At 35.6% G+C, this 1,153,433-nt stretch overlaps 4 protein-coding genes across 10 annotated transcripts; all 4 read right to left on the minus strand.

Annotated features, from left to right (window-relative positions):
- Window positions 1-373: 373 nt before the first annotated feature.
- Window positions 374-589,321, minus strand: Pdp1 (PAR-domain protein 1). 5 transcript variants are annotated; one of them, XM_069828052.1, is made up of 6 exons: window positions 589,143-589,321; window positions 71,276-71,412; window positions 38,358-38,670; window positions 34,292-34,407; window positions 30,226-30,363; window positions 374-26,858 (listed from the first exon to the last, which is right to left on the minus strand). In XM_069828052.1, exons 1-6 carry the CDS (start codon window positions 589,228-589,230, stop codon window positions 26,772-26,774), a joined length of 879 nt encoding a protein of 292 aa, XP_069684153.1. In that variant the 5' UTR covers window positions 589,231-589,321; the 3' UTR covers window positions 374-26,771. The 5 variants fall into 5 exon arrangements, with proteins under 5 accessions (XP_069684153.1, XP_069684151.1, XP_069684149.1 ...); XM_069828050.1 differs by lacking the exon at window positions 589,143-589,321 and adding an exon at window positions 373,341-375,114 and having other exon boundaries at window positions 30,226-30,342; XM_069828048.1 differs by lacking the exon at window positions 589,143-589,321 and adding an exon at window positions 373,341-375,104.
- LOC138702197 (uncharacterized) lies at window positions 486,402-501,991 on the minus strand. Its single transcript, XM_069829802.1, has 2 exons — window positions 501,382-501,991; window positions 486,402-486,708 (listed from the first exon to the last, which is right to left on the minus strand). Exons 1-2 carry the CDS (start codon window positions 501,602-501,604, stop codon window positions 486,518-486,520), a joined length of 414 nt encoding a protein of 137 aa, XP_069685903.1. The 5' UTR covers window positions 501,605-501,991; the 3' UTR covers window positions 486,402-486,517.
- Window positions 589,322-608,506: 19,185 nt separating the features above from the next.
- LOC138701305 (uncharacterized) lies at window positions 608,507-855,448 on the minus strand. Its single transcript, XM_069828058.1, has 6 exons — window positions 854,768-855,448; window positions 845,775-845,879; window positions 625,764-625,913; window positions 621,833-621,966; window positions 619,460-619,609; window positions 608,507-614,544 (listed from the first exon to the last, which is right to left on the minus strand). Exons 1-6 carry the CDS (start codon window positions 855,149-855,151, stop codon window positions 613,650-613,652), a joined length of 1,818 nt encoding a protein of 605 aa, XP_069684159.1. The 5' UTR covers window positions 855,152-855,448; the 3' UTR covers window positions 608,507-613,649.
- A 7,118-nt stretch (window positions 855,449-862,566) lies between these two features.
- LOC138701304 (breast cancer type 2 susceptibility protein homolog) lies at window positions 862,567-915,619 on the minus strand. Of its 3 annotated transcripts, none has more exons than XM_069828054.1 (16): window positions 915,381-915,619; window positions 914,450-914,662; window positions 911,871-911,940; window positions 906,409-906,598; window positions 894,929-902,545; window positions 893,849-894,238; window positions 890,373-890,461; window positions 889,749-889,979; window positions 885,083-885,233; window positions 883,838-884,023; window positions 881,233-881,443; window positions 878,332-878,567; window positions 874,892-875,178; window positions 873,342-873,606; window positions 871,834-872,025; window positions 862,567-870,199 (listed from the first exon to the last, which is right to left on the minus strand). In XM_069828054.1, the coding sequence occupies exons 1-16, from the start codon at window positions 915,466-915,468 to the stop codon at window positions 869,753-869,755; spliced, it is 10,863 nt and encodes a 3,620-aa protein (XP_069684155.1). In that variant the 5' UTR covers window positions 915,469-915,619; the 3' UTR covers window positions 862,567-869,752. The 3 variants fall into 3 exon arrangements, with proteins under 3 accessions (XP_069684155.1, XP_069684154.1, XP_069684158.1); XM_069828053.1 differs by having other exon boundaries at window positions 911,871-911,943; XM_069828057.1 differs by lacking the exons at window positions 862,567-870,199; window positions 871,834-872,025; window positions 873,342-873,606; window positions 878,332-878,567 and having other exon boundaries at window positions 875,028-875,178; window positions 911,871-911,943.
- Window positions 915,620-1,153,433: the final 237,814 nt, after the last annotated feature.

Here is a 1,153,433-nt window from a genome sequence, read left to right on the forward strand (position 1 = left end):
CTGTGTACAAGTCACAGTTCTACATCTGCTGCATCTTCAGTCGACCTGAAATAGATGAAGTTGAAATTAATGAAAACGAAATGAATTTAAGATCCAATGCTGAAAATTACCCAGCAATTACACTTCAATTGGTTGAAAGGGGAAAACCTCGGAAAAAATCCCAATCAGGTAACACCAGGATTTTAACCCTGGCTCACTTGTTTCACAGTCGGAGGTGCTAACCATTACTCCACAGTGGTGAATGGGCAGGACGCCATAGATGAAGATGCTATGACGTAGGACACGATATTTTTCATAGAATAGGAAAATAGTTTCTATGGATTATTTCCGAGGATTGATATGGATGAAAGCAAGGAAATTAAAAAAGAGTGAAAAAAAGAAATCTTGAAATTTTATTTTATTTTTCAACACTTGTTGTAATCATAATTTTATTGTATTCATGAACTCCAAAATGTAACTCCTACTTATTTGCTGTTTTGAAATTTAAGTTTACAAAAAATGAGAGTTACAAAACGTTATGAGAACTGTACTTAGGTACTCTTAGCATGGACATTTGGACACATGAACTTTGACACCCAAGTTTTTTCAATTTCACATGTTGATTTATTAAGTCTACTCTTCCTCTTCACAATGTTGTAGTCAATCCTGTATCATTTCCCTGAAGAACGAATATAATTAAGACAATTATATCAATAATTACACTCCACTTGCTATCTTTTTACATCAGATGATAGAAAATATGCAGACAATGTTTTAAAACAACTGAATAATCTATTAAGTAATTTATGCCAAAGTAGAAAAGAAAAATCCATTCTTTTTCCAATACACTGCAAACAAATTTTATTAGCTGCAATGTACTTTTACAACAAGCTGAACACCATTCCATAAAAGAATAAACACTAAAAATGTATAATTTCTTACAACAATCAACACTGATCGACCAACTTGCTGACGTTTGATGTAATTTTTTGTCAAAACTTTTTAATAAAATATATATTATGTGTTATGTAAATATATATATATTTATATCTATATATAATTATATAATAAACAACGAATATTCTCTCATTTTCTAGCTGTGACATAATAGTTTGTCTCTATCAATACTTTGTAGCCTTCCACATTAGATCAGTGCCATTGTGTCTGATTTTATGTGTGGTTGCACTTGGTGACTAAGCACTGTGTAATTTAGATGGAAGTAAAGTAGTCCCTACACATTCTTAATAGTAGTACTACATTGAAATATCACCTATGGCCGGTTATTTTTTTCCCCTGGGAAAGATCTTAAAAGATAACATGCATAAAAATTGTTTATAAAATGAATTAAAAAGAAAATACTGATTAATATGATCAGTTTTTGTAAATTCCAAAATAAATTCACATATGTTTACAACCCCAATGAAGCATATTTATTTATCAAAATAACTTCCCTTTAGTATTGGAAATATCGTAATGTATTTCTTAAGATTTATGTCACGAAGGATGTTTCTGATGTAAAAAAGAGAAAGTGAAAACATTTTCTATTTCCGAATTACAGTCGTCTGATGTGCGTATTTTTAATTTGTGTGCATTGCAAGAAACAGTTTCATCTAAACTTAGTTTCCTACTGATTAGGGAATCACAGAAACCATTATATGATATATATATATATATATATATTTATATATATATATATATATATATATATTGCACTTCTAATTATATTAATGTTTTTGTTCTACTTTCTTGTTGATGTTAAAAAATCCATGTAGAGGACATTTAACTGTTTCATAACGACATTGCCAATACAAATTATACCGTTCATAATTAATTTAAAGAACATCTTATTTTGGTAGTGTAAAACGAAAATAAATTGACATTTCAGAGGTATTTCTTTGCATTACTGCTATTATGAATTTTTGCACAATATGCCTCTATATTACCCAACAGTTCAGCTATCACTATTGCTAAATGCCCTGCACAAACTTATGTACGTGGGCTATTTTTAAAGTAAGGACTGTTTTTCAATAAATCGTGAACTACAAAACATTTAGGTATCGTACTCTATTTTTTCTCGGATGCTACATACATTTAACTATTTTTCTATGTACCAGTAGTTGCTATTGTTATTTGTCATAGCAAGAGACAAGTTTCTGCAGACCCTCCTCATAGTCCACAGTCTGAGATGACAATTAATCCTGGACCACTGTTTTCACTTCATAGTCAGTGTTGAAATGCTTTCTGGTGAGGAACATCTTCAGATGGAGAAAGCCATGGTAGTCCGTTGACACTAGTGATGGGCAATAGTCGATAGCACTATCGATAGTTCTGATGACTATCGACAATATCGAAAAATGGAAAGATCATTCATAATAATATAAGGGTTTTAAACGAGCTGGGCAACATGATTCTTTTTCAGCGATTCAATCAGATATTACGAATCATCTGTTTAATGATTCATTCACGGTTGTTCAGAACTCATCCCAGTCTATGATTCCAAGTAACGATATTCTTTTGAATTGTAAACGAACAACTCACATGATTCTTCACTTTGCAATCATGAGTAGAATACGAGCGTTCTACATATCTTGCATAGAAGGCAGAGTAGGCCCGGGAAGGATATAGTCACTTTATAATGAGAGTTGAGAGATTGGGTTGTGTCTTTCTGATTGGCTGGAACCAGTCTTCATGATCGCCATTAATCTACAAAGTTAAGGAAGATAGTTATCCTTAATTATAATTTATCAATTCAACCTTACTATCAAGTATATTTTTTTACATTAAATCCCTATTTAACTACTACGCAAATTTCAGACTTGCACTCATTATTTTTAATATTTAACTAAGCAAATCCAGTATTCTGTTTTCACTTATATGTTCCTTTTATCATACACCATTCACCCACAACTAAGTACAGTAATTTTGTCAGAAAGAATCTGTATTCACTGAGATCTTTAGTTGCTTCGGAAAGACTGTTATCCAAAACTGAAAACTTAATCAATGAAAGGCGAAACCTTCTGCATCCCAACAAAGTGGAAATGCTTATTATAATGGGAAACTTAGACTATCCTTGGAGCAATAATCACATGTTAAAAAAAAAAAAAAAACATAATGAATGGCTAATGTTGGGACTTTAAGGACGGGTTATAATATTATGTCATTAGTATGTAATTCAGATTCAATTCATTATATATAATTAAATTTACAGTTCAGTACGCGTTTAGGCAAATTCAGATATATATTCAGTTTATAACAAATTAACAAAAAAAAGTTTGTAATTATTATCAATAGTATCGATAGTTTTGATTAATACTATCAATAGTATGAACAATAGTCGATAGTACTATCGATACTATTGTGACTATCGCCCATCTGTAGTTGGCGCCAGGTCTGGACTGTATGGGCCTCGCATTGTCGTGAAGCAAAATAATGCTGGCAGACAAAATGAATTTCAACACTACAATGAAGTGAAAACAGCAGCCCATGAATGGTTGTCGTCTCAGGCAGCAGACTTCTATAAGGAGGGTCTACAGAAACTTGTCTCCTGCTATAGCAAATGTTTCAATAACAATAGCAATTAATACATAGAAAAGTAGCTAAATGTATGTAGCATCTCAGAAAAAATAACATATACCCAATATGTTTCGTAGTTCATGGTTTTTTTTTTTTTGTAAAACAGTCCTTACTTTAAAAATAGCCCACATATAAACCACTTACTGCATATTCCTCCCAACCAATTATGCGTCGGTTTTACATATGATTTCTCCACTAATTTATTTACATCAGAAAGAAACTTACGTAGCATAAATCTTAATAAAAAGGCACGGAAATACTTTCTTCATCAAGTCATTTATAAAATTTCTGAACGAATTTCCCCACATAGCACAATATGGTATGATTCGTACTGTTATGTTACAAAACTCAAGGAAGAAACTGTCTAGTTAAAAATGCTGAGACCAGCTCAGCAAGATAGACAGAATGGTCCCTGAGGTATATCATTTCATATCCTATAAATTTTAAAGTTTGGCTGGATGATAGTGTCCATGAGGGTGAATGTATAACATTGCCAACCTATTACAAAAATTCTGTATAATTATTTATGAGTGTAAGTTGATGTAAAAAAAGGAGACAGTATTTTAAAGCAATGTAATGACAGTATTTAAAATTTTGTCATTTGTACTAACTTTCATTTAACTATCTTACGAGAAGGTCTTGCATATATTCAAGAATATGGAAATACATTTCTAAATGCACATATGCATACATATAAAGGACTTACTCACGACCAAACTAATTAGGATGTAAAATCGCAGCATTGCAGCTTGAATGATCCCTAATAAATCAGCACAGATCTGCTACTTCAACCACTTAATTTGTTTTACTGAAATATTCATGAACATTAAACAAAATATTTGGAGTATTGGTCTTTATTTTATGCATTTTTTTTTCACATTACAAAATGCCCATCATTAGTATAGTTTACTTTGATGATTACGTTTCTTTATGAAGCTTGAAACCCACTTTTCTAACTTTACAATTTTTCTTAATTTTTGTTTCTAGTACATTCTCAGTCCTTTGTTTACCTTAGTTTTGTTACAGTTACGTGAATGTGATGATTTTATCCTGGAAAATTTTATATGCCTTTTAAGCATACCTGAAGTCGTTCTACACATAATATTGTGACAAGACTCGATGGAACAGGAGTTTAGTACCTTTTACAAACTAATGATTGAAGATGCGTTAGAAATTGTAATGCATGAACTAAGCAAAACTGCTAAAACATTTGGATTGAAAATATTCATTTACAAGATAAAGGCTACGGAATTTTGTAGTAAACATACCGAGGGTTAAAATAAAAATAAATTGACAAATGCAACGGAAGAATAAGTTTCTGAGACCATTCACTTGAAAATTTTATGACAGGAATGACAGTGAAATTATAAAATACAGTAGCCTACAAAATCAGTGGGACAATCGTAGTTTTGTACAACATAAGCAAAGTTAAGAGTAAATAATATAATTTCAAAAATAATATTGATTAATAACAGCAAAGTTTAGAATATAAAGAAGATGGATGCCCAAAAAACTAGCAAATCACAGATGAGTTTTGTATGGTCATTGTGAGTATTCACAAGATCGAGTCATCAAAGATGTTAATGTTATACCAGAATAAAATAGTGTGAAACATTTAGAGCAAGACATAAAATCTTGCCAAACGAAATGAACACAATAATTTCAAAGAATGTACAATAACAGATTCCCAAAAACTGGTATTTTAATATAGTCCCAGAGGCAAAAGAGAACCTCTGCGATCTAAACACAGAGGGCAAAATCAGTAACATCTAGAGCTCTAATGAAATGTCTGAAGACAATCTGTAGTTTATTCAAGATAAAGGTAATTTTGATAGAAAAAAACGCCATTTTTTACAGAGAGAAGACTGGATGAAACTGACTGGAATGAAGAGCTGGAGGATAATATTTAACAGGAAAACAAGTTCAGAAGTTGTCACACATCTATGAAGCCCAATACTTTCATATCTTATATACAAGGGTAAATTTGTTTATACAAAATTGTCAGTTGGTACGCTTCATACATAGATTCTATTTCAGATTGAAAATGATTCTGTATTTTAATCAAACAAACCACACTCTATATCCACCATGTAGCAGAACTTTATATAAGGTACCTACATATACATAGTACGAGATTTTATACCGTGTAAACTGTTAATCATAAGCTACATAATAAACAATAGTCCTATCAAAAAATGCACTGTATTTCCACTCAAATGAATTCAGAATTTAAACACAAGGTATTGGTGCATTTTGAAATACGAAATTTCATATAAGTTGTTAGATGATGGGCAGGTTAAGTTTCAGATCAAATCGACTGAGTTTTTAGGTTCAAGTTACTATTATCATTCCCTAGTTAAAGCAATTTGGGTCTGAAATAGTTATTTGTGAAATCAGAAATACATTTCAAATGAAACGTTAACTACAATTTTGAAAATTTAATTACATTCATGTACTATGTGTAACGTATAGCTTTAGTAGTAAGATATTTGTTGAAAGGAAAATAATTACAAGAATTTCGGAGTAGCTCAGTGGTTAGAGCATTCAGTGCGTAGAACTGAGGGTCACAGGTTCGATCCTCGGTACCGGAGCAAATTTTTGTCCATTAATAACAAATTACAATAAGTTCTTATTCTGCTAATTTGACAGTCACAGTAGTATTTTAATACATACATTTTTAGAAGTAACATATGTTTTAATTCTCACTGTATAGATCACATTTTAGTTTTTTTTTTTTTGTGGGTTATTTTACGATGTTGTATCAACATCTCAGTTTATTTACCGTCTGAATGAAATGAAGGTGATAATGCTGGTGAAATGAGTCCGGGGTCCAGCACCAATAGTTTTTATTTTATTTTATTGGGTTATTTTACGACACTGTATCAACATCTAGGTTATTTAGCGTCTGAATGATACAAAGGTGATAATGCCGGTGAAATGAGTCTGGGGTCCAACACCGAAAGTTACCCAGCATTTGCTCGTATTGGGTTGAGGGAAAACCCCGGAAAAAACCCCAACCAGGTAACTTGTCCCAACCGGGATTCGAACCTGGGCCACCTGGTTTCGCAGCCAGACGCGCTGACCGTTACTCCATAGGTGTGGACAGCACCAATAGTTATCCAGCATTTCCTCATATTGGGTTGAGAGAAAATCCCGAAAAAAACCTCAACCAGGTAACTTGCCCTGACTGGGATTCAAACCCGGGTCATCTGGTTTTGCAGTCAGACGCAATCACCATTACTCCACACGTGTGGACCATTTTAGTTCTAGATTTGCTAATAGTGAAAGTATATTGGGAGTAGTTTTCACATCTAAAGGAACTTTTAAGTGCTTTCTCAATAAGGATGATTTCACATCCTTCAGTTGGTCAGGAATTGCCTTCAATTGTAATCAGTAAGTACAGAATATGGAATATGGAACACATTTAGTAACAAAGCCTTCACTATATGCCAGAAAATATTTTATTGATTGCAAGACTATGAACTTCTTCATGAGTATGTGAGATGATGATGAATAGGGACCGGATTTTTAGGGTTTTAAAAAGACCATTTTAGGTTTTTGGAATAGGTGAAATAGGTATTTTTAGGTTTTATGTCCAGTCTTTGAAAAGGGTCGCAAAAACTACCCGATCGTTAAAAATGTATCCTTACAGTTTTTCTTAAAAAATAAATATTTATTTATTAAGGCAACATGGACCACGAAACTGACCTTTTCAAGAATCGAACTGTTTATCAAAATTTATAAGATTATAAACATTATTTGTAATTTGAATAAATTATTGTTACAATTAACATTTCATCTAATATAATTTTCCTTGATATAACTACATAAATTTCAGTTTTCAATAGATAAAAGGTACAATACACACACAACTTTTGAATTAAATTTGTTCAAACTTGATCAAGAATTATTTTAAAAAGTAACAAACAAACAAACAAACAAACAAAACATTATTTACTGGTACCTACTGTTCCTGGTTGCAATATGTGACCAAATACTTTTCAAGATTCTCGAATGAGAAGTTTTTTCTATTGTCTCTCAAAATACATTTGAAAGACGAAAAGGTTCTTTTGACAGTATATGACGTCATAGGTGCAAATTTCATCGCTGCCACTGCAGCAGGTACCCACGGTAACTGACAATTGAAGCTTTTCCTCTGGAGAATGGAGCACACATTTTTCATTTTTTCAAACCCTAGATTCCTCTGCAATACTTTCTTCAGTTTTAATGTGACAGCTTCACCCACGGGTCCTGGTACTTCGTTTCTGTAGAAGCAAGTCAATGACGCCAATTGCATCTTTCAGTTGTAGCGACGAAGATTCCAAGTACGGTACTCAATATATTTTGGAAGGTCACTGAAATGTGCCTTGAGAAAAGCAAGGGAGTCATAGATGATATCACTGCTAAGTACAGATTTTGCCTTGGGAATTGAGGCAGCCTCCTCCACACGTCGAGTGTTGTTGTTCTTCTTCTTCTTCTTCTTCTTCTCTCAATGTATTGACATTTCTCTCAAAATAAAAAAATCAATATATAACGGAGTAAATACAGGATAACGTTTATCAACGAATGATTTAGGTTTTTTTTAGATACTAAGGTTCAATTTAGGTTCTTTTAGGTTCAACAGAATTCACATTTACGACACATACGATCATGATTCGGAAAATTATTGAAGATTAGGAGTTGAGAAGCAAGGAAAAAAATAGGTAAAAACCTACAAATCCGGTCCCAGATGATGATGATGATGATGATGATAAAGAAGAAAAAGATTTATATTCGAGGAGAAGGAACTCGAGAAAACTTGCCCTAAAATTGTTGTCTGTCAAATATGAACTATTAACACGTGATTAATATTTTATTAGCTGCAGTTTATAATATGTCAGATGCAGTTTTACTGAACTAGACTGTCAGAATCACACTCGAATTTTTTTAAAGTATGTTAGGTACTACTTAAATTTCAAGTTCATGCAAAGTCATCACGTTAGCATTTCTAGTCCGTTAAAAATGTCAACTTACACGTTATCATCATTTAAGTTTCTGTGCTATTAATATATTCTTCTAACCCTTTACCAAAAACAATAAAAATTTTTCCATTCAGCCTCATAATGGAATTTACACATTCTCCCCTCCCTCCAAAAATCCCTTATCCCAAAGGAAAATTTCTAAAAATACTAAAGGTATCACTTACACTTGTCATTCATGACTGAAAGGATCGAATAAGAGGTGAGAGTATATAACTGCGAAGAAGTTAATCCCACATTCCATCCAATCACTTGGCACTTTACTAATGTTTCCGACTCCACAACAACTTAATATACAAAAAGCACAGCAACAAACAGTAACAAGACTACAACTAGAGACTGATTTGTTACTTAACCATGGTAAAAGTGCCATCTGCTAGCTACTTACAAGGAAATTACACAGACTACCACATGTTTAATGCTGAAATGTGATGTGTGTCACCACATTTTCATCTTTCGTGATGTTGCGAGCTCGGACAGAAAGCTACATAGAAACAGATGCTTTTTTTGAAACGAGTTTCAACAGAGGACACAAGCACACTTCCTAAACACTCACACATCCGCTATGCTGTGCTAATATATATAGTTTCTCTATTTAACATTTCTAAAATACCTACGCAAATTCATATTATCTTTGTTTAGAGTAAAACTGAAAAGTTACCCATAACCCTGTATGAATCGAGCCGGACTTTTTGAGTCCTATAAAACTTAACAATTCTTTAACATCTACCCTCTGATTAACAAGCATTTCCATATTTACTCTCTCTCTTAGCAATGTCACTTATCTCTTACCACAGTTTTTACTAGTAGTTTCTGGTACCGATAATAAATGAGGGGTTGTGGGCAAGAACATGGTAACCCACATGAAGACGAATTTTGAACTACTTCACTTCACTGCATTCTTATTTAATGACGCTACTGCTAACCAATCCGGTCGAGCCTCTGCATCGTAGTGTGTCGTTTGAAAAAAGTTCGTTTTCAAGTAGTAATCTTGTCAAAACGTTGAATGTATTTTCGCGTTTTACATTCGTTTTTGTAATTAAGTTACTTCATATTCAATTCTATTTTGTTCGTAGTACCGAAGTACCGCACTGAGGTGACTAACAAATTATTAACTTACGTGAATAATGGATGATGCTTGATGATGATGAACATGTCTGCACTTCACGGAAACAGACGGATGAATCCACCGAATTTTGAACTAACATGGCGATAATATGTTAGGGGACATGCTCTATCTAGTGACGAAGTAGTTTGCGTCTATCCCCAAGAGATGGCTTGTTATACTTGTTTCGAAAACCCACATTTCCCTTCTTTGGAATACATAACACAGTTACTTTGCCTCATTTTTCTCAAAACCAATAAATTGTGGGTTACCATGTTCTTGCCCACAACCCCTCAAATCTCTTCCCTTCATTTCTATTATAATAAAAATAATAAACATGACATTGTCATTATTTAACAATAAAAAATCCCTATGGACAACAGTCCTTCCACAAAAAATGGCGAACAAAATGTGCTTGAAATGGTTTAAAGAGTCCACAGATATAATAATGAAACCCTCAATAATGCAGTGGAAGTGATGACGACAACATGTTATAACAGGATGTTAACATAATTAATATAAATTTACCTTTGGATATAAATAACATCTGAAAGAAACACTGATAGTACAAAGAATGTAAATTAAAAGATGTGAATATGTGTAGAGTTACAAAATGTATTACAAAAGATTCACTGGGTTTCTCTCATTATGTCTTGGTCTTATAACAGCAACCCATTTCAAGCACTTCGGACTAGCTAACCACCCTGTTGTCCTAGCAGCCTACAAAGGGTTAATTATCATAAAACTCTTAAGAGATACTTTGTAACAATCTCAGCATACTCTCTTCCAGCCCCAACAGTTTAGTACCAATATAACACAACTGCGACAAGTAGAAAAATCTATGAATCTTATAATATTACATTGTTACCTTTCGGTGAAATATAAAATAACTTATGAATTGAATAGCCATCCAGAACGAGGTTGTAACCAGCAAGTACGGAATTCTTAAAAAATGGGGGAAAACACTGTACTGTACATACTTTAAATTTTTTAGAGCACGATTGACAATCAGACATGTGTGCTGATTTTAACACGAGAATAAGCATTACACATAGTGCATCATTACTTCACGGAAAAGTCTACTTATGAGAAATGAGGGTTACAACCTTGTTCTGGGCGCCTATTCAATTATGAACTGTCTAACTTCAGTCAGTTACACATTACAATAGCATTGATATTTCGACCGTCTAGTTCAAAAGTGCGACAACTCAAAAAAACAAGTTTTGAGATATCTTCAGTTGAAAGTTTCATATAAATCACTTAGAAAGGGTCAGAGTTCTGGTTCATAACCACGACAATTAGAAATGAGTCAGTATTCAGGACGAGTTTATCACAATCTTCCAGTTCATTATTAATACATTTCGAAATGTACTGATAATGAATTAGTAAAGTCCATACTTATAATTATTTCTAAAGCAGTTTATTTAGTTTTTTTTTTCTTTTTGGTTGTAAATATGACTTATCTCAATACTGAATCGGAAAGAGCTCCGAAAGGGGCTTTCAGTAGTATAAATAACTAAAAAATGGCAATTTTTGAGTTGTTGCACTTTTGAACTGGACGATCAATTTGTACATGTTCTAAATTTATGATTCACGTTTTGAAATTTCGAACTTAAATCTCAGAGACTTGACATTGCTACTGATTCGTCAAGTTTTTACTCCATCCTTCCAGAAAAATCATGAGACAGGACATTCTTACAAGATACATAGCCACAAGAATTATATTATTACCTTCGTTCACCAAGTATTATAAAACATTACAAACTATTACAGATACAACAAGATGTTTTGACTATTCAAAGACCACAAACTGTAACAAAATTAATGTAAAATAATGTACTACGATCTTCAGTCCAATGTCGATTTTAATTTGGCTTCTACTCTGACACCATTTTCTATTCAATTATTCATATTTTATGAAGCATTACATAATTTCTGCCAATGTCACTGTTGTAATTTGTTAAAAATAATTTTTTTAAGTCTTAAAGTATTATTTTTACAGTATAAATTTAAATACCAGTACGCAACTGAATAAAAAAGACTCTTGGACTTAATACAATCTGGAAAATGTATTATCTAAATCGAATACTTTTCTCTGTTTGTAAATTTAATAAACTATGTATATTTCCTTGAATACTTTCAAGGGAAAAATTGTTCCAGAGCTGGGTATCGAACCTGGGACCTTTGGCCGAGTGCTCCAACACTCTACTCACTAAGCTACCTAGGAACTCTACCAAACTTAGGCTCAAATGGAACGGAGTTACGCAATAAGAGGCCAACTGCCAAAAACCTGTTTTCGAGATACTGATATTGAAATAAATCTGGTTTTTATTAAACATTTTATGCAAAAAGTATTGTAACATTATTACAAAAAGTAGCACAAATAATATTTAAAAAAAGGCTAACCAATTTTTAATAACAGACCAGCAGTTGAATTAATATTGCAAAGCAAAATAAATAAATAAATTTTATAAAATAAACTAATTTTGCTTATAAACAGGAACGAAATGTAGATATCGCATTCTTGATTTTTTCAGAGTTAAATAATCCAATGAACAACAGATTTGTGCAAATATCTCTCTCTCTCTCTCTCTTTTTTTTTTTTTTTTTTCAAATTGTCGGTTGGTCTGTTGTTGCATAACTCCATCCAAATATTCCCTTTACATCCACATACCTCAAGTGGGTTGACAAGATGTCAAGAGACCCAGCATTGAGTGCATACCAAGTTCTGTGTGACTTAAATTTGTGGTTTTCCTGTTAACAAACAGTGAAATTTCTGGGTAGCTCAGTTGGTGCGCTCAGCCAAAGGTCCTGCATTCGATAACCAGCCCCAGAACAATTTTTCCCTTGAAATTACATTCAAGTCAGCTTCACAGGGAGCTATACCTGAAAATCAGATTTGTATATGTATATTTCAATTTATATATCCTAGTTATATTCTTACCAAGTATATAAAACCTTCATTTTTACATTTTTACAGTAAGCATTGTCCTGTATGTCAGAGAAACAATTCTATAAGCTGTAGAATTCAAACTAAAATAAATTTTTGCTTTCGAAAACCTCCATGTACCTGCAATATGTACGTGTAGAAAAATTTATTTCTTTAAACAATAATCTGCATCCTGCGAAAAAATAAAGAGTCAGTCGAACCTCTCTACAACGAAAACCAATATAATGATAGACCCTGATGCAACAATAAATTCTATCGGTTCTGGTGTATTTCCTATATTTTAAATACGAGTATGTTTTATCCATCATTACAACGATAATCACATTTAGGAGAAACCCTGATCGGATGTTAAAAAAATTTGTAATTTTATTATATACAATTTTTGTTTTTTTACTTTACTTGATTTTCACGTTAATTACTATTTCATTTTCACTCAGTATCACCTTCTTAAAAATGTTTTCCATTATTTCATCCACCCCGTTTATACTTTTGTTAACCGATCTTGGAATTCTGCGCAAAGTGTGTTTTACAATAGAGTTCTACCTTCTTCAAGTACGCTTAACTCTTAATAGCATTTGCCTTTACGTTTCCTGCCACTGGCATCTTTCACATTCGAGTTCATTCATTCACTGTTTTCTGCTCAAGGGCAGGTCTTTCACTGCAAACCCAGCATTCTCAAATTTTTCTTATTTTTCTCTTCTTAATTGTTAATTATGGCAGGTGTAACATGAAAGAAATCAGTTTAGAGACTAAATTAGCTGCATTTAGTGATTTTGATAAGGAGTAGAAGCAGACTGCAGTGGCTAAAGAGTACGGGTTTGCGAATTCAATACTCGCAAAATTTATAAAGAAACGTAAGGAAATGAAGAACAGTATCGCAAGTGGTAGGCAACAGAAGACACTGACATTGCTACCTTAAAGTAAGGACATTTAACATTCTTATAACAGCCTTATTGTGTAACAAAAAGCGCTTGATTTTACCAGTATAGTTACTTGATGATTCGAACTTCAAAGCAAATAATAGCTGGCTATAAAGTTTTAAAAATTTCTTTCATTAAGATGGCACCTGGAGAAGAAAAATCAAATAGGGTACCACCAATAATCAAAATGTGAGTAAATGTTATTTCATAGCATGTAATGTTGTTTTGTGCTTATTTCTATTATATTCTCTTTCAGAAGATAAATTTGGGCAAAATGTCATAACCTCTCAATACAACAATAACCCTGATAAACAACATAATTTTTATAGTCCCCAAGAAAATTGTTGTATAGAGGTTCGACTGTATAATGTACACTTATTTTATAGCTCCAAATTTCTATTTCAGGTGCTTTATCTCCCTTTCTGATGAAATTATTCATGAGTATTTTCCAGAGATGATTTATTTTGAGCCTGGAAAACTTGATGCGAAATTGAAGGGTACAGGGAAAGAACCAGCTTTGTCCACTTTTCTTCAAAGATGAGTTATGCGTGTTGTGTGTAGTAGGATTCCATGTAGTCTAATCCTATGAATGAAACACTGTGATAATGTGAACAGTCTAAGTGCTATGACAGATTTTAGATTTGGCATACAATGAAAGTATACAGGGTGGAAGTGAAATAACCTTGCAGATTTAAAAGGACGATAAAGTACAAGTAAATGAATAGAAAATCTATATTACGTTTTAATTAGAAAATTAAGTTTGAAGATTCAACAGTCCGGCAACATCGCCGCTAACACACTCTACTCGTGATACAGATGTAAGAGGTCAACGAACTCGGTGTGTCTCGGTAGGTGCCAAGATGTTGCCATTTGCTCGCTTCGTGCAATGGCTTGAATTTAGAGGTTTTAAAAATTAAATTTACATGAAAATCATGCATGCTACTGAAATATGACAGAGGGATAAATGATTCTTTATTATATTTTCTATTGATACGGACAAAAATCACAATCCGACTTGCAATAGTTACTGAATAAGAGACTGTTAAACATTTGGGAAGAACATTTTTTTCTGAAAAAAAAAAAAAAAAACTATTAACTTTATATCAATATGATATCATGTTTTTTTTTTTTTTTTTTTTTTTTTTTTACATACAACATGAGCTATTCACTCTGGAAATCAACAAGGCTAATTCACTTGAGCTATTCACTCTGGAAATCAACAAGGCTAATTCACTTCTACCTTGTATGCTAAAGACAGACTTTAAACTGCTCTCCTGAACAATTTATTAAAGTGAACTGAGCTCGTTCTTTTTCTATACCCTTCAATTATGTGGCTGGGAGGAAAAAGGTCTTAAGTAAAAATTTTATACTTTGCAGGAGAACAGTAGAAAGATTGAAATTGGTGTCAATTATAGTTTTTTTTTTTTAATTAAGAGGTCTTTCCTGGATATTATTTGTTTATATTTCTTCTAAAATAGGTAATGTTGCTCATTTAATAATTTTCTTGATTATTTCCAAAAATAGCAGCACTTAAGCCCTTTTAAGACTAGAACCCAAACTGAGTAGAACGGACTATTTTAACATAAGACCTTTTTCATGTCAAAATAAATGATAAATGTAAATTATTAGGAATGCAAAATGGGTCTTAAACAATTATAGGACTGTTTACCCTGGTGCTTAAAGTTTTAAAATGAAAGGACATCAGTATGTGATAAAATGGCTAAAATACAAGTTAGACATTTTTAATAGGGAAGCATGGAAAGTAAACATGTGATGTTTGTAAGGAATAAAGCATTAAATATTCTTAAGTCCTTTATTCTGTGTGTGCTCCATTCAAAAAATACTTAGGACATTTGGTAACGCTCTATAAATCCAGTCAGGAGTCTTATTTGACTTTAACCGTTTTACCAGATTGTAGAGAACTGTTTCCATTCAGAATATATAAAAAATCTCATTTTCACAAAAAAAATGACTTAAGACCTTTTTCCTCCCGGCCACAGAATTATATTTTTTATCATTACTGACCCTTTCACTAATGTTCAGAGCTGACTGCGGTACATAGTCTGAATATGGTTTCAACATATATGACATAGAATGCAGTGATACGAATAACACTGGAAAAATGTAATAATGGTACATCATATGAACTTCATATTCAAGAACAGTGTTACCTTCATGTTGTTCATTAGTCCAGTTTCTTATGCTCCAGAATTTTTTTTTCTCAAGGAATAAACATAATACATGTAGGCCTTAACCACGAAGTGCTTTTGGGGCTGGAAGTTTTTGTGTAAAAAAAATATAAAAGTTACTCTGAACAACAAGAGCAATAGCTGCAATAATTGAATTCTATCTAATACAGGATTAACATGTGAAGTGCTACGTTTCCTATCATGTAAACTGTATGATATCTTAATGTTAGTCGATTTAAAATGGGGTTATTTTGCTTACTGTTTGTACCTGTATCGGAGCTGTAAACAACAACTGTTTAAAGCCTAAAAGCAATTAGCTAAGGAGCTGCCCATTATCCCGTCATTTCATCAACATGAATAAATGTCTCACACACACGAACTTTTCTTCATATATCATAACTAAGTTGGCCGTTCTGGTATTCGAATGTCAGTATTATAGTGAACAACATCTTTTCAGGAAATTTAAAGTAAATTTGAGTTCTTATATAAGAAAATTTAGCACTAACTGCATCCTCCACTTTGATACCTGCAACGAAAATGATGTGAATTGAATTGTGAATTTATGGCTTCAACTCTGGCTGTGGGTGATGGATTTTTAAAGAGCAATAAAAACTCATAATAAGGGAAGTGAAGTTGTGGTTCTTTCTGTGACTACATCTTTTCCAGTTGTATTTAAGAAAATATCAATTCTATTTCAGATATTATCAAATGTATTTCAGATTAGTCAACTTAATTTCAGAAATTATCAATTGTATTTCAGATTTGTCAATTGTATTTCAGATGGTATCAATTGTATTTCAGATTTGTCAATTGTATTTCAGATGGTATCAATTGTATTTCAGATTTGTCAATTATTGTATTTCAGATGGTATCAAATGTATTTCAGATTTGTCAATTGTATTTCAGATGGTATCAAATTATTTCAGATTTGTCAACTGTATTTCAGATGGTATCAAATGTATTTCAGATTTGTCAACTGTATTTCAGATGGTATCAAATGTATTTCAGATTTGTCAACTGTATTTCAGATGGTATCAAATTTATTTCAGATTTGTCAATTGTACTTCAGATGGTATCAAATGTATTTCAGATTTGTCAATTGTATTTCAGATGGTATCAAATGTATTTCAGATTTGTCAATTGTATTTCAGATGGTATCAAATGTATTTCAGATTTGTCAATTTTATTTAATATGGTATCAAATGTATTTCAGATTTGTCAACTGTATTTCAGATGGTATCAAATGTATTTCAGATTTGTCAACTGTATTTCAGATGGTATCAAATTTATTTCAGATTTGTCAATTGTATTTCAGATGGTATCAAATGTATTTCAGATTTGTCAATTGTATTTCAGATGGTATCAATTGTATTTCAGATTTGTCAATTGTATTTCAGATGGTATCAATTGTATTTCAGATGGTATCAAATGTATTTCAGATTTGTCAATTGTATTTCAGATGGTATCAAATGTATTTCAGATGGTATCAAATGTATTTCAGATTTGTCAATTGTATTTCAGATGGTATCAAATGTATTTCAGAAAATAAGCAATGCATTTAAAATTACATAGTCACTTTTATTTCACAAAATAACAAATGTAGGCCTACTTGATATTTTAACACATATTTAAAAAATGGAAAATGGATTTAAAAAATCCTCAACTTTATTGCATTTTAGTGTCCGATAGGCATATTCTTCATAGCTATAAAGCTGCAGCTTGATGAATTGTACTGTGTTGTACTGCACTAGCACAATCACCACCAACAATATTATGTGTGTTGCTTCATCAATTTTATTCCCTACAGTAGGTAAATTAGCCTACAACACCAGAAGCTATGACGTCAGGAATTCCAAGATGGGTTTTTACGTACTTCTTCACTTTACACCAAATGATCTCGATTGGATTTAACATTGGAGAATAACGTGCCAACCGTAACTTCTGAAATACAAATGATCATTTCTGAAATACAATTGACAAATCTGAAATACAATTGATGTTTTCTGAAATACAATTGATACTATCTGAAATTGAATTGACTAATCTGAAATACAAATGATACTATCTGAAATACAATTGATGTTTTCTGAAATACAATTGATACTATCTGAAATTTAATTGACTAATCTGAAATACAACTGGAAAAGGTGTAAACTCGTGAAGGAATCCTGTCTATGATTGAGAAAACTATGAACTTTCTACCAATATGATACTAGACCAGACAAGGTTCTCTCGTGCTGTTTGGGCCAACTTCTTGACTGAGACTGTGAATGTCCCTGCAGGAGAGCATAAGGGAGCCCAGAAGGATGTAGCAAAACAGCAAATATAAGAGCAGATACAATAAAACAATAAACTATAGTATACATGAGGCAAATAGCGGAATGCCCTTAAAAAATAAAAATAATAAATATCTGCACAAGAGGTGCTTCAGTTTTTATATTCAGCTCCTTTAAAACAGAATAAATGAAAATAAACGACGATGATATAAAATTTTGTTAGCAGTACACATATTTTATGACTTAGTAAACATTATCTGTTATCAGGCAGTACATCTCACTTGATGATGTGTGTCAGAGGAAGAACAATTGTTTGTATACATCTAAAGTTTGACAAGTGTAATATGTTACTAGTCAGCGATGTATGCAATGGAGGGGAAAAGGAATGGCAACCCTATTTCAATATTTCCTGGCTTAGTTGCCTCATGAAGGATGCTCTATTGGCGTCACTTAAGAGGTTTCAACTTGTTTTCGAACATTTGATTAAACAACATGTATGTATCCAATGTCTACCCACTTTCACTTGGATATTGCGGATAGATGGCAGGTCTGTGACCCATTTTCAAGTTGCATACCAATTCGACAGACATGCTGTGCATGATGTGTATCTGTGAAAGTTATGTCGTGTATTAGGGTGAGTGTGTGTGTAAGTGTTCTTGTAAGTGTAATGTAAGGATAATGAAGATGAGGAAGGGAAACCCAGTGCCAGCATGTACTAAACGTTATTTAATGTAAATTATTTGACTTAAAAAACAAATGAAATACATTTCACATGTGCAAGGGAGATAGGACATAACCAAATGGTACCAATTCTTCACTTATGTTATTAATTTTTTCATTGATTTACAGAAGGAAAGGTATGATATTTATTTTCATATTGTGTACTCGTTTCATAATCCATTATACTGGCTTTAAAAGTAATTTTATACCAGTTAATAATAAAGTCTGCTGTTAATATACGAGGATCATTCCGAAAGTATTGCCTCCTATTTTTTTGTGTTGACCTGTAATACCTGAGCCGGATGTTAGTGGCATAATAGTAAAGGTTGAACCTTCACGCTAATGTCCTGTTAGTTTGGTTGTCGTGCGACAATCTACCAAAATGGTATATGACAAGGTACAAAAGAAACAGAGAGGTGTTATTGAATACCTCACTGCTGAACAAATTGCACCCAATGACATCCATCGATACTTGTTAAAGGTGTACGGAGACAATACAGTGGATGTGAGCACTGTGAGGCCATGGGTAGTGCGATTCAAAAGTGATAAAAATGATAATCCTTTCATATAGGCGGGATGTGATTGTTTGGATGTTCTCGAACCTGGAGGAACTGCCACTTCTGAAAGCTGCAAGCAGATGCTCGCTAAATTGAAAGTCTGAATTTCCAGAGTCAGGCCAGAAATGGAAACCTTTCGCTTGCAACACAATAAGGCCATGCTCCATACCACTTTCGCGACCACAGAGTACATTGCGAAATTTAGCTGGACTGTCCTACTACATCTACCGTATAGTTCGGTTTTAGAGGGGTTAGACCTCATCTCTTTGAGCCTATGAAAGATGAATTATATGGACGGACAACATTTTTCAGACAAGGATGCTGCCACTGTAGCTGTAACAAAGAAGTGACTTGTCTTTGCTTGTTCAAATTTTTACAAGTGTGGCATACAGGCTCTCACTCATCACTGGAAAAGTTGCATAAAGAATGGTGGTGACTATGTGGAAAAATAACTGTATGTAACTTAAATCTTGCTTTATTTAACTATCTTATTATGCTTTCTGTATATATATTTTAGTTTCCGTGAAAATAAATAGGAGGCATTACTTTTGGAACAACCCTCATAGATCATATTTTAGGCCAAAAACGATTTTATAGGAATTTTATATGACTTCCAGGAAATTTTCACAAGAGTAATCGAATAAAAAATTTAAAATGAGCATTTTCAGATTTTGGGACATTAAGAAAACTTGTAAAAATACAGCACATGTCTGCTAGCTAATAATTAAAGTGCAAAAATAATAAAATTCACTTGTCTTAGTTTACTCTGGATTTGGATTCTACCACTGAAAAAAAGCAAAATGGAGGATGCAGTATGTTGCAGTATACAAGATGTGTATCACGAAATGAGCCCACTTTTCTAAATTTCAAATACTTGAATTAGATAGGCCCATCTGATTACAGGACGAATTGCAGTATCACAAAGAGCATAAAAATGTCTGTCATATGTTGGGTTTAATAGCATTCCTGGGCTACCAGCTCCACAACCCAGTAATTATCAGTTCATTTTGCTCCATTGTGGACCAGATTTCGGACCTCATAGCTTCGTTTCTTTAGCATAACCTGTACGCGACAATTTGGAAGTTACAACTAATCGGTATAAGTCATGACTCATGAATTATTAGTAAAGTACTCGTGATTTCATCAATAACGAGAAAGACATTAAAGACAATAGCATTTCAATTCAGGTAGTAATCACACTTCACAATAAAATACATAAAATAACTGTGTAATATTGACAAACCAGTTCAAAAGGGAAACAACTCAAAATTTAAAGTTTCGAGAAACCTCAATTCTAAAACTTAATGTTGTTGTGAAAAGTCTAATAAAACATAACCTATAAAATAATTTGAAACTTACAGTATATATAAAACATCGTTAACAGAATTTAGAGTAATTATTTCAGTGATCCATAGATTTTTCACAGCAACATGAGAGTTTAAAGATTCAGGTTTCTCAAAACTTTATAATCACTAATTAACACAGTAAACAAGTTACAAAGTTAATGTGAGGAATTTTACCTGACTGACTAATTTCGAAGTGGTATTCTTCATTGTCCGAATCGCTGCAATATTCTCACCTTGCGAAGTGCTTTCAGGTAATCTCTAGTTACTGCTATAAAAGCTACATTATGGTCAAATCATTTCATTTTGATGGAGAGTCTTCTTCCTAATTTTCTCGTTGTACGAACTGTATTAAAAATTCTGATACACGCAAAACACGATTTCGGAATGTTTACGTAAAACAATCTACAAACATTTAAGCCGAAATATATTATATATATTTCAATATTAATTGTGAATATTCAAATTTCAATTCTTTCAATAAACTATAATATTATTTACTTCTAAACTTATTACGCTTTCTAGTCAACATGCGATAAAAAAGGGGAAAAATTAAGCATCAAGGATACTAGGCTTTGGACAATGAAGAATACCACTTCGAAATTAGTCAGCCAGATAAAATTCCTCATATTAACACAATAAAGAAGTTACAAAGTTAATCAGTGATTATATAAGTGTTAAAAGTGTATATAGAACAATGAAGGAAAAGAAAAAACTTGATATTTTGAGTTGTTTCTCTCTCAAACTGGCCTGTCAATATAACAAAGGAAGTACCATCTTTAATATCTGATTTAAACTTCGAAAAATGAAATAAAGAATCTGACAGGCAATGTTTCTTCCATCTATTTTGTAACGCATTTGAATCAATAAGTATTAGAGGCTCCTAAAGATTGGAACCGTCAGTTTTTGGATGCATTACCGCATAATAGTATGGTTATGCATTTACGAAAATCTAATTACAAATTTAAAACAAGTGAAAAGTATAATTTTAAATTTAAAACCATTGAAAAGTAGAAGACAAGTCATTCATTCAATCATTCATTCATTTCATTTTTATACAATATGACCGTTTAATTTATTTATCTATCTATATTATATATTTATTTATTTACTTATTTATATTAAACTGGTATTATAGTGCCAATCACTTTCTACAGTGTTTAACCATGTATTAACCTTTATTTTGAAGATATCATTCAAAATATCTAACAATAAAAAATAATAAAATTCTAATGTAGCACTTATATGTTATGTATGTTGGGAACATACATTGTACATAAATAGCCTACCTCTGATAACATGCAAGAACGAAATATATTAAATTACAAAGTTGTAACAACTTATATTTCACTCAAATTATAAAGAAATGAGATAACAGACGTGAAGTTATTTCCTAACTAAAATAGTTCCCTAAATCTTTTACGCAGATATTAACCGTCTTGTAGGCTTGTACAGACGTAAATGGTGGCAGCATTATATTGACTGTTTACTGTGTCCATTGGCATATATAAATATTAAGATATATATGTATGATAACATTTTTAAAATGTAATAAAACCACCGTTAATTGTACTAAACATTGTGTCAAAAAATAGAAACGGTAGTGATATATAATTTTCTTTTAGTTGTAAAAGAAATACTGGAGAGTGGAGCTTTATTGTACGAGTGATTTAACTTTTAACAATAGAAAATTCATATTTACCAACAATAACAGATAAAATAATCTATACAAGAAAATATAAAACTCGATATAAGTAATTAAAATTTGTTTTTCGAAAGTTAGGTTATAGAGAACAAATTACAAAGGAATGTGATTTCTTACGTGTAATAAAATCACATCTTAAAAAAATCAAATAATTCATACTTCACATTATAGCCTCGTAGACTGAATTGAATAATTTGTACCGGTATTATAATAAATAAAGTATGCCACGAAGATAAAGAATAAAGACGAAGGAACCACAAATCATGCTGCCCAGCCCTCTTTTTCTATGCATAAATTATTACTGTTCTTCAATAATGGTGACGATATTATGTTATAATTTTCAGGCACATGGCTAACATTAGCCACGTTTCAGGCAGTAGTAATGCATACCAACACGAGGTTAGTAAGCACAGAAAAATCCACATTGAAATTTTAGCTTTGAACCTGCCTTTTAATCCCAATATTATATATGGTACTAAGACCTTTCTTCTGCCCACTAGATTTCTGCTAGAAAAACGTTACTTCTTCCTCTTAAGTTTTTTTAACACCTGCACGAACCTTATCTACCACTGCACTGAGCAAAATACTTTTATATAACATAGCAGTAACATTTTCACATTTAGTGTTGCCAAGTATAGAGGAAAAGGTACAGTATCTAATGCGGGGAGATTTTATGAACGGAGAAATATTCAGAAAAAATTATCCAACATATAAGGAACTTTCAGTTAGCTTGCATTTAACTTATTTGTTTATTTATTTATTCATTATATTCTTCGTCAGTTCCAAGGGGATCAGGGAGATTCACTGCATGTGGGAAGAAACACCAAAAGTAAAAAGTCTGTTACTGATAATGTAGAATTATTTCTTGTAAATTTCATTGTTGACACCGCAGGCAAATGATACTTTGAAACATAATCTGTGTATCTTATTTTATATTTTTTTTTATAGAGAGGAAGGCACAATATTGGTAACATATTCATTTTAATAGGTACTGTAAAATGGGGTTACTTTGAACACAGAGAAAACTTTGACCATTTTTTTCAGAAAATCATATTTAGGTTTCTACATGCTGCATTTGTTATAGATGGAGGTAAATTATCATAAAATCATTCTCATACCAAATTTACCTCCATCTATAACAAGTGCAGCATGTAGAAACCTAAATATGATTTTCTGAAAAATGGTCAAAGTTTCCTCTGTGTTCAAAGTAACCCCAGTTTACGGTACATTTTTCCCTTTGATAATCCTTCAAAATACTGTCTCTATTACTTCTTAAGACTTTGCTGGTAGTAATATAATAGTAAGGTTACTAAGCTGAAACATAGATTTTCATTGAAATTTGGTAGTTTTCTTGGCAACACTTTTAAAAACAAAATTCAGCTGTATTCCAACAATTCTGTGTGTTGAGAAGCACTTCTGTTCGTGATAGAGATGGGGTTGAAACTGTTCCACCCATTCCTGATCATTTGAAATGACATGATCGAAACAAGTTCCGAAATAACAGTTTGACATGTGAACTGTTAAGTAGGAGGTACTTGGATACTAGTATATTGTCTGGATAGAAATTATAGAAAGTTGTATGAAGTAATAGTATGCATGAACTGTACACATGACTCGAGAGCAAAACTACCGGTACCAGTAGCAGTTTCTATCTGAAATAGGAAATGGTTTTAGCACATACAGTATTATTTAGTTTAACATGTCAGTCCTATGATTAAAAACATGTAAGTGGATTTTTGGTCTGCCAGATGCTTAAATTCGAAAATAAAATTTATCGAAATGGCTCAATTTATACAGTAGCAGCCTACTAAGCACAAAACATAACCTATACCTCTTGATTACACACTTTTAACACTTGTGTCACTAATGATTTGTTAAATTTGTTAATTAAATAACTTTCTAAGCTTCCTATGTCAATATTGAAACTCTTAATGTAATGAACCTGGAAGAAGGAGCATAGCAGGGAAAAGACCGCACTTTGTTTAAAATCTGCATTACATTAATGACAGGTAACCTGTGACAACAGTCTAGTATATACAGTCACGAAGCTCAATACGTAGTAAATATGCATCCATAGATAGTTGCTAACCACTAGGATCGCTACTATCGCCTCATTACAGACAATGCGAAATAGTACCGGCACAGTCTATTGTTCCTAGTACCCTCAACAACTCAACCTTCGTGACTGTATATACTAGACTGTGCTGTGACCTCACTTTTTCATATCCTTAATTAGTGCCTTGTTGACAATTTGTGCACCTGAAATAATCAAAGTTGTGCTCTATTTCGAACAGATGCTTGTTCTTTTTATAGTGCAGTGTTTTCGACTGCATGCGCTCTCTCATGTTACAAGATGAAAATGCATTCCCCTGTATTTCAGTAAGATGCGTGTTGCACTAAACTGGCAACATTCTGATGACGTGACTTCCTGATTCCAACATAACCTAAATTAGAGCATTGTTGACATTTTGTATACTTTCAACAATCACAGCTGTGCACTTATAATTACATGCATTCTTTCTGTGTTGTCGAACAATCCTCACGTTATGTAAATAACAGCTTACCGGTACTATTCTGTTTTGCATTTTATATGAAGAATGATTCTGCATTATTAATAAAATATTGATATATTATTTCTGTAACTTTATTAGTTCTGTTAACGTTACTTCCATAATATTAGATTGAATTTATTGTGAAATTTAAAACATATTATTTCGTATTTCCTACATAATACTGTAATATTCATTTCTGTAGGATTTTTCTTTGTTGCATTACTTTATTTTTATAAAAGTACTGTGTTATTTCCTCCATTTTGTATTAGAGATTTAATTCAACCATTTTGTTGCTGAAATTTAGATTATGGCATTAAAGAAAAAATAAATACTGTAATTAACTTTTGAAACAGAAAAATAATGTAATGCGAAAATGTAATACAATGTTCCAAGGTTGTATTATTAAAAATCTTGTAATATATAAAATAAAAATAATATCACGAGACAAAATGCTCGAGCAAAAATCAATAAGTTGAGCTTAATAAAACATTTTCAGTAGCGCAGCCTTTTTGACAATATGCGCCTCCTTCGGTTATAACACATAAGCACCTTCTCCCAGGTTAATAACAAATTTTGACTTGTTTCCGATCTTCATATTTCTAGTAACTAGATGACTAGGAATCTGAAGATTGCGGATACAAGTCAAAACTAATCATTACCGGTAATTAAGGTAAAATTTTCAATATTAACGTAGGAAAGTTAAAAAGTTGTTTACTTAACAAATTTAACAAATCATTAATAACTTTTACCATACTGGTAATGTGCTGTATATTTTTGTATGGTGCTCTAGTTGCTGGCCTGTTAGCAAAGGACGTCAGAGCTGAGCAGCAGAGCAGTACAAAAATAAATGCACAAATGAACGCGACATATTACTTATATGTCATATCAGCTGTCATAATTGTCACATTTTATTTGTACATAACTTAAATTTGTTTTAGTCTGGCAACACAGCCAGAATGAACACTACAGTTGGAACCATACTGTTAAGTAAGAAAGAAAACATCTGTCTGATCTGTGGGACCCTAAGAAACACATAGAATCATGTCCAGGTGGAATCTGATTCTACGACCATTTTGCATGCCTATTCCATATTCAGAACAAATGCCTATCCCATATTCAGAACAAATGTTATTTCAGAACATGGATTTTTTGTCAATTTTTTTCTGGAACTGCTCCATTTGCGGAACTGTTCCAAAAGAACTTTCAGTTATTTTTTCTCCACCTCTATTTCGTGGCTGTGCACCCGTGCAGATTAGAGGAAACATTGACTATAGGACAACGAAGTGTACCCGAATTTTAAGGCTATTGTGTGAACGAAATCAGGTAGAGAAAAGTCTTAGCTATACGACCTTCGATTATCCGACATTCTGATTTATCTTATGTAACTTTGCAGCTGTGAGAATGAGATACTGGTGACGTGTCGCAGCAAAGAACAGATATACCGTAAAGACAGACAAATCGTAATAATTCCGAGAACAGCAGCGAAATAATTACCGACATTTTTGTCTAGTGCTACTTGCGTTAAAGCTTGTAGCATTTAGTTAAGAACTGGTTACACAGTTTTGTTACATTTGTGATGTAGGTACTTTACCACAGTTCAAACTACCCGACATTTTGGTCAGATAAATGGGAATCCCCTAACGAGTGTAACTTCTTAAACTGCTGACCAGGTTATGCATTCTACGTCACTTCACTGTATTCATGAGTCCAAGACGCTCACACCACCAGGTCCAGTGAGAGGCGAAGCATCCAACGTGCTGGCTCCGGTCAGCAGCAGAGTGGGATGGTCTGAGGCAGGTGCTGCTGCTGTTCATGCCGATGACGATGGTGATCGTGTTGGTGATGGCGGTGATACGGTGATATTGTGGTGGTGATGGCAAGGAACTAGACATCTGTGAACTTGGACAGTTTGTCTCGAAGTAGAAGGTTTTCTTTCTTGAGCCGATCGAGTTCTTGGCGTAGTCCCATATTCTGAATCAGAAAATAATGGATCAATTTTCACATTTGTTTAAGGCACAAATGGGACACAAAGCATGGACCGACATCAATGCTAGATTAGTAACACCATCATACTTAGGCAGGGCTGATCATATTACGAAGTTTAAATGTAGAAAACAAGGAACAGACGTGGCAAAATTTTCCTTTGTTAACCGCACAATAGTAGACTGGAACAGCTTACCTGCGGCAATCTTTCAGGGTGGTCCTCTCAAAATCAATACATTTAAGGAAAGATTGAGAAGATTAGACTGAAAATGTAATTGTAGGTGCAGTGTAATTACCTAAGTTGTGTCATGTAATTAATTAAGTTGATATGTAATTAATGAAGAGGATGTGTAATTTAGTTGATATGAAAATAAATTAAGGTGATATGTAATTAATTAAGATGATATGTAATTAATTAAGGTGATATGTAATTACTTAAATTGGTAATAGTTGGGTGAAATAGAAGTACTTATAAGATAGGTTTACTGTTGCTTATTGTAGGCGTTATTATAGCATAGTTTTTATTTATAGTCCTAGGTCTATTTATAGTTAGAAGTAAATTTACGTTTATTTTTTTTTTGCTATAATTATTGTATTATTGTAATGCTATTATTGTATATTATATATCACTGCCACCGGGTGTATACCCAATTGTAGTATTAATAAATACATACATACATTTCCACAGTTATTAATTTCACAACAAAATTATTTGTTCAAGAAATTGTATTGAAGAAGCCAAAAAAACAATATATAATAAAAACTCTCACAACTTACAGTAACAATATGCAATATAAACTGGTTTGATTTCAACACAAACCAATATAGCCTACGGTACTTTTATTTTGCATTTTTCGGTCTTTTATTGTCTACTGGTCATTTCTTTAGAAAATGTTCTACTTTTTGTTGCATTTTTGCCCTTTTATCCTTATGAACGGGCATTTTCTACGTTGTAGTCGTAGTCTATATTCGAGAACCTACTGCAGATTGTGTCTTACAAGAATTTTCCCTATGGTTGCATCAACCTTGACTCCTGATCACATGTGTTACGTACTTTCCTCCATTCAATGAAAAGAATAAATACTGCAGCCACAGTGCCCGCAGTCAACATATTGTATCACACAAGTGAAGACGTACAAATGCCGAAAGTGAAACAAAGCAAAGTTTTTTTTTTTTTTTTTTTTTTTTTTTGTGACTGAGTTTGGTGTCCAAGGCCGGATTTAGGTATAGTGCCGCCACTAGGCAGTGCTAAAATTTGCCCCCCCCCCCCAATTCCCCACAAACAGTTTATACAAGTTATACAGTTATACAAGTCATGTTTAGTTTAAATTATTTTTTTAAATGAAATGTTACAATGCAGAAAACAATAAATTACTGGAATCAAAATACATGCTTCTTACTTGTGAATTATAAAGATTTCCTTCGCACTTTCTTCACAGAGAAAGCATTGATGATGTCAAAGTTGATTTGACGAAGCACATCAGACTCGAATCAAAGAAACTTATTCAAACCTATTCATTGTTGAACATTGGTTTTGTTGATGGTGTAATTATTACGAGTATTTTTTACTTCGATAGGAAGTATAGAGTAAATTGAAAAATAAACTCCAACTCTTTGGAGAACAAACCTTTCATATCAAATTATATAGAGCACATGCCGGAAAGTGATTAAATAGTATTGTTGACGATTATATTGGAAATGTAACTTAGAGTTATGGTTACTAATCATAGTGATAAATAATAAACACACATCCAATTAGATTTTCAACAATGCATTTTTGTTTATAGGAGCAGTTAAATTTAAGCAGTTTAAACATAAACCACAGCCTGCTTTTCACAAATCATTGTCTTACTAGGTATAATGGGTCAGAAGGAATTCTCTGCAAAGAAATTTTTCAAATGTTTGTGTTTAACACTTGAACAGTAATAAATAAGTCATGGTAATTTCATAATGTGTGTCTGTGTTATTGTCGTCAGTATGATTTATCAGTATCATTTTTATATTGAAATTTTTGTTTTTCAAGATCAAGGCTAATGTTATACTGTCCAAACATCTGTATTGATTAAACTCTGTTGTGCATCATGTTTCTTTTAATGTCAAAACACTGATTTTGTTGGAGGTGCCAATGAATGTAAGTTTATTTTATAGGTAATTTACATTTTTACTCCTGTGAGTGGTTGTGTTGGCAGGGCCCAATGCGTTGCTATGGCCGGGAGCCTATAATGCTGTTAAGACAGCCCTAGCTACACTTAAATTTTAGCTCCTTAAATTTGAATTATGCAATTTTTTGCTTACAGTTAATTCATATGATCTCATTGTTGGGAAACTTTACTTGTGAAATTTGCTGTCCATAAATTAATAAAAATTATACATCTTGATTACACAACTTTTAACACTGTATCACTTCGGAATATGTATGATAAGAACTTTCTTGTGTCAAATATTATTAACGTACCTTGTTAACATGTTTCGACCTATTTTCGGTCATCTTCGGTACACAGACTACTCAACATACCAATGAAATGAACCAACAGGATTACAACGAAGAACTAAACACAATCAAATACATAGCACAAGAAAACGGATACAACCCTAACAAAATAGACAACATAATACGTAAGACAAAACAAAACCACAAAAAACAGAAGAATACAACACAAACACAAGAACACAAAAAATACATCACACTAATATACGAAAACAAAAACACACATAAAATTGCAACCTCATTCAAGAAATTAAACTACAACATCGCATATAGAACAAACAACACTCTACAAAAACATCTCAACACACAAATAACACAAACAAACAAATACAATCACACAGGCGTATACAAACTCAAATGTAACACCTGCAACAACTTCTACATAGGACACACAGGCAGATCATTTCAAACACGTTACAAATAACACATCGCAGCCATAACAAAATTACAAAACACCTCCACATATGCAGAACACATCACAAATGCCAACCACACCTACAGAGATATCAACACAGACATGGAAATACTGCACATCCAACCAAAAAGCCAGAAACTCAACACACTAGAACAATATGAAATATACAGACACACGAAAATACACCCCAACGATATTCTCAACACACAACTCAATTTCAAAACACATACACTCTTTGACTCTACACTACGAACACACCCACACAGGAAACAAGAGGCGCCAAGACCAACAACGACCAGTTCCGAAGATGACCGAAAATAGGTCGAAACATGTTAACAAGGTACGTTAATAATATTTAACACAAGAAAGTTCTTATCATACATATTCCGAAGTAATAAAAATTGCTGAGCAATTTTCTTCTGATTCAAGCATGCAAATCCAAATTACCGTACCTCTTTCTCAAGGAAGCCAGCTCGTAGTGCTATCTGGTTCTCCTTGACACGGCGAGCATCTCTTGATCGCTTAGCTGCCATGTTGTTTTTGCGGCGACGAGCCCAATACTTTTCATCCTTCAAATCATCCGGAACAAACTAATGAAATCAACAACAAATGGATGGTTAAGCAGAAGCATAAATCAATAAATTCCTATAGAAAATCTGTACTTCAGAAAAAAGATCCTGAGGGATTTTCTATTCAGAAAAAAAGATCCTGAGGAAAGCAATTACTTCTGATGAGAAAATTTAGTTAAATAACAACATTATCTTGTCACGATAAAATTATTCACTAGAATATTACAATTATGCGTACATTCAACGTTTATTGCATATGCTGTTAGTATTGAACTAGAAAAGTAAAGAATATCAGTAGTTGCTCTTGTGGTAAATGGTAAAGTAGGAATTGATAGAGCTTAAATTTACCCCATATCAGTTTGGTTCTGATGTAAACAAAGTGCTCATTTTTTTATTAGAGACAGATCTATTAAATGAGCACCTATAATCAGTTTAAAAACAAAACACATTAAATAAAAAATATTACTCTTGAGAAAAAAAATTTATTTCATTTTACCACAATGAATATTTTATTTCATTACACCTACGTATTGTATAGTTGAGCACGAGGAACTGAACGAAATTATCAACAGTAATCTCACTAGACGTTTTGATTTATCTAGAGAAAATAAAAACTCGAGTGGGATTTAATTGACTATTACACGATTAGAAGAAAGTATATAAAGATTAGAAGTAACGAAGTACTCCAATACAATAAAATATTAATTGACTTACGAAAATACAACTGTCTTCAAATGTATTATTGTACCATTTCAACATTACAAATATTACGCTAGATGCATGCTAGATGGCAGTAGTGTCTTTATACAGACACTGTAATGATTACTAGCAATGCCTTCTCGTCGAGAAGTTCTCGATCTATCTATACACGATGGCAATGTTACTAGTCAAGAAGGCTTTGTTGATTCAGTTTCATTTTTATTAAAACCACTACAGTTGCATTCCACTTCAATTATCCGAATCCCAGTAATCAACGTCACTTGACAGATGATTTTCAATAAATCTTAATATTAAACAATCTCTGATATGTGACTATCCATAATATCATATAGCAGAAGCTATAACATAACCTAACTAATATACACAAGTGTTAGAAAAGTTTTAATTAACGACGATGACATAAAAAATAAACATGAATAATTTTAAAAGGAATAATTATTGAATGTACAATTTTCAAATTTGAATGTGGTTGGTGGTTCAATTGATGTTATATTGGACGTGTGCGTAATAGAAGTGGAACTCGTTGATTTAGGCCTACATGGTGTATTCAACTTATTCAGAATTTCCGAATGAATAATTTTAAATTGAATAATTATTGAATGTACAATTTTCAAATTTGAATGTGGTTGGTGGTTCAATTGATGTTATATTGGACGTGTGCGTAATAGAAGTGGAATTCGTTGATTTAGGCCTACATGGTGTATTCAACTTATTCAGGATTTCCGAATGAATAATTTTAAAAGGAATAATTATTGAATGTACAATTTTCAAATTTGAATGTGGTTGGTGGTTCAATTGATATTATATTGGACGTGTGCGTAATAGAAGTGGAACTCGTTGATTTAGGCCTACATTGTGTATTCAACTTATTCAGGATTTCCGAATGGTGCTCTTCATTTATTTGTAAATCGGAATTCAGAAGATGCATAGGTATGGTCAGTGATTTTTATTAATTCTTGTTCTTGAATGCCAATGCGAGTCATATTTGAAACTGCTGTGCATCGACTGGAGTGGTTTGTATTTTTATATATATTTTTCTTTTTTGACGTCCAGACCAGCGCAGTTTGAAATGTTGGCAAACAAAGAAACAAATGCTAGGGACGCGATAAAATTGTGCGATAAGCAGCCATGATTGGTTGAAATACGTCCTTTCGTACAGTTTTATTGGTCAAAAGTAGTATGACGTAGTAAGATTGTAATAGTCACTTGAAAAGCACAGAGGAGACTGAAATATACTATCTACAAAAAAGCAATTGGGCACTGTTTTTGCCCCTTTGAACCTCGTGGTACCACCTCTTGTTGCTATAACAGCAGCCACCCTGTCAGGCATGCTCTCCACTAGTTTGTGTAGGATATCCACTGGAATGCGTCGCCATTCCTCTTACAACATGGCACTCAGTTGGACAATGGAAGTTGGCCCCATGTTTCGGTGGCTACTATGCAGTGGTATGCAGACAATAATGTTCACCGGTTGGACTGGCCTGCGCAGAGTCTTGATCTCATCCCATTGACCACCTTTGGACCGAATTGGACCGGCGATTGAGGTCTCGGGAGATGCGGCCAACTTCCATTGTCCAACTGAGTGCCATGTTGCAAGAGGTATGGCGACGCATTCCAGTGGATATCCTACACAAATTAGTGGAGAGCATGCCTGACAGGGTGGCTGCTGTTATAGCAACAAGAAGTGGTACCACGAGGTTCTAAAGGGGCAAAAACAGTGCCCAATTATTTTTTTGTAGATAGTGTATAATGTGAAACCTATATATGTATGTATAGATTTAACACTGTCGAGAATGGTCTTTTTACAACTGTCAAAAATGCGCGGAACTGCAAAAACTTATCAGTTTGCAACAATGATTGACACACATACCTAAGGCTTGAAACAGAAATTATTAATTAATAAAACGGCAGTCTACAAAATGAACGATAATTTTAAATAATTTTTCTCGCATTGTCACTTTATAATACAACTTTGCAACATACAATACGCAGCCTATCTATTGTTTAATTGTTTGAAGTTATACATTATTCTTCAGAGTGGTCTTAGATGAGAACTAAAAGATTTAACAATCAAATTTTTAACGAAACATCTTAAATAGTTATAACTTATTTTGAAAGAATAAATAAAACTTCTTTGTAGGCTATAAACTTCTAGTTTTTTACGCCAAGTGAATTACTAGTAAATTAAGTAATTAAGTGTAATATATGTAATAACGTACAAAGTACAAAAAAAATTACATTCTGGCGGATACAAGAAACTCTGGAAGACCACTGAAGAAACTTCTCGACCTCTGATTCAGACTAGAATGAGCCAATCTGTGGCCCAACTCCTTGGAAGTTACATGATGATGATGATGATGATGATGATGATGGTGATGACGTACCAAGTAAATTACCTTGCCAATCCGCCATGTAGTAGTAGTAGTAGTAGTAGTAGTAGTAGTAGTAGTAGTAGTAGTAGTAGTAGTAGTAGAGTAGAGTAGAGTAGAGTAGTAGTAGTAGCCTTAATTTTCCCGGTAGAGTAGGCCATAAACCCTTCTCTTCCACTCAACCAGGTTTGAATCACATATATAAAATATACATAAACATGCAAGGAAGGGATACGATGAGATGACTACTACATGAAAACTAAACTCCATGGCGCTACAGCCACACAAGAAGCCAGGGCAGAACAGGTATCTGCCGTCTTATCTTCATTCCATATAAGATGACTCCGCATATCAATAAACACAACGCAAAATCCTTCCGAACCCCGACCATTGGGTTGGTTCTTATGTGACGCAGCATACATGTCATCTTATCAGGCCTTATTTCCAAAAACTGTCCGTCCTCGTCCTGCCTACAAATTACATTGTTTTTTCACAGACTTAGTACCTAATTAGTTCTCCTATTGCTTCATATATCGTATTTACTTGTCGTGTTTAGAAAAAGAGCAAATTTTCTATTAAGTCGTCTAAAGTGTAGCCTATACAGTAACACATTGTGTTTTCTGACTGGGAACTTATTAATTTAGAGTTCTAGGCTCCATAAAAAGGTTATTTGCTCTGCAGCCAATAGGATGAGAGATTCAAACACGTGCATTTGTTTACATGCGGAGTCACCTTGTATGGAATGAAGATTTCTTGCAGTCAACTGCTCAGTAATAACTGTGTTTGCTGTGTTGTCTGCAGTTTGCAGCTGGAACGTGTATGATAACGGGACATAAAATTGGCTTATATGAATCTAATACCTGTTTTCTTGACTTCTTGATCATTGGTTGAGGCTTCAGCTCTTCATCGGAGAAGGCCCGCGTTCGAGGGTCGAACTCTCGTCCAGATGATGCCAGCGATAATGCTGAAAGAGAAACTTAGAATTCTAACTAAGCAAGGTATGTGCCCGTAGAATTGTTTAATATAATGAATTTATGTATTGTGTATTCATTCCCCTAATGTAACTTGTTCCTCTCGCAGACAGTGTTGCCAGGCCAGGTAACAATTAAGAAATATTCTATCTCAGCTCCAAAAATAATCTGTTTCATCCAACTGTCACCAAATAATGAAGAAAATTTAAAAAGTATCTTTATTACTCACCGCTGTCAGTTTTTATTCTTTCTTTCCAACAGGCCTATATTTTTTCTGCAAAATTAAGCTAACACAATCTGGTTACCCGTTAGCATGATGTCTGTGGTTCCCTAACTAAATTTTCTCGCACTCTAATGCGCCATTACAGGCTATGGAATTATGCTTCAGAGCTCTCTCTTACGCTGTATTGTAATTATCCCTGCACATGTCGCGGAGTTTGGAATGTCTTTTCGGTATGAAAGTGTATCAGAATATGGTGATTTAAAATTGTCTTTGTTTCTGAATTTTCACAAACTCTAATTCGCTTTTCTTCACAACCAAAATAAACTATAATAGCAATCAGTGGCGGTTCCTCGGGGGAGGGAAGGGAGGAACGTCCTCCTCACATTTTCTTCTTTTGAAAGTAAATACCAAATAAAATATGTGCCTTGAAATTCGAGGAAGATTCGATAATTTTTAAGTTCACAGCTATAAGAAAAACTCGGTTGATCGAGTTTTAAACGACGTGCGCTCATGTGCTGTAGAAAACAGTGAGAAAGATGCGAAATTGTCTGTGTAGAGGAAAGGCACTCCATTCCTCCTCTATTGCAGTTAACACACATAGACAACAGCGCACTAGCGGCCAGAGAAAGAAGCAGTTTTTTAAAGCAAGTAAATGAACGGAGAGGGAGGAGATCCTCCTCTGAATCAGTCATGGGCGGGAAATAGAAACCGACTGGTTATGCAGCAAGCTCGCTACCGCTGCCACCAAACGATGTTGTATTCAACCGGACTATAACACATCTTACCGCAACGCTATGCAAGACACCACGTAAACTTTTTTTTTTTTAAATTATGAATGAAAAATATTATTCATTGCACTTTATATAGGCTACTATTCATGGCTTGAAACTTTCGTGGATATTTGAAAGTTAAAGTCGGGTTTATGTAAAACAAAGAGGAAGTAGTTTTACGTAGTTCGTCTCTGAAATTCACTTCTATTCATTGTTTACTAGACAGGGCAACAGCAAAGTTGTCAGTTTTGTACAAATATATTTGAAACTGAAAGTAGGTACTCCAAACTACATCATTTTTAACATAAAAAATTAATCGGCCACCGGCAGCTTTGAACAATAATGACAGTATGACTTTACAAGAACTGACATTCTTCAAAAGTATGTGATATTGTAAAATGTACATGTGGCAACACAGACCAGGTGGGTGGGTGCAGTGTTCTCGCTTTCCTCAGATTATTTCCCATTCCCATTTCCATTTCCGTAAAACGGTTCCGGTTACGAGTTAGTAGCTAGTCTCTTCCAACACGTGTGATGCTGTAGTGTGCTCGAAAAATGCTACGAAGTTGTGAATTTCCTTGTAATTGTTAATTTGCGCAATTATTCAACAATGAATGGAAGTGAAATCATAATATATTTTGGACAATTTAGGAAACTCAGTTTACAAGAACAGATTATTGCTATACAGAAGGGAAGGCCAACCCCAACACTACCTGGTCTTACATGTATGCATGTAGGCTAATTTGTAGCATGTTTCATTCAAGAAGGTGTCATTTAGTGCTGTTAATTACTTTCCTCCTCTTAAGAAATATGCAGGAGCCGCCACTGATAGCAATACTGAAAAGCACGCCATATTGCTTCAACCAACTAGATATGTCGTCTCCAACTTTAATTTTTAAAGTAGTTAATCGGTAAACTTACGTAAGAGAAAGTCAATTTCCACAGCTATCTTTAAACACAATTGTTTATGTTTACATTTCTTGTTTTTTCTTCTTAACAAAGGTATAGGCCTACGAGAGTCTTATGTTATATCTGTTGATTCCAGGCAATAACCTTTTACACAGTTCCGAAAATTGCTCCGAGGAACAAAAATTTACGTTTGTTCGAATGAAATTTCTGCAAATTTAAAAGGACGAAACTAAAATTCATTCTACATTATATTGGATGAACAATCAATCCTTCAAGTGACCGCTTCCACTGTTTGTGGATCTTGGGTGAGTCAAGCCGATAACTATGGTGAACGTGTGTCAGGAAGTTTGCAGTAAATCTACGTACAGTTTGTCGCGTAAGTTATTAGTAATAAACACTTAAAAATGTACCTGGGCCATTCCATACAAAATTTTAAGAATATGCCAGCGATGTCATGAATTTTTTTGGGCTTTTAATATACAGTAATAATGTTATTATGAAAATAAATTGAACTGCCAACTATGACCGCCATATCATTAATATTTTAGTCATACGGATGACTGAAAAATGGGTGGCAGTTACATGTTATCCATTACTTAAAATATTCTAGACACCCTATATGAAGTGTCATCGAAACTAAACAGACACCATTGTAAACATGAATAACCATATTTTAATACCTTAAAGACTAATCCGAATAATATTAAGGCATGCTCATAAAACACCTCATTAAAAAAAAAAAGAAATAGTTTTATATTCGAATGCAACAAATTGAATTCATGCGAATTTCATTCGTATTAAAGAAAATCATATTCCTAATCCATCTCCCAAGTTTTATGACTTTATCTCAAAAAACTTGTGAATAATGAAATTAATAAAATTATTAATTTTTGTTCCGGACGGTTGAAAATCGCTTGCTATGTGTTGCGGTCGCAGCGTTCGCGAGACTTCATAACGATGAGTAATCTCAAACGTCCGCAACATTCTGTACGACGGGACAGCCTACCTACTGAGCTCCTTTGTTCCGGTGAGCTATTTTTATTAAAAACTGACATGGTATTTAAGTCACCATTCTGAAATTTTCACAGTGGACTCAATATACCCTAAAGAATTAAAGACATGTTTTTTCGTCTATAAAAATGAATTGCATTTTGTGTTCTATAGTTTTTAAAAGTATTTTACAGGGATAACAATTTAAAAAATTATATATATATATATATATATATTTTTTTTTTTTTCATTTTAAGGGCATTTATAAACAAGGCTCTCCTTTTTCGAATTGCATTGAAATAATTTTTCCAGCTTTCTTTACATAGTAAGAAAACTTCAATGAATGAAACCGTGTTCTTTGTTAAGACAATATTTTAAATTCTGATTGCTGCCAAACTATAAAAGATCTAAATATAGTATTCCTTGAAATTCATATTTAGAACATACAAAATAACCTACTACAATATTTTTAACTTTTGAGACATCATGGTTCAAAAACATACTTTTTTGCATGGAACGACCCATATGAATTGTCCATGAATACTCTTTGGAGAATAGAATACCTGAATTGAGCCATATTAACTTAATTAACACACTACGTCGCCTAAGAATACGTGCTTATCTTGCAAGAGTACCGGTACAACTCATACTGACGCCTGGGGCGACCTTCAGACTGTGCAGGCGGGAGGCTTAGCAGCTGGTTCCGCCTATAAGCCGTAAGCCGTGAAAGCGCGGATGCGCGAAGGATTGTTCATTCAGTATTATTAGACTTCAATGTTCTCTTAAATTGACTGAGGATATTGGGAATTTAGTCAATAGTTTTCCCGAAATACGCCAGTAAGCTTTCATTTTAAACATTTTTTTCTCGAAACGTAAGCAAAAACGAACAAAACTGTATTAAAGTTTTCTGTTTGGAATATCTAAAAGATTAACCTCCTGAAATCAATGATGTCACTTCCGGTTGACCCTCTCGTTAGTGTGGCTCGACCTACCGGCAACAGGAGAACTACTGGTAGCAGGACATCAAGATGTATATGAACACTCTCCTCTTGGTGATACTCACTGGAGTCTGCAGGCGACGGAGGGTTGAGGGTGTCTGGGGACAGCGGCTCACTGGGTGTGGGCGAGCGCTCTCTTTTGGTGGTCACCAGCTCGAGCACCGGGGGTCCCGAAGGGTCGCCCACTCTCTGCTGCTGCTGCTGCTGTGTCTGTGCGGGGTGCGGAGGCAGAGTGTGAGGCTGCGGCAAGCCCCGTGCCGCCTCCGGTAAGGGAGATCCTTGCTTTATGACCTGCTGCTGCTGCTGCTGCGCTGTCGACTGGGGTAGGCCGTCCACAGGGATCCCGTTCTCGGACAGGAACTCGTCCAGGTCCACATACTGCGAACACACATCTCTCATCAAAGAACAACCCAGCTATGGACTCAAAAGTTTGAATTTGATTCTTTCTAACATTTGACAATGAATCAAAGAGGGGGAAAAGGAGGAATTATCATGAGAGAATGGAGAAAGTTAAATGCACAACTGTACCGCATTGTAACGTTCTAAAAATTCCTTTGCAGAACGAAAAGATACATTTGTTCGGATCGAATTTCTGCAAATTTAAAGGACAAAAAATAAAATTCTTTCACTAATGTATCGCCATAATTAGAGCTAGGGCATGTATCCAATGGAGTAGAAATCAAATTACCTATAGAGGATTCCACTTTAAGAAAATAGCATTGAAGAAATGGAAGCTGTTCCAGCAACTATTTATAAGCATTTTTCTTGAAAACTGGGAATTAATTAGTTTAATTTAATTCATAGAACATAATTTCATTGAGAACTAGATTGTGTTACACCTCTAAAATTACCATATATTTAATTTACGAATAACGGGGTAACAGCTAAATTGATGGAATAGTCTTCCGCTCTCTTGCCAAAGATCTCCGCTGAAAAACATAACAGACAAGTAGGGGTGGTACAGTTAAGGCTAAGATTTCACACTGTTAAAACACGCTTATTTGAAGAAGTAAACAAACTTTAGCTGTCAGCAAAACAACAAAGGCATTAGGTATGTATCTTAGGTTCTTGTTTGATTATAGTGTGAAGTTAATAATGGAAGACGTGTGCTGTACATAATCCTAAATTTTTTATTATAAGCACTTCTTAACATTTTTAATAACGCAACGTGTGCTGCACATAATCTTAATTTTGTATTATAAGCGCTCGTAACATTTAATAACGGAAAACGTGTGCTGCAAATAATCTTAAGTCTGTATTAAGCACTTCTTAACCCAATAAAATAACAGTTTTATTACTATTATTATTATTATTATTATTATTATTATTATTATTATTATCATTATTATTCAAATACTTGGGATGTACTATAAGCAGTAACATGAGCTGCTGTCAGGAAGTCAAAAGGAGAACAGTAATGGCAAAGGAAGTTTTTAATAGAAAAAGGACCTCTGGAAAAAAGAACTAAGGAAGAGACTAGTGAAGTGCTTTGTGTGGAGTGTAGCATTGTATGGGGGCAGAAACATGGACATTATGACGAAGTGAAGAGAAGCGACTAGAAGCATTTGAAATGTGGATGTGGAGAAGGATCGAGCGTGTGAAATGGACAGACAGAGTAAGAAACGAAGCTGTGTTGGAAAAAGTGGATGAAGAAAGAATGATGCTGAAACTGATCAGAAAGAGGAAAAGGAATTGGCTGGGTCATTGGTTGAGAAGAAACTGCCTTCTGAAGGATGCACTGGAAGGAATGGTGAACGGGAGAAGAGTTCGGGGCAGAAAAAGATGTCAGATATTAGACGACATTAAGATATATGGATCATATGAGGAGACAAAAAGGAAGGCAGAAAATAGGAAAGATTTGAGAAAGTGGGGTTTGCAGTGAAAGACCTGTCCTTGGGCAGAACACTGAACTAATGAATGAATGAATGACGGATAGCTGTACACAGACCCAGATCCAGACCAGAGGGCATGGATAAAGCATTCTTAAGCAGGCCTGCAAGAAGTGCTGAAAAATTCATTTCTCTAAAAATTTCGAAATCAATTCTTCTGTAGTATTACAACAATTTACTTTGCAACGGAAAAGCAAAATTATCGGAAAATAAAATTTGCTCAAATAAAAAGAGTAACATAAAGATGGACGGCAAGGAAACATTTTTCAGGTAACGATAATGTGAACAGTGGCGATTCCTCCATCAAGGATATGAGGACGATCCTACAGTTTAATTTCGTGTCTCTGAGGATAGAAAACATTTTAATTACGGATTTTGTTTTTAATGCGTCCCGACGTAATAATTTTCTTCAAACTTCCATTTTCTGTCGTGAGTTGTCGCCACTGCACATCTCAGACCTTAGGAATACTTTCCGAGGAACCACCCAAATATCTTACAGCAAACGGTTTTTTCTAGCAGTGAAGTTACGGACAGGGGTGAGTGCGGAGGGCGGGGTATGGCTTGACTTTAACTGCGTTTGAGGATATGACCGTATATCCTAATACTACGACCCTTCTTTCTGGGTGGTGGTGTGGAAACCCTGTCAGAGACTACAATACGAATTTTCAAGTAGGCTACCCTTGTAGCCTCCTTAAATGCAGTTCATTGATCATTTTAAAAGAATAGAATGAAGGAAATTATAAATAATTTAAAATGATATAATACAAAAAATAAAATGAATAAAAAACAAAATTACATAAAAATAAATAAAATAAGCTATAATAAAACACAAGAATTAACAGGACTTTCAAACGACAGGACTGCCGAAAGAATATTTGAAGTTATATTTGAACATTTAGATCAGTGATCGCCAAAATCTGTGTCGACACATGCCCCTGTCTCCACTCAAGCGTAACCATGGCATCATATCCCCACTCTCTGTTTACAGCCATCACTTCGATATAAGACAAGGCATTTATCAGCAGCGGACGTACACATGTAATGTTACAAGTGTGTAGGATAATATTATGTTTCGATGTATTTTCCAAAACAGAAACAGATAATATGTAAAAACTTAATTTGAAGGAGCAGGGGAGCAAAAGTATTTCTTTTGTGCAGATGGCAAAAATATGAGATACTTAATTTGTTGTAAAATTTTAAATGAAGCATAAAAGAACAATGTACGTTGTCATTATTCTTCTTGATATAAAGACTACCACGCCCTTACCTGTAACTTGAATGTTCCATTAATAAACCAAAAATAAAAGGTATCGGCTTCTATGTCTTAATCGGGATAAAATACTTCGACTTTTTTTCCGACGTATGTAGTGTAATTTGAATATTTCATTAATAAACCAAAAATAAACGATATCGGCTTCTATGTCTTAATCGGGGTAAAATACTTCGACTTTTTTCCGACGTATGTAGTGTAATTAGAATATTTCATTAACAAACAAACAATTAAAAATTGTCGGCTTCTATGTCTTCATCGGGGTAAAATACTTCGACTTTTTTTTGTAGTGTGTAGTGTAATTTACGACTTCGTGACCAGCCTGGTAGGGACGTTTTTCTAATTTCAAATATCTGCTGATGTGAAGTACACGTTCTTTTTATGGTAAATAAAATATAATAATACAAAAATAATGAATAGGAGGATAAAAGATAACATGGAAAAAAGTGTGTGTAGTTAATAAGTAGAAGAATATTATATCGCTTTTGTTTTTTGGTCACAGTCCGTCTCTGCACTGTTATTCACTGCATTACGTGAGGAGATACCCACTCCGCCCCTCTCCCTGCGACAATGGTGTGCGGGTTGCATTTCTATTACGTCACAATTTCGTGATGTTTGGCAACCACTGATTTAGAAGAATTTAACTGTAGCAAGAAATTAATTGCGCATGCTCTATTATTATTATTATTATTATTATTATTATTATTATTATTATTGTAATTGTATTTATGTGTAATAATTATTTTTGTTTTATGTTTTTTGTTATATTTGTGCTGAACTGTAATTGGCCACTGGCTGTTGTACAGCACATTAAATAAATAAATAAAAATAAATAAATAAATAAATTATTATTATTATTATTACTAGTTTCTGTTTTGGTCATCAGTCGTCAATCTCATATCCCACAAACAAAAAATATCACGATTCGCCACTGAATGTGAATTCACATAGAGTACACGCTGAAAACGAAACTTATTTCAATTATGGATATAATGAATTATGTCTGCAGGTCGTCTATGAACCACTATCACAATTTCCAACGGTTGCATTGTTCATTGAGTCGACGGAATACAATGCAATTCATGTTTATTCAAGGCCTGTTTCCGGATCGTTCGGGACACGAGCTATTTTAGAACTCGTGTCACATTGTTCAAGAGCAAGGTCTTGGTCAGGGGCAGGGTCGAGACCCGTGCCCTCGATATCAGTGCGAGAGACCCCCTTATCAGTCTTGGTTTGTTCTTCGGGGAGCAAAATACGCCATCTCTCCGTGACTTTGAAATTAAGGCTGCTGTAACGGAGTGGCATGCAAACCTGAATACGTACTTTAGATTTGGAAGCAGTATTCTAGGAAAGCGATGAATGCTGTCAGCTATAGGGGAACAACTTACAAAACTCCGTTAGTCTGCGCATGCGCCAATCTTAAAGAGTGATATAATATACTATTCACCTCCTCCTTCCTAATTCGAGTTGGGCAACACGATTCTTTTTCAGAAGTCGATTCTAACGATTCAATCATACATTACGAATCGATTCAAACGATTCATTCACGATTCTTTCCAGTCTGCGATTCCAACGATTCTTTTTAATCGTCAACGAGTTCACGATTCTTCCTCGTCTGCGATTCCAAGACACATAGAGAGGCGAAACATTAGATTGTCTCTTTCTCATTGACTGGAACCATTCCTCATGACCTCCATTAGTCTACAAAATTATTCAGGTTAGTGTTTCTTAATTACAATTTATCAACATTTTTTGCATTACATCTCTATTTAACCATGTAAATTTCAGGTTCGTGTTCATTATTTTTCACACTTAACAAATGCAGTATTTTGATTTCACTCTCGCTCGGGAGCATTCGGCACGGTTCGGATATGTTCGCTGATAGGTTGGTTACATCAAACAGGTAAATAGAATCCTGGGTTACGATACCATGCCGATTCGTTACTATTCTTTTGAACGACGATTCGTTACGATTCTTTTGAACGACGATTCGTTACGATTCTTTTGAACGACTATTCGTTGATACCACGAATCGATTCTTACGATTCTTTTCGTTCACGAATCGATCCAACTCTATTCCTAATCGTCAGCCAATAGTAGCGCGTACTGATAGCAGTCAATCTGTAGCGATAATGGTTCAGATTAATGGAGGGAACCTCCAAACTCCGTATCCAGCACAGCCGTAAGGTTTAGTAACCTCCTACAACGGAGTTTCGCCAGTTGTAGGCCTATAGTTGCTATCTATTGTGATTTGGTTTACTTAACATTTTCAACTTTAGTTGCATTCTGGCGATGCCGCGCCGGTGGCATTACATGGCGGCAACTGGCAAAGATGGAGTTATGATAGAATAAGCCCCTGTACGCGTAGTTGATGGCACAACCTTTCATTGCCTTCAGGGACTGAAGGTTAAAAATTTCAACCAGAGTAATAAAATTTTACACACCAGCTGGTTATTGCGTAGTAAAATAAACATTGTTACATTTTCCAAACCCAGAAAAATTGCATACGCACGCACACACACACACAAACTCTTTCTTTTCGGATACACACATATATTTACACAAACGCACAGTGGCGGCTCGTGAGTTCTAAGCTAGGTGAGGACAGATTAAAAATAGATTCATGTCTTATACCTTATGTCTCTATAGGTGTCTCTCGATATAGCCTATGCCGTTATAGTTACATCAACATATCAGTTCATATTATCAATCGTTGAACTAGAAAAAATATTTAAGAATAAAACATGCAATAATTAAAATATTTCTACACAATGGTTAGTACATGCATAATTAATAAACAATAATCAAGTTAGACAAATCAACAAAGTTACAGTGGCCGATTATTTGTATAGCTATGCTACTTTTCTATTCTTCTGATGCGCAAATTTATCAATCACTTTCGAATTATAGTTCGTTATTCTGTGAATGTAGTCCTTGTGAATAGAAAGAATAGCCAGTGAAATTAATCTTTCTTGTTAGCTTGAAATACAATGGATCAAAGCCTTACTTTTGTCCTTGGGGGGGGGGGGGGAGGGCAAAGCAAAACCATAGAATCCCAATATAACGAGATGATGGGGGACATCACTTACCTCCCTCCCCCCGTTATAGCTTGACCTTGGTACAGTATATCGGAATATGATCATTTAATAAAGATATTGTAATAAAGTAAAATTGTAACAAAATGTACAGATAATTTTACTTGTTTTTCCCCCCTCTCGTACGGAGGAGGGACCCGAAGGCTTGCACTACAGCCTGAGGCTTATTGTGCTTACCACTCCTATTGTGTGAAGGATTGGGTAACCAAATAGCTGCGCTCTTGTACAAGTACAGCACGCCGCACCGTGAACTTAAACCGGGCTATTGTATGGATGATATGTGAATTACTAATGATGGTGAAATGAGTCCGAGGTCCAACGCCGAAAATCAGCCAACAATAACTGCTTCAATTGGTCGAAGAAAAACCCCAACCAAGTAACTTGTCTCAACCAGGATTTGAACCTGACCCCGCTCGTTTCATGGCCAGACCTGCTAACCATTACTTCACAGCGGTGGACCAATTTTACATTTACTCTATCTGCCTAAAAAGCAAGATATAAGAAATGTAAATTCTAATTATTATTTTACTGAATCTCGTCTTTAAATTTACATATTATACTGGGATCACTTTTCTTCCCCCTACATTGTTGTGCAGTATATTATTCGTATTTCTCCAAGTGGCATCCTGAACACCTGCAGAGTTCTAACACATTAGTATAGGCTGTTACAAAAAAAAAACATTGCAGTGCTTCCATTCCTCAAATGAGGTATAGAAATTCTTATACATTCAGAAATTTAAAATAAATTATAGTCCAGACACATGATCTGATGACATTAATTCATCAATTTAAGCACAGAAACTTAATTATAAACAAAACCATGAAAAATCTTTTGAATCCAATATTTTCTAACGTTAATAGAAAAAAAAAAAAGAGTTCGGCCAAGTTTGGGGGGCACTGTCCCCCCATGCCACCCATAACTCCGCCTATACTTTTGTCTTCGAAAGTTAGTCGCGGTTTTTTACTGTTTACTAACGAAGCCTTAACTTCTTAATCCAAAATAAAAAAGGCAGTATTTACATCAGCTCTTCGGAGTTTACCCACGCCCTATTTTCTAACGGCGGTTTCAGTTACAGAGTGTGATTTGTGTAAGTCACTATATCCGGAGACACTGGCTTGTTCGAAATAAAAAATTCAATTTCTAACGAGACGATAACTAACAGTGTGTTAAGTATAGCTTAAGCAACGCTCTATAATTTAGTGGTCCACTAGCTTTAATGATTCTTCCTTAGTGATAGAATAAATTATTTATTTATAGGTTTGTTTTCTTGCAATTCAGTATTAGAACTTTCAAAGGTTATGTTCATTTCTTGTTTTGTATATAGTTTCAACTTATCATTAAACATTCTAGAAGTCTGAAAAAAGTGTTATTTTGCTCAAGCTGAGGTTCTCGCATATATGTATTACTCCGCGATGTTTGACGAACGACCTCGAATTAATATCTAGTCAAACAATGTAATAATGGAGTCCCTTCTGAAACCAAATTTCCGGAAAAAAAATGAAGGTCGTCAAAGCTTATAAACTTTGTATTTTGGAAGCTACTGTTCAAACAGCACAACTTGGTAAGAGTTTCGCTAAAACATCGCTTTTCCAGGTCACGTCTATCTGTTGTAAATAGTCTTTTATGTAAATACAGAACTTAGTTCTCCAAAACTCTTTTGTGTAAATACAGAACTTACTTCTCTAAAACGAAACAATGTCTGTGTGTGTGTGTGTATGTGTGCGTGTGTGTGTGTGTGTGCAAAACATCAACTGAGAATCTAAATTGAAATTGAAAATAAAAATAGAACAAATGTCCATCTTAAGATATTTTCGAAATATATTTGATACTACAATCAAAACATTAAAATATAACGAAATGAATTACATTTAAATTTTAAACAAATGTTGACCAGCACAAAATTACGGTTTCATAATCTTTCAATCAAAACAAGTTTGGGTTTTAAATTAAGAGAGACTGTCGAGAACTGAAAAGAGCTGAAATAACTTTTTAAAATTTATTTTAGGATTCAGATGTTCATACATACATCTTGATTACACAACTTTTAACACTATATTACTTCGGAATATGTATTATATGTCTTTCTCGTGTTAAATTTTACCGTACCTGGTTAACATGTTTCGGCCTGCTACTGGCCATCTTCAGAAGTGGTTGTTCACCAAGTACGGTAAAATTTCACACGAGAAAGACATATAATACAGGGACATCATTTTATTTTTACTAACGTTTCCAATATTAACCTGGCTATACCTTTGGATTAACGGTTGAGAACCGGAAACGCCGGTTGCTACACCCTCCCACGACTAGAGTTCGATGATACTGGCGTAAAATACAAAAAAAAAAAAAAAAAAAAAAAAAATTACTTTACTAGGTATAGGAGGGAAGAAAAGTAGTTCATCCATTTACGTAAACTAGGAAATAACGCGATTTGAGTTTGATAATTTTCATTAGGTTATTGTTTTTAATCACGAACTGAGCTATCCATTCGGACGTATTCATTATGCAGTGTATATTATACTGTTTACAGCACATTAGCGTACAATATAGAGAGTGAATTTAAATAAAAAAAAAAGTAATCGTAATATGGCTATTTAAACACATTTTTAAGGCCGTTCATTTCGATACAGGCTTCAGTTCTTTTGTGCATATTATCGCACTATAGGCTATTGTACCTAATTCCAATTAGGCCTACCAGTTTCGTCCTTCGTACTAGTAACTCATGTTGAAATAATTCTGTACCAACTCTATAAAAAGAGTACCTTACGTACTGTAAATTCAATCTTCACTTCTGCCCGATCCGAAAAGATGAAATTACTCAGACATGCTATCTACTATCCATCCAAGTGGTTTTGCCGCAGGGTCGTAGAAAGGGAGAAAATCACTTGACAGTTAATTACTTAACGAGGCCCTTTTATTTAAATTATTTTAAACAGTTGTATAATATTACGCAGACGTCCAATTCCTAACAGAAATTAATGTTTTCAGAAAAGAGCTAAGACAGCCCAGCCACTAGTCTTTACAGAGGGGCGAGCAGAAACGGGTGGGGGAAACCGGGATGCAACGTAGCCAAACGGACGACAGTACCTGTGCGAAAAAATGATTCAATATTGAAAACTCTTTCGTCACTGGAAAACGCGAACATATTTCTGGAACTTTCTACACTCACTAACTCCGTACTGTTGATCGTCAGGAGACTTTGACTGCATATATAAGCCTACTGTAAATTGAATGGTAGTCTGTATAGCTCAATTGATGAATTGTATATGCTGTAAACTGTATAGTAGTCTGTATAGCTCAATTGATGAATTGTATATGCTGTAAATTGTATAGTAGTCTGTATAGCTCAACTGATGAATTGTTTATAATAATAAATTGAATTAATCTATTTGATATTAATTGCAGAAATTTGTATAGCTTAATGAAAGTATGCTACTTTGTATTGTACAGTATATATCTGTATAGTTTTGGCCGATGAATTGTATATGCTTTAAATTGAATAGTAATCTATATAGCTCTATTGATAAATTGTTTGTGTTTGTAATTTGAAGTAGTTTGCATGATATGTATTATCAATTTCTGTATATCACAACTGGTAGAATTGTTTATGCCTTAAATTTAATTAACTTACTTGTCTTGTATTATACATATAGCTCCACTGATGAATGATCGTTTTCGTTTGTAAATTTAATAATCTGATTGGCTATGTATTGTATAATTTTAGTAGAGCCATCGATGTAGCTCAGTCTGCAGACTCGCTGGGCTGCTGATCCAGAGCTGCGTTTGGGCTTGGGTTGGATCCCCTTCGGTCTTTGGTTTCTTCCGAGGTTTCCCACAGCCTTGGGACTGAAGCCGGATGGTCTATGGAGAGTCCTTGGCATCAACCCCTTTGATTAGATTACCCTCCTTTGATTTGATTACCTGGTTGGGTTTCTCCGAGGTTTTCCCCAAACCAAAAGGCAAATGCCGGGTAATATTTTGGCGAATCCTCGGACCTCACCTCATCTCACTACATCTCGCCAAAATATTGTAAAAAAAATTGCACAAAATTGTAAAAATTGTAGAAAATTACTAAATTGTAAAACTATAAAAATTTGTAAAAATTGTAATTGTAATATTGTAAAATTTTGACTTGTTCCACATCTTAAAGCTTCATTCCTCATGTAAGATCTATGGAATAAAATGAATGAATGAATGAATGAATGAATGAATGAATACGCGGCCTTGGTTCTGTGTGAAGGACTATTGGAAGTTTACTAGTAGAGGGGTGGGGGTGAAGTACATTCAAAAACTCAGGTACAATAAAAATTGAAGTAAAAATAAAATGATGTCCCTGTACATATTCCGAAGTCATATGTTCAGGTCAAAGAAACAAACACGGGTATATGAGAAAAACTAGAAGTCTAACACACAGTAGAAAATATACAGAAATTAACTGTATTAGTAGATTTTACAATGTTTATAACATCTTCCTGTGCCAGTTAATATTATGGTGCTCTTCTATGTTATATCTGAGCTAAGTTGTCCGGATTAGCCTGATGTAACGAGTCCAACAGAATAGGCGACCTCTCTGGTCTTACCCTGATGATGGAACCTGTATGTACTTCCGAAAAGTTGGAAATGTCAAGTTCCAGGACACGGTGGATTACCCAAAAGCCTAATTCCTATCAAAAAACTTATTTGATAAAACTTGTTCGCATTGACTTGATCTATTACGTCTGTGAATTAATGTAGGCCTAATACGTTCCGTTCCACCCTGTATATTTTTACATTTACATATCCATCTTCTGAAACTAAACCTTTGACTGAAATCCGATTGCCATTTACAGGCAACTCTGGATATAGTCAACTCTGTTATAGTGAACATTCGGCTATAGTGAATCTAAATCATTGATCCCGACTCGTATACATTAAAAAGTACATTAATATTTCCGTTTACAGTGAACCCTCGCTTCGGTTATAGTGAACCTTAAAAATTGAAGTTACAAGAGTTGTATCCTGACAAATTATTATTTGAAGTCAGACCTTTTGTGAAATTGAAAGAATGTGTTGCGAACAACATTCTAAGTTTTTACTCCTTTAGTCAAAGAACAAAGGTAGGATTAGTGATTCCTCGACAATGAACTGTTCTGTAAATCCAGGCAACGCGTGACGACCTTGCTTCACTCCACAGTCGAAGTGTTTCTATTCTGTTCTCAGTCACACTACTCTACTGTTATTTCTAAGCCTCCACCGTTGCCTTTTGTTCTCAGAAACACTTCCATTATGACCAATAGCATCGAAACAACGGAAAATGAAATTGCCTTCTTTTATTAAAAGGGGACGGACATTATGTAAGATTCCGATGGCTTTCAAACTCCATCAACCCCCTCCCAGTTTCCATTAAGTGACCCGGAAAATTCCAAGGCTGAGTACGCAGTCACACCATAACAGCATTTGTCATTTCTACCTGATCAGTCTGTTTCTAGTGTTCGAACAGTGAATGTACTGTATAAAAATGTCGGAGCGTAAAATGTTTTCTTTGGAAGATAAGGCGAATATTATAAGTGACATTGAATGTGGTCTTTCGCAAGCGGACGTGGATCGACAACATAGTTTAAGTAAATCAACTGTGAGTAACAGTATACAGTGTAATCCATTCCACAAAAATGAAATATTTTCATTACTGTATAGTATTTTATTTTCTTGTTCACAGTTTCATTCATTCCTGTCATTTAAGGTTAGGGGAGAGACACTTCGGATTTAGTGAACCTCGGATATAGTGAACGAAATATGCAAGTCCGCAGAGATTCACTATCTCTGGAGTTCACTGTATTTCGTTTTTCTATATTATGCCTGTTATTATTCGGTTGAAAAGCTTTTATCATCCAGTCTGCTGTCAAAAAATCTGAAAGTTAGAGTTTATAAAATAGTTATATTACCGGTTGTTTTTTATGGTTGTGAAACTTGGACTCTCACTTTGAGAGGGGAACTTGGGTTAAGGGTGTTTGAGAATAAGGTGCTTAGGAAAATATTTGGGGCTAAGAGGGATGAAGTTACAGGAGAATGAAGAAAGTTACACAACACAGAACTGGATGCATTGTATTCTTCACCTGACATAATGAGGAACATTAAATCCAGACGTTTGAGATGGGCAGGGCATGTAGCGCGTATGGGCGAATCCAGAAATGCATATAGAGTGTTAGTTGGGAGGCCGGAGGGGAAAAGACCTTTGGGGAGGCCGAGACGTAGATGGGAAGATATTATTAAAATGGATTTGAGGGAGGTGGGATATGATGATAGAGACTGGATTAATCTTGCTCAGGATAGGGACCAATGGCGGGCTTATGTGAGGGCGGCAATGAACCTCCGGGTTCCTTAAAAGCCAGTAAGTAAGTAAGTAAGTAAGTAAGTAAGTAAGTAAGTAAGTAAGTAAGTAAGTATATTCATCTTCAAACCCAATTTTTCATTCTTCCATTAATTACACATCCACAGATATAAGGAATGATGTTAAATTTGCACAGTTGCTGTATATTACTTCAACCCTGTATTTCTATGAACATGAAGTTATTCGGTGGCAACCAAGCTTTCAAACCGTTCATTGGATAAGGACATTATTTTTCACATCACATGCTTTAGGTGCAACTCTCGACTTCCATCAGGGATCATCTGTGGCTAGCCCCATTCTGGAATGTGTGTGTGCGTGTACGGGGGGGGGGGATGGAAGGAAGGAAGAGACTACCGCCATTTTTCAGTATGGCAGATGATGACGCAGTAGTACTTCCTGGAAGCCACGTCGGGTCGGGGTTCAATGATGCAGGCATATAGCGAAGACAGACCGCCCGGCGTCTGTCCTCATTCAACATTAAGCAGCGAACCAGCAAGGACCAGCCATCGGGGCGACGGCTCCTCGCGGTCGATTGGTTCACAGGCTCACTTAGCACACGCCACGCGCTCTTCTCCCTTACCTTGAGAATTGCGCAGAGCCCCCTACGTGTGTAAACTTACACTAGGGTGCCCATAGCATTCTTTATGGGAAAAGCAGTGGCGTATACTGGTTAAAGGGTTTGGGCTACCGCTGACCCTATTATTACACAAAATATATCTAACAATTACTTTAATTTTAATTAGTATGGTAAAACTAATAATACAACATTATTACATTATGTTATATTATAAACTTTTTCTTTTGTAATTTCCTTGGGCTACCGCCGGTAGCCCCGGTAGCCCGCAAAATACGCCCCTGGGGAAAAGGGCACATTTACAAGGAGTTGAAAGGAAAACCTGGCCGGTCTGATTAATAAAATAAAAAAAAAATTGTTCACAAATTATACCGTACCCTATCGTATAAACCCACCCTCGTATAATTCCCCCCGTCCCAACAGTTAATATAAAAAAAAATGTATGTTCAATGCCTACCCAATACACTTGCGTAATTCGGATTCTGCATATTAAGGATAGATGGCAGGACTGTGACCCATTTTCAAGTTGCACAGCACTTCGGCGGACCATGCTATGCATGATATATACCTATGGAGAGTTATGTCGCGTACTAGGTTGAGTGTTCGTGTAAATGTAGAGTAAGGAAATCGGTGATGAAGATGAAAAATATTGAAATAAAATTCAATGTCGCATATTTAATTCTCCTTGAAAAGACACTGGAATGCGTTTCTACAGTTTGTGGTGGTAATTTTCTACGGCATCTCGTAAATTTTCAAGCGTGAAGGACCAGGTTTAACGATCTCCTAACAATAGATCTGTACCTGATGCGTATAAGTTGTGCTAGTTCTTTCTGTTTTTGTGTCTCTTAGGGCCGATTGTATAAACCATTTAATCTTAGATCAGAGGTTAAATTGATTCTTGTTGTAGCTGAACTTGGAATTTTGTGTTGTATAAAGTCTAATCTGAGATTAATTTGTCTTAAACTGAAGTCAACTTTGACTGAAGAAATTTCTCCGATTAAGTTAGATGATCCAAGTTCAGTTATTTCTTTTCTGTTTGAAATATACAAGTGGCAGACTGTGCAAAAAGAATAACCAGTGTTATTAATACTAATACATATGGTACATATATATGTTTTCAATTTCTTGCCTTAATACACAAACATTCTTATATTTTATAAGGCTTTATCGTGTTCAGCAGTATCAAATAACATAACCTATAATAATTATATTATGTTTATAACCATTAATTATTAATGGATATGATAAGTACATTCATAAATTTTCAATTAACTGTATTACTAAACGAAAATTGTCGTTTTATAAAGCTTTATGTTTAGCAGTATCAAGCATGGTAACAATTTGGAGAACAGTCAACCTTCTTATTGTCCGCCATTACCTATTTACAATGCACAAAACCAACTAGTTTCTCCAACAGAGTGTACGGAAAGTCGCTAGAGTTCTCATTATCAACAAATAAAGATTAAATTTTGTCACTATGGGGTGCTAAAAAGGTCACTAAATCTCTATTTAAGCAATATAAAAGTTAAAAGAAATTGTCGTTGAAAAAAAGAGTTAAAGTCGCTAAATTGGCGACACTGAACAAACCTGTACATGGCCCGCGCATCACAGACTTTACCTGTTTATGCGATGTTGCCAAATTCTTTTCACGTGAACTTAGATTGCATTTGAACCAAGGTAATTTGATCGCAGAAAAGTTTTATACAATAGAAGTAGTGTCTGAACTCGGTTCACTTTCCAATCTTCGATCAAAGTTGATCTTTAGTCAGATAGCTTTATACAATTGGCCCTTAGTAACTCCACTACAAGTACCGTTAGGAGCCGTCTATACGACAATGTGAGCGTGGATAATCCAAGCTATCACCGAGGAGGTTATTAAAAGAAATTGGAAAAAAAGGGGACATCTACAAAAAGTTGAAGGAAAACTTGACATAAAAAAAACAGGACTGATTAACAAAATGTAAAAATTGTTGACGAAAATTGTATTGAATAATTGTACCGTATTTTATCGCACAAACCCTTTGACGTAATTATAATCCTAGGCACGACAGCCCAAGAAGGACCATGACCCATCAGCCGGCCTCACGTCCACATGCTGAAGCAGAGGTGAACGATCATCCAATCAGAATGGAGGTATCGTATGGTTAGGACGAAGAATCCCTCAGCCATTATAACTGGCTTTCGTAACATATCATTTCAAAAAACATTAGACTACAAATAAACATTTTTTTCTAGCGAAACCACAAAAATTGCAGAAAAGTATTATTAGAATTTCTTGTTCAGTAATTTATGCTCCATTACCAATAGTTGTTTGGCAGTTTATATAGTTTACAACCTGTATGTATTCGTGTTGTCTTTAGGTGGTGGTCCCTGCGTCGAGCTGATCCCTCACCAAGGAAGTCTCTCCATTGTTCATGTCTCACGTATGATCCAAAAGAATAAAATTATCCCTCCTCTACGGGCAATGGTTTGTAAGACACAGAAGGAGGGTAAAGAAGGATAAGGAAAAAACAATAAACCCATACTCTACATTTGTAACATAAACAAAAAAACATTCAAACCAACACAAACAAATATAGTTTCATTCCCGAAACTGTGTGATGTATTGTACGTGCCAGTGTATCATGATACAGCGCAGATTTTTCTTAGGTTTAGTAGGTAAAACACGTTCCACATAATACGTTGTAATTTTCCAAGTCAAATATATATTATTTAATAGAACTGCACAAAGTATCTTTGTTTACAATGCATTAAAAGAATTTTATGTTCATTTTGGTATAGCCTACACGCTTAGTAACCGAATAATAACAGGCATTTCTCATATTTATTCTGCGATTAATTCTCTTCCAAGTGTCATTTATATTTGTTACTGTTGCTCCAAGATATTTTAATTTTTACACCTCTTCAAAAGATAAATTTCCAATTTTTATATTTACATTTTCTACAATCTTCTGGTCACGACACATAATCATATATTGATGAATTGTATATGCTATAAATTGTATAGTAGTCTGTATAGCTCAACTGATGAATTGTTTATGATTATAAATTGAATTAATCTACTTGATATTAATTGCACAAATTTGTATAGCTTAATGAAAGTATGCTTGTAAATTGAATTAATCTGCTTACTTTGTATTGTATATGTTTGTATAGTTTTGGCCGATGAACTGTATAGGCTTTAAATTGAATAGTAATCTGTATGGCTTTATTGATAAATTGTTTGTGTTTGTAATTTGAAGTAGTTTGCATGATATGTATTATGAATTTCTGTATATCACAACTGATTGAATTGTTTATGCCTTAAATTTAATTAACATACTTGTTTAGTATTATACATATAGCTCAACTGATGAATGATCGTTTGCGTTTGTAAATTTCATAATCTGATTGGCTATGTATTGTATATTTTTAGTAGAGCCATCGATGTAGCTCAGTCGGCACACTCGCTGGGCTGCTGATCCGGAGCTGCGTTCGGGCTTGGGTTGGATCCCCTTTTGATCTCATTGAATGGTTTCTTCCGAGGTTTTCCCCAGCCGTGGGACTGAAGCCGGATGGTCTATGGCGAGTCCTCGGCATCAATCCCTTGGATTTGATTACCTGATTGGGTTTTTCAGAGGTTTTCCCCAACCAAAAGGCAAATGCCAGATATTCTTTTCGCGAATACTCGGACCTCATCTCACCTCACTACATCTCGCCAAAATATTGTAAAAAAATTGCACAAAATTGTAGAAAATTACTAAATTGTAAAACTGTAAAAATTTGTAAAAATTGTAAAGGTAATATTGTAAAATTTTGACTTGCTCCACATCTTAAAGCTTCATTGCTCATGTAAGATCTATGGAATAGAATGAATGAATGAATGAATATGTGAGCCGTTTCATACAAAATTTAACGCCTTATTTTACAGCTCACTCCCTGTCATTTTAAAGATAATTTCAGTTTTAAAAACATTCAAACAGAAACTTATTATAAAATTAATGGAATGCACATGCAGGCCCATGAAAGTAAAAAAAAAAAAAAAAAAAAAAAAAAAAAAAAAAAAAAAAAAAAAAAAAAAAAACAACTGAAGACTAAAAATCAATGACATACAGAAATACAGAGAAAGCAACACTTCTCGTATTGCTTTTGTGAAGTAATTTTCCTATTTAAACAGACCCCTCATATGACTTCTTTTAGTAAAAAAAAACCACACTTGTTTTATAACGTGTTTTAAGACATTAAAATACCGGGACATCATTTTATTTTTACTAACATTTCTAATATTAACCTGATTATACCTCTGGATTAACGGTTGAGAACCGGAAACACTGCTTGTTACCCCCTTCCACGACCGGAGTTTGATGGTACTAGCATAAAATAGAAACAAATCACTTTACTAGGCACAGGAGAGAAGAAAAGTAATTCATCCATTTACGTAAACTAGCATTCATTGTGCAGTGTATAGTATACTGTGTACAGCATAGTACCATACAATATTCATTTAAATTGAAAAATAATCATTATCTACTATAGATATTTAAACAAATTATTGAAAATGATGGCCGTTCATTTCGACATAGGCTCCAGTTATTTTTTGCATATCATCGCACTACATTGTAACCTACCTAATTCCAATTTCCAGTTTCGTCCTTCGTACGTAAAAACAGTAACTCATGTTGAAATAATTCTGTACCTACTCTATAACAGAGTACCTTACATACTGTAAATTCAATCTTCACTTCTGTCAGTACCGCACGATAAATTTACTCAGACATGCTTTCTACTATCCGTCCAAGTGTTTTGTCACAGGGTCGTAGAAAGCGGGGAAATCACGTAACAGTTAATTGCTTAACGAGGCCCTTTTATTGAAGTTATTTTAAACAATTCTATAATATTACGTATCCGTCCAATTCCTAACAGAAATTAATGTTTTCAGAAAAGAGCTAAGACAGCAGAGCCACTAGCCTTTACAGAGGGGCGAGCAGAAGCGGATGGGGGAAACCGGGATGCGACTAAGCCAACAGACGACAGTACCTGTGCGAAAATGACTCAATATTGAAAGCTCTTTCTTCACTGGAAAACGCGACCATATTTCTGGAAAATACTATGCTCACTTAGTATTGTTTACTATGACCGTAAGATGACTTTGCATATGTAGCCTTCCTATGTGGAGGAAGGATGGGAGTTCACTTGTAGAAGGGGTGGGAATGAAATACATTAAAAAAACTCAGGTACAATTCAAATTCAAGTAAAAATAAAATGATGTCCCTGTATAAGAGCACAATTTTTAACCACACTTCGCTTTCATTCGTGTACCAGCACGCAGTCTGGGAGTGTGGGACGGAAAATTGTGCCCTAACATCGTAACGTGGTATCACCCTAAAACAAATTTTTTTTTTAAATTTATATATGACTTAGTGGCGGAAACACACTACAGCGCTACAGTAAATGGCGCAAGAACTATACGGTGTTATCCGAAGTGGCGCAAACATGGTGCCCCGGGCATCGATATCGTTCTATCCCCGAACGCCGGCCGGTAACACATGACTAGGGCTAGCCTAGGGACGAGGAGGGTTGCTGCTCTAAACTTGGATACGCAGCCAACCTAAGTGTAGTCAACCGGTGTGAGTAGGAATGCGTCTAGCTCGAGGGTAAGCGTAACAGGTCTATAGTCTGAGCATTTCGAACTGGCGGATCAAGGTCATTTCGTCTCCTTCACACTGTACCCCTTCTAAGCTCTGGCTGGTCCCCTTCCCCTCTAACATGCCGCGCCACTGGTCCAGCTGACTTTTTTTTTAGGAGAATGGTCCAATAGTGGGGGTAAGCACGCATGGCAAGTGCATTCCACTGCTTGACCTTGAGTCGCCAGTTCGAAATGCACAGACTATAGGAAGTTGTATTTTACTGTAAATATCACAAAACAATGGTTGGGTTTGTGCTGCAGTAGCTGATTTCTTTTCCATTGTGTCAGGCACAGAAGTCTGCATACTTCACACACGTGTCAACAAGGCCACAGATAGAAAATTACTGCCCTTGTACCAAATGAGACAGGATGTCTCTCTCAGGAAATCCTATGAGACTGAACTGAAAATTGCTTTAAACAGAGGCCTACACTGTTTTAAAAGTAGTATCACTTTCAATAATGTTTGTCCAATACAATGTGAACCGTAAGTAATGCCATTAATTTCAGAAGGTTATTCTTTGAGATATTTCAAACAAAAAAGTTTAATACACTTTTGCTGATTTTTGCTTCCTTTTCGAGATAAAAATTGTTTTATATTAAACATTTCATAGCGTGTTTTGGGAAAGCCATTGATTTAATTCCCAATACGCTCAGTCAGTTTAAGAGAGTAATGTATTATGATAATAAATGACTGAAAGAATTTTACTTTTGTCCTTTAACCCCTTCAGTCCCAAATTTATATTTAAAAAAAAAATGAAAAAAAAAACTCGTCACATAATCATTCTGGGGATCCAAAAATCCCAAATCAAGTCTTCACAGCAAATCAAAATTTGGGGGAAATTTTTACTACTGGGGCCCCACAATTTTAAATTTTATTTTTAATTCAGGTATACAAATGTTTCAAAATAATAATCGAAGACAATCCAAAAAAAAAAAAAAAAAAAAAAAAAGGAAAAGAAACAATGTACACTATAATGCACATCAGGCCTAAAGGGGTTAAACTGTGCAAAAATTTGATCAGAAGAAATGTAATTGAAAAATTCATTTGCAGAACGAAAGGTTATATTTGTTCGTATGAAATTTCTGCATCATTTGAAGGACAAAAATAAAATTCTTTCTATCATTGATTACCAGGCTTAGGATCCGAGACAACTTAAGAATGAAGTGAAGTTACAGTGCAACGGAGTACAGATGGAGTGAGGTGGCGCGTTGAGTTTTGTTTACCTGTGCGTTAGTGTACAATCCGGTTCGTGATCAGAGGTACAGTATTCTTCAGTCTCTCCTACGAAACGAACTCAGGCCATCACAGTGTATTTTAAATTCATAGTGTACAGTTTTTTTCGAACTAGTTGCAAGTATGTACAGTAGTGGCAAAAAAAAACCGGACTGACGCAATAATCAGTCCCCGAAATGAGCCACTGCACATGCCACGCTCGTATTTACAAGATAGCGAGTAATCTATTGAAATTGTTGTAGTTTAGACTGCTGACGTAGACCATTTCGAAAGCCATTAGAAAATAAGCTGGTAAAATTCATGTTCTGGGAATAATAATCAAGTAGTAAAATATCGCTGCAATCGAAAAGTATTGGGAATAAATTTGAATAAGGAACAAAAAAAAGTTTCCTTCCCAGGCAGGATTCGAACCACGAAAGTCTTAGTTACCAGTCTATCGTGCTGTCACTGTGAACACGGCTCTGAAATCAGCTAGAAGGGTCCGTTTTTTTTTTTTTTTTTTGCTGCTACTGTACATGATTGTACATTGAAATGTTAACACCTCCAACGTCTCCGAGGGACATGAAAACTTGTGAGGTATGTAACCCACTTCATTTTCCACCGTCATTAGATTGTACTATTAACAGCAGAATATAAGGCAGCACATTGACGTCGTTGTTTACATTCACAGTATGTCTGTCTACTATGTTCAAGGAACTCTATAGCCAAGTTGTGTGTACATTGGTTGCTAAATTGTCCCGGATCCTAAGCCTGTTTATTATAATACATTGGTCTCTTAAAGTGACTGAAAATATTGGGAATTAAATCAATGGCTTTCCCAAAACACGCTATATCGAAAAGAAAGCAAAAACGAGAAAAATTGTATTAAACTTTTTTGTTTGAAATATCTCAAAGTATAATCCCCTGACACTAATGACATTACTTACAGTGCACCTGTATAGGAAAAGTAATTCAATAGTAACAAAAAATACTTCAGGCAAAATTTTTACAGCGTTATAAATATCCTCGCAAACCTTCACTTCCTTCTAATGAGACTTCCCCATACGTATGTGAATTCGCGCAAGTATGGGGAAAAGTGGTGGAGAGCACTGACCTTCCTCAATTGACATGCATATCGCATTTATTTCTATAAAGGACCTCTAATGTCTCTGTGCTATGACATTACATAATAATCAGAGACAGTCATGCGATATAGGATTTGGTCGTACCTTAACATAATTAAATATTAACATAAAAATATATCTCAGCTGAGAGGAGCGTTGGAAATAAGATTTTGCATTGCGCTTCCAGAGATGTTACTGTATTTACGCCTGTAAGAACGTTGCAAGCCGGAAGGTCGCGGGTTCATTTCCGATGGGGTCATGGATTTTGTCTATTGACTTAATTCCGTCGGATCTCGGCCATTTAGTCACTCATAACGAGTGCACGTCTGCACATGTGTTGACATTGTGCCACTGTCATACATCTATGACGCAGTGCTTGAGGGTAGGCCACTAGAGGGAACCCAAGAGGTGGACCTTAAACTGAGAGGATTCGATCCGGCAACGGGATGGGAATCCGGTGTGGCTTAGTGGATAGAGCGTCAGCGCGTAGAGCTGAAAACCCGGGTTCAAATCCCGGTGCCGGAGAGAATTTTTCTCTGTTCCACTCATCTTTCAACATTTAATTCTTCCGGCTCAATTATAACCGTTGGGTCACTCAGTCTGCGACATTCTCAACTAATGCCAGTATACATTTGTTATAAATATTCTGATATTTCAGACAAATTTGATGCTGAGGTGTTTTATGTATGGTGCCTAGAAAATATGTAGCCAGAACATTCCACTGAAGTAACCCAGAAGGTAAAGAGTTCGAGTCGATATCTGAGACTATGCTCGGCCGTGAGTTCGAACTCCACCAGGAATGTTTGTTTGGCTGGGTTTTGATGCGAAACTTCTACAGGGACATCATTTTATTTTTACTAACATTTTTAATATTAACCTGGCTATACCTTTCTATTAACGATTGAAACAGGAAACACCGTTTGCTACCCCTTCCACGACTGGAGTTGGATGATACTGGCGTAAAATACAAATCACTTTAGTAGGTATAGGAGGGAAGAAAAGTAGTTCATCCATTTATGTAAACTAGGAAATATCGCAATTTTGAGTTTGATAATTTTCATTAGGTTTTTGTTTAATCAAAATACAGTACTGTATTAACACTTACTGTTTTACACACGAATTGAACTATCCATTCGGAAGTATTAATTATGCAGTGTATATTGTACTGTTACAGCACATTAGCGTACTATATAGAGAATGAAGTTAAATTGAAAAATAATTATAATATGGATATTTAAACACATTTTAGAAAATGGTGGCCGTTCATTTCGATACAGGCTTCAGTTCTTTTGTGCATATTATCGCACTATAGACTATTGTACCTAATTCCAATTACCAGTTTCGTCCTTCGTACGTAAAAACAGTAACTCATGTTGAAATAATTCTGTACCTACTCTATAAAAGAGTACCTTACGTACTGCAAATTCAATCTTCACTTCTGCCCGATCCGAAAAGATAAAATTACTCAGAAATGCTATCTATTGTCCGTTCAAGTGGTTTTGTCGCAGGGTTGTAGAAAGGAGGGGGGGATCACGTAACAGTTAATTACTTAAGGAGGCCTTTTATTTAAGTTATTTTAAACACTTGAATAATATTACGTAGACGTCCAATTCCTAAAAGAAATTAATGTTTTCAGAAAAGAGCTAAGATAGCCCAGCTACTAGATTTTACAAAGAGTCGAACAGAAGCAGGTGGGGGAAACCGGGATGCGACATAGGGAAACGGACGACAGTACCCGTACGAAAATATGATTCAATATTGAAAGCTCTTTCGTCACTGGAAAACGCGAACATATTTCTGAAACGTACTATACTCAGTAACTCAGTACTGCTTACGCGCCCTCGGCTCTGTGTCGTGAACGGTTGGAAGTTTACTAGTAGAAGGGGTGGGAGTGAAGTACATTCCAAAACTCAGGTACAATAAAAATTGAAGTAAAAAAAAATGATGTCCCTGTATATTCAACCTACAAGAGAGAACAAGTGAAGCATTTGACGTCATAAGGGAAATGTCAATGTCAAAGGGAAAATGTAAGGAGAAACAAGGGAATTTAGGGCTGAGAAAAGCTGAATATGTGAGCTCAAAGCCAAAGCCTGTTGGTCACTTGTCTCAACCCGTATTTTACCGTTCCACTGAAAAAGCTTACAGAATTTTGAAGGGAAAGCCGAAAATGGACGTGACCTAATAACTACCACATGAGGGGGGGGGGGAGAAGCATGATAGAACAGCTACAGATCAGGATTAAACGGCAGATGTGCCCTTACACACCGGTTACGGGGGCAACTGAGAATACTAATTCATATTGAATTATAAGATACAGATATTCTATGCCTTCGTTTAGTTTAGGAGCTTCATATTACACAAAAGTGTTACACATTTTCCCAATTTATAGGTCAAATATAGACTTTAGGTTACATTAGGTTAGGTAACGGTGGCTAAGGGGGGGTTAAAGACGACCCTTTACACGTCGGCCATACTGAGGCTTACTGTACACTCGAATTTATGGGATGAATGAGAATGAGATGTACCAGCCCACCGGCCGCATGCGATCACTCACCCACTCACCCAATGCCCCCCCCGCATTTCATATTGCCAAGGTGACCAAGCAGCACAGTATCCATTCCAACGGCACTTCCAAGGTGGCGCTTCGAAGCGCCCTTGGAAGTGGTCTTAAGGGGTTAGGTACAGCTTACAACAGTAGAATTTTTGGAAATATTCAACATTTTCTTCCTCCATTACTGTATCTTGTACAATAATGAAAATTGGTTTGTGTAAAACACTGTCCTTCTGGTATATGAAAAAAAGAAATATTTTTACGATAAAAAAAACTTACCGCATATATTTTTTTAATTAAAAATGGTGGCAGTTCACTGTGCAGTGATGAAGCATTTCCCTCATAACTCATGAATTTATTAAATTTTTCATGTTATCTATCTTTTATTTTATTGCTGAAACTCATGTTTACAATATCATGCTCTTTCAACCACATTCCTTACTAAATATATATATTTTTTTAAATTTTGTGTTAGAAATACTGATAATTTGACCGTTTATTTAAAGAAATTTATTTTTTTTCAGACAATCTATCAAAGGTAGAGGAGTTATTTTTTTTATTTTTGGGTTATTTTACGACGCTGTATCAACATCTAGGTTATTTAGCGTCTGAATGAAATGAAGGTGATAATGCCGGTGAAATGAGTCCGGGGTCCAGCACCGAAACTTACCCAGCATTTGCTCGTATTGGGTTGAGGGAAAACCCCGGAACAAACCTCAACCAGGTAACTTGCCCCGACCGGGATTCGAACCCGGGCCACCTGGTTTCGCTGCCAGACGCGCTGACCGTTACTCTACAGGTGTGGACTAGAGGAGTGATCTTGCATCATATTGTTGATATGATGTGTATAAATACACACAAACAATTTGGATAGTTTTTTAGTTAAGTGGGAAACGCTTCATCGCTCCACAGTAAACTGAATTTGGGGGGGGGGGGAAATGTAAAGAAATTTTTTTTAATCGTAAAAATATATATATATTTTTTCATATAGCAGAAGGACAGTGTTTTAAACATACCAATGTTCATTATTGTACAAGATACAGTAATGGGGAGAAAAAATGTTGAATATTTCCAAAATTTTACTACTGTAAGCTGTACCTAACCCCTTAAGAAATGAATCCTGGCAGAGACATTGCTGAAGGCTAGGAACCCAGGAACAGTTGCGGATAGGACGCTCTCCCACGTAATCGAGCGAAGACATTCGTCTTGACCTGAATATGTCTATGGAATGAGATCAAGATAATATAGACTTTTAATACCAACAGTAATCTCACTAGAGGTTTTGATTTATCTAGAGAAAATCAAAACTCGAGTGGGATTTAAATGATTATTACACGATTAGAAGTAACGAAGTACACCAATACAATAAAATATTGACTTACGAAAATACAACTGTCTTCAAATGTATTATTGTACCATCTCAACATTACAAATATTACGCTAGATGCATGCTAGATGGCAGTAGTGTGTTATGATTAGCTGTTATCTTGCTATCAGTTGTGCCAACTATGGAATCTTCATTGAACTCTGTAGACGATTACTAGCAATGCCTTCTCGATCTAGATCACGATGGCAGTGTTACTAGTCAAGAAGGCTTTGTTGATCCAGTTTCATATTTATTAAAACAGTTGCATTCCACTTCAATTATCCGGATCCCAGTAATCAACGTCACTTGACAGATGATTTTCAATAAATCTTAATATTAAACAACCATAATATCATATAGCAGAAGCTATAACATAACCTAAATAATATATACACGTGTTAGAAAAGTTCTAATTAACGACGATGACATAAAAAATAAACATGAATAATTTTAAAAGGAATAATTATTGAATGTACAATTTTCAAATTTGAATGTTTTACTGGTTGGTGGTTCAGTTGATTTTATATTGGACGTGTGCGTAAAAGAAGTGGAACTCGTTGATGTAGGGCTACATGGTGTATTCCTCAATTTATTCAGGATTTCCGAATGGTGCTCTTCATTTATTTGTAAATAGGATATCAGGGAAGATTCATAGGTATGACCAGTGATCTTTATTAATTCTTGTTCTTGAATGCCAATGCGAGTCATATTTGAAACTGCTGTGCATCGACTGGAGTGGTTTGTAATTTTCTGTTTTTTTTTTTTTTTTTTTTTTTTTTGACGTCCAGACCAGCGCAGTTTGAAATGTTGGCAAACAAAGAAACAAATGCTAGGGACGCGATAAAATTGTGCGATAAGCAGCCATGATTGGTTGAAATACGTCCTTTCGTACCGTTTTATTGGTCAAAAGTAGTATGACGTAGTAAAAGTGTAATAGACAAAGAAAAAAGACAGATTGGATAATGATAATATTGCAGCTAATATTATCGTCATTTTGCGTCTACCTTATCTTACGGCAAGCGAGCTGTGAACCGAGGCGATCCTTGCCACCTGTCGAGCCAACCAGCGTCGGCAACTCCAATTCCACGCGACTTGAATTCTTAACACAACCCAACTTCAAGCAGGTAATTGATAGGAAAGAATTCTCATGGCGAGAGGCTACCTTGCGTGTCGAATATCAGGAAGGAAGGTGGAGTAGGAACTGCTAGCCAATTCCGAGATTGTAAATAGCACGTATGTAAACAAAACTGAAATTATTAAACCCAAAATATGAGGGCTCACCTAAAATATATACAATGAAATGAAACTCGTATAGCAATGTTTATTCTTTTATTTACAAGTTGGTTATTTTCTTCAGGAATGGATTCTTGAGATCTTAGAGAATTTTTGTACTGAAACTTCTTTAGAAAGGGTATCCTACGATTAGAAACAAAATTCTGTAATGGACGTTTTAACAGGGTATTGCGTGTTGTTGCTACGTTGCTGTCTTATTGCATAAATAAGAGGATGTTGCGGTTTTTCACCATTTATACAGATTAATACATATACAGGGTGATTCACGACGATTTACCGTCACTTACGGAGCTTATTTCCGAAGATATTCTGAGCAAAACATGTCATATGAACTTACTTACTTACTGGCTTTTAAGGAACCCGTAGGTTCATTGCCGTCCTCACATAAGCCCGCCATTGGTCCCTATCCTGAGCAAGATTAATCCAGTCTCTATCATCATATCCCACCTCCCTCAAATCCATTTTAATATTATCTTCCCATCTACGTCTCGGCCTCCCCAAAGGTCTTTTTCCCTCCGGTCTCCCAACTAACACTCTATATGCAGTTCTGGATTCGCCCATACGTGCTACATGCCCTGCCCATCTCAAACGTCTGGATTTAATGTTCCTAATTATGTCAGGTGAAGAATACAATGCGTGCAGTTCTGTGTTGTGTATCTTTCTCCATTCTCCTGTAACTTCATTCCTCTTAGCCCCAAATATTTTCCTAAGCACCTTATTCTCAAACACCTTTAACCTATGTTCCTCTCTCAAAGTGAGAGTCCAAGTTTCGCAACCATAAAAAACAACCGGTAATATAACTGTTTTATAAATTCTAATTGGTCGTGCCAGAGAATCAGTCCCATTCCGAGGCTTATTTTGAGGTTTCATAACAAGCTGTTTTTTTACGGTGATGGGTTGTTAGCCCTTCGCCCATCCCCCAAGCTGCAGGACCACTCCTCATCGGCTGTCCACGACTGCTTATTCAATATATTCACAGCTACCCTCCATATCTGGAGGCCGTCTCCTCGATCCGCAACCTGATGACGCGCCATGCAGTAATGTTATATGAACATGTGTCTTAATTTCAATATGTTCAGAGTTACACCAATTTGAAGTTGTTAGTAAAATAAGGTACCTGAGGGTATTAAGGCCCAGCGTGTTATAAGATCTACTACCTAGTTTCGCCATTAGTATACACTTTTGCAAAAGCTCTTAAGACCCATTTCTTCTTGCATTCGAGTGAGGTATAAAGAAATCAGATTCTCGTTCTTGTTTGTAGCTGACTGGCGGCAACAAGCTATGTGTGATTATTTCTGCTTTCATCATAAAATTTCGCAAAATTTAAGCTGATATTTAATCGTTTTACTGTATGTTATTAACATAATATTAAATGCACGTTATTGTGTAAACATTAAGAAGTTTGGGACTACCGTGAATCTTTCGCTAATGAGCATATGAGCACTCCATAAATTAAAATTGGCGCGAAGTAACAGAGCAGGAAATAAGAGCCATGAAATAAATACGTGGAAACGCCCACAAGTTCATAGAAGTCCCTGAACTATAAAGTTCAAACTCTGAAGGACAATCTTTTTGCAAGAAATGAAACAAACGAAAGACTGACAATTCCTAATGCAGAAATAGCATTGGATGAACCATCAACCTCAGGATTTATAAACATCCAGGGGACGCGGATGTGTTCTGTCTGCGAAGAGATTTGTTGTAGATATACATGTGTGTGTCTTGTGAATGTTGGGTGCACGATGAATGTGTAGGTCTCACTGAGGAAAAAACTGAAGACTTTGTATGCCAAATTGTGTTCAATACTTACATTCTTTAATCTGGGTCTTATTATCTGTCTCAGCAGGGTATAAGGCCCAGTGACATGATGTTAATTTTCATTGCTCACAGCATTTGTGTCTGTTGGAATATTTACTTGAATTAAAATATTATAGGTATAACTATAAAAGTATGCTATTCTATTATTTAAAAATTGTTAAACGTCTCCATTTCAAAGAAAGAACGTTCTATTCCTTAGGTGGGCCTTATTACCCCGGTTACCTTACCCTTTTTCTTTAGTTTTAAGGGTAAAAGAATATTACAAATAGAGAATGAACTATTTAGAAGTAACATTTCTTTAATTGACTAGTATTCTGAAGCTAAAAATGTGTTGTTAATTTCTTTGTACAGATTTAATTTTCCAATTTTTAACTAAAAAATTGCATTATTCTTACGCACTTATCACAAAAATTGTTGCAAATCATACGACTTTAGGAACTTGATTCTTTACAATTTAATTATACATCTTAATGTACAGTCTCGAAGAATTTACAAGAGTGGCGTGATTTGTAACAATTGTGTCATAAATGCGTAAGAAAAATGTAATTTTGTAGTTAGAAATTGAAAAAAAAATCTGTACGAAGCAACTATGGAATTCATAACACATTTTTAGCTTCAGAATACTAGCTAATTAAAGAAATGACACTTCTGAATAGTTCAATCTCTATTTGTAATATTCTTTTACCCTTAATACTAAAGAATAATGGTATTTTACATACAACTTCAAATTAATGTAACTGTGAAAATATTGAGATTAGGACAAATGTCTATGGGTGCTATTCATAGACATTTCGCAGCACGTGCTACGAGCGTACTAAACTAGCCCCGGCTATCCACTGGTTACTAGTACAGAATTCAAATCATATCCTATCGCTAACACTGGTTTATGAATACGAAAAACGCTGATCATCCACCGGAAGCCCGCGCTAAAAATGTCTATGAATACGGCCCTATATGACCTTTTTACTCAGAATGTCTTCTGAAACAAGCTCCTTAAGTGACGGTAAATCCTCGTGATCACCCTATATATTATATTAGTCAATAGAGCTGTTGCCGGACAGTGCGTCTTCTATGTAATAATAATAATAATAATAATAATAATAATAATAATAATAATAATAATAATAGTAATAATATTTTCAAGTAGGACTAATATGAGAGAGCAAAAAAAAAAGTTAGGCTAATTTCATATAGACTTTAAAATGTACCAAAGGCATTTACAGATTAAGTTGTCCTATCAATGCCGTAACTATATTTCCCTGTTGTTCCTATTACTTACTTACTTACTTATGGCTTTTAAGAAACCAGGAAGTTCATTGCCGCCCTCACATAAGCCCGCCATCGATACCTATTTCTATCATCACATCCCACCTCCCACAAATCCATTTTAATATTATCCTCCCATCTACGTCTCGGCCTCCCAAAGATCTTTTTCCCTCCGGCCTCCCAACTACACTCTATTTGTATTTCTGTATTCTCCCAAACGTGCTAGAAGCCTGCCCATCTCAAACGTCTGGATTTAATGTTTCTAATTATGTCAGGTGAAGAATACAATGCGTGCAGTTCTGCGTTGTGTAACTTTCTTCATTCTCCTGTAACTTCATCCCTCTTAGCCACAAATATTTTACTAAGAACCTTATTCTCAAACACCCTTAATCTCTGTTCCTCTCCTGTTGTTCCTATACCGCTAATAAAATACATACTGTCTTCTTTCTAAATTGTTAACGTTAAATATTTTACCGGTTGTTGCAAAACTATCTCTACAAAATTTTTTAGAGGTAGGAGCGCCAGTCTAAACATTTGTTATTACAGTCCTCGTCACCGTTTTTGGCGTGTGAAATAAGTAATGGGAACGTTAAGTGCTAGTGACTTACCTTTACCGTAGTCAATCTGATAACTGTATTTGGCAAATGACTGATGTGACTGTATAGGAAGTGGTATCACTCCTAGCTGCCCTAGCAACATGCTCACAAATTGGGCACTATACTCTAGGTCACACGCCAAAAACGATGGCGCCAACTGTAGTGAGTTTATGTCCGCTGACGTCACCTTTCGGCAACAGGAGCTTTCACAGAAAAGGTAGTGTACTGTACTTCAACTTATGGGAAGCAGCAACACTTGAGCGAGGCTGTGGCATTCCTAGGAATCAATGGATAGGCCGGGGTGGATTTTAGCCTGGCCACCTAGATCATCTGACTTATCATGCATCGACTTCTTCGGAGGACACATGAAGAACCTCGTGTATAGAATTCCCATTGATTCAAATGAGGCCCGCGTCGTAAGAATCGTCGCGGTTTCTGAACTATTCGTGACATGTCGGAAATCTTTGAACACATACGGAAATCAATACTTCGACGTTTTCGTGCACGCATTGTCGTTGACAGTCGTAAATCAGAGCGCGCACCTTCTGTGGATAAACTTTGTGACAGACACTTCCATTCATTGTTATTGTTTTCCTACCACCTCCACCACATCCCTTTAAAATGACCCTGGCGCCGAAAGGTGATGTAAGCGAACATACATTCACTAACAAAAAATGTTTGCCTTGACCTTTACTACCTTCCACAAAAATTTGTACAGAGAGTTTTGTATTACTCTGTATAATACACTGTGTCCCGCTTAGAGGGATCGATAAATAAATGCTCACCATTTAAAATCAGATGAAGATATCGTTGTGATTTACATCTGACAAGATGCAGAAACTGTCCAAGTTTATGCACCAATGGTTTAAAAACAGTTGCATGTTCATGCGCATGTGCACTAGCGTTTATCGTGGAAACAAGCCTGGCGCCATTCAGTAAAACATTCCGTCATTGGACCATTCTCCTTCGTCGAGGCGACAATCAAGGGGAATGTGTATCTGGACATGTGCAGAACTTTTGTTGTTGATCAACTCCCCCAGAATCGGTTTTTCAGCAACAAGAAGAACCCTTGCCTGGCCACCTAGGTCACCCGACTTTACGCCCATTGACCTCTTTCTAGGGCTTTATGACGAATGTTGTGTAACAACGTGGTACAGTTGACACTTCGGAAAAACTTAGACAACGCATATAAATGCAGCTGCGCTAATCACTCCACAAATGTTATGGAACACTTGGCAGAAGGTTGAGTACCTTTTGGATGTCTTCAGGGTAGCTCGAGGCGCACACATCGAGTTGGACTGAACATTCTCCGAAACTCGGAGAGCTTTTACATCAAGTTGTACAAAAAGTTAGGTTATAAAACCATTATTTATACTTCAAATTATCATTTATTTCTCGATCCCTCTAAGCGGGACACGGTGTATATAATGTACATAAAATATGATCACGTACAGCATTATAACCTAAGGAAATTTTGTTAAAATTCTAGGAAGATTACCACAATTAAAATATTAAATAGTGTCTCGTAAGTTGCTCTTAATGACTACTTTTTTTTTTTTTTTTTTTTTTTTTTTTTTTTTTTTTTTGTATAAACCCTACAATATCACGAAGGCCTTGCTTTGCATGACATAAGTACAATTTACATCTTTTTCTTTCAGTTACGGGGATACTCCACTAAAAATGACAACTTTTTTCCGAATTATTTTTTCAGCCAAATTTGAGAAGAAGTTTACTATGTAAAGGACTACCAAAATTCAAATTTTGAACTCCCAAATTTTATTGACTTTTGATTTTTTCTATTTTTTAAATATATATTTTTTTAAATATTTTCAAACCCAAGTTTCTAGTAGAAGATCTCAATTGAGGGGACAAAAGCAAAGGGGTACAAGTGATATTTATAAGAACATGAATTAAGTGCATCCAGGGCAAGCTAAAGCATCTAAAATTTTAATGGCAAAGGAATATATCTTTTAACCACATCACACACTAAATTCGAAATAAAAAATTTCACGAATTTACGAAATCTTAAGTACTTTCAAAATTATTTTCTCACAAATAACTTAAGTGCACTTATACCCGTTTGCTTTTGACCCCCTAAATTTTAAGCTTCCTTTTTTGTTACATTCACAAGATATAAACAAACATTTATATGCATTCATTTTATGAAATATCTCATTTATTCACTTTCAAATTCTTTTTCTGAAATTTAAAAAAATTTATTTTTTCTATAATTCATGAAAAAAATTAATAAAATAAACTAGCAGCATTTCTTACATAATAAATACATAGAAACATGCAGCTACCTCTCAAATACTTGCAGAAAAAATTTCATCCAGATTGTTTAATATTCGGCACAAAAAAGTTGGTGTTGAATCAAGAAAAATAAACTTAAGGAAAAATGGATTTGAAAGTAAAATGAATAACTATATAACACATACCTATTAAAATTCTCCTCCGCTACATTCATCCAGTAACTTCAGGGAGCCAACTTTAGAACAAAAAGTTACTGGATTTGTAATCAGAAATTTCTAAAAAATAATTCTTTGATAAAAAAAATAATTCTGACAGCTCTTTAAATGCCACGCCTCGTTACAGCCTTAATTAAAAAAATTAACATATTTGTAATCAGAACTGAACTAAATCCATTTTGGGGTATATGAAAATATAATTATAAAGAAGTGAAATAATCAATACAAAGTTTTTGGTAAACTTTATGATTTTCAGTGGAGTCTCGCCTTAAATTTATTATTCACAATCTCATACGAAACTGTTTTCAATTGTGGAAAACAACTGAATCGACCGGAATTAAAAGGCAAGGTGAAAATTAGTCCTTCCATATGCTAATATTGCCCTCTTCGTTGTCGAACCGTTCAAGTGCCCAGAGCTTGAGATACGAACCTTAAGGTCGGCGTCGTACGGAAGCGTCTTGTCCCACAAATTGGGGCCCAGGAACGCTGCTTGTGCTTCTACGTTACACCACAGTTCTCCGTCATCTTTCTTTTCTTCTGGACCACCTTCTTTGTTCCCTGTTTTTCCTGCAAGAAAGAAGAAAATTATGTCAATGATCACTTATACTTTCTAATTATACAACGAAAGGAATCAAACATAATAGTAATAGTAATAATAATCCTTCTGGCGGTCAAGTTCGAAGATGAGTGATATTTTTATTGCTCAGAAGCATGTTGTGAGATGCATGGCAGGTGTTGATTATCGTACATCATGTAGGGAATATTGTAAGAGTTTTAATATTTTAACAGTTTATGCTTGATATGTTTTTAAGCTTATGGAATTAATAAATTCTAATTAGAACCATTTTGATTGAAATAGTTATTTTCATTATTACAACACTCGTTTTAGAGAAATTTTTAATATTCCAGCACATCGATTAACAAGTTTCAACAAAACGTATATGATCTATGGCTTAAAAATGTATAATGGTTTGCCTCATGAAATTAAAAATACGAATGATTTAAGATGTTTTAAAAGACACATCAAAAGAATTTTAACAAACCTTTGTCCCTACAATTTCGATGAAATACATGTGGGTTTACATTGGTCCTAATTTATTGTATTTTTTATCTATTTTAATTATTGTTTTCCGTTTTAATTATGGTTTTCTCTCTCTTTGACAAGTCCTACTATGGTTTTAACTCTTATGGACAAATAAAAAATGAAATGAAATGAAATGAAATGAAATGATGATGATGATAATGATAATGATGATAATAATAATAATAATAATAATAATAATAATAATAATAATAATAATAATAATCATATAGGAATAAAATACATTTCCATTTTTTACTTGGTTATTTAGCCGCACTGTATCAATTACTAGGTTATTTGACGATGGACCGAGATGAGGCCGAAGATTTACCATAGACTACCTGACATTCGCCTTACGATTGGTGAAAACCTCTGAAAAAACCGAACCGAGTAACATACATACATACATACATACATACATACATACATACATAAAGTGGCCTGTGGACAAGACAAAATTAGTGAAAAGTTATATAAAACATTTTATAAAGTTTGCAAATAGTATAGACTTTGAACAACTAGAATAGGCTGACTAGTACATAAGGATAAGTTATTTGGGAAGATAAAGAGGTTAAAAGTCAGAATTAAGTGATAAGGGTCCAAAATAGGTTACTTATGTTCTGTAAATAAGCTAGAATATTAGAGGATATAAGTTATTTGAAAATAGGCTCATCAAAAAGATAGTAAATATGTAAATAGGTTCTAGTACTCCATAGGTTAGGATAGGAAAATAAGTTAGACTAAGAAGTAACAATATTATCTTGGCAGTTACACATAGTAGATGAACTATACTAATCCATATTTAATCTAGAACAGCAACATCATAATATATAATGTAAATGGATTGTGTACTTGAAGGTAAACCTAGGCATGTAGTGTTACTTCTCATTTGTAATGGAACATGCTGCTCAAAAAAAAAGGTACATACATACATACATACATACATACATACACTACCGGTCAAAAGTTTTCGATCACCTATGAACACAACTATATACTTTATTTCAATGTACAAACACATCAGAAAAACTAAATAGACCAACAAAATAAATATTTTCTCTCTCTAGTATTACGATATGATAGAATATTCAAAACGAAATCCCTGTTTGAACCATAGTTGTGATAGGTGATCGAAAACTTTTGACCGATAGTGCGGGTTCGATCCCGGTGCAGGTCGATGACATTTAAGTGTGCTTAAATGCGACAGGCTCATGACAGTAGATTTACTGGTATGCAAAAGAACTCCTGCGGAACAAAATTCCGGCACACCGCGACGCTGATATAATCTCGGCAGTTTCGAGCGTCGTTAAATAAACCATAATTTAATTTCACATACATACGCGCATAAATCAACGCTGGCATCAAACCTGAATTCACAAAATCATAAGCTTCCGCTCCATGACTGAGCAACCGGAAGGACCGACTGTATCCACCAGTATAGGTCTCGCAAGTACGGATTACCGACGGAAGGAATGCGAATGAAACAATACGATAAGGAAGAGCGGGCGACAGGAAAGGTCACGAGATAGCTTGAATGATATTCAAGAGTACAGTCGGAAGAGAAATGACATCGATACAATCAGTCTTGCGTTGTGATAGTTACATTACGACTTTAGTTTGTTCCATTGCTTGTGAATACGTGTCTTTTATCGCACGGTATCATTATTTCATTCGTAAACATATGTTGCGCGTTTAATTAGCTTCGAATTTTTCTCTTGCTACGTTCTTTATTTCCACAGCGATGTCCTCATCTGTTCATCTTCTTGGAAGAGACAGTACTTCCATCGGCCCGTACCTCTCGCCCCCTCGGCGTGCCTACATACACACGTCAAAACAAACAGCAACGCCACCATTGCTTTTCGCTAATCGTTCCTTGCTCGAGCTATACATACATACATACATACATACATACATACATACATACATACATACATACCTCGTCTTAACTATTTGTTTTAAAAACTCACAATTGTAATATATTCATATCATGTATATGTATATACTTTCTTTTCCTTTTATTTACGATAAGACATATATATGTATTTGTAATAATTCTGTATCTTCCTTAGGTAGGATCAATGTAAATAGGCAAAACAAATTAAATCGGGAGTATTCACCAATACAAATCCAAATGTATATTTATCGTAGGAAAGAGAAAACCTAATGACATGTAGTATTACTCTGTAATGGAGCATGTTGTTCAATAAAAAAAAAATAAAAAATACATACATACATACATTACATACATACATACATACATACATACGTACATACATACAGTACATACCTCGTCTTAACTATTTGTTTTAAAAACTCACAATTGTAATATATTCATATCATGTACATGTATATACTTTCTTTTCCTTTTATTTACGATAAGACATATATATGTATTTGTAATAATTCTGTATCTTCCTTAGGTATGATCAATGTAAATAGGCAAAACAAATTAAATCGGGAGTATTCACCAATACAAATCCAAATGTATATTTATCGTGGGAAAGATAAAACCTAATGACATGTAGTATTACTCTGTAATGGAGCATGTTGTTCAATAAAAAAAAAAAAATAAAAAATACATACATACATACGTACATACATACATACAGTACATACCTCGTCTTAACTATTTGTTTTAAAAACTCACAATTGTAATATATTCATATCATGTATATGTATATACTTTCTTTTCCTTTTATTTACGATAAGACATATATATGTATTGTAATAATTCTGTATCTTCCTTAGGTATGATCAATGTAAATAGGCAAAACAAATTAAATCGGGAGTATTCACCAATACAAATCCAAATGTATATTTATCATAGGAAAGAGAAAACCTAATGACATGTAGTATTACTCTGTAATGGAGCATGTTGTTCAATAAAAAAAAAATAAAAAATACATACATAAATACGTACATACATACAGTACATACCTCGTCTTAACTATTTGTTTTAAAAACTCACAATTGTAATATATTCATATCATGTATATGTATATACTTTCTTTTCCTTTTATTTACGATAAGACATATATATGTATTTGTAATAATTCTGTATCTTCCTTAGGTATGATCAATGTAAATAGGCAAAACAAATTAAATCGGGAGTATTCACCAATACAAATCCAAACGTACATTTATCGTAGGAAAGAGGAAACCTAATGACATGTAGTATTACTCTGTAATGGAGCATGTTGTTCAATAAAAAATAAAAAAATACATACATACGTACATACATACAGTACATACCTCGTCTTAACTATTTGTTTTAAAAACTCACAATTGTTATATATTCATATCATGTATATGTATATACTTTCTTTTCCTTTTATTTATGATAAGACATATATATGCATTTGTAATAATTCTGTATCTTCCTTAGGTATGATCAATGTAAATAGGCAAAACAAATTAAATCGGGAGTATTCACCAATACAAATCCAAATGTATATTTATCGTAGGAAAGAGAAAACCTAATGACATGTAGTATTACTCTGTAATGGAGCATGTTGTTCAATAAAAAAAAAATAAAAAATACATACATACATACATACATACATACATACATACATACAGTACATACCTCGTCTTAACTATTTGTTTTAAAAACTGACAATTGTAATATATTCATATCATGTATATGTATATACTTTCTTTTCCTTTTATTTACGATAAGACATATATATGTACTTGTAATAATTCTGTATCTTCCTTAGGTATGATCAATGTAAATAGGCAAAACAAATTAAATCGGGAGTATTCACCAATACAAGTCCAAATGTATATTTATCGTAGGAAAGAGAAAACCTAATGACATGTAGTATTACTCTGTAATGGAGCATGTTGTTCAATAAAAAAAAAATACATACATACATACGTACATACATACGCGCATAAATCAACGTTGGCATCAAACCTGAATTCGCAAAATCATAAGCCCCCGCCCGCTCCATCACTGAGCAACCGGAGGACCGACTGCACCAATAGCAGTATTGTAAAATTGGCCATCTGACAGAGAGCATCGATTGAATATATCAGCCACAAGCACGAGAGCGTGCTTTAACATAAAGGACAATGCGACGTGTTTAAAGATATTTTTAAACATTCAATTAAATATATTTCTAAACATTCAATTAAAAAGCGACATGCAGATCTATACTGACAAGTACAAGGTAAACAACATATCAGTCGGAAAAAGCTGCCGACATTTTAATCTATGTGGAACACATCGAAGCTCGTGTAAACAAGTATGTAAGTAATTAAATAAGCGTGGTTTCAAAGAATATGGAAGCCAGCTGAAGGGTTTTGAACCTGCCATGTGGACACAAGGGTTGAAGGAAATTGGCAAGTGCAGCGGAAGCCGTGAGAAGAAGGGGACAGAGGATGTGCCAACTGATGTCTTTGGGCAAGGACATCCAGGTCTAATTATAGGCAGTCTTCTCAACAAAAGTACATCCATCAAGCGGCAGGCACTCGTCATCGCCGAGATAACGTGATGGCAAAAAGTGTGTATGATGTTGCCTCGAGCTCGGGCCTGACATTTACAACGTACCGCGGAGTATCCGTTTACAATCCGAGTCGCTTGTTATTCAATTTGTGCAAATTACTCAACAGACCGTGTAGACAGATCTCATGACACTTCAGAGACATGGAAACAACAATGCTAGCGACAATATTTACATTGGTCACACGTTACATCCGTTTCTAAACTGTGGTTGTTGCACCGAGTAACTTACTACATAAATAGCACGAATTAAGTTTACCAGATTTTTTCACAATCTTCGGGGACATCTCTCGTAAAAATGTATTTCAACATTTCTGTTCGATTATCTTTAATTAATATTGTTTTTACACAATTTAAAAAACTAGAATATCGATATCACTAGAATACGTCGTTACGAAAGTTCAGGACAACAGGGTTTGGAATTGAACGGGTTACATCAGCTTCTTGTCTATGAGGATGACGTGAATATGTTAGGAGAAAATCAACAAGCGATTAGGGGAAACACGGAAATTTCACTTGAAGCCAAGTAAAGCGATAAGTTTGGAAGTAAATCCCGAAAACACTAAGTATATGATTATGTCTCGTGACCAGAATATCGTACGAAATGGAAACATAAAAATTAAAGAAACTGTTGTTGAATATGGCCATAAAGTCATGTAATATGCGCTCCTGTACATATACGACGTGCTTCGTCTCAAGTGCAGGCAGTAAGGCCGTAACACGATACTACGAGAGGAGTTCGGCCGGCGTCGTGAATCGGGTCCCGGCATAGCTCAGTTGGTTAGAGATTACTCAGCGCGCACAGCTGAGAGGTCCTGGGTTCGATTCCCGGTGCCGGTGCGAATTTTTCTCGTACTTAATGGTATAAAAATTGGAGATTTATACTTCGAAGAGGTGAAAAAAATTCAAATATCTTGGAGCAACAGTAACAAATATAAAGGACACTTGAGAGGAAATTAAACGCAGAATAAATATGGGAAATGCCTGTTATTATTCGCTTGAGAAGCTTTTGTCATCTAGTCTGCTACCAAAAAATTTGGAAGTTAGAATTTATAAAACAGTTATATTACCGGTTGCTTGTATGGACTCTCACTTTGAGGAAGGAACAGAGATTAAGAGTGTTTGAGAATAAGGTTCTTAGAAAAATATTTGGGGCTTAGAGGGATAAAGTTACAGGAGAATGGAGAAAGTTACACAACGCAGAAGTGCACGCACTGTATTCTTCACCTGACATAATTTGGAACATTAAATCCAGACGTTTGAGGTGGGCAGGGCATGAAGCACGTATGGGCGAATCCAGAAATGCATTGTTATTGGGAGGCCAGGGGGAAAAATACCTTTGGGAGGCCGAGTCGTAGATGGGAGGATAATATTAAAATGGATTTGAGGGAGATGGGATATGATGATAGAGACTGGATTAATCTTGCACAGGATAGGGACCGATGGCGGGCTTATGTGAGGGTGGCAATGAACCTCCGGGTTCCTTAAAAGCCATTTGTAAGAATATTGATACCCATTAGACTGAACTACTATTTTTTTCAGAAGATTTAATTTTTAAGCAGGTTTTCTTAGATCCCAATTTTTAAACAAATTCCTGACAGGTCATGCTGAAGTTGGTTAAGATAGCAAGCATGATACGAACAGTATCTGAACTCATTCTGGATTTCTGGGATGTCCATATCATATTCGTTGAAGAATCTCTCTCCCCTGAAGCGTTTCAATAATGGAGAAGAAGACATTAAAGATTTATAACATCCTGGAAGACCTAAGGTATGGAATATTGAGAATACACTCAGAATTTTGGAAGAAAATCCACAAAAAAAAGTACTCGCAGGTTGTCAGAAGAACGTGGTGCTTCAAAAGATACAATACATAGCCACATTAAGACGTTCAGAAAATCATACAGAAGTTGCAGATCTGTACCTAATGAATTGACACATGAATAGGCTCAACAGAGAGTGGATATCTGTCGTCAGCTTATCGCTAGTCCGATGGAAGATAGATTTATCAGGAGATCTGTGACATGTGATGAAACAAGGGTATGTTACGGCAACCCTGACACCTTTCAACAGGCACTCGATTCTCGTCAGACTGACAAAATCATTGTTAAACAAAATTGGTTCGGCCCCAAAATAACATTAAATGTCTGGTGGGATTTTGAAGGCGTGGTTCACAGAGAATTTGTTCCAAACGGATGTGAAGTCGATACGGATCTTTATTCTCAACAACTAGAAAGAGTTCGTGAAGTTTAGAGACAGAGGTATCCGGTGTAAGTTAATCGAATTAGAACTCTTTTGCAACAGGACAATACGAGATCGCATACCGTTCTAACAATCATGGGAAAATACAGGAATTGGAAGGAATGGAACTGTTAACACATCCGGCATATAGCCCTGATATTGCACCTTCAGATTACCATCTACAGTAGAGCGTCTCGTTTAGGCACAGTGAAAACGTAAATAAAGTGTAGGTAACATGTGGGGGAGGACGAGCCGTACTATAAACACGAGGGATGCATAAGGTTTTAGTTACAACATTTATGGCGGAGCATTAATTGAAAAACACAAAACAAAAGAACACAAATTACGTCATTATATACACATTTTAACAAACGAGCAATTGTAACGTTGAAATCATTCAATGTAACAAATCAAATTTTGCTGCTCATATAATGTTGCTTTTAAGCAGCATTTTTTACGACGACACTCATGAATTTCATTCTCTGTATGACTAACATAATATCACCGTCTTCTTGACCGAATTAACAAAACTACAGTATACTGGTCTGAAATGACAACACTATTTCCTAAACATAATCATCCCTTCTCGAAGATCAATTTATTCAGTTACAGTACCCTTCTCAAAGTACAATTTATTCAGGTACTCTATCTGAATAAATTGAACTTTGAGAAAGGATAATTATGTTTAGGAAATAGTGTTGTCACTTCAGACCAATCTACTGTAGTTTTGTTAATTCGGCCATAGAAGACGGTGATATTATGTTAGTCATACAGAGAATGAAATTCATGACCGTAAAAATGAGCAGACCTCGGATTTTTAAGCTCGTTTAGCATAGGCTGAAAAATACGTTTTTAATGCACCTAGTTTTAGATAATATAATCGCTTTAGAGTTTCTCGTGTTGCATACACTTCGGGATTTTTACATAAGACTGTTGCAACCTATCCTATTTCAGCCTAAAAATCCGAGGCCTACTTATGAGACAGTATCTGTACAATCAGAAAATATAAGAAAAAGGGTATCCATCGGGTTCGTAACCAGAGGTAGTCGTCCACACCTGTGGAGTAACGACTAGCTTCTGGCCGCGAAACCAGGTGGCCCGGGTTCGATTCCCGGTCGGGACAAGTTATCTGGTTGATGTTTTTTCCAGGCTTTTTCCTCAACCCAACATGAGCAAATGCTGGGTAACTTTCGGTGTTGGACCCCGGACTCATTTCACCGGCATTATCACCTTCATCTCATTCAGACGCTAAATAACGTGAGATGTTGACAAAGCGTTGTAAAATAACCTACTAAAAAAACCAGAGGTAGTCTTTAGTCTTGACAATGTAATGAACCCAACATAACACTCCCCTCCCCTCGTCTTCCTTGAATATGACGTCGATATGTAGCGCAGAAGTGCTGGTTATACCTGTACGAAGAATTTAACGTTCTACGTCTATTAAAGGTACAAAAACCTTACGACCTCGTACCAAAATGAACAATGTACTGTCTAATTATTCCAGCAATTGTCGCAGCGGCAGTCTTGCCACGCAATGATATAAATGCTTGCCCTTTGTATGTAAGGTAAAGCCGATACATATTGACAGCGAGGTAATCAGCAACTTCCAGATATACAAATTATACAAGTCTGTGGTATTTGTGTTGACTCTGGCCCACAACCTCGAGGACAAACAACACGTTTTACTTTATCTAGCGACACGCAAACAACCACTTCGACAAAGTCTAACAACTTTGTCATAACGAAGAACTCCCAAATGCAGCTACTGTCCTTTCTTTCTTGGTTTTTTCCCTCGTTCTCTCTTTTCCATTATTTCAAACTTTACTTTTTCAATCTCTTCATTTATCCTCTCTTTCTTGCGATCTTTCTCTTATTCTTTTTTCTTTCTTTCTACATCTCGCTCATTTTTTCTTTCTTCTTTCTTCCTTCTTTTTACTCTCTCTTCTTTCTTCCTATCTCCCCCTCGTTCTTCCTTCCTTCTTTCTTCATATCTTTATCTCATTCTTTTTTCTTTATTTCTTCCTACCTCGCCCTCAATTTTTCTTCTTTCTTCGTATCTTTATCTCATAACTTTTTCTTCTTTCTTCGTACATTTCCCTAATATTTTCTTCCATCTTTCTCTTTTTTCTTTCTTTCTTCCTATCCCTCCCTCATTATTTCTTCCTTCTTTCTTCCTACCTTTATCTCATTTTTTCTTTCTTTTTTCCTATCTTCCCCTCATTCTTCCTTCCTTGAATTGAAAACTCTTACTAACTCAGTTTTTAATGAAGTCAATAAATGGTTTAGTTCCAATAAATTTCTTCTAAATGAAAGTAAAACTGTATCTCTGTTATTTAGTAGTAGTCATGGAAAATAAAACTTCAAACTCCTTGGTATTACTGTGGACACTACACTTATTTGGGCAGATCATGTTGATTTTATTTGTAAAAAATTGTCAAGAGTAACATTTCTTCTGCGACATTTGAAACTGTATGTTGCAAAGAATTACATTAGAGTTGTCTATTTTTCTTATTTTCATAGTATACTTGCTTACGGACTACTTTTATGGGGTAATAGTATTCATATTAATAAGGTTCTTATGTTACAAAAAAGCTATTAGAATTATAACAAATTCATCAATGAAGGCACACTGCAGACCGTTATTTGGGAATGAAAAAATAATGACTGTAACATCACTGTATATTTATCAAGCCCTAAATTTTGTCAAGATAATTCACAAATGTTGACACATAGGAATGATGTTCACCTATACAATACTAGAAACCGTGACCTTTTTGATATACCTAAGTGTAGGCTAACCAAAACAATGAATAATTATTTTATTACATCTTTAATAGTACATTATGCAACGAGCCTATAATGAAGGTAATTAAGAAGTGAGTATGGATATTTATGAAACGAGCGCAAGCTCGTTTCATAATTTTCATACGAGCTTCTTAATTACCGTTATAGGCGAGTTTCATACGACTTTTTATGCTCCACCATATTTCTAACTTGATATTATTAATTTTAATTGTATCTGACCTTCAGCAATGTTCCGTATGTTGTGAGATGTGCGCAGACGCGAAAGTATTGATTTTTTCCGAGGAACAGATATCCACATTGACCTTGCTAGGCCATAAGAACCTACAGAGATAACATTGAAATTAAATTAGACATTGAAAAACGAGATGACAAATTGAATTTATTTGAATATTATTTACAATTAACGCTAATTATTATAGTAACAGAACATAACCTTCTGCGACAGTATTGGATTTCCAGCCTCCGTGACTTTTCGCTAATTCTCTTTCGATTGCATATCCGAGAATAATCGATACTTGCGGTTTTATAACGGTACAAAGCTGACCTGTCATTGGCTGAACAGTTGTAACCTGAGTCGTCATTGGCTGAAAGACCTGACCTTTAATGAGTAGGTGTACTTTAATGACATGCATTAAAGGTCTGCTACCAGGTGTATAATTACTACGTTTCGGCATAGTCGAGCATAAAAATTGCAAATAAATTTCCGACACATGTTTTCAATCTGGAAAGGAAGTCTTTTAACAGACTTGTCTCTGGTTGGTTACTCAACAAACCCTTTTATGATATTAATGAGTTTTTTAATGTTAATGTTGTTGAGTGTTTCTGATACAATTATATTGTTTTTTATGTCTCTGTTGTTTATTTTATATGTATTACTTGACTTTGTGAATTGCATAAATTCGTGTTCACTGACTGTACGATACTCAATATACTTTTATTCCTATTTTCATCTTTTTCTACTGCCTACTGAAGAATGTACTGGAAGGAATGGTGAACGGAAGAAGAGTTTGGGGTAGAAGAAGATATCAGATCAAAAACGAAATTAAGATATATGGATCATGACGAGGAAACGAAGAGGAAGGCAGAAAATAGGAAAGATTGAAGAAATCTGGGTTTGCAGTGAAAGACCTGCCCTTGGGCAAAACACTAAATGAAAATGATTACAACCCCCTATGGATTATAATAAACTCTTCCGACTAGGTAATGTTTAGGCCTATATATGCGGACTCCCATTGTGTGTAGGAAAGAACGCGTTCATATTGTTGAGTTTATCGGTTATAACGTAAGCATTTTTATGGCGACATAAATCGAATGACATCAGTATAATTTCCATTCCGCAAAATTCTTTCATTCTTTATTGTTAATACAGGTCAAGTACAGACGTTACACATAAAAAAAAGCGAACCTTGAATAGAAAACGGGACCTGCGGGATGATTATGGTGATTACTGGTTATTATTATTTTATAGGTTTGTTTAACGACGCTGCATCACGATTATCTAGTCCATATATTTACCATAGGATTACTTGATGTTCGTCTTACAGTCGGGAAAAACCTCGGAAAAAACCAAATCGGGTAATCGGCCAAAGAGGGAATCGAATGCTCGCCCGAGCGCAGCCTGGAAGCACATATTACGCTTCCTATCCCTAGACCAGCGTTCCGCAACCTTTTTATGCTCACGGCACACCCTAGACGGGCCTAGACTCAACACGGTACACCAAAATATTAATTCCCTCAAAAACATATGCTGTGACTCTCTTAATATAATTACGTGATGCAATTAAATTTATTATTATAATTATTGTTGTTGTCATATTATAAAACAGAAATAGACTCTTCCATTTATTAAGAATTAATTAACTTTAATTCACTGTAGAAAATACGCATTTTTATTGCTAACTAGCCGTACCCGAGCGCTCCGCTGCACCTGTTAGAAATAAATATAAAGTAATTACATAATTAAAATAGGACATTTGATCCAGGGAACATTCGTGTTTGATATAAGGATAAATCGTTTATTATGTTACTTAATTTAAATTGTATTTGCATAATTAAAATGCGATCATTTTGATCCAAAGACTACTCATTTGGTCATAAAAATTATTTTAGGAAATACAGGAAACGAATGTACAGAATAGCCTATCAAGTTTTCTGTGCATAAGAAGCTATTTTAATCTTACCTGTCCTCGATTCGCTCAGAAGTTACTGTAATAACATTATAGCATTATGTCCATCTAGAGAAACTACACTTTCCAATGGTGAATTAATAATTAATTATACAAATCGGTTAATTTAGCTTCTGATATTACTCATACAAACACAGAAACATTATCTGTAGGCTATCTTTCATAGCTTTCGATTGTTGCTGTCCAAGGCCCCTTATAGACGAAGTCATTTGTTTTTTAATTCATTACACGGCCTTAGATGGCAGTTATTTTAATTTTAAAACTCATTTATCTCATTAAATATCAGTCCTATCAAATTTTTGAAGGAATAAAACTTATCGGAAATTATTTTTAAAGAAACTTTTGTTATGTAACATTTTTCACAAAAATCAATAATAAGCGAGATATTTCGATTTATTTAATTCAGGCCCCCTTATAACCCCCCTTTTAAATAATGTATTTTGAATGCCATATAGCCTAAAATCTAAGTTACAACGAACTTAATTTATATTCCAATTTTCATCGAAATCCGTTCAGCCATTATCGCGTGAAAAGGTAACAAACATACAGACAGATAGATAGAGAGACAGACATACAAACAAAAATTTCAAAAAAGCGATTTTCGGTTTCAGGGTGGTTAAGTGTATATGTTAGGACCAATTATTTTTGGAAAATCGAAAATTACCAGAAAAATTTCGGCTACAGATTTATTATTAGTATAGATATTAAAGTGAATATCTTTACCCACACATTCAATGCGATACTTGGGCCTCCTTAGCTGCACACACGTGGCTGGTCTGTGGCGGAATCGATAATAGTGCAAGCCTCATTTCTTCATCGGTGGATTCGGGTCTCTTCCTTTTTGATATTTTAATTTTCAGTTAACGTCGAATAGCACAGTTCACACACATTATGTCGTTCCCAAAGGCACTTCGAGAAGTTTCAATTTCAATATTCTGTCTGCTTTTCAGTCTGGTAGTTCCTCTTGTACGGAAGATGTTTCGAATCCACAATGAATGGATCACGAACCCAGTCAAAATCTTGAACACTCTCTCCGAAATAATTCTTGAACTTCTGCTGCAAGATTACTAAATGTTCTTTAACTAAGTCCATCAGCACTTTATTACCATCAGCCAGGGGCCATACAGTTGGGAACATCTCAAACGACCCATTTTCAGGTATCAACGTTTCACTATTAGGTTTTTTTTTTTTTTTTTTTTTTTTTACGATAAGTTCGGCTACCTTATAGTTGGCTCCCTGTACTTTTTGTGAAAACTGTACCGACATCGTCATGAGCGTCACTTGTTTCTTTTATTTTGTTGAAACAACCGACGATAATAATATAGGCCTACATCTTTCTTTGACAGAAAAGAATATTTTGTTACCAAATGTCGTTTCAATTTACTGGTAACCATAGCATTACTGAGATTTTCACCATACACAACACACTCGGGGACTGGGCATGTTCTGTCAACACACCATTTTAATTTCAATTAATTTTCGCGTCACACCTTTCATCTTCTGAAGGCACACCGGTTGCGGAACACTGGTCTAGACCACTGCGATGGTCTGATGAAGGTGATGATGGTAGTAGTAGTAGTAGTAGTAGTAGTAGTAGCCTACAATAAGCCTCAGAATAGGACTGATTCTCTGGCACGACCACAGCAAAGGAATAAGGTTTTGAGATTTGGCACTTGGAACGTAACTAGTCTTTATAGAACAGGAGGTGTAACATTAGTAGCAAAAGAACTAGCTAGATATAGAATAGACTTCGTGGGAGTACAAGAGGTTAGGTTAGATGGGAATGGCATATCACAAATAGGAGATTACTTGTTGTATTATGGGGAAGGAAACAATAATCACCAATTAGGAACAGGATTCTTTGTTCATAAAAGAATAAAATCAGCAGTGAAAAAGGTCGAAGTTATCAGTGACAGGTTATCATATTTAGTACTTAAGGGTAGATGGTGCGACATCATAGTTATAAATGCTCACGCCCCTACAGAAGAGAAAGATGACCATATAAAGGATAGCTTCTATGAGGAATTGGAACATACTTTTGATCAGTTACCTAGATATCACATGAAAATTTTATTGGGGGATTTCAACGCTAAAGTAGGACGGGAGGATATTTTTAGACCAACTATTGGAAAAGAGAGCCTACACGTAACTAGTAGTGACAATGGAGTTAGATTAGTCAACTTTGCCACATCGAAAAACTTAATTGTCAAAAGAAAAAAAAAGTATTCTTCACCTGACATAATTAGGAACATTAAATCCAGACGTTTGAGATGGGTAGGGCATGTAGCACGTATGGGCGAATCCAGAAATGCATATAGAGTGTTAGTTGGGAGACCGGAGGGAAAAAGACCTTTGGGGAGGCCGAGACGTAGATGGGAGGATAATATTAAAATGGATTTGAGGGAGGTGGGTTATGATGATAGAGACTGGATTGATTTTGCACAGGATAGGAACCGATGGCGGTCTTATGTGAGGGCGGCAATGAACCTTCGGGTTCCTTAAAAGCCATTTGTAAGTAAGTAGTAGTAGTAGCAGTAATAGTAGTAGAAGTAGTAGTAGTAGCAATAATAATAATAATAATAATAATAATAATAATAATAATAATAATAATAATGTTTACTATATTGTCATATGTCAGATGCAGACGTTCTATATTTTCTATTCGCTCGCTTCAAATCAAAGACAACAGTCTACTTGAGACAACTAAACCCGATCAGAGACATGAAAGAGCGTCCGCGTCACAGAGGCTGCGTCTGCACGCGCACATACACACAAAAACACACACACACATACACGTCAAGGCCCTCACAGTCCTCCTTGAATTGCAGCAAACAAGGCTTCAATGCACACGAGGAAGTTCCCACCATTTGAAGCGACTATACCGACCTAATGATAACAATATAGTTCCCAGCATCCTCTGCGCGCGAGTCAAGGTGGATGTGCGACCCTCTGGGAACTACCCAAGGTGACGAGGACAATCGTCGTCACTTTACCTATGTCCCGATTGCTTTTTCAAGGGAAAAACTAATGAATTATATTTTTTGTTTGTGTATGTCTGTCTTTAATCGCCCCAATTCATCGAGCCTCCAATCCAAGATCAGTTACTAGAGGCATGTGGCATTCCATATTGCTTGCATGCAATGAACTCCAGCAGAAATTTCTTACAATCGGTTTCAAAAATCCGTTGCAGTTTTCACATTTATATAGATACTTAGAATAAATTATTTTTCACCGGACGTCGTGCATACAAAAATACAAACATAAACATCCTTGGCATTCAACTGAATTTTAAAACGCACACCATTTTCCACACAACACTACAGAAAAAACACCCCCAGCACTATCTACACATCTTTCCCCCAACAATGACACCTAGGAAGAAGAAACCGGGTCCACACCTGTGGAGTAACGGTTAGCACGTCTAGCCGCGAAACCAGGTGGCCCGGGTTAGATTCCCGGTCGGGACAAGTTGCCTGGTTGAGGTTTTTTCCGGGGTTTTCCCTCAACCCAATATGAGCAAATGCTGGGTAACTTTCGGTGTTGGACCCCGGACTCATTTCACCGGCATTATCACCTTATCTCATTCAGACGCTAAATAACCTAGATGTTAATAAAGCGTCGTAAAATAACCTACTAAAAAAAAAAGAAGAAACCGGAAGAAAGCTCAAGACTACACTAGAATGTTTAATAATGGGCGAAAATCTACACTGAAACTAGTCACAAAGGTAAAGTAGGCTATCTTATTAATTTTCTATTAGTTAACACAGTGCAATATCCAAAGTTGTTACTTTAATAATTTTTAACATCATTAGTAGAGATGTGATTTTATGATGACTATTTCGTTTATATGACGTCATTCCATTTTCAGGCAACGAAGTGTAATGAAATTTTGAATTCCAACCAATCACTGTCATACATCGCGATAATTTCTGCAGCTCGATTTATCACTATCAATTTATCGTATGGTCGTTCTTTTGTTTGGCCAGTGTCGCCAACTGTTCCACGTAAATCGATAAGCACGAATCCATTGTAATAAATAAAGTGCGAAATCCTACTTCCACATCTACATCTTCACCTTCTAAGTCCATGTCCACCGTATCTAAATAAAATTACACTCCTTCATATCAAGTGTTAATTTAATTAGGGCCTAATGTATTAATCAGGTTATTTGTAATTATACTATAAAATGCTTAAATTAAATTATGATTTCAGCAGATATTGAAAACGTATTTCTGTTATAATAACAAGAGAAAAGCGCAGTATATGTAATTAACATTTTTAAATGCACAAAATCACACAAACTTTTTTTAAATGCAACATTTTAATCTCTTACGCTTCCATAAAACAGTAACATTTTAAAAGAAATTTCTGTTTGTGTGATTTTCGAAACGAGGTAAGAGACTCCTAGTTTCTAATAATCGTTGAGAAACCGCTACAAAAGTTCGCCGATTAGGTAATCTTCATTGCGGAAAACAATGACGGTACATCTTCTTGACTCACTTGAATTACGATGACGTTTGCCATAAATTAATAATTATTATAATATATGATATTCCTAAACTGTGAATGGCATTTTAAGTTGTTTATCGAATACCTGGTACCGAACTGTCATCCGCTTGGCAATAGAGCTATGGACAGAGAGCTTGAACTCAGCTGACATGTAGGCCTACGTACGTCTGTGCAGAGTACTGCCTTCTGAACACGTTGCCACGTCTCTCACGCCAGAATATTAACAAATTTAAGCATGCAATTTTACTTAATTTCACGAAAACGTAATAGAACACACAAATATGTATTTAAACTAATATTAACTCTTTGCTAGATATACCTACTGATGTAATTATATTATATTCATAATTTTACTAACGATATAAGCAATATAACGCGAATGAAATAAGAGAAGAAATATTTTTCTGAGAAAACTATCAAGTTTTGACCCTATGTTGTATGGACATTTTTTGATCCTGTAGACCGTCCCTGGCAACTGAGAAAAGGACGACACTTATAACCCTTACATCCTGTATATGCTACTTGTGGACAGTCGTACGAAATTATTACCTACATACAGATGAACTCCCACCAAGACTCGCTCCAAATTTTAATTCCATATCTGTAGATTAATTATTATGTTTCATAATTTTACTCCAATACTTATTCAAAGATTTCATTGATCGAAGTATATATTTGTGGTTAGGTCGAATAATACAAGCGACAATGAGTTTTTAACGCATGCATTTTCAAGAAAATTATCAGACTAGCTTCAACTTTTACTTTATACTTCACATCGATTATCAAGTTGATTACTAATTTTCATATTTCATATTATGATAAAATAAAAATTGCTCTCTTGTTCCATGCATTTGACTTCCTAAAGTAGTAGAATGTCTATATTCTTTCGTACCGCCCGCTATAATAAGTCATAATGGCCGTGTCAGTAAGCTTCCTCGGACACCGTCTGTAGAGAAACACCACAGTTTAGTATATACAGTCACGAAGCTCGATACGTAGGGAATATGCATCCATAGGGGCTATTCCATATGAAATCGATCAGTAAAAAACCTCGCATTTTTTTAATACTCTAATTTTTTCCCTATTATACAAGGTGCTGAGGACAGTGCATTTTCAAAAATATACTATCGAAAGTCAAATGGTTTTCGTACTATTGAGCGCCAAATTTAGTGTATTTTATAAAAACAAGCGTCTTTCAGCGCTGAGAACTATGGAACCATTTACTGCAGAACATTGAACGGGAGCTCATTTTGAAGCTGACATTTGGTAGGTTATGTTAAGAAGTAGTCCTTATTTTATTATATACAGAGAGAGAGATAATCTGATTTTACTTACTTTTAGGCTTTTTGCCAATTTGTAAAAATGTAAAAAATATTGAGAAAAAACCTTGCATTATTAAGAGGGATTCGGCATTGTTTGCTTAGTGGCTCGGTAATAAGTTTCGAGGGTATTAAATAAATTATTTTAACACGCCTAGATTTGAACGGCGCAGTATCGCATGCACTGGCCGAGAGCTGAAGATAAGCGAGCGTTGGGCGTCATTTTACTCCTGTGTTTATGAAAACTTGTGATAAAGCTAGCCCAGCTATGAGCTACTAGACGAAACATCACTTGTTTGTCTCCTGGCCTTGCTTCCCTCGGCTAGCTCCAGCCTCACAGTCAGCTGGTTAGCTCACGCGCGTACTATTTCTTTTATTTTACATTTTCAATACTTTCTTCTTAACGGTGCACCAGTAAAAATATGTGTTTATTTGTACTTTCAATGCGGAATCTAACTATATATTTTTTAAATATTTTTTCGTGGGCAAAGGCGTCTTAATGAAGAAAAATCTAAATTTCTCCATTTCCATCAAAAGTAGGAAAAACTGTTTACATGTCAATATAAACTTTAACTTTTCAGCATCAAAATAAACCATGATTTTGATCATTGGGTGAAAGGGTTTCGGAGCCACAACAGTTTAGAGTTGCTAATTTTATGAAAATACGATAAATTTTAATATTTTAAATTTAAATACTATGAAGTTCTGGTGCCTTAAACTTTGCACAAAGCATTGTATCACAGTTGTCAACGGACAGAAAAAGTTTCATTGCATTTAAAAATTGCAAGGTCAATTTTCTCTATATTTCGGTCGATTTGAGATGGAATAGCCCATAGATAGTTGCTAACCACTAGGATCGCTACTATCGCCTCATCACAGACAATGTGTCACAGTCTATCGTTCCTAGTACCCTCAACAACTCAAGCTTCGTGACTGTATATACTAGACTGTGGAAACACCAAGCGCACGTACTCCAACCGGCGCGCTGGCCACAATTCACGTGGCTCTAATTCCACGAGGAGCGAAGTGCAAATGTCGAAATCCATGTGACCTTGCCTCGAAGTGAGCAAACAGCGGGAACCTGTTCTAACAAACAACACACGTGCATCGAGGCGGTGGCGTACCAGCATCTGAGGCCTATAAAACACTCATCATCATTTGCAGATCATTAGGCCTCCTCTTCTGTAATTAACAGTAGCTAAATCAAATGACGTATTTCATAATCGGAGCAGATAAGAAAATGCGCCTTCCTGTACTTGTCCCGCGATTCTAGAACAGCAAAATTATTTCGCTTTCAGTATTCTTTATAAGGGTACGTGCACGTTGGAGCAACGATAAACGATAAGAGAAATGATCTAGCGACGCTTTGGTATTATCAAAGAATCAACTGTTCATATCGGAGCAACGAGAACGCGGGAAGCGAACATTTTGATTTATCTATAGTAATGTCACAAGAGGTCTGAGATTTATTTGGGAAATCTCAGACCTCGAGTGACATTTATTAGGACTATTTCGTGAATAAAATAAACATATAAATGATATATCCCTAAAATTCGCTCACACAATGTTAATAATTATATATTTATGAATACTTAACCTATTTACACAATGTGAAGTCGAAATAAATGAATAACGATTACTGCAATAAAGGAATTGAATGTTATTCAGTAATGCAAACTGAGAAAAGAGAAATACAGGTTTAAAATGTTAATTACATGTACTACACTTTTCTCTTGTTATTATAACAAATACGTAATCATCAGGGAACGGATTTATATGGACTAAAAATATATGAAATATGTAAATATATATGTAGTTATTTTTACCAAAATATGGAATTAAATATGGATTTTTACCAAAATATGGAATTAAATATGGACTTAAAATTATAAAAAAATGACTATGTACGTTAAATATTGGTACATTTTAATCAAACTAAACAAAAAATATAATGGACGTACCTTATCTTCCAATGTAGTTTCAACAAAACACAATTTTTATTGTCTGTTACCATAACAATAGGTTACAAACATTTCTTTCAAGTGCTGAAAAGTGAATCTTCTTCTATTGTCTCTGAGGATAGATTTATACTGACTAAAAGAGCGTTCGACGTCACAAGAAGTAACTGGTACATAATTCAATTTCACAATGTCTGCTGGGGATAAGTCCAAGTTAATCTTCACTGTTGATTCACCACTCATCACAGCAACAACCTTTTGTAGTTCTTCATATCCAGGGTTTTTTGAAAGTACAGTGTCCACCTTAGCTCTTACTGCATCTGCAACTTTACCTCTACCACGATTCAGTTGTTCCACAGTACTATTTATAATTTCAAAACTTTCAGATAGTGAAAGGTGCCTATTTTGGAGACTTTTGAGCGTTTTTATGATGCATGAAAATGTATGCTGAATGTGAGCTAAGTCATTCTTCACACTTATGTCACAGGTAACTGTTTTCGCAGTATCAATTGAGACTGCATCTTCAGAGTCCAATGCAAGGAGAACATTGTTAATAGAGTCTATATGTTCGGCATAATATTCAACTGCTTCTAGCCATGTACCCCATCTAGTTAAAATTGGCTTTGGTGGCAATGGAATTTCAGGGTACATTTCTTTCAACACGTTAACTCTACTGGGAGCTTTGAGAAATACTTTTTTCACTGATGAAATCAACAAATCTACTTTAGGGAAATTGTCTCTGACCACTTCTGCCACACGATGAAATGCATGCGCCACAAAAGTAAAATGAGTCAATTTAGGATATACAACAGATAATGCTTGTCCAGCTTTGACCATATAAGGGGCAGCATCGCTAATAAAGAATAACACATTATCGTACATAATACCCTTTGGCCACAGGATACCCATAGCTTCGTTGAACAGTTTAACTATAGTTTTGTTGTTGCACTTTTCTAGAACATCACAATGTAAAAGAATTCGTTCAGAATATTGTTCACTTAACAAACCGATAACTACATTACCAACAAGTCTACCTTCTTTGTCGGGAGTCTCATCAATGGAAACCCAAATTGAACTATCTTTAATTTCATCTCTTATCTTCTGTATTGTCTCATCGTAGATGGATGGAGCATACGTCTTCCTAAGTGTTGACTCATCCGGGATTGTATGTTGAGTATATTTTTCAAGGAATTCCCTGAAGACCTTATTCTTTAGTTTGTAGAGAGGAATATCAGCAGAGATGAGAGAACGGCACAGGTCGATGTTAAACTCAGATCTTACATTCGATGTTGTTGGTTGTGTTAAAAACAATTGTCTCTGCTTGGAATTTAGTTGTTTGTTGGCCTGATGTTTACTAGTTGTAATGTGTTGTTGCACCAGGAACTTTTGTGTAGATGATACTGCACACTGACACAAATTACAAAATAATATTTTATTGTCAGTTGATAAACCATCTTCTTTAAATTCTGAAATGTAACTTGTTAGTTTTGATTTTAAATTGACTGAATGACGTACTTTTGGCATATTTACCGTCTTTATAGTATGATTTACAAAACTGAACCTATGTGTACTCTGACTGGCATTTAACTGTTGAGCTGCACAACTGAAGTCTGTTAAAAATTTTAAATTAAATTAATACAGTTTTGTAACTTACTTTCCCATTGTTGATAGGACTGCTAATTTTCAAATAACTCTGATGTTAAAGGGATTACTGAACATGTGTTTAAATCTCTATTGTTGAAATGTATTTTTAAAAGTTAATGGAATTTTGTTTTGTTTTATTGTTAAACCTAATATAATATGGACTGTTTTATATGAAATATGGAAAATATATGGAAATTAACGAAAATATGTACTAAACTCTAAAATATGGAAAAATATGGAAAATAAAAGTAGGATTTTTCAACCCTACACATTGTGAAACATAAAGATAATGCAAAATATAAATTATATTAGCTTTATAAGTAAATATGTATTTACATATAAATCCTTTCCCTGGTAATCATTATCTGCTGAAATAATAATTTAATTTAAACATTTTATAGTATAATTACAAATAACTGATTAATACATTAATTAAATAAGCAACTGTTATGAAGGAGTGTCATTTACTTTAGATATAATGGACATGGTATTAGAAGATGTAGATGTGGAAGTAGGATTTCGCACTTTATTTAGTACAATGGATTCATGCTCGTCGATTTACGTGCGAACAGTTGGCAACACTGACAAAACAAAAGAATGACCATGCGATAAATTGATAGTGATAAATCGAGCTGCAGAAATTATCGCGATGTATAACTGTGACTGTTTGGAATTCAAAATTTCATTACACTTCATTGGCCGAAAATGAATGACGTTATATAAACGAAATAGTTAGTAGAAGATATTCTATATATCCACTTAATGGAAGAACATATATAGAACATATCAGCTGCTAGGTTCAAGGTTAATACAACTTAAATACGTACAAAAATCAACCCGTTTCTCATCACAAAGCTAGTATAAATTCATTGTGTTGTGATTGGTTCTTGTGATCACATAACGTATCACAAATAAATACACAACTGATCAATTTGCCAATATCTATGATAATTAATTTAATATGCCCAAATAATCATAAATCGATTAATACTCGGATATATTGATAACCACCGGTCATTATACAGATTAATATTATCTTAATCAGAGATCATATGAACGAGAAGAGCGAAGAAAATGGAAATTTTCTTTTTCGTCGCTTTTATCGTGTATCTTCGCTTTTCTCGTTACTCCAATATGCACACCTCAATCACAATGCATGTTTCAATTCTCTCTGATATAGCATCGCTGCTTCTTTTATCGTTTCTCGTCGCTCCAACGTGTACGTATTCTAATAGGTACACGTTTTCATAGCGTATACACTAAAGCCGTTGTCTTGCAATGAGACCGATTACATTGAAGTGGCTGTTCAGATTATTTCAGGAATACAATATACAAAGTGAACCGTACGTAATGTTAGCCTATTCATTTCAGGAGGTTATTCTTTGAGATATTTCGAACAAAAAAGTTTAATACAATTTAGCTCGTTTTTGCTTCCTTTTCAAGATAAAAATTGTTTTATATGAAACATTTCATAACAAGTTTTGCGAAAGCAATTGATTTGATTTCCAATATGCCCAGTCAATTTAAAAGAACATATTATGATAACGAGACTAGTGAAGTGCTTTGTATGGAGTGTGGCAGAAACATGGACATTACGACGAAGTGAAGAGAAGCGACTAGAAGCATTTGAAATGCGGATATAGAGAAGAATGGAATGTGTGAAGTGGACAGACAGAATAAGAAATGAGGCTGTGTTGAAAACAGTGGATGAAAAAAAATGATGCTGAAACTGATCAGGAAGAGGAGGTTGGTTGGGTCACCGGCTGAGAAGAAACTGCCTACTGAAGGATGCACTGGAAGGAATGATGAACGGGAGAAGAGTTCGGGGTAGAAGAAGGTATCAGATGAGCGGCTTAGAACAAAAAGCAGGTAAGTGACATTATTAAAAAAAAATGAGGTAAGTGTGTGTTGTGATAGCCCAAAAGGATGTTTCTTTGGGATAAAATCAGGTAAAAGATCACACTGTGCAGTGCTGCTATATGGGGATCATTTCACCAAACTAGTGTATAATATTCCATTGCATGTAGAACTTTAACTGTAATTTCCTCAGAACTAGGTTTCTAAGCCCCTCAGATGATAGACGACATTAAGATATATGGCTCATATGAGGAAACAAAGAGGAAGGAAGAAAATAGGAAAGACTGGAGGAAGCTGGGTTTGCAGTGAAATACCTGTCCTTGGGCAGAACACTAAATGAAATGAAATAGTTGGAATAATTTTAGTTTTGTTTTTTTTAAATGTGCAGAAATTTGATCCGAACAAATGCAACTTTTCGTTCTGCAAAGGAATTTTATAATATTACATTTGTCCACATCAAATTTCTTTACATTTAAAGGACAAATCTAAAATTCGTTCAAATCATTTATTATCATAATACACTGCTCCCTTAAACTGACTGAGCATATTGTGAATTAAATCAATTAGCTTTCCCTAAACATCCTATTAAAAGCTTCATATAATCCCAAAATCTCGCAACTGGCTCGGAAATGGATTTTCACTTTTTGCACCTTTTTGAAAGTATATCCACAAAGAGAGAAGTTAAGTTATTATTACGTTTCCTTCCATAGAATCTGTTAGCAAAGTAAATTAATGGAACTGCATTGACGGTAAAAAAAAAAAAAGACTTTGACCACGCAGGTACGGCTAGGGACAAGATAGTCTCAATACTGAAGTAATACAAAGTGCAATCAATATATTTCCGAACTGTACTTGCATTTATTGTACCGTTAAACATACACACGCGGTCACTGAAGATCACTGCTTCCATGCCTGTTGAGTCAGTCTATCAAACAGGATGAGATTGTCTTTAAAGAACTGAGCTTCTACACGTGATTTTGTGCAAACATGTAAAGGGCCTATTGCGATTACACGCTTTATGGCTAGTCTTCTTCTCTGCCTTTCAAGTGATGCATTTAGTACAGATTCCAGGCGTTTCTCTGGCTCTAGATAACGTCTACGTTTCCTATGTACTGTGTATTGCCTACATTCAGGGCAGTCCGGAAATTTATTGATTACTCCTTGTACAAGGCAAGTCGAATAAAATAATGATCGTAAAAGTGAGTTTCTTGAACTTCGGTAAGAGTATAAACTCACTTTTTATATAGAGTGCGATGTCAAGATAAAGTTTGCAGAAGCATGCGTGCCACTTTACAAATATGAAAGTTACATGAAAAATTACAAAAAAGGTAAGCTTAACAACGTTCAAGGGTATTCGCACTAATTGTTTCTATTATATTTGCCTTGTCTTATCTAGAGTAACCGAATTCCACGTAGTGATAGCACCTAAAACAATGCAATGAAAATGACTTAAATCATGCGACACGCATCATTATTTTAAACCTTAGTCCTGAGTTATTCATGTCAAATCCCTGATAAGCATCCTATTTTCACAAAACTTAGTAGTTACTCGAAAATGTACTGGAGATAATGATTTGGTTGAACTGTCATTATTCATATTGCATGCACACACCTGCCATATCAATGGACACATACACATTGGAGTGAAATGGAATTTACGAGACGGGGGACACTATGGAACAGCATTGCAACCTGTTATGATGCTTCTGGTTGGTTGGATACAACCATGACCTCCGTTAACATATAATTAATAAATCTAGATACACAAACTAATGTACGCAAAAATAAATTGGGTCGATGAAATAATAAATTCTTCATTATCTGTAATGTCTGGACTCTAGAATTCCAGTATAATGAGAGTTGAAATATTGTACGGTCTCTGATCCCATCAACAATTAAAGTATGTGATGACAATGGAAAAACAAATCTCATATGAAAAGTAAACTCATACGCCTATACAATATTTAGAAAAGCTATGGTCAAAATTCAGTAAATCCCGAAAAGACAAAGTATATGATTATGTCTCGTGACAAGAATATTGTACGAAATGGAAACATAAAAATTGGAGATTTTTCCTTCGAAGAGGTGGAAAAATTCAAATATCTTGGAGCAACAGTAACAAATACAAATGATACTCGGGAGGAAATTAAACGCAGAATAAATATGGAAAATGGCTGTTATTATTCGGTTTAGAAGCTTTTGTCATCTAGTCTGCTGTCAAAAAATCTGAAAGTTAGAATTTATAAAACAGTTATATTACCGGTTGTTGTTTATGGTTGTGACACTTGGACTCTCAATTTGAGAGAGAAACAGAGATTAAAGGTTTTTGAGAATAAGGTTCTTAGGAAAATATTTGGGGGTAAGAGGGATGAAGTTACAGGAGAATGGAGAAAGTTCCACAACGCAGAACTGCACGCATTGTATTTTCGCCTGACATAATTAGGAACATTAAATCCAGACGTTTGAGATGGGTAGGGCATGTAGCACGTATGGGTGAATCCAGAAATGCATGTAGAGTGTTAGTTGGGAGTCCGGAGGGAAAAAGACCTTTGGGGAGGCCGAGACGTAGATGGGAGGATTATATTAAAATGGATTTGAGGGAGGTGGGATATGATGATAGAGACTGGATTAATCTTGCACAGGAGAGGAACCGATGGCGGGATTATGTGAGGGCGGCAATGAACCTCCGAATTCCTTAAAAGTCATTTGTAAGTAAGTAAGTATGGTCAAAATTCTTACAGTGCTCATTGATTCAATATGATAGTAAATAAAAATCAGTGTAAAAGTTGTATGATAACATTGATCTTTATTTATTATCATACTCCTATATATTGAATACAGATGTTAAACAAATTTGATAAATAATTTTATAATATATTATATTATTTTGTAATATAATGTATTATATACTAGTAGAGTCAGAAAGTACCGGAACTTCGGGTGGCTACGCCATGCTCTATAGGCAACTTTTCTGGATAAACAAAGGATAAATTCCCAGTCCTGTGAAACAGATGTACAGAATGTTCTGAAAGAAAAGGTTCCAATATTTAGAGAGGAAGTGGTAAGTATCAAAGCAAGAAATAAAAATCCTATAAACACGGGTCCTAAAATTAATAATTTCTGAGAAATGAGCAAATTTTTACCATCACTATGGGAGCAGCATATCTTCATAAAAAAAACTGTGTGAATTTTCCTTATTAAAACACATCACACAACACAAATAATACACCAATTTTAGGTTTGAATATTCACTGAAAATTAACTGACGGCCCAGACTGTGGCAATGTGGCAGATTTAAAGCATTTTGTTTGGCCCAATCAAAAGTGCCGTTGTTGGTATCGCCGGTTATTCGGGTGCCGGTTACGAGGGATTTTACTGTTTAATTTAGGAACTTTAAAGTCCCTTACAAAGGAATAAACTTTTATCTATTGCTAACATAATAATACATTACTTTAAATACTGACTTCGCCACTGCTCTGACTGCAAAGATGTTTATAGAAATAATATTAGCGTAGACGTTTGTCATGACAGCCATAACATGAAGAGGCTTTCAGTCTTGACTTTTTCTTTTCTGCTGCGAAAACAATTCAACCAAGCGCAAACATTTCCGGCGTTACAAGATGGTTATTACGAAGGATTTCTATAGATGATTACTGTTGTCTCGCGTATTTCCGAGTTCCATACTTAATTTGGGAAGCTTATGGAAATAATGAAGGTCGAATTATACCCATACAGCGGCCGGGGCAACTGGCCGACAGAAAACTAATCGTTTCGGGAAACTGAGAAAAGCAGGATCGAACCTCTGTTTCAGCCAGGACTTGCGCAGTCGGCACATGATTTCATGCTTTTGGCTTCTCATTACACGCAGTCAGTTTCCGGAGATCTCGTATTGTGAGGACACAGAAAATTACTAAATAAATATAACAGAGGAAACGCGTCATGATGTAGCGGCTCAATTATATTGCAAGGCCCCATGGTCGCAACAATTCAACGTTTCGACCGAGAATCACAGTTCTCCAGAAAGCGTTTGGAAATCGTATGTGTATCCAATGCCTACTTCGCTCGAGTGATTGGGTTCCGCGAATTGCGGACAGATGACAGGATTGTGATCCATTTTCAAGTTGCACACTACTTCGGCGGACCACGCTATGTATGGGCTATCCCATATGAAATCGATCAGTAAAAAACCTCGCATTTTTTAATACTCTAATTTTTTCCCTATTTATACAAGGTGCTGAGGACAGTGCAGTTTCAAAAATATACTATCGAAAGTCAAACGGTTTTCGTACCATTGAGCGACAAATTTAGCGTATTTTATAAAAACAAGCCTCTTTCAGCGCTCAGAACTCTGGAACCATTTACTGCAGAACAGTGAACGGGAGCTCATTTTGAAGCTGACATTTGGTAGGTTATGTTAAGAAGTAGTCCTTATTTTATTATATACAGAGAGAGAGATAATCTGATTTTACTTACTTTTAGGCTTTTTGCCAATTTGTAAAAATGTAAAAAATATTGAGAAAAAACCTTGCATTATTAAGAGGGATTCGGCATTGTTTGCTTAGTGGCTCGGTAATAAGTTTCGAGGGTATTAAATAAATTATTTTAACACGCCTAGACTTGAACGGCCCTGTACAGAAAACACTGGCCGAGAGCTGAAGATAAGCGAGCGTTGGGCGTCATTTTACTCCTGTGTTTATGAAAACTTGTGATAAAGCTAACCCAGCTATGCGCTACTAGGCGAAACATCACGTGTTTATGTCTCTTGGCCTTGCTTGCCTAGGCTAGCTTCCGCCTCACAGTCAGCTGGTTAGCTCACGCGCGTACTGTATTTATTTTCTTTATTTGATATTTTCAATATTTTCTTATCAACGGTGCACCAGTAAAAATGTGTGTTTATTTGTACTTTCAATGCGGAATCTAACTATATATTTTAAAAATATTTTTTCGTGGGCAAAGGCGTCTCAATGAAGAAAAATCTAAATTTCTCCATTTCCATAAAAAGTAAGAAAAACTGTTTATATGTCAATATAAACTTTAATTTCTCAGCATCAAAATAAACCATGATTTTGATCATTGGGTGAAAGGGTTTCGGAGCCACAACAGTTTAGAGTTGCTAATTTTATGAAAATACGATAAATTTAAATATTTTAAATTTAAACGCTATGAAGTTCTGATGCCTCAAACTTTGCACAAAGCATTGTATCACAGTTGTCAACGGACAGAAAAAGTTTCATTGTATTTAAAAATTGCAAGGTCAATTTTCTCTGTATTTCGGTCGGTTTGAGATGGAATAGCCCGTATGATGTGTATTTGTGAAGGGTTATGTTGTGTACTAGGGTAAGTGTTCGTGAGCAAATGCTGGGTAACTATCTGTGTTGGACCCCGGACTTATTTCACCGGCATTAACACCTTCATTACATTCAGATGCTAAATAACCTGAGCGTACTGTCATCCTCTGAGGAGTTTAGTGCTGAGAGGAATGCGGTTCCGACTAGTCTAGCGCGGGACTGGAGTGGGAGGGAACAGTGACAGCGACAGTCTGGAAGGAAGTACAATCATAAGGAAAACATTCGCCCAATTTACGAGAGCAGTATGTCTATTAGTTTTCTAACGTATTTTTGGCGAGATAGAGATACAACCATTCGTACTTACGCGTTCAGAGAAGGAAAGCAATGTAGAAAATTTTATTTATTTATTTAGGCCTATTTATTTATTTATTATTTATTCTGGTGAAGTTAAGGCCATCACACCACCAGAAATAAAAATACAATAAAATAAATAAAAAGAAAAATCATAATAAAACTACAATAATATAAATAAAAAGAAGAATCATACTATAAAATTGAGTGATTAGTAGAAGTGAATTAAATTTGTATAGTAATCAATTTAAATATACTGTACTGCTGAACTCACTTGAGAAGTAAAACTACTTGATTTGTATTTTAAGATATCACCAACAAATGATTTTCGCATGCCTTTATAGGAATGTATTTTTCACGATACCAATCACACATATGTAAAATTACAATAGAATAAAAGGAAAAACTTTTCCACAGCATGTTTCCTTAAAAATGACTTGTAACGGTGAAATATTTAACATGAGTAATTCATATAATATTAACATAGCTAACATCAGGGAGATGTTTGAGCAAAAATGCAACAATATACACTGTATCCGGGACAAAATTTACCAATAAGAAAGTTTAATAACTCGCATAATAATGGAGATAGGAAAATGAAATTTGCGGCAAATGAAAGAGGGACATTTTAAGTTTTATGTGTGATGTTGGCAACATTTGGTCATTGTTGTTGACATAGCTGTAATTAAAATGGCGCTCCCAGTGCAACAAAAAGTTCTATGCTGCTATTGGCTTGCCGAATTCAAGTATCCGAAGATGGTGGAAAGAAGATTTAGACAACAGTGGCCTAAGAAGCAACCACCAGATAGGCACACAATAACAACTTGGCATAGAAAACTTCTTGAGACCGGTTCTCTTGTAGATTAATGTTTGGTGCGGACTTACACATGAAACTGTGATTGGACCGTTCTTTTTTGTGGAAAACACTATCAATTGAAATGTGTATCTTGATATGCTGCAAAATTACGCCATTCCTCAAATTCCACAGGGATATGTTTTCCAACAAGACGGAGCTCCGCCTCATTATGCATTACATGTTACAGATCACTTGAATGAATGCTTTCCTCAGCGATGGATTGGTCGAGGTGGACCTACAGCATGGCCTCCCAGATCCCCAGACCTAACCCCACTGGACTTCTTTTTTGGGGGATACATAAAAGACATTGTGTACAAGACTGTAGTAGCAGATTTGGAGGATCTGCGTCGGAGAATTATCGCTGCTTGTGCAACTGTCACTCCAGAGATGTTACGAAACACATGGCAAGAACTTGAATATCACCTGGACATCTGTCGTGCTACAAGAGGTGCACACATAGAAGTTTATTAGTGGTCATTCGAAACTTTGGAAGTCCCTTTGTCAATTCCCGCAAACAGCATTTTCATCCATCAATTATTTGGTGAGTTATTAAACTTTCTTATTGGTAAATTTTGTCCCGGACACCCTGTATTTAATATATTAATAACAAAACGGAGAGAGAACCGTTTTCTTGGGGGGGGGGAGCAAAAGCATAGAATCTCCATCTAACGAGGTTATGGGAGACATCATTTACCTCCTTCCCCCGTTATAGCTTGACCATGGTACATTATATCGGAATATGATCATTTAATAAAGGTATTTTCGAGGGCATGTTTCTTGCAGTGTTACATCCATATCCGCGATGTTTCCGAATGAGTTGTATAAGCCTTGAACTGTAGGTCTACTTACTTACTTAACTTACTTACAAATGGCTTTTAAGGAACCCGAAGGTTCATTGCCGCCCTCACATAAGCCCGCCATCGGTCCCTATCCTGTGCAAGATTAAGCCAGTCTTTATCATCATACCCCACCTCCCTCAAATCCATTTTAATATTATCCTCCCATCTACGTCTCGGCCTCCCTAAAGGTATTTTTCCCTCCGGTGTCCACGACTGCTTATTCAATATATTCGCAGCTACCCTCCATATCTGGAGGCCGTCTCCTCTATCCGTAACCTGAGGACGCGCCATGCCGTGGTGATAGGGACCCACCATACATGGACTGTAGGTCTACTACAAATTATAATAGGGCATAACTTAAAACAATCTCCCTCTTTTTCTCTCTCGTACAGAAACACATGCATACATCAATAAAACTATGTAACAGTGCTAACAGAAATTTTTTATATGAAGTTTACCTTCCTGAAGATATCATATGGAATGTAAACTCTAATTATTATTATTTTATTTTATTTCGTCTTTCAGTTTATACAGTATACCGGGATCACTTTTCTTTTTTCTGCATTGTTGTAATTATGTTGTTTAAGTTCTTTATTGTTAGTAAAATATCATGTACAAAAATACAATCTTAGTTCTTCCCTGAAGGAGTAAAAACTCGTGCTCAGGGAGATATCTAAACACAAAGATAAACACAAACAAAGATAATTATTTGACACAAACTGGGTCAAGAAAAAAAATTACAGGAATAAATTAAATTTAAAAATACAATTTCAATTTTAACAATTTAAGTCATACAAATACATACGCATAGTAAATCAATATATATTCTTTAAAAATTAAATTCCTAACGCTATTTTTGAAATTTCTGATACTAAAATTTTCCAAATTTGGGTATTTATCAATTATTTTATTGTATAACCTTGGACCAAAGTAGGTACCATGGCTCAGAGCTGTGCTTATGAAACACTTTGGTTCCTCTAGTCGTATAAAATCGGATCTTTTAGTTCCATATTTATGATGATACAATTTGAATTTATTACGATTTTTATGTCTGAAGATTAATAAGGCAATATAATATATCTGTTTAATTTTAAAAACATTAAAATCAGTAAACAAAAGCTCGGATGAGTAATCAATTGGTTTATTAAGGCATATTTTAATTATTCTTTTCTGAATAAGTATTAGTGGAGTGAGATTAGAAATACATGCATGTCCCCACCCTAAAATGCAGTATGTTATTCATATTTCTCGCCTGAACAGCTACAGACTTCTAACACATGAGTACAGGGTGTTACAAAAGAAACATTACAGTGCTTCCATTCCTCAAATGAAGTATAGAAATTCTTATACATTCAGAAATTTAAAATAAATATTATAGTCCAGACACATGATCTGAAGACATTAATTCGTCAATTCAAGCACAGAAACTTAATCACAAACAAAAGCAAAAAAAATCTTTTGAATTCACTATTTTATAATGTTACCGGTAATAGAAGAAAAAGAGTTCAGACAAGTTTGGGGGGGGGGCAGTGCCCTCCCATAACTCCGCCTATGAACCTGAGATGTTGATACAGCGTCGTAAAATAACGCATTAAAATAAAATAAAAATAATTGTTTCAAGATGCTCACCATATGCATAGGCCTGATATTTCAAATTTGCATTTTTTTGACTATGATTCCTTTCTTAAAAAATCCTTCAATTATATCAATTTAATTGATCGTATAAATCCCTGGCAAATATATATTCGCAAACATGGTGTCCACTGTCCAGTGAAATTTCAGACAAAACAGCACTTCGCGAAAAACGAGACACAGCGCTACCGCGAGCCAATTTCATTCTCTTCAAGGTAAACCGAAATTACCTGTTCCGTCACAGAGCACCTTCCCATCATTCTGTCTTTTTGTTCCCTTGGTTCATAGGACGTTTTATGTCTGGGAAAGATGACAGTAATGACTCCTGATTAAACACAACAGAGGCCGTAAACACGTGAAATGACATCACATTCCAGACGGATCGCCTGTCACCAGGTACAGAGTGACTTTGATATCCTTACACCAGTGGAAATCACAAGCAACTGACTAATCTTCGTATAAATCATTTATGGGTGAACGTAATTTTGAAGATAATAAATAACGCATTGGCTATTGTTAAATTCATATAGGCCTATTGACGATATCATTACAGAGTGATGGAGTTACAAGTTTCAAATTGTAATATAAACTTTAAGCAACATACATGCATACAGGATGTGACAGACACTAACCGACAAGTTTTGAGGAATGACAGGTGACACAGAGATAATTTTTTGTCAATGAACACAGACTATATATTGAAATATTAATTTTGTTGTTACAGTGAAACCTGCCTTTGCGGTCACTTCATTTAAACGGCCACCTGGCCAAAAGGCCAATTTTCTCTGGAATCAATTGGATTTTCCATAAGATCAATACAAATTCTCTCTTTATTTAGCGGCCACCTCATGCTTCGGCCAGCGGCCGGGGTCTCTTTGGATTGGAACCTGACTATAACAGTCACTGTCCAACAAATTTTTTTTTTCACGGATACTGTCTGACCTATTTTTTCGATGGTTAGAGGACAGAGAGCAATATCACGAGTACAATAGCTAAGTGTACAACAGTACACCCTCCATATCTTGGGGTTAGTTGGTTAGTTTTATGACTCTTTTGTCACTTTCCACTCCGACCCTGCACAGCCATAAATTCTTACTCGTTTTTAAAGGATTGAAACACGGACGTTTTCTATCGAAAATGTCACAGTATGTTTTAGGTCAGTAGTTAACCATTCGAAATTTTTTTTTCTCCTCTTTCCATCTTTTTCTATTTGGACCAGCTTTTACGAATGTTTCTTCTTTTCATTCAGTTGATTCAGAGGAACTGTGACGTTAGTTTGAGTCTAACAATAAATCTAGAGTGGTATTAAGTTTAGAGGTGAGACGAAAAATGATTGAAGAAAGAGAGAAGGGAACATCTGCGAGAAAAATTGCAGAAATATTCAAATGTGGAAGGACACAAATACACGGTATAATTAAGATGAAATATTAAAACAATGGGAGGAAAATATGCTTGGTGGCCAAAAAAGAAGAGAGAATTTGTGTTTAGTAATGTGAATGATTTAGTTTACGAATGGTTCAAGTGTGCGAGGGCGAAGAAATTGAGTTTTGAAAAGGCTAGTTGCAAGAATGGAAGAGGCTGACATTAATATGCACGATTCTTGTACGCGCACAGAAACTAAAAAGTCAATGAAATTCAGTACTTTCATGCTGATTCATAAAAAACCGCAACCTTAATCAAGCGGCCATCTGATAAAACGGCCATTTTACAAGGTAACTTCAGATGACCGCTTTAGACAGGTTTCACTGTATTTGTTTCATGTAACTTGTATGTGACTTAATGTTTCGCATTAAAATATTGTGACAAAATTTCTCAGATATAACTGTATTCCATAATATATTATTACTTGCAACAGGTTTTTCCTTACATCTCTCTGTAATAAATTTAGGTAATACAATGGAAAAATATGTCAAATATAGATTTAGAAACACAAAATGATATTGGTTGATATGGGGATGACTACAACAATAAAAGAAATAAATTACACCAACCGGGATGACTACAACAATAACAAGAAATAAATTGCGTCATGTAGCCTAGTTGCCTCATGAGTGATGCCTTATTGGTGTAACTTAGGCCTATGAGGTTCAAACCTATCTTCGAACAGTCGACTAAATATCAACATGTAATGAAGAAAAAAACATGTTTGGTTGTTATTCAAATGCAGCATTATTTTCTTCAACACCATTGGAAACTTTCAAACTTTTACACAGATCAAGCAAATTTCCCCCCCACATCTATCCCTGGAGGCAAAGAAAATACTGGCTTTGGTATTGCTAGAGAAGACTTGCACTTCCGTCTTTATCGACTACTTATTTTTTCGAAATCATCTTGTTCATAGGTGTGCTTATAGAAGATGGCGAAAGGATCCTGTTTTCTGACCTCCTTCATAGTAGACTAGTTTATATTATCACCATTTTTATTTCTGGAAAAATTATTTCCCATTTGTTGTGTTAAGTCTTTCAAATCTAAGATATCTGGTGTATCTAGTTCATTGACTTTGTATAATATATTGCCTTTTTTCTTGGGCAATTTCAGTACTGGTACCCATTGCGTTGGCAGTAATATAAGTCCTTCTTTAATAACTCTTCTTTCCCCTCCCCCCCTTCAACAGTATAATGCATAGAGTCATTCTTATTTTAGGTATGACTTGTGACTAAAACTTTCTGTGTTATGACATTAACACAGGTTAGTTACGCAGTACAGAAATAATGAGGCAATGAATTTGTTCTTGTTTTGCCCAACACAGTTGTCTGAAAACATGATTACCTGGTTTGTTACTGTGTTGGGCGGCATGTGCCAATCTCTTTTGAACCTCTTTTGGCCAAGCCCTCATGCCAAAAATAACAATGGCCCTGAATGTTTGCGATGTCATATATTGTGAGATCGTAACAAGACAGTTTCCTTTTATAATATTAAGAGGAACACTCATCACAATGTGAAGGAAGAACTACCTGAAGATCAAAGCAGCACACAACTTTGCTTGGATCCTGTTTTCTGATTCAATATCTTTAATCTCTGTAGCCCTTAATGTTGCTTCTTCTTTTATATGTCTATTATAACTTTCTTGTAGTTAATTTCTGTATTATTCTTACGTGCACTATATACACAACATTAACCTTTCTTAGAGATATAAAATGAAATATTAAATGAATTAAATACTAATGTATAAGAACATTCACGATGATTAATGTTTCAATACTACGTCGATGGTGAAGACAAAATTAATAATAACATTGTTTTTAAACAATGCAGCCAGTATTATGCTATAATTATTGTATGAACTTATCATCAGATGTGCCAAATCTAAACTCGAAGCGTGGATATTTGCAATGCGAAAGTGTTACAAGTCAAAATGGAACATTGCTTTTAGCAACAATGTTTGCAGTTGAGAATGGAAAACTGTTACAACGCAAAATATAACACTTTCTAATTGAGAAAAAGACTAAATAGCATAACTTTAAAACTGTTATATGTGCATTTATGTCCCACTAGGAAATTTTTTAGAATTGTAACAATTTCACATAGCATAGTTCTCAATTCAAGTTTTCAAATGATGGTAATAACTAGGGCTAGGATTTTGATGAAATTGCATCTTTTTTCTAGTAAGCCAGAAACATTGCTGCTTTAGTATTTATATGTTATGTGATAAACGGAGTGTTTTAAAACATATTTGTTAGGGCATTTTTTCGCATTTTTTTGCCTGTTTCAACTCATAAGGGCATTTTTTTTGTTTTATTCGGTCATTTTTTAGGCATTTGCATTTAATTTCGGCCATAAATCACTATTATTAACCCTTAAGTACTCGCATCGGGTTAAATCACAATATATAAACAGCTGTTGGCACTAAATGATAAATGACTACAGCCAGACCGTTTCAAAGACTTCAACAATAGAAGAAATTACACAATACCGGCACTCTTCATATTACCTTCCAGCAAAGAAAACAGAGGAAAGAAAAAACACTAAAGTCATATAGACCTAACGCAAGTACTGAAGGTTAATGTAAAATAATGTTTATTTCCTTCGATATTTTCTCTACATATTTTGTCCATTAATACCCAATATTTTGTGTAATATTTTAATCGTTTTTCTGCACAAATATTGCCATTTTAACGTAGTACACCCCATGTAATGGATCAGTCCAACCACCCCTTCAATATAGACTCCTTTATACCTGCTAGTTCCGGATAAGAGTGGCCATGTGGTAGACTACTTGGAAACTACATCAGGTAAAGTAATTAATTAAAGTGTACTAATTAGAAAAAAATATGTAAAATTAAATAAACTTGAATGTTGTTATTAGAATTTAATTTAATTACTAGTCTAAATATTAAGCAGCACAAAACCTCTTTTCTTACTAAGCCAATTTTAGAATGTAAGATCAATTTTTAGGGAATTTTTAAGGGCATTTTTTGAAAAGTTTTAGGTCATAAATGCATTGTTTTTAGGACATTTTTTCATGTTTTATAGGTCATCAAAATCCTAGCCCTAGTAATAACTCAAAAAGTGAATTTTTTTAGTTGTAACAGCCTCGTTCTGAGCCATTGATTTCTTTCAATTTTCTTTACCCATTGGCTCTTGTACTCGGACCCAATTTGGTACTAGCAGGAGGCCGAGACGTAGATGGGAGGATAATATTAAAATGGATTTGAGGGCGGTGGGATATGATGATAGAGCCTGAATTAATCTTGCTCAGGATAGGGACCAATGGCTGGCTTATGTGAGGGCGGGTTCCTTAAAAGTAATTAAGTAAGTAAGTATTGGGAACCACATTTCAGTGACCTTCAATCGCATATAGTGAATTTCTATTCCTGCAGCGGATATAACATAGTTGCCATGACTTATGAAATGTCCCTCATATTAAACAATCATATCCTCTACAGACAAGCAGAAACCTGTGGGGGTTTCAGTGCCTCTTCTACAGAATTGCGAGTAGTCTAGACCTGGCCTAGCTACCAATCTTTGACAAACAACGTCACCAAAATACAAGTATTTTCCGAAACAGAGATGATAATGAACGTGGAATTGTGGAGTGTTGGTTGGATATCGAAAATCTCTTTGGCTTTCTCCACAGCAAATAGGCCTACAACTTTGCCAGTGCCGAGATTTGAACTTGTGACCGTGGTCGTTGTAAGTCAGCACTCTAAGAACTCAGCTATCAAGACTCACACTTTTGGCTAAATTTGTAAAGCTATGGGACACAAACTTAATCGCCTAATAAATCTGTAACGGAGGCTCCGAAGCATAGCATGTAGTGTGCAGACGAGAATGAAATGTTTAATAAACCAAGTGATACATAGCTCGTTGGTGACAAGTATACATTCATTTTATGTTTAACATCCGTACATATTATCATTGCACGTAGTTCGCTATTTTTGGAAGAGCAACATATAGCCTGAACGATATGAAACGTAAATATTTTCCAGAATAACAAACCTTGGACACGCTGGTGTCCATTTCCCGGAAACAAACCCCTTTCAACGAGTCCTGCGCCCAGAACAGGAAGACCTCGCTCAACACCCAGACAGTGGAAAATTGAGACAGGATAGAAACGGAGGTGCAGTCACACAGGCATAAAAATACAGCAGAACAAAGAAGAAAAACATATTTGAATTTTAATACAGCTCAGTTTAAGTTTCACTTCTACCTTAGAAGTGAAACAAAATACATATATTTACAAAGGTAATGTTTCTATTGACTATTACACTTTTACTATGTCATACTACTTTTGACCAATAAAACGGTACGAAAGGACGTATTTCAACCAATCATGGCTGCTTATCGCACAATTTTATCGCGTCCCTAGCATTTGTTTAATTTTATCGCGTCCCTAGCATTTGTTTAATTTTATCGCGTCCCTAGTATTTGTTTAATTTTATCGCGTCCCTAGCATTTGTTTAATTTTATCGCGTCCCTAGTATTTGTTTAATTTTATCGCGTCCCTAGCATTTGTTTAATTTTATCACGTCCCTAGTATTTGTTTAATTTTATCGCGTCCCTAGCATTTGTTTAATTTTATCGCGTCCCTAGCATTTGTTTAATTTTATCGCGTCCCTAGCATTTGTTTAATTTTATCGCGTCCCTAGCATTTGTTTAATTTTATCGCGTCCCTAGTATTTGTTTAATTTTATCGCGTCCCTAGCATTTGTTTAATTTTATCGCGTCCCTAGTATTTGTTTAATTTTATCGCGTCCCTAGCATTTGTTTAATTTTATCGCGTCCCTAGTATTTGTTTAATTTTATCGCGTCCCTAGCATTTGTTTAATTTTATCGCGTCCCTAGTATTTGTTTAATTTTATCGCGTCCCTAGCATTTGTTTAATTTTATCGCGTCCCTAGTATTTGTTTAATTTTATCGCGTCCCTAGCATTTGTTTAATTTTATCGCGTCCCTAGTATTGGTTTAATTTTATCGCGTCCCTAGCATTTGTTTCTTTGTTTCCCTATATTTCAAACTGCGCTGGTCTGGACGTCAACAAAAATAAAAATAAAAACAGAAAATTACAAACCACTCCAGTCGATGCACAGCAGTTTCAAATATGACTCGCATTGGCATTCAAGAACAAGAATTAATAAAAATCACTGATCATACCTATGCATCTTCTGAAATCCGATTTACAAATAAATGAAGAGCACCATTCGGAAATCCTAAATAAGTTGAATACACCATGTAGGCCTAAATCAACGAGTTCCACTTCTATCATGCACACGTCCAATATAACATCAATTGAACCACCAACCACTAAAACATTCAAATTTGAAAATTGTACATTCAATAATTATTCCTTTTAAAATTATTCATTCGGAAATTCTGAATAAGTTGAATACACCATGTAGGCCTAAATCAACGAGTTCCACTTCTATTACGCACACGTCCAATATAAAATCAATTGAACCACCAACCACATTGAAATTTGAAAATTGTACATTCAATAATTATTCCTTTTAAAATTATTCATGTTTATTTTTTATGTCATCGTCGTTAATTAAAACTTTTCTAACACTTGTGTATATTAGTTAGGTTATGTCATAGCTTCTGCTATATGATATTATGGATAGTCACGTATCAGAGACTGTTTAATATTAAGATTTATTGAAAATCATCTGCCAAGTGACGTTGATTACTGGGATTCGGATAATTGAAGTGGAATGTTGCATTTTAATAAAATTGGAACTGAATCAACAAAGCCTTCTTGACTAGTAACATTGCCATCGTGTATAATAGATCGAGAACTTCTCGACGAGAAGGCATTGCTCACTACTGCCATCTAGCATGCATCTAGTGTAATATTTGTAATGTTGAGATGGTACAATAATACATTTGAAGACAGTTGTATTTTCGTAAGTCAATTAATATTTTATTGTATTGGAGTACTTCGTTACTTCTAATCTTTATATACTTTCTTCTAATCATGTAATAGTCAATTAAATCCCACTAGAGTTTTGATTTATCGATAAAATCAAAACGTCTAGTGAGATTACTGTTGACTATTACACTTTTACTACGTCATACTACTTTTGACCAATAAAACGGTACGAAAGGACGTATTTCAACCAATCATGGCTGCTTATCGCACAATTTTATCGCGTCCCTAGCATTTGTTTAATTTTATCGCGTCCCTAGCATTTGTTTCTTTGTTTTCCTATATTTCAAACTGCGCTGGTCTGGACGTCAAAAAAAAAAATGAAATAAAATAAAAACAGAAAATTACAAACCACTCCAGTCGATGCACAGCAGTTTCAAATATGACTCGCATTGGCATTCAAGAACAAGAATTAATAAAGATCACTGGTCATACCTATGAATCTTCCCTGACATCCTATTTACAAATAAATGAAGAGCACCATTCGGAAATCCTGAATAAGTTGAATACACCATGTAGGCCTACATCAACGAGTTCCACTTCTTTTACGCACACGTCCAATATAACATCAATTCAACCACCAAGCACTAAAACATTCACATTTGAAAATTGTACATTCAATAATTATTCCTTTTAAAATTATTCACGTTTTTTTATGTCATCGTCATTAATTAAAACTTTTCTAACACTTGTATATATTATTTAGATTATGTTATAGCTTCTGCTATATGATATTATGGATATTCACGTATCAGAGATTGTTTAATATTAAGATTTATTGAAAATCATCTGTCAAGTGACGTTGATTACTGGGATTCGGATAATTGAAGTGGAATGCAACTGTTTTAATAAATATGAAACTGGATCAACAAAGCCTTCTTGACTAGTAGCACTGCCATCGTGATCTAGATCGAGAAGGCATTGCTAGTAATCGTCTACAGAGTTCAATGAAGATTCCATAGTTGGCACAACTGATAGCAAGATAATAGCTAACTTCGAGCATTAAAGTATATTTTATGTTCGAAGACAGCTAATCATAACACACTACTGCCATCTAGCATGCATCTAGCGTAATATTTGTAATGTTGAGATGGTACAATAATACATTTGAAGACAGTTGTATTTTCGTAAGTCAATATTTTATTGTATTGGAGTACTTCGTTACTTCTAATCTTTATATACTTTCTTCTAATCGTGTAATAGTCAATTAAATCTCACTCGAGTTTTGATTTTCTCTAGTATTTTTTTCTAGTAAACCAGAAACATAACTGCTGTAGTATTTATATGTTATGTGATAAACTGAGTGTTTTAAGACACATTTGTTAGAGCATTTTTTTTTTGCATTTTTTTGCCTGTTTCAACTTATAAGAGCATCTTTTGTTTAGGCATTTTCATTTAATTTTGGCCATAAATCCCCATTATTAATGCAAAATAATGTTTATTTTATTTGATATTTTCTTTATTTCTATTATTTCCTATAATATTTTAATCGTTTTTCTACACAAATATTGCCATTTTAATGTAGTACGCCCCCCATGTAATGGACCAGTCCAACCGTCCCTTCAATACAGACTCCTCTATACCTGATAATTCCGGATAAGAGAGGCCTTGTGGTGGACTACATGGAAACTAAAAGTAAATCCATGGCGCTACAGCCCATGAAGGGCCAAGACAGACTAGCCAACTGCTGACCTCTCGTCCACATGCCGAAGCTGAGGTGAACGATCATACATGGAAACTACATCAGGTAAAATAATTAATTAAAGTGCACTACTTAGAAAAAATTATGTAAAATTTAATTTAATTACTAGTCTAAATATTTAGTACAAAACCTCTTTTTCTACTACGCCAATTATGTAAGATCAATTTTTAGGGCATTTTAAGGACATTTTTTTTTAAGATTTTTAGGTCATAAATGCATTGTTTTAGGACATTTTTTCATGATTTATAGGTCATCAAAATCCTAGCCCTAATAATAACAGTAATAGGAATTACGACTCGCTCTCATTCTTAGAAAAAATTTCCAAATTTTATCTCTTAAAGATATACTAAGTGCAAAAATTGCATAACAATACTAATTCCTCCCATTTTATGTAATTACCAATTTAATGAATTAGTTTTAGGGCCGATTTTACTGAACTTGTTTTACTTTAATTGTTACATAAAATGTTTTTAATTAACACTTAAAGGGACAATGCATTTCACCAACACAAACTGGACTCTAAACTCGCATTAACTTATTTAAGGAACCCGGAGATTTAATGCCGCTCTCACATAAGCCCGCCATCGGTCTCTCTCCTATGCAAGATTAATCCAGTTTCTATCATCATATCCCACCTCCCTCAAATCCATTTTAATGTCATCCTCCCATCTACATCTCGGCCTCCCCAAAGGTCTTTTCTCCTCCGGCCTCATAACTAACACTCTATATGCATTTCTAGATTCACCCATACGTGCTACATTCCCTGCCTATCTCAAACGTCTGGATTTAATGTTCCTAATTATGTCAGGCGAAGAATATGATGCGTGCAATTCTGCGTTGTGGAACTTTCTCCATTCTCCTGTAACTTCATCCCTCTTAGCCCCAAATATTTTCCTAAGAACCTTATTCTCAAAAACCCTTAATCTCTGTTCCTCTGTCAAAGGGAGAGTCCAAGTTTCATTACTATACAGAACAACCGGTAATATAACTGTTTTATAAATTCTAGCGTTCAGATTTTCTGAGAGCAGACTGGATGACAAAAGCTTCCCAACCGAATAATAACAGGCATTTTCCGTATTTATTCTGCGTTTAATTTCCTCCCGAGTGTGATTTATATTTGTTACTGTTCCTCCAAATATTTGAACTTTTCCACCTTTACAAAGGATAAATTTCCAATTTTCATATTTCCACTTCGTACTATGTTCCGGTCACGAGAAATAATCATATACTTTGTCTTTTCGGGATTTACTTCGAAACTTCTCTCTTTACTTGCTTCAAATGAAACTACATTTAAGTTAATTGGTCAATATTGTTATTTAAATAATTAATCCTGCATTAACGGGAATAATTTTCATCATGGTGAAGACAAAGATGGACTTGATATTTTAAAATGATGATTTCGTACCAAGACGGGGAAGGATAATTTCCGAAAGAGAATATTATTTTAATATAATGGACGAAAATGATTTGCAAATGTGATTTAGGTTAAGCAAAACATAGACTAAGCATAGTATATTTTGAATAGTACAGAAAGTGGTTTAGAAGTTCCAACTGCTTGTTAAGTACTTCATAATATTATTTAAATTATAAATTTATTGAAGAAACGTTTAATCAATCTTCGGTTGCCTAAAATACGGCAACTAAAGTAGTATAAATAACATATTTATCATATACTCCTAATATTACATTTAAAGGTATTAGAATAGCTCAAATTCATGAAATCTTTTCCTTTTGCTTAGTGCATGATTTTTTTCTTGCATCAATTGTCACATATGCCGTTTTTCTTTAATATTACCAAAGAGAGTGGGATGAGATTTTTTTTTGTTCTGAAATCTCTTTCTACTTATTTACAACCTTCCTTCTTTTCTTCTAAAGTCTACCCATCCAGCTTTTTGTTTTCGACGATTTTATTGTCATAATATAACAAATGAACTCACTATGAAGGTCACTGCTTACAATAATAAGGCACATGGCTTTCGAAATAAAATTACGATTTTACTACAATTCCGAAAACCGTGTTGGAATTAAATTAATCGACTTTATTTTAAATGCGTATGTGTTTGGTGAAATGCAAATGAATTAAACATGATTTAACTTTACATTATTCTCACGCACTTATCACAACAATTATTACAAATCACACCACTTCCACCGACTTAATTATTTGCAGTTCAATTTTGCATCCTAATTTACAGTCTTGGAGAGTTTACAACACTTTTAAAAAATGTCGCCGTCGCTTGAGTACACTTGGCCGCACGCTTGTGAACGGCACTCGTAGCGCTACGTAACTGCATACGGCTATCTTTGATTTCCGTAGCGCTCGCGCTGGCTGCTGACTGCACGCTGACCAAGATCACGCGTTCACAGCAATGCGTTCCAATAACGAAACGTAACTCTGTAAATATTGACCCATGTTTATAAGACATTTTTTGCTCAGAATGTCTTCGGAAACAAGCTCCGTAAAGGACGATAAATCCTCATGAATCAATCTGTATATTGCTGGCTTCATAGAATGACTTTAGAAATAACTAATAGTGAAATTAACTTAAGCATAGTTACCGTATGTGTTTCTTACAAGACATTGCCAAATTGTACCCAGGATTATTACTACCTTGTGACGTCATCAATGACATCATACCTTTCCATCGTATCTTTAAATTTATCAAGCTTAAAACTTGTACTAAAGCAGTTACTGAAGTCATGTTCTTGAACGATGAAAAAAATTTGACATTAAATTATTTATTGATTCTGATTCACGTTAACACTTTGTTTAAAAAACTTAAAATTGTTTAACGACACGTTAAAAGTGTTAAAATTTTTAAAAAAGGTTATGTAACTTAGACAGACGGCCCGCTTCGACGCCGGTTCTGCGTTATCTTCAGTGTCCTACGAACTACTGATGTTCCTGTTGATCTTGCGTACTGCGATTTGCATTCGTCAGTTGTAGGGGTGGGGGTATGTTGCTCCTATGGTGGGGGTGGTTCTTTGTGTGCTATGTATCATGATGTCGAATAATGTGTGGGTAACTGTAATTGTGTATTAAGTATATGTTGTGGATGTGTTATTGTATCTTTGCCATGCTGCAGCGATTTGAGGACCAAATACAACATCAAGACATGGGAAGTTATAGGAATTATGATTGGGGCTAGAGGCACAATCCCACGGGAGTCCTTAGAAGTCTTCCGAAAATTAAAAGTTCCTGACAGCACCTTGGACATGATATCCTGCACTGCACTGAAGTCATCGATTAGCATAATTAATCATCACTTATATTCTTTATACAATGTAATTTGTCTTGTAGCCTAAATCGTTTGTCGCATTTCCAATAAATTTCTCAATGATAGCCTACCTAACTAGGGTTTCTATTAAAGAAAAAATTGAATTAAATATAAACATTCATTTAGAATTGATTAGGAAGCCGATTATTAAACCCTGGTTGGGACGGCTATCAACTATCTATCGTATTGTCCTAAGATGTTTAACTGTGGACTTTTTGGTGTGATGTGTAGAATTTCCATATCTGTTTCTATATTATTGTAGTCATGTATATTGTTGATAATATGTTCTGCATAATTTGATGTGGTGTATAGTTTAGTTATAGCTTTATTTAACCGAATACTTCTATTTAATTTCCCGTTAAATTTTTACGAAATTATTCCCCTTGTCAAGAAATACAGTGAAAAGTTGCTAGGTTATCCAGTTCGTATAAGGAAGCCCCAAAAACGAATTTAGAATCTTCAGAATGTGGAACAGTTTATTTATCCACTGTTTGGCAGTGAACGAGGGAAGATATTCCTTCAAGCTACTGATCTTGACTAATATTTTCCGCTGTTTTGCAGACGTGTCACTAAGTTTGGAACAAACGGATGAGTGACTAAGTGCTTGGAAACTGAGAAAGGCAAAATATTTGTGTATATCAGTAGGGTTAGCACGTTACAACATCGTGTCGGGGTAATGGAGGTACAACAGCAATGTTTTTACTTCCTCAACACAAGTGCAAAACAGAAAAAATTGTAAAGCTGAAAAAAAAAAAAACAATTTCCAGATTTTTACAGAAATACAAGTTTTCAGCTTAAATATGTAGTACGAAAAAGAAGTGTAGGTTACAACGACATCTCTTGGTACTAGAAGAATGTTGTTTATAATCACTGTGAGTCAATAAAATTACTTATCTGGGAATGTTACACTTGAAATATAATAATTTTAGCACCTGTCTACCACAAATTCCACCTGTGGCCGCAGCGATTGCAAGCCGGATTAGCAGCGTGAATTTGGATGCTCTGTAGACAATTGTTAGGTCCACTATACGAAAAATGAATTGTGGAAAAAGCTCTTCAAAGTTACTAAAAATTACTACATTTCATACAACATTCTAGGCTAACTTCAAATGCATATATTATATATACACGGTGTTTAAAAAGCATCCAATATTTTAGGAGGTGATAGTATGCATCAAAACAAGAAAATAATGTCTAATAAACATGGGTCCTACAATATATACTTTCTGAGATCTGAACACTTGTTTCTCTGCCATACAATGCAGCAGACTACAAGATAATCATACCGTAGTTGACACCCCTGGCATGGAATAATGATACGTCGTAAGGAATAGGCTACTGAAAACAAAAGTCTGGTTGCGGATATGAGCGGGGTTCAGCAGAGATGGTGTTGTGAATTTTCGTAATCAGCATGTGTGGGCTGATGAAAATCCCCATGCAGTTGAAGAAACAAGGCATCAGCACAGATTCTCAATCAACTTATGGGCAGGCGTTGTTCTTGGTGATATATTAATAGGACCATACGTGCTACCACAGAGATTAACTGGGGATCGTTATCAGGACTTTCTTAACAAGGTATTAAAACAAATTTGAAAGATTGCGTGATTCCTTACGCCGAGAGGCAGAGGAATGCATTGCCATGAATGGACGTCACATTGAGCACCTCCTATGAACAAGTGTTCAGATCTCAGAAAGTATGTGTTGTAGAGCTCATGTTTATTAGACATTATTTTCTTGTTTTGATGCATACTACCACCTCCTAAAATATTGGATACTTTTTAAACACTCTGATCGACTGAACAAGTTGCAGTGTCCAGTCGATCAGTCCTAGTGAAATGGAGGAGTAGGCCTACACGAGAACGGAATAAGCAGACCTGATTTTCGAATACGGATGAGCCAATGGGAACAGTAGACAAGCTCACAGATTGTATCGGGTCAATTACCCACGTAGGAGACATCCGGCCCATACCATCTTTCCACGACTGTTCCAAAGGTTAAGGGAAGGAGGGCACGTGGTGCGAAATCACAGATCCATTTCCACACAACTATTTTTGCTTATAACTTTCGACTCAGTCATTTCCGGACCATGGTTCCTTATCTCAAATTGATACATGTGCCCTTCGCCATCATCCCTGAAAGTTTGTAAAGCCACTTCGGAAACACTCTGTATATAGAACATGAATAAAATACGACTCCAATAATTTAGGGCAGGCATGGGCATAACGGAGGGGAGGTAAAATTCCTTTGCAGAACGAAAAGTTATATTTGTTCGGATCAATTTTCTGCATATTAAAAGACAAAACTAAAATTCTTTCAATAGTTTATTATCATAAAACACTGTGCTCTTAAACTGCCTGGGCAAATTCAGAATTAATTCAATGGATTCCCAAAACACGCTACGAAATGTTTCATATAAAACAATTTTTATCTCCAAAAGGAAGCAAAAATGAGCAAAATTGTATTAAACTTTTTTGTTTGAAATATCTCAAAGAAATTAATGGTATTACTTACGGTTCACCCTGTATATTAAAACCAAAGGGCACTACTTCATCGTATTTGGTCAAAGTACTGTAGCAATTCTGTGACTATTATCCGTGCATTTCAAACTGGCGCCTAAAAGTCAAGCAATGGACTGCATTTGCTACGTGTGCCTATCCCAATCCTGGACCATTCTCCTCAACTAAAGTCAGCTGGGACAGCCGTAATTTTTTTAAATAAAAAAAAAAACTATTGAATATTCTTAAGGATTCAAGGTATTTCGGTGAAAAATCTGAAACCTGACAGGGACTTGAATCCGAATCGCCTGAGTGACAGGCTGAAGGCCTGAAAGCTCACCCACCACCGTAGGAGTATCTAGGGCAGAGATGGGCATCGTGCCTCACTTGAGAATTTGTGCCTCACTGACCTTCACAGAGCTTATCGCTCTGAGTGACATCATCTTCACAGTCCCCGTTTCTCCCTCACGCAGCTCCTAGGCGTGGGCAGGTTCTATATCAGTTTCATAAGCAATATCAGTGGTGGCATAATAGCATTATCAAAGCAGTGTGTACGCGTTAGAAAACGATTATTTCATGAGAAATGGGAGGAAGAGATTTTTTGCTGTTTAGAAGGGGAGAACATATGATGTATGTTATGCTCGAAAAACCTATTAGGCATTAATAAATTTAATATACAACGACATTACTCCTTATGTCATAAAGAACATGCTGAATTAGAAGGTAAGACAAATTGAATGTTATTTTTCGTACTATTCCGAAGAAAATTTATGATCTTCAAATTTGCATAGTATACTAAATACGAAGTTATACCTTAAACACACTGCATTAAAAGGTACGAGGAATTAAATGTTGTTTGTACGTATTATTTTCAAAAGAAATTTATAAACAGAATATCAAATGTGCGTAGGAAACGAAATATGATTTTCTGAAATTATTTTAGGTCGAGAACGTGCAAATCTACTAAGTAATCTTGAGAAACGCCAGAATATTCAAGAAAATAAACGTAGACAACGTGATGGAATATTATTGGCTAGTTACGCAATTTCTCGCCTGTGATTTAAATCAATTCAGCGACGGAGACACAGTAAAGAGGTTTATGATTAAAGCTGCCGAATTAATTTACCAAATTGAATAAAAGTTTTCGAGTTTCTCACGTTAACCAAGCGTTTTCCTAATAATTCGCCACTGACCGCTTTAACGATTACGATAAGGTGACGCAGGTCACAGCAGTTTATATTTCCCATCCTACTCTGCAATCTCCTCTCCTAGTAAACTATTTCAAATCGAGTGCCTCACGTAAACGAAAATTATGCCCATGTATGATCTAGGGGATGGAAGAAAAACGCTAAAGCATGTCAGGGACATCACACACCATATGCATGTCATGCGAGAAGGGTATCTCTTGAGAAAACAAACAACGAAGTCAAACACATCACTACAAACATATTCATTATTTAATAGGAGCCGTGTCGGCTATAGAAAGCCATTTGCCTACTGGCTCGATTACCGTGTTTATAAAGAATGCTTACAGCAAGTTCAGAGGTCGAGAACTTGAATGTCGCCTAGTGACCCCAGATTACACAAGATGGACGAAGAGCATTACCTACTGACACTACAGCCTCAGGTGGACTCGATTGTAGTGAATGCGTTTATTAAATAATGCAAGAGCTCCTGTTTGATATTAACTACTCGTTATTTCCATTGTGTCATTGTGTTTTGTGAAGACCGAAGCAAGCAACTAACTTCTGTCAATGCTACTTAGTGTTTATCGATTGTAATTTTGTTCTGGAGTGAATGGGTCAATGACATTTACTGCTTGAATAATTCATAACGTTTCGAGAGAGGGTTGTATCGGATAATTGGCCAAAAATGGTCAGCTGCTATGGAGACAACTACTGACACTTATTACAGACCGTATAACAAGAAAAATACAGGGACATCATTTTATTTTTACTAACATTTCTAATATTAACCTGGTTATACCTTTGGATTAACGCTTGAGAACCGGAAACACCGTTTGCTACCCTCTTCCACAACTGAATTCGATTATACTTACGTAAAATGCAAACAAATCACTCTACTAGGTATAAGAGGGAAGAAAAGTAGTTCATCCATTTATGTAAACCAGGAAATATCGCGATTTTGAGTTTGATAATTTTCATTAGGTTTTTTGTTTAATGAAAATACAGTACTGTATTAACAATAAGTGTTTTACTCACGAACTGAGCTATCCATTCGGACGCATTCATTATGCAGTTATATTATAGGTACTGTCTGCAGCACATTTGCGTACAATATAGAGAATGAAGTTAAATGGAAAAATAATCATAATATGGATATTTAAACACATTTTTGAAAATGGTGGCCGTTCATTTCGATACAGGCTTCAGTTCTTTTGTGCATATTATCGCACTATAGACTATTGTACCTAATTCCAATTAGCAGTTTCGTCCTTCGTACTAGTAACTCATGTTGAAATAATTCTGTACCTACTCTATAAAAGAGTACCTTACGTCCTGTAAATTCAATCTTCACTTCTGCCTGATCCGAAAAGATAAAATAAATTACCCAGACATGCTAACTACTGTCCGTCCAAGTGGTTTTGTCGCAGGGTCGTATAAAGTGGGGAAATCACGTGACAGCTAATTCCTTAAGTTATTTTAAACAGTTGTATAATATTACGTAGACGTCCAATTTCAAACAGAAATTAATGTCTTCAGAAAAGAGCTAGGACAGTCCAGCCACTAGCCTTTACAGAGGGGCGGGCAGAAGCGGGTGGGGGAAACCGGGATGCGACGTAGGCAAACGGACGACAGTATCTATGCGAAAATATGATTCAATATTGAAAGCTCTTTCGTCACTGGAAAACGCGAACATATTTCTAGAACGTACTATACTCACCAACTCAGTACTGTTTACTAGCCGACTTGACTGCATACGGGGCCTTGGTTCTGTGTGGAGTACGGTTAGAAGTTTACTAGTAGATGGGGTGGGAGTGAAGTACATTAAAAAACTCAGGTAGAGTAAAAATCGAAGTAAAAATAAAATGATGTCCCTGTATATCAATTGCAAGAAAAAATAAAAAACTGGAAAATAAATAATGTTTAATGATTTCCTAAAAAACAAAAAAGTCATAGCGGTTCAACATAATCCCGGTTGCGTGCATACGTATTTGTTTTATTATTTTGCATTTTATTGTTATTTTGACGTAGAACTACGTACGTCATTCCACGAGTCTGGGTGAGAGGGAACGTACGGAGTTTCGGATGTCCCAAAAAGTGCAAAATTTGAAATCCTTGCTACACGGAAAATATAAGAGATACGTTAATGATTTATTATGACAGATTCCGTTTCTTAACCACATGTAAACCGGTTGGACCAGATGCGTGAGGGAGGGAGGCGCGGCGAAAATGGCCGTCTTCACAGACCTCGACGCGGTGTAAGTCAGGGCTTGCTGCAGTGTGACTTGGGATACGGAAGCGAGCAGTAGGCCTACATTGTAGGTACTGTAGCCTAAAGAAAACACTATTAGTGGACAAAAATATAAACAATCCATTGTAGATATGAGGTGGGAAGATCAGTCATGTAACTGTGAGAAAGACAAGAAATGTTTCCGTGATAGAATGAAACATTCTTTGGCTGAGAATGGTTCTCATATTGAGCCTCTGTTGTAAAGTTTGGTTACTTATAGTGTTTTGTTTAGTTTTATGGCCTACTTAACATTATTTTACATATCTTTATTTGTCTCAAGTATGAAGTCCATGAAACAAGTTTAATAATAATAAATAGTTATAGACACGAGTGTGGAGTAACGGTTAGCGCGTCTGGCCGCGAAACCAGGTGGCCCGGGTTCGATTCCCGGTCGGAGCAAGTTACCTGGTTGAGGTTTTTTTTTCGGGGTTTTCCCTCAACCCAATAAGAGCAAATGCTGGGTAATTTTCGTTGCTGGACCCCGGAATCATTTCACCGGCATTATCACCTTCATCTCATTCAGACGCTAAATAACCTAAGCTGTTGATAAAGAATCGTAAAATAACCTAGTAAAATACATTTCTACGCATTCTTACGTAAAATTTAATGGAGGTTCGGAATATGTAAATTTTAACATAGGGTGCCACTTAAAAAAATAAATTTTACTATCACACTCAGTATGTCCCGCGCTGTGACGTCGTGGTCTAAAGCATTCTGCCTAGGACTCGCGTTACGGAATGAGCGCTGGTTCGAGTCCTCATGGGGGAAGAAATTTTCTCGGCCAGTGTACGGGACTGGTGCTCACCCAGCATCGTGATGCACTTGGGGAACTACGATAGGTAGCGAAAATCCGGTTTCGCAAACCAGCTATAACGGCTGGGGGGGGATCATCGTGCTAACCACACGATACTACATTCTGGTTGGATGATCGTTCACCTCTGCTTCGGCATGTGGACGTGAGATCAGCAGCCGGCCGGTCGGTCTTGGCCCTTCATGGGTTGTAGCACCACGGATTTACTTTCTATCACACTCAGTATGCTTGAATACCTTCAGTTTTTGAGTTTCAACGCGAAAACGCAAGTAACAATGTCAGGACGATCAGTGGGTTTTTATGTGGGAGTAAAGCTATAGCTCCTTTCCTTAAGAACTGTAAATTTGCGCTCTCTCGAGGCAATACTGAAGAGAATTACGCATATAAATATCTACGGCACACCGCCATTAAATATATGAAAAAGACCCAACCCCACTTGATTAATAACTATAAAAATATTTGATTTTTAATAACAATATTATCTTACGTAAGTTTTATAGTTATATATACTACATACCCATCACTCAGTAAATTATAGAAATGAAGATCTAATTTCATATATTTTCTACATTTACTTACATAACCCCAAAACGTTTCACTTTCATATCATCAATATAGCATTAATATGTATAATTAATTAAAAATAGTCGCATCACGGCATTAACTATAACAATATTTCATTTCTAATGGTAATAATGTCATCAAACCACCTCACGTTTTGTAGATTTTAATATCCAATACGCAGCTGTACCCAGAAAATTACACACCACAGAATCAGACTTGTAAATTATTTTTAGTAAGCCTTGAAGTTTTTAATAACCAATTGAATTTGAACTCTAAATATGTCAGAAATCCTGCAGATCATGGCCTTCGTATAATATTGTTTATTGTAGTGTGTTTGTGTTTTGTTTTATCTTGTAAAGCCAATATTTCTCAAAACTGACGAGAGATGGATTTTGGAAAATAGGGAAATGATGTAGAAAAATTGACATTTCACACATCTCACTGAAAACTTCTATTTTTCTGAAAAACTTGGGTTCCAAGCTTCAAAATGTGGGGTCATTTATTAAAATCCGTTCAGCGGTTTTCCCGTAATTTTCATTACCAGTTCAAATTATATAATAGACTAGTGGCTTGTGCAGCAAATGCTGCAAATTAAGTTCATTAGACGTTCAAACAAACATTTTTCAGATTTATTTTCAATGAAGAATACTAGGCATTCTGAAAGTTATTTGCTTCCATAATAATGAAAGATACTCTCTCTCGAGCCAATACTGAAGAGAATCACGCATATAAAATATCTACACCACACCGCTATTAAATATATGAAAAAGAGCCAACCCCACTTGATTAATAACTATAAAAATATTTGATTTTTAATAATATTATTATCTTACGTAAGTTTTATAGCTTTCAGTAACATATACTATATATACTATATAGCCGCCACTCAGTAAAATATAGAAATCAAAATCTAATTTAAGTTATTCTCTACATCTACTTATATAACCCCAAAACGTTTCACTTTCAATTATCATCAATATAGCATTAATATGTATAATTAATGAAAAATAGTCACATCATGGCATTAACTACAATAATATTTAATTTCTAATGGTAATAATGTCATCAAACAATCTCAAGTTTTGTAGTTTTTAATATCCAATACACAGCTGTACCCAGAAAATTACACACCACAGAATCGAACCTGTAAATTATTTTTAGTAAGTTAAGTTTTTAATAAAAAATTTAATTTGAGCTCTAAATATGTAAGCATTCTTGCAGATCATGGCCTTCGTGTAATATTGTTTACTGTAGTATGTCTTTTGTTTTATTCTGAAATGCAACACAGCCGACTTGGTGCTTGCTTCGCTTCTCCTTTACAAAAAAGTGAAGGGAATAGCAAGTCGGCAGTGAATGCTATTAGCTAGTTCTCAAAACTGACGACAGATGGATTTTGGAAAATAGGAAAATTATGTTTAAAAATTGACATTTCACTGAAAACTACTATTTTCCCGAAAAACTTTGGGTTCCAAGCTTCAAAATGAGGGGTCATTTATTAAAATCCGTTCAGCCGTTTTCCCGTAATTTTCATTACCAGTTCAAATTATATATATATATATATATATATATATATATATATATATATATATATATATATATATAGATTTATTACTGATGCTGTTTCAAACATTTGTTTCAATCCATTCCTTAACCACAACAAAACGAAACCATGACATCATCAAACATCCATTACATTACCTCCTATATATTACACAAAATGTATAAATCGTGGACTCCGCCAAGTTATGAAGGGCGATGTAAGCTATGGACATGGCTCTCGAATAACCTGCTGGGGGCTAATCACACGGGCGGGAAGGTGAGCAAAGTCTGGACAGAAAAACGCGGCACAGTGACTATTATTGGCTACTCATCCACCCAAGGACACGTCAGGAGAACTTCGGTTTGATCTGTTCCTCTACAGTCGCGCGCTCTGGCGTATCTCCAAACTGCAGTGGCGGACTGTTCCAGTAGCAGAAAACCCTCCTCCATTTCATTCTCGACGTCTAACCTACGGAAGTAAAGTCATTTCAACACGAGCTCAAAATGAACGCTTCTGCCACTTTTAACTCCAGTAGGGTTGCCAGATCTTCTTCAGAAAAAAAGGAATATTTTCACCGGCTTAATGAAAATCACTAGAAATTGCAATTTTAAGTTCTTTCATTTTATATACCATGTTTAATATATCCTACGAGTATATAAATAATTGAAGTACTTCTTAACTTCGCTCTAGAATATGCCATTAGGAAAGTTCAGGATAACAAAGATGGTTTGGAATTGAACGGGTTACATCAGCTTCTTGTCTATGTGGATGACGTGAATATGTTAGGAGAAAATCCACAAACGATTAAGGAAAACGCGGAAATTCTACTTGAAGCAAGTAGAGCGATAGGGTTGGAAGTAAATTCCGAAAAGACTAAGTATATGATTATGTCTCGTGACCAGAATATTGTACGATATGGAACTATAAAAATTGGAGATTTATCCTTCGAGAGGTGGAAAAATTCAAATATCTTGGAACAACAGTAACAAATATAAATGATACTCGGGAGGAAATTAAACGCAGAATAAATATGGGAAATGCGTGTTATTCGGTTGAGAAGCTTTTGTCATCTAGTCTGCTGTCAAAAAATCTGAAACAGTTAGAATTTATAAAACAGTTATATTGCCGATTGTTCTGTATGGCTGTGAAACTTGGACTCTCACTTTGAGAGAGAAACAGAGATTAAGGGTGTTTGAGAATAAGGCTCTTAGGAAAATATTTGAGGCTAAGAGGGATGAAGTTACAGGAGAATGGAGAAAGTTACACAACGCAGAGCTGCACGCATTGTATTTTTCACCTGACGTCATTAGGAACATTAAATCGAGACGTTTGAGATTGGCAGGGCATGTAGCACGTATGGGCGAATCCAAAAATGCATAAAGAGTGTTAGTTGGGAGGCCGGAGGGAAAAACACCTTTAGGGAGGCCGAGACGTAGATGGGAAGATAATATTAAAATGGATTTGAGGGAGGTGGGATATGATGATAGAGAATGGATTAATCTTGTTCAGGATAGGGACCAATAGCGGGCCTATGTGAGGGCGGCAATGAACCTCCGGGTTCCTTAAAAGCCAGTAAGTAAGTAGGGTTGCCAGATCTTCAGAAAAAAAAAAAAAAAAGAGACATCTTGATGGCATTGATGTATTATTGTTTTATTACAGATAATAGGCCTACTTATTCAAGCACTGATCACACCATATTTAGTTTAGGCTGCTACCGGTAAACGAGCATTTCTTATCAGGTACTGTTACTAAGCCAAGAGCAAATATATTGTGTTGTGCAAACAGTTTTTTATAAGGTGCTTTTGTCAAGCATGCATTGTGATAAAAAGTCGGAGAAAATGTTACAACTAATTGAAATCCTACGCCGAGAAACACGTGGTAACATTCTTGGCAGAGAAGTAGAAATTAATCTTTTTGTCAAGGGAACTGCATATATGTAGACTACTATCAGGGACTGGAATGCTTTACATGCAGACTTACTAAAGGCTTCACCAATAACAAAAATGTATTTAAAAATAGGCTTAAGGACTTTACTAATAGACGGTAGTATATTATACACACTACTTAAAGGGTGTAATTGATATCTTGTTATTTGAAGTGTTCTATCAGTGAGGAAGTGTGTTGTGTCAGTGAAGTGTGTAGTGGCAGTGAAGTCTATTGTGTAAGTGAAGTGTGTTGGTGTCAGTGAAGTGGCTGTGCAAAGTATTTGAACAGTGAAATGGTTAGAAGTGTTAGTGAAATCAGGTAGAATCAGTGCAGTGAGTGAGTTGACAGCGAAATAAGTGAAGTGCCGAAAGGTACTTGTGCAGGTATGAACCTGTCACACTCGTGAGTCTTAGTTCGAGCTTAGGGTTAATATACAAATTAGATTTACTTTAAATGTTATTTTAAGTGACCATACTTCATTTAATTTAGGATGCTCCTTGTTATTATCATTATTATTATCATTATTATTATTATTATTATTATTATTAATTATTGTTTTTTATTAGTTGTGTTTATTATTAACTGTCATTATTGAGTGTAATTAGTTACCACTGCCACCGGGTATATACCCATTTGCAGTGTGAATAAAAACATACATACATATGTTCCTTGTGATGTCCTAATTTGTACTCAAAGCAGTGGAGTATTTCTAAACAAAAAAAGTGGCCTAGCTCTGGGATTTCGGTAGTATCTGTAGTAGTTGTCTTTGCGCCATCGTCATCATCATTTCCGCAGAAATACTTACGGAATGTCAGACGAAAATATATGTGTTCGAATCTAGATATACTGGGTGTTCAGTTCAAAGTGTGTCATGGCTCGCTGTATGTCGTCATGTGGCTAGCCGATGAGCCTAGAGAACTCAAGCTTCCTACATCTCCGCAAAGGCGTATTACCTATATGCAAGAGAAGTTGCCTACCAAGTACGGCTTTCATTCTGAAGAGTATTTAACGATACGTACGGTAACGCCTGTAGTGGCAGGAATGTGAACTGTTTGGAAACACGTACTGAGGTGAGTTTTTTTCTTACTGTCGGGATATGGGAAGAGGGTTAAGACGATTACTTACGTACAGTATTTGTTGACATTAACTTCGACGGTCAACATGGACACGGAGCATTTTATTTGTATTGTGGAATGTTGCCGTACACAACCGATGATAACAAATACCCTGGGTACGACTTTCCCGCGCAAAACACAGTTCGAAAAAGGTTATGGTAGCACACAGACCGTACAGACCGCCATCTGTTGCTACGACGTTCAAGTTATACCGTACACGTTCTTAAGTTCAGATTGAACGCCTTGATTAATAGGCAATTTCTCTGACATAAAAGCTGAAACTCGCTTCAAATCGCTGACTCACCAACAGTGACGTCATGACATACTTTGAAATGAACACCCAGTAGAAACATAGAGGTTGTTCAATGTAGACCTGACTATGAAATTGTTTAAATATAAGTTATGAATTCTTATAAATGCAAAATTTGACAACAGTAATGCAATTTCAGTACCAATTAATTAATAGTCTTAATAATATGAAGTTCAAAGTTGGTCCTGTAGTACCTCAATTATATTGGTTGTATATGAAAAACACAGAAGTGGAATGGTAGCTTCCGGCTTCGTAAAATAGTACCACAATCTACTATATACAGTCACGAAGCTTGAGTTTTGATGGTGCTAGAAACAATAGATTGTGACGGTACTATTTTGCATTGCCTCTAATGAGGCGATATTAGCTATCCTAGTGGTGAGCAACTACCTAATGTTTGCATATTTACTACGTATTGAGCTTCGTGACTGTATATACTAGACTGTGATAGTACCCTGGCGCCGCTAGACTCAAAGTGAAATACGAAGATAACAACGATGAAGATGACGAATGTGTAGATGACGAACAAATGATTTGATGAGTGTGAAGATGTCTAACAAGATGACGATGAATATGAAGTGATGGAGATGACGATGGATTACGAAGAAGAATGAATATGAAGACAATGACGAATATGAAGTGTGACGAACACTAACAGATGGCGAGTATGAAGATGAAAAAGACGACGAATATGAAGATGAAAAAGGTTACGAATTTGATGACAAATATGAAGATGATGAACAAGATAATGTGTGACGATGACTGACGAGATGACGAATATGAAGACTACGAATATGATGACGGTGACGAGTGTGAAGAATAAGATGACGACGAATATGAAGGATGAAGTTGACGATGAATATGAAGATGGCAACGACGATGAATATGAAAGTAACAACGACGATTAAGATGAAAATGACAAATATGAAGATGACGATGAATATGAAGACAACAAATACGAAGATGACTAACAAGATGTATAGTCTATCGTCGGTTAACAAAACACATTAAATCAAAAACAATATTACTGAGAAGAATACGTATGTAATGCACATAATGTCTATGTGTAAATTTAGAATTGGAAAATGAAGTACCGGTACACTTAAACAGAGAGAACTTACTCAAAATAATATTTTGAGGTTTCAGTTTTGTCAGAAGAAAAACGTCTTTTTCTCAGAAGTAATAAATTTTCACTTACGCTTATGTTTTGCTTGTAAGCCGACCATAATGAAGAATGAAATGAAGATGACGAATAAGATGGCGAAGATGACGACGATGAAGATATAACAAATATGAAGATAAAAAGACAACAAATATGACGATGATGAATAAGATGGCGAGGATGATGACGATGAAGATACGATAAATATGAAGATAAAAAGACAACAAATATGACGATGATGAATAAGATGGCGAGGATGATCACGATGAAGATACGACAAATATGAAGATAAAAAGACAACAAGTATGACGATGATGAATAAGATGGCGAGGATGACGACGATGAAGATACGACAAATATGAAGATAAAAAGACAACAAATATGACGATGATGAATAAGATGGCGAGGATGATGACGATGAAGATACGATAAATATGAAGATAAAAAGACAACAAATATGACGATGATGAGTAAGATGGCGAGGATGATGACGATGAAGATACGATAAATATGAAGATAAAAAGACAACAAATATGACGATGATGAATAAGATGGCGAGGATGATGACGATGAAGATACGACAAATATGAAGATAAAAAGACAACAAATATGACCATGATGCATAAGATGGCGAGGATGATGACGATGAAGATATAACAAATATGGAGATAAAGAGACAACAAATATGACGATGACGAATAAGATGGCGAGGATGACAACGATGAAGATATGACAAATATGAAGATAAAAAGACAACAAATATGACGATGATGAATAAGATGGCGAGAATGATGATGAAGATACGATAAATACGAAGATAAAAAGACAACAAATATGACGACGATGAATAAGATGGCGAGGATGATGACGATGAAGATACGACAAAATGAAGATAAAAACACAACAAATATGACGATGATGAATAAGATGGCGAGGATGATGACGATGAAGATACGACAAATATGAAGATAAAAAGACAACAAATATGACGATAATGAATAAGATGGCGAGGATGATGACGATGAAGATACGACAAATATGAAGATAAAAAGACAACAAATATGACCATGATGAATAAGATGGCGAGGATGATGATGGTGAAGATATAACAAATATGAAGATAAAGAGACAAAAAATATGAAGATGACGAATAAGATGGCGAGGATGACGACGATGAAGATATGACAAATATGAAGATAAAAAGACAACAAATATGACGATGATGAATAAGATGGCGAGGATGATGATGAAGATACGATAAATACGAAGATAAAAAGACAACAAATATGACGATGATGAATAAGATGGCGAGGATGATGACGATGAAGATACGACAAATATGAAGATAAAAAGACAACACATATGACGATGATGAATAAGATGGCGAGGATGATGACGATGAAGATACGACAAATATGAAGATAAAAAGACAACAAATATGACCATGATGAATAAGATGGCGAGGATGATGATGGTGAAGATATAACAAATATGAAGATAAAGAGACAAAAATATGAAGATGACGAATAAGATGGCAAGGATGACGACGATGAAGATATGACAAATATGAAGATAAAAAGACAACAAATATGACGATGATGAATAAGATGGCGAGGATGATGACGATGAAGATACGACAAATATGAAGATAAAAAGACAACAAATATGACGATGATGAATAAGATGGCGAGGATGATGACGATGAAGATACGATAAATATGAAGATAAAAAGACAACAAATATGACGATGATGAATAAGATGGCGAGGATGATGACGATGAAGATACAACAAATATGAAGATAAAAAGACAACAAATATGACGATGATGAATAAGATGGCGAAGATGACGACAATGAAGATATGACAAATATGAAGATAAAAAGACAAGAAATATGAAAATGACGAATAAGATGGCGAAGATTACGACGATTAAGATATAACAAATATGAAGAAAAAAGACAACAAATATGAAAATGACGAATAAGATGACGAAGATTACGACGATTAAGATATAACAAATATGAAGAAAAAAGACAACAAATATGGAAATGACGAATAAGATGGCGAAGATGATGATGAAGTTGAGAAATATGTAGATAAAAAGACAACAAATATGAAAATGGCGAATAAGATGGCGAAGATGATGATGACGTTGAGAAATATGTAGATAAAAAGACAACAAATATGAAAATGACGAATAAGATGACGAAGATTACGACGATTAAGATATAACAAATATGAAGAAAAAATACAAGAAATATGAAAATGACGAATAAGATGACGAAGATTACGACGATTAAGATATAACAAATATGAAGAAAAAAGACAACAAATATGAAAATGACGAATAAGATGACGAAGATTACGACGATTAAGATATAACAAACATGAAGAAAAAAGACAACAAATATGAAAATGACGAATAAGATGGCGAAGATTACGACGATTAAGATATAACAAATATGAAGAAAAAAGACAACAAATATGAAAAACACGAATAAGATGGCGAAGATTACGACGATTAAGATATAACAAATATGAAGAAAAAAGACAACAAATATGAAAATGACGAATAAGATGGCGAAGATTACGACGATTAAGATATAACAAATATGAAGAAAAAAGACAACAAATATGAAGATGACGAAGATTACGACGATTAAGATATAACAAATATGAAGAAAAAGACAACAAATATGAAAATGACGAATAAGATGACGAAGATTACGACGATTAAGATATAACAAATATGAAGAAAAAAGACAACAAATATGAAAATGACGAATAAGATGGCGAAGATTACGACGATTAAGATATAACAAATATGAAGAAAAAAGACAACAAATATGAAAATGACGAATAAGATGGCGAAGATTACGACGATTAAGATATAACAAATATGAAGAAAAAAGACAACAAATATGAAGATGACGAAGATTACGACGATTAAGATATAACAAATATGAAGAAAAAAGACAACAAATATGAAAATGACGAATAAGATGACGAAGATTACGACGATTAAGATATAACAAATATGAAGAAAAAATACAAGAAATATGAAAATGACGAATAAGATGACGAAGATTACGACGATTAAGATATAACAAATATGAAGAAAAAAGACAACAAATATGAAAATGACGAATAAGATGACGAAGATTACGACGATTAAGATATAACAAATATGAAGAAAAAAGACAACTAATATGAAAAAGACGAATAAGATGGCGAAGATTACGACGACTAAGATATAACAAATATGAAGAAAAAAGACAACAAATATGAAAATGACGAATAAGATGGCGAAGATTACGACGATTAAGATATAACAAATATGAAGAAAAAATACAAGAAATATGCAAATGACGAATAAGATGGCGAAGATTACGACGATTAAGATATAACAAATATGAAGAAAAAAGACAACAAATATGAAAATGACGAATAAGATGGCGAAGATTACGACGATTAAGATATAACAAATATGAAGAAAAAATACAAGAAATATGAAAATGACGAATAAGATGACGAAGATTACGACGATTAAGATATAACAAATATGAAGAAAAAAGACAACAAATATGAAAATGACGAATAAGATGGCGAAGATTACGACGATTAAGATATAACAAATATGAAGAAAAAATACAAGAAATATGCAAATGACGAATAAGATGGCGAACATTACGACGATTAAGATATAACAAATATGAAGAAAAAAGACAACAAATATGAAAATGACGAATAAGATGGCGAAGATTACGACGATTAAGATATAACAAATAGGAAGAAAAAATACAAGAAATATGAAAATGACGAATAAGATGACGAAGATTACGACGATTAAGATATAACAAATATGAAGACAAAAGACAACAAATATGAAAATGACGAATAAGATGGCGAAGATTACGACGATTAAGATATAACAAATATGAAGAAAAAATACAAGAAATATGAAAATGACGAATAAGATGACGAAGGTTACGACGATTAAGATATAACAAATATGAAGAAAAAAAGACAACAAATATGAAAATGACGAATAAGATGGCGAAGATTACGACGATTAAGATATAACAAATATGAAGAAAAAAGACAACAAATATGAAAAAGACGAATAAGATGGCGAAGATTACGACGATTAAGATATAACAAATATGAAGAAAAAAGACAACAAATATGAAAATGACGAATAAGATGGCGAAGATTACGACGATTAAGATATAACAAATATGAAGAAAAAATACAAGAAATATGCAAATGACGAATAAGATGGCGAACATTACGACGATTAAGATATAACAAATATGAAGAAAAAAGACAACAAATATGAAAATGACGAATAAGATGGCGAAGATTACGACGATTAAGATATAACAAATATGAAGAAAAAAGACAACAAATATGAAAATGACGAATAAGATGACGAAGATTACGACGATTAAGATATAACAAATATGAAGAAAAAAGACAACAAATATGAAAATGACGAATAAGATGGCGAAGATTACGACGATTAAGATATAACAAATATGAAGAAAAAATACAAGAAATATGAAAATGACGAATAAGATGGCGAAGATTACGACGATTAAGATATAACAAATATGAAGAAAAAATACAAGAAATATGCAAATGACGAATAAGATGGCGAAGATTACGACGATTAAGATATAACAAATATGAAGAAAAAAGACAACAAATATGAAAATGACGAATAAGATGGCGAAGATTACGACGATTAAGATATAACAAATATGAAGAAAAAATACAAGAAATATGAAAATGACTAATAAGATGACGAAGATTACGACGATTAAGATATAACAAATATGAAGAAAAAAGACAACAAATATGAAAATGACGAATAAGATGGCGAAGATTACGACGATTAAGATATAACAAATATGAAGAAAAAATACAAGAAATATGAAAATGACGACTAAGATGGCGAAGATTACGACGATTAAGATATAACAAATATGAAGAAAAAAGACAACAAATATGGAAATGACGAATAAGATGGCGAAGATGATGATGAAGTTGAGAAATATGTAGATAAAAAGACAACAAATATGAAAATGACGAATAAGATGACGAAGATTACGACGATTAAGATATAACAAATATGAAGAAAAAAGACAACAAATATGAAAATGACGAATAAGATGGCGAAGATTACGACGATTAAGATATAACAAATATGAAGAAAAAATACAAGAAATATGAAAATGACGAATAAGATGGCGAAGATTACGACGATTAAGATATAACAAATATGAAGAAAAAAGACAACAAATATGAAAATGACGAATAAGATGGCGAAGATTACGACGATTAAGATATAACAAATATGAAGAAAAAAACAACAAATATGGAAATGACGAATAAGATGGCGAAGATGATGATGAAGTTGAGAAATATGTAGATAAAAAGACAACAAATATGAAAATGGCGAATAAGATGGCGAAGATGATGATGACGTTGAGAAATATGTAGATAAAAAGACAACAAATATGAAAATGACGAATAATATGGAGAAGTTACGACGATGAAGATATAACAAATATGAAGATAAAAAGACAACAAATATGATGTCGATGAATAAGATGGCGAAGATGACGACGATGAATATATGACAAATATGAAGATAAAAAGACAACAAATATGAAGATAACGTTGAAAATGATGACGAAAAAATATTACAGTGTGTAGGATGAATAGATGAAAATGAAGATCATGGTACGTAGTATGTTATTAAATTAAGCTTTAATTTCTCAGGTTAATAAAAGTCAATATTTACATTATGAATGTGACTGAAGCATTATACCACACTGCATGATTGCACTGGGATTACAACTACTTTAGTGTCGACCATGTGAGCGAGAAGGTTACATCTAGTTGCCAAGGTCGCAGAATCACTACCATGCTGTTGCCTTGAGGACTGCCGATGTTGCATGTAAGCAAGTCGTTCTTCAACACAGTGGACGATGCGATGCTGTCTGTCATCACTTCATCGTTTACGATTCTCTGAGATTTACAATCCCGTGGCTTGTCTAGATTGTCAGATTATTTACGGATCGAGTTAAGACAGTAATCCTGTTCATCTCAAGTTTCACCTGTTCTAACAGAATCCATTGTTTCACCAAAGTTTTTAATTGCGTTGCTTACTCAAGTTTTTATAATACACAGCCAATTTCGAACGAAGTTCAAAAAGATCAGAGGTTATGTCCGAGTGTGAAGGAACTGGTGACCATGCAACCTGTACGTTTCCAGGTCTTGTTCAATCTCTTTATTTATAATTATATCTATTACTGCATTACTTTGAAAGGACATATTTGGTGCCCATATTTTAGCTTCCAACTCTGTTACTATTCCCTTAAACTTGAATTTATGTACAGTAGTGGCAAAAAAAAAAAAAACCGGACCGACCCTTGTAGCTGATTTCAGAGCCTTGTTCACTCCAGAGCACGATAGACTGGTAACTAAGACTTTCGTGGTTCGAATCCTGCCTGGGACGGAAACATTTTTTTGTTCCTTATTCAAATTTATTCCCAATACTTTTCGATTGCAGCGATATTTTACTACTTAATTAACTTATTATTCCCAGAACATGGATTTTGCCAGCTTATTTTCTAACGGCTTTCGAAATGGGCTACATCAGCAGTCGAAACAACGACAATTTCAATAGATTACTCGCTATCTTGTGAATGCGGGCGTGACATGCGCAGTGGCTCATTTCGGGGGACTTTGATTATTCCGTCTGTCCGGGTTTTTTTTTTGCCACTACTGTACAGACTGTCTCTCTCTCTATTATTCCAGGATCTGAGAGAACGTTCGAATTATGACTTCCTTCTTCGGTCAGGATTTCAATTATGGCCTGATTACACGTTTTAATTTGTGAAACCTATTGTATTGAATTAGATTGACTTTTTTGCTATTGAAAATATTTGGAGCTAAGAGGGCTGAAGTTACAGGAGAATGGAGAAAGTTACACAACGCAGAACTGCACGCATTGTATTCTTCACCTGACATAATTAGGAACATTAAATCCAGACGTTTGAAATGGGCAGGGCATGTAGCACATATGGGCGAACCTAGAAATGCATATAGAGTGTTAGTTGGGAGACCGAAGGGAAAAAAACCTTTGGGGAGGCCGAGACGTAGATGGGAAGGTAATATTAAAATGGATATGAGGGAGGTGGGATATGATGATAGAGACTGGATTAATCTTGCACAGGATAGGGACCGATGGCGGGCTTATGTGAGGGCGGCAATGAACCTGCGGGTTCCTTAAGAGCCATTTGTAAGTAAGTAAGTAAGTAAGTTTTAAGTAGCAATTCACCATGCAAGTGTAAGTATCGTCGAATTTCCACAAATCAGAGATACCTTATCACTGCAATAATGTCGATTTTATAATGGCCGCTCAGAGGAACACATCGATTACTAATCGATTACCTAGCGTCTTCTGAACGCGCATAAAATCTGCGATGAGTTATGTTTCGATGAAGAATAGGAAGTCATGTTTCCCATCGCTTTTGAAGTGGATTTATAATTGTAATTTGTAGATTATTATTATTTTATAACCATGACACTGAAAGACGAATTGCCAGTGAGAACAAATATAGCTATTATCGAAGATAACATAATAGAACAAGTGAAACATTACAAATATATAGGATGTTACGATTCATATGAAAGGGAATTAGATTTGAATGAAGAATTGAATGCGGCAATATTCACATCAATCTGTCACTAAAATATAAGCATAGTCAAAATCCGGGAATACAAGCATCTGTATAAGGGAGTTTTTTTTTTTTTAAGAATTACTTTAGGATACACCTTATTAGACAGAAAAACAATAGGTGAAACAAGAATTCCTGATGGAATGAATATTAAACAAAATAATATCGATTGAAGAAAGGTGATGTACGTACAATTAGAAAGGAGATCAGAAAATAGATTATGAGATACGTCCCGAAGGGAAAAAGGGATTTAGATAGACCAAAAAAGAAATAAACATGGATAAGAAGTTGTAATAGATGACCTTATTAATACTCTTCAGATGACCAGAGTGTCTTGTTATTTACGGACATCCAGTAGGGTTCTAAATTCTTACAATAAGTGGAACGCAAAGCCTCTGTGTATGAGTTTGGAAAAGGAAGTTTTTTCTTCACATTGTTTTGAGAAATCAATAAAAAATTCAGAGAGTATTATTTTTTTAATAAATTATACTACTGTAGGTAAAACTTGATTCCAAAGTAATGCGTTGTAATCTTCTACTTCTTATAGAAATTTCTCCCGATTTTTGGAGTGGAATCTTGGCAACATTGGGCGGAACCGCTCTGACGAATATTTTACATAACATCTAAAGTTAAACTAACAAAACTTTTAAAAAAGTTCACCCCATAATTACCTTCATACTTCGAACATTTCATAAAGACAGCGGAGTAGTTAAAAAAACGAAGCGGGGAGTGGGCTGTAACTTCTGTCAACTGTAAAAAAAAAGTATTACAGCGAACTTTGTGTTCCCATCCCTCGCCTCGTCCCCACAGAGTTAAGTACATTAAATTGAGAAATATGGATGGATCGAATTTGTATCTGCCCCATCATAATGTTTGCTCGTGAGCGGACACTCCCAACTGAATATCAAAGCAACAGTCGTCGCGATTGTTTGAGTGACCATCGCAGAAACTCTGCAACGACGTGTCATTGCCTGTCGTACACGTCCAAAGACTCCAGGCATGTGCTGTAGAGCGTTAACAGCTGCAAGCACCCGAGAGAAGAGCTCTTCCTTCGATTCAATTGGAGTCTCGTACACCAGGCTCTTCATGTGCCCAACACACAAAAGTCAAATGAATTGGTCGTGGTGGACCCATTGGATGGCCTGCTCGTTCCCCCGACCTCACCCCACTCGACTTTTTCCCGATGGTGTGATTCCAAGCATTTGGTATAAGTTACAATGTAATTGGAGCGTTTCGTTGCAAAAAGGAGGTAGCTTCTGGAAGTTTATATATACACACACACACACACACACACACACACACAAAATGAACCGTAAGTAATGTCATTAGATAAAGATAAGATAAACTTTATTGTCAGAGGCAAATATGCGTAGACATCGTCACATTAATACATTAAAATTACAATAAGTAAAAAATAAAATGCATTACGGTATGCAAGAGTTCAAAACCCGACATGCATCCTCAAGACTGTAAGGACACAAATCTATTAATTGATTTTTTATATATGTCCTGAATTTAAGAGTATTGTTTGTATATTTAATATCCTCAGGCAAGCTATTGCAAATTTTAATGCCAGAAACCATATAAGTTCTGCTAATATTTGTAAGGCGGTGCACCGGAATACTTAAACTAGTTTTATTACGAGTATCGTAAGAATGAAAGTCACTATTTTGTTGAAAGTCAGAAAGATTTGAATAAATTAACTGCAATACATTAAAAATATATATGGCATAAACAGTGAGAATATTATAATGTAAAAAATATTCCCTACGGTAGGTTCTACTATCAACACCTGCTATGCACCTGACAATACGCTTCCGAGCCATAAAAATGTCATTCAACATGGTTCCAGATCCTCAAAAACAAATGCCATATGAAAGCCTTGACTCAACTTCTGCAAAATAAAAAGATATTAATGCATCATTATTAATTACAGTCCTCAAAATTCTGATTTGATAACAAATACTGTTAAGTTTAGAAATTAAACTTATACAGGAGGGGTCTCCAAGACAAACGATCATCAAATGTAACACCCAAAACTTTAGTCGTTTCCCATTTATGTAAGTGTTGATCTTGAATAGAAATATTAATGTCCTTCAAATTTTGTTTTTGAGAAATTCAGGAGTTATTCTTTGAGAGGTTTAAAACAAAATGTTTAATACAGTTTTGCTTGATTTTGCTTCCTTTACAAGATAAAAATTGTTTAATATGAAACATTTCATAGCATGTTTTGGGAAAGCTATTGATTTAATTCCCCATATTCTAAGTCAGTTTAAGAAAGCAGTGTTGCCTATTATGATAATAAATTATTGAAAGAATTTTAGTTTTGTCCTTTGAATGTGCAGAAATTTGACCCGAACAAATGTAACATTTTAAAATTCCATTTTAGAACGAAAAGTTACATTTTTTTGGATGAAATTTCCACACATTTGAAGAACAAAACTAAAATTATTTCAATCACCTATTAACATATACACCGGTATCTTAAATTGACTGAGCATAACACGAACATGCTAACAAATGTTTCATATAAAACAATTTTTATCTCGAAAAGGAAAGAAAAACAAGCAAAATTGTATTAAACTTTTTTGTTTGAAATATCTCGAACAATAAATCCTTGAAATTAATGACATTATGTTATGTCTTGTGTTGCACTTTATGATTTTCGCACAGTATATGTGTATTTAGTGTAAAATGTGGCTAATTATATCCAATTTTGTTGCAAAAAGGGAGTAGCTCCATTATTTCAACATATTTTAGTTTAGCTTCAGTTAAAATTTGAAATTTTTATGTTTTTTGTTGTTTTCCAGAACTTTATGAAAATGGAGCTATCTCGTTTTTGCAGGGAGCCCTTCAATTTCGTATCTACAGTGTAATTTACACCTGAAATAATTCTTCAGGTGTTAAGAATTTTGTTAAGGGTTTAACACAGAAAAATCTGATTTTAACTTAATAATAATCAGTTAAATAAACTGTGAAGTTACAACTGTTCATGAAACAATTATGTATTAAATGTATTTATTTTTTTTTTATCCAATGCCACCAGGTTGTCTTTTCGACATTTCTGGTCTTCTCTCCTGGCCATGGCTTAGTTGTAACCCACTTCTGAGGTTGGGGCGCCTGGAAGGCGGAGTTACATTACCCCGATGATGTGATAGGATCATTATGATAATGTGGTGCCAGGAGAGGTCTTAAATCTAAACTTAACCTAAATTCCAGACCAGGAATAATCCCCTTTAAGGAAAAATTTCTGTGCTCTAACCGGGAATCGAACCCGGGACCTCATGAAGTATAGCCAGAAGCTCTGACCACTAGACCATGAGGCTGGTCACTATTAAATTTATTGTTAGATAAGTAAAAACGTTTGTTAAGTTTCAACATATGTGGGTGAAACCGGCCTTAAACATGAGTACCGTTATTTTTACAGTGTTCGTTCAGAAAATAATGGAAGAAACCAATCTTGAAACAGAAATAACAGAACAGACTTATTATCAGTGCAAATGAAGAGTTGATAAAATGTTCAGTGCAGCAGGTACTTCTCAAGACAACTTATGGTAGTCAGTTTAACCACAATGCAGCCAACCTTGACAACGTGTTGACATCAACGAGCTAAACCTTCGTGCAACGGGCAGTGCAAAACAAAACACAAACGCTTATATCGCGCATCCTCGAACCTTGAAAGTCACGCGTGTTTTTCGTTCGACGAGAACGATTGCCTTTACAGTTTGCACAAAGCGAACATGTTTGTGTTGGCTAGACATTATCAGCGTCTATTGGTCGAGTCATCATACTATTTGTGAAGCGTGTTTTCTGCTTTCATATTTGACTCGAAACCAGTGAGAAAATAAATCGACAAACAGACTAGTTTCAGACATTGACATCCAGATATCGCTTCAACTTTTTGATGTCGGTAAACAATGAAAAACTTCAGAAAATTGTTTATGAATAAAACACATTCTATTGGATAACAATGAAAATATAGTCTACAGAGTGGAAAGTGTTCAGTTCTACACCTTTTCCAGTTGTATTTCAGAAAGTATCAACTGTATTTCAGATTACTTACTTACTGGCGTTTAAGGAACCCGGAGGTTCATTGCCGCCCTCACATAAGCCCGCCATCGGTCCCTATCCTGAGCAAGATTAATCCATTCTCTATCATCATATCCCACCTCCCTTAAATCCATTTTAATATTATCTTACCATCTACGTCTCGGCCTCCCCAAAGGTCTTTTTCCCTCCGGCCTCCCAACTAACACTCTATATGCATTTCTGGATTCGCCCATTCGTGCTACATGCCCTGCCCATCTCAAACGTCTGGATTTAATGTTCCTAATTAGTATTTCAGATTAATCAATTTAATTTCAGAAATTATCAATTGTATTTCAGATTTGTTTATTCAATTTAGATAGTATCAATTGTATTTCAGATGGTATCAAATGTATTTCAGATTTGTCAATTGTTTTCAGATGGTATCAAATGTATTTCAGATTTGTCAATTCAATTTCAGATAGTATCATGAAGTCGTTTATATCGAAAGTTTAACTTGAAACTGTAAAAAATTATCCAGCTTTTTTTAGCTCTCTTATAAAATTTAGTTGTGGTTGGTTACGACAGTTTGTTTCGTGAGCGATATGAGCTTGTCTTTTTCACCTGTAACGCATATCATGGCGTCTTTCGGAAGGGAAGTGAAGTTGGGTTTCCTTTACGGCACGTGAACAAATCTTGTTCATGAATAAGAGGACTCCAGGGAAAATTGACAGGCTATTTCTTGTCCACGTCCATAGGTCATTCCAATGGCCTAAGCTCTCATGGGCTTGTCCTACCCCCACCTGCATTCCATCCATAGACAAAAGCCTACATAGACACTTGCGTTGTATTGCACTGTATTTGCGATCTAGAACAGCCATCGTCAACTGGCCTGCATACTAGTTCGGAGCGCCGAGACGCTGGCTGAGGACATAGCAGTGTGCAGTATGTCGAGCCAAGCCATCACAGAAGCCAACTTTCTGACCATAATTTACAATGTCTTCTTGGATTGTGTTCTACACGAGCATTGACACCTAACATAAACCAGTTAATGAGGGAAAAACGAATTAAAAAATCCAGGAAAACCAATGCTAATGATCAGCGAAAATAATTTTTATCATTTGTTATTTACATTGTAATAAAATAATTTAGGCCTTCTTCAGTCTTGTAACAGAAACGATAATGTTTCATATGTTAGACATAATAACAAATAATTGGTTTTGTGATATATTGTATGAGATAAAAAAAAGGATAATATTAAATTTATTTTATTGACGACACTTGAACAAAGGAATAGGATGACATGATTTAAATATCAGTAATGGATTCGATTTGTTACATATTTTGTAACAGTGAAAACGCATTATAGGTCTGTATGTTCTCAATTACTTTAATATGAAAATAAAACTATTTGCTTTCAAAACCGTTGCAATACATAACGAAAACGTACAACTTGTTTGTTGTCTTAAACTAAAAAGTGATTTAAAAATCCAGGAAAACCAATGTTAATGATCAGTTATAAAATAATTTTTTTAAATTTGTTATTTACATTGTAATAAAATAATTTAGGCCTACTTCAGTCTTGTAACAGAAACGATAATATGTTTCATATGTTAGACATAATAGCAAATAATTGGTTTTGTGATATATAGTTTCAGATAAAAAATGGATAATTAATTTTATTTTATTGACGACACTTGAACAAAGGAATAGGATGCCATGATTTAAATATTACTAATTGATTATATTTTGTAACAGTGAAAATGCATTATAGGTCTGTAAGTTCTCAATTACTTTAATATGAAAAAAAAAACTATTTACTTTCAAAACCGATACAATACATAACGGAAAAATACAACTTGTTTCTTGTCTTAAACTGAAAAGCGATTTACTTATTACACAGTTCCTCTTAAAATAAATTAAATACATGCTTCTTCCGTGTTTATTTTTATTATAATTATTAGAGACTAATTAAAAGGGTTCAACAAGTAATCGGACGCTACTGCCATCACCTGATTCCTTCCCCCCCCCCCAACTCCTGCTGCACAGTTGATGTCTAAAGGACAGAACTGAGCTAGCGAGCAAACTGTGCCTGCACCATAGTGCACTGAGATGACGACTCCTGATCTAGAAGATATTTTACGCTTGCCCTAGAGATAAGTGCATTCCCAACACACACCGGCTGATTACAATGAGGTTCGCGGCGTATTCATGCTAAGGAATGATAATGGAACGGAGATCGGACGGGATGATGTTGAGAAAAACCCCAACTGCGATCTTGTCCACCATAAGTGTCACTAAAGATTTTCAAAATGAAAAATCCCACACCTGACGGGAACTCGAACCCAGACCGATTGCGTGACAAACCGAAGGTGTTACAAGGAATATTAAAGCTTAGTCCCTTGTGTACTGAGTACATCATGGGCGATAAATGTGTAAAAATTTAATAAGACTACTTTACCCAAACTAGAACCCATTTTGTCTACGATGCTCTGCATATTACACCAAGATGGCCACGCGGATACTCACCTGAAACAAAAGAAAACATAGGTTAATTTGCATCAGTCAGTTGGAAGCAAAACTCTAGTGTACAATCCAGGAGCGGAAATGATGCATTAGGATAGAGTACACAATGTAACTTTTATCGGTAACGTACTGTAGACCTACATCAACTAAAGGAATCATCGTGCTAACAGGTTACTACTGCATAATCGATCACCTCTCTTGAGACATGTGTATGTGACGCCAGCAATCGGCTGGTAGGTCTTGGTCCTCCATGGGAATTTGCGCAACGTATTATTATTATTATTATTATTATTATTATTATTACTAATATAGTATTAACAATAACAATGTCTTACTTATTTACTTATTTACCATATCTCATCTTTATGTTGGGAGATGTTTTCTAAGTGGTTCAGTAATTTGTGGAAGAGTATATTTTCCTCCTGAACCTCTCGCACATTATGTTGGCAATAGCTTTTATTAGGAAAAGGAACATCTTCTGCGGACCTCTGGAGAAAGAAAGAAAGAATTAAGGAAGAGACTAGTGAAATACTGTTCTCCAACCAGGAGATTAACCGTGAAAGGAATGTGCTTACTATTGCATCATCTATTGGAGCGAAGTAGATAGATAATATTTCTGTTATAACGTCAGTTTAAAAAACATGCGCTCTCCTGCATATATTATTTCCTGTATGGAGGGATTATAAGACAGGAAATTAACCGTGATCTAATTTTATAACTAGGGTACTATAAATATGTGTGTGTCAGTGTTATCATTTGTGCTTTGAGAGTTAGCCAATGCAGATGCATGTACCCACGTGTGTGACGTTATGATATCTTATGACATCAATATTCATTCATAGCATTATCCCGCTGCGTTTCATCCCTCTGAGACTTTTTCCTGGTTGGAGTACAGTACTTTGTGTGACTATAACATTGTATTGTTCAGAAACATGGACATTAGGCTACGACGAAGTGAAGAGAAGCGACTAGAAACATTTGAAATGTGGATATGGAGAAGAATGGAGCGTGTGAAATGGACAGACAGAATAAGAAACGAAGCTGTGTTGGAAAGAGTGGATGAAGAAAGAATGATGCTGAAACTGATTAGAAAGAGGAAAAGGAATTGGCTGGGTCATTGGTTGAGAAGAAACTGGCTACTGAAGGATGCACCGGAAGAAATGGTGAACAGGAGAAGAGTTCGGTGCAGAAGAAAATATCAGATGATAGACGACATTAAGATATATGGATGATATAAGGAGACAAAGAGGAAGGCAGAAAATAGGAAAAACTGGAGAATGCTGAGTTTGCAGCGAAGGACCTGCCCTTGGGCAGAACACTATGAATGAATGTTGGCAATTAGTCGATTAGTACGCGTATGATCTGATATTAAAATTTATTTTGTCTGACAACATGAAATTCATTGCTTTGACTAAACAGTTTACGATTCACAAGACCTAACCTAAAAATGGAATTTGTTTGATCACGTGAAATGATCAGTACGAATTCCGAAAACACAACACCACTTTGAAATGAATAGCCTACTTAAAACACATACTTCTATCATGCTATTTCCTCTCTTGGATATTTTAACAAAAATCTCAACACTAAGAAATAAATAACACTTCTGTCCATTAGCCACGCGCATGTTTCATTCGTATCAAGTATGTCTATAAGTTATATCTTATTTAATACTTATCTTAATATAGCGTGGAATTGAAATCACAACGCAACACAACTGAATTATGGATTGCGCAAATCAAGCTCTCAGGTATAACTCCCTGTAAAGTTGATTTGAATAATATCGAGGGAAAAATTGTTCCTGGACCGAGTATCGAACCGGGACCTTTGGTTAAACGTACCAACGCTCTACCAACTGAGCTAACCCGGAACTCTACCAGACACCGATCCAATTTTTCCCTCTATATCCACAGATCTCAAAGTGGGCTGACAACCGTCAAGCAACGAACATTGAGTGCACACAAACTCTGTGTGGTTTTCTGTTAACGAACATTGACGTATATTATGCAAATCAAGCTTTCAGGTAAAGTTGATTTGAACAGAATTTGTGTGCACTCAATATTGGTTGCTTGACGGTTGTCAGTCCACTTTGAGGTCTGTGAATATAGAGGGAAAAATTGGATCGTTTTCTGGTAGAGTTCCAGGGTAGCTCATTTGAATTATGTATTAATACCGGTATTACTAACTAACTAACTAACTAACTAACTAACTAACTTACTGGCTTTTAAGGAACCCGGAGGTTCATTGCCGCCCTCACATAAGCCCGCCATAGGTCCCTATCCTGAACAAGATCACTCCAGTCTCTATCATCATATCCCACCTCCCTCAAATCCATTTTAATATTACCTTCCCATCTACGTCTCGGCCTCCCCAAAGGTCTTTTTCCCTCTGGCCTCCCAACTAACACGCTATATGCATTTCTGGATTTGCTCATAAGTGCTACATGCCCTGCCCATCTCAAACGTCTGGATTTAATGATTCTAATTATGTCAGGTGAAGAATACAATGCGTGCAGTTCTGTGTTGTGTAACTTTCTCCATTCTCCTGTAACTTCATCCCTCTTATCCCCAAATATTTTAGTAAGCACCTTATTCTCAAACACCCTTAACCTAGGTTCCTCTCAAAGTGAGAGTCCAAGTTTCACAACCATAGACAACTGTTTTATAAATTCTAACTTTAGATTTTTTGACAGCAGACTGGATGATAAAAGCTTCTCAATCGAATAGTAACAGGCATTTCCCATATTTATTCTGTGTTTAATTTCCTCCCAAGTACCATTTATATTTGTTACTGTTGCTCCCAGGTATTTGAACTTTTCCACCTCCTCAAAGGACAAATTTCCAATTTTTTTAATTTCCATTTCGTACAATATTCTCGTCACGAGACATAATAATATTAATTATTAATTACATTTCAATTTCACAAGCTAAGGAATTCCCATTTCAATAGTTCCTTTTATTGCAAATCAAAATCATTGCTGCCAACATAACAGTTAGAAAATAACTGCCGGTTGTCGTATTTGTGGGAGTACTCGAAATTCGAAACAAAGGTGGTAAAAGAAAATTCAATATGATAGCTAGAAAATCACTATAATCCACTAGCATATGTAGTAATAAGGGAAAGTATTTAGGTTTCATTCTTAGGGCATTATGAAAGCTGATCCGGACTATATAAAGAATGGCGATGGTGTAATAATGTGCTATCTTTATATGTTTGCAATTTTTAAAGGATTTGTGCAGCCCTGCATAAAGCCGCTAGGTAGAATGAAGATTTCTCTTCCGGCAGGATTCTAGTTTCGCATTTAAATACAGGCTCCATTACGCGTGATTTATGTTATGAATTATTGGGTGACTATAATTAACGACTCTGGCTATAGTATACAGCAGCCAGATCAGAGCTGTTCTTCGACATAACGCGACTTTATATTAAGCTTGCCTCCATTTTAATTTGTTGACGTACGTAAATACTGTATGCGGAAGAGTGATAAAAACTTCGTAAGTGTATTGTAAGAGTTATATCCATTGGTGCACCAATTTCATTTGTCGAGTCAATGAATGAGTGAATAGGAGAAATGACAGCAGAAACAGTTGAGGTGCCCAGTGCACAAATAACCTATAAAATTTGTATATTGAGTTCATTGCCTTAAAGGAAGGGTTCAGAGCCATAGTGGGCCAAGCACCATTTATTAAAAACGAAGAAAGCTAGGGTTAAAGTTAAGTGAATACCATAGTTTAATGAAGATTGACATATCATTTAGTTTGAATGTGTATACTTCATATTATTTGCTATATGTTTCCATTGAATTATGGCGACTATTTCGTTTATATGACGTCATTCCATTTTCGACCAATGAAGTGTAATGAAATTTTGAATTCTAACCAATCACAGTCACACTTTGCGATAATTTTTGCAGCTAGATTTATCGCTATCAATTTATCGCATGGTCGTTCTTTTGTTCAGTCGTTGTCGCCAACTGTTTCCCCGTAAATTGATGATCATGAATATATTAAGATGCAACTACACGGTTAAACTTTTTTTTCAACTTTAAAGCAATGAATGCAAGATTGATATTTAATATTAATTAATATATTTACGCAGTGAAGACGACGTTCAAAACGACGCACCATGTAGACACAAAATCTCCATGCATCTTAATTGAACGCACATTTCAAACTTGATTCTTTCAACATTCTTCCCAGATTGCACGCATACGCGATTGGAATATTGAACTGTGTAGATGCAGCTTTAGTTCCGTTACACACTACAGCGAGAATGCGTTTGTCGAGCTATAAAAATGCTTTCGTGTAGCACAGATTGTAAGTAACGGTCGAAATAAGGCACAGCTGACATTGGTTCTGCTTCCACAGGTAACTTAACTTATAATAATTGTAGCCTATAAAATTTGTATTTTGTGAATGAAATTAAACAATTAATAGAAAGTCAGATGTTCAAATTTATGTAACATCATCGCATATCAAAACCAAAGACCTTGCATAGTGATAATGAGGTTTTTGATTAAACTGCCTTCCGTATGGCGTAATAAATTCGTGTTTTAATTAGGCCTATCTATACAGAGATGGCTTCACTGTGTAGCAACATGTCTCGCTGTGAATACATAAGCATTGGTATACCCATATAGCTGTCCCCACTGTTACTGTTAAATTAAATTATGATTTCAGCAGATAATGAAAATGTATTTATGTTATAATAATAAGAGAAAAGTGCAGTACATGTAATTAACATTGTTAAACCTGTATTTCAATTTTCGCAATTGGCATTACTGAATAATAACATCGAATTTCTTTATTGCAGTAATCGATATTCATCTACGAGTATTTCAACTTCACAATATCTGAATAGGTTAAGCATTCGTTAATAAACAATTATTAACATTTTGTCATCGAATTTTAGGGATATATTATTTACATTTTTATTTTATTCACGAAATAGTCCTAATAAATGTCTCGTGACATTACTACAGATAACTTCATTTTAACCATTGTTTTCTAAGGTTTTAGTAAATGGCTCTTGGCCCACTATGGTTCTGAACCCTTCAAATATCTCCTCATATTGTTCTCTTCAAACTATAAATCGTCCTAATCACCATTCTTAGTTTTTCCATGAGATTTCAGCACAGGTTTCGCTTGTGTGTCGTATTTCGCTCACTGTTACAAAGAGGTAATGTGGAAATGTAATTTTGTGGGTTGGGCCATTTGTGCGCTGAGCGCCTCATTTAAAATGTACGCGAAAAAGCGTCCTTCCTAGAGAAATTGGGACTGAAAGGAACTGTCTGTGTGAGCTCTAAGCCTGTTTGCCACTTTTCTCTCTCCGATTTTCGCCTTTCCAGTTTTTCATATTTTCTGCCTTCCTCTTTGTCTCCTCATATGATCCATACATAGTAATGTCGTCTATCATCTGATATCTTCTTCAGCACCGAACTCTTCTCCCGTTTACCATTCCTTCCAGTACATCCTTCAATAGGCAGTTTCTTCTCAACCAGAGACCCAGCCAATTTCTTTTCTTCTTTCTAATCAGTTTCAGCATCATTCTTTCTTCATCCATTCTTTCCAACAAAACTTCATTTCTTATTCTGTCTGTCCACTTCACAAGCACCATTCTCCTCCATATCCACATTTCAAATGCTTCTAGTCGCTTCTCTTCACTTCGTCGTAATGACCATGTTTCTGCTCCATACTATACTATACTCCACACAAAGCAGTTTACTAGTCTCTTCCTTAGTTCTTTCTTCAGAGGTCCGCAGAAGATGCTCCTTTTTCTATTAAAAGCTATTGCCAACATAATGTGCGAGAGGTCCAGGAGCAAAATACATGCCTACTCTTCCACAAATTACTGAACCATTTAGAAAACATCTCCCAACATAAAGATGAGATATGGTAAATAAGTAAATAAGCAAGACATTGTTATTTTTAATACTATATTATTATTATTATTATTATTATTATTATCATCATCATCATCACATCATTATTATTTCAATACATGGTACTGTGACTTTGCTCTCTTTGGTGATATCTGGTATTAGTTGGCAACACTGAAGATATGGCCAAATTAGCCTTTCAGGAACTGTTCTTACGTGGTCCTCACTATAACTCTCAACACCACCACTCCACTCACGTCTTTTTCAACATATCCTAATATATAATTATATTAGGGCTTAAGTGATGTAGTTTAGATATTTCTGAGGAAAATTGTGAGCTTTCTTTCCAAAACTCACTATCTCCAAAATTCGAAGTTTTCAACTAAGAGTGGATTCGTGTAATGTTTGAGGTTAGGTATCCACTGGTGACTTTATTTTATGCAAAATAATACTAAATCCCTGTGAATTCTCAATGAAAAGAATGCAATTTTTTCCATAACTAATTAAATCTAGAGCAAAAATTAACTACTTTCTTTCCATGAAACACTATTTTTCCTATATTTCTATCATTTTTATATTTGCTATTGTTCTTATACTGGTTGAGTGGATGAGAAGGTTTTATGGCCTTAAATTTGGCAGTAGAAATAAATCTATTAAATAAATATATCCACAGGACCGCAACAGAAATTCTCCAAGAGGAGCAAAATTACATGAAAAATAATGTACCGGTAAGTATAAATTCGTATTCGATTTTTGTTTATAGCGATGGCAGCAGAAATTTGCGTTTACTCTAAAAACAGGTTTTTTGGATATAGTAAGTTTTGGAAAGAAATCTCACAATTTCTCTCTGAAACTGGTGCGATGCACTTGCACCAGATTTGTTGTTTGTATACATCTTGATTACACAACGTTTAACACTATATCACTTTGGAAAACGTATTAGGATGTCTTTCACGTGTTAAATTTTATGTTACCTTGTTAACATGTTTCCGCCTGCTATGGGCCATCATCAGAACTGGTTGTTGCTGGTCTTGGCGCTTTTTGTTTTGTTTCCTGTGGGGGTGTGTTTGTGTAGTGTAATGTGGAGTCAAAGTGTGTGTGTGTTCTGAAATTGAGTTGTGTGTTGAGAGTTTCAAAACTCATCCAAATGAAATTCTCAACACACAACTCAATTTCAGAACACAGCTTATGAAGGTAACGATATTGTATGCGTGAGGGAATGACTTATTCCAAGTTTTTTTACTGTGTGCCAACTGTGGAGCTAGAGAAATATTGCAACACCGCTCTCGTAAGATGTACAGTGCACACTTGTCAGCAAGTTCTGTGTAACATCCAGGCCCTAGGCGGAATTTATTAGTATCCACAACAGTGATTTCCATGCAGTCTTAAAGCTGCACCTCATCCGCTGTGGACAAGGCCGACGAATATCAATGTTCTCTAATTCCTACCCGAACCGTGGATGGCTTTTCAAATATTCAGGCACAGTAACTAAACGCGGGGTAGCATCGATCCCACAGACATTAATGAGTTAAGAGTTTTGTATCATTATGTCACATCAAGTGCAGAAAACAAATGCCACCAAGGTCATTTCAAGTATTTCGTCACAGACATTTTCGGTACAAACCCGGAAAATGACGTAACTCAAACAGCAGCCTTTTATTAAACGTAGATCTATAGTTTTGAATGCTATATGTGACTAAATGTGTAACGGAAGCTTGTGTAGAACAAAGGCGATCCGTCGTTAGGAATTGTGCCGCCTTCCACAAACGTTTCTCGAGGCCCTTCCCTCTCTAATTAATATGACTACTTTTATGAATGCTGAAGTTCTATAATTTAAACATAGAACTAAGACAACATGCTAAGGCCATTTTATTATATTGTTTCTACAAGGAAGAAAATAACCCTCCAGTTCTAGTCGACTTCTTAAAAATTGTTGAAAACATAATTACTATTTCGATAATATGTGATTTAACAGATTCTTCTTTCATGTATCGTGAGAGTTGTTTCTAAAAGGCTAATTTGGCCGTCTTTTCAGTGTTGCCAACTAATACCAGATATCACCAAAGAGGGTAAAATTACAATAAAATGTAATGAAATACAGCAATAATAATAATAATAATAATAATAATAATAATAATAATAATAATAATAATAATAATTTTAGGCTCTTACTGGCTTTTAGGAAACCCGGAGGTTCATTGCTGCCCTCACATAAGCCCGCCATTGGTCCCTATCCTGAGCAAGATTAATCCACTCTCTATGATCATATCCCACCTCCCTCAAATCCATTTTAATATTATCTTCCCATCTACGTCTCGGCCTCCCTAAAGGTCTTTTTCCCTCTGGCCTCCCAACTAATACTCTATATGCATTTCTGGATTCGCCCATACGTGCTACATGCTCTACCCATCTCAAACGTCTGGATTTAATGTTCCTAATTATGTCAGGTGAAGAATAAAATGCGTGCAGTTCTGTGTTGTGTAACTTTCTCCATTCTCCTGTAACTTCATCCCTCTTAGCCCCAAATATTTTCCTAAGCGCCTTATTCTCAAACATCCTTAACCTATGTTCCTCTCTCAAAGTGAGAGTCCAAGTTTCACAACTATAAAGAACCGGTAATATAACTGTTTTATAAATTCTAACTTTCAGATTTTTTGATAGCAGACTGGATGATAGAAGCTTCTCAACCGAATAATAACTGGCATTTCCCATATTTATCGTTTATATTTGTTACTGTTGCTCCCAGATATTTTAATTTTTCCACCTCTTCAAAGGATAAATTTCCAATTTTTATAGTTCCATTTCGTACAATATTCTAGTAGTAGCAGTAGCAGTAGCAGTAGCAATAATAATATAGTATTAGCAATAACAATGTCCTGCTTATTTACTTATTTACCAAATCTCATCTTTTTGTTGGAATGTGTTTTCTAAATAGTTCAGTAATTTATATATTTTCCTCCTGGACTTCTCGCACATTATGTTGGTAATTAGTAGATTAATATGACCTAATCTATATGTCTTTAGTAGGTTATTTTACGACGCTGTATCAACATCTCAGGTTATTTAGCGTTTCAATAAAAAGAAGGTGATAATGCCGGTGAAATGAGTCCGGGTCCAGCACCGATAGTTACCCAGCATTTGCTCATATTCGGTTGAGGGAAACCCCAGGAAGAAACCTCAACTAGGTAACTTGCCCCTATCGGAATTCGAGCCTGGGCCACCTAGTTTCGTGGTTAGACGCACTAACAGGTACTCCATAGGTGTGGACTATGATCTAATATTAAAATGTATTTTGTCTGACAACATGAAATTCATTCCTTTGACTAAACAGTTTACGATTCACGAGACCTAACCTAAAAATGTATTTTGTTTGATCACGTGAAATGATTACTACGAATTCCGAAAATAGAATAATAGATTGCATAATTCAGAATTGTTTTCGAATTGTTTCTAGGATGGTTTCGATTGCATATCCTAGCAACAATCATATCGGCTGGATCTCGGTGCAGAAAAAAAAACTACTCCTGGACCAAACACTTTCTCCTTACACTAGAAGGTGCTCTTGGACCAAAAGTGTACACGGTGCAGAAGAAATTGTATTATAAAAAGAAATTACCCCTGGACCAAAAATTTTCCATTTTATTCTAGGAGGTGTTTCTTGCACAAAAGACGTAGGTACATTTCTTCCTCACTACTGTAGCACGAGTATTTCCTATAAAAGTGCACATTTCATTATAATTTAAATTCGTAAATATAAATTCGACTCTATGACTTCGGACCAACGCAGTTATGACCCAAGATACGGGATCATCGTGTAAGGGAAGGTTAAGTTTCTACACATTATAAAACAAATATCAATATATATTTAATTAAAGTTTCAATACTTTTTAAACTAACGATTTTCTTCTTTCAGAAGTTACAATTTCGCGTGTGGCAGAGACTTTGAAAAATGAAATTCTAAAGGATTACAGACTTTTAATAACAGCACACATTTAATGGCGGAAGTTTTTCAACATTATATAATTTCTTTTTCCCTACAAAAGATCAACGTGAAGTCTGAAGACAACAAAGGCGTCGAAAAGATTTTCAGTTTAAGGCGAAACGGATTGAGATGTACACTATAACCTAATGATTATGACGATGTGTTCTTTTCTATCATCACATGCATACAGCAATGAATGTTTGGTGTTTATAACCCAATAGCCATCGTCACAATAGTATGTACAGAATCTTACAAATTGGTTTTGTCTAACTTTCCATCACATTTCGATCTTTACCGTTCAGTACAAGTAATTAATCACGTAAAACATTATCGGAACAACTGGATAAATTATCTGCATCGCATGCGTAGAGGTAGAATCCCAAAAGTCATGCTCCACTATCGTCCAAACGGGAAGAGAACTCTCGGTCGTCCAAAGAAGCGCTGGATTTAAAATTCAACTGTGAGACCGTAACAGACCATATGACCTAATACTTGAAAGGAAGAAGAAGAAGAAGAAGACCGTCTAGTACAAAACACCCAGTTACATTATTGTTTTCTGAACGGCTAGATAGGCAGCTCTACACGCCGGAAACGAGGGTTGTTGTTATCCTTCTTCTTCTTCATCATCATCATCATCATCATCATCATCATCATCATCATCATCATCATCATCATAGGCTGTACTCCTTTGAAAACAGTTACGGTCTATCAAAGTTTTCTTTCCATCGTTTTTTTTTTTTGAGGATGTCCCACCGACTTTATTTCTGTTAGATTATAATTCAGGATTAGGCCTACTTTTGGTATTCTATTGTTTGACAGTTGATTTACATGTTGGAGCCAATTGCTTTGATATTGATGTATGTGATCCAGAACAGGTATTATTTGGACCTCGTTCAAGATATCTTCATTTGTTTTCCTGTTCCATAGAACAGGTCTCGCCGAAGTTTTTTTTCTATGTTTCTATTAACATTGTCAAGGTAATATAAGTTATCTGTCGCAACATGATCTTCCTTTTCGAAAACAATTTTGTTATTCAAAATTCAGATAAATTGCAGTATCATTCAGAGTGAAGAAAGACTGTGCAGGGAAGAAAGGCTATACGAAACCCCGTCAGAGTGGCTGATGCTCAACGATTCGCTTTTGTCTTTTTTCAGGTCATCAAAGCTCGCATATAAAACATTCATTGCCCATGGTCAATGTCTATTAATTACATTAAATTATGAGACAACTGATTCTGAACAGTATTGGCCTCTTACACAGTGACAGAGGACTCAGAATTCCGATAACTGCATGATACGGTACGTCTTTGTTTTCTTGTTGTATATTTTATTTACTTAAAATTATTTGGTAGACACGTTAAAAGTGTTAAAATTTATTTAAAAAGGTTATGTACCTTAGACGGTCCGTTTCGAGGCCGGTGCTGCGTCATCTTCAGTGTCCTACGAACTACTGTTGTTCCTGTTGATCTTGAATTCTGCCATTTGCATTCGTCAGTTGTAGGGGTGGAGGTATGTTGCTCTTATGATGGGGCTGGTTGTTTGTGTGTTATGTATCATGATATCGAAGAATGTGTGGATATTGAACTGCAATTGTGTATTAAGTATATGTTGTGGGTATGTTATTGTATGTTTGTATATTTCGTATTGTTCTAAGACGTTTAACTGTGGATTTTTTGGCGTGATGTGTAGAATTTACATATCTGTTTCTATATTATTGTAGACATGATTATTGTTGGTAATATTTTCTGCGTAATGTGATGTGATGTAGGGTTTGGTTATAGCTTTAATATGTTCATTATATCTTGTTTGAAAGATTCTTCCTGTCTGTCCTATGTAAAAATGTGGACAACTATTGCATTTTAGTTTGTAAACGCCAGTTGAATTATATTTATTTAAATGTTTGATGTGATTTCTGTGTTGTATTATTTGTTTTGTATGCTATCTTGTGTTTTAGTTTTCTGAATGAAGTTGCAATTTTGTAAGTATTGGTACTGTGATATGTTAATGTTATGTATTTATTCTCACGCGGTGTTTGTGTTGGTTTGTTCTGTTTTTGTTTTGCCTTTTTTATTAGTGTGTCTATCATGTTAGGGTTATATTCATTGTCTTGTGCTATTTTATATTTTATTTGTATGGTCTCTTGCATTTTCAGTTCATTCCCGTCTATTACATGTTCACGTCCGGTCATGTCATAAATTCTATGACAGTATCCGTTTATATGAAGATAACGCTAGTTGTTTTATTAGATAACATTCGCCGCTTGTTTACTTACAAATAGTTTACCCAATACTCGCTAGATGGCAGCACGCGTACGCATTGTTATGTGCAATATCTAGCGTAGAATTCTTCAACTTCATGATACGCTAAAAATGTTGAGATTTTGTCATAAATTATACCTCATACTTACGTCAAAAATATGTTATGAGTAACATTTTGTGGTAGAATGAATGAACGAACATGTTTTTCTACTAACCTATCTATAACATATGCTCGAAAAAAAAAATTGGCAAGATGAGAACCAGTTGTAGTTGATCAGGTTCTGTTTGTGACGAAATATTAATGTGTACAGGAAATTGTTTTAGCAACGTTGAAACCCGCATTTCCATTCGGAAGACAGCTCGCAGCCTAGTGACACAGTTTTCTACGGTCTGAAGAGTGGCCTGACAAGGCGCGGTGAAGAGAGAGAGTTCTGTCGAAAGTGAAAGGAGCGCATTACGTAGTGAAACGTAACACTGCAAGCTCGACGGACCTCCTCGCTGTCTCACGCACTCTCGGAACAACCGCGCGTTTCACACTCAATTCGACTCTTTCCGCCTGTTTCTCAACTTGCGCACCGCACCAATCACAGGATCCATAATATATTCCAGGACTGTACAAGTAACACATCCAATTGTGAAATAACAGTACCACCAACACAATCACGGCCATCATCATCATCATCATCATCATCTTCTTCTTCTCCTTCTCCTCCTCTTTGTTCTTCACGAAATATACTGCACAGTATACTGGGTGATTCCCGAGGATTTACCACCTCTTACGCAACTTACTTCCGAAGACATTCTGAGCAAAAAAGTCATATAAATATATGTTCTAATCTCAATATTAACGGAGTTAGGCCTACACTAATTTGAAATTCTTCTACAATACCATTATTCTTGAGTAAGGATAAAATAATATTACAGATAAAGAATGAACTATTCAGGAGTCTCACTTCTTTAATTAGCTAGTATTCTGAAACTAAAAATGTGTTGTGAATTCCATAGTTGCATCGTACAGAATTTTTGTTTTTTTTGTTTTTTCGATTTTTAACTACAAAATCACATTTTCTTACGCATTTATCACAATTGTTACAAATTACTCCACCCTTGTAAATTCTTGGAGACTGTACATTATGATGTACATTAAACTGTAAAGAATCAAGTTTCTAAAGTCATATGATTTGTAACAATTGTTGTGATAGCTGCGTAAGAATGATGTAATTTTTATTTATTTATTTATTTATTCATTTATTTATTTATTTAACCTGGTAGAAATAAGGCCATCAGGCCTTCTCTTCCCTACTACCAGGGGAATGCAATTACAATATTAAGAATATAATTACAATTATACCTAATTAATATTAAATTTACAAATACAATAAAATTCAAAGTACTAAAATATTAACTGATTAATAAAGGCTAGACAGTTTATTGTAAAAGTTAAGAAGAGAGAAAATTTTTTATTAATTTAGTAAAAATTAAACCTACTCTACGCAGTAATAAAATGCCTAATAAGTTTGTTTTTGAACGCTACTAAATTCCGAAAGTCTGATGTCACTGGGTAGGGTATTCCACAAGCGCGAGAGCGAGATTGTGTATGATGATGAATACGATGATGTCTTCTGTGTTGGTATGGCTAGTATGAATATGAGTATAGTATGGCTAGTAGTTAAAAATTGAAAAACAAAATCTGTACAAAGCAACTGACAACACATTTTTGGCTTCAGAACACTGACCAATTAAAGAAATGATACTTCTGAATAGTTCATTCTCCATTTGTAATATTCTTTTAAACTTAAAACTAAAGAAAAAAGGTAACTTATTTTACAAACAATTTCAAATTATGCAAACTCTGAAAACATTGAGATTAGGACAAATGTTTATATGACATTTTTTGCTCAGAATGTATTCGGAAATAAGCTCCGTAAGTGACGGTAAATCCTCCTGAACCACCCTGTATCTTTACATTAAAACTTTCATATCTTCCATGGTCTTTTTATGCCTCTTGTTCCTCTAGACTAGGCTATAACAACGTACCACTTTAGCAGTTTTTCCATTTTGCTTTGTTAAATTTACGATGTATATCGTCGTGATTTTATGAAACCTATGTGACAGTATAGAGAAAAATTATTTCAGGAGGAAGAAAGAAGTAATTAAATATCAACTGGCCTACAGACGAATATTAGATAATTCAGTAGAAAACGTTGGTGAATATGAGGATCAGTGTAGACCTATTGTTGTTAAATTAATTCTAAATTTAGTAGAAGGTTAATAATATGAGGGGAAACGCTTCCTCACTACGCCTCCATTTTGAATTTTGAAAAAAAAAAAACTAAATCTTTTTTTAAATTGTAAAAATATTTTTTTCATATAGTAGAAGGGCAGTGTTTTACACATAATAATTTTCATTATTGTACAAGATACAGTAATGGAGGAAAAAAATGTTCAATATTTCCAAAATTTTACTGCTGTAAGCTGTACAGTACCTAACCCCTTAAATAGTTTCTCTCCGCGACCTCTGAAGTCTCAAATTCTTTCTAGTGTTATTCAAGTCTGCTTTTCTTTGTTCTAATTTAATTTCGGTTAGAGCTGTACTATTTTCCAAGTTATTTCGTGTCGGTATCATTAAGCCCTAATTTCTTGCCTCTTGAACTTTTGAATTGGAGTGACAATTCTTTAGATATTTATTCATTTTATACGAAAATAAAGGGCGTTTTTATTACTTCTTTAATACATAGCTATCATGATGCTGCAATATATATTTTTCGATATATTCGTGACAAAGTTTTCAGCATTCGTCACACCTGAAATGTATTGAAATCAAAAATAAGCAATAGAGATTCGCTTCAAGAATCGTCACACGATTTTCATGTTTTTTTTTTTTTAACATAGGATAAACCGACAAATGAGACGGCTTCCTTATTAGTGTCTATGGAGAACCGTTTGTCTAAAGGAAATAAATGATTATCCCATATGCATCATTATTTATTCTTTTCGATGCAATTTCAGTGCCGGAGGCTGCAGCACAGCGGGTTACGTGTATCGGGTAATATGTTGGAGTGGGCTCATTGCCAAGGATCTACCAAGCCTTTTAAAACAATTAACGCTTATGTGTGGGCGAACCACTGGAAGAAGATCTTAAAGATTTGGTCGTTTAAAAGGAAGGAGTCTCAGCATGCCGTCAGTCCCCGTATTTTAACTTCATATCATTTGTAAATGCCAATTTTTCCTAATACAACAATATTAGAAATTACTACACTGTACTGTACGTACAATACAGATTTTTATGTTAATTACAGACCTATTCTTCTACTTAGGACCGTAAAATTTACAAACAAAGTCAAATACCGTAATTTTAGGGTTATAGATAATGTTACACAGTCTAGTATATACAGTCACGAGGCTCAATACGTAGGGAATATGCCTCCATTGATAGCTGCTAACCACTAGGATCGCTACTATTGCCTCACCACAGACAATGCGAAATAGTACAGGCACAGTCTATTGTTCCTAGTACCCTCACAACTCAAGCTTCGTGACTGTATATACTAGACTGTGATGTTACTATGATGCAGCGAAGTACCATATGGAGTTTCAGTGCAATAATTCTATGTTTTCATATGGTGAAGAATCGGTAGAACGGAGAAAAATTCTCTCCGGCACCGGGGCTCGAACCCGGGTTTCCAGCTTTACGTGCTGGCGCTTTATTCACTAAGCCACACCGGATTCTAGTTCCGATGCTGGATTGAATCCCTCTCATTCTTCACCATATGGAAACGCAGAATTACTGCACTGAAATTCCGTATGTACTTCGGTACATCATAGTAATATCACATTCTAGTATATACAGTCACGAAGCTCAATATGTAATAAATATGCATCCATAGATTGTTGCTAACCACTAGGATCGGTACTATCGCCTCATTACAGACAACGCGAAATAGTACCTGCACAGTCTATTGTTCCTAACAACCTCATCAACTCAGCTTCGTGACTGTATTTACTAGACTGTGGTAATATGATAGAGCGTAAGTAATCACTTTGTGGTTCAAGATGGCGCCATGTTCCGTCGGATCCCGGTCACTTAGTCACTCGTAATGAGTGCACCTCTGTACTTGTGACTGGGCAGTGTGTCTACTATCACAAATACTGTGACACGGTACACGAGGGTAGGCCAACAAAGGGGAACACAGTAGGTAGAACTTAAAAATGAGGGGGATTCAATCCGACATCGGAACTTGAATCCGGTGTGACTTAATGGATAAAGCACCAACACATAAAGCAGGAAACCCAGGTTCGGGTCCCGGTGCGGGAGAGAATTTTTCTCATGAAATTTCGGCCAGTGTATGGGACCGGTGCCCACCCAGCATCGTGATGCACTTGGAGAGCTACGATAGGTAGCGAATTCCGGTTGTGAAAGCCAGCTATAACGGCTGGGAGCATCATCGTGCTAACCACACGATATCTCCGTTCTGGTTGGATGATCGTCCACCTCTGCTTCGGCATATGTAAGTACTTGAGGTGAGCAGCCGGCTGGTCGGTCTGGCCCCTTCATGGGCTGTAGCACCATGGATTATTATTATTACTTAATTTTGCCACATATCAAGTTAAATTTACTTGGTTTAATAAAGAGGTCTTCTTTTTTAACCCTTTCCAACATAGTGGTTGTTCACAAGAACCACAGTTATGTTTCTTGCTAAATTTTATGGCACAGATTCCACCAAGAAACCATCTCTTGAGTACACATTGAGGTACATCTGTGTTTTGAAATTGTGTGCAGACGCAGTCTAGTATATACAGTCACGAAGTTCAATACATAGTAAATATGCATCCATAGATAGTTGCTAACCACTAGGATCGCTAATATCGCGTAATTACAGACAATGCGAAAAAGTACCGGCACAGTCTATTGTTCCTAGCACCCTCACAACTCAAGCTTCGTGACTGTATACTAGACTGTGGTGCGGAGTTAAAATGTTGAAAAAAATTGATCGAAGCTTTGTTATGATCCATGATATGAAAAACATAAAAAATTAAATTGCGCTGCAAAGGGTTAAAATACGAAATATCACAGCCTAGATAGGCCTCTACTTAGAGCTATTCACTTGTTCAATAAGCCATGTTTATTCAACATATTTTCATCCACTACATGTGAGAAAATATTTCTCTAAAGTTTTGACATATCTTTTTGTCACACTCTGTATATACATTCAGTGTCACATCCAATGCTGTCAATGTAACGAATTCCAATGTCACCAACAGTGATGAACATTGACATTTACAATAAAATAGCAGTTGGTATTCCCATTTTGTTTTATTCATTATCTAATTTTTAAATACGGGGAAAAAAACACGTCCCAAAGATCTTTTTCGGGACGACGGGACACATTAACGAAAAAAAGTGACATTCTCGTATTTTACGGGAAGTATGGGAACGCTAATAAAGGCTGGTTCACAATAAACGGGGAAGGGAAACGACAACGAGAACGAAAACGGAAATAATGTTAAAATAAATATATTTAAATGGGAGCATTCAAATTAACTATTGTCAATGCTCACATTCAAAAACACATATTTTAACATTATTTTCGTTCTCGTTCTCGTTTCCGGTTTATTGTGAACCAGACTTAAATGATAGAAACAGGAAGTGACACAAGACAAAATTAGCACCTCAGATAAGAGCCGTAAACGTACTTGTCGTACACCCGCTTCAAAATCTGTGAAAGTTGAACGAAGTCCAGTGTCACTACGTTATTATAACTAATAAAAGAAAATGGAGACGGAAATAAAAATAAACAACAGAAAAAAATAAAGAAGCAACAAAGATGCAAGACGCAGTCGAAGGATGGATTATCCCAGAGCCGCTGTTTATTTCTCACCTTGGGAAATCAAGGTCTCAGTATTGCCACAGGGTGACCACAAACATGTGAACAGTAACCACAGAGGTCTCGCAACTTGTTCTGTCTAAGGTTTCAAGACAAGACGCTAGCTCGGAGTTGTGTGGTGGGATCAAACTCATGTCCCAACCAGTCTTGTGGGACAAAAGGAGCATCGCAACAAGAACCGGAGTCGTGTGTCCACAGCCGAGGAGGACCTGTGTTCCATGGATACTCGTGTTTAGGGGAGAGTTGGGTAGTATCGGACATCGGGTAATATCGGACAGTGAGTTTCTTTCGTCTACCACCAGATGACAGTACCTGAATGACATGGTTACGTTTCCGTGATGTCGCATACAAAAACGTAACCATGTCATTAATATTATTGTCATTATTATTCTTGCAAACTGAGGCGCGAGTGCCAACTTCTGAAATTTTTTGATCACTTTCTTCGTGGAACGCACATCACAGTAATACTATGAATGGCTGTCTTGCCAGAATGTGATATGTTGCAGCAATTCCCTAACTATTTCTGTATTTACGGCAAGAATGATTGTATGATTGTGAATTTATATTAAATGTGTATTTCTCTCTCTTTTTTTCTTTTTTGCCCCCGTGTGTTATTTATTGGTCTGAATTAAGTTACTTACTGTATTTGGTAAACTGTCCTTGTAAATTTTATGTTATATTATTGGCTAAGACCACACCGTACACGAGACTGGCTCTTACGATAGTGGCTAGAAACAGTTTTATAAATTTAATTTGTACTCACTAGCTAGCTAGTTAAATAAATAAATAAATAAATAAAGGGCAAATGGCGGAATTGTGGAAGAGGAAACAGAAGTACCCGATAAAACCTGCCATATCTCCGTTTCTACACTTACACAAATTCCACTCGGACCGCAGAGACTTGAACACGTGTCTCCGACATGAAAAACCGATACGGTAGTTCTTCAGCTAACTATGCGCCTTTCCACATAAAGACAGGAAATTATATTATACCTCTCCTACTTCCTCGGTACAATTACTAATCAATGGAACAATATACATTTCTGACAGTACGGGCTATGATTCTGAATCCAAGGTCTACTGCGTTAATATTTCATTGAAGTTGGATACACCTCTATATCAATAAAGTTGATTTTCTTGTTTTTCTCTTTGTATCCAGTGTCCTATTATGGATATGACATTTCAACTTGTGAAGGATCTTTTCGAATTTCTTGTTCCTTTTAACTAGTATTCAAAATTAGTTGGGCATCCTTCCAGAATTCATTATTGCCATATGATCATTTTTAATTTCGTCTATTAAAGTATGAAAATTGATGGGAGTAGTTTCTAATTCTCTTTTCAATATGTTTATTGATTTTTTTATTATTAATAATAGCACTCATTAAACATAATGTGTACAACTTTCAGTCATTTGTAATTTGTTGTGGAGGCCTGGCTCGAGACCTCGCAGAGTGACGGTGATTGTGAGGTACTAGTGATGATGATGATGATGATGATGATGATGATGATGATGAGGGAAAATGAACAATAATTTTTTGTACTGTGTATATTAATATAAACTTCATCCCTTATTGGTTATATCGCTTTAAATTCAATCACAGTTGCATCTTCGTTACACCACAGTCTAGTATATACAGTCACGAAGCTCAATACGTAGTAAATATGCATCCATAGATAGTTGCTAACCACTAGGATCGCTAATATCACCTCATTACAGACAATGCGAAATAGTACCGGCACAGTCTATTGTTCCTAGCACCCTCACAACTCAAGCTTCGTGACTGTATATATTAGACTGTGGTTACACCACCGTCAACTTGACCCAAGAGTCGTATCTCCTCACAAGGAGTGGAACATTCCGTACTCGGAGCTTGGAGTTTATATAGACCAACGTCAAATATTCACTAATTGCGGGACTCGATATAACGACCTTGAGCCGTGCTGGTCTCATGGCCAAACATATGGCAAGCAACACGTGGGCGCTGTCTCGGAGCATCTCAAGTCAGCTGAGGAACTCACCAAGGGACTGGGGTTAAATTCCCAACAGATCGGCCAAGATTTGTGGCCAAGATAGAGTCTGCGTGCCAGGTTTACGCCAAACACCTCGGATCTGCGTCTTATTCCATCATTTCGTCCCTATCACATCAACGTGTGTAAATATGTACTGTAGTTTAGAACAAATTTTAAATAAAGTGTGCTGTTAAACAAGTGCTGAGGAGTTCTCTTTCCACTTCGTTTCCACATTTTCAGCTGTCTCCTCTATAATACCAACATAACTTTGGTGACAATACGAAAGTTTCACGCTAGTGTACACTCTGGTTATGTCTTTCATATACGAATCTTTAACAGGTCAGGTTAGGTTAGGCAATTCGGGTTGATTCCGATCTCTGATAACGAATTTGAATGACATCATGTGCGTCAGGAGTCACACGACAGCTGAACTGCGGCGCGAGGTGACAGACCAGTAGTGAGTGATCTCATAGTCAGGGTGCACGGTAACTCACAGCAGAAATTCCCAAGAAAATCGAGCCTTTTTGGGAGGGGTACATTACGACCCTTTCCAATGCCAAGTACAGTTAAGTGAAAATAAAAGAAGCCTGCAATAAACGAGGTTTCGTTATTTCCAAGAAAGGCATCTTCTGTGTACTTAATAAGATTGGTAAAGCTCGAGTGGAATTAATTTGTATCTCGTGTGGTATGGCGACTTGTGGCAGGGAATGGATTTGCTTGCTTTTTCCACTCTGGAATTAACCCCATCCGAGCTTTGCCAGTCTTATTAGGTACACACAAGACGCCTTTCTTGGAAATAACGAAACCTCGTTTATTGCAGGCTTATTTTATTTTCAAGTAACTGTACTTGTCATCGGAAAGGGTTGTTATGTAACCCTCCCAAAAAGGCTCGATTTTCTTGGGCATTGCTACTGTGATACACCGTGCACTCTGATTATGAAATCACTCACTACTGGCCTGTCACCTCTCGCCGCAATTCAGCTGTCGGTGTGATTCCTGACGCACCATATGACGTCATTCAAATTCGTTATAAGAGGTCGGAAACAACCCTGTGTACTAATCTGTGACAGGTTAGGTTAGTTTAGGCTTTTGTGTAGTGATGTTGTCAGTATGGGCTACCATAACGGCCGAAGTGGAAACGAAGTTACAATGTAGAAATTTTGAATCTATTTCATTATTTGTTGTGTTCGTGTGCAGTCTTAGAAAAAAGTTTTGTCGCACAGATACTTTGCAGGTCCCAGAAAGGAGGCAGTGCGCATGATCAGACATACAACGAAACAAAACTAATTTTGTTACTTCAACTAGTATTTTCTTGTGAACCAGGTAGCTCGTCCGCTGATAATGCGCACCGACTCATTTCTGGGACTTATTATTAGGGCCGTGACATCGGTATATTTGTATTAGTCTGAGGTGAACATACGACGCCGGACAGAATGTAGTCGAAATGTTTCAGTGCAGGCAGAGGAAGCGAATTTGACACAGCCTAAGCAAGCACGTTCCGTGTTTTGTATGCGATTATTGAGTTTTATAAAATCAAGACAATACAATCATTGTGTATTAAGAGTTAATATCAGAAAGGTCTAAAATGCTGGTGAGCTTGAGAATAATTGTTGGAAATCATACTTAAATAGTCACAAAAATGTGGTAAAACGTAAGTTTGAAAAGTTTTTTCTTTCTTTCCCTATTTTTCCCTATATTTCACTGTTACATTAATTTATTTATCCCATCTATTCCATACGTTACTTCTCTTGCATGTTGTTTGCCTGGTTTCGGTTCCTGCTGCAATAAACAACAACATTCATTTTCAAAGTTCCAAATGAAAATGACCGCCGAGTGTCGGATAGTATAACCTAGTATGCGGAAAAACTGCGTTCAATATCGGCTGAAACCAAGGGCGCATATGTAAAATATTCCACATCATCAATTTCTAGACCAAGTTTATAACAATCACACTTATGTCATCTGACAACTCTTGCAGTTTTGCATAATGTATTGAAACCACCGTTTTTTTTTTTTTTTTGTATTACTGTGTTCATTTTCGCACACACTTTTTTGCTTATATCATATACGCCATATACGTTTTCGGCATTCCAAAACTGTAATGCAAACTCTAAATAATAAAAAAAAAAAAACATATTTTCGGATTTATGTTTTACCGCATTACCACATTTGTGGTATGATTTCCAACAAGTATTCTCAACCTCAACATTTTAGATCTTTCCGATGTTAACCCTTATATACAATGATGTATTGTCTTGATTTTATAATACGCAATAACAGTATATAAAACATGGAACGTGCTAGCTTAGGCGTGTGTCAAATTCGCTTCCGCTGCCTGTACTTGAAACACGTCGATTACATTCTGTCCGGCGTCCTATGTTCACCTTCAAACTAATACAAACATACCGATGTCACGGCCCTAATAATCACCGTCATATGGCACGGTCCGAGATAAACCGTCCTGTCTGAGACAGAATGTCCGATGTAGTATACAGTCTACCTAAGATAATCCCTGATCACATATAATAGATTGATCAGCCTGATGAACTTTCAAGGCAACTATTTTTATCAGTGTCACTATGCTGCCATCTAGCGTCTGAAAAGAAGTCGCGTTTTAACCCTGGAATTGCATGGAGTAATACCACAGTCTAGTATATACAGTCACGAAGCTCAATACGTAATAAATATGCATCCATAGATAGTTGCTAACCACTAGGATCGCTAATATCGTCTCATTACAGACAATGTGAAATAGTACCGGCACAGTCTATTGTTCGTAGCACCCTCACAACTCAAGCTTATATGCAAAATATTTCACATCAACAATTTCATTTCTACATTAAGTTCATAACAATCGCACAATCGCATCTGATAAATCTTTTGCAATTTTGTAGGATTGCTAAACTCGGCCGCATTCCTACTCATAAAATAAAATGCCATTTTTAACACTTGTATCTCAGATAACTATTGAATAGTATATCTACAAGAACAACAGAGATAAAGTTAACTGTCATTTTTTCGTGAATCCCCACTCTGTCACGTGGCACGCGAAGTAAAGTGGGCGCACAACGTGCAGAAGCACAGGAATTGTTGACGAAGTTCTTTTTTATTATTTTTTTTCTCATGTAACCAAATAGGTTCCATGTTTGTATAGTTATGTTGTTCTCAGTTCATAGGAAAATTCAACAGTCAGCGTAAGCAATACATTTCAGAACAATGGTCGGAATTGATATGTGTAGACCTAGTATACAGGGAAGAGTAAATAGATAAATTATGGCAACAAATCGGCAGGGCGTAAAATTACCTTCGGTAAGGCCTACTTGAAAAATCAATGAAAATATTTAAAATCAGTTCTCCGCTTTGACTCAAGGGACAATGTTTCCAGCTACAAATTCAACGAATCTGGAATCTATTTACTGCACGTTAGTGGGCATTTATATCCCTTTCATAATGAACTGAGTGTCTCACGCGGTCGACACGTATTAAACTCATAATTTAGTACATATATTATCATGTCATATGCGAATAATAGGCAATAAAGATCATTTTAAGGGATTCCTTAAGAGTTCTTGCTCCATGGAACTTAGTCAAAATCCAATGGAGTTCGTTTCGTGGAAATGTAGCACGGTGAGCAGTTTCCTATTAATTTGTGTCAATACAAAGAATGATCGAGTGAGCAGCTTTCTCCGTTCGTTGGTGAACTTTAAAATGAAAAATTAATCTCATATATGGCCTATGAATACAACTAAAAGTGAGTATATTGGACTTAAATGGAGAATAAAAAACAGAAGGAAGTTTGGTATGTTAACAAAGGAACTTCTAACACATGATATTAAATTACAAACCCAGAGGATACCGAGATATGCAACGCTTTCTTAATATATATGAGAGTGAATTCTTTTAGGAACTAGCGAGGGAGAGAGACAGAGACAAAAGACGTGCGAGGAGATAGAGACAAAAGACCGGCGAAGAGACAGGCAGAAAAGAGACTGGCGAAGGGACAGACAGACTAGAGACTGGAGAAGAGACAGACGGACCACAGATCAGAGAAGAGACGGGAGACAAGAGACTGATGAAAAGACAGAGAAAAAAGACCGACGAAGAGACAGACAAGAGACCGACGACGGGATAGACAGACTAGAGACCAATAACAGACAGACACGAAACTGAAGAAGAGACAGACCACAGACCGGCGAAGAGACAGGCATACAAGAGACAAAAGACATACAAGAAATCGGCGAAGAGACAAACCAGAGACCGGAGAAGAGACAGGCAGACAAGAAACTGGAGAAGAGACAGACAGACAAGAATCTGGAGAAGAGAGAGATAAGAAACCAGAGAAGACACAGACCAGCGATCGGAGAAGAGACAGACAGACAAGAAACTGGAAAAGAGAAAGAGAGACAGACAAGAAATTGAAGAAGAGAGAGATAGACCAGCGATCGGAGAAGAGGCAGGCAGACAAGAAATGGAGAAGAGAGAGACAGACAAGAAATTGGAGAAGAGAGAGAAAGACAAGAAACTAGAGAAGAGAGAGACAGACAAGAAACTGGAAGAGACAGACAGACAAGAAGCCGGAGAAGAGATAGACCAGAGATCGGAGAAGAGACAGACAGACAAGAAACTGGAGAAGAGAGAGACAGACAAGAAACTGGAAAAGAGACAGACAGACAAGAAGCCGGAGAAGAGATAGACAAGAGATCGGAGAAGAGAGAGACAGACAAGAAACTGAGAAAAGAGAGACAGACAAGAAATTGGAAAAGAGACAAACAAGAAACCGGAGAAGAGATAAACCAGAGATCGGAGAAAAGACAGACAGACAGACAAGAAACTGGAGAAGAGAGAGACAGACAAGAAACTGAAAAAGAGACAGACAATAAACCGGAGAAGAGATAGACCAGAGACCGGAGAAGAGAGATAGACAAGAAACCGGAGAAGAGGCAGACCAGACAAGAAACCGAAGAAGAAAGAGACAGACAAGAAACCAGAGGAGAGATAGACCAGAGACCGGAGAAGAGAGAGACCAGACAAGAAACTGGAGAAGACAAAAACAGACAAGAAACCGGAAAACAGACAGACAAGAAACCGGAGAAGAGACAGACAAGAAACCGGCGAAGAGACAGACAAGAAACCGGCGAAGAGGCAGACTAGAGACCAGAGAAGAGACAGACAGAAAGAAACCGGCGAAGAGACAGGGAGACAGGAAATTGGAGAAGAGACAGACAAGAGACCGGCGAAGAGACAGACAACAAACTGGAGAAGAGAGAGACAGACAAGAAACTGGAGAAGAGAGAGACAGACAAGAAACTGGAGAAGAGAGAGACAGACAAGAAACCGGGGAAAAAACAGACAGACAAGAGACCGGCGAAGAGAGAGAGACATCGAGAAAGAGAGAGAGAAGTGGTCGGCAAAGGGACAGTAGAGAGGCCGGCGAAGAGACAAGCGAAGACAGAGGGACAGACCAAAGAGAGTTAGATAGAGAGAGAGAGATAGAGAGAGAGAATAGTGAGCAAGGGAGAGGAAAGAGGGGATAGAGGGCCAGGGAGAATAGAAAATAATTAACTTAATTGTTTGAGTCGTGTGAAGAAATTAACAGTTTCGAAGTCTGAAATGTGGCCATTTTGAAAGGAAGACGAGCTGCAGCGTGGCTAGCAGTCTCGTTTGCTGTATGATTTATAGCGACGCAGCGGCCATGCAGCCAAGTGTGGAGACATAATTACAGAATAATAAACCCAGCACTCGATGACAACCTGCCTGCGTTCTGCCGCAGGAATGTCTGTGGCTCTGGGGTTGAGCTTCGAGATCGGACACTCTAGAGCAGCGTAGTACAACACCACCACTCAACAGCCTATACAGTATGTCTGCGTATGGGCTATTCCATATGAAATCGATCAGTAAAAAACATCGCATTTTTTATACTCTAATTTTTTCCATATTTATACAAGGTGCTGAGTAGAGTGCATTTGCAAAAATATACTATCGAAAGTCAAACGGTTTTCGTATTGTTGAGCGACAAATTTAGCGTATTTTAGAAAAACAAGCCTATTTCAGTGCTCAGAACTCTGGCACCATTTACTGCAGAACATTGAACGAGAGCTCATTTTGAAGCTGGCATTTGGTAGGTTATGATAAGAAGCAATCCTTATTTTTATTGTATACAGAGAGAGACAGATAATCTGATTTTACTTACTTTTAGGCTTTGTGCCCATTTGTAAAAAAGTAAAAAATATTGAGAAAAAAACCTTGCATTATTAAGAGGAATTCGGCATTGTTTGCTTAGTGGCTCGGCAATAAGTTTCGAGGGTATTAAATAAATTATTTTCACACGCCTAGACTTGAAAGGCGCAACACAGCAAGCACTGGCCAAGAGATGAAGATAAGCGAGCTTTGGGCGTCATTTTACTTCTGTGTTTATGAAAACTTGTGATAAAGCTAGCCCAGCTATGCGCTACTAGACGAAACATCACATGTTTGTCTCCTAGCCTTGCTTGCCTCGGCTAGCTCCCGCCTCACAGTCAGCTGGTTAGTTCACGCGCGTACTATTTATTTTCTTTATTTAATATTTTCAATACTTTCTTATCAACGATGCACCAGTAAAAAATATGTGTTTATTTGTACTTTCAAATCGAAATCTAACCATATATTTTAAAAATATTTTTTCGCGGGCAAAGGCGTCTTAATGAAGAAAAATCTAAATTACTCCATTTCCATAAAAAGTAAGAAAAACTGTTTACATGTCAATATAAACTTTAATTTCTCAGTATCAAAATAAACCATGATTTTGATCATTGGGTGAAAGGGTTTCGGAGCCACAACAGTTTAAAGTTGCTAATTTTATGAAAATACGATAAATTAAAATATTTTTAATTTAAACACTATGAAGTTCTGATGCCTCAAACTTTGCACAAAGCAATGTATCACAGTTGTCAACGGACAGAAAAAGTTTCATTCTATTTAAAAATTGCAAGGTCAATTTTCTCTATATTTCGGTCGATTTGAGATGGAATAGCCCGTATGTGTTTAGCAATACGTTAGGCTACATAGAAATCAATCCACTCGTCGAAGACTAATGATCTAAAATACATAGTGAGATGAAGATGAAAAGTGAACGATTCTTTATTAACATTTTTGCACCAAGTAGCGTTTTAAATTTACTTACTTATGGCTTTTAAGGAACCCGCTGGTTCATTGCCGCCCTCACATAAGCCCGTCATCGGTCCCTATTCTGTGGAAGATTAATCCAGTCTCTACTATCATATCCCACCTCCCTCAAATCCATTTTAATATTACCCTCCCATTTAAGTCTCGGCATCCCCAAAGCTCTAGTGTTTTAAATTATGTATGTAAATTTACTAATAACCGAGCTAAGTAATTGGTACCAAAACTGTTAAGTTGTGTGAGCTTGGACTATATCTCTACCGAATGAAAAGTCTAGCAGCGCAGCTCTCAATGTCAATGAACCAGAATGACAAACATGTAGTACAGCCGGGTGGTAACCAAACATGTGCTCCAATCGTTCACGGCCTTAGAACAAGAAAATAATATAAAAAAAGTTATTTGTCATTATAAACTTTGTAATTTCCAGTCTAAAATAATTTACCCATACAAATAAAAGTAACATACAAAGTATACAATTATAACTCTAGCTTTATTATAACAAATAACAATGAACATTTTCATTTTATCAAAAGAAATGCTCCTTTTATATTCAGAAAAGAAAAAAAAACAATAGCCTATTTGTACTCCGAAAATACTCGTTCCACGTCACAAGACGTTACTGGAGCAAATCTGAATCAGGTGAACAAGTACTTTGTGAATCTAATAGTGTATCTCGTATGTGCCACTTAATATTAAACCCATAATTGTTTTCAAGAAAAATTTTAATTTCTATTGTAATGGCAGCTAGGAAGTTAGTATCGTAATTCCGATGTTGAATTTAAACTGTAACGCAACCGAATGCATAGCAGCACGAGACGTCAACATTTAACGAAGAATAAACCGGGAAAAAATAAACGTGTTACACACTCCTGCTTGCATAATTATTAATAACAGATGAGTTTACTTTTTTTGGAATCATGCATACTATTAACATTACGTAAATAATATAATAGCGGAATAGTTCACTTTGTTCAAAACCTAAAATCTTCTATATATATAATTTGAACTGGTAATGGAAATTACGGGAAAAACGGCTGAACGGATTTTAATAAATGACCCCTCATTTTGAAGCTTGGAACTCAAAGTTTTTCACAAAAATAGTAGTTTTCAGTGAAATGTCAATTTTTCAACATAATTTTCCTATTTTCCAAAATCCATCTGTAGTCAGTTTTGAGAACTAGCTAATTGAATTTCAGAATAAAACAAAACACACACTACAGTAAACAATATTACACGAAGGCCATGATCTGCAAGAATGCTGACATATTTAGAGCTCAAATTAAATTGGTTATTAAAAACTTAACTTACTAAAAATAATTTACAGGTTCGATTCTGTGGTGTGTAATTTTCTGGGTACAGCTGTGTATTGGATATTAAAAACTACAAAACTTGAGGTGGTTTGATGACATTATTACCATTAGAAATGAAATATTATTGTAGTTAATGCCATGATGTGACTATTTTTCATTAATTATACATATTAATGCTATATTGATGATATGAAAGTGAAACGTTTTGGGGTTATATAAGTAGATGTAGAAAATAACTTGAATTGGATTTTGATTTCTATATTTACTGAGTGGCGGCTATGTAGTATATATAGTATATGTTATTGAAAGCTACAAACCTTACGTAAGATAATATTATTAAAAATCAAATATTTTTATAGTTATTAGTCAAGTGGGGTTGGGTATTTTTCATATTATATTTAATGGCGGTGTGGTGTACATATTTATGTGTGGTTCTCTTCAGTATTGGCTCGAGAGAGAGAGTATCTTTCATTATTATGGAAGCAAATAGCTTTCAGATTGTCTGTTATTCTTCATTGAAAATAAATCAGAAAATGTTTATTTGAACGTCTAATGAACTTAGTTTGCAGCATTTGCTGCACAAGCGACTAGTAGTAATATAGGGACATCATTTTATTTTTACTTCAATTTTTATTGTACCTGAGTTTTTGAATGCACTTCAATCCCACCCCTTCTACTAAGGAAGTTCCAACTCCACACAGAACCAACACCGCAGATAGTAAGCAGTACTGAGTTACTGGGTATAGTACGTTCCAGAAATATGTTCGCGTTTTCCAGTCACGAAAGAGCTTTCAGTATTGAATCATATTTTCGCACAGGTACTGTCCGTTTGCATACGTCGCATCCCGATTTCCCCCACCTGCTTCTGCTCGCCCCTCTGTAAAAGCTGGGCTGTCTTAGCTCTTTTCTGAAAACATTAATTTCTCTTAGGAATTGGACGTTTACGTAATATTATACAGCTGTTTAATTTAACTTAAATAAAAGGGCCTCGTTAAGTAATTAACTGTCACGTGATATCTTCCCTTTCTACAATTCTGCGGCATAACCACTTGGACGGACAGTAGATAGCATGTCTGAGTAATTTTATATTTTCGGGTCGGGCAGAAGTGAAGATTGAATTCACAGTACGTAGAGTAGGTACAGAATTATTTCAACATGAGTTACTAGTACGAAAGACGAAACTGGCAATTGGAATTAGATGCAATAGTCTATAGTGCGATAATATGCACAAAAGAACTGAAGCCTGTATCGAAATGAACGGCCACCATTTTCAAAATCGTGTTTAAATATTCATATTATGATTATTTTTCAATTTAACTTCTTTCTCTATATTGTACGCTAATGTGCTGTAGACAGTATACATTGCATAATGAATACGTTCGCATGGATAACTCACTTCGTGAGTAACAACACTTATTCTTAATACATTACTGTACTTTGATTAAAGAAAAACCTAATGAAAATTATCAAACTCAAAATCGCGATATTTCCTAGTTTACGTAAATGGATGAACTACTTTTCTTCCATCCTATACCTAGTAGAGTGTTTCGTGTTTTACGCCAGTAGGGTTTATCATCGAACTCCAGTCTTGGAGGGGGGAGCAAGCGGTGTTTCCGGTTCTCTAAAGGTATAGACAGGTTAATATTAAAAATGTTAGTAAAAATAAAATGATGTCCCTGTATAAATAAAACAGCATTCTTAAAACTATTCACGACTGTACACAGCTACACAGAATGATAATATGCGTTGTTTGTGAACTGCGTATCGACTGTAGCGAGCGCGAACAGGGCGAGACGCGGTTGACATCTACGCTCCTCGTTGTACTCAACTGGACTACTGTTTTGGTACGAACTTTCTACTTATGGTAATAACTTATTCCAATAAAATATAAATAGAACGCACACAGATTATAATATGAAACTAACGTATGGCTAAGATATATAGAGGAAAGGAAGAAAACAGGCAAAGAATTAGAGAAAATATCATTTCTTGAAGATATTAAGATCCATATATACCAGTATTAATAATTTTAAATGGAACCACACTACGTGAAATGAAACATAAATAGGTGAACAAGAAGAGAATTAAAAAAGACATGCCAATGGAGTGGAAAAAGAGAGAGCGTCTATAGAAATTTAAAATTATATAGCAATAGGTGAGTTCGTGGTTTTTCACATTAGCGATAAATCCCAAGTGTCTCGAATACGTAAGCCAGGCATGTGAATTGATGCCCACAGGAGCAAGCGCGCGCTTTAGAGCCCAGGAGAGCCTGAGCGCTTTACAGCGGAAAGGAAAGAGACAGACGAAAGAGGTGGTATATGCCGCTTGGTCGAGCTATATTCAGGGATGGCCAGCACTGATTCAATAGATAAAGGGAAGAGAACTTATTAAAACTGTATCCATGTTAATTTTTAGATTTGCCTGAGAAGTATAAGTGCATTATAAGACTGCAGTTTTAATTTTAAGGCTCATTTTTCACAAGTTGATTTTTTTATTCACAAGAAATATTTTCTCAACTTTTCGTATAGAAAAATGAAATTTTCAGGTATAGGCCTATTTATTTAGTAGCCTTACAGAATGTTTTCTTAAATCTAATATAGCCTACCGTATATACGTATTACTGAAGATAGTGTATTGGAAATTTTGAAAATATTCGCATGGAAATTGTTTGTAAGGAAATGAATTAACAAAGCAACTACTGTTACATCATAAGCAAAAGATACGTGTTGTAAAAATGTTAGCTCTATAGTTCAGCAGATTTCGAGAAAATAATTTAATATTCTGATGACAGGAAGTTGCTCACAAAATAAATATCACATTAAAAGCATAATGCGATAAGAGTTTTGTTATGTAATAATAGTTAACTTAATTAAAACAGATACAGTATCTAGGTAACTTTGCTTTGTACTGTAATATTGTTTTGATTAGTTTATTGATTATTTTTGTAGGGCTAAAGATACCATCAATATAAATTCCAACGTATCATGTCATACTCAATCTCTCTCTTTTTGAATATCACTTTCTTTATGAATGATGTGTTTCATCCACTTAACACAGTATAATATTATACTACTATGGAATTTAAGTCAATATTCCTTCTTAACTCTCTATTATGCTATTAAGATTTAAAACACAAGTGCAATATTAAGAAATCAGTGTTAGTACTTTTGTTTTGCAGACAATATAGATAATATTAAACAGAAAGAAGCCATATAAAAATAACGACATAAAATTTCACGTTCCGTTTGAAGTTTGTGCACCACTGTTTTCTTAATTCAACAGGCTGCTTATTCATACACACAACCCTTCCTCTTTCCATACTTAGCGCTTGCTGCCCGCGCACGACGTCAAGGTCAGAAAAATGCGCTTGCTTTGACATCACTGACGTAAGCTCTTAAGTATTTTCATTTTTCACAAGTTCTAGATTTATAATGTAGTATTCGCGCCCGAACGCAACTTCAGATCGGCAGGCAAGCGCCTTAACCGGTGGCCTAATGGCAGTTGACTTACTAAAAAATATCAACATACGTGCCCAACTTGGAGTCAGGCCACAAAGGGAAAAACACTGGAGGAGGAGAGTTCGATCCGGTGCTGTGGATTGGACTTCGGCGTAGCTCAATGGTGAGAGTGCTTGGTACGTAGAACCAAGGATCCGGGTTCGATCCCCGGCGCCGGAGCGAATTTTTCTCTAATAGTTTGTTGCTATGCTTAAAACAGACGATGACGACTACGATGATGAAGATGAGTTAAAGATTAAAATTTCTCAACAGTAATCTCACTAGAGGTTTTGATTTATCTAGAGAAAATCAAAACTCGAGTGGGATTTAATTGACTATTACACGATTAGAAGAAAGTATATAAAGATTAGAAGTAACGAAGTACTCCAATACAATAAAATATTAATTGATTTACGAAAATACATCTGTCTTCAAAATGTATTATTGTACCATCTCAACATTACAAATATTACGCTAGATGCATGCTAGATGGCAGTAGTGTGTTACAATTAGCTGTTGTCTTGCTATCAGTTGTGCCAACTATGGAACCTTCATTGAACTCTGTAGACGATTACTAGCAATGCCTTCTCGATCTAGATCACGATGGCAGTGTTACTAGTCAAGAAGGCTTTGTTGATTCAGTTTCATTTTTATTAAAACAGTTGCATTCCACTTCAATTATCCGAATCCCAGTAAGCAACGTCACTTGACAGTTGATTTTCAATAAATCTTAATATTAAACATTCTCTGATACGTGACTATCCATAATATCATATAGCAGAAGCTATAACATAACCTAAATAATACTGTATATACAAGTGTTAGAAAAGTTTTAATTAACGACGATGACATAAAAAATAAACATGAATAATTTTACAAGGAATAATTATTGAAAGTACAATTTTCAAATTTGAATGTTTTACTGGTTGGTGGTTCAGTTGATGATATATTGGACGTGAGCGTAAAAGAAGTGGAACACGTTGATGTACATGGTGTATCCCTCAACTTATTCAGGATTTCGGAATGGTGCTCTTCATTTATTTGTAAATAGAGTTTCAGGGAAGATGCATAGCTATGACCAGTGATCTTTATTAATTCTTGTTCTTGAATGCCAATGTGAGTCATATTTGAAAGTCCTGTGCATCGACTGGAGTGATTTGTAATTTTATGTTTTTTTGACGTTCAGACCAATGCAGTTTGAAATGTTGGCAAACAAAGAAACAAATGCTAGGGACGCGATAAAATTAAACAAATGCTAGGGACGCGATAAAATTAAACAAATGCTAGGGACACGATAAAATTGTGCGATAAGCAGCCATGATTGGTTGAAAGACGTCCTTTCGTACCGTTTTATTGGCCAAAAGTAGTGTGACGTAGTAAAAGTGTAATAATCTAAATAAAAATAAGGGAAGCACATTAATGAGTAACTGTCATAAGCTTAGCTTTTTAGTAATTCTTTTATTACCTCTTTGCAGCTTTGCTGGCCGATTAGTAAAATGGCGGCGAATTTGCGGTAACCCAGCAAGCGTATCACTTCACGGTAGCTTTGATTTCCGTGTGTTGCAACAACTGAAAGTGAGTGCGGAACAAAACCTCCTCCTTCAGCTTCTCTCTTTCTTTAGCTATATTTCATTCTTTCACCGCGACGCAGAAAAGACCACCTCGCCGCTTTTTCTTTTCCACGATACAATATTTGTATTACTGTTCTCCCGATTTCCATCTCTGTCCGCTTCATCTGATGATCCTTCAGCATGCGAACACGTTGCGATACTATCGATATAAGTAGATATCGATACTTTACTTGCAATACTGACTATAATTGGATTCGATATTGGGCTTTCGATATTTTACTGGTATCGATAGTAAAATAGCCGTATTAAAAGCGGCAAGACGAATCGGATTTGTAGATGTTAACAATAGTAAGTTATTGTGTTGTTGGTTGTATTGTAATTAAACAGTTGAAATGCCACCTCCTACAGACCTACAATCAACTGTGGACTTATTTTCTCAACAAGAATATGTGGACGGAAATCATGGCAGAGAAAAGATTTTTTGGGTGTAAGTTGAGAAATATTCTATGCGGATGACGTGAATATGCTAGGAGAAAATCCACAAATGAAAACACGGAAATTTTACTTGAAACAAGTAAAGCGATAGGTTTGGAAGTAAATCCCGAAAAGACAAAGTATATGTCTATGTCTCGTGACGAGAATATTATACGAAATAGAAATATAAATATTGGAAATTTATTCTTCGAAGAGATGAAAAAATTCAAGAATCTTGCAGCTACAGTAACAAATATAAATGACACTCGGAAGGGAATCAAAAGCAGAATAAATATGGGAAATTCCTGTTATTATTCGGTTGAGAAGTTTTTGTCATCTACGCTGCTGTCAAAAAATCTGAAAGTTAGAATTTATAGAACAGTTATATTACCGGTTGCTCTGTATGGTTGTGAAACTTGAACTCTCACTTTGAGAGAGGAACAGAGATTAAGGGTGTTTGAGAATAAGGTGCTTAGGAAAATATTTAGGGTTAAGAGGGATGAAGTTACAGGAGACTAGAGAAAGTTACACAACGCATTGTATTCTTCACCTGACATAATTAGGAACATTAAATCCAGACGTTTGAGATGGGCAGGGCATGTAGCACGTATGGGCGAATCCAGAAATGTATATAAAGTGTTAGTCGGGAGGCTGGAGGGAGAAATACTTTTGCGGAGTCCAAAACGTAGATGGGAGGATAATATAAAATGGATTTGAGGGAGGTTGTATATGATGATAAGGACTGGATTAATCTTGCACCGGATAGAGACGGATGGCGGGCTTATGTGAGGGTGGCAATAAACCTCCGGGTTCCTTAAAAGCCATAGGCCTAAGTAAGTTAAGTTGAGTAATATGGGATTCAGTATTGATACCAAGTTTCGTTTAATATGCAGTATCGCAACGTCCCTAGATGAAGCTAAGCACTTTTTGGAAGGCAAGAATTCCGTATCTGCTATTTTTTCAATGAAGCAAATGGACTCAAAGCACATTCAGGGATAGGTCTATCTAAGCATTTTGATGCTGGAAATATTCAATGAATGGAGCATCGTAACCAATAATGGGTTCAAAACAGTGGCACTGCTCTTAATTAATTTTAGCGGTACCTATCGATACCGGTACCTTAAGTATCGATACTATACTTTCGAGATTATGGGAATATCGATAGTTAATATGAGATCCAGTATCGATACCAAATATCGCTTAAAATCCAGTATCTCAAAGTCCCTTCAGCTTCGGATGAGAATAGGATTCTCGTGCACATGAAATATATACTCGTACTATCTTAGAGAATAAAAAATATCAGCTGCCATACGCTAAATCCCCCTCGGAAGACTTCTGCTGATTCCGTGAGAGCTTAGGTTTTCACGTGAACGAATATTATGCACGACTCCGCTGTTCTTCACTTTGTTTTGTTTGTTTAGTCTGTTTATAGATCAAGCGTTATAAGTAATCTATAGCAAAAGACATACTCAAAGGGTAAATTAGGTGCAAAATAAAACATCCTTTCCCTAGTTGTGTAAACAAGGTGCTCCCCGAAGTGAACTTCACAAATTCACCCTACAAGAGATCCATCATTTTCTGTACAGCGCATGTATCATGTCCAGACACTCCCCCACTCTTCTACAGAGATGCGCACGAAATCGGATGAGTCTACTTACGAATTATAGGGGAATGGGTTAGTCTTTGCTTTCAACTCGGTAGACACACGCTCGACACTCTTACCCCCTCCAAAGAAACATTGTTCCCGTTCTGCACATCGCGAGTGCCTTGACAAAATGCATGAGCTGTACCTATGTCTGTACATCCGTTTCAGTTTTGCGCAATAAATAATTAAATAAAAATAAATTAAAATAAACATAAACTAAAATAAATAAATATGAAAAATAAATAAATATAAAGTAAATAAATATAAAAAATAAATAAATGACTGTCTCCGTGGTCTGTTGGTCAGCATGCTGGTTTACAGATCTGTAGGTCCTGGGTTCGATTCCCAGGCTCAGCTGTCAGTGAATTTTTCTTGAAGAAGGGTTTCTAGAGTCTGGAAATTTGTGTGAATGTGATTATGAGTGTGCCAGGTTAATATTATGTATGATTTGAGGCTTTCTCGGCGTTGGTTCGCTAATATGTTTTCGCGGGATATCAGCCGAGTTAAGATTTTGGAATGCTCCAAGCTTTCGACTGCTATCTCTGCAGCCATCTTCATCACTTCCCTGAAGATGGCTGCAGAGATAGCAGTCGAAAGCTTGGAGCATTCCAAAATCTTAACTCGGCTGATATCCCGCGAAAACATATTAGCGAGGTTAATATTAGTTAGCCAATCTTATATATATATATATATATATATATATATATATATATATATAATACAATATATCAGGACAGTCCCTGTACAGTAACCTGAACACAAGATTCAGCGTCACATTGTTCACAAGTAACTCCATCTGTTAGCACAACAATATAAATAAATAAATAAATAAATAAATAAATAAATAAATCTATACTAATAATAAATCTGTAACCAAAATTTTTCTGGTAATTTTCGATTTTCCAAAAATAATTGGTCCTAACATATATAATTAACCACCCTGAAACCGAAAATCGCTTTTTTGAAATTTTTGTTTGTATGTCTGTCTGGAGTTTGTTACCTTTTCACGCGATAATGGCTGAACCGATTTATATGAAAATTGGAATATAAATTAAGTTCGTTGTAACTTAGATTTTAGGCTATATGGCATTCAAAATACTTTATTTAAAAGGAGGGTTATAAGGGGGCCGGAATTAAATAAATCGAAATATCTCGTTTATTATTGGTTTTTGTAAAAAAATGTTACATAACAAAAGTTTCTTTAAAAATGATTTCCGATAAGTTTTATTCTTTACAAAATTTTGATAGGACTGATATTTAATGAGATAAATGAATTTTAAAATTAAAATAACGCCATCTAAGACGGTGCAATGAAATAAGAAATGACTTCGTCTATAAGGGGTCTTGTATTGATTTAGTATGCAGTAATAGTACGTTAGCTTAGCAATTCATTGCTTTATAATTCAAATTTTAACTATGTTCAATTGAATCGTGTTAAAATACACACCATTTATCCTTCTATCAAACACGAATGTTCCCTGGATCAAACGTCCTATTTTAATTATGTAATTACTTTATATTTATTTCTAACAGGTGCAGCGGAGCTCACGGGTACGGCTAGTAAATGAATAAATTCCCAAATTCATGATGTAATGGAAACTTCATTTCCACAGCAACCAAACCTAATATCAGTAACTAAAGAAGACGTGACAATAGCACAATAGTTCGTTGTAGTTCAAAACTGGCTTGTGAATAACCTTGCGATTACCTATCTACACATGTTATCACTTCTGGAAAGCCTGTATTTGTCGACGTCGTTATTTTCAATTTAGAAAAAATAAAACTACGGCCTTAAATAAAATGGCTCTATTTCTTCTCCTTCCGATTCTATTATTAAAACATTCAGTTGAATATGATGCTTGGTAAACATTTAATTCGATGCTGAGTATTAACGCACATCAAATTACTGCAGTTTTAAAAACCGAAATAGGTCGGGTTATAGGCTGAATGGTTTCGAACTAGAAGGATAAGAATTTAATATCGAAACGGAAATCTGTATTTTCTTTTCTCCGTTTTCTGTAAGATTCTGAGCGTACGAAGTTTTATTTTTTTCTTTTAAGGGTCTTTTAAGGGGTTAGGTACAGCTTACAACAGTAAAATTTTGGAAATATTCAACTTTTTTTCCTCCATTACTGAATCTTGCACAATAATGCAAATTAGTATGTGTAAAACACTGTCCTCCTGCTACGTGAAAAAAATATTTTTACGATTTAAAAAAATTAGTTACATTTTTTTTTTTTTCAAAATTCAATTCACTGTGCAGTGATGAAGCGTTTCCCACATAACTCAAAACTATCCAATATTCTGTGATAAAATCTTTTGTGTGTATTTATGCATGTCATATCTACAATATGCTGCAAGATTACTTCTCTATCTTTGATAGATTGTCTGATAAAAAATAAATTCATTTTAAAAAATGGTTCAATATCAGTATTTTCTTCTAACACAAAATGAAAAAAAAAAAAATTATTTATTAAGAAATGTAGTTGAAAGAGCGTGATATTGTAAACATGAATTTCAGCAGTAAAATAAAAGAGAGAACATGAAAAAGTTAACAAGTTTACGAGTTATGAGGGAAACGCTTCATCACTGCACAGTAAACTGCTACCATTTTGAATTTTGAAAAAAAAAAAATATATATATATATATGAGCCGTTCAGAGCAGAAGTGGTGTAAGTCAAAATTGGGTAATGAGGTTTAAAGTAAAAATTCTGTAAAATACAGCGCAAAGTAGCAATTAATATGTCCTTCGTGCTATCTATGCCTATTAATAGTTTAAATAAATTGAATATTAATTGCTACTTTGCGCTGTATTTTACAGAATATTTACTTCAATCGTCATTGCCCATTTTTGACTTACACCACTTCTGCTCTGAACGGCTCATATAACTTTTTTATCGTAAAAATATTTTTTTTTTTTCATATAGCAGAAGGACAGTGTTTTACACATACTAATTTTAATTATTGTACAAGATACAATAATGGTGGGGGAAAAAAAAAAGTTGAATATTTCCAAAAATTTTACTGCTGTAAGCTGTATCTAACCCCTTAAGGTTAACTCGTTGTTCAACATGTTCAAAGACAAGTCTGTTCTCAATAACACATCTGAGCAGCAATTCCACATCATGTGTATCGAGGAAAGCTCTAATTTCGATGACGAGAAACTCATGTTATTAAGGGGATTCATGCACCTAGCCCGAATTGCGAGCATGCACTTTTCTTAATTGACATCTACGGATCTACAAGGTGTTCCAGTAGAAAGTGACGGTTTGCATAGCCTTATTGTGGGACAATCAAAATGAATTAACAGACAACACTTTTACTGGAAACATTGTTGTAAAATTAAATTTCTTAATCTGTAATTATTTAAAAAAATACATTTCTTAAGTGACTTCTACAAAAACGAACACATTCTTGCAATCTGCTCTGAAAGCTCGTCATTACTCTCGGCAATAAACCACGATTAATCAGGTCCTAATTTAATTTTTTATGTTTTCTTTTAACTGCATTATGGTGGGTGGTCTGTTACAGTACACTTCACTTTTCAAATATTCCCATACGAAGAAGTCGGAAGTTGTAAGATCAGGAGACCGTGGCGGCCAGACCATATCTTCAAATCGTGAAATTATCCCGTAAGGATTATTATTTTTTGGTCCTACAGAATACATCTGTTACGGTAACAATTAATATTAGAGGAGAAAAATTCGCTCCGGCGCGGGGATCGAACCCGGGTTCTTGGTTCTACGTACCAAGCGCTCTCACCATTGAGCTACGCCGAAGTTCAAACCACAGCACCGGATCGAACCTCTCCTCTCCAATGTTTTTCCCTTTTTGGCCTGACTCCAAGTTGGCATGTATGTTCTTCGAGCAACAGTGCATATACCGACATCATATGAAGATATGCTCCTCTATACAAACCAACAAATGCGGCATCCAGTGTTTAGACTTAGACCAGGACATGTCATGTAACCTGAAGTTCGAAGATTCAGCTCCTGATTTAGCCCTGCAACGCGTTGGAGGGGGTATTATTACGTTTGTTTACTGCTACGCGATGCATCAGGTACGTACAGTCAACTAACCATCCCGAAATTAGTTCACTTTACCTTTTGATACACCTGTACATAAAGTTCTCGTAAGTAGAGAACTGGTGTCATGTTAACCACGCTTTACAGAAATCGTGTTTGTCCAGCTCGTGTTAGGTCGAGTAAAAAGCTTAGATATGGAATTAGATCAAGATTCTTCAAGGGCAGTAAACACAATGGAATAGCAAAGTAGTGCACGTGTAAAAAAAACAGGAAAGCCCTAATAATGACGCAATAGATTGTCAGTAAAACGTAGGCGGAGGATTTATCGGCTGAGTTCATAGGCCCGAACACAGAAATAAGTTAACCAAGTCACAACAGCATGTTTTCCTTGATATCAAGTGCAATCTTACAGGAGGTTGCAGTTTAAACTTTCGCTTCGTTAAAATTTGACCCTTTTACGGTTCTTTTTAATACCAAGACCAGTGTCTCCTTGACATGCTAATTCTGTATTAAGTATTTATATCAAATTTTAGATATATCTTTCCAAAGGGGCAAAGTGCCAAAAATATCGCTATTCAGGTCGTGTGGCACTTAAGACATATATTCACAGAAAGAAATTTTCTTCCTTCGCTTGAAAATGAACATAGCAATGCAGAAGTTGGCAAAAGAATGCATAAGGAGAGAAATTCCCCGGTTTCCCCCCTTAAATTCCAACGCTAAGACTGCAACGAAATTGAATTATTTACACAGAATAATAGATGAATCAGAGATGTTACTTTTCCGGAAAGCCTACATGTAATAAATACATAACTGACACTCATGGGATTAAACAAGGATTTAGTAATTTATTTTTCATTTTATTTATTTTGCATAATTGTAACATAAAATATAAATAAACAGAAAAACTTTAGCTTGTCCCTGAAAGAGTATAACTCGTGCTCTTTAAATTATGAAGTATATAATATTTGTCTTATGTCTACTACGCAATAAGAAAATATAAATTTAAATGTACAATTTTTATAAAATCCATACATACCTTTTTAAATTTAATACTAGAACTATTAGAATTGACAAGATTAGGACATTTAAACATACATTTTGTTATATATTATATTCTTGGGCCTAAATTACTACTATGATTAAATACTATAGCAGTGCTGCATTTTGGTTCAAACAATCTTAAAGAATTCATACCTTTTGTTTCATAACTATGCGAATACAATTCAAAATTATTTCGATTTATATGTATGAATTTTATTAATGTAATGATTATAATATTGACGAATTCAAAATTACTGAGTACGTAACCACTTTATAAAAACGTTTTGACTTTTTATACTATTATTAGGCATGTTTTAAATGGAACTCACTCACTCACTCACTCACTAGACCAAAGTTCGGAATTGAACACTTTCCATCGGATCTTGTTTTTGACCAGATGTTTTATTTCTCTCCAGGATTTCTCGATGGACTCTGCTCCCTATATGACAGTCCTTCGCCGTGACATTTTTGGTCGCACTAGCCATTCTCATGTTATGAAATCTATACTAATAATAAATCTGTAGCCGAAATTTTTCTGGTAATTTTCGATTTTCCAAAAATAATTGGTCCTAACATATATAATTGACCACCCTGAAACTGAAAATCGCTTCTTTGAAATTTTTGTTTGTATGTCTGTCTGTCTGTATGTTTGTTACCCTTTCACGTGATAATGGCTGAACGGATTTCGATGAAAATTGGAATATAAATTAAGTTCCTTGTAACTTAGATTTTAGGCTATATGGCATTCAAAATACATTATTTAAAAGGGGGGTTATAAGGGGACCTGAATTAAATAAATCGAAATATCTCGCGTATTATTGATTTTTGTAAAAAATGTTACGTAACAAAAGTTTCTTTAAAAATCATTTGCTATAAGTTTTACTCTTTGAAAAATTTTGATAGGCCTGATATTTAATGAGATAAATGAGTTTTAAAATTAAAATAACTGCCATCTAAGGCTGTGTAACGAAATAAAAAACAAATGACTTGGTCTATAAGGGGCCTTGGATAACAACAATCGAAAGCTATGAAAGATAGCCTACAGAGAATGTTTCTGTGTTTGTATGAAGTAATATCGGAAGCTAAATTAACCGATTTGTATAATTAATTATTATTTCATAATCGGAAAGTGTAGTTTCTCTAGATGGACATAATACTATAATGTTATTACAGTAACTTCTGATATAATAATATAATACAATATAATATAATATAATAATATAATATAATATAATATAATATAATATAATATAATATAATTTAAGTTATTTGAAGGGTTCAGAACCATGGTGGGCCAAGCGCCATTTACTGATTAAAATTAAGTTATTACCATAATTCAATGGAAACATATAGCAAGTAAAATAAAGTATACACATTAAATCTAAATGATGTCAATGTTCATTAAACTATGGTTGCATGTAATAACGATTAAGAAACATGTTAAAGGAATTGTCACTGCACAAAATGAGTGTCTCTGGACCAAAATGATCGCATTTTAATTATTTAAATACAATTTAAATTAAGTAACATATTAAACGATTTATCCTTCTATCAAACACGAATGTTCCCTGGATCAAACGTCCTATTTTAATTATGTAATTGCTTTATATTTATTTCTAACAGGTTCAGCGGAGCGCACGGGTACGGCTAGTAGAAACATAAAATGAGAACAACCGCCAGTCTCTCCACTGTCGAAAGGGCATTTTTGGCAACGATCGCTAGATGGAAGTACAGTTGCTCCATTAAATTCCATAAGGATTACAACGCAACTTCTTTTACAGTCTTATTAATGGACATAAATTCGTTCCACACCGGTAATCTAACCCAGGACCCTCAGCTTTGCGCGCTGAATGCTCTTACCATCTGAGCTATGCCGGGATCCGATCCACAGTGCCAACCAAACACTCCTCCTTTGTATCGTCAATGGCCTACTGCCTGCATTTTAGACATATATGTCATATATGTGTCGATTATTGTGACGTTTTGTTAAGTGACCTAAGTTCTGAACTGTCAGTCAAGTTACAGCGAGTTCAGAATATGTGCGTCAGATACGTATGCAACATCCGACGATATGATCACATATCACCGTCCTTCGCAAGTCTTTCGTCGCTCCGACTTAAATAATGTAGAACTTTACACTCCTTGTCATTGCTCTTTCGAATTCTGCACACTTCAACACCAAATTACCTTTCGTCTCGTTTCTCTTATCTATACTCTAACCACGACGTAAATACCAGATCACTTATCTGTGGCGCGTTAAGTATACCTCTTCATAGAACATCTCGCTATTCATCATCTTTTACAGTATCCACCTCGCGACAATGGAATTCCCTCTCACAAAGTATTAAGGGCTGCAAGACAATAAACACTTTCAAAAACAGCTTAAAAATAACCTTCTTTGCATTTCACTCCAGTCATACTGACTTAAACTATCACTGTCTAAATCGTTACTCCTTCCTTTAGACATGCATCCTGATAGTGCTGTATTTTCAAAATTGTCTCATAATCTCTTTCTATTATCTAACATTATTTCAAATATATTAACATTCAATGTATTTTAGCTTAATTCTGCTACATAGTTTCTATTTCAGTGTTTAATTAATAGTTCATAGTATTTTGTTGTTTAATTCGTAAATAACTCTAGTATACATGTAGCTCTTATCTAAATCAAATTCTTGAATTCTTTGTAAGTTGATACATATGTATGTATACTTTTTGCTGCTTGAGCGGAAGAGAAGGCCTTACGGCCTTAACTCTGCCAGCTAAAATAAGTTATTATTATTATTATTATTATTATTATTATTATTATTATTATTATTATTATTATTAAGCAGGAGAGCATATTTTAATGACTTTATGGCCATTTAACAACAGTTTTAGGTAACTTATTCAGTTTTGTGTGTAAAATTGTAGTGTTTTTGTAACGCAGTTTTACTCCTGGCTGGGTGTTAGAGAAGGCCGTATGGCCTTAACTCTGCCAGGTTAAATAAATCATTATTATTATTATTATTATTATTACTATTATTATTATTATTATTAACTGTTAACAACGATAGAAAGGAGGAGAGTTCGGTGGTTCTTACTTTATTTCTTTGTGAATCAGTTAATGGCCAAGTTTTACTACCATGGAAGAGAATATGCTGTACTACAGTCTGACAAATTCTACATTTTGTTTCCATTTTACATTCTTCTTCCATAATATTATACCAACTAAAGATTTGGTTTCATTTTTTGCTAAAGAAAATTTCGTCTCTTCCACATGTTTATGAGTTAAGGTTAAAAAGCACAAAGTATTTAAACCATTCACTTCTTCTAATGCATCCTGTTTCAATATGGAAGTAATCTACTTCCTTTCCTGTACACTTATCAAAAATTAATATAACAAGAATAATAAAATTTCAAGGTTCAATATTTTGATATAAGTATGTTCATTTATTTTATTTACTTTTAGGATGCATAAAATTGCAAAGTTATTTCATAAAATGCTCATATTTATAGAACAAAGACTATTTTAAGGCAATGAGTTGGTTCTAGGGCTTTTTCCTTGTATAATTTATAGCCATTAACATACTAACTAGAGCAGTGATGTCAAAGCAAGCGCATTTTTCTGACCTTGATATCGTGCGCGGGCAGCAAGCGCTAAGTATGGAAAAAGGAAGGGTTGTGTATATGAATAAGCAACCTGTTGGATTAAGAAAACAGTGGTTCACAAACTTCAAACGGAACGTGAAATTTTATGTCGTTATTTTTATATGGCTTCTTTCTGTTTAATATTATCTATATTGTCTGTAAAACAAAAGTACTAACACTGATTTCCTAATATTGCACTTGTGTTTTAAATCTTAATAACATAACATAATAGAGAGTTAAGAAGGAATACTCACTTAAATTCCATAGTAGTATAATATTATACTGTGTTAAGTGGATGAAACACATCATTCATGAAGAAAGTGATATTCCAAAGAAAGAGATTGAGTATGACATGATACGTTGGAATTTATATTGATGGTATCTTTAGCCTTACAAAAGTAATCAATAAACTAATCAAAACAATATTACAGTACAAAGCAATGTACTATATCTGTTTTAAGTGTAACTAATATTACTGTACATAACAAAACTCTTATCGCATTATGCTTTTAAGGTGATATTTGTAAGCAACTTCCTATCATCAGAATATTAAATTATTTTCTCGAAATCTGCTGAAGCTATAGACAACACATGGGCACGTATCTTTTGCTTATGATGTAACAGTAGTTGCTTTGTTAATTCATTTCCTTACAAACAATTTCCATGCGAATATTTTCAAAATTTTCAATACAGTATCTTCAGTAACACGTATATACGGTATATTAGATTTACGAAAGCATTCTGTAAGGCTATTAAATAAATAGGCCTATACTTGAAAATTTCACTTTTCTATACGAAAAGTTGAGAAAATATTTCTTTTGAATAAAAAAATCAAACTTGTGAAAAATGAACATTAAAAGTAAAACTTACATTCTTATAATGCATTTATACTTCTCAGGAAAATCTAAAAATTAACATGGATACAGTTTTAATAAGTTCTCTTCCCTTTATCTATTGAATCAGTGCTGGCCATCCCTGAATATAGCTCGACCAAGCGGCATATATCACCTCTTTCGTCTCTCATTCCTTTCCGCTGTAAAGCGCTCAGGCTCTCCTGGGCTCTAAAGCGTGCGCGTGGGCATCAATTGACATGCCTTAACTAGAGTGATGATCTAGTAAAGATTAATTTTTTTGGTCCTATATAATTATCCGTTATGGTTACCATTTGTTATTAACAGAGAAAAATTCGCTCTGATGCTGAGATTCGAACCCGGGACCCCTAGTTCTGTGCACTGGATGCTCTAACCATTGAACTACACCGAAGTTCAATTAACAGTCGCGGATAGAATCTTTCTCCTTCGGTTCTTTCCCTTAGTGACCTTATTCCATGTTCGATATATTCGCCGGAGCGAATTTTTCCCCATTAACAACAAATGGTACCCAGTGATAATGTTGAGGGTGATAGCACAATCTAGTATATACAGTCACGAAGCTCAATACGTAGTAAATATGCATCCATAGGTAGTTGCTAACCACTAGGATCGCTAATATCGCCTCATTACAGACAATGCGAAATAGCACCGGCACAGTCTATTGTTCCTAGCACCCTCACAACTCAAGCTTCGTGACTGTATATACTAGACTGTGATGATAGCTTAAAATGTTTAAGTAACAAAAGACGACGTCATCGTGGCCGTCTTACTTCCGGACGTTCTTTTCCGTTCACACGCGACAGTTCTCAGAGAATGAGGTAACAGCGATGCTCTGCTGTGACGCAACTCCGCGGAGCCCGAAGCATCTTGTGCCACTCTCCAACTCACGCGATCGGATACAGTAGCCAAACTGCTGTTCCAAGTCTCTGCTGACTACTAATCGCAACAACTAACATATCGAGGAAAATGCGGCTCCACTGCACCGTTTACCTATCTGCTTGTCCACCTACCGGCCGGCCCACGCCGTGCTGTACAGCGAGTTGTGTTCCGTGTTCACGTCAATCAGCAATTTTTCCTTGGCTGGGGCTACTTATCACTAAGGACATTTTATCTATACACAGTCACACACGTGCGGTAAAAATTGACTCGAGTACGTCATTGAAACCAATACAGCGCAGTGGCGCAAATATCTGAGATATTTTGAAAATAGTAATATGCGTTACAAGAGCGGTATGTTGAAGTTTTCATGTTCGAGGAAAAGTTTGAAAAAGCGAAACGTAGTTGAGCTTTTTTAATTTCCGAGAATTGAAAGAAAACATACCACTCGTGTATCGTACATTATTTTGTGCGAGATCGTGAGTATTTGCTTGTTTTCCGCACAGAACCAATACGCGGTAAGTGTGAAATACCACATTCAGTATTCCCAACGTAACACACATAACAATTTCCCTCTCCTTACCACTTAAGCGCGACATTCATTTTACTGCTTTAGGCTTTTAACATATTATTTTTAGAGACGTTTAACATAGTAATAATTATAAATTGGAAACTTACCACTGCAATTTCACCTAAATTGCAATGTTAATTACTGTTTTTAAATATTTGCAAAAATTAAGTAAAGTCTACTACCCCACGAAACTTATTGCATTCCTGATACAAGCAACATTAAGGAAGCCGTGAAAAAATCAATAAGTTTCCAGATGCCGATGTTATTACTGCAATATGTTATATAAATAATATTGTTAAAATATTAAAATGAAAAATAAATCATTACATAACCTTACCGTTTGTTTTAAGTTCGCATTTATAGACTGGGGGGGGGGGGAGATAGACGTGTATCACGGCCTGCTGGAGTATAGTAAACACAGAAAACATTTTAAAGCAACAATGTTGAAGATAGATATTTTTGTTTTCCAAAATTGCCGTCATTAAACAGAAACCAAGATGGAGATTTCATTGCAACAAATTAGAAATTCCTCTTTCAGGTATGTAATAAACGATCTTCGCACAAAATAATGTACGATACACGAGCGGTATGTTTTTTTTTTTCAATTCTCGGAAATTAAAAAAGCTCAACTGCGTTTCGCTTTTTCAAACTTTTCGTCGAACATGAAAACTTCAACATACCGCTCTTGTAACGCATATTACTGTTGTGCGAAGATAATTTATTACATATCTGAAAGAGGAATGTCTAATTAGTAGCAATGAAATCTCCATCTTGGTTTCTGTTCAATGACGGCAAATTTGCAAAACAATAATATCTATCTTCAATATTGTTGCTTTAAAATGTTTTCTGTGTTTACTATACTCCAGCAGGCCGTGATACACGTCTGTCTCCCCCCCCCCCAGTCTATAAATGCGAACTTAAAACAAACGGTAAGGTTATGTAATGATTTATCTTTCATTTTAATATTTTAACAATATTATTTATATATCATATTGCACTAATAACATCGGCAAGTTTAATTTTGTTGATTTTTTCACGGCTTCCTAGATGTTACTTGCATCACGAATGCAGTAACTTTAGTGGAGTTGTAGAGTTTACTTAATTTTTGCAAATATTTAAAAACAATAATTAACAGTGCAATTTAGGTGAAATTGCAGTGGTAAGTTTCCAATTTATAATTATTACTATATTGAACGTCTCTAAAAATAATATGTTAAAAGCCTAAAGCAGTAAAATCAATAAGACACTTAAGCGGTAAGAAGAGGGAAATTGTTATGTGTGTTAGGTTGGGAATACTGAGTGTGGAATTTTAGACTTTCCGCGGATTGGTTTTGTCCGGAAACCAAGCAAATACGCAGGATCTTGCACAAACGTATTATAATGTCATTCACGTGTTAAATGTTATGTTACCTTGTTAACATGTTTCGGCCTGCTATTGGCTCGGTATGGCATAGTTGCGCCCCGCGGCCATTTGGGAGGCCTAGGCATGGCATAGTTGCGCCCCGAAGAAATGAGGTAGCAGAATGGACATGGCATAGTTGCGCCCCGATGGGCATAGTACACACGAAAGTGATTGTCATAAAATAAATAAATTAGGCCTATTTAAAAATATTATAGTGGAAGCTGCGCTGAAATCAGGTAGCATATGATCAATTTTGCTATTTAAAATAACACTTTTTTATCGATCACAACAATAAATGAACTACATTTTTCATTTGTACACTGATATCTTAACACTACGGTACAAGGTTTCGCAAATCGAAACTTAGAACCTTTGTGAATAATAGACTCTTTTCCCTTTTCACTACACACACAATAAATGAACTGCATTTTTTGTTTCTACATCGATATCTTAACCCTACGCTACAAGGGTTTCGAAAATTGAAAGTTAGAACCATTATCAATTATTAACTCTTCACCCTTTTCACTAAACTTAACATTTATTTTAAATTAACCTCACTATACGCCACAAACGGTGTGAAAATCACTAATAAAATGTCAAGACTACTAAGATCCCATATTCCAACGGCTCACTCACTTGAATATGTCAGTTAATAAAGTACTGCCAACTTCATGGTGTTCATTTTAACGGTATCGATAATGAATATAAATCGCATAAAAAATCAATAAGGTTGGTTGATTACGAGGCTCGAGTTTCCGTAGTGTCATTTTCTCTACCTATTTCATCGGGGCGCAACTATGCCATGCCCTTTTCTCTACCTGAAGGGAACGGGGCGCAACTATGCTATCCCTTTTTCTCTACCTGATGGGAACGGGGCGAAACTATTCCCGCAAAACAGGGACCCTTTTTTAAATGCTGCATTTTATCTGACGTGTGGCGCAACTATGCCCTGCCCATTGGGAGCCTAGGCATGGTATAGTTGCGCCCCGAAGAAATCAGGCAGCAGAATGGACATGGCATAGTTGCGTCCCGATGAGCATAGTACACACGAAAGTGACTGTCATAAAGTAAATAAATTAGGCCCACTTAAAAATATTATAGTGGTAGCTGCACTGAAATCAGGTAGCATATGATAATTTTTCTATTTAAAATAACACTTTTTTATCGATCACAACAATAAATGAACTACATTTTTCGTTTGTACACTGATATCTTAACACTACGGTACAAGGTTTCGCAAATCGAAACTTAGAACCATTGTGAATAATACTCTTTTCCCTTTTCACTAAACTTAACATTTATTTTAAATTAACCTGACTATACGCCACAGACGGTGTGAAAATCACTAATAAAATGTCAAGATTGCTAAGGCCCCAAATCCCAACGACTCACTCATTTGAATATGTCAGCTAATAAAATACTGCTAACTTCATGGTGTTCATTTTTACGGTATCGATAATGAATATTAAATCGAATAAGAAATCAATAATGTTGGTTGATTACGAGTCTCCAGTTCCCGTAATGTCTTTTTCTCTACCTATTTCATCGGGGCGCAACTATGCCATGCCCTTTTCTCTACTGATGGGAACGGGGCGAAATTATGTCCACAAAACAGGGACCCTTTTTTATCTACTGCATCTTACCTGACCGTGGGGTGCAACCATGCCCTGCCCTATTGGCCATCCTCAGAACTGGCTGTTGCTGGTCTTGGCGCCTTTTGTTCTGTTTCCTGTGGGGGTGTGTTTGTGTAGTGTAATGTGGAGTCAAAGAGTGTGTGTGTTCTGAAATTGAGTTGTGTGTTGAATTTCATTTGGATGTGTTTTTGTGTGTTTCTATATTTCGTATTGTTCTAGTGTGTTTAGTTTCTGGCTTTTTGGTTGGATGTGTAGAATTATCATGTCTGTGTTGATGTCTCTGTATGTGTGGTTAACATTTGTGATATGTTCTGCATATGTGGAAGTGTTTTGTAATTTTGTTATGGCTGTGATGTGTTCTTTGTAACGTGTTTGAAATGATCGTCTCTCCTATGTAGAAGTTGTTGAAGGTGTTACATTTGAGTTTGTATACGCCTGTGTGGTTGTATTTGTTTGTTTGTGTTGTATGTGTGTTGAGATGTTTTTGTAGAGTATTATTTGTTCAGTATTATTTGTTGTATGCCATTAGGAAAGTCCAGGATAACAGAGAGGGTTTGGAATTGAACGGGTTACATCAGCTGCTTGTCTATGTGAATATGATTAGGGAAAATATGGGAATTTTACTTGAAGCAAATAAATAAATAGGTTTGGAAGTAAATCCCGAAAAGACAAAGTATATGATTATGTCTCGTGACGAGAATATTGTACGAAATGGAAATATAAAAATTGGAAATTTATCCTTTGAAGAGGTGGAAAAGTTCAAATACCTGGGAGCAACAGTAATAAATATAAATGATACTCGGGAGGAAATTAAACACAGAATAAATATGGGAAATGTCTGTTATTATTCAGTTGAGAAGTTTTTCATCATCTAATCTGCTGTCAAAAAATCTGAAAGTTAGAATTTATAAAACAGTTATATTACCGGTTGTTCTGTATGATTGTGAAACTTGGACTCTCACTTTGAGAGGGGAACATAGGTTAAGGGTGTTTGAGAATAAGGTGCATAGGAAAATGTATTTAGGGCTAAGAGGGATGAAGTTACAGGAGAATGGAGAAAGTTACACAATACAGAACTACACGCATTGTATTGTTCATCTGACATAATTAGGTACATTAAATCCATACGTTTGAGATGGGTAGGGCATGTAGCACGTATGGGCGAATCCAGAAATGTATATAGAGTGTTAGTTGGGAGGCCGGAGGGAAAAAGGCCTTTGGGGAGACTGAGACGTAGATGGGATGATAATATTGATTTGAGGGAGGTGGGATATGATGATAGAGACTGGATTAATCTTGCTCATCACTGCACAGTGAAATGAATTTTGAAAAAAAAAAAAAAATGTAAATAATTTTTTTAAAATCATATATATGCTTTATTTAATCTGACAGAGTTAAGGCCATACGGCCTTCTCTAACACTCAACCATTTATATATATATATATATATATATATATATATATATAGCAGAAGGACAGTATTTTAAACATATCAATTTTCATTATTGTACAAGATACAATAATCGAGAAAAAAATTGTTGAATATTTCCAAAATTTTACTGTTGTAAGCTGTACCTAACCTCTTAAGGGCTGATTTTGACAAGTTATTTGCAAATGACCCAAACATGAACAAAAATTAAAAAGTGAATATAAGTGGAGTTTATAGTATTTCTCACTCAGCAATTACAGAATCTTTCCAAATCCCCCCTCAAAAAAAAAGCTTCAAAAATATTTCTCCAAAATTTCTCCCGCTCCACTTGTTCAAAATACCCCATTTAGGTGGCGGGGAAAGGAAGGAAACAATCTGGCAACACTGACAGCAAGACAATACCATTTAAGCACTTTTTATACCGTCATTGTTAAATGCCACTTTATTAGAACCCCGTCGCTATGCTTCTTGTGTTTGACGAATCTCATTGTGGCTACGAGCCGCTAAGCTAATCGAACTTCCACTCCCCCCCCCCCCCCCGCTAACGTCAACGATATCCATCCTGCGTCATCGTTGGTCACTGCGGTGTCTTGTTGGCCCCTTATCGTAAAGTATATAGTTATCCCGCTGCTAATTTTGACGGCCAGGGACGAATTCGACGTGACGTCACGAAGCGGCAAGACAATAATTACAGCCCGCGCGCTGCCGAGCCTCAGCTGTTTTTGTGCTCGCAGTTCTGCGTCACTCTGTGCTGCGAGGAGGACGGACGCTGACGCACGGGCGCGCGCACAGCGATCTCATGATCTGCCGCTTCGGGGTCGGACGGACACTCAAATTGGACTTGTTCATCGTCGGTAGAACTTTACCTGCAGCTGTACGCAGGGTTGTGCGTTTGCTATACAGCTATGATGAAACCTAATGTTACTATAAGCTATTCTTGTTTGTTTTTCATTCAACTGTGATTTCTCGAAGATTTTAAATTTTATTTACATATTTATTATCTATATATATAATTTGAACTGGTAATGGAAATTACGGGAAAACGACTGAACGGATTTTAATGAATGACCCCTCATTTTGAAGCTTGCAACCCAAAGATTTTCAGAAAAATAGTAGTTTTTAGTGAAATGTCAATTTTTCCTACATAATTTACTATTTTCCAAAATCCATCTGTCTTCAGTTTTGAGAACTAATGGCTTTTCAGAATAAAACAAAACACACACACTACAATAAGCAGTATTACCCGAAGGCCATGACCTGCAGGATCGGCATAAATGAGAGCAAATTCTGTGATGATATAATAACATTATGTCGATCTTCATTTGTGTGATTTTTATAACGTCTCTATAATTGGTTATTAAAAACTTTCAAGACTTACTAAAATAATTTACAGATCTGATTCTGTGGTGTGTAATTATCTGAGTACAGCTGTGTACTGGATATTAAAAACTACGAAATTTGGGGTGGTTTTACGACATTATCACAATTAAAACTGAAATATTATTATAGTTAATGCCATGATACGAAAATTTGTCACTAATAAACATAATAATGATATAGCCTATTGATGATATGAAACTCAAACCTTTTGGGGTTATATAAGTTGACGTAGGGAATATCTTAAATTACATCTTCATTTCTATAATTTACTGAGTGATGGCTGTATAATATATACAGTAATGTTACTGAAAATTACAAAACTTGCGTAAGGTATAATTATTGTTATTAAGAATTAAATATTTTAATAGTTATTAATCAAGTGATGTGGATCATTTTCATATATTTCATGGCGGTGGATATTTATATGCGTGATTCTTTCCAGTATTGTCTGGAGAGAGCGCAAAAATTACAGTTCCTAAAGAAAGACCAAAAGATATTACTTACTGATCAAATAAGAGACCTACAAGATTTTGTAGTCTCCCGATCATTTCAGCAAGATCTCTTAGCAGGATAAAATGATTCTACCTTCTACATTGCAAGGTAGTTCACGAAACATGCAGCAGCTATACGAAGATGCTATGTCTATTGTTCGAAAGCATGGAAAACCTGACATTTTCTTAATTCTCAACCACAATCCACAATGACCTGAAATAGCTACTGCTTTATTCCCACACGAAAAACTCACTGATCGTCCTGACATTGTTACTTGCGTTTTCGCTTTTAAACTCAAAAACTGAAGATGGATAGGTTCAAGAAAAAGTATTTGAAGTAAAGAACCATTCAGAGAGAGTATGTTTTATTATAATGGAAGCAAATAACTTTTAAATGACTGGTAGGCCTATTCTTCATTGAAAATAAATCTGAAACATTTTTATTTGAAATTCTAATGAACTTAGTTTGCAGCATTTTCTGCACAAGCCACTAGTTATTATATATATATATATATATATATATATATATATATATATATATATATACAGTATTTATAAGTGCATTACAATAAAATTAATTACTTTAGTGCAAGACATTACCTGTATGTATTTTTTAATTCCTCGTATAATTTACGCACCCTTTTTCAAGACGACTTTTTTTGTAAAAAAAGAATGTCTAACATTGAGGAATAACAATGTATATTCAATAGTGCTGTTGATCGATCAAAATATTTAATCGATTAACTATTTGAATTTAATCGACGAGTTTTGATCGAGTTGAAAAAATATTTTAATACTGCAATACACAATTATTGTTAAATTTAACTTGTGTTCGGTGATAAGCATAAACGTATTAAATGTTGTATAAAGGTAAAGGTATCCCCGTAACATGCCATGAAGGCACTTAGGGGGCATGGAGTTAAAGCCCCATGCTTTCCATGACCTCGGCACTAGAATGAGGTGGTGTGGTCGGCACCACGCTCTGACCGCCTTTTACCCCCCGGGAAAGACCCGGTACTCAATTTTATAGGAGGCTGAGTGAACCTCGGGGCCGTTCTGAAAGTATGGCAACGAGAAAAAATCCTGTCACCACCTGGGATCGAACCCCAGACCTTTCAGTCCGTAGCCAGCTGCTCTACCAACTGAGCTCCCCGGTCGCCATTAAATGTTGTATATCTGTATATATTGTATCGTTATATTACAAAGCAACCATTTTAATTACTTAGGCCTACTAACATATTTATTATGAGGCTTATAATTTATTATATCAATTTCTCCGGGAATTTTTGAGACGAACATAAATAACAAAAATTATGAAGGCTCACCTAGTTAATATTGCTTCATCCATGATTTTAAACATGTGAGTGCATTCACATGCTCCGAATTAAGTGCCGCTCTACGTTTAGTAACAATGGTTTCTGCATCAGTAAACAGGAAAAAAAATCTACGTTTAGTAACAATGTTTCCTGCATCACTAAACACGAAAAACACTTTTTTCTGTCAAACACTTCTCCACGATCGTTCAATTTAAATCCAAACGTTTCACCGAGTTTTCATTCGCCGCAGTAGGCCCTATGTATGTAATCGTCTCTTCCGTTTCTTTACAATCAGGAACGTTGTTCAGAACAAATAATAATTCTTAGAAATCCTAATAGTTGGCAGCACTGACAAATTTTCCGGCTGATCGCTTGCCTGAAAGGAGCACGAGCTTCCTTCGCGTACAAGCCCACTTTGTGGGTGCGCCCCAGACTTGAAGAAATAGATGATGACAGAACTCAACCCTCAAGCATATTCAATTACAATGCATTTTTGACACGGTGAAAGCGAATGTATGAGTACTAGAGATGAACAGCGATCGAGAAAACGAGACTAACAGCGTCCGCAAAGCCGAAAACCCGCACGACAATGTTATATTACGTCGCGTCCTTGACGTAAAGACTGGTTGTCAGTGTTTCGAGACTCGATATTGATGAGTCCCGAAGTCCCGAAGTCAATCAGCCTTGAATCGCCACTCAACTTTTATCTACTTTGGCAACTGTTATATATGTATAAACAATCAAGTAGCCTATTTGAAACATCTCTACCTTTCAGTGTATAATAATCCGTTCCCCAGTCTTTATTTAATTACTAGGCTCTTATTAAAAGGCTAGGAATTTTCTTCTCATATCTTTAAGATCAAGTGTGCAATCTCAAGTAAAAGGACATTAATGTCATGTTTCATGTTTCTTAGAAATGCAAATTTATTTGAGAATTGTTTTTTTTTTATTTATATAACCATTGGTAATATCATCCCTCCTCTGGCAAACTAAGGAAAGCGACAAAAAGCGACCTTGCATTTAAGGTCATTTTAAGGAGGGACATTATAATAGAACCAGAACATTTTGATAACTAAGATACTGTTCTGTTTTGTCTTTTTGTCTCATTTAAACATTTATGTTATTTATTTCAATGATGTATGTTATTCAAAGTTACGAAATCTTTCCAAGTCGACCAAATGCTATTTCGAGAATGATGAGCGAGACTCGAAGCGCATGAGAATGACGAGCCGAGACTCGAAAGACAAATGCAGTGAACACAGCGAGCGAGAGCGGCAGTTAGTTTTGTTCATCTCTAGTGAGTATATTTTTGCAGCTGAAATAATTACAGATAGATGGATGGGACGATGTAGAAGAAGAAGAAGAAATTAGAGGGGGTTACAATAGTGGTCATTTTAACATATAAAAATCATATGAAAATGTGCGACTAATTGAAAAACTCCGACTATAGAATTTCTACTTACACAGCCCTAATCGGCTATAAAAAAAGCACTTGGTAAGTAAATTAAATACTTTAGTTATTTAACGACCCAGTATGATACTGATACTATTAAGGATATTTAGCGTCGATGAAATTGGTGATAGCGAGATTGTTTCTCAGAATGGGACCATGAAACTTTTTATAAATGTGTACAAACACATGAATTTAACATCTTTTTAAGGAATCAGAAGAATCTGTTGGGATTTGTAATTTTTATTCATGTTTTCATACTTAAAAGTCTCGTAAAACTAAATTTTCCCATTTTTTTTTCTTTGCGTCGAAAATAGAAACCTATGGTAGATACTGGTGTAGACACACGAATTTAACACTTTCTGAAAGAATTAGCACAAACGGATGGAATTTATAGATTTTATTAGGGTTTATATAAATCGCAATTTCGTCTCCTGACGAGATGAGGTCGAGGATTCGCCATATAGGTATTATCCGACATTGACAATACAGTTGAGGAAAACCTTGCAAAATACCGAAACTAGGTAATGAACCAAAGAAGGAATCGAATTCACGCCCAAGATCAGCTCCGAATCAACAGGCAAACGCTCTACCGAACGAACTACGTCGCAGAGCGGTCGAAAGACACCTATTTGACGCGAAAAATTATGACCGCTTTGATTTTGGTGAAACTATGTAGCCAAATGTTTTTCGAAGTGCTTGATCAAAATATTATTTTAATTTTTCAGTAATGACACACATTCCTGAGTATTTTGAAGATACATTTAGGTGAAATTTGAATTTTCTTAACTGCTTGAGATAGATCTTTGAACATTTGTACACATATCATGCTCCCTATAAAGAATCTCTGTACAAAATGTCATCTCATTTGGTCCAAAATTATGCGAGGCATTAACATTTCTATAAATTTAAATTGTACCGTATTTTGAAGAATTACTATTTCTCCTACAAAAATCAAAATGTTAAATGTTATGTTTTATTTAACGACGCTCGCAACTGCAGAGGTTATATCAGCGTCGCCGGATGTGCCGTAATTTTGTCTCGCAGGAGTTCTTTTACATGCCAGTAAATCTACTGACATGAGCCTGTCGCATTTAAGCACACTTAAATGCCATCGACCTTGCCCGGGATCGAACCCGCAACCTTGGGCATAGAAGGCCAGCACTATACCAACTTGCCAACCAGGTCGACACAAAATCAAAATGTTTTTCTAAAATTTGCTTCACATATAGATGAGGAGGCGAGACCTGGCATGCGAGCTGTATGCGAGAGAGGAACTAAAACCTATTCTCCCCCCATACCCATTCGTGATAGACTATAGCCACGGCACATGATAAGGTCACAGGACAGGTCTTACCTCCTCTACTGTATCTTTCATTCTCTCTGAAACACAAATACTTTGTGTTTTTTTTTAATTATTCTTCAAGTGCTAAGAAATAATTCTTTCATATAATCAAATAGTTCAGTGGTGAATGAATGGTACAGAATAGCTTACAAAATATTCAAATTACTCATTATAAAACGATACCGTAAAGTGGGGTGACTTTGAACGCTGAGGTGACTTTGAACAGTAACTTAGCGCCTTTCTAAATTAAAAGCTGTACCTAATTGCGAAAAAAACTGTTTAATTTGTCAATAAATTAGTTCAGTTTTTTCGCAATTGAGTACAGCATTTAATTTAGAAAGGCGCTAAATTACTGTTCAAAGTCACCCCACTTTACGGTACGAATTGCTTTCTGTTTATCAAATAACATGAGAAAATTATATTCATTTGTTTGAAAATGAATCGCCCCATGCAGAAAGGGCTTGTCACAAATTTTGAAAAAAAAAAAAAAAAAAAAAAAAAACACGAGATACCAATGGAAATCATATCTTTATGGGTGGCTCTATCGGTCTGTGCATAAAGAGATATTCAGTCCAATGCTTGGAAATATATAAACTGAAGCGTCGGGCACAAAGGAATATGGCCTAGTGTACAGAATGTTTTTTTTTTAGTTTCCTCACAATTAGGTCTAATGGACTGAAGCCCTTTCTGCATGGAGCGATTCAAATATAAATTTTATCATTTTGTATAATTTCTATATGCTTAATTAATTGTATGTTCCAAATCAGATTGGATATGTCTATAAACTCGTAATTTATTGCTTTGAAGTAATTTTTGTTCATATTATGCTTAGAGTCTTCTTTAGTTCAAGTATCTCTAATTACTCTTTTCCACAGAATATAATATATTATCTCTTGCATTCTTTCCGGGCTCAAAGCTGTGCAATTTAACATGCACTTCGCTCTGTAAATCTGAGAAGTGGAAGTAAACGAATAAACAAGAAAATCTTTCAGAGATAAGAAAAATAGAATTAGAAAGCACGTGACGTGTTACGACCTTCACATGTCTTTACAAAGCAGAGATGCTTGTGGCTGCCGACTGTCATTTTGATTGGCGGAGGTCGCGCTATCTGGGGGCACTGTGTGGGACTGAAGACAGTCCAGTGGAAAGCAGGAATGCAGATCCCGAGCAACGAAGCGGAATTGATCAAGGGAACAGCGATGAAGACGGGAGATGCGGCACCACATTCCTTTGACCTGCCACATCCTCGCGATATTCGCCCCAAAAAACGTACTGTAACTACTTGACATTAATATTACGGAAAAAAAAAACCACTACGAAGCAGTAGGACTAGGAAAACTATGGAACATTGTCATTAATAATATCTAGTTACCAATTCTGGTAATAGGGTACTACTCCGAAGTTATTCTGGCAATACTACTCAGCATTAACTCTGGAATTGCTACTTTAAAGTTACTCTTGCAATACTACTTAGCATTAACTCTGGAATTGCTACTTTAAAGTTACTCTTGCAATACTACTCAGCATTAACTCTGGAATTGCTACTTTAAAGTTACTCTTGCAATACTACTCAGCATTAACTCTGGAATTGCTACTCCGAAGTTATTCTGGCAATACTACTCAGCATTAACTCTGGAATTGCTACTTTAAAGTTACTCTTGCAATACTACTCAGCATTAACTCTGGAATTGTTACTTTAAAGTTACTCTTGCAATACTACTCAGCATTAACTCTGGAATTGCTACTTTAAAGTTACTCTTGCAATACTACTCAGCATTAACTCTGGAATTGCTACTCATAAGTTACTCTTGCAATACTAGTCAGCATTAACTCTGGCATTGCTACTCCGAAGTTATTCTCGCAATACTACTCAGCATTAACTCTGGAATTGCTACTTTAAAGTTACTCTTGCAATACTACTCAGCATTAACTCTGGAATTGCTACTCCGAAGTTATTCTGGCAATACTACTCAGCATTAACTCTGGAATTGCTACTTTAAAGTTACTCTTGCAATACTACTTAGCATTAACTCTGGAATTGCTACTCCGAAGTTATTCTGGCAATACTACTCTGCATTAACTCTGGAATTGCTACTTTAAAGTTACTCTTGCAATACTACTCAGCATTAACTCTGGAATTGCTACTTTAAAGTTACTCTTGCAATACTACTCAGCATTAACTCTGGAATTGCTACTTTAAAGTTACTCTTGCAATACTACTCAGCATTAACTCTGGAATTGCTACTTTAAAGTTACTCTTGCAATACTACTCAGCATTAACTCTGGAATTGCTACTCATAAGTTACTCTTGCAATACTACTCAGCATTAACTCTGGCATTGCTACTCCAATGCTGGCAATACTACTCTGCATTAACTCTGGCATTGCTACTCCACAGTTATTCTGGCAATACTACTCAGCATTAACTCTGGCATTGCTACTCCAAAGTCATTCTGGCAATACTACTCTGCATTAACTCTGGCATTGCTACTCCACAGTTACTCTGGCAATACTACTCTGCATTAACTCTGGTATTGCTACTCCACAGTTATTCTGGCAATACTACTCAGCATTAACTCTGGCATTGCTACTCCAATGTCATTCTGGCAATACTACTCTCCATTAACTCTGGCATTGCTACTCCGAAGTTATTCTGCAATACTACTCTGCATTAACCTGGAATTGCTACTTCCATTTCCAAAAAAAAAAAAAAAAACGGAGATTTCTGGTGGAATGGGAGGAAGAGTTCTTCTGCTGGAAAAAAGGATTATGAGAGTGTAAAATGCCTAATTTGTAACAAGATGTTAAGTGACTTTCTTCGAGCCAACATTAAACGCCATTATGATATATATTATCATGCATCATATGAACGCTGCTAAATCGAAAGCAAGATCCTCTCTTTCAGATGATAACCATTCGGGACAGCTCGTATAGCTGTTATAGTCAGTACTCCACATTTTTAACGTTACAGACAAAGGTTCAGATCAAGATGATTAATTTTCCTACTTCTGTTTTGTATTATTAATGTTTGTGCAAGGGGAAATTCAAATACTATTTCAACAAACCACAGTAAACGTCTGATTGTATGTAATAAATGACAGTTCGCTAGTGTGGAATGTTATATTGCCTATATTGATTTACTTCGAATGAACTGTATCTGTTTTTCTGTGGGCTACCTTACATGCTCTAACCAATGATATTCTATCACAGATGGCTTTATGGTTTGAATCTAATGGTTTTTTGCTTCATCAAGAAAAGACTACCAACATAACTTTTACCCTAAATCATGTAATAAAAAAGGACAACATACAAAACTATACCAAATTTCTAGGACTTTTTATAGACTCCAGTTTAACATGGGAAAAACATATCGAATATATATGCACAAAATTATCAAGAGTCATATATTCATTAAAGAAATTAGTGACCTGCGTTTCTCAAAATTATTTAAAATGTGCCTACTTTTCGTTGTTTCAGTCGATAATTAGGTATGCCTTAATTTTCTGGGGAAATGATAGCAAAATTGGAAGTGTCTTGATTTTGCAAAAGAAAGCCATTAGAATTCTATGTCAATAAACTATCTTGAACATTGTCGACCTCTTTTCAAACAATCACAGATATTAACTGTCATAAATTTATATATATATATATATATATATATATATATATATATATATATATATATATATACGACCTAGTCCTTTACACTCGACAAAATATAGACAATTACTTATTAATAGCCAATATACATGATCATGAAATTAGAAATAGCGAACAAATTAATATCCCATACTGTATATTACATAAAATTAGTACAAATTTTTCTGTCATGGGGATGAAATTATATAATAAGCTTCCCAGTCAATATTATAAGTTACCAACCAATAGTTTCGAAGCTAGATTTTATAATTGGCTTTTAATTAATCCTTTCTACTCTGTAGACGAGTTTCTTAACATAAATTCATACGAAATTGTTTTTTTAATAAATAAAGTTATTTACATTTAGTTACAATTATTACATTAAGAGTGAAGTGTTTTCATTAATTTTAGAGTTTCAAAATGTTTTGTGTTTTCATTCTAATTAAACTTTACTGTTTTCAATGATATGTGTATTTTCAAATGTATGTTTTTTTCCTCCCTTCTGTATTGTGACGAAGCCTATCACTGTATGTTTAATGGCTTAATAAACTGAATTGAATTTAATTGAATATATGTTTGTTTGTTTCATTCGGCTCACTAGTGTAGTAGAGCGGAAAATCAACGTTCTACTCTCTCGGAAGTTTACTACAATACTAATCTGTAACTGCAAAGGAGAAACAGTCAGGACTTCACCTCTTCCTTCAGGTTTGCGATTAATGAACTGAATGTTATCCGGGTTGCGTTGCGCAAATTCTTTTTGCCCACCTTTGAAGTAGACACTAACAAACTGATTTAAGATGCTTCAGGTTATCAGAATTACAGAGAAAAATCTTACCTGACCATAGCTGATAGTATTTAGAAATCAATGAACCTCGTAATTTTCCATAGGCTACATGTAGACATACAAGATCCGTACCAAAAGCCAGTGTAAAAGGAATCCAAAGGAAAGACCGATTTTTAAGCTTCCGTCCACAGCAAATTCCGTTGTCCTGTGCATTCCTATGGAGAAACTATCGAAGTATGGAGGCGATGCCTGTAGAGCAATTTCCCCGATCCCAGCCAGATATGCGAGCAGCAGTGCCTGTTATTAGAGTGGGAAAGCGGAGAAAATATTTGTTACAATGTTTCCTTGCGGTTTCACATGGTCCAGTAATTTCACCGAATTCTAACGATAAAAACAAAGGGTTTTGAGGGGAAGCGATGACGTAACTTGACGATATTCTTCACTTTCCCAAGAAAAGTTTGTCCCTCTTAGATTACTTCACAAACTCCGTGGATTTTATGAAAAATGAGTAGGTGCTATATAATCTGCTACCAAATTCAGAACCGACTCCGTTGTGCAATACGGAATTCATTCTTCTACATAGAGGATTTTTAATTGGTTATTTTAAGACGCTATATAAACGTTATGGTCATCTAGCGTTTTAGTGAGATGAAGGTGACAATGCCAGCGAAATAAGTCCAGCATTTTCTGTTATTGGATTGAAGAGAAACCCCCGAAAAAAATTCAACCAGGTAACTTGTCCCAACCAAGACCTCAATTCGGGCCAGCCCGTTTCACGGTCAGGCATGTTAACCGTTACTTCGCAGCGGTAAACTAAGTTGTAGTAATAACAGTAAGCAAAAGCAGTCGCAGTAATAGGCGTAGCCGCAGGTCTAACAATTGTAGTAATATAATAGGAGAAGCAGTTGTAGTGATGGTAGCAATAATTGTAGTAATAGCAGTAGCAATTATACTCGTAACAGCAGCAGTTGCAATGATAGCTGTAGCACTTGCAGTAACAGCAGTTCTGGTAATAGTAACAGCAATCGTAATAAAAGCAGTAGCAGTCATACTAAAGCAGAATTCGTAGTAAAAGCAGTAGCATTTATAGTAGAAGCAGTAATTGTTCTCGTAATAGCAACAGCAATCGAAATAAGAGCAATAGCAGTCATACTAAAAGCAGAAGTCGTAGTGAAAGTAGTAGGAGTCATAGTAGCAGCAGAATATGTTCTGGTAATAGCAACAGCAATCGAAATAAGAGCAGCAGCAGTCATACTAAAAGCAGAAGTCGTAGTGAAAGTAGTAGGAGTCATAGTAGCAGCAGAATCTGTTCTGGTAATAGCAACAGCAATCGAAATAAGAGCAGTAGCAGTCATACTAAAAGCAGATGTCATAGTAAAAGTAGTAGGAGTCATAGTAGCAGAAGAATCTGTTCTGGTAATAGCAACAGCAATCGAAATAAGAGCAATAGCAGTCATACTAAAAGCAGATGTCATAGTAAAAGTAGTAGGAGTCATAGTAGCAGCAGAATCTGTTCTGGTAATAGCAACAGCGATCGAAATAAGAGCAAGAGCAGTCATACTAAAAGCAGAAGTCGTAGTGAAAGTAGCAGGAGTCATAGTAGCAGCAGAATCTGTTCTGGTAATAGCAACAGCAATCGAAATAAGAGCAGCAGCAGTCATACTAAAAGCAGATGTCATAGTAAAAGTAGTAGGAGTCATAGTAGCAGAAGAATCTGTTCTGGTAATAGCAACAGCAATCGAAATAAGAGCAGCAGCAGTCATACTAAAAGCAGATGTCATAGTAAAAGTAGTAGGAGTCATAGTAGCAGAAGAATCTGTTCTGGTAATAGCAACAGCAATCGAAATAAGAGCAATAGCAGTCATACTAAAAGCAGATGTCATAGTAAAAGTAGTAGGAGTCATAGTAGCAGCAGAATCTGTTCTGGTAATAGCAACAGCAATCGAAATAAGAGCAGTAGCAGTCATACTAAAAGCAGAAGTCGTAGTGAAAGTAGTAGCAGTCATAGTAGCAGCATTACCAGTTCTGGTAATAGCAACAGTAATCGTAGTAAAAGCAATAGCAGTCATACTAAAAGCAGAAGTCTTAGTAAAAGTAGTAGCAGCAGTACCTGTTCTGGTAATACAACAGTAATCGTAGTAAAAGCAGTAGCAGTCATACTAAAAGCAGAAGTCGTAGTAAAAACAGTAGCAGTCGTAGTAGCAGCATTACCAGTTCTGGTAATAGCAACAGCAATCGAAATAAGAGCAGTAGCAGTCCCACTAAAAGCAGAAGTCGTAGTAATAGTACTGTCCGTTATTCAGGAGAAGACGAGGGGCAAGAATGTGACCTTCTTGACTATCGCTGTTGATTATTATAAACATCGCTCAGATAAGCATCCCAGTATCCAGGTTATTACTCGTGCACGAAACATGAGTAACAATGCGTATAGAAATTAAAGCTAAGTTGAACAGAAGGAGACCTAATGTTTCCGCTTACTCTTGTACAACTATTGACATGTTTTCGTACGTTATCTGTTCACATCCCTTTCCCCTCAGTCCGCTCTCGTCTTCTCCTGAGTCACCGACAGTAGTAGCAGTCATAGTAGCAGTCATACTAAAAGCAGAAGTCGTAGTAATAGTAGTAGCAGTCATAGTAGCAGCAGAATCTGTCCTGGTAATAACTGCAGCAATCGAGATAAGAACAGCAGCAGTCATATTAAAAGTAGAAGTCGTAATAAAAGCAGTAGCAGTTGTAGACTAGTAGCAGCAGTACCTGTTCTGGTAACAGCAGTAGCAATCGTAATAAGAACAGCAGCAATTATACTGAAAGCAGAAGTCGTAGTAAAAGCAGTAGCAGTCGTAGTAGCAGCAGTACCAGTCATACTAAAAGCAGAAATCTTAGTAAAAGCAGTAGCAGTCGTAATAGCAGCAGTACCTGTTCTGGTAATAGCAACAGCAATCGTAATAAGAGCAATAGTAGTCATACTCAAAGCAGAAGTCATAGTAAAAGTAGTAGCGGTTTTAATAGCAGCAGTACCAATTCTGGTAATAGCAACAGCAATCGAAATAAAAGCAATAGCAGGAATTGAGGCGTATTTTCGGTACGAGACTGATCAGTAATAATCAGTGGCCTCCACGAAGTCCAGACATAAAACCCTGTTACTTTTATTTATGCGGAACACTAAAAGGTAGGGTTTATAGATAAAAATTCTCATTCTATATGAACTGAAAGACTATATACAATAAGAAATCCAAGCTATCAATGATGTGGAACTTCAGAGTGTTGTTCATTCGTTTATCAGAAGATGTCAGTTGTGTGTGGCGGCAAATGGGGGCCATTTTTAGCAACGGCTGTGAGCATGGTAAGTCCAAATTATTGAACATTTATTGTTAGTACTGTTATATATTAGAAAAGCGCCGGAGAAATGGTTATGCGCTCGGCGGAAACCACGCAGGGCACGGCAGGCCGCTCTTTTCTGGGACGTATGATAATAATAGCTCTGCAGTAATTGGTAATATAATTAATGATTTGTGACTTCTTGATAAAATAATTGATTATATTCTCGACTACTGCTTACTGCCATGAAGAATGTTCCTAAATATAATTTGTTTTAGTATATCTAATAAGTTCATAAATGTGTCTGAATGTAATGTAAGTTCCTGTGGAACGACCCATTACCAAAATCAAAGTTGTGTTCTTTCTTGAACAAGACTTCATAAAAAATAACGTCCAAGTTAATAATACCTCTGCAACTTTAGAGCATGTGAATGAGTTTAACTATCCAGGTCAAAAAATATCAAACATAAAAATACTCCCATGTCAAAAAACATTTTAAAGATTTTTGGAGTAACCAATACTGCATTAAAATCCTATCAAGGTTGAGCAACTTTGTATTGCAATTTGAATATCTCTAATGTTACGTGTTACGTTCAACGAGCCAGCCTCAATTCTGTCACATTTACTTTCGTTCTTCTATATTCTTAGAATGTTTCAATTAATATCTTCATTATTACTGTCATATATAAATACACACATAAAAATAAACATATTTCATCCTGAAATAAGTCATAATAATGAATATTTACGTGAAAAGAGGTTTGGAATTTAAGTTTTAAAATCGTAATGTCAAATTATCCTTTACCTAAATGTTGCACCTCTCATAGCTGCGAAGGCTGTCCGTTAAATCACTATGGCTCTGCATACACTTACCTGAAACAAGACAGAAAAACACAAATGTAAATAGCAACACTCGAAATATAGCGTAACTTATACAGGGACATCATTTTATTTTTACTAACATTTTTAATATTAACCTGTCGATACCTTTAGAGAACCGGAAACACCGCTTGCTCCCCCCTCCAAGACTGGAGTTCGATGATACTGGCGTAAAACACAAATCACTCTACTAGGTATAGGATGGAAGAAAAGTAGTTCATCCATTTACGTAAACTAGGAAATATCGCGATTTTGAGTTTGATAATTTTCATTAGGTTTTTCTTTAATCAAAGTACAGTAATGTATTAAGAATAAGTGTTTTTACTCACGAACTGAGTTATCCATGCGAACGTATTCATTATGCAGTGTATATTAATACTGTCTACAGCACATTAGCGTACAATATAGAGAAAGAAGTTAAATTGAAAAATAATCATAATATGAATATTTAAGCACAAAATTTTGAAAATGGTGGCCGTTCATTTCGATGCAGGCTTCAGTTCTTTCGTGCATATTATCGCACTATAGACTATTGCATCTAATTCCAATTGCCAGTTTCGTCCTTCGTACTAGTAACTCATGTTGAAATAATTCTGTACCTACTCTACGTACTGTGAATTCAATCTTCACTTCTGCCCGACCCGAAAATATAAAATTACTCAGACATGGTATCTACTGTCCGTCCAAGTGGTTATGCCGCAGAATTGTAGAAAGGGAGGAAATCACGTGACAGTTAATTACTTAACGAGGCCCTTTTATTTAAGTTAAATTAAATAGCTGTATAATATTACGTAAACGTCCAATTCCTAAGAGAAATTAATGTTTTCAGAAAAGAGCTAAGACAGCCCAGCTTTTACAGAGGGGCGAGCAGAAGCAGGTGGGGGAAATCGGGATGCGACGTAGGCAAACGGACAGTACCTGTGCGAAAATATGATTCAATATTGAAAGCTCTTTCGTCACTGGAAAACGCGAACATATTTCTGGAACGTACTATACTCAGTAACTCAGTACTGCTTACTATCTGCGGTCTTGGTTCTGTGTGGAGTTGGAACTTCCTTAGTAGAAGGGGTGGGAGTGAAGTACATTCAAAAACTCAGGTACAATAAAAATTGAAGTAAAAATAAAATGATGTCCCTGTATAAATACTTACATAGAAATGTCACAGAAAATTAACCCGATCTTTAGTAAAATATTTTCGATCAAACTATGCTTTCTTCGATGGTCGTATTGACTTCAACAACGTGGTGCAAACAAAAATAAAATTATTTAGCATCTATGTACATAAACGTATCAAAGAATACAGAGTACTCCGTATATAACGCCAAGGGATATACAGAAAAGTTGTCACCCGAAGTGGGTCTGTCGTACACGCTGAAGTTGCAGGGCGTCTATCAGACGTAGCATGCGTGCAGTCTATTGTGAGCTACTGAAGGGATTGCTCATTCGTGACTACTGTAATACAAAATATTGTGTTTTATTCTGTTTGGATAAACTGAAAGGATTGCATTGTGTAGTGGAAGCTATTTTTTTAACACTGTGCTGCTTACCCATGGAATTCATGGTTTCAGTCTTTAGAATATGTTGATTTCTTACAATTTTCGGATGAGAATTTAGTGAGTAGCAATTCTTCGTCCCTCTGGAGCTAAATGACAGCTCTGAGCAATATGGATTGAAGAAAAATGTAAATAACATAAAGACCATGGTCATAGGAAGAAAAATAAAGGAGGTAAACTTGCGAATTCTAAATGAGGCAGTAGAGCAAGTGGATAGCTTCAAATACTTGGAGTGTATTATAAAGCAGTAACATGCGCTGCTTCCAGGAAGTCAAAAGGAGGATAGCAATGGCAAAGGAAGCTTATAATAGAAAAAGGAGCATCTTCTGCGAAACTCTGGATAAAGATCTAAGAGGAAAGTAGTGAAATGCTTTGTATGGAGTGTGGCATTGTATAGGGCAGAAACATGGACATTACGACGAAGTGAAGAGAAGCGAAGCGAATAGAAGCATTTGAAATTTGGACATGGAGAAAAATGGAACGTGTGAAGTCGACAGACAGAAGAAGAAACGAAGTTGTGTTCGATGCCATAAAGTGTTGGATCCAACTCATGGATAATCTTATTATGACACCCGTGAACAATTGTCGCAGGGACGATAGTAAGTGCGACAAACATTCAGTCATGTCTAGGGTAACCAAACGTCCTCTTTTGTCCGGACATGTCTTCCTTTTTAGATCTTTGTCGGGGTCCGCGCGGATTTTTAAAAAATCAAGAAATGTCCTCCTTTTCGTAACTAGTATGCCTGATATTTTGAAATTATCTCCTTTGACGCCTTTTCAAGTAATTTGCCTGTAGGTGGCAGCAGCATCGACAGAATATACTCTTTGCCAACGATCATAACTCCTTTTGCTGCTCCTTGTTATAGTCGTTGGTCAGAGGTAGTCTGCAAATCGAGGTGCGAATGTAAACCTAAATAGATATTTTCTGTTCTCTTTAACAATTTTATTATAGTTCCCAGGACTTTCATATGTAGCTAACTGTAAAATCATTATTATTACTACGTTTTCTCGTAATTATATTATAATAAGATATATATTAATATAGGCTACTTTTAATATGATATAAGCCTAAATATGTACAGTAAATATTTTGTAATAAAATAGATATTGATGTAATTTAAAGTATAATATGGGCGTAGGCCTAAATCTAAGTTCATATTTTCTGTCCTCTTTTTTCGAAGAATGTCCTCGTTCTTTTAGTTTTGTGTCCTCTTTTTCATCGATGTGAATCTGGTCACCCTACTCGTGCCATAATCATCAAGATTAACCACTTCTTGCATAAATAACTATTTCATCTTAAACTCAGGGGTAGAGTGTGGCAATTGCCCTACCCTACCTCCCCCCCCCCAAATTACCTCTCTGTTGGTGTTCTATTCAGTTCTTTAGCTTCTCCCTCAACGTTTTCGTGTTTCTCATTCGTCGACTTGCAAATCAATGGCATTAGTGCTTGGAAACCCCCTACTCCAAGCAAGTAACTTGCAGCAAGACATATGGCGTACGGAGAATTTGTCAGCTGTCATCTCGTATTGATTCAGCCAGACGTATTTACGCATCTTCGTGAAAGCTGGACCCGCATGGCATGCGAGCGTCATGGGAATGACTCGAATTTCTTGCGGTCGCTGTCAACTCGATGATGTCGGCTCTGGTTTCACCAGTGTTGATGCTTGGTAAGAGATAAGCATTGTCTCCTGAGCTGCTGAATCGCTCCCGCAATCCCTCTCTTCCGCCGGCCGCCAGAAAAAAAAGAAAGCCTGAGAAGCAGACAGTTCCGGAGTTGGGAACCTCAGGTCGATGAAAATGGCCTTTAGGTATGACTTTTATGGTTCAAAATGTACTTAATTAGATTAGGCTGTACTTAAGAGATGGTTTCCAAAGCCCGGAATTTCGTTACTAAGCCAGGATAGGTTGTAACCTGGTCTCTTCCACAATGTTTACTTACTTACTTACGATTAGAGATGGCCGATATTTCACAAACCGATATTTTGTCACAGGTATTTTTTTGTCACAGATAAACCTGTGACTAATGACGCGAAATATCTGTGACAAAATATCGCTATCGAAATCTGCTCCGTATTCAGTACTCTGTGACTGATATTTTCTCCTCTACGTCGTAGGTTTGCGCGTGCGCATGATACAATAACAGCAATCTGGCGGTAGTTTCTCCATCTTATTATAAATGATGTAGTTATTACACGATTTAAATAATACCACCATTGGTTTTTTTTAATTTTTATTGGGTTATTTTACGACGCTGTATCAACATCTAGGTTATTTAGCGTCTGAATGATATGAAGGTGATAATGCCGGTGAAATGAGTCCGGGGTCCAGCACCGAAAGTTACCCAGCATTTGCTCGTATTGGGTTGAGGGAAAACCCCGGAAAAAACCTCAACCCGGGCCACCTGGTTTCGCGGCCAGACGCGCTGACCGTTACTCCACAGGTGTGGACCCACCATTGGTTACCAGTACTTAATCTTGTGTAAAATCCTGTCTGAACAACTGTTTTGTTTTGTAATTATTTTCCTATGTTTTTTCCAAATACTTATGTTTCATTAATTTTTATTCTCTGACTCAATATTATAATGTTAATGCACGACTTACAATAATTTAGCCATTATATTATATACAATAAAAAGGGTCAATTTTTAAAACGATTAGGATAATCATATAACCTCAATTTCTCCATACCCAACTACATTTAAAAATGATCATCTGGTTCAATATCTATAACATAACCTCTTGGTACATGAGGTTAACTTTTGACATGTTACTGTTCAGTTGGGTAAGTATTTATTTGTTAATGGTACACGTAAATAATTTCTTTGTTGGATTTCCCCATATAAATTACTGATGAGTGGTGTGTATAGAGAAATCGTATTCATATTTCACTGCTCTTCAATATTTCCTGCTAATTTTTATCGGTGTGACAAAATATCGGTGTAATTCATGATACGTATCGATATAAAATATCGATGTGACAAAATCACCGATAAAAGTCACAGATATTTAATTGTCACAGTCACAGTTGTCACAGATACTTGAAAATATCGTTTAAGCTCATCTCTACTTACGATTCAACGTTATTGGCCCTTGTCCTTGGTTGTTTGGCTAGTGAGCAAGCTGTGTGTTGCGTCATAAGAAAGAAATTTAATCACAAATGTGCATAAGAGGGGAAGAGGAAAGAGGAGGAGGAGGAGGAAGAAGAAGAAGAAGAATGAAAATAATATCTATGCTCGTACCTGAGGGACACTAATGTCTAGAAAATGTCAACATGACATTGTTTAGTCAACGGACGTAGTGGTTAGTAACGGGACGTGTGGAAGAATATTGTTTTTAAGACGGAGAGTACCGCAACAAGATACAGAAGGAAGTGTTAGGTGTTATGACTGCGCAGCCTGACCTGTGTGACCCAGCCCACCAGCAGTGATGAATAACTCGCTTAGTCTATCTACTTACTTTTTGCAAAGGCCAAAATCCCTGAATCAAGCTGATGGGTTTTAGAGAACCCGAAGGTTCATTGCTGCCCTCACATAAGCCCGTCATCTGTCACTATCCTAATCAAATTTAATCCAGTGTCTATCATCACATCTCACCTCCCTCACATTCATTTTAATATTACCCTCCCATCGACGTCTCGGCCTCCCCAAAGGTTTCTCCCCCCCTCAGGTCTTTCAACTCACTCTATATGCATTTCTGGATTCACTCATACGTGCTACATGCCCTGCCCATCTCAAAATTCTGGATTTAATGTTCCTAATTATGTCAGGTGAAGATTAGAATGCGTGCAGTTGTGCGTTGCGTAATTTTCTCCATTCTCGTGTAACTTCATCCCTCTTAGTCCCAAATATTTCCCTAAACACCTAATTCTCAAACACCCTTACTCTCTGTTTCGCTCTCAGCGTGAGAGTCTAAGTTTCACATCTATACATAAAAACCGGGTAATATAACTGTTTTGTAAATTCTAACTTTCAGTTTTTTTTAAGCAGACTGGATGACAAAAGCTTCTCAACCGAATAATAGTAGGCATTTCCCATATTTATTCTGCGTTTAATTTCCTCTCGAGTGTCATCTATATTTGTTACTATTGCTCCAAAGTATTTGAAATTTTCCAGCTCTTCAAAGGATAAATTTCCAAATTTCACAATGCTTAATCCCCATTTCAGTCTGATCGGTAGGAGGATTTGGTTTCTGCGCACTATGAAATGTTTGTTGCCGCCCTATACAAGGGTCTTCCCTAACAAATCTTGCCCCCCTCCTAAGCGAAAAGTGAAATGTCCTTCTGAGCAGCTGTAATGTTATTTAACATCAGTTCTAATTACTCAGGAGAAAATACTGAATTCAATAAAAGAATAATAATATTTTCCGTTCAAGGACCAACAACACATTCATATCTTTCCATCAGAACCAGTAAAAGGAAAGGTTTTAAATGAGTCCCGAAGCAATGTGAGCACTGCTACAGGATGTAGGACATCATATTATCCAACAGTCAAGAACGAAAAGTGGAGTCTAACCTCAAAACAACAAATTTCTATTGTTTTTCACTGGATGAGTAGTGGGTGTCAGTTCCATGGAATAAATAGCATGGAGTTTCTAAGCTTTAAGTAGGACTATGCAGGTATCCTTTCGCTGCCTTATCTCTGTCAAAACTGTATTATTATTCTTACTAGTAACATGGAACTGTTTTCAGAACATGAAAGGAAGTAGTAGGAGGAAGAAGAATAAAATGTATCAGATTTGCTGATGATATGGCGTTGTTAGCAGAAGAGGAGGCGATATTAAGGGATATGCTACTGGAGCTAAATGACAGCTGTAAGCAGAATGGGATGAAGATAAATGCAAACAAGACGAAGACCATGGTCATAGGAAGAAAAATAAAGAAGCAATAGAGGAAGTGGACAGCTTCAATAAATACTTGGGGTGTAACATAAGCAGTAACATCAGTTGCTGCCAAGAAGTCAAAAACAATGGCAAACGAAGCTTTTAACAGAAAAAGGAGCATCTTCTGCGCACCTCTGGAAAAAGAACTAAGGAAGAGACTAGTGAAGTGCTTTGTAGGTATGGAGTGTGGCATTGTATGGGACAGAAACATGGACATTATGACGAAGTGAAGAGAAGCGAACAGAAGCATTTGAAATGTGAATATGGACAAGAATAAAGCGTGTGAAATGGACAGATAGAATTAGAAATAAAGCTGTGCTGAAAAGAATGAAGAAAGAATGATGCTACAACTGATCAGGAAGAGAAAAAGGAAATGGTTGGGTCACTGGCTGAGAAGAAACTGCCTAATGAAGGATGCACTAGAAGGAATGGTGAACGACGAGAGAAGAATTGGGGCAGAAGAAGATATCAGATGATAGACGACTTCAAGGTATATGGATCATATGCGGAGACTAAGAGGAAGGCAGAAAAAAGGAAAGATTTGAGAATGCAAGGTTTGCAATGAAAGACCTGCCTCTGGGCAGAACACGTACGTACGTACGTGTGTATGTATGTATGTTATGTTTTTTTATTTAACGACGCTCGCAACTGTAAGGCTATATCAGCGTCGCCGAATGTGCCGGAATTTTGTCCCGCAGGAGTTCTTTTACATGCCAGTAAATGTACTGACATGAGCCTGTCGCATTTAAGCACACTTAAATGCCATCGACCCGGCCCGGGATCGAACCCGCAACCTTGGGCATAGAAGGCCAGCGCTATACCAACTCGCCAACCAGGTCGACTGTATGTATGTATGTATGTATGTATGTATGTATGTATGCATATAATTTAATTGAATTATGGTTTATTTAACGATGCTCGCAACTGCAGAGGTTATATCAGCGTCGCTGGTGTGCCGGAATTTTGTCCCGCAGGAGTTCTTTTACATGCCAGTAAATATACTGACATGAGCCTGTCGCATTTAAGCACACTTAAATGCCATCGACCTGGCCCGGGATCGAAGCCGCAACCTTGGGCATAGAAGACCAGCGCTATACCAACTCGCCAACCAGGTCGACTGTATGTATGTATGTATGCATATAATTTAATTGAATTATGGTTTATTTAACGATGCTCGCAACTGCAGAGGTTATATCAGCGTCGCTGGTGTGCCGGAATTTTGTCCCGCAGGAGTTCTTTTACATGCCAGTAAATATACTGACATGAGCCTGTCGCATTTAAGCACACTTAAATGCCATCCACCTGGGCCGGGATTGAACCCGCAACCTCGGGCACAAAGGCCAGCGCTATACCAACTCTGCCACCCAGGGCGACTGTATATGTATGTATGTATGTATGTATGTATGTATGTATGTATGTATGTATGTATGTATGTATGTATGTATGTATGTATGTAGTAATCTGGAAAGGAGTCATGCTGAACGGCTCTGAATGTGTTGAATTTGGCGATTCCGTGGCCATTTAAATTGTAAATCTATCAGAGGATTGCAAAATCGGAAGAATTTAAAATGTTTGTTCGCGATATATTACATTTTGTACCATTTAATATGTTTTAGCGAGTTTATACAAGTAATTTATTTTAAGGATAAAGTGTAAACTTATCCACTAATAGAGGTAAATACGGAAACTTCAACGTTAAGTCAGGAAAGGAATTCGTTCGTTGTTCATTCTCCAAGTGTAACCCGTATATTGCATATAATCGATGAAAAGAGGGGAAGATGGTCAGCGTTGGTGGAATGATGAGAGGAAAACGGGAGTACTCAGGAAAAACCCTCTGCTACGCTTGTTTAGTCCACCACAAATCCCACCACAACCCGGCTGGGAATCGAACCTGGGCCGTCTGGACGGAAGACACGCTGACGACCACACGCGTATTTCTGAACTAGAGATGAACAACGATCGAGAAACCGAGACTAACAGCGCCTGCAAAGCCGAAAACCCCCACGACAATGTTGTATTACGTCGCCTCCTTGACGTAAAGACTGGTTGTGAGTGTTCGAGACTCGATATTGATCACTCCCGAAGTGTCGAAGTCAGCAATTGTTTATACCTGACTGAACTATTATCTACTTTGGCAACTGTTATATATGTATAAACAATCAAGTAGCCTATTTGAAACATCATCTCTACCTTTCAGTGTACAATAATCCGTTCCCCAGTCTTTATTTAATTACTAGGTCCTTATTAAAAGGCTAGGAATTTTCTTTTCATATGTTTAAGATCAAGTGCGCAATCTCAAGTAAAAAGATATTAATGTAATGTTTTATGTTTCTTAGAAATGAAAATTTATTTGAGAATTTTTTTTCTATTTATATAACCTTAGATTATCTGTACTAATAATAAATCTGTAGCCAAAATTTTTCTGGTAATTTTATATTTTCAAAAAATAATTGGTGTTAACATGTATAATTAACCATCCTGAAATCGAAAATCGCATTTTTGAAGTTTTTGTTTGTCTGTCTGTCTGTCTGGATGTTTGTTACCTTTTCACGCGATAATGGCTGAACGGATTTTGATGAAAATTGGAATATAAATTAAGTTTGTTGTAACTTAGATTTTAGGCTATATGGCATTCAAAACACATTATTTAAAAGGGGGATTTTAAGGGGGTCTGAATTAAATAAATCGAAATATCTCGCTTATTATTGACTTTTGTGAAAAATGTTACATAACAAACGTTTCTTTAAAAATGATTTCCGATACGTTTTATTCTTTGAAAAATTTTGATAGGATTGATATTTAATGAGATAAATGAGTTTTAAAATTAAAATAACTGCCATCTAAGGCGGTGTATGAAATAAAAAACAAATGACTTCGTCTATAAGGGGCCTTGGACAACAACAATCGAAAGCTATGAAAGATAGCCTACAGAGAATGTTTCTGTGTTTGTATGAAGTAATATCGGAAGCTAAATTAACCGATTTGTATAATTAATTATTATTTCACCATTGGAAAGTGCAGTTTCTCTAGATAGACATAATGCTATAATGTTATTACAGTAACTTCTGAGTGAATCGAGAACAGGTAAGATTAAAATAGCTTCTTATGCACAGAAAACTTGATAGGCTATTCTGAATACTCGTTTCCTGTATTTCTTAAAAATGTTTATGTACACATTAAATCTAAATGATGTCAATCTTCATTAAACTATGGTTGCATGTAATAAAAATTAAGAAACATGTTAAAGGAATTGTCATTGCACCAAATGAGTGGTCTCTGGACCAAAGTGATCGCAATTTAATTATTTAAATACAATTTAAATTAAGTAACATATTAAACGATTTATCCTTCTATCAAGCACGAATATTCCCTGGATAAAATGTCCTATTTTAAATTATGTAATTACTTTATATTTATTTCTAACGGGTGCAGCGGAGCGCACGGGTACGGCTAGTATCATATATAATAGCATAGATTATATTATATCTAATAGAACCAGAACATTTTGATAACAAGATAGGCTACTGTTCTGTTTTGTCCTTTTGTCTCATTTAAACATTTATGTTATTTATTTCAATGATGTATGTTATTCAAAGTTACGAAATCTTTCCATGCCGACCAAATGCTATTCCGAGAATGATGAGCGAGACTCGAAAGACAAATGCAGCGAACACAGCGAGCGAGAGCGTCAGTTGGTTTTGTTGATCTCTATTCTGAACGGTCTACATCAAAAAGAATTTCGAACACTCCACCGTACATACACACACGACTTGTAGCAACGAATATGTTCGTGGAAGTCAACAGTGATTAGAAATGCGAAGTTGCCGTTTTTCCACGCTAAAGAGAATGTGCCGAGTAATTGTGTCTGGTCGTGGAGACCCATATAGAGAGACGTGTGGTCTCGTAGCCCGGAAGAGTGCGTCGAATTAGGATAGGGCTTGGGTGGAGGGGGCGAGCGAAGCAGGGGAAAGCGCAGGTAGCGCGGAGACAACTTTCACCACCGCACGGCTAGGGCCCGCCTCCTCGAGAGCAGTTATGCCTCCATTGGTAACGATACTTCTTCCTCTTGTGATCGAAATGATAGTTACTGTTCTGTCTGGCTAGCGCTGGCTCTGACTCATTCACTTAACGGTTTACATATAAAAAAATTAACGTATTCGATAACCGACAAAAACTTCGAGAACTTCGAACGAGCTGATGCTATCCAAAGACAATTCCGTATCACAAACAGAACAATAATTTCTTAAACTAATATTTTATTCGACGACACTTTCAACGGCGAGATTGGTCAGCGTCGAAATGAATGTGGCAAGAAAGAGAAGAATTTTCGGATAAACTCCAGAACATGAATTGCACCCTTTCCCTCTTACTTCAAAATTCCAACCTTGTGCACACAAAATAAACTAGTGGCACTGAAAAGTGCCTTTTCGTAAATATAATGATGCGCATTCGACAAACGCAGACAACTCTGCTCTTTTTAGTATTTTAAGACATAATTTGGTAGGTGCAATCCGTGTTCTAAAATTTTCCCGAATTTTCTTCCTATACAGGTTGTTTCCCAGGTGGTGTTACAAACTTTCAGGGATGATGGCGAAGGGCACATGTATTAATTTGAGATAAGGAACCATGGTCCGGAAATGACTGAGTCGAAAGTTATAAGGAAAAATAGTTGTGTGGAAATGGAATTGTAATTTCGCACCACGTGCCCTCCTTCCCTCAACTTTTGGAACAGTCGTGGAAAAATGATATGGGACGGATGTCTCCTACGTGGGTACTTGCCCCGATACTTGTGAACTTGTCTACTGTTTCCATTGGCTCATCAGTATTCGAAAATCACGTCTGCATATTCCGCTCTCGTGTACTCCTCCATTTCACTAGGACTGATCGACTGGACACTGCAACTTGTACACATACACTGCTGTCTACAGACGTGCATATCAGGACCGACCATGTCCATTACACATTACGCTATCTGCATTGCTTTAGTTTAGTTTCCTGTCCCCGTCCCTCAGACAGCGCATTGAATGGAATACTGTAAGTAGACAACGTAAACAACGTCAGATGAATACAGTATGTGTAAGATGTACAGATAAATGCACATAAATAAGGTGTACAGAGGAATAAAATTATTTGATTTCCACAGAACTATTTTTGCTTGTAACTTTCGACTCGGTCATTACCGGATCAGGGTTCCTTATCTCAAATTGATGCATGTGCCCTTCGCCATCATCTCTGAAAGTTTGTAACACCACCTCGGAAACACCCTGTATAAGGCAAAGTTCCTTTATTTTTCAGCTTTACTTCTCTCCCGGAAGAAATCAAGCTATGGATTTTTTAACCGGTTAAAATCCATCGCCCTCGGTCAGATTTGAACCAGCAGCAATAATAATAATAATAATAATAATAATAATAATAATAATAATAATAATAATAATAATAATAATAATAATCGCATAATTATTTTCTTCCGAGTTCATGCACTTATGGCCTAAAGTGGCCACTCCAGCGTTTCTTCGGATGTTCTCTCGTCTTTTCCGGTTAGGTTTACATAAAAAAAAACTTGATCTTACGCATATTATTGTACAGAGTTACTACAAAAAGAAATAGACACTTCCAACGCTGTATAAAAAACTATCTAGCATTTTGCCCTGTTACGTTGAGGAACTGTCCATAAGTTATATTACAGGCTTCGAGACTTGGGACCCGATACAATAAGTTTACTGTGTATGTACTATAGGTTGTTGACTCGCTACAGGTAATGAGATGTGTTGAGGTAGTAACGTTGCTATTTAGAATAGAGTACGTTAGTATGTGGAAACATACACACATGTACATTCTGAAAGTAAATATACATTGCTCAATGACAATGTCAAAAGAAAGTGAAAAGCATTTATTCTCCTCTCTTTTAAAGGCATTTGTGTTTAATTATACACAGTGTTAATGGTGGAAATAAACATGTAGGAATTTTAATTTCTTTATTTATCCTACGAGTATTTGTCGTCTTTAGGAAGTGCAGTTACAGTACCGAATTGCAATGTACTACAAGATACATTCTCAGTGTCTCAAACGTAAATCTTTTTCGGGGAAAATAGAATTTTCCTTGGTTTGTACTGTTAAAAGCTGCGCTCTACGTCGCATGACGTGATAGAAGCAAAACGAAAAAACCCAACATCATTGCAGTCTCTAAGACACTGTCCTTTATTCTCGGGTGGCTCTATGTCCACTAATATGCTGTTTAGGCCTATATTACACAATGTTCCATATCCGTTATTTTTACATAAAATTGATTTCCACTTCTGTTTTACACGTTCAGTAACCGGTGTACTTGGTGTCTCATTAATTCTCTGTGTCATTTCCTAAACTGATTTGAGGGTTTCCGGCATCTCTTGCTCTGACTTTTTTAATCGTGTAATAGTTTCAGACACAGTTTGAAAATAGATTTGTACAAAAACCAAATTATTCGTCAGAACCTTCAAATCCAGAGCATTTTCATTTGCCTATTTGTTGACATTCATTCTACAATACCCCCACCCACTGTAGGCTTTACCACTATACCACAGTCTAGTATATACAGTCTCTAAGCTCAATACGTAATAAATATGCAAACACTCTATTGTTTCTAGCACCCTCAAAACTCAAGCTTCGTGACTGTATATACTAGACTGTGACTATACTCAGTACGCTGTTATGCGGATTTCCCACTGAACTGCTCTATTGGGTCCGAAGTCTCGAAGCCTAGTTATAATGTTGGTACTACAGTGTTGATTGTTCACTCATAGTATTCTGCTCAATGGCAGGTCTTTCGTAGCCATACCTTTAGAGGCTTTTTGCCTTTAGCCTCGCTGCTCGCACTCCTCTCTCCATACTGGAGTGACTGCCAACAGTGAACATAATATACGGAAGGATCGGAGTGCAATCAAGTGTTACGATACATCGTTATTACGAACTTACAGGCCTACTGTTACTAAGAATAATAACTCAAATTTTTGACACCCATAACAATCCGCACTACAAGACCATTTTGTTTATTTCTACATATCTCGCCTTCCTTTCACTGAAGGGTGGGACAGAGTCGGAGATATTTTGCTTCCACTATGCTATGAGAGTCGCAAGTTCTTGTGAGATTAATTACATTTTTCAAATTATTGTATTCTGTACTAGAACTTTAATGTAATGTATCTCAGTGAAACGTACAGCAGAGTTCGTATAGGTCAGTTTCTGTCGGATGCGTTTCCAATTCACTGTGGGCTAAAGCAAGGAGATACACTATCACCTTTACTTTTTAACTTTGCTCTAGAGTATGCCATTAGGAAAGACCAAGATAACAGAGAGGGTTTGGAATTGAACGGGTTACATCAGCTGCTTGTCTATGCGGATGACGTGAATATGTTAGGAGAAAATCCACAAATGATTAGAAAAAATACGGGAATTTTACTTGAAGCAAGTAAAGAGATAGGTTTGGAAGTAAATCCCGAAAAGACAAAGTATATGATTATGTCTCGTGACTAGAATATTGTACGAAATGGAAATATAAAAATTGGAAATTTATCTTTTGAAGAGGTGGAGAAGTTCAAATATATTGGAGTAACAGTAACAAACATAAATAATACTCGGGAGGAAATTAAACACAGAATAAATATGGGAAATGCCTGTTATTATTCGGTTGAGAAACTTTTAGCATCCAGTCTGCTCTCAAAAAATATGAAAGTTAGAATTTATAAAACAGTTATATTACCGGTTGTTCTTTATGGTTGTGAAACTTGGACTCTCACTTTGAGAGAGGAACATAGGTTAAGGGTGTTTGCGAATAAGGTGCTTAGGAAAATATTTGGGGCTAAGAGGGATGAAGTTACAGGAGAATGGAGAAAGTTACACAACACAGAACTGCACGCATTGTATTCTTCACCTGGCATAATTAGGAACATTAAATTCAGACGTTTGAGATGGGCAGGGCATGTAGGACATATGGGCGAATCCAGAAATGCATATAGAATGTTAGTTGGGAGGCCGGAGGGAAAGGGACCTTTAGGGAGGCCGAGACGTAGATGGGAAGATAATATTAAAATGGATTTGAGGGAAGTGGGATATGATGATAGAGAATGGATTAATCTTGCTCAGGATAGGGACCAATGGCGGGCTTATGTGAGGGCGGCAATGAATCTCCGGGTTCCTTAAAAGCCAGTAAGTATGTAAGTAAGTAAGTAAGTAAAACTTTAATTGTATTAATCTTATTGAGTAGTCACTATAGTCAGGGTTCTATAATAAAATTAAGTCCTGTAAATAAACAAACATTTATGAGTTTGGATACTGTAATGGATGATGATAGCATTTAAACTTCCTTGTCCGCTAAATGTTTCAAAGATGGAACAATCTCTCATACAGTGTTATTAAACAAGGAATTAATGACACATTAAAAATAAAATATTTATCTTAGAATATAATAACACTAACTCTACACTTCCTTGTCGCTTTAATGATCATACACAAGAAAAGGAAATGCAAGACATCTACTATAAGTTACTCCATGTTCGCATGACGAAATCAGGCTCCTACTGTAGGAATAAATGTCTCGTAGATAAAAAAGTAAGCTTAAGCAAAAAACATGAATGTGATAATGACTGGGGAATGAGGATTTTCCTTAAGGACATATTTTAATCAGTATTGACAAAATTATTTCCTTGTGCTTAGGACCTCACATTAAGCACGAATTTCTTGTTGCCCTTAGCAACGCAGTCCACACCTGTGGAGTAACGGCTAGCACGTCTGGCCGCGAAACCAGGTGGCCCGGGTTCGATTCCCGGTCGGGGCAATTTACCTGGTTGAGTTTTGCTCCGGGGTTTTCCCTCAACCCAATACGAGCAAATGCTGGGTAACTTTCGGTGCTGGACCCCGGACTCATTTCACCGGCATTATCACCTTCATCTCATTCAGACGCTAATTAACCAAGATGTTGATACAGCGTCGTAAAATAACCTACCAAAAAATTAGCAACGCAACATGATCAGTGCAATACGCAGAACGCGACCTACAATAACAAAAGACGGCTAAAAAAAGTACCTTCAATGAATTCATTAAGAGGGTTGATGGGTGAAATTTCTATTTTCTCCATTTTTCAAGCTACTGTCTTGATTTTTTGTATATAGAATCATGGTGTGATAGATAATGATGTGGTGAAGTATCATTTAAGTGAGTCAATTAGTTTCTCAATTATTAACAAAAGTATTTTTTTAATTCTTATTTCAAAATGAAATGTGTCGCTCAATTTTTCAGTAAAATGTTTCAATTCTTTTCTTTTTTTTTTTCTTTTTTTTTTCTTTTCTTTTTTTTTTCTTTTTTTTTTTTTTTTGAAGACCAGTGGCATATTTAGAAAAAAAAAAACATCACGCATTAGTTTTCTTATATACAGGGTGGAAGGTAAGGTAGTGCATTAATTGTAGGATGTGATTCCTTAAAATATAACGAACAGAAAAGTCTAATATCATTTTGCTCGTTTTTGCGAGGTTTTTAAACAAAATAATACTTTTTTTTTGCCGATATTTCGATAGCGAATTTTACGAATACTGTTTAATTTCTTGTATAACAACGAAGAGAACGTTTGTTATGTTCATGATGCAGCAGTATTTCAATTAGAAAATTCTCAGATTTCGAATTAATCGACTGAAGAAATATTGGAAACATTGATTGTCGAGTCACGTACATAAAATCTAAAAATCTGACATCGCTGTCGAGACGGCAGACAGCTTGCGTAGTACTCGCAACTGATCAGCTGTTGTGATGTTTACATTGCATTAGTGTGCAGTTGGACGTACAGCGTATTTTAAACAGTATTCGTAAAATTCGCGATCGAAATGTCGGTATAAAAGTATTATTTCTTCAAAAACGAGCAAAATATTAGATTTTTTTGTTCGTTATATTTTAAGGAATCACATTCTATAATTAATGTACTATCTTACCTTCCACCCTGTATTTACTGCAAAAGGGGGGGGATTTCATAACCAATGCATACCAAAAAATAAAAATTTACCATTACCACTGTAAATATTTCATTTTTATTTCAAAAAGCATTCACTTAATCATAAAATACATGCGCTACTTTGTTAACCACTAGTGTATAGAACATACAGTAAACATTTCATGTTCCTAGCACCAGAATTATAAGAGCGTTTACACTTCGAACCTGATGATATGTGCTGAAAAAAAGTGTGAGAAAACAGATTGTAAACTTTGCATGAAATTAAAACTCAAGGGTGCAGCCATTTATAGGGTAAAGGTTGGTAATATTGTGATTGTTCTTTTTGAGAGTTTACTACAATTTTACTGAGCGAGAGAAGTACCGGTTTTATGTATAAATTTGTCCAGGAACATTCCCTGAAAATGTTGATGCAGAAAACCGATCGTCCTCTCGCTCAGTAAAATTGTAATAAATTCTCAAAAAGAACAATTGTAATAAATTCTCAAAAAGAACAATCACAATATTGCCAACCTTTACCCTATATTGCGTAATTTTTATGCTTTCGAGCGTCGCAGAGCATTGAAACTTGCTCAACATTAAATAACAGATTCCTGATTCATTCTTTTAAAAGAAAACGAAAGTGCCCGACTCAAAATTTCACCCGTCACCCCTCCCTTAATGAAGACACAATTCAGTCCGTCCTTAGCGAAAGAAAAATATCTAGAACCCATTTCCTCAATCTAGCACCCAAATATCTACTGAGAATGAGAGATGTCAAAGAAATAAGTATATAAAAATGTAAATAACTAATTTGACATGAGCTATTTAATCACAGGCTATATCGACAATACATTCTCAGTATCCTCCATAAAACAAAACAGGCCTACTCATAAGAAAGTTAATGACAGATCTCAAATGGTTAAATTAAATTATGGTTTATTTAACGACGCTCGCAACTGTCGAGGTTATATCAGTGTCGCCGATGAGTCGGAATATTGTTCCGCAGTTCTTTTGCATGCTAGTAAATCTACTGACGTGAGCCTGTCGCATTTAAGCACACTTAAATGCTGTCGACCTGTGCCGGGATTGAACCCGCAACCTCGAGCACAGAAGGCCAGCAATCTACCGACTGCGCCACCCAGATCGACATCTCAATGGTACTTACTTAATATCAAGGTTGTCTCTTCCTTCAAAACGTCTTATGCGATAAAGAATGTTAAATGTTAAATGTTATGTTTTATTTAACGACGTTCGCAACTGCAGAGGTTATATCAGCGTCGCCGGGATGTGCCGGAATTTTGTCCCGCAGGAGTTCTTTTACATGCCAGTAAATCTACTGACATGAGCCTGTCGCATTTAAGCACACTTAAATGCCATCGACCTGGCCAGGGATCGAACCCGCAACCTTGGACATAGAAGGCCAGCGCTATACCAACTTGCCAAGCAGGTCGACGATAAAGAATGCGATCTGGAATAAGACAAGGAAGGTTGCCTAGTAATCATTTCGCACGACAGGCATATTTCCTTAAAACTAAGTCCGACAGGTGGCCCGTAAATCCGATGCTGACAGGCAGGTCATCCTGCCTCTGCTCTGACACAGCCAGATCCCATCCCCAGAAGAGTACCTGATGAGCTGCAGGATCCCCCCCCCCCTCCCAAGTCCTTAAATCCTGTATCAGCATTGGTGACCCGGCTTACCCTCAAGCAGTGGCATACGCAGAATTTTGATTACAATTTTCATTATCGATATTTCAAATTTTGTCTTATTATGTTACAATATATTTATTAATATTATACTTTGTTCTAACAGAACATATTCATGAATATCCTTATAAAATTTTTTAAAAGTAATTTTTTTCACAGCCATCCACTTTTTAATAAATGTTAACTTCTGTTTAATTTTGTATAATAAATAATGCTTGTGTCATTTTTACACTTACACAATAGTTATATATACAGGGTGGCTTAATTAACTCTTTCCTGCACGGAAATATAAATTCTTCGGTACATCATAATAATATGATATGCGTAAGTAATCACTTAGTGATTGAAGACGGCGCTCATCTCGTTGGATCCCGGTCACTTAGTCACTCATAATGAGTGCATCTCTGTACATAGTGCGTTGGACATTATGCCAAAGGAAAAACTGAGAGATAGAACCATAGGCGGAGAGAGAACCGTTTCCTTGGGGGGAAAAGCAAACTCATAGAATCTCCGTATAATGGGGTTATGGGGGACATCATTTACCTCCTCCCCCCATTATAGCTTGACGTGGTACAGTACTTATATCGGAATATGATCATTTAATAAAGGTATTTTCGGGAGGCATGTTTCTTAGAGTGTTACATCCATATCCGTGATGTTTCTAACCGAATTGTACAGGACTTGAACTGTAGGTCTACTACAAATTATAATAGGGTATAACTTCAAACAATCTCCCTCTTTTTCTGTCTCGTACATATACATCAATAAAACTACGTAACAGTGCTAACAGAAGCTTTTTTATATGAAGCTTATCTTCCTGAAGATATATGAAATGTAAACTCTAATTAATATTTTATTTAATCTCATCTTTAAGTTCACACATTATACCAGGATTACTTTTCTTTTTTCTGTATTATTGTGCCGTATGTTATTCTTATTTCTCCAAGTGGCGGTCTGAACACCTGCAGACATCTACCACATGAGTGCGGGCTGTTACAAAAGAAACATTACATTGCTTCCATTCCTCAAATGAGGTATAGAAATTCTTATACATTCAGAAATTTAAAATAAATATTACAGTCCAGACACATGATCTGAAGACATTAATTCGTCACTTCAAGCACAGAAACTTAATCATAAACAAAAGCAAAAAAAGATCTTTTGAATTCAATTTTTTCTAACTTTAATATAAAAGAAATTTAAACAGGTTTGGGGGGCAGTGCCACCCCCATGAGCCCCCATAACTCCGCCTATGGATAGAACCTAAACTGAGGGGTCGGCCTGGTTGGCGAGTTAGTATAGCGTTGGCCTTCAATGCCCAAGGTTGCGGGTTCAATCCCGGGCCAGGTCGATGGCATTTAAGTGTGCTTAAATGCAACAGGCTCATGTCAGTAGATTTACTGGCGTGTAAAAGAACCCCTGCGGGACAAAATTCCGGCACATCCGGCGACGCTGATATAACCTCTGCAGTTTCGAGCGTCGTTAAATAAAACATAACATTTTTTAAACTGAGGGGATTCGATCCGACATCGGAACTGGAATCCGGTGTGGCTAAAGAGTCAGCACGTAGAGCTGAAAACCCGTGATCGAGTCCCGGTGCTCGAGAGAAATTTTCTCTGTTCTATACATCCTTCATCACATGGTAACGCAGAATTCCTGCACGGAAATGTCATATATAGGCCTACTTCGGTACATCATAATAATAAAATAATGAGAAAGTCTGCCCTTTAATGGTAACTACACGTTTCAACCTCTAACACTAAAGTACTACAAGATACAGAATAGCAACTAATTTGTTATACAAAATAAGTCTGACTAGGAATCGGCACAGAACAAAGACTTATTACGTGGAAAGCAAGAGTGGACACTTAAGTGCAAATGCATGTCAAGTTTACTTGGAGCCTGTACATGGTTTTCACCCCGGCTTGGAGCTACAAGAGGATTCCGGCTGCGCCCTCCCCCTCCGAGCCCACGGCTCACGCGCGGAGCGGATCTTCCGCCTCCGCCGTCCAGAGAAAGTGATGTGATGTTGATATTTGGGAATAGCAGCAGCGCGCTCCGCTGTGCACATTTCGTGAACACTTTCACGTTTACACAGAGAAACGCGGGCGGCTCTTTCCAGCCGGGCGACTCCCAAATAAATCCCATGTGGCGCTGTAACGCAAGAAGAAAGAGCGTCCGTCTAATACATTAGCCCCGTAACTGCGTAGTTATATGCTTACAGCATAAAAAACATGCAACACGAAGATAATACATACTTCCTCATTTTACGTTTCACGCAGTCTCATAAGTCCAAAGCTCGGAACTTGGGGACTTGTGTGTCGTGCGCATGGGTAGGCCTACGTTACAGGTATAACGTACACAAAGCTCACACTGCAAGTGCTCAGGGACAGTCGTATGTACGAAGAAAGTGGTCACGTCGAACGACAAGACGGATGACGAAACTGTCATGTCGAAGCCAATGGCATTCAGAGACTTAAAGGTAAACGGTCTATTTGAGAAATTAGAAAATATGTGTTATTCAAATGAGTATTATAGGCTGTAAGTTTGAAAATACATTTTTTTAAATTTTAGGTACAGAATTTCGTGGAGGAATTCGAAGAAGATACACTATTTTCTTCGAATGGAGAGTTTATATTTTGTAAGCTGTGCTACACACAAACTAGAGACTGGAAAGGGGCATTTATTGAAATACATTGCAATTCCTTAAATTGGTGGAAGATTTGTCCTTAGTCATGGATCAAGTCATAGAGGCCCTGGTTTAGTAGTGACACACAAATTGAAAACTATTTTCTAGAAAAAAATTGGATATACTTAGCTACTTGTCTCAGATACGAGATCAGCTAGCAACTGCTGAAAATCTAACAGAAAATAGTAACAGTGAAAACATTCAGTATTTTAAGTTTGTTCTCGTCACTTCATGTGACGCGGAAATAAGTTTTTTTTTTTGTTTCAAATCACGTTTAACTAACAGGCGAAGAAGTTATGAGCTTGAAAATCTTCGAATGCAAGTAGTCATACACTGTAATGAAAATGTACAGAGCAGAACAGTAAATTTGACATACTGCTCATGTTTATTTTTATTATATATATAATATCTGCTATAAAATTAGGTGTTTCAACCTATCATAATGCTATCAATATGTTGTTCAGCCAGAAACCACTTTTCTAGCAGACCTGGCAGTACCGCCGTGCTGGAAGCGGGAGTTTGTTGACATTGAAGTCTGGTCGCTTAGCCATGTGCAAAGACACAAGTCCCCAAGTTCCGAGCTTTGCTCATAACAATAAATAAATGCTATAAATAAAGAGATAACACAAACGAAATAGCTGCCCATTGTAGGGTACGTAACAAATTCTGCCTACTTTTAAATCCAAAGGACACATCAGCAAACAACAGATTAAAAAATGTTTGAATAAATATTATAATTATATGTATTGTGGGTCCCTATCACCACGGCATGGCGAGTCCACAGGTTGCGGATAGAGGAGACGGCCTCCAGATATGGAGGGTAGCTGTAAATATATTGAATAAGCAGTCGCGGACAGCCGATGAGGGGTGGTCCTCTAGCTTGGGGGATGGGCGAAGGGCTAACAACCCATCACCGTAAAAACAGCTTGCTACGAAACCTTCAAATAAGCTTGTAGCACGTATGGGCGAATCGAGAAATGCATATAGATTGTTAGTTAGGAGGCCGGAGGGAAAAAGACCTTTGGGGAGGCCGAGACGTAGATGGAAGGATAATATTAAAATGGATTTGAGGGAGGTGGGATATGATGATAGAGTCTGGATTAATCTTGCTCAGGATAGGAACCAACGGCGGGCTTATGTGAGGGCGGCAATGAACCTGCGGGTTCTTAAAAGCCAGTAAGTATAAATACATAATAAACATATGCTGCATCAAAAGGCAGTTATCGACATGTTACGGTTCGAACCTCATAAGTGACACCAATACATCACTCGTGAGTCAATTAACAAGCAAACATTCTGATGGAAGCAGATAAAAAAGTTTATTTTTTTTTCCTTCACCATGTTAATAATGTCAAAAGAAGTGCTTATACAAATTATGGCCACTCGACCGCAATTACGAGAGCCGTAAAAAAATTAGTTCGCCAAGAGCCGTTAACAGAAATAAAACACAAATTCATTTGAAAAAATTATGGGAACAGACACAGCAATTGTTGAGCTATTTTTCGAAATATTCCTTACCGGAATGCAGACATTTGTCATATCATGCGATCGACAGAGAGGTGCAGACGGCTGTCAAACGCTAGTTTCGATCCCAGGCGGCTGACTTCTACGACACAGGGATACAAAAATTGATGCCATGGTATGACCAAGGACGCACCAACGGGGGAGGTCCATCGGATCCGGACTCCCCCCCCCTCCCCAAAGTGATAAGTTGTGACATTTTTACTGAATGTTTAAGCATTGATAGCATATAATTCCGTTACCTATAATTTCACCGAAATGATTTACGTACAAGTACATAACACTTTTGATTTGACATCCATCGTCATATCACACTTTCTCCACAAGTTCGTGTTAACAAACTAAAGAAAAAGCCAAGAATACTGGGCTTTATTTTATAACAAAAAAAGTGTGTTTGTATGTGTATGTTTGTGCATTTTATGTAACTTAACATCCTTTTATTGGACCACCCCCAAGAGAAATTCCTGGGTGTGCCATTGGGTATGACGAATGTTTCAATTCCAGTGGGAATATGTTGACAAATAGCGCAATAATTGCTGAATCTGTTTCTATAATTCTAGAAAAATTTGAATTTTCAGAATTTAAACTACTGACAACTTGTGTCACTGCTGCTGCCAGCATAACAGTTATAAAATCACTACCAGTTGTAGTATTTCTCAGTACCGAAATTCGAAACGAAGTTGGCAAAAGAAGATTCAACCTGCAAACTAGAAAAATCACCATAATTCACTAGCTTATGTAGTAATGGGGGGGGGGAAATGGTTAGGTTTCACCTTTATGGTATTAAGTAAGCTGATCCGGACTATATAACTTCATCGTTTCATCTTTCCGAAGCTCTCGACTATGCATAAGTACACATACTCATATTCGACTGTGACTATACATTTAACTTATAAGAACTGTACACGAAGTCTAATATTAATTCCTTTACGCCTATAATAAATGCTGCTTTAGCATGAAATTCCTGATATTAAGTTTCGTAATTTCTTTCTCTATAAATTGCAACACGACAGCGGGAGAAAGTTTTCGGGTGGAAGAAAAACTATCTCCACAGAGAGCATAAGACCTTGGCATACTTCCCCATGACGCAAGAGAAATCGTCATTTGGACGATTTTAAACTGCAATTCCATACCAATTAGTGCATTTTATGCATTGTGTTCACATTCTAAGATTACGCAATAATAAATCGCTCCTGCTTTCAAAGATAGGCTACATTAAAACCGTAAGTTTCAGACGTGTTCAAAATATAGTGACATTCAGAAGTCAAGAAACTTTCCAAGTGGCGGAAGCGTCACTAAAAATAAACTTTACTTAGAAATAAAACCATATTTTCGTTTATAAAATAATGCAGCTTATTGTATCATATTTTTTGACGTGAAACGCGTATATTCGAAATACTAGAGAAAAAAATTGTAACGTTTTAACATGAAAAGCTCACTCTGACGTCACTCGTGGTATCACGGAAACAGAAGAGAGTACAAACGGTTTCCTCGCGGTACGTCTCACTCCATTCTCTACAGTCTGATCCGTTTCGGTATGGATAATATTAATTTATTACTATGAAGCTATTATGACAGTAGGAAAAATTTCTTTATGGTTATATTATTTATTTATTTATTTATTTATTTAAATCCACCACCAACAGAAGCAGGCTTCCAATTACAGGTGGCTTACACAGATACGTACACAAAATACATAAGAAAAAAAAAAACAAAAACACAAACGAAAGAAAGAAAATATATAACGGTAATAGATGCTAGAATATAATATTGCAGTTAATATAGTACCAAATGTCAATATAATGATGCAAAATTATTTAAAAACTAGAGTAAAAACATTGTAATACACTTCTTCATAATTTAAATATCTAAGGAAATACAATTCTTTTTAATATTGTATGAAATTTTTCAACTGTTAAACTGACATCTAATTCAGAATCAGAGTTTAAAGACAGAGAGTTGTATTACACATAACAAACAATGGAGAGTTCTTGAAGAAAACAGTTCTAGGAATGGGAATAACAAAAGGTTGCCTATGACGTAATTATGTTTTTTTTTTTTTTACATTGAACTGAAGGAATTTAAGAAAATCACAGTTATTCAATATACCGTTAACAGTCTTATAGAGTAAAATTTGACTATTTATTAATCGTCGAGATTTTAAAGTTTTATAATTAAATTCAATTCAATTTTATGATTAAAAGATGGGAGTTTCCATATATGACAATCAACAATGCATAAACTGAAAGGACAAATGAAAATGGTAAATTATTAAAATGGCTACTACAAATCAACAGCGGGAACAATGTGTTCTTTGGTATGCTAAATTTGAGTGTGTTAAAAGAGTTCAAAGGGAATTTCGAGTGAGTATGGTGTGCGTAATATACCTAAATACGATTCCATAATGTTGTGGTATCGAACATTTGTAGAAACAGGTTGCGTTAAAAAAAAATATATGCAGAAGATCGCATGTGAAACCCAGCACGAGAAGCAGCTATCTCTTGACTTGACTCCCAAACTCCCCAGATCTAACCCCTCCTGAATTCTTCGTGTAGGGTTTTGTTAAAGACAATGTCTATTCACAGAAACCCAGTACATTGATGATCTGGTGTAAAAATTATTCAAGCTTTTCAACAGATCATCCCTCTTATGTTACAACGGATATGGGCTGAATTGCATCACCGTTATGAGTTGCGCAGGGTGCGCGTGGGGTCATGTTGAGCTCTGAGGAATCTCCCATCTTTCAGTGCTGTATGTACAAAGTTTCAACAAACAAAGTTCAGTAGTAAATGTTTTACGGTGTTTTTATTTTATCCATACCCAAACGGATCACTCTGTATTAAATGTAACACGAGAGTACTCGAAAAAGCGTCCTTGTGAGGGATAGTGACCATGAAAGGCAATGTTTATGTCAGATCCAAGTCTACTGTCCACTTGTCTCACTCCGACTTTCGCGGTTTCATATGAAGAAATATTAGAGAATTTTGAAGGGAAAAGCCCAAAATTAACGTTACCTAATAGCTACCGCGTGTGGGGAAAACTAACCACGACAGAACAGCAACAGGGCAGGATCGCCGAAGATGTTGAAAACCTGGGAAGCTATTGGGAAGAGGGTGCGCCTCAGTCCTCGCAACAGAAAGGATCTGAGCCCTTGCGCTGCGCGAGAGACACTCGAGTAAGCTCGCCCTGGAGTACCGAAGGCGACATACGAAAACCAAGGCTTCGATTTCAGAAGGCTTTAATTTGAAAAATGCCGAAATTTATATAGGGAGGGGGGGGTGACCTTCATGAATATTCATTTATGAGGGTCATCTCCCGCCACACACATTTCGGAATTTTCGAAATTAAAACCTTCTATATAAATTATTTATAAAGGCTGGTTCACAATAAACCGGGAACGAGAACCAGAATGAAAACGAGAAGCTGAGGACGTGAATATGAACATTTTTTATTCACATTAAACCGAGAATGTACACGACTATGCATATCGATATGTATATCAATAACGATATGTAAAGTCGATGTTACGCATTCTGATGTTATTTGTGTATAATTGACCAATGGCGTTCTCTCATGAGTACAAGGCAGCCAACATAAACACAAGTTAACCAACTTCGAAATTTCAACTGAAACATTTCATTAGGGACGGTACTATAAATATGCCCATGCATCTTTATTATCACAACCTATTTTAAGTCTACCATAACGTAAAATAATTAGAGAAGAAACATTTATAATAGAACAAAAATGAACACAACAGTAGTTATTGAATTGAAGCATGAATATGTAGTGTGTAATACAACCAATACAGCAATAAAATATGATTCGCTTACGATCGGTGTTCAAAGATGCAGCTATTGAAAGCCACGTATTCTCCTTCATTTTCTCATCTTTATACGAGGCGCGCCGCTTATCGTAAACGTGAGGATTTTCCTCAACACTCAATATTAGGATCTCATCAAATAAAACTTGCTCCATGATGCACAGCACAGAACAGAATAATGCATAGGTTATGTCACGGTCTTCTTGCTACAAAATATACGACGACAAAATAGCTTTTGTGCGAGATCGTGCGTATTTGCTTGGTTTCCGCACAAAACCAATACGCGAAAAGTCTAAAATTCCACATTCAGTATTCCCAACGTAACACACATAACAATTTCCCTCTTCTTACCGCTTAAGTGACATATTGATTTTACTGCTTTAGGCTTTTAACATATTATTTTTAGAGACGTTCAATATAGTAATAATTATAAATTGGAAACTTACCACTGCAATTTCACCTAAATTGTACTGTTAATTATTGTTTTTAAATATTTGCAAAAATTAAGTCAACTCTACAACTCCACTAAAGTTATTGCATTCGTGATGCAAGTAACATTAAGGAAGCCGTGAAAAAATCAACAAGATTCCAGACTCATCATAGACTGTGGGAAAAAAGACAGACGTATATCACGGCTTGCTGGAGCATAGTAAACACAGAAAACATTTTAAAGCAACAATGTTGAAGATAGATATTTTTGTTTTGCAAATTTGCCGTCATTGAACAGAAACCAAGATGGAGATTTCATTGCAACTAATTAGAAATTCCTCTTTCAGGTATGTAATAAACGATTTTCGCACAAAATAATGCACGATACACGAGCGGTATGTTTTATTTCAATTCTCGGAAATTAAAAAAGCTCAACTACGTTTCGCTTTTTCAAACTTTTCCTCGAACATGAAAACTTCAACATACCGCTCTTGTAACGCATATTACTATTAGATGGCAATAGAATGAATCTAGTGGCTATGATCGGAAACGTGAAAGTTGAAACTTGGCCAACTCTCCGTTCCCGATCCCGGGTTCCGGCAAGTTTTTCGTTAATTGTGAATGTTCACATTTAAATGTACACATTTTAACAATTTTATCGTTTTCGTTTTCGTTCCGATTCTCGTTTCCGGTGTATTGTGAACCAGCCTTAAGTTGTACTCTACTATGTTCTTGAAGACGCAATAATAATAATAATAATAATAATAATAATAATAATAATAATAATAATAATAATAATAATATTAATAATATTAATAATAACCTGAAGAATGATGCTCATTTCCTTTTATTACAGGATATATTTTACAAGTGGACTGTTTATTTTACAATGTGTGCGTGTTTTTGTTCACATGTATTGGAAATAAGCCAATAGCTATATGTTTCTGTGTGCCTAAAGCTGACGAATCCTCCAAGAATAAAAAATACACAACCCACGTCTTCTGTGGCAAATATATTTAAAAACATGTCGAACCTGTACGCATATTTCCGAGCTAGGAAACGAAGTAGCGACACGAGTCTGATGCCGACCTACCGGCTTCCAGCCTTCCCTGTTTCATAACAGGCAATCACCAAAAATCGTGTCAAGCATTATGCAACCATGTCAACAAAACGCACAGTTGGAAAGAAAGGCGACAGTGGACTGTGATTAACTGGGCGTTAACGATCTTCGCGAGAAATGACAAAAAGTGAACCGACGGGGCAGGCGAAACAGCACGTGCTACGCGTGGTGAGCTGCTCTCTCCGGCAGGTTTCGGCGTATCGCAGTGTTCACAGGCCTGGCAAGTCACTTTCCTCGTTTCAGCAAATCCAGATTGACCGTAACTTTTAATTAAAATTGGTATAATTCTTCCATCCTTCTCCTCATTTCCTTGCCCCTTATTTTTTATTCCGTCGCTTATTTTCTTATCACATTTCCACCCTTTCCTAGATTATTTTTTTATTTTAGTAGGTTATTTTACGACGCTTTATCAACAGCTTAGGTTATTTGGCGTCTGAATGAGATGAAGGTGATAATGCCGGTGAAATGAGTCCGGAGTCCAGCACCGAAAGTTACCCAGCATTTGCTCATCTTTGGTTGAGGGAAAACCCCGGAAAAAACCTCAACCAGGTAACTTGCCCCGACCGGGAATCGAACCCGGGCCACCTGGTTTCGCGGCCAGACGCGCTGACCGTTACTTCAGAGGTGTGGACTTCCTAGATTAAATAAAAGCTAATGTTGAGCTGAAAAACCTAACAAAATGGCTTAAGGAAACCCGGAACCGTCTATCTTAACCTATGTTAAATTAATGGTTTTTAATTCGAAATTTTCTCGGGCTTCCAGCCAGGTCATAAGTTGGTGATCCACCGACGTTTCGAGGATGTTCCTAGAATTTTAGAGTTAACGCATTTGTAAACCCAAATTTCATAAAATACATAAATCATGCACTAAACTACATATAATGAATGTTTCCTTAAATTTTGAAGTAATTCTAGTGAGTAGGTACTGAGAAAAGATGAATTTTGTACAGAAAATATAGATTTACGGAAAACAACCTTGAAAATATTGGTTATTATTCATATAATAAATCGAACATTTTCGAAAATTTTCTGTTACTATCCGTTCTATAACTCAGACCTGTGAGGGATTCGAAAACCCAAGCCCAGAGCTCCTCGCACAAGGATGGCGAGTTTCCATTCAGAATCGCAGTGTCGGAATTGCATCACACGGCCTTGGGTCGCACCAAGGTTGCGCGATTTGTTCTTCCAGAACCGCTCCTGTAGGCTCAGCTATTCCATTCTTTAAAAAAATAAAAACACGTGCCTGTCGCTGCAACGCTCGCTTCTCGCGATTGAAAAACACAGACCTTCGCACATACACAGCGTGTGTAGGGGACGGTAAAACACGTAATAAATTCTGAGGAATATTAGACGCTTGATAAAAAAGGAACTGAATTTAATTCACATAAGTCAGTCGTGTGTAAGCAATGGGTAAAGCAAAGCTTTGACTGTATGTGTGCTTGTATGTGAATGAGAGTGCAATTCAGTAATGAGGTCCGATACCGACTACATACATACATACACAATACATACACGCATACATAGTGTTCTGCCCAAGAGCAGGTCTTTCACTGCAAACCCAGCATTCTTTAATCTTTCCTATTTTCTGTCTTCCTCTTAGTCTCGGCATATGATCCGTTTGGGTACGGATAATTTTAATTTATTATTATAAAGCTATTATGATAGTAGGAAAAATTTCTTGCTGGTTATATTACGATTAAAAGATGGGAGTTTCCATGTATGACAATCAACAATACATAATCCGGAAAGGACAAATGAAAATCGTAGATGATTAAAATGGCTACTACAAATCAACAGCGGGCATAATGTGGTCTTGGGAATGTTAAATTTGAGAGTGTTAAAAGAGTTCAAAGGGAATTTCGACGTGAATATGGCGTGCGTAATATACCTAAATACGATTCCATAATGTTGTGGTATCGAACATTTGTAGAAACAGGTTTTGTGTTTAAATCAGGTAATCTTTTGGCGAATCCTCGGACCTCACCTCACCTCACCTCATTACATCTCGCCAAAAATTTTTAGAAATTTACTAAATTGTAAAACTGTAAAAATTTGTAAAAATTGTAATTGTAATATTGTAAAATTTTGACTTGATCCACATCTTAAAGCTTCATTGCTCATGTAAGATCTATGGAATAAAATGAATGAATGAATGAATGAATGAATGAATGAATGAATGAATGAATGAATGAATGAATGAATGAAATTAGGCCGGAGGTCGCAGGCGAAACCCAGTACAAGAAGCAGCTATCTCTTGGCTTGGCCTCCAAACTCCCCAGATCTAAACCCTCCTGAACTTCTTCGTTTAGGGCTTTGTTAAATCCGGAGCACAGAACAGTACCAGAAGACAGTAAGACAGCTTTTTAAAATCAGTAAGGGGAGTCGGAACACTCATCCCTGTAATATTAAATTTTCATCACTTCATGATCAATTTTCTCGGAATATTCTAACAATATTTTTCTACATTTTAACTTCTACATTTGAAATACTAACTAGCGGATCAAGATCACGTAAAAACGTACAAACCACGCACGAGTCACTGAACTGTGAACTGAAGCACTGGTAATCCCGGCTGTCCCAGCTTATTTTAGTTGAAGAGAATGGTCCAGGATTAGGTAAGCACACGTGGCAAATTCAGTCTATTGCTTGACCTTGATCCGCCATTTCGAAATGAATTGACAATAGGAAAATGTGTTTGAAATACTAACTGGGAAAATGTGTAACACTTTTGTGTAAGACTGTGTAAGATGAATTGCTTAAATTGATTATAGAAAGCAGGACTATCTTTTGCATTATTGCTTCAGCCGATAGATAGCAGTTTCGAAATTAAATATGAGTAACGGAAATAACTTCATACGATGGTAAGATAACATTCGGCTAAGTGCAAACTCATAGAGAAGTCCACTTATACGAGGGAGGTTAGGTTTTTTTAGTAGGTTATTTTACGACGCTTTATCAACATCTTAGGTTTTTAGCGTCTGAATGAGGTGAAGGTGATAATGCCAGTAAAAATGAGTCCGGAGTCCAGCACCGAAAGTTACCCAGCATTTGCTCATATTGGGTTGAGGGAAAACTCCGGATAAAACCTCAACCAGGTAACGTGCCCCGACCGGGAATCGAACCCGGGCCACCTGGTTTCGCGGCCAGACCAGCTAACCGTTACTCACAGGTGTGGACGGGGAGGTTAGGTACACAGCATTAAAAAAAATATAGAACAATCCATTGTATATCTACATGTGAAGGTTGGAATTAATAACCTTTACAATAATAAGTAAACCCTATTGCTTTCTCATTGAAGAGAAAGAGTCGCAAGCAAAGTAGTCTACGTGTATCGTCGTTGTTCCTGCAATAACTCCTATGTGACATATTCATCGATTTTCAGATTTTTGCTCTATTAAATAGCTTAAATAGTGATACAGCAAATAATAAAATCTCCTATATGTAATTATATTTCTTTCTTTCGAAAATGTAAGAATTCACAGTCTATGTACGGCTGTCGTAGGATGAATAAATGTGTTTTTCTTCCTAGTAAAAACTTTTATATTTTGCACATACAGTCCAAATTTCACGAGAGTATCCCTGCGAGGGGAGTATGGTCCTTGCGGGGTAAGAGGAGAGAGTAACCAGTAACTCGGCGTTCTTGAAAGAGCAGGTGGATAGGAGTGGTGTCATTGGCCGGCTGGTACAAGCAAGACTCAGTCAATGGTCGGCCGGTTCCGTGTCGGGGTTAGGTTATAAGAGTGGGGGGAAAACTCGCATTGCTTGCTCGGATCTTCTCGTGAAATGCGGACTGTAGGAGTTATTGCAGGAACAACGACGGTATGCTTAATAGCAGAAGGAAAAGACGAAAGTGGGAATGGTGAATCGGTAAATACTGAACCCTATGTCACTTCTTAACCGTACATTTAAGATTCAACAGTGCATTGTAATTTACTAGTTGGAGACATTCATTCTGCATTTTTCCTGCTGCTCTTCTGCTTACACTTGGGGCGGCCAACTGTCGTTTCCAAGAATGGATAAGAATCAAATTGAATGCGCTACACGCCAGGAATCTTATCTTACATACAGTATCATTACGAAATGTTCTGCACAGTGTAGTGTCTGATTGTAAATGAACTTCTTTCGGCACTTACTGATTTAGTAAAATTAAGTATATTTTACACATTTGTTTTTCTGAATAGAAAGTAGCCTATTGTAATGAAATAATTCAAATTCATGACGTGTCATTATAGTTAGCAGATACATGGTCCAATACTGAAATGTCCATAATGTGGTAACGTCCATTTATGTAAAATGTCCAAGCTCAGAAAATGTCCAATTACACAAAGTCCGAAATTAAAATGTCCAAACTGATCATGGGCCAGATCTGAACAGGTCCAATTCTTAATTGAATATGATCCAATGCCTAAAATGTTCACTTGGAAAGAAGTTGTGTAAAATGTCCAGACTTACTAAAAATATATTACTAATGAATAGTGATTAAAAAGTGTTACGGTAACTGTATTTAAATTAGTTCAGTTAATTTATTCAGAATTGTTATAACAAGGCACTGAAGAAACGCATTAAAGTTCACCTTGATTATTATCATCTTCAGATTGTGGGTCAGAAAGCAATTTTAGGAGGAAAGAAATTGCTGTTAAGTAGCGAGGTATAGCATTCTCGTCTTTGAATTACTGGTATCTGGTTACAAGATTTTCCACTTGTTGATTGTGAAGATATTTTCTGCTCAGTGGGTGTTTAATATTTTCATGTCCACCTAAAAAGTATTTTAAATGTTCTATAAATCGCCATATATTTACATGGTGAGATGTAACTAATCTTTGAAACTGAGAATGGAATCCCTCCATAGCGTTGTTCGTTCGTTGGCGACCATTTAACACTAATTCATAAACATTCCACATTTCAGATGGGAATTTAGGGAGAACAGCCCTCCTCCTTCCTCTTGCTGGCCTACTATTGATGTATTTAGTATCCACATATTGGACGAACTCCATAATTTCTTCATTGAGATTTACTACAAAGTAGGCCTACTAAGAATTTTCGAAGAGTTTCATTTCCATAACAACAAAAACATTGCTTTCGTGAATTAATCACTTGGGTGTCACCTTGGAAACATTCCCATCTAGAATTTTTTTTTCTCGTGGTATTGCTTTCATACGTTTGCTCTCTTTTTAAATAAACTTTTTTTATATAATGGCCCATTTTGCATTTTGGAATTTTGTGCACTTTGGACTTTTTATGTTTATTGGACATTTTAAATTTGGACATTTCTACTTTTGGACTTTTTGTTTATGGAGTAAATATCATGGACGAATACGTATCTGGACTTTTCTGTATGGATCTTTTATATATTTGGACCTTTTCGTTTGGACCGCTTCTACCGTATATAGTCCATACTACAGAACGTCCATATGATATAACCTCCATAAGGTCAAAATGTCCATACGGTGAAAATGTCCATACAACAGAAAGCCCATATGATAAAAACGTTCACAAGGTGAAAATGTCCATAGTGTCAAACGTCCATAATGTCCAAGTTCAAAGGAAAATTTTGCTTGAATAGAACACAATAAATTTTATTTCATAACTCGTACAAATAAGTTACTAATCATCGGGAACCGGAGCCCCACCTCTAAGATGGTAACCAATACTTTTAAGGTAGCTATATGAGAATTTCTCCATTTTCTTTGTACCTGTTATGGTTTCTCACAATCTGGAGATTTGTCTTTGATTCGTCAAATATGTTTTATTCACCGGCTCTTTAATTTGTGTATGCCCTCCCCTCTTGCTTGCGATATTTGTGTCCAAATTGCATTTTCTTCGCGCTTTAGGCACTGTATAAATCGCCAAATGGATGGATGATGTATAGCCAACGCTCTTCCTCTTGCCTCATCACGGTTCAAGATGCAATTTACTTCTATACCTGCTTCATCGGCACTATGTAAATGCTTATCTGTGCCATCCCGCAAAACCCGAATGTTATCCAGGTTGCTGTTAGTTATCATTGCAGCATTACAAATTTTCTTTCCCTGCATCGCCAATATATTTTGTCCTATCTCTATTAAAGTCATGACGTTGGTACAGGTACCCACGAAAAGAAGGAAGTGGCTTACCCTTCTGTGATGGCACTGAAGATTTAATTTCACCTTCAAAAATTTCAGTTCTGGTTAGTTCTGTAATTGAAACATTTTTACATAGATTACTATAACTACCTTGAACAATGAATACAGTGTACATTATAGAGCTATGGACATTATGACTCTGGACATTAGAGTGAAGTGGACATTATAAAACTATGGGCATTCTGACTCTGGACGATTTAACATGGACATTTTCAACGTGGACATTATTCCATGGACATTCTGACGTATGGACATTATAATCCTGAACTTTATGTCTGGTAACCTTTGGACCTTGTCTCTGGGAATTGTCGTTATGGCCCATTTCTGGTATTTGGTGATTGATAGATAATACCATCCAGAAATTGTAAAGCAAATCATTTGGTTGGGTTATGTAAATAAGAATAGTTCCTCTATTATATTCTATATGAAAAGAGAGTTGACTCAAGATTTAGTTTCGTGTTTCAGAACCTGGAAATGCAACACGTCTGAAGAAAAGAATGACTGATTGCACATAGGAAAGAAGAAACGTGACCACAGATCGCTCCAAACGTTCTTTTGTGCACGTTGTGTCATGCGCAGCGAACGTTCGACTGCACATCCGTCACGTTCATATCGCGATTTGCATTGTGGGAAATATTATATGGAACAGCATGACAACCAAGTTCGAATTGTTCGATAGATAGTTCAATGCAGTGTTCATCAACATTCTTATGAATTTGACTAAAGTTAATATATTTTATAGTTAATTCAATGGCACTGTACTAATTGTGACATTACTAGCATCAAAGGAATTGGTCATAACAAAATCAGTCCGAAAATTCACTTTGGAGTTACATGTGATTCGCCTTACAGCTTTACAGTATAAGCGTACAGTGCATCAGTTATTCATAGATTTCAAAAGGGCATATGTCTCGGTTAAAAGGGAAGTTTTATATGATATTCTTATTGAATTTGGTATTCCCAAGAAACTAGTTCGATTAATTAAAATGTGTCTCAGTGAAACATTCAGCAGAGTCCGTATAGGTCAGTTTCTGTCAGATACGTTTCCAATTCACTGTGGGCTAAAGCAAAGAGATGCACTATCTTTACTTTTTAACTTTTCTCTAGAGTATGCCATTAGGAAAGTGCAGGATAACAGAGAGGGTTTGGAATTGAACGGGTTACATCAGCTGCTTGTCTATGCGGATGACGTGAATATGTTAGGAGAAAATCTACAAGCGATTAGGCAAAATACGGGAATTTTACTTGAAACAAGTAAAGAGATAGGTTTGGAAGTAAATCCCAAAAAGACAAAGTATATGATTATGTCTCGTGACCAGAATATTGTACGAAATGGAAATATAAAAATTGGAAATTTATCCTTTGAAGAGGTGGAAAAACTCAAATGTCTGGGAGCAACAGTAACAAATGAAGAGTCCACTGCAAGAATGATGGATGTCATTTGGAATACATTTTGCAGAAGAGGCAATCGAAAGTTTGAAATGCTTAGCGCTCAAACCTTTACTGTGATTTTCCGATCATTACTGGACAATGACTATCAGTGTTAATGCCATATAACTCTGTATGTACATTCTATATGTCTTAAGCTATGCATTGACAGTCTTGGTTAATTTTCGACAAGAAAGTTACATCCATCATTCTTGCAGTGGACTCTTCAAATATAAATGATACTCGGGAAGAAATTAAACGCACAATAAATATGGGAAATGCCTGTTATTATTCGGTAAAGAAGCTTTTGTCATCTAGTCTGCTGTCAAAAAATCTGAAAGTTAGAATTTATAAAACAGTTATATTACCGGTTGTTCTGTATGGTTGTGAAACTTAGGGCCGTATTCATAGACATTCTTAGCGCGGGCTTCCGGTGCATGATCAGCGTTTTTCGTATTCATAAACCAGTGTAAGCGATAGGATATGATTTTCATTCTGTACAAGTAACCAGTGGATAGCCCTGGCTAGTTTAGCACGCTCATAGCGCTTGCTGCGAAATGTCTATGAATAGCACCCTTAGAGTCTCAATTTGAGAGAGGAACAGAGATTAAGGGTGTTTGAGAATAAGGTTCTTAGGAAAATATTTGAGGCTGAGAAGGATGAAGTTGTACGAGAATGGAAAAGGTTACACAGCGCACAACTAACGAATTCTATTCTTCACCTGACATAATTAGGAACACTAAATCCAGACGTTTGAGATGGACAGGGCATGTAGCACGTATGGGCGAATCCGGAGGGAAAAAAGACCTTCGGGGAGGCCGAGACGTAGATGGGAAGATAATATTAAAATGGATTTGAGGGAGGTGGGATATGATGGTAGAAACTGGATTAATCTCGCTCAGGATAGGGACCGATGGCGGGCTTATGTGAGGGCGGCAATGAACCTGCAGGTTTCTTAAAAGCAAGTAAGTAAGTAAGTAAGTAACAGTTATCAGAAAGTAGCCATTCGAGCTTTCCGACTCAATTCAATTCTGCGCCGTGAGGAAAATTATTGACACCCACCCTGTCGGAACTGTTTCGGGTCAGTTCGGTGTAAAGGCGAGAGGAATAGAAAGTGAGACCATCTCCTCCTCCTCCAACATGTGGAGTCTGGTGGGGCGGACAAGAAACAGACAGACACACAGACAGACTCACTTTCGTTAAGTTTTCCATCTACGTCTGAATAACGTGAGCATGACCCAGAAAGCAAGAGGAGCCCAGCACACTTGCCTACTTCCAGCTCCCCCTCCCTCGCTGTATGTGCGGACTTTTACTTCAGCGTAACTGAATGGACAAGGAAATCCTCGACACGCGGCCGACCAGGCTGTTTCCATAACAGAATGAAATGTTTTTGACGCGGCAGGGGAGGGGAAGAATATCACTAACATAAGCACGCACAGTTTTGAATTCCTCCGGGCGGAAACAAAACTCCATGGGGGAGTAGGAAGAGGGATTTGGCGATGCTTAAAAGGAAAATTAATACGCTATATTGAAGAATAAAGTAACAATACTTTCACCAACATTCTTAAAAGGGTGTGTACACAAGGTTCTCTATTCAAACCGGAATACATCTGTTATCTATACTATACATTACAATTAATCATATACTGTAGAATTGTTTCGTTTAGATCATACCTGCACAAACAGCGCTCAACGAGCGCGCGCTCCTTCATTGCGGGAGAGCTGTGTTTACCGCTTGCCGAAACGGAGAGGAAGATACGTCAGAATGACATAGACTTGCTATAGGTAGAGGAGAGGGAAACGACCACTCAGTTATCTAGTGGAGTGCAGTGTGTAGGCCTATCCTATTCTCAGTAACTGTTTCACGTTGCTTACCTACTGCTACAGTACAGTATGGAGGAATCTAAAAGACGGAACATAACATTTAACACTCGGTAATAGTACTTCCATTTGTGTATATTCTATACGAGATCACCCCTTCTTCCAGTCCACCCTTATACAGAGCGCAGCTAATATCTGCATTCCGCTCATGAGCTGTGAGCCCGCTCGGAGAGCGCAAACCTTGTGCAGGCCTGGCTTAGATCTACAAGAAAAGCAGAATCATCAGAGAGGACATTTCTACTATCAGTAGTTGGGTTACATCGTGTTATCACAGATATTCAAACGGGTATGAGGAGTTTCCTGTACATTACTGTGTGTTATATTCACGTACTGAAGGCAAGCAGTGGCCGTATCATGTCGCTCTACAAACCCTGTCTCTATAAGCAGAGGTGGTTTCGTAAAGAATGAGAAGGAGAACATTTTTGTTGTTCTTTCGGACAAAATGTGGTATGTTTACTTTGTTCAACGGTTCAATTAGGAGTATATAGAAACATTAATTCCCATGCTGAATAATGTACTACTACTACTACTATTATTATTATTATTATTATTATTATTATTATTATTATTATTATTATTATTATTATTATTAGTGACCACTAAGTATGTGTTTCTATAATTCTTCTGTACGTGCATGAATATTGATATTTTTAGATCTTCTCCTTAGAAGGATAAAATTATTAGGTTTTATGTCAATTTTAATATTCTTAATCTTTTAGATAAAGGTAACTATTTATCAGTTATTCATTTAATAATAATATTGTAGAAAAACTGATTCAATATTATGTGCCAACGAACTGTTAAACGCCAGGAATTGACATGTCTTAAATCATAGCTAGGAAGAGAAAGATGACATAAATAAATGTAAGGAAGTCAGCTACCTAATGGGGTTTGAAATATCTCGTGCTCTAAAGTCTTCTAATATAACAGAATTTCTCAAAAGAATAATGATTAAAATAGCTTAAATAACTTGTCCATAAGAAGTTTTTAATTTTGAGAAACTACGAATTTCTCGACCAAGTATCGAGAGAAGAATTTAGAAAATTCCTGATTATATTCAAGAGGAAGGTTAAAAAAAGAAGCAAGAAAAACCGTATATTATTCACTGGCTCTTGTTGACAGCAGTGACATTACTGATAAAGCAAAGCTTGAGATTTTTATCGGCGGGATTGATCAAGATGTTAGTACAGGAACCACCACTGGTTGTAGTTTTCATGCCAAGTACCTTTCCTCCGTCTCCTTACTTCATAGGCTGTCTTTCGCATGTCATCACTGCAGTTCGAGTTGTGGTCACCGCTGTTTTAGACAAGCAAATAAATACGTACATGCTGTACGTATATATTCACACGATGGAAGCCCTGATCACATAACTAGACCTCAGATTTTTAGGCATTTAAATACTAACTTTTAGGCACCTAAAATAGGCCCTGAATTTATAAAAATAGGCACTAAAACATAAATTCAGCCACCTAAAAATACAATTTCAAGCAGCTAAAAATAGGTATTATTTTATGCAACTAAAATGTAATTTCTATCCACACAAACTTCAGTAACTATAAAAATGAAATTAATTTGTATTAAGCATTAAGGTAAACAGTAAAAAATATTGCGGTTAGAAACTTTATTTTTGTTATGTCTAAAATCATGAATACTGGTACGTAATGTTTAATGAATTCATTGGCCTCATTTCTCTAAGGCTGTTAATACATGTGTTCATATTGAAATTTAATTAATTAATTTACCAATGAATTTACAATTAACACATTATTCATAATTGGTATTGTACTACATAACGCTTTTCTCTAATGTCCTATTGTGAAACTTTGCCTTTTCTTAGACAATCATTTTATAGGCCTATGCGAAAAAAATTCTTCCCAATGATACCGAAGCAATGGATGCATTATTAAATGTAGCAATATTTGCCATGCCGATTTCTTTAGGGAGAACTAGGCCTACATCCTCCCAATCCACCATATTCCTACTGTCTGCTGAAGTACTCAACAAAACCAAGATATCTTCCAGGAATTTCTTCATTCCTACAACCAAACTATTACAGATATTTGAATCATACCCACCCCATGACATTCCAAACTACACGAAAATTTAAAAATATATAAGCAACTTCTGGACTCTCAAGTTCATCATATTGGAGAGAACACTCAGCAAGAAACTCAGAATAGAAATATTGGAGACCTGCGTAACTCCTGTACTGTTGTATGGGTGTCAGACATGGTCTCTCGCTGCCAAACTTCGTAACAGTCTTCAAATATGCCAAAGAAAGATGCTGAGAAGGATACTAGGCTTATCACTGAGGGACAGAGTTCCAAACGAAGTGCTACAAAAGATGTCAGCAATTAAAGATCCAGCACTGCAAGCCACCGACACAAAATGGAAGTGGGGAGGCCATGTTGCCCGACTTAGAGACGGAAGATGGCCGCAGAAAGTCACACTATGGGATCCCCGCATTGGCAAGCGATCACGCGGAAGACCAAGAAGAAGATGGGCCGACCTCTTCAGTGAACGTGTGGGAAGCCATTGGTCAAGCAGAGCAAGACATAGGGAAGACTGGAAAAACCTAAGAAGACAAGTGAACAGCGACTAAAAGCAGTGCGACAGAAACAAGCGAACAATATCAAACAGTGCAGAATGTGAACTAACTGAACAATTCCAAGCATGAAAAAATCTCTTACGCGGAGTAGCTCACCGCGTGAGACAAATAGAGCTCTCCCTCTATAGGAGGATGTCTTTGGCCTTAACGGGACATTTGTAGGCTAATCATTTCATTTCATTTCATTTCATAAGCAACTTAATGTGCAATTTTAGTCTCTAAGGGTGCTATTCATAGACATTTCGCGCTACGAGAGTGCTAAACTAGCCCCGGCTATCGACTGATTACTTGTACGGGATTCATATCATATCATATCGCTAACACTGGTTTATGAATACGAAAAACGTTAGTTCGCTGATCATCCACAGGAAGCCCGCACTAAGAATGTCTATGAATACGGCTCTAAAACTTTAAAAATAGGTCTCAATGGGCAAAATAGATATTTTAAGATACCATAAAACCGCTTTCAAAGTCCATATTTTATATAAAATGTGAAGATATTTAACTAGTTTTAGTTTACCGAGATAAATCTTAAAGTTATTCTGAAATAATGTACAGAAATTGTTTTAGTTGACGAGTTTGTCCTCCAGCCCGTGGCTAACGAGAAAGACGTTGTCCACGTTCAACCAAAGTGATGTAGAGGTTAGGAAGCGATTACGGCCTTTTTGAAGCCAATGTTCCATATTTCCTGGTACAGCGGAGGGAAATGGGATATCCTGGCTCGAGGATCGAACCCGGGGCAGTCCGGATGCGTGGTAGTAGTACTCCAAATACTGTCACGGAATGTTTCCCGTAAGGTCCGGAACCACGTGACTCTGACACGCCTCGTAATAGAGAGCATTAGCGAAAGTCTCATTGTCTTCGACACATGGCGAAGAAATTATTGACAGCTGCGGGATGGAGGTCAGGAAGTGGACTGCGACCGTTACGTAATCACGAGATGTGCAGGTAGCATACGACACAGGCTGAGCGCGCTGATTGCCCGGGGACACGGGTTCAGTACTGGAGAAACGAGCTTGTCTGCACGCAAAGGCAGTCGGTCCGTGGTCTTAAACAAGTGACATTCACTGTGCCACAAGCTACTCGACTGTCCTACAAATTAACTTCTAGTAAAAACTGGGGAAAGAGAACTCCGCGTCAGAACGAATTAGCGACGTTCTTGTTTTAAATCTCTTATTTAACGAAGCTGTATCAGCTGCTCCGTTAACTACCATCGGTGTAATTGAAGGATTGAGAGCCATAGTGGACCAAGAGCCATTTATTATAAACGCAGAAAATAAGAGTTAAAATTAAGTGATTACCATAATTTAACGAAACATACAGCTAGTAACGATGGAAGAGTAATGGAACGGAGAAAAATTCTCTCCGGCGCCGGGATTTGAACCCGGGTTTTCAGCTTTACGTGCTGATGCTTTATCCACTAAGCCACACCGGATACAACCCCGACGCCGAACAGAATCGTCTCTGCACCTGAGCACATGTGTGGACTTCGGTCCGATGTTCATAGACATCTATGACGTAGTGCAAAGGGCGGCCACTAGAGGGAACCCAAGAGTTGGAACTCAATCAGAGACGATTCTGTTCGGCGTCGGGGTTGTATCCGGTGTGGCTTAGTGGATAAAGCATCAGCACGTAAAGCTGAAAACCCGGGTTCAAATCCCGGCGCCGGAGAGAATTTTTCTCCGTTCCATTACTCTTCCATCGTATGATGACGCAGAATATCTGCATGGAAATATCATATGTACTTCGGTACATTGAAATAATATATACAGCTAGTAAGATAAAGTATGGAAAATACTGAACGTATGTGCGAATTGGTGGAAGAAGATATTAATTTTGTGATATAAAGGAACGTAGTAACGAAAATTTGATTTTTGATAAAATTTATAATCAGTATTTTTTTTGTAGGTTGTAAATTGAGGGTTCGACTCAAATAAGGGGAGAACCCGCTTTTATAAGAAAATTTAGTTTTTTCTCGTCTCTAGAATGTTGTGTCATAATCAAAGAGAGCAGATGGGGTACGTTATCAGTGGACACAAGTTTACTATACCGAGAGCTTTGATTACGTCACGAGGTGGGGGAAGGGGTCTTACCAACAAGGTACAGTCATTGTACGCACAGAGCTCTCTGATGATACACGTGCTGTCTTAGATAGTTTTCAATATCTGTGCATTTCCTGGGGTATTTGAATTTCCTGTTTTCTGCATATTCCACTTTATTGGTCCTTCTACACTATTTCCTGTAATCACTTTTTTCCTATCGCAGTCCTAATTAGTTCTATTTGTGTTTACCGTAAGTGCAAAGCATTTGTTTGCCTTTACATTACAACATAGTTTACGATATGCCGAAAGAAAAGAAGCCTCGGCATGTACAATTGCAGCGATTTGTTGAGGAGTTCGGATCGCAGCACTTTCCTACAGATGGTGAAAAACTTACATGCATGGTATGTAAAGTCGATCTACTGTGGAACAAGAGACACCATGTACAAAAACACTACAACTCTAAAAGACACAAGGAATGCTTTAAGTTGTTGAATTCGAAAAAAGTCGAAGCTATTCCCACGAGTTCAAATGTGGAATGTGATTTTTACCAATACTTCTGCCACATGTTCGTTAGGGCAAATATTCCATTAAAAAAAACTGGAACACCCATGTGTCAGATCATTTTTGCTAAAATATACAGGTAGAACACTGCCCCAACAATCTACTCTGCGTACGGGTTATTTAGCAAAACGGTATGAAGATGTCTTACGTGAAATTAGAGAAACCTTAAAAGATGAAAAATTGTGGATATCTATAGACGAAACGACAAATATTGCAAACAGATCTGTTGCTAATGTTATTGTTTGGGCACTTCAAACTGAAGGTGTGGGCAAAAAGTTTCTATTGACATTCGAAGAGGTAGAGAAAGTAAATCGTGTTACCATTGCAGCTCTGTTTGAAAAATCAATACGATTATTGTGGTCTGACGAAATGAAAGCAGAAAAGCTTAATGAAGTATATTGTCGTGCACTGTAACAAATGTAGTCATGAAGAAGAGCAAAGTAGTACAAAACAAAATACTATGTTTTCTATGTTGTATTTATATACAATATATTGTTCTTATGTAGCTACATTAATATCATGTAACACAGAACTATGTATGTTGTAATTAAATGCACAATATAAACAATAGGTTATTTAATATTACAAAGTGAAATTACTGAATAGTAAAGATAATTTGCTGCAGGAACTGTACTCCAGTCGTTGTTATTGTAGCGACACGATGACATTCACCCCCTCCCTTCCTTGCTCTCTAATACATCGCGATATAGTGCATGTAGCAGTTAACTTAACGGTTTACGTACACCAAATGCTCTCTCTGGTCATAATTGCAATAACTCTGGCAATAGCTTAGTCCACTGGAATTAAAATTTCCACAATAAATTCTCAGACTGTTTTGAGAATACCTAATTTCCGTATTCCAAGATTTGTGACTTATCCTTCTCTCTGACTGGACCCCTCAATTTATACTGTACTATATTATTTTGTAAAATGTACTCATCTGAAGAATTTAATAATCGGACACCTATTCTTTTACATTTACCAAGGATGGACTCAGACAAGGTGATTCTCTTGCATGCCTATTGTTTAATATATCATTAGAAAAGATACTGCGGGAAGCAAAAATACAAACAAGAGGTACCATCTTTCATAAGTCTGTCCAAATATTAGCCTTTGCGGATGATAGACATAATAGCGAGGTCAGAAAGAGATCTAATGAAAACCTTCAGAAATCTAAGAGATGCAGCTGGAAATATGGGATTAAAAATTAATGGAAACAAAACAAAATACATGGTAGTCAATAACAAAAATAATAATAAAACTTCTAAGTACATTGAGATTGATGATGCCAAATTTGAGACAGTCCAGAGCTTTACATATCTTGGATCACTAGTTAATAGTAACAATGATATCTCGGAGGAAATAAGTAGAAGAATACAAAGCGTCAATAGGTGTTATTATGGGCTGCAAAAACAAGTTAAATCAAGATTGCTATCTCGTGGCACAAAATGTAGACTATATAAGACCCTAATAAAACCAGTGTTGACCTATGCATCAGAGACGTGGCCTCGTAGCGAAAGGGATAAATTTAGATTGGCCGCATTCGAAAAGAAGATATTGCGAAGGATTTTTGGACCTGTAACGGATGGTGAAACTTGGAGAATAAGATATAACAACGAATTATACCAGCTTTATGAGTCTCCCGATATAATAACATCCATTAAGATTGCTCGTCTGAGATGGGCAGGGCATGTTAAGAGAATGGATGAATGTGAAATACCTAGGAAGGTGATGGAATATGGGATTGCTGGAGGAAGAAGAGTTGGAAGGCCAAAGCTACGATGGATGGACTGTGTTATGGATGACATTAAGAGGCTTGGAGTGAAGAACTGGTGGACGGTGGCTAAAGATCGAGACCGATGGAGAAGAATTCTTAAGGAAGCCGAGGCCCGATCCGGGCTGTAGCGCTATGGATGATGATGATGATTCTTTTACATTGACTTTTAAAATAAGCTTGAGGTAATGTTATTGTGTGATATTTCAATTTGTTACTGTCAAATCCCACATGATCCCAACTGGTCATTATCTAAACTCACATGTTCCAAACGGAGCACTCTCAGAACACTCATGATCCAAAGGTCATTGTCAAAACTCGTATGATCCATAATTTAAAGCTAAATAACTTTTACTCCTGTATAAATAAATACGGTTACAAATATGAATAATAGTTTTTAATCACTGCTCTTTCATTTATTAACCTTCTTTGAGAAGAAAATGGGCTCCAAGTATTACAAATAACTTATGTTTTCCCTCATTTGTGAAAATTTTCATTTTTGGAACGAGTTATGACTCTAACCGACTCATATAAAATCGAAATTCTAACATTTTAATTCTGAGTTGCTGAACAGCGCCAACTTTTATACCAACCAATGAGGATACCAAAATTACATTTTAAGAACTTGGAACACATAAAACGGAAGAATTCATTCCCTTGGCAGGCCTGAAATCCATGACCGTGGTTCCGCGGCGCTCCAAGGCCGAGGCATGGCCATGTACACCAATCAGTGCTATCCTACATCCAGACTGAATACGTCGCGGTAATTATTCGTTTCGATATGTGCTGTCCTCTACTAAGCTATGTTGAAGTTTCCACATTTAATTTGACCTACACATTAGATGGACATTTGAATTCTCGTGGTATCGGACCACCACCTTAAACATCACATTGACAAAAGACACACATTAAAGTTTTAACGAGGGAGAAAAGTTTTAGTTTAATTTAGAAACCTACATTATATTTATTGATTACGATAAAGCTTTTGACAAAATAATACGCAACACATTATGGAGGATTTAAAAAACAGAGGGTATCCCAATCAACAAATTAATGCTGTAAGCAGCTTAACTTATATTAGAACTACAAACAGAATAAATAAAGGAAATCTAAAGACCAAAATCAATATAGATGCTACACAAGGGTGTCCTCCATCATCCACGCTTTTTAACATTTATTTGAACGAAGACATTGAGGAATAGCAGAATATTCTAAATGAAAAATGTAATATGAAGAGATATAAAATGATTGAACTGCTTGTTGTTTGCCGATAAGAGCAAACTCAGAAAATCAATTACAGACTGCAGTACATAAACTATGGTTAACTACAAAGAACTACAATCTAAACATATCTATTAATAGAACTAAGACGATGGTATACCACGGAACCTTTCACAAAAAACGAAAACAATTATTGATCAAAAAATAATCAAGCAGGTCAGCACCTTTAAATACTTCACTTGCAATCTTTCATACTTGAAAAATATAGATTTAGATGAAAAATTGTCAAAATCATATGCGTGATATAATAAGATGTTTTAAAACTAAAACAAAAAGAGAAACAGCCACCGGCGTAGCTCAGTCGGTTGAGGTGTTTGTCTGCTGACCTGAACTTGCACTGGGACGTAGGTTCGACTTCCGCTTGAACTAATTATCTGGTTGGTTTTTTTCCGAGATTCCGATGTCAGCTAATCTATGGTGAATCCTCGGCCTCATCTCGCCAAATATCATCTCCCTATCACCAATCTCATCGACGCTAAATAACCTAGTAGATAATACAGGCGTCGTTAAATAACAAACTTTAAAAAAAGAAAAAAAAAACACAAGAGAAACACAAAGTTTCACAAACCAATGACAGCTTCTACATTGACATACGATACATAGATCTGGACTTTAACTAAACGTAACAAGAGAAGAGTTTAGTCTGCCGAAATATACGTACCGGTAGCTACTTTCTTAGATCTGTGGCTGGAATAATGTTACGTGACCAAAAGAGAATTTATAGAGTATATTAGATTAGAACTGGGAATATTTAAAATCAATCGATCACTGTGGTGCATTTAATCAGAAGGTTTTTGGCCTAAATTACAATTTTCTCCCAAGTTTCTCTATCTTCCGCCTTGGTCCTATTTCTTTCTATTCGTTCCAGATCCCTTTGCACCTGGTCAATCCAGCAGAATCTGGGTCGGCCCAAAGGTCTCCTTCCATCTGGTAGTTCTTTCCAAGTAACTTTTATCAGAGATTGTTCTTCTACTTCTTATTAGATGTCCTAACCAGTCCAGTCTTCTGCTTTCACCTATTGCTAAAACATTTGGTTTCAGGTGCAGGGTTCGTATTTCCTTATTCTTATTAATTCGCCACTGTCTTGAATCAGACCAAAAATTTTTCTCAACATTTAGTTTTCAAAAATATTTAACATGGTTACCTGGTAAAATAGAAGATAATAGAAACAAATGTGTTGAACATCTGGAAAGAGTGGAGGATCACAGAAGTCCCAAAAATATGCTACTCTTCAGAGCACAGGGAAGAGAAATGCAGGCAAACCAAGACTGAGATGGCACGGAACGGGCCAGTCTGCTCATGCCCTGACGATGATAATGATAATGGTTATGACGATGATGATGATGATGACGATGAACTGAAAAAATCATGTCCAGCGTATGCCAGATACTATAACAACTAATGCTGCTTTTCAGTACAGTCCTCAAGGCAAGAGAAATTTGAGTCAACCCTTCAAAAGATGAAGTACATATTATTTTAAGACTGAACGGACCTAAAGTTATAATTCATGATGAAAACGATGATAAAAAGGTTCTGTAAATTTTGCTTTAAGTCTGCTTATTGAAGCCCAAAGTTCTTTTAAATGTCGCAAATCTACAAGAGCCAAATGTTATTCATTTTCCCGAGTTCCTTTTTGGATCACCTCGCAGAATTTTTTTTGTTTATTTTTTTACTTTGTTATTTAACGACTTTGTATCAACCATTACGTTATTTATCCTCGATCGAATTGGTGATACAGAGATGTTAGACCTATTTCGTGAAATAAGGCCGAGAATTTGTGAAATCACCCGACATTCGCTTTAAAGTTGGGGACATCGCAGAAAAAATCCAAGAGGGAACCTAACCCCCACTCAATATTTCGGATACTCTTCGTCTGAAAAAAAAAAAAAACAATCGAACGTGATTTCCTAGCATGTAACTACGATTCGCTCTATGAGAATCAGAATCACCACAATCACAGCCGAACATAAGAAGAGAGAATTACCCAAATTATCAAAGAAATATGCTGATTTCGAATGTTCAGTTAACCTTGCCAGTTACTTAGTGCCAATTACATTACTAAAATAATGTATTATTGCCAACTTGCAGGATTCTGGAAGACTGAGGCAAGAAGGCCGTGTGAAAGAGAGTTGACTATCATATGACATCATTACGCTGAAACTGGGTTCAGTCCCTGTTGATGAGGACCAATACCACTGCGTATCTGACATGCCATTAGGGATTCAATTGTTTCCGGTTTGGTTACGTTTGCTGCATTCAAATATCTTCATAAACTGATTAATATCTGTCCATATCATTCTCATTCATAAGATGATGACCTCAACACGATTGTCCGTTGCATCTGATCATGTCACTTTGGTCTTAAAATAGTTTTATCCGCTTATATTATGCACGACAGTTTTTCATCATCATCATCATCATTATTATTATTATTATTATTATTATTATTATTATTATTATTATGTACCAATGCAAGTAGCCAGGAAGATAGGCAGATAGACAACCTGTCAGTCATGCAGACAAATACATTTAACTCTACCACAAGCACTGTCTTTGTCCTTCGTCCACCATAAATTCCAGTACATCAATGACACACTTTCTGCCCTTTGTGTTTTGGAGACTACTTAACAAGGGATAGTATCCAAACTTGCAAAGTTCTGTTTTGAAAATCATTACATTCCATTTTCGGTAGCACGTAGCCTACGTATGCGAAAGTGCATTTCCTACAATTAAATTGTTAAAAACTGGGCACGGAAACAAGTTATCACAAGATTTATTGAATTCGTCACTACGGCAAATCGAACATAGTATCATGCAAAGTTAGTTTAGGTAGTTAGGCCTACAGTAATTTACTGACACGTGCTATTAATATTGCAGGATATCGTGTAAGGGGCGGATTAAGCAAGACAACTGACATAATTTATTATGAATACATTTGTTCAAAATTTTATTTCTGAATTTTTTTTCTTTTCCCCCTTTCAAAAGTGGGGTGCGCGGCTCATTCGAGGGCGCGGGATATTCGATATAAATGGTTTAATAGGCAACCCTGATCTTCTACAGCTAATTAGTTTCAATATTGGTAAATCAAATTTGAGAAAGCGATCTCTCTTTTATTTACAGACGTCAAACACATAACCTCATAAAATGTCTCCACTTTTATTAATGCTTCGAACTTACAATCATCTATCAAATAAACTGGATTTAGATTTTTCGATATCGTACAATATGTACAAGAAAAAGTTATGTAAAGAATTACTTGATGTCAATGATTTAAGTACTGTTAAGAATTATTAGAGCTGATTCGTATTTTATCATGCTTAAATATTTAAATGTGTATCTTATGTTACAAAGAACAATATATGTATTTATATTATATGCAGCAATAGTTTCATGATATGTTAAAATTCTAGTTGCATGTTAGTTATAATTATAATCAGATATCCTACTAATTGGAACACATGTTCTGTAGTAGTGAATTTCTTAAATAAATAAATTAAGCCTATTAGGCCTACTATATAATACTGTATATTGAATTTATTAACATAGTGTTATATTTACTCTGTAATTTGCCAATTATAGCTACATTTTACATTTTTGGCTATGATATCTATACTTAACTCTTTTTAATTCATTTTTATTTGATATTTTTAATTTATATCTATATCTGTGTCTTTTATTTAGATAGTATCTATTTGTTTTTTTTTTTATTTTTAATTTGTAATTGCACTTGTATCTTGCATTTGTATCTGTTTTATCTCTTTTTTCATGTTATATGCAATTCTATGTTTTTTTAAACAAATATCTGTACTTTCTATTGTAATTGGGGCTTTGCCCTGTTATAGACATAAATAAATAAATAAATACATAAATAAATAAATAAATAAATAAATAAAATGTGGTACCGTTAATTATAGCAATTTGTCCGCCGAGTTAGCTCTGTGGTAGCGCGTCTGCCTTCAGACTAGCCGGCCCGGGTTTGATTCCCGGCGGGGTCAGAAATTTTCATGTAAAATTTCTACCTTGGGACTAGGAGAGATGGCGGTGCACAACTTCTAAACACTAGATTGTGCACCAATATGCCCGGGTTAAATCCCAAATCTCTCCGCGGTGCATATGAAGAGAAGGCATATGTCACTGTTGATAGTGATTCGTCCGTCGGATGGGGACGTTAAGCCTGGCGGCCCCCTTGGTGCTATTCGACAGGAATAGACTACGTGCCGGCACCGGGATTCATCATCATCATTGTCATCACTCATTTCCTACAATACATTTATACATACACTCATCTAGTACACAACATAACTCTTCACAGCTACACATCATGCATAACGTGGCCCGCCGAAGTGGTGTGCAACTTGAAAATGGGTCACAGTCCTGCCATCTATCCGCAGTATGTGGAACCGGAATCACGTTAAGTGAAGTGGGTAGGCATTACACACACATTATAACAATTTAATATTATATAATTCTGGCTAAAGAATTAATAATAACAATAATAATAATAATAATAATAATAATAATAATAATAATAATAATATTGCAGCCATATAGCCATTTAATTTATGAGAACAGGGATTAACAACTTGTGTTTTGCATATTCGCTTATTGATTTTTATCCTTTCGGTACATAGTTCGATATGGTAACGTTCACAATTTTTGTAGCACAATGAGAATTAATTTTGAAAGTGCCATCCGGTGTTTCAGCCAAAAGCAGTTGGACCACACTGCCTTAAGGGATCAGTTGGGATCGCTTGCAACTCGAGTGACTTAGAATCATTCTCTGATAAAATTCAATTTAAACATAATACAATAACAGACTGAGTAATAAAAGTGAAAGGACATGAGAATGCTTAATTATAAGAAACCCACTGCATCCAAGAGATTAAGTAGTTTATAATGAAGCTACAGTTAAGAGATTTTATTAATTAAAACTCCCTTTTTATTAAATACATAAATTCAAAATTACGGGCATTAAATAACAATACTCATTGTACTGCCATAACAGTAGCGTAAACATAGACCTACTGTCTGGATTCCACAAATGAGCAACAACTAAGAACGGTGTTTTGTTTTTGAGATATGAGTAATAATTCAGACGGTAACTACAATGCAGAGACGTGAGCAAGACTGAAACGCAGGAAATGCCACGAACAGGTAAAAAGTGGCCACAAGTTTTCACCCATTTTTGCTACAATAAGACCAAGTTAATTGCAGACGCAGAACGGCAACGGACCGTGAACATAGCTGCAGTTCCCAGTTTCATTTCCCATCTCAGAGGAGTTAATTTAGAATGAAATTCAGACTAACACAGCATACGTCCTTCATGCAGTGCTAAACAATACTTCAGATTATTTCCAGATTTCCACGATAAACCCAGATAATTCGAAGCTCAATGCCACACATTTTATTTAGGGTATATCAGTTGCAGATAATAAACTAGTAATCAATAATGATTAGTAATAATAGTAGTTGTAGTCGTGGTAGTAGTAGTAGTAATAGTAATAGTAATAATAATAATAATAATAACAATAATAATAATAATAATAATAATAATAATAATTTAAAAAATTAAATATAGCCTACAAGTACTACAAATCAGGATGTAAGATATGGTTGCAGTCTATCACCTGACACTACAACATCTATATGGACGATCCCATAAACACTTGACAATTAACATAGAAGGTATTAAAATAGGCACAAATATATTGTCCTTTACTGATGACTTAATCATTATACAGACTGACGAACATATCACAGAAAAGAATGTACAGTTTTAATAAAATAAGTTAGGTAGGCCCTACACATAATTATTATAGTTCACCGTGAGACCGGATATCGGTGTTGTTAAATGCTATGTTTTATTTAGCGACGCTCGCAACTGCAGAGGTTATATCAGCGTCGCCGAATGTGCCGGAATTTTGTCCCGCAGGAGTTCTTTTACATGCCAGTAAATCTACTGACATGAGCCTGTCGCATTTAAGCACACTTAAATGCCATCGACCTGGCCCGAGATCGAACCCGCAACCTGGACATAGTAGGCCAGCGCTATACCAACTCGCCAACCAGGTCGACAATATCAGTGTTTTCCTGGCATAAGATAGGCTGATAATGGTGGTAATCCTGGGACACGAAGAGGCAAGGTGGCTTTCCGCTTCTATAGTCCCGACGCTGTTATTTCCGGCGTGACTCCGCCTCTTTGCTTACGTCTTAGAAAGTGAAGGCTCTATAAAGTCTAGGTAGGTAGTATCGTTCGCCATTTTTGTTCTTACGTTGGCGAGCTACCATACGAGGAATCTATTTGCCGCACCGTTAGACATTATCATGTCGTAGCTCCTATGATAATAAATCAAAAGAAATGTAATTCAGCAAATAATTGAGCAGCAAATAACGTCTTCGTGTGCTTTCTGCGAACGCCAACGAAAGAGCTAAAATGGCGGGCGATTATATTAAGAATTTATCGAGCCTTAAGAAATGAATCAGCGAATCACAAGACGCACACGTTTAAATGTAGCCGACCTGCAACGCAATTGGCTGCCGGAAATTAAAGCGACGGGACTATAAGATCCTTCCCAATGCTGTTTTTCAGGTCGCCAGATTCCGAGTTCAGCTCCGTCAGCTTAAATGGTTCTCCAATTTTAGCTGCTTGCCCTACCCATGTATCCAGAAGTTTCCACAATTGCAATACAAAACTTAACGCCACTTGTACCAACGTATTTGAATAAGAGTACATATTCATTTGAATATTATATTACAGTAAACCCAAAGTTCAGTTAGGCTTATGATTAAGAGTATTTACAATTTTGAACCATAGTTCGCGAATCTGCAACTGGAAGTAAATATCAACCATCCCATTGAGAACCTTATGGCAAGTTTAAAAAAGCAGTTTTCATTTTACATAGCAAAGACACACTATTACATAAGATAACTTTGTATACAGGATGATTCTGTGACTTGGTTACAAACTTTTAGATCATTGTGACAACTTCCATATAGGAACCGTGCCCGGAAGCGTTTAGTTTCATAATTACATAGCGTGATGTGTATTGTGTGTGTTAAAAGGTCTCAGTAACATTGAAGGATCGTGGTAGAATTAATCATTCTGTTTCTTCAATGTGTGTCATGATTTTGCCCTGGTGATTGTTTGTAAACATTAGAAAGTTCATGCGAATAGATACAGCGGTACCTTGTTTACAACATACATTAAAATAACCATCTGGCATCGAAACCTCACATCAGTATATATGTAGCTAGTTGTATTTAGGTTAAGCATTACGTATAGACAATAAATTTGGTTTCTTTAGTTTCTTGTTATCACGGAAGATTGATATTAAGAACACTTGCTGATATGCATCTCATTAATTTATGGAAGGGCAAATGGAAATGGAAGAAGAGTTGCAAGACTTTATCAGTTAATATCATTTACGATTAATGATTATGAGAGGAGAAAATTCGCTCCGGCGCCGGGGATCGAACCCGGGTCTTCGGTTCTACGTACCAAGTGCTCTAACCACTGAGCTACGCCGAAGTTCAATCCACAGCACCGGGTCGAATCCCTCTCCTCTAGTGTTTTTCCATTTGTGGCCCGACTCCAAGTTAGAACTTCGGCGTAGCTCAGTGGTTAGAGCACTTTGTACGTAGACCCAAGCACCTGGGTTCGATCCCCGGCGCCAGAGCGAATTTTTCTCCTCTTATTATCATTGTTACCATAACAGATACCGTACATTCTGTAGGACCAAAAATTAATCTTTACGTAGATCATTTGCGATGCCTATTAGTCTATACCATGTTTATAAGAATTCACCAATCTTTGTAGGAACAGAGAGTCTGTAACCAAACTTCAGAAAGATGCCCTCAAGTTCGATGTTCTCTGACCACACCAACATATATCAAAGCTTGTAACTACTAAAGGCTGGTCCACAATAAACCGGGAAAGGAAACGAGAACGAGAACGGAAATATTGTTGAAATAAATGTATTTAAACGTGAGCATTCACAATTAACGAGACTCTTGCCGGAGCCCGGGAACGGGAACGTGAAAATTAATTGTGAATTCTCACATTTAAATACACTTATTTTAACAATACACAGCGGGCCAAAAAAAAGGCAAAAAATTAGAAATACTCTATTTTCGGAAATACATAACATTAATTTATAATGAATACACTGTTGGAAAGAGTACACTTTAAAGATGAGCAGGATTTTTTTATTACGTTTTTTAAGGCTCAATCAAAATCTTATGGAGGTCAATATACAATGATGTGAAAAATGTAGTTTTTGAAGACAATTTATTACTTCAAAATGCAGAAACTGAATGTTGGTAAAATTAATAATAATTAATGATCTTTCAAATAATCAGAATTAAAAATGATGCTCTATGTGACCGCTATTTGCCCGCACAACCATTTGTAGGCGTCTTCTCCATTGTCCAATAGCACTGGATATCTGTCTTTGATCAAGCCGGACCCAACATTCAAGAAGGCGTTGTCTTAAATTTCAATATTCCGAATTCTTGTTCTGTAGTAAACTGCTTTTTCTAGTTGACTCCATAGAAATAGTCCACAGGATTAAGATCTCGTTTGAAACTCCAGCGGAAACCATAGAGAATCTGAGAAATGCGATCTTTCACGCAGTAATCTCTCAGGAGGGATATCATGTCCGTATCTTGCTAATCAATCGTTGTACACTTAAAACAGACCATTCTCGCTGAGCGTAATTCCTTACAATTTGACGGGCAGATCAAATGGTGCAAATGTTTAATGAAAATCTTTTCTACGTTCGTTAAGAGACCCATTATCCACAAAATAAGAATTCAAAACGAAAGAAAGCAAATGATGATAGCACAACAAACGGCTTGGCCTGCTGAACTCGTAAGACCATAATGCTTAGTTCGGCATAAACAATCGATTTTGCACTGCCTTACAAAAAATAAAAAATAATGTTTAATAAATGGTAAAAAACTAAATATTACAGTACTTTCCCAGTCTACAAAGATTGTGAAGGTCCACACCTGTGGAGTAACGGTCAGCGCGTCTGGCCGTGAAACCAGGTGGCCCGGGTTCGAATCCCGGTTGGGGCAAGTTACCTGGTTGAGGTTTTTTCCGGGGTTTTCCCTCAACCCAATACGAGCAAATGCTGGGTAACTTTCGGTGCTGGACCCCGGACTCATTTCACCGGCACTATCACCTTCATTTCATTCAGATGCTAAATAACCTAGATGTTGATACAGTGTCGTAAAATAACCCAATAAAATAAAAAATAAAAAAAAATTGTGAAATTTGCCTGTGAAATAAACTATCAGGTGAAATCATTAGCTACTGGAATATAACCATTTAAATTTTGTGCCGTTTTTTGGACCACTGCGTATTTCCGTTCTCGTAGTTTCCGTTCCCGGACCAGCCTTCCGGACTGGTTTCATGTATGAAAAATGTTCATATTGATCACCTCTATCATTCCTAAAAGTTTGTGAGAAAGTCACAGAATCACTCATATAGGTCTGTGTTTTCGAATTATAGGCCTATTTAAGATTACGACAAATATTTAATATCGCTATAAAATTATTAAGCATGTTCAATTCGTTACATTATGCACATATTTAATGAGCAGAACGTGTTTACCGACCTAAATTACGGAAAATATTTTAGAGAGCCCGCCAAAATGAAATAAAAACTTTAAGGGATCCGTGACACTCAAAGGGTGGGTAACCTCTGATATAGTAGATGATGATGATGATTATGATGATGATGATGATGATGACGAGGATTAGACTTTATGGTCCACTTCGTCTTCATTAGTGACGTTTACAAACATCAAACGTTCGCAAGTACTGCGAATATTATATGCTCCGCTCGGCGGAAAACCTCTTCTTCAGACAAGATAAAGAATACACACGGCCTGTATGTTTGCAGGCTGTCTCAAGCACTGGGAAGCACTTAGCAACTCACGTGGGAGCAAGGAAGCGGCTCTCTCCGAGAGACACTCTCACTTTCAGTATGCCCGCACTGTCCCACATTTCCTCGTATGTCAAATGGGATTCAATATCACCCAAATGTCAACTACAAAAGTCACTCCATTTCAATAGTTCTCGACCTTCATACTTCACCGTATTTTTAATGAGGCACTGCACAGTTATCAGTAGGGCTAGGATTTTTAGGTAAATAAATATTTTATTGACACTGTAATAGAAACTCGTAATTGTGTCTTAAGTTTCAGACAAGGTCAGCTGAGCATTATATTATAATTTTATTTCACATAAAAACATGTTTTGAATTTTTTATGTAAATACATATTTTCAAATATTCACATAAAAAATTAAGTTTTCATCAAATAATTTTCGACAAAAACTCATTTCAGATTAGCCATCACTCAAATGTTCACAGTGCAGGTGCTTAGACGTGACATCTGGCAACTGTTTCTCGGAATTTTCTATCTATGAACCTGTGGAACTGCAGTCTGCTCTCTCACCACAAGCGACAAGAGCTGTAACAACTAAACAAACTAACACACATAAACACTGATGTGTCATTTAGGAATGCCTTTATTAAGTTATAACGCTGATTCAGGAAGCAATTATAATTTCATAAACATCAACTGCTTACGTTTTCGTTTCCAATCATAAATATGTCTCTAGGGAGTGCAAGTTGTTTCTCAATAGCCAGGGCGCTCTTTTTCCCAGTACAAGACAGTGTTCCGCGGTAATCGTCAGTCATCTATGATGGAAACTTGAGGATGAATCTCATTATGTACTGTAATTCTTCAGCAGTTGGCGAGACAGTATAATAATTATACTGGTGAGTACTGCATATTGTTTATATTCACATAAAATTATTCAAATATAATGAAATATTTTTCTTTTTTGTCCTATATTTTTCCAATTTTTAGCACTTAAAAAATAAATAGGCTATTTTCCCGATTTTTTGCACCTAAAAATCGAAGCCCTAGTTATCAGAATGGCTAACGCTTCGATTCCCGAAGCCGGGGACCGAAAGTGTAGGCCTACTCCCGGTAAGTGTATCTGGCTTTGTAGCAGACTCACGCTTTTGGATAATATTTTCTTCAAACACACCCGTTTCCCCTCTCATAATTCGGCCATTTTCGATTACTTTCATATATGAAACTGAAGCATACAGCCAAAACACGGATCTGACCATAGACGGAGATAGAACGATTTCCTTGGAGGGAGGCACAAAAGGATGATAAAATGAATTATTTCATAAGTACGGTACATATGCTTATCATGAGCATATGAATGCGCCTATACGTATAAAAAGGACAAATACATGCCCTCTGAACCCCATACCTTACTTAGCTAAATATAGCAAAATACTTTATGAACGCCAATTTAATTCTTATAAAATTAATATAATAATAATTTTAAGTTTAGTGAATATTCCACTTTAGGTGGAATTTAAGTACAAAGAATTGGTGTTGACAATGACTGCTACTGGACTGAAGATTCAAATTCTATCAGCGAAAGAGACTGACTGTTGATTGGTCAGTTTCATTTCGCATAACGGGTTACACTGACGCGAAAATTAATTTACAAGCTCTCGCTTAACCTGAACAACCTACCACCCCTTTTATGCTAGGATGGACTTATCCAAACGAACTTACGATCCAGGAAATCAAGTAAAATATTTTTTCCTCAGCTTCTAAAACCAACTTGGAACGAATTTCACACACCACTATTTCTCTGTAAGACAATTATTTTACATTTTAATTAGCATTTTTGTTGCTTTTTGGGGAATTTTTGCATTTTAATACAAACATTTTTATTTAAAAAATACACAAAACTACAAACATAGTTTTTAGGCATTTATAGGCGTTCATAATTCATTTAAAAGTTTCAGGTTCTATAGAAATTGTAATAGAATGATCCTGTAAACATGAAAGTAGAGATATCTGAATAACATAAGCCTACGTCTAGGATGTAGGAAACAAAATAGGTACGGAACTAGAAATGTATTCCCTAGTTACCGCTTGTATGGTCACTAGTTGTAGTTTGAATGTCATCACATGCAATAATAGCAGATGCACTAACACTTACACTAGGCCCTATTACTTACATACACATTAATTTCGAGAAACCCGGAGGTTCATTGCCGCCCTCACATAAGCCCGCCATCGGTCCCTATCCTGAGCAGGATTAATCCAGTCTCTACCATCATATCCCACCTTTCTCAAATCCATTTTAATATTATCCTCCCATGTACGTCTTGGCCTCCCCAAAGATCTTTTTCCCCCCTCAGGTCTCCTAACTAACACTCTATACGCATTTCTGGATTCACCAATACGTGCTACATGCCCTGCCCATCTCAAACGTCTGGATTTTTAATGTTCCTAATATCATTTATTACATCCGGAATATCAATGTTTTAATTGGGAATCAACAGAAAAGAAGTCATTGTTATCAACTGTTTTCTTCGTATATATTATTAATTGCTTATACAGTAGGGCATCGATTATCCGAATACCGATCAACGAAACATCGGTTAACCGAAAACGTTCCAGTCGGCAAATTTGAATTTGCGCGCGCGCCATGTAGAAGTTCCACTAGCGCTGTTTGCGAGATTTAGCGGCAAAAAAACGAGTCTCAGCTCTGAAGCAAAAAAAAAAAAAAAAAGTTTGTACTTCTTTTCCTGAATGGTAGGCCTACTTTAATGGCCGTTTTCAACTTGTAAAACTACACTAGTCAGTTTTCTGTCTTATTTGTAAGACATGTGATACAAAACATATACTCTATGTACAGTAGTGTATTTAATATCAGTGTTTATTTGTTTCATAATGCTCCTATGACACCGGTACAATTTTTTTGATTCGTAAATGATCAGTTATCCGAAAAATCAGTTATCCGAACACACCCCATCCACAATTGTTTTGGATAATCGATGCCCTATTGTAATTTGATAAACGTGCCAAATATGCCCCGCCTTTCTCTATATTCTAACCAAGCTGTTGTCTACGCAAGTAAAACTACCATGCCAACCATATTCGTAGGGTTAAGACAACACTTAGTCCATTAGCGTCCATCATAAACACTCCCTGTAACTACATGCAAATGTTTACCATCGTAAAATGGCGAATTCTAAAGATATGGCGTCCTTCCACATCGCTGAAGACAATGTAAAGATTCTGCGTTGGAAAGTGCCTACAGGAAAAGTTAAGGACAACTGCATGCTAAAACGTTTGACGTAATGTAAGTAAATAAGGAAACGATGTTCTGTCTGCAAATCCTCCCTCCCTTTTGTGCTTGAGCGCCTGAGGTGCTTCAACGGAAGAAGTCAAAAGAACCTTATGGAGGTGGCTCACGCGTTTAGAAAGTTCGCCTCCACCCAGTCGATGACTGCACGGTCACCAAATGGAGACCGTATGTACAATATTTCACGTCCAATTTCTCTACATCAGCGTACATAAATTGATTCCAAGACTTGAACCCTACTCACACGTTCTGTTTCTACTCAAGTAGGTACGGACTGTGTACAAACAATAAATACATACACTTCGTGACTCTTAGTAACGTCAAGCCAGCCGCAAGACCTCGGAGGAGGCAACGAATGACGAAGACACTAGAATAAGAAGCAACATAGAGACAAGCGAAGGAGATAAACTTCAAATTTCCTCAAAAGAAATCGTTCCTTCCGTTGGTTCTCAAGAAGAACTTAGTATACAGAGTGTTTCCGAGGAGGTGTTACAAACTTTCAGGGATGATGGCGAAGGGCACATGTATCAATTTGAGATAAGGAACCATGGTCCGGAAATGACTGACAAGGAGAGGACACGCTCTGTATATCACCGAATTAAATCAGATTTTGTGACATGAAAGTACGAGACACACTGTTTAAAGTCATACCTCGTATGGGTGGCCAATGACCCCTCGTTTTGGAAATATTGACTATTGTTTGTGACATGCTTCCGTTAGGTGCTCAATAGGGAAGCATAGACTGCGTAACAGCGTAGCCCATATGGTTGGATGCTGAGATGTCATCTAGGCAACCCGAGTTCGAATCTTAATGCCTTCTAATTTTTTAAAGCTTGATATTATTATTATTATTATTATTATATTATTATTATTATTATTATTATTATTATTATTATTATTATTATTATTATTATTATTATTTTAATTCACTTTCAGTTGTCAGTTCTATATTCAAAGTCAAGTTGAAATATGCGTGGTATGCATCAAAATTGATAAACGAACGAGAAGTGTTTGTGAATGTGAAGGATATCTGTTTCGCAGCAGAAGTGCGGAAAAATGTGTGTGACTGTGGACAACCTTCTTTCTATTTGCTGTGCATGGTGCAGGAAATATGTGTGTTTTGTGTGTTTTTATGACATCATAATGAATCGGGTACAAAATGAAATGGAATAGCTGCTACAGAAACAGAACAGACACGAGTGACACATCTTACCTTCCTACGTGAGCAGTATTTCATTGTTTATCCTTTACAATACAATGTGAGTTAATTAGTAATTTGTTTAAAACATGAGGAAGCATTCAATACATTGAGAAATATGATATAGGTATGTACATAGATAACTGTGATCACAATATTAATCATTATTAAAAGAAAAAAAATATAGGACCAGTTAAAATTCGAACTCAGGTCGGCTGGATAACAACTCAGCATCCAACCATCTGGGCTACGCTGTTACACAGGCTAATGCTCCCCTATTGAGCACCTAACGGAAGTATGTCACAAACAATAGCCAATATTTTCAAAACGAGGGGTCATTGGCCACCCATATCAGGTATGACTTTAAACAGTACGTCTTGTACTTTCATCTCACACAATCCTACTCCATTCGGTGATATACAGAGTGTGTCCTCTCCTTGTGAGTCGAAAGTTATAAGCAAAAATAGTTGTGTGGAAATGGAATTGTAATTTGGCACCACGTGTCCTCGTTCCCTTAAGCTTTGGAACAGTCGTGGAAAGATGGTAGGGGCCGAATGTCTCCTACGTGGGTACTTGCCCGATACAATCTGTGAGATTGTCTACTGTTCCCATTGGCTCATTCGTATTCGAAAATCAGGTCTGCTTATTCCGCTCTCGTGTACTCCTCCATTTCACGAGGACTGATCGACTGGACACTGCAACTTTTACACATACACTGCTGTCTACAGACGTGCATATCAGGACCGACCATGTCCGTTACACATTACGTTATCTGCATTGCTTTAGGTGTAGTTTCCTGTCCCCATCCCTCAGAGAGCACACTGAATGGAATACTGTAAGTAGACAATGTAAACAATGTCAGATGAATACAGTATGTGTAAGATGTACAGATAAACACACACAAATAAGGTGTACAGAGGAATAAAATTATTTCATTTCCACACAACTATTTTTGCTTATAACTTTCGACTCAGTCATTTCCGGACCAGGGTTCCTGATCTCAAATTGATACATGTGCCCTTCGCCATCATCCCCGAAAGTTTGTAACACCACCTCGAAAACACTCTGTAGTGTCGCTCTTGATGCCTCATTTTGATTGCTGTGACACTCTCTACAATGACCTTAACATGAGACTGACAGACAGACTACAGTTTGTGCATAATGCATGTGTTCGATTTATTTGCAACGTCCGTAGATCTGACCGTATCACACCTTCACTAAATATGCTGTCCTGGGTCCGTCTCAAAGAGCGAAGAACTATTCACTCTCTCACGTTACTCTACAACATTGTCCACACCTATGGAGTAACGGTCAGCGCGTCTGGCCGCGAAACCAGGTGGCCCGGGTTCGAATCCCGGTCGGGGGAAGTTACCTGGTTGAGGCTTTTTCCTGGGTTTTCCCTCAACCTAACATGAGCAAATGCTGGGTAACTTTCGGTACTGGACCTCGGACTCATTTCACCGTCAAAATTAAAAATGGTGGCAGTTCACTATGCAGTGATGAAGCGCTTTCCTCACAACTCATGAACTTTTTATGTTCTCTCTCTCTCTCTCTCTTTTATTTTATTGCTGAAACTCATGTTTACAATATCATTCTCTTTTAACTACATTCCTTAATAAATAACATTTATTTTGTGTTAGAAGAAAATACTGATATTTGACCAATTTTTAAAATAAATTTATTTTATCAGACAATCTATCAAAGGTAGAGAAGTGATTTTACATCATATTGTATATGACATGCATAAATACACACAAAACATTTCAATAGTTGGATAGTTTTTTAGTTATGAGGGAAACGCTTCATCACTGCACAGTGAACTGCCACCATTTTGAATTTTGAATACATATATATATATATATAATTTTTTTTAACGTAAAAATATTTTTTCATATAGCAGAAGGACAGTATTTTACACATACTAATTTTCATTATTTACAAGATACAGTAATGGAGGAAAAATTGTTGAATATTTTCAAAATTTTACTGCTGTAAGCTGTACCAAACCTCATAAGTTACTGTATATAAGCACGTGAGAAAATCCCGAAAATTCTGTTATTTATCCATCTCTATGTGAGTAATGTCGACCTTGTATTAACTTGCTATAATTACGCAAATATTGTGTACAGGTCTGTTTCCCGTCCATATAAAAGCAAAAATAAATGACATTATTTCTAAAATATACTGTAAAACGTGTATGGATCATAATAAACTCTTCCAAGTAGGCCTAGATTATGTAAGTTATATTTGTGGACTTCCATTTTGTATAGCAATGGACTCGCTCACATCGTTCAGTTTATCGGATATGACGTATTTGCATGGCAACCGAAGTATAATTTCAGATTTTTCAAAATCCTTTCATTTTCTCTATTGGTTTAGGTCGAATACAGACGTTATGCAGGTCAAAAATATATTGTGAAAGATAAGCGACATAATAAGAAATACAATTTTGCGAAACACTTAGGCCCAATTGTATAAAACTCCCTGACTAAAGATCAACTTTGATCGAAGATCGAAAAGTGAACCGAGTTCAGACACTTCTTCTATTGTATAAAACTTTTCTGCGATCAAATTACCTTGGTTCAAATGCAATCTAAGTTCACGTGAAAAGGATTTGGCAACATCGCATAAACAGGTGAAATATGTGATGCGCGGACCATGTTACACAGGTTCAGTGTTGCCAATCTAGCGACTTTAACTCTTTTTCAACAACAATTTCTTTTAACTTTTATATTGCTTAAATAGGGATTTAGTGACCTTTTTAGCACCCCATAGTGACAAAATTTAATCTTTCTTTGTTGATAATGAGAAATCTAGCGACTTTACAACTAATTTTTGGCGACTTTTCTGTTGGAGACACTGATTTTTTTTGTGCAATGTAAATAATGGCGGACAATAAGAAGAAGGTTGACTGTGCTCCAAGTTGTTATCATGTTATGGTGTTTGATACTGCTAAACATAATAAAGCTTTATAAAACGACAATTTTCGTTTAGTAATACAGTTAATTGAAAATTTATGAATGTACCTAGCATATACATTAATAATTGTTATAAACATAATATAACTATAGTTTATGTTATTTGATACTGCTGAACATGATAGAGCCTTATAAAATATAAGAATGTTTGTGTATTAGGGCAAGAAACTGAAAGAAATGTAGCCTATATATAAATGTACCTGCCATATCTAGTAATATTAATAATAATAATGGATATTTTATTTGCACAATCTGTCACTCGTATATTTCAAACAGAAAAGAAATAACTGAACTTGGATCATCTAACTTAATCGGAGAAATTTCTTCAGTCAAAGTTGACTTTAGTTTAAGACAAATTAATCTCAGATTAGACTTTATACAACACAAAATTCCAAGTTCAGCTGAAACAAGGATCAATTTAACCTCTGATCTAAGATTAAATGGTTTATACAATCGGGCCTTAAACGTATAATCAGAAAGTATGTGTCACCTTCGTGATAGTAATTGGTTAAGATATAAAATTAGTGTTACCAATATAAATATTAACTTTGTAAGTTTTTTTTAAGTTTATAGAAACGAACAATTCAAAACATGTCAATATTATAGGCCTACTACATACACACTTATACATGGACATGGTATTAATCCGCGTGCGCATTCAATGCACAAAATGCCGCGCGACTGTCCAGCGCGACAAACGGGTTCACTTTTCCAGTTTGAGTGCCACACTGCCTGGCTGCTCGTGGTGGGAATGTGAAAGTGGCGCACGGGCGGAAAACCCTTCCAGACCACTGATCAAAAAATTGATTATCTCCATATCCTACTCGAGAAAGTCTCATAGCATGGAATCTCTTCCGAGCAACATATTTCGTTATCCTGAGATAATTAGCCTTTTTGCTTCGTTCAGAATATACGGAAAGGAAATAATATAAAGAAAACTCGCATCAAGTAAAAACTATTACGTGTCTAGGTTTATAGTAAACTTGTGGTGAGATATAATCAGGGTATAGGGAAGACTGAACGAGCTAAATTATTTCTGCCGATTAAAAAAAAAAAAATCAAATGTTTCCTTGTACACCACACATGTTGATACTATTTTAGATAATTATGACGACATAATTAGAAGACCTCTAAGCGTGTATTACGTCCTTGAAGACGGAACGATCTAGCAAGGCCCATTTATGACAACAAAAAAGACAACGTTGATGATTATGATGATGGTGGTGGTAGTAGTGGTAGCAAGATTAATTAATCATAATCATAATCATCATCCAAACAAGTATAAAATCCAAGGCCTGCTACGATTTCAGTGAGTGATTCTTGGTCCACCTTTTTTTTTTGGATGGTCCAAAGATCTTTTCCCCTGGGGACGGTATTGAAGAATGGCTTTTGGAAGTCTATTACGATTCATTCTTTCACTAATTGTATTATTATTATTATTATTATTATTATTATTATTATTATTATTATTATTTTCTTGTGTTCTTATAGATTTTTACTTAATTCTGATGATTATAAATATGAGATTAACTGCAAATATTTTAATTGCTGTAGTTTGTTTGCCAGACGTCAAGATCTTGATTATTTATCTTTTCGTAAAGTCCTTAAGGGTGATATTGATTGCGAATCCTTCCTAAGCAATATCAGTCTTCGTATTCCTGCTACAGGTTTAAGATTTCACAAAATGTTTTACAATATAAATTCTAAATCTCTCTCTCTCTCTGGTCTGCAGATGTATAAAATAAGCTAATTTGCATGGATCTAACTTGGATCCGTTTAATGTGTAGTATATTTTTGGAGTTTGATATCAGTTTAATTTATGTCTTTTGTTTGCATATGTATTATAATATTATTCTCGTTATCTTTAATATCATTTTGTAGTTTATTAATTTATATGATTCCATCCTTTCATTTTCAATTACAATTATTTTTAATTGTAATTATTTTATGTATTTAGTCATCCATTTTATTCCGTCCATTCAATGTCATTATTGTCATTAATTGTAATAAATAATTATTTATGCACTTTTATTGTGATTTTGTCATTATTAATTTTGTCATATTGTAATTATGCTTTCTTCTGAACTGTTATTGGCCTCTGCCTGTTGTACAGCACAATGAACAATAATAAATAAATAATACTGGGTCACTGGCTAAGAAGATACTGCCTACTGAAGGATGCACTGGAATGAATAGTGAACGGGAAAAAAGTTCGGGGCAGAAGACGATATCAGATGACATACATCATTAAGATAATTGTACATGTATCGTGAGCGGAGACTATGAGGAAGGCGGAAAATGGGAAAATTGGCGAATACTGGATTTGCAGTGAAAGACCTTGAAAGACCAGCACGCTATAAATGAATTATTATTATTATTATTATTATTATTATTATTATTATTATTATTATTACTATTATTACAGTTGGTTATTTAAAGATGCTGCATCAACTACAAGATTATTTAGAGTCGATGAAATTATTTTATGATAGAGATATATTGGGCGAGATGAGGCCGAGGATTCGTCATAGATTGGAATCTGTTCACTTTCCTAGTGTGTAGTTCGATGACTTTTTCGAATATATTTACGATTTCCTACACAAACAACTCTGATCACTCCCATTCATATGCTGCACAGTTGCCACATTCCTAGCCACCATCGACAGCTAAATGACTTTAGTTTATTCATAGATGTGGCAACTCTCCCTCCTCGTGGAGATAAAGGAAAGCCGTCAGTTTTCTTTAAACGAAGTTGTGATTGGTTATTATTAACAGGTGAAGACAAGTTTCTGTCGCAGTGAAGAAAAAAAATTATTTATGACAACCAATTAGTAGGGAGAGATAGAGGAACAGCGAAGTTTTTTCTGTGAGAATGTACCCGAGGAAATTGAACGAACTATACTCGACATTCGTCTTTACGGTTGGGGAAAACCTCGAAAAAAAAAAATCCAACTTTTTAATTAGCCCAAGCGGGAACTGAACCCACGCACAGGCGCAGTGTCGAACCAGCAGGCAAACGCGCTATAGTCTGAGCTACTCTAGTGAATAATAATAATAATAATAATAATAATAATAATAATAATAATAATAATAATAATAATAATAATAATAATAGTAATAATACCTTATACATCATATTTAAAAGAGTGAGCGAGAAAAATTCAAGACGCTACGTTCATTACTGAAATATTATGCTTCCCGCTTTCTAAATCTCAATGAAGCCTTGTGCACTCAATGAAGTGAATCAGATGTCCGATTGAGACTCCGTGATACTCACTTGAAATTATGAAGCCAAAGCTCTTAGTTCCGAAAGAGAACAATATCATTTCACAGTTACAAAACATGCTCTGCCATTGTAGGGAGTGCGCAGTGGTAGTGTAAGTGCAGTGACTTACTGTATTAATAAGGCTCGGATTTTTAGGTGCTAAAAATCGGGAAAATATGCGACAAACAAGGAAAAATATTTAATTATGTTAGGTGAATATACCGTACTGACCAGTATAAATTATGCTGTCTCGTCAACTGCTGAAGAATTACAGTACACAATAAGATTCATCCCCAAATTGTCCATCACAATATTATTATACTATTGTTATTATTATATATTATGATTACTGTTATTATTATTAATTTATTATTAATTGCATTCATTATTAATTGTCATTATTGAGTGTAATTAGTTACCACTGCCACCGGATAATTAGCCATCTGCAGTTTGAATAAATAAATTTATTATTATTATTATTATTATTATTATTATTATTATTATTATTATTATTATTATTATTATCGGCCTCATGTATAAGGAAATTTTTCATGGAATTTTGGCTAGTGTACGCGTACCTAGCATCATGATGAATTTGGGGAGCTACAACATTCAGCGAAATCCGGTTACGGAAACCGCTACAACGGCTGGGAGAGAGAGTTATCGTGCTTACTACACTATACCTCCGTTCTGGTTCAATGATCGTTCACCTCTGCTGAGGTATGTGGACGTGAAGCCAGCAGTTGGCTGGTCGGCCTTGACCCTTCATAGGCTGTCACGACATTTATTATTATTATTATTATTATATTATTATTATATTACTATTATTATTGTAGTAGTAGTAGTAGTAGTAGCAGTAGTATAGTGAGGGTAACATAAAAACAGTTCCTAAACAGCCGTCTTGTCAGTGTTGCCAACTTTTACCAGATCCTACGTACTAAATGACTTATTTACAATACTTACCGTACTTTAAGTTGTAAGGTTATTCTAAATAATTCAATAATTTGTAACATATTTTCGTAGGCAAACTATGCGAGAAAGGGATCAACGTGTCAAGTATTTTGTCTGGCAATACGAAATTTATTGGTTTGACTAAACAATCATCAACCAGGTTTTCACAACTACGAAAACCCAAAAACATACCAGGTTAAAAGCATATAAAGTTCTAGCAAAACCTGTCCTCATGTATGGTAGTGAAGCCTGGGCTGTCCGAAACTCAGATGTTCAACGCCCAACAACTGCGGAAATGAGATTTCTGAGGAGGACTGCCGGCTACAGCTTGCTTGACCACAAAAGGAATGAACTAATTACAAAAGAACTGAAAATTACACCTATTTATGAACATCTCAACCACTATAGACAAAAATGGCTTAACCATGCCAATAGAATGGACCGTTACAGACTCCCAAGACAAATTCTCCGCTATAAGATACCACATGGAAGACGATCTTTCGGACGCCCCCTGAAAAGATGGACGGAGACCGTAACAGGCCACTAGGCCTAATACCTGCAAGGACGATGATGATGATGATGATGATGACTAAACAATTGACTCACGAGACCTAACCTAAAAGTGTATTTTTGTTTGACCACATGAAATTATTAGTACTAACTCCGAAAACTTACCTGACTATAGTCTTGAATTATAACCACAACGCAACACATAAAAAACTATTATGTATTAATATTAATACTGATATTAATTCCTTATTAGTATGTTCATATTTCACTAGCTTCCAGTAACAGGCTCAGAAATCTAGTACGATTTTAATTTCATGGAACTCCCGTACCGACAAATATTGTCAACATTTGTCTCAGCTGCCAACATACCAGTTACAAAATCACTACCATTTGTAGTATTTGTCAGTATCGAAATTCGAAACGAAGTTGGCAAAAGAAAATTCAACCTGCAAACTAGAAAATCACCACAATCCACTAGCATACGGTATGTAGTAAGGGGGGAAAAATGGTTAGGTTTCACTCTTACTGTATGAAGTACGTAAGCTGACCCGGACTGTAGTAGTAGCACAGTCTAGTGTATACAGTCACGAAGCTTGAGTTATTGAGGTTGCTAGGAACAATAGACTGCGCAGGTACTATTTCGCATTGTCTGTAATGAGGCGATAGTAGCGATCCTAGTGGTTAGCAACTATCTAAGAATGCATATTTATTACATATTGAGCTTCGTGACTGTATATACTAGACTGTAGCAGTAGTAGTAGTAGCATTTCATGCTGTGTCCATGACAATGAAGCGCAGAAAGAACAGCCATGAAAATAAGAAGAGGAGGGGAAGCGGAGACGCGTTCTCCAGCTTAGTAGTGACAAATACGAATGTAGACCAAGGCTGTCAAACAGTCTGCCTGCTGTACCGTTATTCACTCTACCTGTGCAATACTTTCATTTTTCAATGAAAATAACTCAACGGCGATGGTCCAATGAAAACGGCATTTTTCTTCACTGTACAAAGGAATGAAACATTTGCAACATTCCAACATAATGGAGGCTTCAGACATAGAAAAATGTTTAGGTGACATTGCAATTGAAGGGTTCAGAACCATAGTGGGCCAAGCGCCATTTACTAAAACCGTAGAGAACATGGATTAAAGTGAAGTTTTTACCATAATTCAATGGAAACATATAGCAAGTAATATAAAGTATATACATTAAAACTAAATGATATGTCAATATTCATTAAACTATGGTATTCACTTAACTTTAACCCTTGCTTTCTCCATTTTTAATAAATGGCGCTTGGCCCACTATGGCTCTGAACCCTTCAATTACTGAAGTATTGGTTCCAATTTATATTAAACCCAGAACACGCACACATGTTGATTGGTATCATTTGTCAGCACAAATGGGCAGATTACGATTCGATTCTCGGTAAGGAAATGTTAAAATTAAATATATTCTGACATAGTGAAATGCGTAGCATATTTTTTAAGCCTTGTGTTTCACTATAATGCTTTCCTTCCGACTTTATTCATACGTCTAATCTTCTTCGTGGCTACAATATTTCGTCTGGGCGCATGTAATATTTAAGTTACCATAATTAACAGCGACTGAGCATTAACATAACAACTAAGCAATGTTACTTAAACCATATTGTTCCATGGAGGTTAAAAAGCCGCGACCTCCATGAAATGAATCAAATGAAAAGAGGAACGTCATAATACATTTCCAAATATCTATCGTCTCTTTCGAACTGTAAGAAATCCTTCATAAGCGATGATGGTAAAGCTCATGATGATAACGTGCATGATATGATAGTGGTGATCGTGGTTATTATGACCATGACGCTACTGCTACTGCTGCTGACAGTGGTGCTAATAATGTGATATTGGTAATATGGTGATGGTAGTTACTGTGATTCTGGTGATATGTTGGTGATAATGACTGTGACTCCGCTGTTACTGATGCTAACGATGGCAGTATTATTGTGATGCTGGTGATATCGTGGCGATGGTTGTGATGCTGATGGTATGGTAGTGGTGATAGATAATGATCGTGATATTGGTGATATGGTGGTGTTGATTATGATGCTGATTTTAGTGACGCTAATGGGGTGGTATTATTATAGTGCTGGTGATATGGTGATAATGATTTTAATGTTAGCGATATGTTGGTGATAACCATGTGATTCTGCTGTTAAGTTACTGCTGGTGACAGTGATGGTATTATTGTGATACTGGTGGTATGTTAGGGTGATTGTAGTGCTGGTGATTTTTTAGGGTGACGATGCTGCTGATGATGGTAATATTATGGTGCTGGTGATTTAGTGGTGGTCATAATTATTGTTCTGCTGGTGATATGGTGGTAGTGATAGTGATTGTAATGCTGGTGATGTGGTGGTGGTGATGGTTGTAACGCTGGCGATGATGATGGTAATGCTTGTGATATGGTGATTTATTTTATTTTATTAGGTTATTTTACGACGCTTTATCAACAGCTTAGGTTATATAGCGTCTGAATGAGATGAAGGTAATAATGCCGGTGAAATGAGTCCGGGGTCCAACACCGAAAGTTACCCAGCATTTACTCATATTGTGTTGAGGGAAAACCCCGGAAAAAACCTCAACCAGATAACTTGTCCCGACCGGGAATCGAATCCGGGCCACCTGGTTTTGCGGCTAGACGCGCTAACCGTTACTCCATAGGTGTGAACTTGTGATATGGTGATGGTGATATAATGGTGATACTTATTGTGGTGCTGGTGATATAGTGGTGGTGATTGTGCTGCTAGTGATATGGTGGTTGCGATAATGATTGTGATGGTGATGATATGGTGGTGGTACTATTGTGATAATGGTGATATGTTGGAGTAATAATGATTGATGCTAGTGATATGTTAGTGGTGACAGTGATTCTGAAGATACTGCTATTGCTGGTATTACTAAGATACTGCCGATATTGGTGACATAGAAATGGTGATAATGTTTCTGATGATACTGCTACTGCTGTTGATGAATTTAATAAGATATTGGTGACATGGTGGCGGTCATAATGATTCTGATTACACTGGTAGCCTACTACTTCTGATGGTATTATTATGAAGTTGGTGCTTTGGAGGTGATTTTCTGATGATACTGTTGCTGCTGTTGAATTTAGTAAGATACTGGTGATATGGTGGCGGCGTTGATTCTGATTATACTGCTACTGCTTCTGATGGTATTATTATGAAGTTAGTGGGAGATATAGTGGCGGTGATAATGATTATGGTTATATTGCCAGTACTGCTCATATGGTGATAAGGATTCTCACGATACTGCTACTGTAGTAAAATGCTGGTGATATGGTGGTGATGAATAGTGTGATGCTGTGTTACTGATGCTGATGGTGGTAGTAGTGGTAAATCTGACACTATTGCTACTTCTGCGGATGACATTGTGATGCTAATGATGTGGTGGTGATAATGATTCTAATAGTATTAGTGTAATGGGCGTTAAGTTTTGGTCAATGAAACCCTGCAATCTTTAAGTCGTATGATTTTTACTTATAGGGATATCTGCGACATAAATCAATGAACACTGCAGGACTTGTAAAACAATATCCTACACACACAATCAGGATGAATAAGCAGCATGCGTTCAAAAATACTTAAAGGTTTGACATTTCTAAAAGTATTTATACAAAGATAAGTGCGTTCATTAGGTTTTCTGGCGAAAGATACTGTTCAGGAACTTATTTTCTTAGCAGAAGCTGATCGTTCTCTTGCCGGCTTCACTTTATTCCTATCCGATTAAATGGGGGCCAATTTAATTGTTAATAGAACACTAATCATAAAATGAGTGTAGTTAAGGATATAGTATTATGACTGTTAGACAGAATAAGGAATATTTCGGAAAACAAATACGGAAAAAACTAAGGAAATAAAGTGGATATATTAAAGGATATGCTAGAACTCAGATAGGACGTAAGATATGCGACAGGTAAATGGAATTAAAAATGTATCTATCTCAGGAAAACAAAGACGATAAACCCACGTGTATTTAGAGCCAAACGATAACGTATTTTCAACGCTTTCCTTATATATTTGCATTAGGATTTATTTACTTCTATTTCAAACATAATCATGAGAAGGTCAAGGACACATAGCTTACATACATGAAATACACAAATGCATGCATGCATGCATACATACATACATTACATACGAGGGTTTAAGCTAGAAAATAAGTAATTGTCGCAATAATGCACAAATGAAAAATTACATTTGTGCAAATTGTGAAATGCTTGTGCAATAATATAAAAATGTTTTACTATGGTTACATTTCGTACTTCTCAGTAATCAAAGAGACCCCCACCCATCTACACTGTAGAGGATTTAGAGAGGGTTGTCGCAGATGTGAAAAATAGTAACTACAGTTATCGTGAAGCTTAGGAGAAGTAGGCCTGTCGAGTTCTTATATCGTCATATATCATAAGTTAAAGGGACGAAATGTACCAGTGACCAAAATTGGAGTTGGGAGGAGTACAGCTCTTTCTTCTGAAACAGAACAAAAAATGTTCAGTGTCTGATAGCCCGTGCGAAAATTGGTGTTTACAATTACCCCCCTCTCAAAGGGGCAAATGTAAACAGGTGGGGTAAATGTAAACTAGAAGCCTTTCGGAAGTGCGGCTGGTTGCCGAATTTCACAAGTTGGCTGTAAGGAACAGTCTTGTGAGAGCCGGGACAATAAGAACTGGTCCCACACAATAGAAAGTTCAACCCATCACCGGACAGTCGAGCTCCACCTACGCTACGACATGTGATATATGTGGTACTGCTTTCGATGCTGTCACGCCTCGCGAGTGTCTCGGAACAAAGACTCAGACCTCCCCCACCTTGTGCGTCTGACCATCCTCTGGCTTTCCTGCCACGAACGTTAATAGATGAATTTACGGCAGGTAATGGAGACAAGCTACAATAAGACCTTTCAGATCTTATACTAGAGGCGTCGTTTGGGGGGAAGGGAGCATAACTCATAAGTTGGAGATTTAAAAAAATACAATTGAGTAGTAGCCCTACTATTAAAGAAAAATGCGACAACTGTACTTCTAATAACAAAATATTCCACTTTTATATATGCGTATGAAATAAAAAACAAGCTAGATAATAACTTCGCTGAAATGAAACCAAGGCGTTACTATTTGCTACATTAGTGGTTGTTATCTATGCGTTACCATTTGCTACATTAGTGGTTGTTATCTATGCGTTACCATTTGCTACATTAATGGTTGTTATCTATGCGTTATAATTTGTTACATTAGTGTTTGTTATACCGTATATGAATTACCATTTGCCACATTAGTGGCTGGTATATTTGAGTTATCATTTGCTACATTAGTGGTTGGTATCTATGTCTTACCATTTGCTACAATAGTTGTTACCTATGCATTACTATTTGCTACATTAGCGATTGTTATCTATTCGTTACCATTTGCTACATTAGTGGTTGTAATACCGTATATAAATTACCATTTGCAACGATAGTGGTTGTTATCTATGCGTTACCATTTCCTACATTAATGGTTGTTATATATGCGTTATCATTTCCTACATTAATGGTTGTTATATATGCGTTAACCTTTAGTACATTAGTGATTGTTATCTATGCGTTACAATTTTCTACATTAGTGATTGTTATATATTCGTTACCATTTGCTACATTAGTAGCTGTTATCTATGCGTTACCGTTTCGTATATTAGTGGTTGTTATCTATGCGTTACCATTTGCTACATCAATAGTTGTTACGCGGTATATGAATTACCATTTGCAACGTTAGTGGTTGTTATCTATGCGTTACCATTTCCTACATTAATGGTTGTTATATATGCGTTAACCTTTGCTACATTAATGGTTGTTATCTATGCGTTACAATTTGCTACATCATTGGTTGTTATATCGTATATGAATTACCATTTGCTACATACGTGTTTGGTATATATGAGTTATCATTTGCTACATTAGTGGTTGTTATGTATGTCTTAACATATGCTACATTAGTTGTTACCTATTCGTTACCATTTGGCACATTAGTAATTCTTATCTATACGTTACAATGTGCTGCATTAGTAGTTACCTATGCGTTACTATTTGCTACATTAGTGATTGTTATCTTTGCGTTACCATTTGCTACTTTAGTGGTTGTTGTCTATGCGTTACCATTTGCTACATTAATGGTTGTTACCTATGCGTTACTATTTGCTACAGTAGTGATTGTCATCTTTGCGTTACCATTTGCTACATTAGTGGTTGTTATCTATGCGTTACCATTAGCTACATTAGTGGTTCTCATCTATACGTTACCATTAGCTAGCTACATTAGTGGTTTTTATCTATGCGTTACAATTTGCTACATTAGTGGTTGTTACCTATGCGTTACTATTTGCTACATTAGTGATTGTTATCTTTCCGTTACCATTTGCTACATTAGTGGTTGTTACCTATGCGTTACTATTTTTTACATTAGTGATTGTTATCTTTGCGTTACCATTTGCTACATTAGTGGTTGTTATCTATGCGTTACCATTAGCTACATTAATGGTTCTCATCTATACGTTACCATTAGCTAGCAACATTAGTGGTTTTTATCTATGCGTTACAATTTGCTACATTAGTGGTTGTTTCTATGCATTACAATTTGCTACATTAGTGTTTGTTTCTATGCATTCCCATTTGCTACATTAGTGGTTGTTACCTATGAAAATGAAAGTAAATATGGAACAGGTACCCACTTCCATGATAGTTCGGGACAGTCAAACAATACACAAGACTTTGTATAATTTTTGTAGGTGTAATGATCGATAGCTATTTACAATAATAAATCTTGTGAAGAAATGTCTCATTTATAAGTAATAGAACAGATGAATGTCGCAAGAGGCCGGCAGTTTCATTTCAGCCAATTGTACATTATTTGCAATCTTACTTATTTCAAAATGAATATCCGCAATATCGTTTAAAGAGAGTAATAAACGAATCGAAATCAGTGATGAGAGGAATATGAAGCTCCCTTGAATGAAACAAATGAACTTAGGACAAAATATTTTCAAATTATTCGTTTTTAGCATAATGTTTTTGACTACAGTAATATGATTCACGTCCGCGTGGAATTATCTATAGTAATGTCACAAGAGGTCTGAGATTTGCCGATAAATCCACGAGCGAAGCGAGCCGAAGTCAAAATAGATGAATAACGATTACCGCAATAAAAAATTGAATGTTATTCAGTAATGTCAATTGAGAAAAGCGAAATACAGGTTTAAAAATGTTAATTACGTGTACTGCGCTTTTCTCTTGTTATTACAACAGAAATACGTTTTCATTATCTACTGAAATCATAATTTAATTTGAACATTTTATAGTATAATTACAAATAACCTGATTAATACATTAATTAAATTAACAATTGTTATGAAGGAATGTCATTTTCTTTAGATACAATGGACATGGAATTAGAAGATGAAGATGTAGATGTGGAAGTAGGATTTCACACTTTATTTAGTACAATGGATTCATGTTCATCGATTTACCTAGAAACAGTTGGCGGCACTGACTAAACAAAAGAAAGACCATTGCGATAAATCGATAGTGATAAATCGAGATGCAGAAATTATCGCGATGTATGAATGTGATTGGTTGGAACAGTGGCGATTCCTCCATGAAGGATATGAGGATGACCCTACAGTTTAATTTCGTGCCTTTGAGGATAGAAAATATATGTTAATTCCTGCGAAAACATTTTAATTACAGATTTTGATTTTTAATGCGTCCCGACGTATTAATTTCTTTTAAGCTTCCACTTTCTGTCGGGGGTTTTCGCCACTGCACAGCTCAGAAATAATTTCCGAGGAACCATCCAAATATCTTACAGCAAACTGTATTTCTAACAGTGAAGTTAGCGGACTGCGTAGGGTGCGGAGAGCGGGGTATGGCTTGAGTTTATCCGCGTTTGAGGATATGACCGCGTATCCCAATACTACGACCCTTCTTTCTGGGTGATGAAGACCCTGTCAGAGACTACAATAAGAATTTTCAAGTACCCTTATAGCCTCCTTAAATTCATTGGTCATTTTAAAAGAACAGAATAAACGAAATAATAAATAATTTAAAATGAAATAATATAAAAAATAAAAATTATTAATAAAAAACAAAATTACATAAAATAAATAAAACAAGCTATAATAAACACAAGAATTAACAGAACTTTAGATGACAGGACAGTCGAAAGTATATCTGAAGTTGTATTTGATCATTTAGAATAATTTAACTATAGCAAGAAATTAATTGCGCAAACGTACGACGGAACATCGGTAAAAATCGGGCAGTACAATGGCTTAGGAGCCATCTTCGCAACTAAAAAGGGGAGGAGAATCGAACTTCACTAGTAATAAATTGCCAGTTCCAGAATGGTGAGTCAAAGACTAATATAGGCCTACTTGTATTGATTTTGCATGCTCTATTATGTTATTATATTATTATTATTATTATTATTATTATTATTATTATTATTATTATTATTATTATTATTAGTTTCTGTTTTGGTCATCAGTCGTCAATCTCATATCCTACATACAAAAAATATCACGAATTGCGACTGGGTTGGAATTCGAAATTTCATTACGCTTCATTGGCCGAAAAAGCAATGACGTCATATAAACCAAATAGTCAATGAAGTTAAACTTATTTCACAGCAAAATAAACTATAGGGTATAACAATTCGCTCCGTAACTTAAAAAAATTGTTCCTCTTATTTCACCTGTTTGTAAACATATTAATATATTCAGCAGGTTCGAACGATCCAGAAATTCGATAAGAGAATGAAAATAGTAAAGGTATTAGTAGCCTATACTGTGTAACAGAAACATTATTTTTTTTTACTTGAATTAAACGAAAACATACGCTTAAAAACAACTTCTCAAACCCGTCCCTGCATAATGTTTCTTTATAAACGAGGTTAAAGCAGGTTTCATTATATAATCAAACTTATCTTTTCTGGCCGTTCATTATGAATTACAAGATTGGTAGGAAGTGAAATTCACCTGCTGAAGGAGTATGACACATGACCGATGTTTGGCGCTAGCCGAGGTTTAACAATGGCAGTGACATTTTACCATGTTCTCACCAGCGTGTAACAAATAACGCCAGCACTCGAACACCTTGTAATAACCTGAGTGAAATATACGCTGCTGTCGCAGAGAGGACAAGAATTAAGCTGTCCTTTCATCAAAACGTAATTTTATTCTCTGAAGGGAAAAATAAATTAACAGAGAAGCATCACGCCCAAGTAATTGAAAAATAAGAAACCGTATACCATCAAATTTCTCTTCCTAAGAAAGTTGCCTGCAACAGTAACACTACTGTAATTAAGAAATAAATAACTGTGGTGTAAGAAGCAGGTAAAGCGCAAGGTTTAGCTACAGTCTAGCCTCTAGTACAGTCATGTCAATTGATGCCCATAGGAGCAACCGCGCGCTTTAGAGCTCAGGAGAGCCTGAGCGCTTTACAGCGGAAAGGAAAGAGACAGACGAAAGAGGTAGTATATGCCACTTGGTCGAGCTATATACGGGGATGGCCAGCACTGATTCAATGGATAAAGGGAAGAGAACTTATTAAAACTGTATCCATTTTAATTTTTAGGTTTGTCTGAGAAGTATAAGTGCATTATAAGAATGTAAGTTTTAATTTTAATGCTCATTTTTCACAAGTTTGATTTTTTTATTCAAAAGAAATTTTTTCTCATCTTTTCGTATAGAAAAGTGAAATTTTCAGGTATAGGCCTATTTATTTAGTAGCCTTACAGAATGTTTTCGTAAGTCTAATATACCGTATATACGTATTACTGAAGATAGCGTATTGAAAATTTTGAAAATATTCGCATGGAAATTGTTTGTAAGGAAATGAATTAACAAAGCAACTACTGTTACATCGTAAGTAAAATATACACGCCCACGTTTTGTAAAAACGTCAGCTCTATAGCTTCAGCAGATTTCGAGAAAATAATTTAATATTCTGATGATAGGAAGTTGCTCACAAATATCACCTCAAAAGCATAATGCGATAAGAGTTTTGTTATGTAATATTAGTTACACTTAAAACAGATACAGTACCTAGGTAACTTTGCTTTGTACTGTAATATTGTTTTGATTAGTTTATTGATTACTTTTGTAAGGCTAAAGATACCATCAATATAAATTCCAACTTATGTCATACTCAATCTCTTTCTTTGGATATCACTTTCTTTATGAATGATGTGTTTCATCCACTTAATACAGTATAATATTATACTACTATGGAATTTAAGTGAATATTCCTTCTTAACTCTCTATTATGTTATTTGCATTTAAAACACAACTGCAATATTAAGAAATTGGTATTAGTACTTTTGTTTTACAGACAATATAGATAATATTAAACAGAAAGAAGCTACGGTATATAAAAATAACGACATAAAATTTCACGTTCCGTTTGAAGTTTGTGCACCACTGTTTTCTTAATCCAATAGGTTGCTTATTCATATACACAACCCTTCCTCTTTCCATACTTAGCGCTTGCTGCCCGCGCACGACGTCGTCAGAAAAATGCGCTTGCTTTGACATCACTGCTCTAGTATATATAGTCACGAAGCTTGAGGTGATGAGAGTACTAGCACAGTCTAGCCTATACAGTCACGAAGCTCAATATGTAATAAATATGCATCCATAGATAGTTGCTAACAACTAGGATCGCTACTATCGCCTCATTACAGACAATGCGAAATAGTACCTGCACAGTCTAATGTTCCTAGCAACCTCAACAACTCAAGCTTCGTGACTACTAGACTGTGGTACTAGGAACAATGGACTGTGCCGGTACTATTTCGCATTGTTTGTGATGAGGCGATAGTAGCGATCCTAGTGGTTAGCAACTATCTATGGATGCATATTCCCTACGTATTGAGCTTCGTGACTGTATATACTAGACTGTGATTTGGCTGTGCACGAAAGTCGGGGTCCTGAAATTGAATGAAGTATTATACATGTATGTTAGGTGGTGACACAAGCGAAATTCAGTCTCTCTATATCAAAGAGTAAGCAAAGCTGAGGAAAAAATTTTAACTGCCTTGACACCCCTGTCGCCGCACACAAGCTTAACTGGGCGCAATACTTCAAACTTTTACGCCTCCTTTAATCTCATTTCGCTTTCCTTCCGTCTTTCAATATCGTTTTCCAATCAGGCGCTGCTCGTAACTTAGCGGTATTTGGGTCAATGAGGCAGGTTCAGTCGAATTTACTGACTGTTGCTAATAACAACTGCTGTTAGGTCCTTTTTCCAGGTAAAATATCACCACGCCGTTTTCTATAATTAACACAATTCACGCCAGGGTTCGTGTGTCACTTTCGACTACATCGTCCTAGAGAAGACGACGAGATTGTAGTGTTACTGTTATCTTCACAGAGCTTTTAATCTCCTATTCTCTTCTCTTTGCCTTCCTCCTATTACTTTTTCCTATTTATTTGGTTTATCTTTTCTTCAGACTTATTTTTTTGCACGTTGTCTTAATTAATATATTCCTGTCTTTTATTTTGATTCATTTCCTTCTGTCTTTTCTTTCGATTCATTTCCTTCTGCCTTTCCATCAGATTCATTTCCTTCTTTCTTTCCTTCCGATTCATTTCCTCTGCCTTTCCTTCCGCTTCATTCCCTTCTGTTTTTCCATCAGATTAATTTCTTTCTGTCTTTCCTTCCGATTCACTTCCTTCTGTTTTTCCATCCGATTAATTTCCTTCTGTATTTCTTTTCGATTAATTTCTTTCTGTCTTTCCTTCCGATTCATTTCCTTCTCTCTTTCCTTTCGATTTATTTCCTTCTGTCTTTCCTTCCGATTCATTGCCGTCTGTCTTTACTTCAGATTCATTTCCTTCTGTTACCCATCGATTCATTTCCTTCAGTCTTTCCTTCCGATTCATTTCCTTCTGTTTTCCATCCTTCCTTCTGTCTTTCCTTCCGATTCATTTCTTATTTCATTTTCTTCCTAATCTTTTTCTTCTTCTTTTCTTCTGATTCCTTTCCTTCTGTGTTTTCTTCCAATAAATTTCTTTGTCTTTTGTATCGATTCATTTTCTTGCTGCTTTTCCTTTCGATTCATTTCCCTTTGCATTTTCTTTCGATTCATTTGCTTCTGTCTATTTCCATTAACTCCTTTGTCTGTAGGTTTAGCTAATTACTTTTTGCTTTTCCTTAAGATTAATTTTCTTCTGACTTTTCTTCCCATTAACTTCTTTATCTTTTATCTTGATTAATTTTCTCTCTGCTTTTCATTCCGATTAATTTATTTTCCTTTTCTTCAGAATCATTTCCTTTTATCTTTACTTCTTATCAACTTCTTTGTCTTGATTCATTTTCTCTCTGCCTTTCCATCCGATTCACTTCTTTCTGTATTTTCTTCACATTCATTTCCTTCTGTCTTTTCCCCTATTAATTCTTTGTTTTTTTATCTTAACTCATTTCTCTCTGCCTTTTCTCTTGTCTCATTTCTTCGCACATTTTCTCTTGAGTTCATTTCTACTTGCCTTCTCTATTGATTCATTTCCTTCTGCCTTTTCTTCCGATACATTTCCTTTTGTCTTTTCTTCCGATTCACATCCTTCTGTCTTTTCATTTTTCATTTCCCACTGTCTTTCCATACGATTCACCTCCTTCTGTCTTTTCTTCCGATTCATTTTCTCCTGTCTTTTCTTTTGATTCACTTCCTCCTGTCTTTTCTTTCGATTCATTTCCTTCAGTATTATCTTTAGATTCACTTTCTCTTGTCTTTTCTTCTGATTCACTTCCTCCTGTCTTTTCTTCCGATTCATTTCCTTTCGTCTTTCGCCGTAGTCTATTTATTTCTTTATGCCTATTCTATCGACTTATTCCTTCCTGCATATTTTCTTCATTCATTATTCTTGCCTTTTCTTTTGACTCATTTCTTCCCGCATTTTCCCTTTATTCATTTCTTCTTGCCTTTTCGGGGATTTCAGGAAATCCCTATTATTGCGTTTAACGTCTATACAAGGATTAAACTGATGGTATTAGAATAAATAAACACAGTTTGCTGTACGATTTAAGTGTGTCGAATGAACGGAATTAAATAATAAATCCTGCAATAATAATAATAATAATAATAATAATAATAATAATAATAATAATAATAATAATAATAATAATAATAATAATAATAATCATCATAAACAATCATTAATCATTTCTGCATCTAGTGTCTACATTTGGTCCATCTGATGCTCTCTGGGCCATCCATGTGGGAAGAAGCATTTCCATGGCAACCGAAGTCGAATTTCTTCTCCACAAAAATCTTTAATTTTTTTATTATTAAATGTAAGGTACGTTGAATATAGACGTTTACTTCACTTATTCATAAAGCATCTACAATTTAAACACAGCATTCAATAACTGATATGACTATAACATCAGAGTTATCTGGTAGAACAAGAAATAACGGGGCGACGCGACGGTAAGATCGCTTCTTACAATGACTATATCGTGAGACAAGATAAAATCGTTCATTGTATTTCATATGATCTCAGGACCGAGTTTTTGTTATCCGAAGACAACTTTAACGGCTCGCTACAGCTGTTTCCGATTTCAACATAGCTACAGTATATCTTCCACGAGAACTGATGGTGAAAGTTACACGAATTCTGTTAATAAATAAAATAACTATAACATGCAATGACAAACTTCCATGGTACAATATTCTGAGCTACTTTTTAAACAGTGCTACAATAAAGTTTTAAGAAGGCACAGGAAAGATATAACAATAATAATAATAATAATAATAATAATAATAATAATAATAATAATAATAATGATGATGATCCTGGATCCTACAGTCCATAGGGAAGCAAGGCCGACCAACTAACGACTAGCATCACGCACACATGCTTCAGCAGAGGTGAACGATCATCAAACCAGAATGGGGATATCGTGTGAGCACGATCATTGTCCCCTTGCTATTAATGTTGATTCGCGGAACCGAATTTCGCTACTTAACATAGCTTTCCAAGTTCAACAAGATACTGGGTGGGCACTAGTCCCAAACACTGGGCAAAATTTCATGAGACAATTTCTTCATCCTTGATATTTTGATATTTATTTATATCAAATTACATAGAAGATATAAAGAATCAGAAAGCTCCTGCCGGGTGTAGTTTCATCTATAGGCCTTTACAAGTAATACAGAAGTTAATAGGCTATAATGAAGAAAAAAAGACAGAAAACCTCATAGATATAATACATTAAAATGCAATTTGTAAGAAGCAGACCTTTAATTATTTTTACTGAATTTAATAGCTAACGGAAAATGTTGAAAATTCGGAGTTTATTCTGATTACAGGTATGAATTACTGCATATTATAATCTTACTCATATTACGTCATATAAAATTCAGCCCGCAATACACAGCAAAGGGGAAGGTAGAAGGAGGAGGATATCCAAACTGCTTAACGTTGAATGAACAAGTGATGGCTAAGGGGAGGAAGATCATGCCTTACCTATTCACACTGCTTGTATTTTAAGGGGTTGACTACCGAGTCAAGAAATGCCGTCCACTGTCCTAGACTAATACCGTATACAGTGTTTCAAACCGGTCGTTGTGAAAAATGTTTGCTCTCTTAATGGTAAATCAACATTCCACCTAGTATTGTATACTTAAGTAAATGGTAGAGTTTGAGATTTTTGGGACAATACTTCAGTAATATATATTTGTATAAATGTTCAATCTTAAAGATTTTAAATTCAGAAAAGATTAGTTTATTTGGTTAATCAGTACTTTTTAAGCAGAGGTCTCGAACTAGCGTTCATTCCGTAACAAGTATTCAGGTATGATGCCTTAGACCACGACGGTACGGCGCAGAATAATAATAATAACAATAATAATAATTAATTTATTATTAATATTTATGTGCTGTACAACAGCAAGAGGCCAACTGAAGTTCACCACAGTACAAAAAATTTGATAATGATAAGTTTTATGTTTCTTTTTAAATTTCTGTGTGTTTTATTTTTTCTTAATAAGTTGACGTAGGGAGTTTGAAAACCATTTAGGATAGTTCGACTTTTTAGCAACTGTGTCAGGGACAGCAAGAGATAAAGCATTATTTATAGTTTGAGTCAAGGAATTAGTAGCAGCATTTACATCAGTAGTCTGACGAATACAATTCCAATCGAAATTATAAAGAATAGAATAGAGACTCAGGTAATCACCTTGAAAATAATTTAAATACGAATTCATTTAAAAATGTAAAGGTAACGTTAAATTAACTTCCAGATCGATAGAGATAGATGGGTGATAAGTATCTTCCATAACTAGAGAGTGATTGGCCAGTTTAACTTTACTATTACAGACAATAATAAAAACTAGATCAAGAAGATTTTTACTATTTGTAGTAGAATTTATTTGATTTAGTCCCAGAAGGCAAGAAGAGAAATATAAAACTTGAGACTTTATTTTAGAGTAACTTAATAACGGACATAATTGAGATTACAACCAGATAACCAATCCATACCAGGTGCATTGAAATCTCCAAGAATTAATATTCGAAAATTATGAGGTTCGAGATTTTTTCAATAAAATGTAGATAAGATTTTAATCGTTTATGATCAGTGTCAGGTGGGAAATAATGGTTTCCAATTATTAAATTACAACCCTCAGCCATTTTAATTTCAATCCAAACGCATTCACTAATAATTTCTAAGTCATGTCATCGACATAATAATAATAATAATAATAATAATAATAATAATAATAATACTCATCATCATTATCATCATCAATAATAGTCTTGGATTAGTCCTCCTGGCCTGTTCCGCTTCCAGAAGAAAGTTGGTCTTTCCATCTCTTCCTTGGTCTTCCGACGTCTCGTTTTCCATGAGGTGTATAGTCCAATAGTCTCTTGGGTAACCTATTGTTGGGCATTCTTAATACATGTTCATACCAGTTGTTGCGGTAAGATTCTATAGTATCCGTAATGGTGGTGATATTCAATTCTGTTCGGATGTCAGCGTTCCTTTTATGGTCGTAAAGGGTATAACCTGCAAGAGGTCTTAGCAATCGCATTTCAGCAGCTTGTATTCTTCGAAGTTGCCCTTTCGTTAATAACCATGTCTCTGATCCATATAATAATGCCGGGACTGCCATAACTTTATAGAATTTCGAAATTGTTTCTGATCGAACTTTCTGTAATAGAGTTGATTTGATTGTTCTTAACAGTTGCTGAAATTTGGCTAGTTTAACATCTACGTCTCTGGAGTTTAATAATAATAATAATAATAATAATAATAATAATAATAATAATAATAATAATAATAATAATATGTCTAACACTCGCAATAAATAACAAATTAACAGATTAAACATACATCGAAAATAAAAATAACTTAATTAATTTGCTTCATATCTTCAATCACTGTCATTGCATCAGTTCCTAGAATGCCATTGTATGTAGTGAGTAAATTCGTGACAATTTTGAAGTGCTTGCATAGACAACCACTGATATATCGTCACGTTCGAAAGAACTGCTTTCAAGAAGATGGTATTTATCATAGTCAGACGCGGTCACAGTGGCCAGAAGTATTGAAAAGGAGGTCCTAGATTTAGGTGAAACTGAGAGTGAGTGAGAGAGAGAGAAGTGGAGGGAGAATAGAAAGAGATAGGACTTCCGCGGCGGAGGCCGACTGACATTACTGGTGTTGCAACATCGAGCCATTGTATTTCCTACATGACTACTATCGCGGCACTGTCATCAGATCCCGGAAGAGTTTTCAGCGATGCGGAGCAACGGTTGGGTAGCTGCTAGCACGGCCCAAGGAGAAAGTGCGTGTTGCCGCTGTGCTCAAGGGTGTAGAGTAGACAACCGGCCGCTCGGCCGGCGCGGCGTACAAAAACACATTCATCACCAAGGCCCGGATTTCTGGGTCCTATTCCACTAAAGTATGATAACATTACAAGTAAAGTCACCTGTAACTTGTACAAATTATGATGAGAATTGCGTTCCACAATAGTAATATGTGTTACAAGGGCGGTATGTTGACGTTTTCATGTTCGAGGAAAAGATTGAAAAAGCGAAACGTAGTTGAGCTTTTTTAATTTCCGCTCGTGTATCGTACATTATTTTGTGCGAAGATCGTTTATTACATACCTGAAAGAGGAATTTCTAATTAGTTGCAATGAAATCTCCATCTTGGTTTCTGTTCAATAACGGCAACTTTGGAAAACAAATATATCTATCTTCAACACTGTTCCTATAAAATGTTTCCTGTGTTTACTATACTGCAGCAGGCCGTGATATACGTCTGTCTTTTTTTTCCCCCAGTCTATGTTGAGTCTGGAATCTTGTTGATTTTTTCACGGCTTCCTTAATGTTACTTGCATTACAAATGTAGTAACTTTTGTGGTGTTGTAGAGTTCACTTAATTTTTGCAAATATTAAAAACAATAATTAACAGTGCAATTTAGGTGAAATTGCAGTGGTAAGTTTCCAATTTATAATTATTACTATATTGAACGTCTTTAAAAATATGTTAAAAGCCTAAAGCAGTAAAATGAATATGACGCTTAAGCGGTAAAAATAGGGAAATTGTTATGTGTGTTACGTTAGGAATACTGAATGTGGTATTTCACACTTACCGCGTATTGGTTGTGTGCGGAAAGCAAGCAAATACGCACGATCTCGCACAAAAGTATTATGTACAATTGGGTCTGTTATTTGAGAAACAACACATGTCCTTAGCTATAAGTTTTGAGAAAAAAAAAAACTGTCTGCAGCTTATAAATATTGGATGACGTTCTCATCTTTTTAGGGTGAATTTTTAATATGAACTGCAGGCTTGCCAACTACAGAAGGCTTATACGAGCTGTATAAATATTTCTGCAGTGAAAGAGTAATAGAGGAAACTATCATCATTGACGATTTATATAAATTTGCTGCGCATTGTAGAACTTGAAAAGAAATTCAGCTTAAACAGGTACAATAAATCCTCCCCAAAACACACTTCAGCACATTCACGGATACACATAGCACACCCAAGTTTATATTTATCGCTTCACAACATAAGGAAAGTATTTTATTTGATATAGTCAAAAAAGGACTTCAAAAAGGACTATATTACTCCCTCAAAAGGGTGCTATCTTAATTGAAAACACACTTAAGCACATTCATGGATACACATAGTACACCCAAGCTTATATTTATCGCTTCACAACATAAGGAAAGTATTTTATTTGATCACATTCCACATTCCAATATGTTTCAATATGATACTGCCTCTTTCAATGCAGGATGTCTTTATAAACAGAAAATGATCGCTCAACATCAACTGAAACTAGAGGTGTAAATTTTCTTTTTATCGTGAATTCTAAATCAGCACATTTTATTAGTTTTTCAATGTCTGGAATCAGAAGAAGAACAATATTTATTTTCGCTTGCTCAGAAAGTTATAGGCCTATCGGAAAAAATATACGAAAATTATCTAAATGTTTGCGATATTCTGTCAAAAAAGGACCAAAATAAGAGATGTTTTTAAAAAAAAGGGGGGGAAGGGAATATGGACTAAAAAAAGGGAGAAAAAGGGAAGTCAAAATCACATAATTTGGTCGGTGGAAGATAGTTTTGAACATCGTAATTAATTATTCCATGTTTCGTGTTGAAATAAAAAAAGGGGATTCCCTTTAAAATCCGATCTCTAGTCATTATTATGGTAGCACTTATAAGATACTCAATTTTGCTTTATTCGAGGTATTTTAGGATGCTAAGGACGTCTGAAAACTCACGCGGAATTAAGGCAGGCAAGGCGGAAGAAAAGAGTCTCTACAACATTATGTTTGAAGTATTGCGTTGGAATATCTCTAAACAAATCATTTCATGCTTTCTATATGGTAATGAAAACAGATCATTATTACACCATTTAAAGCCATTATACATCATACTTTCCCTTTAGCCTGAAAACACTGACTTTGTTACAACATTCAAGAACATCTGTGACGATTACACATTATTTCCGCCGGAAGGTGGGAATACGACCGCAACTAGGGTTCCATTACCTGGGGCACATAGATTCCGTGCCCCCACCCCACTGGTTAGTGAGGGAGGTGTTTGTTTGTTTGTTTATTTATTTATTTATTTATTTATTTATTTAACTAGCTAGCGAGTACAAATTACATTTATAAAACAAAAATGTTTCTAGCAACTACCGTAAGAGCCAGGCTCGTGTACGGTGTGCTCTTAGTCAATAATATAACATAAAATTTACAAGGACAGTTTACTAAATACAGTAACTTAATTCAAACCAATAAATACAACACAAGAGCAAAAATAAAGAAGAAAGAGAAATAGAGAGAAAAATACACATTTAATATAAACTGACAATCCGACAGAAGCCAGTGATATTCAATAAAAACATGAATATAGTCGACAGAATTAAAAGGTAAAAAAAAAATACATTTGTTAATATTATATATCATGGATAATTTTACAAATTTATTTTTTAAAAGCTTCAATTTTAAAATATTCCAAATTTGGAAAATGGTTTGTAATTTTATTATAAAGTCTTGGACCGAAACTAGCAAGAAAGTTGTATTATTCTATTACACATAAAATTAATAAAAATGATTTTAAATTAGTTTGTAACTATTTTAAATTTAACCACTTAAGCTACAGAAATATACGAGAGTCATGATTAACTTAAAAATGTTAAATTTACGGTTCTTAATCTTAGATTTTTAGTGGGTTACTTTATGACATTGTATCAACATTTCAGGTTATTTAGCTTCTGAATGGAATGAAGATGATAATGGAGTCAGGGTCCAGCACCGACAATTACCCAGTATTTCCTCATATTGGGTTGAGGGAAAACCCGGAAAAAATTCAACCCGATAAGGATTCCAACCCGGGTCACCTGGTTTCGCGGTCAGACGCGCTAACCGTTACTCCACGCGGACTTTAATCTTGGTTAAAATCAATTTAATTAAATAACAAAAATACCGACATTATTCATATTTAATTACTTACTACCATTTATAGCATAAGAGCCATGAAACATTCAGTAGGCTTATACAAATACTACATCGTCATTTTAGCCCCCCACCAGAGCGGCGGCCGGGGCACATGCCCCACTTGCTCTTCCCCCTTTTTTTTCTTGTACGGAGGAGGGATTCGAAGGCTTACACTGCAGCCTGAGGCTTATTGTGCTTACTATTCCTATTCTTGTGAATGATTGGATAGCCGAACGGCCGCGCTCTTGTACAAGTACAGCACGCCGCACCGTGAGCTTAAACCCAGGCTATTGTCCTAGATCATATATGTAACAGATAGATCATCGCTATGTTAAAATCGTTTGACTTTGAAGAGAACAACCGCCACGATCGCCACCCGTCCGCCGTAAACGAACACGAGATGGCAGTACAGCCGCTAATGCAATTCAAATGGGAATTATGACGTGACTCCTTATGTAACAACTAGATGGCAGCGTAGTAAATTTGACAAAAGTTGTTAACGTCAAAACCTATAAGGCCGACCTATCTGGGGTATATATGATCTAGGCTATTGTATGGATGATGATGATGATGATGATGATGACATGTGAATTAATGATAACGAAATGAGTCCGAGGTCCAACGCCGAAAATTCCCCAGCAATTCTGCTTCAATTGGTTGAGGGGAAAACCCCCGAAATAAACCCAAACCAGGTAATTTGTACCAACCAGGATTTGAACCCGGGCCCATTCGTTTCATAGCCAGACTACTGATCACTACTTCACAGCGGCGGACTTCCCCCTCCCCTTGGTTTCGACTCTGGGTTAAACAGCGGGTGGGGGAGGGAGAGATTGGAAGAAGGTAGTATAGCCATACATCAATGCTTTTTTTTACCTCACATTTAAGCACGGTTAATTATATTATTGTTCTAAACAAAAAATAAAGCATTGACGGATTAGTAAGAAAATATGTTGATTGAATTCCTTCCATTGCTAGTGAAGTATACAAAAACAACATTTGAAAGGCTAAATCTACTTTTGTCTTCAAATCAATAAAAAGAGCGAGAAGAAATGTATTATTATTATTACTATTATTATTATTATTATTATTATTATTACTATTATTATTATTATTATTATTATTATTATCATTATTCGCTATAATACGCCTACAATACAACCAAGCTTCCAGTTGTAACTTATCGGCGGAATATTAAATTAAACATCTTGGGGTCATTCTTGCCATTCACAGAGCATAAATGTAACATCAAACCTGCTACCCTACGAGAGGTAAAATGTAGAATAATGGGACGGAAACGTAATATTAAAAATGAAAGTTATGCCATCACTTCTAAATACGGGAGATTAACGTGTCAATGCGGGAAAGCGGAAGTTGTGAGAGACTCTCGCATTATACAGGAAAGTTGGCACATCTGTAATAGAGACAACTACAGTCCGGGTCAGCTTACTTATACCCTAAGGGTGAAACCTAACCATTTTTCTTCTACTACTACATATTATGCTAGTGGATTTTAGTAATTTTCTAGCTCTCAGGTTGAATTTTCTTTTACCAACTTTGTTTCGAATTTCGGGAACTGACAAATACTACAACTATCAGTTATTTTCTAACTGTTATGTTGGCATCAATAACTTCAGTTTGATGTAGAGTAAACTGATGAAAATGCAAGTACCTAGGCTTGTGAATTAATAATTAATTAGTAATACCGGTATTAATATTCATACACAATTCAGTTTTGCTTCGTTGTGATTACAATTCAATTTTATATTCAGGTAAGTGTAATTAAATAATATATAACTTATAGACCTACTTCGTATGAAACTTGCACGTAAATATACTGGCATTTTAATGAAATTCTTTCGTGTTTAGATTTTTATTTTAATTTTTCAAGTGATTTTCGGAACGAGTTTCAACACCAAACGCAATAGAGTGAATTTAAATAACTCAATTACACGTTATCTTGTGTACCTCTGCCCTGGATCTCCGATCATGCGCAGTGTCTTGTATTTAGATTGAGAATATTCCAACGGTCCAATCTTCCTTTGGGTAAACCTGATAGTCTACACTAAACAAAGCAGAATATAACAATTTCATAAAGTAAAGTTAAAGACATAACCATCAACTGTTTCTTTAGCGTACCTTGAGGTTATTCTTTTCGTTCCTAATCTCCATACAGCCTGTCATTCGAAGTCCCTTCTTCAAGTCCTCTTTCTTCCACTAAATGAAATAACAGCATTTATATAGTTCGCAGTCATAGTCAAATGTTGTTTACATGTGGGTACCATAAAATGCGAAAGTAAAACTTTTGGCTTCATGTACTGAATTCACTGGGTGTGAAATGTCCCTTTGTCGATAATAAACAAATTTTGATGTGTATGTATATATATGTACATACATACATATACAGTATATATATAATTTATTTCCAAAGAAATCGTCTGCCCAGGTATCCTGGGTTGCCAAGAACACAGAATAATACAGGGTGGACCGCTCGAATGTACCTAATTTCAATTGTATGTGACTGGTGAACGGTTGAAGATAGAACCTTACGGTAACGTTTATATGAAAGGAAAACTGAACAAGTTTCGAATACTATCGGTAGATGGTGCGCAGACACGGTTTCTTTTCGTAGATTGTATTGATTGTCAAAATGGCGACACCGCAGATGAAAGCGCAAACTGTGTTGTGGTATGCGGAGTTTAAATCAATTCTGTGGTGTTCGGGTAAAGGGGTATAAGTCATTTTTTTGTCCAGGTGGAATTTTGTTCCCCAGATGAACACACAAGTTAAATTATACAAGTGGGTGTGCAAAAATCAAAGAATACTAGCAGTTGATGTGTTTTATTTGTGTAGAAAATTATTTGTAATAAGGATTCCAAGTTTAATTTTCATTTATCTCCGAACTCATTTTTATGACTTATCTCCCTTTACCCAAACACCACAGAATTGTTAGAGTTCAAAGGGAGTATCGGCGAGTGTTTAACCATGATGCTCCAACTGTTAAAAGCATTAAGAAGTGTCACGTTACATTTTTAGCTACAGGATCGGTGTTGAAGAAGCATGGTGGTGGTCTTTGAACATCCGACTAAATGGTTGCAAATGTTCAAGCCGCGTATGAGCGAAGCGGGAACTTCAAGTACCAAAATCAACATTGCAACGAATTGTCCACAAACGTCTCAAACTGTACGCATACAAAGTGCAGTTAATGCAACGTTTGGAGCCGGATGACAAACCCAAACGAGTGGAATTCGCCAATACGATTTCTTTCTCTGGGGCTAGTGTACGCCACCCCAGTCAGAGACCTTCGTGGTCTTCGGGAGCGCATCATAGAAGCTATTGAGAGCATTCCAGAAGACATGCTTGGCAAGAAATCGTTCATCGCCTCGATATCGTCACAGTGACAGCTGGAGCTCACGTAGAGATATGGTGATGTGCATATCGAAACTTGTTAAGTTTTCCTTTCATATAAACGTTACTGTAGGTTTCTACTCGTATCTTCAACCGTTTACCAGTCACATACAGTTAAAATTAGGGACATTCGATCGCTCCACTCTGTATTATGCATACAAGAATAATAACTGATTGCAGTAAGTAGACGAGTGAAATTTACGTGAACATAGAAATAATAAAGAAGAATATTATGTTCAGATCAGTCGATACGCGTTCTCAACTGTTGAAAAATAAAAAAGTCATAATAACGTGGAGACCTCTGGTAGAAAACAGAGAAAAAAGTTAATGCCATTTCTCACTGATTCACAGTTTTAAGTTTAAGGATACCCGCAAAAATGGAAAACATATCAAATTAGTAGAGATCTCGAAGAAAGCCAACGACTTTATTGTCAAGCCAAGAAATAAATGAGGATTCAGAGCTACAGTGGGCCAAGCGCCATTTATTAAAAATGGAGAAAGCAAAGGTTAAAGTTAAGTGAATACCATAGTTTAATGAAGATTGACATATCATTTAGTTTTAATGTGTATACTTTATATTACTTGCTATATGTTTCCATTTAATTATGGTAATAACTTCATTTTAACCCTTGTTTTCTACGGTTTTAGTAAATGGCGCTTGGCCCACTATAGTTCTGACCCTTTCAAATCTTCTTTCGGAGCCGAAAAGGGCAAAGAACGACCAGAAGTAAAGAAAACTAACCGTTAACAATTCGAACAAAACAAATTTCCTGTAAAATAGCGGTTTTATTACGTACTGCGTAAAATAAATCAAGAGAAAAGTAGTACGTCGTTTGTATGTCACAGATAGCTCGTTATAATGGCAGGTTTAGCACAATACCAAGCAGACATGGCATTACCGATCATTCAACAACTGTAAATGACAAATATTTGGGTGTCCAGTTTCCTCGTTCATGACATTCGTTTCCACCCAGAGCACCAAGGCCACCCACTATGATAGATAAATGGATCAAGTCTAAAGCACCGGTTCGCAATTGTTTATAAAATGAATGCCACTCTCTCATGCGTTGTTCCCCTGCCAACATACAAAACGTTCTTGTCGCTATCGGTTGTAGATCGTCGCGACAGCACTTGAATGTTGTTAAGGTACAAATCACAGTATTAAGTATCACGTATGTCGATCGCACAACGGCATGTGAGGAGAATTTAGAAACCGATAATAAGCTTCACATTACAGCTGAACAATGAGCTAAATATTGGAAAATGGCCCTCATCATCCTTTTGTAAAATAATAATTACATGAATTAAAATTAACGAGCTCGGAAATCTCTATAGCAAAAGGCCTTGGTTTGTAGAATACACACAATTTTTGCTCTCTCGATGAACCTGTTAATTAGTTATGAAAACTTCCTTCAACTTGTGCACACATCTCTAAAGCAGGTAGGTATAGTAGCCTCGTTTAATTATTAGGTAGCGGCATTCCTTTTAAGATTTGTAGGTCTTTATTGCATGCACCGATAATAAAATGAAAATGCGACGTTGTCACGTCTTGTTTGTTGCTGCTATATATTAATATAACATGGAACAAGACACACTGCTAAAATTTGCAACTCTGGTTTATATATACACTCCGCGTGGAGTATTGGAGCGGCCTTCAAAAGACTTGACGACAATGGACAGCGCAACATAATTAAAATTATTGAAACTACAAAGCTTCCGTCCTCTTTGACACCGCTAGCCTAGGCCTACTAATTGAACGTGGCTACTTTAAATACAGAGTGTCTGTAAAATGCTCCAACAAACTTTGGGAGGTGATTCTATATACAAAAAGAATGAACAAAAAAATCACATACGGTACAGCTCGATTCAGCGTTATTGGCCCTTGTCCTTGGTTGTGAGCGAGCTGTGTGTTGCGTCATAAGAAAGAAATTTAATCACAAATATGCATAGGAGGGGAAGGAGAAGAGGAAGAATGAAAATAATATCTATGCTCGAAGCTGAGGGACACTCATGTAAAGAAAATATAAGTCATCATGATATTGTTTAGTCAACAGATGTAGGTAGTGGTTAGTAACGGGACGTGTGGAAGAAAACTGTGTTTCAAGACGGCGTGTAATGCGACATGATAAGAAGGAAGTGTTAGGTGTTATGACTGCGCGGTCTGACCTGTGTGACCCAGCCCGCCAGTAGTGATGAGTTCATGTACCATTTGGGTGCATACGACAGAGACAAGCGACTGAGACAGGCGACTGAGACATGTCTCGCTAAATTGATATTGCGTCCGAGACAAGCGACAGGCAAAAGTGACACAACAACTCCCTCAGTATTCTAGAAGAGTCTGTTCAGAAAATACGTGCAAATATTCTGTGAAATATGACTACAAAAGTGTTTAATTTCTCAGCAATATCCCTCCAGATGTTATCACGGGTATTCCCATCCTTGTACGACTCGACCTCTGGATCAAACAATGGTGGGTTTTCTGCTACTAATTCTACCAATTGTTCGTCTTCTTGCCAGTGAATTTAATTTCTGACATTTTGGGCAGGTATTTTACTCCACAAAACACGGGCTGCATAAGACTGTCGCGAGACACTACTGGTCCGAAAGCGGTCTCGTGCGCTTTGTCTCGGTCGCTTGTCTCTGTCTCGCGCTCTCAAATGTACTTCATATAATTCTGTAGGAAGCAGACAGAAGGCGACTAGTCTCGGTCTCTCGTCTGGGTCGCCTGTCTCGGTCGCTTGTCTCTGTCGCGTGCACCCAAATGGTGCCTAACTCTTAGTCCATCTACTCGTACTTACTTTTTGCAGGGGCCAAAATCCCTGAATCAAGCTGTACACTACATCAGCAACCGAAGCATTTCAGATCTAGAGTACTTTCCTCACGTAGTATTCTTCAGAATAGATGTTCGAAATGCGACACTCCCCCGTGAATATAGGTCTATGGTCCGCACCAGGGATCTGTAGAGTTACTTGGCACAAGTGGGGGCCGAGTCTACCTGTGCCGGAGTGTACTGCGGGCAGCATCAGCTCGATGCCGCTAAGGGGTAAGATGCCTGTGATAAACGCTTCTTACCTACACTCCGTTTCTGGAATCTGTGGAGTAAATTGGCACATTTGGGCGGAACCTATTAGTGCGGGAGTATATTGCGGGCTGCATTGGCTTACGGCCGCTAAGGGGTAACATACGCGTGACAGGTGATAGGTAGGGGTGGCATTTTAGAGGCTCGTTTTCAATCAATGCTTTCCCCCAGAGCGGTCATTGGACTGGCCCCCTCCATTTGTTTCGGTTCCTATATTTCACAGATTTCAGAAACGGAGTGTGACGTGAAGCATAGACATCCTGAAACTATAAATCCAATACGTTTTTGATAAAGAAAATCAGCTTTCTCTCTTTTATTTAATCTTCGCAGGTTTCTAAATCAAAAAGCCATTCTAGCAACTATGTAAATAAATTACACCTGTGTTACGTCTGGTAACGCAACGCTAGAATACGCAGTAGACTGCTTGCACCTGTGTAAAAACAGTTAACGCAGATTCACAACTGTTACGAACCTTACAAGCAATGAATTCGATCAATCTATTCTTGAAAGGATGACGCTACTATGATTTTTAATTATGTACACATATGACCAAAAATTCATATTATAGCTAAACTGGACTTGTCACGTCATAAGAAATAAATTTTAGGCGGAGTAATCTTAGTTTTTTCAACAAAGCGATAACAGAACGATCAGAAAATTAAATTAAAAATCCAATATAGGTTATAGGTTGGTAATATTGTGATATGAGTACCTAATATTGTGATAGTTCTTTCTGAGAATTTATTACAATTTTACTGAGCGAGAGGAATATCGGGATTTTGCGTCAACATATTAAGGGAAAGTTCGTGGACAAGTTTCTGCACAAAACCGGTTCTTCTCTCGCTCAGTAAAATTGTAATAAATTCTCAAAAAGAACTATCATAATAATACTCGTATCACAACATTACCAACCTTCACCCTATAGAATGAGGAAAAACTACAATAATTTATTAAACAATTTCCAAGTGATAGAGTGGAACAAAACTTACATATTAAAATAGCGAACCATGGATCAGAAATAAATAATTACTCTGCCATATACGCAAGTTCCATAACATCGATCGCTGTACACAAGAAACTTCTCTCAACACCATTGATAATGTAATATTCGATGCGACACTCTGCCACTCTCAATGGTACTGTGTTTGTTTGTAGCAAAAAAAAAAAAAATGATATAGGCTAGTTATTTTACATAAAAAATTCAACTTTTTGGATACAAGAAAATATAGACTTTTTACCTTGAAACTACAAACAAAGAATACATTTGCAAAGAAGAGATTGTTGTATTCGTTCCAAAATTCCAGAGATGTTCTGATGGTTTATGAAGTCTAAGAAACACGAGCGGTAAGATCTTCTTCAGACGTCACTGGCTCTGAGTAAATCAATTCTTTCATGAATTCACCAAGAACGAAATCCAGAGGTGACAAGTCTGGAGACTTTGAAGGCCAGGCTACTGGTCTTCCACTTCCGATTCATCTCCTGCCAAACATTAATCCCAACTGTTGTCGTACACCACCAACGAAATAAGCATGGAGCCCATCATGTTCGAACCACAGAACTTCACATATCTGCAACAGCACTTCCTCTAGCAATCCTGGCAGCAACTTTCCAAGAATATGTAGGCTAATAATTTTGTGCATTCAATTTTAGTGGGAGTAGGTTAGTACCGACCAGAAAGCCATTCACGATGGCCACCCAAGCTTTTCCCTGCTACTACCTATCGCAGTACCATAAAAATGGTATAATACCACATCAGGCATCACACTTTCAATGGTGTTAAAGAAGTTTGCCTATCTCTATAGTGATCGATGTTACAGAACTTACACATTTATAGTAGTTAAATACGCATTTCCGATCCATGGTGTGCTATGTACCTCAATATGTCTCTTCTGGTTCCACTTATCACGTCACAAATTGTTTAAAAGTGAACTAATTTTTCCGCACCACGTATTAGAAGTTAGAAAATTTAACATGTGACTAACCTTTTCGGTGTTTACCACACTAAACATTAGATCAGAGATTTGTCGTTTCAAACACCGATGACAGCAACAAGATTTCACGGCTCTGTGGCCGGGAGGAAAAAGGTCTTAAGTCAATTTTTTGTGAAAATGAGATTTTTATATATTCTAAGAGTCGAAACAATTGTCTACAATCTGGTAAAACGGTTAAAGTAAAATAAGACACCTGACTGGATTTATAAGGCGTTACCAAATGCCCTAAGTACTTTTTGACTCGAGCACACAGAATAAAGGACTTAAAATAGTTAATACTTTATTCCTTACAAACCATCCCATGTTTACTTTCCATGCTTCCCTATTAAAAAGGTCTAACTTGTATTTTAGCCATTTTATCACATACTGATGCCCTTTCCTTTTAAAAACTTTAAGCACCAGGGTAAACAGTCCTATAATTGTTCAAGACCCATTTTGCATTCCTAATAATTTACACTTCTCATTTATTTTAACATGAAAAAGGTCTTATGTTTAAATAGTCCCTTCTACTCAGTTCGGGTTCTAGTTTTAAAAGGGCTTAAGTGCGGCTATTTTTGGAAATAATCAAGAAAATTGTTAAATCAGCAACATTACGTATTTTAGAAGAAATATAAACAAATTATATCCAGGAAAAACCGTTTAATTAAAAAAACTATATAACTGACACCAATTTCAATCTTTCTACTGCTCTCCTGAAAAGTATAAAATTTTTACTTAAGACCTTTTTCCTCCCGGCCACAGAGTCATTCACATGATTTCTTTCGAGAGAAAAGAAACGATAGTACGTAAAATATTTCTATTCCTCAACTAAAAATCAAAATTAAATCCTGCTTAAACACCATTCTACCACGAACATATTGAATTTCACTTTAAAGAAGAGTCATCTTAGAAATGAAACATCCATAAGTAATAACCCAGAAGTAGCAGAAAAAAATTCAGTTTCCGTATCGGAAGGCACTAAAAAAAATGTTTCGAATAAAACGGGCTCTTTGTGACAATAGTTACTCTGTTTTCAATTTCACAGGACAAGACTTCAGTATAGACTACGTCGCTCTACATAAATATCTAAATCTGCGTCCCTGGTTTCTGTTATCACTCAACATAATTAATGTCTAAATCTGTTTTCTTGTGTATTTCTGTTCATAACATACCACTTCACTTAACGCTATCGAATCCACTATCCATTGTGACAGCAGATCGCTGCTGTCACACAGATAATTAATTGATTGATTTATCCTAATTTTTTCCACATGTTGATAGTCTCCTCGAACATCACTGCCAAACAGAATAGCCTAAGGAGAGAAATCTTTTTATTATAGTATAACATAGTATAATAGGAACACTTGCATTGAACGTAGTGGGGACTATGTTGAAAAGTGATAAAGTGTTTGTAGTCTTATTGTACATATTCAATTAATAAAACAATTATTAAGGTCACTCTTTGCCTCTCCCTCGTATGTATATCAGTTACTTAATGTGTTATCTCTTTTCAATTTTTGAGTTGCCAATTTTTATCTATACAAAAGGGTCTGTTTATAGTTGGACTCGTTAGAAATAACGTATGATTAGCATAGCCTATAGGTTTCAGCATTAAGGTTTCAAAACACATTTTGAATGAAAGATTCTTGACATGGACTTAGAAAATGTCTACAGCAACCAAAGCATACAAAATAGGAATCTCTTGTTTCCAATTCCACAAATTCCCATGCGCTCTCACGCACAATGTGTGTGTCTTACGCTTGTATGCCTATTTGCGAAATAAATATTGGTCTACCAGAACTAGGCTTTATGTTATAAGAGATGAATTCCTGACTGCTATTTCAAATTAGTATAGATAATATATTCGCCCAGTTCTCTCGCCAAATACTTGAAACATGACAATTTTCAAGTAATCTGCTGAATGCTGCATCAGCTTCAACGATTTTTTCCTTTTAAAGCGGAATTTCAGTAACACTAAGCATGAAGACTACAGTACGTGAAGAATAAATATCAGAAATACGTAGGCCTAAATAATGAGATCTTCTCAAAGCCACACTTTCGGGAATTAAAAAAGTAATTATCAGATATTCAGAAGTGTTCACTACTAGAATATATTGGTGAGATGAATTTTGCATTAATTATACGAGATTTATTTATTTATTACCATTCAACACTTTAAATCTAACAATAGAAGAATTTCTTGTTCTTACAATATTATGACACGAATTATATAGAAGAGAGACAGGTTAAAAAAAATCGTCCGGCCTTAATTATCGCTGGCCACGAGGATCCGGAAATTATTTATTTAGTTATTTTTATTTTATTTATTTATTTACTAGCCGTACCCGTGCGCTCCGCTGCACCCGTTAGAAATAAATATAAAGTAATTACATAATTAAAATAGGACATTTGATCCAGGGAACATTCGTGTTTGATAGAAGGATAAATCGTTTAATATGTTACTTAATTTAAATTGCATCCAAATAACTAAAATGCGATCATTTTGGTCCAGAGACACTCATTTGGTGGAATGACAATTATTCCTTTAACATGTTTCTTAATTTTTATTACATGCAACCATAGTTTAATGAAGATTGATATCATTTAGATTTAATGTGTATATTTTATTTTATTTGTTATAGGTTTCCATTGAATTATGGTAACGTAATTTTAAACCTTGTTTCTACGTATTCAGTAAATGGCGCTTGGCCCACTATGGTTCTGAACCCTTCAAATAACTTAAATTATATTATATAATATTACATATTATATTATATCAGAAGTTACTGTAATAACATTGTAGCATTATGTCCATCTAGAGAAACTACACTTTCCAATGGTGAAATAATAATTAATTATACAAATCGGTTAATTTAGCTTCCGATATTACTTCATACAAGCACAGAAACATTCTCTGTAGGCTATGTTTCATAACTTTCGATTGTTGCTGTCCAAGGCCCCTTATAGACGAAGTCATTTGTTTTTTAATTCATTACACGGCCTTAGATGGCAGTTATTTTAATTTTAAAACTCATTTATCTCATTAAATATCAGTCCTATCAAAATTTTTCAAGGAATAAAACTTATCGCAAATTATTTTTAAAGAAACTTTTGTTATGTAACATTTTTCACAAAAATCAATAATAAGCGAGATATTTCGATTTATTTAATTCAGGCCCCCTTATAACCTCCCTTTTAAATAATGTATTTTGAATGCCAGATAGCCTAAAATCTAAGTTACAACGAACTTAATTTATATTCCAATTTTCATCGAAATCCGTTCAGCCATTATCGCGTGAAAAGGTAACAAATAGACAGACAGACATACAAACAAAAATTTCAAAAAAGCGATTTTCGGTTTCAGGGTGGTTAACTGTATATGTTAGGACCAATTATTTTTGGAAAATCGAAAATTACCAGAAAAATTTCGGCTACAGAGTTATTATTAGTATAGATTTATTTATTTATTCATTCTGGTGTAGTTAAGGTCATCAGGCCTTCTCTTCCACAACACCAGGAATACAAATACAATAATAGAAAAATAAACAAAAAAAAAATAAACTTACAAAGTAAAGCCAACAAGAAATAAAGAGAGAGAGAAAAAAACACTATAAACAAAGCAAAGCCACACAAAAATATACACAGGTTGCAGTCACACAAATTTTAAATGAGTGATTAAGTATCATAATTAATTGTATCCTAACTAATTAACATAAACAAGAAACTTGCAATTGTAATCTAGATTAAAAAAACACAAATCAATACTTCTAGCAATACCTAAAAAACATTAACTAAGACAAAATTTTCCAATTTAATTTTGAATTGTGATAAAGTCCGGCAGTCCCTGACGTCACTAGGTAACGAATTCCAGGGGCGAGGTATTCCTACAGTATAGGAAGATGAGTATAAAGACGTTCTATGATGAGGGATAGAAAGAAGTGCTTGATGTCGGTTTCGAAGAGCTGTAAGAAATTTAAAGCACGATAACAGACAATTCGGAGTAGAAGTATGCATGATTCTAAACAGAAGAGACAGTGAATGTATTGTTCTTCGTTAATAGCAAATATAATGAATTAAAGATGGATATTGTTGTAAAAATAAATTGTAATAATTAAGCATCGCTAATATCAATTATAAAATAAAATTTTAAAAGATAACTTTAAAATTAAACTTATAAATAAAAGATTTTAGTTAAAATTGCATATGAAATATCCTTAATTAAGACCTTCTGAGTGCTATAAATGAAATTATATAATTATAATTATATGTATATATAACTGAACATTCTAATTCTTATTCTTTAATTAAACAAGGAGAACGTACTGGCACATTTTAACATAAATATGGTCAAAGTAAAAAATAAATATTTTATACTTTACAAAATCGGAGGTAGATGTACTCGTATTATCTGACACTATATGAATTAAAATATCTATATACATTTCTACATAGGAAATTATCAGTGAAGTTTAAAGCGTAACCTTGTCGCTTCAACCATATTTTTCATTTCTCTCGTTTTTCCTTTAAATTCTTAACAGTCATTGCACTTCCTCTTCCCTTCTTGTCATGTAATTTGTTCTACAATTCTGTGGTTCTTGGTAAAAACACGGTAACTCCAAAATGGTCATTTCCTGCTACCTACACCTACTGGTAGGCTACTTAGAAGTATAGAAAAGCTTGAGCACGTGCATATAATTAGACGATATTATAATCTATGTTATTTTCATTCGCATTTGTATTTAAACTAGAATTCTGATTTTTTAAGGAAAAGCGATAATAAAAATGCTTGTATCTCAAAACAGCTTTTTTGGAGTTATCATTTCTGACTAAATATCACAGAATTTTACCACGAACGTTTCCCACAAGGATCTTCCTCAAATACTAGGTTATGCCATTATCTCAAGACGATAGCGAAAGCATTTCTCTTCCGCTACATTCAAACTTCAGAGCAATCGTGCCTAAGAACTAGTGGTTTGGGGCTTCATTACATTTCACTTATTCCAGTCGAAGTGATATTCTGAATTGCAATTCATGCGTTCGATTCAGTTACAGATCCCCATCATGCTAATAAGTCACGACTAGCTCATTCTCGTTACTTCCGTCTCACTGTGCATAAATCCCTTCACACCTACAGTTCCACGCGGTACAAACGAAACAGATACTTTTAGATTCTTCCTATTCGCTACGAAGCATGATCAAACCAACAATGGATAACTACAACATTAAACATTCTCTTCACAGAAAAAGTTGGAAGTGGAACTTTAGTTCCAAACAATTAATAATTACGTGTTTTATTAAGATATTTTTGTCGTGAATACTCTTAAGTTCCGTCCAGTTCTAGGGTGCTTTCCCAGAAAGTCTACCGACATTTTTCCGGGCCAGTTTTGTGGCATATTCCAATCAAATAAACGGCGATCTACTGTCTCTTTTATTTAGAATCATGTTTACTTCTATACTCCGAATGATCTGTTATCACGCTTTCAATTTCTTACAACTCTTCGAAACCGACATCAAGCACTTCTTTCTATCCCTCATCACAGAACGTCTTTAGCTATACTCATCCTCCTACACTGTAGAAATACCTCGCCTCTGGAATTTGTTACCTATTGACGTCAGGGACTGCGGAACTTTATCACAGTTCAAAATTAAATTGGAAAATTTTGACTTATTTAATGCTTTTTAGGTACCGGTATTGCTAGAAGTGTTGATTTGTGTTTTTTTTACTCTAGATTAAAATTGCAAGTTTCTTGTTTATGTTAATTAGGTAGAATACAATTAATTATGATACTTAATCACTCATCTGAAGTTTGTGTGACTGCATTCTGTGTATATTTTTGTGTGGATTTACTTTCTTTATAGTGTGATTTTTTCCTTCTTATTTCTATTATATTTGTATTTCTGGTGGTGTGGAAGAGAAGGCCTGATGGCCTTAACTACACCAGAATAAATAAATAAATAAATTACAAACTCACAGCAAACCCAGATAACAAATATCATCTGAGGTCATAAGAGAATAACTTCTCTCGAAGCAGATGATGATGATGATGATGATGATGATGATTATGATGATGCAAAGCTTTTAATCCCGATAGAGTCGTTTAAGAGCAGTAGTTAAACCTCTATTGCATAATTGATGTTCAAGTATTTAACTCCGTATATATATATATATATATATATATATATATATATATATATATATATAATGAACGTTAGCAGGACTTGTTTCGCGATACTTTTTTACTTGGACGTGATTGAATGTGACGTAGGAAAAACGTGACTACGTTTCTATAGCGAGGATGGCCTTTAAATCCGAATGGAACCACAATTATTCACACTTGGCTGCTCGTAACCCTCCATTCACAGGAAAAAAATTGTCCGCTAATTCATCGATGTATAACCCAGGTTGCCCGTGAAAACAAGGTCAGTGAATCGCTACAAGGACACTCCATTCATCCAACATTACATGTGTGGGCATAAAAAGCCGGCAAGCACGGAAAAGACCACTGGGTGTGAGGCATACCGACATATAAGCCCATTTATCTAACTCCAACAGAATGAAGCTCAATGCTCGACAAAATGGACGATGTGAGAGAGACAGCGTACTGAAAAGTAACTAGTTGCGAGGTAACAAAATGGAGAGCCATATTTCAACAAAATGGACGATGTGAGAGAGACAGCGTATTGAAAAGTAACTAGTTGCGAGGTAACAAAATGGAGAGCCATATTTCAACAAAATGGACGATGTGAGAGAGACAGCGTACTGAAAAGTAATTAGTTGCGAGGTAACAAAATGGAGAGCCATATTTCAACAAAATGGACGATGTGAGAGAGACAGCGTACTGAAAAGTAATTAGTTGCGAGGTAACAAAATGGAGAGCCATATTTCAACAAAATGGACAATATGAGAGAGACAGCGTACTGAAAAGTAACTTGTTGTGAGGTAACAAAATGGAGAGCCATATTTCAACAAAATGGACGATGTGAGAGAGACAGCATACTGAAAAGTAACGTGTTGCGAGGTAACAAAATGGAGAGCCATATTTCAACAAAATGGACAATGTGAGAGAGACAGCGTACTGAAAAGTAACTAGTTGCGAGGTAACAAAATGGAGAGCCGTATTTCAACAAAATGGACGATATATATATATATATATATATATATATATATATATATATAAAGTACACTGCAAAGTCGAATACATCTGTTCACAATAACATGAAGATAAGAATCATCATCCAAACATTTTCACAAACAGTGGTTTTCAATATATATGAAACCGAAGGAAGGAAATTGGTAAGCCAGTTGTAGCCTATAGCCTACATACTCGTATGTTATGGGTAGGCCTATTATCATTAATCAACACAGAAACTGGGATAAACATACCGTTGTTATTCCTGCAATAACTTCTACATATGTGCAAAATATACAATTTTTCAGTAGAAGGAAAAAAAAAAACAACATTAATCCATCCTATGGCAGACATACATAGGGGATTGTGAATTCTTATATTTTCGTAAGAAAGAAATATAATTACATATAGGAGATTTTATTACTTGCTGTATCACCATTTAAGTTTTTTAATAGAGAAAAATCTGAAAATCGATAAATATGTCACAAGTAAGCTAAATCGTCAACGATGATATACCTTAGTTGTGTAACAGTCTCCGTAAAACTATTTCTAATTTGTCATTCTCGAAAATTATTTATCCATTTGTATTTTAAGAATTAATATATTTAGCAATATTTGAGTCTACACTTACAAGCAAACATTCCGGTGGGAGCAGATAAAAGAGTTCAATTTTTTCTTCCACTAAGTTAATAAAGTCAAAAAAAGTGCTCATACAAATTTTGACCACTCGACCACAATTACGAGGGCCGTAAAAAATAAGTTCGCCAGGGGCCGTTAATACGTTCCCGTAAGAATTTGGAACGCTTTCGTAGTCATCTAGAGATTTTATATTCATGAAAGAATCTATATATATAATTTGAATTGGTAATGGAAATTACGGGAAAACGGCTGAACAGATATTAATAAATGACCCCTCACTTTGAAGCTTGGAACCCAAAGTTTTTCGGAAAAATAGTAGTTTTCAGTGAAATGTCAATTTTCCTACATCATTTTCCTTTTTTTCCCAAAATCCATTTTTCGTCAGTTTTGAGAACTAATTAATTGCATTCACGACCGACTTGATGCTTCCTTCGCTTCTTTGTCGCCCGTGTTGCATTTCAGAATAAAACAAAGGACACACTACAATAAACAACAGACTATTACACGAAGGCCATGACTTACAGGATTGCTGACAAAGTGTTCAGATGGCTCAGATTCTTTCACATTATAATGCCAATATGTCGATCTTCATTTGTATAATTTTTGATAACGTATAAAAATAATTTACAGGTCTGATTCTCTGGTCTGTAGTTATTCGAGTGCAGCTGTGTGTTGGATATTAAGAACTACAAAACTTAAGAATGTTTGACGACATTATTACCACTAAAAATGAAATATTATTATAGTTAATGCAATACATAATGCTATAAGTTACTGATGATATGAAAGTAAACCTTTTGGGGCTTTATGTAAGTAGACGCAGAGAAAGAATATTTTATATTAGATCTTCATTTCTATAATTTACTGAGTAACGGCTACAGGCCTATATAAACTTATGTTACTAAAAACTATAAAACTTACGTAAGGTAACAATATTGTTATTAAAAATGAAATACCTTTATAGTTATTAATCAAGTGGTGTGGGTCCTTTTCATATCAGTGTGATATAGATATTTATATGTCTGATTCTCTAATTTTCCTTGGTAGTAATTGAGTCATGCTTCCTATTTCAGCTGCGTCTTTAAACTACATCAAAATTAATTTCATATTTCTTTGGTTTAATCGATTAGATTTGTGATCGCTGCCGAGCATATTTTGTTGTAGGGAAAATAGCATGTCATTTCACTTCTTGCTACCGTGATGAGTAAGTTTATTTCCCGCAACCAGCAACAAATGAAACACTGAAACTGCTAACGATTTACGATGGACAATTCTATTTGGGGCTCATATAAGATTCTACAACCATGACATATCATTCGCCTCATTTTCCACATCTCAGCAATAAATTCCTCACAACAGCCTATATTACAGAAACTATACGGAATAACATTGATTGTTACACAAATTAATCCAGCAGTATTTGGTAGTTCAGTATTGCCTGGAGGAAGCGCAAAAATTACAATTCCTATGAAAAGATCAAAAGGTATTATTTATTGATAAAATAAGAGGCCTACAAGATTTTGTAGTCTCTTGATCACCTCAGCAAGATCTCTTAGTGGGGAAAAAGTGATTCTGTCCTCTACATTTCAGGGTAGTTCACGAAACATGCAGCAGCTATAACAAGATGCTAAGTCTTTTGTTCCAAGCATGACAAACCTTACATTTACTTAACTTTCACCTACAATCCGCAATGACCTGAAATAGCTACTGCATTATTCCCACATGAAAAACCCACTGATCGTCCTGACATTGTTACTAGCGATTTCGCATTGAAACTCAAGAACTGAAGACGGATAGGTTCAAGGAAAAGTATTTGGCAAAAAAGAAACATTCAGAGGGAGCATGTTTCACTATTATGGAAGCAAATATCTATCAAAATGTCTGGTATTCTTCATTGACAATATTATAAATATGAAAAATTTTTATTTGAACTTTTTATGGACTTAGTTTGCAGCAATTGCTGCACAAGCCACTAGTAATAGTTGAATTTCGTGCAAATAAAGCAACCGAACATAAATACAGATTCTCATAATCAAGTAGTTGAATTTACTACAAATGTTAACCTTCAAATGTTGGCGATCCGTAATGTCAATGCTCCAACAGAATGTCAAACAAACTGGAAAATACAAGAGTGTTTGAAACTCTGTTACGAAAAGCAGAGCCATGCTACAAAGCAGCAATTGGTCCTACACGTCTTCACTCCATATGGGTGATATTTTCAGTAGCCCTAGGCACTCACATTTCAGGAACTTGTTTCAGGGATTCCGAACCGTTGTTGTTCCGTCCTGTCAAACAGGCAGTAACACATTCATGGCTACATATAATCGTCAGTGTAATGGAATACAGATGGCCTTGGAGAGAAAAATTGCATGGCTGTGGGCAATAATAGGAATTCAGCTACAAAGGCAATCAAGACAGCAGGATCATGATTACATCCTTATGGATGTGCATCCAGTAGACTACACAGAATACGTCTCTGTATTCCAATATAAGTGATGTGACCGGATGTCCCGTTTTAGACCATCCGTCCCAGTGTCCCGACAATTCTTGTTGAGACGCCCATGTGTCCCGTTTATTGGAAAGTGCAGAATATAACCTTGCTGAACAATGTCCCCCCCTCCAAAAAAAAAAAAAACAACGATGTTGAAATTTGTACAGATAATTATCATTTGCATACCTTGCTAGCGATTCAAACATTGATGACAAAGCGACATTCAGAGGATTTATGTGAACTAATTTGCTACCGCAGACAATGTATCAATCGAATGAAAATAAGTAAACTATTTTACTTGCAGAAATTTCAATGATGACTTTCTGACAAGTGAATGAGATTTAAATAACGTCTAGTTTTGAATTTACTGAATACTGATGTTATTACTTTTTATTCAGCACACAATTATTTTTCCAGTTAACACTTAAAATGTTGTGAATAAAGTTCAATAATTATGCTAGCTACATGTTTGAACCAGTAATCACTAGACTTCGAAGTTGAGGCACATTTACTCTGAATTTAAGTACACATTGAATAATACAGTGTTTATAAAGCAGCTGGCAAGGTAGTCCCTTCTCTCATACACATAAGTTACAATGTCAGTTGGATGAAGCAATATAGGCCGAGCAAGCAAAAATGTTCGTCTGAGAGACAAACGTAAATATTACGTTGGTCAAAATAAATTGTATTATCGTTTGTAGAGAGCAGAAACTTAATATTTTCCTTAGGCCTATAAACAGTTATACAGGGTATTTACATAGGTACTTTGTAATAATAATAATAATAATAATAATAATAATAATAATAATAATAATAATAATAATAATAATAATAATAATAAACAGTAATTATGATAATGATAATTATTAGGCCTATTATTATTATTATTATTATTATTATTATTATTATTATTATTATTATTGCCCCTGGCTGCTGTACAACACAATAAATATTAGTAAATAAATAAATAAATAAAATAAATTATTATTTATGATACATTATTACTAGCATATCAGAATACATACAATTTGTAACTGTAGGCCTACATATAGGTCTATAACAAAATAAGGGAAAAAAAGCGACATAAATACAGTAATTATAATACATAGGCCACAGAAATAATGTCTGAAAATAATAAGATTACTACAAAAAAAACAGCATTTAGATAAAACGTTTACAAACGATAATTATGTTCTATTTAACCGAACCCCATATGAGTAAACCCATTACCAAGAAACGACGGTAGTATTACATTTAACATGAAAATAACTATAATATTAGTAAGGAGTCAAAATTAAAGTTTTGTAGGTCTACTTGATAAGAAAATATAGCAAACTGCGTTTAATTTCCTCCCGAGTCTCATTTATTTTTGTTACTGTTGCTCCAAGATATTTGAATTTTTCCACCTCTTCGAAGGATAAATCTCCAATTTTTATAATATTTTCATTTCGTCACGAGACATAAACGTATACTTCGTCGTTTCGGGTTTTACTTCCAAATCTATCGCTTTACTTGCTTCAAGTAAAATTTCCGTGTTTTCCCTAAACGTTTGTGGATTTTCTTCTAACATATTCACATCATCCGCATAGACAAGAAGCTGATGTAACCCGCTCAATTCCAAACGAGAATGAAAGGAAAGGACGCAAAGTATCACTTTTCCGTTGCACATTCGACACTTTGGTGCAAAGGAACACTTTGGATGAAAGTGTACTTTCGACCACACTTTGAGCCGAAAGTGTCACTTTGTAGAAAAATGGCGGACGTCTTGGAGGTTGTTGAATTATTTATTAGAACGTGCGGAAGAGATAGCACAATTAGTGGACAATGTACGAAAGCGCTACATTAGGGATAGGCCTAAAGACAATCCCGTGGAATTTTATAATGATTTAGAATTTAAAAAAATGGTTCCGATTTGATAAAAAAACTGTTTTTGAGATTGCTAATCTTTTCGATGACCTGTTGACAAAAACGAATAACAGAGGTTTACCAGTGCCTCCAGTAATACAGTTATTGACTACATTAAAATTCTATGCTATAGATATGTACCATACATTAATATCTGTAATACCGGTATTATAGTTCAGGTATTTCTGTAGTAACATTCGTATATTTATAACCTCAATTCTATGAAGTGATATGTAGGTAGATATTCCTATATAACTTATTTTTTTATTATTGAAACGAATTTTTTTAACTTAATATTAAACTAACTTCAATCTAATGTAGGCGTAACTATCTTAAATTAGCATCGAGAGACCTCACGTGCCTACCTTCTAAGCAGATTCCATAATTATATTGGGTTTAAAACGATTTTGATTTTCGTCGACTACCCGTATTTTGAGACAAGATTTATCTTGATGTTCATATAATCATTATTTTGATAATATATATTTTCATGCCGGTAAGCAATACATCTGATAGGCTGCTTTTGCTGAGATACTGTCTCTAGTTCAAGTGCAGTCATAACCTCACCATGAAAAGAGATCTCATACCATTAGGCCTATTTTGTTTTGCATTGTAGAAAAATTTGGCATTAAAAGTATTCCTGAAGAGGAGCCAATAATGGAAACAAGAGAGAAATATAATAATAATAATAATAATAATAATAATAATAATAATAATAATAATAATAATAATAATAATAGCAGCAATAGACCTAATGTGTTTATTTCATTCTTTTGACTTTATTCACTATTCACGAAAAAGACAAAAATTAAAATAAAGCAATAAAATGATATATCAATGAAGCAGGTAGGCCTACGTATAAAAACTAACCTAACGATATAAACACAAAACTTAACCTACTCAGTCCAACTTAACCTAACTACATAAACCAATAGAAGATATGTACAAAATCTAACCTAACTATATAAATCAGTGGAACTGATACATACAAAAGCTAACTTAACGCTATAAATCAATGAAAAAGATAGGTACAAAACCTAATTTAACTATATAAATCAATAGATCAGCTATGTACTGTACAAAACGTAACCTAATTTCACCAGCAGTACCACTACCTATTTAATAAAATATTATATATCTGAACTGATTGAAATAATCTAAACTATCGGCAGCGAAAACTAGAAACTGAAATAAAACAACTTTAAATATATATTTTCTTTCTCGTGCGATAAATTAGACTCCCAACTCAAATCACAAGCATTATAATCTGTGGGTTACACATTAATTTGTTATTGTTTGTTCACTTGTTTTGAAAGGCATTGTGGGAATTCTGTTACCAACCAAATTTTAACTCTACACTTTACTGGCGTAAAGTACACTTTGTAAAGTGCACTTCTTCAATCGTCTATGAATACCACTAATATGAAAGAGCCACTTTCGTCAAAGTGTCACTTTGCAAAGTGGTGATATAAAGTGTCGACTATGAATACCGGCCTAAGATGTCGGACATAAAAGAAGCTAAGATGAAGGAAATGAACACGAAGATGAAGAAAATAAGAGAACAGGAAGATGAAATGATGCAATATGTGATGACAATTATAATGATAAGGAATTATGACGTGTTCTTTGTAATTATGCAATGAAGTTACAATTGTCAAGAGTAATATCTAATTTGTATGACTGTTAATAACTGGTATTTGGGTAAGGCACAGAGTTTTGACAAACACGAGGGGCAGCCCTGAGCGGCACTGCACAAGGTCACAGCATGTGACGCAGGTATCAAACTGAAGTACAGTGTTGCAGGCTTGCATCATCATTACCTACATCTCCCATCGCGTGGATACAGCGAGTGGCAAGGCCACTGTGATGCCGCCGCCTGCCTGCCTGGTCAAGGCGAAAGATCACCGTCCAATCAATTTAAAGCTTCCCCAGAGATAACAGCGCGCTCTTCTTCACTGTCTAAGATCATCCTTGCTCACATCCAATCGGAGAGAATTATAAATTAACTTCAATACGCAACGATTCACGTTCATGGCCACGACAGAAATTTAGTTTGTATGCAAAATGCACCTCCATACACGATGTACTGTCCGTGTACAATAAATAACTTCTTTACAGATATTTAATTACAGTTTAATAGTTAAATATTCGATTAACTTCATTGTTTCAGTCACTTTGGAATGACCATGAAATAAAAAGTTAGAGCCCGCGTAAGTACATATAAAAATACCGAAACATAACCTATATTTACATAACGGGTATATGTACGTGAACGACCACAATTATTTCTTATCAGAAAATGCTCTAAATTTCTAAAATTTTATAAGAAAATGAACTCACAATTGGGCAAAAATTACAAGGTACAACAACAAGACTTATTAGAACTTAAATATCTGATAAAAGTATGAAAAAAAAAAAAAAAAAAAAGAATTCTGCAGTTACATCATTTGGTAACCATAACATTGTTATGGTCTCTCTGACATCTTTAATATTTTTCCTGCATGTAATAAACATTTATTTCTGAAAAATAGAATACTCTCAGACATGTAGAGTTGTTTATTTTAATACAATTAATTTTTTATTGGTCGTATATAAAATATATTAAAATTTACATAACGTTTTGTGACCTAATTTTTCTATTTTCAAAGATATAGCCGTTATTGTAGTCTGTCTTTTGCATAAATGCATGTTAAATCAGTGTACAAAATTTCAGAATTCTATCTCTAATGATTGTGGAGATATGAAATAATATGTGTGATAATTTTCAAATCTTGGAAAATTTAATGTAAAGTAAAAAGTGAATTCTAAAAAATATTATTAGTAACCTTTTCTTATAACTTATCAGATAATTAAGTTCTTAATAAGTCTTGTTGTGGTACCTTGTAATTTTTGTCCATGTGAGTTCATTTCCTTATAAAATTTTAGAAAATTATAAAGACTGCATTTTCTGATATTTGTGATCTTTCACGTACATATACCCTTGGCTAGGTACAGCTTACAGCAGTAAAATCTTTGGAAATATCGAACATTTTTTATCCTCCATTACTGTATCTTGTACAATCATGAAAAAACACTGTCCTTCTGCTATATGAAAAAATATATATATTTTCAGGATTAAAAAGAATTATTTATATATTTTTTTCAAAATTCAAAATGGTGTCATTTCACTATGCAATGATGAAGCATTTCCCTCATAACTCAAACTTGTCAACTTTTTCATATTCTCTCTCTTTTATTTTATTGCCGAAACTCATGTTTACAATGTCATGCTCTTTCAACTACATTCCTTAATAAATAATATATTTTTTTAAAATTTGTGTTAAAAGAAAATACTGATATTTGACCATTTTTTAAATGAATTTAATTTTTATCAGACAATTTATCAAAAGTAGAGAAGTGATCTTGCATCATATTGTAGATATGACATGCATAAATACACTAAAAAAATGTTATCGCAGAATGTTGGATAGTTTTTGAGTTATGTGAGAAACGCTTGATTACTGCACAGTGAACTGAATTTTGAAAAAAAAAAAATGTAAATAATTTTTATATCGTAAAAATATGTTTTTCATATAGCAAAAGAACAGTGTTTTACACATACTAATATTCATTATTGTACAAGATACAGTAATGGAGGAAAAAATGTTGAAAATGGCCAAAATTTACTGCTGTAAGCTGTATCTAACCCCTTAAGGGTACACCAAGGTGAAATTTTGTCATTTTTTAAACAATTACAATTATCCGTCTGCATCATTAAAAATTGCTTAAGGTCTAAAATAGATCTTCAACAATTCTCACGTCCATAGAGTTGTCGAATCACCTGTTATGATTGAAGCAGTTAGAGGCAAGGGGGTGTAAGTGACATTTCTAAAAAAAAATAATAATAATTAAGTGCATCCAGGGCAATCTAAAACGTTTAAAATTTCAGTGGAAAAAGGATATATTTTTAAACATATTATACATTAACATTTCAAATTAAAACTTCACGGAATTTACGAAAGGTTAGTAACTTTTATTCACATTTTCTCGAAAGTAACTTAAATGCACTTACACCCCTTTGCTTCTGACCGCCTCAATTAGAAGAAACTGCTTGTATTTACTTTAAACTTTTAAACTCGTTTCTCTCAGCTCACGTTTTCCGTACATCTTCCTTTACTAAAAGAGCTACTCTTTCCACAAATGTTGTAATAGAAGCATGATTTTTTTTTGCAGATATTCTTCCTTTTTTAGTTTATTTAACGTCGCTGTATCAACTGCTAGGTTATTTAGCGTCGATTGAATTGGTGATAGCGAGACGATATTTGGCAAGCTGAGGCGGAGGATTTCGTAATACTGGTATTTCACTGTATTATTATTATTATTATTATTATTATTATTATTATTATTATTATTATTATTATTATTATTATTATTTGAGGGATAAATGTCTTACTTTCCTGTAACGCACAGAATAATTTCCTTGAAGTTCTTTGTGTGAAGTGTGGCATTGTATCCGGCAGAAACATGAATATTAAGACGAAGTGAAGGGAAACGATTAGAAGCATCTGAAATGTGGATAAGGATAAGGAAGCCTGTGAAATGGACAGACAGAATAAGAAACGAAGCTGTGCTAGAAAGAGTGGGTGAAGAAAAAACAATGCTGAAACTGATCAAGAAGAGAAAAACGAATTGGCTGGGTCACTGGCTAAAAGAAACTGTCTATTGTAGATTGCATTAGAAAGCATGGTGAACGGAGGAGAAGTTCTGGGCAGAAAAAGTTATCAGATGATAGAAGACATTGAGATATAAGAATCGTATGCGGAAAAAAAGAGGAAGGCAGAAAATAGAAAAGATTGGAGAATGCTGGATTTGCAGCGAAAAACCTGTTCGTGGGCAGAACACTATGAATAAATGAAACCGGTAGTTTTGGGAATTGATGAAAAGATATAATCTTTTTTCTGAAGTTTTAAAAGGTATTCCTTATTTTTGGTTTACAAGACCAATATTTTTGTTAAATTATTAAAACTAATGAAAATTATTTTTTTCTATTTTATATATATATATATATATATATATATATATATATATATATATATATATATATATATATATATATATATATATATATATATATATTATCGAGGAGACGGCCTCCAGATATGGAGGATAGCTGTGAATATATTGAATAAGCAGTCGCGGACAGCCGATGAGGGGTGGTCCTCCAGCTTGGGGGTTGGGCGAAGGGTTAACAACCCATCACCGTAAAAAACAGCTTGTTACGAATCTTTCAAATAAGCCTCGGAATGGGACTGATTCTCTGGCACGATCACAGCAAGAAATGCATATAGAGTGTTAGTTGCGAGGCCGAGGGAAAAAGACCTTTAGGGAGGCCGAGACGTAGATGGGAAGATAATATTAAAATGGATTTGAGGGAGGTGGGACATGATGATAGAGAATGGATTAATCTTGTTCAGAATAGGAACCAATGGCGGGCTTATGTGAGGGCGGCAATGAACCTCCGGGTTCCTTAAAAGCCAGTAAGTATATATATATATATATATATATATATATATATATATATATATTTTAGATTGTTGTTAGGCTACGTTTTATTTAACGACGCTCGCAACTGCCGAGGTTATATCAGCATCACCGGTGTGCCGAAATTTTGCCCCGCAGGAGTTCTATTACATGCCAGTAAATCTATTGACATGAGCCTAACACATTTAAGCACACTTAAATACCATCGACCTGGCCCGGGATCGAACTCGCAACTTCGGGCATAGAAGGCCAGCGCCAACCAGGCCGACTAAACGATAGATACTTCGTGTAATAAGAACTGACATTCGCTACAAATCTTTGAACAAAAAGTTAATTTCCGCCCTCTACAACATGCCAAAATTCAGTGTGAAGTTTTTAATGGAGCAGTTTACAGGCTTGGTTAACGCATCTAGTAACAAGATAAACCGAGCAGTTTACTCTCTTGCAAGGCGCTATCTCTGAGCACTAACATGTCTAATGGCTCATTAAATAAAAAGAAAACACATCGATAATTCCTTATAGGACCAACAGTCCAAGTGATAACACAGCCGGTCATGACGAAAGCGGCAAATCTGTAGTCACAACTCACTGGCTTGTTAAGTGCTCCAAGAATTGCGAAGATAACCGAGCACATCCCAAACCACAGTGGAAAGAAAAATGCCCTCCATCATCATTTACTAGTATTTTTTAATATATTAATCTAGACACTTTCGCAAGGTATTTCAAAAACAGAATAAACGAATGTAAGTGAAATGATTCTGCAGACCAAAAGGAACGATAGCACAGTTGAGTTGTGAGGGTGCTAGGAACAATAGACTATGCAGGTACTAATTCGCATTATCTGTAATGAGGCGATATCAGCGATCCTAGTGGTTAGCAACTATCTATGGATGCATATTTGCTACGTATTGAGCTTCGTGACTGTATATAGTAGGCCTACAAACCTAGAGGTAAATAGCAACAACAAACAAGAGAAATAATTCTATATACTGTATAGACTTAAATTGCTCTTACCAGAAACGTTTCGGTTAACAGGAGATCTTTACTGTAGTAATATTTATAAACTAATTTTTAAATTGGTTATTTTACGACGCTTTATCAAATGCTTTGGTTATGTAGCATCTGAATGATGTGAAGTTAATAATGGCAGCGAAATGAGTCCAGGGTCCAGCGTCGAAAGTTACCCAACATTTGCTCTTAATGAGTTGAGGGCACCTTGTCCCAACCAGGATTCGAACTCGAGTCTTCTCGTTTCACGGTCAGGTATGCTAACCGTTACTCCACATCGGTGGACAGCTGTATCTTGGCATGTTTCTTCCCCATAATTTAAAGATAGAACATTCTTTAATAATATAAAAAAAAAGGCAGAAGAATGTATTGTTAAAACGTGTCATATGCATTAAGTATCCTAAATATTTGAAAACATTACAATACACAGCTCAGAAAATTTTCCTTTGTCAGGAAAAATGTAAAGTTGTGTAAGATTGTTGGGTATTTACATTGAGTCCTAAATGTTCGTAGCTACATGTCAGCTACCTCAGAGGGGTCAAGAGCTGAAGAATAGCTCTTGCTAGCGGATCCAATAGATATGCTTCCCCGTCCTCCTTTCCTGCATTCCCTGATTGAAACATCCAACGTTTCGGTGGCTACCTCTTAAGATTACTGTCGCAACGAAAAAAACGACTTCTGACGTTTGTAGTGAAGCACATGGAACGTACAGGGCCAGAGTGTAAGTAGCGAGGCCATCTTCACTTCCCTTGTGACACCGGAAAGACGAGTGACGAATTCAGATTTTTATTGGCTGACCATGGATGTAGAAGGCAATTAAAAACAATGTTACGGCGCTATCAGAAGTCGCTTCTTTTGTTGCGAGAGCTGTAGTAAATTAACACATTCGAAAATTTACAGGTTTCCCGCTTAGCTTTCTCTCTTCCTTGTTTTAAAAATTACTAGTATGGTCTAAGACATGAGAGAATGCTGATGTGAACAAGGCAGTGATGCAGTCACCCGGCAGATGAAATCAGACAGTCTTATTTCCTTCTTCCACGCAGGTCAGCTCTATCTCTTCCGATTGCTGGGATGACTGAGTAGCCCTGACCTCGCGACTGTTAGACGATTCAAAGAAAACAGCTTCGTAAGCTTTATTTTCGAGAGACGGGAGTGGGGTAGCGGTCACGCAGGTGTCGCCAGTATTAATGGCGAACCTGTAGCCATGACATTCAAATCAAATGACCTCGCGAGATCCTGGGTTCCATTACGGGGAGACTAAAACCTTACCGGAATTCCTCTGTTTCTTTTTTTTTTTTTTTTTTCAGTCTAAGCAGAATTGTTTCCTGTCCTACGAAATAGAAATACTGAATATTTAATAACTATTTTTAAAATGAAATAAAGCACTGTGTATAGAAATTATCACATATTAAATAAGCATGTTTTGACTTATACTCACGCATATAACAATTCAAATAATGAACTTAAATTAATAAAAAAATGGTTTGACATAAATTATCTTCCTATCAACGAAAATAAAAACATAATTATTTCATTCTCATTATCTGAAAAATGTAACAAATCTCCTACATCTATATTAAGGGAATGCATAGGTGAAATTTCTAAATCTACAGTTTTCACCCTAATGAGCTGAAAATTTTACTAGATATGTCCCTTGTAATCTATATTTAGTGGTATAATTTTCATTTTTATCAATGTAACCATTTTTGAGATATAATTTTTTGCATATATTACATAAATGGTTCCACACGTCGAAGGTAGAAGAATTTCACTTTTCAAAAATATGCATTTTATTTGTTCTATACTTAACTTATATAAAATTTTGTCACATGATTTTGTTCAATTTTATTTAGTTTCAGAGTTAAACATTTTTCAATGTGATGTATACTAATTTTAATTTTTTTTTTTTTTTTGTAATTTATTCCTACTTATCAGTTAAGAACTTATGAAATATAAAGAGTACAAAAAATTCATACGACAGATTTTTTTAGTTGTATATTCGGAGTATACGTTGAAAATTTGAACCAAATTGCTTTTAAGTATTAAATTAAATAATTCTGATTGTTGTCTTATACAGTGTAAATATCCGGTAATTATTAAGGAGTCCTCTGAAGTTAAATATTTAGGCATAATTTTCCACAATCATTCAAAATGGAACCAACACATTAATTACCTTTGTAATAAATTCCGTAAAAAATATATTATTTTGTTTTATTGACGAATTACTTGCCAATAAGTTTATTACGCACAATACACTTACCTGTAACTTTATTTCAATCGGTAATTATGTATGGAATTATAGGATGGTGTAGCTTATTTAAATCCAATTTTAATCTACTTTATTTATTACAGAAGAAAATAATTAAAATATGTCTCCATAAACCTATTGATTTTCCATCTCAAAATTGTTTTTAGACTTTAATGTTCTTAAAATAAGACACATTTATTATATTGTATTAATAAAATTCATACATAAAATCGAAATAATTTTGAATTGTATTCGCAAAGTTATGAAACAAAAGGTACGAATTCTTTAAGATTGTTTGAACCAAAATGCAACACTGGTATAGTATTTAATCATAGTAGTAATTTAGGCCCAAAAATATATAACAAATTTATATTTAAATATCCTAATCTTGTCAATTCTAATTAAAAAAGTTATGTATGGATTTTATAAAAATTGAAAAACTGTAAATTTAAATTTATACATTCTTATTGCGTAGTAGACATAAGACAAACTGTATTATATACTTCTTAATTTCAATTCCGAAATTCGCCCCTGAGCACGAGTTCTACTCTTTCAGGGGCGAGCTAAACTTTTTCTGTATATATTTATTTTATGTTACAATTATTAGCAAAATAAATAAATAACATAAATACATTTTTTTAACTCACCGACCTAAAGAAAATGTTTGTTCGTCTGCCACTTACAGAAGAGTACGAAATCTTATTTTTGAATATTTCCAATGTTGCCAGCTCTAGTCTTAAAAAACAGCTATAAAGCAATGCAGAAATAGCTAAATTAATATACAGTACAAACTCGATAATCCCAACTATCTGAGACCGAGGGCAGTTCGGATTATCAATTCGTTTGGATTATCAAATATCGTCACTGTGCTTGTAAAGCGCTATGTGCATTTTTTTATATATAAAAATGATTTATGTGCATTTAAAAGAGCAGAATGGACTCTAGAATTGTTCCTCAAAATTGATACATTTGCAATCTTCATTACGTAACAAAGAAAATAACAATGTTTCAGCACAGTGATATAAACACAAACAGTAGCTTTTTCACTCTCCTGTAAAATTGACTTCAAATCATATAGCGTTTTTACAAGCATACCAACGATATATGGAATTACTCTCCCTGAACTTAAAAAAAACATTGTTATTCTAGGTTTAATTTGTAATTCAGTAAATATAAAATATTCTTTGTTTTTCTATGATAAATTATCTAGCTTTCATTAGTCAGGTAATCGTTTCGTACTTTGATTTTTATTGTAATTGTAAATTTAATACTAATTGTAATTTTATTTGTATTTGTAATTGTAATTGTAAATTTAATACTAATTGTAATTTTATTTGTATTTGTAATTGTAAATTTAATACTAAATGTAATTTTATTTGTATTTGTAATTGTAATTGTAAATTTAATTATAATTGTAATTTTATTCTTCATATTATAGTTGGAATCTCCTGGTAGAGGGGCAGAGAAGGCTTTATCTCTACCAGGTTAAATAAATAAATAAATAAATAAATAAATAAATAAATAACTATTAAGATACTAAATAGTACACATTGCAAACCATTGTAAATAAAAAGTAGTAAAAATCATCGTCTTTCTTTCGTATTTCGCTTAATCTCCTTTTTTTTATACGATTTATACATCACTGCGGGTAGAGGACGGAGCTTAATTGGATCTTATTTTCCAGTACCTGTCTCATTTTCTGTGCTTTCCGTTTTGATAGTGCGTCTGGATTATAGGGTTATTATAAAGTAATTAGATGGAATTAATATATTAATTTCTAAACAAATCCGGCTCAATTTATTTGACAGTTACATTAAATTCAACTATCTTAGGTTCTTTAGAATAATGCTATATTATCTATAGTAATATTACTAGAGATTTTGAATTATCTGGAAGAAATGAAAACTCGAGTGGGATTTAGTTGATTATTACACTATTAGAAGAAAGTATATACAGATTACAAGAATTAAATAGGTACTCTAATACAATAAAATATTAATTGACTTATAAAAATAGTAAACTGTCTTGAAAACGTATTATTGTACCATCTCATCATTACAACAGATGGCAGTAGTGTGTTATGATTAGCTGTTCTCTTGTTACCAGTTGTGCCAGCTATACAATCTTCATGGAACTCTATGGATGATTACCAGTCAAGAAGGCTCTGTTGAGGTTATTTTATTTTACGACGCTTTATCAACATCTTTGGTTTTTTAGCGTCTGAATGAGATGAAGGTGATAATGCCGGTGAAATGAGTCCGGGGTCCAGCACCGAAAGTTACCCAGCATTTGCTCATATTGGGTTGAGGGAAAACCCCGGAAAAAACCTCAACCAGGTAACTTGCCCCGACCGGGAATCGAACCCGGGCCACCTGGTTTCGCGGCCAGACGCGCTGACCGTTACTCCACAGGTGTGGACGGCTTTGTTGATTCAGTTTCATTTTTATTAAAACAGTTGCATTCCACTTCAATTATTAATATATATTTAATTCAATCTCTGATACGTGACTATCCATAATCTCATACAGCAGAAGCTACAACATAACCTAAATAATATATAAAAGATAAATGATAGAAAAGTTTCAATTAAGGATGATGAAATAAAAATGTATCATTTAGAAGGTACAATTATTGAAAGTACAATGTTGGCAAACAAACAAATGCTAAGGAGCTGATAAAAATTGCAGGATAAGCAGCCAATGATTGGTTGAAACACTTTGTTCCGTACCGTTTTATTGGTCAAAAGTAAAAGTGTAATAGGCAATGTAAAAAGATATTCTTCCCCTAACTTTCTATACCAACACGGATATATGACACATTCAGTGAGGAAACTGTTGGATTGGCAACACTGCAGTCCAGATAGCAAAAGCGTTATCTTTTGATGCATATTAGAATGTTTAGGCTACTTATAATGTAGTTTCGTCGTAGCGGTATTACCTTCGTCTTGCGCTGTGCGATATTAAAATAATTGTAATTACTGCCATTTCTGAACGTTAATTAAATAATAGATCAACTCCAATAACTAGTACATGGTCCGGCCACCAATCATTAAAACTTTATCGACATACATAACTTAGTATTCCCAAATAAGAAGAAACTATTTCGGATAACAATAATTTTTGGAGAGTTCATCCTTCTCACATTGATGACAGAAAGGAATAATAGCACAGTCTAGTATATACAGTCACGAAGCTCAATACGTAATAAATATGCACCCATAGATAGCTGCTAACCACTAGGATCGCTAATATCGCCTCATTACAGATAATGCGAAATAGTACCGGCACAGTCTATTGTTCCTAGCACCCTCACAACTCAAGCTTCGTGACTGTAGATACTAGACTGTGATAATACAGTGAAAATGTCCCAAGATATATAGCCTATTTGAACTGTAACATATAATATAAATATGTAGGTATGCATGAAAACAAAAGGAAATGAGATAAATGAGAAGATAAGCAACTAGCTACGACAATGGTGTTACGCATCATAAATATTATGTAATTTGTGTCTTGATAGCGTCAATAGACAATGGCAGATTGTTAAAAAGTGATTTAAACATTTTATAGACTCTAATTTCAATGTAAGTTTTAACGAAAGCAATTTTAATTTTTTATTCTCATTAGTTGTAGACGCTCAACGCATTGACTCTATTAAATCGAAAGTTTTGTGGCCACAGGAAATTTATTCAGAATATTCTTGTCGGTGAGATGTGAACTGCTATTAAATAATAAACTTATCGATAAAGTAATACACAGTTTTTAGATGCATTTATCACAAAGTACAGGGGTTCCCAAACTTTTTGATACCGCACCGCCCTTCACATGTCAACATCTCCGTGCGGCGACCCTGTACCCAAGATTAACAAATAAATACCGCGACGCTGTTATTTCCGGCGTGACTCCGCCTCTTTGCTTACGTCTTAGGAAGTGAAGGCTCTATAAAGTCTAGGTAGGTAGTATCGTTCGCCATTTTTGTTCTTTCGTTCCCGAGCTACCATACGAGGAATCTATTTGCCACACCGTTAAACATTATCATGTCGTAGCTCCTATGATAATAAATCAAACGCACTGTAATTCAGCAAATAATTGAGCGGCAAATAACGTCTTCGTGTGCTTTCTGCGAACGCCAACGAAAGAGCCAAAATGGCGGGCGATTATATTAAATATTTATCGAGCCTTAAGAAATGAATAACGTCTTCATAAGCGAATCACAAGAAGCACACGTTTAACTGTAGCCGACCTGCAACGCGATTGGCTGCCGGAAATTAGAGCGACGGGACTAATAGTACTTTTCTTTAGAAAGAAAATAGTCATTACTAGATTGTATTATTTTAAATGTAAAAATACAAAATTTCAACAAAATCGTAGAAGTGAATGATTGAAAAGAAATTGATGAGATAGGCATTATTTTTGTTTTACCTCATTGTGTACAAATCAGTTAATAATGGCAGAACATTTCGTCTTGTATTCTGTAATTTCAGTTTCACTTTTTCACTAATGTTTAAAGATGAGATATATTCGTACATGGAACCTGTTCTGAAAGAACAAACACATTGTGTATGATATGCGACTCCTTACACAAACAACACCTAACAATTGCAAGTCACTCAGTATCTGTTTAGCAATTAAGTGTGATAGTGAACGGAATAGCTACTCGCTAGAAGACAAAGATTTACAAAAGACGTTGAGGCAAATCCCAATAAAATAAAAACTGAAATTGTAATCTTCTAGGTTTGTACTAAACATGTATACAATATGATATGAAAAATGACAGAAGAAAGCGAAATAGGGAGAGGAGTACGTCAAGGATGCCCTTTATCACCTACAGTGTTCAACATCTTACTTACTTACTTACAAATGGCTTTTAAGGAACCTGCAGGTTCATTGCTGCCCTCACATAAGTCCACCATCGGTCCCTATCCTGTGCAAAATTAATTCAGTCTCTATCATCATTTCCACCTCCCTCAAATCCATTTTAATATTATCCTCCCATCTAAGTCTCGGCCTCCCCAAAGGTCTTTTTCCCTCCGGTCTCCCAACTAGGGAAGAGTCAGGTAGTATCGCACAACGGGTAGTATCGGACAGTGCGTTTCTTGACATGGTTACGTTTCTCTATGTGACATTACAGAAACGTAACCATGTCAGTCAGGTACTATCATCGTGTGGTAGATGAAAGAAACTCACTGTCCGATATTACCCGATGTCCGATACTACCCGACTCTCCCCTAACACTCTATATGCATTTCTGCATTCGCCCATACGTCCTATATGCCCTGCCCAACTCAAATGTCTGTATTTAATGTTCCTAATTATGTCAGGTGAAGAATACAATGCATGCAGTTACAGTTTGAGTTCATTAATCAAGAAAAAGTGTCATATTAAATGTATGTATTGCAATTATATGAAACATTATTAAGACTCTAGTCACTTTCACACATTTAAACAAGTTAAAAGAACCCTTAGGTGCTTCCAGCTCTCTATGTTCTGTTGAACTGATTCCTAGACATTCGAAAATTGCTTTATATTCAAACCGTATTTATACGCAGTTCTGAGCTGTGCGTAATATAAACCATCTTTCTTCAGTTACGTACAACGCAGATTTTACTGTATTGAAGTCATTGGTGAGGCATGTGAAAAGAAAGAATGAACTTTTTTTTAATTTGAATAATCAAAATTTGTAGCAGCAACAAATACTGATAAACTAGTCACAACAAATATTTATCCTGCTTAACGACCGTAAGGTCTAATTCCTTAGTGAAGAAGAAAAAGAAAATCAGTGGAAAAGATCCAGAAAGCGCCTATCGTTTTCAATGAATTTTCATTTATTCAGAGGCACGTGATGGGTACATAAAGCTGCCAGAAGAATAAAATAATGTTCCATCTGTCATATGTGTAATTAGTTTTATGTTTTTGCAGGAGTTCCTGCTGAAACAGGAATGCTGCTCACGCTGTAGTCACCCACGAACACTGTCGGCCTTCACCAGTGCACCTTCACGTTATCTGCGGAGGAGGGGATCTCTAGCGCCAACCACTATCTCAGGAGATACTTCAAACCGGCCCAGGCTGTGGCAGTGTAAACTAAAGATCGTCTCTTCACAGATTAACACTGCCAGCCTTATCACTTTCTCGCCAGATAGCAGAGTCTTCGAGAGCACGGGAGCGTGTTCGTAAATTCACTGCAAACATTTTGATCAAACATTCTCATCAAATAAATGATACAGAAAGTCGCGCGTCTCAGCTGCCGAGAAACATCGCTTTAGTTCCACAAGAAACACTGCACAGGCATACATCCTAGTTACCTTTTTAGACAGGAATCTTCATATAACTTAAAGCTGAATATTATTATTTTCTTTTCAAGTCATACAGCCATATGCAGGCGACAAAGTTTTATTTGCAGAAACTGAAGACGAATTACAGCGCTCTGTTTTTAAATCACAGATGATTTTAAGAGACTACAATATGAAAATATCAACCGAAAAGACAAAAGTAATGGCAGCTTCTGGGAAAAACCTTATACGAGCAAAACTAGTGGTTGATAACAAAATAATAGAACAAGTGACAGCTTTTGTATATTTAGGAAGTCATATTTCTTTGTATAATTATGAAAAAGACATAAATAAAAATATATTGAAATATAATCAATTAGGCCTAAATGGTATCTTGAGACGGAACTTTGGAAAACAAATGCGAAAAGAGGTCCAAATCCGATTTCACAACATAATATCAAAACCAGCTCTGTTATATGGCAGTGAATGTTGGACACTGCGGCAAAAGGAAATAATAGAATCAACGCATCACAAATGAGATTTCTACGATCACTGACAGGAGTTACCTTGCGGGGCCACATTAGGAGAGAAGACATAAGAAATCAGTGGGAAGTTGAGGAGATGACCGCAGACGTCCAACATTATCAACGTAAATGGAGAAACCACCTTCTTAGGATGCCTGAAAATCGTTTACCAAAGAGACTTTTGTATTACCATCCACGAGGACGAAGAGATTTAGGCAGACCTCAACGACGTTGAACGGACAAATTCCATTTGTAGTTCACAGACGGGAAATAACCCAAAACTGTGTATTGGCAGAAGAAGAAGAAGAAGAAGAAGAAGAAGAAGAAGAAGAAGAAGAAGAAGAAGAAGAAGAAGTCATAGAGTTCAGAAATGCAGTGAAAAGTAGTCGATCATATTTGAAGGGTTCAGAACCATAGCGGGCCAAGCGCCATTTACTAAAACCGTAGAAAACAAGGGTTAAAATGAAGTTATTACCATAATTCAATGGAAACATATAGCAAGTAATATAAAATATACACATTAAAACTAAATGATATCTCAATCTTCATTAAACTATGGTATTCATTTAACTTTGACCCTTGCTTTCTCCGTTTTTAATAAATGGCGCTTGGCCCGCTAGGGCTCTGAACCCTTCATTTATATATCTATTTACTTACAAATGGCTTTTGAAGAACAGGGAGATGCATTGCTTCTCCTATCCTGAGCAAGATTAATCCAATGCCTCAAATCCATTTTAATATTATCCTTCTATCTATGTCTCTGCCTCCCCAAAGGTCTTTTTCCCCCCTCAGGTCTCCCAATTTATACTCTATATGCATTCCTGGATTCGCTTATACATGCCCATCTCAAACTTATGGATTTAGTGTTCCTAATTATATTAGGTGAAGAATGCAATGCGTGCACTTTTGCGTTGTGCAACTTTCTCCATTGTTCTGTAACTTCATCCGTCTTAGCCCCAGATATTTTTCTAAGCACCTTATTCTCGAACACCCTCTGTTCCTCTCTCAAAGTGAGAGTCCAAGTTTCACAACCATACAGAACGATCGGTAATATAACTGTTTTATAAATTTTAACTTTCAGTTTTTTTGATAGCGGGACTCACTTTACTAATAATAATAAATAAAAGTAATTTATTTAGGTGCATAATCTGCTAATAATCGTGCTTTAATATTATTGGTGTAATATGAATAATGATCAACAATCCACAGTACAAATATGTCATGTCTTCACGATACCAACAATCAGCTTTATAATTTTAAATATTAAGCCCGTTCTCATAGAAGTCGTCACGTAGCATCTTCAATTGTTTGCTTTCATTTTTTCAAATCTTACAGTTACAATTTTGTGCTACACGTGTTTATTATTGTAGGAGAAAGATATTGAGTGAGGAACGACAGTTATTGTCGGGTGACAAAAGGTACAAGATCGGTTAGTTAGAATGCCTATTCAGTAAACCACTGAAAAGTAAACTTCATGGTTACGTTAGTGGATTTGGTACCGATGTGTTTTCAACCGATGGAACAGTTTTGTTATGTAAGGTTTGTGAAAAGACAGTCTTCTTCTTCTTCTTCTTCTTCTTCTCCCTTCAAGGATTAGGTGATATCACCTGTTCCGGTCTCTATCGTCCAGCCACCTCTTGCGAGGTCTACCCAGATCCCTTTTTCCGATCGGGCGATAATTCATTATCTATACGGCTGATTCCTTAGAGACTTATGAGTTGGTAAGTTTTTACGTGAGTGGGTAACCAGCCCACTGCACAACCTCCACTCTGGAGGACCGGGTTTTATTTCGGAGTACCTTCTCCTAGGTAGATTGCCTACCAAGGCTAAAGAGATCTACCTTCCCTGAGCTGATCGGTTTTATGGCGCCGAAAACTCGCCAGACACACCTTCACCTTCAGTAAAAGCAGCTCCACCACGTGCAGGTAGGTGATAGGAGTTTAATGGGAAGAGGCTATAAGCCGCAAGCTATGGAGGTATTTTATAGTTTGTAGGAGGAAAAGACAATCACGAAAAAAAGAAAAAAAAAAAGTATTTTGTAAGTCAAAATGACGTCAACTACGAAGTAAAAATGTGAGTCCTGTCGATATAATTTAAATCTATTGCTAAAACATATTATGCCTTTTTAAAATTTATAATGCCTTTTTTTTTTTCAAAATTTATTGTGCTTTTTTTACGTTCTTATTGCCTTTTTTGCCTACCAATTTTAACTGTTATAAATTCCTAAACATCCGGGCTCTAGTTATGAAAAACAGCAGTTTCCATGTATGTGTACCAAAAATTCATGTTCAAACCACCGGAATAGGGTATACGTTGGTCAAGAAGATTCTGAATTATTAAGTAGAAGTAAAAATAATATTTTATTTAATTATTTAACTTACGTATTTATTTATTTAATTACTACATCATTCTCTACTCACGTCATGGAGGATTAGATGTAGTCCAGAGAAATAAAAATAATATTTTTGTTTTATGTAAGCCAATGTTTTATTTACAACCATGTATGTGACAAAGCATTCCATGTTGCGGGTATACCTCCAATGCAGACTTTCGGTTTTATTTTTTTCCACGTGCTTAGTACTATTCTTTTTACACAAAAATTTATTTCTTGAAGAAGTGTTCTAAAAGTAAATTCCGTCTAGTTAAACCGGAGTGAAATGTCAACAAAAAGTCAAAATCTTGAACGCGATGACGACAATGAGAGCTGTTACGATTAAGGAGGGAAAAGTTGGCAAGTCATAGTTGTTTGTCCTTCCTTTAGTTCCCATGCTAATGCAAAACGCTGAGAACCAACGTTAATCGATTCTCAGAATTACCGTAAATTCGTACGCGAAGCCTTGGGATAGGTCTATCCAGCCGAATGAACATCGGTTAAGGTCCCTTAAGTTATCACGTTTATGTAACACACGAATACACTAAATCCCAACTGTTTTATTTTCATTGAATTGGCATAGTGTCGGAGAGAGTCAAGATTAATTCTTTTACTTTCTCATTATACGAAATATAAAGTGAAAGCACTATAACCATAGTCTAGTATATACAGTCGCGAAGCTCAATACGTAGTAAATATGCAAACATTAGATAGTTGCTCACCACTAGGATCGCTAATATCGCCTCATTACAGGCAATGCAAAATAGTACCGTCACAGTCTATTGTTTCTAACACCCTCAAAACTCAAGCTTCGTCACTGTATATAGTAGACTGTGCTATAACGTTGAAAAAATAAATAAATTTCCAGATTTTCACTATCTCTATGTGTACAGGAATTTCTTCTGAAGTATTGGTGGGATTTTGTTCATGAACACCGAATTTTGACAAAAAATGACATTTTGGTTTTTATCGTTTTTCGGTAGTTTAATATGTGTAAAATGATACGATTTTAGAGTGAATCGGGGGGAGATGACAATCGGGGGAAGATGCTTATTTCTTTGCAGTTTCACATTCTTCCAAGAGAGAACGCCACGCGCATGTCTTCATGATCAGTGAGACAGTTGAATGTTTGTAGAGTGGAAGCTAACTCATTTTGCCACGTGTTCTTGTTGTGAGAAGAAGAAAAGTAAGAAAACACCTCATTTTTCTGCTATAAAATAATTGCAAAGGTATGTTAAAATTTTAATACATCCTTGAATTCGTAATAATTGTCAAACCTTTGTAAAGGTTCTAAAGTTTGTACTGTTAACAACCAACGACCTTGTTCCGCCATCTTAGGTTGCGTCACAGCACTACGCATCTTACCCTGATACTTGGAGAAGATTACTTTTTTTCGGGGTAAGATGGCAACTTGTTGCAAGAGTTTTATTTTTTTTATTGCAGGGAATGTGTACACATTACATAAGATCCTCTGATAGAAGTCAGTGGATTGAGGACAGTTTTCAACTTGCGATGGAACATGTTATAACAGAGAGTATGAACTGCTTTAGAGCATCGCAAGCGTACGAGATTTTTACCGTACCCTTAAACGCCTCCTAAAAAAGTATGATGACCAAAAAAGTACTGGATTGAATTCATTGTGTGCAAGAAGTGATTTCACGAGTCTTGCATACGGCAATAAAATATGTACAAAGACTGTGTTGCTAAGTAGTGATAAACGAGTGAGAAAGTGTCCATGAGCTTTAGATTAAGTCAATTTTGTTATATACATGTATCAAACAAAGTTCAGGTAAAATACATATATCAGTAAATGTGTTAATTGCATTTGCCATCTTACCCGACTATCGGGGAAAGATGCCTACAGTGCTGGTAAGTAGAAAACCTGTATCTATAAACATGGTAATTAATGTTTTCTGTTTTGTACCAAAAATATAGTTTCAAAATACTTTCCAGACTTCGACATTTCAATACAAATTCGAAACTAAATGAACAGTATCTTAAATTTTCAATCAAAGAAAAAATCAGGCATCTTCCCCCGATCCACTCTGTTTCTTCTAATTGTCAGCTTTTAGCCCTATCTTTAGTCTTCCTGGACTATAAATTAAGTCAGTGTCTTTCGTTTTTCTATATTTGTTGTATATTTCCTTCTTTATATTTCTTTATTTACAGGACTTCTTCCTCCTCCATTTCTGTTTAACTATGAACAGCTTCTCCAAATGAATTTGAAAGTCTGTACGTGCGTTTAAAAATGTGTTAGCATAGTCTAGTATATACAGTCACGAAGCTTGAGTTTATGAGGGCACTAGAAACAATAGATTGTGCAGGTACTATTTTACATTGTCTGTAATGAGGCGATAGTAGCGATCCTAGTGGTTAGCAACTATCTATGGATGCATTTTGGCTACGTACTGAGCTTCGTGACTGTATATACTAGACTGTGGTGTTAGTATAATTATGTGTGCCTACTGGGCGAGGTAAGGGAGATCAAATGTGAAGTATAATGTAAAAATGTGGTTATGTAACGAAGACAAGAATGCAATTGATAACATGGGGAACTAAACCGTTTCGGAATGCACAAAATATATAACGAGAAAGCATCTGTCATCTTGATGGCACTGTTTATTTGTTTTTGTGCAAAGGGCGTGGTTTGTTGTCGAGGTTGGAATATTTGTGAGGAAGTGCAGAATGCCATACTTTGCGGGAAAGTTTCCTTCAAGCTATTATTTCATTCTCCTGCGAACCGTGCCGTTCCTTCAATTACATGACATTGTCATTCTGTAGCGACTTTTTCTGTATTCTCGAAATCGCTGGACGCTCAGCATTTCTAAGAAACACATACGATACATGTCTCTGGAAGAGGAAGCCAAGAAATTATATTTAAGGATTTATGAACTGCATAGCCGAAAGAATTTGTGTGTAAAGATTAATTTTTTGGTCCTACAGGATTATCTATGATGGTTACCATTTGTTATCAATTGAGAATAATTCGCTCTGGCGCCTAGGATCGAACCCGGGACCTCCAGTTCTACACACTGGGTGCTCTAACCATTGAGCTACGCCGAAGTTCAACTAAGGGAAAAGAATCAAGGCCTACACGATACTGAAGTACTGTGTCTTAAGTAGGCCTACACGGTACTGAAGTACTGTGTCTTAAGTAGGCCTACACGGTACTGAAGTACTGTGTCTTAAGTAGGCCTACACGGTACTGAAGTACTGTGCCTTAAGTAGGCTTACACGGTACTAAAATACTGTGTCTTAAGTATGCCTACACGGTACTGAAGTACTGTGTCTTAAGTAGGTCTATATGGCACTAAAATACTGTGTCTTAAGTAGGTCTACACGGTACTAAAGTACTGTCTTAAGTAGGTCTACACGGCGCTAAAATACTGTGTCTTAAATACGTCTATATGGCACTAAAGTACTGTGTCTTAAGTAGGTCTACACGGTACTAAAGTACTGTCTTAAGTAGGTCTATATGGTACTAAAGTACTGTGTCTTAAGTAGGTCTACACGGTACTGAAGTACTGTGTCTTAAGTAGGTCTACACGGTACTAAAGTACTGTCTTAAGTAGGCCTACACGGTACTAAAGTGCTTCCAAATTTTGAAATCCAAAACAGGTGTGATCATAATACGAAACAAATTGTTAAAAAACATTTAAACAAAGATGCACAGAACTTCAGAACTTCTATAACTCACTGCCATCCCACAAAAACCAGTTGAGTACAGCGACAGTATAATAATGACACAGTAATGTCTTAACTCACTGCTTTAGTGATCTAATCTGTTTTCGAACATTCAGTTTTCAGCAATAAAATACTTATTTTGTTATCGGATATCAGACCAAGCGAGGTGGCGTATGCGTTCCGTATGGGACTTGCATTCCGGAAGTCCGTGGTTCGATTTCCGGACCGACCAACCTGACTGTAGTTTTTTGTGGTTTTCCACAGTTACTTAGGCAAATGCCGGGTTGGGACCTGAGGGAAAAAGACCTTTGGGGAGACCGAGACGTAGATGGGAGGATTTGAGAGATGGTAGGGACTGGATTAATCTTGCTCAGGATAGAGCCCGCTGGCAGGCTTACGTGATGGCGGCAATGAACCTCCGGGTTCTCTAAAAGCCATAAGTAAGTAAGTAAATTACTTGACAGATTTTATCAAATACATTTGTGTATTGTTAGACGGTAAATAGGTTAACTTTATACAATAACCCTGCAATTAAAAGAATGTTGATCCAAATACCACATTCTTTTCCAGATATTTACCAACTTTAACTATTTCATTTTTCAGTCCGAAAAGTCCGTCGCCAATAACTAACCAGCATGCAGTTTTCAAGCGTGCTGCCCAGCATAGAAAGGAAATCGTTTTATTACGTTGTATATTATACTGCTAAGAAAGTGAAAGTGGAAAGCATTAAGCTTAGCCATTCTGGACTGAGGAAGTATCACGTTAAGAAATATGTATAAATAACGCATACTTTTGTCAATCCTATCAATTAAAAAATAGAGTATTAATAACAACAATAATAATAATAATAATAATAATAATAATAATAATAATAATAATAATAGTAATAATAATAGTAATAATAATACTTAAAAACGGCTTTTAAGGAACACGCAGTTTCATTGCCGCCCTCACATAAGCCCGCAATCGGTCCCTATCCTGTGCAAGATTAATCCACTCTATCATCATATCCCACCTCCCTCAAATCCATTTTTATATTATCCTCCCATCTACGTCCCGGCCTCCCCAAAGGTCTTTTTCCCTCCGGCCTCCCAATAAACACACTATTCTGGATTCGCCCATACGTGCTACATGCCCTGCCCATCTCAAACGTCTGGATTTGATGTTCCTAATTATGTCAGGTGAAAAATACAATGCGTGCAGTTCTACGTTGTGTAACTTTCTCTATTCTCCTGTAACTTCATCCCTTTAGCCCCAAATATTTTCCTAAGAACCTTATTCTCAAACACCCTTAATCTCTGTTCCTCTCTCAAAGTGAGAGTCCAAGTTTCACAACCATACAGAATAACCAGTAAGCTAATATAACTGTTTTATAAATTCTAACTTTAAGATTTTTTGACAGCAGACTAGATGACAAAAGGTTCTCAACCGAATAATAATACGCATTTTCCATATTTATTCTGCATTTAATTTGCTCCCGAGTGTCATTTATATTTGTTACGGTTGCTCCAAGATATTTGTTTTTTTTTCACCTCTTCGAAAGATAAATCTCCAATTTGTATATTTCCATTTCGTAGAATATTCTGGTAACGAGACATAATCATAACTTCGTCTTTTCGGGGTTTACTTCCAAACCTATAGCTTTACTTGCTTCCAGTAAAATTTCCGTGTTTTCCCTAATCGTTTGTAAATTTTCTCCTAACATATTCACGTCATCCGCATAGACAAGAAGCTGATGTAACCCATTCAATTCCAAACCCTCTGTGTTATCCTGAACTTTCCTAATGGCATATTGCCCAACTGAGTGCCATGTTGCAAGAGGAATGGCGACGCATTCCAGTGGATATCCTACACAAACTAGTGGAGAGCATGCCTGACAGGGTGGCTGCTGTTATAGCAACCAGAGGTGGTACCACGAGGTTTTAAAGGGGCAAGAACAGTGCCCAATTACTTTCTGGTAGATAGTGTAGTTTGATAGTGCACGAATGCATGCATATTTTGGGATTAGAAAATCAATATCCCGAATTTAAAAGAAAACTTACAAATTAAACCAAACCCTTTAACTCTATTATTAAATATAGAGTACGATCTACTATGAAATCAGAAGTAAACATTGAAATAACGAAACAATTGTTTTTAGAGACAATTAGTATTAGGTACCCTCCACAAAACTGGCTTCATTTATACACCAACGGATCCTTGATTTCCAGGGAGCAAGGTGCTGGTGGAGGTGTTACGTGCTGTCTCTTCTCACTTTATAAATCTCTTGAATATGGAACAACAAGTTCTGATGGAGATATCATGGCAATACGTGAAAGTCTCAGGAATCTTCTATGCCATATCAATAAATTTAAAAATGCAGTTAGCCTATATTGTCAGATTCCAAAGCAGCATTCTATCAATAGTCTCTAGACACACACCATCTCAAACAGCAGAAATAACTAAAATGCTCTCTCAATTAATAACACTCAATAAAAGAATTGTATTCCAATAGATTCCATCCCATTGTGGAATCCTGGGAAACGAGAATCCGGATGCTTTAGCAAAGAAGGGCAGCACTGCTACTTACAGACCTGTTACTAAATCAACGTATTACTCTGTGAAAAGATTTATTAAATCTACATACTCAGACTTCAATAAAAAAAAATTGATAACACAATCTCAAGGGAAAAAATGGAAAACTCTGCATCATAATCCACAGTTAATTCCCGATTTACCACACAAATCGTCTGTAGCTGCATTTAGATTGGCAACAGGTCATGACTGTTTGGCCAAACACCTGCATAGAATTGGAATATATAAGTCCCCTAATTCCCCATTGTGCAATTCAAATCTAGAAATGGATTAGGAACACTTCGAAATCTGTGCTTCAGTGGCTGACCATGACAATATCTTTAGAAAATACTGGAGTGCAAGACGTCAAATGACTTTACTGTCAAACGTGTGGCATTAGAAAACAACAACACATTTTGGGATTTTATAGTGCATGAAATTGTCTCTATTTATCACATATACAACCCTGTCATCGCCTGGGTTTGAACTCGAGTCCACGGTCGTCGTAGACAAGTGCTCTGTCAAATGAGCTGGCGATCGATGCTGCACAATCCATGCATTGCAAAAGCAAATGTGTTGTTAAAAGAAGACAAAAATTTATCTTTACAGTTAAAAATTAATTTCCAGCTCCCTTTGCCGTTGTCTTTTTGTAGTTGTTAGCCTGTAAAATGAAACAAGAACATCAAGAGTGACCTGAACTAGACGACGGCGAAGTCCTTTCTGAAACACTAGACTAGGCGGGGATGTTAATTAATAAGTAGGGACAAGCGGAATGGGTATTTAGCGGGACACATGCAGGACTCTGTAATGAGGGGCCTCGCACGACACACATCGTCATACAGAATAATTAATCATGCCAGAACACACTTGGGCTGCTTTGCGACTGAAGAGGAGAAGCACTGGACTCTCAAACGTATGTAAATCCAACGTCATCGTTGTAAAACCTTTACGTGCATCAACAGTATTTAACAGCAATCTACGAGATACGGTACGCAGAATATCATTAATGATTACAAGAAAGGAGAGAAATAAATACCCGGCTGACGAAGCGGGTAGGTAGACATATACAGGATGATCCGTTTGGGCATGGATAAAATAAAAATACCGTAAAACATTTATTGTACTATTGTACTTTATAGTTGAAACTTTGTGCATACAACACTGAAGGATGGGAGATTTCTCAGAGCTCAACATGATCCCCAATGCGCACCCTGCACAACTCATAACGGTGATGCAATTCAGCCCATGTCCGTTGTAACATAAGAGGGATGAAAATCTTGAGTAATTTTTACTCTCAGATCATCAATGTTCCTCGGTTTTTGTGAATAGGCAATGTCTTTAACAAAACCTCACACGAAGAAGTCAGGAGGGATTAGATCTGGGGAGTTTGGGGGCCAAGCCAAGAGATAGCTGCTTCTCGTACTGGGTTTCGCCTGCGACCTCCTGAATGTTTTTAGCACAGAACATGTTTCTACAAATGTTCGATACCACAACATTATGGAATCGTATTTAGGTACATTACGAGGGCCGTACAGAAAGTAAGTTTGCCTGGAGTCGTTTACAGAAAGAAAACACAATTTCATGAAAAGATTTTTTGGAAGAGATAATTGTCGAGCTATTTTTCAACATATTATCCACTGGAATTGAGACATCTGCCATACCGTGGGATCAACAAAGAGGTACAGACGGCTGCCACACACTGGTTCCGATTCCAGGCGGCAGACTTCTACAACACAGGAATACGGTTTTAAAAATGTCTTAGTTCCGGTGGGAATAAGTTGAAATGTAGCTCAATAATTGTCGTATCTATTCCAATAAATCTTTCCATGAAATTGTGTTTTTTTTTTTTTCTGTAAGGTACTTGTAATTGTGCTCGGTGGTCAATATGTGTACAAGCACTTGTTTTCACACTATTAACATGGTGTAAAAAAATAACTTCATCTCCCCCCATGAGAATGTTTGTTTGTAAGACAATACATGACGTCATATTGAAAATATTCGAATATCCTTACCCTAGACCAGCCGTGGCGAAAATGCAACTCACGAGCACATTGTGGCTCGCAATGATAGCTGTGCATGTCTCTTGCTCCCCCAACCCCCACCCTCTCACTCACTGGAGTCAAACTCCGTTTCATTTGTATTTGTCTCTGACCTGCGAGTGGCGTATCGTCGCAATGTATCTCTCGAAACCATATATCTCTACAAAAACGAAAGTTTCAAGTAGGATGGGAGGACGCATTTTTTGCTGCCAAAATGGTGAGAATATTAAATGTATGATTTGTTCACAAGTATTACGAGGAAAACGGTTGTATAACATAAAACAGCATTATATTACACGTTACTGATGAAACATTAAAAGGTTAAGTGTTATAAGTATTATTACGATCCTTTTTCAGCAGATGTACGAATAATGCGGTTAGGTCTTCAATTTAAACTCACAGATTTACAATGTAATGTTACAATGAAAGCTAGATGTAAGGACTTAACAAATGTTGAACTTTTCAAATCTTTGCCAAAAAATAAATATCCGAAGCTTCGTTCTTTCGCTTGCTCTGTTGAAGCCATGTTCGCTACAACTTACGTTTATGAAAAATTATTTTCAACAATGAAAATAGTAAAAACCTAATTTAGATTACGACTGATAGACAAATACCTTCGTGATCAACTACGACTGGCAGTGAGTGATGTAATTCCTGATTTTGAAACTCTGTCGCAGAGACATTCTGAAGACAGTTAACTTTAGGTTGTGAAAATGTGTCCTATGTTTCATTCTACATTTCTTTCTTCGTTACACGTGCTAAACATTAGTTTGTAACCTTATATTATATAAAATTATATTTAAGTGCTTGACGTAAGGAAAATTAAAATCCGTTAATAAGCCAGACAGTTGCTTCACTTCCCCTTCGGGTGTCCGCCTCTCTCCATAGGTGCTACGCACGTTGCAGGTTACGCAGTGGCTCGGCGCACGATTACATTTTCGCCACGGCTACCCTAGACTGAAAATGAACTTGTGATGGTGATGTTAAAGCGTCGCCTAGCCGTTGCATAGGCGTATACAGCGACCGACATTAGTTCTACACTACACTAACGAAACAAGACGTACTTGCTTTTCCTTAAAAAAAAAAAAAAAAGAAAGGAGAAATGTCTTGCAACAACTGAAAGCATGTCGCAACGCCGCCAACTTCAGCGGAAATGAACATAAAAAAACACTTAGAGAAATGTTTTACGATCAGAAATACAACAACCGACACAAAATAACGGGAAATCGAATCATGATAGCAATGTAAATACGAAAACAGAAAAAAATCAAAGCAGCCGCGTAAGTTCAATCGGCGAGCACTTCACATGTCGTGTGCACTTTCATGCAGAGATGTGGAATGTCACTCAAGGTCGCTGTAAGGTCGGGGAGTATACCATGACATGACACAGGGCTCCCTCCATTAGCTTTTAATTGAGGTTCGACGAAAAGACTTCTTCTAAGAAATACATAGAACAGCTAGGTAGCATGCCACAGTTGCAGGAAGCACGTGGGTAACTGCCCGAAGGCAATCATTGTTATTAAGAGAATTTAATCGCTAATTGTGAATGCTATCTTCCATTAAGGCTAAGTCTATCAGTAGAATTACAATTACTCCTTCCTCAAACAATGGAATTTTTTCAATTGGAAAATTGTACAGGATGATTCAGGAAGAATAGTAAATATTTTTAGGGGGTAATAGTATGAACTATTGTGAGCAAAAAAAAAAAAAAAGTAGGATCCAAGGAAGAGTCGCTGTTTTCCCGATCAAGTAGGATGACGTAACAGGCCTATATGACGTATGTATGTCCGCACATTGTATTGCAACTGTTTTAATAAAAATGTGGAAATTTAACTTACCTCAATGATACAGGGACATTTCATTTTTACCAACATTTTTAATATTAACTTTGCTATACCTTTGTATTAACGGTTGAGAACCGGAAACACCGTTTGCTACCCCCCCTTCCAGGGCTGGAGTTCGATGATACTGGCGTAAAATACAAACAAATCACTTTACTACGTATAGGAGGGAAGAAAAGTAGTTCATTCATTTACGCAAACTAGGAAATATTACAGTTTTGAGTTTGATAATTTTCATTAGGTTTTTCTTTAATCAAAATTCAGTATAGTATTAACAATAAGAGTTTTTACACGCTTCAGTTCTTTTGTGCATATTACCGCACTATAGACTATTGTACCTAATTCTAATTACCAGTTTCGTCCTTCGTACACTAGTAACTCATGTTCAAATAATTCTGTACCTACTCTATAAAAGAGTACCTTACGTACTGTAAATTCAATCTTCACTTCTGCTCGACCCGCACAGATAAAATTACTCAGACATGCTATCTATTGTCCGTCTAAGTGGTTGTGTCGCAGGATCGTAGAAGTAGGGGACAGGTGCATAGTTTTACCACAGTCTAGTATATACAGTCACGAAGCTTGAGTTGTGAGGGTGCTAAACAATAGACTGTGCCGGTACTATTTTGCATTGTCTGTAATGAGGCGATATTAGCGATGCTGGTGGTTAGCAACTATCTATGGATGCATATTTACTACGTACTGAGCTTCGTGACTATATATACTAGACTGTGGTGATAGTATGAGCTATTGTGAGCAAAAAAAAAAAAAAAAAAGGTAAAATCCAGGGAAGAGGCGCTGTTTTCCCAATCAAGTTGAATGACGTAATAGGCCTATATGACGTCATGTATGTCCGCACATTACATTGCAACTAAGAAAAACTGTTTTAATAAAAATGTGACAATTTAACTTACCTCAATAATATTAACAGAATACTAAAGGATGTAGTGTAGTGAATTGATTTAATATATGTATAGTAAACACTTACTCATAGTGGATAAGTGCAGTAGCGCCATCATTCGGATATTTATCATATTAGTTCCTTGTATAATATAAAGTTAATTAATTCTTTGACATATTAACTGTAATAAGGTTAACAACAAATTAATGAATTCAGTTAGATATTATATAATAAAGTCATATGTTTAATACATTTGCAAATATTTGATGTTAATTGTAGGGTTCAGAACCATACTGGGCCAAGCGCCATTTACTAAAACCGTAGAAAACAAGCGTCAAAATGAAGTTATCACCATAATTCAATGGAAACATATAGCAAATAATATAAAGTATACACATTATATGTCAATCTTCATTAAACTATGGTATTCACTTAACTTTAACCCTTGCTTTCTCCATTTCTAATAAATGTCGCTTGGCCCACTATGGCTCTGAACTCTTCAATTGTGCCCATCTTAATCTTATTTTTATATCTTTTACCACATTTAAATCTTTATAGAGGTTATGTTTCGTCATTCCATCTTAGATGCCAGCGTCCATTTTCAAATACTGGTCCATATATTCTTCTTAAGATTTTCCTCTCGAAGATGTTCAGTGAATCTTCCATTGTCTTGGACAATGTCCAAGTTTCACTGTCATAACATAGTACAAGTTTTATTAATGTTTTGTATAGTTTTATTTTATTGTTGCGATGGATTTCTTTAGATCTGAATATATTTTGAAGAAATTAGTATACTTTATTGACCGCTAATACTCTTTCTTTGATATTCTCAGTTTCATCATTAGAGTTGTTAAATACTGTCCCTAGGTATTTAAAGCGTTCTACAATTTCAATCTCATGATCATTAAATTCAAGTACTGTAATGTTTTTATTTACCGTCATTTCCCATAACTATGGTCCTGGAACACAACTATGGTCCACAACCATTCAAAGAACATTGGAGAAGTAACACAGACCGTTCGTAGGTAACTGTAGTGACTTGACTTCAAACTACAGTACAACAAAAATATAGATAAACGAGGTCCTGCGTTATGGAGTACAAAATTTGAATGGTTGTATCGTGGACCATAGATGTACTCCAGACCATAGTTATGGGAAATGACGGTACCGATCTTTCCCGAGGGCAAAAGACAATCAGAGCATTCACTCTAGTACCGACATCATGGAAAACAGGGAGCTCTATCTCTATGCCCATATTACTTCCATGATTTCTAGAGGAGACATCTTTACTTTTACCATTTTAAATTCGAATTTTGAGCTAATTCTTCTTAGTAAATGGAGTTTAACAAGGCACAAGGCCAAACTGTCAATAAAGCTGGTATTTCTTTTATCGCAACCAGGTTTTACACATGGACAGTTGTTACATGTCTCTATCAAGAACACGATCGCAAGATGCTATAAAAATATATGTAACAAGAAGTGAAAAATAGGGCCGTCTTTTAGAATACAACAGAGTTTTTACGAGGAACTTAGTCTACAAAGAAGTCTTTTCTGCTTGATTGAGTGAAATACTGCTCCTGTATTTTTATCATGAATTTATTGGTTTCTTTGTAGTCAATATGCATAAATTGATAACCAAAATTCTGCTGATAATTAACGGGCGCACTAAGGTATGTCACGTCACAGAAATGAAGTCCAGTGCATGGCAGTTTACGATATTGTGCCAGGAAGCAAGAGAAACGTGAATAAAATATTCCCAAGTACGTAGGTGTCCAACAGGTCTTGTTCAATCGGTAAGCTGCTTCAAAGCTGGATAATTCAAGTTTTGCATAGATAAACTTACCCTACTTGACTTCTGTAATATCTAAAAACAGCAGTATTTGTCATGCCGTTTATTAATAACTTGCCTATCTTATATTCATGCGACTACGGGTTGGAAATTCCAGGTTTAAATCCAGGACTTTTCCCGTTGCCAAAATTTGAAGGATGGCTCCGAAATCAAATCAACTTCCTGCCAAATTGAATATCTGTTCTTTACCGGGTAAAAAGTGGTCGAAGCGTGATGTTAACCACAAACATTCTAGCATCATGAAAGCATGAACTTTTAATTGCATGGTTCCTACGAGCTTATCGGCCTCTAAAGGGGTAACTTTGTAATATTTTTCCATAATTTCTAGAAAAAGGCAATACATATTATTCAGACTACAAAGTAGTCAGTAATTTTGTGGACTAGGGCTACTATAAACACCAAATACGTAGTTATGGCATCTCGTGCTCACATACCAGTAACTTCCTTATAACTTCACACAACTATGATGTACTTTTGCAGCGTTGGTATCATTGCTGGAAATAGTTACGAAAAAAGATTTCTAGAATCGACTAAAAGATTACATTGCTTCTGTAATAACTTCCTTGATGAGGAGAACCTATGACAAGGAAGTTGGTCTTTTACAGGGAAGGAATATGAATTAGGTGAGATACCAAGTCAGGCGAGTATGGAAATTGTGACAACAATAGAATTTTCAGAGTTTCGAATATCATTTTACCTAAATTATGCACAGCACAGTCGCACAATCGCCGATTTAAGAAGGCATTGACTTTACTATGTCCGCATACGTTTAATGGAATCAATATTTCAGATAAATTATAAAGTGAAGCTTTCATAATGAAAATGTAATAACGGCAAAAAAAAAAAAGAACATGGCCAGTAAAATGCAAGAGTTTTCTTGTTGATTACGATGGCAATGCATGCAATTTACAGTGTGCTTAAGCTATTATCTTTGATAGATAAGGAGCCATCAATACAAATGTAATGATATTTCTATTTACGATGAACGCTGATCATACTTGGATTTCGAGAGACATACAAAAATGATGCAAATGCGTGAAGCACTAGTAAATGTGTTTGGTCTGTTCTGCTGTTGTAAATGGAATTTCAGAATATTCATATTTAAACGTTTATGAAAGGTCATCTCTGTGATACTATCTATGTTTATCATGTAAGTTCGATGCCCATCTAAGAAAGTAAAGATTTTCTTTCTTTATTTCAAACGATGGTTTGCACCAGTATACTTAATTAAATGAACTGCAAACCCTAAATATTTCAGAATGTTTAGTGCCAATCTCCGAGAAAGAACCTGTATACATTCGGAAAATTTTTATCATATTGCATAATCAAACTAGTATCTTTTAAACTAACATAATTCAATTTAAATCCTGTCCAAATTCAACCTCGCAAATTCCAAGCGCTATAATTAACAACAGATCCCTATTAGAAACAACAACAACAAAATTTCTTGGCTTAAAAATCGATGTGTTAAATTGGAAAAATCATATTAAGAAATTATCTCCAAACTAAATTCAGCATGTTTTTCTATTAGATCTATGCAAAAGATAATAAATATCAATACCTTAAAAACAATACTGTATATTTTGCATACTTCCATTCGGTAATGAGTTTTGGAATAATATTCTGGGGAAATTTCACAGATAGTAACAGTATATTCCTACTACAAAAAAATTGAGGAATTAGAATAATAGTAGATGCCAAATCTAGGGAATCGTGTAGGACTATTTTAAAAAAACTACAAATAATGCCCATGGCTTGTCAGTATATGTTTTCATTAATAATCTTCCTCGTATGTAATCGTGAAAACTTTGTAACTAATTCAACAGTTCATAGTATAATTACGCATCAGAAAATGACTTTCATACTCCATCGGCAAGTCTATCGTGACTTGTTGTGTGTCTGTCATATATGTACAACTTAGTGGTATAGCCCGTGGGAGGGAAATAAAGTATTGACTGTAAACAAACTTCAAATAACGACGGCATTAATGGAATAGATTGTACGCAAACATTCCTCTGAGGATGCATCAGCTGGCGATCATAAAGTAATTTTAATCCAAATGTAGAACCATGTATCATCAGCTTTGGTACAGAGATCAAGTCCTCTAACTGAATTCATGAATCATGAACTAAGATGAAACGTGCATTAGCTGGCTGATCTAGGCACGTGTGGGGCTTGCTCAAAATCGAACCTTAGTGTAGTCAGCCCGTTAGCGCTACGGATCGTAAAATATCGCAGTGTTGGGTCATAGTGCCCCCCCACCGAAAACTCAATTCCATTCCATTCCATCATCAGCACTTCAACATCACTAATGGAAATTGGTCAACCTTGTCACACAGCAATGGGCTTCATATGTAAGCGGCCACTTGGGCAGAAAATAGATAAGCAGTGCAAGTAGTAGAAACACTTAAAAGCCCAAGAAAACACGAATTACATACATTAACCTTCTAGATCAAATACTGTACGTTTGCCCGATGCCTGTATAATCAATTGTTTCCACATTCAAAATTCGCCATTTTGAACGACCTTGGCATGTCTCGAAAAGGCTACGAGTCAAGATTAAGGTCTTGCGAAGTGAAGACCTCACCTCTCACCGATAGTGGGCTACTCATTAGATAAGATGCCCGAGGAATGTGTTGGCTAGATTATACCTATCGCAAGGTAGGGTCTGGCACTCTTGTCAGTGTAATGGCGAAGGGGGTGGGGACGAAGTCCGAGGGGGAGGGGAGTTGTGGCGGTCCTTCAAACCGGTCACTCTGCATCTCGGCAAGGTCAGCTCTATCCTCGCCGTGCAGTTCGAGACTCGTTTCCTTAAATACAGGGGATTGTGGATTAGTCGCGTCTATCGAGCTGACACTACTTTGTCAAAATTGTACACAACGCGTTCAAAGACTACCTAATTTACCACTTTTAGTAGGTCATTTAAAGATTATCCATCAACCAATGGGTTATTTGGTGTCAACAGAATTGGTGATAAAGGTACTGTATTTAGCGAGATGAGGTCAAGAATTCGCTGTGTTATTAGCTGACATTTGTCTTACACTTGGGGAAAACTTCGGAAAAACACAACCAAGTAAGCACCCTAAGCGGGAATGGAACTCATGCCCGAGAACAGTTCCGGATCCGCAGGCAAATGAGCTTACCGCCTGAACTACGCTGGTGACTTTGAAAATGTAACAACCTACCAGTTTGTAACTTAAAAGTATTTTCCCATATCTGCCTCTTCCATTATTTGCATATGTTGCAAGTCTTCCTAAGGCTACTAGAAGATTACAAATTAAAAAACGGCTTACAACGCCAGTAGGTATAGTGAGGGTCACATAACAGCTCCTGAACAACAAATATTGCCGTCTTGTCAGTGTCGCCAACTGTTACCAGATAGCACATGATCCTACGTACTACATGACATTTACTTACCGTACTTCATGTTGGAAGGCTATTCTAAATAATTCAATAATTTGTAACATATTTTCGTAGGCCAACTATACGGGAAAGGGATCAACATGTCAAGTATTTTGTCTGGCAATACGATATCCATTGGTTTCGCTAAACAATTGACTCACGAGACCTAACCTAAAAATGTATTTTGTTTGACCACATGAAATTATTAGCACTAACTCCGAAAACTTACCTGACTATAGTCTTGAATTATAACCACAACGTAACACACAAAATAACTATTATGTATTAATATTAATACTGATATTAATTAATTATTAGTATGTTCAAATTTCACTAGCTTCCAGTAGCCGGCTCAGAAATCTAGTGCAATTTTAATTTCGTGGAACTCCAGTATCGATAAATATTGTCTCAGCTGCCAAAATACCAGTTACAAAATCACTACCATTTGTAGTATTTGTCCGTATCGAAATTCGAAACGAAGTTGGCAAAAGAAAATTCAACCTGCAAACTAGAAAATCACCACAATCCACTAGCATATGCAGTAATGTGGGGAAAATGGTTAGGCCTAGGTTTCACTCTTAGGGTATGAAGTAAGCTGACCCGGACTATAGAACATAGCGAGCGCTATGGCAGCGGTCGGCAAATGCAGTACATTTCGTACTTGTAGAACGCGACTCTTAATCCTCACCCTGTCTAGTTCACCTATACCGGCAGGGTTGGTTGACAACTATAATGGACACAGCAACATATCGTGAGGTACTAAAATGTAACTTCAACGTTTTCCTCTTATTATAGCATGCTAGATGAATGAGCTAGGTGGGTTTGCTGCGATCACGTAGAAAGGCTGAAGAAATAAAATACCGACCACTGCGCTATGGGAGTCCGTATTTAAGAGGACAGAACGGTATTTTTGGTGAAAAATGAGTAAATTTTCAATTGTTTTTCTTTAAAATACCCTGTGATGTGTGTAATGCATTACATAATATTTTGTGGGTATTTGTGCGCTTATCGGATGTTGAGACGCCATTTTTAAACTTCCTGCGCTACGGATTTTTAAATCACACGCCCCCTTTTAATGTTGTTTCCGATAACTTCATTTTTTTTTTGCTACATTGCCAGACAAAAATGGATATAAATTTTGAACTATTAAAGATACATGCATGAAATTTAGAACACACATTCTCTAGACTATTAGGAAACTTTTCTCTGTAACAGAATTTTATTAATTAATTTCATTTTAAAAATATGTCCGTCTGTTTGCAAAAAAAGGAAATCAGAAAAGCGTTATTAAATTTTAATTGTTTATTTTACAAGTCTAGGGACTAATATCAAATTTCTGTTACAGACAGTTTGTAGAGCATGCTTTTGCAAGTAAATTGCAAAAAACTGTTTGATCTATCTTTGAAAATGCCTTAGATATATCGGTTTTAGTAGAATCCTGCATTGGGTAAATTTTTTATTAAATCTGGGCCCCAAATATTTTTTTAAATAATATTTATATTTGGTTGAGTTGGGACAGCCATGAGCTCTCTACATACAAAAAATTAATATTTTACACCAAAAATACCGTTCTCTCCCTTTAAGGTAGACTTTGGGTTCTACACAGCAGTACAGTGCAGTAGTGGTGCCATGGTTCTCTAGTTCCACAGCTAGCACACAGTATGCTTACACTCATTCTCACAAAACAGTGAACTGGTGGTGCTTTTCACAGACATAATAAAAAATAGAATACAGCAGATCATGTATTTACATTCGGAAGTGACTGAGAGGAAGGAGCATCACTCATTTCGCACTCATGCGTTTACAAACTAATCTCATGAGACAAACAACTACGAAGCACACATCTACTGCTCTCTGCTGTTTGCTATTCCAGTGTGCCAACGCTGTTCTCTTGAGTAGTCTATATATCCTGCCAGCACAAAAATATTTCATCTACTGTAGTTAAAGATTATGAATTAAATTTTACACTTTCTAGTCAAATACTCTAGGGCAGGGGTTCCCAAATTGGGGGGTTGCGAACACCTGTAAAGAGCTGAGGGGGTCGCGAGAGGACTTACAAAATAAAACAAAAATGCAGATCTCATTTTGTACGATATTTAGAAATATAAACAACGTTGAACTTAGAAACAAAAAATATTTTAGCAGTTATAAAAAATAATTAATGTGATAAGTGTGCCTTTTTTCAAAAAGTAGCCTCTCAGATCTGGACCAGGTATTCGATACACACACAATCATATAAATTTCAAGTTCGAGATTTCTCGCTTTTGTATTGATGGCAATCACAGACTAGAAATTTATTTTGCATGAATATCAGGTTCAAATGCTATAAAAAATTTGAGAGATTCTTTCGCAAAACCGGAGGTTTTCTTTTTTTGATGCAAGCCTAGTCGATGCTTTGCGAAAAAAAGATCTAGTTTCAACATTCCATCAGTAGGTACATATTTCAATGAGTGTTTCCATTTACTTATTTATTTACTTACTAACTTATTTATTTACTTACTTATTTACTTACTGACTTATTTATTTATTTACTTATTTACTTACTTATTTATTACTTATGTATTTATTACTTATTTATTCACTTATTTATTTATTTATTTATTATTTATTTCTTATTTACTTATTTATTTCTTATTTACTTATTTATTTCTTATTTATTTATTTATTTATTCATTTATTTATTTATTTATTCATTTATTTATTTATTTATTCATTTATTATTATTATTATTATTATTAGTATTATTATTTATTCATTTATTTATTTATTCATTTATTATTATTATTATTACTATTATTATTTATTCATTTATTATTATTATTATTACTATTATTATTTATTTATTTATTCATTTATTATTATTATTATTACTATTATTATTTATTCATTTATTTATTTATTCATTTATTATTATTATTATTACTATTATTATTTATTCATTTATTATTATTATTACTATTATTATTTATTCATTTATTTATTTATTCATTTATTATTATTATTATTATTATTATTACTACTATTATTATTATTTATTTATTTATTTCTGGAATTTCTGCCAGTTCAGTAATAATGTGTGATTGTCGTAATTGTTTTCATCTTCTTCCGGAAAATACTCAAAAAACTGTTTGAAATCATACTTCGGGTGGTATCCACTGGTTCCGAGTAAAATTAAAGTTGTTTGCGATTTTACAGGATTTGCATTTTTCGAACGGAGTCAAGAACCGGTACGGGGGGTCGCAAACTGAAGTCTCTCCGAAAACTGGGTCGCATCTTCAAAACGTTTGGGAACCACTGTTCTAGGTAACAAGCAAATCATCTCGTAAAAAAGCGACTAATTCTACGCATTTCTTCGGTCGAGAGCTTAAAACCTGCGGGCTGTTACTTCTTCAGGACATCCTTAAAGAGACCAGGCTAATCTCTCAGCAGTGAATTATCTGCAGTAGATGGGACAGAGTAGGATGGAATAGCAGTACTGCATAGTAATTCTATATCACCCTCCTGCCGCCAACACCGGACTTTTCACATGGGAACAAGCTTTACCGCATATTTCCTCTCAACAGGTCTTGTTCAGTACCGGTATAGTCGACTTGTTGAACTACATAGTATAGAAATTACTCCTTCACAATGGAATTAGAAAACATTAGCTATCGAGAATATTAATAGTTTTGATCAGTGGCGGCTGATTGAATGAGACAAGTGAGGCCGGGCCTCAGTCACTTGGCTTAACTGAAATCAAATTTTGTGTTTTTATATAATGTATTAGTTATTTGAATGAAGCATATATCGCTGTAGAAGCATTTGAAAACTTTGATTATATTGACCTGTTTTGCAGTAAAATTTGTTCCTGAGGCCGTGATCGCTCGTGCCGGGTCTGGATTGTGATGTATATAGACCTGTTTTGCAGTAAAATTTGTTCCTGAGGCCAGAATCGTTCGTGCCGGGTCTGGCTTAATGCATTTCATGTCCTTTCGCGAGCTTTGAGTTTACGCTTAAAACGTTGTAGCTGAGGCACAATTCGTCTGGCCTGGTCAGGTTCCACTCGTCCCATCCATGGGCCGGCCTCAAGGGTAGAGTGGGGTGGGAATAGCAGTGGTGACTTGTCTTCCTAACTAGGGCATAAATAACAAAATTCCAGCTCATTGGCAGGCAGAGACCCACTCGATTCTCTCCCCTTATGTCTCAGTTTATGACATAAGCGAGGGTGTTCTACTATTGTACGTACTTCGTAGTACAGTAGTGGATCTGGGCCAATGTTGTTATGTATTTTGGGAAAATATAAACAGAAACAAATGAGAGAAATAATGCTGGTGCAGTTAATTCATTGTTAGAGTGTCCTTTTTCGAGAAGAAATAACACTGAAAGAAAGGAAGTTTTAAATAAAGAGAGACTACCGAGATACCTACGACATCGCTGATAATTTTTCTGACACAATCTTAAAACGCGAGTTTCTATTGCATCCTGGTATGGGCAACATAAATGGTTATGTGGTAATGTGATGCAAAATAAACTTCTCTTGACCTTGTTTGTTGCTGTCAAAGGAAAAAAATAAAAAGAAAAGAAAGAAAGGGGAATTTTAACACATAATATGGGTTGCTTCATCACACTGAAACAATCACTGAAACTCAGAGCATAACAGCTTATTTGGTGAGTGAAATTATTATTTTTCATTGATAGTAATAAGAATAGACTAATAATAATAATAATAATAATAATAATAATAATACAGTAATAATGATATTAATAATATAATAACAATAATAATTAATATCATAAACAAACATTTCCTATCGGAGGCACTTAAACTAGTTGCATCTGGCCTCACCGAGGATTTCGATCACCGGCCGCTACTGGTTTTGATGTAGGGTTAAGTAGGGTTAATATGATACAATAAAAAAAAGTCGGGCTAATCTGATACTTAAAAATACATAAAAGACTCAGTTTGAAAATGTTTAAAACTGCGATTATGGAAGTATATTTTATGCTCTTCAAAGAACAATACTGAACAAAATTTAAAAAGTCATTATCAGCCTCATAAATACACTGAAAGAAAAGACAGTTTTGTTGCTTCAAAAAACTTAAATGTGATACTCATTTACTTTTTGTTATTGCTCTTGAATGAATAAAGATAGAATCGCATTGTTTCATTCGCATTCCTTCCGTCGGTATTCCCTGCTTGCGAGACCTATACCCAATAATTTCCGCTATCCATCTCACTTCTTGTTCCGTTTAGACCGGAAAACAGACCCACAGCTTTAATGCAAAGTGACTTTTCAATTTTATTCTGCAGTATAACTGTAACGGAGTATTGAATTACAAATATTCCATTGCTAGGAACAAAGTCGAAATTACATTAAGTTTTTAGCGCTCAGGTATTTCACTATGTACTTCCTCGCACACCCATCGGACCTTCGTTTTATTTTTTTCGGCATTTTTTATACCACTCAAGGACTGATCTGAACCGAGACAACAGCTTGCGGATCTCCATTTGTTCTATTTACCAGTCTTTTTCATTAAATTTTCCAGCAAGAAATAAGGACTCGTCCAAAATTACGTCCCATACAGAGTAAGACTGATTAAACAATTTGCATCAGTTACGGTGTAGCCAGTTTTATATCTAGAACTACCACGATTATTTGCCATGTCTGAATTATTTTCTCACTACTTTAAATGTAATCCTGAGTCCTATAGTCCCGTCGCTCTAATTTCCGGCAGCCAATCGCGTTGCAGGTCGGCTACATTTAGACGTGTGCGTCTTGCGATTCGCTGATTCATTTCTTAAGGCTCGATAAATACTTAATATAATCGCCAGCCATTTTAGCTCTTTTTTTGGCGTTCGCAGAAAGCACACGAAGACGTTATTTGCCGCTCAATTATTTGCTGAATTATATTGCGTTTGATTTATTATCATAGGAGCTACGACATGATAATGTTTAACGGTGTGGCAAATAGATTCCTCGTATGGTAGCTCGGCAATGTGAGAACAAAAATGGCGAACGATATTACCTACCTACTACGACTACTAGTAGTAGACTTTATAGAGCCTTTACTTTCTAAGACGTAAGCAAAGGGGCGGAGTCACGCCGGAAATAACAGCGTCGGGACTATAGATGAATAAATACTAATTTATTTTCTGTACCTACATTTCAGAGAAATGAGTTTTGACTTCTTCTACAGAGCAATAAAGTCAGTGAAAATTTTACATTTTTTGACACAGAAACATGACGCCGAAAAAGCGATTTCGAGATGACAACACGTTTTTCATATCTCTGATGCTGAAAAATGGCTTTAGGCATGCCGTCAGCCTGACTGTCCGTCTGTACAGCGATTTCTCCTGAACTATTTGCCTGATTTTGTTAATACCCATTACCTACGATCCAATTTATTAGGGAATAATGTATATGGAATATAATTTTTAGAAAAGATTAATAAATATTTGCTGAAATCAAAAACACAAAATGGCGACAAATTCGAAATTAATTCTAACGACTTTTTTTATTTCGTTTCTTACGTATGATGATGATGATGATGATGATGATGATGATGATGATTATTTAAATGAAGAACTGTTCATACATTTCTTTATACATTTTGATTACACAATTTTTAACACTATATCACTTCGGAATATATAATTTTCTTTCACGTGTTAAAACTAATTTACCTTGTTGACTAGTTTCAGTATGTTGTAGACTATCTTCAGAACTAGGTGGTCATGGTTTTAGCGACTTCTGATTGTGTTTCCTGTGGGAGTGTGCTTGTGTAGTGTAATGTGGAGCCAAAAAGTGTATGTGTTATGAAATTGAGTTGTGTGTTGAGGATTTCATGGGACTGTGTTTTTGTGTGTTTGTATATTTGGTATTTTTCTAGTGTGTTTAGTTTCTGTTTTTTTTTTTGGTTAAATATATAAAATTTCCATATCTGTATTTATGTTGTTGTAGGTGTGGTTAGCATTTTTAATGTGTTCTGCTACGTGAAATTGATTTGTGATTTTATTACGGCTGTGATGTGTTTAGTTGAAATATTTTTAAAACTCCAATATCCACAGACCAAGGCACATTGTCCGTACACTTATTCTTACAAGATTATCATCCATTTGCTACGCGATTGAATAAAAAAAAAGTATAAATTGTTTTAACATTCACGCCAGTTCTCAATCGCGATTCTCGGGAACAGAAAAATAATAATTTCAGGATCGATATAATGATATATTTATCATTTCCTGCAGTTTTGTATATAATATTTATAAACAATAGTATTCAGCACTGTGACTGAGAAATTAATGACGTCATAAAAGCTTTTGACGCGACAGATTTGCTCGAAATTGTTATTTCATGCTGTTCATGATCTCACGATCTCGCACAAAGTAATGTTGCTACTTTAATAAGAAGTACGTACTATTATTTCATCCGGGGAAAATGTATGTGAAAACTTATCCAACTGTTTCGGAGAAGCATACAGTCAAGGCATATGAATAGGCGGACAGGAGCAATTATTAAAATGTATGCTATTAAATGACGCACGGTCATTACAGGTATTACGTGGCAGAAAATACTGCAATGAGCAAGGTTTCTCGAATTGTCCACGGCTAGGCTACACTCTTACAGAGAATACTTCAATTTTTACTACAGTCACTACTAACCTATGGTTTTCCCGTGGTTTCCCTAAGCTGTTAATACAAATATCGGGATGAGCTCTGAAAGAAATGGGCCACAGTCCTATCACCCACTAAAACAGACTATATACTTCGGATTTCCAAATTTTATCGTTAACGTATCTTCGGTACTAGCGGAACTTAACACCGGCAGGCATCGCGTCGGGGACTTCGTTCCGAGGGGCAGCTTTCCTCCCTCGGCTCGATGACTGAGCGGAGGATGCTGTGAGATGCAGCGGTAGTAGCTGTCTATTTGTTGCTGGTACTCGTGCCCGACTGGCATAGTAGCTCAGCCACTTAACGGTTTTTTTTTTTTTGGCTGGATGTGTAGTATTTTCATGTCAGTGTCTATGTTGATGTAGTTGTGATTGGAATTTGTGATGTGTTTTGCACTCCAATCACAACTAAAGCAACATAGACACTGAAATGAAAATACTACACATCCAGCCAAAAAAACAAAAAAAAACTTGACACTCTATAACAGCGTTGTCAGACAGAGACTAAACGGAGCGGAGCGCTCCACTAGACTCGTTGCGTGCTCCGGTGTTTCCACAGACATAAGCAAGTTCACGCTCTGACTCTAGCTCCACAACCGGTTTTGGAGCTTACAACTCTGACACTACTGCTCTAGAACGATATGAAATTTACAAACATACAAAAACACACCCCCAGCACATCCTGAACACTCAACTCAATTTTAAAACACACACCCTTTTCGACACAATCATGAACACACCCAACCGCAACAGGAAACCATAAGATAGTGCGCGATCTTCACTAGGCTTCGGAAAATGAATATCACTTCGAAACTATTCAACCAGGTAATTTCCACATATTAAAGTTATCAGGTTAATCAATGACCGAGCGGGCTAGCGGCGTGGTAAAGGGCTGGCCATGCATTCGGGAGGTCCGGGATTCGTTCCCAGGGGCCGGCAATCCTAACTGAGTTTACTAAAGATTATTATTTTCTTGGTCCTACTGAATATATCTGTTATGGTAACAATTAATATTAGAGGAGAATTCTGTACAGATTACTGTGCACATTACTGTGGAATCCCGGCCACCAAGTCACTCAACTGAGTGCGCTCCTTGTATAATGACACTTGACGTAATAAAATGTCAACATACATGCCCAACTTGAAGTCAGGCCACAAAAGGGAAAAACATTGGAGGGGAGTTCGATCCGGTGCTCTGGATTTGACTTCGGCGTAGCTCAATGGTGAAAGCGCTTGGTACGTAGAACCAGGGACCCGGGTTCGATTCCCGGCGCCGGGACGAATTTTTCTCCTCTGATATTAAATATTAATTATAACTGAGGTTTACATGGTTTCCTCAGTTATTTCCAGGCAAATGCCTCTTGAAAGTCCGGCCATGGACGGCGATCCTTCCCTTAATCCTTTCATATGTGTGAGTGAATGCTGTGTAATGTCTTAAATGTTTGTGTTGTATCGGAGTTGGCCGGGCATTGAGCTGATCCCTCATCCGGGGAGGCCCTCCATGTCCTTGTGTGGTCAAAAAAGTATGTATGTGATCCATAGATTAATTCCTCTCCCGACAGGTCGCGGCCCTGTAAGGCCCGTGTGGCGTGGGTCGTATAAATGAACCTAAAAGGGAGAGGTTAAACTAAGGTAAAGAAAGAAAGTTAATCGATGATTATATAAATGTTAAAAGTGTATATAGAACAATGAAGAATTTTATTATGAAGTATTTAACTATTAGTTTGGAAATTCTAAATCACATTCTGTACTATTCAAAATATACAAATTTCTGTTTTTCTTAGCCTAAACCTCATTTGGAAATCTTTCTCGTCCAGTGTATTAAAATAATCTTCTCTTTCGGAATTTATTTTCGCCCATCTTGGTAAGAAATTAACATCTTCAAATATCATTCCATCTTTGTCCTTGCCATGTTGGAAATTACCGTCGTTAATGAAGGATTATTTGAATCACCAAATATTGACCAATTAATTTAAGTGTAGTTTAATGAGAGCTTAAAGCTCAATTTAAGGGTTCACAGCCATAGTGGGCCAAGCGCCATTTATTGAAAACTGAGAAAACAAGAGTTAAAATTAAGTGATTACCATAATTTAACGAAACATATAGCAAGTAAGATAAAGTATGCCCATTAAAATTAAATGATATGTCAATCTCCATTAAATTATGGTATTTACTTAACTTTAACCGTCTGTCTCCGTTTTTAATAAATGGCGCTTGGCCCGCTATGGCTCTGAACCCTTCAATTTATCTTTGTGAAATGCAGTGTCCCCTTAAGTGTCAGTTAAAAAGACTTTAAGTAGTAATTAAAGTTAAATACAGTAGAACTTGGTTATAACGACATCCAAGGGACCTTAAAAATTATGTTGTTATAAACGAGTGTCGTATTAACCGAGATTCGTATTATCAGTCTAGTGAGGTGGAAAATGAAAAATAACAAACTTAGGCTAATTAGGATCATTTTAGATTTATGTATTCACTTTTAAGCCTAGCATGAACACAATAAAATACACGTGCAATTATAAATACAGTATTCTGTACTAAACAGTTTGTTCCGTACTCACTAAACTTCTTTACTTAGGAGTCAAGTAATAAGTAATTTTACTCTGTTGTCTCCTACTTGCCGAATACACACTTTCTACATTACGTTCTACGAGTATGTTCATAATTTCAGTTACAATTTCACTGTTCCCTCCTCTAGCTTCGATCCATTCTGTTCAAATGCAGCAACAAATCGTTTGAATTGTGAAATTAACTAGGCCAAACTCACAACATATGTAACCTTTTTTAATTCCATTCTCAATTTGATGAATCACTTTAACTTTTTCTTCCAATGTTAAAACTCTTCTTTTAGTGGCCATACAGCTTTAAAATGCGTCCATTTAGTGAAAACTTCCCATCGAAATTGAGCGCAAGCAGCTACCGTTAATACGACATGAATTCGGGCGGGTTACAAGGGGGTGGGGAATCTGCCTGCATTTCAGGGGTCTATGGCAGAAGGGGACAGTAAAGAATTTGCCAGGTTACCAGATTTCAACAAAATATATCTTAAAATACTTTGGTTCTTAGAAAATCGTATTCCAAACCGAGGTTGAAAATGACGTTATATGCAAAGCAGACGCATATACAGGGACATCATTTTATTTTTACTAACATTTTTAATATTAACCTGTCTATACTTTTAGAGAACCGGAAACACCGCTTCCTCCCCCCTCCAAGACTGGAGTTCGATGATACTGGCGTAAAACACAAATCACTCTACTAGGTATAGGAAGGAAGAAAAGTAGTTCATCCATTTACGTAAACTACGAAATATCGCGATTTTGAGTTTGATAATTTTCATTAGGTTTTTCTTTAATCAAAGTACAGTACTGTATTAAGAATAAGTGTTTTTACTCACGAAGCGAGTTATCCATGCGAACGTATTCATTATGCAGTGTATATTATACTATCTACAGCACATTAGCGTACAATATAGAGAAAGAAGTTAAATTGAAAAATAATCATAATATGAATATTTAAACACAATTTTGAAAATGGTGGCCGTTCATTTCGATACAGGCTTCAGTTCTTTTGTGCATATTATCGTATTATAGACTATTGCATCTAATTTCAATTGCCAGTTTCGTCCTTCGTACTAGTAACTCATGTTGAAATAATTCTGTACCTACTCTACGCACTGTAAATTCAATCTTCACTTCTGCCCGACCCGAAAATATAAAATTACTCAGACATGCTTCTACTGTCCGTCCAAATGGTTATGCCGCAGGATTGTAGAAAGGGAGGAAATCACGTGACAGTTAATTACTTAACGAGGCCCTTTTATTTAAGTTAAATTAAACAGCTGTATAATATTACGTAAACTTCCAATTCCTAAGAGAAATTAATGTTTTCAGAAAAGAGCTAAGACAGCCCAGCTATTACAGAGGGGCGAGCAGAAGCAGGTGGGGGAAATCGGGATGCGACGTAGGCAAACGGACAGTACCTGTGCGAAAATATGATTCAATATTAAAAGCTCTTTCGTCACTGGAAAACGCGAACATATTTCTGGAACGTACTATACTCAGTAACTCAGTACTGCTTACTATCTGCGGTCTTGGTTCTGTGTGGAGTTGGAACTTCCTTAGTAGAAGGGGTGGGAGTGAAGTACATTCAAAAACTCAGGTACAATAAAAATTGAAGTAAAAAATAAAATGATGTCCCTGTACGTTTGTTGTACTAAGCAAGGTAGAAAAGCTTATGTCTTATGGGGAATTAGTTGGGACCACAGAATATTTGACGTTATAGGCGAGGTGTCGCACAAAACGAGGTCGCTATAACCAAGTTCTACTGTATGTCGAATATGGTCCGAATTAAGGAGTTCGACAGTGTTTTTATTGCAGGCATACTAATATTTTTCTACGGTACAGTAAGGCTAGGTTTGCTTACATTATGTTGGAGACTCGTTAATGTTCAGCGACCTTTTCATTGTATGTTACATACCTATTGTGTATGAAAGCAGACATTCTCATACTCGATTTTAAAGTTTCGCGTCATTCGCTCCGTGTCAATGTTTCCGTGTGAGAGTGAAACTAGCATGGAAAGCAGTTCCTGCCATTTTGTGATTCTTTTACTTTAATTACGATTATTTTTAGTAAGATAATTATACATCATATGCACCATTTACCTACACAATGATCCACACCTGTGGAGTAACGGTTAGCACGTCTAGCCGCGAACCCAGGTGGCCCGGGTTCGATTCCCGGTCGGGGCAAGTTACCTGGTTGAGGTTTTTTCCGAGGTTTTCCCTCAGCAAATGCTGGGTAACTTTCGGTGTTGGACCTCGGACTCATTTCACCGGCATTATCACCTTCATTCCATTCAGACGCTAAATAACCTAAGATGTTGATAAAGCGTCGTAAAATAACCTACCAAAAATACGTACACAATGAAGCGTCGCTATTGTGTATCAACAGATTATATCAAAGTAGAAATCACTGTAGGGAGACAATATTCGAGAATCATCATTTTCAATATTCAGTGTGCAAACCAGTGTAGTCTATATGGTGAGAACTAGAAAATCCCCCATATTTCAGATCTCTCTAACCGTATGCAGTGCCGTAGCGAGCGTGTAGGCCAGGTGGGCCCAGGCCCACCCAAAAAATATAAGAATTTTGCGTTTTTTTGTAGAAAATACTCAACATTAAAACTAAACCATGGATCCAGAGCAATAGTTACAGTCCATAGCATTAAGGTAAGAATTCAAAAATGCGTTCATTTCTTCAAGAGCCAATTTAACTGTGTTGGGTTGGGCCTAAAAAAAATTGTCTGGCAGCGATAAAAAGAAGGCTACTGAATTGTTACATCAGCTAGAAAAATTTTACACCTTATTAATTACCTTTGCAATAAATTACGTAAAATAGTATATTATTTTGTTTTATTGAGGAATTACTTGTCAATAAGTTTATTACGTACAATATATTTAACTTTATTTCAATCGGTAATTATGTATGGAATTATAGGATGGGGTAGCTCATTTAAATCCAATTTTAATCCACTTTATTTATTACAGAAGAAAATAATTAAAATATGTCTTCATAAACCTATTGATTTTCCATCTCAAAATTTGTTTCTAGACTTAATGTCCGTAACGTAAGATAAATTTATTATATTGTATTCATAAAATTCATACATAAAAATCGAAATAATTTTGAATTGTATTCTCATAGTTATGAAACAAAAGGTATCAATTCTTTAAGATTGTTTGAACCAAACTGCAATACTGTTACAGTATTTAATCATAATAGTAATTTAGGTCCAAGAATATATAACAAATGTATATTTAAATATCCTAATCTTATCAATTCTAATAGTTCTAGTATTAAATTAAAAAAGTTATGTATGGATTTTATAAAAATTGAAAAATTGTAAATTTAAATTTATACACTATAATTGCACACTAAACATAAGACAAATTGTATTGTATAATTATTAATTTCAATTAAGGAATCCGCCCCTGAGCACGAGTTCTACTCTTTCAGCGGCGAGCTAAATTTTTCTGTTTATGTTATATTTTATGTTACAATTATTAGCAAAATAATAAATAAATAAATTTGGTATGTTTAGACGATATTTTTGCTCTTGCAAATTCATTATCGAAGCACCTCAGTCTCCAAAAATGGATATTAGTAAATGTTCGTCCATCATTAAGACAATGACATAAAACTTTTCAAAGCTCTGAAACGAAGAAGAATTCGACAATCATGTCAAACACAAGGCTTTGTAATCTAGCAATTCTATCCATTGAGAGGGAGAAAAGTTGGGATTTGTTGAAGGACCTATCATCAGCGATCGACAGATTCGTTGTTAGGAAATCTTGACAGCTCCAGTTCACCTTTTGAAGCGTTTGTACAGATATGCCTTGCAAGACTGTGTATCATAATTTTGCATGTTATTAAATAAGACTTCCGAGAATGAGTTTCAAGAGAGTTGACGGCAGCAGCATTGTCAGGAGATGGGTCAGGTACTTTCTAAACCATGCATATCTGGCCCACCCTAAATAATAGTCTGGCTACGCCACTGGCCGTATGGTTATCACGATACAGACGTCTCAGTAGAAATACAAGACTAGGGACATAAATGCAGTATCCAACTATGCAGGGAATCTAACCATGGACCACTTGGTTGGAAAGCGCACGCGTTATCCAATGAAGCATACCGGCAGATCTAAATTTACTCAAATGAAAAAATCTGGAGTGGCATTGTTCAAAATATTATCTCTCATCGAGTTTTTTGCTCTTCAAGGTCTTGCTATGTGTGGTTACAGTGATGACACAAGTCATTTAACAAACCTATTATGTCTTCGAAGCGAGGAGTGTCCAGAACTAAATAAATGATGGCCAGAGACTCTCAAAGTGGTATTACCTTCATATATGAAGAGTCCACTGCAAGAATGATGGATATCATTTGGAATACATTTTGCAGAGAAGCAATTGAAAGTTTGAAATGCTTAGCGCTCAAAGCTTAACCTCAGTCTAGTATATACAGTCGCGAAGCTCAATACGTAGTAAATATGCAAACATTAGATAGTTGCTCACCACTAGGATCGCTAATATTGCCTCATTACAGGCAATTCAAAATAGTACCGTCACAGTCTATTGTTTCTAGCACCTTCAAAACTCAAGCTTCGTGTCTGTATATAGTAGACTGTGGCTTAACTGTGATTTTCCGATCATTACTGGACAATGACTATCAGTGTTAATGCCATATAACTCTGTATGTACATTCTTTATGTCTTAAGCTATGCATTGACAGTCTTGGTTCATTTTCGACAAGAAAGTGACATCCATCATTCTTGCAATGGTCTCTTCATATACAGACAACTAAATACTGGAAATCATAAGGTAATCTGGATTCACCTATACGTGCTACATACCCTGCCCATCTCAAACGTCTGGATTTAATATTCCTAATTATGTCAGATGAAGAATACAATGCGTGCAGTTCTGAGTTTCTCAATTCTCCTGTAACTTCATCCCTCTTAGCCCTAAATATTTTCCTAAGAACCTTATTCTCAAACACCCTTAATCTCTGTTCCTCTCTCAAAGTGAGAGTCCAAGTTTCACAACCATACAGAACAACCGGTAATATAAATGTTTTATAAATTCTAACTTTCAGATTTTTTTGACTCAAATATTGACAGAAATCCTGAAATATATAAAAACTACACAAGCGAAACAAGTGACAATATTTTCTGAGAACTTCGTTGATCTTATCTATATTATCACATCAATATTTTCTTCACTCGGAGTTGCACACACAAATTCCACAATTTGGGACATCTGGCCGACAACTACGGCTGGCCACTAGGATCCAGAATACAAAGCAGAGGTTAAATTAAAAATACAATATGATATCGGAGAGAATACTGAACAATGATAAATTTAAAAATAAAGTACAATTTGATTTCGGAGAAACATGAGATGAAAATACTTTGAAGAGTAATGAAATGAAGTAAAAAAAATTACATAGTATTATACAAGTGATTGTGTAAAATGGATAATGAATCTCTCAATACCATTAGACAAATTTTGTTAATGTCCTCATTAGAAATTTAAGAGAAAGGAGAATGGTTTTGGTTAACTTAAATGAAGTTCCCCTAGCGCCAAAAAGAAGTCCTTTCACTTCCCATGTATTAATATTCATTTTGTATCTCTCACTGAAGTGAGGAATACATGGGTTGTAAATAGACTTCTTTTCATCGTTAACGTTATTGGCTTGTTGATCATCCTTCTCAAAACGGGCAGTGAGGTCAAGAATGAGGCTTCTTTGATTCCGGCGATCTATGGCTATAATGTCTGCTCTTCTGACTGACCCATTCTCAGCCAAGCAATGCACTTCTTCATAAACCTCCCACTTTGCCTTCCGAAGAGTGCTTGCGATGGAGCTTATCGCTTTATGATGGCGATTGTTCCTCAGTAGTTCTCCTTTAGGGCAATAACCGAAAACATGCCCAAGAGTTTCTACTTCGCTGCATTTTAAAGTGTTATGTTTTATTTAACGACGCTCGCAACTGCAGTGGTTATATCAGCGTCGCCGGATGTGCCGGAATTTTGTCCCGCAGGAGTTCTTTTACATGCCAGTAAATCTACTGACATGAGCCTGTCACATTTAAGCACACTTAAATGCCATCGACCTGGCCCGGGATCGAACCCGCAACCTTGGGCATAGAAGGCCAGCGCTATACCAACTTGCCAACCAGGTCGACTCATTTTAAAGTAATTGGTTACTATTTACTGAGGAAATTATTAATATGGTGAGTGCTACATGTTTTTCTGACTTCACTATATCACACCTTTATTACTTATTACTACACGGTACACATTCATAGCTCAGTCATCCACAGTACCTGCGAAGTTGGACGTTGTAACATAAGTGATCTATGATTGTGTGAGAAAGTTGTCTAATGTAGTTAGTTTCAAGATAAATAGTATATTATGAAACTAGTTTGTAATGCAATAACTACAAACATTAACGATGTGTTTCGCAGTTTCATACGCTATTTTTGTACGACAGCATTGTAAAACAATTAATAAAGAAATGACATATTAAACTTGTAATGATGAGTAGTTTAACATTATGATCTGCGAAGAATGGGTTACTATAACAGCAGTGTTATTATTGCACGGAAAATCGTTTCATAATATTAATTTTATGGCACAAGTTATGCCATCATAACTTGGAGTCATAATGCAGGGACATCATTTTATTTTTACTTCAATTTTTATTTTAGCTGAGTTTTTGAATGTACTTCACTCCCACCCCTTCTACTAATGAAGTTCAACCGTCCTCCACACAGATCCAAGACCTCATATACAGTCATAGTAAACAGTACGTTCCAAAAATATGTTCGCGTTTTCCAGTGACGAAAGAGCTTTCAATATTGAATCATTTTCACACAGATACTGTCGTCCATTTGCCTACGTCGTATCCAGGTTTCCCCCACCAGCTTTTATTCGCCAGCTAGTGGCTGGGCTGTCTTAGCTCTTTTGTGAGAACATTAATTTCTGTTAGGAACTGGACGTCTACGTAATATTATACCCATACAACTGTTTAAAATAACTTAAATAAAAGGGCCTCGTTAAGTAATTAACTGTCACGTGATTTTCTCCCTTGCTACGACGCTGCGACGTAACCACTTGGACGAGCAGTAGATAGCATGACTGAGTAATTTTATCTTTTCGGACCGGGCAGAAGTGAAGATTGAATTTACAGTACGTAAGGTACTCTTTTATAGAGTAGGTACAGAATTATTTCAACATGAGTTACTGATACGAAGTAGGAACCTGGTAATTGGAATTACGTACAATAGTCTATAGTGCGATAATATGCACATTAGAACTGAAGCCTGTATCGAAATGAACGGCCACCATTTTAAAAATGTGTTTAAATATCCATATTATGATTATTTTTCAATTTAACTTCATTCTCTAAATTGTACGCTAATGTGCAGTAGACAGTATAATATACACTGCATAATGAATACGTCCACATGGACAGCTCGGTTCGTGAGTAAAAACACTCATTGTTAATACTGTACTGTATTGTGATTAAACAAAAACCTAATGAAAATGATCAAACTCAAAAGCGCAATATTTCATAGTTTACGTAAATGGATGAACTACTTTTCTTCCCTCCTATACCTAGTAAAGTGATTTGTTTGTATTTTTATTTTTTTATTTTAGTAGGTTATTTTACGACGCTTTATCAACATCTTTGATTATTTAGCGTCTGAGTGAGATGAAGGTGATAATGCCGGTGAAATGAGTCCGGGGTCCAGCACCGAAAGTTACCCAGCATTTTGTTTGTATATTACGCCAGTATCATCGATCTCCAGTCGTGGAAGGGGGTAGCAAACGGCGTTGATCCAGAGGTACAGGCAAGTTAATATCAAAAATGTTAGTAAAAATAAAATGATGTCCCTGTATTTTAGTGGGCATGATAATATTTTGTGACACTGAAACAATAATTTGGTATATTGTGCACGATTTAGACGCGATGAAGGCTGTTTATAATGCTGAAGTACAAAAAAATTATGTTTCAATTCTCATCCTTTTCGAATTCTATGTAGCCTATTTCCATGCCTAATTGTATAATATCATAGTATCATAGAGAGAAAAATACAGAAGAAAGGACAAAATATGAGAACTGTACTAATGATATTAAAATACCTATTCCGATTTTATAAACGCTTGTGGCACAAAACAAAAACAATTTAATGACTCTGCATAAATGAAACCAAGTCTACATTAGTGGTTCCTATCTATTGTAAATAAAGTACCATTTTTTAAACTGAAATTAAAATTTCTTTACCAATATAATCGTGTGTGTTCATTTGTTTTGTACCTACTCCATATTAACAGCAACTACATGTACAGTAGTGGCAAAAAAAAAAAAAAAAACGGACCGATCCTTGTAGCTAATTTCAGAGCCTTGTTCAATTGAGAGAACAATAGACTGGTAACTAAGACTTTTGTGGTTCGAATCCTGCCTGGGAAGGAAACGTTTTTTGTTCCTTATTCAAATTTATCACCACTACTTTTCGATTGTTGGTAAAATTCATGTTCTGGGAATAATAAGTTAATTGACAAGTAAAATATCGCTGCAATCGAAAAGTATTTCCTTCCCAAGCAGGATTCGAAACCACGAAAGTCTTAGTTACCAGTCTATCGTGCTCTGGAGTGAACAAGGCTCTGAAATCAGCTACAAGCGTCGGTCCGGTTTTTTTTTGCCACTACTGTACATTACTTATCGTTCAAGTAGGATAAAAATTTAAAACTAGGTCTTACTTTCCTATTTACAAATGGCTTTTAAGGAACCCGCAGGTTCATTGCCGTCCTCACATAAGCACTCCATCGGTCCCTATCCTGTGCAAGATTAATCCAGTCTCTACCATCATATCCCACCTTTCTCAAATCCATTTTTATATTATCCCCCCATCTACGTCTTGGCCTCCCCAAAGGTCTTTTTCCCTCCGGCCTCTCAACTAGCACTCTATATGGATTTCTGGATTCGCTTTTACGTGCTATATGCTCTGCCCATCTCAAACGCCTGGATTTAATATTCCTAATTATGTCAGGTGAAGAACACAATGTGTGCAGTTCTGCGTTGCGTAACTTTCTCCATTCTCCTGTAACTTCATCCCTCTTAGCCCCAAATATTTATCTAAGAACCTTATTCTCAAACACCCTCTGTTCCTCTCTTAAAGTGAGAGTCCAAGTTTCACAACCATACTGTGCTCCAACCACGAGAAAGTCTCTGCCGGATGAGACGAAGCGGGATAATACTGTGAATGAATGTTGATGACATAAGATGGGTACTCGTAACTCTATTGGCTCGCTCTCACAGCACAAACAATAACATTGATACACACATGTTTATACTACCCTAGTTACAAAATTAGATCACTGTTAATCTCCTGGTCTTTTAATCTCTCCATACAGGAAATAACACATGCAGGAGAGCGCATGGTTTTTAAACAGACGTTATAACGATATTATTTATCTACTTCGCTCCAATAGATGACGCAATAGTACGCACATTCCTTTCACGGTTGATCTACTGGTTGAAGAACAGTAGATAGCAACCGGTAATATAACTGTTTTATGAATTCTAACTTTCAGATTTTTTGACAGCAGACTAGATGACAAAAGCTTCTCAACCGCATAACAGCCATTTCCCATATTTATTCTGCGTTTATGTGTGAAAACTGGAATGTGCTGTAAAATGGGGGGGTAAAGAAACCATTATATCAGTCCTATTTGTGAAATAAATATATAAGAAATACTTGAGAAATCGATAAAAATTAACTTTGAAAATATATTCAGCGTATCTGATATGGTTTAAATCCCTTTTTATGGGTCAAGTTTATCCGAGCGGTCGAGTTTACTCCAATTTACAGGATGGAATGAAGTTAATTTAAGAGAAAATAGGGAGGATCTACGTCACGCGATATAGCCATAAGGCCTCCCCTAAAAATTTTCCCCCATCCCCATCCCAAGTAAAATCTGGAATGACGCCCCTGCACGAAATATACTTTTGTGCGAGATCGTGCGTATTTGCTTGGTTTCCGCACAAAACCAATCCGCGGGAAGTCTAAAATTCCACATTCAGTACTCCCAACCGAACACACACAACAATTTCCCTCTTCTTACCGCTTAAGTGACATATTGATTTTACTGCTTTAGGCTTTTAACATATTATTTTAGAGACGTTCAATATAGTAATAATTATAAATTGCAAACTTACCACTGCAATTTCACCTAAATTGCACTGTTAATTGAATCGCTTCATAAAGAAAGGGCATCAGTCACATTTCTTTCGAAATTGAGTTAAGATTGAATTTTCCATCTTGAATGCTCAACACATCATTTTATCAAGAAAAGAAACCAGTCCAACATTTCTTTCATCGTGATATTGTGTTCGGAATGTGAGCGTTTTGTGAAGGAAGGGGCATCGGTCCGGACAGTTTTTACTCATTTCCCACAACTTACTTAAACTGGACTGAAGCCCTTTCTTTATGAAGCGATTCAATTATTGTTTTTAAATATTTGCAAAAATTAAGTAAACTCTACAACTCCACTAAAGTTACTGCATTCGTGATGCAAGTAACATTAAGGAAGCCTTGAAAAAATCAACAAGATTCTAGACTCATCATAGACTGGGGGAAAAAAAAGACAGACGTATATATAACAATGTTGAAGATAGATATTTTTGTTTTGCAAATTTGCCGTCATTGAACAGAAACCAAGATGGAGATTTCATTGCAACTAATTAGAAATTCCTCTTTCAGGTATGTAATAAACGATCTTCGCACAATATAATGTACGATACACGAGAGGTATGTTTTCTTTCAATTCTCGGAAATTAAAAAAGCTCAACTACGTTTCGCTTTTTCAAACTTTTCCTCGAACATGAGAACTTCAACATACCGCTCTTGTAACGCATACTACTATTTCAGCGTCACAACGCAGTGATATTGTCTTAAGTCTTCAGGAGGAGGAGCTATGTCTTGTATCGCGACCCTAGTTCAAGGCATCCCCCGAAACAATGATAAGAACTTGGGTATCTATCTCTTTGGTACAAGGACGCACGTGTTTCCTACCATTTATGTGCTGCATGTGGTGGTGCCTCCAGAGCTGCTGATACTGGCTCCATCTAGAAGACGTCGAGTCGTCTGCCTGAACCAGAGTCTGCAGCTGGTGGAGCTGGTGGTGCGTTAGGGGGTGGCTTGGCGCGGGCACCGCCACCAAGGGAGGACCTGCGGGCACTGTATGTTGATGGTAGTCCATGATGATGCAAAAACCCTGTAGTTATCGATCAACAAATTCGTCATACGACCACTCCAAACAGTCCGGGGTGTACGGAAGGCACTAAAAGACGTCTCTTGGCAACACTGGACTTGATCACTCAAACCGCGGTATTCAATTGTTTACATAGGCACTTCAGGCACGTTAATATTGTCACTATTGCTGTTGTAAGATTTTTTTATTTCGTAAAAATAACTTCAATGCACTTATAAATTGATTTCAAAAGAAGGAAATCACTATTAAATATCCACCACTTTTAGAAAGAGATGAAAATGATTTTGTAAGTTTTGACTGGACGGCCGAAAGAGTAATAGTTCTGAAAAAATAACATTTGAAACTCGCAAATTATTTAGAGTTGTGACATCATGTATCCTTGACAACCTTCGTGATTTTATACGTGTGTATGTTCAGTTTATTCAGAGATCACATGTTAATACTGAGTTAACTGCAAATGCGTGATTCACTGCACTGTAGTAAAGTCTAGGAACTCAGTCTATTGAAGTGTGTTTTATATTTTTAAAATCGTGTTCTTATGCAGGACGGTTGAAACTGTGTTTTTTTTAACCTGTTTTTTAAGGCACAGATTTGATTTACGTTCACGAAATTGAAAATATTCCTCGAAGAGTAGAGTTAACCTTCAACTGAATATTCGAGATAAGAACGTCACACACACACACACGCACTCCAACACGCGCACGCCGTAGTTGCTAACCGGGGTATCACCAACTTGACGAAAGTAAGAGTCCTGCTCCGGCAAAGCCTCAACCAACAAACAAAATCCAGCCTCTCGGCGGCCGCCGGCCCACTGACAGACTGACTGACTGACTCGGGTCGTACGTAGCGCGACTCCCGGCGTGCGTGGGGGCGGTAGAGGGGAAGGAGGGAGGGTAAAACAGTGAGAGTGAAGGAGAGACTGCCGGTTCCCAATTCACTACCGGTTTGGTGCGCCTAAAGGCCGATTTTAAAGCATTAAGCACCCATTTAAATTAATATGGCTTTTTCTTGCGAACATTTACGGCCTGTTTATAGCACCCTCCATGGATAAAAGAAGCGAGAATTCATATCGTACAATAAACAATGTGGTCACGGTTTTTAAATAAAGATTAAATGTTATGCCTTAATGAACATTAAGAATTGACGATGCAATTGTGTTTCGTGTGAAAGACGTTCGGCCAATTTCGGCAATATTCGTTAGATTTCGCTCGACAAAAGTATAATTAGCTACTGTTGCGTCCCTACTTAAAATTATGATTATCTTTTTTTTATCTTCTTCTTTCACTTTCTTTCAGATTCAATCCGTTGTACTTATAAATTAGCTCTTAAATATTTTATATTAACTATATTCAATCGCCCTTTTGGTTTATATCGAAGAAATTTCTTTGGAAGTTTCCATATGTTTTTCGAGGTCTGTCATTTATGATCGCATTTTTATCTTCAATTTAAGTTACATTAAAACACCTAGAAAGTTTTTGACAGAGTGGATTGGAACAAACTGATGGGGATTCTAAAGAAAATTGGTGTGGATTGGCTGTTCAGTAATCTTTATATGAAACAACGAGTGAAAGTCAGGATAGGAGAAGAAATGTCAGAAGGAAATGAAATTGGGGGAGGAGTAAGACAAGGATCTCCTTTATCACCTACATTTAGTAAAGTACTGTTTTCAGAAGATGGGAGGAGTGACAGTAGGAGGAAGAAAAATAAAGTGCATAAGATTTGCTGATGATACTAAAAGATATGTTACTGGCGCTATATGACAGCTATGAGCAGTATGGAATGAAGATAAATGCAAATAAGACGAAGAGCATTGTCATAGGAAGAAAAATAAAGAAGATAAACTTGTGAATTCTAAATGAGGCAGTAGAGCAAGTGGACAGCTTCAAATACTGGGGGTGTACTATAAGCAGTAACATGAGCTGCTGCCAGGAAGTCAAAAGGAGGATAGCAATGGCCAAGGAAGCTTTTTAATAGAAAAAGGAGCATTTTCTGCGGACCCCAGGAAAAAGAACTAAGGAATAGACTAGTTAAGTGCTTTGTATGGAGTGTGGCATGGACATTACGACGAAGTGAAGAGAAGCGAATAGAAGCATTTGAAAATGGATATGGAGAAGAAAGGAACGTGTGAAGTGGACAGACAGAATAAGAAATGAAGCTGTTTTTGAAAGAGTGTGCGAAGAAAGAATGATGCTGAAACTGATCAGGAAGAGGAAAAGAAATTGGTTTGGTCACTGGATGAGAAGAAACTGCATACTGAAGGATGTGCTGGAAGGAATGGTGAACGTGATAAGAGTGCGGGGTAGAAGAAGATATCAGATCATAGACGACATTAAGATATATTATCATATGAGGAAACGAAAAGGAAGGTAGAAAATAGGAAAAATTGGAGAAATCTGGGTTTGCAGTGAAAGACCTGCGCTTGGGCAGAACACTAAATGAATGAATGAAAGCACCTAGGTTTTATCTACAACCATCGTTTTTTCTATTCGCTTTTATTAACCCTCAAAGTAAATGAAGAGGATATTCCAAACTGGCCTGTAAGTCAAAGCGACAAATTATGAGAAAAATGGCAAAAACCGATAAAAACAAATTTAACACCTCTAGTGCCTGCATATTTTATTTCATTAGGTAGTTGAATTTATTTTGACATTCTCTTAACTATTCTGCTTGTTATATAGACGGACCAGTTCAAAAAGGATACAACTCAAAATTTAAAGTTTTGAGATTTAAAGTTTCATGTTGATCTCAAAATTCTAATTAACATCACTCTAAGTGGAGCTTATAGTATAGATATGAAACATCATTAACTGAATTTTGAGTAATTTCAATGATCTTTGGATTGTTCACATCAACAAGAAAATTAGGGCCATAGTCATAGACATTCTTAGCGCGGGCTTCCGGCGGATGATCAGCGAACTAACGTATTTCGTATTCATAAACCAGTGTTAGTGATATGATATGATATGAATCCTGTAGGCCTACAAGTAATCAGTCGATAGCCGGGGCTAGTTTAGCACGCTCGTAGCGCGGGCTAGCGAAATGTCTTTGCATAGCACCCTATAGGCTAACTTTAAATTTTGAGTTGTTTTCCTTCTGCACTGGCCCGTCGATATAGATTTAATGAACTTATTCTTGGTGTTATTCAGACTATCTAATCAAGGAAACATTCTCACCAGGGCAGATAAAAAAGTTATTTTTTTCTTCCACCATGTTAATAAAGCCAAAACAAATGCTTATACAAAGTTTGGCCACTCGAATGCAATTACGAGGGCCCCAAGAAAATCAGTTTTCCTAGCGCCGTTTACAGAAAGAAAACACAACTTCATGGAAAGATTTATTGAAACAGACACAGCAATTTTGTCGAGCTATTTTTCCCCACGCGAATTGTGATATTTCTCATACCGTGAGATCAACAGATAGGTGCAAACGGCTGTCACACACTGGTTTCGATTGTCAGGCGGCAACAGGGGCGTACGCAAGGGAATGGGGTTACAAGATTTCAACCCTCCCTTTGAACTTGATAAAAAAACATATTTGAGTAGTTTTTAAATTTATAATCGTTTTCCCTTCTCTAATTTTTCACTGTCAGAGTAACAAAATCTACATCGGCATCATAGTCCTCCTACCCCTCCTTCAATATAATCCCTGTGCTTGGTGTTGCGGCACGTACGAATTATAACAATGCTATTTTTAGTACAGAGAGACCTACCGCCTAGTACCGACCTTGTAATAAAATTAAGCCGACACAATATTGAATTTAACTTCTTGTTTGTTTAAAACTGAGTGGCTGTGAAAAAATTACGTTTCAAAGATTTCATAAGGATATTCATGAATATGTTCTGTTAGAACATAGTATAATATTAATAAATATACCGTAACATAATAATAACAATACTTACAAATGACTTTTAGAGAACTCGGAGGTTCATTGCCGCCCTCACATAAGCCCGTCATCAATCCCTATCCTGAGCAAAATTAATCCAGTTTCTGTAACAATTTTCTTTTATATTATTTATATCAGAGAAATTTCATTCACCTCTGTACTTTGATACAAACAATGACAAAAAATACAATATAATTTATTTTGTTCTTGCATTTATTTACATGTCAGGTTTTATTTATACATTACGCTTATTTCCTTTGTTGTTATCGGTGTCCATTAATTGATTTATAGTAGGTTATTTTACGACGCTTTATCAACATCTTAGGTTATTTAGCGTCTGAATGAGATGAAGGTGATAATGCCGGAGTCCAGCACCGAAAGTTACCCAGCATTTGCTCATATTGGGTTGAGGGAAAACCCCGAAAAAACCTCAACCGGATAACTTGCCCCGACCGAGAATCGAACCCGGGCCACCTTGTTTCGCGGCCAGACGCTCTAACCGTTACTCCACAGGTGTGGACAATTGATTTATATATTAGTTGTGAAGATAAATGTACCAAAGTGTCCAATATATTACAGACCTATTTCAAGCTAACGCTTTATTTTTAAATTAGGAAAAGTAAATTTCCTTCAATTGTTACTCCATTTGTGTAGTCAGTAAATGTCATCAGAGTTCTTGTATGGTGAAGTGCGTCTGGTGTTGTCTACCCTGCAAAACATTAGGCGCACCCGCTTGAAAATCGGATATTCGGTCGTATGTTCAACCTCGCTGGTTGTTCGACGGTCGAATATAAACCGGTTCTAAGCGCTGTTCTACAGCACTCTAGTACGTATATGCAGACAGGTAAAGTATTTGTGGAGGGAGAAATGAAGAGGTGGTGTACACAGTGCCCGCGCGGGAACATTGTGTTCTCCTCCCTGCCCTAGTCTTTATTTTAATAATAATAATAATAATAATAATAATAATAATAATAATAATAATAATAATAATAATGTTTTATTTTAACTGGCAGAGTTAAGGCCATTCGGCCTTCTCTTCCACTCAACCAGTATGATAGAAAATTACTACATTGCTACGAATATAACATGATTAATACAATACAATACTACAATACAATATAATATAATATATAATCAATATAATACAATGACAATTCTTTTTATCTTCATAACAACAATAAAATAATTATGTAATAATATAATAATAATAATAATAATAATAGTCATACCGAAATTAAATTAAATTATTAAACTCAATCACAATTATAACTTCAATTTTACTGCGCCCATAAGAAATCGTTTAGCCTTTTCTTGAAAGTGGTTATTGTCTGGCAGCCCCTTATCTTCTGAGGTAGAGAATTCCATTCACGGGGGACTGAGACAGTAAACGAGGATGAATAGTGGGATGTTCTATGGGCAGGAATTGCTAGGGTTTGGCTCTCCTGTGACCTGGTGTTTAGATTGTGATTGGAGGATAAGTAGTTAAACCGGGAACGAAGATAATTTGGAGTAGAAGTGTGGAGAAAACCCTACTACTCTAAAACTTCACCCCAGTCTATTTTCAGCTATTACAGATGAGAGATGAAATAAGGGAAACGGCAGTACCACGAAAAAAAAAAAATCCCTCCGCAATGTTTCCTTTGTTCATAACTTCCATATGACATGGCAGGGGATCAAAACAGAGCCGCCTGGATCTTATTAAGTCGCAGACGGGGCAAGTGTAGACCTATAGTTTTTCATACAAAAATAAAAGAAAAGCAAAACAAACTTCTAATTTACTCTGTTTCGTTTCCGACCCACGAAATCCAAGGCAAGCCAAACCAAACCAAGCCAAGCAAAGTTCTATACTTTCAGAATAGGAGTATGGTACTGTTGTCGCTGTTGTTGTTGTTGTTGTTATTGTTGTTGTTTGTCCTTCCGTATTCTTTCTGAATAAAACAGATTAATGCAGAATATTTGTGCTATTCAAGTGAAAACAATGCTGTTTTGCATCCTTCATACAAACAACTGCTCAGATATCTCGTTTGCATTCAGAAATAGCGTGGCTGGAGGCGAGACAACACAGCGACCTTGTCCTCAGCGAGCACATCTCTCGTCTCAAACTTCATCTTAATGCTTCTTATTACATATAATTTCGTGAACCTGTATTTGTTTCATGGAGCTCACGCAGTACTGTATAATACATGTTTAAGATGACAGCTTGTCCACCACTGTGTAGTAACGGTTAGCACGTCTGACCATGAAACTAGCGAGCCCGGGTTCAAATCCTGATTGGGAAAAAGTTATCTGATTGAGGTTTTGTCCGGGGTTTTTCCCCCTCAACCCATTGAGAGCAAATGCTGAGTAACTTTTGATGTTGGACTCTAGACTCATCTCGCTAGCATTACACTATGTAACATAATTTATGGCAAAAGTTCGACAGCTGAGGGTGTTCTTTTTCTATTTATTGTGTTTTTTTTTCTATTTGTTTTTTTTTATTGTGTGTAGGCCTATATGTTTTTTATGTATTACCTTTATATTTGTTATTTGGATTATTTATTGCAGTTTCAATAAGGAATTGAATTGAATTGTTTCACTGTGTTTTTTTTTTTCTTTCATATCTTACATTTATTTTATTTTTGTTATTTTTTGTGAAATTTGGTACGAAGTTAGATTAGTTTTAAGTGTCATAATTAATGATAACAGTAGTAATAATAATAACTGTTGTTTTACTATTTTATTATTAGTAGGTATTATGTTCGTTTTGAAGATTCAAACTGCGCATAGTTATAGCACGAATGGCCGTACGGGCTCGTGCGAAGGATCTTGTGTACAAGAGTTTGTATAATTTATCATGCATCAATAAATGCACTTCATTCATTCATTCATGATTTTTGTATCTGGGTAATGAGTGATATTTTCTAATTGTTTATCCCTAAAAAGTATAGAAGGTATGTATTATTCATCTCAAACTTTGGTTTTGTGATCGGGACAATGGTTTTTTGTAATTCACCTAATTCGACTGTAAGATAGGTGACTGAAGTCAGAAAAACAACATGTGAATCGTAATTAGAACGTATTTTCACTCAACTTATACAAAACTAATACAATATATTAGAAATGAGTGGTTTTTCGAGATTTAAGTTTATACAAAACATTACTTTCACGAATTAGCCCCCAAATGTAATCGCCTGCCTATACTGGCATTGTATTTTTTAATAAATTACTATTGCAGATACAAACTTTACCTTAAACAAAATTTAAAGTAGAAATTAAACAGATTTTAACTGATCTAAGTTTTATTCAGTAAAGAATTCTTAAATTACAAATTATGATATATGTAATATTACTTGATTATATTATTTATATTATATTATTTATTATGTGTTTTTATTTACCATGTAATTGACGTGTACATCCATGTATATGGTCATGTATAGAATAAACAATCAATCAATCAATCTCATGTTCCCATTGTACTGTCTTTGCTAGCGGCGTGTGAAGTCCACTGTATTCAGATGGAAACGCTCATCTTGCTCCTCCGAATATATTCCCATATTCCCCTTGAATTGACCAATGTGAGCATCCAGGATATGGACTTCGAGGGACTCCTGCAGCCCATTATGCAGTACTTCCTTACCAGAGTCTCAGCCAAATGCACATAGTTTTCGTCCTTATGATTGTCCAGGAAACCCCAAACCACTACAACAAATCTATTCCAAGCTGCTTTCTCCTTCCTAGAGACCATGTAGCGTAGAGACAGCACAATTTTCTTACGTGCCACAATCTACAGAGACTTTTTTATTTTTAGTAGGTTATTTTACGACGCTTTATCAACATCTAAGGTTATTTAGCGTCTGAATGAGATGAAGGTGATAATGCCGGTGAAATGAGTCCGGGGTCCAACACCGAAAGTTACTCAGCATACAGAGACTTAAGCTGTATGAATATGAATAAATATGTACCGTAGTACACTTTATAAGTGGTTATGCAGTGAGGGACGATAAATTATAGTCAAATTTAACACTCCTACACTCAATACTCCTAAGAATTATTTAAAAATGAAACCATAAGTTTATGATAGCTGAAAGAAGACATGAAAAATTAAGCATGTAAACATAAATGACAATTTATAAACAGTTTTCTAAATAATATATTAGGAACACTTATTTAATTTAGAATCTTTATACGGTGTTTAATTCCAAGTCATTCACATCAATTGGATCTGGAATTGCCATCGTAGGTGTTTGTTGATCGAAGTAACATTCACTAAATCATATATACTTTGTAACTGAACTTGTGACGAGAAGTTAGGAAATGCCTTTTTTCCTTCCTCTGCATTCTCGTATTCCTTTTAGTGTACTGTTTCTAATTTTTGTTCTCTATTGGCGGTTAATTTTCAATTTTCTTTCACACCACGCTCCAATTCGTTGAGCCCCTAATTTCGCCATCTTTATACCAAAAAGCTTCTCATCATTGCAATTACTTCTCTCACTGGTTTCGACTGTGTAACATCACAACACTACACACATGATGCACTGCTTAGTAGCAGCCCCACACCAACTAATTTATGCACCAATTTGTGTAAATTGGTGGAAAACTTCAAACACGAACTTTATTTACGCGATGAAATAGCAACATATACCGTCCCTTAGCAACAACACGCAAAATCCTCTTAAAACATCCGTCACAGAGTTTTGTTACACTTCAAAACCCCAAACATATAATTAAACAGCTGTATCTCCACAACCATTGAAAATTGGACGCATGTTTATTTGAACTTTAACAGGTACTCAGAACAAGCACTACTAGAGTCGACGGCAATTGGGACGGCGGTAGTCTGCAAGCGTTTGCGTCGAGAGAGACAGATAGAGCAAGGCAACGTACAACATTGCCACATCGTACTTCACGCGCACGTGTAATACAAATAGCGCAGGAGAGAATTTAAATTATCAAAAATAGCCGTTGATTACTGTAAGCATGACACCAAACATAAACTCTTTCCTTCACTAATAACATTCTTTGCACGATTCTCAATCCCACACCACATGCTTCTGCAGTCGTTTCTTGCGCATTGGCAACACTGCAGCCAGTATCAAGATGGCCGGCAGCGTTCTGCTCGTCAAAGTTTTTAAAATAATGATATACCTTAAACACTATTTTCCGAGTCTGCCTGTGCAATACTTGTCTTTTTACAGTCTCTTCTTCCATTTATTTATCTTACACACACAGTAAATGTTAGTTTTACTTATTCAATGTATTAAAACACTCACATGTGAACAAACGAACTATGGAAGTACTTGTTATAGACTGATTCTGATTGGTTCTACTGTACAAGCTTGTGACGTCACATATCAGAAATGCTACGGCGCATGTAGAAGCCGACCGCCTTCCGAACTGCCATCTAGTCTAATACCTCCTAAAATATACAGAGTGTTAAAAAAAAGTATTCAATATTTTAGGAGGTGCTAGTATGCATCAAAACAAGAAAATAATGTCTAATAAACATGGGTACTACAACACATACTTTCTGAGATCTCAACACTTGTTCATAGGAGGTGCTCAATGTGACGTCCATTCATGGCAATGCATTCCTCTGCCCCTCGACGTAAGGAATCACGCACTCTTTGAAATTTGTTTTAATACGTTAATAACAAAATCTTGATAACGATCCCCAGTTAATCTCTGTGGTAGCACGTATGGACCTATTAATCTATCACCAAGAACGCCTGCCCATACGTTGATTGAGAATCGGTGCTGATGCCTTGTTTCTTCAACTGCATGGGGATTTTCATCAGCCCACACACGCTAATTACGAAAATTCACAACACCATTTCTGCTGAACCCGCTCATATCCGCAACCAGACTTTTGTTTTCAGTATTCCTTGCCACGTATCATTATTCCATGCCAGGGATGTCAACTACGGTATGATTATCTGGTAGTCTGCTGTATTGTAGGACAGAGGAATGCATTGCCATGAATGGACGTCACTTCCTATGATCAAGTGTTCAGAGCTCAGAAATTATGTGTTGTAGACCCATGTTTATTAGACAATATTTTCTTGTTTTGATGCATACTATTACCTCTTAAAATAATGGACACTTTTTTAACACCTGTATAATATTCCTCCTGAATTCACACTTATGTAAAAATTCCCATCCGTTTCAAAATCACGTGTCGGGGCATACTGTTTACCAAAATGCGGAAGTCTGTTTTCCACGATAACGTTTCCGTCTGAAGTATATTGTGACATGTAACTCGTATGTCTGGTTAATTCTCAGTCTTAACTGTCAAATGTGTATGTCCTACTTCAAGGAGGTTGTCCTTGAATTTTTATTTATTAAATTTACGAATATTTCAAATGCGCGTTAACCGGCAACTTGAAATTTCTTGCAACGTTAATTATGAAAGCTCAGGTGCCATTTTCACAAAGTTCCAGTTCTTTTATTCGCTGAACGAAGTTCTTGCACGTAAATAAACGATCGATTTCACGGGAAGGTGGAATGAGAACTGAAGAGCGCCATACGGTCAGTTCGTAAATCCACGGGAAGAGGAATTTTATTAATTTGGCATTAAACTTCGACTATTACATACGTATAAAATAAATGAGTGGTCATTCGTACGCATTTTCAGTATTATTATTATTATTATTATTATTATTATTGTTTTATTATTATTTTATCAACAGTAATCTCACTAGAGGTTTTGATTTATCTAGAGAGAATTAAAACTCGAGTGGGATTTAATGACTATTACACGATTAGAAGAAAGTACACAAAGATTAGAATAAATAAAGTACTCTAATAAGATAAAATATTAATTGACTTACTAGAATTCTATTTCAATAATGTTAACTTCACAAAAACGTTTTAACGGAGTCGCCATTTTCAGTTCATTGTCTATGCGGGAAACAAATGACGATCGCAAAGCATGTTTATATACCTGGTAAGGTTTATCTTGTCTCAGTAGCAATAAAACCAAGTCCCTTCAAATGAGGGTGGAGATTATAGGAGGGTTGTAAATTTTCAGGATTCCTTTCAAAATCTTGTTATTGTACAGGCTGCCGGAACTCAGTTACTTGAAAGACAAGCTCAGTGACGGAACTACACAGTACGAACAGAGATATTTTGTTATTTTATTTTGCGCTACAGAATGTATCAACTAGTCCCTTCCGCCACTGGATGGATGGACGGCACCGCTCCACTCCCCCCATCGTCATAACAACACAGACGAAGTAACACATATCTCCTTTCTCTCTCTTTTCACAGTGAGACAAAATACATCACACAGCCTTTAGTGCTGTAAAGAATTTGGAGTTTGAAATGTTGGCAAACAAAGAAAGAAATGGTAGGTAGTAATGATGTAGTTGTAAGACAGGGTTTTGTTTACCAACAAATAAACCCCTATATTACTCGACCAAAGCGAGTGGAGCCGTGGGCGTAATGTGAACTATCGCGATGCGGTATTACTAACGCAGGAGCAGTAGCGCCACGGCTCCGGGCTGCAGGACTTCACTGGGCTTGGTCGAGTAATAACTCCAAGAGCTGCGGTGGTCATTAATTCCTTATCTCGAAATCTTCAGGTACTTCCTCCGAATATGCTCTTGAAGTTTGTGCGTAGAGTTCAGAAACATACTGTATAATGGAGCAAAGCAAGAGGAATTCGTTTCGGACAGGACCTCGAAAACCCAGCAAGCTCTAATGAGTCTAATGTACCAGTGTCGTATTTCCACTCAGCTAGCAATTATAATAACAATAAAATAACACTGAAACAGTTCCGCCACTGAGTTAGCAGCAAGGATAAAATAAAAGACATGACAAAGAAAAAAGGAAAAAGACAATTACGAAAAGTGTCCTCGAGTACAGCAAGTCGCAGAAAGGAAATTAGCGACAATTCTTGAAACACGAAATCGGGCGCCCTCATTAGGCCGCAATCAGTACCTCGCAATCTGCACAGAGCCCAAGGCTGGCTTTACATATGAATGAGACGCTCAGATTCACAGTCGTGACGACACAATAACAAAATGGCGACCCTTCATTTTTATAGACAATGTGCAATCACGTCCGCCGCATATACTGTTCCCAAGGCTAAGGTTCCCCAGCAATAGAATGAATGTCCACTTACTTTTGTCCCATTGTCGAGGACTGGAAGAATCGGAAAGAAGTTTCAAAGGCCAGGGTTGGCCGTATTCAACAGAATGCGTACTACAACCTTGACGTTAAAGAATAAGCTTCAAAGCTGTATTCTCTTAAGTAAACATGTCACAATTTTTCAGAATTTTGCTTCCTCATAATACGGACTATAAAAAGAATTAACTATGATGATGTAAAGGACTCAAGATTTTTATGGAATTTACCTTTTTTACGCCCATCATACTAAGAATGAAAGATTGCGAAGGGAAACGCGTTATTTTAATCAAATCTACGGCGAGTTGTAGGGTTTGAAGAGTAGATTTAAACACCTAATTTATAAGTAGGGCGCGGATTTTGATGACATGTCATTTTTTTTTTTTTTTCAGAATTTTGCTTCTCATAATACGGACTATAAAAGGAATTAACTACGATGTAAAAGACTCAAGATTTTTATGGAATCTACCTTTTTTACGCCCATCATACTAAGAATGGAAGATTACTAAGGGAAACGCGTTATTTTAATCGAATCTAAAGCGAGTTGTAGGGTTTGAAGAGTAGATTTAAACACCTAATTTATAAGTAGGGCGCGGATTTTGATGACGTCATATTTTTTTCAGAATTTTGCTTCTCATAATACGGACTATAAATGGAATTAACTATGATGAATTAAAAGACTCAAGATTTTTATGGAATCAACCTTTTTAACGCCCATCATACTAAGAATGAAAGATTGCGAAGGGAAACGCGTTATTTTAATCAAATCTACGGCGAGTTGTAGGGTTTGAAGAGTAGATTTAAACACTTAATTTATAAGTAGGGCTCGGATTTTGATGACATGTCATTTTTTTTTTTTTCATAATTTTGCTTCTCATAATATGGGCTATAAAAAGAATTAACTATGATGATGTAAAAGACTCAAGATTTTTATGGAATTTACCCTTTTTTACGCCCATCATACTAAGAATGAAAGATTGCGAAGGAAAACGGGTTATTTTAATCAAATCTACGGCGAGTTGTAGGGTTAGAAGAATGGATTTAAACACCTAATTTATAAGCAGGGCGTGGATTTTGATGACATGTCATATTTTTCAGAATTTTGCTTCTCATAATACGGACTATAAAAGGAATTAACTACGATGTAAAAGACTCAAGATTTTTATGGAATCTACCTTTTTTACGCCCATCATACTAAGAATGGAAGATTGCGACGGGGAACGCGTTATTTTAATCAAATCTACGGCGAGTTGTAGGGTTTGAAGAATAAATTTAAACACCTAAATCTGCAATGCTTGGGAAAAGTGGCATAAGTCAGTTTCCACAAACTGCTTTTATTAACTTATTGACAACTTACGGAATATCTGTTCGCTTGGAAAAAGAGACATAAGTGTTTCTCTCATTACAATAATTCATACAGAAGAAAATCAAATCGACATAAACCAGTGTGGAGACAGTTTTTTTCCTTCTCCTATAAAATTAACATTTTTTACTTGTGCCACTTTTCCCGTGCACTACAGAATTTATAAGCAGGGCGCTGATTTGGATGAAATATTATATTTTTTTCTTTAGATTCTTTGCAACGCATATAAATATAGGGTGATTCACGAGGATTTATCGCCACTTACGGAGCTTATTTTCGAAGACATTCTGAGAAAAAAATGTCATATAAACATTTGTCCTAATCTCAATATTTTCAGAGTTATACTAATTTGAAGTTGTTAGTAAAATGTCCTTACCTTTGTTCTTTAGTTTTAAGGCTAAAAGAATATTACAAATAGAGAATGAACTATTCAGAAGTATCATTTCTTTAATTGGCTAGTGATTCTGAAACTAAAAATGTGTTGCAAATCATGCTTTCGGGTATAACTCCCTGTAAAGTTGATTTCAATAATTTCGAGGGAAAAATTGTTCCGGGGCCGAGTATCGAACCCGGGACCTTTAAGTCACACAGAGTTAGTGTGCACTCAGTGTTGGTTGCTTGATGGTTGTCAGCCCACTTTGAGGTCTGTGGATAGAAAGTGAGAAATTGGATCGATGTCTGGTAGAGTTCCCGGGTAGCTCAGTTGGTAGAGCGTTGATACGTTTAACCAAAGATCCCGGGTTTGATACCCGGCCCCGGAACAATTTTTCTCTCGAAATTATTTTAAAATGTATTGTTAATTACTTTGCACAGATTTTGTTTTTCAATTTTTAACTAAAAACTATATTATTCTTACGCACTTATCACAAAAATTGTTACAAATCATACGACTTTGGGAACTTGATTATAGTTTAAATATGCATCCTAATGTACAGTCTTGAAGAATTTACAAGAGCGGCGTGATTTGTAACAATTGTTGTGATAAGTACGTAAGAAAAATACTAGCTAAAAAAATACTAGAAAAATACTTTAGCACGTGAATTGGTATATTAGTTACGGAGCCATCTTCATGTGCAGAAGTAATCCCCTGAAAGAAACTTAAGCAACGAAAGGAGAAGAAGCAGGATATAATAAATAAAAAGAAGATTAATAGAGAGGTACACTTCAGTCACAACATAGTATTTTTTTCTTAAAACAACCATTGTCCACAGTTACCTACGTTTACACATGCATTTCTATGTATGTATGTATGTATGTATGTATGTATGTATGTATGTATGTATGTATGTATGTATGTATGTATGTATGTATGTATGTATGTATGTATGTATGTATGTATGTATGTATGTATGTATTATTTACACTGCAAGTGGGCAAGCACCCGGTGGCAGTGGTATATACAATATTAACAATACACAATAAAATGATAAGCAATACACAATAAAATTTACAATACATAATACAATTTACAACACATATACAATTTTATACACAATACAATAAGAATACACAATACAATTTAACACAATAATAATAAAACATAAAATAAAACACCTAATTTTACAACACAACCTACATAATTATGTATAGGTCTTACATAAGTTTCAATAGTCTTTCACTTTACTCTCATCTCATTCCCTGTAGTGGCACTATGACGCATTTCACTGACACTTTAGCACACATTTCACCGACACTCTGTAACACATTTCACTGACACTATAGAACACATTTCATTGACGCTATAAATTATCACTGATCGGAACTGTTCACTGCACTGTAAAACCATAACTTCACTGACTCACCTCGCTTCACTGATACAACAGTTCAAATAAGTCAAATAATTGCATCCTTATGCATACTTATAAACAGAACTACATTTAAACTAAACATTTCTAGTCTAGTCTAGTCTATGAGGAAATTTAACTTATAAATGTACTTCAGCTTTTCCAAGTTTCTACAACACCTCAAGAAATGGCATGATTGATTTAATCCCTGAAGTATCAACAACACTCATGCCAGACAATTTTTTGTTTCTCTTGAAAATTTATGTTTTTGGACTAAAGTTGTTTTTCCAAAAACCCTTCAATTTTTCTCGACTGGTACGTATAAAACCGCCTCACATTAGAACTGTAGCTTTACTGTCCTAGTGATCGTCGTAGGAATATGCGAGCATGAATTCTGTAGGCTAATATGCGTCCACGTTTCGCTCACAAACACCGGTTGATGCAGTTTCTCAATACAAACGCGGTAATATCAACTCACTGTAGCTGCTACCGCTTCCGAACGCCTTTCTTTTTGCTAAACCAATTAGCATCGTATTATCACAAGGCTTCAAATTATGCCTAAGTTGTGGACATGTGTCTGCCATGCACAGCCTCATGTGCAGAGAGATTATAATTAGACACCCAACGGACATATAAACTTGTATACCATACCGTTACATTAGCGCCCCAAGTGGTTGGAACAGGAAACTATTTGAATAATTTCGAGGGAAAAATTGTTCCGGGGCCGGGTATCGAACCAGGGACCTTTGGTTAAACGTACCAACGCTCTCCCACTGAGCTACCCGGGAACTCTACCCGACACCGATCCAATTTTTCCCTCTATATCCACAGACCTCAAAGTGGGCTGACAACAGTCAAGCAACCAACATTTGAGTGCACACTAACTCTGTGTGACTTTAAATTGTGGTTTTCTGTTACGTACAGTGGCGTGTATTATGCAAATTAAGCTTTCAGGAATAACTCCCTGTAAAGTTAATTTGAATAATTTCGAGGGAAACTATTTGATGAACAGTTGCGATTAGCGCAATATGTTAGAGCTTCCAGTACTAAAATAAACAACTGCAGAGCCCTGTGGTTCTTCACTTCCCCTCTTTCGGTTCCACGTGAAACATGAGACTAGTCTCGAGGATAGATTCTTAGGGCCGTATTCATAGACATTCTTAGCGCGGGTTTCCGGTGGATGATTAGCGAACTAACGTTTTTCGTATTCATAAACCAGTGTTAGCGATATGATATGATATGATATGATATGATATGATATGATATGATATGATATGATATGATATGATATGATATGATATGATATGATATATGATATGATATGATATGATATGATATGATATGATATGAATCTTGTACAAGTAACCAGTCGATAGCCGGGGCTAGTTTAGCACGCTCGTAGCGCGGGCTAGCGAAATGTCTATGAATAACACCCTTAATGACTATTACACTTTTTACTAAGTCATACTACTTTTGACCAATAAAACGGTACGAAAGCACGTCTTTTAACCAATCATGGCTGCTTATCGCACAATTTTATCGCGTCCCTAGCATTTGTTTAATTTTATCGCTTCCCTAGCATTTGTTTATTTTTATCACCTTCCTACCACAGTCTAGTATATACAGTCATGAAGCTTGAGTTGTGAGGGTGCTAGGAACAAGGTATTACTTCGCACTATCTGTAATGAGGCGATATTAGCGATCCTCGTGGTTAGCAACTATTCATGGATGCATATTTACTACGTATTGAGCTTCGTGACTGTATATACTAGACTGTGTTCCTACCATTTGTTTCTTTGTTTGTCAACATTTAAAACTGCAAATTCTTTACTGTACTACAAAACATGCTTTGCGATCGTAATTTGTTTACCGCATAGATAGTCGACTGAAAATGGCGGCTTCGTTCAAACATTTTGGTGGAGGTAACATTAGTGGACTAGAATTTTAGTAAATCAATTAATATCTATTTTATTGCATTAGGGTACTTTATTTCTTCTAATCTTTATATTCTTTCTTCTAATCGTGTAATAGTCAATTAACTCCCACTCGAGTTTTGATTTTCTCTAGATAAATCAAAACCTCTATGAGATTACTGTTGAGTTGACGACAGTTGATAATCCGTTTACTGTACAATAATAAGGAAGAAACTGTTATTTAATTGTTCATTAAAAACAATGCTTATCTATAATTACTGAGCGATGAAACATTCTCTGACCATTTTAAATCGGAGGAAAACCTTCTCCTTATCACGAATTGTTTTAGTCTATTGACTTTTCAAAGTTTTATAATTATATTGATATAATTATAAATTTATCTGAACATTTTCCTCTTACTAAGCAATTTTTCTGGATTTTTTATTTTCGCAAGTTTTACTTTTCGCGAAAATTTTGCCCTTATTAACTAATATTTTTAAATCATTGATTTTGCTAAGTTTAACAAATTCTACTGATATAATTATAACTTTCGCTGAAAGTTTTCCCCTTTCTTAAGCATTTTTGAAGTTTTTTTTTTTAATTTTCAATTTTCGTGAAAATTTTCCCCTTAGTAACCAACATTTTTAGCTTCAAGATTTTGATAAATTTATAATTATACTGATATAATTATAAAGTTTTCTAAAAGCTTTCCTATTTCTTATTATTATTTTTTTTTTTTTGGCTTATCGACTTTTGCTAAGTTTTTTTAATTTATTGTACTCACATAATTATAAATTTAGCTGAAAAATTTGTCCTCATGAAGTAATATTTTTATAGCTTTTTGTTTTGCTAAATTTAGAATAGTACTGACATTTTGCTGACTACATAGGCGCCAAGTTTCTCAAAACATTTATCCCATTGTGGTACCAGTTTCAGTATACTCTGTTCATAGAGCCCGCCCGGAACGTGACGAATCACAAAGGTTCTCAGGCCCGTCTGCGGAGAATGCGCACCACCTGGAGATGTTCCTACGGTCCATACAGTCTTTCCCCAAACATGTCCCTGTGAATTTCACTCTGGTTATGTCCTTTAGCCCACAAAAATCGCACAACATTTCGCTGCTCTTCACAAGTTGACTACAGTAACATGCGCGCCATCTTTGTTGCGTAGTTCACGCTTCTCTCGTTAGAGTTGCACACGCAAAACAAATTGTGTCTATAATGAAAATTTCAAGCTGTATCTCGGTGAAATGTCAACATCCCAGCCACAATACCAACGCAGAAAAAAAATTACTGTACATTATTTTCCTATTCCACCTTCGTATCAGCCCCATATAGAGCTAAGAGTGTTATGACTATTTAGATTTGATCAGTAACGTACTCAAGCGCTTGTTTCTTATCTGCATTAATGTTATCTATACTAATAATAAATCTGTAGCCGAAATTTTTCTGGTAATTTTCGATTTTCCACAAATAATTGGTCCTAACATATACAATTAACCACCCTGAAACCGAAAATAGCTTTTTTGAAATTTTTGTTTGTATGTCTGTCTGTCTGTCTGTATGTTTGTTACCTTTTCACGCGATAATGGCTGAACGGATCTCGATGAAAATTGGAATATAAATTAAGTTCGTTGTAACTTAGATTTTAGGCTATATGGCATTCAAAATACATTATTTAAAAGGGAGGTTATAAGGGGGCCTGAATTAAATAAATCGAAATATCTCGCTTATTATTGATGTTTGTGAGAAATGTTACATAACAAAAGTTTCTTTAAAAATAATTTGTGATAAGTTTTATTCCTTGAAAAATTTTGATAGGACTGATATTTAATGAGGTAAATGAGTTTTAAAATTAAAATAACTGCCATCTAAGGCCGTGTAATGAATTAAAAAACAAATGACTTCGTCTATAAGGGGCCTTGGACAGCAACAATCGAAAGTTATGAAAGATAGCCTACAGATAATGTTTCTGTGCTTGTATGAAGTAATATCGGAAGCTAAATTAACAGATTTATATAATTAATTATTAATTCTCCATTGGAAAGTGTAGTTTCTCTAGATGGACATAATGCTATAATGTTATTACAGTAACTTCTGAGTGAATTGAGGACAGGTAAGATTAAAATAGCTTCTTATACACAGAAAACTTGATAGGCTATTCTGTACATTCGTTTCCTGTATTTCCTAAAATAATTTTTATGACCATATGAGTGGTCTCTGGATCAAAATGATCGCATTTTAATTTTTTAAATACAATTTAAATTAAGTAACATAATAAACGATTTATCCTTCTATCAAACACGAATGTTCCCTGGATCAAATGTCCTATTTTAATTATGTAATTACTTTATATTTATTTCTAACGGGTGCAGCGGAGCGCACGGGTACGGCTAGTAGTAAAATAAACGTGACAATGGCGCTTGTTTTGCAGCCAGTATTCACACACTTGTCAAAGGTTAGACGACTTATAATTTCCTACAAGGTAATTCCCCAGGGATCGCTTTTGTTTGCTTGTCTTCGCATTCGATGCTTTATCAGTAGTTTCTTCCTGTCTTGAAATGTCACTGCTGTCATAGTCGACCGATATAATAGTTTCTTCCACTTCCTTCGTTCAGTACTCTTCTGGAGAATGCTGAGTTTGTAGTGAAAGACCTGCCCTTGGGCAGAAAACTATGACTGAATAGGTTTTATTGTAATTTATGATATACTCAGCGTATTTCGAATTGGCGGATCAAGGACACGTAAATATGTACAAACCACGCACGAGTCAGTGAACTGAAAACTGTGAACTGGTAATTCCGGCTGTCTGAACTGACTTTAGTTGAGGAGAATGGTCAAGGATTGAGGGTGAGCACACGTGGCAAATACAGTCCATTGCTTGACCTTGATCCACAAGTTCGAAATGCGCCGACTATATTTAGTGGAGCCTGGGTACTCAATAAAAGAGATTAATTGCAGTTTAAGAGGCCTACATGGAAAATAAAGATATCAAAAGGAACATTCGGATCTGTTGAAGACAGAGGTTTGTGGAGAGTGAAAACAAATAAAGAATTGAAGATTTCTTCCAAATATGGATCTAGTCACACTAATTAAAAAGAGAAGTTTAAAATGGTTGGAAATGCAGAATGTCAAGAGACTCAAAAAAAGCGCTGGAAGATAAACCAAGAAGGACTAGAGGTAGACCAAGTGCAAGATGCTTGGTTGGATTGAGTGTAATTATTTAAGAAAAATCGGTGTCAGAAAATGGGGAAAAAAGAAGCTGAAGATAGGGAAATCTGGAATGACATTTGTAAAGCAGCCAAGTTCCTACAACAACTGTAGTGATAGTGAGTGAGTGAGTGAGTGAGTGACACTTTCCTGGAATAAATGCCCTAAGCATAATCATGACCTAGACAATCTACTAGTTTTGTCCCGCATTAAAAGTAGAGGCTTAACATCTAGGCTACTCCTGATTTATATCGACATCTTGCCAACATTTCAGCAAGATGTGTAACTATGGAACTGGCTTCAAAGTATGCCCCAATATCTGATATTAGATAGATTAGAAAATTAAGTTTATTTTTAGTGTTCCTTAAATTTTAATTTCAGGGATTTTACAATTTTCTGCAAAATTTCGTTGGTACCTTTAAACCATAGGTAGGGGAGAGTCGAGTAGTATCGGACATCGTGTAATATCGGACAGTGAGTTTCTTTCATCTACCACACGATGATAGTACCTGATTGACATGGTTACGTTTCTGTGATGTCGCATAGAGAAACGTAAACATGTCATTCAGGTACTACCATATGGTGGTAGATGAAAGAAGCGCACTTTCCGATACTACCCGACTCTTCCCTACGCCTTTGTAATATAATTTGCGCAAGATTGAAATTTTCTTCTATATAATATCTAGTAATTTTGGATTTGTCTGTTAATAATGCGTAATTATTTTATTATTTTGAGATTTTATGCCTTTGCTCCTAATGAAATATACTCTCATTTCGAATTTAGTAGTCCGATAGTGTCCATTTAACACTGCTGTAAGACGCACTGTTAGCATGCCTGACAGTGGAACAACGAGCCCTGGTTCAAATCCTGGTTGTGACTAGTTACCTGGTTGAGATTTTTTCCGGCGTTTTTCCTTTAACCCATTAACGGCAAATGGTTGGTAACTTTCGACGCTGGACCTCAACTTTTTTTCGCTGGCATTATCAGCATAGGTAGGAAGTTCGTAACAAAACAATAGATTCAGTTGAGAACCGCGAGGAGTATAGATATCACCCGCGCCTCGCCCTGCTGCCGCTCGCTACAGACAAACAACGCTTACTATCATTCGTGAATAGTTTGAGGACTATTGTTAATTTATATTAATATTTTAGGTTCTGAACAAAGTGAGATATTCTGTTATTATTGTATTACTAGCCGTACCCGTGCGCTCCGCTGCACCCGTTAGAAATAAATATAAAGTAATTACATAATTAAAATAGGACGTTTTATCCAGGGAAAATTCGTGTTTGATAGAAGGATAAATCGTTTAATATGTTACTTAATTTAAATTGCAACCAAATAATTAAAATGCGATTATTTTGGTCCAGAGACCACTCATTGGTGCAATGACAATTCCTTTAACATGTTTCTAATTTTTTATTACATGCAACCATAGTTTAATGAAGATTGACATCATTTAGATTTAATGTGTATATTTTATTTTACTTGTTATAGGTTTCCATTGAAATATGATAACTTAATTTTAACCCTTGTTTTCTACGTATTCAGTAAATGGCGTTTGGCCCACTATGGTACTGAACCCTTCAAATAACTTATATTATATTATATTATATTATATTATATTATATTATATTATATTATATTATATTATATTATATTATATTATATTATATTATTCTATACTTACTTACTTGCAAATGGCTTTAAAGGAACCCGAAGGTTCATTGCCGCCCTCACATAAGCCCGCCATCGGTCCCTATCCTGTGCAAGATCAATCCAGTTTCATCAATCCCACCTCCCTCAAATCCATTTTAATATTATCCTCCCATCTACGTCTCGGCCTCCCCAAAGGTCTTTTTCCCTCCGGTCTCTCATCTAACACTCTATATGCATTTCCTGATTCGCCCATACGTGCTACATGCCCTGCCCATCTCAAACGACTGGATTTAATGTTCCCAATTATGTCAGGTGAAGAATACAATGCGTGCAGTTCTGCGTTGTGTAACTTTCTCCATTCTCCTGTAACTTCATCCCGCTTAGCCCCAAATATTTTCCTAAGCACCTTATTCTCAAACACCCTTAACCTATGTTTCTCTCTCAGAGTGAGAGTCCAAGTTTCACAACCATACAGAACAACCGGTAATATAACTGTTTTATAAATTCTAACTTTCAGATTTTTTGACAGCAGACTAGATGATAAAAGCTTCTCAACCGAATAATAACACACATTTCATATTATATTATATTGTATTGTATTGTATTGTATTATATTATATTATATATTATATTACATTATATATTATATTACATTATATTATATTACATTACATTATATTATATCAGAAGTTACTGTAATAACATTACAGCATTATGTCCATCTAGAGAAACTACACTTTCCAATGGTGAAATAATAATTAATTATACAAATCGGTTAATTTAGCTTCCGATATTACTTCATACAAGCACAGAAACATTGTCTGTAGGCTATCTTTCATAGCTTTCGATTGTTGCTGTCCAAGGCCCCTCACAGACGAAGTCATTTGTTTTTTAATTCATTACACGGCCTTAGATGGCAGTTATTTTAATTTTAAAACTCATTTATCTCATTAAATATCAGTCCTATCAAAATTTTTCAAGGAATAAAACTTATCGCAAATTATTTTTAAAGAAACTTTTGTTATGTAACATTTTTCACAAAAATCAATAATAAGCGAGATATTTCGATTTAATTCAGCCCCCCTTATAACCCCCCTTTTAAATAATGAATTTTGAATGCCATATAGCCTGAAATCTAAGCTACAAGGAACTTAATTTATATTCCAATTTTCATCGAAATCCGTTCAGCCATTATCGCGTGAAAAGGTAACAAACATACAGACAGACAGACAGACAGACAGACAGACAGACAGACAAACAAAAATTTCAAAAAAGGGATTTTCGGTTTCAGGGTGGTTAATTATATATGTTAGGACCAATTATTTTTGGAAAATCGAAAATTACCAGAAAAATTTCGGCTACAGATTTATTATTAGTATAGATTTACGTAAAAAATGGATAAAATACGTATAAAATGGATTTGAGGGAGGTGGGGTATGATGATAGAGACTGGATTAATCTTGCACAGGATAGGGACCGCTGGCGGGCTTATGTGAGGACGGCAATGAACCTTCGGGTTCCTTAAAAGCCATTTGTAAGTAAGTAAGTATAGATTTACGTAATGTTAATATGGTGCATGATTCGATCTATTATAATTATGCAAACAGGAGTTTGTAACATTGTTTATTTTTTCCCGGATTATTCACCATTAATGAGGCGTTCAGAGCTAAAGTGAATCAAGTCACAAATTTTCATAAATCAAGTTTAATTCACTTTCTGATTATCTGAAGTTGGATCTTTTCCGAGCAGTAATGGATCAAGTCTTAATTCAGATTATTCGCCGGTAGGTGACACCAGTCACTTTTGGCTCGGATTATTTGTTCACGATGTTCTGAGCCATAGTGGATCAAGTTACCAAAGAATTGTATCAATTAACATCACAATTATTTATATTTTATAAATCTACAATTTGACAATGGAACAATAAAATTATTGCTAGTGAAATTAGATAATCCACTAGAGCAAGTTAACTTTAAGTCCTATTATCTCAAAACTACGTTTCATGGCCTTGATCCACTTTAGCTCTGAATGCCTCAAATGATGACGTCTCGTGCTCCTATGCATTCGGTTGCGTTACAGTCCAGGTTCAACATCGGAATTACGATACGAACTTCCTAGCTCTCATTATAATAGAAATTATTTTTTTTTTTTTAATAATTATGGGTTTAATATTATGTGCCACATACGAGGTACATTGTTAGATTCATAAAGTAGTTGTTCACCTGATGACAGTAAGAAATACTGTATCATATTTCAGATTTGCTCCAGTAACGTCTTGTGACGTACAGTAGAACGAATATTTTCAAAGTAGGCCTACAAATATTGTTTTTATTTTTTATAAACAAAAAGGAGTATTTCTTTTGATAAATTGACAATGTTCATTGTTATTTGGTATAATGATGCTACAACCATAATTGTGTTATGTTACTTTTATATGTATGGACAAATTATTTTAGATTGGGAGTTACGAAGTTTACAATTATAAATTATTGTTTTTTTATATTATTAGTTTATTATTTTCTTGTTTCAAGGCCGTGGACGATTGGAGAACATTTTTGGTTACCACCCGGCTGTACTACATGTTTGTCGTTCTGGTGCACTGACATTGAGAGCTGCGCTATTAGACTTTTCATTCGGTAGACATATAGTGCAAGGTCACACAACTTGACAGTTTTGGTACCAACTTCCTAGCTCTGATTATCATTATCTCATTCAGACGCTAGATAACCACAACAGTTGATAAAGTGTCGTAAAATAACAAATTAAAAAAATACGCATTGTTACCTTACAGAAATAAGTATATCATCTTATCTTTTCTGAGTACAGAATTGAATGACTTTAGAAATAACACGGCTGACTTGATTACGCAATACTTCTGATTTCTTCGATGAAATTTTGGACACTGAAGCGCAGGGGCGTATTTTGCGGACTACCGGGGCTACCGGCGGTAGCCCAAGGAAATTACGAAAGAAAAAGTTTATAATATAACATAATGTAATAATTTTGTATTATTAGTTTTACCATAGTAATTAAAATTAAAGTAATTGTTAGATTTATATGCGCTCTCTGCTCTCGAAAAGAAACAAGTTGTCAAGGCGGCATCGCTGGAGAAACCGCTTGCTACGTGAGGTAGCCTGTGACCGTACCGAGCACGCTGTCCTGTCGCACAGCTGCCCGTCCCCCCCGCTCCCTTCTGTTTCCATCGTGCAGTGTAGGCCGGTCGAGTTACCGCTCTCGTGATCGGTTTCTTCGCAGGCGCGAAGCAACAATACGCTTAGTACGCTAGCTCATGAATGTGATTGTGTTCTTGCAGTGCATTATTTTAAATCTGTGATTTGTTCGAGTGTCTAAGAGTTATATTAATTGTGAATTATTAAGTTTTTAATTTCCCAATTAAGTGATATTGTGAAAAATATGGCAGAACAAGTTTCTGGAGAGGTTTTTGTTGAAAATGACTGTGTAATAGAAGGTTTATTAAAAGTGCCTTTTAACCGTCGTACATAACAACGAGAAAGTTGAAATTGTGAAAATGGAAAGACCAACTCCTGAGTTAAATTTGTCCATGGACGTAAAAGAAAAACAGCGAGAGTACACACGCCATTTCACTTCAACATCATATGGTAAGTGGAATTGGTTGTGTGGTACTTCTAAACTGTATAAACTATTTTGCTGGCCATGTTTGTTATTTAGCCGCGAAACTAATGTGTGGTCAAAAGAGGGGTTTTCTAATATGAACTCCCTTCGAACGGCAGTCCTAGAATACGACAAATCAAAAGCTCATATTTGTAGTAGCATGAACTTTGCAAACTTTGGGAAGACAAGAATTGATTTACAGCTAGATAACCAAAAAGCTCTACACATCAACCAACACAATGCTCTTGTGAAAAAAAAAAAAAAAATCGGGAGATTTTACTGCATCTTATTAACGCAGTCTGCTTTCTAGGAAAACAAGAATTGGGTTTTCGGGGTCATAACGAGAGTGTGGAATCAGACAATATAGGAAATTATATTGAATATTTAAGTTCCTTAAGTGAATTTGACCATTTACTGGCCAATCATCTTGAGAGTTCAACAGTATTTCGTGGTACTTCTCTCGCAATTCAGAATGACTTAATATTTGCTATAAGTGGGGTTATGATAAAGAACATAAAACCTTTTGTGGCCATTGTTGTTGATGAAACAAGTGACTGCTCTAATCAGAGTCAATTGTCCACTGTTTTAAGAGACGTCGACAGTACTGCCAATGTTCAAGAACGGTTTATAGGATTCACAAATGTCAGTTCGGACAAAACTGCTGCTGCTTTGTTTCAGCATGTGGAAGGTGTTATAGCAGAATACAATGTCGGCAATAAGTTAATTGCACAGACATACGATGGTGCTTCAGTTATGGCGGGAAATATTAATGGCTTAAAAACAAAAGTTCAAGAAAAGTATCCTCAAGCACTATTTGTCCATTGTTACAGCCATATTCTCAATTTAGTTTTGCAACAAACTACTTCATCCATTCCAGAATGCCGCATTTTTTTTTTCAAAACACTGTCGGGTTTAGCTGCATTTTTCTCATCATCTCCTAAAAGATCAGAAAACTCAAGGAATTTATGAACAAGAAACTTCCAAAAGTAGCACCAACTAGATTGAATTTTACATCTCGGCTTGTAAATACAATAAAGGAATACAGAGAAAAACGGACTGCTTTCTTTAAAAATATCATTTGTAATGACTCTGAAGAAAACTGGGATGATGCTGTAAATGTGCAGGCTCAAGGATATTTGAATTTTTTCACACAGTTTCAGAATATATTTCTTCTTGAAGTCTATGCTAGAGTGTTCGCACATACAGATGTGCTCTACAATATTCTTCAGACAAAAAGTCTAGACATAGCATACTACTTGCAAGAGGTATCAAAGTTAAAAAAAAAAAAAAATACTATATCCGAGTTCAGACGTAGTGGGTTTCCGTCCATATGGAGTAATATGGAAAATGAAAATTCTTCAGCCAATACAATGGAACCACCGTTAAAGCGAAGAAAAGGAGATGATGAATTGAAATACAGGCAACTGTACTACAGCATACTAGATCGTATGCACATGGAAATTACTGACAGATTTTCTGATTATGGAAAGCTTCAGTTCACACATCTTCTAGATTCTCAAAAATTTTCTGCTTATAGAGAAAACTTCCCGAATGAGGCACTAAACAAATTATTTCAATCCTATAACAGTCACTTTGATCAAGTACGTTTGAAAAATGAATTAAGTGTAATATATTCAGCAGAAGTCTTTGATTTTTCGAACAAACCTATCCATGAAATATTATCTGCCATATATGAAAACCAGCTGAACCAAGTTATTCCTGAAGTCCTTAAATTGGCAACATTAATTGTGACAATACCAGCTACGTCAGCATCGGTAGAAAGAACATTTTCTGCGTTGAAGAGAATAAAATCCTACTGTAGATCAACTCATACACAAGAACGTTTATCCGGCTTGGCATTAATATCCACTGAAAAGTCATTTCTACAGAAACTTTGCAAGAGGCCCAACTGTAATTTCAAGGACGAAGTCATCAACGTATTTTCGTCCCAATCAAGACGCCTGGAATTCACATAAATAGGTAAGGAATTTTATTATAGGGATTTTAAAATATATTTTGTGTAATAATAGGGTCAGTGGTAGCCCAAACCCTTTAACCAGTATACGCCACTGCTGAAGCGTAGAGTGATTATACGCGTGACGTCATGTGTTTCAGGCTAACTTCGATCCGAATAGAAACTTTGTCAGCTAATACATTATTATTTTTTTTATTGTGCGCTATATACTGTCCATTCCATAATAATATAATTCTAAAGTTTAGACAGCGTACAGGTTTCTTTACGCGAATTATTTTCTCTTTTATTTCCTATGTCCGCTATCTTATTTGTTTACTGTACATTCCAGGTATTTGAACCGTTCCATCAGTTCATGTGACATCATTTTTTTTTTGCATGTTATTCACTTCAAGTAGATAAATACCCCGTCAGTTTGCAAATCCGGAAAGAAAAATATTCAGAATATATTACAGTAGGGTATGGGAAATCCCTGTCCATACAGGTATATTGTAGGAAGCTTTGTAAAGTCGATAAAGAAACTAGTTGCAATACCATTACGTAGCAACTTTTGCAGTTGTTTTGAGACAAATACATATTTGTTACTATTTCTCACTGTAAACCCCCTCTCCAACTCAGTTTCGTTATCATAACTATTATAATTTATTATTATTGTTATTGCCGTCATCACGCTACAATGCCTATTTTGATTAATCAACGTTTCAATGAATTCGTGAAAGGAATGTCCCTTTCGATTTGGGATGCAATCCGACGTTTCAGTTCGACCACACTATTTCGATGGGATTGAAATTACAGTAATGTGATGATAATCATAATTTATACCGGGTATTATCCATCTTAAAGAGATACATCTATTGCACTAATCAGCGTTTCAATTAATTCGTGAATGGGAATCTTTTGATTTTCAGATACTACCGGACGTTTCAATTCTGCTCATAATATTACGACGGTTTAACAACACAGTCATGTGATAATTATAAGAATTTATATGTCGGTATTATTCATATTGCACTACTCAGTTTTTTTTAATTAATTCGTGAATGGGAAACCCTTTTTCATATTAAAACGCTACTCGATGTTTCAATTTTATCATACTATTTCGATCGGATTGAAAATACAGTGGTGACAGTCATAATACTGTACACCTGTATGAAGCAGTCATTTTATCAATAACGTAAGATATCTTTACAAGTGATAACCGTTCACTTTCCTCAATACATTCAAGCAATATGAACATTATAGGAATAGAATTGTAGTCCTCGACTTAAATAAATGGATCCTGAACATCGGTAAGCCAAAACCTACATTATGTCGCATCACACTCGTGGCACACTCAATAAAGAAAACTTGCTCTGGAGAATAAGCATTATTGTAATATAATTATAGTACCGTTTCTATACACAAATTTATACAATGTGCAATCAATATATTTCCGAACTGCACTTGTATTTATTGTATCGTTAAACGGAAATGCGCGTGTTACTGAATATCATTGCTTCCATGCCTGTTGAGTCAGTCTATCAAACAGCGTCATATTGCCTTTAAGAAGTGAGCCTCTACACGTGATTTTGTGCAAACATGGCATCTCTACATATGCGCCTTATGGCTAGTCTTCTTCTCTGAATTTCAAGTAATGCATATAACATAGATTCCAGGAGTTTTCCTGTTTCTGGAAAACTTTTCCATTTCCTATGACCTGTGTGTTGCCTACATTCAAGGCAGTCCGGAAACTAATTGATTGCCCCTTGTAGAATAAAACAAGCATTTATACAGTTAGTATCGCAAGAGGTTTTTATTTTGCAAAACAATTTTAATGGAGTAATAAATACATAATTAATATAAGGTATTAAAAATAGTAGCGCATACTAATAGGCTATTCGGTATTTCGTGAAACCTATCTGCGTGTCAGGGAAAGAAGAAAGTGGACTGAAAGCTTCCTTTCCTATCCACGCTTCTAGTTATAGCTAGCGAGCACACTGACCCCCACCACACGGTTCTTACCATAAGCTACGGCAGACGCAAGCATTTGGTTTCACGACATAACGAATTACTTATACTGTACTTATACCGTATCTTATTAAATTCGAATTCGTAAAGAAGTAATGGGAATATTTATTTGCAAATACGTGTCATCTAGTGTTAATTACTGTAACTACACATGAATGAGAGAACGACGGTGTTTGAGAATAAGGTTCTCAGGGAAATATTTGGGGCTAAGAGGGATGAAGTTACAGGAGAATGAAGAAAGTTACACAACGCAGAACTGCACGCATTGTATTCTTCACCTGACATAATTAGGATCCAGACGTTTGAGATGGACAGGGCATATAGCACGTATGGGGGAATCTAGAAATGCATATGAAGTGTTAGTTGGGAGGCCGGAGGGAAAAAGACATTTGGGAAGGCCGAGATGTAGATTGGAGGATAATATTACAATGAGATATGATGATAGAGACTGGATTAATCTTGCACAGTATAGGGACTGATGGCGGGCTTATGTGAGGGCAGCAATGAACCTGCGGTTTCCTTAAAAGCCGTAAGTATTTAAAACCTTTTTTTTTTTTTTTTAATTTTTCTTAGCAATACAAACTGTATTATCATTTTCTCACTCTATTTCCTTACACATCAAAAAATTATTTGAACATACAGTAATTTTCTACCATTGGCAGTAAGGCGTTAAAGTTTCAGTAAATGGTATAAATGTTTATGGGAAAAAGAGATCATTACAAAAGTTGCTAAATCTTAGGCAATTTTAATGTGATTTCAACCAAACGTATACAGGTAATACATTAAGCATTTGTTTGTATCACAATGGCCTTACTTTATTGTTCTGTATAATACGGCCAGATTGATAGCAGTGTATCAGAATAGCCCTTCCTGCATTCGAGAAATATAATGAATGATCATTGAAGTGGGAAATGTATAAACACGTAAATACACTATTATTTTGTAGTGAGATATGTTAACTCTTAAAATTTAATGTAATATACCCACATCATCCTTGAATAAGTGCATTGCAGTGAAGAGTTACGTACATTTTGAGCGACTGCAAAGTGAACCTCCTCCGATGGTCACTTAAACACTTTTTATTTTGGGAAAAATGTACGTTCAACATCACACGATGTAGTAGGTGCATATTTGAAGAACGGAAAGTCATTATTTTTTAGTACACCAACTTCAGCCGTCTTGTCGTGACCTGATAGTACATCATTTACAATACGAAGTTGTGAATAGGCAGAATTTTTAGCAATAATGTTTCTCAACTTACATTTCACTTTTTCTGAAATTAGTGAATTGTTATTTTTGGATAACGGTTTGTGATACTTTATCCTCTACATTAAGGGCTTCTGAGAATTGTAGTTTAGACGATTCTAACAGGGTGATGCTTTTGGACACGATTTTAAAATCAGAATCAATGAACAGAATATCTTCCAATAGCTGTTAAGAAGGCAATGATTTTACAGCTACAACAGCGGAACTGTCTGTGCTATCCAATGCATCAATTACCTCCATTATTTTTCCGTAATGTTCTGCATAATAATTAACTACGTTCCCCAACGGGTCAAGACTGGCTGCGGAGGTAAGGGTATTCCAGGGGGAATTGTTTGGAACAGCAACACTCTCATTGTAGCATGTTTGATTGAATTCTTGTCTGCACTGAACAAATGTTAAGCTTTGACTATTCCAACCACAGTAATGCAAAAACAAGTGCTTACATAGGTATACATTAGCTGTAGCTGTTCTATCTATTTGGACTGATCACAACTCTTAACATGAACTGCTTATACTACGAGACCGGGCGGTCGCTCACCTCCTCTATAGTACCGTACATCGGCAACCTGATTGCATGCTGCGTGTGGCAATTCAACGAAGTCTAGTAATTAAATATGTAGTATTAATAAAATATGCAATTTAAAATCATTCTTTATTAATGCATTAAATTCACAAAAATGTCGTCACAATTTAACTGGTCAGGTGAAGTGGGAGGATATAGACTGGAAAGTGACTTGCCATTTTCACCTCATTGTATAGTTTGCAAATGCAACTTGTCTCTGCCACAATTTTTTTTTTTTTTGTGCCTTAAGATTTCCTAGAAAAATATTTTTCTGTGGTATACATGGTGGTATTTTGATTTACCTGACGCCCGACCGAAACCACTCGCTAATAGCCTACTTTACGCTAGTGAACAGCGACACCCTTCTCGTAATTGCACATTTGTGCGCAATTCTCATACTATTATCAATAGCCTACTTTCAATTTGTAACATACAGTAGTTAAATGGCCGGCGCACCTGACCATCCCAGATTCTGAGAAAGCATTAGGGCAAATGTATAGAGTTGAGGCACTCCGAACTACTATGTTTTACAGACAAAGAGTTAGAAACCCTAGTTTTATGTTTGTTTTTTTATTTATCTATACTAATAATAAATCTGTAGCCGAAATTTTTCTGGTAATTTTCGCTTTTCCAAAAAAAAAAAAAAAAAAAAAAAAAAAATTGGTCCTAACATATTTATATAATTAACCACCCTGAAACCGAAAATAGCTTTTTTGAAATTTTTGTTTGTATGTCTGTCTGTCTGTATGTTTGTTACCTTTTCACGCGATAATGGCTGAACGGATTTCGATGAAAATTGGAATATAAATTAAGTTCGTTGTAACTTAGATTTTAGGCTATATGGCACTCAAAATACATTATTTAAAAAGGGGGGTTATAAGGGGGCCTGAATTAAATAAATCGAAATATCTCGGTTATTATTGATTTTTGTGAAAAATGTTATATAACAAAAGTTTCTTTAAAAATAATTTGCGATTAGTTTTATTCCTTGAAAAATTTTGATAGGACTGATATTTAATGAGATAAATGAGTTTTAAAATTAAAATAACTACCATGTAAGGCCGTGTAATGAATTAAAAAACAAATGACTTCGTCTATAAGGGGCCTTGGACAGCAACAATCGAAAGCTATTAAAGATAGGCTACAGAGAATGTTTCTGCGTTTGTATGAAGTAATATCGGAAGCTAAATTAACCGATTTGTATAATTAATTATTATTTCACCATTGGAAAGTGTAGTTTCTCTAGATGGACATAATGCTATAATGTTATTACGGTAACTTCTGATATAATATAATACATTATAATATGTAATATTATATAATATAAGTTATTTAAAGGGTTCAGAACCATAGTGGGCCAAGCGCCATTTACTGAATACGTAGAAAACAAGGGTTAAAATTAAGTTATTACCATAATTCAATGGAAACCTATAACAAGTAAAATAAAATATATAGACATTAAATCTAAATGACGTCAATCTTCATTAAGCTATGGTTGGATGTAATAAAAATTAAGAAACATGTTAAAGGAATTGTCATTGCACCAATGAGTGTCTCTGGACCAAAATGATCGCATTTTAATTATTTAAATACAATTTAAATTAAGTAACATATTAAACGATTGATCCTTCTATCAAACACGAATGTTCCCTGGGTCAAATGTCCTATTTTAATTATGTAATTACTTTATATTTATTTCTAACGGGTGCAGCGGAGCGCACGGGTACGGCTAGTAAAAGAAATATTCTCTTAAGACAATTTTAGAAATTGAAGTATTTTCTATAGTTGTGATATAACATAACGACGTCAGTTCCGAGCCCTCCCTCTTTACCAGCATCGTGTACCATAGTGAGAACAAAAGGCGGCTCTCCAATCGGAGTAATGGGACAGGGAGATATATCCAAGTATATATGAAAAAAAATTCAACAATGTACTCTGAAAAATAAAAAGAATTTAATAAAAAAAATTAAAAACTCAGTTATTGCCTAGATATGTATAAAAATGTTGCATTCTTTACATAATATGTAGAATATGTAATATTATTAAGGATATGTAAAAATATGTAAAATGAAACTCAACTATAACTATATGAGAACCACAAATCGCCGACATTTGACATTTTCAGTGGTCTACAAGTAAAAGAATGCAATATGTAATTACATAAGAATCCGGTCTCTAATTAGCCTATTACAAATAAAAATAAATTTAACTCGAAATCTTTCATATATATCTAAAGTAGCACATGAATTAATTTTTTCCAATTTGTATATTCTTTGACAGAAAAATTATAGCAAATGATTGACTTGTTATATTATCACTATGTAAGTATATATCTGTATGTGTCTAATATATTTGAATCGTTGAGTTGGAAAAGGGGTCATGTCCTGAAAAGTAAATTGTTCAGGAGAGACAAAAAACTCTGGATATGACCCCTTCTCCAACTCAATACTAATCTAACGCACACTTCTGTGGACGGGACATGACTCCTTGTTATAGCAAACAAAGCGTAAAGACATAGCAGTCAGGTATCGCCAATAAATGCCATTTTGAAAAATGATGGACTTGGCCCCTTTTCCAACTCACCGATTCATTTATTTTTTGAATGACTGAGAATGCGTCTCTCGTATGCAATCCAGAAACCAAAGTTTATCTTTTAATTTGAGTGCATATTAAATGATTCCATCTATAGATATGCCGTTAACCGTAAAATTACAATCCCTCAATTTGCGATTGTATAAGAATTTTCTATTTCTTTACACACCATATTTCGACGGAATCGTCAATGGTATCTTTGACTTAAGGTGGAAATGAACATATCTGAGTATGTGTAATAATTCACCATATATTACAGTTACTTCCCTTCTGATATCATTACGAAGAGATTTTTTCTCTTCTGAGTGCATCACTTTGTGAGAACATCTTATAAAATTTTCTGGTCCAATGCAAGACGTTAATGACAAAGCTGTGAAAATAGTTCCTAGCGTTCTAGATGAGCAGCCCGAATCTCAAGCGTGCCACAGAAGTTGCCGGCATTCCAGGCGCTTTAGTCTCCAACAGGACTTCAAAGAGAATATCGGGGCAACAAAACGCTCCGATACTAAAAATTCTTGTCTTATAGTGAAAGAAAAGTACGGGAAATTGAATCGTATGAGAATAAATTGAATCTAAGCTACAGACTTATTAATTGCACAACGGAAAAGGCAATATCTATTCACACATTATCGCTTATAAACTATTTCTGTTATTTTATGTCGTGAGTGATAAAGCCGTTAAAGTTTTATTTCCTCAATTCATTAATTACACAAAACACGGAAATGAAAAACTGCGCATAATGCAACAAATTAAATCTAATTCAAATTTGTAATTGTATAAGAAAAGAATGAAGACATCATTACTTATTTATCTTAAATACAGAAAGTACTACATCTTGGAGCAAGAGTAACAAATATAAATGACACACGGGAGGAAATTAAACGCTGAATAAATATGGGAAATCATGTTATTATTCGGTTGAAAAGCGTTTCTCATCCAGTCTGCTCTCAAAAAATCTGACAGAATTTATAAAACAGTTACATTACCGGTTGTTCTGTATGGTTGTGTAACTTGGACTCTCACTTGAGAGAGAAACAGAGGTTAAGGGTATTTCAGAACAAGGTCCTTAGAAAAATATTTGGGGCTAAGTGGGACGAAATTACAGGATAATGAAGAAAGTTGCACATCGAAGAACTGCACGAATTACTCTTCTTCACCTGACATTATTAGGAACATTAAATCCAGACGTTTGAGATGGGCAGGGCATGTATCACATATGGACGTATCCAGAAATGTATATAGAGTGTTAGTTGGGAGGCCGGAGGGAAAAGACCTTTGGGGAGGCCGAGACTTAGATGGGAGGATGATATTAAAATGAATTTGAGGGAGGTGGGATATGATTGTAGACACTGGATTAATCTTACTAAGGACAGGGACCGATGGCGGGCTTATGTGAGGGCGGCAATGAACCTCCGAGTTCCTTAAGAGCCATAAGTAAGTAAACAGAGAGTACAATAGACATATCTATCAAAATTTTAATCCTTATTCCGTATTATATTAAAAGTGCTTTTGGTCATTTATTTATTAATTTATTCAACTTACTTATTCACTTACTCTATTTATTTATTTATTTAACTTACTCGATGACTTATTAATTTATTCAGTTATTTAATTACTTACTCTATTTATTTATTCCTTCAACTTACTCACTTATTAACTTATTTATTTTTGTTCACTGATTTATTTATTTATTTATTCATTCATTCATACATCATTTATTTATTTATTTATTTATTACGATGGAATTAACACCATCAGGACTTCTCTGTCACACCACCAGAAATACAAATACAGAGGGGAAGAATAAAAGTACAGAAAAATAAAACCACATTAGACACAAATTGAAAATATTACAGTATATTAGTTTTCTAATGCAGTGATTGAAACAAGTAATTAAACATCTAAAGCCAAGTAGGTGACTGTACAAATAATTTGAAGAGAAACAAAGCTGACAATTATTTCGAATGTAAGTAAAAATCTGGAGTAATACGAAAAAATTTACACAATAAAGTGTCCTAAATTTCTTAATAACTTAAGAATATCAAGCTATATGAACATATATACAAACATATTATTCACGTCATAATATACGTCAACATCGATATGAAACCATAACCCGTGTCCTAGCAATAATGAGACAATACTGAGTCTGGATACAATAAGTTTATTAACAAAATGCCACGCGCTTTGTTGACTTGTTACTCTGGATACAGGAACATGAATACGAAATTGTGACATTGGATTGCATGCTTTAAAATATGTACGTCATTGAAACTACGTTAATACTTTCTAATGCTGTGCTTATATGTAAGTATTTCTGTTTCAGACATCTTTAAGGATAACTGTGTTAATGTTTTGATAGGAGAAATTTCCTGCGAGATAAAAATTAAGCAGAAATGCCGAAGAATATTTATACAGACAGCATTACTTTTTCGCGTCACAAGTCGTAACCATTTGATTCATACCACCGCATATAAGTGATCTATATTCATTTCCCCATGCATTTGCATCCAAGCAATCATATGCCTCTTAGGTTTTCAGTCGATTGAGATTGGTTTAGTTTTCTTTTCGATCCGAACCGGTCGACATCTCTCGCTCCCTCCAGCTTTGCCAGTCAGGTTCCTCAATGTGTAAGCTGCTTATTCTTTTTGGATTGCTTTTATTCCGAACCTCTATTCTGAATTCTAAATTACTTTAGAATTCCTACAACTGACATGTTTTCTACATGCCAGATTTTAACATTACAATAAGTTTGTGCATTCTTTAATGTTTTACATTTTGTCATTTAGTGAGATGAGACTTCCTAGTGTACACTTCAGGTAATAATAATAATAATAATAATAATAATAATAATAATAATAATAATAATAATAATAATAAATTTACCCGTACACATTACGTAAGGGCAAGGGCCTCCTATTGTCACAGGGAATTTCTCATAAGTAGACTCCTAAGGTGAGCGAGTCCTTGGGAGCTTGGTCATATTACTGATATTTCTTCGATTCTCTGTTCCTGACTTCCCTCTTCGATCATTTCTACCATACTCATCTCCCACACTTCCCCATATCACTTCACGATAATTACACTCACATAGTTTTCTCTAATTGTTATTGATTTATTCAGTTTGTTTTTATGTCCAATAAAAATTTATCTTATTTTATCTCGTTATTTCTAGCTTCGGACGTTTGTACTAGAGGCCTACGGATTGAGAGAGATTAATTACACATTACATCAACTACAGAGGTCCAATTGTTCAAGATTATACTTGGGATCTTAAGGTAATTGTTTGTTTTGTTCCTTAAGCATGCATTAAACACTTCAAAAATATTGATAATTCAGTTTGTTTTTATGTCCAATAAAATTTATGTTATTTTATCTCGTTATTTCTAGCTTCGGACGTTTGTACTAGAGGTCTACGGATTGAGAGAGACTAATTACACATTACATCAATTACAGAGGTCCAATTGTTCAAGATTATACTTGGGATCTTAAGGTAATTGTTTGTTTTGTTCCTTAAGCATTCATTTAACACTTCAAAAATATTGATTAATTCAGTTTGTTTTTATGTCCAATAAAAATTTATCTTATTTTATCTCGTTATTTCTAGCTTCGGACGTTTGTACTAGAGGTCTACGGATTGAGAGAGACTAATTACACATTACATCAACTACAGAGGTCCAATTGTTCAAGATTATACTTGGGATCTTAAGGTAATTGTTTGTTTTGTTCCTTAAGCATGCATTAAACACTTCAAAAATATTGATAATTCAGTTTGTTTTTATGTCCAATAAAAATTTATCTTATTTTATCTCGTTATTTCTAGCTTCGGACGTTTGTACTAGAGGCCTACGGATTGAGAGAGACCAATTACACATTACATCAACTACAGAGGTTCAAGTGTTCAAGATTATACTTGGGATCTTAAGGTAATTGTTTGTTTTGTTCCTTAAGCATTCATTTAACACTTCAAAAATATTGATTAATTCAGTTTCTTTTTATGTCCAATAAAAATTTATGTTATTTTATCTCGTTAGTTCTAGCTTCGGACGTTTGTACTAGAGGTCTACGGATTGAGAGAGACCAATTACACATTACATCAACTACAGAGGTTCAAGTGTTCAAGATTATACTTGGGATCTTAAGGTAATTGTTTGTTTTGTTCCTTAAGCATGCATTAAACACTTCAAAAATATTGATAATTCAGTTTGTTTTTATGTCCAATAAAAATTTATCTTATTTTATCTCGTTATTTCTAGCTTCGGACGTTTGTACTAGAGGTCTACGGATTGAGAGAGACTAATCACACATAACATCAACTACAGAGGTCCAATTGTTCAAGATTATACTTGGGATCTTAAGGTAATTGTTTGTTTTGTTCCTTAAGCATGCATTAAACACTTCAAAAATATTGATAATTCAGTTTGTTTTTATGTCCAATAAAAATTTATCTTATTTTATCTCGTTATTTCTAGCTTCGGACGTTTGTACTAGAGGTCTACGGATTGAGAGAGATTAATTACACATTACATCAACTACAGAGGTCCAATTGTTCAAGATTATACTTGGGATCTTAAGGTAATTGTTTGTTTTGTTCCTTAAGCATGCATTAAACACTTCAAAAATATTGATAATTCAGTTTGTTTTTATGTCCAATAAAAATTTATCTTATTTTATCTCGTTATTTCTAGCTTCGGACGTTTGTACTAGAGGTCTACGGATTGAGAGAGACTAATCACACATAACATCAACTACAGAGGTCCAATTGTTCAAGATTATACTTGGGATCTTAAGGTAATTGTTTGTTTTGTTCCTTAAGCATGCATTAAACACTTCAAAAATATTGATAATTCAGTTTGTTTTTATGTCCAATAAAAATTTATCTTATTTTATCTCGTTATTTCTAGCTTCGGACGTTTGTACTAGAGGTCTACGGATTGAGAGAGACTAATCACACATAACATCAACTACAGGGGTTCAATTGTTCAAGATTATACTTGGGATCTTAAGGTAATTGTTTGTTTTGTTCCTTAAGCATTCATTTAACACTTCAAAAATATTGATTAATTCAGTTTGTTTTTATGTCCAATAAAAATTTATCTTATTTTATCTCGTTATTTCTAGCTTCGGACGTTTGTACTAGAGGTCTACGGATTGAGAGAGACTAATCACACATAACATCAACTACAGAGGTCCAATTGTTCCAGATTATACTTGGGATCTTAAGGTAATTGTTTGTTTTGTTCCTTAAGCATTCATTTAACACTTCAAAAATATTGATTAATTCAGTTTCTTTTTATGTCCAATAAAAATTTATCTTATTTTATCTCGTTATTTCTAGCTTCGGACGTTTGTACTAGAGGGTCTACGGATTGAGAGAGACTAATTACACATAACATCAACTACAGAGGTTCAATTGTTCAAGATTATACTTGGGATCTTAAGGTAATTGTTTGTTTTGTTCCTTAAGCATTCATTTAACACTTCAAAAATATTGATTAATTCAGTTTATTTTTATATCCAATAAAAATTTATCTTATTTTATCTCGTTATTTCTAGCTTCGGACGTTTGTACTAGAGGCCTACCGATTGAGAGAGACTAATTACACATTACATCAACTACAGAGGTTCAAGTGTTCAAGATTATACTTGGGATCTTAAGGTAATTGTTTGTTTTGTTCCTTAAGCATGCATTAACACTTCAGAAATATTGATTAATTCAGTTTCTTTTTGTCTATACTAATAATAAATCTGTAGCCGAAATTTTTCTGGTAATTTTCGATTTTCCAAAAATAATTGGTCCTAACATATATAATTAACCACCCTGAAACCGAAAATCGCTTTTTTGAAATTTTTGTTTGTATGTATGTCTGTCTGTCTGTCTGTATGTTTGTTACATTTCACGCGATAATGGCCGAACGGATTTCGATGAAAATTGGAATATAAATTAAGTTCGTTGTAACTTAGATTTTAGGCTATATGGCATTCAAAATGCATTATTTAAAAGGGGGGTTATAAGGGGGCCTGAATTAAATAAATCGAAATATCTCGCTTATTATTGATTTTTGTGAAAAATGTTACATAACAAACGTTTCTTTAAAAATGATTTCTGATCAGTTTTATTCTTTGAAAAATTTTGATAGAACTGATATTTAATGAGATAAATGAGTTTTAAAATTAAAATGACTGCCATCTAAGGCGGTGTATTGAAATAAAAAACAAATGACTTCGTATATAAGGGGCCTTGGACACAACAATCGAAAGCTATGAAAGTTAGCCTACAGAGAATGTTTCTGTGTTTTATGAAGTAATATCCGAAGCTAAATTAACCGATTTGTATAATTAATTATTATTTCATCATTGGAAAGTGTAGTTTCTCTGGATGGACATAATGCTATAATGTTATTACAGTAACTTGTGAGTCAATTGAGGACAGGTAAGATTAGCGCACGGGTACGGCTAGTGTCCAATAAAAATTTATCTTATTTTATCTCGTTATTTCTAGTTAATGACGTTTGTACTAGAGGCATACTCTCTGAAAGAGACTAATACAATAAACTAACTACATGGGTTCAAGTGTTCAAGATTATACTTGGGATCTTAAAGTAATTGTTTGTTTTGTTCCTTAAGCATTCATTTAACGCTTCAAACATATTTATTAATTCAGTTTATTTTTATGTCCACTTAACACTTCATCGAGAACTATGAAGTTTGCCAGAGTTTTAGAGTACTCTAAAATGCTTATTTGAGTCTTTAGTGTATATTTCTTACTTACTAACAAATGGCTTTTAAGGAACCCGAAGGTTCATTGCCGCCCTCACATAAGCCCGCCATCGGTCCCTATCCTGTGCAAGATTAATCCAGTCTCTATCATCATACCCCACCTCCCTCAAATCCATTTTAATATTATCTTCCCATCTACGTCTCAGCCTCCCTAAAGGTCTTTTTCCCTCCGGTCTCCCAACTAACACTCTATATGCATTTCTGGATTCGCCCATACGTGCTACATGCCCTGCCCATCTCAAACGTCTGGATTTTAAGTTCCTAATTATGTTAGGTGAAGAATACAATGCGTGCAGTTCTGTGTTGTGTAACTTTCTCCATTCTCCTGTAACTTCATCCCGCTTAGCCCCAAATATTTTCCTAAGCACCTTATTCTCAAACACCCTTAACCTATGTTCCTCTCTCAGAGTGAGAGTCCAAGTTTCACAACCATACAGAAGAACCGGTAATATAACTGTTTTATAAATTCTTTCAGATTTTTGGACAGCAGACTGGATGATAAAAGCTTCTCAACCGAATAATAACACGCATTTCCCATATTTATTCTGCGTTTAATTTCCTCCCGAGTGTCATTTATATTTGTTACTGTTGCTCCAAGATATTTGAATTTTTCCACCTCTTCGAAGGATAAATTTCCAATTTTTATATTTCCATTTCGTACAATATTCTGGTCACGAGTGTATATTTCTATATAAAAAAAAATTGAATTAAAAAAATGTGTACTAGTACTTACAAGAATAAAAGAGAGGATTTCAACAATGAATATTCTTGTAGGATTACATGATATTCGCTTTACAGTTCGGGAAAACTTTTGAAAAAAAAAATAAGATTGGAAAGTGGGACTGTTCGATATAGGCTTAATTATGTCCAACAATTTCAATTACGGTTTCTGATGTTAAGCCATGGAACTAAGAGAAAGTATCTATGTCAGCTCCAAGCCTTACTGACTATTTGTCTCACTAAGATTTCCGCCGATCCATTATAGGGACATTGGAGTATTTTGAAGACGTATCCTAATAGCTACCACATGAGAGGCAATTTTACCAAAGTTTAAAATGTAAGATACATCCAGTTGTCTCGTTTTCAAAGTCTAAGACAAATATTGGGGATTTGTAGCCACATAAGCGCGACCAGGAAATCCAGTTCTAATTCGATGGTGAATCCATTCAAATATATTTTCTATACTTTCAAGAGCTACGGAACACTCAAACTTGGTCGAAATATAAATAAGAGATTGCTGATTCATTTCTTCACACAAGAAAAGAAAAGAAAAAAAAAAAAAAACGAGAATGCGAATTTTTTTTTTTTTTATCTAAAATGACCAAAATTTTACTCTTCTCCATTATGCAGTTTTTCAACACTAAAATAATGTTCAATTGTGTATTATTTTCATCAGAAAATCTCATAAATCTTATCACTTGACATAAAAAGTAACGAAGAATAATTATTTTCAGGTTCCGTCTGCCAGTGGCTGAAAAATCTTTACAAATACTTACGTAGATCCACCTATGATAGATTCGCAACACTGACTTAAATCGCGTAAACTCTGAAGATATGCCCCGTAATGGCGTGGAGGGGATTGCTATAAATTCCTTTTGCTATCACAGAGCCTCATGCTATTTTCCTTTCCCCGCAATCCCAACTGTAAAGCCGTGAATATCCAAGAGGAAAGCCTAAAATTTCCTCACCTGTAGATCCTCATCATCCTGTCCGAAGACATATGTTTTTGGCACGCAGAGGGGCGTAAGTGAGATGAAGAAGAGGTGCGGCAGTACAGGGCGGAAGAGGAATCATGAAGAGGAGGGGCGACAAACGGGCGAAAGAGATGAAGCTGCGAAGTGGCGGCAAAGAGGTGAAAGAGATGAAGGTGCGAAGTGGCGGCAAAGGGGCGAAAGAGATCACGCTGCGAAGTGGCGGCAAAGGGGCGAAAGAGATGAATCTGCGAAGTGGCGGCAAAGGGGCGAAAGAGATGAAGCTGCGAAGTGGCGGCAAAGGGCGAAAGATATCAAGCTGCGAAGTGGCGGCAAAGGGGCGAAAGAGATGAAGTTGCGAAGTGGCGGCAAAGGGCGAATGAGATGAAGCTGCGAAGTGGCGGCAAAGAGGCGAAAGAGATCAAACTGCAAAGTTGCGGCAAAGGGGCGAAAGAGATGAAGCTGCGAAGTGGCGGCAAAGGCGCGAAAGAGATCAAGCTGCGAAGTGGCGGCAAAGAGGCGAAAGAGGTGAAGCTTCGAAGTGGCGCAAAGGGCGTATGAGATCAAGCTGAGATGTGGCGGCGAAAGGGCGTAAGACATCAAGCTGCGAAGTGGCGCAAAGGACGTATGAGATCAAGCTGAGAAGTGGTGGCAAAAGGACGTAAGAGATCAAGGTGAGAAGTAGCGGCAAAGGGCGTATGAGTTCAACCTGAGAAGTGGCGCAAAGGGCATAAGAGATCAAGCTGAGACGTGGCGGCGAAAGGGCGTAAGAGATCAAGCTACGAAGTGGCGCAAAGGGCGTATGAGATCAAGGTGAGAAGTGGCGGCAAAGGGCGTATGAGTTCAACCTGAGAAGTGGCGGCAAAGGGCGTATGAGATCAAGCTGAGATGTGGCGGCGAAAGGGCGTAAGAAATCAAGCTGCGAAGTGGCGGAAAGGGCATATGAGATCAAGCTGCGAAGTGGCGGCAAAGGGGCGAAAGAGATGAAGCTGCGAAGTGGCGGCAAAGGGGCGAAAGAGATCAAGCTGCGAAGTGGCGGCAAAGGGCGAAAGATATCAAGCTGCGAAGTGGCGGCAAAGGGGCGAAAGAGATGAAGTTGCGAAGTGGCGGCAAAGGGCGAATGAGATGAAGCTGCGAAGTGGCGGCAAAGAGGCGAAAGAGATCAAGCTGCGAATTGGCGGCAAAGGGGCGAAAGAGATGAAGCTGCGAAGTGGCGCCAAAGGCGCGAAAGAGATCATGCTGCGAAGTAGCGGCAAATGGGCGAAAGAGATGAAGCTGCGAAGTGGCGGCAAAGGGGCGATAGAGATGAAGCTGCGAAGTGGCGGCAAAGGGGCGAAAGAGATGAAGCTGCGAAGTGGCGGTAAAGAGGCGAAAGAGGTGAAGCTGCGAAGTGGCGCAAAGGGCGTATGAGATCAAGCTGAGATGTGGCGGCGAAAGGGCGTAAGAGATCAAGCTGCGAAGTGGCGCAAAGGGCGTATGAGATCAAGCTGAGATGTGGTGGCAAAAGGACGTAAGAGATCAAGGTGAGAAGTGGCGGCAAAGGGCGTATGAGTTCAACCTGAGAAGTGGCGCAAAGGGCGTAAGAGATCAAGCTGAGATGTGGCGGCGAAAGGGCGTAAGAGATCAAGGTGCGAAGTGGCGCAAAGGGCGTATGAGATCAAGGTGAGAAGTGGCGGCAAAGGGCGTATGAGTTCAACCTGAGAAGTGGCGGCAAAGGGCGTATGAGATCAAGCTGAGATGTGGCGACGAAAGGGCGTAAGAAATCAAGCTGCGAAGTGGCGGAAAGGGCGTATGAGATCAAGCTGAGATGTGGCGGCGAAAGGGCGTAAGAGATCAAGGTGAGAAGTGGCGGCAAAGGGCGTAAGAAATCAAGCTGCGAAGTGGCGCAAAGGGCGTATGAGATCAAGGTGAGAAGAGGCGGCAAAAGGACGTAAGAGATCAAGGTGAGAAGTGGCGGCAAAGGGCGTATGAGATCAAGCTGAGATGTGGCGGCGAAAGGGCGTAAGAGATCAAGGTGAGAAGTGGCGACAAAGGGCGTATGAGATCAAGCTGAGAAGTGGCGGCAAAAGGACGTAAGAGATCAAGGTGAGAAGTGGCGGCAAAGGGCGTATGAGATCAAGGTGAGAAGAGGCGGCAAAAGGACGTAAGAGATCAAGGTGAGAAGTGGCGGCAAAGGGCGTATGAGATCAAGGTGAGAAGTGGCGGCAAAGGGCGTATGAGATCAAGTTGCGAAGTGACGCAAAGGGCGTATGCGATCAAGCTGAGAAGTGGTGGCAAAAGGACGTAAGAGATCAAGGTGAGATGTGGCGGCAAAGGGCGTATGAGTTCAACCTGAGAAGTGGCGCAAAGGGCGTAAGAGATCAAGCTGAGATGTGGCGGCGAAAGGGCGTAAGAGATCAAGCTGCGAAGTGGCGCAAAGGGCGTATGAGATCAAGGTGAGAAGTGGCGGCAAAGGGCGTATGAGTTCAACCTGAGAAGTGGCGGCAAAGGGCGTATGAGGTCAAGCTGAGATGTGGCGGCGAAAGGGCGTAAGAAATCAAGCTGCGAAGTGGCGCAAAGGGCGTATGAGATCAAGGTGAGAAGTGGCGGCAAAGGCGCGAAAGAGATCAAGCTGCGAAGTGGCGGCAAAGGCGCGAAAGAGATCAAACTGAGAAGTGGTGACAAAGGGAGACATCAAGGAAGGAGTGGTGACAAAGGGGCAAAAGAAGAGGGAGGAAGAAACATGAAAACATTGAGAATAAGAGGGAGGAAAATTATAGAAAGTGGAAGATGATCAAGAGAAGAAATAAACTGATTAAATTGGAACATGACAGAAGAAAATGGAGTAAGAATTTGGTAAAGAGGTAAAGGAAGGAAGGGAATATAATTTTGAAAAATTGTGAAATGTAAATCACATAATAAGGCAGCTAAGCTGTAAGGCCGATAGGTGTGGCTACATATTGTGTAGTGTAGGAACTAAAAATCCATCACCTTTGCTATTTTTGAGTGAATGCCAGTATTGAGAAATTAATAAAGCAATATTAATCACAACTAACTGTGTCTTTTCTAACAAGTGAGAAATGTGAATCAATTTCTACGGATTTCTGATTCAGTCAGTAGCGTTTCTGTGCATAGATCCAGAAGATAAGAGTTCATTGGGCAATAGGACGAACTTTTCTTTGACAGGACTGGATGTACCCTTTGTACCGAGTTTTATATATCGTGTTCAGCTGTATTGTTGTGCCATGCTGACGATAGTACCTCATTCAAAATTTCAAGGAAATTACGAATTCAGCTCTGAAGGAGGCTGATTATGTATATCTTGATACATACTATTGCGAGTCGAAAGTGAATACATTCAGTAACATCATTCACAGATACGTTACTTAGTATTTTACCGGCTGCTTCAGAGGAATAAAGTTAAATACGGATGTTGTGACCAATTAGGAGCTTTATCTTATGTTAGTAGTCTAGCTATTTCAGTTGAACATATCGACCCTCACAAGTATTAACATTGTAACTCACTTTCTTCCATTTTTCAGGAGAAGCAAATGAAGTTTTAAAACGATCATGTAAATCAGTGTATACAGATAGTAACAATAAGATTTTACATACGATTGGGAAGGTATAGACCTACAATGATAGTACTGGAAGAAAAAGAAACAATTTAAGACCATATTAACTAGCATAACTCAAAACCATAAAAAATTGAGTTACAATGTTAGTATTTGGGAGGGTCGATATATAAACCTAATAAGTAGAGAGCGGAATTTTAGGCCCAAAAAAGTGGCATTTTAGGCGCCTGAAATAGGCTCTTGAAGTCTCTTATTAGGCTCTATAAAATAAAAAATAGGCTTTTTTTGTTAAAGAATGTCACTAATATGAGTGTTTTTCATTCACATTTCCATAGTTTGCTTCACAGTAGATGATCAGCACCTATTGTAGTTATTGTGTCGCTCACTGCTGTACTCACAAATGGTGAGAAAAAAGGAAGGGGTTGTTATCTGTCTTGGAATGTAAGAGAACGCTTATTCGGGTACAACCCAGCGAGTTTGTGTTAAATTGCTGACGGAGGAAGATATAATAATAATAATAATAATAATAATAATAATAATAATAATAATAATAATAATAATAATAATAATTTGTCCCGCAGGAGTACCTTTACATGCCAGTAAATCCACTGACATGAGCCTGTCGCGTTTAAGCATAGTTAAATGCCACTGACCTGGGCCGGGATCGGGATCGAACCCGCAACCTCGAGGACAGAAGGCCAGTGCTATATCGACTACGCTACTCAGGCCAATTGAAAGTTGGAATTTTAGGATTGAAAAATTGTAAGAATGAGAAGGGATGACCCGGAGGTACTTCTCTATTCTGTTCTTCACTGCTAGGAAGGAGTTATCCATCTTGGAATGTACAGGATGTTAAGAAAACCAGTAAATAGTTACGAAAAATTATGCAAAAATAAAAAAAACTAAAAAATAGGCACTAACGTTGAAATAGGCATTTTAGGCACTATGAAACGCCTTTATTTATACCTATATATCCATTAAAAATGTAAGTATTAAATCTCGAGCCTGTATGTAGGAAGGAAAAAAATAGGTTTTTGCCTAAGTTGCGCTCTCTACTAATAAGTAAACATATTGAGGTAAATAAAGCGGTTCATATGTTGCTGGGCATTTATTATGAACTAAGATAAATTCTTACAGATTAGCTGTATATAGAGTATAGCACATAACGTTACAAGGTTAGCACACTCAGTTTCTGATTAATGTAGTGAAGTACTGGATTACCTCGATATCAGATTTGCGCTCGCAGTGCGTTTCGTTTAAGCTCACGCTAACCGATTCTTAGGCTGATTGAAGCTGTTGATCTCTGTGACAAAATTTAATCGTACTATTGCTTCACCAACATTCTCCACTCTATCCCCACCTCACTTAAATGCAGGATTGCATATTCCGGAATAAGAGAGTAAATATTCTTAAAGAATGAATAACTGCAAATTCCAACTGAAGTGATTTGAACTCGGGACACCGGAAGGAATGCAGAGCTGACGATCTAGCAGAACTGCTAAGAATAATTTTACATGTAACTTAATCCATTCTGAGAGTCCAAACATAGATTCATATTTTAGTATGTATAGTGTTTAACTCTGAAAATGAATAATAATATATCCAGGGAAGGAGAGAGTTTGGTTCAACGACAAGTAAAATGTCGCCAGGATTCCCATCTCATATGTATCCCATTGTAACAGCGGTATACCATTTAATAACTTTGTAGCGAACAAGGGATAACGCGAAGAAACTTAAAATATATTTCGCATTAAGACTCTTTTCGTCCGACGAAGATTCTTTAGCATGCAAAGTGACCAAGATTGTTTTCATAAACTTACTTACAAATTACTTTTAAGGAACCCGCAGGTTCATTGCCGCCCTCACATAAGCTCGCCATCAGTCCCTATCCTGTACAAGATTAATCCAGTGTCTATCATCATATCCCACATCCCTCAAATCCATTATAATATTATCCTTCCATCTACGTCTCGGCTTCCCCAAAGGTCTTTTTACCTCCGGTTTTCATAAACTGGTATTTTTTTTGGTAGAAACGAAGAAATAATCCGTAACCCGTAAGTAAATTAAGAAAATAATGAAAACTTTTATTCTGTACTTTTACGACTTTATCCCAATTAGAATTGATAAATGTAATGAAAATTAATAGGGTTTAACTCGTTCGTCCTAACTTTTATATATCGATGTCTCAGAACCAGACTGTTCCAAGTCCATTTCAATTTTTTTTTTTTTAGGAGAGCTATTTTAAGCTCCTGACATTCAAAGCTTCATAAAACAACTTTGAATAGTTTCATAGCAATCTTATTGAGAGGAATATTTGCAATTCTCTTTGATTCACATATGCAGTCAAGAACAGAATATAATGAAACCCAGATTTCTTTCTTATAAAAATTTGGACGTAGAACAGTCTGGTTCTCAGCCATCGATATACAGGGCTTCATTTCAAATCTTCCGAGTATAAGTAACTATTTATTTCTATTAAATTTAATTTAAACAAGAACACGTCAATTTAGATATTGAGACGAAGTTGAAAATCGGTGTCAATTGCATTTTGACTTTCACTCCTTCACCTTCTTTTGAGCTTTCAAATGGCTTCCCTATATTATGATAATTAAATCTCAAAGAATATTCAATGGTTTATACATCTCATTCATTTGGTCTCACATTTGTTTTCTATCGTCACCTGACAATCTGCATTGTTTTTATAGTCGTTTAGAGCTGAAGAGTATAAAAAACTGCAAATACTTTTGATGATTACAGGTTATTTCAGGTACTGATATTAAGGAACATTATGGTTATTTATTATAAGCTTACTCTTTAAGAATTTAAAACGGATAGAGGATAATAAAATCCTAACTTTGAATTTACGTTACTTATGTATGGTTTTGATACTATGGCAATGTTATGTACAAGAGTTCCGAAATAGGCTGTATTACTGTTTAGTAAAAAATGGAGCATATTTTGAACATTCAATTTGCTACATTTATAATTTCATTAAATATTTTTTTCTTTTTAATTCACAGACTCAAATTTTACCAACCACGAAACACATTGCACTTGTCTTTGGACATCCGTTTTGTATGATTAATTCTGACAAGAAAAATTCTTGCATGTGTTCGACTGTTACTTTCTTTTGTTTCCTTTAGTGCCTAAAATTTACAGATGAAAAACTCTGTGATCTCAAATTTTCTAGTACGTACTACAACAAAAATACAAACGCGCTATTATTTACATTCCTTTAAGACATACGTTCCTAGTATTCAAGAGAATAGCCTGAAGCGGACAAGTCATGAAAGTAGACAATAAGATTGTTTCCTTAAAAATATTCGCATAGTTCATCAACTTTGAATGGTACTAACAACACAAGCCTTCATTTCAAATGTCACGTCAGCGTAACCTTCGGAGTTGTGTACGAAAACAACACGCCACACAGAAGACAAGGTTTGTGTGATTCTTAGCTTTTGTCTTACTACCGGTTCAGAACAATGGTATTCAGTCTAGGCTCGTAAAATAACTCCTATTCTTAGAAATGATGAAACAATGGCTTAGAAATTAAAATACATAATTTAGAATAAAACTAAGAAAATACTTCCAATGATTTTTTCTATATCTTGTGAACATGTTAATATTCTCGTTCATATTTTGAGAGCCCACTATTTGCTACAATAACTGTAGGAATTTGTCAGATATCAGGAAACATCGACATTCCAGTAGCGTTCGAAGTCATTTTACGGATGACAGACATTTGTAGGGTTCAGAGCCATAGTGGGCCAAGTGCCATTTACTAAAAACGGAGAAAGCAAGAGTTAAATTTAAGTGAATACCATAGTTTAATGATGACTGACATATCATTTAGTTCTGATGTGCATTCTTTATATTATTTGCTATATGTTTCATTAAATTATGGTATTTACTTAACTTCGACCCTTATTTTCTCCGTTTTTAATATATGGCGCTTGGCCCACTATGGCTCTGAACCCTTCATTTGATACAATAACTGTAGGAATTCGTCAAACAAAAAGATAATTAGAAATTCAAGCAGCGTTTGAAGTCATTTCATGAATAATAGAATAATAGACATTCTGTAACAACAATGCAAAGCTTCATTTAATTTAGGATATTCGCTATTATTATTATTAGGCCTATTATTATTATTATTATCATTATTATTATTATAAATTATTGTTAGTATTAATTATTTGTATTAATTATTGGTATTATTATTAAGTGTATTTTTAATTAAGAAGCTTATTATTGTCATTATTGAGTGTAATTAGTTACCACTGCCACCGGGTATATACCCATTGCAGTGTGAATAAATACATACAGTGAGGTAGGAATGTGTAAAAAAAATAGTGATTTAAAGACATATCATGATCGGGTCGCCCTTACACCGCGAGAATTTAAGTAGGGTAGCTGGGTAATACTTGTGTACGCGTCTGAAAAAGACACTATGGTGCTAGTAATTATTTGACACTTAGGACTCACTTCAATTAGCCAAAGTTGATTTAAATGCTTCACACACTGTTACCACGCATTATTTTTTAGTTTTTAGTAACGCACCCAAACGGCAGATTTGCATTCCCTTGTCTTCCCTGGTCGATTTTCTATATGGTGCTGCGATCCCGTGCAAAGGAGCCAGGCAATAGCGTTGCTTACATGCCTCCCCTATCTCAGAGCTAATGAACTCGCCCTCCCCTCTCCATGTCCGTTCACAGTGACAACAATAAGAAGAGCAGTTGTGAGCAAAGCGGTCGCACAATACAGTTGCAATGTTTTCGAAGAAGGAACAGAGAAGCTGGTTAAAAATTCAATGTGCTAGAAGTCGCACGGTACGACAGTGTCATCAAGGACTGCAAGACGCTTGCGATGCGGCTGCGTTACCTTACCGAACGGTAGCAAGGTGGGTTAGAGCCTTCAGACAAGAACGAGAAAGTGTGCTGGACATGCCTCGATCTGGTCACCCACCAGTAAGTGACGAACATGTACAGACTGTGTCCGTGTTAGTGGAGACGGATCGGAACTTAACGATTCGTGAGTTGGTGCAAGATACAGGATTGGCTCCTTCAACTGTGCTTCAAATCCTGAAGGACCGCCTGAAGATGCGGAAAATTGCCTCAAAATGGGTTCCGCATGATATAACGGACATGCAGAATTGGCAGCTATATGACGCTTCTCGTACTCTCTTGTAGCACTATGAGCGTGAAGAAGAGGTCTTCTTACGGGGTACCATTACAATTGATAAGACCAGGGCCAGATCTTATGAACCTCAGCTGGAACGCCAATCGGACAGTGGCATCATCACGGGTCACCACGAAAAACAACAGTTCGGCAGACCCCCCTAAATTTGAAGGCTATGCTGATTCTTCCCTATGATTGGGATGGTGTGATCTTAAAGCATACCGTTCCCCAAGGCAGAACGTTAATGCGGAGTACTATTGTTCGTTTTTGCGAAACAATCTGCGAGCAGCTCTGAGAAGAAAACGGCGACACTTTCGGTCTTACTAATAAACCGTGTATAGTTTTTATACGAGACTTATGCAGCGTTGAGAGAGAAAACGTTACTAATAAACCATGCATAAGTGATAGATGTATAAACAATCTGTAACTATACAATGGAAATTGTTTTGCAGTAGTTATATACACGAAACCCCTTGTTTAAGCGTTGTATATAGAGAAAAAATGGCCGCCCCTTAACAGCTGTTCGTATCGACTGTCATTTTATGATGATGGATGCCTTGTAGCCACAAAAGAACACACCAAAGAGCACAGAATAAGTAGAATAATATTGCTGTAGCTTGTTCTCTTTGACCAGAATATAGTGTGGTAATTGATTAGAGCCAGTTGTACTATCGATACTTAACACGGCACACTAGAGCGCTCTACCGGACGCAATAGAGAACCTCAGATATTCTGCAAATCTAGTCTTTCAGGTAAAGCTCCCTGTAAAGCAGATTTTCAGATATTCTATTACCTTTCGTAATGAAGTAATGACGAAACTATGACGTAGCTATGTAACAGTTGTATTGTTATACACGACGTATGTAGTGATTATTAGTAACGAATTTACACACGACGTATTAACGAGCTACTCATTGTATAAGACAGTTAAACGTCTGTATATAGAGTTTTTATTAGTAAGATAGTTTATGGATAACCACCCATCGTTCTGCATGCCAATGCTAGGGCGCATACAGCAGGAGTTATGTCTAAATTGTTCAATAGCTGGGGCTGGGAAGTGCTCTATCACCCGTCATATTCTCCGGGTTTAAGTCCCTGCGACTTCGATCTAATCCCTAAGATGAAGGACCCGCTTCGCGAGATTCGCTTCTGAACAGTTGAAGATGTTTTACAGGCAACCGACAGCTCTATTCGCACCACCAACAGACAAGGCAGAGCCAACGGAATCCAATGGCTTCCACATCGCTGGGAACACGTTGTACGCAACGCTGGTGACTACATCGAAGACTTGTAAAACTTAGAACCACGTAAGAATGCTATGTACAGAGAAAAAAAAAGTTGCCAGAACTAAAAAAATTAACCTATGTAGTTAAATGTTTCTGCATGTGCGAAACCACAAATTCATGTCGATATGTTGATAATAAACCAGTTATTATCACTGTTACAAGTTCTTTGTGTCTGAAACAAATGAGGAATTATTTGTAAAAAAAAAAAACATTCTTCATTTCTCGCAACTGATTGTGAATAAGCACGTAAACATTAATTACGTAGATATTTAGAGAGTTCATTTCAGTCTTGCGCATATTTTAAGTTATTTGTGGTGAGGAAGACTAGTTTTTACTTGCACGGGAGAATAAAAAATGTTACTGTAATTGTAGCCTTTTTTATTTCTGTGATTAACTGGGTTGATTTAACAAATATGTGTAGACAACTGGGCCTATTTTAAGCCGTAAAATATTCTGATGAGGAAATATGCAATGAAGGCCAAATTAACAATTAATAACAAACTCAAATGGATAACAAAATTATATTTATTTTCAAGTCTTCAAGTGTTGAATCATAACAATGGAAGAATTTTTTCTTAGCAAGTAATAACTAAATCGTATTCTCAGCACATGGCATAGATACTTAGTTTATTGTGACTGCTCAATTTGTTTGGTAGTTATATTAATTTCGACAACGTTAGTTATTTTATAAAACTCGAAACTGCGTGACTGGAACAAGTAATGTGGTTTGCATTATATTTTGTATTTGAATGTAGGTAATTATGGAGATTGACTACTGCGCGGATTTTTAAATAACGACTCTTGATTATAGGGTAGTATTATGAGGTGAAAAGTGTTTTTGCTTTTTATTTGTCGGAAATGACGGAACATGTTTTTTGTGTTTTTTATTATTAATTTATTACGATTTATACGGTTGAATTCGGCGGGCTTTGTGGTGATTGGTGGCTAGGTTTGAGTGAGGGATGTTGTGATTATCTGCTGGGTGGGGAGTTCGATTTGTCGATCGATTGAAATATTCGTGTTTTGTGTCGACTTCAATCGCAGTGGATCGTGTCTTAAACGCGGGGTGTAGAAAGAGTGAGGTAGAGTTTATTAGAGTGAGGGAAGAATAATTACGTGAATTCTTAGGTAATCATGGTGTCGATCGATTGAAGATTTATTAGATTGAGGGAAAAACAATTGCGCGAGTCCTTAATTAATCATGGCGTTATGTGATAATATTTACATTTTAACTTTGCTCTAGAGTAGGCCTATGTCATTAGGAAAGTCCAGGATAACAGAGAGGGTTTGGAATTGAACGGGTTACATCAGCTGCTTGTCTATGCGGATGACGTGAATATGTTAGGAGAAAATCCACAAATGATTAGAAAAAATACGGGAATTTTACTTGAAGCAAGTAAAGAGATAGGTTTGGACGTAAATCCCGAAAAGACAAAGTATATGATTATGTCTCGTGACAAGATTATTGTACGAAATGGAAATATAAAAATTGGAAATTTATCTTTTGAAGAGGTGGAGAAGTTCAAATATATTGGAGTAACAGTAACAAACATAAATAATACTCGGGAGGAAATTAAACACAGAATAAATATGGGAAATGCGTGTTATCATTCGGTTGAGAAGCTTTTATCATCCAGTCTGCTGTCAAAAAATCTGAAAGTTAGAATTTATATAACAGTTATATTACCGGTTGTTCTTTATGGTTGTGAAACTTGGACTCTCACTTTGAGAGAGGAACAGAGGTTAAGGGTGTTTGAGAATAAGGTGCTTAGGAAAATATTTGGGGCTAAGAGGGATGAAGTTACAGGAGAATGGAGAAAGTTACACAACACAGAACTGCACGCATTGTATTCTTCATCTGACATAATTAGGAACATTAAATCCAGACGTTTGAGATGGGCAGGGCATGTATCACGTATGGACGAATCCAGAAATGCATATAGTGTGTTAGCTGGGAGGCCGGAGGGAAAAAGACCTTTAGGGAGGCCGAGACGTAAATGGGAAGATAATATTAAAATGGATTTGAGGGAGGTGGGATATGATGATAGAGAATGGATTAACCTGGCTCAGGATAGGGACCAATGGCGGGGTTATGTGAGGGCGGCAATGAACCTCCAGGTTCTTTAAAAGCCAGTAAGTAAGTAAGTTAGTTATGTGATAGTTGTGCGTGTGGAATTTTTGGAGATATTTTGAAAGCAGATTGGAAGTGGAAGTGTTTTAGGTGTCAAAGAAGAGTTAGTGGTTTGAATGGGGAGGTTGTGATTGGTGGAGTTCAATTGATCGATCGATTGCACTATTTGAGGCTCTGTCTTTTGTCTTTTTTTATTTGGATCTTGGATGGCAGTGGATGGACGTCTGATGCAGTGGCAACGTGGTTGTACATCTTGCATATACGAAGGTTAGGTTTGGTTAGTTTAGGTTTTTATTAACTAAGTCCTACCAAGAATAATCATTGTTTGCTATATGTTAGTTGTGCGAGTGGGGAATAGTGTGGATATTTTGAAAGCAGATTGGGAGACGCTATATTCACCACTTCACGTCTAATTGGTAAGCTGCAGAGCTTATTATATTCGCTGGTTATTATGGATTTTGGACTATTTTTTTCAAAGTTCCATTTTCGCCTTAGTTTACCGTCGTAAAAACGATAGAAATACTTTCAATTGTCGGAAATGACCTATAATAACGTGTTCTTAGATTAGGTTAGGTTAAGTTAGGTTAGGTTCGGTTAGGTTATGTTAGGTTAGGTTAGGTTAGGTTAGCTTATGTTAGGTTAGGTTGCAGTTCATTTCCGACAAATGAAAATATTTCTGTCGTTTTTGAGACGGTAAAATACTGTGAAAATGGAAGTTTGGAAAAAATTGTCCAAAAGCAGTCAACCTCCATAATCTCTGAATGTATTGCTACATACTACAATATAAAATGAATATCATACACAGAATAAAACACAGCGACACCCGTCTGAGCAAGCTCGTGTTCGGTGGAAGTTCCTATAAATAATACAGTACTTTTCTATTAGAGTACAATGTAACAAACATTCAAAGGCCACCGGCGTAACTCAGGCCGTAGCGCGTGTGCCTGCTGATCCGAAGTTAACCTTCTGCGTGAGTTCGATTCCCGCTTGGGCTAATTGCCTGATTTTCTTCGACCTTAAGTCGAATGCCAGATGATATACGGCGAATCCTCGGCCTCATCTCGCCAAATACTATCGCGCTATCACAAATTCCATCGACATTAAATAACCCAGTACTTAATATACAACGTCGTTAAATAACCAAGTAAAAGAATCAACAAAATTACAAAATTTAATAAAATAATTACAAAAAAATATTAAGATAAAAATCTGAGAATTAAATCAAGAACAGATTATCTTTGAATGTATAAATCAGAGTTCTGCAGAAAAGCGCTTACAACCGGTTTATATCCGATCGGTTGCAGATCAACAGGCGAGGTTAGACACTCGTTCGAATATCCGGCCATGAACCTGGCTAGACAGAACCACAGAAATAGAGGACAGAATACCAAGCGCATTTCACCATACAGGAACTCTGATGACATTTTGTAACTACACAAATAGAATAATTGAAGGAAATTTACTTTTCCTAATTAAAAAAAGGGGTTAGCTTGAAATTCTTGTCCACACCTGTGGAGTAACTGTTAGCTTGTCTGGCAGCAAAACCAGGTGGCCCGGGTTTGATTCCCGGTCGGGGCAAATTACCTGGTTCAGGTTTTTTCCAGGATTTTCCCTCAACCTAATATGAGCAAATGCTGGGTAACTTTCGGTGCTGGACCCCGAACTCATTTCACCGGCATTACCACCATCTCATTCATACGCTAAATAACCCTAGATGTTGATAAAGCGTCGTAAAATTACCTACTGATTCATTTGAAATTCTTAGGAAAATATTTGGAGTTAAGAAGGATGAAGTTACAGGAGAATGGAGAATGTTACACGACGCAGATGTACGCACTGTATTCTTCACCTGACGTAATTAGGAACATTAAATCCAGACATTTGATATGGGCAGGGCTTGTAGCACGTATGGGCGAATCCAGAAATGCATATAGAGTGTTAGTTGGGAAGCCGGAGGGAAAAAGACCTTTGAGGAGGTCGAGACGTAGGGGAAGGTTGCCTATATTGGACCAGTTTTTTTTGTTTTTTAATCCCATGCCTTTAATAATGATTAAATTAAATCAAAATATCTTGTAGTACATTCTACATTCTGTGTACTTTCATCCTATAGTGCTATATTTAAATTACACAGTTCCCAATAAATATAAAAAAGTAAAACCAAAATCATGGAAATGGTCCAAATTGGGAAACCGTTTGCCTAATTTGGACTCACAGTGTCCCAATTTGGACCTCGCAAAAATACATTACTAATAGTAAACAAATAAGTATAAGAAGGGTATTTATTATAAATATCTTTAATTCACCAAATTTTACGTTAAAAATATATCATATATTAACATTTGGTGAAAGAAGTTACACAATTCTCTGAACTTTTATGAAAAATTAAAGAAAAACAAGATAAATTAATTACAGAAACACTATTGCATTCAAGCTGATTGTTACATTCAGAATATTTATCTTGGCACTGAATTAGTTTTATATTAGTTGCTTGTCTCGGTTACATAGCCTATTTCAAAATTACAGGAAAACTCATAGAAAAGTAAAAAAAAAGAAATGCAAAAATGTTACATAGAATTGGAAAGTCCCTGTTTGTCTACGAAACTCCTGTGAATAAGGAAACGTAGACATAAAAAATAAAAAGGTGACATGATTTCCTCTTGTGTTTGAAAATTACCGGTGGCAGTATAAAGAACCCCGCCGCATTGACAACACAGACTACTGTGGTGTTTACACCTCTTTCACCACTTACGGCTCCAACTTGGTCTTTCTCTTTCTGAGCTGTAACTTTCTGTTGCTTCTTTTTCACCGTTGTAAATCCAGATTCGTCAACATTGAACACAGTATTTGCCATCTTCAAAGTATCATTTCATTTCTGGTCGGTTCCTCTTTTTGACATCTTAGAAACATAAAGACACAGAATCCCCCAATATACTACTTTTTCTTAACGTTGACCGTAATATAATACTTTATATTCATGTTGAAAAAAAATACTAACAGTTTCCTATATTGGACCAGTCCAATCCAGGCAACTCGCAGAGATCCAACCTAGGCAACTTGTTCACTTATGCAAACAGATGACACTAAACAAACACATGAAATTAAAAACCAGTTTTAAAACACGCAGATAGTAGCTAATGAAAAATACTTGTAACGTATATTATAGAAATTGTTATTACTTACTCCTATTATATGTAGAAGCTTAAGATCCGTAGCGTAAAAATTGTAAGAGAAAACACCAAAACACATTAACGGCAATCCTATTCGCTAAGATGGTTGCAGCTCACTGAACTTCAAGATGAGTACCTTAGGCAGCGTCAGCAAGCAGTGGTGCCAACTGAAATGTTTGAAATACTTCTATATATGGAAATACAACTGCGGTCGAATTTAGGCAACGGTCCAAATTCGGCAACTCTCCCCTATATGGAAGGATAATATTAAAATGGATTTGAGGGAAGTGGGATACGATGATAGAGACTGGATTAATCTTATACAGGATAGGCGGGCTTATGTGAGGGCGGCAATGAACCCGCGGGTCCTTAAAAGCCATAAGTAAGTGAGTAAGTAAGTAAGTAAGATAGCTTGAAATAGGGTTATACTCGATTGGACACTTTGGTACATTTATCTTCATAACTAATATATAAATCAACTAATGAACACCGGTAACAACAAAGGAAATAAACCTAATGTATAGATGAAATCTGACGTGTAAACAAATACAAGAATAAAATAAATTACAATTACTTACAAAACAGAAGAGCATATAAGTACACACTTACTATTGTAACATTCATACTTTAAACTCAAAATACATAGGAATACATAGGCTACCTCTGAAAGAGTATTTTGGCCACCGGCGTGCTCAGTCGGTTAAGGCACTTGCCTGTTGGTCTGAAGTTGCGTTCGGGCGCGGTTTCGATCTCCGCGTGGGTTGATTACCTAGTTCCCAACCGTAAGGTAAATGTCAAGTAATCTATGGCGAATCCTCGGCCTCATCTCGCCAAATACCATCTCGCTATCACCAATCTCATCGACGTTAAATAACCTAGTAGTTGATACAGCGTCGTTAAATAACCAACTTAAGTAGGTAAATAAGTAAGAAAGAGTAGTTGTTAATATAGCCTATGTCTTTTAATTATTCTAAGTGGATGTATTATTATTTCTCTAATAAATCGTTTTTAGGGAGATAAGTTATTAACAAAAATAAAAGTACTCTTGTAGTTTCATGATGCGTGCTTCAATCAATGAGAAGAAAGGAAGAAATATCATTTGAAAGGTACACGATGATAATCGCGTTCTTGCAACGATTCTTGGAACTCCTGGATGGCTCAATATTATCTGTCGTTCATGATCCAGAGCCGTCCAACCGAGTGAGACTCTGACATTCGTTAAACCGAACATTGGACTACTCCGCGAGACGGAAGAGCTTCGCATACTGTCTATAGCGCCAGGCGTTTAGTAGCAAATCTTTCTTTTCTATCTTTCGTAACCGGTTATGCAGGACTCCAGTATAAATACATCTATAATCGGAAAACGAAAATGATAAAAGTAACATGAATATGAAACAATGCCCTTAATTTTACTCTTAACTTCATCAATATTAAAATTACCTTGGTCTGGATTTATTATCAATATGGAGTTACGTAACATTATTTCGAAGATTGATCAGTAAACGATATTTTTAAAGGAATGGCCACTGAACTATTTTCCTAGTCGGAAACAAAGCTCTAATATTAACGGATTTTTTTTTATAAAAGAACTGTTGGGATAGCCTCCCAGAACTCTCCATTTTCTTTATTTGCATTCCGTAATTCTCCGGTTATCAATTTTCATTCAAGGATACTATTTTTCATCGCTTCACTTTGGACAAGCGTAAGAAATATCTGTACCTTTCACAGGCAATACAAGTATATCGCCGCAGATGTCTGCAACCGAAATCTACACAGTGTAAAGTGGGTTGCCGCAGCACCAGGCGACCTGCTCATGCTCAAAACAGATTTCAACGTACAGTAGCTGACAGTGTTAAAAGTTGTATAATCAAGATGTATAAAAACAAATTATTATAAATGTCATAATATTTTTTTATAAAAACGTTTATAAGTAATTTTGACGGAAATATATATTCTATTAATCAAGTAAATAAATTGAATTCAATTTATGTGTTGTATTAAATAATATTTTTATTTATTTCCTTATTAAATCTTACACTTGTATATCTCTGCAAATATTTACAATGGAATTATTGAGTTTCGTATAATTTCTTTGTTGGAGAGCCGGAAGTACGGGTCTATAACAAAAGAAATAAGAAATTTATAATAAATCAGTACAACAGTACAAAAGTCTAATCCTTTGTTAAGTGACGTCAGAATAGCGTAAAGTGTGTCATTGCCGTTGCTATGCAAGAGACGTAACATAATGGAATTTTTAGTAACATTTTATTCATTCGGCACTCAATCACAAACATTAAGTTAAAAAAATCTTAGGAACATATTTTTAGTCAAATTACTGTTTATTAATGACAGATTTTCTGAAGTCTGATTAGTGTAATATAGACGTGGATAAATTATTAGACCAAAACGTTTTTCTTGGATACATAATTCGTCATATCGACTATCAGTATAATTCACAGAGTCTCTATTGTTGTAAATATGATTGTTTACATCTTCTGGTATATTTTTCCAATGGTTAAGTATATTTTTTTCTGGCTATGTTGGTACTACTGGTGTTTTAATTATATACTGCAGAAGATATTCTCCCATGGCCTGCAAGAAGACCGGACATGAACGAAACTGAAAATCTGTGATCTATACTGAAGAAGAAAGTGATCAAAAAGAGGCTTACAACAAAACATGGACTACTTAAGCACTGTCTGATATCTGGCTAAATGATGCTGATATTCAAAGAAAGTGTCAAACTTTGGTTTCCAGCATCCCTGACAATATCAACGTGTTAATAAAGGATAAAGGAATGTTCACAAGATATTAGTAACCTCAACACTCAATTTTCTGTTCATTATATCTGTGCAAAATATATTTTTGATCATTATTTCTGCCGAAAAATACACGTTTGTTGCACAAATAATTAATTTAGTCTAGAGTGAATCAATTATTCATAGATTTCAAAAAGGCATATGACTCGGTTAAGAGAGAAGTTTTATATGATATTCTTATTGAATTTGGTATTCCCAAGAAACTAGTTCGATTAATTAAGATATGTCTCAGTGAAACGTACAGCAGAGTTCGTAAAGGTCAATTTCTGTCAGATGCATTTCCAATTCACTGTGGGCTAAAGCAAGGAGATGCACTATCACCTTTGCTTTTTAACTTTGCCATTAGGAAAGTTCAGGATAACAGAGAGGGTTTGGAATTGAAAGGGTTATATCAGCTGCTTGTCTATGCGGATGACGTAAATATGTTAGGAGAAAATCCACAAACGATTAGGGAAAACACGGGAATTTTACTTGAAGCAAGTAAAGAAATAGGTTTGGAAGCAAATCCCGAAAAGACAAAGAATATGATTATGTCTCGTGACAAGAATATTGTACGAAATGGAAATATAAAAATTGGAAATTTATCCTTTGAAGAGGTGGAAAAATTCAAATACCTGGGAGCAACAGTAACAAATATAAATGATATTCGGGAGGAAATTAAACGCAGAATAAATATGGGACATGCCTGTTATTATTCGGTTGAGAAGCTTTTATCATCCAGTCTGCTGTCAAAAAATCTGAAAGTTGGAATTTATGAAACAGTTATATTAACGGTTGTTCTATATGGTTCTGAAACTTTGACTCTCACTTTGAGAGAGGAACATAGGTTAAGGGTGTTTGAGAATAAGGTGCTTAGGAAAATATTTGGGGCTAAGAGGGATGAAGTTACGGGAGAATGGAGACAATTACACAACACAGAACTGCACGCATTGTATTCTTCGCCTGACATAATTAGGAAGATGAAATCCAGACCTTTGAGATGGGCAGGACATGTAGCACGTATGGGCGAATCCAGAAATGCATATAGAGTGTTCATTGGGTGGCCGGAGGGAAAAAGATCTTTGGGGAGGCCAAGACGTAGATGGGAAGATAATATTAAAATGGATCTGAGGGAGGTGGGATTGGGATATGATGATAGAGACTGGATTGATCTTGCTCAGGATAGGGACCAATGGCGGGCTTATGTGAGGGCGGCAATGAACCTTCGGGTTCCTTAAAAGTAAGTAAGTAAGTATTTGTCCACGTATGTAGTATGTTTCTAGTCAGTGATGTATGCAACGGAGGGAAAAAGCACTGGCCACACTACCCCATTATCTCCTGGCTTAGTTGCCTCATGAGTGAAGCTTTATTGTTGTCACTTATGAGGATCAAACCTGTCTTCGGACAGTTGGTTAAACAACAACAACAATGTCAGACTTCTTGACATTTGGAAGATAAATCTAAAAAAATTCTTGCTCACACCTCAAAATGGCTACTTATTTAAGATTCCACCACAGTCTAGTATATACAGTCGCGAAGCTCAATACGTAGTAAATATGCAAACATTAGTAGTTGCTCACCACTAGGATCGCTAATATCGCCTCATTACAGGCAATGCAAAACAGTACCGTCACAGTCTATTGTTTCTAGCACCCTCAAAACTCAAGCTTCACGACTGTATATAGTAGACTGTGATGCCACATCGAAGAAATTAAAACGCAAACCGCATGCTCTGTTCTGGACCGAGTAACATGGCCTTGCAGAGTCCCATTAACTGGTTAGCGACATGTAACTTTAAAGTCATTTCAAGCTTTAAAGCTCAAACAATCGCAAAGATAACAAAACATTGAATTTCATTGCCGGGTTAAAGCTCTCTGCGCTGTTAAAAGACGTAAGTATTGCGAAGGAATAGGCACGCCACGATACGTGAACAGGAATTTGTTGATAAGGGCGATCGTGAAACGAGTTGCGCTTGTTTTCACGCTTACGAATTGCCTGTCATAAATATAAACCTTCGATAAAGAATATAGTTAAAATGTGAGCGAACGGATTCTAATTTTGGGACGATGTGTCGTTAGTAGTAAGAATTTCTGTTAATATACAGATGGACATGATTTGTTACGACTATTTCGTTTATATGACGTCATTCCATTTTCGACCAATGAAGTGTAATGAAATTTTGAATTCCAACCAATCACAGTCACACTTTGCGATAATTTTTGCAGCTAGATTTATCGCTATCAATTTATCGCATGGTCGTTCTTTTGTTTTGTCGTTGTCGCCAACTGTTTCCCCGTGAATTGATGATCATGAATACATTAAGATGCAACTATACGGTTAAACTTTTCTTTGAACTTTAAAGCAATGAATGCAAGATTAATATTTAATATTAATTAATATATTTACGCAGTGAAGACGACGTTCAAAACGGCGCAACATCTAGACACAAAATCTTCATGCATCTTAATTGAACGTACCTTTTAAACTTGATTCTTTCAATATTCTTCCCAGATTGCACGCACACGCGATTGGAATATTGAACTTGTAGATGCAGCTTTAGTTCCGTTACACACTACAGCGAGAATGCGTTTGTTGAGCTATAAAAAATGCTTTCGTGTAGCACTGATTGTAACGGTCGAAATAAGACACAGCTGACATTGGTCCTGCTCCCACAGGTAACATAACCTATAAGTAGCCTATAAAATTTGTATTTTGTGAATGAAATGAAACAATTAATAGAAAAGGTTCAAATTTATGTAACATCATCGCATATCAAACCCAATGACCTTGCATAGTAATAATAAGGTCTTTGATCAAACTGCCTTCCGTATGGCGTAATAAAATTCGTGTTTTAATTAGGCCTATCTATACAGAGATGGCTTTACTGTGTAGCAACATGTCTCGCTGTGAATACATATGCATTGGTATATAGCTGTCCCCACTGTTACTGTTAAATTAAATTATGATTTCAGCAGATAATGAAAATGCATTTATGTTATAATAACAAGAGAAAAGTGCAGTACATGTAATTAACATTGTTAAACCTGTATTTCGCAATTGGCATTACTGAATAATAACATCGAATTTCTTTATTGCAGTAATCGATATTCATCTACGAGTATTTCAACTTGACAATGTCTGAGTAGGTTAATTATTCGTTAATAAACAATTATTAACATTTTGTGTTCAAATTTTAGGGATATATTATTTACATTTTTATTTTATTCACGAAATAGTCCTAATCAATGCCACTCGAGGTCTGAGATTACTATAGATAATGATTATATCACATTTTTATCTTGTAAAATAAAACAAAAAACAATGAACCAAGAAACTCCACGAGTCTCATTTTTTAAGCTTCGCAACATCTACCAAGCAGAAAGCATATTTATTTTCAACGACCATCGTTAAGCTCGCGAAATATGGCAGCATCAATTTTTCTCCATTAATATGTAGTAAGCGAGAATTTAATGATAGTTTATTGACCAGTCATAAATTTTAAGGAGAATTGTTTCTGTTTCCGTAAACCTTATTAATTTCACCTTTCTATACAATTATTTACAATGTTACACAAGCTTTTCCCAGTATGCACGAATATAATTCTTCATTTGTGCAGTTTTTGGGACAATTATTTATTTTCTAGCTTAATCCCTGATATAGAGTGGTATAATCATGTCTGGAGAACAGAAAAGAAGTGTCACGGGTATAACATATACTTTCTGATTTCACGTTATACGTGTTTTGTATAGATTGTCTATCTGCTGGTGGAGAGGTGAGAAATTTGAGGGGAGGTTTCGACGTAAGTTCATTAAGTTCTCGTCATTATAAATAAATTTACTTTAATTTTACATTTTATTGAAAAGAGACATTTTCAACAGAAAACCTCAGAACTTTGATTGAAGGTTATTCGTGGAATCGGTTACACATTCACGTAAAAGAAAACATGAAGTCAAGAAATGGGGACTGAATACAAACGAATAAATCCGCTTCCAAAATTTAACCAGGCTCATCAGGTCTTCAACATATCCTTCAGAAATACTTTATATGTGAATAGTAAAATAATGTAAATTTAATGCAATGAGCGGCACCATGAAAGAACTCCACAACTTGGAAGGAAAGTCAAATCAACATTTTATAGGACTGTGACAGTCAAGGCAGGTTCATGTGACAGAAATATGGACTATGGGAAAACTGACGAGATAAGAATACAGGCTTCTGAAATGCGGTTTATAACAAGTTACTCAAGTCAAAATCACAGACGGATAAAGGTAAGGGCATTAGAGGTAAATCCATATACTTGAAATTAATGATGTCGTTTCCACCAATATTCTCTACCTTCCCCGTATTTCATACATCACACACAAGACTTAAAAATCGACAGGTCCATAGATTTACTATACTGCATATCTTACTTAAAATTAGTCTACATGTGGATGTGGTCACCTGTCGGGAGGTAAGTAGGTTGACTATGTTGAATATGTTTACATAGAACTACATGTGGGTGATAAGAGAAAAATGAAAAAAGGAGAACAAGAAGGATATCAGGACAAGGGGGATGCAATAAGAAAAAGGAGAATACAATGAGAAAATGGGGAATGCAAAAGGAAAAAGGCGAATACAATGAGGAAAGGGGGAATACAAAGAGAAAAAGGCAAATACAATGAGAAAAAGAGAATACAATGATAAAAAGGCGAATGCAGTGAGAAAAAGGAGAATACAATGAGAAAATGGGGAATGCAAAAGGAAAAAGGCGAATACAATGAGGAAAAGGGGAATACAACGAAAAAAAAAGGCGAATACAATGAGAAAAAGGTGAATACAATGAGAAAAAGGCGAATGCAGAAGAAAAAAGAGGAATACAATGACAGAAAGGAGAATACAATGAGATAAAGGCGAATACAATGAGAAAAAGGCGAATACAATGAGAAAAGGGAGAATACAATGAGAAAAAGGGGAATGCAAAAGGAAAAAGGTTAATACAATGAGAAAAGGGGAATACAACGAGAAAAAGGCGAATACAATGAGAAAAAGATGAATACAATGAGAGGAAGGCGAATACAATGAGAAAAAGGCGAATACAATGAGAAAAAGGCGAATACAATGAGAAAAAGGCGAATACAATGAGAAAAAGGCGAATACAATGAGAAAAAGGCGAATGCAGAAGAAAAAAGAGGAATACAATGAGAGAAAGGCGAATACAATGAGAAAAAGGCGAATACAATGAGAAAAAGGCGAATACGATGAGAAAAAGGTGAATACAATGAGAGAAAGGAGAATACAATGAGAGAAAGGCGAATACAATGAGAAAAAGGCGAATACAATGAGAAAAAGGTGAATACAATGAGAGAAAGGAGAATACAATGAGAGAAAGGCGAATACAATGAGAAAAAGGCGAATACAATTAGAAAAAGGCGAATGCAATGAGAAAAAGGAGTATACAATGAGAAAATTGGGAATGCAGAAGGATAAAGGTTAATACAATGAGAAAAAGGGGAATACAACTAGAAAAAGGCGAATACGATGAGAAAAAGGTGAATACAATGAGAGAAAGGCGAATACAATGAGAAAAAGGCGAATACAATGAGAAAATGCGAATACAAAGAGAAAAAAGGGGAATACAAAAGGAAGAAAGGGTAGCTAATACAATGAGAAAAAAAGGGAATACAATGAGAAAAATGCGAATACAATGAGAAAAAGGGGAATGCAAAAGAAAAAAGGGGGAATACAATGAGAGAAAGGGGAATACAATGGGAAAAAGGCGAATACAATGAGAGAAACGAGAATACAATGAGAAAAAGGCAAATACAATGAGAAAAAGGCGAATGCAATGAGAAAAAGGCGAATGCAATGAGAAAAAGGCGAATACAATGAGAAAAAGGGGAATGCAAAAGGAAAAGGGGTAATACAATGAGAAAAAGGGGAATATAATGAGATAAAGGCGAATACAATGAGAAAAAGGGGAATGCAGAAGAAAAAGGAGAAAACAGTGAGAGGAAGAGGAATACAATGAGAGAAAGGGGAATAAAATGAGAGAAAGGGGAATGCAGAAGAAAAAGGAGAAAACAATGAGAGAAAGGGGAATGCAAAAGGATAAAGGGTAATACAATGAGAAAAAGGGGACTATAATGAGATAAAGGCGAATGCAATGAGAAAAAGGGGAATACAATGAGAGAAAGGGGAACACAATGAGAGAAAGGCGAACACTGACCAGGTGAACAGATATAGCTAATATGGCTACTTTGTCTTAGATTGAAATTCTAAATCCCCTACACAAAGAGACGGTTTTATACTTCAATGATGATGATGATGATGACGATGATAATAATAATAATAATAATAATAATAATAATAATAATACGAGTAATAATAGTATCAACGTTATAAAACAGGTAAGTTTTGCAAATAACAGGTATTCATAAAGTCTGTTTAAAATTGCCAGGCTACCAATATTTTTAAGTTCCCCCCCCCCCCCTATCACTCGCATCGGAACACAGCCAACAACGCTTCGGATCCAATGCTGCAACTGACAAAGTTCCATAAACTAAACCCCCTGATTTAAATAGCTTATGAGCGAAAAATATCCAATGCATATTGGTTTACGCTTGATATCGCATTTAATGATTGACACAGATACCTCCACCACAGACGACAGGAAACTCCGAAACCAGAAGCAAGACGAGCTGGTGCAGTAGTACTTCACCAGACGCTGACGAACATAGAAATTAGTATCGAAACGGTACCGTCCGTTGTACAAGGTATACTACCGTTTTTAAAACAATTTTAACGCCGTAAAGTTTTAAGTTTCATAGTTCCACAAGTGTTAAAGTGAAAATGAAGAGGAATTAAAAAGATTACAGTCCATGCCTTACAATTGCGAAAAATTGCTACTTACAGTACTTCCTGGAGTACATCTCTGACAGCAAGTTGTTTGAAATGCTTACCTGCAAAGAAAAAAACAGATATTAGAAATAGCGAAACGGGTGTTTATAAATGCAACATAAAGCAATAAAATTACAATTTCAGGTTTAGAAAGAAATATATTTTACCATTTACAAAAGAAAAACATGTGACCACGAGCAAAATATCCTCATATAATGCCATTGTCCGTGGTCTAATAATAATAATAATAATAATAATAATAATAATAATAATAATTTATTTATTTATTTAATCTGGCAGAGCTAAGGCCAGTAGGCCTTCTCTTCCGCTCAGCCAGACTCTAATTCTAATTGAATACAAATGGTTACATAGTTATTACATTAATATCTAGACCATAAAACAACATGAAAGTAAATAATGAAAGTTGGATAAGTAATGTTAGTGTGACAATAATAATAATAATAATAATAATAATAATAATAATAATAATAATAATAAGAAGAAGAAGAAGAAGAAGAAGAACAATAATAATAATGAGATAATTTAAATATTTATTCTGTTATAGATATAACCATTAAACATTTAGAAGCCTGAAAGAGCTATTATTGTTACCGTAACAAGAATTGTTAGAAAAATATTTCGTTAGTCTATTCTTAAATTGGTTTGATGTCTGACAGTCCCTGACATTACTCGGTAGGGAATTCCAAAGCCGAGGAACAGCCACAGTGAAAGAAGATGAATATGAGGATGTTCGGTGGGAGGGAATGGATAATATTGAGGAGTGTTGTGATCGTGTGTCTAGGTTATGATGAGTGGATAAATTTTGAAAACGAGACGCAAGATAGACAGGAGTGGAGAAATGCAATATGTGAAAGAAAAGGGAAAGACAGTGAATTTTCCTACGATATTCTAGACGGAGCCAGAACAACATTTCGAGGGATGGTGATACGTGATCGGCCCGGCGAATATTGCAGACGAAACGGACGCCCATATGTTCATAGAATAGAATGTTTCATTTTCGCTGGCAGAGATAAGGCCATAAGGCCTTCTCTTCCACTCAACCAGCCTTAATCAATACAAGAGTTAGCCTACATACTAATTTAAATTATGAATATTTACAATACACTTAAAGATTCTCCAGCAATATTCTTCAGATAATATCATCCTCTGTGGTATAAAAGTACTAATAGCCAGTTGGGCTCAAATGTTGCCAACGACAACGAAGTTTCAGAAGGAAGTTAGGCTATAAATAAATGCAAACAAATGGCGTGAAGAAAATGTCACACATTTTGTCAGTAAAGATTTTAAAATGTATCCTCTGTCGCGAAACAGTTCGTACCACCTTCGGATTGACGACGCGGGCAATTTTAAGGGTATGTGAAGCAAACTTGCTGCAGTACAGTTTTCATATTCACAATATCAACACTTGAAACAGCGTACCAGAGAAGATTTCGAATCATCAAGTGTGGCAGGAAGTGAAACGCCGTTTAATTATTCGCAAAGCCACCAGTCAGCCCTCACAGAACTTGGACAGACATGTGAGAAAAACTATTTGAGTTGTTTTTAAATTGAATTCACGCTTAATGTACAAGAGGCAATCAATAAGTTTCCGGACTTCCCTGAATATAGGCGACACACAGGACATAGGAAACGGAGAGTCTATTTAAAATCAGGGAAACGCCTGGAATCTATATTAAAAGCACGAATTGAAAGGCAAAGAGGAAGAATAGCCGTAAGGTGTATATCGAGAGATTCCAGGAAAAATCGCAATAGGTCCTTGACATGTTTGCACAAAATCACGTGTAGATGCTCAGTTCTTGCAGACAATCTGACGCTGTTTGATAGACTGACTCAACAGGCATGGAAGCAATGATCTTCAGTGGCACGCGCATGTACGAGTATGTTTAACGGTAGAATAAATACAAGTGCAGTTCGGAAATATATTGATTGGCCTTGTACGTACCATGTTCTATTTAACAGATACAAATTTTCGAGACTCCACCATGACTTTTTGGACACAGTGCATTTGACATCATTCAACTTGTCTTAACCCTCATAAGCCGGAAGAACTTTTACCACTATTGCACGCAAATGTCTAACTCTTAACCAGGGATTCGTATACCTACATAATCGGGTAAATTCGTGTTGGGTTAGTCAGCCGAGCGGATTAAGGCGTACAAGATATATCCGGCCAGCATATCGTGCCTAAGATTGCAGGTTCGCGTCCCGGCCACTGCAATCAATTGAGCTTATGGTAAAGGATGGGGAGGGCCAATTTAAAATAGTGTAATGGTATGCATGAAAGCTGACGGGGTTTCAGTTGTCTGCAATTAAAATATTACTTCTTTTTTAAAGAAAAAATTACAAAAAAAATTGTTTTAATCAAGTGCAATGTCCTTAATTTTATATAAAATTAAAGAATATCAACATATTTACGAGTATATACAGTAGAATCCCTCTTATCCGGCACCAAAGGGGACAGGCTAGTTCCGGATACGAGATTTTGCCGGATAATTGAATAAATACAATTATATACAAAAAAAGTTTGTATTTCATAGTGCCAAATGTTGGACTTGCAGCCATGTGAAGCTTATTTCTCTATCATTTGCTCATAACTGAATAAACATAAAAACTCTGGATTTTCCTTATTAAAACACATCACACAACACAAACAATAATACACTAATTTTAGGTTTGAATATTCACTGAAAACGAAAGTTCGTGTGAACTTCCTAATGTGGCAACACTGACGGCCCGAACATAATTAAATAAACATAAAAACTATGTGGATTTTCTTTATTAAAACACATCACACAACACAAATACACTAATTTTAGGATTGAATATTCACTGAAAATTAAAGTTCGTGCGAACTTGCTAATGTGGCAAATTAATTTTTTTTTTTGGCCGTTGTTTTGATATTGCCGGTTATTGGGGTGCCGGTTACGAGGGATTTTACTGTATTTTTAGTTGGTTATTTAACTACGCTGTATCAACTACGAGGTTATTTAGCGCCGATGAGATTGGTGATAGCGGGATGGTATTTGGCGAGATGAGGCCGACGATTCGCCATAGATTACCTGGAATTCATCTTACGGTTAGGGAAAACCTCGGAAAAACCCAACCAGGTAATCAGCCCAAGCGGGGATCGAACCCGTGCCCGAGCGCAACTTCAGACCGGCAGGCATGCGCCTTAACCGACTGAGCCACGCCGGTGGCTATTTTACTGTATAACATACAATTTATAACATATTATATCACGTCATAACCATAATACTAGCTAGCCACTATAATGGACGCAGGGATCCTAAGGGTTAATCTTGGTTGGTAGAACCGATCGTGTACTTTCCAATTCCCTTAGGACTATGAAGCTGATGTGCGCTTTTTATTATATGGAATTGCTTCTTGTTGGTGCATACAGACATCGATCTATTTAACATACGATAGGCCTATAAGAGGAATATTACCAATCCTCCTCCTCGTTTACATCATTAATTTTCTTAGTGGCATTAATCTTAGACTTGACTGTACCAGCGCATTCCAAGGAAGACTGACTCATAAAGCCTCATACATCAATCAGCTACGCACATCAGGCGGGGAATTACCCTCCTGTGATATACCGACCCTCTCATGTGGCGCCGGTTAGTATGTAATATCACTTTATGGGTACCTGGGGGAACCGAAGTTCCGACTCAAACCCAGAGACCACATCACGCAGGTTCGATTAGTCCAATCAAAAAGAATAGCATTATTCCAAGCAGGTTGTATGACAATGCAGTTTCTTCCGTTTCGGTGTCCTTGATCCCTAGATCACGAAACCTGATAAGCAGGCCTGAAGGTTTCGGAAAAAAAAAGTTATGTGCACATAGGGTTGTGACTACTAGTCTAGTCATGCAGTCCCTGTTTACACTGAGCATTAGACAACCCCGATTATATTGATCTTAGGAGGCGGTGTTATATGAAGTACCGAGAGTTCAGTCGTTCAGTGCATACAGCGGAAACAATATGCTCCAACGAATAAATATTAAGTAAAATATTGTGAAGGAACTGGACAGTAAATAATTCAGTGCAAGGTTTATCATTCAGTAAAAGAGGACGAAAACGTAAATAAGTTATACAGGTTGTTTCACGAGGATTTACCGTCACTTACGGAGATTATTTCCAAAAACATTCTGAGCAAAAAAGTCATATAAACATTTGTCCTTACTTACTACTGGCTTTTAAGGAACACGGAGGTTCATTGCCGACCTCACATAAGCCCGCCATAGGTCCCTATCCTGAGCAAGATTAATCCAGTCTCTATCATCATATCCCACCTTCCTCAAATCCATTTTAATATTATCCTCCCATCTGCGTCTCGACTCCCCAAAGGTCTTTTTTCCTCCGGCCTTTCTTTCTTCTGTAGGGGCGTGAGCATTTATAACTACGATATCGCACCATCTACCCTTAAGTACTAAATACGATAACTTATCACTTATAAATTCGACCTTTTTTACTGCTGATTTTATTCTTTTACGAATAAAGAATCCTGTTCATAATTGGTGATTATCGTTTCCTTCCCCATAATACAACAAATAATCTCCTATTTGTGTTATGCCATTCCCATCTAATCTAACCTCCTGTACTCCCACAAAGTCTATTCTATATCTAGCTAGTTCTTTTGCTACTAATATTACCCCTCCTGTTCTATATAGACTTGTAACATTCCAAGTACCAAAACTCAAAACCTTATTCCTTTGCTGCGGTCATAAACATTTGTCCTAATTTCAATATTTTAAGGTTTACATTAATTTGAAGTTTATAGTAAAGTACCTTTTTTCTTCAGTTTTAAGAGTAAAAATATATTACAAATAGAAAACGAACTATTCAGAAGTGTAATTTCTTTAATTGGCTAGTGTTCTGACGTTAAAAATGTGCTGTTAATTGCTTTGTACAGATTTTGTTTTTCAATTCTGAACTAAAACTTACATCGTTCTTACGCATTTATCACAAAAATTGTTACCAGTCATACGAATTTAGGAACTTGATTCTTTACAGTTTAATTATGCATCCTAATGTACAGTCTTAAAGAACTTACAAGATTGGCGTGATTTGTAACAATTATTGTTGTGATAAATGCGTAAACTGAAAAAAAAAATTCTGTACGAAGCAACTATGGAATTCACAACACACTTTTAGCTTCAGAATACTAGCTAATTAAAGAAATGATACTCCTGAATAGTTCATTCTCTAATTATAATTATATTTCACCCTTAAAACTTAAGGGAAAAAAGTTATTTTTAACAGCTTAAAATGAGCGTAACACTGAAAATATTGAGAATTGGATTCATGTTTATATGCCATTTTTTGCTCGAAAGTCTCTGAGAATATGCTCCGTAAGTAGCGGTAAAACCTCGTGAATGATCCTGTATGAATTTTACGGACCTACTGAGAAAGACAAGGATGATAAAGAATGATAAAGTTATTACAGTAATAAGTAGGCTTATATACCAAAATAAGGATGCAAAGTACACTATCGGTCAAAAGTTTTCTATCACTTATCACAACTACGGATTTGTGGTTAAAACTGGGATTTTGTTTTGAATATATATATATATATATATATATATATATTTTTTTTTTTAAGTTGGTTATATAACGACGCTGTATCAACTACTAGGTTATTTAGAGTCGATGAGATTGGTGATAGCGAGATGGTATTTGGCGAGATGAGGCCGAGGATTCGCCAAAATGACCTGGCATTCACCTTACGGTTGGGGAAAACCTCGGAAAAAACCCAACCATGTAATGAGCCCAAGCGGGGATCGAACCCGCGCCCGAGCGCAACTTCAGACCGGCAAGCAAGCGCCTTAACCGACTGAGCAACGCCGGTGGCTTGAATATTCTATCACATCATAATGCTAGAGAGAGAAAATATTTATTTTGTTGGCCTACTTAGTTTTTCCTATGTGTTTGTACATTAAAATAAAGTACATACATGTTTTCATAGCTGAATGAAAACTTTTGACCGGTAGTGTATATGCACAATATTAGCCGCCACTGTTACTAATACAACAGCTCAGTTTACGTTCACGTGTCCTGCCATACATTACGTTGAGTCAAAGCAAGAGACATGAAGCAGGAAGGAGATTAGTAACCACCCCTTTCGTATTCGTTCGCGCCTTGGGAGCACAAGTTTGAAAGCATGACAGACACAAACCGAGGGAAAAACGTGACGTCACATCACGTGCCGAATATGTCTCTTATTTATTGGTTCATTGAAGTAGGCGAGTTATGGAATGACAAGTACGATGGATAAGGCAAGTTATGGAATACACTATAATTTTCGTTACAGGTTTCTATGAGAAAAAGGTTTTAACACATTTGCTTACGATGGAATTATTGTACGCGTAACAAGGAAAGCCAGGGTACCACTATTTCATTTTTTTTTCTTCAAAAATGGACAAGGAAAGTTTTCTAAAGAACCGTCTCACTTTTCCTTAGGTGGTAAAGAATGGAATCATTTCCAATCCACTGTCGTAATAAATGTGATTTCACTTGTTTTGGCATAGCTTAACAAAACACGAAATATATTAAAAATACGTTGACACCAGAAGTACCAGAATAAGACAGACCGCATAGAGATCTCAGGAAAGTTCATAACTCGTACCCGCACGCGCAAGATCACAGTCTTCTACCAGCGAACATGCCCGAAAACTTCACGAATTTCAACAATGCAACTTTTTCGCAGTTCATTCACCTCAAGAGAAAGTTCAGTCACTTCCTTCCCTTCTACTGGCATGTCATAACTGCGATCAGTGGAAATTGCAAATTCTTACAATCTCAACCAGTGCCCTTGAGAGGGTGAAGCCTCCAAAGGACGACCCGCTATACTAAGAAAGACGGAATTACCTTGTTGACCATTTTATTCAAAACTAGAAGAGACTGAAGAGGTAAAGACCGAAGATTGGGTTGTTTCTCCACAGAATAAGAATTATAAGATGTAGACCTATCTAAATTTCTAAACATTTTTATACAGTATAAAACGCAGTAAATATAGAAAAATACATATTAATTGTCATTCAGGCTTTGTTATTTCTGTAAGTCCAATTTACGTTTTTTTTTTTTTTTAGATTCGACAGAATGACCATCAGAAATTATGAGTTTAAAAGTAAGGAGAAAAAAATAGATAACAACCTATAAATTCATGTCTTGTGGGTCCCTATCACCACGGCATGGTGCGTCCTCAAGTTGCGGATAGAGGAGACGGCCTCCAGATATGGAGGGTAGCTGCGAATATATTGAAAAAGCAGTCGTGGACAGCCGGTAAGGGGTGGTCCTCAAACTTGGTGGGTTAGGCGAAGGGCTAACAACCCATCACCGTAAAAAACAGCTTGTTACGAAACCATACAATAAGCCTAGGAGCGGGACTGGTTCTCTGGCACGACAACAGCAAAGGAATAAGGTTATGTTATATGGGAAATGCCTGTTATTATTCGGTTGAGAAGCTTTTGTCATCTAGTCTGTTGTCAAAAAATGTAAATGTTAGAATTTATAAAACAGTTATATTACCGGTTGTTCTGTATGGTTGTGAAACATGGACTCTCACTTTGAGAGAGGATCAAAGATTAATGGTGTTTGAGAATAAGGTTCTTAGGAAAATATTGGGAGCTAAGAGGAATGAAGTTACAGGAGAATGGAGAAAGTTACACAACGCAGAACTGCACGCATTGTATTCTTCACCTGACATAATTAGGAACATTAAATCCAGATGTTTGAGATGGGCAGGGCATGTAGCACGTATGGGCGAATCCAGAACTGCATTTATAGAGTGTTAATTGAGAGGCCGGAGGGAAAAAGATCTTTGGGGAGGCCGAGACGTAGATGGGAGGATAATATTAAAATAGATTTGAGAGAGGTGGAGTATGATGGTAGAGACTGGATTAATCTTGCTCAGGATAGGGACCGATGGCGGGTTTATGTGAGGGCGGCAATGAATCTGTGGGTTCCTTAAAAGCTATCTGTAAGTAAGTAAGTAAGTAAGAACCTATAAATCCGGTCCCTACTTATAAACTGAACGCGCTAGCACTGTTTAACTGTGGCAGTTAATTTAAAAAAAAAATGAATACTACAACAAAACCAAAACAAAAATCACGGATCAGAAGACAAGCCTTTCTTTTAACTTGGATTCTAACCGAGTCGTAGACAATCCCCTGTCAGCAGTATTTCAGTTAATATTTGCTGAAGAATACTGTACGTTCTTTACATATATAAAACAATTATTAATATCTTCCTGTCCGCTGAAGGACGTATTTTATGAGCTCCTGGACGCATGTGGTACTCGCAAATGCAGTCCATCCACTTGATGAGCTCGAGGGAGGCGAAGCAGTTCAACTGGAAGATTTTTCATAAGCATAACAAGCGAAAGGAGATAGAGGACACGAAATCCACTTCGCCAAAGAGATTATATTACAGAAGCATTATGGAAAGTAAGCGGCGGGTGGACACAATAAATATTACCTGCTTCCCTGGAAACATTATTCCGCTCGGGAATTTGAAATTGTGATCAGTGCGGAGTCCAGAAGTAGCCTACACTGCGACACCGAATGTAAGTGCGCAAAGACTCTCCGACAGCTCACAAGGACGCAAGATTAGAGCTTCACATCACCTATTTTGATTATTCTGTTTTTTGATAAGGGTTTTTACTTGGTTATTTAAAAAAAACTGTATTAATTACGGTACTAGGTTAATTATTGTTGATGAAATTAGTAATAGTGAGAGGTATTTGGCGAGATAAGACCGAGAATTTATAATAGATTACCTGACATTCGCCCTACAGTTGGAAAACTTTAAGAAAAGTAAACAAATAACATAGCCTATTCGAAATTTGAACTTACGTCCGAGTGCAGCTACGGACCAATAACAAAACGCGCCTAACGCCTTAGCTACACCGCCGCGGTTGCTAAAGTTTATTAAGTAAAACGAAGCCCTCACATAAGCCCGCCATCGGTCCCTATCCTGAGCAAGATTAATCCAGTCCCTACCATTATAGCCCACTTCCCTCAGATCCATTTTAATATTATCCTCCCATCTACGTCTCGGCCTACCCAAAGGTCTTATTCCCTCCGACCTCCCAACTAACACTCTACATACATTTCTGGATTCGCCCATACGCGCTACAAGCACTGCCCATCTCCAATGTCTGGAATTAATGTTTCTAATTATGTCAGGTGAAGAATACAATGCGTGCAGTTCTGTGTTGTATAACTTTCTCCATTCTCCTGTAACTTCATCCCTCTTAGCCCAAAATATTTTCCTAAGAACCTTATTCTCAAACACTCTTAATCATGAGAGTCCAAGTTTCACAACCATACAGAACAACCGGTAATATAACTGTTTTATCAATTCTAACTTTCAGATTTTTTGACAGCAGACTAGATGACAACAGCTTCTCAACCGAATAATAACACGCATTTGCCATATTTATTCTGTGTTTAATTTCCTCCCGAGTGTCATTTATATTTGCAATAATAATAATAATAATAATAATAATAATAATAATAATAATAATAATAATAATAATAATAATAATAATAATAATATTGTAAAATGGCAAATTGTATCAATAAATGGTACTTACAGCATTTGTGTAACAATTATTAATCTCTTAATTTTACCCGTCATCGGACTCCTCTGGATGCTTTGAAGTTTCGGATTTTCTTTCTACATCAAAAAAACAATGTCGGGCTCGAGTGGGTTCAGACTGAATATGAACGAGCCGGGTCGGGCCAGTCTAAAGTCTTTGCCCGTGCAGATGAGAATATTTTTCTATTCCACAAATAATACCTTTAAGATGGTTAATATTGTTTATATTCTTGTCTATTATATTTATATCATTTAATTCTATTAATTATTTTTCATATACTCCAATTAAATTATTAACGGAAAAAAATGATATAAAAACTTAAATTGAAATAGCCTCTTGTGGACCTATTAAACTCACGAATAAACTTTTTATCTGTTGGAATCTCAACGAAAAATGTTTCCTTAGTCTTCCTCAAGAAGAACATCTTGAGCTGTTCTAAGTAGATGAATATCATCCACAGTGGTAAATCTCAAACGACATGCCATGTTTTAACATCGAATTAGGCCTACGGTAAAGTTCATTAACGTCCACGTTATCCGGCTAGAGGTAGCGGGTTTCGCTATTGAAATAACGTGAGCTGAATGGCTCTGATTGGCTCTTCCATCAATGACGTCAACATAGCGTTAAGCGTTTATCGTACCAGGAGGGAGCGAAAACTCTCTAATAATCTTAAAACGTCTGTCATAGAATTTGTTTGTCAGCGTTCTGCTCGTACCCTGCCTGTAATTCATTTGTGTCGTGCAGAATTTTTACTACTCGTATTTGGCAACTCAGAGTTTTAATTGTATTTCATATTCTTATATTACTGTTGAAACATCAAAGAAAGTTGTACAGTTATTCGTATATGGTGAGTGTGAACTTGCATGCCCATGTGACACTCCTAGTAAGGGGTGAAAACTTACGGCACAACCTGATCAAAATATGCGATAAAGAGAAAGAGATCAAAGAATCTACATTTTCTGTGGAATGAGTAACACACAGGTGGCAAAATATGCGGGTGTGCCGAATACTGCAACAACAAAGATATGAAGACAAGATTATCACCATACATCAGAATTTCCAATAAGGACGTCGCAGAAATAACGACAATGTTAAATTATGAATCCAGTTGAACATGCAGTCTACTTTGTTTTCGTAATTGTTATTCCGCTTTTGATCCAATTTAATGCATTACAACTTTAGAAAGGCAGTAACTCATACATGAGTAAACATTACATGAGTAAGCAGAGGACAGACGTTGGACTTTTCATCCTTCTTTTCCTTACCTTCTAATTTTATAGGCTGAACAGTCTGTTATGGCCAACACACGGAGTTAATGCTCAAAAAAAAAAAAAAAATAATTTTTTAGAATGTTGAATAGAGAAGTTTTTAAATTATATTTGGATAGAATTTAATCTGCTTTGCGTCATTTTTCCAAAGTCTTATGTCACATTTTGGAATTTTTTAGAGCGGAAGTGCATGCATTTTTTCAGAAATAGGTCATAGAAATGCGAGCCCTATTTAGACTATAAGTTCCACACATGCCTGTGCGCGTTTTATCTGTAATACTCGCCGGCGATACAGTGCTTCCATCTGTTATCGTGGTTGCGCCTAAAGGGGCGCCGTCAGCTACATGGTCTATCACCATTATTCAAAACACTACATTCTTCTTAGAGATGAGCTTAAACGATATTTTCAAATATCTGTGACAACTGTGACTGTGACAATTAAATATCTGTGACTTTTACCTGTGATTTTGTCACACCGATATTTTATATCGATAAGTAAGCACAATATGCATGAATTGCACCGATATTTTGTCACACCGATAAAAATTAACAGGAAATATTGAATGTGAATACGATTTCTCTATACACGCCACACGTCAGTGATTTATATGGGAAAACCCAACAAATAAATTATGTACATGTACCATTAACAAATAAATACATACCTAACTGAACAGTAACATGTCGAAAATTAACCTCATGTACCAAGATGTTATATTGTAGATATTGAATTAGATGATAATTATTAAATGTAGTTGGGTATGGAGAAATTGAGGTTATGTGATTATTCTAATCGTTTTAAAAATTTATCCTTTTTATTATATATAGGTAATATAATGGATAAATTATTTTAAGTCGTGCATTAACATTATAATATTGAGTCATAGAATAAAAATTAACGAAACATAAGTATTCGGAAAAACATTGGAAAATAATTATAAAACAAAACAGTTGTTCACGCAGGATTTTACATAAAATAAAGTACTGGTAACCAATGGTGTTATTATTTAAATCGAGTAATCACTGCATCATTTATAGTACGATGGTGAAACTAGGGCTGAAGTAGTTTCGGCGATTTCGGACGTGAAAATCGTTGCATTTATAAGGATTTTTTTTTTTTTTGTGGAGAGTAGTAGATCGAGTTAAACTAGCGCTGAGATAATTTCGGTGATTTCGGAAGTGAAAATCATTGAATTTGATTTCTTGTGGAGATGCAGTTGAGCGTATATGCAAGGCATAACAAAGCCTAAACTAACCAAACCTAACCTGTCACAGATTCGTATATTCAAGGTGTATACACGGAGTAGGAAGAGAACTACCTGAACGCTAGTTTAGTCGTTGATCGTATATGTCTAGGCATAATAAAAGCTTAAACTAACCAAACCTGGCCTGTCACAGATTCGTATATGCAAGGGGTATTTTCAATTTTTGCTAACTACCCCATATTGTTATATTTAAAAGTTGAAAATTATTTGCAAGTTGATGATTTTAAGAATATCTACACAATATCACTAAATATAAAGTTTAGAACATTGATTAGGCCTATTAATTTGGGTGAAATAAAACTCCACATGAGTACCAATGTTTGGAAGCACTGCGCTATTTCCTAAGAGTTAATAACCATAAACAACATAATGAACATATTACAAATAATTTTGTTTTAAGTTTAATTATTTTAATTAATATTAAGATGCACTGTTCGTGTTAGAGCTTTACATTAAAACTGGATCATACATAAATGACAGAAGTACAGGTAAAGTTATTAAAATAATGTTGTAGGCTCATTTAACTATTCTGTTTGTAATTAAAAGTATAACTGCAAAAAATATTGTTACTACGTAAAAATTGAGTGGAAAATGCATGTAAGTTAATATCAATTCACAGTTATATGAAAATGTAAAGATCTCGTGGAATACATAAAACATTTATAAAACATATATAGAGACTAAACAAAATGTCAGACTCGTCATTATATCATTATAATGCCCCTAATAACTTTGCAACAAAACATCACTTTGCAAAAAATAATATTAAACAAAATATCACGAAAAAATAATCATATCACCGCCAGATTGCTGTTATTGTATCAGTCACGGAGTACTGAATCAACACCGCCTATTGAATACGGAGCAGATTTCGATAGCGATATTTTGTCACAGATATTTCGCGTCATCAGTCACAGGTTTATCTGTGACAAAAAAATACCTGTGACAAAATATCGGTTTGTGAAATATCGGCCATCTCTAATTCTTCTGCTCCTCAATACCTTTCTTCACGCTTCCAAAGATTGCCAATCTCAAGAGCAAGTGATTTAGGTCCACTTCTAATACTCCAGCATAGGACTTTTGCATATTCTTCATCATTTAGCGCAGCACTCCCCCGACTTTGGAATTCTCTCCTGCGCGAGATCAGAGACCGACGGACCCTAACGACGTTCCAGAATAAGTTTAGAAAGTTGTTGTTAGATAGGAGCTACACATGTTTATTATCAGAGACCAAAAGTTTAGGCATTATGAATCATTAAAATAGGCAGGCAAAAAGGCATCATAAATAACTAAAATAGGCAGGTATAAAGACATTATAAATAGCTAAAATACGCAATAAAAGGCAATAATTATAAAAACCTTGCACTAGACCCATAACCTTGCACTTTCCACAAAGGTATTTCGGCAGCAAGAAAAGCTTTACATAAGTCGAATGCAAATTGAGATTTTCGACTCGATGTTCCAATTACTATTGGAAGCAAAGAAATCTTCTTCCCAGTAGCCTTGGAAAACGCATTTTTGTGTTTGGTTGTACTGATATGTTGCGATATGAAATATTTAGCTAGCTACAACGTCGCAATGAAAACTGAAAGAAAAATAACCGTTAAAAATAACGTTAGACCCGCACTCATTGTTGCCTAGTCAAATAAACACAAGCGATAATTAAAACGTTTACTGTTATACATTTTTGCACGGCAGCACTCATTGTTGCAAAGAGAATATGAACTGACTGAAAGACAATAATATACATTCGGTGAAGTCACTTTCATTGTAGCAGTTACAGAAATAAGTTAAAATATATCTGTAGGCAATTATTAATAATAAATTAATAAATAATATATAAATAATCATATAAAGCCAAAAAACATTTATTTTGTAAATTAGGCATTTATATTTGAAAAAGGCAACATAAAACTGAGACGTTTCAATCACAAAAGTAGCCTATAATTCGTACAGATTTACTTTCAAAATGAAGATATATTTAACACATTTAAAAAGGCATTCTGCCAAAGTTCCGGTCTCTGGTTATTATACTTATGTCTCTGTATAAGCTAGTGTTCCCTATTAATTTAGTGTTTTCGTTTATTCATTAAGAATTTAGCTTAAGATTATTCTTATTTGTAATATTCTTTCATTAATTCTCTGTACGTTATTTGTCTGTATTATTGTAATTTCTACATTAATACTAGTCTATGTTTTCAAATTGTAAACTATGTAATATGGTTAATACTAACATCTGTGGCATATATCATTAGCCAATCTCATTAACTGTAATAACTTATTATATTGTACGAATTACCTTGTACCTCAGGATGATTTATGTTAAAATGGAATAGAGGGCCTAATGGCCTTAACTTCGATAGGGCTAAGAATTGCATGCTGTTACATTGCACTTCATGCGCCTCTGTCTTTAAGTACCAGTACGTAATTGCGTTGTGGTGGGGGATTTCAGTGTGCTTCGTTCAGCAGTGAACTTCAGTTGATCGGTTACATTACGACCGAATACTGCTATTCGTAACAGGCAACATTCAACGTCTGTAAAGAAGAATAATAGCAAGATGCCGAGGACGAAATTTGTGACTTAATTTCAAATGAGGAAATTTGTAATAATGATACCGTACAGATTTTGAGATAAATAATGCTTGTGTAAAATATTTCAAACATGTCCTCAATGTTTCTGCAGAAGTGGAAAGACGTTCCTCTAGATATAAGGCTGTGTTTTCTAGCAACAGTAATCATTCTCCCTTGAAGATTTAAAAATGTGATTTGTTATTGACTGCAATAATATGTGAAATGAAAAATTATGTAAAACAAAAATGTAATACACTATCATATAAACATAATGAAATATTAAGACTGATACTTGTTAATGTCATATTAGGTGTATTTTCTACAGACAGAAAATAACATGCAATCAATGATATTGTGACGAAACTGAATACGAGTAGTTTGGAATACGAAACAGGAAAAACTGTAGCAAACAAGCTGAAAAAAAATACTGGATAAACATTATGGATATTTAGCACTATGTAAAATTTGTGACAATTTCAAATGAGGAAATTTATAATAATGATAGAGATTTTGAGATAGATAATGCTTGTGTGAAATATTTCAACATGTCCTCATTGTTTCTGCAGAAGTGGAACGAAGTTTTTCTATATGTTTATGTACTGGGTGTTCAGTTCAAAATGTGTCATGGCTCGCTGTATGCCGTCATGTGGCTAGCCGATGAGCCTAGAGAATTCAATCTTCCTACATTTCCGCAGAGGTGTATAACCTAAGAGGCAGAGAAGTTGCCTAGTAAGTACGGCGTTCATTCTGAAGAGTACGTGCCGATACGTACGGTAACGCCGGTAGTGGCAGGAATGTGAACTGTTTGGAAATACGTACTGTCGGGATATGGGGAGAGGGTTAAGACGATTACTTACGTATTTGTTGACATTAACTTCGACGGTCAACATGGACACGGATCATTTGATTTGTGTTGTGGAATGTTACCGTACGCAACCGATGATAACAAATACCCTGCGTACGACTTGCCGGCGCAAAACACAGTTCGAAAGAGGTTATGGTAGTACACAGACCGTACAGACCGCCATCTGTTGCTATGACGTTCAAGTTATACCGCACACGTTCTCAAGTTCAGATTGAAGAACGTCTTAAATAATAGGCAACTTCTCTAACATATAAGTTGAAACTCGCTTCAAATCGGTGACCCAACAACAGTGACGTCATGACACACTTTGAAATGAACACCCAGTATATGTTTTCTAGCAACAGGTAATCATTCTCATTTGAAAATTTGAAAATGCGGTTTCTTATTCACTGCAAGAATATATGAAATGAAAAATAATGTAAAACAAAAACGTAATACACCATCATATTAACATAGTGAAATATAAAGGCTGATACTTGTCAATGTTATATTAGATGTATTTTCTACAAACAGAAAATAAAAGTCTTTAAAATAGTGCAATTTTTCTTTAACAAAGAAAATGATGTCTTAAAATGTTTCTTTAGCAGGTAGTTGTGTTTCGAAGTCAAAGGAGTGGTTTTCAACCGTCCAAATGCTGAGGACTAACTTACCGTGATGATAAGCATGAGTTCAAACGAACGAAAGACACTGCGTTAACTCACCCCAACTCTGAGACGTACTCAAAGTTAGAGGCGCACGAAGCGCACTGGTAGTATAACGGCATATATTTCTCAGGCCTACTAATAAATAATTCTAATTCTAATAATAATTCTAATATTTTCCTCAAGTTAGATGTCATAACTGACACTTATTTACATTTGAAGACTTGGTAACACTACCCGAAGCCCTTCCTGTATTAGCATCGTACTTCTCCCGAGGCTTTACTCCAGCGTCTATTTTTGCTATTGCGGATGATAGATGAAATGAGGAGGAGATGGAGAGCGTTGGTGGAATGAAAGACGGAAACTCGAGTACCACGAAAAAAATACTCTGCAACGTCCACTTTTTCTACTACAAATTCTACCAGGAGATAGTCGGGGTGGAGGCCTAGCAGTGGCGGATCCAGGATTCCTTAAGTGGGAGGGGGAGCTAATTGTTTCCCCCTATTATCACCACTCGCCAATCCCAGCCGCTTCTAGGTATTCAAGGGATGTACACTCACCACTAGAGAACACTTTGGTGACCTACATATGTAAAGTGGAAATAAAACTATTGGGTTTAATTTCATAAAAATAAAATAGCTCCGTAAACTTACGGTACTTATCTACCCTTGGGAGAACAATTTGAAAATTTTTATTCAATTTTTAAAAACTCTTTTCTCCCTGATTACATGACAAAAAATTAAGGATTTTCACACAAAAACCCCTCAGATACTTTCGGGGGCCAGAGTGGCAATTTTTTTAAAGCGAAAACTGAAATTTGTTTGTTTTAATCCTTGGCCCACAGTATTTATATTAGAACAACATTTCGTTCACTGTCTTACTCTTAAATAACACAGAATAAAGCTGAGAAAACAGTTTTCCCTATCTTATATCAGTAAGGAAAAACGTCATTTTATGTTTCAAAGTTTCAAACGTAAAAATACAAATTTAAGATCTTGGAGTTCTGAATTAACTTTCTTAAGCAGTAAGACACTGTTTGTAGTTTGGCACTTAGCTACATTAATCAGCTTCATTTTTGTGCAATTGTGAAAATATCTCAATGCTAAATGCACTTTATGTTAATATTAGTATCGTAAAATGCTGTAAAACAGAACATCGATAAAAATTGTTTCATATTACATCGAATTTTACTTCTTTCCATACTCCAAACCAGTACGGAAAATGGAACTTTACGTTATAGTTACAGACCGATTATTTAGTCCTGACAGCTCAGCGACGCGAAAGAGGGGAAGTAATAGGAGTAGTGGGGAGAGTTCCGGAGTAGAGATAGGGCGAGCAGTCATTACAGCTTAACTGTACTGGAAACACAACGCTATACCGCATGCGTGACATCCAATCGCTCTGACTGCAGGCGGCAGACTAATCTGAACATCCCTTGCCGTAACTTAATGGACTCACCTGACCCAGGCGCACATTGTCGGCGACTTTCAGGACTAAATAATCGTACTGTACTTTCCGGACTCCAGTCCTACATACATACAAATACACCATGATAAACCTGGTATGAGAAAACTCAATTATTAGCCTTTTGGACGGGTCTATGTCATTGAATGTTATTCCTATAACCACAACTATGACTTCAACATATAATATTTAAAAATAATAAAGTAACATAGCACAAAACATACACTTAAAATCATTTTTTTATGAAAACACAGACATAGAAAAGCTTCAGTTCAGAGACATACTACCCATAATATCAAGTAAATCTTCTTTATCGATCGGAGTGCCTTGTAATGAGCATTATATATAGGCCTACAAGCTTTAATTTACTTAATTGAAGTCAATAAATTAAAGATACGTATGGTATTTCTGTCAGTTCGCATTAACTTCCTAACTAAACTAAATTAATTACTTACATACAGTATTTATTTCACCTTTGTTGCACTGTTTTATAATATCTTGTACAATTTTCATTGTTACAATTGCATTTACTACATGATTCTCTCAAGGCTTCTGTATCGTATCGTGACGATTCTGCCGCCAGATGTCAGCTTATTTCCCTGTACCTCTACGATCACGTAAGCAGTGACCATTATTATAATTCTGTTCTCATTTTATACGTTGTGGAACATGAAGTCGCCACATAACAGCAGGATTCAATATGACCAATATTAATTAAATAGATAATTTGTAGAAACAAAAGCCGCCCTAAATAAGGGTTCGATAGATCGGCCTACTAATCAATTCATAAAGAATAATAAGTAAACAAAACAATTTTGTGACACTTGGAAAGAAAAAGAAAAAAACATTAAGATAAGAAAACGTAGGAAATCATTTACAATAAAAATTTTGTTCGGTACAAATGATTACTAATTATAGCTAAGGATGATTTTAACACGTGAGATCCTATGGCATCAATCGTTGCATCAGAAATTTTATATTGTTTAAGTTGATTTAAAGTTTCACGTGGGATCGTACCACTTACTGTTGTATTGAGGTAACGACAACATTTAACACAAAATCACAATAAATTTTATTTACTATCGTCCATGAACAGAAACTTTTATACTCCTTGTCATACCTCATTTTTTATTTGTTTGGGATTCATTTTCCCATCGCTTCGTTGCATTTTTCTAATACTTCCTTCGAAATCTCACAAGCTTCTCTTAAACTTGCCGCCATGATTATTCGCAACGATTCAATGACCGGAACTATGGGCCCTATAATGTGCGTATTGTCTGCCCACATTCGGTGCATCTCCAACATACAACACTTAACAAATATTAAATATTTTTATATAATTATTATGAAACAATAATCCGGACTCGCCTAACGGCTCGTCTATAAATATCTCACTCGTACCGTAAAGATTCGCTTTCTTAAGGAGTTACGTAAATAACTATTATATCTTGAGGTATGAAAAATTGAAAACCAAAGACACAGATTCCTGCTGTATGAAAAACAACACAAACTCTATGAAATTATTCAACACAAACTCTATTGCAAAAACTCGAATTGTTATTATACGAAAATGATATAAAATTGACAGAATGTGAGCGGATTGACACTTGCAGAACTGCACTTCCGGTTCAAAGAAAGTGTGTTTCCGGTAAATAACAACTCACATGCAAACATTCTAATGGGGGCAGATAAAGTTAAATTAGTTTCTTTCACTATGTTAATAATGTCAAAAGAAGTGTTTATACAAATTTTGGCCACTCGACCGCAATTACGAGGCCGTGCAGAAAGTGACTTTCCCTGGGGCCGTTTACAGAAAAAAAGCACAATTGATGGAAAGATTTATTGAAACAGATACAGCAATTTTGTTGCGCTATTTATCGACATATCCCTCACTGGAATTGAGACATTTGTCATATCGTGGGATCAATTTTTGTATCCTTGTGTCGTAGAAGTCAGCCGCCTGGGGTCGGAGCCAGCGTTTGACAGCCGTCTGCACCTCTCTGTCGATCCCAAGATATGACAAATGTTTCAATTCCGGCAGGGAATGTGTTGAAAAATAGCTCAACAATTGCTGTGTCTGTTTCAATAAATTTTTCCAATGAAATTGTGTTTTATTTCTATTAAGGCCCCTGGAGAACTTATTTTTTACGGCCCTCGTAATTGCGATTGAGTGGCCAAAATTTGCATAAGCACTTCTTTGGGCATTAATAACATGGAGAAAGAAATAAAAATAACTTTTTTATCTGCTCCCATCAGAGACTTTTGCTTGTCAGCTAATTAATTAACCAAACATCATGTGGATCATATGCGAAGATTAAGAGAGAGGTAGAAAATAAGAACGATTGGAGAATGCTGGGTTTGCAGTGAAAGACCTGCCTATGGACAGAACACAATATCGGTGAAACCTAATCATTTCCCCCCTATTATTACATATCCTAGTGGATTATAGTGAATTTCTAGATGTTAAGTTGAATTTTCTTTTACCAACTTTATTTCGAATTTCGAGAAATACGACCACTGGCAGTTATTTTCTAATTGTTAGGTTAGCAGTAATAATTTTAGTTTGCAGTAAACGAAAATGATGAGAAGGAAGTATAACCAGAGTCTAGTATATACAGTCACGAAGCTCAATACATAGTAAATATGCACCCATAGATAGTTGCTAACCACCAGGATCGCTAATATCGCCTCATTACAGACAATGCGAAATAGTACCGGCACAGTCAATTGTTCCTAGCACCCTCACAACTCAAGCTTCGTGACTGCATATACTAGACTGTGGTATAACTAACCTTGTGAAATTTGAACGTAATTAATAATTAATTAGTAATACCGGTATTAATATTAATATCAATACATAATTCGGTTGTATTGCGTTGTGATTTCAATCAACATTGTATTCAGGTAAGTGTAATTAAATAAGATATACTGTAACTTATAGACCTACTTGGTATGAAACTTGCAGGAGGATAATGGACAGACTTTTATTAAAATGTCCAAGAGAGGTAACAGCATGGTAGCGACTTAGGAGTAGCTATGTATTTTAACTTAAAAAACACATTTAACATTTTTAAATAGAGTGTACCAGTGGTGTTCTGTTTTCGGAATTCGTACTAATCATTTCACGTGATCAAGCAAAATACATTTTTAGGTTAGGTCTCATGGATCGTGAACTATTTAGTCAAAGCAATGAATTTCATATTGCCGGACTAATCTGCTAACTACCAACATGATGCGCGAGATCTAGGCGGAAAATATACTCTCACAAATTATTGAACCATTTAGAAAACAGCTCCCATCCAACATAAAAATGAAATGTGGTATATAAGTAAATAAGCAAGACATTGTTATTGTTAATACTATGTTATTGTTATTATTATTATTATTATTATTATTATTATTATTATTGTTGTTGTTGTTTAATCAACGGTCCGAAGACAAATTTGAACCTCATAAGTAACACCGATAAGGCATCACTCATGAGGCAACTAGGCCAGGAGATAATGGGGTAGGATGTTCTGTTCCTTTCTCCCTCCAATGCATACATCGCCGATTAGCTACATATTCCACTAATCAGACTTCAGATGCATACAAACAATTGTTCTTCCTCTGACACATATCCTCAAGTGAGATGTACTGCCTGATAATAGATATACATATCAGCCAGAACCTCAATCACAGGTATTTTATTATTATTATTATTATTATTATTATTATTATTATTGTTGTTGTTGTTGTTGTTTAATCAACTGTCCGAAGACAAGTTTGAACCTCATAAGTAACACCGATAAGGCATCACTCATGAGGCAACTAGGCCAGGAGATAATGGGGTAGGGTGTTCAGTTCCTTTCCCCCTCCAATACATACATCGCCGATTAGCTACATATTCCACTAATCAGACTTCAGATGCATATAAACAATGGTTCTTCCTCTGACATATTTTCAAGTAAGATGTACTGCCTGGTAATACATATCAGCCAGAACCTCAATCAGAGGTATATTATAATTATTATTATTGTTGTTGTTGTTGCTGCTGTTATTGTTATTATTATTATTATTATTATTATTATTATTATTATTTCTGTATGGCATTGCCACTTTACCCTCTTTGGTGACATCTGGTATTTGTTGGCAACACTGAAGAGACGGCCAAATTAAGGCTGGTTCACAATAAACCGGAAACGGAAACGGCAACGAGAACGAGAACGGAAATAATGTTAAAATAAATGCATTTAAATATGAAGATTCACAATTAACTATTGTGAACGTTCACATTTAAATACATTTATTTTAACATTATTTCCGTTCTCGTTCTCGTTGCCGTTTCCGTTCCCGGTTTATTGTGAACCAGCCTTTAGCCTTTTAGGAACAGCTCTTACGTGATGCTATACATCTTAGAGACAAAACTGATACATTTTTGAAAACCAGAAAGTTTCAAGCTTTCAGATGACATAAAAATAAAAAATCAAATTTTTGAAAGAAAATTAAAAATTAAGGATAGCCGAGTACCTTAAATATAACTGTTGCAAAAGCCCCCCTTAGCCCTTCCCTGGCTCCGCCTATGAACCCTGGTTAGAAGGCCAGCGCGCCAACACTTGAGCCTTAGATCTAGGTACCGGTATCCTTTCCATAACCGGTACTTTCTCAAGGGAAGCAGTGACGCAGCAGAGCGGAACAGCTAATGCTCTCCCGGTGCAAGGGGCACAGGACTGCGGTCAGGCAGTGAGCATAATGCAGACAGCACAAAGACTGGAGATGCATTGGATGGGGTAGTGAATGCATGAGCCGGAGTCCAGGAGCAGGAAGGCAGCGGGAACCCGGCCCGGCGCTGTGTCGGTCACGAGGCACTGCAGGTGACGGAGTACACGTGGCACACAACCTGACGGACGGGTCACGTCCAGGCTTCACCGTGCTCTATGCGTTTACTCAATTCCTGCGTTTTTGTGCTTTAAATACATCCCTGCTTTTGTTACCCACACATTTCATTAGTGCACTACATTTCTTTCAGGACACCAGCATCATCCATATATTGTAATAATAATAATAATAATAATAATAATAATAATAATAATAATAATAATAATAATAATAATAATAATGACAATGATAATAATAATAATAATAATGATAATAGTAATGATAATAGTAATAATAATAATAACAATAATAGTATTCTTTAGGCAATTTCGCCACTACTGCAGTTATGTCGTTTTTGCACACATTTGTATATTTATTTTATTGGGTTATTTTACGACGCTGTATCAACTTCTAGGTTATTTAGCGTCTGAATGATATGAAGGTGATAATGCCGGTGAAATGAGTCCGGGGTCCAGCACCGAAAGTTACCCAGCATTTGCTCCTATTGGGTTGAGGAAAAACCCCGGAAAAAACCTCAACCAGGTAACTTGCCCCGACCGGGATTCGAACCCGGGCCACCTGGTTTCGCAGCCAGACGCGCTGACCGTTACTCCACAGGTGTGGACCGCAATTGTATATAATCAATGTCGCCAACATAAGCAACAACTAGTCAAAAGTAATGCTAATATGTAATAATTCTCTAAATACTAAATTCGGTAGGAAACGTTGGTCAATTTGACGTTGCTTTGGTTTGTTAAGGTTTTTAGAGCTTGTTCTCATTCGAAAAATCTGATAACAAATAATGATAGATGAAGTACAGGAATTTTTTCCACGGCCTACATTAATTTCAAACTGGCATGGTATAGTTGCTTCTTTTGGTAACTCACGAAAAGGCAACATGGCGGATGTCAGTGGGAAATGGTCTAAAGTTTCTCCAATAATAATAATAATAATAATAATAATAATAATAATAATAATAATAATAATAATAATAATAATAATAAAAATAATAATAATAATAATAATAATAATAATAATAAAAATCAGTGTATGTTCCCAACATACCTGTAAAATAATTATGTAATAATAATAATAATAATAATAATAATAATAATACCTAAATATAATTAAATTATTAAACTCGATCAAGATTATAATTATACGAGTAACTTCAATTTGACTGCGTCCGTAAAAAATCGTTTAGTCTGTTCTTGAAAGTAGTTATTGTCTGGCAGCCCCCAATCCTCTGAGGTAGAGAATTCCATTCACGGGGCACTGAGACAGTAAAAGAAGATGAATAGTGGGATGTTCTATGGGGAAGAATTGCTAAAATTTGGCTCTCCTGTGACCTGGTGTTTAGATTGTGATTGGAGGATAAGTAGTTGATGGGAACGTAGATAATTTGGAGTAAACATGTGGAGAACTCGAAATAAAAGAAACAGCGAATGAAGTGTTCAACGGTTATTGAGTCGCAACCAGGATAAATATCTGAATGAGGGTGTAATATGGTCGAATCTGCGATCACTGCTGATGAATCTGACACACATATTGTTCACACGCTGCAGATTGTTCGAAAGTTGAGTTGCCAAATCTGTAATTATTACGTCAAAATAGTAAAACAATGGTAATGCGAGGGTTTGCACTAAAGTCTATTTTAATTTTGGCGGTAGAAAGTACCTGAACGGGTTAAGAATGCATGGTATAGCATACTCTCTTGAATGTTTCCTTTATTTGGAATTCCCAATTTAAATTTTCATCTAAATAAATTCCGAGGTTTCTGACGACGGAATGGTACGAATAGTGGCATTATTTACTGTAATGAATTGGGTATTCTGTTGTTCATTGTGCTCAGTAAACTCTTATGTTCAATTATTACAGCTTGTGGCTTACTAGCATTTAACCTAAGTTCGAACTCATGTACCCAAATGTACGAGAATTCTACTATCCCATCCGACGTGTAACGCCTATATTCGGCCAAATAGAATATTAATAGAAAAATTAAAAGACTGCAAATTAATTTCATTTATTCTAATTCCTGTACCCTAATACCCGTATATATGATGCGGTAAGAAATACGTAGAGGAAATGTTACAAATATGAAATAGTGCCATATACGACCTGAGACGAGTTATATTCTAGCGGAAGCCTTCCAAATTACTTCGCACCGATACTATCTTTCGCGGGAATCTGTTAGTTTGCAGTTATAAACTTATCATTAGATTCTATTGCGTTTTCGAAGAAAGTGACAATTTTGGCGGTAAGTTCTTTTCTTGAATATACATTGTTATTCCTCAATGTTAGAAATATTAACGATATAATGTTCTTAAAGAGAAATAATCTACATTTATATCAATGTATGTTTAATTGATTTCGTTTTAAAATTATGATATGTTTTGTGGTTATATGAAGTTGGTACCGAAGCTATTAAGTTGTGTGAGCTTGAACCAGTGGCGGCTCCTGCGTATTTCTTAAGAGGAGGAAAGACGTTAACAGCACGAAATGACACCTTCTTGAATGAAACATGCTACAAATTAGCCTACATGCATACATTTAAGACCAGGTAGTGTTGGGGTTGGCCTTCCCTTCTATATAGCAATAATCTGTTCCTGTAAACTGAGTTTCCTAAATTTTACAAAATATATAATGTTTTCACTTCTATCCATTGTTGAATAAATGCACAAATGAACAATTACAAGGAAATTTACAACCTCGCAGCATTTCTCGCGCACACTACAGCGTCACACGTGTTGGAAGAGACTAGCTACTAACACGTAATCGGAACCGGTTTACGGAAATGGGAATGGGAAATAATCTGAGGAAAGCGAGAACACTGCACCCACCCACGTGGTCTGTGTTGCCACATGTGCATTTTACAAGATCAGTATCACATGATTTTGAAGAATGTCAGGTCTTGTGGCTGTTGCCCTGTCTAGTAGACAATGAATGGAAGTGAATTTCAGGGGCGAAAAGACCTGCGATACTAACGTAGAACTAACTACTTTCTCTTTGTTTTATATAAACCCAACTTTAACTTTCTAATATCCTTGAAAGTTTCAACCATGAATAGTAGCCTATATAAAGTGCAATGAATAATATTTTTTATTTATAATTTAAAAAAAAAATGTATGTGGTATCTTTCATAGCTTTGCGTTAAAACTGTTTTTATTGTGCCTCCTCCTATATGTGTTATAGTCTGGTTGAATGCAAAATCGTTAGATGGCAGCGGTAGCGATCTTGCTGCATGACTAGTCAGTTTCTATTTCCCGCCCATGCGCTGATTCAGAGGAGGATCTCCTCCCTATCCGTTCATTTACTTGCTTTAAAAGTCTGCTTCTTTCTCTGGCCGCTAGTGCGCTGTTGTCTATGTGTGTTAACTGCAGTAAAGGAGGAATGGATTGACTTTCCTCCACACAAACAATTTCGCATCTTTCTCACAGTTTTCTAGCACCACATGAGCGCGCGTCGTTTAAAACTCGATCAACCGAGGGTTTTTTTATAGCTGAGAACTTAAAAATTATCGAACCTTCCTCGAATTTCAAGGCACATATTTTATTTGGTATTTACTTTCAAAAGAAAAAAAAAATGTGAGGAGGACGTTCCTCCCTTCCCTCCCCCGAGGAACCGCCACTGGCTTGAACTATATCTCTACCCAATGAAGAGTAGTAACGCAGCTCTAAACGTCAACAAACATGTACAATCGGAATGGACCACGGCTATAGAACAAAAAACAAAACAAGCAACTAATATAGAAAGATACTAAATGCCAATTAGAATTTTTGTAATTTTCAATCTAAAATAATTTTCGCATACGTATAAAAGTAACAAATCAAATACATAGTAAACGCCTACTGTCCTGTACCGGCGATCATAGATCTATCAATTTCCTTCGTCAACGCATTGGAATTGAGGTTCAGCAAGGGAATTCTACCTCCATCCTGGGATCATTTCCTAACTACATTTCGATGGATGAGATCTTTCTCGTATAATTTCTTCTTCTTATGTAGTATTCTTTCATTTATTCCTTTTATCACATTTCAATTCACACTAAAGGATCACCAACAACCTATTTCAGATTAAATGCAATGTTTCTATTGTAAATACTAGTTCAGACATTTCTGTAAAATGTAAATATTGTTAATTTGTATGTTTAGATTTGCTTTTAATTATACAATACCAACTTAAAAATAATACATAGTGATATGTGTCTAGACTTTTTAAAATACTTCATAATGTAAGTTTTCAGTTTACCAAAACAAATACTACTTACTTATTAACTTACAAATGACTTTTAAGGAACCCGGAGGTTCATTACCGCCCTCACATAAGCAAGTTATCGGTCCTTATCCTGTGCAAGATTAATCCAGTCTCTATCATCATATCCCACCTCCCTCAAATCCATTTTAATATTATCCTCCCATCTACGTCTCGGCCTCCCCAAAGGTCTTTTTCCCTCCGGCCTTCCAACTAACACTCTATATACTACTTCTATGTCCATAAAAACTATTTCGTATGCGGAAAATATTCGTAGTACGTCACAAGACGTGACTGGAGCATACAGTATTTCTTACTACATCAAGTGAAGAATAGTTCTGTGAATATAATAGTGCACCTGGTATGTAGCATATCATATTCAATCCATGTTCATATGTTTACAAAGGTGGAGGTGTGACTACATAAATTCTTGTAACAAAGACAGTAGAGCAGGTTTAGCGTGGCTAAGATTGGGGGCATGAAAGAGTAATAAAATTGTCAACGAAGAAGGAGAGCTCCTTTGTCCACTGTGCGGGGAAAAGGACTCCTGGAGACACATTTTATTACGGTGTGTCTAAACGGAACATATCCGGAGAAAATATCTACAGCCCTCGATACTAAATTAAAATAGGGGTTCGCTTGCATGTCTTGACCTCATGGGAAATAGAGAATGCGAACAAAAGATTGGATTGTTCCACTTGAAAGTGAGACAGCTTAGAACTCCAGCTGTTGAAGTTTATGATACTGATGTAGGGATAATGGTAACTACTGAATTATACACTTTTATGCGTGTTTGTATGTTAGGTAAGCTTTTGGAGAGTGATTGGGTCTAATCACAGGTGACGGGGGGTAAAATCTACAAAGTAGGACTTGTTTTACACAGCACGTACGGTCAAAAGATCCGTGCACTGGATTTAAGAGAAAATTCTGATAATATAGTACATCCGTATGTATAATATTGCTCAATAAATCCATCTATATAAAAAGTTGTAAATTTTAGGGTTGAAATAAATTGTTACAATAAATATGTCGTCAAGAAAGCCGTACATAATCAATGTAGCTTATGTCAAGAATTAAAAGACAGACCATGTGGTGACAGGATGTCCTACATTGGCATCATATGAATATCTTGCTAGACACAACAACGTATGTAAATTAATACATTATGAAATATTCAATGAAATGGGAAAAACAACGGCTGAGTATTTGTACCTCCATGATCCCAGACTTGTAAGTAATGTCACTGTATTGCGCGACCTTTTAATACAAACTGACAGATAAATAGAAGCAACTAACCAATTATCATAGAGACAAAAGCAAAAACTTGTCAGATCTTTTAATGCAGCTATCCCATCTGATAGAAATACAATTAAAGATAAGCTGAAAAACTGCCAGAAAATATGTGGCACATGTAGGCCGCCATCACATACAGGGTTGTCGACACCAGTGCTCTAGATCAGCGGTTCTTAAACTGCATTGAGTTCGAGGACCCGTTTCATATGATATGAATTTTGCCGGACCTCTCAACACAGTAACTTTGTACTTTTCCTTTTAGTATGTGCATGTAAGCCTATATTCATTCATTCATAGTTTTCTGCCCAAGAGCAGGTCTTTCATTGCAAATCCAGCATTCACCAGTCTTTCCTATATTCTGCCTTCCTCTTGTCTCTTATGATCCATATATCTTAATGTCGTCTATCATCTGATACCACCAGCGTATAGGTAATTAAGTATGGACACTTCGCGTCGGTACCTTTGATGTAGCCGGACTGATTTCAATGACCTTCAAGCCAGCTAGAGCGTGAGATTCTGCTTTCTCCCTACAGTTGGCGCTGACATCACACCAGCTAGCAGTCGACACAGCGGAAATATAACACACATAATTAATACATCTAGGTACATTATGTACTCAAATAAAATAAATTGGATCCATAAAATAATAAATCCGTCATTAACTGTAATGTCTAGACTCTAGAGTTCCTTTTTTAATGAGAGTTGAGACGTTGACCCCCAACAACAATTAAAATACGTAATGATTTGATAGCACTGAAAGTGGAAAAACAAAACTCTTATGAAAAGTAAAACCATATACCTATATTATATTATATACAAATATTAAACGAATTCGATACTTAATTTTATAATGTATTATATTATTTTATAATATAATTTATTATATCTGAAATATATAAAAAAAATATTATTACAACTGGTTTGCCACTGAGAAATAAGGAAAAGCTGTTAAACTTGAATTTATTTGAAGCAAAGCGTTAGCTGGATTATGCAATAAGGTAGGCGATGTTTGGATTCTGTGTCTCAACTCTATACTCAATTATTATCTTAGCGTATGCTCGATTACACTAACCTCTAGCGCTTGAAAGTGGAACTAAACGCCGGCACACAGAGAAACAAAACACAGGAAAATTCGCTCAGAGTCCATTCTTTATAATCCCTATTCGCTGATACCACCTTCTACCCCGAACTCTTCTCCCGTTTACCATTCCTTCCAGTGCATCATTCAGTAGGCAGTTTCTTCTCAGCAAGAAACCCAACCAATTCCTTTTCCTCTTCCTGATCAGTTTCAGCATCATTATTTCTTCACCCACTCTTTCCAACACAGCTTCATTTCTTATTCTGTCTGTCTACTTCACACGTTCCATCCTCCTCCATATCCACATTTCAAATGCTTCTAGTAACTTCTCTTCACTTCGTCGTAATGTCCATGTTTCTGTTCAATATAATCCCACACTCCACTCAAAGTACTTCACTAGTATCTTCCTTAGTTCTTTTTCCAGAGGTACGCAGAAGATGTTCCTTTTTCTATTAAAAGTTTTCTGATTAAATTTCCAATTTCTTTACCGTGTTAATATTTAGAATTTACCTTGCTTGATTAGTTACGAAGTCTTGTGCTTCATTGCTCAAAGCCTAGTGGAGATCTTGCGCTATCTTCTGGTTTCCTGTTGTGGTGGGGTGTGTTCATGATTGTGTCGAAAAGGGTGTGTGTTTTGAAATTCAGTTGAGTGTTCAGGATGTGATACGGGTGTCTTTCAGTATGTTTATAAATTTCATATTGTTCTAGTGGTCAACTTTCTGGTTTTTTGTCTGGATGTGTAGTATTTTCAAGTCGCTGTAGCTGTGGTTGGAGTTTGTGATGTGTTCTGAGTAGGCTGAATTATTTTGTAGTTTGATTATGACTGTGATACGTCCTTTGTAACGTGTTTGAAATGATCTTCCAGTCTGTCCAATGTAGAAGTCATTGCAACTGTTGCATGATAGTTTGTAAACTTCTGTTAAGTTGTATTTATTTGTGTGTTTTGTCTGTGCGTTAAGATGTTTTTGTAGTGTGTATTTTAGTTTCTTGAATGATGAGGCAATTTTGTATGTGATCTTGTTTTCATATGTTAGTGTGATGTATTTGTTTCTTTCCTGGGTTTGTGTGGCGTTTTCTTGTTTGCGTTTAGTGTTTCTTATGATGTTCTCTATTATGTTGGGGTTGTATCCATTTTCCTATCCTATGTATTTGATAGTGTGTATTTCTTCCTTGTAATCTTGTTGGCTCATAGAAATGTTGATGAGTCTGTGTATCATGGATCAAAATTCTGCGTGTTTGTGTACTGTTCTCCAACCACGAGAAAGTCTCTGCGGAATGAAACGCAGCGGGGTAATGCTGTGAATGAATGTTGATGTCGTAAGGTGTCATAAGGTCACACACGTGGGTACTCGTACCTCTATTGGCTAATTCTCACAGCACAAACAACAACACTGATACACACATTTTTATACTACCCTAGTTACAAAATTAGATCACTGTTAATCTCCTGGTCTTTTAATCCCTCCATACAGGATATAACATATGCAGGAGAGCGCATGGTTTTTAAATTGACGTTATAACGATAATATTATCTATCTACTTCGCTCCAATAGATGACGTAATAGTAAGCACATTCCTTTCACGGTTGATCTCCTGGTTGGAGAACAGTAATGTGGGGTGATTGGAGGTGTTGTGTTCCTTTGAGTCATATTTTCGCAAGACTTTCTTCATATTGTTCCGGTCTCTAGTTATAAGTAAAACAACAACGTGGATTTTGTTTAAACTTACTAATAATAAAAAACAGAAAGTTGTCTCCACAATCTGATTTAAGAAATGGCATGCAGCGGATTCGTAAGCTGCAAAATTCAACAAACATTGTTTTCCGTATTTTAGTGTCTGGTGTTGAAGAATGGGAAGTCCTTTTATAAATGCCATTCTTGACTTAGTTCTATCCAGACTGTGTCCAGGAATCGGAAATGACAGAGATGGCAACCCTTCTGCGAACACCTGACTGTTCCCGCATTGTCCACCAGACTACAGCGCGCATTTTTTTATTATTCATTGTTAGCACGACCACGCCAGACTCATTTTAAATTCCACACTATAAATCGAATCAATTATAATATTTGCAGATATGTAGACTATGTCTTTAAGTATGATTTTAGAGTCTTTAAAAGCATTTTATGTTAAAGCACTGGGGAAAGGTGAGTCAGATGTTAGCACTGGGTTAGAGGAGTAACCTCGTATTTTATCACAACTTCGTTCCGACAAAGATGAAGTAAATATCTTAAACCAATAAGAATTGGAACTTGGGACTTGGGAATTGACCGTCACAAAAAGATGATATACCCATTCTTCTTCTTGCATTCTCATCGTTCCCCTTCCTTTCCCCTTGCTCTCCTTGCATTCTTTTCGCTCTTTTTGCATTCTCTTTGTTTCCTCCTATTCCCCTTGCTCTCCTTGCATTCACCTTGCTCTCCTTGCATTCCCCTTGGTCTCCTTGCATTCACCTTGCTCTCCTTGCACTCCCCTTGGTCTCCTTGCATTTACCTTATCTCTTTGCATTCCCCTTGCTCTCCTTGCATTTCCCTTGCTCTCCTTACATTCCCCTTGCTCCCCTTACATTTCCCTTGCTCCCCTTACATTCCTCTTGGTCTCCTTGCATTTCCCTTGCTCTCCTTGCATTCCCCTTGCTCTCCTTGCATTCCTCTTGGTCTCCTTGCATTTCCCTTGCTCCCCTTACATTCCTCTTGGTCTCCTTGCATTTCCCTTGCTCTCCTTGCATTCCCCTTGCTCTCCTTGCATTCCCCTTGCTCTCCTTGCATTCCTCTTGGTCTCCTTGCATTTCCCTTGCTCCCCTTACATTCCTCTTGGTCTCCTTGCATTTCCCTTGCTCTCCTTGCATTCCCCTTGGTCTCCTTGCATTTACCTTATCTCTTTGCATTCCCCTTGCTCTCCTTGCATTTCCCTTGTTCTCCTTACATTCCCCTTGCTCCCCTTACATTCCTCTTGGTCTCCTTGCATTTCCCTTGCTCTCCTTGCATTTCCCTTGCTCTCCTTGCATTCACCTTGGTCTCCTTACATTCCCCTTGCTCCCCTTACATTCCCCTTGGTCTCCTTGCATTTCCCTTGCTCCCCTTACACTCCCCTTGGTCTCCTTGCATCTCCCTTGCTCTCCTTGCATTTCCCTTGCTCTCCTTGCATTTCCCTTGGTCTCCTTGCATTTCCCTTGGTCTCCTTGCATTTCCCTTGGTCTTCTTGCATTTCCATCGTTCTCCTTGCATTCACCTTGCCCTCCTTGCATTCACCTTGCCCTCCTTGCATTTCCCTTGCTCTCCTTGCATTTTCCTTGGTCTCCTTGCATTTCCATCGTTCTCCTTGCATTCACCCTGCTCTCCTTGCTTTCTCCTTGTTCCCCTTGCATTCCCATCGTTCTCTTTGCATTCACCTTGCTCTCCTTGCATTCCCCTTGTTCTCCTTGCATTCTCTTCACTCTCCTCGCATTCTCTTTGCTCTCCTATTCCCCTTGCTCGCCTTGCATTCTCCTTGTTCTCCTTCTATTCCCCTTGCTCTCCTTGTACTCCCCTTGCTCTGCTTGTAAGCCCGACGTAGTCTTTTAATACCGTTTGCTTTTCCTGTATTCTCCTTGTTCTTCCTGTTTCAGGTAAAGATTGAAACATAGGAAAGTTACGCAACTGTCAGCAGGTAATCACACCCAAACGTAGTTCAAAGTAAAAGTATGCAGCATAGCACAACTACGTGCATTTTCATGAAATTGTCTATTTTTTGCATAATCATAATACTTATTCTTATATGCTTAATTCGTATAAACAGAAAATAAAAATGTCTACAAATGAGCCGTTCAGAGGAGAAGTGGTGTAAGTAAAAAATGGGTAATGAGAGTTAATGTAAACATTCTGTAAAATACAGCGCAAAGTAGCAATTAATATTCAATTTATTTAAACTATTAGTAGTCGTTGGATAGCAAGAAGGACATATTAACTGCTACTTTGCAGTGTATTTTACATAATTTTTACTTTAAACCTCATTATCCAATTTTGACTTACACCACTTTTGCTCTGAACGGCTCAAATGTGTTTGGAATCAGGGTGTCACGATAAAAAAATTAAATAAAATGGAATAGTTTGCAAAATAAACAACTGATAAGACAGCGAAACCCATTCGTGATGTAGTCACTCTGAGAGCTACGCAGCCAGTAAAATAAAAAAGATACTTGGCTAAAATTAGGCCTGTAGCACTTTCAGTTCAGTCTCTACCTCTCAGCATGTCAGAGTTGAGCCGTGGAAAATATGTTCCGAAAAACAATAAAAAATAATTGTATGTCAGACAGAAGCATGTCTATTGTTCTCTTCTGCATTCACAATTAAAAGGCTCTAATGAACTGAATTTTAACGACTGGATGTAATCCATGGACATACTGCAGGACGAATTACATAAGCACTCTATGCATTTCTTAACAGCGTTCCGTTTTAGAAAGTCATGAATTTTGAAACAAGACTGACAGATTTGATGATAATAATAATAATAATAATAATAATAATAATAATAATAATAATAATAATAATAATAATAATAATAATAAGAATACGGTACTTCTCATGTGGAAAAAGAGGAAACGTTGTGATATATAACAGTGGCGTACGCAGAATTTTGTCAAGGGGGGGTCATTATTAATATTGTTTACAATTCACATTATCAGTATTTAAAATTTTGTGTATCATCATCATCAGCCGAGTTTTCACAGGGCCATATGAAACTAGTTCCGCGAAGAACGTTTTCGACAACATAGTAACGCTACGGCTGCGAAGAAAGATTTGCCAATGTCTAATTTTCACTAACCTCGCGAGAATCACTATGCGACTTTTTGCTAAAAAAAATTGTAAAATTGATCTTTGCGACCGCTTAGACATTCAAAGAATCCGGAACGATAGTGATAAGTTTATACAGGGTTGGGCAGATAAAACCGGCCCGTGTTATAACATTGATAGGTATAGTAGCCTCGTTTAATTATTAGGCAGCGGCTTTCCTTTTAAGATTTGTAGGTCTTTATTGCATGCACCGATAATAAAATGAAAATGCGACGTTGTCACGTCTTGTTTGTTGCTGCTATATATTAATATAACATGGAACAAGACACACTGCTAAAATTTGCAACTCTGGTTTATATATACACTCCGCGTGGAGTATTGTAGCGGCCTTCAAAAGACTTGAAGACAATGGACAGCGCGACATAATTTAAATTATTGAAACTACAAAGCTTCCGTCCATACACTCCGCGTGGAGTATTAGAGCGGCCTTCAAAAGACTTGACGACAATGGACAGCACGAATAATTAAAATTATTGAAACTACAAAGCTTCCGTCCTCTTTGACACCGCTAGCCTACTAATTGAACGTGGCTACTTTACTAATGATTTGAAACAAACTTAAAATGGAATGAAAATAAAATGCATTTACCTTCATAATAAATGTTGGAAGTGCCCTCCATCTGCATCTAGACACTTCTGTACACGTTTTAACAGGTTCATGAAAACACGTGTCAATTCCTCATGGGTGATAAATTCATTAATTCGCGCCGTAAGTTGAGTAGTCCGGACAGAAGGAGTTGTGTTCCTTGCTACATTTGTACGCTCTGGTATTGAATAAGTCATGCTTATTTAAAAAACAACTCTTTACATGTGTTTAGAACGTCTGACTTTAAAAACAACTCTTCACATGTGTTTAGAACGTCTGACTTTAAAAACAACTCTTCACATGTGTTTAGAACGTCTGACTTTAAAAACAACTCTTCACATGTGTTTAGAACGTCTGACTTTAAAAACAACTCTTTACATGTGTTTAGAACGTCTGACTTTTAAACAGCAACCAGAAGAGGTTATAAGCAACAATGGCGCAACAACAATGACACACAACACGCGGAAGATACAGTATAGCCAACATAATTATATTTTCAAGAAAAAAGAAAGAAAAGAAAGCAATACCCTACATAATTTATTTTCCAAATCATAAGACATGAGATGGGGCCGGTTTTATCTGCCCAACCTATTTAAAATATGAACTGTCAAATGCAAAAACGTTAAACGAACGAACTTTCCACAACAAAGTCAGAACTCAAACTAAGAAACGAGTGAATACCGTCTAAAAATGAGTTTAAAATCAACAATGCACAATATTTAACAACATCTGCACTGCAGAACTGTCAAAATAACTTTTGTGCGAGATCGTGCGTATTTGCTTGTTTTCCGCACAGAACCAATACGCGGTAAGTGTGAAATACCACATTCAGTATTCCCAACGTAACACACATAACAATTTCCCTTTTCTTACCGCTTAATTAAGCGCGACATTCATTTTACTGCTTTAGGCTTTTAACATATTATTTTTAGAGACGTTTAACATAGTAATAATTATAAATTGGAAACTTACCAATGCAATTTCACCTAAATTGCAATGTTAATTATTGTTTTTAAATATTTGCAAAAATTAAGTAAAGTCTACTACTCCACGAAACTTATTGCATTCCTGATACAAGTAACATTAAGGAAGCCGTGAAAAAATCAACAAGATTCCAGATGCCGATGTTATTACTGCAATATGTTATATAAATAATATTGTTAAAATATTAAAATGAAAAATAAATCATTACATAACCTTACCGTTTGTTTTAAGTTCGCATTTATAGACTGGGAGAAAAAAAAGACAGACGTATATCACGGCCTGCTGGAGTATAGTAAACACAGAAAACATTTTATAGCAACAATGTTGAAGAAAGATATTTTCGTGTTCCAAAGTTGCCGTCATTAAACAGAAACCAACATGGAGATTTCATTGCAACTAATTAGAAATTCGTCTTTCAGGTATGTAATAAACGATCTTCGCACAAAATAATGTACGATACACGAGCGGTATGTTTGTTTTCATGTTCTCGGAAATTAAAAAAGCTCAACTACGTTTCGCTTTTTCAATCTTTTCCTCGACCATGAAAACGTCAACATACCGCTCTTGTAACGTATATTACTATTTCAATGTGTTTCAAAACAAGTTAAATTCAATATTGTGTCGACTTCATTTTATTACAAGGTCGTTATTAGGCGGTAGGTCTCTCTATAATAAAAATAGTATTGTTATAATTCGAACGTGCCGCAGCACCAAGCACAGGGATTATATTGAAGGAGGGGTTGGAAGACTACGCCTTATGTCGATGTAGATTTTGTTACTCTGACAGTGAAAAATTTGAGAAGGGAAAACGATTATGGATAAAAAAATACTCAAATCTAAATATGTCATTTTTTTTTCAAAAAGTTCAAGGTGGGATTGAAACCCGGAACCCCCCCCCCCTTGCCTACGCTCCTGTATCGTGAAAAAAAATCAATTTTGATATTTTTGCGGAGATACACTTTAATGTACTGATCATTCCGAAAGATGAATTTTCGCACTCTGTTTACCTGTGTTCTTGCCTGTCTACATGCAGCAATTTCTTCGAGACTGAATTTGTTCATGTATGGCATTTAAAAGTCAATTCATTCGGGAATCGTACACACGAAATACCAGGCTATCTTTCCAAAATTTCTGGTCTAAATAACTGTTTATTTCAATTAAGTTTAATTTAAATAATAAACATGTGAATTTAGTTACCGGTGGAAGGGGGGGGTTAAACATTGTTAATTGCATTTTTGGTTTCACTCCTTACTCCACTCTCCTTTGAAATTTCTGCACCCTTATATTATGATGTTTAAACTGTTTATACATTTCATTCCATTGTCCTCACATCTTTTGTTTTCTATCGTCGCAACTTGGCAACTTGGATTGTTGTTATTATCAGTTGATTGTAGGTTGAAAAAACAGTTTATGTTGGGTAATTTCATAAATTGAATTAAGTAACATTATTTGTGTTGTCTTTTGAAGGGTAAACACCATTTTAAAATAATTTAATACCCAAACACAGTTGGTTTGAGAAATTGCCTACATTTAATTAAGTTTATTAAATTAAATTTAAAAAATGTGTTCCATTGTTGGCTAGACAGCAATACAACCTATTTCGGAACTCCTCTACATAGCGTTGCCGTAGTATCAAAACCGTATATAAATAACAAATTTTAGCTTTTATTATCCTAGAGCCCTATTTTAAATTCTTAAAGAATAGGTTAATAATACACAACCATAATATTCCTTAATATTGATTTCTGTTACTATCTGATATAACCTGTAATCAACAATAGTCTTCATAGTTCTATTCTCTTCAGCTTTAATCAGCAATAAAAATAATCCATGTTGCTAGGCGACGATATAAAACACATGATATGAGAACGAATGAGATACTCATAAATTGAACACTGTTTCAAATTTAAATATCATTATAGGGGTGTCGCTTGAAATATCAAATGAGTGTGGGAGGGGGTGAGGGAGTGAAACCTAAAATGCAATTAATATTGGTTTTAAACTTCCCCCTCAATATATAAATTAACGTGTTATTTGTTTAAATTTAATATAACTGACTAATAGTTATTTAGGCTGAGAAGTTTTGAAATGAATGTTCTGTATAATGGTTTTATCACAGTGTTGCATATACAGTCACGAAGCTTGAGTTAATGAGAGTACTAGGAAGAATAGACTGTGCAAGTACTATTTCGCATTGTCTGTGATGAGGCGATAGTAGCGATCCTAGTGGTTAGCAACTATCTATGGATGCATATCTCCTACGTATTGAGCTTCGTGATTGTATATAGTAGACTGTGGTTTTACCAAAGAGTCTTTACTTCAAAAAGTACCTAACATGGAAGACTGACCATCAGTCAGTAAGGGGAAAATATTTCCAAAGGTTGTAATACTAGATCAAAAATCATCGAAATTAATAATGTTGCCTTACAAGCAAACATTCTCATGGGGGCAGATAAAAAAGTTATATTTTTTTCTTGAACCAAGTTAGAGGTAGTATCGGACATCGGGTAATATCGGACAGTGAGTCTCTTTCATCTTCCAACAGATGATAATACCTGAATAACATCGTTACGTTTCTGTGACGTCGCATACAGAAACATAACCATGTCATGCAGGTACTACTATCTGTTGGTAGATGAAAGAAACGCACTGCCCGATATTACCCGATGTTCGATACTACCCAACTCTCCCCTAATGTCAAAACATGTGTTTAGCCACCGGCGTGGCTCAGTCGGTTGAGGCGCTTGCCTGCCGGTCTGAAGTTGAGCTCGGGCGCGGGTTCGATCCCCGCTTGGACTGATTATCTGGTTGGATTTTTTCCGAGGTTTTCCCCAACCGTAAGGTGAATGCCAGGTAATCTATGGCGATTCCTCGGCCTCATCTCGCCAAATACCATCTCGCTATCACCAATCTCATCGACGTTAAATAACCTAGTAGTTGATACAGCGTCGTTAAATAACCAACTAAAAAAACATGTGTTCATACAAAGTTTGGGCAATCGAGCGCAATTACGGGAGCCGTGCAGAAAGTAAGACCCCCTAGGACAGTTTACAGAAAGAAAACACAATTTCATGGAAAGATTTACTGAAACAGTTACAGCAATTGTTGAGCTATTTTTGAACATATTTCCTACTGGAACTGAGACATTTGTCATGCCGTGGGATCAATTTTTGTATCCCTGTATCGGAGAAGTTTTCTGCCTAGGATCGGAACCAGTGTGTACCAGTTGTCTGCACCTCTCTTATGATACCATGATATGAACTACACGCACATTTATTGATTGTGAATTCATAAGATATACACATGAGACTACTTAGAATTTCACAGTTAAGAAAGTAATACAATGCTGTATTGTTTGTGTCTAGAAAGCTGGATATAGTTTATAGCAGCAATATTTTTCCTTGATACAGTGGAACTCCACAAATAGACACATCAATGGTCCGTGTGCGAGACGAGGTACGAACGCTGTCTTTCTACGGAGTACTGCGGACATTGGTAAACATAAGGGCTGTACAATGTTTTATATGGCGTGCGGACCGAAACATAAATAATTAACGTATATAATTTTAAATAATATACTGGGTGTTCATTTCAAAGTGTGTCACGACGTCACTGTTGTTGGGTCACCGATTTGAAGCGAGTTTCAGCTTATATGTCAGAGAAGTTGCCTATTATTTAAGGCGTTCTTCAATCTGAACTTGAGAACGTGTACTGTATAACTTGAACGTCGTAGCAACAGATGGCGGTCTGTACGGTCTGTGTGCTACCATAACCTCTTTCGAACTGTGTTTAGCGCCGGCAAGTCGTACGCAGGGTATTTGTTATCATCGGTTGCGTACGGTAACATTCCACAACACAAATCAAATACTCCGCGTCCATGTTGACCGTCGAAGTTAATGTCAACAAATACGTAAGTAATCGTCTTAACCCTCTCCCCATATCCCGACAGTACGTATTTCCAAACAGTTCACATTCCTGCCACTACCGGCGTTACCTTACGTATCGGTACGTACTCTTCAGAATGAACGCCGTGCCTGCTAGGCAACTTCTCTGCCTCATAGGTTATACACCTCTGCGGAAGTGTAGGAAGATTGAATTCTCTAGGCTCATCGGCTATACTAAAAGCCAGGTTATGAACCGACGAAACAGGAAGTAGTTGGATGGGCGAGAGGAAAGTGCGGGTTAGAGGGGTAGCCTGTGCAGTGATGACACGTTGAGTGTGGGGGATGGAGGGGAGAACGAGACCTCGCGTGAAAATGTCGTCTGCTAACGAAAATCTGGCAACGGAATCACGGCGACAGTGTAGCCAATTCATTTGCAGTACTACGTGTATTACGAGTCGCATTTCGTACCAGCGCCATTAGCTCGTGCTTTCTCAAAAACAGTAATTTTAATTACTAATATTGTGGATAGTGTTATCGAGAACTATATACAGTAGTTATTTTAAACATATCGGTGACAAACACTGAACACGCTTTGAATCTCGCCCCACTATGTGGCAACAGAACTCAGAAAGAGAGCAACAGAACTTTGCTTCCGGTTTAGTCGGTTCATAACCTGGCTTTTAGTATAGCCACATGACGGCATACAGCGGGCCATGACACACTTTGAACTGAACACTCAGTATTGTAGTATAAGCAAAAAATATAACAAAACAACTTGATTAAGTGTAATATACGTGATACATTTGAAACAAAAATCAAATTTCTGGAGAAAAAAGTCTCTAAATGTATCTACATACAGGGCTTTCATTTCAAAACTTTCCACTCTAAATAACTAGTTATTTAAAATGAATTCAATTTAAACAAAAAACACGTAAATTTAGATATCAAGGGGGAAGTCTTAAACCAGGCTTAATTGCATTTTAGATTTCACCTCCCACCCCCAGCCACTCTCACTTTGAAATTTCAAATGGCACCCCTATATTTTTATACTTGAATATGGAAGAGCATTCAGTTCTTTATACACCTCATTCGTTTTCGCATCTTTTCTATCGTCGCCTGGCAACCTGGATTATTGTTATTGTTGGTTAGAGCTGAAGAGAATAAAGCTACAAAAACTTATTGAGCATTTCTTGTAATAGTTCTGTTTGTGTATTAAATTATTTTAAAATGGTGTATACTCTTCAAGAGAGAACATAAATCATCCCTATTGATTAAATTTAGGAAATACACAAAATAAGCTGTGTTTTCATCCTAAATCAACTGATAATAACAACGCTTCTTATAATCACTACAGAATGCCTCGTAATTAGATGAATTTTGTTTTATCCTATGCACTGTTCTGATCTAAGTATCAAGTTCTTGAGGGATGGCTCTGTTTGATTCACCTTTTTTAAACCGTTCCAATATTTGTAACTTCTGCTTCAACATAAGTACACATTTTTTGTTCCCTGCCATGCTGCCAACGTGTACGAGTATCTGCACACTACTGCACTGGTTCAACTGGTTAGCCCTGTGCAGCATGGGACAGGATGCGTTGACTTACCTTGTATCGTGAAGTACAGGGACATCACTTTATTTTTACCAACATTTTTAACATTAACCTGGCTATACTCGGAAACACTGTTACCCCCTTCCATTACAGGAGTTTGATGTTACTAGTGCAATATGTAAACAAATCATTTTACTAGCTATAGGAGGAGAGAAAAGTAGTATATCCATTTATGTTGTAGGGAAATACGATAATAACGATTTTCAGTTTGATCATCACGTTTTTGGAATTTATCAAAATACAGTAGAGTAGTAACATTTTTTTTTTCAAAAACTCAACTTTTCAGGCGGCTATGTTCGTTATGTAATGTCTACTTTATTTAGCATATTAATTATTGATGTTAACATACAATATAGAGAGTGCATTTAAATTGAGGGGCTCATAAGTGAAGGACTGTACGTTACTTTTTGAGAAAATGGGGTTTAAATATTTAAGCTTTCGTAAAATCGGTGAAATTTTTATTTAAATTTTAATGTGTGATGAGATTAAAATATCCCTTTGCCACTAAAATTTTAGATACTTTAGCTTACACTGGATGCACTTAACTCATGTTATTACAAATGTCACTAGCATTCCTTTGCTTCTAGCCATCTCAATTCAAAATAAGCTAATCTGAATTTTTAAACAAGTTGCTGAAAATGGTTGCCGTTCATTACAATGCAGGCTTCAATTCTTTACGCATATTATTAAAAACATTTTGAAGCATATTCTCTGAAATTTAATTTATCGTTTCTTGAATATAATTTTTTAGTATGATATTATTAATATAGGTTCTTTCTTCTATAGAAAACGCAACCATATTTCTGAAACACACTATACACTGCAGTGTTTACTTCACTGCTTGAAGACTTTGAATGCAACAGCGGCCGTAAGTTTGTGTGTCTGACGGGAGCAAGGACATTAGTGAAGGGGTCGGAGTGAAGTACATTCAGAAATGCAGGTACAATAAAAATGTAAGTAAAAATAAAATGATGTCCCTGTATAAGAGAGTGAGCGTCTATTTGTAGAGAGTCTATTTGTGAAGTTGCACTGTATTGAGAGGTACGCAGTGGTTCTGCGGGTCGCCAGTTGAGAACCACTAGTTTGAATAATAGCAGTTGTGGCGAATGCATTACTCTAGATTATGTGTCATAGAATTGTAAAACTCTCCGGCCGCCATGTAAATGTATATGAACAAGACCAATTTCAGACAAACTCGTTTCTGGGACATTGTACTCTCCTTATTCTTCCGCCGCAGAGGATAGAGCGTCTCGCACCGAGTTCTTTTGTTTAACACCTACAAGGCGAATTCAAATACTATCAAGTCCTCATGAGAAATGGATGTGAGATTCCAGGCTTTCACGATGATTGGATTATGAAGAAGATTTTGGGTTTTGCAGATGTGGCGAATTTATCCAAAGTTTTCGGAATTATTTACAGATTCTATTATCTGGGTTGTTTGTCCTAGACCTGAAAGGGTCAAGTATTCTGTATTTGGCTATTCCAAGCGTTTGCTCAATCGTAACGAACTCAAAGTAATAATCTTCATGCTCGACCATGCCGAAATGTAGTATTTATACACCTGGTAGCAGCCCTTTAATGGACCTCATTAAAGTACACCTATTCATTAAAGTTCAGGTGTTCCACCAATCAGAAAATACCATTGTAGCAATATGAAAGCGCAAGTATCGATTATTCTATTCTATTCATTGAAACGTCACGGAGGCTGGAAATGCAATACTGTCGCAGAAGGTTATGTTGAAGAATCGATCCAAAATAAAATTGAAATCTCAAATACAATATTAAACTCAGTCGAAAAAAACAACACACAAATTAACATCAATTCACCATCATCTTCCAGCCTTTCACAAAGCACATTCCGCAAATTAATTTCACCATTTGCACAATAAATCACCTATATTTGAAATAAATTCAGTTCTGTTACTATAACAATTAGCGTTAATTGCAAATAATATTCAAATAAATTCAATTTGTCATCTCGTTTTTCAATGTCTAATTCAATTTCAAGGTTATATCAAGATTAATTGTTTCTCGGAAAAAATCAATATTTTCGCGTCTGCGCACATCTCACAATTTACGAGGTATTGTACAAGGTCAGTTCCGCTCCTCAGTCAGATAAGAATAACATGAATACTTATGAATAATTTCAAGTTAGAAATATGGTCGAGCATAAAAAGTCGTATGAAACTTGACTATAATGGTAATTAAGACGCTCGTATGAAAATTATGAAACTCGCTTGCGCTCGTATCCTAAACATACTCGCGTCTTAATTACTACCATTATAGGCTCGTTGCATAATGTACAGGGACATCATTTTATTTTTACTAACATTTCTAATATTAACCTGGCTATACTTTGTTGAGAACCGAAAACACAGTTTGCTATCCCCTTCCATGACTGGAGTTCGATGATACTGGCGTAATATACAAACAAATCACTTTACTAGGTATAGGAGGGAAGAAAAGAAGTTCATCCATTTACGTAAACTAGGAAATATCACGCTTTTGAGTTTGATAATTTCCATTTGGTTTTTGTTTAATCAAAATACAGTACAGTATTAACTATAAGTGTTTTTACTCACGAACTGAGCTGTCCATGTGGACGTATTCATTATGCATTGTATATTATATACAGGGACATCATTTTATTTTTACTAACATTTCTGATATTAACCTGCCTATACCTTTGAATCAACGGTTGCTAACCCCTTGCATGACTGGAGTTCGATGGCGTAATATACAAACAAATCACTTTACTAGGTATAGGAGGGAAGAAAAGTAATTCATCCATTTACGTAAATTAGGAAATATCAAGCTTTTGAGTTTGATAATTTTCATTAGGTTTTTGTTTAATCAAAATACAGTACAGTATTAACAATGAGTGTTTTTGCTCACGAACTGAGCTATCCATGCGGACGTATTCATTATGCAGTGTATATTAGAGTGTCTATAGCACATTAGCGTACACTATAGAGAATGAAGTTAAATTGAAAAATAATCATAATATGGATATTTAAACACATTTTTCAAAATGGTGGCGGTTCATTTCGATTAATGTATGTAATTCCAATTACCAGTTTCGTCCTTCGTACTAGTAGGCCTAACTCATGTTTAAATAACTCTGTACCTACTCTATAAAAGAGTACCTTACGTACTGTAAATTCAATCTTCACTTCTGCTCGATCCGAAAAGATAAAATTACTCAGACATTCTATCTACTGTCCGTCCAAGGATTATGTCGCAGGATCGTAGAAAGGAGCGAAATCACATGACAGTTAATTACTTAACGAGGCCTGTTATTTAAGTTATTTTAAATAGTTGTATGGGTATAATGTTACGTATATGTCCAATTCCTAACAGAAATTAATGTTCTCAGAAAAGAGCTAAGACAGCCCAGCCACTAGCCTTTACCGAGAGGCGAATAGAAGGTGGTGGGGAAAACCGGAATGCGACGTAGGCAAATGGACGACAGTACCTTTGCGAAAATGATGCAATATTGAAAGCTCTTTGGTCATTGGAAAACGCGAACATATTTTTGGAACGTACTGTGACGGTAAGGCTACTATGACTTGGATCTGTGTGGAAGACGGCTGAACTTCATTCGTAGAAGAGGTGGGAGTGAAGTACATTCAAAAACTCAGGTACAATAAAAATTGAAGTAAAAATAAAATGATGTCCCTGTACTATTGTATGGAAGCTGGCCACAGTGTTCCGTGTCAAAACTAGCGGAGTTTAGCTAAGAGTGTACTGGTGTCTTCACAACGACCACGGCCCGATCCATCGTTCAAGAAATGTCAAATTTATAATTATGTTGATCTCCTTCATACCATCACAGAAATATAGAAGCGTGTACAAACCATCAAATTTATGAATAATCAGTAGAAATAAAGAATGAAAATCATATACCATAAAATAAGTGAACACAATATCATAAAAATGTAACATGAGTTTTATAGATATATTTTTTAAACTTTTGTACTAAATTTAAAAAAATTCAATGATATTAAGAGAGAGTGGTAGTTCTTATATGTAAGTTCATAAAATTAAACAAGATAACAATATCAAATGTTCACAGATAACATAAGAACATATAAGGTGATTCACGAGGATTTACCGTCCTTTACAGAGCTTATTTCTGAAGACATTTTGAGCAAAAAATTTCGTATAAACATAGTTCCTATTCTCAATATTTTCAGAGTTACACTAATTTAAAATTGTTTGTAAAATACGTTTTTTCTTCAGTTTGAAGGTGAAATAATAATACAAATAGAGAATGAACCATTCAGAAGTATCACTTCTTTAATTGGCAAGTATTATGAAGCTAAAAATGTGCTGTGAACTCCTTAGTTGCTTCGTACAGACATCTTTTTCTATTTTTAACTAGAACATTACATTATTTTTACGCACTTATCACAACGATTATTACAAATCACACCACTTCCACCGACTTAATTATTTTCTGTTCAATTTTGCGTCCTAATTTACAGTCTTGGAGAGTTTACAACACATTTTTAAAAACGTCCCCGTCCGCTTGAGTACACTTGGCCGCACGCTTGTGAACGGCACTCGTCCTGCTACGTAACTGCATACGGCTAACTTTGATTTCCGTAGCGCTCGCGCTGGCTGCTGACTGCACGCTGACCAAGATCACGCGTTCACAGCAATGCGTTCCAATAACGAAACGTAACTCTGTAAATATTGAGAAATAGGACCCATGTTTATATGACATTTTTTGCTTAGAATGTCTTCGGAAATAAGCTCCGTAAAGGACGTTAAATCCTTGTGAATCACCTTGTATCAATAAAACTCATGAAAATTATTGTCTAAATAATACTTATTAATTTAAGTACCTATCAATGTACTGTATTTTAACATATTTGACAGGACCATAATTATAATTTTGTATGTAACCGTAAGTTAACGTAGATAAACTAATGTAATTGCATTACGATAAATAGCCTACTGCCAAAACTGTATCCGAAGATGCCTTAACAGGCGAAAACGTTAATACAAACATTATTTTGATACTTAACATGTAAAATATCACGTGTTAATGTAATCGAAATTGATAAGTCATGAAATTGAAAATAAACATTTTATATACATACATACATACATACATACATACATACATACATACATACATACATACATACACACAGTATATCATTACCAGGGAACGGATTTATATGGACTAAAAATATATGAAATATGTAAATATATATGTAGTTATTTTTACCAAAATATGGAATTAAATATGGATTTTTACCAAAATATGGAATTAAATATGGACTTAAAATTATAAAAAAATGACTATGTACGTTAAATATTGGTACATTTTAATCAAACTAAACAAAAAATATAATGGACGTACCTTATCTTCCAATGTAGTTTCAACAAAACACAATTTTTATTGTCTGTTACCATAACAATAGGTTACAAACATTTCTTTCAAGTGCTGAAAAGTGAATCTTCTTCTATTGTCTCTGAGGATAGATTTATACTGACTAAAAGAGCGTTCGACGTCACAAGAAGTAACTGGTACATAATTCAATTTCACAATGTCTGCTGGGGATAAGTCCAAGTTAATCTTCACTGTTGATTCACCACTCATCACAGCAACAACCTTTTGTAGTTCTTCATATCCAGGGTTTTTTGAAAGTACAGTGTCCACCTTAGCTCTTACTGCATCTGCAACTTTACCTCTACCACGATTCAGTTGTTCCACAGTACTATTTATAATTTCAAAACTTTCAGATAGTGAAAGGTGCCTATTTTGGAGACTTTTGAGCGTTTTTATGATGCATGAAAATGTATGCTGAATGTGAGCTAAGTCATTCTTCACACTTATGTCACAGGTAACTGTTTTCGCAGTATCAATTGAGACTGCATCTTCAGAGTCCAATGCAAGGAGAACATTGTTAATAGAGTCTATATGTTCGGCATAATATTCAACTGCTTCTAGCCATGTACCCCATCTAGTTAAAATTGGCTTTGGTGGCAATGGAATTTCAGGGTACATTTCTTTCAACACGTTAACTCTACTGGGAGCTTTGAGAAATACTTTTTTCACTGATGAAATCAACAAATCTACTTTAGGGAAATTGTCTCTGACCACTTCTGCCACACGATGAAATGCATGCGCCACACAAGTAAAATGAGTCAATTTAGGATATACAACAGATAATGCTTGTCCAGCTTTGACCATATAAGGGGCAGCATCGCTAATAAAGAATAACACATTATCGTACATAATACCCTTTGGCCACAGGATACCCATAGCTTCGTTGAACAGTTTAACTATAGTTTTGTTATTGCACTTTTCTAGAACATCACAATGTAAAAGAATTCGTTCAGAATATTGTTCACTTAACAAACCGATAACTACATTACCAACAAGTCTACCTTCTTTGTCGGGAGTCTCATCAATGGAAACCCAAATTGAACTATCTTTAATTTCATCTCTTATCTTCTGTATTGTCTCATCGTAGATGGATGGAGCATACGTCTTCCTAAGTGTTGACTCATCCGGGATTGTATGTTGAGTATATTTTTCAAGGAATTCCCTGAAGACCTTATTCTTTAGTTTGTAGAGAGGAATATCAGCAGAGATGAGAGAACGGCACAGGTCGATGTTAAACTCAGATCTTACATTCGATGTTGTTGGTTGTGTTAAAAACAATTGTCTCTGCTTGGAATTTAGTTGTTTGTTGGCCTGATGTTTACTAGTTGTAATGTGTTGTTGCACCAGGAACTTTTGTGTAGATGATACTGCACACTGACACAAATTACAAAATAATATTTTATTGTCAGTTGATAAACCATCTTCTTTAAATTCTGAAATGTAACTTGTTAGTTTTGATTTTAAATTGACTGAATGACGTACTTTTGGCATATTTACCGTCTTTATAGTATGATTTACAAAACTGAACCTATGTGTACTCTGACTGGCATTTAACTGTTGAGCTGCACAACTGAAGTCTGTTAAAATTTTAAATTAAATTAATACAGTTTTGTAACTTACTTTCCCATTGTTGATAGGACTGCTAATTTTCAAATAACTCTGATGTTAAAGGGATTACTGAACATGTGTTTAAATCTCTATTGTTGAAATGTATTTTTAAAAGTTAATGGAATTTTGTTTTGTTTTATTGTTAAACCTAATATAATATGGACTGTTTTATATGAAATATGGAAAATATATGGAAATTAACGAAAATATGTACTAAACTCTAAAATATGGAAAAATATGGAAAATAAAAGTAGGATTTTTCAACCCTACACATTGTGAAACATAAAGATAATGCAAAATATAAATTATATTAGCTTTATAAGTAAATATGTATTTACATATAAATCCTTTCCCTGATCATTACTATACTTATCTGAAACAAAAAACATGAATTGTAGATGTCAAGTTTAGATATGTCACCTGACGACTAAAATTTACAGGAGCTTCGTCATGTTGGAAGAACATGTCCAGTTTTGTAACCAAGTGAACTACTTACAGCCGTTTCTCTACAACTATTATGAACAGTACTGCTTCCACGCAATCATATAGTAATTTGTCGTTTCTTCATACCATTTGTTAGGCTTGTTAAGCTCAACATTCAAACAACTGTATCTCCACAACCATTGAAAATTGGACACATGTTTATATGAACTTTTTTATTCAGAGTAGACACCCCTACCACTTCATAAAATATTTACTAATCCTCCTCAATCATTCCGGTTTATTAATTATATTACACGAGTTCGTTGTTAGTTGTGAAATAGTCCTATTTTATGCCTTATTATTATACTTAGATTGTTATGAATCTTTATAAATAAACAAACCGACCGGGCTAGCGGAGTGGTAGAGGGCTGGCCTCGCATTCGGGAGGTCCGGGGTTCGATCCCAGGGGCCGGCAATCCTAACTGAGGTTTTTCATGGTTTCCTCAGTTATTTCCAGGCAAATGCCGGGATTGTACCTCTTGAAAGTCCGGCCATGGACGGCGATCCTTCCCTTAATCCTTTCATATGTGTGAGTGAATGCTGTGTAATGTCTTAAATGTTTGTGTTGTATCGGAGGTGGCCCTGGCATTGAGCTGATCCCTCGTCCGGGGAGGCCCTCCATGTCCTTGTGTGGTCAAAAAAGTATGTATGTGATCCAATAGATTAATTCCTCTCCCGACAGGTCGCGGCCCTGTAAGGCCCGTGTGGCGTGGGTCGTGTAAATGAACCTACAAGGGAGAGGTTAAACTCAGGGAAAGAAAGAAAGAAAGAAACAAACAAACAAACAAACAAATAAATTAAGGAAAACAATGGGCTAATTGCATTGTCTCATCAGTAGAACAAAAGATTGTTTTGTTCGATAATGAAATGAGTTTGTTTCGATTAAAAAGACCTATCGATTATCCCGTCTCTGATATAGGGTAAAGGTTGCTAATATTGTGATAGAGTAATATTATGATAATTCTTTTTGCGAATTTTTTACAATTTTACTCAGCGAGAGCAGGACCGGTTTTGTGCAGCAACTTGTCCACGAACATTCCCTTAATACGTTGACGCAAAAAACCAATCTTCCTCTCGCTCAGTAAAATTGTAATAAATTCTCAAAAAGAATTATCAAATACTCGTATCACAATATTGCCAACCTTTATTCTACAATCTGCAAGTCAAGAAAACCAACTTACTTATTTACAAATGGCTTTCAAGGAACACGCCGGTTCATTGTCACCTTCACATAAGCCCGCCATTGATCCCTAGCCTGTGCAAGATTAATCCAGTCTCTATCATCATATCCCACCTCCCTCAAATCCATTTTAATATTATCCTCCCATCTACATCTCGGCCTTCCCAAAGGTCTTTTTCCCTCCGGTCTCCCAACTAACACTGTGTAAGCATTTCTGGATTCGCCCATACGTGCAACATGTCCTGCCCATCTCAAACGTCTGGATTTAATGTTCCTAATTATGTCATGTGAATAAAACAATACATGCAGTTCTGCGTTGTGTAACTTTCTCCTTTGTCCTGTAACTTCATCCCTCTTAGCCCCAAATATTTTCCTAAGAACCTTATTCTCCAGTGGTCGTGCCAGAGAATCAGTTCCATTCCGAGGCTTACTGTATGGATTCGTAACAAGCTTTTTTTTTTACGGTGATGGGTTGTTGGCCCTTCGCCCAACCCAAAGCTGGAGGACCACCCCTTATCGGCTGTCCACGACTGCTTATTCAATATATTCGCAGCTACCCTACATATCTGGAGGCCGTCTCCTCCAACTTGAGGACGCGCCATGCCGTGGTGATAGGGACCCACAATACATGGCAAGAAAACCAACGGTGCCAGTGTTCTAAAATGTTGTTTTTTAAATGTCTAAGTTTCTAACGTCTAAAAGGTTTCGTAGAAATAAAGCTTTTCCATGTCGAACCCCTTCTTGCTAGTCGCTTTCGTGATCCAAAAACCTCTAGAGGAATGTCGGACTAATTCAAGTTATAATATTCAAGAGCCCAGAAGTTCTTCGTATTGATTTCTTTTCCACACGAGAAGAATAATGTTATAATTCAGCGCCAGCGAGTCATGGAGAACGTTTTCAAATATGCATCACTTGGTTCTAAACTGTAATTTGAAGGCTCGCGATGTTCGACCAAGCCTACTAAGTTCTGAATTCTGAATTAGTTCCCTGTGGATGAGTCAATATTAACGGAATGAATAAAGAAATAAACAGACAGTGCCAAGAACAAGAATCCTAGACACGTCATAAGTACAGTACTACGCACACAAACAACAATAATTAGAAGTGGGTTCTCAAGTCAGGATACACCTAATCCGAGGCCCCAAACACAGAGACCACACGTTATTTTTTTTTTTAACGTGAACACATCTTTCTCCGGGGTACAATGTAGATTTCTGTGTAAAGCTAAAACAATAATGCTGAAGTGTAAAAGTTATACAAACTTAATAGCTCACCAACGGTGTAAACTAGAAAGGCGCTGCACGGGTGAAAATGTCAAGTGACTAAATTCATTCTGAGTTACAGTAACTTTAATGTTTGAATAAATCATACTCAAACAAGATACATTTAGTACTAATCAAAACATTCGTAATTTTAATACAAGACACAAATCAAACCTCCATCAGATGATGTTTTATGTTAAAACATGATACACTTACTACTAATCAAAACATCGTAATTTTAATACAAGACACAAATCAAATCTCCATCAGATGATGTTTTATGTTAAAAAAAATATACATTTAGTACTGATCAAAACATTCGTAATTTTAATACAAGACACAAATCAAACCTCCATTAGATGATGTTTTATGTTAAAAACATGATACATTTACTACTAATCAAAACATTCGTAATTTTAATACAAGACACAAATCAAATCTCCATCAGATGATGTTTTATGTTAAAAAAAAGATACATTTAGTACTGATCAAAACATTCGTAATTTTAATACAAGACACAAATCAAACCTCCATTAGATGATGTTTTATGTTAAAAACATGATACATTTACTACTAATCAAAACATTCGTAATTTTAATACAAGACGCAAATCAAATCTCCATCAGATGATGTTTTATGTTAAAAAAAAATATACATTTAGTACTAATCAAAACATTCGTAATTTTAATACAAGACACAAATCAAACCTCCATCAGATGATGTTTTATGTTAAAAACATGATACATTTACTACTAATCAAAACATTCGTAATTTTAATACAAGACACAAATCAAATCTCCATCAGATGATGTTTTATGTTAAAAAAAAGATACATTTAGTACTGATCAAAACATTCGTAATTTTAATACAAGACACAAATCAAACCTCCATTAGATGATGTTTTATGTTAAAAACATGATACATTTACTACTAATCAAAACATTCGTAATTTTAATACAAGACACAAATCAAATCTCCATCAGATAATGTTTTATGTTAAAACAAGATACATTTAGTACTAATCAAAACTTTCGTAATTTAATACAATACACAAATCAGACCTAGAAATAAGATACATTCAGTACCAATCAATCTCAATTCGATATTGTTTTGTTAAAAACAAGCTACATTCCGTTCTAATCAAAACATTCGTAATTTTAATACAAGACACAAATAAGATATAAAAATAAGACACATTCAGTACTAATCAAAACATTCGTAATATTAATACAAGACACAAATCAAATCTCCAGTAGATGGTATTTTGTTAAAAACAAGATACATTTAGTACTAATCAAAACATTCGTAATTTTAATAAAAGACATAAATCAGATCTAAAATCAAGATACATTAAGTACTAATCAAAACATTCGTAATTTTAATACAAGACACAAATCAGATCTAAAAATAAGATACATTCAGTACTAATCAAAACATTCGTAATTTTAATACAAGACACAAATCAGGTCTAAAAACAAGATATATTCAGTACTAATCAAAACATTCGTAATTTTAATACCAGACACAAATCAGATCTCCATCAGATGATATTTTGTTAAAAACAAGACACAAATCAGATCTCCATCAAATGATATGTTTTTTTAAAAACAAGATAGGCCTACATTTAGTACTAATCAAAACATTCGTAATTTTAATACAAGACACAAATCACGTCGAAAAACAAGATACATTTAGTACTAATCAAAACATTCCTACTTTTAATACAAGACACAAATCAGATCTAAAAACAAGATACATTCAGTACTAATCAAAACATTCGGAATTTTAATGCAAGACAACAAATCAGATCTAAAAATAAGATACATTCTATACTAATCAAAACATTCGTAATTTTAATACAAGACACAAATCAGATCTAATAACAAGATACATTCAGTAGTAATCAAAACATTCGTAATTTTAATACAAGAGACAAATCAGATATAAAAATAAGATACATTCAGTACTAATCAAAACATTCGTATTTTAATACGAGACACAAATCAGATCTCCATCAGATGATAGTTTGTTAAAACAAGATACATTGAGTAGGCTACTAATCAAAACATTCGTAATTTTAATACAAGACATAAATCAGATCTAAAAAGAAGATATATTTAGTACTAATCAAAACATTCGTAATTTTAATACAAGACATAAATCAGATCTAAAAAGAAGATATATTTAGTACTAATCAAAACATTCGTAATTTTAATACAAGACATAAATCAGATCTAAAAACAAGTTACATTCAGTACTAATGAAAACGTTCGCAATTTTAATACAAGACACAAATCAGATCTCCATCAGATGCTCTTTTGTTAAAAACAAGATACATTTAGTACTAATCAAAACATTCGTAATTTTAATACAAGACACAAATCAAATCTCTATCAGATGATGTTTTATGTTAAGAACAAGATACATTTAGTACTAATCAAAACATTTTAATACAAGCCACAAATGAGGTCTAAAAACAAGATACATTCAGTACTAATCAAAACATTCGTAATTTTAATACAAGACACAAATCAGGTCTAAAAACAAGATACAATAAGTACTAATCAAAACATTCGTAATTTTAATACAAGACACAAATCAGATCTAAAAACAAGATACATTCAGTACTAATCAAAACATCCGTAATTTTAATACAAGACACAAATCAGATCTAAAAATAAGATACATTGAGTACTGATCAAAACATTCGTAATTTTAATACACGAGACAAATCAGATCTAAAAGCAAGATACATTCAGTACTAATCAAAACATTCGTAATTTTAATACCAGACACAAATCAATCTCCATCTACTCTCTGTTAGTCTACATTGTTATGAAAAGGTGTTCACTATTGCTGTATTACGGTCTTCAATGCACTTCCTAATTATCTTCAAGCTTTGAAGGCCAAGAGGAAATGTTCAGGACAGAATTAACATTTCTCTATTCAGCTCAAATTTTTTTACGCTTGTAAATTCAATTAATCTCTTCATAGATTATTGTATATTTTTGCACAACTGAAAGCTATATTATTGGGTGTAAGATTTATTGAATGTAATAAATAAAATGAAATAGGTAAACATACAAAAGTTGGATTTACAACATGACAATGGAAATGAAGTGTAGTAGAACGCGCAAAGTGCGTAATAAGAAAGGATGTGTCAAATTTTGACACTCATTTTATTATTACTAGACCACGGAACTAAAACTGAAAATATTAATGCAAGTATGCAGTAATAACTGTTGAAATATGCGCTAAAATTGAAATATTTGCAGTAAAAAAAAAAAGATTTTTTGGTTCGATAATACGATATAAATGAAAATAATAATTTAAAGTAATATTGTTATCTAGTCATCATATTTTTTATTAAATCTATTCTGTCTATAAATCTATTAATTACTCATTTTACATATATATTTGAATTGATATATTTTTAACTTTTTAACTTTCTAACTTTCCAGTTTTCTTTCAACTTTCTTTTTGCATTCACGTAATTATTATGACAGTAAACAACCAAAGATTTCTCCAGGTTCTCTACTGTAAATGTATATGTATAATATATATATATATATATATATATATATATATATATTTATATACTGTATATATATAAACTTTTTTTCGACGGCTTAATCTAGATGGTTACAACTTGCCATGTTTTCTTCAACGAATAGTGTCAAAATAAGATTAATTGCTTATGACATGTGCAACTGATTTTCATAAAGAAATCAGTTTTGTTTGATGAAGTATATACACTACGAAAATCGAAGTATTAGAAATAGGGGAGTTGAAGTAGAAAATAAATTATTTGTAAGCACTATCTTCTCTATATGTTTCACAGAAATAATTTAGAAGGAAAAATGTCAAGGGACTAAAAATACACCGAAAAACATTAATAACTATTTTTCTTAATAAGTTCAGAGAAATTAATTAAATAAAATTGTAAAATGTACCTCCATTTATTTTACTCAAAACTTTACAATTCTATTTACAAATAGTAAAATTAATTAAATTTAATGAATATGAATGGCATAACATTAATGAATGGATTATTATGAAAGGAAAACTATATCCAACAAAACCAAAACATTAAAGAATATTAGTAAAAGTACTAACATTAGTATTTTTTCTAATAGTAAATAAAAAATAAATTTGTTACTGTATTGATTCGTTTTAATTCTTAAAAAAATATATACTGTATTTACAACTAGATCTGAAATTTTAGGCTAATTTCCTGTTATGTTCCTTAAGCATTAATTAACAAAAATTTAAACTATGTCCACTTTTCACAAACAATGAAAGTTAGTAGATTTTATAGTACCCTAAACTGCCCATTTGAGTCTCCAGGGCCAATTTAATGGGTTTTTGTGTTTAATGTGTCTATTAAAAATGGGTTCTAAAAATGTTTGCTAGTATTTACAATAATAAGAGAGAGACTCTCATGTGCATTCCTTCACGTCTAGTCTATGTAAATAGTTAAAATAAAAATCAATATTTCAAATTATAGACAGTATTGGTTATAGTGTTATAGATAAAATTGTCATGATTTATGTGAAATTGAAAAAAAAAATATAGACTTGCCTAGACAGAAATCATCAACGAAAGCGCTTGTACGTCAGTGGCTCGTAGAATTCCCAGAGATGATTTTTACGGAAAAATAATTTCTCCCTGTTGAAACTAAAATGAAAAATGTAATTAAGTTTAACTATACCCTCTGATTTATGTTTGTACGGAGCGTTTCTTCTCCGCATATAAACTGATATCGACTGACAAAAAAGACAGTTTGGCATTGGGCAATTTGGAAAAGATGATTGTTATGTATTGCAAAGCAAATATGAATGGAAATGTTGTAATTTTTGTTGTTGCAAAAATATAATTTTCAGAACCTTTTAGTGCCTATTTTATTACTTTACAAGCTTATCTTAGGTGCCTAAACATACATTTTTAATGCCCTGAAATTCCAGATCTACTTACAACATTTTCTCCTAAAATGAACACGGGAGAGCGTATTTGAGAAAATTGATTTTTCATGTTACATGCACTATCTGTGTACAGTATTTTGATTTCTACTATATATATATATATATATATATATATATATATATATATATATATATAAGGAAGTGTTTAAATATATGGAATGAGAGCGTTTATTTATAGGAATACGGTGAATAAATATCTTAAAATTCGGTATAAAAATCTCGTTAATGTAGCAGTTATTTCGCAAAAAAAAAAAAAAAAAAAAAAAAAAAAAAACATAAATTGTGTGTTATTTCACATTTAAAAATGTTACTTCTGATTCTCGTCATGCAAAATATATTACTGAATGTTCGTACAAACACTGAAGGTCTGTATCATCAAGGGAATCTTAAGGATCTTTGTAAATTTTAATAAAATTTACAATTTTCCATTTATACATTTTGTAGAGAAATTTGTGTAACAGTCTCCCGTAGTATGTGTGAATAATATAAACAAATCGGCACCACAAAACATTCAGGCTGTTTCTACTTCATACAAAAAAAAAATTAAGTCACTAAAAGCCGACGTGAGTATTAAGATTCAAAATGCTGTATTGAAGTATAGTTTGGCTATTAAATTCAACATTTAGTACATAAACATAAATGTTTGAGCACTTCAAATTAACATTTCGTAAAAAAAAAAAAAAAAAAAAAAAACTCTTGAAAAAGACTTATTTCGAATAAATAGGGATATCTTATGCAAAGTTTTACCGTTAGATGGCAGGAACGTTCCATGCGGCACAACATGTTGTAGAGCTATATTAAGTCATATGCTACAGTTGATTACGTTTTCCCGCTTGTTGGTTTCCTGTGCGTGTCAAAATTATATTTACAATTATTTTGTATAACCTAGTATAATTTAATATAATTCAGCATTTTCTTACTTCATAATTTAATTTAAAATAAATAATAGCGTAAACTTGTATAATACTGAGCGATACCCCTTAAGAGATGGATGGGGAAATCTGCAGTAAGCAGAATATAGATACGAGTAAATTGAATGTTCATGAACCTGAACGAGAACTTTGAGAACGAGGTGCACGAATAAAAAAATAAATAAATAAAATAGGAACTTTGTCGAAGGTGAATATTACCGCTTTAATCATTAGTATTGTAAGGACCGTACTGCTAAAAACAGGATATGCAGCCATCAATTTGTTTTTTTTTTATAAAGAAGTGACTATCGAGATTGAATTCCTCGTATTTTTGTCTCTAGTTGCAGAAAGATGAAATGCAATGTTTGATAAGATAATATAATATGATAGTAGTAGTATCACGATTATTCCTGTGTTTTATAGGTTAGTAGTAGTAGTAGTATTTATTCCATATTTATAAACCCTATTTTACATATAGTATATTAGGGTTATATTTTAAACTAATCATAACAAATTGAAACTTACAGACTACCATACAATAAATATACACTTGTAAGAGTGTAACATATATAAATTAATTAGATTAATGTCTTGAAATTACAGTCGAAAAACATAGAGAATTTAACATGAATAGCATGTTGCACTTATAGATAATATTATGACACTTAGCTAATATACACACATACACACATACATACATACATACATGCTTACTTACGTATGTAGAGACATAACATATAGATACATACCGTGAATAAACATTAATTTGATTGAAGGCTTGAAATTATAATCGAAATACCTAGAGAATTTAACATGAATAGACATGTTGAACTTGTAGATCATATTAAGACATTTCGCTAAAATATGTACATTTGTAGACATAATAGGTTTTTATTTATATTTATATTATTTTATTTTTATTTTTATAGGTTAAGGACATGCAGTTTTGAATATTATGTAAGATAATTGTGAAAATTTACAGTTAAAACATAGTTTTGATAATTAGTCTACAGCACATTAAAAACATTATTCGCGAAATGGATTTCACTATGGATCGTCCAGGATAATAAACATCCCAGTTAATCGAGAGTTTACTGCAGGCGTAAACTTCGGAGACTCCTAGAAGTACTGAATATAATCTAAGCTAACATAGCTTGCTATCGAGGTTGAAATTGTAGTCAGCAATTCCTTACTTGAAGTAGTTATTTTTGTTTAATATATCACTTTAGATGCGCAATTTAATTAGTTGAATTTTTATGATTTAAAGCATATATTCAGAATATTTCGGGACCTGAATGAAGACAAAAGGGTTTCCTGGTTTTTACATATAGGAACACAACAAAAGTTTGGCATTTTGAGTTATTTTTAAGAGTATTTAATGCACTAATACACTACGTAAATCCTCAATGTTTATACACCGGAAAACAAATGCACACGCAAAGCGCATCCCTCAAAGTACACGCGCGCTATCTGTTGGTGTTAGTTCAGGATATCCCTATTCGTGATGAAAGCAAAATTTTCACTTACTTACAAATGGCTTTTAAGGAACCCGGAGGTTCATTGCCGCCCTCACATAAGCCCGCCATCGGTCCTCTCCTGAGCAAGATTAATCCATTCTCTATCATCATATCCCACCTCCCTCAAATCCATTTTAATATTATCCTCCCGTCTACGTCTCGGCCTCCCCAAAGGTCTTTTTCCCTCCGGCCTGCCTGCCAACTAACACTCAATATGCATTTCTGGATTCGCCCATACGTGCTACATGCCCTGCCCATCTCAAACGTCTGGATTTAATGTTCCTAATTATGTCAGGTAAAGAATACAATGCGTACAGTTCTGCGTTGTGCAAGTTTCTCCATTCTCCTGTAACTTCACCGCTATTAGCACCAAATATTTTTCTAAGAACCTTATTCTCAAACACCCTTAATCTCTGTTCCTCTCTCAAAGTGAGAATCCAAGTTTCACAACCATACAGAACAACCGGTAATATAACTGTTTTATAAATAATTCTAAAATTTTACTTATATACAAAATTTCGTGGATAAACACAAAATTTCACTTACTGGAGACATAAAATTTCGCGGTAACACAATTTTACGTATACACAAAATTTTCGCAAGTTTAAACTTAACGGTATTTTGACCTGCAAGAGCTTGAAACATAAAACTTTTGCTTTTATCGGCCGGAAAGCAAAACGTATTTTGCGAATCCGTGGTTTGAGAAAATTAGATATATCTATATATTTAGTATTTTGTCTTGTACTCTAACTTAAGCCTTGCGTATGGGAATGAAATCCTTCAATTTTCTGTTCCCATAAGCCAGTGATGTCAACTGATGCCTATAGGAGCAAGCCCGCGCTTTAGAGCTCAGGAGAGCCTGAGCGCTTTACAGCGGAAAAGAAAGAGACAGACGAAAGAAGTGGTATATGCCGCTTGGTCGAGCTATATTCAGAGATGGCCAGCACTGATTCAATGGATAATGGGAAGAGAACTTATTAAAACTGTATCCATGTTAATTTTTAGATTTGTCTGAAAACTATAAGTGCATTATAAGAATGTAAGTTTTACTTTTAATGTTCAATTTTCACAAATTTGCTTTTTTATTCGAAAGGAATATTTTCTCAACTTTTTTACAGAAAAGTGAAAGTTTCAGAATGTTTGTTTAGTAGCCTTAAAGGCACTAAAAAAATGTTTTCGTAAATCTAATATATCATAAATACGTATTACTGAAGATAGTGTGTTAAAATGTTTAAAAATATTCGCATGGAAAATGTTTGTAAGGAAATTAATTAACAAAGCAAATACTGTTACATCACAAACAAAAGATATGTGCCTGTGTTGGTAAAACGTCAGCTCTATACCTTCAGCAGATTTCGAGATAATTTAATATTCTGATAACAGAAAGTTGCGCACCAATATCACCTAAAAGCATAATGCAATAAGAGTTTTATTATGTAATATTAGTTACAGTTAAAACATATACATAAACAACTTTGCTTTGTACTATAATATTGTTTTGATTACTTTTATAAGGCTAAATATACCATCAATATCAATTTCAACTTATCATGTCATATTCAGTGTCCTTCTTTGGGATAACACTTTCTTTATGAATGATGTGTTTAATTCACTTAGTACAGTATAGTTGTAGTTATTACGGAATTTGTGTGAATATTCCTTCTTTACTCTTTATTATGTTATTAACGTTTAAAATACAACTGCAATATTAGGCTAAGAAATAGGTGTTACTACTTTTGTTTTACATACAATATAGAAAATAACAAACAGAAAGACATAAAATTTCACGTTCCGTTTGAAGTTTGCGCACCACTGTTCTCTTAATCCAACAGGCTGCTTATTCCTCCTAGCATACCTAGCGCTTAATGCCCGCGCACGACGTCAAGGTCAGAAAAATGCGCTTGCTTTGACATCACTGCCATAAGCGAATATACTGAGGAAAAATATCTTTCACCAGCGACTGTTACACGTCACTCCGACTACATCTAAAGCAAATGTTATCGCGGCCACCATACCTTGCTGGAAGTATCTTTTTGGCGGCGGAGGCTGCGGAAGAGTCTGCTGCTGGAACTTCTCAGTCCAGTGTTCCTGATGCTGCGTCCAGGCCTGATACGCCATTTCCTGCTGCTGCTGTTGCTGCTGCTGCTGGAGGCATGCCGACAGATAGTAGTTCTGCTTACTGCTATTGTTGCTTGCAGAGCTGAGGTGTTGGAGGTTCACACTCGCGTCGGTGCCCATGCCAAGATAGCACAAGTCCCCCCGAGGCGGCCACGTGTGGCCCGCAATAGTGACGGCTCACCACCGAAAAGTACACAGATTCGAACACGACCGTCGACTTAGTTCACAATCCGTTGGTCGTAGAATTCAAAAGTCAGATTATTCACAGCAGATATACATGTCAGAGCCATTATACACTTATGTTGAAGTACTAGTGTTATTATTGTTAATATGCCTATGCCACATACGACAGCACATCCTGCACTCATGGATCTCGAACTCTCGATCTTCTTTTTTTGTTTCGTGAGATTTTTAAACAAGATGGCCGCTATTTCTCTTGTATTGAAGACTGCAGAATTTGATACAAGCGATCAAAACCAATGTCCTTTTTATTAGAGAGATTCCAGGCTTGTAAAAAGAAAATGAAAGATAAAAAAACTAACAATTATTTTTCTTAATCACACTACAATATTATCAAAACTGCATAAATACAGTATGAGTACAAACACAATAAGTACGTCTCGCGTTAGGCCCTCCAAAATACGATTAATAATAATTTTAAAGGCATGTTGGTCCGTTAAGTACAATATCAATTAATGAGTGAGTTTTATACAGTCAATACTTAACAATACATTAAATGTTTATGTTACAACAAGAGATAACATTTATACATAATGACAAACTTTTCGCCAAATGGATTGGCATCTTCAGGTCAAGTAAAACATGTTAACATAAATGAACACTTGAACTTATCTAGTTAAAAACAATCGTTAAAAATTAAAATGTTATGATAGGGATCAAACAATATGCCATTAAAAACAAGTGGTAAAGTTGAATAATCCAGAAATCATTACGTATATAGGGAACGATGTATTGATAGAAGTATATGTGACGAAGGGAGAAGGCAAGACCTCTTCTAGTATTGCTGGTACAGTTCCAAAAAGAGATGAAAGATGTTAACATGTTTTACTTGACCTGAAGATGCCAATCCATTTGGCGAAAACATTAATTTGTCATTATGTATAAATGTTATCTCTTGTTGTAACATAAAGATTTAATTACGATTAATAATGTCATTCTTTTTAAGTTTAATTTCTGAAAATACATTTCATACTTAGATATGTATTGTAAATGATAATTCCGGACATAACAAAAATAAGGTTTTATGTTAAAAATAAAACAATACAAGAAAATGTTAATTACATTTCATGTCTAATAAGCGGAAAAGAAAAATGAAACTATGACATACCGTATTAAATTATTTCAACAATTCAAAGTAATTCATAGAAGACCTAAGATCTTAAACCAAAAAGTAACAAAACTAAAGTGACATCAAAAACTTTATCCTTGCATTTTTAACTACGTCATGATTGTACCTATTCAGTGTAAAATATTACTATGGCAACTAAAACTTACCATTTAGCAAACCCTGCATGGTATAATAAAAAAACAAGATACAATAAAAGTGTAAGGAAAAAGTTTTTGATGTCACTGTAGATGTAGAAATAAAAGCAAGGCCCGTAAAAATGATTTAAAAGATTGATTTTTACATTATTCAAGCAACTAGCGGAAATTTAACATTGCTCCACAACGTCTCAATATTTATATGTTATACTGTGTTATTGCGGTAAAGGGAGGTAAGTCATAAAAATGAAAATTAAACATCGGATCCTTGTTGCAAATAATTTGATACACAAATAAAACACATCAACTGCTAGTATTCTTTTGATTTTTGTACACTTATTTTAGTTGGTTATTTAACGACGCTGTATCAACTACTAGGTTATTTAGCGTCGATGAGATTGGTGATAGCGAGATGATATTTGGCGAGATGAGGCCGAGGATTCGCCATAGATTACCTTGCATTCACATTACGGTTGGGGGAAACGTCGGAAAAAACCCAACCAGGTAATCAGCCCAAGCGGGGATCGAACCCGCGCCCGAACGCAACTTCAGACCGGCAGGCACGTGCCTTAACCAACTGAGCCACGCCGGTGGCTTTTTTTGTACACCCACTTGTAGAATTTTAACTTGTGTGTTCATCTGGGGAACAAAATTCCATCTGCACAAAAAAATGACTTACCCCCCCCTTTACCCGAACACCACAGAATTCCGGGAATTCTATAGAATATAATTTTAAATTGTGAGATTTAAACATGAAAAGCACGAAAACTGGAAAAAACAAGGTACAATAAAAATGTAAGAAAAAGTTTTTGATGTCACTGTAGATGTAGAACAAAAATCAAGGGCCCGTAAAAATGATTTAAAAGATAAGATTATGCAATTAAAAAAGTAACTACCGGAAATTTAATATCGCTCAACAACATCTTAATTTATATGTTACACTGTGTTATTTCGGTAAAGGGAGTTAAGTCATAAAAATGATTCTGGAGATAAATGAAAATTAAACATCGGATTCTTATTGCAAATAATTTTATACACAAATAAAACACATCAAATGCTCGTATTCTTTTGGTTTTTGTACACCCACTTGCAGAATTTAACTTGTGTGTTCATCTGGGAAACAAAATTCCACGTGCACAAAAAATGACTTATCCCTCTTTACCCGAACACCACAGAATTCCGGGAATTCTATAGAATATAATTTTAAGATGTCTGATTTAAACATGAAAAAGCACGAAAACTGGAAAAAACAAGGTACAAAAAAAATGTAAGGAAAAAGTTTTTGATGTCACTGTAGATGTAGAAATAAAATCAAAGGCCCGTAACATTTATTTAAAAAGATTAGATAATAACATAAATAACTACCGGTAATTTAACATCGCTCAACAACATCTTAATTTATATGTTACACTGTGTTATTTCGGTAAAGGGAGTTAAGTCATTAAATGATTCTGGAGATAAATGAAAATTAAACATCGGATCCTTGTTGCAAATAATTTTATACACAAATAAAACACATCAAATGCTAGTATTCTTTTGATTTTTGTACACACACTTGTAGAATTTAACTTGTGTGTTCATCTGGGAAACAAAATTCCACCTGCACAAAAAATGACTATCCCCCTTTACCCGAACACCACAGAATTCCGGGAATTGTATAGAATATAGTCGTCAGATTTAAACATGAAAAAGAACGAAAACTGGAATTGCTTAACAGGAGAGTATCAACTGGCTACTCACAAAAACAAAGAGAAGACCGCAGCTAAACAATGAAAACTGTTGACAATGAGCGGAGGAAGAGGGGAGGGGGCGAGCCAGGCGATAAGTATGTAACACGATACTTATTTGGTGGCGCCACGAGAAAGAGCCGCTCCAAGACGGACCGCGTCGGAGGTGCAACTGTTGGTGAGAGGGACTTGCTCGGGACTTTTCCTCCGCACCTGGTGACGCTGCCGGGAGGCAGGGGAGGCTGGGCGTGCTCCGTGCAACGTGATACTGTTCTGCGTGGCCTCCCACGGGCCGCGGCCTCGTGACCCTGCAACGTGTCCTGCCAGACCGTGTGACATCGTGTCTCAAGCTCCGGCCATTTCTACCTCTACCCGCAAAGCCTCCCCATCCCACCCCCCCCCCTCTCTCTCTCTCTCTCTCTCTCTCTCTCTCAAGAAAAAGTATTTCAAGATCGAACATCGGTAGTTAAGGGAAGACTCCACTGAAAATCATGACAATTTTTCCAAATTTTTTTTAGCTATTTCACTTATTCAGAATTTATATTTTCATACCCCAAATGGATTCAGCTCAATTCTGATTACAAATACTCGTATGTTTACTTACTTACTTACTGACTTTTAAGGAACCCGGAGGTTCATTGCCGCCCTCACATAAGCCAGCCATTGGTTCCTATCCTGAGCAAAATTAATCCATTCTCCATCATCATATCCCACCTCCCTTAAATCCATTTTAATATTATCTTCCCATCTACGTCTCGGCCTCCCTAAAGGTATTTTTCCCTCCGGCCTCCCAACTAACACTCTATATGCATTTCTGGATTCGCCCATACGTGTTACATGCACTGCCCATCTCAAACGTCTGGATTTAATGTTCCTAATTATGTCAGGTGAAGAATACAATGCGTGCAGTTCTGCGTTGTGTAACTTTCTCCATTCTCCTGTAACTTCATCCCTCTTAGCCACAAATATTTTCCTAAGCACTTTATTCTCAAACACCCTTAACCTATGTTCCTCTCTCAAAGTGAGAGTCCAAGTTTCACAACCATACAGATCAACCGGTAATATAACTGTTTTATCAATTCTAACTTTCAGATTTTTCGACAGCAGACTGGATGATAAAAGTTTCTCAACCGAATAATAACAGGCATTTCCCATATTTATTCTGTGTTTAATTTCCTCCCGAGTATCATTTATATTTGTTACTGTTGCTCCCAGATATTTAAACTTCTCCACCTCTTCAAAAGATAAATCTCCAATTTTTATACTTCCATTTCGTATAATATTCTGGTTACGAGACATAATCATATACTTTGTCTTTTCGGGATTTACTTCCAAACCTATCTCTTTACTTTCTTCCAGTAAAATTCCCGTGTTTTCCCTAATCACTCGTATGTTTACACTTTTTAAATTAAGGCTGGAAGGGGGCGTGGAATTTAAAGAGCTGTCAAAATTGTTTTTCATCGAAGAATTCTTTTTTAAAATTTCTGATTACAAATCTAGTAACTTTTTGTTGGCTCCCTGAAGTTACTAGATGAATGTAGCGGAAGAGAATATTAATTTACATAAATATTAATTTTATTTTCAAATCTATTTTTCTGTGTTCATTTTTGTTGATTCAACACCAACTTTCTTATGCCAAATATTAACCAATCTGGATGAAATTTTTTACTGCAAGTATTTATGAGGTAGCTAGCTGCATGTTTCTATGCATTTATTTTGTGAGAGATGCTGCTAGTTTATTTTATTAATATTTTTCTTAAGAAAAATATTAATAAAATAAACTAGCAGCATTAAGAAATTGGCATAAGAAATATATTTGGCATAAGAAAGTTGGTATTGAATCAACAAAAATGAACGCAGAAAAATAGATTTGAAAATAAAATGAATATTTATGTGAATTAATATTCTCCTCCGCTACATTCATCTAGTAACTTCAGGGAGCCAACAAAAAGTTACTAGATTTGTAATCAGAAATTTTAAAAAAGAATTCTTCAATGAAAAACAATTTTGACAGGTCTTTAAATTCCAGCCCCCTTGCAGCCTTAATTTAAAAAGTGTAAACATACGAGTATTTGTAATCAGAATTGAGCTGAATCCATTTGGGGTATGAAAATATAAATTCTGAATAAGTGAAATAGCTAAAAAAAAATTGGAAAAAATTTTCATGATTTTCAGTGGAGGCTATGGACATAAACAGTTTCATATTTCCTCATGTTATTTTTTTAAAATTGGTCGTCGTCATCGTCTTCCTAACAAGTATTAGGCCGAGTGGCCTGCTACGGTCTCAAACTAGAATTTTCAGTCCATCTCTTCTTCGGACGACCCAGAGACCTTTTGTCATGCGGCTGGTAAGGAAACAGTGCTTTTGGAATTCTGCATCGATCCACTCGTTCGAGATGACCCTTCCACTGAAGTTGATACTTGCTGATGAACTGCATAATGGGTTCTATTTGAAGTTCTTGCATTATGTCCTCATTTTTTTATGATCCCAGCGAGTATATCCAGCTGTTGCTCTCATGAACCTCATCTCACTTGCTGTTATTCTACTGACATCTTTATTCTTCACAGTCCACGCTTCACTACCATAGCTTAATACTGGCTGTGCTAAGGTTTTATACAAGCCTATTCTTGTGTCTTTGTACTAGTGAAGGTTTCATGATTTTATTTTATTTATTTATTTATTGTTGCTTTAGCTTACAACAAAAGTTATATCGCGACACGAATTAATTTTAACAATAACATAACATTTAGCAAGTTACAATAAACATTACACAATTTTATCAAACAATCCAGTTAACTTGAAAAACTGTATGACACTACTGCAGTAAGAAGGTTCACCAAGAGACCTTACTATATCGTTGGGGATTTTTAGTTGTTGTCGTAACTGATTATATTGAGGACAGTCCTGGATGATGTGTTTCACAGAAAGAGTTTCACTGCAAGTGTTACAAACTGGAGGAGGTTTCTTCTTTAATAAATAACCATGTGTGAGCTTGGTATGTCCAATACGTAGTCGGTTGATGAGAACTTGATTCCTGCGTGACAGACGTTTAGTTGGATAGGATAAACTGGAAGCAGTTCTAATTTTCCTGAGTTTGCTAGTAGATGTTTGAAGCCAATTGGAGTACCAGAGATCATTTAGCTTAGTTGATTTTATTAATGGTCCCCATTGTTTTACTATATTTACATATTTTTCAGCAATATCTACTTCATCATAAGGTGATAGTGTATAACCAAGGTAAGTGAAAGTATTTACTCTTTCTATTATTTTATTATTCAAACAGATCTTACTTGGTACTGGGAATTTCCTACAAAATGACATGATTTTCGTTTTCTCAATATTAATTTCCATGTTATATTTTTCACTGACCATATTTAAATTGTGCACTGAATATTGTAAATCATCTTCAGTTGATGCTATGAGAAGTAGATCATGAGCGAAAGGTAAAGCATCAAGCTGCAAATTTCGATTAATTGGAATAAATCCATGGCGTGTCTGTCGCCAATTGGTGTGGATTGAAAAGCGAGAAGACTGTTGAGTAATCTTTATATGAAACGAGTCAAAGTCAGGATAGAAGAAGAAATGTCGAAAGAAAGTGAAACTGAGAAAAGTGTACGTCAAGGATGTCCTTTATCACCTACCCTGTTCAACATTTACTTGGAGGATTTAGTAAATAACTGTTCTTAGAACATGGAAGGAGTGATAGTAGGAAGAAGAAGAATAAAATGCATAACATTTGCTGCTGATATGGCGTTGTTAGCAGAAGAGGAAATGATACTAAAGGATATCAGCGTATTCCGAATCTCACCGGACCGGTGGACAACAATGACGTCACGCTGCAGCGAAATAGGAACAAAACTGCTGGAAGGTTCGATGGCTGTCATGGCGGCTGTATATAAGTTGTTGTCTGTGCTACACTAGTAAGATTTTGTGAAATTTCCGTATTGTCATCTCGTTCAAAGAAAAGAGAGCATAAACAATTTATTTCTTGAACCGGTAGTAATAACTGGTCCGTTGGCATGTTCGCTCATAAGCCATTAACATATTGCTTTTACGTTGTACTCATTACAAACACAGAACATACCGCCATGACACAACAGTCCACGATGTCATTCGTCTGCTAATTCCCGCCCTATACAAGAACCAATCAGATTCACTGATGGCGGCTGATGGAGACAGCCACCACCTTTGCAAGCTGATGGCACCGGTGCGACACCGGTGGAGCATTAGTGACGTCATCGTTGAAATTCGGAACACCGTGATGCCATCAGATTGCTCAGCGCTGAGATTCGGAATACGCTCTATGCTACTGGAGCTAAATGACAGCTGTAAGCAGTATGAAATGAAGATAAATGCAAATAAGACGAAGAGCACGGTAATAGGAAGAAAAATATAGAAGATGAACTTTCGAATTCTAAATGAGGCAGTAGAGCAAGTGGACAGCTTCAAATACTGGGGTGTAGTATAAGGAGTAACATGAGCTGCTGCCAAGAAGTCAAAAGGAGGATAGCAATGGCCAAGGAAGCTTTTAATAGAAAAAAGAGCATCTTCTGCGGATCTCTGGAGAAAGAACTAAGCAAGAGAACAGTGAAGTGCTTTGTGTGGAGTGTAGTATTGTATGGGGCAGGAACATGGACATTACGACGAAGAGTAGAGAAGCGAATAGAAGCATTTGAAATGTGGATATGGAGAAGGATGGAACGTTTGAAGTGGACAGACAGAATAAGAAATGAAGCTGGGTTGGAAAGAGTGCGTGAAGAAAGAATGATGCTGAAACTGATCAGGAAGAGGAAAAGGAATTGGTTGGGTCACTGGCTGAGAAGAAACTGTCTACTGAAGAATGCACTGGAAGGAATGGTGAACGGAGAAGAGTTCGGAGTAGAAGAAGATATCAGATGATAGACGACATTAAGATATATGGATCATATGAGGAAACAAAGAGGAAGGCAAAAAATAGGAAAGATTGGAGAAAGCTGGTTTGGAGTGAAAGACCTTCCCTTGGGCAGAACACTAAATGAATGAATCTTCAAAGACAAATAAAATAAAGTTTTATTTGAGATGAATAGTAGACAGAAATTAACTAGTAATATATAGAGCGGAAATGAAATAATCCTGCAGATTGAAATTGACGATGGGATACACTTATATGAATAGAAAACCTGTATTACGTTTTGCGATTAAAAGAATGGTTAATCAGAAAATTGAGTTGGAATTTTCAGAAGTCTGGCAACATCGCCGATAACACACTGCTCTTTCTTAGCGTAATATAGATGTAAGAGGTCAAAGAACTCAGGTCTGTCTAGCTTAGTGAACTACTTCCCATCTCCCTTTCTGCAATCTGGTCGCATCGGTCAGGGGCTTGAAATTAGTGGATGTTTTAATTAATTTTACACGAAAACTGTCTACGCAAGCCTTTGCCAAGCGCCCTGATATGAGTCTTGAGACTCTTCACTTGTACTCTCGGAGTCCGGAGCTAGTTGGAGTCCGTTAGTTACCGAACACAGTAGTGGATAGCAGAATGTCCGACTCTACCAATTTCAGACCGCTTGCAAAACAGGCGAAAGTGTATAATAGTACATTATGCAACGAGCCTATAATGGTAGTAGTTAAGACGCAAGTAAGTTTGTTTATGAAACGAGCGCAAGCGAGTTTCATAATTTTCATACGAGCGCCTTAATTACCATTATAGGCAAGTTACATACGACTTTTTATGCTCGACCACATTAATAACTTGAAATTATTCAAAATTAGGTCATGTTATGGTTATGTGCGAACTGACCTGAATTGTGAGATGTGCGCAGACGCGAAAGTATTGATTTTTTCCGAGGCCGAATGTCATTGACCTTGATAGAGAATAAGATGAACATTAGTCTGATATAACCTGGAAATTGATTTAGAATTGAAAAACGAGATGACAAATTGAATTTATTTGAATATTATTTACAATTAACGCTAATTATTATAGTAACAGAACATAACCTTCTGCGACAGTATTGATTTCCAGCCTCCGTGACGTTTCGCTAGTTGTCTTTCGATTGCATATCCGAGAATAATCGATACTTGCGCTTTCATATTGCTACAATGGTCCGTTCTGATTGGTGGAAAACCTGAACTTTAATGAATAGGTGTACTTTAATGAGGTGCATTAAAGGGCTGCTACCAGGTGTATAATTACTACATTTCGGCATGGTCGAGCATAAAAGTTATTTTCAATATCAGTGGGAGGAAAGGTTTTTGTTTACAGAAGAGAATGGTAATCCATTACGTCTTCTATGCTTGAAGTCGTTTTCGAGTATCAGGATTAGTAATATTAGTCAACATTATGAAAGATATCATGAATCTGAACATGGGCATGTTTTGAAAACGAAAGAAGTGTCTCTCTTCAGAGATTAAAAACAGCAAGACAAACAGCAATAATTTTATGTATCAATGAATTTAAATATTTTTATTCAATCTTATGGCTTAACAATATATAATACTTACTTACTGGCTTCATTGCCGCCCTCACATAAGCCCGCCATCGGTCCCTATCCTGAGCAAGATTAATCCATTCTCTATCATCATATCCCACCTTCCTCAAATCCATTTTAATATTATCTTCCCATCTACGTCTCGGCCTCCCTAAAGGTCTTTTTCCCTCCGGCCTCCCAACTAACACTCTATATGCATTTCTGGATTCGCCCATACCTGCTACATGCCCTGCCCATCTCAAACGTCTGGATTTAATGTTCCTAATTATGTCAGGTGAAGAATACGAAGCGTGCATTTCTGTGTTGTGCAACTTTCTCCATTCTCCTGTAACTTCATTCCTCTTAGCCCCAAATATTTTCCTAAGCACCTTATTCTCAAACACCCTTAACCTATGTTCCTCTCTCAAAGTGAGAGTCCAAGTTTCACAACTATAAAGAACAACCGGTAATATAACTGTTTTATAAATTCTAACTTTCAGATTTTTTGACAGCAGACTGGATGATAAAAGCTTCTCAACCGAATAATAACAGGCATTTCCCATATTTATTCTGTGTTTAATTTCTTCCCGAGTATCATTTATATTTGTTACTACAAAACAAATTAATTCAATGTTATATACACACATCGTATTGTGTCATCATACAAACGTTTTCGCCCTCATGGGGCATCTTCAGGTAGGAAGTGTTTACAATATCAATCCAAAATCAATTAAAATAATCTGGCCTCATATTTGAAAAATAATAATAATCTTATTGATAGTATATGTAAGTATTCAGCATAGTGACAAATATTCATCACACAAATTATTAAAACATAATCATGTCAAATGTTAAAAATTCACAAGCCTGCATGGCTATTAAATGTTGCTGAAGAATAATAATGATGACTTACAAAAGTTAAATCTTAATACAATAATAATATCATAAATGCATTGTCCTATTGTCAATAAACTTTCATTAATAATGACTTATAAAACAATATTGTCTAAGCTAGTGTATCAGTATATTGAAATCACTCATACCACCTACGCATGTGAGGAACTTCACAGATTCAACGCCTTATTTTATAGCTCACACCCTGACATTTTAAAGATAATTTCAGTTTTAAAAATATTCAAACGGAAACTTATCTTAGAATTAATGGAAAATAGGAAACAAACAACTAAAAATTAAAAATAAATTACATATTGTACAAAAATACTATCACCTTTACTTTGTAACTTCGCTCTAGAATATGCCATTAGGAAAGTTCAGGATAACACAGAGGGTTTGGAATTGAACGGGTTAAATCAGCTTCTTGTCTATGCGGATAACGTGAATATTTAGGAGAAAATCCACGAAAGATTAGGGAAAACACCGAAATTATAGTTGAAGTAAGTAAAGCGATAGGTTTGGAAGTAAACCCTGAAAAGACAAAGTACATGATTATGTCTCGTGACGAGAATATTGCACGAAATCGAAATATAAAACTTGGAGATTATCCTTCGAAGAGGTGGAGAAATTCACATATCTTGGAGCTACAGTAACAAATATCAATGACACTCGGGAGGAAATTAAACGCAGAATAAATATGGGAAATTCCCGTTAGTATTCAGTTGAGAAGCTTTTGTCATCTAGTCTGCTGTCAAAAAACCTGAAAGTTAGAATTTATAAAACAGTTATATTACTAGTTTTGTATGGTTGTGAAACTTGGACTCTCACTTTGAGAGTGGAACAGAGATTAAGGATGTTTGAGAATAAGGTGCTTAGGAAAATATTTGGGGCTAAGACGGATGAAGTTTCAGGAGAACGGAAACAGTTACACAACGCAGAACTGCACGCATTGTATTCTTCATCTGACATAATTAGGAACATTAAATCCAGACGTTTGAGATGGGCAGGACATGTGGCACGTATGGACGAATCCAGAAATGCATATAGAGTGTTAGTTGGGAGGCCGGAAGGAAAAAGACCTTTGGGGAGGCCGAGATGTAGATTTTTTTTATTTTAGTAAGTTATTTTACGACGCTTTATCAACAGCTCAGATTATTTAGCGTCTGAATGAGATGAAGGTGATAATGCCGGTGAAATGAGTCCGGGGTCCAACACATTTTGGGTTGAGGGAAAACCCCGGAAAAAACCTCAACCAAGTAACTTGCCCCGACCGGGAATCGAACCCGGGCCACCCGCTTTCGCGGCCAGTCGCGCTAACCATTACTCCGCAGGTGTGGACTTGAGAGACGTAGATGGGAGGATAATATTAAAATAGATTTGAGGAAGGTGGGATAAGATGATAGACGCTGTATTAATCTTGCTCAGGATAGGGACCAATGGCGGGCTTATGTGAGGGCGGCAATGAACCTCCGGGTTCCTTAGAAGCCATTTGTAAGTAAGTACAAAAATACAGAGAAAGAAAAATTTCTCCTATTTCGTTTTTGTGAAATGTTTCCTAAATAAACAGACCCCTCATATGACTTCCCTTAGTTTTAAAAAATAATTTAATTTCTTTTAAGAGGTGTTTTAACAGATTAAGATATAAAACCACAATTTCTTTTACGACACCACACTTTCATTCGTGTGCCAGAACGCAGTCTGACAATGTGGGGTGGAAAATTGTGCCCTAACATCGTAACGTGGCACCAACGTAAGACAAATATGTTCTTGAATTTATATATGATTTAGTGGCGCAAACATGGTGCCCCTTGGAGTCCTGCCTTCCCCTACATCTCAAAGGCTAACGACTTTAAAATATTATACATAATGTTACTAAAGTGTGACAATGAGGCATCCAGTACCGGAAATGGGCTCGTTTCAATATCGACATGCAGAGGCACAGATATCTGAAGATTGAAGATGCGACACGTTTATCAATTATTTATTTAGGCGAGCTGTAGGTAGAAAACAAACTAGGGCATTCACCTCTCAAACATCAGTTGAGATGCACCGCAGATTATCATACGCAAACCATGTGTTTTAATCGGTGTTGATAAGGTTCCAGTTACGGCATGTAAATGCACCAAGCCACACCAGGTCGACTGTATCCAGAACGTTGCATTTATAACAAGACATTCAAAATTGTACCCTATGCATGTAATTAATAACAAAGTACTTTTATAAATTGATGTGGGTCGCTTGGCGAACAAGTGAGTGTCACTCAAACTGTCAGACATTTCTAGCCATATATTTCTTCTTGTATAGCACATTAGAATGCAATTATTGTTAATTCGTTCCACAAAACTGCGACGGTTACCGAAACGACGATAAACGAATCATTCTCGACGGTTACAAGAATAAATGTTAGCCACAAGCACATTTCTTTTAGACTGTCACTAGAGACCAGCACAATATTAAGCATGTCTTACCACGAAACTAGCACCTATAGTCCCGAAGCTGTTATTTCCGGCGTGACTCCGCCTCTTTGCTTACGTCTTAGAAAGTGAATGCTCTATAAAGTCTAGGTAGGTAGTATCGTTCGCCATTTTTGTTCTTACGTTGCCGAGCTACCATACGAGGAATCTATTTGCTACACCGTTAAACATTATCATGTCGTAGCTCCTATGATAATAAATCAAACGCAATGTAATTCAGCAAATAATTGAGCGGCAAATAACGTCTTCTTGTGCTTTCTGCGAACGCCAACGAAAGAGCTAAAATGGCGGGCGATTATATTAAGTATTTATCGAGCCTTAAGAAATGAATCAGCGAATCACAAGACGCACACGTTTAAATGTAGCCGACCTGCAACGCGATTGGCTGCAGGAAATTAGAGCGACGGGACTATAGAGATGGGAACGATATATCGGTTTTTACGAAATACCGATATTTTCGTTTCGATATAACGATATATCGATATCGAAATTGATTCAATATATCGTATAACATATCGGTTTTCTCATAAATTTATCGATTTTTTTTTTTGTGGAATTATTATCATTATCAACAACAACAAAATCCATACTAGGCAACTCCGTTAATTCCCGAGAGATGGCGCTACTGAAGGTGGACAGTTACATAATTGTGCAACCTTGTTTTAATTGGCTGGATTGGAATTCGAATTCAAACTGTTTAATATGCAGCACCAAATTTAAAATGCAGCGTATGCGAACGTGAGACAGACGGGAGGTTTATCTACTGCTGTTTTATTGTTATTAATGTTCTCCAAGGCAGGAGAGCAACTCCCACCCTGAAAGGGAACCGTCTGACCTCAAAACGGGTATCAAAACTTATATTTCTATATTCTGAAATTGAAAGAGAAACAAGAATTTAATACCGATGTGACATTTGTTTACGTCTATGATTTCTATGCACAACCTAGTGCTGACATTCTGTTTTCTTATTACATCTTTTAGTGCATAAAAATTCTATCCCTATAATAATAATCATCACCATTGTTGTTTGGAATGTTGGAGTGTAACAATATCTTGCAATGGGAACTCAAATCAACTGTGAAGTTTGTTAAAACTTGTAACATTCTAAGTACGGTTTCCTTACATTTAAAAATGATTACGTCGTTAGGTAGAATTATATCTGTGGCCTGGACTGAATTCTTTGTAACTTTAGAATAATTGAATCGTGTTCAAATATCAAATACTCAACCACGTAGAGTTCACTTAACTCTTTCCCACTATATCATTTAAGTTCCCTTGCCTCCACCATAATTTTGATTTAGGTTAGGACCTACATCATTACGGTATTGAAAATGTATTGTTTATTGTTACAATTTTACATTTATGCTTTTGACTGTTATGATGTTAATTTCAATGGTAAAATGGAATATTAAAAGTTAAGTAATGTTATTGTAATACAGTAAATGTACGCCTGAAAATGCAATTTGCTTACGTAATAGCGATATATCGATAATCGTTCGATATATCAATACATTTTCTGCGATATATATCGCTTATCGAAATTAGATTTGCAATATACTGCAATATCAATATATCGGTATTTAATTAATATCCTCCATCACTACTAGCACCTACTAGTACAGAGCTCGCTGTATACCTATCAGCCATATTACAACTGAAAATCTCTGCAAACAACAATAACTAAAAAAAATCACTATCAAAATACTCGTGCGTGGAGACATCTATGGACGACAATATACACTGAACTTGTTATCTCAACTGTTAATTACAAGCGCTGATAAATCTACATGTAACTTTCCGGAAACTCATGACATTTATCAGTGCAGTTGAATTAAAAGAGCAATTATGTAATTGAGAGTTAACTGAAGTGTACCAGTAACCGGGTATAAGAGAAATTCGATAAAGAAGCTAAATTTATTTAAAAAAACAATTAATATAAAAATCATAAATTGAAAATAAGTAGCCTATTTTCAGTATTTGACCCATCAACAAGTATAATGAATTTATCATTAAATTGAATTAGTACTGGCATCAGGATAATCAGAATATCGTCGGGGTATACCAGCTAACCCAAGGAAGTGTTGTGGGAAGAATGTTATATTTACTCCTACAAATATGATTGCAAATTGTGCTTTTAATCATTTTCACGATTTCAATAAAATAGCATGTTATACTGGACATGAAAAGTAGTAGCAGCAGCAGCAGCAGCAGCAGTAGTAGTAGTATTTATTTATTTATTTATTTATTTATTTATTTATTTATTTAACCTGGTAGAGATAAGGCCGTCAGGCCTTCTCTGGCCCTCTACCAGAGGATTACAACTATAATCTATACTAATAATAAATCTGTAGCCGAAATTTTTCTGGTAATTTTCGATTTTCCAAAAATAATTGGTCCTAACATATATAATTAATCACCCTGAAACCGAAAATCGCTTTTTTGACATTTTTGTTTGTATGTCTGTCTGTCTGTTTGTTACCTTTTCACGCGATAATGGCTGAACGGATTTCGATGAAAATTGGAATATAAATTAAGTTCGTTGTAACTTAGATTTTAGGCTATATGGCATTCAAAATACATTATTTAAAAGGGGGATTATAAGGGGGCCTGAATTAAATAAATCGAAATATCTCACTTATTATTGATTTTTGTGAAAAATGTTACATAACAAAAGTTTCTTTAAAAATAATTTGCGATAAGTTTTATTCCTTGAAAAATTTTGATAGGACTGATAGTTAATGAGATAAATGAGTTTTTAAATTAAAATAACTGCCTCTTAAGGCCGTGTAATGCATTAAAAAACAAATGACTTCGTCTATAAGGGGCCTTGGACAGCAACAATCGAAAGCTATGAAAGATAGCCTACAGATAATGTTTCTGTGTTTGTATGAAGTAATATCGGAAGCTAAATTAACCGATTTGTATAATCAATTATTTCACCATTGGAAAGTGTAGTTTCTCTAGATGGACATAATGCTATAATGTTATTACAGTAACTTGTGATGTGATATAATATAATATAATATAATATAATATAATATAATATAATATAATATAATATAATATAATATAATATAATATAATATAATATAACATAATATAATATAATATAATATAATATAATATAATATAATATAATATAATATAATATAATATAATATAATATAATATAATATAATATAATATAATTTAAGTTATTTGAAGGGTTCAGAACCATAGTGGGCCAAGCGCCATTTTATGAATACGTAGAAAACAAGGGTTAAAATTAAGTTACCATAATTCAATGGAAACCTATAACAAGTGAAATAAAATATAAACATTAAATCTAAATGTCAATGTTCATTAAACTATGGTTGTATGTAATAAAACGTAAGAATCATGTTAAAGGAATTGTAATTGCACCAAATGAGTGTCTCTGGACCTAAATGACCGCATTTTAATTATTTAAATACAATTTAAATTAAGTAACATATTAAACGATTTATCCTTCTATCAAACACGAATGTTCCCTGGATCAAACGTCCTATTTTAATTATGTAATTACTTTATATTTATTCCTAACGGGTGCAGCGGAGCGCACGGGTACGGCTAGTATGAACAATAAAATTACAATTAATATTAAATTTACAATTACAATTACAATAAAAATTAAAGCACAACAAGATTACCTGATTAATGAAAGCTAGACATTTTATCATAGAAGTTAAGAACAAAGAATATTTTTGTATTTACTGAATTACAAATTAAACCTACAATAACAAAAATCTCTAGTAATGAAGCTAAAATGAACATGAAGGTTACTTTCTGTGTTATATCTAACTGAATGACAAATTATACTGTTACATATACACTTTAATTTTTCAGATAAAATGCCATTAACTGGAGAATAGTCAGTACTAGTGTCGTGCATTATAGACGCCATATTCGGTTCATGTTTGTCGAATATGGCGATGTTCGACATTCGCCGATGTTCGCTCTGCAGCAGGAGGCCTGTCATGTTTGTTCCACCTTGATTCGCTGTCCTCCACTCCCATCTCTTCATGTTTTAACTAAAGGATTTTAGCACAGATCTTGCTACTAGTTTTTCATATGGAATGAGACGAAGTTTGTGATGTCTTGGTTACCTCTCTCATGTTTAAACATTGCAGGATACTTATCTCTACATAGAAATTAAATTATGGTTTATTTAACGACGCTCGCAACTGCCGAGGTTGTATCATCGTCGCCGGTATGCCGAAATTTTGTCCCGCAGGAGTTCTTTTACATGCCAGTAAATGTACTGACATCAGCCTGTCGAATTTAAGCATGCCATCGACTTGGGCCGGGATTGAACCCGCAACCTCGAGCACAGAAAGACAGCACTGTACTGACTGCGCTACCCAGGCCGAACTCTACATAGATTATTCGCCTAACAGTACATATACTGTAGGAGTCCCGACCGCCAAGTCATTCAATTGAGTGCGCTCCTTGTGTGATGAGTGATGACAATGACTATGTGGAAAAATAACTGTATATAGCTGAAATCTTGTTCTATTTAACTGTCTTATTATGCTCTCTGTATCTGTTGTAGTTTCCATGAAAATAAATAGGGGGCATTACTTTCGGAACGATCCTCGTAATTGAAACCCATTTGTGTTAAATTGTCATTATGTATCTTACGATTTCAAATAAAGACTGACTGATTCATCTACATCATTTATGAGATAAATTGATTCCTAGATACTTGTTATCAGGGGCGATTTCTCAGGGCATGCTATGCTTGCTGCGCAAGCCCAATATTTTCGTAGAATGTGTATTTCTGAAAATGGTATTACGTACATTAAAATTTATTTTGATTTTTGGAATACTGTATAGGCGTAATACCATCCGCCGGTTGCACACCGCAAGTATCGCAAAGCTTGCTCGTTTCTCGGAACTACAGGAAAGACGTAGAAACAGGCTGCTATGTGTTGTTTGAAGCTCTGGTCCGAGAGCTACACCAACGACTATTTAACGTTACACAGAGCAGTACTGACAGCGGGAATGTGCTGTGATTTGCGAGTGCAATGTAATTGTATGAGCGGAATGCATGTGTTAGCTGCTGCATGTATTATTAATTCTTAAACATTAATTTGAAGTATTGCAATGAGTTCGGAATTGTGTGTCATTGAAACCTTATTATTAAATCCATTTTCCCGAAGGACTATTTAAGAGAAGACAGACATTATAGAGAATAAGTGCGCTCGTTCAGTGCAGCTCAATGCAACAATATGCATTGGTTGGCAGGGTCGAAAAAACTAAATAAATTGTTTTGTTGGCCATGTTTGTTATATCATATCGAATTTCTACATCTGATAAGCGAATATGATCCATGAATCATAATGATTTCATAATTATAAAATAAATTATTTATGTGGGTCTGATTATTTTTTATTAATTATGAATTATTATATCCTCCCATCTTCCTTTATGAATAAAAGAGCAAGCCTAACTTTCGTGCCTAGCATTCGCTCCTGCTTGTTATTGTTTAGTCAACTGTCCGAAAACAGGTTTGAACCTCATAAGTGACACCAATAAGACATCATTAATGAGGCAACGACCAGGAGATAATGGGGTAGCATGGCCAGTTCCTTTCCCCCTCCATTGCATACATCGCCGACTAGCTACATATTCCACTAATCAGACTTCAGATGCATACAAACAATTGTTCTTCCTCTGACACATAGCCAGTGCTGTCATAATTCTTTTCTTGGCCATACGCCCCACTCCTTGTTTTCTCTCTTGAAATATATTTTACTCTCCTCTCTCTATCTCTCCGACTGTCATTTAATGATCTTTTTAATATTAAAGGAGAAGTAAATAAATTGTTTTGCTTTACATTTTAATTGTACAAGCTTGATTTAAAGAATTCACCACGTTGCACCACCGTAGATGCACACTTGTCTCGATGAATCTTGGAGTGTGTATTTGCAGCACTTCTTGTTTTTAAACCATTATTTTATATAATTCTGGATTCCAGTGCTGCAGAGCCGGACAACTTTTGTTTACGAACATCAAACAAAATACATTAGGAACAGCAAGAGATGATCTAAGATCTGTAAAGTTCTCCGCGTACAAAACTTAGGCACCCATATGCCGTATGGCTGCGTACAGACAAAATTTTCTTTTGCCCATACGATTAATTTAAAAATTATATGTTCCCATACGATGTATGGGCTCCTATGGCCTCCAGGATAGCACTGCACGTAGCCTATCGTCAAGTGAGATGCACTGCCTGATAATAAAGTAAACCGAACCCGTCTCTTAGTTTAGGACAGCGTTTCTCAAACTATGGTCGGGGACCATCTGTGGTCCTCGAGGTCTACCCTTGTGGTCCTTCAAAGAGGACAGAAGAAAAAAAGAAAATTCAAACTAATTGCGTATCACACTATAGTTGAAAATCTCAGAGTTTGGAAATGACACATGGCAATCGCCTTTCACTTTTTCTCCCAGTACTGACATTTTATGAAATTTATTACCCTACCCGTCTATCGACTTCCCATTCTACTCTCAGCAACAAAAGAGGGATTTGAAGCACTATGAACGTGGTGTTTCTTGCCATCTTTTCCCTGCACATCAGCTGATGACATGTGGCTAAGTACATTGGCATATCTTTGAGATGTATTCTCAAAACTAAACGAACTAAATTTCTCTACATGGTAATTCTTTGACTGTTCTCAATGCGCATGAGAAAATAAAGATGTTCGAGAGGAAACTTGGTTTGCGGGTCAGTTCCGTAAAACAGAGGATTTTTTTCACTATTTTTAACCCTAGAGTCCTCTTCGGTTGAAAACGATTTTGTTACTGGAAAAGAATTATGCAATGACATATGTTCGCATCTCGAAACTCTGAGGTCACAATTTTAAACTTATTTTCCAAGTAAATATGACAAATTTTCATGGGTTCGTGATCCCTTTAATTGCGATATTAAAAATAAGAAACTTTCATTGAGTGAAAGAGAACAGTTAATTGAACTCTCGAATGACAACGGACTTAAAATGAAATTCTAAGCGAAAGGTATGGTTAATTTCTGGACCCCATCGTAAGCGAAAAGAGAATATAGTGAACTGTACAATGGTGCTTTAGAGATTATAATTCAGTTTGCATCTATGTATCTGTGTGAGAAAGGGTTTTGATCACTAACTCTAATAAAAATAAAGTACCGAAATCGACTCGATGTATGTGACGATCTCCGACTTAAGCTTACCAGCATACGTCCAAATATAGAATTGTGCAAGAATCGGCAGGCTTGTCCATCTCATTAATGTGAGTAGGCCTACCAACATTTTTTTATTTTGTTTAGTTAATAAGTTGAAGATTATCCAAACTCTAATAGCCTTGAATTATTAAAAAACGAAAATGAATTTTTTTCTATTAACAGTAACTTAATTAGTTAATACTAATATAAAATTAGTCCCGCGCCGTGGCGTCGTGGTCTAAGACATCCTGTCTAGGACTCGCGTTACGGAATGCGCGCTAGTTCGAGTCCTCATGGGGGAAGAAATTTTCTCATGAAATTTCGGCCAGTGATGCACTTGGGGAGCTACGATAGATAGCTAAATCCAGTTACGCAAACCAGCTATAACGGCTGGGGGGGGGGGGGCTCATCGTGCTAACCTTCATTCTGGTTGGATGATCGTCCACCTCTGCTTCGACATGTGGCCGTGAGGCCAGCAGCCGGCTGGTCGGTCTTGGCCCTTCGTGGGCTGTAGCGCCACGAATTATTATTATTATAATATAAAATTAAATGAATTAAATTAATTTTAATTAATTAATTCTGTTTTAAAATATAAGTATTTTTCTTTCTTTCTTTCCCTGAGTTTAACCTCTCTCTTTTAGGTACATTTATACGACCCACGCCACACGGGCCTTACAGGGCCGCGACCTGTCGGGAGACGAATTAATCTGTGGATCACATACATACTTTTTTGACCACACAAGGACATGGAGGGCCTCCGCGGATGAGGGATCAGCTCAATGCCAGGGCCACCTCCGATGCAACACAGACATTTAAGACATTACACAGCATTCACTCACACATATGAAAGGATTAAGGGAAGGATCGCCGTCCATGGCCGGACTTTCAAGAGGTACAATCCCGGCATTTGCCTGGAAACCATGAAAAACCTCAGTTAGGATTGCCGGCCCCTGGGATCCAACCCCGGACCTCCCGAATGCAAGGCCAGCCCTCTACCACTCGGCTAGCCCGCTCGGTACAATGTAAGTATACTGGTAAGTTATTAAAATATGCTACAAAAATTATAAATTTGCTTTCGAAGGGAACAGGAGTAAGGTGGTCCGCGGAACTGTTCTGACTTAAAAAAGTGGTCCCCACTTCAAAAAAGTTTGAGAAACGCTGGTTTAAGAGAAATCGTTGTAGATAGATTGTATGTCGTGAATCACTTTTCGACGCTAAAAGCGAATATATTCGACGAAATCTCTAAACACATTTTAGCTGCACCAAAATATTTTCTTTTTATACTATGTACAACGCGAAATATCACCTCACCAGTGTGAATGCAGTAGCTTAAGGGGAGTCTGTACTGCCTATCCCAGCAATGTAAATTTCATCTAATTTAGGTGCACTTTTCTCAGGACTTGCATAAGATACACATTTGAAATTTTTAGGGGTTATTCTTCAAGTATTATTGTATGTAACAGGCTAAAATTACGGGGCCGTATTCATAGACATTTTTAGCGCGGTCTTCCGGTGGATGATCAGCGTTTTTCGTATTCATAAACCAGTGTTAGCGATAGGATATGATTTGAATTCTGTATTAGTAACCAGTGGATAGCCGGGGCTAGCTCAGTACGCTCGTAGCGCGTGCTGCGAAATGTCTATGAATAGCACCCACGGTCTTTATCTTTTATTACTCTGCTTTACATTAATGGGATGGCAGTACAGACTCCTCTTAAGAATGAGTTTAGAGCTGTGAACTGTGCAGCTCCAAAATACGTGTGATGTTTGGAAGGGACGCTGTTTCACACAGTCAAGCGCCTCCTCAGTGTGGGAGATGCCCGCTTGCCCGCAGCCATCACGGCGGAGAAAGTCCGACATCGCGCAGAGCAAGGGGGTGCACCTCTTCATCTCTGACGATGAGAGCGAAGGTCAGGAGAGGCTCCGGAAGGAAGCTCATGAGCGCATTGTTAACGTGACTTCCTTACTCATGTTAGGCGAATCGCTTTCGAACTACACAGCTACAATGTAATGCCAAGGGAACCTTCCAAAATGCGTAATGGAGTTGATTAACAAACACAGCAAAACTAAGAACGATAAGGTACTAAATTGTCACCGATAACGAGGCACAGTTGTATGTATGTGTGTGTGTGTGTGTATTTATTCACACTGCAAATGGGTATATACCCGGTGGTAGTGGTAACTAATTACACTCTACATATATATAAATTCTAAATTATAGACATCAGCTCACAGAATTTGAGTGACCACAAAGGTCCTGAATACAATAAACATGTACAATATAATGTGATGTGATACATGTATTGTATAGAGACATCTAGGTCAGAAAGCATGGGTATACATAACGGCTCGGTTAGAAAAGCCAACGTACTATGGTAGGAACGATCATGATTTTAAAATCAAATGTAGGAAACAGAAAACGGATGTAGGTAAATTCTCATTTTTAAATAGAACTATAAATGATTGGAATGACCTACCTGCAGCGGTCTTTGAGGGCTGTCCTTCCTTAAGGAGATTCAAGAATAATTTAAATAGTTGTGTATAAAGTGAAAATTAAAATTAAGGTGACATTCAACATTTAATTTTTTAAGGTGACATGTATTTATCTAGCCTGACGAGTTTGAATTGTAAATTATTTAAAAATAGCGTGTAAGAGGGCCTTAGACTAGAAATGTTTAGTTTAAATGTAGATCTGTTTATAAGTATGCATAAGGATGTAATTATTTGACTTATTTCAACTGTTGTATCAGTGAAGCGAGGTGAGTCAGTAAAGTTATGGTTTTACAGTGCAGTGAACAGTTCCGATCAGTGATAATTTATAGCGTCAATGAAATGTGTTCTATAGTGTCAGTGAAATGTGTTACAGAGTGTCAGTGAAATGTGTGCTAAAGTGTCAGTGAAATGCGTCATAGTGCCACTACAGGGAATGAGATGAGAGTAAAGTGAAAGACTATTGAAACTTATGTAAGACCTATACATAATTATGTAGGTTGTGTTGTAAAATTAGGTGTTTTATTTTATGTTTTATTATTATTGTGTTAAATTGTATTGTGTATTCTTATTGTATTGTGTATAAAATTGTATATGTGTTGTAAATTGTATTGTGTATTGTAAATTTTATTGTGTATTGCTTATCATTTTATTGTGTATTGTTAATATTGTATATACCACTGCCACCGGGTGCTTGCCCACTTGCAGTATAAATAAATACATATACATATACATAATTATGTAGGTTGTGTTGTAAAATTAGGTGTTTTATTTTATGTTTTATTATTATTGTGTTAAATTGTATTGTGTATTCTTATTGTATTGTGCATAAAATTGTATATGTGTTGTAAATTGTATTGTGTATTGTAAATTTTATTGTGTATTGCTTATCATTTTATTGTGTATTGTTAATATTGTATATACCACTGCCACCGGGTGCTTGCCCACTTGCAGTATAAATAAATACATATACATATACATATATTAAAGAAAAAAGAAAGTTAATTGTTTAAGGTAAATATAAGTGGATTAATTGAAATACAGATGATGATGTAATATTTGAAGAGAATCCTTGATAATATTTATAAGGACAGACATTACATAATCAAAAGGAATGTGAAGTTCCTTAAGATAATTTCATGTGAATTTGGAAATAGAACCTCTACTGCCAAACAGCAAACCAATGACAGACCATTGTTTAAGAGGGACGTTGTACTTTTGAGAAAGATAAGGCAGACAAGGTTCATATATGGACTTCTTCTCAATATCGGTGGCCTGATTTAGGTTTCTTTCGAAACGGATAGTAGGGTCAAGAATAAGAGCCCGTTTTAAGTGTCCGTTAATAGCAATAATGTCTGCCCGTCTGAAAGAACTATCTGATGATACACAATGTACTTCCTCATGAATCTCCCAATTTAAAGTTTTTAACGATGTCGCCAAAGCATGTCGTACACGATGATGTCTAGCATTGATCAGCAGCTCGCCTTTAGGGCATTGTCCAAGCACGTGTCCAATTATAAACCATTATAAACACAATTAATAATAATAATAATAATAATAATAATAATAATAATAATAATAATAATAATAATAATAATACTAACAGGGAGCATCCTAAATTAAATGAAGCACGATCACTTAAAATAACATTAAAGTAAATCTAATTTGTATCTTAACCCTAAGTCGAACTAAAACCCACGAGTATGATATGTTCATACCTGCACAAGTACCTTTCAGCACTACACTCACATCGCTGACAACTCACTCACTGCACTGGAACTACGACACATTTCACTGATTCTATCCTGATTTCACTAACACTTCAAAAACATTTCACTGTTCAAATACTTTGCACTGCCACTATAAACTATAAAGCTTCACTGACAGAAACACTCTTCACTTACACAACACACTTCACTGACACAACACACTTCTTCACTGATACAGTACTTCAATAACAAATATCAATTAGGGGAGAGTCGAGTAGTATCGGACATTGGGTAATATCGGACAGTGCGTTTCTTTCATCTACCACCATATGGTAGTACCTGAATGACATGGTTACGTTTCTCTATGCGACATCACAGAAACGTAACCATGTCAATCAGGTACTATCATCGTGTGGTAGATGAAAGAAACTCACTGTCCGATACTACCCGACTATCCCCTACACCCTTTAAATAGTGTGTATAATATACTACCGTCTATTAGTAAAGTCCTTAACCCTATTTTTAAATACATTTTTGGTTATTGGTAAAGCCTTTAGTAAGTCTGCAGGTAAAGCATTCCAGTCCCTGATAGTACGATTGAGGAAAGAAAACTTTCCAGTGTCCGTCCTCTTGTCTTCTTTCCCTCAATTTATGTGAGTGGTCGTTCCTTGAAGAGTAATTTGGCGGCTGCAACCTATTTTTTATTTCTCTCCAGGCAGGCTCACCTCTGTATGTTTTGAACATTGCGCATAATCGAATTCGCGTTCTCCTGTCCGTGAGTGTGTCCCATTTTAATGGTGAATTATTACGACAACACTTGAGAGCCCGTTTTTGAATCTTTACCAGTGTCTTAATATGTTCTAATCTGTAAGGATTTTAACATGCAGCACCATATTCCATTACTGGACGTACTAGTGATTTATATGCAATCTCTTTGGATTTATCAGAGCCTTTTCTTAGTACCCTCATCACAAAGTGTAACGCTCTCAATGCTTTTCCCGCTGTCTCAGTAACGTGTTCCCTCCAGCCGAGATCGCTGCTAAATGTTATTCCTATAGGATTGTTGGGTATGGAAACATACGAGTCAATTCGAGTGAAATAAAAGGGATTTTCAAACAGTCGAGTGAGCGTGTGGTTTGTTAAGAAATCAAGCATTTCCTTTATATTTTATGTAAAAGTTTCGTGGTCAAAGTTCGATTGTGTGTAATGAGAAAATAATTTAACTCTTCAACTTCCTTTGTCATGTTAATGTTTTTTGATTCTGCAACAATAAAAGAATAAGGATATACGATATTACAACTAACACACCAACATTTCATATACACTATCTACCAAAAAGTAATTGGGCACTGTTTTTGCCCCTTTATTATTATTATCATTATTATTATTATTATTATTATTATTATTATTATTATTATTATTATTATTATCCAAATATTGAAACCCTATTTTACCTTTGGTATATTAGGGTTGTAGTTTGTTACATGTGAAATACATTATGTAGTGATAATACACAATTTTAAAGAATTAATAGTAGGTCTGAGTCATAGTTACAATATAATACACTAATTAAGAGACAGTAAACAATACTAAATACGTTATGCAATAATTACTTTCAGTTAAAACAAAATGAAATAAAATTAGAAATTATAATCGAAGGTGTAGAGAAATTGCAAGATTATTACATTAATTTGTGATTTTATACATAATTTTAAGCAATAGTAATGAGATAATGCACAGAATTGGCTTAGTTACAAATAAAACACCTATTATATAGTTGGTTTGCGATAGTAAAAAAAAATAAAAAAAAATTACTTATGGTTACAAACTATATACCTGCCATCAAATACTGAACAATAGTAAAATCTATAATACAAACATAGTTATTGTTGTTATTACTATTATTATGTCCCAAAGATAGACACCTTGTTTTACATAGTGCATTAGGATTTTATAACATCATTAATTTACATACAATTAATAGCTACTGTCTTGCGTGGATGTGGTGTATAAACTCTGTGAATTGTTTGTAACAACATTTTTTTCTAAGAAAATGGTAAAGGGGTGTGCAGTAATTTAAATTGCAGCCCGAGATATGATATCTTTTAGAACCTCGTGGTACCACCTCTTGTTGCTATAACAGCAACCACCCTGCCAGGCATGCTCTCCACTAGTTTGTGTAGGATATCCACTGGAATGCGTCGCCATTCCTCTTGCAACATGACACTCAGTTGGACAATGGAAGTTTGCCCCATGTTTCGGCGGCTACTATGCAGTGGTATGCAGACAATAATGTTCACCGGTTGGACTGGCCTTCACAGAGTCCTGATCTCAATCCCAATGAGCACCTTTGGGACAAATTGGATCGGCGATTGAGGTCTCGGGAGATGCGGCCCACTTCCATTGCCCAACTGAGTGCCATATTGCAAGAGGAATGGCGACGCATTCCAGTGGATATCCTACACAAACTAGTGGAGAACATGCCTGACATGATGGCTGCTGTGATAGCAACAAGAGGTGGTACCACGAGGGTTTAAAGGGACAAAAACAGTGCCCAATTACTTTTTTTTAGATAGTGCAATTATGTGCTACTTTCAGAGCTTGACTACTTCTACCTGACTTCAGTCGCTAGTGGTTTTATAACCAGTGTTGCCAACTCAGAATTCCATTTACCGCTGCACAAGCTTAAAAAGGCGCTAAACTGTAGTTGAAAAACTCCAGATTTTTTAATACATCACTTCCAAATTTGAAATACAAACTATACAGTTTTAGGAACTGGAGAATTTTATAAAAATATAGACTAAATTATGGAAAGTGTGTATCACTTCGTAGGCTTTATGTTCTATGCAAAATCGTATGGACAATTAAATCTGAATATTTTGCATTCAGTATCACCTTAGATCATTTACATCGAACTTTCCAACTATCACCGGCAACGTCTTCCACCCAATCTTTCAATATATTTTGTTTTTCCACACATCTCTGAACTTTTGTACGTATGAAGTTTTATGCGGCATATTTCTTCAAAACTGCATGAAGTAGATCAAGAACAATAATGGACACTTCGGAAAAAATCACATTCACAATCACACAAGTCGGTTCGAAATATGATTTCACACTGAGCTGGAGACGTGCCTGCCAACAATGAGTCTGGTTTTAAGTTTTAAGTATGTCTGTGTTATATTAACTACAATGCGAAATGATAAATTAAAATGTGGAGTCAAAGAGTGAGTGTTTTCTGAAATTCTGTTGTGTGTTACACTCAGTGGCGTGTGGTGATAAATAATCCTGGTGGTGCACAAATTTATGATGATGATATTATTATTATTATTATTATTATTATTATTATTATTATTATTATTATTATAGGTACTAACTACTACATAACTATTAACATATGTTACGTAGGTACAGATTTACATAATTTTGTTAGTCAAGAAATTGCAGTTAATCAGTTTCCTATGTAGGTCCATTAATAGAAAAGTGAAGTGTTCAATTTCTATTGCAGCACAACGTAAATAATATTGTTTTCGCTATATTGCGTCTTATAACACAGTTCACACGTTCACAAGCATTCGATACGTGTGTCGTCTCATTAGCCTTAACTGCTAAAAAGTCAGCAGCTTCCTTTATTTCTTTGAAATCTCATCATGGCATACATCCAAAATGACTTGAAAGATTTCGTTCTGTACAGTGTTTGATGTGCTCTTAAACACTGTTCCTCTTTCCAAATGTTCCTAAAGAGTGCGTCTAATTCAGAACTGAAATTGATAAGGCCAAAAAAAAAAAAAAAACTACCGGTACCGTTTAAAGATGAATTTTCGTCTTCGTGACCTCTTAAAGCCAACTCAAAAGCTCCACAAAACCGCACCCAATTATGTCTGTATGTTTGTTTGAGCCAACACTGCTAATTTAACATTATTGTTGATGGGTGCAGCTGAAGAATAGTGTTTTTTAATTCTTTCATTCATGTGCTTCACATCAGTCATACCTGCAGAATGATAATCAAAATTATTTAGTTACTACGCACAGTCCTAAATTCAAACAGAAAAATAAATAAGATTCATAAAACGTACTTATTTTTGTCGATAAATGTTCGCCGTCGAACAACAGGCAAGGAAAACAAAATACAGCGTCTTTTACATTGCAGCCGCATATTGCATTTTTCGTAAGTCCGAATGTTGAATTTTCTTGTCACTTCTCTATTACTGTTCTTCGTCACTTATAATTTTAATTCATGTGTAGGTCTACCCATCTTCTTTATTTTGATCTTTTCGTGTAAAGGTGTTATAGAAAATTACACATTTAACAGATTTTGCACGCTATTCATTGTAGCATTTATGATGGAACGAGCTTGAGAACACATCTGAAAGTGCTCCTAACCCCTCCTATGCACACTGTACTGCCTCCCCACCCTGCTCCAAAGCCTGCCAGTGAAACAGTACTACTGCGCATGCTCGAACGGAGCTGTGTCCCGCAAGTGTCGAGCGGTAAACGAAAGTTCCAGGCATCAACAAGAACAGTACACATGCAGTGTTATTTTTTTACGTAGTACTATAATAAAGAATTATGTCGCTCACATAGTCTACTGCAGCTCATTAATATAACTTTAAAAACATGTGTTATTTGAAGAGGTGATGCACTGCTCCTGTGCTCCTTAAGAGAAATCGCCACTGGTTACACTACACAAACACATCCCCACAGGAAACACAAGCAAAAGGTACCAAGACCAGCAATAACCAGTTCTGAAGATGGCCGATAACAGGCAGAAACATGTTAACGAGGTAATGTAAAAATTTAACACGAGAAAGGCATAATACGTTTGTGCGAGATCGTACGTATTTGCTTGGTTTCCGCACAAAACCAATCCGCGGAAAGTCTAAAATTTCTAAAATTCCACATTCAGTATTCCCAACCTAACACACATAACAATTTCCCTCTTCTTACCGCTTAAGTGACATATTGATTTTACTCCTTTAGGCTTTTAACATATTATTTTTAGAGACGTTCAATATAGTAATAATTATAAATTGGAAACTTACCACTGCAATTTCACCTAAATTGCACTGTTAATTATTGTTTTTAAATATTTGCAAAAATTAAGTAAACTCTACAACTCCACTAAAGTTACTGCATTCGTGATGCAAGTAACATTAAGGAAGCCGTGAAAAAATCAACAAGGTTCCAGACTCATCATAGACTGGGGGGGGGGAAGACAGACATATCACGGCCTGCTGGAGTATAGTAAACACAGAAATCATTTTATAGCAACAATGTTGAAGATAGATATTTTTGTTTTGCAAATTTGCCGTCATTGAACAGAAACCAAGATAGAGATTTCATTGCAACTAATTAGAAATTCCTATTTCAGGTATGTAATAAACGATCTTCGCACAAAATAATGTACGATACACGAGCGGTATGTTTTCTTTCAATTCTCGGAAATTAAAAAAGCTCAACTACGTTTCGCTTTTTCAAACTTTTCCTCGAACATGAAAACTTCAACATACCGCTCTTGTAACGCACATTACTATTTCCGAAAATGAATAGTTACTTTAGGACACCCGGTATAAACTAAGGCAGAGAAGGGATGCTGCTGAAGAATCACTGCTTTTGACATTTGACATACACCTACCTAAAACGGAACTGAAAGCTTACCGCGGCCTACACACCAGGTAAACATAATAAAAATGAAAATAAACATAAAATACGGTATATTATTTTCTTTTACTTTGACAACTTCCATACTTCGTATTGTAGCCCGCAGTTTCTTTCTGTTCGGTAAGCTATATCAAAGACCAAAACGCAGTCGTTCTTGAGCAGCATCCCTCCTTTGCCTAATCTTGTAATCCGCGTGGGCTAAAGAAGATGTAGGCTATATTTTGCGGGGAGGAAAAAACGTAGATAACCCTCAAATTACGGAAGACGTATTTTAAGGTAAAAAACGTAAGAATGCGGGAAAAACGTACAATATAGCAACCCTAGGCGGACCATTCAAGTCTATGTATCCCCATCACATTATCACTCATATTTCTCAGAACTGTGAAAAAAAAAAAAAAAACTGCTTAACAAACAAAAAGTAATGTATCTCTCAAGAAGATTTGTGTGAGCTTCACGTTTGAAGGAAAAAAAGCCATTTATCTTACATTTATTGTATGAACATTGTTAAATACCAACAAACCTTTATTATATAGGCTACACATGAAACATTTAAACTTTTAATTATTTACGTTTCAACATAATTATTTGCATTTCTGTGTTAACTACATTGTACAGTAAGTTTAAAGTGAGACTTCACCAAATTTCAGCTCAATTTTCTCGGCTACTGTTTAAACAAGATTTGTAATTTTTAGAAATTTCCCCTAATTTACATTGATAAACACAATAATGCTAAAAATCATATCCAAGTAATCTATTAGATTCCGTTGATGATCCTTTTCTTGCAACTACCAGAAATAAGAGCCAGTATACAACACCTTGGTTTCCCTTCTGAGGAACAGTCTAATGTGCAAAATCTACGGAAGAAACTACGAAATCAACAGTTTGAAGAATGGAGAAAAACTTAACCACCGTGGTAAGGATATTTCGCATTTTTCAGAATGGTCAAAATAAAATTCCTAGATTTCAACCAAGAAAGGTCATTCCACCTCTCAATGGACTAACGCTATAAAAATGAATTGTAATGTCATCGCAGTACGTAGTGTCCCTGGTAGGAGCCAAGAATCCAGTTGCCGTCATTGCAACGAGTACGAAACCCTCCCTCATGTTCTTGGTTTCTGAAAAAAAGGGGGGGGATTTTGCGGAACAATCGACATCACTGGGTAAGCAGCCGAATTTCTGAATGTCTCAAGAAGTCTGGAAAGTTTGACGTTTATGAAGAACTACACTGTATTTCCTCCACTGGCTCCATCAAATGCGCCAACATCATAGCAACTGATAATCATAAGATTGGCTTCATAATCGATCCCACTAACAGATTTGAGGGAACTGAATTACAACCATATGAAATAGATTTAGAAAATAAAAGGCATTATGAACCCTGCTTTACTTCTCTGGAAGAGAAATATCACATACCCGTTTGTCGCTGGGAAGTAATTGGCTCGCTATTTGGTGCAAAGGGCACTATCTCCAGATTTTATATCAATTTCTTTCATCGCTTCCATATTGATCTTTTGGAACTTCAAGATATAGCCTTTAATGTTTTAAGACATTCCTTGTTACAGTTCCGTCGCTCTTATTTCCAGCAGCCAATCATGTTGCAGGTCGGCTACAATTAAACTTGTGCGTCTTATCATTCGCTGCTGATGACGTTATGTGCTTCATAAGGCTCGATAAATACTTAATATAATCTCCCGCCATTTTTGTTCTTTCGTTGGCGTTCGCAGAAAGCACACGAGGACGTTATTTGCCGCACAATTATTTTCTGAATTACAGTGCGTTTGATTTATTATCATAGGAGCCAAGACATGAGAATGTTTAACGTTGTGGCAAATAGATTCTTCGTCTGGCAGCTCGACAACGAAAGAACAAAAATGGCGAACGATACTACCTACCTAGACTTTATAGAGCCTTCACTTCCTAAGGCATAAGCAAAGAGGAGGAGTCACGCCGGGAATAGCAGCGACGCAACTATAATTGTAGATAACCATTTGTACAGTGTTATATATGAAAAATAAATTCCAGTCAAGGATAGCTGCCAAAAAAAAGAAAAAAATATATATTGTTGATCTACAATTAATTTAGGTGCTGTTACCGCTCGGTACCCCTTTTTCAAAGGCAGATATCCTTTTTGGATTTCTCTCTCTCTCTCTCTCTTTTTTTTTTTTTTTTTGGAAAAATCGCGTTTTGAAACTAGACCTCTCAACTATCGCCGTGTAAATGGGGCTTAGGAGGAAGGCAGAAAATAGGAAAGAGTGGATAATGCTGGATTTGCCGTGAAGGACCTGCCCAACACTATGTATGTTAATGTAATATTATGTATTTATACTTGGTATGAAGACAAGTCCCGCTTGCTATTTACACAGAAAAATCAATATAGAATTGCACGGGCACACAACGCAGGACGGTGTAGTTCAAGATCACACAACACCGGAGTATCTAGCCTACTGCATGCGTGCACGTGTACATTGTGAACAGGATCCGTGTGACTGCAAGAACGGGGCCAAGGATCCCAAGCGCCTGCAGAAGGCACCGAGCCTACTTGGCGTGCTGGTTGGGTTGCCTGAGTGTCAGGTGCTACTACTCCCACCGGTAAAAACAATGTTCACTTCTGGAGTGTCAAACGAATCGATATTTCGATTATTGATCTTTGAATACAGGGAGTTTTAAAATTGCCAAGATACATTTCAAAATATGGATAAAATAAATACATAGCGTTCATAGGATCTTGTACGTAAAACTGTCGGGAGAATTCATATACGATTGTATACAGAACTGTTGTAATCTATAGTTATGACTAGGCACCGTACTTTGTGCAAGGAGGCTACAAGATCAAGTATTACTGGAGTTTTTAACTGGACGACGCGCATGCCTCCAGCAAGCGAAGTACTTCACTGACAGCTCACGCGACTCTTGTTTTGTAAAGTGGAGCAGAATAAAACAATTAACTTTAACAAATACCTTACCCAGTGACATCAGAGACTGTCGGAATTTAGTAGCGTTCAAAAGCAAGCTTTATTAAGTATTTTCTTACTGCGTAGAGTAGGTTTAATTTTTACTTAATCAATAAAGGAAATGCTTCTCTCTTCTTAACTTTTACAATAAACTGTCCAGCTTTTATTAATCAGTTAATCTTTTAGTACTTTGATTTTTATTCTATTTGTAAATTTAATATTAATTATAATTATAATTGTAATTGTATTCTTAATATTGTAGTTGAAATTCCCTGGTAGAGGGGAAAAGAAGGCCTGATGGCCTTATCTGTACCAGGTTAAATAAATAAATAAATAAATAAATAAATAAATAAATAAATAATAATATTTACAATTTAAATTATTTACACTACGTACACTATAATTCGCCATTTTTACTAATTACACTATAATAAAGAATGTAGGTATACACTGATCAAACATTATTCACAATATTAATCTCATGTCCAGTGTTGTTTGAAGAGGTGGAAAAATTCAAATATCTGGGAGCGACAGTAACAAATATAAATTATACTCGGGAGGAAATTAAACACAGAATAAATATGGCAAATGCGTGTTATTATTCGGTTGAGAAGCTTTCATCATCCAATCTGCTGTCAAAAAATCTGAAACTTAGAATTTATAAAACAGTTATATTACCGGTTGTTCTTTAAGGTTTTGAAACTTGGACTCTCACTTTGAGAGAGAAACATAGGTTAAGGGTGTTTGAGAATAAGGTGCTTAGGAAAATATTTGGGGCTAAGAGGGATGAAGTTACAGGAGAATGGAGAAAGTTACACAACACACAACTGCACGCATTGTATTCTTCACCTGACATAATTAGGTACGTTAAATCCAGACGTTTGAGATGGGCAGGGCATGTAGCACGTATGGGCGAATCCAGAAATGCATATAGAGTATTGGTTGGGAGACCGGAGGGAAAAAGATCTTTGGGGACGCCGAGACGTAGATGGGAAGATAATATTAAAATCGAGTTGAGGGAGCTGGGATATGATGATAGACGCTGGATAGGGACCAATGGCGGGCTTATGTGAGGGCGGCAATGAAACTCCGGATTCCTTAAAAGCCAGTAAGTACAGTGTTGTGTATTGTAATGCAAGGTATTTTATTTCTTGGTGCTATTCGACAGGAGTAGGCTACGTACCGGCACCGGGTTTCCCCTTCTCCATTCAACTTCATTATCATCCTCTCCCATTCCCTACATTACACTTACACGAACAATTAACATACACTCACCCTAGTACATGACATAACTCTTCACAGATACACATCATGCATAACGTGGCCCGCCGAAGTGGTGTGTAACTTGAAAATGGGTCACAGTCCTCACATCTATCCGCAGTATGCGAAACCCGAATCAGGCAAAGTGAAGTGGGTAGGCATTAGACACACACATTGTAGCCTAGTTGTTTTGTAAATCGTGTACAATAATGTAAAAAATGTTTGATCAATGTAAGCCTTCATTCTTCATGATAGTGTAATAGTGAAAACAGCGTATTTTAGTGTACCTAGTGTAAAGGACTGTCAGACATTGACAACATTCAAAATCCGATTGCCAGAAACCTGCTTTTCGTGTTTAGAATGTGATTTTTCTTCAAATATTACTTTTGTAGAATATTTATTTTCAATCTATCAATTTTCCTTCTTTATGTTAATCATGCTTTCGGTCCACATTGTTTTCCTTAACACTAATTTGTAATTGTCTAACTCCTAGAATTATTACTATTATCATTGGTATTATTATTATTATTATTATCATTATTATTATTATTATTATTATTATTATGTGTCTCAGTGAAACGTACAGCAGAGTTCGTATAGATCAGTTTCTGTCAGATGCGTTTCCAATTCACTGTGGGCTAAAGCAAGGAGATGCACTATCACCTTTACTTTTTATCTTTGCTCTAGAGTATGCCATTAGGAAAGTCCAAGATAACAGAGAGGGTTTGGAATTGAACGGGTTACATCAGCTGCTTGTCTATGCGGATGGCGTGAATATGTTAGGAGAAAATCCACAAACGATTAGGGAAAATACGGGAATTTTACTGGAAGCAAGTAAAGAGATAAGTTTGTAAGTAAATCCCGAAAAGACAAAGTATATGATTATGTCTCGTGACAGAATATTGTACGAAATGGAAATATAAAAATTGGACATTTATCTTTTGAAGAGGTGGAGAAGTTCAAATATCTGGGAGCAACAGTAACAAATATAAATGATACTCGGGAGGAAATTAAACACAGAATAAATATGGGAAATGCCTGTGATTATTCGGTTGAGAAACTTTTATCATCCAGTCTGCTGTCGAAAAATCTGAAAGTTAGAATTTATAAAACAGTTATATTACCGGTTGTTCTGTATGGTTGTGAAACTTGGACTCTCACTTTGAGAGAGGAACAGAGATTAAGGGTGTTTGAGAATAAGGTGCTTAGGAAAATATTTGGGGCTAAGAGGGATGAAGTTAGAGGAGAATGGAAAAAGTTACACAACACAGAACTGCATGCATTGTATTCTTCACTTGACATAATTAGGAACATTAAATCCAGACGTTTAAGATGGGCAGGGAAAGTAGCACGTATGGGCGAATCCAGGAATGCATATGGAGGCCGGAGGGGAAAAGACCTTTAGGGAGGCCGACACGTAGATGGGAAGATAATATTAAAATGGATTTGAGGGAGGTGGGATATGCTGATAAAGAATGGATTAATCTTGCTCAGGATAGGGACCAATGCCGGGCTTATGTGAGGGCGGCAATAAACCTCCGGGTTCCTTAAAAGCCAGTAAGTAAGCAAGTATGTATGTATGTATGTATGTATGTATGTATGTATGTATGTATGTATGTATGTATGTATGTATGTATGTATGTATGTATGTATGTATGTATGTATTATTATTATTATTATTATTATTTTCCGAGATCGCTCCACAGCCCCCTGTGAGCTCTGCAGCCTTCTCATACGGATGCCATCCTACTGCATTCAATATTGACCTGAAGATCGCGTTCCTGTAGGTATCGTGATTCACTATTTGGTGCCATCTATCGATTCAGCTGCACATGACCCAGGTCCAACGAAAGCCTCTTCGTCCTCCTGGGACTTCTGCAGCTTTCTCAGATAGATGCCATCTGTATGGAAATCACGGTACTACATCCTGTTGCATCCTCGATTTACCTGGAAATATTTAAAGATAACACTGGTCTACATATGAAACATTTTCCTGCTGACTAGGATATTGTGGCTGATTTTATATAATTTGAGTTCGCTGGTATCAAATATGCAGTCAGAAATTAAATATTCCGTCACAATTTTTCACGAAACACAATTACAATATTGTCTTCTTTTCATGAATTTCAAGAGCATGAAAGTTAATAGTGATTGGTGTAAATCACTTTTTACAGCACATAGAGTGGCCAGAACCTCTTAAGTATCTCAATTACTAAGAAACTTTCGCTTCTGCAGTGGTTGGAACCAGGGATGCCACGCTGCAAGCACCAACAATTTAGTCAGCACACATGAAGTTGCCGTTTGAGTAAAAAAACCTGACGTGATGCTGTAAAATGTATATGATTTATAGATTCACCAACCTCAAATTAATAAAGATCAGCTGTTATTTTGCAGTTCAACAAAACTGACGTGAAACTTGAAACTCTAGAGAAAAAATCCAACCAGATTTGAACCCGGGCCGTTACTCCACAGTAGCCTACTTACTTATTAAATATAAATTAATAGCCACGTGCTTCAACGTCGGTTAAAAATGTAGTAACCGTGGGTTATGAAAGCACGGTTAAAAAGTAACCATCGACAAAAAGTAATTTCTGTGCACAATTCATAACCATCGGTTACTTAATCATGGTTAGCTGACACCTCATTCAACCAGGGTAAAGTCTATGATGGTACACTTTTTCTATCAAATGACGAAAGGAAAACATCCATACCTCTGAAAAAATGATCATCAACGTCTAAAAACGACAGCGCTTACTCCGTTCTACATCTAAACGAACGTATCCTATATTTTCGCGTTGCATTTGTTTGCCTTTGGGCGCTGTCATGTTTACGGGTTCCATTTTTTTTTTTTTTCAGAGCAGTTAGGTTAGAATCGTACAAAACGGAAAACTAAAAGCAAAAATGATTACATTCTAATGTGAGGCTGACGTATTGATAGATTTCATTACTACATTTAAATAGTATGTTATATTTAAAAAAAATAGAATATCCGTAAAGGAAACGATGAAGAAGATTAATAGGAATGTGTGTACAATTCAAGGCTCCAATTATACCAGGGAAGTATGCAAAATCCTAAGATCCATCCATAACCTCTCTTCGTTCAGCCTGTAACGTAGGAAAAGAGATAGTTGAGTTATCCCCATTAAAATACTGAAAATATCAGTTGCATAGAATCGTAATGAAAACAACCGATTAATGGAAGAAATAGGCTTGTTTGTGAGTTATTCCAAGTGATCCATTTGTTGCAGTAGAAATGATATAGGCTAAATAGATTTTGATAAACGAAATCCCTGCTGAAATATACTGTCAGCTAATGCCTCATAAGAATTCTCTTTCCAATAATAAAACTTCACGCTCACCATATCCCTATCCAAGTACAATACTAATCGTCTTCGACATAATCAGCTGAAGATCTGGCCGCCATTTTGTTCTCCTAACAAGTAAACGTTCTGATGGGGGCAGATAAAAAAGTTAATTTTTTTCTTCCATCATGTTAATAATGTCAAAAGAAGTCCTTATACACATTTTGGCGACTCGACCGCAATTACGAGGCCGTCCAGAAAGTGATTTTCCCTGAGGCCGTTTATAGAAAAAAGCACAATTGCATGGAAATATTTATTGAAACAGATACAGCAATTGTTGCGCTGTTTGTCAACATATCCCACACTGGAATTGAGACATTTGTCATACCATGGGTTCAATTTTTGTGTCGTAGAAGTCAGCCGCCTCAGATCGGAACCAGCGTTTAACTGCGTCTGCACCTCTCTCTGTCGATCCCATGATATGAGAAATGTCTCAATTCCGATGGAAAATACGTTGAAAAATAGCTCAACAATTGCTGTTTCCGTTCCCATAAATTTGTCCCATGAAATTGTGTTTTTTTTCTGTTAGCGGCTCCTAGCGAACTTATTTTTGACGGCCCTCGTAATTGCGGTCGAGTGGCCAAAATTTGTATAAGCACTTCTTTTGACATTATTAACATGGTAGAAGAAGAAAATTTAACTTTTTTATCTGCCCCCATCAGAACGTTTGCTTGTAAGCCTGCTAATCATTGGTTATCTCTTTTAACCGCTCCACTATTGCCCGTTAGAGATTACAGTGGTTAGCCTCTTGTTTAAGTCTAACCGAGGACGATGCACCGTAAAATGCTTAACCAGGGGACCGGTTGTTACACTAACCGATGTTGATGCACGTGATCAATAAACTGGTTCGAAAAGGTTCCACTTGATCATGCCTCATATTTTGCATTGTTGCGAAATAATGTTTGTAACTGCAGGAATTCTACTTAGACACATTGCTGTTACATTGTTGCATGCGGAGTTAACTATTTCGCTCCAGTTTAAACAATATTCATCACATTGGAACACTACCAACCTGTAATATATTATATACTGAAAACATTTTACATTTACAATTAAGAATAGTTAAAAAGTTACAGAAGTGTGAAGCAGAGCCCTGCAATGTACATTTTGCTTAATCGCGTGATTAACTTCAAACTCAGCACATTTAATAACCGATAATTAGGGTCAAAATATCCGTCAACATTAAACCACTGAACAATATAACTTTTCATGATAAGTTTTTTTTTATCGTTTAATATAAGAGATAAAGATTTAACGATCGCTGATTCGGAGCCGTTTTATTTACCGACTTAACTTCCTCAAAAACAATAAAGTGCACTTCACACGTTTTAACTGCCTACAAAATTACTGCCAGATTTTGATAGCCGACAGAGAGCAACAAAATCGTGCTCGAAGTTGAGTTCAAGAGAAAATACCAGCCGACTAGAACTTTCTTATAATTTAAGTGTTTTAAATTTTCAGATAACTTAAAATAAAATTTAGGGCCAAGATATAAGTAACTATCATGGATCTTGTTTAATCTAAGATAAGACATATTCACATTTTATTTCGATGTGGTATTGTAATGATGCATGCCACATCATTAATCAAAATTTGCTGAGGAATCAAGTACAGTAGAGCGTCTCGTTTAGGCACAGTGAAATCGTAAACAAAGTGCAGGTAACGTGTGGGGGGAGGACGAGCCGTACGATAAACACGAGGGATGCACAAGGTTTTAGTTACAGTATTTATGGCGGAACATTAATTGAAATTATATTTTCCAAAACATACAAAACAAAAGAATACAAATTGCATAACGTTATCATATACACATTTTAACAAACAGGCAATTGTAACGTTGAAATAATTCAATATAACAAATCAAATTTTACTACTTATATGATGAGGTTTTCAAGCAGCATTTTTTACGTTCATATATGACTAACATAATATCAACGTCTTCTGTGGCCGAATTAACAAAACAACAGTATATTGGTCCGAAGTGACAACACTATTTCCTAAACATAATTACAGTACTGTAGTTTTGTTAATTCGGCCACAGAAGACGGTGATATTATGTTAGTCATACAGAGGATGAAATTCATGACCAGAGGACGGATCAGAGTGACTGTTCTTACAAGTTTACTAACCATTTACTATAGTCTGTTTATGTTGAAGCATAGACGGTGACTCCAGAAGTACACAGCGGGCGTGTACCTGCAATGTCCGTACAGTTGTGTCAAAAGAATGCGTACACTGTGCTGTACATGACGGCTGTGAATTTGCACTCCGTTATAAAACACTACATTGTACGTAAGTGTAAAGTGAATACTACGTAATCTGTGCATTGCAGTGGACAATAATGTACATGTGGAGATTGTTGAAAGTGGACGTTCTGCGTCTCTCACTTGAACAAAAATTATATCGTGAGAAATTCCTTTCGACATCGCAAGACGTAATAGGTGCATACGAATAATATATTATATCAGGAAGATCAATATCAATATCTGATATATTTCTTTCACTGTTTGATCTCGAGGGCTCTATTTGTTTTTTGCAACAGCAACACATCTCGCACGTCACACATGATTGAAAAACCATTATTTTTTGCTAACACATTCTGAAGTTTCTCGTTCACTTTTTTTCGTAACTTGCGGCTTTGGTTTCTTATATATATTTATAGCCTTTGGCATGTGTAAATCAGATATTTGTAACAACGTTATGGCTTTCGGTAAACGACAAAAGTTATTCTGTATGAAATCTAAACTGGTCGCAAGACCATCTGAAATTAGGGATTTTGCTATTTCAATTAAATGTGCCTTTGTAGAATCTGAACTATTGATCACTTTCACAAATTGAACATAATATGTGGCATAATAGAAGGCAGCCTCCAGCCAACTACCCCATCTTGTTATTATGGGGTTTGGTGGAAGGGGAACCTTGGGAGCGATTTCCTTGAATTTCTGCATTCGGGAAGGTTCTTTCAGAAAAAATTTCTTAACATTACCTACAAAACTATCGACGTCACTATAAGAGGAGCGAATTACTTCCACCACCCTATGGAGTCAATGTGCTAAGCAAGTAAGGTGAACCAACTGAGGATATATTATTTTTATGTCCATGGCCGCCTTTATCATATAGGGCGCAGCATCTGTGACTAAAAGAAGTACATTATTATACCTGATACCAGTAGGACACAAAATACCCATGGCATTAGAGAATACAGCACGTTAGTAAATATTTATTTCCAGTAGAGTTAGATATAAGTGTTCCTACAATTACCTTTGTATCCGATGTTGACGGATCCTCTTTTATATTTTTTTAGTAGCTTATTTTGCGACGCTTTATCAACATCTTCGGTTATTTAGCGTCTGAATGAGATGAAGGTGATAATGCCGGTGAAATGAATCCGGGATCCAGCACCGAATGCTCAATTGGGTTGAGGGAAGACCTCGGAAATAACCTCAACCAGGTAACTTGCCTCGACCGGGAATCGAACCCGGGCCATCTGGTTTCGCGGCCAGACGCGCTGACCGTTACTCCACAGGTGTGGACCCCTCTTGTATATATTCCCTGTGATTTCTGCTGTTGCAGTGCCTTTCTAATTGTCATTTTTTTCGTAGCTCTTAACGTCACTTTACATATATTACACGTAATAATTTCTCCTTCACTGCTGAAGATAATACCTCCGAACTGGTGTACAAGCATTCACTTTTTTCACTTTGTACACATTTTTCCTTAGGCATTCTGACAGTTTATAAATAACACACCAATAGCACACGCTCGTTCCTAACTGCTCTGTTGAACTGTGGGCCCACTACTATGCGTACTTCATCGGATAGTCGTATTCCCAAATAATAACTTCGCATTTGCTTTCACTAGTAGTAGCATACGCCACCTGTTTGCGCAACGTGATGTTCCTACTACATACTGTATAATTTTTTACCCACTGTCTGTACCTAGGAAACACGTGCCGAGACATTCTGCTCTCTGCATCAGTAACATGAAGCCACGGAACCTGGTCACTCTGATCCGCCCTCTGCTCATGACAGTAAATAATGCTGCTTGAAAGCAACATCATATAAGTAGCAAAATTTGATTTGTTGTATTGAATTATTTCAACGTTACAATTGCTTGTTTATTAAAATGTGTGTATGATAACGTTATGCAATTTGTGTTCTTTTGTTTTGTGTGTTTTTGAATAAATATAATTTCAATTAATGCTCCTCCATAAATGTTGTAACTAAAACCTTGTGCATCCCTATGTTTAACGTACGGCTCGTCCTCCTCCCACACGTTTCCTGCACTTTGTTATGTTTTCACTGTGCCTAAACGAGACGCTCTACTGTAAGTACACAGAAATAACGAAACCTCGTTTACTTCAGGCTTCTTTTATTTTCACTTAACTGTACTTGGCACCGGAAAGGACTGTTATGTATCCCTCCCAAAAAGGCTCGATTTTCTTGGGAATTTCTGCTGAGAGTCAGCGTGCACTCTGATTATGAGATCACTTACTACTGGTCTGTCACCTCGCGCCACAGTTCAGCTGTCGAGTGACTCCTGACGCACATGATGTCATTCAAATTCGTTATCAGAGATCGGAAACAACCCTGTACACAACTTAATTTAAATTCAGGAATCCGCCCCTAAGCACGAGTTCTACTCTTTCAAAGGTGAGCTAAAGTTTTATCTGTTTATATTATATTTTATGTTACAATTATTAGCAAAATAAATAAATAAAAAGGTAAAGGTATCCCCGTAACATGGCATGAAGGCATTTGGGGGGCATGGAGGTAGAGCCCCATGCTTTCCATGACCTCGGCACTAGAATGAGGTGGTGTGGTCGGCACCACGCTCTGACCGCCTTTTACCCCCGGGAAAAACCCGATACTCAATTTTATAGGAGGCTGAGTGAACCTCGGGGCCGTTCTGAAAGTTTGGCAACGGGAAAAAATCCTGTCAAACCCCGGACCTTCCAGTCCGTAGCCAGCTGCTCTACCAACTGAGCTACCCGGCCGCCAAAATAAATAAATACAAATACAAAATACAATGTTAATTTTAAGGTAAACACATTCGTTACATTCACAACATTAACTTGAACGTATACATAATGATTTCACAATCAGTAATATATGAGTGGAAGAAATGAACATTATACGGAAGTACATAACTCTTTCTACTGGTTTTCTAGTAATAGTAGTACTCAATGGAATTGACTGTGGGAATCAATTGCGTGATCTTGCCAGACAATAAATTATGTTTCATGCAATATCGATGCTAATTGTAATACTGCAAGCAGTTTCTATAGTACCGTTCGGTTCTTGTACGTACCTTTAAAGGCGGAAAACAAGTTGGAAAATAATATGGCCGATTTAAACTGTTCTTCGATTCATTCTAGACCTTAGTTTATTGCGTCACGAAGGTCATGTGCATGGCTGAATTCTTCGTTTTGACGTAAACTTTAACATAAAAGGCCTTTAAGCTTACGTCAGGGCGGTGATGTCTACGCAATCGTATTGTAAATGCTGCATTGACGTGGTCTCTAACTTTAATGTCAATGTCAAGCTTATGTTTAAGTTTACAATATTACTGAGGTTTTCCAGTTGAGGAAACCTGGGTGGGGGAACCTTAACGTAAATAATAATTCTTAGCGGGATTCGAACTCACATCAAGTCCAGACCTAGAACACAAGGTCCATTCTTTATCCTGGAAGCACGCCGATGGCCCGAGAATAATGCTTGCAGTTCATCTGACCCTTGGTTCATGTTGGCATTGATTAATTTTTACATAGAGAAAGAAATACTCTCACAATTGCACGCATATTAATTTCTCGTAACATTTCGCCAAATATCTTACGGTATTGGTGAAATGGGACAAAACCCTGACATGTGGTCGCTGGATGGAGAAGTGGCGGACACGTGACTACCATTTGATTGTAAAGTGTGCCATTTTTTTTCCAGCACATGTTTGAAAAATCACAAACACAACTGATACCATAATGTACAACAACTTGCGTCCCTCAATGTTTTGTGTATTGCAATGGTACACTGTAATACATTTTTAACAGGCCTTCAAAAAGTTAAATGATTCCTTGAGTAAAATCTACAGTTGGCATTTAAAGGAATGAAGTCATTATTCGTATCTCCTTTACGAACAGTGTTATAAGTAAGATATGCTCATAGTATTAACTCCCTATTGTACAAACAACTTTTGTTTCAAATAATTTTTCATTTGACCTCTACGAAAAAAAAATATATATTTAGGGTGAACGAGATAAATGGGCCACCTGTATATCACTGTAAGCAAAGATTCTGCACAGCTCACTAAAGATATAATGCGTATTTTCAACAAAATAACATCTCGTCCCCAAATTGACTTGTCCCTCGCTTAATTACAGACATCGACTATAAAAGTTATACCTGTCACTCGACTTCAATTTCAATTTTTTTTCTTTATGTGGAATGCCCCTTCAGCACGAGTATGTACACTATTCGCCTGGAATCTGAAAGCGTAGCAGCCGTTAGCTTAGTCTATAAAACAGAGTGCGCATGCGTGAGCATATACTACAGTACTGCTTCTACCCACAGCGTGACGTCACTCATGCTTGCAGATCCCAGGCGGGAAGTGTAACTTACTCTTTCTTGGGGTGCTAGAGTATTTTTATATATAAAAAAGCAATATGTATCTTTATTCTGGCAATAAGGTATTATTATTATTATTATTATTATTATTATTATTATTATTATTATTTGCAAAAGAATAAGTTCTGACTATCTATTATTCGCTGACGATCTTAAAATTTTTCGAAAAATCAAAAGTAATGCTGAGTGTCAATTTCTTCAGGATGACAGTAATTCAATTACCAATTGGTCAGTTCATAACGGGATGATGATTAATGAATCCAAAACTTACGTAATATCATTTTCAAGGAAAACCTCTACACTAAAATATAACTATCATGTAAAAAATGTATTAATTAACAGAAAAGATTGTATTAGAGTCCTCGGTGTATAAATTGACAATAAATTACATTTTCACAACCACATTGATTATATTTATAACCATGCAATAAGAATGTTAGGAATAATTCGGTCAATTACTTATTCTTTTTCAACACCTGACTCTCTTTTAATACTATACTATATATTAGTGAAATCGAAACTCGAATATGCATCTGTAGTTTGGAACTCTATTACAAGTACTGATTCGGCAAAACTGGAAAATATTCAAAGGAAATTTATTTCATTATGTTCATACAGATTTCTGCCTAATAACTCCGGGTATAACTATGACAAAAAAATGCGAGTACTTTAAATGTCGAAGCTTGTATGCTAGACATCATGATTTCGATTATTTATTCTTATGTAAGGTCCTTAATTGTCAATCTTTCTTAAACAATGTCCGCCTTCGTATTCCTATGAAGGACATGAGACATCACAAACTCTTCTATATTAGAAATTCTAAATCTTCCTCGCCGGTCTCCAAGGGCCGTATTCATAGACATTTTTAGCGCGGGCTTTCGGTGGATTATCAGCGTTTTTCGTATTCATAAACCAGTGTTAGGATATGATTTGAATTCTGTACTAGTAACCAGTGGATAGCCGGGGCTAGCTTAGTACGCTCGTAGCGCGTGCTGCGAAATGTCTAAGAATACCACCCCAAATGTATTAAAAATGCTAACTTAAATGTGGGCGATTTCGATCCATTCAATGTAGGCCTATAGAAGTATTAGAATATGGCAATGTTTTTGCTAATATTATTTGCATAATCCTTATACACAAATTGGTAATATTTTTTAAAGAATCAACTCCTTTCCATAAAATATTATAGTATTAATTCTTGTAAATTAATCATTGTAATCTATGTTCTTCATTTTGTCGTTATCTCAATTATTTAATTTGTACCATAGTTGTCCATTTTATTGTATTAATTGTACCACTGTGCTGGACTCTTATTGGCCAATGCCTGTTGTCCAGCACATAAATATAAATAAATAAATAATAATTTATCATTATTATTATTATTATTATTATTATTATTATTATTATTTAAGTCACTTACACTTTTTGACCATACTTCTGACCATCTAATTTATTTTTGTTTAAATGCTTCAACCTGGTAAATGTTCGCAATCTGGAGTAAGAGTGACTTGCTTCGGCACTACATTTTTAAATTTGCTTATTAGAATACTTCTTTCACGTGATACTATATCTTTCTCTCTGCTATGGATTCACCATGCATTTTCACAAATTCAATTTCAAATTGCCTAATAACATGGTTCTGTTAACTCACCATGTGAAAACCTTGATATCCAGTACACTGAATAATCACGTGTGACGCCGAAAGGACCAGTACTGCACTGACATCACGGCGACACTAGTTGAGTGTGAGGGAAGCGGAAAGCGCCACATCAAAGAAACGCGTCAGCCCTTATATTTTGTAGTCCCTGATCTATGATAGCGACATGCGGAGGTTTTGTGGCAAGGTTAATGCGATTGGCAAGGTTATAAAGGATTTGAGAGATTACTCACGTAGCAGGCCGAATTCTGCGACGTATAGTACCGAGGTATGTAACGCATAGCCCCGCTAGTCCCTAGTATGTGACAAGGCAAAATTGCGGCACATGACCTGACAGGTCTGTGATAAGGTTAGAGTAGTTCGGATGAGGGAATAGGTATGTCAGTTATCTGCAATAGTGAATGACTGGAGGTTAGCAATTTAATGTGAAAAACTAACGTCACAGCGCAGGAGTTTTGTAATATTGTGATGATATTAATTTGAGGCGGAAGGATGGGATTATATGTATCACAAGGTTCCCATTATATTTTAAGGTGAGAGGATAAAAAGACACGAGGGAGCAATCCAAGCAAATATGCTTGAAATCGGTGCGACGGATATGACGTCGAACTACACCTTCTACGCCCCATAATCCTCCGTGAAATACCGCCAAATATTCAATTGCTACTATCGGTTGGGTCATACGTAAACTGTTTAAAATGGATATGGAGGTAACAGGAGTATTAGCAGATTACTGTATCAATATAAATTTCGCTGTGTATTTATTAAAAGCGTTACGGTTGTGACATGGACTGAACACTTCATTTCCACATTCTTTCCTTCAATGTTAAAGCACAGGGGGACATATCAATGGACATATTCTACAGCTGAGCCGAAGAGAATATTAGCTTATTTATATAAAAAAATAACACCTGCTGAACTTGACTATACTTTTGAAATATGCACAACAACATGAAACAATTCATAATCGTAATAAAATGAACAAAATAGCTGATAAACACACCGAAAAAAAGAGATTAACTATTGGTAACTTGACGGCCATACTAGTACCTTCAGCATAGTGTACCTTTGAACATTTTTTGTGTTTTAATTTTTGCTGCTATCTAGAGAACTCAAACTGAAGTAGATTGTAGAGAAAGCCGATAAGTAGCTCTGGTCGCAATTTCAGTTTGATTTATTGCAAAATGTGAGTTCTGTGGACAAAATAATTTTTTCTGTACCAAAAATAAACATTTCGTTAATTAACGTACGTTTCCTAACACGAAACCAGATTGTATTTGTTACTATCAACCAAGTATAGTGTGTTTCCTATCATCTGGTGAGTAATGACATATTTCAATTTCCATGATTTATTCGAATCTCTAGTTTTGGGAGCCATATTTGTTTAAATGTGCACCCTCTTGTACCTTTGAACAGAAAACATCTTGTACCATGGAACATGTTCCAAGATACACGATACTTTCCGTTTTTTGTTTTTCTTTTATTTTAAGATCATGTCACAAAGTAAGTCTGGAGTTAGAGAGACCCCCAATTGGTTCAGATGCCTTGAAGAAAGCTGTTGAAGTAGTTCTTGCTCCTTCAGGAAATAAAATCTCAATCAGAGAAGCCTGCTCTGGTTTATGATTGCAAATAAATTTTAAATATGATTGTCAGTTTTTACAGCTATATTCCCACCTATATTCCATGTGTTCCAAGGTACAAAAGGATATGTTAGAAGGTACATATCCCTTCATTTTATTTTTTCCATCCTTAGTAGATCTGTAAAACAGGAAAATACATAGAGGAAGTTGTAAAGGAATCTTCAATAACTATTTCAAGTATTTTTTCATTCAAAAATTTCATTTTCCAAAATAAAAAAAAATGTTAAAACTGTTTCAAGGTACAACAGTTTCCCCTACACCTTTTTTGATTTCACCGTTTCAAGCTTATGCTCCCTCCTGCCTTTCTATCCTCGACGATTTTAAGTGTGCTCTTTGATTTTCCAGGTTATCTGAGCGATTTCAAAAGTGTTAAAAAATGGCATTCCTGTGTCTTATTTAACCGAATCATATCCTCCAGATTGAATGTCCGCGCTAAGCTTCTCTATCCTCATTCAAATCCTTCGTCCCCAGCCTCATGTGATCCTGCGAATCCCAAACGCAGTAACGACAACGGTAACCATTAGACAACCAAACGTATTGGATGAGTCTGAACAGAACGAGTTTATATCGCAAGGTGGAAAGAAGGAAAGTAAATCATTCGATCTGAAATCACTCATCTGTTCATAATGCGGAGCAGACTGAATGTCACGATTTCCATATTATTCACAGTGGTTACCGCCCGCAATCTTATACTGACAGGTTATTTCATTAAGTAACGCAAGCAGTGGAAAAGAAGAGATGTCAAACGCAGGAGAAAATAAAACTTCCTTACAAAACTGTAAACTCCTTCAGACACGTGAATATAGCCGTCTGTCCGAACAATCTGGAACGTCATGTAACAAAGAAGCAACCGAAGCTTTCGCGAGGTACAGATCAGCAGCTTTCAAATCTTTTATAAACAGTTTCTTGCAAAACCAGAACTGGAGCTGGGGACGGAGCGAGCAGAACTGTTGAGTTACTCGGTTCTATCGGTTTATGTGCTAGGCAGCGGAGCACCGAAGTTAAGGCTGGTTCACAATAAGCAGGGAACGGAAACGACAACGAGAACAAGAACAGAAGTATCATTGAAATTAATGTATTTAAATGTGAACATTCACAATTAACTAACAGACAACATAGGTACTGTTGTATTTAAATATTTTCTGCTGCAGGACAAATTATTTCCTTATCCCCAAGGCGGGCTGAAAGGCCTCTAATATTGAAGAGGAGTTCATCCTATTATACGACCTGTCAAGTGGGCTTAATGAACACTGACAGTCTAAACATATTACTGTACATAATAATAATAATAATAATAATAATAATAATAATAATAACAATAATAATAATAATAGGTTGTTCTGTATGGTTGTGAAACTTGGACTCTCACTCTGAGAGACGAAAATAGGTTAAGGGTGTTTGAGAATAAGGTTCTTACGAAAATATTTGTGGCTAAGAGGGATGAAGTTACAGGAGAATGGAGAAAGTTACACAACGCAAAACTGCACGCATTGTATTCTTCACCTGACATAATTAGGAACATTAAATCCAGACGTTTGAGATGGGCAGGGCATGTAGCACGTATGGGCGAATCCAGAAATGCATATAGAGTGTTAGTTGGGAGACCGGAGGGAAAAAGACCTTTAGGGAGGCCGAGACGTAGATGGGAGGATAATATTAAAATGGATTTGAGGGAGGTGGGATATGATGATAGAGACTGGATTAATCTTGCAGAGAATAGGGACCGATGGCGGGCTTATGTGAGGGCGGCAATGAACCTTCGGGTTCCTTAAAAGCCATTTGTAAGTAAGTGTTACTACTATTAAAGTCCAGGATAACAAAGTATGGAATTGAACGGGTTACATCAGCTCCTTGTTTATGCGGATGACGTGACTATATTAGGAGAAAATCCACAAAAAATTAGGGAAAACACGGGAATTTTACTTGCAGCAAGTAAAGAGATAGCTGTGAAAGTAAATCCCGAAAAGACAAGGTATGTGATTATGTCTCGTGACCAGAATATTGTACGAAATGGAAATATAAAAGTTGGAAATTTATCCTTTGAAGAGCTGGAAAAAATTCAGATATCTTGGAGCAACAGTAACAAATATAAATGACACTCGGGAGGAAATTAAACGCAGAATAAATATGGGAAATGCGTTTTATTATTCGTCAATTGGCAAAGCGAAAGCGCATTACTACAACGCTTTTAAAACACGCTTGGTTTCACTTTCAAAGTACGGTCTAAAATCGACTCAATCTATCTAAATTTTAAATCTTCCGCTACAAATTTGTACTCGGTACTGTACTCGGTTCAACCGAGTAATGACGTCACAATAACTGCTCCAAACCGAACCGCTCCTTCCCCAGCCCTAACCAGAACTCCGAAGCCATATTTCTTTAATAAGGTCAGAAGATTGGAGGTGAGATATCTTTGAACGTCAGTGTACAAGAGTGCGACCGTTCGGCTTCAAGTATATTCACAGATCAGGAGTGGTAAGTACAATAAGATTCATGTTCCAGTATAAGCCTTCAGATCCTTCAGGAGAGAGAAAAACTATTTTACGAAAAATAGTTTCATGTGCATAATACCGATATAAGTCTGATTAATGGAATATGTATCTAATCGGAGATGTATGCATTGGAGGGGGAAAGGAACTGGCCACCCTACCCCATTATCTCCTGGCCTAGTTTCCTCATGAGTGATGCCTTATTGGTGTTACCTATTAGGTTCAAATCTGTGTTGGGACAATACACTAAACAACAACAATAACAAACTGATTCTTAGACACTGAACATGAACTAAAATTTTCGAGTAGTTAAGAAAAACTGGCTGTACAAAACTAGACGACATGCCGAAAACTACATTTTTGATACCAGGGGTGCGCAAAAGCCTAATTTCCGCAAAAATATCGAAATCAATTTTTGCGCCATCAATACTTTCTCTTAGACTTCGTATAATGGGAAAATAAAAAGAAGAAAATTCAGACTGTTTTACAAGTTGTTTCAACAACTAATAAGAACCGAAAACAAGCTTTCCAGTTAATTCCACATATATCAATAGCTAATTGTCCAATTTGCTCCAAGTTTTTCACTGCCTTTTGTTCTTACCGTCTCTGGGGGTTGAACAACTTAAATTGAATTACAATTATAAGTTCATAAATTACACGCTAATTAAGTTGAGTTATAATTATCTTCTTTCAGCCTGGAAAAAGAAAACTAACTGTGCTTATAACTCTATAGCAGTCATGAGGTCAATTTTTGTTCTACCTCTAGAGATAATCACAAGGTTTTATTTCACAAAATACACAGAAAACCAGATTAATATTTCAGCAGATCCTGTGTTTATTCAATAATATGGTGTAAAAGTAAGTTAGAATATTGTAACTCTCGGAGAAATATATATCTTTGAAGCAAATAACAGCTTTTAGTGTCATAACTTATTATAGATGCCGCCTATAAAATCTAAACTTACAAATGAGTTATGGATGATTCTCTAAATCAGATATTTTCAACCAGTGTGCTGCGAGAAAATGAAAAAAGTAGTAGCAAAAACTGGGGGGGGGGGGGGAACAGTAAAAAAGTGAGTCCACAAAAATCAACTTTCAGCGAACGTGACACTAGTGAACATTCACTAAATATATTCCCTCTTGAACCTTCAATTAACCCCCCCCCCAGGTTGAGAACCATTGGTTTAGACACATCATCCAGTTTTTCTTCAATATACATCTTCTTTTTTCATTTAAAAACAAATCGGTTTCTCCCACTTTTTTTCACTGAATTCTGGAATGAGGAATCAGATGGTTACTGACTATATTCTGGATTGTTGAAACAGATAGTTGTTGAACGACAGGATATTTCAGTAGAATACAGCACGACACTTTTTATACGATCTATTCGTAATCTTCGTATCATAATAGTACATTATGCAACGAGCCTATAATGGTAGTAATTAAGACGCAAGTATGATTGTTTATGAAACGAGCGCAAGCGAGTTTCATAATTTTCATACGAGCGTCTTAGTTACCATTATAAGCAAGTTTCATACGACTTTTTATGCTCGACCATATTTCTAACTTGAAAGTATTGAAAATTAGGTCTTTTTATGGTTATGTGCGAACTGATCTGAATTGTGAGATGTGCGCAGACGCGAAAGTATTGATTTTTTCCGAGGCACGAATGTCATTGACCTGGATATAATCTAGAGAATAACATGAAGATTAGTCTTGATATAACCTGGAAATTGATTTAGAATTGAAAAACGAGATGACAAATTGAATTTACTTGAATATTATTTACAATTAACGCTAATTATTATAGTAACAGAACATAACCTTCTGCGACAGTATTGGATTTCCAGCCTCCGTGACTTTTCGCTAATTCTCTTTCGATTGCATATCCGAGAATGATCGATACTTGCGGTTTTATAACTGTACAAAGCTGACTTGTCATTGGCTGAACACCTGTAAGCTGACTTGTCATTGGCTGAACACCTGTACTTTAATGACATGCATTAAAGAACTGCTACCAGGTGTATAATTACTACATTCGCATGGTCGAGCATAAATTAATATTCGCTCTTCTAATGTGTACTGCACTGCCACGAACTAAACTGAACTGCAATGAATGAAAATAACTTCTATGCTTATGCTCTAACCTTGATGTTCCTTCAGCCTATGTTATCTATCAATACCACGCAAGTGAAGAACTTGTCAAGCTCGTTCAGGAGAAATGTTGGCACTATTTTCTCGGCAGTTGCTTCCGTTCTACAACAGTAACAGGCTGACGGCATTTACCTGAGTGAAACCTGTTTTCCAGCGAACGATCTGTATTAATTGAGGCTATTCAAGAGCAGAATATAAGATGTCGTGTAAGCGACATATATACACGAGTTCTTTATTAATATTATCTCCTAATAGCTTGTAATTTTAATAAGATTATTTCGTCATTAAATCTAAAACCACCTGTTTATAAATTCAAAGATTTTTTCTTGAAATGCAAAGATACCCTTTTGTTATACAAATAATACTATTGCACAGCAAAACTCTGCCTACAAAAGTTATCCGAAAAAGTTTTGGACATCATTTTTAACCTCCAGTGATCGCGTGGATTACAATAGTGATCCAGTACTTTATTTATGATTGGTAATCCGAAATGGCAGCACTTATTTTACGTTATCTATGTACCTTTCGTTCGTATATTTGTCTAATAGAGAGCATTCGTCAAGGTATATCATCCGACTAAATTGTTCGAATTTCAACCTGTTGCCCCTAATGTTTTGCAGGCTAGACAGAACACTGACATTTTCTGAGTACGCAGACGAAGTAACAATTGAAGGAAATTTACCATGTGTAACTTAAAAAAAAATTATTTGTTTAATATAGGACTACAATTGGTTGCATACTTTATTACACTTATCTCCATAACACACAGGGTGAGTCAGAAGGAAAGGTACATATTGTGAGGGGTGATAATATTGGCGATTATGAACAAAAACGTTTATATGAACATCTGCCCTATTCTTAACAGTATCTGACATACAGCTGTTTGAAAATCATGGGAATCAGTCTCATGTCCTTCATCCGCACTCACATGCGAAAGCAACCAAAACGACATTAGGTTGTAGTAGGATCAATGAAACGTATTCTCGGCGTTGGTTCGGTCGCGGTGAAGTCATTTCTTGGCCACCGAGGTCACCCGACCTTACTCTATTGGATTACTGTGTGTGGGGTTGGCTTAAGAGCGAAGTCTACAAGCACAAAGTGGAAACAAGGGAGGAACTTCTCGCTCGCATTTTCCATGCTTGTGCTCAAGTAAAGGAATATCCGAATCAGCTCAGATCAGCAACACAGCAGCTGTCTACAAGAGCTGCAAAGTACATTGAAGTTGACGGTGGACTTTATGAACATGTTCTGTAAAGAAAAGTACACAGTTAAATAAAACATAAGGAACATTTCAATTTACTATCACCTGCACTTTTTCCGTTCCTAATTGTTTCAATTAGTGTTCTCCGAAACCGTTAAGAACAGGACATAATAATTATGTTCATATAGGGGAGACTGTTGTACCTTTAGCATAGTGTACCTTTGAACATTTTTTGTTTTTTAATTTTTGCTGCTACCTAGCGGACTCAAAATTAAGTAGATTGTAGAGAAAGCCGCTAAGTAGCTCTGGTCGTAGTTTCAGTTTGATTTATTGCAAATTGTGAGTTCCGTGAACAAAAAAAAAAATTTTTAGTACCGAAAGTAAACATTTCGTTCATTGATATATGTTTTCTAACACAAAACCAGATTGCATTTGTTAATATCTTTCAAGTACGGTGTGTTCCCTATCATCTGGTGAGTAATAACTTATTTTAATTTCCATAATTTATTTGACTCTCTAGTTTTGGGAGCCATATTTGTTTAAACGTGCACCCTCTTGTACCTTTGAACACAAAACATCTTGTACCATGGAACATGTCCCAAATTACACGATACTATCGGTTTTTGTTTTTCTTTTACTTTAAGGTCATGTCACGAAGTAAATCTGGAATTAAAGAGGTCCCCAATTGATTCGCATGCCTTGAAGAAAGCTGTTGAAGCAGTTATTGCTTCTCCAGGAAATAAAATCTAAATCAGAGAAGCCTGCTCTGGTTTATGATTGAAAATACATTTTAAATATGATTGTCCGTCTTTACAGCTATATTCCCACCTATATTCCATGTGTTCCAACTTACAAGAGGGTATGTTCCAAGGTACATGATCCTGTTGTACCTTTGAACACATTACATATCCCTTCATTTTATTTTTTCCATCCTTAACAGATCTGTAAAACAGGAAAATACATACAGGAAGTTGTAAAGGAATCTTCAATAAGTATTTCAAGCATTTTTTTCATTCAGAAAATTTCATTTCCCAAAATTAAAAAAAAAAATTAAATGTGAAAAGTGTTTAAAGGTACAACAGTCTCCCCTAAACTTTTTTGATCAGAATCACAAATATAATCACCCCTCAAACCATATACCTTTCCTCTTGACTCGCCCTGTATACAAGATGAACAAATGGACACTGATAACAACAAAGGAAATAAGTATAACGCATAAATATGAAATCTGGTGTGTAAAGAAGTGCAATAATAGAACAAATAAATAAATTAATTAATCAACTAATGAATGAATGAATCAATTAATGAATGCATGAACCAATCAATGAATCCATGGATAAATGAATCAATGTGTCGATGGATGGATAATTAATTAATGGAGTGATTAGTTTATTGATTGACTGCAGCGAGAGAAGAATAATTATCAAATAGTAGGCTTACACGCTGATAATCGCGTCATTGCACGAGCTCTTGGAACTCCTGCATGTCTCAACGTGGTGTCTCTTTGCCGTCCACTCACAAAGAGTGAGAAACAACTCGATATTCGTTAAACCGAACCTGAGACACTTCGCGAGACAGAAGAGCTTTGCATACGGACTACAGCGCCAGGCGTTCAATAGCAATATAATTAATTTGTATTTTTCGTAACCGGTTGTGAACGACTCTTTTATATTCGCTGTAACTGAAAAGTGTTAAGCTAGAGTTTTCTTGGCACGTTAAGTTGGTGCGTTCCTGGATCAGGACTGTGCGTTCTCAGTCTATGAATTTACGATTTTTCAGCATTTATTATATAGCCTACTGGCAGACAAAAAATGTGTGATATTTGAATTTTACTCTGTAAATGTATTTAATAGGTCACCAATATGTTTTTTTCTTTTGCTGTTATTTATACTCGCTTAACATCTCTGGTCATACCGCGAGTTAATCTTTTAGGTGAAATCCGAAGGCGTGTGTGCTATTGTTGAGTACTGGTTCAATTGTTGTGAACTAGATGGAATATGTTTTCAATAGTGATTAATAAGATTATAATCTTACTATACCAAACAAAGAAAATGAACATGACTTCACAACACCAACAATTACCAACAATAATACCCATTGTTGTCACACACTGCATAAGCAAAATTTTGTTCAAATCTAGATTGTGATGTTATTGTTTGTAATTGTTGGTGGTATGAAGTCATAATCATTTTCGTTATCCGTCTATGTTACATTTATAATCGCGTAACGAAATTAATCACCATTTAAAATATATTGGTGGCATATTAAATACAAAGTATAATTGAAGTGTTCCAAATTTTTTTGTCCGTCAATGTAATATGTAATTGAACAAACAATTGTTTTTTTCTTAATTTTTAAAAAATGAATATTTATTTATTTATTTTTGCTAATATTCTAACATAAAATATAAATAAACAGAAAAACATAATTACACTCAATGTGTTATCATTAATAATTAATCAGAAAAGTTAAAAAAATAACATTATAAGTGAAAAGAAATAACTTAGAATGTGCGTCACTAGTGTGACCCACGTCACCACTATAATATTTTAACGTTGCATTTGAGCGCGCGACTACTGGAGGGTTGAAGCTGCTTGAATGAACAAGGATCAAAGTTAGGCAACTAAAGTTTTGAAGGAAGCGGAAACACCATAGGCGGAGTTATGAGGGGGAATGGAGGGCCACTAACCCCCAAACTTGTCTGAACTCTTTTTTTTTTTTCTATTAACGTTATAAAATATTGAATTCAAAATATCTTTTTTGCTTCTGTTTATGATTAAGTTTCTGTGCTTAAATTGATGAATTAATGTCTTCAGATCATGTGTCTGGACTATAATATTTATTTTACATTTCTGAATGTATAAGAATTTCTATACCTCATTTGAGGAATGGAAGCACTGTAATGTTTTTTTTTTTTTTTTTTTTTTTTTTACAGCCTGTACTCGTGTGTTGGAAGTTTGCAGGTGTTCAGGCCGCCACTTGGAGAAATATGAATAACATACTGCACAACAATGCAGAAAAACGAAAAGTGATCCCGGTATAATATGTAAACTTAAAGATGAGATTAAATAAAATAATTAGAGTTTACATTTCATATGATATCTTCAGGAAAGTAAGCTTCATATAAAAAAAAGTTTCTGTTAGCACTGTTACGTAGTTTCATTGTATGCATGTGTTTCTGTACGAGAGAGAAAAAGAAGGAGATTGTTTTAATTTATGTTCTATTATAATTTGTAGTAGACCCACAGTTCAAGTCCTATACAACTGGATCCGAAACACCGCAAATATGGATTTAACACTACACGAAACATGCCTTACTTACTTACTGACTTACTGGCTTTTAAGGAACCCAGAGGTTCATTGCCGCCATCACATAAGCCCGCAATTGATCCCTATACTGAGCAAGATTAATCCAGTCTCTACCATCATATCCCACCTCCCTCAAATCCATTTTAATATTATCTTCCCATCTACGTTTCGGCCTCCGTAAAGGTCTTTTTCCCTCCGGCTTCCCAACTAACACTCTATATGCATTTCTGGATTCGCCCATACGTGCTACATGCCCTGCCCATCTCAAACATCTGGATTTAATGTTCCTAATTATGTCAGGTGACGAATACAATGCGTGCAGCTCTGCGTTGTGTAACTTTCTTTATTCTCCTGTAACTTCATCCCTCTTAGCCCCAAATATTTTCCTAAGAACCTTATTCGCAAACTTCCTTAATCTCTGTTCCTCTCTCAAAGTGAGAGGCCAAGTTTCACAACCATACAGAACAACCGGTAATATAACTGTTTTATAAATTCTAACTTTCAAATTTTTTGACAGCAGATTAAGATGACAAAAGCTTCTCAACCGAATAATAACAGGCATTTCCCATATTTATTCTGTGTTTAATTTCCTCCCGAGTGTCGTTTATATTTGTTACTGTTGCTCCAAGATATTAAGAAACATGCCACCAGAAAATATTTTTATTAAATGAACATATTTCGATATACTGTACCACGATCATGCTATAACGGGGGGAGGACGTAAATGATGTCCCCCATAACCTCGTTATATGGGGATTCTATGGTTTTGCTTTGTCTCCCTCCCCCAAGGAAACGGTTCTCTCTCCGCCTATGGGAAAGAGATTCTTAAGGCTGACGTACTGAAAGACCATCTTTATACATTAAACTGTGAATAAGAAGCAAAGCAAATCTTCCAAGCTTATGAGAATGATGACGACTCAAACAGATGGAGAAAGGCCCACGTGGCCTAGCATCAAACACGTGGTCGGCAACGTGAATCGCAACACGTGAACTCGCTCTGATCTCCTGCAAGTCAATACTACACATGAGAATCAAGAACCCCTGCAGGTAATTAGTTAATCATTAGTGGAAACAAGCCAGATTGCAGCGTACGGCTCCTTGAGACTTCAACGGTTTCCAAAGAAACGCATCCGCAGTGAACACATTTATCGCTGCCGTGTCGTCGGTAATAAATAACTTCGCTTACAATTCATAATATACTCTCATTCTGTGTAAGTTACTTATACCACACAGAATCCGTCAAAGTATTTCTATTTGATTATTAGTAGCTGTACACACATTTGAGTTTCCATTTAAAACGAAGGGAAAATTTAAAGATATTGTTCTCTCTCCTTTCCTTTCCTCTTGTCGCTGCCGACTGTAACACAGTGTTAAAACTCTATACAAAGAACTCGTGCTACAATAAACACTCTGAACAGTGCGATCAAAAAGTCTCTCCGCAGTGCTTGTGTAGCGGAGAATACAATAGGCAGAGAAATCAATCTGTGGCTCGGAGGAAAACGGTCTTAAGAAAAAATTGTATACTTTTCAGGAGAGCAGTAGAAAGTTTGAAATTGGTGTCAGTTATAGAGTTTTTTTTTTAATTAAGAGGTTTTTCCTGGAGATTATGGTTTATATTTTTTTCTAAAATAGGTAATGTTGCTCATTTAACAATTCCCTTGATTATTTCCAAAATTAGCCGCACTTAAGCCCTTTTAAGGCTAGAACCCAAACTGAGTAGAAGGGATTATTTAAACATAAGATCTTTTTCTTGTCACAATAAATGAGATATGTAAATTATTAGGAATGCAAAATGGGTCTTAAACAATTATAGGACTTAATATTTGAGGAGAAAAATTCGCTCCGGCGCCGGGGATCGAACCCAGGTCCTTGGTTCTACGTACCAAGCGCTCTGACCACTGAGCTACGCCGAATTCAATCCACAGCACCGGATCGAATCTTCCTCCTTCAGTGTTTCCCTTTGTGGCCTGACTCCAAGTTAGGCATATATGTTGACGTACTATATGTCCAATGTCAACTGCCATTATATTAGGAGCGCACTCAGCTGAGTGACTTGTTTGGCCTGGATTCCGCAGTTAAGTGCACAGTAATCTGTACAGACATATGCAATGCAATGAGAATATTATAGATTTATTAATTTGTCATACAGAATAATATCTGTAATATTGACAATTAATATTTGTGGCCTAACTTGGAGTCAGGCCACAAAGGGAAACATTGAAGAAGGATTCGATTCTCATTGGTCACTCTAGCGTCAATGAGCTCTCGTTCATTGGCTGAGATTGTCACAGAAATACATGAATGTGGGTTACAGGCATTATATTTGTCTCTCTGTATGGGGGCTACAGCGATTTCTCTTACAGAATAATTACTGCGGGGATTTAGCTGGCAATAAACATCTGAGAGTTAACTTCGTCCATGACGCAAATGAAATATCATTTTAATTAAAATATAAATAAAAATATAAATATAAATATAAATAACATATGTATATGAATATTAAAATACAAAGGATTTTTACTTTAAGTATGAACACAAAATGACAATTACTCAAATATTTTTCTTTTCATAATTGTTGGCTGTCGGAATTTAAGGAAATCCGGATTATCAGGTTCGGATTAACGAGGTTTTACCGTACCCACTATTGTCCCATGCTCACTTCGAGTAATTATATATATCATCGCGTCAAAAATAGAAACCTATTTGTGCCTAAGACTGTACAGCCAATCGCTACAGGCGGCCGGGTACCTCAGTTTGTGATCGGATTGAAAGGTTCGGCGTTTCTATCCTGGGTGGTGACGAGATTTTCTCGGCTCCGAAGTTCACTCAGCTCCTATCATGGCGTATTTTCTCCATATGCCCAAGTGCCTTCATGACATGTATAGGGCATACCTTAACCTTTACTAATGCTAGAGACACAAATCGATTGTAGTTACAGTCATCATTTCAGGGATAAGTCGATGTACAGTCAATCGTTTCAGCTACAAATTGTATGTGCATTTCAGGCACAAATCAATGCACAGCCAGCCGTTTCAGATAAAAATCGGTATACAGTCAATCGTTACGGACACAAATCGATGTAGCTACAGCCTATCGTTTCAGGTACAAATCTGTGTACCACAGTTGTTACAAACATGAATCAATGTAGCTACAATTCGTCGTTTTAGACATAAATCGATCTGTAGTCAATCGTTTCAGCCACAAATTTTATGAACAACAAATCGTTTCAGACACAAATCGATTTAGTCAGGTATTTCAAGTAAAATGCTGTGTACAACAAAGCATTACAAACACACATCGTTATAACTATAGTCCTTCGTTTCAGGCACAAGTCGACGGACAGTCAATCGTTTCAGGTATACAATTTATATAGTCAATCGTTTTAGGTATAAATTGATGTGCAGTCAATCGTTTCAGGCACAAATCGATGAGGTCAGTCAATCGTTACATATAAACTGATGTACAGTTAATTTCTTGAGGCATGAATCTATATATATACATATATATATATCCAATCGTATCAGGTACAATCAGTCCCTTTAGGTACAAATCAGCTGTGCTGTGAGGATTGTCATTCCTGGCAGGGTTCAGTTCATTTCCACATATTTAACCAGAGATCCTGAAGAAATATGCCAAATAGAAATTACGTTAAAGAACAATTTAACAGCTACTGTGTAAATGTATTACAAAATGTGCATTTTGCAAATGAATCGTTAATTTCTTTACAGGAGAACAGGTTCAAATGACGTTCTACATTTCCTTATACCTTGCATGACACTGCACTTCAGGAAAGTTTTACAAACTTTTTTCTTAATCATTTATAGTAAAATCCATACATATTTCTTCTTTTTCTTCGTCTTGCTGTACGCCTGTATTGCAGTGTTGCCAACTTCAAAAAAATGTCTTTACAGAATTTTTGAGAAACAAACACATTTACACAGTATGAAATCTTAATAATTTTTGTAAGTATTTCAAAGACTAAGATATATATTTTCCGAAACGTAAAAAATATACATAGTCATGTAATCATGTAAATCTGTAACTTGCAAATGTACAAATTATCATATGCCAAAAATCATGGCAAGAACTATACATATGCAGTATATTTTGTTTTGCTTGTAAGTTTCATACAAGGTGAAAGATTGATTCGATGTCACGTAAACATAAATGGTGCCTTATTTTTGATAATGAAAGGGGAATCGCGAAGTGTTAGTTGAATAGGGAGGGGAAAACGGGAGAACCCTGATAAAACATATCAGACATCGTCTCTGTAATGCCATCCATTTCCAATATCATGCGTATTTAGTTTCTTACACCGTCAATTCCTATACTCCATCACCTAGCCTGTGACCTTACGGTGAATATTTCTTCATACTATCTACAGCAGCGTTTCTCAAACTATGGTCCGCGGACCACCTGTGGTCCTCGAGGTCTGCCCTTGTGGTCCTTCAAAAAACAATAAAATTCTAACGAATTGCATATCACTCAATAGCTGAAAATCTCAGAGTTTGGAAATGACACATGGAAATCGCCTTTCAGTTTTTCTCTCAGTACTGACATTTTATGAAATTTATTACCCTATCCGTCTACTGACTTCCCACTCTACTCTCAACAACAAAAGAGGGATTTAAAGCACTATGAACGTGGTATTTCTCGCCATCTTTTCCCTGCACATCTGGCGCCGCTCCTGTAATCCAGCCAGGGACCACCAAATTCATAACGAAGGACCGAACCTTTTCATGTATTTACGACTTTCTTAATAGTTTTACCGACACCTAGTCTGCACATTGAAATGGTCACGTAGGGCTACTGTACGTCGTACATCAATAATACAACTCTGAGGTCACAATTTGAAACTCATTTTCTAAGTAAATATGACGAATTTTCATGGGTTCGTGATCACTTTCATTGCGATATTGAAACTAACAAACTTTCATTGAGTGAAAGAGAACAGTTAATTGAACTCTCGAATGAGACCGGACTTAAAATGAAATTCCAAGCGGAAGGTATGGTTAATTTCTGGACCGCATCACAAGTGAAAAGAGAATATAGTGAACTGTACAATGATGCTTTAGAGATTATAATTCAGTTTGCTTCTACATATCTAATAAAAACAAAGTAGGTACCGAAATCGATTCGATGTATGTGACAGTCTCTGACTTAAGCTTACCAGCATACGTCCAAATATACTGGGTGTTCATTTCAAAGTGTGTCATGACGTCACTGTTGTTGGGTCACCGATTTGAAGCGAGTTTCAGCTTATATGTTAGAGAAGTTGCCTATTATTTAAGGCGTTCCTCAATCTGAACTTGAGAACGTGTACGGTATAACTTGAACGTCGTAGCAACAGATGGCGGTCTGTACGGTCTGTGTGCTACCATAACCTCTTTCGAACTGTGTTTTGCGCCGGCAAGTCGTACGCAGGGTATTTGTTATCATCGGTTGCGTACGGTAACATTCCACAACACAAATCAAATGCTCCGTGTCCATGTTGACCGTCGAAGTTAATGCCAACAAATACATAAGTAATCGTCTTAACCCTCTCCCCATATCCCGACAGTACGTATTTCCAAACAGTTCACATTCCTGCCACTACCGGCGTTACCGTACGTATCGGCACGTACTCTTCAGAATGAACGCCGTACTTGCTAGCCAACTTCTCTGCCTCTTAGATTATACACCTGAGCTGCGGAAGTGTAGGAAGATTGAATTCTCTAGGCTCATCAGCTAGCCACATGACGGCATACAGCGAGCCATGACACATTTTGAACTGAACACCCAGTAGAACTGTGCAAGAATCGGCAGGCTCATTCATCTCATTAATGTGAGAACCAACATTTATTTATTTTAGTTAATAAGTTAAAGATTATCCAAACTCTAATAGCCTTGAATTATTAAAGAAACAAAAATGAATTTTCTTCTGCTAACATTAGCTTAATTAGTTAATACTAATATAAAATTAATTTAATTTAATTAATTTTAATTAAATAACTCTATTTTAAAATATACTACAAAAATGATAAATTTGCTTTCGAAGGGAACAAGAGTAAGGTGGTCCGCGGAACTGTTCTGACTTAAAAAAGTGGTCCCCACTTCAAAACAGTTTGAGAAATGCTGATCTACAGTATTTAGCATTTAAGGTAGTCTTCCCAGCTTGATCACTTGTAGTAATAAATTTCGTCTAGAAGATAATTCGATATCATAATAGTTAAGTCATTACTACATTTCGGATATTATGGCATTAAAATTGATTTAAACGCTTATAAAGGAAGTAAAACTAAGCAGAAAGGCATTAAAATTAAAAGTAGACATAAAAATACAATAAAATACGAATACATGAAGCGAAAAATTAAACCAATGACCTATAAAAAGAATACAAGGGCAAGCAATATGTACTACGTTGTAAATAATAACATTATATGCTGCATATATATTTAGACGACGACCAGAAAGTACGCAATAGCTGTCATTCAACTTTACCACTGCGTAAAATCCACGGTAGTGGGTTCGAATTCCCGATAAACAATGACTGTTTGCCTTTTGTGAATGTGAGGTTCTTTGTCGTCATGGAGGGTAGGCTATCCTACGCCATGTTGACCCGTCATATGCAGGAGAAGACTGCTTATTAAAGTAACAAGTTTGCATTAAAACCATAATTAAATGATATTCATAACAAATAATTCCAAAATTATATCTATTTCGCTATAGTGAGGTGTTTCACTTGATTGACAGCGAGTATTGTATGCCAGTCTGTAAGAGTAGGCCTACCGAACAAAAGCATTTTCCGAGCTCGGTGTTCACTACAAGAAATTAACTTTCACGTAGACGACCTAGGAGAGAGAGGTTAGAGCAGGCCTGCACAAGGTTTGCGCTCTCCGAGCCGGCTCACAGCTCATGAGCGGAATACAGTTATTAGCTGCGCTCTGTATAAGGGTGGACTGGAAGAAGGGGTGATCTCGTACAAAATATACACAAAAGGAAGTACTATTACGAGTGTCTATGAAATGAATTCCCGTTCAGTGTTTGCAAAACTATCTTGTACTATTATTAATTAATTAAGAAATATTTATTTTACAGAAATAATAGAAATTCTGTAGCTACTTAAATTTTGTTATATTTTTATTTATCAGTACATCAAAACGAGGTTTTATTCTGTTGGAAGCTGAAAGGAACAGTAGCCTACTGATCGTAATGAAACATCAGTTACAGATGTTCGATGTCTGCCTTTATTAAAGTTGATTATATAAAACAGTTGCTCACAAATATAAATGTTGATCCAAACATAGCAATCATTTTCACAGCCAGCCTGTGTAGTCGTGGATATTATTGCTAATGTTTAGTCTTGTAAAACTCAACCAGGCTAGTAGTATTATTCAAACGATCTTTAGGCCTTAGGTCACATTGAAGATCAATAAGTTCGAGCTGTAAATCGTTAAATGTTAAATGTTATGTTCCGTCTTTTAGATTCCTCCATACTGTACTGTAGCAGTTGGTAAGCAACGTGAAACAGTTACTGAGAATAGGCCTACACACTGCACTCCACTAGATAACTGAGTGGTCGTTTCCCTCTCCTCTACCTATAGCAAGTCTATGTCATTCTGACGTATCTTCCTCTCCGTTTCGGCGAGCGGTAAACACAGCTCTCCCGCTCCGAAGGAGCGCGCACGCTCGTTGAGCGCTGTTTGTGCAGGTATGAGAGGGTAACTCCTGTAACATGGCTCTCAGGAGTATAGACAAATATCTGAACATTTGAAGATCTCCAACTCAATGGATACGATCAGTAGGCACAGTGGCCCAACCAATTCCTTTTCCTCTTCCTGATCAGTTTCAGAATCATTCTTTCTTCATCCACTCTTTCCAGCACAGCTTCATTTCTTATTATGTCTGTCCACTTGACACGTTCCATTCTTCTCCATATCCACATTTGAAATGCTTCTATTCGCTTCTTTTCACTTCGTCGTAATGTCCATGTTTCTGCCCCATACAATTCCACACTCCATACAAACCACTTCACTAGTCTCTTCCTTAGTTCTTTTTTCCAGAAATCCGCAGAGGATGTTCTTTTTTCTATTAAAAGCTTCCTTGGCCATTGCTATCCTCCTTTTGACTTCCTGGCAGCAGCTCATGTTACTGCTTGGTTAATTTTTATTAATTTCAACTCTCTAGTTTACATTATTTATAATTCTATGAGGGTTATTAACTTTTCTGGGTACCAAATTCGCACATAAATATCTCGTACAATGTGAAATTAAAAATAAAAAGGAAAAAAAGAAGGAAACTAACTTCGGCGAGGATTCTGCAATTTCTTTCTCGAGAATCTTTAGTCCTATTCACACTAATAGTTCTACTAGAAATACAGTCGCGTCGCTCTTATTTCCGGCAACCAATCATGTTGTAGGTCGGCACATTTATAAGTGAGCGTCTTGTCATTCGTTGCTGATGACGTTATGAACGTCCTAACGCTCGATAAATACTGGATATAATCGTCCGCCATAACGGTTCTTTAGTTGCCGTTCGCATTAAGCAGACGAGGACGCTATTTGCCGCACTATTTTAAACATTATCATGTCGTAGCTCCTATGAGAGTCAATCAATCGCACTGTAATTTTAGGATTCATAGATAAATGTCCAAGGAAAGCATAGAAAAAAATTAGGAATCAAAATCTTTTTTTTTTTTTTTTTGAAAGTGAGAGAAAAAAATACTAACTTCCAAGTAACATTCTTTTCATTTTTCTGAATTTCAAAGTATGTCATACTAGTGTTTAATCATCATAGATGTTATTTATGTACAGTATTAACAGAAATATTTTAATCAAATTTCAAGACTCACGATTAACTCGAAACCCTTAAGCAAAGAATACATTTTGAAAACAAATTTGAAATCAGAGCGATGATTTCTATGAGAATCCACAATTCTAACAGACAAAAGTTGTCACTTTGCATACGTAAGTCCGGCAGGTAAAAATGCGAGTTTGTTTAACTCGCAAGAACTCGGAAACCATTACGATCTTGAGTAGCCGCCACTTTTAAAAGTAATTTCTATTCTTTATAAATATTTCTCTCGCTTTGACCCCCATCTAACGTGAAAAATAAAAAAAGTTTGTCGCTTATCAACTTTTGACGGTGTCTGTCTATTTCGAAGGGGTCACTTCGAAGTCAGCATTTTTTTCTCCTCATTTTCCAAAAAAAAAAATTTAATTCCGAATTTTTTTCTATGCTTTCCTTAGACATTTACGTATGAATCCTAAAAATTACAACGGGATTGATCGACTCTCATAGAAGCTACGATATAATAATGTTTAACGGAGCGGAAAATAGCGTTCTCGTCTGTTAACCTGGCAACGAAAGAATTAAAATGGCGAACGATAATACCTACCTAGTCTTTATAGAGCCTACACTTCCTAAGGCGTAAGCAAAGAGGAGGAGTCACGCCAGAAATAACAGCGATGCGACTATAGTAGATATAGTTCCAGTAGAACTAGTAGATATGAAATGGATGTAGTATAATGTCGAACTTTGTGACAATGAATAAGGCTGAATCACACGTGGGAAAATAATGTAAAATGACAGAGACCATTTATCGCAGATTTTACCACACTGACCATCGTGACTGATTGTTGATTGAACTCTCCTCTCTCGTGGCTGGTATTCGTTTGCACATTTGCAATGCACGTTTCTAAAATGTGCCACTTCCTTATTTCACAGGCAAGGTCAGAAGGTCGCACGAAGGGCGTGGCATTTTTCGGCGGACCAACAGATAGCATTGACAATGACGCAAATGACCAGCCCCTATTGATGATATCTAATAAAATTTGGTGGTTCGATCCTCTTTCTTAAATAACGGTAAACCTGAATAAAATGGGACTAAAAAGGTGCAGTTTCCTGATGACAATAGTTTGATTACCGGCAGGAAACTGGATATTTATATGAAATTTCAGACTCTCGATGTGATGTGTTCAGAAGATTAGTTTTGGGTTCTCCATCGTGTGTTTGAATTTACTATATTCATCGTTTAGGATGTAAGTCGGAAGATACGCATTCCAGAAAGTCTCGAATTTCTCACATGGTGGTATCCAGCAAGACATTAACCAACTTACTGATGGAAATCAATAGCGAGTTCCTTTTTCAGCCTACCGAAACTTCGAACTCGCTGTGCACCACACCACTGTTGTTTATACCTGACTGAACTTTTATCTACTTTGGCAACGTGGCGATTCAAGGCTGCTTGGCGTTCGGGACTTCAGGAGTGATGAATCTCGGCAACTCGAAACACTCACAAGCAGTCTTTACGTCAAGGACGCGACGTATACAACATTATCGTGCGGCTTTTGGCTTTGCTGGCGCTGTTAGTCTTGCTTTTTTCGATCGTTGTTCATCTCTAGTATATACTTTCATATTTGACGCGTACGTCTTTATTCGACCTAGATTAATACAAAAAATTACAGAATTTCTTTTGGAACGGAAATTCGACCATGGTAACCATGGGAATGCTTAAGTCATTTCCGATAAAATTACAATGTGTACGAGTTAATTCCAAACACAAGGGGAGTACGCATATACACAAAACCTACTTGGAAGATTTTATTATAATCAACGAGGGAAGGGTTGCAATATAATTTAAAAAAAATAATGTTATTGTGATTTAACATGGACGCGAAATAGATGTGTGCACAATGCATGCCTAATCACAGGAAGTTAATACAAATTTGGCATTACACAGAAATGGTTAAATAACAATATTTTGATGGATATTATTATTATTATTATTATTATTATTATTATTATTATTATTATTATTTCTTACCAATATTTATTATTGTCTCACTAATATTACTTATCCAACTTTCATTATTCACTTTCATGTTGTTTTATGATCTAGATATTAATGCAGTAACTATGTAACCAATTATATTTAATTAGAATTAGAGTCTGGCTGGGCGGAAGAGAAGGCCTACTGGCCTTAGCTCTGCCAGATTAAATAAATAAATTATTATTATTATTATTATTATTATTATTATTATTACTTACTACTTACTGGCTTTTAAGGAACCCGCAGGTTCATTGCCGCCCTCATATAAGCCCGCCATTGGTCCCTATCCTGACCAAGATTAATCCAGTCTCTACCATCAAATCCCACCTCCCTCAAATCCATGTTAATATTATCTTCCCATCTACGTCTCGGCTTCCCCAAAGATCTTTTTCCCTCCGGCCTCCCAACTAACACTCTATATGCATTTCTGGATTCGCCCATACGTGCTACATGCCCAGCCGATCTCGAACGTCTGGATTTAATGTTCCTAATTATGTCAGGCGAAGAATACAATGCGTGCAGTTCTGTGGTGTGTAACTTTCTCCATTCTCCTGTAACTTCATCCCTCTTAGCCCCAAATATTTTCCTAAGCACCTTATTCTCAAACACCCTTAACCTATGCTCCTCTCTCAAAGTGAGAGTCCAAGTTTCACAACCATACAGAACAAACGGTAATATAACTGTTTTATAAATTCTAACTTTCAGATTTTTTGACAGCGGACTAGATGACAAAAGCTTCTCAGCCGAATAATAACACGCATTTCCCATATTTATTCTGCATTTAATTTCCTCCCGAGTATCATTTATATTTGTTAATGTTGCTCCCAGGTATTTGAAATTTTCCTCCTCTTCGAAGGATTATTATTATTATTATTATTATTATTATTATTATTATTATTATTATTATTATATTAGTAAACTTACACCCGTAAACTACGTACGGTAAAAATATGATATAATTGTTCTCAGCAGATCTTGAATGTTCCATCTTCATACAATCACTTTGGCAAGAGAAGTAAGACTTGAAGTAGTTGAGAATAAAATTATGTTAGATTCCTGGTCATTCGCTATTAAAACTACTAATTTTTATTGGTACAATATGCATTTACTGCAACGTGTTATGTAGTTATGGTAAATTCGAGGGAATTTTTAGTAGTAGCGGACGTCGTGCATACTGGATGTTTCTTTTAATTAACTGCACATTGTGACGCGAAATCATATCTATACTATATCACATTTTTGTAATTCGCCTTGGGACTAATTGGATAGGTTTTTCATGTAAAGTTCCGCATTTTTTCATAAGAATATTACTAAGTTTGTGTCTTTTCATTCCAAGTTACTTCCCATCACCTGATTTTAATTTATTGATATAACACTTACTTTATTTTCTCGTACAACCCATCTTAAAAGTCCAATTCTGTAGGTCCTTGTGATGGCGAAACTTGTAATCATCCTTCAAAATTAAAACTTTCCCCTTTCGATTTAGCTACAAATCCATCCTTTTCATAGCACACACAACAGCCATTGAACGCTAAACAGCCACGAGAGTTGTGTGTTCTGCGAGTCTGCACCACATGAATGTATCGTTGGAGTTCTGAATAGATCTCATAGATGGCGAATGACTGTATCCAGGGACAAAATGATGTGGTTAAGTAAGGGTAGGTACACGTTGGAGCAACGGTAAACGATAAAAGAAATGACCTAGCGACGCTTTGGTATTATCAAAGAATCAAATGTTCATATCGGAGCAACGAGGACGCGGGAAGCGAACATTTTGATTTATCAGTAGAAGATATTCTATACATCCACTTAATGAAAGAAGATATAATGAAATACCAGCTGCTAGGTTCAAGTTTAATATAACTTAAATACGTACAAAATTGAACGCGTTTCTCATCCCAAAGGTAGTATAAATTCGTTGTGCTGTGATTGGTTATTGTGATCACATAACGAATCACGAATAAATATACAACTGCTCAATTTGCCAATATCTACAACAATTAATTTAATATGCCGAAATAATAATAAATCTATTAATATTCGGATATATTGATAACTACCGGTAATTATACAGATTAATATTATCTCAATCAGAGATCATATAAACGACAAGAGCGAAGAAAATGGAACTTATCTTTTTCGTCGCTTTTATCGTTACTCCAATATGCACACCTCAATGACAATGCATGCTCCAATTCTTCTGATATAGCATCGCTGCTTCTTTTATCGTTTATCATCGCTCCAACTTGTACGTACCCTTAGCCACTCTTTCGAATTATTAAAATCACTGCTTTTGGCAGCTGAAAAATTATACCAACAACAATATTATTGGCATTGTACGTCATGTGCAGAGCGAAAGCTAAAATCTAGTGTCGTCACTTGAGATACAAGATATGATATTCAACATACATGTCTTTCTCAAAACAGTTTTTTTTTTTTTTTAATTATCGTGTTTTGACCGAACACCACTTGTCTTTTTATTTATCCCGTGGTCTCGAAAATTCAGCATTAATCTAGAAATATGATATCTAGCATAATGGGCTAGAAATATTAAAACTAAATCAGATAATATATTCATTGTAACTTCCTCTCTGTATTTTCAATAAACACATAACTTAAATTAATATTAAGAGTCCATAGCTATGGAGTAACGGTTAGCATGCCTGACCGTGAACGAGCAGGCACGGGTTAAAATCCTGATTGGGGCAAGTTATTTGTTTATGTTTTTCCGGGGTTTTTCCTCAACTCGTTATAGCAAATGCTGTGCAACTTTCGGCGCTGGACCCCGGACTCATTTCGCTGGCATTATCACCTTCATGTCATTCAGACGCTAGATAACCATAGTTAGCAGTTCATAAAGCGTAAAATAACCAATTAAAATAATATTAAATGTTTAACCATGTTTACACTTTAAAATGAATAACGGTACAAACCATGATAATTTCGAAAATCTAGAAACATACCGTACTATCGATACTGAGTGAATACGGGCGGATATCGAACCAAGTAAAGCACTGTCCATTATGTATTTTGTCATACACTCTGCCCTAACCTTGGCGTCGGCAGTCTGCCGTGTTTCGGTGTTGCATTCTGATTACAGTAACGCCCACAATACGCTAGTCGAGGAAATAGCAGCAGCTTCCCTCTGGCAGCTACAACTTGAACTTCTTACACATCGCTAAACAACGCGTATATCACGAACTGCTGTACCGAGATGTAGGTTGCATTATAGAAGAAAATTTAATAAATTATACAAAATTCGACGGATTCATTTATTATTGTTGTTATTATTATTATTATTATTATTATTATTATTATTATTATTATTACATCAGCTTCTTGTCTATACGGATGACGTGAATATGTTAGGAGAAAATCCACAAACGATTAGGGAAAACGCGGAAATTCTAGTTGAAGCAAGTAAAGCGATAGGGTTGGAAGTAAATCCCGAAAAGACTAAGTATATGATTATGTCTCGTGACCAGAATATAGTACGAAATGGAACTATAAAAATGGAGATTTATCCTTCGAAGAGGTGGAAAAATTCAAATATCTTGGAGCAAGAGTAACAAATATAAATGACACTCGGGAGGAAATTAAACGCAGAATAAATATGGGAAATGCGTGTTATTATTCGGCTGAGAAGCTTTTGTCATCTAGTCTGCTGTCAAAAAATCTGAAAGTTAGAATTTATAAAACAGTTATATTACCGGTTCTTCTGTATGGTTGTGAAACTTGGACTCTCACTTTGAGAGAGGAACAGAGATTAAGGGTGTTTGAGAATAAGGTTCTTAGGAAAATATTTGGGGCTAAGAGGGATGAAGTTACAGGAGAATGGAGAAAGTTACACAACACAGAGCTGCACGCATTGTATACTTCACCTGACATAATTAGGACCATAAAATCCAGACGTTTGAGATGGGCAGAACATGTAGCACGTATGGGCGAATCCAGAAATGCATATAGAGTGTTAGTTGGGAGGCCGGAGGGCAAAAGACCTTTGGGGAGGCCGAGACGTAGGTGAGAAGATAATATTAAAATGGGTTTGAGGGAGGTGGGATATGATGATAGAGACTGGATTAATCTTGCTCAGGATAGGGACCAATGGCGGGCTTATGTGAGGGCGGCAATGTACCTCCGGTTTCCTTAAAAGCCAGTAAGTAAGTAAGTATTATTATTATTATTATTATTATTATTATTATTATTATTATTATTATTATTTCTATCACGTATTAAGTCTGGGGGCCTGTTACGGTCTCACTCCATCTTTTCAGCGGACGGCCCAGTTCCAAAAGGTTCCTGCATATTTCCTAAAGGGCGGTAATCTAAGGTGCTATTCATAAACATTTCGCTAGCCCGCGCTACGAGCGTGCTAAACTAACCCCGGCTATCGACTGGTTACTTGTACAGAATTCATATCATATCATATCGTTAACACTGGCTTATGAATACGAAAAACGTTGGTTCGCTGATAATCCACCGGAAGCCCGCACTAAGAATGTCTATGAATATGGCCCCTAGTGTTTGGTGTGCTATCCTTGTTCTAGGCATCCTGAGTGAATGGGATTTCCATTTCTGTCTATAATTTTGGATTTCCTCTAAAATTGAGTCAATATTTAATTCTTTCAAAATAGCCAAATTTTTCTTCTTGTCTAATCTAATATAAAAATATTAAAAACTACATTTCATTGGCAGTGATTCGGTGTTCATCACATTTAGCCTACGTATAGTTCAAGCTTCATTTTCATACATGAGAACAGGTCTCGCCAGTGTTTTATAGGCTTTAATTCTTGTATGTTTTTGGACAAGAGAAGGTTTGAAAATGTTATTAATGGTATTCATTGCATAGTTAAAGTAATTCAGTTTTGTAGAAATATCTTTTTCTTGTTCATAGCTCAAAAGATAATCCAAATATTTAAAACATGAGATCTGTTCTATAGGTTTATTATAAAGGCAAATTTTGCTGCGGAACTTATTATTATTATTATTATTATTATTATTATTATTATTATTATTATTATTCGAGGAAAATCATTGTGATGTTAAAGATGGTCATATCAAACAACACATATTCTCTAATACCCCACAAAAGGATTTAGAATAATCATTATTTTAAGTCAAAGCTCAGTCAGTAACGGTTAGCGCGTCTGACCGTGCAACGAGAGGGCCCGGGTTCCAATCCCGGTCGGGGCAAGTTACCTGGTTAGGATTTTTCCGGGGTTTTCCCTCAACCCAATATGAGCAAATGTTGGGTAACTCGGTGCTGGACTCCGGACTCATTTCACCAGCATTATCACATTCATTTCATTCAGACGCTAAATAACCTAAGATGCTGATAGAGCGTCGTAAAATAACCCGCTAAAAATAAAAGCCCACTGTCTAGCAAAATTTCAGTTAAATCTCATCCATAATACGTTTATCACAGCGATATGCAATCGAAATTTATGATACAATATCTCACAGGCAAATAAATAAAAGAGCGTGAAAAAGTGTGAAGCAATAGTCGTAACTTTATAACTCTGAATTTTACGGTAAAATGATTATGTAACTTGTTCAGGATTGATAAAGTTTAATGTAAAGACAAACCACATTTTTCGAGTGTTTTTTTTTTTTTTTTTTTTGGGCTTCAGCTTTGAAATATGCCTGTATTACAGCCAATTCCCTTTGGAAACATTCTGTGAACGTTAAATTGACAAAGCTTCAGTTGCATTTAGCGCACCAACGAATTAACTGCATTGAAATTATCTGAATAGAGAGAGCAGCTTCAATCCACGTATCCCAGCGGGTAAGTATTGGCTCTGGAGGTAATGGGAGGTCTGTAAGTTTCTCTTTGCAAGCATTAACTCTGAATGGGGCTCGCAAACACTCCTGCTTTCAACTGTAAATAGGAATGTTATTCCCCAGTAACATCACGTGATTTTGTTAGTAGCACTCGGAAAGACTCCTTACGGGTGCCTCCATAGTAAGAACTTTATTATCTTGTCACTAATGTGTTTAAATATTAATTTTAAAATTAAAGATTAAAAAAACATGTATTATATGCTCGATGCATGAAACAATGATGAAATATACAGCAACATCGGAAATATGGGATTATATGCACTATAAAACTTCATATAAAACAGAAGAACATGAAACATAACTTATTGCAAAAGTTAATTCCATATCACAAGTAAAAACAAATTAAATATGCATTTGCATATAAATCCGATATCTACTTATGAGTAACGCTACAAATGAAGAAAAGCTGTGGAACTGATGCCAACGATTTAAATTCAAAGACACTTGTAAAAACCTACGTACAAAAACGATAAAGACAACCAATAATAACAGGTTCATGATATCCACGGAAATCGATACAGAAATTGGAAAAGTCCGTAAAAATCAATGAGATATAAATTGCGTACTGCCTCTTTCATCGGCTGATTTGTGGCTGCTCTCAAGGAACACGGCTGACTTCACTGATACTAGGAAAACTGGGTAATGTGACGACAGTTCAACACTGACATGAGGTCACCAACCGCAGTGCCTTTCTTAAAATATTAACAACACAAGCCGACGAAGCCACGCGCCGTGACCACTTCCGATCCATCCTGTTCTTCTTTTATCCTCCACCCCTATTTATTATTCGATACCTTCTTGCCACACTATTATCAACGAATGACTACAATTTTGTTACATTCCATTCCAGTAATCCTGGAATTCACGTTGTAATCAAAATCATTCGCAATTATCGGATGTCTTTGTCACATGCTCGGTCGCATATTTAACGATGCTGTATCAATAAGCAGGTTAGGGTACGTGCAAGACGGAGCCTGGCTGGTAGCTGGTAGCCTGACTGGTTACCTAGTCTAAAGGAATGCCAGAACGTTACGCGATGGATGCGTGCAAGACGGGGGCTGTTCGGTCGAATGTTACCTAGCCTGTTAGCCCGCTGGTAGAATGGATCCCTTCATTTTTCCAGCTACCAGCGACCTAAATGTCTTTACTGCGCATGCGTCCTGCCAGTCCGTCTTGTCTATGCGGATGACGTGAATATGTTAGGAGAAAATACAAACGATTAGGGAAAACACGGAAATTTTACTTGAAGCAAGTAAAGCGATCGGTTTGGAAGTAAATCCCGAAAAGACTAAGTATATGATTATGTCTCGTGACCAGAATATAGTACGAAATGGAACTATAAAAATTGGAGATTTATCCTTCGAAGAGGTGGAAAAATTCAAATATCTAGGAGCAACAGTAGCAAATATAAATGACACTCGGGAGGAAATTAAACACAGAATAAATATGGGAAATGCGTGTTATTATTCGGTTGAGAAGCTTTTATCATCCAGTCTGCTGTCAAAAAACCTGAAAGTTAGAATTTATAAAACAGTTATATTACCGGTTCTTCTGTATGGTTGTGAAACTTGAACTTTCACTCTGAGAGAGGAACATAGGTTAATGGTGTTTGAGAATAAGGTGCTTAGGAAAATATTTGGGGCTAAGCGGGATGAAGTTACAGGAGAATGGAGAAAGTTACACAACGCAGAACTGCACGCATTGTATTCTTCACCTGACATAATTCGGAACATTAAATCCAGACGTTTGAGATGGGCAGGGCATGTAGCACGTATGGGCGAATCCAGAAATGCATATAGAGTGTTAGTTGGGAGACCGGAGGGAAAAAGACCTTTAGGGAGGCCGAGACGTAGATGGGAGGATAATATTAAAATGGATTTGAGAGAGGTGGGATATGATGATAGAGACTGGATTAATCTTGCACAGGATAGGGACCGATGGCGGGCTTATGTGAGGGCGGCAATGAATCTCCGAGTTCCTTAAAAGTCATTTGTAAGTAAGTAAGTAAGTAATAATAATAATAATAATAATAATAATAATAATAATAATAATAGTAATAGTAACAATGTTTATTGCCAGAAAAATACAATACAAAGAAATTGTAAATTTACAACATTCTAGCTTCCCTTAAAAGAGAGTGTTCTCGTGCTCAGGGGAGGATTCGATACATAATAAATGTAAACGTATAAATTACAACATAATAACATCTAAAAATTAATCATTACTCATAACTAGAGACGAGAATTTCATGCACTACAAAATCCCAAAATATGCATGCATTCATGCACTATCAAACTATGAAACATGCACGATCAAGCGAACAATACATTAAATTTTTGCACTTTCATTTTTGTTCCAAATTTCTTATTTCACTTCACTTTTTTTGTTTTTTTTGCACAGTTAACAACTAACATCATTTCTAAAGTGGTTTCTGTGAGGTTCCTCGCTTGTCAGTTAAGATGTTTTTGTAGGCAGAGAATGACCTCTCTACATCGCAAGAAGGTATGAGTGCAAACGTGAATGAATTTTTTTCTGTTATTTAGTTTTTTCTTCCTTTTCCTTCTTCACTCCTGATTCCTGAAGCTAAAATAAGGGGCACAGGAATCGAGAAACTGAGGTGTCCACTCAAAACCATTAAAACATGCATTTAAACTGAATATAGTGTATATTATATGCATGATTAAGCTAAAAACTGTTTAAATATGCATTATGCAAGTTTTATCTCAAAAAAGGCCAAAACATGCAAATATGCATGGAAAAAGTACACATATTTGGAACCGTAAAGTAATGAAATGGGTAAGTACTAAGTTTGAGCTATGTCCTATGTTCCTATAAAAACATGCATTTGCATGGAATTCTCGTCTCTACTCATAAGAAATTGCTCACATACATTTTTAAATTTCAAACTGTTGGAGGTAAATAGATGTGCGTATTTCTTTATTAATTCATTTTAAATTCTAGGGCAGATATTAGTACTATGGTTGAAAGAAAACCTTGAGTTCAAACAAACGTATTGTATCTACAGCATGTTTTTGGTTTTGTTTGTGAGTATATGTTGCATCCCCCTGTCTCTTTTGTTTTTGTACGATAAGAAGTACCTTGCAGTACCGTCAAAACTGACGGAATTTCAACGCAGCAGACGGGAAAAGAATGGCTTTGACGGGTGATGGATTTTGTGGCGGAAATTACGATTTACATCGCCTTTTGACTTTTTTTAGCTACTAATTGTTTAATTTTTTTAGTGTTTTTACTTTTTCTTTGAACACCCCTGCCCGTGCAGTACCATGTTAAGGAATCCCCTGTTTCAGATATCCTCGTAATCAAGTCAGAGGCTGAAGAATTATTATTTTAATCAAGATTGGTAAGTAAATTGTATTAAAATTTCCTTTCTCCTTTTCGAGTCGCGAATGGCAGTTTATTAGTATACTGTATATGCTATTAAGGAAAGCCCTGTGCGCTCATGACATTCAGTAACGTCTGACCTCTGGTTGTCCAGTGAACCGCGTCGTCAGAATTATCTACAAGACGCTTCTTTCTACCGACTGCTCGGTTGTGTCTGCGACAAGACGCTTCCTGAGAGCGATATGGCGCTCAAGGCTGGCCGGGTCCGTACTCCGTACACTTACTTGCGCATGGTTTTGGTCCTTTGTGCGCCCTATATATGCGAATATTTCCAAGTCCTACAGGTGGTCCAGGTGGCATGTGAATCCGACGCTGATAGGTGGCCACCAAGGAGTCTCGATCTCACACGGTGCGACTTTTTTCTTTGGGAATTTGTGAAAGACAAGACTGATTTACGTCCGTTAATGATACAGATCAGCCGTGACGAAAATGTGATCGTGCGCCGAGCCACGGTGTAACCTGCAAGTGCATAGCACCTATGGAGGGAGGCGGACACCCGAAGGGGAAGTGAAGTAACTGTCTGACTTATTAACGGATTTTCATTTTCCTTATGTCAAGCACTTAAATATAATTTTATACACTATAAGGTTAGTACGTGTAACGAAGAAAGAAATGAATAAGAAAACATAGGACACATTATCACAACCTAAAATTAATTGTCTTCAGAATGTCTCTGCGGCAGAGTTTCAAAATCAGGAATTATGTCGCTTACTGCCAGTCGTAGTCGATCACGAAGGTATTTGCCTGTCAGTCGTGATCTAAATTTGTTTTTTACTATTTTCATTGTTGAAAAAAAATTTTCACAAACGTAAGTTGTAGCGAACATGGCTTCAACAGAGCAAGCGAAAGAACGAAGCTTCGGATATTAATAATAATAATAATAATAATAATAATAATAATAATAATAATAATAATAATAATAATAATAAAAATAATAATAATAATAATAATAATAATAATAATAATAATAATTTAATAATAATAATAATAATAATAATAATAACAACGCTTAATCTTCTAATGTTTCATGAGTGACATGTAGTATAATGCAGTTTTATGTTATACAACCGTTTTCCTCGTAATACTTGTGAACAAATCATACATTTAATATTCTCATCATATTGGCAGAAAAAAAAATGCGTCCTCCCATCCTACTTGAAAATTTCGTTTTTGTAGAGGCACATGGTTTCGAGAGAGACATTGCGACGAAATGGCTCTCGCTCGTCAGAGACAAATACAAATGGAACGGAGTTTGACTCCAGTGAGTGAGAGGGTGGGGGTTGGGGGAGGTAGGAAGCAAGAGAAATCCATAGTTATCATTGCGAGCCACAATGTGCTCGCGAGTCACATTTTTGCCACGGCTGGTCTTGGCCTAGGCGAACACTATACTCCAGAGGTCTCCAAAAAGCGTATGGTCATTCGTGCTCTCGATGCTGCCCGCCGAACACAGTGTGCTGTAAGGCTAGAGAAGGGGAAGACACTCATACCTCAACAGATTGGGAGCAGTCAGTGGGGGATCGCGGCAACGGTCTGCTTGTGTTTACAAATAATAACATCAAAAGAATAAGAAATATCATACGTTTGTATATTATTTTGACATACTATGAAGCTGGAGCCCCGTCCGTTGCTATAGACACAAGCCATTGCAAATTCAACCTTTTCTGTTGTATGGTGCCTTTCAGTGCCTGGAAAAGATCTTCTCCATTTGTATTTTGTAATTACATCTAGAAGACATTCAGACACAGTAAAATGTTCATTAACTCCTCGGATGAAAATGGCTAGGTGAGCGTCGTCATTTCTATCTGTGCTTTCGTCCAATGCAAGTGAGTAAGCTACAAACTGGTTAATTGTGGTTTCGACTTCAGATTCAATTACATTTACAATCTTGAAATTCCTTCTCTGAACTGTAATTGGAAACAATTTAATTTTCTTAAACTCTGACTTTGTTCTGGACACAGTATTGTAGTAACGTCCTGTATGCACGATTTTACAAATGATTCTTCTGTAAAGGGCTTCATTGACTTTCCAATATTCCAAGCTAGAACATAGCTAGCAAGAAGCTGTTTTTGTTGAAGACTGAGAACACGTGTATGATTTGTGTTTGTATTTTCTTGTTTTATATTTATCAAAATATTTGTAGACCTACGCATTTCACCTAAAATTAAACGAAAGCTATATGTTTGTCATGCCGAACTAAGTGTAAACGTATTGTAATATACTGATTATTATGTATAACCAACAGTTATACAGATAGCCCCAAAATAAATTATTTTCACATATCCAATATGCCTCTAAATGTGATATTCTTTGTGAAGAGTCGAGTATTGTCGCCGCATGTTGAATTTTAACACACCCTTAGGAATTTTCGAACAAATTAAGCATTTCACATTCTCCCCACTAACACAAAAAAGTTTGTCTTCCTATCATCCTTGAATGTACTACGTCCATGATTAGAAGACATTGTGAAACGGTGGAACACGCCGACCAACACAGTGATGGCAGTCCGCCACTGCTCTTCGTTTGCTCATAAACATTGAGTACAGTACAGGTGGGGATGGGTGAGGCGGAGCGCGCTCATTACGTACTGGCTTCGGTTCCGTTCAGGGGCTTACTCGCGAGTACGGTTTTGGAGACGTCTCCTATACTCTCTCACAATTCAGGCCTCCCTGACGAAACAGGGCCACAGAATACGTCACAGGACAAGTACAAGACGAGAGAGATAGAGAGACAAACATCCAGCCCCGTGCAATGGAGATAAATCCCCATCACGCCAGGAATCGAACTACGGATCGCTTGGTTGGAAATCGCACGCGCCATCCATTAAGCAATAACGGCGGACATGTATAAACATATTTAATTTTCCCCTTATGCGAACCTCCTCACAAATCACCAATACAAAGAATTACACTGTATGTTAAGCTATCAACTATAACAGACATTCTTTCTTAAGTTCAACTTGAACCTAATTGCATCAACCCCCACATTCGGCTGTTAAGAATCATTACAACAGACTAGCCCCTCTGTACGCTGGCTTCACCCACTTGTAAAGCTTCAGCAGGATTCTCTCCATGGACGTGAAACTAAGCAATCTCCTCTCATACACCCACTAGCTGACAGTATTATTCAGAACCAAAGAATGGAGTAGCCTACCGACTGGGACAAGTTGCCTGGTTGAGGTTTTTCCTGGTTTTCCCTCAACCCACTAAGAGCAATTGCAGGCTTTCGGCGCTGGATCCTGGGTTGATGATTAATTTTGTCACCATTATCATCTTCATCTTCATCCATCCTGCCTACTTCCATCTCACGGAGGTAAATACCATCAAACGGGTCGAACAAAATCCAACCTAATGATGCCCCCCCACCTTAGAACAGAATTTTTCATCATAATCGTAAAAAAAATAAATATAAATGAAAGATAGAGGCGCAAATACTCAGACACAAACTTCAACCTTATCATACTGCCTTCGTACCCCTTCTACCCCACCCACCTTTTCTACCAGTGTGGTCATAGCGCTCTAGTTGCGCTCGGCTGCATCAACATTCATTCTCGCGGAGGCAGGTACACAATACACTATCAACAATTACAAATGAACAGATAATAAAATCCTTAGGAACATACCTTTGGAAAGTAAGAGAAAAACGAATGAGGGAAATAAATAAGTTAAAAGACATGTAAAATACATTTTAAAAGTATGTGTGCATATAATGTAAGAAGGTCTACCTATGTGTATATGTATGTATGTATGTATGTATGTATGTATGTATGTATGTATGTATGTATGTATGTATGTATGTATGTATGTGTATATATATATATATATATATATATATATATAGAAATTGTATGTTGATAAGTGAGTGATAGCTATATGACCGGAGGTCAATGCTATCATTCAACATTGTAACGTACTGCAGCCAAATAAATAAATAAATAATTAATACGCGTACTGCAATTTGAAGAGAACTGGAACATGGCAAAATCTAAACCCGTGAAGAAATACTACTTCCAAAGGAAATGGGAATATGATACATGATTTATGTTGTTGAAAAAGACGAAAGAATTGCTTATTTACTGTGTCCCATCCAATTTATTTCTATACGTCATTCCAATATTAAACGATATTTCAACAAAGCCCATATTAAGAATTATGGAAAAGACAAACTTTCGGGTAAGTTGATTATTACAAACTGTATATTGAATATTTATTTATATACTGTTAAAATTAAGGACATCACTTGTTGTGTTCATTTTGTATTGAAATGAATAGTGACATTTATAGTAACGTTCAAGGTTCATTACTTAAATGCTACAAATTTATGTTTCCGTAGGTGATGATAAGAGGAAAGTTTTGGAAAACCTAAAGCAGGCTAGCTGCAAAGAAATCTCAAAGAAACTATCGACAGAAAATTTAGCATAATCATAAACCTTGAAACGACATAACGCATTATAAATATAATGACTTTATTACAATCCTTTTTGAAAATTACAGTACCGCCACTGATGGACCTTCCACACGCAAAGAATTCAACAACTCTAAGCAGAAGTCGATCATCCCCAATAGAAATGGAGCGAGGCTGACGTCATATTTCCCTTACTTACGAGTTCTGCAGGCCTGATCTAAATTGACGTGTTTTTTTTTTTTAATTGAATTCAATTTAAATAATTAGTTATTTAGACTGTGAAGTTGAAATGAAAGCATCATTGGAAGGATAATAAATATTTTATTGGTTATTTTACGACGCTTTATCAACTGCTATGGCTATCTAACGTCTGAATGTGATAAAAGTAATAATGCTAGCGAAATGAGTCCAGGATCCATCGCCAAAAGTTACCCAGGATTTGCTCTTAATGAGTTGAGGGAAAACACAGGTAAAAAACCTCAACCTCAACCAGGTAACTTGTTCCAACCAGGATTTGAACCCAGGCCTGCTCGTTCCAAGCAAATATTGATTGAATAAAATACATTAGAAGAACCAAAAGTAATAATTAATATAAACCAACACAAAGCATTCAAAATCTTAAAGTTACTGAAGCAACAGTAACAAATACCATCCTCAACGGAAAGTGGTAAAGAAGTGGTGATGTATTCAGTTCAGGCATTATCAATAGACGGTTGCTATTCGGTAAGAGGACCATCACAAATTTTTATGATCTCAAGATTCGACTCCCGGAACTCTCATCCATAAATCTATTGCGATATCACGCGACAGGACCATTCGGCGCCTCAACCAATCAATAATCATTCATAAACAAGTGATGTAACAATGAGATGAGAAGGCACAGAAAGCCGGTACCGCCCAACCATGTGCCACCCTCCAACCACTTCTTGCAGGATGTGCTCTGACAGATAGAGAGGAACTCGATTCCTGGCTGATTGTAAGAGACAAAGAAACAATTTCTTTTCAAGTAATTCGGTCTATGTAATTACGTTTATTATGCCACTACTTAAGTAAAATCACAGTCTAGTATATACAGTCACGAAGCTCAATATGTAGTAAATATGCATCCATAGAAAGTTGCTAACCATTAGGATCACTAATATCGCCTCATTACAGACAATGCGAAATAGTACCGGCACAGTCTATTGTTCCTAGCACCCTCACAACTCAAGCTTCGTGACTGTATATACTAGACTGTGGTAAAATCATACCAACATCTCAATTCAAACTGACAGGAAGGATGTTAACTCATACGCGATGTTTTAATTAGTGCTGTTGATCGATAAAAATATTTAATCGATTAACTATTTGATCGATTTAAAAAAATGTTTAATATACTGTAATACACAATTATTGTTAAATTTAACTTGAGTTCGGTGATAACCATAAGTATTAAATGTTGTATATCTGTATATATTGTATTGTTATATTACAAAACAACTATTTTAATTACTTACTAACATATTTATTAAGAGGCTATAATTTGTGTCAATTTTTCCAGGAATTTTTTAGATATACATAAATAACAAAAAGTGTGAAGACTCACCTAGTTAATACTACTTCATCCATAATTCTAAACATGTGAGTGCATTCACATGCTCCGAATTAAGTGCCGCTCTACGTTTAGTAGTAATGTTTCCTGCATCACTAAACACGAAAAAACTTTTTTTCTGTTAAGCACTTCTCCACGATCGTTCAATTTAAATCCAAACGTTTCACCGAGTTTACCTCTCAAATTCTCATATGATATAGTGGAGCTTACACTTCACAGACCACAGAAAACCTATTTTTTTTCTTTATCAAACTAAACACACAACCTTCATATACAAACTCAGAGCGCTGGCCTTCTATGCCCGAGGTTGGGGGTTCGATCCCGGGCCAAGTCGATGGCATTTACGTGTGCTTAAACGGGACAAAATTCCGGCACGTCCGGCGACGCTGATATAACCTCTGCAGTTGCGAGCGTCGTTAAATAAAACAAAACATTTAACATTTACAAACTCAGTACAGAAACTACAACTGCAAAAGTACAGCAATCGAAAACTGGCCCCTATTGTAATCGAATTACCGTATATATATATATATATATATATATATATATATATATATATATATGTGTGTGTGTGTGTGTGTTTGTGTGTGTGTGTGTGTGTGTACAGTATATATACATATACATATCCAGATTGAACCGTAAATAATGTCATTATTTTCAGGGAGTTGTTCTTTGAAATATTTCAAACAAAAAATTTTAATACAATTTTGCATGTTTTTACTTCCTTTTCGACATAAATCTGTTATGGAAGCAGCTTCAAATACTTGGGATGTATTATAAGCAGTAACATGAGCTGCTGCCAAGAAGTCAAAAGGAGGATAGCAGTGGAAAAGGAAACTTTTAATAGAAAAAGGAGCATCTTCTGCGGACTCTGGAGAAAGAACTAAGGAAGAGACTAGTGAAGTGCTTTGTGTGGAGTGTAGCATTGTATGAGGCAGAAACATGGACATTACGACGAAATGAAGAGAAACGACTAGAAGCATTTGAAATGTGGATATGGAGAAGGATGGAGCGTGTGAAATGGACAGATAGAATAAGAAATGAAGCTGTGCTGGAAAGACTGGGTGGACAAAGATCAAGAAGAGAAAAAGAAACTGGCTGGCTCACTGGTTGAGAAGAAACTGCCTGAATGCATTGGAAGGAATGGTGAACGGGAAAAAAAGTTCGGAGAGGAGAAGATATCAGATGACAGACGACATTAAGATATAAGGTTCGTATGCGGTAACTAAAAGGAAGGCGGAAAATAGAAAATAATGAAGAATGCTGGGTTTGCAGTGAAGGACCTGCACTTGGGCAGAAAACTATGAATGAATGAATGAATACCCAACAGGGTATATTTGCACACCTTGTTATGCATTATGTGTAATGTATTCTTTTTAAACAAGTAACTGAACGTTAAATTATTAGCAAAAAATATTCGTTATTAACTTGCAAGACAACATTACAGTGTTATCTGCGGTAGGTTCCGACATGCCAACTGGATTGCTCTTTATCATACAACCCAAGTTTCTCAGTGCATGTGCACTTAAATTACCTGTCTCAATCGCCTTTTTTTGCGCAGTTGCGAACAATTTAGTTCTCCTGAAATAGACTTTTGGGTATTCCACCGTGTAGGCCTACTGGAATATATCGTTTCTTAACTACAGATGTTCTATCTTCAGGCCAAATTGTTGCAACCTAAAAATGAAACGTGTATGCAGTTCGGAAACTTATGAGATTTTAAGTCCCAACACGCGGTGGTACACCCAAAGTCTATTTCTGAACACAATATTCAATGAAGCCTAAAAACGTATAACATATGGCTTCATTTGTAGATATTAAAAACTAACAGTAGGTTTACTAATATAGTGACACAATCTGAAAACTGTGTGGCGTTACTATATTGTCGGTTGAGGACAGAAACTCAAAACTTGCAGTCTAATTTCAGCCGTTAAGTGCCTGTAATACAATTCTGGCAATACAGTAAGAACAGTTTAATCGACCTAACTTGCTACTCTCATATCACAAATTGTGATTTTGTGTGGTTATGATATCGATAAAATGTCACGTAATTGCTTTGTATACCAAGCCATACGTGAACTTATTACAAAGTCAGTCCTCTACTTACGAAAATTAGCATTTCCGCTTGGAATTGAGATTTACTATTGTAGCGTACGATGATTGTAGCGTAATTTCACGATAATGACCAACAGCTGCAGAGAAGTGTTGGATAACACATTTCTGAATAATTATTCTTAATGTACGATCTACAATAGAAATAATAATTCGATATACCAAAGGAGACAAAATAAGGGAAATTACATACTTCGAATAAATGGGAGTATATGTAGCATAATTTTTATGCAAGAAGTTCTAAATATTGAAGTTATTTAATGTATTCAGAATAATTTTGAAATCGCTCGAAATTAGTTATAAATACTTATTTATTTATTTATTTATTTATTTACTCATTTATTTATTTATGTATGTATGTATGTCTATTTATTTATTTATTTATTCATTCGTTCGTGTTCGTTCGTTCATTTATTCATTTATAGGTATCTGCAGGTCATACATTTATACTTATCTTAATTCACATTCAAATCACGAGGATGTCGATATTTTGTGTTCCTACCAATGTGCCGAAAGGATCTTCTCATTTGCTATATGTTTCGGCTTTCCTAGGATTCAGATCTAAGTCCTAACGACCAAAAGTAATATTTTCGAGGCTAAAAACTGTTCTACTTCAAAATTAATGATTCCACTTCGAAACAAGTCCAGAAAAATTATCCACTTATTATTACACGAAATGCGTGACATAAAAGAAAGCGGAAATTAAAGGAAAATAGAACAGGAAGATGAACATTATTGTGAATATCATTTATAAACATTAATAGGGCTATGCAAAGTATAAGTCAAGCCACAATCATCACCAAAATTAAATGTAGGTGTCTGTTTGAAGCTGTCAAACAGAACTGCGCTGAAATTCATTCGTAGCAATACGACAAACCGATTAACAGTAGTGAACCGACGAGTATTAGAACATAATAACCGAAATAGAATAACAAGAGTTTCAGATGTTTCCACTGAAATTATGTCTGTTTACAGACAGTCTTTCGTTTCTTTAAAATATTACCATGTGTCAACGTACCCTTTCGGACGTTAGAGAAGAAATGCTTTCAATTTTATTGCTTATGTTGATTAACTGCAATTTATTTAAGTCAAAATTACTATGAGTTAAAGCGAGTTAATTTAACGTCAGATTATTTCTAAACTATACATGATCTAACTTTTTAAAATAATTATAAATATTCTAGGTTTTCACTTCTTGGCTATAAGCAACGGCAGTTACGCAGTCATCCTGACTCAAAAACTTGAAATTAATCTGCTGTGCAGTGATAAGCACGACAAGAACAAGTATGCTAACAAGGAAATTATCCCAAAACTTTCCAGGCTGGTTGAATCTCATTCTCTGGCACGAAATACAGAAAAAGCATTATTGTATCATTCAAGAAATAATGGACTAACTCACTAATAAAAAAAAAGTAACGTCGAAAATTGTATTCAATTTATAAGTTCTTAATAAAGGATAATTTACTATTCAACGTGTTCAATATAATATAGGCCTACATACTGTAATTCAGCACGTTTAACATAATTGATCATAAAATGATGATTAAAGAACGATGAAGTGTTAGATTTTCGAAAAAAAAAAAAAAAAAAAAAAGGCCGACTAACACCAGTGGCGGATCCAGGATTTCTTAAGGGGCTAACTTTTTTTTCCCCTATTATCATCACTTGTCAGTCCCGGCCGCTGCTAGGTATTCAAGGGGTGTACGTTCAGACCTAGCGAACGACATAGTGGAAGTTACTATGAGCGAACGCTTTTGGTGACGTATATTATGTAACGCGAAAATAAAACTGTGGAGTTTAATGTCATACATATAAAATAACTCCGCATACTTGAATATAACTAATTTATTGTCATATCGGCTCGAGGGGAGGGTAGGGATTCAAGGGACATACGCTCATTCCTAGTGAACGCTTTGGTGACATGTATATGTAAAGCGGAAATAAATCTGTGGGGTTTAATTTCATAAAAATAAAATAATTCCGTAAACTTAAATATAATTATTGTCATATTGGCTGAAGGGGAAAAGCCTCCCTTAGCCCATCCCTGGATCCGCCTATGAGTCTAAAACTATGAAAACAAACTATAAATGTAGTGCTGGAAAACGAAACGTGAATAAGCTTTAATTATTTACAATCTGTAAATTAAAGTGTTTGTAAGAGCGGTACATTTATTCCATATTCGTAAAAAAGTGTATTTACAAACATGGTAAAACACAGTATCTACCTTGTACAATCATAACATATTAAGGAGAAGTCACGCTTACTTATCGTTTGATAGTTATAGTGTGTGTTTACATTATATTACTGAAGCATTGACGCAAAAGTAAACTGAAAATCTATATCCGAATGGTTCACAGATGACTAAAACCCGTTACAACACAAATATTAATATTAATTTGGGAAGGATGTTCCAAAACAAAACTGGAATATATAATAAACTCTTAAACATAATCCTTTAAATGATACAAGACAGTACCTACTCTACGAACCATCCTATACATGTACCCTCCCACCAAACGCAGCGCGAAAGTCAAGAGCATTCGGAAACGTGAACTGTTTCAATCGAATACTAATATTTATACTTTCAAGACAAATAAATATGTAAACATACATTCGCTACCATCTTACTCTGAAATGTATACACAAGATTGCCCCCAACAGAACATTGAAAGCCAAGGCCACGTGCGTGATGTTTTTGTTGTGAATAATAGCAATGATGCAAAACTTTACTTACCAATTAATGGAAATATACTGGACTGTTCTAACAGCAGTTTGAGGTTACTCTGGACGATAGTTGGTGATGCACATTCTTTCTCGGTCATTTTACACTCAAACCTTCAAATGTAATTCACCAATTCTAATATTTACAGACAATTTCTATCGGCACGAACACTTGCCGCAGCACTCAAGGCCTCGGCCAGTAAAATAATATACCTCGCTCTCAGAGTAGCCAACATTATAGAACGTAAGTTCCCTAAAAACTTCACATGTTCTTTAACCAACAAAATCTCCCACTTAACCTATAAACAGTCGTAACTAAAATAAAATCTTTCCTTAAAAGTATTATTTAATAAGAAACATATGAATTATAGATTGCCGGTTTCTAAAAGATTTACTACGATCACAAGCAAGTAATCAAAATACTGACACAATAGTAACACATTTGTCACGAAGAAATTAAAGAGAAGTGTATATGAAGAATGAAAAATTAATGTCGAATAAGTCACAATAATATGGCAGAATTAAAAAATCATGAGCAATTTACCGGAAAAAATCACTTGTTAATTCTTATTTGCAATTACCACGAAATACGATATTTACAATATTGTCGAATAAGGTTCACTGATAGCCTGTGTGCAAGAACTTAGCTATCAGTAGCCCTACTTTATAAACCTAAAAACTTGCTATTTTGTGCGTTTTACATCTCATTACACATAATTTAACGTCATATTAATTGCTCTTATACAGCATTACAAAATAAATGAAACAATGAAAATAGCCAACATGACGTGTTGCATTATATATATATATATATATATATATATATATATATATATATATATATATATATATCCCAACTGCATACGTACTGTTTGTATGGGTAACACACAAATTAAAAAGAAAATAGATACCGTATTATGAAAGTACAATATTACTGATAATTAGACATAGGTCACATGTCATTTCTGTTTCATGAACTTGTGTTACATGAATAGAAATTTGGTCACAAAAGGGTACTGGTATGTGTTTCAGATACCTATCAGTCATGTGAACTTCAAAATCACAGTGGTGTAGTGTCTTTCCCATACAAACATAAAGACGGCATTTAAGAACAGGGAAGTTTCCGGTAACATACAAAACAATAAATATATTTTTTATTATTTTTAATTATCGTCTAAATTCATTTTTCGTACCGGTACATGATTCGAATATGGATCATATACGGAGACTAAGAAGCCAGAAAATACGAGATTGGAGAATGCTGAGTTTGCAATGAAATACTTGCCATTTGGAAGAACACTATGTAAGCTTACACATCAGAGTTGAAGAAAGATCGAGAAAGCAAGACTAACAGCATCCGCAAAGCCAAAAACCCACATGACAATATTGCCTACGTTGTTGGCTGCTTGTGAGTGAATCAAGACATCGGGAGTGGTCAACTCTCGAATGTCAAGCAGTCTTGAATCGTCACAGTTCTCCGATATATTCCACATTATCAGTTTAAGAGTTTAAATACCAGTACCGGTTACATATTCATTTTATTCCATTTATGATATTAGTACTCATCTGTCCTACACTTAATCCCTTTTCAATAAATGTTTCCATTTTGAACATTATTCTTCATATTTTGTTACTTTGTGCTGATAATTGAGGTTCATTTTTCGTATGACTATTCTTTTAAGAGACTAATAGAACACAATTTTGTTTGTTTTAATTTTGAATTTAGATCCATCTGTGGCTACTCGGAACTTTTTGCACTTAAGAGAGTAGTAGCAATCTTAAAGTTGATATGTTTTACTATAACCAGTGTTAGTTGGGCCAGTGCCCACCAATAGTCAGTAGCAACATTACTCACTTATCAACTAAATTGGTTTAGGCAAGAATATACTGCAAAATTATGTAAGAAAGACTTTTACTCTCACCTTGTTTGTGCTGTAGGCTAAAAAAAATCCAGTAGTACTCCGGAAACATGATAGCTAGCATAATTAGCTACAAAAGTTCATTAATATCACTGGATCCTACTGCATCAATTCCAGGGCGGCTTTTGGGGTAGTGCCAGTGTGCCATGGCACCACCAATGAAAGAAACAAAAAATAATATCCTAAAAAGCAGTTGTAATAGTTTATTTCTACACATTTTATTCGTATTTCATTTGAATGAGCACGCGCAGAGATCCGGACGCACTCTTGCAGCGTTTTTCCGAACGTTGGAGCCACTTTGGTGTGGCACTGCCTATGTCCATATAACACTGCACAAAAGGCTACTGATTCAAGTTTATATGCGTTTCTTATGGCAGACTTGGAGCCGAATTCAATTTGACTCAGTAGTTAATATTCCGCCTGCTAGAGCACAGTAATACAGAAATTTCGCTAGATGGCAGGGTTGTTGGAGACTTTTGGAAGAACCGTCAACCGCAGACTTGCACGAAAACATAAGTTAAAGTTCCGCGCCAAATGTTAATGTAATGTTGCCAATTCAAAACTAATGCACATAACTTGGATTTGAATGTGTAAATTATTATCCATAACCATATTTAACGCAGAGACAGTCATGGTTCTTTTCAGAAAGATAAATATTTTTTCATATTATGTAAAACTGCTAATGTTGTGTAATATTTGTTTTATTTTGCGGCAACTAAATATCGCTACACTTTTGCTATAGTATTGATGCTTCTGTAAACGATACATGAGATCTGTGCAGGACATGAACATGTGTTATTCAGGCCGCTGCCTTAGATTCATCGGCCTGTTAAATAAAGTGCAAACGTGTTTGTTTATTATCTATATCACTTTATCTCGTGTGTTTTTGCCAGTAATTTTACTAGTTATAAAAGTTATTTGTATTTGACTAACAATACTGTGAAAGTTTTGATTATCTGTATCTGTAAATTTCGTTATTAGTTTCGGAAATGTTATTGTAACTGTTACTAGATACATTATTAACTGTATACCCGGTAAAATAGCTGCTTTAATTAATGTGTTTTATTTAACAGAATGCAAATGTGAACTGTGATTATCAATTTTACTAGGGTAATTTGCGTACAACCTTTTTTCATTTTTGGCACCACCACCAGAATACCTCACCGGCCACCACTGATCAATTCCATCCACTGCAATATGTGATATCCTGGTTGTGTTCTGGTGAACGATCAGCAGAATATCCCAACTTCAGCAAAGGAGAAAAGACAGCAGAACCTCATCCCTACGAGAGGATGTGAAAAAGTTTGAAGTGTTAGATGAATACTGGTACTGGTTATTTTTACTTACTTACTTACTTACTCGCTTTTAAGGAACCCGTAAGTTCATTGCCGCCCTCACATAAGCCCGCCATTGGTCCCTATCCTGAGCAAGATTAATCCACTCTCTACCATCATATCCTACCTCCCTCAAATCCATTTTAATATTATCTTCCCATCTACGTCTCAGCCTCCCCAAAGGTCTTTTCCCCTCCGGCCTCCCAACTAACACTCTATATGCATTTTTGGATTCGCCCATACGTGCTACATGTCCTGCCCATCTCAAACGTCTGGATTTTATGTTCCTAATTATGTCAGGTGAAGTATACAATGCGTGCAGCTCTGCGTTAGTTATTTTTACTTCTCAACTAAATTTCTGGTTACAACAACATAGTATTGTTAGTAAAATTCTAAAAGTAGGTCTATAGAGGTGCTGTCTCTGATACTAACTTTGATTGTTTTAATTATAATTATGCTGACAAAATGGTAGAAATAACCGCAGAAATAAATAACAAGTTGGCCTACATTAATATCCATTTGGAAGATGGTTTAATAAAAAGCCTGGAAAGCACTACATTTCTCTATGCATATTTTGAAGAAATCTAACTAAAGGTCAAAAGAATTAGCGTACAAAACCCTTGTTCGCCCAATTATGGAATATGAAGCAGTAGGTTGGGATCCATACAGAAAAACCAAATCGATTCAATAGAAAAGGTCCAACGCAAGGCAGCAAAATATGTCAAAATGGGAAAGGGACATGGTGAAAAGATCGTGAAAGACATAGGGTGGGAATTTCTCAAATCAAGGCGATGGAAATCCAGATTGACTGCATTGTTTAAAGCACAAATGGGACCCAAAGCATGGACATCAATGCTACATTAGTGACACCATCATACTTAGCCAGGGCTGATCATATTAGGAAGTTTAAATGCAGAAAACAAAGAACGGACCTGGTAAAATTTTCTTTTGTTAACTGCACAATAGTAGATTGGAACAGATTACCTGCGGCAATCTTTAGTCCTCTCAAAATCAATACATTTAAGGAAAGGTTAAGAAGATTAGATTGAAAATGTAATTGTAGGTGCAGTGTAATTATCTAAGTTGTGTCATGTAATTAATTAAGTTGATATGTAATTACTTAAGTTCGTAATAGTTGGGTGTATCAGAAGTACTTATGTTAGATTTACTTTTGCTTATTGTAGGCGTTATTATAGCATAGTTTTTATTTATGGTCCTAGATTTATTGCATCTATTTACTTATAGTTAGAAGTAAATTTACGTTTATTTTATTTTTTTATTGCTGTAATTATTGTAAATTTTATTAATATAATTATTGTAATATTATTGTATTATTGAGAAACATCGAGAGTTCAATATTCCAACACACATAACATTTATTGATTTCCAAAAAGCATTTGATACTGTAAATAGATCAACACTTTGGAACATTTTAAAGAAAGAAGGAATACCTTAAAATTTAATTTATGCCATTCAAAGCATGTACAGAAACACAAAGATTAAAATTAAAATTAATAACTAGATTAGTTTAACGGCTAGGATAACAAATCAAGGCTTAAAACAATGTTGTCCGCTGTCTCCTTGTTTATTTAATATATATATTAATGCACTTATTAAGGACTGGGAAATTGATTTGGCCACACATTTTATGATCGATAACAAACCCCTTAACACTCTGCTCTACGCAGATGATGTAATTATATTAGCTAACACCGAAGAAAACTTACAAATGGCAATTCATAGGTTATATCAAAAAGCAAAAGAGTACAATTTAGAAATTTCTATACACAAAACAAAAACCATGGCCTTTATTGGTAAAAATTCTATAAGAACTAAAATAGTTATCAATAACTCTGGAGTAGAGCAAGTAAATGCTTTTACTTACCTTGGCTGTAATCTCTCCTATATTCATTCTCGATATTAGATAATAAATTAGCCAAATTTCAACAGCTGCTAAGAACAATTAGAAATACACTGTTTAAGAAGGTCCGGCAAGACACAATTTTGAAATTCTACAAAACAATGGCCATTCCAACTTTGCTATATGGATCAGAAACTTGGACTCTAACAACTAGTCAACTGAAAAGAATAGAAGCAGCTGAGATGAGATTATTAAGACCGCTAGCAGGCTACACTCTCTATGACCATAAATATAATGACATCTGACAAGAACTAAATATCGCAGCCATTACAGAGACAATCCACAAGTATCGGAGCAACTGGCATGAGCATGTTCTCAGTGGCGTATACTGGTTAAAGGGTTTGGGCTACCACTGACCCTATTATTACACAAAATATATTTTAAAATCCCTATAATGAAATTCCTTACATATTTATGTGAATTTCAGACGTCTTGATTGGGACGAAAATACGTTGATGACTTCGTCATTGAAATTACAGTTGGGCCACTTGCAAAGTTTCTGTAGAAATGACTTTTCAATGGATATTAGTGCCAAGCCGGATAAACATTCTTGTGTATGAGTTGATCTACAGTAGGATTTTATTCTCTTCAACGCAGAAAATGTTCTTTCTACCGATGCTGACGTAGCTGGTATTGTCAGAATTAATGTTGCCAATTTAAGGACTTCAGGAATAACTTGGTTCAACTGGTTTTCATATATGGCAGATAATATTTCATGGATAGGTTTGTTCGAAAAATCAAAGACTTCTGCTGAATATATTACACTTAATTCATTTTTCAAACGTACTTGATCAAAGTGACTGTTATAGGACTGAAATAATTTGTTTAGTGCCTCATTCGGGAAGTTTTCTCTATAAGCAGAAAATTTTTGAGAATCTAGGAGATGTGTGAACTGAAGCTTTCCATAATCAGAAAATCTGTCAGTAATTTCCATGTGCATACGATCTAGTATGCTGTAGTACAGCTGCCTGTATTTCAATTCATCATCTCCTTTTCTTCGCTTTAATGGTGGTTCCATTGTATTGGCTGAAGAATTTTCATTTTCCATATTACTCCATATGGACGGAAACCCACTACGTCTGAACTCGGATATAGTATTTTTTTTTTTAACTTTGATACCTCTTGCAAGTAGTATGCTATGTCTTGACTTTTTGTCTGAAGAATATTGTAGAGCACATCTGTATATGCGAACATTCTAGCATAGACTTCAAGAAGAAATATATTCTGAAACTGTGCGAAAAAATTCAAATATCCTTGAGCCTGCATAATTACAGCATCATCCCAGTTTTCTTCAGAGTCATTACAAATGATATTTTTAAAGAAAGCAGTCCGTTTTTCTCTGTATTCGTTTACTGTATTTACAAGCCAAGATGTAAAATTCAATCTAGTTGGTGCTACTTTTGGGAGTTTCTTGTTTATAAATTTCTTGAGTTTTCTGATCTTTTAGGAGATGATGAGAAAAATGCAGCTAAACCCGACAGTGTTTTGAAAAAAATGCGGCATTCTGGAATGGATGAAGTAGTTTGTTGCAAAACTAAATTGAGAACATGGCTGTAACAATGGACAAATAGTGCTTGAGGATACTTTTCTTGAACTTTTGTTTTTAAGCCATTAATATTTCCCGCCATAACTGAAGCACCATCGTATGTCTGTGCAATTAACTTATTGCCGACATTGTATTCTGCTGTAACACCTTCCACATGCTGAAACAAAGTAGCAGCAGTTTTGTCCGAACTGACATTTGTGAATCCTATAAACCGTTCTTGAACATTGGCAGTATTGTCGACGTATCTTAAAATAGTGGACAATTGACTCTGATTAGAGCAGTAACTTGTTTCATCAACAATGGCCGCAAAAGGTTTTATGTTCTTTATCATAACCCCACTTATAGCAAATATTAAGTCATTCTGAATTGCGGGAGAATTAGCACGAAATACTGTTGAACTCTCAAGATGATTGGCCAGTAAATGGTCAAATTCACTTAAGGAACTTAAATATTCAATATAATTTCCTATATTGTCTGATTCCACACTCTCGTTATGACCCCGAAAAGCCAATTCTTGTTTTCCTAGAACGCAGACTGCGTTAATAAGACGCAGTAAAATCTCCCGATTTTTTTTTCACAAGAGCATTGTGTTGGTTGATGTGTAGAGCTTTTTGCTTATCTAGCTGTAAATCAATTCTTGTCTTCCCAAAGTTTGCAAAGTTCATGCTACTACAAATATGAGCTTTTGATTTGTCGTATTCTAGGACTGCCGTTCGAAGGGAGTTCATATTAGAAAACCCCTCTTTTGATCACACATTAGTTTCGCGGCTAAATAACAAACATGGCCAGCAAAATAGTTTAGACAGTTTAGAAGTACCACACAACCAATTCCACTTACCATATGATGTTGAAGTGAAATGGCGTGTGTACTCACGCTGTTTTTCTTTTACGTCCATGGACAAATTTAACTCAGGAGTTGGTCTTTCCATTTTCACAATTTCAACTTTCTCGTTGTTATGTACGATGGTTAAAAGGCACTTTTAATAAACCTTCTATTACACAGTCATTTTCAACACAAACCTCTCCAGAAACTTGTTCTGCCATATTTTTCACAATATCACTAATTGGGAAATTAAAAACTTAATAATTCACAATTAATATAACTCTTAGACACTCGAACAAATCACAGATTTAAAATAATGCACTGCAAGAACACAATCACATTCAATTGCTAGCGTATTAAGCATATTGCGGCTTCGCGCCTGCGAAGAAACCGATCACGAGAGCGGCAACTCGCCTGCCTACAGTGCACGATGGAAACAGAAGGGAGTGGGGGAGACGGGCAGTTGTGCGAAGGACAGCGTGAGCGAAACGGTCACAGGCTACCTCACGTAGCAAGCGGTTTCTCCAGCGATGCCGCCTTGACAACTTGTTTCTTTTCGAGAGCAGAGAGTGCATGTAAATCTAACAATTACTTTAATTTTAATTACTATGGTAAAACTAATGATACAAATTTATTACATTATGTTATATTATAAACTTTTTCTTTTGTAATTTCCTTGGGCTACCGCCCCTGCATGTTCTACGGATGCCAAATGATAGACTACCCAGGAGATTATTAAATTACAGACCCCTTGGATACAGAGATCGTGGACGCCCGAAGAAGCGATGGAGAGACCAGCTTTTCACCTGAGACGGAACAGGCCAAATGGCCTAAACCCTGATAGCTATTGATGATGATGATTATTGTATATTATATATCACTGTGTTAATACGTACATTTGGCAAAAGATCAGTGTCTTGGAACTGAAGCTGTAGGTTACTCACTAACATAATGTGAAAGAAAATATAAAGTGTATTTCCTCTGCTGAGTAAACACACGAAATTAATATACTACAAATTGTTAAATGGTACTGCTTCAAGCAAACCAGCAAAACCACAATTTAAATTACCTATTAAAATATGAAGTTTCAAACAGAATCCTAACTAATAAAATGAGGCATTCTGTAATCCACCCTTAGTTACAGGTAAATTTCCTGAGATCTTCAAAGCAGCAAAAGCTTGCCAAGTTTTAAAAAGGGAGATAAAAAAAACGTTGAGAACTATAGTCCTACCAGTTTATCTCTACTGAGTTCTCGAAAGTCCCTGAAAAGGTTATGTACAACAGTCTAGTCTCATTCCTAGAATATAAATACTACTGTCAAATTATCAGTTTGGTTTTAGGAAAGATGAAGGAATAAATAATGTTATAATATATTTTATGCTCGACCATGCCGAAACGTAGTAATTATACACCTGCTAGCAGACCTTTAATGCTTGTCATTAAAGTACACCTACTCATTAAAGGTCAGGTCTTTCAGCCAATGACGACTCAGGTTACAACTGTTCAGCCAATGACAGGTCAGCTTTCTACCGTTATAAAACCGCAAGTATCGATTATTCTCGGGTATGCAATTGAAAGACAATTAGTGAAAAGTCACGGAGGCTGGAAATCCAATTCTGTCGCAGAAGGTTATGTTCTGTTACTATAATAATTAGCGTTATTTGTAAATAATATTCAAATAAATTCAATTTGTCATCTCGTTTTTCAATGTCTAATTTAATTTCAATGTTATCTCTGTAGGTTCTTATGGTCTAGCAAGGTCAAAGTGGACATCTGTTCCTCGGAAAAAGTCAATACTTTCGCGTCTGCGCACATCTCACAACATACGGAACATTGCTGAAGGTCAGATACAATTAAAATTAATAATATCAAGTTAGAAATATGGTCGAGCATAAAAAGTCGTATGAAACTCGCCTATAATGGTAATTAAGAAGCTCGTATGAAAATTATGAAACTCGCTTGCGCTCGTTTCATAAATATCCATACTCACTTCTTAATTACCTTCATTATAGGCTCGTTGCATAATGTACTATTATGGAATCAATCCTGAATGTTAAAGACAAACCTTTCAATTTTCTTTCTAAACCTAAGCAAATTATTTGAAACTATTAATCATGAACTTCTAATCTGGAAATTATTACATCAATTTAGCATAAGGGAAATAGCAGGGAATTGATTCTTATGATCATATCGTACCTAAACAACACGAAACAAATTGTACAAATTGGTTCAGTAAAATTGAACTCCGTTGCTACACTACATGGTGTAGGTTACCTCAAGGTTCAATTCTTGATCTGATCTTATTCCTTCTATATATAAATGATCTGCCTTTAAATATAACTGATGGAAAACTGTTTTATTTGCAGATGATACAAACGTAATACTGAGTGGCCAAAATTTGTATAAGCACTTCTTTTGACATTATTAACATGGTGAAAGAAAATAACTTTTTTATCTGCTCCCATCAGAATGTTTGCTTGTAAGCATATGTTCATATGTTGTTGTTGTTGTTTTCTAATGCCAGGCGTTTGACAATAAAGTCATTTGACCTCTTGCACTCCAATATTTTTCAAAGATATTATCATGGCCAGCCACTGAAGCACAGATTTTGAGGTGTTCCGAATCCATTTCTTGGTTTGAGTTGCACAATGGGCAGTTAGGGGACTGATATATTCCAATTCTATGCAGGTGTTTGGCCAAACAATCATGGCCTGTTGCCAATCTAAATGCAGCTACAGACGATTTTCGTGGTAAGTCGGGAATTAACTGTGGATTTTGATGCAGAGAGTTCCATTTTTTCCCTTGAGATTGTGTTATCAAATTTTGTTTGTTGAAGTCTAAGTATGTAGATTTAATAAATCTTTTCACAGAGTAATACGTAGATTTAGTAACAGGTCTGTAAGTAGCAGTGCTGCCCTTCTTTGCTAAAGCATCCACATTCTCGTTTCCTAGGATTCCATAATGGGATGGTATCCATTGGAATACAATTCTTTTATTGAGTGATATTAATTGAGAGAGCATTTTAGTTATTTCTGCTGTTTGAGATGAAGGTGTGTGTCTAGAGACTATTGATAGAATAGCTGCTTTGGAGTCTGACAATATAACTGTATTTTTAAATTTATTGATGTGGCATAGAAGATTCCCGAGACTTTCACTTATTGCAATGATTTCTCCATCAAAACTTGTTGTTCCATACCCAAGAGATCTATAAAGTGAGAAGAGACAGCACGTAACACCTGCACCGGCACCTTGTTCTCTGGAGATCAGGATCAATCAGTGTATAAATGAAGCCAGTTTTGTGGAGGGTACCTAATATTAATTGTCTCTAAAGACAATTGTTTTAGTATTTCAGTGTTTACTTCTGATTTTAGTATTTCTTCCGTTAAATTTCGATTATATTCTATGTTTAATACAGTTAAAGGGTTTGGTTTAATTTGTAGGTTTTCTTTTAAATTCGGGATATTGATTTTCTGTTTTAATTCTTGAACAGTGGATATGAAACTTTGTTGAGTTTGCATATGTTCATATATAATTTAAGAAATTCTGTTAATGCTCTGCAGAAATTATCTTCTGCAATTTTCGTTATAAAATGTAGCTTTCGACCATTTTCGAAAATTTCTGTTGCCCAATTAAAATAAAAACTTGTGACGTTCATCTGTTTTTTAATGACATTGTATGAAGAAAAGGGCACTGGGGAATTTCGATGGACTATGCCCCATTCTACACAAATAGGACGACTGCAGCTAAAACCTGTTTCAGAACACTTCCATCTCAATTTACTCATAATTTAATTAATTTTAGCTCACAATTTATCCATAGACATTACTTTAAATTACTTTTATTACCGGTACTGCAGAAAAACTAATAATATGCCTGTTTTCATTCGTTAAATCTTAATTAAATATACTTTCGTCTTTAATATTTTTGTTTTGTGTCTACTTTATGTACAAATAAATTTACTTTATGCAAATCAATACTAATATTTGTCACATTGAAAGATTCGCCCATCTTGATTAAGTTCTGCTCACCTAAAAGTACCCCAAATTAAAAATTCTGGCATTCCACTTGTATACAATGTTTCTTAAAAATCAATCCACGCATAAAAGTTGACAGCAAGAGAGACTCAATAGCACACATGCACATGTATATACATACGTACACATTCACAAAACTTACAGATCAACATTTTTAAAAGGAGATTTTTTCAAACCGCTATCTAGAGCACTTATAAGGGAAAAGAAAAATATACCATTTTTACCCTAATGACATTTCTTATGCCAATGATTTATTGTATAAATGAATACATACACATAAAATTAAATAATAATCATTTGCTAAGCAAAAACCATTGTTCTGTTATTAACATGAAATATTTATATTTCAAAATAATATTACAAAACATAACTGGACCTAATCCATTTCATGTTGACATTTTACAATATCATTCTTATCTAAAATCAAGCAACACCACACTTAAAAAATTGAAAGGCAACAAATACCGGTATGACAACATTTCATAGTAATTTAACATAAATTTTATTGTTGGCTATTAACAGCAATGAAACCCTACATACTTCATAGCATAAAAAATCTTGATATAATTATGAGATTTTTAAATAACTACAGCAAAGAAAATATTCCTTTATTTAATGGGGAAATAAAAGAAATGCATTTGTCCTCATTTTTCTTCTTTTGGAACAGTATTGTGAAACAACTAGCACTAAACAACTCAAATATCTTTTCATTAATTTTCACAATTTCCACAATTCACTGTGAAAGATTATGTTTTGAGTTTGACTACTTTCATACATTATGCCATGTATCTTACTCACACAATAATCATATTATATGTGTATATATCACAATGAACAAATTCTTACGTTCATAACCTCAATGTATGTATGCAGTTTCTTGATTAATGTTTCCCTGTGTAATTTCCTGTAGAAGTTGTGAGTTGCCATAAGCAAAATAAGCTCTCATTCCAAGTCTTGCTATTCTAGGCTGAATGTTAAATGTTATGCTTTATTTAACGACGCTTGCAACTGCCGAGGTTATATCAGCATCGATGTGCCGGAATTTTGTCCCGCAGGAGTTCTTTTACATGCCAGTAAATCTACTGACATGAACCTGTAGCATTTAAGCACACTTAAATGCCACCGACCTGGCTTGGGTTCGAGCATAGAAGGCCAGCACTATACCAACTGCGTCAACCAGGCCGACTTTCTAGGCTGAGGGGATGTCTTTTTGAATGATTGTATCTGAATACTCATTACAAAAACAGCTAGTAGTTCATTTGAATGAAAAAGTATTTTGCATTTTAGAAAATGCATTGATGACATTCAAGCTTCGCTATAACTGTTGCAATCAAAACATAGTACAATAATTTGGCACGCTGTTTTTGACTAATTGAAAGTTGACATTTGTTTAAGAACTGTCTTTCTCCGACCCTTTTCATTCACATTGATCTTTTCTGAATAACGGAGGAATCGTAGGGAGAACATCTTAGATCACCTCTCCAGAACTGTCATTGACTCATAGACGAGGAAATAAATAACAATCCATCTATGATAAGGATTACTTTTCTTGTATTTACAGTCATATTAACAATGTTCTGTTACAACTAGACGTGGAATTTTAGAGCAAATGCCTATTTTGTTCTTGAAGCATTAATACTGAAATGTTTAAATATATCTACATTTCATGAAAAGTCATGAAATTTGACAAAGTGTTTAATAGTACTGTACCATACCCAAATGTCTATTTGGATTATTAACGCCTATTTCACGGTTTTAGTGCCTAAAATGCCTATTTTCGCATTTTTTTTTAAATTGTCAACTTTTATAATTTTTAATGACAGAAATAAGACTACTCTTCAACTTTGCAATACACATTATCAGCTCTGTGTCATCTACGTAGCTGTTGTAAAGGCTGGTTCACAATAAACCGGGAACGAAAACGATAACAAGAACGGAAATGTTAAAATAAATGTATTTAAATGTGAGAATTCACAACAGTTAATTGTGAATGCTCACATTTAAATATATTTATTTTAATATTATTTCAGTTATTGTTCTCGTTTCCGTTCCCGGTTTATTATGAACCAGCCTTTACTGCCAATCAGTATTTTCAATTATAAACAATTGTTTCAAAATTTGCGACATATCAATAATGTCTGATACATTAATTATTCCACAAATCAGTGGGCTAGTGTGTTGAAAAAACATCTAGGTTTTTCAATGCTGAGATGTGTGAGTCAAGTCATGGATGAGGAAAGTACCCCCGAAAAAATTAAATGAACAATGTAAAAGTTTAGCCATGCCTTCTTAACTTCTGTTTGTATAGAGCGGTCTTCCTCTGCTTACAAAGTGATACTGATGGCCAAAAAACAAAGATGATGAATTCCTCTATCCCCTATACCAAGCAGAATTTAGGTACATTTATTAGTTACTGAGTTTTAAAACTTTCTTATTAGTAGTGTTCATCCTAGACACCATGTACATTTGCAGAAAAAAAGATACAAGCCACAAAATAAATAACTGTATGCATTTTATCACTTAGAACAGAGCTACACACAAGAAGTTTAAGTGTTCAAACACATATGGCAATGTCTTTATCAAAGATACTGAACACAAACGAAGGAAAGTTTAGTGTAGTTGATGCCTTACATACAAGAAAGATTGTTATTTTTCTTTAATACTTTGTATGTTTCCTGTGCAAACATGAAAATACTTAGACAATTCCACTCATACTAATGAAAAGAAAATATATTGGTACCGTATTTTTTATCAGCTTTCATTATATTATATTCCATAAATTAAACTCATCAATACCGATTGCAGAAGATACAGCCCTGCAGTATATATTGACTACACCCCACCTCTGGCTACTAGCAACAGGCCTCTGTAATGAACACCGATCAAAATACTCCTCATTTCTCATGAAAAACAGGAACTGAAAAGACTACAGTGAACTATAGTGGACTTTATGTTGTCAGCAAACAGCTGGATACATTAAGAAGATTGATTGATTATATTACATTTCCACAAAAGGAGTTCACTTATTCCATTCAGAGAATGTGTCATGGACTAAGTAATTATAAACATTCCAAGTTTCTCATACGAAGAATAATAATCAATATCAATTCTATCAAAATTAAGGTTATGTTTTTTCCGGATTGTACTATTTCAACAGAAACGATGAAATGTTGAAGGAAAGATTACGGTCTAAAATACTGGTATATCTCTGACTAAGATTCTGACTGATACATTTATTATCAAGCAGTACATCTCACTTGACGATATGTGTCAAAGGAGAAACAGTTGTTATGTACATCTCAAATCTGATTAGTGAACTATGTTACCGGTACTCAGGCCGTGTCTCAAAGCTCAAGTCCATACTACACACTAGTGACTAGCAACTAGGTGACTTGTAAACTACACACTACGGAGCTTTGGACATGTATGCTTGAAACATGGCCTTCTTCATAGATTATTTTTCTAAAAACCATGACATCACGGTGCAGCACTAAATTAAGAAGGCAGTGTCCTAATGCAGATTCATTATGAGTTGTGTGAAAATGATAAGGGCCTAATATATTACAATAACGTTTAAAACATTGTACAGAAGGTACTAACAATGTCAGTGTTCAAAGTTAACGTGTTATTCTACATTATATTTACATTATTTCACTTCCAAAGCATTTTCAGATTTCATAACCCCAATTGCTGATGAGGTATCCATGTTTGTTTAGTGAACAAGTCATCAATCAAGCAAGCATTTTCGTTTACTAGCTACTACGGACTTGATTGCTATGCACTACGTAGCTTTGGATCATAACTTCTGACGTCAAATCCGGCTATTTAGTCAACAATCTAGTTCACTTCAGCTGAAAATGTAGCTTTGAGACACGGCCTTAGATACTGGTACTGTACTAGTCAGCAATGTATGCAATGGAGGGGGAAAAGAACTGGCCACACTACCCTATTATCTCCTGGCTTAGTTGCCTTATTGGTGTCACGAGTTTCCAATCAGTTTTCGGACTTCTGACTAAAGAACAAGACTATTGGTAACCAGTGTTCGAATTGAAGGGAGAGAAGTCGGGAAATTTCCCTCTTCTAGATTTTTTACCGAACTTCTGAATTCCTGTGTTCATTTCTAGCCTAGAAAAGAAAATTTCCCCATTTTAATATATGTTTTAATATTACTTATTAGTATCACACTTACCGGAATAGCGATATTTTTCCTGAAATTGCATTCCCGAATTCCCGAAAACTTAACTTTTATTTTCTGTGTGGCACTCTTCTCTAGAATAAATTTGCTATAAGTTAGTGAGCTTATTTTGAATGTCGTTTGTAAATATCACCCGGATTTCAACATTTAATAAAAAGGTTATTCTGTAATATAAAAATAGCATATTAAAACATCTTACACTGTCTTTTCTTTTTTTAGAACAGTACCAGCAATATAAAGCATTTGTTCTTTTCATAAACATTTCTTGCAATTGTTGTTTCATAATACATACGATTTTTAAATGATTTATGAATTATCTAGAACAGGTACTCATTAACTCATAATGTATGCTAGAAAGAGCAATTCACCATGTCAGGTGCCACAATAATTAAAAGGAATGTTAACCACAACAATAACAATAAGAACGCGCAACTTTATAACAATAAACTTTAAAACCGAATATGATATAATTTATAAAAGTACTTTAAAAAAATAATTAAACATTACCAGGTCAACGAGAATTTTTTCCCCTTTACATTTTTATCAATTGAGGGCATTATTATTACAAAAACAGTCCTAGTCATGTTTAATTAAATTATGTTAAGGAAGTGGTCGAATTGAGCTGGTATGGCATACTGGAAGTAAAATAGGATGCCAAAAAGCATATGGCAGTAAACATTTAAAATTTACTTATTTAGTGAAGCATACTTTATAGGCCTACTTTCTCTTAGACCAGAGATGCAATTGTAGCACATGTCATAAGCCGGAACACATAACTCATCACTTTCGCGTCATTGTAGGGTACGGGGAGAAGAGATATGTATTCAGTGTGCTTGCAAAACATCACAGAAAAGTCATTGGAGACCCCAGGCTTGTGGACTGAGAAACAAACTCTTTCCCCATGCTTCTACCCCTCTCTTTCCCAGTTCTCCAACCCTGTCTTACACATTCCTGCAGTAGTGCTTGATGTCTTATATAGTACAGTATAGTATAGTTTTAGTTTGCGGGTTGGAGCAATGTCTTATTTAAGAAATCGCCAAAATAGTTGTATCACAGGACAAGTTTGTGTATACCGGCAATAATTAATTTCCAATTCAATCACTGGTTAAGGACACATTGGCTACTATTTGAAATGTTTATAGGCTCCAAAAAACAACCCATGTCTGCTGCAATGGCCACAAGGATAAACACTAGTTTTACGGAAACAGCTGACACGTGTTGTTCTTTTTATTTTATATTGTTCTCCTGAAAAATAGAAATTTTGACAAGGGCTGTTTTTGTAATAATGTCTTCAATTCGAAGTAATTAATGGCCAACTCCTCATATCAGATATAAATTATAAAACAGTAGATTTCTATCTCTTCTTTAGAAAGCTCTTCTTTCATTACAAACATGCTGAACACTTTTAACTTACAAAATACATGTAAAGAAAATAAATCGGACTTCCTCTTAGCTGGAAATATATAACATTGTTCAGGTAGACCAGTTTGGTTAATGGAACCTGCAAAATTAACTGCGATAGACAAGAATTTTGCTGATGTGGACATGCTTTCTTTTGACCTTCGTATGATCAAGTAGGCTACCTAATTCAGGAATTCATATTCGTCAGTACAACTTCATTACAAATCGTGTCTGTCCTTGACAGACAGCAAAAAACAGGGGCTTCACTAACTTACTGTGCTGCTACTTGAACTGATTAGAGGAAAATATGTCAAACATTTTCCTTGTTCAGGCTATGTAACAGAGTCATGCATGACACAAACGTACTGTACTCACAAATAATGTTGCAACCCAAAACCAATGCTAACTGCTTGTATATGTAAGGTGAACATCTGTTCTAATTTTCGGAACAGTCCCGAATTTAGACCCCTTGTCTCTGGTTTTTCTAAAGGCATTTCGAGATGCCAGTTTGTCCCGGATTTTGCCAAGATGTCATGATTTATCCAATTTTAAATTTTTCTACATTCGATATTTTTAAGAAACGTGAATTGCAAAGTTGCCAATATAGTCGGTTACTTGCCAATACTTTTGTAGGTAATATCTCATTTGCTTCAAAATTGACTTGAATATTTATGGTAGCCAATGAGAGGAACTGACAATACCAAAATCCAACGCAATGTGATTGGGCTGGGAGATATGTTATGAACCTTATGATTAGCTAAGTGACTCAAATTTTTATTCCGCATTGTACTCAAATAAATATTAGTCTGATACTACAAGACTGCAATTTCATACGACAACAAGTACTCTCTTCCTCATTAACTGCCATGCTGTTCTAAGAAGAAAACATCTGTGAGTAGAATCAACAATTATACTAACAAAGCAGAGGAGCCAACAAAAAGCAGTAAAGTACCTCACAGTCTCAAGAAAGCTGGACGGAACACAACTGGAAGGCAGAAAACACGCAACTGACTAAGCTTCAGCCCTCCTTAAAAAGGGCCATCCACTCTGAAATGAATAAACAAGTATACACATCATCATTCATCCTCAAGAGGCAAAGGAAAGCCAATCCTTGGTTCGATGCTGAGAGCTACGATCTGTCTTCTGCACAGAGCATGAAGACATTTTCAAGGCAAATCTAAATCTCTATGAAGAGAAAAGGAACGCATATAAAAACCGTCTAAAGACCAAAGAAACTAATTTCATAGAAGAACACGGAAAATCCCAAGCTCAAAAGGCACTAACAGATCCTTTTCGGGTCGATCTATTCAACACAAGAAATTGATTTTAATATGTAGACTATAATATATTATTTTTGTTTTTTTATGTTATTATATCTATGTATTGTAATGTTTTGCTTTATCGTGATTCTGTATATTTTTATTATGTACGTACAGTAGAATCCCTCTTATCCAGCACCAAAGGGAGGAGACTAGTTCCGGGTACGAGATTTTGCCGGATAATTGAATAAATACCAGTATATACAAAAAAAGTTCTTATTTCATGGTGCCAAATGTTGAAACTGCATCCATGTGAAGCTTATTTCTCTATCACTTATTCATAGCTGGATAAACATAAAAACTGTGTGAATTTTCTTTATTGAAACACATCACACAACACAAATAATACACTAATTTTAGGTTGGAATATTCACTGAAAACGATACTTCGTGCAAACTTCCTAATGTGGCAACACTGACGGCCCGAACATAACTAAATAAACATAAAAACTGTATGCATTTTTTTTATTAAAACACATCACAGAACACAAATAGCACTAATTTTAGGTTCGAATATTCACTGAAAATGAAAGTTCGTGCGAACTTCCTAGTGTTGCAAAACTGACAGCCCAGACTCTGGCAATGTGGCAGATTTAAACTTTTTTTCTGGCCTAGTCGAAAGTGCCGTTGTTTTGGTATTGCTGGATTTTTGGGTACCAGCTACAAGGGATTTTACTGTATTTATATTTCTCATGTAAATTTATATATCCCACTTCACGAAATGTCCCGATGGGACTTGAAAATCTGGTTACCTTATGTATATGAAGTAAGATTTTTCAACAAGATCTTAATACCGGTACTGAGAATATACCAGCCACTATTTCATGTGTATAATCGATCTGAGTGATCTGGTGTTTACTGTCTACGGGTGCAGTTTTGGCAGATAAAGAACTGAAGCTGTTGACTCATGTAATATATACTGCATGTAAAATATGATTAAAGACATAATTCTTTGTCCATTTTCTTCATTTTCAGAAGTCTCAGGTAGAGGAGAGTGTAGTAACATGCCAATTCAAGATTTCACTGGTCCACAGCCTTTTGTCTGTAACGACACTTACCAATGTATTAGTATGAGTTGTATAAACTGAAAATTGATATCAATAAATTAAATCAGCTCACTAGCTGAGAGAGTGACGAAGTGCTCAACACTAGAAATAATCAACCATTTTCACGTACAGGGTCATGCAGTTGGTTCTGACGAATTTCAGCATACTGTTTTAGAGTGACTGTAAGATCTAGGAATATCAAAGTAGCACAGGATAAGGTTTGAACAAAACAATTTATTTGCATGTTATTATTCAATTGATCCCCTCTGTACCTTAATGATTTTGCAAATCTTACCCAGAAATTGTACATGACACGTTGGTTCTGATCAGTCTGGCAGAACTATAAATGAAATGAGAGCAGCAGCGTTGTTTACACACAGCATGAACGGCTAGTACTCAATGAAAAGGTGACCTATGGTGTGCTGTTTCTGCTACTGTCATCACTGACCCCTATTTTTTTCAAGATGAAAGTGAGAGTTACTACAGTGATTGGTGAAGGATGTCGAAAAATTTTACAGACATTATTCAGAGATGCACTAAACAGGAATGGCATTTGGTTTCAAAAAGACGGGGCTATAGCCCATACTATCAGGTACATACTGCGGTTGGTTGTTGCGAAATCTTTTCTCTGGACGATTAATTTCTTGGTTTGGTAATATCAACTGACCAGCTCGATTGCCAGATCTTACGGCTACTAATTTACTTCTGTAGGGATATTTCAAAGAAAAGGTGTTTCAAAGAAGACTACATTGTATCCAGGATCTGAAGAACAGGATACAAACAGAGGTCCTAGGTTTATTGCAACATTTCATGAACAATTTCCAGGGTCCACACCTGTGGAGTAACGGTTAACATGTCTGGCCGCGAAACCAGGTGTCCCAGGTTCGATTCTCGGTCGGGGAAAGTTACCTGGTTGAGGTTTTTTCCGGGGTTTTCCCTCAACTCAATGTGAGCAAATGCTGGGTAACTTTCGGTGTTGGACCCCGGACTTATTTCACCAGCATTATCATCTTCAGCTCATTCAGATGCTAAATAACCTAAGATGTTGATAAAGCGTCGTAAAATAATCTACTAAAAAAACAATTCCAGGTTAAAATTGCAAACCATGAGATACTGAGGAAATTACTTGAAATGTGTCATTTTCAACAAATAATAATATACCAATAAAGTACATTATTCAAGCAATATCGTGTGTTATGTTGAAATTTCTAAATCTTACATAGTCACTTTAGGACAGCATGCTGAAATTCATCAGATCCAACAGTCGGACCATGCATATCATTTTGCTGCAAAATTAAAAGATTTTCAAGGATTTCGGCTCATATAAGTAATGGTTTTCTTAAATTTTTGCCTTTTTATATTAATTTTCCTAGCATTTCCATACTGTTCCAAAAGCAGACAATATGGACTTTGAACAAAACTCTTCAAGGATTTTAAATGCCACAGAATCAGAGTAATACGGTATTTCATATTTTTTTCACTGGTAGGATACATACGCTTGCGTTATAAATAAGAAGTTGCATACTATGCAAGCAGATAAAAGTAAAGCTCTAAGCAGTAATAAGTATGGTACTATGTAGAACAATCAATAATTTCGTGGACTGGTGGTCGTGTGAACCTGTAGTACATTGTATGCCAAAAAATGTCACTATGTTTTCTCCATCAACGACAACTAATTAGTCTCTCTCTGTGAACAGTGTAAGCTTGTATATGAAATATTTTACAGTGGCAGTGATGAGCAGTGCTGTCATGGTAATTTTCTCACGGCCATTCGCCTCACCCCTTGTTTTCTCCCTTGAAATATATTTTACTCTCCTCTCTCCATCTCTCCAACTGTCATTTAATGATTTTTTTATATTAAGGAAGAAGTAAAGAAATTGTTTTGCTTTACATTTTAATTGTACAACAAGCTTGATTTAAAGAATACACCATGTAGCCCCACCGTAGATGCACACTTGTCTCTATGAATCTTGGAGTGTGTATTTGCAGCACTTCTTGTTTTTCAACCATTATTTTATATAATTCTGGATTCCAATGCTGCAGAGGTGGACAATTTTTGTTTATGAACATCAAACAAAATACATTAGGAACAGCAAGAGATGATCTAAGATCTGTACAGATCTCCACTAGGTGATCTAAGATCTGTACGGAACTCCACGTACAAAACTTCAGCACCCGTGTGCTGTATGGCTCCGTACATACAAAATTTTCTTTTCCCCATATGATTAATTAAAAGAATTGTAGGTTCCCATATGATGAATGGCCCCGTATGGCCTCCATGACAGCACTGGTGATGAGTAAGATGTAAACCAACCTAAGGTCTCATCTTTAATACCATAAAACTTTGATTTGTTTATCAATATATTGTGATCAACTAGGATAAAAATTTTAACAAGACGAAGGCCATGATTATCAGAAGAAAAATAAAGAAGGTAAATGCGAGAATTCGAAATGAAGCAGTGGAACAAGTGGACAGCTTCAGATACTTGGGATGTACTATAAGTAGTAACATGAGCTGCTGTTAGAAGTCAAGAGGTGGATAGCAATGGTAAAGAAAGCTGTTAATAGGAAAAGGAGCACCTTCTGTGGCTCTGGAAAAATAATTAACAATAAGGAAAAGACGAGTGAAGTGCTTTGTGTGGAGCAGAAACATGGACAATACGACGAAGTCAAGAGAAACGACTAGAAGCATTTGAAATCTGGATATGGAGAAGAATGGAACATGTGAAATGGATAGACAATAAGAAATGAAGCTGTGCTGGAAAGAGTGGGTGAAGAAAGAATAATGCTAAATCTGATCAGAAAGAGAATGGCCACTGGCTAAGAAAAAACTGCCTACTGAAGGATACACAGGAAGGACTGGTGAATGGGAGAAGAATTCGAGGCACAAAAAGATATCAGATGATAGACAACATTAAGATATATGGATCGTATTCAGGGACTAAGAGGAAGGTGGAAAAGAGGGAAGATTGGAGAATGCTGGATTTGCAGTGAAAGACCTGCCCTTGGGCAGAAAACTATGAATGAATGAATGAATGAATGAATGAATGAATGAATGAATTTCATGTTTTTAACATGGGCAGCACGAGGATGGCTGACTTCTCTTAAGAAGTCCTCAGTATATAATACGTAAAAATATCGCAACTGATGCAATGGAATGAAACTCGACACACAAGTAGAAACAAAAAAATGTCTTGAATCATTTCATAAGAAAGAGAGGTGTTCCAGCAATTGCCATTGCTAGGGGGAAATTTTTTGAAAATCAATTTAATTAATCTAACACAACTATAGTCAGTTCACAGCATCTTTAGAGATACGGTAGTCAAAACAAATTCTAGCTAGCCAGAGATAACTGGCTATTTTCTTACTGCCTAAAGACGCACAATACGTAAGATGCGAAAAGTTGCATAGTAAAAATGCAACTGCTCCACCTGTTCCATTTTACGTGATAATACCAGATCCAACAAAGTAGTTCCCAAATAAAATTTTAACAAATGAAATATTACAGTAATATGGCGTTTGGGAATGAAAACATGGAACTAGTAATATTACAGTATGAAATTTCATGTTTCAAGTAGGAAATTCGTACATAAGACGTAAAATGTCGATCTAAGTATTAGGAAATATAACTGGATCCTCGATGCGAGGGATATTTAAGTTTTAAAATTAAGTTAAATAAACTAATAATATTTACTGTCTTTGCCAAAGTCTCTTTCTTGCTCTCCTATGATTATTGTGGCCGGAACCAAAGGGCAGTGTTGTCGAACTGCCTGATAATCCGCAAAAACAGTGGAATTTTGATTACTGTGTGGAAATTGCAAGTTAAAAGCCGTTTTATTTTATTGATATTAAAATTGATTAACATCTATCTACATAGGTTGGATAAAAAGTAATGGCAACACTCCTGTCACGTGACGATAATGAGTTCGAGAGCTGCCAGCTGTGTGGACATGAACAAGGACTGTTAGATGAGTTAGTGCAGCCAGCTGCGACAGTACTCCATCAATCTACTGCAGTGTGTAGAACATTCAATTTCATAGGGATAGTGCGAGCGCCCTAAGACCATCCTTACAAAACTAGAGCAACGTTCCTGGAGCAAAATAGAAATGGCACGAAGTCATAGTGCACAAGAATGTTTTCAGGGACTGCGTGAAGCATGTGGCGATGCAGCGTTGCCATATCGCACAGTTGCATGATGGGTTAAAGCGTTACACCAGTACCAAAGGGAAGGTGACGACTTTCTTGGACGAATCGTCGCTATGGACGAAACCTGGACTCACTCGTATGAACTAAACTTGAAACGCCAATCAAATGAATGGAAGCATCCCGGTTCTCCTCGTCCAAAGAAAGTGCGCCCTACACAAAGTGCTGTGAAGGAGATGTTCATTGTGGCGTATGACATTGATGGGGTAATACTGCACCACACTGTACCTCCAAGGCGACGGAAAACGCGGACTACTGGAACATCCACCGTACTCACCCGATATGATCCATGTGATTATGATCTTTTCACCAAAGTGAAAGAACCACTGCGAGGGACCCGGTACAATACCAGAGATGAACTTATCCATGCTTTAGGGCGGTCAATACGGAACATCAACAAAGATGGACGCGCTGATGGTGTACGACGCCTTCCAAACATTTGGCAAAAGGTAATAAACAAGGGGGGCGACTATATAGAAGGTACATAAATGTTGTACCTCTGTGAATAAAGCCATGTCAGAAATATCGAACTGTTGCCATTACTTTTTATCCAACCCAAGTATTGTAACTTACAATACAACTCGGTGGTAAATTCGTACCACTGCATTGCCACAGTATGGTGTTTCAATTGTGTTTACTTCCACACTAAAGGTGCTGTGAATGAACAATATGCCATCAGTGTTCACAAAAGCCACAGACCACGAAATTGCCACTTATGTAAAAGTAAGTAACAAAACAACACTTGAAAAGCACTCAAACATAGCGACATGATTTATTCACTCAGACCCAGAGTACCCTCAATGTCTCTCCTGAACCGCAGCATGATGCACTTTGTTTCGAGTACTGTGACAAAGTCTCGGCTGGGCTCGAACTCCAGCGCCTGTGGTTAGGCACAGTACCATTTCTGTTGTTGGGCCTTGGAGGGAGGTCGACGACAGGAAGTCCCAACTCTTGGAACCCAGGGCCATTGTAGTTAGTCGAGGAATTGTCAAGATTTGTGAAACTGGCAGAATGGTATTGGGTTTCATTGTACGTGGACTGCTTAGGATGGTTTGAACTGGGGGTTGGCGAAGGACTGACTAGAGGTAGTCCCACTTCTTGGAAGGAATTCATGGAAGAGAATCCGCTCTCATCTTCGGTGGAGCTGACACTGAGTTGTGGTACTGGAGGACTGCCTCTAGAAGTGTACGCAGGCTCTGGAAGAGGTGGGCTGGGGGCTTTGCACTTCCGAGGGCGACCCAGCAACGGGGTGTAGTTTGGGGAAGCTGTCCTGCAACCTCCAGCAAAAGCCGATTCGAGGCCACTGGTCAAGGAGCTATTATTGTTGTAGGCAAGGGACTGGAAAGATGAAGATTCGAGTGATTGACGCAGGAGAGAATTACAGCTTCCAGGATTGGGTTCTGCTTTCTGTATGTTGCTGCAATGAAAGGCTGGTGTGTGCGAGTTCTCTTCTTCTGGACCAGGGACAGAGGAGGAGAGGCTACTCCGATGACTGCTGTTGAAGTTGTGGTCAGGTACTGTTTCGCATTCCATTTCTGGACACAGGCGCTGTACGAGGTCGGGCTCTCTCGTGTTCAACAATGACTGCACTGTGCGAAGAAGGCGAAATGCTTCCTGTGACAATTTTTCAGGTGGAACTTCGTCAGGTTCTACTCGAGCTTGTCGTGGACGCCGCCTAGGATGGAGAAAGAAGATTAATAGCATACAATTGAGGAGGTGGGTGAAAATAAGGAAATTTTTCAAAATCATAATTTTCAGTAAATTGCATTTGAAATATTTAAATGTAGAAATTTGTGTTTGTGTTTTAAGGTTTATCCATTTTACTTATTAAATTTATACTGTATTTTTCAAAATGTTCTTTACAATATATTTACTTGTTGAAGAACTTTAATGTGTAAAATAATATAAGATACTGGTAAACATGTAAATTTGACAATGAAAATTACCCCATATCAATGAAATGAAAAACAATGTTGAAATATCCTTTTGTATTTTTAACCAACACATTAATATTTTTTAACATGTACCTATGAGTTATATACACTTATCAGTAATACCTTAAATACATTAAACAAGAAGCTATTATAGTTCAAAGTGGCAGAACCAAAAAGATGAATAATGACAATTGCAGTCCAAGTGGCAAGAAAGTTTTTTTTTTATTGAATATGACTGTAAACCATAATGTTGTTGTTTTCTAATGCCAGGCGTTTGACAGTAAAGTCATTTGACCTCTTGCACTCCAATATTTTTCAAAGATATTATGGCCAGCCATTGAAGCACAGATTTTGAGGTGTTCCGAATCCATTTCTTGGTTTGAGCTGCACAATGGGTAGTTAGGGGACTGATATATTCCAATTTTATGCAGGTGTTTGGCCAAACAATCATGGCCTGTTGCCAATCTAAATGCAGCTACAGACGATTTTCGTGGTAAATCGGGAATTAACTGTGGATTATGATGCAGAGAGTTCCATTTTTTCCCTTGGGATTGTGTTATCAAATTTTGTTTGTTGAAGTCTAAATACGTAGATTTAATAAATCTTTTCACAGACTAATACGTAGATTTAGTAACAGGTCTGTAAGTAGCAGTGCTCCCCTTCTTTGCTAAAGCATCCGCATTCTCGTTTCCCAGGATTCCACAATGGGATGGTATCGATTGGAATACAATTCTTTTATTGAGTGATATTAATTGAGAGAGCATTTTAGTTATTTCTACTGTTTGAGATGAAGGTGTGTGTTTAGAGACTATTGATAGAATAGCTGCTTTGGAGTCTGACAATATAACTGCATTCTTAAATTTATTGATGAGGCATAGAAGATTCCTGAGACTTTCACTTATTTCAATGATTTCTCCATCAAAACTTGTTGTTCCATATCCAAAAGATCTATAAAGTGAGAAGAGACAGCACATAACACCTGCACCGGCACCTTGTTCTCTGGAGATCAGGGATCAATCGGTGTATAAATGAAGCCAGTTTTGTGGAGGGTACCTAACATTAATTGTCTCTAAAGACAATCGTTTCATTATTTCAGTGTTTACTTCATAATGTTGTTGTTGTTGTTTTCTAATGCCAGGCATTTGACAATAAAGTCATTTGACCTCTTGCACTCCAATATTTTTCAAAGATATTATCATGATGAAAATGGAAAGTTGTAGCTGATTTAAGTGAACACCATATTTTAACGTTTTGGTGGCTACTTCATTCACACACAACCCCCAGAATGTCTGGAGGACCACACCTGCTGTTGGTCGACGGGTCCATTGGACCTAGCTGGAAGATCTTGTTGATCACCAGCTTTCCCTCCTTAAGCCACTGGAGGACGATTTTAGTGCCATAGCAGGTCAGCACTAGGAACAGAAAAGTAGAAAGAGGAGGAAGGAAAGGGAAATGAACCCCTAGGCCTCGAATACTCTAATGCTGTCGGGGTCGAAGAAAGTAAGAGTTCAGTCAGAGGACTGGATAGGAAAGGGTAAAGAGGGAATTAGGTATTGAATAGAGGAAAATTATACCAAATTCAGTCATTAACTCATCAAGCTGACCAGTGTTAATTGATGAGTAGCCCCTCCCTTTAGTTCAGCTCGTAAAATTATGCTTACTAACAGCTGCACCACGGGAAGGTAGGGATGGGACATTAGGTATTTGTCCAGGTTGGTTCCTTAAGGCCTTCAATGAGAAGGATTAATGGCTCTCCCCCCTGTATCCGACAGATACCCTTTTGCAGCCACTTCATAATGTGCTTATCTGTTCCCAAGCCATAAATGTCAACAAAGGAGTATAATGTAAGCAATCACTATACTAGTTTGGATAAAACAAAATATGACAAATACCAAAGAGCTTCAAGGTGTTGAGTGTTTAGTGATTTCAGACAGAAACTGATTAAGTAGAAGAATTTTATATGTTCAGACACTTGACGTATTGTCATTCATCGTCTTGCTTCCCAATACAGTACAATGTCACACACACACGGAAGCCAGTACCAAAGGAACCGACATATTTAGGGTATTGGATAATGTAATTTCTCAATATGGAGGTTTTGATAAATGCTCTTACATAGCAAAAGATGGAGCTAAAGCTATGACTGGCAGGACTTTCTAGAGAAAAAGGAATACAATGATTGTTTTTTCAATGTACAGTATTATTCACCAAGAGGCATTCTGTGGAAAAATTGTAAGGCTCAGTAACACAATGAAAACAGTTCTAAATATTGTAAATCTAATAAGGGGAAACAAAAAGCTCAAAGACAAAGTGTCTGTTGCAATTTTGAATATTTTGGAAACTGAGTATGGTGACATTTCATTGTACTATGAAGAGCGCTGGCTTAGCACTAGAAATTCTCTGAAATAATTTTTAAGGTTAAGGAATAAAATTCTTACCTTTTTTTAGTTGGTTATTTAAAGATGCTGTATCAACTACTAGGTTATTTAGCGTCGATGATATTGGTGATAGCGAGATGATATTTGGCGAGATGAGGCCGAGGATTCGCCATGGATTATCTTGCATTCACATTACGGTTGGGGAAAACCTCGGAAAAAAACCCAACCAGATAATCATCCCAAGCGGGGATCGAACCCGCGCCCGAACGCAACTTCAGACCGGCAGGCAAGTGCCTTAACCGACTGAGCCACGCCGGTGGCTTCTTACCTTTTTAAAAACAAATTAAAATATTGTGTGTTAATATCAAGATAAGCTGGGAGATAACGAATTCATACATACACTTTTGGAAGGTAAAAAAAAAAAAAAAAAATCTTCCATCTCTACGGACATATTGAAGAATTCCGCAGTAAACTTAATGTAATGCAAACTACCTTAAAAGCAAATAATTAAGTACACTTACCATCTTGCCAACAGTTGAAAGAAGATAAAAATTATGTCAATTTCACCGAATTTCAGGAAATCATAAGTGACGAGTTCAAGAACAGATTCCTAGAATTCGACACCCTAAGCCGAAACTTACTTCAACAATCCCATGGAAGCTTACGCCTACGTGAGCCAAGTGCCCTCTGACCTTCAAATGGAGTTTCCTTATTTTCAGACCGGTTCATTTTTACAGAAGAGAACAACGTGATGTTCCTCATATCAAAAGAACGTTTTCCTAAACTGCATAAATTCTCATTTGAAATATTATTTGGCAGTAGGCCTACATATGTGTGTCAAATGCTTTCCAGCACTTAAATAAAAAACGAAAAATCACACTGAAAGTGCTGCACTAGAATCAAGTCTGAGACTTCCTTCACAGAGTTTAAAGTGGACATTGAAAAACGTGTTTCAGGAAAGTAGTGCCAATCTTCACATTAACTTTTCTAATTTTAAAGTATGTGAAATGAGTAAATTAGTTGAAGTTTTCATCATGTTTATGTTAAATTGCCTGTCTATTTATTAAACAAGTAAATTGTATTTGCATCTAATTCTAATCTATTTTTAAGAATGTGTAAGGTGTGTAAAATGAGTAAATTGACGTTTCCATGAATGACTTTTAGTGTAAATGTAGAGTAAATGATAGGCAGGTACGACTTCAGATTGAAGTGATAGCCCTCACCTGCTCAAAAAATATTTCGATTGGCCCTCAAGTAATGAAAGGTTGAACCACCGTGTTTTAAAATATGGAAAATTGAAAATTATTACAATATGTGCTGAACTCTAAAATACAGAAAATATGGAAAATAAAAAAGCATTTTTTAACTCCACAAATCATGATACACAAAGATAATAAAATTATAATTAAATTTAGCTTCGTAAATAGTTATTTATTTACATAGATATCCGTTCCCTTTATTTTCTTTTCCTATACCTACATGGAAACATGAAATACTTAACAGACTACATAATACAAACAAAACTTTTTATGCTGTTCATAATTATTATCTTCCCGATTTTAACCGGAAATTTAAAAATCATTTTGTACAAAACACTAATCGGAAACATGGAGTTTAACTAAAAAGAAAAAACATAAATTAAAGGTTTTTGAAAACAGAGTGTTGAAGAAAATTTTTGGTCCAATTTTTTATTCGCTTGGAAACAAGTGGAAAATTCGACATAGTAATGATATTCATAAACTTTATACTCAACCGTCAATATTAGATGTAATACGGACCAGAAGATTAAATTGGGCAGGACATGTTATATGTATGGATGACTGCAGCAGCGTAAAACAAATATATATGAAAACCTTTAACAACACAAGGCCACTGGGAAGAATTCGAAGTAGATGGAAAGATGAAATTCAGAAGGAATGCATGGAAATGGGAATTACCAACCGGGAGGAACTAGCAAAAGATAGAACAGAGTGGAAGCGTTTTGTGAAATTGGAATGCTCCATAATGTCCTTTAATTGACTGATACCTACCGTACATTTACATAACTTATAGTTTTGCTTAACATTTTCATTTCATTGCTAGCAAATCTCAGGTCATTAATGTGTCAACATTTGTCTAAGTTTGGACATTATGACTGTAATTCAAGTCTCATTACTGTACGTCAACATACAATTTATAATTTATTTAAATTGAAAAACAGTCAGGTTCCCCTGTCAGATTTTGTATAAGAAATAACTGAAAATAATGTAGATGAAGCTTTGTTTTAATCTTTTCTTACCATGTGAAGTCACGGAAAGTGCTGTAATTGGGTGAAGACTCAATCTGAGCAATACTTTTTGCACGTGGGAAATTTTGCGGAGTTTGAGGTCGTGGAGATTCTCGAGTTGGCGACACATCCACTGTGTGGACGCTGCGGGAACGTGGAACTCTGCAATCAAATATGTTTCATGAAATACACTATACTTCTGCAGAAAATAAGTACCGATAACAATATTTTAGGTAGAGGAAATGAAGATTGATTTTCAAGTTTTATTCCCCTATTAATCTGATTTCAGCTCAAGCATCTGGTCAGATGTAAAATCCTTACTACACATCAGAGGTTACGTGGCAGTACTTGCTGACAATATAGGGCACTTCTTCTTGGGGCGACGATAAAGAGGTAATGGAGAATTTGTGAAAATTATAGCAGTGGCAACAGAAATTATATAAGAAAATTTGTCTGCAAAATCATCTTTCATCATCACAATTTCCACTTGGACTCATCGATTTTAAACCCGAGTCTCGGATATGGGAAGCCAATGCTCTTGACATTAGGCTAATGTCGTAGGCAGAGTTGCCAGATTCTCTCATTAGGAATCCTGGGCAGGTGGCAATACTGCATACCTTAACATAACTACACATTTGAATTAATTCAATATGTAATACAACTATTTTATGAACATCTTGATTACACAACTTTTAACATTATATCACTTCGGAAAACGTATTATGTGTCTTTCACGTGTTAAATTTTATATTACCTTGTTAACATGTTTCGGCCTGCTATTGGCAATCTTCAGAACTGGTTGGTGCTGGTCTTGGCGCCTTTCGTTTTGTTTCCTGTGGGGGTGTGTTTGTGTAGTGTAATGTGGAGTCAAAGAATGTGTGTGTTCTGAAATTGAGTTGTGTGTTGAGAATTTCATTTGGATGTGTTTTTGTGTGTTTGTATATTTCTATTGTTCTGGTGTGTTTAGTTTCTGGCTTTTTGGTTGGATGTGTAGAATTTCCATGTCTGTGTTGATGTCTCTGTAGGTGTGGTTAGCATTTGTGATGTGTTCTGCATATGTGGAAGTGTTTTGTAATTTTGTTATGGCTATGATGTGTTCTTTGTAACGTGTTTGAAATGATCTGCCTGTCTGTCCTAAGTAGAAGTTGTTGCAGGTGTTAGATTTGAGTTTGTATACGCCTGTGTGGTTGTATTTGTTCGTTTGTATTGTTTGTATGTTGAGATGTTGTAATTTAATTTCTTGAATGAGGTTGCAATCTTGTGTGTGTTTTTGTTTTCGTATGTTAGTGTGATGTATTTTTTATGTTCTTGTGTTTGTGTAGTATTCTTATGTTTTTTGTGATTATGTTTTGTCTTTCGTATTATGTTGTCTATTATGTTGGGGTTGTATCCGTTTTCTTGTGCTATGTATTTGATTGTGTTTAGTTCTTCTTCGTAATCACGTTGGTTCATTGGTATATTGAATAGTCTGTGTACCATTGTTAGTGTTGTGTTAGGTGATTGGATGTGTTGTGTATGTGTGTCAGAATGGATGTGTTGTGTATGTGTGTATCAGAACACACACACTCTTTGGCTCCACATTACACTACACAAAAACACCCCCACAGGAAACAAAACAAAAGGCACCAAGACCAGCAACAACCAGTTCTGAAGATGGCCAATAGCAGGCCGAAACATGTTAACAAGGTAATATAAAATTGAACACGTGGAAGACACATAATACGTTTTCCGAGGTTTTATGTATTTCAAGCAGGTACTTATATAGGGCCTAAACTTTTAATTTTGTTACATTTTTGCTAGATTATAAAATTTCCTTTGAATTATTGATAAAGAGTCTGGAAAACTAATGCCATATTACAGCCTGAACTATACAGAAAAAAATGCATAATACAGTGTATAATCCTATCAATAATAAATCAACTTCCAAAGAGAGTAAAAAATATAGATACTGTATAATACCTAATATATTCTACAGTATTATCGTTTTTATTCAAACACTAACACCGTATTGACTGCGAGTGTTCCCAATGAAGGGCTGCCCAAACTTGTACTCCATTTTGAGGTGGGTGTCCGGATATTTTTGATCACATATTCTATGAACAGAATTAATAAAATAGACAAGTATTGTCTGTTTACTGTAGGTTAATAGATCAGAATTTTCCCCTCCTACTCGATCTGTGGTAGAAATATATAACTTTTAAATGTTGTGAATAATACCATTTATTATTCTTATATGTACAATCGATTTTTTAACCGTGAAGTCATTCATTATTTTTATATTCTTCAATCAGAGAAATGGGAATAAACACTTCCAAACTCGGAATGATTCAGTAATATTTTGAAAATACATTCTAAACATGCACACAATAAAATCATCTTTCAAACCTGGAAGAATTTGACTTTGAGTTCCCTGTAGGATCCATTTTATTTTTAATCAAGTCCAAATTCTTGTATGCTCGTTCAAGAAACCTCACAACCTGCTCCATCACAGCTCGGTACATCTGCCGACTAGATTCAGTCTGAAAATACAATAAATTACATTTAGGTAACAACAGCTATTTTTAACAAAATAATCTGCCCTCAATAAGGGTGACCATAAAGATCAAGAATAAAAGTACTACAGAATAATTTTGAAAGACGAAAAGATTAAATACAGGAATTGTTTAGTAAAACATCCAGAGAAATGCAAACGCAATAGAATCATCAATGGCAAAAATATAAATGGTAATGTAATGCTTATTGTTCTTACTAAAGTGCACAGTGGATTCAATATTAAACAGATCTTAAATGGAAGATTGTATACCGATACATAGACTGACATACCAGTAAGTACTGCAGCCATTGTTTATACGTTTTTCTTGAGAAATGAAGTGTCTAGTTTCTGTTCCTGTCTCGGTCAATTAAGATATACACATTTTAATGTGTAGAACACATTCTGTTCTTTATGAATTCACAAAAGTTTATTTAGAAAGATATAGGTTAGTTTCGAAATTGTACAATTTCTTTGAATGATTTTTTTTCAATCTCTTGAAAACAAAAATCAACACTCACATATGTTCTGTTCTCACTATACACGTACAGTACCAAATTGATATGTAACATACAAATGCAATATATTATCTTAATATGTACCGTAAACTGGATTACTTAGAACACAGAGGAAACTTTGAACATTTTTTCAGGAAATCATATTTAGGTTTCTACATGTTGCACTTGTTATAGATGGAGGAAAATTTGGTATGAGAATGATTTTTATGATAATTTACCTCCATCTATAACAAGTGCAGCATGTAGAAACCTAAATATGATTTTCTGAAAAAATGTTCAAAGTTTCCTCAGTGTTCAAAGTAACCCCAGTTTATGGTATCGGTACTTGCTTTCAATTGAAACAGTTTCTGAAAGTAATCATTTCACTAACATCAATTTTTGACATCAATTTTATTGAGGAAATGATTGCAATAACAGCATTCATGTAAAAAATCACTTTTGAGAAAAATTAGATAGAAAATTTAAAATTGTTAGAAACAAAATCGTTACATTTGGTAATAATTAATCTTAGTTCGGGGTTATATACTATATTAATAAAATTCAAGATTTTATCATGTATAATACAGCTACCTACACAATAACAACATTAACTGGTTAATGCTCTTATTGCATCCAGCTCCTCAATTTTAATGGAGTGTGATAGTGTAAACAAATGGTACATGTGGACATTTTACTGGTTGTTTGGTTGTCTGATCGCAGTAGGCATTAACTAATTCTCAAATGAATCAGTAATTGGAAGAAGGAAGAATATTAATGTAACACTGCTTTGAAAAACAGGAGAGAACTTGCAAACTTGAAAAATCATTGTTCTTATGATTTTGCAATTCATTATGAAGTTTTAAAACTCTCTATTGTGGATATAATGGTAGTCAGTCGGACTGCATCTTCATAACAAATGCGAAATGATAGCAGTTGAAAGGCTTGTGCAATTTCAGTAGGTATTTCAAGCAGTTCTGTGGAGTAAAAGCTTCTGTTACATTTTTTAATAAATTTACAACAAAAACACATTGGTATGGTATGAAGAGAATATTTTTTATTTGATTATACTTAAGAATAAAATACCGGTACAATAGCAATATTATTTTAAATTAATAAATGTACATGAAAATGAAATAAGCAGGGCCGCCAACAGAATTTATGGGCCCCTATGCAATACCGTACTTGGACCGGCGTTGAAAAAGTAACAATTACAAGTTACTAGTTATTCTAATCATAACAATTATTTGCAAAATAAATAAAAGATAACCCCATACACAGATACGAACTTAAAATATACACTTTCATTACGTTGAAAACTTTTAGCAAAACTTCACATTAGCACAATACTGGGTGTTCATTTCAAAGTGTGTCATGACGTCACTGTTTTTGGGTCACCGATTTGAGGCGAGTTTCAGCTTATATGTTAGAGAAGTTGCCTATTATTTAAGGCGTTCTTCAATCTGAACTTGAGAACGTGTACGGTATAACTTGAACGTCGTAGCAACAGATGGCGGTCTGTACGGTCTGTGTGCTACCATAACCTCTTTCGAACTGCGTTTTTCGCCGGCAAGTCGTACGCAGGGTATTTGTTATCATGGGTTGCGTACGGTAACATTCCACAACACAAATCAAATGCTCCGTGTCCATGTTGACCGTCGAAGTTAATGTCAACAAATACGTAAGTAATAGTCTTAACCCTCTCCCCATATCCCGACAGTACGTATTTCCAAACAGTTCACATTCCTGCCACTACAGGCATTACCTACATATCGGTACGTACTCTTCAGAATGAACGCCTTACTTCTACCTCATAGGTTATACACCTCTGCGGAAGTGTAGGAAGATTGAATTCTCTAGGCTCATCGGCTAGCCACATGACGGCATAAAGTGAGCCATGACACATTTTGAACTGAACACCCAGTATATTATATTCATAAAACATTATTTTTAAACATCTGTATTTTCTAACTTGCAGTCCAACATCAACAAACAACTCTCCTTGACTTCATTGATGCAAAATCATCAATTATATCATCAAAATTTAAAGACCTAGCAAGATCGCTCTCCAGACTAAGGAGCGAAGGTTGCTCAGTCATTCTCAATACATTGTTTATCTGAATACATTTTTTTATTTCCTTCGTTTTGCTGAAGGATCTTTCAGTATCAGCAACTGTCACAGGAATTGTATAGAATATTCTAATAGTTATAGAAATATTTGGAAATAAAGTATCCAGTTTTAATTCTCTCAGACTATTTAGGAGATTCATAGGTTTCAGTGGGGTTGGCCCTAAATTAGAGGCATGAATTGATTTTAAATATTTCGGCTCATCACTGATCTCTTTGTTAATATCTTTATAATATTTTTCACCCAGTCTAGCACCCATATTATTAGGCCTATCTTCCAATTTTTTCTGTCTCTCCTTGTACTCCTCAACTCCCGACTTACGCCTGTACTTCTCCATTGTGCAGTTAAATTATAACCAGTATAGTAACATTAATGAACAGAATTTACTAGACAAACGACAACGAAAAGACGAAAGTTTCGACACGAAACATACAATGTATTGAAAAAGAAACGTATCCTGCGACTTCGGTTTGAGAGAGTCCGCTAGCATATTGTGGTGGGCTAGCGGGGCTTTGGTAGTTAAAAAGGACAAGCCAATAAATAATCGAACGTGTTCAGTACAAGCAACGGGAACGTAGTTCAGGAAAATGCCGGGGCCCTCAATTGTCGTTTCGGTGAACGTTAATGCGGGAAGCCGATATTGGTTCTATTAGTATATAGAAGTAAAATATTTACATATGAAGTGGTAATGTGTATTAATTCTACTATTGTTGAGCTAATATGTCAAATTTATGTAACAAATATTCTTACAAAATTTTATGTATCCACGAATAATTATTCATGATAAAAAATAATTAGACTCACTTAATCTGACGGGCCCTTATTGCTCACAGGCCTATATGCACTCACCCCCCTTTGCCCCCCCCCTTCTTGACGGCCATGGAAATAAGTACTGTACCTATGTTATAAAGTTGTTATTTCTTAGTACCTAAATTTTTTCTCTATCAGAGAAGTCGCTATTTCTTGTTGATCGCTAGAGTGTACTGTTGTAAGATCCCGATACACTAACATGGTAGTTTTAAAACTAAACAGTAAATTTAATTTTCAATTTAAGAAATTGATACGTATTCTTTCATAAAGCAGCGACATTCATCACATTTCTTTTAGACTGGAAGAAATAAGTCAAAAGCTACTTTGAACTATGAGCGTAAACTTACTGCTTACCTGCTTCAACTGCCATTGCAGTGTATCAACGCGGGATTGCAGGATGGAGTTATCTATCACCTGCAAGCTTCTACCGTTCAATAAAGGCACTGAACGCAACTCTAAGGTCGCCTGAAGACGTCTGTTCTCCTCCAACAGACTCTGGCACTCCTGCAAGTGAAATAATATTCATCAGTCTCTTTGGTATGAATATTCACTTACCAGTAATAATTACAGATAAATATACCATGTTTAACAAAAATGCAGCCAATTCTCATGTATGCCTCCGAAACTTGGGCTATGACAGAAACTGATATCCAACTCCTTTATATATTTCAAAGGAAGATATTAACTTAATTTAATTTAATAATTTATTTATTTAATCTGACAGGATTAAGGCCATAAGGCCTTCTCTTCCATCCTACCGGATAGCACATATAAATACAAAAAAGAAATACAAACACTGATGAAAATAATACAAATTAAGTTAAAGCCCTATAGAGGGTCAACAGAGTCAAAAGAACATTATAGAGCTCTCATCGAGCTAATACAAGAAAAAAGAAAGAAAACAGAGATAGCAATGATGATAGTGATAACTGATAATAATAATAATAATAATAATAATAATAATAATAATAATAATAATAATAATAATAATATATTACATATTAATTGTCAATTTTACAACAGCATAGTTACAATATTTACTATATGTCATGGGTTAAGGCGAAGTTGCGCAACCTGACAGGTGTTCAACAAGCAATTCCATGAACTATAATGTGATTTTTTAATTTAAATTTGAATTTTGATATTGTGCGACAGTCTCTGACAAGGTCAGGGAGAGAATTCCAGAGGTGTGGAATAGATATACTGAAAGATGATGAGTAGAAGGATGTTCTTTGCAGAGGAATAGAGAGAAGGTACATGTTCCGGGTTCGAGGTAGTGAAAGGTAAACAAAACGAGATGCTAGGTAAGAGGGTGTGGAGGTGTGGATGATTTTAAATAGTATTAAGAGAGAGTTGAAGAATCTTCTTTCTTTAAGTGGACTCCAAGACAACAATTCTAGTGACTGTGTTACATGATCGAATTTTCTAATGTTACAAACGAAACGAACGCAGATACTGTGAACACACTGTAGTCTATGGGCAAGATCAGTATTTAGATTCGTGAATAAAGAATCGCAATAATCGAAGTGGGGCATCACTAAAGTTTGGATCAGGTTCTTTTTAAGGCTGAGAGCTAAAACGTTGATTAAGTGTCTGAGGGAATGAATTATGGAAAAAGTTTTCTTACATATGTAGGTCACTTGACTTTGAAAATTTAAATTTGAATCTAAATATACCCCTAAATTTTTTACTGTCTTACTATATGTAATTGTAGTATTATTTATTTTTGTATTTGATACAGTGGCTAGATCTATTTTGTTTAATGCTCGTTGGTGGCCCATTATTATAGCTTGTGATTTGTCTGGATTTAGTCTGAGTCCAAATTTTTGCGCCCATTGAGCTACAGATGCTAGATCTTCATTAGGGCCTACGTAGAATTTTTGGCCCTATTAACGATGGTAATGGATGCAGACTAAGGTATAATAATGAGTTATATGACTCTACAAATCCTCTGACATGCATTCGATCAGGATTTCAAGACTAAGATGGGCAGAGCATATAAGGAGGATGGAAGAGAACGAGATACCCAGAAGAGTATTGGAGTACAAAGTTGAGGGAAGGAGGAGGGCAGGACGATCTAAGCTTGGATGGGAGGACTGCATAGATGTTCAAAGGCTTGGAGTGAAGAATTGGTGGATTGTAGGCAGGGATAGGGACAAATGGCGAAGAATCCTGAAAGAAGCCGAGGCTCGACCCAGGCTGTAGTGCTACTGATGATTATGATGATGATGATGATGATGATGACCAAAGATGTTAAAGCGAGTATAAATAAGGGCTAAGAAAAAAAACATTGTTGGTATAATGGATATCTGTAATACCGATCGGATTGTGCAACAGAGATGTAATTCCGATTTTTGCCACCATTGGCTGCAACATTCGCTTATAATAATTGAGGCGGTAGCCAGAAAAGGGGCCCATGGGTCTATAGGCCCTTTTTCGGGAGAATGTTTAATTCGATTCTCCGTGTTAAAATCTACTTGCTTACGTAGTTTCGTTTCAATATCTTGTAAACAGAGGGCAGGGTAGCTAATTGAATGAACCCATGCACTCTTACGTAGTTGTGAAACGCAGCAAACATCAACACAGTCAGCTTGAGACAGGCACTGCAAGCAGTATAATTGTGTTGTGTGTAGCAGTTGTAATGTGTGTGCGATCTGAATTGTTTCAAAATGAAAAGAAATGAACATAAACGAAACAAGAGGAGAAGAGGACATGGAAATGAACTCAAAACGAGAAGACAGAAAAATGAATAAACAACATGATATTATGTATGTGCTATTGTTGAAGGTACGTTTTTGCACCTGTTATTTCTGCTGCCAGAAGGAATTTTTCTCCAAATTCACTGCTGATGAATGGGAAGATCTCTTCGAAATATTTTACAGTGGGGTAACGAAGTTATTGCAGGATGCTACAGTGGCAGGCTTGTTATCAAAAAAATCTTCTAGTCGTAAATGTAACTTAAAATCCAAAAGAAAGTCATGAAAATACATGGACATATTCTCTGCGTCGAAGTGGTGTTCAGCAAGAGGTGTGTCGTCACATTATTTTGGGACTCTTCAAAATTTCTGCCAAAAGACAGAGTAATACAAGGGAAAATATTAAAAGGTGAAACATTTGAGCAAAAAGGAGGTTCTCATGAAAACAGACCATATAAAATGAACAACAATATAATGGGATTTACTGCAGTCCATCTACAATCGATTCCACACAAACCTAAATATCAAGATTCTGTTTGGTTTATTCTGTGATTATTACAAAGAAAAGACTGGTGAAAAACTGAATGTGAAGTACAAAACATATTTCAAATATTTCAAACAGTTGGCTTGACAACATCATTGAAGAGAGCAAAGTTGCATTGGGAGAAAACTTCAATGAAGATGATTCTCAAAGTGAGTGTGAGTCCATCCAGGATGTGCACTAAAGTGTAAACTGCACTTTGTGTGAGTCCATTCTAGATTAATATTAAATAACCTGTAATCTGTATTCTGTACTCAATAGATATTCTTGATTCTTAAGTATTCGGTACAATTTATGTCGTAACTGTGAGATATATGTAAGAAATATAATTTTACTAAATTGGTTATGGAATTGTAAACCTCTGTAATGTGCGCCGTTCGATACTGATATTAAAATTTCTGCTAAAATATAATCATATTGAAAGTATTTTTATAAAATAAACTTGTCCTCTCGAAAAAGGGCCTATAAAATGGTTCATAAAATATATTATTAAAGTCGGAATGTATTATTTAACAAAAAAACTTGTAGACAAATATTATTGTAATAGTATGAAAATTGTTGTCTTGATAAAAGTGCATCCAAATCGCAATGACAAAAATAAATCTTTCAATCATTGTTTTCTCGAAACATGACTTTTGCTTATGGGCCCTTTTTCCGGCTACCGCCTCAATTAATTTCAATAGTATCTCGGAAGTACAGTTGAGTTGGAAGTCTTTCGATGTCATTTGTCTACGGACATGTTTACCTTTGAATGACATCACACGCTCGCAGTTGTTAAGGTTACTGTATCATGCTCTCAGCAAAGTATTTGCGTAAGCCAAACAAAAAATGGTCCTGACTCCTAAACCGTAAGAGGTGGATTAAAACGGATTGCATTTTTTAAAAGATCGCATTTATTAATATACTTCACTCGCAATTGGTCCAGGTCCATCTTACGGTTTAACCGTAGCAAGCGGTTGAAAGTCTGTAAAATTAGTAACAGTATTACATGTGTTTGAGTTATTATTTGAACAATAAAATAAAATAATATAGTATGTGTCTTTATTCTTTCATTCATACCAAATATATTAAATATGACATGGCTATTATTATTATTATTATTATTATTATTATTATTATTATTATTATTATTTACTTGTTTCTCATTTTTCTTACTCTGTTATCTTTCATTGTTTGTTTGTTCCGTTTTTTTCTTTTGTATGCTTCGTCTAATGGCAGCCTTTGATTTGAGGAAGCTTTGGTAAATAAATAACCATTACTTTTTATCTCATTAGCATCCAAAGACGCAGTTTCGACAGTAGCGCGAAAATCTGTCCGTTTCATCTGTCAGTTTCTGATGACCTTCAAATAATAGGGTTATTCAACATTAAAAAATCGTTACCATACTATTATCAAATGTAAAATCTATTGAGCTGTTATGAGTCTGAAATATGCGGGCAAGCAAGTACGACCTCCTGCAATTAAGATTACTTCCTGCACCTGGCGCGACGTGACATTCAGAGGTCGTTATACCTGGGAACAGAACTGCACAATGTAATCAAGAACCGTGACCTGAGGCGACTGTATCAAAATATAGGAAGGAAAGATAATTTGGATATAATTTATCGATAATGACGAAACTATACTGTGCCATACTATGAATGTATGAAAATACACTGAACACAGTAATCGATTTTCGTGAATGTGGCGTGTGTAAACATACTTATGAACTCAGCCTTCTTTTAATCTAACTTAACGATCTTTGAACGACGAAACCGGAGTTCGATACTAGAGAGATCTTGTAACGTTCGTATCGATTTTCCTTACCAATCCCTTTCTATTATCGCTTACATCATCCAATAATAACCTCACCAACAACGGACAACATTTGTCGAGGTTAATGGATTATACTGTTTCTGTTGGTGTGCCCAGGGATCCAATCTGGGCCCTCTCTCCACCATGTTTATAGTATCGCCCATTTTTTCACAGTCGAAAATGCTGGAACGGATTCCCCTTGTGTAGCACTATATTTAATTTAATTTTTATTGGACTCATTCCCTTTGTTACGAAATATTTAATGACAGCACAAAGCTCGATATTTTCCATTTTTGTCAATCTGTTCAGCGCACTAACTTCAAAATTAAACTATACAAAATGCAGTCAACAGAAAATTATGTTTCGTGCTTTAACTAATGTAAAATGACCGCTGACAATGGCGGCAATGTTGACACGTTTTCAATGCCATCTATTTGTCAGGGCGCGAAGTTTTCAAACGCATCTCGTTATATAATACAACGAAATTAGGTGAAAACCCCCATTAGTCTTTTTTTGCATTGCACATTTGAAAAGTTTTGCGATCCTCTTATTAAGGAGAAAATCTCGAGGAAGTATTAACAATTGCAGACGTCGTGGATCGAACTCTGAACTTCATCATCATCATCATCATCATCATCATCATCATCATCATCATCCTCCTCCTTCACGAATTAGGCCTCTGTAGACCTGTTTCGGCCCCATCTAGCAGTCTTCTAAAAGGTCTTCCTGGTCGACGATATCCTCTAGGTTTATATTGCATCATAATTTTTGGGATTCTTGAATTTTCCATTCTTCTTACATGATCTAGCCAATTGAATTTTTGTATCTGCTGATTTTTTCTTCTACTGACTCTACTTTTAATTATTCTAAAATTTCTCCATTCCTTTTTCGGTTTAAAAGAGTATATCCTGCTGTCCTGAAAAATTTCATTTCCGTTGCTTTGATTCTGTTCATGTCTTTTTTCTTTAATGTCCAAATCTCGCTTCCGTATAAAAGGGAAGGTAATGCTAGTGTATTATATATTTTTATTCTTGTAAATTTTTGTACTAATTTAGATTTTAATGTATTGTTTATTATTCCTAGAATTTGTGTATATTTGGCAATTTTGTTGTTCACATCTTTTTCATTTTGATAAGATATTTCACAACCCAGATAATTGAAATTTTGTACTTGTTCGAGACATTGGTTATTGTGTAGTATCTTACTTCTGACTGGGTCTTGTCCTAAAAATGCCATTACTTTTGATTTTTGTGCTCAAATTTCCATCCCAAAATCGTTTAATATTTTATTTAATGTATATAATCCTCTTTGTGAATTATTCTCCGAATTGGAAATTATGACTTGATCATCGGCATAGAGTAAGGTATTTAATGTTAGAGTACTGGTTATTTTGATTCCTGATGTGTAGATTTGGTTCCATTTTAAAATAATTTTATTTACATAAATATTAAATAAAGTTGGTGATAGTGGACAACCTTGTCGAACTCCATTATTAACTAATTTTCTTTCGGATATACAGTTATTTATTTTGACATTTATTTTGCTGTCTGTGTAGATTTCTATTATATTTTGTAATAGCAAATTACAAATTACTTAAAAATACAAAACTGAAAGCAATGACGTTCTAGAAGTCTCTAAAGTTATAGATTTCTGTTGATTTGTTAGCAACCCTGTAAGCTCTTTAAACATTCTACCAGCACCATCACCACACGGATTATCACTAGCCCTAACAGTATTAAAATATTGGACGCATGATTCGAAAAGAATACAACACAACTTGGATGGCTGAAGGGTACAAAACATCAACAACGTATTCTTTAGAAGACGGAACGTACATTGTGTACAGTACAGTACGCAATCGTGACTGAAATATGACTCACCCATCAAGGGGAAGAACACGTGTTTGTTGCGTGCATGCGTGCGTTACTTATGTTTGTGCGTGTGCAGTGGATATCGCACAATACAATTTCCTTTCTTTTTACGAATGCGCACAAAATATTGTGATTATTCCATTGTCATTCAATTTTCATTCTATGCATTAAGAAGCAATTTACAATGCAAACTAAGATACACTCGGAACTCATACAATTAAACAACGAACAGGCATGTCTAACAAAAGACTTTTTATTACACAAGATTGTGCATATAAAATTTTATTTTTTTTTCTTCACTGTGGAGGGGGCCCGAAGGCATATACCGCAGTGCGAGGTTTGTATTTACCATTCCCATCGTTGAGATGATTGTTAAATCCGAAGGACTGCATTCCTTTAAGTACCATGATTCATTATTGGATACTTTATCGATTCAGCTTACAAAATATTCCATTCCGACGGAATCAACGTTTAACGACCCTCCATCCCCCTGAGAGTTCTGCAACTTACTCAGAATGAGTTTATTTATTTTAGTAGGTTATTTTACGACGCTTTATCAACATCTCAGGTTATTTAGCGTCTGAATGAGATGAAGGTGATAATGCCGGTGAAATGAGTCCGGGGTCCAACACCGAAAGTTACCTAGCATTTGCTCATATTGGGCTGAGGGAAAACCCCGGAAAAAACCTCAACCAGGTAACTTGCCCCTACCGGGAATCGAACCCGGGCCACCTGGTTTCGCGGCTAGACGTGCTAACCGTTACTCCACAGGTGTGGACTCAGAATGAGTACTTAGAAGATAAGCTTTTTATGAGATATACAGGGACATAATTTATTTTTACTAAAATTTTTAATATTAACATGGCTATACCTTTAGAGAACCGGAAACACAGTTTGCTACCCCCTTCCACGACTGTAGTTCGATGATATTGGCGTAAAACACAAACAAATCACTCTACTAGGCATAGGAGGGAAGAAAATTAGTTCATCCATTTACGTAAACTAGGAAATAACGCGATTTTGAGTTCGATAATTTTCATTAGGTTTTTGTTTAATCAAAATGCAGTACTGTATTAAGAATAAGTGTTTTTACTCATGAACTGAGTTATCCATGCGAACGTATTCATTATGCAGTGTATATTATACTGTCTACAGCACATTAGCGTACAATATAGAGATTGAAGTTAAATTGAAAAATAATCATAATATATTTAAACACATTTTTGAAAATGGTGGCCGTTCATTTCGATACAGGCTTCAGTTCTTTTGCGCATATTATCGCATTATAGACTATTGCATCTAATTGCAATTGCCAGTTTCGTCCTTCGTACTAGTAACGCATGTTGAAATAATTCTATACCTACTCCATAAAAGAGTACCTTACGTACTGTAAATTCAATCTTCACTTCTGCCCGACCCGCACTGATAAAATTACTCAGACATGCTATCTACTGTCCGCCCAAGTGGTTATGCTGCAGGATCGTAGAAAGGGGGGAAATCACGTGACAGTTAATTACTTAACGAAGCTCTTTTATTTAAGTTATTTTAAACAGTTGTATGTATAATATTAAGTAAACGTCCAATTCCTAACAGAAATTAATGTTTTCAGAAAAGAGCTAAGACAGCCCTGCTTTTACAGAGGGGCGAACAGAAGCAGGTGGGGGAAATCGGGATGCGACGTAGGCAAACTGACAGTACCTGTGCGAAAATATGATTCAATATTGAAAGCTCTTTCGTCACTGGAAAACGCGAACATATTTCTGGAAAGTACTATACTCACTAACTCAGTGCTGTTTACTATAACTTATGCGGACTTGGTTCTGTGTGGAGGACAGTTGGAACTTCATTAGTAGAGGGGGTGGGAGTGAAGTACATTAAAAAACTTAGGTACAATAAAAATTGAAGTAAAAATAAAATTATGTCCCTGTATATCTGTAGTGCTCGGGAAAGTGGCACAAGTCAAAAATGTTAATTTTACAGGAGAAGGAAAAAAACTATCTTCACACTGGTTTATGTCGATTTGATTTCCTTCTGTATGAATTATTGTAATGGGAGAAATACTTTCTTTTCCCAAGCGAGCAGATGTTCCGTAAGTTGTCAGTAAATTAATAAAAAATGTTTGTGAAAACTGATTTACGCCACTTTTCCTAAGCATTGCAGATATATAAAATAGGGTGGAGTGAATCTATACATGAAATTGTTTTTTATCTGTTTTCTAAATGTAATAGTTGCAAAAATCTGTATTTTCACTTAACTTAGGAATGTGGAAAACATGGAGTTTCTATATTCAATTTTTGAGATGCCCCAAGGGCTTTGAAGTTTCTTAAAATCATAATTTTTTGCCTCTTTGTATATTTGTTCTATTATTTTGTTTTTCATTACATAGCTAATGAATTGCTTTAAAATCACATATTTAAACGTTATTTGGAAGATTCTATATTGGGGTTGCAGTATATAGTATTTTTGAGGGGATCCAAAGGGACAAAATAGCCTATATAGTATTTTAAATGAAATACGACAAAAATTCCATTTCGGCCCATTTATTTTTTTAGTTAGAATTTATTCTTGTTTTCTTTTTCATTTCTTTCTGAGTGGTAACTAAATCAACAGGTCCAGTTATCATCCTTCTTTCTGTTCTTTGGACTAGTAAAACATTCTTTCTTGTTTTAGAACACGGCGGTCTTTATCACAATTGCCTACAGTATTATTATTATTTTTTTTTTTTGCATTTGCAACTGCATGTACAAATGGTATATCAAATAGTTTGTTTGCTTCTTCTTTGAATTTTGCAACTGCAGAGATTATATCAGCCGGAATTTTGTCCCGCAGGAGTTCTTCTACATGCCAGTAAATCTACTGACATAAGCCTGTTGCATTTAAGCACACTTAAATGCCATCGACCTGGGTCGGGATCGAACCCGCAACCTCTAGTACAGAAGGCCAGCGCTTTTTGGTTTAACGTATGCATATGAATATAATGGTTGAATGTTAAACTGAAAACTATTGACAACACATTTCCTCTGCTACTCGATATGTTCACATCGACGGCCTGTTCTTCAATATTCAAACATAACAGGATAACCAATTATCTAATCAATGGCCAACTGAACAGATGTGGCTAATATGACTACTTTGTCTTCGATATCAAAATACAATTTTATACTTTAATAATAATAATAATAATAATAATAATAATAATAATAATAATAATAATACCATCAAACTCGCAAATTCTGTAAATAATAGGTACTCATAATACCAAAATTTGTTTAAAATTATCAAACTGGCAACACCTATAGCCAGTCTTTTATCCCATCATTCCCATCGGAACACAGCTAACACTACTCTGGCCCAATGTGGTGAACTGACGAACTTTCATGACGATACACCTTGCATCATAAGAGTTTAAACCTTCCTGTGTCGGTCACAAATGGTTGATATTTACCTATCCAAAGGTTTGTAATAAATTTAAAAAAAGAAGGAAAACGTATTATATGTCTTTCACGTGTTAAATTTTATGTTACCTTGTTAACATGTTTCGGCCTGCTATTGGCCATAATCCGAACTGGTTGTTACTGGTCTTGGCGCCTTTTGTTTTGTTTCCTGTAGGGGTGTGTTTGTGTAGTGTAATGTGGAGTCAAAGAGTATGCGTGTTCTGAAATTGAGTTGTGTGTTGAGAATTTCATAAATTCTACGCATCCAACCAAAAAGCCAGAAACTAAACACACTAGAAAAATACGAAATATACAAACACACAAAAACACATCCAAATGAAATTCAATTTCAGAACACACACTCTTTGACTCCACAAACACACCCCCACAGGAAACAAAACAAAAGGCGCCAAGGCCAGCAACAACCAGTTCTGATGATGGCCAATAGCAAGCTGAAACATGTTAACAAGGTAACATAAAATTTAACACGTGAAAGACATACAGGGACATCATTTTATTTTTACTAACATTTTTAATACTACTAGGTTCAAAAAGTTCCCGGAATTTTACTACCATTTTTCGTATTAATATATAACAAGGGATATTATACATTTGTTTTGTTGGTAACATTCATGATGTCATTTTCTTTAAGTGTGTTGATAATGGCGATAGTTGGTTTTGAGTTGTAGGCAATTGTTTATCATAGTGTTTTGTTTGTTCGTCGCATTTTGTAATTATGTCCACAAATCAACGTACAAACATCAAGTTCTGTGTTTTGATACACAAAACTCCTGCAGAGACATTAAGATTGTTGGAAGAAGCATATGGCGAAGCAGCTCAAGTGTATGCCTGGCATAAACGCTTTTCTGGTGGCCGCGATAGCATCAAAGATGACGTACGCAGCGGCCGACCAACAACTGCAACAAATGAAGCAATCGCTCAGCGTGTGCGTAATGTTGTGAGGGACGACCGACGTAAAACCATAAAAGAGATAGCAGCAAAGGTCGGAATATCAGTCGGAAGTGTACACAATGTTCTTCACAAGCATCTCAACATGCATTACGTGTCTCAGAAGTTAGTTCCGAAAATGTTGTCGGCAGAACAGAAAGAAACAAGAATGACTCTTGCTGGGGACATGATCAGTATGGCTGATGAAGATGGTGATTTCTTAAACAAAATTATTGCTGGTGATGAAACTTGGTACTACTTGTACGACCCAGTCCCTAAACGACAGTCATCTGAGTGGAAATCGAAAACATCTCCTCGGAAGCAAAAATTTCCTAGGGACACTTCCAAAGGCAAAGTTATGTTGGAAGTTTTCTTCGACTCTCAGGGTCTCATCCACCATGAGTTCATTCCAGAAGGTCGTACTGTAACGAAAGAATTGTACGTAGAAATCTTCCGTCGCCTCCTGGACGCAGTGAGAAGGAAACGTCCAGAAAAGTGGGTAGAAAACAACTGGTTCCTTATGCATGACAATGCACCTGCTCATCGCGCAATTATTGTAAAGAATTTTCTTGCCAGGCACAACATAACTGCTTTGGATCACCCACCATACTCTCCTGATCTCTCACCACCTGATTACTTCCTGTTTCCCCGTCTGAAAAGTCATCTGAAAGGACGGAGATTCAATGCTGAAGAGGTTATCGCAAACGCGACGAGAGCACTAAGACGGGTTTCACAAAATGGCTTCCAGCCTGCTTCCAGGAACTCTACACGCGTTGGCAAAAGTGTGTTGTTGCGGAAGGCAACTATTTTGAAGGGAATACTGTGGAATAGTGTTTAAGGTACGTTGTTTCTATGATAATAGCAAATTCCGGGAACTTTTTGAACCTAGTATGTATTAACCTGTCTATGCCTTTAGAGAACCGGAAACACCGCTTGCCCCCCCCCCCCCTCCAAGACTGGAGTTCGATGATACTGGCGTAAAACACAAATCACTCTACTAGGTATAGGAAGGAAGAAAAGTAGTTCATCCATTTACGTAAACTAGGAAATATCGCGATTTTGAGTTTGATAATTTTCATTAGGTGTTTCTTTAATGAAAGTACAGTACTGTATTAAGAATAAGTGTTTTTACTCACGAAGTGAGTTATCCATGCGAACGTATTCATTATGCAGTGTATATTATACTGTCTACAGCACATTAGCGTACAATATAGAGAAAGAAGTTAAATTGAAAAATAATCATAATATGAATATTTAAACACAATTTTGAAAATGGTGGCCGTTCATTTCGATACAGGCTTCAGTTCTTTTGTACATATTATCGCACTATAGACTATTGCATCTAATTCCAATTGCCAGTTTCGTCCTTCGTACTAGTAACTCATGTTGAAATAATTCTGTACCTACTCTACGTACTGTTAATTCAATCTTCACTTCTGCCCGACCCGAAAATATAAAATTACTCAGACATGCTATCTACTGTCCGTCCAAGTGGTTATGCCGCATGATTGTAGAAAGGGAGGAAATCACGTGACAGTTAATTACTTAACGAGGCCCTTTTATTTAAGTTAAATTAAACAGCTGTATAATATTACGTAAACGCCCAATTCCTAAGAGAAATTAATGTTTTCAGAAAAGAGCTAAGACAGCCCAGCTTTTACAGAGGGGCGAGCAGAAGCAGGTGGGGGAAATCGGGATGCGACGTAGGCAAACGGACGGTACCTGTGCGAAAATATGATTCAATATTGAAAGCTCTTTCGTCACTGGAAAACGCGAACATATTTCTGGAACGTACTATACTCAGTAACTCAGTACTGCTTACTATCTGCTGTCTTGGCTTTGTGTGGAGTTGGAACTTCATTAGTAGAAGGGGTGGGAGTGAAGTACATTCAAAAACGCAGGTACAATCAAAATTGAAGTAAAAATAAAATGATGTCCCTGTATAATACGTTTTCCATAGTGATATAGTGTTAAAAGTTGTGCAATGAAGATGTATAAAAATAGTGTCCTAAAGCATAAATGCGTGAGTCGCATTATGGTTTAATTCCTCACTGTAACAGCCCGTTTATTTCGACATGGACGCTTTCATATTACTCGCGCTGCGCCGCTGATGCACAGATGGTCACGCTACGAGGCTTTCAGCCGGTTTCACCAGAGCTAATCAAGACATCTTGACGAATGTTAGATGTGTGACGACTGTCAAAGAGTTCATTTTCATTTCATCAATGTTCGTGATCTCTGACATTTCGAATTCACGGTTGTCAAATCAGAGACGAAGTATTACACAGTTGATCAACTTGAATACATTAAAAGAGTTATTGTAATCTGTTGTACTAATTCAATAAATATGCAGGGTGATTCTGTGACTTTGTTACAGAATTTGATGGATGATAGAGGAGATATTTATGAGCAACTTTCATACAGAAACCTGTGACCGGAAGTTTCTTTTGGTAATTACAGAACGTAAATTTGTGCTAACCGGTTTAAGTAACATTACTCAATAACCCAAAACGTTCGTTATTATTATTATTATTATTATTATTATTATTATTATTATTATTATTATTATTGTTGTTGTTTGAAATATGACGAAAGTTGATGTAACCAAAGATTGGCTTTAATTTTATTATCTTTTGTATTTTTAGTAGGTAGTTATAATTTAATAAAGTTTTATGATTTCCAGGTTTATATATGAATAATTTTTTTTTTTTTTTTTTTACATTTCCTTTATCGATAGTTTCCAACAACCAACATGACGTGACGCATAACCTAAGTTATGCATTTTTTTTTTCAAGTATCACACCAAAAGAGGTGTTTGCCTTTCAGGTTTCCAGATCAAACATGAGGTGGCAAGCCTCTAGTAATACAAAATCATTATAATAAAAATATTATATGAACACAACAGAAATGATTAGATTAAATGGCTAGTAAAATTTTGATCTTCTGGAAGGAAATTGTTTGATGTTAAAAATGTTATGTTTTATTTAACGACGCTCGCAACTGCAGAGGTTATATCAGCGTCGCCGGATGTGCCGGAATTTTGTCCCGCAGAAGTTCTTTTACATGCCAGTAAATCTACTGACATGAGCCTGTCGCATTTAAGCACACTTAAATGTCATCGACCTGGCCCGGGATCGAACCCGAAACCTTGGGCATAGAAGGCCAGCGCTATACCAACTCGCCAACCAGGTCGACGGAAATTGTTTGAATTCACCTATAATTCACCTAATTGAAACTTCAGTACAATAGACATTTCAAAATAATTCTTAATGATCGACAGGATCGAGTTGCGTTGGTTTACTGAAAGGCTGAATTGAAGGGTTCAGAGCCATAGTGAGCCAAGCGCCATTTTTTAAAAACGGAGAAAGCAAGGGTTAAAGTTAAGTGAATACCATAGTTTAATGAAGATTGACATGTAATTTAGTTTTAATGTGCATACTTTATATTACTTGCTATATGTTTCCATTGAATTATGGTAATAACTTCATTTTAACCTTTGTTTTCTACGGTTTTAGTAAATGGCGCTTGGCCCACTATGATCCTAAACACTTCAATTGTCGCCATGACTTCTTGTATTGAACATAGGCTACTAATAACGACACTTGCTTAAAAACATTCTTAAGTTCTAGTAAAAAGTTTTGGGACGTTGAAAGAACGGAACAATCTATGAAGTTCATGTAATTCTGTCTGTAACGGTTGAAATGTTTGTCTAGATGCTGATTAAGAATTAATAGACGCTATTTTAGCCCAAGTTGAAGTTGAGACCGAAGGTGATGGGGATTGCATTCTGAGTTCACTTTGTAGTATTGGTTTCGGCGTGGTGAGGTTTACGTATGAAATAAACTTTGGACATTGACGATAACTCGCAGTATGTTTATCTCTACAATTTGCACATAGAGCTGTATGTTGTGGTCCTTTTCTACGACAATCAGCTATAGCATGTTTACTCGCGCACTTAACACATTTACTTTGGTGAAGACACCCTGTAGCCACATGACCAAAAGCCTGACGTTTGTAACACTGACGTATAGATGGTTTAGGCACAGTCTAGTATATACAGTCACGAAGCTCAATACGTAGTAAATATGCATCCATAGATAGTTGCTGACCACTAGGATCGCTAATATCGCCTCATTACAGACAATGCGAAACAGTACCGGCACAGTCTTTTGTTCCTAGCACCCTCACAACTCAAGCTTCGTGACTGTATACACTAGACTGTGGTTTAGGTCGATAGCATTCAACAGTCATTTTAATATTAAATAATCCTGTACATTGACGTAATGATTCACCGGCGGGCGAATTTTCTAAGGTTAGAATCCAAATAGGAAGTTTCGAAGCTCCTTTGAGGTAAATTGACGAACAGATTGAACTGAGTTGATGTAACGATAGCTCGTCTTTCTTGAAAAACGAGTTGCATAGAATATCGTGTACCGGACCGACCCTTATAGCTGATACAAAAGAATCCTGTGCTGTGTATTGTGTCAAACTGTGGTAATTTCAATATGGATAGTGAAGCCAGAGGTATGTACTGCTATTTAATGTAAAAATACGCAGTTAACTTTGCCGAATAGAAGTAGAAATGTAATATTGATACAAGATGAAAATAAAACTCAGAGTTTTTTCGTCTGTAAGTTTGAGGCACTGAAGGAAACAAAAGACTGTAAGAATCGAACAAATACAACAAATTTCATTGTTACAATTAATTATACAAGATGGATGTGTTTTGTGACTATCAGAATTTGAATTTGTGACTCTGAAATCAGCTACAAGGGTCGGTCCGGTTCTTTTGCCACTACTGTACATTAACCGGGGAAGATATTCCACAAAGAAATTCAAAGAACGAGAATAACGTACAATTTTCGAGACTGTGCTTTATTCAAGTTAACAGCTAGTTGGAAATGCGAAATGAAATTCCACGATATACAAGAAGATATAAGATGTTTCGTGACAGCAAGCAATGATCATCATAATCGCCGCCCTATCACAGCATCTCTGTCAGCATCGTCATCGTTTTCAAGCCTCTCCACAAGAAACACTCGACCGCCCGCAACAGTTTACCTTCTCTGCCAACGTGCTTGATTGAGCATGAAATGGGGCCGTCGTGAATCACAGAATCATCCGTACAGGGAGAAAGAGTGGATTGGCTCAGAAGGGAGACTACAGTTATTGTGCCTATGCAAATCTTGGAAACTCTTGTGTTTTTGTGAAACAAGAACTGAGTAGGGGGAAGTCGAGAATTCGTTAAAGTGTGAAAACAATCAAATAATGTATTTTCGTAGAAATGTGAAAGTTGGTGGGATGTTGCTGTAAGAGTAGCTGGCCAGTTACAACAGACCTAGGGCTGTCCAATTTCATTTCCCGTGAACTGAGCAATGACTCCTTTAATTACTGCACTACACAATTTTATCTCGGAGACCACAGAGGTTCGCAACAATGAATGTAAACGGGGGGATTTGTCCATACAAAAAAAGAGAGAGAGATAGATATACTGAGATAGAGAGATATAGGGATGGATAGATAGATAGATAGATAGATAGATAGATAGATAGATAGATAGATAGATAGATAGATAGATAGATAGATAGATAGATAGATAGATAGATAGATAGATAGGCAGACAGATAGATAAATAGATAGATAGATAGATAGATAGATAGATAGATAGATAGATAGATAGATAGATAGATAGATAGATAGATAGATAGATAGATAGATAGATAAAAGAGAGAGATAGAGAGAAAGAGATATATAGATAGAGAAATAGAGATAGCGAGAGAGAGAGAGAGAGAACTATCTGCTGCTTCTTCTTATTATAAATTAATGCTTTTGCAAATTTTGGAAAATGCTAGATAATAAAAGCATTCCACATCGTCTACTTATTAGAGTACTAGAAAATATATACATAGGCCTACTTACTTACAAATGGCTTTTAGAGAACTAGGAGCTTCATTTCCGCCCTCACATAATTCCGCCATCGGTCCCTATCCTAAGCAAGATTAATCCAGTCTCTACCATCACATTCCACCTCCCTCAAATCAATTTTAATATTATCCTCCAATCTACGTGTCGGTCTCTCCAAAAGTATTTTTCTCTCCGGCCTTCCATCTAACACTCTATATGTATTTCTGGATTCACCCATACGTGCTACATGCCCTGCGCATCTCAAACGTCTGGGTTTAATGTCCCTAATTATGCCAGGTGAAGAAAACAATGCGTACAAATCTGGCTTTCAGGTATAGCTCCCTGTGAAGCAGACTTGAATAATTTCAAGGGAAAATTGTTCCCGGGTATCGATCCCACTTAGTGCACGAGTGCTCTACCGACTGAGCTACCCACGAACTACGTCCGACACCGTCCGAATTTTTCCCTTTATATCCACACACCTCAGGTGGGCTGACAAGGCGTCAGAAACCCAACTTTGAGTGCACACAACTCTGTGTGACTTGAATTGTGGTTTTCTGTTAATGTACATAAGGCAGCATTGGGATGACTCAAATTGGTTACATAACTGTCAGCATGGATTTCGGGGGGGCTATTCATGTGAGAGTCAATTAGTAACGGTATGTCAGGATTTAGAAGACGGAATAGATTCCAATAGCCAAGTAGATACAGTGATTATTGACTTTTCACGCGCATTCGATGTAGTCCCACACGATATATTGTTGGTTAAACTACAATCAACGGGGATTGACTTCAGAGTGCTCCAGTGGATCAAGGAATTTTTAACTTGTCGCACTCAGAGAATACGGGTAGGGGAGGAATTATCGAACCCAATTGAAATTACTTTCGGGGTCCCGCAGGGGAGTGTCTTGGGGCCTCTTCTATTCTTGGCTTTTGTAAATGATCTGCCAGTTAATATCTTGTCTAGGGTTCGCTTATTCGCGGATGATTGTATGTTATACAGGGAAATAAAAAGTCATGAAGATACTACTCTTCTCCAGAATGACCTCAATAGAATAAATGATTGGGCAATAGCCAACAAAATGAAAATAAATTCTCTAAAGAGCAAAGCCATCAGCTTTACAAGGAAAAGAAATAAAATAGTCGCATCGTATACGTTAGGGGGTGAAACCATTCCGGAAGTTAACAAATGTAAATACCTCGGAATAACATTTAGCAGCGATCTCGGCTGGGGGGAACACGTTACAGACACAGCGGGAAAAGCATGGAGAGCGTTACACTTTGTGATGAGGGTACTAAGAAAAGGTTCTGATAAATCCAAAGAGATTGCATATAAATCACTAGTACGTCCAGTAATGGAATATGGTGCTGCATGTTGGGATCCTTACAGATTAGAACATATTAAGACACTGGAAAAGATTCAAAAACGGGCTCTTAAGTGTTGTCGGAAAAGTTCACCATTAAAATGGGACACACTCACGGACAGGAGAACGCGAATTCGATTATGCGCACTGTTCAAAACATACAGAGGTGAGCCTGCCTGGAAATAAATAAAAAATAGGTTGCAGCCGCCAAATTACTCTTCAAGGAACGACCACTCATATAAATTGAGGGAAAGAAGGCAGAGGACGGACACTGGTTTTCTTTTCTCAATCGTACTATCAGGGACTGGAATGCTTTACCTGCAGACTTACTAAAGGCTTTACCAACAACCAAAAATGTATTTAAAAATAGGCTTAAGGACCTTACTAATAGACGGTAATTATACACAGTACTTAAAGGGTGTAAATGATATGTTGTTATTGAAGTGTTGTATCAGTGAAGAATTATGTTGTGTCAGTGAAGTGTGTTGTATCAGTGAAGAAGTATGTCGTGTCAGTGAAGTGTGCTGTGTAAGTGAAACGTGTTCCTGTCAGTGAAGCTGTATAGGTTATAGTGGCAGTGCAAAGTATTTGAACAGTGAAATTTTTTTGAAGTGTTAGTGAAATCAGGATAGAATCAGTGAAATGTGTCGTAGTTCCAGTGCAGTGAGGGAGTTGACAGCGAAATGAGTGTAATGTTGAAAGGTACTTGTGCAGATATGAACATATACTCGTGGGTTTTAGTTCGATCTTAGTTTTAAGATACAAATTAGAATATTTCAAATGTCATTTTAAGTGATCGTTTCATTTAATTTAGTATATTCCCTGTTGTTGTTATTATTATTATTATTATTAGTATTATCATTATTTGTATTTTTAATTAATAAGTTTATTATTGCCATTATTGAGTGTAATTAGTTACCACTGCCACCGGGTATATACCCATTGCAGTGTGAATAAATACATACATACCTACAGTGACGTATATATTATTTAAATGCCAATAATGAAAAGGGATCTGTAAATTAAAAATAGGGGAAAATACAACTCTATAGCAGTATATAAAACTAAATAATGACCTTCATCGGCAATAGGCCTATACCAATGAGAACTAAAATATAGGCTAGATGAAATAAATAGATATTCAACATAAAATTGAACGTTTTAATCAGATATGTCGCACAATAAACAGAATCTTGAAAACTAAATAAAGAAGCAAAGAGACTGAGATGAAATTATATAAAACAATGGCTATAGAAATTTGTCTATATGGTAGGTATGTATGTCTATAATGATTATACATAAACAACAAAAAAAAAGAGGCGACAAACTGCAGAGATGAGATTTTTAAAATAAATAAAATGGTGAACACATGCTACATAAAATTTAAAATGACAATTAATTATTTATTACAGACAAATGGTTAGAGCACGTACATCGGATGTCCACTGAAAGTTTTCTCGAACGTTTAATGAATTACATAGGCCTACCTAGAGACATATTACGGTTCATGTGAATAATAGTTTGTACCACTCCGGTGCGAAGAACAGTAAATTGTGATTCCTTGACAATCAGTTGTCCATCGTGATGATGCTGAGAATATGACACACGACTGAATAATAATAATGTACGAACATTACGTGAATACTGATCGTGAGTCATTAGGGGCAACAATGAGACTATATCACAATGCATTTCATGACATCGGTATTCCCAATAGGACAACTTACGAAATCTAATTGAAATGAAAAGTAGAGAGTATAGGCCTATTAAATGAATACGGTAATTCAATGAAACATATAGCAAGTAATATAAAGTATGCACATTCAAACTAAATGATATGTCAATCTTCATTAAACTATGGTATTAACTTAACTTTAACCATTGCTTTCTCCGTGTTTAATAAATGGCTCTTGGCCCACTATGGTTCTGAATCCTTCATATGTTTCCATTGAATTGTGGTAATAACTTCATTTTAACCCTTGTTTTCTACGGTTTTAGTAAATGGCTCTTGGCCCGCTATGGTTCTGAACCCTTCATATGTTTCCATTGAATTGTGGTAATAACTTCATTTTAATCCTTGTTTCCTACGGTTTTAGTAAATGGCTCTTGGCCCACTATGGTTCTGAACCCTTCATATGTTTCCATTGAATTGTGGTAATAACTTCATTTTAACCCATGTTTTCTACGGTTTTACTAAATGGCGCTTGGCCCACTATGGTTCTGAACCCTTCATATGTTTCCATTGAATTATGGTAATAACTTCATTTTAACCCTTGTTTTCTACGGTATTAGTAAATGGCTCTTGGCCCACTATGGTTCTGAACCCTTCATATGTTTCCATTGAATTGTGGTAATAACTTCATTTTAACCCTTGTTTTCTACGGTTTTAGTAAATGGCTCTTGGCCCACTATGGTTCTGAACCCTTCATATGTTTCCATTGAATTGTGGTAATAACTTGATTTTAACCCTTGTTTTCTACGGTTTTAGTAACTGGCTCTTGGCCCACTATGGTTCTGAACCCTTCATATGTTTCCATTGAATTGTGGTAATAACTTCATTTTAACCCTTGTTTTCTACGGTTTTAGTAAATGGCTCTTGGCCCACTATGGTTCTGAACCCTTCATATGTTTCCATTGAATTGTGGTAATAACTTCATTTTAACCCTTGTTTTCTACGGTTTTAGTAAATGGCTCTTGGCCCACTATGGTTCTGAACCCTTCAAATATTAGTTGGTCTGATTAAATTTTCACTTACGTTCTTAATTAAATGACAAACATACAAACGACTCATAAAATAGTCATCAGGCTCTCGTCTCAAAAGAAATATGGTGGCTATTTTGTTGTTCTGTATGGCTTTCTGTTGCCTACAGATATATCTCGTATACAACGGTGTTTCCCACTAGCGTCCAATCAGAATATTCCATTGAAACGTTTAGCGATTCTGGTGATCGGGCAACAAAACAACGGCCTGCAGCATAGACAAATAAGTGCCTGCAGTGTCTTGCTACCGGAAACTTCTCTCTCAGTTTCACCCCTCTGGTTGTTAATTCAATTCAATTTATTAAGCCATTGAACATAAAGTGATAGGATTCGTCACAATACAGAAGGGGAAAAAATACATACATTTGGAAATATACATATAATTGAAAACAGTAAAGTTTAATTAGAATGAAAACACAAAACATTTTAAAACTCTAAAAATTAATGAAAAAACTTCACTCTTAATATAATATTTGTAATTAAATGTAAATAACTTTATTTATTAAAAACAATTTCGTGTGAATTTACGTTAAGAAACTCATCTACAGAGTAGAAAGGATTAATTAAAAGTCAATTATAAAAATCTAGTTTTGAAACTATTGGTTGGTAACTTACAATATTGACTGGGAAGCTTACTATACAGAGTTAGTTAAACGTCCCGCACCACCTAAATAACTTTTGAAGCATGTGGTTCAGTGACATGAAACTTGGTATGTGAGGATAACCATATACTAAGAACTCAATAATGGTATTACCGAGTTTTTATACTTCCGGTTTAACCGGAAGTAACTCCAACTCCCTTACTTTAAATGGACCACCCAATATATTATTTTATTTTTGAATAGTACTCATTAAGAGCTTTTCAAAAATTACCCACACTCGATACTTCTATACAAATTCAGTGTTGCTAAGTCAAGAAAACAGAAAAGTGTATCGAATATTAAAATAATAAAATACTCCTTCCTTAACAAAAACAAAACAAAGCTAGCTCACCTTCTACATTATGTGTTCAAATTGGTAGCCCTCAGCTGCTTTACAATGTATCACTCGATCATAGAAACCATTTAAGGAATGATTTAACCAGGCTTTAGGAATATCTTGCACCACTTCCATTTTTATTTAGCAACACTGAATTTGTAGAGAAGTATCAAGTGTTGGTACTTTTTGAAAAGCTCTTAATGAGCTTTATTAAAAAATATAAAATATATATATTGGGTGTTCCATTTAAAATAAGAGAGTTGGAGTTACTTCCGGTTGAACCGGAAGTAGAAAAAACTCTGTAATACCATTATTAAGTTCTTAGTATATGGTTATCCCCACATACCAAGTTTCATGTCACTGAACCACATGCTTCAAAAGTTATTTAGGTGGTGCGAAACTTAACTAACCCTGTATAATTTCATCCTCATAACAGAAAAATTTGTATTAGTTTCATGTAATCTACAATAAGTAATATTAATTTGTTCACTATTTCTAATTCCATGATCATGTATATCGACTACTAATGAGTAACTGTCTATATTTTGTCGAGTGTAGAGGACTAGATCGAGTATATATAGACAGTTAATATTTGTGATTGTTTGAAAAGTGGTCGACAATGTTCAAGATAGTTTGACATTCCCCCAAGCTGGAGGACCACTCCTTATCGGCTGTCCGCGACTGTTTATTCAACATATTCGCAGCTACCCTCCATATCTGGAGCAGTCTCCTCTATCCGCAACCTGAGGATGCGCCATGCCGTGGTGATAGGGACCCACAAAACAATATTTTACCATATTCTTTGTCAGAGAACTTTAATATTGTAATACCAGCCTATAACATTTCATATTTCATAAATTCAGATTCAGCTCTTGTTATTCTTTATGTTGCAACAAACGAGAATCACACCCTTCAACAAGACGCAATACAATGCTTCCTCCATTAGCAATCAAAACCTGATACAAGAAGAATAAATTGATGAACGTGTTTAGAATTGTTATAGCTCTACGAGATATCAAAATATGAGGCCAAAAGGTGGACAGCATTAAACAAAGGAATTGTTCTTTTCTCGAATATATTCAGTATCTCCTTGTCTGTTGTATTTCATCTTCCTCCACTGATTATACCGCCCACTACTACCACGGTATAATTCTGTAAAAACCGGAGTCACGCTTGGTCTGCGGTGCATGAGGGCAGCTATACCCAACAATGAGCCATCAGTAGCGTCATTTCCCCCCTCCGGTCGGTCAGCAGGTAAAGTCAAATCAAATCATAGAGTGCGGGTGGGTGTAGCTGTAGTCCCGTTCATACAATGCACTGTTGCTGGGACCTGTCCAACGCCCTCCCCAACTAACCTTGCCAATGTTTCTACCACAAATCGATCGTAAACAGGAACAGAGCCTCATTCTTTTGAAGTACATTCATTTTTAAATATTGTGTAACTCCACTTTTGTTGACGTCGTACGAAATTTTGTCGAATATCCTTTTGAGAAGATTAACTCCATATGTAGATGAAATTATTGGGGATCATCAGTGTGGTTTTAGGCGTAATAGATCGACTATTGATCAGACTTTTTTGTATTCGACAGATATTGGAGAAAAAATGGGAGTTATTCATAGGTTTCAAAAAGGCATATGACTCGGTTAAGAGAGAAGTTTTATATAATATTCTTATTGAATTTGGTATTCCCAAGAAACTAGTTCGATTAATTAAAATGTGTCTTAGTGAAACTTACAGCAAAGTCCGTATAGGCCAGTTTCTATCTGATGCTTTTCGAATTCACTGCGGGCTAAAGCAGGGAGATGCACTATCATCTTTACTTTTTAACTTCGCTCTAGAATATGTCATTGGGAAAGTTAAGGATAACACAGAGGGTTTGGAATTTAACGGGTTACATCAGCTGCTTGTCTATGCGGATGACGTGAATATGCTAGGGGAAAATCCACAAACGATTAGGGAAAACGCGGAAATTCTAGTTGAAGCAAGTAAAGCGATAGGGTTGGAAGTAAATCCCGAAAAGACTAAGTATATGATTATGTCTCGTGACCAGACTATTGTACGAAATAGAACTATAAAAATTGGAGATTTATCTTTCGAAGAGGTGGAAAAATTCAAATATCTTGGAGCAACAGTAACAAATATAAATAACACTCGGGAGGAAATTAAACGCAGAATAAATATGGGAAATGCGTGTTATTATTCGGTTGAGAAGCTTTTGTCATCTAGTCTTCTGTCAAAAAATCTGAACGTTAGAATTTATAAAACAGTTATATTACCGGCTGTTCTGTATGGTTGTGACACTTGGACTCTCACTTTGAGAGAGAAACAGAGATTAAGGGTGTTTGAGAATAAGGTTGTTAAGAAAATATTTGGGGCTAAGAGGGATGAAGTTACAGGAGAATGGAGAAAGTTACACAACGCAGAGCTGCACGCATTGTATTCTTCACCTGACATAATTAGGAACATAAAATCCAGACGTTTGAGATGGGCAGGACATGTAGCACGTATGGGCGAATTCAGAAATGCATATAGAGTGTTAGCTGGGAGGCCGGAGGGAAAAAGACCTTTGGGGAGGCCGAGACGTAGGTGGGAAGATAATATTAAACTGGATTTGAGGGAGGTGGGATATGATGGTAGAGACTGGATTAATCTTGCTCACGATAGGGACCAATGGCGGGCTTATGTGAGGGCGGCAATGAACCTCCGGGTTCCTTAAAAGCAAGTAAGTAAGTAAGTAACTCCACGAACATATTATAAACATCACATAATCAAGTTGTTCTTATAGTACGAGGGAGTCAGTACATAATTTTCAAATTTAAGTATCGTCCTACACTTTTTAACGAGGCACCTGAATCTATCACCGCTAGCTGGCAGTATTGTCGACGTGCGCACAAGCAGTGTTGCCAAGTCAGCGGTTTTGTAGCTAAATCTGGTGTTTTCAGGGTTATGGTCAGCTACAGAATTTTACCATCAGCGGCTAGCTATTTATTTGGCGTTTTTTGACGATCCCGGCAGAGGGAGACGATATTTCTAACTTTTTTTCTGTAAAGATTTTATAATTTTTTTTATATGTACTGTACTTGCGGGCAACAATATTAGTTAATCATAAACCAGAGATTAATATGGTATTATCACAATTTTTCATTGTGCGAGTATAAAATATCAATGTTTTATGTTAACTCGAATGTCCATTTCCTGCCTCATCCATTGTTGTACAAATAAGGCATGCCACACTCGTTAAACTCTTAGTCTAATCATATATGCATTGTTTTTGTAAAATATGAATTGATATGTTTAATCATAATAATAATAATAATAGTTTTATTTTCCCTGGCAGAGTTAAGGCCATCAGGCCTTCTCTTCCACTCAACCAGGATGAAATCACATACAAAAAAAATCATAGAGAGTAGATAATGAACTGAATTATTATTGTAATTTATGATAACTTATGATTCATTTATTCATACTGTTCTGCCCATGGGCAGGTCTTTCACTACAAACCCAGCATTCTCCAGTCTTTCCTATTTTCTGCCTTCCTCTTTGTCTCCTCATATGATCCATATATCTTAATGCCGTCTTATATTACATATTATTTAATTTATCATTCCGCATTGTAGTTTATGTAACATATATACTTAAAACTTAAAACCAGATTATTATTGGCAGGCACGTCTCCAGCTCAGTGTGAAATCAAATTTCGAACCGACTGGTGTGATTGTGATTGTTCTCGAAGTGTCCTGTATATTGTTCTTGATCTATTTCATTCAATTTTGAAGAAATATGCCGCATAAAACTCCATACGTACAAAAGTTTAGAGATATGTGGAAAAAAAATTGTATTGAAAGATTAGGTGGAAGAAGTTGCCGGTGATAGTTCGAAACCCGATGTAAATTGTGTAAGGTGATACTGAATGCAAAATATTCGGATTTAATTGTCCATACAATTTTGCATAGAACATAGAGCTTAAGAAGTGATACACACTTTCCATAATTTAGTCTACATTTTTATAAAATTCTCCAGTTCCTAAAACTGTATAGTTTGTATTTAAAATTTGGAAGTGATTTATTAAGAAAAATCTGGAGTTTTTCAACTACAGTTTAGAGGTTTTTTAAGCTTGTGCAGCGGTAAATGGAATTCTGAGTTGGCAACACTGCGCACAAGTGAAACAAAGAATCAGCAGCTACAAGATGACGCGGCACCTCTGCACAGGTGTACCATTGGCAGCTTCCTCAAAGCGTTGATGCACATTTGTCTCCGTGGTAATCTGTACTGGACGATCAAATCTGAGTTCATTTGTTTTATTTTGTTTACTGTATTCCACAGATCTTACATCAACGTTGTAGCTTTAAAATATGGAGCAAGTCTGAAGTTATAAATAAAGCTATAAAATACATATCGCATTAAGGGGTTAGGTACAGCTTACAACAGTAACATTTTTGGAAATATTCAACATTTTTTCTCTCCATTACTGTATCTTGTATAATAATGAAAATTGGTGTGTGTAAAACACTGTCCTTCTGCTAAATGAAAAAAATATTTTTATGATTTAAAAAAATTATTTATATCTTTTTTACAAATTCAAAATGGTTGCAGTTCATTGTGGAGTGATAAAGCGTTTCCTTCATAATTAAAAAAACTTGTTAACGTTTTCATGTTCTCTCGCTTTTATTTTATTACTGAAACTCATGTTTACAATATCATGCTCTTTCAACTAAATTCCTTAATAAATGATATATATATATATATATATATATATATATATTTTTATTTTGTGTTAGAAGAAAGTACTGATACTTGACCATTTTTGAATGAATTTATTTTTATCAGACAATCTATCAAAGCTAGAGAAGTGATCTTGTACCATATTGTAGATATAACATGCATAAATACACACAAAAAATTTCATCAGATAATGTTGAATAGTTCTTGAGTTATGTGAGAAATGCTTCATCACTGCACAGTGAAATTAATTTCGAAAAAAAAAAAATATTTTTTTTTTATAGTAAAAATATTATTTTCATATAGCAGAAGGACAGCGTTTTACACATACCAATTTTCATTATTGTAAAAGATACATTAGTGGAGGAAAAATGTCGAATATTTCCAAAATTTATTGCTGTAAGCTGTACCTACCCCTTAATTCAACTTATCATCATGTTGAGTATGCAGACATTTTGTTTATTTTGTTCTGAACCTTTTTTTCCTTGGCCCTTCGAAGCTTTAAGAAAATTAAGCAACGCACTGAGAACATGACACATAAATAATGAACTCGCTTTTGTAACACCCGAGGCTAATAGAGGGTAAATGGAGATTTGATTTGTATCATGTATTAAAATTATGCATGTTTTGATTAGTACTAAATGTATCTCGGTTTTAAATATGAAACTTCGTAAGGCAAAGAATGTACTCAATATTGATAAATTTTGGAAAATCTTTTTACTTCTTCAACCTTCAGAAAATTTACGTACCCAATGTAGATACTTGATATGACAACACTTTCTCACCATACACGAGTAGCATTTTTTATTAATGGCATTTGCTATCAGATCTTTTTCGACAATAATACACTCGTACAAATGTGCCGTCATCTTGCAACTGCTGCTTCCTTGTTTCGCTTGTGCGCGCATCATCATCTTGAAACCTGGATAATAATGCCAGCTAGCTGTAATAGCGTCATGTGCCTCAATAAAAAATATAGGTCACTATTTCTATTTGTAAATTACTGACTCGTCCTCGGTGGTCTAATGTTTTCCGTACTTGGCCTTGGATCCATATTTGCGGTTTCAAACCCGGGCAAGGGAGATAAAATTTCTCAGCAATGGCCTCCTTTACAAGAGAAGTAAAACTAGGTGTTCCGTGTCGACGTGTAAAAGTAATCTGTCCCTGATAAAGGGTTTCAGGTAAAATTATATCAATGGGATAATTGAAAACAAAATATTATCAAATAACGAAGTCTGTTAGTAAGATGGTGTGAACTAGGTGCTTTTACATAATAACACAGTTCTTCCATCTATGTCAGCAGCTCATGTTGCTTGCATGAGAGACTCTCATGAAATATAATTAATTAGTAGTGTCGAGACTAATAGGGCACATAGTCTCGCACGTCTTGGAGGCAGTGGATTGTTAACGTGGACTAACTTCCAGCTGGAAGGTGAGCACTCACAATGTTAGCAGACTATCACTGATTTCTAATAAAATAATAATATTCGTTGAAGAAATTCAAGCCGCAGGTTCAAAAGTGATATTTAAATTTCTGTATGTCCAAGCTGCTGACAGAAGCGGACGGTGCGTCTACGCACTTCGTGTCTCTTACTGTATCATGGCAACATAAAAATTGGAGATTTATCCTTTGAAGAGGTTGAAAAATTCAAATATATTGGAGCAACAGTAACAAATGAGCCGTTCAGAGCAAAAGTGGTGTAAGTCAAAAATGGGTAATGAGGGTTAAAGTAAACATTCTGTAAAATACAGCGCAAAGTAGCAATTAATATTCAATTTATTTAAACTATTAGTAGTTTGTGGATAGCGAGAAGGACATTAATTGCTACTTTGCGCTGTATTTTACAGAATGTTAGTTTAAACCTCATTACCCAACTTTGACATACACCACTTTTGCTCTGAACGGCTCAAATATAAATGACACTCGGGAGGAACTTAAACGCAGAATAATATGGGAAATGCCTGTTATTATTCGGTTGAGAAGCTTTTGTCATCTAGTCTGCTGTCAAAAAATCTGAAAGAATTTATAAAACAGTTATATTACCGGTTCTTCTGTATGGTTGTGAAACTTGGACTCTCGCTTTGAGAGAGGAAGAGAGATTAAGGGTGTTTGAGAATAAGTTTCTTAGGAAAATATTTGGGGTTAAAAGGAATGAAGTTACAGGAGAATGGAGAAAGTTACACAACGCAGAACCGCACGCATTGTTTTCTTCACCTGACATAATTAGGAACATTAAATCCAGACGTTTGAGATGGGCAGGGCATGCAGCACGTATGGGCAAATCCAGAAATGCATATAGAGTGTTACTTGGGAGACCGGAGGGAAAAAGACCTTTGGGGAGGCCGAGACGTAGATGAGAGGATAATATTAAAATGGATTTGAGGGAGGTGGGGTATGATGATGGAGACTGGATTTATCTTGCACAGGAGGGACCAATGGCAGGTTTATGTGAGGGCGGCAATGAACCTGCGGGTTCCTTAAAAGCCATTTGTAAGTAAGAAGTTAAGGACATCAGATCTTCTCTTCCACTCCACCAGGAATATAAAAATTGTACAAAAAGTAAATTAAAAAATAAAAAAAATGTAGAAACACAGACATAATATTGCATACTGTATACACGTAGGCCCTACTTAGTACCTAAACAAGTATTTGAGCATTCGAAACTGAGGAACTGTACAGTTTTGAAGACATTCTTGTGATGAGTGTGTGAAGCTAGTCATGGTTGGAGAAAGTGAAGATCTTCCTGATGAGATTGAAATGAAAAATGTGAGTTTAAATATGCCCCTATAACCTTGGTTTGTGTAGAGCGTTTTTCTCTGCTTACAAATTGATATTGACTGACAAAAGACACAACTTGAGCATGGACAATTTGGAGAAATGTACTGCAGAGCAAATTTGATAAGTAAAGTGTTGTAATTTTTTTGAGACTATAACTTTTGTTTCTTAGAAATAAATGAAATTTTTTAGGGCATATAAAAACATTTTAAGTGCCTATTTTATCATTTATAACCTTATTTTAATTGCCTAAACAAAGATTTCTTTACTTAATGGCTTTTAAGGAAACCTGAGGTTCATTGCAGCCCTCATGTAAGCCCGCCATCGGTCCCTGTACTGCGTAAGATTAATCCAGTCTCTATCATCATATCCCACCTCCTTAAAAAAGTCTCGGTCTCGCCAAGATCTTTTTCCCTCCTGCCTCCCAACTAATACTCTATATGCATTTCTGAATTCGCCCATAAGTGCTATTTCGCCCATAGATTTCTTTAGTGGCCAAAAATCCCAGGTGTAATTAATCACATACACAATCGCGAAAATTATGATCAATAATGACATATTGATAAAATATTCTTGCAATTGGAGTATTATGATTAGAATATAGGAGTCCTAGTAAGTTACAGTAAATATAAAATGCCAACTGTAAGTTTATGTAGCATTCAGTTTCGGACCTGGTAACCATAACGAATTGATTTCCAGAATTCGAACAGAAATACACGTTTTGAGGTCTCATCAGCACGTTTTGACTATTTTATAAATGATGTCTATGTGACTCTGTACAACTACGTGACGGAATCCTGCGGTCACAGACTTGAAATAATAATTATTAACTTAATTGCCTGACGTCTTCTTACCATATGGAATCGGGGTTCGATTCCGAACAGATCCTGCGAGATTTCTGGATGAAAAATATTTGAGGAAATTTTTCTCCGAAATACTTTGGCTTTCACTGTATTAAACTTGATTCTCTACACGCGAATCATCGTTTACTTATACTGAGTAGTCTTTGTAGTGAAGAGGAACATTATAAAAATAATCACTATTACAGTAATATGTTTCAGCAATAATATTACTAGGTACTATAGTTTACCAGAAAAAATGGCAATCATCGTGGAAGAAGTAGGCCTACATTTCATTTTCATTGAATGGAAACACCTGAACGCGATCACATCAATAGCTTACCGGTACTTATGCAATAGGAAGTGACCACATTACATTGATGTGATTTATCATTAAAAATGGATACATTACTCATTCATTTTTATTGTTATGTTCACATATCTGAAGCTTATGCAACATTTCTCCACATTTGTTTAATGTATAATTGTGTAATGGTAGACCTGTTAGAGGAATCTTATCTCTCACTCAAACACACACACATACACACACGCACGCACGCACAAACACACCATGACCAGTATTAAGTAACTTTCGAGAGAATTTTAATGGTATGAGACAAAAGAATCAGAGTTCCCGAACTTGATCAAATTCTGTCCACTCAAATTTTCTTCTGTCAAATTAAAAATGTTATCATCGCTACTACTACTACTACTACTACTACCACCACCACCACCACCACCACCACCACCACCACCACCACCACCACCACCACCACCACCACCACTACTAGTGAGCAGTAAGTAATGTCATTAATTTCAGGGAGTTATTTTTTTTAGACGAGTTATTTTAAGCAAAAAAGTTTCATACAATTTCACTCGTTTTATCTTCCTTTTCGAGATAAAAATTATTTCACATTAAACATTTCGTAGCGTGTTTTGGGAAAGCCTTTGATTTAATTCCCAATATATTCAGACAATTTAAGAGAGCAGAGTATTATGATAATAGAAGATTGAAAGAATTTCAGTTTTGTCCTTTAAATGTGCAGAAATTTGATCCAAACAAAAGTTTTCGTTCTGGAAAGGAATTTTTCAATATTACATTTGTTCGGAACAAATTTCTGCATATTTAGAGGACAAAACTACAATTCTTTCAATCGTTCGTTATTATAATGTACTGCTCTCTTAAATTGACTGACAAGCAAGCATTCTGGCGGAGACAGATAAAAAAGTTAAATGTTTTCCTTCCACCATAATGTCAAAAGAAGGCTTATACAAATTTTGGCGACTCGACCGCAATTACGAGGCCGTCCAAAAAGTGATTTTCCCTAGGGATTTTACAGAAAAAAAAGCACAATTGCATGGAAAGATTTACTGAAACAAATATACAGCAATTGTTGCGCTATTTGTCAACATATTCCCCACTGGAATTGAGACATTTGTCATCCCATGGGATCAGTTTTTGTATCCTTGTATCGTGAAAGTCAGTCGCCTGGGATCGGAACCAGCGTTTGACAACCGTCTGCACCTCTCTGTCGAATTTTTTTAAATTATATTTTATTTAACGACGCTCGCAACTGCAGAGGTTATATCAGCGTCGCCAGATGTGCCGGAATTTTGTCCCGCAGGAGTTCTTTTACATGCCAGTAAATCTACCGACATGAGCCTGTCGCATTTAAGCACACTTAAATGCCATCGACCTGGCCCGGGATCGAACCCGCAACATTGGGCATAGAAGGCCAGCGCTATACCAACTTGCCAACCAAGTCGACCTCTCTGTCGATCCCATATGACAAGTATCTCAATTTCGGTGGGGAATATGTTGAAAAATAGCTCAACAATTGAGGGTTTTGGGGGAAAAACCAGGCAGCTCCATTTTTTCCCCTTCATTTTTTTAGCTATTCTTGCACAGGGGGAGAAAAATACGCTCTATCGTTTGGTCGAAGAATCAGGTAGTTCCAAGAATTACATTCACAGTTATAATGCATTTGGACCTGCCTCTTTCTGTGCATGCTTATTGTTTGGCAATAAGTTTTTCTTCATTATCTCGAAAAGTACTGAATTGGAACTGCCTGATTTTTCCCTCAAACCCCTCATTGCTGTGTCTGTTTCAATAATTTTTTCCAATGAAATTGTGTTTTCTTCCTGTTAACGGCTCCTGGCGAACTTATTTTTTACGGCCCTCGTAATTGCGGTCTAGTGACTAAAATTTGTATAAGCATTTCTTTTGACATTATTAACCTGGTGAAAGAAAAAAAATTAACTTTTTTTATGTGCCCCAATCAGAATGTTTGCTTGTGAGCATATTGGGAATTCAATCATTGGCTTTCCCAAAACACGCTATGAAATGTTTCATATAAAATAATTTTTATCTCAAAATTAAAGAAAAAACGAGCAAAATTTTATTAAATTTTTATGTTTCCATGTACTGTATATTGAAGAATAATCCCCTGAAATCAATGACAGTATTTACAATTCATTCTGTAAATGTATAAAGCTATGTAAAATGCACGATGAGTCTTTAATAATACCAAGAATCATATAATATATAAATTTAGCTTCCTTTATGAAAAGGTTGCCAGACTTGAACAAAGCGTAGCTATTACATATAATTTGGAAACAAATCTAAAAGGTAAAATGATATACATTTGAAACGGTTAGGAAATCGAATATACAAAATGTCAGAAAAATTTACACCTAAGTAGCGTTTGTGCTCATTTACAGTTAAGAAAGGGGGAAAAATATCATCAGATAGGTTAGAATGATTTGAATGCCATATACCGCGAGAAAAATAATAGTACGGATTTATTGGAATTGATATCTAAACTAATCAACAACTATCAGTTAAGATAACTTGAAATTTACATTATCACTCCCATACAAATGATTTCTCAACATCTGAACCGATCCTTTGAGGGCACTAATGGCTATTTCTTTCACAATGCTGTGTGTTAGGCCCAGGTTTTTACATTTGTTGACAAAGAAGGAGGGTAAATATCCAATATCGACCCAAATCTTCAGAAACAAAAGGGGTAAGTAGACAAAATTCCAATCCTTGAAGTAAATGGTGGTGAGAACGATAACAATGGTGATACGTGTTAAAGTCATACTTGCCAACGCCTTTGCTCATGTCGTAACCGATGTGTTGCAAGCAATTTATTTTCATATTTTTATTTTGACGTGATTATAAACCCATTGTCAAGTTCCCATTGGCTTCCATTCGATTATGTATAAAAGCGAAATACGCCTCGGGCAGGCAAGAACGTCTTATGTAAACTGGAGTGGATGTAAGACTGACCTCCATGATCATAACTTTCCCCTTAATATCTCCCAGAATGTCGCTCTCCTCAATTTCATGCGAGCTTCGTATCATAATGAAAGAATGCGGTTGCTGCAGGTAATTGTTTTCTTGTCGGATGGCGCGGTGCCTTTCTCACGGTCCTCTTTTTGCTGGTTTCAGAAACAGAACAATAACGCGGCGGCGTATCACCGTTCTCAGCTACGACAAGAGCGAACAATGTTGCTGCAGAGCTCTGATAGATCATTTCTCACACTTTTACGAGTGTGGAAACTCCGAAGTACGAATGCACAGTTTTAAGGTCACTGGAGTGTCCTGATCGTTCACCGAACAATAGACTCCTCCGCTGTATGGAAAAAAAGACGTACGTGTCAGATCAGTTGGCCAATTTGTTTGTTACTTCCGTTACTGGATTCCGCAACTCAGACGAAAGAAAAAAGATCTAAAATAAGAAGTACTGCAACGTACTTGATTGGTCTGGAGAACTGAATAGTGGGATCCCAAAACACAAAGAGTCTATTTGGCTATTTTTATGATCTACAGTAAAACCTCGATTATCCGTCACCCTATTAACCGATTGGTGGATTATCCGACTGTCTTTCTCGCGTGCAGAAAAAAATTTGAAGTACTGTACATTATATTAGTACGATTTTTTTCTACAGAGTGTTTTTTATAAACCTTTACCCTTACGAATTATAGCCTACTCTTCGAGTGGTCGTACTGTTTAACTTCTAGGCAAAATGTCTTGTAGAAGTGTCAAAAGAAAACATGTTGTATTGCGGAAAAAAGTGCAAGTAATTGAGTGATTTGGGAAAAGAGAACATGTGGTTCATCTCACATCACAATAAGAGATATGAATTACAACTTTGCGCGATTTAGGCTAATGAAAAATAAAATATAAACTGTATAAAATTTGTAAATCTATAATATGAGACCTCTACTATTTCTATCTTTCCACAAACATAAGAAGTTGTCATAAGAAGTTTTCTTGGCCATTAAAAACCCGTCGTTGAAAACCAGACATAAGTACAATAAATAATGTTTTAATAACTGACTTATCGGAAAATCAAACATGAACTGTAAAAAAACGAACTTAAATTATTGAACTTCTGATCCACTACCTAGCGTATTAAAAGAAAAGACCATGGAGGAAATTACGAAAATATTATGTACTTAGTTTATGAAAAGTTTTTATGGTACGGATTATCCGATTCTTTCGATTAACCGTTCACTCCATCCCCTTTATTACCATGATAATAGAGGTTCTACTGTATACATATCGAGGCATCATGTCAGAAGGGCGTACCAACGAAACTACAAGTTTACATTAGACTAGAGCAATTTAAATATAGAATGTTTCCTGTACTTGTTCCGGAAGCTCAAATGGAAAAAGTTCGGCATCAACATAAACGGAAGGAAGCTATCAAATCTACGTTTTGCAGACGATATCGTCTTGTTCGCAAGATCAGCTAGACGCAGACCTGCAGAACTGTAGCTCCTCAGAGCGACTGCCTTCTTACCCCCCCTTCTACCTCAACCATCTTTTCTACCAGTGTGGTCATTGCATTCTAGTTGCGCTCAGCTATATCAACATTCATCCTAGCGGCGGCAGGTACACAATACGCGTACTGCAGTTTGAAGAGAACTGAAACATGGCAAAATCTAAACCCGTGAAGAAATACTACTTCCAAATGAAATGGGAATATGATTATTTGGTTGTTGAAGAATACACAAGAATCGTTTGTTTACTGTGTCCCATGCAATTTATTTCTACTGGTCATTTCAATATTAAACGACATTTAAACAAAATCCATATTAAGAATTATGGAATAGACAAACTTTCGGGTAAGTTCATTATTACGAACTGTATATTGATTACTTACTTATTTACGGCTTGTAAGGAACCCGGAGATTCATTGTTGCCCTCACAGTCCGCATCGGTCCCTATCCTGAGCAGAGTAATCCGTCTCTACAATCATATCCCACCTCCCTTAAATCCATTTGTATATTATTCTCCCATCTACATCTCGGCCTCGGCAAAGGTCTTTTTTCCCTCCGGCCTCCCAACTACCAAACTATATGCATTTCTGGATTCACCCATACGTGCTACGTGCCCTGCCCAACTCATACGTCTGGATTTAATGTTCCTAATTATGTCAGGTGAAAAATACAATGCGTGCAGTTGTGCGTTGTGTAGCTTTCTCCATTTTCCTGTAACTTCATCCCTCTTAGCCCCAAATATTCTCCTAAGCACCTCATTCTCAAACACCCTTAACCTCTGTTCCTCTCTCAGTGAGAGTCCAAGTTTTACAACCATACATAACAACCGGTAAGATATAAATGTTTTATAAATTCTAACTTTCAGCTTTTTTGAGAGCAGACTGGATGGTAGTAGCTTCTCAGTCGAATAATAACAGGCATTTCCCATATTTATTCTGCGTTTAATTTCCTCCCGAGTATCATTTAGCTATATTTGTTACTGCTGCTCCAAAATATTTGAAGTTTTCTACCTCTTCAAAGTATAAATTTTCAGTTTTTATATTTCCGTTTCGTACAATATTATAGTCACGAGAAATCATCATATACTTTATCTTTATCTTTATGTTTCCGTAGGTGATAAGAGGAAAGTTTTGGAAAATCTAAAGCAGACTAGGTGCAAAGAAGTCTAAAAGAAACTACCGACAGAAAACCTAGCATAATCCTAAACTTGAAACGACATAACGCATTATAAATACAATGACTTTATTACAATCTTTTTTCAAATTGCAGTGCCGCCACTGATAGACCTTCCCACATTCAAAGAATGTCAACAACTCTACGTAGAAGTCAATCATCCCCAATAGTAGTGGAGTGAGGCTGACGTATTTCCCCTACTTACGGGTTCTGCAGGCATGAGCTAGAGAGTTGACGAACATGCTTGAAGAGTTGAACAACATGAGTAGAGAAGCGGGGCTACTCGTGAACCCAAGCAATACAAAATGTTGATGATGAACAGAACGGAAACACAAGTAAAAGTGTGCGGGAAAACCCTAGAATATGTCAAAGATTACATCTACCTTGGGCAGATAATGTCATTTCAAAACGCATGCCCTGCAGGGGTCCGTATTTAATTCCATATTTTGATAAAAATAAGTACATATATCTATATATATATATATAATTTGAACTGGTAATGGAAATTACGGGAAAACGGCTGGACGGATTTTAATAAATGACCCCTCATTTTGAAGCTTGGAACTCAAAGTTTTTCGGAAAAACAGTATTTTTCAGTGAAATGTCAATTTTTAAACATAATTTTCCTATTTTCCAAAATCCATCTGTCGTCAGTTTTGAGAACTAGCTAATAGCATTCACGGCCGGCCTGATATACCCTTCGCTTTTTTTGTAAAGGAGAAGCGAAGCGAGCATCAAGTCGGCCGTGTTGCATTACAGAATAAAACAAAACACATACTACTGTAAACAATATTACACGAAGGCCATGATCTGCAAGAATGCTGACATATTTAGAGCTCAAATTAAATTGGTTATTTAAAACCACTGCCTGCTGGATCGCATCCTATAGCTGCGTAAACTGCCTGCCCAATCAACGATTATGCGCGAACAGCCGCTAGGTGGCAGGTAATGACATTTGCATATACTGATAATGTTAATAGCGGTGGACACTGCCTGCCATCTGGCGGTAAAATAACTTTGATTGAGCAGGCAGTATAAGCAGCCATAGGATGTGATCCAGCAGGCAGTGTTAAAAACTTAACTTACTAAAAATAATTTACAGGTTCGATTCTGCGGTGTGTAATTTTCTGGGTACAGCTGTGTATTGGATATTAAAAACTACAAAACTTGAGGTGGTTTGATGACATTATTACCATTAGAAATGAAATATTATTGTAGTTAATGCCATGATGTGACTATTTTTCATTAATTATACATATTAATGCTATATTGATGATATGAAAGTAAAACGTTTTGGGGTTAGCTATATAAGTAGATGTAGAGAACAACTTAAATTAGATTTTGATTTATATATTTTACTGAGTGGCGGCTATATAGTATATATAGTATATGTTACTGAAAGCTATAAAAATTACGTAAGATAATAATATTATTAAAAATCAAATTTTTTTATAATTATTAATCAAGTGGGGTTGGGTCTTTTTCATATATTTAATGGCGGTGTGGTGTAGATATTTATATGCGTGGTTCTCTTCAGTATTGGCTCGAGAGAGAGTATCTTTCATTGTTATGGAAGCAAATAACTTTCCGAATGTCTGCTATTCTTCATTGAAAATAAATCTGAAAAATGTTTATTTGAACGTCTAATGAACTTAGTTTGCAGCATTTGTTGCACAAGCCACTAGTGTTTATATATTTCGTACATTTTAGGCCATATAAATCCATTCCCTGCTATCACTAACAATAACAAACTGAGATTTAGACCTAAAGAATTCCTTACGTGGTCAAACCATCGATCGGCCTGTCACTTTGTTGTTGTTTAGTCAACTGTCCAAAGACAGGTCTGAACCTCACAAGTGATACCAACTTGGCACCACTTATGAGGCAACTACGCTAGGAGATAATGGAGTAGGGTGGCCAGTTCCTTTCCCTCTCCATTGCATACATCGCCAATTAGCTTTGTACCTGTTTTATTCTACTCTCACATTTCTTACAAAATGTCGTTTTCTATATCCATTAATCTTATAATATTTAATACTGTCTTCTAGATGAGCATCATGATAATTCCTTAACTTCTCTGAACCAAAACAATTTAATAGCGATAACAATCGTTATCGACTTTCTCGGAGCAACTCAAGTCACAAACGATTCGAACTAACGAGACGTGAAGGATGGAGGAAAATGCCTGCATCCCTTCATGCCTCAAAGAAAGTTATCTGTAGCTCAAAGGTATTGCACTGCATGATAAATAAATGGTGTCACAATGATTCAGATCTAAACTATTTATGTACAATGACAAAGTGTAGAGATTACATTCCTCTATATTATATTATACACTATCTACCAAAAAGTAATTGGGCACTGTTTTTGCCCATTTGGAACCTCATGTTGCTATAACAGCAGCCACTCTGTCAGGCATGCTCTCTACTAGTTTGTGTAGGATATCCACTGGAATGCGTCGCCATTCCTCTTGCAACATGAAACTCAGTTGGGCAATGGAAGTTAGCCCCATGTTTCGGCGGCTACTATGAGTTGTATGCAGACAATAATGCTCACCGGTTGGACTGGCCTGTACACAGTTCTGACCTCAATCTCATTGAGCACCTTTGGGACGAATTGGACCGGCGATTGAGGTCTCGGGAGATACGGCCAACTTCCATTGTCCAACTGAGTGCCATGTTGCAAGAGGAATGGCGACGCATTTCAGTTGATATCCTACACAAACTAGTGGAGAGCATGCCTGACAGGGTGGCTGCTGTTATAGCAACAAGATGTGCTACTACGAGGTTCTAAAGGGGCAAAACAGTGCCTAATTACTTTTTGGTAGATAGTGTATTTTTATGTCTGATTTCGTTTATCGCCCGCACAATTCGAAATAGGAACCCGTCCTGAAACTAAGTGACCGGTTCAGAACTAGTCCCATGCCGAGATTTTTGAAGAATGACTTAGTTACGAGTTCATCTTTCAGCAAGATGGTACACCACCCCACTTCCACCATGTGCCTGAATGGCTCAACAAGCATCTCCTCGCTGCATTGGCCGTTGCACTGCCAAAGACCAAAACTTGATGAAGTGGTCTCTGTACTTACTTGACTAAGCCTTTGTGATTTCTTCCTGTGGGGTACACAAGAGAATGTTACGTTCCTCCTACGGCATCGCATCATGGCTCCTGTGCAGGTGATAGATGGTTACATGCTGCGCGAATGTGGAATTGGAATATTGCCTATAGATGTGCGCTGTGTGACCGGAGAACTTTTAAGGCATCAAACAAAACTTGGAGAGGATACATGTCTATTGGGACTTATTGCGTTACTGTATCGTTAATGCAAACGTATAGAACCAGTCATTCCAACGTGTTAAAAATATAGGCATTCTCTCTGTTTTATTGAAACTTGAGATGTTTAGCTGGTTCGAGGAGGTTAGAAAAGACTTGGAAGACGGTTATGAAACCTTTTAGTCGGTTACTCAACCAAGCACTTCGATGGATTCTACGCAGCACATGAACGGAATCTGTTAAACAACTTCGTGGACTGTCATTGACACTGTCAGAACCAAACGCTCATTTCTCCCAAGCTGACAGTCCTGGTACTGTTTTCTTTGGAAGTGGCTGCAGAAATCTCATTTGGAACTGTGTTATAACTTGTCGTATTGTCTTTCGCGGATCCGAAGTCCAAACACTCCCAACTAAGCGCTCTTCAATCCGAAAAATCTACTCGTTTTTGCCGTCTTACGATTTGATAATGTCCAAGATGGGAAGCTGTGTTATCTTATTGGCACGATGTTTTGTATCATCAGATCTACTGACGAAAAAGAACAGAAAGAGGAAGGTTACTGTACTCCAACCACGAGAAAGTCTTTGGGGACTGAGATGAAGCGGGGTAATGCTGTGAAAGAATGTTGATGTCATAAGATGTCATAAGGTCACACACGTGGGTACTCGTATCTGTATTGGCTAGCTCTCACAGCACAAACAATAACATTGATACACACATATTGATACTACCCTAGTTACAAAATTAGATCACTGTTAATCTCCTGGTCTTTTAATCTCTCCATACAGGAAATAACATATGCAGGAGAGCGCATGGTTTTTAAACTGACGTTATAACGGTAATATTATCTATCTACTTCGCTCCAATAGATGACGCAATAGTAAGCACATTCCTTTCACGGTTGATCTCCTGGTTGGAGAACAGTATGTCATCTTTCGAGATGGGCTCAGAGTTCATTGCCCCGTGTTTGAACTATGAATATAAAAATAGCGTATTCTACTGTACTTAGTGTAAATAATTTAATTGTAAATATTAGTGTAATTCTGTGCTGTTTGGGTAAAGGGAGATAAGTCGTAAAGATGAGTTTGGAGATAAATGAAAATTAAACTTCGGACCCTTATTGCAAATAATTTTCTACACAAATAAAACACATTAAATGTTAGTATTCTTTTGATTTTTGCACACCCACTAATAAAATTTAACTTGTGTGTTCATCTGGGGAACAAAATTCCATCTGCACAAAAAATTACTTAATCCCCTTTACCCGAACATCACGTTTTGTTCTGCCCCACTTTATGAAAATACAGTCGCGTGAGCAGTCAGTCAAGTACCTCGCTTGCTAGATGCACGGGCGTCGTCGAGTTGAAAACTCCAGTAATACTTGAAGAGTCCACTGCAATAATGATGGATGTCACTTTCTTGTCGAAAATGAACCAAGACTGTCAATGCATACCTTAAGACATATAGAATGTACATAGAGAGTTATATGGCATTAACACTGATAGCCATTGTCCAGTAATGATCGGAAAATCACAGTTAAACTTTGAGCGCTAACCATTTCAAACTTTCAATTGCTTCTCCTGAAAAATGTACTCCAAATTACATCCATAATTCTTGCAGTGGACTTTTCATTTAATCTCGTAGCCTCCTAGGATAAAGTACGGTCCCTAATGATTACCATATCGTCAGTTATAATAATGTGGCCAACTTTGCATTGCAGTTAATCATAATTTATTTAGTATACATTTTATTCCATTCAAAAGCTACTGCGTTTATCGTACATCTGTTAAATAACCGATTCAGGAAAGAAAAAAAAAACTGTTCACGAAAAGAGAGACAAGATTTAATGGAAACTGAAAATTCTCGCGGTGAGTCATGTCTTCTTTCCGGTATACTAACAAAGTAACTTCCGTTGCCCTGCAAGAATCTTCTCTGATTTTACAAGAACGTAATTAAGAATTTTTGTTTCTCCTTAGACTAACCTGTTCACTAAATGCGAGTCCAAGTAGTTTCCTGTGTTACAACAATAAGTTACTTTGCATTTGCCAAAGAGTGTACAATAACAAAGAAGCAGGAGGGTGAGAAAGATAGTGATGTCCAACTAGGCATGACGCTGCTTCCGGTACCAACAGCAGCAGATGTTCCTTCACATGCAAGGGTCCGCTGCAACACGATTTTAATGCGTTCATACTAAACGTAAACAAAGGACGAAAATTATGACGACAGCACAGAAACAGATTTCACCGACTCTCCGAAGTTGCGACAATTACGTAATTACAATTCACAATTATTTCCATACTTCAACAGTAATATTCAACATAATGTTACTCACTTTAAGGAACTCGGAAGTTCATTGCCGCCCTCACATAAGCTCGCCATTGGTCCCTATCCTGAGCAAGATTAATCCATTCTCTACAATCGTATCCCATCTCCCTCAAATCCATTTTAGTATTATCCTTCCATCTACGTCTCGGCCTCCCCAAAAGGTCTTTTTCCCTCTGGCCTCCCAACTAACACTCTATATACATTTGTAAATTCGCCCATACGTACTACATGCCCTGTCCATCTCAAACGTCTGGATTTAATGTTTCTAATTATGTCAGGTAAAGAATACAGTGTGTGCAGTTCTGCGTTGTGTAACTTTCTCTATTCTCCTGTAACTTCATCCCTTTTAGCCCCAAATATTTTCCTACAGTGCATGAGGGTTAAGTTGGCGTGATTTCTACTATCCTTGTCTGCGGTCCTTGTCTATCGACTGTCAACAGATGTAAGGGGGGAAAGGTTTTCTTTTGTAGAATTCTTGGAATTCCCTTCCCTCCTTCTCCCTTGGCCCTTCTAGAACACACTTTTGCAAACCCAATTAGTGGGTCTCTCAGTGGCGTCTTGGCGTTGTTCGAGTTCATTTATTCAGTAGTGTTTTGTGAATAGTGAATAGTGAAGTAAGTGTGTGTCTCGTTGTGTCAATTTAATATAATATAATATAATATAATATAATATAATATAATATAATATAATATAATATAATATAATATAATATAATATACAATAATTCACAATTTAAACAAAATGTTTTCGGAATTGCATGGTTTCCCTGTTATCTTAAACATTGTAATGTGTGTTGTGCTCTTGTTTTTAATAATCATGGTAGGCAATATGGGAAAACGCGGGAAAGCCTTGAAGTCGGACAGTATGAACATGGTTATTAATGTACACAAATTCTTTACTGAAGAATATGAGGCACTGAAACGCGGAAAGCAAACAATATCTGTGTCGAGTGTTATCGAAAGAACTGCTGCAGCGACAGGTATATCGTCTCGTAGTGTTAGCAGGATTTTAAAAAAACAAAGGGAGGCACTAGAAAGTGGAAGTGTTCTGCGAACTCCAGGAAAGAAACGCCCAAACAGGACCCCTCAGAAAACTGCAATTGACTCATTTTCTGCCGCCGCTATAAGACGAGTAATTTATTCTTTGTATCGGACTGATTTTTTGGCTAGTTTGAAGGATATAAATGACGCATTAATTAAGGAAAGCTTATTCACTGGAAGCATATGGAGTTTGAGAGAAATTCTTAAAAAAATGAAATTTAGGTATGTTAAAAATACTCAAGGCAGAAAATTTTTAATGGAAAGGTCAGATGTTATTTTAAAGAGATTTAAATTCTTAAGAAAAATGAAAGAATTACGCGCCACTGGACGCGCCGTTGTTTATCTAGACGAAACTTGGGTTAATGTGAACCATACGAAAAGCAAAGTTTGGAAAAGCGATGATCACGAAATTGACTTCCCACTTCAAACCCCAATAGGAAAAGGTCAACGGTTTATTATTTTACACGCCGGATGTTCGACAGGTTTCATTCCAAACGCGCTTCTAACTTTCAAATCTAAATCAACTAAAGACTACCACGAGGAGATGGACAGCACTGTATTTAAGAACTGGTTCATTAATCAATTATTACCAAACATTCCTCTCAATAGCATCATTGTAATGGACAATGCTCCCTATCATTCAACAGAACTCAATAAGGCACCAATTTCATCAACACCGAAATCTGAAATGCAGTCCTGGCTTCGTAACAATAACATTGAATTTGATTTACGATCCACGAAACCTGTATTATATGAACTTGTAAAAACTAAAAAAGATCATTTCAAAACATACGAAATCGACCAAATTGCGACAATGCACTCCCATACTGTAGTGAGACAGCCACCATACCATTGTGATTTAAACGCGATCGAATTAATATGGGGGCAGGTTAAAAATGACGTTGCGAAGCGTAATATTTCGTTCAAAAGTAAAGATGTGAAATTGTTGTTTGAGAGCGCTCTTGCAAAAGTGACGGAAGATAATTGGAGAAAGGCCTGTGAACACGTGGAAAAAGTCGAACAATTTTATTGGGAGAAGGACGGACTAGTAGACGAAATTAGCGATCGATTCGTAATAAATTTGGACGACACGGACACGGACGAGGAACTTTCTGGCGGAGAGGAGTCAGAATTTGAAGAGGAAGAGAGTGCCGCCGCTGCTAACTCCTGGTCGCTGGAAGGAGTGTCGACCATACCGCCGTCACCATAAATGAGGGTAGAGAGAGATGGTGAGTATTCTTTCTCTTTCTAAAAGGGACTAGACAAGTAAATCCTCATGGACTGTAAGCACCCTATTCTCAAGCACCCTTAACCTATGTTCCTCTCTCAAAGTGAGAGTCCAAGTTTCACAACCATAAAGAACAACCGGTAGTATAACTGTTTTATAAATTCTTTCACAATTTTTGACAGCAGACTGAATGACAACAGGCATTTCCCATACTTATTTTGTGTTTATTTTTCTCCCGAGTATCATTTACGAGATATTTGATACTGTTGGTCCCAGGTATTTGAATTTTTCCACCTCTTCAAAGGATAAATTTCCAATTTTTATATTTCCATTTCGTACAATATTCTCGTCACGAGACATAATCATATACTTTGTCTTTTCGGGATTTACTTCCAAACCTATCGCCTTACTTGCTTCAAGTAAAATTCCCGTATTTTCCCCAGTCGTTTGTGGATTTTTTCCTAACATATTCACGTCATCCGCATAGACGAGCAGCTGATGTAACCCGTTCAATTCCAAACCCCCTCTGTTATCCTGGACTTTCCTAACGACATACTCTATAGCAAAGTTAAAAAGTAAAGGTGATAGTGCATTTCCTTGCTTTAGCCCACAGTGAATTGGAAACGCATCTGACAGAAACTGACCTATACGGACTCTGCTGTACGTTTCATTGAGACACATTTTAATTAATCGAACTAGTTTCTTGGGAATATTAAATTTAATAAGAATATCATATAAAACTTCTCTTTTAACCAAGTCATATGCTTTTTTGAAATCTATGAATAATCATTTATTATATCATTATATTTAACAAAAATAAATGTGTCGCGATATCGTGGGCGTTCAGTGTAGTGTGTCGTCAGTCGAAAAAGGTTGGGAACCACTGGTTTAAAGTAGTGAAGCTGGAATAGGAAGATGAACCTGATTCTTTAACTTCATGATAACGATCATCATGATGAAAGAATAACTAGCGAATTTGAGGTAAAAGTTACACAGCGGATGAGTGACCAGCCAATGACTAGCAGAAATAAACAAAGTAGTGTCGCAATGCGGTTCCTTAATTGCTTTATGCATCAGTGACAATGATGATTGTACATTGTTACGGAGAAATGGCAGAAGGAAACCCGGAGCTAACATATTGTCTTTGTGTATTACAAATTCAACTTGGTCTTCGAGTTTTGAACCCACATTTCCGGAGAGGAATGTCGGGGTAACGGTGTGCCCGCTTCTCTCGCAGTAAAAATACCTTCCAGGCTATGGAGACGTACGAGTTTAAGCGGTCAGCATACGCTTTGATCAGGAAGAGATCTCTCTCTCTCTCTCTCTCTCTCTCTCTCTCTCTCTCTCTCTCTCTAGAAAGAGGGAGGGAGAGAGAGAGTAGGGGGAGACAAGGATGAAAGAGAACCATTAGTACTCTCCTGAATGGGTAACTTAAATTTCATCGGTCATCAGAGAGGAGTTGTCAGTGAGAATTTGCTTGATAATATTATGTTAAAATTAAGACCTGAAATTCAACTCGACAGAAAACAAGGGCGAGTATGGAAAACAATAATTGAAGCGTTCAGAGCCATAGTGGGCCAAGCACCATATATTAAAAACGGAGAAAACAGTGGTTAAATATTAAGTGAATACCATAATTCAATTAAACATATAGCAAGTAATATAAAGTATGCACATTAAAACTAAATGATACGTCAATCTTCATTAAACTATGTATGGTATTTAGAGCCATAGAGGGCCAAGCGCCATATATTAAAAACGGAGAAAACAAGGGTTAAATATTAAGTGAATACCATAATTCAATGAAACATATAGCAAGTAACATAAGTATGCACATTAAAACTAAATGATATGTCAATCTTCATTAAACTATGATATTCACTTAACTTCATTGTTTTCTCCGTTTTTAGTATATGGCGCTCGGCCCACTATTGCTCTGAACCCTTTAATTGATGATCGTCAACTCGTTTGAAAACAATGACAAGTTTCAGACTCGGATGGAAAACAGTGACGAGTATCGGACGAGTCACCAACTCGACAGAAAATAATGGAGATTCTACCTTATAATGTGGTGATTAAGTGTTGGTTTTGTAATCAACACTGGGATTACATATTCCAGTTCCCTTTTGAGCTGTCTGCTTGTTTCCTTCACATGATGTGAATTAAAAAAAAAACACTTTTTAATAACAAAGTTACACAACACAGAACTGCACGCATTGTATTCTTCACCTGACATAATTAGGAACATTAAATCCAGACGTTTGAGATTGGCAGGGCATGTAACACGTATGGGCGAATCCAGAAATGCCGGAGGGAAAAAGATCTCTAGGGAGGCCGAGACGTAGATGGGAAGATAATATAAAAATGGATTTGAGAGAGGTGGGATATGGTGATAGGGAATGGATTAATCTTGCTCAGGATAGGGACCGGTGGCGGGCTTATGTGAGGGCGGCAATGAACCTCCGGGTTCCTTAAAAGCCAGTAAGTAAGTACACTTTTTAATAACGCTACGTAAAGAAAGTAAACGTAATAGGCCAAGTATTTTACACTTCACTAATTTATCAGACAACCAATCCAGATCATCTTTCTTGTCGTCACAAGAATCATCGACATGAAACGATTTTTCATTTCATTTATTGTATATCTTACATTAGTAATGAAGCTTTAAGATGTGAAACAAGTCAAAATTGTACATGATTACAAATACAATTTTTTTGGCAAGATGCAGTGAGATGAGGCTGAGGATTCGCAAACAGATTACCTGGCATTTGCCTTATCGTTGGGGAAAACCTCGGAAAAAACCCAACCAGATAATCAGATCAAACGGGGATGAAGTGAGGTGAGGCCGAGAACTCGCCTAGACAACCCAGCATCCGCCCCACGGCTGGGGAAAAACTCGGAACAAATCAACCAATCGGACCAAACGGGGGATCCAACCCAATCCCGAGCGCAGCTCCGGATCAGCAGGCCAGCGAGTCTGCCGACTGAGCTACATTGGTGGCTCAAATAAAATATACAGTACATAGCCAGATTATTAAATTTACAAACTCAAACAATTATTGATCAGTTGAACTATAAAATATAATACATAACAGGTTAATTCGATTTCAAAGCATAAACAATTCAATCAGTTGAGATGTACAAAAATGTATAATACATATCACGCAAATTTCTCCAAATTACAAGCATAAATAATTCACCAGTTAAGTTATACAGATTACTATTCAATTTAAAGCATATAGGTACAATTTATCAGCCAAACTATACAAACATATACAGGGACATCATTTTATTTTTACTAACATTTCCAATATTAACCTGGCTATACCTTTGGATCAACGGTTAATACCCCCTTCCACGACTGGAGTTCGATGATACTGGCGTAATATACAAACAAATCACTTTACTAGGTATAGGAGGGAAGAAAAGTAGTTCATCCATTTACGTAAACTAGGAAATATCACGCTTTTGAGTTTGATAATTTTCATTAGGTTTTTGTTTAATCAAAATACAGTACAGTATTAACAATAAGTGTTTTTACTCACGAACTGAGCTGTCCGTGCGGACGTATTCATTATGCAGCGTATATTATACTATCTACAACACATTAGCGTACTCTATAGAGAATGAAGTTAAATTGAAAAATAATCATAATATAGATTTAAACACATTTTCAAAATGGTGGCCGTTCATTTCGATACAGGTTTCAGTTCTAATGTGTGTAATTCCAATTATCAGTTTCGTCCTTCGTACTAGTAATTCATGTTGAAATAATTCTATACCTACTCTCAGAGTACCTTACGTACTGTAAATTCCATCTTCACTTTTGCTCGTTCCGAAAAGTTAAAATTACTCAGACATGCTATCTACTGTCCGTCCAAGTGGTTTTGTCGTAGGGTCGTAGAAAGGGGGGAAATCACGTGACAGTTAATTACTTAACGAGGCCCTTTTATTTAAGTTATTTTAAACAGTTGTATGGGTATAATATTACGTAGACGTCCAATTCCTAACAGAAATTAATGTTCTCAGAAAAGAGCTAAGACAGCCCAGCCACTAGCCTTTATAGAGAGGCGAATAGAAGCGGGTGGGGAAAACCGGAATGCGACGTAGGCAAATGGACGACAGTACCTGTGTGAAAATGGTACAATATTGAAAACTCTTTCGTCACTGGAAAACGTGAACATATTTTTGGAACGTACTGTTTACTATGACCGTAAGGCTACTATAACTGTATATACGGTCTTGGATCTGTGTGGAGGGCGGTTGAACTTCATTAGTAGAAGGGGTGGGAGTGAAGTACATTCAAAAACTCAGGTACAATAAAAATTGAAGTAAAAATAAAATGATGTCTCTGTACAATACATAGTAAACAGATTAATTCAATTTACAAGCATACTTTCGTTAAGCTATACCAAACTATAAAATTCATATCAAGTAGATTAATTCAATTTATAATCATAAATAATTCGCCAGTTGAGCTATACAGACTACTATTCAATTTACATCATAGCCTATGCAATTCATCAGTTAAGCTATATAGACTACTATTCACTTTAAAGCATATACAATTGATCAGCCAAACTATACAAACATATACAATACATAATTCAATTACAAACGTATTTTCGTTAAGCTGTACCAAACTATAAAATTCATATCAAGTAGATTAATTCCATTCATAAGCACAAATAATTCATCAGTTGACTACACAGACTACCATTTAATTTACAGCATATACAATTCATCAGTTAAGCTAAACAAAAATATACAATAGGCTGCATAGTAAACAGATTAAGTCAATGTACAGCGTCAGTTGAAAGACCCGCACCACCTAAATAACTTTTGAAGTATACGGTTCAGTGACATGAAATTTGGTATGTGAGGATAACCATATACTAAGAACTCAATAATGATATTACCCCAACTCCGTTAGTTTAAATGGAACACCCAATATATATTTTTTTAATTTTTGAATAGTGCTCATTAAGAGCTTTTCAAAAAGTACCCACACTTGATACTTCTGCACAAATTCAGTATTGCTAAGTCAAGAAAACAGAAAAGTGTATCGAATATTAAAATAACAAAATACTCCTTTCTTAACAAAAACAAAACAAAGCTAGCTCACCTTCTAAATTATGTGTTCAAATTGGTAGCCCTCAGCTGCTTTACAATGTGTCACTCGATCATAGAAACCATTTAAGGAATGATTTAACCAGGCTTTAGGAATATCTTGCAACACTTCCATTTTTATTTAGCAACACTGAATTTGTACAGAAGTATCAAGTGTGGATACTTTTTGAAAAGCTCTTAATGAGCTTTATTAATATATATATATATATTAATATATATATATATATATATATATATATATATATATATATATATATATATATATTGGGTGTTCCATTTAAAATAAGAGAGTTGGACATACTTCCGGTTAAACCGGCAGTAGAAAAAATCGGTAATACCATTTTTGAGTTCTTAGTATATGGTTATCCTCACATACCATATCATATCACTGAACCGTATGCTTCAAAAGTTATTTAGGTAGTGCATTTATTATTTTAATATTCGATACACTTTTTTGTTTTCTTGGCTTAGCAACACTGAATTTGTACAGAAGTATCAAGTGTGGGTACTTTTTGAAAAGCTCTTAATGAGTACTATTCAAAAATAAAATACTATATTGGGTGTTCCATTTAAAATAAGAGAGTTGGAGTTACTTCCGGTTAAATCGGAAGTATAAATAGCTCGGTAATACCATTATTGAGTTCTTAGTATACGGTTATCCCCACATACCAAGTTTCATGTCACTGAACCACATGCTTCAAAAGTTATTTAGGTAGTGCAGGACTTTTAACTAACCCTGTATATAAACATATTTTAGATGAGCTATACAAAATTGTACATTTCATATCAAGTAGATTAATTAAATTTACAATCATAAACAATTCGTCAGTTGTGTAGAAGGTATGAGTATGTAGAAGATGATATGAGTATGAAGAGATGGATCTTTGCGTGTTAAATTTTACGATACATATTTGTAAATTTCACGACGGACGCTCTCGAAGGAAAAGAGGTGTACAATTTATTAATGTAAGGGAGAAATTACGCAAGAAAAATAATTTATGAAAAATATGTCCTAAAATCTTGAGGAGGTAATTTACTCTAGTAGATACGGTAAACGTTAATCAACGTTAAAAACCGTGCAATTTTAGAGGCAAGTAATGTACATGTAAAACTCGCCGGGCAAGAAAATGAAAAATAGAGAGAGAGTTTTAAATTATTTCCTAAAGGAAGACAGTAACCAAGAGTTCTTCTCTAACTTCTGGTAAAGAATAGAGGATATGAGCAGTTTTTAAATCTATGGCGAAGTCTCTCTTCTAATCCGTTACTATTCGCCCTCAAATCCCGCTGAACGTTTATTTACTATCTTACTTCAACGTGTAATTTTATAAACGCAGCGTCATCAACGACAAGCATGATTTTACGATATTACGCTGCGAAGAGTTCCGTTAGCACGAAGGAGTTTGGGAAAAATCTCTCTTCCTCCGACCTGCGGGCACTTCAACCTTGCTCACGGTGAACGGGCATTACGAAACTCAGCCTTCCCGCTAGCTACGAACCTGACCGGTGAAGAGTCAGCGTGCATATGAACAATACAGAGGTATCTTGAGCGACGCTCACTTGGATGAGACCACTCTTCGAGGACACCCCATCCATGTTCTATCCTCAAGTGTCTTTGTTTGCATACTTCTCACGTTGTTTCAATACATGTAGCGCACTGAAATAGCCAGAAGGGTAACTGTAACTACAGGGACATCATTTTATTTTTACTAATATTTCTAATATTAACCTGGCTATACCTTTGGATCAACGATTGATAACAGTTTGCTACCCCCTTCCACGACTGGAGTTCGATGATACTGGCATAATATACAAACAAATCATTTTATTAGTTATAGGAGGGAAGAAAAGTAGTTCATCCATTTACGTAAACTAGGATATATCACGCTTTTGAGTTTGATAATTTTCATTAGGTTTTTGTTGAATCAAAATACAGTACTGTATTAACAATGAGTGTTTTTACTCACGAACTGAGCTGTCCGTGCGGACGTATTCATTATGCAGTGTATATTATACTGTCCGCAACACATTAGCGTACACTAGAGAGAATGAAGTTAAATTGAAAAAAATCATAATATGGATATTTAAACATATTTTTGAAAACGGTGGCCGTTCATTTCGATACAGGCTTCAGTTCTAATGTGTGTAATTCCAATTACCAGTTTCGTCCTTCGTACTAGTAACTTATGTTGAAATAATTCTGTAAAGAGTACCTTACGTACTGTAAATTCAATCTTCATTTCTGCCCGACCCGCACAGATAAAATTACTCAGACATGCTATCTACTATCCGTCCAAATGGTTATGCCGCAGGATCGTAGAAAGGAGGGGGGGAATCACGTGACAGTTAATTACTTAACGAGGCCCTTTTATTTAAGTTATTTTAAACAGTTATATAATATTACGTTAACGTCCAATTCCTAACCGAAATTAATGTTTTCAGAAAAGAGCTAAGACAGCCCAGCTTTTTGACAGAGGGGAGCAGCAGAAGCAGGTGGGGGAAACCGGGATGCGACGTAGGCAAACGGACAGCACCTGTGCAAAAATATGATTCAATATTGAAAACTCTTTCGTCACTGGATAACGCGAACATATTTCTGGAACTCACTAACTCAGTGCTGTTTACTATAAGCGGCCTTCATTCAATGTGGAGGACAGTTGGAACTTTGTTAGTAGAAGGGGTGGGAGTGAAGTACATTCAAAAACTCAGGTACCAGTACAATAAAAATTGAAGTAAAAATAAAATGATGTCCCTGTACAAGAAATATCTGTAAATAACATGCAGGGAGAACCCACCCCGTCTTCCATGGTCATTGTGCAAGGTATTGGGATGAAGTGATACGGGTAGCCTACTTGTAAAAGGTTCACGATCCGTTTTTATAAGGTGGAAGTGGAAGTAACGTAACTGTGCAGATTGAAAGGGGCTATAGAATTAAAATAAATAAGTACATAAATAACGAATTATGTACCGAAGTACATATGATATTTCCATGCAGATATCCTGCGTCATCATATGATGAAAGATGAGTGGAACAGGAAAATACTTCGGTATATCATAATAATATATGATATGCGTGACGGCGCTTATTCCGTCGGATCCCGGCCACTCAGTCACTCATAACGAGTGCACCTCTGCACATGTGTGGATATTGTGCCACTGTCATACATCTATGACGCAGGCCACTAGAGGGAACCCAAGTGGTGGAACTTAAACTGAGAGGATTCAATCCGACATCGGGATGGGAATCCGGTGTGGCTTAGTGGATAGAGCGTCAGCACGTAGAGCTAACACCCGGTTTCAAATCCCGGTGCCGGAGAGAATTTTTCTCTGTTACACTCATCTTTCATTATATTCAGCGGTTTAATTTTCATTTAGTATTATCTGAAGTTTTTCTTTTTTTTTTCACGAAGTGCCCAGCAATTACCAATGTACACACGAGTACTACCTCCCGTAATACTGTTTCTGCATTTCACCAATATTTTGATGAAATCTTTCACCGTGCTATTCACTCATGTTTCCAACATTTAGGTCAGGGATTCTAAACGTGAGTTCTCTTTCTTTCTTCCTTATTTTGTTTAACCTCCCGATTTATTTGACTTTCACACCACTGCAAGTAAGAGAGGGCGAATCATAGAATCGCACACTATACATCTTACAAAGTGAACCTTCCTGGTTGTGGATCGACATGAGCAGAGCTATCGCTGAGATATCACGGGACAGTGACAAGACAACGGACAAACACCCAGTCCAGTAAACGGAAGATAAATTTCTTTCATTGGTCACACCGGGGATCTAACCTCGGACCGTTTGCTTGGAAAGCACATGCGCTATCCATATAATCACAGCAGCGGGCAGAAAGTACGTTCCGAAGAATATACCATGGTTATAAGCCTGTAGTAGCTAGTAACTAATTTCTTAAATTTGCTGATTTGCAATAGTAATATGCGTTATAAGAGCGGTGTGTTGAAGTTTTGATGTTCGAGGAAAAGTTTGAAAAAGCGAAACGTAGTTGAGCTTTGTTAATTTCCGAGAATTGAAAGAAAACATACCGCTCGTGTATCGTACATTATTTTGTGCGAAGATCGTTTATTACATACCTGAAAGAGGAATTTCTAATTAGTTGCAATGAAATCTCCATCTTGGTTTGTGTTCAATGACGGCAAATTTGCAAAACAAAAATATCTATCTTCAACATTGTTGCTTTAAAATGTTTTCTGTGTTTACTATACTCCAGCAGGCAGTGATATACGTCTGTCTTTTTTTCCCCCCTAGTCTGAGTCTGGAATCTTGTTGATTTTTTCACGGCTTCCTTAATGTTACTTGCATCACGAATGCAGCAACTTTAGTGGAGTTATAGAGTTTACTTAATTTTTGCAAATATTTAAAAACAATCATTAACAGTGCAATTTAGGTGAAATTGCAGTGGTAAGTTTCCAATTTATAATTACTGTATTACTATATTGAACGTCTCTAAAAATAATATGTTAAAAGCCTAAAGCAGTAAAATCAATATGTCACTTAAGCGGTAAGAAGAGGGAAATTGTTATGTGTGTTAGGTTGGGAATACTGAATGTGGAATTTTAGACTTTCCGCGGATTGGTTTTGTGCGGAAACCAAGCAAATACGCACGATCTCGCAAAAAATTGTTTCCAAATATTTTTAAGAACAATCAAATCATTATCTAATTCAACATAATCTGTCACAATTCTCTGATTTGTGTCCAAAAAAACGTACCTTGCTTTACATTACCATCTCTGATTACTGGAAACTTAATTCGTAAGCATTCAAAACTGACCTTTAATAAAGTTTTCTTCTATGCCCTAATTTGATATGAAGGATTGACGAAAGTACTTGGAACGATCACATATTTCATTGGTGACATATTTTATGTCAGGTGCAATATTTTTCGAAGGGATTAAATCTCAGCACGACTGTCTCACCCACACATAAAGTACCAACAATGTAGACTTAATAGGATGACGATGACTTTGAAATCTCCGCAAATGAACCATATTTTTTGTGAGAGAAGTTCCATGTTGTTATAACTTTCTCTTATCCGTACTGCATGACCAATCGGTACAGATGGTCGCACATTTCTCTTGAAGCATTACTGCAGTCATGCCGAAATTTTCACGAATCTACCAACAGTCTCTATTCGTCCGTACCAAGTTTTCTCACCAAAGACAACCAATATAAGAACAATAGCAAGGGGAATCATCCATGTTGAAATATTTAACCAGTTAGTCTTCTTTAAGATATAAAGAATTTCGTATTTTCGTTCACTAGATCATTTAAAACACAATGAGTTACTTTACGAGATATATTTTTTCTAGACATTAGAATTATGATCGACAGCCTTGTCAGAAATTTGTCCACTGCATCAACATATCAACATTTCCTTCGATGTCTTTTCAATGTCCACGTTTGGAAAACAGCAAGATTAAGTAAATTATAACTGTGACTAATATGTATATAAGCTTTTATATACACAAAGTGGAAGAGGACCGATGCACCGACATTTAAGAGATGATTCTACATGATAAATATAACAAAACTTTTATTACACTTTTCCTTCGATATAGCACCGTTAAGCAGGAAAAAGAAATAGTCTTTGCCAAATGTTTGCCGCGCTCTATTCCGGTAATGGCCAAAGAGGCAGGCGAGACAGTTCAGATAGGCAAGCAGGCGAACAGTTCAGACAGAGAGGCAGGTAGACGAGACAGTTCAGGCGACAGGCGAGACAGCTCAAACAGACAGGCAAGGGAGATAGTTTAGCCAGGCAGGCAGTCAAGACAGTTCAGACGGACAGAAAGGCAGGCGAGAGAGTTCAGACACACAGGCAGGCGAAACAGTTCAGACAGACAGACAGGCAAGCAGGCAGGTGAGACAGTTCAAACAGACAGCCAGGCGAGATAGTTCAGACAGGCAGGCGAGACAGTTCAGACAGGTAGGCGAGAGAGTTCAAACAGACAGCCAGGCGAGACAGTTCAGACAGACAGGAAGGCGAAACAGTTCAGACAGACAGGCAAGCAGGCAGGCGAGACAGTTCAAACAGACAGCCAGGCGAGACAGTTCAGACAGGCAGGCAAGACAGTTCAGACAGACAGGCGAGAGAGTTCAAACAGACAGCCAGGCGAGACAGTTCAAACAGACAGCCAGGCGAGACAGTTCAAACAGACAGCCAGGCGAGACAGTTCAAACAGACAGCCAGGCGAGACAGTTCAGACAGGCAGGCAAGAGAGTTCAGACAGGCAGGCGAGAGAGTTCAAACAGACAGCCAGGCGAGACAGTTCAAACAGACAGCCAGGCGAGACAGTTCAGACAGGCAGGCGAGACAGTTTCAAACAGACAGCCAGGCGAGACAGTTCAGACAGGCAGGCGAGAGAGTTCAAACAGACAGCCAGGCGAGACAGTTCAAACAGACAGCCAGGCGAGACAGTTCAAACAGACAGCCAGGCGAGACAGTTCAGACAGGCAGGCAAGAGAGTTCAAACAGACAGCCAGGCGAGACAGTTCAGACAGGCAGGCGAGACAGTTTCAAACAGACAGCCAGGCGAGACAGTTCAGACAGGCAGGCGAGAGAGTTCAAACAGACAGCCAGGCGAGACAGTTCAGACAGGCAGGCGAGACAGTTCAAACAGACAGCCAGGCGAGACAGTTCAGACAGGCAGGCGAGAGAGTTCAGATAGACAGGCAGGCAGGTGAAACAGTTCAGACAGACAGAAAGGCAGGCGAGACAGTTTAGGCCTAAACAGACAACCAGACGAGACAGGACAGACAGGCAGGCGAGACAGTTCAGACAGGCAGGCGAGAGAGTTCAGACAGTCAGGCGAGACAGTTCAGAAAGGCAGGCGAGACAGTTCATACAGACAGCCAGGCGAGAGAGTCCATATAGACAGGCGAGACAGTTCAGATAGACAGGCAGGCAGGTGAAACAGTTCAGACAGAAAAGCAGGCAGGCGAGACAGTTTAGGCCTAAACAGACAATCAGGCGAGACAGTTCAGGCAGACAGAAAGGCAGGCGAGAGAGTTCATACAGACAGGCAAGACAGTTCAGACAGGCAGGGAAGCAGACAGGTGAGACAGTTCAGACAGGCAGAGACAGACATGTAGGCAGGTACAGATGTAGGTAAACAGACATAGACAGACAGATAAAAACAAGTATGCAGACGGGTGGAAAGTTAAAAGTGCCTTAAGGAGTATTTTCAAAATAGATAATATAAAAAAATAATTATTGAGCACAGACTGTTTTAAAATTGAAAGTGATTTCCTTTTCTTAAAACTTCTTTTCTCGTACATTTCCCACTGTTGCTTTGTAGACGTAATTCGATAACTTCGTTGAATCTCCTATCTTTTTAATCAGTCAAACGTAGTACTGAAATGGTTAAAACAAAATCCCAGTGGCCCCATTTCTACTGAAGTGGTCTCAATGTTACACAACGTAACAAATGTAAACCACTACTCAGCTGGTCGTCTTTTCACATTAGAGAGACCGGGCTTCGAATAGTAGACGTGCCTGAACGCTAAATCGGCCATGGATCCGGGTTGAGGAGGATTCTTGACATTTCAACACGAAGCTGCTAGCATCCACAGTCACCGCATGTGTCGGAACTTTTTTCTCTTGCCCGTCTAGATCTCAGCCACGATCAAGGAAAGCAGGAATGCGTCCGTTTCACAAGTTCTGTTCTCAAAATAAATCACCGTACATATGTTTATGAAATTCCATAGCGTTTTTAAGGAATGCTCCTAATAGCGCATATGTGTACAGGGTGATTCACGAGGATTTACCGTCACTTACGAAGCTTATTTCCGAAGACATTCTGAGCAAAAAATGTCATATAAACATGTGTCCTAATCTCAATATTTTCAGAGTTACACTAATTTGAAGTTGTTTGTAAAATACCATTATTCTTGGGTTTTAAGGGTGAAAGAATATTACAAATAGAGAATGAACTATTAAGGAGTATCATTTCTTTAATTAACTAGTATTCTGAAGCTAAAAATGTGTCGTGAATTTAATAGTTTTTTTTTCGAATTTAACTACAAAATTATATTTTCCTTACGCGTTTTTTTTTTTTTAAATTGTTATAAATCACGCCACTAATGTAAATTATTCAAGACTGTACATTAGTATGCATAATTAAATTGTAAAGGATAAAGTTCCTAAACTCGTACGATGTGTAACAATTTTTGTGGTAAGTGCGTAATATTAATGTAATTTTTAGTTAAAAATTGAAAAACAAAATCTGTACAAAGCAATTAACAACACATTTTTAGCTTCAGAACACGAGCCAATAAAAAAAATAATATTTCTCAATAGTTCATTCTCTATTTGTAATATTATTTTACCCATAAAACTAAAGAAAAAAGATATTTTATTCACAACTTCAAATTAGTGTAACTGTGAAAATATTGAGATTAGAACATATGTAAAAAAAAATTTATTTATTTATTTAAATTCAAATATACAGAATAAAGAAATATAATTACAAAAACAAACAAAGATAAATACAAATAAAATAATACAAGCAATATAAAAAGAAGATACAGTAGTATTAACAAAATTTGAGACCGAATGAGCAGCGCTCGTGCTCGGTCGCAGTTCAGATATAATATTAAAATAAAAAATAATAATAATATAAATAAATAAGTAAAATAAAATAGGAACTAAAATATAATTACAGCGGCAATGGAATTAAGTATATACTATAATATTAACACTAGAGAAGAATAATATCGCACGTGAAAAGTAGGATTAATATATATTTCAAAATTATAGAATACAAATATAATATAGGTTGATTAATTCATACACATAGGCTATAAATTTATTTAATCAAATTTAAGATATTAACACGTTTCTAATTTTCTTGTTATATGTTAGTGGGTTACATGTTAGAAGTTCTGGGTGTAATTTAGTTAAAGCATTGTACAACCGAGGGCCAAAATTTATGCTATGCTTTAGACCAGCAGATGTGAGACATTTAGGTTCTACTAATGTTGAATTAATATTTCGTCTTGTGTCATAATTGTGTGTCTGTACTACAAACTTATTACGATTTTTATGATAAAATTTTAACAGCGTATACTTATAAATTTGTTCAATATTAAATACATTAAATTCAGAATAAATTAATTTAGTTGGATAATCGAAACGTTTCTTCAAACAAATTTTAATTATTCGTTTTTGTAGTAAATTTAACGGACTAAGATTAATTTTTGTACTTCCACCCCAAACAATTATACCATATTGAATGATAGACTGAATAATGGCCAAATAAACATTTCGTAAAACTCTAATAGGTAAGTAGCAGCGAAGATTAACGAATTTATAAATTGTTTTACGAAGCCTCTTACAAAGATAAGTAATGTGATGAGGCCATTTTAAATTCTGATCAATAATGATACCCAGATATTTTACATACGTGGCTTCTTTCAAAGGTGGACATTTACAACTTTTGGGATCTAAACAATTTTCACTGTGTATTATTAGTCGATATTTATCGCTAAATTTTAAATTTTGAACACTGGCAGCTGTTAACGAAAAAGGAACTAAAGTTGATTTAGATATATTTAAAGAAAGGAAGTTGGAATTAAGCCATTTTTTAACAATGTTAGCACCTACATTAGCATTTCTATATGCTTCCTGCCAAGAAAAACCACTGAAAATAACTACTGTATCATCCGCATATGAATATATAGATCCATTAAATGTTTCTAAATTTATATTTAGCAGATCATTAACATATATTAGAAATAAAATAGGTCCCAAAATTGTTCCTTGCGGTACACCTATATCAATATATTTGTATTCACTAAATTGATCTTCAATTTTGGTCATTTGCCTTCTGTTACTAAAATATGATTGGAATAATTTTAAAACTATACCTCTGACTCCAATAGTATGTAGTTTGTCCAAAAGTAAATTATGATTGATAGTGTCAAAAGCTTTCCGTAGATCCAAGAAAATACCCAAACATTTGTTTCCGATATCTAGTTCATTGATAATTTTTCCAGTAACATTAATAAGAGCATCATCAGTAGAAATATTATTGCGGAAACCAAACTGATTTTTAGAGAGGATTTTATGTTTTTCTAAATAATTTATTAATCTATTCTTTAAACATTTTTCAAGCAATTTAGAAAATGTTGGAAGTAAAGATATAGGTCTATAGTTGTTTAAATTATTTTTATCTCCAGATTTGTATATTGGAATTACTATGGCACATTTCAAAACATCTGGGAATATACCTTGCACAAAACATAAGTTAAAAGTATGAACCATGGGTTTTAATATATATTTGATAATAATTTTGAAAGTATTATTCTTAATTCCATCTATACCAGGAGCAACATTATTTTTTAACTTTTTAACCAAAATAATAATTTCATCTTCAGTTACAAATCTTCGTGAAACGTCCTGTATATGCATTATCATCTCCAATACGAAGATTACAACCATCAACAAGTGCGGATTAGTTCCTCTGACCAGCTTCTTTATGTATCAATATGTTACACACTGATAATACCATGATTGTCTACGCCTGCAGAGGTAAATCATGCACAATAAGAGAAATGTGCACATTTTCCAAGTCCTGCGTGCGTTTATATACAGCAATACACGAAATTTTAGCCATAACTGTCAGTGGAGAAGTAAACATAGAGAGTCAGAGGTAGGAAAGCTATTTCGGATGTTATTAAATGTCATTTCAGTAATACTGTACGTTCTTTTGCGGGGGGGGGGGGACTGAAAACATATATAAGTGCATTTTTACACAACTACAGACATCATTCAATTTTGGTAACAAATCATTTTCCTGCGTTAGTCTGGGAAAGAGATATGGTTCTTTTTTTAATTTGAAAAATTAGTCAACATCCTAACTCCTAAGTAACATCAATAAGGTATCACTCATGAGGCAACTAAGTCAGAAGATAATGGGATAGCGTGGCCAGTTCCTTTCTCCCTCCATTGCACACATCGGTGACTAGTAACATACAATATTTCACTAATCAGACTTAAGATGTACGAGTATGTAACAATTATTGTTCCTCCTCTGACACATATCTCAAGTGATATGTACTGCCTGATAACTAGGATCAGGAAGTTCATTCCCAAACAACCTACTATAGGCATCCAACAAACAAAACTCAGTGCGCAGAAACCAGCGGGCGTGACTGTCTCGCGAAGATGACGTATGCTCCCTTTCCCAGCATGCTCCCCGTCTCCAATCACACCACCGACACTATGCGCATGCGCACGTATTGTCTTCTTGTGCTGAACTGAACACGTGTTATTGCTACAGAGTCAGGGAGTCACATAGCGTTTTATATTAAATATTAATTTAATTTAATTTAAATATTTAAAATTTAAATATGAGGACAGTTCCAGTGAAGATAGATACCGATTATGACTTAGAAAGAGACGATGGTAACATCTTGTAATGTTATGTTCATTTAATTGGTTATTGTTACAGCTGCTCTTTGGGTGCACATGTCCGCAACCGTAGCCGTTATAGCTATACCAGGAGCCGCTACTGCAGGGGGATAAGAAGGATATAGCATGCGCGGCGCGAGGAGTTCGAGCTGAGTTTTGCTTGTAGGATACCTAAAACACGTCCTTATTCATATTTATAAACAGAACTACATTAAACTGAACATGTACAGTCTAAGACTCTCTTACAAGCTATTTTAAAATAAGTTACAATTCAAACCAAGGGAATAACTCGTCAGTCTAAGTAAATTCATGCACCTTAAGTAATGAAACGTCTCTTTTTTTTTAATTTACACTTTATACACGACTTTTAAATTTATTTTTAAATCTCTTTAAGGGGACAATGTGGGTATGTTTGGTGAAAAATCTTAATATTTCTAACATTATAATCTGAAAAATCCAAGGATGATTAAAAACATTGTCGACCTGGTTGGCAAGTTGGTATAGCGCTGGCCTTCTATGCCCAAGGTTGCGGGTTCGATCCCGGGCCAGGTCGATGGCATTTAAGTGTGCTTAAATGTGACAGGCTGATGTCAGTAGATTTACTGGCATGTAAAAGAACTCCTGCGGGACAAAATTCCGGCACATCCGGCGACGCTGATATAACCACTGCAGTTGCGAGCGTCGTTAAATAAAACATAACATTTAACATTTAAAAACATTCTTGTCTGCTAATGTGCAAAACTGCATGATTCTACCTTAAATACATTAAGAGACAAAGATACATAAAGTGCACCAATTAAACATGGCGTATATAGGGACCTATCGATTCTCCCCTTAAGAAAGGACAGCCCTCAAAGACCGCTGCAGGTAGGTCATTCCAGTCATTTATAGTTCGATTTAAAAATGAGAATTTACCTACACCCGATTTCTGTTTCCTATATTTGATTTTAAACTCATGGTCGTTCCTACCATAGTACGTTGGCTTCTCTAACCGAGCCGTTATGCCTACCCATGTTTTTTTTTACCTAGGTGTACTCTGTACAATGATATACAGAGTGTTAAAAAGTATCCAACATTTTAGGAAGTGATAGTATGCATCAAAACAAGAAAAAAAGTCTAATAAACGTGGGTCCTACAACACATATTTTCTGAGATCTGAACACTTGTTCATAGGAGGTGCTCAATGTGACGTCCATTTATGGCAATGCATTTTTCTGCCCTACAATACAACAGGCTACAAGATAATCATACCATAGTTAACACTCCTGGCATGGAATACTGATACGTCGCAAGGAATACTGAAAAGAAAAGTTTGGTTGCGGATATAAGCAGGGTTCAGCAGAGATGGTGTTGTGAATTTTCGTAATCAGCATGTGTGGGCTGATGAAAATTCCCAAGCACTTGAAGAAACAAGGCATCAGCACCGATTCTCAATCAACGTATGGGCAGGCGTTCTTGGAGATAGATCAAGGGCCACAGAGATTAACTGGGGCTTATTATCAGGACTTTCTTATTAACGTATTGCCTACCTTGCTGGAGTATGTGCCATGTCAGCAAAGACTACAGATGTGGTTCATGCATGATGGCACACCGGCACATTTTTTCCACAATAAGCGTGAACACCTGACGCTGACATTTCAGGACCGCTGGATTTTTTTGAGGAGGCCCCACACCTTGGCCGGCTTGTTTCTCAAATGTAAATCCACTAGACTTTTGGGGTGCTATTCATAGACATTTTGCTAGCCCACGCTACGAGCGTGCTAAACTAGCCCCGGCTATCGACTGGTTACTTGTGCAGGATTCATATCAATTCATATCGCTAACACTGGTTTATGAATAGGAAAAACGTTAGTTCGCTGATCATCCACCGGAAGCCCGCGCTAAGAATTTCTATGAATACGGCCCTTAGTTATCAAGAACAACCAGGTGAATTTAAAAGAGTGCGTGATTCCTTACGCCGAAGGGCAGAGGAATGCATTGCCATGAATGGACGTCACATTGAGCATCTCCTATGAACAATTGTTCAGATCTCAGAAAGTATGTGTTGTAGGACCCATGTTTATTAGACATTATTTTCTTGTTTTGATGCATATTAGCACCTTCTAAAATATTGGATACTTTTTAACACCCTGTAGAAAATATGCACTCTTAGGGACTTCGGTATGTGAAGACAGCTAGACATTAGCTCAAACATTAAAAAATATAGAATCAAGGTTGCGTGAATCTTGATCACAGACTCGTCGGGTATAATATCGTCAGAACAGCAGCTATACCGGTATCACCAAGATGATTGGAGATACTGGAGTCAAATTCGAGTGCCTAGTGAGGCCTAAAGGAAAAGGGAACTCATTCAACTACATAGCTTTCAGTGCACTTGTCCAAGACTCATTCCTCATCATTACTCAGCGCAGAACATGACCCGAGCTGGGGCGATGATGCAAGCGAAAGTATCTTTGTGCTGCCAGTCCGGTAAACAAGTTGGGTGGATCCTTCACGCTGCCGTGCCTTGCCCCGAAGCCCCAACCTGTTTGACCCTCGGGGTCATCGAGATTCACACGAGATTTCACTTTTTTATACACAGTTACTGTGTTGCATAACTAATAAAGGCGCTGCATCCTTGTAAAAGGATGCCCACACATTAGTGAAGGGGATTATATTATCCAATAAGGAAGTAGGCCTATCCCTTACAAAGGTGAAGTATCGATAATCACCTTGCTACTATTAAAAAAATACAGAACTCGGCAGAGTTACTGAACGGTTTCCTGGATGAAATAAAATTCTTTTGGCAATTCACTTCATTCATAGTTTTCTGTTCAAGAGCAGGTCCTTCACTGCAAACTCAGCATTCTTCAATCTTCCCTCTTTTCCGCTTTTCTCTTAAGATAAGTATTCACTAAATCGTATCGCACTCATCGCACGAATCGGAAAGAGACAATCTTTGCTGTATTTGTTATGTAACCGCGTTCACTACATCATATCGCACGCATCGGCTGTCAGTAAATCCGTCCACGTTTCTCAGATGAGCAACTTTTCCGATGCGTGCGATCATGGCCTTCTTTAATAAATCAATTTAATTGCTCAACTGTTACTATTATGTTGTGCCATGTTCAGTGTCGCGCCAAAATGGCTGACGGAAAACTTATTTCGCTTGTAGAAAACTGCGAAGAATTATATAATTTAAGGCATTCCCATTACAGTATATGAAGAGCCCACTGCAAGAATGATGGATGTCACTTTCTTGTCGAAAATGAACAGAGACTGTCAATGCATAGCTTAAGACATATAGAATGCACATACAGAGTTATATGGCATTAACACTGATAGTCATTGTCCAGTAATGATCGGAAAATCACAGTTAAGCTTTGAGCGCTAAGCATTTCAAACTTTAAATTGCTTCTCCTGCAAAATAAATTCCAAATGACATCCATCATTCTTGCAGTGGACTCTTCATATATTATGTAAGCAATATCTCTTTCGTTTCTTCCTCTTCAATTAAGAAGCATGAAACAATTACAAATTCTTATTCGCTAACACTCATGATTAATAGACCTAACCTCAACTCCTCTGTTTTCATCAATGTCAATATCGTACGTCATACGTCTTAAATAGCTGATAGGGAATCCGATGAGGCGATGAGGTAGAGCCGTTACAGTGAACGCACTGCACTTAAAATATCCGTTGCGTGCGATTCGTACGAGGAGTGCGATACGATGTAGTGAACGCTTACCTTTAGTTACCGCACACGATTCATATAATATGTTACTGTTGTCAATCATTTGATTTCTTCTGCCCCCAACTTCTCTCCCGTTCACCATTCCTTTCAGTGCATCATTCAGCAGTCAGTTTCTTCTCAGCCAGTAACCCAGCCATTTCTTTTTATTTTCTGGACCAGTTTCAGCATTATTGTTTCTTCAGCCAGTTTTTCTACCACAGTTTCATTTCTTAATTTGTCTGTACATTTCACACACTCCATTCTTATTCATATTCACATTTCAAATGCTTCTAGTCGCTTCTCTTCACTTCTTCGTAATGTCTATGTATGTGCCCTATACAATGCCACACTTCATTCCCTATTTCACTTCCTTCTGACATTTCTTATTCTATCCTAACTTTCATTCATTGCTATTGACAATAAGTTAGATACTTATAATTTAGATACAGACTCAGTTACTTACAATTATTGCAGTTTGTCCGTCATCACTTTCACTATCGCTTTTTAAAAATTATATCTTTAGATGAGCTTCATCGCTTTCAATGCACTGCTGCGCCCGAAGCTTGAACTTCTTATTTTTCTTTAGATTCGTCTTTTTATTTGTTTCAGGTTTTCCATTTTATTGCCATTCACTTTATTTTTTTATATACCTATCTACAGAAAGAGGTCATAGACCCATAGATCTATCTGAGAAAAGTACAAGTAGTAAGCCTATTGTACCAGTACAGGGTTATTTCCGATCTCTGTTAACGAATTTGAATGACATCATTTGCGCCAGGAGTCACACGACAGCTGAACTGTGGCGCGAGGTGACAAATCAGTAGTGAGTGATCTCGTAGTCAGAGTGCACGGCGATTCACAGCAAAATTACCAAGAAAATCGAGCCTTTTTGGGAGGGGTACATTACGACCCTTTCCAATGCCAAGTACAGTTAAATGAGAAAAAGAAGCCTGCAATAAACGAGGTTTCGTTATTTCCAAGAAAGGCATCTTCTGTGTACGTTATAAGATTGGTAAAGCTCGAATGGAATTAATTTGTATATCTCGTGGGGTGCGTCGACTTGTGACGGGTGGATTTGCTTGCTTTTTCCACATTGGAATTAATCCCATCCGAGCTTTGCCAGTCTTATTAGATACACACAAGATGCCTTTCTTGGAAATAACGAACTCACATTTTTTGCAGGCTGCTAGTATTTTTACGTAACTGTACTTGGCATCGGAAAGGGTTGTTATGTACTCCTCCCAAAGTGGCTCGATTTTCTTGGACATTGCTACTGTGATACACCGTGCACTTTCATTGTGAAATCACTCACTACTGGTCTGTCACCTCTCGCCGCAATTCAGCTGTCGGTGTGATTACTGACGCACGTGATGTCATTCAAATTCGTTATCAGAGATCGGAAACAATCCTGTAGTATTCATGGCACTTCGCAAAAACGAGAAATTAAATACTCTGGAAACAATTTTCGAAATTTCGTCATATTAATTGTTGCAGCATATGCAATCGTACTATGTTGCTGAAACCATTAGTGATTATGTTCTGGAATTGAAAAACTCCTAGTGCTAAGAAATTTTCAATCGCACAATGTAGCGATCCGGGTTAAAAGCGATAGTTTCTCCACCATTATTTTCGAAGAAATATGGTCTGATTGTTTTGATAGACGACACTACACATTCTACTGTCACTATTAAGCCACGAAGGGATTTTCAGAGGACTAATAGCAAAAATTATTCTATTTGTGAACAGGAATTAACGAAGAGATAAATGGAAGGGACAAAGGACTAAACGAAGAGGAAAATGAAAGAACCGAAGAGGAATTAACGAAGAGGTAAATGAAAGAAACGAAAAAATAAAATAAAATAAAAAGTTAAACGAAAAAAAAAACTGAAAGGAACAAAACATTAAACGAAGACAAAAGTAGCAAAACAAAGAAAGAAACTAAATGAGAAAGAAAGAAAATATGCACAAAAGAGATAAAAATACCTATACATACAAAGGCAGTTACACAAATAGATCTGGAACTGGGTGCGTTTATGGCATTCCAGAGTCAAAAGAACTGCTCTGGGAATGTTGGCAATTTGTTACTCTGTCTCTTTCTCTCTCTGATGTCACATAGCAACATATTTTTAACTAACATAATGGGATTTATTGTGCTTGCATACACAATTAGTTTCTCCCACGCCCTTTATAACTCGTTTTCTAATCAAGGTTCATTGCGTTCTTCATGAGAAACCGAAGTCAAACAATGGCACGAAAGTATGTGCAGTTTTCCAGATGTTTTATAGGCATACTGTTAACCTAACCACTTTCCACGCCGGAGACTCAGGATCAAATTGCGGCGAATCCAAGTGACATTTTCATTGCTCTAAATAGCTTCTGAATTTCAGTCTGTTATCGACTTGAAGAGAATTCTTCCTCTCATGCAATTAAAGGAGGCTTAAAAAATTAAACTCTCAGAAGCTATCAGCAGGCCTAGTGAGAATTTTACACGATCGCACTACGAATGATGCGCGAAGTCTTTTGGCAGTGAGACTGTTTTAATTTCCAGTCAACAAGCTAGGTTAATAAGAACTAGACTTTTCAAACACGGACATGTTGGATTTGTTAGTGTATTCAGCTCTTGAATTATAGCTAGAGGCAGGCAAAATATGAGATTTCATATTCTAAACCAGTGGCTCCCAACATTTTGAGCGTCACGGACCCCTTAAACTTCCTACTTGATGTTGGCGAACTCCTAAAAATATTTTGCATAATTTAGGCCCACAATTAATATGTTCTACTCATTACGGATTTTCATAATGTAGTGAATTAAGTATCCTTAATGAATTGGTAACGATATTACATTTTTGTTTCACCTTTTGTATACAATTTTGGCCTAAAACACATAAATACAAAGATATTACGTTTTCCTCAGAAAAATGAAATTAGTTTCTAACTAACGCATATCTGGATTCACCTATACGTGCTACATGCCTTGCCCATCTCAAACATCTGGATTTAATGTTCCTCATTATATTAGGTGAATAATATAATGCGTGCAGTTCTGCGCTGTGTAACTTTCGCCATTCTCCTGTAACTTCATCCCTTTTGGCCCCAAAAATTTTCCTAAGCACCTTATTCTCGAACACCCTTAATCTCTGTTCTTCTCTCAAAGTGAGAGTCCAAGTTTCACAACCATACAGAAGATTCAGACTTGAAATGTCCACAGTTTAATGTCCTGCAATAACGTCCGCTATGCTAAAATGTCCACATTACATAAAAATGTCCACACAAATAAAACGTCCACTGCAATAAAACGGCCACTGCATTATAAGTCCACAAATTTTATTGAAAAGTGTTCAAAGTTATTAATTTTCTTTTACATTTAATGTCCGCAAATTGTACTGAAAAATGTCAAAGTCATTAATTTTATTTTACATTAAATGTCCATAAATTTTACTGAAAAATGTTCAAAGTCATTCATTTTCTTCTACATCTGGCAATAGCTGATCAACGTTTTATTTACAAATTGTAAGAAATAGCACGGAGGTATTGTTCTAATAGTGTTACTGTCTTTATATATTCTTGATATCTCCGTACTATTCCTTCAATCGTACGTTGGTTTGTTATATATCGCTTATTAATGGATTCTCTTATATTTATGTGTCCTCCTCGAATTTGTATAAGAAAATTTTGCCATTGCTTAGCAATCAAAGCAGAATTATTACTTTTATAACACATAATTGAAAGTGGACTTTTTTTGTTATGTGGATATTTTCTCACGTTGGACGTTTTACTGTGGACATTTTCTCACATTGGACATTTTACTGTGAGCATTTTGTACTGTGGACTTTATAGTGCATGGGCATTTTCCTTTTGGACATTCTGTTGTGGACATTTTAATCTGGAAGCATACAACAGAACAACCGGTAATGTAACTGTTTTATAAATTCTAACTTTCAGTTTTTTTAAAGCAGACTGGAAGATAAAAGCTTCTCAGCCGAATAATGGTAGACATTTCCCATATTTATTCTGCGTTTAATTTCCTCTCGAGTTCATTTATATTTGTTACTGTTGCTCCAAGATATTTGAATTTTTTCATCTCTTCAAAGGATAAATTTCCAAATTTTATATTTCCATTTCGTACTATATTCTGGTTACGAGACATAATCATATACATTTCATATTTAGGGAAAATCAATTTCGTAATTTGGCAAAAATGTTTCATATTGTGCCGCTCTCAAGTCATGACAAAGTGGCACAAAAAAACGTATATCGTCGTTGTTGCTGCAATAACTCCTATGCGGCATATTTATCGATTTTCAGATTTTTTTCCTTTATTAAATAACTTAAATAGTGATACAGAAAATAATAAAATCTCCTATATGTAATTATATTTCTTTGTTTCGAAAATGTAAGAATTCACAGTCTCCTATGTACGGCTGCCATAGGATGAATGAATGTGTTTTTTCTTCCTACTGAAAATTTTTATATTTTGCACATAGGAGTTATTCAGGAACAACGACGAAATGCAGTTTACACTATTTTTTTAAGAAGAAGAAAAAAGAAAACTTCTAGACTTCTTGCTCAAGTGCCCCCTGTTTCGAAATTACCATGCTGGAAAGGTGAATTGATTCCTTTTTATACCTACTGACAAGGGAAGGGTTTCGGCTCGAACAGGAATTTTTGGTTAAAAATTTGTACAGACGCTTACCTCACAATGGTGATGAAGACCGTAAAAGCGTTCATTTGTGTAACTCTCCGTTTGGTTGGTATTGGTCAATACACTTCTTTAAAAATGTAACCTACATGAGGATTCTCTACAAAATGCATGAAACAGCATAGAGCAGAGCAATAAGCACAACAGAGAGAAGCAACACCTGAACATTCTCCTGAACCACCACACTCCAGTGCTGAAAAATCAAATGCCAACTGAATTACATTTTTGAAGTCTGAGACTTGTTCACATTTCACGTAACCAGCTGACTGCCAGGAATACTGAAGCATAGGGCGGTATACTGGAGCAGACAACTGGTTATGAATAGCTAACAGACTGCATTTTCATTATAAACACTCGATTTCACAAGTTAAGTTCTGGATTCTCAGCAAGAGTCCTTATGTAATCTGTTATCTTCCGAGCATATATTTGGTATTGTCTAAGGAAATAGATATTCGGAGGATGGATATATTCAGTTTTTTAGGTGGAATGATCATACATTCCATGTCCTATCCTTGGAACGATTCATTTATTAAGGTTGCGTCATTGTGCGCATTCAATGACTCACACAACAACGTACACTTTTGATTAGCTGCAATATTTTCAGACAGAACGTTGGAGAAAAATGTTCTTAAATGGGCTTTAGACATTTTACCACTCGCACTAGCTTCTGGGCTAGGCTAGGCTTATGGGTAAGGTGTCCCATCCCCACCAGTGCAGTGCTCTCCCCACCCCTCAACTTGTACAGTGCTCTAACAGACAAACCACACATTACACAAACGAATGCTTTTGGGAGCTTTACAGAAATGTAAAGATGGGCCTGTATACAAATTTTGGTTACGAAATTCCTGTTCGAGCCGAAACCCTTCCCTTGTGAGAGACGGGGAAATGTATCCCAGATTTCATCGATAGAATTCAGGAAGAAATTTCGTAACAACATGATTGACAGATTAGAAAATATCTTGCGCATGGTTATTGTGTATTAAGGCAACTGTTCTGTACACACGTCTGGTAACGGTGAAACAATACAATGGAGTGCTGGTTTCCAGATTGCAACAGTCCTTGGTTGCGGTCGATAGCGCCGCTATGCGAGAATGACAAGCCTGACATAACAATGTCTCATTTCTGTGCTCGGAAAATGCGCTTCATTTCATTGGATTCAGAAGCGAGGGTCACTCGTGCATCAAAATAGCGTGGGCACACACAAACTTCTCAAACATTAAATTTCCTTTCGGCCGTTGCAGTTCACTCACTTCGCTTTCTCCCCGAGCTCCGTGCTCTCTCTCGAGATGAGTTTTCAACTGCGTACGAGCGGAGCGACTGACATTTGAATTTGTAAATATGGGATAAATAGATAAGATAATAACTGCCTCCCATTGGAGGTAGCCCAGAAGGACTCAGTATACTCTCCTACATTAATTTTACAATATTACATGTTTACATAAATTTTGTAGAAAGAAAATTAAAATAAACATATATGAATATAAAGTGAATAAAAAAATTAAACAGAGTGAATATGATGACTCAAAATTTGGTACGAGCGTTTCAAAACTGAAGTTATGATGTCAGCAGTTAAGTATCTGTGGTAGTTCAAAACTCTTCCTGAAGCTTTCAAAGAACTTGGGAATCACACCACGAGCTCCAATAAGAAGACCAATCACCTCAATGTCTTCAAGCTGGTATTTTGCTTTGAAGTAATCAGCTGTTGGCACATAAATGTTGATCTTTTCTTTATTGACATCCTCCGGCTGGCTACTCCCCGTTTCAATCCTTATGGTAGGATCAATTATATATCCTTTCTTGGTAGTCTGGGAATACGCTATGATGTCAATACGTCTAGAGGAGCCATTAGTAGCAAGGCAAAAAACTTCCTCTTCTACTATCCAAGACTTTTTTCTTAAAGCAGTTGCAATTAAGGATCGAACATGATGGTGTCTGGCATTTCGGAGGAGTAAACCTCTGTTAGACTGACCTTGGACGTGGGCAAGGGTTTCAGTCTCCGAGCAGCCATGTCTGCACCGGGATCCGTCCAAAGAGCGACCAGGCACTCCTCTAACTGCTGCTAAATTGGCGTTCATTTTGAGGCAGGTTACTCATTCAGATGTAGATAGTCCAGACTTATTAAAAATCCAGGCGTTCGCTTTAGGTACTTGGCTGTACAATTCTACACCTCTGTCTCTTCCAGGCATTAATTTCCATGATTCGAATTCTGCATTTCTTAATTCCTCTCTTAATTTCCTAGTCACAGATTTACGAAGTTCAACTGGACAAGGGAGACTTAGATATTGACAGGAAGAATTAAGTTCAGACATCAAAGGTTGCATACTATTTAAATAAGGATTTTCATTTAATATTAAAATGATGCAGTGTTGCAGTGTTGCAAGAACTGCAATTTCATAATAATACACTTTATATTAATTACAATATTTTGATAGAAATTGTTAATTATTTCGTAACTGTGATCATAATTATTAAAATTCTGGTCAGCAGATTTTTCGCATAAGCCTACAGAGTGTCTCATTATTTTTGGGAGACTCCCATAACTACAGTAGTGTGTTTTAGTGTATCTAAAAATAGCTTTGTATTTACGTTACAGAGTTGTCCATAGCCTACCGTTTAGAATAATGGCAATTATGCTGGTAGTTATAAAACACAAAGTTAGCTTATGTTTTAAAATGATACACACGTACTCAGAAGTGTGTCGACACCCATGGTGGGCATTTTATTTATTTATTTATTTATTTAAATCCACCACCAACAGAAGCAGTCTTCCAATTACAGGTGGCTTACACAGATACATACACAAAATACATCATAAGAAAAAAAAACAAAACAAACAACACAGACGAAAGAAAGAAAATACATAACGGTAATAGATGCTAGAATATAATACTGCAGTTAATATAGTGCCAAATGTCAATATAATGATGCAAAATTATTTAAAAACTAGAGTAAAAACATTATAATACACTTCTTCATAATTTAAATATTTAAGGAAATACAATTCTTTTTAATATTGTATGAAATTTTTCAACTGTTAAACTGAAATCTAATTGAGAATCACAGTTTAAAGACAGAGAGTTGTATTACACATAACAAACAATGGAGAGTTCTTGAAGAAAACAGTTCTAGGAATGGGAATAAAAGGTTGCCTATGACGTAATTCTGTTTTTTTTTTTACATTGAACTGAAGGAATTTAAGAAAATCGCAGTTATTAAATATACCGTTAACAGTCTTACAGAGTAAAATTTGACTATTTATTAATCGTCGAGATTTTAAAGTTTTATAATTAAATTTAAATAGTAACTGATTATACGAAATTTGCTTGTCATAAGACGACACGTGATGTTTTTTAAAAATATGAAAAACGTAAAAATCTTTTCTGTATCCTTTCTATTTGCATCTGATGGGACTGGAACTGATGTGACCATATTACAGACGCATACTCTAGCTTACTCCTAACTAGAGTCTTATATAGAGTTTCGATAGTATTTATATTTTTCAATTCTTTTGTATTTCTGATTATAAATCCTAATTTTGTATATGCATCAATTACCACGTGATTTAAGTGCATTTTAAAACTTAAGTTGTGTGTAAAATAAATACCCAAATCCTTAAATGATTCTACTCTAGGTAACTTCACACCATTAATTTCATACGAATTTTTAGCAACTGTCTTATTTTTAGAATACGTCATAAAGCAACATTTATTAAGATTTAACAGAAGAAAATTATCGATACTCCATCTATATAGTCTGTCCAAATCATGCTATAGATGGCAAGTTACCTGGTTGAGGATTTTTCCGGGGTTTTCCCTCAACCAAATATGAGCAAATGCTGGGTAACTTTCGGTGCTGGACCCCGGACTCATTTCACCGGCATTATCACCTTCATCTCATTCAGACGCTAAATAACCTGAGATGTTGATAAAGCGTCATAAAATAACCTAGTAAAAATACTGTTTGTCAATGACTTTATACAGAGGAACTGTTGTAACTGTAAAAGTCTAAGATGATTAGTGCTCAACATTTTCTGTTTGTGTGAATTCAGCTTTGTTATGTTAACATAGTTTTTTCTTTACTTGAAGTGTGTAGGCCTATACATTTTTGGCACCCTATGTATATAAAAGGACGATCAAAACTCCGGTGGGAAAAATGGGTTAATTTAAACACATTAAATTCTTGGAAAGAACAAAATGACTGGAAGTGGCAATGAACAGAGAACCCTGACAGGAACTTAATAAGAAGATGCTGTAGTGCCACTAATGATGATGATGATGATGATGATGTACACCCATTGTTATCGTACCGGATCCTTACTAGAAATCAGACTGTACGCAGTTGACAAGCTCATAAGCGTAACTACAACTGTTTCGCTTTCAAACTCTCTTCCAAATTTAAGGATTAGCAGTCATGGCTTACAACTTTAACCAAACCAACCACTTTCCATTATGACAGGATTAGTCTTCATGACATTCGGCAAATCAATCAGCCTGCGAAAGACACACTTCGTGCATGCTTCTTCAGCCAATTTCTACGAAAATGCCGTAATAATCCTGCCAAAAAATAAAGCATACAAACCATCATAACAATAATCTTCCTTCAAGGAAAATCTTCCCGTCTTAACTGCAATGGACGTCCGGACTTCCAGATCCGGAAATTTGTCACAGTTTATAACTCTCACGATAAACTCGCCACACTCAACAAATTACAGTAGTCACTACATGACTGTACAGTAGTGGCAAAAAAAAACCGGACCGACCCTTGTAGCTGATTTCAGAGCCTTGTTCACTCCAGAGCACGATAGACTGGTAACTAAGACTTTCGTGGTTCGAATCCTGCTCGGAAGGAAACTTTTTTTGTTCCTTATTCAAATTTATTCTCAATACTTTTCGACTGCCGGTAAAATTCATGTTCTGGGAATAATAACTTAATTAAGTAGTAAAATATCGCTGCAATCGAAAAGTATTGGGAATAAATTTGAATAAGGAACAAAAAAAAAAAAAAGTTTTCTTCCCTAGCAGGATTCGAACCACGAAAGTCTTAGTTACCAGTCTATCGTGCTCTGAGTGAACAAGGCTCTGAAATCGGCTACAAGGGTCGGTTTGGTTTTTTTTTTTTGCCACTACTGTACAATACAACACACACACACACACACACCTATATGTCACGTGTCTGCTATTATTACCTGATAGTGTTCTTCTAACTGTTCAGGTTTCAATATTTTTCCTACCTTTATTTTCAATGTAGCGTACGAAGAAGAAACAGCTATCTGACGTCGAGCTTCGTCTATTTATCAATGGTATGTTTACTTCGCCTTTCAAACAATGTGAGCTTTGGTACAGACAAGAAAGAGCAGTGCTTATTTCCATTAACCATAAATGAAGAGATCAATGCATAGGCTACTTCATGTGATACATAAGTACATTATTTTGAATTTGAGTTATTTCTACAAATAATTACTGTAGTACCTTTTACGCCATAAACGCGAAAAATAAATTGGTTTAAATTAGTTTCAGCAAGTTAAGTATTCACGAAATACGATTTTTCAGCTGATAAGTTCTTCCAGGTCAAAATATCGTTAAGTTTAAGCTCCCAAAATAACGCGAAAGTTTGTGTATGCAGGAAATGTTTTTAGCACGAATTTATTCAAAATTATGGTTTTTCAGATAACTTCTTTTATGAAATTTTAATTTAAAGATCCCAAAAGATATATATATATATATTAATATATATATATATATGTTGTGAGGGGTGATAATATTGGCAATTCTGAAAAAAAAAGTTTACATGAACATATGCCCTGTTTTTAACAGTATCTGACATACGGCTGTTTGAAAATCACAGGCGTCAGTCTCATGTCCATCAGTACCCACATGCGAACGCAACCAAAACATTAGGTTGTAGTAGAATCAATGAAACGTATCCTGGGCGTTGGCTCGGTCGCGGTGAAGTCATTTCTTGGCCACCGAGGTCACCGACCTTACTCTATTGAATTACTGTGTATGGGGTTGTCTTAAGGGCGAAGTCTACAAGCGCAAAATAGAAACAAGGGAGGAACTTCTCGCTCGCATTTTACATGTTTGTGTTCAAGTAAAGGAATGTCCGAATCAGCTCATATCAGCAACACAGCAGCTGTCTACAAGAGCTGCAAAGTACATTGAAGTTGACGGTGGACTTTTTGAACATGTTCTGTAAAGAAAAGTACACAAACAGAACATAAGGAACAATGTTTTAATTTACTAACACCTGCACTTTTCCCATTCCTCATTGTTTCCATTAGTTTTCTCTGAAACCGTTAAGAACACGACATATGTTCATATAAGCTTTTTTGTTCAAAATCACTAATATTATCATCCCTCAAACCATCTACCTTTCCTCCTGACTCCCCCTGTATGAAGACTAATAACTCAATAATTCTGTTCAATGGAATGAATGTGCTTGTTTCTTAAGTCTGCTAATTCTTTTTAGGTCTATATCTGGTTTTACGTCGGAAAGTTGAGCATTTATTCTGTAGGTATCGGTACTCATGGAAGCGCCTGAAGTGTTTTTCTTGACAACGCTGGATATTCTGTCTTTGCGTTACACAAATTCCATCAGAGGAAGCTCCTGAAATTGAGATTACAGGGATGAATCGGAGATCAATTCTATTAATCGTTCGATTTCTTCAGCAATGAAACAAGATGACTTTTCTTCAGTGTCAAATTCAACGGGATTTTTTTATCCACAACTGCTGACCGGGATATTCGCTCTTTTCTTCTAGAAAATACTGTAATACAGTTCGGTACAAGTCCTCCAAATGTTTGGTGATTACTTCACAGAACTTATCTATGTTTTCAAATCTCCGTCGATCTCCTCCAGTGTATGTTTCACTCATGGAACTCTTAAGATATGCTTGTGAAATCCCAGAGATTCTTCTCATATGACGGAGGCAGTAGGGCAGAAGTAAAAATACACAAGTACTGCTATAGATGTTGCTATGTTGTTCCTTTTTTATATTCCATTGTTGGATCTAGAGTTAAACGACACTCTGAAATACAATCTCATGTCTAGAGTCCGGATGATAGGCAAAATGCCTTTTTGAAACTGAGTGTATGCATGAAAGACCTATTAGAGATAAACACGTTTCCACATATTTGGGGACGATAGGCCCAATTTTTATTTTGCCTTTTTTAGCCTATTTTAGCTCCCGTTGCCTATTTTAAGGTTAAATGCCTTTTTTTTTTAGCCCTTTTACGTCGTTATTGTACATTTTCAATATTTTCAATGCATTTAAAATAAACTGCATATAAATTATATCAAAAAACAAAAAAGGACGGTTGTACAAATTAAAAATATATATTCACCTCACAAATATTTGCTGAGAATCTTATTCTCCAGCAATATATATGTTTCCAAGAAGTCGTAAACTTTTCTCCCCTACCGATTCCATCTTTTATGTCACTTAACGAAGATATTTGAACAATATAACCATCAGTGCTCAGGTCACTTCGGGGTTTACCAGCGAAAGAAAGGGGATGAGGAATGTATGAAAACTAAGTCTCCAGGTCCCGTTACTGTTGTCGCTTGCACGCACAAGTCACGCGTACTTTGAAGTCTCTAATCCCTTCTCACATCCCTCTTTTTGAGACAATACACAGTCGGTTTTTCCCGATCTCTGAAAGAAAGTAGAGACAGTTCTTCTGAATTAAGTTGTCTTAAGTTTGCTCCAATCACTTCAGTAGAAGTATAAAGATCTTTTTCCACCATGAAAAACGTTCTCTCTGACAGGCGGCTCACTATGACAGTTGGCAACTTAAAAAAGCATCTTGTTGTGACATGTAACCAAGGAAAGTGAGTACCGCATGGGATAGTTTATTAAGTATTTATCTTTTTCCATGAATAATAAATGTCTGTTTCACTGCCTATTTTTAGTGCCTATTTTAACCAAAATAAATACCTAAACATCCGGGCTCTACTCATGTCTGTTACTTTGTCCTTGATTTATGGATAGGAAGGCACGCTATTGTTAAAGAATATTAATTTGAAAGCACTTGCGATCAAACCAACAAATAAAGGTGAAAAACTTGGGGCGTTTTAAGACAACTGCACGCCTCAACGGCTCCATTCATGACTGCCCAGGAGACCTTCAACAGCGAGATGCTAACAGATATATACAATTACAGGAGTAGAACTGGCAATAGCATGTAGCTCTTTCCGCGTTCCTTTTGCCGCTTCCACCTTGGGCATGTTAGCCCGGGGACATTGTCATGCTCGCTGGGCATCTTAGGAACGTGATCATGTTTATGCAGACGAAGAGAGAACGCAGTTTTCCCCTCCTACATAACCATCAGTTTCGAGGTATCAGTTTAAATTACATATTCCTGCTTTAGGGAAAAGTATACTGCAATGAACATAGTTGCACGGGACACAAGTTCTTGCCTCTCTCAATGTAGAGATAGCAAGGTCTCAGTCTTTACTTAAAGTGAGACAATGTTGAATCAATCAAAGAGCTAAAGGAAGCAAATTACTTACTTACTCACTGGCTTTTAAGGAACCCGGAGGTTCATTGCCGCCCTCACATAAGCCCGTCATTGGTCCCTATCTTGAGCAAGATTAATCCAGTCCCTACCATCATATCCCACCTCCCTCAAATCCATTTTAATATTATTTTCCCATCTACGTCTCGGCCTCCCCAGAGGTCTTTTTCCCTCCGACCTCCCAACTAACACTCTATATGCATTTCTGGATTCGTCCATACGTGCTACATGCCCTGCCTATCTCAAACGTCTGGATTTAATGTTTCTAATTATGTCACGTGAAGAATACAATGCGTGCAGCTCTGCGTTATGTAACTTTCTCCATTCTCCTGTAACTTCATCCCTCTTAGCTCCAAATATTTTCCTAAGAACCTTATTCTCAAATACCCTTAATCTCTGTTCCTCTCTCAAAATGAGAGTCCAAGTTTCACAGCCATACAGAACAACCGGTAATATAACTGTTTTATAAATTCTAACTTTCAGATTTTTTGACAGGAGACTAGATGATAAAAGCTTCTCAACCGAATAATAATAGGCATTTCCCATATTTATTCTGCGTTTAATTTCCTCTCGAGTGTTATTTATATTTGTTACTGTTGCTCCAAGATATTTGAATTTTTCCACCTCTTCGAAAGATAAATCTCCAATTTCTATAGTTTCATTTCGTACAATATTCCGGTCACGAGACAGAATCATATACTTTGTCTTTTCGGGATTTACTTCCAACCCTATCGCTCTACTTGCTTCAAGTAGAATTTCCACGTTTTCTCTAATCGTTTGTCGATTTTCTCCTAACATATTCACGTCATCCGCATAGACAAGAAGCTGATGTAACCCGTTCAATTCCAAACCCTCTGTGTTATCCTGAACTTTCCTAATGGCATATTCTAGAGCGAAGTTAAAAAGTAGAGGTGACACTGCATCTCCTTGCTTTAGCCTGCAGTGAATTGGAAAAGCATCAGATAGAAACTGGCCTATACGGACTCTGCTGTAAGTTTCACTAAGGCACATTTTAATTAATCGAACTAGTTTCTTGGGAATATCAAATTCAATAAGAATATTATATAAAACTTTTCTCTTAACCAAGTCACACGCCTTTTTGAAATCTATAAATAACTGATGTACTGTACCTTTATACTCCCATTTTTTCTCCAATATCTGTCGAATACAAAAAATCTGATCAATAGTCGATCTATTACGCCTAAAACCACACTGATGATCCACAATAATTTCATCTACATATGGAGTTAATCTTCTCAAAAAGATATTTGACAAAATTTTGTACGACGTCAACAAAAGTGATATCCCTCGAAAGTTACTACAGTTAGTCTTGTCCCCCTTCTTAAAAATAAGTACGATTATGGACTCCTTCCATTGTTCTGGTACGTAATTACGTAATTTGAAAGTACATGAGCGCGTTCCTTGAAGGAAATTTGGGGCTGTGGGGAGAATCTGTGTGAGCACCAAGCCGAGTGGCCACTTGTCTCGGGATCTAGCGGATTCGTCACAAATTACAGGTCACACGGGAATTTTGTCATACATTACATAATAGCCACCATACAATTTGTCACATATTATACAGTCGTTACCATACAGATTGTCATCTATCACGTATTCATCATTGCAGAATTAGTCACATATTAAGTATTCGTCATCTGGCAATGTCACATACTATACGGCGTATTCGTCATCGACAATACTGTATTTACTGGACATGCATGAACAACTAGTTACCCTAATCTTTACGCAATTAATAAGCAGTGATTACGTCATGTTCTTCTCTATATTCTTCTGGAGTTAATTAGTAAGATGCATCAAGTCTATAATAATATACTACTCATTTGTCTTTGAGTTGCCAGACAACGGACGATTTGGTGATCTTCTTCAAGGCTTAGGTCTTCATCATTGAGTCGCTTAAGTCAGTTTGATGCTGTCCTATCATTGACCATACTCTTCAAAATTCTACACTGACTGTACCTTAAACAGTTAAAAAAGCTTATCTACGAGTAAATGTACACAGCTAATTGGATGGAGATACGCAACAATAAACAAACCGACATTTTGAAAAACAAATTTATTATTATTTGTGCTATTTCTTTTTGTAACATTACGAATGTTACAATACTTCTTGCAAAAAATATTTAATAAATAACCAAATTTACTTCAATGGTGAATATCGAATAAATTTGTTTTTGTCGGTTGGTCTCTTATACCGCAACTCCGTCCAATTGCTGTACGGATGTAGGATCTACACGTATGTCAATTTGAAGGGGAATAGTAGACCAAGTGTATCTTTACCTAAGCAAAACAATGTCACCGGTCAAACTGTCCAGATCTCTTCCTAATATCTTTTTTAGTTTGTTTAGGAGAGAAAGTCCAAAATTTATCGAGGTGATCTGCATCATTCTTACAGCATGTATCCGATTTTGTTTGTGTTTATTACTTTATTATTTTCTTCTCAGAATATATGAGATTTGTAGCTCCCATAAAATTTCGTTACTTCTTTTTTAAACTTTTTAATCAGGCTACAACAGTTCTTGTGCACATTCCCTAATGAATTGGCTCGTATCTGCTGAGCGTGAACAAATGCTTGCAATACTTCAGGTTAAATAGCTGTGTATGGTCAGACAGACAGTATGCCAAAAGCTATCTTTTCGGTGATAGAGGTACTGAGCTGAAGATATCGAAAACAGATCATTTGCAGAATCACAGAACATTCAGCACTTCAGTTGTTTTATCGTATGAGCAAACTTTAAGATAGGCCCTATTTTCTAGTACCGTGTCCCGCTTAGAGGGATCGAGAAATAAATGCTCACCATTTAAAATCAGATGAAGATATCGTTGTGATTTACATCTGACAAGATGCAGAAACTGTCCAAGTTCATGTACTAATGGTTTGAAAATAGTTACATGTTCATGCGCATGCGCATTAACGTTTATCATGGAAACAAGCCTGGCGTCAGTCAGTAGAACATTCAGTCATTGGCAGTGGCGTAGCATGAAATTTTGAGCAGGGGAAGCTAACTCAAGTTGTCTTTCATGCAATATGAGAAAACGTATTACAAAAATACAGTCTTAAAATAAATAGTAGTCAATTTCAAGTCAGCAGTCGAAGATTGGTTGGAACATCGTAAGTAACACCAATAAGGCATGGCCTCAAATGATACGTAATAAAATACGATTTCACGGTTTACACATATCTCTTAACAAATAGACACGTATACGTATAACATTAGCTCACTCCCTGTCATACTTAGAAAAATGACAATATTAGTATCATTACGTAAGTATGCGTCTGTCTTTTGGTTGTGTCCTTCATTGACAACAAGGGAGTCGGTCATTTGTTTTTTAAAATCACACTTTTTTTCGTAAGTCAGTCTTGATAATACAATTGTCCTAAAAAAATTCAAGTAAATTAGTGTCAGGAACTGTTATTTCGCTCATTATTTATTATATCAGCCACAATGGACACTAACACTTCAACTGAACACAACTGACGAAAAGGGATAACTCGGAAACTACTTATTTTAAATGTTAAAGCTAGCTTCTTGCGAGCCTTGCGACTAAGGTAGTTTAGTTAGAAAGGGATGGAAAATCTGCGGGGTGGATTACACAGAAGAAACCAGTCTGCTTGGAAGCTGGTGTGTGCAGGCTTGTTTACTGCTGCATCACAAATCATCCTGAGCTGCCGCATCACAATATTTAACGCGTAAATATAAATTCTATTAAAATTAATAAATAATTTCTCCATAAACTGCAGGTTTATTATGAAATTATTATTAACTAGGGAAGCTAAGCTTTTTAGCTTACATTGACGCTACGCCACTGGTCACTGGACCATTCTTCATCGCGGCAACAGTAACAGGGAATGTATCTGGACATGTTGCAGAACTTTTGTTGTTGAACAACTCCTCCCAGAATCGGTTTTTCAGCAACACAGGGCTCCATCCCATTACTATGGAGCAGTGCGTGGCTTCTTGAGTGCAAACTTTTCCAATAGGTAGATCGGAAAAGGAGAACCCTTGCCTGGCCACCTAGGTCACCGACTTGACTCCCATTGACCTTCCTCTGGGGCTTTGTGACAAATTTTGTGTACCAACGTGATACAGTTGACATTTTGGAAAAACTGAAACAACGCATTATAAATGCAGCTGCGCTAATCACCCCACAAATGTTATGGAACACTTAGCAGAAGGTTGAGTAGCTTTTGGATGTCTTCAGGGTAGCTCGAGGCGGACACATCGAGTTGCACTGACCATTCTCCGAAACTCGGAGAGTTTTTATATCAAGTTATACAAAAAGTTATGTTATAAAATCATTATTTTTACTTTAAATTAGCACCTATTTCTCGATCCTTCCAAGCTGGACACGATGTATTTCTCTGCCATGTTCTCTTGCCACCTGGGTTGCAGCCTTGCCAGAAAACCTGTAAATACTGACGACAATAATTTTCTAGCCAGTTTAAAAATGCAGTGTTCATGTCTGCGCACGACTGACAACACAAGCTGACAGAGCCGTGTCGAGCAGCACAGAATTCGCAAAACGGTAAATATTTCCACACAGCGTTAACTCTTGCGGAAACCCAAAACAATACGGAAGATTAAGAGGAAACAAGCATGAACTTGTACCTGATCAGGAGCTGATAGTCTCCAACTTGTGACTGCCATGCGTGAAGAGTACATGCAAAAATAACTGGCAAGATTTTCACATTCATTGTTCTCTCCGCTTCAACGTCGGTGGCACAGACTAAGGGGAATATAAATGTGTTAAATTTCAGAGGAAATTGCGTGAAAAGGAAATGAAAGGCCCAGGATAAGTTTGCGGCGAGCCTGTTAACAGTGTAACAGTATAGCTGGAAACACATTATTGCCACGGCATGTGTTCTCCTGTGAGATCATATAAGTTGGAAGGCACGTGCTGTGTCGCGTTGTGTGCACATTATCGCCACGCCATGTCACTTCACACTAAACTTATAATCTGTTCAGTCGCTATCTTATTCAGTAGCTTTCTGTAGCAGATGGAAGGTGAATGGGTTAGTAGTTCCAGTAGTTCTTCAGAGTTTGAAGAAGACATCGAAAATGCGGCTGCGGCTGTTATCATTCAGGAAAGAAGGTGTCGGAAGTGGGTGCATGATATAAACTTGAAACGGGAGGAATCTGGTGAATTTCATACTTTGTTTAAGCAACTAGAAGAAGACTCACAACGTTTTCATATGTACTTTAGAATGAATAAAGAAGAATTTGAATTTATTCACAATCAAATAAAAGAGAAAATACAGAAACAGAACACTCAATTTCGAATAGCAGTTAACACTCGAGAATATTCATTTTATCAATAGAATTATTTTGTGCTTCTCGATTCTTTCCTTTTCTCGTGTTCAAGTTGTTTAAATTTGGACAATCTGGATTATTACGCGTTATTCCTTGTCCAAATTCCAGATCTTGAGAAGCAGTGTTTTGAGACGTAGAATCTTCAAAATCAGGGTTTTCAGGTGAAGGGTGAGGAGCAGGCTGTCTGGTTCATCTTGAGGTTCTTCTTGTAAATCCTCTAAGTTGTCATGTGTCCTAAAATAAAAAGTATATTTTACTGAAAACTAGTAATATAAAAGACGACCTTAATAACTAAATAGTTATTTATACTCACTTCCGATTTTCCAAATATGGCAAAAAGAAAGACATCTGCTGTTCAAATTTCCAGGGTGCAAATTTCCTAGCTGCCTGACCAGACTTTTTATTACGGCGTCTATTCATTGCTTGAAGGAAGCTTTTTCTTAGTTTTTCCCAAATTTCCTTTCCCGTCATAGCTGTAAAAATTAAAAGTGTTTGTATAATTAATGCTAACCTCGCATTTTTTATACTCACTGTATCACTGTTCTCTACGTACAAAAAAAGTTTCATTGTATTTAGAAATTTTAAGGTCAATTTTCTCTATATTTCGGTCGATTTGAGATGGAATAGCTCTTGGAAATAAGTTAACATACAGTACTCACCGCTTATATTCATCTCTTCCTATTTCCTCCCAAGCTTCTTTTCTCATGTTTAAGTCTCTGTAATTGGATGACTTAAAATTATACATAAATTCATATTGCCTTACTTTTTCAATGATATATTCCTCCATAATGAACCTGCACGTGCTCTCCACCGTCCAACAATGTCCGGTGCGACAGAAAATCTAAACGTGATGGCATGAGTGCTACACAGGAGAGGACGTGGCGTCCGTGGCGTGGGAATAGTGTGATTCTAAGCAACGTAAATAAATGGAGAAAACGAATACCACACATTGAATGCAGAACGTGACAGCACAGGAAATCACATTTCGTGCCGTGCCGTGGCAATAATGTGTTTCTACCTTATAAGATGCAGCGAATGTTGGATTCTACGTTACGAGACATCTACTGAAAAATTTTTAACTATAAATTCCAAGAAATTTAATTATACCGTAGGTCAGTGGATAAAGAAGGCGTCGTGTACTACGAATTGCTTCACAGGAATGTAACCATAACTGCTGACATTTATTGTCAACAACTCAATTAAAGGAAAACGATCGGGAAAACTGAATCAACTCTTGCTGCAACACGATAATGCACGTCAGCACTCCGCTAACATGACTAAAGCAGCCATCCAGAAGCTAGTTTATTAATTGATTCCACATCTCCCATATTCTCCCGATCATGTCCCTCAGATTTCCATCTTTTCCGTTCTCTATCACAATCTTCAAGGGAACTTATTAATTTCTGCCTTCTATTCACCTTCATTAAAACTTTTGTCGCAAAAAAAAAAAACGGTATGAACTTTTGATTCAATCCAGTATTTGCATATGCCGGGACATCATTTTATTTTTACTAGCATTTCTAATTGTAACCTGGCTATACCTTTGGATTAACGGTTGAGAACCGTAAAAGCTGTTTGCTACCCCCTTCCCGATCAGAGTTTGATGATACTGGCGTAAAATACGAGTAAATCACTTTACTAGTATAGGAGGGAAGCAAAGTAGTTCATCCATTTACGTAAACTAGGAAATATCACGATTTTGAGTTTGATAATTTTCATTAAGTTTTTCTTTAATATAGTACAGTTTTAACAATAAGTGTTTTTACTCATGAACTGAGTTATCTATGAGGACGTATTCATTATAAAATGTATATGGGTATTATGCTGTCTATAGCACATTAGCGTACAATATAGAGTGAATTTAAATTGAAAAATAATCATAATATGGATATTTAGACACATTTTTGGAAATGGTGACCGTTAATTTCGATAGAGGCTTCAGTTCTTTTGTGCATATTATCTCACTGTAGACTATTTCATGTTGAAATAATTCTGTACATACTCTATAAAAGAGTACCTTACGTACTGTAAATTCAATCTTCACTTCTGCCCGATCCGAAAAGATAAAATTACTCAGACATGCTATCTACTGTCCGTCCAAATGGTTATGTTGCAGGATCGTAGAAAGGGGAAGAAATCATGTTGACAGTTAATTACTTAACAAGGCCCTTTTATTTTAGTTATTTTAAACAGTTGTATAATATTACGTAGACGTCCAATTCCTAACAGAAATTAATGTTTTCAGAAAAGAGCTAAGGCAGTCCACCCACTAACCTTTACAGAGGGGCGAGTTGAAGCAGGTGGGGGAAATCGGGATGCGACGTAAGCAAACGGACGCACAGTATCTGTGCGAAAATATGATTCAATAATGAATGCTCTTTCTTCACTGGAAAACGCGACCATATTTCTGGAACGTGCTATACTCACTAACTGAATACTGTTTAAAATGGCCGTAAGGCGACTTTGACTGCATATGCGGCCTTGGTACTGTGTGGGGGACGGTTGAACTTCATTGGTAGAAGGGGTAGGAGTGAAGTACATTAAAAAACTCGGGTACAATAAAAATTGAAGTAAAAATAAAATGATGTCCCTGTATAAATCTATATATATACATATATATATATATATATATATATAATTTGAAATGGTAATGGAAATTAAGGGAAAACGGCTGAACGGATTTTAATAAATGACCCGTCATTTTGAAGCTTGGGACCCAAAATTTTTCGGAAAAATAGTAGTTTTCAGTGAAATTTCAGTTTTCCTACATCATTTTCCTATTTTTCAAAATCCATCTGTCGTCAGTTTTCAGAAATAATGACTTTTAGGGAATAAAACAAAACATAAACACACTACAATAAACAATATCACACGAAGGATACGACATATTTAGAGTTCAGATGGCTCAGATTCTCTGACATCATAATACCAATATATCGATCTTCGTTTGTGTAACTTTTTCAGAATGCTTCTGTAATATTGGTTATTAAAAACTTCAAGATTTACTAAAAAAAATTACTGGTCAGATTCTCTGGTGTGTAATTTTCTGAGTACAGCTGTCTGTGTCTATTGGATATTAAAAACTACAAAACTTAAGAATGTTTGATGACATTATTACCATTAAAAATTAAATATTATTATAGTGAATGCCATGATGTGTGTATTTGTAACTTATTATACAGATTGATGCTTTATTGATGATATGAAAGTGAAATCTTTTGGGGTTACATAAGTAGGCGTAGAGAATATCTGAAGTTAGATCTTCATTTCTGTAATATGTACTGAGTGACGGCTATATAGTAGTCTATACAAAACTTAAGTAAGATAATATTGTTATTAAAATGAAATATTTTTATAGTTATTAATCAAGTGGTTTAGGTCTTTTCCATATATTTAATGAAACTCAAGAACTGAAGATGTATAGGTTCAATCAAAAATATTTAGCACAAAGAAAACCATTCAGAGGGATATGTTTCATTATTATGGAAGCAAATAACTTCCAAAAATGTCTGGTATTCTTAAATGGAAAAAATTTTGAAAAATTTTAATTTGAACTTCTAATGGACTTAGTTTGCAGCATTCGCTGCACAAGCCACTAGTATTATGTATTTTAATTCGTGCACATTTTCAATTACGCTATGCATATTCAGAGGGGTGAAGCCCATAGTTATTGTGGAGGTGTTGTTTTCTAATGCCAGGCGTTTGACAATAAAGTCATTTGACCTCTTGCACTCCAATATTTTTCAAAGATATCATCATGGTCAGCCACTGAAGCACAGATTTTGAGGTGTTCCGAATCCATTTCTTGGTTTGAGTTGCACAATGGGCAGTTAGGGGACTGATATATTCCAATTCTATGCAGGTGTTTGGCCAAACAATCATGGCTTGTTGCCAATCTAAATGCAGCTACAGACGATTTTCGTGGTAAATCGGGAATTAACTGTGAATTATGATGCAGAGAGTTCCATTTTTTCCCTTGGGATTGTGTTATCAAATTTTGTTAGTTGAAGTCTAAGTATGTAGATTTAATAAATCTTTTCACAGAGTAATATGTAGATTTAGTAACAAGTCTGTAAGTAGCAGTGCTGCCCTTCTTTGCTAGTGCATCCGCATTCTCGTTTCCCAGGATTCCACAATGGGATGGTATCCATTGGAATACAATTCTTTTATTGAGTGATATTAATTGAGATTATGGTGGAGGTAATACGAAGGAAATGACTCTATCCGCCAATATCCCTCCTCTGTACTATAGTCCTCAGACTGGCAGAGTACGGATTTCAAATTGGACGTGCTGTAACTGCATTATATTGTTATTCACGAGACCCAAGCATACAACATTTTGTGAACCTGGTAAACACGTACTTAAACGCGTGTCACTTGTCCATTCAAGGAAAAGTCCAGAGACGTTAGCTCCCGATTTCATGCAAGATGTTTTTCTAAGATCTAAGTGGAGCTGTGAGAAATGACGGAAGTAAATGAAACGCAGTTTCACTTTTTAAAACGGCACAAGAACAGGATGAATTTAAAAACAAGTGGAGAATTTATAGCAAGTGAGAAAACAAATCCCACGGCCTCCCGCCGATTGCAATGTCAGTGCGTCGACCTATAGTATGTTGTACGTACCTGGCAGAACGTCGTAAATTGCCCGCATCGGCAGAGCGTTGCCCCGCCATTATAGAAAACAGGACATTTTGCAGAGAATGTTCAGTTCAATTTTACTACCCATTACCAATATTACAGAATATGAATAAACATTAAGTTATTTCATAGCGAGACTAACGCGGAGATATTGTACCAAATAAGTCACAAGATTTTATATAGACCGGTACCTTCATTTCCCATAACTATGATCCAGGAACACAACTATGGGACAATCAAATTTTTTACTCCATAACGTAGTACCTCGTTTATCTATATTTTTGCTGTAGTGTAGTTTGAAGTCAAGTCTACGAACGATCTATGTTACTTCTACAATTCATATTCAAATTCATTCACAATTGAAATGATACATATGAATATATACCCGAAATGAGCATATGCTCGTGCTCGGGTACAGTCCAGTAGTCTACATAAATTTTACAGAGATTAATAATAATGTTGATGATAGAAATAATAGTAACAACAACAACAATAATAATAAAACAAAAATATTTACAATAATAAAATAAATACTAAGACGGATAAAATAAAATATAAAACCACTTAGCGAGAGTTAACACAACTTACATAAGCATATAATAACCAGAAAAAAAAAATGAACTCGAAAATCAACAGAAAAGTTCATTGTATCGCAGACGACAGCAACCGCCGTATTGACATTGTGTTATGCATTATTGGTAGTAGGGGGAAGCCGAAGGTCTACGTAACTGCCGTTCTGTTCGAATCTTCTCTTACAATCATTGGGAGTTAATGCTGAAAAACAAAATGTCTACGAGTCAAACTGTTTATTATTACCAGGATAAATACAAATAATACTAAAATATATTAATCAAGTTTCAGTTATAGATCTCCCCTTTTGTGCAAGAGGTATTCATATCAAAATATTTTATGAAAGGCGGGGAAAATATAAATTTCAATAACTCTCCAGTGACAGAGATAGTGACAAGTGGAATGAAGTGTATCTGTGGCGATGCTAAGAAATCATTTATTGGAGATATATGCTGTTATTAATTAAGAAAATTATCTATTTATATTTATTACAAAAATGTTCTTTGAATGGTTGTATCGTGGACCATAGTTGTGTTCCAGGATCATAATTATGGGAAATGACGGTACTTATTTTTGTCCACGATGGCTACTCGAATTTCTCGACATTGTACCAAGAGTCCTGTAGGACTTGCCGATACTGTGACTCGCTTTACCATCACAGATAGCCACCATGATGTGCTGTACAGGAGAACTCTGTGTGACAAAGGAAGAGTAGGCCTATAATACGTGGTACAGTCATTAAGTTCTGACACTGACGCCTGAAGGGTAGGCACCCACAAGAATCTGGATGTCTCAGAAGATGCCGCGTGATACGGCGTACACTTAAACAGCTCGACATCCTCCCTCAATATAGTCGCCGTTGGCCGCTATGCACTTCTGCCAACGTTGGTGTAGCTGCTGGAAGCACCGCTGAAAGATATTGGCAGGAAGATGCCGTACGGCTTCTCTTGTGGCAGTCATGACCTTTTCGGCCGCATAAAAATTACGCCCAAGTAGGATTGATTTTATGAGGAGAAAGAGAAAAAAAATCGCATGGTGCGAGATCAGGTGAGTACGGAGGGTGTGGCAAAACAGCGACCTGTTGCCTTGCAAGTTCCTCTTGGACAAGGATGGAGCGATGTGCAAGGGAGTTGTCTTGTAGCAACAGCCAATTCTTCCTATGCCAAAGCTCAGGACGCTTACGACGAATTGAATTGAGTAAACGGCCAAGAATCTCTTTGTAGAGGATCTTGTCTACAGTTGCACCTTGTGGGATGAATTCTATGTGAACAATTCCATTTGAATAAAAAAACTGTTAAAGCATCACCTTGCCTTTTGACCTGTCTTGTTGCGGATTTTTCTGTCGTGGAAATAAGTTGGCGGATTGTCGCTTCAGTTGCGGATCGTAAAGGAAACACCATGTTTCGTCTCCAGTTATGATCGGTTATAGCAGTTTCGCTTAATTTCCGACAGAACGTGACGTTTGCCCGTTGCTCAAACTGCAACATACTCGAGTACCGACGCGCGCATTCAAATCACCGTCACAACAATGACCGTAGTTCTGCTTACACTATATGCACGTAACTGTATGTTGCTGGGACGAGAGACTAACTGACAAGGTACCATATCACGGCGCCACCTATCCGTTCTAGTGCACCACACCGCCACTATGCCCTCAGTCTCAGAACTTAATGAATGTACCACGTACAAGGTTGAAATGCTATAAGGAAAATGGGAATAACCCACTAATTACATGAACAGTTTCAAATTTTACAATGTCCTATATTTTATAAAAATCTGGCTTTATTACTAGGCTACTGTATTAAAATAGGATAACCAAGCTGTAATTAAACATTTGGAAGGCAATTTACAAAGGGGATTTTTAAAACGGAAAACATAGCAAAGAATTTCGGATTAAGGCTGGTTCACAATAAACCGGAAACGGAAACGAGAAAGAGAACGGAAATATCGTTAAAATGTATTTAAATGTGAGAATTCACAATAGTTAATTGTGAATTCTCACACTTAAATACACTTATTTTAACAATATTTCCGTTCTCGTTCTCGTCGTTTCCGTTCCCAGTTTATTGCGAACCAGCCTTTAGAAACATCACCAGAAAAATGTAAAATATTGACATTATCAGTGAATACCAACAAGAACTAAACTCATTCATTCATTCATTCATTCATTCAAACATAGTTTCGGAGTCGGAACATAATGTAGGTTCCCCCTACCGGGACTTTAAAAAAATTAAATTATGGTTTCTTTAACAACTCTCGCAATTGCAGAGGTTATATCAGCGTCGCCGGTGTGCCGGAATTTTGTCCCGCAGGAGTTCTTTTACATGCCACTAAATCTAGTGACATGAGCCTGTCGCATTTAAACACACTTAAATGCCATCGACCTGGGCAGGGATCGAACCCACAACCTCGAGCACAGGTCAGCGCTATACCGACTACGCTACCGAGACTGACTCGGGCCTTTAACTACCTACAAGAATTTAGTTACACTTATTTGTTGACAGGGGGACAGGGACAAGTGGTAAGCTCAAACGCCACCTTGTATGTAATTAAGGTATTACTATGACGCGAGAGAGGAAAAATTTAGTCCAGAGACTCTAATTTAAGCTTGACGGTCTTTAACGTGCCGGAAAACACGGCTTAAAGTCCATCCCAGAGGACATGGGCTCCAAATTTTTGCGTCCTGAAAAAAACCAATCGACCCCAGCCGAGTTTGAACTTGCAGCTCTTGGGCCAAGAGAGCACTTTACTCCTAGACCACTGGGGACGACTACTGAATAATAATAATAATAATAATAATAATAATAATAATAATAATAATAATAATAATAATAACAATAATAATAGAAGTTTGGGACAAGCGAACACATTCGAATATTTAGGCTTTGACATATTATCTCATGAAAACGAGAAACATGTCCATACAAGGATTTTAAACAAGACTTCAAAACCTGATTTGGTACAAGAATTCTCTAGACTCGAATCTGTAACACGTTGGTCCTGCCTTCTCACCTACATGGAAGTGAAATTTGGACACAAAGACAAAAAGAAAAATATAAATTACATTAATTTTCGGAAAATAGCAGTATATTATCCAACAAATTAGATTTATTCCGATTTTAATGTTTTTTTAAATTGAACAAATGAATCTCCTAGAATCAAACTGCACTTTCTCAAAATTATGAAATAAGCTTATGTGATTAAGCTATGTTTCTGTGCAGAATTTTGCAGGGAATGTGATAAACTGCTCGTTTGGAGTCTAACTGGAAATTGCCGCCTTAACTTCAGTAGTAAAATCTCCGTGTGGAGTCTAACTACACTAGTTTTTCGTCTTTTGCGACAAATCGCATTTTTGAATGAAGTACAGTTTGACTCTAGGCGACTCAAATATATAAATACACAGTATTAAAATATTATCATAAAAATCGTCAAAAGTATAGACAAGAACCACATGTTCATTCAAGCAGAAGAAATTTGACGTGTCCTTCAGCTGAACCTAAATGTTACACAGCCACTGGAATAAATCATAGCCAGAGTTACGGGTCTAAGTTATAAAACTCTATTTTGATAATAAATCTAGACCTAGGTAATTTTAAGTTTGATATACTGAAGAATCAAATTAAACAAATTGTTTAATATTCATGTCCTCATTTTGTTTTTATTATTACCAAAATATATATTTTTTCGAACTTATATTGTGATCTTGATTTGGTTCTCTGATTTTTATACTGTTTTGTAATATTATTGTATTAAATTTTTTACTTTTATTGTCTTTTAGTACAAAACGTTTACTTGCACAAACTGCCCCCGAACACGAGTTTAATATTCATGTCCTCATTTTGTTTTTATTATTACCAAAATATATATTTTTTCGAACTTATATTGTGATCTTGATTTGGTTCTCTGATTTTTATACTGTTTTGTAATATTATTGTATTAAATTTTTTACTTTTATTGTCTTTTAGTACAAAACGTTTACTTGCACAAACTGCCCCCGAACACGAGCTTGTTCAGACGGGTGTGCGCAATTTCATTCTGTGTATTAATTTTGAATTGTAATATGTAGAAATAAATACAATATAATACATCAGTGTTTCTCAAACTTTTTTGAAGTGAGAACCACTTTTTAAAGTCAGAACAGTTCCGCGAACCACCTTACTCTTGTTCCCTTCGAAAGAAAATTTACCATTTTCATAGCATATTTTGATACCAGTATACTTATATTTTTAAAAATGAATTAAGGTTCGGTACTTTGTTCCTCTGTTATGAATTTGGATGGTCCCTGGCTGGGTTACAGGCGCGGCGCCAGATGTGCAGGGAAAAGATGGGCGAGAAACACCACTGTATAGTGCTTTAAATCCCTCTTTTGTTGCTGAGAGTAGAGTGGGAAGTCGATAGATGGGTATGGTAATAAATTTAATAAAATGACAGTACTGGGAGAAAAAGTGAAATTCAATTGCCATGTGCCATTTCCAAACTCTGAGATCTTAAGATATAGTGTGATAAGTAATTCGTTTGAATTTTATTTTTTCTTCTGTCTTTTTTGAAGGACTACAAGGGCAGACCACAGTTTGAGAAACGCTGTAATACACTGTTTGACATAAAGGGAATGAAGAAATATTAGAATAATTAGGAGCCGAATCAGTACAAATTAAAATACAAACATGTAAAAGCAATTGGCTACAACACGTTTGAAGAATAAGATAGTGGCAACAGAATCATGGAATTGCACATTAAGAGAAAGGAGACGGACGACCAGCAAGACCTTTGAAACGACTACTGGATGAGGCCGAAATAGGTCTTTGAAACGGGTCTGCAATAAGACCTATTTCATGAATTGAAATTATGATTTAAATAATATCTATGTCACAAAAACTCATTAATAGTCATAGTACCATAAAATGACGTTATGGCTAACGGAGTTGACGAGGTTGTAAAAATGTGCAACGCATAAACAGAGTACTGCAATAAAAGCAATCGGGAAATATGCGGGCACACAATAAACTTAAGCTAATGTATATTTTATTACCATAATCGTGAGAAAACCCATCGTTAAAGTTAAGGTATGCACAGACATAGGCCTGTCATGTCGCTTTGCGAATGGTATGTTAATATACAGAATGATTCGAATGTCTAACGACATATAATCTTTTCGCTGTAAGAAAAATCCTAATGTAAACAATATCACGTGACTGAAGTGAGGCTTCATTGGCCGCAGCGTGGCGTCATAGATTTTCAGTACATGTTCCCGCCTACTGTCGTACATTCTGTTTCATTTTAAACATTTCCCGTTACTCGTCAAGTAGACCTAACCTCACTACTATGCATTAGGAAACTTTTGCTTTATAATTACTGTAATTAAATTATTTTAAACTTACATTTGTAACGTCAATCGCTGCCAGACAAAGGATTATTCCTTCCAGGACGCAGAAGCCATACTACAGTACCACGTGCTTAAGTGAACAACTACGAGCTCAAGTGATGCCAGCTTGTTACAAGAACAGACTACCTCGGTAGTACTCTTGGTATCCATCCGCGTTCGTAGTAAATAACAAAATATAAAAGTCGCTTTTCTTTTACATAACGTTTTACATATAAATGGAGTTATATGTTTCATCGTATTTAACAACTAGAATGCAATTTTTTATTTTCAAATAATACAAGATTATGGTTTCCAAATGTGGAACTATATTTTCCTGCGTCGTGTGAATGTTTCGTCTGGGAGCCAATCACGGGTATGACAGCCACGTGCTTGTGTTTACATTAGGATTTTTCTTACAGCGAAAAGAGTATACTTCTAATGGCAGTCGACTTAATATAAAATGTCAACATACATGCCGAATTTGGAGTCAGGTCACAAAAGGAAAAACATTGGAGGAGAGGTGTTCGTTCCGGTGCTATGGATTGGACTTTGGCGTAGCTCAATAGTGAGAGCGCTTGGTACATAGAACCGAGGACCCGAGTTCGATCCCCGGCGCCGGAGCGAATTTTTCTCCTCTAATATTAATAATATTGATACTTCTAGTGGTTAAAGAATACACTTTTAACTAAACAATATGAGGTAAGAGACTAAAGATCAGAAGCCAATTTATTATTGTTCGCAAGATACAACAGAACTTACATTCTTATTTGTAAAATATGTTCGCTTTATATCCTTACTTTAAAAGGAATTAACACAAATATAATTGTAAAATAATACGTAGGAATGACCATGCAGTTTCTGAAGAGTTTCTAACAAGTTGTGTATTTATAAAACGCTGCTCTAGATGGAGGTATATCATATTCTTCATCTGAATTCTGCCTAACACTTTCAGCATTCTCAGTCTTCCAGAAGTCTATTGTTGACTATTTCGTTTATATGACGTCATTCCATTTTCGACCAATGAAGTGTAATGAAATTTTGAATTCTAACCAATCACAGTCACTCTGCGATAATTTTTGCAGCTAGATTTATCGCTATCAATTTATCGCATGGTCGTTCTTTTGTTTAGTCGTTGTCGCCAACTGTTTCCCCGTAAATTGATGATCATGAATACATTAAGATGCAACTATACGGTTAAACATTTCATTCAACTTTAAAGCAATGAATGCAAGATTTATATTAATATTAATTAATATATTTACGCAGTGAAAACGACGTTCAAAACGGCACTCCATGTAGACACAAAATATTCATACATCTTAATTTAACGTACGTTTTAAACTTGATTCTTTCAATATTCTTTCCAGATTGCATGCATACGCGATTGGAATATTGAACTGTGTAGATGCAGCCTTAGTTCCGTTACACACTACAGCGAGAATACGTTTGTCGAGCTATAAAAATGCTTTCCTGTAGCACGTAGTAACGGTCGAAATAAGGCACAGCTGACACTGGTCCTGCTCACACAGGTAATCTAACCTATAACTGTAGCCTATAAAATACATCATCTTCCAATTCCATGTCCATTGTAGCCTATCTGAAAAAAAATTACATTCCTTCATTCAGATTAGATAGAGCTGAGACGAGATGTTATGGCACCAACCTGCGCTAAGTTTTAAATTGCCGGCCAGCAGGGTAGAGGAGTGGGGGTTGTTTGGGTTACGGTTCTCAAGCTCAGAGCGGCAGGCATATCCGTTTCATCTCTTTCTAAAAACATTCGTCTTACCTCAGTATCACCATTTTCCTACTCAAGAGTCCGAAGGTGCCTAATGAAATTACGCCCGCTATTCCATCTTAATATTCTTATTCTCCGTCCGAATCAGACTGATCTGTGCTGGAATCAGATGTCCCTAAGTTTATGGAAATGTTCTCCAAAATACTGTCCATCACGTGCTCACTTTCAATGTATCTGTTCTCTACTTTCTTCACATAATCATACACTGATATCCATTTTTGGAAGAAGCGATTGCAGAGTCGGTCTCTGTTATGTATAGCGTAGAAATTATAGATGAGTCTTCTTATGACTTCCTCATCAAAACTGTCTACAGCTGCAACAATCTTCTTCTTCGGCTGTGATTTTTCCGGACTGGAGAAAGAATCTGCTGTTCCTGCCTCAATATTTTTCCCTTCTTTCCTGATTCTTGCCAAGGTTCGCTTTGAAATACCAGTGGCAGCCAGTACTCTTGCACACACGCTTTTCAATGGAATTGGTATTCCATTTACAACCTCTTCTGACATGAATTTCCATACATTGTATGCTATTTTATGTCCTTGACTATGAACTACTCTATGATTTCACACCTTAGACAATGCCATAATGAGGGAGCTCAGAAGGACAATGTTTTCAGTATTAGCAATAGCGGTAGTAGCAGAACGATCTGAACACTCGGAATGCTAGTAACCAACTAACCCAACACCCCTCCAGTTGAGTGTGAGGGCGAGTCCAAGCAAACGAACTGAAATGAGTCTCTCGCGCTGGTGCCATAACTTCTCGTCCGGGCTCTAACTGCGTTTTCAACAATTCTTCATTTAATTAATGTATTGATCAGGTTACTGTAATTATATTATAAAATTTTTAATTAAATCATGATTTCAGCAGATAATGAAAATGTATTTATATTATAATAATAAGAGAAAAGTGCAGTAGGCCTACATGTAATTAACATTGTTAAACCTGTATTTCGCAATTGGCATTACTGAATAATAACATCGAATTTCTTTATTGCAGTAATCGATATTCATCTATTTCAACTTCACAATGTCTGAATAGGTTAAGTATTCGTAAATATACAATTATTAATATTTTGTGAACGAATTTTAGGGATATGTTATTTACATTTTTATTTTATTCACGAAATAGTCCTAACAAATGTCACTCGAGGTCTGAGATTTCCCAGATAAATCCACTCGCTTCGCTCGTAGATTTATCGGCAGATCTCAGACCTCTCGTGACATTACTACAGATAAATTACCAACCATAATAATAATTATCTGATCTAAAAATATCACCATGGCAACATCAAGACCTACAATAGTCACAGCTTGTGTTATTTGTACTGATATAGGTTTATCATAACATAAAATAGTGAAAAAGGAAGACTAATAACTGTGTACCTACTTTTATAGTGAGGATCACATAAGAGCAATTCCCAAAAGGCTAATTCGACCGTCTCTTCAGTGTTGCCAACTAATACCAGATATCACCAAAAGAGTGTAAAATCATATCATGTACTATAATAATAATAATAATAATAATAATAATAATAATAATAATAATAATAATAATAATAATAATAATAATATAGTATTAACAATAACGATGTCTTACTTATTTACCACAGGGAGGTATTGGGAAGGTATTTTCTAAATGGTTCAATAATGTGAAAGAGTATATTTTCTTTCTGTGGACCTCTCGCACATTATGTTAGTAGTTAGCAGATTAGTGTATGATCTAATATTAAAACATATTTTGTCTGACAACATGAAATTCATTGCTTTGATTAAACAGTTTACGATTCACGAGACCTAACCTAAAAATGTATTTTGTTTGATCACGTGAAATGATTAGTACGAATTCCGAAAATGAATGCCACTTTGAAATATATGCTTAAGAATACTTACTCCATTATTGTAATAAAAGTCTAAACAAGAAAGAAATTAATTAAAATGTGAATAGTATTTCTATCGACTACCCAAGGGCATGTATCACACGAAATATGTTATATTTATTTACACTTAGCCTACTTCACTATAATCTTGAATTGTGACCACAACATGAAGCAACACATAAAATAACTACTATGTATTAATATTAATACTGACATTAATTAATTATTAGTATGTTCAAATTTCACTAGCTTCCAGTAATGGGCTCAGAAATCTAGAACAATTTGAATTTTCAGAAATTAAACTACCGACAACTTGTGTCATTGCTGAAAATATGTTATAAAATCACTACCAGTCGTAGATTTGTCAGTACCGAAATTCGAAATGAAGTTGGCAAAAGAAGCTTGAACCTTCAAGCTAGAAAATCACCATAATTCACTAGCATATGTAATAATGGCGGAAAAATGGTTAGGTTTCATCCTTAGAGTATGAAGTAAGCTGACCCGGACTATAATCACCGCGGTATAGGCCTATAAATAACCACCGTAGTTCTAACGTGTTGTATAATAAATTAATGAATGAATACTGAGGACACCTCGTAGAAAAACTTACACACACCTGCAGTGAATTCGTGTACTAGTTTAAGAAATATCTGCGCTCAAACGAACATCCCGGAAGTTAGAATCATGGGCGAGCACGAAAGTTACGCGACGTGCGGTCATTATTCACGACCGACCCATGCCGGGCGGTCCCTGCTTGGGCCACCAGCTCAAACAGGAATCTTTAATAACATCCGTCATCACGCCACTCTACGAAGACGATGACGGCCCGCTTAATCACTTTGCGTTTCTTCATCCTGTCTTTATACGTAACCAATGCAACGCCGATTTAATACTGAACAGGTTCACACGCTGTAGATCATGAATATCAAAACCTTGTGTCAATATAGTCCATCCAACTCAGAATTAGAAAGAAATTGTGTTCACGCTGTAAGGCAACATTCTTGTCAAGTTGTACAGGCAGCAGTTAGCGTGGTCTGCTGCCCAAGAAGTCATATAATTCAATCACAGCTGAGGAGCGGACACAAACACTGGATTGACTGTAACATTAGTTCTTCTGAACGTGAAGTTTATTGGAATATCGCTACTCTTCTGAAAGCAAGCGAGGTTTATTGTAACATCTCTCTTCTGAACGCGAGTTTTACTTTAACATCGCTAACTCTTCTGAACGTGAGGTTTACTGTAGTCTTACTTACTTACTTACTTATTGGCTTTTAAGGAACCCGGAGGTTCATTGCCGCCCTCACATAAGCCCGCCATTGATCCCTATCCTGAGCAAGATTAATCCAGTCTCTACCATCATATCCCACCTCCCTCAAATCCATTTTAATATTATCTTCCCATCTACGTCTCGGCCTCCCCAAAGGTCTTTTTCTCGCCGGCCCCCCAACTAACACTCTATATGCATTTCTGGATTCGTCCATACGTGCTACATGCCCTGCCCATCTCAAGCGTCTGGATTTAATGTTCCTAATTATGTCAGGTGAAGAATACAATGCGTGCAGCTCTCTGATGTGTAACTTTCTCCATTCTCCTGTAACTTCATCCCTCTTAGCCCCAAATATTTTTCTAAGCACCTTATTCTCAAACACCCTTAATCTCTGTTCCTCTCTCAAAGTGAGAGTCCAAGCTTCACAACCATATAGAACAACCGTTAATATAACTGTTTTATAAATTCTAACTTTCAGATTTTTTGACAGCAGACTAGATGACAAAAGCTTCTCAACCGAATAATAACAGGCACTTCCCATATTTATTCTGCGTTTAATTTCCTCCCGAGTGTCATTTATATTTGTTACTGTTGCTCCAAGATATTTGAATTTTTCCATCTCTTCGAAGGATAAATCTCCAATTGTTATATTTCCATTTCGTACAATATTCTGGTCACGAGACATAATCATATACTTAGTCTTTTCGGGATTTACTTCCAACCCTATCGCTTTACTTGCTTCAAGTAGAATTTCCGTGTTTTCCCTAATCGTTTGTGGATTTTCTCCTAACATATTCACGTCATCCGCATAGACAAGAAGCTGATGTAACTCGTTCAATTCCAAACCCTCTGTGTTATCCTGAACTTTCCTAATGGCATATTCTAGAGCAAAGTTAAAAAGTAGAGGTGACAATGCATCTCCCTGCTTTAGCCCGCAGTGAATTGGAAAAGCATCAGATAGAAACTGGCCTATACGGACTCTGCTGTAATCTAAAATCGCTAAATCTTCTGAATGTGAGTAAGTTTACCGTAACATCGCTAACTCTGAACGTGAGGTCTACCGTAAGATCGCTAAAGTAGTGTTACAGTAAACCTCATGTACATAAGATATTCCAGTAAACGATACGTTCAGAAAGTTAGCAATGTTACTGTAAACCTCATGTTCAGAGGAGTTAGCGATGTTACAGCAAACATAGCGTTCAGAACAGTAATTGATGTTATTGTGAAACTCACGTTCAGAAAAGTTAGCGGTGTTACAGTAAACCTCGCGTTCAGTAGAGTTAAGAATGGTCCACGATAAACCGGGATCGATAACCAGAAGGAGAAATGGAAGCGGAGGACGTGAAAGTGAAGATTTTTGATTCACAATAAACAAGAACGGAAACGGTTATGCATATCGATACGTAGGCTATGTCAATAGCGATTTGTAAAGTCGATATTACGCATTCTAATGTTATATGTATAAAATTGACCAATAACGTTCTCTTATGAGAACAAAGCAGTCAACATAAACAAAGGTTAACTAACTACAGAATTTATGACAGAATATTTAAAAATTCAGTTCGCGTGGTAATCTGGTTGCATATACACGTAGCATATTAGATTGAAAGTGATTCTATTGAATTTCTGCGTTAGTTAGAAACGATGCATGAAGAAAAAATTATGTCATGGCCTTCGTGCTACAAAATATGCGACAATCAAATAGCTTTATCATGACAACAGAATGAATCTAGTAGGCTGTGTTCGGAAACGAGAACGGCAAAGTTAAAACTTGAGCAAATTCACGTTCCCGTTCCCGGGCTTCAGCAAGCATTCTCGTTAATTGTGAATGCTCACATTTAAATATATACATTTTAAAACTTTTCCATTCTCGTTATCGTTCTGGTTCTCGTTTCCGGTTTTTTGTGGACCAGCCTTAAAGGCTAGTTCACAATAAACCGGGAATGGAAACGACAACGAGAATGAGAACGGAAATAATCTTAAAATATAGTTAATTGTGAATGCTCACATTTAAATACATTTATTTTAATATTTCCGTTCTCGTTTCCGTTCCCGGTTTATTGTGAACCAGCCTTAACTCTTCTGAACGCAAGGTTTACTATAACATCACTAAATCTTCTGGACGCGATGTTTGCTGTAACATCACTAACTCTTCTGAGCGCGAGGTTCACTGTAACATAGCTAACTTCTCTGAACGTGGAGTTTACAGTAACGTCGCTAACTCTTCTGAATACAAAATTTACTACGTTAAATCTTCTGAACGCGATGTTTACTGTAACGTCGCCAACTCCTCTGAAGTGATGTTTATTGTGACATCGCTAACCCTGTGAATGGTTTACAAAGACATCGCTAACTTTTCTGAACGCACCATTTACTGTAACATCGCTAACTCTTCTGAACGCGAGTTTACAGTAACATCGCTGAACATGAGTTTTACTGTAACATCGGTAACTTTTCTGAACCCGAGTTTACAGTAACATTGCTAACTTCTTTTAACGCAAAGTTTACAGTAATATGGCAATTTGTGAAAGCATTGTTTATTGTGAAATCACTAACTGTTCTGAACGCGATGTTTGCTGTAACATCACTGAAGACCTGGTTAATCGTAACGTCGTTAACTCTAATGAACGTAGGGTTTATTATAGCATTGCTAACCATTCCGACGCGAGCTTTACTGTAATACCGCTTATTCTTCTAAAGAGGAGTGTACTATAACAACATTATTAAAGCTGGGCTTGAGTTTTAAACATAATACGATTATTTGTTTTTCCGTCTCTATAAAAGAAAGCTCTGTAATTTGGCTGAACTATATTTGAAGTACCCATTTCCTGATTTTCTCCCTTGTTACATTAATTTACATAATATGCTCATGTTTGTTCATGTCTAAGTAGTGAAGTCAATAATAACGTGGATTGAGGCTACTGAAATACTGTAATACAGATGACACACTTCTAGAGTTATTACAATTACTGGAACGAGTTCCAAAATACCTTTCTTATTTGTCCGACAGGTGCGTTGCAGTTGTGATAACGTTCCGTGCCGAAGAGTAAATTCAGTGGTCGGCATTTCTTGAGTCGCGAGTCAACTCCATAACACACAAGCAGGGCGGAGGAGTAAGGCATGATCTCCCTCCCCTTAGCCATCCCTTGATCATTCAACGTTAATCAGTTTGAATATCCTCCCCTTCCTACTTTTCCCTTTGCTGTGTATTGCGGGCTACATTTTATACGACGTAATCCGTAATCTTTGCCAACCACTGGCCTATGACCTCTAGGGACCATCTTTCTTCAGTATATTCAAGAAAATAAATAGTTAAATAAATAAATAAAATATTCATCCCATGTTGAGTTCGCCTTTTATCTCCGCAATGCCTCACGTATACATACATACAGTATTACTCGACCAAGGCCAGTGGAGTCCTGCAGCCCGGAGCCGTGGCGCTACTGCTCCTGCGTTCGTAATACCGCATCGCGATAGTTCACATTACGCCCGCGACTCCACTCGCCTTGGTCGAAATTTTATGTTTTATTTAACGACGCTCGCAACTGCAGAGGTTATATCAGCGTCACCGGATGTGCCGGAATTTTGTCCCGCAGGAGTTCTTTTACATGCTAGTAAATCTACTGACATGAGCCTGTCGCATTTAAGCAGACTTAAATGCCATCGACCTGGCCCGGGATCGAACCCGCAACCTTGGGCATATAAGGCCAGCGCTATATCAACTCGCCAACCAGGTCGACTCCTTGGTCGAGTAATAGGCCTACATACTCGTTGTATGAATGATTGCCGATTTCGAGAGAGGCATTGGCGCTGCGTTATACGTTACGATCCAGTGTTTATGCTTTAGTTCGCCTACTGGCCGCCGGCAATCATTTCTGCAACGAGTAATACATTACATAATACATACATAAACACATGTGTGTAAACAATTTTTGTAATAAAATATTAAATTTGTCTCTGTTCAACAGAACAACACATACTGCAATTTCAATAAAACTTCGTGGAAAATATACATAATGATACTACGACCATTTGTTGAATAGTGTCACTGTTACAGTAAGTCTCATCACTTTTTTTACCATATGCCAGTTATAAAAATGAAGGAAACTACTGGAAATATGTTCAATGGACATCAAGAACAAAAAACAAAAAGAAAACAAAATCATATAATGATTCCTACAAATTCACGTCAGTAGCGGAACTTCATTTCATAACGATTTATTTCCCTCATCTCCCTGCTGGAAATAATGTGAGTCGAATTGTATAAAACGAAGTTATACGAAAATATTCTTTTATGAAATATTAAAATAACTACAGAATATAACATAGCATATTTTCAAGTAACAGGATTCTGTCACATAATATAAGACCTAAAATAGTAATAAATGGAAGCACTTTAGACCAAGTTACAATAAATTTAAACATCTAGGATACACATTTATATACACTGATGTGCGAAAAAGTGAAATTCTGGGAAAAAATAGCAATTCTGTGGTTAAATATAAAAGTGTATAACTTGTCTTTGCACATGAATGTAATTTTATGGTTTCATGACTTGAATTGGGCTTTTTAAAGAGAAAGTGAGTTCAGAAGCCACCCCGTAACAAAAGCTACCGGTACCCTATTCTTGACGGCGCATTTTACCTGAGTCGAAATAATACCACTGCCAACGATACCTCTGTGTCATCGTTCACAGTCCGCACATTCACTTCTGCTTCGAGGGCTTGTCAGAGTCGATTTTGAACCAGGGTGTCAGTTACGCACGATTTCTTAGCAGCTGCAACCCTACGCACGTCTCTTTAGGTTATGGCGCAACTCCGACAATATCTTGGACTCCTGGTAAACGAAATTTCTTTCTCTAAAATTTTCGTCTGTTCTGTGGACACTTCCAATTGACTATTTGCGTGACGTAGCGTTAATAATATTCTTAAAAACACAATATGTATAACGTTCAGCCATTTCTTATTTGTTCTGGAGGTCTGTCTTGGGACCTCACGGAGTGAGGGTAATTGTGGAGTACCGCTGGAATGATGCTAATGATAAGGGGAAACAGGAGTACCCCGAGAAAAAACCTCTCGTGCTGCTTTGTCCATGATAAATTCCTCATAGGCCAGACGGGGATGAACAAAAAAGAGCTCACATTATAAAATGAAGGTTCAGAAACCATAGTGGGCCAAGCGCCATTTACTAAAACCGTAGAAAACAAGGATTAAAATTAAGTTATTGCCATAATTCAATGGAAACATATAGCAAGTAATAGCCTATAAAGTATACACATTAAAACTAAATGATATATCAATCTTCATTAAACTATGCTATTCACTCAACGTTAAACCTTGCTTTCTCCGTTTTTTTTATAAATGGCGCTTGGCCCACTATGGCTCTGAACTCTTCAAGTTTGCTGTTCTTACTTAAAATATTAAACTTTATGCCGTTCTTTCGTACAAAATTTAATTTTAGGGCCCATGTTTTCTTTATACTACCACCTGTCAGGGTATTGAATTTTTTTCCTTTTCTTTCTGTAAATCACAATGTGCAGCGTCCACACCTGTGGAGTAACGGCTAGCGCGTCTGGCCGCGAAACCAGGCGGCCCGGGTTCGATTCCCGGTCAGGGAAAGTTACCTGGTTGAGGTTTTTCCGGGGTTTCCCTCAACCCTATATGAGCAAATGCTGGGTATCTATCGGTGCTGGACCCCAGACTCATTTCAACGGCATTATCACCATTTCATTCAGACGCTAAATAACCTGAGATGTTGATACAACGTCGTAAAATAATCCACTAAAAAGAACCGAGCATCTCCTATGATGTTCATGAAGAAGTACTACTAATATTTCAGAATACCTATTACCAAATTTAGGACGCATGTTTATTGTTGTTTAGTCAACTGTCTGAAGACAAGTCTGAACCTCACAAGTGATACCAACAAGGCACCATTTACGAGGCAACTAGGCCAGAAGATAATGGGATAGGGTGGCCAGTTTCTTTCCCCCTCCATTTCATACATCGCCGTCTAGCTACTTATTACACTACCGGAAGTACATGTTTATTAGATTTTTTTTTTTTTTACGTTTTGTTGAATACCATCACCTCTCAAAATATTGACTGCTTTTTAACAACCTGTATAAGTTATGTAATTAGTATCATAAAGCGGCACTTACAATATAAAACTATAAAAATATAGGCCTACTACAGTACTTTAAATTTATAAGGTAATGTACGAAAATTATTCTGTAAGTGTAAAACGATTCCAAGCAAGAAGTGTAATACTAGGCGCGAAAGACCTGAAAGGGCCAAGATCGACCAGCCTACTGGTCTCACGTCAAAATGCCTCAGCAGAGGTGAACGATCACTCAACAAGTACAGGGGTAAATTATCGTTATCATAATGACTCCCCCTCTCCCAGCCGTTATTGCTGGTTCGCCAAAACGGATTTCTCTACCTACTGTAGTTCCTGAATTCATCACGATGTTGGGTGGGCACCAGTCCTATCGTTATCCGTTAGGCTACGCTGACTTGTGAGTAACGAATTGCAACGGACAGGTGGTCATGAAATCTTAAAACTCCGTTTTTAGGAGTGTTTTATGGCTGAACATCTGCACCTAAAACTACTCCCGATTTCAGTTTGGTTGATAGCCCTTTCCCCTCTACTCACACTCTCCACCATCAGTGGAGGGGAAGATTCTACTGTCCACCTCACAAACATTCGACTGATGACTTTTCAAAGTGACAAAATTTTATTATTGAAAATTTGTACCACCAATCAATATTTAGAAAGTCTATACTAAGCGCTTGTACAAGGTGCGGCAAAGGAATCAGACGGTTTTGGAAGGCCGTTTACCGAGCAACATGAGGTGTTATGGATATCGATCGACCGTCGTTTGTTAGCATTTTTGATGCCATTTTGTGTAATCATGGAACTATGGAGCTAGAAGCATCGTGCTTTCGTTATCGAGACATTTTTCAAGAATGGTGATTCAGCTGTGAAAACCCAGCGTACCTTTCGTCTCCAATTTAATGTTGGCCGCCACGGAGTCGTTCCTGCTCGCAATACCACATTGAGATGGGTACAAAACTTTCGATTAGGTTCGTTCCAACAAGCGGTTCATGGATCAGTTCATGTACGGTTCCTGTACCATCTCATGCGCATGCGCTAGTTGAGCATCTGCTATGGGACTGAAACTGGACTGGACGCTGTTGGATCGCTTTCGAGGATCGTTATGTACTAAATCCAGAGATGCTATAACTGTGATCATCTTTGCTAAGAACGGGATGCTTATTATTATCGTTTCGCAGCTAATTCTAATTGCAGAAAATAGAATTTCGATCATTTTCTATAAAAATATGACAAAAAATATGGAAGGCAAGAATTCCGCCAATTCAAGGTCGTGTACTGGGGGACTCTCATTTAAAAATAGTTATTTTTTTATTATTCATGTATGTACGTTATTTATTATACTTTTAATCAAAGCTGTATGTTGAAATTGTAATCAACTATTTCAATACCCAAATAATTTCCATTCCCTTTCTTTTTGGCGAAAATTTAAATTAAATCTCTAGTTTTATTATTCGTCTGCATTGTCACTTTTCATCTTTAACCTCATTGATGTGAACAGTCGATCATGTCTTTCTTCAGTATCCAGGAGACGTTAGAGATCTTGTGCGCATGCGCGTGTCGCGTACTCTTCCGTACATGCCTCAATCCGCGGACTATTTCTGACCGTTCCGAACCCGTGTCAAAAGCTTGTTGGAACGCCCGACTGCAGTACATGTTTCCGGTTCAGGACTGGTTCGGATTGTGTTGGAACGCTTTTTCTGTACTGCGCATGCTCACGATGGTTACGGACGGTTCCTGACTGCTGTTGGAACGAACCTATTATCAGGATCTGCTTGCAAGAAGAAACCACCAGGATACGTTTGAAGTGTAAGAACGCCAGATAACACTGAGCGAATAAGAGTGGCTGTGAAGAGGAGTCCACATCGATCAGCTAGACAGCAAGCTATAGCACTGCGGCTTTCAGAACGTCCTGTGCGCCGAATATTGCATTCAAATCTTGAGTTTCATCCATATAAACTTATGATTGTTCAGCACTTGAATGAGGGAGACTATGTCCAACGCAGGACATGGAATAGTGGTTATATTTTACATTCCCTTACGTACTTTATTTAATATTCTATTTTCTTGTGTGTACAGCTGCAGAGGGAGTACAGGTGTAAAGAGGTAACAGCTACTGCACCGCTCGGTCGCTGACGAACTCTGAGGAGGAAGAATAAGAGGAAAGAAAAGCCTTCCTATCCTCTCAACTTGGGTGACATGGTTACACTTGTTCGAATGTACTATTAAAGACTAAAAGCTTGATATTGGCTTCATTAATTGGCCAGTATACAGTAATTTTTCGCGTTAGCATGACAGCCCTATTCGTATTCTCCTCGCTCATTGTCTTCCCTCAACGCAGTTCGCAATTTCAGCACATGATTGGACTGTGGCTTCTATTTACAATTCTATTTCCACAAAACCTTCATTAAGTGGATGATAAGTATCAGCTGAACAGAAGTCGTTTACCCGAAGAGTCATATTTTAAATCTAAATAACTACAATGAAGACGAGCATGAAGTTTGGTTCAGTGCCTTTCGACTAATCTCTGCCCGGGTATTTGCTGTTTGCTTTCCATCCTTCCTCTCTGAGGACTTTCATTAAGCTACAAAAAGAAGAAAATGGTGTAGCCTACCTCGAATACGCTTATGATTGCAGTGGACTAGAACAGTAATTTGCACAAATACCATTTGTGTGTGCAATTTCGTTTCGCATCCGCTATAAATTACGAATACTGTTAGCCATGAGCCGTCGTTCTTTTTCCCCGTACAGAATCATTTACTCGTAATAAGTTAAAATGCGATTGGCGCAATTAGGGAAGACAAATCCGTTTTGCCATTAGGAAACATACCTGTAGTCCGGGTCAGCTTACTTCATACCCTAAGGGTGAAACCTAACCATTTTTCCCCCATTACTACATAAGCTATGCATTATGGTAATTTTGTAGTTCGCAGGTTGAATTTTCTTTTGCCAACTTCGTTTCGAATTTCGCTACTGAGATATACTACAACTGGTAGTGATTTTATAACTGTTATGTTGGCAGCAGTGACGCAAGTTGTCGGCGGTTCAAATTCTGAAAATTCAAATTGTTCCAGATTTCTGAGCCCATTACTGGAAGCTAGTGAAATTTGAACATACTAATAATTAATTAATATCAGTATTAATATTAATACATAATAGTTATTGTATGTGTTGCTTTGTGTTGTAGTTACAATTTCAAGATTAGAGTCAGGTAGGCTAAATGTAAATAAATATAACATATTTTGTGTGTTACATGCCCTTGAGTAATCGATAGAAATATCGTTTCACATTTTAATTCTGTGGTGTTCGGATAAAGGGGTATAAGTCATTTTTTTGTCCAGGTGGAATTTTGTTCCCCAGATGAACACACAAGTTAAATTATACAAGTGGGTGTGCAAAAATCAAAGAATACTAGCAGTTGATGTGTTTTATTTGTGTAGAAAATTATTTGTAATAAGGATTCCAAGTTTAATTTTCATTTATCTCCGAACTCATTTTTATGGCTTATCTCCCTTTACCCATACACCACAGAATTCATTTCTTTCGTGTTAGGCTTTTATTATAATAACAGAGTAAATATTCTAAAGCATACATTTCAAAGTGGCATTCGTTTTCGGAATTCGTGATAATCATTTCACGTGATCAAACAATATATATTTTTAGGTTAGGTCTCGTGAATCGTAAAGTGTTTAATCAAAGCAATGAATTTCATGTTGTCACGACAAAATACATTTCAATATTAGATCATACACCAATCTACTAACTACTAACATAATGTGCGAAAGGTCCAGAAGAAAAATATACTCTTGCAGCGATATTTTCTACTTAATTAAGTTATTATTCCCAGAACATGAATTATACCAGCAATCGAAAAATATTGGGAATAAATTTGACTAAGGAACAAAAAAAAAAAAAAAAAAGTTTCCTTGCCAAGCAGGATTGGAACCACGAAAGTCTTAGTTACCAGGAGTGAACAAGGCTCTGAAATCAGCTACAAGGTGCGGGTTTTTTTTTTGCCACTACTGAACATTATCTCCATGCGAATACCCAGAGACCGCCATTGGACCCAGCATCATGAAAGATATATGACGATTATTAAAAAGAAATATTCGTCACTGAAAGAAAATATTTCGAGCCGCGTTTTGGTGTTGTTTATCTGACAGATTTACTGAGCATTGCTGAAGTTTTAGATTTAAGGTCCTGTTACTAGTGCACAAATCATTCTTCCTTCGTTATCAGTATTATCATTTATCACCTTTCTCATCTGCGTGGTCAACGGGATATGGACGAAGGGGCAACAATTAACGATTTTCTCTTATGTAGACCGAAAACCGTATGGGCAGTGAGGAAAAGGAAAGGATCGAGTCGTTCCACTAGCTTCGACTCGCACTCTTTACGACGGCACTCAAGTGCGATGCAAGATATAGCAGCGGCACACTGCCACTCGAAGGACGAAAACTTCTCACTAATAGCTGTAGCAGCAGCACAGTCTAGTATATACAGTCACGAAGCTTGAGTTGTGAGGGTGCTAGGAACAATAGACTGTGCAGGTACTATTTCGCATTGTCTGTAATGAGGCGATATTAGCGATCCTAGTGGTTAGCAACTATCTATGGATGCATATTTACTACATATTGAGCTTCGTGACTGTATATACAGTATTAGACTGTGACAGTAGTAAGAACAATAGTTAATATTTGTATCAGTGCTTCATTTAATTTAGGATGCTCCTTGTTAATATTATTACAATTATTATTATTATTATTATTATTATTATTATTATTATTATTATTATTATTATTATTATTATTATTATTCCCTAGTACAAAGGCATATTCGAATTCGCCTTTACAAGACCTTGGCGAGACCTGTACTTTGTTACGGCAGTGAGGCATGGACACTGAGGAAGAAAGACGAAACCAGAATAACGGCTAATGAAATGAAATTTATGAGATATACAGCGGGATATACGAAATGGGATCACAAAAGCAATGAACATGTAATGGAAGAATTACAACTAGAACCTGTAATTAATCACGTAAAACATTATCAGAACAACTGGATAAATCATCTGCATCGCATGCATAGAGATAGAATCCCAAAAGTTATGCTCCACTATCGTTCAAACGGGAAGAGATCTCTCGAACGTCCAAAGAAGAGCTGGATTGAAAATTCAACTGTGAGATCGTAACAGGCCAATTGGCCTAGTACTTGAAGGGAAGATTATTATTATTATTATTATTATTATTATTATTATTATTATTAATTGTTATTATTGAGTGTAATTAGTTACCACTGCCACCGGATATTCACCCATTTGCAGCCTGAATAAATACATACATAAGCTCATTAACGATTCCCTTGTAAGATGTGTAATTTTATCCTGTATGATAATTTCAAAGATTATGTGTTATCAGAAGGAGCAGAGCCTTCTTCAGTTACAAGCCGGAGCCATACGTCGGCAACACTGTAATTAACTGTCAAACGGAGACCTACGATCCATAACATGTGTTGGTGTTAATGTCGATTTTCAATGTAAATTAATGTTACACTATAATATTGTGTCGATGGAATTAAGTTCGCGGTCGTACCAAACGTTAATTGTTGATGTATTAACTAAGTGCGTGTTGGCGATAAAAACAAGACAATAAATGAAAATATGGCTGTAGTCTATAGCAATTTTTACGGTTATTGTTAATGACAAAATGATTGACAATTCTTCTAAATCAGTGGTCGTCAGCACTCGCTGAAATGTGCAATGGGTACGCGGTGGTGTCCGGTGTGCACCGTCGTGCAACAGGGAGAGCTAGAGAGCATACCCGCTAGCAGTTACGGAGTGCACCCTAGTGCACTGCGTTTTCCGCGGGTAAGAGAATCTAGCCCCAGCGTGCTCTGTGCTGACGACCACTGTTCTAAATATTAGATATTGTATAAACTACATTTTTATAGTCTTACTAGTGGTTTGCGGTGTATCAGAATTCTGGCCAAATTCATGGGTCTCGCCTGCTATATCAATAAAGTTACGCCGTTGATTTTGAAGTTCACTGTAAAAGCTGTTTTGTGATCCCATAAATGTTGCAGTTTTCTTGAAAATCCGGAATGCCTGCTATACTTCAGAACTACTTATAATTTGTAGATGCATACACTCAGTTTGTTGGTTTTCAAGGTTTGTTTATTAATATTATTTCTTTTCTAATAAATTAGTTATAAACATGTTTCTTTTCACTTCGTACTTACAGGATTTAAAGTTCACTGAGTTTAAGCTAATTGGCACATACTTCATAATGATGTGTTTTGTTACGTATTATGTTGAAGGTATGTTTCTTCAGTTTTTCATAGATCTTTATACTTGGCTTTGGCCTATTTAAAATTATATTTTTACAAATAATTTAGGATAACAGTATTGTTACAGTGATTGGCGAGATTCAAACTAAAGCTGGCTTCCTAAGCATCTGAAATATTTATAGAAAAGCACGACAGATAATCACATGAAATTCAAATGTATATGATATCCTAGACCTTTCACGTCAGAGGTGAAACAACATAAAGCGGCAAAACATTGTCAATTTATGGTTCATTGATTGGAATAGGGTATTGCGAAAGTACGTCGTTATTTTATTTACAGTAAGTTATTTTTGGCACAAGTAACATTTCTTTAAGTAATGATTTATTTTCCCTTGTACCATCAATAAAAAACACGTATGCTTTTAATTTTTTTAAGGTATAAGTGGCTGTATGCAAGTACTTACGCGGTATTCTGAAACTCAAAATACCATTTCGAATTCCATAATAAATTACGTACATCAATACACTGAATCTTTATCATATGCACTTAGTTTAGTATCAATTAATGTCGAAAATGTAGATGTGACAACGAAATCAAAGCAATAAAACGTCGAACGTCATGCCTTTATTTCGCCTCCTCCCGCCTCCACTCAACGTTGCCAAACCTACCCATGCTCCGGCTTGTAACTGAAGATGGCTCTGGAAGGAGACGAATAACGAAATTCAGAAACGTAATTGTACTAAAATGATTATTTCAAGGTGCTATATTATCAGATTGGACAATTAATCCCTTACAAAAATGCTGATGATGACAAATATTAAGGATAATAATTTAAATGTAATTGAAGCTATTTTCTGATATGAGCTACTTTGTATTATATCAAATGAAAGAAATGCAGTCCATTGCCTTCATTCATAAATGAATGCATTATAGCTTACTTTCATTTTACATTGCTTAAGACAAGAATACTAAATGAGGGCAATTACAACAACTGAAACACACTATTAGCTTCACCCATATCTGGCAATGAGAAAGATGGCCACAAAAAATCTAAACATACGTACATGTGTAAAGAAAGTGATTCCAGCAGTCAGGTGGGCAGCGGAGCATAAAGTATTCATAAAAACTGACATTTTTTTTTTCGCAGAGAATTTGCTCAGAGAAAGCACTACACAACGTTCTCATTGAAAAGAGATTCTAGTAATTATGTTAAGAGTCTTTCAAACAGCTATACAAGGACATTCAAAATAAATATTATTTATATCTGGATCACGTCTGCATCTGCCAATGGATCTGACGACCAATCAAATAATGCTTCATTTGTTTCAATTGAGACTATAGTGAGGGTCACATAAGAACAGTTCCTAAACAGCAAATATTGGTCAGTGTTGCCAATTGTTACCAGATATCACACGATCTTACGTACTAAATGACTTAAGGCTGGTTCACAATAAACCGGGAATGCATACGACAAAGAGAACGAGAACGGAAATAATGTTAAAATAAGTGTATTTAAATGTGAGCGTTCACAATAGTTAATTGTGAATGCTCACATTTAAATACATTTATTTTAACAATATTTCCGTTCCCGTTCTCGTTGTTTTCATTCCCGGTTTACTGTGAACCAGCCTTTATTTACTTACCGCACTTAATGTTGGAAGGCTATTCTAAATAATTCAATAATTTGTAACATATTTTCGTAGGCAAACTATAAGAGAAAGGGATCAACATGTCAAGTATTTTGACTGGCAATACGAAATTCATTGGTTTGACTAAACAATTGACTCACGAGACCTAACCTAAAAATGTATTTTGTTTGACCACATGAAATTATTAGTACTAACTCCGAAAACTTACCTGACTATAGTCTTGAATTATAACTACAACGCAACACATAATATAACTATATATATATATATATATATATATATATATATATATATATATATATATTAATACTGATATTAATTAATTATTAGTATGTTCAAATTTCACTAGCTTCCAGTAACTGGCTCAGAAATCTAGTACAATTTTAATTTCATCGAACTCCAGTACCGAGAAATATTGTCGATAGTTGTCTCAGCTGCCAACATACCAGTTACAAAATCACTACCATTTGTAGTGTTTATCAGTATCGAAATTCGAAACGAAGTTGGCAAAAGAAAATTCAACCTGCAAACTAGAAAATCACCACAATCTACCAGCATATGTAGTAATGGGGGAAAAATGGTTAGGTTTCACCCTTAAGGTATGAAGTAAGCTGACCCGGACTATATTCGATACCTGATGACTGAAAAGAGCAGGAGAAATATCGTACATGGACTACATATAAACCAAATTGCGTAGAAAAAACACCATGTACTGTTTGTTTCTGTTTCTTTTTAATGTATGTAATTCTGAAGTAAAAGCTCCTCATAAAAAATTACAAGTAATTTTATTCTCATTTTTCACCTTTACTTTACATACCTAAATTTAGTACATATTTACAGTAAAACATAGTGAAGGTGTAAAATGTATTATATCGTTCATATGTTGTTTCGTTGCCTTGTCAAGCAACACAAAAACGTAATACTTCGTGTCCTTATAGGACCTATCTCTGCCACATGTTAACATTCCACAGAATTGACGTCGCTTTCGTTACTCGAGCGTGTAACTTCAGTTATACATAAACATGTTTTCTAATTGTCCGAATTTGATCACCGTTGTCAGTTAACTTTCGCTTATAATTTTCTTGGTTTTTCCCGAAGTCCATATACATTTTTTTTAGTAGTCATCATCATCATCATCATCCATAGCGCTACAGCCCGTATCGGGCCTCGGCTTCCTTAAGAATTCTTCTCCATCGGTCTCGTCCGGCTTTTCCTTCTTTAGGTTTTTTTAGTAGTACCTTCAGATATGTCCTACATCTGCAGTTGCAATTCCCATCGTCTCACTTAAATTTATGTGATAGCTTGTTGGTTAAATATTTTTTTTTTCCCATATTGTGGCTTTATTAATTCATTCATAGTGTTCTGCTCAAGAGCAGGCCTTTCACTGCAAACCCAACATTATCCAATCTTTCCTGAATTGAATTGAAAGAGGAGAAGTGGGAGGAGAAATTTAAAAGGTACCCATTTTCTGCCTTCCTCTTATACCTCGCATACGATCCACGCACAGTATCTTAACGTTGCCTATCATCTGATATTTTCTTCTGCTTCAACTTTTCTTTCGTTTACCATTCCTTCCAGTGCATTCTTCAGTAAGCAGTTTCTTCATAGTCAATGACCCAGCCAACGGAATAATGTAAATGCCTACAGGGTTGTTTCCAATCTATGATGACGAATTTGAATGACGTCATGTGCGTCAGGAATCACACAGACAGCTGAATTGCGGCGAGAGGTGACAGACCAGTAGTGAGTAATTTCATAATCAGAGTGCACGGTGTATCACAGCAGCAATGCCCAAGAAAATCGAGCCTTTTTGGGAGGGGTACATAACAACTCTTTCCGATGCCAAGTACAGTTACGTGAAAATCATAGCAGCCTGCAAAACACGTCGTTTCGTTATTTCCAAGAAAGGCATCTTGTGTGTATCTAATAAGGCTGGCAAAGCTCGGATGGGATTAATTCCAGAGTGGAAAAAGCAAGCAAATCCACCCCCCCGTCACAAGTCGCCGCACCCCACGATACAAATTAATTCCATTCGAACTTTACCAATCTTATTAAGTACACAGAAGATGCCTTTCTTGGAAATAACGAAACCTCGTTTATTGCAGGCTTTTTATTTTCACTTAACTGTACTTGGCATTGGAAAGGGTCGTAATGTACCCCTCCCAAAAAGGCTCGAATTTCTTTGAAATTTCTGCTGAGAGTCGCCGTGCACTCTGACTATGAGATCACTCACTACTGGTCTGTCACCTCGCGCCACAGTTCAGCTGTCGTGTGAATACTGACGCACATGACCTCATTCAAATTCGTTATCAGAGATCGGAAACAACCCTGCAATATGGGGAAAAGGGAGAACCCCGAGAAAAATCCCAACTGCGACCATGTCCGCGACAAGTGTCACTATGGGTTTTTCAATGAAAATATATAGGAGGTTGCTTTTACCCCAACTATGGAGCTCTACCTACCCCTTTGCAATGCAAGAATCTCTTAATAGGCGTCATATCTCGGGCCATTAGAACTTGTGTGGGCAGGGTCGCTGTACCCTGAAATGGGACATCTCAGAGAGCGTCCCGCACGCCACAGGATTTGATAACGGAAATTTGGTAGCAATGTATAGGCTAGGCCTACAACCAGGTTCCCACACAAGTTCGTCATGCGATTCTCACAATCCCGAACACGCGGGGTTGTACACTAACTGTAGTTGGTGAGAAAACGCTTCTTTCCACATAATGAATCTGACATAAACAGGAAACATAGAAAAAACATAAGAACTCCGTACTCGGTACGAGCAGAGACTGGCACGAGAGCGTCAGCGAACGAGATTTGAATCTTTGAGCAACTGCAAGTTAGACTTATATATAATTTGAACTGGTAATGGAAATTACGGGAAAACGGCTGAATGGATTTTAATAAATGACCCCTCATTTTGAAGCTTGGAACTCAAAGTTTTTCAGAAAAATAGTAGTTTTCAGTGAAATGTCAATTTTTAAACATAATTTTCCTATTTTCCAAAATCCATCTGTCGTCAGTATTGAGAACTACGTAATTGCATTTCAGAATAAAACAAAACACACACTATGAAGGCCATGATCTGCAAGAATGCTGACATATTTAGAGCTCAAATTAAATTGGTTATTAAAAACTTAACTTACTAAAAATAATTTACAGGTTCGATTCTGTGCTGTGTAATTTTCTGGGTACAGCTGTGTATTGGATATTAAAAACTACAAAACTTGAGGTGGTTTGATGACAACTATTAGAAATGAAATATTATTGTAGTTAATGCCGTGATGTGACCATTTTTCATTAATTATACATATTAATGCTATATTGATGATATGAAAGTGAAACGTTTTTGGGGTTATATAAGTAGATGTAGAGAATAACTTAAATTGGATTTTGATTTCTATATTTTACTGAGTGGCGGCTATGTAGTATATATATATGACGTTTGAGATGGGCAGGGCATGTAGCACGTATGGGCGAATCCAGAAAAGCATATAGAGTGTTAGTTGGGAGACCGGAGGGGAAAAAGACCTTTAGGGAGGCCGAGACGTAGATGGGAGGATAATATTAAAATGGATTTGAGGGAGGTGGGGTATGATGATAGAGACTGGATTAATCTTGCACAGGATAGGGACCGCTGGCGGGCTTATGTGAGGGCGGCAATGAACCTTCGGGTTCCTTAAAAGCCATTTGTAAGTAAGTAAGTAAGTATATGTTAATGAAAGCTATAAAACGTACGTAAGATTATAATATTATTAAAAATCAAATATTTTTATAGTTATTAATCAAGTGGGCTTGGGTCTTTTTCAAGTATTTAATGGCGGTGTGGTGTAGGTATTTATATGCGTGGTTCTCTTCAGTATTGGCTCGAGAGAGAGAGAGAGAGAGAGAGAGAGAGAGAGAGAGAGTATCTTTCATTATTATGGAAGCTAATAACTTTCAGAATGTCTGGTATTCTTCATTGAAAATAAATCTGAAAAATGTTTATTTGAACGTCTAATGAACTTAGTTTGCAGCAAATGCTCCACAAGCCACTAGTAATTAATATATACGTCAGTAGTGGCTCGTGTATAAAAAAGAAAACTTCAAATACGAGAATAAAACATAATTTACTTTATTATTATTATTATTATTATTATTATTATTATTATTATTATTATTATTATTATTATTAGTACAGTAAGGAAAGAAGTAAATATAGTATACCAGCCCGTCAACTCGATCGTTGCGTACCTGCCAATGCAACACGAGTATGACTAGGAACTAAATTTATTCGCTCGTTCATATGCTACACAGAAAATAGCACCAATGTCCTAAAGCTAATCACAGAGGAGAGCAGTAATTAATTATCTATTATGTAAATCGACAGAGAGTATATAAAATATACTGTATTTGAACAAAAACTCCACTAATATGTTATCGCATCAGATCACATTAGGAGTAGGTGCCACTGTTATAAATATGGGCAAATCTCTTCTACGTATGTTAACAACATTCGTACATTGATGGAAGGTCACAAATAAAATTAAAGAGTGAATACCATTAACGTAGCATTAGTTAAACCCGGTAAAGATTTCAGTTCCCACCCACTTTTCTGTACTTCAATTAACTAGTTTATAAAAAATACAAATCGACAAGTTTTAAGTCAATGGTTAGGCCAACTCGCTTTCATTTTCGTAGCGGTCCTCCGCTTTGGCCCTAAGGGTAGTGTTTCTAGTTACAAATCCAGAAGATCCGGTTTCGACTCCCGGCATGTGAGATGGAGATTTCTCTCCATTACAAAAGCTTAGTGCTCCGAGTGTGTTCCTTGTCTTGTAAAGATTTTTCATAACTACGTGATCTGAAATTTAGAGTTCAATTTCCGAGGAATACCATATAGATCAATTATTCTAAAAGATTGGCGGGTACGGTAGTGGACACGGATTAGGTGAACCACACAATCGTCTTGGAACCAAAACAGATACATTAATGCTTCGGCAGCGTATGATGTCACCCTGTAGGTAAACTCGCATCCAAACTTTCAATTATATCGGATTTATAAAATTAAACAGCTGCCCTTCAATAAGGGTGACCATAAGGACCCAGAAAACAAATAAGCCTACTGTACATGGGCTATTCCATCTCAAATCGACCGAAATATAGAGAAAATTGACCTTGCACTTTTTAAATACAATGAAACTTTTTCTGTCCGTAGACAACTATGATACAATGCTTTATGCAAAGTTTGAGGTATCAGAACTTCATAGTGTTTAAATTAAAAATATTTTAATTTATCGTATTTTCATTAAATTAGCAACTTTAAACTGTTGTGGCTCCGAAATCCTTTCACCCAATGATCAAAATCATGGTTTATTTTGATGCTGAGAAATTATAGTTTATATTGACATGTAAACAGTTTTTCTTACTTTTTATGGAAATGGAGAAATTTAGATTTTTCTTAATTAAGACACCTTTGCCAACGAAAAAATATTTTTAAAATATATGGTTAGATTCCGCATTGAAAGTACAAATAAACACGTATTTTTTACTGGTGCAACGTTAATAAGAAAGTATTGAAAAATCAAATAAGGAAAATAAATACAGTACGCCCGTGAGCTAACCAGCTGACTGTGAGGCGGAAGCTAGCCTAGGCAAGCAAGGCCAAGAGACATAAACACGTGATGTTTCGTCTAGTAGCGCATAGCTGGGTTAGCTTTATCACAGGTTTTCATAAACACAGGAGTAAAATGACGCCAGCGCTCGCTTATCTTCATCTCTCGGCCAGTGCGTGCTGTGTTGCGCCTTTCAAGTCTAGGCGTGTGAAAATAATTTATTTAATACCCCCGAAACTTATTGCCGTGACACTAAGCAAACAATGCCGAATCCCTCTTAATAATGCAAGTTTTTTTTTCTCTTTTTTTTTTCACATTTTTACAAATGGGCAAAAAGCCTAAAAGTAAGTAAAATCAGATTATCTGTCTCTCTGTATACAATAAAAATAAGGATTACTTCTTATCATAACCTACCAAATAGCTTCAAAATGAGCTCTCGTTCAATGTTCTGCAGTAAATGGTTCCAGAGTTCTGAGCTCTGAAAGAGGCTTGTTTTTCTAAAATACGCTAAATTTGTCGCTCAACAATACGAAAACCGCTTGAATTTCGAAAGTATATTTTTGAAAATGCACTCTCCTCAACACCTTATATAAATAGGGAAAAATCAGAGTATAAAAAATGCGAGGTTTTTTACTGATCGATTTCATATGGAATAGCCCACATATATTAAAGTTTACAATGAAAATACATACAATAAATTTCAAAAGAAAATTAAAGTTAATCATATTACATGAAATAGAGATGAAATTGCAAAATTTGAATTGAGTCCTTTAGAATTTCTCTAAGGATTTTCTCAATATTGTAAAATGTGAATCCCTTTGATTTTAAAAGGTTATAGGTGTATTTGGAGGTGGTACCACGAACTCCAAAAAGAAGTCCGTGTACTGACCAACGATTAGCCATGATGTTATACTGCTTGATAAAATACGGAATGCAAGGTTCATAGATGATTCTCTTTTCATCATCAGTAAGTTTTGGCTATTGTCCATCTCATTCAAAGCTGATAGTCGGGTGTAGTATTGTTCCTGTGTTCTTTTTTCTATCAATGACAACAATATCTGCTCGTCTTGTTGAATCATCTTCCGAGATACAATGCACTTATTCATAGACTTCTATTCCTTGTTGTCTTAGGATGTCAGCAAGCATTGTCTTTACTCTGTGATGACGGTTTTTCCGCAGTAACTCAGTCTAACGGCAGAAACCCAACACATGTCCTAGTGTTTCAGTCTCGTCACAGCCTAGGTGACGGCAACGGTTTGTGTTGAATGCCTACCTGGGACTGACCGTATTGCAGGGAGGTTGCGTGATATCTTCACAGCATTAATATATTCAGATGATGACAGGCCTATTTTATTGAATATCCAGGAATGTCTTAGGGCATTCCGCATAAAAACTGACTCCTTTACCCTTATGCGGCAGTTGACACCTTGAAGAAAAAGATCTTTTCCTTAGGATTTCTCTCAGTTGCTGTCCTTTCTTTAAGTTCGGAAATTTCTAACGTCAAAACGAGGGTGCATACCGTTTGGACCAATGTCCACTAATTATAACCTGTTTGGACCAAGAGAGTCAACTCATTTGTACCAGTAAAAGCAGACCGTTTGGAACAAAACGACAACGGTTCTCTTTCAATTTTACACATGCTTAGGACTGTCGAAGGCATAGTTAAAGATGTAGTCATTAAACTTCGAAGCCTTTAAAATTTGTCACAAATAAAATAAAATCCCAAAATTAAATTCATTCAGTCATGCCAGCACATTTAATATACTACAGCAGACTTTGTTTTCCTTCCGCAGATTTCAGCCAATAGGAATTGATTATGTTTAATTTTTCTCTCGTTTCTTTTCTTAAGATATTTTGTTTGCTTCTCTTAACTGAGGTTAACTTCGTGGATGATAGTTTGGAATGTTTTTACCACTTCAATCACATTTGCATTACACTTACGATTTGTGCATTTGAAATGAATATCACATCGTTTAATCGATTCAAGTCACTAAACTTAGTTTTCTTTTAGGAAGCACTGTTTTCCCCGTTTCGTTTTGATGATACTTGTTACGTTCATATTGATATTTATGTGCACGTTTTAAACTGTACTGAGAGAGAGAGCCATTAGGTATACTCAGCTCATATAACTCGACGCTTTTAACTCTACAAGTCTACTGTCCGAGTCCACCATTCTCGATTAAAAGTTTACCATGGTTAAGTCGGCATTTAACCATCTTCAACACCAATTTGCGGTGTATCAACCTCGGTCAAAGTTAAACAAGAGAGTTGATGATGATCAAATTTGATCACGGGTGTGGGTGAGTGTAGATTTAATATGATTAAGGGGATATTAGGTTTATTAGTTATGGCTGTTATATGCGGTAGTTTCCTTAGTTGAATTATTTTTCATACTCCTTTGTTAATTTGTTTTACCTTTTTACTTGAAGGCTTCAGTATTGTTAGTTAGGTTTTTAGGTGGTTGATTTGGGTATGAAATTTCTAGGATTAATATTGGTAATAAATTAATGTCTATTAAATTTTACTTACATTCAAGATTTATAGATTCTATAAACAACAAGAATATTGCAAAGAATATGTGCTTCAGTTGCTACAAGAGGAGACAAGGATAAATTAGAAGCAGGTCAGTCTCCACCCAGAAAAAAGAAGAAATATACGTCCTTAGATAACAGAATTGCACGAATTGTCGATGGGTATGAAACCTATAGAACAGAAGATAACATTCTTCGTTACCTACGTGCCATAGACCATAACTTCAGTGGAAATTTTGGTTGAAACTCCATAAACATAGGATGAATGTATGCAACTTCAAAATCCATGCTAATACAGAGCATTGAAATAGTTATACAGTGATGGTTTTGGATTCATAATAAAAACGGTCTAAATGTAATTTTTTGTATTATTTTGATGACGAAATTTCCTCAGTATCCAAAAAAAAAAATGATGACAAAATGTATATGACGACGAAATATCTTCGGTGACAAAATCTTTTCAGTGACAAAAAAACATGATAACAAAATGTATTTGATGATCAAAAAACTAATGACGAAAAATAGGTGACAAACTATAACGGTGACGAAATTTCCGGTTATGAAATGCCCTAGACCCCAGCTGACGGTACTGAGTTAATCGAGGGAAAATGTTGGTGCACCGCATCTGTAACATGACTATTGTCAAGAATTAACCATGTTTCCGTGATTGCTGGTAAACGGGCTAGATAATCGAGAATGGTGCACACGGCTATATGTTATTCCCGCGCATTTCGTGTTGCTAACCGTGAAAGGACTGGTCCAAATGAATCGCCATTTTTGGTCCAAACATACTATTGACTGATATTAAAGATTATGAAACCTAGTCGGAACTTGCTGCGCCGAAAAACGCTGGTACTAGAAACGCTGTGCCATTTCGATTGGCACGATTTGTTTTTCCTTTTTAAGTCCAAGGTTCAGCGTTGGGTATTGAAGGTTCAATAAATATTTCTGGAAACTTAAAACATACAACAAATCGCAGCCACAGAAGCTTTTCTCGAAATGTTGTGTAAGAATTTTCAAGAATGCCTACCAGGTATCCGAATTAATATTTTTAAATATAGAAATAAGTAATGAAATAAATCAACATCGTCATTTGTCCAGTGTATTAGGACATGCAAATCATTATCTGTAGTCTAATACTTAACTGTTCAACACATACTACTTACTTTCCACCGTATAATCCGGACAAGAAATCAATGAAAATGCTTACCTGCAAAGAAGAAACAAAAATTGTTAAAATAAATTTAAACGCTGTCTTAATAATGTAATTGTATTTCACAAATACACAACAAAAATATTAGATAACATCAATTATACAAAATATTTTGATTAAAATGTGTTTTTAAGCTCTTCCTTTTCCCCCATTGCGGTTAGTTCCTAATACCCTGTAAATCTAATATTGGAAACTTGATTTAATAAAATATGAATAAACATAAGTTACTTTTCAATTATATCATTCCAATATACCTAGCGTAAACACTGCGGCAGACACTTTAATATAATAATCTAATTTAATGCATACATACTGAAATCACATTTGAAAGAATATTAAATTAACCAGTAAAAACTGAATTCTTGAAAGTTATTTGTTGATGATAATAATAATAATAATAATAATAATAATAATAATAATAATAATAATAATAATAATGCTTTATTTAACCTGGCAGAGTTAAGGCCATACGGCCTTCTTTAACGCCCAACAAGGAGTAAAACTGCGTTACAAAAAAACATTACAAATTTACCAAGTAAAGTACACTACAATTGTACGCACAAAACTGAAGAAGATAATCATAATATGACGTAAATAACAACCCAGTAGAAATCAGACATAATATATAACATACAGAAAGAAACGAAAATGCATAATAAAATGTGAACAGTAGGTCAAAATAAATAAGACATACAACGTATAAAAATATAAGACAATAATAATATTGATAATAATAATAATAATAATAATAATAATGGTGGTGGTGGTGTTGGTGGTAGTAGTAGTAGTAGTAGTAGTAGTAGTAGTAGTAGTAGTAGTAGTAGTAGTAGTAGTAGTAGTAGTAGTAGTAGTAGTAGTAGTAGTAGTAGTAGTAAAATAGTAAAGTACAAAGCATATAATGAACACAATATTTTTAGGTACACACAGTAAGGAAAATTATGATTATATATAGCTCACGTTAGCACATTATAGATCGGGAAATATGAAAATAAAAAGGTAAAATAAGTTAAATATCACTATAATATAAAAAAGTGGATACGTGGAAACATGCAATACAACACTTGTCATAATAGTAAGTTAGTTTGAAAACTCGTCACAAGATAATTTTCTAACTTGGATTTGAAAGATTTCAATGTTCGGTAGCCCTTGATTTCAGGCGGCAGAGAGTTCCAGTGACGAGAGGTAGCAACAGTGAAAGATGAGGAATACAGAGATGATGTGTGGAGTGGAATTTCTAGCGTATTATCGCGTTGTGATCGAATATTAATATTATGACAGCGAGAGAGAGAATGAAAACGGGCGAATAAACAAGATGATGATGACGATGATGATGATTTGGTCTTGCGCACTACCAGTTATTCGACAATACTGTAATGTTAATTGTGTGACACAATGTATTCATGGCGATTTACTGTCTGACAATTGCTTCGAAATATCGAAAGGCTGAAGCTGAATTTGTAATGCTGTAAATATAATAATAATAATAATAATAATAATAATAATAATAATAATAACTAAATACATAATAGTAAATAATAATTTGAAGAAATTTTAATCTCGTAGCTCTCAATCACTTCATTATTTCACTTATTTAAACGAAATTTCTTAACTTCTACATCCTAGCCAACTACAGATGCCTATTCATATTCATTATTGTCTTGTAATTTATTGTACACAATTTTACCTGTGTATGCTGGAGATCTTTTATATTTACTGAATCTATGTATTAGAGAAGAAATATCCTGTCCATACAATGTCGGTAGAGGAGTTGGACGGTTTTCAAATAGAAATAACACAGTGGATATGTAAATCAGAACAAAATTATTATGATTAATCGATTAAATTCAAATCGTTAATCGATTAAATATTTTGATCGATCGACAGCACTAATTTTTACGCAATGGTGAATTAAAGAACTAAACGGCTCAGGAACTTGAGTGTCGGGGCTGCTTTACATCGGACAGAAATTACTGGTATGAAATCAACTCTTCCAGCGACAACAGGTTCACCAGGAAGTCCCCATCACGTTCGAAGACAGCAACTCTGCAGGCCATTAAATTGTTGCAATCCAATTTAAATGCTTCATTGCAACAGAAGAAACAAAAATGTAACAGATATTCTTCCGGTGAAAAGTACCCTCCATGACCTCATGAAAAGGAATGAGCACAAAATGAAGGATTAACCTTGCAATTATTATTATTATTATTATTATTACTATTAGTACTATTATTATTACTATTATTATTATTATTATTATTATTATTATTATTAATCCACCTTTTCACAACAAATAGAATCCTCCAAAGGGTTAAGACAAGGCTGCAGCTTATCACCAATACTGTTCAATATATACGTACATCGAACAGGTACGGAAACAATAGAAACAAAGCTGTCAAGGAATGGGAATAAAAATAAAAGATAAATTCCTATTTAATTTACAATTTGCAGACGATCAAGTAGTGATTGCCCAAGATCTTTTTGATTTAGAATTTATGGTCAAAAGATTAAACAAATTTTATGAATCCTGGGACCTCTATAAATTATAAGGAGACAGAATATTTGGCCAGTAATACTAAAAGTAGTGATAATATTGTTATAGATGATGCAATTTAAATTAAACAAGTTAAGCAGGCAAAATACTTAGGCACAATTATAACTAAAGCAGAAGGTATTGGCGAAGACGAAATAAAAACCCGAATTGAAAAAAAAGTAAAAAAGTTATAACATGTTTAAATTTTATATTGTGGGATAAACATCTTTGGAAGGATACCAAAAAATATATTGGCAAAATGTAAGTTGACTCTGTATTAAACTACGGAAGTAAAATATGGGTAAAGAATGCATATTATAGAAAAAGAATTTTGGCCGTAGAAATGGATTATTTGAGACGAAGTGCTAGAGTCTGCCCCTTGGACCACATTAAAAATGAAGAAATTAGGCATAGAATGGTTGCTGAAGAGACAGTATTAAATAGAATGGAAAAATAAGAGTTTGAAGTGGTTTGGTCATCTGATGAGAATGGGTGAAGATAGATGGCCTAAACAAATTTACCAGTGGAAACCTCCAGGAAGAAGAGGAAGAGGTAGACCAAAAAGAACTTGGGACAACGAAGTAATGGAGGTCATGCACAAGAGAGGATTGAGGACTGAAGACGCACAAGACAGAAGGCTTTGGAGGATTGGGACAGGAAGACGGCAGTAGCTGTAGAATCCTGAATATTTATAATCCATGTGGGTCCCTAACACCACGGCATGGCGCGTTCCCAGGTTGCAGATAGAGAAGATGGCCTCCAGATATGGATGGTAGCTGCGAATACATGTACCTATATTGAATAAGCAATTGCTGTAAGTAGTTATTAGGCCTAATCATCCATATAACATTCGAAGTGAATATATGAGTAAAGCAGGGAGTCCTCTTGATTAAGAAACGTTAAAGATATCCATAAAAGCGTTTGGGGGCGTAGAGGTAAGAGCTACATATTTCCTCGTCCTCGGCATCACCACGCTCCGACCGTCTTTTACTCTTGGGAAAGATCCAGAACCCAATTTGATAGGAGGTTGTTCTACACCTTTTCCAGTTATTAATTTAATTTCAGAAATTATCGACTGTATTTCAAATTAGTCATTTTAATTGTAGATATTATCAATTGTATTTCAGATCTGTCAGTTCAATTTCAGATAGTATCAATTGTATTTCAGATGGTATCAAATGCATTTCAGATTTGTCAGTTGTATTTCAGATGGTATCAAATGTATTTCAGATTTGTCAATTGTATTTCAGATGGTATCAAATGTATTTCAGATTTTGTATCTTCAATTATTTTGTTTTATTTTTATCCTTATAAAGTATATTGGGTTTCATATAAGGATTTTTAAAAATATACTGTAGACTACTTCTTAATGCAGTAATAAATTCCAAAGTCACTTATCGAATTAGTACATACATACGAACAATATAATTTGACAGATGTATTACTGTACATAGTCAATTTAATTTCACAAAATAAGCACTGCATTTAAGATTACATAGAGGTAGTCACTTTTATTTCACAAAATAACAAATCTAGGCATACTTGAGATTTTAACGTATATTAAAAAAATGGAAAATGGGTTTTAAAAATCCTAATTTTATTGCATTTTAGCCGACAGGCATATTCTCCGTAGTTATAAAGCTGCAGCTTGATGAATTATATTCTGTTGTACTGCACGAGCACAATCACCACCAACTTCTGAAATACAAATAATAGTTTCCGAAATACAATTGACAAATCTGAAATACAATTGATAATTTCTGAAATTAAACTGATATTTTCTGAAATACAACTGGAAAAGTTGTAGAAGTTTTGGCAGCGAGAAAAATCCCCATCACCATCCAGGATTGAAACCGGGACCTTCCAGTCCGTAGCCAATTGCTTTACCAACTGAGCTTCACGGCTATCTTAAAAAACTGCAGGATTAAAACAAAATCATTCTAGCAATTTGGCCTATCATATTGTGAACGATAATGAAATGTATTACCTCCATTGTCATGAGCTCATGACTCATGGTCTAATTGGACAGATGTTGTCAAAACTATGTTATGTGTTGGGAATGGAAAACCGCTCCGATGCTCACAAATCTACTTCCTCTGGAAGTTTCCCAGGGTGTCACATCTCAACACCGGACTGCTGTCTCCTACCGAGCGGAACGCCGACACAATGTCTGTTGTACAGAGGCAGGAGGACCTTGATGAGTCATAAAATAACCTGAAAGCTATGGCTGAGTGATAGCGTTTCTTGCTACAAATCCAATGGATACGGGTTCGATTCCCACCTGTCTTTCTCCTATGGGTTGTTTCTTGTGTTTCTCCCGCAGTAGTTCGAAGAGAACTCACCTGATGACACCACACCGGTGTTGAAACGGCTTCGTCTGTCATTAAGGTATATTACTGTTTTTAAACAATTTTAAACATTTGTAACGCTTTAATTTTAAGAAAGTTTACATTAATCCGAGTTTCTCAGACGGTCTGAACTAGAGATGAACAACGATCGAGAAAGCAAGACTAATAGCGCCCGCAAAGCCGAAAACCCGCACGACAATGTTTCACGTCCTTGACATGAAGACTTCCGAGACTCGATATTGATCACCTCCCGAAGTCCCGAAACAGCAGTTGTTTATACCTGACTGAAATTTTATCTACTTTGGCAACAGTTATATATGTATAAACAATCAAGTAGCCTATCTGAAACATCTCTACCTTTCAGTGCATAATAATCCGTTCCCCAATCTTTATTTAATTACTAGGCTCTTATTAAAAGACTAGGAATTTTCTTTTCATATGTTTAAGATCAAGTGTGCAATCTCAAGTAAAAAGATATTAATGTAATGTTTTATGTTTCTTAGAAATGCAAATTTATTTGAGAATTGTTTTTTTTCTATTTATAAAACCACAGGTAATATCATATAATAGAACCAGAACATTTTGATAAATAAGAGTCCACACCTGTGGAGTAACGGCTAGCGCGTCTGGCCGCGAAACGAGGTGGCCCGGGTTCGATTCCCGGTTGGGGCAATTAACTTGGTTGAGGATTTTTCCGGGGTTTTCCCTCAACCCAATGTGAGCAAATGCTGCGTAACTTTCGGTGCTGGATCCCGGAATCATTTCACCAGCATTATCACCTTCATCTCATTCAGACGCTAAATAACCTAAGATGTTTATAAAGCGTCGTAAAATAGCCTACTAAAAAAAAGATAACTAAGATACTGTTTTGTCTTTATGCCTCATTTAAACATTTATGTTATTTATTTCAATGATGTATGCTATTCAAAGTTACGAAATCTTTCCACGCCGACCAAATGCTATTTCGAGAATGACGAGCGAGACTCGAAGCGCACGAGAATGAACCGAGACTAAAGACAAATGCAGCGAACACAGCGAGCGAGAGGGGCAGTAATGTTCATCTCTAGTCTGAACGCAATGAATCTATAGCCTACAGTACTCTTGGTTTAATTCCTATTAGATTTCATACCCACTTAGGAAAAATTCTAGACATGTAACTAGATTGTAAAAAATTAAAATTGTTATATACGCATATTTTAGAGGCATTTCACACTTATCGCTATTATGTAAAATCACCACCTCTAATGATCCTATAATGCTTTAAAGCACTAAATTCCAGTCTGTGGATATCTATTAAAATGAACTTGGCTCTTATAACGCTGTGAAAATGTTAATATCAAACTTGTTACACACTCAACAATCATGTACGCATGAAACTGGCTAGCATATCATTATCATAGACCCATTAACATCGCTTTCTTGAGAATAACGCACAGGGAAACGGAAAACGCGAGACTTCTCAACAATGTATTCCCATGGTAATCAGACCTGAAAAGATTGCACTGGTAAGTAAGACGCATAAATTAATAAGTCATTGCTATCCCGAGCATATTCACAATTGTGTAACGTTTATTATGAGTTATATGTCTACTTTGAAGGAATTAATAACGTTTCACGTTTAAGTGTTATGTTATAAAATACGGAAATTGTTCCGCAAAAGATCCGCTGCTTTCTTCCATGCAATATCCGACCAGTGACAAAAAGTCTGTTCGAATGCCTCTTGGTTGTTTCAACATCACTCGTGCTACATACATGCGTAATGGTCTCGCCTGCCTTTTCTCAATTTTTCTACATCTTGAATATGCCTATTTATTTGCACCATTTAGATTTCTTTGTCTATCTACCTACGAGTATGCTGTACCCGCCTAACCTTCTTCTTCTTCTTTGGCACTACGGCCCTTGTAGTCTAGCCTTGGCCTCCCTTAGGATCTTGGTCCATTCCTGTCCAACCAGAGCCTTCTGCCTCCATCTTCTCACGCCTAGAGTCCTTAAATCTTCCTCCACTCCAACCAACCATCTTAGTTTCTGTCTGCCAATATTGCGCCTGCCTTCTGGTTTTGTGTTCAGAATATTTTTTGGTATTCTCTGATCATTCATCCTGATTACATGTCCTAACCATTCCAACCTACGGGCTTTGATTTCAGCAACAAAATCTGGAGATTTATATTGAGTTTTCAGTTCTGTATTATATCTAATCCTCCAGTGCCCATTCTCATATTTAGGACCATAGATTTTCCTTAGAATTTTCCTTTCCCATGTCATCAGTTGTTCCATTTTCTTCGACAGAGTCCAAGTTTCACTGCCATAAAGCACAATTGGTCTTACGACTGTTTTATATAATGTAAGTTTTGCTTTTACCCGTCTAACCACATGCATGAAATATTCGTGTGTGTGTGTGTGTGTGTGTGGTGTGTATATATATATATATATATATATATATATATATATATATATATATATATATAACTCTAATTAGGCGTAAACTAGAGTATGCGTCTATAATATTATCACCCCAGTTTTAGTCCCATCAGATGCAAATAGAGAGGATACAGAAAAGAGTTTTACGTTACTTATATTTTAAAAAACATCACGTGTCGTCTTGTGAAAAGTAAATTTCGTATAAACTGCTCCGAAATAAAAATAGGTGAATATTACTAACATGTGTGCCCTATTTTCCGGGGAAAGTGAATTGAATTTTTTTATGAAAAATTTCTTTATTTATTTTTCGCTGCTACTGATAAAATTACAACAGACTAGGGATTCAAAATGCTTCATAATATACTTGAAAAATATATACTGGATACAAAAATGATGTTACATATTTTAAAACACAAAAAAAACACCACAAAAAAAATAAAAATATTTCAAGTGTATAATGAGAAAAATCTCGGAATTTGAACTTTCATTTAAAACAGTTTTCTGGATGACTTCTATTTATAACTAGACCCGGGACTGTTTTTACAAGGAGCCAACAATAGTATGCAAGCATGCTGCATGATGATCTTCCTCTATAAAAAAGAAGTCATGAAGGGTATTTAAATGCAATGTGCGAAATAAACTAAAAAAAAACTTCCAACTTAAAAATTCGAGAGGTTTAATAATTCTGAAATTTGGACTAAAATTCTCAAATTCTAAGATTGCATTTTAGTGCCTTTTTAAAATTCCTACCTTCGATTTTAGGCTGGCAATATACATGTTTTTTTTCTGATGTTTATAGAGCGTGTATTAACAATAGTAAAATCATATTATTATTATTATTATTATTATTATTATTATTATTATTATTATTATTATCATCATCATCAACACAAAGTATTGCAATCTTGCAAAGATTGACAAATAGGAAGAACGTGCCACTACTCAGGTAAGGTAGCTAGTTAAATGTTTTTCTCATGATATTATCACTCCGTTTAAGAAAAGTAAATTAAAAGTTATGAAAATGAAAGCGTAACTGTAGGGTGGGAATCATCTGTGTTAAATTAGGTATTCTCAACTTGCGTAGTACGCACCTATTTCACCATTTCAACATATTTGCATTTAGAAATGTAATGCATACTGAAGAGGATTGTGGGAACAGAAACCCGAAAAATATTTATAATGTACAGTATGTGTCGAATATATGTATACAATATATAAACATGTGAACCGCAATGGAAGGATGAAATTACATAGGAAAGAATTAGTGGAAACTCCAAAGGCCAACTGTCAGGTAGAATGCCACAAAACCATATTGCCGGTAGCTTTTGTTTTATAATTTGTTCCTCAGTAGACAAATAACGTGGAAATACCGGATTCTACGAAGAAACATTCATAAAAGGCACTATTGTGCAAATTAACATAATATATGCACTAAATCTAGAAAAAAATGACGTAGCATGCAATATAAAAGTCTAAATATGTGCTATTAAATCTAAAACCTTAAAAAAATGCATCATGCATGAATTTATTCCCAAAAAAACGTCCAAAACATGCAAACATGAACGGAAAACGTACGGTTATTTGGAATCAATCCCACCAAGTTGTCATTTGACATTTCTGGTCTTTCTTGCAATGGCTTATTTGTAACCCACTTCTGAGGTTGGGACGCCTGGAAGGCGGAGTTACGCTGCCCCAATGACGATGATGATGATTTGCCAGCAGAGATCTTAAACCTAAGCCTGACCTAATTTCCAGACCATGGACGAACACAGGAAGATTCCCTTTCCAGGAAAAATTCCTGAGTTCTAACCGGGAATCGAACCCGGGACCTATAAGGCTGGTCAATTTGGAATCGATGTCATAAAACGAATATTTGCAAAATTTGAGAAGTGTAACCAGCTTTAAAAACATGCATTTGCATGAAAATCGGGCTCTACTTACTATAAATAAAACAAAACAAAAAAATGAATTTTAGGGATTGGAGATAACTTACATATTAAGATATGATATTATCGAAACTATAAGAAGCGCAAATGGCTCGATAAAACGTGACTACAACAACTGTTGGAAAATCTAAAGTAAATAAATAAAACCGATTGACTGCACATGTTAAAAAAACACACACACACACACACACAAAGACTAAAATTCGCAACATTCACGTGACGATGTCGGTGGACGTTATATCCACCCCTGATTTCGCCTGCGAAACCATTAAATACTTCCCACATGTCTGGACTATTTGGGCTGCCTAAAAAAAAATGAACGCTTTAAGGCAGACATTCTGTACCTATACTTCAAATATCTGGACATATTACAAAACCATGCGCGGCGTTCGTGTTCTAGTGATAGTAGGCCTAAACATCGGATGATGCAAGGAGACACAGAAGGATTGAGGAGAAGTTACATTGCAGGTTGCATAGTGACCCTACAGATTGAATCGCGAATCACGTAAAGGTGCGTACACACGTAGCGAACGAACAACGAACGAATGATGAAACAAAACATCGTTGTTCGTTCGCTGTTCGGAGCAACGTACAAATCATCAGCAAATGGTCAGAGAACATTCGCGTTTGCTGATTATCTGCAGTAATTGCAGACGACGATATAATTATAGCAAGTGTAACCGTTGTTATTATTATAGGCAGTTTAACAAAAAGAAAGTAAAAAAAAAAAAAAGAAAAAAAAAAGCGATGGTGGCAGACACTACTTTACGAAAGTCGCAATCGATATAGAGGTACTGACTTGCTTCATGATTTATGTCGAATTGAATCCGAACAGTTTCACAATTTTTGTCGCATTTCAGAAACAGACTTCGAAATATTGCCGTGCAAAATAGGGCCATAAAATTTCCTGGTCCCTATAGACATCAATAAGTTTGATAACAGCTTCTTCAGTCCAGTATCGACATCCTATTGGTGAAATTAAACTAACCGCTGCGTTCTTCTACGAACTCCAAACACGTGGCAAATCCCGTCCACAACGAATACCAACTTCCTTTGATGTACCGACAAGCGACGGATCACTACCGAAGGCAAACCAAACGATCTGTTGGAGCGTATTCCGAATCTCAGCGCTGAGCAATCTGATGGCATCACGGTGTTCCGAATTTCACCGATGGCTTCACTGATGCTCCACCGGTGCCATCAGCTTGCAGAGGTGGTGCCAGTCTCCATCAGCCGCCATCAGTGAATCTGATTGGTTCTTGTATAGGGCGGGAATTAGCAGACGAATGACATCGTGCATTGTTGTGTCATGGCGGTGTGTTCTGCTTTAGTTCTGCTATATTGTTTATAATGACCACAACGTAAAAACAATATGTTAATGGCTTATGAGCGAACATGTCAACGGATCAGTTATTACTACTGGTTCAAGAAATAAATTGTTTATGCTCTCTTTTCTTTGAACGAGATGGCAGTACGGAAATTTCGCAAAATTTTGCTAGCATAGCACAGACAACTTATACAGTCGCCATAACAGCCATCGATCCTTCCAGCAGTTTTGTTGCTATTTCGCTGCAGCGTGACGTCAATGTTGTCCACCGATCGGTGAGATTCGGAATACGCTGTTTGCCTTTGCTGCATCGTCCACACGTTCCGATTTCAATCAGCGAATCCATTCGTTTGTCATTCGTTCGTTCGTTATTCGTTCGCTACGTGTGTACGCACCTTAATGGACACTGATGTACTAAAGTAATTGGAAATATGTCACGATACATCGCGATGAGTATTAATGAAGAACACTTTCTCATGGAGTGAACCAGAAGTCAGAGTATAAGAGTAGAGAAAACTATGCACAAGGGCACACATCATCAACAAAAAGTCTCACCTTCACCTTTCTCTATTCCTCCACAGAAGTATTATGTCTATGGAAGAATTTTTTCCACCCGTAAAAGGAGCTCAAACAATTCCTTGCCAATCTGGTCGTTTGTGAAAACAAATGGACGGTAATCCGAGTGTGCCAGATCCAAAGTGTATTGTATGTAGGGCAGAAGTTCCCATCCATTCTTCTCTACTTTTCGCACAGAGATGTGCAGTGTGAGACCGTAAGAGGGGGGGGGCAGTCGTTCTCCAAACGACAATGCATAGTAGCGTCCCTCTGCATGGAGTCAATCGAGAAGACTGGATGGACTTGGTTCCCTTGGATAAACATGTTTGACTTCATATAGGATAAAATATTGTACGAGGCCAATGAAGATGTTCAACAAGCTGTGCGTTACTGCCTGCGGGATGCCGAGACGAGTTCTAGCTCAAGGGCGTTTTTAAACTGGAAAGTGGCAGAAATGTATAGGTCTATACAGCGATGGTGATTCTGAACAGCAAGAGATTACGTTTCTCGGTCTTGGGCAAAACACTATGAATGAATAAATTAATGAATTTGAATACGAATCTTCAATATTGCAAACCAATCCTTCAGAGATCCAAGAGCAGAAATATGTGAATTTGTGAATTCGTGAAGGGAGTAGAATAATGTTCCGTGTACATTATGCATCAAGAAGTCTACAATTTCAAACTCCTTAAAAACGTCAAGAAAATGAGTGGAACTAACGACTGGTTTCCGTCACGCTATTCAAGAAAAGAGTGGGGAGAATGCTGGTCAGTGTTATCATCTGGTGTTTAAGGATTCTATTGCCACATGCTGGAAATAATGTGTATGATTAAGAGTCTCACACCCATTACACATTTACCCAGTCACTATTAACAGACTATTTTACACAAGTCGGATTCTGTCGCTTTCAAACAATAAAAGTATTTTATCCTTTATTAATCTTAAAGGCAGAGGCAACGCCAAAGGTTGATCTCGATGAGCCAAGGCCTATCCAAAAAGTACCCGACCCACCTACTTACACATTTGTATATCCCTACTTCCGCGAATTTTCTGAGACGTTACTAACATGAAAAATTGCTTCCTTAATTTCGACATCAACGTGTTTATATTGTGTGACCTTGTTTTTTTATTTGAAGTATATGATAGAAATGTAAAATTTAATGACAGAAAATTATTACAATGTAATATCAGTATGATAATTTTGATATTATACATGTTTTCTTAATTTTTTATTTAGGAAATTTAAAAACATACAATATTAGTAAGCTACATGATTTTCAGAAGTATTTAATGTACGATATTTTTTTTATAAAGACAAACAAAATACGATACTTTTTAAAGTTAGTACGATAGCCAAACATTACTGCACGTCTGCCATTCTCTTCTCTGCCGCTCATATGCAATAGCAGACATTCATGGAACTTCTAAACATTAATAATTGTGAACATATGCTTTACCTCCTTCACATTTGTCAAAGCTGCAGTCTTATTCCCATTAGTAACCTGCTGATTTTGACAGTTCATACGGTCATTTAAATCGTAGACCAAATAACGCATTGATATGATCACGTCAAGAAAATCCAGCAGCTCCAATACAGCGAAATTGGGGGCTTTTAAATGTATCTTACATTTTCTATTGTATTCCAATGGATACCATCCCATTCTGAAATCCTGGGAAACGAGAATGCGGATGCTTTAGCAAAGAAGGGCAGCACTGCTACTTACAGACCTGTTACTAAATCTACGTATTACTCTGTGAAAAGATTTAATAAATCTACATACTTAGACTTCAACAAACAAAATTTGATAACACAATCTCAAGGGAAAAAATGGAATTCTTTGAATCATAATCCACAGTTAATTCCCGATTTACCACGAAAATCGTCTGTAGCTGCATTTAGATTGGCAACAGGCCATGATTGTTTGGCCAAACACCTGCATAGAATTGGAATATATCAGTCCCCTAACTGCCCAATGTGCAACTCAAACCAAGAAATGGATTCGGAACACCTCAAAATCTGTGCTTCAGTGGCTGGCCATGATAATATCTTTGAAAAATATTGGAATGCAAGACGTCAAATGACTTTATTGTCAAACGCCTGGCATTAGAAAACAACATTTTCTATTGTTGAAATATAGTTTTGCGAGCTTATAATTATAACTCACATAGGATAAAACAAACTCATTAATTCATTGATAGTGATTCAAATACTGCGATTTTAGCTCTGCTCTTCCGCAATTTTTCGTAAACTACACAATGGAGGCGATAATTATAACTGTGAAGATTGAAGAGACCGATAAAAATACATTAAAATGAATTAAAACCTATTATGCGTTTTCTAATTAAGTGCACGGTTAATTAGAAAATTAGGCTCAAAATCTGCGTAGTTTGGCGTTGCCTGCACACGTACGAAAGCACATACGCATTCGGTCTGAACAGCAAAGTTCAGTTTCTTAGTTACTCCAGTAGGGTTGCCAGATTTCCTATGGCAGAAAATAACGATATGTGTTAATTTTTTTTTCTTAATTTTCACGAGAACCATCCATTTTGTTTTAAAACATGAAAGGGATAAATCATTCCTTATCAGTTCCTTTGATGATAAGAGTAAAAATTAGATTCGAACGGACAATACTTATCGAGTTAAAAGTGTTAAAATATAAGAAAAAAGTATTCTTTTCTGAGAAAAGAATTCATTTGGGACTAATGTGATATTAGACTTTTTTTTGTTTTATTTTATCCAAGGAATAAGCTGTTAAAATCTGCACAATTATATCACTTCCGACCTGTGCAGTTGGTGACATTGCATAATGTATGTATGTATTTATTTACACTGCAAGTGGGCAAGCACCCGGTGGCAATGGTATACACAATATAAACAATACACAATAAAATTACAATACACAATACAATTATACAATACACAATAATTACAATTAATAATAAAACATAAAACACCTAATTTTACAATACAACTTACATATGTATAGGCCCTACTGCCCGTGTCTCACGTCCTGAACCGAGAGTTCCCTAGTGCTTATAACCACGCCTCTTAGGTCTGCTCGGAACGTCACGGAGGTGTAACGTGGCGGCACGGCAGCATATTACATGTTCTGAAAACATTATCCTACGCCATCGCAGGGATCTTTACTGGTTATAATACTGGATACTCTAATCGTGGTTACCACTATCGCTATTAGGCTATCTATGATGGCGATTTCCTAAAATGTAATGTACACACTAGGCCACTCTTCGTTCAGTTTTGACAACTGCTGAATTACCATAGAGCAGCATTTCTCAAAGTATGTTCTGGGGTTCCGTGAGCCTTATATGATTTTACTTGGTTATTTAACGACATTGTATCAACTACTAGGTTTGGATTGATGATAGCGAAATGGTATTTGGCGAGATGAAGTCGGGGATTCGCCAAAGATTACCTGACATTCGCCTTACGGTTGGGGAAAACCTCGGGGAAAAAACTCAACCAGGTAATCAGCCCAAGCGGGAATCGGACCCGCGCCCGAGCGCAACTCTGGATCGATAGGCAAGCGCCTTAGCCGACTGGACTGCTCCGGTGGCTATTTTATACTTAGTGGATATTATAAAAATATATAAATGTTACGGAAATATGAATCAATAATAACTTGAAACCACCGATAATAATAATAATAATAATAATAATAATAATAATAATAATAATAATAATAATAATAATCCAAGAATATGCGTAATAATAATATGTTTAATGAACATCTAAAACGGAAAATACCCATAATATTTATCACTTTCATCACTGGATTCTCTGCGTATCTGTTCACTAAAACAAAATATCGAAAAGACAAAATGCAGAAGTACAATAGAAATGAGACTACAACTTTCCGCCATAAAACCAGATTGCAGGCTTAAAAAGCAAATACATTCGTCCCACTGAACAGAATTATTGAGATACTACCTCTCACTTGTCTGTTAATTTAAACACTAATAAAATATTACAGGGATTCCGCAGTTACACTTTAGATTAAAAGGGGTTTCGCGGTGGAAAAAGTTTGAGAAACACTGCCATTGAGGAAAGAGTTTACGGATGTGTACACGTGATAACCGTAATCGCGATTAGGTCTATAATGTCTTGTAGAGACTGTAGTCTATAACTGGTATTAGTGTTTAGTTACAGGAATTGATGGGGACATAATCTGTTTCGTGAGGGGACAGTCTATACATTCGCTTGTCAATGACTGATCTTGCTCCATAGCTGACGAAAGGAATCCTGGAAAGGCCGATGTGTTGAACGTAGGGTAGTAGGCACATGCGGTACGCAGCTCCTCCTACCCTGTCCCTCTGCGTCTCGCCCCGCAAAGAAACAGCTCAGGAAGTGAGGCACGGGCATACATAGTTTCAATAGTTTTTCACTTCACTCTCATCTCACTCACTGCAGTGGCACTATGACGCATTTCACTGACACTTTAGGACACATTTCACTGACACTATAGAACACATTTCACTGACGCTATAAATTATCACAGATCGGAACTATTCACTGCACTGTAAAACCATAACTTCACTGACTCACCTCGCTTCACTGATACAACAGTTCAAATAAGTCAAATAATTACATACTTATGCATACTTATAAACAGAACTACATTTAAGCTAAACATTTCTAGTCTAAGACACTCTTACACGCTATTTTTAAATAATTTACAATTAAAACCAAGGAAGTAACTCGTCAGGCTAAATAAATACATGTCACCTTAAAAAATTAAATCTTAAAAAATGTCAACTTAATTTTAATTTGCATTTTATACACAACTTTTTAAGTTATTCTTGAATCTCCTTAAGGAAGGACAACCCTCAAAGACCACTGCAAGTAGGTCATTCCAATCATTTATAGTTCTATTTAAAAATAAGAATTTACCTACATCCGTTTTCTGTTTCCTACATTTGATTTTAAAATCATGATCGTTCCTACCATAATACGTTGGCTTTTCTAACCGAGCCTTTATGTCTACCCATGCTTTCTGACCTAGATGTGCTCTATACAATGATGTTATTCTAGTTTTCCTACGTCTGTTTTCCAAAGTTTCCCATTTAAGTTCTATTATCGTATCGTTTCCATCTTCTCTTTTTTCCTTTAACAAATGTACCTGCCTTATACTAATGTAGGCTATAATCGCCTATTCTTTCTGTTAGCAGATCTTTTTAGTTAATTTTATAGCCTTGTCAAACTTTACTATTAATAAAGCGGACTCCAGGACTTCAAGGTGTACCATGGCAAGTTGTACATTACACACTCTTAGGAAATGCAGTGTAAGGTCTTAAGTTATCGTGGTAAATATGATCCAGCCATTTCAATATATCTCCATAGAGTTCAGTGCATTTATCGCATTGTCTTGTTCCTGAACACCAACAAGATTACCTCTATCAGTCACTGCGGTGCAATGTTGGCATTTCTTCAAACAACTTCACTAACGCCCAACGCAAATTCGACTCAGTGTTCCCATAAAAATATTACCAAACTCTGATTAATTTGGAGCAATCTAAAATATTACCAAACTCTGATTAATTTGGAGCAATCTTTCTACACTCAGTAATTTTATCATGTTTCTGACGAAAGTCGATGTCGTACTCCATTTTGATTTATTCCCACAGTTATGTCATCTGGTGAAAAATTGGGTTTCAGGCAGAAAGGTTAAAATATAGCCAAAATGATATTTACAAAATTAAAAATAGTAGATACAATAAATAATGTTAAAAATGTTCACTCTTATGATTTATCAATTTAATATTAACATTTGTTAATACTTGTTACATATATAAATAATGTATAAACGATTTCGCCTTTTACGGCATCATGAGATACAATTTGCTTCTACGATATCTAAAATACATAGTGGAATTTTTGTTTTCTCTTATAGTAAACCATCAAATTGTTGTTATAATAATAAGTAATAATATGTAATAATGACTAACCTGTTTTATGTATTTTACTTGTTGAAAAAATTTTAGGTTATAAGTAAGTCTACATTGTATAACTAATTATATTCTGTAATCTTCATCTTACGATGTTTGGTGACGTATATATGTCACTTCAACGGACGTATATGTATACGTCACCAAACATCGTAAGATGAAGATTACATTTTTATAGTTTCTTCACACCCATAAGCAGTGCTGACTAGATCAGACGCTATGGACAGTACTCTATAACAGAGTCGCCAGTATGAAAGGATAATTCCAAGGCTTTGGCGTGAGACGAACTCGATAGCTCAGTGGTAGAGCGCCTGACCGGAGTACAGGAAGTCGCAGGTTCGATTCCCGCTCGAGGTTGTGAAATTTTTCTTTCATACCATGGCATGATTGTGACTATAATAGTATTTAAATTCACAATTATATTCTATTTAGTATTGAAATACATAAAACTCCCTGCACTTCGTATAGTGAGACGGCTAAGGAAAATAATACCAGACATAAAACTTAGAAAGTCGTTGGGTCATTTCTGGTAGTCATTTCATACTCTTAAGAAAAGATACATATGATGTAACATTTTCTATTTATAATTCTGACTCTAGTGACAAGAATATTGAATGCGAACAAAATTCATCTAATAATTAAGGGGAAATCTTTGTATAAAGATAGGATATTACAATACCATCTTCTTGATATGAGTAAAAAAAAAAAAATCTACGTCACCCAGTTTCGGGAATGAAACTAATGCTGTGTTGGTTAGAATGTTTTATTTTGTTTCTGTTTACAAATGGTGAGTATGGGTATCGATAAGAAAAGTAATAAAATTAATGAAGGGCATGCAACCTATTTCCTCTTCATATGAAGCTACATTCCGAAATTAGTCTCAGTTCACAGAAAATTTTTCACTATTGTTCACTCAAAGTGTACTGTACATGTCTGTTACTACTTAAAAACTGTAGAACGCGCGATTACGAATCAAATGAGTCAATAAGTGATTGCAGAGGTCTGCAGCCGCTCTCGATGCCGAGATATTACCACAGTTTAGTATACACAGTCACGAAGCTCAATACGTAGGGAATATGCATCCATACATAGTTGCTAACCAATAGGATCGCTACTATCGCCTCATCACAGATAATGAGAAAAATAGTACCGGCACAGTCTATTGTTCTTAGTACCCTCAACAACTCAAGCTTCGTGACTGTATATACTAGACTGTGATATTACTGAGTCCGCGCGGCACGGCTAATTTTATAGGCAACTTCGTCGCCCTCTTGTCCATAGCGAGAGGACGTGGGCGTAGTCACACAAGTTACCTGTACATTGATTTTTTTGGTACTAATAACATTAGTATTCGGCTGTGCCTCATAATCGTAAGTGTTGTTATAGTAAGCATTTGAAATTCTACCATTTTCTGTTCTACTACGGATACTGGAATGGCTGCTATACTCGGTGCGGGGAAAGACGTATTCTACATCAAGAAGAAGTACCGGGTGTTTCAAAATGAATGTCGGGGTTTTAAGGCTTTGTAGTATTTAATACATATAACGTACAATTATAAATAATATACCAAATGAATGAGGAACTCAAACAGTTCTGCTACAAGTGCTCAATGTAAGCACCATTCCTCACACGGCACACATCGAGTCGATAAGCGAGTTCTCCCCTAACCTTGATCAGTGTGTCTGGAATAATTGTTGCAACAACTGCTTCAATCCTCTGTCTTAAGTCTGGTAGGTCAGCTGGTAGCGGAGGTACATACACACGATCCTTTATGAATCCCCAAAGGTAAAAATCGAATGATGTAAAGTCTGGTGAACGTGGAGGCCATGCGAAACAAGCTCTGTCATTTGGCCCCTTTCGGCCAATCCAGCGGTCGGGTACAACGTCGTTTAACCAATCGCGTACTTCCATATGTGTCTCCTTAAAATTCTCTACACAGACGTCGCTGGAATTGCTAATTCACGACTAGCCTTCCGAACAGATTTCTTGGGGCTACTCTCTCACTCGTTCAACGCACTTTCTAACGGCAGACAGAGGAAACAGTGCATGCGCATGCGTGCGTACAAAACTGTTTGAGTTGCTCTTTCATTTCATGTATTTATAATTGTATGTCAAATTTAATAAATCCTACAAAGTTTTAAAACCCCAATATTAATTTTGAAACACCCGGTATATTGACATGAAAATCTCGAAGCAGATTCTTTGCAGTACCATAACTTCATAACAGACCGTAGCCTATAGCATAAACCATTTAATCTTAGATCAGAGGTTAAATTCATCCTTGTTCTAGCTGAACTTGGAATTTTGTGTTGTATAAAGTCTAATCTGAGATTAATTTGTCTCAAACTAAAGTCAACTTTGACTGAAGAAATTTCTCCGATTAAGTTAGGTGATCCAAGTTCAGTTATTTCTTTTCTGTTTGAAATATACGAATGGCAGACTGTGCTAATAGAATAACCATTGTTATTAATATTAATAGATATGGTAGTTACACTTATATACAGTATATATATTTTTTCAATTTCTTGCCTTAATACACAAACAATCTTATATTTTATAAGGCCCTATCGTGTTCAGCAGTATCAAATAACATAATCTATAATTATATTATGTTTATAACAACTATTAATTATTCATGGATGTGATAGATACATTCATACATTTTCAATTTTTTCGTTTTATAAAGCTTTATTATGTTTAGCAGTATCAAACACCATAACATGATAACAATTTGGAGAACAGTCAACCTTCTTCTTATTGTCCGCCATTATTTACATTGCACAAATAAACCAGTGTCTCCAACAGTGTGTACGGAAAGTCGCCAAAAAGTAGTTGTAAAGTCGCTAGATTTCTCATTAATCAACAAAGAAAGATTAAATTTTGTCACTATGGGGTGCTAAAAAGTTCGCTAAACCCCTATTTAAGCAATACAAACGTTAAAAGAAATTGTTATTGAAAAAGAGTTAAAGTCGCTAGATTGGCAACACTGAACAAACTTGTACAACATGGTCCGCGCATCACATATTTCACCTGTTTATGCGATGTTGCCAAATCCTTTTCACGTGAACTTAGATTGCATTTGAACCAAGGTAAATTGATCGCAGAAAAGTTTTATACAATATAAGAAGTGTTTGAACTCTGTTCACTTTTCGATCTTCGATCAAAGTTGATCTTTAGTCAGGGAGTTTTATGCAATTGGGCCTTAGAGGCTTAGTCCTTCCAAATATTAACTCCGCAGCATTCCTCCTCAAGTCTTCCACTCCAGCCAGCCCTCGACACGGCTCGCATCTCTTACATACTACGTTAGTCACTTTGGAGGCGGATTTCCTTTATCATCTCGTTACGTTGGTTTCGTGATACAACCGAACCGGCTGTTACAAGAGGAACAACCTAAAATAATGAGCTGCGAAAATCTTGTGTTGTGATTATACAGCTTGCCTTGCTAACGTGCTTAACTGGTCTCGGTAATTTGCGGCCTGAGCGTAACACAAGCAATGAGAGACAATCAACCACAGACCGTAAGGAAGCGCCTTGGAGTTACTTCCGCTGACAACTCTGAAACGCAGCTGTAATCCTCTCAACACAAGTGTTACTTAGGGAATTAAGTGGTTATAGCTAGAGTGGCGCTAACCACACTTGTTTTCTGACGGAAAAAGTCAACATTGTCAAATCTTGCAGGTAGAGCACGTAGTGGTCCTTTTATGATGCACGTTGAATAATTGGAATATGGAAAATGTTCCAGGCGATGCTGTTGTGTTCAGTAATGACTAAGTTCATTTTCATTTTGTCGGGCTGCATAAAAAAAAAAACAAAACATTCCATATTGGTCCCCAGAAAACCCTCAAGAAGTGCATCAGCGACTTCCTCATAGCGAGCGTGTTACTGTTTGGTGTCCTGTTGCACAATTCGAAATAACGGTCATGCTTTTTTGAGGAAGAAAAGCGCAGAGTCACTGTTTGAGGAGTGTATAGCTCGTAAGGGCAAGCATTTGGACTATATCATCTTTAAAACAAAGTGATCTCAAAATAGCAAACATTCTTCTGTAAGATACTAAAATAAAATTTTGAATAGGATCTATATTGCTCTTGTTATTTATGTTTCTAATCGGGGAGATCATTCTGTCGATTCCTGTATAACTGTTTTACATTCATATTAATTCTTTTTTTTTTTAAGTTAATACTTGTATACTAGAATGTATTTTATGCTCGACCATGCCGAAATGTAGTAATTATACACCTGGTAGCAGCCCTTTAATGGACCTCATTAAAGTACACCTATTCATTAAAGTTCAGGTGTTCCACCAATCAGAAAACACCATTGTAGCAATTTGAAAGCGCAAGTATCGATTATTCTCGGATATGCAATCGAAAGATAACTAGAGAAACGTCACGGAGGCTGGAAATCCAATACTGTCACAGAAGGTTATGTTCTGTTACTATAATAATTAGCGTTAATTGTAAATAATATTCAAATAAATTCAATTTGTCATCTCGTTTTTCAATGTCTAAATCAATTTCAAGGTTATATCAAGATTAATGTTAATTTTACTCTCTAGATTATATCAAGGTCAATGATATTTCTTTCTAGGAAAAAATCAATACTTTCGCGTCTGCGCACATCTCACAATTTACGAGATATTGCACAAGGTCAGTTCCGCTCTCCAGTCAGATAAGAATAACATGAATACGTATGAATAATTTCAAGTTAGAAATATGATCGAGCATAAAAAGTCGTATGAAACTTGCCTATAATGGTAATTAAGACGCTCGTATGAAAATTATGAAACTCGCTTGCGCTCGTTTCATAAACATACTCGCGTCTTAATTATAGGCTCGTTGCATAATGTACTATTCCTGTTTGTGATTATGTATTCAGTCTCTTTTTTATTATATATTTATTATTATTATTATTGTTATTATTATTATTATTTAAAGTTAATACTGATTGTGTATATGTATTCAATTTCTCTTTTTTATAACTCTGCCAGGGAAAATAAAACTATTATTATTATTATTATTATTATTATTATTATTATTATTATTATTATAAATTCTAATTTATTTTTTTGAAAGCAGATCGGATGACAAAAGCTTCTCAACCAAATAAGGACTCTGCTGTACGTTTCACTGAGACACATTTTAATTTAATAATAATAATAATAATAATAATAATAATAATAATAATAATAATATAATAATAATAACAACAACAACAATAATAATAATAATAATAATACAGCTCCATATTGCAGCCAAATATTTCCTTAATGCTTTCAAAGCATATTTTCTGACAATACTGTGATAAACCTGGATGCTTGGGATTCCACAAAATGTCCTAGTCGCAGTAGGGAACTTCTATTAGAGTTTTTTTTACTTTAATTTTATTTATTTAATACTTTACACTTGAGCTACATTAGGCATTGCAGCCCGAAAAAGCAGGAGCTCGTGCTCGGGCGCAGTTCAGATCAAATATATCACAAAATTAAGAGAATTCATTGAGCACAATAACATTAATAAATGGTAAAATACATACAGAATGTAATAACAGCATCAAAAGCAAATTTATCAATTTCAGAATACATTAATGCAATTAAAATGTCCAGCAATCTATCTGCAGTTAGATCTGTGCCCGGCAGAAGTTTCAACACAACCCGTTGTCGCCATCCTGGCTGCAACGAGACGGAAACTCTTGGTCACGTGTTGGGATTCTGTCGAAAAACGGACCTGCTGCGCAACAATCGACACCATAAGGCCAGGACCGGTATTGCTGATGTCCTCAAGCGTCGTGGATGGAAGGTACACGAGGAGATCCACTGCGTTTCATCCTTAGATTCGAACAGAAGAGCAGATATTGTAGCCATCCACAGGACTCAATCTAAGGGAATAGTTCTTGGTCCTACAATCCGCTTTGAGAGGGATGCCCTGCAGGCACAGCACGTTGACGAGGAGAAGAAATCCATTTATGAGTCCTGCATCCCTTACCTAAGTGAGAAATATAACATTCCCAATAGTCAGTGGAGTGTTTCTGGTCTTTTGTTTGGTGCACGTGGCACACTTCCTAAATTCACATGTAATATTTTAAAAGCATTCGGTTTCCAATTTTTTGAGATTCAAAAAATTTTGTTGAATATTCTTAAGGATTCAATCCAAATATTACATTACCATTTATATCTTGGCCATTGATGATTCTATTGGGTTTGCATTTCTCTGGATTTTTTTACTAAACAATTCCTGCCTTTCTAAATTATTCTGTAGTGCTTTTATTCTGGATCTTTATGGTCACCCTCATTGAGGGCAGATAATTTCGTTTAAAATGTATCTCTCTACAAATAGAAAATACAAAAATACATAAATATTAGAGCATCAATTGTTAACTCAATTAGCTTAAACAATTAAATAATTAATCTGATTTGTTTCTTAAATCTATGTGTGTTAAGTGTACTTAGCTCAGGGTAGGCTCTAATTAATGCATTATATATTTTGGGTCCAAAATTTCTGATAACTTCTTCTGTTCACTTCAATTTCGATATTTTATAGGTAAAAGACATTTGTTGCTCTGGTGGTCGCTGCTCGCACTGGACTAAGATCAAGTGAAAATGACCCGTCCACAACGAAAGCTAATTCTCTTTGATGTACCGACAAGAGACGGATCATTACCAAATGTGAAACGATCGCTACATGCATACCATCCTTCACGAGGTACAATTTATTCGAAGTACACCATCTTGCTAACATCCAAAACGCAACATTATGCGGTCTTGTACAGAGATTATAAGCATGAAGATACGATATCCTTCCTGCACGTTAGCAGCAGTAAATTAATATAACATCCTACCCCAAAATTGCTATAATAGCGAGACTCTTGTTCATCGAAGATAATGCCACATACATGTCCATAAAGGTAAGAACCTTAATTAGATTCTTTTCTCATTACAATAGACGGCAATGTAATCATATTACACTCTCCGTAACAAAAGGTTCATGTACAACAAAACAATGGACAATACACACATGCATGCTAGAATTTCTCATAAAAACATAACGGACTTCCAGCGGAGGCCATCCCTTTATATCATGTCTGAGAAACACGACAAATTTCTGGTGCATTGCCTCTTTTACACAATAGATCTCCGATTAGTTTTCAGAACGAGCAATATTCCTGTGGTGTGTTAGAAGGCCTTGCAATATCAAACAAGCTGGAAAGAATTGGTAATAGAAACTATTATTTGCAGATCATCGTAAAGGCTGGTTCACAATAAACCGGGAACGAGAACCAGAATCAAAACGAGAAGCAGAGGACGTGAATATGAAAATTTTTGATTCACAATAAACTGAGAACGTACAAGACTATGCATATCGATATGCATGTAAATAACGATATGTAAAGTCGATATTACGCATTCTGATGTTATTTGTGTATAATTGACCAATGGCGTTCTCTCATGAGTACAAGGCAGCCAACATAAACACAGGTTTTCCAACTTCGAAATTTCAACTGAAACATTTCATTAGGTACGGTACTATAAATATGCCCATGCATCTTTATTATCACAACTTATTTTAAGTCTACCATAACGTAAATTAATTAGAGAAGAAACATTTGTAATAGAACAAAAATGAACACAACAGTAGTTATTGAATTGAAGCATGAATATGTAGTGTGTAATACAACCAATAAAGTAATAAAATATGATTCACTTACGATCAGTGTTCAAAGACGCAGCTATTGAAAGCCTCGTATTCTCCTTCATTTTCTCATTTTCTCATTACGAGGCGCGCCGGTTATCGTAAACGTGAGGATTTTCCTCAACACTCAATATTAGAATCTCATCAAATAAAACTTGCTCCATGATGCACAGCACAGAACAAAATAATGCATAGGTCATGTCACGGTCTTCTTGTTACAAAATATACGACGACAAAATAGCTTTTAGATGGCAATAGAATGAATCTAGTGGGCTGTGATCGGAAACGTGAACGCCAAAGTTGAAACTTGGCCAACTCTCCGTTCCCGATCCCGGGCTCCGGCAAGCTTTTCGTTAATTGTGAATGCTCACATTTAAATGTACACATTTTAATAATTTTACCGTTTTCGTTCCGATTCTCGTTTCCGATTTATTGTGAACCAGCCTTAACTTATGATGCGTTGTCACTAACGGTACTCCGAAGAGAAAATTATCCATCAAGGTCTCTGGTCAAAAATAATTTGAAAATACTTATTAGACCGAAAAAAAAAAAATTACGAAATAGCTTTAAAACAGCAAGCAATTCAAAATTACACGGTAGGAATAAAAATAAAAAAAATGAACCGATGGCGTTGCTACAGTTTCTTTATAGGTGTGGTGGGTTGATGAGATTATGGGTTCAAATCCTGCCCTAGGCGTATACGTGTATGCCATTGATTGTCTTATTGTTATCGTGACCGCAAATAAACTTATGCAAGGCTGCCAAAATTATTCTTTACCCCTCCTAGCAAGGCCAGAGCTTTATAAACTAAGGTATGCATAAATCACACTTGATAATATTACGTAATAATGACCGGACTCAAATTATATGCAGAAAACCACATTTGTGAATTTAAATATTCGAAGATATTCTGAGAAAGAAAGAGATTAAACCGGCCGCGGTGTACGCGATGCCAAAGTTATACAAACTTAAGAGTTGCACGGATACCACAGTTGTGGGTTCGAATCCCACTTGGAGCATGGGTTCTTGTCCGTTGTTAATGTTTTTTATTTTATATTTTATTTTAGCAGGTTATTTCACCGACGCTTTATCAACATCTTAGGTTATTTAGCGTCTGAATGAGATGAAGGTGATAATGCCGGTGAAATGAATCCGGGGTCCAGCACCGAAAGTTACCCAGCATTTGCTCATATTGGGTTGAGGGAAAACCCCGGAAAAAACCTCAACCAGGTTTCTTGCCCCGACCGGGAATCGAACCCGGGCCACCTGGTTGTTAATGTTATGTAGTGAGTTGTCTTAGGTAGCCTACAAGCCTGGCTTCATGCTGGTTCTCAAGTTTAAAGTCGATTCAGGAAAAATATTAAATATTTTAGGTGGTGGTAGTATGAACTATTCTGAGTAAAGTTCATATAAACATGAGAAATTTTCAATAGGTGTGGCTGTTTGAATGTTACGCATAATAAGCTATACAAGAGGCAAGAAAGAAAGACAAATTACTTAATTAAGTTTATTGCTTATTTACATTATAACAATACATTTCAACAGTTTAATACAATTTTCCGCTGTGTTGAATAAGGTCCGGGGACCTTGGTGACCAACGCAGTGACCACCGCGTCCGATCCATCGTTCGAGATATGAGATTTGAATAATTTATCACATGACGACTAAAATGTACAGAGGCTCCGTCATGCTGGAAGAACCTGCCAATCCTTGTAGCCAATGGAACTAAAAACAGCTGTTTTTCTACACACATTATGAACAGATAAACAGTGCTGCCCTCAGACGATCTCAGAAGAGCGACTTGTACCATTATATTCTTTTATACGTAGTGTTCCTTCATAACATTTGTAATGATTGCTATACGTAACATTCAAACTGCTGTATCTCCACATCCAATGAAAATAGGACACATTTCTGTAATGGACTATTTTACTCAGAATAATCAATATTAGAACTCTAAAATATTTTACTATTTCTCCTTAATCACTCTATACTAAAAGCTGAAATTTCTTAAAAATGAAAAAAATAAAGGATGGACCGTTATAAAACTGTGATGGTTACACAAAAAGAATTATAAAAATGGTAATTATAATCTAGATCAGTGGTTCCCAACGTGGGGAACGTGTAAAGAGCTGAGGGGGTCGCGAATTGATTTACAAAATAAAACAAAAAGGCCTTATTTATTTTGTATTAAGAAACATAAACAATGTTAAACATAAAAATAAAAATATATGTTTCAGTAGTTATAAAGTAAACCATAATTAATGTAACAAATGAACAAACATCAGAGAAACTGATTAAGCTCAAAGTTACCTGAGCAGCGAGATATAACGTGCCCAACAGAAAAGACGACCCCTCTGGCTTTGCTTATCTGTTCTGATGATGAAACCTGTATGTGGTTCCGAAACGTTGAAAATGTCAAGTTCCAGGACACGGTGAAATACCTAAAAGTCTATTTCTGATCGTTATAATGATTTAATGGGAGTATTACATTTCCATTTATAATGTAACAGGCGCGCTACTTTAATTTTGCCATTAATCGCTATATATATATTAATCAATCAATCAATCAACCTATCAACCTATCTATCTATCTATCTATCTATCTATCTATCTATCTATCTATCTATCTATCTATCTATCTATCTATCTATCTATCTATCTATCTATCTATCTATCTATCTATCTATCTATCTATCTATCTATCTATCTATCTATCTATCTATCTATTTATTAGGTTCTATAAATAATACTATGGTTTAGATATATCACGCAAAGTGTCCATCACAATAACAAATCTTTCACAGGTTACTCTGTAAGTGCACAACTGCACAGTGACTACAATAATTCCATTTGTTTCTCTACTCAAGCACATGCAATTTAAAACTTCTCTCTCAACGAAGGCCATCGCTTTGTATAGATGTAACACTACGGATGTAAAGATGTTACGAGCATGTAAACCTTGCTGCAAAGGAAGTATGTACTTGTACTATGGAATTCATTAAATATGAAATGTCCAACTGAAGGCAAACGGCAAGGCGTACCCAACCTATTCCGTCTTTTATTCACGTAATATCAATCCACCTACTCAATGACCCACCCATTTAAAAATCACTTATCCATTTACCTATTCATCTAAACATGCAGCCTACCCATACATTCCGTCCATCCAAGCCATCTAATTCCATCCACTTATCTATATATCCATCTATTCCATCCATTCATTTATCTATCCATCTATTCTATCCATATCCCATCCACTCATCTATCTATCCATCTATTCCATCCATATCCCATCCACTCATCTATCCATCTATTCCATCTATTCCATCCATATCCCATCCAATCATCTATCCATTTATTCCATCCATCTATTCCATCCTTCCATCCATCTACCTACCTATCTACTCCATCTATTCCATCTATCTATTTTATTTATTTTAGTAGGTTATTTTACAACGCTTTATCAACATCTCAGGTTATTTAGCATCTGAATGAGATGAAGGTGATAATGCCGGTGAAATGAGTCCTGGGTCCAGCACCGAAAGTTACCCAGCATTTGCTCATATTGGGTTGAGGGAAAACCCTGGAAAAAACCTCAACCAGGTAACTTGCCCCAACAGAGAATCGAACCCGGGCCACCTGGTTTCACTGTCAGACGCGCTAACCGTTACTCCACAGGTGTGGACTTTAATCTAATCTAATCTAATCTAATCTAATCTAATCTAATCTAATCTAATCTATCTATCTATCTATCTATCTATCTATCTATCTATCTATCTATCTATCTATCTATCTATCTATCTATCTATCTATCTATCTATCTATCTATCTATCTATCTATCATTCTATTCCATTCCATTCACTCACCCATCAATTCTATACCATCTATCCATGCACCCACCCAACCGTCAGTCCATATCGCTGGATCTTCATCTATTCCGGAATTTGAGGTTTTTCGACCTATACTAAGGGATACAAGGTGGGACTGAAGTAACGTAGAACTAACATGATTTCTGGTCTCTAATTAATACAAAAAGAATTACGACACAGATAAGAATTTTATGCAAAACGAGAAACGAACTCTCAACCGCAGTCACCACGCAACATCAAAACGGCGACTTAATCGTTGTGGTGAACACGATTGGCTGTATCAACTACTACACCCGGTAAGGTTTATCTTGTCTCAGTAGCAATAAAACCAAGTCCCTTCAAATGAGGGTGGAGATTATAGGAGGGTTGTAAATTTTCAGGATTCCTTTCAAAACCTTGTTATCGTACATGCTACCGGAACTCAATTTCTTGAAAGACAAGCTCAGTGACGGAACTACACAGCACGAAGAGAGATATTTTATAATTTTATTTTGCGCTGCAGAATGTATCAACTAGTCCCTTCCGCCACTGGATGGATGGACGGCGCCGCTCCACTCCCCCATCGCCATAACAATACAGACGAAGTAAGACATATCTCCTTTCTCTCTCTTTTCACAGCGAGACAAGACACATCACACAGGCTAGGCCATTTAGCGTCGATGGGATTTGTGATAGCGAGATGGTATTTGGCGAGATGAGACCGAGAATTCGCCATAGATTACCTGATATTTTCGACGTTGGCGAAAACGTCGGAAAAAAAACCCAACCATGTAATCAGCCCAAGGGGAATCGAATCAACGCCCGCACAACTTCGGAACAGAAGGCAAGCGCCTCTGCCGACTGAGCTACGCCGGTGGCTTTGGCTTCTTTTAACCTGATAGTTAACAGAAGTAACAATTAATACAGAAAAAAGTAGGCTATATTAAGATGTTTGCAGCTGTGTTTATTTTCTTACAATTCAGTTCCTAAATTAATAATCGTGAATATGGATTTTTATTTTAATGGAGAATTGACGAATCGTGTCTGCACAAAGTCCTCGCAAGTTTCTTTGAAATGAAGTTAGAATGGAGGTCCTTGACACTGGAACAGGAGATAACGGGCAACTATTGTTTCCACCTTCTTTGTGTACTTGCTTAGCCTTCACGAATCACTTACGCCACCACTGAAGCAACAGGTGTTCTCACAAATGCTAACGACAGCTCTGTAACCGTTAATTAGATTGGTTCAGACCAAGTACTTCCGGAAATGACAAGGGAAAAGCGACTCAAACGCCTTTCACAGTTTCGTCTGCAGTTCACTAAATACAGTCTATGAAAACAAAATCATATTTTAATTAACATGTTAAATCAAGGTGACTGGTGAATGGAGATTTTAGAACTACAATTGCTTTCTTTCTTTTATTTTACTTCCTTCTTTCATACCGATTTATAGACTAATACCACAGTCTAGTATATACAGTCACAAAGCTCAATACGTAGGGAACATGCATCCATAGATAGTTGCTAACCACTAGGATCGCTACTATCGCCTCATCACAGACAATGCGAAATAGTACAGGCACAGTCTATTGTTCCTAGTACCCTCAACAACTCAAGCTTCGTGACTGTATATACTAGACTGTGCTATTACGGTGTAGTGGAGGATATATTTTGAACCAACATCAGACTCATAACACGGGCTTTCCTGACCGAGTGATTAGCGGAACTTTGGGTAATATGCAATACCATTTTGCTTTTGAAAAAATACATAAAACATGCTGAAGAAGAATTACACCTCCCTACTGCAAGACATGACTCAGAATGTTTTACATCAGTTGCTATTCGCAGATCGTCTTAATCTGAAGTAATTTAATTTGTATTCAAACATTTCCAAATATATATTATTCGTGCTATTCCATATTACCCTACAAATACAGTATATACTTGCAGGGTAATATGGAATAGTACGGGTAATAGGGGATATATCCTTTTTCTGAATGCTATGCGTTATGATTAGTTAAATAGAAACAATAATAATAATAATAATAATTTATTAATAATTCACAAAGTTAATACATACGCTAAACAATATGACCAAGTTATAGGCTATACTATTATCAATTTCAAATATACAATTCTAATAACAAATTTTATGTAATACTAATGTTGTTTGGTCTAGTCACTTTCATTTTTGGTTTATCTTACACATATAAGTGCAAATGCAACTTTCGACCCTTTTTTTAGCTATGTACAATCGATTTATTGTAGACCATAAAACTTATTTACCTGCTTAAGTTGAATTTCTTTTCTATAGATTGACAAATCGAACTGAAACCCTGACCGAATTACTACGTGAGCGCTGGCTGTCTTGGGGAGGAGCAAGTGAGAAAGCACGGGGGGAAGGGAGAGAGCACTATGCACTATGTACTTGCAGGTCCACTCACAGTTTGTCAAACCTGTTAACAAAAGCATTAAAAGGTTGACTAGTTGCCTGCAATGCTAGCATAATGGAACCTTCCTAGCCGACAGTCGAGGCAAAAATGAAGAATCCGTTATTGTGGTAATACTGGAGAGTGGTTCTTCTATTGGTCGCGATGCCCACACACACCCTCTCAGATATTACGTGGTGATTGGTGACTGAATGACGAGGAGCGAGGGCGAGAGAAGAAAGAAAGAGAAAGATTCCAGAAGTTGGCGTGTTTTACGGGGTTTCACTTGAAGTTGTCAAACTATAGTTGTAGAACGGCAAACAGGATTAAATTACTTGACATTTTAAAGAATAATAATGTCTCTAATCAATTAATTACAGCAATATTTAATATACACACAGAAAATTACATTGCAGTGCAGGTCGGAGATGAAATTACTGACTGGAAACCAATTAACCGAGGAGTACGCCAAGGCTGCTGTTTATCTCCTACACTATTTATAATATATGTAAATGCATTAATACGAGAATTGAAACAGAAACACCATGGCAATATTTGTATCAACAGAAATTTAAATCTGGATGTGTTGCTATTTGCAGACGACATAGTACTTTTTTCAGATACGGTAGATGACTTACAACAATATACTTATCAACTTCAACTCTTAGCCGAACAGTATGATATGAAAATGTCTACAAATAAAACAAAAGTTATGGCGTTTACAGGAATATTGCCTGTTCGTAACAAAATCTGTGTTTATAATAAGATTGTTGAACAAGTTTCCTCATTCACATGCTTAGGATATCATGTTAGTTATGACTAGACAGTGCATGCGGGATGACTTAAGGAAAAGTGAAGTTGTTTCGTATCAGAGTATATGGCACGTGCCGTGTCGTCCTTCTTTTGTGTACCTGGCGAGTACAGCAGCGTATAGAACTAAGGGACCCCGGTCCGTTCATAGTAACATTGCAACGCAATGTATGCTGTTGTGTTATCCTGCAGAATAAGCGAAGACGATTCAGCTTCGACAACTTACGAGACTATATCGTCGTTCACTCCAACGCTAGTAATTCCATCAATGATGACGTGTGTGCTACAGTACGTCATTTTTCTTTTCATTCTGACTGTACGGAGATACAGTACCATGTTGACGTCGTCTGTTTACGTTCAAAACTTGTTCAGCCAATGGTCTGAATGAAAAAATTGTAACATATAGTAAATGTGCACCTATATTCAACGATAAGTCATCCCGCATCTACTGTCAGTTATGACAATGAAATTGATACATCACTTAAAATTCAAAATTACAATAAGTCCATGGGAACCATTAATAGAGTTTTTAAACCATCTTTAGTGCAAATACATACAAGAATAAGAGCTTATAAAACCATAGCGAGACCAATGCTTACCTATGGGAGCGAAGCTTGGACTGTATGTAAAAGAGACATAAGCAAAATAACAACTAGAGAAATGAAGTTCATGAGAAGAACAGCTGGATACACGAAGTTAGACAAATCTCTTCGGTTATGGACCATATAACTACATATAGAAATAACTGGCAGCAGCACCTTCAGCGCATGGATCGATTCCGCGTCCCTCGTCAGATTTTGAATTACCATCCAGGAGGAAAGAGCTCTTTAGGAAGACCACTCAAACTATGGCACGAGACCGTAACAGGTCACCAGGTCTAATATATGGGAGGAAGATGATGATGATGATGGTGATGATGATGATACTTGTGGAAACATTCGACGTTTCGAAGCTGTGCTTAGATCACACTAAGGAGGGCTACCAGGAAAGTGATGGCACGGTCTACTATATACAGTCACGAAAGCTTGAGTTTTGAGGGTGCTAGAAACAATAGACTGTGACGGTACTATTTTGCATTGCCTGTAATGAGGCGATATTAGCGATCCTAGTGGTGAGCAACTATCTAATGTTAGCATATTTACTACGTATTGAGCTTCGCGACTGTATATACTAGACTGTAGTGATGGCATGTTGAACTTTTCTTTTATTATTTATTACAAGTTGGCGCCCTAAAGGACTGCAATCAATTATTTAATCCAGGGATATGAAACACGCTTAGCAACGGAAATGTCTGACATTCGATTAGAAAGAAACATTTAATTCCTTTACTTCTTTCTTTTACTGTGGAACAAAAATCAAGAAATTCCTAAGAAATTCTTTATTCTCGCTTTTTTCCTTTGCTCCACTGCCATGCATGAGCGACCAATGCCCTAATTCTAGCTTTCTATTCTGTCTGTAAATAATTTTCCCGTTAAGGATAAAATAAGATATAAGACAAAAACCATAAAAAATTAAGCTTTCGGCTTTCTACTGTTAAGTTTCGTAAGCACAAATTCATTTTATGAAGAAACTTTTGTTATTTACGGTACATTTATCCGTTTATTTGTAAAGTCCAATCTACCTGAATGTCATTTGGTGTCTTTCAAATTAATACATTAGTCTATGTAAGCACTTAATGAAAAATTAAACTACACCCATAAAAATACATCGCGAGAATTTTGTGATATAGGACTGTTCTGCTCATTTCCGTTGCCGCAACATATACACAAATTCTTAGTTACCTTTTCCTTGTACTTCGGAGTTGAGGGTTAAATTTTGCCCAACGTAGTCTCAAACTTCAATGGACAAAACAATGGGTATGCATCTACGAATATGTTATGCAACGTTCATAATTTTATATAGTGAATCAAAATGATATGATCACTTCTACATCTCGGCCTCCCCAAAGATCTTTTTCCCTCCGGCCTCCCAACTAACACTCTATACGCATTTCTGGATTCGTCCATATGTGCTACATGCCCTGCCTATCTCAAATGTCTAAATGTAATGCTCCTAATTATGTCAGGTGAAGAATACAATGCGTACACTTCTGCGTTGTGTAACAACATAACATACATGATGTACACAATAAATTGTTTCGTGCAGTCAGTAACGCGAATTTTTTAAGCTTACGCAAAACATTACATTTCTTAATAAAAAAATTTCAGTTATTTACTATATTGTTTTGCAATGTCCATTGAGCCCTACCATTTAAAATAATGTTAAAGCTTCAAAGTGCCTTATTTAATTATTAATAAAAAGTGCAACAACAACAAACATTACACAGTCACTAAATTGGCAACAATGGCCACTACAAGCTACACACCACAGCCTTCTATACTGAATTACTACCCTTGTAAGTATTCCAGGGGTTGACTTATCAAACAAACGTGTTTAAATACACGTTGAATTCAGTTCCAGAAGGCTGTGGTTTAGATTTACGAAGCAAACAGATAGTAGGCCTAGTCTTTGTTGTGAAGAAATGTATAAACAAATTTTTACGATCACATTTTTTCAGTGACGGTATGTTTTCTGGCCATAGAAACCAGTGGCGGTATTCCATACCGGAGCATACCGTCTCACTTCCCTCACTGGTCTTTATGATCCAACTCTCCTCTCAGATTTCAGAGTGTTGTGAACAAGACACTAGAACAGTTTCGACCTAAGTCACATTAACTCAGGTATACTCGTTATAATTTGTAACTTTAATAAATAAAAATCCGATCTCTAGTGATAATCATCAATCTATTGTAATATTTGTACGTACAGCGTGTCTATCTCAATTCACTACTGCTCGCCTCAGGAATTTTTTGAGGAGCTCGATGTTGTGCCTGAAACAGCATGCCTTAATCTCCAACAGGTCCCACAACTTTCAGTCCAGAGAGTTGAGATCTGGTTGTGATGAAGGCTATTCTTGACGACTGATGAATTCCGAGGCACTGTGCTTAAGTCACTCTTGCGTTGGCTATGTCTTGTGAAGTGGAGCAGAGACATGCTGGAAAATCCAATTCTGGTAGTTGAATATTATTTGGTTGAGGGGCTTCACAACCTTCTTCAAGACATTCCGTTTGCGCTCCCTTGCATTCGATTTGAATCTTCACAAAAATGGACCTCGGTAGGTTCATTGTAGTACATCCTCAGTCCAACCAACTCTGACAAGGGAAGGGTTTCGGCTCGAACAGGAATTTCGTATCCAAAATTTGTATACAGGTCCATCTTTACATCTCTGTAAAGCTCCCAAAAGCACTCGTTTGTGTAATGTGTGGTTTGTCAACTGTACAAGTTGAGGGGTGGGGAGAGCACTGCACAAGTTAAGGGGATAGGACACCTTACCCGTAAGCCTAGCCTAGAAGCTAGTGCGAGTGGTAAAATGTCTAAAGCCCATTTAAGAACATCTTTCTCCAACGTTCTGTCTGAAAATATTGCAGCTAATCAAAAGTATATACTGTTATGTGAGTCATTGAATGCGCAAAAGGACGCAACCTTAATAAATGAATCATTCCAGGGCTAGGACGTGGAATGTATGATCATTCCACCTAAAAAAACTAAATATATCCATTATCTGAATATCTATTTCCTTAGACAATACAAAATATATGCTCGGAGGATAACAGATTACATAAGGACTCTTGCTGAGAATCCAGAACTTAACTTGAGAAATCGAGTGTTTATAATGAAAATGCACTCTCTTATTCATAACCAGTTGTCTGCTCCAGTATACCGCCCTATGCTTCAGTATTCCTGGCAGTCAGCTGGTTACGTGAATCCTGAACAAGTCTCGGACTTCAAAAATGTAATTCAGGTGGCATTTGATTTTTCAGCACTGGAGTGTGGTTCAGAAGATTGTTCAGGTGTTGCTTCTGTGTGTTGTGCGTAATGCTCTGCTTCATGCTGTTTCATGCATTTTATAGAGAATCCTCATGTACATTTTTAAAGAAGTGTATTGACCAATACCAACCAAACGGAGAGTTACACAAGTGAACGCTTTTACGGTCTTCATCACCATTGTGAGGTAAGCGTCTGTACAAATTTTTAACCAAAAATTCCTGTTCGAGCCGAAACCCTTCCCTTGTAAGGAGCGATGATCTCGCTGAACCCTTGAAGCAATCTGGCAGGCATCACGAACGCAGACATTTAACTCTTAACATTTTGACGTCCACACCTGTGGAGTAACGGGTACCGCGTCTGGCCGTGAAACCAGGTGGCCCAGGTTCGAATCCAGGTAGGAGAAAGTTACTTGGTTGAAGTTTTTTCCTGGGCTTTCCCTCAACCCAATGAGCAAATGCTAGGTAACTATCGGTGCTGGACTCCGGACTCATTTCACCGGATTATCACCTTCACTTCATTCAGACGCTAAATAATCTGAGATGTTCATAGAGCGTCGTAAAATAACTCACTAAAAACATTTTGACAGTTGAATTCCTCCTTGATAATGATAAATTTGAGAGTTTGTGAAGAGCAAGCTCTGATGTTCATTTTTGGCGTACTTTCGAAATAGAGCCCGGTTCTCTCCAGCCTGATCTCCTAAACATGAGAAATGAGCTAGTGACCTTTACTGGGCTACAAGCTCTGAGTTTAAAACTCTGGATACACTCGATTTTGAAATTTGAAGCTTCTGTGCCGTGATGTTTTGTTTTCTGACAAGATTTTCCTTTATTCGTTTCCGAATTTTCTTCATCAACTTTACGAGTGAGGACGAACAGATCTTACATGGTGATTTACTGTACACATTTACTTGAATCGTTTTATGGTACGGTCACAGTCTAATATATACAGTCGCGAAGCTCAATACGTGGTAAATATGCAACCATAGATAGTTGCTAACCACTAGGATCGCTACTATCGCCTCATTACAGACAATGCGAAATAGAACCTGCACAGTCTGTTGTTCCTAGTACCATCATAAACTCAAGCTTCGTGGCTGTATATACGAGACTGTGGTATGGTGCACAAAGCTGTGGCTGACATCGAGCGGTTGAAAAGTTTGAAAATAGTTCTTGGAACCTTGTTATAGTCAGTATACCAGTGATAAGATTTTATTTCACATGCCATTCCATGTTGGAGCGACAGAGAAGACTGACGGGAGACACTGATAAATACTGAGGCCAGAATGTTTATATCAGCTAAATACTTCAGACCCTTCTTTGGTAGGGAGATAAGGCGGAATTCAGGGGTGTCAGGAGTAACAGAACTTATGACTTTATTACATTACTGTGAATTTATAGACCGTGCTTAATTTAAATACTATACAATTATAGCTTCATGTAGAACTGAAACTTAAGTAATTACCTAATTACCATAAAAATTTTGTATCTTGTTAATTGCACATAGGAATTAATACAAGCTTTTAATCAATATTTATTTAATCAATAATCAATAAACACAATCTTTCGCATATTTTATATATCGGGGGCTTAGTGTGAAACTAACGTAACTACAAAAGTTAACATTTTCAGGTTTTTAGACAAATCAATAGCAAATTCGCTCTTCTACTTGGTCACAGAAATCGTAACTCAGTTCCGAACAGTCCTGTATACAGAGTGATTCAGACCACCCGTAACAGTAATTTATTTCGGAAACTATTGCATTAAAATTTTCGAGACAAAAATATTTATTACTAAAGCACATGTGAACTTTCACTCGAGCTTGATTTCATCAATGAATCTTGACAGGAAGTAGGGTCAGTGGCGTATCACTTTAAAATTTCAAATGGGAATAGTGGTCAAATATGGTACCATTTGATAGAGCTCTTCAAAACAAACAACTTCCAGAGGAAACGTTTTTATTAATTCTTACTCTTTCAGTGAGAAAACGTACAAAAAAGCAATGGGTGATTCAGACCACCGTTAAGTCATTTATTTCGGAAACTAGTGCATTAAAATTTTCGATACAAAAATATTTTTAACTAAAGCACATGTTAACTTTCACTTGAGCGTGATTTCATCAATCAATCTTAACAGGAAGTAGGGTCAGTGGCGTATCACTTTGAAATTTCAAATGGGAGTCCGGTCAAATTTGGTACTATTTGATAGAGCTCTTCAAAACAAACAAATTTCATAGGAAACATTTTTATTAATTCCTACTCTTTCAATGAGAAAACGTACGAAAAGACAATGCCATCAATATTGAGAAATGTTAAAATACGAAAATGTAAACAAGACAATTAATGTTGACAGATGTTACTGAAAACTGGGCAATGTCATTAATTTTTACAAATGTTCAAACTGTCTGCCGTTCTGAGTAGCAAACACCCATACTCTTACGAGGTTCCATTACTCTTACATCGTATGATGACGCAGAATATCTGGATGGAAATATCATATGTACTTCGGTACATTAAAATAATACAGTATATATGATATGCGTAAATCACTTCGTGATTTAAGACGGCGCTTATTCCGTCGGATCCCGGCCAACTAGTCACTCGTAACGAGTGCACCTCAGCACATGTGTGACTTCGGTCCTACGTTCATAGACATCTATGACGTAGTGCAGAGGGTGGCCACTAGAGGGAACCCAAGAGTTGGAGATTAATCTGAGACGATTCTGTCCGACGCCGGGGTGGTATCCGGTGTGGCTTAGTGTATAAAAGCATCAGCACGTAGAGCTGAAAACCCGGGTTCAAATCCCGGCGCCGGAGAGAATTTTTCTCCGTTCCATTACTCTTACATCGTATGATGACGCAGAATATCTGCATGAAAATATCATATGTACTTCGGTACATTGAAATAAAATAATAATAATAATAATAATAATAATAATAATAATAATAATAATAATAATAATAATAATAATAATAATATACCCATACTCTTGTTCTAACACTGTCAGTGACTCCTAATACTTCGGCGTGGTCAAGTGACTGGCAGGTCTCTCGTACGTTTTCTCATTGAAAGAGTAGGAATTAAGAAAAACGTTTCCTATGAAAGTTGTTCGTCTAGAAGAGCTCTATCAAACAGTACCAAATTTGACCGGACTCCCATTTGAAATTTTAAAGTGATACGCCACTGACCCTACTTCCTGTTAAGACTGATGGATGAAATCAAGCTCAAGTGAAAGCTCACATGTGGTTTAGTTAAAAATATTTTTGTCTCGAAAATTTTAATGCACTAGTTTCCGAAATAAATGATTTAACGTTGGTCCGAATCACCCATTGCTTTTTTTACGTTTTCTCGCTGAAAGAGTAGGAATTAATAAAAACGTTTCCTCTGAAAGTTGTTCGTTTAGAAGAGCTCTATCAAACAGTACCAAATTTTACCGGACTCCCATTTGAAATTTTAAAGTGCTACGCCACCGACCCTACTTCTTGTTAAGATTGATTGATGAAATCAAGCTCAAGTGAAAGTTCACATGTGGTTTAGTTAAAAATATTTTTATCTCGAAAATTTTAATGCACTAGTTTCCGAAATAAATGACTTAACGTTGGTCCGAATCACCCATTGCTTTTTTTTACGTTTTCTCACTGAAAGAGTAGGAATTAATAAAAATGTTTCCTCTGAAAGTTGTTTTGAAGAGCTCTATTAATTGGTACCATATTTGACCACTACTCCCATTTGAAATTTTAAAGTGATATGCCACTGACCCTATTTCCTGTTAAGATTCATTGATGAAATCAAGCACGAGTAAAAGTTCACATGTGCTTTAGTAATAAATATTTTTGTCTCGAAAATTTTAATGCACTAGTTTCCGAAATAAATTACTGTTACAGGTGGTCTGAATCACCCTGTATATAATATACAATTCGTAAGTAGGGTGAAGTTGCCTAATGCCGTGATATCCCTAATCCCGTGATACTTTTGTAAAACTGAATGTTAGTCAAATCTTTGCCGTTCGATCACAGCGCCAGACATCTTTCTCGAAAGATTGCATCTTTCAGCTACTTTTGAGACATCTGTGAACTTCCTAGCAAGATACCCAATCTTGTGATAGTCAGTGAAAAAAACATATCACGGAATTAGGGGTATCACGGCATTAGGCAACTTTACGCTACAAGACATGATGGTATAGTTCATGTGAAATAAGCGTATTGACTGTTAAGAATTTTGTTGGGAATAAAACATCGATTGTAGTTACGTTAGTTTCACATTAAGTCCCTCTAGATTTTCTTAATTTGCTTCCTTCTCTCGCGCCATGCCTACTATTCCTTGAATCTGAGTAATATTAGGTATTCTTCTGTCCAAGAAAGTATTTTATCTTCTTAGAAAGGATCTCAGATGTCATCCATAATTTTGTCATTGCTTCTACCTATTTAATAATAGTACATTATGCAACGAGCCTCTAATGATAGTAATTAAGAAGCGAGTATGGATGTTTACGAAACGAGCGCAAGCGAGTTTCATAATTTTCATACGAGCTTCTTAATTACCATTATAGGAGAGTTTCATACGACTTTTTATGCTCGACCATATTTCTAACTTGAAATTATTCAGATTTATACATTTTATTTGTATCTGACAAGATCGGAAGTGACCTTGTTCTAGGTCGTGAATTGTGAGATGTGCGCAGACGCGAAAGTGTTGATTTTTTCCGAGGAACAATAATGTCATTCACCTTGATGTAATCCCGTTAAACTTGGTATAACCTTGATTATTGAATTCGACATTGAAAAACGAGATGACAAATTGAATTTATTTGAATATTATTTACAATTAACGCTAATTATTATAGTAGCAGAACATAACCTTCTGCGACAGTATTGGATTTCCAGCCTCCGTGACTTTTCGCTAATTCTCTTTCGATTGTATATCCGAGAATAATCGATACTTGCGGTTTTATAACGGTACAAAGCTGATTTGTCATTGGCTAAACACCTGTAAGCTGAGTTGTCATTGGCTGAAAACACCTGTACTTTAATGAGTAGGTGTACTTTAATGACATCCATTAGAGGACTGCTACCAGGTACATAATTACTACATTTCGGCATGGTCGAGCATAAAGTAAATAAAATAATTCTAAACATTTATTTTTCGTCTGATCACATTAGGCCTACTTATTATGTCCCATCTGTTGAAGATATAGGCTATAGAGCGAGATACAGAGAGCTGGTAGAGATTCTTGCCGATCGTAGCCAAAAATTCATTCTTGCAGAACAGTGGTTTCCAAAGTGTGGATCGCGACCGTTTGGGGGTGGTCGTGTAAAGAGTTGAGGGAGTCGCGAGATTATTCACAAAATAAGAACTTATTAACATGCAGTTTTGTTGTATTTTGAAACATAAACAACGCTGAATATAACAAATTCTACAGTTACGTACAAAGTAAAAAAATAATAAATGCGATAAATGTGCCTCAAAATAAATACAACTTTAAAAATTTGACTTTTCATTATTACTGCTACAATTTCTTACTTACTTACTGGCTTTTAAGGAACCCGGAGGTTCATTGCCGCCCTCGCATAAGGCCACCATTGGTCCCTATCCTGAGCAAGATTAATCCAGTCTCTATCATCATATCCCACCTCCCTCAAATCCATTTTAATATTATCTTCCCATTGACGTATCGGCCCCCCCAAAGGTATTTTTCCCTCCGGCCTCCCAACTAACACTCTATATGCCTTTCTGGATTCGCCCATACGTGCTACATGTCCTACCCATCTCAAATGTCTGGATTTAATGTTCATAATTATGTCAGGTGAAGAATACAATGTGTACAGTTGTGCGTTGTGTAACTTTCTCCATTCTCCTGTAACTTCATCCCTCTTAGCCCCAAACATTTTCCTAAGCACCGTATTACCAAAAAAATTACTACTACTACTACTATTATTATTATTATTATTATTATTATTATTATTATTTTGCTTATCCGGTCTTTAAGTTTACTATTAAACAAAGTTATCACAGAAAAGTCACTGCAACTGACTAAATCACAATATAGTCTACCTAAGATCTGACAACGTCTAACTCATGTTGGGTCAGCAAATCAAGCAACAATAGAGAAACAAGAGATTGTATCTGTTGTATGATAACATTTTTTTTATCCAATGCCACCAGAATGTCGTTTGACATTTCTGGCCTCTCCTGGCAATTGCTTATTTGTAATCCACTTCTGAGATTGGGGCACCTGGAAGGCGGAGTTACGCTGCCATGATGATGATGAGATGATTATGAAGTGCCAGGACAGGTCTTAAACCTAAACCTAACCTAATTTTCAGACCATGGACGAACATAGGAACATTCCCCCTTTAAGGAAAAATTCCTGTGTTCTAACCTGGAATCGAACCCGGGACCTCACGAACTGTAGTCAGGAGCTCTGACCACTAGCCCATGAGACTGATCTGCTAACATATCATGCTCGGTATGTTTAAAAATAACGAATATATGATCAATCTATTACATCAGATTATTCAAGGTGTTTATCGACTAGAAATAACTCCTTGCACTTCTATATAATTTTACTGCAGTCTGAGCCGAAAATAAATTTTGTATTTTAATATTTCCAAACAAATTTTCGTGAATTTATGAGTATAATTAAGGAGCGTTATGGCTGATAAAATAACCAGGCGGCCAAAGCTTGACCGCCGGCTGCTGTTTGGCATCTTCTATTTTTGCTATCAAAGATTTCCTCCACGCCCACCGCAAGATGGTGGACGAAGCAGAGGAAAATGTTGTTTCAAGGTCGTTGCACACCAAAATAAGTAAAAATTCCTGTTGAGAAACAGTGTACATAATCTTAATAATGGTAATTACAGCTTTGTGTTAGATTACAAATTGCATTTCTTTCCTGAAGTTAAAACCAACTGACACGAAGCAATGCAAGTTTTCCTTGTTGTTTTTGGGTGAACATAATTGAGGTCAAAATGATGCGGGTGCCAGAATATGGAACCAATCAGGGTAATGAAATGTATTACAGACCGGCACAGAATGATGGAGGAAATAATACTAGGGCATTAGAAAAGTAATGGCAACATAGTTATTGTTCCACACTACATTTATTTAGGTTATTTTTGGCATTACATACTTCAAATATAGTCTCCTGCCAAAGCAATAATACGTTGCCAAATTCTTGGCGGACTCCAGCTCTATCAGCATTTCTGGATATCTCTCTCACTGATCAATCTAAAGTTCTTCGGGTGTCAACTCTTGATTGAAAGAGAATGCCTCGCTCCATCTAACTTGCAATAGTTCAATACTGTACGATTTCTCTCCCACAGCCTTCTTATAATGTCCTAAAGCACAGAGTTGCATGTTTTTCTCTTGCAACTTGGATTTTTATGAATCATCTTTCTTAGCACCTTTAGGGCTGTATTGTTTACAACAAATCAGAAACAGCCATTGTATTTACAAAATATAGATACTTCGAGATGCGTATTGCAAAATTATGAAACAATCGCTGGTCTATTACGTAACTTACTACAATATTCAAATGGTTACCGCTAGGAGCACTGATTTACAGCATTGTTACCATTACTTATCGAATGCCCTAGTATTTACAGAATGTGGCACCACAGTCTAGTATATACACTCACAAAGCTTGAGTTGTTGAGGTTACTAGGAACAATAGACTCTGCCAGTACTATTTCACATTGTCTGTGATGAGGTGATAGTAGCGATCCTAGTGGTTAGGAACTATCTATGGATGAATATTCCCCACGTATTGAGCTTCGTGACTGTATGCACTAGACTGTGGTGACACTCTAGTTTCTCCTACAAAGCCGTCAGGTAGACTGTTATTGGTTACATTATTTTTGGAGGTACTCAAAAGTTCTGTTAAAGAGTAAATGAGGTCTTATAAATTGCTCAGCTTAAGCAGATAACAGATTGTTGTCTGTCAAATGAACATATTGGCTATACGTAGAACTCGGAAGTTGATAACCTAAAAACCACAGAAAAATGGCCTATAAAATGACCTTAAGTTTCTGAAAATATAACATTAAAATTTAAAAAAATGACCATGATTATAACGGTAATATATATATATATATATATATATATATATAAGTATACTTTCATCTATGGAAAATACATTGTCAGTCACTAACTGTCGCAAAAAACTTTGTCTGCTTTGTTTTACTTTCGACATTTTTACGTATTATTTTGTGAGATACAATATGCTGACTGCTGGCACTGCGGCTGCGGTATTTGTTCTGTTGCGTTGAATGGGGGAAGCACATAACACATGTGATCAGAAGTCGAAGCTGGTGCAACCATAAGGAAAATTTCTGCAAGATGCAATCGAATTGAATACGCAATCTGCGGTAGGTTCTTGAATACAGACTACGACTACACTGTAAAAAAAAAGTCCGTTCATAAGGAGAAAAGGACAAAAATCCACAAAAAGTAGAATACTTCGTGTTGAAGTGAAATGCGTTTGTATTGCATTCTGCATTGTCTGTGACGTCTCAGAAAGAAGATGATATTTCAACTTCCGAGTCCTAGCTGTAAGCATTACCTACATAAAGATTTGAAAATGAGTGGATCCCTCTTGATAGTTATTTAAAGACAAATGAAATAGACTGGCATTCGTTACGGGAATACGATATCTAAGTACAAAGAAGAGCTCACATTTCTGGGAACTCCTTTACGAAACTAAGGGAACTTCTCCTAATACCAATTAATAGAGTGCAGTAAATTTTAGTAAAAATTATAGGCGATTTAGGGATATAGTAGGGACGCACAAAAGATATATAAGGTGACGCCGTATGAGATCAGTTTTTGAACCCACTTCCCTCCTTTATCATACAGATTTCTCTTCCGATTCATGTACACTTCATTCATTCACATTCTGCCCAAGGACAGGTATTTCATTGTAAACCCAGTATTCTCCAATCTTTTCTATTTTCTGCATTCCTTTTAAAGCATATTCACAATGAAAATTAAACATAACCGTAACATAAACACAGAAGTTTGCGGTAAGGTTATCAAGTGGGATTATTCATAATGATTCACATAAACACTGACATTAACATTGCCGTTAGAATTAACATGAAAGTTTGCGAATTCCAAACTTTTATGCTTATACTTACCTGATTTGCAAACAGTACACAATCGCGAAGCGCTGAAGTATACGACAGAATATGAGGAAATGGCGTCCTTACGTTTCCATGGTTACCAAGTATCTTTGCGGTTATGTTTATGTCCCCATCATGAATGATGTGATTTTACCATAACGTTTACATTCTTAAGTTAACGCTTATGTCATGTTTAATTTTCATTGTGAATGGGTCTTTAGTCTCCGCATTTGATCCATATATCTTAATGTCATCTATCATTTGATATCTTCTTCTACCTCGAACTCTTCTCCCGTTCACCATTCCTTCCAGTTCAGCCTACAACAGGCAGTTATTTCTCAGCCGTGACCCAACTAAATCTTCTTTCTCTTCCCGATCAGTTTCAGCATCATTATTTCTTCACCCACTAGAAAGAACACTTTAGATACCAGTTACGGATAAGAACAATAAAAACACAGCATAAAGTGACACATTATCAGATGAGAGTTAACACAATTTAACAAAATTTAAATTCTCGAGTAAATTTCCGAGAACGACTAATATCGAAATGCTTAGACCGTCCACAAAATGTAATCTTCGATGGTGTGAACAAAATTTTGTAACTGTGTGGCAACGTCGGCGACCACCCACGCTACAACAGCTGCCGAACCTCAAGCGTGGATAACTCGCGTTCCCGTTCCTAATATTAATGGCATCGGTTTAACCATTTAATTCAGTCTAATATTACAGAGTGGCCACAAAGCGCCGGACTGCTTGCGATACTCCCATCTGGAAATTATTGGTTTTGTGCACTCATTCTGGTGCTGACGTCACTGCAAAGAAGGACGGTGGAGGACCTCCTCCTTTCAGATACGACCCACAGTTTCAGCCCAAGGATAGGAAAAGTAGAGAAGTGGCCAATTTCACATCCGGTCACTGTTAAGAACTGTCCTCACATTTCAGTGTTGAGAAAGCAGCCAATTTGCAGAAATAATTACAACTCGATAGCAATTAATGACCCGTAACGAACATTTGCCTCGTACACACAGTCAAACTTTTCTTTCCATCTTGCTTCAATTCTGTCTGTCTTTCTATGTTAATTGGTTCAAGACTTTGGTACAACTTTATGATGACCAGATTTCGCATCTAATCAATGGCCTAGCGAGAATTAAATTGAGAGCGCTCTTATAATCACACAATTTAAATAATGTATCTGTTTGTTCTCTATTAGAAAGTCCAGAATAACAGAGAGGGTTTGGAATTGAACGGGTTACATCAGCTGCTAGTCTATGCGGATGACGAGAATATGTTAGGAGAAAATCCACAAACTATTAGGGAAAACGCGGAAATTTTACTAGAAGATAGTAAAGAAATTAGGTTTGGAAGTAAATTCCGAAAAGACAAAGTATATTATTATGTCTCGTGACCAGAATATTGTACGATTTATTTAAGAGAAAATCAAAACTCGAGTGGGATTTAATTGACTATTACATGATTAGAAGAAAGTATATAAAGATTAGAAAAAATAAAGTATTCTAATACAATAAAATATTAATTGACTTACTAAAATTCTATTTCACTAATGTTAGCTTCACCAAATCGTTTGAAAGGAGCCGCCATTTTCAGTTTATCTATGCGGGAAACAAATGACGATCGCAAAACATGTTTTATAGTACCGTAAAGAATTTGCAGTTTGAAATATTGGCAAACAAAGAAACAAATGGTGGGGACGTGATAAAAACAGAAGAAAGTATATAACGATTAGAAGAAATAAAGTACTCTACTACAATAAAATAGGTATTAATTGACTTACTAAAATTCTATTTCACTAATGTTAGTTCTACCAAAACGTTTGAACAGAGCAGCCATTTTCAGTTGACTATGTGGGAAACAAATAACAATCGCAAATCATGTTTTATAGTAAAGAATTTTCAGTTTGAAATGTTGTAAAACAAAGAAACAAATGCTAAGGAAGTGATAAAAACAAACAAATGCTAGGGAAGTGATAAAAAGCCATGATTGGTTGAAACACGTCCTTATCACAGTTTTATTGGTCAAAAGTAGTATGACGTAGTAAAAGTGTAGGCCTAATAGTTTCCAATAAGATCATGCGAGAGTTTGTACAGAATATTTTCCATTCTTGATTTATGTATAGGTCCTACATAGAACATACCGTTTTGTGGTTGCGTCTCTTTTGCCTTAAAGGGGAAAACGGGGTGTGAGGTGAGACATTTTCATTCATGAAGCAGTTTTGGAATAATAGGTTTCTCCGGTTATTTCTGTTTAATAAATTCCTTATTATTCCACAATCATAAATCATAATCTCATTAATTTTTATCATCTATATCATCACCAAGAGCGTATATGAATGCTTATATTAATGGTCTCATTTACAGGCTCTACGTGTGGATCCTATTTTCACTCTCCCCGGCCTTCTTTACAGAAATGCAGGAAGGTAGCGCACAGTTCTTTCCAGCGCTAAATATACAATTCTCTGGTTGACTAGCAACTGGCCCTGCAGGAGACATGCATTCCACGCTCAACAATGAATACCATGAAGAAGCTCGTCCACGTGTGTCCTGTATCGCAAAGACCGACTTAAGCAACGCTCTTAGGATATGCGCAAGATCATGGATTCATTGTTTGTGTTACTCATTTACTAGACTCGAACATTTAGGTACTAGAGTGTAAGTTTTAGGTGCCTGAATTAGACTCTATGAAAGTAAAACAAACGACTCAATTTGTTAACAAAAACTGAGAATTCATTCATATCTTTTGTACGAGTATTAATAACATTAAGAAAACTAATCTCGCTTCAATTTAACCAACGAAAAATCTATTACAGTGAAATCCAGGCAATTCGGAATTCGCGATATTTCTGACAGCTCTTTTTTTTTCTTGTTTTTACAAGACACCCATATTCATAGACATTCTTAGCGCGGGCTTCCGGTGGATGATCAGAGAAGTAACGTTTTTCGTATTCACAAACCAGTGTTAGCGATATGATATGATATGAATCCTGTACAAGTAGCCAGTCGATAGCCGGGGCTAGTTTAGCACGCTCATAGTCCGGGCTAGCGAAATGTCTATGAATAGCACCCTAATTAGAGATTAATATTCCACACATTGAAGGTATGAAGGTAGTCTAGAAGTAAAAATGCAAAAAATGAAAAATGTGATAAATTCAAATTATTCAACGTAAGATTAATTTAGATATATTGATTGAATTTGTGGACCGCAATCCGAACTGTAACAAATTTTATATTTCCTTAAAAGTAATGCGTCTCATGATGTATATAAAGAACAGCAGCGCAGACACAGACAACACTTTCTTCAAATCACAGCCTAAAAACCCAAAGTTGGTACTTCCTATCAGTAACCGACTTGGACTAAAGAACTTTAATTTATTTATTTTGCTTTGAAATATTAATTCAACTGCTGGTCTGTTATTAAAAATCGGTTAGCTTTTTTTTTTTTGGTATTATTTGTGCTATTTTTGTAGTAGTATGAATGTTATAATACTTCTTCCATAAAATGTTTTATAAAAAAAAAAACAGATTTATTTCAAGGCCAATATCTCGAAACGGATTTTTGGCGCTTAAATCACTATTGCTAATCACCGTCCAATTAAGGTTTCGTGCTTCATATGTTTGTAAAAAGCTAGTTACAGTATGCACAGTAGTGGCAAAACAAACCCTTTTAGCTGATTTCAGAGCCTTGTTCACTCCAGAGCACGATAGACTGGTAACTAAGACTTTCGTGGTTCGAATCCTGCCTGGGAAGGAAACTTTTTTTTTTGTTCCTTATTCAAATATATTCCCAATACTTTTCGATTGCTGGTAAAATTCACGTTCTGGGAATAATCAGTTAATTAAGTAGTAAAATATCGCTGCAATCGAGAAGTATTGGGAATAAATTTGAACAAGGAACAAAAAAAAAAATGTTCCCTTCCCAGACAGGATTCGAACCACGAAAGTCTTCGTTACCAGTCTATCGTGCTCTGGAGTGAACAAGGCTATGAAATCAGCTACAAGTGTCGGTCCGGTTTTTTTTTTTTTTGCCATTACTATACTTATTATTAGAAAGTATTTTGGAAATATTATGAATTTCGGTTACCAATACATAAGATGAAAACAGATCTTTGATCGCCAAAATTGCGCTTTTGGAAATTGTGAAGGTATTTTTTTTTATCTAGCAACAGTGAAATTATGATATATAAGAAGTGCTTCTTTGATTGCAAACAGTTCGTTGAATATGAATCAAGGAGTTAGAATTTTCTCACCCACCGTTTAATGCTAAAATATTTTAGCTATCAGTGAATCAACCGCTGCTTAATACTTTTGTTTCTGGCATTGCCCGCATGCAATTATCGCCTTTAGAAAAGAAAATAACTAATTAATTGTGATGAAAGAGTAATGGAACAGAGAAAAATTCTCTCCGGCACCGGGATTTGAACCCGGATTTTCAGCTCTACGTGCTGATGCTTTATCCACTAAGAAACACCGGATACCCATCCCGGTGTCGGACAGAATCGTCTCGGTTTAATTTCCAACTCCTAGGTTCCCTCTAGTGGCCGCCCTCTGCACTACGTCATAGGTGTCTATGAACGTAGGACATAAGTCCACACATGTGCTGAGGTGCATTCGTTATGAGTGACTAGTTGGCCGGGATCCGACGGAATAAGTGCCGTCTTAAATCACGAAGTGATTTACGCATATCACATATATTATTTTAATGTACCGAAGTACATATGACATTTCCATGCAGATATTCTGCGTCATCATACGATGAAAGAGTAATGGAACAGAGAACTCTTTCATCGTATGATGACGCAGAATATCTGCATGGAAATATCATATGTACTTCGGTACATTAAAATAATGTATACAATTAATTGTGGTTTTGAACCTAGGATGAACCTCTGCGGTCAGACCTCCGTCTGTTACGCAGGCGGCCCGAGTACAAGTCCCGGTCAGATTTGGGATTTTTCATAGTGACACTTGTGACGGACAAGGTCGCAGTTGGAGTTTTTCTCGGAGTTCTCCCATTTTTCCCTATATCAGTTATCTATATTTCGTCAACATTTCTCCATTTCGTCATCATTCCATAGCATTCCCTGACGCACGGAGGGGGGCTGGCCTAGGGACGTTGCCTGCTCGAAACTTGGCTACGTAGCGAACCTTAGTGTAGTCAGCCGGTGAGGGTTTGGAAATGCGCCTAGCTTGAGGATTAGCGCAAAAGATCGCAATAGGTCGCAGTGCTGGGCCATAGTGCTCTCCCTTCCGTAAATTCCATTCCATTCGAGTTGATAGGAGTATCCGACGCTCTCTTCTCATGAGAGCAGCGTTGAAAGGACCGAGGCCATTATTTCCTGCAAGTTTAATGGAAATGTCAAAGGCAGAATGAGAAAAGGGTTGCTATATTTTAAGTTTGCTGGAGCGTTAGTAGGCCTATAATCTAAGAAAATAGTCACTAACATCATATTTGAGAAATTTATAGACGCTTACTTACTTACTGGCTTTTAAGGAACCCGGAGGTTCATTGCCACCCTCACATAAGCCCGCCATTGGTCCCTATCCTGAGCAAGATTAATCCATCCTCTATCATCATATCCCACCTCCCTCAAATCCATTTTAATATTATCTTCCCATCTACGTCTCGGCCTCCCTAAAGGTCTTTTTCCCTCCGGCCTCCCAACTAACACTCTATATGCATTTCTGGATTCGCCCATACGTGCTACATGCCCTGCCCATCTCAAACGTCTGGATTTAATGTTCCTAATTACGTCAGGTGAAGAATAAAATGCGTGCAGTTCTGTTGTATAACTTTCTCCATTCTCCTGTAACTTCAACCCTCTTAGCCCCAAATATTTTCTTAAGCATCTTATTCTCAAACACCATTAACCTATGTTCCTCTCTCAAAGTGAGAGTCCAAGATTCACAACCATAAAAAAAACCGGTAATATACGGTAAATGTTTTATAAATTCTAACTTTTAGATTTTTTGACAACAGACTGGATGATAAAAGCTTCTCAACCGAATAATAACAGGCATTTCCCATATATATTCTGTGTTTAATTTCCTCCTGAGTATCATTTATATTTGTTACTGTTGCTCCCAGGTATTTGAATCTTTCCACCTCTTCAAAGGATAAATTTCAAATTTTTATATTTCCATTTCGTACAATATTCTCGTCACGAGACATAATCATATACTTTGTCTTTTCGGGATTTACTTCTAAACTTATTTCTTTACTTGCTTCAAGTAAAATTCCCGTATTTTCCCTAATCGTTTGAGGATTTTCTCCTAACATATTCACGTCATCCGCATAGACAAGCAGCTGATAAATAAATAAATAAATATAAAAACCATTTATCTAGATTTTAATATTAATTGAAGTGTGTAGACCTATGTAATGTTTCTGGCAGGTACAAATTCAGGGGGAAAAAAAAGATTAACCTAAAATCTAGCGCTAACCAATTGCAGTCAAGGCCCGCATATGTTCCAGTCAGACCCACGAACTCGAGGGCAAGAATAGTTGGAATGGAACTCGAGGAATCCTCAAATTATTTTTAGTCCTACTACGGAAAGACTGGCCAAATATGTGAAGAGATGGAACGGCCGGTCCGTGAATGTAAAGTAGAGTTATCCACTATGAAGAATACATAACTAAAAAATAATTTTAATTATATTAAAAATATATACTAGAACTGCAAATTCATTTTATGATGAAATATTACATGTCGGCATTTATCGGTCCATTGACCTGCATCAAAAACTATTTTCAGTCTATTTCCCTAAGACTACCGGCGTAGCTCAAGCAGTATCGTGTTTGCATGCTGTTCTGGAGTTGCGTTCGAACGTGGGTTCAATTACCACTTGGGCTGATTACATGGTCGAGTTTTCCCCAACTGTAAGGCGAATTTTTTATTTTAGTAGGTTATTTTACGACGTTTTATCAACATTTCGGGTTATTTAGCGTCTGAATGAGATAAAGGTGATAATGCCGGTGAAATGAGTCCGAGGTCCAGCACCGATAGTTACCCAGCATTTGCTCATAATAGGTTGAGGGAAAATCCCGTAAAAAACCTCCTGGTAACTTGCTCCGACCGGGAATCGAACCCGGGCCACCTGGTTTCGTGGCCAGATGCGCTAACCGTTACTCCACAGGTGTGGACTGTAAGGCGAATATCAGGTAATTTAACAGTGGATGCTCGGCCACACCTCGTCAAATACCATCTCGCTATCATCAATTCCATCGACGCTAAACGGCCTAGGAGCTGATAAAGAGTCGTTAAATAACCAATTAAATTTTTTTCCCAAAGATAACGATTTGCTTTAATCATCCATTATATTGTACTGTTCTCCTGGGGAGAGAGCGATCCACTACATTATGATTATGACTACCCCAAGTGGGAGGTTATCTACTGTGCTAACCCCCTTAGTTAGGCACATTCTCAGCTACACCAGCTGACTACACTAAGGTTCATTGCAGGCAACCCCGCACGTTCCTTCCGTAGTTGAAATTATAAATTATATATAAAAAAAACCACAATCTTGCCTTGACTTCGACGAAAACTATGGTATACTAAGGCTAAGACGCAAAAGGAGATAGTAATGTTTATTCACCCGTAATACGCTCTCTCCGTAATCGGCCTGTACAGACCAATTATTTAGTCCTGACAGCTCAGCGACGCGAAAGAGGGGAAGTAATAGTAGTGGGGGGAGCTCCGGAGTACAGCTTAATTGAACTGAAACATACCTCTCTATAGCACGCATGACATCCGAGCGCTCCGAAGGCAAGCGAGAGACTAACCCAAACACCCCTTGGCGAAACTAAGTGGACTCGCCTGACCCAGGCGCACTTCTCCGGGGACTGTCAGGACTAAATAATCGTACTGTAGAAACGGTAAGCCTGAGAGTCAAGTTTCCGCTTCGCGGTAAGGAAGCTATCTGTTCACTCAGTATCTACACACAAGCAAACATTCTCATGGAGGATCAACTTTTGTATCCCTGTGCTGTAGAAGTCTGCCGCCGGGATAAACATGCGAGAATAATAATCTTTGCCTAGTTCCTTTTAAAATTTTAACAAAAATGCATAAAAATAAATATATCAATTACTATACAAATCTGTTATTTACTTATTTGACTGAATTTGGCGCTAACTTTGGTCATTTAAGTAATAGCCTAGATCATATATGTAACAGATAACTCATCGCTATGTTAAAATCGGCAGCACTTTGAAGAGAACAACCGCCAGGATCGCCACCCGTCTGCCGTAAACGAACACGAGATGGCAGTACAGTCGCTAATGCAATTCAAATGGGAATTATGACGTGACTCCTTATGTAACAACTAGATGGCAGCGTAGTAATCCTGACAAAAGTTGTTAACCTCAAAACCTATAAGGCGGACTTATCTGGGTATATATGATCTAGGGTAATAGACGTATTGGTATACTCGACCAGTCACATCACATGAAACTCCATTGTCGCCAATATATAAAAATCTGAATACTTTTAATTCTATTTAACAATACTTTATATTTTCTGTTGGTGAAATGTGAATCAACAAGCTTGGAATAATCTATTTTAGTATCGATAACGGTAAAAATACAGCGATTTTAGCTCTGCTCCTTAGCGACTTTTGTAAACTCTCGTTGGCAATATTGTATAACCAATAATGCTTATTTGTACATTTCTTTAGCTGATTTTGTAAAGTTCGTCAAACTTTACAAATTAATAAGATAGCATTGTGAAACACAGTTTGCAAGCATTTTTAATCTTTTACTTGTTATTTGTAAATTGTTAATTTGTAATTTGTTAAGGTTATGAATCCATGACTTTCATGCAATGTTAAAATTAATCAATATAATTATTTTAAAATGTCAGCCTTACATCTATTTGTGATCACGAAGATAAAATTCTTGAGGCCATGTATACATGACTAACTCGCTGTTCAGCTGCATACGTTTGACTCGACATTTTAAGCAAAATAGGTTATGAATTTCACTTTAATATTGCCTTTTTTATATAATTTTGCGCAATGGAGTGACACGCCACGATTTAGGGCAAATTGGCTACCCTTCGTTAAAAGCTAATTTACTCGACAGCGCGTTGCCGCGTCGTCAGAATACTTTCTCTTTGTCGTCATTTATGGCGAAGCAAAAAATCGTCTCATACGAGCAATACCGCCGAGAAAGCGAATTACTTTTCATCTTCAGGATATCAGTTTTCTTCTCTTGCAACAGAGCCAAATGTCACTGCTATTTTTCGTAATTACATTACTGTATAGGAACTGTTTTCAGCCCGCGACCTCTTAGTGCTTTCTTCGAATGAATAAGTGAAAATTAATAGCCTACCTTTAAGTCCTGCGTAAACGCTTTAATTTTTTTTTCCTTTAGCAAAAATGTTGCACACGTTCAGGATACCTTCCACAAGAACTATGCAGCCCTCTTTCGTATACAGCGCTGTTTTGGCTATACGGATAGTGCGTGAGCTTTCCAATCAAGTGATCCGATGTTCCATTCCCGGTGTGGGCAATGGAAGAAATTTATCTTCCGTCCACGGGACTGGGTATTTGTCCGTTGTCATGGGATTGTCCTGTGATATCTCAGCGGTGGCCCTGCGTCATATCGATCTCATAACCAGTGAGATCCACATTTGTGAGATGTCTATTGTGCCATCAAATTAATTTTTCCTCCCATACCCGCAGTGGTGAGTAAATAGGATTAGAGAGGAAGTTAAGCAGAGAAAGAAAGAAAGAAAGAAAGAAAGAAAGAAAGAAAGAAAGAAAGAAAGAAAGAAAGAAAGAAAAGAAAGAAAAAAGAAAGAAAGATTAGTCAACATCAGTATTTCTCAACTAGTGCTAAGCGTAGCTATTTGGAGAGGACTGAAGAATTTTTTTTCCTCATGATATTTCTCGTATACTAATTAGAGAATAAGACTGTCAATGGATCACTTTGACGAAATTTCTTCCTTTTGCATATTTCTACATATTTGTGTAGGAGGAGTTCGTTCAGAGCCGGACGGCGGCCAGTATAGGACTGGATCTATCGCCTGTGATGCACTCTGGATAGTCTCTGACGAACGAAGTGGTCTACGCTTCTCGGCATACGAGCCCGCCCTTAGTGTCGGGGAGAATAAGAAGCTAAGGGCCCTGTCACTGCACAGAAATATGTATTTATTTATTTTAATTGGGAGTTACGGACAAAAAAGACGTATAAATGTATGTATGTTTGTAGGTTATGTTTGTATGTTCTTATTTTTTTTTAGTATTTATTCATTTATTTATTTATTTATTTAACCTAACAGAGATAAGGCTATCAGGCCTTCTCTTCTTTTCTACTATATGTGTATTTGAGATGAACAATGATCGAGAAAGCGAGACTAAGAACGCCCGCAAAGCCGAAAATCCGCACGACGATGTTGTATTACGTCGCATCCTTCACGTAAAGACTTCCGAGTCTTCCAAGACTCGATATTGATCGTCTCCCGAAGTCAATCAGCCTTGAATCGCCACAGTTGTTTATACCTGACTGAACTTTTATCTGCTTTGACAACTATTATATAAACAATCAAGTAGGCTATTTGAAATATCATCTCTACCTTTCAGTGTATAATAATCCGTTCCCCAGTCTTTATTTAATTACTAGACCCTTATTAAAGGGCTATGAATTTTCTTTTCGTATGTTCAAGATCAAGTGTGCAATCTCAAGTAAAAAGATATTAATGTCATGTTTTATGTTTCTTAGAAATGCAAACTTATTTGAGAATTTTTTTTATTTATAAAACCATAGGTAATATTATATAATAGAATCAGAACATTTTGATAACTAAGATACTGTTCTGTTTTGTCTTTTTGTCTCATTTAAACATTTATAATGTTATTTATTTCAACGATGTATGTTATTCCAAGTTACGATGCACGAACACAGCGAGCGAGAGCGGCTGTTAGTTTTATTCATCTCTAGTATGTATGCATGCATGTATATATGCATATTAATTAATGGTTGAAAAAAAAAAAGCACCATACTCGGATCACCATACGGGCCGTTATACTAACACTGTGGAATTTAAACGTAGACTATGAATAGCTGGTAAATATTGGCTAAAGCCTTTACCAATAAACCGTAAATATACTTCCGAAAGAAACGATTCTGAGAACTTTTATTACCCTAAGCGGGTTTGTATTCGAGAACCTGGGTTGCAGTGACGACCACGGTAAACACTAGGCCACTAGACCATTGAGGAGACATATCAATTTATTACAGTGTTAATTTCTAGGTTAGAAAAAAAGTAACTAATAACTGTTATAGTGTTTATGACAACATCGTGTTTAGCCAAGCATAAAGACATTCGAAAATGATCAGAGCGTCTTCCGAAATTTCAAAATGTTTCGAATAAAATCTGGAAATAAGAGGTTCTTTTTATTAATATAAATACACGTAACGTATGTGCAAACAATAAAAGAAAAATCTTAACCAGGAAGAATCAGTGTATCGTTCTATACCTTGGTTCGGTGAAGTTTATGTCTATAGGTTCTGTATGTGCAATTTATATTCCCAGGAATTACTGTACAGTAGGCCTATATATTTACTCTTCTCGGGCGGAGAGCGCTGTTTCGGTTTATAGCTACGACCTTGTGCTTTGCTGACCACATGAACGGAGGATCCCGCTATGTTTTAACGGCTAGTGTCGGCATGGCACTACAAAGACCAGCAAACTAGATAGGCCCAGTCCTTGAAGATTAACCAGAACCGAGACTCCGAGCGGTAGAAAGACATCGGATTCTAACTCGTGTTATCAGATTTTGTTCGCTGGAAGATCATGAAATACAATGGGGGTTGGAACAGCTTTTTCCAAGCAGCTTCCCCTCTTACATCTTCATGACAATATCTCACCATTAAGGCCCGACTTTTTAGGTTTGGCATATTTTATTCCTTGCTGTTAAATTTGAACATTTGGAATCTTTTATGCGCTTCACACACAGTAGAGCAGAATGAGTGTTAATTGTATTTGAACTAAAAATGCTTAAAATGGTGTCACAGCCTAAAATGTAAAATTACCTAAATAATAATTATTGATTCTGGCGTAATGCTTCCCCGCATATTTTTTCTGGTTTTACTTAAGGAGTTAGGTACAGCTTACAGCAGTAAAATTTTGGAAATATTCAACATTTTTTTCCTCCATCATTGTATCTTGTACAATAATGAAAATTAGTATGTGTAAAACATTGTCCTGCTATATGAAAAAAAATATAGAGCCTAGGGGAGAGTTGGGTAGTATCGGACATCGGGTAATATCGGACAGTGAGTTTCTTTCATCTACAACCACATGATAGTACCTGAATGACATGGTTACGTTTCTGTGATGTCGCATACAGAAACGTAACCATGTCATTTAGGTACTACCATGTGGTGGTACATGAAAGAAACGCACTGTCCGATATTACCCGATGTCCGATACTACCCAACTCTCCCCTATATATTTTTACGATTTAAAAAAATTATTTACATTTTTTTTTAAATTTAGTTCATTGTGCAGTAATGAAGCTTTTCCCACATAATTCAAAACTATCCAACATTCTGTGATTAAATTTTTTGTATGTATTTATGCATGTCATATCTACAATATGATGCAAGATCACTTCTCTACCTTTGATAGATTGTCTGATAAAAAATAAATACATTTAAAAAAAATGGTCAAATATCAGTATTTTCTACTAACACAAAATTAAAAAATATATATTATTTACTAAGGAAAGTAGTTCAAAGAGCATGATATTGTAAACATGAGTGTCAGCAATAAAATAAAAGAGAGAGAACGTGAAAACGTTGACAAGTTTATGAGTTATGAGGGAAAAGCTTCATCATTGCACAGTGAAATGACACCATTTTGAATTTTGAAAAAAAATATATAAATAATTTTTTTTTAAATCGTGAATATATATATATATATATATATATATATATATATATATATATATATATTTCATATATCAGAAGGCCTGTGTTTTACAAATACCAATTTTCATTATTGTACAAGATACAGTAATGGAAGAAAAAAATGTTGAATGTTTCGAAAAATTTTACTGCTGTAAGCTGTACCTAACCCCTTAACTGAACGGTAAAGCAGAATCCCGATTATCCGTCATCCTATTAGGCGGTCGGTGGATTATCCAACTGTCTTTCTCAAGATATTCATTTTAGAGGTTCTACTGTACCGTAAAGATACAAAATACACCTACCACGCGCATAAAACGCATGCTGCAAACACACACAGACAAAATATGTACATTTTTGCCACATAACTTCAACTGTCTATATAGTGTAGCGGATTTCGTTGTTGCGTCACTCACATCTTTGATTTAAAATCGGCGTCTTTCTACTACCGTCGTACAAAGCATTCGCCTGTAAACAGGTTTTGCACAAATGTCGACGACCTTTTACTGTTATTCATCGAACGCGACTGCCGAGAAAATAGTGTCTACATTTCCTTTTGATCGATCGCAGGAAGGTTTTATGTAGCGTCGTATGGGCAGATAATACAGACTGAAGGAACGCTAAGATTAGCACGTTGGTATACAGCTGACTTCCATTCGCTGCATTTCAGTTTAGTTCGTGGCAATTCAGCATATTAGAATAGCAAATTTTCAGTACATATTAGAACAGCAAAATATTATTAAGAAATCGTACAAGAAAGGTCGTGCTATATTTCTTCGGAAATATCCTGACATTCAACAACTATCCGATTCAAAAACCCAGAATTTATTTTAAAACGTAAGAGAAACCGGCTCATTTTTAAATAAAATGGAAGGCGCGTAAATCTCGTCCTAACTGAAGAAAACAAACTCCTCGATTTCATATGAGTGTAACCATTCAATACAATTGGTTAGAGCTTCCAATCCCAGTGGCATCATTAATTCAGAGTGAGGGTACTGCTTAATAGTTTATAACCATAGCTATACTTGGAATACTAATAGTTTCTAAAAATACAATTCTTAGTTATGAACAGGCTTAGGATCCGAGACAACTTAAGAATGAAGTGAAGTTACAGTGCAACGGAGTGCAGATGGAGTGAGCTGTCACATTGAGTTTTGTTTACATGTGAGGTAATGTACAATCGGTTCGTAATCAGAGGTACAGTATTCTTTTTTATTTTATTTTAGTGGGTTATTTTACGACGCTTTACCAATATCTTAGGTTATTTAGCGTCTGAATGAGATTAAGGTGGTAATGCCGGTGACATGAGTCCGGGGTCCAACACTGAATGTTACCCAGCATTTGCTCATATTGGGTTGAGGGAAAACCCCGGAAAAAACCTCATCCAGGTTAACTTGCCCCGATCGGGAATCGAACCCGGGCCACCTGGTTTCGCGGCCAGACGCGCTAACCGTTACTCCACAGGTGTAGACTACAGTATTCTTCCGACTATCCCTACGAAACGAACTCAGGCCATCATAGTGCATTTTCAATTCACAGTGAACAGTTTTTTTTAACTAGTTGCAAGTATGTGCACGGTTGTTCATTGTCAACGCTAACGCCTTCAACGTCGCCGAGGGACATGAAAACTTGTGAAGTATGTATCCTACTTCATTTTCTACCGTCACTAGATTGTACCATTCTCTTTTATCTTAAATTTTCTAATGAGGACATAACAAAATTTGTCTAATGGTATTAGAGATTCATTATCCATTTTACACAATCACTTGTATAACACTACGTTATATATATATATATACACATATATATATATATACACATATATATATACACATATATATATATATATATATATATATATATATATATATATATATTTCATTTCATTACTCTTCATTGTACTTTCATATCACGTTTCTCCGAAATCAAATTGTACTTTATTTTTAAATTTTCATTGTTCTGTATTCTCTCCGCAAAATCATATTGTATTTTATTTTTAATTTAACCTCTGCTTTGTATTCTGGATCCCAGCGGTCAGCCGTAGATGTCAGCCATATGTCCCAAATTGTGGAATTAGTAGTAAACAGTAGAATACAACTCTGCACATTGACGTCGTTGTTTATATTCACAGTATGTCTGTCTACTATATTCAAGGAACTCTATAGTCAAGTTGTGCGTACATTGGTTGCTAAAGTGTCCCGGATCCTAAGCCTAGTTATGAACGTTAAGAACTGGGCACATTTGTACAGGGACATCATTTTATTTTTACTAACATTTATAATATTAACCTGGCTATACCTTTTGATTAACAATTGAGAACCGGAAACACAGTTTGCTACTCCCTTCCACGACTGGAGTTCGATTATACTGGCGTAAAATACAAACAAATCACTTTACTAGGTATAGGAGGGAAGAAAAGTAGTTCATCCATTTACGTAAGCTAGGAAATATTGCGCTTTTGAGTTTGATCATTTTCATTAGGTTTTTGTTTAATTAAAATACAGTACAGTATTAACGATGAGTGTTTTTACTCACGAACTGAGCTGTCCATGTGGATGTATTCATTATGCAGTGTATATTATACTGTCTACAACACATTAGGGTACAATATAGAGAATGAAGTTAAATTGAAAAATAATCATAATAAACACATGTTTTAAAATGGTGGCCGTTCATTTCGATACAGGCTTCAGTTCTAATGTGCATATTATAGCACTATAGACTATTGTACCTAATCCCAATTACCATTTTCGTTCTTCGTACTAGTAACTCATGTTGAAATAATTCTGTACCTACTCTATAAAAGAGTACTTTGCGTACTGTAAATTCAATCTTCACTTCTGCCCGATCCGAAAAGATAAAATTACTCAGATATGCTATCTACTGTAGGGTCGTAGAAAGGGAGGAAATCAAGTGACAGTTAATTACTTAACGAGGCCCTTATATTTAAGTTATTTTAAACAGTTGTATAATATTACGTAGACGTCAAATTCCTAACAGAAATTAATGTTCTCAGAAAAGAGCTAAGACAGCCCAGCCACTAGCTGGCGAATAAAAGCTGGTGGGGGAAACCGGGATACGACGTAGGCAAATGGAGGACAGTACCTGTGCGAAAATGATTCAATATTGAAAGCTCTTTCGTCGCTGGAAAACGCGAACATATTTTTGGAACGTACTGTTTACTATGACCGTAAAACTACTATGACTGTATATGCGGTCTTGGATCTGTGTGGAGGACGGTTGAACTTCATTAGTAGAGAAGGGTGGGAGTGAAGTACATTCAAAAACTCAGGTACAATAAAAATTGAAGTAAAAATAAAATGATGTCCCTGTATATCTAGTGTTTCTATTATCTGTAGCTCAGTTCAGTTCAATCCTAGGAATTTTTTCTACATAGTAAGACTGAAATAAAATGGGATAAGAGTGATGCCAAGGAACTAGATAAAAAGAAAACAGCGGGACGACCATGTAAACAGAGTGGGCGGAAGGTGTTATGAAAATAGCTGTAGAAGAAACTCAAACTGGAATGAATAGTATGACGTCCGGCTAGGAAAAATTTCAGCGATCTGAAGAGGGAAAAATGTATTTTAACGTAACGTAATGAACACAGGAAGAAACAGGAGTAGAAAAAGGCAGAGAAAACATGAGAACAATGGACGATGTTAACATAAAACAGTTCTGAGGCGAATGTTCACACAAGTAGGGTCGTCGACCTTCCGGTTCCGGCATTCCGATAAAATGTTTCGTGTAGTGTTCGGATTCGGGGACTACACCGAGTAGTCAGACGGGTTTCGAATTCGGGCAGTAGAAGGACAGTAGAATTCCAGCGTGACGACGATCGCTATGTTCCGGGTGACCACTAATCAACATCCCAGCAAATTGCATAATGAGAAGTACAGTTCGCTGAACTTGCGTTGTAAACCCAACGTCGTCCTGTATTACTACGTTATAAACTACATTCCACTAGCTTTCCTGGTCGTGACGTCCGTAGTACATACGCTGGGTGGAATTCATGGTTTTGGGATCGTATTCTTCAAGGAATTCCTGTGCCAGTGTGATATTTTACTCGTACGTCTTGGGTGGAGGCTTGGTATCATACAGACCTCACGTTACGGGAATCCCATAGTGTTCGACTGAACCTGTGTTGGGATTATAAATGTTCAAAATGGACTTCATTCAAGGCAGGGCTGGGCAGTATTTGAAATACATGTATTTCAAATACGTATTTGAAATACATTTGTATTTTGTAAGGATTTTCGAAAGTATTTTGTATTTTGTATTCAAATACATAAAATTGATGTATTTTGTATTTCAAATACTCAAAATATTTTTTTCTTCTTCTTGTTCTTCAAGTTTTGGATTTCGATTTGAAGAATGAATTTTTGTCTTATTTGGCTACCCATTTCAGTTGTGCTAGCCATACACCTAGTTTTCTTGCCACAATGATTTCCTTAATGCCATGAAGAAATCTCCAACAGCATCAAGGATCCATCACCCAACACTTGCTAAATGTTTAGCATTATGGAATGCGTCTAGGAGACTCAAATACTCAGAAATTATATCAGATGTCTTGAAATATTCATTAAAGTTTCCTTGCCCAACTCGATGGAATTCGCTTTATGACTCAATCTCTCAAATATTGTAATTCAAACATGATATAAACAGTACCGGTATATGTGAAAAACTGGGATTGCCAACTTTCAAAGATGTTGAGTTTCAGTACATTGAAGAATATTGTGCAGTTCTGAAATCCATTGCCGTAGCCCTTAATGTAATGCAAATGAGAAGACATGCTATTACGACCAACTTTTGTCCACATTAACTTCCCTTAAAAACAGATTACATATTCTGTTACCTAGTAATCTACGCGATCTATTCCAAGTATCTCCAATCCTAATAAGTTCACTTTCATCAAGATTTAAAGTGATGTTTGATCTGATCCCAGAAGAAAATTGAGCTATTTTGGCAGCTTGCTCCACCCATCATTGAAGATGAGATGGCTACCTGACATTTCCTCACTAAGTGATAAGAAGAGGACACAGAATATGTGTTGTGAAATCAGCTGAGCAGTTGTCTGCTACATCTTTGGTCAGTTCAGACGATGAAAACAATTTTTATGTTTTAAACTCAAGTAAAACAGACTTTGAAAAGCAAAAAGGAAAAACTTGTCTGCTGTGGAGTATGAGCTCATACAATTCTTCAATGGCAAAGGGTCAACCCTGTGCACTCTAAGAGAATTACCCAACAGTGAAACAAGCTTTTATAAATATAATACAAGTTTGTGTTCCTCTACGCCTGTAGAAAGACTATTCTGTTTTGCAGGATTTATTCATTCACAAGCAAGGGGATCCTTATCTTATGAACATTTGAGGAACTGGTTGTTTTGAAAGGGAGCAGTAATTATTCATATGTAGCATAATTTCATTGCTGACTGGGAAAAGGAAGAAGTTCAGTTACAGTGTTTATATAAAACTTCGAGGTGAAAATACTTTTACTGTTAATATAATATTTTAGATTTTCAGTAATATTCTTATTTCTTTAGGCCTATATATTTTATTGAGTATTTGAAATACAAATGTATTTTGGTTAATTTTTTAAAATATTTTGTATTTGTATTTCAAATACAATTATTTGAAGTATTTTGTATTTGTATTTGAAATACTTGGATGTCAGTAATTTGCCCAGCCCTGGTTCAAGGCACGAAATCAGGCTGTAGTGAAGTACCATTGCTTTAAGCCTACTACCACTATGTTATTAGTATAATTAATATTGCTATACTATGCCCTAGACCAGCGGAGACCAAAGCGGGTATCGTGATTACATCGTGTAATCACAGACATTCAAACGGGTACGAGGAGTTTCCTGTACATTGCTGTGTTTTTTATTCACGTACTGTAGGCAAGCAGTGGCGGTATCACGTCGCTCTACAAACTCTGTCTCTACAAGCAGTAAGAGGTGGTTTCGTAAAGAATGAGAACATTTTTGTTGTTCTGTTGGACAAAATGTAATATGTTTACTTTGCTCAACGGTTCAATTAGGAGTATGTAGAAACATTAATTGCCACGCTGAATAAATTATTATTATTATTATTATTATTATTACTGATCACTAAGTGTTTCTATAATTCTTCTGTACGTGCATGAATATTGATATTCTCCCTAGAAGGATAAAATTATTAGGTTTATCTCAATTTTAATCTTCTTAATCTTTAGATGAGAGTAACTATTTATTACTTATTCATTTAATAATAATATTGTAGAAAAGCTCATTCAATATTATGTGCCAACGAACTGTTAAACGCAAGGAATAAAATGGCTTAAATCATAGCCCGGAAGAAAAAGATGACATAAATAAATGTAAGGAAGTCTGCTACCTAATAGGGTTTCAAATATCTCGTGCTCTAAAACCTTTTAATAGAACAGAATTTCTCAAAATAGTAATAATTAAAATAGCTTAAATAACTTGTCTATAAAAAGTTTTTCATTTTGAAAAACTACGAATTTCTCGACCAAGTATGGAGAGAAGAAATTAGAAAATTCCTGATTATAATCAAGAGGAAGGTTAAAAAAAAAAAAGAAGGAAGAAAATTCGTATATTATTCACTGGCTCTTGATGACAGCAGTGACATTAATGATACTGCAAAGCTTGAGATTTTTATCCGCGGGATTGATCAATATGTTAGTACAGCAACCACCACTGGTTGTAGTTTTCATGCCAAGTACCTTCCCTCCGTCTCCTTACTTCATAGGTTCTCTGTCACATGTTATCACTGCAGTTAGAGTTTTGGTTACCGCTGCCCTAGACACACCAGAAATGTGCTATCCTATATTTTTATACTAAAATCAGAAAGTAAATTATTGATTATCCCTTTTGAATTATAATACAACACGATAAAAATCAGGATAGGAGAAGAAATGTTAGAAGGAAGTGAAATTGGGAGAGGAGTACGCCAAGGATGTCCTTTATCACTTACCCTGTTCAACCTCTACTTGGAGGATTTAGTAAAGAACTGTTTTCAGAACATGCACGTAGTAGGAGGAAAAAGAATAAAGTGCATAAGATTTGCTGATAATATGACATTGTTATCAGAAGAGGAAATGATACTAAACGATATGCTACTGGAGCTAAATGACAGAAATAAATGTTATGTTTTATTTAGCGACGCTCGCAACTGTCGAGGTTATATCAGCGTCGTCAGTGTGCCAGAATTTTGTCCCGCAGAGTTCTTTTACAGAACAGGAAATCTACTGACATAATCCTGTCGCATTTAAGCACACTTAAATGCCATCGACCAGGCCCGGGATCGAACCCGTAACCTCGGGCATAGAAGGCCAGCGCTATACCAACTGCGCCAACCAGGCCGACTAAATGACAGATGTGAGCAGTATGGAATGAAGATAAATGCAAATAAGACGAAGAGCATGGTCACAGGAAGAAAAATGCAGAAGATAAACTTACGAATTTTAAATGAGGCAGTAGAGCAAGTGGACAGTTTCATATACTTGGGATGTACTATACGCAGTAACATGAGCTGCTGCCAAGAAGTCAAAAGGAGGATAGCAATGGCAAAGGAAGCTTTTGATAGAAGAATGAGCATCTTCTGCGGACCTCTGGAAAAAAGAACTAAGGAAGAGACTAATCCCCATTTCAGTTTGGTTGATAGGCCTTCCCCTCTACTCACACTCTCAACCATCCGTGAAGGGGAAGATGCTACTATCTATCTTACTTATGTTCGACTAATTGACTTTCAACATAGTGAAAAATTATATTATTGAAAATTTTTACTGATAATCTATTTTTCGAAAGTCTATTCTAAGCGTTTATATTTCATTTTATTGCTATTTATATCAACTGGCACATTAAAAAGCTACTGAGAGCAGAAGATAAATGTTTTCTCCACCGCTAGTTGCTACTCTACAGCATACAAAATGGGACAATCTGCATTATGTCACTCCCCCCCCCCCCCGATTTTATAATACAAACTAACATTCCTTAATTTAATTAATTATTAGTTGAAAATATTCTAAGAACGACACTAAAATATACTCAGAACCATGTAATTGTCGAACATCTGTGTCACTGTATTTTATATTCACTTATGTACTTTATTTAATATTTTATTTTCCTATGTGTACAACTTGGGGGGGGGTGCAGGCATAAGAGGTAACAGCTACCATCCTGTTACTGACGAACTCAAGGCGAGTAGAAGGGGAAAGAAATGCTTTCAACTTGTATTAAATGTCGTTTAGTGAAGTGCTTTGCATGGAGTGTGGCATTGTATGGGGCAGAAACATGGACATTACGACGAAGTGAAGAGAAGCGACTAGAAGCATTTGAAATGTGGATATGGAGAAGAATGGAACGTGTGAAGTATACAGACAAAATAAGAAATGAAACTGTGTTAGACAGAGTGGGTGAAAAAAGAATGATGCTGAAACTGTTCAGGAAGAGGAAAAGGAATTGGATGGGTCACTGGCTGAGAAGAGGAATCGTAAGATCATACTGATTGAAAATTATGTTTATTGCTATACATACAGGGAATCAACACCAAGTTGTTCAAACAGTACATTGATGGCCCGCGGTGAGTAACAGACCTTGACGCAAAGCACGGAGGTGCAGAATCGGTTACAAGTAACGGTGTGTGCAATTGTGCGAAATGAAATGATCCTATGTTTCCTCTAAAACAAGTCAAACAAAGTAAACCTCCACTTTAACAAAGCAGAAAAAGATACGAATATCTATCAGCCGGCTTCGTTAACAATAATCAAACAACGAATATCAATTGCTATATAATTAGTTCAGAATGTTCAATAGACTTCCATTCATAATCTTTGACATTAAATTTGCCAAAACAAATTTGAAATTGAAATTTCGACCACTCAAACAAAACCATAGCCAAATCGGTGACGAATTATCACCGAATCTGCTAGCGGGTGTATTGTGCCTTACCGCTCTGTTGGCCTTTGATTTTTCTGCAATTCCTTCCAAGCTTCAACTTTCTGCCCATGGCTGAGATCGGATGAAAATTTACCAAAAAACACATCTCCAGATCACATATAGACTGATCATCTCTATGTTAAAATCGGTTGCACTTTGAAGAGAACAACCGCCAGGATCACCACCCGTCCGCCGTAAACGAACACGAGATGGTAGTACAGTCGCTAATACAATTCAAATGGGAATTATGACGTGACTCCTTATGTAACAACTAGATGGCAGCATAGTAAACCTGACAAAAGTTGTTACCGTCAAAGCCTATAACGCCGAGCTACCTGGGTATATATGATCTAGGACACATCCCTGTTCTCTCGAATCAAATTTAAGATCGCAATCTTATCAAAATTACTTGACAATCTGCATACAATGTCATAAAATCACTTTATTTCAATAATAATCGCATTAAATGTTGAGTCATCTAGAGTGCGAAAACGTAAACTTTACGTTATACATAACAATTGTCGCTTTTATGAAACAAGTTCTTCTAAATCTGACAGAATGTACAATATTTTGGCTGTTATGTAAGGGGAACTTGAAATATTTATGAAAAATGACATATTGAAAAATGTGCCGTAACTGACATGATTGTCGTATTTGTCACAGCTGTCGAGTTTTATGACCTTGGCCCTGATGATCTCCCTGTAATGTACAGTAGTGGCAAAAAAAAAAACGGACCGGCGGAATAATCAAAGTCCCCGAAATGAGCCACTTCGCATGCCACGCCCGCATTCACAAGATAGCGAGTAATCTATTGAAACTGATGTAGTTTCGACTGCTGACGTAGCCCATTAGAAAATAAGCTGGTAAAATTCATGTTCTGGGAATAATAAGTTAATTAAGTAGTAAAATATCGCTGCAATCGAAAAGTATTGGGAATAAATTTGAATAAGAAACAAAAAAAATTCCTTCCCAGGCAGGATTCGAACAATGAAAGTCTTAGTTACCAGTCTATCGTGCTCAGGAGTGAACAAGGCTCTGAAATCAGCTACAAGGGTAGGTCCGGTTTTTTTTGCCACTACTGTACAGTACACTATTCATACTTTTCTCTCCAATATTATGTATTTTGCTCGGTCTATAATCTTAAATCCTGAATCCAGCTTTCACGTATGCTGCACTATAAATTCCTTCTTCAACACTTCTCCAAGACATTTTCTCACATAGGTATTTAAGATTTTTCTCTGTAAAATTTTAATTTCATCACGGAATACAAACTGAAAACAAATTAAGCACTGCTTGCGTTTTTTCTAGATAAATGCAGCGACAGTGCTTTTTTATTTATCTTAACTTTGCTGCTCAAAAAATTGTACTGTCAAAACGTCTCCTAACAATGGTTTGCTTTAGAAGGATGTTGTCACATCTTCCATCAGCACTTGTGTAATTTGGCCTATTCAAATCACTCCTTCAACATGACTGCAGTCCACCGCTATGGAGTAACGGTTAGCTAGGACATTCGCCCATTTTTATTTTATTGGGTTATTTTACGACGCTGTATCAACATCTAGGTTATTTAGCGTCTGAATGATATGGAGGTGATAATGCCGGTGAAATGAGTCCGGAGTCCAACACCGAAAGTTACCCAGCATTTGCTGAAAAAAACCTCAACCAGATAACTTGTCCCGACCGGGATTCGAACCCGGGCCACCTGGTTTCGCGGCCAGACGTGCTGACCGTTACTCCACAGGTCTGGACACATTCACCTATCTTAAAATATCCATCACTTATGAATTTCCGAATTTCTGGTAAATCGGAAATGAAGGTGTTGGCAACTACTCGATCTCAGAGGACTAAACGACTATGTCGCTTTCTGCTTCAAAACTTGACAGTATTATTCCAAATAGCAGAATATACACACAGATAAAAATAAATGTATCAATGAGAAGCTAAGGCTCATCATAGCGAAGCTGCAGCATCAAGATATAAATAATTACACACAGTTAGGAAAGCGATACATCTGTAGTCCTGTCCCTAAGGCGGTAAACTTCAAAACACAACACGGTGGAGATGTTTACAAGCGTGGGGCATAATTAACGGTCTGTATTCATCGTCCAGAGGCTAGAGTGGAGCAGACTTTTTACATGGCGGTGCAGTGAACCGGACAGACCAATAGACCATGACTTAGGGACTTTTTACTAGAGCAACCAACATACTATGACTTCAAAGTGAAGTACAAATCTATCACGTGAATGAGCGTTCAGAGGAAGTGATATCAATGAAAATAGGTGGGGCTATTTTACTCTATCCTACCCATACGGCAAGATAACGTGGTATTAATAGATTATTGTGGATGGCTGGATTATTATTAGGGCAGACCAGGGTAATTATAAACAATTTTCACTGATTTAAAATATATTTCAACATTACACAACCCTCAGTAAGCGTGACAAAGAAACAATGTGTTATATTTAGATCTTTCTTTTCTCTGAAAATGGGTTTAAAATAATAAGGTTGACTTTTTTTCAGCTTTTAATTGCTAGTTTACATTTACCCCACCTGTTTACATTTACCCCTTTGAGAGGGGTAATTGTGAACACCAATTTTCGCACGGGCTATTAGACACTGAAGATTTTTTGTTCTGTTTCAGAAGAAAGAGCTGTACTCCTTCCAACTCCAATTTTGGTCACTGGTATATTTCGTCCCTTTAACCTATGATTTATCACGATATAGGAACTCAGTACCTCTCCTGAGCTTCACGATAACTGTAGTTACTATTTTTCACATCTGTGACAACCCTCTCTAAATCCTCTACAATGTAGTTGGGTGGGGGTCTCTTTGATTACTGAAAAGTACGAAATGTAACCACAGTAAAACATGTTTACAATTACCCCAAAGCAATTAAAACTGTGGGGCAAATGTAAACACGTCATAATTTAATGAACTGAGGATGTGGGAGATCTCAGAACCATTGTAATAAATGTTAACTACTCTACATTACTCATAAAAACAACATATTCTTAAAAAATAGCACTGTACGTTTACTTACAATGCCAAAAATGAAGGTGAAGCAAAATTTTTTCTCAACTTTTTTATAGACTCATACAAAACATTCGTACACAACTAAGTAGTTGCTCATATTTGGCGCCAAACTGCTTTGTAGGTTAGCCAACATGTTAATTTAAATATTTCCCCAGAATTAAAATTTTTATATTGACAGTTTCGTATTTTTCACAGCATTTGTTTACAATTACTCCCTGTTTACATTTACCCTCATCTACCCTATATTAAATGCACTTTACACTTCGTCTGCGGACCAGACGAGTTGACGTAATTCATTCATTCATTCGTTCATTCATTTTATTCCATAGATCTTACATGAGCAATGAAGCTGTAAGATGTGGAACAAGTCAGAATTTTACAATATTACAATTACAATTTTTACAAATTTTTATACTTTTACAATTTAATAATAATTTTCTACAATTTTTACAATTGTGTGCAATTTTTTACAATTTAATGTGTAATGCCCTAAAAATAAGAAAACAATTCGAATAAATTAAAAGGTGGAAATAGAAGAATAATTCGATACAAGGAACGTAATCAGCGAAGTGCCCCGTAGATGGCGCAATTAATGCGTAGTGAAGAGACCTAACTAAAGCAATGTTTAAAAATAATTTTTCTTTAAGAAAAATGGCTATAACCTAGGTGTACTGTCATATACTTTCCAAATGATACAAGTTGACATGGATTTCATTTGAATACCGCGTTTACCTTTTGCCAACTGCACTTTTTAGTGAGAGTCTGTTGTCAACCAAAATGAGCCATGACTTCACGTTGACAGAGTTGGCAGGAACCAAGACTTTCACATGGAGTGTGTCCTATGCGGTCTTAGTTCATCATTTGATGGAGATGAATTGTTATACTTCAACAATTTTACAGCGGAGAAAGTGAAACCAGCATCCGCTTTGTAGGGGTCCAAAGCGACGAGGAGAAAATTTCCTCCTTCAGAGATAACATGGTTTTCAAGTCTATTTCACTGGATCACAATTTACTAATTAAATATAAATATTCCATTTAATGAATTTTATATCCATTTTTGTTCCGATAAGTTTTGTTAATTTAACAATATTTTCTTTAAGTCCGTCATAAACTTATCTTATATAATAAAGTAATATTTTTATTTTATTCTACTTAATGAACGTTTTCATCATGATAGTTATTATGTAAAAGGTCATAAGAAAATAATTGTTTCATATCTGAAAGGACTGTATACGCTGCAAAACCTTCATTTTAGACTAATTCCATTTAATATGTTACCATTTTTAAATATGTACATTCATATTTTATATTTTATATTTTAATACAATATGGTTAATGTAACCCATTGCACATCAGTACAACAGTTCAATAGAGGTAACAATGATCTGAAGATGGTTTACAAAACCGAAAACATTCATCAAGTAGAATGAAATAGAAATATCACATTATTATATAAGATAAGTTTATGACGGACTTCAAGAAAATATTGTTAAATTCCATTTAATGTTTATTTTCTCTCAATTTCGCAGGTGATCAGATTTCTATATCCCAAGACTCAAGAGGATATGAAATTTATGTTAAGAAGATTAAATAGAACATATCAAGAATGGGGATTAAGGACACATTTCAGTAAAACTGAAGCTACGGCAATTAACACAGACCAGAAATTCGAAATAGTTGTAGAAAATAATACTGGAATCAAACAAGTAGAGCAATTTACATATTTAGGAAAACTGATAAATAACCATGGAATAAATTCTGAAAAAAAAAATAGTGAATAAAATTCGTAAAGGAAGACAGATATTAGGATGCAAATACTCTGTATGGTGGAGTGAACAAATCTATCCTCAAATTACGAGACGTTTAGGAAAGGCAATAGTTGAACCCATAAGTTGTTTACTTACTTACTGGTTTTTAAGGAACCCGGAGGTTCATTGCCACCCTCACATAAGCCCGCCATTGGTTCCTATCCTGAGCAAGATTAATCCATTCTCTATCATCATATCCCACCTCCCTCAAATCCATTTTAATATTATCTTCCCATCTACGTCTCGGCGTCCCCAAAGGCCTTTTTCCCGCCGGCCTCCCAACTAACACTCTATATGCATTTCTGGATTCGCCCATACATGCTATATGCCCTGCCCATCTCAAACGTCTGGATTTAATGTTCCTAATTATGTCAGGTGAAGAATACAATGCGTGCAGCTCTGCGTTGTGTAACTTTCTCCATTCTCCTGTAACTTCATTCCTCTTAGCCCCAAACATTTTCCTAAGAACCTTATTCTCAAACACCCTTAATCTCTGTTCCCCTCTCAAAGTGCGAGTCCAAGTTTCACAACCATAAAGAACAACCGGTAATATAACTGTTTTATAAATTCTAACTTTCAGATTTTTTGACAGCAGACTAGATGAAAAAAGCTTCTCAACCGAATAATAACAGGCATTGTCCATATTTATTCTGTGTTTAATTTAATAATAATAATAATAATTAATAATATCGTGATTATATTATAACCATGATTTGAATAGCAACCTGGACCTGTCTTCGGGCAGAAAACTATAAATGAATGAAATGTCACCAACGCTCACCGCAAAGGTTTTAAGAAACTAGAAACAACTAATTCGATCGAAAGCATACTAACAGACAGAACACAACACTTCCAAAAGACTGGTGTTTATGAAACTGAAGTGTTAGCAACAGTGTCCGAAGCATTTGAATTCTGATGTTTAAAGTATAATGTGAAATGAGGTTCGTGCATACCCCAGTTTATCTTAAAAAACTTCGTCTGAACTATCACATCTCTGTTCTTTAACCCATGTTTATCTCTTCATATTGGATGGCAATGCAGATCACTTCCTCTTGGTGTGGTATTTATATACAGTATCAGATATCTTGTTTTGGGTTTCTGTTTATTTGGCTCATTCCAGTCGATTGGACATAAATTTAGGTATCTACAAATTATATTCATGTTGATTCACATTACATCTCGAACGAGCAGTTTATATCCCACGCCATGATTCTGAAATATTACATTTAACTGGAAAGAAAAATAAATTTGTCATCTTTTTCAAAATCAGATCTCTGTGGCCTGTTACGATTTTAAGTGAATTTCATCTACCGGCCTCTTTAAAAGTCTTAGGTCCGTATTCATAGACATTCTTAGCGCGGGCTTCCGGTGGATGATCAGCGAACTAACGTTTTTCGTATTCATAAACCAGTGTTAGCGATGTGATATGATATGAATCCTGTACAAGTACAGATGCCTCAAACTAGGAAGCTGCCTGGAGAGGGGAAGTAGTAGAGCAAACGGAGGGGGCCCACCTAGGCTCCGATACCCAGGTATAGTCATATTATCTGAAAAGTTGACCGCTTGACAATGTATTCAAGATGTACCCTCCCTATGCAGCCTTCTCAACTGTTATTAGAACTGAGCTGTACCGTTCTAGTCCACAGTGCACAGCAGTAGGCGGACAGTGGTAGGGGAGAAGTGCTCTATGCGCCTGCGCGAACGAGACAGCTTGCTAGTTTGAGGCATCTGTAATCAGTCGATAGCCAGGGCTAGTTTAGTACGCCCGTAGCGCGGGCTAGCGAAATGTCTATGCATAGCACCCTTACAGATTACAGTGCTGCCAGGAAGTTCAGGGACACCTTATAATTCTTATAAAATGCTGTCCTGGCCTTAAATTATTAGAGAAACTAACCATTTTTTTTTTCACTTGTAGACCTAACAAAGCTTTAACTGTTTCAACTTTTTTTTCTGACTTTTTATCAGTTTAGATTAAGTTCACTGTGGGGAAAAGTCTTTCAACTGATGAGTTACTGACTGGAAGACACATGATTAATGACACTGTTTTGAGAAGATTTTCAAACGGAATGATTTTTTTCTTGAAATGTTGAAAAATATCATACCACTTTTCACCTGCTGGTTTGCCACAAAATTTCCCATTTTTTAACTACTTACAAATGGACGCTGCGGCAGTTCTAACACTTCCACGCAACGCGGTGACCAAAGACAAAGATGCTCTTGTTCTTCTCAAAGTGTGCAGAATATTTCATACTGTGCTCGCTGGTTCTTCTGTCTGATACTGAGAAGCGTTCAGAAATATGCATGAACCGCAGCAGTTCCATCACGATACTTAAATATTTATGTGTAAAATTTTATTGAAACAAAATTAAATTCCGGGGGTAACAGTTACTTACAGTATATAGTAAACCGTCCCTGTAAATTTTATATTATATTATTGGCTAAGACCACACCGTACACGAGCCTGGCTCTTACGGTAGTGGCTAGAAACATTTTTGTTTTAAAAATTTAATGTGTACTCACTAGCTAGCTGGTTAAATAAATAAATAAATAAATAAATAAATAAATAAATAAATAAATAAATAAATAAATAAATAAATAAATAAATAAATAAAACGGAGACATTTGCTCCCCGGGGACAGTAACTCAAAACCGGGGATGTCTGGTCAGCCTACGGGTAACAACCTCTCTCAAGGAGCTTAGCTTCTTCCGCTATCTTAGTTACATTTGTATGTTGGTACTCATTCTGACTGCTCTGTTTACAATACGAATTTCCCATCCCTGTGACAGTAGCAGGGTTCGGACGACTTTTCCATTAATTTAAAGTCATTAAGTAACACCTGTACCTGAACAAAAATTGTTACACATTATGGTTAGGAGCAGCATAGTAATATTCCTGTTCACGAAAACACTGTTCAGTTTTTTAAATGTTCCATAATTTATCATCTTCCCGGATGCGGTATATCACAGTGCAGTGTAGTGGGGCGCATGAAGCGGCCATACGAGTGATGGCGCATGCAGTGATTGAAACGTACTGTATGCATGCAGTCTGGAACGGGGCCTTCGTCTGGAATAACGAGGCCATTTTCTTACGAATCCATTTTGTTCGCAGTTACGGTTTGTTGGGCGCAAATAACGCGTGTTGAGACAGAACCTTCAAATGATGTGACACGGTATCAGAACGTCTTGATGCTTGTGAGCATTGTTAGCGATCGAAGTTGCACGCTCGATACTAAACTGAGGAGAGCGGGAGTTGATCTGTGACATTCCCTGACAACGTGGCTGACCGTAACAAGCAACCGGCGCACAGTGGTCTAAAATCCATATTTAGGAGGACAAATGCAGAAAAATGACATGTAAAAAAAAAAATTAAACCCTTAAATTATTTTTCCTATGTAACTGAGTAACACTGAATTGATAATCTTAATCAGCGGAGGTGGCTGCATAGCGAGATAAGAAGCCGGTAACATGCCACATTTCGCCACCCAGCATTCTTACTCAGCAAGCGCCGCGAGTCTACCGTTTTCCTTGTGCTGTAACTCTATTGTAAGTGGTCGATTCCAATCATACTTAGTATCAACATGTCAAGTAGTTCGATTGCTGGTAAAATTCATGTTCTGGGAATAATAATTTAATTAAGTAGTAAAATATCTCTGCAATCGAAAAGTATTGGGAATAAATTTGAATAAGGAACAAAAAAAAAGTTTCCTTCCCAGGCAGGATTCGAACCACGAAAGTCTTAGTTATCAGTCTATCGTGCTCTGGAGTGAACAAGGCTCTCAAATCAGCTAAAAGGATCGGTCCGGGTTTTTTTTTTTGCCACTACTATACACATTTAAATTATTATTTTTGTTTTATTTCAGCTAGTTGAATGCAGCTGTCTAAAATATACTTAAATTAGTATCAATCTGTGACTGTTGTATTGTTTTGGGTGTCTTCTGGAAAATACTAAAAAGCTGTTGTTTAGAAGTGTGCAAATTTAATTTAACAAACTCAGTATTTGCTGTATCACACGTAGCTAAATTTTCCACGAGTTCTTTAATGCAATGGAATGCATCACATTCCTTCTTGTGAAGTGATGTCTGTCTATCAGAAATCAAGTTTGTTTATAAGCCCTTTCATTTTATCCCTGGTTGTTATTATGTTAACATCTTGGCTTTGCAAACTCGCACTATTCAAAGTGTTAAAAGTGTTCGAAAATATCAGCAAAGTAGGCTACTAGAAATGATCTTCATGTAATATTTCATGTTATTATTGCAATATTGATGGTTCTTTGAGTGATTTCCACTAATTTTGAGTAAAATTATCGTTGTTTCCTATTTTACAGGGATTTGTACTTTTCGAATTGGGTTAAGTACTCTATCAGTTCTGTAGAGAAGGGAGAGGGGTCTCGCCCAAAAGTGGATCGCGCCTTGAAAAAGTTTGGGAACCACCGACTTAACATTGATCCAATGTCCAGCTGACCTGTGTTATAGGCTATACTTTTCCTGTTTCTTCTTGTGTACTTTCCTATTGTTTCTTTGTATACTTTGTTTGCAAAAGCTGGCCTGTTTGTGGGAATAAAATAAAATTAACTCTGATATTTCGTCATAGTGCTGACCCCTACGTCATGGAAATTTCACTGCGTGTTTGTTTAATGAATAGATAAAATGAAACGTACACAATTCAACATCAAATCGTTCAAGGAGAAGCGGAAAGAGTGGTTTTTATATAGCTACCTACAGTGACGCCAGCCAGAGTTGATCCCTGATGGGAATCAATGTTGTCTAACAAGGAGAAAAAAGCGAAGACAAGGAGAACAAGGAAAAGATGAGGACAAGAGAAAGACAAGGAGGGCAAGGGGAAGAGAAGGAGAACAAGGGGAATACAAGAAGAACAAAGCGAAGACGGCTGATAGGTACATCTACGAGTATTATCAAGCAGTACATCTCACGTGACAATAGCTATGTGTTAGACCCCGGCAGACGTGGGCATTTAAAGAGATGCGCCGTACTACTCTGATTGCTGCAACACGCATCACCTGTTAACGTAATACTCAGCGGTGGATCGCGTGAAGTATTGAAACACGGAACGTTAAGTAATTAAGCAGGACAAGAAGATACACAGTTTTCTACAAATGTTATTTTTATGAATAATGACAATGAAAGAAAACATATTTTCCAAAACAAATACAAACTATTTTACAAAAAGGTGAAATACAACTTTATTTCTAATTTAAACAATTACTGTAAAAACCTTATAAAATGATATAAAACGTACAATTCCACAACAGTTAAAAAGTAATGCCATAATCTCAACCTATCTGTTTCGAAAGGGCATCAGTCACTAATTTACATCCTTTGAAAATAAAATTAAGAAACTAAGGAAAAATAGATTCTTAACAAAATATCAACCACATTACCAAGAAACAGAAAAGCAACAATTAGGCTATTTTTTAAACTTCTTACTGTAGTTCTTTATTGTTTTTGTCAATTTACGTCAATTGACTTACGCCCTTAAAAGAAAGGATTCGTTTATTCTTCGTCACGTCGCGTTAAATTCCGTAACGCCAGTACTCACCTGGATTACAATGGTAATCCACATTTGTTTTTGTTTATAGACAAGGTTTAAACATTGGAATTAGATTTAAATGTTAAGAAATATATTGTTTTCAGTTATTACAGTAATAAGAATAGATATGGTACGCATAACGGAACGTATTAATTATAAATATTAATAATGAAATGGATAGTACACAAATAGTATTCAAGTGACATGTTTGCATAATATTTCAACACTGGTCGTGTCTTTGAGTCATAATTTATTGTTGCATCATAGTTATGAGTTAGTTCACTATCATCATAATTATGTAGGTTATCTAGCATTGTTGCTCACTCGATGTTTGAAGGTCATCTGAACTCTTGATCTCTCTTAATCTCTCCCACGGGAAACGCAAGTTCACTACTGCTGACCTTACTTACGTCATATTTGATAACCGAATACCTCACTCAGGGGTGTAGCAATGAAAAAATTCAGGGATGTAACAATCATTCTCACTTCACTTGTAATATTTTACAGATGTTTTTGTGTATTGTAAGAAGGATATTGATGCACTTTCATGTTTATGTTTGCATTTCACACTTTACACACGTGAGTCTAATCTACATCTGATTCAATTATCTGAGTAGGCCTATGCATTTCTTCTACACAGTTCAAACAAATTACATCTGAATGAGTAGGACAAATTCTCTTCAAGCACTGGGAACAAGATTGTCTTGTGCTCTTGTTTCTTGTTCTACCACACATGTAGCACCTACCAATACCTTCTGGCCGTATTCCTTCTTCTTGACCTGTTTGTGGAATGCCTAACAGTTGCTCTCCTCTTCTCTTTATTTCTCTTGGAATTGTCTGTTGGGTGATACGCTCGGAAATTAGTGGCTTCATTAGGTCCAGAGCAAGGGTTTTTAGGAAGTTTTTCCGTAGAATTTTTTGTTTGTTTGCAGAATAAACAACAAGAGCATTGACACCTGCTATGTTCAGTAAGTCAAAGAAAATAGTCAGAGGCCAGCGGCGTGAATTTCTGCTTACATCATAGGCTGAGCATAACTGGTCCAGGACATCCACAGCACATTTAGTTCTATTATAAAAAGATATTATTTCAGGCTTCTGGCTTCCTCCTGTTTCCCCATCCATTGCCTTATCATAATGCATGGTTGATAATGCTAACACTGTTTTGTTTTTCTTTGGTACATACTGTACGAAATAATTGTGCAGTTTTCATTGAATCCAAACAATGTACTGTTAACTTCCCTGTCTTGAGTAGTTGTGAAATGAGGAGGGATTTCTCTTTTGTTTTTTTTTCAAGGTTCCTACAAGTGTAATTTTGTCATTTTCTAGAAGATCTAAACACAGAGGTATGCTCGTGAACCAGTTATCGGTGGTCACATTTCTTCCTGTTCCTTTGATGGGATGAACCAGCCTCTTCACCACTGCATGTGCACTGTTACTTTGGTGAAATGGACCATCTGGTTGAATACCAGCATAAATTTCCAACTTATGAGTGTAATATGTTTTCACATCCACCATAGCAAAAATTTTGATCCCATATTTTGCTGGTTTAGTAGGTATATACACTTTCATGGGACATCGTCCTCTGAATGCAACCAACTGCTCGTCTATAGTTACATATTCGCTTGGAATGTAGCACCTTTGTGAATTCTGAACAAATAACTCGAACACTTCACGTACAGCAGCCAGTTTATCAATTTCTTTCCTTTCCTGCCTGTCATGAATGTTATCAAAGCGTAGACATCGTAACAAAAATTGGAATCTATTGTAGGTCATAGTCAGGTAAATTGACTCTATACCTGTGCCATTTTTATCCCATAGTTCTCTTACGTTCAGTCTTCCCGATTTCAAAGCACCAGCAAGATACAAAATACCTAAGAGTGCTCGAATTTCAACGTCATTTGTTAATTTGCAATCTCTGTCACGTCCGTAATTACGCTTCACTTTTTCAATATAAATATTAGTACACCTTACTATTACATTGATTATTGTCTGATCAATAAAGCAGTCAAAACACTCTGTGTGTGTCCGCGCATTTTTTGCAGCTCTTTTAGGGCCCGGTGAATGAATCACTATATTTTGTGCTCTTCTTCTCCCTCGTAGAGATACTGGTTCTTCCTGCCAAATTGTAGTGTTGTCTCTTCCCGTATAGCAGTTTCCATCATTTATAGACATTAGTCTTTCATCACCATCACCATAATCATCATCCTCCTCCTCATTGTCTTGTTCTGAATTAGAATCGTGAACTTCATTCAAAAGATCTTCTTTGTTGCTTTCATCATCACTTTCATTTTCAATGCCAACATCCAGATCTTCATCTAGCCACTTGCAAATATTGCTTGTATTTTCCGTACCCATTGGAGCCAACTACAAAGAGGATGGAACGATATCACACACTTTTTTCATAAAGTTCCTGCATTGCATCACTCATAACCATATAAAAACTATTTCACTTACCTGAGCAAGAAACTGACGTCAGTACTCGCGTGGATTACAATGGTAATCCACTCGGAAAAACTGCGTATAACTTGATAAAACTCCGTATAACTTTCCAAAGCGTTGCGACAAATATGTCTAAACACCAGTAATGCCTCACTTAGACTGTGACGAGAAATTGCATTGACGCTCAGCTACGCAGTGCTGCAGGCGGTGACGTAATACAGGATTAAATATCAGTGGATTACTATTGTAATCCACGCGAGTACTGAAGGGTTAAAGAGATGCGCCGTACTACTCTGATTGCTGCAACACGCATCACCTGTTAACGTAATACTCAGCGGTGGATCGCGTGAAGTATTGAAACACGGAACGTTAAGTAATTAAGCAGGACAAGAAGATACACAGTTTTCTACAAATGTTATTTTTATGAATAATGACAATGAAAGAAAACATATTTTCCAAAACAAATACAAACTATTTTACAAAAAGGTGAAATACAACTTTATTTCTAATTTAAACAATTACTGTAAAAACCTTATAAAATGATATAAAACGTACAATTCCACAACAGTTAAAAAGTAATGCCATAATCTCAACCTATCTGTTTCGAAAGGGCATCAGTCACTAATTTACATCCTTTGAAAATAAAATTAAGAAACTAAGGAAAAATAGATTCTTAACAAAATATCAACCACATTACCAAGAAACAGAAAAGCAACAATTAGGCTATTTTTTAAACTTCTTACTGTAGTTCTTTATTGTTTTTGTCAATTTACGTCAATTGACTTACGCCCTTAAAAGAAAGGATTCGTTTATTCTTCGTCACGTAAATCAGCAAGTGTTTCAAAATTTGGAGTTATGTCAGACATTGCAATTGTGAGCTGATAGAATAAATTTTCGTCTGAAATGCGTGATCTTTATTTGGATTTTACAATGGCCAATTAAGAAAGAAACTGTTCACAAATAAATGTTGAGCCAAACATAGAAGCAATTTTCATAACAAAACTCCGAAGATGTGAATATTTTACTTTGCAAAGTTGTTTAAGCTTATATACATCTAAACCAGCCATATTTGTGCACTTGCACTTGGGGTTTCGCGGCCAGACGCGCTAACCGTTACTGCACAGGTGTGGACTACTATTATTATAAAAAAAAAATAAAAAAAATTGTTCCATTAAAACGAGTCTTTTCATAATGTCGCTCAACGTGCTAGTAAAATTTTGTAGCATAATAAGCACCTAACGCTTTCCCCTTCTTCGCAACAAAAGAATTCATTTTCCCATTCTTTGTGGAAATAATATTTTTGGACTTTTTTTTACTTCAGGAGCTTCCATAGAGGACGACATTTTTTTTTTTTTTGTGAAATCCACCGCTGACTGCCAGTATAGTACTTCAACCGGTCGGACAGGTACCCCAGCTAGGGGTGTGGAGGGAGGGAGATCACGTCCTTACGTTCGACTCCGTTCGACATGTACTACTGATGCCCACGTCTGTGTTAAAAAACAACTTTTTGATTTATGCATCTGAAGTTTGATTAGTGTAATATGTAGCTAATCGGTGATGTATGCAAACGAGGGGAAAGGAAATGACCATCCTACCCCATTATCTCCTGGCCTAGTTGCCTCATAAGTATGTCTTGTTGGTATCACTTGTAAGGTTCAGATCTGTCTTCGAACAGTTGACTAAACAACAAGACGAAGACAAGGAGATCAAGGGAAGTGCAATGAGAACAAGGGGAATGCAAGGAGAACAAGGGGAATGCAAGGAGAACGAGGGGAATGCAAGGAGAACAAGGGGAATGCAAGGAGAACAGGTGGAAGGCAAGCAGAACAAGCGAAAAACAAGGAGAACAAAGGCAACACAAGAAGAACAAGGGGAATACAAGAAAAGCACAGGGAAGGGGTTTGCATTTTATGTGACGGTCAATTCCCATGTTAGCCCCTCAAAATGCATCCTAGACCGGATTCAACTCAAGAATCACGAATCCAAAATTACTACCTTAACGCCCAACCGAGAAAACGAGTATAAATAAACATGAGAACAAAAGTGATTTCAATTCTTGCAAATGTTCTTCACACCTAAGACTGAGAATTCTTTGTCATGGAGAGCCACTTTTGCTCTGCCAGTCGCTGTGCCTTCAGGGTCAAGGAATGAACGGTGCGGAACAACCAAACGGTCGCGTATTCGCTCAAGGGTTCAGTTTGAAAAATGTCATGCCGCCAGGAGGAAATTCCGGAGGCTCTGAGAACAGGTGTACAAACAGCAACCTGGACTGCAGGTTTTGTGCCTTCCTGTGTATCACATTCAGAAGTTTTTCATCGTACAAAATAAACAGAAGGTGTAATCTTTTGGGAGAAAATACAGAAGAGTTACTTGTAAGCAGTGTTGAGTTCAGCAAATGCTGCCAATATAAGAACTTTTTTTTTGTCTCTTCAGTGTTTTAGAACTGAGTTACCTAGTTATTGCGTTCAGGTAAAAATTTGATGACACAGATTTATTGTATTTTATTTAGTAGTATATTACATATAAACAAAACTATTAACCTCTAAGGCTTATTTTGTAAACCTATTCGAAATCCTTTAAGAAGGAAGACAATTTAACAGTGAAATATTTAATATTTTGGCAAAATTTTCTTCCTATTGTGCTGGTCTCTAATCATTACATTTCGTGTGCATAATTATTTAACTGAATTTAAGATACTGATTATGAGCGAAATCTTTTTTAATAATTCAGAAGAAATCATTTTCTCGGCATCGTAAGTAAGTACAACAGAATACGTAAAAAAAAAACCGAAATCTATTTTCAGTAACATCAGAAAACTTCCTATTTGTACCTTGTCTAGCGGGGTAGTAGAAGTGTGAGACATAATTCTAACAATAGTAGCTCATTAGTAGAAGACGGACGTGCGGCCGGATGGACACACATATGAATTTTTTTAGTAGGTTACTTTACGACGCTTTATCAACAGCTTAGGTTATTTAGCGTCTTAATGAGATGAAGGTAATAATGCCGGTGAAATGAGTCCGGGGTCCAGCACCGAAAGTTACCCAACATTTGCTCATATTGGGTTGAGGGAAAACCCCGGAAAAAACCTCAACCAGGTAACTTGCCCCAACTGGAAATCGAACCCGGGCCACTTGGTTTCGCGACCAGACTCGCTAACCGTTACTCCACAGGCGTGGACGACACATATGGATGAGTGTGATGACGATGATGATGATGATGATGATGATGATGATAATAATAATAATAATAATAATAATAATAATAATAATAATAACCATCGTATCCTTAGACCACTAGTCTATTCCTCAAATCATTATCCTCAATAACAATGGCATCAATAAAATGAACACCACTGCAGGATTCGAAACAGTATCATGTCTTGGCCAAAGCGTTTCAATCCTGCATTTAAACAATTACACATACCGGTACCTACCTAAACTCACGGCTAAGAAACTTGAGGATGAAAACAGTGTAGCGCAACTTTCTGTTGTTATGATTGCTGTCAAAAGGTACTCCTCTCATTTCATAACGTGGTTGAAAAAACGTACATTAAGATTTTTGCTGCTATCTGATGCATCCAACACACGCTCCTGACGTCACTAAGAGGAACTGAGTCTTGAATAAGAGCAGTTCCGTATAAAACTGGTAACTTTCTTTCTTCACTATACAGGACGTATAAAATAAATTGCAACAAAATAATATGATATAAATAAGTATAGGACACAAACACACACACTGTGCAATACATGTCCGATTATGCGTCGTTACAGACGCCATGAACGGACATGTGCCATCTGACGAAATGTAAGGATAATATGCGAGGAAAAATTTATATTATTGGTTAATAACGGAGAAAAATTCGCTCTGGCGCCGGGGGTTGAACCCAGGACCCCAGTTCTACGCACTGGGTGCTCTATCACTGAGCTACTCAGAGGATAAATCCACAACAACGAATCCAAACTTTCTCCTTTGGTTTTCCCCATTTGTGACCTTGGCCTACTCCATGTCCATAATATATTATGTCATCACACACAGGTAGTGCACTCATATAAGTGACTTGTCGGCCGGAATTCCACAGTTTATATGCACTGTTAGACTAATGATTAACCAATAATAATCACAACAGATAATTGTGTAGGATCAAAAAATTAATGATCTTTACACAGATCATTCGTCTAACAGTGCATAAAAAATTTATACTTGGGCCGTTGTGTAATTTTATGTTTTCCCTAGGGACCGTAACATAAACTTTTAAACTAGACGACCTTTGACATCAGAACGTAACGTCAGACTCTTTCCAAAATGCCTAGAGTAACTTATTTCCGCTGCACGATAGCCTCTAAATCCTGGTCTAAATTATTAGCAAAAGAATTGCAGATTTCTGATTCACCAAGAAATGAAGCTGTAGCAAAATTTAGAATTATTACTGGTCATGATTGCCTTGATGCACATCTGTATTAATTAAACCTCAACTCTGAGGAAATGCGTATTATGTAAGACACGCGGTACGGTGATGAATGTTGAACATCTGGAAGAATCAGAAAATCTACGTGATCTAAGACCTACGATGGATATTTCACGGCTCTACTGGGAGACCAGAAGGCGAATGGAGGTAATCGAAGAGCCATGAGCATGGGTGGGCAACTCGTGCTCTCAAGGTGTCAACACAACCTCAGTGCAGGTAGAACGGACTCTGTACTAGCTGTAATATCTGTATGCGGTTCTTGCAACAAGCAAGTTTGCTCGCGTGTGCAGTAAATGGCGGCTCGTTTTAAGTGAAAAACAATATAATTCCCAGATCATTTTCCTTTAGTGGTGAGTCGAAAGAGAAAGCTTTTTTTTATTAAGAAGGAAGGTAAAGCTTGTATTATCTTCTATTACACTTTCATACGCATGACATTTTATGTTACAAATAAACACAGTGAAGGTTTTAGTAAAGAAATAGTGTCTAGATCTGCTTTAGAACAGCTAAAGGTAAAAATGGGAATCAACACGGTGAGACATATCAAATATCGTTAGCACGTTGTGCGTGCGAGTTGCAGAACTGCACAACATATGATCGACTAGCTAAGAGTATTTATGGATAAACTTGAAATATGGCAGTATCATGTATAACTTAGACAACTTCACTTTCTTTGACTATAAACTATCTTGAAGAGAGATAAGAAAATCTTCTTATCAAATATAAGACCCTACTTCAAGACCTACAGCAGAATTCACTGGTAAGTTTAGAGAAAAAATTGAAAAGGAATCGAGATTTTTCTGAAATCCTTTTGGCTTACAGCCGATAGAAAATCCTGAAAGTTTATAGCTTGAATTGATAAATCTACAGAACAGCACGCCACTCAGATTCCAGCGAAATCAGAAATCGAACTGTTAGTAATGCCGCGTAAGTCAGAATTTCAAAATATATTCTTTGCTTCCATATATATTGTATGTGCTTGTGGCAGAGTTTAATACAAGAAAGAAGTGTAAAAGCTCTCAATGTATAGAAAGAGCTCAGAAGTAAGTTTATTTCTTCTGCCGTGACATGTAAAAATTACTTCCTTGAATTTGTGATTGTTTGCGAATATAGACCATTAGCTTTCTGAAAACATAGGAATACTCTTTAATGTATAAAGACTTGAAAATTCTCGCGTTCTATGTTTTAAATAAAGCATATAATAAGAAATATTAACAAATAATGTAATAATAAATATGTTTTGTTGTATCTTGAAAAGGTTGTATTCAGTTTGTTTTCAGTAGTGAACTAATTTACAAAACTAGGAAATAATATAATTTTGTTGTGTGTGTTTAGATACAGTCTGTCTAAAATTACTATAATTATTGTACCATGCGTCATTCTGAAATTCAAGTCATAGAGTAGATATCACGACCACCAGCATGAGCCGCCAGAGCGCACCGTAGCAGTGAACTGCTTTTGCAGTGAAACTACAAACAATTTGTAACTGCTGCGGCTGACTCCGTCTGTCTTTCTCTCTTTCCAGGTTTTTTTTTTTTTTTTTTTTTTTTTTTTTGTGAGCACGAGTTGCCCATCCATGGCCACGAGCATTAAATTACTAGGTCTTACTATGTACTAGGAACCTGGTACGGTGATGAATGTTCAACATCTGAAGAATCAGAAAATCTACGTGATGTGAGACCTACGCTGGGTATTATTTTCACACTTTACTGGAAGAATAAAAGGCGAAATTCTTGAATATAATAAATAACCAAAGGAACGTAGGCTATGAAATTACAGCGAAACTGTGAACATTACGAAACATGTCAAAAGAAATTGTGCTTTTTTTTTATCCCGACCCATCTTATTACTCAATCTCAATCACACGCTACAACATACAACTTGTTTGTGAGTAAACAAACACTGGCCCACAAGAGATCGCACGGCAGCCAATATTCTACCACCAGCACTAGACGAATTAACTCAAAACTCGAGATAACTGTACAGATAACAACAAAGAGGGTATCAGATATGTCACATTCATGTACTATTCATAACGTAAAAGCTAACATGAAGTGTGACCAAACTATTATTAAAAAACGTACTGTAAGTACGTAAGGGATCCTTTAGAGATCTCATTCTTTTTTTACAAAAACACAAGAAGTGTCACAAAATATAATTTCGCTCTTATTTCGCAGAAACACGCACTGTTCGCATTTTACATTCACTTTCATATTTTAACGCGGATTTAAAAACTACACTAGTATACAGGGTGATCCGTTTAGGTACGGATAAAGGAAAAACACCGTAAAGCATTTGCTACTCAACTTCATTTGTTGAAACTTTGTGCATACAACACTGAAAGATGGGAGATTCCTCAGAGCTCAACATGACCCCCATTGCGCACCCTGCACAACTCATAACGATGATGCAAATCAGCCCATGTCCGTTGTAACATAACAGGGGTGATTTGTTGAATTTACTCTCAGATCATCAATGTTCCTGGGTTTTTGTGAATAGACAATGTCTTTAACAAAACCCCACACGAAGAAGTCAGGAGGGGTTAGACCTGGGGAGTTTGGGGACCAAGTACTGGGTTTCGCCTGCGATCTCCTGCATGTTTTTTTTTTTTTTTAACACAGAACCTCTTTCTACAAATGTCCGATACCACAATACTACAACATTATGGAATTGTATTTAGGTACATTACGCACACCATACTCACGTCGAAATTCCTTTTGAACTCTTTTAACACAGCCAAATTTAGTATACCAAAGAACACATTGTACCCGCTATTGATTTGTAGTAGCCATTTTAATCATCAACGATTTTCATTTGTCCTTTCAGATTATGCATTGTTGATTGTCATATATGGAAACTCTCATCTTTTAATCATAATATAACCAGCAAGAAATGTTTTCTACTATCATAATAGCTTTGTAATAATAAATTAATATTATCCATACCCAAACGGAGCAGACTGTACTTAACATGCTTTTAAACATAAAATTACTTATTTTGACAGCATCTGGGCAAATTCGCATTTATCGTGACTGCGAAAATCTGCCACGTCAACATCGGGTTCACGTATGCTACTTGTCGGACTTGAACATTTATCGCAAGGGCGCTCAATGGTGTGATGTAAGTTTAAATGCATGCATCTGTTCTGAGTTCGATCTTCGAAAATTGAAGACAAGTAGGCTACAATTTCTTTAACTATAGGTCGTTCGTCGAAACGAGTCACTTGGTTTATCATTCATGATATTATTATTATTATTATTATTATTATTATTATTATTATTATTATTATTATTATTGTATCAAGGTGAATTCTCGAATAAGAACAAGATACATCACCACTAGTTTGGGTAAAGGTTGTAAACAGACGAACAAACGGCATATCAAAATTACTTTCTCAGTATCAAGAGGTTACAGACGTGCACCGTACTTACAATAAATTAGTAAAAAATATCGAAATAGATTTTTCCTCTGTATCACAATATTTTCTTTATACTTTGTGTCAGAAAGTAAATAGTTAACGAACGTCGAACATGTAGGGGAGAAGTGGGTACAGTGAGACAGGGAGAACAGCGAGACATTTTTTATTAGATGGTAAATTTTGATGTTGAGATGTTGGTAACAGTGGAGTTTATGTTGCATGAGTAAAGTAACAATATTTTCATACTCGATTTGATTCTAGTTATAAAGGTGAGTGATGAAAAAATAATTCGTAATTTTTACTCTAGAAGTAAAATTTTGGCTTGCGTTTAGAAGGTTATATTGGATACACAAATTAAATAGAAATATGAATGTTTTGTTACCTAATACTATGGTATTTGAGGTTATGTTTGGCAAAGTTTCGTCTTTCTTGTTTTGATTTTGAAGTGATGGCGCCATTTGTAAACGAACTATGCGTAAAGGGAACAGTGAGACATGCCATTGAAGAGTACATTGGACACTTCTCACTGTTCCCATGTACCAATGATTTGCAAAAACAAACTGTAAATTATATTACATTTACCGGTAACTAACATTAAAAATGAACACACTAGTAACCAATTTAGGAACTACAGCTTAAAATAATATATACATTACATTTTAATGGTTTCTTAAATAAAAAAATATTCACAAAATTTAAGAATATGTTAAAAATAATAAAGAAATCAATTAAATTATTATAGTTATAAGCTTAGTTGCCACCAAAAATTAATTTCATTTTTTCGCTAAAGTTTGAAATGTCATGGAAAAATTCACTTTTCTAAATGTTCCAGATGTTTCAATGATTTCGAAGTGAGACATCAAAATTACTCTAAATAAGCCTACAGAGCATGACAAGATAAAGAGACAGCAAGCTTTCCTTTCTTTTGAAATAAATGTAAATCATTTCAATGTCCGTTAATAGACACTGTGGTGTCTCACTGTACCCTCCTGAATGGGAACAGTGAGACATTTGCATTTTTTTGACAAACACGTATTGTATATTATGTTCTTTATCTATTAACATTTTTGTTTATGTATTGTAGTACTCCATGTTTTAATGTATATTTCTATTGCACTTGATTTTAAAAATACTTGAATTATCACTTGCATACATATGTCTTAATATTTTGTGTCTCACTGTACCCACTACTCCCCTACTTGATTTTAGAATAAGATATATTTCATACTATAGGTTCAATAAAAATCGTTTTTGAACCACCGCAGCACTTAAGTCGAGGTCATACCGTAATCAAGGTGCATGCAACTTCCTTAAGGTCTGCTAGCAGAGCAGAACATTGGCTAGTACAGCCATATATGATTACAATTGAACCACCGTTCTGTGATTGTTCATCATAGAGGAAGACCAAAATGTAACTGACTGCTTCTAAAAATACTGAGTGTCATTAGATAACAGATATTATATGTAAATAAAATCGCAAAATTCTCGATGCTGAAGTTCTAACCCAACGGTTCCCAACCTGCGGTCCGCATCGAAAGGGGTCCGCGGAAACAAGGTACATGTTTTAAAATGTTATGTTAGTAACACTTAACCTTATATTGTACAGTAAGACCTTCCTAAAACGAAATGCGATCGTTTCAGAATTTTTTCCTTTTTCACAGGTTTTAGTTTTATCCCAGATTACATATAGATTGCTCATTCCTATGTTAAAATCGGTTGCACTTCGAAGAGAACAACCGCCAGGATTGCCACCCGTCCTCCGTAAACGAACACGAGATGGCAGTACAGTCGCTAATGCAATTCAAGTGGGAGTTATGACGTGACTCCTTATGTAACAGCTAGATGGTAGCATAGTAAACCTGATAAAAGTTGCTACCGTCAAAGCCTATAACGCAGAGCAATCTGGGTATATATTATGATCTAGGGTTCTACAAAGGGTCGAGTTTTGGCAAAACTAAGAATAGACTACTGCAATATGCTCACTGTAGGAAGAACACAATGAAGAAATAATTTTAAATAAATGTTACTACAGTACATGCAAAGTGAATTTTATTTTCATAATTATTAACTTACGTAATTACACCCCCCCCTCTCTCTCTCTCTCTTCGCCCTAGTTTCTTTGCCCCCACATTTCTTTTAAAGTGCATTGCCGCGACTTTTTTTTGAAGGGAACGATGTAGGATTTCCTTCGAGTCCTGCATCAATTCAGAGTGTAAATTGCGCTCGGTTGTGTAACTGAAGTTGTGTTTTGTGGAAAATAAATTAACTTCACTTTAGACAAATCAATCCTTGGATGGCAGGTAGCATTGTCTAAAAACAGTATGATCTAACGATCTTGACGTTTCATTGCTCAGTTAAAAGAATGAAGCCACTCTTCCATGATAGAACTGGTCGTCTAACCTTTTTATTAAATCGCACAGTTTTACTTTATTCCCACTGTTATTTAACTCTGTATTGGCATATTAACACAAAACTCGGAATAAATAAACGGAAATGTGAAACTAAATTGACACTACACTACAATTATTCGCAGTTTTATTCTATTCGCACTGTCCCTTATCACTGTATTGGCTTGTTAGCACAAAACTAAGAATAAATGAACGAAAATGCAAGAGGGTTGGAAGAAGTAACGGTACAGGAGGTCAGTAACCTGTCCGGGTCCTTGACAATAAGCACAGAATAGTGGCATGGTTAGAGAAGTTTCACCCCCAACGCCTGACAAAGAATAGCGAAAGTCATCCAGATCATTGCATGTAGTCACACAAAAAATGTTTTATCGCAAAATTAAAAATGGTTTGATAGAATTTAGCAACAGGTACGCTTAAAATTGTCCGTGTCAGTCAGGTTTTTTTTTCTTTCTTTTTTTTTTTTAACCTAAATGGTGCCCAAAAATGATTCCGTTTTCGCGTTAGGCAGTTTCCCGTTTTAAAGTATTATTTTACATAGGAAATCATTCCGTTCCCAATTTTTTTTTTCGTTTGTGCAGGTTTCATTTTTATAGAGGATACGTTTCAGCAAGGTTTTACTGTATAATGTTTTATTTTTATTTATTTATTTATTTATTTATTTATTTATTTATTTTGCTTGTGTCAAACTTTTAAGAGACAGAGTTTAACAGGAGTGAGATCATTTGAGGGACTTCCCTTTGCATGCAAGTCTTCCATACCTATCTGATATTTTTAGTTCTCTAAATTCTCTAAATTCAATTATCAGGATTAAATGTGTTCACCGTTCTGCAAAAGAATGGAGTAACAATATGGAAACACGGTCTCGCTGAGTTGTCAATCGAGAACTTAATTTTCCGCTCTAAGTAACTTTATATCAACAAATTACAATGAACTCTTTGTCCAGAATCGCTGGAAATATAGAGAACATCTTGATTCATTAACATTAAAATGAAGGGAATATTTTTTTCTTATTAAATTAGCAATTCATCCTTTGAAAAATTCAAATTTTTTGCAGCAATAGTAACAAATATAAATGATACTCGGGAGGAAATTAAACGCACAATAAATATGGGAAATGTCTGTTATTATTCGGTTGAAAAGCTTTTGTCATCCAATATGCTCTCAAAAAATTCTGAAAGTTAGAATTTATAAAACAGTTATGTTTCCGGTTGTTCTGTATGGTTTTGAAACTTTGACTCTAACTTTGAGAGAGGGTTCAAAATTCAACGACTTCCTTCTGGAAAATAGTAGGCCTATAATACGAAGGCAGCTAGATCGAAGGGCTTTAAAATTCAACGATTTCCTTCAGGGAAATAGTACTCCACCCTGCGCAAAATGACACGTAAAATCGTTTTAATCGTATCTGATTAGTAAAATATGTTACTAGGCAGCGATGTACGCAATGGAGAGGGGAAGGAACTGGCCAGCCTATTCCATTATCTCCTGGCTTAGTTGCCTCACGAGTGATACCTTATTGTGTCACTTACGAGGTTCCGACCTGTTTTCGGGCAGTTTCCTGAACAACCACGCAGTTTTATCGAAAGAGTTCAAAATTTAATGTGTTACGTTTAGGAAATAATAGGCTAAGGTAGTGTTATCGAAAGATTCAACGACTTGCTTCTGGAAAATATTACTCCATCAGGCAGTTAACCGAACAAGTTCAAAATTCAATGAATTCCTTCTGGAAAATAGTATGCCACAAGTCAGCTTTATCGAGATCATACAAAATTCAACGATTTCCTTCTGGAAAATAGTATGTCACAATTCATCTTTATCGAGATGATACAAAATTCAACGAGTTTCTTCTGGAAAATAGTATGCCACAATCCAGCTTTATCGAGATGATATATCGAGATGATACAAAATTAAACGAGTTTCTTCTGGAAAATAGTATGTCACAATCCAGTTTTATCGAGATGATACAAAATTCAACGAGTTTCTTCTGGAAAATAGTAGTCTATGCCACAAACCAACTTTATCAATATGATACAAAATTCAATGACTTCCTTCTGAAAAATATTATGCTATAAAGTAACTCTGTTTAAGAAGTTCAAATTGAACGAGTTAATTCTGGAAAATAGTGTGCCTCAGCGAATATTTATCGGAAGATTTCAGAATTCAACGAGTTCCATCTGAAATTTAATATTAATGAAAAAAATAAATACGAGTAGCTTTAGAATTTGAAATATTTCACGTCTCGGAGAGCTCAAACACTGTTTTTTAAACAAATTGTAAAAAAGTTAGAGATATGTTAATTTCTGACAAAAATTAAATACTTTTCCAATACTGCAATATAACACCAGCTAACCGACAAAAGTCATGTGGACAGTAACTTATTTATATATAAAGAATAAAATAAAATAAAATAAAATTGCAACCTCATTCAAGAAATTAAATTACAACATCGCATACAGAACAAATAACACTAAAAAAAACAACACAAACAAACAAGTACACCATACAGGCGTAATCAAACTCAAATGTAACACCTGCAACAACTCTACATGGGACAGACAGGCAGATAATTTTAAACAAATTACAAAGAACACATCACAGCCATAACAAAATTACAAAACACCTCCACATATGCAGAACACATCACAAATGCCAACCACACCTACAGAGACATCAACACAGACAAGGAAATACTGCACATCCAACCAAAAAGCCAGAAACTCAACACACTAGAACAATATGAAATATACAGACACACGAAAACACACCCCAATGATATTCTCAACACACAACTCAATTTCAAAACGCATACACTCTTTGACTCTACACTACGAACGCACCCTCACAGGAAACAAGAGGCGCCAAGACCAACAACGACCAGTTCTGAAGATGACCCAAAATAGGTCGAAACATGTTAACAAGGTAAGTTAAAATTTAACACAAGAAGGTTCTTATCATACATATTTCGAAGTGATACAGTGTTAAAAGTTGTGTAATCAAGATGCATAAAGAAATGTTAAGAGAGGAACAGGTAATGATGCTGGAATGGAAGCGTTTCTATCATGTGAACACATTCGATTACTCGATCATTTGTGTCAAAACTGAAATTCAGTTTGTTTAAAGGCAAATCCCCTCCAACTGAATTACGTGACAGGGTGGACCAACCCCCGCTGTTTCCTGACGCCACCCGCCTGGCAATTACCTTGAACGATCAAGTGTAGATCCGGCCAGTTCAATTTCAACTGAAGTTTCCGTGTTGCTGAGAAGCGTTAACAATGGCCAGTTTAATGGTGCAAGCTTCCATGCTTTTTCAAACACGCCCACCTGGGTTGAGCAGTAGACCAGTATTCCTCGAACCGTGGAAGTGGAAGGAAAAAAATGGAAGGGTGCCTTACCAAATAATTAGTTTACACATAGTCGTTGATTTTATGAAACTTTCCATGTGATAGTACAGAGCATAATTCTTCACTATTCTTATGTAGGTCTATTGATATTTAATTACTTTTGTGCGAGATCGTGCGTATTTGCTTGTTTTCCGCACAGAACCAATACGCGGTAAGTGTAAAATACCACATTCAGTATTCCCAACGTAACACACATAACAATTTCCCTCTTCTTGCCGCTTAAGCGCGACATTCATTTTACTGCTTTAGGCTTTTAACATATTATTTTTAGAGACGTTTAACATAGTAATAATTATAAATTGGAAACTTACCACTGCAATTTCACCTAAATTGCAATGTTAATTATTGTTTTTAAATATTTGCAAAAATTAAGTAAAGTCTACTACTCCACGAAACTTATTGCATTCCTGATACAAGTAACATTAAGGAAGCCGTGAAAAAATCAACAAAATTCCAGATGCCGATGTTATTACTGCAATATGTTATATAAATAATATTGTTAAAATATTAAAATGAAAAATAAATCATTACATAACCTTACCGTTTGTTTTAAGTTCGCATTTATAGACTGGGGAAAAAAAAAAGACAGGCGTATATCACGGCCTGCCGGAGTATAGTAAATACAGAAAACATTTTATAGCAACAATGTTGAAGAAAGATATTTGGTGTTCCGAAGTTGCCGTCATTAAACAGAAACCAACATGGAGATTTCATTGCAACTACGTTTCGCTTTTTCAATCTTTTCCTCGACCATGAAAACGTCAACATAACGCTCTTGTAACGTATATTACTATTTCCTTACCTACTTACTTACAAATGGCTTTTAAGGAAACCGAAGGTTCATTGCCGCCCTCACATAAGCCCGCCATCGGTCCCTAACCTATGCAAGATTAATCCATTCCCTACCATCATATCCCACCTCCCTCAAATCCATTTTAATATTATCCTCCCACCTACGTCTCCGCCTCCCCAAAAGGTCTATTTCCCTCCGGTCGGTTAAGTGAGATATGGTCCACTGTGCAATAAGTCCTCTCTACGAAAATGTCCAACGTTTAGAAATGTCCACATAGAAAATTCGTCCATGCCATAAAAATGTCCTTACCTGAAAAGGTCCACTGTCAGCAAGTCATCTCCTTAAAAATATCCTACGTTTTAAAATGTCCACAAATAAATACGTCCATTTCCCTAAAATGTCCAACAAGGAAAACTGCAAAGAAAGTGCCATGGAATTTATTGTAATTTCAATTATGTTATACATATTACATATGTAATACAGAAGATACATCTATTGTTCATCTTGAGGATCACTATATAATTTCAAATAGTAAGATATCGCTCTAAGATATCGAAACATTTCATTCCTATCTTTGTAATCTTGGTTATTACCGACAATGTTGAAAATTCTGGTTTAATTATTTCGTTTATTTACTAGTTGCCTAATATTTGTATGCTTCACCAAGGACCTTTGTTACTCAATGTTCTGTTTCCGATTGCTGTTGTTGCAAATGGCTAATGAATTGCCAAATGTTCACGTGATGTGTCTCTACAAGTCGTTGAAATTGGGAGTGGAATTCTTCAACCAAATTATTCGTACGCTGTCTGCCATTAATTACTAATTCATAGACTTTACATGTTTCAGGAGAAAATCTAGGGGGAACTACTCGCCTTTGCCCTCTTCCCGGATGACCAGTGATATACGTAGACCCTAATTATTATTAGTTAGTAACTCATTTCTGTTGAACAGCTTTGTAAGTTGGACCTTTTTGTATTGACCTTTCGTATGATGGACTTTTCCGTATAATGTGCTTTATAATATGGTGGACCACATAGATGTTGGGCTTTTTCATTCCATGGACGAATTGCATGTAGGACTTTAAATTTTGGACTATTTAGTTTGTGGACATTTTGTTATGGACCTTATAACCTGGAAGCCTCCGGTCTCCCAACTAACACTCTATATGCATTTCTGGATTCGCCCATACGTGCTACATGCCCTGCACATCTCGAACGTCTGGTTTTAATGTTTCTAATTATGTCAGGTGAAGAATACAATGCGTGCAGTTCTCCGTTGTGTAACTTTCTCCATTCTCCTGTAACTTCATCCCTCTTAGCCCCAAATATTTTCCTAAGAACCTTATTCTCAAACATCCTTACTCTCTGCTCCTCTCTCAAAGTGAGAGTCCAAGTTTCACAACCATACAGAACAACCGGTAACATAACTGTTTTGTAAATTCTGACTTTCAGATTTTTTGACAGCAGACTAGATGACAAACCGAATAATAACACGCATTTCCCATATTTATTCTGCGTTTAATTTCCTCCCGAGTGTCATTTATATTTGTTACTGTTGCTCCAAGATATTTGAATTTTTCCACGTCTTCGAAACACAAATCTCCAATTTTTATATTTCCATTTCGTACAATATTCTGGTCACGAGATATAATCATATACTTCGTCTTTTCGGGGTTTATTTCCAAACCTATCGCTTTACTTGCTTCAAGTAAAATGTCTGTGTTTTCCCTAATCGTTTCTGGATTTTCTCCTAACACATTCACGTCATCCGCATAGATAAGAAGCTGATGTAACCCGTTCAATTCTAAACCCTCTGTGTTATCCTGAACTTTCCTAATGGCATATTCTAGAGCGAAGTTAAAAAGTAAAGGTGACAGTGGAAAAGCATCAGACAGAATTTGGCCTATACGGACTCTGCTGTAAGTTCACTGAGACACATTTTACTTAATCGAACTAGTTTCTTGGGAATACCAAATTCTATAAGAATATCATATAATACTTCTCTCTTAACCGAGTCATATGCCTTTTTGAAATCTATGAATAACTGATGTACTGTACCCTTATACTCCCATTTTTTTCTCCAATATCTGTCGAATACAAAAAATCTGATCAATAGTCGATCTATTACGCCTAAAACCGCACTGATGATCCCCAATAATTTCATCTACGTACTTTATCTTATTGTAGGGATTCGTAACAAGCTTTTTTTTACGGTGATGGGTTGTTAGCCCTTCGCCCAACCCCCAAGCTGGAGGACCACCCCTTATCGGCTGTCCACGACTGCTTATTCAATATATTCGCAGCTACCCTCCATATCTGGAGGCCGTCTCCTCTATCCGCAACCTGAGGACGCGCCATGCCGTGGTGATAGGGACCCACAATACATGGTTACTTTTTCCTTCCTCTTAAAAATACTCGTAATATGCTCTATACTGTCACATAGGAGATTTCATAAAATCAACGACGATATGCATTATAATAATTTATAGGGTTATTCAAGTTGCATTTTGAAATAGATACAACATTTTTTTTTAATTAATGTATACACAAAATGGTAACACATTTGTATGTATCGAACAATGGGATTTGTTCATTTATCACACTCATGTGCTTTCGTTAACATGGTTACGGTTACCGGACAACGTTATTTTGGCATACTGCACAATTTTGTTATACCAAATTTACGAAATCGTGACATCGAGAACATAATCTTCATGCAGAATGGTACAACCACAGTCTAGCATATACAGACACAAAGCTTGAGTTGTGAGGGTACTAGAAACAATAGACTGTGCAGGTACTATTTCGCATTGTCTGTAATGAGGCGACAGTAGCGATCCTAGTGGTTAGCAACTATCTATGGATGCATATTTACTACGTATTGAGCTTCGTGACTGCATATACTAGACTGTGGTACAACTACCCATATTTATACACCTAGTTAAGCGATTGTTACGTAACAGGTTTGGTGCTCGCATAATAAGCAGACATTCCTAACACCTGGCCAGCGCGTTCCCCTGATAATCCAGCAGATTTTTGGCTGTGAGGTTATTTAAAAGATAGAGTTTTTTAACTAATCCTACGACTGCCAACGAACTAAAATATGCAATTTCGTAACAAATTGAAGATATTCCACCAGATCTATTAGTAAATGCTGTTCACAACATAGAAAGACTGTTGCTTGTTGAAGAACAAAATGGCAGACATATTCAACATTTAAATTGAATCCAATAAACCCTGTATCTTTATGAGTATATGTGTGTTCTTGTTTTGTGTTTATCTTAATTTATTCTTAAAAAGGTTATGGCGACGTCAAACTGTAACTTACTTTTGAATAACCGTATATTTACTCCATCTATTAATTTTTTCGTTTAAACTTTAAATTAAATAAATTTAACAATTTATCAATTGTAGGCTTAGCTACATATTCGTATTTTCATAAAACTTGGTTTTTAGCTTGATTAAATCTAGGCCTTATTTCACAAAGTATGGAATAATAATTAAAAAATTCAAGCAGTAACAAACTTACAAGCCCATCCGATAGCTCAAGTGTTAAAACGCGGTCTTAGATGCAATTCACAGCGTAGACTGAATAGATAAATACGTACTTTTCAGGGACAAATGGAAGGAGGATTTTTCAGGGGGTTCTATGTTTCCATCAACTTTACGAATCCCATATCAATATACCTTTCTGTTTATTTCAGCCATTCTCTTCGTCAATATCAAATAAATATATGTTCTTCGATTACAACAAATGAAGATCAGCTGCATTTAAGCTTACTGCTTTCTCTCGAACGATCGAAGATGTCTAAGGCGAGACCCGTTTCCTCTACCAGAGATTGGTCTACCTGCTGATCGCTAGGAAACTGCCTGAGCCTATTTCTGTGGTATCCTCGGGCTCTAAATACACCCGCTGAAGTTCTCTCATCTCTCAGAGAAACACTACTCACAATCGACCGGATGGTTACAGTACCAATGCACCTACCTCCATGTAAAGATACAAAAACAAGCTAATGTTGAACGATACTCCTACACACGAGGTACTCAATTTACGAGCCACCAATGTCCAACTCGCATACAGTGTGTAAGAAACCTTATCTTTACATAAACGAAGAAGCTGAATTTTTGTGTTTGAGGTCATTAATTGAAGTTAGGTACTGGATTCAGTTAAATAACTGATAGCTTACCTTTCGAAGACGAAGTACATCGGATTCGGTGTAGGAAATGCAGGGATTCTGGTTTTGATCACTGCAGTTTTTACCATTTTGGTGAGCTAAGTCGTTCGACTTATCCTGAAACATACAAATAAACGTAACTTCACTACAGATATCATTAAACAATACAGTAGAGTCTCGTTAATCCGCACTACGCTAATCCGAAAATCTGGTTAATCCGAACAAAATTATTTTAAGAAAAAATCAAATTTATTGTAATAGTACAAAGTAGCGAAAAGAAAAAAATGTATAAATTCACTCAATTTCTTTTACTTTCAAAAATTATGAAAATAGCACATTCAAGGGTACTTAAAACAATGTTTTCTGTACATAATTTACACATTTGTTTTGTTAATAAAATAAGTAATTTTCTGTTGTAATGAAGTGGGACTGTTGGTTGTGGCTCTAAAAATAGCAACCTGGTAATCCCACCACCGTCTCTCAGCGCTCGTGAATAGCATGCATTGCATTACAGGAAATATTTCGGTTAATCCAAAAATATTATAATCCGAATAGGTCTTGGTCCCAATTAATTTGGATTAACGAGAATCTACTGTATTTGTTAGTGTTTCTTATAAGTGAAATTATTTTTATTAACTTCTGCAAAAAATAAGTTCATTACATTTTTTGGCATGGGTCGTAATAAGTCATACTCCATTCCCCAAAGCTATGTCTTTATTCGGACGTCTACTTGGTTTGACATCTTATTGCAACAAAATAACGAAGTCCGTAAAGCTCCTGGACTGAGCTAAAAGGACACTGTTTCAATGTTTGGCAGAAGGGACGAGTATGTCTTTCTCCTCAATATGTATGGGTTGTAAATTAGAAATTGACCTTGCCTACCACTTGTTCTCCTTGTACAGGGACATCATTTTATTTTTACTATCATTTTTAATATTGACCTGTCTATACCTTTAGAGAACCGGAAACACCGCTTGCTCCCCCCTCCAAGACTGGAGTTCGATGATACTGGCGTAAAACACAAATCACTCTACTAGGTATAGGAAGGAAGAAAAGTAGTTCATCCATTTACGTAAAATAGGAAATATCGCGATTTTGAGTTTGATAATTTTCATTAGGTTTTTCTTTAATCAAAGTACAGTACAGTATTAACAATGAGTGTTTTTACTCACGAAGTGAGTTATCCATGCGAACGTATTCATTATGCAGTGTATATTATACTGTCTACAGCACATTAGCGTACAATATAGAGATAGAAGTTAAATTGAAAAATAATCATAATATGAATATTTAAACACAATTTTGAAAATGGTGGCCGTTCATTTCGATACAGGCTTCAGTTCTTTTGTGCATATAATCGCACTATAGACTATTGCATCTAATTCCAATTGCCAGTTTCGTCCTTCGTACTAGTAACTCATGTTGAAATAATTCTGTACCTACTCTACATACTGTGAATTCAATCTTCACTTCTGCCCGACCCGAAAATATAAAATTACTCAGACATGCTATCTACTGTCCGTCCAAGTGGTTATGCCGCAGGATTGTAGAAAGGGAGGAAATCACGTGACAGTTAATTACTTAACGAGGCCCTTTTATTTAAGTTAAATTAAACAGCTGTATAATATTACGTAAACGTCCAATTCCTAAGAGAAATTAATGTTTTCAGAAAAGAGCTAAGACAGCCCAGCTTTTACAGAGAGGCGAGCAGAAGCATGTGGGGGAAATCGGAATGCGACGTAGGCAAACGGACAGTACCTGTGCGAAAATATGATTCAATATTGAAAGCTCTTTCGTCACTGGAAAACGCGAACATATTTCTGGAACGTACTATACTCAGTAACTCAATACTGCTTACTATCTGCGGTCTTGGTTCTGTGTGGAGTTGGAACTTCCTTAGTAGAAGGGGTGGGAGTGAAGTACATTAAAAAACTCAGGTACAATAAACATTGAAGTAAAAATAAAATGATGTCCCTGTACTGCTCTTGTTCATCTTATATTTCCCTTGTTCTCCTTATATTCCATCAGCTCGACAACGGCGCCTACGACAGTAGCTCGTGCATCATAAAAAAGATTGGGCTGCGCGGGGAGTAGCTAAGCAACATGAGGGAAACCGTAGCTAGCGAGAAAGACAGGCTTCGGCACTAATCGGAGTCACGTGATTATCGTGGTCTAGCCATGGCAATATTGGCAGATACTCAACATAAATGCATGTTCAAAGTTCTAAAAAACAAAGGAATTACTATATTAAATACATGTTAAACGTGCATTTATATATCACTTTATTTTTACTTCCATTTTTATTGTACCTGAGTTTTTTAATGTACTTCACTCCCATCCCTTCAAATAATGAAGTTCCAACTGTCCTCCACACAGAACCAAGGCCGCATATAGTAAACAGTACTGAGTTAGTGAGTATAGTACGTTCCAGAAATATGTTCGCGTTTTCCAGTGACGAAAGAGCTTTCAATATTGAATCATATTTTCGCACAGGTACTGTCGTCCGTTTGCCAACGTCGCATCCCGATTTCCCCCACCTGCTTCTGCTCGTCCCTCTGTAAAGGCTAGTGGCTGGGCTATCTCAGCTCTTTTCTGAAAACATTAATTTCGGTTAGGAATTGGACGTCTATGTAATATTATACAACTGTTTAAAATAACTTAAATAAAAGGGCCTCGTTAAGTAATTAACAAAAACAAATTAAAAAACAAAGGAATTACTATATTAAACCCATGTTAAACGTGCATTTATATATGGGGACATCATTTTATTTTTACTTCCATTTTTATTGTACCTGAGTTTTTAAATGTACTTCACTCCCATCCCTTCTACTAATGAAGTTCCAACTGTCCTCCACACAGAACCAAGGCCGCATATAGTACACAGTACTGAGTTAGTGAGTATAGTACGTTCCAGAAATATGTTCGCGTTTTCCAGTGACGAAAGAGCTTTCAATATTGAATCATATTTTCGCACAGGTACTGTCGTCCATTTTCCAACATCGCATCCCGATTTCCCTCACCTGCTTCTGCTCGTCCCTCTGTAAAGGCTAGTGGCTGGGCTAGCTTAGCTCTTTTCTGAAAACATTAATTTCTGTTAGGAATTGGACGTCTATGTAATATTATAGAACTGTTTAAAATAACTTAAATAAAAGGACCTCGTTAAGTAATTAACTGTCATGTGATTTTCCCCCTTTCTACGATCCTGCCACATAATCACTTGAACAGTAGATAGCATGTCTGAGTAATTTTATCTGTGCGGGTCGGGCAGAAGTGAAGATTGAATTTACAGTACGTAAGGTACTCCTTTATAGAGTAGGTACAGAATTATTTCAACATGAGTTACTAGTACGAAGGACGAAACTGGTAATTGGAATTAGATGCAATAGTCTATAGTGCGATAATATGCACAAAAGAACGAAAGCCTGTATCGAAATGAACGGCTACCATTTTCAAAAATCTGTTTAAATATCCATATTATGATTAGGCCTATTTTTCAATTTAACTTCAATCTCTATATTGCACGCTAATGTGCTGTAATACACACTGCACAATGAATACGTCCGAATGGACAGCTCAGGTCGTGAGTAAAAACACTTATTGTTAATACTGTACTGTATTTTGATTAAACAAAAATCTAATAAAAATTATCAAACTCAAAATCGCGATATATCCTAGTTTACGTAAATGGATGAACTACTTTTCTTCCCTCCTATATCTAGTAAAGTGATTTGTTTGTATTTTACGCAGTCTCATCGAACTCCAGTCGTGGAAGTGGGTAACAAACGGTGTTTCAGATTCTCAACCGTTAATCCATAGGTATAGCCAGGTTAATATTAGAAATATTAGTAAAAATAAAATGATAGGCCTATCCCTGTACTTTATCTTACTAAAAAAGTGAACCTTGTTGGATTTGTAATATTGCTTGTAATATGAGCACGTAATACAGGCGCTTTAACATCCCTGCACTATGGTTTCGGCGTATCGTTTCAGAGGATAGAACAAATGAAGACTTAATATGAAGATCTCGAATGAATTACCGCAAGTAATGCACGCTGGTAGCCTGGCAACTCTGGTAACAATTTAACACTTTGTTTAATGAAAATCCAGGTTTTCGGCGTAGCTAATAACGAAAGGAGTTTTTGTTCATGCTATCTGCTCTTTCTGTTCGTGGACAGCGATTTCTCCTATTGGTCGATTTTATACTAAGTAATTTATCCAGGAATTATAAACATACATGGAAAAAGTTAAAGGGGAAAGACATTCCATATCATTTGATTATAGCAACAAAAAACTTATATACTCGTACAGGCAAAAAAATTTATATACGTAAAAATTAGAGGCAAAATTAATAATGATTTTATAGATAACACAAGAAGTGAGAGACGTATGTCCATTATCGTCTGCTCTTTGCAGTGCCATGTTTGCAATTTTTTTTCTTTGGGGTGGGGAGATAAATGCGGTAGCTTTCCGTTGACAAGTGGAATTGAAACATCAATAACTTACCGGCACTTTATTGGAATAAGACTTCTGAATACTGTTTTATCTGCGGATGATCAGGTAATATTTGCTAACTCCCAAGACTCTTTACAAAGATCTACGCACATTTCAAACAGTACTGCAGTTCAACAATTTAAAACAACTTAGGCCTATCTAGAAAGAAAACAAAGGTTTTAGACTTTATACGTAAAAAGAAAAACATGTAAGAACACAGATGATTTCTCTGACGGCATGGAATTTTATATCTGGATTTGTTCTCTTCGTAATAATAATAATAATAATAATAATAATAATAATAATAATAATAATACAGTAATAGCAAAGTCTAATATATACAGTCACGAAGCTCGATACGTAGGGAATATGCATCCATAGATAGTTGCTAACCACTAGGATCGCTACTATCGCCTCATCACAGACAATGTGAAATAGTACCGGCACAGTCTATTGTTCCTAGTACCCTCACAACTCAAGCTTCGTGACTGTATATACTAGACTGTGGTAATAGTGTAAAATTTATGTAGGTTACAGCCTTAAACACAAAAAATTACCGATCTCCTGCATAGTGAATTTGTCTATACTTGTTTTTTTTAAGATGGGACATGACAGTTAAGCGGCCGAACTTGGAACTACAGTGCCATGTTGCCAATATGGACTACCATGCTGCCAGCTGATGGAAGCTAGCAATTGATATTAAGATGACTGACGTTAAAACATTCATTGACAATTGACGCGAAGGTAAGAAAACAATACAAAAATCGACAGAGAATCAAATATGAAACGTACCAATGCTAACAATGTGTGCACAATAAATGTCGCCAAGAGAGCTATTGAGCACTCGCCACGTCAGAATGGTAAGTTTGGCAACTCAACCGTTGTTACCATAGCAACAGGCTTACCACGCTACGTGACATTCAGCTGTTTTTCCGATCGCAACGCTTCTGTCATGTCCCATCTTAAAAAAAAAAGTATAAACTTCGGGCAGCGACTGGTTTACACGAATAGGGAAAGGATTCAGGGGCGGCTCGTCCATAAGAGCTGCGGAGCTGCAGCACTCCCTGCTTTGACAGGAAAATAAAAATAATATTTATTTTAATTTTTAGAAGAATTGTTACAGCTTTTATTGGTAAATTGCTTTTTATTTCATGTGGCCGGGAATATGTACTATTATCTTATGCATAATCTTTTTGCGCGTTGACTGTATTAGAATTGACACTGCATTCAAAGTCGTCCTGGGATCTGCAGTGTGTCTTGCATGGTCAGGGGGTAGAGAGGTGAAGGGAAGCAGAGGGAAACTGCCGCTGTTTAAAACCCATATCTCGCTGCAGTGGCTTGCAGAGCCAGGCCACAAGGGGTCTTTCCTCTCCTCCCACACCGCTATTATAATGCTGCGTCAAATGGATTCTCTATTCCCTTGAAACTTAATGGCAAAATGTTTATTTTCTTTTCACATACTTATTGTTGTAGAATCTTATCGAGTTAATATAACGAAATTAATATTCTCTTTTGCCTTATTATTACGTATATATCCAGCCTCCAGCAGAACCTAATATTTGCCTTAACTCAAAATGATTGCACGAGTAGAATCCTTTTGATATAGCACGTAAAATACGAAAGAGACTTCTTTTCCAGTTTTAGGAAATTGTTGACCATCAGTATGTCTGAGTGTTGCTTTGGTGTGACGTCTTAATACCGTAACTTAACCAGTGCAAATTTGCAAGCATGAGTGTGTGTGAATTACAGAATATTAATTTTATTTTTCTCAACTTTCCCTTGCGGAGGATATTGATGTAATGAAGTGAAATTAAAGGGTCGTCCGTTACCCGACTTAAATCTTAAGCTTCATCCAGCCGAAATAGTGCACATATGTAAGGAAGTATAACAATGAAATTTAGGCTAAGCATTTGTGGTTACGTGGATGTGAACAAAAAAAATCTGTATTTTGCTTTCCTTGCCTCCTCTTCGGTGGTGATGCTGCATGGACTAGGAGTGGTGTGACAGATTTAGGGCATTTGCCCCTAAAAAGCAAAATACACGAATCTTCGCAGTCTCACCTGAAAAATGTTGTTTCATTGCCTATGTTAAGCAACTCATAATGCTGTGCAATTAAGTGAAACGAAGAGAACAAACATTCTCAAACATAATCAAGAAGTGAGAAAAAATCGTGAAATTATTTAAAAAAAATATTGATTGCATCAAATTTTGTGAACTTCTCCTTAGGGGACATGATGAAAAAAACGATTCTAAGAACCCTGATGTGTTTCGTGGGTTGCTACAGTTCGTGAGTAATCTAAACGAGCCTCTCAAAAATCATTTGGAACATGCCACTGTTTCAGGTTATTCTAAGACAATTCAGAATGAACTGGTAGATTGTAAGTTGAGTGTCTGCCGATTTGAAATTCAGCCTGAAATCGATGGTATTAGTTTTTCTTAGGGATTAGCAAATGGTCCCACAGATATCTCCCAACTAAGTCAGGAAGTTTTGGTTTTTCGATATGTAGTGCATTTATTTTTGTCCTATACTTATTAGTAATGGTATCAAGAAGTGAAATTTGTATGTACCGAAATGTACTGCAGCTTTCCCAATCCACAAGTTCACGAGCCGCCACTGGAATGGATGTTTATTTTGCACCCAATTTAGCCCTTGAATATAGCCAATCTTTATTATGAAATATTTATAATATTTGATCTATAAACAGACAGAAAAAGCAACAAACAAATAAACAAAACAAAGGAAAAACGTGTAAACCTATGCTCTCACGGAAACAACCGAAGTCTTCCGAAGGGGACTTTCGTATGGCAGCCGGTCATTTTTTTTTCTAAGATTGTACGCCTATTATCTTTATGTACACACTAATTATTAAGTTAGTTTTCATACGAATACCTTTTTTACGCGCGAAGTTAACACCATGATCAGAGGTTAAGCTTAGATTACCGACAAGGGTGAATCTTCGATCCCGCTACACAAGACATCCGGGAGAAAAAAACGTATTCAAATAATTGAAAATAACCGAAAAATTGGAATACACCGAAGTGTCCAGGTCTAAGAAGCATGCATGTCATTAGTTTTACGTACTGTATTAAAACAATACAGTAGTAAGTACACAGAGTGTTTCTAGTTTAAGGCTCAAGAAGTGAGGCGAGGCCTAGTGTACGATACTCCTACAATTAATTAGTTTAAAATCACAAGCTCATTTATCGTACTGTAAGCATTAAAAAATTCACCGGGTTTCCAAAAAATCTGATAGTATTAACCTACGATCTTCATTTATATCTAGGGAGGGGAACTGATTGATTTAAGACTTCAACAAAAATTGAATGATGAAAGACTTACAAAAATTGACCGCGTCTTCTTCAGAACTCCATACACTACTTATTACTCTCTGAAAACACTGTGCCTAAACAATATAGAAAATAAATTTATGAGACCTAAGAAATGTAAGAGTGAAACTTCGGTATCTCCCCACGATACACAATTTCTCGGCCTCATATCATGTAAATAAACACCTCAACTAACCCACTAACCCCGGATTTTTTTTTTTCCTTGTAGGGAGAAGGGACCGAAGGCTTACACTGCAGCCTGAGGCTTTTTGTGCTTACTACTCCTATTCTGTGTGAATGATTGGGTAGCCGAAGAACCGAGCTCTTGTACACGTACAGCACGCCGCACCGTGAACTTAACCCGGGTTATTGTATGGATGATGATAGGTATGTGAATTAATGATTGCGAAATGAATCCATGATCCAACGCCGAAAGCTACCCAGCAATTCTGCTTCAATTGGTTGAGGGAAAACCCCGGAAAAAAAACCCAACCAGGATTTGAACCCGGGCCCGCTCGTTTCAATACCAGACGCGCTAACCGTCACTCCACAGCTGTGGACAATCCCAGCTTAATTCATCACTTAGCTGTCCCCTCATTTAACCCACCTAACCAATAAAGAAACTTAAATCAAACGTCAGTCCCATGTGTGGTGTGGGGCGATCAATTTAAGTTTACAATCATTTAACTCATCAGTGACTTGAAATGTCCGCATTCAACGATACCGTACACTTCCCGGCTAGCGGCGAGGTAGTTAAAGCAATGAACAAGAACGAATTTTTTTAACAATGTGAAAAATGCACAAAGTACTTTTAATGACTGAATTGCAAAATTGCACTGTTACTGTTAACTAAGAATAGTCAAAAGCAACAATTAACTCATAAGAATAATATGTGAAAAAATCCACGAGTGCTGTATGTAGATTATTACGGATCCACGGATTTCGATTACATGTTGGAGATATTGTGCTTGGAACTTCGGAAGTTCTAATTTCACTCTCAATTATCTTCCGTACCGGTAACAATTGAACTGTGGATATACAGTATGTATGTTGGGTCGTAAGTTTATGTTATAATAAAGAAAATGCGACTGTTATAGAATGAGCCAAAACAGACGTCCTTAGAGTCTAATGCAGCAAAATCTGATTGGGTAGGAAATCCTGTGAATAATAATTATATACGGGCCTACCTGTTTTACTTTCCACAACTTGACAGCATCGAGAGACTGACTTCTGGATCTGGCGTTTTTCCTCAGAGTTATCACATGAGATAAATCATATCCATTTTGTAGCACTGTATTTCCATTACACAAAGATGATGTTGCTGTTGTACTCTTGCAATTTCCATTCACATTTACAGACGATGGATTCCACACTGCATGTTTTTCAGATTTGTTATTATGTAGTACACGTTTTTCACTGACAGTTGGCCGGTCTAAGAATGCACTGTCCAGTGATTTAGTCTGGTTCATGCAGTCAACAGCCATGGATCTGGCAAACGAACTTTTGAAATACTGTAAGGACGAGATTTCACAAGATAAGTCAATTTCTTGTTTGTTGTTACATTTATCCATCCTACACAATTATCAATGTCTCAATAACCTTTCTTTTTAAATAGAGGAAGGAAACCTGACCTATCATAACAAATACCTCCCAACCATGTTCTTTTACGTTCGTATGTCAAAACTGTTTTGGAACTAACCGTTAGTGTATAAAACACAAATACAAACACCACTAGATTTCATTATGTCACTCGACGCTCAATACTTATTCACTTTTCTTCGTTTTCAGTTTAAGAAATATAAAAAACCGACTATACATGAACAAGACGACTTGAACGATCACAAGAACAAGTTGAACTGGCGGAACAACTTCAACGGCGCACGCGCAGATCAGCCAGGTGTGCGAGGAGATAGATACTGTGGAGAGGGCACCTGGTGATGTTCATAGGCAGTTGCAAAGATTATAAAAGCAGGCATCAGTCCCGGTGGGGAAACCAAAGATTACTTTTTTTTTTTTTCTGTTTTGATAGATCTATTTATGTATATCATGACACAGAATGGACCTTTGCATTTACAATGATTTAACAATAAACGTTAAATGAAACAACAAAAATATATAAATGTGATAGTAGCTTGGTAACGAAGACTGGTCTGCCATCTACAAAATTCAAGAAAAACCAGCAAAATAATAAATAAGATATAGGCTACATCAGAGCCATCTACAGAGTCAAGTTGCTAGTTGCCAGTGGCACACCCTGGAATATAGTTTGGGAGGCAAGAGGGAGAGTTATTTATAAATCCATCTTAGGGCCACATTTAAAGCTGAATCCTACACAGAACGTTTAAGGGATTATAGCACTATACTGATCAATAAACATATAAAATAACAATTTGAAGATGACATCTTTTTATTCTTTTTTCCAAATGTTACAAATTTTCCTGGGGAGGGTGTGATATATATATATATATATATATATATATATATATATATATATTTTTTTTTTTTTTTTTTTGGAAAGATCGTGTAGGGCAGGTGGATAACGTTGCCTTGAAATATTTTAGGTTATAAATATCATATGATCTCCTACAATTCTTTCAAAAGGAAAGGGTCAAATTCGACCTGGTACTTATGGAGAAAGAGTCATTGGAGAAAAAAAAAATAAATAAAAAAAAAAAGGGTAGGTATATCGCGTGACATACTTCTACCTTATTTTCTGACATGAACTGATGTAAACTGACGTAGGGGGTAACCATTAAAAATTTAAATCATGACATAAAGTACAATAAATGACTGACCATACTTTTAAAATCATTTTTTTTTCTCAATTTCCTTTTGTAAGTAACAGACAGGACTGACATCACGATTTTTTTTACAGCAGTACGTTTCATGGCACACATAACTTTTAACTTATTAATCTTATCCTACTACAATACGTAATTTACATGCATTTGCTGTTAATCTGACATAGGTGTGAACAAATGAACACACAATTTTATTGATAAAAACATTTTAATTTCAATTAACAAAAAAAAAAATTGTACTTTCATTTAAACAGGTAACAACCACTAACGTAGCAAAGGCTACATTTGGTTTCATTTGAGAAAAGCTCGTCAAGAGAGATTTTCTTGATCTCTTCCCGCTCTAGAGACAAAATAATTAATTAAAGGCCCCGTTACTGCCAAAATTAGCATAAAACTAACCACTTATTCCCAACATATCTGCTTCAGATGGGTTCATGGTTACACTGAGATTGCTGGCAAAGAAAGAAAGAAAAAAAAAGTAAACGTCAGCTGTCACACTTAGTAAAAACTACACGTCTACGAGAAGTAACCATTGTGGGTAAGAAAAGAGGGAATGCTGTTAGTTGCAACATCGTGCTCTGACCCTATACCTCCTACATATTTTCCTAGACACGTTGGGAAGTAGAACCTTTCCAAGTGTCACTGTAGAGTCATGATCTAAGGCTGTGCTTGGGTTGATTATGGATTTTTCCGAGGTTTTCCCTAACTATAAAGCAAATGTCAGGTAATCTCATGGCGAATGCCCTCTCATCTTACCAAAACGCCATTCGTTATCACAAATTCAATTCCTTACAGTTCATACATCGATAAACAATTAATAATAAAGATATATGAGGATGTACATTAAAAGAAACAAATGACACATGCTAAGAAAGTAGATTCCAATCGGCCAACCACAGCAACACAGAACTAATAGCTTAATGAAGACAACGATTTATGAAAGATAGTATTAAAGTTCAGATCACTGAAGTCTTAATAATAAAATTAAAACATTATATTTAATCAAGTGCTCAGTTATTTAAATCTACCTTCATAGTTGTAAATATTAACTAGCACTGTAAATACTAATTGTTAACTCGTGTGTACATTTTCTGACTTAATTTAAGCTAGCAACTAGACATAACTGCTTAGGAGAATATCTGCAACTATTCGGGTTCCTTCTTCTTCTTTTTCTTCTTCATCTATCCCTTATGCCTTGCAGCATCGGGTCCTCCACCCTTTTCTTGTATCTCTCCCAGTCCAATGCCAGTCTTATTTCCCGGATTTCCTTCCCTCTTCTCCTCACCACATCATTAATATATTGTTCCCATTCTATTCTTGGTCTACTCCTCCTCCTTTTACCTTCTACTCTTGATTCAAATATTTCTTTCACTTTCCTCTCATCTCCCATTCTAACTAGATGTCCAAACCAATTCAGTTGTTTCCTTTCAATTTGTTCTATCACTGATGCCTGCTGTAGTTCATTTCTAATATTTATATTTTAACTCTCTCTCTCTTAGTTTTCCCAACTACTTTTCTCAGATATTTCATTTCTGATGCCGCCACCCTACTTTTATGCTTATCTATCATTGCCCAAGTCTCAGCACCATATGGGAGTACAGGTAAATATGTTTTATAAATCTGCATTTTTGTTTTCTTATTTACTTCTCTTTTTCCAATAATTGTATTATTTAGATTATAATAAACTTGATTTGCTTTTCTAATTCCATTGTTTATTTCTTCGTCTAGTTTTCCATCATCGTTTATTATTGTTTCTAAATACTTATAACTATTTACTTGTTCTAATGTTTGAACGTTTAATTTTATCTCGAAATTTACCTTTTCCCTGGGTTCCTCTGATATAATATTAACAACATCGAACATCTTATGGAATGTCAGAAGCTGCACACGTATGTTCCTAATAAGATACATAAATCATATTTGGTTGAAACTTGATGTGATGTTTTTATAGTGGGTAGCTTTGATTCACATGGATCTACAGAGTAAGTCAGCCAGGGCTAGACTGGCATCGGCAGAAAGCCGTATGCATAGCAACTGCTGTGCTATCGCAGTAATTAGACCTCTTGCTCGCATACGTTCACATAGTGAGGGTGCAGCTGTATATCATACATTAATTAGAATGCAGTAGTGTCTCCATTATGACATATAGCCTTGAACGAGTGTTTATTTACAACTTTGTGAAATACGAATCTTGGAGAACAGTCGTAACAAACTTCCGTTACTCATTCCCTGATTCGCCACAGCCTTCTAAAACAATGATTTACAATTTAGTGAAGAAATTTCGTACAACTGGATCAGTATTGGATAAGAAACGAACATGTGTGAAGCATATTCTCACTGAGAAGATGTTAGATGAAATTGACCACTGACTAGAGAGAAGTCCTACAACATCATCCCACAGTGTAGCTCAGCAGGTAGGGGTGTTACAGTCTTCAGTGATAAGAGGTACGAAACAATTAAAATTAAAACCTTACTACAAAATCCGTGCACTTCAGAGGTTAACGGAATCTGATTATCAGAACAGACTCAGGTTTAGCATGTGGTTCCAACAGTCAGTGTATGATGGACTACTTGACCGCACCTAAATTTTTTATAGTAACGAAGGATGGTTCCACTTCAGCAGTTGAAAGTAAAGTTCACATGAATAACCCACTTTCAATCGAGGAACAAAAACAAAATATCTGGCATAAAATTCGACCCATTTCGGAGAACAAACTGTGGCGAGTTACTGGACATGTCTTTAGGAGATGTGCAGCCTGCCAGATATCACAAGGACGTAATTTCGAACATGAATTGTGAATTCGGTTAAGTACATCATTACGCAATACTAATCGCAAAAGCACGGAATAAATCCTCCACATATGGTAGCGTAATTACGTATGAATCAGGCACTGTGAGTGCAGTTAGGACTCTAGCCCTGGCTGGTTCACCCTATATATTTGTGTATTATATCATTTGTCTCGTCTCGAGTATACATCTTGATTACACACTTTCAGGGCTGGGAAAAATACTGACATCCAAGTATTTCAAATACTCAAAATACATTTGTATTTCAAATACTCAATAAAATATATAGGCCTAAAGAAATAAGAATATTACTGAAAATCTAAAATATTATATTAACATTAAAAGTATTTTTACCTCGAAGTTTTATATAAACACTGTAACTGAACTTCTTCCTTTTCCCAGTCAGCAATGAAATTATGCTACATATGAATAATTACTGCTCCCTTTGAAAACAACCAGTTCCTCAAATGTTCATAAGATAAGGCTCCCCTTGCTTGTGAATGAATAAATCCTGCAAAACAGAATAGTCTTTCTACAGGCGTAGAGGAACACAAACTTGTATTATATTTATAAAAGCTTGTTTCACTGTTGGGTAATTCTCTAGAGTGCACAGGGTTGTCCCTTTGCCATTGAAGAATAGTATGAGCTCATATTCCGCAGTAGACAAGTTCTTTTCTTTTTGCTTTTCAAAGTCTGTTGTACTTGAGTTTAAAACATAAAAATTGTTTTCATCGTCTGAACTGACCAAAGATGTAGCAGACAACTACTCAGCTGATTTCACAACACATATTCTGTGTCCTCTTCTTATCACTTAGTGAGGAAATGTCAGGTAGCCATCTCATCTTCAATGATGGGTGGAGCAAGCTGCCAAAATAGCTCAATTTTCTTCTGGGATCAGATCAAACATCACTTTAAATCTTGATGAAAGTGAACTTATTAGGATTGGAGATACTTGGAATAGATGGCGTAGATTACTATGTAACAGAATATGTAATCTGTTTTTAAGGGAAGTTAATGTGGATAAAAGTTGGCCGTAATAGCATGTCTTCTCATTTGCATTACATTAAGGGCTACGGCAATGGGTTTCAGAACTGCACAATATTCTTCAAGGTACTGAAACTCAACATCTTTGAAGGTTGGCAATCCCAGTTTTTCACATATACTGTTTATATCATGTCTGAATGCAATATTTGAGAGATTGAGTCATAAAGAGAATTCCATCGAGTTGGGCAAGGAAACTTTAATGAATATTTCAAGACATCTGATATAATTTCTGACTATTTGAGTCTCCTACACGCATTCCATAATGCTAAACATTTAGCAAGTGTTGGATCCTTGATGCTGTTGGAGATTTCTTCATTACATTAAGGAAATCAGTTGTGGCAAGAAAACTAAGTGTATGGCTTGCACAACTGAAATGGGTAGGCAAATAAGACAAAAATTAATTCTTCAAATCGAAATCCAAAACTTGAAGAACAAGAAGAAGAAGAAAGTATTTTGAGTATTTGAAATACAAAATACATCAATTTTATGTATTTAAATACAAAATACTTTCGAAAATCCTTATAAATTATAAAATACAAATGTATTTCAAATACGTATTTGAAATACATGTATTTGAATTACTGCCCAGCCCTGCACACTTTTAATACCTTGTATCACTTAAGAACCATGGTCTAAGGCATCCTGCCTAGGACTTGCGTTACAGAATGCGCGCTGGTTCGAGTCCTCATGGGGGAAGAAATTTTCTCAAGAAATTTCGGCCAGTGTAAGGGACCGGTGCCCACCCAGCATTGTGATGCACTTGGGGAGCTATGACAGGTAGCGAAATCTGGTTGTGAAAGCCAGCTATAACGGCTGAGAGGATCATCGTGCTAACCACACAATACCTCCATTCTGGTTGGATGATCGTCCACCCTTGCTTCGGCATGTGGGCATGAGGCCAGCAGCTGGCTTGTCGGTCTGCGCCCTTCATGGGCTGTAGCGCCACGGATTATATTATCACTTAAGAACATGGTTATATAGTTATAATAACAACTCTGTTCAGAGTTCTGATGAAGACTGACACGAAGTCGAAACTAGTAAACTAGATAACCACTTAGTTTTCATTTAACACATGAAAGTTGTTGTTATAACTATATTCTAAAGTGATACAAAGTGTGTAATCAAGATGTATAACATAAACTACACTTGTTGGCTAGCAAAAAATTGATGTAACCAAAATCCCTCACATTACATCAACAACAGATTACCTTTATTACCTGTTAAGAGTAAGGCCCATAACACACTTGCAGAGTTTCCGCTAGCGAGAAAATTAAAAGATTGATAACATGGATTCAAATGGACGTCCACACACTGGAAGAGATTCTCGTTCGAGGCAAAAACCTCGCGTGAGTTTCTCGCTGGGATCGGTAGCTCAGCGAATTTTCTTGACACATTTATCAAAGATGTTTGACATTTATACTCTTCATGACGATTGAATGTAGAAAAAGATATCACAGGTGGTGATGAATTGTATTGTTTTTATTTGAAAATGAGTAAAGATGGCTGATAATTGCAGTCAGAAACTTATCGAACTTGTACGATGTCACCCATAAGCCTACTTATATGATACACAGGATGAAAACTATAAAAACACGAAACTTAAAGAAGAAATCTGGAGACAAATATCAGATTATCTGAAAATAAATAGGGCTATATTTTATTTTGATGATGTATCTATATGTCTTAACAGTTTACATAATTTTAATCACAACATAGCAAAGAGTCCTCTATCATATCATGAATGGCAAAAAACTGAGGTCCATTCAACCTGAAGTAACGCCTAAATGTATCAAATGTAAATCGAAACCAGTGTCCAAAACTCACCTTTATTTTCGTAAGATACAATGTGATTTCAGATATTTCTGGCTTTAATTTTAGGCCTACTTTTTCTTTTCATTAACAAAATATGTTCATGTAACTTCATTTCCTCATCATCTGAATACTCAGATTCAACATAGCGTTTATACGTAATTTGTAAAATACGACAATATACTTACAGGTTATGTATTTAAGTACGACAATATACGTAAATACATAACCTATAATATTCCCCCCCCCCCCCCGAGTCATTACTATAGTCAGAAAAATGCTTTCTGCATGAAAGCAATGCATAGATGATCATAACAAGGTGTGATCTGTGATAGCGAGAACTCGCCAAGTGTGTGGAGGAAGGCTCTTCACCTCTTTCTCACAACACATTTCTCGCTAGCGAAAACTCTTCAAGTGTGTTACGGGCCTAAGGAATTACAATCTTGAAGCTTCTTGGAACTGTATGGATATAATCAACTTGAAGGCTTAGCAAACAATTCGAAAAGATTATTACCAATATATAAAATAACTTAAAGGTAAATGTTTAAACAATACATTTATTACAATACAAATAGATAACCTTGTTTATGCAAATAGTTACAAAATAAACATTTAAATTTCAAACAAAAAAAATACCTGAGACATTTCTTCTTCAACAGTATATACAATGTTAATATTACAATATCTACAATGCAACATTTCTCAAATAAGATGACAACCACATTTGTTTTCTGACATTTACGTAATGTATTTGTTGGCACATAATTCTTGCACTACCATCATTGTTATCACAGTTTTGAAGTAAAGTATCTTCTTTAGTATGTTGCAGAATTGTATTATACACTAATATTTCAATGTTCATTGAACAAAGTTTGAACACTTTACACTTTATTGGAAAAAAAAATAGTTATCTTGAATACATTTCCTGAAATAGGAAAATGTGTAGTACAAAAACATAAAACTTTACACTCTATTGCTCCATTATATTGGCTGAAATCGGAATCTCTTTTAAAATGAAATATGAGTAAGTTATTTTATCATAAAATTAATTTACAATAAAACATGTAAAAATATGACATTTCCTCATGACACACAAAAAAAACCTCAGACTGACAAAGACAAATGACAAATGAACCAGGGCTGCAACTGGGGCGAGGGGACATGCATTAACATGAACGAGGAAAGCAATGAAAATTTTCACGTTAGAACTCCTTCCTGAAAAGTCTAGACTTCAGTATAAGAAAAAGTACGAAGAAATTGTGAGTTTGTGGCAGGAAAAGAAAGGCTAAATGATGTTGAATGAAGTTCTTCTCACTTATTTTAGTTAAATCTAAAATTTGTAAGTCTTCAACCCTGTGGTCGAAGTTTTCTATGTTAAAAACTACTTTAGCTGTGAAGGTTATAAACATAAGCAGGGCCGGGTATTTATGGAGATCGCGAAAATCACGACATAATAGATACACAATAGATTTTTACTAATCTTTACGGATTAAGTGATTCTGATTAATAATGTGCGGATAAAACAATTGCGACAAATCGCGAAATAGAGTTCTAATAGCCAAATTTTAACACATTCGCGAATTATTACTATTGCATCGTTTTATAGCGAATTTCATATTCCGAGTTCTTTTTTCGGATTTTTCTTTTTTTCACTTGAATTTGTTATACATCCAAGTAGACTACATTACATGGTATTCTAGGTGTTCTGATTACATTAGTGAACTCAAAAGACGGAGAACGAGAGAAAGAGTGTTAATTTGAGAGCTGCAAGTTTTTTTCGTTTTTAATGAATGTGTGTTAAATACAGTCTCAATCCAACAAATATTGTCTATTGGCCATACCGCACCTTTACCAGAATCCAATAAACCTTTAATGTTAATTATTTGGCAAGTAATATTCATACTGAATTAATACTCCGATTACAAAATAATTGTATTTTCCAAATTTTCCATTGATCTCTGCCAAGAGTACAAATCAATCTCCAACAATCTCCTCCGACACCAATATTAAAAAGCATAAACGATAAAATTAATCTCCATAAATACCTCCCCCTGAACATAAGTAATGTCTCCAACAGCACAATAACTACAAATTTGTTAAAAAAAATTAATAATGATCATATTCTACAGGACTTGGACCTGATGACCAGGGTATCACAATTGAAGGGTTCAGAGCCATAGTGGGCCAAGCGCCATTTATTAAAAATGGAGAAAGCAAGGGTTAAAATTAAGTGAATACCATATTTAATGAAGATTGACATATCATTTAGTTTTAATGTGTATACTGTATTCTTCATCTTACGATGTTTGGGTGACGTATATACGTCCGTTGATGTGACATATTAATGAATTAAAGACTATTATAGTCACAATCATTAATATGTCACATCAACGGACGTATATACGTCACCCAAACATCGTAAGATGAAGATTACATTTGTAAAGTTTCTTTCCAGCCATAAGCAGTGCTGACTAAGATCAGACGCTATGGACAGTACTCTATAACAGAGTCGCCAGTATGAAAGGATAATTCCGAGCCTTTGGCGTGAGACGAACTCGATAGCTCAGTGGTAGAGCGCCTGACCAGAGACCAAGAAGTCGCAGGTTCGATTCCCGCTCGAGGTTGTGAAATTTTTCTTTCATACCATGGCATGATTGTGACTATAATAGTATTTAATTCATTATTATGTATATTACTTACTATAGGTTTCCATTGAATTATGGTAATAACTTCATTTTAACCCTTGTTTTCTATGGTTTTAGTAAATGGCGCTTGGCCCACTATGGTTCTGAACCCTTCAATTGGTCTCTCCATCATCTCCTCGGGTACCCACACCTCGTTTTCCTGTTGGTGTGTAGTTGAAAAGTTGTATCAGGCGATGTCTTAGTTCCGTCGTTAGTAGATGATTATATCAGTTCAATTTGTACTGTTGAATTTTGTCAATTGTGTTGTTCATATTTAATTTATTTCGTATGCATTCGTTTGTCTGATGATCTAATAAAGTATAGCCAGCCAAAGGGTGATGCAATTTCACTTCTGCTGTTTCCAATCATTTTAATTGCTGGTTGATTAATGTCCAAATTTCAGAGTCAGTTGTCAACATTAGGATAGCTATTGTTTTAAAAAATTTCAATATTGTTTCATTTGTGTGTGTTTTTTTTTTTTTTTTTTTTTACTGTTCCAACCAAACACTGATATTTACCAATTTTGTTTTCCAAATCAGTTGCTTTGGTATATGATACTATACACCCAACTTGCTCTATTATTTTACCTTTCAATTCTATTTTAGTTTTCATGTGATTATTGAGTTGATATTTCTAAGTTATATTCTTTAGCTAATGAATTCAAATGATAAACTGCTTTCTATAATTATCTTCTGAAGAGGCAAATCTTGCTTGGTCATCAGCAAACAACATTGCATTCAAGTTTATTCTATTTAAAATATCATTATTACTTAATTTGGAATACCTCTGAAATTAATCAGATTATGTAAGGTATGTATGGAAAATACGGTAAACAAAGTAGTAACAAATGGAATTATATGAGAAGAATTCGTTAATCAAACGGAATTAAAACAAAGTGATGCTCTCTCGCCAATCTTATTTAATATAGCATTAGAGAAGATAATACGACAGACTTAATACCAGCTGGAATAAACCTGGGTGGACAACATAAAATTTTTGCATATGCTGATGATTTATTATTAATAGGAAGAAATGAGCTTGAATAAGACAGCTATTTATTGAATTAATGGGAAAAGCACAAAACACTGGATTAAATATTAACGAGAGTAAAACAAAATATATGGTAATCACTAAAACAAAATGGATTCCCAACAGCCTTAAAATAAAAAATTATACTTTTGAAACAGCCAATCAGTTCAAATATCTTGGTGTTTTGATAGACAATTCTAATGACAGAAAACATGAACTACTTAGACTACATAATGCAAATAAAATTTTTTACGCTGTTCACAAATTATCTTCCTGTTTTTTAACCAGAAATTTAAAAATCATTACGTACAAAACACTAATCCAACCTGTACTATTATATGGATCGAAAAATTTTTGGTCCAATTTTTGACCCACTTGAAAACAAGTGGAATATTCGACATAATAATCACATTCACAAACTTTATAATCAACCATCAATTTTAGATGTAATATGAACCAGAAGATTAAACTGGGCAGAATATGTTATACGTATGGATGACTGCAGCAGCGTAAAACAAATATATATGAACACCTTTAACAACACAAGGCCACTGGGAAGGCCTCCAAGTAGATGGAAAGATGAAATTCAGAAGGAATGCATGGAAATGGGAATTATTAACTGGGAGGAACTAACAAAAGACAGAACAGAGTGGAAGCATTTTGTGAAATCAACATGGAGTCGACATGCTCCATAATGTCCTTTGATTGACTGACTGTTACTTAAAATTGCTTGCCATTTTCTCATGACGTCATCAATGTTTAAATTGAATAAAATAGGTGACAAAGGGTGTCTAACTCCCTGGTTAATTTATATAAATTTTGAACTGTTTGTATTCATTTTAATGACCATATCTTTGTATAAACCCTGTACAGCTCTCACTAGGTAGTTCGTTATTCCTCTTTATAGGAATATAGACCAAAGCATTTTTCGATTTACTGAATCAAAAGCTTTACTGTAGTCAATAAAAGCAATGTAGGTAGGGATGTTATATTCTGTTTTTTTCCACTAGTTGAGAAACAGTAAAAATGCAATCTTTGCATGATGTCATGTCTGAAGGCATTCTGTTCATCAGATAAAATTGTCTTTGCTAATGCATTTAATCTTCTTCATATTATTTTAGCATATACCTTATAGCTATTATTTAAAAGGCTAATACCTCTATATTTATTGCAGTTATTTTTTTTTACCTCTTTTGTAGATAGGAATTACTAACGTTATATTCCATTTATCTGGGACTTTACCATATTTCCAGCATGTATTTAATAATTATAAAAAGTGAATGATGTATTTCATATTGAATAAGATGTCTGAAACTTAGTTAATTTTCTTATTTAATAGTTTGAATAGTTTCAAGTGTGTGAACTTTGTCTTTTTTAAACAGTATGAAAAAAATTTGCACTAAACTTGTTTTTTTTTTTAAGAGTACAATTTTTTTTGCATTGTGTGCAAAAATAACAAACTTCGGACTCTTGAAAAAATTACAATTACTTTGGAACTAAGTAGTGGGGAAAAAAAATTAAAAAGCTAACAAAATTAGGACTAAATCTATAGCAATCTGCTCTTAGATAATTTTTTCTAATTTTTCATACACTGTAACAACCATTCTCCCTTAAGGGGTTAGGTACAGCTTATAGCAGTAAAATTTTGGAAATATTCAACACTTTTTTTCTCCATTACTGTATCTAGTATAATAATGAAAATGGGTATATTTAAAACATTGTCCTTCTGCTATATGAAAAAAATATTTTTACGATTTAAAAAATATTATTTACATTTTTCTTTTTTCAAAATTCAGTTCACTGTGCAGTGATGAAGCATTTCCCACATAACTAAAAAACTATCCACCATTCTATGATGAAATTTTTTGTGTGTATTTATACATGTAATATCTACAATATGATGCAAGATCACTTCTCTACCTTTGATAGATGTCTGATAAAAAATAAATTCACTTTAACAAATGGTCAAATATCAGTATTTTCTTCTAACACAAAACAAAAAATATTATTTATTAAGGAATGTAGTTGAAAGAGCATGATATTGTAAATATGAGTTTCAGTAATAAAATAAAAGAGAGAGAACATGAAAAAGTTAACAAGTTTATATATATATATATATATATATATATATATATACACACAAGTAATTTTTTTAAATAGTAAAAATATTTTTTTCATATAGCAGAAGGACAGTGTTTTACACATACCAATTTTCATTATTGTACAAGATACAATAATGGAGGGAAAAAATGTCGAATATTCCCAAAAATTTTACTGCTGTAAGCTGTACCTAACCTCTTAAGTTACGATCATTTCACACCAGGTACATTTTCCAGTCAATACTGGGATTGGCACTGTCCTGTATCTTCTGCCTGACCATCTGACCAACCACACTTATATGAGATTGGTGCAAAGAATCTTGTCTGAGTTACTAGAGGAAGCACCCTTAATTGTCTGACAGAGAATGTGCCTACAGCATGACAGGGCTTCATCTCACTTCACTGTGGCTGTCAGTGACCATCTCAATGTTATTTTTCCTGGTTGTTGGATTGGAAGAGGAGATCCTACTCCATGGCCTCTGAGGTCACCTGATCTGAGCCCTCTCGATTATTTCGTTTGGGGATACTTTAACCTCCTGAGTCCTGAGACATTTGTTGTTTTATTTTTAAAGTTCAATATCATATCTACATTTCAAAAAAAGTCACTGAAATCAGGAAAAATGCTGAAAAAATTCTGCAGATTACAGTTAAGGCAGATATATTATACCAAATATCAGCACAAATCTATGGCAGTGCACCAAGTTGAAATTAACTCCACTGTTTTATTATGTTCATTGAAATATTTTAGATGAAAAAATAAGAAACTTGGAACATATGAGCCGTTCAGAGCAGAAGTGGTGTAAGTCAAAAATGGGTAATGAGGGTTAAAGTAAACATTCTGTAAAATAAAGCGCAAAGTAGCAATTAATATTCCATTTATTTAAACTATTAGTAGTTAGTGGATAGCAAGAAGGATATATTAATTGCTATTTTGCGCTATATTTTACAGAATTTTTACTTACCTCATTACAGAATTTTGACTTACACCATTTTTGCTCTGAACGGCTCATATTTCATGGCACAACTATAAAGTCTGAAAATATAGTCTTTTCACGAATATATGGATTTGCATACTGAAAATCCTGATACGGGAATGCTTAAGTTTTAAAACTTTTAAACACAAAATTATTCATGCTCCAGATTATAATGGGAACACACTCATATAAAAATTGAATTAACATTTTATTACTATTTTCATTCGTTAAAATGTGTTAAAATCATTGAAGAAATGCGATAATTATAATACACAAATGGATAACAGATAAGCTATTTTACTTGTAGATCTTTTAGTAGCTAAATCACTATAGATAGGTAATATACTAAAAGATATGGTTAAAACATCAAAATCAAATATGGAAGTGTTATTCGATCACAAGTTATGTGAACCCAAGGAAATACAATTTCCCATGATGTACAAATTGGCAAGATTCCAGACGTAATTTGTAACAAATTTATTTTAAAAATTTTGTAAATGTTTAGAACCAGTAACGTAGAGTAAGGAAATGTAAAGACTCTATTGAACCACCCACATTAACTTCTAAATACACAAAAATTAGAAGGGCTTAACGAAATGTCATGAAGAAAATTTACATGAAAATGTCAAAGATTTTCTTTTATTTAAACTGACAATAAGAACTAAAAGAACAGTTTGTCATATATTGCTAATGTATTAAAGCTTTTCTCAGAAAACTTCATTATAAGTATATAGTAAAATATAACATTTTTTTATTTCAATAATAAATCTCACTTTGTCCAAGTCGTGATGGTGCAAAGACTTCATATAATCTTCTGTCTTCAATTCTCTTCCACATATTAAAATTTCGTTTCATTTTATATGAAAGTTCCATTGTACATAATAGGCATTTAATAGTTTAACAATTTATTACAAATTCAATTCACTTACAAAGTGAGAACTTTATTCAACCCGGGTCACTATCTAAGCTCAGGGGTGGACTGTTATCGGCATCAACGGGACATTCTTTTTTTACTGGTGTGTGGAACTCCTTCTTAACTGATGGTCGCAGAGGTGCTAGAATTAGAGGAGAGAGAGGTGGAGGTTCACCATACTGCTGAAGTTTCTGTATCCTCCTTTCTAACGATGAACTAGCAGCTTTTGTACTTGGGTCAGTAACAGAATTGACAGCGTGGGATATAATAGTTGTACATGAATTTACTGTACCTCTGATGTTAGGAACCAATAATCCATTTGAATGCTGATTACGTCCTCCTTCCTTACTTCCATTATGGGGAGAATCAGCTGAAAACTGTGCATTACTTCTTTTAGGTATCAGTCCTGGGACTAAAGATGAACTTCGTAGAAGTAATGACACTTTTTCCTCACATGCGGAAGAGAACAGGTGTACATCCTAAAAAAAAAATGCAGTTTCATTACCAAATATGTTCACAAACACACAGATCAGAACAAAGAAAACTGTCCACCACTGTGGAGTAACAGTTAGTACAATTTTTTCTTTAAATTTTCCCACAGATACAAACATCTATCCATGTTCTTCCTCTGCTCTAACTCAATTACATGCTCTCAACAACGAAACTCTATCACAGATAGCTTTATGGTTTGAATCTAATGATTTCTTGCTTAATCAAGAAAAAACTATCAACATAACTTTCAGCCTAAATTATCTAATAAATAAGGACAACAGACTCAACTACACAAAATTTCTAGGACTTTTTATAGACTCCACTTTAACATGGGATAAGCACATCGAATACATATGCACAAAGCTATCAAGAGTTTTATATTTTTTAAAGAAATTAACAACTTGCGTTTCTCAAAATTATTTAAGATGTGCCTACTTTTCTTTCTTTCAGTCGATAATCCGATATGCCCTAATTTTCTGAGGAAATGGAACCAAAATTGGAAGCGTCTTGATTATACAAAAGAAAGCCATTAGAATTTTACGTAAATCAAACTATCTGGAACACTGTCAGCCACTTTTCAGACAATCACGGATTTTAACAATCATAAATTTGTATAATATATATATGATCTAGTACTTTAAACTCGACAAAATATCGACAATTACTCATTAGTGGCCAATATACATGATCATGAAATTAGAAATAGTGAACAAATTAATATTCCATATTGTAGATTACACAAGAGCAACATAAACTTTTTAATTATGGGGATGAAATTATATAATAAGCTCCCCAGTCAATATTATAAATTATCAATCAATAGCTTCAAAACTAGATTTTACAATTTGTTATTAAATAATCCTTTTTATTCTGTTGCTGAGTTTTTCAACACAAATTTGTATGAAATTGTATTTTAACAAATAAGTTTAACTGCAATTTAGTTAGTTTTCTTTATTTTAAAGGTTTCAAATTATTTCATGTTTTCATTGTATTATTTAAATTTTACTATTTCTTTTATCAGTATTTTTTAAAATGTATTTATATGTTTTTCAATGTATTCTGACGAAGCCTAAAACTGTATGTCTAAAGGCCAAATAAACTGACATGAATTGAACTGAATTGAATTGAATAGTATGCGGAACCCGAATCACGCAAGGAAGTGGGGAGGCATCACGCACGCAGACGCACACGTGCGTGAAGAACACGCACGCGCACATGCACACGCTCGCGCACACACACACACACACACACACACACACACACACACACACACACACACACACACACACTCTCTCTCTCTCTCTCTCTCTCTCTCTCTCTCTCTCTTTTAAGGTTCTGTTTTGATATATCTATTTCATTTACTGGGAAGCCAAGTCATCAATAGCACCTAATTAATTTATTCCATTAAATAATAAATAATGAATATTATGCTGTTTTGTTATAAAAAAATCTTATTTCTTAAAATATCGGTATCTCAGAAGTTTATCCAAACAATAACTGTAAAGGACATCCTTACTGTTCTCTCTTCATCTTCTCCTCTCTTAAATAAACTGGCACAACTGAGAAGTACAGTTTTGCCAGCCATTGATAGCATTAAGATAAGAGATGCAATGTAACTCACTTTATTCCTAATTTCTTGGGTAAATGAAGTAAGAGCTTCTTGAAGGTGAGGTTGGCGTGGATTTGTTGAGAAGCAGGAGAGCTCTGAGACATATGCACAAGGCACCCAACGAATAGCTGCACCATGGCGCCACTGCAAATTGCTGGCAGCAACAACTGTTCTCGGCTTCAGGAGTTCCTCCCAACCAAATTGCTACAAACATTAGAGAGACAAGAATATAGTCTGAAAGTACTATCATATTTTCACCAAAGCAATAAATTGAAATGTTTTCATGTGGAGAATTCTTTTTGCGATCGCAACTAAACAGTAAATTCTTAACAGAAATATTCAAGAATGAAAAATTTCTCAGTAGACTGGTACAATTTAACACCACAGAAACATCACCATATGTTCTATGTACAGACATGTTCTTAACCCAGCAAAATCTCGTATACGGAACTAGCCTTGTCCCTTTGGTGCTGGATAAGAGGGATTCTACTGTATCAGGAATTTTTTTTTATATTTCTTCAGTTTCTCTTACCATTTATTCCACTCTTAAGGTACGGTCAGACGTCGCTACTTTTGCAGTGCTGCAGTACAAAAAACTGCGCAACTCTTGTACTGCGACGTGTGAACAACGGTGCAACCCGAAAAATAGCAGCTGCCGAACCTGCTGCCCACTACTTTTCCATGCTGCGCGCAGCTTAAAAGTAGCGACGTGTGAACAGGGTTCTCAGGGTTGCAGCCGCAGCATTTCTGATATCGGTTTTGTTGAAACTTTTGCTGCGGTTACAACCAGTGTTACCACCCAAATGTGCCAATGATACTTTTATTGTTTGGATATATTTTAATGTTAAATGTGATGAAAATAAATTATTTGTAACAGTTATTAAATAGACAACATAGTCTGAGCATAATTGCTGACGACATAATTCATTTTTTAAATTTTCCGTAGCGTAGTTCCAAACAGGAGGGTTGCCAACATTGATTACGTGAATATATTGTTGGTTATCATTTAAGTATATATGCGTTTTTAAAAGCTTTGTAGTAAAAATAATGCCAATTTCTGAATACTAGATACAACAGAAAAGCAAATAATAGATAAGGAAGCTTTTGCATGAGTTTCTTAATAATGCGAACATAACCACAAAATGTATATTGAGAAGTCAACACGGAGATGGAAACCTGCAGCATGACTGCGGCTGCAAAAGTAGCGCCTTGTGTGTGAACAGACTCGCAACCTCCAGTTGCAACTTTTGCAGCACTCGGGTTGCGCAGCACGAAAAGTAGCGTGCAGCACGCTACTTTTGGCTTACGTGTGAACACGACACGCAACTTTTGCAGCTGCAGTACAAAAGTTGCGCTGCAAAAGTAGCGATGTGTGACTGTACCTTTACCTCCATACCATTATCTTATTCTCTCTCAACAGCCTCAGAAGTTTTAAAGAACTGTTAAATAGAGAAAACATTACATTGCTTCCTGAATGAATACAGTTGAAGTTCCACAACATAATTATAGTGTACTCATACCTTCACACCACCCCAAAATGCCATTCCCAGGATGTTAGATGCCACATCAGCCAAATACACCACTTGGAAGCCTGAAGTTCCTTGTGGTGCATCACCAATAAACACGACCATCCCCACAACATCCAATTCCCCGAATTGAGGACAGAAGTCTGAACTTGTGACTTCACCGAAACTTGTCACTCTTCGTTTGAAGATGCAATTATTTTGGTGTGAAGATGGACGGTACACAGTCTGTCTTCCAGCAGAAAGCTGGAGGTCTCCACCCCTGCAAAGAAAAGTTTATTTAAAATCTTAAGTATTTCTACTTCGGTAAGTGCCAAGTGTTAAAACCAAACCCAGGTATTTCCACTCATTAGTTATTTCATGAGGTATAATATTTCGAGAAGACTCATGCTTTTTGTTAGGTGTAATATGATGTACAAATATTATTCCTTTCATGTTCTCCACTCAGCAAAGAAGAAATACCAATCTATATCACACACACACTCATTGCTGAAACTCCAGTTGTGAACGAAATTCTTTCATGGAAATGGGTGATTCCAGAACATAACCTACAGATTCCAGGAAACCATTCCAAAAATGATCCTCCATACATTAAGTTAAATGCCATGCAACTACTCTGCAGCACATATAAGGATCATCTTCAAATTTATACAAATGATCTCTAAACCCTAATAATGAGACACAGGAGCATGGTATTATATTCCAAAATATCAAGAAAGTTATTTCATACCATGTTCATCCTTCTCCAGCCTTGACACTGAATTGCTAGCTATTGATGCTGCTCTTCAATGTGTTACTCAAATTTCTGAAAAATCTATTTGCATACTTACCGACTCCAAGAGAGCTATATTTAATATAATCAAATATGTACCGAACCTATACGCACATAGAATTATTCCAATTCAGAAACAACTAAGTAAACCAAAAAAACTCCAAAAGGAAATAACATTTCAATGGGTACCTAGTCATTGTGGTATACCTGAAAACGAGACAGTCGATAATATTGCAAAACAGGCAACATATTTGCAACCAAGACCTCTTCAAATGATATCTCTATCCAGTGCTTTTGCTTCACTACCACTACTAATGCTATTATTATTATTATTATTATTATTATTATTATTATTATTAATTATTATCATTATTATCAGAAGTTTCATTTCGTCATGAATGTTGCAAATACAATGTCATGTATAACATTATTGCTAATTACGACTGCATATGACATTACATGGTGGAAAAATATAATCACGAAATTTTCACGAAATTACTGTCACATTTTTAAAAGTACGATTTTTTATTCACTTTTCAAGAATAATTTGAAACATTTCCACCAAAATACCAGATCCCAATGATAATGTTTACCTGAAAGTGAAACCGTGACATCTAACAAAGGAAGATGTACAGACTGTACTAACGTCTCAATTTTCACTAACAACCCCACCACATTATCAAAAAGATGCAGCTCTCCTGCACGAGTATTTGAAAGCTTCTTCATGGGCAAATTTAAAATTAGGTAACACATGATACAGAAAGACAATACTTACCTAGTTCCTGCAGCTGAAACATTGAAAAGTGTGACTGTTGACCCTTCTTTCAACATGTGAATAACATCTTCTGATGGACGCCACACAGAAAGCATCGCAGACTTGGATGGTTTAGTGGCACTGATGTCCACACAACGCACTTTAAACAAGAGTGCAACATTGCGCACAGTAGCTGTTGTTTCTCCAAGTTTTTCTGTCACTCTTGTTTGAAGTTCTAGTTGCATTTTCTCACACTTCAATCTCTGATAATCAGCCACAATAAGTCTCTGTTCTTCATTTAACAATGCCTGTCAGGAATGAAATTGATGTTTTAAGTTGTAAGTACAAACAAGTATAAGATTAAAATTTTTTTTTTTACTGGGTTATTTTATGACACTTTATCAACATCTCAGGTTATTTAGCATCTGAATGAAATGAAGGTGATAATGCCAGTGAAATGAGTCCGGGGTCCAGCATCGAAAGTTACCCAGCATTTGCTCGTATTAGGTTAAGGAAAAACCGCGGAAAAAACCTCAATCAGGTAACTTGCCCTGATCGGGATTCGAACTCGGGCCACCTGGTTTCGCGGCCAGATGCACTGACCATTACTCCACAGGTGTAGACAACAAGTATATGAAAAAACAAATACAAGTTAGAAGGAAAAGGCACACAAACACATAATAATATAGTTTATTTAACACTTCAAGATGTCAAGGAGTTAAGCAGTAGCCACTTATAGAATGAAAGCAGGCCATCACTGTCTAGTTGACCACCTGTTTGACGCATTGCCTTCCAACTAAACTGGTGGTTCCGAAACTTTTAAGACACAACTCACTTTTAGGTGAGACTTCTGTATGCATCCCCTCTGCCAAACTGGTGGGGGTACTTAACTCCATTCGAAAAATACAAATACCGTAAAAACGAACATTTTTAATAATTTCGAGGGAAAAATTGTTCCGGGGCTGGGTATCGAACCCAGGACTTTTGGTTAAACGTACCAACGCTCTACCAACTGAGCTAACTCTACCACACACTGATCCAATTTTTCCCTCTATATCCACAGACCTCAAAGTGGGCTGACAACCATCAAGCAATCAACATTGAGTGCACACTAACTCTGTGTGACTTAAATTGTGGTTTTCTGTTAACGAACAGTGACGTGTATTATGCAAATCAAGCTTTCAGGTATAACTCCCTGTAAAGTTGATTTGAATAATTTCGAGGGAAAAATTGTTCCGGGGCCGGGTATCGAACCCAGGACTTTTGGTTAAATGTACCAATGCTCTACCAACTGAGCTAACTCTACCACACACTGATCCAATTTTTCCCTCTATATCCACAGACCTCAAAGTGGGCTGACAACCATCAAGCAATCAACATTGAGTGCACACTAACTCTGTGTGACTTAAATTGTGGTTTTCTGTTAACGAACAGTGACGTGTATTATGCAAATCAAGCTTTCAGGTATAACTCCCTGTAAAGTTGATTTGAATAATTTCGAGGGAAAAATTGTTCCAGGGCCGGGTATCGAATCCGGGACCTTTGGTTAAACGTAAACGTAAAACTTCTAATGACGGGATAATTCAGAACCAAAAATATGAAAAATTGACAAAGTTTGATATAGTTCCACTAGTTCTCAATAGGTGACACCATGATTGGGGTGATTAAAAATGTGTCGGGAAAAATGATGATGTAAATTAAGCATAAATTATTGTCATAATTGACAATGTCAGTGGTTTGCAGCTAAACCCAGTGTTGTTTTGCAATCAGCAGAAGAGGATGAAATATTGAATTCTATAATGCAGGTATATTTACGTACAATTGGCAGCACTGACTATTATATTTGCAATCTATTAATAGAAGTAATAATTAAAGAAGTCACACTTACACTAACAAATTACTTACTTACTTACTTACTTACTGGCTTTTAAGGAACCCAGAGGTTCATTGCCGCCTTCACATAAGCCCGCCATTGGTCCCTATCCTGAGCAAGATTAATCCATTCTCTATCATCATATCCCACCTCCCTCAAATCCATTTTAATATTATCTTCCCATCTACGTCTCAGCCTCCCTAAAGGTCTTTTCCCCTCCGGCCTCCCAACTAACAATCTATATACATTTCTGCATTCGCCCATACGTGCTACATGCCCTGCCCATCTCAAACGTCTGGATTTAATGTTCCCAATTACGTCAGGTGAAGAATACAATGCGTGCAGTTCTGTGTTGTGTAACTTTCTCCATTCTCCTGTAACGTCATCCCTCTTAGCCACAAACATTTTCCTAAGCACCTTATTCTCAAACACCCTTAACCTATGTTCCTCTCTCAAAGTGAGAGTCCAAGTTTCACAACCATACAGAACAACCGGTAATATAACTGTTTTATAAATTCTAACTTTCAGATTTTTTGACAGCACAACTGGATGATAAAAGCTTTACACTAACAAATTATCGACCACTATTGATTAGTTGGGTCAGATATCTTTAAACACCAGTGTACAATACACACATAAATAAGTTGTAAGTCAAACAAGGCAAAAATGCAAACGTAAATGTCTTGAGAGGCTGATCCTGTGTAGAAATAAGATATTACACTAAGTTTATAATTTAATGAAAGATTCTTTGAATTTCAAATCAGAAAAAAAAAAGCACTATGTGTTTACTGATGAAAAACTTGATTAAATAAGAGCTTCCTTGAAAAGTAGTTCTCAAAAGTCCTTCGGAAATGTAGCACAGGAAACATGAATATACAAGATGAGGAAACAAATTGTTTAAATTAAAACTCTATAACAGTGGTCGTCAGCACTCGCTGAAATGGATAGAGTGCATGGAGGGTAAGGAATTCTGCTCTGTTGTGCACAAGGGATAGAGAGACAGCATACCCGCCAGCAGCGACGATTGCACGCTAGGGCTGTGTCTTGTCCACGGGTAAGGGACGCTAGCCCGAGCGTGCAGTGTTTTGATGACTGCTGCTCTATAAAATTTCAGAAGTTCAGGAATTATAGTCCTAAGATTACAGTTGTAGGTTTAACTTTTGCAATGGGACCTCAGAAAAAGTAAATAAAGAGAAACTGATCCCAGATCGATTTTTCATTTCCAATAAGGTATAGTTTCATATGGATGTCCACGTGGCATCACATAACAGATACTGCTGAAGACAGAAGCAAACAATCGTGAATGAGATTCTGTTGTACCATACAAATAACGAGGTGTGATGTGCCCACAGTGCTTGTAGAATTACTGAACATTCTTTCATGACGAAACCATCAACTGTGAGAAGTACAATTTTAAAGTCATGCGTTTATTGTGAAGTCACTTTCTCATAATACTGTCTTCTTATTTGAGTTAGTCATCCTTTTCTTTCTAAGAGGGAGAAGATCCTGAGGATATTTCTAACAATGCAATGGCCAGAGGAAAGAAACAATTTACCTGCCTACCACACTCACTCATTTGAAATAGTACCTCTATAGACGCTGGGTCAGGAGCCAACTCTAAGATGTTGCAGAGTTTTTCACCAGAGCAGATCAGTGACAGTTCCTGAGCTCTAGGGATTTGATTCCGATGTATTTGCTGTTTCTTCTTAGCATCTTCACGCAGAAGTTCTCCCTTCACTTGACTGAACAGCAGTTCAACACATGCCTGTCGACTTCTCTCCCAATGCAATGCTGCCTGCTCTTCAGCCCGGAGAGATCGAATTACTACATGAAACACCATCAGACAAACAGTTACAAATACAACTAAACCAGTTCATGCAAATCTTGTAGTTTGTTTTTGTTACTCTTCATGTAACTAAACAATAGGAATTATGATTTTCAGTTTCGGTAAATTTCTAAGTTATGGCCCTACCGCTATTGTTGTCATTATTATTATTATTACTTTATTTCAATCCTACCAAGATGATGTTGAACCTTTTAAGCTGAAAATGGCGGCAAGTACAATTAGCTTTATTGAAGATTATCGCAAATACAAATGCCTATGGAGTGTTCAACCACAATTATCAGAATCAAGTAGGCCTAAGTGCTGGATTGATATTTAATATTTACTAATAGGGATATCCTGAACTAGCGCCAACAGATAGCGCACATGTAGGCCTACTTTGAGGGATGCGCTTTATGTGTGCATTTGTTTTTCGGTATATAAACATTGAGGATATACGTAGTGTATTAGTATATTAAATACTCTTAAAAACAACTAAAAATGGCAAATGTTTGTTATGTTTCTATATGTAAAAACCAGGGAAAGCTTTTTGTCTTCAATCAGGTCCCGAAATATTCTGAATATATGCTTTAAACCTTAAAAAATATAAGTAATTAAATTGCGCCTCGAAAATGCTAGCTATTAAATAAAAGTAACTACTTCAAGTAAGGAATTGTTGACTACAGTTTCATTTTGGAAGAGGAAAAAGAAAAATTAATAAAAACATTTGCAACCTCGACAGCGAACTATGTTACCTTAGATTATATGCAGTAGTTGTATGAGTGTCTGAAGTTTACGCCTGCAGTAAACTCTCGATAAACCGGGATGTTTATTATCCAGGACGATACATAGTGAAATACATTTCGTGAATAATGTTTTTAATGTGCTGCAGACTAATTATTAAAATCATGTTTTAACTTCAAATTTTCAAAATCATCCCACACAGTATTCAAAACTGCACGTCCTTAACCTAAAAAATGCACTACTAATCGTGATACTACTGCGATCATATTATATCATTCTATTAAAAATTGCATTTGATCTTTCTGTAACTACAGAAAAAAATACAAGGTATTCAATCTCAATAGTCCCTTCCCTATATAAAAAAAACACATTGGTGGCTGCATATCCTGTTTTTAGCATACGGTTCTTAAATACTAATGATTAAAGAGGGCAATGTTCTATTTTTTATATTTTTTTTTTATTCATGCACCTCGTTCTCAAAGGTCTCGTTTAGGTTCATGAACATTCAATCTATATTCTGCATACTGCAGATTTCCCCACTCATCTCGGGGAATCGCTCAATATTATACAGGTTTACATTATTATTTATTGTAAATTAAATTTTGAGGTAAGAAATATTGAATTATATTAAATTATACTAGATTATACAAAATAATTGTAAATATAATTTTGACATGCACAGAAAAAAAACAAGCGGGAAAACGTAATCAACTGTAGCATGACATAACGTAGCCCTACAACATGTTGCCCAGCATGGAACGCTCCTGCCATCTAGCGGTAAAACTTCATATAAGATATCCCTATTGATATACAGTAAAACCCCGATAAGACGCTGTTCAAGGGACCGTGTATTAGGCGGGTATACTAATTTTGACTTATATACAGTATCTATTAGCATTTTTCTTTATTGAAATACCTGATTCATGAAAGGTAATACAGTATTACTCCATTATGTAATTACTGTACTGTACGTCAAAGACATTTACAATAGGTACTATACTTAATTCTTTCGAAAAAAAAGTCATTTATAGTTGTTTGCCGTGTGTGTGTACTCCAAGTCCTCATGTTTACCACACTTCAGTTTCCTGTAATTACATCCTCCCAACATCGCAGCTGTAGTGATTGAGTCGCGATTTTTTATTATCGTTCTTAATGTCGATGATGCAATTCTTAATGAATCAGAGAGTTGTTTCTGATTAAGAGTATTGTTTTCGTAAGATTTCCATTTTTTTTCGACACAGAAAGCGCTTTTTGTTTGACACTCATTGTAATCACATTCACAGACACTTCAATACACTAAAGGACAACAAACTGGCCAGCAAAAATTTCCAGAATTTTATTACGGCCGAGTGAGGAATGCTGTTTGAGAGAGAGGGTTAGCAAGAGGGTGAGGTACTGTAACTGTATGTGGGGTTTAACCACGCAGATAAGGAGTTGAATAAGAGAGCGTAACAAGAGGTGGGGTATACTAAGGTATGAAGTATGAAGGTTTAAATGCGCAGGTAAAGGGGCCGAATACCAATACTTTTCAAGTTAAGGCACAAGTGAGTTCAATGACAAAGATGTTTCATTGCTGTTACAGTACATTGCTGAAAATTACATCGAAAATATTCCACAAAATCAGCGTATTATGCGGGACTTGAGTACAACAAATAGAGTATTTTATAAAGGCGTTATATGTGAAATGTGCAGGGACCGGACAAAAAAAAAAGCGTATTACACGGGATAGCGTAATAAGCGGGCACGTCTTATCGAGGTTTGTGTTCAACACAGCGCACCATGTAGACACAAAATCTGCATGCATCTTAATTGAATAATCGTAATTCATAATTTATTTGGAAATAATATCAGTATACTGGAATTAAAAAAACTCTTCTAACAAAATGAAGTTTATAATATGTAATATCCAAAGCTCGGATTTACCTGATCTGCCATCAGCCAGTTTCTCCACATAAAGGGTGGGGTAGACCCTTACAACCATAACTGATACACAGCTAATCATTCCACCTGCAGACAGAACAGAGGTCAGAGGAATGCGCAGAGGTCCTGGCTTTGAATGGAAACCCAGTTTAGTGTCCCAGCGAGCACGTCTTGTGGAGTTACTATGAAGTTTCAGCTTCACCTCACTTCCAACCTTAAAAAAACAAAATATGCCTTTTTTTTTTTAAGTAAACACAATCAAAAGGAGGATAGCAATGGTCAAGGAAGCTTTTGGAAAAAGAACTAAGGAAGAGACTAGTGAAGTGCTTTGTACAGAGTGTGACATTGTAAGGGGGCAGAAACATGGACATTACGACAAATGGAGCATCTGAAGTGGCCAGACAGACAGACAGACTGAATAAGAAATGAAGCTGTGTTGGAAAGAATAGGTGAAGAAAGAACGAAGCTGAAACTGATCAAGAAGAGGAAAAGGAATTGGTTGGGTCACTGGTTGAGAAGAAACAGCCTACTGAAGGATGTACTAGAAGGAATGGTGAACAAGAGAAGAGTTCAGTACAGAAGATATCAGATGATAGACGACATTAAGATATATGGATCATATGAGGAGACAAAGAGGAAGGCAGAAAATAGGAAAGATTGGAGAAAGCTGGATTTGCAGTGAAAGACCTGCCCATGGGCAGAACACTGAATGGAATGAGTAAACACAAAGATAAGGTAAATGATAAATGGCACTTTTAGCTGGATTTTCGAAAGTGAAAATTGGTTTGTATAATAATAATCATTGTTGCCAATGAATCTAAAGTCCATGGGAGAAACTCACTTAGCTGAGGGTGATAATTTTTAGGAGTAAAAGAAAAAAAATCTTTTGCTTGGTTTACTATGGAAGGAAAGAAAATCTATAGGCCTATGCTATAGCGATCTGGCACATGAAAAGAATACTGTCCCTGAATGATTAAATTCCTGGCAAACTGAATGACAGCCATTTCCTCATCCAAGTCAACTGGCAGATGTTTCTATTTGGCTATGAGAAGGTAGTATTTTCTAATGCTTGAATTAAGAAATGGGGATTTATTTTACTCCATTTGGTTATTTAACCCTAAGATGCATGACAGTTGGAATATACAATAGTGCATAATGGAGGTCCTAAGACCCCTTGTGTAGATGTTACTAAAAGAAAAGTAGTTTTTGAGAAAAGTAATTCAGAAAGTTTCAGTTGGATTTTGAATATAGTTTTTTATTCTGAACTGTTTTGTGTTGTGTACTGTACGAAAACTCATTAAAAGAGCTTTAAAATAAAGCCACTTGCAACTCTGCATTTAAACTGAAACACATAACACAGCAAAATTAAATATTAAAGTGGTTTTAAACAAAAGTTAAAAATTCTACTTACATTTGACATAATGAAAACAGGCTTCTACAAAATGACAACTTGCACAGTACCAAAAGACCATTAAACTCCTCAAATTTAATAAACTTATAAAAATAATTGATTAAATGGCGATCTTACTCGTGTTAATTGTGTAAGCATGTGCAGCAACAAACATACCTTCAAAATATACAGAAAACCAACCACCATCACCACCACACACATACACAACACATCTAATCACCCCACACAACACAAACATGCTGCATTCAGGACAATGGTACACAGATTACTCAACATACCCATGAGCCAACAACACTATAATGAAGAAATGAACACAATCAAATAAATAGCATAAGAAAATGGTTACAGCCCAAACATAATAGACAACATCATAAGAAAGACAAAACAAAAACTCAGCAAACACAAAAACACACAAAACACAACACAAACACAAGAAATACATCACACTAACATACGAAAACAAAAAAACACACAAGATCGCATCCTCATTCAGAAAACAGAAATACAACATAGCATACAGAACAGAAAACACACTACAAAGACATCTCAACACACAAACAACACAAACAAATACAGTACATACAACCACACAGGCATATACACTCACATGCAATAGTTGCGACAGTTTCTACATTGGACAGACAGGCAGATCATTCCAAACACGATACAAAGAACACATTAAAGCAATAACCAGAGGACACAATACATCTACATACACTGATCACATAACTAATGCTAACCACACATACAATAACATAAATACAGACATGGAAATCCTACACATACAGGCCAAAAACCAAAAACTCAACACACTAGAACAATATGAAATATACAGGCACACTAAAACACACCCTAATCAAATTCTCAACACACAGATAAATTTCAGAACACACACACTATTTGACACAACTCTTCATCACACGAACGCACCCACCAACAGGCAGCGAAGTTGAGATAGAGCCGAAATCTAGTAGGCTCTGAGGATGGTGTGAAGAAGCACCGAAACAGCTGTAAGCCGCACATGCTTACACAGTTAACACGAGTAAGATCGCCATTTAATCAATTATTTATATTCAAGTGTTAAAAGTAGTGTACGAAAGATTCAACATGGAAACTTATAAAGTCAGTTTGAGACAGTTATCTCATTTAGAACAGAGTGACCTCATATTGATAAACCCTGGCACTGTTCTATCTTACCTCGAGGGGTGAGCAGCCTTGTTCACAGTTGAGTAGCTCAGCCCCATGAGAAATGAGTTTAGTTCCCACTGCAATAGTGCCTCTACGTATGCGATGACACATTTCCTGATCCACAACTGCATTCAGTCCATACCAGCCATCAGTAAGTTCTAACTCAAAGCACAGGTCTGTTTCTGCTTTTTCCAACTGAAATTTACAATATAAAGAGATAATTATTTTACTCAGATGCGACTTACCAATCTCAAAGCTGCTGTGTAAGTAGCAGATAAAAATGTGAGGCAATTACATAACTCTCCACAGATAATAATTATTAATAATAATTTATTTATTTATTTAATCTGGCAGAGCTAAGGCCAGTAGGCCTTCTCTTCTGCCCAGCCAGACTCTAATTCTAATTGAATACAATTGCTTACATAATTATTACATTAATATCTAGACCATAAGACAACATGAAAGTAAATAATGAAAGTTGGATAAATAATGTTAGTGAGACAATAATAAACATTGGTAAGAAATAGTTATAATAATAATAATAATAATAATGAGATAATTTAGATATTTATCTGTGATATATATAACCATTAAACATTGAGAAACCTGAAACAGCTATTATTGTTAACAAGAATTGTTAGAAAAATATTTTGTTAGCCTATTCTTAAATTGGTTTGATGTCTGACAGTCCCTGACATTACTCGGTAGGGAATTCCAAAGCCGAGGAATAGCCACAGTGAATGAAGATGAATATGAGGATGTTCGGTGGGAGGGAATGGATAATATTGAGGAGTGTTGTGATCGTGTGTCTAGGTTATGATGGGTGGATAAATTTTGAAAATGAGACGCAAGATAGAAAGGAGTGGAGAAATGCAATATGTGAAAGAGAAGGGAAAGACAGTGGATTTTCCTATGATCTTCTAGACGGAGCCAGGACAACATTTCGAGGGATGGTGTTACGTGATCAGCCCGGCGAATATTGCAGACGAAACGGACGCACATATTATGAACACGTTGTAGTCTCTACGCCGAAGTAACGCTTAGGTCAGTACGCAGAATATCACAGTAATCGAAGTGGGGCACCATGATACACATCATGTACAGCAAGGCCTGCCGAAATGGTGTGCAACTAGAAAAGGGTCACAATCCTGCCATTTATTTTTAGTTCGAGATTGTGGAGAAATGTTGCCGAATAACTGTATTCTCTATTTTGCCTGCATATGGCTACTGCTTCCTTTTGTTTTAGTAACTGACCTTAACAATTCTTGCAACACACAAAACAAGCCGCTTGGCAGCTGTATCATCATGTTCTAAAATTTTTCTAATTGCAGGTCGTTCACAGTGATCTATTTCCCGATCATACCGGTACTTGAGTTGCAGCAGCAATACATTTGGCGTCAGGCATCTGCAACACATGCAAAAGTAAATTGAAGAATACCAACACAACACTGACATTTCTCAACTCACTTATAATGCACATCCACATACATGAATGAATAAAGTCAGATTGTCAATTCGGGGCAAAAATATCTATCTTTATTTTATGTAGTATAACCTAAGCAGACACAGAACATTTCTTTACACGAGGGTCTTCTATACAATGTATAATGTATGTATTTATGTATTAACACTACAATTGGGAATACACCCGATGGCAGTGATATATAATATACAATAACATGATTACAATAATACAATAATTACAGCAATAAAAAATAAAATAAAATAAACCTAAATTTACTTCTAACTATAAATAAATAGATGCAATAAACCTAGGACTATAAATAAAAACTATGCTATAATAACGCCTACAATAAGCAAAAGTAAACCTAACTTATAAGTACTTCTATTTCACCCAACTATATGTATGTATGTATGTATTTATTTATTAACACTACACCCAGAGGCAGTGATAGGGCCTATATAACATACAATAATAACATTACAATAATTACAGTAATAAAATTACAATAATTACAGCAATTAAAAAATAAAATAAGCGTAAATTTAATTCTAACTATAAATAAATAAATGCAGTAAACCTAGGACTATAAATAAAAACTACGCTATAATAACGAAAAATCCTCTGATTGAGGTTCTGGCTGATATGTACAGATGCCTCACACTAGCAAGCTGTCATGTTCGCGCAGGTGCATAGAGCACATCTCCCCTACCACTGTCCGCCTGCTGCTATGCATTATGGGCTAGAATGGTACACTTCAATTCTAATAACAGTTGTGAAGGCTGTATTATGTGTAAGAACGTGTCTATGTGTGGCTGTCGTTTGTGATAAAGTATTTCTTCTATTATGAGTAGTACATTATGGAGCAAAGTTCTTCATAGTCAAACTCGCGAGGTGATTTATAATGTGACGGAATTCATGATAACAGAAAGTGAAGCTGGGATAGTTTTCATGATATTTCTCATGAATGTTAAGAAGATGCAGGAAAGAGTGGCAGCAGCAATAGGAGTTTCTAAGATGACATTAACTAGAATTGCTGCAGAGAACTACATTGAAAAAGGATGACGTCATAGCATTGACAAGAAAAATAATTAATGAAATCACGGAAGAATCTTGGAAGAAAAAATGTGAAAAATCCATGGACTATAAAGAGGAATATATGAAGCAGATTCCTCTAATATAAGAAACTGTGGAAGTTGCATTATTCATTTAGGTTGGAAGTCTAGCGGACGAAAAAGAGGAAGAGGAAGAAGAAGTGAGCAGCGATTCAGATGGAAATTTATCGGGATTAAAGGAGATCCCTTTATGACTAAATAGAAACTCAACTGTGTCTTCCTTTTATTGCCTTTGTTCATATTGTGCAGATGAGTAAGTGACTTGTTTTTCTTGATTTATAGTGAAAAATTGAAGTTTAATGACAATGCTATAACCTACAATTTTGGCACATATAACTAGAAGAATGATGGAACACTTGGGTCAATCATATATTATACTAATAAATATACCTTTTCAATTAAAAAATAAATCATTAACACCAATAATATTAAATGAATTATTATATATTAAAATACTGCTCAATATATTATAGGGAGAATGTGTCTTGAATACGCTGCTAAGAGGTTAACTTTTCAGATAATGTGACTATACATGGGTATCAAATCGTAGGTGGGCCCCCATCGTTGGCTGTACTACCTCCCCTCTCCAGGCAGCTTCCTAGCTTGAGTTACTTGTACATCTATTATCAGGCAGTACATCTCACTTGACAATATGTGTCAAAGGAAGAACAACTGTTTGTCTGCATCTGAAGTCTGACTAGTGTAATATGTAGTTAATCGGCGATGTATGCAATGGAGGGGGAAAGGAACTGGCCACCCTCCCATTATCTCCTGATTAGTTGCCTCATAACTGGGCCTTCTTGGCATCACTCAAGAGGTTCAGACCTGTCTTCGGACAGTTGACTAAACAACAACAATAACGAAAAACTATGCTATAATAATCTGGATAATCCAAACTGCAAAAAAGAAGAGACAATATTAAGCTGATATATTGTTAATGAAATTAACAACTAGGCCTATTTATTTATAACTCTGCACACCATTAGTGTTTTCTGGTGAATATCACACTATTTGACAGTGGCTGGAGCAAGTATTTAGTTTGATCTTTTTTGACTTTACCTTGCACTGTGATGGTAAATTACATGCTAGTAATAGTTGTCTACAACAATGAATTTACAAAATACATTCATTTACCAAAGCTGCTATATTTTATGATTCAAAATCAGCAATTCAGGCTACTGTTTCATTAATATCGGAATATAAGAATGTGAATAAGAATTGTTTTTCGTAAAACAATTAATAAATTCGTTGATCTTCGATGCTACTTACACATTAGAGTTCTACGAAATGTTTATTTGGCCATTATTGTCTAAAAATTAATCTTAGTCCGTTAAATTTACTACAAAAACGAATTATTAAAATTTGTTTGAAGAAACGTTTCGATTATCCAACTAAATTAATTTATTCTGAATTTAATGTATTTAATATTGAACAAATTTATAAGTATACGCTGTTAAAATTTTATAATAAAAATCGTAATAAGTTTATATTACAGACACGTAATTATGACACAAGACGAAATATTAATTCAACATTAGTAGAACCTAAATGTCTCACATCTGCTGGTCTAAAGCATAGCATAAATTTTGGCCCTCGGTTGTACAATGCTTTAGCTAAATTACACCCAGAACTTCTAACATGTAACCCACTAACATATAACAAGAAAATTAGAAACATGTTAATATCTTCAATTTGATTAAATAAATTTATAGCCTATGTGTATGAATTAATCATCCTATATTATATTTGTATTCTATAAATTTGAAATATATATACTTTTCACATGCGATATTATTCTTCTCTAGTGTTAATATTATATTATATAATTCCATTGCAGCTGTAATTTAAATTTTAGTTCTTATTTTATTTTTATTTTTTTTTAAATTTTTTTTTAATTTTTTTTATTAATATTGTATTATATAATTTCTGTAACTGTAATTTTAATTTTATTTCCTATTTTATTTTATTTTATATTCTCTTATAGACTTATTAATATTATATCTGAACTGCGACCGAACACGAGCGCTGCTCATTCGGTCTCAAATTTTGTTAATACTACTGCATCTCCTTTTTTTTTATATTGATTGTATTATTTTATATCTATTTCTCTTGTTTGTAATTATATTCTTTATTCTGTATATTTAAATTTAAATAAATAAATAACATAAAAATGAGAGGAATCTATACCAAAATTAAGTTTTTACAAAAACAGACAAGAATAGTTGTTTTATAATGGATACCTTCTCATTGTGGATTGGAAGGAAATGAGAGGAATCTATACCAAAATTAAGTTTTTACAAAAACAGACAAGAATAGTTGTTTTATAATGGATACCTTCTCATTGTGGATTGGAAGGAAATGAGAATGCAATCTTCTGAGCAAAGAATGGAACTATAGTCTAACAAAAATTTCATTCTAATATTTCATATTATTCAGAAAAATTACTATTTTATTTATTTGGTTTTAACGATGCTGTATCAACTACTGGGTTATTTAGCATCAGTGGAATTGGTGATAGCGAGAGGTATCTGGCATGATGAGACTGAGGATTCGCCATAGATTACCCGACATTCGCCTTATGGTTGAGGGAAACTTCGGAAAAAAACCCAACCAGGTAATCAGCCCAAGTGGGAATGGAACCTATGGCTGAATGCGACCTCCAGATCAGCAGGAAAATACACTGAGCCACTCCAGTGGGCAGAAAAATGATTAATAAAGAAAAATTATAAACAGACAATACAACTGCTTAACCAGGGATTAGGAGACAATTTTAATCATTGGTTACGCTAACCGAAACTTGGACTCTCACTTTGAGAGAGGAACATAGGTTAAGGGTGTTTGACAATAAGGTGCTTAGGAAAATATTTGGGGCTAAGAGGGATGACGTTACAGGAGAATGGAGAAAGTTACACAACACAGAACTGCACGCATTGTATTCTTCACCTGACGCAATTAGGAACATTAAATCCAGACGTTTGAGATGGGCAGGGCATGTAGCACGTATGGGTGAATCCAGAAATGCATATAGAGTGTTAGTTGAGAGGCCGGAGGGGAAAAAGACCTTTAGGGAAGCCGAGACGTAGATAGGAAGATAATATTAAAATGGATTTGAGGGAGGTCGGATATGATAGAGAATGGATTAATCTTGCTCAGGATAGGGACCAATGGCGGGCTTATGTGAGGGCGGCAATGAATCTCCAGGTTCCTTAAAAGCCAGTAAGTAAGGTTACACTAACCGATGTTGATGCACGTGGCACAAGTATCTAACTAATTTAACCCATACAACTCTCCTGATAGTCAAGTTATTTTATTAAGTGTAGTATATTATCCAGAATTGTACTACCTGTTGGAGAATTGCTGAGGGAAGCTACGCTCAATAGCTGCAAGCTTCCAGACCAACCAGCGGTAGTGATTGCGAACCCATCCTGAAGGCACTAATGCAGGTTCTATACCAGGACTGCTGAGAAATGCTCGAGTGACTTCCTCCACACCAGCTGTTCCCTTTGCATCTAATATCAGGTGGGCACCATCTCCCACTAGTAAGCCTTTTACATTATCTTCACAGACAGAACGGCTGAAAAATATGTACATTTATTTACATTGCAGGCGTTAATTAATGTCTTCAAAGACACGAGATGAATCTAAAACCTTACAATAATTTGGAATACTTCATAAAGAGTCAATACTGTATTTGAAGGGTTCAGAGCCATAATGGGCCAAGCGCCATTTATTAAAATTGGAGAAAGCAAGGGTTAAAGTTAAGTGAATACCATAGTTTAATGAAGACTGATATATCATTTAGTATTAATGTGTATACTTTATATCACTTGCTATATGTTTCATTGAATTATGGTAATAACTTCATTTTAACCCTTGTTTTCTTCGGTTTTAGTAAATGGCGCTTGGCCCACCATGGTTCTGAACCTTTCATTTAAAAGTTCTCCTGAAAAATTTAATATGAACCAACCTGTAATAATCCCAAGCAGAAAATCGGAATTCAACTGAGTTCTCTGCAGAAATATCTAAGACAAACTCCTTTATTCCAAATTTCAGAAGCTGTGAAGAAATAAAAGGTACGTGTGTAATGTACATAAAACATGTGTACATTAAAACCTTCACGAAATAACATGTTTCAACATTTAAATACTCTCTTCATTCCAAAATATGGTATAGCAACAAACAAAACAAATTTGATTATTGCGCATGCTCGCACGAAATTTTTAGCTGTGTGGTATTTTGTTCAGTAATGAAGGAACTATCAGACAGTGCAGTTGTGAATGTTTCTGATCTTCTGCAGTGCATCAAACTATAATATTTAAATAGTTCATTATGAACAGAAATCAAATGGGCACCTGCTGTGGTGTTCCTGTTGCGAAAAATGTAACACCAACTTAGTCAATTTTGAATACAACATCTAAGACACAACAGTCATATAAAAACGGGTTGTAATTTATTGCAGTTTTTATGTTAATTTGCCTTGCTCAAAACAATGTTTGTTTTTTTTTCTTTTATTAATTTGACATCACACAGAATGAAATGTACTTTATTTATTATTTTTCTTAAGTTAATTAATCAAATAAATAAGTATGTAGAAGATGTGTCAAAGTTACATTATATTACTGAGAACTTTAATAAATGTATACCCATATTTTGGAATGGGGCCGAGACGTAGATGGGAGGATAATATTAAAATGGATTTGAGGGAGGTGGGATATGATGATAGAGACTGGATTAATCTTGCACAGGATAGGGATCGCTGGCGGGCTTATGTGAGGGCGGCAATGAACCTTCGGGTTCCTTAAAAGTCATTTGTAAGTAAGTAAGTATATTTTGGAATGGAATAAATGACATCTTTCTATACCATATTTTGGAACAGAGGGAGTAGTATTCATTCAATTTATTTACACATTTTTTTTATCTGCAAACCATTATATTGACAAAATAAGTCTCTTTTCTTACAATGCATGCTTTCTACAAAATAACAAACAAGAACCAAGTGCAGGAGCATACTAACAATTATTCTTCTAATAAAACAGCTATTGAAAACATTTACAGACCAAATATTATAATAAAAAGTTGTCATATTAACACATTCCAAAGCTGCAAACAAAACAGTATCCAATGAATAATTTCAAGGGAAAAACTGTTCCAGGGCCAGGTATTGAACCCAGAATCTTTGGCTGAGCACGCCAATGCTCTATACCGACTGAGCTACCCAGGAACTATACCAGACACCAGCTCAATTATTCCCTCTTATATCCACATACCTCAAGTAGGTTGACAGAACATCAGAGTCCAGCATTGAGTGAAAACTTTCTGTATGACAAATTTGTGGTTTTCTGTTAATGAACAGTACCTTGTATTATACAAATCTGGCTTTCAGGTATACGAAATGAATAATAAATGTAGCACAGTATAACCACAGTCTAGTACATACAGTCACGAAGCTCAATATGTATGGAATATGCATCCATAGATAGTTGCTAACCACAAGGATCGCTACTATTGGTTCATCACAGACAATGCAAAATAGTACCGGTACAGTCTATTGTTTCTAGTACCTTCAACAACTCAAGCTTCATGACTGTATATACTAGAACTGTGGTATAACCTAAATTGAATACATATAAACCAAAAGTCTTGTAGAATGAAGATAAAACTCCACTCACAGCAAGAATCGAACCACGGACCGCTTCGTTGGAAAACACATGCACTATGTACAGAGAAATAGTGCCATACCATAAATTCAACTGTTACGAACTGTATAACTTATATACATCAGAAGTAATTGCTAAATTACTATAATTTGGTTTAAGAGACCATTACTTGCTTTCAGTCATTTGATGATTCATTTATTTTTAGGACTAAGTTAATAAAGCCCTTTGTTGAAATACTTTCGATCACGATAGGTATGAATGGGATATTATTAGATTTAATTCTAGATATGTTGTTATAACATTTTTATTTGATTGAATGTCCGTAATATTTATAGGTTTTGTTTTTTTTATTTCTTCTTTAGTTATTTGCGATTATAAAAAAAAAAAATTTAATTGCCGCCAAAAATGCAATTGGAGAGTCAAAAGTTCATGAAAATTTACCCAGAGTTTCCTTAAACTCTTTTTAATGCTAAAAACTAAATATGTGATTTTTTAGCCAAAAATGACAAATTTTCACCGTTAACGTAAAAATTGTTAAATTACAATTTCACACAATTTATTTCTTTCGGGTTTATTTAATAAAGTTGCTTATTTTACTCAACCAAAAACTAGGTATACTTTGTGAAGGCAACACTACTACTACCCATTTTTGCATTTAAAAAGTGAAGGTAATACACCAGCATACATTTTCGCATTTTAAAAAGAACCAATTTGTAATAATTAAACATGAGAAATGCATCCAATATATTACAAAATTGTATATTGCTACAGGTACAATTGAAAATGTAATGTGTACATTATGAGGGATTTTCCCCCTCCCCCTACATATTACTGTCAAAAATTGGGGTGAGTAAATTATATGACATCTATTACACGAGTATAATCTTTTCGCTGTAAGAAAAATCCTAATATAAACAATAGCACGTGACTGAAGTGAGGCTTCATTGGCCGCTGTTTGGCGCCATAGATTCTCAGTACGTGTTCCCGCCTACTGTTGTACATTCTGTTTCATGTTAAACATTTCCCGTTACTCGTCAAGTAGGTCTAACCTTACTATGCATTCATTTGCTTAGGAAACATTTACTTTATAATTACTGTGATTAAAACTCACTTTGCTTATTATATACATTTAAGACTATTTGTTTTTCTCTGCTTTTGAGAAGGTTTCCGCTCTTATGTTTAATAACAACACACACCGAGGATGCAGAAGCTATACTTCAGTACCACGTGCTTACGTGAACAACTACGAGCTCAAGTGACACCAGCTTGTTACAGGAACAGACCACCTCGGTACTACTGTTGGTATTCATCCGCGTTCATAGTACATAACAAAACATAAAGGTAGCTTTTCTTTTACATAACATTTTACATATGAGTGAAGTTATTATGTTTCATCGTATTTAATAAGTACAATTCAATTATTTTATTTTCAAATAATACAAGATTGTGGTTTCCAAATACGAACTATATTTTCCTGCGTCATGTGAGCGTTTCGACTGGGAGCCAATCACGGGTATGACAGCAACGTGCTTATGTTTATATTAGGATTTTTCTTACAGTAAAAACAGTATAAATACAGTAGCCATATATAACATGAGAATATAGTGTGCTATTTGTAAGCACTGAGCATGCACATTATGTTGTAAGTGGAACTTAGAAAATTCAGTTAACCCAAATTTTATTTTTGGTTCTGTACATATTGGGTGTTCTGAGTGCATATTTAACTATGTATGGTGCATAAATGCATGCATGCTTTTAGTATACACGAATATGACTTTATACTGACCTGACTGCGTGTGTAGCGTCCTGGGAGAGTACCATTCACAGCTTCTCGCCATGTCATCTGTGTATGACGCTCCTGTTTCCTCACATAATAGCTGCCTGTGCAAGGGAGCAGGTCTGTGACACCTGTATTGGTTCTCCTCCTCACCAAAGCCTCCTGCTCATCTGCTGCTGTCTGTCGACCAGTTACCACCTCTGAACACACTTCCCTCTTCTCTCTTCCCGATCTCTCTCTCTTCTCATGAGAAACACTCCATCCATTTTGCTCCATTAGTGGAAAGTGTTTACGAAATGGAGTTCCAAACTCCAAATGCCTCCTGGTTTGCTTGGGTGCTGATATGTGGCTTGAAGACGACATCTTTTCAGCGGTATTTGTTGTTTTCTTATAAGGAACCTTGAATGAAGTCAAATCTGAATCATTTGTAACAATTATGTCATTATATGATAGTAGATTCAATAATGATTAATATCAGCAAGAAGTACAAGTAAAATTAACTGCATGCAATCCACTAGAAGTGAATACATACATAATTATGACAATAAGGTTATTTTATGATTCAAATATCCAGTTAATTAAATTTATTTACAGAAATTAGTTTTACATAAAAAAATTACTGTGATTATGCACTTATATGTGGAGATTAATTTTTGGTTCCACAGAATCTTTACGTAGATTCTTCACCCAACAGTGCATATTACTGTGGAATCATGGCCACCAAGTCACTCAGTTGAGTGCACTCCTTGCATAATGATAGTTGACTTAATGTATGTCAACATATATGTCGAACTTGGAGTCAGGCCACAAAGGGAAAAACACTAGAGGAGAGGGATTCAATCCGATGTTGTGGATTGAACTTCGGCGTAGCTCAGTGGTTAGAGCACTTGGTATGTATATCCAAAGACCCGAGTTCGATCCCCAGCGCCGGAGCGAATTTTTCTCCTCTAATATAATCATTGTTACCATAACAGATATTATATTCTGTAAGACCAAAAATTAATCTTCACGTAAAATGAACAATGTTATAGTGACATTAATATTATCAAACTTTATAAAAAGAAAAGAGACAAGTATTCTGGTACTCACCTTAAAAGAGGATGAAGTGGTGTGAGTCTTTTGTTCCAAATTGACTCCAAGAGATTTCTGACTTAATCGACTTCTCTTATTCTTCCTACCACGTTCACATGATCCCAGTACTGGGCTACCAGGCTCCGTGACTGCTGCTGCTTCAGCATCATTAACTTCAGAGGAAACCATGGCACTTGGTGCAGCAACCCGGTCATGAAGCATATCAGGACATGACACGTAACTAGCAACCCAGCCAGGTGAATCCAAAGCTGCCTCATCAGCCAGAAGTGCTGCAGCACTTTCTTGCACTTCTTGAGTGAGACTCATGGGTAAGTTCATTCCTTTAGGAACACGTAAATCAGTATTATCACGCATTTGTATATCCATTGCAGCACGTGAAAGAGAAGTCCGTGAAGTTGGATTCAGATTGTCTTGTTCCTGTGATGTAAATTTACTTTCTTTATGCTCACATTCTTCTTTAGCATGTTCATTCATTTTTTCCCTACTTAGAAGAACTGGAAGAACCGCACTATTTTCTGATGCCTGATATGAAGCACAGAGTGCTGAAGTTGATCTACTGGAAACTTTTTCGCTTCTCGAAAGCCTTAGCTTACCAGTACTCGACTTCCTCCTCACCACTGAACTCCTTACATTCTCTGATGGTTTTGAAACTGACGTAGGTTCATTTGACTTCTGAAATTTTACATCTGTAACACATTTGTCTGAATTTACAGAAACTCTCCTTGTGCCTGTGGTTGAAATAATTTGTGGAATTGGTACAACACTTTCCATATCAATTCCTTGTATGCTAGAATCTTCTAAAAACAACTGCTTGGCTCTTACCAAAGAATTTTCTGTTACAGAAACTTTCTTTCCACTTGCAGTTGAAAATCCTTTCAAAATCAGTGAATTATTCTTGTCCTTCATTTCTAACATTTCTACTCCAGTATCAACTGCTTTCATAGGACAATCTTCCTCCAAAAACAATTTTTTGGCTGCACACAAAGATTTAGTTGCTACAGAAACGTTCTTTCCATTTTCAACTGAACATCCCTGTAGGAGTGGCGAACACAATCCTTCCTGTTCCTTTAAGTTTGAAGATTCTGCTACATCGTTCTCCTCTGCAAACAATTTCTTAACTCTACTCAAAGCTTGAGAAGACACAGAAACTTTCTTTCCACTTGCAGTTGAAAATCCCAGGACTGGTGAACATGGTATTTCCTGTTCCTTCAATTCGGAAGATTCTGGTACATTTCTAACTGGTTTTATATATTTGTTCTCCTCTGCAAACAATTCCTTGACTCTACTCAAAGCTTTAGCTGACACAGAAACTTTCTTTCCACTTGCAGTTGAAAATCCCTGTAGAACTGGTGAATATGGTCTTTCCTGTTCCTTTAATCCTGAAGATTCTGCTATAGTGTTACATGGTTCGTTCTCCTCTGCAAACAATTCCTTGACTCTACTCAAAGCTTTAGCTGACACAGAAACTTTCTTTCCACTTGCAGTTGAAAATCCCTGTAGAACTGGTGAATATGGTCTTTCCTGTTCTTTTAATCCTGAAGATTCTGCTACAGTGATATCTGGTTCATTCTCCTCTGCAAACAATTCCTTGACTCTACTCAAAGCTTTAGCTGACACAGAAACTTTCTTTCCACTTGCAGTTGAAAATCCCTGTAGAACTGGTGAATATGGTCTTTCCTGTTCCTTTAATCCTGAAGATTCTGCTACAGTGAAACCTGGTTCGTTCTCCTCTACAAGCAATTCCTTGACTCTACTCAAAGCTTTAGCTGACACAGAAACTTTCTTTCCACTTGCAGTTGAAAATCCCTGTAGAACTGGTGAATATGGTCTTTCCTGTTTCTTTAATCCTGAAGATTCTGCTACAGTGATATCTGGTTCATTCTCCTCTGCAAACAATTCCTTGGCTCTACTCAAAGCTTTAGCTGACACAGAAACTTTCTTTCCACTTGCAGTTGAAAATCCCTGTAGAACTGGTGAATATGGTCTTTTCTGTTCCTTCAATTCTGAAGATTCTGCTACAGGGCTACTTGGTTCGTTCTCCTCTGCAAACAATTCCTTGACTCTACTCAATGCTTTAGCTGACACAGAAACTTTCTTTCCACTTGCAGTTGAAAACTCCTGTAGAATTGGTGAACATGGTCTTTCTTGTCCCTTTTCTGAAGATTCTGCTACATTGGTAACTGGTTCCATATATTCTTTCTCATCTGAAAACAATTTCTTGACTTTACTCAAATTTTTGGCTGATACAGGAACTTTCTTTCCACTTGCAGTTGAAAATCTCTGTAGAACGGGTGAATGTGGTCCTTCCTGTTTGTTCAATTCTGAAGATTCTGCTACACTGGTAATGGTTTTTGTATATTCTTCATCTGAAAACAATTTCTTGACTCTATTCAAAGCTTTGGCTGACACAGAAACTTTCTTTCCACTTGCAGTTGAAAAACCTTTCAAAATTGGCGAATTGTGCTCAGTATTCTCTTTCATTTCTGTCGTTTTTGTTTCATCAACAGTTCTTAAACATGAATCTTCTTCCAAAAGTGACTTCTTGGCTTTACTTAAAGCTTTAGCTGACACAGAAACTTTCTTTCTGCTTGTTGAAAATCTTTTTGAAATTGGTGAACTATGCTTGTTCCTCATTTTTGACAACTCTACTTCAGTACATACTGATTCTATACACGAATCTTCCTCCGAAAACAATTTCTTGGCTTTACTTAAAGCTTCAGCAGACACAGGAACTTTCTTTCCACTTGCAGTTGAAAATCCTTTCAAAATTGGTGAATTATGTTCATTTCTCATTTCTGCTTCAATACCAACTTCTTTTATACAAGAATCTTCCCCCAGGAACAATTTCTGAGCTTCATTCAAAGCTTTGGCTGACAAAGAAACTTTCTTTCCACTTGCAGTTGAAAATCCCTGTAGGACTGGTGAACATGATCCTCGTTCTTTTAATTCTGAAGATACTGCTGCACAGCTAACTGGTTTTGTAGAATGGTTCTCCTCTGTTAACAACTTCTTGGTCCTATTCAAAGTTTCGACTGACACAGACACTCTATTTTGATTTGCAGTTGAAAATTCCTTTGGAATTGTTGAGCATAGACCTCCAAGTTCTCTTAAGTCTGAAGGTTTTGCCAAATCAGCAACTGGTTTCATAAATGGGTTCTCCTCTTCAAATAACTCCTTTGCTCTCTGTAAAGCTTCGTCTGAGACACAAATTTTCTTCCCATTAGCAGTTGAAAACCCCTTTAAGTTTGGTAGAATATGCTGTTGCTTCATTTCTGAGGTTTCACTGCCAACTTCTTTTATATACAAATCTTCCTTGGCTCTTTCCAAAGTACTGATTGGCACAAGACCTTCCTTCCCAATTGCAGTTCTAAATCCATTCAGAACTGGTGAACTATGTTCTTGTTGTTGTTTCATTTCTGAGGTTCCTGCTTCACTGCCAATTGCTGTTACACAAAAATTTTCCTCCAAAAACAATTTTTTGGCTCTATTAAAAGCATTAACAGATACAGCAACTCTCTTTCCACTTGCAGTTGAAAATCCTTTAAAAATTGGTGAATATGGATTTTCCAGACCTCTTAATACTGAAGATTCTGTTACATCAGTACCGATAACCATCTTCATAGAATGGTTCTCCTCTGCAAACATTTTCTTGGCTTTACTCAAACCCTTGGTTGATGCGGAAACTTTATCACTTTCAGCTGAAAATTCTTTAAAAATTGTAGAACTAGATCTGTCCATTTCCTTCAATTCCGAAGCTTCTGTTACACTGCTAACTGATTTCTTATTTTGGGTCTCCTCTGCAAACAATTTCTGGGCTCTAATCAAAGCTTTGGTTGACACAGAAACTTTCTTACCACTTGCAGTTGAAAATCCTCGTAAATTTGGTGAATCAAGCTTTTCTGGAAAATCTCGAAATACTGGTAAGTCTTCTTTACTTCCCATTAATTCCAAACATTCTTTTGTAATGGTGGCAGATTCAGAAACTGTTTTTCTGTTTATAGGCCTAACTAGATGTTTATGAAATGCTAGATTAATTTTCTCATTATTTCCTTTACTTTTTAACAACTCTGCTTTGGATTCACTATTTAAAGCTGATACAGACACCTTTCTTCCATTTGCATGAGAAATGTCTGCTGTTTCACTACCATCAACGAACTCACTTCCTCTGTTCAGATATAAGGACTGTTCTCCATTAAAAGAATTATTAATCGTAAATTCTGACTCTGTGTGTTGTATTTGTATTTTAGATAGATTCTCTGTTCCACTGCTTACATGTGCATCAATCTCCGAGATCATATGTTGTGCACTTTTGAATGTTTTTGGAGATGTACTGGTCTTCTTAACATCTGCTGCAGTTAGATCTTTTACAACTGAAACAGTAACATGATCTAATGAATTTTCAGTAGTCTGTGATATATTTTTAGATATTTCAGCAATTTCATTCTTTTCTAGAATCGTTGGTAACATATTTCCAGACAGCCTTGCACTTTCTAATTGTGAATACTGATTAACGGAGTTCACTTCATTATTACTGCCACCCTTAACTGTCAAAAGGTTTGCTGATGTATTTTTAAACTTTTTACTATAATTTTCGTCACCTGGAAATAATTTCATGGCTGTTCCCAGCAGCCAATTTTTCTCTTCTGAGATTGTCGAATATTTCGCAGTCTTCTCATGTTCAATTTTGCTATCAGACTCTGAAATATTTTCACTTGTTTCTTCTGAACTAATGCTCGTCCTATTTTTCAAGTAAGCACTTTCTGCTTCAAATTCAGATATTTCATTTGCTCTCTGAGGTGAACAATCTGAAATCAAACTTCTCTTCTTATTGGCTGTATAAAATCCAGACAAGTCTGGTTGTTGTATCTGCATTTCAGACTTCGAAGTGGCCAACATATCATGATCAGGATTTAGACTATTCTTAGATTTCAATACTGCCTCTTGAGCTGTACTTTCAGTTTTAAAAGCATGTAAATTGTCACTGAAAAGTTGTCCAATAACAGTCGAGTTTAATAACGCTTCCATGTCAACTTCCTCATTGGAAGGTTTAATATCATTAACACATTCTAACACTGCACTACTATCTGCACCCTGCATTAAGTTACAAGTCTTAAATTCATCTTCCTTTCTCACAAAACTACTAGATTCAACATCCTTTTTATATAATTGTTTCTCTCCTTGAAGATACTGCTCTGGCAGATGTTTTAACTGATTTTCAATATTACACTGAGTAACAGAAACTTCCATATTTTCAGGTACAATTTCACATTTTCCAGGTGGGTACCAAAACTTCTTATCACCTGCAGGTTCTTCAGTACGATCACCTCTTTCAGACGTATTTTTTTTCCTGAACAATTTATTTCCACAATCTTCTGTTTCTTCAGGCAACTCACTAAATATGGTTTCATCACCCACAAGTTGTTGCATCATTTCTGCATGCTCAACGGCAAGTATCATCTGTGAGTCAGTCACCATATTTTCTTGATCATTATTTTTTTCCAGCGTGCCATTATCACTCCAATGAGATGCATTGTTTTCATGCATTGGTATTATTTGGTTAGAGCTTCGCAAACAACCATCATTAACTTCATGAAACGAAACAGAATGATCTTCAATAAATTTAGGTACAACAGATTTATCAGCAGTAATTAGAGATTTGGAAGTAAAATCAGATTTATCACACTGTTCATTAAAACTCAAATTCTTTTCATGAGCAGAAGTCATATCTACACTTGAATGAGATTTCTCTCCAGTTATTATGTCATCCATAAATTTCATTGCCTTGCAAATGGATTCTTTTGACACCTTAATCTGGTTTCCTGAAGCAGTCTTGAAACCTTGAATTGATGCACTCTTACACAAACTAGAAGACTCTAGTTCTCTCTCTTTCGGGTAAAAGTCATTCTCCAATTCCTTACCAAAAACTTCAGGTACCAGTGCCTCACACGTAAGTTTTGAAGTACATTTTTCCTCAACATTACATAAACTCTCAATTTCAGATATATTAAAACTGTCTGTCATACTATCTGTCTTTACTTCCTCACAAAAATGAGAACAAACAGTGCTAATGTTCGTATCTGTACCATTCTGAACAGCTGTAGTTCTCTTTGTTTTCTCAGAAGTGCATAAATTAATGTCCTCAGTTTTCATTTCTGGATCAGGTACAGAACTACAATCGGTTACAGGGCAATTGTCTTTAAGTTTACAAAATGGTATGAATTCTTGTTTCGCATTTGATGACAAATCCAACTTTTTCGTATTACTTTTAGTTCTCATTAGAGCTTGCTCAAAGAGTCGGGCAGACTTCATAACATCGTCTGCCACTGAATCTGAACTCTTGTTCTCAAGGATGTCTGCAGCAATTTGCATACCACTAGACAAATAACTAAATTTCTTACTCTGATTGACAGAGTCTCTGATGCTTTGCACCCTTGATGCGATATCTGAAGCATTTTTAGGAGGAAACTTCTGCTCAGCAGAATTCTGTTTCTTGATTGCATCACTTTCATGTAATCTTTGCCCCAACTCTTCTCCATCTTGTCTCAGGTCATTGCTGACCTCATTATGTTCAACACATTCTGAATTAAGATGTTCATTTTCAGTATCACAAACGAACTTAATCTTCTTCTTTTTCTTCCCAGAGTCAACACTAAAATGTCTTTCTGTACGAGTGAATGGGGTTGAAGTCCTGCATAGACGTGAGCACTTAGGTGTGAACTTAATGCACACTGGTGTTTTTATAGCTTTATTTTCACGTCTTTCATCCTGTGAACATTCTACAGGCATGTCGGTGCTTGCAGCCAAAAGTTCTGTTATCTGGCAGATCTCTTCTAGAGTGCTGAAAGATAGATCTTGGGGAAAATCTTGAGTTGTGTGGCCTCTCGAAGCAGTTTCATTCAAAGAATCAGCAGATGTAACAGAAATTAGTTGTGGATGTTTTATTGATTCGACAGTAGAAGAGAACTTTCTGTCACTAACATCACAAGTCACAGCTCCACTGTCTTGCTCTATAGCTGGCACTGTTTCATTATGTGCGGCAAAAACTTCTGATGGTTTTTCATCCTTACCACTTCCAAATAACTTCCGTGACACAGACACACTCATACTGGTAACATCTCTAACAGGTGAAAAATTATCTACAACACTAATTTCTGTACTCTCATTCACTCCAGAATCACACGACTTACTTAAATTATTTTTCTTAGACATATTACATAAAACACTGCATTTTGTACTATTATCAGAAATATTTTCTCCTTCAATTGAATGCTCCACTGGTGCTATTTGTATTTCAGCAGTCCTTTCAAATGAACTCGTGAGTACTGTAGTCTGTTCTAAAACAATAGGTACACATGAATTCCCTTCCGAATTTTGTACATTTCCATTATTTGAGGATAAAGATGTATCAAACAAGTCCTCTGTCACAGTACTACAACGAGAAACAGACATGTTTTTCTTGCTTGTAACTGGAGAGACAGTTTTATATATGTTTGAATTTTCAGCCAGAACTGTGATATCTGAAATATTAGCCTGCGATGTATCTCCACTTGTATCCATTAGCTGGTAGCATTCTGTGAAATCCACATCTTTATCAGGCGAGAACAGGACTCGTGGCTGAAAACAATACAAATTCAAGGACATAATTCTCAACATTATGAACTTGTTGCTCTGTAAGCGTGGTTACATAATTCTCTGTAGCTGCATTTAGATTGGCAACAGGCCATGACTGTTTGGCCAAGCATCTGCATAGAATTGGACAATATCAGTCCCCTAACTGCCCATTGTGCAACTCAAACCAAGAAATGGATTCAGAACACCTCAAAATCTGTGCTTCAATGGCTGACCATGACAATATCTTTGAAAAATATTGGAGTGCAAGAGGTCAAATGACTTTATTGTCAAACACCTGGCATTAGAAAACAACAACATAATTCTCTCAATCTCTAATTGTCTAGTCTCACAGGAAAAGCAGAGTTTGTGGCTAATATTTATAAATGTTTGAGTCCCTTAGGAAAATTCTTTTGTTAACCACATTCGTTATCTTGAACTAAAACTGTGTGAAACAAAATCAAAGAAATGCATACCTTTCCCATACCTGTCATTTAGTATAGAAATTTTGTATGCTATGGAATTCACTTTCACTACTATTACTGTGTTTAAGAAAAAAATATTATTATTGATTAACATTAGTCTTGCTGTAAGTATACCAGTGGCGTTGCGTCAATATAAGCTAAAAAGCTCAGCTCCTCCAGTTAATAACTCCATAATAAACCTGCAGTTTATGAACAAAATTATTTATTAATTTTAATACAATTTATATATACGCGTTAAATATTGTGATGCGGCAGCTCAGGATGATTTGTGATGCAGCAGTAAACATGAAGCCTGCACACACTAGCTTCCAATCCCCTCCACTGCACTACAAGCAGTTTGGTTTCTTTCACTCATTCTTCTGTGTAACCCATCCTGCAGATTTTCCATCTCTTTCTAACTAAAGTACCCTGGTCGCAAGAAGCTAGCTTTGGCATTGGAAAGAATTTAGCTTCCGAGTTATCCCTTTCGTAAGTGAAGTGTTAATGTGCACTGTGGTTGATATAATAAATAATGAATGAAATAACAGTTCCTGACACTAATTTATGTAGTCAAAAATAAACTTCTGATAAAGATTTTTTCGTTGATTAACGTAATTATACTAACACTGTATCTATTGACTGTTAATATTGTGATCTCTCAAAATATGACAAGGAGTGAGCTAATGTTAAATTATACATATACGTGTTTGTTAGAGATCCGTGTAAACCATGAAATCACATTTTAGTACCATTTGAGGTGATGCCTTATTGGTGTTACTCATGAGGTTTCAACAAATCTTCAGACTGCTGACTTGACATCGACTACCATTTATTTTAAGACAATTTGAGTTAGCTTCCCCTGCTCAAAATTTCATGCTACGTCACTGAAGTATACTACTATTTACTTGTTAGTTTAGCCCTTTCAACTATTACAATAAAAAAAAAATATATTTCATTCTTTTCCTTGTTACATCAACGCGAAAATTCTCAATTTAAACAATGTTCTTGACACACACAAACAAAAAATACATTGCAATAAATATGGCACATTCAGTGTTTTCAAAAAATATTTTCTTCATAAGATTTGTACTATAGTGAACACAAAACAACTCTCAACATGGGATAACCCAATTGAATGCTGGTTGAAGTACACTCTTGACAGAGATGGAATATAGCTGCTGTGTCTGTCTTATGCTGCATCTTTGAGTGATAGTAGTAACCTGTGAATTGGACTACTTCACTGGTGTAATGTTGTGAGATATCAAACAGATAGAAAAATTCAGTAACACAAAAATATTTGTCAGGTACGCCTGTAATAAATATAAAATAACTGAGTAATCAGTGGTAAAGCAGTAGATCGCACTGGAATGACCCGAGTTCAAACCCTGTGGCCAAACAATCTGACGGTTTCCCTCAGTCACAAAGGCAAATGCCAGATTTGAAATTTGCGTACCATAATTCACCATCGCCTTAATCACCGATATAATTATATATATATACAGTGAAACCTGCCTTTGCGGTCACTTCATTTAAATGGCCACCTGGCCAAAAGGCCAATTTTCTCTGGAACCAATTGGATTTTCCATAAGATCAGTACAAATTCTCTCTCCATTTAGCGGCCACCTCATGCGCCGGCCAGCGGCCGGGGTCTATTTGGATTGGAACCTGACTATAACAGTCACTGTACAACAAAAAATCTTTTCACGGATACTATCTGACCTATTTTTTCGATGGTTAGAGGACAGGGGACAATAGCTAAGTGTACAACAGTACACCCTCCATATCTTCGGGGTTAGTTGGTTACTGTTTATGACTCTTTTGTCACTATCCACTCCGACCCTGCACAGCTATAAAGTCTTACTCGTTTTAAAGGATTGAAACATGGACTTTTTCTATCGAAAATGTCACAGTATGTTTTAGGTCAGTAGTTAACCATTCAAATTTTTTTTTCCCTCCTCTTTCTATCTTTCTCTATTTGGACCAGCTTTTACGAATGTTTCTTCTTTTCATACAGGTTTTTTTTTTTCAGAGCCCTCCCTAACAAAACTTTAAGTTTTAAGAAAAAAGAGTTTAAAGGGGGGAAGTTGACAAAAGACAGAATAACCCTGCTGTTTTTTTTTTTTTTGTAATGCTGCAGGAGAAAAAGAACCACTTTAATGATAGGGAAATCACTGAAACTGAGATGTTTCAAAAATGTTGACATGGGCTTACTGGGGGTGAAGTGGCCTGCCAACAATAAAGCTTGTATGCATCATCATTGTTTGAGAATTGGCTATGCAATTTCAATTCGAAGATTAAACGACAAAATCGCAATGTGATCCGTGAAATTGGGGTTTCTTCCCCCAAATACACCACACCTCCAGTCCCTTGAACAAGGTATTATTCAGTCATTTAAACTGAGGTACCGCAAGCGAGTTTTGAAAATGCTAGTTGCCAAGAATGGAAGAGGCTGACATTAATATGCACGATTGTTGTACGTGCACAATACTAAAAAGTCAACGAAATTCAGTATTTTCATGCTGATTCATAAAAACCGCAACCTTAATCAAGCGGCCACCTGATAAAACGGCCATTTTACAAGGTAACTTCAGATGGCCGCTTTAGACAGGTTTTACTGTATATATATATATATATATATATATATATATATATATATATATATATATATATATAGTTCAGTTGGTAGAGCAGCTGGCTACAGAATAGAAAATCCAGAGTTCGATCCTGGGTGGTAACAGGATTTTCTCGCGATCAAAAAAAGTTATGTTTTATTTAACGACTCTCACAACTGCTGAGGTTATATCAGCGTCGCCAGTGTGCCGAAAATTTGTCCCGCAGCAGTTCTTTTACATGCCAGTAAATCTACTGACATGAGCCTGTCGCATTGAAGCACACTTAAATGCCATCAACCTGGCCCGAAATCGAATCGCAACCTCGGGCATAGAAGGCCAGCGCTAAACCAACTGTGCCAACCAGGCCAATGTCGTAATCAAACTTCCAGAACGGACTTAAGGTTCACTAAGTCTCCTATCAAATTGAGTACTGGGTTTTTACCCAGGGGTAAAAAGGTAGTCGAAGAGTACCGAGGTCAAAAAATGCATGATGCTCTACCTCCATGCCCCCATGTGGCTCATGAAATGTACAGCAACACCTTTACCACAATATTTTCAAACTATCTTCTTGTATTTACATCCCCATTTCGACATTAAGACCATTGCCATCAACCTGCTTACTTCTCTGCTGAGAACACAGCAACATTTCTAAGTAGCTCTTTCTCTCTCATCGTGACCGACTATCAAGTTACATGATAGCTACAATAATAATTATTAAACCTCAACATCAACAACACCAATTCATTTCATATTCTTTATTGTGACTGTTTGAATGAAAATTTTAATAACTTACTTTTTTTAATTCATTGGATGGTATGAAGACCTTCTTTTCATTTGAGTTAAGATTTGACAATGTCGCATTACTGGCAAGTGGTGTTGCAAATGTACTGCTCCATGACACATCACTCCCTTCTTCAAGCAAAGCTTCCAGGCTTTCAGGTATAGTTCCACTTTCCACTTGCAAAGGTACAACAGGACTCAATCTAAATGCAATTAAAGTATATTATTAAAATATAAAACATATATAAGACAAAGCTCTTCAAAGAGCAAACAGCTATGAGTATAACGTAAGCATGCTTATTCAAAATGAAGTTGACAACATTGCCTGATTTTCCTCCTGTGCAACTCTTAAGGCAGTAGCACATACTGTTATCTTCCCCTGTACGTATTTTAATCGATAACATTGTTAAATGGTATTTGGAACAGCAGTACTCGTGTCAGAATCAAGTTAGAGTATGATAAATGTAAAGTTTGTGCGCCATGTTTTCAATTCTGAAAATGAATACCACTAAAGGTATGAGATTGCACTCCTTTACTTACATTAAACAAATTTAAATTATCAAAGATGCAGAGGAAAACGGAAATCGTACTGCAGTCCGTAAATTTCATGTAAGTGAAAGTTATCTGAGAGATTGGAGGATCTTGTTTCAGAATAACTGTATTGAACTGTATTAATGTTTAACTGTTTTTAATTTGTCGTGAATACATTGGTTGAAAATTTTATTTTTGTAATTTGTTTAATCATTTTTTCATTTATTTATTTGCCTTCAAAACTGGGGTGCGCAGCTTATTGAAGGGCATGGGGTATTCGAGAAAATATAGTATGTGCTCATTAGTTACAATGGAGGCTTGAAATGTAGCTGAACACAAATCTTGCGTATCTGCAATATATTTCTCAAAATTCAGTTAAGTTTCCAAAGTCAAGTTTGCAGAGTTTCTTCCATTTCAAATATTTCTGACTTAACACACTGAACTTTTCAACATTCCTGCTTACTGTACTACACAACATAGTGTACTTTGAGAAGTAGCCTTATATCAAACACTAATTTTGTATGACTAATTCAGATACACTGTCCACCTATTTTTTTTATGTAAATATGTCTGCTCTGAAAAGTCGAGAGGAAGTGTAAGACAAAAAAATGTGTATGAGCCAGCACAGTACCAACTTCAACTGTAAATTGCTCAGCAAAGGTGAGTGTAACATAACCTGTATACAGTATAAAATAATCACAAAATAAAAAAATACCTTTAATAATATGTATTGCATTTAATTATAATTGCAATAGTTTTCCATTTATTTTTAGATTAATAAACAAAATATCTATATTTTTATGTGGTGGCCACGTTAAGCACTTGCCACTCAAAAATGGTAAGATGGATCTGGACATATTGCATACGAAATACGTATTTGACTGCCAACTTTCCAATCCATTTTCAAATTTCATCTAGAGGGTGGGCCAAACAAACGGGAGTTTTTAAATAGTGGAATGAAACTTTAGATACTGTATTAAATTAACTTTTATTATATGAAAATATAGAATATAGTATGCCATTTGCATGTAATCATTACTTCTTGAAAATGACATCCACAAATTCTCCCCACCAACATGCAAGCATTCTTGTAATCGCTCTTTGAAGTTTCTCATAACACTTCGCAACATTTCGACTGTAATGTTCGAAATTTCTTCACGAATTGTTGTCTTCAGTTGTTCCAATCTTTCGTGGTTTGTTTGCGTATACCTTACTTTTTTTTAGATACCCCATAAAAAGAAATAACACGCACTTAAACCGGGGTATCAATGATATGAATCATTCACAATATCTAAGTTGCAAACTTGCGATAAAAATCTATTGTATGCGTGAATACGGTATAAAATGAAGAATAACTGTTGATGACACTGAATGCATTTTTATTAGAACAGTATGTACATGATCTCTTGCTAAAACAAAGTCAGTGATTGACTTTTGTTTTGTGCACATTCTATGTCTGAGTTCTAAGTACACTCTTACAAGGCTTCGTACATTTTCAAGATTGCTGTCACTTATGCTATGTTCAAAGAAAGTTTTCACCGTCATCAGTACTTCAAGCATCTCTGCAAAGTTCGGCACAATCCCTGGTTCGTAATGTTCTTCTACATCTTCTTAGCCCAAAGATAATCATGGAGAGCAAAGATTTTATCCTTTCAAAGTAAAAAAAAATATCCATATGGGAAAATAATGTGTTGGGTCCATGATTATGTGATAAAATGGCAAGGCAAGGAATGACAAAGCCAGGAAAAAACAGTGTTATTTATATGGGACTATTTTTGGACCAAAACAGGAGAAAAAAAAAAAGAGGTGAGAAAATAACAACAGGAAAGATGCAATGAGGTTCCACTGTATTTCCTTAGGAACATAAGTATATGGAACTTGGGAGGAAATTAAACGCAGAATAAATATGGGAAATGCCAGTTATTATTCGGTTGAGAAGCTTTTGTCATCTAGTCTGCTGTCAAAAAATCGTTACAGGAGAATGGAGAAAGTTACACAACGCAGAGCTGCACACATTGTATTCTTCACCTGACATAATTAGGAACATTAAATCCAGACGTTTGAGATGGGCAGGGCATGTAGCACGTATGGGCGAATCCACAAATGCATATAGAGTATTAGTTGGGAGGCCAGAGGGGAAAAGACCTTTGGGGAGGCCGAGACGTAGATGGGAAGATAATATTAAAATGGATTTGAGGGAGGTGGGATATGATGGTAGGGACTGGATTAATCTTGCTCAGGATAGGGACCAATGGCGGGCTTATGTGAGGGCGGCAATGAACCTCCGGGTTCCTTAAAAGCCAGTAAGTATAGTATAGTATAAGTACATAGGTATATGGATGTGAAACTTGGATAATGAGGAAAAACAACAAAAATAAAATGAGAATTTTTGAGAGGAAAATTCTTAGGAGGATTAAGACTCAGCAACAACAGCAGTACGAGGAGAACATTTGATTATACAGAGTGACTTTTAAGTCCACCGATAAACTTCAGGGGGTGATTCCTGACTGAAAATGGTGCATAGAAGTTCATATCACCTTGTGTCCGGAAATGCATAGTTTTCATGGTAGGTGGCACTGACGACATTCATAACTTGCAGTGTGCATTTTGTGTGTTGCAGATAGTGTGATTTAAGCAACGTAGAAGCATAATAGTCCGATACTGATTCCAGGAACAAGCCGAGATGGTGTTCGTGTATGGCCGAGCAGGTGCAAATGGTCAAGAGATGCATGACCTGCTCGATCACCGGACTTCAACCTTCTGAATTTTTACTTGTGGGGGCATCTGAAAGGCATTGTGTATGGTAAGCCTGTTCCTGAGGCCACTTTGAACATGTGTTATGATATGGATGGGATTCGGGCCATGTACTGTGTGCCAGGGCTCTTTGTTTGATGTCGTTCTTCAGTGCCATCTACTGTGGAATTTATGCATTTCTGGACACAAGGTGATATGAACTTCTGTGCTCCATTTTCAGTCAGGAATCACGCCCTGAAGTTTGTCGGTGGACTTAAAACTCACCCTGTATATGAGTGCACTTTTCTGAAGACAGGACAACAGTGTTTCTATGGGAACCAAATGCTACCACACAAAGAGGTGGGTTAGTTCCAGCAATGGCCTTTAGAACAGATATATCAAATAAATATTACAATCATCAATTGTATTTTAGATTTTATGAACCTGATACGGTGAATGAAATCAAACCAAGAATAAGTGAATGACTGAAACATGTCATGAAGAAGGATGCAAATCCTTGTAAAGAACCAACGATTACCACCCATATGGAACTACAAGAATTGGACAATCCTCCACTAATACGGCCAGAAGAGGATGAGGAAGATCTTAGAACTGCGTCAGAGGAATAAAAAATAGGAGTGAAGAGAAATGGAGGATTATTCTCTAGTCAATCAAAGCCAGAAACAGGCTGCAGAGCCAGAAGAAGAAGACAGAGATCTGCACATTGCGTTATGCAATTTTTTACGACGTTCTCCACAGAAACTAATTGTTGAATATTCCCCAAATAATTCATAAAACACAATTACAAACTAATTGCATTAATTTGCTTTTCCAATCAGTATTAACACATCTACTGATGCTGCAACCAGTAAGAGTGAGATGTTAACAGAGAGATGCCACTATAGAGACATATATTTTTAGGTCCAGTACATTTTGTATAACATCTTCCCCATTTTCCCTGTATATAAACCTATGTATTTCTTATAGTTCTAAAGTTCTACTCACAAGCATGAGGTATGATAATAAAATAGCAGATAAAACAACCTAACACTCAAGTTGTATAATATCTTCAATTTAATTGTTACTTAGTGGTTCCATCTGACTTGTCAGAATAGCGTGTAAGAGGGCCTTAGACTAGAAATGTTTAGTTTAAATGTAGTTCTGTTTATAAGTATGCATAAGGATGTAATTATTTGACTTATTTCAACTGTTGTGTCAGTGAAGCGAGGTGAGTCAGTGAAGTTATGGTTTTACAGTGCAGTTAACAGTTCCGATCAGTGATAATTTATAGCATCAATGAAATGTGTTCTATAGTGTCAGTGAAATGTGTGCTAAAGTGTCAGTGGAATGCGTCATAGTGCCACTACAGAGAATGAGATGAGAGTAAAGTGAAAGACTATTGAAACTTATGTAGGGCCTATACATTATTATGTAGGTTGTATTGTAAAATTAGGTATTTTATTTCTGTTTTATTATTATTGTGTTAAATTGTATTGTGTATTCTTATTGTATTGTGTATAAAATTGTATATGTATTGTAAAATTATACTGTGTAAAAAAAAAAAAATCTGAAAGTTAGAATTTATAAAACAGTTAAATTACCGGTTGTTCTGTATGATTTGAAACTTGGACTCTCACTCTGAGAGAGGAACATAGGTTAAGGGTGTTTGAGAATAAGGTGCTTAGGAAAATATTTGGGGCTAAGAGGGATGCATGCTAAGATTAAGAGGGATGAAGTTACAGGAGAATGGAGAAAGTTACACAACGCAGAACTGCACGCATTGTATTCTTCACCTGACATAATTAGGAACATTAAATCCAGACGTTTGAGATGGGCAGGGCATGTAGCACGTATGGGCGAATCAAGAAATGCATATAGAGTGTTAGTTGGGAGACCAGAGGGAAAAAGACCTTTGGGGAGGCCGAGACGTAGATGGGAAGATAATATTAAAATGGATTTGAGGGAGGTGGGATATGATGACAGAGACTGGATTAATCTTGCACAGGATAGGGACCGATGGCGGGCTTATGTGAGGGCGGCAATGAACCTTCGGGTTCCTTAAAAGCCATTTGTAAGTAAGTAAGTAAGTATTGTAAATTTTATTGTGTAATGCTTATCATTTTATTGTGTATTGTTTATATTGTATATACCACTGCCACCGGGTGCTTGCCCACTTGCAGTGTAAATAAATACATACATAATTATACCTACTTTGAAAATTTGTATGGTGAATACCAATCCATCTCCAATGCTGATGTCTCACTGCTTTCAGGGCTGGCAACTGCTGAAGTAAATTAATTATATTATTTCAAGAACATAATCTAGAGCATGACATTAGAAATATTAACAGCAAATTTCCTACAAAATGTTTAGGTTTTGATCAGGATTGGCAAAGAAACTTTTTTTTTAAACCAGAAAACCTGTTTTTCTTAAACCAGTTTTCTTTTAAACAATGAAACAGCATCTGTTTTACAACATCACAATGACTTTATTACATGAATAACAGTAATATACTGATCTAAAAAGAAAGAAATAAACTTTGGAGGCTACATTTTTCTTTTTCTGACAGATTACAGATGATATATCTAAGAAGGGTGGGAAATATTTTTCGAGGTAATCGAGGATAGCATACTGAACCACATTAACCACATTATGTAAACAAATTTCTCAATCTTATTAGTTACTTTTTTAGACACGAAAAAATGCCATATTTTTAGGTTAGTTAATGCTTCCAGACGATTTGTTTTCTTTATAAATGCCTCACTAGTTATGCGAAGTTAAGCTTGCGAGGGTTGTCTACTGTCCAGGCTTACCATGAAGGTCTTTGTTGTGTAACACATTATCAAATAATTTATCGTGTATCCAAACACAATCACCTTTTTACATTAATAGGTTCGAATTTCACACTTAACTGTTTATGCTAGAGTATAATGATATCGAAAGATGTGCGTATAGTCTAAACTGACAGGGGTTTCATAGTACTCTCATTCATGAAACATCATATCGTAAAATACGTGAGATATTTATGGAAAAGGTATAAGGGCAAGGGAAAAATTAAATAGGGCATTATTTCTCTTGCATTTTTCTTAAATAAACATAAAAAAATTTGCATGTATACCCCTCCCACTCTGTAATGCATTTCATTTAAAGCGTGAAGAGATACACAATGCACATTATAAATTTACTGTTAGATTGGGGAGATTCCTTCCCAATAAAGGACACCTCCCAGATGCGGACAGATTGTTACGTCCTTTCGATGTCCATAAATGAGAGGTTTCACTGTATTCATTTTTCATAGAAGTGTTCCAGATGGAGTTACACCATTTGTGCTCTGAGCCACTCATATGGATAATTTCCTAGGAGACGGCATTGCACATAGATCAGTTTTACACTAAACCTAAACAGGGATTCTTTTATTATAGGATATCGCTTAATTTTCGTCAAGTTTGACAAACGATGTCGTCACAACATGGCGGTAGTTACGTCACAACGCAGTGATGTCACAACATGGTCGACATAAACCAACACGACGAGTACTGGTAAATAAAACTATCTAAAAAGAATAATCACACAAATTGACGATATCCCATTCTGGAACAGAGCCCATCCGCTGTTATCCAAAATAGGATATCAGCAAAACAATTTCACAACATTCCATTCTGGAACACAACCCATCCACTCTTATTCAAAGTAGGATATCATCAACACGATCCCATTATCTAAAAAGCAATAATCACACAAATCGAAGATATCCCATTCTAGAACAGTTGAAGATATCCCATTCTAGAACAGAGCCCATCCGCTCTTATCCAAAATAGGATATCAGCAAAACAATTTCACAACATCCCATTCTGAAATACAACCCATCTGCTCTTATTCAAAATAGGATATCATCAACACGATCCCATTATTTAAAAAGCAATAATCACACAAATTGACGATATCCCATTCTGGAACAGAGCCCATCCGCTCTTATCCAAAATAGGATATCAGCAAAACAATTTCACAACATCCCATTCTGGAATATAACCCATCCGTTCTTATTAAAAATAGGATATCATCAACACGATCCCATAAGTGAAATTTCGGCAATTCGACACTATACACAGCAGAGAAAACGCACTTATATCATTGAATTCACAGTATTCGACCTCATGTCACTGAGACATCACCTCAACTAAACCACTAACCTTCTCACATACGTCGACCTCATGTCACTGAGATATCACCTCAACTAACCCACTAACCTTCTCACATATGTCGACCTCATGTCACTGAGATATCACCTCAACTAACCCTCTAACCTTCTCACATACGTCGACCTTGTTCAGCCCTCCGTTTCACTCCTCTTGGGCCAGCAACGCACTCTATAGCCAAACAAATCACCAGTAGCACAACTGCTCACGAATTGAACAAATAATAGATTGATTTACACACCATCCAAACACATGCTTTACCGGTACACCATTCAAACCTCATCAGTACCAACCACCAAAAAAATTTACACTTATACATGGTGGAAGAATACTCTTCCCCAATCTAGCCAACATATATTCTCATAAACATCCTACCGATATCCTATAGCCATATAGACCCCCTAAACATACCTAACCTAACCCTTGATTAAATATTGCTTAAATAACTAATACAGGTTAATGTAAAAGTGGTCTATACATAACGACGTCTCCAAGCAAATTACTGATGTCGCAATGTATGTATGTACATCCAGATTACAAAGCTATGAAACACTCCTACCAGACACTTCATAATGCTAATAAAATACTTCTTACCCCTCCTCCTTTTTTTACTTGACGAATTTGAAGATATACTGGTGAAAGATTTCTTCTGCTTCCTTGTTCGAGGTTCAGAGTACGGTGTCTTGAATATAGGGCTTTTACACTCAACTCTTTCAATATTACAATTATTGGTCTCACTGCTAACAGACGCAGAAAATTCTGAAGCCTGGTCTTCACGCCACCAATCTGAGCTGGATTTATCTAAATCTGTATATATAAAAAAAGATGGATTATAAGACACAATGCCAAAACAAGATTTTACCATTTACCATTTTGATTACTGCCCTGCAATTGTATGGAAGAATCAATTTCAATAACTTCATGCGAACAGGTACTTCTGGTGATTTTGGAAGTGAAAATCCATGATACCGTCCAAGTAATTAGCCCTAATTAGTTGACACGTTATTACTCGAGATCGAAATCCGTTCCCTTTCCAGATCCTATAAAATACAGTATGCACGTAGTGGGCAAAAAAGGATATGACAGATTTTCTCGGTCATTTTCTCTACTAGGTCTACTTCTCTTTCCATTGCCATTTTTATTTCATAATTGTTTCGTTAATACCACGGCTCAGCGTCTGTGAATACGTATAGGCTTTGTTATATGTAGGTACTAAATAAAATCGAACAAAGAATTAGACATGTTGCCATACATTACATTTCGTTTGAAATCGAATTGGATATTACTTATATTATCATCACTAACATGTACACGATGTGCATCGAAAAATGATATAAAACACATTTAAAATGCAAAAATACAAATGACACAACCCAATGACATTACTAAAACATCTACACAATATTCCTTGAGAAGTCCGCATATAACAAGTTGCTAATTATTTATAGGAACTACCAAACAGTAAAGAAAAATACTGTCATGTTGAGAAAATACTAATATGCCTAAACATAAATACTGTTATTACCTTCAAAGTCATTTTGAAACAAATCAAACACTTCAACATCTTTGTTTATTTTCTCACAGAATTTACTGTCCTCCATACTAACATACATTATCAATGTACGAAGTCATTCATCGTTCACTTCTCTGATAATTCAGCCTGTCGAACAGGTACAAAATACAATACATCTATTTACATTTTTTCTCCACATACTTCCTAAAGCCACATTCCATTCGCTTGTTGCATTGCACCGATTTGCACATTCCGCATTATCGCGCCAATGTCATGACCAACACAGAAAGAAAGACAGTGTTGCCAATAAATTACTTGATAGTTGACATTTCCCGCCAAACGTAACAACGCTGTTTGCCTTAAGCTACGGTTTGGCTACGGTGATCTTCGCCGTCGATCAACGCTGGCGATATTCGCTGGGATTCTGTCCCGTTGATTTGAATGTGCATGGTTTCTTTACGGCGATGAACGTCAACGAACGTCGCTGGGCTCGACGAACATCGTTTGGCGTTTGGAGGCAAAAACCTGGCGATCATCGCCGAGAAACCAATTGTAAAATTACAGTAGGTTATGAATTAAATCATTTAATAACATGTGATTTATACATCATACATACCATAATGGCGGTAAAACGGAAATCTTTCTGCAATTTCTTCGCTAATGAGGACGATATATTAATTGATTAAACACAAATCCCTGTTCGACATGAGCCAAAAAGAAGAATCAATGTAAACAATAACAAATCTATATTTTGCAATAACCAGACTGTTAATATAATTGAGTAAAGTGATACATAATTGAAGGACACACACGATGCGGCAGATTTAGCTACTGAAGCAAAGTTTGAGTGTGAAATAGTAAGTGAAGTGGAATTCCGAGCAAAGGAGAGAAATGCAACAACCTCCTTCTCACATTATTTTTTTATTTGTAACATTATTTCCTAAATAAATCCTCCTAAATGAAAAAAAAAATAACATTGTAAAAAGTAAAAATAAAGTTTTTATATAATTGGTGTTTACCTTAAAGTTATGCTTATCTTTCAGCTGGGCTGATTGGTTTGTGAATACATTTTGTGGGTAATTTTACAACATCATTTTCAATTGAACTTAAAACAAAATGAAATTGTTCGGGAGAAAGTCTGAAATATTCCTTAAAGTAGGTGGGTTCACTTTCAAGATGTCTTAATATCAATTAATTAAAAGACCCTTCTGTATATCTATTTATAAACATGGCATTAACTACTTTAAAGATCCGTACTTGTTTTTCAAGGCAAAACTTGTATTATAACATTATTATATTGTCATCCACATATCAGCTGATCAGACATGGTCAACTATATAAAACAATAAACTATCCACCTACGAAGTTCGCCGGTAAAGAAACCACTCTCTGACGATGACCGCTGGCGATATCAATCGTCAGCGAAGATCGTTGTAGCGAAACCGTAGCTTTAGAGTACATTCAGACTCCGCTTGAAACGCCACTAGTCGTTCCTTTGATATTGTGTTGCAATCCGTGGCCGTCGAAGGCGAATTCGGCAAAAATGTAGCGTAATTTTTAGTCAAGTACTCAGTCACTGTAACATGTAGCAGAATGATCGTGCCTAATGTCAAATTGTAGCCCAATTGGAATTCGATAGGCCTACCTACTCTACTGTTACCTGTAGTCTAAATACTTCCTTGTATCAAACTTATTTTCTCACACTATAATGTCCTTGAAAATTTCCTCACTGCCTCAATAAAATTTCTAAAATTTAGAAAATTTAACGAGCTGAATTCCGAACACTGTGATCTTTATTTATAGCAAGGAAAGCATTGCTATTTTTAGATTTTTTCTGTTAAGTGAATAGCGCCTATTACCTGATAAATTCCTACAGCCTATTCGTGAATTCGGGGACATTCGACTGCGTCGCATACATTTATTTATTGGTTAAGAATAAAGGCTCTCTCTGGGATGTCAAAGCGCCTGTATTGCGTGCTCTCAAGAACCCGCACATTTCCTTAAGAGCGATGATTGTACTTTATCGTGTTAAAAAAAAAAAAACCATGGATTTGTATTACTTGTAGTATGAGCACGTAATACAGGCGCTTTGACATCCCTGGCAATGAGATTAGATATGCTTGCAAAGAGCCCATTTTTAAAAGGGGCCTATGTTTTCTCCCGTTAATACAATTTACTCAGGTATTGGTACAAGTGAGCAAGGAGGCCATAGGTGAAGCCAGTGAACCACAGTAATGTCACAGTCTAGTATATACAGTCACGAAGGTATATACGTAGTAAATATGCATCCATAGGTAGTTGCTCACCACTAGGATCGCTATTATCGCCTCATTACAGACAATGCGAAATAGTACCGGCATAGTCTATTGTTCCTAGCACCCTCAAAACTCAAGCTTCGTGACTGTATATAGTAGACTGTGTTTTTTTTTAAATTTTATTGAGTTATTTTACGACGCTGTATCAACATCTAGGTTATTTAGCGTCTGAATGAAATGAAGGTGATAATGCCGGTGAAATGAGTCCGGGGTCCAGCACCTAAAGTTACCAAGCATTTGCTCGTATTGGGTTGAGGAAAAACCCCGGAAAAAACCTCAACCAGGTAACTTGCCCCGACCGGGATTCGAACCCGGGCCACCTGGTTTCGCGGCCAGACGTGCTGACCGTTACTCCACAGGTGTGGACTAGACTGTGGTAATGTGTACAGTTGGAGTCAGCGATTTTGGCAGGTGACCTCGATGGCATTGTTATTATGCGAGCCAAATGTTGTTCTGTTTGTACTGCAAGAATGAGTTGCGATAACGCAGTCAGTCGTGTTTATACGCATCAGCAGCTCGTATCGCCATTATTATAAAACACACCACAGTACAGTCCGATTCAAAGAAAAATTCAATTCTAAAAGTCAGTATCACTAAAGGTATGAGATTGAGATTCTTTACTTATAGAGAAAAATGTAAAATTACCAAAGATGTGGAGGAACATGGAAATTATTAGGCATGCTGTTAATGTTACAGGATATTGTGTAAACGGCTGATTAAGCACGACAACTGACATGTGTGCAGTGCATGCACATAAAATGGGTTTGAAATGGGTCCTCTTCCAGAATAAAATTCTCTTAATTATTGTTAACTGAACTGCATTTATTTGTGTTTAATTGGTTTTTAATTTGTCGTGAATAAATTTTTTGTTTGTTTTATTTATTTACTTATTTTTTGCATTTCAAAAGTGGGGTGCGCGGCTTATTCGAGGGCGCGGAATATTCGAGAAAATGCGGTATGTACCTAGTGCTATATATGAAATTGCTGCTGCCATGATTAATTTGTATGCTGTTCAAAATAATGTTAGGTTTTCACCAATTCTGAAGCACGTGGAACTATTCCCAGTTTCTTCTTCCAAACCTGGCAACGTTTCGGCATACAGAGGAAGACAATTGACGACATCATTCTTGTAGCTCTGAGAGAAACCATATTTCTACCCTGAAACCATCTCTATGGTCAACATTGATCTTCAAATAATTAATAATTATTTATTCAATCTTCATTTCTAGTCATTGTTGTGTGACTCTCTTAAACTTAAACATATGTTATTTGTACTTTCAACTGTGTATTGCACAATATGCTCTGTCTTTATGGCAGCCTGTTAATACAGGGAGCTGTTATCGTTTAGATAAATAAATAAATTTGGTTTACATATTGTTATGGGAAATTTGTATTACCCAAGAGTGAGGCTTTACTGGAGTAGAACAGTGTGCATACCTCTTTTCTTTGAAAATAACCTTTACTTTGTAGCAGTGGCGGCTCCTGCATATTTCTTAAGAGGAGGAAATAAATTAATAGCACTAAATGACAGCTTCTTGAATGAAACATGCTACAAATTAGCCAACATGCATACATGTAAGACCAGGTAGTGTTGGGGTTGGCCTTTCCTTCTGTATAGCAATAATCTGTTCTCGTAAACTGAGTTTCCTAAATTGTCCAAAATATATTATGATTTCACTTCCATTCATTGTTGAATAATTGCGCAAATTAACAATTACAAGGAAATTCACACCACAACCTCATAGCATTTTTCGAGCACACTACAGCATCACACTGTTGGAAGAGACTAGCTACTAACTCGTAACCGGAACCGTTTTACGGAAAAATGGAAATGGGAATGGGAAATAATCTGAGGAAAGCGAAAACACTGCACCCACCCACGTGGTCTGTGTTGCCACATGTACATTTTACAAGTTCATTATCACATACTTTTGAAGAATGTCAGTTTTTGTAAAGTCACACTATCATTATTGTTCAAAGCTGCCGGTGGCCGATTAATTTTTATGTTAAAAATGATGTAGTTTGGAGTACCTACTTTCAGTTTCAAATATATTTGTACAAAACTGACAACTTGGCTGTTTACCTGTCTAGTAAACAATGAATAGAAGTGAATTTCAGGGGCCAATTGCGTAGAACTACTTCCTCTTTGTTTTACATAAACCCGACTTTAACTTTCAAATATCCACGAAAGTTTCAAACCATGAATAGTAGCCTATATAAAGTGCAATGAATAATATTTTTGATTTATAATTAAAAAAAAAGTTTACATGGTGTCTTTCATAGCCTTGCGTTAAAACTGTTTTTGTTGTGTCTCCTCCTAGATGTGTTATAGTCTGGTTGAATGCAGCATCGTTAGGTGGCAGAGGTAGCGAGCTTGCTGCACGACCAGTCGGTTTCTATTTCCCGCCCATGACTGATTCAGAGGAGGATCTCCTCCCTCTCCGTTCATTTACTTGCTTTAAAACTCTGCTTCTTTCTCTGGCCGCTAGTGCGCTGTTGTCTATGTGTGTTAACTGCAGTAGAGGAGGAATGGAGTGCCTTTCCTCTACACAGACAATCTCGCATCTTTCTCACAGTTTTCTACAGCACATGAGCGCGCGTGGTTTAAAACTCGATCAACCGAGTTTTTCTTATAGCTGTGAACTTAAAAATTATCGAATCTTCCTCGAATTTCAAGGCACATATTTTATTTGGTATTTACTTTCAAAAGAAGAAAATGTGAGGAGGACGTTCCTCCCTTCCCTCCCCCGAGGAACCGCCACTGCTTTGTAGATATTTTGCAGAAGGACCCTAGTAACAGTAATAGATTCTGGAAGGTGAGGTCAATTTTCAATGCTATCAAAGAAAAGTGTATGGCTCTCCCATTTCAAACAAAACTGCGTATAAATGAACAAATAATATCCTTTGAAGGTCATCTAAATGTGAAGGATCTATCTTCTTAATGTATCCAGCTGTTTGCTGAGAACATAAAGTCCTCTATAGTCCACTGTAGTCTATTCAGTTGTTGTTTTTCACGAGAAATGAGGGGTATTTTGATCGGTGTTCATTATAGACACCTGTTGCTAGTAGCCAGGGTTGGGGTGTAGTCAATATATACTACAGGACTGTGTCTTCTGCAACCGGTATTGATGAATTTAATTTACTTCTTTTGTGTTTATGGATGGACAGTATAGAAGAATGTGTTCCAGATCTTCATCATGATTATTGCACCACAGACAAGTAGGATTATCAGAAATGTGAAATCAGTGTAGGTACAATTGAGTGACAATGTGACCTGTTCTGGCTCTTGTTAAAAATGTTTGAACATGTCTGGGCAAGTTTTTGTACATTTTCAGGTCATTTGATTTCTTTTGTACAGACTGTAAAATTTTTCCTTTGTCAGAAGAGAGCCAATTGTTGATCCATAGCTTTGTAAAATAAGACTTTACTGAAGCAAAAGCATTGGATAGAGATATCACTTGAAGAAGTGTTGGTTGCAAATATGTTGCCTGTTTTGCAATATTATCGACTTTCTCGTTTCCAGGTATACCAAAATGATTAGGTATCCATTGAAATGTTATTTCCTTTTGGAGTTCTTTTAGTTTACTTAGTTGTTTCTGAAGTGGAATAATTCTATGTGCATATGGGTTCGGTACATATTTAATTATATTAAATATAGCCCCCTTGGAGTCGGTAAGTATGCAAATAGATTTTTCAGAAATTTGAGTAACACACTGAAGAGCAGCATCAATAGCTAGCAACTAAAGTACTTATTTGGAACATCAAAAGTCACATCGTCCAGTCAATCAGAGCCAAGTTTAATATTGAAAAGAACCATATAATGAGACAAAGAGGCAAATATAATACCAAAAGGATTGAAGTATCTAAATGTGAAGCAATATGTGAAAAACAAGCCAACTCTATGGGGAATAAAAAACTGTTTTCTATATGGTGAAAGAGGCATTATGTACAAATTTCTGATCTATCAACACTCTACAATAGAAATATCACACAAATGTAAGTTTCCAGACATTGGTGCTTCAGTCGTCGTCCATTTGGCAGAAAGAATTGATGAACCAAACATCCGCTGTACTTTGACAACTATTTCAGTTCATATCATCTATTTCAGTTGCTTCATATCAAACAGATATATGCTGCTGGCACTGTATGGCTACACTGCTTCAACAATCCACTTCTAACTTCTGATAAAGAGGGTAAAAAGCTGGATAAAGGTTTCTGCGACTAAACTGTTAGTACAGATGGCAGTGTTGTACTAACCAAATGGTTTGATAATAAACCTGTTTGCATGGGATCCAATTTTGTTAATAAAAGGACAATGGATACATGCAAAAGATGGGATTTTTTTTATTGGGCCATTTTACGACGCTGTATCAACATCTCAGGTTATTTAGCGTCTGAATGAAATGAAGGTGATAATGCTGGTGAAATGAGTCCAGGGTCCAGCACCGAAAGTCACCCAGCATTTGCTCGTATTGGGTTGAGGGAAAACTTCGGAAAAAATCTCAACCAGGTAACTTGCCCCGACCGGGATTCGAACCCAGGCCACCTGGTTTCACGGCCAGACATGCTGACTGTTACTCCACAGGTGTAGACCAAAAGATGGGATAGAAGAAGAAAAATTATATTCATGTTCTAAAGTCAGAGATAATAAAACTCTACAACCAAAGCATGGGCAGTGTAGACAAAATGGAGTTTTAATTATAGTCCCGACGCTGTTATTTCCGGCATGACTCCGCCTCTTTGCTTACGTCTTAGAAAGTGAAGCCTCTATAAAGTCTAGGTAGGTAGTATCGTTCGCCATTTTTGTTCTTACGTTCCCGAGCTACCATACGAGGAATCTATTTCCCACACCGTTAAACATTATCATGTCGTAGCTCCTATGATAATAAATCAAACGCAATGTAATTCAGCAAATAATTGAGCGGCAAATAACGTCTTCGTGTGCTTTCTGCGAACGCCAACGAAAGAGCTAAAATGGCGGGCGATTATATTAAGTATTTATCGAGCCTTAAGAAATGAATCAGCGAATCACAAGATGCACACGTTTAAATGTAGCTGACCTGCAACGCGATTGGCTGCCGGAAATTAGAGTGACGGGACTATAGCATATATACAATGTTTATATGCTCAAAGAAATGGATTTTGAGAACGTTCACGGCTACTTCTATTGTGTTATTAGACCTATTTGGAAAAGTTTCGACTCCTACAGAGGTTTATAGTCTATATTTTCTATCAGTACGTTAATTACTACATGATTGAAATAATGTAGTATGACAAAAGAACGTGAAATTTCAACTGTCTACTTTCACTTGTTCTAGAGAAAATGGGGGCATATGAAAATAAAATGTAGTTTTTTTTTTTTAAATTTTGTAAAAAGAATACTTTTTGGGATGCGAGGAGACTTGAACCTGCGAAGTCGGGTTTATAGAATTATAGAATTTTTATAGAATTTAATAACAACACGCCTTAGTCAACTGAGCTAAACAGACACGATGATTAATTACGTTTTAATATTTCTCTTAAGTTTACAGAAGTAAAATGTAAAATTATTTTAATCACATTAGTCCCGTGAACGCTTCTAAATAACCCCTGAAGCTTAAAAAAGATGAAAATACACGTTTAAAATGAAAAAAAAATATTAAAATTATATAATAAAATTATAATTTGTTATTTATCCAACGCCTTAGATACCATTCTTCACTATTCATGGCCTCCTACATCATGAATATCTAGTACACGTATCGATTGTAAAATCCATGCCATGATATCTGATTATATGAGGACTTATTTTCAACATATTTTCTTTCATAAAACAAAATTTTTTGTTATGGTCATGGATAAAATTACGTATGGTACTTGTAAGCGTGATCTTCATTGCCTCATGTTTAAATCTTTCCACTCGCGCAATAAAGATACTCTTACCTCACAAGTACCATAAATAACTATTTTTTAAACCAAATACAGAGATGAACACGTAGGAAGAACTATGATTTCTAAGCTGCACAGTCAGCCAAAAAGGGACTTTCGAGCAGTCAGTGGACGCAAGCCATTAAGATGAACTGTAATACAATACCTGTACGTACTCTCCCTGGTAGAACTCTTGACTCAACCCGTTGCAGAAGATTCGACGAGCAAGAACGCTTCCTCACGTCTTGGGTTTCTGCCATCATGGAGAATTGCTCCGAATCAACAGACATAATACGGTTCGTTCTCTCATCACACCTTCAATCCGTCAGAATGCTTCCTATGAGGTTTATGAGGAGGTTGGTTGCGTCTCTTCTGATGGCTCTACTAGACGGGCTGATATCATCATAATTGATCGGCAGAAGGATAAGGGTGTCATTCTTGATCCCACAATCCGTTTTGAGATGCATGAGCAACAGCCACAAGAGGTGTGTCGTGAAAAACAAGTCATATATGAGCCTTGTTGTCAGCATCTTGGAGCACAATACCACATTACACATTGGACAGTTTTTGGGCTCATGTTCGGTGCCCGTGGCACGATCCCACGTGAAACTTTAAATCAACTTAAACAATATAAAATTTATGATGCAACGATTGATGCCATAGGATCTCACGTGTTAAAATCATCCTTAGCTATAATTAGTAATCATTTGTACCCAACAAAATTTTTATTGTAAAGGATTTCCTACGTTTTCTTATCTTAATGTTTTTTTCTTTTTCTTTCCAAGTGTCACAAAGTTGTTTTGTTTACCTATTATTCTTTATGAATTGATTAGTAGGCCGATCTATCGAACCCTTATTTAGGGCGGCTTTTGTTTCTACAAATTATCTTCTAACTATTGTGAAAATGCAGCCAACATAGTATAGAATGAAGTTTGAGCTACAAAATTAATAAAAGAAGAGGAAGAAGATCTTTAAGTCAATAAGTTTTGAAATTAATATTCTGGCAAAAAGTAAAGATTTTGTGATTTCTATACTCATAAATATCAAGTAACATGAATGCAATACATAACTGCATCATAAAATAATATATGTTATATCATTTTATTTAGAAAACTTAAAAATACGTTTTAAATATAAAATATGAACACGACAATATTTAAATTCCCTTGTGGCCGGTTTACTATATTTAAAACCAGTTCGAAAGTTCTCAACCTAAGTACTATCCATTTTCTTGTCTACAGCTTCTACCCACTGACGTCAGTTCCATATTTTCATGCTCTATGTAATTCGCGTTCATCGCTTAACGTTTAACAATACCGGCTTCAACAATGTAAATAACATATTGGACAGCCATTATGAGTTTTGATTTCAATGAAAGTAAGCAAAGATGCCGTTTTATGAAGAGTAAGTGAATTAAGGAGCTCTGTTCGATTCCCATGGGACAACCAAGATGAACTTCTCCCCACTGAGGTAAGTTTTCTAAGTTATATTACTATTCCTATTTGAAAACTGCAACAATAAGTAGGGAATAAAAGCATTTACATTTCGTAGCGTCAATGACGATTCTAGAAATAAAATATGTGTATATTGGAGACATAATTAAGCCTCGATTGGACAGGCACATTTAAAACACTACCGAAATCGTGACGCAATTTATAAATTACTGAGGACAATGAGGTTTTATGGATTTAATACATTACATTGTTTTATGACCATCCTTATCAATAAATACGAACAAAATAAATCGTATAATGCAGTGCTTCTGAAAGTGTGGAATTCGGTACTATTTTAAATTTGGAGAACAGGCCTACAGCAAAGTGTATACTAAGTCACGAAAATACGATCAGTAAAGACATGAAACATAATCAATAATAACACTTATGATATAATCGTAAAATTACAAAATAAATATTAATAATTATTATATTTCATTTTATTAATATTATTAATACTATTAAAGATCTAGAAAGAAATATAATATTAATCAGTTTCATATCTGGATTCTCTGCGTATTTATCTAAGAAAACAAATTACTGAAATAGGCTAAAACCAGGTAATTATAAAAAAAATTGTAGCCTTTAAAGGAACATATTCATCCCACCGAACAGAATAATTAAGATTATTAAGTGATAAGCACACGAACACCATTTCGTAATTTCATTTAAGAAACAAGCCAAACGAATTATCTTTGCACCAAAACGGATGCTCCCTGGACCAAATTATCGTATTTTATAATAAAATTGTTTGAATGCAACAGAAACTAGAAGTCTTGCTAAAGATGTTATTGCTAAAGCACTACGAAATGGCGTTCCTGTGCTTATCAACTAATTCTAACAGTAATGAAACTTCGAAATCCTCTCATACCACGCATAGGACCGTTATCTGATTTGCGTTGCGTTAATTCATGGTCAAGTGAAAGCGAGAAATGTATTAATATTACAAAGGATATCACTTTTTAGAAAGAAAGTAAGTCAAAATTTGCTACATTCTAGGAGAGCAAAGAGACTTATTTTCATGAATAGGTTAAATACGAGTGTACCAGTCCAGTACTATGAATATTAACTTGATGTTAGAGATACAGGGGAAGGTTTGACTAAGTTCCTTTCTTTGCAAATCATTATTTCATAGAAGTATTAACCATTTCATCACAAAAAATGCAAATTTTGACTTAGTTCCTTTGTAAAATGTGCGATTGAAATATCCAGGTGGTACATATTAATTATAGGGTAAGGTACACATATTTTATCACCTAATTACATATTTGGGCGAGCCGCGGAAATGTGTACCTAAAATAAATATTTTTCTCATAAAATACAGGGCTACTACAAAAGAATCAAACTGCTATATTTTCCAAACTAATACCCATACAACCAGAAGTGATACATCAACAGAACCGTACACGCAACACATTTATTCTCACACTCTACAAATGTTCTATGTGTGCTACATTATTGATGCGCTCCCTCAGCTGTACCAGTGTTGTGGCAGTGGAGGTACATAGACGCGGTCCTTACTGAATTGATTTTTGATGTGCGTACAATTCTTTGTCTTTGTATGTATGTATGTATGTATGTATGTATGTATGTATGTATGTATGTATGTATGTATGTATGTATGTATGTATGTATGTATGTATGTATGTATGTATGTATGTATGTGTGTATGTATGTATGCATGCATGCATTCATGTGTGTATGTTGTGATGGAAAGAAAAGGTGATGATAAACCGTGGAAAATAGTCGGAATGCAAACCGAAGCTAACTTCGGAATTACATTACCTTGTATGGCGTAGATATCTCCGTAGACTATATCTTTATTTAAAACTTCCTTTCTTTCAATATCATTTCTTCTCGAAAAAGGCCACTCTAACAATGAATTAACTACATCATCATTATTTCTCGCATCTGTTTCTCTTTATATTTTCCCGAAACACATAACAACATTAGACCACATTCTCTACTGTATTACGAAGTACAATAATACAACACCCTCGCTTAAGTCATAAACTGTGACATACATTCAACAACACTATTCTTACAACGTCCATAAACATCACTGTTTAACATGCACTGCTTATACACACACGTAATATCACTTTATGTTCACTTATTAGCAAGTTTCTGTCTGCCATCTTGGCTCCTCGAAGTACAATAGTACTTGACTGTTAAACAGTGAGAATTTTTATGTTTTTTATTGTCTATTTAGGAAGACAAGTCACCACTGCTATACCCACCCTATTCCAACCTTGAGACTGGTCCATGGATGGGAGGAGTGAAAGCTGATCAGGCCACGATCCCAGACGAATTGTGCCTCAGCTACGACGTTTCAAGTGCAACCTGAAAGCCCGAGAAAACATACGAAGCCAGCCAGAAGCCAGACCCGGCACGAGCGATCCTGGCTTCAGGAACAAATTTTACTGCAAGACAGGTCTATATACATCACAAAGTATTCAAATACTTCTAATGCGATATATGCTTCATTCAAATAACTGATATATTATACAAAAACACAAAATTTGATTTCAGTTAAGTCAAGTGACTGAGGCCTGGCCTCACTTGCCTCAATCAGCCGCCACTGCTCATAACATTATTCTTTATGTTAAAAAATGACTTCTCGCGACATTATACTGTACGTTTTTCTTTCTGTATTCTCCTTGCATTCCCCTTATTCTCCTTCTATCTCACGTGTTCTCGTGTCCTCCCTGTTCTTCGATATCCCCCGTATTCTCCTCGTATTTTCCCCATTCTCCCCGTATTCCCTTGTTCTTTTTGTATTCCCCTTATTCTCCTTTGCATCCCCACTACTCTCCTTGTATCTCACGTGTTCTCATGTCCCCTCTGTTCTCCGCATATCCTCGTATTCTCCTAATTTTTCTTCTGTTCTTCCCGTAATCCCCTTGTTAACTTCGTATTCCTCTTCCTCTCCTTAAATTCCCATGTTCTCCTTGTATTTCTCTTGCTCTCCTTGGATTCCCCATGTTGTCCTTGTATCCAGGTTGCTCTCCTTTTATTCCGTTTTCTCCCTGCATTCTTCTTGTTCTTCTTGTATTTACCTCGTCCTCCTTGTATTCTCCTTGTTCTTCTGCTTATATTCACCTTGTTCTCCTTTCATTCTCATGATTTTCCTTGTATTCCAATTGTTCTCCTTATATTCTCCTTGTTCTCGTTGCATTGTCCTTGTTCTCATTGTATTCCCCTTCAGCTATTCCAGGTTCCGTACGGGACACATTAGACAGCAAGTTTGAAAATATAATTGTCTATAAAATTTATGTCTGTGGTAAAAATATGCTCAGTGATACATGAATAATTTTGTTAAAGTGTGAAGGATCCTCTCCCTGAAAACAGAATAGTTTATTGAACTTTATTTTCTAAGAAATCTTATATATAAAAGTCAATGTGGCTATGTATGTATGTATATTTGTATGTATTGGAGTGGGAATGGCAAGTTGTAGCCGATTTAAGTGAACACCAAATTATTTTAACGTTTTGGTGGCTACTTCATTCACACACAACCCCCAGAATGTCTGGAGGACCACACCTGCTGTTGGTCGACGGGTCCACTGGACCTAGCTGGGAGATCTTGTTGATCACCAGCTTTCCCTCCTTAAGCCACTGAAGGACGATTTTAGTGCCTAGTGTCAGCACTAGGAACAGCAAAGTAGAAAGAGGAGGAAGGAAAGGGAAATGAACCCATAGGCCTCGAATGCTCTAATGCCGTCGGGGTCGAAGAAAGTAAGAGTTCAGTCAGAGGACTGGATAGGAAAGGGTAAAGAGGGAATTAGGTATTGAATAGAGGAAAATTATACCAAATTCATCATTAACTCATCAAGCTGACCAGTGCTAATTGATGAGTAGCCCCTCCCTTTAGTTCAGCTTGTAAAATTATGCTTACTAACAGCTGCACCACGGGAAGGTAGGGATGGGACATTGGGTATTTGTCCAGGTTGGTTCCTTAAAGCCTTCAATGGGAAGGATTAATGGCTCTCCCCCCTGTATCTGACAGATACCAAATATATGAAATATACAGACACACAAACACACACCCCAATGAAATAAACACACAACTCAATTTCAGAACACACACACTCTTTGACTCCACATTACACCACACAAACACACCTCACATGAAACAAAACAAGAGGCGCCAAGACCAACAACGACCAGTTCTGAGGATGACTCATAATAGGTCGAAACATGTAAACCAGGTACGATAGAATTTAACACAAGAAAGTCATATAATACATATTCTGAAGTGATACAGTGTTAAAAGTTGTGTAATCAAGATGTATACATCTTGATAGATAAATGAAGACATACTAGTATAGTAGACATTCGAACTTTCAGGAGGGGGGAGGGGCATACTGTAATTCTGACCATTATTTGGTAATTGGAGAATTAAGAGAAAGACTATCAGTAGCCAAGCGAGTAGAGCAACAAGATAATATTAGTAGATTCAATATTCTGAAATTAAAGTACGAGCAAACTAAGCAACGTTATCACGTCGAAATTTCAAATAGATTTGCTGCTTAAGCAACTTCCTACGAAGTTGAGGAAGAGTTAGATGTTAATAGCGTATGGGAGAATATCCAAGATAATATCAAAATTGCAGCTGAGCGGAGCATAGGTTATTATGAAACTAAGAAAAAGAAACCATGATTTCATGAAGATTGTTTTTATATACATATTTATTTATGCAAAGAAGGGGAAAACAAAGCATTTTACACATACCAAAAAGCAATTCAGTGATATTTTTGTTACGATGTTAACATTAGTATGTGAATGTACGTAAGCCCACTGAAAATAACACTGTATTAATTCTAAATTATACGTCTCTCAAAATATTGTTCATGTCCGAAAATGTGTTACTGCGAGATTCTATCTGTATAATCACGTTGCCAATAAGTTAAGCATTGTGGGAAGAACAATGTCTTAATTTCTAAAATATATGCATCCCAAAATATTATTTTTGTTATTGTTGTTTGTTATTTTTGACTTATTGCGAATTTATTTAATGTATCTTTATTTTGTATATAAAATAAGATATAATATAATTAATATGTCTTTAATTTCTGAGATATAATTTCTCAAGTCATATTTAAAAAAAAAACTGGGTACGATATAAACTGGCATACAGCAGTCAAGGGGTATAAAATCATCGAATATAAATTAAATTACATGAGTATATATTGATTCTTTGGTATGACCGACAGAGAGAGAATTTTTTCTCACGATGATACCCCAACGGGTTAACAAGGGAATTCCCTACTTATCGTCAACTCTCTCTGAAGTTCAAATGAAAGCACACATAGTCATGAAATTACGTGAAATGTATGTCAGGGCAGCTTCACATCAATGTACAGACTACAGATCTTATATCATTTTATCTCTGCCTCTGTGTAAGGTCACATTTGCGGTGGGGAGAAAAAGAGGTGGATGAAAGGTTGTAATGCCCATGAATAAGATAAGCCACTTGAAATTTAATAGTATTGACCACCAGAGATGAAATGTAAGATCTGTAGAACATTGGGTCAACGCTAAGTGGATGTGTGAGTATCAAGAGGTGTGTTTTTGTTTTGCTGAACTTCAAGACAATGCTAAAAGTTCGTGTAACTGTAGCGTGTATATATTTTCGTTGGTTTTACTTTGTTTATAGTTTGATTTTTTCTATTATTTTATTTTATTTCCGGTGATGTAGAAGAGATGATATAGTGGCCTTAACTACACCAGATTAAATAAATAAAAAAAATTACATACATAATTCAATTTAAAAAACAGTTAAACGCAAGACTCATGATGCAAAGTTTTCTTCTTGGTGCCTGATCTACAACGGCTGTTTTTAATTGAGTTAACCCTGGTAGGCATTAATTAATTCATGTAAGTGACGCCATGTAAAGAATCATCTTTATGAACGAGGTTGTCTATAGTTGAGTTTCCGAGATTTCCAACAAGACTAGCAACCAGTTTAATTAAAAATAAAAGAAAAAATGAAAACCTGGGCAATGCTGGGTGTTCCCAGCTAGTACCTAATAAAATGGGGTTCTGTACGGGACATTTTTTAGACACCTCAATAGTCAACAAGCACTTTGATGGCAAAAATCTGTGATCTCTGACCCCTTAAGTAACTGAAATTTTTCCATAAACTTGTAGGCACTGAAACATTTTAGAAAAGTAGTTACTAGTTAAAAAAACATGTAGATGCTACGAAATAATAAAAAATACTTGGTTCCGTATGGGACAGACATATAGTTCCATACGGGACACTTGTGAATTAGGAGTCTTGTTTGAGAGGTTTTTTGTTTTTTGGAGGTAATAATGTAATTTTAATATAACAAATATTTATTTTTATCAATTTTACATGCATTTTATGGCACAGCAATGCGCAATTAGAGGAAATTTTGCCAAGAAACGGTCAGATTGATCTGCTGAATTTAACCATAAGAAGTTGTATGTTAATGATTATGTATTATACTGTATATTAAACTGCAAGTTTATTTCAATTTAAGAACCTTCAATTAAATTTATAATACAATATGTCAGCTCCTTTTCTAACAATATCAGAATCATTTAGATTCTTCTAATCTGAGACACTTTGACAATGCTTTGAAATGAAGAGGATTCCTCATCTAGCTTAAAATGTTTGTCATTTTTGGCCGTCTGGTTTTAAATAAAGAGTACTTTAATATCTTTGTTTTCAACTTTGCTATTATATATAGCTAGTCAGTGCTGTCATGGTAATTTTTTCCTTGGCCATATGCCCCATCCCTTGTTTTTTTTTTTTTTCCTTGAAATATATTTTACTCTCCTATCTTTATCTTTCCGACTGTCATTTAATGATTTTATTAGTATTAAAGAAGAAGTAAAGAAATTGTTCTGCTTTACATTTTAATTGTACAACAATCTTGATTTAAAGAATACACCCTGTAGCACCACCGTAGATGCACACTTGTCTTGATGAATCTTGGAGTGTGTAGGCCCTATTTGCAATACTTCTTGTTTTTCGACCATTATTTTATATAATTCTGGATTCCTGTGCTGCAGAGGTGGACAATTTTTGTTTATGAACATCAAACAAAATACATTAGGAACAGCAAGAGATGATCAAAGATCTGTACATGTATAGATCTCCGCATACAAAACTTAGGCACCCATATGCTGTATGTCTCCGTACAGACAAAATTTTCTTTTCCCCATACAATTAATTAAAAAAAAAAAAAAATTGTAGGTTCTCATATGATGTATGACCCCGTATGACCTCCACCATGACACCACTGCATATAGTATGATATTTATGCTTTAGTCCCTTATCACTTGTCTATTCAACTTCAATGAACTTTCTAGGATTTAAATCTTCCAGATCCATGGGATGTTTTAGGTTGTGATGGCTTTGTTTTAGAGGAGACATATTTTCACATTCATCTGAAGACTTATATCTCTAGCTATAGCGTCTGATTCTGAGTTATTTGCTGTAAGTGACGAGTCAGAGTAAATCTCGTAATATAGGCTTCTTAGAGTAGTTAATGTGGTTGATTCTTTAAATATGCTGTGTCTACACATTTCTGAGCGGGCTGTTGTGGCAACAAGAATGCTTTCACAGTCATTGTAAAAAAGTGACTTCGCTGAATTTTGGAAATCGCTGCTACATTTTCCCATTGTTTATTCTTGAGCTCTTCATATAGACTATGAAACAAATTTAAATGTTCTACAATAATCAACAATACAGCAACCTCGAGTTCTGTTTGAAATTGTCCTGTACGGAACTGTCCCATACGGAACCTTATTTCCTTTAAAAATACCTTATTAAAAACCTAATTAAAATTAGTGACGTTATGAGAGCGGTACTTACTTAACTTCTATAAAATATTGTGCACCTATCTTCTTTCATTAACATGGAAAACAAACTTTTATATCTTTTCTAGTTCCGTACGGGACAAGAAGATGGCTATCTTTATACACTGTCACAATAATTGCAGGAAATAACAAAACATAAAACCACACTGTCCACCATGTGCCTACTTTTCGTTCTTTCAGTCGATAATTAGGTATGCCTTAATTTTCTGGGGAAATGGTAGCAAAATTGGGAGCGTCTTGATTTTGCAAAAGAAAGCCATTAGAATTCTATGTCAATAAAACTATCTTGAACATTGTCGACCTCTTTTCAAACAATCACAGATATTAACTGTCATAAATTTATATATGTACGACCTAGTCCTTTACACTCGACAAAATATAGACAATTACTCATTAATAGCCAATATACATGATCATGAAATTAGAAATAGTGAACAAATTAATATTCCATACTGTAGATTACACAAAACTAGTACAAATTTTTCTGTCATGGGGATGAAATTATATAATAAGCTTCCCAGTCAATATTATAAGTTACCAACCAATAGTTTCAAAGCTAGATTTTATAATTGGCTTTTAATTAATCCTTTCTACTCTGTAGATGAGTTTCTTAACATAAATTCACACGAAATTGTTTTTTAATAAATAAAGTTATTTAGATTAGTTACAATCATTTTTCTGTTGCTGAGTTTTTCAATACAAATGTGTATGAAATTGTATTTTAATAAATAAGTTTAATTGCAATTTAGTTAGTTTTTTTCAATTTAAAAGTTTCAAATAATTTCATGTTTTCATTGTACGAGGGGGATCCAGGAAATAACGACTGTTTTGTTGTAATAATTAAAAAAAAATATTTATTTGAAAAAACAAAGTCTGTTCCATAACTGAAGCTTCCTTTACTTCTCTACATAATCACCACCTACATTTAAACATTTGTCGTATCTGTTCACTAGCTTTAGAATTCCCGTGTTATACTCCTCTGCCGCCAGTTCATTAAGCCAGGTGTTCACTGTCTTCTAAAACTCTTCATCACTTCCAAAACGCGTACCACCCAGAAAGTCTTTCAGCTTAGTGAAAAGGTGAAAATCGCTAGGAGCAAGGTCTGGACTATAGGACGGATGATCAAAGATTTCCCAAACGAATTGATCCAGCAATTCTCGAGTTGAAGTAGCAGTGTGCGGGCGGGCGTTGTCGTGAAGAAGCACAACTCCTCTCGAAAGCATTCCTCGCCTCTTGTTTTGGATGGCTCGCCGTAGTTTTCGTAAAGTCTCACAATAACGATTTGCATTGATCGTAGTGCCTCTTGGCCTGAAATCCAGCAAAAGAACACCTTTACGATCCCAAAAGACAGTAGCCATGACTTTTTGTGTTGAGAGAGTCTGTTTGAATTTTCTCGGTTTCTTGGGTGATGAGGGATGATGCCACTGACGTGATTGGCGCTTGGTCTCTGGGGTGTTGTGAGACACCCAGGTCTCATCACCAGTCACAATTTGATCAAGAAAGGCGTCTCCATCTGTGTGATATCGCATCAAGAATGTCAATGCTGAGGCCATTCTCTGAGTTTTGTGTTGGTCACTCAGTTGCCGTGGAACCCATCGTGCACAGATTTTGTGGTAGCCAAGATGTTGCGACACAATTTCACCAAGCAAAGAACGAGAAATGTCAGGAAAGGCAATATGCAATTCGTCGAGTGATGTGCGCCTGTCTTGCAAGATTCTGTCGTTCACTTTAGTCTTCAGGTCTTCTGTGATGAGTGATGGGCGTCCGGGTCGAGTTTCATCGTGGACATTTGTTCGCCCATTGTTGAACATTTCGCACCATTTTCTCACATTTCTTTCATTTATTACAGTATCACCATACACTTCTTTCAATTGCCGGTAAATTTCTGCAGGTTTCAAATTTCGGGCATTTAAAAATCGAATCACACTCCTCACCTCACAGTCGGCGGGATTATCAATCACGTCGTTCATTTTGAAGTAACACAAAATGCACAATGGCGACTTGTTGCAACCAGTACTCACAACATTATGAGAACACATGTTAAGAAAGCCAGTTGACCTTCAAACAAGGAAGGGGAGTCAGCTGCGCAGCGGGTATGCGTGAACGGTCGTTATTTCCTGAATCCCCCTCGTATTACTTAAATTTTACTGTTTCTGTTATTAGTGTTTTTTTAAATGTATTTATATGTTTTTCCAATGTATTCTGACGAAGCCTAAAACTGTATGTCTAATGGCCAAATAAATAAATTGAATTTAATTGAATTGAAATAGGTTCTATCAATAAGAAGTAGCAGCATACCACTTTAAGGAAACTGATTTGGCTAATCAGTAGTGTGAACATAGGGATACAAATTTGCCTTCAAGAATTTTATTATCATAAATTTAATTTTTACCACTTAGGCTCATTTATCTTGGAATGGCTGGTCATGATTATAGTAACAATGGTAATAACAGTGCCAAATAATTATAAAAATTATTGATATAATAATCTTTATTATTAATTTTGTTATTGTCATTGTTATTTATGTTGGTTACAGGAATAAGAAACGAATTTATTAATTATTTCATTTTACTCGAATAGAAGTACTTAGACATAAGTTATCAAATTTGGGCAAAAAATAATTGAGAAATGATAAAAAAATCACTTTTTAAACATTTGTTACTCAATTTGATCATTTTTATAATTTAACTCTGAAATGTAAAAGTCTTTTTATGCCTTGGGGATATGATTAGAGTATATGAGAGTCATAATGTCAGATTAATAAATCTGACATTATGACTTATGTGAGTCAATCTGCATGAACATTTTTGTTGCTCAGATGAGATTTCTTTTTGTTTACTATTACTTTCTTATTTACAGTGCTACTACAAAGGCTTTACCCAATTCCATAGCCTTGTATTATGAAAAGTATGAGACATACATTATTGAAAGTTATACCAATAAAAAGAGAAACTCAAGTTTTTGGTCCATCAACTGCTACAAGTGCTCGATGTGACCTCCTCGCGTCACGCGACAAACATCCACTCGGTAGTCTAACTCCTGCCACACCCGCTGGAGCATATCGTGATCAACTCTAGCCACTGCCGCACGGATCCGGTTATTAAGTTCTTCAAGATTAACTGGCAAAGGAGATACATACACTTGATCTCTGACAAATGTTGAGCGCATAAGAGAAGCTTTTGTACGAAGTCCAAGGAAATCGACAGTGCAGGAAAGCAGGGAGCTTGGTTTACCACAGCAGACAGTATGGAAAGTGCTGCGTAAACGTCTGAGAATGAAACTCTATCATTTACAACTGCATCAAGCCCTCTCAGAAGATGACAACAATCGTCGTCATGAGTTTTGTATCAGTGGCGGCTCCTACCCAAACAAGCAGGTGAAGGACTAAATGGGGTTAGTATAGCACGATAATAGAGTTTAAAAATACACTCCTATAAAAACTGGACATGCAATACTCACCTATTTCTTGTATATTAAGTCAATCCTCCGGTTCTTGAGAGCAGGAAACCTATCCGTGATGTCTTCATAAAATGGCTGCTCTTTCATCAGTTCACACAAAAGTTCTTTCTGAATAGAAATATTTGCCAATGCTGTGAGTCTTTCTTGTGAAATTGTATTCCTCCTAAAAGACTTAATTCTATTTAAACACGAAAAGCTTCTTTCCACAGATGCACTTGTAGATGGAATCGTTAAAACTAAGGCAAATAATTTGTATGATTCCTCAAATACATCCTTATTTTCTTGGCACAATTTGAAACACTCCGCAGTAGATATCGACCTATTCACCTCATCTGCATACAGTAGCCGCAGTTCGTTCTTCAAACGGTCAATTTTGTTGAATATCAATGGATAGCAGTGTTGTAAATTTTCAAGTGCTGTAGAAGGGAAATCTTTAGCATACTTATCAAATTTTGAAGTATCCACAAGGCCGAGAAATTGCAAATTATCACAGTCTTGAAACCTCACTTTCATTTCCATTGAAATAGATTCCAAAATCTCGAAAAACAAAATTCTGAAATTTCGAAAAATCTCATCCTCTGTCAAGGTACTGTATTCTCTTCTCCGAGTTAGGCTGGGCATTCCTTTAACTTTCTCGAATAATTCCGAGAAATACTGGTCATTTCTTTTATTGTTTATTACAGCACAAGTACTTTTTATCTTGGATATGCAGTATGTAATGTCCAGCGATTTTTTCTGTAGAAAATCAAATAGAACATCGGTCAATGAAAAAATATCATTGAATACTACAGCCAGAAAGGTAAATTCAGAACTATTCATATCATTCAGAAACCCCTTACTAAGTTGAATAGATTTCTTGTCAGACAGTTTGTCATTCATAATTAGCTCAAAAGCTTGTTTCAAGTTTTCCCAGTCCTCTACAATTACATTGTGTAATTTTGAATTAGAACACCAGCGAGTTTCTGCTAAGGTTGGTATATGTCTAGCTGATAGTGAATCTATTACGTGTGTTCTTTTTGATGAATGGTGGAAAAATGACGGAATCCCACTGATACTCACAAAAAATATGCGACATTTAGAATTGCACTCAAAACTCTGTTGCAACACCAAGTTTAACCGATGGGCTAAACAATGCACGAAAACAGATTGAGGTGCTTTGTCCTTAACTTTCTTCTGGAGACCGTTTAAGTGACCCACCATTACGCTTGCTCCGTCATAGCACTGTGCTACCAATTTGTTCTCATAACCAAATTCTGATAAAACCCCATCCAAAAGGTTGAACAATGCTTCAGAGGATCTATCAGCACTAACATTATGAAACCCCAGGAAACGTTCAACAATAATTCCTTCAGAATTTACATATCTTATTATCATAGAACATTGTGATGTCTGAGTAATGTCTGTGCTATCATCAACTTCAATAGCAAAAAAAGTTGTGTTATGAATCTCATTTTTCACATGGTCATTGATGTAGTCAGATATACAGTCCAGGACTTAATTTTGTATGGTCTTAGAATCACCGGCGAATACACTGCTAATTTTAGAATAGTGATTTTGAATTTCCAGTAGACTCCTAGATATTAATTTATAACTGGGCGTTAAAGCATAGGATGAAAATAAATGGTTCTAAAAGTAAATCTATAACATTTTGTAAAACCCGAGAGGAAACTAGTCTTAATTACGAATTCAGTGGTGTTGTAATTCCGCAAGAACAATGTTGTAAATACCTAGGAGTGTATTTAAACTCCAAACTTTCTTGGGGAGAGCATGTTGATAATGTTACGGGTAAAGCATGGAGGGCACTTCACTTTATTATGAGAATCTTGAGAAAGGCTAGCCCCAAATCGAGGGAAATAGCATATCTAACGTTAGTGCGACCGTTAATGGAAATCAGAACTACATGTTGGGACCCCTATAGAATATATCAGATAAATTCCTTAGAAAGAATCCAGTATAGGGCAGCTAAATTTGTTAAAGGTAAAAGAGAAGATGGAAACGATATGATAAAAGAACTTAAATGGGAAACTTTGGAAAACAGACGTAGGAAAACTAGAATAACATCATTGTATAGAGCACATCTAGGTCAGAAAGCATGGGTAGACATAACGGTTTGGTTAGAAAAGCCAATGTACTATGGTAGGAACGATCATGATTTTAAAATCAAATGTAGGAAACAGAAAACGGATGTAGGTAAATTCTCATTTTTAAATAGAACTATAAATGATTGGAATGACCTACCTGCAGCGGTCTTTGAGGGCTGTCCTTCCTTAAGGAGATTCAAGAATAACTTAAAAAGTTGTGTATAAAGTGCAAATTAAAATTAAGGTGACATTCAACATTTAATTTTTTAAGGTGACATGTATTTATCTATCCTGACGAGTTTACTTCCTTGGTTTGAATTGTAAATTATTTAAAAATAGCGTGTAAGAGGGCCTTAGACTAGAAATGTTTAGTTTAAATGTAGTTCTGTTTATAAGTATGCATAAGGATGTAATTATTTGACTTATTTGAACTGTTGTATCAGTGAAGCGAGGTGAGTCAGTGAAGTTATGGTTTTACAGTGCAGTGAATAGATCCGATCAGTGATAATTTATAGCGTCAATGAAATGTGTTCTATAGTGTCAGTGAAATGTGTTACAGAGTGTCAGTGAAATGTGTGCTAAAGTGTCAGTGAAATGCGTCATAGTGCCACTACAGGGAATGAGATGAGAGTAAAGTGAAAGACTATTGAAACTTATGTAGGATCTATACATAATTATGTAGGTTGTATTGTAAAATTAGGTATTTTATTTATGTTTTATTATTATTGTGTTAAATTGTATTGTGTATTCTTATTGTATTGTGTATAAAATTGTATATGTGTTGTAAAATTGTATTGTGTATTGTAAATTGTATTGTGTATTGGTTATCATTTTATTGTGTATTGTTTATATTGTATATACCACTGCCACGGGGTGCTTGCCCACTTGCAGTGTAAATAAATACATACATTAATAATGCAAGTAGTTCCTTGAAATTGCCTCGATTTATTGAAGAAACACTTTCATCGTGACCCCTAAATCCAAGTTCTTGTTTGCTTAAATATAGCACTGAATCAATTACAAGTTGGAAAAAAATCCTATTTAAGCGAACATTTTCATTGAAATGAACAAGATGTAACCTTGCATTTTCCCGAATGGCGTCAGCAATTGCATTCCTATTCTTCAGGAAAGTGTTGAGTTGCAATTTGCATTTCAGATGTTGGGCAGAATCTTTGTGTTTGTTTAGAGCCCGCGTTATGTTCTTAAAATCTGAAAATCCCTCTTTATTCCAAACATTGTGATTATTGCTAAAAAGCAAACAGGGCCAACAAAATAATTTCTCTAAATAGCGGCTACTGCATAGCCATGGAAATTCAGAAAACCAAGAGTTTTTGAAGTTAACATTATAAGATTTACCGTTTTTTTCCTTTTTTACACTAATACTTAATGCTGTGGTAGGTCGTCCTGTTGTCAAAATGTCTTTTTTTGTCTTCGTCTTTCCATCTGGAAAACGGTGTCTCAAGTAACGCACATACAGTATCACTAACTGGATTCATTATCACAGACACACACTTAACAAACTTTCACTTAAAAACTGTCTAACACCCGCACAAGGGAAAAAGCAGAACCATACTGTGGGTGTGGGTGGAAGCATCAAGGCGAGGAGCGAACAATATTGAGAGGGTGGCCTTTCCTTAAAACTGGTTCGAGCGGTTCGGAAGTCCACAGCACTGATGCGGGGATGCTCGGTTGTTGAAAACATCCCTTCACATTGGTAGTAAAATCACAGTTTTCTGAGAGAACTTGACGTCACGTTGTCATGGTAACCAGCTGTTTAGGGAACGACGTGGTTTGGAGGACACGTTCTGTTCATGTACACTAACAGGTATACTGCTAGAGAGAAAGAGCATGATGAACCCTCGCTCGCTCTTTGTCTTCTTCCCTTCACTCGGTAAGTCGAGTCTCGCTAAAGAGTGTCACAAAATACAGTAGACCTACATTGCAACAGTATTACAAACAAGTAGACTGAGACTTAGGAATGAAATATTACATATGCGATTCGTTTATGTATCTTATAGCATTTAATTTTAAATTTTAGGTGAAGGGCCCCTTCACTCCCTTCACTCGGCGAGCCGCGCCTGTTTTGTATTCAATTCCAACAATTGATAGAGGATGAAGACATATGTAGTAAACTGATTTTCAGTGACGAGGCCACTTTTCATTTAAGTGGAAAAGTAAACAGACATAATGTTCGAGTGTGGGGGACGGAAAACCCTCGTGTGGTTTTACAAAGTGTACGCGATTCACCCAAGGTCAATGTGTTTTGTGCGATGTCATGTGTTAAAGTGTATGGACCCTTCTTTTTTGCTGAAAACACGGTTACTGGTCGAATTTATCTGGACATGCTAACGCAGTGGTTGATGCCTCAGTTACATGAAGATAAACCAGGGTTTTTATTTCAACAAGATGGGGCTCCACCACATTTCCATCTGGAAGTGCGTGAGTATCTTAATGAGCATCTACCACAACGTTGGTGTGGACGGGCTTCTAACAACGATCGGTGTGTTCTCCGTTGGCCTCCTCGGTCGCCAGATCTGACTCCCTGTGATTTTTTTCTATGGGGTTTGTCAAAGATCAAGTGCATGTACCTCCTTTGCCAGTTAATCTTGAAGAACTCAATAACCGGATCCGTGCGGCAGTGGCTAGAGTTGATCGTGATATGCTCCAGTGGGTGTGGCAGGAGTTAGACTACCGAGTGGATGTTTGTCGCGTGACGCGAGGAGGTCACATCGAGCACTTGTAGCAGTTGATGGACCAAAAACTTTATGAGTTTCTCTTTTTATTGGTATAACTTTCAATAATGTATGTCTCATACTTTTCATAATACAAGGCTATGGAATCGGGTAAAGCCTTTGTAGTAGCCCTGTACTATTTGGCCCACTCTTGTTTGTAAGATTATTGACAAACGAACACACTATTGGATTGATTGAAGTCCACAGTATTTTTCAAATATAACTTTACTCTGGTCATCGAATTTTTTTTAGAACACTGCAGTCTACATTTTTCTCCCCACAAGATTTACCATACGCATCTTTCGTTTTGGAAAATTCTCCTGGCTTGAAAATGATGAAGGTATGTTTTCCACGATTTTACAGACTGGATGCTTTTTTTTTTTATCATTTACTTCATTTTGCAGGTAATTATTTTTCATTTTTCACTACTGAAACCTTCCATTGTTACATTCAGAATCCTGTCCATCTCCTCTAGGTGTAGTGTGAACATAATTTGACTCACTTGATGATTTTGATGATACAGAATATGAAGTAGTTTGCAAAGAACAGTCGAAATCAGAATCAGCATTTGAATAATCTTTATCTCCATCAAACGAACTCTTAACCAAAAATTCGTAACTTTCTACTTTTTTGACCTTAACACCAGGGATGTAGTGGAGGTGAGTGGAGTGAAGCAATGCTCCGGCACTGTGTTCAAAGGTGGAGCGGAGCTCCGGCACTAATTTGGAATTTTAAAATCTGTTTTGACATCACAATACTTTTCCAGCTAACGATATCTTAGTTAATCTCAGAATATTTAGTGACTATATTTTCTGTGCTTCCTTTAGAAAACCGGAACAAGTTCGGAAGTAGGCCTAGAGGGTCGCGAAACCACTAGGAGTGTAGACAGGGTGTGTGGTGAGAAATTGGGGAAGAATCAGTGACAGGACAACCACCAAACTAAACTTAGTGCGCCTGCGCGAAATGATCATATTCCTAATTCACTTTCGTTTCGTATAGTATTTCGTTAGTTTTCGCGTCTTTGTACGATACAGGAGATTGTCTATGGTGTTACTTACCGAAATGTGTTGTGTTTGTTTCCCAGTTATTTTACGAAGTGAATTTTAAACAGTTAATTTACTGCCTATAACATGACTAAAAGACTGCTTGAAACTTTTATTTTTATCTATTGCCCTTCAGTAAATATGGAACAAAATAAACATAGACAAAAAACATTAACTTCTTTCTTTTCTCGTGCCTTTGCTGTTACTAGTGGAGTTACAAAAGCTTCCTCTACTGATATTCTTGATATATCAAGTCCATCGCTTCTATTTGATGAACATAGTAATTCAACCAGAGATACTGTTATAGAAGATAAATTTATATATCTCTCACCATTCGTGAGCTGCCACAAGGAGCAAAGAGTACTTAACCATAGAAATTTTTACAAGTTCATGAAAAACCATTAATTTTGTTTTAACAATGAAATTCTTACAACTACATAGCTGCAAATAATTTTTTTTTAGATTAGTGGAAATATACCTATTTTTAGAAAGATAAGTGTTACAAAAAAGTAAAGAATGCTACTGAACTTAGTTTGATTTCGAATATAGGTGATTCTTCAGGAGAGCAATTGATACTTTCAATGCAACTAAGGTTACAATCGGAATAATAGATGTAGGTATTCCAAGCCTCTTAAACACATCTTTCATGAAGAGAGTAGCGGTACCTCTTGCTCCAACCAGAAGTCCGATTACTTCAAGCTCTTTTAGCTGGTATTTTATGAGGTAATAGGCAATGGTAGGATTGTAGATATTCTTTTTTTCATTATCCACTTCTGCTGGCTGTTCCTCATCCATCTCGAAACGCACAGTAGGATCAATTATGTATCCAGATCTTGTAGATTCCTTGAAAGCTATTATATCTATGCGCCGTGTACTGCCAGTGACGGAGAGACCATGTACTTCTTCAAAGGTGTTGTAATCGGCAGTGGCTATAATTGATCGTACTTGGTGGTGTCTAGCATTTCGCAGAGCTTCGCCGTGCGGACAGTATGACTGCGAAGAATATTCAACGTCATAATGTTCAAAATAGTGAAAGCCAAAAAGTCGGCCTGCGAAGTGAATGGCCGAATGTATGGAATGAAGAAAATATGTGGTCAAAAAAAAAAAGAAGCTTATCCGTGGATTGATTGTAAGCAATGTAAGCTAGGCTGTAAAGTGTGTCATGAAGTAACTACATTAGGTGCATTAAAAGAAGAGTGTATTTCTGTATCTAATGAATGGCGCTCATATTCAGTAAATTACTACTGCTCGAACAGATCAGATCAGATCAGCTTAAAGCCACTACGAAAAAATATCATTGAACACAAGAAATCCAATGCTCATAATAAAGCACAAAAAATTATTGATACGTCTGAAAAGCAATCAATTGAATGACCACCCTTACAGTGACCATTTCGGTTTACTTCAGCTTCAGAAGCTAAATGGAGTAGGTATTGATTGGTGTTGCCTTGCAGTCTTACTTTATGGCATTTCTTTCTTTGTCTTATTTTGTTTGCATCTAAACCTTCCCCCTTTCCCAAAGGTTAAAAAACATGAAGAGCTTCGGCACTGTAAAGTTTGGGACTACAACCCTGCTTAACACAAGTTAATGTAATTCCGAAGTTAGCTTCGGTTTGCACGCTTTATCATCACTTTTCTTTTCTTTGCATCACTAAGTTACACCTCTACGTTTATCCCTTCTATCTAGACTGCTCTCATTATCAAGATTAGCACGTATGATATTCTCAGATTTCTAATTGTCTTCCTTCAGTAAATAAATTTCTTTCAGTCTTGTCTCCTTTTACTTCCTCTTCTACTCTCCTATCCTCACAGAAGTTATCATTTGTTGCTTTGCTTTTCTTAATTTCCAGTTCCTCTATACAGTTTGTTCTTATTCCAGATAATTCCAGACGGAGCTGCTTGTATCATAAGTATTTCTATAGGCCTCATTGTTAACTCTGAAATAATATCCATATTCATAAATAAATTTAGAACAACTTGCTATCAACTTTACGTATAATGTGACTCATTCAAGGAAAGTGATAACAGAAAATTAATTCTTCATCACTGTTCACAAAATTGTCCCAACTTAAAATACAGTCCTGAAAATTTACTTATGCTATAACTTCATTACGGAATAGTGTCAGAACACAAAACATGACTATCAAAAATGCACATCTGTGGCGAATTTATTTAAAGACGAGTGACATAACTAAAAATAGTACTAACAAGGGAAGGGTTTCGGCTCGAACAGGAATTTTTGGTTAAAAATTTGTACAGAGACTTACCTCACAATGGTGATGAATACCGTAAAAGCATTCATTTGTGTAACTCTCCGTTTGATTGGTATTGGTCAATACACTTCTTTAAAAATGTACATGAGGATTCTCTATAAAAAGGCATGAAACAGCATGGAGCAGAGCAATAAGCACAACACACAGAAGCAACACCTGAACAATCTTCTGAACCACACTCCAGTGCTGAAAAATCAAATGCCACCTGAATTACATTTTTGAAGCCCGAGACTTGTTCAGGATTCACGTAACCAGCTGACTGTCAGGAATACTGAAGTATAGGGCGGTATACTGGAGCAGACAACTGGTTATGAATAACAGACTGCATTTTCATTATAAACACTCGATTTCCCAAGTTAAGTTCTGGATTCTCAGCAAGAGTCCTTATGCAATCTGTTATCCTCCGAGCATATATTTTGTATTGTCTAAGGAAATAGATATTCAGAGGCTGGATATATTTAGTTTTCTTAGGTGGAATGATCATACATTCCATTTTCTAGCCTTGAAATGATTCATTTAGTCTATTAAGGTTGCGTCCTTGTGCCCATTTAATGACTCTCACAACAGTATATACTTTCGATTAGCTGCAATATTTTCAGACAGAACGTTGGAGAAAAATGTTCTTATATGGGCTTTAGACATTTTACCACTCGCACTAGCTTCTAGGCTAGGCTAGGCTAGGTTTACGGGTAAGGTGTCCCATCCCCTTAACTTGTGCAGTGCTCTCCCCACCCCTCAACTTGTACAGTGCTCTAACAGACAAACCACACATTACACAAACGAATGCTTTTGAGAGCTTTACAGAGATGTAAAGATGGGTCTGTATACAAATTTTGGATACGAAATTCCTGTTCGAGCCGAAACCCTTCCCTTGTAAGAACAGAAGGAAATTATGTTTACTGTGAACAATTAAAACCGACACTTTTTTTTACTTATGACTATTAAGAATGTAAAAAGTTACTCACTTCCACAGAAAAGAATCTTACAATTTAAAAAGTGTCGTTTATTCGGCACAAAAATTACCATCATTCTCTATCGAACTCAGAAATGTCACTTTTTCATACTCAGGGTGTGCAAATCCTGCCCAAAAGTAAAGTGACACAAATGTTCTCTGTCTGTTAATATTGGAAGTAGAAATGTGTCGTTTTTTTTTTTCTTCTGCATCTTTCTACAGTGTTAACTCAAAATCGCCATTTTTTAAGTTGTGTCCTTTTCTATGTCGTGTGCGATATAAAGTGAAAAGGAGAATATAGTGGAAAACAATGGTGCATGTAAATGCCATTGGTTAAAATAAGATAAAACGAACATTAAAATAGTACTCCCTCTGTCCCATAATAATTGTCCGGTACGCTTTTATTTCTTGTCCCATAATAATTGTCCAATGTCCATAATTTTACACTGGCGTTTACATAGGAGCAAAATGAAACACATGACTGAGTAATACAACTGTATTACTGCAGAATCAGTACAAAATTGTCACTCTATTAGCAAAAGAAAAAATTATTAATCCGGGATCTGCATAAATTGACCAATCATCGAGCCAAAAAAAGAACATGAATACCACTTTCACAACTTTATGACTCCAGGATCAGTACAAATTTCCTAGTCATTGAGCCGAAAATAAATACTCCTAGGATTGCAACTTTATTAACTGCAGGAATAGTACAAATTGACCAAGAAGTGAAAGAAAGAAAGAAAGAAAGAAAGAAAGAAAGAAAGAAAGAAAGAAAGAAAGAAAGAAAGAAAGAAAGACATTCTCCTACGAGTAAAGACGAAAAAACTGTCTGTTAGACCGGGAAGGTTGTCATTCCAACAGTTTGCCTAGAACCACAGATCTACTGCTGCAGTGCTACTGTAGCCTCTTCGTAAATGTTCCGAGGACACTCCAAGCGAGATGGCAGGATATTGATGTGGTCCAGGTGCGCCTTTTGCTTATGGGGAATCTTGTTGTTGTTCCAGTCATTGACTTTCATTATTTCAATGAGAAGGGACTGCAAAGTGAGGAAGACATTCTTGAGCTTGTCGCGTGTCAACTGAGAGAAAGCTGTTCCAATGGCGGTGATCAACTCAACAATAGTTTCTGGAGCTGACTGATGCTGGAGAGACTGAATTCCTGGAAGTAACCCAGATCTAAAACATTCATATCCAAACTGTTTGGCGGTTGGCACACGTGGGGTCATTGGGAGCGATATGCGGACACGCATTGTCCTGCTGAACTGACACCTGAATTCTCCCTGTGCGCGGGTCAGGAGGCCATTTTGCATTTATTGCTGGGATTAATTTGGTGATGAGCATGGATCCACTTTCCAAAGATTGCCGCCCCCGTTGCCAAATGCACCGTGCTGTTCTTTTACTGATATGAAATTTCTCGGCCACACCTGCTATGGCACCTTTCTTCACTATGTCAGCTGTGGTGTTTTTCAATAAAGACTCTTATACCGCCTGCCGTTCACTGTCTGTAAGATTCTTGCTACCCCTGTCACTCATTACCGCCAGTTGTGTTCCCAAGATGTCCAAGTCTGTTCAAATGCACGTACTCACTGCAGGAGTATGCTCTACTAACGATTTCCAGCTTGCTTTGCTACACTGGTTTGTATACAGTGCCATACCGGTGAGTTGAAAACCAATACCCACTTTCGGTAATCTTCTAGGTGGTGTGTGTTGCTTGTCTCAATAAGATCACGTTATTGCTCTGCATAACCTTGTGCACTGATCTACTGCGCTTCTCCTCATGCGTGGACTTCTCGTTTGCCCCGTCGTCTGTAATTACTGTAATACCATTTCGGCGAACCAGACAATTATTATGGGACAGAGGGAGTATCTATGTATCTGCAGTGCCTGGGAAAAGTGACATAAGTCAGTTTCCACAAACCTTTTTTGTTAATTTATTGACAACTTACGGAACATCAGCTCGCTTGGAGAAAGAGACATAAGTATTTCTCCCATTACAATAATTCATACAGAAAAAAAATCAAATCGACATAAACCAGTGTAAGTTGTAGTTGATACAGCGTCGTTAAATAACCAACTAAAAAAAACTGCGGAGTTGCAAACTGTTAAGTGTCACATGTTTGGTAGGGGTGAAGAGGTTGAAGATGAGATCGAGTAACAAAAATCTGGCCATATTTCTAACATTATTTTGTACTTTGTGTCTTCACAACTTACTGCTGGCGAAACCAGATACCTTCAAATTTTATTTAACCACAATATATATTTCTAAGGAATGGATATCATGCGATACAAGTGTGATAAGTGCATTATAACAGAATCGAGGTAAGTTAGAGAAGACGAGACGAGATTCTGCTATGCACTTAACACATGTATTGCATACTATTTTTTGCCGATCTTAATAAAAAAAATAAATTATTATTAATCATTTTTAATTTTAATAAACAGTTTGGACACTAAAATTTACGACGACAACCTTCTTCATTTGTAGTATTGTTATTGTTCCGGCTTCATATAAACCGTAACAATTCTTATTTTTCAAGAATATATAGTCATTCATCATGAACAGAAACTCAAATATAAGTTACTGCTGTACTATTTTACATAAAATATGTTTTGGAGTCCTGTGTTTGTGGTACATTGCTGGATTATAATTTCCAAGATTTGAAATATATTTGTTTTCATTTTCCTTAGCAGAATGGTAAAATGTTTTTGAAACTATTTTGATATATTCAGGTATAGTTGATATTTCAAGGTCATCGTGCATTTGAACTTGAGTTGTATAAAAATCATATCCACCGATAATTCGTAATGCCTTATTTTGAACAACCTGCAAGTGATGCATAATAGTTCGGGGAGCAAGCCCCCATGCAGGAGCTGCATATGTCATTTGGCTGCGTACAGTATATACACTTTGTATAATGTCATTTTACCTTTCAAGGATAAATTTACACTTAATAGAAGTGGTATAAGTCGTTTCAGGCTATTCAGTGCTGTATACTTATTTTTTAATATATGATCTTTCCAATTTAGACGTGGGTGAAGTAGAAATATTTAGTTTTTTGTACATATGCTATTCTAAATTTATGGAGCATTAGCTGTGGTGGTGGCACTGGTCGACATGGCGAATTGACATGCTTTCCATTCCGCCAGGCTCTACATCCGCCTACAGTCAGGTTCAAGGCACAGGAACAACAGCCCGCTGAAGTCCACGCAGAAAAATGCAGAATTTATGAGCCCACACTTCCATTCTATTTGGAGAAATATCACCTCACCTCCATTGAAGTAGTTGGGCTAATGGTTGGCACTAGGGGCACAATACCTCGCCTCTTTGTCAGTTTCTGCAAGAAGTTCCAGCTGAACAACGACTTCATTCGTGATGTTTCCCTTACTGCTATCAGAGGATCACTTGCCATTTTAAAATACCACCTGTACTTTGTTTCCTAAGAAGGAAGAACTATGTTTAGGCCTGTTATGTGTATGCTATTATCTGTACTTAATTTCCCTTTTTTTGTTTGTTCCCTACATTTCTCTTTTGTGGTCTGTTTTTGTTTTCACTCTGTGTGTTTGTTATGCTTTGTCCAATGAGGCAGTCCCATTATTGGGAAAGCTGACAGCTTGTCCTTCTCTAAAGATAATAGCAATTGATTTCATGTTGTTTATTTTAATCTTCCAGGTTTTTGCCCACTTATCTATTAACTGAAGATGTTTCTGTACAGCTCTATATGCAGTTAATATGTTTATTTTTCGGCTGAAGATGACAGTGTCATCAGCATACATTGCCAGTCTAACATTTACATGTGTGATCGCCGTTGTTTGTTATTAAATTTGTCGATAGATGTCATTAGTAGCGGCCGGTGACTGAAATCCTCGGTACCCACTGATTAGATCTCCGTATCTTAACTTTCCCCTCAAAGTCAGGCTTTATACATCGGTCATAAGACCAGTTATGACATATGGTTGTGAAGTTTGGAATTCCGCTCATCCAAGAATCATCAGAAGACTACATGCAATTCAACGATCAGTCTCCTTAAAAGTCATTGGTGCTGACTATACCACATCAAAGGCACAGCTCCAAGATTGTTACAGATTGAATCATTTTATGATTTCATCACAAGAATTTCACATAACTTTTCTCGAAAGTTGCTGTATCATCCTAACCCTCTCATTCGAGCTCTGGCTACCTCAAGCGAAATTTGATTAATTAAATGCCTTCAAGAAAACGATAACTAAGTCGGAACCAAAAATCATTTTAATATCTCCTTATATTACTTTAAAGTAAAAGCCTTATTTATATATAAGGCTGAAACTTATGTACAAATCAACAGCAAGACAATAAAAAAAAACATGGTGAGGCCAAATGTAACTACTCTAAGTGCCTCTGATAGAAAATGTTTATTCATGATATTAATTATTATTGTTATTATATCTATATATAATTTGAACTGGTAATGGAAATTACGGGAAAATTGGCTGAACGGATTTTAATGAATGACTCCTCATTTTGAAGTTAGGAACCCAAAGATTTGCAGAAAAATAGTAGTTTTCAGTGAAATATCAATTTTCCTACATAATTTTCCTATTTCCCAAAATCCATCTGTCGTCAGTTTTGAAAATAAAAATAAAACATACACACTATTTTATTTTATTTTATTGTGCTTCCTCAAATTAGAGGCTGCCATTAGACAAAGCATACAAAATAAAATAAATGATGAAAGATAACAGAGTAACAAAAAAAAAAGTAAACAAGTACACAAAGAAACAAACAATGGCAATTTACAGAATAAAAAAAGTTACAAGTAAAGAAGCAATGAAAGCTAATAAGGGAAAGAAAAAATATAATGTTGCGTTAGTTTTTTCAGTACACTGAATTAGAGTCCATGTAGGTGGTTTCGTAAAAGTTTGACTGACTCTCTAATATTACACGAAGGCCATGACCTACAGGATTGTCAACATATTTAGAGCGAATCAGAGCAAATTCTGTGACATCATAATGACAATAATGTGTCGATCTTCATTTGTGTAATTTTATAATGTCTCTATAATTCGTTATTAAAAATTTTCAAGACTTGCTAAAATAATTTACAGGTCAGATTCTGTGGTGTGTAATTTTCTGAGTACAGCTGTGTATTGGATATTAAAAACTACGAAAATTGAGGTCGTTTGATGACATTATCACCATGAAAAGTGAAATATTATTATAGTTAATGCCATGATGTGAGTATCTGTCACTAATATACATATTAATGATATAGCCTATTGATGATATGAAGCTCAAATCTTTTGGAGTTATATAAGTAGACGTAGAGAATATCTTAAATTAGATCTTCATTTCTATAATTTACTGAGTGACAGCTGTATAATATATACAGTATATAAGTTAAAATAATTGTTATTAAAAATGAAATATTTTTATAGTTATTAATCAAGTGGTGTGAATCTTTTTCATAGATTTAATGGCGGTGTGATGTTGATATTAATAATATATGCGTGATTCTCTCCAGTAATGTCTGGAGAGAGCGCAAAAATTATAGTTCCTAAGGAAATACCAAAAAACATTACTTGCTGATAAAATAAGAGGTCTACAAGATTTTGTAGTCTCCCGATCATTTCAGCAAGACCTAGGATAAAATGATTCTATCCTCTACATTTCAATATAGTTCACGAAACATGCAGCAGCTATACCAAGATGCTATGTCTACTGTTCGAAAGCAATGACCTGAAATAGCTATTACTGCTTTACTCCCACATGAAAAATCCACTGATCGTCCTAACATTGTTAGTTACGTTTTCGCTTTTAAACTAAAAAACTGAAGATGGATAGGTTCAAGAATAAGTATTTGGCATAAAAACCATTCAGAGAGAGTATGTTTATGGAAGCAAATAACTTTAAAATGACTGGTAGGCTTATTCTTCATTGAAAATTAATCTGAAAAATTTTTATTTGAACTTCTAATGAACTTAGTTTGCAGCATTTGCTGGACAAGCCACTAGTTATTAATATAAATTATTACTGTATTATTATGCCTATTATTATTATTATTATTATTATTATTATTATTATTATTATTATCATCATTATTATTATTACTATTAATTAAATATAATACTGTCACTAACCAAATAAGTTGTTATGCTGTGAGTTTGTTTCAGTGATTGTGTGTTATGAAGCAACCCATATTATGCTCAGCTGAAAAAGTATATGTTGAAATTCCCCTGGAAATATTTTTCAGATCGCTGAAGCTCTCAATAGACACACTGTTCTTCCATTCTTTCTTTCCTTCCTTTTTATTTTTTCCTTTAACAGCAACAAACAAGTTCTATTTTTATATTGTTTTGCACCACATTACTACTTAACCATTTAGGTTGCCCATATCACGATGCGATAGAAACTCGCATTTTAAGGTTATCTGTCAGAAAAATTGTCAGCGATGGCATAGCCTTCTCGGTAGGCTATATCTTTATATAAAAGTTCCTTTCTTGCAATATCATTTCTTCTCGAAAAAGGACACTCTAACAATGGATTAACTAGGCCTACATCATCATTATTTCTCGCATCTATTTCTGTTTATATTTTCCCGAAACACATAACAACATTGAACCGCACTCACTACTGTACTACGAAGTAGGGGAGAGTTGGGTAGTATCGGACATCGGGTAATATTGGACAGTGAGTTTCTTTCATCTACAACCAAATGATAGTACCTGAATGACATGGTTACGTTTCTGTGATTTCGCATACAGAAACGTAACCATGTCATTCAGGTTCTACCATCTGTGGTAGATGATAGAAACGCACTGTCCGATATTACCCGATGTCCGATACTACCCAACTCTCCCCTACATTACAATACTAGGCTACAACACCTGTGGCCTTGTAGACTATAGTGTGAATTAATAATTATGAACCATGTACAGTAGAACCTCTATTATCCGTGATAATGAAAGGGATAGAATGAACGGTTAATCAAAAACATGGAATAATCCGTACCATGAAAGATTTTCGTAAATTAAATGAATAATAATTGACTTTAGGAATTTCCTCCGTGGTTTTCTCTTTAACACGCTAGATGGTGAATCAGAAGTTCACTAATTTAAGTTCAATTGTCAACGACGTGTCTTGAAGAGCAAAAGGAAACTCCTTGTAATGGCTTTCAGCAGAAAGATTGGAATAGTAGAGGTCTCATGTCATAGATTTACATACTTTATACACATTTTATCCTTGATTCTTATTAAATCGAGCACAGTTGTAACATCAGTTTCGTATTCTGATGCAAGATGAGGCAGTTTTCTCTTTCCCAAAACCACTAAAGTACCGGTATTTGCACTTTTTTCGACACTTAGCACGAACACGCTTTTTTTTTGACACTTATGAAATACATTTTGTCTTTAAGTTGTACAGTACGGCAACTTGAACTGTAGACCATACTGTGTAAGTGTAAAGATTTGTAATAACACTCTAGAAAAAAAATATGTACTAATATAACGTACAGTAGTACTTCATATATTCTGACAGACGAATAATCCACAAATCGGTTAATAGGGAGACGGATAATCGGGGTTCTACTGTATGTAAATTATATGTTACTGTATTCTGTGTAATTGCATCATTGCAAATGTATAAGTTACTCCTAAGGATGACTCGCGTCCTGACAATGCCCCAAACCTGGTCTCTACGAATACGAGCCACCACTAACCTCAGGGCTTTTACTTGTTAGTTGTTATGTAGTCTACAACACATTCAACTGTATTACTACCTATTCTCCAATATAATAGTTATATCACAGTTCGACGACTTTTTATTCTCAAGACTTAGGTCTTGGGCGAACCCTACTCAATTCCTATAACGTTACAAAGTGTGGTCAATTCTATCTTACAGTCCTTACACCACACCTTTCTGGTGGCAGCGACGGTGGTATAAAAAGAAGACAAACATCACGAGCGGACGTCGAAAACAACATCTGTGGGGAGCTATTCTATCATATTCTACAGTGGCTATTATTAAACAGATTACAAAATGCTCAGGTATGTACAATCAACATATTGCCTAATATTAGTGTAAATCATATTAACTGATTACATAAATTTTCTGTATACAGAATCAAAGTATGATAAAATACAATATGGTGTATTGATACAAACTGATTAATTAAAGAAAGAAAATTTCATCTAAATAAGAGGACTCAGGGAAGGATGTAAGAATAGGATAAAGGTGCCTAATTCCGTGATAAAATTTCAATTGACTGCCATGGAGTTGTGGTCTCTGACTTTCAAGTTTTTGAAATACCTAACAGATGCCAGGAGATGTCTTCTTTTCAATTCTATTGACTACCCGCCTTTTGAATAGAAGCAGTCGACTGCAGAAGCTTTTGTTCAGTGTAAGGTGGTTGCTGGTTGACCAGTAAGTTTTTTTTCTCTTGTGACCACTTCTGAAGAAACATTTTATATTTGAGGTAAGAATTAATATAGCATTATAAAAATATTGTTGTTGTTGTTTTCTAATGCCAGGCGTTTGACAATAAAGTCATTTGACCTCTTGCACTCCAATACTTTTCAAAGATATTATCATGGCCAGCCACTGAAGCACAGATTTTGAGGTGTTCCGAATCCATTTCTTGGTTTGAGTTGCACAATGGGCAGTTAGGGGACTGATATATTCCAATTCTATGCAGGTGTTTGGCCAAACAATCATGGCCTGTTGCCAATCTAAATGCAGCTACAGACGATTTTCGTGGTAAATCGGGAATTAACTGTGGATTTTGATGCAGAGAGTTCCATTTTTTCCCTTGGGATTGAGTTATCAAATTTTGTTTGTTGAAGTCTAAGTATGTAGATTTAATAAATCTCTTCACAGAGTAATGCGTAGATTTAGTAACAGGTCTGTAAGTAGCAGTGCTGCCCTTCTTTGCTAAAGCATCCGCATTCTCGTTTCCCAGGATTCCACAATGGGATGGTATCCATTAGAATACAATTCTTTTATTGATTGATATTAATTGAGAGAGCATTTTAGCTATTTCTGCTGTTTGAGATGAAGGTGTGTATTTAGAGACTATTGATAGAATAGCTGCTTTGGAGCCTGACAATATAACTGCATTCCTAAATTTATTGATATGAAATAGAAGATTCCTGAGACATTCACTTATTGCAATGATTTCACCATCAAAACTTGTTGTTCCATACCCAAGAGATCTATAAAGTGAGAAGAGACAGCACGTAACACCTGCACCGGCACCTTGTTCTCTGGAGATCAAGGATCCGTCAGTGTATAAATGAAGCCAGTTTTGTGGAGGGTACCTAATATTAATTGTCTCTAAAGACAATTGTTTTAGTATTTCAGTGTTTACTTCTGATTTTAGTATTTATTCTGTTAAATTTAGATTATATTCTATATTTAATAGAGTTAAAGGGTTTGGTTTAATTCGTAGGTTTTCTTTTAAATTCGGGATATTGATTTTCTGTTTTAATTCTTGAACAATGGATATGAAACTTTTTTGAGTTTTCAATCTACAGAGAGGACTGTATGATTGCCAATTGTTTCCTGGTAATCTAATAAGTTTTTCATATTGAATCAGTGCTTTTTCTTCTATTGTCATTTTGATGCTGTTAATATTAGTGAGGAATCTCATAGAATCTATTGGAGTTGTTTTGATTCCACCAGTAATGAGTCTGAGAGCTTGGTTTTGAACATATTCTATTTCGTTTATGAAAGGTGAAGTAATTAAAATTTCTCCGCAGTATGTCAGCACTGGCTGTATAAACATTTTGTATGTAGTGTTCAAAGTATTCCTAGAGCATCCCCGTTTCTTTCCTGCTAGTCTTTTTAGAAGGGAGAATCTTTTACGAGCTTTTTCAGAAATGTATTTCAAATGGTTGCTCCATGTTAACTTACTATCGAAAATAACTCCAAGATATTTGGATTTATAAGTCCTAGGAAGGTGTTGGCCATTGTATTGGATATTGAATTCTCTTTCTTTTTTACCAAGTGAAAATATTTGGTAGTTACTTTTGCTTAAATTGAGTGTCATCAAATTTGATGTATTCCATTCATGTAGTTGATTTAGAGCTTTAAGAGCAGAATTTTTAATTTTGTCTCTATGTCTGTAAGATCCAGAAGTCCACAAAACTATATCATCTGCAAATAGTGCATTATAAAAATGATATATTACTGTAGATTATAGTCAGTTGAATCAATGTGTACGATTATTTAAACATTATGAGGCAATAACAATGGTACAAGAGCTTTCCCATTTTCGGATTTATTTTCATATTTCTCCTTCCTGGCTCACTCGACCAGTGATGCCAACGCTAAATTATGAAAATTAATGTCTATGAAAGAAAATAGTTCGTGGAAAAATAATAGAAATAAGTTATAGAAAACCAATTATAATTATAATAAAATAATAGGGCATATATTTAACTTAATTACTGTTGTTAGGAATATAATGAGAAATAATTGTGTTATAATTCAATTTATTCCAATTTAATTTTGTATCGAATTTAACTTTCAGTTTATTTTGTTTATAATATATTAATATGTAATATGTATTCCTGTAGTTACACAAGTATTTTCTATGAAATTGGTTACTTAGGCCCTTCTTCTATGTTGTAATTTCTTGCTTAATCCATATTAAAACAATATACCATGACTTTAATGTGTTTTTCCAAATACTTGTTTGTTTTCTGAGCAGTTAATGAGGATTACTTTAGTGTCACGGAATTAGGATATCACTCACGGAATTAGGAAACCACTATCACGGAATTTGGATCCCTGTCACGGATTTAGGAGCCACTGTATAACAATGAAGAATGATATATTATATACCAAACTTGTGAAACTGTTGACACTAAATGTTGTGAAAACTGTAGCTAAAGGTCCAAATAACGTATTTAGGTGTTATTTGAAAAATTTTAATACAATTTTGGCATAAATATAGACTTTATTAAATATGTCACAGAATTAGGCAACTTTACCCTACTTGTTGCATTACCGCGCTGAATGGCGATACCAATGCGCTGACGTAGATATTGACTGCTTCGAGAGTCCCCAGAAAGCTGCACTAAACGTCTGCCTATGGTGGAGATAAGAGCTTTGGCTTCACTACACCATGATCCAAACGTTTCAACCGCAAAAGGAATAAAAATATAATTATCTGTAAGATGTTTATATTTATGATGTTTACTGGCAGCAGCACTTTCTGCTGCAGATTCTGGTGTCTTAGAGTTTGAAGACAGATGAGAAGGGGTCATTGTATCCACAGTCGTCATCTGCTGCCATGATTGTTTCACGAGGTGGAATCAACGTCGACCCTAGTCGCCTGGCTGTTTCAGCGTGGCTCTTCCTCTTTGGGGTGCCCGTTACCTGAAGATCTCCGGTATCTCCAGCTGTTAGCAACCTGCATAGAAGCTCACTGACCAGTTGCTGGTGACGAGGTCCAAGGATCGATGGCCAACTAGTGAAGAGATCCTTCATCTGGGTGAGTGTATTACTAGTCTCGAGAGACGTTGTTACAGGCATCCAACAAGGAAAACTCAGTGCGCAGAAACCAGTGGGCATGACTGTCTCGCGCAGATGACATATGCTCCCGTTCCCAGTATGTGATGTGTCCTGGGAAAGTATTGTATGTAATATGTCTGTGTTTCATATATTGTGTATCTATTTCTATGTATCTATTTTATCTCATATCTACGTATTTGTATATAACATAACTATGATTTTTATTATGTCATACACATTTAATGTAATATGTGTATTTTATGTCAGAATTATGTATATATTTTATGCAAGTATTTATACAGGGCTATAATATGTACGATTTAACTAAAGTCTGTATGATGAATCTTGTCTCACTGTGAAAAGAGAGAGAAAGGAGATATGTCTTACCTCGTCTGTTTTGTTATTGCGATGGGGGTAGTGAAGTGATGCTAGTGGCGGAAGCGACTAGTTGATACATTCTGTAGCGCAAAATAAAGTAACAATATATCTCTCTTCCTACTGTATAGTTCCGTCACTGAGCTTGTCTTTCAAGAAGCTGAGTTCCGGTAGCCTGTACAATAACAAGGTTTTGAAAGGAATACTGAAAATTTACAACCCTCCTATAATCTCCACCCTCATTTGAAGGGACTTGTTTTTATTGCTACTGAGACAAGTTAAACCTTACCAGGTATACAGCCCTATTATACCTTCGGGTAAAATAGGGTTCTATAACCTTGGAAATTCAATAATAATATTATTAAGAATAGCCAATACAATCAGAGATCAAAGGAAAGAGCAAGGGAGGGAGAAGACTCAGATAGTGACAATGAAATGCAAATATTTTCTATGAATCCTAGTAGGTACCAACCTGATCCTAATGTCACAATAGCTGATGTCTCCCAAGCCCTTCAACAAATAAAGGCAAAATCCCATAAATCCATCCCTGCAGTCGTCTCAAAATCTCTCTTATCATCCAGAAAACAGAAAGAATGGGATAAAGTAAAAGTTTAACCTCTTAGAAGTTGGTCAAACTTTTAATAGGAAGGGAAGTGTGGAATAATATTGTAACCCTTGTAGACTGTAGTGTGAATTAATAATTATGAACCATGTATTTAAATTACAGTGGAAGCTCTTACGTTCGACAGAAATCAAGTTCGACATCCTATAGTTCGATTGCTTACGTAGGAGAATTAGACACGCCCCTATACGGGTACTAAGAAATGGGTTTGCGAATTGAATGGGAATTGGTTCTGTGTCTTGTAGTGATACTTTTGTTAAAGGAAAACAGAATATTTTATTGATTAGGACATCCATATTGATCACTGATTTTAAATTAATGAACTCTTCTTTCTCTATTTGAGAATTGTGCCGTTTGTGAGACGGAATTGTCGAAACCCACTGTGGTACTAGAAGAGCATACACAAGTCTTGGGGCGGGCAAGAAATGCAAAGTACAGTACTGTATTCGTTGATGGATAACCAATAAGAATTTGTATTCATTTCACATACCATGGCTTAAACTAGATAAGAAAAGAAATTTACATTCACTTCTCCTTCTCTTCGAAATCTTGAACTCTTCTATTTCTTCGTACCTGTCGTCTCGCTTCACTTACCTTTCTTCCCACCACAATCTGCTCTCGCCATGAAACAATACTAACAATACCATCCCATCGCACCTCCTCATACTCATCCTCTTTCACAATAGCCCTGCGTCCACACCTGTGGAGTAACGGCTAGCGCGTCTGGTCGCGAAACCAGGTGGCACGGGTTCGATTCCCAGTCGGGGCAAGTTACCTGGTTGAGGTTTTTTCCGGGGTTTTCCCTCAACCCAATATGAGCAAATGCTGGGTAACTTTCGGTGCTGGACTCCGGACTCATTTCACCCGCATTATCACCTTCATCTCATTCAGACGCTAAATAACCTATGATGTTGACAAAGCGTCGTAAAATAACCTACTAAAATAAAAAAATAAAACAATAGCCCTGCCAAAACTCTGGAATTCGTTACCTGCTAGCATCAGGGACTGTCGAAATAAAATTCAATTCAAACGCAAACTTACTAGGCACTGGGTCAGTAATTGAGACTCGTTCAGACATGGTTTCTTGTAAATAGTTCTCTTAATCTATCACAAAATATTTCAATATCCGGTAATTTCATCACTATAGAATTTTGTTATTGTAGGTTTAATTTGTAATTCAGTATATACAAAAATATTCTTTGTTCTTAACTTCTATGATAAAATGTCTAGCTTTCATTAATCAGGTATTCTTGTCGCACTTTAATTTTTATTGTAATTGTAATTGTAAATTTAATGTTAACTGTAATTTTATTGTTCATGTTATAGTTGTAATCCCCTGGTAGAGGGGCAGAGAAGGCCTGACGGCCTTATCTCTACCAGGTTAAATAAATAAATACTAATATTAATACTATCCCTATTGGACTGAACTTTCAATTCTGCTTTGTCAACCTTAGGAGAATCCACTCTATATGTTACTATATTGTGTGTAATTGCATCATTGCAAATTATAAGTTACCCCTAAGGATGGTGGTGACTGCATAGAAAGCTATCTCCCTTTCACCCACGCGTTACTCTCTCACCCCTTTGAGTTATTTTTGGACTCTTTAGGGCTGCGTTCCCTAAAATATTAGTATACATGGTCATGTGGAACTAAAACGTCTATCGTACTGCACGTGACTACAACCCCTAAACATTACCATGTATGGTCATGTTTAGACATGGACTTGCGTCCTGACAACGCCCCAAACCTGGACTATATAATACGAGTCACCACTAACCTCAGGGCTTTTACTCGTTAGTTGTCATGTAGTCTACAACACATTCAACTGTATTACTACCTATTCTCCAATATAACAGTTATACCACAGTTCGACGACTTCTTATTCTCAAGAACCCTATACTCAATTCCTGTAACTTTACGAAGTGTGGTCAATTCTACCTTACAACACACACCCACGCTTAAGTCATAAACTAAGACATAAGGGGAGAGAACAGTGTGGTGTCTGCCTGCTAAACAGCGGGAATTTTTATGTTATTTATGGCCTGTTTAGGAAGACAAGTCACCACTGCTATACCCACCTTATTCTACCCTTGAGGCCGGTCCATGAAAGGGAGGAGTGAAAGCTGACCAGGCCACGAGGCCAGACGAATTGTGTCTTAGCTACACCGTTTCAAGTACAACCTCAAAGCCCGCGGAAACATACGAAATGCAGAAACCAGACCCAACACGAGCGATCCTGCCCTCAGGAACAAATTTACTGCAAAACAGGTCTATATTCATCACAAAGTTTTCAAATACTTCTACAGCGATATATGCTTCATTCAAATGACTAATATATTAAATCAAAACACAAAACTTGATTTCAATTAAGACAAGTGACTGAGGCCTGGCCTCACTTGCCTCAGTCAATCAGCCGCCACTGGGTTTCATTCATTTATTATAGGTGACATTCATTTGTTATTATTCGACGATTGAGAAAATACTGTAATAAAATAAATTATAGACAGTTTAGTTTTGTCTTCAAAGAAGTAGATAGGTGACACTGTAATCATACATCAGTATTAATAAATAGCATATAGAAAATGATTGTAGGTGAGACATTAATTGTACAGCAGTGTAAATAAATTGCATATCGGTATAGGTTAATGCTTGAATGTGTATTTTACTCTGAGAGGATAAAAAGAAAGGAGGGAGTACTTCAAGCCAAATATGCTTGAAATTGGTGCGACGGATATGACGTCAAAGTATACCTTTTACGCCTCATAATCCACCGCGAAATACCGCCAATTCCATCCATCGAATGGTTCTACAGCTCATGTTTGAGCCTTGACCTGCCGAATTTTTTGCCTCCATAAATCTCTATTTTGCGCTGCCAGCTTCCAATTTCTGCAATGTAGTAGACTAGCCGCATCCTCCATGATATCTTCCCATCTCTTCATGGGTCTTCCAGGACGGCGAGTTCCATGAAAACTAGCTCTAAGGGCTTTTTTTGGTAGACGATCCAGAGGTAATTTTTGTACATGATCTGCCCATTGGAGTTTTTTAATTTTTATATAGGTGAGTATATCGCAGTTTCTATAATAATTCATATATATATATATATATATATATATATATATATCCTATATTCCTGATTTATGTTTACAGGTCCAAATATTTTCCTAAGTATTTTCTTTTCAAAGCTACCAATAGCTTCCTCAGCCCTTCTGGTAAGACACCATGTTTCGCAGCCATACATGAGAACAGTTCTTATGAGTGTTTTATAAAAGTCTTGTTTTAGTTGCCGTCTGGACGTCCCGATTACTCATAACCTGGTGTAGGGAATAATAAATTTTATTGGCCGATCTTATGCGCTTTTGGATCTCATTAAAAAGGACATTATTATTGGTGATCCTTGAGCCTAAGTAGTCAAAACTATCAACCACGGTTATCTCTGGTTCACCGATCATAAGTTGCCGGCTATTTCTAATTGCCTGTGTTTTGGTTTGATTGATATTAAGACCTATGTCCTTAGTGGCCTCTTTCAATTCATTGTAGGTTTCGTGTATAGCCTTGATATTTCTACTTAATATGCATATATCATCCTCATAGCCAATTACTTGAGTGGTCTGGTAGTCCAGAGTACTTTTCATATTGATAAAGAGCTTTCTTATTGCATATTCCAGTACTACGTTGAACAGGCATGGGGCCAGCCCATCACCTTGTTTGAGTCCCTGTTCTATGTCAAAGGGGTGTGTTAATTGAGTTTGAATTTTGACCTGAACTATTGTTCCTTTCATCGTTGTTTGTACTAATTTTATAAGTTTACATGGAATATCAAATTCTTGCATAATCCTGTAAATTTGCTTCCGATTTATGCTGTCGTAGGCTTGTTTGAAGTCTATATAGATTTGGTAGACACCGCCAATTGCCAAATATTAAATTGCTACTATCGGTTTTGGTCATACGTAAACGGATTAGAATGGATCTGGAGGTAACAGGACTACTAGCAGATTATTATATCAATTGTATGTTTCACTATATATTTATTAAAAGTGGTATGGTTGTGACATGGACTGAACACTTCATTCCTTCACATGTTAAAGCATAGGGGGACATATCAACGGACATATTCTACAGTTGAGCCGAACAGAATATTAGCTTATTTATAAAAAATAACACCTGCTGAACTCGACCACGCAACTATGAATTATGTAGACTTCTAGGAGAGCCAAATATAATCAATACAGTTAAAACTAGCAGATTGAGGTGGGCAGGACATGTAATACGCATGGACCCAAGTGAACCTTGCAAAAAAATTGTAATAACAAATCCGGGAGGTCAGAGAAGACGAGGTCGACCGCACTTGCGATGGATTGATGGAGTGGAAGAGGATGCCAGAAAGTTGGGGTGCAAGAATTGGAAAGCTGCTACACAAGATAGAGACAGATGGCGACAATTACTAAGGGAGGCCCAGGCCCACCAAGGGCTGTAGCGTCAATGATGATGATGATGATGAACTCGACCACACTTTTGAAATATTCACAACAACACGAAACAATTTGTAATCGTAATAATATGAACAAAACAGTTGATAAACACACCGGAAAAAGAGATGAACTATGGGTAATTTGACGGCCATACTAAAGTCTGTGTGATGTATCTTGTCTCACTGTGAAAAGAGAGAGAAAGGTGATATATCTTACTTCGTCTGTATTGTTATGGCGATGGGGGAGTGGAGCGGCGCCGTCCATCCATCCATCCAGTGGCGGAAGGGACTAGTTGATACATTCTGTAGCGCAAAATAAAAGTACAAAATATCTCTCTTCGTACTGTGTAGTTCCGTCACTGAGCTTGTCTTTCAAGAAATTGAGTTCCGGTAGCCTGTACAATAACAAGGTTTTGAAAAGAATCCTGAAAATTTACAATCCTCCTATAATCTCCACTCTCATTTGAAGGGACTTGGTTTTATTGCTACTGAGACAAGATAAACTTTACCAGGTATAGTACACCTTTTTGGTTCCATCATTTCAAGCTTATGGCGCGGAGTTGATTTTACTCCATGGATGTTTTCGAATTTAGCCACGACCCCACGAGTGGCGCTCAGAACAACAACCGGATAAAGCTCTATATAGACAGAGTACCGCAAAGGTCGATGGTGGACCCAAGCGCTCGCTCTATTAACATTGCTGGAATAGGGAAATTGATGCGCTCTCTCAGTTTTTATGCTGTAAATTACATTCTAGAGCACTGATAATAATTGTAAATATACTGACATGTAGCTAAATGTCTCACGCATGACACTATGAACTTTTAAATGTAATATCTCAATTAGAAGCGTTGCAAATACATGTTATTCGTGTATCAGTTCTGGCAAGAAGGGAGAGCAAATATATAATGTAGGCGTACTGCAAGTATTATTCCATGATATGTTTTGAACTAGGAAACTCAGGCAGACCATAACACTCTTGTTTTACAAGTAGAATTTTAAGAAGTAGATTATGTAGTTTGATGGCAGTTGCTTACATACAATATCGAACAGAATACATGAAATAAGGTGACTGGCCTATTCAGTTTCAGTGGAACTCTTTACTTTCATATTTGTTTGCAATATTCTCCAATAAAAGCTCAATAGTTTAGTAATTTTAATACGTTTGTTTTTAAAGCAAACACAAACTATAGATAAATAAATTAGAACATTGAAATAAAATTATTTGAAGCAAATACTCGAATATAAAATTATTATAATCATGGCCATTTTCGGTCACTCTCAGTAAAATGCGTTGCCTGAAATATGTTTGTAAGGCTAGCATTAATTGTCGAGATTGATGAAAGAAGTGTGTAGCTAAAAATGCAGTTACGAGAAAATTAGTAAAAAAATGCACCAATAAAAAATTTAGTTAAAATTCTCATACTTTCATGAACGAATCTTTACAATAGTTCGTAGGTGAAATTACACTTTACACAATTTTTTAATGGTTTAATAATAATAATAATAATAATAATAATAATAATAATAATAATAATAATAATAATAATAATAATGGCTTTATTTAACCTGGCAGAGTTAAGGCCGTAAGGCCTTCTCTTACACTCAACCAGGATTGAAACTTCCTTACATAGTTGAACAACAGCTGGATCGGAATTAAGTAATTACATACTGATACGATTTAGGTACACAATGAAATCAAAATAGGTAGTTCCATAAAAATTTACCTCATACAATAAAAATAAACATAGTGGAATACATATTAATGTTGTTAGAATGAAATACTAATCACACAAAAACAGAAGTTACAGTAAAAATAAAACTAACACATTGGAATACATATTAGTATTAGATTACAAGTAAGTAAGATTCACATAATTAAAGCAGAAACCGACTATTGAATAAAATGTACACAATAAAAAATAGACTAGTAATAATAAATAATATAAAACAACACAGTGGGATACATATTGGAGTTAAGTGATAAATAAACACGATTTACATGATTACACAATAAAAATAAGGGACAAAAAATAAAAATAAATACAGTGGAATACATTGCATTAAATATTTGCAACGTGTTAGGTCTGGCAACTCATCATAAGATATTTTTATAATTTCCATTTAAAAGAAAATAAAGTTCGGCAGCCCTTGGCTTCATGTAGCAGAGAATTCCAGTGACGAGAAGTAGCAATAGTGAAAGCTGGTTTAGTAACCTAATTTTATTATTAGGCCTATGGTTTCTCATTTTCTTGAGTTACGTCCTTATTCCAGTTTCAGATGCTTGTTTTTAATAAAATAGTGTAATATCAAGGTTTATGACTTAGTTCGAACTATTGTTACATTCTACAGGCACCAGAGAATCATATTATGCAGTAATTATCTGAAATAAGTACGTAACCTGACTTAGGGGGTTCTTCCATCCATATTGTCAATTTTAACATTGTAATCTTTATAATGGGACCTAAATTACTTCAAAGTTCGAACTGTGTCTCTCATTTCAACACTTCTACTACCACACTTTGCACTACTCCTCGATTTATCATGCCCTTTTAATTAATAACAAAATAATATTTTGTTTAATTTCATTTAGGAATATCTGTAATATGTTCGGAGACTTATTCAGAGGATAGTTTTTAGTTATACTGGTCAATAATAATGTGTTGTAACTTTACATTGAAAATCTCCTCTTCGCTATGTAGCATACATGATCGTAAAAGGGGAAGAGTTTTGTTGAATACAGTATTCGGAAAGGCAGAGTCATAAAAGGGGAAGAAAAATATTGACTTTCGTAAGCAGTAACTAAAGAGAGATGTTGAAAGGAAACTAATTTTTAGAGCTCAAGTAATGTTTTTTTTTTTTTTTTTTCTAGTGATCCTCAAACAGCCAAAGTGGAAGAATGATGGACACCGAATTTCTAAAACGAAACATTGAAAGGGTCATCCAACTCACTTACCGCGTTACGAAAACAATAACTTTAAAAATGGGTAACTCCCTTTCTTTATATAGAATGAGTATCTACTTTTCAGAAATGTTGAAGGGCAAGGTCTGCCGTTTTTCCTTCTTTTCATTGAACTTGTGAGACTGTCATGTCTCGTTTTTACAGTTTTATTTCTCTCCCAATTCTAAGTGCACGTGTAACAAAGGTTTTAGGCCTATTTTAAAGAATCTTAAATGTGTCCATTTTCCTTTCAAAATAAAGAATTTTTTTGTCCCTCAACTTTCTAAAATCCTTCTCCAGCACTACTTTGACTTTAAACGTCAGTTTTTTTGTCTGACACCTTCAGTCTGATAGTCTCTCTCGACTGTTCTACGTTAGTTTGTGTTAAGTTAGTGCGAAATGTTAAGTATACGTTTTTCGAACAGTGAAAATGGATCCTTTTGTAGGGAAAAACGCATAGGGTTTAATGACAAAAAATATCATTATTAGTTATTAATATTCATCCATGTGTTTGTGTTAAAAATCTGTGCAACGTGTGTATGAAAAACCGTGTGGCTAAAGTTTCTAGCATAATAAACTTACGAAATATTAAGTTTATTAATTTTCGTACAGTGCCATTTCTATGGATCGGTGGCTAATAAAAACAATAAAGGTGACAAAGAAAAAAATCAGAATACCGTCATCGCCTGGATGTTGCACCAGACAGAGAATTCAACTTTGTTCAATTTTCCCCTACTTCAGAGAAATTTGTCAGACGAGGTAACAGCAACTTCCTCCATGATAGAAATTATAAAGTATTATTTTCATAGCTGTGCATGCAATTACTGAAATTCAGTGGCGGCTCGTGGGTATTGAATTCAGGAGGGCTGCATACAAAAATAAACTATGCAATTTACCTTATTTAAATATTAGTTCCATGCGCCTTATCTTGTAGATTGCAATCTTTTGAATCATCCTCGTATTAAAATCCAATATGTCGTTTAACATAGTCTTTACAATGGAAAACATGGCTAATGCGGTCAGTCTCTCTTCTCTCACCGTATTTCTAAGATAGGATTTTACTCTCTTCAAACACGAAAAGCAACGTTCTTGTTCGGAAGTTGCCATTGGTATGGTGATAGCTATGCATAGTAGTTTCACAACTTCTGAAAATGAGGCCTGCAAGTTCTCAGATAGAAGAAACTGCGAGAGCTTGACTGCGTCACTGATATTTCTGAATTCTTGTCTCTGATACAACACAGTGAGTTCCGTTTTTAGTTTGTCTTTATCGAACATTAGAAAAAACTTCACACATATATTTAGGTCATTTTCAGGAAATGAACTTTTGTAGCATTCAAATTTTTCTTGACACAGAAAAGAAGATAATATCAGATGATCGGAATCGGGTGTTCGCTTGTGTGATAATGAGGTCACACATTTCCTTGGCTACCGCAACCCTTGTCTGAATCCCTTCGACCTTACGACGTTTTTTTAGGGTTTTCATTTTCACAGATCTCGCTGCTCAACTGTGCACTCTTCCGTATTGTCTGTATGGCGTCGCCCGTGTGCCGGAATTTTGTCCCGCAGGGTTCTTTTAAATGCCAGTAAATCTACTGACATGAGCCTGTCTCATTTAAACACACTTAAATGCCATCGACCTGGGCTGGGATCGAACCCGCAACCGACTATGCTACCGAGGCCGATTCTGCGCTTGCCTCATTTATTGTGATATTATTACATGTTTGAGATTCCATTATATTTTTAAAACATTCTAGCGGTGGCTCCTTTTTCTCATGAACAACATTTACTGTTCTTATTTTAAAACTCCATCTTGTTGCCCCAGCTGATATAAAGTCTTTGCAACACATTAATCTAATACAGAATTTGTGGAGATCGAGAGAAGAAAGCAGGGATACTGGATAAATTAGCTAAAAATATGCGAGCTTTGTAGGCTATTTTGTTTAGCGGCTCTTTCCATTATGAGATTCAACTGATGGGCACTTAATTTCACATTTCTCCTGAATTGTTAAGGTTCTGAACTGAACAGACTGTAAATATTGTACAGAATTAAACATTGTTGCACTTGTTATACTCACAACATTAAAGAAAATATATATCTTTTTTATTATTTATGAAATTGTAATTATTATTATTATTATTATTATTATTATTATTATTATTATTATTATTATTATTATTATTATTATTATTATAACTGTGCATTAAGAAAAGTAAAAATAAAAATTAATGATTTGTTTTTTTTTTTTATTATGTAATAGAGAGAACAGAAATTACATACCATATGTTTTAAATGTTATGTTATTTTTTTTTTTTAGTTGGCTACCATGTCTTTATAACTTTATGTACGAAAACGAAGTGTTGTATTCTATCACTGCCATCGTGATCTAGACCAGGCCGTAATGCAGGTTGTGTGACGTCACTCGATGAGTCGGGCTTTTCTATTTGAGTATACGGAGCTGAGTGAAATATAGCGTGTCAGCGCTCAATTTTATTTAGTGTAATGTGTGTATAAGACCCCTTCACACTTCTTATTGCATAATATGTTGCAGAAATAATTACAAAACTGTGTTATTTTAATGTGAACGGAGTTTTACATGTTAACATAACCTGGTTGCATCAACATTTTAAGTTTGGAATGGAAGCTATTTTGAGATTTAATAAAGAAGAAAGAATTATTTATATTGATTTTAATTTAGCACATCTACCTTCCTTACTTGTAGGTACAAAATTTACCACAGTCCCTCCTATGAAATTAGTGTATGTACAGTTGTGTGTTAACCTGGTAGATTAGATAAATACAATTCATTACAACCCAGTATAGTAGGGAACAAATAAATAATACAATTAAATTTTTATTCAATGTAATATGTGCATAAGTTCCATTTATGTGTTGCATAATGTGGCAGGAATAATAAATAAAACTGTGTTATTTTTATGTGAAGAGAATTTACCATGTTAACATAACCTATCTGCGTCAACATTTTAGGTTAAAGTTGAGAACGAAAACTGTTTTGAGATTTAATAAAGAAGAATATATTTTAGGATAAACTTCAGAACACGGTTACCGTCCTTACTTATAGGTAGAAAATTCACCACAGTCCCTCCTATGAAATGTACATACGTTATATTACTTAGTAGCGCTGAGGTATAGTTCCGGTAATTTCTGAACTGAAAACAGTTGAATTTATTTTTTGTGGAGATGCATTTGATCCTATAAGCAAGGCATATTAAAATCCTGAACGAACCGAACTAATTTGTATATGCAAGATGTATGAATACGAAGGGAACTACCTCAGCGCTAGTTTAGCCCTAGTAACATATTAAACTAATCAGACTTCAGACTGGAGTACCGTCTGAAACGAATAAATACAATTGAAGTGTAGACAAATTGCATTTATAAGTTATACGTAGCGTTATGCTTAATTATAATGCATAATTGCGAATATTACTGATAGAATAAACATAACCTATAACTTCAACACATTAAAATATGCGTGCGATGCAACTGAAAATTGTTGAAACGTGCATAAATGAATGTGCAAGAATTTCGTAATGAAGCATGAGTGCTTTATTTCAACTAATTACAATTCTAGATTACTGTAACAGTAATGAAAACTATAGGGTATAATTTTTCGTAATATACTATATGCATCTCGTTTTTAGTTCAAATTGTGTATATTATCAAACGTCGTATTATTTACTCGTATAATGTAGGTTGTTCACAAATAAAAAGGGCGCAATAATTTAAATTTAATAAGACAAATACGGTAAACTAGCAATAATGGATTAGACAAGAGTAACATCGATAACGCTGCACTTAGGCCTAATCACAACTTACTTCACATGCCAGTCAATGTTTCACTTTCACGTATATATTATTACACATATTTAGCCTACTGTTTATAAGACCAAAAATTCACTTAACCACATAAGGACGCAATATTTAATCGAAATAAAGGCAGGTATAACACATACGAACTTTGCCTGCAACAACGTAATTTTCACACCAAAAATAATATTATACCTTAAATTGCAAGTAAATTGTGTCTCAAGTGTCTCACAATCACGGTTTAAAATTTTACTGACGCAATTACACTGCATTTCAGAGAAATATATGTTATTCTTCATGCACTGCAACTAATTCATATGGTTGAAAGACCGCCTTTCGCGATCAGCTGTTAAGCGAGTCACGTGGTCTGCCTTACGGCCTGTATTAGATCACGATGGCAGTGATTCTATCCTTGTAGTCAACAGCTGTTTAATTACCAACATTAATAGAGTTGGGTCGATTCGTGAACGAATCGTTCATTCGAACGGCTAATAATAAAGAATCGTAAGAATCGATTCGTGGTAAGGAATCGGCATGGTATCGTAACCCACGATTCTATTCGTTGTTTGATGTAACCTGTCAACGGACATTTCCGAACCGTGTCGAATGCTCCCGAGCGAGAGTGAAATCAAAATATGTACTGCATTTGTTAAGTATGGAAAATAATGAACACAAACCTGAAATTTGCATAGTTAAATAGAGATGTAATGCAAGAAATGTACTTCATAATAAGGTTCAGTTGATAAATTATAATTTAGAGACATTATCTTGGGTAATTTTGTAGACTAATGGAGTTCATACTGAATGGTTCCAGCCAATGAGAAAGAGACAATCCAATGTCTCGCCTCTTATGCCATCTATGAGAGAGATGTAGAACGTTTTTGTTCTACGCGTGGTTTGCAAAGGAAAGTGTCTTGCGACGATTCAAAAGAATAGTTTGAATCGTAGACTGGGAAGAATCGTGAACTCGTTGACGATTCAAAAGAATAGTTGGAATCGCAGACTGAGAAGAATCGTGAACGAATCGTTAGAATCGATTCGTAATGTGTGATTGAATCGTTGGAATCGACATCTGAAAAAGAATCGTGTTGCCCAACTCTACACTACAGTAGAACCTCTATTATCCGTGTTAATGAAGGAGGTAGACTGAACGGTTAATCGAAAAAATCGGATAATCCGTACTGTAAAAGATTTCGTAAATTAAAAGAATAATACTTACACTTTCGTAATTTCCTGTATGGTCCTGTATTGAACACGCTAGTGGTAGTGGATCAGAATTTCGCTGATTTAAGTCTGGTTGTTAACAACGGGTTTTTAAGGGGCAAGGAAAGTCCTTGTAATGGCTGTCTGTGGAAAGATAGGAACAGTGGACGTCTCGTGTTATAGATTTACATAATTTATACACGTTATCCTTATTTTTATTAAATTTCTCACAGTTGTGATTCCAATCTCGTATTCTGAGAGGAGCCACAGTTTCTCGTCCCCCAAACCACTCAGCTATTTGCACTTTTTATACCTAGAATAACACGATTTCCTTCGATACTCCCGAAAGAATTTTATATAGAAGTTATAGAGTACCACAACTAAAACAGTAGACCATACTATGTAAGAATACAGTCTTGTAGTAACCCTCTCTAAAAAATAACGTGCTAATATAATGTACAGTACTTCATACATAACTGTAGGCCTAGCAAAAAAAAAAAACGCGATAGAAAGACAGTCGGATAATCCGCCAATCGGTTAATAGAGAAACGGATAATCGGAGTTCTACTGTATATGCATTTCTGGATTCGCCATACGTGCTACATGCCCTGCCCATCTCAGACGTCTGGATTTAATGTTCCTAATTATGTCAGGTGAAGAATACAATGCGTGCAGTTCTGTGTTGTGTAACTTTCTCCATTCTCCCGTAACTTCATCCCTATTAGCCCCAAATATTTTCCTAAGAACCTTATTCTCAACTACCCTTAACCAATGTTCCTCTCTCAAAGTGAGAGTCCAAGTTTCACAACCATAAAGAACAACCGGTAATATAACTGTTTTATAAATTCTAGCTTTCAGATTTTTCGACAGCAGATTGGATGACAAAAGCTTCTCAACCGAATAATAACAGGCATTTCCCATATTTATTCTGTGTTTAATTTCCTCCCGAGATATTCTTTCTATGGCGGAAAAAAAATACAAAAATAAATTAAAACTCTATTTCTACCGACAGATGACACTATTAGCTTGAAGAATATATGAAAATCTCAAAATGACATTTTTTTTAGTATTGTTACTCTTCTTGCCAAAGTGCGAATTTTGTTAAAGTTATTTCATTCCGTAACAAATATCTTCATTGAGAAAAAAATTATATATATATATTTTTTTTTTCAGATGAGATAAAAGGAGACAGTGTGGGGTAATTAGAACACACTTTTCCAAATTGTTATAGAATTACGAAGATTAAAGACGAGACAGAAATATTTTGTTTTAGATTTTGGGTTGTAAAGTAGCGCTTCAGAAATGGTATACTTTACAGTTGAAAACTTCATCAAAGAAAATAGTAGGCGTATTAATTTTACTACTATACTACTACTACTACTACCACCACCACCACCACCACCACCACCACCACCACCACCACCACCACCACCACCACCACCACCACCACCACCACCACCACCACCACCACCACCACCACCACCACCACCACCACCACCACCACTATTGATATTACAGCTGTGCAATAGTCGCCTTTAAGGGGTTAGGTGTAGCTTACAGCAGTAATTTTTTTGGAAATACTAGTATTCAACATTTTTCCCCCCATTACTGTATCTTGTACAATAATGAAAATTGGTATGTGTAAAACACTTTCCTTCTGCTATATGAAAAAAAAATATTTTTACGATTAAAAAAATATTTATATATATTTTTTCAAAATTCAAATTTTACTGTGCAGTGATGAAGCGTTTCCCTTATAACTCATAAATTGTTAACTTTTTCATATTCTCTCTCTTTTATTTTATTGCTGAAACTCATGTTTAAAATATCATGCTCTTTCAACTCCATTTCTTAATAAACAATATATTTTTTTTTAAATTTTGTGTTAGATATTTGACCATTTTTTAAAATGAATTTATTTTTATCAGACAATCTATCAAAGGTAGAGAAGTGGTCTTGCGTCATATTGTAGTATTACATGCATAAATACACACAAAAAATTTCATCACAGAATGTGGGATACTTTTTGAGTTATGAAGGAAACGCTTCATCACTGCACAGTGATCTTTGAATTTTGGAAAAAAAAATAAAAAATAAATAAATAAATAATTTTTTTCAAATCGTAAAAATATATTTATCACATAGCAGAAGGACAGTGTTTTACACATACTGATTTTCATTATTGTACAAGATAGAGTAATGGAGGAAAAAAAAAAAGTTGAACATTTCCAAAATTTTACTTCTTTAAGCTGTACCTAACCCCTTAAGATCACGAGACAGCGCCACAAGGGTTCAGTGCATTTTTATAAACTTTATCAACTTTTAAACACACTGTATATGAAGAATTGATGTTTACAATCTGTCTTCTTATTGATAAAGTTTTCTTTTTCTCCATCTCCGCCGCATGCAAGCACTAGTATCTGGGCACGCATTGCTTGCCTGTCCCACTGGTAAGTGTTTTCCTTGTTATCGGAGTTGTGACAACTTTGACAACTTCTTTATGCCAGGATGTTTGGAAACAAATTAATATGGGACTCCAACAACTGCTATCGATTCTCCAGAAGTCTGTTTTCACAGCGAAATAATGAGCCCCGGTCAAGCCCCGACGTCGGTTACTAGGCGACCAGTGTCTTCCGATCGTCTTTTGTTTACACAATCTGTGGTTTATATCTTCCATAATATGCGCATTAAAGAGCTGTCCTGTCAGATGGTATTGTAGAGATTGTATTGAACGTGGATACATTACGCACAACGACAAAAGACAAACGCACTATAATAATACTTATTTATGGTACTTGTGACGTAAGTGCATCTTTATTGCGCGAGTGGAAAGATTTAAGCCTCGTGCTTAAATTACACTAGAGCAATAAAGATCACGCTCACAAGTACCATACGTAATTTTATCCATGACCATAATGAAAAATTATGTTTTATAAAAGAAAATATGTTGAAAATAAGTCCTCATATAATCACATATCATGGCATGGATTTTAGAATCGATATGTGAACTAGATAGGTCATGATGTAGGAGGCCATGATTAGTGAAGAATGGTATCTAAGGCGTTGGATAAATAAAAAATTATAATTAATTATATAATTTTAATTTAGGCTATATTTTTTCATTTTAAACATGTATTTTCGTCTTTTTGAAGTTTCAGGGATTATTCAGAAGTGTTCAAGGGACTAATGAGATTAAAATAAATTCACATTTTTCTTCTGTAAACTTAAGAGGAATATTAAAAAGTAGTTAATCATCATGTCTGTTTAGCTCAGTTGACTAACGCGTGTTGTTATAAAATCCTAAAATCCTATAAACCAAACTTCGCAGGTTCAAGGTTCAAGGCTTCTCGCCTCCCAAAAGGTAAATTATTACAAATTTAAAAAAAAATTACATATTACATACGGATGCAATGCACAAATTACGACGTAGTAGATAGAGAAAAGAGAGGAGATTGGGTGTATGTATATTTAAGAAATGGTAATAAAGAAGTAGAGGTAGTGACACCTAGTAACTAATATATTAACTTCTTGAGTAATAATTCAGTGGAAAAGTAGTGTGCCCGGTTACTAGGAAAATACTAACGAACTGTGAGGTAAAGTCTTTATCTCACTATTGGAATAAAGTAATGTTGAATAAAAGCCTACTTTACAAACGCAATAGTAATATGCGTTACAAGAGCGGTATGTTGACGTTTTCATGTTCGAGGAAAAGATTGAAAAAGCGAAACGTAGTTGAGCTTTTTTCATTTCCGAGAACATGAAAACAAACATACCGCTCTTGTATCGTACATTACTTTGTGCGAAGATCTTTTATTACATACCTGAAAGACGAATTTCTAATTAGTTGCAATGAAATCTCCATCTTGGTTTCTGTTCAATGACGGCAACTTTGGAAAACAAATATATCTATCTTCAACATTGTTCCTATAAAATGTTTTCTGTGTTTACTATACTGCAGCAGGCCGTGATATACGTCTGTCTTTTTTTCCCCCAGTCTATGTTGAGTCTGGAATCTTGTTGATTTTTTCACGGCTTCCTTAATGTTACTTGCATTACAAATGCAGTAACTTTTGTGGTGTTGTAGAGTTTACTTAATTTTTGCAAATATTTAAAAACAATAATTAACAGTGCAATTTAGGTGAAATTGCAGTGGTAAGTTTCCAATTTATAATTATTACTATATTGAACGCCTTTAAAAATAATATGTTAAAAGCCTAAAGCAGTAAAATGAATATGCCGCTTAAGCGGTAAGAATAGGGAAATTGTTATGTGTGTTACGTTGGGAATACTGAATGTGGTATTTCACACTTACCGCGTATTGGTTGTGTGCGGAAAGCAAGCAAATACGCACGATCTCGCACAAAAGTATTTAGTAAAGGCATGCTTTTCGTTATGGTCATGGATAAAATTATATTTATCCATGACCATAACGAAAAACATGCTTTTACTAAATACTTTTGCGTTTGTAAAGTAGGCTTTTATTCAACATTACTTTATTTCACTAGTGAGATAAAGACTTTACCTCACAGTTTGAACTTTATCTCACAGTTCATTAGTATTTTCCTAGTACCCGGGTACACACGTATTCTTTTCCATTCAACTATTACTCAAGAAGTCACACATTGAAAGACACTCTTTCAGCTTTCCCAATGACGGAACTGCCTCATTGGACAAAGCATAATAAACATATTGAGTGAAAACAAAAACAGACCACAAAAGAGAAATGAGGGGAACGAACAAAAGGGAAAATTAAGTACAGGAAAGATAATAGCATGCATATAACAGGCCTAAGCATAGTAAACAAACGGATTAGACATTCGAGGAAAAGTGTCCCTTTTTAGGAAACAAAGTACAGATGTATTTTAAAATGGCAAGTGATCCTCTGATAGCGGCAAGGGAAACATCACGAATGCAGTCGTTGTTCAGCTGGAACTTCTTGCAGAAACTGCCAAAGAGGCGAGGTATTGTGCCCCTAGCGCCAACCATTAGCCCAACTGCTTCAATGGAGGTGAGGTGATATTTCTCCAAATAGAATGGAACTGTGGGCTCATAAATTCTGGGTTTTTCTGCGTGGACGTCAGCGGGCTGTTGTTCCTGTGCCTCGAACCTGACTATCGGGTCGATAATGTAGGCGGATGTAGAGCCTGGTGGAATGGCAAGCATGTCAATTCGCCGACAGGATCCCTCTTGAGAGATGCCATGGTCTTCTTCGTGCACAGTATGACCATTCTTCCTCAAGGCTTCGGCAATCATGGACCTGAATCTGTGATGTCTATAGTTCCGCAGTGTCTCGCTGAAAGGACAGGCACCCAAAACGTGGCAAAGAGTTTCAATCTCACTGACGCAACGACGACAGTGGTTTCCGTCTCGGGACCTTCCTGGTATAGCACGCAGCGGACAAACATTAGCTGTCATTTTAAGAGCTAGTCTCCATTCACTGCTAGTGAGGCGAGCAGGTTGTCGGATCCATTTATTGGCGGGAGTGAACTCCTGCATAGGCAGCGGTTTGGTTGGAAAATAAAAATATCTGCATTCAAGTTCGCTTCTGGAATTGAAAGGCTTTTGTCATTGTCAATAACAATTAGCAAGAATTGATCTGTAACATAGCAACCATGATAGACAGCAAGAATTGATCAGTAAGTAACATAGCAACCATGATGAGAAAGCAAATTGACGATTTATAATCATACTTTCTTTTACTTATGGGTTCACAATTCCAACGTCTTTCCTGCAATTATTCAATAACTTGAAGACAATCGTAAACTAAGACGATGATTCCGTACAGTGCAGCACTAAATGGATATATTGAAATAAAACGAAGACCTGCATAACACATCTGAGGAGGAGGGACATTTCGAATACAGGTAACATGTTTTTTCTAATAATCCAGGGGCACTACAGTCCAACTTGTATAATTCCAACGTTTTTAATTTGAAATCGTGAATAATTCGAACTTTTCGCGCGGTATTCCTCCTATAAAACGCAATGTAAAAAAATTGTTTGTAGCCTAATTCAAATTTTTTCGAAAATTCTAAGTGAAATTCAACGAAATTCAGTTCCTAAATTATGAAAGTCAGTCCGCAATATAGCGCGAGCAAAATGTAGCCGTATCTTTAGATCAAGAAGAAAGGCCAGAACATCCCGAGAAGCCATTGCCTACAATCGATCAGACCATGGGCCACATCCAGGAATTAAGGTCCTATGTTAGAGGCCAACAAAATCATAAACAATCGCTATTAAATAAACTGGATGAATTTTGAATGAATCAAAGACTAAAATAAATGTTAACACGAAAGGAACAAAAGTATCGAGTTTTACTTGTTGTAAATTGAATGTCCTGTACTTTGGTAATATTGTGCAAAATTTTGAGTAAATAGTTTTGTTTCTTCTATATTGCATTGAATTTTTATACAAGAAGAGTGGCGAATGATTCCCGTATAGTCTCCATAAATTTAGTTGGTAGTTTTGAACCGTTTATCTCGAAAAAGTTGGTGTATGTAAATCAAAATGCCTCTGGCGTAGAAAGCAAGATATGATATGATATGATATATATTTCTTCACAGCACTTCTTTACATGTAATGGTGTACCTCACATTTCTGTACCCGGTGCCACCAATAACATATTATTACAATAACACATTATTTGCAGTACACGTCTACACAGATACTCCCAATTACACTATGTACCTTTTTTGTTACTTGGTCAATCTCCCCTACAGTTCAATTGATATTCTCTATTTGTTCATTAATCCTAATATATCTAACTAGCAGAAAGCACCCGGCGTTGCTCGGGTTTTCCTTTCTGCTTGTATTTTTAATTAAACTGGTTATTAAATTTTCGGAGATCTCAGAAACCTAACTATACACAACCAAAACGAATTGTCTTTACTAAGCTTTCCTCGCTCATAAACATGAATGTTTACGTAACGTCAATTACATGAATTAATGAATTGCTTAGCCAAATGCCTGCCAGGGTTAACTCAATTTAAAACAGCTGTAAATCAGGCACCGAAATAGTTATTTATGGTACTTGTGAGGTAAGTGTATCTTTATTGCACGAGTGGAAAGATTTAAGCACTAGGCGTCAGCCGAGCGCTTAAATTACACGAGTGCAATAAAGATCACGCTCACAAGTACCATACGTAATTTTATCCATGACCATAACGAAAAATTATGTTTTATAAAAGAAAATATGTTGAAAATAAGTCCTCATGTAATCACATACAATGGCATGGATTTTACAATCAATACGTGTTCTAGGTAGGTCATGATGTAAGAGGCCATGATTAGTAAAGATTGGTATCTAAGGCGTTGGATAAATAACAAATTATAATTAATTATATAATTTTAATATATGTTTTTTTCGTTTTAAACTTGTATTTTCATCTTTTTGAAGTTTCAGGGATTATTTAGAAGTGTTCACGGGACTATTGTCATTAAAATAATTTCACATTTTACTTCTGTAAACTTAAGAGGAATATTAAAACTTAATTAATCATCGTGTCTGTTTAGCTCAGTTGGCTAACGCGTGTTGTTATAAAATCCTATAAACCCAACTTCACAGGTTCAAGTCTCCTCGCATCCCAAAAGGTAAATTATTACAAAATTTTAAAAAGATGCATATTAGATATGGATGTAATGTACAAATTACGACGTAGTAGATAGAGAAAAGAGAAGGAGATTGAGTGTATGTATATTTAAGAAATGGTAATAAAGAAGTAGAGGTAGTGACATCTAGTAACAAATATATTAACTTCTTGAGTAATAGTTGAATGGAAAAGTATACGTGTGTACCCGGGTACTAGGAGAATACTAATGAACTGTGAGATAAAGTTCAAACTGTGAGGTAAAGTCTTTATCTCACTAGTGAAATAAAGTAATGTTGAATAAAAGACTACTTTACAAACGCAAAAGTATTTAGTAAAGGCATGTTTTTCGTTATGGTAGTGGATAAAGAAAACATTTCAACATGTGCCTGAAGTTAAACTGTTGTTTTAAATTCATATATTTATTTGTTTTTATTTATTTATTTTTATTTATTTACTTATTTATTTATTTAGTTATTTATTTATTTATTTATTCTGGTATAGTTAAGGCCATTAGGCCTTCTCTTTCATACCGCCAGAAATACAAATAAAGTAATAGAAAAATCAAACTATAGACAAAGTAAAACCCAACGAAAATATAATTCCTTCTCCTCTTTCTGATCACTTTCAGCATCGAATCAATATATACATATATAATTTAATTTATATTGGAAGATTTTTTACCTCTGGACCGCTGTACACCCACTTATATCATACCCAGTTTTTTAATATAACTTGAAACTATATCTCATAAATTGAGAACATATTATATTAATTCTAACTTTATACACAGAATACAGATACAATATAAACTCGCAATAATTAATTTTTAACATAAAGACTAATATTCTGAGAAATGCATAAGGTCTACCGGTATTTTAGAAATTAAGAGATTTTTATTTCCACAACGCTTAACATACTAAATTTCCAACGTGATTATACAGATATAATTTCGCAGCAACACATTTTCGGACGTGAACAACAATATTTTGAGAATTAATAGTGTTATTTACAGTGGGCTTACGTACATTCACATACTACATTAATAACATGACAAAAGTATAATTCAATTGCTTATTGTTATGTGTAAAATCTTTTTTTTTCACTTCTTTGTATAAAATATAGTTGAAGATGTGAAAAACACGCAATTTTTAAGGGAACTGGGTAGTGGTGCTTGTGCGATTAAAAAATTTCAATACGAAAGTTTAGTTCAGTATTTCTAGGCTTCTAGTGGTCAGAATGGAATAAAAATTTCTAGGCTTATACAATCAATCATTTTGAATTCAGTGGTATAGAAGACAACTAATTTGTTTTGTATCCAAGTGCGAAAGAAAGGTCCTAACTGATAACCTGTTTTCCCATGTTGCTAAGTGTACCTGATTCTTCAGGTGCACATTACTTGCTACAATCTTCTCTCATATGCCTTGTACTTTTTATAATTATCTAGTAATGTGCATTGTAAATTCTAAAGCAAAATTTATTTAAATATTTCACCCCTAGTGAAGCGGAAAAAAATACTGAACTTTGCTTAACATTTTTTTACAATTTTGTTCAATTTATATACATTTTTTCTCGTGTTATGTGTGTGATATTCTTAAACCCGTAGGTGTACTATGCACAGGCTGCAGATAACACTGTAAAAGTTTCATGTAAATTGATTTAGTAGTTTCAGAGAAAAATGCACTTAAGTTTGAAAAATGTCAACTTATGGAAAACTGCATTTTAAAAAAAGAAGAATGTATGAATTACATGCACCACCTAATTTAAAGAGATCATTTAAAAGGCTTAAGTTATATGCAGAAATACCCCCATAATATTTATATTGTTTTAAAGAACAATTTTGTACTTTATTTTGAAATACAAAATTAAAAATCACTACCTGGTTCCCTTAAGTTAATGTCTGCAACTTTGAGCGACTGCCCTTGAGGTTCATTTTAATATCGCCATTACAAATGCTAGTGGCATTGAAATTGCAGTTGCTTAAAATTGAATGAGTATCCTAGCAATACGTGGAATAAAACATATTTTATTTTTGTAGTTCATATTGCCAATTCTTCTAAGTTTCGTATGAGTTTTTCACACCAATTCTTATTCATGTGTAATTTTGGTAGCTTAATATTTCGCAATACTACTATTGGTTATTCAATATTAAGTAAATTATGTGGTAGCAATCCTTGTAGTTTCAAAGAATTCTAGAATTCAGTTGCATAAAACAGTCTGCTCGCTATCTACAAAACTGCATCGAGGAATTCATAATACGGTCCTGGACTGCGTAAAGATACTTATTGTATGAATTATCTAGTTTTAGCCTTCATGATGTGTAACAACAATGTAATTTAATTTCGTGTTAAAATTTCCAAGGCCTCGTGAAATTCGATGTTGAATACAACAGACAATGATAAAGAACAATTGACTATAGAAGATTTTGCATTTCAATATAATACATGAATATTTGATCTCTTTATTTTTATTCTTTATATTTTTAATTGATTTAACTTCCATTTGCAGAATTTTAATGTAGCCTATGTTCTTCTCCTGGTTATAAAGGTTAAATGTGCAAACTTTGGCACATATCGGTCAAAGCGTGTAGATTTGTATAGAGAACATATACACATACATAAATATATTACATACATACCCACATTCAATTTTATATATTAAGATATTGTATACTCCTTTCACACCCCCCTTTTCCTCTAACTACTATTCACTAAAATCTCAATTTCAATTTTTCTCTATAAATTATCATATTGAATTATTTGTCCTATTTGTTCCTTGCCCTTTTATTCATTTACTGTTCCATTGTTCAAATGTTAGTACTAATTTTATGCTGTCACTTGTTCACTTCTCTTAACCCTTTCTCACTATTTTCACTCATTCCTATTTGCGCTCACTTTCACTTTCTCACTATTCTGCTTACACTTTATCCATTCTCACTATTCTCACTTCCTATAAATACTTATATTTTATTTTACACATCTGCTTATACACTTTCTCTCTCCCCTATACTTCTCGATCTTTTCCACTTTCACTTTACTTGCACTTTTTGATTACAGCCCCAATTTGTAGAAAGCAAGAAAACAATTGAAACTTTAATATTTTTTTTATTCTTGGATAATTCGATTTTTTTAAATGATCTCTTCAACTTCGAATTACCCAGGTTGGGCTGTATTTTCGGTAGTGAACTAATAAATCCTTAACATCTACAGCATCATAGAATTGAATACAGACGAATACAGTTGTTTATTTATTTTATTGGGTTATTTTACGACGCTGTATCAACATCTAGGTTATTTAGCGTCTGAATAAAATGAAGGTGATAATGCCGGTGAAATGAGTCCGGGGTCCAGCACCGAAAGCTACCCAGCATTTGCTCGTATTGGGTTGAGGGAAAACCCCAGAAAAAACCTCAACCAGGTAACTTGCCCCGACCGGGATTCGAACCCGGGCAGACGTTTCGCGGCCAGACGCGCTGACCGTTACGCCACAGGTGTGGACAAATCAGTTGTCACCTCTCATTCAGTCATAACCTGTTCCACAATTCTTGGGGTTGGGAGTAAGGTGTGCCGTTTAAATGCATGATCGAACTTTTGTTTTAGTTGATTATTTAACGAAGATGTAGTGGTTGTACTAGGTTATTTAGCGTCGATGAGATTGGTGATAGCGAGATGATATTTGGCGAGATGAGGCAGAGGATTCGCCATAGATTACCTGGCATTCAACTTACGGTTGGGGAAAACATCGGAAAAACCCAACCAGGTAATCAGCCCAAGCGGGGATCGAACACGCGGCCGAGTGCAACTTCAGACTGGCAGGCAAGTGCCTTAACCAACTGAGCGAAGGTGGTGGCATGTTGGAACTGGGTGGCCACCTTGGCTCATGAGGGGCCTCAAAACTACGAAAATAATAATAAATAGGCCTAAAGGTCCAAATCAAGTGCAGCAAAACCTTATTCACTGATCAATGCCTGTGCCCTGATTGCTTCAACACGTGAAAGCCAGAGTGACTCTTGAAGCTGTATGTCTGAAACTAAAATGCAGGCAATGTTCACAAAAACAAGTAAATAATGCTACTACTTACTTACTGGCTTTTAAGAAACCCGGAGGTTCATGGCCGCCCTCACACAAACCTCCCATTGGTCCCTATCCTGAGCAAGATTAATCCATTCTCCATCATATCCCACCTCCCTCAAATCCATTTTAATATTATCTTCCCATCTACGTCTCGGCCTCCCCAAAAGTCTTTTCCCCTCTGGCCTCCCAACTAACACTCTATATGCATTTCTGGATTCGCCCATACCTACGAACTACATGCCTTGCCCATCTCAAATTTCTGGATTTAATGTTCCTAATTATGTCAGTTGAAGGATAGAATTCGTCCAGCTCTGCGTTCTGTAACTTTCTCCATTCTCCTGTAACTTCATCCCTCTTAGCCTGAAATATTTTCCTAAGATCCTTATTCTCAAACACCCTTAACCTATGTTCCTCTCTCAGAGTGAGAGTCCAAGTTTCACAACCATACAGAACAACCGGTAATATAACTGTTTTATAAATTCTAATTTTCAGATTTTTTGACAGCAGACTAGATGATAAAAGCTTCTCAACCGAATAATAACAGGCATTTCCCATATTTATTCTGTGTTTAATTTCCTCCCGAGTGTCATTTATATTTGTTACTGTTGCTCCAAGAAATTTGAACTTCTCTACCTCTCAAAAGATAAATTTCCAATTTTTATAGCCTATTTCCATTTCGTACAATATTCTGGTCACGAGACATAATCATATACTTTGTCTTTTCGGGATGTACTTCCAAACCTATCTCTTTACTTGCTTCCAGTAAAATTCCCGTGTTTTCCCTAATCGTTTGTGGATTTTCTCCTAACATATTCACGTCAAACGCATAGACAAGCAGCTGATGTAACCCATTCAATTCCAAACCATCTCTGTTTTATATATATATTTGACTATAAATAAAGGCTGATGATTCTTGTTTCTTAATTTTGAACTTTGGTAAAATATTTTACCAGCCTTATTATATTTAGAAATGCAAATAAAGGAGTATCTGGTGGCTAGATGAAGGAGAGGAGAAAAGAAGAGAGAGAGTCGAACTCAGGAGAGGATAAGATGGCAGAAGAGAAGAGAAATAAAAAAAAAAACATAGGGACAGAAAGAGACAAACAAAATGAAAGAGAAAAATAGATGGGAAGGGTGATATTGAATCAATACCTGACGCTGCGAAATTTTTAACAATTATATTGGCCCCAACTATGAATTGGGACCCTCATATAAACTCTCCTTGTACGAGATTATCTAGAGCCATCTAGTTGCTGAGAAATAAAGAAAAAGGTCAGAAAGACCTTTCAAGCACTTCTTATCAGTGCAGTGTAATACCATAATTACATTATGGGATTCATATGTGAGATAATAGCAGTGGGATATATATGGTAAGGAATTTAATCCGGCAGGAAAAAAACTAGTGGTGCCGTTATTGATTCTTCTTAAGACGCCCTTTGTAGACATCTATTTGTTATGGGGTATACTCTAGATGACATTTATATGTTTCAGTGTTTAATCAAAGTTAATAAAAACTAAAATCCATTTCAGGTGAAATCCGATATGCAGAGCTATGTTTAATTACCAGTTGCATGTTACCAATACAAGATTAAATGTAAATACAAGGTGGTTTCACATTGTGGCTTTAAACGTGTTTAATAAATTACCGCCAAAAGACCGCAATTTAAAATATATTACTAGATTTCAAGCTGCATTTAAAGTGGCTTGCAATTAATTCATTTCCAAGCCGTAATGAGTTTTAAATAAAAATGTAGGCATAAATGTTTATGTTTAACTTCCATTTCATTGTTTGAAATAATATTATAAATATACTCACTGTACTTTCCTTTTGACCCTTCTCATTATTTAGAAAAGACAAGAGCTGCTATAAGAAGAAGAGAGAAGCTGTGAGAAGGGAAGAATAATTAAATTTAAGACAGCAGATAATATACAAGAACAAGGAAGCAATCAGAAGGGAAGAATAGTTAAAATTTAAGACAGCAGATTATATACAAGAACAAAGAAGCAATCAGAAGGGAAGATAATTAAAATTTAAGACAGCAGATTATATACAAGAACAAAGAAGCAATCAGAAGGGAAGAATAATTAAAATTTAAGACAGCAGATTATATACAAGAACAAAGAAGCAATCAGAAGGGAAGAATAATTAAAATTTAAGACAGCAGATAATATACAAGAACGAAGAAGCAATCAGAAGGGAAGAATAATTAAAATTTAAGACAGCAGATTATATACAAGAACAAAGAAGCAATCAGAAGGGAAGAATAATTAAAATTTAAGACAGCAGATAATATTCAAGAACAAAGAAGCAATCAGAAGGGAAGAATAATTAAAATTTAAGACAGCAGATAATATAGGAGAAGAAAGAATCAGTGACGGAGGACAGGAGAGGCAAATAAATTAAAGACAAAAACTACTATACCAAGCAGACAGAAGCAGAGAAGGAGAGGAGCGGCGAATAAATTAAAGAAAAAGACTGCTTTACCAAGCAGACAGAAGCAGAGAAGGAGAGGAGCGGCGAATAAATTAAAGAAAAAGACTGCTTTACCAAGCAGACAGAAGCAGAGAAGGAGAGGAGCGGCGAATAAATTAAAGAAAAAGACTGCTATACCAAGCAGACAGAAGCAGAGTAGAAGGAGAGGAGCGGCGAATAAATTAAAGAAAAAGACTGCTATACCAAGCAGACAGAAGCAGAGAAGAAGGACAGGTGCGGCGAATAAATTAAAGAAAAAAACTGCTATACCAAGCAGAGAGAAGCAGAGGAGAAGGGGAGCGCAGTGGCACAAAGCAAAAACAAGGGCGGTCATGAGGCCAAGAAACAAGCAGAATAGAAGAAAAGCAGATGAGCGTAACGTAAAAACAAGGGCGGTTATAAGACCAAGAAACAAGCAGGAGAGAAGAAAAGCAGATGGGCGTAACGTAAAAACAAGGGCGGATATACAACCAATAAAAAAGCACGACAGAAGAAAAGCAGATGGGCGTAACGTAAAAACAAGGGCGGTTATAAGACCAAGAAACAAGCAGAAGAGAAGAAAAGCAGATGGGCGTAACGTAAAAACAAGGGCGGTTATAACACCAAGAAACAAGCAGAATAGAAGAAAAGCAGATGGGCGTAACGTAAAAACAAGGGCGGATATACAACCAATAAAAAAGCACGACAGAAGAAAAGCAGATGGGCGTAACGTAAAAACAAGGGCGGTTATAACACCAAGAAACAAGCAGAATAGAAGAAAAGCAGATGGGCGTAACGTAATAACATGGGCGATTATAACACCAAGAAACAAGCAGAATAGAAGAAAAGCAGATGGGCGTAACGTAAAAACATGGGCGGTTATAACACCAAGAAACAAGCAGAAGAGAAGAAAAGCAGATGGGCGTAACGTAAAAACAAGGGCGGTTATAACACCAAGAAACAAGCAGAATAGAAGAAAAGCAGATGGGCGTAACGTAAAAACATGGGCGGTTATAACACCAAGAAACAAGCAGAAGAGAAGAAAAGCAGATGGGCGTAATGTAAAAACATGGGCGATTATAACACCAAGAAACAAGCAGAATAGAAGAAAAGCAGATGGGTGTAACGTAAAAACATGGGCGATTATAACACCAAGAAACAAGCAGAATAGAAGAAAAGCAGATGGGTGTAACGTAAAAACATGGGCAATTATAACACCAAGAAACAAGCAGAAGAGAAGAAAAGCAGATGGGCGTAACGTAAAAACATGGGCGGTTATAAGACCAAGAAACAAGCAGAAGAGAAGAAAAGCAGATGGGCGTAACGTAAAAACATGGGCGGTTATAACACCAAGAAACAAGCAGAAGAGAAGAAAAGCAGATGGGCGTGACGTAAAAACATGGGCGGTTATAACACCAAGAAACAAGCAGAAGAGAAGAAAAGCAGATGGGCGTGACGTAAAAACATGGGCGATTATAACACCAAGAAACAAGCAGAAGAGAAGAAAAGCAGATGGGCGTAACGTAAAAACATGGGCGATTATAACACCAAGAAACAAGCAGAATAGAAGAAAAGCAGATGGGTGTAACGTAAAAACATGGGCGATTATAACACCAAGAAACAAGCAGAATAGAAGAAAAGCAGATGGGCGGAACGTAAAAATGGGCGGTTATAACACCAAGAAACAAGCAGAAGAGAAGAAAAGCAGATGGGCGTAACGTAAAAACATGGGCGATTATAACACCAAGAAACAAGCAGAATAGGAGAAAAGCAGATGGGCGCAACGTAAAAACATGGGCGATTATAACACCAAGAAACAAGCAGAAGAGAAGAAAAGCAGATGGGCGTAACGTAAAAACATGGGCGATTATAACACCAAGAAACAAGCAGAAGAGAAGAAAAGCAGATGGGCGTAACGTAAAAACATGGGCGATTATAACACCAAGAAACAAGCAGAAGAGAAGAAAAGCAAATGGGCGTAACGTAAAAACATGGGCGATTATAACACCAAGAAACAAGCAGAAGAGAAGAAAAGCAGATGGGCGTAACGTAAAAACATGGGCGATTATAACACCAAGAAACAAGCAGATGAGAAGAAAAGCAGATGGGTGTAACGTAAAAACATGGGCGATTATAACACCAAGAAACAAGCAGAATAGAAGAAAAGCAGATGGGTGTAACGTAAAAACATGGGCGATTATAACACCAAGAAACAAGCAGAAGAGAAGAAAAGCAGATGGGCGTAACGTAAAAACATGGGCGGTTGTAACACCAAGAAACAAGCAGAAGAGAAGAAAAGCAGATGGGCGTAACGTAAAAACATGGGCGATTATAACACCAAGAAACAAGCAGAATAGAAGAAAAGCAGATGGGCGTAACGTAAAAACATGGGCGATTATAACACCAAGAAACAAGCAGAAGAGAAGAAAAGCAGATGGGCGTAACGTAAAAACATGGGCGATTATAACACCAAGAAACAAGCAGAAGAGTAGAAAAGCAGATGGGCGTAACGTAAAAACATGGGCGATTATAACACCAAGAAACAAGCAGAAGAGAAGAAAAGCAAATGGGCGTAACGTAAAAACATGGGCGATTATAACACCAAGAAACAAGCAGAAGAGAAGAAAAGCAGATGGGCGTAACGTAAAAACATGGGCGATTATAACACCAAGAAACAAGCAGAAGAGAAGAAAAGCAGATGGGCGTAACGTAAAAACATGGGCGATTATAACACCAAGAAACAAGCAGAAGAGAAGAAAAGCAGATGGGCGTAACGTAAAAACATGGGCGATTATAACACCAAGAAACAAGCAGAAGAGAAGAAAAGCAGATGAGCGTAACGTAAAAACATGGGCGATTATAACACCAAGAAACAAGCAGAAGAGAAGAAAAGCAGATGGGCATAACGTAAAAACATGGGCGATTATAACACCAAGAAACAAGCAGAAGAGAAGAAAAGCAGATGGGCGTAACGTAAAAACATGGGCGATTATAACACCAAGAAACAAGCAGAATAGAAGAAAAGCAGATGGGCGTAACGTAAAAACATGGGCGATTATAACACCAAGAAACAAGCAGAAGAGAAGAAAAGCAGATGGGCGTAACGTAAAAACATGGGCGATTATAACACCAAGAAACAAGCAGAAGAGAAGAAAAGCAGATGGGCGTAACGTAAAAACATGGGCGATTATAACACCAAGAAACAAGCAGAAGAGAAGAAAAGCAGATGGGCGTAACGTAAAAACATGGGCGATTATAACACCAAGAAACAAGCAGAAGAGAAGAAAAGCAAATGGGCGTAACGTAAAAACATGGGCGATTATAACACCAAGAAACAAGCAGAAGAGAAGAAAAGCAGATGGGCGTAACGTAAGAACATGGGCGGTTATAACACCTAGAAACAAGCAGAAGAGAAGAAAAGCAGATGGGCGTAATGTAAAAACATGGGCGATTATAACACCAAGAAACAAGCAGAAGAGAAGAAAAGCAGATGGGCGTAACGTAAAAACATGGGCGATTATAACACCAAGAAACAAGCAGAAGAGAAGAAAAGCAGATGGGCGTAACGTAAAAACATGGGCGATTATAACACCAAGAAACAAGCAGAAGAGAAGAAAAGCAGATGGGTGTAACGTAAAAACATGGGCGATTATAACACCAAGAAACAAGCAGAAGAGAAGAAAAGCAGATGGGCGTAACGTAAAAACATGGGCGATTATAACACCAAGAAACAAGCAGAAGAGAAGAAAAGCAGATGGGCGTAACGTAAAAACATGGGCGGTTATAACACCAAGAAAGAAGCAGAAGAGAAGAAAAGCAGATGGGCGTAACGTAAAAACATGGGCGATTATAACACCAAGAAACAAGCAGAAGAGAAGAAAAGCAGATGGGCGTAACGTAAAAACATGGGCGATTATAACACCAAGAAACAAGCAGAAGAGAAGAAAAGCAGATGGGCGTAACGTAAAAACATGGGCGATTATAACACCAAGAAACAAGCAGAAGAGAAGAAAAGCAGATGGGCGTAACGTAAAAACATGGGCGGTTATAACACCAAGAAACAAGCAGAAGAGAAGAAAAGCAGATGGGCGTAACGTAAAAACATGGGCGATTATAACACCAAGAAACAAGCAGAAGAGAAGAAAAGCAGATGGGCGTAACGTAAAAACATGGGCGATTATAACACCAAGAAACAAGCAGAAGAGAAGAAAAGCAGATGGGCGTAACGTAAAAACATGGGCGATTATAACACCAAGAAACAAGCAGAATAGAAGAAAAGCAGATGGGCGTAACGTAAAAACATGGGCGATTATAACACCAAGAAACAAGCAGAAGAGAAGAAAAGCAGATGGGCGTAACGTAAAAACATGGGCGATTATAACACCAAGAAACAAGCAGAAGAGAAGAAAAGCAGATGGGCGTAACGTAAAAACAAGGGCGGTTAGAAGACTAAGAAACAAGCAGTACAGAAGAAAAGGAGATGGACGTAACGTAAAATCGATGGCGGTTATAAGACCAAGAAACAGGCAGAACAGAAGAAAAACAGTGGGGGATAAAGTAAAAACAAAGGTGGCCATAAGATTAAAAGAGAACCAGAGCGGAATGAATTCAGCTGACCTACCCGCAGCACGTTGGCAGGCCTGTCCAGCTTGACGTCAAGGCTCAGGCCCGTGACGAGTTGGTCCAAGTTGAGCAGGAAGACACCGAACCAGCGACCAGGTTCCGCTTCGCGGCCCTCGTACGAGAAAATGCATGGACAGGGCGAAGGGGGATGCTGCAGAGAGGAGTGCTTGGCGGGCGAAGACAGGGGCAGCACCAACAGCAGCAGCTCGAGCGCCAGGGGACCAAGCGCCATTCCTGTATGAATCATCGAACAGTGGCTCAATGACGATTACGAGAAAAGGAGTAAAAGAGAGAGTGAGAGTAACGGTCGAGTTTAGTAAGAAAGCATGAAGGGAATAGATAAGTAACGATAGAAAACAGACAGAAAGAAAAGAAAATTAATTAGTAAAGTAGAGACAAATTGCTTTATTAGATTAATATTACGTAGTGCCTCATACAGGAGTCACCATTTCGACCTTGAATTTTTGTATTCGTCTTGAAACTATTTGAGTAGTATTTTAAAGTGATTGTTTATATATTTATAATTATTATTCTTCATATATTTTGTAATATATTATCACATTGTACAGTCCCATGTTTGAAAATATGTATTTAATGTTTGTGCAATAATGCAAATTCATGTAAAGAAAGAGACAGACATGTAATAAACCAAACTATGCCGACTATCGACTAATTTTTTTATTAACCATAGATTTAACATTACAAAATACATAATAGGTATTTATTATTTTGATGGACACTATGGCTGAGGTTTGAAATGTTGACAGTTTTAATCGGATATATATATATTTTTTTTTAACGGTTTGTTAGATAGATTTATAAGTGTGTAAAACTTTTCAGTTCAATCGGACTGCTAGTTTCGAGGTTAATTTTATTTTAATTGTGGAAATTTGTGATACAATCAAGATGCTTGATGCGTATTGTATTTATACACAAGAGCCCTGACTCAAGGCGATATATTGTCACCTGAATGCAAAAAGTAGGTAACTCGAAATTTGCGTTTTTTAGTTATCTCTTTTATAGCATAGAAAAAATCGCACAAAATGTAACGCAAGAACTAGGTAACTGATTGAACGATACCAGCGACATCTATTTTCCAATGTAAGAAATAGGTAAATGAAAACGAGACATATACCTTAGTGCAATAAATAAGTAAATGGGCAAATCACAAAATATAAAAAATCAATTAAGTAGATCTTGCATTCAGGTGACGATATTAACGTTGAGAAATTCATTATTTCTAGGTTAGTTCAGGTACAATAAATTTTTGAAAATCAGACATTTATTAATATTTTTTAGTTACATGATATATATGTTTTCAGCTTTTTATTTTTTAGATACTTAAGATTTCTCAACATTAGATCTCAAATAATGCATGAGAATGTATGCCCACGTATGAATTTGGTGAAAACTACACGGGCTCGAGTCCAGCCCGCGGTCCTTGGCATGCCAGGGTTCGGGTTGAAATTTACCTAAGACTGTCGGGTTCGGGCATTAAAGAAACGATATCCTTTTTCCCGTGAATTATATATTGATTACAAAATAATATGAAGATTTCAATGTATGCACGATTACATGTCCACCTGCTACCTATCCAGAACTGTAGACTACCAGTATCCTCATTCATTCATTTATTCACTTAATTATTTATTATTATTTACTAGCCGTACCCGTGCGCTCCGCTGCACCCGTTAGAAATAAATATAAAGTAATTACATAATTAAAAGAGGACGTTTGATCCAGGGAACATTCGTGTTTGATAGAAGGATAAATCGTTTAATATGTTACTTAATTTAAATTGTATAAAAAAATTAAAATGCGATCATTTTGATCCAGAGACCACTCATTTGGTCATACAAATTATTTTAGGAAATACAGGAAACGAATGTACGGAATAGCCTATCAAGTTTTCTGTGCATAAGAAGCTATTTTAATCTTACCTGTCCTCGATTCACTCAGAAGTTATTGTAATAATATTATAGCATTATGTTCATCTAGAGAAACTACACTTTCCAATTGTGAATTTATAATTAATTATGCAAATCGGTTGATTTAGCTTCCGATATTACTTCATACAAACACAGAAACATTCTCTGTAGGCTACCGTATGTTTCATAGCTTTCGAATGTTGTTGTCCAAGGCCCCTTATAGACGAAGTCATTTGTTTTTATTTCATTACACTGCCTTAGATGACGTTATTGTAATTTTGAAACACATTTATCTCATTAAATATCAGTGCTATCAAAATTTTGCATGGAACAAAACTTATCGGAAATTATTTTTAAAGAAACTTTTGTTATGTAATATTTTTCATGAAAATTAATAATAAGGGAGATATTTCGATTTATTTAATTCAAGCCCCGTTATAACTCCCCTTTTAAATAAAATATTTTGAATGCCATATAGCCTAAATTCTAAGTTACAACGAACTTAATTTATATTCCAATTTTCATATAAATCGGTTCAGCCATTATCGTGTGAAAAGGTAACAAACATCCAGACAGACATGCAAACAAAAATTTCAAAAAAGCGATTTTCGGTTTCAGGGCGATTAATTATATATGTTAGGACTAATTATTTTTGGAAAATGGAAAATTACCGAAAAATTTCGGCTACAGATTTATTATTAGTATAGATTATTCATTTATTTATAAGAGATTGGATTAATCTTGCTCAGGATAGGGACCGATGGCGGGCTTATGTGAGGGCGGCAATGAACCTCCGGGTTCCTTAGAAGCCAGTAAGTAAGTAATAGCACAATAGGGTTAGTTACTATGGAAACTCAAAACGAGGAGCGAAGGTTGGCTGTTTAGAGCTGTGTAGTGTTTTGTAAGCAGATGCTCGTTGCGACAGGTAGGATTTCTGTCCGTCCGCAATGTGGTTCACAAAACCGCATGTAGTGTACGATCAAGCTATAGCCAATCACGTGTGCAGGCTGCGTTAAATAGTGTCAACCTTGACCTAGCCCACGCCATGAGTCGATATCCGTCATTTGGTATGTATGGCATGACAGTCACCCTTCAAGTGCAGGGTAATGGCGTGGTCCGACCATCGGTACACCATCCCTAATATTTATTACCACAGAGCACATTTTCTTATGTTCGAATCTAACCTGTACTTTTCCTCTATTATTGACGTCGAAGTTTACTTATGGGGCCAGGAGAGCAAAAAATTACACAAAATATTGGTTTGTTGATTTTAGTAAGGAACTAGTTAAAATATCCTACATGATAGACGTTATGATAAGCCCGTCATTGATCCCTATCCTGAGCAAGATTAATCCAGTCTCTACCATCATCCCACCTCCCTCAAATCCATTTTAATATTATCTTCCCATCTACGTCTCGGCCTCCCCAAGGGTCTTTTTCCCTCTGGCCTCTCAACTAACACACTACAGTAGAGTTGGGTCGATTCGTGAATGAATCGTTCATTCGAACGGCTAATAATAAAGAATCGTAAGAATCGATTCGTGGTATCAACGAATCGTCGTTCAAAAGAATCGTAACGAATCGTCGTTCAAAGGAATCGTAACGAATCGTCATTCAAAAGAATATGAAGGAATCGGCATGGTATCGTAACCCACGATTCTATTCGTTGTTTGATGTAACCTGTCAACGGACATTTCCGAACCGTGTCGAATGCTCCCGAGCGAGAGTGAAATCAAAATATGTACTGCATTTGTTAAGTATGGAAAATAATGAACACAAACCTGAAATTTGCGTAGTTAAATAGAGATGTAATGCAAAAAATGTACTTCATAATAAGGTTCAGTTGATAAATTATAATTTAGAGACATTATCTTGGGTAATTTTGTAGACTAATGGAGTTCATACTGAATGGTTCCAGCCAATGAGAAAGAGACAATCCAATGTCTCGCCTCTTATGCCATCTATGAGAGAGATGTAGAACGTTTTTGTTCTACGCGTGGTTTGCAAAGGAAAGTGTCTTGCGACGATTCAAAAGAATAGTTTGAATCGTAGACTGGGAAGAATCGTGAACTCGTTGACGATTCAAAAGAATAGTTGGAATCGCAGACTGAGAAGAATCGTGAACGAATCGTTAGAATCGATTCGTAATGTGTGATTGAATCGTTGGAATCGACTTCTGAAAAAGAATCGTGTTGCCCAACTCTAAACATTAAGCTTTTGAGTTCTGTCCGCATGCACAGCAATTTTCCAAAATCGATTCGAATGTGCATTGCAGTGCCATCTATAGATAAGAATGTATACTATGTCATGCCTATGAGTGCTCCGTTGGACGCATTCGTGTCGACGGAATTTAGATACCATGCGGATACCAAAGATTATAATATGCTACATAATTGAAGAGGAAGGGTTGATATCAACTGAAACTCTAACCAATCAACAAGATAGACGACTTGTGGCCAGTGTGAGCTGCATGGTGAAGAGGGAGGGTACTGTACCGTTCGTTTGAACGACTCAACGACTCCGACTCATCACCACTGGTGACTGTTATTTCGGAACTGTTATTTGGAACATAGTATTTTTTCGGAACCGGAACCGTCGGAACTGTTCCGGGAAAAGAACAACTTCGCCCATCACTAATGTCAAGTTTTTTCCTTTGTATACTAGATATGCCCCTCTTCCTCAGGAATTAATGTAGATAAGACGTAAGCGTCTGACGACTTCCGGTTGTAGAGCCCTATATAGACAGAGTACCGCAACTGTCTTCCCTACCGCTTGCCGACAATGCGGCGCTCTGATTGGTTCACGTGACCTCTCGCGCTTCTCTGGACCCAAAGCCCGCTAGTAGTAGCATAAGAAAACCATTGAATTCAGTTAAATACCAATTTTCTTCTTAGTTTAAAGGCAGTAAAATGCCACAATGTTGTGCATATGGATGTTACACAAGGCAAGAGGAAGGTGTACATCTTTATCGGATACCTCAAGGGCAGAGAGATAAGAAAAGAAGAAAAATTTGGGTGGCAAGGATAAACCGCGTGTCCATTTAGAAAGTAAATTATCATACTAAGTACTAATTATATAAGAAAAAGGTAATATAAAATGGACAAGCTTACACTGGAGCTCTGTACTGCTGTATACTAATATTTCTATAATTTCAGCAGGGACGGCTTTCGAAGAGGGGCTGTGGAGCTGCAGCACCCCCAGACATTTGTGGCTCTTGTCTCGTTTTAAGTTGTGAAATACATTTATTATACAGTCTCTATTTAGCGGCTCGAATTTTTTAAAATTCCGCTCTCATTGACATGCACGCAATCGTTTGTGAAGTCACTTCCTCCCCTGGTGCTGCCAGAGCGAAGCCAGAGACAAGGACAATGTATGAAGCCACTTCCTCCCCTGGAGCTGCCAATCTCGTCTCGGAAGCTTTGCGCGTTAGTTTTATCCCTCCCCCTGCTACCCCTCACCATGAATCCAGAGTTTCCAGGCGCTGCAAAATTTGCAGCAGTTTGTCAGTAGCGCGCAGTTTTAAATACAATTTCATATATAATAAAAAAGATATATATTGGCAGTAGAGTTGGGCAATACGATTCTTTTTCAGAAGTCGATTCCAACGATTCAATCATACATTACGAATCGATTCTAACGATTCGTTCACGATTCTTCTCAGTCTGCGATTCCAACTATTCTTTTGAATCGTCAACGAGTTCACGATTCTTCCTACTCTGCGATTCCAACGATTCGTCAACGAACGACTTACAGGACACTTTCCTTTGCAAACCACGCGTAGAACAAAAACGTTCTACATCTCTCGCATAGATGGCATAAGAGGCGAGACATTGGATTGTCTCTTTCTCATTGGCTGGAACCATTCAGCATGACCTCCATTAGTCTACAAAATTATCCCAGATAATGTTTCTAAATTATAATTTATCAACTGAACCTTATTACGAAGTACATTTTTTGCATCACATCTCTATTTAACTATGCACATTTCAGGTTTGTGTTCATTATTTTCCATACTTAATCAAATGCAGTATTTTGATTTCACTCTCGCTCGGGAGTATTCGGCACGGTTCGGAAATGTCCGTTGACAGGTTACATCAAACAAGTAAATAGAATCGTGGGTTACGATACCATGCCGATTCGTTACTATTCTTTTGAACGACGATTCGTTACGATTCTTTTGAACGACGATTCGTTGATACTACGAAACGATTCTTACGATTCTTTATTATTAGTCGTTCGAATGAACGATTCGTTCACGAATCGACCCAACTCTAATTGGCAGTACTGAAACCTGGAAACCCCGCAGTGGGTTAGTAAAATGTTGGAATCGCATCTTTACCAAAGTGTAATTTAAACTTCGCATTAAACCTCGCTCTCCAAATCAGTACTTATATGGGTAGTTTCCAACAAATAATGCTACAACATTTTTGTCGTTTTTTGATAACAGAGAAGATATCACAAAAAACTTGTGCTTGTCAGACTTAACCTCAACAAACGACATACAGACATTGTAACTAAACCACTCATTACCATTTACGACTTTAACCTTTGTATAGAATCAGCTGATCAATGAATTAATAATAGTATGCGTACTTTATGACTTTGTAGAATTTTATAAAACAGAATTAGTCAACTAATGGTAAAATAAACTATAAAGCGGGAATGAATATTACAGATTATTAAATACTTACTATAACATTACAGATGATTGGCCAGTCTTACAAATGTTGATATTAAAGTTCGCGCCACCGCAAGGATTTCAATTTCCATGCGCCCCCCCCTCCACCCACGTGAGAGTTTCAAGTACCAACTTCATCCAACGAAGTTCCAAGTACAACATAAAGAACAACGATAACAGTGTAACCGCAGCTGTCATTGGTTCATCGGAACGAGCTTCGACGTTCCGACTGTTATCTCGGAGTCGGAACATACCTTGTGCAACGCGGTACTGCGAGCCCGCAACAGCTGGGCAAGTGAGCAGCTCGGAGTCGGAACACTGTTATTTCGGAACAGGAGGTTCCGACCTACTGCTCATTTTTGCAACAGTTCCGAGACCGGAACAGTTCCAAAATAACTGTTGTGTTATTTTTTACCCATCTCTACTTGACATCAGTAAAGCAGTTCAAATACCTAGAAGTAACGCTGCAGACGACAGGGATGACATTCATAACACATATTGAAGATAGAGTGAATGCCGACTGAGTGCAATGAGCGACATAAAGCACCTCCGGGAGATGTTACTAGAAACAGCATTGAAACTCTTTCAGGAAGTGCTGTAGTTGGAAACAAATTTTAGAGGGTACTGTTGAAATCTCCTTGGTCAGATTAAACTCTCTCTGGACTCGTACTGCACTTCTTTTCCAAAGTTACTTCTTCATCATGCAGACATCCTTCCAGATCGCAGCCAAAATTTGTACATGAGGCAAGAAATTAAACGCTGACGTTTGTGGTCCAACACTTTTTAGGAACAAAAGTTTAGGAACTCTCTTACTAGGAGAATATTCCTTTTGTTAGTGCAGATATCGTTCTTTACAGTAATGCTCATTCACATTATTTAGTTGAAATTTGAATAGAATCTATAACATGTAACTGGATTCAAGATTCATGAACGCACGAAAAGTAACAATATTTCCCTCCTCTAGCAGACTGCTAGCATTACATCCGAGCGAGTTTTAAAATTAGAGTAATTCCATACAACATTTTAAGAATATGCCAACGATGTCATGATTTTTTTCGGCTTTTAATATAATAATGTTATTATGAAAATAAATTAAACTGCCGACTATGACCGCCATATCATTAATATTTTAGTCATACGGATGACTGAAAAATGGGAGGCAGTTACATGTTATCCATCATTTAAAATATTCTAGATACCCTACATAAAGTGTCATCGAAACTAAACAGACGCCATTGTAAACCGGAATAACCATATTTTAATACCTTAAAGACCAATCCGAATAATATTAAGGCATGCTCATGAGAACACCTCATTGAAAAAAAAAAAAAAATAGTTTTTTATTCGAATGCAACAAATTAAATTCAAGCGAATTTCATTCGTATTAAAGAAAATCTTATTCCTAACCCATCTCCCATGTTTTATGACTTTATCTAAAAAGATCTGTGAATAATTAAACTAATCAAATTATTAATTTTTGTCCGACGGTTGAAAATCGCTTGCTGTGTGTGGCGAAACTTTACAAAATGGTATAAAATCAATACGAAATGGAGAGAATTATTTGTAATTACCTCCCCATCCATGGACAAAAATGGAAGTAATACAAAAAATCTTAACATAGAAAATTTTGTATGTGTGTGATGTGCGTGTTTTTTTCTCTATGCAAATCTACACGCTTTGACCGACATTTACGAAAGTATTATTGAGTTTTCCAAAAATGTTGGCCTAAGATTCTTAAATTGGAGTGCAATGTAAATTATCAACATTAGTTTCAAAAGTAATTACTAGGGAAATAGACATTTATTCCAATTATCAAATGTCGAATTAACCTATTTCTATTGTATTACTATTTGAAAAATTTTTGACTCCTACAGAGGTTTCTGATCTATATTTTCTATCAGTACGTTAAATCACATTACTGACATCAAGTAGCATGATAAAAAACGGTGAAATTTAAACTGTCTACTTTCAATTGTTTCTGAGAAAATGGGGACACAAGCAAAGAAATTTAATTTTTTGAAAACAGAATACACAGGCGAACACGTGGGAAGAACACAGTCGCAACATTAAAGTTCAAATCCTATTCCAAACGCAGCCAACATAATAGGTATAGAATGAAGTTTCAGCTACAGAATTAATAAAAGAAGGGGAAGAAGATCTCTAAGCCAAAGAGTTTTGAAATTAATATTCTCGCAAAAAGTAAAGATTTGTGATTTTTATACTGATAAAAATCAAGTAACATTAATACAATACGTAACTGCATCATAAATAATGTAGCTACGTTGTTATATCAATTACTTTAGAAAACTGAAAAATACGTTTTAAACATAAAATATGAAAACCAGAATATTTAAACTCCTTTGCGGCCGGTTGCCTACTCTTACAACAAAAGGACTATCGATTTTCTTGTCTACAGCTCCTACTCACTGACGCTAGTACCATTTTTTCATACTCTATGGAATTGGCATTCATCTCTGAACGCGGAACAATGACGTCTTCAACAATGCAAATGACATATTGAACCGCCATTTTGAGTTTTGATTTCAATTAAAGCAAGCAAAGATGACGTTTTATGGAGCGTAATGTGAAGTGAGGAGCTGGGTTCGATTTCCACGGGATAACCAGGATGAACTTCTTCCCACTGAGGTAAGTTTTCTAAGTTATATTAAGATTGCTGCTTGAAAACTGCAACAATAAGTAGGGAATAAAAGCATTTACGTTTTGTAGCGTCAATGGCGATTCTAGAAATAAATGTGTAGGCCTATATTGGAGACTGATAATTAAGCCTCCGTTGCACAAGCACAATTAAAAACACTACCGAAATCGCGACGCGATTTAAACATTACTGAGGACAATGAGGTTTTATATTTTTAATACATTACATTGTTTTATGACCATCCTTCCTTATCAATAAATACGAACAAAATAAATCGTATAATGCAGCGCTTCTGAAAGAGTGGAATTCGGTGAATCGTAAGTTAAATTTAAATAGTATTTTAAATTTGGAGATTAGGCCTACTGCAAAGTGTATACAAAGTCACGAAAATACGAATCAATAAAAATATGAAACATCATCAATAATTTGTAATATAATCATGTTACAAAATATATATTAGGCCTAATAATCATATTTTATTATTATTAAAACTATTAAAGATCTAAAAGGAATATAATATTAATCAGTTTAATAACTTATCTGAATTCTCTGCGTATCTAACCATGAAAACTAATTTATCGAAATAGGCTAAATGCGGAAGCAGAAAAGAAGCTATAGCATTCTGCTCTAAAACCAGATAGTTATAAAAAATTTGTAGCAATTAAAAAGGAACATATTCATCCCACTGAGCAGAATAATTAATAACTGGATTTTATATAATTACATGTGTTAATTATTACATATTATTAAATTATTCCATATTATTATTAGCCATCGATCGCCGGAATCAAAGAAGCCTCATTCTTGACCCCACTGTCCGTTTTGAGAAGGATGATCAAGAAGCCAATAACGTTAACCATGAAAAGGAGTCTATTTACAACCCATGTATTCCTCACTTCAGTGAGAGATACAAAATGAATATTAATACATGGGAAGTGAAAGGACTTCTTTTTGGCGCTAGAGGAACTTCATTTAAGTTAACCAAAACCATTCTCCTTTCTCTTAAATTTTCTAATGAGGACATTAACAAAATTTTACTAATGGTATTGAGAGATTCATTATCCGTTTTACACAATCACTTGTATAACACTAAGTAACATTATTTACTTCATTTCATTATTCTTCAATGTATTTTCATCTCATGTTTTTCCGAAATCAAATTGTACTTTATTTTTAAATTTATCATTGTTCCGTATTCTCTCCGCAATCATATTGTATTTTTAATTTAACCTCTGCTTTGTATTCTGGATCCTAGTGGTCAGCCGTAGATTTCGGCCAGATGTCCCAAATTGTGGAATTTATGTGTAACATTTGTATTGTAAGGATTATTTTGTTTTCTATTTATTTTAATAATCATGTAAAAGTTCATTACTTGGTCTGCGGGGGTCTACTGAGTATAGCGAATGTGCACTTTAAAATAAATTGAAAATGCAAGTTTTTGACAATGTAGGTATGTGCATTATTAACATAGTTTCATTCTACATTTACACCCACTTCAATAAATAATAATAATTGTAACACTAATGAAACTTTGAAATCCTCCCATACCACACATGGGACTGTTCTCTCATTTGCGTTACATTAATTCATGATCAAATGAAAGTGAGAAATGTATTAATACTACAAAGAATAGCACTTTTTAGAAAGGAACTAAGTCAAAATTTGCTACATTTTAGGAGAACAAAGAAATGCAGATAGTAATGTTTACGCTACCCTGAAACAAATAAATATCCGGCAGATATATCGCGCAGTGTTTTTACAAGATGCCTTCAACATACAGTCACGGACATATATTCATAAAATATATAGTGAAATCAGCAAGTCGAAAAATGAATTTTGTCCAGATAGTTTAAGAAAACTGCGCACTGTGCATTGGTACCTATCCTAAGCAAGCTTAATCCAGGGCCTGCCATCATATTCCACCTTCCTCAAATCCATTTTAGTATTATCCTCCCATCTACGTCTCGGCATTCCCAAAGGTCCTTTTCCCCAAAGGTCTTCCATCTAACACTCTATATGCATTTCTGGATTCACCCATAGGCCTACGTGCTTCATGCCTTGCCTATCAAATATCTGGATTTAATATTCCAATTATGTTAGGTGAAGAATGCAATGCGTGCAGTTCTGCGTTGTGTAACTTCCTCCATTCTCCTGTAACTTCGTCCCCCTCAGCCCCAAATATTTTACTAAGCATCTTATTCTAGAACATACTTAATCACTGTTCCTTTCTCAACGTGAGAGGTCAATTTTCACAACCATATTGAACAACCACAGTGTGCAATAACGCAAATCTATCTGGATAAAATTCATAACTTCTCTGCATTCCAAAGGATTGTTATGAAACTTTGCACAGACCTTATAGATAGCATAATTATATTCTCTGTGTACAAACTCTGACTACGATTGTGTAAGAGGAACTACCCCTTTATACGGGGTGGTTTTAAACAAAAATAGTAACTTCTCTCCTATCTAACAGATTTATATGAAAAATTGAACGGAAGTAACAGGTAGAATATATTTTTTGTGTACAAATTATATTTACAGTTCCAAAAGAGGAAATACCTCTTCACAGGGAGGGCATTTACACGAGATTAACTTCTCTCCTACATAAAAGATTTTGTGAAACGTTGTACAGAGTACAGGTAGCATATATTTTTGTGCACAAATTCTGATTACATCTGTATGATACCTGTAGGCCTAGTAGTTGTACAAAGTTACATAAAAATATAATATATAGGACAGAAGTTGTTAATTTTATCTAAATACATCAGGGGCAATTCCTCTTATAAAACATAATCAGACTTTGTAGACAAAAATATATCATATCTGTAACTTCTGTATAAAGTTTCATAAAAATCTGTTAGATAGGAAAGAATTGATTAATTTTGTTTAAATTAATCCCTAAAAGGAGTAGTTTCACTTATGGAACGGTAAATATACGAGGCGCATCCAGAAAGTAAGTTTCCCTATATTTTTAAACAAAAGAACACACACTTTCAAGAAAACATTTATTGGCAACAGGTACAGCAATGTTTCAGCTATTTTTCAACATAGCCACCATCAGAATTCAGACACTTGTCGTATCGTGGGATCAACTTTTGTATCCCTCTGTCGTAGAACTCTGCCGCCTGTGAATGGAACCGGCGTGTGACAGACGTCTTCAGCTCTTCGTCGTTGCCAAAACGCTCACCGGAGGACAGGAATTTCTTGAGAGAGAGAGAGAGGGGAGGGAGGGAGGGAGAGAGGGGGATGGGGAGGGGAGAGGGGGAGGGAGGGAGAGAGAGATGTTCGGCCCATAGACCTGACAGAGCTGCCGATGAATTTCAATTGGCGCAATGCTTTGTGCATTAAAGAACTTTATCACCGACTGAACCTCGCAGGCGGCGGGAGAAGGAATAAGAGCTTCCATTTCGGACCACTGCTGACACGCTACTGGCACCAGGCGGGACCTGTCCGGCTGGCATATGATTGATACGTCATAGATCTGTTACGCATGCACAATTGACACGGCTAATCACGTTTACTTTCAAGGGAAAACAATCGGGAAACTTACTTTCTGGATGCGCCTCGTAGTTTGTGCACAAAAATATATAATCCCTGTAACTTCCAGATAGGAGAGAAGTTACTAATTCTGTCTAAATGCACCCGCTATAAAGGGGTAGTTTTTCTTATGCAAACGTAATCAGAGTTCGTACACAAATCATATGTGCCGCATGTAAGTCATGTATAAAGTTTCATAATAATGCGTTAGAATGCAGAGAAGTTATTAATTCTGTCCAGCTAATGATTTGCGTTCTGATTCACTGTGTGTTTGTTAAGGTTAGATAAAAATGTTCCAATGTATTTTTTAAACTGATATTCCATATCATGTGAATAATATTGTAGGCATGAAACACTCTCACATTGATTAAAAACTTCCTTAGTCAATGATTCTTTTCTGCTGTTAAGCCAAACATGGAACAGTTACCGTATGCCCCATCACTGAAAAAAATTAATTACTGATAAATGCACAAGAACGCGTAAACTTTAAAACAAGGATTCAACACTCTAAATGATGCTGTATTAAATGGTAAAATAATTGTTGTAACCGGACGTGACCGGCTATACTAAAACTCACATTATATTTGGAGAACTTTTAAAACATAAGTTTTTCAATTGTAATATTTAAACCCTATTGTAAGGAGGAAAATATTTTACAAACTTGTAATTGAAGTTACATTAGTAAGAACGTACCTATTATGAACAAATTCTATGTTTCACAACACAATAAATCACTAACAATTGGCTCTTTTTCACCTACATAGTAAGCCCCTCTCTCTACGACTGAACCGGAGCTAGAAGTGTTAGGAAGAACTTAAAGTTTATACTTACTTACAAATGGCTTTTAAGGAACCCGAAGGTTCATTGCCGCCCTCACATAAGCCCGCCATCGGTCCCTATCCTGTGCAAGATGAATCCAGTCCCTACCATCATATCCCACCTCCCTCAAATCCATTTTAATATTATCTTCCCATCTACGTCTCGGCCTCCCCAAAGGTCTTTTTCCCTCTGGTCTCCCAACTAACACTCTATATGCATTTCTGGATTCGCCCATACGTTCTACATGCCCTGCCCATCTCAAACATCTGGATTTAATGTTCCTAATTATGTCAGGTGAAGAATACAATGCGTGCAGTTTTGCGTTGTGTAACTTTCTCCATTCTCCTGTAACTTCATCCCGCTTAGCCCCAAATATTTTCCTAAGAACCTTATTCTCAAAAACCCTTAACCTATGTTCCTCTCTCAGAGTGAGAGTCCAAGTTTCACAACTATACAGAACAACCGGTAATATAACTGTTTTATAAATTCTAACTTTCAGATTTTTTGACAGCAGACTAGATGATAAAAGCTTCTCAACCGAATAATAACACGCATTTCCCATATTTATTCTGCGTTTAATTTCCTTCCGAGAGTCATTTATATTTGTTACTGTTACTCCAAGATATTTGAATTTTTCCACCCCTTCGAAGGATAAATCTCCAATTTTTATATTTCCATTTCGTACAATATTCTGGTCACGAGACATAATCATATACTTTGTCTTTTCGGGATTTACTTCCAAACCGATCGCTTTATTTGCTTCAAGTAAAATTTCTGTGTTTTCCCTAATCGTTTGTGGATTTTCTCCTAACATATTCACGTCATCCGCACAGAGAAGAAGCTGATGTAACCCGTTCAATTCCAAACCCTGCCTGTTATCCTGAACTTTCCTAATGACATATTCTAAAGCGAAGTTAAAAAGTAAAGGTGATAGTGCATCTCCCTGCTTTAGCCCGCAGACTTAAAGTTTATACCCTTCTAAATATAGCTTGCCGCTGATAAATCAGTAAAAGCTATTATTCACAATATTCTTTAAATATTAAAGAACACGAATTCATATTCACTTATGCATAACTAAACAAGTCGAAATTTGATTTTTGTCCACGTAGATCGGGAAAATTGCACACTGTGAACCGGTAATATAGCTGTTTTATAAAATCTAACTTTCAGTCTTTTTTTAAAGCAGACTTGACGACAAAAGATTCTTAACCGAATAATAGCAGGTATTTCCGTTATTTGTTCTGCGTTTAATTTCTTTTCGATTGTCATTGATATTTGTTATTGTTGCTCGAAGATATTTGAAATTGTTCACCTTCTCAAAGGATAAATTTACAATTGTTATATTTCCATTTCGTGCTACGTTCTGGTCACGAGATATCACATATACTGTCTTTTCGGGATTTACTTCCAAACATATTTCATTACTTGATTCAAGTAAAATTCTCGGGTTTTTCCTAACAATTCGTGAATTTTATCCTAACATATACTCGTCATTCGCATAAACAAGAAGCGGGTGTATTCCGTTCAATTCCGAACCTCTGTGTTTCCCTGGACGTTCTTAATGGCATATCATAGAGCTAAATTAAAAGGAGAAAGTGATAGTACATCTCTTTGTTTTAGCCCGGAGTGACTTGAAAAATTCTCAGGCAGAAATTGGCCTATACGGACTTTGCCGTGCGTTTCACTGAGGCATATTTTAATTAACGAAATAGTTTCTTGGGAATAACAAATTCGTTAAGAATATTATATAAAACTTCTGTCTTAAACGAGTCATACCTATGGCTTTTTTAAATCTACGAATAACTGATGTATTGTGCCTTATACTCCAATCTTTTCTTCAATATCTGTCGAATACGAAAATTTGATCAATAGTCTATTTATTAGGCCTAAAACTATATTGATGATCCCCAATAATTTCATCTACATAAGGAGCTAATCTTCCCAAAAGATTTTTTTTAATTGTGGTTTATTTAACGATGCTTGCAACTACCGAGATTACATCAGCGTCGCCAGTGTGCCGGAATTTTGTTCCGCAGGAGTTCTTTTACATCCCAGTAAATCTACTGACGTGAGCCTGTCGCATTTAAACACACTTAAATGCCATCGACCTGGGCCGGGATAGAAATTGCAACCACGAGCACAGAAGGCCAGCGCCATACCGACTACGCTACACAGACCGACTTCTCAAAAGAATATTGGACAAAATTTTGTATGACGTCAATAAAAGTAATTTTCCTCGAAAGTTACTACCGTTAGACTTCCCCCTTCTTAAAGTAGGTACAATAATCATGAACTCCATTTGTTCTGGTACATTTCCTTTTTTCAAATAGCAAATACAAGCTCATTTCACCAGATAATGCTTTACAGTCATTTCTATTAGGCTAATTTTGCACACTGGTATTTCATCGATACCTGGAGACTTATATTTTATTAACTTTCCTATCGCTATTTCGACTTCAGAAAGTATGGGCTAGTGTATAAATGGTTCAGAAGTTTGTACTTGAATATCGTTCCGATTATTTCTATTTGTCCTAGGTACATTTAGTAGTTGCCCAAAATAGTTTTTCTATTTGTTCAGGATGGATTTAGAGTTTGTAAGCAAGTCAACATTCTCATTCTTGATCACGTTTATCCTTGCTTCATGGCCTTTTTTTAATTTCATTTATGCCTTTATATAAATCTCTAATATTTTTATTCCTAGTATTTGTTTCTACCTTATTCAGTTTTTCCAGCACGTAATCACTCTTTTGGTTCCTAAGTTTACAAATTGCTTCCCGTCTTTCATTGAAATTATTATCTGTATCCTTATAATAATTAATAATAATAATAATGATAATAATAATAATACTTACTGGCTTTTAAGGAACCCGGAGGTTCATTGCCGTCCTCACATAAGCTCGCCATTGGTCCCTATCCTGAGCAAGATTAATCCAGTCTCTTCCATCATATCCCACCTCCCTCAAATCCATTTTAATATTATCTTCCCACCTACGTCTCGGCCTCCCCAAACGTATTTTTCCCTCCGGCCTCCCAACTAACACTCTATACGCATTTCTGGATTCGCCCATACGTGCTACATGTCTTGCCCATCTCAAAGTCTTGATTTTATGTTCCTAATTATGTCAGGTGAAGAATACAATGCGTGCAGCTCTGCGTTGTGTAACTTTCTCCATTGTCCTGTAACTTCATCCCTCTTAGCCCCAAATATTTTCTTAACAACCTTATTCTCAAACACCCTTAATCTCTGTTCCTCTCTCAAAGTGAGAGCCCAAGTTTCACAACCATACAGAACAACCGGTAATATAACTGTTTTATAAATTCTAACTTTCAGATTTTTTGACAGCAGACTAGATGACAAAAGCTTCTCAACCGAATAATAACACGCATTTCCCATATTTATTCTGCGTTTAATTTCCTCCAGAGTGTCATTTATATTTGTTACTGTTGCTCCAAGATATTTGAATTTTTCCACCTCTTCGAAGGATAAATCTCCAACTTTTATAGTTCCATTTCGTACAATATTCTGATCACGAGACATAATCATATACTTAGTCTTTTCGGGATTTACTTCCAACCCTATCTCTTTACTTGCTTCAAGTAGAATTTGCGCGTTTTTCCTAATCGTTTGTGGATTTTCTCCTAATATATTCACGTCATCCGCATAGACAAGCAGCTGATGTAACCCGTTAAATTCCAAACCCTCTGTGTTATCCTGAACTTTCCTAATGGCATATTCTAGAGCGAAGTTAAAAAGTAAAGGTGACAGTGCATCTCCCTGCTTTAGCCCGCAGTGAATTGGAAAAGCATCAGATAGAAACTGGCCTATTTGGACTCTGCTGTGAGTTTCACTAAGTATAATAATAATAATAATAATAATAATAATAATAATAATAATAATAATAATAATAATAAAAAGAGAAATAGAAATGGACTGCAAGAACTCCAAGTTTGTACAATACGTTAAAAGTGATTCGCAGTGGAAAATGTTTGAGAAATACTGGCATTATGTATCACAAAATTTTTACAGTCATTAAATGTAATTCAAATTCAAGTAAATGTTACGAAATCTTCATCCATCTCTAATTTAACAGAAATATATTGTACGAATGAACAACTGACTTCGAAATGTTTGTAATTTTTTAACTACGTTACGAACTCACAATAACAAAGGTCTTACTGGGGCTACGAACTGATCACAAGTCCCTCGATTAACAGCTAAATTGATATGTACTGCACTTATCTTTCTTCTTTGGTGCTCCTATTATCGAAGCGGTCTCAACGTTGACAGAAATTGAAATATATGACTCCTATTAGGTCTGATCACTTGTTTAGGTCACATAATCCTGTAGCTCATCATCGATTCATTTTGAAAAAAGTGCATACATCTTAATTTTTAATTTAATTTTAGTAGGTTATTTTACGACGGTTTATCAACATCTTAGGTTATTTAGCGTCTGAATGAGATGAAGGTGATAATGCCGGTGAAATGAGTCCGGGGCCCGGCACCTAAAGTTACCCAGCATTTGCTCATATTGGGTTGAGGGAAAATCCCGGAAAAAACCTCAACCAGGTAACTTGCCCCGACCGGGAATCGAACCCGGGCCATCTGTTTCGCGACCAGACGCGCTAGCCGTTACTCCACAGATGTGGGCCATACATTTTATATTTCCACGTTCGAATGTGGAAAGCTATACTGCCTCCGACAGCGTGGAAAGAAAAAATATGTGCCTTCGACAGCGTGAAAGAAAAAATATGTGCACATATAATCAATCAGTCGGAGTGTAATCAAACTCACATCCACAGCACACGAGTCCCTTTTCCTACTCCATCTATGGCGGTTATCACTTACTTACAAATGGCTTTTAAGAAACCCGAAGGTTCATTGCCGCCCTCACATAAGCCCGCCATCGGACCCTATCCTGTGCAAGATTAATCCAGTCTCTATCATCATATCCCACCTCCCTCAAATCCATTTTAATATTATCCTCCCATCTACGTCTCGGCCTCCCTAAAGGTCTTTTTCCCTCCGGTCTCCCAACTAACACTCTATATGCATTTCTGGATTCGCCCATACGTGCTACATGCCCTGCCCATCTCAAACATCTGGATTTAATCTGTGTTAAATTACATTCCAAGGGCTCTGCAAATTTTACGCGGCTTTGTAATTCTTTCAGAACTTTCGAAACAATTCCAGGAAACTACATGTAATTCATTGAATGGATCATCAAAGTTCCTTGCATTATTGGAGGTCTACAAAGACATCGCCTGCACTTGCGACAGAGAGAATTTTCAAAGAAAGAACTCTAAGATATTTCATGCAGCCCATCGAGTGGGATCCTGCAACTAACCCAGCCGAACATCTGGCTATATCAGGATACCAGACAAAGGAATGGGATACCCAACGGAATTAATGATGGTGTGTTAAACGTTTCGCCAACAAGGTAAGATCTCGAGGCTTTCATCTTCTCTTTTAGGTCACATAATTGAATTAGCATGAACTATTGCTCCAGCAGTATTCCTAGTCCGCATTGCAGTAGCAAGAAACTGAGGGCCCTATTCATAGACATTTTTAGCGAGGGCTTCCGCTGGATGATCAGAGTTTTTCGTATTCATAAACCAGTGTTAGCGATAGGATATGATTTGAATTCTGTACAAGTAACCAGTCGATAGCCGGGGCTAGCTTAGTACGCTCATAGCGCGTGCTGCAAAATGTCTATGAATAGCATCCAAAGAGTTTAAGATCATTTACCTAGAAATATAAGACTTTTGCTTTGAGAATATTCAAGTTAAATTATTATATTTTCATAAAGTATTGAACGGGCAATTTTCCTTAATTCTTGAAATTAGTTTGTTCCGAATTTCTTATAGCTTGCGTGGTCGAATGTGTGAAAATATGTAGATTTTAACGACGATAAATCAGTATCTAGGGTTTTGTGTCTTTTGGGGTTTAGGCAGCATAGCAGTTTCAAACTGCGTACAATAGTATCAACCACAGATCTACGAGTATATACAGGTAGGGAAAAAGAATTCACTTCAACTTGTTCCTTTTTAGCATCTAGGTATTGCGCAAACTGAAAAATAATTAATGGTATTTTTTATTTTAAAAATGGTGTCGTTCTAATAACTTTATTATTAATGTAGACACAACTTCATGTTTATTTCTTAGTAACAATGTTAATTTTAAATATCCAGTATTTCAATGACATAACTTTAAGTCATCCTTGAAGACTAACTTTCTTGGTGTCATGTTCGACAAGGATCTTAGTTGGTTTTTTCACAATGATGATCTTTGTAATGCTTTAGGGGGGCAAAGGCTAATTGGGATTTCCCGGTCTCTGATCGGGTCAAAAACCCTGATGGAACTGATATTTAACCCTTGCGGTGAATTTCGGTGAAGTCCGGAGGGCCTAATTAGTCAAATCCACTCTCCTCACCTCCACGCCGGGGCCCCCTGGGATCTTTTAAGATGCGAAAGAGAGAGTGGTATGCGGAAAGCAATGGGAAGCTTCCGCATTTATATATCCCAAGAATAGTTTGCATGATGGATCTTTCCTCAGTAAAAAATTCCGGACGTAAACTATCCCCCCAATCGGATGTCCGGGAGGGGGATACTGAGGAAGGATTCGTCATGACGTACAACAATGGACAGCAAGAAAGAAGATGGACGCCGAATGCGAGTACTTCTGGGCTACGAGGTAAGATGGAAAACTCCAAGCAATGAGAAGAAACAGAGTGGATGTGATGGGAATATCAGAAAGGACGTAGGAAAATAACGGAGAGTTGATGAGTGATGAATAGGGTTGGAAGTTGATAAAATATATTTTTTTCTGAGATATCACAGACAATGCAGGATACAATATAATCTCGTTTCATTTTAACACGAACCAATACAGTCTATGTCTACTTTTATTTTGCATTTATTTGCATTTTTTGTCTTGTATTTTTAAATAGTCATTTTTTAGGAAATGGTATTAGCAAGTACGCTGGTCACATTAGTTTACGAGCAGAATAACATTAAGATTATGTTTTAGAGAACATTTTTTTCATAACCGTTTTTCTGTATCTTTTTTATTTTGTTTGAAGAAGACAAACTATCTCCCAAGTAATGGTTCGTTCTTACTTATGATAAACCTGAAGTTTTAAGCTTCATGTTGCTGTGAAAAATGCAATAATAACACATTTTACTTAACTGAAACTTATAATATAGCTGTATGAAACATTATTAACAGAATTCTGGAGTAATTTCAACGATCCTTTGGTTTCTCACAGCAACATATTGCTTTAAAATATAGTTCCCTTAAAACTTTAAATTTTCAGTTGTTTCCTTCTCAAATGGGTCGTTTATATCGCTTATACAGGGACATCATATTATTTTTACTAACATTTCTAATATTAACATGGCTATACCTTTGGATCAATGGTTAAGAACCGAAAACACCGTTTGCTATCCCCTTCCACGACTGGAGTTCGATGATACTGACGCAATATACAAACAAATCACTTTACTAGGCATAGAGGGGAAGAAAAGTACCGTAGAAATGGGTAAAGTCGATCAGTGGGTGTATAATCGATCATTTGCGATTTTTATTGAAAATTATATATTATCTCAGTTACTTGTTAAAATTTTGTTATGCTGATTTCATTGCCTGTCATTGCAAATGTAAGCGAGAGGGACAACAAAAAGCCTGCGCATGCCAACAATGGGAACACAGTGTAGTTACCGTTGAAGTGAAAATGGTTATTCTCAACTTTTTCTCTTAAACGAAAACAAAGTCTTACAAACTCTAAATTATAGTCAGCAGTGAAAGGAGACAAGAAGTAGGCCTATACGGAAGTAATTTTGGTTGAGATTGTATCCTGAAATAATAGTTTTGCAGTTCGTAGATGTTAGTATTGAAACTTATTATTTTCAAAAAACTTGTACCTTTGTAGGGTTAAATCGATCATGCCATCGACCTACTCGAAGCAGATAGGACCAGCAGGAAGAATAAATTTTTTCACCGAAATACCTCCAACTAACACTTATAAACAGAAAAGTGTCATAGTATAGCTTATAATGATGGGATAGTGGCGAAAGAGGAAGACGAATTTATGGTGAATTTCTTGCGTAAGAGAAGCACTGCCAAAGGAACGTATTTTGTATACCCCTCTGTACCTGACTATGGGAACAACGTAGTTTCTAAAGTGACATGAGGAGGGGAAGATTTCAAATAACATCTGACATAAACCTAAGCAATGTTGAATAGCATTTTAGATTATAATTGAATTGTGGTATTTCAATGTAAATTTTGAATTCTTGTTGATATTTATTTATTTAACCTGGTTGATATGTGAAGTATTAATTTTTTTTATGTTTCATATATTGGCAATCATAGTCACGTTTGTACCGTGGAGACCTATAGGCCTAACTGAATCGAATTGTATGATCACAGTAACAAAATATACACTATATAATCCTATGGACTTATATAATAGATTATTATTGTTTTCTACACCCCTTATAACAAATAAATTACATTTAATACACTTAATTTGTTTTTAAATACATAAACAGTGATCGACTTTACTTCACAATATTTTAAAATCGATCTTAAACTAAACATTCAATGGTGATCGACTTTACCCTATTTAAACAGGTAACTTCGATCACAAGTAAAATAAAAAAAAATCAGACTTTGGTAAATTGTAATTCACTTCTTGTAATGTGATTTCATAAATGAAGGATATGACGACAAAATACTATTTTCTGAGGAACTTCGCTCCATTGCATAACCTCAATATCATTAAAAATTGCAAAATTTTGATCGACTTTACCCTCTTCTACGGTAGTTCATCCATTTACGTAAACTAGGAAATATCACGCTTTTAAGTTTGATAATTTTCATTAGGTTTTTGTTTAATCAAAATACAGTACAGTATTAACAATGAGTGTTTATACTCACGAACTGAGTTGTCCATGCGGATGTATTCATTATGCAGTGTATATTATACTGCCTACAGCACATAAGCATACACTATAGAGAATGAAGTTAAATTAAAAAATAATCATAATAAGGATATCTGAACACATTTTTGAAAATGGTGGCCGTTCATTTCGATACAGGTTTCAGTTCTAATGTGTGTAATTCCAATTGCCAGTTTCGTCCTTCGTACCAGTAACTCATGTTAAATAATTCTGTACCTACTCTATAAAAGAGTACCTTAGCACTGTAAATTCAATCTTCACTTCTGCCCGATCCGAAAAGATAAAATTATTCAGACATGCTAACTACCGCCCGTCCAAGTGGTTATGTCGCAGGGTATAGAAAGGGTGAAAATCACGTAATAGTTAATTACTTAACGAGGCTCTTTTATTTAAGATATTTTAAACAGTTGTAGGGGTATAATATTACGTAGACGTCCAATTCCTAACAGAAATTAATGTTCTCAGAAAAGAGCTAAGGCAGGCAAGCCACTAACTAGCCTTTACAGAGAGGCGAATAGAAGCAGGTGGGGGGGGGGGAACCGGGATGCGACGTAGGCAAATGGACGACAGTACCTGTGCGAAAATGATTCAATATTGAAAACTCTTTCGTCACTGGAAAACGTGAATATATTTTTGGAACGTACTGTTTACTATGGGGCGGCCGGGTAGCTCAGTTGGTAGAGCAGCTGGCTACGGACTGGAAGGTCCGGAGTTCGATCCCAGGTGGTGACAGGATTTTTTCTCGTTGCCAAACTTTCAGAACGGCCCCAAGGTTCACTCAGCCTTCTATAAAATTGAGTACCGGGTCTTTCCCGGGGGTAAAAGGCGGTCAGAGCATGGTGCCGACCACACCACCTCATTCTAGTGCCGAGGTCATGGAAAGCATGGGGCTCTACCTCCATGCCCCCCAAGTGCCTTCATGGCATGTTACGGGGATACCTTTACCTTTACCTTTACCTTTTTACTGTTTACTATGACCATAAGGTTACTATGACTGTATATGCGGTCTTGGATCTGTGTGGAGGACGGTTGAACTTCATTAGTAGAAGGGGTGCGAGTGAAGTACATTCAAAAACTCAGGTACAATAAAAATTGAAGTAAAAATAAAATGATGTCCCTGTACAACAAATCCATTTTCTTCGTATTGTCTCAAGTGCACTTCAGAACGGTATATGACAGCAGTCGAAACAGAACGAATTTCAATAAGTCCCTTAGCGATAGCTTGTGTATCTATGCTCTATGTCTCTGAGCATGCGCATTTTATTGTATCTATTCAAGGGCCTATTACTTTTTTCTGACAGAAACAGCAATGAGGAACAACATGAGGGACGCGGCAACACAGGTGCCCGAGGTGATGGAGAATACCAACGAAGAGACTCATACAACGCCAACTACTCCTCCTCCTGAAGGTAAGCTATTGTTCACAACAGTGCCGCGTAGTAATATTTGAAAGTAGGGAAGCAGCAACTAAATACAATGAATATTTACTTACTAACTTACTGGCTTTTAAGGAATCCGGAGGTTCATTGCCGCCCTCACATAAGCCAGCCATCGGTCCCTATCCTGAGCAAGATTAATCCAGTCTCTATCATCATATCCCACCTCCTTCAAATCATCTTTAATATTATCCTCCCATCTACGTCTCGGCCTCCCCAAAGGACTTTTTCCCTCCGGCCTCCCAACTAACACTCTGTATGCATTTCTGGATTTTCCCATATGTGCTACATGCCCTGCCCATCTCAAACGTCTGGATTTAATATTACTAATGATGTCAGGTGAAGAATACAATCAGTGCAGTTCTGTGTTGTGTAAGTTTCTCCATTCTCCTGTAACTTCATCCCTCTTAGCCCAAAATATTTTTCTAAGAACCTTATTCTCAGACACTCGTAACCTATGTTCCACTCTCAAAGTGAGAGTCCAAGTTTCACAGCCATAAAGAAGAACCGGTTATATAACTGTTTTATAAATTCTAACTTCAGATTTTTTGACAGCAGACTGGATGATAAAAGCTTCTCAACCGAATAATAACAGGCATTTCCCATATTTATTCTGTGTGTAATTTTTTCCCCAGTATAATTTATATTTGTTACTGTTGCTCCCAGGTATTTGAATTTTTCAACCTCTTCAAAGTATAAATTTCCAATTTTTATATATCCATTTCGTACAATATTCTCGTCACGAGACATAATCACATAGCCTACTTTGTCTCTTCGGGATTTACTTCCAAACCTATCTCTTTACTTGCTTGAAGTAAAATTCCCGTATTTTCCCTAATCGTTTGTGGATTTTCGCCAAACATATTCACGTCATCCGCATAGACAAGCAGCTGATGTAACCCGTTCAATTCCAAACCCTCTCTGTTATCCTAGACTTTCCTAATGGCATACTCTAGAGCAGTGGTCGTCAGCACTCGCTGAAGTGGGTAGAGTGCATTGAGGGTAAGGCTGCGGCCACAGTGCAAGCGTCGAGCGGCGCGGTACCGCTCTCGAAAAATTGTGGAGTGGGGAGGAAAGAGCGTTGATGTGGCCATATAGCGCAGAGTTGGTGAGAGACGCGGCTCGGCGCGGTATGGAGATGAGATCATGGCAGTGTTTGCTTTTAGGCAATTCTTATCTAGAAAGAACAGCTTAAAATAGGAATGGAAGAGAATTTTATGTTCATCCATTTAATAAGAGATGTGAACCTCTGAGACTTTCATCGTTTGTATGGAGAATTAGGGACATTTCCAGATAGATATTTTAAGTATACTCGCATGCCTATTACAACTTTCGACTATTTTCTAAATAAAAATAAGGAGCGACTACAGAAGCAAGCCATCAAATTTCGGAGATTTATCACTATTGCACAATGGCTAATCATTATATTAAGCAGTGGGGGCTCCTGCATATTTCTTAAGAGGAGGAAAGAAATTAACAGCACTAAATGACACCTTCTTGAATGAAACATGTTATAAATTAGCCTACATGCATACATTTAAGACCAGGTAGTGTTGGGGTTGGTCTTCCCTTCTGTATAGCAATAATTTGTTCTTGTAAACTGAGTTTCCTAAATTTTACAAACTATATTATGATTTCACTTCCATTCATTGTTGAATAATTGCGCAAATTAACAATTACAAGGAAATTCACAACCTCGTATCGTAGCATTTTTCGAGCAAACTACAGCATCACACGTGTTGGAAGAGACCAGCTACTAACTCGTAACCGGAACCGTTTTACGGAAATGGAAATGGGAATGGGAAATAATCTGAGGAAAGCGAGAACACTGCACCCATCCACGTGGTCCGTGTTGCCACATGTACATTTTACAAGTTCAGTATCACATACTTTTGAAGAATGTCAGTTCTTGTAAAGTCATACTATCATTATTGTTCAAAGCTGCCGGTGGCCGATTAATTTTTATGATAAAAATGATGTAGTTTGGAGTACCTACTTTCAGTTTCAAATATATTTGTACAAAACTGACAACTTGGCTGTTGCCCTGTCTAGTAAACAATGAATAGAAGTGAATTTCAGGGGCCAACTACGTAAAACTACTTCCTCTTTGTTTTACATATACTAGACTTTAACTTTCAAATATCCACGAAAGTTTCAAACCATGAATAGTAACCTATATAAAGTGCAATGAATAATATTTTTGATTTATAATTTAAAAAACAAAGTTTACATGGTGTCTTTCATAGCTTTGCGTTAAAACTGTTTTTGTTGTGTCTCCTCCTAGATGTGTTATAGTCCGGTTGAATGCAACATCGTTAGGTGGCAGCGGTAACTGCACGACCAGTCGGTTTCTATTTCCCGCCCATAACTGATTCATAGGAGGATCTCCTCCCTCTCCGTTCATTTAAATTCTGATGGTGGCTATGTTGAAAAATAGCTGAAACATTGCTGTACCTGTTGCCAATATATGTTTTCCTGAAAGTGTGTGTTTTTTTTTAAATAGGGAAACTTACTTTATGGATGCGCCTTGTACTTATTTTCTTATTTACTTGTTTACTTATTTAGGCATACTTATTTATGTATATATTTATTTATTTACTTACTTATTTATTTACGTATTTACTTATTTATTTACGTATTTACTTATTTGTTTACTTAATTTTTTACTTACTTACTTATTTATTATGTATTTATTTATTTATTTATTTGGCTGGAGTGCGTTACAATGTTGAATGACAGCATTTACATCCGGTCATATAGCTATCACTTACTTATTACCGTACAATTGATTTATTGTCCTATTATTAGTAAAACCAGTTAAGACCATTAATACAAGTTTTGTAAAAACAGGAATTAAAACTTTATTAATGCACGAAAAATCATAATAAATTCTTCAAATAAAGTAATTGGTTTGCTGCCTGCAAGCAACATTTCGAACTTATTTCATTTTAGTAGAATACAGAGCACGGAAAGACATGTCAGGGACTGTACGTAACTTATTTTACACAAACAGTGGATTTAATCGGCTTTACTAGTAATAGGACGATATACACATTGGTAGACCTTCTTACATTATTAGCACACATAGGCCTATATTTTTAAATTTATTTTACATGTCTTTTTATTTATTTATTTCCCTCATTAATTTTTCTCTTACTTTCTAAAGGTATGTTTCTAATGATTTTATTATCTGTTCATTTGTAATTCTTGATAGCGTATTGTATACCTGCCGCCGCGAATGAATGTTAATGCAGCCGAGCGTAACTAGAACGTCATGACCGCGCTGGTAGAAAAGTGGGTGGGGTAAGAAAGGGGAGTATAGCAGTGCTCTCAGGAGCTACTGTTCTGCAAGCTTGTCCCAGTGTATATGCGTAGAGTACCAACTAGCGGTGAAGAAAACATTTATCTTCTGCTCTCAGTAGCATTTTAATGTGCCAGTTGATATAAACAACAATAAAATGAAATATAAACGCTTACTATAGATTTTCGAAATATAGACTACCGGTAAAAAATTTTCAATAATAAGAATTTTCACTACGTTCAAAGTCATTTAGCCGAACGTTAGTAAGATGGACAGTAGCATCTTCCCCTTCACGGATGGTAAAGAGTGTGAGTAGAGGGGAAAGCCAATTAACCAAACTGAAATGGGGATTAATGCCTATCGACTTCACTTACGTGATTCGGAGTCCGCACATTGCGGATAGATGACACCACTGTGACCCATTTTCAATTTGTACACCACTTCGGTTGGCCACACTGTACATGATGAGTATTTGTGAAGAGTTTTGTGGTGTACTAGAGTGACTGTATGTGTAAGTGTAGTCAGGAGCGGATACAAGAGGGGGTCTGGGGGGCTATAGACCCCCCTATCAATTCAAACACTTTTTTTTTTATTTAAAATGTACAAAGCATTGTTTTTTTCATTCATATAACTTATATGATTTCTTCACTCTCTAAACTTCATATTATTTTGCTATTTTACTTTCGCATACAAACTCTCTTTACAGTTCGCAGTGAATAGATCAGGTAAGTGGTCGCATTCCTTAGGGGTCGTTACCATGGGGTTTAACAATATCTCGGACTTCGGAACGGAAATCTAACGGTAACCACCCCTACCACACTGTAGCTAGGCCGCTACCAATACCTTTGTTATCGTACTTTACAATAGCCACTACATTCGACTTCTGAATTGAGACGAGAAGTGATCAGTCCGTACAGGTGAATTATTTAGTGTAACAGTTACAAGAAATTATAAAATGTCGAAACGTAAGTTTCAAACAAATATCTTACAATTCATCAAGAAGCCGTGTGGTGAAGTGAAAGAAAAGTGCATACGTATGACAATGATACAACTGATGAAGAAAAGTATATGCCTGTTAATACTGTAACAGTGGAATCGGTTATGTGCGGTGAAAGTTATGACGCTAGTTCGACGACTCATAATGTATTAGATATTGGTTGCTTAGTGGAAAAAGAAATATGCAGTGACGAGATAAAATACAAAGCTCTAACAAATCCTTGGGTTCCAGACGAAAAATATCCATTTCCGAAGACACTAGAATCGGGACAGTCTAGACAATTTCAGCGTGCGTGGCTTAAAAAGTTTCCATGGCTCTCTTACAGTAAGAAGGATGAAGGTGTGTTCTGTCACGTGTGCGTTTTATTCGGACCTAAAGAGAGAGGGCGAAGCAAAGTCACGTTACAGAATTTAGTTACGAAACCTCTAATTCAAAAAGGCCTCTGAAATATTCAGGAGACATTCAGAAAACAGTTATCACAAAACTGCTCTCTTAAAATGTGACAACTTTAAACGAGTGTTTGAAGGTAAGGTAGAGAACGTTCTGGTTCAATTGAATAATGAAGTGTTACAAACAGTGCGCGAAAACAGGATGAAACTTATCCCAATAGTAAAAACAATTATTTTGTGCGGGCGACAAAATATTCCATTAAGAGGACACAGGGATGATGGTGCGATTGACTTGAAAAGCGAAAATCAAAACGAAGGTAATTTCAGGGAGCTTCTAAAATATCGCGTTGATGCCGGTGATGAGATTCTGCATAGTCAACTTAAAAATGCCCCCAAAAACTCATCTCTAACAAGTAAAACAACGTAAAACGATCTCATAAACTGTTGTGGCACCATTATTGAAAAGAAAATTGTTGAAGAGGTTAACCAAAGTAGGTAAATATTTTTTTCTATCTTAGTAGATGAAACAACCGACATCAGTTCCAATGAGCAACTATCATTATGTGTGCGATTCGTAGACCGAGAAAAGTGTTACTTGCATGAGGAATTTTTGAGATTCGTAGTGGTGCAAGATTTAAGTGGAGAGGCATTGTCAAAAGTTGTTTTAAGTGAACTATGGGACTTAGGTCTAGACATTTCGAATCTTCGCGGACAGGGTTATGACGGCGGTGCTAATATGTCGGGGAAGTTTCGCGGTGTCCAAGCGCGAATTTTAAAAGAGCAGCCTCTCGCATACTATATGCACTGTGCCTCACATTGCCTAAATTTGTCACTTTCAAAATCGTGCTCTGTTCCCAGTGTTAGACAAACTGTAGACACAGTAGCTGAAATAGCAAAATATGTTAGGGAGTCTAGCAATCATGATGAAAGAAAAAATTAGTCAAATATGTCCTGAACACAAGAAAATGAAACTAAAGATCTTGTGTGAAACAAGATGGATTGAACGGCATGACGCAGTGTTACAATTTTTAGACATTTTCTCCGCAGTTATATCATTCCTGGAAGATTCTGGATCCTATAGTACAAAGGCACATTTGATGCTTAACTCAATTCTAAAATTCGAGTTCATAATTTCATTGCATATTTTAGCAGAAATATTTGGAATAACACTGTGTGTTTCGCGGAAGCTACAGAGCCCAAATCTCGAACTAAGTCAGTGCTACCAGATGGTTGAATGTGTCATGAATACTCTTCAGGCCTGCCGAGATAATAACACTTATAATTTTCTTTTTGAGAAGGCTGTTACATTGGCTCAATCTGTAGACGTAGAAGTAAATGTACCTCGAGTTGCATCCAGACAAATCCATCGAAATAATGTTGCGTCTAAGCCTCCTAAAGATTATTACCGCCTCGATGTATTTCTTCCTTTTCACCTTCTAAGCGACTTGTCAGTACGATTTTCGCCTGCTAGGCACAGTCATGTAATTAAACTCCAATCTTTGATTCCTACTTTTTACACGATCCTGATAAAAATATCGATGTCATCCTACAAGCTGCAACGATTTATGAACAGGATCTGCCAGGAACTATTCCAGAGCTTAGAGGAGAGCTACATTTGTGGTTTCAATTTTGGAAGGAGCAAAAAAAAAAAAAAAAAAAAAAAAAAAAACCAGACACGGCTATAGAAGCTTTGCTGCATACTAGGAATAATTTCTACCCCAATATAAGAGAGCTGCTCACCATATTATGTGTCATGCCAGTGACAACTTGCACCGCGGAACGGTCATTCTCAACACTGAGACGTGTGAAAACCTACCTCAGATCGACGATGAACCAGGACAGACTGAATGGTTTGGTATTGCTCAACATTCATCGCAACATTGACGTAAGTCCGGACGAAGTCATGGAACTTTTCGCAAGAAAACATCCCGGGCGACTTCAGCTTCGTTAAACTGTAAGTAACATTTAATCGACTTTCCATTCCGATCACCATTTCCTTTAGAATTAGAACTAACTGAAGACTTAGAACCTAAGAGTGACAATATTGTTGTGGTTTATTTATTTGTTTTTAATTCCATTGTTCTGTGTTATGATTATACTACTGTATTCATATGTTAATTGAGGGGTTGGGTGCAAGAAAGGCACTTCTCTCAAATGCAAGTTTTGAGAAAATTGACGTTGAAAATTCAAACCGTAATAATGTTATCTATGCATGCCTTTACATTTTGGGTACCGGTACCCTGACCTCTATGATCACAGTATTGAACTACAACTTTGTGATCATATGCATAACAGATCAGAGAACACAATAAAGCGTTTTACTCAAAAAGGGCACATTCTATAAAATGCCCTTCTTGCACCCAGCCCCTCAATTATTATTAGCCCCTCCCTATTATTAAATTCTAGATCCGCGCCTGATATAAAAGGTAAGTATCTCATATTGTGCTTTATGCTTGTTTAACTTACAGGTTTATTCTTGATATAATTCATACTGATGTAGTGAAATACGCTCATATACTTATGTTTTCAGATAAATATGCCTGGCTGTGCTGCAGTAATTCAGCCAAGAAGGGCATGTTAATGAAGCGCTTCCCAAAAGATCCAGCAAGAAGAAAGGAATGGCATATTAAAATGAAAAGGGATAAGTGGAAGCCAACTGATTATTCATATTTATGTGAGGTATGTATTAAAATATAATTTGTGGAAAATAAAAATACAAACAGCCAACACATGTTAGGTCTAAGTATGATATCATAATATTCATTGTATAGATCTATTATGTTAATACCAATATAATTTTGATTTATTTAGGTTCACTTCGCTCCTGATATGTGGAAAAAAACTCGTGTTGATGGCACACGAAAACTAAAATCGAATACTGTACCAACAATCTTCTTTTTCTCACCACCATCAGCAATGAAACGAAAACCTCCAATCAAGAGAAAAGCTTCAGCTCCAAAAGCCGCCAAATCTTCGTCAAGTAAGTAAATTGCTTTCCATAAAAATATTTTAAGTGGTCATTTTCATTTTAATATTCATATTGTTAATCCGATAAGTTATAGGCCTAATTACTACTATTAATCATAATTGTATGTGTAAATTATATTTCATTAAAAAATACATAAATCTAATGTTATTCTATACACATTACAATACATTATTATATTTTTGTGTATTTTAAAAGGATATTTTAAAATTTAAATTATCTTCTAGTATACCGGTACCTTAAAATTTTAATATAAAACTTAGATTTAAACTGATGACACCTAGCAATGTAAATGGCGGAAACGTTTGTTAATTAAAAATTACATATTAATGTTACGTTATTTGGCGGAAATATAATATAGGCCTACACATAAATAATTAATGATAATAATAATAATAATAATAATAATAATAATCTTATATAAATTTCGGTACCCAGTTTCTTAATACATGTTGTCCCTTATGTATGAACACGTAAGTTGCTTTACATTAACTTAACCTCCCTGTAAGTATTATTTGTTATTACTGTGTATTTAATTGGTTTTAATGTTAAACGCCACACAACAGACACAAAATTATATTCTGAATTAGGCTGAGATATAGTTAACACGAAGCATTTTCCACTGACCTTAGTGGTTTCAGCTGACGTCATTTATTTATTTGTCCCAGTCAGTGGGTGTGAAAGCCTCCTTCATCCAACAAACAGAAAATTACATTCGAAATTAGGCTAAGACATAGTCAATATGAAGTATTTTCCACTGACTTAGCTGCTTCCAGAAGTGGCCTCTGATCTGGTGCCTTCTATTGATGTGCATTTACAAAGAACACAAAATATTAAGTGAATATTTTCGAATTAGTCTACCAAATCCCTTCATAACGTATTGGTAGAGCATCTGTCTATAAATCGAAAGGTTTTTGGGTCGATTCCCAGTGACTGCACATAAGATAAATTGAAATGTATTAAGATTAAATATGAGATGAAAAATATAAGTAAGGAGTGGTGTAAGCAGGATAAAAAATAGATAAAGGAATAAGAAAAGGGAGAGGTAGAAAGAAAGATATAGATGAAAAAAGAAACAATACAAAATTATACAATTTCTTACATACATAGCAAGGTAAGTGCGAAAACGACATAGGAACATCGACTGGTACTAGGAAATTACATAAATTTCAAATAACACTTCTGGCTTAGAGTCCTTCCTCATTAAGGGAGAACAAAAAATGATGTCATATGAAGTGAGCTTACAGAATAATTATGTAGTCAGTATATATTTGCCATGAAGAGGTATGACACCCTTTCCCAATTTACCTCTACATTGTATTCGGTAGCAATAAATTTCCCCTTCATCTGACAGATACACAAATGCATAGAAGGAAGAAGGCTGCAGATTTATCTTAAACTTTTATTACCTATTTTAATGCGTTCTATTGTATAATTCAAAATCAAAACTTGTTTTGCCTGTTTAGGTCCAGTTCTAGATTCTCAAGTGGTTCCACAAAATATGGCAGTTTCTATTGGCAGTGGTGCTGAATTACAACCGTCTTCATCACATGCAGCATCATCTTGTGAAATTTCAACTCCTGAGTCTTCTGCATCAAGTGAGGACAGTGACAACTGCTGTCAGACTGAACAAGCCATACATGAAGAATCAACTACAAAACTGGTAAGGTATGAGAAACTATATTTAAAAGAAAAAAGGAAGGATGAAAACTACAAGAAACTTTTAAGGAATTCAACCAAAAGATTAAAAAACATGAAAAAGTGTAGTGTTGAAAATGATCCTTCTTTTGTAAATAAGATTTTAATAATGATCAGATTATTTCATTACAAAGAAAGCAACAAGGAAAGACGAACATGTTTGTGAAATGGTCAAATGTGACTATCACCAAAGCCCTAAAGCTGAAATTTAGTTGTGGTGGAAGTGGATATGAGGAACTGCTCAAGCAAGGCTATCCATTGCCTTCTGTACGTACTTTGCAGAGAAGATCACAGAATCTCAAATTTGATAGTGGGATTTTACATGAAGTTTTTGAATTTCTTAGAATAAAAGTGGAATCCTTCGAATCTCATGAGAAGGACTGTGTTTTAATATTAGATGAAATGGCTATCACTTCAGGGAATGTATATGACTGCTCCTTAAGCAAATACTTTGGGAATGCAACACTGCCCGAACACTCAGGCATGGCAACTCATGTTTTAGTTTTTATGTTAGGTGGTGTAATTACACAGTGGTAACAAGTAGTTGCCTATTATTACACCAGTGATTCAGTAAATGGTGCTGTTTTTCAGTGGCGGCTCATACATATTTAATGCATAGTGCCAAAATCAGTGCTATATCCAGGATACCCTAAGGGGGAGGGTAACTCTTTTTCCTACTATAAGCAATAATAATAATAATAATAATAATAATAATAATAATAATAATAATAATAATAATAATAATAATAATAATAATAATAATAATAATAATTAGAGACGAGAATTCCATGCAAATGCATGTTTTTATAGGACATAGCTCATACTTAGTACTTATCCATTTCATTACTTTCCGGTTCCAAATATGTGTACTTTTCCCGTGCATATTTGCATGTTTTCGACTTTTTAGGGATAAAAACATGCATAATGCATATTTAGGTAATTTTTAGCTTAATAATGCATACAATATACATTAAATTCAGTTTAAATGCATGTTTTAATGGTTTTGTGTGGACACCTTAGTTTCTCGATTTTATGTCCCATATTTTAGCTTCAGAAATCAGGATTGAAGGAAAAAAAGAAAAAAAAAACTAAATAACAGAAAAATTAAATAAAATGTTAAGATTTTCACAATAAGGTGTCAGAGGACCTTTCCCTGGACGGAAGTCCACTTTTACAACACTTTACCGACGACCCTCTATACACTGCGTGTCATAAATTTATTACGTTGGATATTTTGAGAATAGTAAGTAGAGAGGAAATATAGAGGGTTCAAGGAAATTGCCGACAAATAATTTAGGTCAAAAGCATCCTCTTTCAGGGAGGTTGTAAATTCTCTTCCTTTTCTAGTACTAGTAGCAATTTAGATTCTTCTCAAATTGGAATCACCGTTAAACTCTGTTTGCAGTGTGTGAATGTCGTAAGTTGTTAATGTGCTTGTTTATTCTGTTTGCGCGGGTTAATGTGGTTCTAATATGTTTCCAATTTAAAGATTCCAAAAGTGTACTCTTTGCACAGTGGATTACTGTAAAGGAAAAGGTTTTATTAGGTCAGATGAAGATGTCGTATTTTGCGACTGTTGGAGTAAAGAGTAAAGCAATGCTGTTCTGTTTCTGAATATTTTACATGACAATTGTTCTTTGTAAAAAAAATTACAAAACTTGTTCAAAATAATTATTAAATTACGATGTCCGTTTTTAAATCGTATCTAGGTAACCGTAAGGTCTATTATAATTGAGGGGTTTGGTGCAAGAACCTGATAAGTCCAGAAAACCACTTTTAGAGTAAATGCAAAAACAAAGTTTGACATCCATTAAAGGCATGTATTTTTAGGAATTTTGAAATTGTAATTGTACTGGACGATTTCTGTATGTGTTATGTGTGTTACATATGAATATCAATTATAAAATTATATATGTGCATTTTAAAATTAATTATATATTTATTTGGACTTACCTGGTTTTTGCACCAAACATTTAAAATCTGACATATGATTTGGGAAAGATCATTATTATGTAAGTAAATATCATGAAACACAAAATATAAACAATACTGAATCATTTTTTATTAGTACCTATCAATAATCTTACAATATCTTTTACATGTGAATCATATTATATTACCAAAGTGCAAATTTTTACAGTTACAATAACTTCTGTTCAATATTTAGATACTTAAATGTACAAACGCCATCCGAATTATTATTAAATTACAGTGTTTACATTCTCAATAAGTTCTGTTGAATTGGATGATTAATTTATATGTATGGTTTCATGCTGCACTTAATACGTACCATAATACTAATAATCATAAATTTATCAGAATACCAGGACGTACAGAATTGGTAATATTGTACATAAATAAATATAGTACATTACAATATATAAGAAAATAGTAGCTTGAGAATTTAGTAGAAAGAAAGATGCATTATATGAATAAAACGCCAGTATTGTGTTTAGTAGGTTATTCAATATTAGTAAGAAGTTAATGAAAAAATTGTGGGTTAACTTGACAATGAAATAGAGCAAACAGGAAATAAAATTAATTGGAGTACAATATCCAGTCTAAGTCTTTGACTTCTTATTCAGAATCATATGAGCTATGTTCACTAGCTTCATTGGCACTACCTTGAGAATGATACAGTTTCTCGTAGAACCCCATGTCTGCTGAAGCAATGTATTTCGTTGCCAGTTTCATCACATCTTCATATTTAGCCTTTTTAATAGGCAATGGCCCATTGCACGATAATATCTCTGGAAAACCAAGGTCTCCATTGGTTGTTTTCTTCAGTGGACAGAACTCTGAAATAACAGTTGTCTGTTGATGTTGGCTGACTTTCAATATGTATTTGTGCTGGGAACTGTATTGGAATACTTTATACTGAGAAATTTTGAAAAGCTCATTGTGTCTTGTTTTCATGTTTCCTTTAAAAAACGGTTTGAAGTGGTCTCTGTAGTTTTTGAACATGGTTTGAGAGACAGGAACAACTGTAAATAATTTAGATGATTTCCTGACAAGTGAATGCCATTCTTCAGGACTATGTAATCTAGTTATAAACCTTTTTTTCTTTTCAATATTGCCAAAGTCCCTGTCACAGGGCAAAAACGAGTGCCCTCGTTCAGGAAAATGATGTGTAATTATCTGAAATCTATTTGAATGTGTAAGACTGAAAAGATATTGTACCAGTATTTTATTTTTGTTTTGTGAAGCACAGTTGTCTGAAAAAAGTACAAGTTCAGTAGTATTTGGGGAAACTACAACTGGTACATTTTTTCCACTGCTTGAGACATATAATTCACCTCTTAATCTTTTCAGTTTGTCCCTATTTCTTTTCAATTTACTGGGATCACGTTTTCTTTTCCTGGAATGTTCACCATTATCACTATCACTGCTTCAATTATCAGATGACATCTTTGAAAAACACAATAAACTGGAAAGACTACACTACATCTCGTTCATGCAGTCATTTCACTAACAGGAAACAGCTGCTACGCTTGTGCTGCCATCTTTTGGTGCAACAACCAGACAAGTCCAGGACTGGTCTGATTCTTGCTCCAAACACAACCATGGTCTCTGTTGGCAACTAAGCGTATCTCATTCAGATAAGTCCACACAACTCTGGTTCTTGCATCAAAAGATGCGCACTGTCGTATTATATATCATGCATACTTTATCTCATTTTTGACCAAAAGTGGACTTATCTGGTTTTTGCACCAAACCCCTCAATTTCAGATGAAATGCACTAAAAAATTTCAAGTCGACCAGCATGTCGCATCTGTTTCACATATTGCAAGAATGCAACAAAAGAAATAATCTTTAAAGAATTTCATAGATCCCTCAGTTATGCCCGTGGGAAAGTGGATGTTGCGGCGAAAAACAAATTGGACAGGGTCCTAAATGCTAACCCGGACTGCGGATTCTTTTGTTCAGTGAAGAAGGTTATTTGTGGCGAAAACTTGAATGAATTTGACCTGACACTGTCACAAATATGTTCATTCAAGTTTAAACCCGTAACTTCTTGCAATATAGAGACAAGTGCAGGAACCTCACAGAAACCAATTTAAAAATGTTATTAGGTTTTTAACTGTGCAAAAAAAGTGAAGTGAAATAAAACATTTTGAAACAAAAATAAAAGTGCATATTTTAATGTATTTTTCGCTTGACCATGCATATTTCATAGTTTGATAATGCATGAATGCATGCATATTTTGGGATTTTATAGTGCATGAAATTCTCGTCTCTAATAATAATAATAATAATAATAATAATAATAATAATAATAATAATAATAATAATAACAATAATAACAATAATAATAATAATAATAATAATAATCACTCACCAAAATGTATACAACTGGAGCACTTGAGCACTTTTGTTGACCAGGTTAATATGCGCGATAGATAAAACCCATTCGCCTATTCTTCTGACTTGAAAATAAATCCATTTTTTTGTTGAAGTTGTCTATTTTGCAAACAAAACTCCTCAGATTCATCGTGCCCTCTTAGTGCTAAATCTAGTGCCCCACAAAATCGTATACAATTCATTATTAAATTTAACACATATCTGTTTTTATCAACTTGCTCATTGTGTTTTGCAATCGCGAGTCTGTAGTGTGAATTTAACTGATTTTCAGTGTTCGCTTTACCCGGCATAGACAAACTGAAGACGTTATTCATATTAACCTTTGACTTATGATGTGTTTTTATTTTACCCCATAAGTGTACTAAATCTGTCACACCCACTTTTGACCAGCTAAGTTCACCTCCGAACAGAACACACGGGAAAAAGAAGAACGCATTTTTCACATCACATCCACACAACCAGTTGTTTTTTTAAATAAATATCTGGGTTGAATTTGCGAGATCTGTTAACTTTAGCACTTTGCTGCTTTTGATGAATATTTAAGTGCGGTGTTGGTCTGCCTAATTCTTTAACACAAAGTTTGTTTTCATATGTTAATGTTGAAAACTGAGATTTCAATAAAGCGCCAAACGAATTCATTTTTTAACAGTACACAACACGATAACACGACCACTATTACGAAGACAACCTCACGACTTAACACGTTCACACTACACTTGGTACTGTTGCTAGAAATAATAAAGTGAAAACTTTCTCAAGCCAAGTTTTCAAGAAACCGGGAGAGATTTTATTATCTTATTGTTGCAGTCTTCGCTAAGAAACTTGTTCCGACAAAGCGGAAGGACAGACAGAGCGCGAGTAAGGGATCGGCGTAGTAAATGGGGATGTATACAGTTTTAGAAGCATTGGAAAAGCCAGCGGCAATATGTGCCTGGCACATTTCAGATCATGCTTTTAAATGCTGAAAAGGACGAGCGAACATGAAGATTGCGCGCGCATCCTATTATATTTCTTATGGGATGTAGTGCCTGACACAGATCCATCCTCCAAACATTGGTTACAACGTGTTTCGCTGCAAATATCATATTGACGGTAGAGTTTGTGTAAGCGTAACTTGTTTCTCTCAGGTTTTGAGCGGAAAATATGAATTCTCCTTTTCCTTCTGTATTCTGGTAGTGCCATGGCACAACGGCACTACCTCTAAAGCCGCCCCTGCTGTTTTTCATGACATCATCGAATGTATCTTTCAGAAAGCTGAAGAGTTGCAATTGAACATTTTGAAGTGTAACATCTGATATGGGTTCTTGTAACCAAGCACTATGGAGGGCTTGGGGTGTAACAGCAGGCAGATATTCTGAGATCAAGTGCACAGTTGCCCATCCACTGCACTCGGATAAAGTTGTATTTGTCTTTGCTGATGTGCCACATTTATTTAAAAACATTAAATCAATGTTCATATCGAATAAGGTGATTAGAATACCCAATGATATTAAAGAGAAACAAAAGCTACCCACAAATGAAGTTCTGGCAAGCCATATTTATGAAATAATTGCACATGAAAAAGAGCATTCTTTTAAACTGGCACAAAACTATCAGAACGAGACCTGTTCCCTAGTCACTTCGGCAAGATGGAAGTGTGTACATCAACAAGTGTGGTAAACCATACTGTAAGCAGTGCTCTGAAATTTCTTGCTGAAGAACTTGATAAACCTGCTTACTTAACTACTGCATGGTTTTTTGGACCAAGTAGAAAGATGGTTTCATTTAATGACCTCTAGACATCCATCATGTGCTTTAAGTAAATTTAATTTAAATGTTTACAGAGATTCCATAGCATTCTTAAAAGATTTTAGGTTTTTTTTTTTGTAATATGGAAGTTGGTCAGAAAAAATTTGGAAACCATCTCAAACTGGTGTCCTAATTTCAACGCCGTCCATGTTAGAATTGCAGGCTAATTTATTGGAAGACAGACAGTACAAGTTTCTTTTAACTAGCAGGTTTCCTCAGGACTGTTTGGAAAATCTTTTCAGTGTGCTAAAAAGTGAACAGTGTGTTCCAAATGTAGTTCAGGTTAAAAATAACCTCAAGTTGATCTGTGTGTCACAATACTTACGAAATGCACCTCGTAGTAGCTACGAAGAAGATGACAGGGAAATTCTTTCTGGATTCTTGGACACATTACATGAGGTAAAGCCTAAGTCTGAAGAAGTAGAAATTTCTGCAGGAATGAGTCATCCTATGGCAAGTCTCAATTCTAGTGAACTGAATTCCTTATATAATGTATCTGGTTATATCGTTCAGATTATCAAGAAAACATCAAAAACATGTTCAACATGCATATCTGCTGTAGGCTCTAAAACGCCTATGTATGAAACATTTACCAGGTTCACAAACTTTAAATGCTTCAGGGAAGACACACTATTTTTCTGTTCAAAGGAAACATTTCAATTCTTTGTTGAAATGGAAACTATTTTTGTAATGTTCCTTCCAAGTGTTTCTGTACAAGATGTAAATTAGAAACAATTCTACTTTAAGGAGATGAGTAAATTAGAGCTGAACATAACTGACTGTCATGAACTGAAAACTAAAATTATTAGCAGATATATTGTATACAGACTGAAAATTAATTCTAAAATCTGCAAACCAGCTATTAATACCTATGCAAGTAAATCCATTGCTGGACAGTCACTGTAGTATAATTTAACACTAATAATTCTGGTATTGTATTCAAATGTGTTTATTTCTATTGTGTACATTTTATTGAATTCTCTGTTTCTGATTTTATTATGTAGCTTAATCATATATTCTTGTAACTTAACACTAATAGATTATGTATTGCAGTGTGTTTACTTTTATTTCTATTGTGTACAATTTTTCAATTGTCTGTTTCTGATTTCAATATATTTGATAGTAATTTAACATTAATATGTATTCCACAGTGTGCATTTTTATTTTTATTGTGTATATTTCATTCAAGGGTTGCAAAGGGTAGTGATGTGCATTCCATAACCTCTCCTACTCAATTCCCATCCTTACCTTCTCGTGGTGCACCCTGTTCTAATGAATGAGGCTCTGGAGACCGAGTCATGGCGGTATAACCATTTCATCTTATACTGAGGAAATGCAGTATACACCAGTTTGTCAGAAGCTGTAAAGTGATAGCCCTACCATAGGACTTGCCTCCTCTTTCCTTGCAACTAGTTGGAGGAAATCATTATGTTTGCAAGTCTACAAATATAATTTTGTAGATCGTTGTTATAGCACTATGGCCTGTTAGAATTATATTTTATTAAATTCTCTGTTTCTGATTTTATTATGCAAATCATATTCGTTTGTAACTTAACACTGATAATATGTAATTACTTATATCTTATGTTTGGCTATGAAGTAAGTTTTACTCCTATTCAGTGTAAGAGAAAACCTTATGGTCTTAACTGTAAAAAGGTAAAGGTAACCCCGTAACATGCCATGAAGGCACTTGGGGACATGGAGGTAGAGCCCCATGCTTTCCATGACCTCGGCACTAGAATGAGGTGGTGTGGTCGGCACCACGCTCTGACCGCCTTTTACCCACGGGAAAGACCCGGTACTCAATTTTATAGAAGGCTGAGTAAACCTTGGGGCCGTTCTGAAAGTTTGGCAACGAGATAAATTCCTGTCACCACCGGGGATCGAACCCCGGACCTTTCAGTCCGTAGCCAGCTGCTCTACCAACTGAGCTACCCGGCCGCCCGGTCTTAACTGTACCACGCTAAATAAAACCTTTCTTCGTCGTCATTATATTTGCAGCTTTTACATGGTTTTTTTTTACACTGCAGTATGCCATTTCCTTGGTATGTATGCCTAACTGAAAACTTGCATATTGCAGTGAAAAAAAGATTAAATGTAACAAGAAAATACAATAATAGTATTCTTACAGGAGAAGTTATGTAACTATAATGTTCACCACTGTTACCAGAAGATTTTGCATAGGCCTGTTTGTATAATTATTAATTCCTCACGCCTTCTATTCTGTAGGTGAATTCATGATATTCAACAACACTTCATGAAATTGATATTAAAACTACTGGGTGTTCAGTTCAAAATGTGTCATGGCTCGCTGTATGCCGTCATGTGGCTAGCCGATTAGCCTAGAGAATTCAATCTTCCTACACTTCCGCAGAGGTGTATAACCTAAGAGGCAGAAAAGTTGCCTAGCAAGTACGGCGTTCATTCTGAAGAGTACGTACCGATACGTACGGTAACGCCGGTAGTGGCAGGAATGTGAACTGTTTGGAAATACGTACTGTCGGGATATGGGGAGAGGGTTAAGACGATTACTTACGTATTTGTTGACTTCGACGGTCAACATGGACACGGAGCATTTGATTTGTGTTGTGGAATGTTACCGTACGCAACCGATAACAAATACCCTGCGTACGACTTGCCGGCGCAAAACACAGTTCGAAAGAGGTTATGGTAGCACACAGACCGTACAGACCATCTGTTGCTACGACGTTCAAGTTATACCGTACACGTTCTCAAGTTCAGATTGAAGAACGCCTTAAATAATAGGCAACTTCTCTAACATATAAGGTGAAACTCGCTTCAAATCGGTGACCCAACAACAGTGATGTCATGACACACTTTGAAATGAACACCCAGTATGTGTTGTACAAGTAAACTATATTGTAAACCTCTTCTGTATGTATTTCAACTAGACTAAATTAAGAGTTTACAGTAGTATTAAGTTTCTTTGAGTTGTTCCATATTCTAGCTGTGAAGCAATGTATGAATACCATGGAATGTTAATAAATACAATAAGTTTACTGTGTAATGTATTGTCAGCATAATTTTCCAGGTACCATTCACAATATTTAAAATACTATGAGAGTTGACATGTATGCTGTTTACTTTGATTCATTATGACTTCTGTTATTGTTTTGTATTTCTGAAAATGTATTGAAATAAAAAAAAATATTAATTAAATGTACTGGGAAATACAGATATTAAAAGTGTATCCGTACCAACATACTTTTCCCTTCCTCATGTGTAAAAGTGATATGTTGATTTTATGTCATTTTTCCAGCTCAGTTTATATTTAGACATTGGAAATGGGAGACCTCTCAAGAAACTTTCTCAGGTACGCAATATTAATACTAGAAACTCCAATTAGATTAAATTAAAGGATAGGGACTCAATTTCCAGATATATTAAAAGTTATATCCATATAGCCCCTGCTTGACTATGCAACATGGCGGATGGGCGGAGCTTAAGCTGTCTTGTCGCCACTGTAGTACGAGGTAACCCCTGGCGTAAGCAACTAGCAGTGCATATTCTTTAAGGTCGTTTTTCCTATTTTATATGAAAGTTATTGACTTTAGCACAGCATAATTGACGAGCAATATCTCCTGGTTCTATAGGCGTTTGGACATCCATGATCAAGACAGTTCGTCGAAGCCGTACCCTTTCTTAATCTTCCATATAAAAACAGAATACCAATAGCTAAGGCAAAGCTTGAGGACATTTCCAAGGCTATACAGATTGTTCCAGACGAACATAAGGCTTTCTATGAAGAGTTTAGGGAATGGTCTGTGTCCGCAGGAACATAAATCAATGGAGAATGACCCAGGAGTTGATGTGGAACCAGGAGGGACAGTAAACTAGGAAGAAGAGCTAGAAGAAATCATATAAACATTATTATTAATAATTATGTAAGTTAGTTGAGTTTGAAACACAAATTATAATTGTTTTAAGTTCTTTTTCTTTAATTTTTTGTTAAAAGGGTATAATTTAGTAGATTTTGGAATATGATTACTCTTAATACGGTAGATTTAATGAAAGATTATTTGTTGAAGTCCATGTCTCTTAAACAGTTCTATGTAGCCCACCTGAGATCTAACAAGTCTGTCTCTTGGTTTAGATGTGAATATGTTTTTTGTGTTTTCCCACAAATGTGGTTTCATGGAAATATGCCCTTTTAATATCGGCACGTTCATATAATTTGAACTGGTAATGGAAATTACGGGAAAATGACTGAACGGATTTTAATGAATAACTCCTCATTTTGAAGTTTGGAACCCAAAGATTTGCAGAAAAATAGTAGTTTTCAGTGAAATGTCAATTTTCCTACATAATTTTCCTATTTTCCAAAATCCATCTATCGTCAGTTTTGAGAATGAAAATAAAACACACACACTACGATAAGCAATATTATACGAAGGCCATGATCTACAGGATTGCCAACATATTTAGAGCAAATCAGAGCAAATTCTGTGACATCATAATGACAATAATGTGTCGATCTTCATTTGTGTAATTTTATAATGTCTCTGTGATCCGTTATTAAAATTTTTCAAGACTTGCTACAAATAATTTACAGATCTGATTTTGTGGTGTGTAATTTTCTGAGTACAGCTGTGTATTGGATATTAAAAACTACGAAACTTGAGGTGGTTTGATGACATTATCACCATTGAAAGTGAAATATTATAATAGTTAACGCCATGATGTGAGTATTTGTCACTAATATACATATTGATGATATAGCCTATTGATGATGTGAAGCTCAAACTTTTGGAGTTATATAAGTAGACGTAGAGGATATCTTAAATTAGATCTCCATTTCTATAATTTACTGAGTGACGGCTGAATAATATAAACAGTATATGTTGCTGAAAACTAAATAACTTAGGTACATAAATTTGAATTTTAAATTCATCTTTGTAGATTATCCAATGAGTCATATTATGATGAAAGAGTAATATGGTTTCAATGTTTCCGTCTTGACTTGTTTATAATGTCAACCCAAAAAAAATATTTTTGTTAACACATTTTAATTATTTTTGTGAACGTTTTCGCCCTGTTTGGGCATCTTCATACAATATAGATATCTGTACATAGTGCATATCAAAATTACATAATACATGTGACCAATTATACAAACAATAACTTGGAGTTTTAAAAGGCTATTAAAACATTTTTAAAAATCTAACTAAAAGTACAGCAACAAGATTAATCAATAAGTTGTATAATAAATATACATATTAATTAATATCTTACGTGATCGTCATGACAGATAGAGATCGCAAACGGGCTATTATGTAGGATCGATAAGCTGTATTGTTACTATTATGTGTGTGAAGACTTGTAGGTGGACACTTATTTGACAATAGGACGCATAATTAAATGTGCATATTTTAACAGAGAATAACATGAAAATATTTGCAAATCAATTAAGGTCATAGATAACTAGTATGATTCTGAATTGGTGTTTAGGCGTGAATAGAAAATGTTATGTTGTGAAAATTAATGTCTGTGAAAGAAAATAGTTTGTGGAAATAATAATAGAAATAAATTAAAGAAAACATCAATTATAATTATAATAAAATAATAGGACATATTTTTACTCAATTACTGCTGTCGTTAGGAATATAAATAATGAGAAATAATTGTGTTATAATTCAATTTATTCAAATTTAATTGTGTACTGAATTTAACTTTCAGTTTATTTTGTTTATAATATATTAATATGTATTCCTGTAGTTACACAAGTATTTTCTATGAAATTTGTCACTTAGGCCCTTCTTTTATGTGGTAGTTTCTTGCTTAATCCCTATTAAAACAATATACCATGATTTTAATGTGTTTTTCCAAATACGCGTTTGTTTTCTGAACAGTTAATGAGGATTATTTTAGTATCACGGAATTAGGATATCAATCACGGAATTATGAAACCACTATCACGGAATCTGGATCCTTGTCACGGATTTAGGAGCCACTGTATAATAAAAAAAGAATTATATGTTATATACCGAACTTGTGAAACTGTTGACACTGAATGTTATAGCTAAAGGTCGAAATAACGTCATTTAGGTGATATTTGAAAAATTTAATACAATTTTGGTATAAATATAGACTTTACTAAATATGTCACGGAATTAGGCAACTTTACCCTACTTGTTGCATTACCGCGCTGAATGGCGATATCAATGCGCTGACGTATATTGAGGGTCACATAAGAACAGTTCCTAAACAGCAAATATTGCCGTCTTGTCAGTGTTGCCAACTGTTACCAGATATCACACGATCCTACGTACTAAATGACTTATTTACTTACTGTACTTTATGTTGGAAGGTTATTCTAAATAATTCAATAATTTGTAACATATTTTCGTAGGCAAACTATATGAGAAAAGGATCAACATGTCAAGTATTTTGTCTGGCAATACGAAATTCATTGGTTTGACTAAACAATTGACTCACGAGATCTAACCTAAAAATGTATTTTGTTTGACCACATGCAATTATTAATATTAACTCCGAAAACTTACCTGACTATAGTATTGAATTATAACCACAACGCAACACATAAAATGACTATTATGTATTAATATTAATACTGATATTAATTAATTATTAGTATGTTCAAATTTCACTAGCTTTCAGTAATCGGCTCAGAATTCTAGTACAATTTTAATTTCATGGGACTCCAGTACTGACTAATATTGTCGACATTTGTCTCAGCTGCCAACGTACCAGTTACAAAATCACTACCATTTGTAATATTCGTCAGTGTCGAAATTCGAAACGAAGTTGGCAAAAGAAAATTCAACCTCCAAACTAGAAAATCACCACAATCCACTAGCATATGTAGTAATGGGGGGAAAATGGTTAGGTTTCACCCTTAGGGTATGAAGTACGCTGATCCGGACTATAGATATTGACTGCTTCGAGGGTCCCCAGCAAGCTGCTCTTAACGTCTGCCTATGGTGGAGATAAGGGCTTTGGCTTCATTACACCATGATCCGAACGTTTAACCGCAAAAGGAATAAAAATATAATTATCTGTAAGATGTTTATATTTATGATGTTTACTGACAGAAGCACTTTCTGCTGCAGATCCCGATGTCATAGAGGTTGAAGACAGATGAGAAGGGGCCAGTGTATCCACAGTCGTCATCTACTGCCATGATTGTTTCACGAGTGGAATCAACGTCGACCCTAGTCGCCTGGCTGTTCCAGTGTGGCTCTTCCTCTTCGGGGTGCCCGTTACCTGAAGGTCTCCGGTATATCCAGCTGTTAGCAACCCGCATAGAAGCTCACTGACCAGTTGCTGGTGACGAGGTCCGCGGATCGACGGCCAGAGCGCGCCAACTAGTCAAGAGATCCTTCATCTGGGTGAGTGTACTACCAGTCTCGAGAGACGTTCTTACAGGCATCCAACAAGGAAAACTCAGTGCGCAGAAACCAGCAGGCGTGACTGTCTCGCGCAGATGACGTATGCTCCCATTCCCAGCATGCTCTCACGCCTACTGCAGGGGGGTAAGAGGGGTATAGCATGCGCGCCGCGAGGAGTTCGAGCTGAGGTTTGCTTGTAGGATACCTATAACCCTTGTTATAATTTCTTAAAATATTGGTGAAAGTTAGTAATCCGAGTGAAAGCCCTTTAGACCATGGCACAAGCAGATCAAGATCAACGAATTCAATTCTAGAAGACCAATTGAACACTCTTCTAAGACAGCAAAGAATAAGTGCTGAATTACCCATTACAGCTGCTGCTAAATTGTTTGAAAAATGTTTTTCAGGCAAACCATCTATGCTAAATGAATTTATTGATAATGTTGAGTCAGCTAGGTCATTAATAAATGCAAATCAGGAGAATATATTAATAAAATATATTTTAGCAAAGATTACAGGTAATGCTAGGAGACTTTAAACATACGTCCAACAGATGAAAAAAAAAATGTGAGGATATAAAGGAAAAACTAGAGACACGTTTTGCTGTACAACGAACATTTATGTACAATGCGATCCAACTCTGTCAGGTAAATCAGAAACCCAACGAAAGTATTACTCCAAGAGAGGCAAGAATCGAACAAATGATTCAATCTACTTTAGACAGTACTAATCGCTTCACTAACTCTTGGTCAGAGGACGAGAAAAAGGTTGGACAAAAGGTAATAATTAAATCTGGAAAAAATGTTTTTGTAAATGGAATTTTCTTTGATTCTGTGAGAGAAGCAGTGAAAGCAGTTGCGGATGAGAAATCCTTAAAAGAAGTGATAGACAAAGGGGTTATAGAAGATTGTGACGGAAGGTCTAGCGCAAGATGTACCTATGATATAGCTCTGGGAGCCAAGGTCTTGTTACGGAAAGGAGAATAGGAAAAAGTTGGACCCTCTGTGGGAAGGTTATTCGGGTTAATAAAGTTAACCTCGAGTTGTGCAGAATTGGGGGTACGGGAAAAAAGAATTCACTGTACACATCAATAGAGCAAAGGAATACAAAGAATAATTGTGTTTCTTTTCTTTTCAGAAGCATACCAAGATGATTTTATGTAAGTGGTTAGCACTACTCATTGGTATGGCTACTGTTAAGGTTGAATGCTTTTCAGCAACTCAAAATGAAGAAATCAAAGGACAGGCAGGCATATACTTTGATTTTGTAGCAGACGTGTGGTTCACTCCGTATCTCTGGGATGTCATTACTTACGTAGACATAGGAGAGGTACAACGCCTGTATGATACGCTCAAACAAGGGACTGCAACTATACAGAATGAATGTAAAAATTTGTTAGTATACACATGGTATTACAAAACGGATTGTGAGCAAGGATTAGCTCACATCCTGGCTAAAAGAAGTAGTGTACAAAGACTAAGAGAAACTCTTGAAGAAATTATTGGAACAATAGTCAATAATAATAATAATAATAATAATAATAATAATAATAATAATAATAATAATAATAATAATAATAATAATAATAACAGGAAAAAGCGTTCTGTACTAGGTTTTGTAAGCGAAATTTCTAAAATTCTATTCGGCACTGCAATTTAAGCTGAGGCAGAAATGTATAAGGAAAGAATAGATAAAATGCAGCAAGAACAACTTAACTTCTTGCATATTAGTCCAGAACAGTTAACACTTTTAAAGTTAAGTTTGGTAACAGTCAATGAAACAACTACGTAATTATTATTAAATCAAAAAGCAATAAAAGAAAGTTTCAATACTTTTCTTTCACATTACCAAAATCAGTGGGAAGGTAAGACGCATGAAGACAATACGATTACAGCAAATCTAAAGATTAAACATGTTGAGTTAGGATACCAAGGCTGTTATGAATATTACGATTTGTTGATCATAGTGACAACAAATGCGCGACTTGGAATTATTCAACCTTAGGTTATAACCAGGCTTCGAGACTTCGGACCCGATAGAGCAGTTCAGTGGGAAATCCGCATAACAGCGTACTGAGTATAATGGTAAAGCGTAGGCTACAGTGGGTGCGGGTACTGTAGAATGAATGCCAACAAATACGCAAAGAAAAACGCTCTGGATTTGAAGGTTCTGACGAATCATTTGGTTTTCATACAAACTGTGTCTGAAACTATTACACGGTTAGAGAATTCAGAGCAAGAGATGCCGGAAGCCCTCAAATTAATTTAGAAAATGACGCAGAGAATTAATGAGACATCAGGTACACCGGTTACTGAACGTCTGAAACAGAAGTGGAAATCACTTTTATGTAAAAATAAGGGATATGGAACATTGTGTAACATAAACAGCAAATTAGTCACCCGAGAATAAAGGACTGTCTGTTAGAGTCTGCAATGATGTTAGGTTTTTTCGTTTTGCTCCTATCACGTCATGCGACGTAGAGCGCAGCTTTCTACAGTACAAACTTCGGCAGATAAGCTTAACCGAAAAAGATTTATGTTTGAGAAACTGAAAATGTATCTTGTAGTACATTGCAATTCGGTACTGTAATTGCAATTTCTAAATACGACCAATAGAATAGATGAAGATATTAAAATTGATACATGTTTATTTTCGCCATTAACACTGTGTATAATTAATCACAAATGCTTATAAGGGACAGGAGAATAAACGCTTTTCATATTCTCTTGACATTTTCATTGTGTAATGTATATTTACTTTCAGAATGTTTACCCATACTACCGTACTCTATTATAAATAGCAACGTTGTTACCTCAACACATCTCTATCTACCTGCAGCGAGTCAACAATCTATAGTGCATGCACAGTAAACTTATTGTATCGGGTCCAAAGTCTCGAAGCCTGGTTATAACTTAAGAGAAAATTAAGAAAGTGTTACGTGAAATAATTCCTATCGATTTTCCATCACACCAAATAGACCAGGTGATGACGGTAACTATTTATAAAACATCACCTGCGTTGATATACATTGTGAGAGTACCTTTACTATCACGCGAAAAGTTAAATTTATATGAAATTGTTCCTTTTCCGGTAGTTATGAATAATAATAGAACAGCAAAATTTATACAACCCCAATATCTTTACATAGCAACCAATATGTTGAGAACAAAAACGGCATTTTTATCTCAACAGCATGTTAGAGAATGCAAAAAGATAATTGAGGCACTCAGAAGCAAAGTGATACAAGTGACGTTTAATAAGTTTTGAGACAAATGACTATGAAGTTGAAAGGAAATTTAAAAATCTTTTACAGGAATATGTTGCTGTCAATTTTCAGTTGTATAAGTTGGTACCTCTATTTTTTAACTTCTAAATAGAAATTATCTATTCTAAAACAGTTTAGGTAAAATTGGGCCCTAAAGTCACTTGTATTATTTTGCCACGGAATTATTTTTTGTGGAGGAGTAATACAAGTGCAAGGGTTTTAAGTATTTGTATATTATTTAAAAGAAGAACAAGAACATTACTTAGAACATTAAAACATTCCTGTCTTAACAGTATTTGAGCTTTCTTATTAACATATTACGACAAAATGTGTCTATATAACCGAAAGAAGTGGGTTAATGATATTTTTAATTTTCAATGAAATTCAGCCTTAGTCGCTGTCCATTACGTCACTAGCCTCATCTGAATACGTCACATCTCTCTCTGCTGTAACATCTGTGTTTCTGTCATGAAGTGCACCTGTAGGCCTCCTACCGCGAGTATTCCTTGAACTTCCTCTTCCACGTCCACGTCCTGCAGTCCTTATTATAAGCCCCTCCTCATGCTTCAGGTCATCAAAGAAAGAGTGGTTATGGGTGGGATGAATTTCTTCAGCTCTTGCAAGTTGCTCCACTTAGCAAAAGTTATTCTTATTGGATAACTGTATAGTTGGTCCAGCTCAATGTGTGCAGGCCTTCCACGAAGATGTTTCGAGAAGTCAGCGCTGTATTATATTACCTCTCTCCATGATGGCAAATGAATTAGTCATAAACTTGAGAAACACAACAACACTACATAAATAACGCACTTGTATTAGTTTGCCTCTCAGTCAAAACTCTGTAAGCATTGCAATACAAGAGTTAGGCCAACAGGGAGCAGCACTGACTGCAACTGCACTTATATTACTTTTTCTCTGAACAGAAGTGACATTAAAGATTTAGATATACACTTATCTCACTTTTTAAAAAAATGTCACTTGTATTAGACCTACTTTCCTTGTGAGTGCCTCAATTGTTAATATGATTTGTACGGAGAATGTACCAATAAATCATATAGTGAAAGAGAATTGCCTCATCTACCTGACACATCCTGCTACTACTGAATATCCAAAATATGTAAAGCATTTGAACAATATGTAACTTACATATAATAGATACCATGTGGATACCGTTAATACATAGTAATGAATGGCTGTATGTAAATCATCAAAAGGATAAAATAACTGTAGTATGTGAGAATGAAGTAAAGGAAAAAGTAAAATTATTTAACAGAGGGAAACTTGTGTTAGCTGTTAATTGTTAAGGGTTGACCTCAGTAGGTGTGTTATATCCACTACAGCAGGAGTTTCCAACCGGTGTGTCGCGAAATTTTGGATTTTAAAAATAAATTTTATGCCATTCACAAAGTCTCTTAACAATGCATTTTTTATTTGCAACGAAGTCTTTTATATGGTACATTTTATTTTGAGACAGACTTTACCAATGAAACGTGAACATCTGCAACAATGTTCAGTTCAGTTTTTCAACCATAAGGCCACGTACTGTATAAAGAAACTCTGTGCAACCCACCAACCGCAGATTTCACATTAATTTAAATAGGCGAGTTTTCAAGAACAATAATCTTTCATAGGACATCTTTTATCGGATATCCAGCATAGACAGATTGGGATTTTTGACACATACCTTTGTTTTTTTTTTTCTAATGCCACTCAATTTGCTGCTTGTTCTTTTAGAATTTTCAACTGTGTGTTAACATCGACTTATCTACAACACTACATAGAAGTTGTTATCAATGCTTTTTTCTGGCGGAACGCGCTGGAACGGCGTTCCGGCACCTTTTTGTTGCAGTTTTCATCATGGAGCCGAAATATGTGTGAATAATTATGTTTTTAATATAATTTTTCTTTGAATTCCGCTTAGACCTTGAAAGTCTTAGTTGGACGAAAAGGAGGTTAAAAACGACAAAATTCTCGTGTAGTGAACAGTAGTCTAAGCATCTCCCCGTCCGCTCTACAATATTCTGCACAGAGTTACATCACCTTTTCCTCCAGAATAAATGTACTAGTTATCATTATTATTACTATTAATAAAATCAAATAAGTGTGTCGCGATATCGTGGGCGTTCAGTAAAGTGTGTCGTCAGTCAAAAAAGGTTGGGAACCACTGCACTACAGCATACTAAAATTAATCAAATTACTACTGACATCATCCCTATAGCTCCCATGCATATTGACTGTTGTATTTCACAGAAACAAGAAGAAATAACGACAAAAACTAAAATGCAATTGCCATTTCCAAATATTCTATCTACGACTTATGATTTTAAATACATGGGAGTAAGAATTGATGATCTTCAAAAACAAATATCAGAAGAACAATCCAAAATTCAATATGAAAGTTTTTGGCGTCACTGTTCTTCTTGGTTCTATATTAGTTCAGTAATCGGACTAATGTTGCTCTTTTGTGTGTGTTGCTGTTGCTGTAGCAGTTGTAGAAAGTGTCGACTGTGGATGTTGAAACAATGTAACTGGAGAGAGACGTGTTCAGATTACAGGAAGGAATGTAGTGCTTGTTATCGTTCTATTATTATTAAGAATAAGGCAACTTTGAACTGTATTAGGGACAAATATAATATGCATATGATTGGCGTAAATATCAGACGTAATATTGCTAACTCCAGCAAACATATTTGTTTAAACTGGGTTCAAGGGCACTCGGGTATATTAAGGAATGAAAGGGCAGACCAGCTAGCCAAGCTTGCTTGTTCCATGAATGTCGTTGATAATTACCATAAAATTCCTGTCAGTTTCATAAAACATAAATTACGGGAACACATGTTAGCACGCTGGGATGATCAATGACAAGGAAGTGATAAGGCTCTCTAACTAGAGACTTAGGCCCGGTTTCTTTAATCTTTGTTAAAATGCACCTAACATAGCGTTAATTAACTGTAAAGCCCGGTTCAGACGGTGCGTGTTTCTGTGATGGATTCCAGGGTGGCTGCGCGGATGGGTAGCCTGCGTGGTCACTTGCCGGAAGTAATGCGCTCTGGTGGCTCCGTGGATGGCTAGCTTGCTGGATTTCGAGGGTAGGTTCCTTGCTATTTTTCGTGACGGTTTGCAGGCTGGAAACCAAAGATGATCATATAATATCACCATTGAAACCATGTCGCCATGTTCGTTGTTTTCCAACTAAACCTGTTTTTTTTTCTATATTCTTTAGTTTCTAAGAAACAACAATTAAATATCGGACTTTAGCTGTTTTGCACTTATGGCTTAATTACTTTATTACGACATTTACTACTGTTAATGTAGGACTTTAGTTGTTTTCCACTCACGGTTTAGTTTCTTTTTGACCATGAATGTTGGCGGTTCAGGGTGTTTGAGAATAAGGTGCTTAGGAAAATATTTGGGGCTAAGAGGGATGAAGTTACAGGAGAATGGAGAAAGTTACACAACACAGAACTGCACGCATTGTATTCTTCACCTGACATAATTAGGAACATTAAATCCAGACGTTTGAGATGGGCAGGGCATGTAGCACGTATGGGCGAATCCAGAAATGCATATAGAGTGTTAGTTGGGAGACCGGAGGGAAAAAGACCTTTAGGGAGGCCGAGACGTAGATGGGAGGATAATATTAAAATGGATTTGAGGGAGGTGGGGTATGATGATAGAGACTGGATTAATCTTGCACAGGATAGGGACCGCTGGCGGGCTTATGTGAGGGCGGCAATGAACCTTCGGGTTCCTTAAAAGCCATTTGTAAGTAAGTAAGTGAGTGTTGGCAACAGATGAAGCAGCAGATGATTCTCCAATTTGAACTGCGAACAACTACCATCACCGTAGGCAACACGGGAGCCAGCCAGTGACCACGCAGGCTACCCATCCGCGCAGCCACCTTGAAATCCATCACAGAAACACGCACCGTCTGAACCAAGCTTAAGTTAAAAGTCTGAATTGCTGTTAAAATATTGCTTTTCTTCAACTTTACATTTCACATTTTAACATTCTGTTTAACTCTCTGTTAGGACCAGAGATTCTAGAGTTCAACCATAACCTATAACCAAGTGTAGGCTCAGTTCAAAGAGTTTGTAATATTACAAACTCTTTGGCTCAGTTCTGTTTTCTGGACTCTGACAATAAACAAACAAACGGATCTAAGTTGAAAGCGAAAAGTGAGACTTTGCATCAATTTGCTCATATCTTTGTATGAATTTATGTTCTGTCGAACCACAGAAATCATCCGCTCTGTATAATGGATATAATTTTCTAAATAATCAACATAGGGGAAGGTTGCCTATATCGTACCACTTTTCAGTTTTTCTTCAGTTATTTAGAAATGGGAAGGAATTTTAATTGCATATACTGTTAGACATTGAGATAGTACCTTGGGATACAAAATATATATATTTTTCAGAATTTTTAAATAATTATAAACTGTTTTAAAAGATATTATTGAAAACTTTTGCAAGTGGTACGATTTATGCGCCTAGTTTCGTAAATCGTACCTATAGGTTGCTTAAATCGTACCCATTTGTAAAAGACATCATTTTCACAACAACAACTTCATAAAAATAACATATTCCATTACATTACTATCATTTAATATGGAGTTTTATTAATACAAATGAGAAACAGAGATGTTTTAAGATACAAACATTTTTGTAATATATAAATCTTAAATATTATCAAGATCTAGTAACACAAAAACACGAAGGACCACTTAAGATTCAATCTTATTTAACACATATGAAAGATACCTACTTGTCAGATTCTGTCGTTACACGTCACAGGCAAAATGAGAACGTTTTCTTGAGCCGTAGAAACTCCTGCACATGTCTCATGCACCCATTGATAGCACAGAGAGCAAGGAATCATAATGACAGCTTCCTCACAGATAAAATAAAATCAGTCTTCTTCTTTTACATTCACATCAATAATTTTAGATGCCTTTTTCGTTCTTTTTGATAGTTGATTTGATGTTTTTTTGTCCCCCCCCCCTTGAAATTCTTCCTTTCGATTACTTCTGCTGCAATTGATTCTTACAGGGACTTGAAGTTAGCACAACAGCTTACTGAACACTTTTTCTCGTTCTCGTTTGAACTGAAATCTTTGGTTTAGGGATTTATTATTAAGTTATTTTACGACGCTTTCTCAACAGGTTAGTTTATTTAGCGTCTGAATGAGATGAAGGTGATAATGTCGGTGAAATGAGTCCGGGGTCCAGCACCGAAAGCTACCCAGCATTTGCTCATGTTGGGTTTAGGGAAAACCCCGGAAACAACCTCAACCATGTAACTTTCCCCGACCGGGAATCGAACCCGGGCCACCTGGTTTCGCGGCCAGTTTGGTTTAGGGAGAAACATGTTTCGTCAACGTTAAATTTTTACAATCCGTTAACGGATCCATTTGCAGGACGATCCCGACCTCTCTTTACCTTGCCCATCAAATCTCGCTTGAAAATCAATTTTGAGATTTCGTACATACGACAACATTCATTCAATCCCACTGCTCCGGATCGAAATTCATCCAGTGCCTTAAGTACAACACTTGGTTCCGATTTTACGTATTCTTGTTTGATCATTATCTATTCTGAAATTTGAAAATATTATGCACCTAACGTTACTTGTTCACGTTGCCAAAATCATACTGGTACGATATGAGCAACCTTTTAATGGTACGATTTAGGAAACTAGCACTCCAAGCAAACTATTCAGATTATAACCTAAACAAAACTGTTACAGTGACTATTTTTACCGTTTAAATAATGCAACCAATCTAATATACTAGGTGTAATAAAACACATTCATTAAACTAACTCAATGTTTTACTAAAAGCTTATGAAAGAGTAAGAAAATCTTATATGAGAAATCAGACCTTACTATAAAACGCGATTTAATACAGCTGTTGTCTTGGATGAAAGGCGGAATACTGAACGAGTATCAGTTTCTATTTGTATTTCATGAAAAATTCCTCAGATGGTTCCTGCATGCAATACTTTCCTCAATATTAATATTGGTACGATTTCGGCGCCGGTACGATATAGGCTACTTTCCCCTACAACAGTTCAGCATCTAACGCACCAGCCATATTGAATACTTCCATGCTAACAGAAAGTTAAATGACTTAACTCCATGAAATTGGTCACTTAAATTAACATGAATTTTAACAGCCTGTTAGTACTAACAGTAGTTGAAGAAATGCTTCAACTGTCAAGTTTACAGTTAAAATGGAATAATACACTGTTATAATTTAACAATGGTTGAAGAAACCGGGCATTATTCTTTTCTACAATAACCTCTAGGTTAAACTGTAAACACATGATACTCAATTTCGTGCTTACGCAATTCATTTCAGGCCATGGAAAATTTAAAACATATTTTAAACGGCTCAAATCAATAATGTAAATGAATCCATGTGTAAATGCGGGGAAATCGCCGAGACTGTTCAACACCTCCTATTTGATTGCCCAATTTTCGAAAGAGCTCGCCTGTTATTACTGTCGCATGTCATCCCATGTTCTGGGCAATTTGAAAAACTCCTGTGTTTAATGTTTAAAAAGAAATGCTGTTCAAGAGAATTTCAGAAATTCGTATCGCATATTCACAATTCACTGTAAATAGCTAGTCTGTGTGTTTCTACCATACTCAGTTCGTATCGCATATTCACAATTCACTGTAAATAGCTAGTCTGTGTGTTTCTACCATACTCAGAGAAGTTGTAGTTAATGCAATTAGTAAGGCTATATGAATGTGTTAATTTTTTGTGTATATATTATATTTTCAGGTTTTGTATCATTAATCTAACATGCCACAGGGCAAAACAGGCTGCAATAAAAGGATATACTACTACTATTAATAATACTAATAATCACAATAATAATAGCTATAATATCAGTTTCACATCATATACAGGGACACCATTTTATTGTTACTAACATTTCTAATATTAACCTGGCTATACCTTTGGATCAATGATTAAGAACCGGAAAAACACCGTTTGCTACCCCCTTCCACGACTGGAGTTCGATGATACTGGCGTAATATACAAACAAATCACTTTACTAGGTATAGGAGGGAAGAAAAGTAGTTCATCCATTTACGTAAACTAAGAAATATCGCGATTTTGAGTTTGATAATTTTCATTAGGTTTTTGTTTAATCAAAATACAGTATAGTATTAACAATGAGTGTTTTTACTTGAGAACTGAGCTTTCCATGCGGACGTATTCATTATGCAGTGTATATTATACTGTCTACAGTACATTAGCCTACAGTATAGAGAATGAAGTTAAATTGAAAAAAATTCATAATATGGATATTTAAACACATTTTCAAAATGGTGGCCGTTCATTTCGATACAGGCGTCAGTTCTAATGTGCATATTATCGCACTATAGACTATTGTACGTAATTCAAATTACCAGGTTCGTACTTCGTATCAGTAACTCCTGTCGAAATAATTCTGTACCTACTCTATAAAAGAGACCTTACGTACTGTAAATTCAATCTTCACTTAAAATTCAGACATGCTGTCTACTATCCGATCAAGTGGTTACGTCGCAGCGTCGTAGAAAGGCAGGAAATCATGTGGCAGTTAATTACTTAACGAGGCCCTTTTATTTAAGTTATTTTAAACAATTCTATGGGTATAATGTTACGTAGACGTCCAATTCCTAACAGAGATTAATGTTCCACTAGCATTTATAGAGAGGCGAATAGAAGCAGATGGGGGAAACCGGAATGCGACGTAGGCAAATGGAAAATGATGCAATATTGAAAGCTCTTTCGTCACTGGAAAACGTGAACATATTTTTGGAACGTACTGTTTACTATGACCATAAGGCTACTATGACTGTATATGCGGTCTTGGATCTGTGTGGAGGACGGTTGAACTTCATTAGTAGAAGGGATGGGAGTGAAGTACATTCAAAAACTCAGATACAATAAAAATTGAAGTAAAAATAAAATGATGTCTCTGTATAAGTTTTTATATAATTTTTTTTAAGTCTTGTCTGTGTATTTTATATAATATGTTTATGTCTTATGTGTTGTATATGCATTTGTATGTCATGTGTCTAGTTCATGTCATTTTTATGTCATATACGTCCTTAAAAGTAATATGTACGTTTCTACGAAATGCTTACAAGTCTGTGTGTGATGTGTCCTGGGAAAGTATTGTATGCAATATGTCTGTGTTTCATATATTGTGTATCTATTTCTATGTATCTATTTTATCTCATATCTACATATTTGTATATAATATAATTATGATGTTTATTATGCCATACACATTTAATGTAATATTTGTATTTTATGTCATAATTATGTATATATTTTATGTAAGTATTTGTACAGGGCTATAATATGTACGATTTAACTAAAGCCCTAATATACCTTCGGTTAAAATAGGGTTCTATAAACTTGAAAATTCAATAATAATATTATTAAGAATAGCCAATACAATCAGAGATCAAAGGAAAGAGCAAGAGAGGGAGAAAACTCAAATAGTGACAATGAAATGCAAACATTTTCTATGATCCATGTTGAATTTTTCGTACACTACTTTCAACACTTGAATATAAATAAGTGATTAAATGGCGATCTTACTCGTGTTAATTGTGTAAGCATGTGCAGCTTACAGCTGTTTCGGTGCTTCTTCCCACCATCCTCAGAGCCTACTATACTAAAAGCCAGGTTATGAACCGACTAAACAGGAAGTAGTTGGGATGGCGAGAGGAAAGTGCGGGTTAGAGGGGTAGCCTGTGCAGCGATGACACGTTGAGTGTAGGGGGTTGGAGGGGAAAAGGAGAACGGAGCTTGTCATTGGATCTCGCGTGAAAATGTCGTCAGCTAACGAAAATCTGGCAACGGAATCACGGAGACAGTGTAGCCAAATTTCCCAGTTCATTTGCAGTACCACGTGCATTACGAGTCGTATTTCGTACCAGCGTCATTAGCTCGTGCTTTCTTAAAAACAGTAATTTTAATTACTAATATTGTTGATAGTGTTATCGAGAACTATATACAGTAGCTATTTTAAACATATCGGTGACAAACGCTGAACACGCTTTGAATCTCGCGCCACTATGTGGCAACAGAGCTCAGAAAGAGAGCAACAGAACGTTGCTTCCGGTTTAGTCTGTTCATAACCTGGCTTTTAGTATATATCTCGGGGTAATCTCGAACTTCGCTGCCTGTTGTGTGGGTGCGTTCGATTGTTGAAAAGTGTTGAAATGTGGTGTCAAATAGTGTGTGTGTTCTGAAATTGATCTGTGTGTTGAGAATTTGATCAGGGTGTGTTTTGGTGTGTCTGTATATTTCATATTGTTCTAGTGTGTTGAGTTTTTGGTTTCTGGGTTGTATGTGTAGGATTTCCATGTTTGTATTTATGCTATTGTATGTGTGGTTAGCATTAGTTATGTGTTGGGCATATGTAGATGTATTGTGTCCTCTGGTTATTGCTTTAATGTGTTCTTTGTATCGAGTTTGGAATGATTTGCCTGTCTGTCCAAGTAGAAACTGTCGCAACTATTGTACGTGAGTTTGTATACGCCTGTGTGGTTGTATTTATTTGTTTATGTGTTGAGATGTCTTTGTAATCTCTTAGAAGTTGGTCAAACATTTAATAGGAAGGAAAGTGTGGAATAATATTGTAACCCTTCTAGACTGTAGTGTGAATTAATAATTATGAACATGTATAAAAATTATATGTTACTGTATTCTGTGTAATTGCATCATTGCAAACGTATCAGTTACTCCTAAGGATGTTGGTGACTGCATAGAAAGCTATCTCCCTTTCACCCACGCGTTACTCTCTCACTCCTTTGAGTTATTTTTGGACTCTTTGGGGCTGCGTTCCCTAAAATATTACTATATATAGTCATGTGGAACTAAAACGTCTATCGTACTGCACGTGACTACAACCCCTAAACATTACCATGTATGGTCATGTTTAGACATGGACTCGCGTCCTGACAACGCCCCAAACCTGGACTATATAATACGAGTCACCACTAACCTCAGGACTTTTACTCGTTAGTTGTCATGTAGTCTACAATACATTCAACTGTATTACTACCTATTCTCCAATATAACAGTTATACCACAGTTCGACGACTTCTTATTCTCAAGAACCCTACTCAATTCCTGTAACTTTACGAAGTGTGGTCAACTCTACCTTACACCACACACCCTCGCTTAAGTCATAAACTAAGACATAAGGGGAGAGAACAGTGTGGTGTCTGCCTGCTAAACAGCGGGAATTTTTATGTTATTTATGGCCTATTTAGGAAGACAAGTCACGACTGCTATACCCACCCCATTCCACCCTCGAGACCAGTCCATGGATGGGAGGAGTGAAAGCTGACCAGGCCACAAGGCCAGACGAATTGTGTCTTAGCTACACCGTTTCAAGTACAACCTCAAAGCCCGCGAAAACGTACGAAATGCAGAAACCAGACCCGACATGAGCGAACCTGCCCTCAGGAACAAATTTTACTGCAAAACAGGTCTATATCCATCACTAAGTTTTCAAATACTTCTACAGCGACATAAGCTTCATTCAAATGACTAATATATTATATAAAACACAAAATTTTATTTTAATTAAGGCAAGTGACTGAGACCTGACCTCACTTGTCTCATTCAATCAGCCGCCACTGAGTGTCATTCATTTGTTACAGGTGACATTAATTTGTTATTATTCGACGATTGAAAAAATACTGTAATAAAATAAATTATAGACAGTTTAGTTTTGTCTTCAAAGAATTAAATAGGTGACACTTTAATCATACATCAATATTAATTAATAGCATATAGAAAGTGATTGTAGGTGACACATTAATTGTACAGCAGTGTAAATAAATTGCATATCGGTATAGGTTAATGCTTGAATATGTATTTTACTCCGACAGTCTTATTAATAAACTGTGTATAGTTTTTATACGAGACTTATGCAGAGTTGAGACAGAAAACGTTATTAATAAACCGTGAATAAGCTATGGACGTATAAACAGGCTGTAACCATACAATGGGAATTGCTTTGCAGTAGTTATATACACGAAACCCCTTGTTTAAGCGTTGTATGTAGGGAAAAATGGCCGCCCCTCTAACAGCTGTTCGTATCGACTGTCATTTTATGATGATAGTTACCTTGTAACCACAGAAGAACAAACCAAAGATCATAGAATTATTAGAATAATATTGCTGTAGCTTGTACTCTTTGACCAAAATGTAGTGTGGTAATCGATTAGAGCCAGTTGTACTATCGATATTTAACACGCCACACTAGAGCGCTCTACCGGATGCAATAGAGAACCTCAGATATTCTATTACCTTTCGTAATGAAGTAATGACGAAACTATGACGTAGCTGTGTAACAGTTATACTGTTATAGACGATGTATGTAGTGATTATTAGTAAGGAATTTACACACGACTTATAAACGACCTACTCATTGTATAAGTATAAGACAGTTAAACGTCTGTATATAGAGTTTTTATTAGTAAGACCGTTAGAGGATAAAAAGAAAGGAGGGAGTACTTCAAGCCAAATATGCTTGAAATCTGTGCGACGGATATGACGTCAAAATACACCTTTTACGCCTCATAATCCACCGCGAAATACCGCCAATTCCATCCATCCAATGGTTCTACAGCTCATGTTTGCGCATTGACCTGCCGAATTTTTTGCCTCCATAAATCTCTATTTTACGCTGCCAGTTTCCAATCTCTGCAATGTAGCAGACTAGCCGCATCCTCCCTGATATTATCTTCCCATCTCTTCATGGGTCTTCCAGGACGGCGAGTTCCATGAAAACTAGCTCTAAGGGTTTTTTTTGGTAGACGATCCAGAGGTAATCTTTGTACGTGACCTGCCCATCGGAGTTTTTTAATTTTTATATAGGTGAGTATATCGTATTCTCTATAAAGTTCTTTATTATTTCGTATATCATATTCCTGATTTATGTTTACAGGTCCAAATATTTTCTAAGTATTTTCCTTTCAAAGCTACCAATAGCTTTCTCAGCCCTTCTGGTAAGACACCATGTTTCGCACCCATACATGAGAACAGTTCTTATGAGTGTTTTATAAAGTCTTATTTTAGTTGCCGTGTGGACGTCCCGATTACTTATAACCTGGTGTAGGGAATAAGTTTTATTGGCCGATCTTATGCGCTTTTGGATCTCATTAAAAAGGACATTATTATTGGTGATCATTGAGCCTAAGTAGTCAAAACTATCAACCACGGTTATCTCTGGTTCGCCGATCACAAGTTGCCGGTTATTTCTAATTTTAGAACTTTCTTATCTGCATTAATTCCTGAGGAAGAGAGGCACATCTAGTTTACAAAGGAAAAAACTTGATTTCAATAAAGCAGTTCAAATAGCTAGGAGTAACGCTGCAGACGACAGGGATGACATTCATAACACATACTGAAGAGCAATTAGCTACATAAAGCACCTCCGGGAGATGTTAGTACAGACAGCATTGAAACTCTTTCAGGCAGTGCTGCAGTTGGAAACAAATTTTAGAGGGTACTGTTGAAATCTACTTGGTCAGACTAGACTCTATCTGGACTCGTACTGCACTTCTTTTCCAAGGTTACTTCTTCATCATGCAGACCTCCTTCCAGATCGCAGCCATAATTGCACATGAGGCAAGAAATTAAACGCTGACGTTTGTGGTCCAACACTTTTTAGGAACAAAAGTCTAGGAACTCTTTTACTAGAAGAGTATTCCTTTTCTTAGTGCAGATATCGTTCATTACAGTATTGCTCATTCACATTCTTCAGTTGAAATTGGAATATAATCTGTAACATGTAACTGGACTCAAGATTCATGAACACACGAAAAGTAACAATATTTCCCTCCTCAAGCAAACTGCTAGCATTACATCTGAGCGTGTTTTAAAATTACAGAATCAGTGCAGCAGAAATCTTGAGGCGCAACATAATAAAATTAGTGTTATGCGAAGGCATCTACTATACGCAAGTTTTGAAATTAGCGAATCAGTATAGCAGATTTCTTGAGGCTCCATGCTACGAAGTTAGTATTAATTACGTATAGAAATAGTCGGCGGCATGCAAGTTTGAAATTAACAAATCGCAGCTACCCTACTCCTGAAGTGTTTTGGATAAAACAACGAATGAACAAGCGTTTAAGCAAAGGATGTGAGATGTCAGCCGCTACTTTTATGCCAAATATGAACATCAAAATGTTTTTCAAATAGCTAATAGGCCTATCTCCCATTTCAAAGTATATTAAAAGACCATTTAAACATAATTAATATAATTTTAGAGTCTATATTTTTTTTCCGGTACTGTAACAGCGAGTTTTTGTTTTAAACGGTACGGCGTACCGTCCCGTACTGGCCCAACTACAGCACTGCTTTCAGGTGATTTCGAAACCGCTATTTGAATACGCATTATACTGCGTATCCGAAAGCTAAATGTTTTTATGCTCGACCATGCCGAAATGTAGTAATTATACACCTGGTAGCAGTCCTTTAAAGTACACCTACTCATTAAAGTACAGATGTTCAGCCAATGACAACTCAGCTTACAGGTGTTCAGCCAATGACAAGTCAGCTTTGTACCGTTATAAAACCGCAAGTATCGATTATTCTCGGATATGCAATCGAAAGAGAATTAGTGAAAAGTCACGGAGGCTGGAAATCCAATACTGTCGCAGAAGGTTATGTTCTGTTACTATAATAATTAGCGTTAATTGTAAATAATATTCAAATAAATTCAATTTGTCATCTCGTTTTTCAATGTCGAATTCAATAATCAAGGTTATATCAAGTTTAACGGGATTACATCAAGGTCAATGACATTATTGTTCCTCGGAAAAAATCAATACTTTCGCGTCTGCGCACATCTCACAATTCACGACCTAGAACAAGGTCACTTCCGATCTTGTGACATACAAATAAAATGTATATATCTGAATAATTTCAAGTTAGAAATATGGTCGAGCATAAAAAGTCGTATGAAACTCACCTATAATGGTAATTAAGAAGCTCGTATGAAAATTATGAAACTCGCTTGCGCTCGTTTCACAAACATCCATGCTCGCTTCTTAATTACTATCATTATAGGCTCGTTGCATAATGTACTATTATTTGAAGGAACAATACTAGTACTTCCTTTCCGATATACCTTTAATAATGTGTTTCTGCTGTCAGCAGAGTTGCTAGGTTTTCTGCGAGGGAAATCGGAATATCAGAAGCTAACTTAAGACATTAGACTTATCAACACTTTATCATAAGGTTTATATTTCATTATCATCATCATCTTCATCATCATCAGCCTTCAAGTGTTAGACCCCAGTGGATCTGTTACGGTCTCTTGCCAGCGTTTCTTAGGTCTTCCTAAATTTCTTCGACCTTTTGGGACATGCGACAAAATCTGCCTGGGCCATCTAGAGCGATCCATCCTCTTGACATGTGTCTTCCACTGAAGCCTGTATTGCTGCAGATAATGGACAATAGAGTCAATTTTTAATTCCTTCCGAATATCTACGTTCCGATGATGGTCGAGAAGGGAGTATCCAGCAGTTTTTCGTATGAATCTCATTTCGGCAGTTGTTAGCCGTCTTTCGTCGCATTTTCTTAGTGTCCATGCTTCACTGCCATAAGGCAAAACTGGTCGTGCTAGACTTTTGTAGATTTTCAACCTTGTATGTCTTTGTATTTGGGAAGGTTTGAATACACTGTTGATGGTTCCAGCAATTTTTAGAAATTTTGAGATTTTGTTGTCTATATCATCATCAGTGATGTATGATAGATTAAGATTTATATTTGTTTTCTGCAAAGTAGTGTTCGCGTGCTTTTAATGTAATATTCGCCTCCTGTTTCATTAATCAGTAACTAAGACAAGAGTTACTTTCAACCAGTCATATTAAAGAATTAACTTTTTATAATTTATACAGTTTTTGTATCTTCAAATTCGGCGAATAATTATTCATGTATGCACTGAAACAACAACTGTTTGAAGAAAATGAGGGATATGGAGTGGATGAAGGACAATAACAATGTATAATAACGTAGTTTGAAAGGTAACAACTATCTTCGAAATGAGTTGAACACACTGAATGATTCATTGTAGGGTAGAAATTCTCTCTGCGGATTGCACCTATCCATTTTCAGTTATAGGAATCTTTACTCAGAGGAAACCTGAAGCATAAACAGTCGTATAAGTGCAATGGTTTGTATTCTGTAACATAATACGGAGCAAAAATCATTATAGAAATTAAAGATTAACTAATAAATGAAATGTAACATTCCTTCCTCCTTCATCTTTACATCCGTGTGCATTGCTGCAATTAAGAGCAGCACTCGAACGAACATACTTATTCAGCTTAACCAAACAAATGGCCGCCCGTCGGCTGTTCAATTTGGGAGCATAACACTAGCTCCAGTGAGCGGTCTAGCGATTATTTAGTAAGTCTATGATATAGCCTAATCTCTTTCTAACTCGTTGGTGTAAGTTTAACTTGCAAGGCCTACCAACAACACCATAAGGTTGTTAAAAAACATGATCGGCTAAAAAATAAATAACCAAACGAAAACATATCCTTTTATTGGCTCAAAACATGTTAATAATAATGAAAGAACTATTCAAACTATAGTAATATGACCAAAAACATTCTTCTCTACCATTTTTGGTTAATCATGACAATGATACGTGTGTGTATCTAATGCCTATCGACTTCACGTTATTCGAGATCCGCATATTGCGGATAGATGGTAGCACTATGACCCATTTTCAATTTGCACACCACTTTGGCGGGCCACACTGTTCATGATAAGTATTTGTGAAGAGTTATGTGGTGTACTAGAGTGACTGTATGTGTAAGTGTAGTGTTGGGAATGGGTGAGGAAGGGAGAAGGGGAAACCCCTTGCCGGCACGTAGCGTATTCTTGTCGAATAGCATCAAGGGGGCCGCCAGGCTTAACGTTCCCATCCGACGGACGAATCGCTATCATCAGTGCCATATGTCTTCTTTTCATATGCACTGCGGAGAGATTTGGGATTTAACCCAGGCATATTGGTGCACAATTTAGTGATTGGAAGTTGTGCACCGCCATCTCTTCTAGTCCCGAGGTAGAAACTTTACATGAAAATTTCTGATCTCGCCGGGAATTGAACCCAGGCCGGATAGTCTGAAGGCAGACACGCGACCACGAAGCTAACATGGCGGACATTTATGACAGTGATAACACGATAAACAAAAATGCATTTATATAACCAATAATAACTCTGTTCAGAAATGCTAGAAATGTGTTCAATGTACTGTAACTTAGACTAGGCGGCATTTCGGAAGGCGGTCAGCTGCTCTGTGCGCCGTAGAATTTCTAGTATGTGACGTCACAAGCTTGTAGAGTAGAACCAGTCGGAATCAGTCTATAACAAGTACTTCCCGAGTTCGTTCGTTCACGTGTGAGTGTTTCAATACATTGAATAAGTAAAATTAACATTTACTGTCTGTGTAAGATAAATAAATGAAAGAAGAGACTGTAAAAGACAAGTATTGCACAGGCAGGCGCGGAAAATATTAAGCTGTATAATTATTTTAAAAACGTTGACGAGCAGAACGCTGCCGGCCATCTTGATGCTAGCTGCAACGTTGCCAATGCGCAAGAAACGACTGCAGAAGCATGGGTGTAGGATTGAGAAACGTGTAAAGAATTTTGTTAGTGAAGGAAGGAGGGTTTGTTTGGTGTCATGCTTACAGCAATCAATGGCTAAGGTCATTATTGTCTTTTGATAATTTAAATTCTCTCCTGCGCTATTTGTATTACACGTGCGCGTGAAGTACGATGTGGCAATGTTGTACGCTGCCTTGCTCTCTCTATCTGTCTCTTTCCACGCAAACGCTAGCAGACTACCGCCTTCCGAATTGCCGTCGACTCTAGGTTTGTAAAAAGAGATCAGGATAAAATATGACACATCAAAGAAACCCGAGCCTTAGTAATAAGGAAGGGATGGATGTTGACGACCTAGAAATAACTGAAAAAAAGACCAAAAAATCTTACATTTACTTTAAAATTCCCTAAATTGTAATTAAAGTTAATAATCTAAAGACAAGGGACTATATATGGACAAATAATAAACACCAGAGGGAATAGTTCTTAAAATAAATGAATATTACTCCATTGTTCCTGTTTTCTCGTATTGAAAACATTCTCAATTAATAGTGGAAAGTGCCCTAAACCGGACTCCTCCCCCTAAAGTGGACCCCCGGTCTCCTGGCTCTGCATTCTCTTGAACTCTAGCAGAACTAAGTGTAAATAGTAGTTTAGGCTTCTACCACTCTGTAGCGGAGCATACACGTCGCCCGCTTCACTTGTTGCTTATCAGTCTCCCATTACGTGTTTTGACAGTGGAAAAAGTTTTTACATTGTGCTACATTTTTTGTTTTTTCTTCTACATGTTGGCAGGTAAACCATTCGATCTATATATATATATATATCCTTAAATGGTAAGGTTTAAGGTTACTGCTTTTCATTAAACCGTTTAATTTATATCTTTGTTTCAAAATCTATTGAGTTAACAAAATGTTGGCTATAGTCGCGTAAACCGGACCCCCTTCAGTTGCCTAAACCGGACCCCTTATTTTTTCATGTTTAAAGTCTACCTGTATTAGTACACACTCTTATTCTATTGGAATTCTGTTCCAAATTTCAAGAGAATAATTTGGATGGAAGGAACAATCTTTACAGCGTACCATTCAGGGCGGATCCAAATGAACTCCTTCACTCAGTGGTTTCGACACTTTATCGAGTTTGCCAATCCTACAAAGGAAAAACCTGTGCTGTTGCTCTTGAATGGCCACTTATCCACACAGAGAATATTGATCTGATCAACTTGGCAAAAACAAATCATGTTACAATTGTGTCGGTGCCACCTCACTCTTCACACGAACTACAATCTTTGGAAAAAACTTTCATGGTTTCCCTGAAAGTTTACTACAGCAAGGAAATCAGGCAGTGGTTAAGGCACAATGAACGTGCTGTCAGTGCTTTTGATGCAATGGACCTGTTTGGCAAAGCCTATATTAGATGCCAAACAGCTCAAATAGCAATCAATGGATTTAAAGCAACCCTTGAACATGAAGCTGTTTTCAGACGCCGAATACATTGAAGAGGTAAACAAAAAACGAGATTTCTCTTTCTATGAATCTGTGTTAAAGAAACGAACAGCAGAAAATCAGAGCTTTCCAGAGAACAGAGAAGAATGTGATGTGAACGAATCACAAGTTATTGTAGAGTTTAACCCAAATCAACCATCAACATCTTCGGCAGGTCAGGGTGTTTCTCTGTCACCAGCTACACTTGAGGATCCTCAGGGTTCCACATCTTCTAAGACAAGGCCGTTTGACATCACTCACATTCCAAAATTAAAAAAGAGGTTCTCGAATAGGGGGCGAAAGATCTGCAGTTCTACGATCATCACATCTACGTCTTATGAAGCCCAATTGGTGGAAACTAACAAAGCTAAAGGAGCTATGGAAGCTGAACAACAAGTACGGAATTGTGCTCAAGGACGCAAATGCAATCGCGGCCAGGGACGTGGTTCAGATGTACAGCCTTCAAGAAAAGGGAAAGGGCTCGTGAAACATCGTCTAAATGTTGTGAAAAAGTGTGACAATCACGCACTGAAGATGAAAACAACGTGACCTCTGGAATATCTGAATTGGATCTCTTCTCGAAAGTTTTCCCATCCAAAGATGATGCTTGGTATGTGTGTTTTGTGACAGAAAATTTTCGGAGGATTCTGAAGGGGAACTTTGGGTCATTTGCGTTATTTCCTGGGACTGAAAAGGACATGAACATCTGCGATTTTTGTCGCTAAACGATTTAATTCTGTTGTACGTTTTATGTATCTTTTTTGAAAACATCCTAGATCTCTTTTTAAAAACTAAAACCTGTAATTGTAATATTATACTTATACTTTGAAACTAGATTATGATTTCTCTTATTTAATATCTTTTTCCAAATTTGTTTAGTGTTATTTTGATTATTTTTACAAGGGTTCCGATTTCGGCAACTATTTTTCAAATCGCCAAAGTGTAAGGTTATTGAAAATAATGTTTTTCGTACCAATTTTTAATTATTTTCTAAAAGTAAAATGTAAATGATGCATAACATTATAAAGTAAATATTGCATGCTTTTAAAACATAATTTTTGCTGTATTATATTTTTAAAAAATCAAAAACAAAATGGGGGTCCTATTTTGGGCACTTTCCTCTACAAATTTAATTCATGGATGACCATGGATGTATTGCAACATATAATAACATGATGTTTAAACTATGAAACTAATATATATTCAAAGCAACTAAAATAACAAAACGTATTATACCAGTTTTATTTCTTCTTTTTGGACGTGGCGGTTATGTCATGCATGAAGTTTAAAGATATGAAAAAATAAATGCTACTTTAGGGCTATCTTAAATTGTAGAATGTTGCTGTTGACAGTGGAATAAATATAACGTCATTGATGGTTTCAATAATTGTTTTCTTTTGAATACAACTGCAATGCATAAATGCATGTACAACATAACTCTAGTAATACCACACAATATGTAATACACAAATATTTCTATTACTCATATTTTTATGACAGATAATTTCGAATCGATAGGAGATATATATATATATATATATATATATATATATATATATTACTCATTTTTTTGTTTCTTGCCGTCTCCCACGCAAATAAGTTTTAAGTAGTAGAATTCTTATGCGCTTGTGGGGCGAGAGCTGAAAAATAGTAATAGGTTGCATTCAACTCTATTTCCATGTAAAATCTACCCTTACCATATTTTTAGTCAACTTATGCGATCACTGTGACCAACAAAGGAAGGCTAGTGTCGTGAGTAATGAAAAATATTAAGCACTGGAAAGGAGCAATAATTATGATATTTGTATAAGATTGTCGGAAATTAAAACTAAACTCTACACAATGATGTAAAAATCAATACGAAATGGAGGGAATTATTTCTAATTACCTTCCTATCCCTAAAACAATTTGTTATACAAAAATGGAAAAATACAAAAAATCTTAATATATAAAATTTGTGTGTATGTATTTTTTTTTTTTTTGTAGAAATCTACACGCTTTGACCGACATTTACGAAAAAATTGAGTCTTCCAAAAATGTAGGCCTAAGATTCGTAAATTGGAGTGCAATGTCAATTATCAACGTTGGTTTCAAAAGTAATTACTAGGCAAATAGACATTTATTCCAATTATCAAAAGTCGAATTAACCTATTTCTATTGTACTACTATTTGAAAAACTTTGGACTCCTACAGAAGTTTCTGATCTATATTTTCTATCAGTACGTTAATTACCACATTACTGACATCAAGTAGCATGATAAAAAACAGTGAAATTTAAACGGTCTACTTTCAATTGTTCCTGAGAAAATGGGAACACAAGCAAAGAAATTTAAGTTTTTGAAAACTGAATACACAGACGAACATGTGGGAAGAACACAGTCCCAACATTAAAGTTCAAATCCTATTCCAAACGCAGCCAACATAGCAGGTATAGAACGAAATTTCAGCTACAGAATTAATAAAAGAAGAGAAAGAAGATCTCTAAGCCAAAGAGTTTGAAATTAATATTCTCTCAAAAAGTAAACATTTGTGATTTTTATACTGATAAAAATCAAGTAGCATTAATACAATACGTAACTGCATCATAAATAATGTAGCTACGTTATTATATCAATTACTTTAGAAAACATAAAAATACGTTTTAAACATAAAATATGAAAACGAGAATATTTAAACTCCTTTGCGGCCGGATGACAACTCTTACAACACAAGTAGGCTACTATCGATTTACTTGTCGATATCTCCTACTCACTGACGCTAGTTCCATTTTTTCATTCTCTATGCAATTGGCGTTCATCTCTCAACGCGGAACACTGCCGCCTTCAACAATGCAAATGACATATTGAATCGCCATTTTGAGTTTTGATTTCGATTAAAGCAAGCAAAGATGACGTTTTATGGAGCGTAATGTGAAGTGAGGAGCTGGGTTCGATTTCCACGGGACAACCAGGATGAACTTCTTCCCATTGAGGTAAGTTTTCTAAGTTATATTACAATTCCTGTTTGAAAACTGCAACAATAAGTAGGGAATAAAAGCTTTTACGTTTTGTAGCGTCCATAGCGATTTTAGAAATAAAATATATGTATGTTGGAGAATGATAATTAAGTCTCGATTGGACAAGCACGTTAAAAAAACTACCGAAATCGCGACACTATTAAAAAATTACTGAGGACAATGAGGTTTTATGTTTTTAATACATTACATTGTTTTATGGCCATTCTTCCTTATCAATAAATACGAACAAAATAAATCCTATAATGCAGTGCTTGTGAAAGTGTGGAATTCGGTGAATCGTAGATTATATTTAAATATTATTTTAAATTTGGAGATTAGGCCTACTGCAAAATGTATACAAAGTCATGAAAATACGAATCACTAAAAATATGAAACATCACAAATAATAATTATTATAATGTAATCATAATATTATGAAATGAATATTAAAAATCATATTTCATTATTATTAATACTATTAAAGATCTAGAAAAGAATATAATATATATTTATCCGCATATTATCAGCTAAATTCCAGGTCTCAACATAACAATTTACTCATTATACCTTACCACAAGACATCTTTATATTCTTCATCTTATACAGTTTCAGTTGCTAGAAATTGGAACTCGTTTCCGAGTGATGTAAGGGGTTGTTGGACAATAACTTCATTTAGGTCAAAATTACACAAATTCTTACTTAACAGATTAATGACTGATTAATATTTGTTAGTTATAATGAAACTAACATCAGCCCATTCTTGTTATTACTATCATTAATTTATCTAAATAGATTACAACACCTCTAATGGCAAAATTTAATAATTACATTAATATTATCATTATATAAATATGTTTTTAGATGTAATATTTTTTCTCCCTATAACATAGTTCTAGTAAACTTGTATTAAATTAATTCTCACCATTTTACTAGCTATCTCAAATTAATTATAGCTCATAAATTAAGTTACCGGTACTACTTTATCTTGTAGGTTCATCTAAATTTAAATAAACATGTACTAGTCGTTAAAACTTAACTGAAGAATATTGCTGGAGAATATTTTAAGTGTAATGTAAATATTCGTAATTTAAATATGTATTGTATTGATTAAAGCTGGTTGAGTGGAAAAGAAGGCCCTATGGCCTTAACTCTGCCAGCGAAAATAAAACATTCTATTCTATTTTATAATCTTAATTAGTTTCATATCTGAATTCTCTGCGTATTTATCCATGAAAGCAAATGATCGAAATAGGCTAAATGCAGAAGCAGAAAAGAAGCTACAGAATTCCGCTCTAAAACTAGATAATTATAAAAAATTTGTAGCAATTAAAAAGGAACATATTCATCCCACCGAGCAGAATAATTAAGTACCGGATTTTATATAATTACAGCCGGAGTGTAATCAAACTCACATCCACAGCACACGAGTCCCTTTCCATACTCCATCTACGCCGGTTATCACTAGCTGTGTTAAATTACATTCCAAGGGTTCTGCAAATTTTACGCGGCTTTGTAATTCTTTCAGAACTTTCGAAAGAATTCCAGGAATCTACATGTAATTCATTGATTGGATCATCGAAGTTTCTTGCATTATTGTAGTTCTACAGAGAGATCTCCTGCACCTGCGACAGAGAGAATTTTCAAAGAAAGAACTCTAAAATGTTTCATGCAGCCCATCGAGTGGGATGCTGCAACTAACCCAGCCGAACATCTGGCTATATCAGGATACCAGACAAAGGAATTGGATACCCAACGGAATTGAGATGGTGTGTTAAACGTTTCGCCAACAAGGTAAGATATTGCGGCTTTCATCTTCTCTTTTAGGTCACATAATTGAATTAGCACTTATATTAATGCGAATAATGGATTACAGGTAATTAAAGAGTGGTTTGATTCAAACGCTCTTTCCTTAAACACATCCAAAACAACTGTTGTTCCATTTTCACTAAGGTCCAGTGGTCTTCAATCTCCTCAATCTTCCTTTAGGCTCAAAATTCATCATTCAGATTGTTCTTCTCAAAATTGTGAATGTCCTATATTAACCGAATCCTCAGAAGTTAAATATTTAGGCATTACAATCGACCAACACTTACGATGGAACACACATATTACATATTTATGCAATAGATTACGTAAAACAATTTATATCTTTGTTATACTTCGGTCATATTTACCAATTAATATTTTACGTCTCATTTATTTAGCTTTATTTCAATCCATTCTCCAGTATGGAATTTTAGGGTGGGGAAATGCTTGTAATTCTAATCTCACTCCACTAATACTTATTCAGAAAAGAATTATTAAAATATGCCTTAATAAACCAATTGATTACTTATCTGAGCTTTTTTTTACTGATTTTAATGTTTTGAAAATTAAACAGATTTATTATATTGCCTTATTAATTTTCATACATAAAAACCGCAATAAATTCAAATTGTATCATCATAAATATGGAACTAAAAGATCCCATTTTATACGACTAGAGGAACCAAAGTGTTTTACAAGCACAGCTCTGAGCCATGGTACCTACTTTGGTCCAAGGTTATACAATAAAATAATTGATAAATACCCAAATTTGGAAAATTTTAGTATCAGAAATTTCAAAAATAGCGTTAGGAATTTAATTTTTAAAGAATATATATTGATTTAATATGTATATGTATTTGTATGACTTAAATTGTTAAAATTGAAATTGTATTTTTAAATTTAATTTATTCCTGTAATTTTTTTTTCTTGACCCAGTTTGTGTCAAAAATTATCTTTGTGTTTATCTTTGTATTTAGACATCTCCCTGAGCACGAGTTTTTTACTCCTTCAGGGAAGAACTAAGATAGTATTTTTTATTTTTGTCAATGTTACTTTATTAACAATAAACAATTAGCATGAACTATTACTCCAGCAGTATTCCTAGTCCGCATTGCAGTAGCAAGAAACTGAGGGTTTGGGATCATTTACCTAGAAATATAAGACTTTTGCTTTGAGAATATTCATGTTAAATTGTTGTATTTTCATAAAGTCTTGAACGGGCAATTCTCCTTAATTCTTGAAATTAGTTTATACCGATTTTCTTATAGCTTGTGTGGTCCAATGTGTGAAAATATGTAGAGTTTAACGAGGATAAAACAGAATGTAGGGTTTTTTTACTTTTGGGATTTAGGCAACACAGCAGTTCCAAACTGAGTACAAAAGTATCAACCACAGAGCTACAAGTATATACAGATAAGGGGGGAAAAAAAATCACTTCAACTTGTTCCTGTTTAGCATCTAAGTATTGCGCAAACTGAAAATTAATTAATGATATTCATGCGCGACCATGCCTTTTTTTTATTTTAGTAGGTTATTTTACGACGCTTTATCAACAGCTTTGGTTATTTAGCTGAATGAGATGAAGGTGATAATGCCGGTGAAATGAGTCCGGGGTGCAACACCGTAAGTTACCCTGCATTTGCTCATATTGGGTTGAGGGAAAACCCCGGAAAAAACCTCAACCAGGTAACTTGTCCCGACCGGGAATCGAACCCGGGCCACCTGGTTTCGCGGCTAGACGTGCTAACCGTTACTCCACAGGTGTGGACTCGACCATGCCGAAATGTAGTAGTTATACACCTGGTAGCAATCCTTTAATGCATGTCATTACGGTACACCTATTCATTAAATTTAGGTTTTCGATTATTCTCGGATATGCAATCGAAAGACAACGAGGAAAACGTCACAGAGCACAGTGTTTCCAAGAGGCTCAAAAGCTGGCCAAAAATGATTTTTTCACTTTTAATTTTATGATGTTTGAAATATACCCCAACTATCTCCAAGGTCTGGCGGTCATAAAACAGCCACCCTCGAAGCAGGTCTAATTCTACGCAGTTGTATTCGAACCTTTGAAAGTAGTGCATGAAGTGTCGTTTTTGCTGTGTTGTGATTGTGTGTTTTTCAATTAGAATTTCAATTATTATCTTTTGTACTTCTGTGGTTGATTTTCAGGTAAATGTTATTATGGATTATTAGAGTTATGTTTCTGAATTAAGAATACATTATTATTATAATGATTAAGTATATTATGCTTTGCTGAGGAATCATAATCATATTATGTAACATTTTATTTTGTGATTCCTTAAGTTCGGTCTTTATGCAGACCAGCAAAAATTGCCTCACGTTGCGTGCTATTTCCTTGACCAACGTGTAGCCTGACATGTTTACTTGATGATCTTGAAAGGTAAAATTGCCCATATTTGCCCCTTTTGATAAAATTTAGATAAATATATGTATTGGCGTATTTCAAATTAATCGTCTAAAATACGAATATTCTCAGTATCAGTTAATTTCTTCTCTACAGCAAAACTATGTTCAATTTGGCTATCAAATAGTTATAAAAGTAAAAAGTAACAAATTTTTAGTCATTTATTTTGGTTTCAGAATGGAGTACCGTTGCAAAAGGAAAGAATTGTTTGATACTTCACAGAAGGAAGAAAGTGGTCGTAAGAAACAGAAAGACGTAGTATTGCAGTTTCTTATTACAAAAATCAGTCTAGAAGTCTCCCATGATCAAATTAAATTGTTAGAAAGACATGTTTCTCATTTTTGCATTAATTTGTTTCGCAGAATCGATAAATCTAACAGGATGAGTGTTTGATTAAAAAAAAAACGAGCAGTGTTAGATAAAGAGTTTGTATGTGATTTAAATGCTATAAAACCTACTGTACAGAAAAGAGGAGGACCACAGGCAAAGTTTGGAGAGAGCAGTAGTAGGTCTAAGCGTAGAAAAACTCAAAATGTAAGAAAATCTGCAGAGATTGCGAAAAATTTAACATTCGCTGCAAAAATAAAGTAAGTGCAGAAATAACCGGCATTGACAGAATCCCATCCACAGATGTGGAATTATACTTAAAACCATATCCTGTGGATCTGAAATAAACACAAATGAATCTGAAAAATTTGCAACTGAGACTGCCAGATTATTTGTCTCACTGTACTCTTGGTATCCCATGCCTGTCACTGTACATAAAATACACATTCATGGTTCGACTATTATTTCCGAGGCGTTACATCCAATTGAATGGTGAATTTACAAAACGACTTATGTCCCTAGAAGTAGTTTTGAGAAAATTAAAGAAAACTGTTTTTGACTTCGCTGAACCATATATTGTTACAATATAATTTTTTATATGTAAGAGAAAAATTTTTAGTATAAAAATTCATACTTTTGTACTCTTCTTCAGGTTGTAAAAAATTTAATTATCTTCAGGACTTAAGTTGTTCTGCAAATTAACTTCAATTCTGCATCATAATTATTAGGTTATTGACACATAAACATGTTTAACTAAATGTATTTAGCCTATACCAAAATCATAAAATAACCTTATTGCAATTGTTGAACAACATTATTTTGAACAATTTTTTAATCACAAGAGCACAGACCTCTGACGGAGGAAAGTATGATGTTGAAGAAATGTTTCCGAGCACTTATTGCCATTAAGAATTTGATTAGTGAGCTGTTCTTATTTTGTTTCGGACAACTGTTACAGAATAACCACAGTTCTTTAATATACTGGATGTGACATAGTTATCGAAGTAGTGTGCAGGAGAAAATTACATACCTCATTAAGACGTTCCTTGGCCTATCCCTCATGGTAGACACAAAAGGACATTTCACTAGTTTTCATGCTGTGCACAGAAAAAACTGAGACGGTGAGCTGCCGATAGTAGTACATATCCTGAACTGGTGTTAGGCAAGCATACATTTTTCATGTAATCAAATGCGACAGCAAGAAAATCCTCTCTCTCTAGATACTTAACTTGGCTCCATTTTGCAATACTTTTTACTTCAGCTACACGTTCAGCACGATTACTGAACATATTGCTTTTCATTTTCATGCTCTGTTTTTCAAACGTAATAAATTTTCTCAACTGAAGAATTACCAATGACAACAGATAAAAAACATTTTGTCAGCTGATTGTATAATTAAAATTACATATTCTGTAAGTTTCTTCAGTACTTGACAGGCAAAACAACTTAAGACCAGGACTAAATTCGTTTTACCCCTTAACCAAACATTCTGCTGCTAAGGAAAACTATACAAAAGTCGTGGATTAAAGTCATTCTGTTACTAAACGATGACCCTTGCACAAATTAACATAATCATGCTCTCAACTCAAAACTCCCAAAATGTGAACTTAAGTCGTTTTGCAAATTTACCATTCAATTGGACAAATGTCGGAAGAAGCACAAGAAACAAGGTATAAACACCATAAGCAATTTAGTGAACTGAATGCCAGAAAGATTTCAAGAGAGGCCACTAATCGGGATGTATTCAATCGACTCCTTGCGACCTCTGATCCTTTTATAACATCCTTCCGCCAAGAGAACGGAACAAAATACAAGAAAAGGATACTATATGTGGAAGTCATAAATCTATTGAGTTCTGAAACAAACAGGGACGGCTCAGGCCTACTGCAAGCGCAGTCACAACTTTCGGAGTGGAGGATAGTACCAATACTAGTAACAGTGATCAATGAACATTCTTTACCCTACTAAAGTGCTAAAGTGTCTCCCATTCTGTATTGTGTACGTGCTCACTTAGAATTTATTATTTATTAAGTGCCTCCGTAATAAATACAATAAACAGTGTAGTTACTTTAACGTGTAACAACCATTCAAAAGTTACTATTAAACAATCATTAACATAATCGTAAAATGTTGTAATACTTAATGCACAGATTAATTCAATCAATACTAATATATATATATATATATATATATATATATATATATATATATATATATATATATATATAAAGTGTTAAATTAAGCGCCTTAATTATGGACGAAAAAAAACTGGGTCTACCACTTCACTGTTCAAGTATACCCAGCGGAACGCGAGCCATCAGTTGAGAAACACTGTCCTAAGATAAGCAAGTAGAGCTGATATATTGTTAATATGATATTATCTTTCAGTTGGTACCAAAAATTGGCAAAAAAAAGTGTTAAAGTGGCTTTTAGTATTTTTGGCCAGCTTTTATGCCTCTAGGAAACACTGTGCAGAGGCTGGAAATCCAATACTATCGCAGAAGGTTATGTTCTGTTACTATAATAATTATCGTTAATTGTAAATAATATTCAAATAAATTCAATTTGTCATCTTGTTTTTCAATTCTAATTCAATTTCCAGGTTATATCTAAATTAGTTCATGTTATTCTCTACATTACATCAAGGTCAATGACATTATTGTTCCTCGGAAAAAATCAATACTTTCGCCTCTGCGCACATCTCATAATTTACGAGCTACGCACAAGGTCACTTCCGATCTTCAGTCAGATACAACTAAAATGAATACATCTGAATAATTTCAAGTCAGGAATATGGTCGAGCATAAAAAGTAGTGTGAAACTTGCCTATAATGGTAATTAAGACGCTCGTATGGAAATTATGAAACGAGCGCAAGCGAGTTTCATAAACAAACATACTCGCGTCTTAATTACTATCATTATAGGCTCGTTGTATAATGTACTATTTTGATTTTAAAAATGGTGTCGTTCTAATAACTTTATTATTAATGTAGACAAAACTTCATGTTTATTTCTTAGTAATAACGTTAATTTTAAATGTCTAGTATTTCAATGACATGATAGAGAGTGGATTAATCTTGCACAGGATAGGGACCAATGGCGGGCTTATGTGACGGCGGCAATGAACCTTCGGGTTCCTTAAAAGTCATTTGTAAGTAAATAAGTATTTCAGTGACATAACTTTAATCTTAAATCATCCTTGAAGACTAACTTTCTTGGTGTCATCTTCGATAAGGATCTTAGTTGGTCATTTTAACAATGATGTTCTTTGTAATGGTCGACCTGGTTGGGGAGTTGGTATATGATATGATATATTTATTTGTCAGTCAACTTTACAATTCACAGTTATGGTGGGCCTTCACATTTCTGTTTCTCGATCCACTATCTCTTTAATACATACAACTCTTTTCTATTAGTGTATTCTTTGCCGAGAATTTCTTGATTACTTTCTAATGTTCTGTTAAGACTGAATTGCTATATGTCCTTCCCTCTATATCCTCTTCTATTCTCTCCCTCCTACCTAGACTCTCTCCCTTCCATTTCTCGCTCACCTATTAAATATTGGATATTCCTTCCTTAATAATTTGCGTTATTTATTTATTTTCTTCTCTACCCTCAAATCCCACCTACTCTTAATCATTGTTTTCCAGCTATTTTCTCCTACATTACTTGCTGACTTTTTCGTTTACTCTATTTTACAACACTTACACCACTTTTTTTTCCTACCGTCTGTTTATTTACGTATTGATCCCTTTCTCTTCGCTTCACTCCTAAATTTCCTATTTTATTCCTCTTTCCATATATTTATTTCTATAATACTCCTACAGTTATAGTACCCCCTCATACTACTCTCAACCCATAACATTGAAAAACATCAAATATCTAATTCACTTAATTACACTTGCAATTTCTCTCTCATTCCACTTCACATTTGTTCAGATGTTTTTTTTCCACTTTAATTCTCTTGTATTCATTGTTTGATAGTCTCTTATTACACTCTTACACTATCTTCTTACACTTAACACTTTTTTCTCTGTTCCTTTTCTTACACTTTTGCCACCCCTAACTTTCTTGCACTCACTTTTTAACACTCTTTTTCTTCGCTAATAACCTCTCCAAGGCCCTATCTATTCTGTCCTCACAATCACTAATATCTGGTAGTCGCTTCATTCCTTCACTCGTTCTTCACATGTCTTCTCTTGCATTTCCTCCATTAGTCTTGTCTATGCTCCTGACCTCAGACACTTCCAGCTGTTTCCCTAATCCTTCGTCCGCAGTATTTTGTATCTGCCTCACGTTTTGTTTTCCTCCTTGGTTTATTCTGGTCAGCTGTTTCGTACTCGAAGTAGGCGTCAGATATCGACATTGTACATCTCTCGTTTCATTGACATTGAAGTTTTGTGTCATTTGCATTTTTTCATTCTTCCTAGCGTGCTGCCTTGACGTACGCATATTTTAACGTTCATTGAACCTCCGTTTCACTGCTCCTTGATTCACCTGGCTTTGCTCGATTTCAGTCCAAAACTCTGGTTTGTCACAATTCTTTTCACAGTATTCGAGAACGTACACTTTATCATTGATTTTCAATTTATCATCGATCATGATCGCAAAATGTCCTTTACTTCTCGCTGTTTTCAGATATGGTAACAATAATCTTCTTCTTCTTCTTACTTCGTAACTAAGATCATTTACAAAGCTAAATTTTGTTCCCCTCGCATTTTTCACTCTGTTCATAATCATTTCTTTTGTCCTTAAATTTTGAAATTTCAGCAAGATTGGCCGAAATTTTCCCTTCCCCACTCTATAAACTTCTTCTATATGGCCATCTATATCTACTTCGAAAAGCTCCCAACACACTCGCCGGACTGCAGTGTAAGTTTCCTCTCCACACTCTCTTTCGTCCTCATTTATACCGAAAATTAACAAATTCTTCTTCCTCTGGCTATTTTCTAAATCACTAATCTTCTTTTCCAACTGCCTATTTAACTGGTGAAGCTCTTCAATTCTTTTGTTGTTATTCTCCATGTTTGTCTTCAAATTTGTGATTGTCTGACTGAAATCTTGTAGCTGTAGTTTTATTTCCTGATTAATTTTTATGAATCCTAACTTCATTTCTTCTTTAATTAACTCTCTCAACTCTTCGTTCTTCACACTCTTTGGCCCCGGATTCACCTCAGTTCCTCCCATTATTAATATCATCACTATAACTGCTCCAATCGCCCATTTTAGTTCTTTCTTCTTACCACTCTCCCATCTTCTCTCTTCTTTAACTCTTCTTATGCTAAACATTCCAATTCTTGATCTATACACATATAAATCCACACCCATTTTACTTTCGTCTACTGCTATTCCTGTTGCCCGACGACTCTTTTTACTTTAGCTTAGAGCATGGCTCTCTCTATGTTGATTCTGCAATTCCTCGCACGACAGTACGTCCACACGGCTTGAAATCTAGTTGCTGACTGGGAGTTGGCATAGCGCTGGCCTTCTATGCCCAAGGCTGCGGGTTCGATCGCGGGCCAGGTCGATGGCATTTAAGTGTGCCTAAATGCGACAGGCTCATGTCAGTAGATTTTCTGGCATGTAAAAGAACTCCTGCGAGACAAAATTCCGGCACATCCGGCGACGCTGATATAACCTCTGCATTTGCGAGCGTCGTTAAATAAAACATAACATTTAACATCTTTGTAGTGCTTTAGACTTAGGGGGGCAAAGGCTAATTAGGATTTCCCGGTCTCTGATCGGGTCAAAAACCCTGATGGAACTGATATTTAACCCTTGCGGTGAATTTCGGTGAAGTCCGGAGGGTCTAATTAGTCAAATCCACTCTCCTCACCTCCACGCCGGGGCCCCCTGGGATCTTTTAAGATGCGAAAGAGAGAGTGGTGTGCGGAAAGCAATGGGAGGCTTCCGCATTCATCCATCTATCCCAAGAAGAATGTATCGAGTAAAATTGCATGATGAGTCTTTCCCTGGTAAAAAACTCCGGACGTAAACTATCCCCCCAATCGGATGTCCGGGTGGGGGATACTGGGGAAGGATCCGTCATGACGTACAACAACGGACAGCAACAAGGAGGATCCACGACGAATGCCAGTACCTCTGGGCTACGAGGTAAGATGGAAAACTTGAAGCAATGAGAAGAAACAGAGTGGATGTGATGGGAATATCGGAAAGGACGTAGGAAAATAGTAGCGAGTTAATGAGTGATGATTAGGGCTGGAAATTGATAAAATATAATTTTTTCTGAGATCACAGACAATGCAGGATACCCAATATAAACTCGTTTCATTTTAACACGAACCAATATAGTCTATGTTTACTTTTATTTTGCATTTATTTGCATTTTTTGCCTTGTATTGTTTAATGGTCATTTTTAGTAAATGTTATTAACAAGTACGCTGGTCAGATTAGTTTACGAGCAGAGTACCATTGAGATTAAGTTTTAGAGAACATTTTTTTCACATCCGTTTTTGTATCATTTGTATTTTGTTTAAAGAAGACAAACTATCTCCCAAGTAATGGATCGTTTTACTTATGATAAACCTGAAATTTTAAGCTTCATGTTGCTGTGAAAAATCCAATTAACACATTTTACTTAATTCAAACTTATAGTATAACTAAATGAAACATTATTAACAGAATTCTGGAGTAATTTCAACGATCCTTTGCTTTCTCACAGCAACATATTGCTTTAAAATGTAGTTTCCTCAAAACTTTAAACTTTCAGTAGTTTCTTTCTCAAATAGTCCTTTATATCATTTATAAAACAAATCCACTTTGTTCGTATTTTCTCTAGTGCATTTCAGAACAGTATACGACAACACTCGAAACAGAACGAATTTCAATAAGTCCCTTAGCGATAGCTTGTGTATCTATGCTCTATGTCTCTGAGCATGCGCAGTTTATTGTATCTGGAAATTAGAATAATCAAGGGCCTATTACTTTTTTTTTATAGAAACAGCAGTGAAGACGAAGGAGAAAACTGACGCATCAACACAGGTGCCCGAAGTAATGATGACCACCAAACCCGGGACGCAGACAATACCAACTACTGCTCCTAAAGGTAAGTTAGCCTATTGTTCACATCAGTGCCGCGTAGTAATATTTCAAAGTAGGGAAGCAGTATCTAAATACAATGATTTTACTTACTTACTGGATTTTAAGTAACCCGTAGGTTTATTGCCGTCCTGACATAAGCCCGCCATCGGCCCCTATCCTGAGCAAGATTAATTCAGTCTCTATTATCATACACCACCTCCTTCAAATCCATTTTAATATTATCCTCCCATCCACGTCTCGGCCTCCCCAAAGGTGTTTTTCCCTCCGGCCTCCCAACTAACACTCTATATGCATTTCTGGATTCGCCCATATGTGCTACATGCCCTGCCCATCTCAAACGTCTGGATTTAATGTTCCTAATTATGTCAAGTGAAGAATACAATGCGTGCAGTTCTGTGTTGTGTAACTTTCTCCATTCTCCTGTAACTTCATCCCTCTTAGCACCAAATATTTTCCTAAGAACCTTATTCTCAAATACCCTTAACCTATGTTGCTCTCTCAAAGTGAGAGTCCAAGTTTCACAACCATAAAGAACAACCGGTAATATAACTGTTTATAAATGCTAACTTTCAGATTTTTTGACTGCAGACTGGATGATAAAAGCTTCTCAACCGAATAATAACAGGCATTTTCCATATTTATTCTGTGTTTAATTTTTTCACCAGTATAATTTATATTTGTTACTGTTGCTCCCAGGAATTTCAATTTTCCACCTATTCAAAGGATAAATTTCCAATTTTTATACTTCCATTTTGTATAATATTCTATAACTTGACTCGAAAACATGACGGCCTCTCTTCTTGAAATTGGTAATCCCTCATAAACCCCCATCCTCTACTCAACCCCTAGCCGCATGGCAGAAATACAATAGATCCCAGCATTGCCAAATGTAGCAGTCATTGCCTCTACCTGTTCGGTTTCACCCGTTTTCATTATCTTTTTAGACATTTGTCGACGTGTTGTTTTATACCGTTGTGCGCTTCAATATGTCTATTTATTCCGGCCATGATTAATGAGTGTTGTAGCAGATGATCCGCAGCCAGGCCTCCTGATTCACCTGAAGATCCAGGACCATCACAAGAACAAATAACACCGTCGAAGAAAACAGAATATCTCATTTGTAGAGGAGCGTAGCTAAAAAAACAAAGTGTTGAAATTATTCTAACGTTAGAAATTCTATCCATATTGTAATCGAAAGTTAAGGCGGTTTGATAAGTACAAATCTTAATCACTTAACATCGGAAGCAACCGGCGGAGTTGGTAAAAAAATTATATATGGGGCATAGAAATTAAGAATTACTATTCACCAACTGAAGAGAAAATAAACTAAAACAGAATTCGGTAAGATAGACGATTTTATACGTGATTTACTTCGTCGAACAGTATGTGAACAGTACGCGAAAAAGATATCGCCAATAGCAAATAAACTTACGGAAATATTCTGGCCTGATTTGTACATTATGTTTAAGAATACAGAAAAAATTTCATTCGATTCTATCCAGCACTTTCGGAATTACCAGGAAAAGTGTTTTTAAGGAATATGGTTTGCGAAGAGGAAAAAAAGCTCATGCCGTTTTCCACTTAACAGCTATTATAGCCAATGCCGCACTTTACATTAAAAATCATAACTTCAGAACTAATACAGAGCAACTGGCGTAGCTCAGTTGGCTGAGTTTACTACCGATCCGAAGTTGCACTCGGGCGTGGGTTCAGTTCCCCCTTTGACTGATTTATCTGATTGGATTTTTTTCGAGGTTTTTCTCAACAGTAAGGCGAATGTCAGGTAATCTATAGCGAATCCTCGACCTCATCTCGCCAAATACCATTTTGCTATCACCAATCCCATCGACACTAAATAACTTAGTAATTGATACAATGTCGTTAAATAACTAAAAAAACTAATACAGGTTGTTTTACCTGAATGAACTTCAATAGTCGGTGTAGAAATTTAAATTTTATATTACGCCTATATTTTACATAACAGAATTTTAAGGTATAAGAAGTGTATATGCATCCTTAATTAATTCAATCATATTACGTATCTTATAACGTTCCTTAGGCCTACAGAAAATTTGCATCGAATCAGCAACTAAACTGGCAGAGAAACAAATATGTTCTTTTTTGTGCTTTAATATGATTTTCGTGTTATGAAAAAATGATCTAAAAGGAATACATTTATCCATGACTGGTATCTAAACTGGTCTTTATTTCACCGTCCTTAGCAACTTAAATAATGACATTATTCACAGAAGTGCTTAAAAGTTTTCTAACTTACAGCAGTGAATTAAATGTTTTTAAATTACTCTCTATATGACAACCAACATATTAGCATTAATTAAAATGAATATATACGAACTTCTTTGCCAACAACACATTACAAAGAAAAGACATACAATTTAAAATTAAATTTACATACCAGTAATGAACAAAATATTGTATAGCACACTAGAGTAAACATTTTAATTGCTTGTGGAAATTAGCACCCAAGGCGAAGCGGATAAAATCTAATTTTACTATCTTGTACTATAAATTGCTATTCAATGATCACAGTTTCCGAAAATTTTACCAGTGTAACATCCTTAATTAAGTATAACATTCTGGAACTTCAATAACATGAGAATTTAACATTTATTATATAATTCTGCATTTCTTTGTTTATTTAGGCAAAGCATGTTAGTGAAAATATAAATATAAAGTATTTTTAAAATAAGTTTGTTCATTTTTATACCAATTTTGTTTTAGTAATTTATAAATGAAGGTGTATTTACAAAGATAATATAGTCTCGTTGAAAATCGCGGTTTCACGGAACAGAGTTTGAAAATCGTTCGCAAATCACAATGACTTCAAGAATTGGCAACTCGGCTAAGGGTTTATCCCTTGCGCGTGCCTGCAGTTAACTGGTGAAGGGGATGAGGGAAGGTCGTCATGTTTTCGTGCGAAGTATAGTTACGAGACATAACCATAGGCCTATAGCCTACTTTGTCATTTCGGGATTTACTTCCAGACCTATCTCTTTACTTCCTTTAAGTAAAATTCCCGTATTTTTCCTAATCGTTTGTGGATTTTCGCCTAACATATTCACGTCATCAGCATAGACAAGCAGCTGATGTCACCCGTTCAATTCCAAACCCTCTCTGTTATTCTGGACTTTCCTAATGGCATACTCTAGAGCAGTGGTCGTCAGCATTCGCTGAAATGGGTAGAGGGTAAGGAACTCTGCTCCGTCGTGCAGAAGGGATAGAGAGACAGCATACCCGCCAGCAGCGACGATTGCACGCTAGGGCTGTGTCTTGTCCGCGGGTAAGCGACGCTAGCCCGAGCGTGCAGTGTTTTGATGACCGCTGCTCTAGAGCAAAGTTAAAAAGTAAAGGCGATAGTACATCTCCTTGAAATTCAATTAACACATTTTACTTAATTGAAACTTATAATATAGCTATATGAAATATTAACAGAATTCTGGAGTAATTTCAACGATCCTTTGGTTTCTCACAGCAACATATAGCTTTAAAATGTAGTTCCCTCAAAACTTTAAATTGTCAGTTATTTCCTTCTCAAATGGGTCATTTATATCACTTATTCAACAAATCCATTTTCTTCGTATTTTCTCTACTGCATTTCAGAACGATATAATACAGCACTCGAAACAGAACGAATTTCAGTAAGTCCCTTAGCGATAGCTTGTGATCTATGCCCTATGTCTCTGACCATGCGCAGTTTAATGTATCTGGAAATTAGAATATTCAAGGGCCTATTACTTTTTTCTTATACAAACAGCAGTGAGGAAGGGGAAGAAGGACGCAGCAACACAGCTGCCCGAGGTGATGATGACGACCAACGCAGGGACGCAGACAACACCAACTACTGCTCCTGCAGGTAAGTTATTGTTCACAACAGTGCCGCGTAGTAATATTTCAAAGTAGGAAAGCAGTAACTAAATGCATAAATATTTACTTACATACTTACTGGCTTTTAAGGAACCAGGAGGTTCATTGCCGCCCTCACATAAGCCCGCCATCGGTCCCTATCCTGAGCAAGATTAATCCAGTCTCTATCATATCTCACATCCTTCAAATCCTTTCAATATTATCCTCCCATCTACGTCTCGGCCTCCCCAAAGGTCTTTTTCCCTCCGGCCTCCCAACTAACACTCTATATGCATTTCTGGATTCGCCCATATGTGCTACATGCGCTGCCCATCTCAAAGGTCTGGATTTCATGTTCTTAATTATGTCAGATGAAGAATACAATGCGTGCAGTTCTGTGTTATGTAACTTTCTCCATTCTCCTGTAACTTCATCTCTCTTAGCACCAAATATTTTCCTAAGCATCTTATTCTCAATCACTCTTAACCTATGTTCCTTTCTCAAAGTGAGAGTCCAAGTTTCACGACCATAAAGAAGAACCGGTAATATAACTCTTTTATAAATACTAACTTTCAGATTTTTTTGACAGCAGAATGGATGATAAAAGCTTCTCAACCGAATAATAACAGGCATTTCCCATATTTATTCTGTGTTAAATTTCCTCCCGAGTATAATTTATATTTGTTACTGTTACTCCCATGTATTTGAATTTTTCCACCTCTTCAAAGGATAAATTTCCTATTTTTATATTTCCATTTCGTACAATATTTTCATCACGAGTCATAATCATATAGCCTACTTTCTCTTTTCGGGATTTACTTCCAAACGTACCTCTTTACTAGCTTCAAGCAAAATTCCCGTATTTTCCCTAATCGTTTGTGGATTTTCTCCTAACATATTCACGTCATACGCATAGACAAGCAGCTGATGTAACCCGTTCAATTCCAAACCCTCTCTGTTATCCTGGACTTTCCTAATAGCATACTCTAGAGCAGGCATGTCAAAAATCAGACACTGAAAGTGCAGTGTATGTGCGCGGAACGCCGGTCAGTGAAGATTGCGTCATTCACGTGTTGCTCTTACCAGTTCTTAGCGGGAGGGATGTACTTATTTACTTACAAATGGCTTTTAAGGAACCCGAAGGTTCATTGCCGCCCTCACATAAGCCCGCCATCGGTCCCTATCCTGTGCAAGATTAATCCAGTCTCTATCATCATACACCACCTCCCTCAAATCCATTTTAATATTATCCTCCCATCTACGTCTCGGCCTCCCTAAAGGTCTTTTTCCCTCCGGTCTCCCAACTAACACTCTATATGCATTTCTGGATTCGCCCATACATGCTACATGCCGTGCCCATCTCAAACGTCAGGATTTTAAGTTCCTAATTATGTCAGGTGAAGAATACAATGCGTGCAGTTCTGTGTTGTGTAACTTTCTCCATTCTCCTGTAACTTCATCCCGCTTAGCCCCAAATACTTTCCTAAGCACCTTATTCTCAAACACCCTTAACCTATGTTCCTCTCTCAGAGTGAGAGTCCAAGTTTCACAACCATACAGAACAACCGGTAATATAACTGTTTTATAAATTCTAACTTTCAGGTTTTTGGACAGCAGACTGGATGATAAGAGCTTCTCACCCGAATAATAACACGCATTTCCCATATTTATTCTGCGTTTAAATTCCTCCCGAGTGTCATTTATATTTGTTACTGTTGCTCCAAGATATTTCAATTTTACCACCTCTTCGAAGGATAAATCTCCAATTTTTATATTTCCATTTCGTACAATATTCTGGTCACGAGACATAATCATATACAAGAATCTATTCTGCGCTTCTAGTGTTCAATTAAATTGACATTTGGACATTATAAACATACTTAGCAGAAGGAAAAAACACAATTATTGTCAGTGTTTATATTTGACAATGATTGAAGGGGTTAGTGGAATAAGGGGGTATCCCACATTTTGGTAAAAAATGAACTAAGTCCATATTATGAAAGCTGAGTCCATCTACTGTTAGTTTAATGTGCTATTTAAGTAAGGGATAGTCCCATTTTAAAGTAAATATGAACATAGGAAAGGGCTTTGTAAGTTGTATCAAAATTCTGAATGGAATAAGGAGGTATCCCACAGTTCCTTGAAACCTTGGTTCTGATTGGCCAGCTGTTTACCTAACTGATCACTGGGAGAATACTGCTTTGTTACAATAAGTTTCCAAGCAACATGGCGAATGTTGACCGTACTAATGTTTTTGTGACGAAATGGTGAAAATAAGACAAATAATAGCAAAAAGAGGAAAAGAAATCCATAAAATGGAAAGACAACAGCAGACAGAAGGCACGAAACAGTGGACAAGAATATATTACACGCACAGACAAAGTAATGTCTGCTAAAGTGTTCACTAACATACAGGAAAAGAAAAGCCACCAAATACAGAATGTTAAAAAGTATCCACTATTTTAGGAGGTGATAGTATGCATCAAAATAAGAAAATAATGTCTAATAAACATGGGTCCTACAACACACACTTGTTCATAAGAGGTGCTCAATGTGACGTCCATTCATGGCAATGCATTTCTCTGCCCTACAATACAGCAGACTACCAGAAAATCATACTGTAGGCCTAGTTGACACCTTTGGCATGGAATAATGATACGTCGCAAGGAATACTGAAAACAAAAGTCTGGTTGCGGATATGAGCAGGGTTCAGCAGAGATGGTGTTGTGAATTTTCGTAATCAGCATGTGTGGGCTGATGAAAATTCCCATGCAGTTGAAAAAACGAGGCATCAGCACCCATTCTCAATCAACGTATGGGCAGGCATTCTTGGTGAAAGATTAATAGGGCCATATGTGCTACCACAGAGACTTTTAGGACTTTCTTATTAACGTATTGCCCGCCTTGCTGGAGAATGTGTCATGTCAGCAGGACTACAGATGTGGTTCATACACGATGGCGCACCAGCACATTTTCACCACAATGTGCGTGAACACCTAATGTTGACATTTCAAGACCACTGCAATGGTCGGGGAAGCCCCACACCTTGGCCTGCTCGTTCCCCAAACCTAAATCTCCTAGACTTTTGTTATGGGGACACATAAAGGAATCAGGTCAATTTCAAAGAGTGCGTGATTCCTTACTCCAAAGGGCAGAGAAATGCATTGCGATGAGTGGACATTAGATTAGGCACTTCCTATGAAGAAGTGTTCAGAAAGTATGTGTTGTAGGACCGATGTTTATTAGACATTATTTTCTTGTTTTGATGCATACTTGCACCTCCTAAAATATTGGATATTTTTAACACCCTGTATAGCAAGCACAATTATGAAACCAAAGCACCCCGATAGAATGCTCGTCAAAGCTGCTTAGCGTCCTGACATACTGTCCATACTAAAGTTCATACCTCCAATTCATCACAACTTTTATTTAAATTTGAAATCAGATAATGGGTGTGAAGTAGAAAACAATGATCATAACCCATTACCTCCTGGTCTAGTTGCCTCATAAGTGGTGCCTTGTTGGTATCACTTATGAGGTTCAGACCTGTCTTTGGACAGTTGACTCAACAGACAAACAAATGAATCTTATTTAAGTGTCTTTTGATTAATATTTTTCAAAGTTTGTTTCTTTCTTTGTTGTAAAATATAGTATATCATAAGTGAAATTTTCCTACAATAACAATAATAATCAAGATATTATGCTCTACATTTGCAGAAAGTTAGTTCAATACCTATCTAACACTTTACCCAAAAGACTTTGTGATTCTTATTATTTTCCTTAAGTTACAGAGAATCTAACATAATGCTAAATATCTCAAAAACATACTTTTGAGGGATACTCCCTTCTTCCACTAAGCCCTTCAATTGTAACACAAGAAACAACAGACTTACTTAGTTACAATTCACAATGCAGTCGTTTGTAAAGAAGAATTTATTTACATGATTTATATACAGTATTTGAAGAAAATATAAATATTGCAGTAATTTCGAAACATCAAAAACGAACACAAAATATTTCATCTTACGTAGTAGGTACTGATTATTTCAAGGTAATACTCTTTCATTGTTCCTCAAGCATTATTGGGACCATTGGTGCACAAATGCTAAGAAAGAAAATATTTTACTCCCAATTACATGCAATAGGACATTGTGAGGCTTTTACACTGGAATCATTTCCTTGCTGTATATTATTATTATTATTATTATTATTATTATTATTATTATTATTATTATTATTAATAATAAAGTGGATAAATTAAGCTTGAATTTAAATTTATATATAGTTTATATGTAAAACATTGAGAGCAAGTATTAACAAGTTGGGAGCGTTACTGAATTGAGTTAAAAGAGTACTTCACAAGCTGTGAAGCGAGGACATTTTGTTTATGTCAGGTTTAAAGATTTATTAACGTAAGTATATTAGATAATATAGTAATGTGAGGTGGAAAATTCGCCAATATGTATTATTTATCCAGAAAAATTATCCGCCTTACAAATAGTTGCTTTCTTCCTTCCCTTACAACCTCAAGAGCCTGACATGTATTACTCACTATATTCTCATCACTTATCAGCTTATCAAATAAAAGTTATAAGTCGTCTAATCATTGATGGCTGTGTTAGTACAGACTCCAAAACAACATCATTTTCATGTTTGTCTTGCCGTGAGAGTACTAATTAAGAAATAAGAGCAGGCGAATATCATATTTTGAGAACTTTATTAATATGATTTAAATTCTCATATCACTATTAGGTCTACATGATATGATGAAAGCCTTTCATTTTAAAATAATTACTATTGGCTGAGGAAAACATCATAACAGTTGCGTTATATGATTCGTGATTTCTCTTCTTCGTTATTTCTGTGGACTCCTCACTTTATTTTCCATAACGCATTCACAATCACAGCTCAATGAGACCCGTACTGATCTGTGTTACTGAAACAAAAGCTGATCTGCTGATCTGCTACTACAGGTACTGCACAGCCCTGTCGCAGACCAGTGCAAAAATGTGCAGGGTTTTGACATGCCGGCTCTAGAGCAAAGTTAAAAAGTAAAGGTGATAGCGCATCTCTTTGAAATCCATTTAAGACATTTTAATTAATTGAAACTTATAGTATAGCTATATGAAACATTATTAACAGAATTATGGAGTAATTTCAACGATCCTTTGGTTTCTCACAGCAACATATTGCTATAAAATGTAGTTTCCTCAAAACTTTAAATTTTCAGTTCTGTCCTTCTCAACTGGGTCGTTTATATCACTTATATAACAAATCCAATTTCTTCGTATTTTCTCAAGTGCATTTCAGACTGGTATACGACAACACTCGAAATAGAACGAATTTCAATAATTCCCTTAGCGATAGCTTGTGACGTATGCTTTATGTCTTTAAGTATGCGCAGTTTATTGTATCTGGAAATTGGAATATTCAAGGGCCTATTACTTTTTTTTTCTCATAGAAACAGCAGTGACGAAGAAGAAGACGGACGCAGCAACACAGGTAACCAAGATGATCGAAAAGAACCATGCAGTGACGCAGACCATATCATCTACTACGACAACACCATCTACTCAGGCTCCTCCTGCAGGTAAGTTATTGTTCACAACAGTGCCGCGTAGTAATATTTCAAAGTAGGAAAGCAGTAACTAAATACAATGAACATTTAGAAAAAAAATTAACTACTCATCTATAATTTAAAATGCGGAATGACCTTCCCGTTTAGATTGTGAAACTCGTCTATGACGACATCGTAAAATCGAAATTGTTGGGACAGTTCCTTAATAAAAGATTTTTCATTTTCAAAACTGCCGACCGTGACATTCGCTTTTCGCGTATAGAGTTTCTCACAAATGTCTTTACCCTCTTGCGAATAGAGAGGAAGTATAGTCCGTAACTCAGGAGAAGACGAGCGGAAAGAATGTGACCTTCTTGACTATCGCTGTTGATTATTACAAACATCGCTCAGATAAGCATCCCAGTAGCCAGGTTATTACTCGTACAGGAAACATGAGTAACAATGCGTATGGAAATTAAAGCTAAGTTGAACAGAAGAAGACCTAATGTTTCCGATTACTGCAGTACAAATATTGCACGTGTTGTCGTACGTTATCTGTTCACATCCTTCCTCTTCAGTCCGCTCTCGTCTTCTCCTGAGTCACCGATAGTAGTTGTAGGAATTGTTAGTAGTTCACAAACAACTGCAGAGTAGGCCACCTCTAGTTCAGTTTCCTTTAAATTTCAACAACTCACTCACGCAACCAAAGATGTTGTTGTTGTTTTCTAATGCCAGGCGTTTGACAATAAAGTCATTTGACCTCTTGCACTCCAATATTTTTCAAAGATATTATCATGGCCAGCCACTGAAGCACAGAGTGAAAATGGCAAGTTGTAGCCGATTTAAGTGAACACCATATTTTAACGTTTTGGTGGCTACTTCATTCACACACAACCCCCAGAATGTCTGGAGGACAACACCTGCTGATGGTTGACGAGTCCATTGGACCTAGCTGGGAGATCTTGTTGATCACCAGCTTTCCCTCCTTAAGCCACTGGAGGATGATTTTAGTGCCATAGCAGGTCAGACTAGGAACAGAAAAGTAGAAAGAGGAGGAAGGAAAATGAAATGAACCCCTAGACTTCGAATGCTCTAATGCCGTCAGGGTCGAAGAAAGTAAGAGTTCAGTCAGAGGACTGGATAGGAAAGGGTAATGAGGGAATTAGGTATTGGATAGAGGAAAATTATACCAAATTCAGTCATTAACTCATCAAGCTGATCAGTGCTAATTGATGAGTAGCCCCTCCCTTTAGTTCAGCTTGTAAAATTATGCTTACTAACAGCTGCACCACGGGAAGGTAGGGATGGGACATTGGGTATTTGTCCAGGTTGGTTCCTTAAAGCCTTAAATGGGAAGGATTGATGGCTCTCCCCCCTGTATCCGACAGATACCCTTTTGCAGCCACGCAACCAAAGATAATACAATATAATGGATCTGAAACTTTTAACTTGCTGTCCTGTAAAAACACTAAATCGTGACTTAATAGGTTATTTTACTTATACTATTGATATGCTGTGACATGACACGATATATAGGTATGATATGATATATGATACGATAAGATATGATACTTTTGTAGTGAGTTGTAGCGCTCTTATGTCGATCCAGTGCCCAGATGATGTCTTAGTTTACTCCCATCTTCGTGACGAGAGTTAGCATTTTAAATTATACACATAATTTTATTATGCACGAACTGTAAAAATCGGAGATATCCTTCTCGTTTATCATTTATCACCTTTTTGATATCTTCATCCCATATCCCTCATTTTCTCTTTTGCCTAGAATTTTTAGGCTAATATTTTCAAATGCAATCTTTCTTAAAATGTCTGTTAAGGTCTTCCATTCTTCTTCCATGTTATCTAAATTTTGATTTCTTGAAAGTGTCCCTTTATTCTAAACCCCATTTCAGTTTGGTTGACAGGCTTCCCCCTCTACTCAACAGGGAAAGGTGCTACTGTCCATCTTACAAACGTTCGACTAATTAACTTTCTACGTAGTGACAAATTTTATTTCTGAAAGTGTTTACCGGTACTCTAGCCTATATTTTGAAAGCCTATACTAAGCGTTTATATTGAATTTATTGCTGTTTATATTAACAGGCACATTAAAAAGTTATAGTCGGAGGCACCGATTTTGGCAGACGACCTCGATGACATTTCCAGTAGGCGAGCAAATATTGTTTGTGTAAGCTGCGAGAATGAGATGCGATAACATTCCCTAGTCGTTCATATTTTCATAACAGCAGCTCATATCAATTATCCTTATTATGAAACACACCACGGTACAGTCCTACTCAAAGAATACCTTTAATAAACGTAAATGACCCGTTCGCAATGATTTTACAATACGTCTCCTACATTTTCTAAATTAAATTAATTCTTAATTAAAAGGAAAAAGCATTGCATTGCGCATATATATATATATATATATATATATATATATATATATATATATATATAATCCTACCCTTACCAGATCAATATACAATATTTGTCCAGTAATAAATAATCTAGGGATCTTCTATTGGTGGTGCGACAATTCAAGTTAATAAAATCACGATTCTTCTTAATAATCAAAATATAATTTGGTTAATTGGGTAAAATTGCATGCTGCGGAAGTTAGATTTATATAAGAGTATAATAAATAGGATTGTAATGGATATTACAAGGGCAATAATTTCTTCACGCGCACATTGTAATTAATTAAATAATTTAATTTCTTCCTGTAACCACTACAGGTTGCCGTCGACAAAGAGTACCATGATACAATAGAGTAAAAGCCTTGAGGCTTAGCGATAAATTGTTGTTAGAGTGAAAAAGAAAGAATTTGAATTATATTGAAACACATGATGTTAAACGAAGTAACGTCAAGGAGATGCGAATTAGTCATGGCCCATATGTATGATGCCTGAAAATAGCTGTTGAGCCTTTGAGTGCTGCAATTGTTAGATCTCTTAAAATACTTTTATGCAGGCCAAAAGATTTACAGAAGTCGACTAGGAACCGGGGTATGGTCCCATGGGCTCCTTTCATTAGTCCCGTAATGACGATGGATTCCAGATGGTATTTGTCCTTATAAAAAGTGATGGAAGGTTCATATATATTCCTTTTTTCCTCGTGTACTTCTTCTGGTCCCATGGGCTCCTTTCATTAGTCCCGTAATGACGATGGATTCCAGATGGTATTTGTCCTTATAAAAAGTGATGGAAGGTTCATATATATTCCTTTTTTCCTCGTGTACTTCTTCTGGCTGGTGTTCGTGCGATTCGAATCTCACAGTAGGGTCTATGATGTAACCTTCAAGAGAGGGAGGTTTAAATGCAATTATGTCAATTCTTCGATTACTGCCCTCACTGGATATGCCGTGTACTTCTTCATATACTGAATAACCTTTGTTCCTTAAGGCAGTTGCTATTATAGATCTTACTGTATGATGCCGCGTATTTCGTAGAAGTTCACCGTGTGGACAGGCCCCCAGGACATGGGCAAGGGTTTCAACCTCCCTGTCGCAACGTCGACAGAGGTTACTGCCCGAAGACCTGCCAGGTACACTACGCACAGCTGACACGTTCGCATTCATCTTGATTGCTTCCCTCCACTCACTACAGGAAAGACCCTTGTGATTCCGGATCCACTTATTGGCCGGGGTATATTGTTGGTATAAGAGCACGCCTTTGCCTTTATGTTTTTTCTGGCTCCAGTTCTCAAACGCTTTTTCTCTTAATACTTGCCGTACCTTTCGCGTATCTACAGTGCCGTACTTGTCCAAAATATTTGCTGATTCGGTGATATTGAGTGCTGTGAGACTGGATGTAATTTCTTGGGATAATTTCCTTGTAGCAGGTAGGAAGGAATTATTGGATTTAAGCAATATCTTACATGCGTTTATATTTTGTAAGTGTAATTCCCATGCTGAACAGAGTAAACCTAATCCCTTGAATTTTGTGTCAGTATATAACATATCTGTAGGAAGGTCATTAGGCAGTTACAGTATTTCTTTCAGCACACCCCTTATCATAATATCTGCATCCGCTATGAATTTATTAGAAAGTTTTTTTGGAGGCACTGTCTGAAATGGATATATTAGACCAGGACAGATTGAGGTGTTAATGATGTTGTATTTTTGATCCGCTTGTAAGTGTGGTGAAGAAATAAGCAATTCTACATTTGTTCTTAGTTTAGACAATGTTGAAAGAGGATCAAAATTAATCTCGTCATAAAAATTGACTCCTAGATAGCGAATGAAGTCACCTCTTTGCAAACCAGCTATTTCATTTCCAGACGAGATGTGGAAATTTTCTTCAAACAGCTGACCCTTTTTAATACACATGCCTTTACACTTGTTAATGTTAATGTCTAGTCCGATTTCATGGAATTGTTGAACTGCGTGATTGAAGAGTGTTAAAGTGGATTTTTTGTCTTTACCAATGATAACAATATCATCTGCGAAGCCCATTACAGTTAATTGATCTTCAGATGGACTTAAGTTAAATCCATACTGAGTAGTCATGCCGTGTTCACTAAGTTCGTTCAAAATATGGTCAATGCATAGATTGAAAAGAGTAGGTGACAAACGGGAACCTTGTAACACACCTCTGACTATGGTGATGGGTTTTGTTTTACCATTGTTAGATTGAATCGTTGTAATATTGCCTGTCTGTAAGCTGAAGACCAGATTTGTGAGTTTAGTTGGAACAGAGAAGAAAGCATTTTAAAATATTCGAAATCGTACAAAATATCGGAGAAACCAATTTTCCCTGCACAAATTGCACCAATTGAAAAATATGATTACCATTCACAATAAATACTGTATTTTATGGATTCTAAAAAGTTGTTTATTAATCTAGAGGTATTGGCTGATGACTATACTAAATTCCAGCATAACATTCATTCAGAATATGTAGAAATTACACTTTGGGTTTTACTAAATGTATAGGCCTACTATCAAAAGGTGTTACATACCCCCTTAAATACTGTATATGTGTTACCTGTGCGATATCCGATGTTTAATTTTTTTTAAATATAATTCATAGTGCTGAAACTGCCATATTGAATTCGCACAAATTGTATTATTCGTAATTTTCGTCTCGAAAACCCCTAAGATATCTAATTTAATTTTTCACCCATTTTTGTCCCACTCCATCACTTTAGGGACAAAGTCGGACTAAATAATACCTTATTCGTATTCTGTGATCGCAAAGATCCCCAGATATCGACTTTCATCGAGATCGGATGACATGAGATTTCTCACTCCCTTCTCCCTTTTCATCAGTACCTTAGGATATGGTATTTAAGAAATCTAAGAATGTTTAACCAATATTGTAGAGAGTAATCTTGATTTTAAATTTTACGTCTGTAGTTAAATATAGTTTAGTGAATTTTTAAAATCGTCGACTTCTTTCTCTCTCGTCTCTGCTCGGAAGTTAAAAAAAAAAATAAAAATAAAAAAAAATAAAAAAAACCTGAAGTTATTTCAAGGGAATAGCCTACATGAAATTGCATTTTTTTACTTTCTTTATACATTTTAGAAACAATTTTGAGAGATGATGAGATGAATAGTCTAACCCAATTTTATGAGTGAATCTTTGCACGTCTGCTGGTTAAAAAAAAAATAAATCGGTATAATTATTTTGATCATTACTGCTTCCCATTTTCCATCCCTTAATGTTCGTATTTCGTAAAACTCAGTCTTATCTATTGACTAAGGATTAACGTATTTCCATATACATATATATTTCCATATTATAACAGATTATATTTCCATTTCGTACAATATTCTGGTCACGAGACATAATCATATACTTTGTCTTTTCGGGATTTACTACCAAACCTATCGCTTTATTTGCTTCAAGTAAAATTTCCGTGTTTTCCCTAATCGTTTGTGGAGTTTTTCCTAACAAAAAAAAAGATGTTATGGTTTATTTCACGACGCTCGCAACTGCAGAGGTTATATCAGCGTCGCCGGATGCGCCGGATTTTGTCCCGCAGGAGTTCTTTTACATGCCAGTAAATCTACTGACATGAGCCTGTCGCATTTAAGCACACTTAAATGCCATCGACCTAGCCCGGGATCGAACCCGCAACCTTGGGCATAGAAGGCCAGCGCTATACCAACTCGCCAACCAGGTCGACTTTTCCTAACATATTCACGTCATCCGCACAGACAAAAAGCTGATGTAACCCGTTCAATTCCAAACCCTCTCTGTTATCCTGAACTTTCCTAATGGCATATTCTAGAGCGAAGTTAAAAAGTAAATGTGATAGTGCATCTCCTTGCTTTAGCCCGCAGTGAATTGGAAAAGCATCAGATAGAAACTGGCCTACACGGACTCTGCTGTAAGTTTCATTGAGACACATTTTAATTAATCGAACAAGTTTCTTGGGAATACCAAAGACACATATAGACTACTGTAATATTTGTTAGGTTTTGGAGGTGACTGTCCAGAGTGCATAAATACTCGGACGTGCATGTTTACTCTTAAGTCCTACCCATTCCACTGCGACAGAGATAACAGCCGATCTTGCAGCGGTGAGGAACTCGCTCTCCAGTTCACATTAAGAAAATCCATCTGCCAAAATCCCTGGTGCGAAGTATACTGACAACAGAAGATAAATGTTTTCTCCACCGCTAGTTGCTAATCTACAGCATACACATTGGGAAAACCTGCACTGTGTCGCTTCCCCTGACTTCATAATACAAACTAACATTCCTTAACCTAATTAATTATTAGTTGAAAATATTGTAAGAACGATACTAAAATATACTGTAACAAGTAATTGTCAAATAACTGTGACACTGTATTTTATATGCACTTATGTACTATATTTAATGTTTTATTTGCTAGTGTGTACAGCTTGAGGGGGTGCAAGTATAAGAGGTAACAGCTACCAGTCTGTCACTGACGGACTCAGGGCAAGTAGAAGGGGAAAGAAATGCCTTCGCATCCTCTCAACTTGTATGAAATGTCGTTTACATTCATAAAACCATTGAATACTACTATCTCTCAATGGATCTACTATAAAAATGAGCTTATTATTTTCTTGCTTGGAATTTTTATTGTTTCTTGTATGCCATGGTGATGTTATTATAATAGGGGATACAACTAAATAAAGATCCGTCTCTAATTCGTTTACTCCTAAGTGTTTAATAAACACAACTGAATGCTTTGTTAACGTGAAGACATTCGTGGTATACGAGTAGCTTCTAGCCACATAACTTATCCTTTTCAGTTGGAAATTTGAGAACTGTAACATAACACTCATTTATAGCACTCTGGTAATTGCTGGTACACACAGACATACAACATTTAGGAGCCATCTGTAAATAAAAGAATATGGATAAATTAACTTCATTTGTAATTAAAGTCTAAACTTTCTTTATTTCAGCTCCCTGAATTTATTTTTCTTTGAGGTTATAACTATATTAGAAGTAACCGTAGATATGTGCTTCATCTTTTGATTTCTTTTCAGACTTTATTTTTATAATTCACTTACTGTTAACAGTTTGCTGACGTACATGTTGTCATGCTATTGTCCATCCGAGTGGTTGTCACATGGTCGTCAAAACGGGGGAAATCACATGACATTTACTTACTTACGAGGACCTTTTTTTAAATTACTTTAAACAGCTGTATAATGCTGCGCAAACTTCCAGTCCCGTATAGAAAATATTTGCAGAGAAGAACCTAACGACTCAGGCACTAGCCCTTTCAGAGAGGGCAGGAGAAACGAGTGGTGCAAACCGGGATGCAACATAACCATTCGGCCGGACAGTATAGTGAGGGTCACATAAGAACAGTTCCTAAACAGCAAATATTGCCGTCTTGTCAGAGTTGCCAACTGTTATCAGATATCACACGATCCTACGTACTAAATTACTTATGTACTTACCATACTTTATGTTGGAAGGTTATTCTAAATAATACAATAGGCCTATTTTGTAACATATTTTCATAGGCAACCTATATGGGAAGTATTTTGCCTGGCAAATACGAAATTCATTAGTTTGCCTAAACTACTGGCTCACGAGACCTAACCTAAAAATATATTTTGTTTGACCAAGTGAAAATTATTAGTACTAACTTCGAAAACTTACTTGACTATAATCTTGAATTATAACCAAAACGCAACACATAAAATAACTAATATGTATTAATATTAATAATGATATTAATTAATTATTAGCATGTTCAAATTTCACTAGCTTCCAGTAACCGATTCAGAAATCTAGCACAATTTTAATTTCATCGAACTCCAGTACAGAGAAATATTGTAGATAGTTGTCTCAGCTGCCAACATACCAGTTACAAAATTACTATCATTTGTAGTATTTGTTAGTATCGAAATTCGAAACGAAGTTGGCAAAAGAAAATTCAACCTCCAAACTAGAAAATCACCATAATTCACTAGCATATGTAGTAATGGGGGGAAAATGGTTAGGTTTCACCCTTAGGGTTTGAAGTAAGCTGATCCGGACTATACCTATTTATCCTTTTCATAGTTAGCAAACAGTGTATTATGAAGGTTTCAACTCAGAATTACATTGTCTTCTAGCTGAACAAGAAACATCCAGTGAATTTCCTGAGACAACGGCTACCGCACACACTGAAGAGGACAACGAGAGCAACGAGTATGACCCTTTGGCGACATTTAACAGAAACGTCAGAGCATGGGTCCTGAAAATGAGAGCGATTAATGAGTTGGAGCAAAGACAACGTTATCAAATAGAAGGTAAGTAGCTAATTGTTTATATCCTGAAGTAGTGGCGCTTTCAGCTATGCACAAGTTCAGGAGATTTGAATTATTATTGGTACAAGTATGGCTCGGAAATTAGAAAATAAGAGCTTACAATGGTTTGGACACCTTAAAAGAATGGACAGGGCAAGTCTGTCAATGAGAATATTAAATTTAAAAGTGACAGTATACTCCATTTTATTTCAAGGAGTGCAGTTCGGTGGCTCCTTTGAACACCCACTTACAGATTTATGACTTCCTACACAAACACCTCTGACAATTCCATCCTGTCCTCTCGTCCTAACATTGCACAGATGCCAAAATCCTGGTGACCCTCGAAATGAGACAGTGAGACTGACGGGATTCTTGGAATTCGGAAAAGATGCGACAAATCTGCCTCCACGTGGATTTGACGGGAGCCTGTCAATTCTTCTGAACGAGGGTTGTGATTGGTTACTAACAAGAGAAGATAAGATTTCCGTCAGCAAGACATTTATTTATGATAGTGGGCAGTAGAAGGTCTGTCGGCAAAGTCCTTCTATGAAACTGCACTCCATGAAATAAAATAAGCTATACCTATTTATTCTCTTCGTAGTCATCAAACAGTGTATTATGAAGATTTCAACTCAGAATTGCGTTGTCTTTTAGATGGATATGAAGAAACAACAGAAAGCAGCGGGAGCGACGACTCCGAGGACTACGCGTATGACAGATGGAGGCTCCACACCCAGCACCATACATCCTTCGAAGACGGCCTAAATGATACATGGGAAGGTACAGTAGCTAATTGTTTATATTCTGAAGTAGTGGCGCTTTCAGCTATGCACAAGTTCAGGACATTTGAACAGCGGCGGATTTTCAGTGTAGGCAAGGGAGGCCGAGCCTCCCCTAATATTTTACCAGAACACAATAAAAAAGGTAAAGGTATCCCCGTAACATGCCATGAAGGCACTTGGGGGGCATGGAGATAGAGCCCCATGCTTTCCATGACCTCGGCACTAGAATGAGGTGGTGTGGTCGGCACCACGCTCTGACCGCCTTTTACCCCCGGGAAAGACCCGGTACTCAATTTTATAGGAGGTTGAGTGAACCTCGGGGCCGTTCTGAAAGTTTGGCAACGAGAAAAAATCCTGTCACCACCTGGGATCGAACCCAATATGGCAGTAATAATTCCAGCTGAATTAAGATCACAGACAAGTTACAGCAAATGACGAACATTTTTCCTTTTATATTAATTTTATTATTCACTACGACTAAGATGTAAGTTACGTAAAGTCGACCACATTCTGTTGGTGATGCCCGCTCGCTATACTGTACATAGTACAAATAATTCGTACTGAAAAATTATAAGAAAGCGCTGTAACCTGTATAGTCCAGAGTCCGTGGATATCCAGAGTACCGCAATTGTTTGAGCCGGCAAATGCCGACAAATCCGCCATTGGTAGTCCAGCGCGCGCTATGCAGTATACAGTTGTATAGGGAAAGAATGTAATTTAAATGCGAAAAAATGCAGTGCTGCTGTGTTCAGAACTGTTCACAGAGAAATGAAAAAAGCGCACATTTGTTCTCTCTGTGACAAGGTGAAAGAAATAAGGAAAAAGGAAAGAAGTGACTATAAATATGAAAAGGAACGATCCGCTACCTAAGCGAGCATACATTGTGAGATTAATGAATGACTGTATTTTGATATTTATTTTTTCAAAATTTGGGCCCCAAAATATTTTTATAAAAATAATCTAGAATTCAAGTTGCTTCAGCAATGATATTTCTACACGAAACAAATGAAAATCACGTACCAATAAGGATCGGTGTCAAATTTTTACCATCTTCTCCCTTTCAAGTCAAGAGTTTCTGAATTTAATCCTATTTGCTATTTGCAAGAATGACATAATATATTTGTGAAGTTCTAAATTCATTCTTGAGACAAGATTGTATTGTCTGGCTCGATTGGAAAATACAAAGACCGTAGAAACTAGAAACCCTATTAAGGTTAGACGGATGTGAAATTTCAATTTTCTAAACTATTCTAGGTAGATCTATGAAATTTTGCACTTTTTTATTTTAAATTTTAAATTGTGTAAATTAAGGTTTTCAAAAATTACTACATTTTGTCCAGAATTTTTGTCTAGATACGTGTCAGACCTTCAGAAACAAAACTTACTATACAATTTTCCTTTTTATTTTACTAAAAAAATAATTAAAAATATTTGACGCACTGAAGTGTAAAAAACAGAAAAAAAATAACCTCTAGCGTGAAAGAATTAGTATTAAAATAGCTCTTATTTATATTCTGGCTTATATATATATATATATATATATACATATATATATATGTATATATTATATATATAATCAGGCAGTACATCTCACTTGACGATATGTGTCAGAGGAAGAAAAATTGTTTGTATGCATTTTAAGTCTGATTAGTGGAATATGTAGCTAATCGGCGAAGTATGCATTGGAGGGAGAAAGGAACTGGCCACCATACCCCATTATCTCCTGGCCTAGTTGTCTCATGAGTGATGCCTTTTTGGTGTTACTTATGAGGTTCAAATCTGTCTTCGGACAGTTGACTAAACAACAACAAAAAATATGAGTGTTGGGTATAATCCTGATGGTAAATTTTGTTAAAAACATATTCAAAAACATTTACAAAAAATCATGCATGTAGTCAAAATCTGTAGAAAGAGTAGCATTTATAGCAATGCAAATTTACAGAAAATTAAAGTGGAGAAAATTGACTTCAAAGTTTGGGCTGATAATAATGAATCAGGTCACCGTCTTTTTTATTTTCTAGGCATTTTGAAACTTAGCCTATAGACCTAGCATATTATATGCAGAACTTACCCTTATATACACTACCATTGTGCACACCTAACCTACACTAGTAAATAAAGATGACGACTGAAAAAAAATATATGTAAACTTATGAAAACGCTATACTAGATAAATATTATTTACAAATCACTATCACTATAGACTGTAGACGGTATTATAACACTAATAATAAAACTGTTAGAAACTTGCAAATATTTCTTGTATCACAAACAAAACCCAAGCATGGAAAACACGTTGTTATGGCTATTAGCCAACGAGTTAGAAAGAGAAGAATCTCTCTCTTTCTAACTCGTTGCTATTAGCAACAAGTGCAATTTTCCTTTAGACAAGAGTTGTGCTCTCCTTTGTAACTGAATATCTTTCAAAGGAAAGCAGCCTTTGAAGTAGGCCTAACATCTGTTGGATTCTACAGTATGAAGAAATATTTCGAGAAGTCGAGAAGATCAATCGGAAATCTAATATAATAAATAATGTACGAAATGCAGCGTAATTTCCAAAATGGTCGCAGAATTCAGAGTGGAGGGCGTGGACGGAGCATTTAAATTAACAGTCAGAGCCCTCAGCCTTTCAAAAATGTGACTCTAAAAAGCTGACAGACCGGTCGTATGGCCATGAAAAGGGCATCTTTAGACCACAAACAAATTTTTAAAGATGAAAACAAAGAAACGATTTTTTTGACCAAATCTCACATCAGTGTATCCTTTGCGACATTAGTCTATACCGGTACTGAAATTACTAACTTCCATATTTTTAAAGATAAATTCACAAAATGTTTATCACTAGTATATCTGGTTAATAATAACACATGTACAAAATTTTGTCCGTCTATGGTAAGTGGTTTGCATTTTATTAATGACTTAATAAAATATTGTGTTACTTTATATAAAAAGTCCCTTGCGCCACAATTTACATTATTTTTAATTGATATTCACTTATATGATTCTTTATATATATTGGAACAAACATTACTATTGGAATTTTCTGTACAGTGAATGGGTAAATTAGTAGGAATTTTTATGGCTACTGATTTTATTTTTTATTTTATAATAAAAAATTCTAGTAATTTACTGATTAATTTTACAGCAAAACCCTATAGTAAGCTTTGATTCCATGTATGTAAGGATCCATATAAGTGAATGTCAATAATGTCAATTGTAATGCAAGCGACTTTTTATATAAAGCGGTTCAATATTTCAATAAAATATTAATGGAATGCAAATCACTTATCATAAGCGGATGAAATTTCATATATTTGTTACTATTAAGCAGATACACCAGTGATCAAAACTTGGTGAATCTAGCTTCGGAAGTGTGGTAGTTATTGATTCCGCTATTGTAAACTCTTAAAACTAATTTCAGTATAGTGTCCCCTTATATGCGGAAGCCGGAGAGTTTGCACGAGGAATGCAGTTGGAAATGTTTAGATTATTGTAATTTTATTTGCAACATTGTTGTTTTCATTTGTTACTTGTAATTTATTAAGTTCATGTTGTTGTAATACCTATAACTGTGATGTTTATGAAGGAGTGTATTGAACACTTAAATGCGTATTTATGCTATAATAATTATTAAATGGAGTTTTTATACATTGGTATGTTGACTGACAATAATGTTCTAAACTGTAAGAAGATCCTTTAGAAATTTTCGCCCTTCAAATTAAAAATATCTGAGTTTTACTTTAAATATTCCTATCCCACGCGTGTTGGAAAGGAATAACAATGGCGGCCGACTGGGTGATTGCGCTACTCTGGTATATCCACGGAATCTGTATAGTCGACATCAAGCAGCCAGCAGTGTCTATGTGAGAGCGGGAGAGAGGAGTCGGCTGCATGACGCTACTCCCCGGTAACCATGACAACATCAGTTCAACCAATAAGATAGCTGGTTAGAAGAGTGTTTAAACTTGATTAGAACGCGCGAAGGGAGCCGATTTGGAGACGTCCTAGCCACCGCTGAGAACTGTACTGCTTAGTCACGGCCAGTTTCGGCTGTATTCGGAAGCTGTCTCTCTCTCTTTCTCTCTTCTTGGTTTTAGAAAATTGAGTAACGTGTTGTTAGTTTTCTCTCCCTGCGTAAAAGTTTTCATTTATGTTGTTAGATTTTCTCTTGTTTGCGGGTGCTCTTGTTATTTTATTCTTTTGTGTTACGAGATGTATTTACTTATACAGTATTTTAAATATATCGAGAGTTTAGAAACAAATGCAGATTTGTCTCTTGCTTCTTGTAGTAGCAGTTATTCAGTATGTTGTGGCCTATTTGATCGGTTTGCGAAGAAAGAGAAACGTCCAGTTAATTTGCTGTAAAATTAGGCTATGTAATAGTAATGAGCAAGACCCGGATTCTTAGGTTCGAATCAATTTTGTTGCTATCTCGTTACTCTCGAAATATTGTTTTTCTTGTTCGTTTTATGTAGCAAAGAATAACATTATTAAATGTAATCTGGCCTAAAAAGACCTAATTCATAGGTTAGGACTTAATGTGTCCCAAAGAGTGGCAATCTTTACCAGGCCGTTGTAAAATATTAACAGTATGTTGTTTATATTTATTTTTTTTCCCCCTAAAATCATGTAAATTCCTAAACATAAGATTTAAAATCCTAAAACATAAATCGGAAAACCTAATTTTAATTTCTTAAAATCTATAAATTCTGCGCATGGTAATGAGGACGTCACAGGCCTTATATTTTTATATTCTCATCATTCACGTCTTGGCTTCCTCAACTTTCAAACCCACCGTCTGCTACTGCATTTGAATTATTATTGGTACAAGTACGCCTTGGAAATTAGAAAATAAGAGCTTAAAATGGTTTGGACACCTTAAAAGAATGGACAGGGAAAGTTTTCAAAGAGAACATTAAATTTAAAAGTGAAAGGAAGACGACCAATGGGAAGACCACGGGTAAGATGGATAGATCAAATTCAGAAGAACTTAAAAGAACAGGGATACAAGTGGGATGAAATAAACAGGAAAAGGCCACCGGCGTGGCTCAGTCAGTTAAGGGGGTTGCCTGCCGGTCTGAAGTTGCGCTCGGGCGCAGGTTCGATCCCCGCTTGGGCTGATTACTTGGTTGGGTTTTCTCCGAGGTTTTCCCCAACCGTAATGTGAATGCCAGGTAATCTATGGCGAATCCTCGGCCTTATCTCGCAAATACCATCTCGCTATCACCAATCTCATCGACGCTAAATAACCTTGTGGTTGATACAGCGTCGTTAAATAACTAAAAAAAAAAATAAAATAAAGAGGAATAAAGCTTGGAAAGATAGAGACGAATGGAGGCATATTTGGAATCGACCTTCGGAAAGGAGGACACGATGACTGGTAGCGAATAGGGTTTTATCCAGTGGTGTCATTCTCACCAGTCCACAGTGGGTCGGATTGCGATTCTAGCCGGAACAAAATCAATTTTCACATGTTCTCATTTTTATGCGTTTCCTACCTCAAATTGTTGCTAATGAATCACAGAATGCTTATCTATGAGAAAGAAGCTTTGACACTAAACATACGGACGTCACACAATGATGTTGACGAGGATTCCACTCCATAACCAGTTTTATTGCTCAGCCACGCTGAAATAGTGTAAGAAGCAAGCTTGTTTTCTGTGATCTGGGAGTGAAACATTTCGTGATTCTGAAATGGAAAATGAAGAACAAGGTTGGTAGATAATTATTATATAAATTTGATGTTCATAATAACTTTGAATTTTTAGAAACGGCATGTTAACGTAACGGCGGGAAATGCGATTTTTTAAAACTATTTATCAAAGTAAACGTTGACTTATAACAGCAGAGTCACACAGAGTCACATTTATTTTTATGTCAGAATGTAGGTTTAAGTGTGCACTTTAAGCCTAACCTAGTTTCATTTGCTCCTACTGACCGCTCTGCATGTGGTTAATTTTTTTCAGACTCAGAACCGCTACCGGTGATTTCGCGCCGTGATCTATTTCCAATACTTGCCAATAAAAGTGGCGACTTGGATGAACTATATAGATATGTTTTGAACAAATTATGTATTGAAGCATGTGATTCTAATAGTGAGAAATGCATTCATACTATTTTGATAAATATTCGAAGTTATTTTAACAGACATTGGATGCAGTGTCACCGTAAAAGGATTATTTTCTAAAAAACATTGTTCTTGGCAGGTCAGAGGCAACAACAAAGATATTTTTGAAGCTAGAAAACAGGGGATTATTTCTGGATTTCGCTCTCAATTAGGTCTTCTTATTGACAAACCGAAATCTGGTGGCCCTGGGACACCAAATGATGACATTATACCACGTTGGTTTTTTTGAAAACCTACAAATTACAGCCAATATAACGGGCATTAGTAAGACCTTATTCACAGATTTTCTGTAATTTTATGCACCATTTCATGTGGATATTCAATATAGAATATATTAAAGCGTTTGAGAACTACACCAATGATGCAGCCCATTTATATGTACAATAGATATATCCATGGTAATATATGCCATCCAGCGTGCATAAAATACTGATACATGGAGGAAAAATTGCAGAAACTGCGATACTTCCTATTGGGATGTTATCTGAAGATGCTCAAGAGGCAAGACACAAACATTTACAAAAGTACAGGTTAGACCACGCTACGAAGTGTACTTGTCAGAGAAACTTAGATGTCCTACACATGTTGTTAGTATCTTTTGATCCCATCATATCCCAGGTCAATCGACATACAAATACAGTAGAACCACAGTCTACTATATACAGTCGCGAAGCTTGAGGTGTTTTTTTGCAAACCTCGTGATAAAGCGCTCCAAGCGGTTAGCAACTAGAAACAATAGACTGTCCATGATCGACTTTGGACTGTGTCGTATTTATATCGAGTGCTAGCTCGTTGCGTATTTCACATTGATGCTTGTGAAATGTTCGTTATTGGTTATAATGAAAATGTTAATGGCTAAAATATAATAATTGGAATAATAATATGGGACAAGGAGGAGACGTTTGTAGTGCTATAAATTGTAGCAACAGTAAGAGAAAGAGGCCAGAGTTATCCTTTTTCCGATTTCCGAAAGATTCAGAAAGGTTCCTGGGTTTCCACAAGAATGCTGTGCAGAAACAAAACTGTTAATTTGAAGTTCTTTGTGACTGTTAGAATACATTATATCCTTAAATTTCACAATGAAATGTTTCAGTCTAACCGAAATGACATTAGATACCGGTCAAAGTTCTGTCACTTAGGCTGCTAAATTTCCAGAGAAATAAAGGTTAGGTCTACTTTTTTTCAGAGGATATATTTTTAATTGTAGCTATTGATTTTGTTATTATTTTTATGTGTTATTTTACTAAAGACGTAGAAACATTAAATTTGTTTTAATGAACTTCACTGATCACGTTTTATTTTCAATTCTGGTGGGATTATTATTGCTTAGGCCTAATTTTTTCTTCAAAGGATATGTTTTTAATTATAGCTGTTAATTTTGTTGTTATTTTTATTTGTTGCTTTACTAGAGACGTAGAAAAAGTCTGTTACAATAAAATGTATTGATCACGTTTTATTTCCAATTCTGGTGTGATTATTATTGCTTAACCTCATCCCATTTTGTTAACTACGTAAGCCTACACTACAAGTACCGGTACACGTAAGTTACTCCATTAATTCATATTTCCATGATTATTGTTGTAAAGCGAAATGCAAATTAATATTTATTGGTTTCAATTCATACTTAATTATCGCTATAATCTTGAATGAGTGAAGCTATTATAGTAAATTTCAGTTCGTTTTACAAACAAAAATTATATTAACTTATTTCTTGCAGGTATCTTCGAGTTTATGGTGGAATTTAATATACTTCATTAAAATAATAAATTAACTTTCTGCATTTAATATTTCAATAATGGAAGGAAGGTGTTAATTTTTCCAAAAGAACACGACAACGAAAGTGTAACATATTTTGTCGGCTGCTAGGAGAGAGATCTGCGATGATGAGGCGATAGTAGCGATCCTAGTGGTGGGCAACTACCCCTGTTTGCATTTTTACTACATATTGAGCTTCGCGACTGTATATAGTAGACTGTGGTAGAACCTCTATTATCCGTGGTAATGAAGGGGATGGACTGAACGGTTAATCGAAAAAATCGGATAATCCGTACCATGAAAGATTTTGTAATTTCTGCCATTGTCTTGTATTTAACTCTCTATGTAGTGGATCAGAAGTTCACTAATTTAAGACTGGTTGTCAAGTGCGGGTTTTTAAGGGAGAAGAAAGCTTTTTGTAATGACTGTCTCAGGAAAGATAGGAATAAATGAGCCCTCATGTTGTAGATTTACAATCTTTTTACACTTTATCCTTGTTCTTTTTTATTAATTCGCGCAGTTGTAACTCCAATCTCGTATTCTGCCGCAAGATGAGCCACAGTTTCTCTTTCTCAACCCATTAAAAGTAGCCCACATAAATTCTCAAAGCCTTCTCTGTCATTTCAATGAAGTTCAATCTATTTTCTCTCCTTTGTCTCTTCACGCTATTCTTATCTCTGAAACGTGGTTGAAGCCTTCCCTATCATCTTCTCTTGTAAGTTTAGATAATTACACCCTCTGTAGAAATGACCGAATCGGTAAACGCGGAGGTGGTGTGCGATCGGACTTACCGTTTAAAATTGTCTACCAGTCTTCGAATGAAGTCTTAGAACATCCTGAATATCTATTCATCGAAGTCGGTGCAAGCAACAAAAAGTGCCTCCTTGGAGTTGTATACAAACCCCCTAAATCAGGATTCTTAAGTGACCTTGAAACACCTTTGCTTAATCTTGTGCCTCACTATGACCATACTGTTATTTTAGGCGATTTCAATACAAACTTATTAAATTCAAGTAATTACACTACAGTTCAACTTAAGAACATGTTTGAGTCTTACAATATATCCATCCTTCCTTCCGCAGCTACCCACCACACCCAGGAATCGGAGACACTTCTTGACATTATTGCCACGACTAATCCTCAGCTAGTATTAACGAATGGACAACTACCAGCGCCGGGTATCTCAGCACACGACATAATCTTTTTAGAATATTCCTTGTATTGTCCAAAATATAAACCTCGCATCACATCATACCGGGACTTAAAGCATATTGAGCATGATGAATTAATCAATGACGCACTTAGCCTGCCTTGGACTGAAGTGTGGAATTTACCAGACATTGACGACAAAATCGAAAAATTTAACGACCTAGTAATTCAGTTACACGATAAACACGCACCCTTGAAAACCAGACGAGTTGGTAGACACCCTGCGCCTTGGATGTGCGATGCCATAAAATTACTCATGACAGACAGAGACACTGCTTATCGTAAATACAGACGGAGCAAGGACGAATTAGATTTTAATACTTATAAGTTTTAAGAAATAAATGTAATCAAGCAGTAAGAAATGCTAAATTACGCCATGCACATTCCCTTATTCTACCTTCGGTCAGTGCGAAAGAATTGTGGCGTAACCTTAATAACCTGGGTCTAACAAAAGCAAAGCCTCGGGTAGATAACATCAACTTGTCACTCAATAGTCTAAATGAACATTTTGTCACTGCTCCACCTGAACCATTACATAAGCAAGAGACTCTTGAATTTCTCAGATCTTACCCCCAACCTGTGTGGGATAAATTCTTCTTTAAATACATTAACCCGACTGACGTAATGAAGACGCTGCGACGCATGAAGTCTAAAGCTCAAGGTATAGACAATATAAATATCACTCTCCTGTATAAAATAATAGATGTGATCCTGCCGACCGTCACACATATATTCAATGCATCTATTATGACTGGGTCCTACCCCTCACTCTGGAAAATGGCATTAGTGAAACCTCTACCTAAATCTAACACACCTTCTACAGTAAACCAATACAGACCGATATCAATTCTTCCCACTCTTTCAAAAGCATTAGAACATATTGTACATGGACAAATTATGAACTATCTCGACGAACACAAACTCCTTGATGATTATCAATCGGGTTTTAGACATGGACACAGCACTTCTACAGCCCTACTTAAAGTGACTGAGGACATCCGTGAAGCTATGGATAGGGGTGAAGTAACGGCACTAACTCTTCTCGATTTCAGCAGTGCCTTTGTTTCTGTTGATATCGACTTGCTTCTTGCAAAGATGAAGGCTTTGCACCTGTCAGACAATACCTTGAGCTGGATGGACTCCTACCTACGTGACCGCCAACAGTGTGTTTCACTTGATAATCAATTCTCCCAATGGAGATGCACAAAGGCGGGAGTGCCGCAGGGCTCCGTATTAGGACCACTACTTTTCTCTATCTACATTAATGACGTATCAAAGAACTTACAGTATTGCCGATATCACCTCTATGCCGACGACCTACAACTTTACATACATTCCAGACCCAATACGATCAATGAATCGACTGACAAGTTAAATTGTGACCTAGCCACTGTCTCCACTTGGGCGGCCAATTTCGGACTCGCACTTAATCCAAGTAAGACTCAAGCCATAATTATTGGACATAAGCGTTTAGTTAACTCCCTTAATAACAGTAATCTTTCAGTTGTTACCCTTAACAACACGCTAATCCCTTATTCATCTGTCGTAAAAAATCTTGGCTTCTTTTTTGATAATAATCTAAGTTGGAATTTTCAAGTTAAAGAAACGATAAAAAAAATCTGTTCCTCCATTCACTCTTTGAATCACTTGAGAAACTTCTTGCCCCAGCAACTAAAACTTACCCTAGTGTAAACCCTAGTAACGCCGCACTTCGATTATTGTGACGTTTTGTTAAGTGACCTAAGTTCTGAATTGTCAGTCAAGTTACAGCGAGCTCAGAATATGTGCGTCAGATATGTGTGCAACATCCGACGGTATGATCACATATCACCGTCCTTCGCAAGTCTCTCGTGGCTCCGACTTAAAGAACGTAGAACTTTACACTCTTTGTCTTTACTCTTTCGAATTCTGCACACTTCAACACCAAATTACCTTTCGTCTCGTTTCTCTTATCTATACTCTAACCACGACGTAAATACCAGATCACTTATCTGTGGCACGCTAAGTATACCTCTTCATAGAACATCTTGTTATTCATCATCTTTTACAATATCCACCTCGCGTCAATGGAATTCCTTGTCACAAAGTATTAGGGGCTGCAAGACAATAAACACCTTTAAGAACAGCTTAAAAGATAACCTTATTAGCATTTCACTCCAATCATACTAATTTAAACTATCACTGACTACATTGTTACTTTTTTCTTTAGACATCATCCTGATTGTGCTGTATTTTAATTGTCTCGTAATAATCTCTTTCTATTATCTAATATTATTTGAAATATATTAACATTCTATGTATTTTAGTTTAATTCTGCTACACAGTTTATTTCAGTGTTTAATTAATAGTTCACAGTATTTTGTTGTTTAATTTGTAAATAACTTTTGTATACATGTAACTCTCATCTAAATCAAATTGTTGGATTCTTTGTAAGTTCATGCATATGCATATACACTTTTTGCTGGTTGAGTGGAAGAGAAGGCCTTACGGCCTTAACTCTGCCAGCTAAAATAAATCATTATTATTATTATTATTATTATTATTATTATTATTATTATTATTATTATTATTAAACTATTTCCATTTTTCTTCGATTGTTAGCACAACACATTTTCTGTTAACACTCGTGGAAGACATTTTATATAGGCCTACAAATTACTCGTATATTATAGAACGCCAATTCGAACAGCAGGCAATGTTATATAACGATAAAGGCTTGTAGTAACACTCTCTAGCAAAGACATATGTAGAACCTACTAATATTATGTACAACACAGATCTTCATGTAAGTTATTTATTTATGAAGAAGTAAAAAAGAGCGAGAAAGACAGTCGGATAATCCGCCAGTCGGTTAATAGGGTGACGGATAATCGGGGTTCTACTGTACAAGAAAATCAAAACTATAAGTTGGGGTAATTAAACTGGTACAAGTACCAGCTGCGAGTGCCAACAACAGCACTGCTCAACTGCAACCCCAAGATGAGGACGACAGTAGCGCTAGCGGATCCGACACTTCTGGAGGTACAACAGACGCTTCAGATTTCTAAACAGGAGTCATAAAATTTACTACATATATTACTTTTCTCTTCATAGTAGTCTGTAAAAAATTTCGGTTTATTTTAATTTTTTATTTGCATGAGTTGTATGCAATTTCTATTACTGTGCAATTCTTTTTTAATAAATAGGCATTCTATAATAAAATAATAATTCTCATACAAATATTTCATCAAATGTCATAATAATTTACGTTCATTTTGCTATTTTCAACGATTCGAAAGGAATTTATCAATATTAGATTTTGTTCCGGCTAGAATCGCAATCCGTCCCACTGTGCAGTCCTCCGATTCACTTATTGAATTTGTCGCAGTTCGCAGAACCTGTTCTTAAATGTTTTACGTTAAACATATTTGGTTCTTGACAGAAAGAAAGAAAGAAAGAAAGAAAGAAAGAAAGAAAGAAAGAAAGAAAGAAAGAAAGAAAGAAAGAAAGAAAGAAAGAAAGAAAGAAAGAAAGAAAGAAAGAAAGAAAGAAAGAAAGAAAGAAAGAAAGAAAGAAAGAACATTATTTTAACAGTTTTACCACGAAATTCTCTAGCGTTTTAATAAGACAGTGATAGAAAACGTAATCATATCATATTATTAAGTCGTTTCTTATCAAAGTGTGCAGGAAGTCAAAACAGGAAAACAATATCGACGGCCCATTTTGAGTTGGTTTAACTCAAAATCCAAAGTCTTGAGAAACCTGCATATTTAAGATTTATGTTGTGAAAAATCGAAGAATCGTTCAACTCAGGAGCGTACGCAAGGCGGGGGGGTTAATGGGTTTGAACCCCCCTGAACTTAAAAAAAAAGGACAGATTTAGATTTGAGTATTTTTTATCCACAATCGTTTCCCCTTCTCTAATTATTCACTGTCAGAGTAACAAAATCTACATCGAATGAGGCATAGTCTTCCTACCTTTCCTTCAATATAATCCCAGTCTTAGGTACTACGGCACATTCAAATTATAATAATGCTATCTTTTTTATAGAGAGAGACCTATCGCCTCGTACCAACCTTGTAATAAAATGAAGCTGACACAATATGAAATTGAAAACGTTGTTTTGACAATCCTGTAGTGCAGATGTTAAATATTGTGTACTGCCGACTTTAAACTCAATTTAAGAGCGGAATTCACCCGTTCGTTAGAGTTCTGACTTAATTGTGAAACGTTCGTTTAACGTTTTGTGCATTTGACAGTTAATATTTATAATATAAACTTCATATTATCGTTCTGGGTTCTTTGATAAAGCTCAATTTTACAACTTAAAAAAAAAAAAAGTCGCGTACCAGTAGTGATTCTCGCAAAGATAGTGAAAATTTTACATTTTCAAATGTTTCTTTGTAGCCGCGGCCTGACGACGTTGTCGCTAACGTTCTTCCTGGTATTAGTTTCACATCCCTCTGTGCAAAATCAATTGCTGCCGCTGCTGATGATGATCATAATAATAATAATAATAATAATAATAATGATAATAATAATAATAACAATACACAAAATATAAATACCGATATGCAAATTGTAAACAATTTTAATAACGCCTCCCCCATTTAAAAAAATTCCGAGTATGTCACGGGTTGAAATTAATGCAAACTGAAATCATGTTTTGTTAATTGGATTTCCACAGCAACATGAAGTTTTGAATTTCACTTTTCTCAAAACTTTAAATTTTGAGTTGCTTCCCTTTTGAACTCGCCCGTGAATATTATGCTTGAAGGTTTGAAAGCCATCTGCAATTATTTTGCAGTCGTCTACCAATACCCCTTTTCCTTTGAGTGCTAATATCGCATACACTACAATGAACCATTGTTTATTATTCAAAAACACAATTTAAAAAAATAAATATATTATAAGTAGAAAATACACTATTAAGCACATTACTAAGATACTTCGTTTTCCTCTTTTAATAGAGTAGTCCTCCGTCAATTTTTTATTCCACTTGAATGAAATAGTTTATTTCTTTTATTTAAAATATTCACAATTCAAAATGGTTGATGATTACTGGGTCGGTTTAGTCAGTATCATTTAAGCTGCGCTTATGTTTGAGTCTAAATCTCAGACAGAAATCAGTGTGGTGCACTCAAATGTGAGAGCGTTCCATCAAGTCTATCAAAGCTTGTTTTTGAAGAAACGATGCATGCGGGGTGCGAGACCGGTTTCGTACAAATCCACACTACACCAGCAATAGTGTGTGGTTTGTAAAGCTAAGAGGTGCGCGGTGTACACACCTTCACAAATGTCCTAGGACAGACACTTCACTGCAAATCCAGCATTCTCCAATCTTCCCTATTTTCCGCTCTTCTCTGAGTCTCTGCATATGATCCATAACCTATATCTTAATGTTATATATCAACTGGTCGCCCTCAGTAGCGTAGTTGGTATAGCGCTGGCCTTCTATGCTCGAGGTTGCGGGCTCCATCCCGGCCGAGGTCGATGGCATTTAAGTGTGTTTAAATGCGACGGACTCATGTCAGTACATTTACTGGTATGTAAAAGAACTCCTGCGGAACAAAATTCCGGCACACCGGCGGAGCTGATATAATCTCTGCAGTTGCGAGCGTCGTTAAATAAACCATAATTTAATCAAAATTTTCTACTGTTCACCACTGCTTTCAGTACATCCTTCAGTAAGCAGTTTCTTCTCAGCCAGTGACCCAGCCAATTTCTTTTTTTCTTTCCTGATCTGTTTCAGCACTATTCTTCCTTCACCCACTCATTCTGTCAGTCCATTTCGCACGCTCCATTCTTCTCCATATTCACATTTCAAATGTTTCTAGTCGTTTCACTTCACTTCGTCGTAATGCTCATATCTATGCCCCTTACATTGGCACATCCCACACAAACTACTTCACTAAAGCGGTTTCAGAATAAGAAGGCATATGACCTAAGCCAATCGAGTGTTAAAGCCTGTGTGATGAATCTTCTCTCACTGTGAAAAGAGAGAGAAAGGAGATATGTCTTACCTCGTCTGTGTTGTTACTGCGATGGGGAGAGTGAAACGATGCCAGTGGCGGAAGGGTCTAGTTGATACATTCTCTAGCGCAAAATAAAGTAACAAATTATCTCTCTTCGTACTATATAGTTCCGTCACTGAGCTTGTCTTTCAAGAAACTGAGTTCCGGTAGCCTGTACAATAACAAGGTTTTGAAAGGAATCCTGAAAATTTACAACCCTACTATAATCTCCACCCCCATTTGAAGAGACTTGGTTTTATTGCTACTGAGACAAGACAAACCTTACCAGGTATAGTAGCAGTACGACGTTGTCACACGGTGCACAAGACGTGGAAGACAGAGACAACAGATCAGAGTAGAAAATATCAGTCGCTGCTGTTGATGCGAGCGGACGGGTCGAGACCTGTTGCTTCATTATGTGTAATGTTTAAATATAATTACTCTTACTGAAGTAATTCTCATCCAAACTTTTATTACTTCTTCGCTTCACAGATTAGTAGATCTTGGATTGTATAAAATGATTTTGCATGACTTGCAAATGGACAGTAAAAATATGCATCTCCATATGAATCCTAGCCCTATTAATACGCCATTCACTAAAATCCTGTGAATGCAACGAACATGCTTAACGATCAAGTTTATTTTATTTCTTGCAGAGCCAATGCCTAGCATCACAGACATGCAAGATGCCATGATAGAATCAGAATCCATGCCAACTCTCATATCAGCATGGGAAATACGCATGCCAGATCACATTCCAGATACCATGCCCGACTCCACCCCACCAGTCATCCCAGATTCCATCCCAACTGTCATCCCAGATCACAAGCCGGAGCCCATGACTGATCACATGCCAGTTCCCATCCCAGCTGATCACATGCCTGATTCCATGCAACCTCCCATGGCAGAACACATGCTACAACCCATGTCAGCACTATCCATCAAGCTATCAGCAGTAGAAGAAGCAGATGAGGAGAGCACAACGAAGAATGGTTGCTGGTCCCGTTTCATACATATATGTTCTGGGGTTTGCCGCTTTTTTAGGCGTAAGCTGAAGCTTAAGCGTAAGCGTAAGAGTAAGCGTAAGTAAATCAGATCAGTTCAGATCAGGATCTGAGGAGCTCCGAAACAAAATCCGTTAAGTCCACAAATCATAAATTTTCAGGAAAGACGAAAAACTTCTACCGCTTAAACTTGTGAATAAAGAAATTAAAAGAAACCACTGTTGTAAAAAGGACTCTTTCTTGAAAAGAATATGACTAGCGCTGAAAATCAGTTGCATCTAAATTAGGAATAATGGCAACTTAAAAAAAATATCCGGTGGACTTAACTTGTTTTGTTCCATACGGATGGACAAAATGGCTTTTGAAACGGAAACTAACGAAATACAAGTATGTACTTTACGAAATCAAGTTTACTAAATCAAAATTAACTCGTACCAGTACATGTTAATGGGTTATTTATGAAAGGGCCAAAGTCGCTAATTTTGTGAAAATGAGTGTGTAATATAATACTGTTCTTTTGGTGTAGATACATCGATTTAGATATGAAGAGGACTAAATTTCACACTCTAATGCTTAGTAGAATTTATGATATAATTTTTAGTTCAGCGTTAATTTCAAAATTTCGGCCTGTAAGCAGTTTTTCTTAAATTTCTAACAATTTGGTATTCAAGAATTAGGCCCTTTCATAAATATCCCACTCATGTTATAGTGATTGTTAATGAATTAATGGTCTAAAATGTATGACTATTATGTATTATTCGTCTTCACAAGCAACTCAAAACACAAAAGAATATGCTATATCATTCCAAAACCTTCTTCATTATCAAGACAATCATATCTTTCATTTTCCTCTTCATTCTGAGTCATCTTTCTGATAATCAACAATGTTTGCGTAAAACTGTAGTTTTGCCATGTTACTTCCCTCATCTCCAAATCTTTGTTTCAACAAACAGTCTATATCAGCCTTCTTTGCAGTTTTTACATTACCTGGGCAAAATGGTATTTTCAAGGGCCGAGTTATATCTTCCACCTGACAACCTCTCTTTAACAATGATTTCGAAGTCTAGAATGATCAAGTCGATATGACACATTCATTGCTACATTTACATTCGTTTTACCTGCCTTTATTTTCTTCATCAGACGTATCGTTTTCATAGTACTGATCCCTTCCAACTTATGAACTTTGGAGGTAAATGCCTTGAAGTCTTGAACTTTCTAATCTATCCCCAGAACAGAAACTTTGTCGACATTACGACAGAAATTATGGTAGTCTTCAAGCATAAATATTTCAGAGTGCCTTCGCAATGCTTTTTCTATTATACCAAACGCCCTACCTATTGGGAGGACATGAACGGCCTTGACCAGGAAAAGTCATACATATGTCTTTCACAGATTGCGGTGATTTTTCCAGACACCACCACTACAGAGCATGTACAAGAATGGAATTTCGATTTTATCTTCACATCCGTCTGGAACTAGCCTTTTAGTGGAGACAGCTTCATCAAAATTCTGTCTGCTAAGAAAATTTTTAAGAGCTGAAACTACTTCTTTTGCTTCTCGGCGTGCCTGATTTTCAGTTCTGCAGTAAAAGTTAGGGGATTTGTTCTCAACATCTGTAATACAGAATGCGCAGAAACTAATCTAGCATACTTATTGGTAGTTTCGGCCACGGCTGAACCTGTTGTAAATCGAAACAAAGAGTGTCAGAATTTTGTGGAGTTTCTTTCAACATTTTGTAGAATTTCTTTGCTTTGATTTTGTGGGCGATGAATACAGCACGAGTTTCTTCCTTTTTCGTACTGCTGACGGAGGATTACACTTCATGATGCATTCTTGCACAATATCTACATGTGTCCGTAGCAGGTGTACCAAACCTCAAGTTGAATTCAGTGGAAAAGATGTTGTGAAAGAACCACCATTTTCCTTTCAAAGAGTTTGACACATTGGAATTATAAATTTTGTGTAGTTTGCTTATACTGAGTTTTGAAAGAAGGTACAATCTCCTACTTTTTCTGCGAGAGTAGTGGCTTTCGCATGCTTTCAAGTTTGATGTAAATGTAATAACAGATCGTCTCTTTTTTTAGACTGTTTTGAACTACGATCGTCACCTATTCTTTCCATAGTGGGCTTTCCAGCCAGCGTGTTGGATGCTATAATGATGATGATGATAATAATAATAATAATAATAATAATAATAATAATAATAATAATAATAATAATGATAATAATAATAATAATAATAATGTATTTTTAATCTGGTTGTAGTCGCTCTAGCAACTTAGTTATATCGCGACATAACCAAGTGTAACATAGAATTGAGTATCTTTAGGGTAATATCTTTGATGTGATGTGGGTTTTAGAAATTTAAAATCCACCACCTGGGCCGGGTTTGAACACACAAGCTTTGGTTCATTGGTGGGCACGCTACCAATGTGCTAACCAGGTCGGAAATAATATTTTTGAGACACTTACAAATGTATAAATTATTATGTACGCTATCATGAACATGATTACTACATTAAAAAACCTTATTACCATATATTTTACAACAAGACTGTTCAATTTTCCGAAATCGTGTTTTTGTTGATGTCTCCTCTTCGTGGATGAAACAGACATCAATGAATCAAGAAGCCTGTCTTATTTCACATTGTTATGATGAGCACAAACCCTTTTTCTGGCCTTTATAAAACTATATGAGGGGATCGAACAGCATTTGAAGCGCCCTTCCTTGTGACTGAAGGGAGGTTCAAATTCCATGATACCATAATCCTTGTCATTATAATATCTAGAATAACATTGTAGACACGTATATCCATGACATTTTTACCAACACTTTAAACCAGGACCACATTGTTTTCATTTAATTTAGAGCTTCATATTCTTTCTTTCGCCTTGTCTCCGATGTTCTTTTCCTCTTTCTGGACCCTGAAGATCCCTTTAAGACAGACACACTTCCCTCCATGGCAACTACTACTAGAACAGTATTGCGAGACTGACTTATTTTCTATGAATACAATTTTATTCTCCTGCTTAAATCATTGAAAATGTGTGATTTATGCACCAACAATGATGACATTACAGTAACACTGATATGCCTCCAGCAGCAGATGCAGGTGCAACAATGAACTAATAAAATTATTAATATTATGTGGCTGCAGAATAAACAGAATTCTGAGTCTGTTGACTTAACCGGGTTTGCTCCGACTGGAGCGCTGGACTGAAAGGATTATGAAACAAACACTCGATTTCGACCGCATTTTTAACAGGGATGCAACGGAGTTAGAACCAAATAGAGACTGTAGATCGATGTAGGACATTTCGTAGAGTAAGAATCCGTTTCAAACTTAATTTTGATCGGAAGTGGACTTAACGGGTTTTGTTTCGGAGCTCCTCATCTGATCTGACATGAAGGCAACATTCTTCAAAACAAATTATTAGTTAAATTGTTGTATTATACGCGTAAATGCCAAGCAAACTTTGAAATAAATTCACATTACCACCCTACTTGTGAAGAATTAACTGATTTGAAAAAAAGTATTTTTCACAGGTATTAACAAAATTTGAGACCGAATGAGCAGCGCTCGTGCTCGGTCGCAGTTCAGATATAATATTAAAATAAAAATAATAATAATAATAATATTATAAATAAATAAGTAAAATAAAATAGGAACTAAAATATAATTACAGCGGCAATGGAATTATATAATATAATATTAACACTAGAGAAGAATAATATTGCACGTGAAAAGTAGGACTAATATATATTTCAAAATTATAGAATACAAATATAATATAGGTTGATTAATTCATACACATAGGCTATAAATTTATATAATCAAATTGAAGATATTAACACGTTTCTAATTTTCTTGTTATATGTAAGTCTGTTACATATTAGAAGTTCTGGGTGTAATTTAGTTAAAGCATTGTACAACCGAGGGCCAAAATTTATGCTATGCTTTATACCAGCAGATGTGAGACATTTAGGTTCTACTAATGTTGAATTAATATTTCGTTTTCTGTCATAATTGTGTGTCTGTAATACAAACTTATTACGATTTTAATGATAAAATTTTAACAGCGTGTACTTTTAAATTTTTTTCAATATTAACTACATTAAATTCAGAATAAATTAATTTAGTTGGATAATCGAAACGTTTCTTCAAACAAATTTTAATTATTCGTTTTTGCAGTAAATTTAACGGACTAAGATTAATTTTTGTACTTCCACCCCAAACAATTTTAGCATATTGATTGATATACTGAATAATAGCCAAATAAACATTTCGTAGAACTCTAATAGGTAAGCAGCATCGAATATTAAGGAATTTATAAATTGTTTTACGAAGCCTCTTACAAACATAAGTAATGTGATGAGGCCATTTTAAATTCTGATCAATACTGATACCCAGATATTTGACATAAGTGGCTCCTTTCAAAGGAGGACATTTACAACTTTTGGGATCTAAACAATTTTCACTGTGCATTATTAGTCTATATTTATCGCAAAATTTTAAAATTTGGACACTGGCAGCTGTTAACGAAAAAGGAACTAAAGTTGATTTAGATATATTTAAAGAAAGGAAGTTGGAGAAATCATAGATTCAATACTGACTAAGATAAGACAAGACAAGATAAGATATCTTATCTTAAGATAGTATAAGATAAGATAGTATAAGATAAGACAAGATAAGATAGTATAAGATAAGATAAGATAAAATAAGATAAGATAAGATGATAAGATGACAAGATAAGATAAGAGAAGATAAGATATCTTATCTTAAGATAGTATAAGATAAGATAAGATAAGATAGTATAAGATAAGATAAGATAGTATAAGCCAAGATAAGATAGTATAAGATAAGATAAGATAGTATAAGATAAGATAATATAAAATAGTATAAGATAAGATAAGATAGTATAAGATAAGATAGTATAAGATAAGATAAAATAGTATAAGATACGATAAGATATCTTATCTTAAGATAGTATTAGATAAGATATGATAAGATAAGATAAGATAGTATAAGATAAGATAAGATAAGATAGTATAAGATAAGATAAGATAGTATAAGATAAGATAGTATTAGATAAGAGTATAAGATAAGATAAGGTAAGATCAGATAGTATAAGATAAGATAGTATAAGATAAGATAGTATAAGATAAGATAAGATAAGCTAGTATAAGATAAGATAAGATAGTTTAAGATAAGATAGTATAAGATAAGATAGTATAAGATAAAATAGTATAAGATAAGATAGTATAAGATAAGATAGTATAAGATAAGATAAGATAGTATAAGGTAAGATAAGATAGTATAAGATAAGATAAGATAGTATAAGATAAGATAAGATAGCATAACATAAGATAAGATAGTATAAGATAAGATAAGATAAGCTAGTATAAGATAAGATAAGATAGTTTAAGATAAGATAGTATAAGATAAGATAGTATAAGATAAAATAGTATAAGATAAGATAGTATAAGATAAGATAGTATAAGATAAGATAAGATAGTATAAGGTAAGATAAGATAGTATAAGATAAGATAAGATAGTATAAGATAAGATAAGATAGCATAACATAAGATAAGATAGTATAAGATAAGATAAGAAAAGATAAGATAGTATAAGATAAGATAAGATAAGACAGTATAAGATAAGATAAGATAGTATAAGATAAGATAAGATAAGATAAGACAGTAAAAGATAAGATAATATAAGATAAGATAAGATAGTATAAGATAAGACAATATAAGATAAAATAAGATAGTGTAAGATAAGATAAGATAATATAAGATAAGATAAGATAGTATAAGATAAGATAAGATAGTATAAGATAAGATAAGATAGTATAAGATAAGATAAGATAGTATAAGATAAGATAGTATAAGATAAGATAGTATAACATAGTATAAGATAGTATAAGATAAGATAAGATAAGACGATAAGATAAGATAATAAGATAAGATAAGATGATAAGATAAGATAAGATATCTTAAGATAGTATAAGATAAGATAAGATAAGATAGTATAAGAAAGTATAAGATAAGATGAGACAATAAGATAAGGTAAGATAAGATGATAAGATAAGATAATATAAGATAAGATAAGATGATAAGATAAAATGATAAGATAAGATAAGATATCTTAAGATAGTATGAGATAAGGTAAAATAAGATAAGATAGTATAAGATAAGATAAGATAGTATAAGAAAAGATAAGATAAGATAAGAGAGTATGAGACAAGATAAGATAGTATAAGATGAGATAGTATAAGATAAGATAGTATAAGATAAGATATCTAATCTTAAGATAGTATAAGATAAGATAAGATAGTATAAGATAAGATAGAATAAGATAAGATAAGATAGTATAAGATAAGATAAGATAGGATAAGATAAGATCTTATTTTAAGATAGCATAAAATAAGATAAGATAAGATATGATAACATAGTATAAGATAAGATAAGATACAATAAGATAAGATAAGACAGTATAAGATAAGATAAGATATCTAATCTTAAGATAGTATAAGATAACATAAGATAAGATAAGATAAGATAGTAGAAGATAAGATAAGATAGTATAAGATAAGATAGCATAAGATAAGATAAGATAGTATAAGATAAGATAGAATAAGATAAGATAAGATAGTATAAGATAAGATAAGATAAGATAGGATAAGATCAGATAAGATAAGATCTTATTTTAAGATAGCATAAAATAAGATATGATAAGATATGATAAGATATGATAAGATAGTATAAGATAAGATACAATAAGATAAGATAGTAAAAGATAAGATAGTATAAGATAAGATAAGATAGTATAAGATAAGATAAGATAGTATAAGATAAGATAGTATAAGATAAGATAAGATATCTTATCTTAAGATAGTATTAGATAAGATAAGATAGTATAAGATAAGATAGTATAAGATAAGATAAGATAAGACGAAAAGACAAGATAAGATGATATATTAAGATAATATGATAAGATAAGATAAGATATCTTAAGATAGTATAAGATAAGATAAGATAGTATAAGATAAGATAGTAGAAGATAAGATAATATAAGATCAGATAAGATAAGGGAGTATAAGATGAGATAAGATAGAATAAGATCAGACAGTATAAGATAAGATAAAATAAGATGATAATACAAGATAAGATATCTTATCTTAAGATAGTATAATATAAGATAAGATAGTATAATATAAGATAAGATAGTAGAAGATAAGATAAGGTAGTTTAAGATAAGATAAGGTAGTAGAAGATAATATAAGGTAGTATAAGATAAGAAAAGATAGTATAAGGTAAGATAAGATAGTATAAGATAAGATAGTATAAGATAAGATAGTAAGAGATAAGATAAGATAGGATAAGATAAGATAAGATAAGATACCTTATCCTAAGATAGTATAAGATAAGATAAGGTAACATATGATAAGATAGTATAAGATAAGATAAGATAGCATAAGATAAGATAGTATAGATAAGATAATATATGATAAGATAAGATAGTATAAGATAAGATAAGATAGTATAAGATAAGATAAGATAGTATAAGAAAAGATAAGATAGTATAAGATAAGATAAGATAAGATAGTATAAGAAAAGATAAGATAGTATATGATAAGATAGTATAAGATATGATAATATAAGATAGTATAACATAAGATAATATAAGATAAGATAGTATAAGATGAGAAAAGATAAGATAGAATAAGATAAGACAGTATAAGGTAAGATAAGACAATATGAGATAAGATAGTATACGATAAGATAGAATAAGATAAGATAAGATAGTATAAGGTAAGATAAGATAGTATAAGATCAGATAAGATAAGATAGCATAAGATAAGATAAGATAGTATAAGATAAGATAAGATAGTATAACATAAGATAAGATAGTATAAGATAAGATAAGACAAGATAAGATAGTCTAAGATAAGATAAGAGAATATAGTATAAGATAAAGTAAGGTAGTATAATATAAGACAAGATAGTATAAGATAAATAAGATAAGATAGTATAAGATAAGACAAGATAGAATAAGATAGTATAAGATAAGATAGTATAAGATAAGATGAGAAGATAAGATAAGATAAAATAAAATATCTTATCTTAAGATAGTATAAGATAAAATAAGATAGTATAAGATAATATAAGATAGTATAAGATAAAATAAGGTAACATAGGATACTATGAGATAAGATAAGATAAGATATCTTATCTTAAGATAGTATAAGATAAGATAAGATAGTATAAGATAAGATAAAATAGTATAAGATAAGATAAGATACGATACGATAAATAAGATAAGATAGTATAGGATAAGATAGTATAAGATAAGCTAGTATAAGATAAGATAATATAAGATAGTATAAGATAAGATAAGATGAGTTAGTATAAGATAAGATAGTATAAGATAAGATAGTATAAGATAAGATAAGATAAGTTAGTATAAGATAAGATAGTAAAAGATAGGATAAGATAGTATGAGATTAGATAGTATAAGATAAGATAAGATAGTATATGATAAGATAGTATATGATAAGATAAGCTAAGATAAGATAGTATAAGATAAGATAGTATAAGATAAGATAAGATAAGATAGTATAAGATAAGATAAGATAAGAAAAGATAGTACAAGATAAGATAGTCTAAGATAAGATAAGATAGTATAAGATAAGATAAGATAAGATAGCATAAGATAAGATAAGATAGTATAAGATAAGATAAGATAAGATAAGATAAGATAAGATAGTATAAGATAAGATAAGAATAAGACAAGATAAGATAGTATAAGATAAGATAGTATGAGATAAGATAAGATAAGATAAGATAGTATAAGATAAGACAAGATAGTATAGGATAAGATAAGATAAGATATCTTATCTTAAGATAGTATAAGATAAGATAAGATAAGTTAAGATAAGATAGTATGAGATAGTATAAGATAAGATAAGATGAGATGATAAGATAAGATCAGATATCTTACCTTAAGATAGTATAAGATAAGATAATATAAGATAAGATAAGATAAGATAGTATAAGAGAAGATAGTATAAGATAAGATAGTATAAGATGAGATAGTATAAGATAATATAAGATGATAAGATAAGATAAGATATCTTATCTTAAGATAGTATTAGATAAGATAAGATAGTATAATATAAGGTAAGATAAGATAAGTTAGGATAGGATAAGATAAGATAGTATAAGATAAGATAATATAGTAAAAGATAAGATAAGATAAAATAAGATACTATAAGATAAGATAAGATGGTATAAGATAAGATAAGGTAGTATAAGATAAGATAGTATAGTATAAGATAAGATAAGATAAGATAAGATTGTATAAGATAAGATAGTATAAGATAAGGTTGTATAAGATAAGATAGTATAACATAAGATAACATAGGATAAGATAAGATTAGATATCTTATCTTAAGATAGTATAAGATATGATAAGATAACATATGATAAGATAGTATAAGATAAGATACTAAAAGATACGATAAGATAAGATAGTATAAGATAAGATAGTACAAGATAAGATAAGATAACATAAGATAAGATAAGATAGTATAAGATAAGATAAGATAAGATAAGATAGTATAAAATAAGATAGTATAAGATAAGATAGTATAATATAAGATAAGTTAAGACAAGATAGTATAAGATAAGATAAGATAGTATAAGATAAGATAGTGTAAGATAATATAGTATAAGATAAGATAAGATAAGATAGTAAAAGATACGATAAGATAAGATAGTATAAGATAAAATAAGATAAGATAGTATAAGATAAGATAAGATAAGATAGTATAAGATAAGATAGTATAAGATAAAATAACATAGTATAAGATAAGATGGTATAAGATAAGATAAGGTAAGATAGTATAAGATAAGATAAGATAGCATAAGATAAGATAAGATGGTATAACATAAGATAAGATAAGATAGTATAAGATAAGATGAGATAAAATAAGATAGTATAAGATAAGATGAGATAGAATAAGATAGTATAAGAGAAGATAGTATAAGATAGGATAAGAGAAGATAGTATAAGATAAGATAAGATAGTATGAGATAAGATAAGATAGTATAAGAAAAGATAATATAAGATAAGGTAAGATAATATAAGATAGTATAAGATAAGATAAGATAGTATAAGATAAGATAAGATAAGATATTATAAGATTAGATAGTATAAGATAAGATAAGATAAGGTAAGATAGTACAAGATAAGATAAGATAGTATACGATAAGATAAGATAGTATAAGATAAGATAAGATATCTTATCTTAAGATAGTATAAGATACGATAAAATAAGATAAGATAGTATAAGATAAGGTAAGAGAGTATAAGATAAGATAAGATAGTATAAGATAAGATAGTATCAAATAAGATAGAATAAGATAAGATAGTATAAGATAAGATAAGATAGAATAAGATAAGAGAAAATAAGATAGTATAAGATAAGATAAGATAGTATAAGATGAGATAAGATAGTATAAGATAAGTTAAGATAGTATAAGATAAGATAATATAAGATAGTATAAGACAAGAGAAAATAAGATAGTATAAGATAAGATAGTATAAGATAAGATAAGATAGTATAAGATAAGATAGTATAAGGTAAGATAAGATAGTATAAGATAAGATAAGATAGGTTAGGAAAACATAAGATGGTATAAGATAAGATAAGATTAGTATAAGATAAAATAAGGTAAGATAAGATATTATAAGATAAGATAAGATAGTATAAGATTAGATAAGATAAGATAGTATAAGATAAGATATGATAGTATAAGATAAGATAAGATAGTATAAGATAAGGTAGTATAAGATAAGATAAGATAGTAAAAGATACGAGAAGATAAGATAGTATAAGATAAAATAAGATAGTCTAAGATAAGACAAGATTGTATAAGATAAGATAAGATAGTATATGATAAGATAAGATAGTATAAGTTAAGATAAGATAGTATAAGATAAAATAGGGTAAGACAAGATGAGATAGTATAAGATAAGATAAGATAGTATAAGATAAGTTTGTATAAGATAAGATAAGACAGTATAAGATAAGATAGTATAAGATAAGATAAGAGAGTATAAGATAAGATAAGATAAGATAAGATAGTATAAGATAAGATAGTATAAGACAAGTTAAGATAGTATAAGATAAGATAAGATAGTATAAGATAAGATAAGATATCTTACCTTAAGACAGTATAAGATAAGATAAATTTAGATATGAGAAGATAGTATGAGTTAAGATAAGATAACATAAGATAAGCTAAGACAGTATAAGATAAGAAAAGATAGTATAAGGTAAGATAATATAAGATAAGATAGTATAAGATAAGATAAGGGAAGATAAGATAAGATAGTATAAGGTAAGATAAGATAAGATAGTATAAGATAAGATAGTATAAGGTAGATAGTATAAGATAAGATAAGATATTCTAAGATAATATAAGGTAAGATAAGATAGTATAAGATAAGATAGTACAAGATAACATAAGATAGTATAAGATAAGATAAGATAGTATAAGATAAGATAAGATTAGAAAAGAGAGTATATGATAAGATATTATAAGATAAGATAAGATAGTATAAGATAAGATAAGATAGTATAAGATAAGATGAGATAGTATAAGATAAGATGAGATAGTATAAGATAAGATACGATAGGATAAGATAGTATAAGATAAGTTAAGATAGTATAAGAAAAGATAAGATAGTATAAGATAAGTTAAGATAGTATAAGATGAGATGTGATAAGATTTAATAAGATAGTATATGATAACATAGTATAAGATAAGATAAGATAAGATAGTATAAGATAAGATAAGATAAGATAGTAAAAGAATAGATAAGATAAGATAGTATAAGATAAAATAAGAGAAGATAGTATAAGATAAGATAAGATAGTATAAGATAAGATAAGATAGTATAAGATAAGATGGTATAAGATAAGATAAGATAAGATGGTATAAGATAAGATAAGATAAGATGGTATAAGATAAGATAAGATAAGATGGTATAAGATAAGATAAGATAGCATAAGATAAGATAAGATGGTATAAGATAAGATAGTATAAGATAAGAAGAGATAGAATAAGATAAGATGAGATAGAATAAGATGGTATAAGATAGTATAAGATAAGATAAGATAAGATAGTATAAGATAAGATAATATGAGATAAGATAAGATAGTATAAGATAAGAAAATATAAGATAAGGTAAGATAAGATAAGATAGTATAAGATAAGATAAGATAGTATAAGATAAGATATTATAAGATTAGATAGTATAAGATAAGATAAGGTAAGATAGTACAAGATAAGATAAGATAGTATACGATAAGATAAGATAGTATAAGATAAGATAAGATAAGGTATCTTATCTTAAGATAGTATAAGATACGATAAGATAAGATAGTATAAGATAAGGTAAGATAGTATAAGATAAGATAGTATAAGATAAGATATTATATGATAAGATAGAATAAGATAAGATAGTATAAGATAAGATAAGATAGTATAAGATAAGATAAAATAAGATAGTATAAGATAAGATAAGATAGTACAGACGTGGACAAATTATTAGCAAAATTTAAGATTTTTATTATATATTTTTACAAAATATGATTCTTCAATTAAGACTACAGTTGATATTTTTGTTTATTTCCAAGTTATTAGCAAAATTGAAGATTTGTATTGTATATTTTTCAAAATTTAACTCCTCAATTTGGACTACATTTGATATTTGAGCATATTTACAAATTATTAGCAAAACTGAAGGTTTTTATTGTATATTTTTACAAAATTCGACTCTTCAATTTGTACTACAGTTGACATTTTGGATATTTCGAAATTATTAGCAAAACTGAAGATTTTTGTTTTATATTTTTACAAAATATGATTCTTCAATTTAAACTACCGTTGACATTTTTGCATATTTCTGTCTACTGTAATGATGGAAATATCCAAAATTGTCAAATGTGGTCTAAATTGAAAAGTCAAATTTCGTAAACAGAATTATCATAAAAATCGTCCATTTTGTTAATAATTTGTCCACGTCTGTTTAAGATAAGATAAGATAGTATGAGATAAGTTAAGATAGTATAAGATAAGATAGTATAAGATAGTATAAGATAAGATAAGATAGTATAAGATAAGATAAGATAGTATAACATATTATAAGATAGTATAAGATAAGATAAGACAAGACGATAAGATAAGATAATAAGAAAAGATGATAAGATAACATAAGATGATAAGATAAGATAAGATATCTTAAGATAGTATAAGATAAGATAAGATAAGATAAAATAGTATAAGAAAGTATAAGATGGTATAAGATAAGATGAGACGATAAGATAAGGTAAGATAAGATAAGATGATAAGATAAGATAAGATAATATAAGATAAGATAAGATAAGATAGGATAAGATAAGATGATAAGATAAGAAGATAAGATAAGATATCTTAAGATAGTATGATATAAGGTAAAATAAGATAAGATAGTATAAGATAAGATAAGATGATTATAAGATAAGATAAGATAGTATAAGATGAGATAGTATAAGAGAAGATAGTATAAGATAAGATATCTAATCTTAAGATAGTATAAGATAAGATGAGATAGTATAAGATAATATAAGATAGTAGAAGATAAGATAAGATAGTATAAGATAAGATAAGATAAGATAGTATAAGATAAGATAAGATAAGATAGTATAAGATAAGATAGTATAAGATAAGATAGAATAAGATAAGATAAGAGTGTATAAGATAAGATAGTATAAGATAAGATAAGATAAGATAGGATGAGATCAGATAAGATAAGATCTTATTTTAAGATAGTATAAAATAAGATAAGATAAGATATGATAAGATAGTATAAGATAAGATAAGATACTATAAGATAAGATAGTATAAGATAAGATAGTATAAGATAAGATAATATAAGATAAGATAGTATAAGATAAGATAGTATAAAATAAGATAAGATAGTATAAGATAAGATAAGATAGTATAAGATAAGATAAGATAGTATAAGATAAGATAGTATAAGATAAGATAAGATAGTATAAGATAAGATAAGATATCTTATTTTAAGATAGTATAAGAGAAGATAAGATAGTATAAGATAAGATAAGATAAGACGATAAGACAAGATAAGATGATATATTAAGATAAGATGATAAGATAAGATATCTTAAGATAGTATAAGATAAGATAAGATAGTATAAGATAAGATAAGGGAGTATAAGATAAGATAGAATAAGATCAGATAGTATAAGATAAGATAAGATGATAAGATAAGATAAGATATCTTATCTTATGATATTATAATATAAGATAAGATAGTATAATATAAGATAAAATAGTAGAAGATAAGATAAGGTAGTATAAGATAAGATAAGGTAGTAGAAGATAAGATAAGGTAGTATAAGATAAGATAAGATAGTATAAGATAAGATAAGATAGTATAAGATAAGATAAGATAGTATAAGATAAGATAAAATAGGATAAGATAAGATATCTTATCCTAAGATGGTATAAGATAAGGTAACATATGATAAGATAGTATAAGATAAGATAAGATAGTATAAGATAAGATGATATATAAGATAAGATAAGATAGTATAAGATAAGATAAGATAGTATAAGAAAAGATAATATAGTATCAGATAAGATAGGATAAGATAAGATAGTATAAGATATGATAAGATAAGATAGTATAACATAAGATAACATAAGATAGTATAAGATGAGATAAGATAAGATAGAAAAAGATAAGATAGTATAAGGTAAGATTAGATAGTATAAGATAGGATAGTATGAGATAAGATAGTATAAGATAAGATAAGAGAGTATAAGGTAAGATAAGATAGTATAAGATAAGATAGTATATGATAAGATAAGATATGATAGCATAAGATAAGATAAGATAGTATAAGATAAGATAAGATAGTATAATATAAGATAAGATAGTATAAGATAAGATAAGACAGGATAGTCTAAGATAAGATAAGAGAAGATAGTATAAGATAAAGTAAGGTAGTATAATATAAGATAAGATAGTATAAGATAAATAAGATAAGATAGTATAGGATAAGATAAGATAGAATAAGATAGTATAAGATAAGATAAGACGATAAAATAAGATAAAATAAAATATCTTATCTTAAGATAGTATAAGATAACATAAGATAGTATAAGATAAGATAAGGTAAGATAAGATACTATGAGATAAGATAAGATAGTATAAGATAAGATAAGATATCTTATCTTAAGATAGTATAAGATAAGATAAGATAAGATAGAATAAGATAAGATAAGATAGTATAAGATAAGATAAGATCGAAACGATAAATAAGATAAGATAGTATTGGATAAGATAGTATAAGATAAGATAAGATAAGATAGTATAAGATAAGATAATATAAGATAGTATAAGGTAAGATAAGATAAGATAAGATGATAAAATAAGATATCTTAAGATAGTATAAGATAAGATAAGATGATAAGATAAGGTAAGATAAAATAAGATATTTTGACTTAAGATAGTATAAGATGAGATAAGATGGTATAAGATAAGATAAGATAGTAGGAGATATGATAAGGTAGTATAAGATAAGATAGTATAAGATAAGATAAGATAAGATATCTTATCTTAAGATAGTATAAGAAAAGATAAGATAAGATATGATAAGATAGTATAAGATAAGAAAAGATGAGATAAGATACTATAAGATAAGATAGTATAAGATAAGACAGTATAAGATAAGATAAGATTAGATAGTATATAAGACAGTATCAGATAACATAGTATAAGATAAGATAAGATAAGATAGTATAAGATAAGATAAGATAGTATAAGATAAGATAGTATAGGATAAGATAATATAAGATAAGATAAGAGAGTATAAGATAAGATAGTATAAGATAAAATAATATAAGATAAGATAGTATAAGATAAGATAGTGTAAGATAAGATAAGATAAGGTAGTATAATATAAGATAGTATAAGATAAGATAAGATAGTATAAGATAAGATAAGTTAGTATAAGATACGATAAGATAAGATAAGATGATAAGTTGATAAGATAAGATATCTTATCTTAAGACGGTATAAGATAATATAATATAAGATAAGATAAGATGATAAGAAAAGATAAGGTAAGATAAGATACCTTATCTTAAGATAGTATAAGATAAGATAGTATAAGATAAGATAAGATAATATATGATAATATAAGGTAAGATAAGTTAATATAAGATAAGATAAATAAGATAAGATAAGATAGTATAAGACAAGATAAGGTAATATAAGATAAGATAGTATAAGATAAGATAAGATAAGAAAAGATAAGATAGTATAAGATAAGACAGTATAAGAAACGATAAGATAAGATAAGATGGGATAACATAAGATAGTATAAGAATAGATAGTATAAGATAAGATAGTATAAGATAAGATAAGATAAGATAAGATAAGATAGGATAAGATAAGATGGGATAAGATAAATAGTATAAGATAAGATAGGATAAGATAAGATAGGATAAGATAAGATAGTATAACATAAGATAGTATAAGATAAGATAAGCTAAGATAAGATAAGATAGTATAATAGAAGATAGTATAAGAAAAGATAAGATAATATGATAAGATAAGATAAGGTAAGATAAGATAAGATAAGATAAAATGATGAGATAAGATAACATAAGCTAAGATATCCTATCTTAAGATAGTATAAGATAAGGTAAGATAGTAGAAAATAAGATAAGGTAAGATAAGATAAGATAGTAGAAGATAAGGTAAGGTAGTATAAGATTAGATAAGATAAGATAGTATAAGATAAGATAGTATAAGATAAGGTAAGATAGTATAAGATAAGATAGTATAAGATAAGATAGGATAAGATAGATATCTTATCTTAAGATAATATAAGATAAGATATGATAAGACAGCATATGATAAGATAAGATACTATAAGATAAGATAAGATAGTATAAGATAAGATAAGATAGTATAAGATAAGATACTATAAGATAAGATAGTATAAGATAAGATAAGATAGTATAATATAAGATAAGATAAGATAAGATAGTATAAGATAAGATAACATAACATAAGATAGTATAAGATAAGATAAGATAACACAAGATAAAACTAAGATAGTATAAGATATGATAAGATAAGATAGATAGTATAAATAAGATAAGATACTATAAATTAAGATAGTATAAGATAAGATAAGATAGTATAAGGTAAGATAAGATAGTATAAGATATGATAGTATAAGTTAAGATAAGATAGTATAAGATAGGATAAGATAGTATGAGATAAGGTAGTATATGATAAGATAAGATAAGATAGTATGAGATAAGAGAGTATAAGATAAGATAAGATAGTATAAGATAAGGTAAGAAAAGATAGTATAAGATAAGATAAGATAGTATAACATAAGATAAGATAGTATAAGATAAGATAAGATAGTATAAGATAAAATAAGATGGTATAAGATAAGATAGTATAAGAAAAGATAAGATAGTATAAGATAACATAAGATAAGAAAAGATAAGAGAGAATAAAATAGTATAAGATAAGATAAGATAGTATAAGATAAGATAAGATAATATAAGATAAAATAAGATATCTTATCTTAAGATAGTATAAGATAAGATAAGATAAGATAGTATAACATAAGATAAGACAGTATAGGATAAGATGAGATAGTATAAGATAAGTTAAGATACTATGACATAAGATATGGTAGTATAAGATGAGATAGTATAAGATAAGATAAGATAACTTATCTTAAGATAGTATAAGATAATATAATATAAGATAGGATAAGATGATAAGAAAAGATAAGGTAAGATAAGATATCTTATCTAAGATAGTATAAGATAAGATAAGATAGTATAAGATAAGATAAGATAAAATAAGATAGTATAAGATAAGATAGTATAAGATATGATATGATAAGATACGATACGATAAGATAAGATAAGATAGTATAGGATAAGATAAGATAGTATAAGATAAGATAAGATAAGATAAGAAAAGATAAGATAATATAAGATAAGATAGTATATGATAAGATAGTATAAGAAAAGTTAGTAGAGGATAGTATAAGATAAGATAGTATGAGATAGTATAGTAAAGGATAAGATAGTATAAGATAAGATAGTATATGATAAGATAAGCTAAGATAAGATAAGATAAGATAGTATAAGATGAGATAGTATAAGATAAGATAGTATAAGCTAAGAAAAGATAGTATAAGATAAAGATAAGTTAAGATAGTATAAGATAAGATAGTATAAGATAAGGTAAGATAAGATGAGATAGTATGAGATGAGATAAGATAAGATAGTATAAGATAAGATAAGATAGTATAAGATAAGATGAGGTAAGAATAAGATAAGTTAAGATAGTATAAGTTAAGATAAGATAGTATAGGATAACATAAGATATGATAAGATAGTATAAGATAAGATAAGATAGTATAAGATAAGATAAGATAGTATAAGTTAAGATAAGATAAGATATCTTATCTTAATATAGTATAGGATAAGATAAGATAAGATAGAGTAAGATAGTATAAGATAAGATATCTTATCTTAATATAGTATGAGATAAGATAATATAAGGTAAGATAAGATAGTATAAGATAAGATAAGATAGTATAAGATAAGATAGTATAAAATAAGATAAGCTAGTATAAGATGAGATAGTATAAGATAAGTTAAGATAAGATGATAAGATAAGATGTGATATCTTATCTTAAGATAGTATTAGATAAGATGAGATACTATAAGATAAGATAGGATAATATAAAATAAGATAAGATAATATGATAAGATAAGATATCTTATCTTATCATAGTATAAGATAAGATAGTTTAAAATAAGATAGTGTAAGATAAGATAGTATAAGATAAGATAGTATAAGATAAGATAAAGTAAGATATTATAAGATAAGGTAGTATAAGGTAAGATAGTATAAGATAAGATAGTATAAGATGAGATAAGATAAGATAAGATAGTATAAGATAAGATAGTATAAGATAAGGTAGTATAAGATAATGTAAGATAAGATAAGATAGTATAAAATAAGATAAGATAGTATAAGATTAGATAAGTAAAGTACAATAAGATAAGATATTATAAGAGAAGATAAGATAAGATAGTATAAGAGAAGATAAGATAAGATAGTATAAGATAAGATAAGATAAGATAATATAGTATAAGATAAGATAAGATAAGTTAAGATAGTATAAGATAAGATAAGACGATAAGATAAGATATGTTATCTTAAGAGAGTATAAGATAAGATAGTATAAGATACTATAACACAGTATAAGATAAAATAAGATAAGATAAGACGATAAGATAAGATAAGACGATAAGATAAGATAAGACGATAAGGTAAGATGATAAGATAAGATAAGGTAAGATGATAAGATAAGATAAGATATCTTAAGATAGTATAAGATAAGATAAAATAGTGTAAGATAAGATAAGATAGTATAAGATAAGATAGAATAAGGTAAGATAAGATATTATAACATAAGAGAGTATAAGATAGTATAAGATATGAGAAGATAGTATAAGATAACATAATATAAGGTAAGATAGTATAAGATAAGATAACATAGTATAATATAAGATAAGATAAGATAGTATAACACAAGATAAGATAGTATAAGATAAGATAAGATTATAATAAGATAATATAAGACAGGATAAGATAGTATAAGATAAGATAAGATAGTATAAGATAAGAGAAAATAGTATAAGATAAGATAGTATAAGATGAGATAAGATATCTTATCTTAAGATAGTCTAAGATAAATTAAGATAGTATAAGATAAGGTAAGATAAGATAAGATAAGGTAAGATAAGATAAGAAAAGATGATAAGATAAAATAAGATATGATAAGATAAGATATCTTATCTCAAGATAGTATAAGATAAGATAAGATAAGAGAGTATAAGAATAAGATAAGAGAGTATAAGATAAGATAAGATAGTATAAGATAAGATAGTATAAGATGTGATAAGATAAGATAACATATAAGATAAGATATCTTATCTTAAGATAGTATAAGATAAGATAAGATAAGATAGTATAAGATAAGATAAGATAGTATAAGATAAGATAAGATAGTATAAGATAAGATAAGATAGTATAAGATAAGATAGTATAGTATAAATTAAGATAAGATATCTTATCTTAAGATAGTATAAGATAAGATAAGATAGTATAAGTTAATATAAGATAGTATAAGATAAGATAAGATAGTATAAGATGAATAAGATAGTATAAGATAAGATAAGATAGTATAAGATAAGATAAGATAACATAGTATACGATAAGATAAGATAGTATAAGATAAGATAATATAGTATAACATAAGATAAGATAGTATAAGATAAGATAAGATAGTTTAAGATAAGAAAATATAAGATAGTATAAGATAAGATATTATAAGATAAGATAAGATATTATAAGATAAGATAAGATAGTATAAGATAAGATAAGATAGTATAAGATAAGATAAGATAGTATAGGTAAAATAGTATAAGATAAGATAGTATAAGATAAGATAAGATAGTATAAGATAAGATAAGATAGCATAAGGTAAGATAAGATAGTATAAGAATAGATAGTATAAGATAAGATAAGATAAGATAGTATAAGATAAGATAGAATAGGATAAGATAGTATAACATAAGATAGTATAAGATAAGATCAGATAAGATAGTATAAGATAAGACAAGATAGTATAAGATATACAAGATAAGATAGTATAAGATAAGATAAGATAGTATAATATAAGATAAGATAAGATAGTATAAGATAAGATGAGATAGTATAAGATAAGATAAGATAGTATAAGATAAGATAGTATAAGATAAGATAATAATAAGATAATATAAGACAGGATAAGATAGTATAAGATAAGGTAGTATAAGTTAAGATAAGATATGATAAGATAGTATAAGATAAGATAAGATAGCATAAGATAAGATAGTATAAGATAAGATATCTTAGCTTAAGATAGTATAAGATAAGATAGTATAAGATAGTATAAGATAAGGTAAGATAAGATAAGGTAAGATAAGATAAGATGATAAGATAAGATAAGATGATAAGATAGTATAAGATATGATAAGATTGCATAAGATAAGATAAGATAGTATAAGATAAGATAAGATAGTATAAGATAAGATACGATAAGGTAAAATAAGATAAGATAAGATAGTATAAGATAAGATAAGATATATAAGATAAGATAGTATAAGATAAGATAGAATAAGATAAGTTAAGATAAGATAGCATAGGATAAGATAGTATAGGATAAGATAGTATAAGATAAGATAGCATAAGATAAAATAAGATAAGATAAGATAGTATAAGATAAAATAGTATAAGATAAGATAGTATAAGATAAGATAGTATAAGATAAGATAGTATAAGATAAGATAAGTTAAGATAAGATAAGATAGTATAAGATAAGATAGTATAAGATAAGATAAGATAACATAAGATAGAATAAGATAAGATAGTATAAGATAAGATAAGATAAGATAGTATAAGATAAGATAAGATAGTATAAGAATAAGATAAGTCAAGATAAGATAAGATAAGATAAGATAATATAGTATAAGATAAGATAAGATGTCAATTTATTACAAAAAGTGTTTGATCTGTATATCTGCTTATTATAATGGTTATGAAATTTCATTTCAAGAATGTTGCTTCATATCAGATTATTGTTAGCCACTATTGAATCTATGATTTCTTTTGAAAAATACTTTTATCAAATCATTTAATTTTCAACAAGTCATGATAATGTGAATTTATTTCAAAATTTGTTTGGCATTTAGGAGTATAATATAAGATTATTTAACTAATAATTTGTTTTCAAGAATGTTTCCTTCAGACTATTTGTTAGGAGATATTATCTTATTTCAGATCAGTTAATTCTTAACAAGTAGTGATAATATGAACTTATTTCAAAATTTGTTTGGCATTTGTAATAGTTTAACTAATAATTTGTTTTCAAAAATGTTTGCTTCATTCCAGACAGAGTAATTGCTAGCAAATAATCAATATATGAACTGTTTTGAAAAATTTTTCAAGATGTACTGAATATGCGAATTTATTTCAAAATTTGTTTCCTTTTATATCAGTTCAACTAGTAATGGATATGTATTTTGTTTTCAATGCTATTTCCTTCATATCAGATTATTAGTCTGCAAGTATTGAATTTGTGAATTGTTTTCAATTTTTTTTTCAATTCCTTGAATGTGTGATCAACTATTGAATATATGTGCACTCACTTCACAAATTTTTGCTGTCTCTATCGTTTTCACTACTAATAGCTATGCAATTATTTTTCAAGACTGTTTGCTTGATATCAAATTATGTGTTATCAAATGTCGAACATGAGAACTGTGTTCCAATACCGGTAATTTGCATTCAGATCAGTTCATTTGTAAACAACCACAAAATGGTGAATTTATTTCAAATAATTTTAATGTTCCCATCGTGTTCATTGGAATGATGCATATATAATTTATTACCAAGATTGCCTGCTTTGACACTACATTATTTGTGAACACGTACTGAAGAAATATATGAACATAATAACGGGAATTAAAATAGGAAACAGAATTGAAATTGTACTTAACAGAGACATAGACTTCACAATATATACAACGGTGAAATATTAAACAGTCGATAATTTCTTTACTTACACCGTAGCCAAAGAAACTTATTACTTTGATATTGCAACACCAGAATGAAGGATTGAATCGTAATTTCTAAAATAAGAAATTTTACTATTGTCTGCATATTCAACAACTGTTATGCTACAACAAAGTAGGAATTTTAGATACAAAAACAGACTTCAGAATACTCGTTTTTGAGAATTTGCATCATTTCAGTTATTTAAGAAAGTTACAACATCTAAAACTGGAAAATTGTTCGAATTTTTATGTATGCAATCAAAAATTACGATTCTTGTGCTGTAATAGAAAACTCACAAGACTTTATCAAACGTGCCACAAAACCGAAGTGGGACTAAACTGCAATCATGTGTAACGAAAAGTGACCTAAAATAGAGGACAAGTGACTTCTGGATGGAAGATAGTCGTAAAACAAGAAGACCAGCAGTCGCCATAGGCTATTCATATTGCCAAATAGCGAGAACTGCATGAAAGAGATCTCCATCGCCTCAATATACCAGACTGTGAAAATAACTCCTGATGTTATTATGATGAAGACGATATTGGATTGTACGATGATCTGAATCAGTAACAAGAACAATGGTGAAAAGTGACAACAGAATGTAATAGGAAATGCCACATAACATGAAGCATACTTTAAAAGGAAACGAAAATATCATGTTTGAAATGTGGGAGAAATGATTACGGTAGTAAAAATGTACACTTTTAGGGCAGACGGAACAATTCTGTAAAATTATATATTATATAAACGTAATAATTGCCAGCATATGAAGGAAAGCGTCCACACCGGTGGAGTAACGGTTAGTGCGTCAGGTCGTGAAATCAGGTGGCCCGGGTTCGATTGCCGGTCGGCGCAAGTTACCCGATTGAGGTTTTTCCGGGGTTTTCCCTCAAGCGAATATGAGCAAATGCTGTGTAACTTTCAATGCTGGACTCCGGACTCATTTCACCGGCATTATCACCTTCTTCTCATTCAGATGCGCACTTAGCACACCCTGTGTAGCCTGGCTATCAGAGCAAATAAAGATATTCAGGCCTTTGCATCATCTATTTAGATTTTCCGAAGCGCAAAGTGGCGGCTCGTGACGTAGAAGGATCGTTACGCAATGTTAGGTCGACTTCCAATTTTATAACAAAAAACATGTATAGCCTTATGTATATTAAATACCGGTATATTTAAACTACGTGACATTGATGGTGATAATAATAATAATAATAATAATAATAATAATAATAATATAAATTAACGGTAATAAGTAATTATACCAATATTTTGAAGACAAGTTGAATCCTTCTGTTCATGGCATCGAATATATCAGTAACATCGTTGTGGAAAGGCTGATTTTTTTATAATTTTTTGCACATTTTGTTTCTGCATGGAAATATTTGCGATTGACGAGAGTCTTTGTTGTGACATGCAACTACGCAAATAGTTTTTAATGTGAATCATGTAAGAAACACTTCTTTACGCGGGCAAATTTGTTTATAAAGAGCCCAAATCCCTAAAGCACACTGATTTTATGAACAAATATTACTCTTAATTATTTAGAATAGTCGTAATAATTAATGCAATAACTAAGAACAGTAGATAAAATAATTCATGCACACAACGCGATCTTTATGCGCACTCTCTCACGAAACCGCGGAAAATTTAACTTTGCATACAGGCTACAGTAGTACTCACAACGCTAACACCATAACCATGTTTTTTTTCAATTCCTCTTACATTATATTTCCACTTTTCTCAAGACTCGTGCTTGCTTCTTTGGCAAAATAGTTAAAAAAAATACAAATATATTTATTTAGTGTAACGTATCTATGGGCGATTCATCCTTCGTACCGAAAGTTGTCTTACATTTTTGCTATCGTATATACATCTACACCTATATGCAGCGTCTTACAAAAGAAAAAATATGTACAGTCTACGACAGACAAAAAGAATGACATCAAGCATTTCTTCATATATTTCGTTGCACTGACATGCATTGATTTATTATATTGTACTGGAGAATCTTAATAATCTAACTTTTATAAGTTGAGAAAAAATATGAATTGGAAACCTAAATATTGATTCAAGTGGAAGAGAATGAACATTATTTGAAATTGACAAAGAATAACGCACTGCCCATAAATGGTAGGGAGGTTGGGATGGGCAGGGCGGAACTCGACATGCAGCCACCTCCTCGTGGTGAGTTCTGGGTTGTTTCAGTTCATAGAAAATGAAACAAGCAAAGAGCTGCATCTCAACTGTAAAAGGTGGTAAGAAAATGTGTAGAGTGTTCAATAACTGTAACTTCACACACTAAATCCTTAAGGTAGAAGGAACAGAATATTCCTTCGCCATTTGTTCTTTTTATTTAATAAGAAATCGATTTTATTTCCAGAAAAAAATTGCTACATCGCAGTAAATTCAGTAGCACTTGCCAACAGACGGAAACACTCTTCCCTGCTGCACTTATGGAAGTCACGAGGAGACTGCCCTTACACCCTGTCCCCGCGGTGCTCAGCTCTAAGGTGAGTACGCATGTTGTAACAGCGTTGCAAAATAGCCATTACTTAAACTGATTTACTATTAACGAAAGTGTTAAAATAGTTACTCTTATACCGTAAATGTAACAACATTATGCAAAATTATTTATTGCCAATGAAAAGTGTAATTTAGATATGTTTACAAAATGTATATTTGTAAATGGAGTCGTATAATAGCTATTTATGCAACAAGTTGCGAAATGAGAGCGTTTAAGTACGAGAAATGAAGACCTTCTACCTACACGAAGGGGAGGTGGACAACACGGCAAGTCCTTAAAATGCTAGTTTCGCATGTGTTTCATACAAGATTTTACAGAGAGTCGCTCGAGAATCCCTGATGTATTTATATTTGAAAGAGAATAAAATTATTGATTGGTTCTCTCGCAATAGCGAACTTCTGATGATAAAGACGCATGGAAAGAGAGAAATTTGACGGCGTTCGGGTTTGTACTCGTAGTAGACCATCGTGATTGTTTTGCTGGTTATTAGGAAGTTGTTTTCTGCTTGTCACGTAATTTGTAATATACAATTACTACAACGAAAATGATAAAATATAATTACGAAAATGAGTGATTCGAAACAGAATAGTGTAGGTATCAAATCTGCAAACGTTGGAATTTCCAATTTAAATAATTGTGTTGTGAATATTTTATAAGAAATAAATAGTTGGAATGTATGTTTTCAGTATTTATAATTAGCGTTTTAAAAGTACTCTCAGGCACGGAAATTTACTTTTAAGCACGCTAATTTATGGATGAGGAAATCAGCGAGTTTCGATACTAAAATGAGGATCGAAAAGTTGTCATTGTGAAATGACTGTCTAAAAAGTAATTATTTTTTAGAAATGTTAGCCCAAAGGAATGATATGGTGTAGACATTTCCAGGTACACTATGCTCAGGACTCGTCTCTCAAAGGACAACCACCGAAATCCTTCCACTCTATTTAAACTTTACTCATTTTACAGTCAGATAAAATAACTCATAAACATGTTAATTTTTTCATGTTCTCTCTCATTTATTTTATTGCTGAAACTCACGTTTACATGCTCTTTCAACTACATTCCTTAATAACTATTTTTTTTTAATCTGTGTTAGAAGAAATTATTGATAATTGACCATTTTTAAAATTAATGTATTTTTGATCAATCTATCAAATGTAGAGAAGTGATCTTGCGTCATATTGTCGATATGACATGCATAATTACACACACCGAATGTTGGATAGTTTATGAGTTATGTGGGAAACGCTTCATCACTGCACAGTGAACTAAAGTTTGAAAAAAAAAATGTTAAATAATTTTTTGAAATAACAAAAATATATTTTTTTCATATAGCGGAAGGACAATGTTTTACACCTACTAATTTTCATTATTTACAAGATAGAGTAATGGAGAAAAAAATTTTTTGAATATTTCCAAAATTTTATTGCTGTAAGCTGTACCTAACCCCTTAACTGACAGAAAAGAGGGAATCGTCTCTTAAAAAGACAATACATGTTCCCTTTTTAAACGGTTATCAACTGCGAAGTTATTTAGTGTATGTGGAATAGCTGATAGTGATACGATACTTAGTGAGGTAAGTTCCATGGCTCGCCATGCAATTACCAGTCATTCGTCTTATAGTTGGGGAAAAGTTAGGCAAAATCCCAACTAAAGAATCAGACGAAGAGGGATCTGAGCACGCCTATGTGTTCTTTACTAGATATAAATACAAACCAATACAACAGGAACATCGGTGTAATAATCCCAGCACTTCTTGAATAGCCTACGTAACAATGTGGATAATAATGTGTTCTTATTTAATAGCTTTGTTACATTAAACAAGTAGCATTCAATGATTAAAAAGATGATATTATCTGTCAATAGAAACAACCTTTCACACTGGGAAAATAATTAAAAGTGAATAAACCACTTCTCACTTACAATTATTCCACAACGGTATGAACTGAAATTCAACAGATGTAAACAAAGGAATTAGTTTGTGAAAAGTTTTACAGGTACAGTCGTACTTGTCTCATTCGAAGTCGTGAATAATTTTAGCATTTCGCGCGGTCTCTTGACATTCCTATCCAACGCAATATTAAAACGTTGTCTGTAATTCCATATATTTTTCATAATTCGAAGTAAAATTCAATGAGACTAATTCCAAAATTACAAAAATCGGCCCGATATAGTGCGAACTAGAAAGGATTCAGAAAGAAAGCAGGTGTCCATTGTTATACCTGCTGCATCCAGGAATGAAAGTGCTAATTTTTAGGACAACAAAATTTGAGTGAAATAATTTTCCAATCGTTCAATGAACTTAAGGAATTTTGCATGAATCAAATATTAAATGCTGAAAAACAAACAAAAGTGCCAAATTAAAAAATAATCTAATGTCTTGTATTTTGACAATGTAGTACAAACTATTAAATAAACGGTTTCGTTTTACTGTATCGCAGTAATTTCTGAACACGAGGTTCCGGGTACGATTCCCATGTGGGCTCCCTAAGTTTAATTTGTAAAGTGACCCTGCTGAAACGCTCTCTCGTAGAAAGTAAGAAAACAATGGTAACTTGTCTTCAAAATCCTAGCTAATTATAATAGTTTTTAATGTTTCTTTCAACTTCGACTGTATTTCCAGGAAACGAGCCCGGAACCACCGCTCATTGAGGTCTGTACAAGTACTGCTGGCAGTCTACCTTCGCAGGCGGTGAGGCTGAATACAACTTGAATGGCCGCCAACATGGAACTCTACGTCTACCGGTGACGGCGCTCCCTACGTATTAACGTACTGCAGCACGCCATAAAATTATCGTCGAAATGGTATTTAAAACAAGTCACACACAATACAAATTCTACTTACAATAGTTCACTATTTTTTTTTTTTTATAATTTAGTGTTATAGACTCAATGGAATCCATCCTTACTCTCAAACGTAATCTTCTGAACAGTGAATATTTAACCTTATTGTCATCATATAAAACAGTCTTTTGAATAGATATAAATTCAAACATTTCTCAAAAACAGTAACCAATAACTGTTTTTTATTGTTATATTCGTATTCAGGAGGCTCAAATTATATAGAAAACATGTGTCACACGCCCAGCGCAAAATAAGTTAAAATTTGTTCCGCAGTGTAGCCTAACCAACAAGGAACATTTATGTGAAAGGTTTTCTAAGCACGAATCTTCAAAATCGTATATAAATACATCAACATATGTAAATCTCAACTTGACCCTGTGTATTTGTAATCTGTAAGACGTCACAATCAAGAAGTAGACCTAGATAAAAACAGGAATATTCTTTCGAAAATGATTGAGTGCATTAAATTTTGTGATATATTTGAACTCGCACTGCGTGGACATGACGAAATACAAGAATCACAAAATCGCGGTATTTTTCTCGGCTTAGTGAATTTCATTTCGGAACTAGATAAAAATACATTGTTGAGAGACCATCTAAATAATGCTACAGTATTCAATGTTGACAGTAGAAAAAGGAACCTTTGCCACATTTCAACAAGAAAACTAATGATCGATTTGCGTGACTGAAAACCAGACGAATGAATTTCTTGTACAAATAACTGTTAGTATAATTTAATGTAAATAATGTGACCTGTGAACATATTTCATCTACTATAGTTTATGCGGTGTTCTGTCAGATTAAACTAAAAATGCCTAAAGATAAGTCCAGTAAATCCTTTTTAATGTAACAGTGGATTTCAGGCAATAGTGACTATTCAACTGACGGCGATGTAGTGTATTGTCAAGTATGTGAAAAGACTGTGAAATGCGAGAAAATTTTTAAACTAGAACAGCATTCGAAAACAACTGCACATCTCTGGTCAAAACAAAAGGGTATGAACACGCAACAGGTACTTTTAACTCAGGCGAAATCACGATCTGAAGTTAATACATTTTCCGCTGACTCTTGTAAAGCTTTTGTATGCAGAACATTCCGCTGCATAAATTAAATAATCCACATTTACGATCATTTTTCAAAAATATTGTCTTAATCAGAGGACACCGGATGAATCCACTCTTAGGAAAAATTATTTACTTTCGCTACATGCTTCTATCCTGGATTTAATACGGTCTGACATAGGAGGGAACTGCGTAAGGATTTTGGCTGATGAATCAACAGATTCGTGTGGCAGGTACATAGCGAAGTTCATAGTGGGTAAATTATGTCCAAAAGAAGCCAGCAAACCTCATTTACTTTCATGCAAAGTGTTGGAAAAAACCAACCACAGTACAGTTGCAAGATTTGGTTAGTGCATATTGATTTGTTTTTAGTGCATATTTTCAACATTTTTAGTGCATATTTGCATGCATATTTGAGGTATTTTCAATGCATATATATATCCGGGTTCTACTCATGAATTATAGGTTCAAGGAAGAAGGAACACAACGAAAGGAGAAACACATTTAAAGTGACGCTGTAGGCATACTTATTGTTTAAAATAGCATCGTAGCTAGTCCAGATTTATTTAACATAAATAATTTGTTGATCGTGACACAGTTTATGCGTGTATAAACTTGTAATTAAGTATATAAGCCTAATTAAACATATACACACAAATTAGGCCTAATTATGCAATCAACAATAATTTTGCATGAATATGAACATAGACCTATTTATATTGCATGAAGAACGGAATTCAAAATAAATTATTGAGGTGCCCCACCAAAAAAATATATGTACGAGCCGCCACTGATACAAGGACTGGGCAAAGCCCCTATACGACCTGCGACACACAGTGACCAGATTCGCGACGCACGGAGTCCACTTAAAAGTGTGAAAGATTAGGAAATATCACCAGGAAACGAATGTGAGTGTTCACGGTGCGAAAAAAAAAAAAATGCGACAGATACCACACAATGCGGTGTGAGAAGAAACAGTTATCACTGACTCAATGGAGTGCCGATTGATAGTGATTGTACAATTCAGTGGCGGTTCGTGACGTAAAAGATGTGTGAAGCAGTGTTAGGTCGACTTCTAATTTTATAACAAAAATCATGTATAGGCTTAAGTTCTAGGCCTATATATTAAATACCGGTATATTTAAAATACTAGAGATGCTAAAGAAATGAATAACAGACGATTCTGGAAAAAAGTTAAGGCACTAAGAGGAAAATGCGTCAAAAGAATAAGGTCAATAAGGGAAGGAAACAAAATATGTACAGATAAGAAAGAAGTATTAGAGATTTGGAGGAAACATTATAAAATAAATTCAGAGAAGAAGAAGAAGAAGAAGAAGAAGAAGAAGAAGAAGAAGAAGAAGAAGAGCAAGAAACTCAACAGATATTGCATGGACCATATCCCGAAATAGAGGATCAACGGGTAGAAGGCAATATAGACCAAATAGAAATAGAAATTGCAATAGATGGATTAAAAAACGGGAAAGCAGCCGGAATAGATGATATAACACGAGAACTAATTAAGTACGGAGGAAATACAATGAACAAAATTATAACGTTGTTATGCCAAAAGGTTTGGAATGAGAATAAGATACCAACAGAATGGAGAAAGAGTATAGTAATACCTATTCACAAGAAGTACAACAGCAATGAGTGTGAAGACTACAGAGCTATAAGTATGCCATCAGTCGTATACCAGAGTGCTGGAAAGAAGATTAAGAAGAACGGTGGAACAGGAAGTAGAAGAAGAACAGGCAGCATTCAAAGAAAATAGACAGACTCAGGACCATATATACACATTACGAACAATAATAGGAAATAGAATTGAGAAAAATAAAGACACGTTCCTAGCTTTCATAGACTTGAAAGCAGCATTTGATACAGTAAATAGGAAAAACATATGGCAAGCACTAGAGACGAAAAAGATACCAATAACATTGGCTAATGCCATTAAAAGCGTCTATGAAAACCCAATCGGAATAGTAAGAATAGACGGGGAACTTTCAGGAGAATTTGCAATGAAGAAAGGAGTAAAGCAGGGAGATAGTCTAAGTGCACTACTCTTCTTGATATTCATGGACGAAATACATAAGATCTGTAAAAGAAGAACCCACAGAACAAAAATAGGAAACTGGAATTTGAGACCGGTATACATACAAGCACTAGTATAAGCGGATGACATACTTCTCATAGCCGACACCAGGGATAGATTACAGCACGCACTAGGAGAATGGTGTGAAGAATTGGAGAGAAAGGGGATGAAGATAAATATGGATAAGAGTAAAGTGATGAAGATATCGAAAGAAGATAGGCAGAATGACCAACTGAACATCAGATGTAACAATTAAGAATTGCAGAAAGTACAGAACTACCAACACCTGGGAACAATAATAAGTAGCGATGGAAAAATAGATCAAGAAATACTAAACCGAACTAAGAAAGCAGTAAACGCATATTACGGAATAAATAATACAATTATGGGAAAGAAGGAGATTAACAACAAGACAAAACTGCAAGTATTTCAATCAATAAAATAGCTCCAATATTACAATATGGAACAGAAAGCTTACCTTTATAGGATACACATCGAACTAGAATAACAGCAGTTGAAATGAAATATTTAAGAAGAATGATGGGAAAGACCAAGAAAGATAGGATTAGGAACGAACAAATAAGAGAAGAGGCAAAACAAGACAAACCATTAATAAATAAAATAGAAGAAAAACAACTAAAATGGTTTGGACATGCAAACAGGATGACGGAAGAAAGGAAGGTTAAGCAAGTAATGGAAATGAGAGTGGAGGGAAGAAAAGGTAGGGGACGACCAAGGATAAACTGGGAAGATACAGTGGTAAGAATAGGAAGAAAGAGAGGCAAAACGTTGGCAGAAATGAAGAAAATGAGCAGGGACCGGGAATCCTGGAGAGTCTGGACGGAGCGAGGCGAACCCAACGCCTAACGGCAAAACGGGGCGGAAGAAGAAGAAGAAGAAGAAGAAGAAGAAGAAGAAGAAGAAGACTATTTAAAATACGTGACATTGATGATGACGATAATAATAGTAATAGTAAGAATAATAATAATAATAATAATAATAATAATAATAATAATAATAATAATAATCATAATATCGTTGTGGAAAGGCTGATTTTTTCATAATTTTGTTCATAATTTGTTGCTGCATGGAAATATTTGCAATTGACGAGAGTCTTTGCTGCGACATGCAACTACGCAAATAGTTTTTAATGCGATTCATGAAAGAAAAACCTCTTTCCGTGGACAAATTTGTTAATAAACAGCCCAAATCCCTAAAGCTCACTGATTTTATGAACAAATATTACTCGTAATTATTTAAAATAATCCTAATAATTAATGTAATAAGAACAGCAGAGAAAATAATTAATGCACACAACGCGATCTTTATGCACACTCGCTCACGAAACCGAGCAAAAATTTAACTTTATATAAGGTGCATTATGTCAGAAGTATTGGCCCTGGCTGTTGAGGCACCTGTCCCACTGCGACACAAGGCGGTGAATGGCTGTCTCGTAAAATTCCCGGGGCTGCGTTGTAAACCAGTTCCGCACGTATTGCTTGACGTCGTCGTCCGAGGTGAATCGTTTGCCGTTCAGAGCCTTTTTTAGAGGACCAAAAATGGCGTAATCGCAGGGAGAGAGGTCTGGACTGTATGGAGGATGACCGAGAACCTCCCACTTGAATTTCTGCAATAGTGCCGTGATTGTATTGGCCGTATGAGGCCTTGCATTGCCTTTTGCTATTAGAGCCTTTTTTAGGGGACCAAAAATGGCGTAATCGCAGGGAGAGAGGTTTGGACTGTCTGGAGTGTGACCGAGAACCTCCCACTTGAATTTCTGCAATAGTGCCTTGATTGTGTTGGCAATATGAGGCCTTGCATTGTCGTTTGCTCCTCACAGCCTTTTTTAGCGAGCCAAAAATGGCGTAATCGCAGGGAGAGAGTTCTGAACTGTATTGAGGATAACCGAGAACCTCCCACTTGAATTTATGCAATAGGGGCGTGATTGTGTTAGCCGTATGAGCCCTTGCGTTGCCTTTTGCCATTAGAGCCTTCTTTAGGGGGCCAAAAATGGCGTAATCGCAGGGAAAGAGATCTGGACTGTATGGAGGGTGACCGAAAACCTCCCACTTGAATTTCTGAAATAGTGCCTTGATTGTGTTGGGCGTATGAGGCCTTGCATTGTCGTTTTTGCCCCTCACAGCCTTTTTTAGGGGACCAAAAATGGCGTAATCGCAGGGAGGGAGGTCTGGACTGTATGGAGGATGACCCAGACCCTCCCACTTGAATTTCTGCAATAGAGGCGTGATTGTGTTGGCCGTATGAGGCCTTGCATTCTCTTTTGCCGTTAGAGCCTTTTTTAAGGGACCAAAAATTGCGTAATCGCAGGGAATGAGGTCTGGACTGTATGGAGGGTGACCGGAAACCTCCCACTTGTATTTCTGCAATAGTGCCTTGATTGTGTTGGCCGTATAAGGCCTTGCATTGTCGTTTTTGCCCCTCACATCCTTTTTTAGGGGGCCAAAAATGGCGTAATCGCAAGGAGGGAGGTCTGGACTGTATGGAGGATGACCAAGAACCTCCCACTTGAATTTCTGCAATAGAGGCGTGATTGTGTTGGCCGTATGAGGCAATAGTGCCTTGATTGTTGTTGGCCGTATGAGGCCTTCCATTGTTGTTTGCCCCTCACAGCCTTTTTTAGGGGACCAAAAATGGCGTAATCGCAGGGAGAGAGGTTTGGACTGCATGTAGGATGACTGAGAACCTCCCACTTGAATTTCTGCAAGAGTGCCGTGATTGTGTTGGTCTTAGGCCTTGCATTGTCGTTTGCCCCTCACAGCCTATTTTAGGGGACCAAAAATGGCGGAATCGCAAGGATAGAGTTCTGGACTGCATGTACGGTGACCGCCGAGAACCTCCCATTTCAATTTATGCAATAGTGCCGTGATTGTGTTGGTTTTATGAGGCCTTGCATTGTGTTTGCCCCTCACAGCCTTTTTTATGGGACCAAAAATGGCTTAATCGCAGGGAGAGAGGTCTGGACTGTATGGAGGGTGACCGAGAACCTCCCACTTGAATTTCTGCATGATGCCGTGATTGTGTTGGCCTTATTAAGCCTTGCATTGTCGTGGAGCAGAAGGCCCCCGCGGGTGATCTTGTCTGGTCGTTTTGATTTGATCGCTTGGCGAAGAGTCGTCAAGGTTTGCGAGTAACGCTGGACATTCACTGTTGTCACGTGCTGCAGGAAGTCTTGTTGCCATCACTTCGAACCAGAATCGAAACGACAAAGTCTGCAATGAATCGAAACGACAAAGTCTGCAATGGAAGCATCCAGGGTCACCACTACTAAAAAAATCCGAGGCCATCCACACAAGTGTAGGAAAGGTTAAGCTGACGTTCTTCTTTGACCAAGACGGCCCCCTTCTTATAGACTTCCTGCAGCACAAGACAACAGTGAATGCCCAGCGTTACTCGCAAACCTTGACCACACTTCGCCAAGCGATCAAATCGAAACGACCAGACATGATCACCCGAGGGGGCCTTCTGCTCCACGACAATGCAAGGCTTAATACGGCCTACACAATCACGGCTATCATGCAGAAATTCAAGTGGGAGGTTCTCGGTCACCCTCCATACAGTCCAGACCTCTCTCCCTGCGATTACGCCATTTTGGGTCCCCTAAAAATGGCTCTAATGGCAAAAGACAATGCAAGGCTTTATATAGCCAACACAATCACGGCACTATTGCAGAAATTCAAGTGGGAGCTTCTCGGTCATCCTCCATACAATCCACACCTCTCTCCCTGCGATTACGCCATTTTTGGTACCCTAAAAAAGGCTGTGAGGGGCAAAAACGACAATGCAAGGCCTCATACGCCCAACACAATAAGGCACTATTTCAGAAATTCAAGTGGGAGGTTTTCGGTCACCCTCCATACAGTCCAGATCTCTTTCCCTGCGATTACGCCATTTTTGGTCCCCTAAAAAAAGGCTCAAATGGCAAAAGACAACGCAAGGGCTCATACGGCTAACACAATCACGCCCCTATTGCATAAATTCAAGTGGGAGGTTCTCGGTTATCCTCAATACAGTCCAGAACTCTCTCCCTGCGATTACGCCATTTTTGGTCCCCTAAAAAAGGCTGTGAGGGGCAAACGACAATGCAAGGCCTCATACGGCCAACACAATCAAGGCAATATTGCAGAAATTCAAGTGGGAGGTTCTCGGTCATCCTCCATACAGTCCAGACCTCTCTCCCTGCGATTACGCCATTTTTGGTCCTCTAAAAAAGGTTCTGAGGGGCAAACGATTCACCCCGGACGACGATGTCAACCAATACGTGCGGAAGTGGTTTACAACACAGCCCCGGGAATTTTACGAGACAGCCATTCACCGCCTTGTGTCGCAGTGGGACAAGTGCCTCAACAGCCAGGGCCAATACTTCTGACATACAGGTACTGGTTTCTGTTCCTAGGCCTCCGGCTCGTTTCTTTTTGAATGCTCCTCATATATAGGCTACAGAAGTACCTACAAAGCTAACAGCGTAACCATGTTTTTTCGATTCCTCTTACATTATATTTCCACTTTTCTCAAGACTCGTGCTTGCTTCTTTAGCAAAACAGTTAAAAGAATTACAAATATATATTCATTCAGTATAAATGTTCTATGGGCGAAATTAATTTTACGCTTTTAAATTTCTGTAATTTTCATGGTTACAGTTGGCTACCCTGAATAGTCCCTTTGTCGTTGATTGGCGGAACGTTGTGAATTCGTCTCTTCTACTCAAAGAGTTTGTAATATTGCAAACTCTTTGCTTCTACTATTTCACGTCTGACCAAAGCTATGATACTAACTGTTGTTGCGGGGTGAGGGGTGCAGCCTTGTTGCCATGGTAACTATAGCTGAATGAAACACTAACAGGAGGAAAATCGAGCTCACATCACCGGCGCAGTTAAAACGCATCAGAGTCTTGTTGCTACGGTAACCATGCAAGCGAAATAGAAAGTTACAATGCAAGAATTGGATTCACCGACGCTATGTTCGTTAATTCTTCAGCGCGACGCGATTTTTGAACGTACATTAAACATAAATATCATAAAATCAGTCGCACTCTGATGTATAGTAAAGGTAAAGTGAATTTTTCAATTTTTTAAAATTCTATGGTGAAGTTGTGCTTCACTTGGTTCACCTGAAAAGCCGCCTCTCTATGTACATAAATGCTTATTTTGTGCTTTTCATTCATTCATTCCTGTTTTCTTACAAATCTCCACTTCTATTAATTAATTTAGAAAATAGAGGTATAATAAGACATTTAGTTATTTCCTCATAGCACATAGTGGTGCGAGACACTGATAGTTCGTTACTTTTAAGTAAATAAATAAAAGTTGATTTTATTTATTTATTTACTTACTTACTTGCTTATTCATTTATTCGTTTGTTTATTGATTGATTGATTTATTTATTTATTGATTTATTGATTGATTTATTTATTTGATTTATTGATTTATTTATTGATTTGTTTATTTACTTATTTACGTATTTACTTATTTACGTATTTACTTATTTACGTATTTACTTACTTACATATTTATTTATTTATTTATTCATTTATTTATTTATTTACCGCTCGTGTGTTGTAAGCAACGAGTTAGAAAGTTCTAACTTGTTGATTGTAAGTTTAATTTACAAGGTCTACCAACAACATAATAAGGTTGTTAAAAAACACGATCGGCCAAAAAATAAATAACCGAAGGAAAACAAAACCTTTTGCGATTGGCTCCAAACATGCTAATAATAATGGAAGAACTATTAAAACTATTGTAATATGACCAAAAAGATTCTGGTCTACCATTTTTGGTTAATCATATCATGACAATGATGCGGATGTGTGTGTGTCTAAACGACATTTCATACAAGTTGAGAGGATGCGAAGGCATTTCTTTCCCCTTCTACTTGCCCTGAGTCCGTCAGTAAGAGACCGGTAGCTGTTACCTCTTATACTTGCACCCCCCTAAGTTCTATACACAAGAAAATAAAATATTAAATAAAGTACATAAGTGGATATAAAATACAGTGACACAGATGTTTGACAATTACATGTTTCAGTATATTTTAGTGTCGTTCTTACAATATTTTCAACTAATAATTAATTAAATTGAGGAATGTTAGTTCGCATTATGAAGTCGGGGGGGGGGGGATACAGTGCAGATTATCCCAGTGGAGGCCTGCAGAACTCGCAAGAAGGGGAAATATGACGTCAGCCTCACTCCACTTCTATTGGGGATGATCGACTTTCGCGTAGAGTTATTTACCTTCTCTTGTCGTCAAAGGTCCATCAGTGGTGGCATATAATTTTCAAAGAGGATTGTAATAAATTCATTGTTTTTATAATGCGTTATCTCGTTTCAAGTTTTACAATTATGCTAGATTTCCTGTCGGTAGTTTCTTTGAGATTTATTTGCACCTAACCTGCTTTAGATTTTCCAAAACTTTCCACCTATCAACACCTAAGGAAACATAAATTTATAGCGTTTAAGTAATGAATCTTGAAAGTCACTATTAATTTCAATTCAAAATGAACACAACGAGTGACGTCCTTAATTTTACAGTAGGCTATATAAATAAATAAATAATATACATTTTGTAATAACGAACTTACCCGAAAGTTTGTGCATTCCATAATCCTTAATATGGATTTTGTTCAAATGTGGTTTAATACTGAAATGACGAGTGGAAATAAATTGGATGGGACACAGTAAACAAGCAATTATTTCGTCTTCAACAAGAAAATAATCATATTCCCATTTCCTTTGGAAGTAGTATTCCTTCACGGGTTTAGATTTTGCCATGTTCCAGTTCTCTTTAAACTGCAGTACGCGTATTATTTGTTTATTTACTTATTTACTTACTTATTTAGGCCTACTTATTTATGTATATATTCATTTAATTTTTATTTATTTATTTACTTATTTATTTATTTACTTATTTATTTATTTATTTACTTATTTATTTATTAATTTACTTAATTTCTTACTTACTTATTTATTATGTGTTTACTTATTTATTTACTTACTTATTTATTATGTACTTATTTATTTATTTATTTGGCTGGAGTGCGTTACAATGTTGAATGACAGCATTGACATCCGGTCATATAGCTATCACTTACTTATTAACGTACAATTTATTTATCGTCCTATTAGCAAAACCAGTTAAGACCAGTAATACAAGTTTTGTAAAAACAGGAATTAAAAACTTTATTCATGCACGAAAAATCATAATAAATTCTTCAAATAAAGTAATTGGTTTGGTGCCTGCAAGCAACATTTCGGACTTATTTCATTTTAGTAGAATACAGAGCACGGAAAGACATGTCAGGGACTGTACTTAACTTATTTTACACAAACAATGGATTTAATCGGCTTTACTAGTAATACGACGATATACACATAGGTAGACCTTCTTGCATTATTAGCACACATAGGCCTATATTTTAAAATTTATTTTACATGTCATTTAATTTATTTATTTCCCTCGTTCATTTTTCTCTTACTTTCTAAAGTTATGTTTCTAAAGATTTTATTATCTGTTCATTTGTAATTCTTTGATAGCGTATTGCAGAGGTCTCCAAAAAGCGTATCGTCATTCGTGCTCTCGATGCTGCCCGCCGAACACAGTGTGCTGTAAGGCTAGAGTAGGGGAAGGGACTCATACCTAAACAGATGGGAGCGATCAGTGGGGGATCGCGGCAACGGTCTGCTTATGTTTATAAATAATAACATCAAAAGAATAGGAAATATCATACGTTTGTATATTACTTTGACATATATGAAGCTGGAGCCCGTCGTTGATATTGACACAAGCCATTGCAAATTCAGCCTCTTCTGTTCTATGGTGCCTTTCAGTGCCTGGAAAAGATCTTCTTCAGTTGTGTTTTGTAATTACATCTAGAAGACATTCAGACACAGTAAAATGTTCATTAACTCCTTGGATGAAAATGGCCAGGTGAACTTTGTCATTTCTATCTGTGCTTTCGTCCAATGCAAGTGAGTAAGCTACAAACTGGTTAATAATTGTGGTTTCGACCGCAGATTCAATTACATTCACAATCTTGAAATTCCTTCTCTGAACTGTAATTGGAAACATTTTAATTTTCTTAAACTTTGACTTCGTTCTGGACACAGTATTTTAGTAACGTCCTGTATGCACGATTTTACAAATGATGCTTCTGTAAAGGGCTTCATTGATTTTCCAATATTCGAAGTTAGAACATGACTAGCAAAAAGCTTTTTTTGTTTAAGACTGAGGACACGTGTGTGATTTGTGTTTGTATTTTCTTGTTTTATATTTATCAAAATATTTGTAGGACTACGCATTTCACCTAAAATTAAACGAAAACTATATGTTTGTCAAGTGGAACTGAGTGTAAACATATTGTAATATACTGATTATTATGTACAACCAACAATTATACAGATAGCCCCAAAATAAATTATTTTCACATGTCCAACTTGCCTGTAATTGTATGATATTATTTGTGAAGAGTCGAGTATTGTCGTCGCATGTTGAATTTTAACACACCCTTAAGAATTTTCGAACAAATTAAGCATTTCACATTTTCCCCACTAACACAAAAAAATTTCTTTTCCTATTCATCCTTGAATGTATTATGTCCATGATTAGAAGACATTGTGAAACGGTGGAACACTCCGAACAACACAGTGATAATTGCAGTCCGCCACTGCTCTTCGTTTGCGCATAAACATTGAGTACAGCACAGGTGGGGATAGGTGAGGCGGAGCGCGCTCATTACGTACTGGCTTCGGTTCCGTTCAGTGCTTACTCGCGAGTAGGCTTTTGGAGACGTCTGGCGTATAGGGATATCTTATGCGAAGTTTTACCGTCAGATGGCAGGAGCGTTCCATGCGGCGCAACATGTTGTAGGGCTATGTTTTGTCATATGCTACAGTTGATTACGTGTTCCCGTTGTTGGTTTACTATGCGTGTCAAAATTATATTTACAGTTATTTTGTATAACCTGGTATAATTTAATATAATTCTATATTTTCTTACCTCATAATTTAATTTAATTTACAATAAATAATAACGTAAACCTGTATAATATTGAGCGATTCCCCGAGATGGGTGCGGAAATCTACAGTATGCAGAATATAAATACGAGTAAATTGAATGTTCATGAACCTAAACGAGAACTTTGAGAACAACATGCATGAATAAAAAAAATAGGAAATATGTCGAAAGTGAATATTGCCCTCTTTAATAATTAGTATTTAAGAACCGTACGCTAAAAACAGGATATGCAGCCACCAATGTGTTTTTTTATAGGGAAGAGACTATCGAGATTGAATTCCTTGTATTTTTTCTGTAGTTGCAGAAAAATGAAATGCAATTTTGAATAGGATGATATAATATGATCGCAATAGTATCACGATTAGTAGTGTGTTTTGTAGGTTAAGGATATGCAGTTTTGAATACTGTGTGGGATGATTTTGAAAATTTGAACTTAAAATATGGCTTTAATAATTAGGGTACAGTACATTAAAAACATTATTCACGAAATGGATTTCACTAGGGATCGTCCTGGATAATAAACATTCCAGTTTATCGAGAGTTTACTGCAGGCGTAAAATTCGGAGACTCCAACTATAGTATACAATCTAAGCTAACATAGCTCGCTGTCGAGGTTGCATATGATTTTATTAATTTTTCTTTTTCCTCTTCCAAAATGAAACTATAGTCAACAATTCCTTACTTGAAGTAGTTACTTTTATTTAACACTTTCGACGCCCAATTTTATTACTTATAGTTTTTAAGGTTTAAAGCATATATTCAGCATATTTCGGGACCTAATTGAAGACAAAAAGCTTTTCCTGGCTTTGACATATAGCAACATAACAAAAATTTGCCATTTTTAGTTGTTTTTAAGAGTATTTAATATACTAATACACTACGTATATCCTCAATGTTTATACACCGAAAAACAAATGCACACGCAAAGCGCATCCCTCATAGTACACGTGCGCTATATTTTGGTGCTAGTTCAGGATATCCCTATTGTATACCTGCCCCCGCGTATGAATGTTAATGCAGCCGAGCATAACTAGAACGTCATGACCGCGCTGGTAGCAGTGCTCTCAGGAGCTACAGTTCTGCAGTGTGTATGCGTAGAGTAGCAACTATCGGTGAAGAAAACATTTATCTTCTGCTGTCAGTAGCTTTTTAACGTGCCAGTTGATATAAACAACAATAATATGAAATATAAACGCTTACTATAGATTTTCGAAATATAGATTACCGGTAAACATTTTCAATAATAAGTCAAGTCAATTAGTCGAACGTTAGTAAGATAGACAGTAGCATCTTCCCCTTCACGGATGGTAAAGAGTGTGAGTAGGGAAAGCCTATCAACCAAACTGAAATGAGGATTAATGCCTATCGACTTCAGTTATGTGATTCGGATTCCGCACATTGCGGATAGATGGCAGCACTGTGACCCATTTTCAATTTGTACACCACTTCGCTTGGCCACGCTGTACATGATGAGTATTTGTGAAGAATCATGTGGTGTACTAGAGTGGCTCTATGTGTAAGTGTAGTGTAGGGAATGGGTGAGGAAGGGAGAAGGGAAAACCCTTGCCGGCACGTAGCCTACTCCTGTCGAATAGCACCAAGGGGGCCGCCAGGCTTAACGTTCCCATCCGACGGACGAATCACTATCATCAGTGACATATGCCTTCTCTTCATATGCACTGCGAAGAGATTTGGGATATAACCAAGGTATATCGGTGCACAATTTAGAGATTGGAAGTTGTGCACCGCCATCTCTTCTAGACCCGAGGTAGAAATTTTACATGGAAAATTTCTGATCTCGCCAGGAATCGAACACAGGCCGGATAGTCTGAAGGCAGACACGCGATCACAGAGCTAACATGGCGGTCATTTATGACAATGATAAAATGGTAAAAAATACATTTATATAGCCAGTAATAAACCTGTTCAGAAATGCTAGAAATGTGATTAATGTAACTTGGATTTGTAAAAAGAGATCAGGATAAAATAAGACACGTCAAAGAAACCCGAGCCCTAGTAATAAGGAAGGGACGGATGTTGACGACCTAGAAATAACTGAAGAAAAGACCAAAAATATCTTATATTTACTTTAAAATTCCCTAAAAGTGTAATTAAAGTTAATAAATTAAAGACAAGGGACTGCATATGGGCAAATAATAAACACTTAAAAGAAATGAATGTTACTCAATTGTTCCTATTTTCTCGTATTAAAAAGATTCTCAAATAATACAAATTTAATTCATGGATGACCATGGCTGTATTGCAACACAGAATAACATGATGTTTAAACTATAAAACTAACATATATTCAAAACAACGAAAATAACAAAACGTATTATATAAATTTTTATTTCTTGTTTTGGGACATGGCGGTTATGTCATGAATGAAGTTTAAAGATATGAAAAAATAAATCCCACTTTAGGGCTATCTTAAAACTGTAGAATGTTACAGTTGAGAGTTTGATCAAATATAACGTCATTGATGGTTTCAATAATGCTTTCTTTTGAATACAACTGCACTCGATATACTACAACATAACTTCATTTTTACCACACAATATGTAGTACACAAATATTTCTATTACTCAAATTTTTATGATAAATAATTTTGAATCGATGAGATAAAGATATATATTTTTAAATTATTACTCATTATTTTTTTGTTTCTTGCCGTCCCCCACGCAAATAAATTTTAAGTAGCGGAGTTCTTACTCGCTTGTGGGCAGAGAGCTGTAAAATAGTAATAGGTTGCATTCAACTATTTCCGTGTAAAATCTACACTTACCAAATTTTTAGTCAACTTATGCGATCACTATGACCAACAAAGGAAGGCTAGTGTCGTGAGTAATGAAAAATATTAAGCACTGGAAAGGAGCAATAAAATTATGATAATTGTATAAGATTGCTGCAAAATAAAACGAAACTTTACAAAATGGTACAAAAATCAATAAGGAATGGAGAGAATGATTTCTAATTACCTCCCTATCCATGGACAAAAATGGAAGTAATACAAAAAATATTAATATAGAACATTTGTATGTGTGTGCGTGCGCGTTTTTTTTTTCTATACAAATCTACACGCTTTGACCGACATTTACAAAATAATTATTGAGTTTTCCAAAAATGTAGGCCTAACATTCGTAAATTGGAGTGCAATGTCAATTATCAACATTAGTTTCAAAAGTAATTACTAGGGAAATAGACATTTATTCTAATTTATTATCAAAAGTCGAATTAACCTATTTCTATTGTATTACTATTTGAAAAACGTTTGACTCCTACAGAAGTTACTGATCTATATTTTCTATCAGTCCGTTAATTACCACATTACTGACATCAAGTAGCATGATAAAAAAGGTCTACTTTCAATTGTTCCTGAGAAAATGGAAACACAAGCAAAGAAATTTAAGTTTTTGAAAACCGAATTCACAGACGAACACGTGGGAAGAACACAGTCCCAACATTAAAGTTCAAATCCTATTCTAAACGCAGCCAACATAGTAGGCATAGAATGAAGTTTCAGCTACAGAATTAATCAAAGAAGATGAAGAAGATCTCTAAGCCAAAGAGTTCTGAAATTAATATTCTCTCAAAAAGTAAAGATTTGTGATTTTTATACTGATAAAAATCAAGTAACATTAATACAATACGTAATTGTATCATAAATAATGTAGCTACGTTGTTATATCAATTACATTAGAAAACTTAAAAATACGTTTTAAACATAAAATATGAAAACGAGAATATTTAAACTCCTTTGCGGCCGGATGACTACTCTTACAACACAAGTAGGCTACTATCGATTTTCTTGCCGATATCTCCTACTCGCTGACACTAGTTCCATTTTTTCATTCTCTATGCAATTGGCGTTCATCTCTCAACGCGGAACAATGCCGTCTTCAACAATGCAAATGACATATTGAATCGCCATTTTGAGTTTTGATTTCGATTAAAGCAAGCAAAGATGACGTTTTATGGAGCGTAATGTGAAGTGAGGAGCTAGGTTCGATTTCCACGGGACAACCAGGATGAACTTCTTCCCATCGAGGTAAGTTTTCTAAGTTATATTACAATTCCTGTTTGAAAACTGCAACAATAAGAGGGGAATAAAAGCTTTTACGTTGTGTATCGTCAATAGCGATTTTATAAATATAATATATGTATATTGGAGACTGATAATTAAGCCTCGCTTGGACAAGCACGTTTAAAAAACTACCGAAATCGCGACACTATTTAAAAATTACTGAGGACAATGAGGTTTTATGTTTTTAATACATTACATTGTTTTATGGCCATTCTTCCTTATCAATAAATACGAACAAAATAAATCCTATAATGCAGCGCTTGTGAAAGTGTGGAATTCGGTGAATCGTAAATTATATTTAAATATTAAATTTGGAGATTAAGCCTACTGCAAAATGTATTATACAAAGTCATGAAAATACGAATCACTAAAAACATGAAACATCACAAATAATAATTATTATAATGTAATCATAATATTATAAAATGAATAATAAAAATCATATTTCATTATTATTAATACTATTAAAGGTTTAGAAAAGAATATTATATATATTTATCCGCATATCATCAGCTAAATTCCAGGTCTCAACATAACAATTTACTCATTATACCTTACCACAAGACATCTTTATATTCTTCATCTTATACAGTTTCAGTTGCTAGAAATTGGAACTCGTTTCCGAGTGATGTAAGGAATTGTTGGACAATAACTTCATTTAGGCCAAAATTACACAAATTCTTACTTAACAGATTAATGACTGATTAATATTTGTTACTTATAATGAAACTAACATCTGTCCATTCTTATTATTATCATTAATTTATCTAAATAGATTACAACACCTCTAATGGCAAAATTTAATTACATTAATATTATCATTATATAAATATATTTTTAGATGTAATATTTTTTCTCCCTATAACATAGTTCTAGTAAACTAATATTAAATTAATTCTCACCATTTTACTAGCTATCTCAAATTAATTATAGTTGACTGAATTAAATTAGCTCATAAATTAAGTTACCAGTACTACTTTATCTTATAGGTTCATTTAAATTTAAATAAACATGTACTAGTCGTTAAAACTTAACTGAAGAGTATTGCCGGATAACATTTTAAGTGTCATGTAAATATTCGTAATTTAAATATGTATTGTATTGTTTAAAGCTGGTTGAGTGGAAGAGAAGGCCTTATGGCCTTAACTCTGCCAGCGAAAATAAAACATTCTATTCTATTTCATAATCTTAATTAGTTTCATATCTGAATTCTCTGCGTATTTATCCATGAAAACAAATGATCGAAATAGGCTAAATGCAGAAGCAGAAAAGAAGCTACAGAATTCCGCTCTAAAACTAGATAATTATAACAAATTTGTAGCAATTAAGCAGGAACATATTCATCCCACCGAGCAGAATAATTAAGTACCGGATTTTATATAATTACAGCCGGAGTGTAATCAAACTCATATCCACAGCACACGAGTCCCTTTCCCTACCCCATCTACGCCGGTTATCACTAGCTGTGTTAAATTACATTCCAAGGGTTCTGCAAATTTATGCGTCTTTGTAATTTCTTTCATAACTTTCGAAACAATTCCAGGAATCTACATGTAATTAATTCATTAGATCATCGAAGTTTCTTGCATTATTGTAGGTCTACAAAGACATCTCCTGCACCTGCGACAGAGAGAATTTTCAAAGAAAGAACTCTAAAATGTTTCATGCAGCCCATCGAGTGGGATGCTGCAACTAACCCAGCCGAACATCTGGCTATATCAGGATACCAGACAAAGGAATCGGATACCCAATGGAATTAATGATGGTGTGTTAAAAGTTTCGCCAACAAGGTAAGATGTTGCGGCATTCATTTTCTTTTTTTAGGTTAGCATGAACTATTAGTCCAGCAGTATTCCTAGTCCGCATTGCAGTAGTAAGAAACTGAGGGTTTGAGATCATTTACCTAGAAATAT

Source organism: Periplaneta americana, chromosome 6 (assembly GCF_040183065.1).
Source record: "Periplaneta americana isolate PAMFEO1 chromosome 6, P.americana_PAMFEO1_priV1, whole genome shotgun sequence".
Classification (NCBI taxonomy): Eukaryota; Metazoa; Arthropoda; class Insecta; order Blattodea; family Blattidae; genus Periplaneta; species Periplaneta americana.

Bases quoted from the DNA above. Each gene is read 5' to 3' on its own strand.
- LOC138701304 (XM_069828053.1), bottom strand. From the start codon at position 915,468: ATGTATGTTAGTATGGAGGACAGTAAATTCTGTGAGAAAATAAACAAA. The intron at 914,663-915,380 runs GTAATAACAGTA...TTATATATACAG, and splicing joins GTTTCAAAATGACTTTGAAG to ATTTAGATAAATCCAGCTCA. The intron at 875,179-878,331 runs GTACTATTTCAA...CATTCCTGACAG, and splicing joins CTGACCCAGCGTCTATAGAG to GCATTGTTAAATGAAGAACA.
- Pdp1 (XM_069828048.1), bottom strand. From the start codon at position 373,527: ATGGACTACCATCAACATACAGTGCCCGCAGGTCCTCCCTTGGTGGCG. The intron at 34,408-38,357 runs GTGAGTATCACC...TAGAATTCTAAG, and splicing joins TCCGTCGCCTGCAGACTCCA to TTTCTCTTTCAGCATTATCG. The intron at 26,859-30,225 runs GTACGGTAATTT...TTTCTGATTCAG, and splicing joins CTGGCTTCCTTGAGAAAGAG to AATATGGGACTACGCCAAGA.
- LOC138701305 (XM_069828058.1), bottom strand. From the start codon at position 855,151: ATGGATAAATGTAACAACAAACAAGAAATTGACTTATCTTGTGAAATC. The intron at 619,610-621,832 runs GTTTGAAAGATG...ATTTGATTGCAG, and splicing joins TCAAAGTCAAATTCTTCCAG to AGTTCCACGTTCCCGCAGCG. The intron at 614,545-619,459 runs GTAAGAAAAGAT...TCTCCATCCTAG, and splicing joins ACTTTCCGTGACTTCACATG to GCGGCGTCCACGACAAGCTC.
- LOC138702197 (XM_069829802.1), bottom strand. From the start codon at position 501,604: ATGGGCACCGACGCGAGTGTGAACCTCCAACACCTCAGCTCTGCAAGC. The intron at 486,709-501,381 runs GTATGGTGGCCG...CAATATTTACAG, and splicing joins AAAAAGATACTTCCAGCAAG to AGTTACGTTTCGTTATTGGA.